Source organism: Loxodonta africana, chromosome 3, assembly GCF_030014295.1.
Source record: "Loxodonta africana isolate mLoxAfr1 chromosome 3, mLoxAfr1.hap2, whole genome shotgun sequence".
NCBI classification, from domain to species: Eukaryota; Metazoa; Chordata; class Mammalia; order Proboscidea; family Elephantidae; genus Loxodonta; species Loxodonta africana.
The window spans coordinates 87,991,443-89,103,843 of NC_087344.1; the positions used below are offsets into that span (position 1 = coordinate 87,991,443).

The 1,112,401-nt window shown below is 39.3% G+C and overlaps 6 protein-coding genes, 1 long non-coding RNA gene and 2 pseudogenes across 11 annotated transcripts; 4 read left to right on the forward strand and 5 right to left on the reverse strand.

The window, feature by feature from the left end:
* Positions 1–153,454: 153,454 nt before the first annotated feature.
* DMRTA2 (DMRT like family A2) lies at positions 153,455–157,533 on the reverse strand. The gene is made up of 2 exons (XM_003411092.4): positions 156,978–157,533; positions 153,455–155,695 (listed from the first exon to the last, which is right to left on the reverse strand). The coding sequence occupies exons 1-2, from the start codon at positions 157,531–157,533 to the stop codon at positions 154,641–154,643; spliced, it is 1,611 nt and encodes a 536-aa protein (XP_003411140.2). The 3' UTR covers positions 153,455–154,640.
* Positions 157,534–164,181: 6,648 nt separating this feature from the next.
* On the reverse strand, positions 164,182–784,793 carry FAF1 (Fas associated factor 1). Of its 3 annotated transcripts, XR_010321388.1 has the most exons (22): positions 784,489–784,622; positions 676,594–676,662; positions 596,245–596,291; positions 586,755–586,960; positions 541,361–541,452; positions 532,983–533,074; positions 509,453–509,558; positions 457,722–457,808; positions 383,631–383,726; positions 373,318–373,444; positions 372,274–372,337; positions 371,215–371,296; positions 342,782–342,936; positions 308,445–308,581; positions 304,202–304,290; positions 249,126–249,206; positions 247,884–247,961; positions 232,051–232,266; positions 182,513–182,741; positions 174,182–174,326; positions 167,752–167,880; positions 164,183–167,557 (listed from the first exon to the last, which is right to left on the reverse strand). XR_010321388.1 is itself a non-coding variant. In XM_010591294.3 (19 exons), exons 1-19 carry the CDS (start codon positions 784,531–784,533, stop codon positions 182,658–182,660), a joined length of 1,953 nt encoding a protein of 650 aa, XP_010589596.1. In that variant the 5' UTR covers positions 784,534–784,793; the 3' UTR covers positions 182,487–182,657. The 3 variants fall into 3 exon arrangements, 1 of the variants encoding a protein (XP_010589596.1); XR_010321387.1 differs by having other exon boundaries at positions 164,182–167,880; XM_010591294.3 differs by lacking the exons at positions 164,183–167,557; positions 167,752–167,880; positions 174,182–174,326 and having other exon boundaries at positions 182,487–182,741; positions 784,489–784,793.
* On the reverse strand, positions 278,351–299,282 carry LOC104846014 (ferritin heavy chain-like). Its single transcript, XM_064281942.1, has one exon. The coding sequence runs from the start codon at positions 299,265–299,267 to the stop codon at positions 298,716–298,718; it is 552 nt and encodes a 183-aa protein (XP_064138012.1). The 5' UTR covers positions 299,268–299,282; the 3' UTR covers positions 278,351–298,715.
* Positions 680,666–702,733, reverse strand: LOC135230729 (axin interactor, dorsalization-associated protein-like; annotated as a pseudogene).
* A 6,906-nt stretch (positions 784,794–791,699) lies between the features above and the next one.
* CDKN2C (cyclin dependent kinase inhibitor 2C) lies at positions 791,700–797,742 on the forward strand. The gene is made up of 3 exons (XM_064281943.1): positions 791,700–792,909; positions 793,374–793,513; positions 796,960–797,742. Exons 2-3 carry the CDS (start codon positions 793,385–793,387, stop codon positions 797,335–797,337), a joined length of 507 nt encoding a protein of 168 aa, XP_064138013.1. The 5' UTR covers positions 791,700–792,909; positions 793,374–793,384; the 3' UTR covers positions 797,338–797,742.
* A 2,933-nt stretch (positions 797,743–800,675) lies between these two features.
* LOC111751004 (uncharacterized) lies at positions 800,676–928,318 on the forward strand. 3 transcript variants are annotated; one of them, XR_010321391.1, is made up of 6 exons: positions 800,676–802,318; positions 806,150–806,281; positions 811,967–812,205; positions 859,471–859,688; positions 861,990–862,112; positions 862,351–863,168. It is a non-coding gene; the product is annotated as an uncharacterized LOC111751004 (long non-coding RNA). The 3 variants fall into 3 exon arrangements; XR_010321390.1 differs by lacking the exon at positions 862,351–863,168 and adding an exon at positions 926,045–928,318 and having other exon boundaries at positions 800,677–802,318; positions 806,145–806,281; XR_010321389.1 differs by having other exon boundaries at positions 800,678–802,318; positions 806,145–806,281; positions 862,351–863,167.
* LOC100669192 (UDP-GalNAc:beta-1,3-N-acetylgalactosaminyltransferase 1-like) lies at positions 912,756–923,988 on the reverse strand (annotated as a pseudogene).
* Positions 928,319–949,652: 21,334 nt separating the features above from the next.
* On the forward strand, positions 949,653–992,008 carry C3H1orf185 (chromosome 3 C1orf185 homolog). The gene is made up of 7 exons (XM_064279947.1): positions 949,653–949,728; positions 962,670–962,775; positions 967,225–967,288; positions 986,926–986,962; positions 989,677–990,108; positions 990,589–990,745; positions 991,707–992,008. Exons 1-5 carry the CDS (start codon positions 949,653–949,655, stop codon positions 990,069–990,071), a joined length of 678 nt encoding a protein of 225 aa, XP_064136017.1. The 3' UTR covers positions 990,072–990,108; positions 990,589–990,745; positions 991,707–992,008.
* Positions 992,009–1,055,452: 63,444 nt separating this feature from the next.
* On the forward strand, positions 1,055,453–1,110,037 carry RNF11 (ring finger protein 11). Its single transcript, XM_064281946.1, has 3 exons — positions 1,055,453–1,055,701; positions 1,103,384–1,103,553; positions 1,107,704–1,110,037. Exons 1-3 carry the CDS (start codon positions 1,055,579–1,055,581, stop codon positions 1,107,873–1,107,875), a joined length of 465 nt encoding a protein of 154 aa, XP_064138016.1. The 5' UTR covers positions 1,055,453–1,055,578; the 3' UTR covers positions 1,107,876–1,110,037.
* Positions 1,110,038–1,112,401: the final 2,364 nt, after the last annotated feature.

Sequence of the window (1,112,401 nt, forward strand, 5' to 3'; positions counted from 1 at the left end):
AGAAAGGTGATCCAACCGAATGGGGAAATTACCAAACAATATCGTTAATATCACACACAAGTAAAATTTTCCTGAAGATCATTCAAAAGCAGCTGCAGCAGCACATCAACAGAACTGCCAGAAATTGAAGCCAGATTCAGAAGAAGGCGTGAACCAGGGCTATCATTGCTGATGTCAGATGGATCCTGACTAAAAGCAGAGAATACCAGAAAGATGTTTGCCTGTGTTTTATTGACTATGCAAAGGCATTTGACTGTGTGGATCATAACAAATTATGGATACCATTGTGAAGAATGGGCACTTCAGAACACTTAATTGTGCTCATGAGGAACCTGTACATAGATCAAGGGGCAGTTGTTTGAACAGAACAAGCAGGTACAGCATGGTTTAAAATCAGGAAAGATGTGTGTCAGGGTTGTGTCATTTCACCATGCTTATTTAATCTGTATGCTAAACAAATAATCCCAGAAACTGGACTATATGAAAAAGGACATCAGAATTGGAGAAGACTCATTAACAACCTGCATTACACAGATGACACAACCTTGCCTGCTGAAAGTGAAGAGGACTTGAAGCACTCACTGATGAAAATCAAAGATCACAGCCTTCAGTATGGATTACACCTCAAAATAAAACAAAAGTCCTTACAACTGGTCCAATAAGCAAGACCACAATAAACAGAGAAAAGATTGAAGTTGTCAAAAATTTCATTTTACTTGGATTTATAGTCAACACTGGTGGAAGCAGCAGTCAAGAAATCAAATGACAAATTGCTTTGGGCAAATTGGCTGCAAAAGACCTCTTTAAAGTGTTAAAAAGCAAAGATGTCACTTTAAGACTAAGATGCGCCTGACCCAGGCTGTGGTGTTTTCAATTGCCTCATACACATGTGAAATCTGGACAATGAATAAGGAAGGCCAAAAAAGAATTGACACCTTTGAGTTGTGATGTTGGCAAAGAATGTTGGACTGCCAAAAGAATGAACAAACCTGTCTTGGAAGAAGTACAGCTAGAATGGTCCTCAAAAGCGACAATGGCAAGACTTTGTCTCCCATACTTTGAACACGTTATCAGTAGGGACCAGTCCCTGGAGAAGGACAACATGCTTGGTAGGGGGTCAGTGAAAAAGAAGAAGACCCTCAACGAGATGAACCGACACAGTGGCTGCAACAATGGGCTCAAGCATAACAACGATTGTGAGATGGGGCAGGATCCAGCAGTGTTTCATTCTATTGTACATAGGGTCACTAAGAGTCAGAACCGATTTGACCGCACCTAAGAACAACCACCACAGATTGGGAAACTGAGGAGAGATTACTTGCTCATGCCAACAGCAAGTTAGTAAATGAATCCCAGATCTTCCCTTTTTTCCAAAATGCCAGCTGCTTCCACTAATCCCTGAAACAACAGACTCCTTCCTTCAGAAGCCCATTTATTCCCACATACCCCCACTTTTCTCTTTCTCTCTCCCCCTCTCAAAAGAAAAAATACAATTCGGCATGAATTAATGATGAGCCTGCCTGGTCAATTACCAGGGCTAAGTGCTCTCCCGCTGGGAGTGGCTCCCACAAAGCACTAAGTGACGTTGGCCAGGCTGAGGTGCCCCGCCCAGCCAGGCCTAGAGCCCTCCTGGGTCCAGGCTTAGAGGAAGCAGCTTTCTAATTAGCTTTTGCCAGACAGACCGGCTTCTTTGCACCGCAAATTGGGTTACAGAGCTCTCCTCCAGCTGGCCTCCATTTCTGATCCCACCCAGCCCAGCGAAAAGGGAGCTAATCAACTGTGAGGCTGAGTCTGCAGGTTCAAGCACCCATGGAGGGAGGTCTATGCAGACTGATAACTTTGTCCCACTCAGGTGGCATCCCATAAAGCCAGCAGATGTGCCCTCCATCAACCAGAATTCAGGCTCCTGAGCTAAACAGGGAAAACAGTGTTTAAAGGAAAGAACTTGAGATACTATACTTTCACCCTGCCCATAATTCATAGCCACTCCCATTAATGAGGCAGAGAGTTAGGACAGCCCTTCTGCCATCAGACTGGGCCTATCTGGTCTTTCTTCTCTAGCACTTCAGAGATAGTCCAGAATGCCATCTGAACCTAGAGAGAAATGCCAAAGAGAGGGAAGCCTGGGACCTTGTCATCCTGTGTCCTGGACCTTGCATCCCCTCTTCTTGGGGCAGCCGGGGGTTATAGCCCAGAGTTGGGGTCTCCTGTCCACGTGGCCCAGCAAGGTGGGCCTGGCCTGCTCTGCTGCTCCCTCTAGTGGGCATTGTCATGGTACAAGGCTGACCTTTCTTCCTCTGGGTGAGTAAAATGCAAGCCTGGCCTAATTTCAGAGATTTTGTCTTACCTGTTTCTCATAACTTTGTAGGGTAGGCTGAGCAGAGATTGTGGGTCCCATTTTAAAGATCAGAAGACAAGTTTAGAGAGGTGAGACGAGAGCTCAGAGACAGTTTGAAGCAGGGATGATCCTGATGCCCAGATCTCTCTTCACCCAACAGTGTGTCTTACTTACCTTGCAAGCCTTTAGGGTTGGGTGTGTCTTCTAATACATTGTAACCCCCACCTTTATACCTCAAGAACACTACTGTTTGAATCAGAGCAAAAGGGAAGGGTCCCAGCACAATTTACCCACATATCCATCCAACCGTTCATCTACCCAGCATATACTCATGAGCACCTACCACAATCCAGGTACTGGGGACAACAAAGTGAGTTAGACCAAGTCCTTGCCCCCAGGAAATCTACACACTTGTTGGGAATATAAAGAGATAATGACAACACTGTGAGAACAGTGCAATAAAGAAGGTGCCTCAAGACCTGGCCCAGAGGAGAGGTAACACCCGAACCAAGTAGAAGAACCAATGAGGCTTCCTATACGCCAGGGTGTCCAGGTCAAGGCTTTGTCAGTGTGAGCTCCCTGCAAGAGGGTGGCTGCAAACCCATGGACAGCTGAGTTTATGGCCAAATGTTCTTATACCCGTCAGGGAGCAGAGCAAATATAGGACATCTGGGGAGTGAGCAGCTGGTGATGCTAAAAAGTGTCTGCCAGGAGAATTCAGCTGAGAACACTTCCCATTCCCAAGAGGTCAAAAGGCCCAGAGATCACACAGTAATTCGTAATTCACTCTACAAACACTGGGCTCCTGGCTGGACCAGACCCTGAGATAAGCTCCGGAGGCAGAGAAATAAAAAGCCATGGTCCCTGCCCTTGAGGGATGCATGATCCAGGGGAAAAGGAGCCAGAAGGGGAAAGAACTGGGAGATTTTTGCAGTGCAGTAGGGTATGGGCACAGACAGGGAGCAGCAAATATTCAAAAGAGGGGGGAATATGAGCTAGATTTGAGAGGGTGGGTAGGAGGAGTGTACCATACAGGAAAGGGCATTCTAGGAAGCAGGGAGAGCATGTAACACATGAAGTCATAAAGGGGCATTTAGGAGCAGAGAGAAGAGAGAAGGGGCTGTATGGCAGGGTGCGGGATGGGGGATCGGACCACACACACACACGTACACACAGACACACACACGTACACACAGACACACACACAGTAGAAACCACAGTTTTGCCAGGCTGAGGATCTGAGACTGTTCACTGAAGGTCAAGTTTGGGTTTTATAAAGAAGACTGAAGTTGAGGGCCGGGGAAGGATTAGATCCAAGAGGGACTAAAGAGTAAGAATTGGTAGGTCCAGGAACCAAGTGACTGATTCTTGGTAGAGACATTCATTTGTATCTTGCTTTTTAGAAATTGCAAACCTCCGCTAACTGAGCCTCATCCGCAGTGCAGGTGTGAGGATTAACTAAGCTGAGTGAAAACCAGTGGCACCGCTATGGGGCTGCGGGGCATGCAGACCACACTGGGTGACACTGTCAGAGGGGGTAACACCAAAATGACTCTATAAAATTTTTGTACGGTATTTCAGCAGAGATTTATTATTTTTGTAAAAATATCCCTGTAGCTAGTTATAACGACAAAAACATTTTTCGTCAGCCCAACTTACATGTATCAATACACCTACAAGGCTAAAACTCTATGTTAATTTACTTTTAGAACCTTCTAATGCATCCTGGTGGCATAGTGGCTAAGAGCTACGGCTGCTAATGAAAAGGTCAGCAGTTCGAATCCACCAGGCATCCCTTGGAGACCGTGTGGGACAGATCTACTCTGTCCCGTAAGGTCGCTATGAGTCGGAATCGACTCAACGGCAATGGGTTTAGTTTATGGGTTTAATGAGCTTCTGTCAGAGTTGTCATTGTTACCCACTTACAGTGATGCTTCTAATCACATGGTTTTGTCTGCACATGCTACAAACACGCTCTGTTGTTGTCATTACTGTGGGTGTCTTTACAGTCTCTGATTTTGTCAAATTTTTTGGTGTTTTAATTACAATATTGTGGTAATTAGTATTTCTGAAACTGTATCAATAACTTTTTTGAGAATGATGTAGTAACTAAAGGAAAAGGAGTGATATACGGGAATGACGATTTACAAGTTACATTAGTATCAAATATATTTCTGAAGGTACTGTATGGTTTGGTACAGGGGGAGGTCCATGTGGGGCAGAAAGTATAACACCACGAGTTACTGCATGGGATGACACCAACCCTAGTGACGCCACTGTAAAACCTCTGGTACAGAGATCCACACCCAGCAAACACATAGCTGTCAATCAGTAAAGGTTTACTGTAGCTGAATCTCTACATGTCTCAATGAGTGAGGAAGTGAATGCATAATGAATGAAGAATTGCATGAAGGAGCAAATGACCTGTGGTCCCAGCAGACAGCATCAGAGCTTCACAAGCCTCTATGCCCTACAGAAGTTCCATGGGAAGCTGCTGTCCAAAAGGTCCCCTTAGTGGTATGTGTTGTTAGAGAGGCCGTAAAAAAAAAAAAACCCAGTGCCGTCGAGTCGATTCCGACTCATAGCAACCCTATAGGACAGAGTAAAACTGCCCCGTAGAGTTTCCAAGGAGCGCCTGGCAGATTTGAACTGCCGACCCTTGGGTTAGCAGCTGTAGCACTTAACCACTACGCCACCAGGGTTTTAGGGAGGGTTAATCTCAGGGGCTGTCTGGGGGCTCAGGTGCAGCTGCAGATATGGCTGTCCCTCCTTGGAGGAACTTGTCTGCATTCTTCTGGCTGGTGTCAGGAGAGGTTGTTGTTGTTAGCTGCTCTTGAGTCAGCCCCCAACTCATGGGGCCACACACACAATGAAATGAAATTCTACCCAGTCACCCAGGCCTGTGCCACCTCCAAGATCTGCTGTAGACCAGACCATTGTCATCCGTAGAGTTTTCATTGGCTGATTTTCAGAAATAGAGCACGCCAGGCCTTTCTTCCTTGCCCATCTTAGTCTAGAAACTTCGCTGAAACCTGTTCAGCCTCACAGCAACTCACAAGCCTCCAGAAAGACAGGAAGTGGCTACACATGAGGTGCACTGGCCAGGAATCTAACCCAGGTCGCCCCATGGAAGGAGAGGATTCTACCATTCAACCACCAATGCTCCCTGGTGTAGGCAAGTAGAGGAGTGATATGTCCACACTTGATTCTAAGGAGGTCCCATCACTGGAGGGTCCAGGTTTGGGCCTGTTAGTTCCATCCTTACTGTGCAAATCTCAATAAGTCAGAAGACATGTGAGAAATCAAAGAAAGTTCAGGGAGCATATTGACATCACCTAGTCACCCACTACAAACAGGTATTGATAGTTACATATTGTCTACCGTCATTAAACATTAAGTATAGAAATCCTGAAAAGGTTTTTAATCCACATTTTAGCAATGAAGAAACTGAGCTAAAGAAAGCAGAAGTTACTTTTTCTAGGTCATTCAATAGTATACTGGACCAAATGCATCCATTTATCCATAATTAAAGCAACACATTACAGAAAGAAAAACGGAGGAAAAGTACCTACAATTTCACCATCCTAACACAGCAAATATTATTTTGCATACTTCCTGCTTGTTTGGCACATACTTCAGATTTTATTATTCATATAATTTTCTTACTTTTTCCTTATTTAACATTGTATCACCATCATTTTTCTAGGTTACTATGTTGCCTTCAGAGCCGTTATTTTTCATGGCTGCAGACTGTCAAAATCAAGCATAAACACTAGATTTTATTTAATCATTTCTCATGGTTGGACTTAAATTGCTCCCAATCATTTTATATTATAAATAATAAATCTTTCCCTTTATTTAGAATTGCCGTCTTTTGGCAAGATTATCTCCTTAGGGCAGACTCCCGAAAGTAGAGATACCAGGTCAAAGGGTATGAACATTTTCAAGGCTTTTGATTAACAAAAAAACCCTTTGCCGTGGAATAGATTCTGACTCATAGCAACCCTGTAGGACAGAGTAGAACTGTCCCATAGCGTTTCCAAGGCTGTAATCTTCCCAGAAGCAGATTGCCACAGCTGGTGAGTTCCAACCCCTGACCTTTCGGTTAGCAGCCAAGCGCTTAACCACTGCACTACCAGGGCTCCTTAAAACTTTTGATATCTGTTGACAAATAGCTTTCTCAAGGGGCCTTTCTACTTCAACCCCCACTAGCCTGCTTTACTTCTCCCTCTTTTGAGTCCCCTTGCCATGGCACAACATTTCCCTGATCTTCAGTTTCCTCATCTGTGAGATGGAGCTAATGACCCTGCCCTGCCTACCTCATGAGCTGGAGATGAAAGTTACTCAAAGACTCACAAGAGACAATACAACACAGTAGTTATACAGCATAACTTTTGGCACCAGACTACTTGGGTGTGAAGCTCAGATTTGCCATTCAGTCGCTGTGTGTATGACCTTAGGCAATTTACTTAACCTCTCTGTACCTCAGTTTCCTCATCTGCAAAACAAGAGTATTGAAAATAAGAGCAACCGCTTGGGGTTGTGGATGCTGCTTGAAGGAGTCCTTTTCTGCAGAAAGCACACAGTAAGTACTTTGGTTGTGTAAAGGTGATGTCTAACATGAGAACAGCACTAGCAGACAAGCTTCAGCATTCCTTTCCACAGGGGCTGCCCGAGGGGATGGGGCACTAGCCAGGTGTCTTACAGACAGACTTTTTGTGGAAACAGCTGATCTACCACTAACGCAGTCACCATTACTCCCTCCCTGCAGCCTCCCCAGTGCAGGTTGGGTCTCTCTTGGCCCCCTCCTACCCTGCCCTCTGGCTGCTGTGGCCTGATCTTATCCCTTTTTCATCAGGCTGCCTAACTGACCGGAAAATGCAAACGCATCCCTAAAGGAGTGCAACTGCCCCCGCCCCACAGCCTTCCGGGAACCCAGCCCCAGCGCCAGCCTGACGAGCAGCACTTAATTCTTTATTGAAAACCATTAACTGGAGTTCAGTTTTCTGAGCTCCAGTTTCAAATTACCCACAGGAAATGGCAGACTGGGAAAGTGGCTTTCAAGGGCAGAACCATCTCCTCTAAGAGTGGCTCCAGGACCCTAACTGTGGCGACATTTTTATTTTGAGAAGCAATAATGACAATAGCAATGGCAGCAATCACTTCACCTCATATGATGCATTAGTGCTGACAAAGCACCCTCCTCTTCCTCCTTTAGCTCTCTCTCACAATAGCCTGGTGAAGGAGGTCTGGCAGGATGTATCAGCACTCCATGATTGATGAGAAAACTGGGGCCGCACAGTCACACAGGCAGGCAGGGCTTGAACTAGGCTCCAGATCTCACAGCCAGTGAGCCCTCTGACCTTCCTGCCATAGCACTTAATAGACCACCCAGATGACGAGACCCCTGCCCCTGAGCAGCTTTCAGTCCTGACTGAGGGGACAGGATACTTAAAAAGAGCCAAAGAGCCCTAGACTAGGGCATTAGCAACCATAGTTCCTTGCCAGTTCTGCCACTAACAGCCTAGCACACTGTGGGCCTCAAATATTGATTTAAAACTATTGTTCGTGGGAAGATAGGGAGGGCTAGGGCTAAGGGAGAATGGACAGGAAGCATGAGGGAACTGAAAAAAATGTGTCCTCTCTACCAAGATTTCTACAACAAAAGAAATGTCACTCGTTCCTTTATTTTGAATTGTACAAGGAGTCTCTGGGTGGTACAGTTAACACACTAGACTGCTAACTGAAAAATTGGAAGTTCAAGACTACCCAGAGGTGACTTGGAAGAAAGGCCTGGCAATCTACTTTCAAAAAATTAGCCACTAAAAACCCTATGGTGCACAGTTCTACTCTGATACACTTGGGGTCACCATGGAATTGACCGCAACTGGTTGGTTTCTTTTTTTAAGGACACCTATGTACCAGACATTAAGCTAAGTACAAATATTTCTCATTGAATCCTCCAAACACTCTTTTGAGGTAAGTACTGTTACTATCCCCATTGACCAATGAGCAAAGAGAGGCTCAGGGAGCATACGTAACTTGCTCCTGACAACACATCAGTGCCAGGGTTTGAACCCAGGTCAACCTGACTGCATGATTCCCGCTGCTTTTTTGTGTTGCCATTACAGTTACAGTTATATAAACAACGACACAGTGGGCCAACAAGAGCATAGCAGAGAGAACAGAAGTCCTGCGTGGGGTCTCCAGGAAGGTTCCCAGAGGTGGTGGCCAAGGCTTTGAACCTGTTTGTTCCGGTTTGACCCCCTGCTGAGAATTTGCCTTTCCACCCCAGATATACTGAATCAGAATCTACATTTTAAAAATCTGGGGAATCTTGTTAAAATGTAGATGTATAGGTGAGAAATATCTAGTGATTTTGTTAAAACGTAGATTCTGATGCAGTATATCTGAGGGTAGAAATGCAAATTCTTAGCAAGGGTTGAAGCTGAACAAACTGGTTCAAAGCCGTGATAGTGGCATCTGAGCTGAAGGATGGGTGAGACTTGGCCAAACGGAAAAGGCACCGGAGAATGTTCCACACAGAAGCAATAGCGCAGGCCAAGGCTGGGAAGTGTCAAAGGACACAGCATATTAAGGCAAGTCAGGAATTGCTGAAACATCTGAAGTAACCACAGAGTACAAAGGGACACTGCCCTCTGGGGGTGCACAGCTCTTGAGAGAAAATGAAATACGTCAAATAGCCTGACATTTAAGGCCAAATGAGTAAGAATTTTTATCCAAGAACAAAGGGCGTTCTGCCTGTGGGGCTTACCTCCTCCCCATAGTAACCCTGAGAAGCAGCTGAACAAGGAGCCCCTTGACTGGGGGATGGAAAGAGCTTTGGCTTCAGCGACTGGTGCCTGTATCCGAAAGGTGGTGCTACTTACCACTTCAATGAATCTCGATTTCCCCTTCTCTACATAAGAGTCAGAAACGCTGGTGGCGTAGTGGTTAAGTGCTATGGCTGCTAACCATAGAGGTCAGCAGTTCAAATCCACCAGGTGCTCTTTGGAAACTCTATGGGGCAGTTCTACTCTGTCCTATATGGTCACTATGAGTTGGAATCGACTCGAAGGCAGTGGGTTTGGTTTGATTTTGGACCTAAGGGTCACTAAAACCCACCTCCCAGCACTGTAAGTTACTGTGATTTGAAAACAGTAAAGAGATAGCAGTTTTATTCTAATTTACTTCATTTTACAAATGTGGGCCCCGAGGCTCAGAGACATCAGTAACTTCTCTATGAACAGACAGAGAAAATGCTTAGGAGCCCCTGAGTGGTGCTAACCATTCATCTCCAACTACTAGCCAAAAGGTCGGTGATTCAGAAGACATCCCTGGCAAATTGCTTCCAATGGATTTGCAGTTCTACTCTGCACACATGGTGTTGCCATGAGTCAGAATCGACTCGACAGCAACTAACAACAACAGAAAATGCTTGATCTGAAGTTGTGTCTCATTTCTCTGCCTCTCTGTCCTTAAGTCTGCTTCTTTGCCCACAATGCTTTTTTGAATGGATGAAGACAACAGCAGTGTCTCTGAATCTCCTCTTTCCAACCAGACACGCCTAGATTTTCACCCAATATGATTCCCCAGACTTCAGAGAGTTTAGCTGCCCTTGAGGAAAAAACAAGAAAGGATAAACAACAGAGGAAACTCTCTAGCACCCCAGCCTCAGAACCAGCAGCCCGGCACTGAGAATACCAGCACGGCTAACTCCGCATGGAAAAGAAGACATAATCTATTTGCCTTCCTCAGTCCATAACTCCACAGCCAAGCTGGACAACAGCTTTGAAACCCCAGAGACCTATCTCCACCCAAACCTTGTCTCTTGCCCTGCCCAGATGGCCCTTATTGGAGCTGAATCCATTTTCTTGGCCCCCTTGCTGAATGTGGTACACACACTCATTCCAGAAAGTGCTGACCTCTGCTCCAAGCAGCCTCCTCGGCACGTTCTCAGACATGGCCTGTTTATTTATTTATTTCTGTGTTAGCAAAGAGGAGAAAATCACATCGGCCTAAAATGAATACAAATGAAATGCCTTCCTTAGCTTCCTTTGTGATAGGAATGAAAAATCAGATTTCCGCAGAATCACAAGCCATATATTTCTTCCCTTCAACCTTGTTTTTTTTTTTTTTTTTTTTTTGCCCTTTTCTCTGATAGGAAGATTTGGGATAGCCAGGAAGGAGAGTAAAGTCATTTCATAAAAAAAATTTTAAAAAAATCTGCATTTTTAAGGGCGGCTTTGTTGCAGAGGGACGTGGTGGTGCAATTTCTCCAAACCCACTTTTCTCAGCCTGTAAAGCAAATGTACCTATTTGTCCTCTGCCGCAACAATGCCAGCTGCATTCAATCAACTGAGACGCTGCAAGCCATAAACCTTCTTCCCCAGCTAAGGGGGGGCATGGTAGGGGGAGGGAGCAAGCAAGAGAGGTGGCATGCCATAAAAATTCATCAGAATAATGTAGGGATGAGACGGTGCTCCGATCGCCGGCGAGCAATCAACCAATCACTCATCCCGTGGCATTTACAGCACGTCTCATTCCCCTGTTCCTTAAGGACAATTGATTTTTCCTGATTCCATTAGCATAACGGCGTGGAAAATGTCTGCAGTGCAATATTTCTGGAAAGTTCCAACAAGTAGGCTGGGCACTGGAGTGTGACCATCTCCATAAAGCTTCCTCAGGCTCTGCGGCAGACTCCTCTCCGCGGCCGCAGCAAATGGCCCCGAGAGAATGGCGCAGCCTCCAAAACTCGGGGGCCAAGGGCACCTCGGTGGTGTCAGAGCAGGTAATTGGTACTAATATGAAACCCCTTATCTTCCCATCCCTGTACACAGGAGTGATCTTTTCTGCAACACAGGGTACTGTAGGGTGCAAATGAACAGGCAAAATCCACCCAGCCCAGGTGAGGCCATGTCACAGAGAGTGAGTCCATTTGTGGCCTTTGCCCTTGCAAAGCTCCTGGAAGAGGATGCTTAATATGATTATTTCTTTGTGTGTGAACAAGGAGGCTGCAGAGGTGGGTTCTGCCCCTTTGTCAGCTGGGTCTCCACTGTGTTCTCCATGGAAACAGCATGCAGGAGGAGGGAACGTAAGGCGTTTGGAGCCACGAAGACCTAAGTTCAAATCCTGACTCTTGCTTTTACTTGGTGTGCAGCCATGGGCAAAAGTTAATTAATCTCTCTGAGTCTTTGTTTCTCTTTATGAAAACTGGGAACCTCATTCATTACTTCTCAGGTTTGGGGGAGGATTAAATGAGGTAACATATGTGAAAGTACCTAGCGTGCTGCTGATGCACAGTAGGTGTTCAACAAATCAAATTTTTCTCCCTCCCTCTTTCTCAGTGTTTCGTTTCCCTCCCGACCAAATCAACAGAATTCCCTCATGGCATCAGCTTCAGCTGGTCAAGACAGTGAGTTTTCCAGCACCAAAAGGAAACACACAAATCCCAGAATTTCCATCTGCTCTTATAAGCAAGATTAAAATTTGGCTATGCCTTTTAGGGTGTGCTTGGAGAGACTTTCCTCTTATTCAGTCTCCTGAGTCATCTCCTCATCTCTTCTCTACCTTTTCTAGCCTCACATGCACCAGAGAGAGCTCTCTAAAACGCACATGTGGCCTTGTCACTTCCCTGCTTAAATTTAACGCCTCACAGGCTCCTCCCTGACATCTGCTCTCCTCAAGATTCGGCTTAGGCTGGACTTTCTCCTAGAAGCTTTCTTTGACTCCCACTCTCCTTCACAATTCCACAACTCCTGTGCACATCTCACACTCTGTTGTGAATATCTGTGCCCATGTTTTCTCCATCCGACTGCGGGCTCCTTCAGAGCAGTTTTTCCAGTTCTGTGCCCCGGCACCTTTCACAGCACCTAGTACTTAGTGGATGTTCAGTCAATGTTTGTTGAGAAAACCAGCTAACGAAGGCAAGTGCTGATCACACTGAGGTTCTAGGCCTATCTCGTTTGTTTGTTGAATGTTGAATCAGAGCTGGCCGTGGTCCTGAATCTTTGAGGGCTGGGCCGAGAAAAAAAGGAAGTAATAAAGGAATCTCGAGCTTGGTGAAAACAATTCACACTTACTCAGATAACTTCTAAATTGCTAGTCTTTGGAGAGCAGAAGAAGGACAGGGAATCTGGGAAATTAACACACTGCTCAAGACATAAAACCTTTCTGGGTCTCCATTTTCCTCATCTGTCAAATGGGGACAAAATGTGACTTTTGTATGTCACAACATTGTTCTAAAGACTAGAAGATATGATTTCTGTGAATCCCTTTGTAATCTTTTTTTTTCTTTTTAAGTGTCTGCAATGAAAGACCTTTAAGGTTACTTCCATCCCTTTCAGGGGTTAGAAGACTTGTCTACACAACCACCTGCATTTCCTCATTTCCCGTTTGTTCCTCAGCCCACTCCCATGTGGCTTTTGGACCCATCACTCTAACAACACAGCTCTTAATAATGACTTCATGCTGCTAAAGCCACTGGTATTTTTCAATCCTCATGATATTCACTTTCCTAGGACGATGTTTCTTGCTCACAAGTACTTATCTCAGGATATAATTCTACATTTGTTTGTGGGGTTGTTTTCATTAATACCTGTTCCCCAACTAAACTGTGAACTTCATGAGGCCAGAGAATGAGTCTCTCTCTACTCACCATTGCACTCCAGATCCTAGCACTATGCTCACAGGGAGCAACTTCCTCCATGACTTGGTGGGAAGATAGGCAATGTGTCCAGAGCAGATCTGGAATGTCCATCACTGACTGAGACACCAGCAGAAGGCCTGGAACCTCTGGAAGTCCCAGAGTCAAAGTACCAATGACAAGGCTTATGCCTTATGGGGCTGAGAGCTCTAGGGAGGCACCTTCCCTCTGGGTCAGCATGGACAGCATACTGAGGACTGGCAGGTACCCAGTAGCATGAGCACAGAGCCATCAAGGGGGCAGTATTGTGGCATGAGATCTGGGGGACCATCGAGTCCAGCTACCTTGCTGTGTAGAGAAGGAAAACCAAGACCACAGAGGAAACGTGATTTACCTAAGATCTCATACCAAGTTGATATGTCCATACAAGGAGAGCTAGAGGCAGGAAATGTGGTCTCTCAACTCTCCTGGTCTCCCTGCCCTGGTCCCTCCATGGTCCCTGGGATGCCTTATAATACATGTCTCCTTAAGTTGTCATTATCTGTTCACATGTCTACCTCCTCCTGGACAGCAAGGACAGTGTCTTGTTAATCTTTGTGTTATCAGGGCCTAACTCAATCTATGATACATAGTAGGACTCAGTCAATGTTTTCTGAATAGACACTGGGTGCTGAATAGATAGGGAGCATAGATGTCAAGGGAGAAGAAGACTGCCTGGGAACTAGCTCAGATCCTTACCCAGCTTCAGCTCTCCAACCAGCCCAAGAGCCCAGGAATGAGGGATGGCTAGTCTCAGACCTGGACATCCCCAAGATCCAGTGTCAGCTCCCTGGTGAAGTCTCTGACATAGACTTGCAGCTACTGAATTTCCAGCCTGTTTATCCAAGAAAGCCAGAGTCAGCCCATAACTCCCTGAGAATGACAGAACTTCAGGTGACACAAAGCATTTGAAAGCCAGGGAAACTGAGATACTTCCATTCATTCCATAGGGATGCAAAAGCAGGGGCTTTGCAGCCAGACCTCCCAAGTTTAAATTCTGGCTGGTCCACTTATAGCTATAGACCCAGAGTCTACAGGGTAGTATGGATTTAGGAGATACAGAAGATATTGGCTTTACCTTCAAGGAGCTTACAATCCACTAATGAGAAAAAGACATGTCTGCTCTAATGCTAGGTAGAACATGATTTAAAGCTCCCAAAGAGGTGGTAGGGTTAGGCTTACAGCCAACTGGGATAAAAACCTTATAGAGGAGGTGTACTTTCATCTGAGTCTTGAAGGATGCATAGAATTCTAACAGCAAAGAAAGGAAGAGCATTTCTAGTGAGGGAGGAAGCAGGTGAGCGAACAAGGGGGAATGTTCCTGGAATGGGAATTAGGCCTGTTTGACTGAAGGGTTTAAGGGGTGCGTGGAGTATAAGTGAAAGCTGAAGCTATAAAAATGGGTTAGACCAAAGTGGAGTTGAAAGCCACTGAAATGCTTGGAGGGGTTAAATAACATGTCCAAGGACACACAGAGTCAGTGAGGGACCTAAGACTGAGCTCCACGACTCTTTTCCTTCACCAGTTTGCCCTCATCTTCAACATCAGTAATCACACAGTGATTGGCAGGGCCGGCAGGCTGTCCCATGGTGAAAACACATGAAAAAGAAATAATTAGAATGAGTACTGCTGTAGGAGAGGAGCTCAGAGCTGCTTCTTGACAAAGAAAAGTGTGAATCACAAAATAAAGGCAAGGAAATAGGATGTTCTGCCCTGCATCTGTAAAAGTGAGGGAGTCTACTGCCCATCAAAGCCTTGCTTAGAATGACTCACTTCTACAAGTGAATATGAATCTTTGCCATGGGCACATTATGTTTATACATTTAGTATCAATTAAATATATCCTGGCAATTTTTTTCTTCAGAAATAATGACCTTTGCTAAGTTTGTGTTTTTGTTGTTGCTTTGTTTTTTCATGGAAAATGTAAAGGTAAATTTCAGACCTGCTGACAAATTCTGAATTATCACAAATTGTGAACTTGTTAGTGGAGAGAAGCTGAGATTGGAACCACGTAGGTCCCCAGGGCCTAGCATAGAATCTGGCTCCAGTATGAGCTCAGGAGCTGTTTGTTGAACTGGGTAACAAAGAGAGTGAATATTCAAAAAGAACTACAGGGACAGGAGAAGAGCAAGAGAGAGGAGAGGGAATGGGCCTTCCTGGAGGAGGGATGAAGAAACGGAAGAGGCTAGGCCCTGGCCCTGCCCCTTTAGGAGAAGCAGAAGTTGTTCCTAGGACTGAGCTGAGCCTCCCACCCATACCAGCTTGGAAGAATGTTCAGCTGCCTTCACAGCTTCTAGGTGCTGCAGTGGGGTTCATAAGCAATTACTGGTGTTTTCTAATGAAGTTTAAGTAATTAAAACCACCCTCAAGCTTATGAATACCACTAAGGCCTTAAAAAAAAAATGCAGCTGGATACCCCACCCTTTGCCAAGTGGTCTTTAAAATATTTAAATTGGGGCTATTGTTTTGGCAGGGAGTCCCGGGTGGCGCAAAGCATTAAGCACTTGACTGCTTACCAAAAGCTGGCAGTTCGAGTGCACCCAGAAGCATCTTGAAAGAAAACCCTGGCTATCCACTTCCAAAAAGCAGCCATAGAAAACCCTGTGGAGCACCGTGGTACTCTGACACACATGGGGTCTCCATGAGTCAGAAATGAGGTTTGTTTTTGTTGTTTTGGCAGAGTCTTCCTCCTGGTCATCAGAGAGATTTTCTCTAAGCCTGTCCACATCATGGCCAAACTTAAAAAGACAAATCGTTAGGCAATAAGCCCTCTGCCTCAGCCATACTGTTCTCCTCACCCTTCCCCAAGCACAGTTTGCTCATTCATATCTCTGCACCTTTGCAGATGCTGTTCCTGCTGCCAGGAATTCCCTTCCTATCCACCCACCCCCATCCCCCCCCCACCCCCCTTCATCTGCCTGGATAATCCCAAGCACAGGATCTAATACACATTAGAAATTGCCTTAATTTTGGCTTCCCGAGAATCAAATTCTAAAACAGGGAGTACATTTGGAAAGTGAAATACTGAAATGCAAGTAAGAAGGCAGTGAGGCAGGGCATAAAAGGTACCAATAAAGCAGGTATTGTTAAACAAGTGACCACCATGAGTAACTAGAACCTAACTCCAGGAGCCAGTGTGGAACTCCTGTCTCAGAGTTATCCCACCCGAGGGATGAGGGAGCTGGGGTATTAACCCACTGTCTGAGAGCTACTCCGGGGAAGTGTTAACACCCTAGTACTTCTGGCCTTCCCTTTATGCTCAGGAATGGTAAATGGGTGGGGGCATGTGGGTGGGCACTGACAACATCTGCTTCAGGTACTTAAACATTTTGCTAAATGAGTGACACAGAAACAATGATAATAATAATTACTAATGTTTATTGTTTCCTATGTGTCAGGCACAGTTTAAGTACTTTACACATACTAACTTTTTTATCCGTTTAACAACCCTACAAGGTTAGTTGTTATTATGCCCATTTTCCAGCTAAGGTAGCAGAGGCACAGTAAAGTTTCTCAAGGTCTCACAGCTAAAAACTGACAGAACAGGAACTGAACCTTGGCAGTCTGGCCAGTGGCCCATTCATTCTACCTGCACCATCTGCGGAAGCTCCACCTTGGAACCCTGGGGCTGCCATTTCATGGCCATGTGTTCTCAGAAAGCCATCAGCCTTCCAAGCCTTAGTTTCCTTATCTGGAAAACGGGCACCACGTCACCTAACTCCTGCGCACACAGCACAAGCAGACATATTAGGGCTGGTCCAGAACTTAGTCTCCCATCTGTACAAGGATCCCAGTTCTGAGGTTTCATGGTTGTGTAACTCAAATAACTTCCTCCATCCTCCTGTGACCACCTCATTCAGCCGTATATGGGCCCCCATTTGTCTGTTCCAAGAAGCAAGAGTGACCTGGGAGTCTGAAGGGGAGGGGAGTGTGTCTTCCTTCCCTTCACCCCTCCCACCAAACTAAAGATCCTGTCACACTGCCTACAGGAAAGTCCAACCCAGACCGGCTGGGAGTCAGTTTCAAATCCCAGCTTTTGCCTTCAGCAAGTCAGTTCACTCATTCAAGTCTCATTTTACTCATCTGTAAAATGGGGACCTTAATCCCTACTCCAAAGGGCTGTGTGACCATGTGGGAAAGCGCCAGCACATAGTAGGCGCTCAGAGACAGGCAGTTTCATATTCTTTGTTATAAAGGAATACCCTGATCTATTTCCATTAGGGTAAAAAAAACTCAACATTCACTTTAATTCTAAGCCCCAGAGGCCTATAGCGGGGCTGACAATTTCGTCTTGAGGATGGTAAATATTTGTCTATTTCAGAGGCAGCATTTATCTTCTAAGGCGCTCGTGCCAGTCCCTGTGCTGACAAGCAACTTGTTTATTTATTACCCTAATAACAAATAGATTGTCAGGCCCGGGGGCTCCGCACATGCTGCCATTGAGAATGGGCCTGCCTGGAGCCCCAGCCAGCTAGCCCCAGCTCTGGCCAGCTCCGTGGGCCTGGGGATCTGGGGATGGGAGGCATGCAGGGACCTGGCTGCCTTCCATGTCCTGCTATTTATTCTATCATTAACAACCCTCCTTATCAAGCACAGACTATGAGCCTTGCCTTGGGCTGCAGGAAAGAACCACACACAGCCCTCAAATGGCTCAAAGTCTAGAGAGGGGGAAATGGTAACAATAATAACAGTAGTAAACACACTGTGCCAGGCATTTTGCTAGGCACTTTACTCATATTAACTTCTTTAATCCTAGCGAGAAGTAGATACTATTATCATTCCCATTTTACTGATAAGGAAACTAAGGCACGTGGAGGCTAAGGGACTTGCCCAAGGTCATGCTTATGAAAATCATTGCAATACAGAGCAAAGGTAGACACCATAGGCTACATAATAATTATACAATAATAATACACTTTTTTGGTGACAACCACCTATAGGCCACCATTCTCCTGGAAGAGCAATGTCCAAACACTGCTCTGTCTCATTGCTGGTCTTCTCCTACCAAACTACACTGAGAATAACAACAACAATAGCAGCCAACACTTAAACAGTGTTTACCATATGTTAAGCGCTTTGTATATCATAACCTTTCTAATCCTCACAATGACCCTTCAGGTAGGTGCAATCAGTTCACATTTTAGAGATGGAGAAACTGAGGTGCTGAATATTTATGTAACTTGTTCAAGGTCTCAGAGGTAGGACATGGTCGGGTCAGGATTCAAACCCAGGCAGCCTAGCTCTAGGGATTTTGTGGTCTTAACCACCACACCATGCTTCCTTCAACTGGCCCCCCATATCACTGTTGAGGTCTTGACCTCCTTGTGATCAGCTGTGGGAGGTGATGCCTCAGAGATCTGGAGGGTCTTTTCTTGCAGAGTATATTATACAGCTGGTAGTCTCCACAGCCTCAGGCATCAGGCACCTTCTGAAACAAGCTCCTGAGAGCCCAGGTGCTGTGTCTGTGGGCCTATAGGGTATGGCCCTGGGGCCAGGGCAGGGCTTCTGGCTTCAGGTCTCAGCTCCTACCTATCTCCTCTGTCCTCCCAGGAGCCTTACCCACCCCGGGCCTTCTGAGCTCCCACTGCAGCCCTCATTTCTATCATCGCCCTACGTTGTCATTCTCTGTTGACATGCCTGTCTCCCCTGCCAGGTGTGAGCTCCAAAGGGTTAGAGTCCGCACCTGCTGTAGCTCTGGAGCTCTGGTGCCCAGCTTGGTGCTGGGCATGTAGTAGGTGTTCCATAACAAAGCAGAACTATCAAGCCCTCCCAACCTGTGGCCTGAAATCTCCCCCATCACAGCTTCCCAAGTTTAACTGAAGCTGTTAGTGCCTGCCTGCTAAGGTAGGCAGGCCCTCCCATGTGGTGGGGGTGGGGGGGGGGGTTACCATGTTCTCAGACCTGGGCATCTTGGGGGCAGGGTTTCTGTTTCTTTTCAGAGAGCAGGGCCTGCAAAGCCAATGAGACTGTTCATGAACTGAAAGCCAAGTCCTGGGAGGAACCCGGGGTGTCTGTCCGGCAGAGAAGAATAGGGGTGGGGCCTGGTCCCTGTGAAAGGGTTCTCTGGGAACAGAGTTTGTCCCCCTCTCTATATCTCACTGGTTTATCCATGCCCTGGCCCAGCCCTCTTCCTCCCTGACCTGAGCCTGGCAGCAGCCTCTGCCTGACCTCCCGCACCCCTGCATCCCCTCTAACCCACCCTCTGCAGTGAAGCCAGAGTCCATTTTCTAAAACCCAAATCCAACCATGTCACTCACCTATCTAAAAAATACTTTTGGCTCTTCTCTGCCACCTGAATGGAACTCCAAACACCTTGGCTGGGCATCTGATTCTCACCCTTCACAGCCCAACCCTACCTGGCTTCTCTCCATCATCTTCCATGTTCCCTCCCAGCCCCATCCCCTCAGCATGCCATGAGCCTTCCTGCTTCCAGAACCTGCCCTTACTCTTGTCACTGCCTGCAATGCTGCTCCCTCCTCATCTAGCTGGCCAAACCTCCAAGGCCCAACTGAAATACCTCTTCCTTCCTAAACAGTCCCAGCCTCCACCCCCAAGCCCAAATAATGCCCTTTCTCTGGTCTCCTACAATGCTCTGCATGCAGCTCTTTTCTAGCACTTGTCTCATTGGGATGTAACTGCTTGTGTACCTCTCTGACCCCACTGGACGGTAAACTCCTGGAGGACAAGGGCTTGGATCTCCTTCATTGGTATGTCCAAGTCTAATAGCTGGGCAATACCAACAGAGCCCTGGGGTTGTCAAAATATTGAAAAATGTTTATGCTGGTTGGAAAATAGCTGTCCTGGTCGCTCTCCTAGGACCCCCAGCCCTCCTATGCCCCAGCAAGTAAAGAATTAATGCCAGGCATAGCAGAGATCTGATTGTTCAGTGCCAGGGTCAAGCTGGTTGTTAAAAATTCCTAATTTTATCCCTGTATTTTTTTTTTATGTGTCCTCAGTGCATGAGCATAAAATAGGTGCTCAATTTTTGTCAAATGAATGAATGAATTGAAGTGCCCCGTTCTGAATGGTTGAAGAGCTGTCTAGATCCCTGGTTTCTCTTAAGGACTTTTTTTTTCGGTGGAGGGAGGTGAGCAGGATCTATACAGCAATATGCAACAACATGATCAATGATCCGACCCACTGCCCTTCTGTATAGCATTCACGGTACTTACTCTGTGTCAAGGACAATGCTATAGTAAAGGATAAATCAGAGATGGGTCCTGAACATGAGAAAGATCTGGGTGAGCCCAGATAGGATCTAAAGAGCCTTTCAGACATAGAATAAACAGGAGCAAAGTCACATCAGGGAGGGTAGACAGAGGACTAACAGCTTGCCTGAAAACTTTGCCCTCTTGCTGGGAAGTCCCAGGTTGACCCAGGGCACATCCAGAGCCTGAGGAGGACCTGCCCTCTTGTAGCCACCAATGCTCTACCTTGGAGACACACCATTCCAGCTGCATTCTTCCTGCCCTTCCTCCAATACCAAAGTGGGAGTGGGAGTAAGTGGGCAACACCCTTTCTGGAGAACACCAGCCACATTAAACCAGGCTCAGCCAACAGGAATAGTTCAACCTCTGGATTAAAGGAAGTACAAGGCATCTGAAAGCCAAAAAGATGTTATCAGGTGAAGAGTTTAGTCCTCATGCATTTAGCCAGGCCTCAGTGCAACTAACGGGGGAAGAATATTGGCTGCGTCTCCACGGTACAACTCCCACACCGTAGTTGTCTGCCTCGCCTATTATAATCCTAAACCTTGGAAAAAAAGAAAAAGAAAAGTAGTTTCAACTCACTGCAGAAGGTTTCATCGCTATTTACCCTTCAACAGCTCTGTAGGTCCCAGTGTTTCTCAGAGGCCCCTGAACTGTCATTCAACCAGTTTGAGAAGAGCTGCAAATCACAGAGTCAGGAGGCTGTGGTTTGCAGCTGAGCGGCAGGACAACTTCTGGATCAGGAGGGCTCTTGCCACCACAAATTGGCTATGTGACCTTGGGAAAGTCAGTTCCCTGCCTCTTAGCCTCAGTTTCCTCATCTTTGAGATGAGAACTGCTCTGCACCTACCTGAGGATGGCACCTTTGCTCCCTGTCCTTCTCCTGCTCTGATTACACGCCAGTTACCCAACCCCTCGACCTGCCCAATAACAATTAACAAACATTTATTAAGCATCCATCTGTGAAGGACACTATACTGTACATCAATCTCTAATTCTCATAAAAACCCCTACAATGCAGACATTATTATTGCCATTTCAGAAATAAGAAAATGAGCCTCAGAGAGGTTCAGGCTTATTCAAGACCACACAGGGGATAAGGAGAAAAGCTGGGATTTAAACTTGGGTTTGTCAGATGATAACGCACCCATGTTTTCTGCAAGGCCATGAAGGCTGCTGGATAAGAGAAAAAGAATAGGGCTCAGAGGGACCTAGGATTCCTTGTCATGTTCAGCAAAATGGAGGGCCCTTCCGCTCCCTTGGTGCTTGCTGTCCCTCTGAAATACACACGAACCACCTGAAACAGCACACTACCCATTCACCCTCTCATCTATTCCTTTAAAATAACTCCTTCTATTTCCCAGTGCTGTCCCTAGGTGGCGCAAACAGCTAAGCACTTGACCACTAGCCAAAAGGCTGGCAGTTCAAACCCACCCAGAGGCACCTTGGAGACAGGCCTGGTAACTTGCTTCCAAAAGGTCACAGCCTTGAAAACCCTATGGTGCAGTTCTACTCTGAAAAAAAATGGGGTCACCACGAGTTGGAATTGACTTGACGGCAACTAATAAAAACAACTTCCCACTGGAAAATGAAAAGGCAATTATGGCCCCACCTCCTTATTGTCCTTAGAGTTTAGTGGTTAAGAGTTTAGGCTTTGGTGTCATTCAGACCCGTTGCTTACTAGCTGTGTCACCTTGGGCAGGTCAGTTAACCCCTCTGAGCCTTGATGTCCTCAAATGTAGAGTGAGGATAATAAGAATAATCTCCTCCTCGTGGGTTTGTAGTTAATCCATATGTAGCACTTAGCTTTGAGCCTGACCAATAGGACTACTCAATAATAATAGTGCCCACAGCACAGGCTCTGGAGCCAAGCAGGCTGGATTCCAGTTCTGGCTCTGCCATTGGGTGACATTGGACAAGTTTTTATTCTCTCTCTGTCTCAGTTTTCTCAACTATAAAATAGAATCCTTACTGAACCTACCTCACGAATGGTTGTGAAGACTAAATGAGTTAATACTTGGAAAATGCCAGGCATATTGTCAGTACTCAAAAAGTGTTGCCTATTACTATAGATAACTCTCACCATTGACTGAAAGATATACTAGAGAAAAACTTTAAAGTTATTTTATAGACAAATTTACTCTTACCTGAGTACCTGAGTATGTGGCACTTTATGGGAGATAATTAGAACAAGGAAACTCAGATGGGGAAAGGAGTGAAAGAAAAGGGTACCGGTTGAGATCAGCAAGGTTAAAGGGCCAGGTAGATATTGTAAGGCGGACGGGAACTCAGGGCAAGGTGCTGGCTAAGACAGAAGGAGCTGCATCTCTCTCTCTCTCTCTCTCTCTCTCTGTTGTTATAAGAATAAAATGAATTGATGATGTGTGATAAAGACTTGCTAGCTCTTTATCAAACTCATGTCCTCTTCTTCCTGGGCACAGGGCTAGACTAGACTTCCAACCTCCCTGCCCCCTTGTTATAAGGAGTGGTATATGACTAAAATCTGGTCAACAGAATGTGAGCAGAAGGGATGTGTGCCACTTCCTGACCTGGCCCATGACAACCTCCATGCTCTTTTCCCTCTGCTACTGACTGAGTGTAGATGAGAATCCGCATCTAGAGCCACATGTTGTACTTGACAGAGCCACAATATAGAAAGAACCTGGGTCCCTGACTCACCACTTGGAGGAGAGCTTCCCATCCATCAAGATCACCAGGACTTCACCAGAGGGAGAAATAAACTTCTATGGTGTTTGAACCATTATACTTTCAGGGGTTCATTTGTTTTAACAGCTAGTGATACCCTAACTAAAGCTAACATTTGCAAAGAGTTTAGTGAGGTACTCGGCAGAGTTTAGGAGGTCAGGTCAACAACATTGCTGCAAGGTCAACAACATTGCGGAAGACCATAAGATATCAAAGCTAGCATTGGTTCCATAGAACAAGCCTTTTGTTCCCTGTCTCTTCTAAACCCACAAAGACACAGGGAGGTACTTTTTTGGCTTTCAGTTTCTTCGTCTTTAAAATAGACTGAATAATCCCCATCTAACAGGGTGACCCTGAGTAATCACATAAATAATTGTAAGTACTATTTTATCAAGATGCTTAATGTGCATCAGGCATTTACATAATGGCTTTACCTACATGATCTTGTTTATTCCTTCTAACTATGCTATGAATCCCCATTTTACAGATTTAAAAAAACTGAGGCTCAGAAGTTAAGTAACTTCCCCAACTCTCACAAAAAGTAAGTAGGCAACCAAACCAGGACTTGAACTTGGATCTGATTGACGTCAGAGCTAGAATCCTTAACCACTGACCTTCCCTGGGTGAGAAAGTGCCCTCTAGACCTGATCTCAGGATAAATAGCTCCCCCAGGACACCCAGTCAACAAGGAAGGACAGTTGAATCTGGGGTCATGAGGGCCAATAAGTTGAGTTTCAGTCCAAGATTTGGGGTCTTGCTGGCTCAGCCCGTATCTCCAGGCTGAGCCCCATCCTCATCTCCTGGAACACAGCCAGCTGCTGACAGACCCAGCATTGGTGCAGCATATAAAAAGCTGGGGGAAAAAATGGAGGAAAAGCGTTCACCAAAAGAGAGGAGGGCACTTGCCACCCCACTTCCCCAACCCATGCCCAGACTTTCAGGAGGCAGCTGGAGGTTGGACCCTGGCTTTCCCCTCAAGGTCACCTTCACAACAGTTCCATCAGGGCTCTGGCTGGCAGCACCCGCCAAACCCAGGCCATGATGGATTACTGCTTGCTACTGTTCACTGCACAATCCAATCTAGGAGACACACATATTTCTCAATTCAGGGACTTCTTTTATTTTATGAAAAATCAGCCAGCTGCTCAGGCATGAGTGGTTGGGCTTGGCAAACACTGTAGATTTTGTGAGCCTCCTCCAGCCCTGTTGCCTTCATGACTTCTCTTCCCCATGTTCTAGTCTACCTGTTACCCACACTCACCCCTTTCAGGTGTGGGAGGATGACAACATATTTTGGAGTCAGATGGTCCTGGGTTCAAGGCCCATTTCTGCCACTTATTCTCTGGGGGATTTTGCACAAATCACTCAACCTCCAAGAGCCTCATTTTCCTTTTGTGTAAAGTGATGATGATAATACCCATATTCCAGAGTTAAGACAAGGCAGAAATGAGTCATGGGTGTGGACTTCCTGACACAGTAAATAGCTTGCCTGAACCTACAATGCACAAGAACTTATTTTTCTCTTCTCCATTGTTAATCAATCTCTCCTCATTCTTTCTGTCCTCTGCTCTCCCTCCCTCTCTCCTCTCTCTTTTCTGCTTCACTATAGGTCATGTCAGTATTAAAACTTCCATATAATGGCCCAGACTGCTCTGTCCTAAAAGTCAGAAGAGTTACTACCACAGGCCTCTCTGAACTAAGTTTGCTCTTTATTTTCTGCCTTTATCTGGACAACAGTGGTCTGTCTTGTGCTGTCATTAGGAAGCGATCTCTTATGACTCAGACAAAAGTGAGTCTGAGACTGTGTCACTCTCTGATTTCTGGAAAGGCTGACTCAAATGTACCCCTAAGATCACTTGTCAATACCTGTGATGATTAAGGTTGTGTGTCAACTTGGCTGACCCACGAGTCTCAGTGGTTTGACAACTGTGTAATGATATAGTTTGTCAGTTATGTAATGATGTAATTTAGCATTTATATAATGACGTAGTTATCCTCCATTTTGTGATATAATGTAATCACATCCATGATGTGATCTAATGTGATCAGCCAATCAGTTATAAGGGGACTTTCCTCAGGGATGTGGCCTGCATCCAATATATATGGATATTATGGCAAAGCTTGCTGGCTTTTGCTTACTCTGGATTCCACATCTGGCTTGTCATCATCTGACATCCAGTTCTTGGGACTTGAGCCAGCAGCTTACCATATTGTCTGCTGCTCTTGGGATTTGTCAGCCTCCACTGCAGGTGAGCGAGCAGCCTGCTGTTTGACCTACCAGTCCTGGGTTTGTCAGCCCCCACAGCAGCTATGTGAGTTAAGAGAAGCCTGACAGCTGATGCCTGACCCACAGGCTTGGGACTTGCCAGCCTCTACAACTGTGTGAGCTGTTTCCTTGCAATAAATCTCTCTCTCTCTCTCTCTCTCTCTATATATATATATATATATATACATTTATACACATATATAGGACTGGAGATATATATATACATATATATATATATATATCTCCAGTCCAATCCTGTTGCTGTCAAGTTAATTCTGGCTCATGGTGAACCTGTAAGTCAGAGAAGCACTGCCCCATAGGGTTTTCAAAGAGTGGGTTGTGGATTCAAACTGGATGCCTTTTGGTTAGCAGCTGAGCTCTTAAGCACTGCACCACTATGGCTCTCTCTCTCACACTATATATATATATATATATATATATATATGTACACATACATGAATATGTAAATATACATATATGTATATGCTTCACTGGTTTTTCTTCTCTAGGCAACCCAGCCCAATACATTTGGTATCAAGAGTGCTTCTGAAAAAAAACAAAATCGTAAGGATGAGTTTTCTCAATTGGCTTTTCAAGGATTAGTAGATTCTGGCTCTGAACTGACACTAATTCTAGGAGACACAAAATGTCACCGTGGCCCACCAGTCAGAGTGGAGGCATATGGAAGCCAGGTTATTAATGGAGTCTTAGTTCAGGTTCATCTCACAGTAGGTCCAGTGTGTTCCCAAACCCATCCTATAGTGATTCCAGTTCCAGAATGAATAATTGGAATAGACGCACTCAGCAACTGGAAGAACACCCACATTGGATCCCTGACAAGTGGAGTAGGGGCTATTATGGTAGCAAAAGCCTAGTGGAAGCCATTAAAACTGCCACTACCTACAAAAACAGTAAACCAAAAGCAATACTGCATTCCTGGAGGGATTTCAGAGATTACTGCCACCAATCAAGAACTTAAAGAACTCAGGAATTGTGACTACCATCACATCCCCATTCAACTTGCCTATTTGGCCTGTGCAAAAAAACAGATGGATCTTGGAGAATGACAGTGGATTACTGTAAACTTAATCAGGTGGTGACTCCAATTGCAACTGCTGTTCTAGATGTGGTTTCATAACTTGAGAAAATTAATACATCTCCTGGTGCCTAGTTTGCGGCTATTGATCTGGTCACTGCCGTTTTCTCAATTCCAGTTTCAAAGGAACACCAGAGGCAGTTTGCCTTCAACTGGTAAGGACAGCAATACACCTTCAGTGTCCTACCTCATGGTATATCACCTCTCCAGCCCCATGTCATAATTTAGTCCCTAGAGATCTTGATCACCTTTCCCTTCCACATTATGTCACACTGGTCCATTACATTGATGACATTACGCTGACTGGACCTAGTAAGGAAGAAGTGTCAATGACTTGACTTTTTGTCAAAACATTTGTGTACTATAGTGTGGGAAATTAATCCCACAAAAATTCAAGCACCTTCCACCTCAGTGAAATTTCTAGGGGTGCAGTGGGTGGGGCATGTTGAGATAGTCCTTCTAATGTGAAGGATAAGTTATTGCACCTGGTCCCTCCCACAACTTAAAAGGAGGCACAGTGCCTAGTGCACCTCTTTGGATTTTGGAGGCAACATATCCCTCATTTGGGTATGCTACTCTGGCCTATTTATCTATCAAGTGATTCAAAAAGCTGCTAGTTTTGAGTGAGGCCCAGAACAAGAGAAGGTCTGCAGCCAAATTCAGGCTGCCATGCAAGTCACTCTGCTACTTGGGCCATATGATCCGATGAGCCAATGGTGCTTGAAGTGTCAGTAGCATATAAAGATGCTGTTTGGAGTCTTTGGCAGACCTATATTGGTGAATCACAGTGAAGACCCTTAGGATTTTGGAGCAAAGCCTTGCCATCCTCTAAAGATAAGTACTCTCCTTTTGAGAAAGAACTTTTGGCTTGTTACTGGGGCCTTAGTAGAGACTGAACACTTAACCATGGGCCATCAAGTCACCATGAGGCCTGAGCTGCCCATCATAAACTGAATGTTGTTTGACTCACAGAGCCATAACGTCAGGCATGCATGGCAGCACTCCATCATTAATGGAAGTGGTATACATGAGACCGGGCTCAAGCAGGACCTGAAGGCACAAGTAAGTTATATGAGAAAGTGGCCCAAATGCCCATGGTCTCCACTCCTATCACATTACCTGTCCTCTCCCAGTGTGCACCTATGGCTTCATGGGGAGTTTCTTATGATCAGTTGATTGAGGAAGAAAAAACTTGTGCCTGGTTTACAGATGGTTATGCATAACATGCAGGCACCAGTCAAAAGTGAACAGTGGCAGCACTATAGCTCCTTTCTGGGACCTCCCTGAAGGACAGTAGTGAAGGGAAACCTTCCCAATGAGCAGAACTTTGAACAGTGCACCTAGTTGTTCAATTTTCTTGGAAGGAGAAATGGCCAGATGTGTGCCTGTATGCTAACTCATGGGCTGTGGCCAAAGGTTTGGCTGGATGGTCAGAGACTTGGCAGGAATATGATTGGAAAATTGGAGACAAAGAGGTATGGGGAAGAGGTACACGGATAGACCTGCCTGAATGGGCCAAAGAAGTGAAGATATTTGAGTCTCATGTGAATGCTCACCAAAGGGTGACATCAGCAAAGGAGGGTTTCAACAATCAAGTGGATAGGATGATGCATTCTGTGGGAACCAGTCATCCTCTTTTCCCAGTCACTCACGTCATTGCCCAATGGGCTCATGAAAATTGTGGCCATGGTGGCAGGGATGGAGGTTATGCATGGGCTCAACAACATGGACTACCACTCACCAAGGCCAGCTTGGCTACACAGCCACTGCTGAGTGCACAATCTGCCAGCAGCAGAGACCAAAGCTGAATTCCCAATATGGCACCGCCCCGTGAGGTGATCAGCCGGCAACTTGGTGGCACGTCGATTACATTGGGCCATTTCCATCATGGAAAGGGTAGCGTTTTGTTTTTTCTGGGATAGACACTTACTCTGGATAAAGATTTGCCTTCCCTGCACGCAATGCTTCCATGTTCATGGAATTCACTGGTCTTACCATGTTCTCCAACACCCTGCAGCAGCTGGCTTGATAGAGTGACAGAATGGCCTTCTAAAGACACAATTACAGTGCCAATTAGGCGGCAATACCTTGCAAGGTTGGGGCAATGTTCTCCAGGAGGCTGTATATCCTCTAAACCAGCATTCAGTATATGGTGCTATTTCTCCCATAGCCAGGATTCATGGGTCCAGGAATCAAGGGGTGAAAATGGGAGTGGCATCATTCACTATTACCCTTAGTGACCCACTTGCAAAATTTTTTCTTCCTGTCCCCATAACCCTATGCTATCCAGGTCTAGAGGTCTGTCTTATTTATCTAGTGCTGCTGTAACAGAAATACCACAAGCGGATGGCTTCAACAGACAGGTGTTTATTCTCTCACAGTCTGGTAGGCTAGAAGTCCAAATTCAGGGCGTCAGCTCCAGGGGAAGGGTTTCTCTCTCTCTTGGCTCTAGATGAAGGTCCTTGTCATCAATCCTCCCCTGATCTAGGAGCTTCTCAGGCACAGGTACCCCGGGTCCGAAGCAGCTCCCTGAGCTGCTTTCTTGGTAGTATGAGGTCCCCCTGTCTCTCTGCTTGCTTCTCTCTATTATATCTCAAAAGAGATTGGCTCAAGACACAATCCAATCTTGTAGATTGAGTCCTGCCTCATTAACATAACTGCCGCTAAACCCATCTCATCAACATCATAGTGACGGAACTTACCACACATAGGAAAATCACATCAGATGACAAAAGGGTGGACAATCACACACTACTGAAAATTATAGCCTAGCCAAATTGATACACATATTTTGGGGGGACACAATTTAATCCATGACAAACTCTTAGTTCCAAAGGTAGGAATGCTCCCAACAGGAGATACAACACTGATTCCACTGAACTGGAAGTTAAGAATGCCACCTGGCCACTTTGGGCTCCTCATGCCTCTGAATCAACAGGCAAAGAAGGGAGTTACTGTATTGGCTGCTGTGATTGATCCTGATTATCAAGGACAAATCAGATTTATATTACGTAATGGAGGTAAAGAAGACTATGTCTGTAATACAGGAGATTTTATAGGATACCTCTTAGTGCTATCATACCCTGTGATTAAAGTTAGTGGAAAACTACAGAAATTCAATTCTGACATGACTACTAATGACCCAGACCCTTCAGGAATGAAGGTTTGTTTCACCCCACCAGGCAAAGAACAGCAACCAGCTGAGGCGCTTGCTGAGGAAAAAGGGAATATGAAATGGGTGGTGGAAGAAGATGGTTCCAAATACCAGTGTTTTAGTCATCTAGTGCTGCTATAACAGAAATATCACAATTGGATGGCTTTAACAAAGAGAAATTTATTTTCTCACAGTTAAGTAGGCTAAAAGTCCAAATTCAGGGTGTCAGCTCCAGGGGAAGGCTTTCTCTCTCTGTCAGCTCTGGAGGAAGGTCTTTGTCCTCAGTCTTCCCCTAGGCAAGGAGTTTCTCAGGCACAGGGACCCTGGGTCCAAAGGACATGCTCTGCTCCCGATACTGCTTCCTTGGTGCTATGAGGTCCCCAACTCTCTGCTTGCTTCCCTTTCTTTTTATCTCTTGAGAGATAAAAGGTGGTGCAGGCTACACCCCAGGGAAACTCCCTTTACATTGGATCAGGGATGTGACCTGGTAAGGGGGTTACAATCCCACCCTAATCCTTTTAACATAAAATTACAATTACAAAATGGAGGACCACCACAGAATACTGGGAATCATGGCCTAAAAAAGTTGATACACACATTTATGGGGGGACATAATTCAATCCACGACAACCAGTTATGACCACACGACCATTTGCAGAAATGAGGACCGTATTGTTATCAGCATCTCTTTCTTGTATATGTACATCAGATATTTTTGTTTTCTTCACTTATAAAATATAAGATGTAAATGACGATAGTGCATTTTCAGATATATGCATGTTAGTTGTATCATGATAGGTGCACGTATGACTTTGTAACTGTATTTAGAGATTGTGTATGGTTTAAGGAGATGTGTACAGGTGCCACATTAACAAGCGGTGTACTGTGTTGGATAATGTTGTGTGTCAACTTGGCTGGGCCATGATTCTCAGTGGTTTGTCAGTTATGTAATGATGTAAATTGGCAGCTATGTTATGATGTAGTTATCCTCCATTTTGTGATATAATGTAATCATCTCCATGATGTGATCTGATGTGATCAGCCAATCAGTTGTAAGGGGAGTTTGCTCAGGTATGTGGCCTGCTTCCAATATATATGGATGTCCAGGCAAAGCTTGCTGGCTTTTGCTTACTGTGGATACCACATCCGGCTTATCATCATCTGACCTCCAGCTCTTGGTACTTTGAGCCAGTGGCCTGCTGCATTGTCTGCTGATCTGGGATTCATCAGCCTCCGCAGCCTGTGAGCCAGCAACTGCTGTCTGAGCTGCAGGTCTTGGGTTCATCAGCCTCTGCAGCTACATAAGTCAGGAGAAGCCTGACACCTGACCCATGCACTTGGGACTTACCAGCCTCTACAACTGTGTGAGCCATTTTCTTGAGATATATGTAGATATAGACATAGATCTAGATATACACTTCACTGGTTTTGCTTCTCTAGAGAATCCAGCCTAAGACACTTTCCTTTTAAAATTCTATTGTTCCCAGATCTTCACCTGCTGTCTATAATTAATCCTTCGTAAACTGATTTGAATGGAATAGCCCCAACAGTTCAAATAGGGAGGAACGTACTCTCTTGTGGGAAATGACCAGGATATTATCTTTCTGGAGCTGCCTGAGAGCAGCCTGATCTGGCCCATGAACCCAAATTTCCCACTACTTCATAGATCATTTGAGCCATCTTGATGATGAACTTTTAAATGGGCTGAAAAGCAGGAATATGGGTTAGATATAAAATCAAAGCTGAATTAGTGCTGTAAGAGAAGATCAAAGTTTAATGAAGCCTTATAAGACATCAGTGTGTCTCCCTTTGCTGCTGCCAGCTTGAGGTTAAGAGTTTACCTCTTTGAAGGAGGTTGATCCTTCAAGTTAAGGAAGACCAGAGACCCTGGGCCAGGGCAGCCACATCCTGAGCACCAGCATCAGCAGCCAGAACACAGCCAGAGGCTCTGGGGTACCTGACTCACTTGTCATCAATGTCAACACACAAACGCAAAATCTTCCCAAATGTACTTGACTCTTCTGCCTTTCCATTCAGATACTAGCCATTCCCCAAGCCCTCTCAAGTACCTATCAAGCCCACACTTTTCTTTCCAATCTCACTGTTTCTACCTTATGCCAGGCCCCACTAACTCTCACTTGGGTCACTGTACCAGCCTCCTCCCTGGCCTTTCAGCCTACAATTCTGACTCTGCACAGCAACAGAGTTATCGTTCCCGAATGCAAATCTGGCCATGTTGCTTTTCTCCTTGAAGCCTTCCAATGCCTTACCACTGTTCTAAGGCTAGTCTGACTTCTTAGACCAGCAAAATTTTTCTGTTAAGGGCCAGATACTAAATATTTTAGGCTTTGCAGACTATATGTACTCTATCACAACTATTCAACTGTCCCATTGTAGCAAAAGCAGCCACAAATGAGTGTGAGTGTGTTTCAATAAAACTTTATTTCCAAAAACAGGCAGTGGGCCATATTTGGCCAGTGAGCCATAGTTTGCCAACCTTTGTGATGTAGACCATCCCACATTGTCCTGAGTTACTTAGCTACTGACTCACTGTTTTGCCTCATCGCTTACCATGTAATGACTTTTGCTTTACACTCCAATCACACAGTCAAACTCTTGGTTCCTCCAAACAGGTTGCGTTTTACCAAACTCTCACACTTCTATTCATGCCTTTCCTTATGACCATACCTCCAACTTACTAGCTGTTTCTCATCTCACAAGAGTCGTCTCAGTCTTTGAAGGGAAATTTGGTAATGTTTATCAAAATTTGAGACATACACCCTCTGTTTGACTCAGCAATTCAACTTGTAGGAATTTGTTCCATAGACCAACCCACCCACAAGTGTTCAAAGACATACCTATAAGGATGTTTGTTTCAATATGTTTAGAATGCTAAAAAATTAGAAACAACCTAAATGTTCATCATTTAAGAAGTGATTAAATTATGGCACACATATAATGAATATCATGCTGCCATTAAACATAATGGAGTGGATCCAGATGTTCTGATCTGAAAAGATCTCCAAGATGTATTAAGAAAGCAACATGCAAAAGAGTATGTATGACATAATCTCTTTTGTATAAAAAAAAAAAGGATACACACACACATGCTTGATTATAGAACATCTAAAAGAATACATAGCAATGTAGCAGTGGTTATCTCTGGGGAATGAAACCGGGATTGAAGAGTGGGGCAGGATTGCCCGGTATGATTACAAAGCCTGTGCACTGTGAAAGTCCTGTGGAGCCACACACCTAGACCACACGGCATTGGTGTCCCCTGGAGTTATGCAATGCCCCAGCACCTTTGAATGTACAGAAGAGAAACTTTTCATTACCTATCTTTTTATACTATTCAAATTTTTATGACACCAAAGCCTGCAGCCTGTGAGTCAGCCCTAGTTTTGAAGACTGCACTACAGCCATTTGTCTGCCTGCCAGGTTATGAGTTCTTTGAGGGCAAGAAGTCTGCCTTAGTCACAGAACAGTGTGAATCACACCACCAAAGACACCTATAAAAGGTACAAAGAGCTCACAGATTAACCTGACTTGGAGTTTAGTCTTGCCAGATAGAAAAACAAGGAAGGGCACTTCAGCCAAAGGGAAGAACAAGTGCAAAAGCATAGACAGTGAAAGAAGATGGCACAGTCAGGAGGTATTCAGGGTAGTCTAGCAAGAGGGATAGACTCTGTGTGTGTGCACGTGAGTATTAACTTTAGCAGTCACTTGGATCCTCTGTGTACCAGAAAGCATGCTTGGTCTTGTCCAGAGCTGAACGAGTCATGGCCTCTGTGGATCCAGAGCTCCTAGGCAGGGAAAGGAGATGAGAACAAGGGTAGACTCCTGTAATCTAAGGTAAAATGCTGTTGGCATCCTGGGGATCCAAGGCAAGAGAGGCCTTCTGACAGGAGCTATAAAAGAAGGCTTCATGAAGAAGCTGGCATATGAGGTGGTGCCTGAAGGATGAAAAGGATTTGTCAGGCAGAGATGTAACAAACGGGGCAAGAACGGGTAACAGCCTAAGCAAAGGCAGGGAAATAAGAGCCCAGGACATGCTTGGGCAGTGGCATCACTAGGGTCGGTGTTACCCTCCCCCATGTACTTCCTCCCGTACTAGACCATACAGAATCCTCAGTAATGTTTTTTGTATTAATGTTACTCGTAAATCTTAATTGCCATATATCACTCCTCTTCCTTTAGTTACTACTTCATTCTCAAAAAAGCTATTGATATAAGTTCACAAATACTAATTACCCCAAAATTGTAGCTGAAACACCAGAAAATTTGACAAAATCAGCAGCAGCAATGAAAACAACAGCAAATGAAAATAACAGCACATGCTAGTAGTGAGCGCAGATGAAACCACGTGATTTGAAGCATTATTGTAATTGGATAATTATGACAGCGCTGACCAGAGTACATTAGAAGATTTAAAAAGTAAATCATTGTTTTTAGGTGCTGTCAAGTCAATTCTGACTCATAGCAACCCTATGTACAACAGAACGAAGCACTGCCTGGTCCTGTGCCATCCTCACAACCATTGCTATGCTTGAGCCCATTGTTGCAGCCACTGTGTCAGTTCATCTCATTGAGGTTCTTCCTCTTTTTTTTGCTGACCCTCTATTTTACCAAGCATGCTTCCTTCTCCAGGAACTGGTCCCTCCTGATAATATGTCCAAAGTATGTGAGAAGAAATCTTGCCATCCTTGCTTCTAAGGAGCATTCTGGCTGTACTTCTTCCAAGACAGATTTGTTCATTTGTGGTATATTCAATATTCAACATTCTTCGCCAACGCCACAATTCAAAGGCATCAATTCTTCTTCAATCTTCCTTATTCATTGTCCAGCTTTCACACACATATGAAGCAATCAAAAACACCATGGCTTGAGTCAGCCGCGCCCTAGTCCTTAAAGTGACATCTTTGAAGTAAATTAGCATAGAGTTTTTAGCCTTGTAGGTATGTTGATACATGTAAGCTGGGCTTACGAAAAGTGTTTTTGTTGTTATAACCAACTACAAGGATATTTTTATAGACAGTCATTTTGCTGTGACATCCTCTGACAGTGTCACCCGGTACAGTCCTCACGCCCCACACCCTGCTAGTGACACCACTGTGCTCAGGAGCACAGAGCAACATGAGAGAAATGTTGTAGATGAAGCAGGCAAGGTGGATTGCCTAGATGGGGTGGGCTTTGAACATGAGGGCAATGATGCTGGCCTGTTTCCACGCCGTTGGTAGAGTCTGGGTTTCCAGCTGACATTCTCGGAAGCCGAGGGTCATTATCCAGGACATTAAGTGGCTAATGGGCCCATCCATGTGCCTTGTGCAGCCCGGAGCACAAATGTTTTCCAAATGCTGTTTTTATCTCTTGGCAACAGTAAGGCCAAGCCCTCCCAGCTAAAAGCTCCGTACTTGCTGGAGTCCACTCTCCTCTCTACAGTCCATGGTCTAAATCTCTGAGAGCTGTCTCCTCACCATCACCACCCCACCCCAGACCCAGCCCAACCCAGCCCTTTCCTGGAAACAAAGCCAAGCCCACACCTGCTCTCTCTGACTTCATTGCTTTCCCACTAATTGATCAGGGCACAATAATAGCAGACAGCAGGAGGACTAGTCCCTGATGGACGTGGGGCTCAGGAGAGAATCTCAATTATTAATTCGGCACCAGCTGCTAGAGCCAACGGGCCTCCTGGGTCCTCAGAAGGATGGCCTGGTCCAGGATGGGAGTGATGTCTGTGCTGGGAAGAATGACTGAGTAAGAACCAGCAGCTCCCAGGCCACATCTGAAGCCACTGGGGCAGCAGGATCTGACACCTGGCCTGGCTGAGTGGGGAGATCTGCTGGTTATCCTTGGTGAGGCTGAGCAGGGCTATGTAGAATGCCCCACGAACATGCCTTCTCTGCCTTCCTGCCAATCTGTGGCTGATTCTCCCTTCTCACTGGGAACGAAAGCAGACCCTCTGGACAGAATCAGAAGGCAAAGGACAGCAATGCTTTTCCAGCCTTCCTGGCCAAGTACAAGCCTAGCACTTTCCAAGTCCCTTCAAGGTTTAAATCTTCTCCCCAAAGATGATATCAAGGCCTTCCTTCCTAGAGAGCTGGGGATGAAAACATAGATATAATTCTCCACCCCTGTCTGTTCTAGCTTACTCAACCTCTATGGCTAACCTAAACCTCACCTCCTCCAGGAAGTCTTCCATGACTGTTTCTGCCCTCCTTGACTCATTTCTCCTCTGAATTCCTTTTACTCTGAGACACTCCATGATGTCAACAGAACTATAGCCTGTTTTTTCAGAGTTGTTTTCTGGCTATTAGCCAGATGCTATATCCCTGTAAACTTTTTAAGAACAGGGCTCTGCCTTTGTTCTTGCATAGAGGGGTACAGGGAAAAACCATGGGATTGGGAACTCTAAGAACAGCATTGAAGCATGGCCTCTGCCAGTGACATGCTGTGTGACCTCAGAGAAGTTGCTCAACCCCTCTGAGCCTCAGGTCATACCCATGAAAAATGCAAAAGATAATAATCTAAGCCTCTCTGGGCAAATTGTGAAGGGCCAGTGAGGTCTGTGTTGCCCCATCTCCTAACCAGGAAGCTCCACTTTCCCTACTCTGCATTCTCCCCTCCCCAAGCACTGTGTGCTCCCAGAAGAAACTTTTTCTTTTTTAAAATAAAAAGGATATAAAACAATGTGTAATTGATGATTTATTGCACCGACCATGTTGCAGATGTCACTCCAGAGACATGTTCTAACTAGGGTGGATTCCACACTCAGTGAAGTAATACGTAATAACAACACCCTTAAGACGAAAGTCCTGGTAGAGAGGCCAAGAGCCAAGCATGACCCTGGGATACCTTTTAGAACTCACTGGGCTGCAAGAGATGGCTGAGAGACATGGGAGCCATGATGGCCCTAGAAAGGTAGCCTAGGTCCTAGAGTTATCAGGCAGGGGTTTGAATCCTACCTCTGTTCTTTGAAAACCATCAATTTCCCTCTGAGCTTAGGTTTCCTCATCTGGAGATAATCCTGTCTAGAAGGGTTATTATAAAAAATGGAAACAATCTCTGTAAAATGCCTGGCATGTAGTAGGAACTAAATAAACAATTCCTATAATTATTTTTGTCAGCCTTCTTGAGGCATATTTTAAATACCATAAAATTCACCAATTTTAACTGTACAATTCAAGGACTTTTGACAAAGGTATAGTCAAGTAACCACCACCACAATTAAGACATAGAACATGCCCATCACCCTAAAAGCATCCCTCATGCTCCTTTTCAATCAATACTCTCCCCCAACTCATGGCCCCAGCAACCTCTGATCTGTTTGTGTCTGTAGTTTTCCTTTTCTAGAATTTCATATAAATGAAATAATACATTATGTAGTCATTAGTGGCTGGCTTCTCTCACTTAGTGTAACATACTTGAGATCCATCATGTAGTTGCATGTATCAGTAGTTCATTCTTTTTCATGGATGAGTAGTTTTCCATTGTATGAGTATACCACAATTTGTTTATCCATTCACCAGTGTGGTGGACATTTGGATTGTTTCCAATTTTTGGCTATTATGAATAAAAATGCTATAAACATTGGAGCACAAAAGGTATGGTTATTATTTATTATGGAATCACAGAAAGTCAGAGCTGGACAAGCGCTCAGAAACCATCAAGCCTAGCTCCTTCATCTTGAAGATAAAGAAAATGAGGCACAGAGGGGAAAGCTCATGGCTTAGCCCCTTGCTAATCAAAGTGTGGTCCTTGAGTCAGCAGCATCAGCGCCACCTGAGAGCTCATCAGAAATGCAGAATCTCAGGCCCCACCTCAGACCTATTGAATCAGAATCTGCATTTTAGCAAGATCCTCAGGCACATTCAGGTTTGAGAAGCACTGGTCTACCAGTCAAGGGACAAATAAATTTTGGACTGCATCCTAAGCCACTGGACTTCCAGACCTGAGCTACTTTTCCCATTTCAAAGTGGAAAACCAGTGCGGGTAGGGACTAAATTAGTATTTATCACTTCAGCTTCTGGAAAACCTCTCTGATCTGGGAGGGGTCTGAGTGGTCTAAGGGCAGAGCTGCAACTGCCTCTGTGGCCTCTTGGGGCCACAAGTGCCTCTCGGTGTCTGGGTCAGCTTGGGTCCCAGAGGGCCTGGGCTCCTTAATTGAAAATCATAATTATTTATTTAGATGACAACGCTGTTAGCATGCAGAATTAATGAGAGCCATGTGGACTGGTTTGAGGGAGGCTTAAGGTGCAGGAAAAGATTCCTGGACGGGGCGTTCAGAGCCTAGGAAAAAAAAAAACCCTTGCTGTCAAGTTGATGATGGTTCATAGCGACCCTATAGGACAGAGTAGAACTGCCCTATAGGGTATCCACGGAGCAGCTGGTGGATTCGAACTGCCAACATTTTGGTTAGCACCTGAGCTCTTAACCACTGCACCACCAGGGCTCCTCAGAGCCTAGAAGTGCTCACTAAACTCACAGATTCCTGGGCCCCATCCCAGACCCAGTAAATTAAAACCTCTCAGGTAGGGCCTGGTAATCTGCTTTAGCTTAAGAGTGCTGATTTTAGTTTAGTTTGAGAACACTGATCTTAAGTCCCTCTTTTTCCAGAAGGGGAGTCTAAGGTTTAAAATGATAAATGAACTTCCCAAAGGTCATATAACTAGTAAGCAGCAGAGCCAAGACTAGAATCCAAATCTGTCCGATTCTAAAAACTATTTCAGGGCTCCACCCTCACTAGACTGATTGGGAGTATATTTTAGTTTATTTAGCAAACACTTATTAGTGCCAGCGACTGTTATACGCCCTTTATGCGTATGTAATGGGACTAACCTACCCATAGCCTCCCTAGTAGAAAGCAATCTGGTAGTTTCTACCCACGCTTCTCCACTGGCATTCAGTCTCCCACCCACCTAGGCCACTCAACACAGATCGGCCAAGGCCAGTGTAGATTGGCCTTTCGGAGGGGCTCCTGGTAGCCATATATAGAACATTAATGCCTTCCAGCATCCCCCAGGCTCTGGCAATGGGCGTCACATGAGCAGATTAGAGGTAGAGAAAGGAGGAGTCAGTCTAATTGCATGTCATGTCACAGAACACAGAGATTTCATTAGAGGTCAAGGTTTTCAAAACAATTATACCTTCTCTCTTATAACCATCCCAGGCCCCTGGAACTCATTCCCACAGATCTAGGCTGCGGGTGAGGGGTACATGGAATCATACTTCCCAGTGCAGGTGGGCCTGCTTTAAGTAAAGTGAAGACCAAAAATACAGAAATCAAGATTCAAATAATATTCAACCCTTATATAGCATTTACCCCAGAGGTGCCTGGGAAGACAGGACTGGTGATCTACTTCTGAAATGTCACACCCTTACAAACCCTTTGGAGCTGTTCTACTCTGCAAACATGGGGTCGCCAAGAGTTGGAGCAGATTCAATGGCAACTAACAACAGGCACTTTTCTAGATGTTTTGCCTTTTTAATTAACCCTCGTAACAAACCTATGAGGTAAATGTTATTGTTACTCTCACTTCACAGATGAGGAAATCAAGGCCCAAAGAGGTTAAGTGACTGACCCAGGGTCTTGAGGCTAGTAAATAGTAGAGCTGGAATTCAAACCCAGGCAGTCTGGCTCCAGAGTCCATGCTGCTAACCACTATGCTAAGCCTGCTGTGTACCAAGCCCTGTGCTAGAAGATAGGTTAGATGAACCAGAACCAGCTCTCAGGAAAACTCATAGTCTATAAGGTCACTATGAGTCGGAATCAACTCCACAGCAATGGGTTTAGTTTTTTGTTTTGTTTTTTGGTTTAATCGGGGAAGACAGTCACTAACACAGACAATAACAACATAATACCGTATGACCAAGGCTGGGAGAAAGAGAAGCCTGGGGCTCTGGGAGCCCAGAACAGCCCCCACCCCACCCCCTATCCAGCCAGGGGGACAAGGAAGCATCCTGAAAGAGGCTGTACCTGGGCTGCCCCTGAAAGATCATTATCTGCCAGTAATCACTCCACAGGAAGCTGGCTTAGGATTTCCTGTGCCTGGGCTAGTTCTGGTCCTGATAATCCCTTCCCCTCCTAATTGGACCTGTATCACTTCACACCCAGATCTTGCCCTTGACTCAGCCAAGCCCCACTTCCTGGATCCTGTATAGTCAAGCCCCACTGGGGGCTCCAGCTTACCAGACTCCTAAACATCAATGACCACAGTGTGGAGAAGATTATTTGCAGTGAACCTTCCAACAAAACACAATTCAGTTATACCCCCAAGCCCCAAGATAGAGTGATTGTCTTCTCTTCTCCTCTTTAGGATCTTTGTGGGGAAGAGAATACACATAAGAGACTGGCTTAACTCCAACTACTGAAGGGTTTCAGAAAAGGCAGGGCATAAACAAAAATGTGGACAACAACCCCTAGGTTCTTGCCTGCATTAAGGGGAAGATAGTCCTCAACTGAGATCAGGAACAAAGGAGAGCATATCTTGGCTGGAACAGCCTGAGCAGCTGCAAGCACACAGAAGGAGTGGGCCAGCTGTGCCATCTCCCATTTGTAATCCCGGGAACAAAGAGAAAGGCTCAGGTGGTTCGGTTTATTAGCGTGCAGGGGCAACCCATGCAGGTAAGACCTCCCCAATCCATCTCTGGAAAAGAGATTTTTACCAAGCAGCCCCAGAGCTAAGTACTGAACCTGGGAGAAGACCAGCACTGCTACCAAGGCAAGGGGGAAGTCCAAAAGAACATGACCTTGGCCTGTCTTCCAGACTGACTTGCAGGCAGATGGAGTTCAGGGAACCAGGAAGTGGGGGTTGGCTGGAGAGGAAGGAGGAGAGTGCTCTAAGGCTATGGTGGGACTCGGCCTCTGGGCTCTCCACTTCCTCTGGGCCTTAGTTTTCTCATTTGTGAGATGAGGCTAAGAAAACCTAACAGAGTTGTTGAGGGGATTGAACGCAACGATAGCTGTGAACATTCTTTGTAAATGGATTCAAGATACAAATGTGAGTTTGCAATAACAATACCTAGTTAGTGTTCTGCTCAATCAGTGATCCCCTTTGGAGAACACATCTATACTTTTTGCTTGTTCACACCCATCTTAGTTACCTGGTACTCCTGTAACACAAATACCACAAGTGCATGGCTTTAAAGAGCAGAAATTTATTTTCTCACAGTTCTGGAGGCTAGAGTCCAAATCGGTGTTTGAACCATGTTGCCTCCTTCCTTGTAAGTAGCTCAGGGGTTCCTTGGTGCCTCGGCTTGTAGACAGTCCTCTCACAACACCTGTCTTCCCCTGGGTGTGCGTATCTCTGTGTCTAATCTGCTCTTTTTGTAACTCAAAAGTGGTTAGATTTAGAACTTATCCTACTCAGGTATGATATGATTAACATAACAAAGAAACCCCTATTTCCAAACAGAATTACGTTCACAAATACAGAGGTTAAGAGCCCAGCACATTTTTGAGGGGATACACCCATCATTTTATTCCCACAGGTATTACTTCACTTTCATCATTTCTGTAATGTGGATAGGGTAGTATCATCCCATTCCAGAGACAAGAAAGTAGGTTTCCAGAGAGGTGACTGACTCAACTATAACAAAGGTTTTTTTCTTCTGCATCAAGCTCTATACAAGAGAAATTATAACAATTAATACATATGGTTAAAGCAATAGACTGCTAACTGAAAGGTTGGCAGTTTGAAACCACCAGTGGCTCCTCGGGAGAAAGATATGGCAGTCTGCTTCTGTAGAGATTTACAGCCTTGGAAAACCTACGGGGTCGCTGAGTCAGAATCAACTTGACAGCAATGGGTTTGGTGTTTTGTTTGTTTGTTTAACATGTATTTGCTCTGTTGTTGTTTGTTGGGTGACTTCGAATCAATTCTGACTCACAGCAACCCCTTGTGACAAAGTAAAACTGCCCCATAGGGTGTTCTTAGCTGTAGTCTTTACAAAAGTGGATCACCAGGTCTTTCTCCTGCAGAGCCACTGGGTGAGATCGAACCACTAACCTTTCAGTTAGCAGCCAAGCACTTAACCACCGTGCCACCAAAGTGCCTTTATATTGCTCTATCACTTTATAATTGACAAAGCATTTCAATTAAGTGTTTTCTCTGATCATCCCCATAATCTTGTAAAAAGTCAAGGTATCCTCCCCTCCCCACTCCCCACATTTTATAATGAGACATCTGATGCTCCTAGAAGTGGGAGCAGTAAGCCGAAAGCCACACAACCAGAACGAGACAGGCCAGAACTCTAACTCAGCCCTTCAGAGTCCAGATTCAGTGTCTGTTCTCTCCATTGTTCCTTCTTAAGGCTCTCCTAGATGGAAACTCCTTTATGTCAAAGTTGGGAGTAGGATTTTAGCATTTGGTACCTGACCTTGATTGACTCTGGAACAACTCAAATAAAGACTTTTGAACTTTGAGTGCACTGCAGTATAAAATGGGCGTCTCCTCCTTTGCAACTGCACTGGGGTTCCACATAGGCTTTGTTATTACCTCTGTGACACTTGGATGCACCTACTTGTTTCCATATCCTTTCTTCTACTAGCCTGGGAAACTTTTGAGGGCAAGGACTATTGTTTTACCTGCCCTTATATCCCAGTGTCTACACACAGGAGCCTGGCATAGCTGGCTTCATTGTATTGGGCAAGTTCCCGCATTTTCTGGATTTCAGTTTCCCCACCTGTAAGATAAAGGGGTAGGAGATAATCATCTCTAAGGATCTCTCAGCATTAAAATTGTTTGATTTCCTGAGAATGGTGTTCTCTGTGCCTATCAAAATTGCACTCACCCTCCAGTCCCAGGTCAGCTCCTACCTGCTCTCTGAGGACTTCTGTAATTCCCTGCAGGTCTATCAGGGCCACTTCCTCTCCTGAAATGCCAGAGCATTCACTATCTGTGCCACTCACCAGTTCTTAGCCAACCTTACCTTACTGCATTACCTGTCTCCTTGTACCTTGTTTTCACAACTGGATTGTGTAGCTTGTTGAGAGCAGAAGCCATGTACTAATCTTCTCTATTTTTGCCACCCTGTGTGCTAAGTGCAACCTTGAGTTCATGGCTAGGAATCAAGAGAACTAGATCCTACTCTCAGCTTCTTTCCTGACTCTCTGAGTGACTTTGGGCAAGTCAGTAGACCCCTGAGCCTCATTTTCCCGGTTTTCTTTGCTGTCAAATGGGGCAAATATAACCAGCCTCTGAAACTATTGTGAGAATCAAATTAGATAACAGAAAAAAAACACTTTGTGAAGTGTAATAACTTTACAAATGTAAAGAACTGTGTTAATGTAATTGGTATTCTGGCACGGTTGCTACTGAATTTATTTGATTATAGAGGAATGGAAAGAGCATGCGTGGACTCACTTGTTCAAAAAATTTTTTCCAGGCATTAAGATGGGTACCAGATGAAAATAAAAGTGAACAAGACATGGCCTCTTCCCTCAAAGATTTCACTAACAACAGGAATATCTAGTGAAAGAGCACTGAATTTAGAGTCAGCCTTGGGCTTGAGTCTCAGTTCCGTTACTTGCAAGGTGTATGATCTTGAGTCAAGTCATTTCAACCCTCTTAAGTCCAGTTTCCTTACATTTATAATGAGGGGGTTGGACCAGGCCATCCCTCTCAGCTCTTGAGAGTCTAGGACTTCAGAAACATAAGAAAATGTACAGCATCTTTTCAAACTCCAGTGGACTGGGTTGGAGTGGGGGGTGGAATACATGGTTAACTTCCAAGTGGCTGAAAAGTGTACCATGCCTAGAGTGGAAGACGCTGTCCTCAAATAGCTCATTTCCTAAGCACCACTGGGCCCTGCCTGGCCTGCCTGTGTCCCTTATCGAGGCAGCCATAAGGCAGTGGCTGTTTCAGCACCACGGATAGCTCCATGGTGCTGCCCTCATGGCCTGGAGCCCAAACAGGCCTTTCCACCACCAAACCAGATGTTCCTGCTTTCTCAGCCAGCTTAAGGCTAAAACAAACCTTTTCAACCAGGGTTTATCAGAGTTTCTAAATTACATACTGGGAAGAAATTTAATTGGTTTAATTAAGAAAGTTTATTTCATGGTAATTCAGTTTTGTTATGCTGCAAGACTTAATGTGTCCTCTGGTGGGAGTGTCTGTTATAAATATTCATTGCCTCACTCAAATACCCTCTCTTGGCCCTAATCTCCCTCCCCTACCCCGCAGAGTTTAAACATGTGTCTGAAGAATATTGAGGAAAGTGAGGTCTTCCTGACCAAGGACACCAGGCCAGGACAAGGTCAACTGAATTCACTATGGAAGACATATAAGGCTAGGAGAGCTAGTGTGCTACTCCTGCATTTGATAGATAGGGAAACTGAGGCCCAGAGTGGAAAGGGCAGGTCACACAATTAGTCAGTGGCACAGTTGGGACTAGGAGCTAAGTCTCCTTTCAATCCACTGCTTTTGTCTCCCAAATTCTAAATTCAGATTATTTTCAAGCTAACCCTAGAGATCATTTGGTAGTAGCCAATTACAGGTGAGGATAGAACTGATTTAATGTGAGATTTCATACCCCAGATGAGAAACTAGGGTCAGGCAGGGGCTGACTTGCCCTAGGCCATGTTCAGGTCCATCTACTTCCCTGCCACCACAAGATCCCACAAGCCCCGAGAATCATACAACTTTTACTTAATTACCTCCAGTGAAAGACAAATCAGTATTACATTTGTACATCTAATGCTAGTTGTAAGGGGATAAAATTGAGATTTAACATTTCCTTTCTGTGAAGGAAGTTACACTCCAGTTGGGTAAAGCAGAAAAAAAAGAAGCAAAATAATAATAATGAACATCCCTTACGTTTTGCTCAAACAAGCTACTCTGTGTTCCCCAGGGTGTCCCATTCTACCATGCTTCTGTGCCTTTATACATCGATACTCTTCTCCAATGCACCTGGATAGTCAACCCAATTCATCTTTCAAGGCCCAAGAAAATCTCCTCAATGCCTCCCCTGACACAAACAACCATGAATTAGTCCCTCTCCTCCATGCCCCTAGTCATGGACTGAACTGTGTCCCCCAAAAGTGTATCAATTTGGTTGGGCCGTGATTCCTAGCATTGTGTGATTGTCCACCATTTTTTCACCTGATGTGATTTTCCCATGTGTTGTAAATCCTACCTCTATGGTGTTAATGAGGGGGGATGGGCAGCAGTTGTGTCTTAAGCCAATTTCTTTTGGGATATAAAAGAGAGGCAGGGGAGCCTCATACCACCAAGAAAGCAGTGCCAGGAAAAAAGCACATCTTTTGGGCCCAGAGTTCCTCCACTGAGAAGCTCCTAGTCCAAGGAAGACTGATGAGAAGGACCTTCCTCTGGAGACAACAGAGAGAGAAAGGCTTTCCCTGGAGCTGAGGCCTTGAATTTGGGCTTTTTATCCCACTTTACTGTGAAGAAATAAATTTGTTAAAGCCATCCACTTGTGGTATTTCTGTTACAGCAGCACTAGACAACTAAGACTGTTACTTTTACTTTTTTTCTCTCCACCAGGGTAAACTTTGGAATCACCAATACCAAGAGCATTGTCAGGCAAAGACTAGAAGCTCAGCAAATAGTAGCCAAATGGGTGAGTCTAGAACTGATTTAATGTGACGTTTCAGTTCACTAGAGTATAAACTTAGAATGGTTTTATTTTTCTAATAACTGCTACCAACCGTGCTCTGTTGAACCCTCCATTTTCCTGCTGAGTAGCAGGCTGCCTTAAACTCCCAGTCTGAGCCCATAAATTTTCAGTCACTTTCAGATATTAGAACAGTCTCATCTGGGTTCTTTAGGACTCAACCCTGTTTACTTATATTTTTTTATTTTTATTCTTGTATTTGTTTTAAAGCTCTTCCTAATATCCCATCCCTGTCATTCTATGCTCCCCAACCCCACCATCCCTCAGTTCAAGCATCTGGCTCTAGTTGGAGATGGCAGGGTCTGTTGTCACTCACCTCCCCCCATCTTCCAGGTGTCTAACTCTCTGGTTGGGGTGAGAGGAGGGAGTGTGACAGCTTAAGGTGAGGTAGTCTGTCCTGATTGGAACTTAGATCCTGACCTGGTTTGTTGTCTATGGGCTCCATGTGGAGAGCAGGGGGAGCTCCCATAGGCTCTGTTGATGAGTGCCTGCCCCAAGCAGCTCCCTATACACTCATGTTCCCCAGTGAGATTTGCCTCATCATCAGCTGACATCCACCATTGTGGTTTCACAACCCATTTCTCTGATGACCCTCACTGCATAAGAGCTCCACTGCATAGGATGGTATTCGCTAATCTCATCTAATCTCTGTGGGCCCCCTGTGAGCACATTCAAGATCTGTTGGGGTGTGGGCTGTTCTTGCCTCTTTCGTCTGGCCAAACCACTACCCATCTCTCTCCAGTGCTCTTCCCCTGCTATATCAGAACCAGGCCAGGCAGGTAAATGGACAAACAGAATGACAGTCTACCCTTTCTTGGAGTTCCTACTTTGTCTCAGGGAAGGACTTTTTTTTTTTTTCTTTCTTTCCCTAGGGGGATGGGATGAGAGGTAACAGCTTTTCCTCCTTCCAATCCTCCTCTTGCAGGAGAAAGAAGGTAGAGTGGGATTAATTTTAATAACCAGGAGCTTCTTGACCAGCTCAGTAGAAAATTGGCTGCCCTGACTCAGTCTGTCTCTTTAAAATGCAGGGACTTTTTGTCTTGTTTCTAAGCTGTAAACTTCAGTTGTCAATTCCTGGAAAAAGGGATCCACTCTGCAACTCATTCTATCATGAACACTATTTCCTAGAATCCAAGCTAGCCTAAGAGAGGTTCAGAAAAGAGTGATTCCCTGGGGGTAGCCAGGGGAAATTTCCTGAAGAGAACAGTCTGAAGCTCAGCCTTAAAGGCTAGACAGAATTAGAATTGCTGGGGAAATAGAGGTAGTCTAGGCAGGGAAAAGAGGACAAAAATGGCCATGACATTGTATAGGAGACAGCACAGTGTTCAGCACATAGTAGGTGCTCAATAAATAAAATGAATGAAACTGATCAGCCTGCAGCTGGAAGTTCTTCCTAAAAAAATTTTTTAAACATAGCAGGCACTTTGCAGACAGACAAATTGAATTCAGATCCCCATCTTCCCATTTACTCTGGGATCTTCTGTAAGTCATTTGATCTCTCTGGGTCTCTCGTTCCTCATCTGAAAAGAAGAGGGGAATGGTAAAACTATTTAGAGGACTGTTATGAGGATTAACAATGCGTGTGATATGCTGTATTTGAGGAAAATGCCACATCTCCACCAAACCACTTGATTTTCCTCCTGGGCACATAGCTCAAGGCCATTTCCCAGCGCCCACAAAGGACCATGGGATGAGTTCTGGCCAATGAAATGTGGGCAGCAGTGAGGTGTGCCATTTCTAGCCTTGGCCCCTAAACTTACCATGCAATCTTCCACACTTTCTTTCACCCCATCAGTGAGGCTGAAAGGGAAGGACCCCAGGAAGGCGAAGTTGTAAAAACAGCTACTCATAAGACTCCTGGTTGACCTCTGACTGTGATGGACGATAAACAAGCCTTTGTTGTTTAGTTCACTGAGATTTGGAAATTGTTTGTTATGGAAGCAAGCATTAATTACCTTTACTAATATACACACTGAAAGTGCTTGGTAAATGTTGGCCATTATTATTAATAGTTTTTATATCACACTTTCATTTACCAGCACTTTTTTTTCTTCATGTAATTGATACTCATTGTGCCCTTGTGAATGAGGTATGGAGAATAGAGATTACTGCTCCATTTTGTAAATGAGGAATCTGAAATTAAAATACACTAGTGAATGGAGGTGCCACTAATCACACACAAGAAGGAAGTAACATGCCCATGACCAGGACCACTGTACTTGACTCAACCCCTCTTACCCTGCCTGACTCTGAACACTTGTTTTGCTGGAACAGGTAACAAGCCCCAGCTTCCCTGGGATCTGTCCAGGCCAGAAGGTGATAGCACCACATAGAAATCCAGCAACCTCCGGGTCATGGAAGGACACAAAGAGTTCATAATTCCTACAGGGCTTATACACAGGCAGGCAGACCAGATACAAGATACTAAAGCCTGGTGAGGTGCCATCATCTTTGGTCTGAAAGACCATATGCCACCATCTACAGACCTAGGAGATATGGATTCTAACTCTGGCCCTAACAACATCTTGCTGAATGGGCTTGGGCAAGTCACTGCATCTTTGGACTTCAGTTCTACATCTGGGGCAACATGAAGACTGAGGGGTTAGCCCTGCCCCGGGAAGCCAGCAATCCTCATGGTTTCAGGGTAGATAAGGAGTGCTGTGGCTCAGGGAGATCTCAGGACTCCCCTCAGAAGCCAGCTGAGAAGTGGGCTAGCTCCCCACCCCAAGCAGCTGCTCATGCTCCGAAATCCCAATCGAAAGGCATCTGTCACCAAAACAAATGGCCCACCATTCCGGCAGGGAGCAAGAGCTGGGAATAAATGGTGTTTTGTCTAAACAATTGTTTCCAACAGCAATTCCTTTTCCAGGATGTCTTTTATTTTTATTATTATTATTATTATTATTATGCTTGTTCACTAATTAGGTTGAGACGTATAAATATTTCCAATGTACAGATAACAAATGCCTCCATCTGAGGGACTCAGCTGCCCTCAAACTGCCAACCCTGTTGAATCACCACCTGCCAGGGTTGGAGGGACCTGAGAACCAGAGGCAGCAACATGAGCTCCCAAGAGGGGAGGGATCTGCTGAAGGTCACAAACAAATCAGAGGCAGGCCCAAGATGAGAGGGCAGATTTTCTTGACCTTGAGTACAGTGTTGAGCTGGTAATTGTTACAAATATGAATATTATTCATCACTGTCAAACACAAATTTTGTGGAATATTATTGACTATTAGTAATGTTATTATTTTGGAACCAGACAGATCTGGATTTGAATCCCAACTCTCCACTTTCTAGCTCTATGCCCCTCTTTAAGTATCAATTTTCTTATCTGTAATATAGGTAAATAATTTCCATCACTTGGGAAAATCAAATGAAAAATTTGATTGGCGCTTAGTAAGCAACTGGTCATTGTTAATGAACATCTAAAAATAAGTAAGAAAAACTCAGAAGAAAAAATAGTTCTGTGGTTAAGAGCACAGATCTAGAGCTGGATTACCATGGTTTGGAGTCCCCAGCTCTACCATTTATTATGTGCGTGGCCTTAGGCAAGTTATTTAACTTCCTGGAGCCTTCATTTCTTTATCTTCCAAGTGGAGTTGCTAATGGTGATGATGGTGATAGCATACTTTAAAGGGTTGTATTACGGTAGATGCACAGCAAAAAAAACCAAACCAGTTGCCATTGAATGGATTCTGACTCCTAGCGACCCCATAGGACAGAGTGGCACTGCCTCATAGGGTTTCCAATGAGCACCTGGTGGATTCGAACTGCTGACCTTTTGGTTAGCAGCCACAGCCTTAAACACTATGCCACCAGTATTTCCAGATGCACACTGTAAGTACTATAAATGTGCTAGCAATTATTCTTTCTAATTTTGCCTCACTTCTGTTCAGTTTTCAAAGGAGCTTCACACCAACCTCTCATTGTGGCCTGAGAAGGTGGGAGGACAAATATTATTTTCCCCACATCACAGAGGAGCTGACTGAGACTCAGGAAGGCCTAGAGACTTGCCCAGGTCACATAGTCAGGAGGTACCAGAGCTAGGACTTGAACCCAGGGATCCAGCTATGAGTCCTGAGCTCTTCCCTACCCCTGGCCTCTGACAACAGCTGCTATAAGCCATAGGACAAAGTGAGGAGAGAAGGGTTCCTGCCACTCTTCCCCAGCCCCACCCTCGGTTCTGTGCCAGGTACCCCAGAGGCTAAAAGTAGACCTAGGGGGCTCATGAGCCAAGAAGATGAGTGAGAGCAGATGCTGCTGCATGGTTGGCTTCCAAAGTGGGCAGGGGAAGGAGAGGGCAATAACTTTAACTGGATTGATTTCACCTGTTGGGCCATTAACTTAATGCCTCCCACTCGGTTAGAAGCAAAGCCAAGCCTGGCTGCAGCTACTTGCAGCCTGCTGCCTCTGATGCAGAGAAAAGCATTAGAGAGAAGAGAGGGGTCTAGGCAGAGAAGTAGGTAAGACTGGGCGGGGACTAGGGTGTGACAAGCAAGGTGCCTAGGGGACAAAATTTAAGGAAGCACTCACTCTCTAGATTGTGCAAGTCCCTCCTTGAATTTTGCACCCTAGGTGTCTCATTTGCCATGAAGCATGAAAAAGCCTCAGATTGGGGATCAGCATCCTGAGTTCAAATCCTGACTCTGCTACTCGCCAGGCAATTAACTTACACCCTTACAGTTTCCTTACAGAAGTGGGGGTGTGCATCCCTACATTGAAGGGTGATATGATGACTAGGTGAGAGGTGCTGAGCTCACACAGCTGATGGCAGCCTCTAGTAACCACCTGATCCACAACCAGGGAGACATGCTCTCCACTCCCTCCCAATATCAAGGCAGGCTGAGCTCAGCATCCTCCTTCTTACTCACTCCCCCTCCATAGGCCAGCTGGGTATGCACACTTGGTTCAGCCTCACACTCTTGCACAGGCTGTTCTGTCCTCTTCGCCTTCACACCCTCCTTTCTCATCTCTGACTCTCCCAGACTTCTACCTCCTCTCCTCTGACCACAAAGCTCCTCCTTGCACCCCCTGCCCTTTAGTTCCCCCAGGACACACAATGTCTCCTTTTGTCCCTGAACTATTCTCTGTGTGGTCTCCCATCTCCAGGAAGAAGGGCCTGTGTCATGTTTCATTTGTGATTGTAAAGAGTGACTTCCTTTCTCCAAGACTATTTCCCCAGCTGAGAAAAGGAGTCAGCTGTGCTGAGGGAAACTCAGGGATGGCTTCACAGAGAAGGTGTACCCAAACATGAGTACATGCCGGCAGGAAGTGTGAACTCCAGCCAGAGGGAGGGCACCCAGCAAAGCTATGAAGGCTTGAAACAGCCTAATAGCCAGGTAAGGAGTCAAGTGTGATGAGGATGGAGTGGGCAGGGCCAGATCATGGGGGGGCCTGCTAGGCCAAGCAAAGGACCTTGTTCTTTCTCTTGAGGGCAGAAGGGAGTCATAGAAGAATTTTGAGCAGGAGAGTGACATGCCTGTGTTTTAGAAGGGTCATCCTGGCTGCTATGTGGAGCCTGGGTTGGAAGGACAGGGAGGAGCCTGACGCTGGGATCCTGGATGTTGGGCGGTGGTTTAGATTAGTGCAGTAGGAGAAGGAACAGTGTGCATAATATTAGGAGACAGAATGGACAAGATGTGGTGCTTCTCTGCATTGGGGGACGTGGAGGCTAGGTGTTCTGCATCCTGTTCTCTGCATCCCATTCTCAGGGGCTGGACCAGGGTAGAGTGCAGCCTGTGGATATGGAAGTGCTTTATCCATTGTGAGGGGGGCTATTGTCCACCTCCAGCACCAGCACAATGCTAGGTACATGATAGATGCTCAGTAAATATAGATTCAGTAAATAAATGTGAAGGGAAAAAAAAAGTAGGTTATCACCCTGGCCACACCTTTGGCCTAAAATGAGAAACTTGGCTTCCCATCATGAACTGGCAACCCCCTGAAGCACACCTTTCTCCCTCCCAATCAGACACACCCTATCAGGACCAGCACCAGAACTTAGCTCCTCCTATGTAGGCACCACCTGCTATGGGACGGATGCTTTCACACTCAATACCTCATTTAATCCCTGCAATGGCCATCCTGGGTGGAGATGACGGGTCCCATTTTAGAGATGAGGAAGCTGGGACTCAGAGAGATTCAGCAGCTGGCCCAAGGCCACCAGGCCAGGGCTCCCTCACTCCACCCATGGCCCCTTACTTCCTTAGAGACTATGAACTCTTCACCTTTGAGAGAGAACAAGAACAAATTCCTGAAAGTCATCTGCTGCACCATTTGGCTAGAAAATGTTTTTATAAGAAGATATCCTGTCATCTCCTTTTTTCTTCATATTTCAGAGTCTTGGGCGACAGCTTTGAACTTAATCTCCTGGAAAATATGGCCTAGCCATGTATCCTATCACTCTGATCCAAAGCACAACTCTCAACCACAAATTATTTCTACTTCTTATTAAGAATATTCATTCATCACATCCCATCCAGGCCCCAACTACTCTTCCCTGAAACATAAAACTAGAATAAAAGTTCAGAGTGCCAGAATTTCCCCTGGCCAGATCCCTTATTGTCAGATGAGAAAACTGAGGCCCAGAAAGGAAAAGGTACCAGCCCAGGGTCACACAGCCACTTAGTGGCAGAGCTGAACTTGAACCCCAGTCCTCTAACCCCCGGTTTGGTGCTCATCCCACTCTCCATGTATACTCTAAATGGAATCTGAAACCACATGGGGTCACTCGTGCGGGTCACTTCAATGTTCCCTTTGAGTGGACCATGTGTAGTTTGATTCCTGAGGGTCTGAGCTGTCTACTGGGCTCTCCACTCACTTGCTTTGGAAACAGAGAAAGAACTATGTAGCAGGACCACATGCTGACACTGTGGTATGAAAAGCCTATAGAACAAGAAAAGAAGGTGAGAGAAACAGAGTTGGGGCATTGAAAAAAAAAATGGCAGGAGTCAAAAGTCAAGGAAACAAATGAGCTCATATCTTTTATGAACCACATTTCTGAACATCTATCTTGCCAGGCACTGTGCTAGACAAGGTGCAAGCTCAGAGAGGTTAAAGGTCACAGTGCTGTAAGTGGCATGAGGGCTTATTCTCCGTCTGATCCTCAGTCTGACAGTCGATTATATCCAACTCTGCCTCACACACAGGCTTTGTGTCCTTGGGTCTTTTCCCCTTTATGGGCTTAAGTTTCCCCAACTGTAAAATCAAACAAGTATCACTCTGTTGTTGGAAGGATACAGGAAAGATAGAACAGGAAGTAGCAAAAACGAGAAGGAGGCAAAGAACATCAAACCCCCCTGCTGACTGAGGCCAGAAAACTGCTAATTAGAGAAGAGGTGGGTTTTTCTGCACATCAATTATTTCTTTTATTGCAGGTACTGCATCTAAGGTATTTCTAACCCGTGCAGAATTATACAAAACAAGTCCTACCAACAACTCCTGTTTTACACACAAGCAAACTAAGACCCCTAAAAAGGAGAAGTAACTTCTTTTGGGGCACCCAGTGAGGAGTTCAACCCCAAGATTCCAAATGCCTCCTTTCTGCTCACTCTAACACAAAGCAGGCTTAAGAAGCTCTGAAGCTGAGGTTCAGGCCAAGGTCTGTATGATCCATCACTAGCGTCTGGAAGCCTGAGATTAGGGACCAGAAGGAACCAAGCCAGGAGGAGGCCCCAATCAGTCTGCAGAGGACTGGCCCAGAACTCCCAGGCAGTAAAGGACCCAGGTGCAAGTGAGTGGCCAAGCCAAGAGTATCCAGGCTACATTGAGCCGCTTAAAGAAGGAGCCATTGAGAAGGGCCTGGCCTCCTCCGTTCAGGGCTTCTGAGGGGGGCCGGAAAGATCCCAAAGGAGCCTGGGGCCACAGTCCAGGTGGCAGAGGATGAGGTCTCGCATGGTGGCTGCGGAGGTGGAGAGAAAGAGATGGCCCATCAATGCCTATTCACGGGACAAAATACACATCCATGGCCCCTTGGGGGATACAAGGAAAATGCCTGAGGCCCTGCCCTCCAGAGCTTTCACTCTCCTCCACAGGAGGAGCCCTATAATTGTTCTTCATAATAACCTTGTTAGGCAGAAGTTGTCATCATCTCAACAGATGAGGAAACAAGGCTCAGAGAAAGGAAGCAATTGCCCCAAGTCACACAGATAATGAAGCAAAGCCCTTTCAGTTCTTGTTTCTCTGAGTCATGTCACTTGCTCTCCTTGTCCAGTTGCTCTCATTTTTAGGAGAGGATAGGAAGGATCACATGGGCCTCCACCACAGAGCTGCTGTGGACTGGCTGCATGAGATGTACTTCTGCAGCTTTTCAAAAATACTGATCCCCAGGTCCTACCCTGAAAGATTCTGATTTAGATGGTTTGGATAGGGCCCAGGAGTCTGTATTTCTTAAAGAATTTGCAGCAGTGGCTGAAAGCAAGAGGACCCACATGGAAACCTTCCTCGCAAAACCCAATGAGAAGTGTGAAAAAGTCATCCCCCATACTATAAGTTAAAGGGACTTTGTATCTTACATGCAAGAGTTTTCCTTAAAGCCTGTGAGAACCTAAGATTTAATTATTCTCTGGCTCACTAGATCTAAGAGACAATGATTCTGTGATTTTGCCCGAAGTTCCAGCTAGGCAGAGCATGAAGGTATGCTCTGCAGTTTCCTGCTAAGGAGTGAAGAAGAGGCAGACAGAATGGGCCTGGGGGCAGTGAAAAAAGGCCTTGGGCCTTCTCAAAGCACTTGCCAATTTCATCTGACCCACATCTAGCACAGAAGCTGGTATAGCACAGGCATTCAATTAATACTTATTGAGCGAATAATATATTCATCACGGTTACAAGTGTCAGAAACCCAGCTGAAATTTTCTTAGATAAAAAGGAGGATACTTAGATATGTCTCATGACTGGGGTGTAGCCCCAGGAACCACAGCAGCCAGGGTCTCAAATGTTCCCATGCCTCTCGGTCACCCATCTCTGCCTGTCTTTATATATTGGCGTCATTTCGTAGCTTTCTCCCAAATGGCAGGGTACATGACCACCTACACTTTCAGAGCTTCACCTCCAACAAGCTCCCACTATCAGAAAGGACACAGGATTCTCTTCCCTTCATTTCAGTTTAGAAAGTCCCAAGGAGGCCCTGTGATTAGCCCACCTGAGTTATAGGCCTATCTCTCCAGCAACCAGCTCTGGCCAGGTGGGCAGGGTTACATAGCACAGACACTATTCCTAGATTCCTAGAGAAGAAAGAATTGTTATGAGTCAGGCATTTGTGACTATTACTAAAAAAATTTTATAAAAAGTCAATTTTGCATTTTTCACATTACCTTATTTGACCCTCAAAACAACTCCAATTAGGGGTAGTAGGAGAAAGATGGCCTTACCTGTTTGAAAGATGAAAATACTGAGGCTTAAAGATGTTAAGTGGGGCCCAGGGACACTCAGCTAGGTTCCAGAGCTGGGACTAGAACTCATATCTTCTGAGTCCTAGTCACACATTTGATGGGCAAATGCATGAATAAATAGCAACCAGTTTACTAAGTGTCAGGACTTTACATAAATTATTACTTTTTAACTCCTACAACTACCCTATAGGTATGATTTTCACTCCCATTTTATGGATGATAAATTTGAAGGGCCTGAGTTGTTAAACGGCTTGCTCAAAATTCTATACCTCAGAAGTGGCAAAGCCAGGACTGGGTTCATAATGCCTCTCATGTGAAAATCTGAGCCCTTTCTTCTGCCACATGCTGCCAAGTGGCCATAATACCAGCGCCATGTAATATGGGAAATGCCAGAAAGTCCCTCGGCTCAAAACCATCTCCCCTATTCGCCAGTTATGAATGTATGACATTCCTTCCAATTAACATTATAATTCTTTGAGCCCAAGTCTGCTCCTGTTCAAGTGCATATATACAAGGGAGAAAGATACAGACTAAGTCAGTGGTTCTCAAAGTGTGGTCCTTGGACCAGCAGCATTAACAAATTCTAGGGCCCCATCATTATTTGAAAAAAAACAAACCATGGCCATTGAGTCTATTCCAACTCATAGCAATCCTGTAGGACAGAGTAGAAATTCCCCATAGGGTTTCCAAGGAGCAGCTGGTGGATTCAAACTGCCAACCTTTTGGTTAGCAGCCAAGCTCTTAACCACTATATCACCAGGGCTCCATCACAGATCTATTAAATCAGAAACTCTGTGGAGCCCAGCAATCTGTATTTTAGAAGCCCTGTAGGTGATTCTGAGGCACACTAAAGTTTAAGAACTACTGCTCTAAGCCATTATCAGACATTTATACCTTCTTGTTGGTAGAATGTAAGGATGACTGGTTATAAGCCAGAACCTGGTCTCAGCCATGGTTCTAGCCTGGTAGGGGCAGCCACCTGAGAGAATGAAGCCAAACGCAATAAGAAGCAAAGATTAGAGAAGGAGATGGGGTGAGCTGACAGCGTTCAAGTCCATAGATCCAGACATCCCTAAGACCATCCCCTACCTTCCCAGTAGAGTCCTTTGAGCCAATTGTTTCCACTTTTGGCCCAAGCAGTGCGGGTGCAGCAAACTTTCAACTCCTCTCCATCACCTAACAAAGGTAGCATAGAAGGTTAATCTGGGATAACTCTGGCCAGCTTGCTCCAAAGTTTTTGCTCTCAAAAAGTCATCTTTCTAGGTTTCATGTCCATAATGGAGTGTACACTCCCCCACAGACAGGGCCTGATTAGTTTTCCTTATATGCTCCACAGGGGCACTGGGCTCATGAAATAGCAGGTGTTTTCTAAGTAACTGCTGCCCAGTGAACTCTCTTGAAGCCCTCCCTCTTCTCCATCTCCATGGCCATAGCTAAGTGCTGATGTCATGAACTCTTGCCTAGACCCCTGCAACAGCCCCTAACTGATCTTCCACAACCAACCTCCCCTCTTTGCCCTCTCACATATCTCCACCTTGCAGTTGGAGTGGGCCCATTAATCCCCTGGCACTTTCTGACCACATCACTCCTCTTCTGGCACTCTTCAATAACTCCCCATTAACCTCAGATTCAACACCAATCTCCTTGGCTCAGCTCCCCTCCCTACCAGAATTCTGATCCCCTGGGCTGGTGTACCTGGGAAAGAGATTAGCTAGCTAGTCACCAAATTCATTCCACTTTCCTTCTGGAAACACATCTAGATGTGCTACCCAGACCCCTTTGCAGTTAGGTCTGTCCACGTGACTAAGTTCTACCAATGAAATATAGGAGGAAGTGATGTGTACCACTTCCAGGTCTGGCCCATAAAAGCTTCCTGTATGATCCTCCACACTCTTTCCCCATGTCAATGTCCAGGGTAATCTTGGAAGCCACATGGAATATTGTAGAGCCTCTGGAAACCGTGGTGGCATAGTGGTTATGAACTATGGCTGCTAACTAAAAGGCTGGCAGTTCGAATCCACCAGGTGCTCCTTGGAAACCCTGTGAGGCAGGTTTACTCTGTCCTATAAGGTCACTATGAGTTGGCATCAACTCGATGCCAATGGGTCTGTGTTTTTTGTGTGTTTTTTGTTTGTTTGTTTGTTTGTTTTTGGTTTTTCTGTTAACCTGGGTTACTGAATAACGACAACGAACAGAGTACCCATCTTCTTCCCCCACTGCCACCAATTGAACCTTATGTGAGAAGGAAATTAAAACCTATTATGTTGAGCCATTGTCCTTTTAGGATTTTATCTGTTACAGCAGCTAGTGTTACTTAGAAACCAAGGCTTGGCTATTCCAGCTCCTTTGGGTACCTCGAAACAGCCTTATTGTGTCTCTCTGTTCCCTCTGCCTCATCCTCCTGTCCAACCCAACCCACCCTTCAAGGCTAGTTCCAGATTTTCCTCCTCTATAGAGGTTTCCCCAACTTCCCACATACCACACCCCAGGCTAAATGAACCCCTACTCTCTCTGCACCTTGCAATACCTAACATTTACTGAGTGCTGACTATGTGCCAGGATCTATACTAAGACTTCACAAGCATTATCTCTTTTAATCCGTGCAACCACATGAAGCAAGTGGGTCTACTGTTCTCTCCATTTTAGAGATGAAGCCCTTTAGAGATGAAGGGGTTAAATGACTTGTCCAAGGTCCCACAGCTAGTAAGTGGCAAAGTTGAGATTCTAACTCAGGAAGAGTGGCCCCAGAGGCCCCATACTTACCTGTGATATTGCCTCTATACACCCCCATTCCTGTTTTCACACCCAATAAGAATATCTCCTGTGGTGGGATTTTTAAATGCAAATTAAATATAATGTGATCTGTTCATTAGAGAGCGTGATTTATACTGAGCAGATCACAGTTGGCTGCAACACGGTAGAGACTAGGAATCTGCCACAGGGGAACTGGGGGAGCAGATGAAGAGAAGAGGTAGGCAGGGTATTTCTGATGTCATTAGGATGCTTAAACAGAGAGGCTGGAGGCTTTGCAGCCCAGCAGTGGACAGTCAAGGTGATTAAAAGGTTAGAGAAGCCTGTGCTAGTGACAGTGCTGGAGTGACAGAAAGAGAAAGGCTGTTTCTCTCGAGCAAAAGTGTGAAGAAGTCTAACGCTGGATTTGCTCTGTGATGTTCAGGTTTTACAGCCATACGTTTAAAGCTATAAAAGCGGCTTTATTATTGACATTCTTGAAGGAAAAATAACTTTGTTATGGCAAGTATGAAACTTTCTAGCCCCTAACCTCTACTCCCCCATTGAAGCAATTGTCTCTGTGATTCCATTTTTGCTAACATGAGATTTCTCAGGAATGCAACCTCCACATTCTGTGGAACATAGCACACAACTGGTGTGTTTTGGGACATCTGTCTCCCCTGCACTGAGCTCCCCAAGGGTGAGATCAGGTCTGCTCCATTGCTGGGGCCTCAGAGACCAGCACTGAGCCTGGCACAGAGAAGGTGCCCAATGGTTGTTTGTTGAGTGTGCCTCTGCCACTACCCACCATCTCTCCTGGGAACCCATCCTTTATTTCTCTTCTCTGTCATGTGTTTTGGCAAGTGTAACATCACTAACTGTCTGACCCACCCTGATCTGTTTCCTGCAAATAAACCAGCATTGTCCATATTCATGAGAGATCACAACCACACATCATCACATGCCCCCACCCATTGCCATTACAAAACTCTTAGCAGTCCAAAGAGGCTTGGGTTCAAACCCCAGGTCTACTACCGCCTAGCTCAATGGTCCTAAGCAAGTCATGCATCCCCTCTAAGCCTCAGTTTCTTCATCTGTAAAATGGGGGTAATAATACCTAGGGCACAGGGTTATTGTGAAGATTAAATAAGATAATACAAAGAATCTGGCAGAGTACCTGACATACAGGCATTAAATAAAAAAAAATAGATGAGGATTATTACAGTTTAAGAGGTGCCCTTATAATAATCCCTGATAAAATAGACTTTAAGTCAAAATTCATTATAAGAGACAAACAAGTCCATTATATAATGATTAAAGGGTTGATTCACCACGAAAACATAACCATAATAAATATTTACACACCCAACAACAGAGCTCCAAAATACATAGCACAAACTCTAACAGAATTGAAGAGAAAAATATTTCTACAATAATAGTAGGAAACTTTAACATACCACTTTTGATGATGGCCAGAAAAACTAGAAAGAAACTCAGCAAAGATACAGAAGATCTAAATAACACAACTAACCAACTCAACCTTGTAGGCATATACAGAACATACCACCAACAGCAGCACAGTACACATTCTTCTCCAATACACATGGATCATTCTCCAGAATAGGCCATGCATTAGGCCACAAAGCAAGCCTCAATAAATTCAAAAACATCGAAAAAATACTAAGCATCTTCTCTGATCATAATGCCATAAAACTAGAAATTCATAAAAGAAAGAACAAGGAAAAAATAAAATACATGGAAACTGAATAACACCTCACTTAAAAAATATTGGTACTTTACCTGATTTTAGAACCTATTTTATTATACCACCACAGTAGTCAAAACAGCCTGGTACTGGTACAACAACAGATACATGGACCAATGGAACAGAATTGAGGATCAGGACATAAATCCATCCACATATGAGCAGTTGATATTTGACAAAGGCCCCAAAACAGTTAAGTGGGGAAAAGACAGTCTGTTTAGCAAATGGTGCTGGCATAACCGGATATCCATCTGCAAAAAAAAATGAAACAAGACCCATACCTCACTCCTTGCACAAAAACTAACTCCAAATGGATCAAAGACCTAAATATAAAATCCAAAACGATAAAGGTCATGGAAGAAAAAATAGGGACAACGTTAGGAGCCCTAATACATGGCATAAACAGTATACAAAACATTATAAAGAATGCAGAAGAAAAACTAAATAACTGGGAGCTCCTAAAAATCAAACACTTATGCTCATCCAAAGACTTCACCAAAAGAGTAAAAAGACTACCTACAGACTGGGAAAAACTTTTTAGCCATGGCACTTCTGATCAGCACCCGATCTTTAAAATCTACATGATACTGCAAAAACTCAACTGCAAAAAGACAAATAACCCAATTAAAAAATGGGCAAAAGATATGAATAGACACTTCACTAAAGAAGACATTCAGGTAGCTAACAGCTATATGAGGAAATGTTCACAATCATTAGCCATTAGAGAAATGTAGATCAAAGCTACAATGAGATTTCATCTCACTCCAACAAGGCTGGCATTAATCCAAAAAACACAAAATAATAAATGTTGGAGAGGCTGTGGAGAGATTGGAACACTTATACACTGCTGGTGGGAATGTCAAATGGTTCAACCACTTTGGAAATCGATTTGGCGCTTCCTTAAAAAGCTAGAAATAGAACTACCATACGATCCAGCAATCCCACTCCTTGGAATATATCCTAGAGAAATAAGAGCCTTTACACAAACAGATATATGCACACCCATGTTTACTGCAGCACTGTTTACAATAGCAAAAAGATGGAAGCAACCAAGGTGCCCATCAACGGATGAATGGATAAATAAATTATGGTGTATTCACACAATGGAATACTACGCATCGATAAAGAACAGTGAGGAATCTGTGAAACATTTCATAACATGGAGGAACCTGGAAGGCATTATGCTGAATGAAATCAGTTGCAGAAGGACAAATATTGTATAAGACCACTATTATAAGAACTTGAGAAATAGTTTAAACTGAGAAGAAAATATTCTTTGATGGTTACGAGGCAGGGAGGGAGGGAGAGTGGGAAAGAGGCATTCACTAATTAGTAGATAAGCACTACTTTAGGTGCAGGGAAAGACAGCACACAATACAGGGGAGGTCAGCACAATTGGACTAAACTAAAAGCAAAGAAGTTTCCTGAATAAACTGAATGCTTTGAAGGCCAGCGTAGCAGGGGCAGGGGTCTGGGGACCATGGTTTCCGGGGATATCTAAGTTAATTGGCATAATAAAATCTATTAAGAAAACATTCTGCATTGCACTTTGAAGAGTGGCATCTGGGGTCTTAAATGCTAGCAAGCAGCCATCTAAGATGCATCAATTGGTCTCAACCCACCTGGATCAAAGGAGAATGAAGAACACCAAGGACATAAGGTGATTACGAGCCCAAGAGACAGAAAGGGCCACATGAACCAGTGACTAAATCATCCTGAGACCAGAAGAACTAGATGGTGCCTGGCTACAACCGATGACTGTCCTGACAGGGAACACAACAGAGAACCTCTGAGGGAGCAGGAGAGCAGTGGGATGCAGACCCCAAATTCTCATAAGACCAGATTTAATGGTCTGAATGAGACTGGAAGGACCCCAGTGGTTATGGCACCCAGACCTTCTGTTGTCCCAGGACAGGAACCATTCCCAAAGCCAACTCTTCAGACATGGACTGGACTGGACAATGGGTTGGAGAGGGATGCTGGTGAGGAGTGAGCTTCTTGGATCAGATGGACACTTGAGACTATGTTGGCATCTCCTGCCTGGAGGGGAGATGAGAGGGTGGAGGGGGTTAGAAGCTGGCGAAATGGACACGAAAAGAGAGAGTGGAGGGAGAGAGTGGGCTGTCTCATTGAGGGGGGAGAGTAATTGGGAGTGTGTAGCAAGGTATATTCGGGTTTTTGTGTGAGAGACTGACTTGATTTGTAAACTTTCACTTAAAGCACAATAAAAATATTTTTAAAAATATTGGGTAATAGAAGAAATTAAAATGAAATAAAAAATTCTCATGATCAAATGAGAGTGAAAATACAATATACCAAAACCTTTGAGACACAGCAAAAGCAGTGCTCAGAGGCGAATTTACAGTAACAAATGCACACACCAAAAAAGAAGAAAGGTCCAAAATCAATAGCTTAACCCTACAACTCGAACAAATAGAAAAGGAGCAGCAAAAGAAGTCCACAGTCACCCGAAAAATGAAACTAATAAAAATCAGAGCTGAAATAAAAAACAGAAAGACAATAGAAAAAATCAAGACCAGAAGTTGATTCTTTAAGAGGATCAATAAAATGGACAAACCACTGGCCAAATTGACAAAAAAAAAAAAAAATGAGAAGATACAAATAACCCAAATAAAAAATAAGATGGGTGACATTAGAACAAAACCAACTAAGGATCACAACAAAATATTATGAAAAATTATATTCCAACAAATTTGAAAACCTAGAACAAATAGGATATTTTCCAGAAACACACACCTACCTAAACTAACACAAATAGAGGTAGAAAATTTGAATAGACCCATAACAAAAGAAAAAATTAAAGAGGTCGTAAAAAAAAAAAAAAAACTCCCAACAAAAAAAAAGCTCCACAGTTGGCTTCACTGGAGAATTCTACCAAACATTCAGAGAAGAGTTGACACCAGTACTACTCAAACTATTTCATAGCATAGAAAAGGAAGGAATACTCCCTAATTCATTCTGTGAGGCCAGCATAACCCTGATAATAAAGCCAGGCAAAGATACTACTAAAAAAGAAAATTACAGACCAATATTCCTCATGAACATAGATGCAAAAATTCTCCCAAAATTCTAACCAATAGAATTCAACAACATATAAAAAAAAATAGTACATGATGATCAAGTGGAATTAATACTAGGGACGCAAGGATGGTTCAACGCTAGAAAATCAATCAGTGTAATCCACCACATAAATAAAACGAAGAACAAGAATCACATGATCATCTCAATTGACACAGAAAAGGCATTTGATAAAATCTGACACCCTTTCCTGTAAAAAACCTTCAGCAAAATAGGAATAGAAGGGAAATTCCTCAACATAATTCAGGACACGTATGCAAAACCAACAACCAACTTTATTCTCAACAGAGAAAGAAGGAGAGCATTTCCCTTGAGAACGGGAACAAGACAAGGGTGCCCTTTATCACCACTCTTATTCCATATTGTACTGGAAGTTCTAGTTACAGCAGTAAGGCAAGAAAGGGAAATAAAGTATATCCAAATTGGAAAGGAAGAAGTAAAGCTATCCTTATTCACAGATGACATGATTCTGTACATAGAAAATCCCAGAGACTCCACAAGAAAGTCATCAGAACTAATGGAAGGGTTCAGCAAAGTGGCAGGGTACAAGATCAACATGCAAAAACCAGTTGGGTTCCTCTACACTAGCAAGGAGGACTCTGAAAAGGAAACCAAGAAATCAATACCATTTACAAAACCCCCTCAAAAGGGTAAAATACCCAGGAATACACCTAACCAGGGACATAAAAGACTTATACAATGAAAAGTATAAAACACTTTTGCAAGAAACTAAAAGAGACCTACATAAAGGGAAAAATATTACAGGTTCACAGATTGAAGATTTAACATTGCAAACCTGTTGATACTATCAAAAGTAATCTATAGTATAATGCAATCCCAATCCAAATTCCAACAACATTCTTCAGTGAAATGGAAAAGCTAATCTCCAACTTTATATGGAAAGGAAGGAGGCCCTGAATAGCTAAAGCAATATTGAAGACAAACAAAATAGGAGGCCTCTCACTTCCCAATCTCAAAACTTACTATACAGCCACAGTAACCAAAACAGCCTGGCACTGGTTCAATGACAGACACATAGACTAATGGAATAGAACTGAGAACCCAGAAGTAAATCCATCCATCTACAGGCAGCTGATCTTCAACAAAGGGTCAGAGTCCATTCAATAGGGAAGAAACAGTCTCTTTAGCAATTAGTGCTGGCAAACCTGGATATTCATATGCAGAAAAATGAATCAGGATCCATACCTCACACCATGCACAAAAGCTAACTCAAAATGGATCAGAGACCTAAATGTTAAAGCTAAACCTATAAAGTTCCTAGAAGATAACATAGAGTCAAAATTAGGGGACCTAATTTTTGGCATAAATTAGTCAATCAAACAAAAGTAAAAATGCACAAATGACAGAACATAAATTAGATAACTGGGACCTCCTAAAAATTAAATACCTACACTCATCAAAAGACTTTACCTACAGACTAGGAAAAAATCTTTGGCAGTGACATATCTGATAAGGGCATAGTCTCTAAAATATATAGAAAACTCCAACAACTGATCAACAAAAAGACAAGCAATCCAATCAAAAAACAGGCAAAGGATGAGAACAGACACTTCACCAAAGAGGACACTCAGGCGACCAACAAATACATGAAAAGGTGCTCCTGATCTTTAACCATTAGAGATAAGCAAATCACAACTATAGTGAGATACCATCTCACCCCTGCAAAAATGGCAATGATTAAAAAAAAAAAACAGAAAACAACAAATGCTGGTGAGGTTGTGGGGAGATTGGAACTCTTGTATATTGCTGGTGGGATTGTAAAACAGTACAACCACTATAGAAAACTGTATGGCACTTGCTCAAAAAGCTATAAATAGAAATGCCTTGTGATCTTGCTACCCCACTCCTAGGTATATAATCTAGAGATACAAGAGCAATGACACAAATAGACACATGTACACCTATGTTCATTACAGCAGTACTCACAATAGCAAAAAGATCAAAACAACCTAAGTGCCCATCAACAGATGAGTGGATAAATTGTGGTACATACACACCATGGAATACTACGCAACTATAAAGAATAATGAGAAGTCTGCAAAATATCTTACAACACAAATGAATCTGGAGGACGTTATGCTGAGTGAAATAAGTCAATCACAAAAGGTCAAATATTGTGTGGTCTCACTTTTACAAAAAGTCAAGAATAGGTATACACACAGAAAGCAACGTTCTTTGATGGTTATAAGGGATGGGAGCCAGACAGAGAGGGGATCACTTTCTAGATAGCAGACATTTGTTAGTTTTGATGATGGGAAAGGCAATGAGTGAAGTCTGCACAACTTGTCCAAGGTGAATGAAGACACTAGGAAGTACACAAGAATAAGGGACAATTTCAATAAATGCCATAAGATACAATTTTGGAACAACAATAACAACTAAAAAAAAAAAGTGTGTGGTTACATCAGTAGATATGTATGCATATATGTGTACAGGAAGACACACGGGTATGCATGTATAGGTGCATCTTTAGACACGTGTGCTGTATATACACTTTCATGTGCACTGCATACGTATTCATATATATAATGAGCTAAATAGGTGGCATAGTTATGGATACTTCCTAGACATAACCAAACACTTCACAGGATTGGTTTACTGGGTTTGAAGGCTTGGGACCATAGTCTTGTGGAACAACTCAGTCAGTGGCATAACATAGTTTGTAAAGATAACATCCTACATCCCAGTTTGGTGAATAGTGTCTGGGGTCTTAAAAGCTTGGGAGTGGCCATCTAAGATACAACTATTGGTCTCTACTTGTCTTGAATGAAAACAGAATGAAGGAAACCGAAGACTCAAAGATCAAACTAGTCCCTAGGACTCATAGCCCACATGAACGACGGCCTCATCTAGCCTGAGACCAGAAGAACTAGATGGTATTTGGCTACCATTACCAACAGTTCTGACCAGGGACACAATAGAAAATCCCAGAGAGAAAGGGAGAAAATGTAGAATAAATCTCAAATTCCTATAAAAGGCCAGACTTGCTGGACCAATAAAGACTAGAGGAATCCCCGAGGCTATCACCCTAAGACACCCTTTGAATTTGGAACTGAAGCCACTCCCAGTGGTCATCTTTCATCCAAACAATAAATTGGCTTATAAAATAAACAATACCACCCATGAATACTGTGCTCCCTTAAATAATCAAATATATGAGACCAAATGGTCAGCATTTACCCTAAAACAAAGATGAGAAGCTAAGGGGGGGCAGGGAAGCTAGATTAATGGAAACAGAACAAACAGAATGGAAATAATGAGAATGTTGACACATTGTTAAAAATGTAACCAATGTCACTGAACAATCTGTGTAGAAACCATCAAATGGGAGCCTAATTTGCTGTGTAAACTTTCACCCAAAACACAATAAAATATTCAAAAAAAAAGAAGAGCCCTGGTTGCACAGACGGTAAGTACTCAGCTGCTAATTGAAAGGTTTGCAACTCAAACCCACCAGCTTCTCTGCAGGAGAAAGATGTGGCAGTCTGCTTCCATAAAGATTTACAGCTTTGGAAACCCTATGGGGCAGTTCTACTCTGTCCTACAGGGTAACTATGAATTGGAATCAACTCGACAGCAGTGGATTTGGTTTGGGGTTTTTGTTGTTGTTGAGCACTGTTTCTTCCCCACAAAAGTCCCAAGAAAGAAAAGATGGCCCTGATATTGTTTTACAGAAGAGGAAACTGAGGCTCAGGGAGCCTAGGTGGCAAGCCCTGGATCATATAGGTCCTACAGGCCCAACAAGCTCCCTCCCTGCTTCAGAACACAGAGGGCCCCAGAAGTTTACTTAAGGCAAGAAACAGTACCTTGTGGGAAGGGCAAGTGGCTCCCTTGGTGGCCAAGGGCTTGGATGAGCCAGCTGAGTCTACAGACTTAGGCAGTGTGAACTGTCCTGCCTATAACTCAGTTTATCTCAAAAAGCCAAGACCACATCAGCAAAGGGGTGGTGACCCCTGCTTTAGCCATTGTCTTACATCAAGAGGTGGAAGCACTGGGCTCTACTTCCTATTCCACAAGTCAGCAGCTGTGTGCCTTTGGGAAAGTCACTTCCCTCTCTGAGCCTCCATTTTCTCACCTGTCCCTGGAGATAACAATGCCTGCTTTGCACAGCTATTTGAGTATGCAATGAATTATTGCACATAAAGTACCTAGCACGGCACATGGTTCTCACAGGTGTGCTCAATAAACAGAGCCTATTTGAAAAAAAAAAAAAATTTTTTTTTTTTTATTTGATAATGATGATGGTAGTGGCGGTGGTAGCAATGATACTGTTGTTGATGGTGATGACATAAGATCTCTCCTCAGCACAGTGGGGCTGTTAGGGGACTCTGAAGGCTAAAGACACCGAAGACACCTAATTAATTAGTACTCCACCAGGTATCAGGCCACTCCCAGTCACCTCCCCACCACGTCACTCACTTCCTCTAAGTTGTTTTTCAGACCCTCTGGAGAGCCCTAGAAGAGTCCAGATCTAACCAGCTCAGAGTAGCCTGACAAGCACAGAGCAGACACGATGACCGACAAATGACCCTGGGCTGCCACGCATGCTCAATAACGCAAGAGAACTTATGTCAAGGAACCGAAAGACTCATGCCAAGGCACCAGAATCACTGGAAATGCATCAACAGTAGTCAAGCCCATTTCAAAAGCATTTGGTCCGTCGGCCACTTCAGTGCGGAGTCTTAGCCCTGCCTCTTAATAAATACTCAGTTGAAACTACGAATAGGTAAAACCTCTGATCCTGCCTACCATTTCCCTCCACCCCTAAATGAACAAGTATACATTGTACATTGCTCACACAGATTGGGGAACTCAATCTGAAGTCGATACCTCTGAGTTCCCACTTGCTAGCCTGCAAAATAAACTCTTTCTTCCTCTCAAAACCAGCGTCTTAGAGTTTGGCTTCTTGCACCCTGGGCACCCATTGGTCCGGTTTCAGGGCCAAGGCCTCAGCCAGATTTGGGGCCCAACCTGGAAATGCACGGACCATTTTTGTCCCAATGGACCAGACGACACTATTGGAAACTAGGGTGGATCCCAGTGCCACTGGATGTTATTGGGCCCAAACCCTGCCCTGCCTTCACCTCTCTCCTTCAAGTCCCTGAGTGAAGGAAAGCCCAGGACAATAACTAGAAAGTAGATGGTTCAGTCACAGTGATTTTTAATAGAGGCTTTTTGGTCCCAAACCCAGTGCTAAGAACTGGGCTGGCCCAGAAAGGTCTCCTTTACCTGAGTGAGTTGGACCCCTATGGTCAGATCCTAAGTAGCCCCCAGCTGGTTATTCCAGTCCATAACTAAACTTAAGTCCTGGTTCTTAGCATTGCAGCCCCTCTGCACTGGGGTAAGCAGAAGAGAAGACTAAGGGAGGAGAAAGACTGCCCAATGTCTAGAGCTGTGGGGCTGCCCTAGGGGAGAAAAGGAGCTTCCAAGGAACCAGGGAATGGAGATGGAGCCAGAACTGCACCAGGGTAAAAGTCAAGGCCGCATCTCAAGGGCTGACCTTGATCACCTTTGAAATCTCCAAAAAGCCCCAGCCCGAGAGAAGACTCTGGTTTGTCTCTCTTCTAGAGGCCAACAGAGGAATCCCCAGACCCCTTGGGGCCTCTAGATGGGTCCAATCATCTGCAGCTGGCACGGGGATGCAGCACACTCCACAGACCCTGAGCCCGCCTTCTTCATCGCCTACTGTTCCCAGGTCTCTGCTCCAGCCAGGCCAGTCCCTTGCTGGCTGGGGCAGACAGTTAAGAGTAGGCTCCCAGCATTCACTCAGCATCTGTGCCTTGGATCCAGCTGAAATCCTTCAGCCTTGTGTTTCAGGCCCATAACCCCACCCATCCACCCATTTCCCGAGGCCCAGGGCACCTCCACAGCACTCACCACAGCCCCATCTTCCAAGGTTTGCTCCAATCCTGGTGCCTCCAGGAAGCTCTCCCTGCCTGCCCCAGCTTCCTCCCTCTTCTGATCTCCCACAGCCCTTTCTCTTGGGCTAGACTGGCCATAAAACCTCTTACCAGACAGCACCTTGTACTGCTCTATCTTTTCCTAAGGTCTTTATTTCCCAACTATACCCACTGCCATGGAGTCTATTCCTACTCATGGCAATCCCATGTGCTTCAGAGTAGAGCTGTGCCCCACATGGTTTTCTTGGCTATGATCTGATGGAAGTAGATCACCAGGCCTTTCTTCTGCAGAGCAGCTGGGTAGATCCAAACCGCCAACCTTTCATTAGGAGCTGAGAGCAAACTTCCCAGTTATATGGGCCTCTTAACCTGCTGAGCCGCAGTTTTCTCAGTTGTAAAACAGAGACATTGACAACAAATAGATTTTTAGCACCAATCAACTCAACGGCAATAGCTTTGGGGTTTTTTTGTTTGTTTTGTTTTGTACTGTACCCCAGGCCCAGTGTTAGAGGCTCTGGGGAACACAAAAATGAAAATGTACGATTCTCTGACCTAAGGAGCTCGTGGACTAGGGGGAGCAATGCAAGAGTGGGGTCACCCTTTTCAGTTAATTTACTTTGTCTTAAAAAAAAAGCTGTTTTTTATTAAAATTTTGTGATTTATGTTAACATATAATGGGTTTCTTACTGTTATTTTTAAATGCATTAAAAAGTAACATTTTTAAACATTTGCAAGTTTTAATTCTAGTATAGTAAACATCTGTAGATATAACTTACTCCTCCCTAGAACCTAGCTTGTATGTGGTAAAGGGACAACAGAGAGACAACTTTGTGTGGTGGGGGTTCAGAAGAAGGAAAGATGTGGGCAGGCTTCATGGAAGAGTCAGTATTGGAGCTACATCATAAGGGATGACTGGATTCCAACAGGCAGATGTGGAATAGAGTGGGCATTCAAGGCAGAAAGATATCATGGGCAAAAAGCTCAGAGGGAGAATATTTCAGGGCCTCTTTGAACAGCAAGTATTTACATTTGCCTGGAATGTATAGTACCAGTAAGGATATAGACAAAGACAGAGCTGATTGATTTGGCCTTTACAGTAAAGAGCCTTGAATGCTGGAATGACAAACTTGTTCCTAGCCATATTGTGAGAGAAAAAAAGGCCTTTGTAATTTTTTGAGAAGGAGCATAACATGATCAAAATATCATCATGGGAAGATTAATCTGTCAGTGTGATAAGAATAGATAGAAAGGGGGAGAAACCAGAGCACTGACAGACCACAATGAAACGCCATTTCACAATTACTAGATAGGCAAAGAATATTGAATATACCATGGACTGCCAGAAGAACGAACAAATAAATCTTAGAAGAAATACAACAAGACTGCTCCTTAGGAGCAAGGATGAGGAGACTTCAGCTCACTTCCTTTGGACACGTCATCAGGAAAGACCAGTCACTAGAAAAGGACATCATGTTTGGTAACGTAGAGGGTCAGCCAAAACAAAGGAAACTCTCAATAAGATGGGTTGACACCATAGCCACAACAACAGACTCAAACATACCAATGATCATAAAGATGGCACAAGAACCAGGCAACATTTCCTTCTGTTACACATAAGGTCGCCATGAGACCCACTCAACAAGCAGCTAACAAGAACAGATAGGCAAAAATTAGAACATCTGTTAACACCAGTGCTGGGGAAGATATGGATCAATGGGAATTCTAACACACTGGTGGTGGGAGTGTTAATTGCTACAACTATTTTGGAAAACAGCTAAACAACTGCATGCCCATGGCCCACCAACTTCAGTCCCAGACCAGTATTCCCTAGAATAGAGTTCTCGAAGTGTGGCTCAGGGACCTTAAGACATTTTCAAAGGATCCATGAGATCAAAACTATTTTAATAATACCTTTGAAAGGCATTACTTGACTTTTTTACTCTTGTCTTACAAGTGCACAGTGAAGTTTTTCAGAGGCTACATGGCCTTGATATCACAACAGATTGAACGCAGAAGCAGATGTAAGAATTCAGCTGTCTTCCATCAAGCTAAACCTTAAAGAGATTTGAAAAAAATGTAAACAATGCCACTCTTCTCACCTAAATTTTCTGTCTTAGAACATACAGTTTTTTTTTTTCATTAAAAATTTGTGATTTATGTAAACATATAATGGGCTCATCATTGTTATTTCAAAATGGTAAATAACCAAACGAAACTCATCAATTCTGCCTCATGGGTACCCCATGTGGTACAGAGTAGAATCGCTCCATAAGGTTTTCTTGGATGGAATCTTTATGGTAGCAGATCACCAAGCCTTTCTTCTGTGGCACTACTGGATGGTTTTGAACCACCAACCTTTAGGTTAGTAGTCAAGTGCAAACTGTTTGCACCACCCAAGGACCTACATATATGACACATTCTTTTGTATATATCAAATACAATATTAAAAAGACAATGTAACTCTTTGTACTCAGATTGTGGGCTAAATTCCATTTCCCTCTAAAAGGAAATAAGTGCTTCTTGCAGAAATAGCTGATTGCAGGTCTGGGCAAGAAATGTACAAGATGAATCTGCAACATCTTATCATACCAGAAAGCAGAGAAGCTAGCAGAGACTAAATCAAAACCAAACCCATTGCCCTCAAGTCAATTCCATCTCATAGCAACCCTACAGAACAGAGTAGAACTGCCCCATAGAGCTTCCAAGGAGTGCCTGGTGGATCTGAACTGCTGACCTTTTGGTTAGCAGATGTAGCTCTTAACCACTATGCCACCAGACTACTGGGGTTATAATCCAAAGGACTCAGGAGCCAAGTTGAAGAGGTTCTCACTGGCCGAAGATGGCATATTTTGAAAATGATTGAAACACAACACATTTATTTAAATCCATGAGTTCATAACAACACAAAATAATCTCATTGCTCGCCTTTGGATAATGTTAGGAAACCAAGTCATTATTTTAGAAACTAAAAATAAATGGAAAGAATCAAGCACTTATTCTGTCTTTGCTATATAAACTGTGCCTCAGAACAAGAAAACAGCTTTTAAGAGGACGTTACTTTTCATAGAATTCCAGCTAACAAATAAAAAGAAAAATCATAAAATTACAATGTCACTACTGTGTAAATGCTGAAGAAATAATGAATATAGGCAATGATCATCAATGGCTGCTAACAACAAAAAGAAAGATGACAATTAGATATTTTCACCTCCTGATAAAAGTTCATACCACTGCTTCTGAAGCATGCTTACCAAAAAATCAAACTTAAATTTGATGAAGCCTCTAGAAGCAACCACTGATTTGCAAGAAATATAGGGACACGAGAACATTCTAAACAACACCATGAGGATGCAATCAACAAAGTCCAGATGTGGGGCTGTTTGCATTGTTGGTATTTGAAACACTAAAGACTTAGCCAAATGAGGGAACCTGTAAATGGAGTGCAGTTGCATTGTTGTTTACAATAACAATTAATAAAACAAAAATCCAGGGTCCAAGTGTACATTGGGCAGCTTCTCCTCTCAACAGACTCAATTTCAAAATCATCATTCTCTGGGGACCCCTTAGTCTCTCTCCAAAGAAATGTTTCCCCAAAGTCATCAGAATTACAATGCAAACACAAGCCTCAAGTTCACCAGCTGTCAGGCCAATTAGAACCTGAAATTTAAGGGAAAAGAGGAGTCCTCAGTGCTATAGCAGCCAGGGATTGGGCTGAGAGAACAAATTGAGGATCTTCTTCTTTTCCATAGGTGTGGCCTTAACTGGAGCACAGGTGGTGTCGCTTCGGCCTAGACTCTTATAAGGAGTCCCCAGTGGTACAAACAGTTAATGTGCTCAGATGCTGACTGGGAGGGGTTGGAGGTTTGAATTCACCCCGGCACACTGGGGGAGGGGGGAGGGACTGGTGACCTGCTTCTGAAAAATCAGCCATTGAGGACCCTGTGGAGCACAGTGCTACGCTGACATGCGTTGGTCGCCATGAGTTGGAGTTGATTAAATGGCAACTGGTTATAGTCTTGTAAAAATAGGAGCAATTTCCATCAGAATAAATCTTTCTCCTGCTTAGATGCAAGCTACCTAGAAAAGCACAATCTACCTAGCCACATTTGTCAGATAAAAAGAGAAAAAAAAAGTCCAGATGTGGGAAACAGGATGAACAATCCAGTTTCTTCAAGAAATACATAGCTGGAGAAAAACAAGAGGGGGGAGGGGAACCTATAGATTAAAGGAGATTTAAAAGACACTATCAGCCAACTGAGAATATAGTACTTATTTGGATCCTAAATCAAACAAATTGTAAAAGAAATTAAATTATGAATTAACCTAAGAAATTTGAATACTAATTATGTATTTGATGATTTAAGGATTTTTTGTTATTTTTTTAGGTATGGTAATGACATTATAGTTACATGTTTTTAATGAAAACTTATATTTATAGATATAACAATATGCTGTCTTAGTTTTGCTTCAAAATAATCTGGGAGTAGCGTAGGGTAGGAAGAGTGGACAGGACTAGATGAAACAAGTCTGTGCATGGATTGATAACTGTATGGGGGTTCACTATATTATGCTTTCCACTTTTGTATGAGTTTGAATTTTCCATAATAATTTTTTTAAAAAAGCAAAGGCAAAATAAATACATTCTCAAACAACTAAAACAAAGATAATAAAGAAATAGGAGGGAATTGCAATCGTTCAGACAAGAAGATGGTGACAACATTAAGAGAGAGCAAGAGAAGCAGTTTAGGAGGAGCAATGATGAGTTGAATTTTGGATGTGTTGATTTTGAGGACCCATGCATCCTCCCTTAAACATCCAAACAGAAATCAGTGCATCTTGGAAAGATCATTTCTGAGCCATTTGAGAAAAATGTCAAAACTAAACAAACAAACAAGTTCCAACACAGCCATGGAGATCTCCATCCTTTCCACTTCCTATCCAAGAAGGTGTTGTTTATCTCTCCCCTGTCACACTCTCATAGTGTGACAAGCACCTTCCCTAGTCCTCTGGTGACTAAATGTGACACAGCATTTGGTACCTTGGAAACCATCAGAGAAGAGAGGAGGCCCTCGTAGGAAGCTGGAGGGTTTCTCAGAGTAAATGACTTCACCTCCCCTGACAGACAGAAACTGAGGCTCGGAGTGCTGAAGTAGCCCACCAAGCACAGAGCTCATGCACAGTAGAGACACTTGAGGAAACAGGGAATGTAGTCAGAGGAACCTGGAACTGAGCCCAGCCCTGCATTGCACATGGTTGTGTGACCTCTTTAAGTTCCTCATCTCTCAGAGCCTTTGATTCTTCCTCTGTAAGGCGAATTGGTCAACATTTAACCATTTCAGTAGGTAGCATATGATCAAGAACTGATGGTACTGAAGGAAGAAGTCCACACTGCACTGAAGGCAATGGTGAAAAACAAGGCTGTAGAAATTGACAGAATACCCATTGAGATGTTTGAGCACACAGATGCAATGCTAGAGGCACCCACTCATATATGCCCAGAAATTTGGAAGACAGCTACCTGGCCAATATGCAACATCATGATAAATGGAGAAAACATTGAAGTTGTCAAGGATTTCATTTTACTTGGATCCACAATCAACGCCCACAAAAGCAGCAGGCAAGAAATCAAATGATGTATTGCATTGGGCAAATCTGCAAAAAACCTCTTCAGAGTGTTAAAAAGCAAAGATGTTACCTTGAGGACTAAAGTGTACCTGACCCAAGCCATGGTATTTTCAGTCACCTCATATGCATGTGAAAGCTGGACAAAAAATAAGGAAGACTTGAAGAAGAATTGATGCCTTTGAATTATCGTGTTGGCAAAGAATATTAATTATACCATGGACAGCCAAAAGAACAAACAAATCTGTCTTGGAAGATGTGCAGCCAGAATGCTCCTTAGAAGCTAGGATGGTGAGACTTCATCTCACATACTTTGGACATGTTATCAGAAGGGACCACTCCCTGGACAAGGACATCCTACTTGGTAAAGTAGAGGGTGAGCCAAAAAGAGGAAGACCTTCAATGAGATGGATTGATACAGTGGCTGCAACAATGGGCCCAGACATAGCCAACGATTATGAAGATGGTGCAGGACTGGATGGTGTTTTGGTCTGTTGTACATAGGGTGGCTATGAGTTGGAATAGACTCGACAGCACCTAACAAACTCAACAACAAGTGGGGGACAGCAGTCATACATGCATCACACAGCAACATGTAAGCAAACATGGTTTGTAAACTGCTGAATACACTGTAAAAATTAGTTATTCCTGGGTGATTGTTACTTATTATTTAGAAAATTCAAGCTTGGTGCCTCCTACCTAAGTCCATCCCATCACATCGTCACCAATGACAGACATTACCTGATCACCTACTCAAAGCCAACCATGAATCTCCTCTCCTATCTTCCTGGTCTTATGTGACATTCTATCAATAGCCTCCCTGCCTGATGTTCATGGAGCACCCAGCAGAGCTCGGGGTTCTCATGGTTCTCAGGAGCTGGGCCAGGGAGTCTGTGGATAGGTAGCATTTTAAGCTCAGAACCCACCAAAACCCTTTTTTTATCCCAAACCCCTGGTCATACTATGGAAAATCTGTAGCTTCTGCAAGCACCAGAAAATTCAAATCTATGGAGGCTGAGACCTGGTTGTCACAAGCACTTGACTCTTCCAGCTCCAATCCTTGTCCCTCAGCTCATGCAAAATAGAGCCCCTCCTCCCGAGCTACGTAATTGACTTATTTATTATGTTTATTGTCTGTCTTCCTCCACTACAATGTAAGCTCCACAAGGGCAGGGACTTTGTCATAGCCACTCTATAAGTCAGAAACAACTTGAATCGATTCCGCTTAAGTTCGAATGGGTTTTCCAACAGCAATGGGTTTTCCTCCTGGGCCTATTTCAGGGAGGCCCCACCATTCACCCAAGCAACCCTGATTCCTTGTCCCAGTGTCCCATGACTCACAAGGATCCATCTATCCACTCATCCTCATTTATTGACCATTTGGCATGTGCCAGGCACTCTTCAATTCTTGGGAACACATCAATGAATAAAACTATTAAGATCCCTGTCCTTGTGGAGCTTACATTGTGGGGAGAAAGACAGATAATAAACATAATAAATAAGTCAATTATACAGTATGCTGGGGCTCTGGTGGCACAGTGGTTAAGCGTTTGGTTGCTAAGCAAAATGTCGGCAGTTCAAATCCACTGGCTGCTCCTTGGAAACATTATAGGGCAGTTCTACTCTGTCCTGTAGGGTCGCCACGAGTCAGAATCGACTTGACAGCAAAGGGTTTGGTTTTGGTTTTATGTAGTATGTTAGAAAGTACAGACAAAACTAACAGGGTCTGGGTGGGGAGAGGCCACTTCCATACTGAGCACCATCTCTACATCTTCAGTGCCCTGGCCCAGGCCTCATACTCTCTCCTGGACCACTGCAGTAACCTCCTCACTGCCCTTCCTGCCTTGACCTGGAGTCAGGTTCTTTTTGCTCAATCATAGATCTGACCATGTCGCTCCTTGTGTAAAACCCTCTGAGGACTCCCCATTGACTGCGAATTCCTCTAGGACCTGGATATGAATACCACCCACCTGCTCAGCGTCATTGCCTACAACAAACACCCTTGCCTGCAGCCATACTAGGGAATGCTCCATTCCTGCCCCTACTGCAGTGATGTTAGCCCTAACTGGGTCCTGCATTCTTCAACAACCACCTTCAGCCCAGCTTTCCTCTCGTTACTGATGAAGGATAAGATAACCTAGGAACTCAGGGTCTCTACTCCGTGAAGAGGCAGCAAAAAAAGACAGGAATCATGGCCTCAGCCTTATATTTGGTTTCCTAGAAACAGACTCTGAGATGGAGAGTTGTGTGCAGAAGACCCATTGGGAAGTGCTCTCGGGAGTTACATCTATAACTGGGCAAAGAGACAAGCTGGTCGACAATGAATTCCAACTGATGTCTCAGCTGATCCACAATTAACAAAGAGTTTGGTAGCTAAGTAAGACAACCCCTTATAATTGTCCTGAACTGTCCACCAAGGGGGCTGAGCTTTTATATTCCTACAGCAGCCAGTCACTGGCCATGGCCATCCCCTGAGAGGAGGCATACCTTTGGGTAAGGCAGTTCCTACAGACAAAAGCAATTTCCAGGGAGCGAAGCACCTTCCTACAGGGTCAATATGAGTCAAAATCTACTTGACCGCAACATGTTTGATTTGGTTGGAAGCGCCTTCCCAGCACCTGGGGGGTAGTGGGGGGATACTGGACAAAGCACCAGTATCCGCCATAGCCTCTGACACACCTGAATTTGGAATTTGCTTCTCTCACCGCTGTGAGACCTTTGTGAGGATAATAATAATCACTGCCTCTTACAGGGCAGTTCTACTGTATCCTATAGGGTCACTATGAGTTGGAATCAACTCAATGGCAACAGGTTTGGTTATTTATTTACAGGACATTGGGAGTCTTAAATAAGAGAGAAGTGCCTGGATAAAAATGGCAACTTGAACTTTAGTGCTTATCTTCTCTCGCTTTGTATCCCCTCCCCTTAAAATAATAGTAAGGAAAAGAGAAGATATAATCCCACAAGGACAAGAAGAAAGGAATAGGGGTCATTAAAGGATGAGAGAGCTCAAGAGATTGCTATAAGCTTGAAAGGGGATGAAGGAATGAGTGGTACTTATTTTGCAGAGTGGTAGAAGTCACAACAAAACCTAAGCTCTCAGGATCAACCACCACTGAATGGAAACTCTCAGGAAAGCTGCACTTTCAAGTCTGTCTAGAAATTTCATGGGCTGAATAGGTCAAACATGTCACAGGTTGTTCCTTAGAATTCCCATAAACATCTTCTCCAGTTAATTTGTCTGCTGTCCCAGGAACAATTGCTTATTCCCCAACCTGTTTATACCAGTTGTACTTGCTTCTGTAACTACGTGATTCAATTTAATATTAATAAACCAATAAAATATGATTGTGAAATGGAAGTTGTTTTTATGAAAACCGAGTTGAATGCCTTGGAAGACTCAATGAAGGCAGATTGCTAAAAAAAGAAAAAGTTCAAATGAGTTACAGACAAGCAATTGTAACAGATTGGGAGGAAGTCAGATAACTCTAGGAGGGATCTGCAGTCAGGTTGTTTCCTAAGTGTCTTTAAGCTTTTGCTGCATGATAGAAACTGAACCTGGAAACGGTAGACGATGTTTTAAACGTGGGGTTTGTGCAACAAAGGCCTTATAAAATTCCAGTTAACAAACCCATATTCAAAGAAAAGGAAATGGACATTTGTATCTTTTAGGTAAAAATAAAATGTTTACGATATGTTGCATTTTTTTTTCATGATTTCTTGCTTGAAACAATTTTTCTGATTAACCAAACTTGCACTGAGCTCTACTGAGCTGAATAAGACCTGCAGGAGGTGTGCCAAAGAGAAGGAAGCCAACCACCTCACAGAGCCAGGGTGGGGATGAGATTTGAAGGCAGGAAAAGGCTGAAAACAGGAGGATTAACTGAGACTCTGCCAGAACCCTAGTCCTCTTCCCTACTCTCTGTAAAGAATGTGGCTGCGAGGACGTGACCCTCAAACCTAACCTATTTGCCAGATTAAGTGCTTTATGTATATAAACTCTACAACCCCATGAGGTAATATTCTTATTAGTTCTAATTTACAGATGGGAAACTGAGTTACAGAGAGATGAAGCAACTTGCCCAAAGTCAGGCAAGTAGTAGGTGGCAGAGCTGGGATTTGAATCCAGATTGTCCGGCTCCAGACTATCAGCTCTTAACCACATCCACCCTGCCCTCCGAGAGAAACAGAGCAATCCCAGAGAAAAGAACTCCCCTCCTGTATATTTTCCAGTCCTCCAACCAAAAGGCCAGGCCCTGCCTGTTCACCTAATAGGAAATTGGCCCACCTCCCTCACAAGACACCCAAAGCCAGTCAACTTCTTGGATCCTTATCCTTAACTATGGACAAAGCCAAGGACCACTAAGCATTAGTGAAGCCTGCAGCATGAAAAACTGATGTAGAAACAGGAAGAGACCACAGTAAACCAACCAAACAAAACAGGAAAACTGGAGGTGACAAAGATCATTCAGGGGAAAAATCACTAATTAATATCTTCAGAGTGAGAAGTAAAGATGTTGTATCTACCTTACAGGGGAAAAAAAGAACTCTTGGAAATAAAAAACTCAATAGAAGGATTGGCACATATATTCAGGGAAATAACCTAGAGGTAAAACAAAAAGACAAAGACAAAGGAAATATGAGAGAAAAGAGACCTGGAAGATCAGTCCTGAAGTCCAACTCCTAGAAGCTCCAGAGGAAACAGAGAGAAGGAGATTATTAAATAAATAATAAAACAAAGGTTCCCTGAACTGAAGGACACAAGTCTCCAGATTAGAAAGGGCTGCCCAGGGCCCAGAACAATGAATGACAAAAGCTGCCACCTTATCACATCATCATAAAATTCCAGAAGTCCAAGAATAAAGAGAAGATCCTAATAACATCCAAAGGGGGTGGAGGGGGGTGAGTTACATCTAAAAAGGAACTGGAATCAGGAGGCATAAAGCTTCTCCACCTTAGCTCTAGATGCAGGAGACAGTGAAGCAGTCCAACTCAGAATTCTATGCTTAGCTGAATTAACGATCAAGCGTCACGGCAATACAGATAAGTCCGTGCATACAAAAATTACCTATCCCTGTCCAATTTCTTAGGAAGCCACTGGGGTTTCCAAAAGAAGGCAGGAAACCAGTAGAGACAGAGTGCCAAAAAACAGGGACATCAGGAGAAAGACCTTAGAAGACAGGGTCCCTGCAAACAGCTGGGCAGTGCAGCCTGGGTGCAAACCCCCCTGAGGAAAGGTAGCAGAAATACAGAACATTAAACAGGACAGAGCTTTTGTGGGGAAGGTATGGGAGGAGCGGTGGGTGGCAGTTCTGATGGAGCTTTTGGGAAAAAGAACAACTACATTTTCTTAATACCAGTGCTGATCACTGAGTTGCCTAAAAATAGTACTCCACCTACCCTGGGCAGGCGATGGGATTGGAAGACAGCTAACTCCTTATTTATTCCGAACAGAAAGGCAATAGATAATGTCTAAAGTTGGTAAATCGAGAAATAGGAATATAAGTGTATTAGTTCCAAATACTTCGGATGAAACACAGGTAAAAACGGCTAAAATGGCTGCCACCGGGGTGCGGAACGGGGAGAATGGGTTGGGTAAGACAGACGACTGACTGCTCTTTTTCAATAAAAAGCCTTTCGGTTTGCATCTGGCCTCGCCTTCCGATTGCCTAAAGCATTTTCAAAAATCTTATATCTCACCAGCTTCTTCAAGAACCCCCTATTGCAGAGACGGGAAATTGGGGCCCAGAGGGGGCAACGACCTCTCAAGGTCACACAGTGAGGCCTGGACCAGCCCCCCCGCCCCGCCGCGCTTGGTTACACACAGACAGACACACACACACACAGACACACACAGAGAGACACACAGACACAGAGAGACACACAGAACACAGACACACACACAGACAACCACACACAGACACACAGACAGACAGACAGACAGACACACACACACACACACACACACACACGGCAGCAAGCCGGTGGGGGCGCAGGGCGGCTCAGTCCTCTGCCCCCGATGCCCAAGACCGTGTCGCCAGGCCCCGCCAGGTGTCGCTGACCTCGGCCCCGCAACGGTGGTGCGGTCACTGCGGGACCTTAGCCGGCCACTGTCCCTGCGCCGCCCGCCGAGTCCACCCTGTCCTTGGGAGGACACTCGGGGAAGCCACGCACGGTGCGGCAGCGCCCCCTGCCGGACACCAGAGCTCAGCTCCCGGGCGTCTCCTAGCAGTCCTCAGGAAAGAGGTTGGGACCCCACTCGCGCGGCTCTTAGGGGCAGGCTCTGACCCGGGCTGGGCCAACTATGTCCTGCCTATGACTGGGGTACTCTGTAAGGGGAGAGGGGCCCTCTCCGGAATCACAGGACGCTTCAGGCGCCGTGGCCCCCTTCTTGAAAGCTAGACAGGGCGTGACCCTAGAGAGGGCCTAGAGAGGGTGGTATCCTGCCCAAGATCACACAGCACGTCGGTGTTAGAATCGAGACTAACCCACGCCTCCTGTGGGGCCTCGCAGGAACTCAAACCTCCTGGTTTCTAGAGCTCCTGGGACTGGTCTCTGGAGCTTTAGGAAAGAGCTGTGGACAAGGGGAGGGAATTGGGTCCCGCCTTGTTGGCACGGACCCCTGGGTGACCATGGACGGGACCTTCCCCCGGGGCTCGGTTCAGCCTGTGCGCGAATGACCTCCAATGGTCCTTCCAGCGCCGGGTCCAGGGTTGTGTTCCGCGCTTCGCAGTCGCTCACCGGAGGCGCCGGCAGCGGCAGCGGCTGACCCCTGCTGGCGAAAAGAAGAGTCGCCGGGTCCAGGACTGCCTCTGCCCCCACGGGCCGCGACCCCTCGGCGTGGTGAAATGCCTTACGCCCACCTTTGGAATCCCAGCCCGAAGCAGGAATACTGCGCTCTGTGCTCACCCCGAGAAAACAGGCTCAGAGAGGGCCCAGGCCGGCCGAAGAGTTCTAAATACCCTTCTCGACTGCACGTGTCAGATGAAAAGAGACCCGCCTCTGTGGTGCTTCCACAAGGAAGCCAGACCTTCATAATTGCACTCAATAAGAGCAGCACAATGCCATGGTTAAAAGCATGGACTCTGGAGCCTGATTACCTGGGTTTGAGTCCTGGCTTTGTCCCTTCCCAGTCGTGTGACATTGGGCAAGTCACCCAAACTCTCTGTGTCTGGACTTTTGCCACCATAATGTGGAGATAATACCTAATCATAGACACTTTACATATGTGAACTCTTAACTACATAGCAACCCTGTGAAGTGGGTACAGTTATGATTTCCATTTAACAATGAGGCAACTCAGGCACAGAGAGTTTAAGTAACTTGCCCAAGGTCACACAGGAAATAAGCGGTGGAGCTGGGGCAAAAATCCAGGTAATTTGGCTCCAGAATCCCTGTTCTCAACTGCTGTACTATACTGGGATGATAATAGTGCCCACATTTTAGGGCTGTTATGAGAATTTTCTGAGTTAACATATGAAGAGCAAAACAGTGCCTGACACACCTAATTAAAAAAAAATAATAAGCACTAGGTAAATGTTGCTGTGTGGAAACCCTGGTGGCATAATGGTTAAGTGCTACGGCTGCTAACCGAGAGTTGAGCAGTTCGAATCTGCCAGGTGCTCCTTGGAAACTGTGGGGCAGTTCTACTCCATCCTATAGGGCCGCTATGAGTTGGAATCGACTCAAGGCTGTGGGTTTGTGTTTTGGTAAGTGTTACTGTGATTGTCCAAAGAGCACCTACTGTGTGCCGGACACTATTCTAGGTGCCTTAGATGTATCAGTGAACAGGCTGGCCCAGCCCCTGCTCTCTTGAAGCTGCCAGCCTGGAGGACGTTAAAGGTGCCCTGAGAACAAGCTCACAGAGGGTGTCCCAGACCCACACAGAGGCCCCAAATTGGGGGCTGACTGAGAAAAGTGCTAAAGAGGGCAAGAGTTTAATACAGAGAGAACCCAAAGGAGGAAACAAATACCTCAGGCTGGGGCTGAGGAAGGTGTTCAGAGGAGGCAGCTTCTGGGCTGAGCCTTGAGAGGACAGGTACTTGCCAAGCAGAGGTCAATTGGGCTAAAGATCCCACTGCAGCAGCTGTCCTCTCCACCCCCACATGGACATCTTCAAGTCCTCCCATCTGAGGCTGGCAATCTCCTGCAGGTTGGTTTGGGTTCACAAGACAAACTATCTTGGTCTAAAGAACCCCTCTCAAAGCCCAGAGAGAATATTTGTTCTGTGAGAGCTGAGGGCCCAGCATAAGTGCTTGGGGAGGTGAATGAACTCTTCATGGGCGCCTCTGGAGACAGGAAACTCATCCCCATTGGAGGTGGGCAAGAGGCTGGAAAGCCACCTACAGGGAGCCTGCGAGGGGACTCCATGTGTAGGGAGGGCAGTGGAACAGGCTGACTTCTCTAGCTCCTCCCAGTGATAAGTAATTTGCTCTTTCAAAACCTGCTTGTTGATGCCTCAGAGAAGGCCAAATGGATATCAGTCCCTCTCCCTTAGTGCCAACGAGTCTAATCAGATTGCTTTCCTACTCACTCGTGATTGCAGCCTGAGCTTGCAGGAGAAGGGGGATTTAAATCAGGAGAAGGAGTGATTCCAGGACTTCAGGACCTTCTTAGGGAAAACAGGGAGGAGAACTTTGGGATGGAAGGAAAAGGATCAAGTATTTCTTGAGCCCCCCTTCTCTGTCAGGTCCCTTAATGGGTGCTTCACCTCTACAGTTCTGGAGTTTTTTTCATTTCATAGCAGCCGTGTGAGGTAGAGGTAGTATTTATTAAAATTACTCCCTAATTTATTCATGAGGGAACCAAGACTCCAGAGGTGGCCCAGCATCACAAGGCTGGTGAGCAGCAAAGGCAAGATTTGAACCCAAGTCTGGGTGACATTACAACAGTGAACCTTCTCTGCCACATTCCAGTGCTTCCTTGGAGAGGCCCAGTGGGGAGCTGGGAGAGGGAACGTGGGAAGAGAGGCTGGTAGGGAAGGAGAGGAGTGGCGGGGTTTTCCCCAGGGCGGCTAAAGGCAGAGAAATGGAGGTTGGAAGGAGTCAGCATCTCTGCCAAGGTCCCCATTTTCTCCCAGGGCCACACAAAATCAGCAGGGCTGGGGCCTCCTCCATCAGCAGGGTATTTTTAAAACCACCCACCTCTAAAACTCCTCTGTTCTTGTGCTTTAAAGTTCCTCTGAAAAGTCGGAATAAATTTGCCTGTCTTTTCTCCCAGACAAATGCAGAGGAGGAAAACAAAAAGAACACGTATTTTATGAGCACAAATTTGGGACAGTGACACCTCCAATCATCATTTTATGGCACGGTGATATACAGTAATTAGACGTCAGGAGTAATCTATGGCCACAAGAACAGAGTCATCTCTGTGGTGGGGGGTGGGGGGGGGAAGGCTCTTTTCTCCCAGATGGAAACCTGAGGAACAGGGAGAGGGAGGGGGAGGGGGTGGGAACAGCAGCCTGCAGAAGGTAACATGCAGCTGCCAACTGGGCAAGGGATGAAAGGCTGGGGCACCTCTGGGATGGGTGCCCAGTGGGGCAAGAGGAAGGGCCCCTCCCCTAAGGGTCAGGAGTAGGCCTGGACTTGAGTCCACCCTCCTGGCTCTGACAGCTCTTTCCAGCTGAGTAACCCTGAAAAAAATCTTTCTCTCTCTGGAAGTCATTTCCTGGAAATGCCACTGCTGGGAGTCCTGGAGGTCCTGGGTGGTGTAAACAGTTAACACACTCAACTGCTAACTAAAAGGTTGGAGGTTCAAGCCCACCCAGAGATGCCCCAGAAGAAAGGCCAATTTACTTCTGAAAAATTAGCCTTTGAAAACCCTATGCAGCGCAGTTCTACTCTGACACAATAGGGTTGCCATGAGTCAGAGTTGACTGGATGGCAACTGGTTGGTTTGGATTCCTTCTGGAAGTCTTCCTGAGGAATGGAAGTAGAGTTAGGCCCTGAGAGACGGGAGGATGTGAACAGGCAGAGAGAAACAGGGAGGACATTCCAGACTGAGAAGCAGGCCCAGGCAAAGCTGAGGAAAGGGGAAAATCTGCCTTGAGGATCTACATAAAGGGAGAATCGTTCACAAGACTGCCTCATTTAGGAGAGTCGCCACTTTATTCTTTTATTTCTATGAGATAAAATGCTAAGTTTTCTACCTTTATTTTCTTCACAAAAAAGCACTCCTGAAAAGGGCACTTGTGGTCTGATGACCTGGGCTCAATTTGTCTCTACCACTTCCTCTGGCAAGTAACTTAACCTCTCAGCTTCTGTTTCCTCGTCTGTAAAATGGGGCCAGTTATATCTGGGGCTATTGGAAGGATTACATGAGATAATATAAGCCAGGTCCCAGGCCAGGGCCTGGAATGAGCATCTCCTCAACCTTCACATGGCTGGCTTCTCCTTGTCACCCTTCAGATCTCAGATGTCACCTTTTTGGGGAGGCCTTCCCTGACCCCTCAACCTAGAGAAGGTGTACCAGTCCCTTCCATCTCAGCATCCCCTCATCCAGGGTGATATCACAATCTGAAGTCAACCTATTTATTTGTTCATTTGCCTGTTGTCTGTCTTCCCCACGAGCATGTAAGCTCCATCAGGACCCTCTTGTTTGTGACTAGATTGCCCCTAGCACTGTGACTAACATGGTGGGGGCTCAGTTAAGCATTTATTGAATAAAGGAAATGATATGGAACACAGTAAAACCAAAAAACCAAACCTGTTGTTGTCAAGTCAATTCCAACTCATGACGACCCCATGTGTTTCAGAATAGAACTGCACCCCGTAGGGTTTTCAATGGCTGTAATCTTTCAGAGGTAGATCCCTAGGTCTTTCTTCTGAGACACCTCTGAGTGGATTTGAACTGCCAACCTTTTGGTTAGTAGCCACACATTTAAACGTTTGGGCCACTCAGGGACTCCGTGGAACACAGTCAAAAACTGAAACAAAAAAATAAAACCTGTTGCCATTGAGTCAATTCAATGGAACACAGTAGGTTTCAGTAAATGCTAGCTTTAGTCTCCTCCTCCTCCCTTGCTCACCTCACTTCTCTTGTCTTTCTCCTTTAGCCAGACTCCAGTGATATCAGGAGCAAACCAGTCCACACCGCCTGTCTTGCAGCCATCTTGCAGGTGTCTTGCAGGCCTCTGAGGCTCAAATTCCACAGCCTGTACTGTCTCATGTTAAACTGAGGCATCTAGAGAGGGTCAGTATCTTGCCCAAGGTTACACAGCTGCTTGTAAGTGAGAAAGCCAGAAGTGACCCCAGGATGTTCAGCTGCAAATCTCAGGTTGTTGACCACTGTGCCACATGCTTCTCTCTATCATTTATTGAACACCTTCTACATGCCCAGAATAGCTTTAGGTGTTGCACACGTATTGTCTTTTTAAACCATCCCAGTGTTTTCCATTTTTCAGTTGGGGGAAACTGAGGCTCAAAAAGTTTATGAAACTTGCGCAAATTCACCCAGCAAGTCAGTAGCAAAGTGTAAATTTGAACCAAAATTGACTCGATATTTTTTTTAAGTTTTATTATGGGCATTTTAAAAAAGATACACAAGTAGGGAGAATAGTGACCCAACATATACACGTCCCCCAGCTCCATCAGTTAACAACCCCTGGCCTTGATTCAGAAGGAGCCCTGGTGGCTCAGTGGTTAAGCACTCGGCTGCTAACTGAAGGTCGGCAGTTTGAACCCACCAGCCGCTCTGCAGGAGAAAGATGTGGCAGCCTGCTTCCCTAAAGATTTATAGCCTTGGAAACCCTATAGGGCAGTTCTACTCTGTCCCATAGAGTCACAGTGAGTCAGAATCAACTCGACAGCTGTGACTTTGATTTGGTTTTGGCCTTGATTCATCTCCATTCTGACCCCTTCACGCCTTCGAGCCGTGGGTTTTTGTTTTGTTTTGTTTTCATTTCTTTGAAGTAAATTCCAGACATATAGTTTCATATATTTTAACATGTAATTTTTTTAAGTAAGGATTCCTTCTGTTTTAAACAAATACCAGGAACCCGCCTTTAAAATTCAACAATTTATTAATATCATTAAATATGCTGTCAGTGCACACAGTGTTTTTAAGAAAACTTTTTTTATTGACATAAAATACATACAGAAAGTGCATTAATCGTAAGTGTACAACTTGAATTTCCACAAAAGTCCTGGATCAAGATACAGAACAGCGCCCCGGAAGTCCCCTGGCCACACAGTAATTTTGTTGTTATTCAGACCTAAGATTTTCAGGGACACAGTAGAGCAAGGAATAGAGCCAACCCTATGGCCCTATAATCCCAGCACTTAGGACAATGATTTCAGGTAGTTGCAGCTCAACCAATACTTCAGTGACTTTTCCCATCTGTTCAGTTTTTATAGATAGATGTTTAAGAACTCCCTCTGTCATTTCACCATCACCCCAACCTTGTGAGGTAGGCACAAGAGGCAGTTGACTGTTTCCCCCTTTTCACAGAAATAGAGATTCAAAGAAGTGGCATGTGTCATGGATTGAATTGTCTCCCAATAATGTGTGTCAACTAGGCTAGGCCATGATTCCCAGTGTTGAGTGATTGTCCACCATTTTGTCATCTGATGTGATTTTCCTACGTGTTGTAAATCCTACCTCTATGTTGTTAATGAGGCAGGATTAGAGGCAGTTATGTTAATAAGGCAGGACTCAATCTACAAGATTAGGTTGTGTCTTAAATCAATATTTTTTGAGATTAAAAGAGAGAAGTGAGCAGAGAAATGGGGAACCTCACACCACCAAGAAAGTAGTGCATCCTTTGGACCCAGGGTCCTCATGCTGAGAAGTTTCTAGATCAGGGGAAGGTTGATGACAAGGACCTTCCTCTAGAGCCAACAGAGAGAAAGCCTTCCCCTGGAGCTGGTGCCCTGAATTTGGACTTCTAGCCTCCTAGACTGTGAGAAAATACATTTCTGTTTGTTAAAGCCATCCACTTGTGGTATTTCTGTTACAGCAGCCTGAGATAACTAAGACAGCATGATATGCCCAGAGTCACACAGGTGGTTAATACCCAGTAGAGAGAAGGAAGGAACTTGTATGTGCCAGGTACTTTGTATAATTTATGTCATGTAAAGGGTCCTGGGTAGTGCAAACAGTTTACACTCAACTACTAACCCAAAGGTTGGTGGTTCAAATCCACCCAGTGGCACAATGGAAGAAAGGCCTGGTGATCTGCTTCCATAAAGATTACAGCTAGGAAAACCCTATGGGGCAGTTCTACTTTGTAACACATGGGGTTGACATGAGACTCGACAGCAATGGGTTTTAATGGGCTAAATCTCGCAACAGCCCTAAAGGAAGCTGAGACCCAGAAAGATTTGGTAATTTGCCCAAGTCACTTAGCTTCTGATCACAGAAGTTGGGATCTGAGCCCAAGTCTACCAGAGTGTGAAACCCAACCCCATTCTACCTGCCCTGTGCCACCCTCCTGTGGAGTGAGACTGAGGCTCACCCGCATTTGATAATTGCCACCCCAGCCCCTTCCAGCAACCATGTCCATTCAGTTCACCTCCTACTTTTACTGAGGGTCTACTGTGCTGTTGAGAACCATGCAGGCATATTCCCAGTGCCCAGCACCGGATCTTTTCCATGGCACTGTGGTTTGTGGGCCAGAAGGAAAAGCTCTGCCCAGAGGCAGGGAGAAAAGGGTCTCCAATATGCCAGGAAGGAAGCAATCTGACGCCTTTTGCCTCCATTCTCTCCTTCCCTCTCCCTCGCATTCATCCTCTCCCTCCTGTTCCTTCCTCCTTCCCTCCTACTCTTTCTACCTCCCATTCCCTCTCTTTCTCCCTTCCCCCCTCCCCTCCCATTCTCTCCTCTTCCTTTCTCCCTCCATCCCCTCCTCCCTCTCATTCCCTCCTCCCTCTCATCCCCTCCCTCCTCCCTCTCATTCCCTCCCTTCCCCCTCTCTCCCCTTCCATTCCCTGGTCCTTCCCTTCCTTCTCCACTCCACACCATCCCTACCCACCATCCCTATTGACAAACTTCCTGGTCCTCAGTGTCTTCAACAAGTAGAGGAAGGATTTAATTTCAAGTCAAATCTCAGGAGAAAAAGACAAAGGAGGAAGGAGGAAATTGAGGTAGCCCCTGCTCCAAGGAGTCAGGGCTGCCTCCCAAATCAGTGCCAGCAGAGAGGCCATTCTGGACACAGTAATTCTCTCAGTATCTTATCACCAGCGACCTGTGACCAGCCCTACTAAAAACCAAGGGGGAGAATAAAGGAAGAAAATAGGAAGAAAAACAGGTATGGGAGTAGGTCTGAGATGTGTGAGTAATATCACTTAATTTTAGCCACCTCTAATTTCCCATCTTGTCATCGCAGGCAATTTCTTCTTCCCTCCTCTCCCCATCCCCAGCTGAACAATGATTTCCAAATTACTGTCTCATCCTGGGCTTATCATAGAATAAATCTGTGGGCACCACACTTCCTTCATGAGAGATGCCAAATAAGGCAGCTCACTGAAATGGGCCCCCGTCTCCTGCAGAAACGAGAGATTGAGGGTGCTTATCACGTTTTTTTTTTTTTTTATCACGTTTAGTTCTGTGCCCTTCAGCAAGTTATTTTGCCTCTGTGGGCATCAGTTCCTTATCTATAATGCATGAATAGATAGTAGTTACCTCATGAGATAGTTGGAAGTCAACAGAGTTAATATGCATAAAGCATGTGTAGTGCCAGGCACATACTAAGTGCTCAATAAATAAATGCTAACTAATATTTTTATTGTGATTTAACAGGAGCCCCCGCTGCAGCTCCAGGGCAGGACTTTGTCAGTCTGAAGCACAGGCTGCCCTGGGGGCTGCAGAGGCTGCTGTCTCAGAACTCTTAGATTTCACTCAAGTTCTGACTGAAGCATTGTGATAGAAACCAGTGCCCACAGAAGCTAAATGACCTGCTGAAGGTCACATAACTAAAAGCGACAAGCACCTCTCAACTTTCCTGCCTCTGGATCTTTGCACGTACTGTCTGCCTGGAGCACCCTTTTCCACTTTCTCCTTTTGGAGAGTTTCTGCTCATCTTGTAGACCCAGTCAAATGTTACCTCCTCTATGAAGCCTTCCCAACTCTGAAGCCATCAGTCCCTCTGCTCAGTGTACCCCTGACACATTGTGCAGACCTTTCCTGGAGGAAACAGAAGGGGCTCTCCAGGTCCAAGGCATTATTAGTGACTGCTCAGCCACTTATACACAGCAGGTACTCAATAAATGTTTCCTGCGAGGAGCTCAAATACGAAGTCCCTGGATTATCAATTCACCAGCCGACATTCCATCAAAGATAGTTACTGAGGACCTACTGTGAGCCAAGGAGTCAAGATCAAGTCCTTAAAGTTTACAGGTACTGCTGGAGAACTACCTAGGACAAGAAATAGCCTGTAGTGGGAGGGAGGGGGCAAGAGGGAAGTCATTGCTTAGGGGGCAATGAGTTTCTGCTAATGGTGATGGATTGATTTGGAAAAGGATAGTGGTAATGGGTGCTTGGAGGCCCTAGGTGGCACAAACAGTTAAGTGCTCAACTCTTAGCCCAAAGGTTGGTGGTTCGAACCTACCCAGAGGCGCCTCAGAAGACAGGCCTGGCGATCGGCTTCCAAAAGGTCACACTTTTGAAAACCCCATAGAGCAGTTCTACTCTGCACGCATCGTGGCTCCATGAGCCAGAATCCACTCGACAGCAACTAGCGACAACCACAATAATGGGTGTACAACATGATGAATGTAATCAATGTCTCTGAATTATACATGTAAAAATTGTTGAATTAGCAACTGTTTTGTTATGTATATTTTTCCACAGTTTTAAAGAAAAGAAATGGTCTGCATCACAACACTCCAAACCTCAAAAAGTTTCAGATGTTTGGTAGAAAACAGGACTCATAGTATCCTCACCCCCACAGTCTTTGGCCAACTCAGCCCAGCTTCTAAGCCAGTTTTCACACGCACAGAAAGAAAGAAAATAGATCAAACCTAGCTGTCACTGAAGGCTCCCTCTCCTCCGACCCACCTGAAATGGGAAAGATTTTATGCAGCTGCGAAGTGTTTGCTGCTAGATAGCCACACAGGTAGAATCCATTAGCATCTAAACATCTCTCTGTTGGAAGCCTCCTGCTCCAAAGGACAGTGGAATTGCACAGGGACTGTGGAATTGCACGGTGCCAGGGCCTGCCTTTTTATTTTGTTATTTACGTAGAGCAACATAAACATAAACCAACATTTATTGAGCACCTATTTGTTGCTGGGGCTTTATATTCCTTATGTCATTTAATTCTGGTAAGGTAGGGACTATTATTTCCTATTCCCCAGACAAGAAAACTGAAGCTCCCGGAGGTGAAATGACTTTCCCAAGCTCTAAAGAGAGGCAGATCTGAGAAGCAGCCCAGTTCTGTCTAACTCAAAAGCGTGTGCCTTTCCCGCTCTGCACCATGACTGCCTATAACCATGTGACCTCATGGCCACCAAGTCCTCTCCCCCTCCCTTGGATTGGCACTGTCACCTCCTGAGTTTCTTACCCTCTTCTCAGGACACATGCAGGTCCCCGGGTTATATAAGTTCACCATCAATCAGAGGCTGGTTTTCCACACAACCTGACTTTGCAGCAACCACAAGGAGAGAAAAAAAAAGGTCTTCAATGTATTCAAAGCTCTTTGTCATCCAGTCCGCCTCTGATAAACAGGTGTTGGAGCAAATTACCACAGACATGCTGGTCAGGGACTCAGCCAGACGCCAGAGAAAGGACTCGATTAAACAAGAGAAATAAAACTCTCTGCTGCACATTATAGCCGCTTGGCAACTGGGTGCAGCCAGAAGGTTGACAACACATAATGGAAGATATATGCTAAATTCCACCCCCATAAAATTCAGGTTAAAGGGGCGACATAAATATTTTAGCCTTTTATCTCGGGCTCCGCCACTAAAGAATCACCACCTCTCTCTTTCCATTTTTAGACATCACATCCAACCTGAAAAACCCCTCTCTACAGCATCCACGCCAGCTTGCATCTCAGAAGCCTTCCTCCGTCTCCTAAAAATAACGGCCCTTGAAGCCCACCTCCACCTGGCTTACGGCTCCCTCTCCCCCCACCCACCTGAAATGGGAAAGATTTTATGCAGCTGCGAGGTGTTTGCTGCTTAGATGGCAACACACGTAGAATCCATTAGCATCTAAACATCTCTCTGTTGGAAGCCTCCTGCTCCAAGGGACAGTGGAATTGCACAGGGACTGTGGAATTGCACGGTGCCAGGGCCTGCCTTTTTATTTTGTTATTTACGTAGAGCAAATGCGCAGTGTACACGGTCCTCGCAAACAAGAGCTACTCCGCAGGGAGCAGACATCATGTGTGAGATTGCTGGCTTCCTTGCCGCACCAGCTGGAGGGGAAGGCTGTCCGGGACCGGTAACCATGAGTCCACGAGACCCCAGCTTCTTCTCTTGGCCCCTGGGGAGGCTCGCGATTTCTGTTTGGTAGCATTCAGAGTTTTCCGGCTGCCTTCTCCAGCACTGCCAGCTGGGAGGCTACTACTCATGATTTCCTTGCCTCCGCAGCTGCTGCCCTCACCTGTGTGGGCCCCAGCCCAGGCCAAGGGGAAGAGCTGGAGCAATGGAGTCTCTCAAACTGTGGCTCCAACCCCAGCTCTACCAGTTAATGTCTGTGTGACCTTGGAGAGGTGACTTACCCTCTCTGAACTTCAGCTTCTTCAGGTGTAAAGTGTCTGGCCTCCAGATTGCTCTGATTCCCATTAATGGGCTTCCACTGATCACCCACCCCATTTTCCTTAGGAGCTGCAACAACTGCTTGCTGGCGAGCTGGGTTGGAAGACATTTCAGGGGCCTCACTCAGAAGTGCTTCTCTCCACTGGAGACAGACAAATGTGCCCCACTCCTGCCTCTCCTGGAGACCTTTCTCAGATTCAAGTCTTAATACTAGTATCTGTGGTGAAACTTCTCTTTACTGGTCTTTCTCCCAGAAGGCCAATGCGTTTCCATGCAAACTGGAATCCATCCAACATGAACAACAACAACAAAGGCCACAGCTAACAGAACTGATTGCTTCCTACAAAGGAGCCAAGCCCTCTTCTGAGGGTGTGACCTGGGTAACACATCCCTATAAATAAGCATCTGGCTTTTACAGATGAGGAAACCGAGGCATGGAGGAAAGAGTAAGAACCGTCTAGGGGAATCAGGGAAGACATCCTGGAGCTCAGGTTTGCCAAATGAAGAAGAGGGGGAGGGTCTTCCAGGCAGAGCAGACAGGGTTCCCAGGTGCCCTTCTCTCCAACCCCTGACCCCACTATCTTTGCAGTTTAGTGGCTGAAGTTCATAGGTTGTGTTTTAAGTTTAGATCCTGGATTGTGAGCCAAGCCCTCGCAGAAGGAAAGGCCCATCTATGTGCCCATTTACTTATTGAGTATGTGCAGGCCGGAAATACAATCTTTCCTGCAATTTAAGCATAAATTACTAAATGTTCCCTTTGACAAGGAACAGACTGTATTCCTGATTTCAGTGAAGCAACTTCTGCTCCTTTGTGATGGTGGCCCAGTCCCCAGGCCAGAGCTATGGCTAAGCTGGAGGCTTCTTGAACAGATGGGGGGAACAGCCTGCCCCACCCAGCAGGAACACACTCAGGGAAGAGGGGCCCAGGGACAGGGAAGTCATATAGGCACAGGCAATAGGGAAGAGATGGTGGGGGCACAGAAAGAGGCCCTGCTCCTGCCCACTTAGGGGAAGAGCTAGGCCTTGCTTATCCCAACAGAGAAAAGGAAGGGGATGGTCATGAAAATCTGGGCCTGCCCACAGCACAAGGTCCTCAACCCCATGGTCTGAGCAATGACAATGTCATGTCCATCCAGGGTTTATGTACTTCTTGCATTGTGAGAAGAGAGAGCGGCCTCGGCCAGGGTATGGCCATGGCAGACAGCCTCATGTCCATCTAAAAGCTGGTCTGGCTCAGGCTGGGGCAGACCCGGACCTGCACAGTGGGGACGTCATGACCCATCTGCAGGACTGCATAAGGCAGGCAGGGATAGCTAATGCCAGTGGAGGATAATGGTCAAGAAGGGTCTATCGGAAAAGGCCCCCAACAGCCACAAACTTCTGTGACCTCTGACTCCTTATAACTCCTGAAGAGGGTCTGGATATATTAAATTTTTGCCAACTGTCAAATTAGATAAATCCTGAAATTTCCATGGCTTAACACAATAGAATTTTATTTCCTGCTCACGCTCCTTGCTGGATGACCTTCCACAAGCTCATTCAGGGACCCAGACACATTCCATATTGTGGCTCTGCCCACTGATGGGTCTTTGGCATGCTCTCCATTCATCCAGGAGATGGGGAAAGAGAGGGCATGGAGGATTGCCTGGGACGTGTCATGATCCAGGTCTAGAAGTGGCCTACATCACTTCAACTCACCTTCCATGGCCAGAACTCAGCCCCATGGCCACATCTAACCATAGGGAGGCTGGGAAACAGTCTAGCTGTGTGCCTAGGAGGAAAGGGAAATGGGTTTGGTGAACACCACAATAGTGTTAGTCCTTCCAGATCACCTCTCAACACTTAAAATTGTAGAGACTTAGAATCACAGACCCATAAAATATTAGGACCATGAATTTAGAGAACTTAAAAAGTATGAAATCATGGAATTTTTGAGCTCCATAATCATAGAATCCTAAAATAATACAATCCTAGACTTTGAAGAGTTGGCTGTGGATATATTGGTCTCCTCCACTGGATTGTAAGATACTTGAAGGAAGAGAGTGCATCGTCACAACTGTATCTCCTCAGCACCCACCACGGTAATCATAATAACAGTAATGACAGTAGTGATCACAGAAAGGCATATGGTGCCTATTATATGCCTGGCACTATTCTAAGCACTTTATTTAAATTTATTCACTCCTCAAAACAACCCTATGAGGTAGTACTATTATTATCTCTACAGACGTGGAAACTGAGGCAGAAAGGTTAAGGAATTAACCTGGGATCAGACAGCTAGTAGGCATTCAATAAATGGTTTTCAAATGTATAAATGTTGAATTAATGTGAATTGCTCTCCAAATCTGACTGTTTTACCTTCTCTTTTTCTCTCAATTGCAAAGTAGAAAGACAGGAAGTTGTCAGAGCATAATTGAAACATAAAAAAGACCCAGGGAAGGAGAACAACTAACTCTGTCATTTGCTCCCCAAACTTCTGAAATGAATTCCCCATCACAATGGGAAGTTGGCAGGGCCTTGTTAATTTCCAGGAGGGGGTTTGAAGTCAGTTTGAAGCGGGAACTATGGAAGGGTTTATCCAACTGCTCACAGAGAAGGCCTGGAGGCTCCATCTAATTAACAATAAACCAGATGCCCTGAAACAATCCGCTTCTACATCTGTAACATGCTGACAGTCTAAAAATGCCAACCTCCTCCTTGTGTGTCAGCTAAATGTCACTGGCAACATTTGATGCAATTCAGAGATGAAAGTAAATCCAATATTATCGCTGACTAAATAACCACAGGCCCAATCAGGGGGCCCCAGGCCCCAGAGCAGGATGAGAAGAGGAGGCAGCCCAGAAGGAAGGCGGGGGAGATAGCCCCTTCCGACATGAGCCCATCCCGGGCCGCCACGGAAGGAAACTCCAACTTGCTGGCCCGCTACTGCTTGGGGGAGATCAGGGCTTACAACCCCGAGGCTACCTGGTTAGGGCACAGAAGGCTGTTTCTCCTCTTGGAACCTCAGTTTCTTCATCTGTTAAGGGAGCAGGGACAATACACTGCTCCTAGGGAAGGGCCGATGCTGCTAGAATGCTCAGCAATTCATTCCTTTGGTCAACCTCCACTTACTGACCAGCTATTATGTGTCAGGCACAGGTCTAGGTGCTGGGGATGCAGCACTCCTTTAATGAATCGACTTTCCCACTAGACTGTGAGCATCGTGAAGGTAGGTACCAGCTCTCTCTTGCTCACCTTTGCCTCCTGCTCACAGACTGGCTCACGTAGGTGTACAGTAAATATCTGTGGACTGAATGCAAACATGAATGAATGAGTGAGAGTTTACTTGTCAGTCTTCCCCCCAGCCTGTGAGTTTCTTGAGGAGCTCTGTAGTCCTCAAGGCAGGCATTAGACGTTCCTCATCTCCTGGCGCCCAGTTCCCAGCAGAAGGATGACAATCATGATGCAGGTGGTACCAGTGCCCACCATGTAGGACGCAGGCCACTGAGGGGCTGACGAGATGATTCTGGGAGGTACTCAGCATTAAAAAACTTTGAAGCTTTGGAAACACCTCAACCAGGGGATCAAAATTAACATCACCAATGAGAGGCAGGTGGACATTTGTGCCTCCAGATGTCACCCTGAGAAGGACACATCACTTACGTATGTTCTGGCCAATGATTACCAGGAAACTTCAGACAAACCCAAAACCAGGAACGTTATGTTGAAAAAGGAGCAGGGCACAGGGCAGGCTGTATTTTCAAAAACGTCAATGTCATCAAAGAGAAAAAATGCTAAAGAACCATTGGAAATCAAAGGAGACTGAAGAGGTATGGTACCTAAATGCCCTCTGTTACCCTAGGCTGGGCCATGCGCTGAGGATGCTATAACGGGTATTACTGGGCCAAATGACAAGATTGGAATGCAGTCAGTACCTGATAAAAGTATTAGTATTTGTTTTCTAGTGCTGTTGTAACAAATTACCACCAACTTAATGGCTGAACACAGCACAGATTTATTTAGGACATGAAGGTGTTTGGGGGACCACTATCCTGCCTACCACCGTAGGTAATTAGTAAACAATTGTATCAATGTTAAATTTAATGAAGTTGATCCTGTCCTGTGGTCATGTAAGGGAACACCCTTATTCTTAAAAAATAAACACCACATGCTCTCAAACAGTTCAGGAGTAATCAATTATACACAGAGAGAAAGAAAATGGTAAAGCAAATGTGACAATTTATAATAGGCGATTCTGGGTAAAAGGGATATGCGTATTGTTTCTGCTATACTTGCAAACCTTCTATAAATCTGAAATCATTTCCAAATTACCTGTGTATGTGTGTTGGAGCCCTGGTGGTGTAGTGGTTAAGAGCTAGGCTGCTACCCAAAAGGACAGCAGTTCAAATCCACCAGCTGCTCCTTGGAAACCCTATGGGGCAGTTCTACTCTGTCCTATAGGGTCAAATTGACTCAATGGCAACCGTTTTGGTTTTTTGGTGTGTGGATTATAATATTGAATGTCATATGTATGTGTATATATATGTGTGCATATATATTATAAACATTATAATATATAATGTGTTATGTGTGTGTGTGCATGTATGTGTGCGTGCGTGTGTTGTTAGGTGCCCTCAAGTAGGCCCATAGTGACCCCACACACAACAGAATGAAACGCTGCCTGGTCCTGTGCCATCCCCATGAACAGTTGTGGGTCGAACCATTGTGATCCATAGGATTTTCAGAAGTAGATAGCCAGGCCTTTCTTCCTAATCTGTCTTAGTCTGGAAGCTCTGCTGAAACCTGTTCAGTATCCTAGCAAAACTCAAGACTCCACTGACAGGCAGGTAGTAGCTGCTCCTGAGGTTCACTGGCCAGGAATTGAAGCTAGTCTCCTCCACAGAAGGCAAGAATACAACCACTGAGCCACGAGTGCCATATCTATTTCTTTTCTTTTGTGTTATATAGACCCCACTGCCGTGAAGTCCATTCTGACTCATAGCGACCCTATAGGACAGAGTAGAACTGCCCCATAGAGTTTCTAAGGAGCACCTGGTGGATTTGAACTGCCAAACTCTTGGTTAGCAGCCACAGCCCTTAACCACTAGGCCACCAGGGTTTCTGTTATACAGACATAGAGATACAAATAGATACATGAAACAAAAAAGAAAAGAAAACCCGTACAGCATAGACAGAATGCCATTTCCTGTTCATTAGGTCCTTCTGATCGTGACAGGAAGACGCAAGCACCTCTCTCACACTAGTCAGCCTCCCTGTCATACCCACTGAGAGTCGCCTTGGGTTTAGAGCCTGGCCAGAGAGATAGGGTCACTCCTCAGGACCAGGGCAGTGAGTTCTGAGGAGAAACGAAGGGTGGGTTAGGGTCAGTCAGGTTTCCCGCCCCTCGGAGGCCCACACACCCTCAGAGCTGAGCCTGAGGAAGAAGGTTGTGCCTAGAACCACAGTGGCAATGCAGGTGGAGGAGGAAATCCTTTTTTGCCTCCAGATGGTGGGGATCAACCTGGCACTGGTTCCAGCCACTGTTGGGTGAAGGGTCCGCAGACATTTTCCTTAGTCAGGTCTCTGCTGCCCTCTAGTGGAAAAGACAGAGATGACAGGGAAAGACGCCTCACCCAGAAAAATCTACAACTCGAGATTCTGCTTTGCCTGGAGTCTGTGAGCTGGTTCCCAGGCTTGTAGATGGAGACGTCTGGATCCAAGACTCCAGTTAGCAGGGTCAGTGGGCTTCACCAGGAGAAACGCTCAATTTTTCTCAGGTCATAGACGGAGCCCAAAAATTAACCCCAGACTGAGCCCTGCAAGTACCAAGCTCTGACCCTGCCACAGCTCGAGCCTGACCTGGTCCACGGGTTGAATTCTGGTCTGGATCAGAGACTAACCCCAGATCCACCCTCAGATCTTGCCAGTCCTCTGCCCTTCCCTTGGCCTGCTCCCCAGGAGAGCTTCTGCAGTGCCCTAGATATCTAGTGCTGCTGTAACAGAAATACAAGTGAATGGCTTTAACAAGCAGAAATTTATTCTCACAGTCAAGGAGGCTAGAAGTCCAAACTTAGGTTGCTCTCTCTGTCGGCTCTGGGGAAAGTCCTTGTCATCAATCTTCCCCTGGTCAAGGAGCTTCTCAGTGCAGGTCCAAAGAACTTGATATTCTCCTGGCTCTTGTTTCTTGGTGATAAGAAGTTCCCAGGAGCCCTGGTGGTGCAGTGGTTAAGAGTTCGGCTGTAACCAAAAGGTCAGGATTTCAATTCCACCATCCACTTCTTGGAAACCCTATGGGGACAGTTCTACTCTATCCTATAGGGTCACGCTGAGTCAGAATCGACTCAACAGCAATGGGTTTGGGCTTTTTGTTTGTTTTTTGTTTTTGTTTTTTTTAATGAGATCCTCGTGTCTCTCTGCTTGCTTCTCTCTTTTATATCTCAAAAGAGATTGACTTAAGGCACAATCTAATCTTGTAGAATGAGTCCTGTTTATTAACATAACTGCCTCTAATTCTGCCTCATTAACATCATAGAGGTAGGATTTATAACATAGGAAAATCACATCAGATGTCAAAATGGTGGATGATCACATAATACTGGGAATCATGGCCTAGACAAGTTGACAGATACTTTGGGGAGACACATTTCAATCCATGACAAGCAGCTTTTGGGACCTCCTAAGGGCCTCTGGCCCTTGACCTGCTCTTTTCTCCCAGTCAATCTCCCTCCCACTTCACCTCTCTTCCCCTCTGCCTGAGTGACCCCTGATGAATCATCAGAACCACTCTCTCAGCACCTCACAACCCTGTCCTCCTACTTCACCCACCTAGCAAGTCACCACCTCCACCTGCTTGAGGCTTCCCCACAGGGCTCGTGACCTCAGCAGGAGGTCTCCCTGCCATGCAGAAGGCACGCACCTCAGCCTCCTGGTCCACCTGCAACAGCGGGGCAGGGCCTCCACAATGTCCCACAGCCGTTTGCTTACTCTCTGCCAGTACTTTCTCCCATCTCCCCCTCTTTCTGTTACCAATCGCCAATCTGACAAAAAGGGTCCTTGTCTCTTCCCAAGTAAGAATACACGTGAAAGATAAACTTACCTTCAGCAAGCTTTATTTTGCTTGAGTCAAGCAAAAGGAGTCAGCAGGGGACTAAGCCTCACCAAAAGACTGACTTAAAAGGGGAAGCAAGGCTAGGGCTTATATGGATTTGGTGGAGACAATACAGAAATGGGCTTCTTTCAAGCGGTGGGTACTTCTCAGAATGGTGGCGCGTGCTAATTAAGTTGCATGCACATCTGGAATCCAAGATGGAACCCACTGATATTCAAGATGGAGTCCTCCCAGCAGCCTTTGGCATCACTTATAATGGGAGATAGCACAAGCGCAATGATCTTTAGCACTACAACATCATCTTCAAAGGGCTAAGGAAGGTTAAACAGCAGTCACACTTTGTTTTTCTGTGCCTGCGAAGCCAGTAAAGGGGGAAGGGACTAGAAGAGCACTAGGAAGGAGATAGTAATTCACAGGTTGTTTCGACCTTATCTCATGTTGATGGGCTGTGGTTCTTGTTTACCCAACTTCTAGATGGTAATCTTTTAACAATTCTTTCGTTCTGCCAGCACAGTTAACTCTATCTGTCTCGTTTCTTTTAACCTTTTTACTTATTTTTAATATTTAGTGTTTTTTAACAGCTTCAATGAGGTACAATTGACATGAATGCACATATTTAAAGTGTACAGTTTGGTACATTTTTATATATGTATACTCCCATGGAAGCATCACCACAATTAAAATGAGCAAATCTATCACCCTCTCCAAAAGATTCCTTGTGTCCCTTTGTTATCCCTCCTCCCACCCTCTGTCCCCATCCCCAGGCAACCACTGATCTGTTTTCTGTCACTATAGATTTGTTTACATTTCCTAGAATTTTACATAAATGGAGTCATACAATATGCATCTCTTGGGGGCGGAAAGTCTGGCTTCTCTCACATAGTCTGATTATTTTGAGATTCATCCATGTTATTGTGGGTATCAGTGCTTCATTCTTTTTGTTGCTCAGTAGTATTGGTTGGATATACCACAATTTGTTTATCCATTCACCTATTGATGACATTGAGTTGTTTCCAGTTTTTTACTATTACAAATAAAGCTGCTATGAATATTTGTGCCCAAGTCTTTGTCTGGGCATACACTTTCATCTCTCTTGGGCAAATACCTAGGCCACTCCTCTTTTAAGATCCTCTCACCACTCTCCTACAGCTCACTCAACCCACCCTCCGATGCTTACCTCTCACTTCAACAGGAAGACTGAGGCATCGGGCTATAAGCACCTCACACTCCCACATACACACCATAAACCACTCCCATCTCCTCTTCCCGTCTTAGAAGACAAGCATCCCTCCTCTGTCCAAGCCCAATCTATCCCCAGTGCTGGATCCTCAGGAAGCTCATATCAGTGCCCCCCCTCCACTGGCACCTTCAGTATCTCCCCTCAATCCATAAACACCCTCAAGTCTCTCTCACCTGCTAAGGAGGATCCCTGAAGGTGCAGTGGTTAAGAACTCAGTTCTCTGACCAAAAGGTTAGCAGTTCAAATCTGCCAGCAGCTCCTTGGAAACCCTATGGGGCTGCTATAACAAAGTACCACAAATTGGGTAGCTCACAAGAACAGAAACTTATTGTTTCACAGTTCTGGAGGCTACACACCACACCCATTGCTGTCAAGACGATTGCAACTCATAGTGACCCTAAAGGACAGGGTAGAACTGCCCCATAGGGTTTTCAAGGAGCATCTGCTGACCTTTTTGGCTAGCAACTGCAGTTTTTAACAACTGTGACACCAGGTTTCTGGAGGTTAGCAGCCCAAATTTATGGTGTCGGCAGGACCACGTTCTCGCTGAAGGCTCTAAGGGAGGATCCTTTCTTGTCTCTTATGGCTTCTAGTAGCCCCAGGCATTCCTTGGCTTGCATCTACAGCGTAACTCTGTGGTCACATCAGGGGCAGATTATCCAATAAACAAGGTAAGCACAGTACTTACCTTGCTTACTAGATCATCTGTAGTGAACAATTTTACATGTGAACATTTCCCACGTGAAATTGTTCACTACAGATTAGTAAGTAAGCACAAGTAAACCTGTGCTTACCTTGCTTACTGAGTAGTCCAACCCTGTCAGGGATTGTAATTTTGAAAAGAGGTTTTGATTCTGTAGGAAGGTGCTATGGATTTTGGAGAGAGACAGATGCCAGCCATACCTAGAAGCAGAGTCTTTGATGTGGTGAAAAAATATGAAATTGTTCACTACAGCTGATCTGGTAAGCAAGGTAAGCACGATGCATCATGCTTACCTTGCCTACTAGATAATTCGCCCTTGGGTCACATGGTCATCTTCCCTCTGTCTGTCTGTCTCTCTGTCTCATGTCCTCTTTTATAAGGGCACCACTGAGACGGTGTTAGGACCCACCCTACTCCTGTATGAACTTAGGTTAACTGATAACGTATTCAAAGACCTTATTTCCAAACAAGGCCACATTCACAGGTACCAGTGGTTAGAACTTCAACTTAAATCAGCTAAGCTTCTTAATAGAATTGTCTATTCTTACAGCCATACTGCCTCACCCCGACTCACTCCTCCGTACCCTGCATCTACACTTCCTCTGCCCCCTTCACAACACCTTTCCCAAGGTCCCAAGAATCCCCAGGTTGCAAAAGACATTTTTCATCATTCCTTGACCTCCTGGCTGCATCTGCAACCACCTCTCCTAGTTCTTCTCTTTCTCGGGCCTATCTCCTCAGTCTCCTTTGCAGGCTCCTCTTCCCCTGCCCATGTGGGGATAACATGTTGGTGATTCCCAGGCTTCCATCCTAGGCCCTTCATCTTCTCTCTCCACCTAATTTCCTTGGGTGATCTCAGTTATTTGCACCTGAGTTGGGACTCTTGGTTGCATGCAACAGAACCCCTCTGAAGTCTGCTGAAACTGAAAGAGATTATAAGGATATAGAGGATATCAGCATCAGACTAGAGTCAGGGCCTGGAGCTCTGTAGGGAGCCCAGAAATCCCTTTCTCTTGGTCTCTCTGCTTTTCTCTGAACATCTGCCTCAGTTTTCTCTCTTTAATTCCTAATCCACAGGACAGAATATCCCTGATGCAAATATCACCCGTATTTACATCTCCTTAGTCCATGAGGATAGCCAGGTTCAGTTAGAATCTCTGAGTCCCAATTCCAAATTCCTAGGGAAGAAGGCTGATTGGTCCAGCAGCAAGTACCCTCCATACTCCTCAGCCAATCAACTGTGGCCAAAAGCTGGGGTTTCAGAAGAACATGACAATTCTCATAGCAACCATGAGGATGGGTCAGAGTGAAGCACATAGTTCCGAGGAAACACAGGGGCTGGGCAGATAGAGGATGAGTGTCACAGGCAATGAGTGGGAAACCGGGGTTGAAAAAATGGGTCCATCCAAATCCAACATCAGTGCTCTTTTCACCATATACTCCCTTCAGATGCTATCTGTTCATTTGTTTATGTGTTAATTCATCAATCACTTATTGGGTATCAACTAAGGACCAGGCTCAAAGGTGCAGCTGGGAAGAATACAAACACAATCCCTGCCCTTACAGAGACTATTAGGAGATGACATTGATAGATTATTATAACATTATATCCAGTTTCTGCCTGAACACTTGAGTAATGTGTTCATTACTACATGAAGAAACCAAATTCATTATTGGTCAACTCTTATTTAGAAAATAGATTTCCAAAGTCTAGAGAGGGTCTTAAAAGTAAGCAGGTCCATCCTCCTATATTCTTCAGGCCAGTAAATGAATCAGGCATCCAAGATGTGAATTGCCACACAGGATCCTACAACTTATTAGGAAGTTGCATTAGTTAACAGTGGATTAAACACAGTAAGCGTTCCATTCTCTCTCATGTCCAAGAAGTCCAGAAGCGGTCAGTGAATGGCTGGTAGAACCCTCTACATGAGAGGGACCCAGGTTTCTTCCACCGATTTCTCTGCCAGGCTTGGTCTCCATTTCCAAAGATACCTCATGGTTCAAGGTGGCTGCTGGCAGAAGCTTTTATGCCTGCATCCTGTCCAACATGAAGGAGGAATAAAGGGGATAGGGGACACCCGGTCTCTTAAGAAGACTTCACAGGAGTTGCACACATCACTTCCACTTACATCACATTGGCCGGACTGTAATAACACAGCTGCATCTGGCTGCAGGAGAAAAGGGGAAGAAATGTAGTCGTTATTCCAGTCAACCCTGCGTTCAACAGAACTGAAGCATTTTGTGGGTACTAGGAACCAGCAGTCTCTACCATGAAAGTCCTTCCTCATACCTGCCTCCCGGGCATCTCCACTACTGGCCCTGGTTTTGTATTTAGAGTTACTTAGAGCTAGTTGTGCCCTTTTTCAGCCAACAGCAGTGGTGTGCTGGAGCCAGTCCATGTCAGCTTACGAGAATTGATTGTCAAATTTTGAAGAATTTTGTGAGCCAGTTGTTAAACACTGCCATCATTAAAAATTAAATTCTATAAACTTTCAATTAAATAACCTCTGTAGAAAAACAAGCAGGAGCCCTGGTGGCATAGTGGTGAAAGTGCTCGGTTGCTAACCAAAAGGTCTGTGGTTCGAGCCCACCAGCCGCTCCGTGGGAGAAAAATATGGCAGTCTGCTTCCATAAAGATTTACAGCCTTGGAAACCCTATGGGGCAGTTCTACTAGGTCCTGCAGGGTTGCTACTCAAAATGTATTACTTCCTAATTATTTTATTACATTTTACTACTCTATGCTCTTGACCTTATTTATGTCTACTCCGTGTGGTGCAAATACCACATAATGGTGTGCTACTGTACATCTCTCCCCAGCTCTGTGCTTAAGGACATCGTGTTGGTAGTTTGAAATCAGCCATGGTAAGAGTATTTACACTACAGAAATTGGCAAGCACTACAAATCCAGATTCAGTCTTTATTATTTAATGACTTGTTTATTTATCAATCTGTTTGTTTATTTTTATTGTCTAGATCAAGAATCACCAAACTATGATCCATAGGCTACTTACAGTGATCAAAGAATGATTTTTGCATTTTGAAAATGCTGTATAAAAAATAACAAATGAGAATATGCAAAGGCCTATAAAGCCCGCAAAGCTTAAAGTATTTACCACCTGGCTCTTTATGGCAAGCGTTTGCTGACCCTTGGTCTAGACGTAGGAAAGTGATAGAGAAAGTGTTAATAATTCAGACTATTAACATGTCAGGTCTGTAGCTGTTACATCATAAATCACACAAAATATTGAGGGAATATTTTTTCAACATTCGAAAAGTATTAGCCAATGCAGTAAAAAAAAAAAAAAAAAATCACTTCTGTCATTGACAAACAGGTGAAATGGAAAAATATGTAGTACTGAAGCTGAAAGAGGTTTCAACTTAATGAATATAATTTGTTTGAGGTTTGGACAATAAATGACATTAAATTTAATGACAATAAATTTATTGGAAAAAGAGCAGGTTGGAAAGCAGTTCCATTTGTCAAATTATTGTTGAAATGTAACCATCGGTTGGTTAGCAGAGATATAAGGGACAAAACATAACACAACAAAAAAGTCAGTGAAAGTATTCTCTGGCAATCAAGTGGTTATACAGAATTTACAGTAAAGAGTACTGCATATTTTATTGTTGTAAGTTATACAATAATAATCAATTATTTGCTGTTCATATCAGTAAAATATATAATAAACTTATGCATGCATATATATGCATACGTTTTGGAGAGTCGGTTGTTAAACTTTTATCAGCACACCATTACCCAACAGCTCTTCAAATACCTAAAACGGGAGCTTTATCCCTCTTCTGAAGGAGCTTTGGTGGTGCAGTGGTTAAGCTCTCGGTTGCTAATGAAAGGGCGATAATTTGAACCCACAACCCACACTGTGGGAGAAAGATGTGGCAGTCTACTTCCATAAAGATTACAGCTTGGAAATCCTATGGGGTAGTTCTCCTCTGTCCTATATGGTCGCTATGAGTCGCAGTCGACTCAATGGGTTTGTTGGTTTTTTGTTTGGGTTTTTGGGTTTTTTGTTTTGGTTTGGTTTGGTTTGGTTTGGCTCTTCTACGAGCCCTGGTGGTTAAGTGGTTAAATGCTCAACTGCTAACACAAAGGTTGGGGATTCGAACCCACCAGCTGTTCTGTGAGAGAAAAAATCTGGCTATCTGCTCCCACAAAATTTACAGCCTAGGAAGCCCAGTGGGGAGTTCTGCTGTGCCCTACACGGTCTCTATGAGTCAGAATCAACTCAACGGCACACGATAACAACACCCCTTTTCTGTAAAAGGCATGGCTTACCCGTGTCTACCAACCCTCAGCTCTGTCTTACAGTGGACCTCGCCTCCATTTTCTTTGTTCACTTTTTCTAGAACTCCTTCCTTTCAGAATTTGGATCTCTGATCTGTTTTATTTTTTGCTCTTATATTTTCCATCTCTGTCTTTTTGCATCACTTTCCAGGATATCTCCTCAGCTTTATCCCATAAGCCTCATTTGAATTTTTCTTTTTTTTTTTTAAGTTTTTATCCCTCCTGCATAGTCTCTGTTCCTGCCAAGTAGCTCTTTTCTGTTTGTTTGTCTGTCTGTCTGTCTGTCTGTTGTGTTATGTTTTATTTTGTCTCAAGCTCTCCTTGGCTCTCCAGTGATCTTTCTCTGTCCTATGTTAGGGGCTTTACTAAAAGAACCAGGGCCCCTTGAAGAAATGGCTGATTCCTGGGCAGGGCAGAGAAAGTAGTAGATGAATCCAGAATATCTTTTTGTGACAAAGTAAGAAACTGCTGAAAGGATAATGAAGACATACAAAAAGGACAGAAGAGCCAGCTTTAAGGGGCTCCCACTGGACAAATCTTAGAACAAACTGAACGTCAAAATACGTACCAAGAGTAACAGACTATAACTCATTGCTTGAAATAAAATCCAGGAATTCGCAATGATATAACTTAATAAATAAAGGAAGGCTCTTCTTTATAGCACAAACCAACTAATAAATATAAAAGGAGTGGTTATCACTGGGTAGCATCATTATAACAATTGATTCAGGCAAGAATCATCAATGGATGATAAAACTAGTAAGTGATTTAAAAAAAAATTGCTGTTGAGTCGATCCCAATTCATCCCAAGCCACTCCCATGTGTGTCAGAGTAGAACTGTGTTCCATACAGTTTTCAATGTCTGACTTTCTTCCGAGGCACCTCTGGGTCGACTTGAGCCACCAAACTTTCAGTTAGCAACTGAATGTGCTAACCATTTGCACTACCCAGGGACTCCATATTAATTACAAAGAGAAAAATAATAACTTTATGCTGCAGAAACCTGTCAGACATCTCCTTAAACAAATGATTAAAATTAACATCACCAGAAATGGAATAAATAGACACCACATGCCTCCTAATATGATGTACTGAGAACGTACCATTTCTATGATGGTCCTGCCAAGAGTGCATGAACTAAATGGAGTCAGAAGGAAACATCAGATACACTCAAACTGAGGGACATTCTACAAAATACCTGTTCTGTACTCTTTAAAATTGCCAGTGTCATGAAGGCAAAGTAAGACTGGGGAACTCCTTCAGATTAAAGGAAACTAATGAGACATGGCAACTAAATGTAATACATGATCTGGGATTTTCTTCTGCTCTAAATGACATTATTGGGGCAACTGACAAAATTTGAATATGGCTTGTAGATAGTAGAGCTGAATCACTGTTAATTGCAATGTGGAATACCTCTGGTTTGGGGAAACACATGCTGAAGTATTCGGGGGAATAATGTTCTAGAGAAACTAATATGTACATATTTGGGGAATCTGGCGAAAGGTAGACAGGAATTCTTTGTTCTATCCTTGTGATATTTTTGTTAAGTCTGAAATTAGGTTGAAAGAAAAAAACTAAAGTAGGGTATTAAAAAAGCTGATTGGGAGTTGTGTGTAGATGGATCCTGCTTGTTGACAGTGGGCCTTCCTGGAGGTGGCTGGTATGACTGGGCCGTTTCAGTGGGTGTCTCTCCCCAGTATCATCTTCCAGTCTCTTGCCTGGAGATGTCAGTCTGGTTGCCAGGTCCTAGGACTGGGCAGTAAGGAGCCCTGGTGGCACAGTGGCTAGCACTCAGCTGCTAACCAAAAAGCCAGTGGTTCCAAGGTACCAAGCCACTCAGAGGGAGAAAGAAGTTGCAATATGCTTCAGTAAAGATTACAGCCTTGGAAACCCTATGGGGCAGTTCTACTGCTATGAGTCAGAATCGACTCAACAGCAACAAGTTTGGTTTTTCGTTTGAGATGAAAAGCCCAGTGAAAGGTACAATGGCTGTGCCCTCTGCTGCTTATCCAAAGTTGGTAGTTCGAACCCACCCAGCTGCTCCAAGGGAGAAAGGTCTCCTCCCATTTTTTTTTATAAAGATTACAGCCTAGAAAACTCTATGGGGTAGTTCTGCTCTGTCACATGGAGTTGCTCTGAGTCAAAATCAACTACACGGCCCAGTGGGACAGGAGAAGGGGTGTTGTGCTGGGGGCCCTACATTTAGATCCAAACACTCACTTAGCCTCCTGTTTTCCAAGTTACCTCCCACGCCCATCCCCAGGCCAGAGACACTCCATTTTACATTCTCTAAAGAATAAACTTTTAGTTTTCTGCTCAAGTTGCGGGGGAGGGGGTCTGTCTGACTGCAGGTGAGGAGGAAGGGATCAGGGAGTCTAACTGCCTTCTGTTTTCAGCTCCACCCACTTCTAGAAGTTCCTGGTGCCACCAACATCTAAGCCTTTAGGGGTTCCCACTGTAAATCCAGTTGCTCGTATAGACCCATTGGGGTGTGGGGTACAGTTTTCCGGGTCTGTTCAGTTGATTGCCACTCTGCTTTCTGGCTTCCAAACTGCTGTTGCTATGGTCTCCTCTCCTGTTGTCTTTGTCCTTGTGGGCTTATATCTTTTAATAAGATCTCTTTCCTGTCATCTTAGTGGAATTTAGGGAAGGAGCATGTGTGTGCGTGTCCAACCCATCATCTTTAATTGAAAGTCCTTTGCTGCGTTTTCTAATTTTTCTACAATGATCATGCCTGCTTGTACAATTTTAAAATATATTTAAACACATGAAGAAGTTAAGTATTGCAAAACCATGTAAAACATTTTAGGATTGGGATGTTCATCAGGTTTCTGTCGGGAGGGTAACTAAGCTCTGAAAAGAGGCTGGATCGTGTGAGAAAAGTATTTGGAGATAACCTGGACTCATGTTGCTCGCTGGCAATGAATGTACCCTGAAGGTGAATAAACTCCTCTGTGAACGCATTTTAACCTTCCATGACAACAACCAAACTCATTGCACTCTAGTCGACTCCGACTCATAGCGGCCTGTAGGACAGAGTAGAACTGCCCCATACGGTTTGCAAGCACCAGCAACTATTCAAAAGGGGAGCCTCAGGGTGCGGGGAAGCTTGTGCAGGGTGAATGGCACCAGGCTTGAGAAAGACCATTGCAGTTCCCGAGTTCAAATTTCAGCGAATTCTAGAGATGGAAGGGACGTTCGTACACCCAGGCCAAAGCCCTCCTTCAGGGCTGAGGCTCAGAAAGGAGCCGGGAAGCCCCCATGGGCCCTCGGGGAGTTATCGCAGAACCGAGGTTAGAGGCAGGCCTCTATCACTCGACAAAGACAAAATAAATAAATAAATAAACCCAGGAGGCGTCAGATCAGGCCAAGGATTCGGTGCTGAACCCACACTCCCACCCAGATGGATGCCGCGAGCGAGACGCGGCCCCTCCCAACGAGGCGCCGAGTCTGAAACCACCAGAGCTCACGAGAATCTGCGCCCCCAGGGGCGCCCCGGCCTGGGGAAGGGTGGGGCCCGCGAAGAGAGGCTTTCCAACGTGGGCCACACGGGGGCAGCAGAGGACAGGTGGAGAAAACCGAGAAGGGTTTTGGAGAAGGGAGGGAGAAGGTAGGAGGCTGTGAGAAAGAAACCTAGAGAAAAGATCCTACGTCCCAATACAGAGAAGAAAGACGGCAAAAAAATACAGACACTGTAGGGGCAAGCCTGAGAGCCCCAGAGCGGCAAAGGGAGGAAGCACTAATAACAATAGTAGTGATCCCTCTCGTACGTACAGTCTGCAAGGTGCAGCTTGCTCGCTTTGTGATATAGTATTGTAATCTAATTTCATAGATGAAGAAAAGGAGGATGAAAAATTAAGTGCTCAGCTGATAAGTCACAGAATTGGCTCCAGATCATTTAGTGGTCGAGTTATTTTACTTCTGTGCCTTGTTGCCATTAACTACCAACCTCCAGGGTTGTTGTGAGAACTAAAAGAGAGAACATAAAACAGCATTTAGCATAGTAAATACTCAGTGAACACCAACTATTACTACTGATGTCGTTTGTTGAATCCTCCAAACATGGAGGGGGGGTTCCTTGTCTTCTAGGTGTGTGGATTGCTGGCTGAAAATTATTCCCCCCATTTTACAGATGGAGAAACAGGCTGAGACAAATGACACAATTTGGTCACATGGATCTAGAGCCAGAGGATACCAGGGTTAGGATTTAAAATTAGGTCATTTGACCCTTCCTTCCATCATGCCTGCTGCCTCCATAAGGGGCAGCAAGTGCCTGCTCGGCCCAAGTTGCTAAAATTTGCTTCCACATTCACCTGGTGGGTGCCACCCAACACCGGGCTCTAGGCTGGGGGCACGGAGATGGATCAGCACCATTTTTCCCTCTCAAGCAGCTGGCTGACAGGCATGAAAGGACAGAGCCGGGCAGCAGGTGGGAGGACTGTTGGACATGCTCCCTTGTCCCTGTCAGCATCAAAGGGAGGAGGAAGCTGGTCCTGCTCACTCCATGCACCCCCAGTTTATGGCCTGTCGAAGACAAACATCCCGGCCTTGAGCACAGCAAGCTGATGGCACCAGAAGAGGAAGTGCATTGACACAAGAGGACTGCAGCGTCTGGTGTGCATAAGCCTGGCTTCCAATCTCAACTGGGTGCCCCTGGTCAGATACTTAACCCCTTCCCCCACCCCATCTGCAAAGTTGGAATAAGAGTGTTTCTCTCCCCCTCAACTGGGCAGTTGGAATGAGGTGACAAGCACAGAGGGCCAGCTTGGCACACAGAATGCTGCAGAGAGTTAGTGTTGTTGTCTATAAAAAAGGGATAATGATACTCTCACTGGGTAGTTTCAAAGAGTAAAATAGTCCAGAGCCTGGGACACAGCAGATATTCAGTGTTTTGTTGTTTACTGCCATTGAGTCAGCCCTGGAACCATGGAGACCCATGCCATCCCCTTGGTCGGTTGTGGATCAGACCACTGTGAGCCATAGGATTTTCACTGAATGATTTTCTGATGTAGATTGCCAGGCCTTTCTTCCTAGTCTATCTTAGCCTGGAAATGCTGCTGAAACCTGTTCAACATCATACCAACACACAAACCACCACTGGCTGAGCATGAGATGCCTTGCGGCTGGGTCTAAATGCAGGTCTATTACATGGAAGGCAAGAATTTCACCACTGAAGCACCACACTCAATAAATGAGCCTTAACTTAGATCTGCTGTCTGTTTTTCAGACAACAATACCTTGGAGACAAAAAGCTCCTCACACCCCCCCACCAAACACAAAAGAAGAATGAGTGCATGGGACACTGAGCCCTTCAAAGGAGTGATCATTGGTGCCTCCTTCAAGAAGCCTGGGTCAGCCCCTGCTGTGCACACCAGCAGCCAAACTGTTCCCCCTCCTAACATGCCACCTCACCACCACCCCAACCTCACTCTTAGCAGGTGACCCTGGGCTCTGCTTCACAGATACAACTTTGGCCCCCAGATGAATGCTCCTCCCCCAGCCTTCGACTTAACCAGACGCTGACACTCTCAGCCATCCTTGCCCTGCCCTCCTGCCCCTCTGAAGAACAGGTCCCTCTCCCTGCCCAGAGCCGCCCCCTCCCCTGTCCCCACTTCTCTCTCTCTTGGCACCTTCCCCACTGGCATTTAAACAAGCTTCCCACAGGAGCAGGTTCTCCACACACACAGGCTGCTTTCTCCCCTTCCGCCCACGCCTCTCTCCCCTCCCCCCTGGTTTCCATGCCCACCCCACTCTTCTGACACAAAGGGCTCCTCTCGCTCCATCTTTATGACCCTCCGTGAAGCAGCTTTGTGAATTTTCAAATAAGCAAATGTAAGGAAACTGTCATGGATTGAATTGTATCCCCCCAAAAATATATGTCAACTTGGTTAGGCCATGATTCCCAGTATTGTGTGGTTGTCCTCCATTTTGTGATTGTAATTTTATGTTGAGAGGATGAGGGTGGGATTGTAACACCACCCTTACTCAGGTCACCTCCCTGATCCAAGGTAAAGGGAGTTTCCCTGGGGTGTGGCCTGCACTGCCTTTTCTCTCTCAAGAGATAAAATGAAAGGGAAGCAAGCAGAGAGTTGGGGATCACACACCACCAAGAAAGCAGCACCAGGAGCACAGCGCACTTTGAACACGGGGTCCCTGCACCTGAGAAGCTCCTCATCCATGGAAAGATTGAGGACAAGGACCTTCTTCCAGAGCCAACAGTGAGAGAAAGCCTCCCCCTGGAGCTGACACCCTGAATTTGGACTTCTAGCCTACTCAACTGTGAGAGAATAAACTTGTCTTTGTTAAACCCATCTGCTTGTGGTATTTCTGTTATAGCAGCACTAGATGACTAAGACAGAAACCTTCTCTCTATTTGCAAAAGCAACCCCTTGCCAGCCTGTGGCAGTGTTGACCCTCTTCCTTCAGAAACCTCCTGTCCCCTTTTTAAAATATATGTATATGGTGTGTGTTTTCAGTGAAAGTTTACATAGCAAATTAGGTTCCCATTAGATAATTTCTGTACAAATTGTTCAGTGACATTAGTTACATTTTTCACAATCTGCCGACATTCTCTTTAATTGCGCTCTAGTTATTCCTTTTCCAGTTCTCTAGTGTCTTATCTTCTCATCTTTGCTTTAGAGTAATTGTTGATCTTGTGGTCTCGTATACCCCCAAAAAAACCCATTGCTGTCGGGTCGATTCCAGATCATAGGGACCCTTTAGGATAGAGTACAACCTGACGCTGGAGCTTGAAACAGCCCTTCTCTCTCCCTCACCCCACAGCCAATCAACCTCCTTTCCTGTCAACTCTACTCTCCAAAACCCCCTCAGGTTCACCTTCCCTCATTCAGCCCTGGGAATGTCTATTTCCACAGAAGGTGGCTATGTCCCTCCAGCCCACCTCCTCTGGAAAGCCATCCCTGCCAGCCCCAGGTCCATTAGGGGCTCCCCGCTCAGAGCTCCCCCTGGTCTCAGTACACAGCAGATCCCAATAACAAGGCTGTGAACCAGCAGCTCAGGGACCAGGTCAGCATACAGAAGTGCAGTCTTTTCCCCTCACCCTGGGAGCCAGCACTCTGCTTTTAAAAACTGGAGTCAGTGTCAACATTTGACATTCAGGAGATGTCACATATTTCCACTTCTCTTTTAAAAAATCAGATCTGGCCACACATCATCCTCCAACCCGGATTCCCACCTGGTGACAAGTGGCTGGAGCTGAGAAGTAGCCCCTTCACCCCCATGTTGACTGTTCTATTCCCAAGGCATCTAACAACTGCAATATCAGGCTAGTTTTGTTATTGTTTTTCTTTTTTTTTTTTTTAGTAGTACTTTAGATGAAGGTTTACAGAACAAACTAGTTTCTCGTCAGTTAGTACACACATTGTTGTATGACATTGGTTAACAACCCCATGACATGTCAACACTCTTCCTTCTCAACCCTTGGTCCCCTATTACCAGCTTTCCTGTTCCCTCTTACCTTCCAGTTTCTGCCCCAGGGCTGGTGCGCCCCTTTAGTCTCATTTTGTTCCATGGGTCAGGCTAGTCTTAAAGAAAACTTCTAAACTCATCCTCCTTGAAATTAATAGTAACTTTCCATCCGAGTAAGGAGTTTGCAACTTTTAAAAAGGCAACTGCCACTTACCCCAAGTACTTCTTCATTTACGTTATCTGTCTGGTCCCTGAATTTTCCCCTGAATCCTGGCTAGACCATAATGGCATGTCTGTCTATGTGATGATCCCTCACTAAAGGTAACAGACACTGTCTGCACCCTCCTATATCCCCTGTGCTTACCATCACCAGGCATGCAGCCCACCTTGCACCTGCATTGCTTTACATTGCTAACAGAGCCCATTTTCCCACTCGTGTGGCAGGTTGGTAGTACTGAGAATTGACCAACCTAGAAGCAGCACTCAGAGTCAGTCCCTGGGTGGTGCAAGCAGTTTATGCATTCAATTCCTAACAACCCAGAGGCACTTTAGTAGAAGGCTTGGTGGTCCACTTTCAAGAAGTGTGCCACCAAAAACCCTATGGAGGGCGGGGCCAAGATGGCAGACTAGGTAGACACTACCTCGGATCCCTCTTGCAACAAAGACTCGGAAAAACAAGTGAATCGGTCACGTACATAACAATCTACGAACCCTGAACAACAAACACAGATTTAGAGATGGAGAACGAACAAATACGGGGAAGCAGCGACTGTTTTCGGAGCCCGGAGCCAGCGTCCCAGTCAGTGATGGCTCGGAGACAGCAGTCGATATCAAACCACATAAAGAAGCAGACCATGACAGCTTCTACAACCCCCCAAACAAAAGAATCAAAATCTTTCCCGAATGAAGATACAATCCTGGAATTATCAGATACAGAATATAAAAAACTAATTTACAGAATGCTTAAAGACATCAGAAACGAAATAAGGCAAACTGCAGAAAAAGCCAAGGAACACACTGATAAAACAGTTGAAGAACTCAAAAAGATTATTCAAGAACATCATGGAAAAATTAATAAGTTGCAAGAATCCATAGAGAGACAGCATGTAGAAATCCAAAAGATTAACAATAAAATTACAGAATTAGACAACGCAATAGGAAGTCAGAGGAGCAGACTCGAGCAATTAGAATGCAGACTGGGACATCTGGAGGACCAGGGAATTAACACCACCATAGCTGAAAAAAAAATCAGATAAAAGAATTAAAAAAAATGAAGAAACCCTAAGAATCATGTGGGACTCTATCAAGAAAGATAACTTGCGTGTGATTGGAGTCCCAGAACAGGGAGGGAGGACAGAAAACACAGAGAAAATAGTTGAAGATCTGCTGACAGAAAACTTCCCTGACATCATGAAAGACAAAAGGATATCTATCCAAGGTGCTCATCAAACCCCATTTAAGATTGATCCAAAGAGAAAAACACCAAGACATATTATCATCAAACTTGCCAAAACCAAAGATAAACAGAAAATTTTAAAAGCAGCCAGGGAGAAAAGAAAGGTCTCCTTCAAGGGAGAATCAATAAGTTCAGACTACTCAGCAGAAACCATGCAGGCAAGAAGGCAATGGGATGACATATACAGAGCACTGAAGAAGAAAAACTGCCAGCCAAGGATCATATATCCAGCAAAACTCTCTCTGAAATATGAAGGCGAAATTAAGATATTTACAGATAAACATAAGCTTAGAGAATTTGCAAAAACCAAACCAAAGCTACAAGAAATACTAAAGGATATTGTTTGGTCAGAGAACCAATAATATCAGAAACCAGCACAACACAAGGTCACAAAACAGAACATCCTGATATCAACTCAAATAGGGAAATCACAAAAACAAATTAAGATTAATTAAAAAAAAATGCTCATAACAGGGAATCATTGAAGTCAATATGTAAAAGATCACAATAATCAAAAAAAAAAATACAGGTGGCATAGAACTGCCACATGTAGAGTGATACGATACGATATAGAACAATACAAGTTAGGTTTTTACTTAGAAAAATAGGGGTAAATATCAAGGTAATCACAAAGAGGTATACCAACTCCATAACTCAAGATAAAAGCCAAGAAAAACATAACGACTCAACAAACATAAAGTCAAACACTACGAAAATGAGGATCTCACAATTTACTAAGCAAAACATCTCAGTACAAAAAAGTAAGTGGAAAAATGAAATTGTCAACAACACAAATAAAAAGGCATCAAAATGACAACACTAAAAACTTATTTATCTATAATTACCCTGAATGTAAATGGACTAAATGCACCAATAAAGAGACAGAGAGTCTCGGACTGGATAAAGAACCACGATCCGTCTATATGCTGCCTACAAGAGACACACCTTAGACTTAGAGACACAAACAAACTAAAACTCAAAGGATGGAAAAAAATATATCAAGCAAACAATAAGCAAAAAAGAAGTGGAGTAGCAATATTAATTTCTGACAAAATAGACTTTAGACTTAAATCCACCACAAAGGATAAAGAAGGACACTACATAATGATAAAAGGAACAACTGATCAGGAAGACATAACCATATTAAATATTTATGCACCCAATGACAGGGCTGCAAGATACATAAATCAAATTTTAACAGAACTGAAAAGTGAGATAGACACCTCCACAATTATAGTAGGAGACTTCAACACACCACTTTCGGAGAAGGACAGGACATCCAGTAAGAAGCTCAATAGAGACACAGAAGACCTAATTACAACAATCAACCAACTTGACCTCATTGACTTACACAGAACTCTCCACCCAACTGCTACAAAGTATACTTTTTTTCCTAGCACACATGGAACATTCTCTAGAATAGAACACATATTAGGTCATAAAACAAACCTTTGCAGAATCGAAAACATTGAAATATTACAAAGCATCTTCTCAGACCACAAGGCAATAAAACTAGAAATCAATAACAGAAAAACTAGGGAAAAGAAATCAAATACTTGGAAACTGAACAATACCCTCCTGAAAAAAGACTGGGTTATAGAAGACATCAAGGAGGGAATAAGGAAATTCATAGAATGCAACGAGAATGAAAATACTTCCTATCAAAACCTCTGGGACACAGCAAAAGCAGTGCTCAGAGGCCAATTTATATCAATAAATGCACACATACAAAAAGAAGAAAGAGCCAAAATCAGAGAACTGTCCCTACAACTTGAACAAATAGGAAGTGAGCAACAAAAGAACCCATCAGGCACCAGAAGAAAACAAATAATAAAAATTAGAGCTGAACTAAATGAATTAGAGAACAGAAAAACAATTGAAAGAATTAACAAAGCCAAAAGCTGGTTCTTTGAAAAAATTAACAAAATTGATAAACCATTGGCTAGACTGACTAAAGAAATACAGGAAACGAAACAAATAACCCAAATAAGAAACGAGAAGGGCCACATCACAACAGACCCAACTGAAATTAAAAGAATCATATCAGATTATTACGAAAAATTGTACTCTAACAAATTTGCAAACCTAGAAGAAATGGATGAATTCCTGGAAAAACACTACCTACCTAAACTAACACAATCAGAAGTAGAACAACTGAATAGACCCATAACAAAAAAGACATTGAAACGGTAATCAAAAAACTGCCAACAAAAAAAAGCCCTGGCCCGGACAGCTTCACTGCAGAGTTCTACCAAACTTTCAGAGAAGAGTTAACACCACTACTACTAAAGGTATTTCAAAGCATAGAAAATGACGGAATACTACCCAACTCATTCTATGAAGCCACCATCTCTCTGATACCAAAACCAGGTAAAGACATTACAAAAAAAGAAAATTACAGACCTATATCCCTCATGAACATAGATGCAAAAATCCCCAACAAAACTCTAGCCAATAGAATTCAACAACATATCAAAAAAATAATTCACCACGACCAAGTGGGATTTATACCAGGTATGCAAGGCTGGTTTAATATTAGAAAAACCGTTAATGTAATCCACCACATAAATAAAACAAAAGACAAAAACCACATGATCTTATCAATTGATGCAGAAAAGGCATTTGACAAAGTCCAACACCCATTTATGATAAAAACTCTCACCAAAATAGGAATTGAAGGAAAATTCCTCAACATAATAAAGGGCATCTAAAAAAAAATTATGCAAAGCCAACAGCCAACATCACTCTAAATGGAGAGAACCTGAAAGCATTTCCCTTGAGAACGGGAACCAGACAAGGATGCCCTTTATCACCGCTCTTATTCAACATTGTGCTAGAAGTCCTAGCTAGAGCAATTAGGCTAGACAAAGAAATAAAGGGCATCCGGATTGGCAAGGAGGAAGTAAAATTATCTCTATTTGCAGATGACATGATCTTATACACAGAAAACCCTAAGGAATCCTCCAGAAAACTACTGAAACTAATAGAAGAGTTTGGCAGAGTCTCAGGTTATAAGATAAACATACAAAAATCACTTGGATTCCTCTACATCAACAAAAAGAACATCGAAAAGGAAATCACCAAATCAATACCATTCACAGTAGCCCCCAAGAAGATAAAATACTTAGGAATAAATCTTACCAAGGATGTAAAAGACCTATACAAAGAAAACTACAAAGCTCTACTACAAGAAATTCAAAAGGACATACTTAAGTGGAAAAACATACCTTGCTCATGGATAGGAAGACTTAACATAGTAAAAATGTCTATTCTACCAAAAGCCATCTATACATAGAATGCACTTCCGATCCAAATTCCAATGTCATTTTTTAAGGTGATAGAGAAACAAATCACCAACTTCATATGGAAGGGAAAGAAGCCCCAGATAAGCAAAGCATTACTGAAAAAGAAGAAGAAAGTGGGAAGCCTCACTCTACCTGATTTCAGAACCTATTATACAGCCACAGTAGTCAAAACAGCCTAGTATTGGTACAACAACAGGCACATAGACCAGTGGAACAGAATTGAGAACCCAGATATAAATCCATCCACATATGAGCAGCTGATATTTGACAAAGGCCCAGTGTCAGTTAATTGGGGAAAAGGTAGTCTTTTTAACAAATGGTGCTGGCATAACTGGATATCCATTTGCAAAAAAATGAAGCAGGACCCATACCTCACACTATGCACAAAAACTAACTCCAAGTGGATCAAAGACCTAAACAAAAAGACTAAAACGATAAAGATCATGGAAGAAAAAATAGGGACAACCTTAGGAGCCCTAATACAAGGCATAAATAGAATACAAAACATTACAAAAAATGACAAAGAGAAACCAGATAACTGGGAGCTCCTAAAAATCAAACACCTATGCTCATCTAAAGACTTCACCAAAAGAGTAAAAAGACCACCTACAGACTCGGAAAGAATTTTCAGCTATGACATCCCCGACCAGCGCCTGATCTCTAAAATCTATATGATTCTGTCAAAACTCAACCACAAAAAGACAAACAACCCAGTCAAGGAGTGGGCAAAGGATATGAACACACACTTCACTAAAGAAGATATTCAGGCAGCTAACAGATACATGAGAAAATGCTCTCGATCATTAGCCATTAGAGAAATGCAAATTAAAACCACGATGAGATTCCATCTCACTCCAACGAGGCTGGCATTAATCCAAAAAACACAAAATAATAAATGTTGGAGAGGCTGCGGAGAGATTGGAACTCTTATACACTGCTGGTGGGAATGTAAAATGGTACAACCACTTTGGAAATCTATCTGGCGTTCTCTTAAACAGTTAGAATTAGAACTACCATACAACCCAGAAATCCCACTCCTCGGAATATACCCTAGAGATACAAGAGCCTTCACATGAACAGATATATGCACACCCATGTTTATTGCAGCTCTGTTTATAATAGCAAAAAGCTGGAAGCAACCAAGGTGTCCATCAACGGATGAATGGGTAAATAAATTGTGGTATATTCACACAATGGAATACTACGCATCAATAAAGAACAGTGACGAATCTGTGAAACATTTCATAACATGGAGGAGCCTGGAAGGCATTATGCTGAGCGAAATTAGAGGCAAAAGGACAAATATTGTATAAGACCACTATTATAAGATCTTGAGAAATAGTATAAACTGAGAAGAACACATACTTTTGTGGTTACGAGGCGGGGAGGAAGGGAGGGAGAGGGTTTTTACTGATTAATTAGTAGATAAGAACTGCTTTTGGTGAAGGGAAGGACAACACTCAATACATGGAAGGTCAGCTCAATTGGACTGGACCAAAAGCAAAGAAGTTTCCGGGATAAAATGAATGCTTCAAAGGTCAGCGGAGCAAGGGCGGGGGTTTGGGGACCATGGTTTAAGGGGACTTCTACGTCAATCGGCAAAATAATTCTATTATGAAAACATTCTGCATCCCACTTTGAAATGCGGCTTCTGGGGTCTTAAATGCTAACAAGAGGCCATCTAAGATGCATCATTTGGTCTCAACCCACCTGGAGCAAAGGAGAATGAAGAACACCAAGGTCACACGACAACTAAGAGCCCAAGAGATAGAAAGGGCCACATGAACCAGAGATCCACATCATCCTGAGACCAGAAGAACTAGTTGGTGCCTGGCCACAATCGATGACTGCCCTGACAGGGAGCACAACAGAGAACCCCTGAGGGAGCAGGAGATCAGTGGGATGCAGACCCCAAATTCTCATAAAAAGACCATACTTAATGGTCTGACTGAGACTAGAGGAATCCCGGCGGCCATGGTCCCCAGACCTTCTGTTGGCACAGGACAGGAACCATCCCCGAAGACAAGTCATCAGACATGGAAGGGACTGGACAGTGGATAGGAGAGAGATGCTGATGAAGAGTGAGCTAATTATATCAGGTGGACACTTGAGACTGTGTTGGTATCTCCTGTCTGGAGGGGGGATGGGAGGATAGAGAGAGAGGGAAGCTGGCAAAATTGTCACGAAAGGAGAGACTGGAAGGGCTGACTCATTAGGGGGAGAGCAAGTGGGAGTATGGAGTAAGATGTATATAAACTTATATGTGACAGTCTGACTTGATTTGTAAATGTTCGCTTGAAGCTCAATAAAAGTTAATAAAAAAGTAAAAAAAAAAAAACCCTATGGAGCACAGTTCTACTCCGACACATGTTGAGTCGCTTTGAGTGGGAACAGGGTGCAGGCAGTGAGTGAGGCAGAGAGGACAGGTAGAGGAAAGGTTGAGGATACTGAGTGAGTAGGGCTGGCAGGGAGAGGGAGTGGAGTAGATGCAGGGGCCGTGAGTGCTGGGAGGTCACTGAAGACAGCTGTAGTCAGGGAAGGCCTCCTGGAGGAGTAACCTTTCTGACACACTCATTTGTTAACCTGACTGTACTCGGCCCAAGATGGAGTCACTTATGTTAAGCCCCACACCAGCAAATCAAAACCAAAGTTTCTATTTCCTATAAATGCCTGAGCTTCCCAGAAGCTGAAATCTAAGTCAAACAATCTGGGCTTGCCACCTCAGCTATAGCATAGGACCTGGCTACAAAAGTTCCCAAAATACCATAGAAGGAAAGTAACTTAGACCACACCAAGCACTTTTTGCCCAGTATAGTTTTCCTCATTCCTATGTCTGATACCCATAAACCTTTCCTTTTTGTACCGCTCTTCTCTTCGGAGCTCTAGTCCGATTTCAAACTAGATGCTGCCCAATTCATGAATTGCTAAATAAAGCCAGTGAGTACAAACAAAAATTAACATTTTGTTGAAAGTTTCTTTTCACGCAATATTAAAGGAATTGCCCTTCATTGGTAAGGAAAAATAATCAGCATAATAATCAATGCTGTAACGTGTTTACAAAGTATTTTATCGTCCACTGTCTCATTTGACTCTCTGGCATGGATTGAATTGTGTCTCCCAAAAATATGTGTTGTAAAGCCTAACCTCTATTCCTGTGGTTGGAGCCCTGATGGACCAGTGGTTACGAGCTCAGCTGCTAATCAAAAGGTCAGCAGTTTGAATCCACCAGCTGCTCCTAGGAAACCCTATAGGGCAGTTCTATGTCCTATCGGGTCACTATGAGTCAGAATTGACTTGACAGCAATGGGTCTGGTTTTGTTTTTAATTCTCCCAATAGCTCCCCCCTCCGGACATTATTATCCCCATTTTACAGGTGGGGAAAGTGAGGCTCAGAGCAAGTAAATGGAAGAGGTAACTCAAGCGTTGTGTCCACTGCACTCGGATGACACAGACTGCTAGATTTTGTTTGGTTTGGTTTTGTTGTTTTTTATCACCAAACTGAGAAGCCAGAGTACCTGGCATTTAAGAACTTGGGGTGGGGGAGGGTTAAAAGAGGGCACTCAGTCCAATGCAGCCTGGGAGGAAAGTGGCGGGGTGGCGGGGGCGGGCAGGGAGCAGCCAGACCTGGATTTGAGGTTTATAAGTCTTCCCTCCACCTCTCATTGTCCTCATTGGTGGGTAGAAAGGAGGAAGCTCCTAGCAAAGACAAAAAGAACGCAACTGTCAGAGAACAAAGATATCTCAGCAGAGCATTGCAGTTCCTCACTCAAAAACTGGGAAGGGACAGCAGGAGGCAAAGGAAAGCCTAAACCAGCCAGTTCCTGCCCCAGTAGCACCAAGAGAAGAGCAGGGCTGAAGACCCAGGTTCCCTCTGGTGGATGTCTTCTGGGAGTCTCAGGGAAGCCCCAAGAAAGGAAGCATTTTCAGGAGCCCCAAGCAAAGCAGGCGGACAGCTAGCATCAGCATCCTAGCAAGCCCCCTGCGTTCACCCTTTAGCGAAAATAACACGTCGGCGCACAAAATTAAGGACGTTACCTGTGAGTGCGGTGCTCTGTTAAAAAACCATCTAGATGAGACCAAAAGGTCAATAATTACTCTAAAGCAAAGATGAGAAGATAAGGGAGCAGGGAAACTAGAATACTGAAAACGTAAGAACCAGAATGAAACTAAAGAGAATGTTGACACACTGTGAAAAACGTATGTAATGTCACTGAACAATCTGTATAGAAATCATCAAATGGGAACCTAATTTGCTGTGTAAACTTTCACCCAAAACACAATAAAATATTATTTAAAAAAAAAAATCCTAGCAGGAATGGCAGCCCAGCTCTGACAGCCCAGAGAAGATCTTTGTTCTAGCACTGCCCTTGCCCTGTGCCTCAGAGCCTCACTGGCTAGGGGATGGGGAGGAGGACGATTACCCTGTGTTCTTACTTAAATTCCAATCTTGTCATTCTTTTTTTTAAAATCCTTTAATGACCATTATAAAAATAATAATTGATTCTACCAAGAATCATTAAAAGATGCTAAAACCAGTGGGTGAAACTTTGAAGAGTAAAAGGCTATTTACGCAGTCTCAAAATATTCCTCACAGGATATTTACCTACTACGAAGGGAAAAGAAAAAAAAGGGAACTTTCCAGTGGCAAAACCTTGCAGACACCACCTTAAACAAGTGATCAAGTTAGCATCACCAGTAACGGGATAAATTGACATCCTGCGCCTCCCAATAGAATGCCCTGAGAACACAAGGTTGCTTTTGTGTTGTTCCTGCCAAAAGAGTATAACCTAAATCTTGTCAGGAGGAACATCAAACTGACATTGAAGGACATTCTACAAAATAACTGTATTGTGTTCCTCAAAATGTCATTGTCAAGACACTGAGGAACTGTTCCAGACTGAGGGCTAGACAGGCGTGCCAATTAAACACAGCGTACGATCCAGGATTTTCTTCTCCTGTAAAGAATGTTATTCAGTGGCGAAATCTGAATTTGCATTGTGTCAATGATAATTTCCTGATTTCAGTTATGAAAGAGAATATTCTTTATTTTTTGGAAACACACACTGAAGTATTTACATAAAAGAAAGTCATGTCTGCAACCTACTCTCAAATGGTTCAGAAAAAAACACGTATTGCAGTGATGAAAATGTACTGGGACTGGTGGTGATCAGTGTACCACTTTGTAATTATACTAAAAGCTACTGAATAGTACGCTTTAATGGGTGAATTTTATGATATATACTATTAAAAATAGCAAAAATATTTTAAAAGAGAGAAGAAGATAAAGCAAATGTAATAAAAACATTTCATATTTAGGTAATATGGTGAAGGATAAATAAGAATTCTTTGTGCTATTCTTGAAACTTTTTTATATCTCTGAAATTATGTCAATACTAAAAAATTTTAATTTAAAAAACTTCATTGCCTCCCCATTGATCTCAATATAATGTGCAGGAAAGTTCTACTTGGACTGTCCACCACCGACCTCCCCAGCTTTCCAGCCCTCACAACTCTCTCTCTTTCATTCACCGTGTGCCTATCACAGAGCATAAACCAATTCTTCAAAGGGGTCAAGCTCTTTTCCATCTCAGGGGCTTCACGAATAGATTTTAAGCAAGTCCATTGCTTTAAAAATGATTCAGGTCTATTCGGATTTTCTACTTCTTGAGTCAGCTTTGTTTTTGTCCTAAAAATTGTCCATTTCATCTAAATTTTCAAATTGACTGGCATAAAGATGATCGATTCAGAATTTTTAGATCTTTGTTGTATTTACACTTGTGTCCTCTTTTTACTTCTAATCTTAGTTATACCTTGTAATTATTTTCTAGATCAATCTTGCCAGAAATTTATGCTTTATTAATCTTTTCCAAGAAGCAAATTTTAGCTCTGTTGGCTATCTCTGTTGTTTCTCTATTTGTATTTTTTCAGTCTTATCTTTTTCTATTATACCCTTCTATGTATTTTGATTTGCTTTGTTGTAAACTAACTAACTCCATGAGATGGATGGCTTACTTCTTCATTTTTACTCTTTCTTCCTTTCTAATACAAGTATTTATGCTTATAAATTTTCTCTATGTTTCCTATTAGCTTCAGGCTACAGGCTTTTTATATGTAGTATCTTCATTTTTATTCAATTCTAAGTAATTTCTTTTTTGGTTTTTAATTTCCAAATGTATGTTGTAGTTGTTGTTAGGTGCTGGCAAGTCGGTTCTGGCTTGTAGCGACCCTATGTACAACAAAACAAAACACTGCCCAGTCCTGCACCATCCTCACAATCGTTGCTATGCTTGCATCCATTGTTGCAGCCACTGTGTCAATCCATCTCGTTAAGGGTCTTCCTGTTTTTCCCTGACCCTCTACTTTACCAAGCATGATGTCCTTCTCCAGGGACTGATCCCTTCTGACAACACATCCAAAGTATGAGAAAGGAAGTCTCACCATCCTTGCTTCTAAGGGCCATTCTGCTGTATTTCTTCTTTTTGCAGTTCATGGTATATTCTATACTCTTCGTCAACGCCACAATTTAAAAGTGTCAGTTCTTCTTCAGTCTTGCTTATTCATCAACCAGCTTTCACATGCATATGAGGTAACTGAAAACACCATGGCCTGGGTAAGGTGCACCTTAGTCTTCAAGGTGACATCTTTGCTTTTTAACACTTTAAAGAGGCCTTTTGCAACTGATTTGCCCAATGCAAAGCATCTTTTGATTTCTTGACTGCTGCTTCCATGGCAGTTGATTGTGGATCCAAGTAAAATGAAATCCTTGACAACTTCAATATTTTCTCCGTTAAAAATGATGTTGCTTATTGGTCCAGCTGTGAGGATTTTTGTTTTCTTTACGTTGAGGTGTAATCCATACTGAAAACTATAGTCTTTGATCTTCATCAGTAAGTGCTTCAAGTCCTCTTCACTTTCAGCAAGCAAGGTTGCAACACCCACATAATGCAGGTTGTTAATGAGTCTTCCTCCAATTCTGATACCCTATTCTTCTTTATATAGTCCAGCTTCTCAGATTATTCGCTAAATATACAGATTGAATACGTATGGTGAAAGGATACAACCCTGAAGCACACCTTTCCTGAGTTTAAACCACACCATATACCCTTGTTCTGTTCTAACAACTGCCTCTTGGTCTATGTACAGGTTACTCTTGAAGACAATTAATGTCCTGAAATTCTCATCCTTTGCAATGTTGTCCATAATGTGTAATGATCCACACAGTTGAATGCCTTTGCATAGTCAATAAAACACAGGTAAACATCTTCCTGGTATTTTCTGCTTTCAGCCAGGGTCCATCTGACATCAGCAATGCTATCTTTAGTTCCAAGTTCTCTTTTGAATTTGGCTTGAATTTCTAGCAATTCCCTGTGGATGTACTGCTGCAACCACTTTTGAATGACCTCCAGCAAAATTTTACTTGCATGTGATATTAATGATATTGTTTGATAATTTCCACATTCAGCTGGATCACCTTTCTTGGGAATAGGCATAAATATGGATCTCTTCCAGTCCGTTGGCCAGGTAGCTGTCTTCCAAATTTCTTGGAATGGTTGAGTGAGCACTTCCAGTGCTGCATCCGTTTTTTGAAACATCTCAGTTGTATTCTGTCAATTCCTGGAGGCTTGTTTTTTAACAATGCCTTCAGTGCAGCTTGGACTTCTTCCTTTAGTACTGTTGGTTCCTGATCATATGCTACCTCCTGAAATGGCTGAACGCTGACCAATTCTTTTTGGTATAGTGACTCTGTGTATTTCGTCCATCTTCTTCTGATGCTTCCTGCATTGTTTAATGTTTTCCCATAGAATCCTTTACTATTGCAACTCGAGGCTTGAATTTCTCTTCAGTTCTTTCAGCTTGAGAAATGCCGAGCCTGTTCCTCCCTTTTAGTTTTCTATCTCCAGCTCTTTGCACATGTCATTATAATACTTTACTTTGTCTTCTTGAGCTGCCCTTTGGAATTTTCTGTTCAGCTGTTTTCCTTCATCGTTTCTTGCTTTCACTTTAGCTACTCTACATTCAAGAACAAATTTCAAAGTCTCTTCTGACATCCATTTTGGTCTTTTCTTTCTTTCCTGTCTTTTTAATGAACTCTCGCTTTCTTCATGTATAATGTCCTTGATGTCATTCCACAACTTGTCTGGTCTTTGGTCATTAGTGTTCAACGTGTCAAATCTATTCTTAAGATGATCTCTAAATTCAGGTGGGATATACTCAAGGTCACACTTTGGCTTTCATGGACTTGTTCTAATTTTCTTCAGTTTCGACTTGAACTGATGATCTGTTCCACAGCTGGTTCCTGGTCTTGTTCTGACTGATGACATTGAGCTTTTCCATTGTCTCTTTCCACAGATATAGTTGATTGGATTCCTGCCTATTTCATCTGGCAAAGCCCACATGTATAGTCTCCATTTACATCGCTGAAAAACTATTTGCAATGAAGAAGTCATTGGTCTTGAAAATGAAGGGGGGTTCTTAAAATCTTTTTGCTATTGACTTATAAATTGTATTGTGATAAGGGAACAGGTCTGTATCACATCCATTCTTTGGCATTTATTAAGACTTGCTTTATGACCTAGTACATAGCCCATTTTTGTAAATATTTACTCCATGCTTTAAAAAAAAAAATTTTATCTCAAATCATTGGGTACACCACCTGGAGCAAAGGAGAATGAAGAACACCAAAGACACAAGGTAATTATGAGCTCAAGAGACAGAAAGGACCACATATACCAGAGACTACATCAGACTGAGACCATAAGAACTAGATGGTGCCTGGCTACAACCAATGACTACCCGGAACACAACAGAGAACCCCTGAGGGAGCAGGAGAGCAAAGGGATGCTGACCTCAAATTCTCATAAAAAGACAAGACTTAATGGTCTGAGACTAAAAGGACCCCAGAGGTCATGGTCCCCAGGCCTTCTGTTAGCCTAAGACAGGAACCATTCCCAAAGCCAACTCTTCAGACAGGGATTGGACTGGATAGAAAATCATACTTGTGAGGAGTGAGCTTCTTGGATCAAGTAGACACATGAGACTATGTGTGCAGCTCCTGTCTGGAGGGGAGATGAGAGGGCAGAGGGGGTCAGGAGCTGGCCAAATGGACATGAAAATAGAGAGTCGAGAGAAGGAGTGTGCTGTCTCATTAGGGGGAGAGCAACTCAAGGTATATATAAATTTTTGTATAAGAGGCTGACTTGATTTGTAAATTTTCACTTAAAGCACAATAAAAATTTTTGAAAAAAATCATTGGATACAGGGTTCTAGACATTTCCTTTAGATCAAATTTGTTCATTTGTGTAACAGAAATTGTTAGTGCCTTACCTACCTCCCCATAGTTTTCAAACAGGTCAAAATTTTCCTATGTCTCTCTGCTTAAGAAATTTCTCTGGTATTGGAGTCTGCTCAGCAGCAAGCGGGGCAGGCCAGAGTCCTGAGGAATTAATGCTACAGCATTAATGGCAGGAGCAACTCTCAACCAATAAGAGATGGAAGTTGGATAAATACCCCAGTTTCCTGGGATTCAGTGGAACAATTCTGAGGGGTGTTTCACATAGTCTCTCAGAGGGCCCCAAGTTTAATTGATTCTTGGTGACCCCAGATGTAACCTACTCATCGTTGTTACTAATTGCTGTTGAGTTGGTTCCGACTCACGGTGAGCCCACATGGGCAGAGTAGAGCCACTCCATAGGGTTTTCAAGGCTGTGACCTTTTGAAAGCAGATCGCCAGGCCTGTCTTTCGAGAAGCCTCTGGGTGGGTTCAAACCACCAACTTTTCCACTAGTAATCAAGTACTTAACCGTTAACACGCCCTTTATTAGCTTTTTCCCATTTCCTGTCTCATTTCCCCACTCCCTCAGTATACTTCCTAGAATCATCTTCTAAATAAACTACTTACACCCAGATTTTTGTCCCAGGATCTACTTCTGATGAAACTCAAACTAAGCAGAAGTTACCAAAATGACCCTGGAAAGCAGACTTCAGGAGGGGGCTCTAGAATTGAATCACTACCAGCCAGGTGGCAAAAAGAATCTCATTTCCAATGGTAAGTGGGATGCTTTTGCAGCATCACAATTAATAAGACTCTCACCTGTGATGGACTGGGAAGATCTACAAGTGGAAGGGGAATAAAGTTTTTATGTAACAGCTCTAACACTTGAAAGACATAGAGGTAATGGTAATTAAAAGGATTGTAGAATTAATTAGCTTTTGCTATCTGCCATAGAAACCTCAAAGAAAGAAAACCTATCAAGCTCAGATAAGTCCACTATCAACTCAGGGCACATTGTGAAAACTAGAAAGTCTCCATGGTGCAATTTAAAGAGACATTTATCTCCTGCAGCTAGAGGGCAGATTGTGCTAAAAATCATTCCAAGATTTGATTGGAAGCATGGCTGAGTTACAAAAGAGACTGCATTCATAGCCCCAGTAAGTCTCCTGAGCTAAAGTCTGGGCCCTGAGAGAAAAGAAGTTGGACCATGAGAATTGTTCAATTTACCATTATACCCTCTGCAAAAAACAGAGAGATTATAGTGGACAATGGTGGACTACCAAGTGGTAGATCCAATCACAACCCCTGTGCCAGATATGGTATCTAAAGCCAATTAACAAATAGTATGTAGCTGTTGATGTGACAGAAGTACCCTCTTCAATTCACTTCAAAAAGGAAAACCAAAAGCAGTTTGCAGTTCTCATTTCACATTCACCTAGGGTGAATAGCAGTATACATTGAACTTCTTGTCCCAGAGTTATGGTAATTCTCCTTCCTATCACAATATAAGCCAAAGGAAACTTGATCATTTTGGCCTTTCCACAGAATATCTTCAAACTGGTCCACTATATTGATGACATCATTTTAATCAGATCTAGTGAGCAGAAATATTTTGGATGACTTGGAAAGACACATGCATGCCAGAGAGTAGGAAAATAATCCTATAAAGATTCAGGTGCCTGCCACGTAAATAACATTTTTAGTAGTCCAATGGTCTAGGTCATTCCAGGAAATCCCTTCACTCCAAGGTAAAGGACAAGTTATTGCACCTTTTATCTCCTATGACTGAGAAAGAGCTACATACCTCGGTAGGCCCTTTTAACTTTGGAGACAGCCCAGACAGGTATATTGCTCTAACCCATTTATTGGTTGACTTAGAAGGTTACCCACTTTGAGCAAAGGATATGAACAGTTACTTCATCAAAGAAGACATTCAGACAGCTGACAGATGCATGAGGGAATGCTCTCGATCATTAGCCATTAGAGAAATGCAAATCAAAACTACAATGAGATACCATCTCATCCCAACAAGTCTGGCGCTAATCCAAACAACACAAAATAATAAAAGTTGGAGAGGTTGTAGACAGATTGGAACACTTGTGCACTGTTGGTAGGAATGTAAAATGGTACAACCACTTTGGAAATCGATTTGGCTCTTCCTTAAAAAGCTAGAAATAGAAGTACCATACAGTCCAGCAATCCCACTCCTAGGAATATATCCTACAGAAATAACAGACTTTACACGAATAGGCATATGCACGCCCATGTTGACTGCAGCATTGTTCACAATACCAAAAAGATGGAAACAACCTAGGTGCCCATTAACAGATGAATGGATAAAGTATGGTACATACACACAATGGAATACTATGCAACGATAAAGAATGATGACGAATCTGTGAAACATCTCACAACTTGGATGAATCTGGAGGGCATTATGCTGAGTGAAACTAGTCAGTCACAAAAGGACAAATATTGTATGGGTCCACTATTATAAGAACTCAAGAAAAGGTTTAAACACAGAAAAAAGCATTCTTTGATGGTTACGAGGGTGGGGAGGGGGAAGGGGAATTCACTAACTAGATTGTAGACAAGGATCAACTTTGGTAAAGGGAAGGACAACACACAATACCGGCGAAGTCAGCACAACCGGACCAAAGCAAAAGCTCAGAAGTTTCCTGGACACATCCAAACACTTTGAGGGACAGAGTAGCTGGGTCTGAGGGCTGGGGACCATGGCTTTGGGAGACATCTAGGTCAATTGGAGTAGCAAAGTTTATTAAGAAAATGTTCTGCATCCCACTTTGTTGAGTGGAGTCTGGGGCCGTAAAAGCTTGTAATCTGCCATCTAAGATACACCGATTGGTCCCATTCCACTTGGAGCAAAGGAGAATGAAGAAAACAAAAGATACAAGGAAAATATTAGCCCAAGAGACTAAAGGACCACGTAAACCACAGACTCCCCCAGGCTGAGACTAGAAGAACTAGATGGTGCCTGGCTACCACCAATGACTGCCCTGACGGGGAACACAACAGAGAGTCCCTGACGGAGCAGAAGAAATTTGTGGAGCAGAACTCAAATTCATGTAAAAAGACCAGACTTAATGGTCTGACAGAGACTGGAGGAGCCCCTGAAAATAGGGCCCCTGGATGCTCTGTTAGCCCAGAACTGAAATCATTCCCGAAGCCCACTCTTCAGACAAAGATTAGATGGGACTATAAAACAAAAACTAATACACGTGAGGAGTGTGTTATTAGTTCAATCAGACACATGAGACCACATGGGTGGCTCCTGTCCGGAGGCAGGATGAGAAGGCAGGAAGGGACAGTAATGGGTTGAATGGACATGAGGAACCTGGGGTGGGAAGGGGGAGTGTGCTGTCACATTGTGGGGATTGCAACTAATATCACAAAACAATATGTGTATAAATTTTTGTAAGAGAAATTAACTTGAGCTGTAAACTTTCACTTAAAGCACAATTAAAAAAAAAGGGGGGGTTCTCACTTTGAGAAGACTCTGCAGCTGGTTAAGTTTGCTGTTAAAGCTACCCTGACCCTTGGTTTATATAACCCGGCAGATCCAGTGACTTTATAGGTGTCCATGATAGATAAGGAGACTGTGTGGGACCTCTGACAAGCCCTCAAATAAGGGCTTCAGTGTCAACTCCTAGGATTCTGGAGCTATGTTATTCCTTCTGCAGCAGAGAACTATTCACTGTTCAAAAAGTAGCTCCTGGCAAATGAAGAACACTAAAGATACAAGGAAAACATTGGCCCCAAAAAAAAAGCCCAAGAGACAGAAATGGCCACATAAACCAGAGCCTCCATCAGCCTGAGACCAGAAGAATTAGATGGTGCCTGGCTACCACCAATGACTGCCCTAATGCGGAACACAACAGAAAGTCCCTGACAGAGCAGGAGAAAAGTGGGGTGCAGACTTAATGTTTCTGACTGAGACTGAAGGGACCCCAGAAGACATGGCCCCGGACTCTCTGTTAGCCCAAAACTAAAACCATTCCCTAAGCCAACTCTTCAGACAAAGATTAGACTGGACTATAAGATGTAAAGTGATGCTCGTGAAGAGTGTGCTTCTTAGTTCAAGTAGATACGTGAGACTAAATGAGCAGCTCCTGTCTGGAGGCGAGACGAGAAGGCAGAAAAGGGCAGTAGCTGGTTGAATGGATGCAGGAAATGCAGGGTGGAAAGGAGGAATGTACTGTCACATTATAGGGAGAAAAACTAAGGTCACATAACAATGTGTGTATAAATATTTGTATAAGAAACTAACTCGAGCTATAAACTTTCACTTAAAGCACAATTAAAAAAAAAAAAAGTAGCTCCTGGCAATGTTGATAGGCCTTAATAGAGACTGAACATGTGACCCAGGACATCAAGTGACTATAAGATCAGAGGTGCCTATCAAGAGCTAAAAAGATCAGAGGTTTTTTTATCAAGAGCTAGGTACTATCAAATCCACCAACAACATTCTATATTACAATGTAAATGGCATATTTGCTATTGGGCTCGAGAAGGTCCAGGAGGTACAAATAGATGGCCCAAATCCTATGTTTCCTATCTCTATCACACTGAGGCTTCTTTAAAGGTTCACTACAACCAGCTGACAGAAAAGAGAAAAATATGAGCCTGGTTAATGAATGGATAGACTCAATATATTTGTGCAAATTAAAAATGGACTTCTACCACACTACAGCTCACTCAAGGGTGGCTCCAAGAGACAGTGGTGAAGAGAAATCCTCTCATTAAGGAGAGCTTCAAGCAGTACATGTAGTCATCAATTTGTATGGCAGGGTCAGTGCACAGTAGTGAAGGCTTGGTTAAATAGCCAAAGGCCTGGAGGAAAAAAATTGAAAGATCAGACACAAAGAGGTCTGAGGAAGACATTTTTATGGGAGTGGTTGACGTCCATGAGTGGTGCAAATGGTTAACACACTCAGTTGCTAACTAAAAGATTGGCAGTTCAAACTCTTTGAAGGCCAGTGTAGCAGGGGTGGGGGTTTGGGATCATGGTTTCAGGGGACATTTAAGTCAATTGGCATAATAAAATCTATTAAGAAAACTTTCTGCATCCCAATTTGGGGAGTGGCGTCTGGGGTCTTAAACGCTAGCAAATGGCCATCTAAGATGCATCAGTTGGTCTCAATCCACCTGGAGCAAAGGAGAATGAAGAACACCAGACACAAGGTAATTATGAGCCCAAGAGACAGAAAGGGCCAGATAAAGCAGAGACTACATCAGCCTGAGACCAGAAGAATTAGATGGTGCCCAGCTACAACCGATAACTGCCCTGACAGAGAACACAACATAGAACCCCTGAGGGAGTAAGAGAGCAGAGGGATGTAGGCCTCAAATTCTCATAAAAAGACCAGATTTAATGGTCTGACTGAGACTAGAAGGACTCCGGAGGTCATGGTTCTCAGACCTGTTAGCCCAAGACAGGAACAATTCCCAAAGCCAACTCTTCAGACAGGGATTAGACTGGACTTTGGGATAGAAAATGATGCTGGTGAGGAGTGAGCTCCTTGGGTCAAGTAGACACATGAGACTGTGTGGGCAGCTTCTGTCTGGAGGGGAGATGAGAGGGCAGAGGGGTCAAAAGCTGGCTGAAAGGACACAAAAACAGAGAGTCGAGAGAAGGAGTGTGCTGTCTCATTAGGGGGAGAGAAACTAGGAGTGTATAGCAAGGCGTATATAAATTTTTATAAGAAAGACTGACTTGATTTATAAACTTTCACTTACAGCACAATAAAAATTAAAAAAAAAAAAAAGATTGGCAGTTCAAGTCCACCCAGAGGCACCTCCAAAGAAAGACCTGGCAATCTGCTTCCAAAAAATCAACCATTGAAAACCCTATAGAGCACATTTCTACTCTGATCAGCAACTGGTTTTTTGTTTTGTTTTTAACGGGAGTGGTTATGAAGTGTGAAGATCTCGTGTAATATTCTTCAGGGATCCAAGACAGAGGAGGCATTAAATAACCAAGTAGGTAAAATGACTCATCCAATGAATGTTAGTCAACCTCTATCCTTGGCCATTCCAGTTATTAAAAAATGGGTCCATGAACAGGGTTTTCAGAGTGGCAGTGATGGAGGCTATACATGGGCCCAGTGTCATAGGCTCCCTCTCACCAAGGCTGATCTAGCTATGGCCACTTATGAATACTGATTTTGATAAGGTGCTATATCTTCAAAATCCAGAATACACAAATTCAGAAGCCAAAGGGTGAAAGTAGAATTGGCTTCTTTCACCATAACTCCTGATGACACACTTGAGAATTTCGTGTGTCTCATGCTCACAACTTTAGGGTCTTTAGGATTAAAGGTTCTGGTTCCAAGGAATGAAATGTTTTTACCAAGAGAAACCGTAAAATTTTCTGCCAGGGGAAACCGTTGAACCTAAAGCTATGATTGTCTGTTGGTCATTTTGGATTCCTCACCCTGGTACACTTACAGGCAAAGAAAGGAATTATTACATTGGCAGGGGTAATTAACCCTGATTATCATGAGGAAACCCTGGTGGCGTAGTGGTTAAGTGCTATGGCTGCTAACCAATGGGTGAGCAGTTCAAATCCACCAGGCGCTCCTTGGAAACTCTATGGGGCAGTTCTACTCTGTCCTATAGGGTTGCTATGAGTTGGAAACGACTCAACGGCACTAGGTTTGGTTTTTTGGTTTTGGATCATGAGGAAATAGAAGTGCTTCTACATAATGAAAAAAAAAACATAATGAAGGCAGGAAGGAATATGTCTGGAACTTGATGCTTCAATAACCTGTAGAAACAACAACAACAAACAAAAAAAAAACAAGCAATTGTGGCCTGACACGGACAAGATAACTAGGGTCCCAGATCCCTTAGGTCTGGGTCATTCCCATGAGCAAGCAATCAAACTAACAGAAGTTCTAGCTGAGGCTAAGAGTGGGGGAAATCTATAAAAGGTGGTAGAGGAGGGAGATGAAGAATATTAATTACAACATTAGAACCAACTGTACTAATGAGAACTTTAGTTTGTCCCACTAACACTCAGGTCTTTTTGTAGAGAATATGAATAACTGCCATTTCAGAGAATCAGTAACCAAATAGAGTGGACTTAATGTGGGATCTGAATAGTGCAAGAGGAGACCGTAGCAAGTCCTGTACACACCCCACCTATGTCCTCATGGTTTAGTAGCATCTCTTGTAAAGAGAAAATAGCCATATTTTTAAATTCAATATGATAAATTCTATCTTTAATTGATATGTTTAGTCCATTTACATTGATTGTGATTTCTTATATGTTGAATTTATTTCAAACGTTTTATTTGGAGCGTCCTATATTTCCTGCAAGGAGCCCTGATGGTGCAGTGGTTAAGTGCTTGTTTCCTAACTGAAATGTCAGTCCTCAAGGGAGAGAGATGTGGCAGTCTGCTTCCCTAAAGGTTTTTGCCTTGGAAACCCTATGGGTTGGTTCTACTCTGTCCTATAGGGTCGACATGAGTCAGAATAGACTCAAAAGCAATGTTTTTGGTTTTTATATTTCCTGCTTTGTTTATGCTTCTGTTTTCTCCTATGATGAATTCTATTAGATTAACTGTGTTTTATTCCCTTTTTCCTCTAAAATTATTCATTTTATTTCTATTCCCTGAGTTATCCTTAAATATTTAATATGCATATTTGACTTAGCAAGGTCTAAAGTTAAAGAATTATCTCTACCCTCTTTCATAGAATTCAATGACTTATATTTTACCTTCAATTACTCCCTCCACCATACATGTTATCATTTTAGAATATTTTTATTCCACCTTTTATTTATACCACTGAAAGTTAACCTTAATTATTATCACCTCATATAATCAATGCTTATTTAGTAAGCCTACATATTTATAATATTTTTCATTATCATTGTGCCATATATTTATTTGCTCTTGAGTTAAATGTTCTTCTTCTACAAGTATATCCTTTAGTTGCTCTTTAAACTTGGGTCCGTTACTGGTATATAATTCAGTCTTTATCTGAAAATATCTTTATTTTGCCCTTACTCTTGAATGCAGGTTTATCTGGGAATAGAATTCTAGGTAGATACTTATTTTCTCTAGGCACTTTGACAAGATAATATCATTAGCTTCTATTGTTGATGGAAAAGTCTTAAGTTACTCAAATTGTCATCTCTCTGACTAATCTATTCTCTCTCATTATTTTAAGATGTTCTTTTGACTTCAGGGTTTTTCAATTTCTCTGTAATGTGTATATATGTATATTTAGTTTTATTCATCCTGATTAAGATATTTTATACTTCCTACATCTGAAGAGTCATGTCTTTCATAAATTCTGGGCAATTCTCATTAATAATTGCTTTGAATATAGTCTCTCCCTACATACTCTCTAGTCTCATCTTCTGGGACTATTAATAGATGAATGTTGAACCCTCTCTTTTATCTTTCATGTTTTTTAATCTGACTTGCATATTTTACACCTCTGTATCTTTGTATGCATTCTGAGTAATTTCCTCAGCACTATCTAACTTTTCTAAAACAGAATTACCTAATATAGAACAACATAGGAAGCATCAAAGAAGGTGGAAGGAATACACAGAGTCACTGTACCAAAAAGAATTGGTTGACGTTCAACCATTTTAGGAGGTGGCATATGATCAGGAACCAATGGTACTGAAGAAAGAAGTCCAAGCTGCACTGAAGACATCGACAAAAAACAAGGCTCCAGGAACTGACAGAATACCAACTGAGATGTTTCAACAAACGAATACAGCACTGGAAGTGCTCACTCGTCTATGCCAAGAAATTTGGAAGAGAGCTACCTGGCTAACTGAATGGAAAAGATACATATTTATGCCTGTTCCCAAGAAAGATGACCCAGCTGAATGCGGAATCATTATTATTAATATCCCATGAAAGTAAAATTTTGCTGAAGATCATTCAAAAGTGGCTGCAACAGGACATCAACAGGAAACTGCCAGAAATTCAAGCTGGATTCAGAAGAGGACATAGAGTAAGGGATATCACTGCGGATATCAGATGGATCTTGGCTGTCTTAGTTATCTGGCTCTGCTATAACAAAAATACCACAAGTGGATGGCTTTACCAAAGAGAAATTTATTTCCTCACATTCAAGTAGGCTAAAAGTCCAAATTCAAGGTGTCACCTCCATGGGAAGGTTTTCCTCTCTCTGTAGGCCTTCTCATCACTCTTCCCCCCGGACTGTGAGCTTCTCTGCACAGGAACCCTTGGGTCCAAAGGAAGCTCTCTGCTCCCAGCATTGCTTTCTTTGTGGTATGAGGTCTCCCTGTCTCTCTGCTCACTTCTTTCTTTTATATCTCAAGACATTGCCTCAAGGCACAATCCAGTCTTATAGGTTGAGTCCTGGCTCACTAACACAACTGTGGCCCATCCTCCCTCATTAACATCATAAAGGTAGGAATTACATCATGTAGGAAAGTCACACAATACTGGGAATCTTGGCCCATCCAAAATGATACACGTATTTTGAGGGGCACATAATTTAATCCATGACACTGGCTGAAAGCAGAGAATACCAGAAAGATGTTTACCTGTTTCTACTGACTATACAAAGGCATTCAACTGTGTGGATCATAACGAATTATGGATAACATTGGAAAGAATGGGAATTCCAGGACACTTAACTGTGCTCATGAGGAACCTGTACATGTATCAAGAGGCAGTCATTCAAACAGAACAAGGGGATATTGTGTGGTTTAAAGTCAAGAAAGGTGTGTCAGGGTTGTATGTTTCCCCATACTTATTCATTCTGTATGCTGAGCAAATAACCTGAGAAGCTGGACTATATAAAAAAGAATGGGGCATCAGGATTGGAGGAAGATTCATTACCAACCTTCAATACGCAGATGACCCAACATTGCTTGCTGAAAATGAAGAGGACTTGAAGCACTTACTGATGAAGATAAAAGACTACAACCTTCATTATGGATTACAACTCAACAGAAAAAATTAAAATTCTCACAAGTGGACCAATAAGCAACATCATGATAAACTGATAAAAGATGGAAGTTTACAAGGATTTCATTTTACTTGGATCCACAATCAACACCCATGGAAGCAGCAGTCAGGAAATCAAAGGACACGTAGCATTGGACAAATCTTCAGCAAGAGACCTCTTGCAAGTGTTAAAAAGCAAAGATGTCACCTGGAAGATTAAGGTGTGCCTGACCCAAGCCATGGTGTTTTCAATCACCTCATATCCATACAAAAGCTGGATGATGAATAAGGAAGACTGAAGAAGAATTGATGCCTTTGAATTATGGTATTGGCAAAGAATATTGACTATACCATGGACTGCCAAAAGAATGAACAAATCTGTCTTGGAAGAAATACACAAGAATGCTCCTTAGAAGCAAGGATGGCAAGGCTTCATCTCACATGTTTTGGACATGTTATCAGGAGGGATCAGTCCCTTGAGAAGGACATCATACTTGGTAAAGTAAAGGGTTAGCAAACAAAAGGAAGACCCTCAATGAGATGGATTGACACAGTGGCTGCAACAATGGGCTCAAGCATAACAACAATCATGGGAATGGCGCAGGACCGGGCAGTGTTTCCTTCTGTTGTACATAGGGCTGTTATGAGTTGGAACCGACTTGCCAGCACCTAACAACATCTAATGGTTCGTTAATTCTCTCTTCAGCTGTGACTGATCTGATACTTAGTCCGCTCATTAAGTTTTTTATTTCAGTTATTGTATTTTTTATTTCTATAAGTTCTACCTAATTCTTTTCAAGACTGATTTTTCTGTTTCATAGTGTCTTGATCTTTTTATACATATATATAATTATTTTTAATGTTAAGGCAGATTTGGGAATCATTATCAAAACATTGCCTGGCCTTGTCTAATTCAATATGCTTATTTGCATGGTTTTTTGTTTATGTCTCCCTACTAGGCTATATGTTTCATGAGGGCAAAACCATGTCTGTAATTCAAGAAATTATAGTCAATATGAATTTTGAAGGTCAAGTTTTTTTCCAACTTTGGCCAGTGGCAGCCCGTTTAAGATGACCCCTGTGCACTTTTGGCACATCTCCACTTACTTGTTTGATAGCTTCCTAGCAAAAGAAGGTGTCCCAGGCTCATCTCGGGGATAAAATTCTAAGTAGACCCTGTGACCTAGAATCAGCCATTTTTTAAAAATCCCAGTTCTCCACACTACCATCGTGGGAAAATAGTATTTAGACACCAAATTCTAGGTAATAGGAGTGCTCTTTTCTCCTAGGTTATCATCATTTTAGACACTTTCATTGGACAGAGCAAGGAAATAAGTATATTTTTAAAATCATGAGTTTATACTAATGTTTCTAATTCAAATTTAATAGAGTTTTTACTTAATTCCTTTGACTTCTTAATAGCTTTATGGGTTCATAATTTACATACAACCAAATTCATTCATTTTAGATATGTAATTGTGTAACATCCAACAATCTAAAATATTCCCTTGTGCCCCTTTGCCATTGATTCCCTCTTAATCCTCAACCCTAGGCAACTACTGATCTGTTTCTGTTGTTTTAGTCTTGCCTATTTTCAAATTTGATATAAAAGGAGTCACATGATATGCAGTCTTTGTGTCTGGCCTTTTAACATAATGTTTTGGAGATTCATCCATGTTTTTACATATATTAATATTGCATTCATTTTTATCCCTGAGTTCACATTACAGTGTATGAATACACCACAACTTATTCTGGGCATTTGGGTTGCTTCCAGCTTTTGAATAAAATTGCTATGAACATTCCAGTACAAGTCTTTGTGAGGATGCATGTTTTTATTTCTCTTGGATAAATACCTAGGAGTGGGATTGTTGAAAAATATAATTTTTTTGATAAGTGTATGTTTAACTTTATGAGACACTAACAACTTTTTTTCAAAGTAGTTGAACTATTTTGCTTTTTCAGCAGCAATGTAGGAAGGTTCTAATCACTCCACAGTCCACCAACACTTGATATTGTCACTTGTGATGGTTAAGATTGTGTGTCAACTTGGCTGGGCCATGATTCTCAGTGTTTATATGTGGTCACCCCTATAACAGGATCTGTTGTGAGTAGCCTACCAGTTGAAAGGGAGTTTCCTTGGGCATGTGGATGGCATCTGAATACAAGTGGATATTCCGTCCTTTGCCTCTCTGAATCCTGTAGCTGCCTCCTATTCATCTGACCTCCGATTCTTGGGACTTGAGCTAGCAGATTACCTGCCAATCTTGGGATTTGTTTATCTTCACAGCCTGTGAACAAGAGCTCTGCTCTCTGGCCTGCTGATCTTGAGTTTGCCAGCCCCTGCAGCTATGTGAATCAGGAGAAGCCTCTATCCTCATCCATGCCCTTGGGAGGTTCCAGCCTCTACAACCATGTGAGCTGTCTCCTTGATATAAATCTCTGTATATATGTTTATAAGTTTTATTGGTTTTGCTTCTCAAGAGGACTCAGCCTAAGATATTTGGTACTGAGAAGGATTCTAGAGAAACAAAATTGTAAGGATGAGTTTTCCAGATTGGTTCTCAAGTCTGGTTTGTCTTAAAGATATTGATGACTCTGCTTCCAGGGGGCCAGGTGGTGGCACTCAGTTGAAAAAAACAAGGTGGGTGTGGTTACAGTAATGGACAGCAGAGTCAAAGCAGTAATCAGAATAGTCTGACTCATATGGACTTATGACATGGTGTGCCTAGCAGTGAAATAAGAAATCTACTAAATATTTACTTGATGTGTACAAACAGATGAATTCTAGGTCAGGTGAACAGCAGTTCAACTCAAATCATCAGATTAGAGAGTCACAGTCCCTCAATCATTTCCCAGACTTGAGCGAGTTTAAAGACCCATAACCCCTTGAATGAAGGGGAGGCCGGGTCCCTTTGAAGGACTCTGATACATTGCCAAAAATTAATACTGCTAATCTCTCTCCCAGCCTTCCCCAAAGGGACCTATGGCCTTTTACGAGAGTGACTGTTCATTGGGGAAAAGGAAATAATTAGATTTCGGGAATTGCTGGATACTGGCTCTGAACTGACACTAATTCCAGGAGACCCAAAATGTCGTTGTGGCCCATCAGAGCGGGGGCATATGGAAGTCAGGTTATTAATGGAACATTAGCTCATGTCCATCTCACAGTAGGTCCAGTGTGTCCCCAAACCCATCCTGTAGTGATTTCCCCTGCTCCAGAATTCATAATTGGAATAGATATACTCAGCAACTGGCAAAACCCCAGCATGGGATCCCTGACAAATGCAGTAAAGGCTATTATGGTAGGAAAAGCTGAGTGGAAACCATTAGAACTGTCCCTACCTAGGAAAATAATAAACAAAAAGCAATACCACATTCCTGGAGGGATTGCAGAGATTATTGCCACCATCAAGGACTTGAAGGATGCAGGGGTGATGATTCCCACCACATCCCCATTCAACTTGCCTATTTGGCCTGTGAAAAAAAAAACAGATGGATCTTGGAGAATGACAGTGTATCGTGGAAAATTTAACCAGGTGGTGGCTCCAATTGCAGCTGTTGTTCCAGATGTAGTTTCATTGCTTGAGCAAATTAATACATCTCCTGGTACCTGGTATGCAGCTATTGATCTGGCTAATACCTTTTTCTCCATACCTGTTTAGAAGGACCATTAGAAGCAGTTTGCCTTCACCTGGCAAGGCCAGCAGTATACCTTCAGTTGCCTACCTCAGGGCTACATCAACTCTCAAGCCCTATGTCATAATTTAGTCTGCAGGGAACTTGATCTCCTTTCCCTTCCACAAGACATCATACTGGTCCATTACATTGATGACGTTATGCTGACTGGACCTAGAAAGGAAAAAGTGTCAATGACTCTGGACTTATTGGTAAAACATTTGTGTGCTAACCCAGTACATCAACCTAGAGGGTACAAAATTAATCCCACAAAAATGCAGGCATCTTCCACCTCAGTGAAATGTCTAGGGGTCCAGTAGTGTGGGGCATGTCAAGATATTCCTTCTAAAGTGAATGATAAGTTTTTGCACCCAGCTGCTAACTAAAAAGGAGGCACAACACCTAGTAGGCTTCCTTGGATTTTGGAAGCAGCATATTCCTCGTTTGGGTGTGCTACTCCAGCCTATTTATCACGTGACTCGAAAAGCAGCTAGTTTTGAGTGGGGACCAGAACAAGAGAAGGCTCTGCAACAGATTCAGGCTGCCGTGCAAGCTGCTCTGCCACTTGGGCCATATGATTCAGCTGATCCAATGGTGCCTGAAGTGTCAGTGGCAGATGGAGATGCTGTTTGGAGTCTTTGGCCGGCCCCTATTGGTGAATCACAGCACAGACCCTTAGGATTTTGGAGCAAAGCTTTTGGCTTATTACTGGGGCCTTAGTAGAGACTGAACGCTTAACCACGGGACACCAACTCACCATGCTGCCCGAGCTGCCCATCATGAACTGGGTGTTGTCTGACCCACAGAATCATAAAGTTGGATGTGCACAGCAGCACTCCATCATTAAATGCAAGTGGTATATACTAAATCGGGCCTGAGCAGAACCTGAAGGCACAAGTTGCATGAAGAAGTAGCCCAAATGCCCATCATCTCCACTTCTGTCATATTACCTTCCATCTCCAAGTCTGCACCTACCACCTCATGGGGAGTTCCCTATGATCAGTTGGCTGAAGAAGAGAAAACTCATGGCTGGTTTACAAGTGGTTCTGCACAATATGCAGGCACTACTCAGAAGTGGACAGCAACAGCACTACAGGCCCTTTCTGGGACCTCCCTGAAGGACAGTAGTGAAGGGAAATCCTCCCAATGGGCAGAACTTTGAGCAGTTCACCTGGTTTTTCTCTTTTCTTAGAAGGAGAAATGGCCAGATATGCAACTGTATACTGATTCATGGACAGTGGTCAATGATTTGGCTGGATGGTCAGGGACATGGAAGGAACATGATTGGAAAATTGGAGACAAGGATTTATGGGGAAGAGGTATGTGCATAGACCTCTCAGAATGGGCCAAAGAAGTGAAGATATCTGCATCTCATGTGAGTGCTCACCAAAGGGTGACCTCATCAGAGGAAGATTTTAACAACCAAGTGGATAGGATGATGCGTTCTGTGGAAACCAGTCATCCTCTTTCCCCCAGCTACTCCTGTCATTGCTCGCTGGGCTCATGAACAAAGTGGTCCTGGTGTCAGGGATGGAGTTTATGCATGGATTCAGCAACAGGGCCTACCTGGCCACAATCACTGGTGAGTGTCCAATCTGCTGGCAGCAGGGACCAATGCTGAGTCCCTGATATAGCACCATCATCGTTCGAGGTAATCAACCAGCCACCTGGTGCAAGTTGATTGCATTGGACCACTTCCACCATGGAAAGGGCAGCATTTTGTTCTTACTGGAATAAACACTTGCTTTGTTTTTTTTTTTTTTTGGATGTGGATTCGCCTTCCCTGTGTGAAATGCTTCTGCCAAAACTACCATCCATGGATTTACAGAATGTCTTATTCACCATCATGTTATCCCACATAGCATTGCCCCCATTTAAGGGACTAACTTAACAGCAATTGAAGTGTGGCAATGGGCCCATGTTCATAGAATTCACTGGTCTTTCATTGTTCCCCATCACCCTGAAGCAGGTGGCTTGATAGAAGAATGGAATGGCCTTCTAAAGACACAATTACTATGTCAGCTAGGTGGCAATACCTTGCAGGGTTGGGGTACTGTTCTCCAGGAGGCTGTACATATTTTAAACTAGCATCCAATATATGGTGCTGTTTCTCCCATAGCCAGCATTCATGGGTCCAGGAATCAAGGGGTGGAAATGGTAGTGGCACCAGTCTCTATTACCCCTAGTGACCCACTCGCAAGATTTTTGCTTCCTGTTCCCATGACCTTATGCTCTGTGGGTCTAGAGGTCTTAGTTTCAAAGGGAGGAATGCTACCACCTGAAGGCACATCACTGATTCCACCGAACTGGAAGATAAAAATGCCACCTGACCACTTTGAGCTCCTTATGCCTCTGAATCAACAGGCAAACGAGGGAGTTACCATACCTGCTGGTGTGATTGATCCTGATTACCAAGAGGAAACTGGATTGATATTACATAATGGAGGTAAAGAAGAGTATGTCTGGAACGCAGGAGATTCCTTAGGGCATCTTGTAGTACTACCATGTCCTGTGATAAAAGCAACACAATTCCCATGTGACTACTAATGGCCCAGACCCTTCAAGATTGAAGGTTTGGGCCACCCGATCAGGTAGAGAGCCACAATCAGCTGAGGTGCTTGCTGAGGGTAAAGGGAATACAGAATGGGTGGTGGAATAAGGTAGTCCTAGACACCAGTTACAGCCACATGACCAGTTGCAGAAAGGAGGACTATAATTGTTGTATTTCTGCTTTGCTTGTGTGAGTGAAATATTTTTGCTTTCTTCACTTAAAAATATAAGATGTAAACAGGGCTAGTGTATTTTGAGTTATATGTTTGCTCATTGTATCACGTTAGCTGCAAATATGACTTTACAATTTTCTTTATTCAGAGATTATGTATAGTTTAAGGAGATGTGTACAGGTGCCAAGTTGACAAGGGGTGGACTGTGATGGTTAAGATTGTATATCAACTTGGCTGGGCCATGATTCTCAGTGTTTTGGCAGTCATATAATGTTGTGATCACTTCCCTGTTGAGATTTGACATATAATCACCCTCATGACAGGACCTTCTGTGAGTAGCCAGTCAGTTGAAAGGGAGTTTCTTTGGGCATTGTGGCCTGCATCTGAATATAAGCAGACATTCTGGCAAGGCTCGGGGGCTTTTGCTCATTTTGAATCCTGCAGCTATCTAGTATTCATCTGGCCTCCGGTTCTTGAGACTTGAGCTAGCAGCTTACCTGCAGTCTTTACTGCTCATCTTGGGATTCACCGATCTTCATAGCCCGTGAGCAAGAACCCTGCTCTCCTACCTGACGATCTTGGGTTCACCAGCCCCTGCGGTTACGTGAATCAAGAGAATCTCCTATCCTGATGCACTGACTTGGGACTTTGCAGCCTCTACAACTGCGTAAGCCATTTCCTTGATATAAATCTCCTTCTCTCTCTCTCTCTATATATATATATGCTTTACTGGTTTTGCTTCTCTAGAGAACCCAGCTTAAGACAGTTATAATCAAAAAGACAAATAATAACAAGTATTGGCAAAGATGTGGAGGAGTTGGAACCCTCTCGCACTACTGATGGGATTGTAAAATAGTGCAGCATAATGGAAAACAGTCTGGCAGCCCTTAAGTGGTTAAATACAGGGTTATCATATGATCCAGTAATTCCACTCCTAGGTATATACATAAGAGAAATAAAAATGTATAGCCACACAAAAACTTTTACATAAATGTTCATAGCAGCATTGTTCTTAATAGCCAAAATTGGAAACCCAAATATTCATCAGCTGATGAATGTTGTTGTTGTTAGGTGCCCTCAAGTCAGTTCCGACTCATAGTGACCCTATGTACAACAGAAAGAAACACTGCCCAGTTCTGCGTCATCCTCATAATCCTTGTTATGCCTGAGCTCACTGTTCCAGCCACTATGTCAATCCATCTCATTGAGGATCTTCCTCTTTTTCACTGACCTTCTGTCTTAGCATCTACTGCAGCTACAACAGAAATACCACCAGGGGATGGCTTTCACAAAGAGAAGTTTATTCCCTCACAGTCCAGTAGACTAGGAGTCCGAATTCAGGGCGCTGGCTATAGGGAAAGACTTTCTTTCTCTGTTGGATCTGGAGGAAGGTCCTTGTCATCAGTCTTCCCTTGATCTGGGAGCATCTCAGTGCAGGAAACTCAGGTCCAAAGGACATGCTCTGCTCCTGGCGCTGCTTTCTTGGTGGTATGAGATTCCCAACTCTCTGCTTGCTTCCTTCCCCTTTTATCTCCTGTAAGATAAAAGGTGGTGCAGGCCACACCCCAGGGAAACTCCCTTTACATTGGATGTGACCTGGGTAAGGGTGGTGTAACAATCTCACCCTAATCCTCTTTAACATAAAATTACAATAACAAAATGGACAACAACCATACAACACCAAGAATCATGGCCCAGCCAAATTGATACACACATATTTTGGGAGACATAATTCAGTCCACTACACCCTCTAATTTACTAAGCATGAAGTCTTTCTCCAGGGACTGGTCCCTCCTGATAACATGTCCAAAGCATGCAAGAGGTAGTCTCGCCATCTTTCCTCCTAAGAAGCATTCTGGCTGTACTTCTCCTAAGACAAATTTGGGCATTCTTGTGGCAGTCCACAGTATATTCAATATTCTTTGCCAACACCATAATTCAAAAGTACCCATTCTTCTTCGGTATCCCTTATTCATAGATAAATAAAATGTGGTACATCCAGAGTAGAATATTAATAAGCAATAAAAAGGAATGAAATATTAATAAATGCTACAACATAGATGAACCTTGAAAACATTATGCTAAGTGAAAGAAGCCAGTCACTACAAGACCCATATTGTATGATTCCATTTATATGAAATATTCAAAATAGACAAATCAACAGAGATAGAAAACAGATTAGTGACTGCCTAGAGTTGGAGAGTTTGGGACAAATGGATATAGCATTTCTTTTGAAGGTGATGAAAATTTTCTGGAATTAATTGTGATAATGGTTTCACAACTCTGGGAATATACTAAAAACCACTTTAAATAGGTGAATTGAGTGGTATGTGAATTATACCTCAATAAAGTTGTTATTTAAAAAAACTCAACAGTAAGAGGAAAAACAACTCGGTTTTTCTTTTTTAAATCATGAGTAAATGATTTGGCTTTACCAAATAGATAACTTACCAAAGATAATATATGGATGGCAAATAAGTACATGAAAAGTGCTTAAAATAATTGGCCATATGGAAATGCAAATTAAAACCACAAAAGGTTACTACCACAACAGTATTAGAGTGGCTTTAAAGAGAGTGAGAGAGGTGGGGTGGGGGGATAGAAACCAAGTGCTGGTGAGGATTCAGAGCAACTGAAACTCTCATACACTGCCGCTGAGAATGCAAAACGGAATGAAAAACAGTTTGTATCTTATAACACATGCAAGTTTATATTTGTATCTTATTTAATACACACACACACATACAGACATATGCTTAAGAGCCTGGCTGCTAACCAGAAGGTCGGCAGTTCGAATTCACCAGCCACATCTTGGAAACCCTATGGGGCAGTTCTACTTTGTCCTATAGGGTTGCTATCAGTCAGAACCAACTTGACAGTAACAGGCTTGGTTTTGGGTTATATCTATATACACACGCATATGTGTGTGTGTGTGTCTATATTATTATAGTTTGAAATTATCTGCAAACAATATGCCCTCTTTTTGCCTACTTTAGGAAGTACGACTCCCAGCCTCCTCACTCTCTTCTGAAGTTCTGGAATAAAAGCCTTCAGGCACAGAGAAACTGATCCCAGAAGTTTGAAATCAATGAACTATGGGCGGAGCTCTGATAGTATCTGTTCTAGACAACCAAATCCTGGTTTGAACAAGTCAATTATACAAAAAAAAAAAAAAAGTGTGCCCAATGGGTAAGTTGGGTAAATTTTCATCTGCATTGGGTATTAGATAATATAAAGGAGTTCTTTACAACACTGAGAGTATATTAATAATATAGTTTTGATTTGCATATTTTATAATGTATATTGAGGTATTTCACAGTCAAGCTTCACACTTTCTATAATTTACTTTAAAATACTCTTGCACAAAAAAAGAAACAAGACCCATACCTCACTCCACGCATAAAAACAAGCTCAAAATTGATCAAGACCTAAATATAAAATCTAAAACGATAAAGATCATGGAAGAAAAAATAGGGACAATGGTAGCAGCCCTAAAACATGGCATAAACAGTATACAATACATTACTAACAATGCAGAAGAAAAACTAGATAACTGGGAGCTCCTAAAAATCAAACACCTATGCTCATCCAAAGACTTCACTGAAAGAGTAAAAAGACTACCTACATACTGGGAAAAAGTTTTTAGCTATGACATTTCTGATCAGCACCCGATCTTTAAAATCTGCATGATACCTCAAAAACTCAACTACAAAAAGACAAATAACCCAATTAAAAAATGGGCAAAAGATACAAATAGATACTTCACTAAAGAAGACATTCAGGTAGCTAACAGATACATGAGGAAATGCTCACGATCATTAGCCATTAGAGAAATGCAAATCAAAATTACAAAGAGATTTCCTCTCACTCCAACAAAGCTGGCATTAATCCAAAAAACACAAAACAATAAATGCTGGAGAGGCTGCAGAGAGATTGGAACACTTATACACTGCTGGTGGGAATATAAAATGGTACAACCACTTTGGAAATCGATTTGGCACTTCCTTAAAAAACTAGAAATAGAACTACCATACGATCCAGCAATCCCATTCCTTGGAATATATCCTAGAGAAATAAGAGCCTTTACACAAACAGATGTATGCACACCCATGTTCATTGCAGCACTGTTTACAATAGCAAAAAGATAGAAGCAACCAAGGTGCCCATCAACGGACGAATGGATAAATAAATTGTGGTATATTCACACAATGGAATACTACACATCGATAAAGAACAGTGAGGAATCTGTGAAACATTTCATAACATGGAGGAACCTGGAAGGCATTATGCTGAGTGAAATTAGTCAGTTGCAAAAGGACAAATATTGTATAAGACCACTATTATAAGAACTCGAGAAATAGTTTAAACAGAGAAGAAAATATTCTTTGATGGTTATGAGAGGGGAGAAGGAGGGAGGGTGGGAGAGGGGTATTCACTAATTAGATAGTAGACAAGAACTACTTTAGGTGATGGGAAAGACTACACACAATACAGGCGAGGTCAGCACAAATGGACTAAACCAAAAGCAAAGAACTTACCTGAATAAACTGAATACTTCGAAGGCAGCGTAGCAGGGTCGAGGGTTTGGAGACCATGGTTTCAGGAGACATCTAAGTTAATGGGCATAATAAAATCTATTAAGAAAACATTCTGCATCCCACTTTGGAGAGTGGCATCTGGGGTCTTAAACGCCAGCAAGTGGCCACCTAAGATGCATCAATTGGTCTCAACCCACCTGGATCAAAGGAGAATGAAGAACACCAAGGACACAAGGTAATTACAAACCCAAGAGACAGAAAGGGCCACATAAACCAGATACTGCATCAGTCTGAGACCAGAAGAGCTAGATGGTGCCTGGCTACAACCCATGACTGCCATGACAAGGAACACAACAGAGAACCCCTGAGGGAGCAGGAGAGCAGTGGGACGCAGACACCAAATTCTCGTATAAAGACCAGACTTAATGGTCTGACTGAGACTAGAAGGACCCTGGTGGTCATGGCCCCCAAACCTTCTGTTGGCCCAGGGCAGGAACCATTCCCAAAGCCAATTCTTCAGACATGGATTGGACTGGACAATGGGTTGGAGAGGGACGCTGGTGAGGAGTGAGCTTCTTGGGTCATGTGGACACTTGAGAGTATGTTGGCATCTCCTCCCTGGAGCGTAGATGAGAGGGTAGAAGGAGGTAGAAGCTGGCTAAATGCATACGAAAAGACAGAGTGAAGGGAGGGAGCGGGCTGTCTCATTAGGGGGAGAGCAATTGGAAGTATATAGCAAGGTGTATATAAGTTTTTGTATAAGAGATTGACTTGCTTTGTAAATCTTCACTTAAAGCCCGATAAAAAATTTTTTTAAAACTCTTGCACAGAAAAAATTAAATGAAACAAATATTGCAAAATGCAATAATTATTACATCTATGTGATGAGTATATGAGAACTTATTACACTGTTCTCTACTCTTCTGTATGATTGAATTTTTTCATAATAAAAAGTTTAAAAGATAAAAAAAGTGTCTGAAAAGCCAAGGAATACTGAGTCTTTTAGTACCAGAGCCAAGAGAACCTTCATCCAATAAGTTCCCACAGCCTTCTTATGGCGTGTTGTGAAGATGACTTTGAATCAAAGAAAGCTTGGATCAACTCAATGTCCCTTGGAAAAGAAAACGGAAAGGTAAGTAATACGTTTTATAATGATTCTGCCATAAAATGCTAAAACGATGACTATTTAGGGTTGAAATGGGCAAACATTCAGCCTTCCAGAAAGTTTGATTTTCCAGCAGACCCCATTCCTTGCAGAAGCTGGTAACTGAGAACTGGCTGCAAGGAGGATTTCAGTTACTTTAGCCTACTCTACATCCATTTCTCTTTTCCAGCAATGGCACCCAGTTTTCCTTTGGGAAACACCACACCCATATTCACCTGTTTGTGTGGTTTGTTTGGGCTGAGTAGCCTCAGTCCCACTCCAGAGGTAAGCCTGTGGCTCAGACTAAACCATGCAGACTCATGGGGTTGGTTCTGGGATGGAAGGGCGACAAAATGAATCAACTCCAAGATGTTTTCTTTAACTACTGGGAGAGAAAGTAGAACATGAGCCTGAAGCCACTGATGGCCTCAACATGTGGAGAAAATCTCCCTTATATTATGACAACTCAGAGTAAGCTGAGCTGAGAGATGGAGAAAAGCAGCTTTCAAATGATCATGTTTGAGCGCCTGGTTCCAGCTACTCCTGAAGCCAAATACACTCCAGATGTTTTAGTTTTAAGAGTCTGTTTATAATAACAATAATAAGTCAATAAATTTCCTCTTTTTAAGTCAGTGTGACTTGGGTGTCAGTCACTTGCAAATAATAGGCTCTTGTGACATTCCTTGAGCTACAAGGATGTCATAAAAAAGCCATGTAGCTTCCACTTTGCTGGAACATCTGTTCTTGGAACTCTGAGCCAACATGTAAGAGGTCTGAGGCCACGATGAGGGAGAGGCTACATATAGTTGCTCCAGTCAGCGGTCCGGCTGAGCTCGGCCTTCCAGCCACCCGTGCCAAGACATCGGGCATGACTGAAGTTGTCTTAGACCCACCAGACCAACACATCCTCCAGCTGAACACCACCAAGAGATCTCCCTCCAGATGGAGCAAAAGAGTGACCCGGCCAAGCCTTGCCCAAATTCCTGACCCACAAAGTCATGAGAAATTAAACAGTTATTATTTTAAGCCACTAAAGTTTGGGGTCATTTGTTATACAATAGTTAACTGGGGCAGGCAGCCCGAAGGATGGGACATAGGCTGGGCAGTGGCAGGTGCAGTTTTTAATGGAGTCTGAAGCTTTAAGAGAAAGAATTCACTTGACCACGTGAACATGGTCCTCAAGTGGAGGAAAAGGGAAAGACTTTCAAAGCAGAGGGACTGCATGGCCGTGGGCAAAGAAAAGTGAAATGCATGGTCTGTTAGGTGGCTCTGAGGACTCAGTGCAACTAGAGTGCAAGGGGGTGATCAGGAAAGGATAGACAAGTGGGGAGGGAGGAAAAAAGAAGTGGCTAAACCTTCAGAAAGTAAAGGGAAGGGACAGGTGGTAATGACCCCAGGACAATGGCCTTTAGAAGGTTCAAAATTTTAATAGAATGATTATAGGAGGCCAGCTCTCTTGGCATGAACAGAAATGGTGGGAGGCAGAACCCCAACGTCTGGGGTTTCAACACCCCTCCTAAGCCGGTGGCCTTCCACTGAGTGAGTCCTGTGCCCTATGGGGGGTGGGACATAGCGTTGGGCCCTCACAAGACTCTGCTGACACCCACATGCAAACTCTTTCTACCATTTGGTGTCCATACGTAGAGTGGCTGGTGGGTTCTAACCACTGGCCTTTCAATTAGCAGCCAAACACTTAACGACCGTGGCACCACCAGGGCTCCTTTAGAGGTTCCATAGGCCCCTCAAACTCTGTAGATTAGAAACTATTTTCTGGCCCTCCAAAGTTGTCCCTGATCCAGTGGCCCATATCTCTAAGTGTCATCCCCACTGAGTCACCCAACCCAGATACCTGGGAATTAGCTGTGAGCCCTCCTCCCTGCTTATTCCCTACACTAGATTAACAACGAAGAGTCTGGTCTCCAGCAGTTCCTAAAGTTGACCTCGTCTCTCCCTCTCCCCGATCTCACTGATCATTTTTCGCTCTATCATCTCTCACAGCTCCTCCTCAGAGAGGCTCTGCCTTTCTCCTAACAATCTCTCCAATCCAAATACAAATCTAATCAGACACTGCAGTCAGTGGCTCCCGACCCTCATTCTGAAACCCAGGCCCCTTATCCTGGTATTCAAGGTTCTCTATGATCTGACGTCTGACCTCTGTCCAACCTCAATAGCCTGTCCCCACCTCCTCCCTCTCCACCTGATCCTGCAGAGGGAACCCTTATTGTCTCACCAACTTCCTGCCACAGATCAAAATGCTGCCCCCACCTACCCCCTTCAGGACTCAGCTGCAGCCTCACTTCCTCTCCCAAGCACTTCCAGAACCCACCCTCTCCCAAATGATGAGGGCTCTCCATGGCCGCCTGCTCTGGGGAAGGTCTTTCCCATAACCTGTGACATCTAGAGGATTTATAAGCCAAATTTGCTCCAGCCACTCAATCCCTCTGAGCTGTTTACTATTTTGTGAAATGGGACAATACTACTCACAACAAAGGATATAAGAATTATAATAGTGAACACTTAGTGAGCAGGCACTGAACTAAGAGCTATTTACACATTATTTCATTTAATCCTAACAGTGGGACAGACAGTATTATTAACCAACCAGCTGACAGCGGAGTCTATTCTGACTCATGGTGACCGCATTATTAGCCCCACATGATTGAAGAGGAAACTGAGGTTAAGTGCCTTGCCTAAAATGCCTTTCCCTGAGGCAGAAGTCCCTGACCCCACCTTCCCGGCACCATGGTGTGTCTCCCTCGCCTGTTTGGTTGTTCCCACCCCACAACACACTGAGTTTTTAGAAGGCAGGGATGGTACCTATTATGCACACCTGTGTATCCCAAGGTCCTAGATCTGGGCATCACATACAGTAAGTACTTGGTAAATATTTGCTGACTGAAGTAATCCTTGAATGAATAAACCCAGCCAGTGATGAGCCTGGATCCCAGTTTTTGGCTCTTTCTGGCTCCAACTCACAGAGCTCACCCACTGAGCTGGATGCTGTGGGGAGCCTGCTTTAGTACAGGTCCTGGCACACAGTAGGCACTCAGAAACATGTAGCTGCTGCTGCTGTTATGCAAGAAGAGGAAGAAAAGGGGGAGGAGGAGGTGAAGGAGAAGAAAGAAGTAGAAGAGTTAGGAGAATTATTTCAAAACAACTACTACTCCCGTGAGTCGGTCTCCCCAAAAGTCAGAGCTCCGCCATGGTGACCCAGGTCCGTGTCCTTTCCGCGCCCAGCTCATGGTGGGGTCCAGCAGACTTGGGGTGCGGGGTTAGAGTTTGGGAATAAGCCTGGACAGTAGAGGTCGGGAAGAACCTCCCCACCCCCACCCCCCACCCCCCACCCCCCACCCCTCAGGAAAGTGCTGGCTCTTGAGAAACTCGTGCTGTCGGTCAGGGGTCGGGCGCCAGCAGCGACGGAGAAACCCAGCGCTCCTCCCCAGCGCGGGTCCCCGAAGATCACCTGCGGAGGCTCCACGAAAAAGAGGCGCCTATTCACTCGCCTTCCCGCGCCCCACCTGGCAACCAGGCTTGAGCATCCCGGGTTCTGATTCCAGGCCCCTCAGTGTCTGGAAGTGTGACCTGACCCTCGGCAGGTCACTGATGGTCTACCAGCCTATCTTCCCAATTGTGCAGTGGGCGGTGGGGTCAGGCGCGCGCCGAGGGCGCAGGCCCTTGCCAGGCTCCAAGAGCTGTGACTGACCGCCCTGGGCTTCTATGGCGGGGCCTGGGCTGCGGGGACCAGGGGAGAAGGGAAGCCCGGGGACCCCACTACCGCACCCACCCTGCAACTCCCACTGCAGGGTTCGCAGCCCCGAGCTGGGGTCGCGCTTGGCAAACTGCCTCTCTTCTCTGGGCAGCTTCTGCACACGGAGGATGTTTCTGCAGAGCCCCCACCATCGGCCAGTGGAGACTTCTTCATAAAAGGAGGTGGACGAGGAGAAGGCCTACTAGGGCAGTGGAGAGGGGACGAGATCGGCGATCCTTGAACGATTGGACAAGTCCCTGGACCAATTCGAACCTCAGTTTCTTCCTCTGTAAAACGGGGCCAGTAATAAACAACTCACTATTCTCTCGGGTTTGCTGTGAGGGTGAACTAAAATGATAATCTTGAAATCTACGAAGCTCCAGATGTGCTTGAGAGTGGGTAACGCTGGCCCACAGGCCTGAGCACCGGCAGGAATCCGGGAGCCTCGGGCCACCTAGTGTGGATCCCCCCCGAAACCAAGAGGCTCTGACAGACCCTATCACCGCAGAGGCCAGGGAGGGGGCGGCTAGAACCGCCTGGCTGACAGTGACCTGAGGCCTCCGAAAGCCTGGAGGTTTTGAGTGGGCGCAGCAGCCAGGGCAGGAAAGTTTACACTTCTAGAAGCTTCCACGCGCTTTCTCAGCCTTCTGCTTTTCTTTCTAACTCTTCTTTCTTTCTCCTCTCTCACTTTCTTCTTTCTTTCCTATCTCATTCCCTTTCTTGCACCGTCTCTCACTTGCCCCATCTTTTTTCTCTCGCTCTTTCTCCCCCCACTTCCACTTCATCCTCACCCTAGCACTTTATAACCAAACAGCCAAACCTCCTTTCCAATTAAAGTGGAATTAGGCAACTCAATCAAATTAGTTCCCTATTAAAGCCCTTCTTTATTAAACCGTTTTCTTGTCCTGCTATTAAGTTTCACCGCCTGGCGGAACTCGAGACGGCCCCAGAAGTTTACCTTGGGATGTCGCCGGGCCCAGATTAGGGGAGGGGGCTCCCTATTTCCTGAGGACCGACGAGAGGTTGGAGGAGGGGGTCGGCTCGGGAGCCGCTTATTTGCTCAGCTCCGCCTGAGGAGGAAAGGGAAAAAGGGTGAGAAAACCCACGGGCCCCGGGGCTATGAGGTCTGAGGTCTGGCCTAAAGGCGTGCCCTCAAGGCCACTCTCCGGTTACACTGTCTACCACCGCCACCAACCTACAAAAATAAAGTAACTCCCAGGCCTCGAGCCGGGGCTGGAGAGCGGTCGCAGCCTCCCCTACCGGCCTCTGCCTTTTGGAGAAGCGAGACGCCACAGTGTGCGACCCGTGCTTCGCTCCAGTCTGCTCTCCGAGAGCGTGAGAACCTGGCGGGCCAGCCTCGCGGGATTCTGGAGGAGGGTGCGCATCGGAGTCTGGGGACCAAGAGCCAGGCTCCTCCCGAGTTCTGAGCCTCGAGACCTCCCAGGCGCCGCAGAATTTCCTCGACCCCATTCTCCCCCGAGAGTCCGAGCAGGGGCGGGACTTCGGTCAAACTTCTCTCTTGCACCGCGGCCTGACCTGGAAATCAAGACCGTGTCATTCTCCCGAGGAGCGGGGCTGGAGTCGGCGTTGTTTTCTTAGAAAATAACATTTATTTCTAGCTCATGTCTATGCAAAGGCAAGCACAAATTGAGCCGTTCTCAGCAACAGGGTCTCCTGCTGCCCGCCACTCGGCCCCTCAGCGGGGGCAGTTGGCAAGTCCCAGAGGCCAGGACACGCCCGCGCGAGCAGGTCTGGCTCAGTCACACGTCCCTCTGTCCCTGCTTCAGCGCGCACTTCGACGGTTCCTTAGGGCGAGATCCACCGCAGGCAAGAGGGGTGGGGGCAGGATTCAGCCCGAGTTTACAATATATTTAATCTATAAAACCTGATAAGTACAATGCGCACATAGTCTAATTTTTTCCCATTTTTTTTGCTTGTTTTTGAAAGTTCTTCACGTTAATACCAAGGTCACCTACAGATTACAATTAATAACTTAGAATTCCATTTTATAACATTATACACTGGCTTGTATATATATATGTATAGATTATATATAGATTTATACATATATAAAAACTCACACTGCACCAAGGAAACCCATGCTTATCGGCATAAGCAACAAAGAGAGCGACAAATACCGCAACGAGGAAAGTGCACCTTAGAACTTGTTTCCTTTTTTTTTTTTTTACAATTGATATCGATATAAGTATATGTGTCCCCAAGACTCGACTCAGTGCCAAAAGATTTATACATCCTAAATTTATATTTGTTAGAGCAAATATGTAAAATTAAAATTAAAAAAAAAAACGGGAGGGAGACACAGAAGACAGACTCTCAGACTCTCCTGCCATCCAACTGAGAGCGCAGGCGGACGAGAGGAACACAGCTAAAGGAGCGAGAAGCGGCCGCGGCCTGGGAATTTCTGTGGATCCCTCGCCTTTTGAGGAGCTCAGGTACCTTAAGGTGGGGGCTCCCCACGGTGGCTGGAGGGTGGGCAATGAGGACCCAGACTGCGCACCTCTCCGAGAACATCCGCACCTGTAAAAAAAGTAGCAGCTCCCTTTTCCTCGGCCCTCTTCCAACCACCCTCCAAAACAAAATCGAAAACCACCTTGGAGCGGAGGACTCCAGCCAGGGCGCAGAGAGCGCACCAATAGGCCAAAAAGGGCCGCGGCCCGCGGGGGCAAGACTGAGGTCCCTGTTTGGGGGCTGCCCGGCTGCCGGGCTTCTCGCCCTACTGTTTTTCCGGGGCGCCGTTGACCATCGGCCCGTAGAGGCCGCCGCCGTAGGTTGGCTCCTTGTGCACTGCCGCGGCGGCTGCCGAGCGGTCGCGCATGAGATCGCTGAAAGCGTAGTCCATGGGTGGGCGGAAGCCGAGAGTGGGCACCAGGCCGGCGGTGGAGTAGGGCGCCATGAAGGCCAGACCCCGGCTGTGCGCCGCCGCAGCGGAGTAGGCCAGGCGCAGCGGGCTGAGGCCGAGAGGCGCGCCCAGGGGGTAGGCGCCCGCGTCGGCGCCGAAGTGACTGGCGTTAGGCTGCAGCGGAGAGAAGGCTGAGCGGCTGCTCAGTGAGCCCAGCGCCCCGGGCGCCATGGCGCCGGCCAGTAAGGGTCTGTGGTGCGGGGGTGCGGCGGGGCCGGCCTGCAGCGGCGCGGGCAGCCCAGGTCCCCCGGCGGCTGCAGCAGCGTCGACGCGACCCGGCCACGCGTCGTCCGTGGCAGCTGCTGCGCCCATGGTGGCTTTATCAGGGGGCGCCGCAGGGCCCAGGCCGGCTGCCAGCCCTCCGCGGTGATGGTTCAGCACCTGCTCAATGGCCTGGACCACGTCGCCGCCGCAGCCCTGCAACACCAGCTCCAGGACGCCGCGCCGGTGGCCTGGGAAGACGCGCGTCAAGATGTCCAGCGGCGTCCGCTGCCGTGGACCCGGGCCTCCGCCCAGCCCCGGGGCCGGCCCGGCCTCCGCCTCTTCCTTGTCTGCCTCTGAGCCGGATTCGGAGCCTAGAGGGCTGGCGGAGCCGGGGCTGTCCTCCTCGCCGCCGCCACTGGGGCCAGCGCTGCCCGGACAGCTGCCACTTGCCTCCTTAGAAGCCCGGGCCAGGGGCGACCCCGAAAATGACTCGCCGTCGCCGTTCTCCGAGCCTGAGCCCGGCCGCACCTCCGGGGATGATGTCCCAGGACCCGAGTCCGCGCCGTCAGGGGACAATGGCTTCCCCAGCAGCGGCTGCGGGCTGCCTGGGCGGCCTGCCTGCAGTAGCGTCTTGGGAAACAGGTCAAACTTCTGCAACTTGGCCTCTAGGAGAGAAAACGGGGTGTCAGGGGAAGTTTGTAGGAGGTGGCAGCACCTCAGCCCTTTGGATTCCAGCTTCCTCTTTCTCTGAGCCTCATAACCTTCACTCACTGGGCTCCTGTGCCCATCTTCATTTTTGCTCCAGCATTCCTTCCTAGCTGCGCCCCAGCAGCCTTCTCTCTTCCCCTGCCCCTCAGGACTCTACCCAGAATCTTTTCTACCCAGGACTCTAATCACAAGTGTCTGTGAAGTCGATGTCCAGGGCCCCTCTCCTCACCTCTGTGCCCCAACACTGTCACCCTTAGCCCCCAGCCCTTCCCTCCCAGTCTTGCCCTGCAGAAGTGGCTTGGCCCAAGGTTCAAGCAGAAGCCAACACAACTTCCACCCATTCCACACGCGGCAGAGAAGACTCAACTCCACATCTGAGGTTCCAAGAGCCAACCCTGACCTGGGTCCCCTCTGACCCTGGGAAGTACAACCAGTAAGGGGAGGTGCCTTGGACATCTAGGAGGCCCGAAGCCTCTCCACAGACAGAAGTAGAGCTCGGGTTTCTAATGGCCTTTTCCCAAAACTAAGATCTAAGAAGTTCCTGCCCTCCACAGAAAAAGGCATGTGAGTGGTGCCGGGCAGAACGATGGAAGAAAGACAGGATCGAGGGAGGAGAAAGAGAGAGTATCCTAAGAAAACCGGGACAAGCCGGGAGAGAAGCAGAAAAAGAAAACACACACACACACACACAAGAGGAAGGCGCAGCATGCAGTTTTCCAGGAGTCTTTTGGAAAAGGAGAAAAAGAATAACACGGGGTGGGGGGGGGTGGGAAGAGGGCGTCTTTAGTGCCTAGGGAAAGCGAGGCAGGGCGGAGGAGGAGGAAGGAAGGAGGTCAGATTTCTGAAGAGACTTGGGAAGGAGGGGAGGAGAAAAGGCGGAGTGTGGAGGACCGCACAGCCAAGGAAAAGGCTCGTGGGTTTCTGCGGTGGGGAGAAGAGAAAGCGTAGTGAGTCGGAAAGTAGGGACCTGTCTGAGTTTGGGAAGAAGAGAGCGAGATTAAAGCGTCTATGTTTGGCCCCGAGGTAGAGAAAAGAGTAAAATGTACACTCTTCAAAAAGGAAAGAAAGAGAAGTTTCTGTGTTTACGCCAAATATTAGCGGCTGGATGTGCGATGAACTTAGGCAGTTCGGCGGTTTGGAGAAGGAAATTCTACTCTTACTGTCCGGAGGCAAAGCCCCAGGCCGCGCGCCCCTGGTCCCCTTCTCTTTCCCCCCTCCCCTCCCGGCCACATCGCTCACCTGCGCCCCCAGCGCCCGCTGCTCCGCCTCCGGCCCCCGCAGGCGCTCCCGCTCCGGGTCCCCCGCCATCGGCGGCGCACACTGAGCCGAAGACCTCGTAGGCTGGCCGTGGCGGGATGATGCCGTTGGCTGCGGCCAGCGCCAGCCCCTCCGCGGTGCCGTAGAGCAGCTGCAGCTCGCGCGCCTCGTTTTCCTCCTGCGCCTGCTGCCTGCGCAGAGCCACCTGCGCGGCCATGACGCGCTGACGCTCGGCAATGAGCGTGCATTTGGCGCACAGGCAATCCTTCCAACGGCAGTAGCGCTTGTGGCCCTTGAGCGCCGACACCACCCCGTGATTGCGGCAGCGCGCGCACTTAGGGGTCCGCGGATACTTCTCCGCCGCCCGCAGCAGCAGCGGCGGGGCCCTCAGCAAGCCGCCGGCTACGCTCACCGGCAGCGACGCAGCCGCCGCCGCTGCCGCTGCCACCGACGCCACCGACGCCACTGGCGGCCCCGTCGCTGTCGCCGCTGCTGTCGCCGCGCTGGGCACGCTGGGCAGCTCCGAGCGCAGCTCCATGGCCGGACCTGGCGTGGAAGACTGTGGGAAAGGGGGAGAGACCGGCGATGAGGAGAGCGCTGTGCACTAGGATAAAGCGTAGGATCGAGGAAGCCAGGCTTAATTAAAGAGAGAAATTCCGTTCGCAGAAGTTTGACTCGTAGTTGCCAACTTGCTGGAAGAAGGTGCCCTCAGAGCCCCTCCTTCCCTTCCTTCCCGCCACCGCCCCCCCCCTCCTCCAGCCGTTCTACTTATATCTGATTTACACGCTGGTTGCAAGATTCCGTTTGAAACGGAGGTTCCGCTAGAAAAAAATAAAAAGACATGTAAAGTTTGAAAGCCACTGGTTCAGATGGTTGTAATGAGGATTTGAAAAAGAAAATGCTATCCCCAAAAGTTTCGTTTAATTGGAAAGAGATGAATTGAGAGAAATGTGGGTTTGGTGGAACTCCTTTTAGAAAATATTGGCCCAACAGTTAGACTGATAATCAAGAGTAAAATAGGAATACCTGAAGCAAAACGTTCAGTTTGGTGGAAGGGTGAAGAGAAGGGGAAAGAAACGAAGACGCAGAGTTCAGCTGGTTGGGTCTGGGTTGTTTTGGTGGAGTTTTTTGGTTTGTTTGGGATGGGTGGTTGTTGGGGGTGGGAGCGAGAAAACCAGGAACAGAAAGAACAGCTTTAGGAAATAGAGTGAGGGCAAGGGAAAAAAATTAAAACTCAGGGGCAAAGTTAGGCTGGGTGGCTCAGGGACCAGTAGAAATGTGGGGACTAAAAGTCCCATGGTGAGGTCTTCCATAGAGGGGGAGAGAAGACGTGCGGAGCTGAGTTTAGGAGGCCTGGGAGAAGGAGGATAGAAGAAAAGAACTTTTCTTTGGATAGACAAAACCAGCCCAAATATTAGTTTGAAGGGCAAGGGAAACAGCGAAAATCAGAGCTGATATGGGAGCTGTGATCTCATGTTCACGCGGGGGAGAGGGTAGTGGACGATAAAAAAAAAAAAACCCGCGGGCAAAGGCTGGGAGTGGGAATGGAGTAAAACCCGTGGAACCATTTTTAGGTTTGTGGTCTGGAAGGGTAGTCCGGGAGGAAGAAGTATTTTGCGAAAAGTTAGGCACTGCGAAAGGGAGAGAACAGGTGTGTCTCCTTCCTTTTCTTTGACCCCTCACAGCCCCTCCCCCACTCCCGATTTAAGGATAGGGTCGTCAGACGCGCCCTACCCAACCTGGGGCCCCGCGGGATCCCGTTCCAGCGCAGGTTTCCGCGTTCTGGTTTCGTAGTTGGGTTCCTGAGACTTGGATGGCCCAGCAGACGTCGCCGAGACAGAGAAGTCGCCTCCGGAACTGGCCATGCGCGGACGCTGGGGTCCCACCCGCACCGCAGCCCCAGAGGCCCGAGCAGGCCCAACTCCCAGCTTCCGCCCTGCCCTCCTATGGATCCCCCAGTCTCCAATGGAGCCCAGGACCCAACCCTGGTGTCTCTGCCCGGGAATCCCAGACCCACTCCCTGTGCGCGCTGCCTATTCCCCTTCGCCCCTCGGGCCGCGCAGCCTCTAAGGCCGGCGGGGTCCGGGTCTCCCCAACAGGGGCCTCAGGTCAGGCTGGCTCCTCCGCTTTCCCTTTGGCCCTCAATTACCTGTCTCGGGCTGCGGAATCCTATTCCTCCGCTGGCGCCGCGCTCGCCTCCCAGTTCCGCTCACACGCTGGCGCTTTTGGCCTCTCTCCCTCGCCCCCGGCCCCTTATCTGACCACGTCACCCTCCTCCGGTCACCATGTCCTAACTTCCGGACCCCCTCAGAATGCAACGCAGTCCAGCCCTCCCGGTGGAAATCGAAGCCAGGGGTCCGCTTGGCGGCCGGGGAACTGGAACCCGAGATTGGACCCTCGCCTCACCGCGTCCCCTTGCAGTGCGCGCCGGACGCCGCGCGCAGCCGGGGCCCAGGTGCCCGGCGCTGCCAGACTCTCAATGAGCCGCTCGCCCGCTCTATTGTTGCTCCTTAGGGCTCCATTAGGCAGAATTGGACAACAATGTGGCGCCTGCCATTGGCCAGGGGAGGCAGTCGGCGCTCTGATTGGCCCGGCCAGCGCCCGGGGAACTCCGCATTCTACAGTGTCCGAAAAATTCGAAACTCCAAAAGCTTCACTGTGTACCTCCGGGAGGGGCGGGGGAACGCCAAAGGAGGAATAGAAAAAAGTGGGCGAGGAGGAGCGTTGAAAATATCGTGACAAGTAGTTTCTATGCGCTCGAGAGCGTGTGAATTGCACCTAATTACGGTGTCCGGTGCGCCTCTCTACGTAGACGTGTGTAACCCCTTGGCTTCTGGGGCGCCGGCTTGCCTGCGCCGCTCTCACTGGCCGGGGGCACTTGGCAAGGCCGAGTTTCCCAAGTGGCCCTGGAGGCCGGGGGCGGAATGGGGGCAGGTGACAATTCAATTACCGCGGTCGGGGTGGGAGTAGGACAGGGGCGCAGGGGTGGGAACGGGAGGGTGTTAATAGCATAAATGCCACGACCATTTTTCCTGCCTCCTCCCGGCTGTTGTGGCATGCTCCCTAGTCCAACGTGTTTGGGGTAGCTGTGGGCTGTTGTTTTGGGTTTTCCCCTGCCGCCTTTAAAGCTCGGTTCCTTTTTTTTTTTTTTTAAGTTCAGATACGATAGCCATTAAGGAGGGTAAGTGTGAATTTTGAGGATTTTCGTTTTTAAAAGAGAGACCAGGGAAGAGAAAAGAGATTGCGCTTCCTGTCCGCTCCCGCGGCGTCCCCTGCGCTCTGCGCCTTTCCTCTCCCCGGGCCCCTCCCCCGCCCCTCTGTTCCCGCTTGCTCTTTTCTGTCCTCATTTCTCTATGATCTGAATTTATTTTCCGTGGTAGTGGGATTCTTTTTGTCGTTGTTGTTTTAAATTCGTGAGTAGCTTTTTTTCTTTTTTAAACGAAAGTAAAAAGTGGCCTCTCTGTCTCCCCCAGACGCTCTTGGACACAGGACGCGCATCCATTTGTCCGTCCATCCCGGCAGGACGCAAGGTCGCCGCGGGCCCCCAGAAGCAGTTTTAACTTTCGCCTTATTCTCCTGGCCGTGAGGTCACGGCCCCCGAGGAACAGCTCGGTCTCCAAAGGAGGTAATAGGTTTCGGATTTTGTTTCCCTTTTGAATGACAACATCTGGAATTAATGCGGCTGTCCTGGGGCAGGGTCGCCCTCGGTTTTTCTCTCTGATTTTATTTTTGTCTTCCCTATTTCCCTCGTTCTCCTGTTCTCTTACTTTCGTTTTTATTCTCTTCTCTCTCCGTCCTTCGGAGTAAGGAAAGTTCTTTAAATTAGTGAGAAAACGAGCTGTCCTATCGTTTTCCCTCCACTTCCTGTCGTGCGTTTCCGCGTTGCCCTTTCGAACTGCCAGGGCCGCAGGGGTCTGGCCCTTGCGGTACCGGCGTGGAAGTGTTGGGCGTGCAGACTCTGTCTCGGGCCCCAAGGCCTCGGGACGCACCCACTACAGCCTGGCACGGCTACTGGGCTCCGCGGTGCCCGCCCAGCCGACTCTGACGCCGGGGCTGGGGATTGGGGGAGGAAAGCAAGAACGACAGGGTCCCACCACAGACTGCCGAACCTTATCTTCCCGATAGATCCATGGGAGACGCCCTGGAAGGGTCCAACTCTGGGGGATGAAGATGGGGGTGGTGGACCCCTAAGAGCCCGGCTGGGAGCTTCCAGAAAGTTGACCAGGCCTGGAGCGCTAGTGCGCTCCGACCCCGACAGCCTGTGATAGCGATAAAAACCTGGCCGCTCGATTCCAGCAAATTCCACTCCCACCCAGGCCCAGTTCCAGGGACCCAAAAATGTGTTTGGGCGAGAGAAAGAGGTCAGCTTCCCGAGTGTCTCGGGCACAGAGTTGAGAGTAAAGGCCCTGGTTGGGGATTGATTATACGTCCTCCAGGAGCACAAGGCTCAGCCCCACCCTCTTAACACCTTGAGGTTAAGCGGCCAAGGAAATCTATAAAATAAATGCACTGTGTAGCGCTAGAGGCGCCGGCCACGGCCTGATCCCGCGCGGGGTCGCCAGGCGCCTCCGCCCAGAGTTCCGCTGGACAGATTTTCGGAACTTATTTTAATCAAAACGAAATAAGCTAAACAAATCCGCCAAACTTTCGGGGGGGCGCAGTAGCTCAGGCACCTCTACGTGCTTGGGGCAAGGCCAAGGTGAAGTTCCTCCACCCCACACCCGGTGAACCTGCGGGAGGCAAGGGCTCAGCCACCGGCACTCAGGAACCCAGAGCTCTCGCGCTGGCATGTAAGGCGCCTCCTTTTGCTGGGGGGTGGGGGGGGGGTGGGGAAGAGAGGGGATATGCTTTGGAATCTGACCCAAACAGAGGGAATCTGCCCACCCCCAGCGCAGGCGCCTCTCTTCTCTCGATCCTTTTCGCTCTCTTCCAGAGCTGCACAGGGCCGGGACCCACAACCTTTCCTCGGACGCCAAGAGGTTGGGCGCTCATGTGCATGAATGCGTCATGGAGGGCGGCAGAGTAACCGTCCTGACCGAGGTCACCCCTCGACAGGACAGGAATCCTGGGGCTTCCTGGGCCACCCCGGGGATAGATTCTCCTGACTGGGACTGTGGTGGGGAGAGTCGAGGACAGGACGGAGGACAGAGGGCCGTGCTACCAGCCGGGGGCGGGGGGGGGGCATGCACAGGATGAGGGACCGCCACACCTGAGTGTGGATTCATATCTGGACACACGCTTCCACACGCATAACTTCCCTCTGCAAAAGGCTTGGACACGCCCTCACAGGGCACGCGGTGTCCGCCCAGAGAGCATGCGCTCACCTCTTACGCTTCGGTCCCACCCAAGCAGACCCCTCCAGAAAGTTCGATTGACCTCACAGCGCTCTCATAATCGTGTCTTCACCTTGGGACATACACTTGAAATGTGACTTAACACCCAGAAGCCCACAGACTCACTGCGGTGACTGCATACCCAGGCATGAGCACATCCTCACGCATGTGTACCCTGTGCTCCTCCACGAAGCCCCAGACCTTCCCCCACCCCAAGACCCTGCAGGCGGCTGGACCCCTAGCAAAGAAATTCACAGGCCTCCAGTACAAATGAGGCAGAAGGCAGAGGGCCGTCCTCACACACTCACACAGGTGCACAGTCACACACATTCTCTTAGTTCAGAATAATTTGCTGAGGCCTCTGCTGTGACAGAGACTGAGAGCTGGGTGAAAGCGCTCGGTCACGTAAATCCGCTCCTGCCCAGGTATCGGATAGGTCCGGTCCCCCACGCCCCCGTTCAGGCCGCAGTGGGGTCCAAAGGGGCAGCCCTGGTAAAGACTCGGGCGAGGCTGGGGTTGGGGGCCAACGGTGCGGAGGCGGATGGAGGTGGGATGTGGAGGCAGAGGCCAAAGGCAAGGATTCGGTGCGGCTCAATAGGAGCAGGTCCGGGGGCGCTGGTGGGGGACCCTCGAGGCGTTGACTTTTGCGCTGTTTGCCGGCGGCCTCAGAATAAGCAGACGCCATCTGTTTGCCGGCTGCCGCGCGTCGCGTTTAATTACCCTCCCAGCAGCCTAATAGAGATGATATTAAACTAAATCTTTCTGACATTAAAAGTAATTATCCCCAAACCGGTGGCTCCGGGATGGAATCGCCTCCTCCCGCCACCGCCCCTCCCCCGGCCCGGCTGGATTCCGTTAGTTTGGCAGAAACTCCCCACCCGGGAAGGGGGCGCGGAGCGAAGGGGGTAGGCGCCTTTGGGCGAAGGAGTCTACGCAAGCTGCTGCATACACAAGGTTTCCCGCACAACCACAGACGCTCCTGTATGTGCGAACACACGCGTGGACACACACACACACACACACACACACACACACACACACACACACACACACACAGGCACACAAGGAAGTTTTCCTCCAGACCGACGCAGGAGCCACGCTAATTAAGACCCTCAGCCGCTCACATCCCGAGGTAGAAGCGGAGAAGCGCAGTTTGGTTTGCTGTGCCGCCCCCAACCCCGCAGAAGTGGCCCTTTTCCGTGGTCATAGTCATGGATCCGGCCTAGGCCACGGTCAAGGACAGGGACCCGGGCACAATTTTGGAGCCAGAAAGAACCTTTCCATCCTGACGCTCGGCTTCTCCGGTGCTGGCCCCGCGAGCGGCCCTGAGCCTCACGCTTCCCTCACAGTGTCTTAAGTCGTACCATGCAGGTCCTATTGTCCCACTTAACAGGCGAGAAAACTGAGACTCAAAGAGAAGTGACTTGTCCCACATCTCACGCCTAGTAAGCGTCGGACACAAGAGTACCGGGCTCCTGAACCACCCAACGCCTATGTTCTGCACGGTTCCAGGCGCCGGCTCCGGCTGGGCACCCCATGAGTGTTTGTCTGACCGAGGCCCTCTTCCTCACTAGCCTGGCCCGGAACCCGCTGGTGCTCAGCCTTATTTTGGACCCCCGACCCGGCACCAGAGCCCAGCCAGGGAGCCAGCTGAAGGCGGGGGAGCGCGGGCGCGGGAGCTGAGAGCGCGGCCAAAGCCCCCAGCACCGGGCCCCAGCCGCCGCAGTCCTTTGGATCCCAGCCTCCGCGCCTGCAGGGCCAGCGCAGGGGAGGCGGTCGCCTAGTGTCGCTGGGCTTCCTATCTCCACCATCTTCCGGTTGAGCGCATCTAAGCCTGGGACAAATGCGTGGGAGAGTTGCTCATTGCCCAATTATTTACTTCGACTTAGTGAGCGCCTACTGTGTACAGCCCCTCTGTTCAGCACTTGGTGTGTGATGTGGCTCTTGGTACGAAGTCCTTAGGGGAGGTGTGATGTCCCACGTTTCACAGATCAGAGAGCCAAATTCAGGGAGGCGACATAACTTGTCCGGGAACCCCATCCGCCTCCCACTCTGAGGCTTTTTTTCCCCTCACCTTCTGTTCTGGGCGAGTAGGCTCAGACCTAGAGGCTTCCCATTACGTTCGACTTGAGTCAATTCTCAGCGCGCATTCACGGAAAAAAAAAAAAAGAAAGATCGGGTTATTCATGCACGCAACAGGACTTGTTGAGCATCTATCTAGTAGTGCCAGGCCCTGAGGCCTGGGGATCAGAGATGAATCAACCGTGATGGGCCCTTTCGAAGTTGAAGTTCGTTGGTCAAATGGGCACACGATCACCCCCCAGTGACTTCATAGAACAGAGTTGCTGTGGGAGTCCCTGATCTTGGGGTCTGCGGAAAGGAGGGGACCCCTGAATGAGAAGTTAGACTTCCCAAAAGGAAACATTGTCATTTGTTCTGATAAAGTAATGCCTCTTATTATAAAACACTTAGGACAATTCAGCAAAGTATATTTGGAATATATCTTTCTAAACTCTTCTGTGCACACAATTTACAAAAATATACTTTTGGTTGTTGCTTTGTTTACAAATATGATGAACATCTTTTCATATTAATTATAGGTCTACATAATCTTAGAAGATTGCTTAATATAGCATTGTATGAATGCACCCTAATTTATTTAGCCAATTCTCTATTAATAGATACTTAGCTTCTAATTTTAGCTATAATAAACATTGCTACCATGAATGTCCTTTGTGAATTTGCCTAATTATTTCCTTAAGACAAATTCTTAGAAATAAGATTGTTTGGCTCTTTTCCTTTTTTTTTTTTCTTTAAGGCTTTTTGCAGCTGCCTGTCTGATAGTCCTCAGAGAAGATTGTATCAGTGAACACACTCAACAGCAGTGCATCTTGCTGACTTTTTAAATCTTTGCCAATTCAAGCAGGAAAAACAGTATTTCATATATGTCTTGGTCACTTGTGGGTTTGTGTGTGTGTGTGTTTATCTGTGTATATCCTTTGCTAATTTTTTTATCATAGCGCTTTTCCTTTCCTTAATTTATAATAGCTGTTTATATATTAAAGACAATATCAAAGCAGTTACTACTGTCTTTAATCTGCAACACATGCTGCAAGTGTCCCCCCATATTTTTGTCCTTCTTTTGACTTTATTATACTCTTTCATTATTGTTATACAGAAGTTTAAACATTTATATAACCAAATCTGACCACTTTTCTTTATAGATTTGATTTATAGTATCATACTTAACAAGGATTTTCCAAATCCAACATTCTAAAAGCATTCACTTCTATTTTATATTAGCACTTTTTCATTATTTACATCTTTAATTTATTTGAAAATAATTTTGGTGGAAGGTGTGAAGTAGGCTTGTATCTTAATTTTTTCCCAAATGATTAGCCAGTTGCCACAGCACTGTTTAATGACCCACCCTTTCCCCACCGACACGAAATACCACCTTCACTGCAGACTAAATTCTCAAGTCAGACAACCTCAGGTTGATTTCAGCATTTCTCTTCTTTTTCAGAGAACAGCTCACTCTTGCACCAGCCTCACTGTTTCAATTAGTGTAGCTTTGTAATACTTGAAAGAACAAGCCCTCCTTATTCCTGATTCTTCTTTTTCAAATTCTCCTGGCTATTTTCAAAATAAATACTTTTGGAAATTTTAAAGCCAGTTCCAAAAAAGAAAAAGAAAACACTTTTGGCAATTTGATTGGAGTTAAATTGCCTTTAGAAATTTATGAGGGAGATTATGCATCTTCACAATACAGGGTATTTCCATCTAGGACACAGTGTGACTTTATTTATTCACGACTTTAATATACATTGGTAGATGTCATTTTCTTTCTATAGTTCTGTTTCTTAAGCATATTCCTGGTATTTTATGTGACCATGGTAAACAGAATTTTTTCACCCATCACAAGTCTAACTGGTAATGGCAGGAGCTTAAGAAAGTTACAGATTCTTGTGTATTTATCTTGGAACCGGTCTCCCACCCCTCATTTTAAATCAGTTCTCACAGTTTTCCCGAGCTGAGTTTGGCAGCATCGTGAATTGACAAGGCCGAGGAAAGAAGGGGACGCGGTTCCAAAACAGAGTGCAACAGCCCAAGCGATTTGCAAGTCCTCCTGGGGTTTTGGGAACGGTGTGCACCCACAAAATAGTCTTCTTTGGATCTTCCTTCTCCTAGTAACCATCTCCCTAGAGAGTTTCTGGAAACGGCGATCCGGAGAATCAGCCCCGGGCACATGCGTCAGCCAAGATTCCGCACCTCCACCGCGCTGTGCGACCGCAGACGAGTCGCCAGTCTCTCTGGGCTCTCCCCGGAGTCGATGGGCTGGAAGACAGCAGCGGCCAGGCCACCTCGTGTCCGGGGAGGGCACTGTGGAGGAGAAGAGCCTTAGGGCTTGGCTCCTGGGCGGGATCAGCTTGGGTTTGAGTCCAAGTACCTCCTTGGCAGTGCGGCGAGGGCCGGTCGGCTGCCGCACACTCCCAGCCTGTAACCTCGGGTCATTGACCAAAAACAAGATAGAGGAGTGGAGGCGGGAGAGAGAAGCCTGATCGACCTCCTCAGAGCCCCTGTCTACACTCTCTCTCACAGTTGGCGTCTTTCCCTCAACAAGTTCTCCTACTCTGAGTGTCTCTACCCCTCATCTCACCTCTGCACCGCTTTTCCCGCTGGGACGCGCAGTCTCCGACCGGCTGTGTGTACCCGGGCGAGTTCCTAGCTGCATGGCTGGCTACCGGCCGCCCTAACTCATCCTTTTCCAGTTAGGAGCCGCATATTGGTTGGCCCGGAGCCGAGCCCCACACATTAAACCTCTGTCCTGGCGCGGGTGGAGGAGGGGTAGTGGCTCACAGTAGGCTTTCTTGCCCCAGTGGCAGTTTCAGAGTCCAGGCTTGAGGATGTACTGATGCACAGAGCCTCTTCCGGCTGATGCTAGGCTGGCTCCCAGTCCCAGACCTGTTAGTCACCTGGAAAACTTCTACTTGTTCTTTAGGACCCCGCCTCTGGGATGCCCCAGTGTCTCTTGTCAGAGGCACAAGAAGGGTCCACTGACTTTGCAAGCTCTCCAAGTGCCTCCCCATTTGGCTGTCTTTGAAGCCACATGGTCACTCACATTCATCTCCAACTTACAACAGAGGAAACTGAGGCACAGAGAGGAAGTGACTTTCCCAGGGTCGTACAGCTAGTTGGGGGAAGGGGGTGAGAACTGTTCTTTTGCATCTACAGAGAAGAAAGTGAGACTGGTTGGAAACAAGGAGGCAGAGTTGAGGCCAATTTCCCACCTCTTTCTCCAACTGACCTCATGGGGTTGGGGGCACTAGAGCATGTCCCTTCCCTATTTGGAGCCACTTTCCTTGGGGGCATATTTACTCCCCTTCCTCCAGCCCCCAGGGTTGACCACACTGTGTTCTTACTGTTGGTCAAGTGTCTGGCACGCTTCTTCATGTGTCCTCATCACCTCTGGTCACAGGGCCTGGCCTGCCAGGGCTGCCAGTGTGGGAGCCAACCTGGGGTGGAGTCCTGCCTTTGTCTCATCCCCTCCTCTGTAAGACGAGGGTAAGTAACACTGTCAGGGAGGGTCAGTAACACAGTCCTGTGAAGTCCTGCTAGGTGTCTGGCACATAGCAAACACTTAAGAAATATTGGTTATTGTAGTTTCTTAGGCAGTTGCCGAATGAATTAATCCCTCTCCTTGCCTTCATTCCAGAGAGAAAAACCATTCCCTTTGCAGCACCTGTTTGTCTCTGACAGAAAGAAGACTGCAGGGAGCTGGGAGCTGGTGTCAGGAAGTGCCACTCCAGGTGACTGTGCTCCTGGATCCTAACCTGAAATCTCCCCAGAACCAGAATTCTGGTTTGCAAGGCCCAGAGACCTTCTGGCAGGCCCAGAGGTACTCAAGGTCCCCCTGGAACTCTGGGCCATTTCCTCCTCAGATCACCTCACCCACTCCACCCACCAGAAACACATTTGCCCAGAAAGCACAAAGCAGTTCTTCACACAGGGCCAAGGGCCCAGCCCCTGCCCTTGGGGAGACACACTTGGACTAGGAAGCAGCAGAGCCAGTGTGCCTCCAACGGTGAGGGTCCTGAGAACAGGTCGGGGGTGGTGGTGGGGGGGGCTTCTCAGAGGCTGGGGGGTGGGCCCTGGGCTGCGCTGCTCACTTCTTTGTTACTGGAATATAATATTTATCGGGCACCTACACTATCTCCCAGTCATTGGCTTTAGTTTTTTTATTCCTGCAAGATAGGTGTTGTTACCCTGTTTTACAGATGGGAAAACTGAAGTCGGTCACTGGTCAGGGGGAGGGTTGGGACTCACCTCAACTCAGACCCATTTAATTCCAAAGCCTCTGTCCATTCTACTCCTGCATCTAGCATATTTTGATAATAAAATTAATAATTGTGTACCTTTGTACATATTTAAAAAATAGCACCTTATGTAGCATCTCCTGTAACCCAGATACTGTTCTAAGCAATTTTACATGTATTAACTCAGGGTACTATTATTGTCCTCTAAGTGAATCTCAGAGAGGTCAAGTAATTTGTCCAGGGCCACACAGCTAGTAAGTAGTGAGCCAAGATTCAATCCCAGGCAGTCTGGCTCCAGAGACCAAGTTTTTAATCAGTACACTTCTTATTTAGTCATTTTAATAAGCACTTATTGATCCCAGAGGTTTTGCTGAGTATACAAGAGCCCTTCTAATTTGGCTTTACCTTTTTTTAAAATAATATTTTATTGTGTTTAAGGTGAAAGTTTACACAGCATAATTTGGCTTTATCTTGATAGCAACTTCTTTCACCACCTGCTCCCCACCCTGCCCTCTCTACACTTACCCTATGCTTGTATGATGCCAGATTTTTCCCTCTTCCCCACACTGGCTATACTTTCATTCCTCTATGCCTTCAAATATGCTGTTCCCTCTGCCTGAAACACCATCCTCCACCTGTCTGCCTAACAAATGCCTACTTCTTCAGGATCAATCTATATTGAGTTACAAAAGCAAAGTGTAGATCAGGATGTAAAGTTATACACACACACACACACACACGTATATATTATTTAGGGGTGTATTTAAGGGTGCAGAAATATATATATATACAAACACACATATATAATGTTAGGTTCTGTCTTTTTAATATCTATATTATCTTTATAAGAATATATTTGCAATATGATGCTCAGGATCAGGCTATATGTTATTTTGCCTGGCAGGTATCTGGTACTAATGTTGTCTAGTTTCCATTTGGGAGACACTTAATCCTACTTTGGAGACCAGGAAAGGAGACTCAGAGAGGTTAAGTGACTTGCCCAAAGTCACACAGCTAGAAAATGATGCAGCCTTTATTCAAACTTAGTTCTTATTTCAGAGAACATGGTCTTTCCTCTATGCCCATGACCTCCCTATAGCATGTAAAACTCATAAAATCACCCATTTTTATATGAAGAAACTGAAACTGGTAGTGATAACTACACAAGCCAGTTCCTCGTTGATGCTCAGTGTGGTTCAAGGTACGCCAGAATATGAGACCTTGGGCAAGTCCCTTCCCTGCTCTGGGCAGTTCCTCCATCTGTATGAGGAAGGTAAACCTGTTGTATTTGGAAATGCTGAAATGAGGAGAGGACTATGCAGACCCAGGTAGGAAGATTACGATTCCCACGTGGGATGCGCAGTCCAGCTGAGGCTTTGGCAGCCATCTCTGCAAATACAGCAAAGTTCGTGGATGCCCACCTGGTCTCCCTTACATGTGCTCCCCCCACCCCAAAAACACTGAAAGTTTCAGTAAGACTCTCCTTGTTGCTGACTCTGCAGAAAAAGCCCTATGCCAATGTTACCGGTGTGTGCGCAAGTGAGGCAGATAACATTTTCAGGGGCCTGGAGGCCTGATCCCAGAGGGGCAGACTCCATGGGATCCTGTAGAATGCCTCCCTTTTTTAAATCACTGCAATCTCTGCCTGCCAGGCTTGACTGGGACCACTTAGCAGAGTGACCTCTGGCCAGTGCTCCCAAATGGGTTTACCTCTCCCCAGAAGCCTTTCTGACCATCAGGACTGGGGGCCCCCTCTGGGTTCTCACAGCCCCAACTCTTCTAGCACTAACCGCACTGCCCTGTAATTGGTGGCCCCACCCCAACCCAGCCTGGTGGTCTGGTTCAAGGGCAGTGGCTGAGACTCCAGTGTTTAACAAAAGGCCTAAGTGGTGAATGGATGAGTCAGAACAGCACTTAAATTAAATGCAAGGTGGGAAATTATTTGCTTTGCTTTGGAGATAGACACAAGTATGGGTGATGGGTACTTTATATAGTAGCTATGTGACCTTGGGCAAATGACTTTACCTGTCTGAGCCTTAGTTTATCAATGTATGAAGCAGGGGTAGTATGTCCCACCTCATAGGGTAGTTTTCCATTCATGTAACATTTACTGTCTGTGCTTGTGCCAGGCCCTGTGGGGACTGACCTATCACAGTCCAGAGGGGAAGACTTCTGTGCAAACAATCACGACAATGAGATAAATGCTCTACTAGAGGCAAACACAGGGGTGAGACGAGGACCCTAACCTGCCCAGGGGTTCCGGGATGCCAGGAAGCTTCTTGGAGGAACAGTGGAGAGTAGTGGTGATAACCTGAACACTGGAGCCAAACTGCCTGGGTTTGAATCCTGGCTCCTCAGTTTACTAGCTGTGTTCCCCACCCCCCAAAACACACACACACACACACACACACGCACACACAACAGCAACAACAACAAAACAAACTCATTGCTGTCAATCAATTCCAACTCATAGTGACCCTATGAGACAGAGTTTCCAAGGAGCAGCTGGTGGATTCAAACTGCCAGCCTTTTTGGTTAGCAGCCGAGCTCTTAACCACTGCACTACGGGGTCTCCTCTAGCTGTGTAATCTTGGGCAAATTACCTAATCTCTTCGTGCCTCAGTTTGCTCACCAATTAAGTGGAGACAATAATAGCCCCTACTGCACAGGGTTGTTGTGAGGAGCAAATGAGTCAATACAATTAAAGCACTCAGTGCCTGGTACACAATAACATGGTTTAAAAGCTCACTATATTAACAGTTATTTATCAAGCACATATGCTGTGCTGGGCCAGCACTGAGATTAAAAAAAAAAAAATTCCTACTGACACAGATCCTACTCTCACAGAGTTTATACCTTAGGAAAATCTGAGGTGAGCGTTGAAGGGAAAACTGCCTCTTATCTAAGGAGTTTGAGAAGAGCAGAGGGCTGAAGAAGGAACTGAAGGGATGCTGACATCTCACAGACAGGCAGAGCAGGAAAACCCCACATAGGAGACAGAGAAGGTGTCTGAGAGGTGGGAGGAATGCTAGAAGATACAAGGGGGAGGTGGTTGAGAATGTTGTTATACTCCATTGTCTATGGTTAGAAGGGAGAGCTGCTGAAACACCTCAGGGAGAGGAGCCTCATCAATGAAGGACAGCAGAACAGGCATGAGCTTTGAGCACAGATCCAGAATGGGAGCCCTCTCCCTCTCCCTACCAGCTGTGTGTCTCTGGAGTAGTGGCATAATTTCTCTGATCCTCAGTTTTCTGAACTAGAAAATAGGGAAAATAATAATGCCAGCTTCACAGAGTAATCCTGAGGATGGTGTGGGAGGGCTGAGTGTGTAAACCCCCTAGCATTGTGCTGGGCTGACCTAGGTACTCAACACCGATTTCTTTACTTTCCTTCCTCAGCAGCTCCAGTTGGTTTTGCTCCAGCTCCAATTAATTAACTGCGTCAGTAACCACTGGCTGTTTGAAGGCTGTGTACCAGACCCTGGGCTGGCTCTGGAAATAAACAGATGATTAAGAGCTAGCCCCTGCCCCCGAAGTATTCCCAGATGAGTTAGACATTAGAGATGAAAGTGACCTACCTTATTAGTACATGGACGTCATTAGCTCTTTGCTTAAATTCAGTCAAAAATAAATCCAACAAAATTACTGTGTGCTTACTGTGTACTAGACGTTTTGCTATGTATTGAGGATCTGAAGTGACTCAGACTCCTGGGGGCTAACAGTCTGGAGTGAAGGCAGGAGGACATGTAAGTTCAGAATGATCTCATGCCAAGAAAAGGCAGCACCAGGGGTTAAAGATGCACAGCACGGGCCTCTAGCCAGGAGGGTGTGCAGGGGGTGTGGCAATGGTCAGGGAAATCACTGGGGAGAAGTGAAGTCTCAACTGAAGGTGAAGGACGGATGGGTGGTGGGGTCTAGTGGTGATGGAAGGGCACTCAGGACAGAGGGAACAGAGTGTGCAAGGCCTAGGGGTGATAGAAAGCTGGTGCCTCTGAATGTGTATTTAGGATGTGGCTGGACATACAGATGGGGAGGGAGGCAAGGACCAGATCACAGGGGTTTTAAAAGCCAATCTAGGAGTTTGGATTTTATTCAAAGGGCAATGGGAAGCCTTTGAGGGGTTTAAAGCAGGGGTGTGGCAGGGTAAGGCAGGTGTTTTAGAAAGCTCTTTCTGGCAGCTGTGTAGAGAATGGTCTAGAAGAGAAGGGACTGGAAAGGGAGATCATTTGGGATGTGGTTTTACAGCCCAGGTGAGAGATTATTATAAAGGTCTGAAGGGAAGATATGGCAATGGGATAAAGGGTGAGGACCAGGGAATGGATTTTGGAGATGTGAAAGATTTAGAGGCTACAGGATCTTTCTTCAATGACTACATATGCTTAAAAATAAAAGACACTGCTTAAATTCTGGCTCCTGACACATTTCTATATAACATAGCACTAAGAACTCTTGGGGAATGAGTCATTTTGGACAGCTGAGTTTTCTATGGATTGTGGTTTTACCTCCCTTAGCATTCACCTACACTTTTTTAGATGCGATTGTTACTGTAATTATCATTTGAAACGTGTTGGTAACGTGTCATACTTTCCTTGAAGGCAGCACTGCATTGTCATAAACACAGCAAGGGCTTTGGAGTTAAAGGTCTGGGTCAGAAACTCTGCTCTTTACTAGCTATGGAGCTTGGGCAAGTCACTCCACCTCTTTGAGCCTGCTGCAGCTTTAAAATGGGGTCAAGATCACCCACCTTACTACGCATCGATAAAGAACAGTGAGGAATCTGTGAAACATGTTCATAACATGGAGGAACCTGGAAGGCATTATGCTGAGTGAAATTAGTCAGTTGCAAAAGGACAAATATTGTATAAGACCACTATTATAAGAACTTGAGAAATAGTTTAAACTGAGAAGAAAATATTCTTTTGTGGTTATGGGAGGGGAAGGGAGGGAGGGTGGGAGAGAGGTACTCACTATTAGATAGTAGGTAAGAACTACTTTAGGTGATGGCAAAGACAACACGCAATACAGGGGAGGTCAGCACAATTGGACTAAACCAAAAGCGAAGAAGTTTCCTGAATAAACTAAATACTTTGAAGGCCAGCGTAGCAGGGGCAGGGGTCTGGGGACCATGGTTTCAGGGGACATCTAAGTCAATTGGCATAATAAAATCTATTAAAAAAACATTCTGCATCCCACTTTAAAGAGTGACGTCTGGGGTCTTAAACGCTAGTAAGCAGCCATCTAAGATGCATCAATTGGTCTCTATCCCCCTGGATCAAAGGAGAATGAAGAACACCAAGGACACAAGGCGATTACGAGCCCAAGAGACAGAAAGGGCCACATGAATCAGCGACTACATCACCCTGAGACCAGAACTAGATGGTGCCCAGCTACAACCGATGACTGCCCTGTCAGGGAACACAACAGAGAACCCCTGGGGGGGCAGGAGGGCAGTGGGATGCAGACCCCAAATTCTCATAAGACCAGACTTAATGATCTGACTGAGACTGGAAGGACCCCGGTGGTCATGGCCTCCAAACCTTCTGTTGGCCCAGGACAGGAACCATTCCCGAAGTCAACTCTTCAGACATGGATTGGACTGGACAATGGGTTGGAGAGGGATGCTGGTGAGGAGTGAGCTTCTTGAATCAGGTGGACACTTGAGACTATGTTGGCATCTCCTGCCTGGAGGGGAGATGAGAGGGTAGAGGGGGTTAGAAGCTGGTGAAAAGGACATGAAAAGAGAGAGTGGAGGGAGAGAGCGGGCTGTCTCATTGGGGGGAGAGTAATTGGGAGTGTGTAGCAAGGTGTCTGTCAGTTTGTCGTACTGTGGGGGCTTGTGTGTTGCTGTGATGCTGGAAGTTATGCCATCGGTATTCAGATACAAGCAGGGTCACCCATGGAGGACAGGTTTCAGCTGAGCTTCCAGACTATGACAGACTAGGAAGAAGGACCCGGCAGTCTACTTCTGAAAAGCATTAGCTAGTGAAAACCTTATGAATAGCAGTGGAACACTGTCTGATATAGTGCTGGAAGATGAGCCCCCCAGCTTGGAAGGCACTCAAAAGATGACTGGGGAAGAGCTGCCTCCTCAAAGTAGAGTTGACCTTAATGACACGGATGGAGTAAAGCTTTCAGGACTTTCATTTGCTGATGTGGCACGACTCAAAATGAGAAGAAACAGCTGCAAACATCCATTAATAATCGGAACCTGGAATGTACGAAGTATGAATCTAGGAAAACTGGAAATCGCCAAAAATGAAATGGAATGCATAAACGTCGATATCCTAGGCATTAGAAGTGAGCTGAAATGGACTGGTATTGGCCATTTCGAATCGGACAATCATATAGTCTACTATGCTGGGAATGACAACTCGAAGAGGAATGGTGTTGCATTCATCGTCAAAAAGAACGTTTCAAGATCTATCCTGAAGTACAACGCTGCCAGTGATAGGATAATATCCATAGGTCTAAAAGGAAGACCAGTTAATACAACTATTATTCAAATTTATGCACCAACCACTAGGGCCAAAGATGAAGAAATAGAAGATTTTTATCAGCTGCTGCAGTCTGAAATTCATTGAACATGCAATCAAGATGCATTGATAATTACTGGCAATTGGAATGCAAAGTTGGAAACAAAGAAGAAGGACCAGTAGTTGGAAAATAGGGCCTTGGTGATAGAAACAATGCCGGAGAGCAAATGATAGAATTCTGCAAGACCAATGACTTCTTCATTGCAAATACCTTCTTTCACCAACATAAACGGTGACTATACACATGGACCTCGCCAGATGGAACACACAGAAACCAGATTGACTACATCTGTGGAAAGAGACAATAGAAAAGCTCAATATCATCAGTCAGAACAAGGCCAGGGGCCGACTGTGGAACAGACCATCAGTTGGTCCCATGCAAGTTCAAGCTGAAACTGAAGAAAATCAGAGCAAGTCCACGAGAGTCAAAATATGACCTTGAGTCTATCCCACCAGAATTTAGAGACCATTTGAAGAATAGATTTGACGCACTGAACACTAGTGACCGAAGACCAGACGAGGTGTGGAATGACATCAAGGACATCAACCATGAAGAAAGCAAGAGGTCACTGAAAAGACAGGAAAGAAAGAAAAGACCAAGATGGATATCAGAGAAGACTCTGAAACTTGCTCTTGAGTGTAGAGCAGCTAAAGCAAAAGGAAGAATTGATGAAGTAAAAGAACTGAACAGAAGATTTCAAAGGGCCTCTGGAGAAGACAAAGTATTATAATGACATGTGCAAAGAGCTGGAGATGGAAAACCAAAAGGGAAGAACACACTCGGCGTTTCTCAAGCTGAAAGAACTGAGGAAAAAATTCAAGCCTCGAGTAGCAATAGTGAAGGATTCCATGGGGAAAATATTAAACGACGCAGGAAGCATCAAGAGAAGATGGAAGGCGTACACAGAGTCATTATACCAAAAGGAATTAGTCGATATTCAACCATTTCAAGATGTGGCATATGATCAGGAACCAATGGTACTGAAGGAAGAAGTCCAAGCTGCTCTGAAGGCATTGGCGAAAAACAAGGCTCCAGGAATTGATGGAATATCAACTGAGATGTTTCAACAAACAGATGCAGTGCTGGAGGTACTCACTCCTCTATGCCAAGAAATATGGAAGACAGCTTCCTGGCCAACTGACTGGAAGAGATCCATATTTATGCCTATTCCCAAGAAAGGTGATCCAACTGAATGTGGAAATTATAGAACAATATCATTAATATCACATGCAAGCAAAATTTTGCTGAAGATCATTCAGAAATGGCTGCAGCAGTATATCGACAGGGAAATAACAGAACGTGGAACCAGGGGTATCATTGCTGATGTCATATGGATCCTGGCTGAAAGCAGAGACTACCAGAAGGATGTTTACCTGTGTTTATTGACTATACAAAGCCATTGGACTGTGTGGATCATAACAAATTATGGATAACACTGCAAAGAAAGGGAATTCCAGAACACTTAATTGTGCTCATGAGGAACCTTTACATAGATCAAGAGGCAGTTGTTCGGACAGAGCAAGGGGATACTGATTGGTTTTAAGTCAGGAAAGCTGTGCGTCAGGGTTGTATTCTTTCACCATACCTATTTAATCTGTATGCTGAACAAATAATCTGAGAAGCTGGACTATATGAAGAACAGGGCATCAGGATTGGAGGAAGACTCATTAACAACCTGTGTTATGCAGATGATGCAACCTTCCTTGCTAAAAGTGAAGAGGACTTGAAGCACTTACTAATGAAGATCAAAGCCCACAGCCTTCAGTATGGATTACACCTCAACATAAAGAAAACAAAAATCCTCACAGCTGGACCAATGAGCAACATCAGGATAAACGGAGAAAAGAATGAAGTTGTCAAGGATTTCATTTTACTTGGATCCACAATCAGCAGCCATGGAAGCAGCAGTCAAGAAATCAAAAGACGCATCGCATTGGGGAAATCTGCTGCAAAAGACCTCTTCAAAGTGTTGAAGAGCAAGGACATCACCCTGAAGACTAAGGTGTGCCTGACCCAAGCCATGGTACTTTCAATCACATCATATGCATGTGAAAGCTGGACAATGAATAAGGAAGACCAAAGAAGAGTTGATCCCTTTGAATTGTGGTGTTGGTGAAGAATATTGAATATACCGTGGCCTGCCAAAAGAACAAACAAATCTGTCTTGGACGAAGTGCGGCCAGAATGCCCCTTAGAGGCAAGGATGGCGAGACTGCGTCTTACATACTTTGGACATGTTGTCAGGAGGGATCAGTCCCTGGAGAAGGACATCATGCTTGGCAGAGTTCAGGGTCAGCGGAAAAGAGGAAGATCCTCAACAAGGTGGATTGACACAGTGGCTGCAACAATGAGCTGAGGCATAACAACGATTGTAAGGATGGCTCAGGACCGGGCAGTGTTTCGTTCTGTTGTGCATAGGGTCACTATGAGTCGGAACCGACTTGACGGCACCTAACAACAACAAGAAGCAAGGTGTACATGGGTCTTTGTGTGAGAGACTGACTTGATTTGTAAACTTTCACTTAAAGCACAATAACAATTAAAAAAAAAATCACCCACCTCACAGGGTTGTTGTGAGGTTATGTATGTAATGCTCTGAGCATAGTACTGGGCACATTCTAATTGCTCAACAAGTAAGGCCCCCTCCTCCTTTCTCCTTCCCATGATGCCCCAGGCTCATCCTTAGGGACACCAGTCACGCAGTGACCCTTTGTGTAGGGCCCTTTGACCCTTCCCTGAAGTGCTCCAGAGCTCTGCTTTTGGATTTCTTGTCTACTTTTCATGTTTTCTGTGTCCTTTTCCATAAACTGCCACTTCTCATTGCTGTCATTACCCCAGCTGCCTTTCCTATTATAATCTCATATGAATTTCGTTGTTGTGTGCTGTTCAGTCAATTCCAACTCATAGCAACCTTATAGGACAGAGTAGAAATGCTCCATAGGGTTTCCTAGGTTGTAATCTTCACCGACATCGTGCTTGGTAAAGCAGAGGGTCAGTGATGAAGAGGAAGACCCTCAATGAGATGGACTGACGCAGCGGCTACAACAATGGGCTTAAGCAAAGCAATTCTTGTGAGGATGGTGCAGGACCGGGCAGTGTTTTGTTCTGTTGTACATGGGGTTGCTACAAGTCAAAGATGACTCGATGGCACCTAACAACAACAATCTTCATGGAAGCAGACTGCTAAGTTTTTTCTCCTGTAGAACTGCTGGTCGGTTCAAACTGCCGACCTTTCGGTTAGCAGCTGAGTGCTTAACCATTGTACCACCAGGGCTCATCACATGAGTTTACAGACCAGGTAAGTTGCCCTAACTGCTTTACATTAATTCATTTAATCTTCACAAAACCTTATCCATGTTTTATTGCTAAAAAGCTGACCCACAGGAAGATGAAGTGGCTTCTCAAGGGCACAATGCTACTAAATGGAGGAGTGGGCTTGGCCCAGGCAATATGACTCCAGAGGCTGTGCTCTTAACCACACATTATGCTAACTCTCAAAACTGAAAACCATACCTAATAGTTTGTGTACAAAGTAAGAATTAATAGACTGATGGCTGGAGATTCTTTTATTGATAATTCCTTTCAGACCAAACTTTCAAATGCAGCAGAGATGAGCTGACAAGTTGGTGTTGTTAAGGGTCATCTTCCAAAGTAGATTATGAGTCAAGGGAGAAGTACTTAATGAACAGGGGAGGGGAGGCGTCCAAGGCCAGGAAGGGCTAGTCGTTGCATCTTACCATCTTTGAGGTCTATAGCTTTCTTTCAGATAAATATATGGCTTGATAAAAAGAAGAATGGACAGTGTGGACCAGATTCTATCTCCTATGTAATCTGATATCTGCATGATACAAATGGTGGTTCTTAAATTTTCTGGTCAGTAGATTCTACTGAGAATCTGATCAATATAAATTCCCCTCCCAGCAAAGTAACCCATTCAAATTTTTGTATACATTTTAGAGGACTCCAAGATCCATTCTTGGACAAGAAATTTAGAGATTCTATATAGAAGGCAATGGAATGAGATATAGAGGAGCAGTCGACCTGAAAACCAGAGACCGGAGTTTGAGTCTTGACTCTTCTACTGACATGCTGTATGACTTCAGGAAAGCTACCACCCACGCAGAGCACCAAGTGCAGAAATGGAATGACCATCTCTGCCCTGCTTCACTTGGAGCAGTGGACTGTGCTGATGAGAGAGGAAGGTATAGAGAATTGAAAAAGTACTGTATAAGTGTTGTCAGGACACTGAGGTTAAGAGAGGTTATTCATCTTAAGGTCACACAACTACTAGGTGGCAGAATCAAGAATCAAACTAGAAAAACTGGAAGTTTCTGGAATTTGTTTCTGTGTGTGAATGAAGATCTCCTTCCCTCCAAGGAATTTTTAAAAGGATCAAATGAGATAATGCATGTGAATGTGTTACATAGATTATAAACTGCAATCCCTGTGCCAGTTACTCCTGGACTGAGCACAGGACTCCTTGTCCCAATCACCAGGGCTGAGTAGTTGTGGGGCTGGGAGGGGCAACGGAAGCGTGTCCATCAGCGATGCTGCTAATGGAGAAAATTAAGACCCTCTCCCATATCCGAACGAAAAACTTCAATGCTTTGGGGGAAATCTTCCCGGGCTCTGCTACCTCTTTAAAACGCATCTCACTGACCAGCACACTGAAGTCGGCATGTCTAGCTTCCGGGGGTAGCAATTTTAATGTAACTGCAAACTTATTTTGTTTCTTATATCACCAACAAGGGAAAATTCATAAAGCCTAAATCCTATTCTTCTACATTAAAAAAAAAAAAAAAAAAGGATTCCATAAAAGATGCTCTTCTCCAACTCAGATTTTGGATGCTTACTATTCAGTGATGAACACTTGTGTGTCCCATAAAACTAGTGGAGCCAAGGCATGGCAACATCCCAAACCAGACAGTTCTGGAAAACTATGCCTTCTGAGGGGCAATGGGAAATTGACAATACTTCCCTGAACCTTTGAAGTAATGTTCCAAGTATATAACTGAAAGTCCAAGAACACAAAGGAGTGAACTGGAATGTGGGGATGACAAGTGGCCCTGGAGCTTTACTGTATACAGACGGTCACAAGAACATCAGACATTCTGACAGATTCACTCATTGCATCTGGAGGCTGGGATGCAAAGCCCGAGTCCAAGGAAGAACTTCAAAGGACACTGCTATTTCTGTGCTGATAGCAAGTCACTTGTTTCTCCTGGAACCTAATTGGATATAAATCATTTTAATGTTGTACTTGTATGAAAAGCTGTAAAGTTGCTTTGGCATCCTGTTCTGGAGCTCATATGCCAGAACGTCATACGTGAACAGTGACACTCAGCTGAGGACTTTCCCGGCAATGGAGCCTAGAAGTATGTCTCCTCATCACAGGATTTTATTGGGCTGAGTGGGCCAGACTGAGAAAAAAAAAGAACCTTCCAGAACAGAGTTGAAAAAGGGTGTGCCAACTTCACACACATTCAAGCCACACTGAATAACTTTGATGAAATTTGTTTCAAAGTCTATGTAGTGCGGATACAGAAGTGAAGGTGAGTGAGTGGGAACGACATGATGAAGTCAAGCACAAATCAGATGGAGCAGATTGAACATGAACATGAATTCAGAATCCCTTTCTGCAAACTCCCACCCATACCCCTGCTGCTGCTCCTGAGTATGGCCTGAATTCAGGGCTGTAGCTTCGCCACAGTAGCTGCAGAAGAAGGTCTACCTAGTGCATCTGTAGCATTGGAAATGACTGTCTTGTGGAGCCACTAAGTTAGGGAGGAGTGGGCTGGGGAGGAAGTGCTCAGGTTAAACTCTCCCCACCGTGGGTCTCCCTTTCTTTCAGCCTCTTTGGAGGGAAGCCTGGGGCCAGAGAAGACCATACTAGCACTAGTCTGTTAGGAACACATCTGTTTTCAGAAAGTGTTCAGGGGAGGTCCCTGGTTGGAGCATCAATGAACAGACACAAGTTGGAATTTTCCTGGCAAACATCCACTTCTGGGCAAAGGGAAAATGACCAGGCATATCTCCAGCTTTGGTTAGAGTCTTCTGAGAAACACTTAGCTGGAGCTGGGGTAAAAAAACCAGTACCAACACTCTCTTTTGGGTAAGTACAGAATGTCAAAATCAGGATTTCAACCCCTAGGATAAAGACCACAGTGACACAAAAACAGATACGGAGAAACATTCCAAGACTGAAAAGAAATCATGGGCTGTGGAGTTAGAATAGTGCTCCCATGAGCTGAACTCCACACCCCCAAACCTGTAGATTAACAAAAACCCACATTTACCAAATCAAACCCCAAATTATAAGTAGGTTCAGGCAACACATGTCTTCTAAGCTGAGCCCCCCAAGTTTGTTCTCTTAAATATATAAAATCTGAATTTTCAGCCACAGACTGAGACCTTTTTATTTGAGATAGGAACCTAATATCTAATATTAAAACATTGAAAGAGTGAAACAACAGAGCCAGTCCCCTATTATAGCTGTGCTCAGAGTCCATGGGGCAGCTGATCAGATTTTGGTGACAGACATGGTGCTTAAACCATCAAGTGACAAGGTCCAAAAGTGTGATGGAGTAGAGGGAGAGAAAAGCAGAAGAGAATTGTGTTCGGTGCACACCGATGGACCCGCTACTTGGGAGCTGGGATCCGTGAGGTTTTAACTGCCAAAACGCAAAACTAACAGCAGCTTCCTGCAGCTGGGCCAGATACCGAAGTCTTGGTACTGGTCCTCTCTTCGCACCATCTCAACATTCACATTGTGCGCTTGAGCAGTTTGCCGCTGCAATGGAACAGCAAATACCTTCTAGACGGAACCTAGAGACCCAAGGCAGCAGCAGTAAAAAACCGTCTTGCATGTATGTCAAATGCAGTCCTCAAATTGAAGTCTTACATCTTAGCAAAGAAGTCAGGAGGTACCAACAAAAATGATAATGCTTTTTCTCCTACAACAATGATTAATCTCCATGCTGAGAATGTCCCATTTGACTTTTTTCCCCTGCCTCTTAAAATTAGGTGACAAAGTAAAAATCCAGTCAGGAAAATAAAAAGGCAGAGGTGTGTGAGCTCAGTGAGACACATCAAATACATAGCATCCTGGTGTCACAGAACAGACAGAGCTGTCCTAGACACTGTGGGGAGAAGATGGACACGGGAGAGGTAGAAGTTCTACTTGTTGATGACTCACACTTGAACAGTGCATTAGTCACTGAATGGGGTGAAGGGGCTGGGGAGGGTGGCAGAGTCATAATTCTCTGCCTGTGTAATGAGGGTTGAAAACATATACTCATGGATGGGAAATTTTAAGTAGCTATGTTTATTATTACTTTTTTTTCCAGCAATCTTGCAAGAGGCAGAAGTGTGACATCAGATTGAGTGAGAGGAGCGTGTGGGTGGGTTGGCGAGGAGCCCTTCTCTTGACGCAGGACTGTGACTTGTCAAGGAGTGGCTGGTTCCACCGCTGGGCCATGTTTACTCTTTTGCTTCAAGGAAAAGGGTTTCTTGAGGGAATAACTTTACCTCCAATAATGATTTATTTGGATCCAGCTGGGTTACCTAGGAAGAAAGAAAACATAGATTTAAAAGATTAGAACAAGTGCTGTTTTCTCCACATGGTATTCAGATTCTACCCATGTACACTGACTTTGAGCCCACTCTGCACTGGCATGAGCATTTTCTGATCTATTACCTTATTTGGTCTTCAATATAACCCCGTGATGCAGATGTTGTTATTTTGTTTTTTTTTTTCGACTGAGGAAACCAGGGCTCAAAGAGGTTATGTCTCAGAGTTTAACGGAGGAACCAGGCCTCCTGCACAGCTCAGCCTGGCCTGCAGAACAGAGGGCTCCAAGGAAAGGGCACTGGTTAAACAACTGACTAGCATTCTTGGGGACCTCTGCCTGGTTAGGCTCTGTTGGCAGGGAGGACCTTTTCTGCTTGGTGAGTGTATTAGCTTCCTAGGGCTGCCATAAAAAAGTATCTTAAACTGGGTGGCTTCAAACAACAGAAACTGTCTCACAGTTCTGGAGGGTGAAAGTTCAAAATCAAGGTGTTGGCAGTGCCATGCTCTCTCTGAAGGCTCTAAGGGAGAATCTGTTTCTCTTAGCTTCTGGTGTTTTTGCTGGCACTCCTTGGTGTTCCTTGGCATATAGACATACCACTCCAGTCTCTACATCTGACATCACATGGTGTTCTCCCTGTGTGTCTGTGTCTCCTCTTACCACGACACCATCATATTAGATTAGCCCCACCCTTATTAATAATCTCATCTTGACTTGATCACATCTGCAAAGACCCTATTTTCTAAATAAGGTTACATTCACAGGTACTGAGAGTTAAGACTTCAACATATCTTTTTGGAGGACACAATTCAACCCACAGCAGTGAGATAAGAATGAAGTTTTGGGGCTGATCTTCCTGCTAAGTCTACATATAGGCAACTGTAGAATACCCACTCCACCATGCCCAAAGATAATATGTCCCCCACTGAGGGATGGAAAGAAGACTCCCTTGGGAAGCATATCACAATCTCCTTGTTGGAGACAATATTTAGTTTGAAAAAATATGAATCAATGTCATAACACAATTTTGTATATGTAGAAATAAAAAAAAATCATTGTTTTATAATATGAACTATTGAGAATAAAGCTAGACAAAAATCTTGGCTTAATGGGCTATGCTAACATACAGGAATCCTAAATTAGACTTATGCTGTCTTGTAGGCCAGAGGCAGGGATGGTTTTCTGAATCTGAGGGGTTATGAAATTAAAGAAATTGAGAAATACTAGTTTAGTGGAAAGGACTCGGGCTCTGGAACCAGAAATACTCTGGTTTAAAGCTGTGTAGGCTATTAGCTTTGTGGCTTTGGAGTTACTATCAACCTTGTGGGACTGATGTGAGAATTCAATGAGAAAATAGATATAATTAGCACAGTGTCGGGCACAGAGGGGGTATTCAATGATGGCTGCCATGTGTGTGAGTGACTGTAAGGACGGATGGACACAGACAAATGGGCAGCTCTGAGTGTGTGTGATGGGGACCCAGGGGACCTCCAGTTGGGCCTAAGGTTGCTGCTCTGCTACATGTAGGAGATCAGCACCTCAGGCAGGTAATCTTGTCCTCTGCTCAACTCAAGACACACCTAATGAGACAGCTCTGCTGTCTTCTAGCTGAGGAGGCCCCTGGGGTCCAAGGCCTAGGAGGCTGAGTGTCATAGGCAGGCTGGTGAGCTGAGGGAGGAACACTATCCTCTGACTGTATCCAGCTGGAAACCAGGTATGCCCAGGAGGGTCATTAAGGAGACACATCCACCTCCAGAATCCCCTCTGCTTATAAGGAACCCAGAGTGAAGCCTGCTCTACTGGTATCTCTTGGGCTATGGGCAGATGGGCAGGCAAGGCGGTGGGGAGGGCTCAGCCTACTGTCTGTCTTCCAATGCACTGGGGGGTAAGCTGCTGCCAAATGTTTACCTATTTCCCCAATTAACGGACAATACTGCACTGGCTCTGTCAACAAACAACTACACTGCCTCTCCTTCTGACTCACTGGTATTTTCTGTCCAGCTGCTTCCGTTATTGTTCTTCTTAATTAACATGCCAGGACTCTTTCACCATCTTCTACTTTGTTATTTGTGGTTTGTAAATATGATGTTGCCGGTAAAAATGAAACCTTAGTGCCAGACCTGTGAGTACCGGCAAGAAGACATGCTAGGAACCAAAAAGGCTGGGAGGCTGGAGCACTGGGACTCACTTCCACCCTGCTGGGGCTGCAAACGTGCAAGATTATAAGGTTCATAAGACCACACCCAGTTTTCACATGAGAAAACTGTGTCCAAGAAAAATAAAGTGGTTTGCCCACTCACTTTAAGCAGGAGACCTGCAACTTGGGAAGGAGGAAATTAAAATTTCCTGAGTACATATTACACACCCCCACCCCCCCAAAACTAAAACCCTTGCGGTCAATTTGATTCTGACTCATAGCGACCCTATAGGACAAGGTAGAACTACCCCATAGAGTTTCCAAGAACACCTGGTGGATTCAAAGTGCAGACCCTTTGGTTAGCAGCTGTAGCTCTTAAACACTATGCCACCAGGGTTTCCTACTACATACCAGGCACTTTAAATATGGTGTCTCCTGTAATCCCCCACAACAACCATGCCAGGTAGGTGGAGATGAGAAAACTGAGGCTCAAAGTGGTTTAGTCACTTTATTAAGGCCACATGGTTAACAAGGGTCTATCTATACAGCATAATGGTTAAAAAGAGTAAAGCAAACCTAGATTCAAATCCCAGCTCTGTCATTCACTACCTATACAACCTTAAAGAAATGATATATCTTGAGAACCTCAGTTTTCGCACCCGTAAGATGGGAATAATCATAATTTCTCTTTTATGGGTTGCCGTGATGGTTAAATGGAATAATGTTGGTGAAGACCCTGGTACAGTGCCTGAGGCAGTAAGTACTCAGTAGATGGCAGCCATTACTGGTTGGTGCATTGCCTTTGGTAGGGGTCCTGGTCTGTCCAACTTCAAAGCTGAAACCCTTTCCCTGAGGTCCTGGAACCCAGGTCTGCATCAGACTATCTTTCTTGTTTCCACCTCACTGCCCAGCAAGAATGCTCCCCTTTCCCTTACTGGACAATGCCTTGATACTAGGACCCCTTTCTATAACTTAACGGACTGCTTCAAAACAAACATGTCTCTGCTGGAGCTGTTCCCTCTGGTGCCCTAGATCACAAGCAATTTTTTTTTTCTTTGAACATCATTTCAGACAGGAATTTCAAAGTGAACAAGGACAATCCATTCTCAACTGCCTGGCTTGGACAGAGACTGTTGGGGGACCCTGAGGGATGCAGGACACCATGCCCTCCTTACCACGATGGTGGCCATACTGTAAAACTATGCTGCAGTGCTCTGGGCTCTATTCAGGAATGACTTGGAGCATGCCAGGAAAGGCCTCCTGGTAGGGAGAAGCCTAAAAATCATGTTCTCTAAGTGATATAAAGTATGCCTCCTGAAAATATGTGTTGGAATTCTAACCCCTATACTTGTGGATGTAATCCTGTTTGGGAATAGGCCTTTCTTTGTTATGTTAATGAGGACATTATCAGTGTCAGGTGTGTCTTAAACCTAATCATTTATGAGATATGAAGATTGCCAAGGAACTGAGGAACACCAGGGCTATAGAAGCTGAAAGAGACAAGGATCTCCCCCCAGAGAGAGAGCCTCTCCCTAGAGCCCATGCCCTGAATTTGGGCTTCCAGCTTCCCAAACCGTGAGAAAATAAATTCCTGTTCTTTAAAGCCACCCACTTGTGGTATTTCTGTTACAGCAGCAGTAGGGAACTAAGACACTGAGCAACAGCTGAAGAATGGAAGATGACTACCAGAAAGAGAGGACACTTGAAAGTAGGGGTGGTAATGCTGCTCTAGGTGCAGGGAGGGGGCTGTGTCAGCCCTCTTTGATCATCTGAAGGGCTGAGGTGGAAGACTGAGCAGATGTGTTCTATGTAGCTCCAGTAGGTAGTGCTAGAACTGGTGAGATAAAATTGCAGGGAAGAAGAACTTGGCTGGCCAGGAAGAACTTTTTTAACAGACAGCAGCAGCTGTGGGTATGGCTACTACTTACTGCTTCTTTTTCTTTTACCTCTCCTCTTCCTCCTTTTGTTCTTTATCTTCTTATTCTTTATCATCATCATAGCAGCAACTATCATTTACTGAAGGTCTACCATGTAGCTGAAACCATGCTAAGCACTTTATAAATAGTACCTTAACTTTTTTTTTTTAACTAGTCCTTCCAACAGCCCAGTGAAGTAGGCATTATTATTGCTGTTTTGCAGACGAAGAAACCATGGGTTATCTTACCCAAGGTTGCAGATAGAACAAAGTTTCAAGTCAGGTCTGTCTGACTCCAAACCTCATAATAACCAGTATGCTATTGGCCAACATGACAACAGGCTGCCTTGGAGAAATGGAGGGGTGGGTAAGGGAGAGGATGAGTGAACTCTCCACTGTCCTGTTGTTGTTGCTATGAAGTTGATTCTGACTCATGGCGACCCCACGTATCGCATAGTAAAACTGTTCCATAGAGTTTTCCTGGCTGTAATCTTAATCTCTAGGCCTGTCTTCTTCAGTACCGCTGGGTGGGTTTGAACTGCCAACTTTTAGGTTAGCAGTTGAAGGCAAACTGTTGACACCAACTAAGGACCTTTTACTGTCCCTAGAAGTATTCAAATAGGGGCTTATTTACAGATGATGATGAGATGATGATGATCACAGTAATAGCGAACACTTATTGAACATTTACTTTGTACCAGGCATATTACATGCTTTTAAACTTATAAAATAAGTTAATCTTCACAGTAATCTTCTGAGGTAGGTTATCTGCCATAGATACAATTATTATCACCATTTTACAGAAGAGGAAATTAAGTCATGGAGAAAAAAAGTCTTAAAGCTATTAAGGGTAGAGCAAAGATCTGAATCAAGGCAATCTATCTTTGGAATGCATGTCTTTAACTACCAGACCATACTGCCAGACGTGTTGCTGAGAGTGGCAGCCACACAGAGAAAGAGGTTGGATTAAGTGACGCTGACATGTTTCTAACCAAGTTTCCAAGATCTTCATTTTAAGAATGGCAAAAGATCAAGGGTGAAGAAAAAATCCTGAAATGTTTATAAAATACGAATACAAAAACCCAATCTGAGCTTGTGTTCTGCCATTTACTTGGGACTTTACTGAATTATTGACTCTCTACATCAACAAAGAAACCTACCCTTTGGGACTCTTTGAGGGAGGAGGGGCATTTTCAGATATGAGGTATGGCTTCACTTTGTCTATAGTTAGAAAAGTAAAGTAAACCATCTTGACATTTTCTTCACTGTACTTGGGAAACCCGAATATTTTCTCATCAAATTAACATTTTAGCAAATTGGCTTTGTGAAACATGTTTATGTTAGCAAAGAGGGGACATGCTCTCTGCCAAATAGTTATTCTTTTCTGAGTCAAATTTCTCAGCACTTTCATCTTCTTTACATGTCGTATATCTTTTATTTCGCTGAGCCTCAGTTCCTTTTCTAAAAAGCAATCAACATTGCTACTGAGAAAAATGTGAATCCATGTGGAAGGTTCTTATCCATACTGAAGGAGTCCCAGAATATTAGGGTGGGAAAACTCCTTAAATGCCAAAGTCTAACCTCTTTATTTCACAGGTAGGCAGGCAACCTGAGGCTCAGAAAGGTCAAGTGACTTGGCCCAGTCACACGGCTGGTAGTGGCAGATGCAGTATTCTACCCCAGAGTTCCTAACTCCTGTTTTGGGGGTCTTTCTGGCCACACCATCCTGCCTCTCACTTTTCTTTGTATCTGAGCATAAATATAATACTACTACTAGGCTCGGAGTTATTTGAGGATAGGACTGTGTAGTAATAAAAATAATAGTCACAGTAACATTTGCATAGTACTTTATAGTTTACGGTTTGCAAGATATGTACATAAACATGAACTTACAATCATGGGGGGTTGGTATTATTATCAGACCATTTCATTTTATTTAATTTTGCTGAGGTAATGACTTTATTTTAAAATTGAAGAAAGGAAAGTCTGGATCTAATATTTTTACATTTAGAGAAAAATACTGGATTGGATTGTTTTTAGGTTCAGAATGTATTTTAAGAGCTTGGGGGGGAAATGTACTGCAGGTGTACTGGAAATTCACGTTCCACTCCATAGATTACAAAATGAGACCCTGAGATTGGGCTTGTCTATGATCGCACAGGTAGAGGCAGGACTAGAACCAGAACCCAGGCCTTCTGACTCCAGTTTCTACATTGTTTCTCTTCCACCCCTTACAAGTGCCCTAACAGGGTTCTCTCTCACCCCATTAACTACAGCCCTCAGGATCAGTGAATGGAATTGGAAAACAAACCATCAAATATTTCTCAAAATGTATTCTTGCTTTTAGAGTAAAATTTGTATTTCGGCAAGTTCCAGCATCTTCAAATTTGTTCTAGGATTTGTCTGCTGCCCTCTTGAGGACCAGCAATCACCACTGTGTGCTGGCACCAATGTGAGCAGAGGGAGCCTGACCCCTAGGAACAACTCTCCGCCACAATGGTACAACATTTACAAGCTTGTTCTAGGCCACACAGAGGTGCAGACACCAGGAACTCACCCATGCCCCTCCTTGTCCCCTGCCCTCTGCCCCTTCCTTCACAGTGACGTGAAAGACAACCAGGTTTCATCCTGTGCATCAGACAGACAGACTGCACATATACACTGCAGTGAGATTCCCTAAGCATAAGGAAATCCACCCCTTTAGTTACGGACCACCGTCTTCTGAGAGCCCTCCCTCACCTTTGAGCCCTCAACAGCTCTCCCTCCTCTGTACTGTTCTACCAAGGCTGTATAGTATCTAAAACTGTCAGGATGTAAGGGACCAGAATGTATGGGTCCTGGTCTTGGCTCTAGTGGTGCCACTTTGGACAAGTCACTTTTCTTCTCTAAGCTTTAATTTTTGCATTTGTGAAAATGCGGGGGTTAGTGATTTAATGGAGTCAACTGGACTGTGGTTGGGCTTTAAAAATAGAAAACACTTGGGTACAACTTACCCGAGTTCTTAGCCAAATCACACAGTTTCCTTTACACTAGGTGAAAAGGTTGTTGTAGGGATTAAAAAAGCTATCAGAGAGCCTTCCTTATATCTTAGTAGAAGATGTCACCAGTATGGTTTGAGCCCAGCAATGGTTAGAATGGTTAAAGTGTGATCTAAGGAGGGAAAGCTAAGGTTGGATTCCAATCACTATAACTTCCTAGCTATCTGATAACCATAGGCAAGTTACTTCACTTTCTGGGTCATTGTTTATAAAGTTGATACTTTTTTTTTTTGGCCTCTCAGAGTTGTTATGAGGATTCAGTAAGATAAAGCTTATAGCCCCTGTTGGGGTGAACATTTATTTCACACTCATGCTTTCACATGGAGGGACTTCAGCTATATTAACACTCCTGGATGTTCCCCTACCCCTCACACAGATAAGAGGAGACTTATCTGCTTGATGAGTTTGGAAAAAGAATGAGTTCAGCCCTGAACTCTTTTCCCTCTTTTGCAGCCATCCTGCTCAACTGTTACAACGTACAAGGGGTCTACAGTGTCCAGCTGTGCCAGTGACTGAGGGGACAATACTGTCTGATTTAGGGGCAAAGAGTTTATCAGCAAGGCCCTTGGTTGCAGATCCCAAACCACAATCTCCGATCAACTTTTTCAATAACAAAGGTGATAAATGTTCTCCCATCTGAGTCCTATGTCCATTTTTCAACTGGTCTTATGTCTTTTAACCGGTCTTGAACTAGTTAAGTGAAAAGGTGTTACATTTAATGGCCCCTATATAACTAAGCAGGTGCTTAAAAAATGATGATTTGAAGTAACTTGATACAAGAGTCATAGTAGCCCTTTTCCTCCCAAAGTTTGTTTGGCCTTGATAGGAGGTAAGAGAATTACCCAGGCAGGATATAAATCAATTTCAAAATACATTTCCCATCTGTAACATAAAGCCACAACAAAGCTTATTCTTAAATGCATGTTTCTTTAAACCCAAGTTATTTGAACACAAAATAAACGTGCTAATAAACTTCCCTCTGAAGAATGAGTACATAATAATAGTGACTATTATTTAAAGCCCTCAGCACACTTTCACATATATTATCTATACCTCACAGCTATCCTAAGAGACTGGACTCACTCATCCTCATTGTTACAGATGAGAATACTAAAGCTCAAATAGGGATGTTACTTACACCAGGCCATACATCTAGAAATTCATGGAGCTCAAAGATGAACTCAGGTCTTTTCACTCAAATCCTGAGCTCTTTCTACTCTATGAGACAGCACAAGGGTTGTGTATGTGAGTTCCCAGATTACAGTGAAGCTCACATGTGTTTGCTTTTAGTTTTGTTCAAAATTAGCATTTACTTGGAACTTGGGAGAACAGCTAATGTTTTGGTATGCTTATGAGTAAACTATTAGAAAAACATACACATTAAACATTAGCAGTTTAACAAACTGCGTCATTAACTTCACTGCCACAAAACGTTACCACGTATTTGTTATTTTCTAAATGCTAAAAAAAAAAAATTTTTTTTTTTAATGCACTATGCTAGTTATTCTATATATCATCTAATTAAATGGTCATAACAGTCCTATTCCAATTTTATAAATGAATTTCTGAGGCCAAAGTAAGTTAAAGGACTTGCCCGAGATTACAAAGCTAGGAAAGATAAAGACAGAATTTGAACCCAGATTTGTGAGCTTCTGACCTGCTTCTAAGGCACTGCCCTTGGTTGCCTCTCAATATCTGATCCAACTTCTAAAACACAGGACAGTTAACACGATTCATTAGCTTTTCCCTTTGGCATAAAGCAAATGTTTTGCAGCTGTGTCATGGCTCTTGTCCCTTCTGTGGCATGACCAAAAACCAAAAACCAAACCCAATGCCGTCAAGTCGATTTTGACTCATAGCGACCCTATAGGACAGAGTAGAACTGCCCCATAAAGTTTCCAAAGAGCACCTGGTGGATTTGAACTGCCAGCCTCTTGGTTAGCAGCTATAGCACTTAGCCACTACACCACCAGGGTTTCCTTTGTGGCATGGGTTTTGCTTTTCTCCACGGGAACACACACTGTCTTTTGTTAGGGTCAACTGGGTCTCAAAGGCTAACTATCCATTTTCTTTCTTTTTGAAAAATATTTGATTGTGTTTTTGGTGGAAGTTCACACAGCAAATTAGGATCCTATTGGACAATTTCTACACAAATTGTTCAGTGACATTAGTCACATTTTTCACAATGTGTCAACATTCTCTTTAATTGCGTTCTGGTTGTTCCATTTCCAGTTCTCTAGTTTCCCTGCCCCCCTTATCGTCTCATCTTTGCTTTAGAGTAATTGTTGACCTTTCAGTCTCATATAAATGGTTTTTTAATGAAGCACCATACTCGCAGGTAATATTCTTTATTTTTTGTGCCAATCTGTTATTTCCCTACAAGGTGATCTGAGGGGATTTTTTTCAACTCAAGGTTTAAAGAGTATCTCAGGGCAACAGTCTCAGGGAGTCCTCTAGTCTCAACTGGCCCAGTAAGTCTGGACTTTTTAAGAATTTGAGTTCTATTCTGTGTTTTTCTCCTGTCTAACAGGATCCATCTATTGTGGCCCTGATCGTCCATTTTCTTTAAACATCTTTTGATGAATTGGGAATCCCTAAAGAGGGCAGTTACACCCAAAAAATACCAGAGAGTGAACCTAAGAACTGATCTGCTGATGTGGAATTTTGCTGGTCATGTGCTAATGTAAAAAAGATGTGAAAAGGCTTCAATAACTGCAAAGTCCTTTGCAAACAAATGGATTAATAATAGTGATAATAAAGAAACAACTACAACAATGTCAGCTGTAGCTCCTACTACTTCTCCTCTCCCTTTGCTGTAGGTGGTAAACACAACCCCTAAAAGATCTGCCAATTTGAAGGGTCCCACCACGGGATCCCTGCTCCTCCTGCTGCCAGCTATTCTATGGTCTATCTCTACCCCATCTTCCTGTGCTGCTGCAGGGCCAATCTGTCTCACTGGATCACAGGAAAGAAGTGGCACTGGGGTGAGGGTTTCTAGAAAACAGTGACAGGTGCCTCTCTTTCCATTACTGAACTGTGATGGAACAACCGGGGTGCTAGGGAGTAGGGTTGGGTAGGCTTCTGTAGCTGTAAAGCTTAGTGTCTGTAGTACATTTTCTTTTCTCAAAGACTTTTTTTATATGGAAGAAGGGAGAATGAGAGAAAAGCTAAAGGAAGAACAAAGGGAGGGAAGACCAAGGTGACATAGGGATGGAAATTGTGTCTTGCAGGTTGCCCTGTTTATTCTTTGTTCAGTCACATTGTAATAATGATAACAAGAGTTACCTTTTATTGGGAACATATTAGGTGCTAACTCCTAAGTGCTACAACAACTCTATGAGGGAGGTACTGTTATCTTCATTTTAGAAATGAAGAAGAGAGGTTCAGAGTGATTATATAAATTCCTTAAGATCACACAGGCAGGAAGCGGCAGAGTAAGGATTTAAAACTGATTTTGGTTCCAAAGTCTGTGTTCTTAATCACCACACTAGATTCTATTTATTTTAAGACCCTTACTTGGAAGGACTGTTCCTTTCATGTAACTGAAGCACCTATAAAAAAAAAAAAAAAAATCCCTACAGCAGAGTATTTTACCACCTCAGGCATTTGGGCAAATTTCACTCATCTAGCTCCTCGGCAAAGAGGAAGATCCTCAATGAGGTGGATTGACACAGTGGCTGCAACAATGAGCTCAAGCATAACAACAATTGTAAGGATGGCTCAGGACCAGGCAGTATTTTGTTCTGTTGTGCATAGGGTCACTATGAGTCGGAACCGACTTGACAGCACCTAACAACAACGACAGCTCCTCAATTATCACAGACCTAGTGACTGTTGGAGTTGGAGGGGTCGTTAGAGGGTTTGTCTGTCACAGATGGAGACAGAAAAGCCCAATGAGCAGGAAGAACTTAATCGAGGTTACTCAGCATTCATGGCAGAACTGGGACCAAACCTGGATTCTTCGCTTCCAGCCTGTGCCTTTAAACTGGCTGTTTAATGAGGACACCAAACCTAAAGTGTTACTAATGTCAAAATGGCCTCAACCTTGGCACACTGTCGGGGAGACCCTGAATACCAAACAAAAAGATGTGACCCTCTCCTTGCACAGAACATAGTGTAGCCACATTGGTATCCCTGATGGTGGCTTTGGTTACTATACTATGAAACAACAATGTTAGTGGGGAAGGCCCTAGAGAGAGTAGAGGGGTGTCTGTCAGGAGTGGGGTGGGGAGGGGAAAGCCTCTTTAGAAACGGGGGAAGGTCCAAGTATGCAGAATGAGCATAAGAAGCATAAAAAGAATAAAGAGCACAAACAAACAAAAAACAAAAATGTAAAAGGAATGGGAACAGGCATGTTTCCCCATTCTGGGAAACTAGTTCCCAAGACTGGGCCCTTTTGGGATCTGGGAGACATGGATTTCACATCAATAAAAGGAATTTCTACTTTACAGAGCATCTTGCAAACTCACTGTTCCTGAAAGCATAAACAGGCAAATTCATTAATAAGGATTCTGTAGTGTGACAAGAGAAATCTAGTACTAGGTTATAGCTGTGCTGAGATGCTGGTCTCCTCATCCTGTAGGAGCTAGGTAGGGTTTTGTGCAGCCAGGATCCTCAGAGGTGGGTTGCCTCTGACTCTGAACAACCTAGTACAGTTAAATAAGGCACACAACCATCATTTTCAATGTGTGGGGTGATTTGAAAAAGGCTGGGAAGTACTGATCTATGGGACATGCCTCACTGTTGGAAGCTGATATCATAGAAGGCAGCCAGGCCCTTGTATTAAGTTCCCTTGGATGCCTCTGACTAAAAGATTGGTCCATAATATTAACCATTGCATTTGGAACAGCGCATTAAGGGACAAGTGAAAGGAGAAATACCTGCGGACTGGTTAGGTTCAGAACTGTTAATAACTCAGCTTAAAAGCCTTCTGAGAAAACTCCATTATTGTTTGTCCCAGATTTTCCCCACTAGGCATGGATTAAGTGCTAATTAGAGAGGTGGTAAGAAAAAGTACTGTCAGGTTTTAAATCCTGGCTTTACATGTATGCTCTTGAGCAAGTCATTTAACTTCCCTAAAACTCAAATTTCTCATGTGTAAGCTAGTGACATTACCCAGCACCTAACAGGTTTTCAATAGACCATTTACCTCTGGATCTATTATCCTTCACGCTGCCACTCAAGAGAAAGTTGGCAAAAACATCTCATTGTGTCTCTCTGCTACTTAAAAATTTTAAATGATTCCTAAACCCTGGTGGTATAGTGGTTAAGAGCTATGGCTGCTAACCAAAAGGTCAGCAGTTTGAATCCACCTGGCGCTCCTCGGAAACTCTATGGGGCTACTCTACCCTGTCCATAGGGTCACTATGAGTTGGAATTGACTCGACGGCCACAGGTTTAGCTTTTTGTTACTACAATAGGGTAGTCCCCTTTTGATTTGGACCTCCTTTTCCCAATTTGTAAATGGTTGGTGGTGGGGTTGATCTAGATTAGATGATCTTTAAAGTTTCCTCCTGTTCTATAATTCTGAATTTATAGAACTATAATTGCCTGAGGATATGAAAGAAGACCTCAGGAGAAGAGGTGGCATTTGACCTGGGCCTTGGATAACAGAAATGTTGACAGGTGAAGAATGGGGAAAACACTGTGAGTTGAAGAAACAGCATAAATGGTGATATCAACGTGCACAACATGTTTCTGGGACCCAAGCCCAACGCCACTGAATCAATTCCAATCCAAAGCAACTCTATAGGACAGAGTAGAACTGCCCCATACGGTTTCCAAGGCTGCAAATCTTTATGGAAGCAGACTGCTACAGTTTTCTCCTGTGGAGTAGCTGGTGGGTTCAAACCACGATCTTTCAGTTAGCAGTCAAGTGCTTAATGACTGCTCCACCAGGGCTCCTCTGTTTCTGGTAAGGCACATAAAAACAAAAACAAACCCAAACCAGTCGCCATCAAGTCAATTCCGACTCATGGCAACCCCATGTGTGTCAGAGTAGAACCATGCTCCACAGGTTTTCAATGGTTGATTTTTGGGAAGTAGCTCCCCAGGCTTTTTTTTCCAAGGTGTCTCTGGGTGGACTTGAACCTCCAACCTTTTCGTTAGGAGTCAAGCACCTTAACCATTTGCACCACCCAGGGATTCCTAGCAGGCCTATGATGGAGGACATGGCTGGAAAGTCAGTTTGGAGGTAGATCATAAAGGCCTTGATTGTTTTCTGAAACGAAACTTTTCTCCAAGGCTTCAGAAAGACCGGGAGTGGCATGCTAGATATGCTCTTTAGGCAGAGTAGCTAGGGAGAAAGTGAGCGTTTTGAATGTATTTTAATACCCAAAGACAGCGAGCGGGTGCATGCATACCTCTGCACACAAACACCGCCCAAGAGCCAGAGCTTTGAACAGGAGTTAAAAGAGTTGAGTCCCTAACGACATACAAAAGACTTGCCTGTGTGATTTATTCTGATGTATTTACTTATCCAATTACCAAAACAGCAGGAGATCATTAAATTTTCCAGTTACCAGATGCAGCATGTTCAATATCTTAAATGTTACCAAGGCTCTCTCTGAGCTATTTTGATATTACATTTCATCTGCCCAAAAGCTTATAAAATTTGATAGCAAGAATCATGAACAGAGTAGGTGTTTTCTTTGAAGGCTGGTCCAGTGGGCACCTGTATGATACCAAACCTATACCAGAAACTCCAAAACTCTCTCTCGTGCTTAAGAAAAAGTATCATGATGAGAAACAAAAGTATTTAGGAAAAGAGGATGCTGAGGAAGTGGCGCTTGAAGATGGTTGGAAATATATATTTACCCATCAGTCTTTTCTTATTGTTCATTTCGTATCAGTTCAATCCTCATGTCCGCAGAGGACCAGGGCTCAGAGTAGAGCATGGAGTCATGCACTCTCTTGGGACACTGTGAACCTGGTTCCTAATACTACCATACTGCTTCTGACTGCTTGTGTTGATTCTGGGCAAGTCATCTTTCCTTCTCTTTTGAGATTCCTTGTCTGTTAAACAAGGATGCTTACATCTCTTGTACCACTTCACAGGCCTGCTATGAGGATCATCACAGCTTGTCTTCCACTGTACTTTACGTGGTGTCTCCTGGATAAGATTGAGCAGTTTAAAGGCAGGAAGGGTGTGTTTCCTGTTCTGTATCCCCAGCACCCAGCAAAGAACCTGGGGCATTATATATGCTCAAAGAATGTTTGCTGAATGAATGATTAAACCAGTGAACGCACATCAAGGAACACTGAAAAATACAGAGCAAGCCCTTACTAAGAACATTTAGGAGAAAGTGGCAAAATAGGTGTTTACTATATCTCCTTTAGAAAAATACATCAAATAAGAAAAATCTGGCTTAAAACTTTTTGAAAGGGTAGTCGTAGCCTGGACCTAAGACTCTTTATCATTCATATCTCTAAATACTATCCCTCACAGACCCTATGTTCTGGCCAGTTAGAACAGTTTGCTATTCCCCAAATATATCTTGTACTTTTCCTCCTTGAGTCTTTGCTTATATTGTTTCCTCTATCTGAACTGTCCTTTCTCCTCAATTCCATCTGTTAAAATGCCAGATGCCAAATGCCACTTCCTTCATGAAACCAGGACTGAGTGATAGTCCTAAATTAATCTCTTTCTCCTATTCCTTGTAACAGTTAATCATGAGTGGCATCTTCTCCCATTCATTGGACTACTATGGGCTCCTGGATCACCTTGTGATCTCTCCCTCATATGCCTATTCCACTTTGCTTCAGGCGGTCAATCCATGGTTGCTGAACTACACAGAAAGTGGATGGGCATACCTTTGTTTCACCTTAGGTTCCTCAGACAAGGTGGCTGCCAAGACCTGCGGGCAGACTCAAGGTCAATGCTTAAAATGGGATGCAGGCACTGGCAATGCTAACCCTGACCCTTGCTAAAACAGCACCCCTGTACTGTTGTATCCCAGTACTTAGCATGGGGCCCAGCCCAAAGGATCGGCGACAGTCTGATACTGAGTAATCTGTCTGTTGTGCCTCTCCAGTTATTTTGCAATTGTTTGTTTATGTGTCTATCTCTCCAGTTAAGACTGAATTCTGATGGCGGATATAAGGTCTTACTGGCTATTGATCCCCAGGGCCTAGTATACTGTCAGAAACAGTGAGCGTTCAATAAATGTTTGCTGAAAGACTGACCTACTAAATGAAGCCTCTCACTCCTCCCTAGAGCCTCCGCCAGTCCAAAGAAAGGGAGTTAAGGGGAGCTACATCCCTAGGCCTCTTCCCCCTAGATTCACTCTGACGGCAGGCGCAGCCTGTTGGTGATACCATTAGCAGGTCACCCCAGCAGGCCCCTCTGTTCTGGACTTTCTCTGGCCTTAACCTCACTCAGTCTGCTGCATAGACATAGGGGCTGACAATAAGTTTGCATCAGTTGCCCTTTCAGAAAGGACAGATTTTTCCCTGTCAACTTTCAACTGCTGTTGGAATTGGCTAATTAGAAGGATTTAAAAAATCTTAATACTCTAAACAGAGAAAACTGGTTCTGAATTATTAAGCAACATTTTCGATGCATTTGAATAACCTTAAGTGACTTAGCTGCCACCTGATCCTAAGCTCTGGCTCAGATAAATAAATGTGAAATATTGTCAAAGCCTCGGCTTATAGAAGCCTTCAGCTACAGTTAAGGAAAAGCTTAAGTTGTCATAAACTGCCTGGGACAGATATCCTCATATAAAAGAAGTGAGAGAAGATGATCTTAAATAAAGTTAGTAGGTACAGGAAGCTAATGGTTTTATTCTGATTTTTAGGAGAAAGTTGTCAATGAGGCAGGTATCATCTATCTCCAGGTCATTTAGTCATATAACCACATAGTATCAGAATTGAAAGAAGAAAGCACCTGTTTTAATCTTTTCATATTTCAAAGAAGATAAGACCTAGAGAATTGTGTACCTTACTTGAGATCACACAAGCGGTTAGAACAGTCAAAATTCTGCCCCAGGATGATGCCTGGCTTCCAGCTTAGTCCCCTTCCCACTACACCACATTCTTCTGAGAATGTCCTGCTGGATAATGCCAAAATGAGAGGCTGACAACTGGGTGTTAAAAGGCACCTAAAAATTCTAACCAGATGGGTCAGTTCTGATGCTTAAGCTCTAGAGACTCCATATATTTCCCCCTAGACCTGGGAGTTCTACCTTGAAGGAAAGAGAGGGGAGAAGGTAAACATAACTAGAATGTGATCTTTCTCTTGTCTATACTTAAGCCAGTTATCCATGAGTTAGCTTCTGCCTGGGTGAGATGGGAAACTCAAAGAAAAACAGTGGATGTACAAATGGGTAAGGACATATTATTTCTTTTCATTTATTTACTAAAAAAATATTTCCTGAATATATACTACATGTCAGAAACCATGCTAAGTATTGGGATACAATGGTGAAGACGACACTCTCTCTATCCTCAAGGAATGTAGTCATTGCAATTCAAAACAGTAAAAGGCTTCAATGGGGAAGAGGGCACCAGGGGAGCATAAGGAAGGTAAACACCTAGTTCAGTCCTAGGCTGTCAATTAGCTCTGTATTTCCCTTTCTTCCTTATTTCATTCTAATGTAAACAACCATTTCCTGCAATCTAATTAACCATTTTACTGACTTATACTTTCAAATACAATAAATGAAGATTAGTTGCTTACTATGCGCTGGGTACTGTGCTAAGGAACACTCAGATGAATCAGACATAATCCTGATTAACTTCAAACTTGATATGTACAATTGTTTTCTTTTTATACAGTGTGTATCTTACCTTCATTTTGTGCTGACTGTAACCTTGAAGGAGCCCTGGTTGTGCAGTGGTTAAGAGAGTGGCTGCTAACCAAAAGGTAGGTGGTTTGAACCTACTAGCTGCTCCACAGGAGAAAGATGTGGCAATTTGCTTCCATAAAGATGTACAGCCTTGGAAGCCCTGTGGGGCAGTTTTACTAACCCTGGTGGTGTAGTGGTTAAGTGCTACGGCTGCTAACCAAAAGGTCAGCAGTTCGAATCTACCAGGTGCTCCTTGGAAACTCTATGGGGCAGTTCTACTCTGTCCTATAGGGTCACTATGAGTCGGAATCGACTCGACCACAGTGGGTATGGGTATAGGGTTGCAAAGAGTCAGAATCGACTCAACGGCAGTGGGTATAGGGTCACTGTAAGTCAGAACTGGCTCAAGGGCACAAACCAACAATAAAATGTAATTTTGGGCCAAACTTTTCTCCTTTTGATGTCTAAATTGATCTAGACCTTGGGTAAGTTACTTTCCTTGTCTGCATCTCAGTTTTTTCATACGTAAAACGAGGACCTTTTCTAACTCTAAGCACCTAAAATGCACGCACAAGGAAGACCTATTCATACAAGGTTCCTAGCTAAAGCCAACTAGAAGAAGAAACCTGAAATTAATTTGGAAACAGCAAAAGAGTCTTCTGGTTTGGGATTCAGCTGTAGACATTAAAGCTGGAGCCTTGAGGTCTTGGTTCTGGGTGAAGAGCAGGGTGTGATCCAGGTGACTAGGCTGAGGCTGAGGCTGGGGCTGGAGCTGGAGGGGGAGCTGGGGCTGGGGCTGGGGCTGGGGCTGGGGCTGGGGCTGGGGCTGGGGCTGGGGCTGGGGCTGGGGCTGGGGCTGGGGCTGGGACTGGCACTGCACTGAGGCCAGGGGGATTTGGTATGTTGATGCATGTGCTAATGTACTCTGAACCTCCAGCACTGGCTTTGAAAATTACAAGGAGTGTCTAGAAAAGGTTAATCTGCAAATATACAGGTTTGCAGTTGTTTGTGTTTACAGTGGGGTTATTATACAGACTTTAAGTGAGCAAAGCGTGTCTGCAGAAGCACCGGGAATACTGAGCACAGAACTAATGATTTTTTTATTTATGGCTGGATGGAGTCAGATTGGATTGTATGTACAGCCTTCAAAAGTTTGTTTGATTTCTGACATAGCAATTTCAAAAGGCACAGTGCTTTATAAACACCCTACAAAATTAAATTCTGGGACAAAGTAAATAATTTTGGAAAGATTTAAATACATCAACATACCTACACATAATCAGTAACAGTCATTCCATTTTATGTTCAGCCTGGTGTGGTAGAATGGACCTGGGTTTTAGAGTCAAATACTGGTGTTGACATTTATTGTGCAACCTTGAGAAATTTAACGTCTCAAAGCTTCCATGTCCTCATCTGTAAAATGGGGACAATATTGAGCTTTCAGAGACCTAATATATTTGAAGTGGCCAGCATATTATAGGCACAAGAAGAAATGGCTTTATTCATTGTGATTATTTTTCACCCCTCCAAATCCTTTGTAAACGAGTTAAAAGGGGGCAAGGTCAGATTTTCTTAAGGCTCTGAACTCCACTCAGCTCCCCTGAAATGGCCGTGACTGCCTCAAACACATTAAAAAAAATTCTTTTGTGTACTCTTTTGATCAGGGGTATACAGTGATGGGTTTTCTTATATATAAACCACTGGTTCCCTTGGTACCTCTGTGAGTTAGCAAGAGCCTTTACTCTCCTTACCATCAATTTTATCATAACAGCTTAGATTTACTAAGCATTTATTACACGCCAGTCCTTTATAAGAGCCCTGGTGGTGCACTGGTTAAGAGCTTAGCTGTTAACCAAAACGTTGGCAGTTTGAATCCACCAGCCGCTCCTTGGAAACTGTACGAGGCAGCTGAACTCTGTCAGGTTGCTATGAGTTGGAATCTGCTTGACAGCAACAAGTTTTTGGTTAGTCCTTTATAAGTATTACTTTGTTTCATTTTCACAACAGCCCTGTGAAGTAGGTACTATTATTATCCTTACCTTATAGATCAGGAAACTGAGTTACATAGAGGCTGACACTATTTGTCCAAGAATAAAAAATCATTAGTTCTATGCTTAGTATTCAAGGTGCTTCGGTAGACATGTTTTGCTCAGTTAAGGGCTATATAATTTGCTCAAGATCAAACAGCTACACGGTAGAGTTGAGATTCAGTATGGGGTACCAGAACCCAGTCTTTTTTTTTTTTTTTCATTTTTATTGTGCTTTAAGTGAAAGCTTACAAATCGAGTCAGTCTCTCATATAAAAATTTATATACACCTTGTTATATACTCCTAATTGCTCTCGCCCAATGAGACAGCATACTCGTTCCCTCCACTCTCTATTTTTGTGTCCATTTCGCCAGCTTCTAACCCCCTCTGCCCTCTCATCTCCCCTCCAGACAGGAGCTACCCACATAGTCTCATGTGTCTACTTGATCAAAGAAGCTCATTCTTCACCAGTATCATTTTCTATCCCATAGTCCAGTCCACTCCCTGTCTGAAGAGTTGGCTTTGGGAATGGTTCCTGTCTTGGGCTAACAGAAGGTCTGGGGACCATGACCTCTGGGGTCGTTCTAGTCTCAGTCAGACCATTTAGTCTGGTCTTTCTACAAGAATTTGGGGTCTGCATCCCACTGCTCTCCTGCTCCCTCAGGGGTTGGTTCTAAGTTGTGCAGAACTCAGTCTTTTAACCACACCCCATACTGTCTCCCCATCACTCGTCTCCTTCAAATCCATTCCAGTCGCTGCCAGGCACATTTTCTGGTATTGAGCCAGCCTTCTTTATCATCTGCTAGAGAACACAACCAAGATTTTCCCCTGGCTCCTCATACTCAACAAATCCCAAAGCAAACCTTCCTATCTCTCTTCCTTCATTTCTCCTAGTGGTGTCAGTATCTTTCCAGTCATTCAGGCTAGGAATTTTCTAAGTCACCTCTGACAACTCCTTTTTCCTACTGTCCCCCAACCCTGACATTGCTAGACAATCACCACATCCTGTTGACTCTTTCTTCCTCCCAATTCTGTGTCTGATCTTCATCCTCATTCCTGTCACCTTAGTACAGACTCCCATAGCCTGCTGTCTTGTCTGCTTTAATAGTCCTACCTGGCCTCCCCTTCCCAGGGTCTCCCTACTCTAATACTTCCTGATCAAAATAATCAATAGGTTTGAAAAACTGGGGAAAAGGCAGAAATGTGGAATCAAAAGACCTAGGTTGCTCCTCAACTTCTTAGGTATATCAATTTGTGTAAGCCCCTTGGCAGCTTAAAACCTAAATTTCTCATCTTTAATACTGACCTAATACTTACCTTAACTAGTTCAAACGTTCACTAGAATTAAGTTTTAAGAGGGCAGGAACTTCGTCTAACCTATTCACCACTGTATGCCTAATGTCTTGTGCATAGGAAGTGCTAAAAAATTTTTATTGGATAAATGCACAGAAAACTCCAGTATTTTTCTCATCGCCTATCTCATTTCCCTCATACCCTACTTCATACTCTAAACTTCAGTAATAGTAAAATGTGTGCAATTCACCATATATACCATGCTGACTTATATTCCTATAGCTTTTGTTCATATTCCTTCTTCCTGCCAAATGACCATTTCTTTCTTTTTTATACAGATGGTTTTATATAAATAATGTCTTGTGTTTTCAGTGAAAGTTTACCCAGCAAATTATGTTCCCGTTTAACAATTTCTACACAAATTGTTCAGTGACATTAGTTACATTCTTCATAGTGTGACAACATTGTTCTAGTTGTTCCTTTTCCAGGTCTCTAGTTTCCCTGCCCGCAATCTGTTATTTCACTAAAAGCAACCTCAGGGGATAGTTTCGGTTCAAGGTTTAAAGAGTATCTCAGGATGATAGTCTCATGAAGTCCCCCAGTCTCAACTGGTCCAGTGAGTCCAGATTTTTTAAGAATCTGAGTTCTGCTCTGTGTTTTTCTCCCACTCTGTCAGGGTCCATGTATTGTGGCCCTGATCAGAATGGTCAGTATTTGATAGCCCTGATCAGAATGGTCAGTATTTGATAGCTGGGCACCATCTAGCTCTGGTCTCAGGGTAAATGAGGCTGTAGCTTGTGTAGGCTAGTTTCTTCTCTGAGACTTTAGCTTCCTTCTTTCTCTTAGGAATGCACCTTTAATTCATGCAACAACTTAGATGGATCATTATCATTTTTCATTCATAATACATAGGTATGTATTAAATGTTTATCAAATTAATGAATAAAGACTAATTTACAAGATGCTGTAAAAGTATCTTGTAAATTGCAAAATGCTATGCAAATCTTCCTAGATACTTCTCAGTTTTAAAACCAACAACAGTTCCTTCAAAACCTAGAGAAACAAACAAAAAAACTGTGATTTCTTAACCTCGGGTACACAGTTCACAACAATCTGAACCACTGAAACAGACTTTTCAGTTAGTTATCACCTGGGTATTCTACAGGTTGTGCCTACCTTGGCAGTCTGCATCCCATGCCTGCTGAAGTGATCTTTTGCCTTATCGGGTCTACAGGTAAACACCGTGTCGTAATCATCATTACATTCTCTATAGTGTGTGCCTGCCAGCCACCCAAACGTCTATCCACCCACCCGTCCATTCATCCACAACTCTTTGCACCCCTACTCTGTGCCAGGCAAAGTACAGGTACTATGACAGAAACCAGAAGTGCAAGATACATTTACAACAACAACAAAAAAGGTAGCTGCTGAGGCTGCTTATGTACCCAAAAGCGCATGGGATTTGGTTCCTTGGTTTGTAGGTTTAAGGTCATGGTTTCATGGGACATCCCATTTGATTGGCCTGATAACATATTTAGTGCTTCTGTTCTACCTCCTAGCTTGTTGCGTAGTGCCTGAGGCCTTAAAAATTTGCAAGTGGCCATCCAAGGCACAACAATTGGTCTCTATTCACCTGGAGCAATAGAGGAAGAAGGAGAATCAGGAATAGGAGCAGGAAATGGAATGTGTGGCTAATCACTTCTATGAAGAACTGCCTCCTTTGCCAGAAGACCAGAATAACTGGATGGTGCCTGGCTACCATTACTGAACATTTTGACCAAGGATTCTATAGAAGATTCCTGATCAAAACGGGGAAAATGCAGAACAGAGTTTCAAATTCTAATGGACTCTAGACTTCCTGGAGCCATTAAGGTTGGATGAAGCCCTAAAACTATTACCCTGAGATAATCTTTAAACCTTAAACTGAAAATATCTCCTGAAGCCTTCTTAAAACCAAACAATAGTTTAGCTTAACTAGTAAAAAATGTCTGCCTTGTCAAACTGACAATAGCAACTCAAAAGATTAGACAGGAACCTTAGGGGGCAGTGAGTTATGTTAATAGGGGAAGAACAACTCAGAAAAGGGCAGTGAGAATGATTGCACAACTCAAAGAATATGATCAATGTAACTAAATGGTATACGTAGAAACTGCTGAACTGGTGTATGTTTTGCTGTGTGTATTCCCAACGACAACAAAAATAATGAAATTAAAAAAAAAAAAAAGAAAAGAAAGAAACTAGGGGTGCAAAGGCAAATAAGATAGCATGGCTACTGCCCTAAATGAGTTTACACAAAACAGGCCCCAGAGGACCCTGACATAAATGAGGTAAAAATCTCCATGAGGAAATGACCCTGTCTCTTACCCTAATAAAAACACTATAAACTAATTCAGGAATGTTTCCAACAATGAAAGAAATCTGAGCAACAAAAAATCCCCCTGCTGGTTTGGTAAAAGAGGAAAAAAAAAAAAAGAGAGAAGGCAGATATAAAACTCCAGATATTTCTACTTTAACACCACTCTCAATCTTTTCTTGTTATGTATGTAAGGCATATTGCTTGGTATCCTGAGTTGAAAGCTGGTAGCTTCTAAACAGTTAAGACCAGACAAAGATTCTTTGCCTTTTGGAAGCCAAAATACAGAAGAAAAAGTTACAGGAAGCAGGAAGTTGAGGTGGGAAAAGAAACAGTCACTATTACCATCACACCAGTCATGACTATTAGACTCTTAACTGTGTTAAATTCTACATACATTCAGATTTTACATTTATTTATGTATTGTGCATTTATTTTTTAATTTAATCATTACAAACAACCCTTTGAAGTAAGTATTGTTAATCTTATTTTACCAAGAGATTAAGTAATCTAAGGTCACTCAGGGAAGAGCTGATCTAGAATTCAAGGCTAGGCTCTTTATCTCACAGCCTGTGTGTGTTCCTGTTATTAGGCTATAATGCCTCTGAAACACGACTGAAAAAAAAGTAAGAGGTAGTGTTAAATAAATCATCTTTACAGTGTTTTATATTTGCTTATAAAACAAGTAAGGAAAAACAAATATCAACAACTGTGGTTCCCCCTTTCTTCAAGTAGCTAGTTTGGAGAAAGTGTTCTCCCTCCACAGTGAGAGGGAGTGGCTGCAGCTCCAAAGATAACTGCAGGGGCTCTGAGCAGACCATTACAGAGTGTGGGCGTAAGTCTGCACTGAGTATGTTGGCACCCTAGAAACTAGGTGATGGCCGTCTCTAAGGATCTTGCTTCCCTCACATTCTCCAGGAAATCTGCTTAGAAAACACAGGGTTAACTGGGAGCGTGTTAGTATTCTCCTGAGGCTACTTTACATTTTGCTGCAGGACTAAATTCTATTCTAAGTGATAGTGGGAGGCAAAGTCAAATACCTAGAAGTTCCCTGTTTAGAGTTCCACCTGTATATCAGCATTAACTCCAGAAGTGAAATAGAAATGTGAATATCTTAAAAAATAAAATTATACGTGCACAGAAGAACTAACACAGTAGGCCTGACTGATATTCTTTTGAAAGACCTACTTACAAGGTTGGCCCTTGGCTGGCATCTAGGAACTTGGATTTTTAGAGGGTCCTCAACATTCCCAGAACTAATAAGAGTGGCTCACTATGCCTAAACCGTTTATGTGAACACTGTAGTTTATGCTGAACACCTGCTTTCCTCCTGGGAGTCTGAAATTCTGATATCTGCCAGGCACAGAGAACCTATGTGATTAAAAAAAAATTAGCCCCCAATAAAAACCCTGAGCACTGAGTTCCTAACAAGCTTCCCTGGTTGGCAACATCTCACACATGCTGTCATAACTGCTGCTGGGGGAATTAAGTGCATCCTGTATGACTCCACTAGGAGAGGACCCTTGGAAGTGTCTCCCTGATCTTCTCTAGACTTCGTTCTATGCACTTTTCCCTTTGCTGATTTTCTTTGTATGGTTTCACTGTAATAAATCATAGCCATGAGTACTACTATATGCTGAGTTTTATGAGTACTCTTAAGGGAATCATTAAATTTGGGAGGTAGTCTTGGGGAGCAACAACACAACGTATGAGAAAGCTTTCTGTTTAGATAAAGAACATGGGTTTTGGAGGTTCAAATCTCAATTGTGTCACTTACTAGGTATGTGACCTTAAAAACATTACTTAATGTCTCTTAGCCCCAGCTGTCTTATCTATAAAATAGGGCTAATCGGTGCTTTAGGGTTTGTACATAGATTAAATGAGAGAATACTTTCTGAAGTACCTGGCAAAGGGTCTGGCACAGAGTAGGACACTTTAAGTCCTTTTTCTGACTGAAAGCTGGAAAAGGCTGTAAGAATCAACAAATAGGTTACCAAATCAAAGAAAATGTTCACATCAAAGATCTGCCCCTTCTTGGAAGGCTCAAACCAGTTCATCCCAAAACTAAGCAGAAAATTGTACTGACACACTTCACTGAAAAACTCTCTGTGTTTGGTCACGTTTCCATACAACCCCAGCTGAGAAGATTCTACTATGTGGAAACAGTAATCTGGAGAGGGGAGGAGAGAATATGTTCCTTGAACGCTGGTGTGGTTTCATCTTACACAGTGCCCTGCCTGGGGTGTGTTCAGTTGGCGAACTGTGCAATTCCTTCCCAGAACAAGGTCTTCACATTTAAAGCCTCATCTATCACGAGTACCTACTGTATGCCATGTCCAGTGCCCTCATATCACCTACTTAATTCTCACAACTACCTTGTAGATAGCTATTATTATCTACCTTTTACAGGTGAAGGAACCAGTTTAGAGAGGTTTAAGTGACTCGCCCAAGGTCCATCTGAGAACTGGTTACTTATCATCATGTTGTCTTCCTGACATTGCCTAGGCTAAGAACACATTCGGCCTGCGCTAATGGGAACTGCAATAAATAGTGGACATTCTTCCAAGGAAGAGACTGTTATAACACAGGTGACAAAGTGAAGCTCACCCTTCATACTAAAAATGAGGAACGTGTCTATAAAACTTATTTTTTAAAGGCCTGAGACAGGTCAGAAGAGTAACTTGCTGGAGATGGATCAAAGAAGCTCAGCATTACCATCTCAAACGGCATGGCCCTCTGCCGTTTACCAAGGGTTTTCATTATCACTTTTGATCTGATCATCATAATGTAACTGTGTGGACACATGCCACTAGCCTTACTTGAAAGATGAAGTGACTAAAATATAGAAAAGAGAAATAATGTGCTCAGTGTAACGGCAAATAGGTGGCAGAGCTAGTGTTAGAACAAAGGTTTGTCTAACTTCACGTATAGAGGGGACAAGAGAAGCTATGGAACCACTTAGCAAAATATTTAGTGCAGTTCTTGGTAGCCTTTAAATGTAACCATCTCTTCAATCTTTCCCTGGTCTGGCTACATTTTTATCATCTCATTCAAAGAACTATAGTATCAGTGATGGCACAGTGGTTAAGAGCTCTGCTGCTAACCTAACCATCTCTTCAATCTTTTCCTGGTCTGGCTACATTTTTATCATCTCATTCTAAGGACTATAGTATCCCTAGTGGCACAGTAGTTAAGAGCTCAGCTACTAACCAAAAGGTCAGCATTTTAAATCCACCAGCTGCTCTGTGGAAGCCCTAACGGGCAGTTCTACTCTGCTCTACAGGGTCACTATGAGTCAGAATTGACTCCACGGTGAGGGGTAATATCCCTTGATTGTTCTGGCTGCAGTCTCTCTCCATGCCAGACTGCCAGTGAGATACAACAGAAGGAATCAGCACCCTCATATTTAATTTCCAGCTTTGTTACTTCCTGGCTGTAATCTTGATTAAAACACTTCACTTACAGTCTGTGAAACGGGGGGTATTTGTCTGGTATAATTGATTTTGAACACAGGTTATGAAATCTGCTTCTCTGAGCTTTTAATTTATTCAACTGAAAAATAAGGATAATATCAAATAGGGTTGTTATAAGAATTCAATAGATAAATGTGCCTAGCATAATTGTCTAAAACATAGTTGGAATTCAATAAATGGAGGATAGCATTGTTATTACTTTACAGGTTGTTCATTTCTGTCATTCATTCATTCATAAGATACTTATTGAATATATATTAGGTTCCAGGCATTGTTCTAGGTAGCTGGTATATGGCAGCGAACAAGTAAAGTTCCTGTCCTCAGAAAGCTTTCATTTAGTAGGGGGAAACAGTAAACAACTAAATATATATGATGTCAGATGGGGATCAGTGCAATGGAGAAAAATAAAGCAGTCTGGCAGGGTGGGGAGGGTAAGGACAGAGAGCAGAGAGAAGAAAGACTACGAATTTATATAGGCTGGTCAGAAAGGCCTTGATGAAAAGGCAAAATCTGAGCAGAGACCTGAAGGAAGTAAAAGCAGCAACAAAAATAGAGGAAGACTATTCTAAATAGAAAAAAGTATGAGTGCAAGGCCCTCAAGTGGAAACATATTTCATGGTGTTTCACAAATAGTGAGGATGCCAGGACAACTGGAAAAGGAGGGCATAAGTGGGAGCAGAGAGACCAGTTAGGAAACCGTTACAATAATCTGGACAAGAGATTATAGTGGCTTGGATTAGGGTTTAGTCATAGAGGTAGTGAGAAGTGGATTCTGGATCTGTTTTGAAAGTAAACCAAAAGGATTTACTGATGGGTTGGATGGGGAAATGAGACAAAGAGGAGTCAAGAGTGATTTCAAGGTTTCTAGCCTAAACAATAAGAAAAATAAGTTGCCACTTAATGAGATGGGCAAGACCATGGGAGGAACAGGCTTTAGGGAGGGTAGGAATCAGCAGTTCAGTTTTGAGTATGTTTAATCTGAGATACTTATTAGACAGAAAGTAGAGACGTGGAGTAGGCAGTTGTATGTATATATGTCTGGAGTTCGGGGGAGAGCTCTGGTTTGAGATATACACCTGGGAGTTGTAACTGTATGTTGTAACATTTGAAACCATGAGGCTAGAAAATGAGGAAAGACAAGAGAACTGACATTTATTGAGAACCTACTATGTGCCAGGTACTGTTTTAAGTGTTTTGAGGATTAAACGAGGTAGTGACTGTGAATTTGTAAATTATGGAGTAATGTATGAGTAATTATTATTACTCTGATGATAACCATGGTGACCATGTCATTCCCTTGGCTCAACAATCTTTACATGGAATAAAGCCTGGCTCCTTTGCCAGGTATTTCAGGTTATATACATTCTGCCCCCAATCCTCCTTTAGTCTTTTTTCAGGACTTTACAAATTCCATGTTTCAATCAGTTTGGTCTACAGACCATCGTCTAGCCATGCCTCGCGGCACTTTCCAACATTTACCTCTTTGCTCAAGCTGTCCCAGCTACTAGAGAATGTTCTCCTCTTAACCCCAAAAGAAACCCCATCCAAATGAAAGTTTTGTTCCGCTGCTACCTCCTTAACAAAGCCTTCCTTGGTCACCCAGGCCAGCAGGGATCCTGGCCAACTCTGGCTTCTATTGTACTTTTTGTCTGACTGTTGTCAGGGACCAGTGCATGAACTACACTGTGGGGATTATTTGTACGAGAGGCCAGGACTTCTCAAAGGTAGAGACCATGCCCTACTCCTTAGCACTTAGCACAGTGCCTGGCAAAATAAAAGTCTGTTGGATAAACAGGGTGTGTAATTCAACCAAGTGTACATCTTACCTACATCTGGCTGTGATCCAGGAATAGGGATTACAAAGACAACAAGAAGAAATCAAAGATGAAGAAATCTTTCCCAAGGTATAACACTGAGCTTCATTTACATACTAAAAGTATTTTTCTAGATGATAAACTGTCTCACTAACTTATTCCTTACCTGGTTCAGGAGGCATGATGGCATAGAGATTAAGAGTACAGGCTCTGGAGGCATACACCTAGGTCTGTATCCGGTTCTGATATTTACTATGACACTGGGCAAGTTATTTAACCTTTTGAGGGGCTAGATTTCCTCATCTCAAGATGAGGATAGTATGAGTATTTACCATTAGAGTAGCTCTGAGGATCCAATTAGATAATACACACTGGACACTCGGAACAGTGCTTACCACAGTTATTTTTGAGAAGTATTACTATTATTAAAAAATCTACCCTCAACATTTGGCTATGGGATAATCACCAGGATCATCACTACTTTTCATATCTGAACACTGCCTTACAGTTTACAGAGCACTTTTATACACACTGCCTGATTTGAGTAATGATGTGGTCCTGAGAGATAAGCAAGATTTACTGTTCTATTTTACAGAGAAGAAAACTGAGATCTATAGAGGGAGTATGCTTTGTTCAAGAAGCCCCAGTGGTACAGTGATTAAGTGCTCTGCTGCTAACCAAAAGGTTAGGGATTCAAACCCACCAGCCACTCCGTGGAAAAAAGATGTGGCAGTCTGCTTCCATAAAGATTTATAGCCTTGGAAACTCTATGGGGTAGTTCTACCCTGTATAGGGTGCTATGAGTTGGAACTGATGCAACGGCAATGGGTTTATGCCTTGTTCAAGGGTGCTACTCAATGATCTGCTTATTCCTAGTCCAGTATTCTTTCCACTATATGATCTATTCTGTCTTCCCTCTATTCCATCTCCTCAATCATTCCAATGATAAAGCCGAGATCCCCCCAAAACTATGAGTTTTCAGATTGATTCAGTGTGTAAGGCATCATTAGGCCATAAGACACTTCATCGTATTACTGAAAAGTAATTAAAACTTACAGTTAAGAAAATAATAAATTTCTTAGGCAGGATGAATAACCTGAAGAAATACAAACTGTTATTGCTAGAAAGAGTATTTTTTTTCCTTTTAATTAGAATGCTGTTATGCCTGGTTAGTTTCACATATAGACCTACTTAAGAAGATTCTTTTAAACATTTCTCCATTTAGTTTCTTTTAGATATTGTAAATATAATGTAAATGTGTTATCAATGCCTTCAATCTATAAACTCAAGTGGCTTATGGTCAAAATACTCCAGCGGCATTTTTCCCTAATATGTAACTTTTTGAAAATGCACAATCTGGAGGCCTGGACTGTAGTTCTGAAGTTATTAGCTGAACGTATGCTCACGAACAAGTAATTTCACCTCAGAGCCTCATTTTCCCCATCTGTTGAGTGGTACTAAATTGCATGTCTTGCTACCTCCCAAAGCAGACAAAAAGTGTTCGATAACTCTGTGAGTGTATTCTGTACTTGAGTAAGATCTCCTGGTTTCTTTCAGTCAAGAGTTTGTTGTGGCTTAATGGTAGGATGCATATGGTAGGGAACTAATGAGAGTGAATGCGAGGAACCGAGCTGGAATAGTAGATGGTGGGAGATTGTGAAGGAATTGTATGCCTTGATAAGGAATTTGGAATTTTTCTTGTAGGCCATCAGAACCACTGAAGACTTCTAAGCAGGAGAGAGATACCAAGTTTGTTTCAGAAAAATAACTGGAGAGAGTGGGGAGGACAGACTGGGGGAGGGGGAAGACTGGAGACAGGGAGATGAATTAGGAAGCCGTAGGGAACCCTGGTGGCACGGTGATTAAGAGCTCAGCTGCTAACTAGAACGCTGGCAGTTCGAATCCATCAGATGCTCTTTGGAAATCCTATGGGGCAGTTCTACTATGTTCTATAGGGGCACTATGAGTTAGGATCAACTCAACAGCAACGGGTTAGATTTAATTTGGGCTATGAAGTCTTAGAGTTGGGCAACGGCATTGGAGGTAGGGAAGGGGAGGAGAGGAAAGAACCAGTTTGAGAAGTTTAGAGACAGAGTTGATATTGTGACAAACTAGATTTTTAATTCTGTTCCATTCTACAATCATAGCCCTTATTCTCTGAATTTTGACCATTTAGGGATATTGAAGAACCTCGATAATTAGATATGGTGATATAAAATGCCTGGGAGTTGGGGAATGGCAAAAGCTCAGCATACTTTAACATGAATTTCACTCATTAGATGCTTCCTTTTGGTTTATTTTGAAAACAAAGTTTTAAAGATATAGGTAGTTCAATGCATTAAAATTTTTTCCTTCTGACTTTGCTTTAAAAAAAAAATCAAGCTCAGAACATAGCGCCGTAGACAGAAGCACCATGCTGTCCTTCCACAGCAAAGACCCGAAAAACTAAGTAAAACAGAGGCAAACATTGTTCCTGGGACCTGAAGTGTCAAATAAAGAGACAAAGAACTCAGTCAAGCACCGAATGGAATACGAGACTGAAAGAGGCCAGAGAGCAAGGAGAGATATGTGCTGAAGTCCCCATCAGCTAATGCAGCACGAATCTGCCATCTTGGACTCCTGTCGGGGATTGGCAGACAGGGAGCACGGGAAAGCAGCTTCACGGAACTCCCAGCAGGAGAAAGAGCACCCCGTAACAAGCAATATACTCTTTCCTAGCCCTCCCCACTTAACCCCCCCCCTTCCCGCCAGCCACAGTCTCTTGGCCAGGAGGCAACTGCTTTGGCCTCAGGCTGCTTGGATTCGGATTTGCCCTGCCCACATGGGCCTGGGCCCTGAGCTGATGTTGATTCTTTCCGTCTCTTTTGGTTTCTTTTGTGCTTCCCACCACCTCCCCCTCCTTACTCTGGAACACCTGGCTCCACGTGCCATCTTTGCTTCTTCTTGAAAGGCTGTGAAGCCACGCTCCACTGGGGAGCCACTCACCCGGCCCGTGATACCTTGCTGGTGGGAGCCCTGGGGCTTTTTTTCCCCCCTTATTTTCTTTTTCTTTTCACAGCTTGGGAGCCCCTTCTAGCCGGGCTACACTGCATGGTTTAGGAGCCACACCCCTAATCTGCGCAGCCACGTAGGTGGGATGCCTGGGGGCATTTCTTCCTTTTTTTCCCCCCTCTCTTCCCTTTTTCTCTTTTCTCTCTCTTCTTCCCTTTCTGTCCTTCTCCATTTCTCAGTTATCCTCTCTATACACTTATCTTCTTTTCCTGTCTCCTGAATACCTGGGCTTCTGTGACATCTAACCCCCCTTTAGTCAGGCTATACCGTGTAGCCTGGGAGCAACTTCCCCAGTCTTGGCAGCCCCACTGGTGGGACTCTGGGACTTCTGGGGGTTTTTCTTTTCCAACTTTTTATCTAGTTACTTTTTCTTTCTTTTTTGCTTTTCTCCATTTCTCAGTTTCTCATCTATGCACTCCAACAGCAAGCTCCCTTAGCACTCTTTTATAATTTGCTTGCTTGTTTGTTTTTGGCTCCTGCTTCTCTCTTCTCTCCTATATCCCTATTAGCTCCACACATCACAACCTCCCCCCTCTTTCTTGCCTACCTGCACCGTGCACAGCATCACACCCCTGAGCGGTGCAGGCACGGCCTACTGGAACCTGCCCAACACTGATTCCTGGCCTGCCCTGTTGGCCCTAGTACATGTCACAAACAATCCTTCAGCTGGATCTGCCCTGCTGCACCATAGCTGAATGACTGGCCCTGCCCATTGGACAAGGAGGTGAAAAGTAATGTGACTACAGATGAGCAAACAAAAAATGCACAGCCCGCTTGCTCAGACATAACCAAATAAAACAAAAAAGCAGGACAAAACAAACAAATCTACAATCAAGAAACAAAGAAAATAACTAATGCATGTCCCAAAGGCAGCAGACAATATCAAAACATAAAAAAAAAAAAAAAAAAAGGACAGGATGGTCCCAGTAGGTGCCCAAAATAAAACACCAGATGACTTTCCAGTAGAAGAAAAGGCACTAGAACTACCTGATAGGGAATTCAAATCTCTAATATTCAGAGCAATCCAAGAGTTGAAGCAAAAAGCAGACAAAAATAAGGAAAAAACAGACAAATTTATGGAAAAGGCAGACAAATTCATGGATAATACAGACCAAAAAAATGGAACAATTCAGGAAAATAATAAAGGAACACCAAAATAAATGCACAACTAGAAATCATTCAAAAATAACAATTAGAAACCCAAAAGATGAACAAGATTTCAAAAATGGACAGTGTCACTGAAGGGCTGAGGAGCAGGTCTGAAACGATGGAAGACAAAATCAGCGAAATTGAAGACAAACACTTGGACACAACTCTGTTTGAGGAAAAATCAGAAAAAAGATCAAAGAAAAATGAAGAAACCCTGAGAATTATATGGGATACACTCAAAAGCAAAAATCTGCGAGCGATTGGCGTTCCAGGATAGAGAGAGAAAATGGAAAAAAAAGAGAGGATCATTGAAGAGTTACTGACAGAAAATTTCCCTAATATCATGAATGATGAAAAGCTGACTATCCAAGAGGCTCCACAAAATCCAAAACACTGAGATAATGCAAAGTACCTTCTCTGACCACAATGCCATCAAAATAGAAATTAACAACAGGAAGAGTAAGGGAAAAAAGGAAAAATCAATTACATGGAAACTGAATAACATCGTGCTTAAAAACCACTGGGTAATACAAGAAATCAAAGATGGAATAAAAAAGTTTCTAGAAACAAGTAAGAATGAAAATACATCATACCAAAGCCTTTGGGACACAGCAAAGGCAGTCTTCAGAGGTCAATTTATAGCACTAGATGGAAACATCAAAAAAGAAGGGACAAAATCAAAACATTAGTTACACAACTTGAACAAATAGAGAACAGCAAAAGAAGCCCACAGACACCAGAAAAAAAGAAATAATAAAGATCAGAGCAGAAATAAATGAAATAGAGAAGAGAAAAATGATAGAATCGACAAAACCAAAAGTTTGTTCTTTGAAAGGATCAACAAAATCGACAAACCACTTGCCAAACTTACAAAAGAAAAACAGGAGAAAGTGCAAATAACCCAAATAAGGAATGAAATGGGGGACATTACAACAGACTCAAATGAAATAAAAAGTATCATATGAAAAAGTATACTCCAAAAAAATTGAAAACCTAGAGGAAATGGACAAATTTCTAGAGACACACGACCTACCCAAACTAACACAAAATGATATTGAAAATCTGGAACAGGCCCATAACAAGAGATTGACAGGGTAATTAAAAAAACTCCCAACAACAACAACACCAAAAACCCTGGCCCAGATGGCTTTACTGGAGAATTCTACCAAACTTTTAGAGAATACCTTACACCAGTACCACTCAAAATATCTCAGAACATAGAAAAGGAAGCGATACTTCTGAATTCATTCTATGAAGCTGGCATAACCCTGTTACCAAAATCAGGCAAAGACACCACAAAAAAAGAAAATTACGGCCCATATCTTTCATGAATATAGATGCAAAAATTCTCAACAAAATTCTAGCCAATAGAATTCTGCATCATATCAACAAAATAATACACCACTACCAAGTAGGATTCATATCAGGTATGCAAAGATGGTTCAACATTAGAAAATCAATCGACATAATACGCCACATAAATAAAAGGAAAGAATCACATGATTATTATCTCGATCAGTGCAGAAAAGGCATTCGACAAAGTCCAACACCCATTCCTGAGAAAGCTCTCAATAAAATAGGTATAGAAGGGAAATTTCTCAATATAATAAAGGGCATCTATGCAAAGCCAATGACTAACGTTGTTCTCAGTGGAGAGAGGCTGAAAACATTCCCCTTGAGAACAGGAACAAGGATGCCCTTTATCACCACACCTATTTAACATTGTGTTGGAGGTCTTAGCTAGACCAATAAGGCAAGAAACAGAAATAAAGGGCATCCAAATTGGCAATGAAGAAGTTAAACTGTCCCTATTTGCAGATGATATGACACTATACTTAGAAAATCCAAAAGACTCCATGAGAATACTATCGGAACAAATACAAAGATTCAGCAGAGTTGCAAGATACAAGATAAACATACAAAAATCAGTTGGATTCCTATACACCAATAGAGAATGATGAAAAGGAAATCAGAAAAACAATACCATTTATAATAGACCCTAAAAAACAAACAAACAAACAAAAAAACTTGGGACTAAATCTAACCAGGGATGTAAAAGATGTATACAAAGAAAACTACAAAACACTACTGCAAGAAACCCAAAGAGATCTACATAAATGGAAAAACATACCATGCTCATGGATAGGTAGACTCGACATTGTGAAAACGACAATTCTACCCAAAGCAATTTACAAATACAATGCAATACCGATGCAAATACCAACAACATTCTCTAAAGAGATGGAAAAACTTATCATTAACTTTATATGGAAAGGGAAGAAGCCTCGGATACATAAAGCACTACTGAAGACAGAGAATAAAGTAGGAGGACTAGCACTACCCGACCTCAGTACCTACTATACAGCTACAGTAGTCAAAACAGGCTAGTACTGATATGACAGATACATTGACCCATGAAACAGAACTGAGAGCCCAGATGTAAATCCATCCACCTATGGTCACCTGATCTTTGACAAGGGCCCAAAGTCCATCAAATGGGAAAAAGACAGTCTTTTTTTTTTTTCTTAATTTTTACTGTGCTTTAAGTGAAAGTTTACAAATCAAGTCCGTCTTTCACACAAAAACTTATATACGGCTTGCTACATACTCCCAATTGCTCTCCCCCTAATGAGACAGCCCGCTCCCTCCTTCCACTCTCTCTTTTTGTGTCCATTTCGCCAGCTTCTAACTCCTTCTACCCTCTTATCTCCCCTCAAGGGAGGAGATGCCAACATAGTCTCAAGTGTCCACCTGATCCAAGAAGCTCACTCCTCACCAGCATCCCTTTCCAACCCATTGTCCAGTTCAATCCCTGTCTGAAGAGTTGGCTTTGGGAATGGTTCCTGTCCTGGGCCAACAGAAGGTTTGGGGGCCACGACCACCAGGGTCCTTCTAGTCTCAGTCAGACCATTAAGTCTGGTCTTTTTACGAGAATTTGGTGTCTGCGTCCCACTGCTCTCCTGCTCCCTCAGGGGTTCTCTGTTGTGTTCCTTGTCATGGCAGTCATGGGTTGTAGCCAGGCACCATCTAGCTCTTCTGGTCTCAGATTGGTGCAGTATCTGGTTTATGTAGCCCTTTCTGTCTCTTGGGCTTGTAATTACCTTGTGTCCTTGGTGTTCTTCATTCTCCTTTGATCCAGGTGGGTTGAGACCAATTGATGCATCTTAGATGGCTGCTTGCTAGCATTTAAGACCCCGGATGCCACTCTCCAAAGTGGGATGCAGAATGTTTTCTTAATAGATTTTATTATGCCAATTGACTTAGATGTCTCCTGAAACCATGGTCCCCAAATCCCTGCCCCTGCCATGCTGGTCTTCGAAGCATTCAGTTTATTCAGGAAACTTCTTTGCTTTCGGTTTGGTCCACTTATGCTGACCTCGCCTGTATTGTGTGTTGTCTTTCCCATCACCTAAAGTAGTTCTTGTCTACTATCTAATTAGTGAATATCCCTCTCCCACCCTCCCTCCCTCCCCTCTCATAACCATCAAAGAATATTTTCTTCTCTGTTTAAACTATTTCTCGAGGTCTTATAATAGGGGTCTTATACAATATTTGTCCTTTTGCAATTGGCTAATTTCAGTTAGCATAATGCCTTTCAGATTCCTCCATGTTATGAAACGTTTCACAGATTCCTCACTGTTCTTTATCGATGCGTAGTATTCCATTGTGTGAATATACCATAATTAATTTATCCATTCATCGATGGGCACCTTGGTTACTTCCATCTTTTTGCTATTGTGAACAGTGCTGCAGTGAACGTGGGTGTGCATATATCTGTTCATGTAAAGGTTCTTATTTCTATAGGATATAATCCAAGGAGTGGGATTGCTGGATCATATGGTAGTTCTATTTCTAGCTTTTTAAGGAAGCACCAAATCAATTTCCAAAGTGGTTATACCATTTTACATTCCCACCAGGAGTGTGTAGGTGTTCCAATGTCTCCACAGCCTCTCCAACATTTATTGTTTTGTGTTTTTTGGATTAATGCCAGCCTTGTTAGAGTGAGATGGAATCTCATTGTACTTTTGATTTGCATTTCTCTAATGGCTAATGATCGTGAGCATTTCCTCATGTATCTGTTAGCTACCTGAATGTCTTCTTAGAGAAGTGTCTATTCATATCTTTTGCCCATTTTTTAACTGGGTTATTTGTCTTGTTGCAGTTGAGTTTTTGCAGCATCATGTAGATTTTAGAGGTCAGGCACTGATCGGAAATGTCACAGCTAAAAACGTTTTCCCAGTCTGTAGGTAATCTTTTTACTCTTTTGGTGAAGTCTTTGGATGAGCATAGGTGTTTGATTTTTAGGAGCTCCCAGTTATCTAGTTTCTCTTCTACATTCTTTATAATGTTTTATATACGGTTTATGCCATATATTAGGGCTCCTAACATTGTCCCTATTTTTTCTTCCATGATCTTTATCATCTTAGATTTTATATTTAGGTCTTTGATCCATTTTGAGTTAGTTTTTGTGCATGGAGTGAGGTATGGGTCTTGTTTCATTTTTGTGCAGATGGCTATCCAGTTATGCCAGCACCATTTGCTAAAAAGACTGTCTTTTCCCCATTTAACTGTTTTGGGGCCTTTGTCAAATATCAACTGCTCATATGTGTATGGAGTTATGTCTGGATTCTCAGTTCTGTTCCATTGGTCTATTTATCTTTTGTTGTACCAGTACCAGGCTGTTCTGACTACTGTGGCAGTATGATAGGTTCTAAAATCAGGTAGAGTAAGGCTTCCCACTTTGTTCTTCTTTTTCAGTAATGCTTTACTTATCTGGGGCCTCTTTCTCTTCCATGTGAAGTTGGTGATTTGTTTCTGCATCTCACTAAAGAATGGTGTTGGAATTTGGATCACAATTGCATTAAATCTATAGACTGCTTTTGGTAGAATAGACACTTTTATAATGTTAAGTCTTCCTGTCCATGAGTAAGGTATGTTCTTCCACTTATGTAGGTCTCATTTGGTTTCTTGCAGAAGTGTTTTGTAGTTTTCTTTGTATAAGTCTTTTACATCTCTGGTAAGATTTATTCCTAAGTATTTTATCTTCTTGGGGGCTACTGTAAATGGTATGGATTTGGTGATTTCCTCTTCGATGTTCTTTTTGTTGGTGTAGAGGAATCCAACTGATTTTTGTACGTTTATCTCGTATCCCAAAGACAGTCTTTTTAAACAAATAGTGCTGGCAAAACTGGATGTCTGTCTGCAAAAAAATGAAACAGGACCCATACCTCACACCATATAGAAAAACTAACTCAAAGTGGATCAAAGACCTAACTATAAAGCCAAAAACCACAAAGTTCATAGAAGAAAATTTAGGATCAACATTAGAGGCCCTAATACACGGCATTAACTGGATACAAATCACAACCAACAGCACACAAGTTCCAGAGGATAAGCTAGATAACTGGGATCTTCTAAAAATTAAAACACTTATGCTCATCACAAGACTTCACCAAAAGAGTAAAAAGAGAACCTACAGACTAGGAAAAAATTTTTGGCTATTATAAATCAGACAAAGGTCTAACCTCTAATATCTACAAGAAAATCCAGCACATCTACAACCAAAAGACAAATAATCCAATTAAAAAAACTGGGAAAGGAAATGAACAGACATTTCACTAAAAAAGACATTCATGAGGAAATGCTTATGATCTCTAGCCATCAGAGAAATGCAAATCAAAACCACAATGAGATACCATCTCACCCTGGCATTATCTGCACGAATCAGTAAAACAGAAAATAACAAATGTTGGAGAGGATGCGGGGAGATCAGAACACTTAGGCACTGCTGGTAGGAATGCAAAATGATAAGGCGCTTTTCAGAAAACGATATGGCAGTTCCTTAGAAAGGTAGAAATAGAAATACGATATGATCCAGCAATCCCACTCCTAGGAATATATCCTAGAGAAATAAGAGTTGTCACACGAATAGATATATGTACACCCATGTTCACTATAGCATTGTTCACAATAGCAAAAAGATGGAAACAACCTAGATGTCTATCAACAGATGAATGGATAAACAAACTGTGGTACATACACACAGTGGAGTATTATGCAACTCTAAAGAACAATGATGACTCTGTGAAGTGTCTTGTAACATGGAGGCATATGGAGGACATTATGCTGAGTGAAATAAGTCAGCCACAAAAGGACAAATATTGTATGAGACCACTACTGTAAAAACTCATGAAAAGGTTTACATACAAAAAGGAACAATGTTTGATCATTACGAGGGAGGGGAGGCGTGGGAATGGAAAAACACTTAATAGACAATAGATAAGTGGTAACTTTGGTGAAGGATAAGACCGTAGTTAATACTGGGGAAACCAGCACAACCTGTACAAGGCAAGCCTGTGATAGCTCCATAGACACATGTCTGAGGGACTGAATTGCTGGGCTGAGGGCTGTGGGAACCATGGTCTCAGGGAACATCTAGTTCAACTGGCATACAGAGTTTATAAAGAATATGTTCTACATTCTACTTTGGTGAGTAGTGTCTGGGGTCTTAAAAGCCTGTGAGTAGCCATCTAGGATACTCCACTGGTCTCACCCCTTTGGGAGCAAGGAAGAATGAAGAAAACTAAAGACATAAGAGAAAGATTAGTCCAAGGGACTAATGGACCATATCTACCATGGCCTCCACCAGACTGAGTCCAGTACAACTAGATGGTGCCCAGCTACCACCACTGACTGCTATGACAGGGATCACAATAGAGGGTCCTAGAGAGAGCTGGAGAAAAATGTAGAACAAAATTCCAACTCAAAAAGAAAGACCAGACTTGCTGGTCTGAGACAGACTGGAGAAATCCTGAGAGTATGGCCCCCAGACACCCTTTCAGCTCAGTAATGAGGTCACTTCGGAGGTTCACCATTCAGCCAAAGATTGAACAGGCCCATGGAACAAAACAAGACTGAAGGGGTGCACCAGCCCTGGGGCAGGGACTGGAAGGTAGAAGGGAACAGGACAGCTGGTAAAAGGGAACCCAGGGTTGAGAAGGGAGAGTGTTGCCATGTTGTGGGGTTGTTAACAAATGTCATAGAACAATGTGTGTGCTGTCTGATGAGAAACTAGTTTGTTCTGTAAACCTTCATCTAAAGTTCAATAAAAAAAAAAAAAAGAAAAAATCAAGTTCAGTCTAATATAAACTGAAAATCAATCTCACTATAACATTAGCGGCATTAACATATGAAGGTTGCTGAAGCATAGAATATTTTAAAATATTGGTGCTTGGAGCTAAATTTATTGCAAGTTCCTAAAGTCACTCTGTTATTTGAATTTGGGAGAAAGTGAAATTCTATTATTAGGAACCATGATAATAATAATAATAAAAAAAAGACAGTAGCATGGGTTGTGGGACAGGAGATCTTGGTTCTCAGGCTGACTCTCTCTTTGCTGAGAAGCACTCACCTCCCTGGGATCAGCTTCAATTTCCTTACCTATGAATATGGGATATGGTCTAAATTAATGAATTTATTTATTCAACAACTATTTACTAGGTGTTCTTGAATACTGATTCTATGTTCTCTTGTTCTATGGCTCTAAGTTTAAAGTGGAACTCTATATTTAACAGGCTTTTAAAAGGAGCCAACAAATCAAGATCTTAAAAAGCAATGGCCATGAGAAAACTTCGCTATTAGTATCAGCCTTGCTATTATGACTGGTCGTAGTATAGTGCTTAATTTTACCATGCTTTGATTCTCCCATCTATAAAATGAGAGCATTCGCCTTGACATCTAAGGTCTTTTCCAGATATGAGAAATTGATTGTAACTCATAGTGACCCTATAGGACAGAGTAAAACTGCCCATAGGGTTCCTAAGGCTGTAAATCATTACGGAAGCAGGCTGCCACATCTCTCTCCATGGAATGGCTGAACTGCTGGCCTTTCAGTTAGCAGCCAAGCGCTTTAATCACTGCACCACCAGGGCTCCCCAGTGATATAGTCTTAAGCCTGGGTTATAGCATTTGGATACTTTAACACAAACATCCAGATTCTAGAGAAAGAATGCACTGTTGCCATGCCTTCTTTAGCTCTAAACCCTTCCCACCTTCCTTGTCTCTCTTGTTGTTGTCAGGTGCTGTCGAGTCAGTTCCGATTCATAGCGACCCTATGCACAACAGAACGAAACACTGCCCGGTCCTGTGCCGTCTTTACAATCATTGTTATGCTTGAGCTCATTGTTGCAGCCACTGTGTCAATCCACCTTGTTGAGGCTCTTCCTCTTTTCCGCTGACCCTGTGCTTTGCCAAGAGTGATGGCCTTCTCCAGGGAGTGATCCCTTCTGACAACAAACATATCCAAAGTTTGTAAAGCACAGTCTCGCCATTCTTGCTTCTAAGCAGCATTCTGGTTGTACTTCTTCCAAAACAGATTTGTTTGTTCTTTTGGCAGCCCATGGTATATTCAATATTCTTCACCAACACCGCAATTCAAAGGTGTCAATCCTTCTTTGGTCTTCCTTATTCATTGTCCAGCTTTCACATGCATATGATGTGATTGAAAATACCATGGCTTGGGTCAGGCGCACCTTAGTCTTCAGGGTGACATCTTTGCTTTTCAACACTTTAAAGAGATCTTTTGCAGCAGATTTGCCCAATGCAATGCGTCTTTTCATTTCTTGACTGCTGCTTCCATGGCCGTCGATTGTGGATCCAAGTAAAATGAAATCCTTGACAACCTCAATCTTTTCTCCGTTTATCATGATGTTGCTCATTGGTCCAGGTGTGGGAATTTTTGTTTTCTCTATGTTGAGGTGCAATCCATACTGAAGGCTGTGGTCTTTGCTCTTCATTAGTAAGTACTTCAAGTCCTTTTCACTTTCAGCAAGCAAGGTTGTGTCATCTGCATAACACAGGTTGTTAATGAGTCTTCCTCCAATCCTGATGCCCCGTTCTTCTTCATATTGTCCAGTTTCTCAGGTTATTTGTTCAGCACACAGATTGAATAGGTATGGTGAAAGGACAGAACCCTGATGCACAACTTTCTTGACTTTAAACCAATAAGAATCCACTTGTTCTGTCCGAACTACTGCCTCTAGATCTATGTAAAGGTTCCTCATAAGCACAATTAAGTGTTCTGGAATTCCCATTCTTCGCAATGTTATCCATAATTTGTTATGATCCACACAGTCCAATGGCTTTGCATAGTCAATAAAACACAGGTAAACATCCTTCTGGTATTCTCTGCTTTCAGCCAGGATCCATCTGACATCAGCAATGATACCCCTGGTTCCACGTCCTCTTCTGAAATCGGCCCGAATTTCTGGCAGTTCCCTGTCAATATAATGCTACAGCTGTTTTTGCTTGCGTGTGATATTAATGATATTGTTCTGTAATTTCTGCATTCGGTTGGATGACCTTTCTTGGGAATAGGCATAAATATGGATCTCTTCCAGTCAGTTAGCCAGGAAGCTATCTTCCATATTTCTTGGCATAGAGGAGTGAGTACCTCCAGTGCTGCAATCTGTTTGTTGAAACATCTCAATTGATATTCCATCAATTCCTGGAGCCTTGTTTTTCACCAATGCCTTCAGAGCAGCTTGGACTTCTTCCTTAAGTACCATCAGTTCCTGATCATATGCTACCTCTTGAAATGGTTGAACACTGACTAATTCTTTTTGGTATAATGGCTCTGTGTATTCCTTCCATCTTCTTTTGATGGTTCCTGCATCGTTTAATATTTTCCGCATAGAATCCTTCACTATTGCAACTCAAGGCTTGAATTTTTTCTTCAGTTTTTTCAGCTTGAGAAACGCCGAGCGTATTCTTCCCTTTTGGTTTTCTATCTCCAGCTCTTCACATGTGTCATTATAATACTTTACTTTGTCTTCTCGAGCTGCCCTTGGAAATGTTCTGTTCAGCTCTTTTACTTCATTCTTTCTTCCTTTTGCTTGAGCTTCTTGATGTTCAAGAGCAAGTTTCAGAGTCTCCTCTAATATCCATCTTTGTCTTTTCTTTCTTTCCTGTCTTTTCAATGACCTCTTGCTTTCTTCATGTATGATGTCCTTTATGTCATTCCACAACTCGTCTAGTCTTTAGTCACTAGTGTTCAATGTGTCAAATCTATTCTTGAGATGCTCTCTAAATTCAAGTGGGATATACTCAAGGTCGTATTTTGCCTCTTGTGGACCTGCTCTGATTTTCCTCAGTTTCATCTTGAACTTGCATATAAGCAATTGATGCCGATGGTCTGTTCCACAGATGTAGTCAATTTGATTACTGTGTGTTCCGTATGGTGAGGTCCACGTATATTTGCTGTTTGTGTTGGTGAAAGAAGGTATTTGCAATGAAAAAGTCGTTGGTCTTGCAAAATTCTATCATTCGATCTCTGGCATTGTTTCTATCACCAAGGCCATATTTTCCAGCTACCGATCCTCCTTCTTTGTTTCTATGTTTCACATTCCAATCACCAGTAATTATCAATGTGTCCTGATTGCATATTCGATGAATTTCAGACTGCAGCAGCTGATAAAAATCTTCTATTCCTTCATCTTTGGCCTTAGTGGTTGGTGCGTAAATTTGAATAATAGTCATATTAACTGGTCTTCTTTGTAGGTGTATGGATATTATCCTATCACTGACAGCACTGTACTTCAGGATAGATCGTGAAATGTTCTTTTTGACGATGAATGCAACACCATTCCTATTCAAGTCGTCATTCCCAGTGTAGTGGACTCTATGATTGTCTGATACAGAATAGCCAATACCAGTCCATTTCAGCTCACTAATGTCTAGGATACTGATGTTCATGCGTTCCATTTCATTTTTGATGATTATCAATTTTCCTAGATTCATATTTCGTACATTTCAGGTTCCAGTTATTATTATTAAATCTGTCAGTTTGTTGTAGTGTTGGGGCTTGCATGTTGCTGTGATGCTGGAAGCTATGCCACTGGTATTCAGATACCAGCAGGGTCACCCATGGAGGACAGGTTTCAGCTGAGCCAGGCTAAGACAGACAAGGAGGAAAGACCCGGCAGCCTACTTCTGAAAAGTATTAGCCAGTGAAAACCTTATGAATGGCAGCAGAATATCGTCTGATATAGTGCTGGAAGATGAGCCCCCCAGGTTGGAAGGCACTCAAAAGATGACTGGGAAAGACCTGCCTCCTCAAAGTAGAGCCGACCTTAATGATGTGGATGGAGTAACGCTTTAGGGACCTTCATTTGCTGATGTGGCATGACTCAAAATGAGAAGAAACAGCTGCAAACATCCCTTAATAATCCTCCCTTAGGACAATGATAACAGATACTGTTTATTTTATGTTAGGGACACAGTAGCTTACATTTACTATTTAACTCTTACTTTTTTTTTTTTTTAATAACTTTCTGAGATATTATTATTGCTCTTTCAAAGATGAGGATATAGAAGTTCGGTGAAGTCAAGTGATTTGCCCAATATGATACAGCAGATATGTGATGGAGTGGGATTCAGATACAGGTCTGACAATCACCAAAATTTTTACTTTTAACCATGCCATTCTGCTTCTAGCCACCCAAAATCTCTCTGTGCAAGGGTTAGCTCAAATTCACTTCCTTTATAATGCCTTCCCTTACCACTGCAATTTGAAATTACCAGTCCTTCCAACTGTGGGTATAATCTGTGATGTAATTTGCTTTAGATCTATGTTTTCACTATAATATGAACTCTTCACGGTCAGTAACAATTTCTTTTATTCCTGTATCACCAGGACCTGGTATAGAGTGGTTGCTCAGCAAATGTTCTGCTGTATAAAAGAACTAATACATGAATGAAATACAAAAGAAACTGCTTGTGTTTCCTTATGGTGGGAAATAGGATATCCTTGTGTTATTGATGAAGTCAAACATTTTCCAGCAGTAGCTTCTGAATACAGACTGTATGTCCTATAAGGGTGAGAACTATATTGTTGTTTTTTAGCACTTATTTCCAGCTCTTAGCTTGGTGCTTAGTGTAATAAAAGTGGATTAGTGAGAGAAACAAATTATACTCTAATTTTGTAAGATTTTTTTCTCCAGTTAATTTAAACAAACTTTTACTGAAGGCCTACTCTGTAGAAAACCCTGCTAGGAGCTGGTTTATACTCACTCTCCTGTTCCTTTAAGTATTAGAGAGAGAAAGAAAAAATTTATAAGAGTTTACAGCTATGGAGGGAAAAAACCAGAAAGTGGGCAGGGTGGGGCGGGGAGGAAAGACACATTAATTACTTTACTTTAGAATATAAAATATCTGAATAGTTTTTATTCCTGAATGCATGATTTTCTGTTTTGGGGGGTCACATCTACAGATCTGGAGGAAGGAACATTCTTGGGGTAAAAACAGGGCTGTGATTATATCAGGTAAAGGTACACAGGACACCAGTCTAGTGTTCCCCTGCCATCTCCATCCTCCTTTCCTAATGTCCTCCACTATTCATATTTTTCTAAATAGAAAGAACCTCATTTCTCCAGTTGCAAGTGGAGCTTCTCTAAGTGATGTGGATAAGAGTAGGCAAAAAAGGGAAAATAGGAGGTGCGAAGGGGAAGAGTTGTGGGATAAAGAAATAAGGAGGAAGGAAGAATAGAAAGAAAGGGGAAAGGATAAAAGGGATAAAGTAGGATTGGAAAGAAGGGGGAGTGGGAAGAGGAGGAGGAGAGAAGAGAAAGATGAGAAAGTGGTACAGAAGAGGAAGGCTGGGGATATTGATAGCTTCATACCAAATGGCACTCGGTGCTGTAGGTTCAGAGGGGAAGTGGGGGACTGGCAGCAGCCCCTCACTTTGACTTCTACGTGCAGTGAGTAGTAGTGTGGTCAGTGTTATTCCTCAGCTTTTACGACTCACCTACCTTACTGCCAGGGCAATACCCAAGTAAAGCAAATTGGCCACTGATGTTCATATGGCTCTAACATGTCCAAGAGGTTGAGCTTAATGACCAAAGCTCTGTAAATAAATACTACTCCTTCTCCTGATAACTGCTATTAGCAAACTGAAAAACAAAAACAAAAACAGAAACACACAAATAGCCCAATGCTCCCAGCAACTCAATCCTTAGCTTTTCTGGGCAGGGCCTATGTCTGGTGCTATCTTGGTTATCCCACAGTGTTCAGTTCAGTGAAGTATACACAGTGGACATTTAGTAAACAGCTGGACAGTTGAGAAATCTTAACATGGAGTATTGTTTTGGTTGGTGGGAGTTGGTGAGGGGTGAGGGAGAAGAATGTTTAACATGGCCTCTGTTGAGAAGCCAGTCTCTGCTTTGTGGAGGAAAGGAGGACACAATAAGACTCCTAGAGTTAAATCTTATGTTATTTGTTATTAAACAGGCAAGGTCTTAAGATGTGCTTTTTAACAGTCTTTAGTTTGGCTGTAATTTAAGATGACTTTTACAAATTAGATCCTAATCCTTGCAGACACAGATGGCTGTTACAGAATAGCCTTGCAAAAACACTAGTCATTCAACTTGAAAGAGCATTCAGAAAGGGATGAAGGGCCATTAAATCTCACCCCACCTCTGGCTCTAGTCAGCCTAATGAGTCCTGGGTGGGCTTTCTGGGTTTAGGTCTGGAATCTGGGTGGGCCTAGGACATCTGTTCTCATTTGGAACAGCCCCTCTAGTTCACTCTGGAACCAGAGATTTAGGGGAGTCTGAGGTCATTAACATTCACCAAGTTACTGAATGCTTATATGGGAGGCACCATGCTGGGAACTGCAGGGGAGAGGGGCATGAACACAATACAGAGAGTGCCTGTAAACAGTTATAGAACAATAGGAGAAGTGCTAAGACAGAGGAATGTACAATCTGTAATGGGTACATGGGTGGGAGGAACAACTGCTTGGGAGAACAGGGAGGGCTTCACAGAAAGGATGACATTTGAGCTGGGCATTAAAATAATAAGCTCTAACAGGCCTGGTAAAGTGGTGAGGGTGAATATTCAAGGACAAGAGAACGGAGTGTACAAAAGCACAGAGGCAGGAGAGGCTTTTGTAACTTTAGTGAATAGTAAGCAATCTCATGAGGCGGGAGTTCACACTTGCAGGTGATGGCAATAAGTGATGAGAGTCAGGATACAAGGCTGGATAAGCAAGCATGGATCAGTTTGTAAAGAGTTTTAGAAGCATGTTAAGGGGTCTGTCCTTATTCTAGGGCAGTAGGAAACTACTAACGTCCCTAGATGGCACAGCCAGTTTATGCTTGGCTACTAACCGAAAGGTTGGCAGTTCTAATCTGCTCAGCAGCAGAAGAAAGTCCTGGTGATCTGCTCCAGTAAGATGACGGTCACTGAAAACCCTTAGGAGTGCAGTTCCAGTCTGACACAAGTGGGGTCACCACGGGTGGAAACTGACTCCAAGGTGATGAGTCTTTTAGGAGCTACTGAAGAGTTTTCAAGCCGGGAGGAATGACTGGAGTAGGACTTTAGAAAAATTACTCCATGGCAGATAACTCTAGGTTGGCCAAGAACTATAAAATGGACCTATGGTGGGTATTGGGGTGCTCTTGATTCCTCTTATAGGAGCAAACCCCTGCGGTTTGACTTTTTCTCTGGGGAACTGAAACAAACTTGGTATAAACTGGTCTTGGGATACAGGCGAAGATAAAAATGGAGTCAGGTGTGAAAGGGTCATTGGGAGAAGAGACTGTTAATCAGACTAAATAGTTTTCTTCAACATTGTAAAACAGGATGAATGATCTAAATCATGAGTAAGTTTTCTCAAAGACTAAGTGACTGACCCTCTATTCAAGGTTAACCCACACTGACATTTAATACAGTCTGTGCTGAAGGGCCTGAACCTAGGGTTTGGCTAGAGCAGAGCTAGGCAGGCTATAGCAGCCCAAGAACCCTCTGCATTTCACTTCACAGTGCCCCTGCTTCTTTTTAGCAGCAACTTTCCACAGTCCACATTTTTACCCTGTGGGAAAGGTCATTAATACTGATCATAAAACCCACTTTAGTAATTAAGTTTAAAAACTAATTTGAAATAAAATAAAGTTTAATTTTAAAAGCCAGGAAGATCTTTAGATCTCTTTTGGTACTTCCATTTTACAGGTCTAGAGAAGGGGAGTGACATCAAACCCAGGGTTGTGGGGGGACTAATGTAGCTTCTAATTTTTGTAAGTTCCCCAAGGTGAGATGTTCGTCATAGAACATAAAGTATCAGAACCAGGCTGATTTTGAGCCCCTTGATTTCTAAATGTTCAAGATATTAAGAGCTCAAATTTGGTGTCAGATTTAAGGTAGTTTCCTACCTGAATGTGTAGTCCATACAGCACATGAATACGTTTCCCCTTTTGCATGTTTGTGCATTTTATATATGAATAAAGGGGAAGAGCTTACAGCTGTAGGTGGAGCCAGTAAGAGAGGGGCCAACGGCCAGCACCTGGGGTCCACGGTCCCCTAGGCTTAGACAAAAGCGGCAGGATCCTCATCCTACTCAGAGAGGATTTGTGGCTGGTGGTGGACCTAAAATACATCACTGGTTTCTGGCTCTATTCTGCAAATCTGACAGTCAATATAAGGGACTAAGACAGCCTTAACCAAATCTTTGGTATTGGTGTGTTAGATTACTAATCTAGGTTACTAGAAATCCTGCTACTAGATCACAGTAGAACCACAGAATCTTGAGATTTATTATGTATCTTAAAGGTAAGTCAGTTTAAACTTCATTCCATATAAAGCAGGAATGCCAAGAATGAATCCCTCTCCTTCCCCAACCTCCATCATCTTCTCCCCTTTCTCTGTGTATCAATTATTGCTGAAAAGTGCTCATTCAGTGGTGCTTGGTTACCTCTAATGATGGGAAAAATCACTATCTCACAATACAAGGTATTCCCCTTTTTAGAAAACTGTTACATGAGGCTGAAATTTGCCTCCTACAACTTTCAACTCATTGGTCCTAGTTCTGTCCCTAGAGCTTCACAGAGTCAGATCCTCTTTTACATAGCAGGCCTTCAAGGAGCTAAAGACAACAATCATGTCTCCCATGGCCTTTCCTTTTTTAGAGGAAAAGTTCCTCAAATGACATGATTTCTAGTTCCCTCATCTTCTTACCAGCCCTACTCTAGACAGGCTCTGTTTCTTCCGGGTTCCTGTTTCAGCAGGGAGTCTAAAGACTCTTTCAAAGAGAGTTTATTTTAGTGCAGAGTTGAATATAATGATTAAGTTATTCTCTTATTATGATTATACAACTAAAAAATGCAGCCAGCTTTGTTGTTGGCAGCCACAGCACATTACTAATGTAAAAAAAAATTCAGCTTAATTCAACCATACCTCTGCTAAGCACGGTCTTTCCATCCTAAATCCGAGAAGTTGATTTTTCTAAGTCTAATGTATGAATCTCTCTCTCTCTTTCTATTCCTGTATAATATCTGCAGGTTCATTTTTTTCTATGGTTTTAGCAGTTTAAGGTTTTCTTGAATCCTACTTTTCACAATCCATAAGTCTGATAAAGCCTTCATTTAAGTTGCTGATACGTATGGTGAGTAGTAAAGGATTAAATATAGAGCCTCTAGGTTCTCTCCAAGGATCCTTGGTGGTGCAAAGGTTAAAAGCTAGGCTGCTAACCCACAAGCCACTTGAAAGGAGAAATGACCTGGCGATCTGCTCCTGTAAAGATTACAGCCTAGGAAAACCTATGGGAGCAGTTCTACTTTGTCATATAGGGTTGTAATGAGTCAGAACTGACTTGATGGTACAACAACAGGTTCTTTCCAAGGATACAGCAATCTCTTAATCAACACTTCCTGGACACACTATTTACTCAGCAATGAATCTACCAAACTGTGGATCTGTATCCCTGTACTTTGCCAAGACAATGAGAGACTATCAAACGCCATGCTGAGATACAGATATACAGTGAATATGGGTCACCCTTCCTGACTTGCCAGGGTAGTAAGCCTACCAGATGAAAAAATACTCTTGGTTTAGCATGACTTGCTCTTGGTGAATCTAAAATCATTCCTAAATCACCTTTGAAGAGTAGGGATTGACCTTGATTGAGCCGCATGCAGTTCCCAAGTGAGGTATACAGAGATGAGATCTTGGGAAAGCCTCTCTGAATATTTACACAGGGGAAACAGCTAGGAAGGAAGAAAGACCTAATACCTAATTTCTTACATAGACTACTGGGCATATGTCTTCTGGCTTGGGAAGCCATAACTTCTCTAAAGGCTGAGGAGAGAGTGGTGTGCAGAACAAAGAAGCGTTCCTGGGTGTGCTGCCTTGTCATAGTCTGCATCAAGGGACTTTTTTTGGGACTACTTAATGATGGGATATTTCCCTTTTGGGAGAAGGGGCATGGGAACTTACATCTCTCCTAGGAAAGGTGCTCAGTAACTTGAACTCGTCCCATGGAAATCCTTTGGAGGCTACAAAATCGAAGACAATCTGGAGCTTACTGCTGGCCAGGAAACGCCGCTCCAGGAACTCGCCACTGGGGGTCCGGATTCGCAGTTTGCTCACGGGCTCAGCATTTTCTTCCTTTGGCTCTGGGGGCAGGGCCTGCTCTAAGGAGAGCCGGATAGCCTAAGAAGAGCAAAAACCAGGTGTTAAACTGTAGAATGGGTAGGGCCGAGGAGGATGGGGGAGGGACAGGCTCAAAAAAAAGCTGCTTATTTCTATGAACTCATCAAAATGTCACTGCCCCAATTATTAACCAAACCGAATGCTTAGGCAATAGAATCATGTGTTTTTCATTTCTTAATATTAGCCCGATAGACAATTAATTAAAACAAATCCCACCCTGATGACACAAATATTAAATCGATAGGTAGCCACATAGAAAATAAAGGTAATTTAATCATTTTACTGAAGGGCTTAGATATTTGTGATTGAGGAAATAAGTATCAAATACCCAATTGCTTCCTTTCTATTGTATGAATTAAGGCTACTAGAACCATTCACAAAAGATACTAACACATCTATACATATAAAAAAAATACATAAATATATATTTGAGAAAACATACATTTCCCAAGTAGAAATTATGAAAGAGTTTGTAGAATACTGGATAATAATTAGCATCGAAATGGACTGGAAAGAAACTGAAATATCAGGTTTACTGGAGGAAGGAACCTGGGTCCCATTTCCAGCCCTGCCATTAACTTGCTATAGAAATAGTCAAGTCTCAGAATGATAGATTTCTAGACCTAGAGAAAGGACCATACCCTTCATTTTATAGATGAGAATACAAACTCAAACAAGTGAGGTAAACTGCTAGGCTAGAGTCGGGCTCAAATCCAGGTTTCCCAGTTCTCAATCTACAGTATTAAATTGCTTCACATTCACGATACTCCATTGGAAGGAGGTTGGAAGCTGTCTGAGGTCATTGCCCACATTGGAATCTATGGCAGAGATTCACTAAGATGTTTTTTGTCCCAGGCACCCTGAGAAGTTCTTTAGATAAGTCAGCTTAGTATTAGCATGCCCTGCTGCCCAGTCACATTCTGTTTCTGGCTACTTTAATATTTCCGTGTTTCAAATTTGTCATCAATAGAAAATTAAAAAAAAATTTTTTTTTTCCCAATTAATATACAACTATTATAATCAATGTGAATGTGAGAAACTGGGACTTAAATTCCCTAAAACCTCCACAGCAATTCTCAAAATTAGTGTCACTCTTCCAATTGCGGGAAAAACATAAACTCTATCAAACCACTTTTGAGCTAAAGGGGGAATATAAATCAAAACAGTAGACTATTTAGAAGACAATGATTAATGAAACATTTCATATCAGAATCTATGGGGTACATCTAAAGCAGTGCTCAGAGGAAATCATTCAAAGCCTTAAAATTCTTTTATCATTAAAAATAAGTGAATTTAGAATTGGACTCAAAAAGCTAAGGGAAAAAAACCAATAAATCAAATGGAAAGAAAGCTAAGAAGAAAATAATTAATAAAGCTAAAAGCATAAACGAATGAGTTAGAAACTAGAAAAACACCAAAACAAACAAAAAACCTCCAACTTATCAATAAACTTATACAGACAAAAAGAAACAAATAAAAATGGTCACTTCTACAGGGTGAGGGAAAGAGGGTGGAAGAGGTGGCAGTGACCATTTTCTGAATACATCTTTTTAAATTTTTGACTTTTGAATTATGCATGTGTTATTTGTTTAAAAATAAAAGTTTGCTCAAATACTAGTAGAGAAAATGAATTGGTTAATTTCTGTGTCATTCAGGAGAATCTGGTTGGTTCTAATACTGAAGTATTAAAAAAAAATCTCAAAATGTCTGCTGTGTATAGACAAAGCTATTCTATGACTCTGATGGTCATCTTCCTTCTGGGAGCACTGGATAATACCACCTACCTCTTAGGGGATTACAAAGATGGGGATTATATACATGACATATGTAAAGTTTCCAGTGTGGCATCTGACACATAATAGGCTTCAGTTAGTGGCTGCTTTTGTTATAATGAAGAGAAGGTCTACACAGAATATCAGATCTGGAAACACTCTCAGTTTTTACATGGGGATATTGAGGTCCAGAAATGATGAGTGAGAAATACAATGTGCTCCAGTTGTGTATTTCCAAATATTAAACTATTTTAGTAACACTGTCATATATTTTAATAACCCAGTGAATGGATGAAAACATACATATCAAAATTAAGTTCCTGTTGTAGTATGTCTATTATAGCATTCACCGTACTGTACCACAGTTGTTTGTTTAATGTCCGGCTCTCCCACTAGCCTGCAAACATCATCAGGTTATGGGACCATGTCTTACTTCTTACTCCAAGTATAGTACATAGCTCAGAGTGGATTCTCAATATGCATTTGGAATGAAGAAACTAACAAGTTACCTGAAATAAACTGTGTGAAAGTGCTTAGTATGGTGATAAGCACATAATAAGTGCTCAATAAATGCTAAAAAAAATCTGAATCTCAAGGTCTCTACTTCTAGTAAGCAAGAACTGACCATCCTGACTCTGCTTTCTCTGAGTTCTGACTTCCTCCAGCACCAACTGTTCAGATTAATTTTCCACACGTGTCCCTTAAAGGCAACCCCATAAGACTTTCTTGTAGGAGTTAACTACCTCTGTGGATTAATTATATACATTTTCTAGACTATTATTAATGGGATCATTTCACTATTTCTCTCTAACACTAATGGCTCTTTAAAATCATATCTTTGAGAGTAAAAAACATTTTTCCTGATTATAAAAGCAATATATATTCACTGCAAAAATAATTAAATGATAAGAAAAACATTAAAATTAATCTGTATACCTACCACAAGGAAATAGTCACTGCTATCATTTTGGATTGTTTATATCATTAATTTTTCTATGTTCATTTTTATATAAGTATATATATTTTATATAAGTTTTTTAATATAAGTTTATATTTTATATAAGTATATATATATTTTTTATTGGGTTGATATATTTTTAATCTTTTTACGCTTGAATGTGTTATATAAAGCTTTATCTTTTTTCCCTCAAAGTATGTATTTTGTAATTGTTTCTAGGTTTTTATTAAAGTATAGCATAAACATAAAGTGTACAGATCTTATGTATACACTTTGATAAATTTTCAGAAAGTGAACATACCTATATAACTTGCCCCCTGATGAAGCATCTCAGAAGTCCTTCTACCCCTTTGCTGGAAACTACCTCTCCTCAAAGTTAACTACTATTCTGACTTCTAATATGGTAGCTTCAAAAAACTTTAAATTAAATGTGATATTATGGTTAGGAACATAGGCTTTGGAATATGACAGATGTAGGTTCAAATCCTGGCCCACTTCAGTTTCCTTGTATAAGAAATAGGGCCAGTAATATCTTCTTCACAAAGTTCTTGTATAAAATACAGTAATGTTTATAAAACACTTAGCAAGTACTGACACATGATATACACTTAATGTCTAGCTTTGAACTTCATGCTGTACCTAACCCTGTGTTTAGCAGATGACAGTTGTTGGTGTTATCAAGATTCTTCGCTTTGTACCTACTTTAAATCAGAATTTAATGTGCTATTTCCTGATTTCTCCTCCTGTTCTCCCTTTAAATCCACCTGTCTGCTTGTGTTCTATTTTGACATTTCCCCGCACAGTATAACAACAGATGCTACATTATTGTCTGAACTCTACCAATTATATTACAGAAGAATAAACAACAGTAGCTTATTACCCCATTTATTGTGCAGACAATGTCTGTTCCTCAATGTACCCAGTCTCCAGGGCTTCCTCTAGAATGAAAACAGACCTCAGCTATCCCACACCAGCGGACCAATGTAGAAAACAATGACGTGATGTTAGGTAAGTCCGCACCTTGGTATATGAATACCTAACAGTTTTACTGGCCAAAGAGAACAAAAATACATCAGTAGCTCAGTTTCAAATATATTGACTAAAAACAAAGGCCTTGTATAAGCAAACGCTGTTGTAAAATAATGGCATAAAGGACATCCATGCTCCAATGGCAGTCATAGTAAACATCATTGTTAAACTTCAATTTGGTTTGCTAAACAAATATAGTATTTTATTTGCATTATTTTACGTTTGTAATAAAACAAAGAAACCTGGTATAAATTGGAAATATGGACTGATCTTCAACTTTTTTTTTGCTAAAAAAAAAAAAAAAATCTAGATATTCAAAGCATTTACATCTGAGGGATGGAAAATGGGGACATTTTTTGAAGTGAAACCCAAACCAAATCAGTTGCTGACAAGCAGATTCTAATTCATAGCGACTCCATGTGTGTCAGAGTAGGGTTTTCTTTCTTTATTTTTAAATAATATTTTATTGTGTTTTCAGTGAAAATTTACACAGCAAATTAGGTTTCCATTTGAGTATCTCAGGGCAATAGTCTCAGGGAGTCCTCTAGTGTCAACTGGTCCAGTAAGACTGGACTTTTTAAGACTTTGCAGAGTAGGGTTTTCAATGGTTGATTTTTCATATAAGATACCCAGAAAAAACTGTTTCTACACAATTACATTTCTTAAAAAGACAAAAGAAAATATGCTTTCTTTTAAAGGACATTTACACCAATCTCTTATGAGAAGAATCAAAGACTGGCTTAATTTACACACACACACATATACACTCATACATACTGTATTTTTACACAACGTGCACCTTCTACGTTTGTTTGCCAACGTGAGGTATTTTCACAAGCACCACTATTGCCAATTTTTTTTACATGTTGGTGTAAAAAAATCAGCATAGCATGACTATGAAAATACCTCATGGGGGGAAGGGGGCAGTTGGCAAACATAGAAGGCGCACGTAATTTGCATAAAAATATGGCAAATACATGCATACACACACTGTCCTCTAAGCTTTCGTGAGTATCTACCAAAACCAGTTTATAGCTGGTTGAAGCATTGTGCTAAACAGGCTAAAGCTAACATTCGTTAATTTATTCCATGAATTCTTACTGAGTACCTTTTATGTGCCAGGTATTATTCTAGATGATAGGAAAATAGAGTGAACAAAATAGATAAAGATCCTTGCCTATACAGCCTACATTCTAGTAGGGTGGAGAGAAAGAGAACAAATACACACATAGGAAAATACATTGTTTTTCACATAGTAGTAAGTGCTATGGAGGAAAATAAAGGGTGCTGGTAGAAGGGAGAGAGGGGTGCAATTTTAAATAGGGTGGCCAGGTAGACGTCAGTAAGCAAAGGAGAGAGAGAGCCATATAAACACGTGGATTTGGCTGAAGTATCATAGGCAGAAGTGACAGTAAATGCCAAGGCAACCAACATGGCTAGAGCAAACAGAGCAAGGGGAGAAGGGTAGGTGTTGAAGGCGGAGAGAAAACAAAGGATAGGTGTGATTAGATCATACACGGCCTTTTCCGATTTTAAAAAACTATGATTTACATACAGTAACATCCACCCTTTAGAATGTATAGTTTTGTGAGTTTTGACAAATGAATACAATAGCATAACCATGATTACCTACCAAGATATAGAACAGTTCTATCGCCTCTTCCAAATTTCCCTATTCCTCTACCCTTGGCTCCTGGTAACCTCTGACCTACTTTCTGTCCCTAGTTTTGGCCTTTCCAGAATGTTATGTAAATGTAATCATAAATGTCATACAAATGGCTTCTTTCACTTAGTATAATGCATTTGAGATTCATCCACGTAGTTGAATGCATCAGTAGTTCATTTCTTTTTAAAACTGAGTGGTATTCCATTGTATGGGTATACTACAGTTTGACTATCCCTTCTCCAGTTGAGGGACCCTTGGCAACTACAAATAAATCCACTATAAACATCTATGTACACATTTTTATGTGAACATATATTTTTATTTCACTTGTGTAAATATGCAGAAGTATGATTGTTGGGTCACATGGTAAGAATATATTTATTTTTATAAGTAAATACCAAACTATTTTCCAAAATGGATGTACTATTTAGGATTCCCATTATTAATATATAAGAGTTCCAGTTGTTCCTCATCCTTGCCAGTACTTGGTATTGTCAGTTTTTCTTTTAAAAAGCCATTCTGACAGGTGTGTAATGGTGTCTATTGTGGTTTTAAATTGCTTTTTCCTAATAACTAATAACAGAGAGCATTTTTTTCATGTGCTTATTTGCCCTGTCTATTAAAAAATTTTGCCCATTTTTTAACTTGGTTTATTTATTTTCTTATTATTGAGTTTTGAGAGTTCTGTATGTATTCTGGACATGAGCTATATGATTTTCTCCCAGTCTGTAGCTTGTCTTTTCAACTCCTTAACAGTGTCTTCTGAAGAGTGGAAGTTTTTAAGTTAGATAAAGTTCAATTTAGAAATTTGTTCTTTTATGGATTTTGCTTTTAGTGTCAGAACTAAGAAGTCTTTGCCTAACCCAAGGTCAGGAAGATTTTCTTCTAGGAACTCAACAGTTTTAGGTTTTACATTTAACTCCATTTTGAGTTAATTTTTGCATATGATGTGAGTTATAGATTGAAGGTTTTTTTTTCTTCCCATATAGGTATGCAAATTGTAGCATTATTTGTTGAAAAGATTATCTTTTCTCCATTGAATTACCTCTGCATCACTGTCAATCATCAATTGACCATATATGTGTGGGTCTGTTTATGGACTCTTTTTATTCTGTTCCATTGATCTATGGGGTCTATCCTTTTTCCAGTACTATACTGTCTTGAACTCTGGTACTGTGAGTCCTCCAAACTTTTGTTCTTTATCAAAACTGTTTTGGCTTTTTCAGTTCTACTGCCTTCTCATATAAATTTTTGAGTCAGTTTGTCAAGTTCTAAAAAAATTCCTCCAGAGATTCTGATTGTGTAGGTATACTACAGTTTGATTATCCCTTCTAGTTGAAGACACTTGGTAACTACATATAAAGATATTATAAACATTTATGTACAGATTTTTGTGTGAACAAAAATCACTGTAATGATTTTTGGCCTTTACTTTGAGATAGGAAGTCTCTGCAGTTTTTGAAGTGACACTGGTATTACAATTGTTTTAAAAAGGATTTACTAAAAGACTGTATCAAAAAACCCAAACCTGTTGCTGTCAAGTTGATTCTGACTCATAGCCACTCTGCAGGACAGAACAGAAGTGCCTCATAAGGTTTCGAATGGGAGCCGGTGGATTCAGACTGCTGACCTTTTGGTTAGCAGGCGAATGCTTAACCACTGTGCCACCAGGACTCCAAACGACTATAAAAAACCAAACCAAACCCACTGCCGCTGAGTCAGTTCCGACCCATAGCGACCCTATAGGACAGAGTAAAACCACCCGATAGAGTCCCCAAGGAGTGCCTGGCGGATTCGAACTGCTGACCTCTTGGTTAGCAGCCGTAGCACTTAACTACTACGCCACCTGGGTTTCCCCAAAAGACTATAAAAAAAAAAAATAGGGAGGGCAAATACGGAGGCATGGATTCGAGCTGGGAGGTTACTGAAGTAATCCAGGTAACAGATAATGTTGGCTTGGATGAGTATGGTAATGGTGGAGTTGGTAAGAAACATTTGAGTTTTGGATATATTTGGATGGTAGAGACAATAGGATTTGCTGATTAAATATGTACGTGAAAGAGAGAAGTCAAGGATGATTCCAAGGTTTTGGCCCAAACAACTTGAAGCATTTTCCATTTATTAAGACAGGAAAGACTGTAGAAGGAACAGGTCAGTTGTTCAGTTTTAGAAATGTTACGTTTGCGATGCCCATTAGACATCTAAATGGAAATAATGACCTAACAGATGTACAAGTCTGGAGTTCAGGGAAAGGGAGGAGCTGTAGATACAAATTTGGGAGTCCAATATGTATAGATGGTTCTTAAAGTCACAACATTGGATGAGATCACTGAAGGAGTAGAATGAATCCTATAAGGTCTGACTCAGTTCTGCAGCTATTCTCTGCTCCTGGCATCCAATCACCCATTTAGAGAGTATGAATAGCTTAGTACCAAATATATCCTCACTGCTAGATAAAGTAAATCAAGGGAAATGATATTTTCTAAACGAAAAATTCGGATGTATGATTTCTGTGCTGCTTCTGGATATGAGGAATGGTCTGTAGGTTGTGACTTGGATACCATGAAGCCGGAATTTCTAACCTATTTTAATGTTTTCTGAGGACAGTAGCAGAACACTTCAAACTAGAACTATCTAAAAAATTGTGGGTATATGTTTCCTAATTACATATAAGATCTATTTACACATTGGCACCTACCTTATTGAGTTGTTGTAGGGATTCAACACGATGGTTCTGTAAAGTGCTAAGCATGCACATATTAATTGTTCAATTAATAGATAATAATTATGACAATGACAGGGATGATTATCATTAGGGCCCAGTGTAGTGGTTATCTGCCCATGTCACAAAGCAATTCATATAAGATTAAAACCAAATTATATGTAGGATTCTAATTACATGACATTCTGGAAAAAGCAAATCTGTAGAGACAGTGAAAATATCAGTGGTTGCACTAGTTGGTGCTCGGCCACAATCGATGACCGCCCTGACAGGGAGCACAACAGAGAACCCCTGAGGGAGCAGGAGATCAGTGGGATGCAGACCCCAAATTCTCATAAAAAGGCCATACTTAATGGTCTGACTGAGACTAGAGAAATCCTGGCGGCCAGGGTCCCCAGACCTTCTGTTGGCACAGGGCAGGAACCATCCCTGAAGACAAGTCATCAGACATGAAAGGAACTGGACAGTGGGTGGGAGAGAGATGCTGATGAAGAGTGAGCTAATTATATCAGGTGGACACTTGAGATTGTGTTGGCATCTCATGTCTGGAGGGGGGATGGGAGGATAGAGAGAGTGGGAAGCTGGCAAAATTGTCACGAAAGGAGAGACTGGAAGGCTGACTCATTAGGGGGAGAGCAAGTGGGAGGACGGAGTAAGATGTATGTAAACTTATATGTGACAGACTGACTTGATTTGTAAACGTTCACTTGAAGCTCAATAAAAGTTAAAAAAAAAAAAAAAATCAGTGGTTGCCAGGGGCCCAGGGGAAGGTGGAAGGGATAAACAGGTGCATTCTGAGGGTAGTGAAACTATTCTGTATGATATTGCAATGGTAGACACATGACATTAAGCATTTGTCAAAACCCACAGTACTATATAACACTGAGTGAACTCTAATGTGAACTATGAACTTTAGTTAATAATAATATATCAATATTGGTTCCTGAGCTGTAACAAATGTACCACAGGAATACAAGATGTTACTAAGAGAAACAATGTGCAGGATGGGAGGGAGTAAACGGGAAAACTGTATTTTCTGTACAATTTTTCTAAAAACCTAAAACTGATCTAGAAAATAAACTATTAAAAAATTATAAAGAGCAGATTTATTTTAATAACAACCTATTCATGATGTCACCTTCATTCTTCCAGTATGGGGCAGTAAGTAGAAAGAAGACAGAATAGGAGCTCTGGTTCTGCTTTCAATAGACAAATATAAGGTAAGAATTTTAAAGTAGGCATTTTAATCCTGCTGTGATATTAGTTTCTTCATCTGTAAAATGGTAATGATAATATCTCCCTTTCCCATCTTGCAGGATGATTATGAAGACCAAGTCAGAAGACTGAAGGGAAAGTGCCAAGTCTTCTAATTCCATGCTCTTCCATTCTCCATCATAATAGCCTTTAATATTATTTAAAGTTTTCTACTTGAGAAGACACCAAGGTTTAAATGTAAAAAACAATTTTAGGTAGATAAGCAAAACAAACAAACACAAACAACCTTTTTGCTTTTCAGTCTGAGGGAGCCAATAGGAAAAGGATAAGTTTTGTGCTCATTTTCTCCCACTCATGATTCTATAAAATATGTCCCTTTTAGTCCTAGCTCTAACTATTCGACTATGTTCTAAATTTGTCCATTTACCGCTCCCTGAACAACCCCTGCGCCTTTTTTCCTTTGCTCACAACTGCCCAGTCCATACCCTTCTTTTCCCTTCCTTATGCATCCACCCATCCACCCACCCATGCAACCAGCCAACCAACCAACCAGCCAACCAACCCAACCAACCAACCAACCCAACCAACCAACCAAAATACTTTTCTACTCCACCTTTAACCATCAAAGTTTAAACAATCCTCAAAGGCTGCCTTCATGTCTTTCTTGGCACCCTCCTGGTTAGAAATCATCTCCTTCCTCCAAATATCTTTAGCACTTTGGGCTGGTCCTTCACCATCCTCAAATACCTAAGACTGTGAAGATGATGAGGACTGGGCAATGTTTTGTTCTGTTATACATATGGTCGCCATGAATTGTAACTGACTTGACAGCAACTAAAAAAAAAAACTATTTTAGTGACCTTTGTAATATATAGTATCTTGTCCCGCATTTTGTATTAATCTACTCTCCCCTTTTGGTTTTCAAACTCCAGGTCTCTGCATATTTCATCATAATACTCTGTCTTCTCCAGTCACCCTTTGAAATCTGTTCAGCCTTTTACTTCATCATTTCTTCTGTTTGCTTTAGCCACTCAGTGCTTCAGAGCAAGTTTCAGTCTCCTCTGATATCCATTTTGGTCTTTTCAATAATCTTTCACTTCCTGCATGTATGAGTCCTCGATGTCTTCCCATCCTACTTCTGGTTTTCGGTCATTAGTGTTCAGTGTATCAAATCTATTCTTGAGATGGTCTCTAAACTCGGGTGAGATGTATTTGAGGTTGTATTTCGGCCCTCATGGACTCACTCTGATCTTCTTCAGCTTCAAGTTGAACTTGCATACGAGCAAATGATGGTCTGTTCTGCAGTTGGACCCTGACTTTGACTTGACTGATGATATTGTATTTCTCCACTGTCTCTTCCACAGATGTAAATCAATTGATTTTTGTGTAGCCTATCCAGCAAGGCTCATGTTTACAGTTAATTAATTATGTTGTTGAAAAAAGTATATCTGATGGAAAAATTCATTGGTTTTGCAGAATTCTATCATGTGATCTCTGGTATTGTTTCTGTTACCACGGCTGTAGTAGTTTCCAACTACTGATCTTCTTCATTTCCAGCTTTTGCATTCCAATCAACGGTAATTATCAATGCGTCTTGATTGCATGCTCAATCAATTTCAGACTGCAGCAGGTCATAAAAACTTCACTTCTTCATCTTTGGCATCTGTGGTTGATGCATAAATTTGAATAATAGTCATATTAACTGGTCTTCTTTGTACACATGTGGATATTAACCTATCATTGACAGCATTATCCTTCAGGATAGCTCTTGAAATATTCTTTGCTGGTGATGTAAAACCATTTCTCTTCAATTTGTCATCCCCAAAGACTCTGGGACTCACAGACTTTGGTTTCCTGGGGGCTGCCCAGTGGGTCATGGGAAAAACACTACCGCATCACCAGCTGGCACCGTTCCTGATCATCTTTGAAAGCTCCAACTTCCATTCTTGATTCATGAAAATATTCTTGGCAAATGCTTTCCCTCTAGTCTGTCTTGGCTGGTCCAAGAATTTCCACTCTGGTGGCACAATACAAATGCCTCTGGTCATCCTTCTTAATTATCGCCTCAGTGCTGAAAACCAACAAATAGAGCAACAGTTCTATTTCATTATTCTTACCTGTGGTATCCAGGGGGCTTGGGTCTGCTCTGAACACTCGGAACAATCGTATAGTTGTTGGAATCAAAATAGCAAATACCAGGCCATTTACGTTTGCTAATGCCTAGGATGGAAACCCTGGTGGCGTAGTGGTTAAGTGCTACAACTGCTAACCAAGAGGTCAGCAGTTCAAATCCTCCAGGTGCTCCTTGGAAACTCTATGGGGCAGTTCTACTCTGTCCTACAGGGTCACTATGAGTCAAAATCAACTCGACGGCAGTGGGTTTGGTTTTTTTTTTTTTTTGGAATGCCTAGGAAATCAGTCTTCAATTGTCCCATTTCATTTTTGGCGACTTCCAATTTTCCTTGACTCATAGTTCATACATTCCATGTTCCAATTACTAATGTTAGCTGTGCCACATCAGCAAATGAAGGTCTCAAAGGCTTTACTCTATCCGCATCACTAAGGTTGACTCTACTTTGAGAATGCAGCTCTTCCCTAGTGCCTTCCAACCTAGATGATTCATCTTTCAGCTTATATTAAGCAATATTCTATTGTGATCCATAGGGTTTCACTGGCTAAATTTCAGAAGTAGATTGCCAGGCCTTTCTTTCTAGTCTGATTTAGTCTGGAAGCTCTGCTGGAGCCTGTTCACCATGAGTGACCCCACTGGTATATGAAATACTGGTGGCATAGCTTCCAGGATCATAGCAACATGCAAGCCACCACAGTACGATGGGCTGATCAAACACGACTGGCATTTCTTAAGCTAAAAGAACTGAAAAGAAAGTTCAAGGCTTGAGCTGCAATACTGAAGGATTCTATGAGTAAAAAATTGAATGAAGCATGAAGCATCAAAAGAAGATGAAAGGAATACATGGAGTCTTTGTACCAAAAAGAATTGGTTGATGTTCAAACATTTCAGGAGGCAGCATGTGATCAAGAACTGCTGGCAGTGAAGGAAGAAGTTCAAGCTGCACCAAACGCACTGACGAAAAATGAGGCTCCAGGAATTGATGGAATACCAACTGAGATGCTTCAAGAAACAGAGGCAATGCTGGAACACTTACTCGTCTCTGTCAAGAAATTTGGAAGACAGCTACTTGGCCAAAGGACTGGAAGAGATCCATATTCAAGCCCATTCAAAAGAAAGGTGATCTAATGGAATGAAGAAATTACTAAACAATATCAATGATATCACACGTTAGCAAAATTTTGCTAAAGATAATTCAGTAACAACTGTAGCTGTACATCAACAGGGAACTGCCAGAAGTTCAAGCTGGATTCAGAAGAGGATGTAGAAATGAGGGCTATTATTGCTAATGTCAGATGGGTCTTGGCTGAGAGCAGAGATTACCAGAAGGATGTTTACCTGTGTCTTATTGACTACTTGAAAGCATTTGCCTGTGTAGCTTGTAACAAATTACGGATAACATTACAGAGAATGAGCATTATAGAACACTTATTTGTGCTCACGTGGAACCTGTATATGGATCAAGAGACAGTTGATCCAACAGAACAAGGGGATACTGCATGGTTCAAAATTACAAAAAGCACGTGGCAGGCATTGTATCCTTTCACCTTACTTATTCAGTCTGCATGCTGAACAAATTAAAAAAAACTAGAAATATAAAAATTAATAAAATGGGGAAGATCTTTGTCATTATTTCTCTATTTTTCCTTCAGAAAAATCACACTGCCATTCTCCTTATCATTACCAAGGAGCAGATCAGTATGCCATCCTAGATTTTATTTATTTCACTCAAACAATTACCACACAGCAAAATAAGGCCAATCATTAAGGAATTTCCCTGTAACCAAGGCGATTTGACTATTCAATACTTCATTTTCTGAAAAGATCTGAAATAAAGGAGATAATCAAAATAATAAAACCACTCTTGTTTATCAATGTAATCACATAGGTTAGGATTTCCAGTTAGAAGGGAGGCACTGTTACTGTGAAAACTCAGGTGACCTGGCTTGTGGTTTAGATTGTGTGTCCAACCAGTTTGGTGACCACAGGCAAACTGTATAATCTCTCTGGGTGTCAGTTTCTTTAGAGGTTACATAATACCAGCTTTGCCCAAAGGGTGGTCTGTGATACACTAGTGTGCTGAAATATGTTAATTGGTGCTCCACGAAAAAAAAAAAGTCAAATAAATTTGGGTAACACTGAATTAAGAAAAACAGTTTGCTAATGGTGGAATTTATGAGACTCTTTAATTTTAACTCTCCAAAAGGAGAGACAGAGTATGCAATATTACCAAACTCATTTATTACAGAATCATATCAAGGAATAAGTGCAGTTAATGGCTATTTGAAAAATTTGACTTTTGTTCCTCCCTCATCTGAGCCCTCCCACATGTTTACAACTGGAAAATGTACACTGAGTTATGATAAAGGGTGTTGACGGGGTCTTCGTGAGAGGACACGCTATTGTCTACATTTGAAAAACAGAGAGAGTTTTACCTCAGGGTAAATTAAGTAAATAATCAGAAGAAATTACACACGCTACCATGCTCTGGATCCAAAACATGCAGTTAATTGTGTACCTTTGACATTTAGCCAGCCAGTATGGTTGAAGATATATTAAGAGAGACCATGTGAAAGACAACACAAAAGTGCAAGAGTCCTTAGTTTTTAAATTACATTTCTTGAAATACCTAAAAGGATAGGCATTCAATAAGTGTTTGAACATGAATAAACTTTGATTTCCAAACAGTGAAATTTTATCCATCTTTTAAGACCTGGCTCAAATATCACTTTTTCCATAGTATTGTCTGATTCTCGAAGCTGTAAAAAATCTTTTGCTTCTGAACTTCCTAAGCATTTTGCTTTTACTTCTCATATGCCATTTAGCACATTCTTCCTTGATTGGCTGGTACTTGTATACAAGTTGTATCTTCCCTACCAGGTGTAATCTCTTCTTGTAGGCAGAAAACATTTTGTTATCCTTTGTTTCCCTTGGAATGCTCAGCACAGTGTCTTCTTCAAAATAAATTTGTTGAATAAGTGAAAGAATGATGACTGACGGAGTTTTACTCAGCCCAAGTAAGGGCTCTCTAGGAGTTTCTATTACTTATTAGATGGATTCCTCTTTTTTATAAGTGAATCTTGCCATTAACCCCATGTCTAGAAAAAAGTTCTGAGAGTCCTTTGGAAAAAGTTTTAAAAGGGCAGTATCCTTTTTCTTTGTCTCTTTGCACCTTAGGCAAACCTCTAGAATAACTTTTACATATAGTATTGAAATCCTATTTTTAAAAGACTATGAATTCCTACGCATGTAGGCATCCTTAGCCCCTAACGGATTTAGGCACATAGTAAGTACTCTAAAAATGTTTGCAAAATGAGTGAATGAAAAATTATATTGGTATGGGCATGACATGAACACAGGGGAAAAAAAAAGCAAGCTAAACAGATTTCCTATAGCTAGATGCTGTATCAGTCAGGGTTCGCCAGAGAGAAAGAACCAATAGGATGGAAATATAAGTATGTATGTATGTATATTTGTCTATGATTTATTTTAAGGAATTGGCTCATGCAACTCTGCAGTCTGGCAGTGTGAAATACGTAGGGCAGGCCAGCAGACTAGAAACAGACACTGCAGTATTGAGGCAGCATTTCTTCTTCTCTGGGAAACCTCAATTTTTGCTCTTAAGGCCTTCAACTGATTGTATGTGGCGCATCCACACCATCAAAGGTAGTCTCCTTTACTTAGTTAACTGACTGTGGATGTCAACCACATCTACAAAATACCTTCACACCAACATCTAGATCAGTATTTGATTAAATAACTGTGTACTACAGCACAGATAAGTTGACACATAAAATTAACCATCACAGGAGCAGAAAATACAGTTTTTAAATTCTTGGGGTGAGACAATACCCAGAAAGGACGGGACGTATTTGTCAGGCAATAAAAGGGGAAAGGAATTGAAAAGAATAGAAAACCTTGCATTTAGTAAGGTCAAGTTTTCTAAGGAATTCCATACAACAGATTAGAACTGATCCTTTTAAGGAAAGCTTAAGTCTTTCATACTAAATAAATCAGGGAAAAGCGGGAAGAAGTAAGTTGCAAGAAATACTAACAGTCTCGATATCAAATGCAGTAGAAATACAACCCAGCTTTTGAATAGTTTTTCTAAAAATTATGCCCACCTCACGTTCCTCTTCTTGCTCTTTACGAATCTGCTCCAAACGAAACTGTTCAGCCATCTCTCTCTCATGAGCTTCTCTCTGTTGATAAAATAAAGGGAGCCAGTTACATTCAAAGAGCTCATTTCTAGCATGGGCTGGAGCTACATTTTGGTGATGGACGTATCTCTCTCTGAAACAAGAATGGAAATGAAAGCGAGAACAAAGCATTGTTCTTTGATCATGTTGGGTTTCTATTCAAACAGCTTTGATGGTTCTGGGTAGCACATGGCATTCAAAATCCTTCATGACCTTTCTCTGGTCTTCATTTCTGGCCTTTTCTGCGACCTCTCCTGCACCCAGATCTCAAGCTTTATTCACATCAGCCTCTATCATGTCCTACCCTGAGCAGTGCCTTGCCCCTAGCATACATTATTTTCTCTTCCCTCCACCCCTCTTTCTCTGTACAGTTCACATATACCATCTCATCTATGAAACTTTCCCAAACACATTTCTACTTCATGGGTCTCCATGAAAGCAAAAAAAAAAAAAAAAAAATCCACTGAAACTTCTGTCTACTGAACTCTCACAGAACTCAGTGCTTTGTTTATGGTACTTAGAATCACTGCATTATATTACAGCTATCTGTGTTCTTGACTTAATCTACTCTACCTTTTTTGGGGGCAGAAACTCCGGCTTGTTCACTTTCCCCTCCTTCTTCAATGCCTGGTACAGAAGCAGCTCCTCATTAAGTTTTACCGTATTTTTATGGAAATAATGCACGTTATAAGTTTTTTTGCCAATCGTGCTCTTTCCCCCAAAGTATTTTCGTAAGCATACTAACGTAAAAAAAAAAAAGCAAAAAAGCATAACATGCGTGTTATTTGTATAAAAATACGGTAAATAAATCAGTCATTTTTAACTGTTACTGAACATCAGAATCACCTAAAAATTTAAATTAAAATAAAAAACTAAAAATTTCTGAATTCTTTTTTTTTTTTTTTTTTACCATACAGCAATTAAAAAACATACAGGATAGATACTAGATTCTTTGTTTTTTTTTTTTTTGGTTTTCATTTTTCATGACTCTTGACAAACTTTGTCAAAATGAACCATGCTTTAAGAGCCATGATAATTGAATCTAGCTTTCTCCATTGCAAACCCAGTATTCTTAGGGATCAGAGTGATAAAAGGGGCTGGCACTTTAATAATGAAGACTATTTGGGATTAAGCACCTTATCCCAGATGGCCCCTGATCAAACCTACTTTTGCTCTGTCAGCCTCAAGTGAAAGACGATAGGCTTCATCTTGCTCTCTTTTCACATTTTCTCTGGCTTCACGTTCATCCTTAAAAGAATGAAGAAGAGTCAATGCATTTTACCATATTACTGTTTTTTAAAACAAACAATAATAATTCCCTGTCATATCTTGTGTTAATTTATTATAATTAAATAAGAAACTTAAATTGTATAGGATATAAACAAGCACACAAGAAGATGAACAGCGTGGTATATAGTGAAAAAAAGAGTGAATTCTAGCTCTACCACCTAAGACCTTGGGCAAGTTATTTAACCTCTATAGGCCTCAATTTCTTCAACTAGAAAATGGAAGCAATATTTGGCTTATAGGGTTATTGTGAAGATTAAATGCAGTATCATACAAGCTGTCTAGCAAAGCACCTGGCACTTAGCTCAACTTCATAATTATTCCCTTCTTTTTCCCTGAGTTTTCTAAGATTAACCTGCTTGTTGAAACATCTCAATTGGTGTTCCATCAGTTACTGGACCCCTGTTTGTCACCAATACCTTCAGTGCAGCTTGGATCTCTTCCTTCAGTACCATCGGTTCCTGATCATAGGCTACCTCCCGAAATGGCTGAGTGTCGACCAAATCTTTTTGGTATAGTGACTCAGTGTACTCCTTCCATCTTCTTTTGATGTTTCCTGCACAGTTTAATATTTTCCCCTATGGACAGGTCTAAACCACACTTACTGTTGTCAAGTAAATTCTGATTCACAGTGGCCCAGTAGGGTTTCCAAGGCTATAAATCTCTATGGGAGTGGGCTGCCACAACTTTCTCCCACAGAGCCACTGTGGTTTTAAAGCACCGACCTTTTGGTTAGCAGTCCATCACTTTAACCACTGCTCCACCAGTACTCATAGAAAAGTTAATCTACTGAAATTTAGATGGCACTAGAATATTATCAACAAACTGTGAGAGTGGTCTTACTTTTCTATATTTCAAATTGGAAAACACTTAAGATATTTTAAACTTTAATTTGACCTTACTTTTCTGACTCCTCCTCCCTAGACTACTCTGGGTTTTGCTTGTAACATTCTGTACTTGTCCTTTAAAGCATTCATCACAATTGTAATTAATTAGTTTTTATATAATTATTTATTTAATGTGGGACCCCTCTATGAGACTATAAGCTCCACAAAGGCAGAGACCTTGTCTATATTACATAGGTCTGTATTCCAAGTGTTTCTTTCATATACTGCCTAGCCTTTTGGGGATGTTTAATAAAAACTTGTTGAATAAATGTCTTTTCAGGCACAACATACTTATTGTCTGCGTAAAAATTAAGGAGAAAAAAGATACAGTTCATCCACAAAGTGGCCCCATCTGGTCAATGAAAATGACTGGGCAGGAATGACATGTTATGACACTATGTACACATAGCAAAGGGATCTTCTAAAAGCTACCATGGCTGGAAGCCTTTTGAGCATGAATATAGTTTATAATAAAAGCATCCTAAGTAAACAGCTCTGTTTTAAAACAGACTGTTGCAGACATGAAAGGCCATTCAATACAGGGATCTCTGGCACAGAATGTGGCATCTGTTGTGAGAAAACTTCCTGAATCAACTAAGTTCTTTCTTTCCTGCTCTCCTTCTCTCTCATCTTTTTCACTTTCCTCCCTCCATTCCCTCACAAATATTCATGAAAAGTTTAGCGCTCAGGTTTTGCATTATTTTCCTCTTGTTTCTTAAATAATGTTGCTTTCTTCATCTGGGAAACTTCCTGCTCCAACAGCTGTACTACTCAAAACCCTACCAGCTTTTCATAGAGTTTTAGAAATATAAAAGACCCAACCTGTCCACAAGAGCCACTTTAACAGGTGAAAACTGAAATCATGTAAGTGTAAATGATTTGCCTAAAACTACCCAGCGAATTAGTGGCACAGGTTAGACTTGAATCTTCTGACCCCCCCGCCCCCTGCCCCAAATCAAATGCTCTTTCTCTTGCCCACACCACAGTTCTCTCTGACCATCCCAGACAGAAGGGTTGCCTCAGGATGAATTTTCCAAAATTCATCAGGATCATAGCTTCTCGCATGTTTGGTAGTTGCTTGTGAATGGCTATCATTTCTTTTTTTTCCTGTTCTGTAGGTTTTATACTTACCTTCCAACTGTCCTGTGAATATTAACTTTAATTTGGGAATAAGAAAACATTACTTAGGCATTTTCCCCATATTATTCTAGATGGTAGATTTTTTAGAAATTTCCAGATGTTGTGGTTAACATTTCATGTACAAATTTGTTCTCATGACTTACAGATGTGCCTCTTGGATCTTCTCCTGAGTCCTACAAGTACTGTTCTTTTGGAGGCTCCCTTTGCTAAGTCTGAGAGAACACATCAGACAAAGTGACTAGAAACATGTGTTGATTGTGTGGAGGTGGAATGGCTGTATGATCAGGTTCAGGAATAGGTCTCAGGTGCTGTCTGGGCTATGGCTTGGGCTATTTGGTATTGAAATATTTCTTGTCATAACAAAGTGAAAAGCCAGATTGCTCGGAACCAACTGATACACTCCTTGCCCCCTCCGGAGCCTTTCATCTGTACTATGTTTGTCGCTGCTCTCATACTGCTTTGTTCTACACTCATTTATATATGTCTCATTTTTCCCTACTGAAGTTGTAAGCTTCCAAAGTGAAAAGGCTATATTGTATGTCTTTGTATCTCCCATAGTATCTAGGGTACTTACTATCTTCCATATGGCAAGCATTCAATACATATTTGTTGGATGAATGAATAGAATTATTAGTGTTTAACAGTCATACACTGGAAGTTCTGGAGCCTCTAAGTATCTTTCAGACCAGTAATTTTTATTTAAGTATATTCTGTATTCTGAGTATTACAAGGACTTGTTAAGAAGTGGTGAAATTAAATTTCAAATCTAGTTTTTCTCACCCCAAAGCCTATGTTTTTTCCACTATGGTACATTAGGTGGCTTAGTATAGTGCTATATCTGTGAAACATCAATAGCCTTGAATCAGATTTCATTAAAATTCATTAAAAATAATCTCCATATTTGAAAACATTTTATGAGCTGTCAAGTGGTTCCTAATGAGGCACTTAACCAAAAATAGAATTTAAGTGTAACTTGTTACCCCTCAATAGTATTTAAAATTAGTAATTATTGGTTAATTCTCAAAAGACTAAAGTAAAATTCTGAATTATCAAATCACAACAATCAATCCATCATGGCTAGTTTGTTTCCAATACTTACCAAATGAATATGCATACACACTCACATTACATTTATTTGTTCTTCTGATGTCAAGATTAAAATATAGATCCTGTTCTTCTGATGCCAAGGTTAGAATGCATACTAACAGGTAGGACCTTGTGAACAGGGAAAAAGCCCTGGTATCTGTCCCTAAAGAGATACAGACCAAGACAACCTAAAATTCTCTCAGTATAAATACTTACAGATAGAAGACAGAATATAAATAAAACAAAAATATTATAAGTATCACTGAGCCTGTAAAAAAGGAAAAAAGAAAGAAAAATTCCTGAGTACCAGAAGTAAAGGGAACACAAAACCAGGGCTATAAATGATGAGGTGATATGAAGCCTGACAAGGCAGGTTAACAGTCTTGGTAACCTAGAGGCCCAAGTGGGATCAGAAGACTTTATTTTGGATACAAGCAAAGTAGGGAGTTAGAACCGAGAATTCTGAATCCTGAGCTGTGAGGTAACCTTTGGCAGCTTAATACAAATTTAATTAGAGTCTGGGAGTGGCTGTGGAGGGGGCAGGGAAAGGATGAAAAATTATTTTAAGAAATAATGGCCAAACTTTTTTCAAATTTGATGGAAACTATAAAGCCAGAAATCCAATGGGGGATAAAGCCAGAAATCCAATAATCTCCACGAATACCAATTAAAAGAAACATGAAGAAAACTATGCCAAGGCACATCACAACCAAATCATCTAAAGCTAACAATAATACCTTAAAAGCTGTCAGAGAGAACAAAATAAGAATGGCAGCAGACTTCTCATCAGAGACAGTGTAAGTAAGAAGACATTGGAGGAACATCTTTGAAGTACCAAAAGGGGAAGAAAAAAAATGAAACAACAACAAAAAAAAACCTGTCAACTTAGAATTCTATACCTAGTGAAAATATTTTTCAAAACTGAAGGTGAAATAAAGACTTTTCTACACATACAAAAGCTGAAACAATTCATCAGTATGGGATGTGTAGTACAGTAAAAGTTAAAGAAAATCCTTCAGGTAAAAAGAAAAAGATACCAGATAGATACCTAGATCTATACTCAGGAAAAAAGAGAATTAGAGATGGGAGCTTTGTGTGTAAATTAAAAGATATTTTTCTTATAATTTAAATCTTCTTAAAAATAATTGTATAAATCAAAAATAAGAGCACTGCATAGTAGGGTTTAAAACTTATGTAGAAACAAAATACGTGATAATGGAACAAGGGCTGGAAGGGGAGAAATGGAAGTACGCTGGTAGAAGGTTTTCATAGAATATGTGAAATGGTTTAATACCACATGAAGAAAGACTGTGATGAATTAAAGATATATAGTATAAACTCAAAAAGAACTACTACAAAGACTACAAAGAGTTGTAGCCACAAAGAAAATAAAATAGAATTATGAGAAAAGTATTCAATTAAAAAAAAATGGCAGAAAAAAAGGAACAAAGAATGGATAGGACAAATGGGAAACAAACAACAAGGTTGTGAATTTGAACTCAACCGTATTAATAATTGGAGCCCTGGTACTGCTGTGGTTAAGAGCTTGGCTGCTAACCAAAAGACTGACAGTTTGAATCCACCAGACACTCCTCACAAACCCTATGGGCATTTCTACTCTGTCCTATAGGGTCGCTATGAGTGGGAATCGAAAGCAACAGGTTGTGAGTATATTAATCATGCTTAATGTAAAGTCTACTATCCCACTATGCTCAATTAAAAGATAGGTTGTTGAATTGGACGAAAATGCAAGGCTCAACAATATACTGCCCACAAGAACACATTTTAAATTTAAAGACAAAAATGGGTTTAAAAGTAAAAGTATGGAAAAAGATATATCATGCTAACGCTAACAAATGGAAGGTGAAGTGGCTAGATTAATATTAAACAAAGCAGATTTCAGAGCAAAGAGTATTATCAGGGATATGGTCACTTCATAGCAATAAACCGTCAATTAATCAAGAGGACATAACAATCCTAAATGTTTATGTGCTTAATAATAGGACTTTGAAATACTTGAAGCATATACTGAAAGAACTGCAAAGCAAGAGAGAAAAATCCAGTTAGAGTCAGATATTACAACACTGTTTCACAATAATTGCTAAAACAAGCAGACAGAAAATGATATAGAAGACCAGAACAACACTTAAACTTTTTTCTTTTTTTAAAATTGTGCTTTAAGCGACTAACAAATCAAGTGAGTCTCTCATATAAAAACTTACATAATCTTGTTATGTACTCCTACTTGCTCTCCCCCTAATGAGACATGACATTCCTCCTCTCCACCCTGCATTCCCTGTGTCCATTCAGCCTGCTCCTGTCCCTCTCTGCCTTCTCATCTCGCCTCCGGACAGGAGCTGCTCACATAGTCTCATGCGTCTACTTGAGCCAAGAAACTCACTCCTCACCAGTGTCATTTTCTTATAGTCCAGTCCAATCCCTGCTTGAAGAGTTGGCTTTGAGAATGGTTCCAGTCTTGGGCTAACAGAAGGTCCAGGGACCATGACCTCTGGGGTCCTTCTAGTCTCAGTCAGACCATTAAGTCTGGTGTTTTTACGAGAATTTGAGGTCTGTGTCCCACTGTTCTCCTGCTCCATCAGGGATTCTCTGTTATGTTCCCTGTCAGGGCAGTCATAAGCTTATAACAAACTTGACTCAGTTGACATTTACAGAATATTCTACACAACAGTAGCAATATATACAGTATTTCCAAGCGCACATGAAACAGTGGCTAAGACACATCACAGTCAGGGCCATAAACAAGTCTCAATTTAAAATAATACATGGAATAATTATAATCATACAAATTATGTTTTCTTACCACAATGAAATTAAATTAGAAATCAATAACAGAAAGATATCTTGAAAATCTCAAAATATTTGAGAAATAACCCATGGATCAAAGTCCACAATCAACAGTCATAGAAGCGGCAGTCTAGAAGTCAAACAACGTATTGCACTGGGCAAATCTGCTGCAAAAGACCTCTTTAAAGTATTAAAAAGCAAAGATCTTACTTTGAGGACTGAGGTGCACCTGACCCAAGTCATGACATTTTCAATTGCCTCATAGGCATGAGAAAGCTGGAAAATGAATAAGGAAGACCAAAGAACTGATGCCTTTGAATTATGGTGTCGGTGAAGAGCAGTGATTATACCATGGACTGCCAGAAGAGACCCTATGTACAACAGAATGAAACACTGCCTGGTCCTGTGCCACCCTCATAATCGTTGCTGTATCTGAGCCCACTGTTGCAGCCACTGTGTGTCAATCCATCTTGTTGAGTATCTTCCTCTTTTTCGATGACCCTCTATTTTACCAATCACGATGTCCTTCTGCAGAGACTGGTCCCTCCTGATAACAGGTCCAAAGTAAGCGAGACAAAGTATCACAATCCTCGCTTCTAAGGAGCACGCTGGCTGTAGTTCTTCCTAAACAGACTTGTTTGTTCCTCTGGTAGTTCATGGTATAGCGTATAGTCAATATTCTTCAGCACCGTAATTCGAATGCATCAATTCTTCTTTGGTCTTTCTTATTCACTGCCCAGCTTTTATATGCATATGAAGCGACTGAAAATACCATGGCTTGGCTCAAGCACACTTGTGTTCTCAAGATGACATCTTTGCTATTTAACACTCTAAAGAGGTCTTTTGTAGCACATTTGCCCAATGCAACACATTTGATTTTTTCACTGCTGCTTCCATGGATGTTGATTGTGGATCCAAATAAAATGAAATCCTTGACGACTTCAGTATTTTCTAAGTTTATTATGATGCTGCTTATAGGTCCAGTTGTGAGGATTTTTGTTTTCCGTGTGTTAAGGTGTAAGCCGTACTGAAGGCTAAAGTCTTTGATTTTCATCAGTAAGTGCTTCAAGTCCTCTTCACTTTCAGCAAGCAAGGTTGTGTCATCTGCATATCAAGGGTTGTTAAATGAGTCTTCCTCCAATCTTGATGCAGAGTTCTTCTTCATGTAGACCAGCTTCTCAGACTATTTGATCAGCATATAGATTGAATAAGTATGGTACAAGGATACAACCCTGATGCACACTGTCCTGATTTTAAATCATGGAAACCCTGGTGGCATAGTGGTTAAGTGCTACGGCTGCTAACCAAAGGGTCGGCAGTTTGAATCCGCCAGGCGCTCCTTGGAAACTCTATGGGGCAGTTCTACTCTGTCCTATAGTGTCGCTATGAGCTGGAATTGACTGGACAGCACTGGGTTTGGTTTTTGTTTTTTAGTATCCCCTTGTTCTGTTCCGACGACTGCCTGTTGGTCTGTGTACAGATTCTGCAAAAGCACAATTAAGTGTTCTGGAATTCCTATTCTTCACAATGTTGTCCATAATTGGTCATGATCCACACAGTTGAATGCCTTTGCACAGTCAATAAAAGATAGGTAAACATCTTCCTGGTATTCTCTGCTTTCAGCCAAGATCCGTCTGACATCAGAAATGATATCCCTTGTTCCACGTCCTCTTCTGAATCCAGCTTGAATTTCTGGCAGTTCCCTGTCGATGTATTGCTGTAACCATTTTTGAATTATCTTCAGCATAATTTTACCTGAATGTGAAACAAATGATATTGTTTGATAATTTCCGTATTCTATTAGATTACTTTTTTTTGGGAATAGGCACAAATATGGATCTCTTCCAGTCAGTAAGCCAGGTAGCTATCTTCCAGTTTCCTTGGTATAGACCAGTTAGCGTTTCCATTGCTGCATCCATTGTTGAAATATCTTAACTGGTATTCCATCAATTCCTGGAGCTTTATTTTTTTTTGCCAATGCCTTTAGTGCAGCTTGGACTTCTTCCTTCATTACCATTGGTTCTTGATTATATGCTACCTCCTGAAATGGTTAAACACTGACCGATTCTTTTTGGTACAGTGGCTCTGTGCATTCTTTCCATTTTCTTTTTATGCTTCCTGCATCATTCAATATTTTGCTCATAGAATCCTTCAATATTGTAACTCAAGGCTTGAGTTCCTTCTTCAGTTCTTTCGGTTTGAGAAATGCTGAGCCTGTTCTTCTCTTATAGTTTTCTAACTCCAAGTCTTTGTACATTTCATTATAATACACTACTTTGTTCCCTCAGGCCACCCTTTGAAATCTTCTATTCAGCTCTTTCATGTCATCATTTCTTCCTTTTTTTTTTTTTTTTTAAGCTACTCTATGTTCAAGAACAAGTTTCAGAGTCTCTGCTTACATCCATTTTGGTCTTTTCTTTCTTTTCTGTCTTTTTAACGACCTCTTGTTTCTTCTCACATGATGTCGTTGATGTCATCCCACACCCTGTCTGGTCTTCAGTCATTAGTGTTCAATGTGTCAAATCTATTCTTGAGATGGTCTCTAAATTCAGTTGAGGTATAGTCAAGGTCATACTTTGGCTCTTGTGGACTTATTTTAATTTTTCTCAACTTCAACTTGAACTTGCACAGGAACACGTGATGGTCTGTTCCACAGACAGCCCCTGGCCTTGTTCTGACTGATGATATTGTGCTTTTCCATTGGCTATTCCCACAGATGTAGTTGATTTAATTCCTATGTATTTCATCCTGTGAGGTCCACATGTATAGTTACTATTTATATTGTTGAAAAAAGGTATTTCCAATGAAGAAGTCTTTGGTCTTGCAAAAGTCTATCACGTAATCTCCAGCGTGGTTTCTATCACCAACACCATATTTTTCCAACTATCAATCCTTCTTCTCTGTGTCCAACTTACACATTCCAATAACCAGTAACTGTCAATTCATCATGACTGCATGTTTGATCACTTTCAGACTGCAAAAGTTGGTAAAAATCTTCAATCTGTCAGCTTGTCATACTGTCCGGGCTTGCAAGTTGCTGTGATGTTGGAAGCTATGCCACCGGTATTCAGATACCACCATGGTCACCCATGGAGGACAGGTTTCAGCTGAGCTTCCAGACTATGACAGACTAGGAAGAAGGACCCGGCAGTCTACTTCTGAAAAGCATTAGCCAGTGAAAACCTTATGAATAGCAGCGGAATATTGTCTGATATAGTGCTGGAAGATGAGCCTCCCAGGTTGGAAGGCACTCAAAAGATGACTGGGGAAGAGCTGCCTCCTCAAAGTACAGTCGACCTTAATGACGCGGATGGAGTAAAGCTTTTGGGACCTTCATTTGCTGATGTGGCACGACTCAAAATGAGAAGAAACAGCTGCAAACATCCATTAATAATTGGAACTTGGAATGTATTAAGTATGAACCTAGGAAAACTGGAAATTGTCGAAAATGAAATGGAACGCATAAACATCGATATCCTAGGCATTACTAGTGAGCTGAAATGGACTGGTATTGGCCATTTTGAGTCGGACAATCATATAGTCTACTATGCTGGGAATGACAATTTGAAGAGGAATAGTGTTGCTTTCTTCATCAAAAAGAACATTTCGAGATCTATCCTGAAGTACAATGCTGCCAGTGATAGAATAATATCCATAGGTCTAAAAGGAAGACCAGTTAATACGACTATTATTCAAATTTACGCACCAACCACTAAGGCCAAAGATGAAGGAATAGAAGATTTTTATCAGCTGCTGCAGTCTGAAATTCATCGAACATGCCATCAGGACGCACTGATAATTACTGGTGATTGGAATGTGAAACTTAGAAACAAAGCAGGAGGATCGGTAGCTGGAAAATATGGCCTTGGTGATAGAAACAATGCCAGAGATCGAATGATAGAATTTTGCAAGACCAACGGGTTCTTCATTGCAAATACCTTTTTTCACCAACATAAACGGCGACTATACACATGGACCTTGCCAGATGGAACACAAAGAAATCAAATTGACTATATCTGTGAAAAGAGAGGATGGAAAAGCTCAGTATCATCAGTCAGAACAAGGCCAGGGGCCGACTGTGGAACAGACCATCAATTGTTCATATACAAGTTCGGTCTGAAATTGAAGAAAATCAGAGCAAGTCCACGAGAGCCAAAATATGACCTTGATATCCCACTTGAATTAGAGACCATCTGAAGAATAGATTTGATGCATTGAACACTAGTGACCGAAGACCAGATGAGTTGTGGAATGATATCAAGGACATCATACATGAAGAAAGCAAGAGGTCATTGAAAAGGCAGGAAAGAAAGAAAAGACCAAGATGGATGTCAGAGAAGACTCTGAAACTTGCTCTTGAATGTCGAGCAGCTAAAGCAAAAGGAAAAATTGATGAAGTAAAAGAACTGAACAGAACATTTCAAAGGGCATCTCAAGAAGATAAAATAAAGTATTATAATAACATGTGCAAAGAGCTGGAGATGGAAAACCAAAAGGAAGAACATGCTCGGTGTTTCTCAAGCTGAAAGAGCTGAAGAAAAAATTCAAGCCTCGAGTTGCAATAGTGAAGGATTCTATGGGGAAAACATTAAACAACACAGGAAGCATCAAAAGAAGATAGAAGACACAGAGTCATTATACCAAAAATAATGTCGATGTTCAACCATTTCAAGAGGTGGCATATGATCAGGAACCGATGGTACTGAAGGAAGAAGTCCAAGCTGCTCTGAAGGCACTGGCGAAAAACAAGGCTCCAGGAATTGATGGAATATCAACTGAGATATTTCAACAAACAGATGCAGCACTGGAGGTGCTCACTCATCTATGCCAAGAAATATGGAAGACAGCTTCCTGGCCAACTGACTGGAAGAGATCCATATTTATATCCATTCCCAAGAAAGGTGATCCAACTGATTGTGGAAATTATAGAACAATATCATTAATATCACATGCGAGCAAAATTCTGCTGAAGATGATTCAAAAACGGCTGCAGCAGTATATCGACAGGGAACTGGCAGAAATTCAGTCTGGTTTCAGAAGAGGATGTGGAATCAGGGATATCATTGCTGATGTCAAATGGATCCTGGCTGAAAGCAGAGAATATCAGAAGGATGTTTACCTGTGTTTTATTGACTATGCAAAGGCATTCGACTGTGTGGATCATGATAAATTACGGATAATGTTGCAAAGAATGGGAATCCAGAACGCTTAATTGTGCTCATGAGGAACCTTTACAATTGTTTGGACAGAACAAGGGGATACTGATTGGTTTAAAGTCAGGAAGCATGTGTGTCAGGGTTGTATTCTTTCACCATACCTATTCAATCTGTATGCTGAGCAAATAATCCCAGAAGCTGGACTATATGAAGAAGAACGGGGCATCAGGATTGGAGGAAGACTCATTAACAACCTGCGTTATGCAGATGACACAACCTTGCTTGCTGAAAGTGAAGAGGACTTGAAGCACTTACTGATGAAGATCAAAGACCACAGCCTTCAGTATGGATTACACCTCAACATAAAGAAAACAAAAATCCTCACAACTAGACCAATGAGCAACATCATGATAAACGGAGAAAAGATTGAAGTTGTCAAGGATTTCATTTTACTTGGATCCACAATCAACAGCCATGGGAGCAGCAGTCAAGAAATCAAAAGATGCACTGCATTGGGTAAATCTGCTGCAAAGGATCTCTTTAAAGTGCTGAAGAGCAAGGATGTCACCCTGAAGACTAAGGTACACCTGACCTAAGCCACGGTATTTTCAATTGCATAATATGCATGTGAAAGCTGGACAATGAATAAGGAAGACCGAAGAACAATAGACGCCTCTGAATTGTGGTGTTGGTAAAGAATATTGAATATACCATGGACTGCCAAAAGAACGAACAAATCTGTCTTGGAAGAAGTGCAGCCAGAATGCTCTTAGGGGCAAGGATGGCAAGACTAGGTCTTACATACTTCAGACATGTTGTCAGGAGGGATCAGTCCCTGGAGAAGGACATCATGCTTGGCAGAGTACGGGGTCAGCGAAAAAGAGGAAGACCCTCAACGAGGTGGATCGACACAGTGGCTCCAACAATGAGCTCAAGCATAACAACAATTGTAAGGATGGCTCAGGACCGGGCAGCATTTCGTTCTGTTGTGCATAGGGTTGCTATGAGTCAGAACCGACTCAATGGCACCTAACCTTACCTATCTTCATCTTTGGCATCACTAGTTGGTGCATATATTTGAGTTACAGTTCTATTCACTGGTCTTCCTTGTAAGCATATGGATATTATCCTATCACTGATAGCAGTGTAATTCAGGACTGATCTTGAAATGTTCTTTTTGAGGATGAATGTGACCCCATTCCTTTCCAATTTGTCATTCCTGGCATGGTAGATAATATGAATTTTCCATACAAAATGGCGAATACCAGTCCATTTCAGCTCACTAATGCCTAGGATATCAATCTTCAAGTGCTTTGTTTCATTTCTAACAGCTTCCAATTTTCCTGCATTCATACTTCATACATTCCACATTCCAATTATTAATGTATGTTTGCAGCTGTTTCTTCTCATTTTAAGTCATGCTACATCAGCAAATGAAGGTCCTGAAAGTTTCACTCCATCCACGTCATTAAGGTGACACTACTTTGAGGAGGCAGCTACTCCCCAGTTGTATTTTGAGTGCCTTCCAACCTGAGGGGCTCATCTTCTGGCACTATACCAGACAATAGCAGTTCTGCTGCTATTCATTAAGGTTTTCATTGGCCAATTTTTTCAGACCTAGATGGTCAGGTCCTTCTTACCAGTCTGTCTTGGCCTGGAAGTGCCACTGAAACCTGTCTACCGTGGATGACCCTATTGGTATTTGAAATACTGGTGGCACAGGTTCCAGCATCACAGCAATACTCAAGCCACCTCAGTACGACAAACTGACAGATGAGTAGTGTCGGTAAAAATTACAGTCTTGGGGATCCCGTGGGGGCAGTTCTACTCTGTCCAATAGGGTCACCATGAGTCAAAATCAACTTGAGAGCAAAAAAAAAAATTTGTTTTTTTGGTTATTAAAAACTTCATGCCAATGAATTTGACAATTTAAGTGAAATGGAGAGATTTCTTAAAATACACAAACTACCAAAGCTCACTGAAGAAGAAACTCATAACCTGGATCACCCTATATGTGTTAAAGAAATTTCGGTAAAAATCTTGCCAGATTATTATAAAGAGAAAATAAATTAGAGTTTACCAGAGGTTGCGTGGATGGAGGAATGGGGAGTTACTGCTTAATAGGTAGAGGGTCTCTGTTTGTAGTGATTAAAAAGCATTGGAAATAGTGGTAATGGCTGCACAACATTGTGAATGTAATTAAGGCCACTGACATATACACTTAACAATGGTTAAAATGGCAAATTTTATGTCATAGATATTTTACCACAGTAAAATTAAAGAGAGAGACAGAGACAGAGAGAAAGAGAGAAAAGAAAACTTTCCCACAAAGAAAACTTCAGGTCAAGATGGCTTCACTGGTGAATTCTACCAACACTTAAGCAAGAAATAGTATTAATTCTCTATAAAGTTTTCCAGGAAATTTAAGATAAGGGACTACTTCCCAGCATTACCCACGTAATAAAACCAGACAAAGACATTACAAAAAAAGCACAGAGATATCCCTCATGAGCATAGAAGAAAAATTCTAAACAAAATTTTAGCAAATGCAATTCCGCAATATATAAAAAGGATAATACATCATGACCAAGTGAAGTTTATCGCAGGAATGCAAGGTTGGTTGAACTTTCGAAAATCAATCAACGTAATTCACTATATTAACAGACTAAAAAAAGAAAAACTATATGGTCACCTCAATAGATGCGGAAAAACCATTAGACAAAAGCTAAGCCATTCCTGATAAAATTTCTCAATGAAGTAGAAATAAAGTAGAACTTCCTCAGCCTGATAAAGGACATCTATGAAAAAAACCTACAACTAATGTCTTACTTACTGGTGAGACACTGAATGCTTTCCCTCTAAGATTAGGAAAAAGGCAGTGATGTCTGTTACCACTTCTATTCAATATTGAACTGGAGGTTCTATCCAGTCTAATAAATCAGATAAAAAAGAAATAAAAAGGCTTTCAGGATGGAAAAGAACTCTCTTTATTCATAGATGAAATGATTAGAGATGTGAAAAATCCTATGAATTCTACAAAAAGCTACTAGAACGAATAAGGGAGATTAGTATGGTTGCAGTATACAAAATCTATATTCAACAAACAACCGTATTTCTATATACTAGCAACAAATAATCAGAACTTAGAGTTAAAAGAAAACAATACCCTTTACAATAACATAAAATATATGAAATACTTAGGAATCAATTTGATGACACACACACATAACCTGTACACTAAAAATACAAAACATTGCAGAGAGAAATCAAAGAAGACCTAAACAAATGAAGAGATATATCAATTTCATGGATTGGAAGAGCAAATATTTTTAGATGTCAATTATCTCCAAATGATCTATAGATTCAATGTAATGCCAATCAAAATACCAGCAGACTTTCTTGTAGAAACTGACAAACTGATTCTAAAATTCATATGGAAATGAAAAGGATCTAGATCAGCCAAAACAACCATGAAAAGTAGAACAAGGTTGAAAAGCTTACACTAAGTGTGTTTGGTGTTGGTGTAAAGAATGGAGTCTAGAAACAGACGTACATATATATGATCAATTGATTTTTGACAAAGATGCAATGGCATTTCAGTGGGAAAAGATATAGTCTTTTCAACAAATGGTGATGAAACGACTGGATATCCATAGATTGTCCCCCGCCCCCCTCAGAAGAACTCCAATTCATACTTCACAGTGCATATAAACATTAACTCAAAATGGATCATAGATCTAAATGTAAAATTAAAAACTGTAATACTTCTAGAGAGGCCCTGGTGGCACAGTGGTTAAGAGCTTGGTTGCTAACCAAAAGGTTGGGAGTTTGAATCCACCAGCCACTCCTTGGAAACCCTATGGGGCAGTTCTGCTCTGTTCTCTAGGATTGCTATGAATTGTTGGAATCAACTCAAAAACAATGGGTTTGGAATAATTCTAGAAGCAAGCCACACACACAAAAAAACAGTGACAAAGATATCTTAGACATGACCCCCAAAACATGATACATGAGTAAAAAATCTAAACTGACTTTATCAAAATTAAAACTTCTTGGGGAGCCAGTTGGGGAAACAATGAGTTTTTATGATAACTGGAAATTTGGCATCAATTAAGTATAACAATTATACTTGATTAATATAATTGATCACAAAGCTAGACAGGTGAAAAAGGTTGAATTGGTAAATGTTGTGTTACATACATTAAAAAAAAAAAAAAGGAAAAAAAATTTGCCGAAACTGCTTATGTACAACCAAACACCCAGGGGTTTTGTGTTTCTAGTTTGGAAATTTAGGGACATGGTTTCATGGGATATCCCAGTCAAATGGCCTAATGTTTTTAGTGTTTCTGTTCTACCTCCTAGTTCGCTGTGTAATCCCTATGGTCTTAAAAGCTTGTGAGCAGCCAACCAAAGTAAAAAAAAAAAAGTTGGTCTCTATTTACTGGGAGCAGCAAAGGAAGAAAGAAACGCAGAAACTACAAATGGAACTGGAATGTGTGTCTACCTGTCTCTGTCAACAACTGTCTCCTTTATTATGAGACTGGAACAACTAGATGGTGCCTGGCTACCATTACGTGATGTTCTGATCGAAGATTCTATAGCAAGATCCTGATTAAAATGGAAAAAAAGGTAGAACAGAATTACAAATTCTCATGGAATCCAGACTTTCTGAATCCAATTGAGGTTGGATTACCCCCCAAAACTACTGCCCTGAGATAATCTTTAAACTTTATACCTAAGCTGTTCCCTCAAGTAATCTTTAAATCAAACAATAGTTTAGCTTAATTAGTAGAGAATGTCTGCCTTGAGTATTGAGCTCTCTTAAAGAATTATCTGCATAGGATCAAAATGACAACAGCAACTCAAAATGTTAGATGAGCAGCTGAGGGGGAAGTAAGTTTATCTTAATGATTGTAGAATAATTTGGAAACAAATAGTGAGAATGGTCGGACATCTTAAAGAATGTAATCAATGTAACTGAATTGTACATATAAACATCGTTTTATTGGTGTATGTTTTGCTGTGTATATTTTCATCAGAAAATTATATTTATAAAAGAATAAACACCTTTGAAAAGACATAAAAATATTAAAAACTTCTGCTCTCCTAAAGACACTTGAAAATGGTAATGAGAATATAATGACAAGTCATAGACTGGGAGGAAAATCTTTGTAAATCACATGGATAAAAGACTTGTACCTAGGACATATAAAGAACTCCCAAAATGAAAAAAAAAAAAAAAAAAATAACAAAGACTACAAAGAACCCAATTTTAAAAAGTAGGCAAAAGATTTGCAGACACTTCACCAAAAATGACACATGGATAGTAAATAAGTACATAAAAAGATGCTCAATCTCACCTTTACAACAAGAAGACAAATAATTCAATTAAAAAATGGGCAAAGGAAATGGACAGACACTTCAAAGAAGACATTCAAGTGGCTAACAGACACGTGAGGAAAAGCTCATGATCCCTAGCCATTAGAGAAATGCAAATCAAAACCACAGTGAGAAACCATCTCACCCTGGCATTACTGGCACAAATCAAAAAACCAGGAAATAACAAATGTTGGAGAGGCTGCAGGGAGATCGGAACTCTTATGAACTGCTGGTGGGAATACAAAATGGTAGAACCATTTTGGAGAATGATATGACACTTCCTTAGAAAGGTAGAAATAGAAATACCATATGATCCAGGAATCTCACCCCTAGAATATATCCTACAGAAATAAGAGTTGTCACACGAACAGACATATGCACATCCATGTTCACTGCAGCATTGTTCACGATGGCAAAAAGATGGGAACAACCTAGATGCCCATCAACAAATGAACGGATAAACAAACTGTGGTATGTACACACAATGGAGTACTAGGCAATGGTAAAGAACAATGATGAATCTGCAAAGCATCTCACAACATGGATAAATCTGGAGGGCATTATGCAGAGTGAAATAAGTCAGTCATGAAAGGACGAATACTGTATGAAACCACTATTATAAAAGCTTATGAAAAGGTTTACACACAAAAAGAAACAATCTTTGATGATTACGAGGGAGGGGAGCGGTGGGGAGGGAAAAACACTAAATAGACAATAGGTAAGTGGTAACTTTGGTGAAGGGTAAGACAGTACACAATACTGGGGAAGGCAGCATAACTTGCATCGGGCAAGGTCACGGAAGCTCCATAGACACATCCAAACTCCCTGAGGGACTGAATTACTGGGCTGAGGGCTGTGGTGACCATGGTTCTGGGGAACATCTAACTCAACTGGCATAACATAGTTTATAAAAAAAAGTTCTACATTCTACTTTGGTGAGTAGTGTCTGGGGTCTTAAAAGCTTCTGAGCGGCCATCTAAGATACTTCACCGGTATCACCCTGTCGGAAGCATGGGAGAATGAAGAAAACCAAAGACACAAGGGAAAGATTAGTCCAAAGGACTAATGGACCACAACTACCACAGCCTCCACCAAATGGGGTCCAGCACAACTAGATGGTGCCTGGCTACAACCACTGACTGCTCTGACAGGGATCACAATAGGGGGTACTGGACAGAGCTGGAGAAAAATGTAGAACAAAATTCTAACTCACAAAAAAGGACCAGGCTTACTGGCCATATCAGAGACTGGAAAAGCCCTGAGATTATGGCCCCAGGATAATCTTTTAGCTTTGTAATGAAGGCAGTCCTGAGGTTCACCCTTCAGGCAAAGATTAGACAGGCCCATAAAACAAAACGAGACTAAAGGGGCACACCAGCCCAGGGGCAAGGACTAGGAGGCAGGAGAAGACAGGAAAGCTGGTAACAGGGAACCCAGGGTCAAGAAGGCAAGAATGTTGACATGTTGTGGGGTGGTAACCAATGTCACAAAACAGTATGCATACTAATTGTTTAATGAGAAGCTAGTTTGTTCTGTAAACCTTCATCTAAAGTACAATTAAAAAAAAAGAATCTGGATTCAGCTAAAGAGTTAAAAAAAAAAAGATGCGCAATCTCATTAAAAAAACTCACTGCCGTTGAGTTGATTCTGACCCATAGTGACCCTATATGACAGAGTAGAGCCACCCCACAGGGTTTCCAAGGAGCACCTGATGGATTCGAACTGCTAACCTTTTGGTTAGCAGCCCGAGCTCTTAACCACTATGGCACCAGGGTTTCCAATGAGACACCATTATAAACATTATTAGAATGTCTAAAATAAAAAAGATCAAGTGTTGGCAAGGATGTGGATTCAATGGAACTCTTAACACTGCTGGTGGGAATGGAGAATGGTACCACCACTCTGAAAGACACTTTTAAAGTTTCTTAAAAAGTTAAGCATATATAAAAACAAAATAATAAAAAAAAAATTTTTTTTTTAATACATACGCATATATATGACCCAGTTATTCCAGGCCTAGGTAGTTACGCAAGATAAACGGGAGCATATGTCCATACCAATACTTATACACAAATGTCATTGTAGCTTTATCTGTAATAGCCAGAAACCAAGAAATCAAATTTCCATGAACAAGTAAACAAACAAATTGTGAAACTGTGGAATGACCATACAGTGGAATGTCGTTGTTAGATGCTGTCAAGTCAGCCTCCACCTAATGCTGACCCCATGTACAATGGAACAAATGCTGCTTGGTCCTGCACCAACCCTGTGACTAATTGCAGATCAGACTGTTGTGATTTGTAGTATTTTCATTGGCTGGTATTTGGAAGTAGATTGCTAGGCCTTTCTTTCAAGTTTGTCTCTGTCTAGAAGCTTGCTGAAACTTGATCAGCATCATAGCAACATGCAAGCCTCTACTGACAGGTGGGTAATGGCTGAGAATTAGGTGCACTGGCCAGGAACTGAACCTGGGAAACCTGCGTGGAGGATGAGAATTCTCTACTGAGTCACCAGTGCTTCCGTCCCTCCTCCCATATAGTGTAATACTACTCAGCAATTAAAATGAATCAATTATTGATAACATGCAACAATATGGATGAATCTTAAAATAAACAATAAGGATGAAAAAAGCCTATACGCTGATTTTTTTTTCTTCTGTAAAATTCTAGATAAAGCAAACCAATCGATAGAGACAGCAGAAAAAAAGTTGGAGGGTTGGCAGGTAGAGGCAGGAGAGAGGGATTACAAAGGTGCGTGAGGAAAGAAGGGAGTCATGGATATGTTCACTATATTGCTTGAGGTGAGGGTTTCATGGGTTTAAGTATATGTTAAAATGTACCAAATAGTACACTTCATATAGGTACAGTTCATTACATGTCAATTATATCTCAGTATAGCTTTGAAAACTATGATTAATAACACTGAAAAAAATGCATAAACAGCATCTTGGACACAGGTGAAGGGAGAATTAGTGCAGTGGGGAAGAAATTACTCAACTGCAGGGCAGAGAGAGAGATACAGAGAAATAAAATATGACAGAGAATTAAGAGACATGAAAGATATAATCAGTGTCTGACATGCATCTGCTAGGAATTCTAGAAGAAAAGGGCAATATTCAGAGAGTTAATGTTTTCGAATTTTCAAGTATAGATGAATATAAGTGGTCAGGGATCATTTGAAATGGTAACTCCTAGTTCTACAGAAACTACTAAACTGAATAAACAAATAAATTGGTTGGAGTCACCAAGGTCAAGGACTAGAGCTTTGAATAACACCTCACCTGCCGAACACCGGCTGTTTCTCGATTCTGCTGATCCAGTGATAGATCCTGGATGATTGGGCTGCAGTAACAGAAGTACATGGTACTTAGAACCTTGCTAATCAAAGTGTGATCTAGGGACACACATCACTGGAATCAATTAGGAAGGAGGAAAGAAAAGAGGTGACCATATAAGAAGAAAGAACAGGCAAAGGAACTAAGGAGGCTGTTCTCGAAACTGTTATTGGTCTCAAAATTCTTTGCAACAGTCTTTGCAAGCTAAATGTTCTTTTTTGATTTCCTTTTGTTGCCATTGGAAACCCTGGTGGTGTAATTGTTAGGAGCTATGGCTGCTAACCAAAAGGTTGGCAGCTTGAATCCACCAGGTGCTCCTTGGAAACTGTACGGGCAGTTCTACTTTGCCCTATAGGGTTGCTATGAGTTGGAATCGACTCGATGGCAATGAGTTTGGTTTGGTTTGGTTGTTGCCATTATTGCCTTTAATCTCTGTCTTGGGTTCTGAGATTTAAAATATAGCTGGAAGCCTGGAAATAGTAATAGGAGGAATAGGAATGAGAAAATTAGCTCAATTAAAAAAATTTATCTTCTTGTGTAGAATGCCAGATTATTCCAGGACTACCCTTCGCATGGAAACTCTGGTGGCGTCGTGGTTAAGTGCTATGGCTGCTAACCAAAAGGTCAGATCCTTGGAAATTCTATGGGGCTATTCTACTCTGACCTATAGGGTCCCTATGAGTTGGAATCGACTTGACGGCAACGGGTTTGGTTTTTTTTTTTTTTTGGTTTTACCCTTTGCATATAATCAGCATGGGTAACATGTTTCCTTCAGGGGTTTCTTCATGCTGATGACTAGGCACAATGCCTGGCACATAGTAGGTACTCAACAAATGTGGATTGAATTGAAGTTCGAGGACTATTAACTGACTCTTTCTGAGCCACTAAAACAGACAACCAAGCCCCTGCCAATTTTGTAGACTGAATGATGTCAAAAAGAAAAAAAGTAAAATAATTAAAATATGTGATAATTTAAAGCCAAGTTTTCAAAACCTGTCTCCAAAGCCAAATTGACAAATAATTATATATTCAAAGTAAGCACCTGGCCGGTATGAGAACAAAGGAAGCTGAGGTTTCAGTAATTAGATGTAGAATTCTACCTCGATTTCTTCCTTAGTCTCTGGGAAATGAAAGGCTTTAAAAATTTTTTCTCAAGTGATGATTTAATCAGGATAGAACTGGAGAAGCTCAGATATTTAAGACCTTATTTTTTGTGTCTCAGGCCATAAGGCATTCTGATAATCTTGTTTGCAAAACTATATTTTAAAAGTATCAGAATTAGACATTTCTCCAAAGACATACAAATGGCCAACAAGCACGTTAAAAGATGCTTAACCTAAATACTTGAGCAAATCAAAACCATAATGAGATACTATTTCACATCTGCTAAAATGCTACAATAAAATAAAGAAAATAACAAGTGTTTACGAAGATGTACAGATATTGGAACCCTTCTACGTTGCTGGTGTGAATGTAAAATGGTACAGCTGCTGCGTAAAACAGTCTGTTGGTTCTTCAAAAAAATTAAACATAGAATTACCATATGACCCAGCAATTCCACTTTTAGATATGCTGTTGTCAATTGCCATTGAGTCAACTCTGACTCGTGATGGCCCCATGTGTGCAAAGTAAATCTGCTCCATAAGGTTTTCAAGACTGTGACCTTTCAGAAGCAGATCATCAGGCTTGTCTTCTGAGGTGCCTCTGGGTGGGTCTGAACCAACCTTTCAGCTTGTAGTTGAGTGCTTAACTGTGCCACCCAGGGACTCCACTTTTAGATAAACCCAAAAACCAAACCCACTGCCTTCAACTCCGACTCATAGCAACCCTATAGGACAGAGCAGAACTGCCCCATAGGGGTTCCAAGGAGTGGCTAGGGGATCTGAACTGCTGTTAGCAGCCATAGCTCTTTTCACAGGAAAGGAACACAGATCAAAAAAAAAAAAAAAAATACTGTCTAAAAAGTACAATAATGGATTATTTTTTATATATTTTGTCAATCTTGTCAATAAATAAGATGAATTTTTCTCTAATAAATTTCTTCTCTTAGAATGTTTAAATATTCATGCTTTTATTTTAAATGATCTCTCCACTCCCTAATTATAAATTTTAAATATATTATTAGAAACTTGGCAAGAATAAGAATCACAAGATCTGGATTCTAATCTTGGCTTTACTATTTTCCATTCCTATATACTCTGTAGGACACTTAACCTTTCCGAGTTTCAATTTTCTCTTTTTTTTAAATAGAAGTCGTTAACACATTCATTAATTCAAGATACATGGGATGCCAGTTATATACCAGACACTACACAGGCGCTTAGTCCCGGACGCCATGCAGGAGTGGGCCTAGTAATAAGAACCATAAGTGTGTTGGGCTCCTATCACTTCCTGATCACTGTAAACACCAGTGACTTGACTCAGATGAGCTCATTCTCCTGAGAGGCTTAGCTCTGGAGTCAAACAGACTGTGTTCCAATCCCATCTCTGCCATTTTCCATTGCGTAACCTTGGAGAAATTAGTTAATGTTTCTGAATCTCGGTTTTCTTATATGTAAATGTTGTTTTTCCAAAGTCACCTGGATGAAAAATGGCAGAGACAGGACTGGAATGCAATCTCACACTTCAGGACATATATTTAAAAAGGGAAAATGGACACAACAAATTATAGTGTGGTCCAAAAAAATCATATATGATTCCATTTACACAAAACATCTGGAATAGGTAAATCCAGAGAGACAGAAAGTAGATTAGTGGTTGCAAGGGGATGACGGAAGGGGAAATCGTAGTGACTGCTTAACAGATATGGGGTCTCCTTTGGGAGTGGTGAAAATGTTTTGGAACTAGACAGAGGTGATGGTCGCACAACATTGTGAATGGACTAAATGCCACTGAATTGTGTACTTTGTTATGTATCTTCACCTAAAAAAAAAAGGTATCAGAATAACGGAGGAAGGTTACACAAACTGCTGTCTTGATAGTTACAGAGCCAAGAATTAATCAACAACAAAGCATCGGCTGTGGAAAAAGGGAGTGGAATCTTTTCATTTTTCTGCATGTTAAGTATAAATGATGAAGGCACTGCTTGAAAAGATGTGTTAAATTGGGATTCAAAAGAAGTGCTGCCTGGTGGCATGGGTTTCATGGTGCAGAGCATTCATCTCTCAGCCAAAACTTGGATTCTAGTCCTGGCTCCAGCCTAGTGGAAGAATAGTACAGGAAAATAGTCACGGACTTCAAATACAGACTTGGTTTGAATTCCAAGTCTGCCACTTAATTTCTGTGCTCTTGGGCAAGTAACTTGACCTCTTTCATTATTCATCAATTTAATCTCTAAAACGGGAAAAATACCTCCGTGCTAGATTACTGGGATGAAATGAAATGATGAAAAAAAAAAAAAATATATCACCTAGCATAGTATGTGACTGAAGCAGGCATTTGATAAATGTTATCCTAATAATATGAATCCTCTTCCTTCTAATAACTAGATGTGTGACCTCAGGGTAAACAGCTGGATTTCTCTGAATTTAATCTAAGGACTGCCCTTAGAAGGGGGAGGCCCTGGAGCAAACTGCCCCTCACAAATGGCATAATTTTTCTATTGGTAAAATGGCAAGGGGAAGGTTCATGAAAGCCTCAGGTCTCTGAAGAATCTTTCCATTGTGCCCTTACTGACTGCTGCTCCCCACTCAAGTCACTGTCTGTGTGCCAGGGCTCTGAGAGATGTCTTCAAGGCCCAAAATAAGAACATTAGAAGTCCTAAGCACAGAAGATTATGTACCATTTGTAATTTAGAAGAAATGCAATACTAAAATGTAAAATACATTTCAGAAGTCTGACAGAATTCTGATTTTTGTCATAATGTCTATTTTGATTTTTTTTGAAATATCGAATTTCAAAAAAGTATCTCTCTCTTATTATTTTTGCTGTCTTTCTATATTAGTAAATCTACTCTGCTGGTTCCATAGTGCTTAGCTTGCCTTTAGGTAATCACGCGCTCAGAGCTGAAGACTGTGGGAGGCTCTTTACTATTGAGGGCCCATTACAAGCCCCTGAGTTTGTGCTACTTTAGAGTAGCCCAGGCTGTGAGGATCAATGGTAGGAACACATTGTGGGACAGTGCTCTGAAATGTATGAAGGGCTTCCAGACATGAAGGAATTATCATTTCTGTTAACAGAATCAGGAATCACTTAGAAGGCCTAATTCACTCCGGTAAGAATGAATTCCCTGGCCCTAGGCCTGATTTATCACTGTGCTTTCCATTCTGTAAAAAGCTCTCCTTTCCTTGTTTATCTCATTAAAGCTTCCATTTACCAAGTATTCGGAAAGGAAAAAGTAGTAAGTATTAATGAGTATTCCTCTGCCTGTATTTTCATCTAAGACTTTTAATCCTTTAAAGCCTTATATTTAGGGTTTACAAAGCACCTTTACATATGATACTCATAATAACTAGTTTGGCCAGGGAGGAACTTTTATCCCCACTTAAAAATGAGTAAACCAAGACTCAGAGAGTTTAAGACATTTTTCCCAGGGTCATACAGCTTGTTAGAATGCAGGCTTCCTAGCACCTAATCTGGAGGTCTTTCTGCCATTTCACTTCTTTTTAATCTGCATGCCTACTACTTTCCCACATACAAATAATTTTCTTCCTTCTAAACATTGCCAATTTAGTCCTTGAATCAGCATAGGGGACAGTCATAAAATGATTTTCTTGAGTGCAAAGAATAATCTGTTTCCATTTGCTGAAAGAGTTGTAGGAAAAAACAGTAAGGTTTAATGCATTTCACCACCAATGGACTCTTCATAGAGAAGAGCAAGATGGTAAGGGATGGATATGCACCTTCAGCCTAGTGTTATCCTCAAGAACTGTCATCATCTACTTAAATATCTGTTTCTCTCTTCAGCCCTTAAGAAAATTTAAGAGACTTGGTCCTGTTTATTTCTGTATCACTAGTCTCAAACAGTGCCTGGTACTTGGTAAATGGTCACTGAATGACCATCGAACATTACCTCCACGAACACCTATAAGTTTGTATCTGCTGCACTGATTTGTCTGTAAAATCATTAATGAACTGCTAGTGCTAAAAAACAGTAAAATACGGATTATGGCAAATCCTGACACCCAACATTCTTTTAAGTTATCGCCTATTACACCAAAAGGCTGAGCCTGTATGTTGGACTAACTGGTTATTTTTAAACTCCAGTTATCAACAGTTTTAAACAGAAAATTCAAGCCAGTCCATTGTGAGACTATGAAAACAGAGATGAATTCACAAGTAGCAAACAATTTCCAAGTCCCAAATGAGACTGTCTTACTTTGCTAAAATGTAAATCTCTGGAATTTCCGGTGCAGATGTTTAGAAAAGATTGTTTTTCACCTCGATTAAAGTGGTGTGTGCGAGTGAGTTGAAAAGCTGGATTTAGGACTGGTTTGCTAATTTCTTTAGTGGCAGGATTTCAGATGATGGATTCTGTCTCAGTGTCTGCTTTAGAGGAAGCTGCCTAGCTTGTGCGAGTTTATGTTAAGGCTAAACCAATCCAAGGTGAATCCATGTATCTGCCTGGTAACCTGGGATGGACACCTGTGTATTTTCCAAGCATGATGCCACAGTTTAGACCCTTGGCGCCTCTTGTTTGGATTATGGTATTAACTTCCTAATAGGTCTCCCAACTTCTAGTCCCTTCCCGTGAAATTCATTCAGTCATTCACTTACATATTTATAAAACATTTACTGACACCTAATAAATGTTAGGCATTGAATTAGTATCTGGAGACAGTAAGATCAGTAAACAGTTTTCTTCTCTCCCTAGCTGGGGGAGATAGATGTATAAGCCCAGAAAGGACAGCAATATATATTAAGGGTCTATTATGGGTTAGTCAATTAACATATGCTATTTCTTTTCAGCCCCGCAATACCCCAATGGGGTAAGTATTATTACTTCCACTGGACAGATGGGGAGACTGACACTCCAACTGGCTAAATAATTTGTCCATGGTGTTAGGGGCTGCATCAGTTTATACTTGGGTCTGTTTCTAAAGCTTATGTTCTTTCCCTAAACCAAAAGTTCTCAAACTTTAGGATATGTAGGAACCACTTGTTACGTAGGAAATCTGTCAAAATATAGACTCTCTGGCTTCCCTACAGAGATCCTGACTCAGTAACTCTAGCATGAAAGCCCAGAAATTTGTGTTTGTAACAAATGTGTGCTGAATGAACATACTTTGAAAAGCACTGTACCACAGAAATAAAAGAACAGGTAAATTACAACAACATGATAAGCTCATATCACAAAGATACGAACAGAGTGAATGAACAAATGCTATAGGCATCAGAATTGTTCTCTAAATCATAAATCTAACCATGTCAACTTCCTGCTTAAAAGATGTGATGACTACTAACCAGCCACAGGTTAAGGTTCAAACTCTACAGCAGAGCATAGAAGTACCTACAAGATGTGGCCCTACTGCACATTTTTAGCCTTTCCCTCCACAAACATATCATTCTCACCTTACTCTCATTTCCCACATGTGCCAAGCTCTTTCATACCTCCAAGCTGTATTACATTTCCAAATTTCTGCAAAGTGCTTCCTCCTCAATCCAAATGATAACTTCCTACTTCTTCTTCCAAACTCATTTTATATTATTACTATTATTGAAAATATTTCCTGAATACTTACTAGATGCTAGGTACCAGTAAAAGTACTTTATATGTACCAATTCATTTAATCTTCATATTAACCCTATAAAGTAGCTTCTGGTTAAGGAAACTGAGGCACAAAAAGATTCAGGGTTTTTTTTTTCTCAAGGTGGTCCAGCTGCTAAGCGATAGAGCTAGGATTTGAATTCAGGCATTTGGGTACCACTAATGGCAACTAACAACAACAACAACAACAAGCTCTTAATCACCAACTTACAGCTGCTTCTCATGAGGCTGTGATACTTTGAGGCCAGCACTCCCCTCCAGTTACCTACAGCCCAACTCAAACCATATCTCTCTTCAGATTCCTCTAGTCTACCTTTATTTCTTATTCTTCTGAACTTCCTTCCATTATATTTGTATGTGGACCATGTCTCCCCATTTTGAACCTAATTATTTTTTAATTCTTTCATGTGCTAAAGTTTTATTTTTGGAGACAAGTAGCAAATGCTCTGAGGGCAGGAACTGTGTCATCCAGTGTAGGTTGACAAGGGCTTGGCGCATGCCCAGCACTAAAAGAATTTTTGAGGGCTGAAATGCAGAGCAAGAATTTTATAGTTAAACTATGTTCAGTGGTTTAAAAGAAAGCATATGAATGGGTAATGGGCAGTCCCTCCAAAGTGAAGAATGAGGGAGTAAGTGGGCAGGTATTTGTTAGACAGTTCTTTTCTTAACAGAAGGCTGTCATTTTGAGAAGCAAATGTGAAAGGGCTCTCAGACATAGGAGGGTTTGTTCTTCATGGTTGGGTGGCTAGTCCTGATTTTCAAAGTGAAATCCTGTAGTTTAGCCTCCTAGTAAATAGTAATTAGATAGCCACAGTGATACATTCAAATTGATACCTGGATTAAAAAAACTGTACAGAAGGTTTCACCCCTCTTCCAAGATAAGAGATGTTCACAAACACTTCTGGGCTGTAAAGCTGAATTTTTCTATTGCTGTGCATGAATAAACTAGTTCGCGACAACAAAGTATATGTTCTTTGTGTCAGTTACACCTGGAATATTTGCAGTGAACAGATTCCACAGGTTGTATTCTTTGCACTTTACATTCAGTTAATCTAATCCATCTTTTCCTAAGGGCAAATTCTTATAATTGCTAAAGTAATCAAATATACACACATACATATGATACAAGAGCCTTTCGAAAAAGAATTTAAAGAAGCATTTTTCTAACAAAAGGACATAGGATAAACAAAAAATGTTATTTAAAAGCAAAAAGCTAGAATTCAAAATCATTTGAAAATCTTCCCACTGCCCCCATATACCTACTGGACATTCCATTATAAGAGAAATATATCATTTAAAATTAAAAGAAAATAGCACTACAAGGAAAAACAACAACAAAAGGCGGGACTGTGAGGAAGCGATTTGGGGCAAATATTTATTTATTTATTTATTTATTTATTTTAGGTCTTAGTTACCTTAATTGCAGAATGAAGGAGTAAGACTGAATGATTTTTATAGTCTCTTTCAGCTCAGCCTAGAGTAAAAATAACACTAGGTAATATTTATCTTATAGGGTTGGTGGAAAAAAAAAGGAAACCCTCAATGAGATGGATTGATACAGTGGCTGCAACAATGGGCTCAAACACAGCAACAATTGTGAGGATGCAGGACTGAGCAACGTTTCACACATAAGGTCGCTATGAGTCACAGTGGACTAGATGGCACCTAACAACAACAATATCTATCTATATAGTACTTACTACATGCCAGGCTCTAGTGTGTGCTTAAACCCACTGCAACTAGTGTGTGCTTAACATGTATTATATCATTTAATCTTCAAAACATGCATAGCAGATAGGAACTATTGTTATCCTCATATCACAAGAGGAAATTGGAAACTGACTCAATGGATCAGAGGCCGCAGAATATGTACTTTAAATAAGCTCCCCAGGTGACTGTGATACTAGTGGTCATTGCACTACAGTTTTGAGAACTGCTGTGGTCTATATTGGTAAGGTTTGTGCAATCTTCACTGTTGTTTGTAAAATAAGATTGTTTTCCAAATAGCATCTGACTTGGGAAAGTGATGCAATGCTCTGTGCCACAGTTTCCTCTTCTGTCAAATAGGAATAGCAACACCTGTCACTGCAGAATTTGTAATATGAAAGCAAAGGGCTCATTTCTTTGCCTAACTGATAGTAGGGATTCCATAAATGGTAGCTACCATAGGCATTCAAATAAAGTTACTAAACAAATGAAAGGATAATAAAATTTTCATTAAGAAGTCATTCTACCGACTGATTTTCTCCCTTGTTTTTAATTTTATTTTTATAAATGAACATACTGTAGAGTTTTTTCATTGAGGATTTCTCTTGTTTTTGCTGACCCACTACTTTACCAAATATGGTATCTTTCCAGATGACAGGTGCAAAGTACATGAGACAAAGCCTTGCTATCCTTGTTTCTAAGGAACATGCTGGTTGTACTTCTTGTAAGACTCATTTGTTTGTCCTTCTGGCAGGGCCACAGTATACTCAACAATCTTTGCCAACACCACAGTTTGAATGCATCAATTCTTCTATCTTCCTTTTTCATTGTCTGCTTTTGTACGCATACAAGGCTATTGAAAAGACCATGGTTTGAGTCAGGTACATCTTAGTCGTCAAAGTGACATCTGTGCTTTTTAAAACTTTAAAGGGTTTTTTTTTTTTTTTTTACAGCAGATTTGCCCAATGTAGTATGTCATTTGATTTCTTGACTGTTGCTTCCAAGGACATTGCCTGTTAATCAAAGTAGAGTGACACCGTTGACACCTTCAATTTCTTCTCCATTTATCATGATATTATTTGTTGGTCCAGTTATGAGGACTTTTGTTTTCTTCATGTTTATGTAATCTATACTGAAGGTTGTAGTCTTTGATCTTCATCGGTAAGTACTTCAAGTCATCTTCATTTTCAGCAAGCAAGATGTGTCATCTGCATACCACAGGTTGTTAGTAAGTCTTCCTCCAGTCCTGAGGTGACATTCTTCTTCAAATAGTCCAGCTTCTCAGATTGTTTGTTCAGTATACAGACTGAATAAGTAAGGTGAAAGGATAAAACCCTGCCACATACCTTTTCCAATTTTAAACCATGTAGTAGTATCCCCTTGTTCTGTCTGAACTACTGCCTCTTGGTCTATGTACAAGTTCTGCATGAGCACAATTAAGTGTTCTGGAATTCCTATTCTCTGTAATGTTATCCATAATCTGTTATGATCCACATAGTTGAATGCCTTTGTGTAATCGATAAAACACAGGTAAACATTTTTCTGGTATTCTCTGCTCTTGGTGAAGATGCATCTAGCATCAGCAATGATATCACTTGTTTGATGTCCTCATCTGAATCCGAGTTTACCTTCTAGCAGTTCCCTATTTATGTATGGCTGGAGTTGTTTTTGAATTATCTTCAGCAAATGTTTTGTCTTTTCAAGAATATCATGTAAAGGAATTATACAGTATTTAACCCTTAGAGCTGGCTTCTTTTACTAAGCATAATCCTTTGTGATGTATACCAATTGTTACATTTACACATAATTTGTTCCTTTTTATTGCTGAGTTGTATTCCAAGGCTTGGATGTAACAGTTTACTTATCCATTCACCCTCTGAAGGACATCTGGGTTATATTCAGTTTTGGCAATTATGAATACAGCTTCTACGAACATTTGTGTACGGGCTTTTGTGTGAACACAATTTTTCATTTTTCTAGGGTAATAGCTAGCAGTGGGACTGCTGGACGCATAGTAAGTGTATGCTAAACTTTATGAGAGTCAAACTATTTTCCAGAATGGCTGAGCCATTTTGCATTGCCATTTAGTTGCTCTCCATCAGGCACCTTAGTGTTCTGTCTCCTAACTTGAGGGCAATAAGCATTCCTAATCCAAGCCTCTAAAGCTGTGCAAAACTGTAACGAGTATGTCAGCACACAAGCAGTGAACTGCTTCAATAGAACACAACAATGGGCAGCTGAGAATCCCAAAAGCAAATCCTTTATTAAGTTTTTCTAGTCTACTAAGATTTTCTCTAGGTTCTTTTCCTAGATATGGCCAGATATAAAATAAAAACAAAACTTCTAAAAACAAAACAAAACAAAAATTAGAAGCGTGGAATGTGGAGAATCATTCCTTCTTTGCCTTTACTAACCTGGTGTGCTTTATGCCAAAAATGGACTGCAGAGATAAGATGAGTATAGTGGGAAATGGGAGGCATAAATGGCTATTGTTGAAATGATGCATCATATCTGAAATTAGAATCTTTCTGCCTAAGTTCCAAGAAACCAAACCAAGCCCACTGCCGTCGATTCCAACTCACAGTGACCCTATAGGACAGAGCAGAACTGCCCCATAGAGTTTCCAAGGAGTGCCTGGTAGATTCAAACTGCCAACCTTTTGGTTAGCAGGTGTAGCACTTAACTGCTATGCCACCAAGGTCTAACCAAGTAGTCCTCATTTAATTGTGATGTGTGTCTCTTTTAACTGATGGTGTATTCTTCCAGTAAAAGTACCCTTCTTTCTCCTAGAAGATACTTCTCCACAAGTCTACCTGTCATATACAAACTTTTCAGCTTAAAGGGTTTTACCCTGATAAGGCCTTTCTAACTCTGTTAGGCAGATTTAACACCCTGCATATACCTCCACGGAAACCCTGCTGGCGTAGTGGTTAAGTGCTACGGCTGTTAACCAAAGGCTCAGCAGTTCGAATCTGCCAGGCGCTCCTTGGAAACTCTACGGGGCAGTTCTACTCTGTCCTATAGGGTCACTATGAGTCAGAATTGACTCGATGGCAATGTTTTTTTTTTTTTTTTAATATACCTCCATCATAGAAATCATGTTATTATACTAGAATCTTTCATTTGCAGTCTCTGAACATCTCATGAACTGTATCATCTCCTACCACCCAGTGGTTAGCTCAGTGTTGGCATATAAAATCTGTTGCCATCAAGTCGACTCTGACTCAATGGCGACCCTATAGGACACAGTAGGACTGCCCCATAGCGTTTCCAAGGAGCAGCTGATGGATTCAAACTGCTGACCTTTTGGTTAGCAGCCTGAGCTCTTAACCACTGAGCCACCGGGACCCTGTGTTGCCACCAGGACCCTTAATAAAAACGTGTCAGTTTAGTGGTCAAACAAATGAATTAAAGGTGGTTTGCCTTGTGTACTCCTATGCATTATCCTTTAAAACTCAAATATTTTCTCCACTAAGAAGTCTTTGTGCTACCTCTGCTCCGTGTACCTACTGCCATTGCTGTGTTCCCGTAAAAAGAAAGTCTTTTTACTATGCTGTAATTATCTGCTTGCTAGGGTGATGGGTAATTAGATACTATAACCAGAGTCAGGGAAAATTTGTAACTGGAGGAAACGTGTCAGAGGATTCTAAGAACCCCCCATGAGAGGCAAAAAATCAGAGAAAAGTAATTTGGAGAAGGAAAGATGACCTGTTAAAAATACTAATGAAGACAATCGAATCTCTCCTATTTTTCTACACACATTCTCTACTTCATATGAACTGGACCAACATGGCTTGAACTTCTTTACACTATTTCTTTGCTCTTATTTTCCCCACATTATAATCTTCTCTCCTCTGACTTGTGCACCTGCAAATTGTACTGTTATTTCCAGTATCAGATAAACTTTTACCTCATCAGAGTAGACCCTCCTGACTTCAAGGATCACTCCTTCTGAACTCTAGCTCCTATAGCACTTTATTGTTCTAGGGATATTTTTGTAAGGATATGCTTTGGCTCTTCAAATTTAGATAGTAAGTTACTTAAAGAATAGAACTGTCCCTCCCAATTTTTTCTTTAATCTACCCAGAAAGAACCAGTAGTAGAGCTCTACAATCTGGTAGCAAACTCATTCAAAGGAAAGGTAGAATGCACATGAAAAAGTATTTTTAGCCCCCCAAATTCCTTTTCACAAACATTGCCATGTAAGGACCAGTGGGAAAGAAAAATCAGCGAGAGATATGGCTGTCCCCAAAGATAGAGATTTAAGTTAATGTATCATTTAAGACATGAATAATTTTTCTAATTCTCTTTAAAGGATTTGCCTTCAGAAAGTTTGATTTAACATCTTCTGTAGATGCCTGACAGGTTCATGACACTGGGAAAGTCCAACAGCCACTTGAGAAGACTTTAGAACAAGTAGGTTTTAATTTTTATTTGGAAAACATTAAGATAGCTACTTTTTAAAACAACAGTACATAAAAGAAAATACAATAACCAGATATATTACCCCCAAAGCCAGTCAATATTGTGTAACTAGAAAAATAAACATACTTCGTTAGGCCCTACTGTCACTGAAAATAAGAAGTGGATAGGCTGGGCCAGATGTGTAACAATAAATGCTTTTATAGTAATACATGTTGACAGCCCAAATAAAAAAAGAATGCATTGCTGAGATATCATCAATTTTGTTCTGTCATTACATGGCAGCTCCACCCAGTCTAAGCTTGTCAAAAAGTGTTACTGTAATCCATGAAGAAGTCTCTACCTCAGGCAAAAGAGAGAAAAATGTGGAAGGCTAGCTCTGAACAGGTGCGTTGAATGCTAATGCTAATGCTGAGTCTCCAATCTCTTTACATTAGTTTCATACATGACAAATTATTAACTTCTACTCTGAGATGGCAGGCATGGACGCACTGATCCATCAGCAGGCACTTTAAAAGCAACAAGTGTAAATAAAGAGGGTGTGGATATGACTTTTTAGCAGTATTATTCATGCAGAAAAGTAGACAGTTATGACAAATTTCCTTATTCTACTCAAGGGAATATAATATTTGGGCGTCTGAGAGTGTCTGACTTACTCTCCAGGTCAGCCTGTTCTGATTCTATCTAATCTCAATAGCAGCTTCAGTTTATCCCAAGAATCTTCAATGTAACTGCAGCTTAGCTTTAGAAGGGAAGGTGACATATGAAAATCACATAAATGTGTACTCTGGCTTTGATATAGAAGTGTGACCTTGGGCAAATTACTTAGCCCAAGTAATTAATCTCAGTTTCTTCCTCAATAAAATGGGGATAATAATAACTATCTCACAGGGTTATCATAAAAACCAGAAGAGATCATATACAGAAAGTATCTAACACAGTGCTTGGCACTAGCAGATACTCAACACATGGTTGTTCTTTTTTTTAAGGTGAGTTGAAGAATGGACATCCTTGTTTTCCTAAGAGATGAAAGTTGAGAATTTAATGCAGCTACTTTTAAAATTGGGTGGTCCAAATGGTTAAACACTCAATTACTAGCCAAAATGTTGGTGTTTTGAACCCATCTATAAGCACCTCTGAAGACAGCCCTGGCGATCTGTTTCCAGAAGGTCACAGCCTTGGAAATCCAATGCAGCAGTTGTACTCTGCACACAATCGGTGGCCATGAGCTGGAAAGGATTCAATGGCAACTAACAAAAACAACAGTACGTAAAAGAAAATACAGTAACTAGATATAGTACAATATAGTACAACCAAAGCCAGTAAGAAACTGCTCAGACTAAAAATCAGGAAGGCAGAGCTTGAATCCTTTCCACTTTGTTAGTTCTCAGGAGTGTCTAAGAAGTACTGAGCCCAAGAATCAACAATCTCTCATATTGCTGGCCCACAGCAATGTCTCGCTTTTCTCCACTGAAAAGGACCGAATGGTCTCTATGTATTGTGTATGCCATTTTCTTAACTTTTCACATTATGTCTTGACCCTTCAATTTTGCTCGTTGTTAGGTGCCATTGAGTCGCTTCCGACTCACAGGGACCCTATCCACAACAGAACGAAACACTGCGCGGTTCTGTGCCATCCTCACAATCATTGCTATGCTTAAGCCCACTGTTGCAGCCACTGTGTCAATCTGTCTAACTGAGGGTCCTCCTCTTTTTGGCCAACCCTCCACTTTATCAAGCATAATGTCCTTCTCCAGGGATTGATCCCTCCTGACAACATGTCCAAAGTATGTGAGGCACAGTCTCGCCATCCTTGCTTCCAAGGAGCATTCTGGCTGTACTTCTTCCAAGACAGATTTGTTCTTTCTTTTGGCAACCATGGTATGTCAATATTCTTCACCCACATCACAATTCAAAGCATCGATTCTTTTTCGGTCTTTCTTATTCATTGTCCAGCTTTCGCATGCATATAAGGCAACTGAAAACACCATGGCTTGGGTCAGGCACATCTTATTCTTCAAGGTGACATCCTTGCTTTTGATCACTTTAAAGAGATCACTTGCAGTTGATTTGCCCAATGCAATGAGTCTTTTGATTTCTTGACTGCTGCTGTCATGGGTGTTGACTATGGATCCAAGCAAAACGAAATCCTTGACAACTTCAATGTTTTCGCCCTTTATCATGATACTGCTTATTAGTCCAGTTGTGAGGATTTTTGTTTTATTTTGCGGTGTAATCACACTGAAGGCTGTGGTCTTTGATCTCCATCAGTAAGTGCTTCAAGTCCTCTTCACTTTCAGCAAGCTAGGTTGTGTCATCTGCATAACGCAGGCTGTTAATAAATCTTCCTCCAATTCTGATGCCACATACGTCTTCATATAGTCCAGTTTCTTGGATTATTTGCTCAGCAGACAGATTGAATAGCTATGGTGAAAGGATACAATCCTAATATACATCTTTCCTAACTTTAAACCATGCAGTATCCTATTCAAATGACTGCCTCTTGATTCATGTACAGATTCTTCATGAGTACAATTAAGTGTTGTGGAACTCCTATTCTTCGCAATGCCATCCATAATCTTTTAAGATTCACACAGTTGAATGCCTTAGCACAGTCATAACACAGGTAAACATTTTTCTGGTATTCTCTGCTTTCAGCCATGATCCATCTGACATCAGCAATAATATCCCTGGTTCACGTACTCTTCTAAATCCAGCTTGAATTTCTGGCAGTTCCCTGTGGATATACTGCTGCAGCTGCTTTTGAATGATCTTCAGCAGAATTTCACTTGCATGTCACGTTAATGATATTGTTTGATAATTTCCACATTTGTTGGATCACCTTTCTTGGGAATAGGCATAAATACGGATTTCTTCAGTCAGTTGGCCAGGTAGCTGTCTTCCAAATTTCTTGGCATAGGACAATGAGCACTTCCAGTGCTGCACCCATTTGTTGAAACATCTCAGTTGGTATTCCCTCAATTCCCAGAGCCTTGTTTTTCGCCAATGCCGTCAGTGCAACTTGGACTTCTTCCTTCAGTACCATTGGTTCCTGATCATATGTTACCTTCTGAGATGGTTGAACATTGACCAATTCTTTTTGGTATAGTGACTCTGTGTATTCCTTTCATCTTCTTTTCATGCTTTCAGTGTCGTTTAATATTTTCCCTGTAGAATCCTTCAGTATTTCAAGCTAAGGCTTGAATTTTTTCTTTAGTTCTTTCACCTTGAGAAATGCTGAGCATGTTCTTCCCCTTTGGTTTTCTATCTTCAGGTCTTTGCATGTGTCGTCATAATACTTTACTTTGTCGTCTCAAGCCACCCTTTGAAATTTTCTGTTCAGCTCTTTTACTTCCTCATTTTTTCCTTTTGCTTTAGCCACTTGATGTTCAAGAGCAAGTTTCACAGCCTCTTCTGACATCCAGTTAGGTCTTTTCTTTCTCTCCTGCCTTTTTAATGACCTCTTGCTTTCTTCATGTATGATGTCATTGATGTCATTCCACAACTTGTCTGGTCTTCGGTCATTAGTGTTCAATGCGTCAAATCTATTCTTGAGACAGTCTCTATATTTGGGTGGGATATACTCAAGGTTGTACTTTGGCTCTCATTGTCTTCAGTTTCAACTTGAACTTGCATATGAGTAATTGATGGTCTGATCCGCAGTTGGCCCTTGGTCCTGTTCTGACTGATGATATTGAGCTTTTCCATCGTCTCTTTCCACAGAGGTAGTTGATTTGATTCCTGTGAATTCCATCTGGTGAGGTCCATGCATATAAAAAAAGAAATTTTTTTTTTTTTGCATATAGTCGCCATTTATGTTGGTGAAAAAAGGTATTTGCAATGAAGAAGTAGCTGGTCTTGCAAAATTCTAATACGCGATCTCTGGCATCGTTTCTATCACCAAGGCCATATTTTCCAACTAATGATCCTTCTTGTTTCCAAATTGCCCATTCCATTGAACAGTAATTACCAGCGCATCCTAATTACAAGTTTCATCAATTTCAGACTGCAGAAGTTGATAAAAATTTTCAATTTCTTCATCTTCGGCCTTAGTGGTTGGTGCATAAATATGAACAAAAGTCATATTAACTGGTCTTCCTTGTAGGCATATAGATATTATCCTTTCATTGACAGTTTTTCACTTTAGGACAGATGTTGAATTGTTCCTTTTAACGACGAATGCAATGCCATTGCTCTTCAAGTTGCCATTCCTGGCAGAGTAGACCAGATGATTGTCTGATTCAAAATGACAAATACTAGTTCATTTCGGCTCACTAATGCCTAGGATATCGATCTTTATGTGTTCCATTTTTGGAAATTGTCAAAAATGAAATGGAATGCATAGAGATCAATCTTACTATAAGAGTCTAAAAGCGAAAACCATGTAATCCTGAACAAATAGTAGACAGAAGACCAAGTTCAAGTCCTTCACTAGATGTGGACTTTAGGCAAATCTCTTAAATTCTCTAAGATCAGCTTCCTTACCTTTAATACAATTTATAATCACATTACAATAAAACCTGCGAAAGCCAGAACCTGTGTAAGGCAGAAACCTGTCAGAGAAGGAAACCTCAAATATTTTCCACTAAATAGAGAGTGACAGAAAAGCAGTGACTGCACTCTGTCAAAGGGGGAAAAATGTGTGAGATCCAGGTTTCACTGTATAGGGCCCTTAAGAGGTTCCAATGAGAGAAAGAACATGGAATACTTTGTATATAGTTACAGGTATTACTATGCCTGCTGTTTGTCTTTCTGACAACATGTAGCAAAAGGGTACACGTGTAACAGGAGCCTAATAAAGAACCAGGGAATCAGGAAATGAAGATAAACCGTAAAACTATAATTTGTTGAGGATGACCATGAGGTGTATGTATGTGAGTATGATACTAAGAGTAATGTTCCCTGATCGGATCTGAAGAAATCAGAGCAAGGACACAGGGCAGGAAAAGGCTTAAAGATTTGGCAAAGATGAAAGACTTTCAGATCATTCCTAATCTCCTCTAAATAGATTAAATATTTGACGCAGTAATAACTAGGAAATAATCAGCCTCACCACTTTGAGATTTTAAGTATAAGGGAACCTGAGCTCAGGAGGAAGAATTAGGTAGAATGATGAGAAAAAGTAAAAATGTGTTATAATTACATGAGGGGTTTTGGTTTTCTCAATTTGTTATGCTCAGCGGCTCTGTTGTTGTTAATGCTATTACAGTATTGATACTATCATACTGCCTCCCAGGCATTATTTTCCCAAATTGGTAAGAAAACTGAAACCTGTGCTCTTGGATAACTCATGAACTTTTCTAAGTTTTCATTTTCTCACCAAATGGGATAATAGTATCCGAGAGGCAGGTGTAATTTGGCAAAAAGAGCATGGCTCTGACTGGCTCATCTAATTACTTCTTTGTACCTCAGCTTCAACACTGATAAAATGGGGAGAATACTACCCTCTTCATAGGGCTGATTATAAGATTAAATCCTCTAGAGTGTAAACTGCTTAAGGACAAAAATTGCATTATATTTAGTGTATCCTCAGAGTCAAGAGGACAAATGTGGGTAATTTTAGGCAAATAACAAATAACCAATTTTAGGTAAATTTCTAAGAACATAATTTTTTTTTTTTTAACTTTTTTCAAGTGAACGTTTACAAATCCAATCAGTCTGTCACATATAAGTTTACATACATCTTACTCCGTACTCCCACTTGCTCTCCTCCTAATGAGTCAGCCCTTTCAGTCTCTCCTTTCGTGACAATTTTGCCAGCTTCCCTCTCTCTCTATCCTCCCATCCCCCCTCCAGACAAGAGATCCCAACACAATCTCAAGTGTCCACCTGATACAATTAGCTCACTCTTCATCAGCATCTCTCTCCCACCCACTGACCAGTCCCTTTCATGTCTGATGAGTTGTCTTCCGGGATGGTTCCTGTCCTGTGCCAACAGAAGGTCTGGGGACCATGGCTGCCGGGATTCCTCTAGTCTCAGTCAGACCATTAAGTATGGTCTTTTTATGAGAATTTGGGGTCTGCATCCCACTGATCTCCTGCTCCCTCAGGGGTTCTCTGTTGTGCTCCCTGTCAGGGCAGTCATCGATTGTGGCCGGGCACCAACTAGTTCTTCTGGTCTCAGGATGATGTAGGTCTCTGGTTCATGCGGCCCTTTCTGTCTCTTGGGCTCTTAGTTGTCGTGTGACCTTGGTGTTCTTCATTCTCCTTTGCTCCAGGTGGGTTGAGACCAAATGATGCATCTTAGATGGCCGCTTGTTAGCATTTAAGACCCCAGATGCCACATTTCAAAGTGGGATGCAGAATGTTTTCATAATAGAATTATTTTGCCAATTGACTTAGAAGTCCCCTCAAACCATGGTCCCCAGACCCCCGCCCTTGCTCTGCTGACCTCTGAAGCATTCATTTTATCCCGGAAACTTCTTTGCTTTTGGTCCAGTCCAATTAAGCTGACCTTCCATGTATTGAGTGTTGTCCTTCCCTTCACCTAAAGCAGTTCTTATCTACTAATTAATCAATAAAAAACCCTCTCCCTCCCTCCCCCCCTTTTAACCACAAAAGTATGTGTTCTTCTCAGTTTTTACCATTTCTCAAGATCTTATAATAGTGGTCTTATACAATATTTGTCCTTCTGCCTCTGACTAATTTTGCTCAGCATAATGCCTTCCAGGTTCCTCCATGTTATGAAATAAGAACATAATTTTTAAGATAATAAAAATAACCATAACATTTAATAATAACAACAGTTTATTATCAGTTAGAAGGTAATTGATATTGTTTGCAATATTTTGCCAAGGTTATTCATATCCAATTTGATGATTTCTAGCTTGAGCTATAGGTTAGTTTTTATTCTATTTCTTTTATTGCTAATAAATTTAAAAAACCTAATTAGAGATCACAAAAATGGAAGCAAATGCTTGTTGGCTCTTTCAGGTATGTCTGAATATTTGGATCAAACATGGGCTCAAATTATGAGGAGAGTTCTCATTAAAGGCTAGTTTAAGTTCTGTCAGACTCGAAATCAATGAGTTTACCACATTCAGAAGTTTAAAGGTTGACTACTTTGGTTGTTTTTGCTCTAGAAAGTATTTCTTTATGCTCTGTTGCCGTCTTTGTTTGGGGGTTAGAAATATCCTCTATTGTTGCTGTTAGTTGCTGCTGAGTTGATTCCAGCTCCCGGTGTGTGTGTGCAGAGTAGAACTGCTCCACAGGGTTTTCAAAGCTGTAACCTTTCAGAAGCAGATGTCTTCTGAGGCGTCTCTGAGTGGGTTCAAACCACCAACCTTTTGGCTAGTAGTTGCATGCTTAACTGTTTGTACCACTGAGGGACTCTATGTCCTTTATTTCATATCACCAATTTCTTTAACTGATGAAGAAAATTATAAAGTGTTTGGAAAGAATCAATCTCTTGATAATTAAAGCCATATGCAACCACAGTTCATTTTTTTCTTAAAAAAAAAAACCTTGATTTTATTCTCGAAATTAAAATCTATGATAACTTTAGCTCTGATATAACAGGTTTAGGATACTCAAGAATACCCGAGCAATATGTGGAATGACACTCAAGTGCAATCTTTTTCATTTGAATATAGCCACGATTTTCCTTGCTAAACTTAGTTTTTTATCAGTACTGATTTTGCCTCTTTTCTAATTCACAACATGCAAAATAACCATTAACTAAGCAAAAAATTTCTTTTGAAACATACGTTTATTTATTTATCGTGCTTTAAGTGGAAGTTTACAAATCAAGTCAGTATACCTTGCTATGTACTCCTAGCTGCTCTTCCCCTAATGAGACAGCACATTCCTTCTCTCTACCCTCTATTGCCCATGTCCATTTAGCCAGCTTCTGACCCCCTCTGCCTTCTCATCTCGCCTCCAGACAGGAGTTGCCCACATAGTCTCATGAGTCTATTTGAGCCAAGGAGCTTACTTCTCACCAGTATCACTGTCTATCTTATAGTCCAGTCCAATCCCTGTCTGAATAGATGGCTTCAGGAATGGTTCCAGTCTTGGGCTAACAAAGGGTCCCTCTAGTCTCAGTGAGACCATTAAGTGTGGTCTTTTTATGAGGATTTGAGATCTGTATCCCACTGTTCTCCTGCTCCATCAGGGATTCTCTGTTGCGTTCCTTGTCAGGGCAGTCATCGGTGGTAGCCGGGCACCACCTAGTTCTTCTGGTCTCAGGCTGATGTAGTCTCTGGTTTATGTGGCCCTTTCTGTTTCTTGGGCTCATCTTTATCATATGTCTTTGGTGTTCTTCATTCTCCCTTGCTGCAGGTGCTTGCTGGCGTTTAAGACCCCAGACGCCTCTCACCAAAGTGGGATGCAGAATGTTTTTTTAATACATTTTATACATTTCTTATTGATAAAAATAACGAAGATACAGTGCCTGGCTACCACTACCAACCATTCTGATTAGGGGCACAATAGATGGACCCAGATAGAAGGGGAGGAAAATGCCAAATGGAACCCAAGTACTTAAAAAAGTCCAGACTTACTTGACCAGTTGAGACTAGAGGACTCCCTGATACTATCACCCGGAGAGACTCCTTAAACCTTGAATGGGAAATATCCCCTAAGGTCACCTTTTAGCAAAATAACAGATTGGCATACAAAATAAAGGATATTACCTGTGTGTACCATGCTCCATTAAAAAACTGTCTATATGTCCTGATGGAGCAGGAGAAAAGTGGGGTGCAGAACTCAAATTCCAGTAAAAAAAACAAACCAGACTTAATGGTCTGGCTGAGACTGGAGGGACCCTAGAGAACTTGGCCCCCAGACTCTCGGTTAGCCCAAAACTAAAATCATTCCCAAAGCCAACTCTTCAGACAAAGATTAGACTGGACTATAAGATATAAAATGATACTGGTGAGAAGTGTGCTTCTTAGCTCAAGTAGACACATGAGACTAAGTCGGCAGCTCCCGTCTGAAGGGAAGATAAAAAGGTAGAAGGGGACAGGAGCTGGTTGAATGGACATGGGAAATACAGGGTGGAGAGGAAGAGTGTGTTGTCACATTATAGGGAAAGTAACTAGGGTCACATAACAATGTGTGTATAAGTTTTTGTATGAGGAATCCACTTGAATTGTAAACTTTCACTTAAAGCACAATTAACAAAACAAAAAAATCTACATGAGACCAAAAAGTCAACAATTACTTTAAAACAAAGATGAGAAGAGGGCAGACACTAGAGTACTGAAAATGGAACAACCAGAATGCAATTAAAGAGAATGTTGACACATTGTGAAAAATGTAGTCAATGTCACTGAACAATTTGTGTAGAAATCGTCAAATGGGAACTAATTTGCTGTATCAACATTCACCAAAAGCACACTATTAAAAAAAAAAAAAGATTGAAGAGGAGTACTTCCACCTCTTACACACATACAGCACATATGCCATGAACTGATTCTTACTTTGCACACATTAGTGGTTTCATCTAACTGTAAAGCAACATATATCTAGTAGTACACACAATACAATCATTGCTCTTCCACAGACCATCCCTTACCATCGCATGTCATCCAACAGCTGAATCAGTTTTTCTAAGAACTCATCCTGCTATCTCTTTTGAGCATTAACTTTTTGTTGTTAACTTCGTGACCAGTTTTACGAGTTTCTTGGCAGTAGTAGGGCTTACATTCATTTTTACCTCAAATAATGTAAATGATTTCTACTCTGTGGCTCTCTGGTTTAGTGTCTTCGCTGCCTTTAGCAATAAGATTATTATTTTTTTCTTTTTTAGTGAAAAGCATTCTTTTCTTGTTCTGATGTATCAGGTCATTGAGCTTTGCTTAATAATGAAACAAAAAATTTGAGGGTATCATGCCTTCATAATGGAAATACTGGCACTGGAAGTAAGTAGATTTCTGTCTTATATAATATATATAATTAGTCACTTCCTAATCAAAATTTTCTTTTATTACAACTAGTGTGAAATCATCACAATTGGAGTTACCTGTCTTGGCATCTTCTATACTAGCACTGGAGTTTTCTTTAAATTATTTATACTAATTTGAACTAGGCTGAACTATGTTATACTGATTTTAATGTGCTACATATTATACTGTTTTCATCATTACTTTTATGCTTCGATAAACTACTTTTGAGCCATGATCAATTCTGAGGAACTGTCAAGATAATTTAAGCATGGAACATTAACATGTGAATGGCAGGAAAGTACAGAAGTCAAAGTCAAAGGTCTCTGCTCTGTCAAGAGAAAACAACAAATGAAATCCTTGTTATATGTGAGCTGTCTATTAAAATGTAACAAATATAATGAATGAAATGGGATTTGGAAGGATACCATAATTAATCTTACATTTAAAAAAATATGAAATAAATTGGACAAAATTGATTTATTGCTTTTCCACACTAGTTGCCTGGGAGCCTTGGTAGATAGCTGGGTACTCCAGTAGTCCTTGAATCACAGTGAGAAACCATGTGCCCTAGAGACCAGGACCAGGGATGTAGCAGGAACCTGAAGAATGACTGTTATTATTTTAATTCTTATCTGTTCTCCCTGCCTCATAGCTTCCACTGCAAGAATGCAAGAGCCCTTCTGTGTGCTCTTGCTGCTATGCTGTGTTGCCTATATGCCTGGCTCACCCTGGCTAGGTGCTCCCTGAGCTTCATCCACTGGAGGATTTGATAGGCTTATTGGTCTTGCTGGGTTGTAAGCCCAAGGACTGTGTGTGTCTTGCTCACAGCTGTGTTCCTGGTACCCACATAATGTCTGATACATAATAGAAAGCTCAATAAATATTTATAAAATGAGTATACAAATTGAGATGAAAGAAATTATCTCCTGTGATCCGGGCCTAACTATGGAGAAAAGTCACTGGATAAAGAACTCTTTTTCTGAGCAGAAAGTATCTACAGAAAGGCATCTATCTGTGGTGTACTCAGCTATCAAGATAGTGCTCTAAACATTAAGTTAATGTAGTTAACCTTTTCTCCTAAAAGTTAATTTTGAGTGTTAGATTTCTGTGACTTGCATTTTCAGTAAAATTCTGATGTTTAAAAATATCACATTATTGTATCTAACATACAAATTCTTATATAGGTACATCACAGAGAAGTTTTCCTAATAAAACTTTTGACCAGTGAATAATCTGGATTGTTTCAGAAAGTGGTCTGAAAAAGATTCTTTTAAAGGTTGGTCTTTTTTGAAAGTTTTGCTTCAGCTCTTGGACAAAGAGATTGTTTTTGCTATTCTTTGCGTAGCTTGTCATGACTTATTCCTGTTTTAGAGAAAACAGCAAGAGATGTGAGAATCTGTATCCTGTTTGCCATTGTTAGCTCTGGAAAGAGACTGGACATGACAATGATGAGATATTAAACACAGAAAAGGAAAAGAAATAGAGTGCTGAAGACAGTAAGACCCAGGCTCAGGAAAAAATAAGTTACATGAAACAAACCACAAAGCCAACAATTTCCATTGGATATGCAAAAAACTGCCATGAGCTAATAAATATACCTTCTCTGTGCTATGAAAGTGTTGTTTCTAACTCCCAAGTCAGCCTAGAATATCCCTCTGGCATATTTTACTGTCGTTCCACCAATATATTCTTGTTTGTGTTGTTCTTTGGCGCTGCTGAGTTAGTTCCGACTCACAGTGACCCCACGTATAACAGAATGAAGCTTTGCTTGGTCTGGTGCCACCCTTACTATAGTAGGTATGTCTGAATCCATTTTACAGCCACTGCATCAATACATCTCGTTGCAGGTCTTCTTCTTTTTTGTTGACCCTCTACTTTACCAAGCATGATGTCCTTCTCCAGGGATTGGTCCCTCCTGATAACACGTCCAAAGTACATAAGATGAAGTCTTGCCATCCTCACTTCTAGGGAGCGTTCTGGCTGTACTTCTTCCAAGACAGAGGTGTTCATTCTTCTGGCAGTCTATGATATATTCAATATTGTTAGCCAACACCATAATTCAACTGCATCAGTTCTTCCTATTCAGTGTCCAGCTTTCACATGCATATGAGGCAAATGAAAATACCATGGCTTGAGTCAGGCGCACCTTAGTCCTCAAAGTGACATCTTTAGTTTTTAACACTCTAAAGAGGTCTTTTGCAGCAGATTTGCCCAATGCGATACAGTGTTTGATCTCCTGACTGATGCTTCCATGGGTGTTAACTGTGGATCCAAGTAAAACGGAATCTGTGACAACTTGAATCTTTCCTTTGTTTATCACGCTGTTGCTTATTAGTCCTGTTTTAAGGGTTTTTGTTTTCTTTATGTAATCCATACTAAAGACTGTAGTCTTTGATCTTCATCAGTGCTTCAAATTCTCTTTGCTCTCAGCAAGCAAGGTTGTGTCATCTGCATATCGTAGGTTGTTAATGAGTCTTCCTCCAGTCCTGATGCCCAGTTCTTCTTCATATAGTCTGGCTTCTCAGATTACTTGCTCAGCATACAGGTTGAATAAGTATGGTGAAAGTATACAACCCTGGTGCATGTTCTCCAATTTTAAACCATGCAGTATCTTCTTGTTCTGTTTGAATGACTGCCTCTTGGCCTATGTACAGATTCCACATGAACACAATTAAGAGTTCTGGGATTCCCATTCTTTGCAATGTTATAATTTGTTATGATCCACACAAAGAAATGTAACTGTCCTAATCTCTAGGATCTGGATTGTGACAATTTATTGGGCTACTGCTCAGATACAAGTTAACCACAGAGGTTAGGTTGGAGGAGAGTAATTTTCTCATGTAGGATAGATGATTCTAAATAAATTAGTGTTGAATGAAAGAAACAATAAATAGTTCAGAAACTAAGTATCATAAACTCTTGATTAGAGGATTCTAGATTACCCATGACTTAAAAAACAAAACCAAAACCCACTGCCCTCAATTCCGACTCACAGCGACCCTATAGGACAGAGTAGAACTGCCTGGTTGTTTGGAACCAAGCTTAAAGCAAAAAGAGATACTAAAACATGGTTACTGTTACATAGTAATACTTTTCTCCTCACTCCCCCTTTGCCAATAGCCCCTCATTACAGCAAAGAACCTCTCTGCCCCAAGGCCCTACCCCAGTGCTGTACACTTGGTAGATGATGAGTAAACATTTACAAGACCAAACTAACGCTATTAATGAAAATGTCTAAAAAGAAAAGTAGAAGTAGCTGTATCAAAAACAGAGGCTCACGTAATCTATGCTTACTTCCTCGTTAGAGTTGGGAGCAATCAGGGATATAAAGGTTAGTCCACTCTGGGCTACTGAAGAATGATAGGCAGTTTATTTAATAAAAGCTTTATACGTTATAGGTATCCCTGACTGCATTAATACAATGGAGCTATTGCAGTGCTTGATGTAACTTAACCAAAGATAAATTTCAATAAATTCAGACCTAGAAAGCCATCCTCCAAACATGTTCATTAATTTGATTTTAATTGCAAGCTTAAGATGAAGTCTTACTTGTAATTTTTTTTAATAAAGGTAAATTTACAATTACCAGGGACAGTGTTTCTTTGTCACATATTCAGCTGGTACCACATCATTATGATCTATGCATATTCCAAAAGAATGCTTTAAACCTAAAAAAGCTTTTCTTAGGAACTCCGCTTATGACCTCAATGACAACTTTCATGAAGACACTCTAAAAACACAGAGAAAACCTTACCTTTTGTAGTTAAATTTCAATTATATGGAGTCTTGGATTTTTCCTGTAACCCTCATATTAAATTTTGTGCTAAGTATTAAAGGAATTAAAGGAATTACAGGCAATTTCTTTAACAACGAATTACGTGGAACACAAGATGAAAGAATGAACAGGAATATGTATGCAAACACTGTGCATTCATATTATACAACATAATCTGTAAATCTGGTACTAATGAGACTCAAGATTTAAATGGCTGAAGAGTGTGTTTAGTGAATTATTGTCAATCAATCCCTCAATTTCAGGGTAAATGTAATCTTGAATAGCAACACACCTATTATTACAAATTCCTAACTAAGTACAGTACTTCGTTATTTCAAAATGTCACTGTCAATTTACAGAATCAGAGACAAACGTTTTTCACCATATACCCAATTGCCATTCCTTCAGAGTAAAGGAAACACTATTAAGAGAAATTACAAACAAGAGTTTTATAGCAATAAAATAAACCTTGTGAGCATTAAAACTCTAGTTACAGCACTACAAATTTTCATATTTGTTAATGTGGACCCATCAGTTTTTACACCATTATAATCGAGTATTATTTTTAAAGTCACATTATTTCATGTAAATCCTTCCAAGTATTAATTTATTTAATCATTCAACAAACATTTATTGAGAGCCTATTTTGTCCCAGGTATATAAAAAAAAAAAAAAAAATTTTTTTTTTTTTTTTTTTATACTGTCAGGGTTTAGAGTCACAAACATGACAAACATGAGTACAATATAGCTCTTTGCTCTTAACAAACTTACAGTCTACTGGGACACAGAAAAGTAAACACAGTGAAATACAATAGTACAGGGGTTATATTAAAATTGTTTACATGTTTCCCATTTGCAGTAACTAAAGGGTACTCTGTGTAAACCACTCATTATAATTACACCTGGAAACTTTTTTTGTCATTGCTGAGAAATCAAACTCTCCCTTATCTGTTTCATGGAAATCTTTTTTTTTTGTTATTGAAAACAAAATTAAAATGTATATCTTAAAAAAATCTGTGAACTTAATAACTTAAATTAACAACTAACATTTGCCCCACGTTTTAATCTTGAGGCTATTTTTCAAATACAGAAATGTCTTGATTGGTAAGATATTAATGATTACTTAAGATTATTTTCATGGCTCCTTACTAGTTGTGTACCTTGGGTAAACTCCTTAACCTTTTGACCCTCAGTTTTTTCATCAGAGTGCCAATCTGTGCTAGGCTATCTTCATTTGTCCCTCAAAACGCACACTCCACTTAGCTTTGTGCCTAGAAAGCCTCTCCTGCCTTCCAGCTTTTGGTTTGGTTTTATCTTTTTTGATTTTAAACCATGGAGTATCTCTGTTCTGTTTGAAAGACTACCTCTTAGTCTGTGTACAGGTTCTGCATGAGCACAATTAATTGTTCTGGAATTCCTATTCTTTGTAATGTTATCTATAATTTTTTTGTTTTTTAATAATTTTTATTGTGCTTTAAGTGAAAGTTTACAAATCAAGTCAGTCTCTCACACAAAAATCCATATACACCTTGCTACACACTCCCAATTACTCTGCCCCTATTGAGACAGCCTGCTCTCTCCCTCCACTCTCTCTTTTCGTGTCTGTTTCACCAGCTTCTAACCCCCTCCACCCTCTCATCTCCCCTCCAGGCAGGAGATGCCAACATAGTCTCAAGTGTCTACCTGATCCAAGAGGCTCACTCCTCACCAGCATCCCTCTCCAATCCATTGTCCAGTCCAATCCATGTCTGAAGAGTTGACTTCGGGAATGGTTCCTGTCCTGGGCCAACAGAAGGTCTGGGGGCCATGACCACCGGGATCCTTCTAGTCTCACTCAGACCATTAAGTCTGGTCTTATGAGAATTTGGGGTCTGCATCCCACTGCCCTCCTGCTCCCTCAGGGGTTCTCTGTTTTGCTCCCTGTCAGGGCAGTCATCGGTTGTAGCCAGACACCATCTGGTTCTTCTGGTCTCAGGATGATGTGGTTGCTGGTTCATGTGGCCCTTTCTGTCTCTTGGGCTCCTAATCACCTTGTGTCCTTGGCGTTCCTCATTCTCCTTTGATCCAGGTGGGTTGAGACCAATTGATGCCTCTTAGACGGCTGCTTGCTAGTGTTTAAGACCCCAGATGCCACTCTTCAAAGTGGGATGCAGAATGTTTTCTTAATAGATTTTATTATGCCAATTAACTTAGATGTCCCATGAAACCATGGTACCCAGACCCCTGCCCCTGCTACGCTGGCCTTTGAAGCATTCAGTTTATTCAGGAAACTTCTTTGCTTTTGGTTTAGTCCAATTGTGCTGACCTCCCCTGTATTGTGTGCTGTCTTTCCCTGCACCTAAAGTAGTTCTTATCTACTATCTAATCAGTGAATGCCCCCTCCCACCCTCCCTTCCTCCCCCTTCTTGTAACCACAAAAGAATGTTTTCATCTCAGTTTAAACTATTTCTTGAGTTCTTATAATAGTGGTCTTATACAATATTTGTCCTTTTGCAACTGACTGATTTCACTCAGCATCATGCTTTCCAGGTTCCTCCACGTTACGAAATGTTTCACAGATTCCCCACTGTTCTGTATCGATGCATAGTATTCCATTGTGTGAATATGCCATAATTTATTTATCCATTCATCCATTGATGCGCACCTTGGTTGCTTCCATGTTTTTGCTATTGTAAACACTTTTGCCATAAACATGGGTGTGCATATATCTGTTTATGTAAAGGCTCTTATTTCTCTAGGATATATTCCAAGGAGTGGGATTGCTGGATCCTATGGTAGTTCTATTTCTAGCTTTTTAAGGAAGCGCCAAATCGATTTCCAAAGTGGTTGTATCAATTGACATTCCCACCAGCAGTGTATAAGTGTTCCAATCTCTCCACAGCCTCTCCAACATTTATTGTGTTTTTTTTGATTAATGCCAGCCTTGTTGGAGTGAGATGAAATTTCATTGTCGTTTTGATCTGCATTTCTCTAATGGCTAATGATCGTGAACATTTCCTCGTATATCTGTTAGCTACCTGAATGTCTTCTTCTTTTTTTTTTGGGTACCAAATCACTTTATTTGAAGTACTTCAGTGGATGTTTTGGTACAATTTATAGAAAAGGTAAAGGTAAACCCAACATGCATATGCTGTCTTGGTGACCACGGAAGTCACCCCTGAAGCTGTGGGGGAGCCAGGCTAAAGCTTAGCTCTCTCCAGCACTGTCTCCCAGGGTGTGCTTGTCAAAGAGATACTCTGCCAGGCCAGATTGCAGGGCTCCCATCTTGTACAAATTGGTTATGTAGTCACCCAATTCTTTGATGGATTTCACCTGCTCATGTAGGTAATGAGACTCAATGAAGTCACACAAATGGGGGTCGTTCTTATCTGTGGCCAGTTTGTGCAGTTCCAGTAGTGACTGATTCACACTTTTTTCCAAGTTTAACGCACACTCCATTGCATTCACCCCGCTCTCCCAATCGTTACAGTCTGGTTTCTTGATATCCTGAAGGAAGATTTGGCCACCTCGTTGGTTCTGCAGCTTCATCAGTTTCTCAGCATGTTCCCTCTCCTCATGAGATTGGGGAAGAAAATATGTGGCAAAGTTCTTCAGAGCCACATCATCGCGGTCAAAGTAGTAAGACATGGACAGGTAGATGCAGGAGGCATAGAGCTCCAGGTTGATCTGGCCGTTGACGGCGGCCTCCAAGTCCTGATGGTAGTTCTGGCGCACCTGCGAGGTGGAAGCAGTCGTCATGGCGGCAGTTGAAGAGAGGCGGCGGCGTTTGAGGAGAGGCGGCGGAGGTGGCTGCGAGGCTCTGGAGCAGTGGAGGCCTTGGGGCGTCCGAGGCCGCTGCTGTGAGGAGGTGGTGGAAAGCTGGCTGGGAATGGCCGGCTAGGAAAGGTTGCCCAGCTCCGGGTTCCGTTCAAGCACTGTTGAAGCAGGAAACCGCGGCGACTCTGCGAAGACCGTCTCTGAATGTCTTCTTTAGTGAAGTGTCTATTCATATCTTTTGCCCATTTTTTAATTGGGTTATTTGTCTTTTTGCAGTTGAGTTTTTGCAGTATCATCTAGATTTTAGAGATAAGGTGCTGATCAGAAATGTCATAGCTAAAAACTTTTTCCCAGTCTGTAGGTAGTCTTTTTACTCTTTTGGTGAAGTCTTTGGATGAGCATAGGTGTTTGATTTTAAGGAGCTCCCAGTTATCTAGTTTTTCTTCTACATTCTTTATAATGTTTTGTGTACTGTTTATGCCATGTATTAGGGCTCCTAACATTGTCCCTATTTTTTCTTCCATGATCTTTATCATTTTAGATTTTATATTTAGGTCTTTGATCCATTTTGAGTTAGTTTTTGTGCATGGAGTGAGGTATGGGTCTTGTTTCATTTTTGTGCAGATGGCTATCCAGTTATGCCAGCACCATTTTTTAAAAAGACTGTCTTTTTGTTTTGGGGCCTTTGTCAAATATCAACTGCTTATATGTGGATGGATTTATGTCTGGATTCTCAATTCTGTTCCATTGGTCCATGTATCTGTTGTTGTACCAGTATCAGGCTGTTTTGACTACTGTGGCGGTATAATAGGTTCTAAAATCAGGTAAAATAAGGCCTCCCACTTTGTTCTTCTTTTTCAGTAATGCCGTATTTATCCGGGGCCTCTTTCCCTTCCATATGAAGTTGGTGATTTGTTTCTCCATCTCCTCAAAGAATGTCCTTGGGATTTTGATCAGAGCTGCATTAAATGTATAGATCGCTTTTGGTAGAATAGACATTTTTATAATGTTAAGTCTTCCTATCCATGAGCAAGGTATGTTCTTCCACTTATGTAAGTCTCTTTTGGTTTCTTGCAGACATGTACTGTAGTTTTCTTTGTATAAGTCTTTTTCATCTCTGGTAAGATTTATTCCTAAGCATTTTATCTTCTTAGGGGCTACTGTAAATGGCATTGATTTGGTGATTTCCTCTTCAATGTTCTTTTTGTTGGTGTAGAGAAATCCAGCTGATTTTTGTATGTTTATCTTGTATCCTGATACTCTGCTGAACTCTTCTATTGGTTTCAGTAGTCTTCCTAAGGATTCCTTAGGGTTTTCTGTGTATAAGATCATGTCATCTGCAGATAGAGATACTTTTACTTCTTCCTTGCCAATCTGGATGCCCTTTATTTCTTTATCTAGTCTAATTGCCCTGGCTAGGACTTCCAGCACAATGTTGAATAAGAGTGGTGATAAAGGGCATCCTTGTCTGGTTCCCGATCTCAGTGGGAATGTTTTCAGGCTCTCTCCATTTAGGGTGATCTTGGCTGTTGGGTTTGTATAGATGCCCTTTATTATGTTACGAAATTTTCCTTCTATTCCTATTTTGCTGAGAGTTTTTATCATGAATGAGTGTTGAACTTTGTCAAATGCCTTTTCTGCATCAATTGATAAAATCATGTGATTCTTGTCTTTTGTTTTATTTATGTGGTGGATTACATTAATTGTTTTTCTAATGTTGAACCATCCCTGCATACCTGGTATGAATCCCACTTGGTCATGGTGAATTATTTTTTTGATATGTTGTTGAATTCTATTGGCTAGAATTTTGTTGAGGATTTTTGCATCTACATTCATGAGGGATATAGGTCTATAATTTTCTTTTCTTGTGGTGTCTTTACCTGGTTTTGGCATCAGGGATATGGTGGCTTCACAGAATGAGTTTGGTAGTATTCCGTCATTTTCTATGCTCTGAAATACCTTTAGTAGTAGTGGTGTTAACTCTTCTCTGAAAGTTTGGTAGAACTCTGCAGTGAAGCCTTCAGGACCAGGGCTTTCTTTTGTTGGCAGTTTTTTGATTACCCTTTCAATCTCTTCTTTTGTTATGGGTCTATTTAGTTGTTCTACCTCTGATTGTGTTACTGTAGGTAGGTAGTGTGTTTCTAGGAATTCATCCATTTCTTCTAGGTTTTTAAATTTGTTTAAGTATGGTTTTTCATAGTAATCTGATATGATTCTTTTAATTTCAGTCGGGTCTGTTGTAATATCGCCCATCTCATTTCTTATTTGGGTTATTTGCTTCCTCTCCTGTTTTCTTTTTGTCAGTTTGGCCAGTGGTTTATCAATTTTGTTGATTTTTTCAAAAAACCAGCTTTTGATCTTGTTAATTCTTTCAATTGTTTTTCTTTTTTCAGTTTCATTTAGTTCATTAGTTCAGCTCTAATTTTTATTATGTGTTGTCTTCTGGTGCCTGTGGGTTTCTTTTGCTGCTCTCTTTCTATTTGTTCAAGTTGTAGAGATAATTCTTTGATTTGGGCCCTTCTTTTTGGTATGTGTGCATTTACTGATATAAATTGGCCTCTGAGCACTGCTTTTGCTGTGTCCCAAAGGTTCTGATAGGAAGTGTTTTCATTCTCATTGGATTCTCTGAATTTCTTTATTCCATCCTTAATGTCTTCTATAATCCAGTCTTTTTTGAGTATAATTTTTTTATGATCACAGTCGAATGCTTGTGTTAATGAAACACTGGTAAATATTTTTCTGGTATTCTCTGCTTTCAGCCAAGATTCATCTGATATAAGTAATGATATCCCTTGTTGTACGTCCTCTTCTGAATCTTGCTTGTATTTCTGGCAGTTTTTTCAGTTTGAGAAATACCAACTGTGTTCTTCTCTTTTGGTTTTATAATTCCAGGTCTTTGCATATTTCATTATAATACTTTATCTTCTTGAGCTGTCCTTTGAAGTCTTCTGTTCAGCTCTTTTACTTCAATTCTTCCATTTATTTTTGATACTCTATGATCAAGAACATGTTTCAGAGTCTCTGCTGACATCCATTTTGGTCTTTTCTTTCTTTTTAATGACCCCTGCTTTCTTCATGTATGATGTCCTTGATGTAATCCTACAACTTGTTTGGTCTTTATCATTAGTGTTCAATGTGTCCAATCTATTGAATGGTCTCTAAATTTAGGTGTGATATACTCAAGGATGTACTTTGGCTCTCGTGGACATGCTCTAATTTTCTTTAGCTTCAACTTGAACTTACATATGAGCAACTGACAGCCTGTTCCATAGTCCGCCCCTGGCCTTGTTCTGACTGATGATATTGAGCTTTTCTATCGTCTCTTTCCACAGACGTAGATGATTTGATTCCTGTGTATTCCATCTGGTGAGGTCTACGTGTATAGTCACCACTTATATGGTTGAAAAAAAGTATTTGCAGTGAATCAGTCCTTGGTCTTAGAAATTCTATCACGGGATCTCTGGTGTTGCTTCTATTACCAAGGCTGTATTTTCCAACTACTGGTTCTTCTTTGTTTCCAACTTTTGCATTCCAGTCACCAGTAATTATCAATGCATCTTGACTGCATATTTGATCAATTTCAGACTGCAGAAGTTGGTAAAAATCTTCAATTTCTTCATGTTTGGCCTTAGTGGTTGGTATGTAAATTTGAATAATAGTCATATTAACTGGTCTTCCTTGTAGGTGTATGGATATTATCCTATCACTGACACTGTTGCACTTCAGAATAGATCTTGAAATGTTCTTTTGATAATGAATGAACACCATTCCTCTTCAATCTGTCATTTCTTGAATAGTAGGCCACATGATTGTCTGATTCAAAATGGCCAATACCAGTCCATTTTAGCCCACTAATGCCTAGAATATCAATCTTTATGTGTTCCATTTCAATTTTGATGATTTCCAACTTTCCTACATTCACACTTCATATATTCTACATTCTGGTAATTAATGGATGTTTGCTGTTTCTTTTTTGTTTTTTTGTCTCATTTTAAGTAATGGCACATCAGCAAATGAAGGTCCTGAAAGCTTTATTTCAGCCATGTCATTAAGGATGACTCTGTTTTGAGGAGGCAGCTTTTCTCCAGTCATATTTTCTGTGCCTTCCAACCTGATGGGCTAATCTATCACACAATGTTCAGCTGCTATTCCTAAGGTTTACACTGGCCAATTATTTTAGAAGTAGATTGCCAGGTCCTTCTTCCTACTTTGTCTTAATCTGGAAGCTCTGCTGAAACCTGTCTACCCCTGGTAGCCCTGCTGGTATTTGAGATACCGGTGGCATAGCTTCCAGCATCACAGCAACACACAAGCCACCACAGGACAACAAACTGATAGGCGTGTGGTGGGCACAGTGCCTAGCACGTCATAAATAATCAGTAAGTGTTGGCTATTACTGTCATTATCAGTAATGATGCTATTATTATTTTATTTGATGCCTCCTGTTGTCTATGCCATCTGCATATGCTTAGGGGATTGGGAATTTTAGAATTCTGATATTTTTTCCTAATTCTCATAGTGCTTCAGAAATATATTCAAATGTAAAATTTATTTATTGCTAATCAATCTCAATATTTAAAAGGAGTAACAGGACCTTAAAAATGAGTTATAAAACTCATATAGTACATGATTTCCTGGACTGAAGTTTCATCTGTAAAATTCCTCAGAATTAATTTCCTGCAAACTGATCTCCCACCAGCCCCTCAAACCTGGCAAAGTAGTCCATAAATTAGACAAACTGTTGAGTCTTGGGGTCATGAGAAGAATGGACTACCTCACAGCATAACAGATCTTGGTTAATCTGGAAATGCATCTTCCTAATTCTTATTTATCAAACATGACATGGGCACGTATCATCATTTGACAAATGACTTCACCAAAATCCTATTAAAGGTCTGCTTAACCTTTAACCTTACCTCATCCTTTATATCTTCCTGTTGTTGGGCCGTGAAGATCTCCATTGCAGCCATGAGTCTCATCATTAACTCATCCACTGTTGTGTTTCCTAGCAACACATGGAGATGGCCAAACTTCACATTATTAAAGTTATTAAAATATGGAAAGTCATTCTAGAATTAATCAGAAAGGAATAACTAAAGTCTAAATAAATACAGATTAGTATGCTAATATCTAATTAAAATACTTTCATGGTTTCACTGAAACTTTCCAATAAGAGTAAAGCAGTATACTGGCAGTTGAAATTTCAGTATATTCACATTTGAGGGAGCAATCTCTTAATCAGAACTTTTAGAACTGTAAAGAGGAACGCCCAATTCATGAGTACCAAAAGTTCTTTCAAGTTATGAAAACATAGCTATCTAATTACCCTAGCAACAACGACCATTTGCTTACATATCAGTGATAAAGATAACCACTTCACATGTATCATTTTATTTAATATGAAGGCATTGTTATCATTTTGATTTTACAGAGAAGAAAACCAAGGTTTAGAGAGCTTAAGTAACCTGCCCAACCAAGGTCAAACTGGTTAAGTGGTGGGGCCAGGATTTGAAAACAGATGGATGTGACTCAAAAGCCACCTCAGTACATTGTCCTTTAATTAGTAGTAGTATTTTTTGTCATTAAAAATTCCCTGGTGAAACAAACAAAATTCAATTTCTGAAAAAAAATTTGATTTCTTTTTCTGCCCAACTGATATTCTTCCCTCTCAGGCTACTTTCAAATTACCATACAATAATTCTTCATGAAGAGGGCATTTTAAAAGTCTGATTTTCCTTAATGTTACTTATTCTCTGTCTAACTCGATAACAAACATAGAGCACATACATGGCATTTTCTGAATGCATCCATTCCTTGTTATTTGCTTTGGATGCATTTACAAAAATGCAGTGTGTGAGGATACATGAAGATATATCAATTCTTCTCTTTTCTCAAACTACAAGAAGAAAAATTGAGTTTTCTCCAGGGCCTAAGAAGAGGTCTTCTTGACTCATTAATTTAATGGCCACCAACGGGATAGTGCACAGCGAGCATCCTAGCTGGTGTTTTTCTAGAGAAGGGCTTGACTACATGATCTTCCAGTGATCATTTTCTCAATTTTTCTTATAACCACTGGCAGCATGGGGTCAGGAAGCGTCTGTGGTCCTTAGCAATAAAATGATCCAGTTTGGTCACATAAGCATTACTCTCTCAATAAATGGACTATAGAACCGAGAAAACAGAAATGATTTAAAAAAAAAAAGATCTAGTATCAAGAAATTGTCTAGCACTTCATAAATAAACATCCATTTCATAGACAAATAAATGGACAAGTGTCTGAACGAGTGACTATAGCTAAGATCAAATTTTTTTATCTGCAAAACAGAGATAATATAATCTCTGTAGCGTTCTTAGAAAGAGTAGAGATAACATAAAGCGCCTGGTACATAATGCATACAAAATCATTGGTATAGTTATTAACAGATACGAAAGATGGCAAAAAGTTTAACAGCATCTTCAGTGTAGATTTTGTTACTGGGCAAGTCTCTGGGCTTCCATTTCTCATTTGCAAACTGACTAAGGTTCAGAGCACGAAGCATGAATATTTTATGGAGCGTACTGGAATCCTCAATGGGAAAATACTATAGTTGTGCCGATGACTACATATTGGCCATTAATTTCCAGACTTAAGTCACTGCTCATCAGGTATGTTTTAGCCTTACCTGGAAGGACCCACTGTCAAAATGGACTTGTAGGTACTTTACACTTAAGCCCTAAATGATCCAAGATGGAGAAAAGTACCAGTTAAAGCAGCTCAGGGCCAACTCACAGTCTACCGCAGTGGTTCTTAAACATTTTGGTCTTAGGCTCCCTTTATATTCTTAAAAACTAATGAGACCCCCAAAGAACTTTTGTTTATGTGGGTTATAGCTATCAATATTTACTGGATTAGAAATTATAATGGAAATCTTAAAAAAACACTTGTTTATCAATTCATTTAAAAGTAATAATAAACCCACTACCTGTTAAATAACACATTTTTGTGAAAAAAATGACCATACTTTCCAAAAAAAAAAAATGTAGTGAGTGGCATTGTTTTAATATTTTTGTAAATCTCTAGCGTTTAGCTTAATAGAAGAAAACTGGATTTTCATATCTGCTTTTGCATTAAACCAATTACAATATGTTGCTTTGGTTGAAATTTACCAAGAAAACCTGGCCTCACATAGACATGCAGTTGGAAAAAGGAATGTTTTAATAGATAATTGTGGATATCCTTCTTTGATACTATACCCAAACTATTAAGTGGAAGTTTCTTTAATGGTGCGTGTGGAATATGAACTGTGTGTGTTTTGTTACATTAAAATACATTGGTCTATCTTGTACTTTGAATGGGTCTTTTACCGGTGGTTGATTTTACAACATCATGCATTTGGCATTTGGAAAATACTGGCTCACTGAATGCTGATACATTCAGAAGATTATCTACAAAAAGATCACATTTGTTAATATCATCAGAAAAGTATTGAACTTGTCAATCTTATGGTGGTAGATATAAATTTTCTTTTGAAAGCTCCTATTTTATCACTGATGACAAATACTGCCAATTATTTTTCTTCAAGTGACAGTCTCACTTTGTTCATTTTGGAGAAACTGTCTGTCAAATACCCAGGCTGTATGACCATAGTCTGTCTGTCAGTCATATTTTCAAGTAAAAATGATCTTCAGTAAAAAAAGAAGTTTAGCTCACAAGTGAAGCAACCACAAGTATTTTGGTATGCAGCAGGGGGGCTTTATGCCGACCTCCCATTGTGCCACACAGAACTATTAAGAGGGCTGAGATTAAATAAAAGTAGTAACTTCTAGTGCTTCATCAATGACATTCTAATTTTTTTTTTCTAAACCATGAGTACATGATGGTAAAGAATATGATGATATGATGACTACCAGTACAATTTCGTGCCATGGCCTTGATTAGTGTTAAGGCGCCAGCTGTTTTACACACCATTGCTTTTGCACCACTAGTCCAAACGTCAACAAAGTGAAAAAGGCAAATAACATCTGCATATCATTATTAAAATAATTTTGACCTTGCGGATTCTCTGAAAGGGTCTAGGGACCTGGGGGAGGGGTAGAGCAGGGAGAGGTAGTAGTGGTCCCTGGACTACACCTTGAGAACCACTAGCTATTGCAATATTGCCTCTGACAGGAAAAGCAGCAATGAGATGTTATCTTTATTATCCATTTACCCTCTGCAAATCAGTTCCCCCAGCAGGTCTTCTTTAACACTGTTTATGAAACCATATGCTCTAGTTATGGAAAAAACAGAAAACAGTACAGGTTTTGTTTTATTTGAGTTTTTAAAGAGGTAGAGTTTATCTTTCCTTCCCCTATCATATTAACTACTATAGAACTTTTGACTTAAATGAGGGGAGAAATGCAGTATCCCAGATACTATGCAAGCTTTAGCTTGGGGCACTTGAAAATCTTTTTCCTTGTGGTATAGTGAAAATACACTGTTTTCAATTTAAGCTTTACCACGAATAAGGTAATATTTTACACTAATCCTTGGGGGTGCATCAGTAACAGTAAAAAATATATATGTATACATATAATTGTGGTTTCTGGGTATATATATAATTCACTTATTTTTGTGTTAAGAAAAGGCATTGTGATTAAATTCACAGGCATCCTCTAGGTTCATGCCTCAGAGCTGCATCCTAGACATGGATTGACAAAAATAAGGAGAAACAACTACCACTGTGAACTATTTGATTTGTAATATATAGTCACTATGAGTCAGAATCGACTTGACGGCAACGGGTTTATACAGTCACTGGATTTTCTAGAAAACTGAAGATAAGCATTTCTTTCAACTAATCAACATTACAGCAAGAAATCAATATATATATGAAATATCATATTTGACAGCTGACTATGACCTAAATACTAGGTTAGAGAGTTGAGAAATTCTGAACATTTAACTTGAGTATCTATGTCCCAGGGGCTCTGTAATTTAATTAAGATGTTTCTGTTGGATTTTCATGTAATGCATTTAATTTTTCATAGGACCTATACTTTTTGGAGATGTTCTTCCCTAGGGTGTTCTATATTTTAAAATGCAATAATATTTTATCAATAAAAATATTGTAAGCTTTGCAAATAAAAATCAGATCATCACATATACAAGACTCTATTCCCATGTGACATGTACTTTACCTTGTATCACATTTAACACTTCATTAGATGATCGCTTTCCCATAATAATCAGGAAAAGTGGAAACTGATCTGTTTTTTGAGTCCGAATGGTTTGTGCAACAACACTGCCAAAGTGTCTAGTGCACATTGTCAGAAATCTAAAATGAGATAAAATCCAAAGTAAGTTTCATTTTGGAATTTAATAAATTTACCAGTATCCCAACAAAAAACTCACTGTTTTATTAGTTATGTTAAAATTAGATAAGGCTGTCTGATATCAGTATATAAAATCTTGCTATATTGATTTTTCAACTAAATCATAAATGATTACCATATAAAAAAGCAGGAAACACATCTTAAATGCTGTCTCAGGTTGACAGCATAGAATTCTTAATCCTAAGCATCATAAGCTGTACTAGCCTAAACTACAAGAAAACAAACCAAATGAATTTCAAGAAGACAGAATTCCTTAAATAGGACAAACAACATCGTGTGATACAAAGATAAATTGAGTAGCATCATCCTAAGAAACAGGATTTAGCAATGAAAACATTTTCACAAGTCATTAGAATCATGAATTACACTTTAGTGTTTTCTCCAGCAGTAGCAGGTCTTCTAGTTTCATACTTAGTATGAGATAAAAATAATAATTCTAAGCTTTTGACCAAAAAAGCTCAGAGATATTAGCATACCGAAGTCTAGCATTAGTATTCTTAACACGATCTGGAATAAATGAAAAAACTGATAAAGCTTTTCTCTTCTATTAGAGGACTGTTCGAAATTAGCATTTCTTTCAAGAGAAAAGGGTAGCTTATGATATGTTTTCAGATCTGATGGTAAAAAGTAAATGTCATAATAATAATGAATTATGAAAGACCAAATGCAAATATAGAATGCTTTAATAAGATCCAATTTAATAAAGTCTGTAAAAATAATGGACTTTTAATAACACAGGTCACAAAAGGCAAAACAGTGGAAATTCTAGGGACTAGCCACTGGTACTGGCTTATTAATTCTTAATTATGTGCATGAAAGGCAACTTAAATCGTGTGTTTTCTTATGCCTTATGATAATATTTTAGGTAACAACTCCTCTGAAATGTATGTTCTAGCTGATGAGCAAAGTCTTGTCGTCACATGCATTAAGAAGGTAAATCTATTTGAAAAGACAAACGGCATTAAAATGTCATGTGCTCAGATTCATTTGATATCCAAATCCAAAACAGAATCAAACCTCTTAATTTTTAAAGCCAATATATTTCCTGTCTATAGAAATTCATCCCAGAAATTTAAGCTGATTCCTCCTCAAAACCTGTGCTGTGACTACAGAAACTCTAGACTGTGTTAAGGGACGCTACAACTGTTGGCAAGAGTGTCAAGACAAGTTAGTACCATTGTAATAAGTTCACTGAGAGGCAAGTTCGTATGCACATTTAGAGCAGCAATAACCACAACTAATAGCAATCTGAAATGACAAGGCCTTAAGAAATCCATTGTTGGCCATGAAATTCCAGTGCCTCCATGAAAATTCAGATCTTCACATTCCACAACTATTATGGGATAAAAGGTGCTCAAGCAGCCTAAACCTCCATACTAAATTTCACACCCATATAGCTTCAGCTCATAAATGGGGATGTGTAGATCAGCAGACTAGAAAGTTAGGATCTCATTTTTCTTTTTGCTTCTTACTAAAATATTTCAAGTCAGTCTTGACCCTGATCTGTCCATTGGCAACCTTTGAAATTAAAGATGTCAAAAAACAGTTGGAATGGAAGGGAGAAAAAAAGCCCTTGTTGCTTCCACACCAATGGATTAAGCGGATATCACACAGCAGATGCCCATCACAATGCTAGCCTCACAAGTGATATTAAACACTAGCTGAACAGAGCAAGATACCCACCAACCCCCCAAAAAAGGAAAAAAAAAAAAAAAAAAGAGGGATAAAGGAAGGCTGGTTTTAGTTGTTTTCAGAATTTAATTCCAAGACAATCTGCCTGGAAATTACTTACTTCCAAAATTCTCTTTTTGTAAACATGAACCAGAAAGGGAAATAACTGAAAAATGTAGGCATCTTATTTGGTTTAAAATAATATATAACACAAATTTCAAAGCTACATGAAGTATACTCAAGAGATACACACCTTTCAAAGGCACACAGCCGTTCAATTAACTAGAAGATAGAACTAAGTGATCAGTTTTCTACCAGGTACTGGCAAATTACTCTAATTTTTTGGAAGTAGTTAAGAAATATTTTGGGATCATACAGCCAGCTCACACTTTACAGTGGCCTAAACAAACAATTTGTTCTAATCAAAGAGAGACTTTGTTAAAATTTTAATTAATCTGATTAATCTTCCTGAGACCTGAATCATGTTTATTTTGAGATTTTCAAACAGCAATCATCGAGAGCCTGTAAGGCCAATGGACAGTACCAAATTACAAAATTCCTACTTGTCAGTTCCTTCCATTATAATTTACAAGGACTTAAGGTAGCACTTCATAAGATATAAAATCTTTCTCATGGCTGGGAGGCTCTGCTTTTCCCCCCCTCAAAAATCACAAAACAAAGTCATCATATACAGCACATACCAGCAGCAGCAATAAATTCAGTTCAAAACATTAGAGGAAAAAAAGGCATGGAAAAAACAAGTTGTTGTTTTAAGAGAGGAAGTGTGGTTCTACTAATTGTAGTATTTTCTTCCTTTTGAAGACAAAAACATTTGCCAGTGCATCCAGGGGCAACACTAACCTTGTCAGCCTAGCTGTACACAATGCTCATCAGAGTCAGATATCATGAAGGAGTTCTTAAAATCTCAAACCCAAAGAGGAAACCAATGACAACTATTCTGTGACAAAGTGAAATGGCTTTCTTTTTTAATTACAAAAGATTTGGATAAATCAAACAACTCACCTATTATAAATCAAATAAACCCTCAAAACCGCAAGCCAAAAACGACAAATTTGAAGACAAAGAATAAATACCCTCATGGCACAGTGGTTAAGAATACAGCTGCTAATGAAAAGGCTGGCAGTTCGAGTCCACCAGCTGCTCCTTGGAAACCATCTGGGGCAGTTCTACTCTGTCCTATAGAGTCTCTATGAGTCGGAAATGACTCCAAGGCAAAGGGTTTTGGTTTAAACGAAGGAGAGAGGGAAGGAAGAAAGGAGGCAGGCCTGAAAAAAATGAATGAAAGAAAATAATCACAAACCAGGTATAATGAAGCAACATATTGGTGGTGGTGGGATGGGTAGTGGACAAGGAGGGAGGGGGTGGTTAGAGAATAGGAAGTCTGTCCTTTAGCTTTGCTAAAGAAGCAAAATATAATTACATAAGTCACTGACTTTTACTAAGGCTGCACTTCAGCATAAAATATACACTAAAATGAACCCAGCAATTTCAGGGAAGGGGGATGAAATTCCACGAACTCTTATTGCCTACCTACTGTATAACAGGTACTGTAAAAGAAGGGACACTGATAAAAACAGAGGCAACAAAATTGCAAACTACTCTATTTGAGAATTTCTGATTATTACATTTCAGTGTGACTTCCGTAAGTTTAAGGAGCCCTGGTGGTGTACTGGTTAAAAACTCTACTGCTAACCCACCAGCCATTCCACAGGAGAAACGTTAACTTTATAGCCTTGGAAACCCTATGGGGCAGTTCTACTCTGTCCTATTGGGTCTCTATGAGTCAGAGTCAACTCGACAGCAACAAGTTTGGTTTTCATAAGTTTAAAGGCACTTCAGATATAAAGTGGGAGTACTATCTATCTTTAGAATTTTTGCAAGGATGAAATGAGATACAATACAAAAAGCACTTGCAATCGTGCCTGGATCATAAACCAAAAAACGAAAACCTGCTGCCGTCGAGTTGATTCTGACTCCCAGCAACCTGATGGGACACAGCAGAACTGCCCCATAGGGTTTACAAGGAGTGCCTGGTGGATTCGAACTGCCGACCTTTCAGTTAGCAGTTGTAGCTCTTAACCACTATGCCACCAGAGATTTCATGCCTAGATCATGGTAGGCCCATAAAATTGGTAGCTATTTTATTATTTTATTCCCCCATGTGTCTATCAGTTTGTCGTACTGTGGGGGCTTGCATGTTGCTGTGATGCTGGAAACTATGCCACCAGTATTCAGATACCAGCAGGGTCACCCATGGAGGACAGGTTTCAGCTGAGTTCCCAGACTATGACAGACTAGGAAGAAGGACCTGGCAGTCTACTTCTGAAAAAGCATTAGCCAGTGAAAACCTTATGTATAGCAGCAGAACACTGTCTGATACAGTGCTGGAAGATGAGCCCCCAGGTTGGAAGGCCCTCAAAAGATGACTGGGGAACAGCTGCCTCCTCAAACTAGAGTCGACCTTAATGACGTGGATGGAGTAAAGCTTTTGGGACCTTCATTTGCTGATGTGGCATGACTCAAAATGAGAAGAAACAGCTGCAAACATCCATTAATAACCAGAACCTGGAATGCATGAAGTATGACTCTAGGAAAATTGGAAATCGTCAAAAATGAAATGGAATGCATAATCATCGATATCCTAGGCATTAGTCAGCTGAAATGGACTGGTACTGGCCATTTTGAATCGGTCAATCATATAGTCTACTATGCTGGGAATGACAACTCAAAGAGGAATGGAGTTGCATTCATCATCAAAAAGAATGTTTCAAGATCTATCCTGAAGTACAACACTGACACTGACACTGATAGGACAATATCCATACACCTACAAGGAAGACCAGTTAATACAACTATTACTCAAATCTACGCACCAACCACTAGGGCCAAAGATGAAGAAATAGAAGATTTTTATCAGCTGCTGCAGTTTGAAATTCATCGAACATGCAATCAAGATGCATTGATAATTACTGGCGATTGGAATGTAAAAGTTGGAAACAAAGAAGGACCAGTAGTTGGAAAATATGGCCTTGGTGATCGAATGATAGAATTTTGCAAGACCAATGGGTTCTTCATTGCAAATACCTTCTTTTACCAACATAAACAACGACTATACACATGGACCTCGCCAGATGAAACACACAGAAATCAAATTGACTACATCTATGGAAAAAGACGATGGAAAAGCTCAATATTATCAGTCAGAACAAGGCCAGGGGCCGACTGTGGAACAGAACATCAATTGCTCATATGAAAGTTCAAGCTGAAACTGAAGAAAATCAGAGCAAGTCCACGAAAGCCAAAATATGACCTTGAGTATATCCCACCTGAATTTAAAGACCATCTGAAGAATACGTTTGATGCGTATTTTGAACACTTGTGACCGAAGACCAGACGCGCTATGGAATGATATCAAGGACATCATCCATGAAGAAAGCAAGAAGTCACTGAAAAGACAGGAAAGAAAGAAAAGACCAAGATGGAAGTCAGAGGAGACGCTGAAACTTGCTCTCGAACATCAAGCAGCTAAAGCAAAAGGAAGAATTGATGAAGTAAAAGAACTGAACAGAAGATTTCAAAGGGCCTCTTGAGAAGACAAAGTAAAGTATTATAACGACATGCACAAAGAGCTGGAGATGCAAAACCAAAAGGGAAGAATGCACTTGGCGTTTCTCAAACTGAAAGAACTGAAGAAAAAATTCAAGCCTTGAGTTGCAATAGTGAAGGATTCTATAGGGAAAATATTAAACGGTGCAGGAAGCATCAAAAGAAGATGGAAGGAATACACAGAGTCATTATACCAAAAAGAATTAGTTGCTGTTCAACCATTTCAAGAGGTGGCATATGATCAGGAACTGATGGTACTGAAGGAAGGAAGAAGTCCAAGTTGCTCTGAAGGCATTGGCAAAAACAAGGCTCCCAGAATTGATGGAATATCAATTGAGATGTTTCAACAAATGGATGCAGCGCTGGAGGTGCTCACTCGTCTATGCCAAGAAATATCGAAGACGGCTTCCTGGCCAACTGACTGGAAGAGATCCATATTTATGCCTATTCCCAAGAAAGGTGATCCAACTGAATGTGGAAATTATAGAACAATATCATTAATATCACATGCAAGCAAAATTTTGCTGAAGATCATTCAAAAATGGCTGCAGCTGTATATCAACAGGGAACGGCCAGAAATTCAGGTTGGTTTCAGAAGAGAACGTGGAACCAGGGATACCACTGTTGATGTCAGATGGATCCTGGCTGAAAGCAGAGACTACCAGAAGGATGTTTACCTGTGTTTTATTGACTATGCAAAGGCATTCGACTGTGTAGATCATAACAAATTATGGATAATATTGGGAAGAATGGGAATTCCAGAACACTTAATTGTGCTCATGGGGAACCTTTACATAGATCAAGAGGTGGTTGTTTGGAGAGAACAAGGGGATACTGATTGGTTTCAATCTGGAAAGGTGTGCATCAGGGTTGTATTCTTTCACCATACCTATTCAATCTGTATGCCAAGCAAATAATATAAGAAGGTGGACTATATGAAGAAGAACGGGGCATCAGGATTGGAGGAAGACTCATTAACAACCTGCGTTATGCAGATGACACAACCTTGCTTGCTGAAAGTGAAGAGGACTTGAAGCACTTACTAATGAAGATCAAGACCACAGCCTTCAGTATGGATTGCACCTCAACATAAAGAAAACAACAAAAATCCTCACAACTGGACCAATGAGCAACATCATGATAAATGGAGAAAAAAATTAAGTTGTTAAGGATTTTATTTTACTGGGATCCACAATCAACAGCCATGGAAGAAACAGTCAAGAAATCAAAAGACACATTGCATTGGGTAAATCTGCTGCAAATGACCTCTTTAAAGCGTCGAAGAGCAAAGGTGTCACGGTGAAAACTAAGGTGCGCATGACCCAAACCATGGTATTTTCAATTGCAGCATATGCATGTGAAAGCTGAACAATGAATAAGGAAGACCAAAGAAGAATTGACCCCTTTGAATTGTGGTGCTGGCGAAGAATATTGAATATACCATGGACTGCCAAGAGAACAAACAAATCTGTCTTAGAAGAAGTACAGCCAGAATGCTCCTTAGAAGCAAGGACGGCAAGACTGCATCTTACATACTTTGGACATGCTGTCAGGGGATCAGTCCCTGGAGAAGGACATCATGCTTGACAGAGTACAGGGTCAGCGGAAAAGAGGAAGACCCTCAAAGAGGAGGATTGACACAGTGGCTGCAACAATGAGCTCAAGTATAACAATGATTGTAAGGATGGCTCACGACCGGGCAGCGTTCCGTTCTGTTGTGCATAGGGTCGCTATGAGTCGGAACCAACTCGATGGCACCGAACAACAATTTTATGATTATTAAATGCATATCATCACTTTCAGGATTAAAACAATAGCTTTTACTTGCAGGTGAACACTGAGTGATTTTTTTTGCATAGTAAGGTATAGCATTAAAGATTTGCTGGCTAAACAAAAAACGGTCATTGATTTTATTTTCATTCAGAAAATTAATGGACAGATAATATTTGGAAAATAAGAAAATGTAATTAGAGATGGTACAACTGTGCAATATTATAAGACTTCATACATTTGAAAGTGTATATAAAACTAAATCAGTTTTTCTTTCATTTATTTTTTATTGTGCTTTAAGTGAAAGTTTACAGTTTAAGTTAGTTTCTCATACAAAAATTTATATGCACATTGTTATGTGACCCTAGATGCCCTCCCTATAATGTGACAGCACACTCCTCCTTTTCACCCCAGATTTCTGGTGTCCATTCAACCAGCTCCTGTCCCTTTCTGCCTTCTCGTCTTGCCTCCAGACAGAAGCTGCCCATTTATTCTCATGTATCTACTTGAGCTAAGAAGCACGCTCTGCATGAGTATCATTTTATGTCTTATATTCCAGTCTAATCTTTGTCTGAAGAGTTGGCTTCAGCAATGGTTTTAGTTTTGAGCTAAGAGAGAGTCAGGGGGCCATGTCTTCTGGGTCCCTCCAGTCTCAGTCAGACCATTAAGTCTGGTCTTTTTACTTAAATCACTATTTTTCTTTTTAATACAGTTATGTTTAATGATGTTAATTAATTTAAAACCAAGAATCAGTATCATATTTTCTAACTGCCTATCCTTAAGCCGTTAAACACAATAAATGTCTTTCTGATTATTTGTGAACCATTTCTACAAAATGAGAGGCTAGTGGGCAGAAGAAATTCATGTTAAACAGCACTAAAGAACTTCTCCAGTATTACCTAATAGTTTGAGGCAAGACTTCTGTATACATTTCCTTAGCTATAGCTGCTAACCCTGTACTACTTCTTTTGAAGCCATCTTGGTTTAGAGAAGCTCTTGCCTTTAAAACAGATCAAATGGCAGTTTTTGCTATGGTAATAAGCCTCATTCCTTACACATATTCATTCATTTGTACAGTTACATTTATGCAGGTCGACAGAGAAACCAGCACTTAAGATAAAGGACCTGAAAAATCATCTACCCATCTAGCTAAGGCATAATTCTCTTTTCCTTTTAATAGAAAATTAAAGCCAAGGTCCTTCTATGTGGTGAGGTGAAACTTACCAACTTGCTAGCACTGTCAAGCATACCAAAACCAGGCCAACCAAAGAGTTTTGTCTCCTACCACATCGTAACTCCCACTTGCCTGCATGCCCATTCCATTGTTTAGCTCATTTCTGTAGTTCCTCTTGGGAATGATCTTCAGCATCCCTAGCACATGCCCCTTTGTCCTTTGAGGGTGGTTCTGATTTTTGGAAGTAGTCCTAAGTCCTTGGTTCAAACTGAGTCAGGTAAAGAGGGTGTATGACCAAGCTGGGGAACAATGACGATAAAGGCAGTAATCCTCAAACTTCAGTAGCCTAGGGAGTTTATTTAAAAGGCAAATTCCTCAGTCCCATACCCCAGAGATTCTGACTTAGTAGATCTGAGGTGAGGCCCAGGGAACAGCCTTTTTCATTCCCCCTACCATCTCTCCCCCAGGGTGATTCTGGTACAAGTGGTTAATGGACCACACTTTGAGAAACACTGCTTTCAGCACACAGGACTGCTTTCCTGTAAAGCTTTAAGCAGTCTCTGAAGGTAGTTCTTAAAAAAGTTGTCTCAAAATGTTTTATACAATGGTAGCTTCACTGGACGAAGTGTCTCATCTCCTGAGGTAACCATTTTGAATATGTTAATTCTCACTTGCTTCATTTGCATGAGTGAGCTCATCTGATGTGAGACACATGGACAAATACCTCAAAAGTTTGTAAGCTCCTGATGATGGAGGGGAAAAAAAAGCAAAGAAGTGAAAGTTGTAATATAAATTAGAATGGTCAAGGGAAGTCTTACTAAAAAGTTGAGATTTGATCAAAGACTTAAAAGAGGTATAAGGAGGGAATGAGAGTGACTTATCTAGGGGAGAGAATTCCAGGCAGAAAGAATAGTAAATACAAAGACCTTGAAGTTGGACAGTACCTGGCATATTTGAAAGGTAACACGAAGGCTACAATGGCTGCAGCAGAGTGAACCATAAAAGATAAAACTGATAATTTTGACTCATCATTTCTACATGGTAAACAAAACAAAACAAGTACTACCGCACACTGTTTGTTGTTTTTAGTTGCCGTGGAGTTAGCTTCAACTATGGTGACCTTATGTATAACAGAGTGTAACATTGTCTGTTCCTGTGTCATCTTCATGATCTTTGGTATGTTCGAGTCTATTGCTGTAGGTATTTTGTCAATCCTCCTCACTAAGGATATTCCCTTGATTTCACTGATTTTGTTTTTTGAGAGTGGTTTTGATTTTTGGAAATAATTCTAAGTCCTTGCTTCAAACTGAGTCAGGTAAAGAGGGTGTATGACTACTTCAGGGAACAATGACTACTTTACCAAACATGATGTCCTTTTCCACTGGTTGTTTTTTTTCTGATGACCTGCCCAAAGTAAATGAGGTGAAGTCTCGCTGTCCTTGCTTCCAAGGAGGATTCCAGTTATATTTCTTCTGAGGCTGATTTGTTCATTCTTCTGAAAGTTCACAGTATATTCAATATTCTTTGCCAACACCAAAACTCAAATATATCAACTCTTCTGACTTTCTTTTTCATTATCCAGTTTTCACATGCATTTGAGGTGACTGAAAAGACCACGGCATGGGACAGGCACATCTTAGTCATCAAAGTGATATCATTGCTGTTTCAAACTTTAAAGAAGTCTTTCGCAGCAGATTTGCCCAATAGATGGTTTGATTTCTTGACTACTGTTTCCATGGACGTTGATTGTTGATCCAAGTAGAATGAAATCATTGACAGCTTCAATTTTGTCTCCGTTTATCATAATTTTATCTGTCCAGTTGTGAGGATTTTCATTATCTTCATGTTCAGGCATAATCCATATTGAAGGCTGTGTAATCTTTGACCTTCATCAGTAAGGGCTAAAGTTGTCTTCATTTGCAGCAAGCAAGGTTGTGTCATCTGCATATTATTGTTAATTATATTGTTAACAAGTCCTTCTTCAATCTTGATGTCACCTTCTTCATATAGTCCAGCTCCACTAATTATTTGTTAAGCATACGGACTGAATAATGTGAAAGGATACAACTCTGCTGCACATCTTTTCCAATTTTGTTCTGTCTGAAAGACTGCCTCTTGATCCATGTACAGGCTCCTCATGAACACAAGTGTTCTGGAATTCCTCTTCTTTGTAGTGGTATCCATAATTTGTTATGATCCACATAGTTGAATACCTTTGTTTAGTCAATAAAACATAGGTAAACATCTTCCTGGTATTCTCTGCTTTTGGCCAAGAGTCATGTGATATCAGTAATATTATCCCTTGTTCCACATCCTCTTCTTAATCTGGCTTAAACTTCTGGCAGTTCCATATCAATGTACGGCTGCAACTGTTTTTGAATTATCTTCATCAAAAATTTGCTAGCATGCAAAATTAATGATATTGTTTGATAATTCCTACATTCTGCTTGATTGCCTTTCTTTGGAATGGACATGAGCCTGGATCTCTTCTAGTAGGGTGGCTAGGTAGCCATCTTTCAAATTTCTTGACAGATGAGTGCTTCCAGTGTTGCACCCATTTGTTGAAGCATATCAATTGGTACCACACACTGCTGTTGCTGTGTGCTGTCAATTCCAACTCACAGTGACCCTATAGGACAGGGCAGACTTGCCCCATCGGGTTTCCTAGGCTGTAATCTTTTTTTTTTTTTTTTTAATTTCTCATTCAAAACTTTATACACATATTGTTTTGTGACTTTGCTTGCAATCCCCACAATGTGACAACACGCTCCCCATCTTTCCACTCTGGGTTCCCTGTGCCCATTTGTCCAGTTCCTGTCCCTTCTGCCTTCTTGTCCTCCTTCCAGCCAAGAGTCTAGGCTGTAATCTTTATGGGAGCAGATTGCCAGGTCTTTTCTCATGTGGAGCCATTGGTGGGTTAGGACCTTTGACCTTTTCAGTTGGCATCTGAGTGCTTAACCCTTGCACCACCAGGGCTCCCGACTGAATACTGTTAGTTGAAGTGAAATTGGTACCAACTCCCTGGTGGACAATTAGTTAACATCTATTAAAATTACAAATACACATCTTAAAGTAGCAATTCTACATCTGGGAATTAATCCTATAGATATACGTTCATGTGGAAAGCACCTGTATACATGATTAGTGTAGTATTGTTCATATTAGCAGAAGAGTGGACATAACCCGAATGTCCATCTATAGAGCTGGGCTAAATACAGTATTTCATGGTATTGAAACAAATACTATGTAGCCATAAAATAGAAAAAGCTATATATGGAATATATTTAAGATATGTTAGCAGAAAAAACAAGGTGTCAAAGAGTGTTTACCATATGTATAAATGTGGGACAAATATAGTTGCTTGTTTATATATAAAATAATCTCTGGTAGGATAAATAAGAAGCTTATAACATTTTTCTTAGGAGGGTAACTTAGAGACAGAAGTAAAGAGGAGATTTTTAACTACTTTTTTTTTTCATCCTTTTTGCATTTTGATTAATGTGAATGTATTAGCCAATCATGAAATAAATATAAAATTTGAAAGTAAAGATAGTAATTCCTTACATAAATAAAGAAAAATAAAGTGTAATGTCGAAGTTTTAACATGACAATAATCACATTCGGCTATTTCTTCTCAGCTTCTTGTTTAAACATATCTTTTTCATCTTGTGGTAATCACTGGCTAGGTGGATACCATATTTTAGGCCTCTACATAATGGTAAACCAGCATTTCTAATAGTTGAATAATATTTTGTTGAGTAGATATATGTGCTGCCATATTTATAACTATTCACCCACAGCTAGACTTTTGCTTTTAGTTTTCTACATTATAAGCACTACGATCTTGTTGTTGTTAGGTGCCATTGAGAAGGTTCCGACTCATAGTGACCCTGTGTACAAAAGAACGAAACACTGCGTGGCCCTGTGCCATTCTCACAATCGTTGTTATGCTTAAGCCCACTGTTGCAGCCACTATGTCAATTCATCTCAATGATGGTATTCCTCTCTTTACCAAGCATGATGTCCTTCTCCAGGGACTGATCCCTCTGGATAATATGTCCAAAATATGTGAGACGAAGTCTTAACATCCTTGCTTCTAAGTAGCATTATGGTTCTAATTCTTCCAAGACAGATTTGTTCGTTCTTTTGGCAGTCCACACTACATTCAATATTCTTCACCAACGTCACAATTCAAAGGCGTCAATTCTTCTCTGGTCTTCCTTATTTATCACCCAGCTTTCCCATGCATTTGAGGCGGCTGAAAACACCATGGCTTGGGTGAGGTGCACCTCAGTCTTCAAGGTGACAGCTTTGCTCTTCAACAATTGAAAGAGGTCTTTTGGAGCAGATTTGCCCTCTGCAATGTGTCCTTTGATTTCTTGACTGCTGCTTCCATGGGTGTTGACTGTGGATCCAAGCAAAATGAAATCCTTGACAACTTCAACCTTTTCTTCATTTATCATGATGTTGCTTATTGGTCCAGTTGCAAGGATTTTTGTTTTCTTTATCTTAAGTTGTGATCCATACTGATGACTGTGGTCTTTGATCTTCAACAGTAAGTGCTTCAAGTCCCCTTAACTTTCATCAAGCAAGGTTGTGTCATCTGCATATCTCAGGTTGTTAGAAAGAAAGACTGTGAAGTGGAATGACTGGATGAAAGGGCAGAAACATTTAATGATTATTCATACATACTATCAAACCGTTTTCTAAAAGGATGGTATAATGCAAATATTATATGCACATTAGCAAACACAGTCAGACACAAGGTACTTTTAAGAATGCACAGGATGAGATTTTGGGATGATTTGATCTAAAAAGCACCTCTCACCTGTATGAGGCTCAGGCTTCCCAGTAATAGTAAACTGTAATACTGTCTCAGTAGATTAGTACTGAGAGTTAAAAAAAAAAAAAAAAAAAAGGCCAAATAACTTCTTAACCTACCTCCTTGCTGTCATCTATAAATCACTCAAGTGAAAAGGCTTTGAGATACTGGCAGTTTAATGACAGGGCTGCAGCTTATCTACAGGGGACTAATTTACACTAATTTTTGAAGGGGTGATAACCATAAATAGATAATTGGCTGTCCTTTTTCTTCTCACCACTAGTAAGAACATAAACATTTAAGCACAAGAACATTTCCCCATATAAGGGTTTACTATTTTTTTGATGAAGTAAAAGGGAGGCTCAAGAAGACAAGGTAAAGTATCATAATGATACATACAAACAGCTGGAGATAGAAAACCAAAAGGGAAGAACAGCTTTGGCATTTCTCAAGCTGAAAGAACTGAAGAAAAAATTCAAGCCTCGAGTTGCAATAGTGAAGGATTTTAAGTGGAAAATATTAAATGACACAGGAAGCATCAAAAGAAGATGGAAGGTCTGCATCCCACTTTGAAAAGTGGCATCTGGGGTCTTAAACACTAGCAAGCAGCCATCTAAAAGGCATCAGTTGGTCTCAACCCACCTGGATCAAAGGAGAATGAAGAACACCAAGGACACAAGGCGATTAGGAGCCCAAGAGACAGAAAGGGCCACATAAACCAGAGACTACATCATCCTGAGACCAGAAGAACTAGATGGCACCTGGCTATAACCGATGACTGCCCTGAGAGGGAGCACAACAGAGAACCCCTGAGGAAGCAGGAGAGCAGTGGGATGCAGACCCCAAATTCTCATAAGACCAGACTTAATTGTCTGACTGAGACTAGAAGGACCCCAGCGGTCATGGCCCCCAGACCTTCTGTTGGCCCAGGACAGGAACCACTCCTGAAGTCAACTCTTCAGACATGGATTGGACTGGACAATCGGTTGGAGAGGGATGCTGGTGAGGAGTGAGCCTCTTGGATCAGGTGGACACTTGAGACTATGTTGGCATCTCCTGCCTGGAGGGGAGATGAGAGGGTGGAGGGGGTTAGAAGTCGGCAAAATGGACACGAAAAGAGAGAGTGGAGGGAGAGAGCAGACTGTCTCATTAAGGGGAGAGTAATTGGGAGTGTGTAGAAAGGTGTATATGGGTTTTTGTGTGAGAGACTGACTTGATTTGTAAACGTTCACTTAAAGCACAATAAAAATTATTATTAAAAAAAAAAAAAAACTAAGATGAAAGGAATACACAAGTCATTATACCAAAAAGAATTTGTCGACGTGAACCATTTCAAGACGTAGCACCTGATCAGGAACTGATGGTACTGAAGGAAGAAGTCCAAGCTGCCCTGAAGGCACTGGTGAAAAACAAGGTTCCAGGAATTGACGGAATATCAATTGAGATGTTTCAAACAAATGGGTGCAGCACTGGAGGTACTCACTCCTCTATGCCAAGAAATTTGGAAGACAGCTTCCTGGCCAACTGACTGGAAGAGATCCATATTTATGCCTATTTCCAAGAAAGGTGATCCAACCGAATGTGGAAATTATAGAACAATATCATTAATATCACATGCAGGTAAAATTTTGCTGAAGATCATTCAAAAGTGGCTGCAGCAGTATATCGACAGGGAACTGCCAGAAATTCAGGCTGGTTTCAGAAGAGGACGTGGAACCAGGGGTATCACTGCTGATATCTGATGGATCCTGGCTGAAAGTAGAGAATACCAGGAGGATGTTTACCTGTGGTTTATTGACTATGCAAAGACATTCGACTGTGTGGATCATAACAAATTATGGATAACATTTCGAAGAATGAGAATTCCAGAACACTTAATTGTGCTCATGAGGAACCTGTACGTAGATCAAGAGGCAGTTGTTTGGACAGAACAAGGGGATACTGAGTGGTTTAAAGTCAGGAAAGGTGTGCATCAGGGTTGTATCCTTCCACCATACCTATTCAATCTGTACTCTGAGCAAATAATCTGAGAAGCTGGACTATATGAAGAACAGGGGATCAGGATTGGAGGAAGACTCATTAACAACCCTTAATATGCAGATGACACAACCTTGCTTGCTGAAAGCAGTTACTAATGAAGATCAAAGACCACAGCCTTCAGTATGGATTGCACCTCAACATAAAGAAAACAAAAATCCTCATAGCTGGACCAATAAACCACATTGTGATAAATGGAGAACAGACTGAAGTTGTCAAGGATTTCATTTTACTTGAATCCACAGTCAACACCCATGGAAGCAGCAGTCAAGAAATCAAAAGATGCATTGCACTGGGCAAATCTGCTGCAAAAGACCTCTTTAAAGTGTGGAAAATCAAAGATGTCACCTTGAAGACTAAGGTGTGCCAAGCCACGGCGTTTTCAATCGCATCATATGCATGTAAAAGCTGGGCAATGTAGAAGAAAGACTGAAGAAAAATTGATGCCTGTGAATTGTGGTGTTGGAAAGGAATATTGAATATACCATGGACTGCCAAAAGAATGAACGCATCTGTCTTGGAAGAAGTACAATCAAAATGCTCCTTAGAAGCAAGGATGGCGAGGCTGTGTCTTATATATTTTGGACATGTTGTCAGGAGGGATCAGTCCCTGGAGAAGGACATTATGCTTGGTAAAGTATAGGGTCAGCAGAAGAGAGGAAGACCCTCAAAGAGATGTACTGATACAGTGATTTCAACAAGGGGCTCAAGCACAACAATTGTAAGGATGGCACAGGACCTGGCAGTGTTTCGTTCCGTGGTACACAGTGTTGCTATGAGTTGGAACTGACTGGATGCCACCTAACAACAACAACAATTATTTTTTAATCTACACCATAGATTCTTAGTTTGAAGGGGTAATAGAGAGTATCTAATTCAATCCCTTACCAAATGTGGAATTTCTATCTCTAGCAATGTGAAGAGAAGATTCATTTTCTAAGCACTGTATAAGAGAGGAAATTTATGTCAAATGCCATATAACATTTCTTCTTTGTTCTTTTACCAATCAATAAATATTTACTGAAGGTGTACTAAATATATGACAAGATAAGACATGGTTTTGTTACTTAAACAGGAAGGGTCTTTTGGGTTAGATAAGTCAAGGCCTTCAAACTGTAAACATAATGTGGTATGTAACTGGGGGTTAGATTTAGTGGTTCAGATCAAGTGCTGAAGGAGATCAGAGGAAGGAATGAGGGCTGAGAAGTCAGGGAGAACTTTATGTTCCAAGATTGTGCTCCTGGACAGCTAGTAGAAGGGGAGCCTTTTCTTATTTACCTCTGCATTCCCAGCACCCTACGAATGGGCCAACTGATGCTTCAGTAACCTTCATCTCTTAGGTGACAATGTTAACCATACAACCTTCCTTTTCTTCTTCTATTTACTTCCTAAATCAGTCAAACTGAAAGCCAGTTGGGGTGAATCTTCATGGTCTCCAAGGCCTCTTTCACTGTGCTTCCACCCCCACAGGTCATTTGGACCCTCTTTGAAGTTAATGACTCTGCTCTTCCCTCCTGATTTTCAGTATACTGCAGTTTTTACATAATTTCATCTTGTCACTACCCACTGACTGGAAATGGTACTTAAAAGAGGTGTAAAATATTAACATATTAGAGAAAGTAGGAATTATTGCAAGCAGCATAGTAATACAGGAAGAACAATGTCTATGGAGTCAAACAAACCAATTTTTGTTGCTTACTAATTGTTTCTTTGGATAATTTAACATCTCTGAGCTTCAGCTTTCCCATCTATAAAATTAAGATAGTGATACCTACTTCTGGAATTGGTCTGTGGATTAAGATTACTTCTTTTTCCTTCAGAGTCAAAATTGATTTTTCCTTTCTTTCCCCTCCTAAAATTAAGGATATGGAGAAATGTTTCCTAAAATAAGTTATAGCAGCAATCTCAGACTTACACTACTAAACAAGGAGTCATGCTCGGCACCATGCTAAGCACTGTATTATATTTCTGTGTAACTTCTGGAGTATGCATCAGCATTACCACAAGATCATGCCCTATCCTAGAGATCCGAAATAATGATACATATATTTTCACGCTCTCTGATTCCAGCTGTAAAATTTGGAGACTCTGTGACATTATTATTATGTAAAAGTTTTTCAGCATCATTTATCTCAGGGTTGGTCAATTTTTCTTGGGACCTTGATATTTATACATAATTTCCTCATGTATTTGAAAAGAATTATCACCCTAACAGATAAAAAAATATAGGAGAACATTAAGTAGAACTCTCAAACACAGTAGGGAAGTCTTTAAAAGATAAATGACCAACACCATAGGATATTAGCACTTTAGTCACTTGTCAAAGCTTTCAAGCCAGAATCGATTGTAACCCAACACTTTGATAAAGGCTCACTTGAGACAGTTGATGTTTGACAGAGCTGAATGGGCATATTGCCTGTGTGGGCTTTTCCTCTACGCTATATACCTGTTATGAGTTAGATCATCAAAAAGGAATATTTAAGGATCATATCACCTAACCTCCCTAAAGAATTACCATTACTGAAAAAAGATTTAATACAAAGCCCTCTGCTTTACAGGGGATTGGTATAAGAAATACCTATTTAAAATAACTTGTCTTGTACAAAACAACAATAGAAGATAATTGTTGATTACATTTCCTAATGACTCTCAAATAGAAAATTATGCTATAAAATTCCTCCTTAAATTCCATGCCGGAAAATCTTGAAATGGACTATTAGGCTTCCTTTTATCAGATAATGAGGATTATAAACTGTAAACTCCAGGGCACAGTACCTGACATATGGTAGAAACTCAACAAATACATATCAAATGTTCAGATGGATGAATAAGTATATGCCTATCACATTTCCTTTTTTTCCCTTTAGCTGCCACAATTACAAACATTATAGGAGAGAAAATAAGGACAGCAAGAATGTTTTTCCAGTTAAAGCATAGTTTATGGTATACAGTGTTTAATGGATACTCTTCTGAATAAATAAATGGATAGATGGCTGTTTTAGTTATCTAGTGCTGCTGTAACAGAAATACCATAAGTGGATGGCTTTAACAAGGAGAAATTAATTTTCGCACAGTCTAGTAGGCTAGAAGTCCAAATTCTTTCTTGGTGGTATGGGTTCCCCTCTCTCTCTGGTTGTTTCTCTTTCATATCTCAAAAGAGATTGGCTTAAGATAATATCTAATCTTGTAGATCTCATCAATATAACTGCTACTAATTCATCTTGTTAACATACAGTGATAGTATTTACAATACACAGGGAAATCACATCAGATGACAAAATGGTGGACAATCATACAACACTGGGAATCATGGGCTAGCCAAATTGACAGATATTTTTGGGGGACACAATCCATGACGTTCCACCCTCTGGCTCCCCAAAATTCATGTCCTTGCCACTTGTAAAACACATTCACCCTATCATGTCATAACAAAAGCCTTAAACCAATTCCAAGTCAAAATCCAAAAATTTCATTTGTGAAATCTGGAATACAGGTTATCTACTTCTAAAGGTACAATGGCAGAAGAGGCACAAGATAGATATTTCCACTACAAGTAGGAGAAATTGGAGGGAAAGAAGGGATAATACGTACCAAGCAAGTCAGGAGAACACATTACACTAGCCCTCAAAGCTTGAAAATAATGCTCTGTTCTCTAAGGCCATTACACAATAGCCTGGCCCTCCAGACTCTAGGTATTAGCCACATTCTCTGGATTCTAAGTGGAGGGCCTTTGGCCCTGGGCTTCAGCTCCGCCTTCCAGGCCCACTGGGATGGCAACTCTGCTCCCTCGGCTTTAGACACACCAATGTACTAGTCCATATGAGTGGTGACTCCACCCTTAGAAACACCAGAAGCCAAGCTCCACCCTTTGAAGCTCCAGAAGTCCTGGCCATACCTTTTCAGGCTGAGGCAACTTGGCTTCCTGGGATCCTTGTCTCTTCAGCTTTTGCTTCTTGGCCTCTGAGCCCTCAGGCCTCATGCCTGCATCGGCCCTGCTGGGGCAAGTGTTCCAAAGCTCTGTAGCTCCACCGAGAAGTGCCTAAAGGCACCCCACTCTGCCAGTAATCTTTGGCTGGAAGGCACTCAGCTCTCTTGCTCCATGGGCTAGCAAGCCTAGCTCTACCAATTAAGTGTCCAGAAGTATCCCATTCCACCAGGAAGTCTATGCACACACACTCAGCTCTCTTGCTCCATGGGTTGGCTCTAGCGCTATCTGGCACTGGTCTCCTGGTTCTGCTGCTGCCACTTCTCACCATCTGTGCCATCTCTGATGTTAACAGTTCTCCTCACTTCCTTCTGAGTCATTTATCCATTCACAAGAGTTTCAAAACTGCTTCCACATTTTAAGTATCTGTTATAGCAGCACCCCACTCCTAGTACCAAATTCTGTCTTAGTCATCTAGTGCTGCTGTAACAGAAATACCACAAGTGGATGCCTTCAACGAAGAGAAATTTATTTTCTCACAGTCTAGTAGGCCACAAGTCCAAATTCAGGGTGCCAACTCAGGGGAAGGCTCTCTCTCTGGAAGAAGGTCCTTGTCATCAATCTTCCCTTGGCCTAGCAACTTCTCTGTGCAGGAACCCTGGGACCAAAGGATGCACTCTACTCCTGGCACTGCTTTCTTGGTGGTATGGATCCCCTTGTCTCTCTGGTCGCTTCTCTCTTTCGTATCTCAAGAGATTGGCTTAAGACACTATCTAATCTTATAGATCTCATCAATATAACTGCTGCTAATGTATCTCATTAACATCATAGTGATAGTATTTACAACACACAGGAAAATCATATAAGATGACAAAATGGCAGACAATCATATAACACTGAGAATCACGGCCTAGCCAAATTGACAGATATTTCTGGGGGATACAATTCAATCCATGACAATGGCACAATGAATGGGGAAGTGAAAAGCTAGAATGAACGATGACAGAAATCTGAGCAATTCACATCCCTAAAGACAAGCAAATGCCTTGATTCTAAAAAAGTATAGACTGGTAAATTTGATCTCAGTCAAACTGAGAAATCTAGAAAAGTTGTTTAGACAAATGGTTTATGAGCACTTAGAAAGAACATAGTAGTGATGACTAGGAGCCAGCATGGGTCATTAAGAACACACCATGTCCAACTAGCCATGAAGTTACTAGACTGGGAACTCATGAGCATTCCAAAGGCTTATAGTATCTGGACGTCAGAAAGACATATGACAACATGTCTCAAGGTATTCTTCAGGATAAGATAATGAAATGGAAGCTAAGTTAGGTAAATTCATTTGTCGCCAGGACGTTGAATCTGTAGAGTACTACGAAATTGAGAGTGGTCAGTTTATCACTTGGCTTTTTCCTGTCGACATTTTCATAACTGTCACAGATAAAGAAAGCAAATACATACATATAGATAAATGCACTAAGCACCTACTGTGTGCCAGAATTTTTAATCAATTATCCTGTTTAATTCTAACAATAACTCTGTGAGGAATGTGGTTTTATTTCCATTTTTTGAATGGAAATTGCAGCTTAGAGGGGTTAAGCAACTTGCCTACGGCCACGCTGCTAGTGGCATAGCTAGAATTTCAACCCTGGTTTGACTAAACCTAAAGCTCATTCGTACTCTTAACTATTATGTTGTATTGCATCCTTATAACATTCAAGAAGTAATCACTGAGTATTGTAGTAAGAAACGAAAGTGAAAAAGAGCATTCTTACACTTAGGAACCTTAAATTCTAGCAAAAAATTAGAAAATAAACAAAAATAATGACATAGTATGAAAAGTTCTAGAAGGGTGCTATGAAATAGACTGATGGTAGTACAGCCTTCTCTAGGAAGGTTCTTCAGGCCTTTCTGAGGAGTAGACATTTAAACTGAGACCTAAAGGATAGAAAAATGGGGGCATTTGTCTTCCTGATGACTTCTGCTTTCTCAGTCAACTAGTCAGGGCAGCTGGGAAGGGAACTAAGTAAAGGGGAGTAAAACATGTTTGGTGAGTGAGGAGTAGGTATGAAGTAGACAACTTTCTCAGGGAAAGAGCACTAACTAGAGAGCCACCGAAGGCATGCCCAGCATTATTAGGTGCTCATTTAAAGTTTGTGTTTACAGAAAAAAGAAAAAAAGAGTCAGTGTGATTTTCTCCAGTGTTCAGCTGTATAAGTCCAGGTACAAAGAAGGTGAATAGTTGAGTTCAGCAAAGGTGTATGCACGCAGGGAGACAGAATTGAGGGGGTTTAAATTATCACAAGGAAGTGATAATGATGAACCTTGAAATCTAAATAGAACAAGGAGGGAAATGAAGGCCAGAGACAGGAGAAGGTGGATGGAGGGAGAGAAAGTGATAGGGTCGATAGATGGGAAGGCATGATGAGAAGAAAAAACTGTAGCACCTATGAAACTTGAACAAATGAGTGAGAATGACAGAAAGTGACAGAGCAAGATGTTTGAAATAAAAATATATGAGTTAATATAGTTTCTACTGACAATCACACTGAAGTGTGGTAAAGAAGAAGAAAATTTCTCTGGAGTTGGACATGTCTAGGAACTGAGAGAAATATCAAGATTGATGACAGGAGTAAAGGTGATAAGGAGTAAGGTCTCATTTGTGAGTGATAAAACTTGGGAGAGAAAGGGAATACCCTTAAAAGGTAGAATCTGAACCCCAAAACATCTTGTCAATCGACTGCATTAGTAAAGAATGGCAGAGATCTGGTTTAATAACAACTCAGTTGGAAAACAGGGAGTTTTAATTGGTTCTCTGCGTTTAATAGAAGCCAATAATAAAATTCCAAAATAGAATTGTGTATAGCACCAGACTGACCACCTCTGAAGAACTATGTTCAATACTGGGCACCTTTAGAAGGAGTAAGGCCTAGACATCCTATCGTATGAGGAGCAGTAGAAAGAACTAAATATACTTGGTAAGAAAAGGCAGAAAATTAAGTCAAAGAACATGGCTATGGTTAAATGGATAAAAAGCTGTAATGCAGAAGAGAAGATAGGCTTATTCCAGGTAATCTCAAGGCCAGAACTATGACTAAAAGGGAGAAAGCTTTAGGAAGCTCTCTATAGGAAGGAGCATTGTAGCAAAGACCTTTCTGGTTTTTAAGGCAGCTTAAAAATACGCTACCTTTTCTGGCTTTCATTTCCCTGCCCCTGGCAGTATTCAGGCACAGCATCTCATAAAAAAAAGGCCTGCATGGCTTTTGTCTAACTGACTAAAGATGCTTCTAACTCCTAAATCTAAAATTTGGTGAATCACATGTTTATTTGTTCCCTAAACAAAATGTCCATGATTTATACTTCTATTACATCTCCCATAGGGCTCTGCATATAGTAATTATTCAATATAATTTTGTTGCTAAATCATACAGCATGAAAAGGGTATGAAACAAGAAGCATTATATAGCAGAAAAGCATAGGCAGATTTGGGATTTATATCTGGTACAACCATTTGCATGCCTTGGGTAAGTTACAGAATATCTCTGAGCCAAAAACAGTTTCCTCACATATAAAGGATTAAATGAGTTAATGAACATAAGTGAGAATTAAACAAGCTCATATATACACAGTGTCTGGCACACAGAGGTGCTCAGTTAATGGTTGTAGTTATTACATATTTTGGTCCTTTAAAAGCAGTAGTATTACTCTTGCTCTTAGCTATAACTACTCTTTCAACAGATGCCCCTTGTTACCAACGGCAAGGTTTGGAACACAGCTCTAAGTGTAAGGATGGGTGACAGGGGCAGAAAATGACTGTGGCTTTCTTAACTACACCCCACTGAGACAATTCTGACTAGATGATCCAAAGCTGGTTAAGACGATTATAAGACCTCTTTTGACACTACAACACCCTTATTAATTTTATTAACATTTATTTAAAAAATGAAGTCTTGTTTCACCCTCACTTGTTTATTAAAAAGAGTTCTGTTGAAGTCATCAGAAAATCATAGAGTTTTAGAAAGAAAAGGTCAAAAGTCTTGAGTCAAATAGATCCCTCCCCCTCATTTTCATGGATAAAAAAAAAAAGGCCTAGAAATGTTACATCACTTGCCTAATATCACCTGTTCTTCATACTCCCAGCCTGACTGAGCTCCACTTCTTAATTGCTCTACTTCTTATGATTAATGTCTGGCTGCATAAACATTGAAAAAATAGTTGTATCAAAAATCAGTCTTTTTCGAATAGCAACTAGCTTAAATTTAAATGTGTATGGATTTTGCTGTAAGAGCTAACAATAAGTTAATCCTTATATATCTTTCATAATAGCCACATAATAAAGTTTTGTTGCTGTAGTTGTTAAGCAACTTATTTGGGAGCTGCTCAGAGCCTCCAATATCTCATTTGCTAGGAGTGGGCAACATAATTTCTCAGACTGAGATACAGCAATCAAAGCTCAAATTTTTCTTTCTTTACCCTTCATGTCCACTTGTCTCATCCTTTCCTTAGTAGAGGTGTATACAAAAGTACATGCTTAAAAGGACTTTGGTGCTGATCATGGATCGAGGAAAGCAAACATACATGAAAGGACACTGTTTAGGAGAATTCTTTAAATTGTTGCTGTGGCTATAGACTGGGTTAGCCAACAGTGGATAAGTTGACAGATGGCTTAAAAAAAAAATCCCTGTAGTTAACCTTTTGTGAATACAAAATTATCTATTCTTCTTCTCTACTACCATAATGCAATGAAGATCAGAGATACAAACATATCCTTGAAGAAAAGACACCAAATCTATTTCCTAATGAATTATCTAAACATATAAGCAATGGGATTCTATCTCACTCCCTAATTTCAGACTAATAGTTATTTCCTCTTTCAATTTTTTGGTGGCTATTCGGAAGATTATATCATCAAAATTATTAGGCACTAAAACTTTTTTGCAGACTGACCATATCTATGCAGCCTGACAAGCAAACACTGGGAAAAAAGCCAGAAACTAGTTATAGTGTCCATACCTGACTTTATTTGATGGAATCAATACGTTTCTTTTACAATTTCTCCATTTTACTACCAGTGTTTATGGAAGAGGAAGAATCTGCTACCAGTTTAAATGGCATAGGTGATATGATTAGTAAAAATTCTTTAGAAACAACCATGGATATAAAAATTATTAATACAGAACAGTTAGAAAACAAACAAATCTTTTATGAGACCTTTTCAATTTCAGCCAAAAAGAAAAGCAAAAGACATGATGGGATATACTAAAAACAACCAATCAAAAAAGATATTTCATTTAAAAAATACTTTATTTTTAGAATTTGTTTCATTACATAACTCAAGTTGTATACCCTGTATAAACACTGGATCAATATCTCTGGCAGTCATATTTACTTGAATCTGTATATCCTAAAACACAAGGACAACTGGCTATTAGGAGTGAATATTTGTGCATTTCTCTACGTAAGTACACCACAGGGAGTCACAGAACAAGAAAGGGTTCAGCCACAGAACACAAGAAAGGGGCAAAGGCTTGATATTAAGCTAAGCTTTCATACATCTTAAGAAGGCAATGATTCTTTTAATTCTGTGACTCTCACAATCAAGATACCTAGAATGTTCAAAGCACAGAGTGCTTGGGAGAAAGACCAAGGAGAAGACTAATAGGACAACAAGAAAGATCAGGTGCATGAGAAAAAGGGGATTTGATAAAAACTTAACAATGTTGTTCTTTTGTACTAGTTTGTCAATAGTATCACCTTTTGATTGTTCTTTTCAAACAATAGCTTTCAAGCACACTGCTTATTGAAAACTGCATCTGATTTAAATGCATATTTCCTGAATAGCATCAATCAGATTAATATAAAGAAAAAATCTGCTTATTTATTATTTTTTTTTACACAAATGCTTTGATTTAGATGCAATGCATGTACCACCAGGCAGCTGTGACTATAGTACTAAGTAATAGTAAGGGAAGTATCCAAACACAGAGTAAAAAAAGGCTTGTAAACTAGTAATTTAAAATTATATCAGCGAACATTTTAAAAAGGATAATCTTCTATTTTACAAAGAGTGAAGAATGTATTATAAACAGTTTAGCCACCATCTATATACAGACTGGCTTGTTCTCTATCCAAAGAGGCCATCACCTTTTATCCTTTCCCCCTTTCCCTTCCTTTCAGTACTGTTAGGAAACTATTCACAAGTGCACCCTTGGACAATGCTGAGCAGTAATTATGACTTGCTGACAAAAAGATATGAACAATTACTGAGCCCATTTTGAAACCCTACACTAATAAAGTCATTAGATGCTGCCCTTGCCATGATCCTTCTAAAAGCTTCTGAAGTTACAAGAACACACGGCATTGTTTGCAGGGACAATTGCTGCTGGCAGAACACAAACCTTGAGTTAAACCATGCTGCAAATTGATCTTGACATTCTGTTAAGACCGCCACTAAAAATCAAAAGCAGAGGAGAGAAGGAGAAAATGAGTGGGTAGGATGTAATCATGGAACAGGAGGGGTTCCTCCTCACCTTCTCTCCTCCCTCCTCACAAAACAAACCAGGGAGAAAATGACAAACTCTCCTGGTGTTTTGGAACCTTTATTTTAAAGCATTAATTAAGCCCTTGACCTGGGATGTTTAGGATGGCAATACACTTCCTTTAAAAGAACTGGAAGGAAAATTTTGCACAAAGAGAATAAAGAAATTTGGGGAAAATTACATGAAAATCTGGCATGAATGCTCTCTAGAAATCTTAGTACCCCGACCACAACTTGTCCATCTGTTTTATTAGCTACTTCTGCAGAATCCATATTTGCTCCTAGGGTAAACAAATAGCAGCTAGAAATTAACACTCCTTGTGCACCCTTGAAGACCCCACACCTGGGCTATACGTGCTGGATCACATGGAAGTATGGGGTTAGAGTAACATGGTCAGCTAGGCTTCAGCCAGGCATGAACCACTGAGTGGTTTGGAATTAAGGGTTAGCCATTGTGAATACGGCTAATTACTGAGATGGAAAGTGCAGGTGAAGAGAGCCTGCTGATAATAAGTACTTTAAGTCAATTAACTCTTACTAAAGATTAAGTAACGTGGAAAACTATCACTTGAATATTAAGGCTAACAAGTACCTGTCAGCACAGCAGCGGAAGTTTGGAGTGACCTGAAACACCACACCCAACAGCATTAAGTTCAAAAGCTACTATAGGCAGGCAACAGAATTCCCGTCTATGAACACTGGTACTGTGTACGCAAAATTTAATACAACGCTATGTATATGTTATTACATGCAACCTCTGTAGCCCAGGCACTGTCAGCAATTCTTAGGAAACTCTGGACACTGCCTAGAAATAGTGTGCAATGCTTGATTTAACATTTTGTAGCATGTACACTTTTTTACACTGGTGTGAGAAACATTTTTACCTCAGGAACTTTCTCAAATAAAGCAACTCATTCTTCAGCACTTGTAGCTGGCTGATTACCTACTTGGCACTATACTAGTTAAATTCAATGTTTGATTACAAGTTTTCTAGAATTGGATCATCTAAAGCAGCACAAAACAAGACGTTTGTCTTGTGGGCCCTCCTGGCCAGAATAAGAGACACCTAAAAGCCACTTATTAGTGGTTAATATTGGTGGTTTACTGTGCTACGTATCTTATGTGGCTTTCCTTGATGACGCAACTTCACCCAAGAGCCCACAGATCAGAATGGAGGGTCCTGATGTACCAATGCTCCCATGCATCTAGTAGGCATCCAATTAGCCCTAAGAGGGGAAAGCAAATTTATGCTTTACACTTTATATAGTGTGCCCAGTGGAACTTGCTGGTTGCTTGGCTTATCTTGCAGTGTAGCCAGATTAGCACTCTGGTCTTATATATATACATGTTTACTTTAATCAATGCTACTGCCACTGCAGAAGGCTCAACAGCAACCCAGGATGGCCCAATTTGGGAGGCCAATTGCTTCTGGGTTATCACAGAGACTTGGTGAATCTGCAAAAGAAACTCTGGAACCCCTGAATGACCTCATCTGGGTTGAGATTCATGCCTCTTTCTAAATGGCCTGGGGTTGCCTGGGGTGCATGAGCATCCCTGAAAACATTCTCTACAGGGCTAGCAGAGGATACGATACCCAGTCTGGACATTTTAAATTCATCCTGCAAGGACAATGAAGGCTTTAGCTTTATTAGTCCTGCCAGGGGCTGAGGGAGATGATCACACTACTAGAGGGATATAGCAACATTTTCAATGCTTTTGTTACTACACAATCTCTTCTCTTTTATCCATTATTCTTCAGTAAGCCTTTTAGAGACTATTTATTAATACAGCACTTACTATTTTTAATGCACTGTGTAAAGCAACAGGATGACAGACATAGCTCCCTGACCTCAGGGAGCTGAAAACCTAGCAAGATGATAACCATACAATGCAATGAGTGCCATTAATACACATTGTTGTTGTTAGGTGCCCAGAAGTTGGGTGGACTCATAGTGACCCTATGTACAAGAAAACGAAACACTGTCCAGTCCTGCGCCACCCTCATAATCATTGCTATGTTTCAGCCCGTCATTGCAGCCACTTTGTCAATCCATTTCATTGAAGGTATTCCTATTTTTGTTGACCTCTACTTTACCAAGCATGATGTCCTTTCCCAGGGACTAGTCCATCCTGATAACATGTCCAAAGTACTTGAGATGAAGCCTTGTCATCTTCGCATCTAAGATGGCTGTCCTTCTAAGACAGATTTGTACTTCTTCTGCCAATCCATGGTATATTCAATATTCATTGCCAACATCATAATTCAAAGGCATCAACTCTTCTTCGGTCTTCCTTACTCCCTGTCCAGCTTTTGCATGCATAGGAGGTAAATGAAAACACTATGGCTTGGGTATAGTGCACCTTAGTTCTCAAAATGACATCTTTTCTTTTCAACACTCTTTTGAAGCTAATTTGACCAATGCAATATGTTGTTTTGTTTCCTGACTGCTGCTTCCATGGGCATTTAACTGTGGATCCAAGTAAAATGAAATCCTTGACAACTTCAATCTTCCCTCCATTTATCATGATGTTGCTTATTGGTCTGGTTTGAAAATTTCTGTTTTCTTTATGTTGAAGTATAATCCATACTGAAGGCTGAAGTCTTTAATCTTCATCGGTAAGTGCACCAAGTCTTCTTTGCTTTCAGCAAGCAAGGCTGCGTCATCTGCATATTGCAGGTTGTTAACGAGTCTTCCTGCAATCCTGACGCCGCATCCTTCTTCATATAATCCAGTTTCTCGTATTATCTGCTCAGCATACAGATTGAGTAAGCATGGCGAAAGGATACAATGCTTTCTTGATTTTAAACCATGCAGTATCCTCTTGTTCTGTTTGAATAACTCCCTCTTAGTCTATGTATAGGTTCTTCATGAGCACAATTAAGTGTTCTGGAATCCCCCTTCTTCACAATGTTATCCATAATTTGTTATGATCCATACAGTCAAATGCCTTTGCATAGTCAATAAAACACAGGTAAACATCTTTCTGTTACTCTCTGCTTTCAGCCAGGATCCATCTGACATCAGGAATCATATCCCTCATTCTGTTTTCTCTTCTGAATCTGGCTTGAATTTCTGGCAGTTTCCTGTCCATATACTGTTGCAACTGTTTATCTTCAGCAAAATTTTACTTGCTTGTAGTATTAATGATATTGTTCAATAATTTCTGCATTCTGTTGGATCACCTTTCTTTGGAGTGGGGACGAATATGGATCACCTCCAGCTGGTCGGCCAGATAGCTATCTTCCAAATTTCTTGGCATAGACGAGTGAGTACTTCCAGTGTTGCATCCATTTGTTGAAACATTGCAATTGGTATTCTGTCAGTTTTTGGAGCCTTGTTTTTCGCCAGTACCTTCAGTGCAGCTTGGATTTCCTCCTTTAATACCATCGGTTCTTGATCATATGCTCCCTCCTGAAATGGTTGAACGTTGACCAATTCCTTCCATCTTCTTTTGATGCTTCCTGTGTTGTTCAGTATTTTCCCAATAGAATCTTTCAATATTGCAACTCGAGGCTTGAATTTTTTCTTCAGTTCTTTCAGCCTGAGAAATGCCAAGTGAGTTCCTCCCTTTTGGTTTTTTAATTCCAGGTCTTTACACATTTCATTATAACACTTTGCCTTCTCCAACCACTCTTTGATATCTTGTGTTAGGCTCTTTTACATTATTATTTCTCCCTTCGCTTTGGCTACTCTACATTCAAGAACAAGTTTCAGAGTCTCTTCTGACAGCCATTAATACAAATTAGTATAGGGATATTATGCAAGTATATAGGATGTACATTTTAATCCAGACTGAAGCAAAGCAAAGACTGAATTTTAAGAAATTACTCTCTCATTGATGAGCATTCATTCACTAAGAAAATAAGGGGCTCAAAAATATTTTTGCTGTATAAGTTAAATCCATGATGGTTTTCTACATGTTATACATCCAAAAGGGGATGTGGACTCTGCTTCATTATCTGCCTGTAAGCATATGCCAATGATAGGATGAATCATTAACAAAATAACTTCTTTGGATCTGTCCATCCAGGCTGGTTGCACTGAACCCTCTATCTGGTTAAGATCATACAGGATTATATTAGCTGGCCAGCTACCTCTATTTTTTCTTTCCTCCACAATTACCTCAACCGCTGATCCTTCATCCCAGGTCTAATTCCGAGGTTTTAAATACCAGTACACTTTTATAAAGAATAGGAAATATCTGCAATCCAATAGACTAGGTACGCTACTAATATAAAAATCTCTGAACAGAAAGGGTAAAATTCAAATTCATCTTTCTGTGTCAGCTCCTCTTTCAAGCACTCTCCTTGCCCCCTCAGGTAGAGGTACTTAATATGATGTTCCTCTATACTCCCAAAGTACTTTGTACATACCTCATATTATATATTTGCTCTTATGTCTGGCTTGCTAGAGTAGGAGTGTTTTGAGGGTTAAGACTGTGTTTTGTTCATCTTTTCATCTTCAGTGCACAGCACCTGGTTCATATTAAACATTTGGTAAATGCTTCCCCAATGAATAAATGTGAAGATATATATACCTTCCTTAAGATATTTTTTAGTCACTTCTAGAAGTGACTGCAGGATCTCCTTGTTCACTATTGCTGTTATGGTGTCGACTCCAACTTATAGCGACCATATATGACAGAGTAGAACTGCCCCATAGGGTTTCCTAGGCTGAAATGTTTACGTGAGTAAACTGCTAGGTCTTTTCTCCTGCAGGGCTGGCTGGTGGGTTGGAAGTACCAATCTTTCAGTTAGCAGCCAAGCGTTTAACCATTGTGCTACCAACAGCTTCTTGTTTACTGTTACCTACCTGTTTCTAGCTTTCATTTTTAGGTCCATCCTACTGTTTCTACCAGAATCATTGGTCAAACGGATATTTAAGAAATTATACCCTCAAGTCCTTCTTAAGACTAACAAGGGCTTTATGCCTACAGCTTTATGAAAGAACAACCCTCAAATCCAACTGGACATGGTGGCCAACAACACTATAGTTTTCCAAGGAAGAAACTTCAATTTAGACATGAAATACTGAAATTATAAGCAACATTCTTAGACAGAATTGGATATATACATTTATTTGCCAAATACTTATTGAGTTTCTTTCTCCTGGAATTTTTTAAAGTGTCTTGTTAATAAGACAAATAAAACATACAAGGCCTTCCAGGAGATCATAATTTAGTTAGGGAGAAGACAGGCACATAATCATTACTGCTAAAGTTTGATGTCTCAGTTCATATTTGGAATGTTTCATGATCAATTGACAATTTACTCTAACTCATTTTATATAGATGTGGGTTGGCCAATTAAGTATCCAACTTAAAAAGTTATTTAGAGTCAGTTTAGAGGTGGGAAATCCAAACCATCAACATCACAGGGGTGGAAAATAGTGACATTCTATGGAAATCTGTTTCTTTTAAAATCTGTTTTTTTTAGAGAAATCAGGAAATTAACTTACAAAAGTGAGTGCAACTCAAATTTGTGACATTCATATTCTAGTAACTTTACCAAAACATTCACTTAGTTCAATATCCTTCACTTATCTTCTGTCCAAAAAACCAAACCCAGTGCCGTCGAGTCGATTCCGACTCAAAGCGACCCTATAGGACAGAGTAGAACTGCCCCATAGAGTTTCCAAGGTGCACCTGGTGGACTCGAACTGCCAACCCTTTGGTTAGCAGCTGTAGCACTTAACCACTACGCCACCAGGGTTTCCACTTATCTTCTATAAACAACAAGTTTTATCTTTTATACACATGAAAAATTCACACTAAATTTTGATTGGGGGGCTAATGTTTCTATAGGCTTAATTAGAGTATCTCTTTAGCAAAAGTAAATTTACTTGGCAGGTCCTTTCCCATCTTGGGCATCAATGGCCCCAGCTATAAATATCAGTCGATAGTCCTAAAAAACCAGGTAAAACAGCATCCAGATTAAAACAGTTTATAGGTCCAGGATTCTGTAAGTGTATATGACTAACCCAAACTAGGATCGTCATACATGGTACTAGACACATAATCCACCGAGCTGTCATAAAGAGATCATAGTTAAAAGGAAACTCACAGCAACAATTTTATTTGTGTGTCTAGAAATCTCTTCCACATTTCCATATATCTATCTACCCTACTTTAGCTCTCTGGCAATACTCAAATAATGGCACAACAACTTTTGATATGTATACCACTGATCAATAAATATTGGTGAAACAGTCCTCTACTGAGTTGGGAGTGAAAGTTTGAGGTTTTGTTACTCCAAGTTAAAAGCATCAAATGGATCATGGACTCAATTTTCATGACAAACATCTTTGGAGGTGTATGGTGATAAAAATCTAAGAAAGATCATACAGCAGGAAACTCAATTAGACAATTTTATTTTTTTATGATATGCAGTAAGAAAACTGGCTAAGCTAAATCCTTTCTTAGGGCAATAAATTATTCTAATCAGTTAATTTGCTTACAGTTAATATATCAAAGGAAATCCACTTTTGCTCTCTTTTGGGAATATGACATTCCAAAGAATTTTCATCTTGTATTTGTAAAATGTGTATTTTCCTGTTTGCCTTCACAATAATAATATTGGAACTGTATATAAAGTACCTATATAATTTTATTTCAGTTACTTTATATAAAGAAATGTAATACCTTAAAACTGTCTTTAATTTATATAGTTAGATTTTGAATAAGGATGTCAAGTATCTTAAATTCCAGAAATTGTTCCATTCTTTCTCCCCATTTTCCCATTTTTTGTTCCATAAATGGTTACTAAATTGAAAACTTAGGTATTTCTATTTTCAGTCTTTAATATCACTTCTTATTTTCATGACAGTAGCTTAATAATGGGATGTTACATTTTTTAAAATGTACATTAAAATATCCTATCATACTTCAGTCAGTCCTGCAATTCATCATTCAGAAATAGCTCTGAAGCCTTAAATAAGGCTTTTATTTTGTGTTTAAAAAAGTGTCATAAGGAGTTAATAGGACACAGCTGTACTGGCTTTTTTCTAATAAGCAGCTTCTGTTGCTTTGGTCACCACAGGTGTCTCTGTAACCTGCAAACTCTTATTACTAGTGTATCAAAGTTGTGCTACTTAACAGACTTCTTTAGTAAAACATAACAAAGCAATTACATGGCTGTTGATTGCTAGTCATAAAAAAAAAAAACCCTCAAACACTGTTTTTCAAAAGAAACTACACTGCAATTTTTTGTCATTGTAAAATAAAAGGAACTAAGGAACTAAACGGAGGATAGAACAAAATAACAGCAGGTAGCCAGCTGAACTTAGCCACTGCAGATGGTTTAGAAATAGTGTTTCCTTCTCCATCAAGTTGTGGATAAAAGGAAAGGAGGAGATTCCTTACTGCCAGTGAATGGCAAAAGATTTAGCCAAGTCTTCAGTCCATGTATTTCGCCTCATGAAAGACCTTCGATGCTGCATTTTTATCTGTTTTTGGCATTGCTTTTCATCACCTTTAACTGAGTGTGAATAATAACCTAATTTAATTAAAACAAATACAGGTGCTAAAGGTTCTTTATTTATGTATAACAGGGAAGATTTCCAAGGCAGAAAGAAGTCATCTTATGAAATTTCCTAAACATTTGCTTTAAGATATGAAGTATTAAATGAAGAAATTGCTTCGACATTCTTTTGCTTCACATTTAAGGGAGGAATCATCTTTCTTTTCAGATTCAGATTACATAAAACCAAGTCTGAATGATAACCCCAAATTCAATGAGCCACAAAATAATAAAAAGACAAATCTGATGATTTCGAATTGTTCTATAATCGCTTAAATTAGTTAACTACAATAGACACTTGCCTTGAAATGAATTAATTTAATCTCCCTGTTCACAAGCCAGCAGCCCGTGATTATGATTGTGTTAACACACCCAAAGTAGCATCACGGGATGTTATGGCCACATGTGTAATTAAACATGATGAAATAGATTTCATATGGGAAACTCAAACACACAAAACATGAAGAATTATTCATCACTTACAGATATTGGGATTAACAAACTAAGTAAACTTATGCTGACAGCTAGGAAAGGGATTTTTTTTCCTATTGAGAATATGGATGTATTGCTGGCTGTGTGCAAAGAATGTGTGCAATAAAGCGATTACATCAATTAGCATATGCTAGAGTTAAGCTATTACCAATACCACTAGACTGGTCCAGAATATCCTGCCTTCTTCACTGAAGTTATTAAAAAATAAACTTACCATTATGATTATATGTTAGACTTGCGTTTTCTGAACATTATTAAAAACATATTTCTCTAAATGTTAAAGAACATATTAGAAATCTACTGTATCTGTCTTATTGCAACAAAGACTAGAGAAGTGCATCTTTGTTTTTGTTTTAGAGTGATTCTTAAATTTAAGAAGAGTCTTTTATAAGTTTAGGTATATTTTCACAATTATAAATAGCTGCATGTGTTCTAATGAAATGTAATGGTAGAAAACATAATGCTGAGGATGAGAAACGTTTATGATGATAAGAAACCAAACACAGTGATGACTTTAAAAAAAAAACAGAAGCCCAACTTATAACTTGCAAACAACATGATTACCGTGCTCTGTTGGCGTCCTTTGTCAGATCCCAAGCCCAGGTTATAAAATTTTGACTCAGATAAGAGACAATGGATTCGGCACAAAGCATTTGGGAACAGAACACGTTGGTTAATACACTTTCATCATGGTGGAGGTAGATAGCAAGAAGCTTTCTCTGAAAAAAGAAGAAAAGACTAGTCAATTAAAATATCCACTAACGTAAGATTTCTTGAATTTTGTAAAGGCACAATCAGTCAATAAAACAGCAAAAACAAAAATTAAATGCTATTCCCTGAGAGAGTACCTTACGCTTGGAGTTGGTAAAGCATCTACTAATATGGATTTGCTTCCTTATACTGTAAAAAAGCTAGGATGATTTTATCTCCCGTTTTACAGACTGCTGTCACAGATTTCTGTTAAAATGTGCAAGCCTGTCTCAAGCAGAAATTGCAATAGAATTGCATTTTCCTTAAGTAAAATGGATTTCTCATTCTTCATATTTAACATACACCTTACATATGATGAGAAATATTAATTTTGAACTATTCACTATCCAGAGAAAAATACTAAAATTAGATGGCTAAATCCCTTTCAAAAAAAGTTTTTTTTAAAAAAGTCTGAACACTGAATAATCTTTTACTTGAAAGGGAAAGGTCTGAAACAAAGTTTTATTTTAGTTCCACAGGTAATTTTCAAAGTCCTTAATGTGTCCCCTTATTTAAGTGTCCCTCAGTCATAGTTGGATAGTCAATAAAATAACTGAAACTATAAACCGAAATCTTATAATTTGCAACATGTCAGCTTTAACAAAAATAAAGTGTCTAAATTGCTGAGTAACTTCTTAATGCTACTTTGTAGAACAGCTGAGTTTAAGAACAGCTACAATTATGAGGACATGGGAAGATTTTAAGGTAAAGGCCACATAAAACCAACTTGTGAAATTCTGTCAAAGAGAAATTTCAAGAAAGTTGAAGGTGTTTCTCTTCATATTAAATAAGGATATGATGATTGTTAAAAAAAAAAATCTGCTGTGTGGGATTCTAAACAAAAAGACATTTAAGATAAATATAGGGTTCATACTGATGAAAGGGTAAAGAAATCTGATGCTTGGGATTTTCCTGATAAAGAATCCAAATTATAATAATAAAAAGTAATCATAAAAATATTTTCTTCAAAGATAAATTTTATAGCAGATGAGGGTGGCCAGAGGTAGACAGGTAGAATAAGATTCCAAAAGCATGCACTGAGTACCTACCGTGAATAGGAGGCACCCGTTACTTTCACATCCATTATCTATTTTAATCCCCAAAATAAACCTGTAAAACAGGTACTCTTAACCTCATTAACATATAAGGAAACTGAGGCTTAGAAAAGCTGATTTGCCTCCAATTCCACAGCTAGTTAGTAAGCAGCAGAACTGGGATTGGAACCCAGATGTCTGACTCTAAACCTAGTGTTCTTTTTCTGATACTACAGCCAGTGCAGAGAAATCAATCATGCTATAGTCAAGGATGCTGGACGCACATAATATGAAGATGCTACACTGGCCACTGCTCATAGCATCAGTGCTTCTCCAGTTCTCAGAAATAGTATGTAATGGGAATCAGGATAGGACTCCTGAGTATAAGTGGCTCAGCTGATCCCACTCTGCTTCTGTGTGTTAATTCATTCTAAAAGCATTTGTTGAAATACTCTTTACATCAAACCCAGCAGGAGGCACTAGTGATAAAATGGTGAACAAGTCTCAGTGTTTCTTCATCTATCTCCATGTCTGCAGGCAACATTAGCTGGCTACTAGGAAGTTTGTAATCAGATACATTGTTGGAGAGATGCTTATCTAGCAAATTCCTACGCATTCTTTAAGGCGCAAATCCAATGCCTCTATAAAACCTGTCAGGATTCCTCAGGCAGAGTTAAGTGCTTCCTTTTCTGGGCTTCTACCTCTTCCGTTAATATTTAATTGTTTACCAGTTTCCCTCTAGACTAAGTCTCTCGAGCGAAGATCTGGGTCTCTTTCAATCTTCTTTGCATCCCCAAGCTAGCATAGTTACTAGTATGTTTGATGAAATACACTTGAATCTGCTACCAAACCTCTGGCAAAAAAAGACACAAAATGGCAGCAGCAATGCCAAATCAGTTTCAGGAAACAAGCCAAGAAAGCTGCTGCTTTAGGGAAAGGACCGTGAACCTGGTAGCACTAACAAATTCAGAGCTCCTCTTCTTAGCTCTCTAACTGAATGACAGAGAGATGTCAGCCTCTAATTCTGCTTGATCGTATCTCAGCAACTACTTTTAATGAGATACTGGGAACAAGAGAACTGTCCACTTTTAAATCAGCATATTTCCCACCGAACAATGGCAAGGACTAAATCTTTAAAATGCCTATTTCTCTCAAGAACACTGCAATGGAACATTAGACTTTGGGAAAGAGATTAGTGATTTACATTGCTATCTCACTGATTTAATTTAAATGCTCTTCCAAACCAAACACACATGTGCCGAAGAGGCTACTAAGAAACCCGACATGCAGAGTTCCCTATAAGTGCAGCCTACAGTGTTGACTGAAACTAAACTTGGAAATCCAGGGCACTAATGCACAATATCAAGCAATAAAACAGCATCTCTTTGGCAATATTTAATTTAAAAGAGAAGAAAGAGACAGGCGAAGATCAGGCACTGTCTGTTTTGGAGGATCAACCATTCTGCATTTCAAAGCATTGGTCCCTGCAATATCCAGGTTACTGTGCTAGAATCTCGACTATTATATCGCAGTTGTGAGAGGGAGGGCAAAGATGTGTTTACTCAGTGATTAGGCCCTTAGAATAAGCCTCTAGCTCCTAGAGAGACAGCTCACCACTTATTCATTTGGGCCAATTCACAAAGCCGAGGAAGATTAAACATCCATGCTGAGAAGACAAGCGAATGCAGACGGTGAAAAAGAAATAAAAATTCTTTAAAAACTCTGAGATGACTTCATTATTTTTCCACAAGGAAACTTTAGGAAAGTGTTTAGTTAGAGAAAAACCCACATTGACCTCTCTCTAAACCCTTAATCTTTCCTTTGTGGTGGACCTGCTTTGTGGTAAGCGACTGGCTTGCCTCGCCCCTCTTTTCACTGGAAGCTGAGAGAAAAAAAGGCTCTGGAGAAACAGTTTTCGTTCCAGGGACACAAACCCCTGACACTGTTAAACATGAGATGCCAGGAAGACACACTTAAAAAAAAATTCCCACTTTAAGCTGTAAACTGAATGTGAGAAAGGAGATGACAAAAAGAGTATCAGAAGAGACCTTCAGGCTGGGGATACTCCCATAATAACTCTCAAAATGGAATCTGAACAATGTTAAAATAATCTTTTCTCATTGATGTAATAAGTTTTAAACATGTTAAAACTTTTCTACTACTATTATGGCAGGAAATAAAATACAAAGATTCTTAGTAATACGTAAATACTACTAAATTTGGGTTACACAAACCTCTAATTAAATTACAGGCACAACTAAATAAACCATAGACTCTGACTTTTCATTACCTTATTAAGTTCAATTAAGTACATGCCAAAATAGTGAAAACTGGGTTCAGCGTATCAACCGATCTGAGATAGCAAAATGGCAAAAAATCAGAAAACTCCTTTTGTAGGAAAGGGCATCTAGCATATGAAAAAGGCATAAGAAAATGTTTTGTTTCTATTACCATAACCAGTTTTTTCTTTGGCCTATTAATAATTTAATTCAATAAAATTTACAGAGTGCCTATGTGTTAGCATTGAGAATATAAAGATGAATAAGAAAAAGTTACCTTGCCCTCAAAGAGTTGGAGGTGGGGCAGGCATGCGGGGAAGCAAACATTTAATTGTAGTGCCGTGTGATCAGTGCTAAGGTTGGTGGTATTAAAAAGAACAGTATTTTATTTGTCCTTTCTAATTTAGTGGAGAGGGTCTACGTCCGACAGCCAACAAAGGCAAGCAACCCTGTTACATTTTCCTTATAGTCCCTCTTTCTGATCTAGGCTTTGGTAACACGGAAAGTCAAAGTAACTAGCAGCTGTGTTCTAAACCAAATTCTGCCACTTATCAGCTGTGTGACCATGGAACAAGATGGGTGGTTGTAATGATTGCGGATAAAGTTAGGTAAAGTACCTATTTGCAACGCTTGGCCTACAGTGCGTGCTGAATGAAAGGAGGCATTAAGATGAAGATTCCTACACTACCCATGAAAAAATAAAAGATTGTGAAAGCAAATTCAAGAGAAATGATAGTGATGAAAATGTGTTAAAGATTAAGCAGCACCTTCATTTTTCATTTTTCCTACTGGCAATAGTGTTTGGAGTGCCTATTGCGTCTCTGCCTTCAGGGCCTCACTAATCTTCACATTCAAATCCAGGGGCTAAAGTACTAAACTGATGCTTAGGAAATGCCGAGCTGATAGCAACCAATGTGACTTGGCCTTGAGCTACAGTACCTAATCTATTTATAAACTTAGTATATCAAGTCACAGAATATTACAGTTGGAAGCAATGTGCTGGCTATGTCTTAAAATAAGCCAGGCACAGACCAGACACTCAGAAAATATTTGCTAATGGCCCGAAAAGGAAATGTTGTACTTTCTTATTGAGTACCAGAACATCCACAGTCTGAGTCTTCAGTGATTTTAAAGCTATTATGACAAATCATTTCTAGAAATGGTAGTTCATAGGTTTTTTTCAGAGTGTAAGTTTAAAGTATAAAAGAATTCCCTTTGTATAAACTGGTACCTGTCTTTATTTTTCCCCTTCCTTTTTCCTTCTCTTTTCCCATAATCATTGTCATAACCATAATAATCAGAATCATCATCGCTATCATTCACTGACTACTATTTGCCAAGCACTGTGCTAAGAGCTTTATATTAGTGGTGCAAATGGTTAAGCACTTGAGGCTGGCCACTGGCATCACTAGGGTTGGTGTCACCCAGTGCAATACTCATGGTGTCACCTTCTCCTCCACGGACCTCCTCCTGTACCAGACCATATATAATCTTTAGTAATGTTTTTGTACTAATGTTACTCATAAATCATAATTCCTATATATCATTCCTTTTTGCTTTACTATTTCATTCTCAAAAGTTATTGATATAGCTTCATAAATACTAATTACCACAATATTGTACTTTAAAAACACCAGAAAATCTGACAAAATCAGCAACTATAAAAACACCGACAACAACAGCATGTGCCAGTAGCTCGTACAGACGAAATCACATCATTCAAAGTGTCACTGTAGTTGGGTAATAATGACAGCTCTAACCAGAACCCATTAGAAGGTTCAAAAAGTAAATTAGCATAGAGTTTTGGCCTTGATATTGATACATGTAAGCTGGGCTTACGAAAAATGTTTTTGTTGTTATTAACTAACTACAGAGATATTTATATAAAAAATAGTAAATTCCTTCTGAAACACTGCATAAAAATTTTATAGACCGTCATTTTGGTATCACCCCCTCTGACAGTGTCACCTGGTGCAGGTAGAACAAAAATTCAAATTCACAAAAAAAGACCAGACTTACTGGTCTGACACAGACTGGAGAGACTCTGAGAGTATGGTCCCCGGACACCCTTTTAATTCAGTACTGAAGTCACTCCCGGGGTTCACCCTTCAGCCAAAGATTAGATAGGCTCAAGAACAAACACTAATACACTTAGCTCAACCATGAATATGAGACTAAATGGACACATCAGCCCAGGGGCAAGACCAAAAAGGCAGGAGGGGACGGGAAAGCTGGACAAATGGGAATGGGGAGTCCAAGGCTGAGAAGGGGAGTGTTGACACATCCTGAGGTGGGCAACCAATGTTACAAAACAATATGTGTATTAATTGCATAATGAGAAACTAATTTGCCTGTAAACCTTCATCTAAAGTACAATTAAAAAAATTCTATAAACAGTTGTTTTGGTGTCATCCCCTCTGACAGTGTCACCCCGCATCCCCCTAGTGATGCCACTGAGGTTGGCATTTGAACTCCCCCACAGCACCCTGGAATACAGGCTTGGCCATCTGCTTCTGAAAGGTCACAGCCTTAAAAACTCTATGGAATAGTTCTACTCTATACACTTGGGGTGGGAATCAACTTGACGGAAACTAACAACAACAAGCAGGTCGATAAAATTATGTTTCTGCAAAGTAGGACATAGTTCTGCATTAATCTTTTCTTGCTTACATACTTTATAAAGCACAGGGATCCATAAGCAAAGAACAGCTTTAAAATTATCATCAACATAATCGATAAACATTTTTTTTCATAAGAAATTAACGCCAGGAACTAATTTTAAGAGTTAGACATGTCTAGGAGGAACAAACTTAGATCCCCTCCTTTGAGTAGATTCTATATTCATCAAATATCTACTGAGTGCCTTTTATGACCCAACTGTGCCAGACATTAGAGATACCAACTGGGATAAGACAGCTACGTCAATGTGCTTACAATGTAGTAGGAGTGGCTAGCAAATCAGAGATGTGAGTGCTATAATAGAGGTGTCCTAGCGCCCTAGGCATGAACATCAGCTGGCTGCTTCTTTGTGAAGGTGATATTAGAGCTGAATTTTAAAAGTAGGATATAGTAACTGACATCTCTGATTTGAGCTGATTTTCAAATTTAGGCAATAGTGAGGAAAAAAAATGAAAAAAGAGAAAAAGCAGAGAAAAGTTTGGAAAGGCCCTGTGGTATCTGGTGCGATGTGTTCAAGGAACTCTAAGCTAGTTATTTTTAAAGAGTGAAGAATCAGAGTGCAGGTTGTATTGTTGAACGAATTGTGACACGAATCATGACACTGTGCCTTGTTCAGCTTCCAAAGCACAGGGTGATTTCAGAGACTAACAGGCAACAACCAAACTGGAGAGGTTCCAAAAGGATATATCCAGTCACTGAAGATGTCTGCATGGTGTCTTTCCCCTGGAGCTTCTCTGGAATAGTATTTTGAAATTTTGAGACTTCTTTGGATCTCGTTTAGGGAGATCACTTGCTTGGAAGACACATGTTTAAAAAAAAAAGCCTGAAGCAAAATCAAACTCTTGTCATCAGGCTGACAAATGCTTATTTTGTCCAAGACCTTTATCAGTTTTCATTGCTGAGGCTGTAATACTCAGGTCATGAAATGTCTTTAAGGAAAGCCAATATGAGGCTAAAGGGTTTATGAATAAGGAAATTAGAAGCTTTTCTCCAATGACTGGCAATTACAACAAACTGTAGAGAGGCAGGCGGGTAACACTCTTTGCAGAATATGGCAAAGGGAATGTGGAGGCAAGGAAGTAAGCAGTTCCAGGCCAGACCAAAGATCTTATCTCCCTGGTTTCCAGGTAAACACTTAGCAGAAGTACTATCTCAGTTACCTAGTGCTTTCGTAACAAAATGTACCACAGGTGGGTGGCTTTAAAGTATAGGAATTTATTGTCTTTCTGTTTTGGAGGGTCAACTCCAAATCAGGGCATGCCTCTAGGGAACTCCTTCCTTGTCAGTAGCCTCAAGCATTCCTTGACTGCTGGTATATGTATCTTCACATGGTGTCTGCTCCCCCCACCCATGTGTGCCTGTGTCTATTTTGCTGTTTTTATAGGATGTTACTTAGAAGGGATTAGGTTTAGGATCTACTCTACTCCATTATGGACTCATTAACATAACAAAAGAAAACCCTTAATTTCCAAATAAGGTCATATTCATAGGTACAGGGGTTAGAACTTCAACACAATTTTTTTTTTGGTGGGGGGGGGTCACAATTCGATCCTTAACAAGTATCAAGGATTAGAAAAGCAGCTTCATGTGGTGCTGGCAGGACTTTTCTGATACTCTACTGTTCTGAGAGTGATACCACTATCTGTCAAACAGGAAGGAAGAACAATATCAATGGGAACAGGAGGTATACTTTGAAAGGCAGTGGTAAACAAACATGCCTCTCCTCCACTTTTTGGCCATTTATTAAGAGAAAAGAACTCATAGCCTACCTTTCTGTTTACACATTCTAGGAGGTAGCAGGAGGATTACAGGAATAAAGACTGAAGATACACTAATAATTTTTCATTAAAAATGTATTGATAATAATGCATTCTTGCTGAAAATCATATGAATTCCAACGATTTCTCATATACAAAAGTATATACATAGAAAACATTTTTGCTCATAAAATAGGTAAAAATGATATATTAGTATAGTTTTATCCTGCATTTCTTGTATTACAAGAGATAAGAAACATTTTTTCATATTTTATGAGCCATTTTTATTTCCTTTTCTGTGAAACACGTGTTTATATTGCTTGCCCCTACTGGGTCACTGCCTTTTTCTTATTGATTAAAATGTTTAATTGTTGTTATTTTTCAGGATTGAGATTATGTGTAAGTTTTATTTTCTATTTTACGTGTATCTGTATTATTTTCATTATGTTTATGGGCCTATGTTACTTTTAAAACAAAAAGTTATTTGTCTAAAAATAATTACATTAACATCATAGTTCTTCTCTCACACATGGACAGTCCTTCATAATTGGCTGTGTTAGGGAAATTAGCTCTTTGTGGTATGAGTTTCAAATATCTTTAATAAAGATACTATGTACTCTGTAAGATCAGAAATACTTTACTTAATATATCTCTTTATAAAAGACTGTAAATGATAAGGCAACTATAAAATCAACATACTCTATTGAAATGTTACACAGAGGAAAGGCCAGAACTCATTAGCATAGATGTATGGCAAAAGTAGTAGTATTCTATTTTGTTAGGCATTCTAAGGAGGATGGGGGAGAAATAGGAAATTATAAGATATATATTATAAAAAGGCACACAAAGGTAAACAGGTTTTGTGAAATTCACAGCCAAGAAGTTTTTAAACTACACTGTGCTATTACGGTATTATTATTTTCTAATCTAATTGACTAACATCTTGCATCTACCATATTCAAATGTACACAGTTGCTCAGTCTCATTGTCACCAATTTCTCTCCTTCAATCCATCCTGCAAGCTACCACATTATTAATTCTATCGTACAATTCTGATAATGTCCCCCCGTCCTTCAAAAGCTTTCAATAGTTAACCATTGCTTTAACCAAAAAAAGTCTTTATCTGGCATTATGGGATTTCCATGATGAGACCCCAGTCTACTTCTGTTTTCTAGCTCTGTCTGCTATTGCTCTCCTACATGTACCCTACATAACAATTAGGTAATAAGCCTATTCAATTTCCCTAACATGCATATCTGAATAACTTGGCTACTATAGAGGTAAGGAATCATTACTCCAAGGTGGGTTGATCACCAAGATATTTTTATCTCCATTTCACAGACAGTGAAATGGAAGCTTACATAGCTAATCAATTTCTGGGCCTACTTTCAAATCCAAATCTGCCTGATTTGTTCAACATCCATTTACTATAAGAAAACAATTTCAAAGATGTTTCATATATACTTCAAAGATGTTTTACATGTATTAATTTTTTTGTTAAGCAATCTTGTAAGGTATGTATTATAATCCAAATGTCTAAATGTAAAAATTGATGCTTAGAAAGGTTAAGTAACCTAGTTAATAGTATGTTGTTGCTGTTAGGTACAGCTAGCAAATCGGGAATCAGAATTCAAACTTGAGAACTCTGATTAGCGCTTGTTTTACCATACCTCTTATTTTCAGGTGAAAACATTTAAGATCAGATATGGAACAGATTTCTTGAACTGACTGAGAGATTCAGTTTAGCTTTTTATCCTTTTAATATAGGTAATATGAATGACAAACACTTAACTAGGACCAGGGAGGGCCCTCTGGGAGAACTGATACAAATATGGATAAAGTCTATGAATGGAAATCAGCTTTGCTTCTGATGTTTTAATACATTTCACCTGTACTCTGGTTTTCAAATATGGTTAATGCTTCTCAAAAAGATGATGAACAGCAATAAACAGGGAAGAAAATTTTAAACAGCAGGTCTACCTTGTAATATGGATACTAAAGATTTTATCACTTTAATTAGGCAGATTTAATAATTAAATTTAGAGAATTAAAGGAAAATTTAAATACGGCATTAGCAATAATAAAAAATTATTATAGGATAGCATTATTTAGGTTAGTTGCATTTATGCAAAATATATACTGGCTTTTTTCACTGATTTTTTTTTTTCACTGATATTGGGTTTATACATGTTTGTAGACTTAAAAAAAATCACATTAAAAATATTTGATTGTGGTTATTTTTTAGGATTGAGATTATGTAGTAATTTTTATTTTCTCTTTATATGCATCTGTGCTAATTTTATTATTTTACAAGCATGTATTATTTGTATAAAGAAAAATTATTATTCTAAAAAGAATTATATTAGCATCATAGTTCTTATTTTACACATGGGCAGGATGCTAGCCTGGACGTCATACAAAATTATTCTAAAAGACATGGACCTGCCTTTAATGGCTTTAATTGAAAAGATAACGAAGACAGAATGGTTTTCTGGGAGATAGGGTGCAAGAAATTCAACAACTACACCTGTAGCCTCAAGTTTGTGTAGTTTTTTTAAAATTTCTTAAAGGACATTTATCAGTAACGGCAATGAGATTTGTTTCAAGATGAGGAAGTAGAGGCAACGCTACTTTAAAAAGACCAGATTTTATAAAATAAATATAATAGAACTTGAAAAACTAACAAGCTCTGTTTAAGTGAAGCACTGATTTTAGTGGTATCCTAATGCTCATAAAAAAAGAGGATCTCAAAATTACTTTCTAATACTGTTTTTAGAACCAGTTCATGAACTGCATGAGAAAATCAGTTTTGTTATTTTACAAACATTTCTCAAATCTTTCCAAAACTGCTTTACAGTACCTTCTATCTTAGCTACTGTGCTGGGTGTCTTTTTGTACAGCATCTCGTTTAATCCTCGAAACAACCATGGACTAAATATTATCATCATCCTCTTTTTTAAGATCAGAAATAGGTTCATTACTTATTTGGGGCCACAGAGCTACTAAGTGAGAAATCAGAAATTTATGTGTAATACTGGAAACAGCGCTGGGTCTGAAGTCTAGAACTATAAAGGTGAAACAGAATTATGGGAATCAAAGCCCAGTCTCTCAAGGAAATGCTTGAAAAGGAACAAGGCTTCATATGTGAGATAATATCTGGCACTGGGACGTTTAATGCTGTTGATTTTTGCTGTTGTTGTTAGGATGCCCTCCAGTCTGTTCTGACTCATAGTGACCCTAAGTACAACAAAATGAAACACTGCTCAGTCTTGCTCCATTTTCACAATTGTTGCTATGTTTGAGCCCACCGCTGCAGTCACTGTGTAAATCCATCTTACTGAAGGTCTTCCACTTTTTCATTGACCCTCTGCTTTACCAAGCATGATGTCCTTCTCCAGGGATTGGTCCCTCCTGATACCATGTCCAAAGTACATGAGATGAAGTCTCACCATACTCGCTTCTAAGGAGCATTCTGGTTGTACTTCTTCCAAGATAGATTTGTTCACTCTTACAGCAGTTCATGGTATGTTAAATACTGTTCCTCAACACCATAATTCAAAGGCATCAATTTTTCTTTGGTCTTCCTTATTCATTGTCCAGCCCTCCCATATGTGAGATGACTGAAAATACCATGGCTTGGGTCAGGTGTATCTCATTCCTCAGAGTGATATCTTTGCTTTTTAACACTTTAAACAGGTCTTTTGCAGCTGACTTGCCCAATACAACTATGTCTTTTTATTTCTTGCTTCCACAGTTGTTGATTGTGGACCCAAGTAAAATGAAATCCTTGACAACTCCAATATTTTCTCGGTTCATCATGCTGCTGCTTCTTAGTCCAGTTCTGAGGTTTTTTTTTTTTTTTTTTTTTTATGTTGAGGTGTAATCCATACTGAAGGCTGTGGTCTTTGACCTTCATCAGTATAAGTTCTTCAAGTTCCTCTTCACTTTCAGCAAGCAAGGTTGTGTCATTGCCTATTGCAGGTTGTTAACGAGTCTTCTTCCAATCCTGATGCTGCATTCTTCTTCATATAGCCCAGCTTCTCGGGTTATTTGCTCAGCATACATACTGAATAAGCATGGTGAGGGGATACAACCCTGACGCACACCTTTTCTGACTTTAGTCCACACAGTACCCCCTTGTTCTGTTCAAATGACTGCCTCTTGGTCTATGCACAGGTTTTGCATGAACACAATTAAGTATTCTGGAATTCCCATTCTTCATGATGTTATCCATAATTTGTTATAATCCTCATACTCGAACACCTTTGCATAGTCAATAAAACACAAGTAAACATCTTTTTTGGTATTCTATGCTTTCAGTCAAGATCCTCCTAACATCAGCAATGATATTCCTTATTCCACATCCTCTTCTGAATCCAGCTTGATTTCTGGCAGTTCCCTGTCATTGCACTGCTGCAACTGCTTTTGAATTATTTTTCAGCAAAATTTTACTTGCATGTGATATTAATGATATTGTTGAATACTTTCCGCATTCTGTTGGATCACCTCTCTTTGAAATGAGCACAAATATGGACCTCTTCCAGTCAGTTGGCCAGGTAGCTGTCTTCCAAATTTCTTGGCATAGACGAGTGAGCACGTCCAGCTTTGCATCCTTCTGTTGTAACATCTCAATTGATATTCCATCAATTCCTGGAGTCTGTTTTTTTGCCAAAGCCTTAAGTGCTGCCTGGACTTCTTCGTTCAGTACCATTGGTTCCTGATCATATGCTACCTCCTGAAATGGCTGAATGTCGACCAATTAGTTTTGGTTGATTTTTAGTTACCACAAATGTCTAGTCATTCTTTAGGGTACTTTTTGTTGTAGAAAAGAGAACTCAGGGATATTAGGAATGAGAGGTGGGAAGCTGTAAGGAGAAAAGAAATCTTCTTTAAGAAACAAAGATGGGAGTTAGTTGACTCCTAAGGAATCATGGTGTGGCCAGAGGTAACTATTTCGCTACCCTAATTAAGGAAGCTAACTAACCATTGGCTCTCACTTACTTACGAGATAAAATAGAAGCTTAACTTAACAAATATCTTAAATGCTGACTACTGCCAGGGAATCAGGGCTCCCTCTATGCCTTGGTCCTGCTGATCTTCCCAGCTGTCATGGATTGAATTTTGTTCCCCCCAAAATGTGTCAATCAACTTGGTTAGGCCATGATTCTCGGTATTGTGTGGTTGTCCTCCATTTTGTGATTGTAATTTTATGTTGCGAGGATTAGGGTGGGATGATAATACCACCCTTACTCAGGTCACCACTCTGATCCAAGGTGAAAGGAGTTTCCCTGGGGTGTGGCGTGCACTGCCTTTTATCTCTCAAGAGATAAAAGGACAGGGAAGCAAGCAGAGAGTTGGGGACCTCATACCACCAAGAAAGAAGCACCAGGAGCACAGCGTGTCCTTTAGGCCTGGGGTCCCTGCATGAAGAAGGTCCTCGTCCGGAGGAACACTGATGAGAAGGCCAACAGAGAAAGAAAGCCTTCTCCTGGAGCCAGCGCCCTAAATTTGACTTGTAACCTAGCAGAGTGTGAGAAAACACATTTATCTGTGTTAGAGCCATCCACTTGTGGTATTTCTGTTATGGTAGCACTAGAGGACTAAGACACCAGCCTCATGGCTTGCAATGCTATTCCTGTCCTGCATTTTATGCTCCAGTAACACCAAATCGGTTGTAGTTTCCTTATTTTAATTTTCATTTCTTTGCTTTTGATAATTCTTCTGTGATTCCTCATCTTGTAAGATTTAGGTCAGAGGTACCTCCTCTAGAAATTTTCCCCCTGAACTTCTAAGACAGATGAGGTATCTCTCCTCTTCGCCTCTACAACGTATCATAAGGATCTGTTCACATTGCCTTGTCTTCCCCACTAGACTGTGAGCTTCTCAAGGGCAGAAAACCCCTACATCCAAAGCCCTTAGGCATCTGATACATAATTATGGCCCTCAACTGAATGAGCATTCTAATAGTTAAAGGCAAGAGAGGTGGTTATAAAACTTACTGACACATTGTCAGAAGTTAAAGCTCTGTCACAATATACTTAAAAGAAACCCAAGAACTTGGAATACTTGCTTTACTGAAGCTGCAGCACATGATATAGAGCTCTGATTGGACAGTACTGTGAATTCCTCAAGAAAAAGGCAGAAAGATCCATGAGTACTCTCACCGCCAAGTGCTCTCAAACCAGTTTGAAGCCGTTTTCATTAAGATCGATTGAATGTGGCATCGTGAGAAACACTTTATCAAATGTAGTGTTTTACTTAGTGATTAACTATATACCAGTTGATGAAGCTCCCCAAATCCTTTGTAATCCCACCACTCCAATAAACATTTAATGAGTGTATAAGTTCAAAAAGCCTAGCAGAGGATTTAAACCTTCAATCTTGTTTTTACTTACTCTTGGAACTCAATTTCTCACTTCAAGTGAAGAACGCTGGTGCTTGAAGCTCATCTGTTGCCCTGGTAAAATTACGGTGCCTCCCACAGTTTAAACATGTGATATTTAAGATGAAAGAAATTTAGTAAACATGCCACAGTATGGGTCACACTTGCCTTAAACTGTCTGAACATCAGCAAGTTGTTTTCTTAAAAATGCTTCATTCAGAGGTTTTCAAAAATAATTTTGAAAAAGGTTTCTTTTAGATTTTGAATGTGAAATCTGAAAACGAGAGATAAACTTTGATAATTGAATCTTGCTGTACTTGAGTTGTTGAAAACTGAAATGTGATGGTATAGTGTAAGTTATATTTACCTGTGTTGGAATGCCTGAGCTCTTATTTAGTCTCTACTATTAATACTGATTTGTCTTTAGGCAAATCATGTAGCATTTCTGAGCCCTGGCTTGCTCATCTCTAAAATGAGAATATGGATATTACATGTCCTATCCCACCGGCTTCTTGTGGAGTACAAATGAAATATGTATAGGAAAATGTTTTGTAAACCATAGAGCACCATACAAATCTGAACTTGCAGAATTATTTCCATACTTATGTAGTCCTATTGAGTTATAAGTAGATGTATATGATTTGGTTGATGACCACAATACATATGCTTGCTCAGATTTAAATGTGGATCACTTACATTCATAGAGCTTTAATTTAAATAAAGTCACTTAAATTTACAGTTATTTAATAAATTATGCATAAACTGTTGATCTTTAACATGGAAAAGAGGAGTGAGGAAAGAAAGGAGCCCAGGACAAGTAGAAAAAGATAAAGATATTTTAGGAGTCCAGAAAGGTTGGTAGATTTTTGTATTAATCGAAAATGGTGCAAAATATTAAAACACCTAAAAAAAAAAAAAAGCATTGTTTCCTTAGAAATATCCAGAAATTAATAAGGTTCTATGTTCCTTTGGAGATTATCAGTCTGAATAAAACCAAATGTCAATTTATTGTACAAGGCACTTAAAAGTTTTTGTCTGTTGTATACTATATATATAAGTATTGGTACTTAAAGTTATAATGTATAAGGTATACATAGTACATCTTACAGTAGCTTTTAAAATGGGATTTAAAAAATATCTATGCCTATTTCTGGAGCTACAATTTACTAAGTTTCAAGAGGTGCTGACATCTTCTAGTAACTTCAACTGCTCAGCGATCTTGCTGGAAAGCAGAGACAGATATATCCAAAATACATTCTTATAAAGGAATGAATTGAAAAATGGATGATTTTAAAGCTATACTGAAATACTCATTTGAACATATTTATGTCCAACAATAAGGAATTCTTTAATTATAATAGCACAGCTATACAATGAAAGATTCAGTAACCATTAAAAAATCCATTACTTACAGAGCAATCTTGCAAAAAACACATTTAACCTGAACTTAACAAAGCTCTCAGATCTATCAGCCATTTTTCAGGAAATACAGAAATAGAAGAATGAGGAAACAGTCAAGAAAATTAGAGAATTTGGAACAGTCTATAAGTCACTTGGTCTTATTTTTTCAAAAAGCAAATGTCATAAAAAGAAAGGGGGGAGAAGGCAGGCAATGTGCTAGCTTAAAAGGGATTTCAGAACTATAACAACCATATATGATTTGTGATCCTTGAGTGGATCATGGTTCCAAACAACAGCTAAAAAACATTCTGGAAACCACTGGAGAAGCTTAAATATGCACTAGGTATTAGATGCTATTATAGCCTCTCAAAGTACCCTCACGAGTGCTCCCATGTCAATCCTGTCTCACACGTTGCTATAAAAAAATTAGCACAGCACGTTTATGAAAATACCTTGTGGGGGAAATGCTGGCCTGCAAACAAATGCAGAAGGCCAGTTACTGCATAAAAATACTGCAATGCTGGCCTCAGAGAAGGAGTTACTAAGTGTTCCCTCCTCTTCTATGTTTTGAAAGAGTTTGAGAGGGGTTGGTGTTAATTCTCCTTTAAATGTTTGGAAGAATTCACCAGTGAAGCCATTTGGTCCTGGACTTTTCCCTGTTGGGAGGTTTTTGATTACTGATTCAACAGGCATATACAGAGTCTGTTCACTCTGTATATGCCTGATGAAATTTTCTATTTCTCCTTGAATCAGATTAGGTAATTTGTGTGTTTTTAGGAATTTGCCCATTTCATCTAGATTTTGTAATTTGCTGAAGTAAATTGTTCATAGTATTTTTTTCAATCCTTTTTATTTCTGTAGGATTGGTAGTTTTGTCCCCAATTTCACTTCCAGTTTTAACTACTTGTGTCTTCTCTAATTTTTCCTTTGTATATCTAAAAAAGGTTTGACAATTTAGTTATCTTTTCAGAGAACCAATTTTTGGTTTCACTGATTCTCTCTACTGTCTTTCCATTCTTCATTTCTCTCTACTCTAATCTTCATTGTTATTTCCTACAGCTAGCTTTGGGTTTAGTTTGCTCTTTTTTTCCAGTTCCTCAAGGTGTAAAGTTAGGTTACTCATTTCAGATTTTTGTTTTGTTCTTTTTTTTTTTTTTTGAATTTTTATTGTGATTGAGCTAAAAGTTCACAAGTCAGTCTCTCATGTAAAAATTTGTATACAACTTGCTATATACTTAGTCGCTCTCCGCCTAATGAGACAGCACACTCCTTCCCTCCATTCTCTACTTCTGTGTCCATTTGGTAAGCTTCTGATCTCCTCTGCCCTCTCATCTCCCCTCCAGACAAGAGCTGCCCATGTAGTCTCATGTGTCTACTTGATACACGAAGCTCACTCCTCACCAGTATCATTTTCTATACCATTGTCCAGACCAATCCCTGTCTGAAGAGTTGGCTTTGGGAATGGTTCCTGTCCTGGGCCAACAGAAAGTCTGGGTACCATGACCCCCGGGGTCCTTCTAGTCTTTGTCAGACCACTACGTCTGGTGTTTTTGTGAGAATTTGAGGTCTGCATCCCACTGCTCTCCTGCTTCCTCAGAGGTTCTCTCTTGCGTTCCGTCAGGGCAGTCATCAGTTGTTGCTGGGCACCATCTAGTTCTTCTGGTCTCAGTCAGATGTAGTCCCCGGTTTATGTGGCCCTTTCTGTCTCTTGGGCCCATAATTACCTTGTGTCTTTGGTGTTCTTCATTCTCGTTTACTCCAAGTGGGTTGAGACCAACTGCTGCATCTTAGGTGACTGCTTGCTAGCATTTAAGACCCCAGATGCCACTCTCCAAAGTGGTATGGAGAATGTTTTCTTAATAGATTTTATTTTGCCAATTGACTTAAATGTCCTCTAAAACCATGGTCCCCAAACCCCCACCCCTGCTATGCAGGCCTTCAAAGTGTTCAGTTTATTCAGGGAACTTCTTTCCTTTGGTTTAGTCCATTTGTGCTGACCTCTCCTGTATTGTGTTGTCTTTCCCTTCACCTAAAATAGTTCTTATCTACTATCTAAATAGTGAAAACCCCTCTCCCTCCTTCCTTCCCCACTCTCTTGACCATCAAAGAACATTTTCTTCTCTGTTTAAACTATTTTTTGAGTTTTTATAATAGTGGTCTCATACAATATTTGTCCTTTTGGAACTGACTAATTTCACTCAGCATGATGCCATCCAGATTCCTCCATGTTATGAAATGTTTCACCGATGCATCATTTTTCTTTATCGATGCATAGTATTCCATTGTATGAATATACCAAAATTTATTTATCCATTCATCTGTTGATGGACACCTTGGTTGCTTCCATCTTTTTGCTATTGTAAACAGTGCTACAATGGACATCGGTGTGCATATATCTGTTCGTGTAGAGGCTCTTATCTCTTTAGGATATACTCTAAGGAGTGGGATTGCTGGATCATATGGTAGTTCTATTTCTAGTTTTTTAAAAAAAAAAAAGATTTTTTTTTTAAGGAAGCGCCAAATTGACTTCCAAAGTGGTTGTACCATTTTACATTCCCACCAGAAGTGTATAAGTGTTCCAATCTCTCCACAACCTCTCCAACATTTATTATTTCGAGTTTTTTGGATTAATGCCACCCTTGCTGACGTGAGATGGAATCTCATTGTAGTTTTGATTTGCATTTCTGGGATGGCTAATGATAGTGAGCATTTCCTCATGTACCTGTTAGCTACCTGAAAGTCTTCTTCAGTGAAGTATCTATTCATATCCTTTGTCTATTTTTAAATTGGGCTATTTGTCTTTTTGTAGTTGAGTTTTTGCAGTATCATGTAGGTTTTAGTGATCAGAGGCTGACTGGAAATATCATGGCTAAAAACTTTTTCCCAGTCTGTAGGTAATCTTTTTACTCTTTTGGTGAAGACTTTGGATGAGCATAGGTGTTTGATTTTTAGGAGCTCCCAGTTATTTAGTTTCTTTTCTGCATTGTTAGTAATGTTTTGTATACTGTTTAAGCCATGTATTAGGGCTCCTAGTGTTGTCCCTATTTTTTCTTCCATGATTTTTATCGTTTTACATTTTATATTTAGTCTTTGATCCATTTTGAGTTCGTTTTTGTGCATGGTATGAGGTATGGGTCTTCTTTCAGTTTTTTGCAGATGGATATTCGGTTATGCCAGAACCATTGGTTAAACAGACTATCTTTTCCCCATTTAAGTAACTTTGGGCCTTTGTCAAATACCAACTGCTCACATGTGGATAGATTTATGTCTGGATCCTCAATTCTGTTCCATTGGTCTATGTATCTGTTGTTGTACCCATTGTTGTTGTTGTTAGGCACCATCGAGTTGGTTCTGGCTCACAGCAACCCTATGCACAACAGAACGAAACACTGCCCGGTTCTGCACCATCTTTACAATTGTTGGTATGCTTGAGCTCATTTTTTGCAGCCACTATGTCAATCCACCTTGTTGAGGGACCTCCTCTTTTGCACTGACCCTGTTGTACCAGTACCAGGCTGCTAGGACTACTGTGGTGGTATAATAGGTTCTAAAATCAGGTAGAGTGAGGCCTCCCACTTTGTTCTTCTTTTTCAGTAATGCTTTACTTATCCAGGGCCTCTTTCCCTTCCATTTGAAACTGGTGATTTGTTTCTCCATCTCATTAAAAAATGTCACTGGAATTTGGATTGGAATTGGATTATACTGATAGATCACTTTTGGTAGAATAGACATTTTTACAACGTTAAGTCTTCCTATCCATGAGCAAGGTATGTTTTTCCACTTATGTAGGCCTCTTTTGGTGTCTTGTAGTAGTGTCTTCTAGTTTTCTTTGTATAGGTCTTTTACATCTCTGGTTAGACCTATTCCTAAATATTTTGTTTTCTTGGGGACTACTGTAAATGGTATTGATTTGGTGATTTCCTCTTTAACATTCTTTTTGTTGGTGTAGAGGAATCCAAATGATTTTTGTATGTTTATCTTGTACCAGATACGCTGCTGAACTCTTCTTTTAGTTTCAGTAGTTTTCTTGAGGATTCTTTAGGGTTTTCTGTGTATAAGATCATGTCATCTGCAAATAGAGATACTTTTACTTCTTCCTTACCAATCTGGATGCCCTTTATTTCCTTATCTAGCCTAATTGCTCTGGCTAGGACCTTCAGCACAATGTTGAGTAAGAGTAGTGATAAAGGGCATCCTTGTCTGGTTCCCCATCTCAAGGGGAATGCTTTTAGATTCTCTCCATTTAGGATGATGTTGGCTGTTGGCTTTGTATAAATGCCCTTTATTATGTTGAGGAATTTTCCTCTAGTCCTGTTTTGCTGAGAGTTTTTATCATGAATGGGTGTTGAACTTTGTCAAATGCCTTTTCTGCATCAATTGATAACATCATGCGATTCGTCTTTTGTTTTATTTATACGATGGATTACATTAATTGTTTTTCTCATGTTGAACCATCCCTGCATACCTGGTATGAATCCCACTTGGTCATAGTAAATTATTTTTTTGTTATGTTGTTGAATTCTATTGGCTAGAGTTTTGTTGAAGATTTTTGCATCTCTGTTCACGAGAGATATAGGCCTGTGAATCTTTTTTTTTTTTTTTTGGTAGTGTCTTTACCTGGTTTTGGTATCAGGGATATGCTGGCTTCATAGAATGAGTTTGGGAGTATTCTGTCCTTTTCTATGCTCTGAAACACCTTTAGGAGTAGAGGTTTTAACTCTTCTCTGACGGTTGTTAGAACTCTGCAGTGAAGCCTTCCGAGCTAGGGCTTTTTTTTCCTTGTTGGGAGTTTTTTGATTATCTTTTCAATCTCTTTCATTATGGGTCTATTTAGTTGTTTTACCTCTGTTTGTGTTAGTTTAGGTAGGTAGTGTGTCTCTAGGAATTCATTCATTTCTTCTAGGCCTTTAAATTTGTTAGAGTACAATTTTTCATAGTAATCTGATGTGATTCTTTTAATTTCATTTGGGTCTGTTGTAAGATCGCCCATCTCATTTCTTATTTGAGTTATCTGCTTCCTCTCCTGTTTTTTCTTTTGTCAGTTTGGCCAGTGGTTTATCAATTTCGTTAATTTTTTCAAAGTACCAGCTTTTGGTCTTGTTAACTCTTTCAATTGTTTTTCTGTTTTCTATTTCATTTAATTCAGCTCTAATTTTTATTTTTTGCTTTCTTCTGGTGCCTGTTTCTTTTGTTGCTCTCTTTCTGTTTGTTCAAGTTGTAGGGATAATTCGTTGATTCTGGCCCTTCTTTTTGGATGTGTATATTTATTGATATAAATTGACTGACCTCTGAGCATTGCTTTCATTGTGTCCCAAAGGTTCTGACAGGAAGTGTTTTGATTCTCATTGGTTTCTATGAATTTCTTTATTCCATCCTTAATGTCTTCTATAACCCAGTCATTTTTGAGCAGGGTATTGTTCAGTTTCCAAGTGTTTGATTTCTCTTCCCTGCTTTTCTGTTATTAATTTCTACTTTGACGGCCTTATGGTCGGAGACAATGCTTTGTAATATTTTGATGTTTTGGATACTGCTAAGGCTTACGTTATGACCTAATATGTGGTCTATTCTAGAGAATGTTCAATGTGTACTAGGAAAGAAAGTATACTTGGCTGCTGTTGGGTGGAGTGTTCTGTATATGTCTATGAGGTCAAGTTGGTTGACTGTGGCATTTAGATACTCCATGTCTTTATTGAACTTCTTTCTGGATGTCCTTTCCTTCACCGAAAGAGGTGTGTTGAAGTCTCTTACTATAATTGTGGAGCCATCTACCTCAGTTTTCAATGCTGATAGAGTTTGTTTTACGTATCTTGCAGCCCTGTCACTGGGTGCATAAATGTTTCATATGGTTATATCCTCTTGGTATATTGACCCTTTAATCATTAGTGTCCTTCTTTATCCTTTGTGGTGGATTTAACTTTAAAGTCTATTTTGTCAGAAAGTAATATTGCCACTCCTGGTCTGTTTTGATTGTTGTTTACTTGATATATTTTTTTCAACACTTTGAGTTTTAGTTTGCTTGCGTCTCTAAGTCCAAGGTGTGTCTCTTGTAGGCTGCATGTAGACAGATGATTTTTTCTAGCAATTCTGCCACTCTGTCTTTTTATTGGTGCATTTAGGCCATTTACATTCAGCGTAATTATGGATATGTATGAGTTTAGGGCTGTCGTTTTAACGCCTTTTTTTTGTGTGTTGTTGGCAGTTTCTTTTTCCCACTTAATTTTTTGTGAAGTAGTTTATATATTGTCTTTTTGGCTTATTTGTTGTTGTGGATTTTGTCTCTGCTGAGTCTATTTTTTTCGTGTGTTTTATTTTGGTAAGTAGGATAGTTAGTCTCCTTTGTGGTTACCTTAATATTTATCCCCATTTTCCTATGTTTAAACCTAAATTTTATTTCTTTGTAAAGTCTTATCTTCCTCTCCATAGGAAAGATCTATGACTACATTTCTTAGTCCCTCTTTATTGTTCTAACGTTGTCTTCTTTTACATAATGACATCACTGTTTTCCTGTTTTGAGTGTTTTTTTATCTTGATTTATTTTTGTGATTTCCCTAACTGGGTTGAAATCTGATTGCTCTATCCAGTGTTCTAGTCTTGGGTTGATATCTGATATTATTGATTTTCTAACCAAAGAATTCCCTTTAGTATTTCTTGTAGTTTTGGTTTGGTTTTTATGAATTCCGTAAACTTCTGTTTATCTGGAAATGTCCTAATTTCACCTTCATATTTGAGAGACAGTTTTCCTGGATATATGATTCTTGGCTGGTAATGTTTTTCCTTCAATGGTTTATATAAGTCATCCCATCGCCTTTTTGCCAGCATGGTTTCTGCCAAGTAGTCTGAGCTTATTCTTATTGACTCTCCTTTGTAGGTGACTGTTAGTTTATCCCTAGTTGCTCTTAAAATTATCTTTGGTTTTGGCAAGTTTGATTATGTCTTGGTGACTTTTCTTTTAAGACCTACCTTATGTGGAGTTCGATGAGCATCTCGGATGGGTATATTCTCATCTTTCACGAGATTAGGCAAGTTTTCTGCCAATAAATCTTCAACAATTCTCTCTGTATTTTCTGTTATCCCTCCCTGTTCTGGTAGTCCAATCACTTGTAGGTTATTTCTCTTGGTAGAGTCCCACGTGATTTTTAGGGTTTCTTCATTTTTTTAAATTCTTTTATTGGCGTTTTCTTCAAATACATTGGTGCCAAGTGCTTTATCTTCAATCTCACCAATTCTGTCTTCCACTTGCTCAATTCTCGTCCTCTGTCATTCTACTGAATTGTCTAATCCTGTAAGTTTATTGTTAGTCTTCCTAATTTCTGATTGCTGTTTCTCTGTGGATTCTTGCAGTTTATTAAATTTTTCACTATGTTCTTGAATAACTTTTTTAATTTCTTCAAGTGCTTTATTTGTGTGTTCCTTGGCTTGTTCTGTGTATTGCCTGGTCTCCTTCCTGATATCTTGAACAGTTCTGTATATTAATCTTTTGTATTCTGCATCTGGTAACTCCAGGAAGGCACCTTCATCCAGAAGATCCCTTGATTCTTTGTTTTGAGAGCTTGTTGAAGCGATGATGGTCTGCTTCTTTATATAATTTGATATTGATTGTTGTCTCTGAGTCATCTATAAGTTATTGTATTAGTTTATTTTATGTTTGCTTACTGTATCCTGGCTTCTTGCTTTGTTTTGTTTTAATATGCCCAAATAGGTTGCCTGAATGAGCTAGCTTATTTTTGCCTTTGAAGCTCTAACATCCTGTCACCAGGTAGCTAGAGCTGTTATCAGGTATATAGCCTAGGAGTCCATTCACTTTTCTTGTATGGATTCAGCTCAAGTGTCCAGGTTGTTGGTCATCAAGTGTGTGGTACACGCTTTGTCCTACAGTCTTGGAGGGTCAGGGGTGTTTGGTGTAGGTACCAGTATCTGGTTGTAGTAGGGGGTCACGGTCTGAACAAGGCAGGGGCCTGACAAGTGTCCCCCAGGTGTCTGTGAGGAAAGCACGTCCTGTTCCCTAGAGCACACAGGTGGGTGAGTTCTGCAGATGGACCATGGGCACCCAGTGCTTTTGGTTGTAAGGACTGGGAGGTACCAGTTATCCTTGAACCCCTGTCATGGGTGGCTGGGTGACCTGAGTGGAGTCCACCAGTCCTTAGGCCCCTGATGTGGGTAGGTGAGGACCCTGTTTAATAGGCAAAGTGGCGTCAAACATCAAACACCACCTCCCCACCATGCAGCTGAAACAGTTGCAGTCTGCCAACAAGGGCCTATTCTCCTGAAATAGGCCCATACAGGTCCATGCAGCAGGGAAAGGTATTCAAAGTCCATGGACCATTTATGCCTGGACAGGAACCACTTCTGTCCTGAGCTCCCCAGGTCAGTGGAGCTGGCAGATTATTGCTTCCCCCAGTTGTGAATTTATTCCTTATCCACGGCTGGGAGAATAGTTCAGGGCACTCAGCAGGACCTATCCCAGGCCCAGGGAAATCAACAGCCACTGAAGCCGGCTTGGGGGCTGGGGGCACGTTAAAATATACGGAAGTACATAGGTTTTGCCAAGAGCTCCGTTCTTCTCTGGTTCCAGAGGCATGAGTAGGCTGTGCGGCTGGCTGTTTCTTCCTGAGGAAACTGCAGCTGAACGCTGCCACCAGCCCGCTGCAGCCACTCCCGGGAATGGTGCTTGAGGGTTCCCAGTGGTTCAGGTCCTGCAACTCCTCTCTGCTTCTGAACTGTATTCCCTCCCCCTGCTGCTCAGTCCATTTTCTAATTTGTGTTTGATGTTCAGGGCTCCTAGCTTCCTTTAAATATAATTGTTTCACTTGTTTTTTCAGGTCTTTGTTGTAAGAGGGATCACCAGAAGCATCTGACTACTCCGTCATCTTGGCTCCCCCCTTCTTTTTTTAATATAGGCATTTACAGCTTTAACTTTTCCTGAAGGCACTGCCTTCACTGCATCCCATAAATTTTGGTATTCTGTGTTTTTCTTTTCATTAGTATTTAAGTATTTTATTGTTTCTCCTGTGATTTATTTTTAGATCTATTAGTTGTTTAATAGTAGGTTGTTTAATTTCCACCTATTTGTGAATTTTCTAATTTTCCTTCTGCTATTGATTTCTAGCTTCATTCCATTATGGTCAAAGAATGTACTTTGTATGACTTCAATCCTTTTAAGTTTATTAAGGCTTGTTTTAGGGCCTAACATGTGGTCTATCCTGGAGAATGTTCCATGTGCACTTGATAAGAACGCGTATTCTACTGTTGTTGGGTGGAGTGCTCTCATAGGTCTAGTGTTCTTCATGCCCTCTATTTCCTCACTGATCTTCTGTCTGGTTGTTTAATCTATTGTTGAAAGTTTTGTGCTGAAGTCTCTCTTATTGTAGAAGTATCTATTTCTCCTGTCTTTCAATATTTGCATCATATATCTTGGGACTTTGTTGTTTGGTGCATACATGTATATAATTTTTTATGCCTTCTTGATGAACTAACTTTTTAATCAACATATTATGTCACTTTTTGTCTCTTGTAACTGTTTTTTAAGTAAAGAATATTTTGTTTTATATTAGTATAGCCACTTAACCTCTCTTTGGGTTACTATTTTCACCGAATATCTGTTTCCATCCTTTGACTTTCAACCTATCTGTGTCTTTGCATCTAAAGTGAGTTTCTTGTAGAGAGTATATAATTGGATTATGATTTTTAAAAATCCATTCTGCCAATCTCTGCCCTTTCACTAGAGAGTTTAATCTCCTTACATGTATAAAGAAGGACTTATTTCTCATTTTGCTATTTGTTTTCTGTTATGTCTTCTACCTTTTTTGTCCTTCATTTCCTCCATTAGTGTCTTCTTTTGTGTTTAGTTGATTTTTTTGGAGTGAAGAGTTTTGGTTCCCTACTCATTTACTTTCGTGTGTATTTTTGCAATATGTTCTTTGTGATTACCACGAAGATTACAATTAACATCCAAAATTTATAATCTAGTTTGAACTGATACCAACTTAACTTTAATAGCATACAAAAACTCTGCTCCTACACAGCTCCATCTCCCCCTCATATGATTGTTGTCACAAACTACATCTTTATATATTGTGTGCCCAAACACATATTTATAATAATAATTTTTAGATTTATAATTATTTCTAATGTATTTATCTCTTAAATCATGTAGGAAATAAAAGGGGCCCTGGTGGCACAATGGTTAACTGCTCAGCTGCTAACTGAAATGTTGGTGGTTTGAATCCACCCAGTGGCTCTGTGGGAGAAAACCTGGCAGACCACTTCTGTAATGATCACAGTACCTAGGCAACAGTATGGGGCAGTTCTGTCTTTGTCTTTTGACAGTCAATTATAAGGTTTTTTGGTGCCGATCTCTCAGAGTTTATGCTGCTTGGAGTCTGGTAACATTCTTGGATGTGTAAATTTATATCTTTCATTAAATTTTGGACATTTTCAGCCACTATTCCTTCAAATATTCTTTCTGCCTCCCTTTTCTTCTTTTGAAATGCTTATAATGCATATGTTTGTCCACTTCATGGTGTCCACAGGTCCCTTAAGCTCTGTTTACTTTCTTCCTTCTTTTTTTTCTTTCTGTTCCTCTGACTGGATAATTTCAATTGTCCTTATCTTCAAGTCTGCTGATTCTGCCTTCTGTCCGCTCAAATCTGTTGTTGAACTCCTCTAGTGAATTTTTCATTTAAATTATTGTACTTTTCAGCTCCAGTATTTTTGTTCCTTTCTATAATTTCTCTTTATTATCATTTTGTTCATATACTGTTTGCCTGATTTCCTTTAGCTCTTTGTGTTTTAAAGTCTTTGTCTAGTAAGTCCAATATCTGGGCTTTCTCAGGACAGTTTTTGTTACTTAATTTTCTCCCTTTAAATATGTCATATTGTCCTGTTTCTTTGTATGTCTTGTGATCTTTTGTTGAAAACTTGATATTTGAATATTATAATATGGTAACTTTGAACACCAAACTCTATCCCTCCCCCCAGGTTTGCTGTTTGTTTGCTGAAGGCTGTAATCATCTGTTTAGTGATGTTTTCAAACCATTTTTGCAAAGATTGCATTCCTTGTCATGTGTGATTATTGAAGTCTTTGTCCCTTTTGCTTGTGTTTAGCTGGTGTTTTGAATGCCAACAGCTAAGAAAAAGAGAGAGGAAAAACTATAGTCTTTGTAGATTTGTTCTGGCTGGGGCTCTCCTTCAGGCTTGCCCTTAGTCAGGTTTGCGCTGAACTTAGGGATTCCTCCAGAACCAGAAACTAGGGTTCCACATGGTAATGTGGACTGCTGTCTTCAAGGCCAATGCACAGCTGGAGAGGTGGTGGGGCAAGGGTAAATAAAAGAGCCACAGAGCTTTCCTGCCATTTTTAAGTTGACTTTTTCTTGTTTCAGTATTTGGTTGCTATAAACCTTTGACTGTTTTACAGAGTTCTGGTAAAAGTTGGTTCCGATAGTTTTTGCTTGTTTCTCAATGTTTCTGTTGGGGGATAGAATCTTGGAGCTACTATCCTGTCATTTTGCTGATGTCCTTGGAATTCGGTTTTTAAAATTTGTTTTAAAATGAATTGCTCTTTACATTAGAGTTAATATACACTAGAATCTGGAAATCTCAGAGGTATTCTTGCACAGTATCCTCAAAATTCCTTGTCCTCTTTAATTCCAATAACTTTCTCCTCTATTCCATCTACACTTTATCTCTTCCTTGTATCCTTCATTCATTAAACATTTGTTCAGTATCTATGATGTATAGGTACTTATGGTACATAGTCCCGGCAAAAAAGAAAAGCAAACTCCCTGGAAGACATATACATAATGGATAATTATAAACAATGTGTTAAGTGTAACAATAAGAGATGAGCAGAGGGTATCAATGAAAAGCATTAATGGCATGGGTGGGGCAATGTGAGAAAAGTGGAAGAATCAGGAAAGGTTCAGTCTTAAAGGAAGAATAGGAGTCATCCTGGTAAAGAACAGGATGAAAGGCATTCCTGGCAGTGAGAACAGTATTAAAAAAGTAAGATTATGAAGAGCTACAAATAGTACAGTACTGTCAGATTTATTAAGTGCAAGGCAGGGAACAGAGAGGCCTGGAGCTATACAAATAGGCAAGAGTCAATTCCTGAGGTCTTGACTGGCTTGGAACATAAAAATAGGGTAACTGAAGAGAACCTTCTTGCTCAAAATGCACTTTCTGAATTCTTTATATAAACTTAATCTACTTGTTATCAAGATCACAAAGCCAATTTCTATATTTAAGGGAAGATTCTTTTGTTGCCCAAAGTGACTTGGGCGGGGGTGGGGGGGAGGGAAAACAACTATTGTAGTTGTCAAATATATATCGTTAGATAGAGTAATTATTTTGGGAAAGGACTGAAAGACAAATCCTTTAGCAAAAGCCTATTAGTCATGTAATTGAAAATAATACAAACACGTAGCCTATTCCCATTAAGCTGGTCCACCTTCTCCCGACCCCCAGGAAAACAAAAACAAAAACAAAAAACAACATCCTGTTTCAGAGCTTGACAAGGCTTTCTGAAAGAGCCAGTTATACCCTATCACACTACTGCCCTTTTGAAGTGGGCATTTTGTTGGTGATTACTTGGTAGATAAATCAGAAATAAAATCAAGTCTTCAATCTGAAAAAAAGAGAAACATTAAGCATTGCCTCAGGCCTAGTGGTAAACCTTTGAGCTCCACTTTTTAATTAGAAACCTTAAGAGTGCACTTACATCTCGGGCTTTCACGTAGAAGGCCTCTTGAAAAGCAGCTTCTAATGACCCAATAAAAAATACAGGATGGCAGTCACCGTATCTATAGAAAAAAATTGAGTCTATTAATTAAAATATATTTCAAATTTACCTCAAAGTTTCACAAGTCTAACCAATGACTTTTAAGTAAATGTTGGAACTAATGTCTCTTAGGTGCAGACTAATATATTTCTTTAAAGGCTTGGAAATGAGCTTCATTAGTTTTTAGAATTCTTTTTTGGCTAATACTGATATATTAGGATACTGGAATTTTAAGTACATCTGGCAAATGGATTTAATAGGTGTTACAAAATCATGCCATTTGTAAGTAGCACTTCTTGGTTACTTATTTTCATAAGATCTTTCTAGTTACATTAAGCTTAACGTCCTACTTTAGCACATTTATTCTGGAAATGCGACACAGAGGAAAAATGGTTTCTTGCAGAGTTAACCAAATTATATTATGTTCAGAAAACAGCACTAAAAAAAAAAAATCACATATATGAAAATTTAGGGTCAAATATTTAAATTATCTTTACATTTAAACACTTGAGCAGATTCTTAAATGCATATAAAGCATTTTATAATGGACTCTTAGAAGAAAAATGCTAAACAATTCCAAAACAAATATTAAAAGAAAAAATTTGCTTATATTTTAAAATTTTTATTAAATTTCTCTTAATTATTTTAAAGGTTTGTTCACTCGATTGTATTAGGATATAGTAAAAATTAGTATCTTGCATCCTAGTCTTTTTGGGAATATAGTCAAGGTATTAAATTAAAAAAAATAGTGATCCATTTATTGAGCCACTATAAAGATATAGAGAGAAGTTGAATACACATCTAAATAGCATAAATGGTTTACTAGTTATCCAACATTGAACAGTATGTACTTCACTTTCAGGACTATATAAATTCATAAATATATCCTTTGAATACTTTAAGGAGAAATTTAAAACAATCCATGATTAAAACAGCCCCAGAAAAATCACAGTAGCATGAAAAAACATCAATTTTATATACTTAATATCCTAACCCTACCTTGAAGAAAACTCTGCTGTAAATTGTAATAAGGCATCTCCTTCATTTTCTGCGTTTTCTGGCACTAAAAAACAAACAAAAGAAAAAACAAAAACAAAAAAAAAACAAAAACAAATAGACACAAAAAACAAACCACATAACATCTAATCCCACATATAAGAAATATATTTATAATCAATAACGAGGAAATAAAATTAAGTTTTAGCTTCTGTGATATATCTGAGGTGACATTTTAACTTAACAGACATTAGAAGATTTCATCAAACCAGATGAACCTTAAAAAAAATCCCAAGTTCATAAATTTTGGAAAATCAACTGACACAATCCTGCTAAGCATTAAAAATGTGTGCCAGTTATCAGAGTTTCAATTCTTGAAATAAACATCCTGTGATTAAATTATATAAAAAGAATCTACAAATATCTTAAAGACCTTATTAATTCGGAAAATACTTCATCTTTATGTAAGTATCAGATATATTTCTGTCCACAGGTGTTCCCTAATTTCCCAGAGGAGATGAGCCATTTAAGGGCATATTTTAGTGGTAATCTTGCATACAGTATCATTTGTGATTGATTCTACAGTATGTATCTCTTAAGGTAAAAGTGAGAGGGATGGCACATTTAGTTTACTTTTATTCCTTCAAAAGATCGATACCAATGAATGGAAAAGTGGTATTATTACTCTTATAACTGATATTTATGATAAGAAATGGGGAAACAAGTAGTCGAAGAAAATACAGCTGTCTCTTAATCAGCCTCCAGGCTTGTAGCAAAGAGAGAGCCAGAACTAGTTATTTGCGTGAAACAAAATTTATACTCCCTTGCATTTCATGAATTTTACTAGAGCAATGGGAATCACTGGATTTAATGAGATCAAAACTCAGGAGACTCTGATTCTAATGAAGACTGCTCTTTCATTATATTTTCTCTCTCCAAACCTGGAGTTTATTAAGAGATTTTTAAGTTTCCTCCCCCGCTCCCCCAAAATTTGTCCATTAGAAAGGAAAACTATAATGCTGGACCCAAAGAGTTGTTAATACTCACTCATTGGAGATTTCCTCAGGGCAGATGATGCCATGCCAAAAACTTCTCCATCATCTACACCAAATTCTGTAGCATCTTCAAAGTCGTCTCCATCACTATCACTAACCATATGAACATCGGTGCTTTGCTATTTAAGGAAAGTCCTGATTAGTCTCACACTGATTTTAGAAAATCCAATTTCAAAATTTAAGCTATGTAATCACAATAGGAAGTTAGAATTACAAAAGTTTTACCAAATAAGGAGCTTGATCTTTTCCATTTTTAAGACTTACATTTCTAAACTTGCTGTTATACTCCTAGACCACAGACTGAAGATTGAGGGAAAATGAAGGCTGTTTACAAACTCAACGAAGACAGAATTTTTTGTCTTTTGTATCCTCAGTATACAATTAACTTCTCAAGAAAATTTGCTCATTAAACCAGGAGATGGTTACAACCAGAGAGGTCAGAGACAAAATAAGTTACATAAGTCTTTCAAAAAGCTTATACTATATTTGTGAGATAGAAGCAACTTTATTACTGTACTGATTCTCAAATTTCTCATTAGTGAATATGGTATTAATCTTTGTCATCAATGTTACTGAAAAATAACATGGAAATGTATGCTATATGAAAACTCTTTATAAGCTGAAGGCTATTAAATATGAGATGTAATAATGTTTCAATTCAATAAACATTTGTTGAGAATTTACTACATGCTGGCACTAATAAACATGCTCTGAATTTTATTTTAATATTGGTTGAGATTTAAGGTCTTAAAATAAAATTTAAAAAATCAGCTTAAAATATGAACTATGCTGCTGGTCTCTAGGTTAGAATGGGATTCCTAAAATCCTGAGCTTTAAAACATTCAAACTGGATTGTAAATACTGACAAATATTCATGCCTTAGATGAGAAGGGGTCCAAGTCTGAGCAAGGTATCTGGCTAAATGCTGGCTATTCAACATTAAACAACTTCTTATTTATATTGTGTTCAAAAACAAAGTCTACAAAGATTATTTAGTAAACAATGTTTCTATCTTTTAAAATATGGCACTATGGAGTTAACCTATGAAAATAGGGAAACTACTTGATCCTTCAGTTTTAGAGATGTACATTCGCCAGAAAAGCATGAAGAGAAACTTAGAGAACCATAAAATTTAGCTAGAGGAAAAGTTTTAGGTCAGCCAGTCACAGAATCATAGATTTTCAAAACTGGAGATCTTAGAGATCTCTTGTGAGTAGTTTTCAAACTTCTTTTCACAGGGTTACCTCCCTCCTCCGATCACACACACACACACACAAAATCATGTAAAATTACAGACATACAACGGAAAAGTAGAGCTAGTCTGACTGATGCAGTGAGAGGGCAACGTAGAGCCTATTTCTTCCTCATCTCTCTTAACAGCTGGGATACCTCCAAAGGATCTCAGCACTTTGGGAAACAATTTTTTAAAACTATTAATTTAGTGAGTCTAATAGAGACGGATGAGGAAGCCGCGATATTTACTCCATTTGATTCAGTATGCTCAGTATTTCCTCCTTGGGCATAACCAGCTTTGATGCCCAGAATTGTAACATTTTCCCTCTCATCTTTAATACATTCTTGCCAATGTTTTGAATAGAGAAGATAACAAAGATATGCTTGTTAGGTGAATAAATGAATGGTCTTTGCCTTGCGCAGTCTACCTACAATTCAGGCTCTACCACTATTTACTATTTCTCACACAAGATTTGATTCCACTTGCCATCCTAATCCTACTTTTAGTGTTTTGCTCTGTAGAGCCAAGATGTCCTCCTGATCTGAGCTATTTAACAGTTTAAAATTTTAAAATGCCTTCTCATTTCAGAACAGCGAGGCAGTCTCCTCTACAAACAACATATTTTCTAGGACTACAACTATGGTTGAATTGCCCCTGTGTTTCAGACAGGTGACGATCTGGAGCATGAAGTTCCTTTTAACTTTGAGGCTCAATCTTAAACAGGCTCAGGATCTAACAAGTACATTGCATGTTCCTTCAGGCCATCTAATCAGGTTCACAGGCAAGTAGAGAAAAATAAGGTCCAGTATGCCAAAACTTCTCACATCCTCTACAAGCTAAGCTATCATCTCAGCCCCTACTCTATTTTTCTTAGTACTCACCTCCCCCTTTCGGAGGCATCATGTTAAAAAGGGGGGGGGGGGGTTGGGGGACACATGGGAGAGGAAAAAAGGGAGTAGTCTATGTATACTTATTTCTTCTCTTATCTCGTTCACATCTAGCCTCTTTCTCCTCCAGTTTTCAATCAAATAATCGTCCCTTTCCATTTTAACAATAAGACTGTACTTCATGCTAGGATAGTGATTTTAATTTTCTCCATATACACACATAACCCATTATTAATTTTGACTTCACGAAGCATAGAACCCCCAAATCTCTTAAGATCCCAGAAAGTGAAATACTACAACCACAACATCTTTAAAAGGAGGTATCTAAAAAGCCAATTTTGTTGAAAAAGTATATTTCAAATATGAATTATTGAGGTATCTGCAAGAATGAGCTACTTAATTATGTATAAGGACCTCCCAATCCCTTCACGTTTTCTTATCAGCCATCTAACAGGTTAGGAAAAGCTTTATCTAAAAAATGAGATAAACAATCTTTTTTCATTAAGGTTTGTTGATGAGAACGGATAATTGCTTGGTTCAGTCATGGCTGTCCTAAAATTCTTTGAATTCAGAGAAGTTATTTATTCAGATTTTTAAAAACAGCTAAAAAGTGATTCTATGTTGGTTATTTATTCCATTCATTTATCTTTTTTTATCATTCAACAAACATTTACGAATTGCCACAATGCCTGGTCCTGTGTGAAAGATATAGTCTATGTAGTCAAGGTGCTCCGTATTACATATGACAGTTATAATACCAAGTGGAAGTGTGAAGGCAGGTAAATTCAGAGGAGAGCACCTAACTCACTGTGAGTGGGAGGGATCAGGGCAAATTTTCTGCAGGAAATGATAACCAAACTGTTTGAAACATAATTTAGAACGCATAACTGGCATTAAGGCAAACTTATAATTTGGGATGTTCTTTCAACAAAGTACCTTTTATTTTCCAAGTAACAGGTTGAAGGTTAGGGATACAGCGATAACACATGATCCCAGCCTTTAAGAAATTCTCCTTCTAAAAGGGAAAAATACTTACTTGCAAATGTATCTTATTCAGTATGATAAGATACAATAAAGTGTAAGCAAATGCTATTGGAGAATAAAGCAGAGAGTGGTGATTAGCTACTCCAGAACCAGCAAGGAAAATTATGGACAGCCTCACACAGATGCTAACATTTTAACCCATACCCTTGAAGGAAAATATCAACGTGGTGGAGTGTGTGTATAGGAAGACTGGGAGAGGGAGAGTTGGACTCTAGGCAGAGAAAAATTTCAGCAAGGAACTGGATATTTAAAAATCATTCAAGAATAGAGAAAATTAAATTGAATAATCAACTCCACTTTGGGAACAGACTGTGGACTAGTGGTAAGGGCAAAAAGGTTTGATGGAACTAGATTGTCTTACCTTGTAGTTCTTACCTTGGCATGCTAAAGTATTTGGACTTTTTTTGATGGCAATAGGGAAATTACTAAAGGTTTTTAGGCAGAGGAGTGTTCATGGAAAGAATTCTGAGGGGTATGTGTGAGTACCCCTGTGTGTTTGGTCTGCAGTTTTGGGGTATGGCAGATTAGACCTGAAAACATGAGAAAAGGAGACCTTCTTGAAAGTTCCAAGTGAGAGAGGCTGAGAGTTCACATTTTATAGCAGTAGCAGTGACAATGGATTGAAGGGTGCAGACTTCAAATAAACTTTAGTGGGACTGATAGGTATCGGTGGCCAGTTATATCTGAGGATGAAGAAAATGAAAGAGGCAAAATGACACCAACATCTCTAGTTCGACTGAGGGGGCAGAAAGCGAAGTCTGGTGAGGGAGGATAATGAGGTCAGTTCCCAGACAGAATGAATCTGAGATACCTCTAGGACATCCAGGTAAAAATACCTGGTAGGCAGCTGAAAAAAAGAAAGAAAAGAAAAAAACAAAATCGCTCATGAGCTCAGGAGCGAGGTCCAGAAAGATTTATATTTGAAAAAAAAAAAAAAGCCTTCGAGTCAATTCTGACTCATAGCAACCCTATAGTCAGCATATAAATAGCAGCTGAGGTAATAGGAGTGGATTAGATCAGTTAAGAAATCAGAAGAAGAGTGAGAAGAGTTTACAGAATACGATGAAGGAAGAGAAACCAGTGGAAGAGAGAGATGGCTGTCAAAGATTTGAAAGTGAATCGAAAGAGAGAGAATCATAAAAGCAAGGTCTGAGAAATCTCTAGAATGGTGGCGAGTGGCTCAGTGAAGACAAGTACTGAACACAGGTTCAGTAGAGTAAGGATTAAAGATAAGACAGCTGTGATATTATACAAAACAAACCCCTGAATTTATAGTCAAAAGACCTGGGGTTGAATATTCTTCCCTTTTCTGTCTGACCGTGGGCAAGTGCCTTCATATCCCAACTGTACAAAGCAACTAATACTGGTCCACAAAGGTGGCTGTGAATATGAAAGGAAAGGAGATGACATAGAATAGTATCTTGATAAAACTATTAACTGATTTTAATAGTTAAATTCAATTCACATGGTAAGAAGAAGGCACCTCGTAGCGAGTTAAGTGGATAAAAGATGAAGCAGTCATCTAGTGTAGATCACTCTGTTAAGAAGCTTGACTATATATATATATATATATATATGTGTGTGTGTGTAGAGAGGATTTGTACATGTTTTTTCAATGAAGAGAATGAACCAATAGAGGAGAGGATAACAATGCAAGTGAAGGAAGGAACACTTACAGGGCAGTGCTGTGGGATAGGTTAGTGGAGGGAGGAGTCAAGGCAGACACGAACCCTAGTAGCTAAGCAACCTCTCAACTAACAAGTTATGGTAACAAATTGGATGTTGATATAACAATACCCTTTTCTGAATAGTCAAAAAGGAAAGATTCTTAAATATCACAATGTATCAGGTCAATTGAGACAGTTTCAAAGAATAACAGGTTCCTTACCCATTGGTATCCAGTCCATTCCAACTCATTGTGACCCTATAGGACAGGGTGAAACTGCCCCATAGGGTTTCCAAGGCTATAATCTTTAAGCAAGCAGGCTGGCAGGCACATCTTTCTCCCTTGGGGGGCCTGATGGGCTTGAACTGCTGAACTTTCGGTTAGCAGCTGAATGTTTAACAACTGTACCACCAGGGCTCCTTAACAGATACCTTAGTGACTGAAATAAACAGTTTTTAGCTTAGGTTGACGATCACTAGTACTGGCGAGGAGAAAGGTTTTGGGGGGAACATGGTAAATTCAGTTCTGAACATAGTGAATGAACCTGAGCTGGGGCATTCAGATGGAGATGTTCAGGAGGCAACTGGATTACTATTTAGCTTGTCTGCCTGTGGTGCAATGCTACATGCTGTCAGCTCCTGCTGCCCATCCCATACTTGTCTTGCCAAGTTTTACAAACTGAAATACTGATTTTTTGCAAATACTCCCTCAATTTCATTTTGTTAGGTACAAGCTCCCTTAAGGCAAGATTTTGCTTTGTTAACAGCCATACTTCCCGTGCCTGTACCACTACCTGGAGTGTAGTAGGAATGCAGTGAGAATTTAATGAATGAATACTGAATGAATATTCTCTGTCACTCAAGTCAAAACCTAGGCATTGTTCTTATTTCCTCCTTCTCTCTCACCCCCCACACATCCTATTAGTTACCACTCCTGCTGATTTTTCCACCAAAATATTTCCTGAATTCATGCCCCTTTCTCTTTTTTACTGACAGTGTTATAGTTGAGGATCTCATTAGTTCTAGTGTTAGTACCATAGACTCATACCTGATTTCTCTATTTCCAGTCTTGGTGCCTTAAATCTAGCAGCTAGAGTGCATTCTATAAAATGCATATTTGAGGAAGGGCTGACTCATTAGAGGGAGAGCAAGTGGGAGTACGGAGTAAGGTGTATATAAACTTATATGTGACAGTCTGACTTGATTTGTAAATGTTCACTTGAAGCTCAATAAAAGTTAATTAAAAAAAATGCATATTTGAAGGAAAAAAGAAAAATCACTAGCCCTCTGTGGCACCCCCGAGTTTAAATACACCTTCACCTCAACTCTTACCACTCTTTGTCTCCTACTTTTTTCTGCACTAACTGAAAACTGTACTTAGCTCTCCCCATACACTATATCAGATCATTCTGCTTCCTCTGAATGGAGTACCATTTCCATGTTAGTCATTTGGCCCACTGGGACTACTTCTTTATATTTCAATTTGTATGTCAACTCTTCAAATCTTTCTTCCTTTTTTCCCATTCAATTACAAATATTTATTCTGTGGCTGGTGTGTGCCAGGAACTATGCTAGGTGTTAGATTACACAGGTGAACAAGGCAGACAAGGCTGTCACGTGCAATCATTCCTGAAAGTTACGCTCCCCATATCTGTGCTCCCCTAGCATTCCCTGCTTGCCTCAATTTCTCATTAATCAAATAATAAGAAATTATCAGTTCATAGTCATCTGTCAGCACACAGTGAACATTCAATAAGCAATTCCTTAACTGAAGTTATAAACTAATGGTTTTTTAAACATTAATTAGAAATTTTTTGTTGTTGTTATTTTTTGGGTACTCCTCCTTCTCCAGTGTCAGCTGAGGACTGGACAATTCTTGAGGCGCCAGGGTTTGTGGAGTCCCCACAATGCCCCACCCAGGAAGCTGAGAAAAGAAGAGATAGGTATCTAGCTAGGTACCCAGAGATGTGGGAAAATTATTAAGAGTAGGAAGGGAAAAAAAGCGAAAATGCTGAATTATCATTAAGAAAATGCGTTTTCAGGGCCAGAAGGAGAATGCAAAATACAAAACTTCCCAGCTAAAGGACACATAACTATAATCCATAAAATGCAAACTTAATTTAGCTACTGGTCTCAAATATCTCTGTTCTAACTCAAGGCTTATACTAGTCAATAGCAGTATGGTAACTATCTGGAAATGGAGAAGGGTTAGAACTAGAAGAAATAAGCAGAACCAATGGGTGGAAGCTCTGAGCACAGATTTCAGTTTAATATAGGAAAAATACCAAGAAACAGAGCTGCCAAACAACTGAAATGCTTGCCTCATGAAGTACAGAACCCTCAGTCACTGAAGATTAAAACATTATTTTGAGGAGATGCTTGTAAAAGAGAGTGAGCTCTTTCAGCATAAGGACTGCATCTTATGTATAACATGCCAGCAAAATTCTGAAGATAATTCAAAAATAATTGCAGTCGTACATTGTCAGGGAACTGCCTGAAGTTCAAGCTGAATTCAGAAACAGACGTGGCTATCACTGCTATAGTCAAATGGACCTTGGCCAAAAATAGAGAATACCAGAAAAATGTTTACCTGTGCTTTATTGACTACGTGAAGGCAACTGACTGTGTGGCTCATAACAAATTATGGCCAATTTTGCAAAGATTGAGAATTTCAGAGTACTTAATTGTGCTCATGCAGAAACTGTACATGGATCAAGAGGCAGTCATTCAAATAGGACACGGGGATACCATGTGGTTCAAAATAGGAAAAGGCTTGTAGCGGGGTAGTATCCATTCACCTTACTTACTCAATCTCTAAGTACAACAACTAATCTGAGAAGCAGGACTATCAGCATCAGCACTGGAGAAAGACTCATTAACAACCAGTGATATGCAGATGACACAACCTGATAAAGGTCAAAGACTACAACCTTCAGTATAGATTACACCTGAACGTGAAAAAAAATTTTTTTTTCACAACTGGACTGATAAACAACATAATAAAAAATGTAGAAGAAATTGAAGTCATCAATGATTTCATTCTACTTGGATCAACAATCAATGCCCACAGAAGTGGCAGTCAAGAAATCACATGAGGTATTGCATTGGGCAAATCTACAGCAAAAGAACTTTTTAAAGTTCTAAAAAGCAAAGATATCACTTTGATGACTAAGATGTGTCTGATCCAAGCCACGGTCTTTTCAACTGCCTCACATGCATGCAAAACTTAGATAATGAAAAAGGAAGACAGAAGAATTGATACATTTGAATTGTGGTGTTGGTGAATACTGGATATATCATGGATTGCCAGAAAAAACGAACAATTCAGTCTTAGAAGAAAAACAACCAGAATGTTCCTTAGGAGTGAGAATGACAAGGTTTTGACTCACTTGCTCTGAAGATATTATCAGGAAAGACAAACTGGTAGAAAAGGACATCATGTTTGATAAAATAGGGGGCCAATAAAAATGAGGGAAACCCATTATATGGTATACTGACACAATAGCCACAACACGGAACTCAAACATGCCAATGATCATGACGATGACACAGGACCAGGTGATGTTTTGTTGTTATACATCAGGTCGCCATAAATAAGAGCCGACCTAATGGCAACTAACAACAACATTCGGCTTGTAGGAGATATTAAATAAATGTTTCAATGAATGAGGGACGAATGGATGAAGAGTGGGTGGATAAAAGAGTAGGTTGGGCCAAATGATCTAAAAATTCTTTCCATCTTTCTAATTCTGTGATAACATAAAAACCAAGTCACAGCTTCTTTCCTACTTCTCACCAGCCCCCTGGAGGAGGTGGTATTTACAGTTAGCCAGGGAAGAAAAAACTAGTGTATTCATCCCAGAGAATCAGATTTTAAGATATTCCCAAAGCTGTAGCTCTTTTAGTTTGGCAAAGAATCCTAACCCCACTGTACCTGCTTCTCTAACCTAAAAAGTGTGCCAGTCTCACAAACACTGCTCTTGACTCTATGGCACTGACTTCTCTCTGCTGAAGGTACTGCCCAAATAATACATACAATGGTGACAGTGAGACAAGAAAATAAGATGGTGTGAAATCACCTCTCAGAGTATAAGAATAATTAAGGATTTGTGGGGGCACCTAGTTGGCCACCTTTTAATGTTAGTGTATTTATTGATTAAAGAGTTGAAGCGTGACCTACTTCAGCTGTTAAAAAATATATTCAAGCACTAGAAGGAAATTCTTCAATGAATTATTTCTAACAATTCCTGCCAAGCAGTGAAACTCAGCATCATTTTTCTTTCATGAGGATTAGTGAGACAAAATGCAGGAAAAATGGTGTGGGATCTTTAAAGGAAATTAACATTTTTAGAGGCCCAAGAAAACAGTACAATAGTAGTTGTAGCAGGGGAAAAAGCTTCCTTCTCTGTGGATTTCTAAAAAAATGGTAAAAATCTAGAGTAACAAATTATCATTTTCACCAGATGATCATAGGATAGAAGTCTTTTTCACATACGTAAATGATAAAAATACACATTCAGAGGATGGCTGAAGAGATCCAGTGGCAGCTTTCAGAACAAGTGTCCAAAATACATAGTTTAAATAAAAGCATGCAACCAGATTTTGAACAGAATGTAAATGAAAGAAGTTTTACCGAACTATGCCAAATTTTCAAATACTTGGATCATACTCTATTCTGAAAAGCACTAGTGTTAATAAAGATTTTCTGTACTATATATCACCTCTGTTGTATAAACTTTTAAAATCATGGTGAAGACTTTTCCGAGCACACAGTAGTAGCTCAATACTACTTTTTAAATGAATAAATTATAATACCCATGTTCTCTTTCCCATTCCATTATAACCAAGGTCAGAGTTGGAAACAGAAGTGCTATTTGTAGCGAGGGAACAGAATAGATTCTGCCTTTTAATGTTGTTCAGGCTGACATAGACACATCACACACACATACACGTACAATCTTATTTACCCCTCTCTGCTGCTATAGCACCCTGTGTGCACTGTTAAAACTGCATTTACTATGTTATGCCATCAGTATTAGTTTATTCCTCTATTACTCTTACTTGATCCTGAGCACCTTGGTATAGGTTCAATATTATTCATCTTTGTTATTAAATATCAAGCAGGATGCCTGGTTCACAGTTAAAGAACCTTCAGGATCAGCCCCAATAAATGCACTCAACTACGTAGTCAACAACAAAGAAAACCTCCCTGTTAACTTGACAGCTCTAAGTAAAAATCATTTCAACCAATCCACCTGAATTCTGTCTGTTGCAACATGAAACTAAGAGAACAAGAAGGAGCACATTAGCAATATCCTTGCGTGGAAAGTTTCTGCCTTCAAGAATTTACTGAGGCTTTATTCACGCTACATTTACTTTTATCTATTCACTGCTGTGGCAGATAAAAAATAGGAAGTGGGCAGGTGGGTGGAGGATAGGCCTTGTGTTCAACGAAAAGCTGGCAAATAGGCTTACCTCCTCGGACTGCTCCCGGGTCTGTGCAGGTGAAGACCTTCTTCCCACTGTAAGTCGATGGCAGGGATAAGAGAGGCCTGATTCAGCAAGACACATCTGCAAAAAGAGGAAACCATCATTTGTAAACAAAACAAGGCCATATTTCACAAAAGGATTTTGTTTTTCAGATATTTTCTTTTATTTCTGAAGCTAGATTAGAAAGTTTACTCTAGTAGCCTGGGCTTTGAAAGTTTACCAGGAAGGCTTTGAAAGTTCGAAATTCCTCCTATAGGGGATGTTACGGTAGTCAAGGCTAATACTCGTTAGACAATAGACTGGTGTTCTAGGAAACTGTAAAGAGCCTAAAATAAAGCAAACTATATACAGTTTTTTTTTTTTTTTTCAGTGTGTGTTACTTTTCTGATTAGTAGAATAATACCTGAGTTTATAAACTCCCAGGGCAGTATTCTATCTAAATGCTACGTAGAGTACCTAGGAGACTGCTTGCTGAAGGCATTTTGAAAAATTTCAGCATGTAGTAACATTATCGTTTGGTACTTTAATCAGTACTAATCCACAATTTCAGATAATTACTCCAGTTTATAAATATATATGTAATGTACCTAATAAAGTACCTGGCACAGAGACATTTAGCTTATTGTTCTCATTACCATTATGATCCAAAACACTACCCAAAGAATCTGCCTAACTTTTGTCAAAACAATGAAGGCAATAAACATTTATTTCTATCAAAGTTTACAGTAGGTCAGATATTTAAGTAATTACCTTCAGTTTTAAATTAAATTTAGGCAAATGTAATAAAGACTCTGTTTTATGAACATCAACTGATTTCTTCTCAAGAGAAGGAATCTAATTCCTGAAAGGTACATTTAAATATTTTACATGCTTCAGAAGTAGTACACCTTATAAAAGCGAAAAGGCCTCGAAGCACTTATTGATGAAGTTCAAAGACTACAGCCTTCAGTATGGATTACACCTCAACATAAAGAAAATAAAAATCCTCACAACTGGACCAATAAGCAAGATCATAACAAACAGAAGATACTGAAGTTGTCAAGGATTTCATTTTACTTGGATCCACAATCAACGCCCATGGAAGCAGCAGTCAGGAAATAAAATGGGCAACTATGCTGCAAAAGACCTCTTTAAAGTGTTGAAAAGCAAAGATGTCATTTTGAGGACTAAGGTGCGCCTGACCCAAGCCATGATATTTTCAATCGTCTCACATGCATGTGAGGACTGGACAGTAAATAATAAAGTGCGAAGAAGAATTCAGACTTTTGAATTACGGTGTTGGCGAAGAATACTGAATATGCCATGGACTGCCAGAAGAACAAACAAGTCTAAAGTACAGCCAGAGTGCTACCTGGAAGCAAGGATGGTGAGACTTTGTCTCCTGCTCTTTGGACATGTTATCAGGAGGGACCGGTCCCTGGAGAAGGACATCATATTGGTAAGGTAGAAGGTCAGAGAAAAACAGGAAGACCCTCAATGAGATGTACTGACACAATGGCTATGACAAGGGCCTCAAACATAGCAATGACTGTAAGGATGGTGCAGGACTGGGCAGTGTCATGTTCTGTTGTATGTAGCTATGAGTCAGAACTGACTTGATGGCACATAACAACAACAATAAAGAAAACACAATATAAAAGTATAATTAAAAAAAATAACAACTTTGTCTAACAGAAACAGATTATATGCCAATATTTAATTAACAATAACTCTGTTGTTAGTTGCCATTGAGTCAATTCCAACTTATGGCAACCTATTAGACCAGTATTACAGTACTTGCTGTATGTGGTACATTGCGTGCCTGGCATTTTATTCTCCCATTATTTTGACAACTGGCCTTTCTACATGTTATTTGCATTTCATGTCACTCTTCTCTACATAAAAGAATTATAATAATATTAAAATGCCAAAAGAGGGTGTTTTTCTTTGGTGTTCATTAAATGACACATACAGTAATTTAATGCAATGATAATACAAAGTGAAGCTTCTTTTATTGTTAGAAATAGGGTATCTGCTAACACACTGCAAATATCCACTTCCAGGTAGGTGTGAATTAAACCGATATATGAGGAAATCTGACTATCTGTATATTCATAGGGACCAGCCCAAGATACAATAGTGGTAAGGCATAATTAGAATTCAAATATGTGTTATGATTAGGCTAACTATCTGAAGACAAATATTGGAAATAAAAATGAAAATTACACATAAATATCTAGGTATTTTCAATAGTGAGTTGTGTGCTTTATTATAGATTCAGCAGATAAAAATCATATGTGCTTGATTATTGCTATTTTTCATTTAGTTAGATTAGAGGTTTTTTTTTTGCATCTAGATGTTTTGGCTTTGTACTTTACAAAGGCTAGAAGATCTGATTAATAAAAACAAAACTGTACCAATTCTGTTGTTTTTATTCAATCATACTCCTCACTTGTCACAATTAGCTTAATTTATTTCATTTCAATACAAACAAAGCCAAAGTTAAGTTGGACAGGAAACACAGGCTAAATTTCAAGCCACATTACCTTCATAACATTTTTCATTTGAAAAAAATGTCTTCCTCATTCCCAACCCCAAATCCTCTGGTAAAGAAACAGTAAGAGTGGTAAATGCTACTGACAATCAGGAGCATTGAGACCTGAACCAGGAGCAAGAAGACCTCAATTCAAGTGTCGCCTAACATCCTGATCTTGGGAGAGTCATTTCTCTTTTCTAGGCCAGGGTTTCCCATTTATTAATTGAAGTGAATAATCCCTGACCTGACTATATAACAGGTTATTTGAAAGGATTAAATGTGATCAGGTAAGGGAAACCTGGCTTTGAAACTGCACTGCAGCAGGCTGAAGAGCTGTGATCATTCCAGTGATGATCATTTTTAGGACCAGCAGAAGAGACAGTGATTAACTTCCACAATGACTATCTCTGAAAATAATCCAGTTAAGAAAGTCAAAAGGGAAGGACACATTTTAGGAAGAGCTAGAGGAAAGCACAAACTAAAAGTACATGGTACTACAAGTAGGCTCCTCAACGGGCTTGTCTCCACAGTCATCAACATTAATCTTCCTCATGTTGTTGTTAGGTGCCATCCAGTTGATTTCGACTAATAGTGACTTCATATGGTAAGAGTAGAACTGACCCATAGGGTTTTCTAGGCTGTCATCTTTATAGGAGCAGATCACCAGGTCTTTCTCCCACAGAGTCACTGGGTAAGTTCGAATCGTCAACTTTTCGGTTAGTAGCCAAGCGCTTAACAAGCAAGCCACGAAGGCTCCTAACCTTCACCATAAAAACCCATTGCCTTCGAGTTGATTTTGACTCATAACAACTCTGTAGGACAGAGCAGAACTTCCCCATAGGGCTTCCAAGGAGCAGCTGGTGGATTTGAACTGCAGACCTTTTTGGTTAGCAGCCAAAGCTCTTAACCACCACCAGGACTCCAAAACCTTCCCTATAAAAAAAACAAAAACAAAAAACTTTCTAATAATTCCTGAGGATAAGTAGACAGTCGTCAGCACTTTTCCCTCAGTCTACAACTGACCAAAATGGGCCTCTGGGTCACTCTATTTCAGACCCCACTAATCACAAATTGCTGAGGAAATTAAAGAGCCAGAAATTTCAGTTATTTTGACATCAGCAGGGATTAAATAAAATCATAGTGTCTTTTCTAAGAGAACATCTCAGTTGGAGAGACAAGAGAAACATTTAGAACAGGTACAAAAAAGGAATATGAGTGAATAAAACCACAAACACAAACCCATTGCCGAGCTGATTCAGACCCATAGCAACCCTACAGGACAGAGCAGAACTGCCCCATAGGGTTTCCAAGGAGTGCCTGGTGGATTTGAATTGCTGACCTTTTGGTTAGCAGCCATATCTCTTAACCACCACACCACCAGATTTTCCACAAATGAATACAGATGGGGTCATATCTGCATCAGACAGTCTCTGTAGGGCTGGGAACGCTTTGGAAGTGACAACAGTTATTCAGAGAGTGATTTCAAGAAGTAAGAGCTAAAGTAACATTTTCATTGGAACCCAGAATGCAAAGTTACATAAGGAATAGAGTCAGAAAACTAAGGTTCCAGTCTGGCTAAATCATTCAATAGCTCAAATGACAATAGGAAAAATCGCTTAGAATTTCTGTTCCTCAATTTTCTTTCTTAGAAAATGGTGTAATATAATCTGTTGTTAAGTTAAAAAACAGGGTAATACAATCTGTTCTATCACTCTCTCACAGTTGTTGTGAATATGCAATGGGATAATGTATGTGAAACTGAGTGCTTGTGTAATTGTAAAGTGTTGATACTATTTTAACTGGGGAATTTAATTTGTAAGACACTGGGAAAAGCAAAAGATTAGGACTGCAAGTTTGTAGTTGAAGAGGCTTACTTTCCTAAAAATGTAGATTTACATATATTGCATTTAGTAGTTATTTAACCTGTACATATTGGTAATCTTTCAGCCAGAAGATTGCTTTACCAACTTCAAAGGACTGTGACCCATTTCCAAAGTCTTATTTCATGGTTTTACTCAATTTCTTTTTTGGCCATGTTAGATTATAATTCTCTGACTTTCCATAATCTCAGACCCAGAGATTCAAAACAGGTTTACGAACTCGAAATAAGCACTAGGCCTGGTTATGTAATGAGTAGGAATACAGATAGTATTTTTAACAGATATAGACAGAGGTAGAGAAGGATAAACAAACCTGTAAGCCTAGCTTTACACTGTAACTACTGTGAGGGCAGGAACAGGGTCTAGCTATTTCCTGAGTTTATCACTAAAAAAATTGTTAGGGATACCTACAGTTAAGTGAAAAAAGAAAAATATCCCTGAGATTAAAATGAGTGGTCCTAATACACATGGCAATCACATTACCATCTTATGAACCTAAAAAAATAGAAAATGGATTTGAGACAGAATCAAAAATATTTTTAGAAGACTCATGCTGAAGATACCAAAATATAGGATCAGGTTTTACCAAAAATTAAGAAATAAGAAAAGAGGAATCTGCCTTACATTTGAATATTCACAAAAGTTCTCAATTATAGGGTATTCTCTCAATTATTCTGAAATACAATGAACTGTTAGAGAAAGACAAATTAGCCTGAAACAACCCTGTCAATGCTTTAGGGGCTTATAAAAAAAAAAAAAAAATTTTTTTTTTTCAGTTCATCAAAAACTGAGGTGCTTGATATAATTAAAAATGACTGACCTAGGTGTGAATCAAAGCTCCTTTTCTGAATTAAACTTTGTCTTGTCCTAAGTCTTCCTTTCTGCCTTCCTATAAATACAGCCCATGATTTAGAGCCTTATGACATATAACCTCCAACTTTAACCACCCTCAGCAAACAATTGAGGGGGTACAAATGTGGTTTGTGAAGACATGTTTGTCAGGAAATGTTTATCAAGATGATCTCAGGGGAATGCTTGGGCAGCATGTCCCAGGAACAACGCATATGTAGATATTTCAGATAATCACTTGCTAGGTTGGCTACAGGAATTCTATATTAAAAAAATAGATTATCAAGGCAGGGCTAAGATGGCAGAGTAGCCAGATGCTTCTGGTGATCCCTCTTACAACAAAGACCAGAAAAAACAAGTGAAACAATTATATTTATGACAAGCTAGGAGCCCTGAACATCCAAGGCAAATTAGAAAATGGACTGAGCAGCAGGGGGAGGGAGAGACGGTTCAGAAGCACAGAGGAGTTGCCGGACCTGAATTGCCAGGAGCCCTTAGGCACCATCCCTGGGAGCAGCTGTGGCGGGTTGGTGGTAGCTTTTAGCCACAGCTTCCTCAGGAAGAAACAGCTGGCCACACAGCCTACTCACACCTCTGGAACCAGAGAAGAAAGGCGCTTTCTGCAAAAGCTAAGTACTTGCACATATCTTACCACGCCCCCCACCCCCAAGCCGGCTTCGGTGGCTGTTAGTTTCCCTGGGCCTGAGATAAGCTCTGCTTAGCATCCTGAGCCATTCTCCTGGCCTTGGAGAAGGGATAAATTCCCAATTGGGGGAAAAGATAATTTGCCAGCTCCACTAACCTGGGGAGCTCAGGACAGAAGCGGCCCCTGTCCAGGCATAAACGGTCCATGGACTTTGAATACCTTTCCCCTCTGCATGGACCTGTGTGGGCCTACTTCAGGAAAATAGGCCCTTGTTGGCAGACGGCAACTGTTTCAGCTGTGCGGTGGAGAGGTGGGTGTTTGATATTCGACATTGCTTTGCCTATTAAACAGGGTCCTCACCTACCCACATGAGGGGCCTAAGGACTGGTGGCTCCACTCAGGTCACTCAGCCACCCACGACTGGGGTCCAAGGATAACTGGTACCTCCCAGTCCTTACAACCAAAAGCACTGGCTGCCCATGGTCCATCTGCAGATCCCACCCACCTGTGCACTCTAGGGAACAGGGACACGCTTTCCTGACAGACACTCGGGGGATGGCTGTCATCCCCCTTCCTTATTCAGAGCATGACCCCCTGCTGCAACCAGATACCAGTACCTACACTAATCACCCCTGCCCCACTAAGACTGTGGGACAGACCCTGCACCACACACTTGATGACCAGCTACCTGGACACCAGAGCTGAATCCATACAAGAAAAATGAATGGACTCCTGGGCTGATAACAGCTCTAGCCATCTGGTGACAGAACGTTAGAGCTTCAAAGGCAAAAATAATCAAGCTAGCTCACTCAAACAACCTATTTGGGCATATCAAAACAAAACAAAGCAAGAAGCCAGGATACAGTAAGCAAACATAAAATAAACTAATTAAATAACTTATAGATGGCTTGGAGACAACAGTCAATATCGAATCACTTGAAAAAGCAAACTATGATTGCTTCAACAAGCTCTCAAAACAAAGAGTCAAGGGATCTTCTGGATGAAGGTGCATTTCTGGAATTACCAGATGCAGAATACAAAAAAATAGATTATCTAATCATGTAAAACTTTAACTTGCTATTGTCTTGCAACTATATAATCAATTTCAAGCTCCCATGATTGTGGTCACATACTCCCTTCCTCACTTTCCTATATAAAAAGTTCACCTCTCCCTCAGAATGTTGGAATACTTTGTGACTCCATTCTGTGTTACCCAGTTACATGTTTTTATTCCTCAATAAAACTCCTTTTCCTTCATTCCTAACAGTATGAGATTTTTACTTGTTGACATTTATGGTATCAGAAACGGGACTCAAATTTGCATTGCTTTTTGCAACCCCTGAGGCAGCAAGCATTCAGACTCCAGTACCAATTGAGCTGTTTAGGCTTTGTTTCCACAAGTTCTCAGGAGTCGTCTTAAGGTAAATAACCTCTCTATTTGAAGCTCCACTCTCACTGAATTGGTAGCTATTCAAGTTTTACTGGAGGATTTGTTTTGTTCTTGCAAGTATGTAAAATTCATGAAATTTTGCCTGTCTACTGGAAAAATGGGAAATGACAAATCGAGTGGTACTTTTTCCACTACTTAACGAACACTTTCATCTGTTAACATGTTTTTTTGTTTGGCTGACGTAACCACACCAGAGAGAATTTGGAGAATCAGTGGCCACTTTGAGACTTTAGGTTCTTTTTACCTTTACAAATTAGTTTTTCTGCACAGTACGGTGGAAAATAGGAGCTCCCGAATTAAACATTCTCAATGAGACTAGGTCTCTAGCCGGCAGAAGGAATTAGGTTCAGAAAGAAGGAAACCAGGTTTCATATGGTTGTAATGAAGGAATCCCAGTCTTAAGCAGCAAAAATATGTGGGCATGGGTCGAGCATCTTGAACTCCCTTAGGGCACTCACCACCAACGGAATGACACCTGTGAAAGGATAATGAAATGGGCCAGAGCATGGGAAGGTGAGTTTCTATCTGCTCTTTTACCTTCCATTTTAGGAAAATGAGTTCCCATTCGTGTTGTCTCTTCTTTCCACTAGGAAACTTTTGTTTGATGCTCAGGTTTTGTCAGAGGATCTGATATCCCTCCATCTAAGACTCTGGCAAATTAGTAAGTTTTATTTAGACGTTGTTTTTCTGTTGAATTGGGTCAATTTTATCAAAGAATTGCTGTATATACTTTAAGAAACTGGGTTGTTTATGGTGTGTGGTATTGTATAAGCCTGGTTTTAGGGGTGACCTCACAGACTAGTGAGTTTATGTGGTTTTCTGTTTTGTCGAGAGCATTGTGTCTGAGTTCTGACTTGTATCAGGTTGAAGACAATGACTGGTGTTTTGCATGGGGTTGTCTAAAATCTCAGTTATTTTTTTTTCCAAGAAGAATCACTTCTTGTGCCTAGGCTTTTAGAAGCTACTCTAAGAAACTTTGATACAAATCACTCTATTTGAAAAATGTACAGAAAAAGGATGGTCTTGTTTTTAGGTGACATCGAGTCAGTTCCAACTCAAAGTGACCCTATAGATCAGATTACAACTGCCCCAAAGGGTTTCCAAGGAGCAGCTTGTGGATTTGAACGGCTGGCCTTTTGGTTAGCAGCCGAGCTCTTAGCCACTACACTACCAGGGCTCCAGAAAAAGGATGCATTGTTTATTTTGATTGGTAAAACAAGGCCTTAAAAAAGACAAATTACTCTAAATTACTACTGTAATCGAAAGGATTCCATAAAGCATGGAAAAGACATGGTTAAGAAAATGTAATAATTTCTTGCCTCTGGGTGGTATTGTTAGATTATAACAATGCTTCAGAGAACTTATTTTGCTTGGTTTAATATAAACAATTGCTTAATTTAATAGTCTAAATATTTCCAGGAATTAATGGAAATGAATTCATTCTGAAAAAGACTTTTATGTCCGTTAGTATGTCAATCGTAAACAAAACCTATCTAAGTAACTTAAGCTAAATATTATACGAAATGTGTTTTATTTAAGGAAAAGGGGTAATTTTGCCTTACAGTAAAACTACTTGTTCCAGAATGTGAATAAGGACACATCTAAGGGGAAAAATGCCTAGGCAAGAAATGATGGGTTCATTTACAAAACTGCAAAAGAGCTTTGGTGTTTCCCAGGTAGATAAAAAGATTAGGAAAGAGAAGGCAAAACTGTTTACCAACAGGTAAAAGGGAAAGAATTTGGTTCTCTTTTGTCTTTCAAAATACCTAAGCCAAGTTAAGCATATGTAAGTGAATTGGAATAACCAATTCTTCCCTCTCAGCATGAGCCAAAATACTGGGAGGGTGGGGCAGGATCAGGCCTCCCCAGCCCCCAGCCTCTGAGCTCATGTAGTTCCATGGAAGCTTTTGAAAGACTCTTCCCAACTAGGTGAAGACCTTTTAAGACAAAAGAGAGTAAGGAAAACACTGCCTTATTATAGTTATCAGAAATTGGGTGGATCCCCATCATAAAAGAGCTGTAAACAAGTTCTCTCTCTAAAAAAAAAAAAAACCCAGTGCCAGGGAGTCAATTCTGAGGAATTCTAAGACGCCAAAGATAGAAATCACAACAAGACATGCCTGAAACAAAATGGTAAAGGTCTGAATGAAAATACAGACTACTTAAACAAACTTTATTTCAACATTTATTAGGTTTTGTGGTATACCCAAAAACCCACTATACAGCTGTAATATAATTTCCAAGATCTTTAGGTAACTTAGTGATATTGAGTTAATAGATATTTGTTACAGTTATGTTTATATACTTTTGGTTTTTATGCCACAGAGAAAGGATATATATTTGTGTCTGCTGATAAGTATATTTATTGTTGCCACTTAATGGATTATAAGAGATTTGCAACAAAGACAAACTTTAAAAGGCTTATTAAAAAGGAAGTTTGTTTGATATGGTCAAAGTTTTTATTTGTCTGGCTAAATTTCTGTGGATTAATTTATGAGATTTTAAAGAGCTTTAGTGTCAAATAGTATATAAAACAAAGAATTGGGTTTCTCACTGTTAAAATAACAAAATTTCTTTATGTACAAGGTTGAAGAGTTAATTTATCCTTGTTGTAATCTGCTCGAAGGCAAGGGTTCAGCCTTCATTAGAATAAAATCCTCACTCAAAAACAAAGCCACACGGCTTTGAAAAAAACTAACATTTTTACCTTTAACATATTTGGTTAAATAACTCAAGTGTTGTTTCTTAGTAACCTATAATAATCTCTTGACAACTCTGAAACTTTATGGAAAGCCACAAAAGATTTGTTCCATTTTATAAAAGAAAAAGTGCCAAAAAAGAAAAAGGTTTATTTGATACGTTGTGAGTATTATGAAATGTGTTGTCAACCTAGAGGTGCCAATTTTCTTTGGGTTAAAATTTATGTGTCAGTGATATTTGCCTGATATTAGACAACAAGTGCATAACACTATATCATAATTTATTTTTTTAATTGCTAATATGGTCGTAACTTTATTATTTTTTTTACTGAATCTAGCATCATCAAAACTAATGGTTTAATTAGGGGAATTCACATCATTTACCCATGGAGTTTTTATTACTATTCAGACGTTTGTTGTTGTTAGGTGCCATTGAATCAGTTATGACTCATAGTGACCCTATGTACAACAGAATGAAACACTGCCCAGTCCTGCGCCATCCTCACAATTGTCGTTATGCTTGAGCCTATTGTTGCAGCCACTGTGTCAATCCATTTTGTTGAGGGTCCTTCTCTTTTTTTTGCTGACCCTCTAATTTACCACGCATGATGTCCTTCTCCAGGGACTGATTTCTCCTGATAACATGTCCAGAGTATGTGCGATGTAGTCTCGCCATCCTTGCTTCTAAGGAGCATTCCGGGTGTACTACTTCCAAACATCAGATGTTTAGAAACTTGATAATCTTGATATATTCTGACTATATGGTATTATGTCTCAAGATCATTGTGTATTATATTTGAAGTTCTTTGAAAATAATGTTAATCATTACGGTTAGAGATATTTTTGTCTGAGGTTTTTTTTGAATTGACTTTATTTGGCTTTGCGTTACTTTTCAAATTAATTCTCATATGTCTTTCACTTTTAAGAATTATTATTGATATAAGTTAATCACGAACATTTTTAAGTTGTCATCTGCAGATAAATTTTACTTTGCTGATTCACTGAAAGATGTTTGACCAATATATTTCAACAAAAATGGACTAAATCAAGATTTCTAGAACTCTTATGTAGAAGCTGACGGGGCTTTCAGATTGTTGCTGATCCAGAATTACGTGAAACCAAAATGCTACCTACGCCTGAGTAAACTAATTACTGTAAGGTTTACACGAGAATATTACTGATGTTCAATGTTCTATTTTCTAGAATAATTACTGGAAAACCCATGTTCCTCCTTTATGTTGCTTGTATTGATTCTAACATCACTGAACCTGAATTACTGAAATATTATTAATCTCTAATCCAATACTCTAATGAATATTTTTCACAAGTCAAAGAAGGCTTTGATGGCTGAAGATGAGAATGCCAAAATCTACCTAATGTTGTCCCAGGAGAAAAGACTTATTAAAACCTCATTGGTAAGGGCTATCTTTGGTCCACCTTACTAATCTATGTGCTGCCAAACTACGGAGAGTTAAAACTTGGTTTCATTTATCTCAGTTGAAGAAGGCTAAAACACCCGAGATCTTGGCAACCCTTTGGAGAACTAAAAACCACCTTAAAATGTCCCAGTGGCCAGAAGCAGATGACATCTGAGGTAGACAGCTCATCCCAAGATCAGAGAAAAAGGTTTCATGCAACTGGTAGAAATAATTGGATTTTGTTTTGTTATTACGGTTATTTTTATGTTATTAGGTTTATTCTATAATTTTGGCTAATATGAAAATCTCTTCGACTTTTGTTTCTCTTCTTTTTAGAGTTTCTTCTGACGTTTCAGTTAAAAATGCATTCATCCAGCTCACTCCATCAGTAGCCAGTACTAGAAATTTACTGAAAATTGAATCTGTGACCCCTCTTCATGATCTATGTATGAAAATTCAGATTTATTATAGCAACTCCCATATTCAATTGTAGTCTTTACCCAATGCTACTGCTAACTTCACCCTCACCTTTAAACGGGCCATAGGTGTTAGGTTATGGCGTCTCCTGGAATGCAGATGCAAGCTTGGGCACCATGACTTAATTTAACTCAAATTGTAAGCAAGAATTGTTCTGAAGTTGCTTGGGACCCTTCTGAATGCTGAACTAAGTTTCTGGTCTCACATGATAAACCTCCTAGATTCTGGAAAAATGCCTACGTAGCAAATTTAACAGCCTGCCTAAGAGGACAAAAGACCATTTATATTGGACTTTAGAACTGGTTAAAGTTGGAATGACTGTCAATTTGTAATAATTCTTTGATAGCAAATTGGCTTGAGAAGGTCAGTCAAACCATCCCCTTCCCAGATAACATTATCAGAAACCGGTGTGATTTGTGCCCCTTATGGTTATGTACTTTTATGTGGAGGATCAAACTATTCCAAAGAGAAAGAACAAAATCCAAGCAATGAATCTTATGCCTGGGCACTACCCTGCTTGGATGGTTGGAGATTAATGAGTCAATGTACCTTATGTCTATTAAGAGCTCCCCTAGACATACACTCATATACTGAAAGCACTTACTAGCAGAATAACTTAGAGACCCTCATCAAGCCTATAACGCATTACAAAAGATGGGAAGATCCTGGAAATCCAGCGGCTCATAGACAAGGTATAGGATGGGTGTTCCTCTGAGCCTTCTTACCTTGGCACAGTATACCTCAACATGAAAAATCCCTTTGTAATCTATCTCCCACTATGGTTCAGATTACCAATGATATTGCTGATGGAATGTCAGCTCAACAAAAATCTTTAGAATCACTTCCTCAAGTAGTATTAGATAACAGAATAGCCCTTGATTTCCTCTTACCCCAAGAAGGGGGCGCTTATGCTATTGCTAACACCTCCTGTTATACTTGGATAAATACCACAGAAGGAGAAGAGGACATTAGGAAAGTCTGCCAAAAGACTGTTTGGTTACATTTGGTATGTCCCAAGTCTGGTTCTCCTCTTTTTGACATTTTTAGCTGGTTACCTGCAAGCACTGATTTCTGGCTGTACTCCATGCTACAGGCCAGAATAGTCATCTTACTTACCATAACCATGATACGCACAATCAAATGTACTACGAAATGCTTATCTAGTATTTGCAACTCTGCTGCAACAACCCCTCTTGCTATGCAAAGAATCGTGTATTTAGAAAAGAACCAGAGTTTCACAGAAGACTGATCTCACACCTTGAGTTAGCCTTTTCTTTATGCTAAGTTGTTCCTCCAAATGTGGCCTCACTTCCAACTAGAGGATCACAGGACCACAGTGTCTAAGCCATTGCACAGTGAAGAGCCCACTTAACTGGATGATGCCTGGATGCCATTGATGGCCATTCTCCTAGTTAGAATGGAATGAATAATGTTTGTGGTCTTAAAAGCTTGAGGAACAGCCATCCAAAGTTCCACCAGGAAGTCTAGGTGGAAGACAGCACTCTTATAATGGTGATAAAGAATCTCTACAGAGATTCATGATCAAAAGAAGGAATGTGTGGGGGCACTCTAAAACTGAGGTGCTTGGCATGACTGGAAATGACTAACCTATGTCTGAATCACAGCTCCTTTCCTGAATTAAACTTTAGCTTGTCCTAAGTTTTCCTTTCCACCTTCCTAAGAATAGAGCTTATGACATAGAGCCTTATGACACATAACTTCCAACTTGAACCATGCTCAGCAAACAATGGAGGGGGTAAGATATGGTTTGAGAAGAAACGTTTGTCAGGAAACATTTATCAAGATGATCCCAAGGAGAATGCTTGTGCAGCACATCCTGAGAAGAATGTATACATAGATATTTCAAAAAACTGCTTGCTAGGTTGGCTAAAGGAACTCTACATTAAAAAAAAAAAAAAAGATTAGCTAACCTGTAAAATTTTAACTTGCTATTGTCTTGAAACCATATGTAATCACAAGTACCCGTAATTGTGGTCACATACCCCCTTCCTCAATTTCTATATAAAAAGCTCACTTCTCCCTCAGAATATTGGAACACGTTGTGACTCCATACTGTGTTACCCAGGTATAGCTGTTTTTATTCTTCAATAAAACCCCTTTTCTTTCACTCCTACCAGAGTATCTGATTTTCACTTGCTAATGACTGTCAGAATGGGTTAATAATGGCAACTTCATGATTATTCCTAGAAGCCTGATCTCACAATTGTTAAGTGTTCAAAGGACTTGTTGAAAAAAAACAAATCCATTGCCATCAAGTAGATTCCGACTTATGGTAACCCCATGTGTTAAAGAGTAGAACCATAATATATAGATTCAAAATGGTGCTGAATCTCAAAATAACTTAGAGTGTGAAAAGGATAAACACTAGTAAACATAACTTTAGTGATAAAATCCCTCATATATAAAAATGTGGAATCCTGGTGGCACCAGTGAATAACTGTTTGGCTGTCAACCAAGAGGTCGGCAATTCAAACCCACCAGCCACTGCTTGGAAACTCAATGGGACAGTTCTACTCTGTCCTATAGGGTGGCTTTGAGAATTTAAATAAAATTATTTCATGAAATGTGAGTGCACAAAGACAGTATTTCCAAGCTAATATTACATAATAACAACATATTATTTTAACTATGTGTGTCTTTATACAATTGTCCAATGGCGAATACCAGTCCATTTCAGCTCACTAATGCCTAGGATATCGATATTTATGCCTTCCGTTTCATTTTTGATGATTTCCAATTTTCCCAGATTCATACTTTGTGCATTCCAGGTTCTGATTACTAATGGATGTTTGCAGCTGTTTCTTCTCATTTTGATTTGTGCCACATCAGCAAAGGAAGGTCCTGAAAACTTTACTCCATCCACAACTCTACTTTGAGGAGGCAGCTCTTCCCCAGTCATCATTTCAGTGCCTTCCAACCCGGGGGGGCTAATCTTCCAGCACTATGTCAGACAATGTTCCGCTGCTATTCATAAGGTTTTCACTGGCTAATTCTTTTCAAAATTAGCCTGCTGGGTCCTTCTTCCTAGTCTGTCTTAGTCTGGAAGCTCAGCTGAAACCTGTCCTCCATGGATGACCCCACTGGTATCTGAATACTGGTGCCATAGCTTCCAGCATCACAGGAACATGCAAGCCCCCACAGTACAACAAACTGACAGATACGTGGGGGTCCATGTGGCCTTCTGAATGGGATAATTATATAATCTACTATGCCAGGAATGACAACTTAAAGAGGAATGCTGTTGCATTCATCATCAAAAAGAACATTTCAAGATCTATCCTGAAGTACAACGCAGTCATTGATAGGATAATATCCATATGCCTACAAGGAAGACCAGTTAATACGACTATTACTCAAATTTACACACCAACCACTAATGCCAAAGATGAAGGTTTTTATGAGCTTCTGCAGTCTGAAATTGATTGAACAAGCAATCAGGAAGCATTGATAATTACTGGTGATTAGAATGAGAAAGTCGGAAACAAAGAAGGAGAATTGGCAGTTGGAAAATATGGTCTTGGTGATAGAAACAATGCTGGAGATCGATTCATATAATTTTGCAAGACCAACGACTTCTTCACTGCAAATACCTTTTTTCACCAACAAAAATGGTGAGTATACACATTTGCTGGACAACACAGGAATTAAACCGACTACATCTGTGCAAAGACACGATGGAAAAGCTCAATATCATCAGTCAGAACAAGACCAGGGACCGGCTGTGGAACAGACCATCAATTGCTCATGTGCAAGTTCAAGCTGAAACTGAAGAAAATCAGAGCAAGTCCACAAAAGCCAAAATATAACCTTGAGTATATCTCACCTGAATTTAGAGACCATTTCAAGAATAGATTTGATGCGTTAAACAGTAATGACCAAAGACCAGACAAGTTGTGGAATGACATCAAGGACATCATCCATGAAGAAAGCAAGAGGTTATTGAAAAGACAGGAAAGAAAGAAAAGACCAAGATGGATGTCAGAGGAAACGCTGAAACGTGCCCTCGAACGTCGAGCAGCTAAAGCAAAAGGCAGAAACGATGAAGCAAAAGAACTGAACAGAAGATTTCAAAGGGCCTCTCGAGAAGACAAAGTAAAGTATTATAATGACATGTGCAAAGAGCTGGAGATACAAAACCAAAAGGGAAGAACATGCTCGGCATTTCTCAAGCTGAAAGAACTAAAGAAAAAATTCAAGCCTTGAGTTGCAATAGTGAAGGATTCTATGGGGAAAATGTTAAACGATGCAGGAAGCATCAAAAGAAGATGGAAGGAATACACAGAGTCATTATACCAAAACGAATTAGTCCACGTTCAACCATTTGAAGGGGTAGCATATGATCAGGAACCAATGGTACTGAAGGAAGAAGTCCAAGCTGCACTGAAGGCACTGGTGAAAAAAAGGCTCCAGGAATTGATGGCATATCAATTGAGGCATTTGAACAAATGGATGCAGCGCTGGAAGTGCTCACTTGTGTATGCCAAGAAATATGGTAGACAGCTTCATGGCCAACTGACTGCAAGAGATCCATATTTATGCCTATTCCCAAGAAAGGTGATCCAACCAAATGCAGAATACCATTAATATCACATGTAAGGAAAATTTTGCTTAAGATCATTCAAAAGTGGCTGAAGCAGTGTATCGACAGGGAAATGACAGATATTCAGGCCGGATTCAGAAAGGGATGTGGAACCAGGGATAACATTGCTGATGTCAGATGGATCCTGGCTGGAAGCACAGACTACCAGAAGGATGTTTTCCTGTGTTTTATTGACTAGGCAAAGGCATTCAACTGTGTGGATCACAACAAATTATGGATAACACTGAGAAGAACGGGAATTCCAGAACACTTAATTGTGCTCATGAGAAACCTGTACACAGATCAAGAGGCGATTATACGGAAGAACAAGGGGATACAGAGTGGTTTAAAGTCAGGAAAGGTGTGCATCATGGTTGTTTCCTTTCACCATACTTATTCAATCTGTGTGCTGAGCAATTAATACGAGAAGCTGGGCTATATGAAGAAGAACAGGGCATCAGGATTGGAGGAAGACTCATTAAGAACCTGCGTTATGCAGATGACACAACCTTGCTTGCTGAAAGTGAAGAGGACTTGAAGCACTTACTGATGAAGATCAAAGACCACAGCCTTCAGTATGGATTGCACCTCAACATAAAGAAAACAAAAATACTCACACCTGGGCCAATGAGCAACATCATGATAAACGGAGAAAAGATTGTCGTTGTCAAGGATTTCATTTTACTTGGATCCACAATCAACAATCATGGAAGAAGTAGTCAAAAAATCGAAAGACACATTGCCCTGGGCAAATCTGTTGCAAAGGACCTCTTTAAAATGTTGGAAAGCAAAGGTGTCACCTTGAAGACTAAGGTGCGCCTGACCCAAGCCATGGTATTTTCAATCACATCATATGCATGTGAAAGCTGGAGGATGTATAAGGAAGCTGAAGAAAAATTGACGCCTTTGAATTGTGGTGTTGGTGAAGAAAACGAAATATACCACGGACTGCCAAAAGAACAAACAAATTCATCTTGGAAGAAGTACAACCACAATGCTCCTTAGAAGCTAGGATGGTGAGACTCCATTTTATATACTTTGGACATGTTGTCAGGAGGGATCAGTCCGTGAAGAAGGACATCATGCTTGGTGAAGTACAGGGTCAGCAGAAAAGAGGAAGACCCTCAACGAGATGAACTGATGCAGTGGCTGCAGCAATGGACTTAAGCGTAACAACGATTGAAAGGATGGAGCAGGACGGGGCAGTGTTTCATTCTGTTGTGCATAGGGTTGCTATGAGTCCTCGAAAGCACCTAACAACAACATGTCTTTAACTAATGAACAAAGTATATAAGCATTTTTTACTACATCAACACAACAACCCTCCATTTTGTAAAAATAAAAGATTGTTTTGCAGTGTTTATATTTTTTATTTAAGGCCACATTTTAAAAGACAAAATAGCCACAGTAGAAAAGGATTCTATATGATTCTTCTTGTTAACCATCAAACATTGAAATGTAAGACTGGCAAATACATTTGTAAATTAAAGACATGAAGAAAAATGACCAAAATTAAATGAATCTGCTCCATTAACAAGCAATCTAAGGGAAATGCAGACACTTTTTAAATTCCTGTTGACTGTTAAAAGGAACTTTTTCCATTTAATAGTAGGAAACATAGGTGGTGTACGGATTTTTAAAATCAGAGTATCCCGAGTCCAAATTTACTTTTACTATTCACTATTTTATATTCACTCCAATTAATATTTTACCTCTCAAATCTCAGTTTCTTCTTCTCTGAAAGTGAGCATAATATTACCTTTTCTTGGCACCGTGGTTAAAGCACTCGGCTGCTAACTGAAAGGTGAGTGGTTTGAACCCACCAGCCACTCCAAGGGATAAAGATATGGCAGTCTGCTTCTATAAACACTCACAGCCTTGGACACCCTATGGGGCAGCTCTACTCTGTCCTGTACAATTGCTATGAGTGAGAATCAACTCAACAGCATTGAGTTTGGTTTGGTTCTTTGATTAACAGGCTTTCTGTGAGGATGGCTTAAATGATGCTACACAGCAGATATTCTATCAGTTGTTGCATAAAAAGTTGAAATTAGCCTTTAAGAAACTACCACTTCTCAAGTTTCGGTTTAGTATCAAAAAATAATATCTGAAAGCTCATCTGAAATTACCTGAGAGAATACTATGTTTTCTGTATAAAAAATTAAAATGTTAAGACAGCGTGCGTAAGAAATCTCTTGTAAACCATCATGATCAACCACTGGCTATCTCTGGTAAGTCATTAACAAAACACTATTGTTATTTTAAACATGGTCCTGAGGGTGTTTAAATGGGCTTTCTTATTGCTACTTTCTTTAAAAATACCAGACAAGTCTTCAAAATATTTTTTATTTTGCAGTCAAATTTCAGACCTCTCCCAAATACACACTTGTGTTATTAATGACAAAGATTGACACTGTAAGAGTATTGGTTAGAAGACTGGATACCCTTTATAACAGTGTCTTTTTAAAGAGGTGACTAAACTGCTATTTAACCCTACTATAAGAATGTGGCTGTGGCTAGTCCAGACAAGCAGACTAAAAGAAAAGACACCACCATAATTAATTCCATCCAGATTTGGGGATGCTACTGAGCACCAGGATTAAATATAATCATTGCAGTACTAAGAAGATATAAATATATATAAATAGCACTGAGTATTGCTTTATTAAGGTATAAATGACACACAATAAACTGCACATTTTTCAGTGTACAATTTGATGTTTTAACATTTTATACCGATGAAACTACTGAGTAATTAAAAAATACTTTAATAATAATTGCTATCATCAAGATCTTAATATGCATTAATACATATAAATGATTTACATGTATTACCTCATTAACACTCACAATACCCCTACCCAGTAGGAATTATTACAATCCTCATTTTAGAGATGAGAATACTAAAGCTTATAGAGATTAAGAAACACACCCAAGGTCATACAGGTACTGAGTGGATGGGCCAAAATTCAAACTCAGGCAGTCATATCTCAATCAAATCAAATCATATACTCTATCAAATAACTATTAAGCTACTACTATATGTTGTCTGTGAGTCGGAATTGGCTCAACAACAACGGGTAAGGTAAGTACATGTTATCTTAGAGGTCCCTGGGGGACACAAACACTTTGCATTCAACTACTAGCCTGAAGGTTGGCAGTTTGAACCCATCCAGTGGCACCTCAGAAGAAAGGCCTGGAAATTTGCTTCTGTAAAGATTACAGCCAAGAAAACCCTATGGAACAGTTCTATTCGGTAACACAAGGGCTTGACATGAGTCAGAATTGATTTGATGGCAACAAATTTGGTTTTGGTATATGTTGTCTTAGGGTCTGATAAACAACTAACTTTCATTGGCTTAATTAAAACAGCTACTCATGGATACCATCAATTTGCCAGGTACTTATTAAGTACGTAATATATGCCTACCACACATGACAACTCTGAAAATTAAAGATTATCATTATTTTATAGATCACAAAACAGCCTTAGTAAGGTAGAGTAACTTGTCCATCAACTATCTCCAAAGTCCATGATCTTTATACTACACCACATTTTCAACATAAAGCCTTTTATGAGTGAAAAGCCCTGAAGGTGACTACTGAACCATTCTTTAAAAATTTTCAGATGCTAACTGCTCAGCTGGACAGATGACTATGGTAGTTTAAAGCTTAACTAAATAGTGAGGATGAAGTTTCATTTACTGCCAACCAGAGTGCAAATAAAAAAAGGCCTATTTATTTGCAATCCAAGATGTGTTTCTTTTCTTTCTTTTAATCACTTACGTGCTAGAAAAGTCACAGAGCTTTAATTTGTGGCAGGTTGAAGCAAGCTTATTAAGAATGCTAGTTACCAAGTACATATCCACTTGTCTGGACTAGCCCACTGCCACATTCTTGTAGCAGGGTTAAACAGCAGTTTAGTCACCTCTTAAAAAAAAACACACTGTTATAAAGGACGTGACTAATAATATTCTGGAGCCAATGGAATATTAAAAGAGATGTGCAGGTTATGATCAATTATCTACAAAACTCCTATACAAATAGCTCGAAAACTGTGTTCTCTGTCTGGCCTTGCTGTGTTATAGTCCTCAATTGATTTGACAAATTGGCATAAGGATGAAATAAACACCAACAGTAACAAATTCTGAGGCTATCTGCTATGTACATAAACAGGAATGCTACCATACAGACAAGCAGAGTTGAAAGAAACAAAGATGGCTGCTATAGATGGCTTCATTTTAGAATTGATGGAATTGTCAGAATAGTTGGAAGGATCCTTAGAATTCATTAGTTTCAGGTATCCAACCAGGGGAGCACAGATCTTGAAGCCATACCCGGGTCGAGTGATGCTGCCATACCTTCCCAGCACAGTACTACATACCCTATTCCAAGCTAGTAAAGGAATTTGCAGAGAGAAGGTATCAGCATCCTATCTTAAACTTCTTCAGCAGTCCCACCCTCCCCAACAGATTCCAAATGAAAGGCTGTTTCTCCTCACAAAAATATCTAGTCTAACTCTCCCTCTTAACGGGGGGAAAAAAGTGAGGTGTAGAGAGGTAAAGTTGTGTTCTCCAAGTCTCACATCTTAATGACAGCACAAGTGTGTTCTCTAGAGTCTTAATCTAGTTCTACTAAATCTCAGCCACCTTCTTTCAAGATGTTATAATTAGATGCAAACACTAAAAACTACCTTTGTTTAATAAAAAAAAAAAAAGACCTTCTGTAATATATAAGAAAATAATTCAAAATTTGCCTAACTTGCTTTTTTTGTGGTTGCTGTTAATCTTTTAGTCTGGTAAGACTCTCAGAAACAAGGAGAATCATTTGATGTTATTTTTCCATGACTGCCCACCTTTACGCTTTCTCTCACTGGTTCAAAATTATCTTGAGTTTTTTCTATCAAAAAAAGGTTGCTCAACACAAAAGTTATCATTATTCTTTTAAATTATCTATTGCATATGAGCCCCTAAAACAAGATTATGCCATGGGATGATAAAAAGTTGCCCAGTACAAAAGAATTAGCAAAATTTCTAAACAGATGTACTTTAACCACAATATTCTTGGACTTTGTCATTTAATGCCTCCATGTGTCTGTCAGTTTGTCATACTGTGGGTGCTTGCATGTTGCTGTGATGCTGGAAGCTATGCCACCAGTATTCAAATACCCATGGTGGATAGGTTACAGCAGAGCTTCCAGACTAAGACAGACTAGGAAGAAGGACACAGCAGCCTACTTTTGAAAAGATTTAGCCAGTGAAAACCTTATGAATATCAGTGGAACACTGTTTGATATAGTGCCGGAATATGAGCCCCTCAGGTTGGAAGGCACTCAAGGTGACTGGGGAAGAGATGCCTCCTCAAAATAGAGTTGACCTTAATGACATGGAAGGAGTCAACCTTTCAGGACCTTCATCTGCCGACCTGGCAGGACTAAAAATGAGAAGAAACAGCTGCAAACACCCATTAATAATCAGAACGTGGAATGTATGAAGTATGAATCTAGGAAAGTTGGAATTAATCAAAAATGAAACAGAACACATAACATTGATATCCTAGGCATTAGTGAGCTGAAATGGGCTGGTACAGGCCATTTTGAATTGGACAATCATATGGTCTACTATGCCAGGAATGACAACTTGAAGAGGAATGGCATGGCGGTCATCATCAAAAAGAATATTTCAAGATCTATCCAGAAGTACAATGCTGTCAGTGATAGGAAAATATCCAAGTACCTACAAGGAAGACAAGTTTATATGACTATTACTCAAATTTATGCACCAACTACTAAGGTCAAAAATGAAGAAACTGAAGATTTTTTTTACCAAATTCTGCAGTCTGAAATTGATCGAACATGCAATCAGGGTGCACTGATAATTACTGGAGATTGCAATGCAAAGTTGGAAACAAAGAACAAGGATCCGTAGTTGCAAAATATGGCCTTGGTGACAGAAACGATACCAAAGATCACATGATAGAGTTTTTGAAAGACCGATGACTTCTTCATTGCAGATACACTTTTTCACCAACATAAATGGTGACTATACACCTCGCCAAATGGAATACACAGGAATCAAATCAGCTACATCTGTGGGAAGAGCTGATGGAAAAGCTCAAAATCAACAGTTAGAACAAGGCCAGGGGCTGAGTGTGGAACAGACCACCAATTGCTCATATGAAAGTTCATGTTGAAACTGAAGACAATTACAAGTCCATGAGACCCAAAGTACGACTTTGAGTATATCGCACCTGAATTAAGAGACCATCTCAGGAACAGGTTTCATGCACTGAATACCAATGAACAAAGACCAGACTAGTTGTGGAATGACATCAAGGACATCATACGTGAAGAACGCAAGAGTTCACTAAAAACACAGGAAAGAAAGAAGATACCAAAACAGATGTCAGAAGAGACTCTGAAACTTGCTCGTCAATGCGGCGCAGCTAAAGCCAAAGGAAGAAATGAGGAAGTAAAAGAGCTGAACAGATTTCAAAGGGCAGCTCAAGAAGACAAAGTATTATAATGACATGTGCAAAAACCTGCAGCTGGAAAACCAAAAGGGAAGAACACACCACATTTCTCAAGCTGAAAGAACTGAAGAAAAATTCAAGCCTCGAGTTACAATATTGATGGATTCTGTGGGGAAAATACTGAACTACGCAAGAAACATCAAAAGAAGATGGAAGGAATACAGAGTCACTATACCAAAAAGAATCAGTCAACGTTCACAACCATTTCAGGAGCTACCACATGAGCAGGAACCAATGGTACTGAAGGACAAAGTCCAAGCTGCACTGAAGGCACTGGTGAAAAACAAGGCTTCAGGAATTGACGGAATACCAACTGAGATGTTTCAACAAATGGATGCAGCGTTGGAAGTGCTCGCTCTTCTATGCCAAGAAATTTGGAAGACAGCTACCTGGCCAACCGACTGGAAGAAATCTGTATTTATGCCTATTCTCAAGAAAGGTGATTTCACCAAATGCAGAAATTATCGAACAAAATCATTAATAGCACATGCAAGCAAAATTTTGCTGAAGATCATTCAAAAGCAGCTGCAGTAGTGTATCAACAGAGAACTGCCAGAAATTCAAGTCAGATTCAGAAGAGGATACAGAACCAGGAATATCACTGCTGATGTCAGATGAATCCTGGGAGAAAGCAAAGAATGCCAGAAAGATATTTACCTGTGCTTTATTGACTATGCTAAGGCATTCGAGTGTATGGATCATAACAAGTTATAGATAACTTTGCAAAGAATGGGAATTTCAGAACACTTACTTGTGCTCATAAGTACCTAGTACCTAGATCAAGAGGCAATCATTCGAACAGAACAAGAAGGATACCATGTGGTTTAAAGTCAGGAAAGGTATGCATCAGGGTTGTATCCTTTCACCATACTTACTCAATCTGTATGCTGAATAAATCATCGAAGAAGCTGAACTATATGAAGAAGAACGGGGCATTAGGATTGGAGGTAGACTCATTAACAGCCTGCGTCATGAAGATGACAAAACCTTGCTTGCTGAAAGTGAAGAGGACTTGAAGCACTTACTGATGAAGATCAAAGACAACAGTATGGATTACACCTCAACAGAAAGAAAACAAAAATCCTTACAACTAGACCAATAAGCAACATCATGATAAACAGAGAAAAGACTGCAGGTGTCGAGGATTTCATTTTACTTGGATCCACAATCAACAGCCATGGAAGCAGCAGTCGAAAAATCAATAGATGCACTGCATTGGGCAAATCTGCTGCAAAAGACCTCTTTAAAGTGTTCAAAAGCAAAGATGTCACCTTGAAGACTAAGGTGTGACTGACTCAAGCCATGGTGTTTTCAATCACCTATACATGTGAAAGCTAGATGATGAATAAAGAAGATTGAAGAATTGATGTCTTTGAACTGTGGTATTGGAGAAGAGTATGGAATATGCCATGGACTGCCCAAAAAAAAACAAAAAAATCTGTCTTGGAAGAAGTACAACCAGAATGCTCCTTAGAAGCAAGGATGGTGAAACTATATCTCATATACTTTGGACATATTATCAGGAGTGATCAGTCCCTGGAGAAGGACAGCAAAAAAGGGGAAGACCCTCAGTGAAATGGGTTGACACAGCGGCTGCAACAATAAGCTTAACCATAATAATGATTGTGAGGATGGTGCAGGACCAGATAGTGTTTTGTTTTGTTGTACACAGGGTCGTTATGAGTTGGAACTGACTCAATGGCACCTAACAACAACACAACATCACTTACTGATTCTAGCGAGTAAAAGAGAAGAACTTCTGAAGTACCGTAGAAGACTAGAGTACGTCTGTCTTAGGCTGGGTTCTCTAGAGAAGGAAAACCAGTGAAGCTCATGTCGTCGCAGGGGCTGGAAAGTTCCAAGTCTTTGGGTCAGGCCAGAGGCTTCTCCTGACTTACGCAGCAGCAGGGGCTGGTGTACCCAAGACCCGCAGGCCAGACAGTAGGTCTCTGACTCATAGGCTGCAGAGGTTGATGAATCCCAAGACCATCAGGTAAGATGGTAGGCTGCTGGCTCAAGTCTCAAGAACTGGAGGTCCGATGGGGATCCACAGGGAGCAAAAGGTAGCGAGCTTTGCCAGAATATCCACATATATTGGATGCAGGCCACACCCTCATGGAAACTTCCCTTGAACTGACTAGCTGCTCATAGCAGATCTCCTCATGGAAGTGATTACATTATATCAGATCTCATTATGGAGGTGATTACATCATTACATAGCTGCCAAACTACATCGTAACTGCCAAACCACTGAAACTCATGGCCCAGCCAATCTGACACACAACCTTAACCATCACAACTTCTAAAGAGCATTAAATCACACAACAAAAAATCCAGCACTGTAGACCAGTCTAATGCTGCCTAGTGGCAGTCTCCACCTTATCTATTTAGCATGGATGGTCAGGTTTACATATATACTTTTTAAAAAAATCTTCTATTTAATTAAATACCTCAGGCAGATGGGCAAGTTGTTATTTGCAGGGCAACTTTAAACAAAAGGAGCTATTTCAGTTGAATCAAGAGTTCTGTTTTAAGGTCAACTATTTTGCCCAAAGGTCAATAATTTATATTGTAAATTAAGTATGGCCCTTGTTTCTCAGTTTCTGTCACTACTGCTTTGTCAGTTAACTGCTTATAAACACCCTCTGGTGGAGGGCAAAAGAGGAAAAAAGCACATTAAATGTATTGTTTCTAACCAATAAGCCTGGTGAAGGGAAAAAGAGCTCTAAAACATGTGTAAATTTTTCTTGCCACTGTCCTTCTTCCCCATAATTACTTGATAATTTAGAGCTAGTTGCTGAATAAGTTCTATGAACCACACAGTTACTCAAAGTCTATATTTTAATTGTTCAATAAGCACTTATTAAGTTTCTATTATATGCCAGGTAGCTCAGAGTCAAGTGAGGAGAAAGACAAGTAAATAGATAATCATTAACTTAATTAGTATATTTTCTGAAATATACATAGAGGAACCAAATATATTATTTAATTTTTTCCACACCAAAGCTATCCAGAAGAGGTTCACAAATGCTTAGTAAAATATTTTCTTCCTAGGTGAACAAAGTAAGTTTAAATTATTTAGGTGTTTCATCTCTCTTCCTAAGAGCTTGCTATATAACATTTTAGTAAGTGCCACCCAGCAGACAGGGTGCTTGTTTCCATACTCAGAGTGCTTCTAAGAGCCTATCTGTGACATAACATATTACCTGCCTATAACAAGGATTTTTAAAAAGATACGTAATTCAGGGGATATCTAGGTCAACTGGCACGACAATTCATAAAGATAATGTTCTACATCCTGGTTTGGTGAGCAGTGTCTCGGGTCTTAAAACCTTGCACGTGGCCATCTAAGATACAACTATTAGTCTCTTCCCATCTGGGGCAAAGGAGAGTGCAGGAAACCAAAGATTCAAGGAAGCAATTAGTCCATAGGACTAATGGCCCACACAAACCACAGTCTCCTCTAGTCTGAGACCAGAAGAACTAGAAGGTGCTTGCCTCCCACTATTGACCACTCTGACCAGGGACACAATAGAAAGTCCTGATTAGAATGTAAGAAAATGTGGAATAAAACTGCAATTCATTAAAAAAAGAAAAAAAGACTTATTGGGCTGATAGAGACTGGAGGAATCCCCAAGACTATTGCCCCAAGACACCTTTCAACCTACGACTGAAGTCACTCGCAGAGGTCATCTTTCAGCCAAAATAGATTGGCCTATAAAATACACAGTAACACCTGTGAGGAATGTGTTCCTTAGAACAATCAACTACAGGAGACCAAATGGGCAACATTTGCCCCAAAGCAAAGATGAAAAGGCAAAGAGGGGCAGGGAAACTGGAGGGATAAAAACAGGCTAGACAAGGTACAAGTGTGGAGAATGCTGGCACATTGTGGAGACAGCAGTCAATGTCACGGAACAAATTACCTAGAAATTGCTGAATGGAAAACTAATTTGCTGTGTAAACTTTCACCTAAAACACAATAAAATACTAAAAAAAAAAAGTTACAAAGTGATGTCCAAAAGTAGAACTTGCTACAGGCTCCTTATTCAATTCCTATGAGATGAGCTTGCTAAAACAGAGATAAGAAGACAGGCTATTGAGGACAGAGGAAAGGGGTATTCCTATTGCTACAGTGACTTTGGGAGACCAGTTAAATCTAAGGAGAAAACTTCAGCTTAAACATATATAAAACCAGTCTGTAAGTCAGTTTCCTTCTATCACTACCATTGAAACAAGGCAAGTATTGTTCTCTCATGTCTTTAGGCTGCATGGTGCCCTTTTATGACTTTTTTCTTCCATCAATGCTGCGTTCCTTTACTATGATCCTATGTGTACAAAACTACTGGTGGGCTGATACATACGAAGAGTGCTATACATAGATCAAGGACCCAAATCTGCCTCTCATTAATAATGTGACCTTAAGTCTCTTCTCTCATTATGGAAAAATTGGTCTAGATGATATCCAAGTTCCTTTCTCTTGCCCTGCACAAGCTTTTCAGTCTGAGGATCAAGTACATAACCTGGTTCGTCTTTCCAGCTGTATCCCCACTACTGTCTTCTACTGTAAACAGGTTTGCTTACTGATCCAAAAATGTTCCTCACACTTGCCTTCTCATATGTTTTTGCTCATATCATTATTCTTGCCTGGATTCTCTTCCTATTTTTTTTTTCCACTTGCCCAATTCATAGGTATGTGAGGATCTCATTAGAAAAGGTAAGTGAAAAGATTTCTTCAAAACTCTGCTCAAGAGGAGGCGGAGCCAAGATGGCGGAATAGACAGACACTTCTGGCGAGCCCTCTTTATAACAAAGACCTGAAAAAACAAGTGAAACAAGTATATTTGTGACAAGCAGGGAGCCCTGAGCATCAAAGGCAAGCTTAGACAATGAACTGAGGGGTGGGGGAGGAAGACACAGTTCAGAAGTGGAGAGGAGTTACTGGACCTGAATGGCCGGGAGCCCTCAGGCATCATTTCTGGAGCGGCAGCGGCGGCAGCGGCAGGCTGGTGCTAGCATTCGGCCACAGTTTCCTCAGGGAGAAGCAGCCAGCCACACAGCCTACTCACACCTCTGGAACCTGAGGAGAACAGCACTCTGGGCAAAAGCTAAGTACTTGAGTATATTTTACTGCGCCCCCCTACCCCCAAGCTGGCGTCAGCAGCTGAATCCCTGGGCCTGAGATAGACCCTGGTGAGCACCTAGAGCCATTCTCCTGGCCTTGGGAAGGAAAACATTTGCAATTGGCGGGAAAAGATAATTTGCTACCTCCATTAACCGGGGGAGTTCAGGATAGAGGCAGCTCCTGTCCAGGCATAAACCGTCCGTGGACCTTGAGCACTTTTCCCTTCTGCATGGACCTGTTGGGCCTCTTTCGGGAGAATAGGCCCTTGTTGGCAAACTCCGACCATTTCAGATATGCGGTGGAGAGGTGGGTGTTTGACATTTGACATTGCTTTGCCTATTAAACAAGGCCCTCACCTACCCACATAAGGGACCTACGGACTGGTAGCTCCACTCAGGTCACCAGCCACCCGTGACAGGGGTCCAAAGATAACTGGTACTTCCCAGTCCTTACAACCAAAAACTTTGGGTGCCCATGGTCCCTATGCAGAACCCACCCACCACCACACTCTAGGAAGGAGAGATGCGTTTTCTTCAGAGACACTTGTGGGCCGGTTCTCAGCACCCTGCCTTGTTCAGAGCGTGACCCCCTGCTGCAATCAAATACCAGTATATATGCCAATCACCCGTGCCCCTCTAAGACTGTAGGACACAGCCTGTGCCACACACTTGATGATCAGCTACCTGAAAACCTGAGCTGAATTCATACAAGAAAACTGAATGCACTCCTAGACTGATATACCTGATAACAACTCTAGCCATCTGGGGACAGGACATCAGAGATCCAAAGGCGAAAATAATCAAGCTAGCTCACTCAAGGAACCCATAGGGGTATATCAAAACAAAACAAAGCAAGCAGCTACAACACAGTAAGCAAGCATACACTAATGCAGTAACTTATAGATGGCTCAGAGAAAAAAGTCAATATAACGTCACATAACAAACAGACCATGATTACCTCAACAGGCTTTCAAAACAAAGAACCCAGGGATCTTCTAGATGAAAGTGCATTCGTGGAATTACCAGATGCAGAATAAAAAATACAAAAGTTTAATACACAGAACTCCTCAAGACATCAGGAAGGAAATGAGGTAATATAATATGCAGAACAAGCCAAGGAACACACAGATAAAGCAACTGAAGAAATTAGAAAGATTATTCAGGAACATAATGAAAAGTTTAATAAGCTGGAAAAATCCATAGACAGACAGCAATCACGAATTCAGAAGATTAACAATAAAATTACTGAATTAGACAACTCAATAGAAAGTCAGAGGAGCAGAATTGAGCAAGTAACAGCTAGAATTTCTAAAGTCGAAGATAAATCACTTGGCACTAATATATTTGAAGAAAATTCACATAAAAGAATTAAAAAAAAATGAAGAAACCGTAAGAATCATGTGGGACTCTACCAAGAGAAATAACGTATGAGTGATTGGAGTACCAGAACAGGGAGGGATAACAGAAAATATAGAGAAAATTGTTGAAGATTTGTTGGCAGAACACTTCCCTGACACTGTGAAAGACAAGAAGAAACCTATCTAAGATGCTCATCGAACTCCACATAAGGTGGATGTTAAAAGAAAGTCACCAAGACATATTATACTCAAACTTGCTAAAGCCAAAGACAAAGAGAGAATTGTAAGAGCAGTGAGGGATAAACGAAGTCACCTACAAAGGTGAGCCAATAAGAATAAGCTCGGACTACTCAGCAGAAACCATGCAGGCAACAAGGCAAAGGGATAACATATTTAAAAAACTGAAGGAAAAAAATTGCCTGCCAAAAATCATATATCCAGCAAAACTGTCTCTTAAATATGAAGGTGAAATTAAGACATTTCCAGATAAACACAAGTTGAGGGAATTTGTCAAAACCAAACCAAAACTACAAACATACTAAAAGGAGTTCTTTGGTTAGAAAATCAATAATATCAGGTATCAACCCAAGACTAGAACACTGGGCAGAGCAACCAGAAGTCAACCCAGACAGGGAAATCCAAAAAAACAAAGCAAGATTATAAAAAAAAAAAAAAAAAAAGCCCAAAACAGGGTAACAGCGATGTTACTATATAAAAGAAGACAACATTAAAATAATAAAGAGGGACTAAGAAATGTAATCATACACCTTCCATATGGAGAGGAAGATACAGTGATACAAAGAAATAAGAGCTAGTTTTAAATTTAGAAAATAGGAGTAAATAATAAGGTAACCACAAAGGAGACAAACTATCCCACTCATCAAAATAAAATACACGGAAAAATACAGACTCAGCAGAAACAAAATCAACAATAACAAATATGAGGAAAGGAAAATATATAAAGAAAATCTACTCAGCACATAAAATCAAGTAGTAGGAACTGTCAACAACACACAAAAAAAGACATTAAAATGACAGCATTAAATTCATACCTATCCATAATTACACTGACTGTAAATGGACTAAAAAAAACAAAATGCACCAATAAAGAGACAGAGAGTGGCAGAATGGATTAAAAAACAAGATCCGTCTATATGCTGCCTACAAGAGACACACCTTAGACTTAGAGACACAAACAAACTAAAACTCAGAGGATGGAAAAAAATATATCAAGCAAACAACAATCAAAAAAGAGCAGGAGTGGCAATATTAATTTCTGAAAAAATAGACTTTAAAGTTAAATCCATCAGAAAGAATAAGAAAGGACCCTATATAATGATTAAAGGGACAATAAACCAAGAAGATAAAACCATATTAAATATTTACGCACCCACTGACAGGACTGCAAGATACGTGAAACAAACTCTATCAGCATTGAGAAGTGAGATGGACAGCTCCACAATAATAGTAGGAGACTTCAACACACCACTTTCAGTGAGGGACAGGACATGCAGAAATAAGCTGAAAAAAGACACAGAAGATTTGAATGCCACAATCAACCAACTTGACCTCGTAGACATATACAGAACACTGCACCTAACAGCAACCTAGTATACTTTCTTTTCTAGTTCGCATGGAACATTCTCTACAATCGACAACATATTAGGTCATAAAGCAAGCCTTAGCAGAATCCAAAACACTGAAATATTACAAAGCATCTTCTCTGACCATAAGGCCATAAAAGTGGAAATCAATAACAGGAAAAGAAATCAAACACTTGGAAACTGAACAATACCCTGCTCAAAAAAGACTGGATTATAGAAGACATTAAGAGTGGAATAAAGAAACTCAGAGAATCCAGTGAGAATGAAAACACTTCCTATCAGAACCTTTGGGACACAGCAAAAGCAGTGCTCAGAGGTCAATTTATATCATAAATGCACACATCCAAAAAGAAGAAAGGGCCAAAATCAAAGAATTATCCCTACAACTTGAACAAATACAAAGAGAGCAACAAAAGAAATCCACAGGAGCCAAAGGAAAACAAATAATAAAAATTGGAGCTGAACTAAATGAAATAGAAAACAGAAAAACAATTGGAAGAATTAACAAGACCAAAAGCTGGTTTTTAAAAAATAATAATAAACAAAATTGATAAACCACTGCCCAAACTGACGAAAGAAAAATAGGAGAGGAAGCAAATAACCTCAATAAGAAATGAGAGGGGCGATATTACAACAGACCCAACTGAAATTAAAAGAATCATATCAGATTACTATGAAAAACTACATTCACACAGCTAAAGCAGTGCTCAGACGTCAATTTATATCGATAAATGCACCTATCCAAAAAGAAGAAAGGGCCAAAATCAAAGAATTATCCCTACAACTTGAACAAATAGAAAGAGAACAACAAAAGAAACTCTCAGGCACCAGAAGAAAACAATAAAACTTAGAGCTGAACTAAAAGAAATAGAAAACAGAAAAACAATTGAAAGAATTAACAAGACCAAAAGTTGGTTCTCTGAAAAAATCAACAAAATTGACAAACCCTTGGTCAAACTGACAAACAAAAAACAGGAGAGGAAGCAAATAACCCTAATAAGAAATGAGATGGGCAATATTACAACAGACCCAACTGAAATTAAAAGAATCATGTCAGATTACTATGAAAAATTGTACTCTAACAAATTTGAAAACCTAGAAGAAATGGATGAATTCCTAGAAACACACTACCTACCTACAGTAACACAATCAGAGGTAGAACAACTAAATAGACCCATAACAAAAAAAGTGATAGAAAGGGTAATCAAAAAACTGCCAACAAAAAAAAGGCCTTGGTCCAGACGGCTTCACTGCAGAGTTCTATCAAACTTTCAGAGAAGAGTTAACACCATTACTACTAAAGGTATTTCAGAGCATAGAAAAGGATGGAATACTACCAAACTCATTCTATGAAGCCACCATATCCCTGATACCAAAACCAGGTAAAGACACCACAAGAAAAGAAAATTATAGACCTATATCCCTCATGAATGTAGATACAAAAATCCTCAACAAAATTCTAGCCAATAGAATTCAACAACATAACAAAAAATAATTCACCATGACCAAGTGGGATTCATACCAGGTATGCAGGGATGGTTCAACATTAGAAAAACAATTAATGTAATCCACTACATAAATAAAACAAAAGAATCACATGATATTATCAATTGTTGCAAAAAGGCATTTGACAAAGTTCAACACCCATTCATGATAAAAACTCTCATCAAAATAGGAATAGAAGGAAATCCTCAACATAATAAAGGGCATTTATATAAAGCCAACAACCAACATCACCCTAAATGGAGAGAGCCTGAAAACATTCCCACCGAGATCGGGAATCAGACAAGGATGCCCTTTATCACCACTCTTATTCAACATTGTGCTGGAAGTCCTAGCCAGAGCAATTAGGCTAGATAAAGAAATAAAGGGCATCCAGATTGGCAAGGAAGAAGCAAAAGTATCTCTATCTGCAGATGACATGATCTTATACACAGAAAACCCTAAGGAATCCTCCAGAAAACTACTGACATCTATAGAACAGTTCAGCAGAGTATCGGGATACAAGATAAACATACAAAAATCTCTTGGAATCCTCTAAACCAACAAAAAGAACATCGAAGAGGAAATCACCAAATCAATGCCATTTGCACTAGCCCCCAAGAAGATAAAATGCTTAGGAAGAAATCTTACCAGAGATGTAAAACACTTATACAAAGAAAACTACAGTACACTTCTGCAAGAAACCAGAAGAGACTTACATAGGTGGAAGAACATACCTTGCTCATGGATAGGAAGACTTAACATTATAAAAATGTCTATTCTACCAAAAGTGATCTATACATTTAATGCAATTCCGATCCAAATCCCAACGACATTTTTTAAGGAGATGGAGAAACAAATCACTAACTTCATATGGAAGGGAAAGATGCCCTGGATAAATAAGGCATTACTGAAAAAGAAGAACAAAGTGGGAGGCCGTACTTTACCTGATTTTAGAACTCATTACAGTGCCAGAGTAGTCAAAACTGCCTGGTTCTGGAACAGCAACAGATACATGGACCAATGGAACAGAATTGAGAATCCAGACATAAATCCATCCACATATGAGCAGTTGATATTTGACAAAGGCCCCAAAACAGTTAAACGGGGAAAAGACAGTCTTTTTAACAAATGGTGCTGGCATAACTGGATATCCATCTGCAAAAAAATGAAACAAGACCCATACCTCACTCCATCCACAAAAACTAACTCAAAATGGATCCAAGACCTAAATATAAAATCTAAAATGATAAAGATAGTGGAAAAAAAAATTGAGACAATGTTAGGAGCCCTAATACATGGCATAAACAGTATACAAAACATTATAAAGAATGCAGAAGAAAAACTAGATAACTGGGAGCTCCTAAAAATCAAACACCTATGCTCATCCAAAGACTTCACCAAAAGAGTAAAAAGACTACCTACAGACTGGGAAAAAGTATTTAGTTATGACATTTCTGATCAACGCCTGATCTTCATAATACTGCAAAAGCTCAACTGCAAAAAGACAAATAATCCAATTAAAAAATGGGCAAAAGATACGAATAGACACTTCAGTAAAGAAGACATTCAGATAGCTAACAGATATATGAGGAAATGTTCACGATCACTAGCCATTAGAGAAATGCAGATCAAAACTACAATGAAATTTCATCTCACTCCAACAAGGCTCGCATTAATCAAAAAAACACAAAATAATAAATGTTGGAGTGGCTATAGAGAGACTGGAACACTTCTACACTGCTGGTGGGAATGTCAAATGGTACAACCACTTTGGAAATCGATTTGGCGCTTCCTTAAAAAGCTAGAAATAGAACTACCATACAATCCAGCAATCCCACTCCTTGGAATATATCCTAGAGAAATAAGAACCTTTACACAGGCAGATATATGCACACCCATGTTTTATTGCAGCACTGTTTAAAAAAAAAAAAAAAACAACAGCAAAAAGATGGAAGCAACCACGGTGCCCATCAATGGATGAATGGATATTATGGTATATCCACACAATGGAATACTACGAATCGATAAAGAACAGTGAGGTATCTCTGAAACATTTCATAACATGGAGGAATCTGGAAGGCATTATGCAGGGTGAAAGTTGTCAGTTGCAAAAGGACAAATATTGTATAAGACCACTATTATAAGAACTTGAGAAATAGTTTAAACTGAGAAGAAAACATTCTTTTGTAGTTACGAGAGGGGGGAGGGAGGGAGGGTGGGAGAGGGGTATTCACTAATTAGTAGATAAGAATTACTTTAGGTGAAGGGAAAGAGAGCATGCAATACAGAGGAGGTCAGCACAAATGGACTAAACCAAGAGCAAAGAAGTTTCCTGAATAAACTGAATACTTTGAAGGCCAGCATAGCAGGGGCAGGGGTCTGGCGACCATGGTTTCAGGGGACATCTAAGTTAATTGGCATAATAAAATCTATTAAGAAAACATTCTGCATCCTACTTTGAAGAATGGCATCTGGGGTCTTAAACGCTAGCAAGTGGCCATCTAAGATGCATCAATTGGTCTCAACCCACCTGGATCAAAGGAGAATGAAGAACACCAAGGACACAAGGTGATTACGAGTCCATGAGACAGAAACGGCCACATGAACCAGAAACTACATCATCCTGAGACCAGAAGAACTAGATGGTGCCCAGCTACAACCAATGACTGCCCTGACAGGGGACACAACTGAGAACCCCTGAGGGAGAAGGAGAGCAGTGGGATGCAGACTCCAAATTCTCATAAGACCAGACTTAATGGTCTGACTGAGACTGGAAGGACCCCGGTGGTCATGGCCCCCGGCCTTCTGTTGCCCCAGGACAGGAACCATTCCCAAAGCCAGCTCTTCAGACATGGATTGGACCGGACAATGGGTTGGAGAGGGATGCTGGTGAGGAGGGAGCCTCTTGGATCAGGTGGACACTTGAGACTATGTTGGCATCTCCTGCCTGGAGGGGAGAGGAGAGGGTGGAGGGGGTTAGAAGCTGGCGAAATGCACACAAAAAGAGAGAGTGGAGGGAGGGAGGGAGTGGGTTTTCTCATTAAGGGGAGAGCAATTGGGAGTATGTAGCAAGGTGTATATAAGTTTTTGTGTGAGAGTGACTTGATTTGTAAACTTTCAATTAAAGCACAATAAAAATTACAACAACAACAAAAAAACCCCAAAACTCTGCTCACACCCCCATGTCTACCCAGATGCATTTTATAAGTTACCAAATCTCAAAAAATTCTCTATTCTCTAAAGCAGTCTTTTTTTAAAAAATTTTACTGTTTTAGGTTTAAGTTTACAGCACAAATTAGTTTCTCAGTATAAAATTTATAGACAAATTATTTTTTAACATTGGTTGCAATTCTTATAATGTGTCAAGCACTCTCCCCCTTTTCCTTTACACCCCAGGTTCCCTGTGTCCATTCATCCAGGTATCCTCTCCTTTCCTGACTTCCCATCTTTGCTTTTGGGCAGGTGTTCCCCATTAAGAAGCAGGTTCCTCTTACTGCTTGTTTTATTGGCCTGTCTAAATTTTCGCTGAAAGGTGGACTTTGGGATTGGCTTCATTTCTGAGTTAGCAGTGTATCTAGGCGTCCTAATCTTGGGGTTTCTCCAATCTCTGGCAGACCAGTAAATCTGGTGTTTTTTGTGAATTTTAATTTTATTCTACATTTTTCTCCCACTCTCTCCCAAGCAATGTATGGTGATCCCTGCCGAAGCGGTCAGCAGTGGTAGCTGGAAGCCATCTAGTTCTTTGGGGCTCAGGTTGGTGGAGGCTGTGGTTAATGTGGTCCATTAGCCACTGGACTAATATTTTTTTGTGTGTCTTTGGTTTTCTTCACTCTTCTTTGCTCTGAACATTATGGGAACAACAGATGTATTTTAGATGGCCACTGGCAAGCTTTTAAGACTCCAGATGCTACTCACCAAAGTAGGATGTTGAACATTTTCTTTACGAACTATGTTATGCGAATTGACCTAGATGTCCCCCGAGAACATCGTCCTCACCCCTCAGCCCCAGTAACTTGATGCCTCAAGGTGTTTGAATGTGTCTAGGAAGCTTCTATGACTTTCCTTGGTCAAGTTGTGGTGACTTCCCCTATATTGTATGTTGTTTTTCCCTTCAACAAAGTTAACACATCTACTTCTAGTGATTTCCTCATTTCCCCACTCCCCTCCCTTATAACCCTCAAAGATTGTTTTTTTTTTTTCCCCTCCGTGTAAACCTTTTCTTGACTTTTTATAATAGTGGGCTCATAAAATATTTGTCCTTTTGTGATTGACTTATTGGTTTTTTATTTAACACAGCATAATGCCCTCCAGGTTCATCCATGTTGTGAGATGTTTCACGGATTCATCATTGTTCCTTACGGCTGCACAGTATTCCACTGTGTGTATGTACCATAATTTGTTTATCCATTCATCTCTGGATGGGCACTTAGACTGCTTCCAACTTTTTGCTATAGGGAATAATGCTGCAATGAACATGGGTATGCACATGTCTATTCATGTGATAGCTCTTATTTCTCTAGGGTACATTCCCAGGAGTGGGATTGCTGGATTGTATGGTATTTCTATTTCTAGTTTTTTAATGAGCCATACTGTTTTTCACAGTGGTTGTACCATTTTACATTTCCACCAGCAGTGCCTAAGAGTTCCAATTTTCCCTCAGCCTCTCCGAAATTTGTTATTTTCTGTTTTTTTGATTCATGCCAGTAATGTCAAGGTGAGATGGTACTGCATTGTAGTTTTGATCTGCATTTCTCTAAAGGCTAATGATTGCAAGCATTTCCTCATATGACTGTTAGCTGCCTGAACGTTTCTTTGCTGAAGTGTCTGTTCATGTTCTTTGCCCATTTCTAAATTGGATTATTTGTCCTTTTTTTTGTGAGGTACTGAAGTATTCTACAGATCTTAGAGATTAGACTCTTTTCAGATATATTGTGGCTAAAATTTATTCCCTAGTCTGTAGGTTCTTGCTATGGGTCAGAATTGACTGGATGGCAATGGGTTTGATTTTGGTTTGAGGTTCTCTTTTTACTCTTCTGGTGAAGTCTTCTGATGAGCTTAAGTGTTTAATTTTTAGGAGCTCTTATCTTCGGGTGTTATGCATTGCTAGTTATGGTTTGTACTGTATTTATGCCATGCATTAGGGCCCCCAACGTTCTCCCTGTTTTTTCTTCCATGATCTTTATTGTTTTAGGTTTTATATTTAGGTCTTTGACCCATTTTGAGTTATTATTTGTGTATGGTGTGAGGTTTGGGTCCTGTTTCTTTTTTTTACAGTTTTGCCAGCATCATTTGTTAAAAATGCTGTCTTTTCTCCATTTAATGGACTTTGGTCCTCTGTCAAAGGCCAGCTGACCATCGACGAACACATTTACATCTGGGTTCTTGATTCTGTTCCATTGTTCTATGTGTTTGTCGTTGTACCACTGCCAGGTTGTTTTGACTACTGTGGCTAATAGTAGGTTCTGAGATCAAGTAGCCTGAGGCCTTCTACTTTTTTCTTTTTCTTCTATATTACTTTGCTTATTCAGGGTCTCCTTCCTTTCCATATAAAGTTTGTGACTGGCTTTTCCATCTCATTAAAGAATACCACTGATATTTGGATCAGGACTGCATTATATTTGTGGATCACTTTGGGTAGAACTGACATTTTCACAATGTTGAGTCTTCCTATCAATGAGCATATGTTTTTTTTCCATTTATGTAGGTCTGTTTTGATTTCATGCAATAGTGTTTTGTAGTTTTCTTTGTATAGGTCTTTTATGTCCCTGGTAAGATTTATTCCTAAGCAGTTTATGTTTTTTAGGTGCTACTATAAATTAAATGGTATTGGTTTCCTGGTGTCCTTTTTGAAGTTCTTGTTGTTAGTGTACAGGAATGCAACTGATTTTTGTATCTTCATCTGATCTTGCTACTCTGTTGAATCTTCCTACTCACTCCAGTGGTTTTCTTGTGGAATCTTTGGGGTTCTCCATGTATAGAATCATATCATCTGTGAATAGGGATAATTTTACTTCTTCCTTTCCAATCTAGATGTCCCTTTTTCTTTTTCTTGCCTTATTGCTCTAGTTAGGACTTCCAGCACAATGTTAAATAGGAGTAGTGATAGAGGGTACTCCTGTCTTATTTTTTTCTCAAGGGGAATGCTTTCAGCCTCTGTTGAGAATGATGTTGCCCATTGGTTTTGTATGGATGCACTTTATTATGCTGAAGAATTTCCCTTCTATTGCTATTTTATTGACAGTTTTTATCAGGAATGGGTGTTGAATTTTATGAAATGCCTTTTCTGAGTTGAGTGAAATGAATTGTGTGATTCTTTTGTTCTATTTATGTGGTGGATTACATTGATTGATTTTCTAATGTTGAACCATCCTTGCACACCTGATATGAATCCCACTTTGTTGTTGTTGTTAGGTGCCATCGAGTTGGTTCTGACTCATAGCAACCTATGTACAACAGAACAAAACACTGCCCAGTCCTGTTATGCTCAAGCCCATTGTTGCAGCCACTGTGTCAATCCATCTTGCTGAGGGTCTTCCTCTTTTTTGATTAGAAAGCATGATGTCCTTCTCCAGGGACTGATCCCTCTTGATAATATGTCTAAAGTATGTGGGATGTAGTCTTGCAATCCTTGCTTCTAAGGAGCATTCTCATTTTTTTGATATAATGCTGAATTTTATTGGCTGGAAATTTCAGAATTTTTGCATCTATACTCATGAGAGATACTGGTCTGTAATTTTTTTTTTTTCAGTGTTTTTGGCTGGCTACTCAAGCACTTTATGTCTTTTAGTAATTAATCACACCCAGTGACAACTGGACAAATCTTTCAGAAACAAATATCTCTTAGGTGGGAGCTGAGTAGAATGAGGGAGTGGAAATGTGATAGGGAGAGGTCTTACATGGATGGGCCAGGATCTGGGGTATAGCCTGGGCCAGCACCTGCACCTGAGGAAAAAGTCATATTCATAGGACTCAAAACTCTTTCATCCTACATTTGTGGAAGTTTGCCCAGGTCATACACATCCTCAACGGGTGCAATGGATCAGGGATCTGGTGTTCTAGGAGGGTAGGTGGAGTGGAAGAGAGTGTCCCAAGGAAAAAGAAGGAAATTTCACCCCCCAAAATGCATTCTAATGTCTCCTGTATCATTTGCATCTGTAACAAGGGAGTTTCTGGAAAGATGTTTGTAACTGCAAGGTAATTTCTTTGCAGTTACTATGGTTTAAAAAAACCAAACCTATTGCTGTCAAGTCAATTCTGACTCATGGTGACTCCATGTGTTAGGACTGCTCCACAGGGTTTTCTTGGCTGCAGTCTTAATGGAAGTACATCACCAGGCCTTTCTTCCATGGTACCACTAGATGGGCTTGAACCTCCAACCTTTAGTAGTTGAATGCACAGTGTTTGTGCCACCTAGGGATCTTTCTTGCTGAGGTCTAAAAGCAGAATAATTATAAACTTAGACTTCAAAGCCATAATGCCAGGGTCTGAAATTCTAGCTCTGCTGGTTAATAGGTGTATGACTTTAAACAACTCTCCTATCTTCTCGGTGCCTTGATTTCCTCCTCTATAAAGTTTCTAACAAAATTGCTATGAGGACTAAAGAGTTAATATACATGTACATTTGATGGTAGGGACTTGACCTTGCAATTCTGGGGAACCAGATATCAGCAGTACAATGCTAATTTGATTTGTGAACAACTTCAAAACAGATGTTTACCCTTTAGAAGACAGTCGAAAAAATGAAGACAAGGCACAGACTAGGAGAAGATATTTGCAAAACACATGTGATATCAAGGAATTGTATCCAAAATACACAAAGAAGTCTTAAAACTCAACAAAAAGACAAGAAACAATGCAATTATAAAACACACAAATTCACCAAAGAAGATATACTAATGGAAAATAAACATTAAAAAAGATGCTCAACATTGTATGTTATTAGGGAACTGCAAACTAAAACAATGAGATATCATTATACACCTACTAGAATGACTAATATCCAAAACAGTGACAACATCAAATTCTTGACAGATGTGGAGCAATAGGAACTCTCATTCATTTCTGGTGGGAAGGCAAAATGGTATAGCCACTTTGGGAGACAGCCTGGCAGTTTCTTACAAAGCTAAACATACATTGACTCTATAATCTAGCAATCACATTCCTAGGTATTTACCCAAATGAGTGGAAAACTTGTGTCCACACAACTTTCACATGAAAGTTTATAGAAACCTTTATTCTTATTTGCCAAAAATTGGAAGCAACCAAGATAACCTTCAATAAGTAAATGGAAAAACCAACTATGGTACATCCATACAATGGAATATTACTCAACGATTTAAAAACAACAACAACAAAGAGCTATCAAGCTATGAAAAGGCACAAAGAAATCTTAAATGCACATTTTGAAGTGAAAGGAGCCAGCCTGAAAAAGTCATGTGCTGTATGATCCAAACTACATGACATTCTGCAGAATGCAAAACTACAGAGACAATAAAAAGATCAGTGGTTGCCAGAGGCTCAGGGAGAGAGAGGAAAGGAACTGAATAAGTGGAGTACACACTGAAACTATTCTGCAGGATACTACTGTAATGGTTGTTGTTGTTGTTGTTAGGTGCCCTCGAGTTGTTTCTGATTCATAGCGACCCTACATACAACAAAACACTGCCTGATCCTGCGTCATCTTCACAGTTGCTGTTATGCTTGAGCCCATTGTTGCAGCCACTGTGTCAATCCACCTTGTTGAGGGCCTCCCTCTTTTTGATGACCCTCTACTTTACCAAGCATGATGTCCTTCCTTCTCCAGGGACTAGTCCCTCCTGACAACATGTCCAAAGTATGTGAGAAGCAATCTCATCATCCTTGCTTCTAAGGAGCATTCTGGTTGTACTTTTTCCAAGACAGATTTGTTCATTCTTCTGGCAGTCCACGGTATACTCAATAGTCTTCCCCAGCCCCACAATTCAAAAGCGTCAATTCTTCTTTCATCTTCCTTACTCATCATCCAGCTTTCGCACGCATATGAGGCCATCAAAAACAGCAAGGCTTGGGTCAGGCACACTTTAATCTTCAAGGTGACACCTTTGCTTTTCAACACTTTAAAGAGGTCTTTTGCAGCAGATCTGCCCAGTGCAATGCATCTTTAGATTTCTTGACTATTGCTTCCATGGGTGTTGATTGCGGATCGTAGTAAAATGAAATCCTTGGCAACTTCAATCTTTTCCTGTTTTATCATGATGTTACTTATTGGTCCAGTTGTGAGGATTTTTATTTTCTTTATGTTGAGGCGTAATCAATCCATTCTGAAAGCTGTAGTCTTTGATCTTCATCAGTAAGGGCTTCAAGTCCTCTTCACTTTCAGCAAATAAGGTTGTGTCAACTGCATAAGGCAGGTTGTTAATGAGTCTTCCTCCAATCCTGATGCCCTGTTCTTCTGTATACAGTTCAGCTTCTCAGATTATTTGCTCAGCATACAAATTGAATAAGTATGGTGAAAGGATACAACCCTGATGCACACCTTTCCTGACTTTAAGCCACACAATATTCCCTTTTTTGTTCGAACGACTGCCTCTTGATCTATGTACAGGTTCCTAATGAGCACAATTAAGCATTCTGGAATTCCCACTCTTTGCAATGTTATCCATAATTTGTTATGATCCACACAATCAAATGCCTTTGCATAGTCAATAAAACATAAGTAAACATCTCTCTGGTGTTCTCTGCTTTTAGCTAGGATCTATCTGACATGAGCTATGATATCCCCGGTTCCATGACCTCTTCTGAATCTGGCCTGAATTTCTGGCAGTCCCTGTCTATATACTGCTGCAGCCACTTTTGAATAATCTTCAGCAAAATTTTACTTGCATGTGACATTAACGATATTGTTCTATAATTTCGACATTCAGCTGGATCACCTTTCTTTGGAATAGGCATAAATATGGATCTCTTCCAGCTGGCTGGCTGGGTAACTGTGCTCCAAATTTCTTGGCATAGACAAGTGAGCACTTCCAGCGCTGCATCTGTTTGCTGAAACATCTCAATTGGTATTCTGTCAATTCCTGAAGCCTTGTTTTTCACCAAAGCCTTCGGTGAAAAGGGTTGGACCTCTTCCTTTAGTGCCACCAGTTCCAGATCATATGATACCGCCTGAAATGACTGAATGTCAACCAATTCTTTTGTGTATATAGTGTAGTATAGTGACTGTATATTCCTTCCATCTTCTTTTGATGCTTTCTGCATTGTTTAATATTTGCCCCATGGAATCCCTCAATACTGTAACTTGAAGCTTGAATTTTCCTTCAGTTCTTTCAGCTTGAGGAATGCTGAGCATGTTCTTCCCTTTTGGTTCTCTATCTCTAGGTCTTTGCACATGTCATTATAATACTTTGTCTTCTTGAGCCACCTTTTGAAATCTTCTGTTCTGCTCTTTTACTTCATCATTTCATCCTTTTGCTTTAGCTACTCAACATTCAATAGCAAGTTTCAGAGTCTCTTCTGACATCCATTTTGGCCTTTTTTTTTTTTTCCTCCTTTTAATGACCTCTCGCTTTCTTCATGTATGACATCCTTGATTTCATTCCATAACTTGTCTGGTCTTTGGACATTAGTGTTCAACATGTCAAATCTATTCTTGAGATGGTCTCTAAATTCAGGTGGGATATACTCAGGGGTCATACTTTGACTCTCGTGGACTTGTTCTAATTCTGCAGTTTCAACTTGAACTTGCATATGAGCAACTAATGTTCTGTCCACTCAGCCCTTGGCCATGTTCTAACTGATGATATTGAGCTTTACCACCATCTCTTTCCACAGATGTAGTTGATTTGATTCCTGTGTATTCCATCAGGTGAGGTCTATGTGTATAGTTGCCATTTATGTTGGTCGAAAAAAGTATTTGCAAGGAATAAGTCGTTGGTCTTGCAAAATTCTATCGTGGGGTCTCTGGTATTGTTCCTATCACCATTTGTAACGGTGGATATATGACATTTTGTATTTGTCGAAACCCATAGAACTATATACACAAAGAGTGAATCCTAATTTAACTGTGGACGTTAATAATGAAGTATCCATATTGGTTCATCAACTATAACAAATATACCACACTAATGGAAGATGTTATGTTATATTATGTTTGAGGGGGAGAAGGGACATGTAGGAATTCTCAGTACTTTCTACATAATTTTCCTGTAAAGTTAACCTAAAACTGCTCTAAAAAAAGTCTTAAAAAATAGTACTAAACTTGCTTTGAGTAGAATGCAAAATAATTACTATCCATTAACTTATCCAATTCTTACGGAGTGCCCACTATATGCCAACGATTCAGCTAAGTGCTAGGGATACAGCTAATGGTGAACAGTTTCTGCTTTGATGGAGCTAGTGGTTTTCTAGGCTGTAAGTTTGTAAATAAAGTACAGAACATACTAGTTCTGTTTCAATCTGCTACACCTAACCTTTGTTATCCCTAATGAGAATGAACCTGAGATAGTTTGCCACATTCCCATCCCACAGATAAGGACCTTGAAGGTCACAGTCTCACCCAAGATCAGAGATCCAATAAATAGCAGATCAGAATCAGAACTAACATATGTTGGCTCCTAACTTCTTTTAATAATATCATCCCCACTTTAAATGTGAACTAACCTAGCTAACTTTTTAAGCCTCTAATTTACTGGGGTGAGGGGACACCATAAAGCAGAATCATGAAAAAAAATTAAAGTACATAGATGTCATTAAAAAAAAAAAAAGCCTCTGCCGTTGAGTCAATTCTCATAGATGTCATTAGACTACCTGAAATACATAACTATATTTTAAGGCATATAAAGGTGATGAAAGGAGCCCTGGTGGTACAATGGTTAAGTACTTGGCTGCTAACCAAAAGGTTGATGATTTGAACCCATCAGACATTTTGCAGGAAAAAAAATCTGATCTGGTAAAGATTATAGCATAGGAAATCCTACGGGACACTTCTACTCTGTCCTATATGTTTGCTATGATTTGGAATTGACTCGACAGCATAATATACAACTAAAGTGATGAAATAAAGTAAGCAACCCATATTGCAAAATCTTATACATTTCTTGTCACAGTTGGGTCTCATAGCTTGGAAATCTGTAAAGAAAATCCCACTGTCACTCTGTACACTTCTCAGTTCAGTTAAGCATAGTCGTTATGTTACGTGAATTGTTTTATGAGTAAACTGCAGTATACTTTAAAAATACTGCTATTAAAGAGAATAACAATGGATGGCACTTGGAGAACAGATTGAAAAAGATTTACCAAGTCTTCTCTGGGTCCTGCTCCAATACTAACCCAAAACCCAGTGCCTTCGAGTCGATTCCAATACTAACAGCAATGTTTACAGGATGACCTGCAGTTCATTCAGCTCCTTCACATGTATTATCTTGTTTCATATGGCTCCATCCAATAAATGCTTCTCAAATTAACTGAACACCAAATTTTCAAGTGCTCTTCTAATTGTATACCTTTCCTTTTCCAGAAGAAAATATTATTTTCTATGTACTATTTGAGATTTCACACCATAATGACTTACAAAAACAAAAAGCATGGAATTTTTTTTTAATGTTACTGGAACTACTTAAAACAAATATCAAAATAAAAATAAATGCATGTGTTCCAACAATTTATATTTCACTTAATTGTTGTTGTTATTGTTTAATTAGGCTCTATGAACATATCTCGATAGGTATCAGCAGTTTATGTTAAATGGGTGAAAAATCTATCTTGGGCACAGTGTGTTCAGGTTATAAAAGCACCAGTGCTTATTTTATCTCCCCACAAAGTGTTGCTGAGATAATTACTGCTGACAGCTTTATTCAAGGTTCATTTCACTTTTTCTGCTATTTTTCTCTGGTTAGAAGTTCAACAGAGCCCATGGGAAGCCACACCCCTCACACCTGTTAGGCTTCTTCATGTTACGGAGGGCCAGTATGGACATGTCACTTCAAATTAGCATTGTACCAGGGCGCTAACTGTGACAATTACTTATCACAGGTTTAACTAAAAAAAAAAAAAAAAAAAGTTTCTAATTCAACCACAAAAACAGTGTCACAGAATGTAATTTAAACCTGTTAAAGCAGGTTGCATAAAAAATACTCAGAGAGCTGAAGAATAGGTTCCCAGGGTCTAGCTTTGTGCTGTATTTTATTATGCAGGAATGCTATTTAAGTGAACATTTCCATTAAAACAAAACAAAACCAAAAAGGTAAACGAGGCAGAGCTAGCAATTATACTTTACTAGCCAGCAATGGTGATGAGTGGGACTCGCTAAGTTTTCTTCAGGGTTCTCTCCCAAGCTTGATTATTTGATTCATTTTGTTAATTCTTTTGTGTCACTTAACTGAGACTAATTAAATAATTAAATTTCCAGCTGCAGAAAGGCAGCTACTTCCAGATTTACCAAAGGAAAAAGCATAGCTTAATATTAGGTAAAAAGGAAGCATTCTCTTCTAATATTTGTTTTTTTCTGCTTCCAAATCAGAAAATTATCATTACAGAGGGTAGACATTAATGCACAGAGAAAAATGAAAAAAAACCTCACGTTCTTAAACGTGTTTCAAGCTAGTTATTTTAAGTCTTTCTGTTTCAAGTGCAAAATAATCTCAGAATTACACCACCTTTGAAGACCTGAGATGGTCGGAGGTGGTTAATATGGACTGCTGTGGGGCTAATCGTGGATCTTGAGTTAATTACTCTCTCCTGATAGGGGATTTAAAAAATAAATAAAATGGTCTTTTACTCCATTTTTACTTCAATTTTGACTCAAGGAAACACCAAACGGTGACAGCTAAGCTCTAGATACTTCATTATTTGCTGTTTTTTAGATGAAGATACAGAAAGTCTAAGAAATATGTCCATAACGTATCGATATTAATCACTAGCAAAACAACAATGAACGGATCTGTATTTGCCACAAACCGTCACAATTTGATTTAGCAAATGTGCACTGTCCACTAACGGTTCAGCGTTAACAGGAATTCAGCGTTGTTGCGCACACACACACACACACACACACACACACCAACCACCTGGCTGGAGGACACAAGTTCATTGAAACTGGCTTTGAAACAGAATCTAAAAGTACTAAACTCTCACGAGAAGCAAAGGACAAAATAATGATACTAAGCAGGAGTTCAACAGAAGAAATTAATTGCTCACTGCAGAAAATCACATTCCGTAGTGAATAAAATCAGCTCCACAGTAATCTTGGTATGGCAACATAAATTCAGTATCCTAACAGTCTGACAAAATTTAAAACCATCATACATGTGAAACGCAGAATTTTTCTCAAATCAAAATATAGAAAAGGACTTCTGTGCTGGAAAAAAAAAAAAATCCCATCAAGACATTTTTCTTCATTTTTCTAACTTTTAGAAAGTCACTTATTGACAAATACATATGAAGTCAACATAGGAGATATTGTCAGAGTACATAATCTTATCAAAACAAGCCCTTTGCCTTATTCTATAATCACAACATATTCAGAGAATCAAGATCCAATCTTCAAGAGGCAGTTAGAAAGGTGCTTTTACTTCAAGCTGGCTCCTCATTTTAAGTTTGTTAAAGAGGTTCTGTTAATGGAAAAGACCCTATTATAGAGAGCTACTGTATTTATCAGTGGTGACTTCAGCTCCTCATAACCACAGAGCCTTTAAATATGCAAGGATACATCTGAAGGCTGCTTTGTATGCATAAAAAGTACCAACCAGCCATTTGGCACATGTCTAGTCAATAGTGCGATGCCATTTACCCCACAACACTGTGGAACTCTTTGGACAGCAAACACAGGATCTCTGGATGTTTTTCCAGCAGCATCTAATTCCTTGGCAAAATTTGGGCACTTATGCTAACAGCTTTGGTCTCAACACATGGACACAGCGATGCTGGGCATCTTGTCCTGACTTTTCCGCCGGGGAAAAAATAGAGTCCGAATTAAATATACCGAGTTAAGCACATCACTGTAAATGGGTGCTATCCAGAAACCAGATGAAAGAATCCTCTCATTCCAGTCAGGTGATTTTTCTCCTCCTGCTCAACTCCCATAGCTCTTATTATAACCTCCTGAATTCTTGTTTTGTGGCTCTTTTAACTTTGGCTGTGGCTCTATTTAGGTATTGTACTGTAAGGTCCTTGAAGGCATGGCCTAGCTCTTATATTTTCACTCCAGGTCCCCCCAGGGCATAGTAAGGAGCTTTGCATAGGCTAGCCACATAATAAATGTCTACTGATTTAATGTAAATGGTTAGATTCCCTACTTACCTTTGGCAAGATAAAATGCAAAAGACATTTGTAATTCTCTAGTGAAATATATAACCTACCTAGTCTTAACAACACCAAGTCTGGAACCACTTCCAAGAAGAATTACTAAAAAATATCATCAGAGTTTAAACAACTGCCTGATTGACCTTGGGCCTGAGTGTAAAGTATAAGATTCAAAGAGCATGACGTGAAACTACATGTTATCTAGTCAATTCTGACTCATGGTGGCCCGTGCATGACAGAGTAAAACTGCTCCATAGGGTTTTCTTGCTGTAATCTTTAAAGAAGCAAAGGGCCAGACCTTTCTTTCATGGTGTCACTGGGTGGGTCTGAACCACCAACCTTTAGGTTAGAACTCAAGTGCAAACCATTTGCACCACCCAGAGATCTCTAAGCAAAATACAGACCACTCAAATTCAATATCAACATAATTTGAACTTTAAGCATTTTCATATTTTTGATAAAGGCATACTAGTTTCATTTCATATTTAATGTTTCTGTATACTTATACTTACATTCAAATGTATTTCACCTCTGTGGAGTTCATGGGAATTTGAGTAATTCAAATGTCATTTCAACTCAACTTTATACAATATGATGGCTCTTAAATTTACAAGGATGCATAATGTAGTTAATAACATTTTCAGATTGGCATAGAAACTAATAATGCATATTCTACATAAAAGCATTCCAACATGCTTTAGATAATATCTCACATAAAAATAATAACAGACCAGCATTATTTTTACTATTAATTGTATTTTTTAGGACTCATAGTCTGGTAAATACAAGAACCAGTAAGTAATTCCTCCATACACATTTGCATTTGTGTATTTGCCAGTTCACTGTTTTTTTTTTATATATATATATATATATATATATATATATATATATATATATACACACACACACATACATACACACCCCAAGGATAATCTTTTACACTAAAAAACAAAATAAAAAGCAAAATGGGAAAACCCTCAAAGCCAATAATATTTATGAAAAAATATTTTAACAAATGGTCAAGCTTATCTTCTGTGGGTAGACTCATACCTGCAGAACTTATATCTATGCCAAATTCAGTGTAAAATGAAAGCTGTGCTGAAGTGTTTATTCTCCAAAACAGGCAGTAATCATTTTTTGTGCTATTATAAGTTCTATTTTTCAAACAACTACTCAACCTGTAACTATGAGCTAAATTTACTGAAAAATGCTACAGTTATTAAAAAAAAGGAAGAACCTTTAATGTGAGTACTTCAAAAACTAAAAACTGGAAACTCTTTTCCAGAGACTGGGGATAAATTATTTCACACAACATTATTTGGATCAACATATATTAACAATGTTAGAAATCATTCCTCAAAAAGAACAAAATAAAATCTCTCAGCAAAATGAGAAAAAGATGATTTGAGAATAAATGGAAGCTTTATTTTTTAAAGACCATGTCATAGATTGAACCATGTCCCCCCCCAAATATGTGCATCAACTTGGCTGGGCCATGATTCTCAGCATTTTAGCAGTTGTATAATGTTGTGATCACTTCCCTGTTGAAATCTGATATGTGATCACCCCCATGATGGAATCTGCTGAGTGGTACCAGTTGGGGGTGGGGCCTATGGTAGCTCACCACCCCCTCAGCCTTCATCTCTCCACTTTCCACCGCCTATTTCCTTCCTGTTCGCCTTGCCAAAGTTTTTGGCTTGTTCTGGATCCAGTAGCTGCCTCTTCTCTGACCTCCGGATCTTGGGACTTAAGCTAGCAGCTTACCTTTCCACCTTGAAATTCATGAATTTTCACAGCCTGTGAGCAAGAGTCCTGCTCCCCGACCTGCCAGTCTTGCGTTCGCTAGCTCCTGCAGCTACATGAATCAGGAGAAACCTTGCGTTCTTGTCTGCCGACCCTGGTATTCCTCGACCTTCACAGCCTGTGAATGGGAGCCCTGCTCTCCGACTTGATGATCTTGGGTTCACCAGCTTCTATGGCTTCGTGACTTGGGAGAGGCCTCTATCCTGATCCATGGACTTGGGACATTCCAACTTCTGCAATAACGTGAGCTGTTTCCTTGATATAAATCTCTCTCTATATGTATTTATATGCTTTATTGGTTTTGCTTCTCTAGAGAACCCGGCCTAAGACAGGGCACTAATACAGTTGTCATTCAGGAGCTGTATATTATTTGAAATTTACCTATTTTTAGTTAATCCATTTTATTTGCTGAAGAATTATGTATTAGAACCGTATAAAATCAGAATCTCACAGTTGGGAGGAAACTTGGGGATAGAGAGGATGGTAGAGAGAAAGGGGGAGAATATTCCAATATTTATTCTGGTATCTACTATGTGTCAGGCCCTTTAAATGCATATTGCCCCCAACTCCCTGGTTAATAAAATCAAACCAAACAGTTGCCATTGAGTCAATTCAGATCCATGGCAACCCCACATGTGTGAGAGTGGAACACTGTGCTCCATAAGGTTTTTAACAGCTGATTTTTAGGAAGAAGACAGCCATGCTTTTCTTCCAAGGCACAACTGGGTGTACTTAAACCCCCAATCTTGCAGTTAGTAGCCAAGTGTATTACCATTTGCACCTTGTATTAACAAGGGCTCTATGAGATAGGTCCCTAGGAAGCACAAATGGTTTGCTCTCAGCTACTAACCAAAAGGTTGGCAGTTTGGATTCACCCAGTGGCACCATGGAAGAAAAGCCTGACAATCTGCTACCATGAGATTACAGTTGGAAAAAAACCCTATGAAGAGCAGTTCAAATCTGAAGCACATGGAGTCACTATGAGTTGGAATTGAGTCCACAACAATGTGTTTCATTTGTTTTTGTTTTTTCTGTATGAGGTAGGTATTATTAACCCCATTTAAAGACAAGGAAACAGAAGTCCTGAGTGAGTATTTGCTGCTGGTGGGGTTGAAATTTAACTCTAATTCAAGTTGATCTGACTCCAAAGTCTATATCCTTCCACCCATATGAAAGAAAGTTTTATTTAGCCTGGCAGTTCATATTCGTTCTCTCGCTTAATCCCAAACTGTTGTTATTCCCATATGACAAGTGAGGGAACACAGACACAGAAATCAGTCAATATGTCTAAAACTACTTCAAGATTTTTCCATTGCATAGTCATATATGTATTTTCTAATAAAACCCATTTGTCTGCTAAGGAAACCAAAGTCTAGAGGACTTATATGACTTCCCAAGGTCAAACGGTCAGTTGCAGAAGGGAGACTATGAACTGGGACTCTTGATATCAATGTATTATACTCTTTTTCTATACTCTACCATTCAAGATACTTAAACACACATTTCACCACCTCTTAATCTAAAAAACAAAACCCACTGCTGTCAAGTCGAGTCTGACTCATAGAGACCCTCTAGGACAGAGAACTGCCCCATAGGGTTTCTAAGGCTGAAATCTTTACGGAAGCAGACTGCCACATCTTTCTCCCACGGAGTGACTGGTGCGTTCCAACCACTGAACTTTCGGTTGGCAGCTGAGTGCTTTAACCACTGCTCCACTTGGGCTCCTAACTCAATCTAAGAGCCTCCTAAATGATATCATATGAACTCTTCCCCAGCTAAAAAGACATTCAAATCTACCTGACAGAATCAAAATGTTATCCAAATTGGACCTTCTCCAATTTCCTAACACTAAAGCCCTACTCAGTAAGTCCTAGAGAAAAGAACCACCATGTTTATAGGCAGTCTTGGGTGAAGTCTGCTAGGGAAGGAGGATTATAAAGGCATTCTCTTGTTTTGTCAACTCAAGAGGCATTCACCAGCGTTGGTTCTTTGGGGCTTAAGAACCACAGACATGGGCAGCTAAGGGCAAGTGGCGGTGACCTACTAGAGTGGGATGTCTTCGGGGGTACTGTGAGAAGGGGAATCTGACTCCCCTGGGGAATCTTTCATAGTATAACTGGGCACACCTGAGAGTAGTGGTGATCACAATCGGGCACAACTGGAAGGCAGCCTGGAGTTTCTTCTAGACTGTAACCCCCTGCCCCAATCCTCCTTTAGGACCCTGGCTCTATCCCTATTCATCCTGGGCTTGGTAACTCCATATCATACCCTACTCTCTGCTCCTTGGGGCTCCTTGATACCATCTTCTCCTATACCACGGGTCTGCTTTCACCAGCTCCCAAGTTTACTGAGCCTTATCTTTACTGAGCTTCGACTTCTCAGGGCCTCAGTGTAGATGTACCAAACTTGAACCAGTAGTTTAGCGTGGTTAAAGAAGGAAAGAACACTTGAGGACTCATTCTAGATTATATTCATTTAACTGTTGTCTTTGGGGTTAATGTTCCACGTTCACTATAACCCATTGACCTCCTTCCGTCGAGTTGATTCCAACTCACAGCGACCCTATAGGACAGAGTAGAACTGCCCCCTAGGGTTTCCAGGGAGCGCCGGGTAGATTCAAACTGCTGACCTTTTGGTGTGCAGCTATAGCACTTAACCACTATGCCACCAGGGTTTCCACTTTCAGTATAGTTTAGGAACATTCAGAAATTTTTGCTCAGATTTAAACTTTTAAAAATTCCTCACAGATCAAAGCACACACACATTGTGCTGGTACAGCCAACCAGAAAGGCTATGTAGTTCTATGGGAGACATGCTGGTAGACAAGTCAGAAGACTGAAGTTCAAGTTCAGGCTCTACAACTTTCTAGCTGTGTGACCTTGTCAAAGTCAGTTACCCCTCTGAATCTTGGCTTTCTTATTTGTAAAAGAAAAACAGTAACTCTTAGGCTTGACCAGAAAGATTATGAAAGAAAAATGAGTTAGTCTAGGTAAAAGGACTTTAAAACTGAAAAAGAGGTAAATGATTTTTTTTTTTTAACATTTACTGTTGTTGTTAGGTGCCGTTGAGTCGGTTCTGATTCATAGCAACCCTATGTACAGCAGAATGAAACACTGCCCGGTCTTGCATCATCCTCATCCAATACGCTAAATAACATCAGCATTACTGTATCTTTAGCTTTTCATATCCATTCACCTTGTTTGCCTCATATGACCACAAAGGAAAAGTAGGTGTGTAATAAAAACATCGGACTGTTAAGCTGATCTTTATGAGACAATAAGAGCCCTGACCAGTCAAGGACAAATGCATCTTTAATTCTCCCCTCTACATAGCACCACGATCCTGAGGCTGACCTCAGTCTTAACAACAATAATAGAAAAAAGCCACTATTACAACATGAACTTAATTCCACACAACTTTTTACACTTTACAATCTAACCATTCCTCATTTATTCTAATCACTCTTCTCTAATTACTAGTCAACAAACATTAAGTACTTGCTATGTGCCCAAGGCTAGAGAGATAAAAAGAATAGTGACCATGCCTTTGAGATCTCACAGGTAGTAAAAGTAGTGAAGTGTACTTCCACACAAGAAGTGTACTTCCACACAAGAAGTGTACTTGGATACAAGAAGTGTAAATAAGAAAAAAGTATTTTAGTGTGGTTAAAGAGCAGATGGAGTACAAAATGGTAAAGGATATGGATAGAAGGGAGATATAGGTCATATGGCGAAGGGTCATATGTGCCCCATTAATGAGCTTATACATTACCTTGCAGGCAATGGGAAACGAGATATTTAAAGCAAAGGAATAATATGATCCAAATGCACTTAAGAAGAATAACTCATATTGCAGTATGGAGGCTGAACTGGGGCAAGCAAGAAACAAAGACCCAAAACAGGGCAACCAGGAGAAAATGATGATAGCCTGTACTGGCAGAAACGCAAGGGAGACAGATTAATGAGCCAAAAGAACAACAGAAGCCACAGTAATTCTTGCTATCATTTTCAATATCAGAGTGAAATTAAAGACTTATAATCTTCAGTAGCAAGAACTTACCTGCTTAGGTATAAAGATACCAATTCCTTGCACTGCCTTAGTGTACTTTAAGATGTGTTTCTACATATATTGTTTTTACCTTACAACAATGTTGGGTAGTTGTAAGAATGGCAAACTGAGGGCTCAGGGAGGTTTATTCATTCAACAAATATTTATTCAATATGTACTATCTGAAGGCATTAGATACACAAACGTGAACAAAAACAGACATAGCATCTGCCCTCATGGAGCTTACAGTTTAGTGTGGGAAATGATCACTTAAAAAATCTACAATCAAAACTGTGGTACATGCAATGAAAGAAAGGCTTCCATGAAGAAATGGTTGAACTGGAGAGTTGGGCAGAGGATGACTGTTCCAAGCAGAAAAAATAGCATTTGCAAAGGCTGAGTGATGGGTGGGGGCATGGCATATTATAAAAGCTGACAGGAGACCATGTAGCTGGAGAACAGAAAACGAGGAGTAGAATAAAATGACGCTGAAGAAGTAAGCAGGATTCCGAATATGCAGGGCCTGGGGGGTTGGTCATGCTAAGGAGTTTGGTTTTCATTTGGGAAGCTACTAAAGGGTTAAGCAGGGAGACTACTTGAGCAGATATGCATCTTTTAAAAAAAGAATCATTCTGATACAACATGGAGAATGGATTGAAAGGAAGTGAGAGTGGATACGGAAGCCCAGTTTGGAGGCTTTTGCTATAGTACAGACTCAAGAAGCTGGTGGCTTATATTAGGGTGGTGGCAGTGGAAGTGGACAGAAACGAATAAATGAGAGATATATATGGGTTAAATTGACAGAAATTGATGATAATTTGGATTAGGTTGGCAAGAGGGAGAGAGGTATCAAGAATAACTCCTTTAAACCTTGAACCAAAATTATTCCATGAGGTCATCTTTTAGCTAAATAACAGACTGGCTCATAAAATAAACAGTGTCATCTTTAAGTCCGGTGTTCCTTTAAAAAATCATCTGCATGAGATTCAAAAGCAAATACAAGAAGACAAGTGAGTACGGAAACTAGATTACTGGAAATGGAACAACCAGAATGGAAATAATGAGAAAAGTGACACACTATGAAAAATGTAACCAATGTCACTGAAAAAATTGTGTAGAAATTGCTAAATGGGAACCTAATTTGCTGTGTAAACTTTCACCCAAAAAAAGAAAAAGAAACAGTAAAATATTTTAATTAAAAAAAAAAAAAAATCCTACCTGGCTATGAAACTGGATGGATGATGATGCCATTGACTAAACTAGGGAACTTCACAAGGGGGCCAGGTGTGCCAGGGAAAAACATGAATTCAGTTTTGGATATGTTAAATTCAAGGCCCTTTGGGACCTCTAAATGGAGGTGATAAGAAAGCTCTTTTGGAGGTGACGGGAGAACTGGGCTAGAAATAAATATTTGTTAGTCATCATCATATGGGTGATAATTTAAGCTATAAGTATAATGAGAATGCCTAGGGAGAATATATAGAGTGAAATAAAATGAATCCATGAGACTAAGCCCTATGGAATTCCAATATTTAGTGACTGAATAGAAGAAGGACAAGCTTGCAAAAAGAGATAGAAAAGGAAGAAGCACCAGAGAGGTGGGGGAGAAACCAGGAGAGTGTGGTGTCCTGGAAATCAAGGGAAGAACACTTCAGGAAGGAGAAATAATTGCTGCTGAGAAGTATCTGTATCAGCCCTGTAGTGGAAACTACCTAAACGCCCATCATATCAACAGGACACTAGACAAATAATGTGGAATATCCACACAATGGAATACTATAAAGCAAAGAATAAATGAACTATAACTACATGTAAGAATATGGATCAATCTAACAAACATTAAGGTTGAACAAAAAAAATGGGAGGGAGGAAGGGGAGAAGGGAGGGAGAAAATAGACAAATAGTATATAGTATGTGATTTCATTTATATAATATTTTAAAACAGGCAAAACTAATCTATAGTCTTATCCCTTGAATGAAGGAAGCTTCTGGCATGCTGGTAATGTTCTGTTTCTTAATACGGATGCTGGTTACAGAGGGGTATTTACTTCATGAGAATTCATCGAGCTGTACATTTCTGATTTATGCGCTTTTCTAAATGAACGTATTCAATAGTTTTTTTTTTTTTTTAATGCTGCTGAGAAGTGGAAACCCTGGTGGCGTAGTGGTTAAGACCTACAGCTGCTAACCAAAAGGTCGGTAGTTCAAATCCGCCAGGTGCTCCTTGGAAACTCTGTGGGTCAGTTCTACTCTGTCCTATAGGGTCGCCATGAGTCGGAATCGACTTGACGGCACTGGGTCTGGTTTGGGTTTTGCTGAGAAGTACAATGAAAATTGAAAAGGCCTACTTGAGTCAGAATCGACTCGACGGCACTGGGTTTGGGTTTTGGACTTGATTTAGCAACATGCCAATCACTAGCACCTGAAGAACAGTCATTCTAGTGGAGAAACGGTTGCAGGACAGAGTGGTATCAGCTGAGGAATTAATGAAATGGAGATCGCAACTACGTGTGAATCTTCACTTCAATAATAATCATAGAGATAAACAGAAATAGTTGAATTTCACCTAAACATTTTTTTTTTAGCCTAAGGTTCAAGTCACAAAAGCATTCCATATTTAGCTGTAATGTATATTTTCCTTACAAAGAAACTAAAATTCAATTTTTGAAAAGTTATTTAGTGCTCACTGCAAAGCATGTGATGTAATACTGCAAAGCATGTGATGTAATACTGCAAAAGGCAAATTTTCATCGTATCATTTTTGACTTTATAATCATCTAAAAATATATAGATATCATAGGCAAGAACTATGTGAAAAATTTTGAGCTTCAAAACTCAAGGGCTAAGTTGCCATGTAGGTTAAATGAACCAATTCCCTGAATATAATAACCATTTTCTGACCCAGAGTCTCTCCATATTTTAGTAGCAAGCAAAACTGACATTTATCACTTCTAAAATGTTGTGGAAATAATATGGTCTTAAGATCTTTTCAGAAGATGACAAAATTTTGAAAGATATCCTAAATATATAACCACAGCACTGGAAAGACTATCATATAATAACTCTTATAAACCTCTCCACTCTTTTTTAGTTTATCAGTGAAGATGATTAAGTTAATTATGTGAGTAAGGAATGCAACGAACATTACAGGATAACACAGTGTTAATAAAGGTCTACTATACATCATTTGGAAATGTCTTATTTATTTGTCCCTAGTCTGAAGGTTACCCTTTTTTGTATGAATTACAAATATTTGAATTTTATGAGAGTTTAGTTTACATCTGTTCTATATGAGACTAAAGATTAGAAACAAGTAGCACAACCAGATACCCAGCTTTTCAAGTGCACACCTAATTCAAAATAACTGATTAGATTTTTTTTTAGGCCAAGTTGCTCTTCTGAGCTCTCATTCATGTGCTATCCATATGCTTGCTCATCTTCAGAAATTAGAAACACATATTCTTTTTTCATCTCTTCAGATTCTGAGGTTACTTTTCTATTTAGCTCATTCTACTTGCTTCCTGTTTAACTGTAGACTACATTTGCATGGTTCAATTTGGGTTACTGTTCCTCTTCTTGGCGATGGTGGTTTCCAGGCCTCAAGGTCTCTCATACTCATCCTTTTGGTTACTGGAGTCTCCTCCTCGCAGAATTAAGACTATTCACTCTCCTAGCTTCAAGAATCTAGGGGAAAAACAAGGCTTCTTATGACCTCTACGTACTTTCCAGATAAGATTCTATTCTTTCCAGTTATTTCTTCAAGTGCCCCCAACCTCCAGCACACCACAGGTGTTTCGTTCCCAATATGAACACTTTATATAAGTTACTACTTATAAAACATCCATTTTTTAAATACCCCAGTGCTGAAGGAAACCCCGGTGGCGTAGTGGTTAAGAGCTATGACTACTAACCAAAAGGTCGGCAGTTCGAATCCACCAGGTGCTCCTTGGAAACTCTATGGGGCAGTTCTACTCTGTCCTATAGGGTCACTATGAGGCAGAACAGACTCGATGGCAACGGGTTGGGTTTTTTCTTTTTTGGTTTCCAATGCTGAAAATCGTGGAAAGAAATAATAAACCTGACTAAGAAAGAGTCCGAATAAAGCTATGGGTCTCTAAACAACAAAATGCTCAAGCAACAGTTTCTAATGAGAAAATGATATACAGAAATGAAAGATAACTTCTGAACTTGAACTGAGATGGAACAGCTAGTGTGGTTCACCAGCAATTTAGAAGTCACACACATTTACTAATTAAGCCAGCGCTATGCCTAACCATACTGTCACTAAATAGCTTAAAGTATCTGAATTTACTTGTTACACATGGTTGGGGAACACGTATTGGTTCTTTAAAGTTTTATTTGTAGTACCAGTCCTGTATTTTCTAACCTGTCATAATTAATTCAGTCCCCTTGCACTTTGAAATCCCCACAATAATAAGAACTTTATCAGACTGGTGTTGGTATGAAGTGGCACAGCAAACCAAAATCCCACTGGGAGCAGTCCACAGACTTCTCTTCTAAGCAGCAAAAAGCTGTTATCATTTTCTGAATTACAGGAACTATAAAAGGACACTCTACTCAAGCTGCCGCTGAATGTCACCTGAAAAGCAATCACAAAAGGGCTCTGTCTTGGCTTATCGCTGAGCTCTGTCACTACGGCAACCAGCAGGGAATAAGTATCTGTGGGTCTATGAATTTCAGAATCCCATAAAAGCCAGGGCTAAAAAGGCATGTGCAGCCTCTCAGAGATTGACTGCATTAATACATTAGCAAATACTGTGAAACACTGGATAAATGTCAGCAATTATGGAAAAAGCGTCTAATAACGATATTCCTTGCCTGTCAAACCCCCGTGAGGTTTGATATGTAACTGCCACTCAAAGCTGTCTGTAATTTTATCTCTTTTATACATCTGAATCCACAGCATTCAAATTTGTACTTTGAAAGTAATAAACTGTAAAGCAGTTCATTCCATGTTGATCACAACTGTCAACAAACATACAATAAAAGAATAAAAAGACTTTCATTGGCTGTGGGAAAAATTAGTACCAACAATCTCTTGAGGATGTTTATTAAAAAAAAAAAAACACTCTACATATTCTACAAGTAGAATATTAAACAATGTCATGATGGGGGGGCAGCAATTGATTTGACTGCTCACCATACATGAATGTGCATTTTAAGCTTTCCCTTTAGGTTAGAAAATTTATAAGAATTTAGTCAATTAGGCACAGTTGTAAGCATCCCTTTTTTTGCACATCAAAAAATGTCATGGAATCTTTTTAGCTCCCCAAAACAGGCTGTAATGCTATCGTTACAATCTTTCTCAAATACAGAATTAAAGGCAATTGATTATATCTAAAACCCAAGCATATAAAAGCACAACTTAACAAGCTGGGACACTACTCTTCATGGTTCATACTTCTATTGTTCAAGAAAATGACCTATTAAGAAATCTTATCACATATGTTACAGCTGTTCAAATGCAATAGACAGCATGTTAACCTGCAAACACAAATGCCAGAGATTAAGTGGTGCACATACGTATTATAAACAACCTCCCGCTTCTCAGTTATAGAATAGCGTCACGTAAAGGCTTCCAACAAGTCCTTTCTCAGTAGGAAAAAAGCCTGGTTTCTTAAGAAAGGGCAGGGGTCCCTCTGAAGAAAACAGTGATACGTATTGGAGTACTGAGTTACAGTGGTTATTCATTACAATTTAGAGCCAATCACTTAACCTTCTAGTGCCACATTTAATATTAATACAAGAAACATTCACTGCGTGTTTATTTTGTGCCAGAGTCTAAGGTAGGAACTTGAGGCATAAAGGTGAATAAGACCTGCTTCCTGGCCTCAAAGAGTTTGTTATCTATTGAGGGAAGTGGTAGGTAAACGAGTTAAGTTATGCCAGGTACTCCTCTTATAGCTAGTTAGAAGGAAAGGGTGGTTGGTTTGAAGTAATCCTGAAGAAAATTTAGGATAACAGTAAGTAACTTTATTCCACTGTATGTTATTCCTATAAAAAATCATTTACTACTTGGCTAATAACCATTTACTACTTGGCTCACATGAGATCATACATATAAAATATGGTTTGTAAACTATAAATCACTTTATAAATGTCTCTTAATATACTTATCTAGCACAATGTTAAGTAACTGTGGCTACATAGAGTACTAATGCTCATCCCCTGTCAAACTGATTATACAGCTACTATTCAAGAACATACACACATACAAACCAGATTGAAGTGGTGAAAATGTGAAATTCACTTATACTCGAAGACTTATCATTGCCAACCCAACAGAGGAGAATAAAAGCAAATATTTGTTTCTATGCTTCTGCCTTTTGTTGAGTAATTTTAAAACTTTAAACTCAGTGTGGTTATATTAATGAACACAGAAAATTCAGCCTAATTTATGTACCTTTCCTCTACAACTTGAAATTCAAAGAATGGGAATCATTTTCAGTGCAATGTTCTACTCCACAGTAACTGATAGATGGATTAAAACAAAACCTATCCACAATCTAATGGGCAAGAAAGACACAAAGGAAGATAATAGTAATATGATGTTGAAATTTATACAGACAGATATGCAAAGTTATTAATATTGGAGTGCAAAGGAGATATGTCACCTAACCCAGCCCGGAGCACTGAGGAAGGACCAAAACCCAAAGCAAGATATATGAAACAAAACTTGAAATAAAAAAACATGAAGGTAATACAAATACACTGCAATATTTCGTTAAGAACAATGACTCTTTTGTAAGGTTAAATTTTCCTATAATGCATAAGATAGGCTTGGATGTTATCTTTTCAAACCTTGCTTCAGGCATTGTTCAGCAAATACTCAGAGGGTGAATCAAAACCAATAAATTTTACATTTGGTAATTTCATTTAGAAACCAACTGGGAAAGAAAAGAACCTTCAGGGAAACTGCAATGCACTGGGAAGCTGCATCACTATCAATTTGAATTATAAGATTATTGAATACAGCTTTGGACAGAGCTAATATTTTCAAGCTTTATTTCTTTAACTATGAGAGGATCTATCTGAACACAACTGTTCCCCACTTACCATTATCTAATATGCTATCAAAAAACCAAACCAGCTGTCATTGAGTCAACTCTCACAGTGACCCTATATATTTTACTTGTTCACCACGGTTACTATCTGGTACCTCTCACCATCTCTTCTGCCACCAATGTAAGTTCCATGATAGCAGGGATTTTTAACTATTTTATTCACTGCTGTATTGCCAGTCAGGCACCCTAGCATGCATCAGTTCATTTCTTTGGCTATTGTAAGTAAAACTTCTACTAATATTCAAATATAAGTCTTTGTGATGACATGTATTTTCATTCCTCTTGGAAAAATAACTAGGAGTTGGGATTGTGTAGTAAGTATATGTTTAATTTTTTAAGAATCTACTCAACTCTTTTTAAATGGGGCTGTACCATTTTGCCTTCCTACCTTGCTGATTGATTTTTTTCATGAATCCATTAAATTTTATCAAAATTATTAAGCCTGTCATATATATTTTCTTTTTAATTTTGTTAATGAAGTTTATTGCATTGGTTGATAGGATATTCCAATGTTGCACCATCCTTGTATTCCTGGGATAAATCTCACTGGATCATGATGCAGTATCCCTTTTCCTTTTCCTTTTGTCTTTGCTCTTTCCTCTTCTCTTAATAACAGCTTTATTGAGATATACCATTATCACCTACCATAAAATTCACTCTTCAGAGTTTATGATTTATGTATTATCCTTTTTATATGTTGCAGGATTCAATTTGGTAAAATTTGTAAAGAATTTTTTGCATGTACTCCATGGGTGATATTATATGTAGTCTTCTTATAATGTCTCTGGTCAGTTCTGATATCAGGATAATAGCAGCCTCATAAAATGAGTTGGGAAAGAATCTGCATAGGATTGGTATTGGTGTTTCCTTAAATGTTTGGTAGAGTTTTCCAGTGAAACAATCTGGTTCTGGATTTTCTGTTGTAGGAATATTTTTAATTACAACTTCAGTATCTTTAGTGATATAAAGGGGATATTCTGTTTGTCTATTTCCTCTTGGATCAATTGGGTAATTTTGTCTTTCAAGGAATTTGTCCATTTCATCCAAGTTGTTGAATTTATATTATATTTTTTCCTAATATAAGCATCTGTCATGGATCTGTCAGTTTGTTGTACCCTGGGGTTTGTGTGTTGCTGTGATGCTGGTTGCTATGTCACTGGTAATTAAATACTAGAAGTATCACCCATGCCGGGCAGGTTTCACCTGAGCTTCCAGACGAAGACTAGGAAGAAGGATGCAACAGTCTACTTTTGAAAAGAATTAGCCAGTGAAAATCTTATGAATAGCAGCAGAAATTGGATTACATCTCAACATAAAGAAAACAAAAATCCTCACAACTGGACCAATAAGCAACAACATGATTAATGAAGAAAAGATTGAGGTTGTCAAAGATTTCATTTCACTTGGATCCACAATTAATAGTCATGGAAGCAGCAGTCAAGAAATCAAAAGATGCAATGCATTGGGCAAATCTGTTGCAAAAGACCTCTTTAAAGTGTTGAAAAGCAAAAATGTCACCTTGAGGACTAAGGTACCGTGACTCAAGCCTCGGTGTTTTCAATTGCCTCGTATGCATGTGAAAGCTGGACAATGAATAAGCAAGACTGAAGAAGAATTGACTCCTTTGAGTTGTGGTGTTGGTGAAGAATATTGAATATACCATGGACTGCCAAAAGAACAAACAAATCTGTCTTGTAAGAAGTACAACCAGAATGCTCCTCAGAAGCAACAATGGCAAGACTATGTCTCATATACTTTGGACGCGTTATCAGGAGGGATCAGTCCCTGGAAAAATAGAGAGTCAGTGAAAAAGAGGAAGACCCTCCAAGAGATGGATTGACACAGTGGCTGTAAAAATGGGCTCAAGCATAGCAATACTTGGGAAGATGGCACAGGACTGGGCAGTGTTTTGTTCTGTTGTACATGGGGTAGCTATGAGTCAGAACCAACTCGACAGCACCTAACAACAAGCATTTAAAGTTACAAATTCTCCTCTAAGCATCGTTTTAGTTGAATCTCATAAATTCTGATATGCCGTGTTTTCATTTTTACTCATAATTAAAATATTTCCCCACTATTTGGGTGATTTCTTCTTTGACTCAAAGACTTTTTTTTTTTTTAAAGGAGTGTGTCGCTTATTCCAAATATTTGGGGATTTTTCCACATAAAATTCTGTCATCAGTACCTAATTTTCCCTTGTTTTGTCAGTGAGCATGCTCTTCATGATTATAATCCTCGAAAATTTACTATTGAGGCTTTATTGTCCATGTTAGATCTATCTTGGTGAATGTACTGTGCATACTTGAAAAGAGTGTATATTCTGCTATTGTTGGGTGGTGTGTCCTATAAATTTCAATTAGGTCAAGTTGGTTAATAATGTTCAAATTTTCTATATTCTCATCTATGTTTCTATAAACTACTGAGACAGGAGTGTAAAATCTCTGTAATTGTGGATTTGTCTATTTTTATTCCTGTCAGTTTTTGTTTCATGTATTTTGAAACCATTATTAAGTGCGTACACATTTAGGATTTTTATGTCTTCTTGATGAATGGACCTTTTAATCATTACGAAATGTCTCTCATTAATCTTTGTATTATTCCTTGTTCTGTACCTTATGTGATGTTTATAGAGTCATTACAAGCTTTCTTATGTTTAATGTTTGTATGGTAAATATTTTTCCACTCTTTTATGTTAAATCTAATTGTGTCTTTATATATAAAGTACATTTCTTGTAAGCAGCATAGAGTTGAGTCTTACTTTTTAAAATTCTATTTGATAATCTCTACCTTACGTGAAGACCACTTGTATTTAGTATAATTATCTACGTGGTTCTCTTTAAACCTAACATCTTGCTATTTGTTTCATATTTTCTATTTACTTTGTTCCCTTTTTCTTGCCCTCTCTTAGATTTTTTTTTTTTTTTTTTTAAGTATTCCATTTGATCTCTTCTAACGGCTCATTGGAAAACCTGGTGGCATAGTGGTTAAGTGCCATGGCTATGAACCAAAGGGTCGGCAGTTTGAATCCGCCAGGTGCTCCTTGGAAACTCTATGGGGTAGTTCTACTCTGTCCTATAGGGTCGCTATGAGTGAACTGACTTGATGGCAATGGGTTTTTTTTGGTTTAATGGCTCATTAGTTATACTTTTTTTTTTTTAGTGGTTGCTCTAGTGTTTACAGTATGCATCTTTAATATCACAAAGACCACCTTCAATTAATATTATACCACTTCATGTATAATGCAGGAATCCTGTAACAGTACACATCCAGTCTGTCTTTTGTGCTACTGTTGTCATACACTTTACTTCTACATATGCTCAAAACTCCATATTGCACTGTTATTTTTTCTTTAAAATTATATTTTACAAAAATTAAAAACAAATTTTTTTTTTTAAGTTTCACTCACATATTTACCATTACTGCCATACTACATTCTTCTGTGTAGAACCAAGTTTACATCTGGTATCATTTTGCTTTTGCTTGAAGAACTTTCTTTAATACTTCTCATAGTGCAGGTTTACTGGCACCAAATTCAGTTATCATTTGTGTGAAAAAAATATTTTATCTTCATTTTGGAAAGGCTATTTTCACTGGATATAGAATTCTACGCTGTCATTTATTTTTTTTTCTTTCAGCACTTAAAAAATGTCATTCCATTGTCTTCTGACTTGCATTGTTTCTGAAGATTCTTAAGTATGTTCCACTGCATAATGTGTATTTTTTTTTCACTGTGGGCTTTGAAATTTTCCTCTTTGCTTTAAAATTTTTCTCTTTATAACTGGTTTTCAGCAATTTGATAATGACATGCCTTAGTGTAGGACTCTTTGTGTTTACACTACTTGGGGTTGATTGAGCTTCTTGAATCTATGGTTTTCATCAAATATGAAAAACTTCAGCCATTATATTTTCAGTATTTTTTTTTATTCTTGATTTCCTTCTCCCCATCTTCCATCTTCCTCTGGGACTCCAATTACACATATGGTAGACAGTTTGAGTTTGTCCTATAGGTCACTGGCATTTTGTTTCAATTTTATTCTTGTCTTTTCCTTTCTGTGCTTCAGTTTGGGTAGTTTCTATTGCTATGTCTTCAAGTTCACTGATCGTTTCATTGGCAGTCCCAAATTTGCTGTTGGGCTCCCTAGGCAGTGCAAACTGTTAACATGCTCAGCGGCTAACAAATAGGTTAGAGCTTCAAGTCTACCCAGAGGCACCTCAGAAGAAAGGCCTGGCAATCTACTGCCAAGAAATCAGCCATAGAAAACCTTACGGAGTACAGTTCTACTCTAATACATACAGGGTTGCCATGAGTCAAGAGTCAACACGATGGCAGCTGGTTTGTTTTAATTTGCTGCTAATCCTATCCAGTGAAATTCTGACTTCAGTATTGTATTGTTTATCTCTAGAAGTGATACTTGGTTCTATCTTATATATTCTATTTCTTTCCTCGTTATGTTCATGTTTACCTTTAAGCCCTTGGGCATATTCATAGTATTTATAATAGCTGTTTCATTATCTGAGTCACTTCTATGTCTTTCTTTTGACTGATTTCTCTCCTGGTTATAGGTCAAATTTTTCTGCATTTGCTGTGTTTCCAACATGTGTAGTACTTTTTGATTGGATGCTAGACTGTGTTCTTAGAGCTTGCTCCTTTTGAGGTTTGTTTTTAAGCTTTTTTATGGGGAGTCCTACAGTAGCCTTCATTCTAGAACTAGTTTATCCACTCCAGTAAGTTGTGACTCTCCTAGAATCGCTCCTGAATGCCCCATGTATTCACTGAGGTGTCTCTACTATGGTTGGTGGCAATGTGAACTACCCTCAGATCTTTGTGAAATCTGGGAATTCTCTGGCTTACAGCTCCCAGTTAAATTGTTCTTTTGCAAGATGATGTCCTTTGCCCAGCCTCCTAAAACTTCACCCCGTGCATGTACAGACTGGGATTCAGCTGAAGATTCAGGGAACTCCAAGCAGTTCCTGGAGCTTTATCTCTGCTAGTATTCGGCCTATCAAACTGTAGCTGCCTTGGTCCTCCAGAACTATAGTCTCTATCTCCTCAACTCAGTGAAACTGCCAGGTGCTGTTTTGGTTTCCCTGTCCCTGCTCTGGTACCCACAGACTGCCCCCAGGCAGAATGTAAAACCATTGTAGGGCTCACTTCATTTTACCCTCCTTTTAAGGATCACAGTCCTGTGCTACCGGTTACCTAATATCTGAAAACAATTGCTTCATATATTTTATCCAGTCTTCTAGTTGTCTACAGGGGGAGGGAAAGTTCCAAAGCATTTATCCCTTCCTGGGCAGAAACAGGAGTCCACAGCTTTGGAATTTTAATAAACTAAAACCAAGATACACAGCCTTAGATCTTAGTGCTTCTGAGTTTCCAACTGGGGGTTGTCTGGCTTCCAGGTGTTCTCCCTCATATTTAATAAGTAAATATGTCCCATGGGTTCTTCAACCGCCCTCTCAAACTTCTAACTCTCTCTGTTCAGGGTTCCAGTTATTTCACAACTTTTCTTTTAAACTCAAACTTTCGCCTACAGCTTTTAAAGCTGTTCTTTCCGTCTGTTTGGTCTTTGACTATGTTATTTGTAAAAGACTATATGTTGACAAGGTCAATGAACTCTCTGAAGCTACTGAGGCTCACCACCACCAGAAGCAACATTATCTATGACCTTGCCAAATAAAGAAAATGACAGTGAAAACGTCCAAAGATTGCCTGAATCTGACCGCCTAAGACAGCCGAACAAAATAATTTAAATAGCATAAGATGACCCTGAAGCTATTTAAAAAATCCTTCTGATTCTGCATGTGTATGTGATATAAAGGTGCTTACTCAAGGGAAAGAGGAGCCCTGGTGGCCCACTGGTTAAATACAAGGCTGCTAACCAAAAGGTCGAAGACTGAAATGCATCAGCTGCTCCATGGGTCTGCTCCCATAAAGATTACAGCCTTGGAAACCCTATGGCACAGGTCTACTCTGTCTTATAGGGTCGCTGAGTCAGAATCAACTGAAAGGCAATGGGTTTTTTGTCTGCATGTTTGTTTGTTTACTCGAGGGAAAAGGAGTTAATGTTTGTTGAATGCCTACTAAATGCCAGGCATTACACCAGAGGTTGGTAAACTTTTTCTGTAAAGGACCAGATGGTAAATATTTTAGGCTTTGTGGGCCATATATCCTGTGTTGCAACTACACAATCCTGCTGTTACAGTGTGAAAGCAGTCATATGCAGTATATAAACAAATGGGCATGAATGTGTTCCAATAAAACATTATTTACAAAAACAGATAGTGAATAGGATCTGGGCTAACAGCTGTAATTGCCAACCCCTGCATTATAGTATATGCTTTACATATTTTTTTTTTTAGGTAAAACCACATGAAATGTGATATTCAACCATTTCTGTCCTTAAAAAATGGCAATTTCATATCATTCAACCTAATACACTAATCTATTCAATCTTCACAAAAGACTTTGAGGGCGTTAATATTGCCCACATTTTGCAGATGAAGAAACTGAAACTCATACATTAAGGTTGGTTTGCTTATTATCTCTCTTTCTCTCACACATACACACATGTGTAGAAGTCAGTTCAGTGTAGCTCCCCCATCTTTTAAGTAGCTCCCCCATCTCCTAAATGTTATTCTACTTTTCATTAAAGAAATATTTAGGTTTTGATAATTTAATTTTTATTAGAAAGAAAATATCCTGTTTCTCAAAAAGTTTGTCAAGTTGCCGTAATCATACAAATTCATCCTTGAAATGTTATTTTCATAGTTGTCAACTTAGTGGAGTTCTGAACCATCCAAATTGAGTGAATGTGTAAAAAACGCTATATTTGATTCTGCATAGTATACAAAGATGAGGAAGAGTTTCTACTCCTAATGTTCAGAATTTATAAAATGGAGGAGCACAAGTATAAAAACAAAAAGGTATTTCTTTCTTTGGGAAGTCATTTTTTTACCATCCCCACCTGTCAGCAAAATTGGTTGCTCCCTCTTTTATGATCCCTTTGCATTTATATAAGCTTCAATTGTCATTGTTTGTTTATATATCTGTTTCCCACTATACTCTGCAGTCCCTTAGAAGCAGTACCTTATCTTTGCAACTTTAAGGGCCAACACAGTTATTGGCCTGTAAGAGTTTTCCACAAATGTCAAGTGAATGAATAAAGAAATGGATGAAAAACTAATAGCCAGAAGTTAACCTATGTTAGACATTCTTCTAGTATTGACTATTTCAATCTTTACAATAAACCTAGTAGTAACTATTCTTGTAACTACTGACTCTTTTAATCTTCACAACAACTCTATGAATAAGTAGCCTCGTTCTATAGTTAAAGAGATTGAGACCCAGAGAGGTTAATTAGGTTGTCTGTGGTTACTCAGACAGTAAGTTATAGAGCAAGGGAGGAGAAATGAAGGGAAGAGTAAAAGAAGGAAGGAATAAAATAAGGAAAATGTAAAGAATTTAAATAGAAGAATAGAAATACAAACTAATTTGTAAGAGGCTGGAGAAGATGGATGGGAAGAGAGAAACCTTAAAGAAAGGTCTTGAAGGCACCGCATGGGGAGAACACTCAGAGTATTAACAAACAGCAAGATGGCTATTTTGTGAAAGCTGAGGAACAAATGGTGTAAAAGTCAATTATTCATTAAACAGATATTTATTACACATATACTCTGTACCAGTATGGGAAAATAAACCTAGAAGGGAAGTTTGAGACACACACACAAAAAATGAAGTGCCTTGAATGCCAGCATAAAAATACGGACATAAATAACCATGTTTTGGGTTGTCATTGAAGATAAGTAAGCAAAGCTGAACGTAACCATGTCGCACTTTAGAAATATTACCCTTGCATCAGTGGATGAGATGCCTATAGCCAAGGGGAAGAACAATGGAGGTATATGAGTTTAGTTGGTAACCAGTTGTATGTGGTAAGTAGTGTGACAGTCTGTATTCAGACAGCAGCTCCTGTAAAATGGAGGGTCCATTCTCAAAAGGAAGTCTATAACTTGACCCTGCTAAACCCAAGGAATCAGGGAGAAGTTACAGAAGAAAATCATACCCCATGAGAAGGATCAAAGCAGGTGACACTCCCTCATTAATAAATTTTAATAGAAAAAGGAGGCAGGGATTTTTATTTTGTTGTATTTTATTTTATAGAAAGGTCATTGTATAATTGTTTATAACTGATCTCACATTTTCAATATGAAAATATTTAATAAGTAGTAACTTTCTGACTTCTAACACATGCAAAAAGCCCTCTGATTCTAAAATGACTAATTTACCAAACTGTGAGTTAACATTCCTTAGCCAATGATAGAATCATGGAAGACCCTTAATAATCACAAAAAAGCAAAAAAAAAAAAAAAAAAAAGGTACACAACAAAAATGTACTAAAACTGAAGGATTTTTATTACTTGCATAAAACCTAGAATTTAAAAAATTACATATATTCAATATCCTGCATTATAAAAAGTGTCTAAATATAATTCGCAGTGTTAAAATTATTTCTACTCTCTGGAAGCCAAAAGCACTCTTGTTAAAGTGTAAAATGAGATTTCTCCTACTTGCAGCTCCTTGTTCTCACAGCTGAACTGTCTACAGCATGAAAACATTCCCCTACTGGTGAACCTTTAGATACCTATTTCTCTGGTGAAAGAGTGAAAAAGGAACTGAAAGAGTTATTGGCAATTCATACAGTATCCCATAACCCATTAGAGTACAACTACAAGCAAAGAAAATATTTTAATTCTGAAGGGAGACAGGGCAACGATCTTTTAAATGAGTGTTAACTTCGCTGAGTAGCTTGAAAATGTCAGAAGACTGAAGTCTATCAGGTTCATAAGAGACTCAAGATTATACAGGAATCTAATTATAAGAAGTCTATTTCTGTGTCCTGTTTGCTAAGGCAAAGGTTAACGAGAACGGCACTGAAGAAAAGATCACCTTGTTATTATAAAATATTTCTCATGCAGTTATCAAAACATAATGAAAAATATTTCAATCTCGTTCCTCATTAACTTAAAAAAAATCTTTATTGCAATATAATTTACATACCATAAAATCCACTCATTTAAGTGTACAATTTAAAGATGTTTAGAAAATTTATAATTATGCAACCATTACCACAATCTAATTTTAGAACATTTCATTTCCATCACCCCAAATCCATTAACTTCCTGATAAAAGATATTTCCATAAATTCATGGAAGCCACTGGTATCTAAAGCTACTGTATATTCAAAGCATAAATTCCTGCGATGGAGAAGGAAAAGTGTAAACTAACCCCACTTTTAATGACCTTTGTAAGGAATCCTCTACTCTGGCACTAGGAAGAAAATGTTCAGGTGCTTTCTCTGGAAGTTAAACCATTCTACGAGCTAAGTCATGGCACACTGTCTTGGAAAGAAATTAATTATATTTTTGTTGGTAACACATTTCAGGCTGTTTACACAGCTGACATTTCTCAGCTGTACTCAATTCATACCCTAAGCTGTGAAGACTATCTTGTTCTGTAGCAGATGCCTCCACTTGAGTGATTTCAGTAAGTATAAAAACACTACCGCCTGCAACAATGTAGAATACAAGCACCAACTTTATGAGTTTTATATAATCCTAAATGAAAGAAAGGTTTTATGACATTTATTGACTAGGATCTCCTTAGAAGACTACAGTTATAAGCCATTTTTGCCAGAGCTCAAACGCTGAACTAGTGCATGGTGTGGCACCAGTTTACAGCAGCCTAGCCCTAAACATCTTTGTTGTATCAAATCAGGCAGCTCAAGGCAACATCCTGCAAATGTGGCAACATTTGCTCTGGGGAGGTGTGGACAGGCACCACTTCACAGGTTCTGGGACAAGGTGCAAATATGAATAATGAGGCAAAAAGAATCAAGCCTCTTAATGGGGATTCCCTCGTGTTTGCTGTTTCTTAGATATGGCACCACGTAGCAGTACAGTCTTCGTATTGTGAGTTCTCCCTGCTTTCCCTATTTTACTATAGTAAGGAGACTGCATTACAACTCTTTGGAAAAAATTAATTAAATGCCATAAAAATCTTTAAAACATGAACTTCATAAAAGACTACATCAACTGATTTCAATGATTTGGCATCGTGAAAGGCTCTATGCTATACTGAAAAAAAAATCTCACTAAATTTGCCTTATCACTCTTGGAGTTTGTACTTGATAAGCCTGTTTCAGTCTGGTTTCTTAGAAATATGGGGTCTGAGAACAACTGGCTTTTCCAGCCCTGTGAGGCCCAACATTTTGGACTCTATTACCTATGTCCTTATTCTTAAACCAGACAATGATTTTTGCTTTAATTTTTTTATTATGGAAATTTAAAACATATATAAAAGTTGAGAGAACAATATAATAAACTCAATACACCCATCACCCAGATCCACCAATGATCAACTGATAGCCCATCTGGATTTATCTATATTCCCACTATCCCACAGGTTATTTTGAAGCAAATCCTAGATTCCATTTAATTAAACCAGCCAATTCTTGCCTGTGCTCCTTTTTAGAGTTATCTTAATGTTAATTATAACGTTGTTGTTGTTAGGTGCTGTCGGGTGGGTTCTGATATATAGCAATCCTATGTACAACAGGAGGAAACACTGCCCAGTCCCACGCCATCCTCACAAGGGTTACGTTTGAGCTCATTGCTGTAGTCACCGTGTCAATCCATCTTGTTGAGAGTCTTCCTCTTTTTCCCTGACCCTCTAGTTTACCAAGCACGATGCCCTTCTCCAGGGACTGGTTCCTACCGATAACATGTCCAAGGATGTAAGATGAGTCGTGACATCCTTGCTTCTAAGGAGCATTCTGGCTGTACTTCTTCTAAGGCAGACTTGTTTGTTCTTCTGGTTGTCCATAGGATATTCAATATTCTTCACCAACACCATAATTCAAAAGCATCAATTCTTCTTTGGTCTTCCTTATTCATAGTCCAGCTTTCACATGTGTATAAGGCAGATGAACATATCATGGCTTAAGTAAGGCATACCTTAGTCCTCAAAGCGATGTCTTTGCTTTTTAACACTTTAAGGAAATCTTTTGCAGCAGATTTGCTCAATGCAATGTGTCGTTTGATTTCTTCACTGCTGCTTCCATGGGTGTTCATTATGGATCCAAGTAAAACGAAATCCTTTACAACGTCAGTCTTTTCTCCGTTTATCATGAAGTTGCTTACTGGTCCAGTTGTGAGGATATCTGTTTTATGCGGACGTGTAATATACACTGAAGCCTGTAGTCTTTGATCTTCATCAGTAAGTACTTCAAGTTCCAAGTACTGTATCTGTATTAGTGTGAATCCTCATAATAATGCTGTAAATTAATGAGGTAATTGGGGCTCAGAGAATTTAAGTGACATGGTCAGATCTTAATTATTTTCTTCTATTTAATATTATTATTTCTTGTAGCAGATTCTTAGACAATGCTGGGAACTTCTAGTTTCTTCATGTCTCCTAAGGTAGAGTATCATTTATAAATGCTACCCTTATTTTTATAAAAATAAATGTAGCACATTTTCTATCAAATTCCTCACTCTAACAGGAAAAAAAACAAAAACAAAAACATCCAACCACATCCCTACTCCTTAAAGCCAAAACGAAACCCACTGCTGTAAAGTCAATTCCGACTCATAGTGATACTATAGGACAGAGTAGAACTGCACCAGAGTTTCCAAGGCTGTAAATCTTTAGAAGCCAACTGCTGTATCTTTTTCCCGTAGGGCGGCTAATGGGTTCAAACTGCCGACCTTTCACTTAGCAGCTGAGCACTTAACCACTGCACCACCAAGGCTCCTTCCCTATTCCTTAGTCATAGACAATTGGTCAATAATTCTAAAAATATAATGGCACAATGGTTAAGTGCTCAGTTGCTAACCAAAAGGTTGGCAGTTTGAACTTACCCAGCGTCTCTACAGGAAAAAGATCTGGTGATCTGCTCCCATGAAGATTACAGTCTAGAAAAACCTATGGGGCAGTTCTACTCTGTCACATGGGGTCTCTACGAGTCCAAATAGATCCAATAGCACCTAACAACAACTATAATAATATAGATGCTAAAATCAGTTGTTTAGAAATAAATGTAAATGCCTACACACAAATGAGCTTTTTCTGGAAGAGTTCATTTAAAACATTTTGCCATTTTCTGATTATTTTTAAAGTTTCATAATCCAAAAAGTATTTTTCCAAAGGCATAGTCTTTAGATTGTGGAGTAAGCAGGCTACTACATGATTGAATTATTTAATTTTTTTTTCTTTCTTCCACAAAGAATTCCTTTATATTAAAATGTACGGTGGTGGTGCTAGGAGGGGAGAAGTAGTTATTATCTAGACAGAAACAGAATATATACTAGAAAATACAAAAGGCTAATTCAATTCTTAGCCATAATCATTATTTGAGTATTTGTTGTTACAAGATACTTGCAAAGCCCCAATTTTTGTTCCTATTTATTTAAAAAATTAGATTTAGCCTCAGGATTCTTGAAACATTCTCATTTTCTATTTAAAAAAAAAAAGGGGGGGGGTCTATCTGGTCAGAACAACCAGGATTATGGATAAAAGTGGCCAAAACTTAATTTTAGTACGTCACTTTAGATGATAAAATTTACTCTCTTGGAAAAGAGAAATGATTAGAAACAGGGCAGAGATAGAAAAGACTTCAAAATTTACAGTGGGAAAATCATTATAAATCAATATAATAAAAGGTAAAAATGACAGCCTAACTCTTTTTTTCCCCGTTTTTTATGGTAGTTAAAATTGTAGGTATATTTAAGAATAAAGTATTATTAATATTATCTGTAAAACTTATCTTTTTTAAAGCGTCATTCTACTATGGGAAAAGTAAGTTTAAAATAAAATGATTAGGTTCACTCTAACGTATTTAAAATATAGAGACAAAATTTTTTTGTTTTGAAAATTTCATTAGTCCTGCCTGAAAAATATTCTTCTCAATAAGGAAGAATTTAGGGAGGTCAAATCAAGCAGCATCAAGTTCCTGCCACTGATACAGTAACATTACTGACAGAATGCTGGTATGTTTGGCATTAGGATATCTGTTTTGCAAGTCAATCAAATTATTCGTCTTATTTTCACATCATTTGATTTATAAAATTCTTCCAATGGTACATTCAAAGCATTTGATTCTGCTTATTATCACAGCCTAAGTAGCAAGAGAGGAGGATATAAAACTGAGAACTTAACTGTCACTTACTGAGTCATCTGTGGCAGAAGTTGGCCAGCCCTCCCATAATTGATGGCGAACAGGGATACTTGTAAGGTCATACACATTCCTCTTTACCTGTATAAGAAAGAGACAGCACAATTAAAATAAGAGTTCCACACGATTTATGTGACAATTTACGCGACACACACTGGTTTTTCCTGTTTTCTTCTAGAGTCAAAATAAGAATTTGAATCTAGGAAAACGCAAGTCAGAAAAAAAAAAAAAAAAAGTAAACCAAATTTAAAAGCAGATGCTCAAGAAGGATAGATGAGATAATAGTTCAAGAAACATTCCTCATTCTTTCCCACCCCCCATTTTTTAAACCCCGTGGGTAGCCTCAAGTTTCTTTTCAGTCAAGAATCTTCAGGCACAACACTTCACCTAGGACAGACTACGATGGTAAATTTTTATAATTTATTTAATTTTTAAATGGCTTAAAATGTGCAATGATTCAAAGATAAACATATAGTTCTAGTTCCTGTGTGGGGCAGAAACGGGTGGTGGCTGCAGGTGTGTGAAGAGGAAAAACCTAAGTTTTCTTTATATTTTGACTTAAGTTTCAAATATAGAAAAACTTACTAATGAAACAGCACAGGCCGTTTCTTTGAAATGAGCCTAAATTAAAAACTGTCACAATGGAATATTTACTAAAATCAGAGGCATTCGTTAACATCTATTAACACTGTTTAGGCTGCTCCTGAGGGGGGGGAAAATACAGTAATGATACTTTTAATTTTAAATGCTTTTAAAGATGAAAAATTATTTTTCCCAGCATGCATCATTGTACCTTTACTTTAAAAGGAGAAAAGGAAGTGATTTTTTTAGAGTAAGGTTGTAGAAGTTGAACTCTATATAATCCAGTACTTAAGAAGTAACTTGCCTTGCTTCAGCTTCTTTTCTAAATAGGTTGTATAAATTCTGTTTCATTCTTTATTTACAAATATAATAAATTAAATCACACTAATAGGGAGATCATCCATCTTACCTCTTCAAGTTAGTTCTGGCATTATTACCCTACTGTAACCAATGAAGCTGGCATTGAAATGTTGCACATAGTATATCCTATAATAGGATTTCATTATGAAAAACAAACAGCATCCATTTATGTTTTAAAAATGCAGACTAAAGTATCATGTCCAATTACAGCATCTTGTATCACATTACTCTTTATTATACATAAACACATCTGTTACCCTCCCAGTGAAAGAGAGATATATGTTCACTAGAGAAGGGAAAAAAAGAAAACATGGAACTCAATCTAATCTTATCTCTAATGTACACCTGTGGAAAAAGATTTGGTAAAGGAGAACTGAGGAGCTTGGGGCATGGCTTGATCCTCATCCAATTAAAACAAACAGCTTTTCTTCAGAGGTTCTTAGCAATGACCAGTCTATCACATAGTCAGTCACATCAACTTTGGATAATCCTCATTAGTCATCATTAACCCAACAAGTTAACCAAACACAACTGGGTTTACCTCTTACCACGTCCACTAGTTGAGAGTACTTCGTCATGCTTAAACATTAGTGCTGCTAAGGAGAAGGGTGTTCTACAAACCCCAAACTTTAGATTAATAAAAGGAGAGGCAAAGAACAGAAGAGGCAAATATGAGGAGGCTTTAGGCTTTAAGGTAAAAAAAACTCCTTTCTTAGGGTTATTTTTTAATTATGTTATCTAGATACACCAAGCTTCATCAGCTATTTTTTTGAAAAAGCAGGACAAATATTTACATCGTTGGAAAAGTGGCAAGGCTACCCCAGCACTAGAGAGTATACACAAATACTCTTGAGTATATAAACAAATAACTTTGGAGTGGAATTCTTTAAATTCCACCTTAATTCCAAAATACAACAACATGGTATTATGAAATAAACAGTATTTTTCTTCTTTCATTAACTCATCTGTAACTACACTGAATTGAATAACATTCCTCTGCTATTCTAAGCCTGAAAAGCATGTTCTGGCTATGGTGTTATGTTGGTATAAAGCACAACGCCAGACTGATGTGCTGAACAAAAGTGATCAAAGTTAGAGTAATGTTAGCCATTGCACAAGTATTTGGTTTCATTGTTCTCCCTAGAATGACATCTGTTAAGCAACTTGTCATAGAATAAACTGGTTGATGCAGACAGAACTTGGCTGAGAGGGTACCATGTAAAGCATATTAGGCTAATGTTTGATTGTTCCAATGCAAAGACTAAATTCAGTTAGTATTCTGAGATTAAACCAAAAGAATCTTGCATTAAACCACAATTGCTAAACAACAATTCAAGCAAAAACCAATTGGTTTTTCAAAATTAATTCCATGCTTATCAGGCAGCTTTTACCATTATATGAAAGAAACACAAGTGATAAGATAGCAAAAGTTCAAAATGAATGGTGGTATTTTCTAATGGAGACATAACAACTCCATTACCTTTACTCGTGGGTATGTTTAATTAAAATTTTAAGTCTCAATCCTATAGGGAAGGAGAAAAAATTCAAAATGCACGCAAAGTAAAAATTTAGTACACTTGGACACCTGAATGAAAAAATACAGCTATTTATAAAATGATGTAGATGAATTTATAGTCTTTATGAATCAGATGAAGGACAGTTTCTTTTCTCAGAGAGGGAAGAAGGAGGAAGGAGTAAAGAAAGAAGACGAGAAGAGAAAGAGAGAGAGATTGAGACTGATTTATTTTTGATCGATTTGAGAGCACTTGATCTCAGAGGCAGAGAACACACAGGCTGGGTTACTATGGTTGGCATGCCCAGCTGCCATTATTGTGCTGCTTCTGATGGAGTTTCATCTTTAGAGACTGGTGTTAAATTCCAGTTAAGGACAAGTGGTACTTCACAGGGTAACATTTCCTAAGGGCCTTTTTGTCTTACACATTTTCTTTGATCAGCATTGGCTCAAGATCATGCTGAACCTTCATAATCTTTTCAATCCTTGTTTTGCATTAAGCTCTAAATCTATGAGATTTCAGGCTGCTAAACTACGCAAATGTTTCAATTAGTTTTGAAGGAATTTAATAAATGCTTTGATTAGCTGCTGAACATTAAAATATGTAACAAACTATACTGTATTTGAATTAAGAGTTCTAGATTGACAAGATTCTCCAGCATTTGTTTTCTAGATTTTCTAAAAGATAATTAAAAAATCTTCCCCATTGCTTTGTGATAAGAAAAAATTACAAATCAGATTAATTTGAAATAGTATAAAATTAAGATGGTACTTTTCCTTATTATTTGCTTTTCATTATTAATAAACACCTATTTACATACTATATGTAATGTAAAAAGCTAAGCAATGATTTCCACTACAAACTTCATATTTCCTCAATGTCTATGAAAATTTCAATGCTAAACACAGCATTGGGGAATAGTATTTCATTATGAGCTGCTCCATATAAAAGTATATACACAAGATACTCACGTCCCACAAATGTTTCTTTTGACTCACTTTTTCAGGTATTATTTTAAATTAAATTTTATGGGAATTTTTTAGATAAATCATTATTAGAAAAAGTTACTTTGCTATAGGTTAAATTTTGAAGCTCAGATTAGCCTCAAATGGATTGTTTTTAGCGATTCAAATTGAAAAGTATAAAACAAACAACATTGCCAGCTATATAAAACCACTCCTTGCAATCAAATTATTGAAAATTTGAAGGAATTTTAAACATCATTCAGGTATTAACCAAGCGGAAGTAGATTCTGATAATGGAAAAAAATAAAGTCACAAAGTTTGAGGTGTTGTGGCATAGTGAGAGGTGGAGAACCACATTTATAGTTCTAATTCTACCCAGCTCTACCACTGTGGGCAAGTTGGTGGAGCCTGAGTCTTAGTTTATTCAATCTTAGAAGAGAATTGTAGAACAAGATCACTTTCGAATTTCAAAGTTCTGAAATCCTATGATTTATGAAAATACTGGAGTTAATCCTAGGTAAAGGAAAGGAAGGGATAATTGTACATAAAACAACAAAGTAAAGAGGTAAAGTCTAAAACCATAAAGGTTAGAAACTAGAATAAAAACAGTGAAGAGCTAATAATTACAATGACATCAAAAAGGGGAAGTATCAATAATTTCAAGTGAGAAATAATGATATAATAAGCATTTTAGGTAAAAATTTTTCTTGAAGAAAAGTCTTAGTTTTTATTTTCATTATATTTATTTTTTTAAAAACTAATAATTTTTTCCTCACAAGACCTCATATTTTTTTTAAAAAGCCTGTCGCACTGGTTTCCCAAATAACTATTCCATCAGAGAAATGATATCGGTGAGGCTAAGGTTTTGTCAGAATGCCACTAAGTATTATAATTTATAAGTTCTATTAGTTTATTTCAATATTTAAAAATTTTTGAAATCTGGTCTATGATTCTTCACATATCAAAATTTTAAAACAGCAAAAAATGAAAAATATTTCATTGCCGTGGGTCTAGAGCAGTTATCCCTCTGTTAGTTAGCACACTAGTTTCCAGATTTTTTGAATATACCATGGCAAATTACAGCTCTTACAAAAAGCACTAAAACTACAGACATCTGCCATCTCATTCTCTTATCAATCTTAGAACAAAAAGGCCTCTGGTCGTAGAACCATTGTTTATCCAAAATTTAAATATACCAAACTTTGAACTCCAAGTACTTCATGCTATCAAATGATGCTCTGGTTAAGAGCTTGCTAAATAACACTGCATTGAACAAAGGAGTGTTTGTGTGCATGTTTAAATCAAAATAAGGCATATAGTCTATGCTTAGCTCCAGTTTCCTAGCAATCATTGGTTCTCTGAAAGGCTTAGAGTTAAGAAACCAATCGCTTCTGATTCAGACTGGGTTTTAAACACGGACTTCATATCTAAGGCCTTTTCTTCTTTTTTAACATACTGTACAGGCATTGCAGTTGCACACAGATTTGTTTTACTAAGATGCAAGTTAAAACCCCCCTAAAAATCCTCCCTGAACAAAAAAGCTTGGAACCGGATGGTGCAGGGGGAATGAGAAGGTGGCATCAGTAATCAAATGTTAATTAGCAAGCTTTTTTTTCCTTCCCCCAGGGTTGGCCTGTGTTGGAGAATTCAAATCAGAAATCAATGCTCCAAGTGTTTAACTATTACTTCTTCTCATTAACCACTTAAAAGACCGAGTAATTCTCTCCTCATAAAAACAGTAACTCAAGACAATTCTTTTTCTCAGATACCGTCTTTTCCAAAAAAGAATAAAGACGTCGTTTCAAGAAAACTATAAAACTGAAGTTGCATTCAATCAAGCTTTGAACTGACTATATATTCTCTTTAAAATATCTTTTGGTTCTAACTGAATTCTTCATTCTAACAACTGTAACTTACATAGTTTTGCTTTGAACCATAACTGAAAACCTTATTATACCTCTTATTTGCTTCTAAAGAAATTTGACAATTGGCATCTTAACAGATTACTGGATGATAACAAAGCTAATCAAATGTGCAAACTAGTTCGAATGCATATAGTTGGAAATTAAATTTTAGCTATCCTTAAAAATTACCAAGAATAAGGTTTTAACACTTTCATTAGAAACATGGTTATAATTTCCTATCCTAAAAGTTTGATGTGGGTGAAAATGGTATGAAAATTGCAAAGTTAGATCATATTTAAAGTAACTGAACTTTAAATATGCCCTGGTGGCAAGTATTTTAAAGCACTTGGCTGCTAACTGAAAGGTCTGTGGTTGGAATCCAACAGTTGCTCCTAGGAGAAAGATCTCGTAGTCTGTTTTCATAAAGATTTATAGCCTTGGAAACCCTATGGGCAGTTCTATTCTGTCCTACAGGGTTGCTATGAGTCAAGATTGACCCGAAAGCAATGGGTTTGTTTGGTTTGGCCTGGTTTGGTTTTGGAACTAATGATCCTACATTTATTAAAATGAATTCATATCTTTATTATGATATGGTTATTTTAGAGGTTTAGCCTGGATTTTAAGATAATAGAGAATTCCTAAGGTGTAAAGAAAATATTTAGAGATGAGCCAAGTGGAGTATATTTCACAATTTGAACAGTAACTAAATTTTAAGAGCATTCTGAAAAAAAGAGGTTTAGGGAAACTGTGAAGTTTGAGAAATTGAAATTACAAATGAATAAAATGGGACAACTATTTTTCTAAAACAGTGATTTTCAAAGTGTGGTGCCAGGACCAGCAGCATCAGAATCACCTGGAAACTATTAGAAACGCAAATTCCTGGGCCCCACCCTAGACCTACTATGTTGGAAACTCAGGACCTAGCAATCTGTGTATTGGCAAGACCTCTAGGTAATTCTGTAACAATCTAAAGTTTAAGAAGCACTGTTTTAGGATGTGTGAGTTACAGACTCTCCCAGTTAGCCATGCCTCTCCAGTTTACTGATTCCATAGTTCTCTGAATTCTCTAAGGTGGTCAGTCCCTTTTGGGAATGAATATGACTAATAATTATTTGTTACAGAAATTCTAGAAATGCTACAATTTTGTTTGGATGGTAAAATGATTCCTACTTTAATTCTTAGTTTAAGTCAAAAAAAAAAAAACCCACTGCCATCTAAGTCAAGTTTCTGCTAATTGAAAATTTTCATTAATCTTTAGTTTTTCGGCCTAAGGCTTATGTGTGGTTCCTTGGTTATGATATATATTTCGACATTCCAGTGAAACTGCAAATCCACAATAAATGATCTTTTGGAAGACACCCGTACACATCAGCTAAGTTGAAGAAATGTCACCAGAGTGACAGCAGGAACTGTGTCACTCATATGTTTGAACCACACGAAAAACTAAACGGTTTTTGCTGTTGTTGGGTTTTTTTTTGTTTTTTTTTTTTGTTTTTTTTTGCCCTTCCTATTTTTATATAGGCTAGCTATTGGAAACCCTGGTGGCATAGTGGCTAAAGAGCTACAGCTGCTAATCAAAATGTCGACAGTTCAAAACCACCAGGCGCTCCTTGGAAACCGTATGGGGCAGTTCTACTCTGTTGTATAGGGTCACTATGAGTCAGAATTCACTTGACAGCAATGGGTTTGGTTTTGGCTTTTTTATAGGCTAGATGAAACAAGACTCAAAGGAAGAACAGTGAGACATGAACCTCATATCAGTCACTCAAGACCCTGAGGGCAATATTTGCTCTCTGCACTTTATGGAAATAGTGAGGGGGCAAGGTTTTTCCAATTATTTAATGACCTAATAAATACTATGGAAGCAAATGTTTTTTGTTGCCTGCTGCGAATAAAACAGCAGTCACTCAATAAATGCTCTTTAAATTTCACCAATCATTTAAAAATCAAGTAAATTAATCAAGTCATAATTCCAGGAAGAGAAATGTCAGTTAAGTCAAAAGTCAACCCTAGAAAAAAACTAGAACAATTATATGAGCATTTTTGGGAGCTTTACTTTAACCTAAACCCATTTTATAAAGTTCAATTTTATGTATTACTTCAAAGATTGGTCACATAAGCTAAGATATACTTGTACACCAGAAATATTTTAAGTCTGAATTTTGGTGAACAATTATATTGTCAGAAGCGGTGTGCACAGTAAGTCAGCCCCTGGGTTACATATGTTGGACTTATGGATAACTTGTACTTGCCCTTTAAAGTTACATGAATTTGCCCTCACTTTGAAACTACTGAGGAAACCCTGGTGGTGTAGTGGTTAAGTGCTATAGGTGCTAGCCAAAGGCTGGCAGTTCAAGTCCACCAGGTGCTCCTTGGAAACTCTATGGGGGCAGTTCTACTCTGACTTACAGGGTTGACTCGGCAGCAATGGGTTTGGTTTTTGGTTTTTGAAACTACTGAACCAGCCCCTACTCGCAACAAATTTTTCATCACAATCACCTTCACTTGCTGCACATGCAGCTTTTCAATCATTGAAAAGGCTTTGAGCCTTCTCTTGCACTAAAAAAAAAAAAAAGAAAAGAAAACCGTTTCCATCTAGTTGATTCTGACAGAGTAGAACTTCCCCACAGGGTTTCCAAGGAGTGGCTGGTGGATTCAAGCTGCAGACCTTTTGGTTAGCAGCCTAGCTCTTAACCACTGCTCCACCAGGGCTCCATTCTTGCACTAAGGTCAGGCTAAATAAGAACCGTACACACCTATCTTGCCTTACCTACAAATTCAACTTAAAGACACACTTAGGAAAACTATCTTGTACATAACCTGGGGACTGCCTGTACTAGTGAATCTTAAGGACATAATCATAGATATAACCAAATATTTAGGTACCAGGATATTCATTATAATAGTTTATCATCACACATGAAAACCTGGCAAGTCTAATATCTAATAATAAAATAAAATAATGAAATACCATGGTGACATTAAAATGATGATGTAGGACAGGGGTCAACAAACTAGAGCCCACAGGTCAAAATGGACCACTGCTTGCTTTTGTAAATAAAGTTATACTGAAACATAGCCAGCTGTTCCCATTTGTTTACATATTGTCCATGGCTGCTTTTGCACTACCACCATGGCACAGTAGCTACAACAGAGACTACATGGTTTGCAAAGCCTAAATTATTTACTGGCCCTTCCAGAAAAGGTTTGCTGACAACTGAGTATAAAGTTACTTAATAATATTAAAGGCAGTTACATGATGCTATAGAAAAAAAAGACTGCAAAATTATGTACATTTCTATTTGTTTAAAAAGTTGTATATATGTATATGACATGTATGCACAGAAAAAAGGCCAGAAAAGGAGACAACAAATGTTAAAATTTGTTCCCTCAAGTGTCATAGGATTATGGCTTATTTTTGTTTTCTTCACCTATGTTTTCTAAGTTTTTATTATTTCTGTAATAAGAAAAGTGGTTCCAAATTCTTTTTTGTTTTTACTCAAAGTTAAAAAAATGTACTTGGAGTTAGAACCACCTGGGTTTTCATCTCATTTATGCCACCAAGTGACCCTGGGCAAAGGAAAGAGAAAGGCAACTGGATATTTATGGAGCATCTTCTGTAAGCCAGGAACCAGATTTTAAGTTAACATATCATCCTCACAATAATCTTTTACACACAACATTATTATCTTCATTTTACAAATGAGGAAACTAAGGCTCAGAGACAATAAGTAATTTGCCTGGTCTGGATTCTTTCATGACTATGACATATCCTCCCTCAGCCTGAACTTCCTCCTCTGTAAAGGATTTATAATAAATTGTCTTTAAAATTCCTTTCCACCAGATACTTTTATAATTAAATGTGTAAGAATTTTCAGTGAGACCATTTTCACTTACTCTGAACAGCGGTCATTAAGTGGTAACAAGAAAGAGAGTGACCAACTATGGGCGAAGCTGTCTGTGATAAGGAGCCAATGAGTCTTTTCACAGCTGTTCTGCTGCAACAGGCAATGAAGAACAGTTACAGGCTGTCAACTTTTTACTTTTAAGTGCTGTAGAGGAAGGACAACTGCCAGAGCAAATAGCAACTTGTTATAGTTTCAACAACTGAAAGCTGCCTTCCCAGTAAGAGTGCAATTCCTGGTGTCACATACAGCTGGGAAGAAATGGCAAGAAATTTTTTTCCAAGAAAAAAACATAAAGGAGAAGAGCGTATTAAAACAGTAAATAAACTTTATCATGTGAACGTTAGCAAAGGCTCTTCCTTTTATAACTATTTCGAATTTCCCTCATCCCAGGTTAATTTCAGAGACTTGGCTGCAAAAAAGGAAGAAAAAGATATTTACACTATGGGCTTGCTTCTTTAACTTTGTCAATATACAGTAAATCAATTATAACATTCTTATTCTAGTTTTTCCTTGCTCAACACTTGGGTGCCCTTGGCAACTCCTCTCTATGCTTTTGATTTAGACAAATGAAACTTTGATCAGAAACAATTAGCGTGTTTTCTTTGTAAGTCCTATAAGTTCTAAAATAAAATTGCATTTATAGGAACAAGTTGTGGAACAATGCCATTAATTTACTGTGCCAAGTGGTTCTTTATAGAATTGCATTTTCTTCTTCATTTTGATTCACACTCGCACACAGACAGAGAAATTAAACCATTTGCTTAAAAGTTATTCCATTTGTTAATGCCTAAGTCAGGACAATAATACAGCTACATACATTCTAAAATTTTTTAATCCATTTCTTTTTTCTTCTTAAAGATTTTTGTCCTTAAAGACCATGACTTCTGTAGCAAATTTCAAAATTAAAAAGATGCCTACAGTCTTAGCGTTCGGACATGTTTATGTTTGCTTTGCTGCTTTCTGTTGCCTACCCGTGACTTTGCCTTTTTCTGAGGTGCTGAAAAAAGTGGTGGGAACCCTTAGCAATGGAACTTCAGACTATAATCAGGTCTCTCATAATTTTTTCTTGTTAACAAAAAAATGCAAAACACAAAGACAACAAAGGGACTTAGTGTTGGGGTCTGCCATGAATACTGAAGCGGTCTGGGGGTGTGGCTCGTCAAGTGAAAATAAACCATTCAAGTCACCCACATCAAGGAGAAAGTTTGGGAACAAGTAGGCCAGTGTTTGCATTTCGGGCCGGGAGTCAGGAGAGTTACACTTCCCCTCATTCTGCTTAACTAAGGCACCAGAGGCAACCTATTTAACCTTTCCTTTAGGAAATATTAAGAAAGCTCCTCCAAAGAACAGCTCTGAGAGATATTTAAAAGTGCTGTTTGGTCATGTTTTCTGATTCTAACTTGCTACTTTCTAAGAACAGCTTTCAGCATTACTCTCCCTAAGAGATATGAAGATGTGTGAGTGAAAACACAACGAGCGTATCTCAAGGAAAGTAGCTATCTTAGCCAAGAGCCAAGTTATTGTAGTAACAGGGATAGGCACCAAAATTAGATACCTTGTTAGCTTAAGGTAAATGAAAATCGGTTGCATGCTGATTCCAAATGGCAATTTAACGAAGATCTAACAATGTTAACTGACACTACAAACCAAAGTCGAATACTTCAGGCTAAACCCTCACTAATGCTCAGAAGCTCCATACAAGTTGCTTCTAATTAAAGCAGTTAAAATCTGAACCCAAGGATTTCAGTATCAGGGCTGGCTCCAGAACATAGATACAGTTATTTTAGGAGGAAAACACTAGGAATAACTCAGCATTTCCATTTAATATGAAGAAAAAAAAATTAATCATACGATTCATTAAATAAGCAGGCATTCTAAATAAACTGCCTAAGTCTCCTGTTTGTTTTGTTTTATTTTAAATTTCTCCTATTTATTCATTAACAAAGCTATTCCTTAGCTCATCCCTGCCATAACCTACTCTATTCAAAGCCATATGGGAAAGGACATTAAAAAACCGCCACAAACCATGGACTTCTGGTATTAGTGCTACACACTGCATACCCCTATTCATTATTCTACCTCCCTTGTTTAATCTATCATTAAGACTCAGTGACCCTACACTAAATTTAAAGCAGATCCTTCCTTCCTCCCATGCCTAAATTCACATACTTTTCTAGTTGGGGATGCCCTCAAGTATTAGCAACTCTACGGGGTTTCTCTAATCTCAGCTCTGAACTATGTCATGCTATAGAACCAAGAAATTGCTGTTTTACATCTCTAACTATGGAGGCTTCCATAAAAAAGGACCATATAATTTACTTAATAAGATAAGGGGGAGGGGGAGATCACCATTTATTATTTTTTTCATTGTATATAGTAAAAGGCACAGAGACACTGTCATATGTTGTATTGTCTTAAGAGTTAATAATATCCAAAGGCATTAGTTCAACTGTATTCATCACACAATTTAGAGTTTTAAGTGATGGTGAAGAAGCCAGGTATTGACTATCTTAATAGATGAGAAAACAAAGGAAAATACTGATTTAAGTATATAGTTGGTAAAACAACCATTTTGGGCAAATGAAATTTCAGGAAGTTAGCAAAATTTTATTTCTAGGACATATTAAACTTCATTTTCAAATTACAACCAAAAAACCTAACATATAATATGGCAAAATAAAGGGTAAAGAATTGGGTATATGATGGTTTACCAATGCTGTTTAATAGAACTTCCTGTGATAATAGAAATGTTCTATATCTGTGCTGCCCAATAGGGTAACCACTAGCCTCACGTGCCTGAGCACGTTGAAATGTTTCTACCATCTGAGGAAGAGAATTTTTAATTTCAATAAACTTTAAATTGCCACACGTGACTAGCAGTACTCTATTGGAAAGAATATGAAGATGACTTAAAAAAGTAGAGAATGTACAGCAACATAAAAACATACCATTGCTGAAACTACATCACCTCTTTCATATTTCCTTATAGTCTTTGAAACATAAAAGTAGAAATACTGAGGCTACATTAATTTTTTTGCACTTATATTTTTAATGTATTTTAAAATTGTCCAAGAAGTGCCAATAAAAACTATACGGTTTTATCCTTAATAAAAAAAAAAAAAAGAGGATACATGTAAATGCTACCATACTTGAGAACAATAGTGGGCAGTAGTATTATCACTGAATATTCAAATTAGCCAAATATCCTTTCGTTAAAAGTGTAAGTTTGACTTACATATTGCTTTTAATTGCTGTTGAGTCGGCCCCAATTCGTGATGACCTTATGTACAACAGAACAAAACACTGCCCCGTCCTGTGCCACTTCATGATCATTGGTATGTTTGAATGTACTGTGACTACTGTATCAATCCATCTCATTGAGAGTTTCCCTCGTTTTCACTGACCCTCTATTTTACTAAACATGATGTCCTTCCTAGGGACTGGTCTTTCCTAATGACATCGAAAGTCTCACCTACTTGTTTCTAAGGAGCATTCTGGTTGTTTCTTCTAAGGACTGATTTATTTGTTCCTTCTGGTGGCCCACAGTATGAATATTGAATAATATTCTTTGCCAACATCATAATTCAAATGCATCAGTTCTTCTGTCCTCTTTTTCCATTGTTCAGCTTTTGTGTGCATATGAAGTAACTAAAAAGACCATAGCTTGGGTCAGATGCACCTTTAGTCATCAAAGTGACATCTTTGCTTTTTAAAACTTTGAAGAGGTTTTTTTGCGGCAGAGTAGCCCAATGCAATACATCATTTGATTTCTTGACTGCTGCTTCCATGACACTGATTGTGATCCAAGTAGAAGGAATCGTTGACAACTTCAATTTCTTCATTTATCACGATGTTGAAGGCTGTGGTCTTTGAAGTTCATCAGTAAGTGCTTCAAGTCACCTTCATCTTCAGCAAGCAACTGCGTCATGCGTACATCACAGGTTGTTAATAAGTCTTCCTCCATTCCTGATGCAGCGTTCTTCATATAGTCCGGCTTCTTGGATTATTTGTTAAACATACAGATTGAATAAGTGAAGTCAAAGTATACAACCCTGCCATGCACATTTTCCAATTTAAACCATGCAGTATCCCCTTGTTCTCTTCAAATGACTACCTCTTAATCCATGTACAGGTCCTGCATGTTATCTTTACAATGTTATCTATAATTTGTTACGATCTGCTCAGTCAAATGCGTTCACATAATCAATAAAACAAAGGTAAACATTTTTCTGGTATTCTCCACATTTGGCCAAGATCCATCAGACATCAGCAATCATATCCCTCATTCCATGTTCTCTTCTGAATCTGGCTTAAACTTCTGGCAGTTCCCTGTCAATATACAGTTGCAGTGGTTTTTGAATTATCTTCAGCAAAACTTTGCCAGCCTGTGACATTAATGATGTACCGATAATATCTGCATTCCATATGATTGTCTTTCTTTGGAATAGGTACAAATATGACTCTTTTCCAGTTGGTTGTCCAGGTAGCTGTCTTCCAAATTTCTTGACATAGACAAATTAGCCTCTGGAGTGTTGCGTCTGTGTGCTGAAGCATCTCAACTGGTATTTCATCAATTCCAAAAGTCTTCCTTTTTGCCAATGCCTTCAGGACAGCTTCAACTTCTTCCTTCAGTACCAGCAGTTCTTAATCATAGGCTAACTCCTGAAATGCCTAAATGTCGACCAGTTATTTTTGGTACAATGACTCTGTATATATCTTTCCATCTTTTTTTGATGCTTCCTCTGTCATTCAGTGTTTTTGCCTTTAGAATCTTTCAGTAATACGACTTGAGGTCTGAATTTTCTCATCATTTCTTTCAGCTTGAGAAATACTGATTACGCTCTTCTCTTTCAGTTTTCTAACTCCAGGTCTTTGTATATTTCATCATAATATTTTGCACAGATGTCACATTTTTAAACCTAAGTTCTTAATTATTTTTAAATTCATTCATTCATTTATAAAATGGTTACCTGAGAATGATATCAATGATTTAGATTGATATCTTCCTTTTTCATCGTCCAGCTTTTGTGTGCATATGAAGTAACTAAAAAGACCACAGCTTGGGTCAGATACACCTTAGTCATCAAAGTGACATCTTTGCTTTTTAAAACTTTAAAGAGGTTTTTTCTGCAGCAGAGTGTAATAAATGTTAACCGTATATCTGGCAGGATTTTTTCTTTTTTTGAGAATGATGAATCAGAATTAATACCTTTTCAGGCCAAAGATCCCTAAAGCATTCATGTATTAGGTTAGGAGCACAGATGGCAAGAGACAAGTATAATGGATGCTCACTACCAGTCTCAGATTCAATCCCTTGTTTATTCAATAAGTACTTACAGAGTGTCATTACCTCAGTGATTTCGATATACCAAAGAAAATTTTGGGTGGGCAGAATGCTCTAGGATCAGATCTCTATACTTCCTTAAGGAACTTAAATCTAGTTGGGGAGGAAATATATGAGTAATTATTTACGATACAAATACACTTGCTATAGGGTTTTAAAGAAGAGGTAAATAAAATGACTGAATTAATGACTGGGGGAAAAAATTGTAGATGGGACAAGAGATTTGAGAGCTAAGTATAAACTACTTCTGCCTCCTTACAGAAAGATCATCTATGTATTAATATTAAAAATTGAGACCCACTTAGTGTTCCTTTTTTTTTTTCAATAAAATACATAATGTACTGCTAAAAAAGTGCTAGGAAAATTCCCCACTGGACTTATAAGGAACAGACAAATGTGTTTAAGTGTAACAAGTACATTTATTGAGTGCTAATAATTTATAAGCATTCACTGAGTTGTTCAGCCATCCAAAATAGTTTTGAAATACGTGTTGAAGCCATTATTTTGTAATAGTGCCTAAAACAGACAAAGTCTCTTCCGTCATTGGGCTTACATTCATTCTATAATACGCGTATGGATGGGTGGGTAGAGGGAGATAGAAAATATTTAATACATAAGTGAAGTCATCCAGAGTTGGGTAAGTGCTATAAAGGGTGATTAGACTCCTGTCGGTCATTCTCTAGTTTAGACAAGTTGAAACCTTAATGAGATGGTGCAAGTCCAAGAAAGGGCACACCAAGCAGGAAAAAAAAACACGAAACGCAAAGGCTCTATCTGGCGATATATCTATATAGATATAGATATCTATATAGATAAATATTCGACGGCACTGGGGGCGTGTGTGTGTATATGTATATAAATATATATATATACTGCCTTACTAATACTGTCATTTTCAATGAAGCTTTTATTCTTTCTTTGCAGATGAAGCAACTGAGGGCCAAACTAAGTAAGTAGCAGAAGTAGGATTCATAAGGAAACCTATGGAATTCTGAGGTACCTTCTTTTTTTTTTTTTTTACTGTACTAATGGTGTCTCCCTAAAAGCTAAAAACTACAAAAATTTGTTCTTTTTTCAGTAGATCACCCCCTCACCCTCGAAAAAAATGTTACCCACATTGTTTACTTACTTGGCTGACTCTTCCCTCATAGATTTGAGAAGAGCTTTAGTTCAACTAAATAATCATAAATCCCAAATTACTGTTAGGTAAAAACTAATAAAGTTTACTGTACTGATAGCTAACTCAAAAGGATACTTCAGAGATTCTGTTCAAAGATATCTTGTCTTCAAATACATTTGAGTGTTGCTTGTATGTTTTTTGCTCAAGTGAATAGATATTGTCATGCATCCCACAATTAACGCATTAGATCCTATTTTATTTTTGTCATGTTTCACTCCATTACCCCACAGTGAATAAACCTGAAGATGTCTATCCTTGAGAATTATGACAGCCTAGCAAATACATGCAATGAGAGCCAGTTATTTCAGAATACTATTCTTTGACACTCCAACACTACCACTCCTTCTGCTGTCTACTGGCGGAAAAAAAAAAAAGAAGAAGAAGAAGAAGAAATGATGGGCATAGCTGTTCTGGACTGAATTTGTCCTCCAAAAACATGTGTTGAAATCCTAGCCCCTATACCTCGACTCGACGGCACTGGGTACTGGGTTGTTATACCTGTGAATGTGATCCTATTTGGAAATATGGTTTTCTTTGTTGTGTTAATTAGGTCATACCCAAGTAAGGTGGTGTCTTAGGCTGGGTTCTTAGAGAAGTGATATATATACCAGTGAAGTATATATATCAACAGAGAGATTTATCTCAAGGAAATGGCTCAGACAGTTGGAGGGGCTGGCAAGTCCCAAGTCCATGGGTCAGATGTCAGGCTGGTGGCTTCCCCCTGACTCATTCAGCTGCAGGGGCTGACAAACCCAAGATTGGTAGATCAGACAGCAGGCCACTAGCTCACAGGCTGTGGAGGCTAACGAATAACAAGATTGGCAGGCAATACGGCAGGTCACTGGCTCAATTCCCATGAGCTGGAGGTCAGGTGATGATGAAACAGATACAGGATTCAGAGCAAGCAAACAAGCTTTGCCAGAAAGTCCATATACACGTTGGATACAGGCCACACTCCCGAGGAAACTCCTCTTACAACTGATTGCCTGATCACATCAGATCACATCATGGAGGATGATGACTACATCATTACATAACTGCCAAATTACATCACTACATAACTGCCAAATTATATCTCATTACATAGCTGCCAAACTATATCATTACATAACTGTCAAACTAGTGAGAATCACAGCCCAGCCAAGTTGACACACAACCTTAACTATCACAGGTGGGTTCTATAAAGTGATTTTATAAACCACTTCTGAGTTATAAAAAGAGCAGAACAGACACAGAGGCACACACAGAGGGAAGAAGAAGAGAGATGACAAAGAGAGAAGCATCTACAGGCCCAGCAATGCCGAGGTTGCAGACACAGACAAGAAAGGGCCCTCCCCTAGAGCCATGCCCTAAACTTGAACTCTTAACTTCCAGAACTGTGAGAAAATAAATTTTTGTTCTTTAAAGCCACCCACTTCTGGTATTTCTGTTATGGCAACACCAGGAAACTAAGACAATAAAACCCATCCCCGTTGATTCTGATTCATAGCAACCCTATAGGACAGAGTAGAACTGTCCTATAGAGTTTCCAAGGCTGTAATTCTTATAAGGCAGACTGCCACATCTTTCTTCCAGGGACTGTCTGGTGGGTTCAAACCACCAACCTTTGGGTTAGCAGCCCAGTGCTTAACCACTGCGCCACCAAGGCTCCTGACTAAGACAATTGCTGTTGCTAAAGCAGAGCCTAGATCCCTATCACCTTGCATCTCGGTAAACCTTCAGTTCTTGTATATGTTTATGGCTCATCCATTTATTCATTCAACAAATATTTGTTGAGCACTACGTAAGTTCCAGACTCTCTAACAGTCACTAGAGCAGCAGTTTCAACTGCAAATACCTACAGCAGGGAGATAGATAATATAAATAAGTGAAATGTGATAGGCAAATGACATTCAGCCTTAGTTTTGAGGAAGCAATATCAGGAGGTAGGGACTGTGGCAAACTAGAGTGCATGCCCCATCCAAGGAGGCAACTGCTACTCCAGAACAGCTGATTGCTGCTGTGGACAATCTAATGGTCCAGGCGGTTTGCCAGGATTTTCTGAGTATTTCAGAGAAGCCAGGAAACCTGTTTTTAATATAAAATCTTCTAACTTTTAAATGTTGGCAACAATTCAAATTTAAAACACTCTGGGGGCCAAACTCTTGGCCAGACAAAACAGTTTTGTAGTTATCAATTTGTAACCTTTGCAGGAAAGACACAAAGGTAGATAAAGGCACAACATTCTTGCCTTCAAGGAACTCACAGCGCTTTGAGGGTCACACCCAGAAGGAAATATTCATGACACAATGTGACTGTTATAATGATAAAGATATCAAATGGGTATTAGGAGGGCACCAGGGAGAGTCTGTTATAATTGCTGCAGCTATCATTTATTGAGTGCTGGGTGGGGTTTTTGGGTCACCTATCTAGGCACTTCTCATGTTACTTCATCTCATTCTCACAATTACCCTGTAGGCAGAGGAACTGCATTAGTCCAAAGTCATTTTTAGGTAGATTTGAAACTCTTTCTGAATTCAAAAATCTGTGGGTTTTTCTACCACAACATACTGCTACTGATTGCTCCAGACAAGTCTTATTTTCTAAAGATCAATTGCATGGATATTTAAAAATGAAACTAATTCCTTTTTTACCCTAACAATTCATCTCAGATAAGAAAAAAAACTTTTTAAGATTTTTTCTCCCATTTAATAATCACTCTAGAAGACACACTTGAAAAAAATTTTTTTTGTTTTTGCCATTGAGTCAACTCCAACTACAGCCACCCCATAGATGCTCATAAAGCACATATTCCAAGATGTGATTTTCAGAATAAACATGAGCTGTAGTACATTTCTGCATCGAAACATTTATAAAAAATATGCTAAGATCCTAGTGGTTAAGGAATTACATGCATTCAGCCTGCAACAAAACTTATTAATTTAACTTATTTAGTATACATTCAAATTGTACTATTCTAAGTACTTTAGAGATATTAACTATTTTCATAAATTTTAGTGTCACTTTATAGATGAGGAATCTGAGACACAAGGAGGATATGTAGCTTACCCAGGCTCACATACCAAGTGCTAGAGGCAGTATTCAGACCAAGGAGGTATGGCTCCAGAGTTCATATTTTTAACCACTATGCTATGCTACCTCTTGACATTTTATTCTAATAGGATATGCATGAGAAGGGCAATAAATTATACACTATTATATATACTTGGTCTATAGTAAAATTACCAATGTCCACCAGTTACTTCACTGTTGTTACATTTCAACCATTACTATAGACACATTAATCACTTTCCAGTTGAATAAATACTAAATTAAAACTATAGTATCACTAAGATAAATAATAAACAATGGAAAATGTTTAACTTCATTACTAATTAAGGAAATACAAATTAAAACAAAATACCATTTCACACCTTTCAGTTAGACAAAAATTAAAAAATACTGACATAATCCACTGGTGGTAAAAATACAATGTAACATATATGCTCACACAATACTGGTAGGTGAAGAAGTAGGTAAAGCTTTTTTGAGGAGAATTTGGCAGTATCTATCAAAATAAAATAAATGTACCCTTCAACCCAGCCATTCCATTTCTCTAAGTACCTATACTAGAGAGGAGCCCTGGTGACACAGCGGTTAAGACCTCGGCTGTCAAGCAAAACGTTGGCAGTTTGAATCCACCAGCCACTCCTTGGAAACCCTATAGGGCAGTTCTACTCTGTCCTATAGGGTCGCTATGAGTTGGAATCAACTCGACAGTAATGGGGTTTGTCTTTTTTGTTTATACTAGAGAAATGCACGTGACTCACAAAGAGGGACTTCCGTGTTTTATGTTTTAGACTTCTGAGTTATCTAAGTCATTTTACAATGAAAATGTTATTCATGTACTTCTTGAGTAATTAAAAAGTAGTTTCACAATGGAAAAATTATTGCTATCATTTTCAACATCAACCTGAATGTGTGGGATAATTTCTTCACTTTATGTCCTATTAATAAGTTTAGAAAAGTCTGCATTGTGAGGCAAATTCAGGTCACATGGGTAAACTACAAAAGGAAAATACTAATTCACGTTTTTTGGATAATTTAAGACTATTTGACATGTTACTACCTATTTAAAACTAACACTTGACTTCAGGCACTTCCCCTACTCTAGCCAGCTTTAACCACACCCCTCATCTTTCTTTAAGACATCCCATGACACTCTAATGATCGAAGACCACATGATTTGTGGGATGACATCAAGGATATAATACCTGAAGAAAGCAAAAGGTCATTAAAAAGTCAGAAAAGACAAAAATGGATGCCAGAAGAGATTCTGAAACTTGAATGCAGAGCAGCTAAAGTGATAGGAAGAAAACGTGAAGTAAAGGAGCTGAACAGAAAATTTCAAACAGTGGCTTAAGAAGACAGAGTATTACAATGAAATGGGCAAAGACCTGGAATTAGAAAACCAAAATGGAAAAACACACTCAGCATTCCTCAAGCTGAGAGAACTGAATAAGAAATACAAGCCTCGAGATGAAATTCTGAAGGATTCTAGGAGCCCTGGTGGCACAGTGGTTAAGAGCTTGTCTGCTAATGAAAATGTCGGCAGTTCAAATCCACCAGCTGCTCCTTGGAAACCTTATGGGCTGTCCTACCGAGTCATTATGAGTCAGAATCGACTTGACTGCAAGGGGATGGGCAAAATATTGAACAATGCAGGAAGCATCAAAAGAAGATGGAAGGAATACACAGTCACCATACCAAAAAGAAATGGTTGACATTTCAACCATTTCAGAAGGCAGCATATGATCAAGAACTGATGGCACTGAAGGAAGAAGTCCAAGCTGCACTGAAAGAATTAGTGGGAGGGGGAGCCTCCAGGAATTGATAGAGTATCAATTGAGATGTTTCAACAAACGATGCAACGCTGGAAGCGCTCATTCTTCTTGGCCAAAAAATTTGGAAGACAGCTACCTGGCCAATCTACTGGAAGAGATCCATATTTGTGCCCATTCCAAAGAAAGGTGATCCAATGGAATGAGGAAATTATTCAAACAATATCATTAATATCACATTCAAGTAAAATTATGCTGAGGATAATTCAAAAACAGTTGCAGCAGGACATCGACAGGGAACTGCAAGAAATACAAGCCAGATTCAGAAAAGGATATGAAATGGATATCACTGCTGATGTCAGACACATGTTGGCTGAAAGCAGAGGACACCAGAAAGATGTTTACCTGTGTTTTATTGACTATGCAAAGGCATTCAACTGTGTAGATCATAAAAAATTATGGATAACATTGCAAAGAATGGGAATTCCAGAACACTTAATTATGCTCACGAGGAACCTGTACATACATCAAGAGGCAGTCGTTCGAACAGAACAAGGGGATAATGCATGGTTTTAAGTCAGGAAACGTATGCACCTGGGCTGTATCCTTTCACCATACTTATTCAGTCTGTATGCTGAGCAAATAATTCGAGAAGTTAGACTATATTAAGAACAGTGCATCGGGGTGAGAGGAAGACTCATTAACAACCTGTGATATGGAGATGATACAACCTTCCTTGCTGAAAGTCACGAGGACGTTAAGCACTGATGAAGATGAAAGACCACAACCTGCAGTATGGATTACACCTCAACATAAAGAAAACAGAAGTCCTCACAACTGGACCAATAAGCAACATCATGATAAGCGGAGAAAAGACTGCGGTTGTCAACGATTTCATTTTATTTGGATCTGCAATCAACCACCGTGGAAGCAGCAGTCAAGAAGTCAAATGAGTATTGCATTGGGCAAATCTGCTGCAAAAGACCTCTTTAAAGTATTAAAATTTAAAGATGTCACTCTGAAGACTAAGGTGTGCCTCACAGAAGCCATGGTATTTTCAGTCACCTCGTATGTATATGAAAGCTGGAAAATAAATAAGGAAGACCAAAGAAGAATTGATGCCTTTGAATTATGGTGTTGGTGAAGAATACTGAATACACCAAGGACTGCCAGAAGAACAAACAAATCTGCCTCAGAAGAAGTACAGCCAGAATGCTCCTTAGAGGCGAATATGGCAAGACTTCGTCTCATGTACTTTGGACATGTTATCAGGAAGGACCAGTCCCTGGAGAAAGACATCATGTTTGATAAAGTAGACGCTCAGCAAAAAAGAGGAAGACCCTCAATGAGACAGACTAACACAGTGGTGGCAACAATGGGCTCACACATAGCAACAATTGTGAGGGTGGTACAGGACAGGCAGTGTTATATTCTGTTGTATATGGGGTTATATGCTGTTGTACACAAGGTCACAGAGAGTCAGAATTGACTTGATGGCACCTAAGAACAACAACAACAACATGATACAAAATCAAAAATTGCATGAGGAATTTCAAATAGCATTAACCTCATAGGTAAGTGTATAGGGACCGGGTAACCAGGCAACTGTACACTGTTGAAACCGCAACGTCATTTTTATTAATTTATGGGTCAGGCAACATCAAACATGTATGTAAGGGCAAGTTCCTTAGTGTTTGATCAGGGTACTATAGGGAATCCCTTTTTTCCCTAGCCTACACATTTCATAAAACTCACCATTTTTATAAGTAAAACAAAGGAAGAAGGAAAGAATTACACAATTAGGTAAAGTAAAAAAATTTTTTTTAATAATTGCTAAAATTTTGCAACAAAATTGCCTCTGGAAAAGAAGTCACTTACAAATATTTAAAGAGTAGCATTAGTAGGCCCTGAGTATCAACTCTAGTTATTTATTCCTTCACTCATTCAACTAACCATTAAATGCCATGTGCTATATACATTAACACACCCTCTCAGTAACTGTTAGAAAATGGTATTATTTCCACTTTACAGATGAGAAAAATGATACCTAAGGACTTCCCCAACTGATGTACCTACTTCTCCACTCAGGCATTTAACAGACAACGAAAAGGTAGCACTGACGAAAGTATCAACTAGTCTAAGACCTAGTGCTACCTATTTCAATACAGGCACTGCCATTCACTGTATCAGTCAGCCTAGACAGGAATCATCTTTCATCTTCTGCTTAATCTCACCATCTACTCAGTCCAATGTATAACCAAACCAAGACTACCATCATCTCTCGTCTAGACTATTACAATAACCATCTCACTTGTCTCTCTGCTTTCACTTTTGCCTTCTGTAATTCATTTTACAAAGCAGCAAAAACAGTATTTTAAAAACATAAACTCGATCGTATAACTTCTCCAGTTAAACCTCTAAAAGCATCCCATTGCAGTTAGAATGATCTGGCCCCAAACCAATTCTCTAAATTAACAATTCATTATCCTCTCACCCACCACAGCTATTGTTTAAAGATGAAAATGTGACCTGAGCTGAGCCACTCAGGTGGGTAGTAGGACTTTTTGCTGTAACTGTGGAAAAGAGGTAAATGTCACTGGAGCTGCTAAACTGGCAGGTTATAAGCCCAGAGCTGTATGTTGTAGCCATTGTATTAACATTTAAGAAGATACTGACCAAAAATAAAGATTGTTCATAGGAAAACAGAAGCAAAGAGATGGGTATAGAGAGCAGTTTATGTCAGCTTGTGTTAGTCTTGTATCACCTGCATTTATTTATTATTTGAACATTGAAAACTTACTATGTAGTAAAGCACTATGCCAGGTAGGCCCTGACAGGAGCTAATGATAAAAGAAACCTTTTTTCTAAGCATATCAGACAAATTACTGTTTCCTTAAAACTAAGGTACCTTCAAGCCTCTATGCTTTTTCCTCTTGTCAACTTGGAAAATTCCTATTCGTTTTTCAAAATCCACATCAAATGTTGCCTCCTGAGAAAGTCTTCTTCAACCCTCCAGGTGATGCTAATATTATTACCCAATTACTATAATCTTCCAACAGACCTCTGTTATAGCACTTATCAGGTAGATAGATGGGTAGCTGCTGTTGAATCAATTCTGTCTCACGGTGACCTTATGTACAAGAGAAAAACGTTGCCCAGTTCTGCGTCATGGTCTAATCTATCGAGACTATTGTGCCAATCCATCTCACTGAGGGTCTCCCTCATCCTCACTTGCCCTCTCCTTCACTAAACACGATTATATTCCTCCAACAGTTGATCCTTCCTGATGACAGGTTCAAAGCAAGCAAGTAGCACAATGTTCTGTTGTGATCCATAAGGTTTTCACTGGCTAATTTTTGGAAGCACATCTCCAGGTCTTTCTTCCTAGTCTTGAAAGGAAGCTACACTGAAACCTGTTCACCATGGATGACTCTGGTGGTATTTGAAATACTGGAGGCATAGCTTTCAGCACCACAGCAACATGCAAGCTACCACAGTAGGACAAACTAACAGACAGGAAGTGGACAGCACTTATTACATAATCTATAATATGTATTAGTTAATCTCTCAAGAAAGTTCACATGCAAACGATCTTTGTGCTATAAACAGCTAGCAAGGAGCACCATAAATATTTGTTGAATATAGAAGTCTCCATTTTGTTTACACAGGCAGACATTTATACATATGCCCAGTATTTAAGATATTAGATACCAAAACAAAGTCATAAACGAAGAGTCAAGAGGAAAAAGCAATTTTGTTTCTGAAGGACTGAAGAAAGCTTTATGGAAATGACAGCCTTTGAGCGTGGCTCTTTACAACTTTCAGATATGGACGTGGAAGGTAAAAACAGAGAAGACAGTATGAGCAAAGCAATGGTGCGAGAAGTTGCAGGGATAATGTGTTTGAAGAATACAGAGCAGTTGTAAGTGGTTGGAGCTTCTGGCAAAAAGGAGGTTGTTTGCTTTTAGCTCATAACAATACTCAGTCATGAAAACAGCAATGATTATTATTCTGTAGACATTTATGAGATAGCCTCAAGCATCAAGTGAGTGTTGAACTAAACCTTAACTTAATACAGAACCCTGTACTAGATACAGTAAGGTGCAGACAAATAAGTACGGAACGCCCACTGTCCTCCTGGAGCTTACCACAAAAATGAAGAAATGGAGACACTGATAAACAATTCTAATACAGGCATACCTCATTTTACTGTGCTTTGCAGATACTGCATTCTTTACAAACTGAAGATCCGTGGCAACCCTGTGCGGAGCAAGTCTATTGGCGCTGTTTTTTCAATAGCACGTGCTCACTTCTATGTTACATTTTGGTAATTCTTGCAATATTCCCAACTTTTTAAAATATTATTATAACATCTAGTACAGTGATCTGCGGTCAGCGATCTTTGATGTTACTATTTTAATTGTTTTGGGGCACCACAAACTGCACCAACATAAGACTGCAAACCTAATCAATAAACGTTGTGTGTGTTCTTACTGCTCTGCTGACTGGGTGCTCCCCAGTCTCTCTCCCTTTCCTCAGACCTCCCTATTCCCTGATACATGATAATATTGAAATAAGGCCAATTAATAATCCTACAATGGCCTCTAAGTGTTCAAGTGAAAGAAGGAGTTGCACATCACTCACTTTAAATCAAAAGCTAGAAATGATTAAGCTTAGCGATGAAGGCATGTCAAAAGCCGAGTTAGGCAGAAAGGTAGGCCTCTTGCACCAGTTAGCCAAGTTGTAAATGCAAAGGAAAAGTTCTTTAAGGAAATAAAAAATGAATATACCACGGACTGCCAAAAGAACGAACAAATCTGTCTTGGAAGAAGTGCGGCCAGAATGCTCCTTAGAGGCGAGGATGGCGAGACTCCGTCTTACATACTTTGGACACGTTGACAGGAGGGATCAGTCCCTGGAGAAGGACATCATGCTTGGCAGAGTACAGGGTCAGCGAAAAAGAGGAAGACTCTCAACGAGGTGGATTGACACAGTGGCTGCAACGATGAGCTCAAGCATAACAACGATTGTTAAGGATGGCGCAGGACCGGGCAGTGTTTCGTTCTGTTGTGCACAGGGTCGCTATGAGTCAGAACTGACTCGATGGCACCTAACACCAGCAACCCTGCGCACAACAGAACGAAACACTGCCCGGTCCTGCGCCATCCTTAACAATCGTTGTTATGCTTGAGCTCATCGTTGCAGCCACTGTGTCAATCCACCTCGTTGAGAGTCTTCCTCTTTTTCTCTGACCCTGTACTCTGCCAAGCATGATGTCCTTCTCCAGGGACTGATCCCTCCTGTCAACGTGTCCAAAGTATGTAAGACGGAGTCTCGCCATCCTCGCCTCTAAGGAGCATTCTGGCCGCACTTCTTCCAAGACAGATTTGTTCGTTCTTTTGGCAGTCCGTGGTATATTCAATAGACTTCGCCAACACCACAATTCAAAGGTGTCAATTCTTTGGTCTTCCCTATTCATTGTCCAGCTTTCACATGCATATGATGCAATTGAAAATACCATGGCTTGGGTTAGGTGCACCTTAGTCTTCTAGGTGACATTTTTACTCTTCAACACTTTAAAGAGGTCCTTTGCAGCAGATTACCCAGTGCAATGCGTCTTTTCATTTCTTGACTGCTGCTTCCATGGCTGTTGATTGTGGATCCAAGTAAAATGAAATCCTTGACAACCTCAATCTTTTCTCCGTTTATCATGATGTTGCTCATTGGTCCAGTTATGAGGATTTCTGTTTTCTTTATTTTGAGGTGCAATCCATACTGAAGGCTGTGGTCTTTGATCTTCATTAGTGCTTCATGTCCTCTTCACTTTTAGCAAGAAAGGTTGTATCATCTGCATAACGCAGGTTGTTAATGAGTCTTCCTCCAATCCTGATGCCCTGTACTTCTTCATACGGTCCAGCTTCTCGGATTATTTGCTCAGCATACAGATTGAATAGGTATGGTGAAAGAATACAACCCTGACGCACATCTTTCCTGACTTTAAACCAATCAGTATCCCCTTATTCTGTCCGAACAACTGCCTCTTGATCTATGTAAAGGTTCCTCACGAGCACAATTAAGTGTTCTGGAATTCCCATTCTTCGCAGTGTTATCCATAATTTGTTATGATTCACACAGTCAAATGCCTTTGCATAGTCAATAAAACACAGGTAAACATCCTTCTGGTATTCTCTGCTTTCAGCCAGGATCCATCTGACATCAGCAATATATCCCTGGGTCCACGTCCTCTTGTGAAACCGGCCTCAATTTCCGGCAGTTCCCTGTCGATATACTGCAGCAGCCGTTTCTGAATGATCTTCAGCATTCATGGTCAAAAAGAATGTTTCAAGATCTATCTAGAAGTACAACGCTGTCAGTGATAGGATAATAGCCATACGCCTACAAGGAGGGCTAGTTAATACGACTGTTAGTCAAATTGACGCACCAACCACTAGGGCCAAAGATGAAGAGATAGGTTTTTATGAAGAAACAGAAGACTTTTACCAGCTGTTGGAGTCTGAAATTGATCGAACATGCAGCCAAGATGCATTGATAATTACTGGTGATTGGAACAAGAAAGTTGGAAACAAAGACGGAGGATCAGTAGTTGGAAAATATGGCCTTGGTGATAGAAATGATGCTGGAGATGGGATGATAGAATTTTGCAAGACCAATGACTTCTTCATTGCAAATACCTTCTTTCACCAACATAAACGGTGACTATACACATGGACCTCGCCAGATGGAACACACAGAAATCAAATTGACTACATTTGTGGAAGGAGATGGTGGAAAAGCTCAATATCATCAGTCAGAACAAGGCCAGGGGCCGACTGTGGAACAGACCATCAATTGGTCTTATGCAAGTTCATGCTGAAACTGAAGAAAATCAGAGCAAGTCCATGAGAGCCAAAATATGACCTTGAGTACATCCGACCTGAATTTAGAGACCATCTGAAGAATAAGATTTGATGCATTGAACACTAGTAACCAAAGACCAGACGAGCTATAGAATGACATCAAGGACATCATACATGAAGAAAGCAAGAGGTCATTGAAAAGACAGGAAAGAAAGAAAAGACCAAGATGGATGTCAGAGGAGACTCTGAAACTTCTTCTTGAACGTCGAGCAGCTACAGCAAAAGGAACACAAATGGTAAGAAAGAAAAACAGCCTTGTTGCTAATATGCGGAAAGCTTTAGTGGTCTGGACAGAAGATCAAATCATCCACAACATTCTCTTAAGCCAAAAACTAATCCAGAGCAAGGCCCTAACTCCCTTCAATTCTATGAAGGCTGACAGGTGAGGAAGCTGCAGAAGAAAAGCTTGAAGCTAGCAGAGGTAGGTTCATGAGGTTTAAAGGAAGAAGCCATCTCCATAAAAGTACAAGCAAGGTGAAGCAGCAAGTGCTGATGTAGAAGCTACAGCAAGTTCTCCAGAAGATCTAGCTGAGATAATAATGAAGGCGGCCACACTAAACAACAGATGTTCAGTGCAGACGGAACAGCCTCACACTGGAAGGAGATGCCATCCAGGACTATCATAGCTAGAGAGGAGAAGTCAATACCCGGCTTCAAAGCTTCAAAGGACAGACTGACTCTCTGGTTAGGGGCTAATGCAGCTGGTGACTTTAAGTTGAAGCCAGTGTTCATTTACCATTCTGAAAATCCTAGGGCCCTTAAGAATTATGCTAAATCTACTCTTCCTGTGCTCTATAAATGGAACAACAAAGCCTGGATGACACCACATCTGTTTACAACATAGTTTACTGAATATTTTAAGCCCACTGTTGAGACCTATTGCTCAAAAAAAAAAAGATTCCTTATAAAATATTACTGCTCATTGACAATGCACCTCGTCACCCAAGAGCTCTGATGGAGATGTAAAAGGAAATTAATGTTGTTTTCATGCCTGCTAACACAACATCCATTCTGCGACCCATGGATCAAGGAATAATTTTGACTTTCAAGTCTTGTTATTTAAGAAATACATTTTGTAAGATTACAGGACCCATAGATAGTGATTTCTTTAATAGATCTAGGCAAAGTAAGTTGAAAACATTCTGGAAAGGAGTCACCATTCTAGATGCCATTAAGAATATTCGTGATTCATGGGAAGAGGGCAAAGTATCAACATTAACAGGAGTTTGAAAGTTGATTCCAACCCTCATGGATGACTTTGAGGGGTTCAAGACTTCAGTGAAGGAAGTAACTGAAGATGTGGTGGAAAGAGCAAGAGAACTAGAAGTGGAGCCTGAAGACGTGACTGCATTGCGGCAATCTCATGATAGAACTTCAACGGATGAGGAGGTGCTTCTTACGGATGAGCAAAAAAAGTGATCTCTTGAGATGGAATCTACTCCTGGTGAAGATGCTGTGAACATTATTGACATGACAACAAAGGATTTAGAATATTACATAAACCTATTGGTAAAGCAGTAGCAAGGTCTGAGGATTGACTCCAAATTTGAAAGAAGTTCTACTGTGGGTAAAACACTATCAAACACCATTGCATGCTACAGAAAAATCTTTTGTGAAAGGAAAAGTCGATTGATGTGGCAAATTTCATTGTTGTCTTATTTTTAGAAATTGCCATAGCCACCCCAACCTTCAGCAACCACCACCTTGATCAGTCAACAGCCATCAACATAGAGGCAAGACCCTCCACCAGCAAAAAGATTACGACTCACTGAAGGCTTAGATGGTGGTTAGCATTTTTTAGCAATATTTTTAAAGTAAGATATGTACATTGTTTTTTTAGACACGATGCTATTGAGCACTTAATAGACTGCAGTAGAGTGTAAATGTAACTTTTATATGTACCGGGAAACCAAAAAAATTCATGTGACTCACTTTATTGCAATAATTTGCTTTATTGCAGTGGTCTGGAACCAAACCTGCAATATCTCTAAGTTATGTCTGTATAATTCAGGCAAATAATATTAAAAACTAACATCATTGAGTGTTTATTATGTTTTAGGCATTGTGCTAAGAGCTTTAAATGCATTAATACAGTTAAGTCTTACAACGAATTCATCAGATATGTATCACATTTGAGAGATGAGGGAATTGAGGCATTGAAAGGCAAAATAACTTACCAAGGTCTGAACGTAGTAAGTGATGGATCTGGTACAAACTGCTATATCAGTACAGAAGAGGAAGAAAGTGAGCTTAACTGGAAAAGTTCCTTAGAGGTAGTAAAATTTTGTTGCAACTGTTGATCTAGGTACTGGGGTTATGCTAGGGAATGAGACAGACATGGCCTTGCTTCCAGGAAGACCACAGTTTAATGGGAAAGACAAGTGAACAAACAAATACATAATTACAACTTGCAATTACTCCTATGAAGGAAATAAACTGGGCTTAATGATGGAAGCTAACAAAGCAGCGGAGACCTAGTTAGATCAGAGGGATGGTGGCAAAGAAGTCCTTTCAAGACAATGTGTAAGCTGAGACCTGAAGAATGAGGAGCCAATCTTGTGAAGATGTTCAAGATAGAAAGAACAGCCAGAGCAAAGGCTACAAGACAGGCAAGAGCCTTGTCATTCAAGTAAAGGAGTCAATGTGATACTGTATGATGGCTGAGGGAGAAAGTACAAAAAGATGAGACTGGAGAGGTAGACCAGATCATATGGGATCAGCTCATGGGATCTTTGTAGTCGATGGTAAGGAATTTGTACATTATTCTAACTGTTGTGGGATATTACTGAGAGTTTTAAGTAATAGGTAAATGTTTTTAAAATGCTACTTTGGCTAATGTGAATAATACATCGGGGGTATGGGTTTAGGAATTGAAGCAGGGAGATCCAATAATTAAATATCATAGTAGTTCAGATAAGAGATGACGGTGGCTAGCATGGATGTGGAGAATAATAAAAAAAAAAAAAGGAACAATCAAAGATATACCGAGGTTCCTGACATTTAATTAGTCAGGTAATCTAGGCTTTTAAAATGAATACTTTATAGTGTCTTCTAACTCTGAAATTCTCCATTTTATAGCAGAGTAGATGGGTTCGGTGAGTCAAGTAAATGGATTCTACAGTATCTCACAGGTAGTAAATGATAGAATCCTAGTTTCTTGAGTTATTTGATCCATTCTCCACACCAAGGAAAGTCATTTTGTGCATTTTGCTCTGTATAATTAAGTCAATATTACACAAATTATTTAATGAAGTGAGAATTTTCAAAAAGTCACAGAGGTCAAACAAAACTGGTGTGAATATGAATTTTAACATATAATTTTTTATAACATCATTATGTGTGATCATTCTTCTACTCAAACAGCATTCACAGAGCACTGAGACCTCTGGCCCTGGTAAGGGCTAGATACACAAATGAATTCAATAAACTTTTTTCCATACAAGCTCATGATACAGGGGATTCATATTCTATATTCAAAGCAATAGGAAAAGAGAAGAGAGACAGTCTAACTATATGTGTTACTGATTAAAAGTATGTTTGACATTTCAAATATATTTCACTTGAAATATACTTCCAGATTTAAGATTTTACAATGTAGAAGCAAGGGACATATAAAGTTTCACACACTAAAAGTTACCATAACAACATCTGCTGGAAGGTGGAGAATGGTTCTAAACTGTCAATGTTTTTCTGATTTAATCATTTGAAACAACCAGCAAATAAATGGTTTCTAGGTATGAAGCCTCAAGTAATTTGTTCTTCAAAACAGTGGTATGAAGTGGAAAATAATTCTCTCCAAGAGGCCAAGTGGTTGAGAGTGATTCACAACTTCATGAGACAACACCATACTCTAAACCTACTCTACTATCTTTAAGGATTTATTACTCATTTGGCATATATATGGCTGAAGAAAAGATTTCTTCAGTAAATTCTACTTTATTTCTATGTTATACAGAAACACATTTTTATGATGAATAATAAGTATAACATTATATAATTAAAAATGTAAAGCACATAGTAGGTAAATATAAAATGAAAATATTGGTAATTGCTATATATTCCCACATATATTTGCATGTCACAGATATTCTAAATGCAAATACTAAAAAATAGTTTCTGTCCATAAACTTATTTTAGTAGGATTTGAACCATACATCTTCACAGTTAAGGCATCTAGTAACAATAGACTGAAAGTATATTCTATTCTTTTTTTTTTTTTTTGGTAAACGAACTAAACAGGAGTAAGTTCAAGAGGCCTCGATCAATATCTTTGCTTCAAAATAAGTAATACTTCGCATTGTGATAAAATCTAGCTAAAAAAAACAAAAGGAAAATTACTTTCACTGTGGTGTTCTAGGGGAGCCCTGGTGGAGTAGTAGTTAAGAGCTACGGCTGCTAACCAAAAGGCCAGCAGTTCAAATCCACTAGGCTCTCCTTGGAAACTCTATGGGGCAGTTCTACCCTGTCCTATAGAGTCGCTATGAGTTGGAATCAACTCAATGACAGCTTGTTTGGTATGGTTTTGGTGGTATTCTAGTACTCATTGTTGTTGTTGGGTGCCATCAAGTTGGTCCAGACTCACAGTGACCCTATGCACAACAGAAAGGAAATGCTGCCTGGTCCTGCGCAATCCTTAGAATCATTGTTATGCTTGAGCTCATTGTTGCAGCCACTGTGTCAATCCACCTCACTGAGGGTTTTCCTCTTTTCCGCTGACCCTGTACTTTACCAAATATGATGTCCTTCTCCAGGGACTGGTTCCTCCTGACAGCATGTCCAAAGTATGTAAGATGCAGTCTCACCATCCTTGCTTCTAAGAGCATTCTGGTTGTACTTCTTCTAAGACAGATTTGTTCCTTCTTTTGGCAGTCCATGGTATATTCAACACTCTTCGCCAACGCCACAATTCAAAAGTATCAATTGTCCTTTGGTCTTCCTTATTCATTGTCCAGCTTTCACATGCATATGATGTCACTGAAAATACCATGGTCTGGGTCAGGCGCACCTTAGTCTTCAGGGTGACATCTTTGCTTTTCAACACCTTAAAGAGGTTATTTGCGGCAGATTTACCCAACGCAGTGCATCTTTGGATTTCTGGACTGCTGCTTCCGTGGGTGTTAATTTTGGATTCAAGTAAAATGAAATCCTTGACGACTTCAATCTTTTCTCCATCTATCATGATATTGCTTATTAGCCCAGTTGTGAGGATTTCTGTTTTCTTTATGTTGGGGTGTATTCCATGCTGAAGGCTGTGGTCTTTGATCTTCATCAGTAAGTGCTTCAAGTCCTCTTCACTTTCAGCAAGCAAGGCTGTGTCATCTACATAACGCAAGTTGTTAATGAGTCTCCCTCCAATCCTGATGCCCCATTCTTCATATGCTCCAGATTCTCGGATTATTTGCTCAGCATACAGATTGAATAGGTATGGTGAAAGGATACAACCCTGACACACACTTTTCCTGACTTTAAACCACTCAGTATCCCCTTGTTCTGTCCAAACAACTGCCTCTTGATCTATGTAAAGGTTCCTCATGAGCACAATTAAGTGTTCTGGAATTCCCATTCTTTGCAATGTTATCCATAGTTTGTTATGATCCACACAGTTGAATGCCTTTGCATAGTCAATAAAACACAGGTAAACATCCTTCTGGCATTCTCTGCTTTTAGCCAGAATCCATCTGACATCAGCAATGATATCCCTGGTTCCATGTCCTCTTCTGAATCTGGCCTGAATTTCTGGCACACCCCTGTAGATATACTTCCGGAGCCACTTCTGAGTGATCTTCAGCAAAATTTTGCTTGCACGTGATATTAATGATATTGTTCGATAATTTCCACATTCCACTGGATCCTTTCTTGGGAATAGGCATAAATATGGATGTCTTCCAATCAGTTGGCCAGGAAGCTGTCTTCCATATTTCTTGGTATAGATGAGTGAGTACGTCCAGAACTGCATCCGTTTGTTGAAAAAGAATTAGTCGATGGTCAACCATTTCAAGAGGTAGCATATGATCAGGAACCGATGGTACTCAAATTAGAAGTTCAAGCTGCACTGAAGGCACTGGCGAAAAACAAGGCTCCAGAAATTGACCGAATACCAATTGAGATGCTTCTAGTACCCATAGTAGGGCCTTAAGAAATTATATTTGTTTAATATTGAATTAATTATGATTCAGAATTACGGGTTATTAAAAGATTAACATTTTCCAAGTTAAAGAAACATTAAACTTTAACAGTGTGTAACAGACTGATAACAGAAGTATCTAGTTTCTGTTTTGTAAAACTTGTGTTCAAGTGTTATGGACAATTAGCTTTATCGCTAAATATTAATTACAAAACTTTTTTAGTTTTTTCCCTGCTATTATTTAGACAATATAAACTTATTGTTTAGACAAGGTGCATTTTATAGAAAAGATACCTTCAAAGAGAAGTTATAATGTTTTATTATATTATCAAGGAAACACTGAAATTTCATCATAGATTCTAAGAAATTTAGAGCCAAAAGTGACCCAGGGGATTATCCAGTCAAAACACCTACTCAGTGCAGGAGTTCTTATCACAAAAATCTCTGACAGGCGATTATAATTTTGAGAGCTTCTGTCCTTCCTTGGTGGTGTAGTGGTTAAGAACTACAGCTGCTAACCAAAAGGTCGGCAGTTTGAATCCACTAAGTGCTCCTTGTAAACTGTATGGAACAGCTCTACTCTGTCCTATAGGGTCGCTGTGAGTCAGAATTGACTCGATGGCAAAGGGTTTGGTTTTTTTTGTTTTTTTCCATCCTTCTTTAGTGATGCTCAGACCATCTTAAAGTACCTCTGATTTTCCCATCCTATTTTTTTTTTTTTATAGTTAGAGTTAGAACACTTAGGCACACACAGAATTTAAGTGAATCAATTACACAAAGAGTGAATAGAAAGCTATTCTATATGGTAACCTGAGCAGTTGCTTCTACAGATATAAACTGATCATATACAGCATTGTAGATCACAAAAACTACATTCAGAATTTTGCCTATTTTTATAAAATGTTCGACAAAAGAAAAGCCTTTCTTAGTTGTCTGCTTCTTTTCTACCAAATTTTGTCCTAAATTCACCTTAACTTCTTCAGAGGGAAAAATGCTGTTTATCTTGTATGTTTTGATTTATTGGAAATTTCAAATGCTTATTAACTTCTGGAAATGATTCACTAATAATCTCTTATACACACCCTTGAAAACAAATACTAACACACTATAAATCTTTAACCAAAACAGGGCTCTCCTATTTTTCTGATTAGCTTCTATCACTTAACTTTTCTATACAACAGGCAAGGTTTTATTAAAATGTCATCACTCCATTATTATTCTTGAATCAAATATCTTCAGTATCCCTGTCTGTGGTACATCAATCCCATACAGCACAGAATTTCAATGTGCAACTGCATAGCTGATATCGAAAGATGTACCTCTAGAGATAGAGTGCACTTGCACCTAATTAAAACTGTTTGAAATTTTTCTCACTTTCAATAAAACAAACATGCATCTTGTCTAATGTCATTTTCTGTCTGTCTTGAATTTACCAACAAAATTAATCTGTTGTGTAAAATAAGAGCAGAATTAAAAAAAAAAAATTATGTTAGTAAGTGGTTAGCCCTTCTCAGTTACAAGAGTGATCCTAACAGAGATTTAATACATACTGATAAACCTCAGCTTTTCTAAACAGGATTTCAGGCACTATTAAGTAACGGTAAACATAATGTAAAAAAAGACAATATAATTTACTGAGAACTTCAGAGAGTAGGTAGCTCTTTCTATTCTTTTAATATTTAGTGTTGAGGTTTGAACATAGTGTTTATCTTCTTCAAAATCTAAAAGAAATTGAAATGGATTCAAGTTTAGATGGCATTAGATGTCACATGGAATGGTCAGAAAACAGAAAACCATTCTTTTTTTTCAGAAATATATAATGCATCAAGGTTGTGGAGGATATGGCATGTTAACAAAACTAGAAAATCCAAATGACTCTTACTAGCATTATTTTAAAATTTCATTTTACATAAATATTACACTACAGTTGCTTTAATGCAGTAATTTTAAGTAATACTTTCAGTTCCTAAGACATCACATTTTTATTTGTCAGTATTTACACTATCTATGACTAGGGAGAAATAATAAGTTAGTTACCTCTTATAATGTGAAAGGAAATCTTTCTGCTAATTGAAGATAGTTCACACTACTGGCTTCCAACTTGGAAGCTGAAAGGTGAATTAGTCAGTTAAGCAATAATGCCAAAAACTTAGCAGGCAGCAAAGTCATGGCAGGAGCAGCTTAACAAGGCGATAATGGACAGAAATGCCATCCTTACTGTTCTACTGAAATATGTGTGCTTAACAGCCGTGATTTCCAAAAGACAGTATTGGGTTTTGTTTTGTTTTGTTTTTGGTTCAAGCTCTGAAGCAGAAAGAAAACTCCAGTCCATGGCAATGGGCCATTTAAAAAAGTAAGCCTTAAAAAATATACTAAAAACCCAACCCAGTGCCGTTGAGTAGTTTCTGCCAGCAGGGGTCAGGCAACAGAGGAAAAAGGCAGCTAATACTAAAAAAAAAAATCACTTATTTATTCATTAATTCAGAAAAAAGTGCTCTTATCAGGCCAGACATCGAGGCAAAGATGAATTTGAAGGCATTCATAATCCAATGAGAGTTAGAGACACACAACTAGTGGTATGCTGGTAAGCTACCTCATCAAAAACAAAAAGCCGTAATTTGAGAGTTTGCTGATTTCCACAGTGTGAATATTCTCATGAGGCTGATTTCGAGCTACCAACAGTTTATCAGATTTACAAAATCCCTGAATATTTAACAATCAGCTCTCTTGTACAGATAGGCATTAGCTCCAGCACTCCATAACTAGTAACTTAGATCAAATGTTTGCAAGTTAACACCGATAAGTGCTATAATAGATGCCTATGAAAGTGCGTGGGTTAGATTGATTTAACAGAATTAAATTAATTTCAACAAGTATTTCTTGTTCTTCAATTATGCTTGAAGCATTCTGTTCAGTTCTGTAAAGAATATAAAAATCATTAAGATATAGTCCCCCTCTCCTCAATGAGTATATGAGCTAGAATATGGGCTAAACAATTTCTGATGTGAGTGAAGTATGAGGCACAATATCACTTTGTAGCATATGAGGGCAAAATAAAGAGGTCAGGAGAGGCTACACTCATACAGAACAGGGGATTAGGGAAGGTCTCCTGAATGATGTACCAGTTGAGGTGATCTTCTTGAAATATACATGTGGCTCTAAATGGCATGAGCGGAAGCGGTCAAGCCAAGGGAGAAAAGCTGAAGGAACTACACGAACAAAGATTCAAGGCCTTTTGAAAAATAGGCATATTCAGAGACAAGCCAGTAATCTCATTTGATAAAATCTAGAATACATGGAAAGAAGAGTAACAACTAACTCCTATAAAAAATATTTTAGAGTTAATAAAGTTGTGTTCACCTATATTGACACACTTTCATTCTCATAATGCAAAAATAACTGCCAGTCTAATTTTACAGGTGAGGAGAAAGTCTATGTGGTGAGACTGAAGGAGGGTGAGGTAGCTGTTGTTGTAGTTAGGTGCCATCAAGTCAGTTCCAACTCATAGTGACCCTGTGCACAACAGAACGAAACACTGCCCCGTCCTGCGCCATCCTTACAATCATTGTTATGCTTGAGCTCATTGTTGCAGCCACTGTGTCAATCCACCCCGTTGAGGGTATTCCTCTTTTCTACTGACCCTGTACTTTGCCAAGCATGACGTCCCTCCTGACAACATGTCCAAAGTATGCAAGATGCAGTCTCACCATCCTTGCTTCTAAGAGCATTCACATTGTACTTCTTCCAAGGCAGATTTGTTCATTCTTTTGGCAGTTCATGGTATATTCAATATTCTTTGCCAATACCACAATTCAAAGGCGCCAATTTTTCTTCAGTCCTCCTTACTCGTTGTTCAGCTTTCACATGCATATGATGCAATTGAAAATACCATGGCTTGGGTCAGGTGCATCTCAGTCTTCAAGGTGACATCTTTGCTTTTCGATACTCTAAAGAGGTGAGGTAGCTAGTGCTACAAAAAAAAAAAACCCAAAACAAACCCAATGCTGTCAAGTCAATTCCAACTCATAACAACCCTATAGGACAGAGTAGGACTGCCCCATAGGGTTTCCAAGGAGCAGTTGGTGGATTCGAACTGCTGACCTTTTGATTAGAGGCCAAGAGCTTAACCACTGTGCCACCAGGGCTCCAGTGCTACAGTACAGGCCATATTTATGGGTCAAAGGTTTAGGAAATGGGAGTCCTGAAGGCACTACAAACTGTACACAGTGGAAAAAAAAATCAATGACTTAATTGTGGACTCTTAGGTATCCCTTACTTATGTTCTCCATCAATACCTTCATTTATACAGCAGAGAGAGGTGACCTTTGAGTCCTGCACTCACATTCTCACCAAGACTGTGATGCTGCACAGCTCCAACAGGCACCATTATCAGTCTGCATAGCCATAGGCAGCAGGCTGACACTAGTATATGCTCTAAGGATCAAATTAATTCAGACACAGGGAAGGGAGCTGAAAAATACAAAACACTAACCCAATATGAAGCTGCCTCTTCCTTCCCCTCAATATAGTTGATATCAACTTTCAAGATCAGCAGCCAGAAAATCACTGACTAGAATATTCTCCAGAGAAATCATTCAAATAAACGGTTCACTTAAAGCACATGTGAGATTTCTAAATTCATATATAATCACTAAATTTTAGAACCAGAAAATTCTTTAAAATCATTCCCCCTCCCTTTTTTTCATAGATGATGCAGACCCAGAGTAGTTAAATAAACTATCTAAAATCACATAAAACCAAAAAAGCATGTATTAGAATCCAGGTTTCCAGGTTCTTTTTAACCACGGTATAACCATTCATGTAAACAACTGTTCACGCAACAATCATTTAAAGGTGCTAGGCACTATATGGAAACCCTGGTGGCGCAGTGGTTAAGAGCTTGGCTGCTAACCGAAAGGATGGCAGTTCAAGACTACCAGGCACTCCTTGGAAACCCAATGGGGCAGTTTTACTCTGTGTTATAGGTCCGCTGAGTCCAAATCAACTCAACGGCAACGGGTTTGGTTTTTTGTGGGGTTAGGCACTAAACTGACGCAGTTGTTAAGAGCTTGGCTGCTGTCATGAATTGAATAGTGCCCCCCCCAAAATATCTGTCAACTTGGCTAGGTCATGATTCCCACTATTGCATGACTGTCTACCATTTTGTCATCTGATGTGATTTCCCTACATGTTGTAAATCCTATCACTATGAGGTTAATGAGATGGATTAATGATAGTTATATTGATGAGATCTGCAGGATTAGTGTCTTAAGCCAATCTCTTTTGAGGTATAAAAGACAGAAGCTAGCAGAGAGATGTGGGGAACTCATATCACCAAGAAAACAGCGCTGGGAGCAGAGCATGTCCTTTGGACCTGGGGTTCCTACATGGAGAAGCTTTTTGTTGAAGCCATCCACTTGCGGTATTTCTATTATAGCAGCACTAGATATCTAACATAGCTGATCACTAAAAAGGATGGCAGTTTGAATCTACCAGTCACTCCTTGGAAAGCCTATGGGGCAGCTCTGTTCTGTCCTATAACGTCACTATAAATCAGAATCAACTCGATGGCAACAGGTTTTGTTGCTGTTGTTATTGTTTAGGCACTGTACTGGAGACCTGGTGGTACAGTGGTTAAGAGTTCAGCTACCAACTAAAAGGCTGGCAGTTCAAATCTACCAGTTGCTCCTTGGAAACCCTAGGGGGTGATCTACTCTGTCCTATAGCGTCGCCGTAAGTCAGAATCCACTTGATGACAATTGATTTGGTTTTTAGACATTATACTTATTCTATACCAGGTTCAATGGGACACAGGGAAGGTTTCAAGACATTTAATATTTTTGCTAGCAAAAACTTTGGGTTGCTGCAGTTCTACATTAGAAAAATCTAACTAAACCAAAAATAAATCCCAAGCTACTCAGGGCTAGATGTTCATGCAGCTTGTTAGTGACAGAAGGACTAGAACTCAGGTTCCGTACAACATGGCGCAGTGACCTTTCCACAATCACAAGCAACTAACTGCCAGTTGAGAAGTGCTGTTAGTTTGATTAAAATTTGTAACATTACATCCCAAGGTTTAGAAAACATAAAACAAACAAAAAACCAGTTTGAACCTCATTTAGAAGAAAACTACCAAGAAATTATCTGGCAGATATTACCAATTAAGAATGACACAAATCTATTCTAAAGCAGGGTTTTATTTTGCACTTTTTGTGCAAAGTATCCATTCCCAGCCTCTTTTAACAAATAAGTGAGACTTTATATAGTCAAATCAGAGACATCCTCTCATAATAATCCCTTAGAGAAAGTACATGTTTATTTCAAAATTACTGCTTGAAATGTTCAGAAATACTTAGGTAACTTCTTTTTGCAAATGCCTTCAATTACAAATAATCTCAATGCTTTATAGATCTGTCATCATCATCATCATTCATTAAGCACATCTACTCTGTGCCAGATACAATGGCTAAAAAAAGAACCCATTGCTATCAAGTCAATTCTGACTTATAGAGTGACTTTATAGGACAGAGTGAAACTGCCCCATAGGATTTCCAAGGAACGGCTGGTGGATTCGAACTGCCATCCTTTCAGTTATCAGCCAAATGCTTAACCACTGTGCCACGAGATCCTGAAATAAAGAGATGAATTTGACACTTTTCCTATTCCCTTTTAAAGTGTTCACAGTTGAAAAGGGGAAATAAACAAGTCAACAGATAATTGCAAATGAGTGTGGTAAACCCTAAGGCAGATATACGTGCACAGCAAGAGGAGGAGCTAAGGAGACATCTAAATGGAAAAAACACAAATATGAGTCCCCAGATTGAATATCCACCTAGCTCACAACATTTGGCTTTAAATTACTTTTGGCAGTTTCAACAAATCAATTTTCTCCCCTTCAGAAGACAAACACTGGCTATAAGTTATTCAAAACAGTGCATCATACTCTACAAAGTCAGTTCCTGGAAATACGGGATAATTTCTGAGCAGTAGCAAGGATATGTGTATCACAGCAAAGATGACTGATTTAAAGGTGACAACATCGTTTGGATTTATAACATGCATGCATAAAACAGCAATCACATCTACATTATAGGCATGCTTCACATATTCGTCCATTCGTTATATTAAAAAATTGGTTATATTATTTGAAGTTACCAATAGAAATCAGGGCTCCTAAGACATGTTATTATATTTCTGAAATTTCAAAGTTCAACCAAAGTGACAGATGTGTATATCCATTATCATCAAAAATTTCCACCTGCAAGAAAATAGCAGCTTTTAAAAAATCTTACTAAAGTTCCCTTGTTTACAATGTGAAGGATAAGGGAAAATTCCCCCAATTCAACAGAACTGAAATGATGTTTAACCAATATTCTTTTTTTTTAATTGAGACATTATAAACACACTCCATAAGGTAAACTATTTCACATTTTAATTAGGCAAAGGATGGCATATAAATGCAAGGTGTTTTTGGTAACAGAACACAAGAAGGACTGGAAACAAATACCAACAGCATATCTTGAATTTAACAGACAGAATCTATAATTTTAATATTTATTTTTTAAATTGAGTGTTCATAAAATTGTTAAGAGAATCAGGAATCTCACTAATTATCTCACTTATATTGAATTTTATTTAAGTGTGATTTTAATATTTTTTTCTTTCATAATGATTACAGGATCACTCCTATAATGCCGCAGACAGGGAAAAATAAAAAGAATAAAGGTTCCCAAACCAAAACTTACTAAGTATTTATTGTAGTAACTATCGTAATGTAATGACAATACAGGTACTGGAAAATTATGACAAATATTAAGGTGATAAAGATTTTAACTGTTTGCAAAATAGACTAAAAGAGGCAGAGGAAGTCGATGTGCAAAATAAGATTTTCAACTTATCTGAAATAAAGTTAGACATAAAGATCTTTAACTTTTCTTAACACTTCAAGAGTTTCCATTGGTGCTACCTTAGGTAGGCATACGCTGTACTAAAATTTAAAACAGGCTTAGCTCTAGCAGAGAACACAAAGAGAATTATAGAACTGAATACAAATTAATGCTCTGGAAATGTGGCATTCAATTACATATTCAAAAGGCCTAGCAAGTATGTGAAAATTCTAGAGCTGCCTATCTTTAAAATCCGTAAAATGGAAGATCCAGTGTCTCTTTCATAATATGGTTTCCCTTTAAAAGACTAAATTCTTTTTCTTTTTTAACCATGAAGTATTTATATCTATCTGCCATTAAATGGCTAGCCAAAGAAAATTTTATCAATATTATTATCCAATAGTCTCCTCAGGGACAACCTGAAAACAATTCACATCAGTCAAACAGGAAGTCATGGCACCTCTATCTCTAACAATGAAAGAGTAATAAAGTACAAGATAGAACCTTATTTTTAACATTCTTTTACCCCCTCTCTCCTAATCCTGGTGTATACCTCATACACTTCCCCCAAAATAGGTTATTTAACGCTAAATCTCCCCCCACAAATACCAGCCAAGTTTCCTTTGTACAGTTTTTCTTTGTGTTGGAAGGAGAAAACACTCTCTTGGGTGCCTTACAGCCATTTCAAAAGCTTAAGTAGGAGTTTCCTCTCACCTCTGCTGTAATTGGTCAAATTACATTTATTTCTTCAATGATTTTTTTTTTTTAAGTCTCTAAATCAAGTCCAACAAACATTTGGCTTTTATTCTGATGCCTTCACAATTATTTCCATCTTGTGGGTATTTGACTCTTCTAGCATGAAGTTTGTAGGAAACTATTCCATAAATAATGTGTGGTGTAACTGTGGCCAGAAATGAAAGATTCCTTCCTTGCCTTCATCTACATGGATACCATACCTCTGGGCACTGCAGGCCAAAACTCTGCTGGCATTTTAAAAATTCTATTTTGCACTCTAAGTGCAAGTCTAATTTGCTTTCCACTGTCACTCATATGACTCTCCCAGTATTATTATTTTCCAAAGTACCTTCTTTCCTCTTGTTTCCTCATCCCTTTCCATCAAGTGACCATGTTCAGTGTTATTCCTCCCCTGCCCTGCCTCCACCCCCCATGCATTAGCTGTAAAATAGATGTAAAGCTTGGTCTAAGTCCAAAAATTTTATGATCAAAATACATACTTAGCAAATTGTTTGGCTAAATCTTTCATGTATGATGAAAGATTATTACCACAATTCATTAGCAAATTATAGACTTTGAAATGTGGGCAGACAAATATTTGGCCCTGTATCAATCAATTTGGACCAGCTGGGTGGAAATTCACACAATTTCAGGAAACCCAGGAAGTGAGGTGCTCTTTCATTTTTCATTCACTTGAAACATTAAAGAAAAATTATCATTCTATAAAAATGTCCACTTTTCAAGAATTTAGCAGAACCACTTTAGAATGGGTTTTATTTTCAATTACTACTTTAACCAAAAAACCAAACCCGTTGCCATCGAGTCAGTTTCGACTCATAGTGACCCTGTATTTCAGTGACCAATAAATTGATCATTTTTCTTGTAATTAGTTGTGGGAGAATACGGCCTAATGTACACAAAGGTACCCTAACACTTGACCATTATGATTCAGTTTGAACGCTAGATATATAATACCCATTCTAATGCCCTACAAAAAAGGGGTGGCAGGAGGGTGCTTCTACACACACTAAATAAGCGTGGAAGCTAATTTTGCAGTTACTCCCAGTAAAAAATATCATTAACATTCCTCTTCTGTGCCTCCCCAACCTAGTAAGGTGACCCTATACAAAGATTCTGATTGCACCTATATCTGTCTGCTTTGCTTAAACTACAAGGCCATATATGATGACAGCTGTACTTTGGGAGCAACTTAAAACAAATTTCATCTTAGTGGCATCTAATCCAGTGTTTGGTACAAGACGCATGAAAAAGTCAGTGTCAAAATTAAACAATGCCGGCTTTGCAATGAGCAGATGCTTTTGCCTTGCAGCTGTAAAAACCTTAAAACAATCCAGCACTCTACTGTCTGGTCACGCAATGACCACAAAGCAATGAATACATTTTGTCATTATAGGAAATGTTTACTGTGAGCTTTTAAAGTCTTTTTTTCTCCTTAAAAAAAAAAGTTTTTAAATAATAATAATAGGAATAAGGTAATGCAGCCCTAAAATGAGTAACAGGATTTATAAAAAAAAGTATATTTACCACACTAAATATGTTTGAAAAAGAGTATAGCATTAAGTGATACACAAGGCACATTAGACAAAAGAAAAATTACCATAGCAGATGTTTTAGGAAGCTATGGCCAAGTTACTTTTGGCATAAAAGGATAAACATGTAAATAATTTTTTGCATGCAAGCCTTAATATACCTAGTCGACGGTCTAGCTTATGTTCACCAGTACTTTATAATCACTTCTGCATCCTTTGATTTACTTCCTTGTTTTTTTGCGGGGGTGGGAGGGTGAGGGGGAGGAAGGAGGGAGGAGGACGTGGGGATTGAGAAGGATGAATGAGGAGGTTATTATTCTCATTTTAGAGCTGCAGGATAAACTTAAATGTAAAAATATTTCTCAGCTTAAATAATGCGGTACTCACTGAGCTCTGTGAAGAAACTGCAGCCTTTCCCGAGCCGTACCCTACGGTTTTTTTACCCTACAGGACAGAACTTTATCTCTGACATTCAGGAACCTAGGGGTTAACACTCTAATACAGAAATAAACTCTTTTTCAGGAGGTGAAAGGCTCCAACCACTGTGTCAGTAAAACCAAAGAGCCAACCCTACCTAAGCAGGTGACTCCATGGTCATGATCAATCTATTCCTGTTAATTGAGGTACTGGCTTTGAAGATGGCTTTTTATTGTACCCAAAAGAAGGGGAATCTAGGAAGTATCCTTACCTGCATTTTAAATAGTCTTTTGCAAAAAAAAAAAAAAAAAATTCAGTAAGTTTGTCTTTATCATTCAAATTTTTTTCTTGGAAGTCTTTTTGTCCCCAAGGATATCGTTTCATTAACACCTCACTGTTTACAAATTTCATTAGATGTTTTGTTGGTTGAAAGTTTCTGAGATTTCCATCATATCCCTCTCCAACCTAAAATTTATATTTCAATGAACAAGTCACAAAGTATGTAATGACCACAGTAATAGGGAATGAATCTAATTTTATTTTAAGTATCAAGGAAGGTATGCTACCCTCTTTGATTAAAAGTCTTTGAAAAATAAAATCTAAAAGATTTTTTATACTTCTGTATTTTATTTTCATAGAATGTAATTAAACCACATGATATATAAAATATATTGGTGCATTATGCCTTCTAAAATATAAACCCTACCCATTCATTTAAACAGGTAAGCTAAATAGAGAAAAAAACTATGAGATGTTTACAATTATTAAGTTATACACTATTGGTATGATGTTATTGTTCTCTTTACTAATAGCTATAATTAAAATGAACTTAAATGATAGTGTCAGTAATACATACCACCAAACAAAATTAAACCATGTCACTAAAATATATTACAAAAGAATTAAACTTAATTATAAATACACACAAAATAATTGACAAGTATTTATAGATTTAACCCCTTGTATCTTAACCCACATAGCTTAGAATAAGAACTAGTTATTTTACAATGTCAGTATTCCAAATTAGAGTATTATATACTAACAGCTTTATGGGTAAGCAGTAACACCTACAAATCTGCAGAAACTAAATTTGCTTATTATTTCTAAATAACATTGGTTAATAACCAGAATTAGGCAAATAAAACTGTATGAAAATATTTTGTTTGGAAGGGTATGCCAACTTTAATGTTATTAAACAATTTCAATTCACATTTAATACATTACATATTTTTATGAGACCATACAGAGATTTGCAAAAATGGCTGGTTCAAATAAACGGCTCTTTTAAGTGCACTTTATCCTTTTGGGTTCTCTCAATAACAGCAATATGTTTTTAAAGTATATATTTTACTCAAAAAATACATATGTAAGTCACAAACCAAAAGCTAACAGATGTGTGACTTCTAATTAGTTATAATAATCTCTGCTTCAATGCCATTAGAATGAGCCTTTCTTTTCTTTTGAAAACTAAAAAAGCTCTCCTTTGAATTTTAAACTGTCAGGGTGCTTCAAAGTCAATGTACAAAACCTGCTTTGATTAAAATTTTGGACATCTACAGTGATAACTTTATGAAAGGAAAATATTAAATTATAATTATCCTAAACAGACACAGTCTTGTGAAACTAACCCTACATTCACGTTAAAACACAAAGAGTTGAATATAATGAATTTGATTCATCCTCGGACACAAAGCTTCACCACAGTAAACTCAGTCAACTGTTGCTCTTGCGCCTATATTCATGGTACTTAAATAGCGCACTTTAAAACAAAAAAAACTCCAATTGGCTTTTCATACACCCACCCTCCCCAAAAATAACGCACTTGAAAAACTCAAATGATATGAAAGGCTTCAAGGCCTCTTTTCTCCCTTTCATACCCCTTTTTTTTATTTCTGTTTGCAGTAATCTGCCTTTCTCTTTCTCATTGCTACAGAGCAAGCGAGGAGGCTCAGAGCTTTGAAAAGGGGGCTCAGTGTGTAATGGGTCCACTAGAATTAATTTACTTGCACCAAATCCATTGAGCACAGAGGTTTTTTTTTCCCCCTCTCTCTCTCTCTTCTCAAATCATTTGGAGTCGAACGCAGCCCCCAGCCTTTGTAATTCTAGTAAAGCACTTAAAGTGCACAGTAGGTGTTCATGAGGACCATCTGGTCAAAAGCAAAACAAGCTGCTGATTTTGCCTTTGAATAGAATGAAGCAAGTGTGAATTAGTCTCTTCAATTAGCACTATTACAACCTGTCAAGTGCATATTGTAAAACAGGATTATTACAGTATTGGTCACCAGTGCAATTATTTACTCTCTGCCTTTTCTTGCATATAAAAATGTCTTATGTTTATTAGTTTCTGATAGCTGAACATAATTTCTTTTAACCCAGGATTTCAAAACTACCAACCTACAAATCACAGTTTATGAAATGTGGTTGGCCAAGATGTTAGGATGTAGGTATCTCACATAACAAAGGGTTAAAGCAATGTCTTTAATTCTTAACAAAATTTTATTGTTTCTATCTTTTGGAAATGCAGGAAAAAAAAATACTTCCATAGGCTGGAAAAATTTTCAATTGATATTCTAAAATACTTTCAGAGAGGGGAAAAGACTTGTCAGTTTCAAGCAATTGCACTGTAAATATTATGTAAACTTATTTTCTAAGGAGATAATTTATTAAGACTCACAGAAAATCTCAATATTTATAAAATGATCATCACTACTTTGTTCATCTGAAGTGGTATGATTACTACAGATGTCAGTTTTAAAATGTTAACTTGAAACTAATAATATACATGCATACTTAAAAGACAAACTCATAATCTCCTTTTTTGAAAGATGAATAAAGGCTTCAATTCATTGCCCAGTTGCTTAAGAAATTATCTCTCTTTCATTCTTGCTAAGATGTCATTTGTGATTTCAAATTAAAAAAAAATCAAACTATGATATATGCTAATTAAAACTGGTTCATTCTAATTGAGTTTATATATGCCATTTATCTTGCAGTAAAAACAAACCACTTAAACTTTTAATTAAATAAGCACACAACTGAATTTACCCTCTTGCATATGCACATTCTCAACTACCCCACTCTTCCTTCAGCTCTGTGCCAGCACCTCCTACCCTCCCCATACTGGAAAATAAACAAGCAAGCCAAAAAGAAAACTAAACATAACTTAAAACATTTACAGAAAGAGCTTGTTAGTTAAGAAGCTATACTCAAATCTACTACTAGAAAATCGCCCGTTAATATGATCTATAAAAGACCACGTATTTAATTACTATTACTGGCATCCAGCGTTAAAGGAGAATAGTCTGAAACACACGTTATCTGAGTAAGTAGTGAAAGTTAGACAACTAGACACAACATACTAATCTGACTCAAGGTTCAGATTTTCAGAATAGGAGTTAGCCTCATTTTTTTCCACAATTATTTGTTTTTCATAATTAATTATTATAAATTAATGATGTATGGCTTATGTATTTGGTTCACTTCTTGTGAATTCAGATTCCACTGGCTTCCCACGTTACAATCACTAGTTTGTACAACATGGTGTTAGTAATATTTTACCACTACATGCAAGATATATCTTCATAGGTTTTCAATTTTTTCCCTTTCATTCCCATTATGGACCCAACTAATATTAATAGGAACAAGGAGAATGCTGGAGTAAGAGAAACTTGGAGAAGACTAAATTCCAACAGGTACTCCTTATGCTTCTCACCCTAATAGATAGATAAATACTGCTCCATAATTCTGTATCCAAAATACCTAGGTTTCTTATCATTGTTATTCTGGGTCATGCCTTTATTCCTTAAGCTTGTATGACACCTACTCTTTAAGAAAAGTGAATATTTTGCCTAATAGAAGCTTTTGCAATAGTAAGATGGACAACAGAGAAGCCTATTCCAAGAAATGTTAGCTTGATCTCAGGGACTTTTATACCCTTTCCACACCTGGGTTTAGGATTTGCAGTAAGCAAATTAATCTTTTTTTCTTTTTCCTTAATTTAACCCATCACAAGTACATTTGCAGCCACAGATTTAAATAGTATCAGAAAGAATCAATAGAATCTGTATTAATTATCTGTTTAAAAATCTAAATTCTTAACATAGAAAATTCATTAAAATAAGGTAAGTTTGTTTAAAATTTCAAAGAAATTTACTATTTTAAAGTGTGACAAGTAGCTAAATAAGGACCCAAAAAGGTGGAAAACAGGCTGTCACAATGCTATGGTTCTACTATTTGGTAATTTTTACAAGCTGTTTTGCCATAATGGAAAGAGGAGAGACTTTTCTTCTTATGACTATTTACAACTCTCTCCATTCTGACCTTTTTATAACTGTCATTCCCTTTTCCTTACATAGGACAATTTAACTGGAAGGATTCATAAAAGGTTTAAGAAAAAATAACCTCAGTATCTCAGTAGCTTACATTAACATCTAGAGCACCTAAAGGACACAGGTCCTGAATTGTGAGGCACAAAACCACAGACCCAGAATGACAAACATTTATACAACTATCAGTTCATCACCACTAACTTGCAGGAAAATACATATTGTCACCAAGGGGTTTATTTCAATTTCAAGCCGAATCTAAGTTTTATTTTCTAACTCATTATTTAAAAAAAAAAAAACAAAAAACAGTATTTTTGTCCAATTCAAAGTTAAAATCAGAAGTGCCTGTTTCAATCTTGCTTCATTTAACAGAAAATTCCCTGGAGGGGGGCAGGTACTAAAAAAGCATTCTTTTAAAAATGCAAAGGCTACAAAAAATTAAAAATATCCCACAAATGGTAGGTTTTTTTCTTTTTTTCTTAACCTACAACACAAAAATCAAATTCTAGAAAAATGATCAAGGTTTTCTTTTTAATTTCTTCCTTTCACCAAAGTAATATATTGTTCAGAATTCATTCTTGGGCCAATTAAACAAGACTGAAAAGAGATTCTTCAAAGTGGTGATAGAGATTAATGTACCCTTTCATTACATGGCATCATTAAGCCTGCACATTAACAGTAAAAACACACCTATAAAATAAAATTGCAGAATAGTTTCAAGATATTATTTTTTAATCCTGGTGCAATCAAACTGATTTTCAATCTTGTACCACAAAAAAACAGACGTACTTAAGTGTCACTGTGGAGTGCATGGCTGTAGCATTAAGAATATCCTGTCTTCCTCCTGAAACCTGCCAGGTATTTCCACAAGGTGAAGGAGCTAAGTTACAGGACTAAGCCTGGAGAGTGTGATCCTGGGCCTAGTGAGTGTGAGCCACATCCTCTTTCTAAGCAGTACAGAATAAAAGAGACTATGTGTACCTAACTACTCCAGAAAAACCACTGATAGCGCAAATGGCTACATTTATTTTTTCCTAGCAACTAATATTTGAAAATATTATTTTAAATCAACTAAAGAAAAAAGGAACAGCAAAGACAAATAAAAGGAAATAACCAAACTCTTGGCAAGAATTAGAGGATATCTGCCTCTCCAAAAATATTTGTGGAACATTTTTCAAATAATATTTAGAAAATGGTATGAAAAAGATTTACAGTTTTCAAGTCCTTGAAGTTTAAAAATATATTTGATAATCTAAACACCAGGCCATGGAGAACAGTTTCAGCCAACTGTGGCACACGATGGCACTTTTACAGAATTTTAAATATTTCTTTTAATAATTGATGTAGTCATTTTGAATCATTCTGCATAGGATATCAGGTGTGAGCAGATTGCATTAACGCTGCTTAAACATATCAACTTGTCAGTATGGCCAACTCGATTTCGGAAATATTTGCAGTATTTTCCCATCGAAACAGTAATAAAGGCAAAATAAATATATGCCACTGCTTTATAATCACCGAACATTAATGAATATTTTATGTCTTTTTAAATCTCCCTGTTTAATTTAAAAGGGTGAAATTAAGTCTCCTCCCTGCAATATGCCAATTATCTGTAAATCAAACAATAACTTGGCCATTATGCTCCTTTTTGTTAATATAAGAGAAGCTAATTTGAAAGCACTGAATGGCATTTTTTAGACTATCAACTTAATAGTCCTTTCCGCCCCCTTGTGGAAGAAAGTTGAAACACACCCAAACTATAGAAATGTAATGTTAAAAAGAAAAAAAAGGAATATTAGCTAAAAAAATTTCATTCAGAAAAAAAAGAAGGCAGTCCATATTTACCCATCATAAACTATCTTATTCTTCAGTTCAAAAAAGTAAATCAACAGCACCGTGAAATTTACCTTATAACCTTTGCTTTGTTGTTTAAACTGGAGTTACTTTGAAATTAAATTTCCTTGTTTAGTTATATGCAAATATAACTCAAGATTTTACTATCATAAAGTTCATGTACTCTGAGATACAATGATAGTAAATTTAAAAACGACAATTTAATTTTAATTTAATTGTTGTTTTTAAATTTAAAAACAACAATGATCCTTTAAGAAATAAAATTTTAAATTTAGAGAATAGAAGAACACGCGATAGGGGTTAAAAATGAAGCATATGTATTTAAATGTATATGTATTTAAAATCTTGAAAAATATCAAATAACTCAAACCTACAATTCAAATTAGGCTTCAGAAAAAAAAAATTTAAAGGCTTTAGTTATCAGTCAACAAGCTGTGCAAGTGATAAACAGAAAATAAGCTTCAAGCAATAATTTATGTCAAAGTCAGAAGATGAAATTCATTGACAATATGTGAAAAAAAGAAATCATTAATTGCTTAGCCACTACTGAAATGATTAGGGTAAAAATGGCTTATTTTTCAGCATGACATTAGTAATTATTTAAAACTATATAGTCTAAGAATAAATCTATGAAATAATCCAAGAATGATTAACTCCCTTTTAAAAACCATTAGTAGACAAATGATTGCTGTCTTCACAACTTACAAGTTGGGTGGGGCACAGGCATACCAAGAACATGCCTCTTCTCCCTTGGGGAAGTTCATTTTTGAAACACTGTGGCCCTGGTTGGCCATGTCGAAGAAAATAATGACACTGTAAGTAAATTCTTCTCAGATACTCTGAGCTAAATGAGGGTCTCCAGTAGCATTTTACTTTAGAAAATGAATACTGTCCAAGGCTGGGACTAAACTGCTTAAGAAAAGCCACCTCATATTCTTTCTGACAAGAGGCAGGTGACATATTATAAATAATATATTTGAGAAAAACTTTTCAAATAAATATATTCTCCAAAATTCACCATGTCAACAATTTGCAAATTAATGTTGTGAATAATTACTATAAAACCATCAAATATATTACATAATGTTGAGTAATTTTTCAACAGGGGTTGAAATTGACATTTTCAGAATTATCGAGAGCTCCCGTTTACAACGTCTATCTTTCTAGGTCATCATTTAGTTTATCTACAGTAATCACTGATGCTCCAGTTAATTAAAATTATGAACCCAATAATGAAACATAAAGAGAGTTTCCAACCAGAACAGATAAGCCCTCTCTAACAGGGTCAACATTAGCTATAATGAGGTGCCTTTACTCCTCAGCTGTGAGACGTAACTCACCTCCTGAATGGTACTGCTTCCGGAGAAGTTCAGGTTGTACTCCCGCTGGACTTCTCGGTGGGTGACGATCAGCATGAAGCTTTGATTTAATGACTCCTGCAGGGCACTGAAAGGGTTGAAAGAAAAACAAGGAACTCAGGGATGAACAAGTTCCAGCATGCTTTACAGCTAGCTGCAAAACCCCAGGAGTACCCTAACCTCCACACAGGCATGTCCAGACCCAATGTTATCATCTTTTCAACTCCTAAAAGCAAGACAGCATGCTGAGAACAACCAAGGGGAGCTAACCTGTTAACTCCTTCTCTACCAAGGTGCTTTTAGACTTCAGTTCTAAACATCTTGAATAAATACGAATTTTCTATAAGGAAAGTCACATGTATTTCCTCCAATAGAACCAAATTTGTCCAGCATCTAGTTTTATCAAATTCCAAATATGCTACTAAACTAAAATGTATACTCAAAGACTGGTTCAATTCCATTAAAAATAACTGTTCTGGAGGAGAAGAAACATAAAACTATTGTTTATACTTATACATATTGTGTTGCTGTGATTAGATGACATCGAGTCCGTTCCAACTCATAGCGACCCTATGTACAACAGAACGAAACACTGCCCAGTCCTGCACCATCCTCACAATTGTTGCTATGTTTGAGCCCACCATTGCCACCACTGTGACAGTCCGTCTCATTGAAGGTATTCCTCTTTTTCACTGACCTTCTACTTTACCAAGCATGATGTTGTTCTCCAGGGACTGGTCCTTCCTGATAACATGTCCAAAGTACATAAGGCAAAGTCTCACCATCCTTGCTTCTAAGGAGCATTCTGGCTGTTCTTCTTTCAAGACAGATTTATTCCTTCTAGAAGTCCATGGTATATTCAATATTCTTTGCCAATACCATAGTTCAAAGGCATCCAATAGTTTCAGTCAAAATTCAGAAGACAGATTTTGTCTATGACAACACTAAGAAAATCCTTTTTCTCTGTATTGAAAACAAAAATCTAATACTACCCTACCGAATAATTTCTACCGTCCATCTTGAGTGTAATTATGCCATGCATATGGCATCAGGAAAATATTTTGTATATGTACAAGGTTCTCACTACTCCTTTGCCAATCTGTAGCTATGTGAAGACATACATACAACGTATTAAAATCAGGCAGCAGAACTATCCCAAAAGTCTATCCTGTTGTGTCCCATAAGTTCAAAAGTTAATTATAAATTTAAAATACCTAGGAAACACTAATTTATAGCATGAAATGTTTTTGATAAAAATCAAAGGAAATTATACTTCACTAAAATAGAGTTTCTTGAGGCAGGAACCTTTATCCTTGTATCCTTAGCACTTAAGCATAATGCCTGGCATACTGAAGATAACTATTATTGAATAATGAACAAATTGTCAATTTTTGGAATACAAGAATCTTACCCATCTTTGTATCTCATGCAACAATGTTACCTTCTAGAAAACTACTGTGGAAGTTAAGATTCTCTTTTTAATTCATTTATTTATCAATGCTCAGTGCTAAGGAAACTAACTGGAATATTACATAGTTCTTGTCCGTGAAAAACTTGAGAGTCCAATGTGGGTAGAGAGATACATAAACCACCACAGTATAATGTAATAGGTACAATCGATAAAGTGAAAAAAATAAAATAAAATGAGAACTGAGAAGGAAGTGCTTAACTCTGTCTCAATGAGACTGGAAAAAGGGTTAGGGTAAAGATTTAGAAGGTAAGAAACAAGTAACTTGAAATGTGAAGGATAAGTAGGAGAATAGAGTTTGTCACTTGGAAGGGATGAAATTTTTGCTTTGTTTTGTTTTTTGAGGGAGAAGGGAAATGGGTGGTATTTTTTAGAAAAGAAAATAACAGGTAGAAGAAGACAGCATGTTCATTCACTCAATCAGTTAACACATATTTATTGAGCACCTACTATGTGCACAGCACTGCTCTCGTTGCTAGGAATTCAGTGGTGAACAAGAAAAACATGATCCCTGTCTTCTTGAAACTTACATTCCAATAAGAGAGACAAACGATAAGTAAGTGAATAAATAATTTCAGAGAATGCTAAGTGCTTTGAAGAAAATAGAGTGCAATTAGAAGATTAATAGGTGGGGTAAAGGGAATTACTATCAACAGAACACTTGGGCAAGGCCTTCCTGAGAAAGAGGTAGCAGGGGTCTGATCATGTGGGTCGTTGTAGACCGTAATAAGGAATTTGGAATTTTATAGTAATTACAAAGGAAAGTCATTGGAGGGCTTGAAGAAGGAAATGGTAAGATCTCTGGCTGCTCTGGCTATAGCTGGGCAAGAATGGAGGCAGGAAAGTAGGTAGGAGGCTGGTCCAGGGAAGAACAGATGGTGGCTTGAACTAAGGTGGCAGAAGTGGAGATGGTGAGGAGTTGTCAGGTTCAGGATATATTTTACAGGTAGAATCCAGATAATTTATGGATGAAGTGTGAGGAAAAAAAAAAAAACCAAGGTTTCTGCCCTAAGCAAATTAAAGAATAAAATTACCATTTAGGGAGATGAGGAAAAGTGGGTAGGAGCAGGTTGGGTATGGGAAACTGAGAGTAAAGTTTTGAATTTGTTAAGTTTAAGATACCTATTAGACGTCCAAAAAGAGATGTCATTTACAGTTGGATATAAGAGCTGAAGGTCAGGCAAGAGAGCTCAGAGCAGGAGCTTGTAGACAGCATTTAGACTTTGTGGCTAAAAGCAATCATCTGGGGAAACAGGGTGCCTAGAGAAAAGGAGAGAGGCCAAGATGGAGTCCTAGGGCATTCCAATTATTTGAAGCAGAGGAGAAGTCAGGGTAAAGGAGATTCATAACCATGAGATCAGAGAAAAATTACGCACTTCTACTCTGTCCTATAGGGTTGCTATCAGTCGGAATCGACTCAACGGCAATGGGAGTATAAGGGAGCCAAAAGAAGTAACTGTTTCCATTAAGAGGGCATGGTCAATTATGCCAAATGCTGTTGAGACATTAAGTACAGTAAGGTCAGAAAAATGTCCATGTTCAGGAAATGGTAACAGGCTCCATGTACCATACTACAAGGTGATTCAACTCAATCCTATAAACATTTAAGGAACAGCTCTGTATAAAGAACTACTGATTTCTCATTTTTGAGCCTTCCTGTGTGGTGTCATTTTATTTATAATAAAACTGTGGTTTAGAAAGGTTAAATAATTGCCCAAGGTCATGTAGCAATTAAAGGTGGAACCCAGTTTCTAACTTAGATTTGATTCTATATTCTTTATAACCAAGCATTCCATCTCCCAAAAGGCTAGGCTGTTTTGGGAGATACAAAGATAAGTAAGACTGCCTGCTAAATATTTCATTCTTATTATTTACAGGAATACATTAAGAAAAAAAAAAAAACCTTAATCATTGACCTCAAGACAAGACTATACAGAGAAGTTCAAACAATAAGATATGGTGAATTGCGGAGAAGGGAGAGATTACTTTGGAGTGGCATGAAGATGGATAGACAGTAATTTGACAAGAAGATATGGAGGATGATTTCAAACAAAGAATAATCTGAGCAGAGATGGAGGCTGGAAAATATAGGGAAGACACAGAAAGCAATGAGAAAGACGTGTAATGGGATGTAAAGAAGGGTTTGTGAAAGATGAAACTTGAAAAATACTAAGGACTTATAAAAGAAAAAGGGCTTCAAATGTTAGGCTAAGGAGCTCAGAGTTTCAGGAGTCTTATTATGTAGATCCTGCTTTATCTTAACGTATGGGTCTACACATATGCTTAATATTTTTAGCGCTTGCCTTTATGCAATTCCTTAGAAATATTTCTTGATCTTGAGTGGCAGACTTACGCAATAACTTTGCAGAAAATGCCAGGACCACCCTTGACAGCCAGCCTAGAAGAACATCAGTTTAGTCTAGTTCTACAATTCTTGGATAGCTCTGAGGGAGTGTAAGTTGGCAAGAATATTTATGGCTCAGGAGGCAGAGAAAGACTCGAATCCCTGTTCTACTACTTACTAGCTGTTTGACCCTAACAAGTCAATTATTCATTATTTCAACAGTATTTAGTATCCACCACATACGAGGCCCTATTTTAGGTACTTAATTATTCTGTAGTAGCAGTTTCCTCTTCAGGAAAAAGGTAATAATTCCTACTTCATACAACTATGAATATTAAATTTTTTAAAAACCACATGTGAATTTTTAATGCATATAAGTTGTAAGAGGACCTATTATACCTTATTGAAAATAAAATACTTTTGAAGGATTCATATGCTTCAAAATTTTAGAATGACAATGACACATCAACAAAAGGAGCTATGGTGCTTTTATGGTAGTTATTTTTCATATTTTAGTTCCACTCCCCTGCAGGAGTTCAAGAGGTAGAACATTCTTTGGTGTACTGGACACAATTACATATATTGTGCCTGATGTTATCCAGAGTCACAGCATTTTTTTTTTTTTCTTTACACAGCTTAATCTACCATATTCATGCTCCTTGTGAAGAAGGGTTTTTTTTTTTTTTTTTTTTTTGGAAGAAGTTAGCTGAGGGTATTATCTGCATCCTCAGATTCCACCCTGGTTCATTCACTTAGCCATTATTAATGGCTAGTCTTTTGGTTAAGCACTCGACTAGTAGCAAAAACAAAACCCTGGTGGTGTAGTGGTTAAGTGCTATGGTTGCTAACCAAAAAGGTTAGCAGTTCAAATCCACCAGGCACTCCCTGGAAACCCTATGGAGCATTTCTACTCTGTCGCTGAGTTGGAATCGACTAGACGGCAACGGGTAGTAGCCAAAAGGTCGGTGGTTCCAACCTATCCAAGATACCTTGGAAGACAGGCCTCGTGATCTGCTTCTGAAAGGTCACAGCCTTGAAAACCCTATGCAGCAGTTCTACTCTGCACATGTGGTGTCGCCATAAGTCAGAAATGTGGTGCAACTATCAACAACAATAGTCTTCAACAAGTGCTACTGGTATTTTCGATTGCCTCATAAGCATTCAAAAGCTGGACGATGAAAAAGGAAGACTGAAGAAGAACTGACACATTCAAATTGTGGTGTTGGTGAAGAATATTGAATATATCATGGACTGCCAGAAGAACAACAAACAAATCAGAATGCTCCTTAGAAACAAGGATGTCAAGGGTTCATCTCACTTACTTTGAATACATCATCAGGAAGAACCAATCGTTGCAGATGGACATTGTGTTTGGTAGAGTAGAGGGTCAGCAAAAAAGGGAAAGGACCTCAATGAGATGGACTGACACAGTGGCTACAACAACGGGTTCAAACTTAACAACAGTGAGGATGGTATAGGGCTGGGCAACTTATACATAAGGTCTCTATGAGTCAGAGCTGACTCAATGGCAACTAACAGGTATACATCAGGCATTAAGAGCTTCACGCCAACTTTATGAAGTTATTATTATCATTTTCATTTTACAGATGAGGGAACTGATATTAAGTTATCTGCTTAATGTTATGCAAATAATAAGCAGCAGTGACCCAGGTCTAACTCACTTTAGTGATTACACTCTTATGATTTGCCCTTCACGTACCAGGGATGGAAAGCTAGTAATATCATACTTCTGCCTTCACTGAATTTATGGAGGGGTGGGTGGACAAGCAAGCTTACAGGTACCACGTGCTAAGAATCTAACAACCGATTTTACTAAGGTGCTATGGAAAACTAAAGAAAGAATACCCAAATTAGACTCAGAAGGCTTTTCATAGAAGCCAGCATGTGAGCTGAGTAAATTTTGTTTCTTCGTTTTATGATTTTTGGGGGGAAGTGATTTTTCAGGGGGTAGGGTAGGAAAGGCTGCAGGGAATTTAATCATGCTGATGTGCAAAATCTGCAAAGGGTTGATTACTAAAATATTATCTAGGCAAATTGATTTTAGCTGCTGCTGGTAATAAAGTGAGATGAGTCCAAAGTTGCTACATCCAGGAGCAATTTTCTTCCTAACAGTGCCTCCTAATGCTTGGTCAGGATAGTCACAGTTAACCTACCTCCAAACAGTCTCTCTTTTACATTCAAAATAGACATTGATGTTACTTCAACTTTCGATATTTAGAGTAACTCAAAAGATAAATGTCAATCAAAATAGTTAGGTGGGAAACAATATGAAAGGGCTTTTTGTTGTGTTTCTTCTTAATGGCAAGTTTTCTCTTCATTAAGAAGGAAAAGTATAAGCAAATGTAGGAATTTTTTTAAAGCAATTTGAGTTTTAGCTCAATACGAGAAACGCTTTTGACAGAACATCCTTTCCTCGCTGGCTTTTAAATTTTTATTCCCTATTATGATTTTTCTTACAATGGGAATATTTGCATACAAGGAGATGATTTTGTTTCTATAAATAGACATTGAAACTTATCAGTCCTTGTTCTACCCTCATATAGAGACTGAAATTAAAGTTTAAAATGTAATCATAATCATATACATTGTGCCCAGATTCTGAGCTACATGCTACTTGCAAAAGTAATAATGATAAATATATAAGATAAAAAAATAAAAGGAAAGGAAATCTAACACGGTTAAGCACCTCACAGGCAAAGGGCTAGGCATTTTCGTATATATCATCTCACAATTTCCCCAGCCAGTTTCTTAATTTGAAAATGGTGCGGAAATGGGAAGGTGAGAAAAGGGGATATAAGAGAGAGAATAATAGAGCTAAACATAGACAGAAATCTCCTCCTCAAAGTTCTCAGTATGACAACCAAGTATTTATACCTGGGTCACCAAGACAGTTCTAGAAATTGCTTCAACAGAACATCCTTTTTCTACTTTCTTCTTTGTCCACAAGTCTTACATTTCCAATGCTGTTTCATTAGAAGTTATGTCCATCTATGCCTTGGGAGATTCTTTTCCAATTTAACTGTACACATTTATCAGGGATAGACCAGTCATCTGTAAAACACCTTTTAATGATTGTAATTTCATTTTAATTCACTGGCTCAGTTTAATACATTTTATATCCTCCCTCCCCAGTTTTTTTTCTTTCCCCCCTAAATAAGGGGAAAATAATGTACAGCCAATTTTAACACAATGGCCACAATAAATAAATTTGAAGCTACTTTCATACATGTGAACATATAAAGTAATAAATTATTAGCCTCCATATGTCAAGGATAGATAAAATCAGCAACAACACTACAAGAACACGTGCGAGAGTCATTACTACTTTACACACTGAATTTATTTCAGATTCAGAGAGCACTTTAGTGGAGAAAGCACATGGTTATTTTAATACAGGTGATGCAGAGAATTTCAAGGTTCACATAAGACTGCACAATGGTACTGAAAATCATTTGATCACCATATAGCTCTAGGACCAGACCAGATCAGACCAGATGCCATCAAACTGATTCCGACTCATTGACCCCATGTGTGCCAGAGTAGAGCTGCGGTCCTCAGGGTTTTCAATGGCTGCTTTTCTTCTTTTTTTAGAAGTACATCGCAGGTCATTCTTCTAAGGCATCTCTGGGTGGACCTGAACCTTCAACCTTTTGGCTAGCAGCCAAGCATGTTAACCATTTGTACCAACCAAGGACTTCATGTAGCTATATATTTGTCATTAATTCCTGATGAAGAAAAGGAATGGCTTCCCTCATGCCAAACAGCAGCAGGTTCATTTCACAGGGTAGAAAAGGAGTAGCCAGGATGTTATGCATCAATAATAATAATAATTTAAGGATTTCCTCTCCAGCAATTCCTTAAATAAAGAATTCCCTCTTATCCAAAAGTAAACCCATCCACGTATGGACAGCTGATTTTGACAAAGGATCAAAGTTCATTAACCAGTGAAGAGAAGGTCTCTTTAACAAATGGTGCTGGCAAAACTGGATACTCATTTGTAGAAGTATGAAACAAGATCCACATCTCACATCATACACAAAAACTAACTCAAAATAGATTAAAAACCTAAATATAAAATCTAAAACCATAAAAATCATGGAAGAAAAGAACTGGGACAAAACTAGGGGTCCTAATATATGGCATAAGTAAAATAACAAACATAACCAAAAATGTACAAACAGCATAAGATAAACTAGATAACTGAGATTTCCTAAAAATTAAACATGTAGAGTTATCAGAAGACTGCAGCAAAAGAATAAAAAAAGAACTTACAGGCTGGGGAAAAAAATTCATCTATGACATATGTGACAAGGGTCTAATCTCTAAAACTTAAAGAGAACTTGAACACCTCAACAACAAAAAGACAAACAACTCAACTAAAAAATGGGCAAAGGACATGAATAGATGCTTCACCAAAGAAGATATTCAGACAGCTAAAAACACATGATGAGATGCTCATGATTATTAGCCATTAGAGAGATGCAAATCAAAACTACAGTGAGATGCCATCTCACCCTGGCAATATCAGCACTGATCAAAAAAACAGAAAACAAATGCTGGCAAGGTTGTGGGGAGATTTGAACTCTTATAAACTGCTGGTGGGAGTGTAAAATGGTACAACCACTATGGAAAACGGTATGCCACTTCCTTAAAAAGCTAGAAGTAGAAATACTGTATGATCCAGCAATCCCACTTCTAAGTATGTATCCTAGAGAAATAAGAGCCAAGACAAAAACATACATATGCTCACCCATGTTCACTACACCATAATTCACAATAGCAAAAAGATGGAAACAATCTAAGTGCCCATCAACAGATGAATAGATAAGCAAACTGTGGTACATATGCACGATGGAATACTACAAAATGATAAAGATAATGATCAATCTGCAAAACACCTCACAACATGGATGAATCTGGAGGACACTACACTGAGTGAAATAAGTCAATCACAAAAAGACAAATATTGTATAAGACCACTATTATACATAGTCAAGAAAAGGTTTACACAGAGAAAGAAACATTTTTTGATGGTTACCAGGGGTAGAAGGGGGAGGGAGGGAAAATTACTAATCAGAGAGTAGAGACCTGTCAACTTTGGTGAAGGGAAAGGCAGTAACACAATATGGGGGAAGTCAGCACAACACGACCGTGGCAAGGGAAGACACTGAGAGGTACACAAGAATAAAAGGCAATGATAGTAAATAATATAACAAACAATTCTGTGACAACAGTAATAACAAACAACAATTTATGAGTGGATACACAGGTAAATATGTACGCTGAACAGGTGTGAGAGGGAGCATGGGAGTAAACTCGCATACACAGGTTTGGCTATGGATATTTCTACATACATATTTGTATGTGCTGCACGTATACTCATATATATAATACGGCACACAGGGTACACAGTCATGGAAACATCCTAGATATAACCAAACACCTTCAGGGGCTGAGTTACTGGGCTTGAAGGCTAAGAACCATAGTCTCGGGAGACATTTGGTCAATTGGCAAAATTTCGTAAAGACAACACCCTATATTCTGCTTTGGTGAGTACCATCTGGAGTCTTACAAGCTTGAGGATGGCCATCTAAAATACAACTACTGGTCTCTTTCTGTCTGAAGCAAAGGAGAGTGAAGAAGACGAAAGACTCAAGAAAAAAATTAGTCCAAAGGACTAATGGACCACAGGAACCACAGCCTCCACCAGCCTGAGACCAGAAGAACTAGATGGTACCTGGCTACCACTACCTACCGCTCTGACCAGGATCACAATAGAAGGTTCTGGTTAGAGTGGGGAGAAAAAATGTAGAACAAAATTCAAATTTATAAAAAAATACTAGATTTATAGATCTGAGAGAGACTGGAGGAACCCCTGAGACTGTGGCCCTTAGACACCCTCCTAACTTGGAACTGAAGGTATTCCCATAGATCACCTTTCAATCAAACAATAGACATGCCTAACACCCATGAGGAAACCGCTCCTTAGAACATTCATCTATATAACACCAAAAGGGCAACATATGCCCAAAAGCAAAGATGAGAAGGCAGGAAGGGGCAGGAAAACCAGACAAATGGAAATGAGGAACTCAGGGTGGTAATGTGGAGAGTACTTACACATTGCAGGGATTGCAACCAATGTCACGGAACAATTTGTGTATAAACTATCAAATGGGAAACTAATTTGCCCTGTAAACCTTCACCTAATGTGTGTGCGCACGCATGCACGCAGAATTCCCTCTTAGGGTATTCAGTGGGTAGAAGATTTGGCCAGGCTAACCTATATCCCTCCTATTAAAGCACTAACAGTTCTAGGAGCAGGGGAAGCACTTACTGTTATCAAGTGAAAATCCATTAAAATTAAGCAACTAGACTAGGAAAGACAACAAATTCAGACTTGGGCTTTGGGGCTTTTAGGCCTCTGTATTCATAGCACTCAAGTAAACAGCTGCCGTCAGTTCAGCACAGGCTTCTAAATGGCCAGCTGCCTGTTAGACACCTGTATATACATTCAAATTGTAATCCTGCTCATTAAAATCCGCGGTAGAAAACATTACGCTTTTGTCAAAACTCACACAACTGAGGGACACCAGAATTGCGCATTTATTGTATGTAAATTATATCTCAATAAAAAAAAAAAAAACTAAACCATAAAAAAATTAATCTTAAATAATCTGACAGCTACCGTTTTTTCTGTAATTAAGCTGACCCTGTATTTTTAACTTAAAAAATACAACATACTTTCAGTCAGTGTAAATGCAACATGGATTTGTTGCCATTGCTACTTAATAATACTATATGTAAACTCACAAATAGAGGTTGTCTGCAGTGAAGTTATATTTTTCAAATCAGTGTTGTAGGTGTAGTTACGTTGGGTAAAGTGTTACCACCAATACAGCGACCGAAAGTCTCCTGTTTTATTCCCACAGTGTGCATACTCCTTTTCCTACACCAAATATTTTAAGCAAAAATATCAATATAAAACAGGCTTAAAAAGTTCATTTCCACTAGATTTGATTTTTTAAATACAACTTGATATTGAAACTAGAACAGTAATTTATTTCAAATAATAGTAATTTATCTTAAATTACTGTGATTTTTTTATTATAAAAATATAAATGCTCTTAGAATGTGCTACTGAATTTTTCATTAATACTCTACAATTTACATCTTTCTAAAATGCCCTACAAATTTCCCCTCTTGTATTTTCGGGAATATTTTGTAATCTGCAACGATCTTTTATCTTTTCAGATACATCAAGATTTTAAATTAAATGGCACGACATATGGCAATTTAAATTTTCATTCTAAATTTAGAGTCATATGAGCTCTTGTCAACAAAAGACCAAATTTACTATAATTACGGATTATTTACATTAAAACAAAATAAGAAATCAATATGTAAATGTAATGTTTGTTGTAGCTAATGCAGCCAGCAATGACAGATTAGGTTCAAACAGCAATCAGTTTGAAAATCTGGCACATATGTAAATGAGTTAGGGTCTTGATGTTTACATTTGACTGTATTTCATTCAGGATTTTAAAATTGTCTCAGGAGCAGCATAAAAGTAAAATGTTAATCTTTCTACTATTAATACAACTTGAGCTTATCATAACTGAAACTAGGTTTTTGCTCCTGTCCAGCTAAATTAACATATGATACTAATAATTCTAAGCTGAAGATTACATCATTCTTAATTAACACTCTGCTACAGTTGTTAACATCCTCCAAGACACCATGTTATCATCACCACAAGTTCTGTAACAATCTTTAAACCACGTTTAACGAAGGTTGGCCTCTTACTCTGCAGCTACTTTTAATTGCTTTCTTTGCTGGCAATTAAACCTGTCTAGATAAACAAACATTTGGTTTCACATAATTCTTAGTAACATTCTTCATAATGATTTCAAAGATCAGATGTCCTTATGTCTATAATTAACGTTCATCAATACAGTGATATATTGGATTCAGCAAAATATTAACCAAAGTATATCTAATTCATCAAAATTTGGTAATTAGTGGTGATAGTGATATATTGGAATCCCTCAAGTAGTTCATAGCAAAACCGTCAAAACATAATTCCATCCATCTAGACAAAATATGAAACAAAAAAAATATTTAAAGATATATTTGTTTCATGAATTAGTGACAAAATTTCTGACTGTCCATTAAAACAACCATAAAGAATACCTGCAGTTCTTTTTCAAAGTGGGATGCTGACAAACTAATCTCAGTAGTCACTGGCCTATCAATACGCAGTAAACTGTATAAATGGGTTTGGTATATCATTCCAATTAGATGTGTTGTGATTTCCATCAATGCTTTATAATTGGTGACGAGTTTCTCCTCTCATCCTGAATGTATAACTTTAGGGAAATGTGCTCCTCTTAAAATGAGCTACTTTTAAGTAGTCCCTTACTAAGAAACATTTATCAACTCAATACCTTCCAAGTATTGGGCGGAAATCACAATAACTTGAAACACTGATTATCCCTGTTTTATCTTGAGAAATGACAAATTATGCATTGTTTGAATATAACCCTGGTAACTCAAAACATTTTTACAAATAAATATTCACGGTGAACCCCCTTTCCCAAAAAAAAGGTTCTGTAAATCACTCTGGAAAAATAAATTGCTCCATTCAGAACATTTACTTCTTGTCTTAGTTATCTAGTGCTGTCATAACAGAAATAACACGGATGGTTTTAACAATAAGAAATTTATTCTCTCACAGTCAAGTAGGCTACAAGTCCAAATTCAAGGCATTGGCTCCAGGAGGAGGCTTCTCTCAGCTCAGAAGGAAGGTCCTTGTCATCAATCTTCCCCTGGCTAGAAGCTTCTCCACACAGGAACCCCAGGTCCAAAGGACACACTCTGCTCCCGGCACTGCTTTCTTAGTGGTATGAGGTCCCCCCTCTCTGCTTGCTTCCCTTTCCTTTCATCTCTTGTCAGATAAAAGGTAGGGCAGGCCACACTCCAGGGAAACTCCCTTTACATTGGATCAGGGATGTGGCCTTACTAAGGGTGTTACAATCCCACCCTAATCTTCCTCTACATAAATTACAATCACAAAATGGGGGACAACCAAAACAATACTGGGAATCATAGCTTAACCAAGTTGATATTTATTTTGGGGGGACACAATTCAATCCATGACACTTCCATATACAAAGTTTTCTGAAAATTTTCATTTATAGGCCATTTAAAGTTGTCTCTTTCTACCACACTGCCACAGCCTCACAAATACTGATCACTAAAATGCCACCATGAAGAATACACACTGAGAACAATCATTTTGAATTACATTTTAGCAAATTATTTGGAGATACTAAAAAGTTTAAAATTTCTTCTTTATTATTTTGAAAATAAAATTTAGTCCAAGGATTCCTTCATTGGCAGTTGCTCATCTCTTGCTTACCATCCATTTATACTATTTATTGATATGGATCTGTAGGCACCGCTCCTAGTTTACAGATGAACTAAACTGAAATGAGACTTTATGTTGATGGCCATATTGACTTTGATCTTTCCAGCAACCCTGAAGTTACAGTTAAGAACTCACCTCTAGAATGCTCAGAGGCACTGTGTAAGTGGTTTGAAATTAAGAGACCCATAAGAGTCAAGTCCTGACTCATCCATTAATTAGCCTTCCAACCTAGGAAAAGAAACTACTGAGCACCTGCATTGTGCCAGGCCCTATGCTCACATTATCTCATTTAATCACCCTCAAAGGCTTGGGAGATAGAAATTATCATCTTGGTCTTTCTGGATAATGCAATTAAGGCCTGAACAGACAACTTAGCTCCCCCTTTCTGTATCTCAGTTCCCCCAGTCATAAAATGGAACTGAATTAGGTAACTGTTTTTGATCCTTCCAAAGATGATATCCTATAGACTTCCACTAATTATATGTAAGAGCTCTCATCAATGTGACTTCTCTCACATTAAGAGAGTACACCAAAAGCTGAAATTATAGGATACAGACAGAGAGTGAACAATATTACAAGGATTAACATTTGTGCAGAAATTGTGAGGTACTGAGGAAACGGGTAGGATGAGAGTTATTTGAAAGCATTCTCAGAACATCCTTCTAATAACTAAATCCCACAACAGTTCCATGACACTTCTCAGTTACCTTAGTTGGGATAATGGGGACAGAGGAGTGGCTAGAACGTCCTCAGTATGGGGTGAGAGAGGGGGGAATGAGGAAAAGAAAAAGGGATACTATGTTTGTATAAGTATGGATACACATTTCACCCAGAGTGTGGCACCTCTTAGCTAGGACCAAGGCCCAGAACACCAGCAGATACCTATCACACCACTGCTAACGGATGCTTACAATGAGCAGACATAAGGAAGGAATATCTCAATCTTTCCCTTTTTATACCAAGCTTAATGGATTTAGTGGACTGCATATCAAACATTCAGAGTTGGAACGGACCTCAAAGATCAAAAGGAGAGCATTCCTTCTGCTTTTCCAAGTTTCTGCCTCTGCTCAGGGAGGAAAAAACTTCTGCCCAAGCTGCTTCTCCCCATAAGGGAAGAGTTTTAGTAAGAACACCTGCAGCACTTTTTCTCCTTCCTAGACTTGCTTCTCCCAGAGGAAGAGAACAGGCTATTACAATCATTCACAAGAGCACACTGTACTAGGTTAGGTTTTACGGAAGGTAGAACAAGACCAGCCGCTCCCTCTTTCACTTCCTATGTCCCAGTGCAGTAAGTTCTCTTCTACTTCCTACCCGCTGTGGTACGTACACCTTGGACAGGGCTTGCCATGAGCTTTGTAAGCTGTCTTTCCCACTGTGACAGGGTTGGTGTGGCAGGCTTATTGCAAGAACCTGTGCCATGTATTGAATTGTGTCCCCCCAGAATATGTGTCATTTTAGTTAAGCCATGATTCTAGTACTGTGTGGTTGTCCTCCACTTTGTGATTGATATAATTTTCCTATGTGTTGTAAATCCTAATCTCTGCCTATGGCTAATGAGGCAAGGTTGGATTATGTTAGAGAAGATTAGGGCAGGATTATAACACCCTTACTAAGGTCACATTACCTGATCCAATGTAAAGAGAGTTTCTCTGGGGTATGGACTGTACTGCCTTTTATCTTACAAGAGAAAAAAGGAAAGGGAAGTGAACAGAGAGGAGGGGACCTCATACCACCAAGAAAGCAGTGCCAAGAGCAAAGCGCATCCTTTGAACCCAAGGTTCCTGCACAGAGAAGCTCCTAGACCAGGGGAAGATTGATGACAAGAACCTTCCTCTAGAGCCAACAGAGAAAGAAAGCCTTTTCCTAGAGCTGATGCCCTAAATTTGAACTTCTAGCCTACTAAGCTGTGAGAAAATAAATTTCTCTTTGTTAAAGCCATCTACTTGAGGTATTTCTGTTATAGCAGCATTAGATAACTAAGACAGTCCATCAGGTTCTCAAGACCCAGTCATAACTCCATAGGCCACCTGAGCATGTGTGCCTAAGATTTAGATCCAGAATGAGAGGTTTAAAAGAAAAAAAAAAAAAAAAAACCACACTTAGGACTCAAGTCTAAGACACATCCTCTATTGAGTGCTTGCCTGGCTAGTAAAGCAGTTTTGTTTTCTAGTCTGACTACTGACTTTTGTGTGTATAATCCATTGATAAGAACCCTAAAGGAAACAAAGGGTGAGTGGCATCATAAGTGCCTAAGACTCTAGAAGAGCCTCTTTATTTTCAGGTAGTAGCTGAGACCCACAGCAAAAGAGTGACCTGCTCCCAAATCACAGTGATTCTGTGGCAGAGATAGGCCCAGTACTCCTCTGTCTTGACTCACTACTCCTCAATTCCTCAATTTCCTTCTTGTTGGAGAATGTATCAGCCCTACTCTTACTTAATCCGAGGCTACTGTCATTTGCTTTTCCACTTCCCAGGACAAAAAAAAACAAAAAAACACATATTTAATGCCAGTAGTTTACTCAACTACCACAGAAGTCCCCTAACAACAACATTAATTCATTACATCTTAGAATAATTTGAAGCTGGGAGGAGGTCCTGTTTGAAGGTAGTGGGACAGAGATAGGGAAGAGGTCATTGAATGTTAAGCTCAGAGAGGCCAAAAAAAAGCTTACCTACTCATTTTTATTAAGTATGGTTGTGAGATTTACCCATATTTTCTATTCTTATCTTTCTCTGATTTTGATACCAAGATTCAATGAGCATCATAAAACAAGTAATAATCTCTCTGGGAATAGTTTGTGTAAGAATGGGATAATCTGTTCCACGAAGACATGGTAAAATTTTGTTATGGAAATCCCCTTGGGAGGGGGGTGTGAAAGAAAGTGGCATGTGGAATTTTTGACTACTAATTCACTTTTCTTAATGGCTATCATTTTTTTCAGGTTTTCTATTTCCTCTTGTACTCATTTTAGTACAATACATTTTATATAAAATTCTCAATTTGATCTAAATGTTTATTTTCATTGGCATAAGGATATGCATTTTATTTTTTAAAAAATAAAATTTATTTTACTTTATTATTTGTTTAGTATTAATTTATTTGATAATTATTTTATTAATTGAAAAATCTGAATCTGTAAAGTCCCCTTTTTCATGCCTAATATTTTTATTTGTGGTTACACTTGGCTTGACTTTTCAAGGAAACAATTATTACTCTTGTTGATCACTATCATTAGTTTCTGCACTTTAGTTTTTCTTTCCATTTTCTTCAGATTTACTGTTGCTCTTTCTCTTGCTTCTTAAGTTGAATATACAGTTTAATTGTTTGCTATCTTTCTTCTAATTAGTGAACATAAAATTACAAATTTCTAAGTACCAATCTTACTGCATTTAAAGATTCGGTATCCAGCACCCTCATTTATATTCACATCTAAATATCCTGTAACTCAGTTCCCCCACCTGCAAAACGTGAGTAATGGTATCTACTTATGATTTACTGTGAGGATTTAGTAAGATAATGTATATAAAGGGTTTGGCTAAAAGCTGGGTTTCATAAATGACAGTTGTTGTGCCAATGCCACTTATTAAACACTTTAGCTTCATACTTCCCTAATACCTTTATTCACATAACTAGTATCTATCATTGTTGCTAGCTGCCCTTGAGTTGGCTTCAACTCATGGCACTATTACATACAACAGAACAAAACATTCCCCAGTCCAGTGCCAACTTCATGATCATTGACATGTTTGAGTCCACTATGGCAGCTATTGTGCCAACCAGGATGTTCTTTTCTAGTGAATGGTCTTTTCCTGATGATGTGTCCCAATTAAGCAATCCAAAGTCTCGCCATCATCACTTCTAAGAAGCATTCTAGTTGTAGCTATTCTACGCCTGGTATGTTCTGTACGCTCAATATTCTTCACCAGCACCATGATTTGAAGGCATCGATTCTCCTATCTTCCTTTTCAATTGTTCAGCTTTCACATGCATATGAGATGACTGAAAAGGCCATGATTAGTGTCAGGTGCGCCTCAGCAATCAAAGTGACACCTTTGTTTTTAAAACTTTAAAGAAGTTTTTTGCAGCAGATTTGTCCAATGTAATACGTCATTACATTTCTTGATTGCTGTTTCCATGAATATTGATTGTTTTTAGCAGTTTTTTTTTTTTATAGTTCGAACTTGGTCATCAATCATTACTGTAACAGCTCTGAAATTCAGAACCTAGAAATAGCCTCCATTTGGTCTCAATCTCTATTCTTCCACCTCTCCTAGTTTCTCTAAACCTGCCAGCTAACCTCATTACCACATTTAATCCCTGAACTCCACCTCCGCCTCGCATACACCTTTCTGGCCACCAGCCCTTTTTTGGCTCCACTTGTTTAAATTTTCCCTATTTGTTCTCTCTTTCTCTTCATACTTCTAATAATTCTCCAGTCTCTTAACTTCTCCTTCCCTTCCCAGTTGAGCTTTCTGAAAATAACAGTGTATGCTCTGTAAATTCAGCTCTTCATTTCTCACTTATCCCTAAAAATCCACTACAATCTGTTTCTTATTCTCACCATTCTACCAAAAATGATCTCAGCAAAGTGATCAATTAAAAAAAATATGCTAAATCCAATGGTCTTTTTAATAATCATCATCATCCCACTTGCAGTACACTGCAGTATTTTACACTGTTGTGTATTTGAGACAAAATATAGTACAGATTTCTGGAGAAGATGATAAGCTCAATTCTTAACATAATGACCTTTAGTTACATATGGAACACAGATAAGTGAAAAACTCCACAGGCAGCTGAGAAATGTGGGTCTGCAAACAGAGAATTGTGAGTCATCTATACATATTTGGTAGCTAAAAGGTTGACAGCAGGCATGAGAGAGAAGGTAAAGAGTAAGAGGGACTGTGGAGAACAGAACTCTGAAGAACATCAACATTTAGAGCAGGTCAAATAAAGAGGAGCTTACAAAGGAGACTAAATGAAGCAACCTGAGTGGCAAGAGAAATACGAACAGTGGCATATAAAGAAAGTTTCTGTAAAGAGATGAATTAAGAAAACTCCTAATATACTTAATGAATAGGTTATAAACTCCTTGAGGACAGAGATTATATCTTTTTAATCCAGTGGGTAATCAATAAATCTTTGATGGGTTGAATCAAAATGTATAATATAAAACATGTATAATAAATATAGCCTTTTTCCTCTTTCTAATTTTACTATAATTTATAATAAAATGAAGTTGTGCCATAAGCATACTGCTTCATATTGTGCAGCCTCACTTATATAAAAAAACAAGAACAGGCAAATGTATAGAGACCAAAGTTTATTAGTGGTTACCAGGGGCAGGAATAAGGGGGAAAAAAGGAGGGGGGGGTTGCTGCTTATGGAGTACTGAGTTTGTTTCTGGTGATGGAAAAATCACACTGATTAAGGGTAGGGCTGCACAGCCAATTAATGTAACTGCTGTCAATAAGCTGTATATCTATAAAAAGCTGATCTGGCAAAAGTTGCGTGACAGGTATATTCACAACAACAACAACGGCAAAAAAGGAGTAGCTGCTGAGGCTGCTTATGTACAACCAAACACCTCATGGGGTTTGGTTCCTTGGTTTGGAGGTCATGGTTTCATGAGGTATCCCATTTAATTAGCCTAATAACGTGTTTAGTGCTTCTGTTCTACCTCCTAGTTCACTTGGTAGTGCCTGGGGTCTTAAAGACTTGCAAGCATCCATTCAAGGAACAACAATTGGTCTGTATTCATCTGAAGCAACAGAGGAAGAAGGAGAGTCAGGAATAGGAGGAGGAAATGGACTGTGTGGCTAATTCCCTCCATGAGTAACTGCCTTCTCTGCCATGAGACCAGAAGAACTACATGGTGTCCAGCTACCGTCACTGAACATTTTGATCAAAGATTCTATATAAGAATCCTAATCAAAAGGAAAGAAAATGCAGAACAGAATTTCAAATTCTCATGGAATCCATACTTCCAGCAGCCATGGAGTCTGGCTGAACCCCTGAAACTATTACCCTGAGATAATCCTCAAACCAAAAATACGCCCTGCATCTTCTTAAAACCAAACAATGGCTTAACAAGTAAAGAAAGTCTGCCTTGAGCACTGTGCTCTCTTAAGATCTACCTATATGAGTTCAAAGCGACAACAGCAACATGAAAGATTAGACAGGAACCTTAGGGGGCAGTGAGTTTATGTTAATGGAAGACGAACAACTCAGAAAAAGAGGGTAAGAATGGTTGCACAACGCAGGAGAATGTCACTGAATTGTACACACAGAAATTGTTCAACTGATGTATGTTTTGATATGTATAGTTTCAACAATAACACCAAAAAACAAATTATAAAAAATTAACTAGTGAAATCTGATTATTAAAAAGGATTTTAAAATCTTTTTCATCTGTTATAAAGACTATGCATATCTCAGAAAGCTTAAATTCTATTTCCTGAAAAATGTAATTCACTTTATGATAAAAAAAATCATTTAAATATAATTCAATTACAGGGGCTCATCAGGTAATTTTGCTGCTCTTAGCTTTAGCTTGTACCTTTTTTTCTCCAGAAAGTAACTAAATACAAAATAAGGCTCAATTACCAGGCACCCTCTAGTGGCAGTAAAATCCAGTTAATACTTCTTTTTAATCGGAAATCGTTTGAGATTGCAACTATCAGTGTGAACACTCAGCAAACCTTGAAAATAAAATGGTTTGTCAGTAAGTTATTTAAGAACATTTAACTTTATGTTTACATTTTACTAAATAATTAATGTACTGTAACTAAGAATAAATTAATACACGGAAAGTTCATGAATATTCTTGAGAAGAATTACAGTAAGTGATATAAAGTACATAAATGCCCTTCAGAGTACATAATAACAAGATTTTTAAAAATTCTCATTTTAGAGAACAGCCTCCAAAAAAGAAGGACTCTAAGTAAGCTTTGTATATTTCTGGAGCATAATCTTCAGAGTAAGAAGTACTTACTGTTGACCTTGAACAATCCACACAACTTTTCTAAACACCTCAGTTTCCACATCTACAAACAGAGGTATCAAAATCTGCCCGCATCCCTTCAGAGTTGTTTTAAGAATCAAGTGAGATTTGAATGAAAAGTAACATTACTGATATTTATTAGTTTAAACAACTTTAATTATTATGCTTTGCAGTTCGTGCTTTCACATATAATGTAACACTTATTGAATTTTTTACAACCATTCCGGCAGCTGGAAAGAATACGTCCCATTTTATACATGAAAAATCTAAAGCTGGTATAGGGATTCAGGATTTTTCTCATTATACCCTGATATATTCTGTCTGAAGAGATGTATTATAATCATACTACTTTCTTGACTTGGTTATAAATAAATTTTCTTAGGAGTGATACTGTAATTCCAATGTTATCTACTCCCTTTAGAGAAGACTGATAGTTTATAAAGAAAGAACCTAATGCCTGTCACTGCACTGGAGTTGAAATGGTGAAGTTCGGCAGCACTGCAACTAAAAGGCAATTTATTCCCCAACTCCCCTCCATCTTCCAACACGCCCTGAACTCACTTTAGAGAAAAACATTTAAGATATATACCACAAGAAAATAAAAATAGTCTCTAGTTTTATAGAAAGATACATTAGACAAACACATGATAAGAAATAAACCTTAAGCTTTTTAGTTAGGTTATAATAAAATATGCATTAATTTACGATTTTCACATTAGCAGGAGCCTCTATATGGCACCTCTCCCACCACCCAAATACTCTGTGCTCTCTGTCTTTTGCTTGGCTTTGTATATTTCTCTCTTTCTTATTATTCCAGCACAGCAGACAGCAACATTATAACTTGGTAAAAATCCGTATAAAGACAACCAGGGACGACCACTTTAGCGCTGTATGAAATACTCATTCTCTAAGAAACACTGCATTCCAGCAGCATCATAGGCCCCTGCTTTCCCAGGAACTGAAAGATTGGCAATCAAACTGAGGTCAGCCACATGGCAATGAAGAACATTTCCATTAGCCCAGGAAGACATTTTGATAAATCCATTTAATCATGCTACTGGGAAGCAATGGATTATAATCACTGATGTCTCCTGTCTGCTTTTAATTATATGGATTACATCTTGGATGCCTGTGATTATACTTTGTTAACTAACCTACAAAATAATGTTCTACCTGAATAGATACTGCACCAGACCCATAGCTCTTTGTTTAACTTAAAATCTCATCTGAGGTTTATATCAACATTACGATAAGCATGAGGACTACAAGTACTGTTTGGCTGTTTTGTAATACTGTGCAAACTCCACTGCCTATTAACATATGATCTGAACACAGAAGATAAAAAGCACCCTGAGAACTCTTCAAATGCTTAACCTGAAACTATTAACAGAATATCAAATATAATTACATTAGACGTAACTTATCAGTTGAGCAATTTCTACTTTGGTAAAGCCAAATTTAATTTTCTTTTTGCTACTATCTGTCTAATAATGAAGGTATTTAGTAGGTGGTGAGGAAAAAGTTTAGCAACCGTCAAAGTTTAGGGAAACTGGTCTTTTACATGATAGATTAACCACACTCCATAAAAAAAATCACTACGTTGCATTAAAGAGATAAAAGTGTTGGAAAACTGTGAAAATCTTAATTAAAAAAAAAACATTGCTGTTGAGTCAATTTCAACTCACGGTGACCCCGTGTGTTACAGAGTAGAACTGCCCCATAGGGTTTTCTTGGCTGTAATCTTTACAGAAGCAGATCGCCAGGCCTTTCTTCTCAGTTCCACTGGTGGGTTCAAATGCCCAACCTTTACGTTCACAGCTGCTCACAAGCTAATTATGCCACCCAGGCATCTGTGAAAATCTATAGACAACCTAAAGTACATAGTTCTGTAACAAAACTATGTGAAAAGATTAACAAAAATAATTTCTCTATCATCAGCACAATCATTCACTATAGGTCAGTTTGCTTCACCTAGGGATAAAAAGCTTGATTTATAATTAAACAGTAAAATTATCTGATTGTTCTATAAATGTAGTGAAATTTACTGTAAAAACTGAAAAGAGTATGAGATCCCCAGTTCCAAAAAGAATATCTCAATAAATTTACTATCAGAGTTTTTCAGGCTGTATCCTACAGATTCCAATCAATTTTCCTCATAAGTATGCCTCTTTTAGCCACGAAAAGGGTAGAGTTCCATTTAGTCTCCCCCCTCCTTCAAGCTCTAGTCCTTCCCCTTCAGTCAGAGAAGTTCCATTATTATTTCTCACATACTGAGGTTTTGCTAAAGATTTCCTTTGGAAAGAAGATTTCAACACTAAAATCGAATAAACTATCTAAATCAAGTAGTTTGAAAACTGATACACAGTTATGCATCACGTCCACCATACGTGCTATGATAATAGGACATCATGTGATTTGGAGGTTGTGGGAATACCATATTATATACAGGAGAGAGGCGTGCAGGATGGTCACCCATGGGGCCTGGACCTGCACTGCCTCCACTGCACTGAAGAACTACACAAAAACTTTAGCTCTGGCACCACTGATCCTGCATGGTCACCACCCGGTCTCTTCTAACCACGCCTGGACCCCACCCGCCTGACTGCCTGCCCAGGCACACAACAGTGTCCAGCTGGCTATCTCCCAGCCCTGTTGCACCACCAGCTCCCTTGCCTTCCTCCCTCCCTGCCTGCCTTCCCCATCTCCCCTAATGGGTTTTAAACTCTTCCAGCTCCACCTGCCCCAGCCAGGACTGCTCGGTGGCCACCACCGCGGGAGGAGCCGTAGCCTCAGTTTGGGCATCAAGAGCAGGGTGCCTGGGCCAAGTGGGGTATCGGCCTCAGCGGGGCATTCTCCTCGGCAGCTCTGGTGGCATTTGTACAGTCCCTGCTTGAGGCGAGCTCCGTGGACAGGTAGCCACTGATGGGCACCAGACCCCCTCCCTCTACCACCCCAGGGTCAGGGCGAACATAAGACCTGGAGCTAATGAGAACAGGTTGGACCTCCTTACTTAGCAAAGTAGTCTGATAGCCCCCGTTCTCTGATGGGGATAACCTTGTGGAACCACAGATGTACATAGGGTGGATGTTGCCAGAACCTACATTAAGTGATGCATACCTCTATACATAATAGTTGTTGGTAAGTTAAATCTTCAATGAGATTTTGATTTTATTTGATTTTGATGTCTGTATACAGTTTAAAGCAATTTAACAAACTTTCATTTCAGATTCACAGGAAAAACATCTTACCCAACATGACTAGATGATGAAGGTGGTGGCAAGTCTGGTGTAAGGACATAAAGGCTGTTGTTTTTTGGCAAGTGTAGAGATTTTAAGACCGTCTGAAAAAGAAAAAAATAAAAACAAAAATTGAATGCTGACTGTGCATTATTAATTTTTTTCTATAGTTCTCACACAAAATTAGCAACTTCTTAGTTTGACTTTATTTTTTTTACTATTTCCTAGATAGGGTAATATAGAAGATCTATTGAATCCAAACAACCTCATTTCCTCAATATATATTATAAATTAATATAAATCTGAGTATTAAAATACGAATTTTTTACCCAGGAAGAGATATAGATAACGAAGTTGAGATTAACTTTTTCACATGCAACTTATTCCAGGATCATTACAGCAAAAATTAGCAATGAAGATTTACATAGAACATAGACTTAAGATCACTGAGAACATTCCACCCCAGTGATTTTTATAAATGAAGAGCTGCAGCCTGAGAAGTAAAGTGACTTGGACAAAGTCGCTAGCTGTTACTGACGTTTCTTAGCTCTTACTCCAGAGATCTTTTTGTTAAAGCTATCAGTTTGGGGTGAATAATCTACTCTTGGGCTACAACTGATCCACGGGCTTGAAAAACACAGTAAATTTCTTTGCCACAAAACTCCTACATAAATTTTCAAACTCCTAACTTGATGGTAAAGACTTGAGAGTGCGCTTCAAACTTTTTTTGACAGCAACATACATTAATAAATACATTATACATTTTATCCCAGAGAAAAAAATGTATTTATTAATGTGAGTTGCTGTCAAAAAATTAATAAATATATTAATAAATTAATAAATACATTTTACATTGTAACCCAGGACAGGAAACCCTGGTGGTGTAGAGGTTAAGAGCTATGGCTGCTAACCAAAAGGTCAGCAGTTCAAATTCACCAGGCACTCCCTGGAAACTCTATGGAGCAGTTCTACTCTGCCCTATAGGGTCGCTATGAGTTGGAATCAACTCGATGGCAATGGGTTGGGATCCAGGACACACATGTTCATTCAGATATTTATTGAGCCACTTACTTTGCACCAGGTACTATTTTGGGCACTGAGGATATTTAAAAAAAAAAAAAAACAAACATTGCCGTCAAGTCTAATCCGACTCATAGCGACCCTATAGGACAGAGTAGAATTGCCCCACACAGTTTCCAAGGAGGGTCTGGTAGATTCGAACTGCCGACCTTTTGGTTAGCAGCCGTAGTAGCTCTTAACCACTACACCACCAAGGATATAGCAGTGAACAGAGCTTGCCTTTTAGTAGGAATAAATAAAAAGATAGCTAAACTATAGGGTCATCATAAGTCAGAAGCAATTCAACGGCAACTGCTTTATATAGCAGACTATTAAAACCAAACCAAACTCTTTGCCATCAAGTCAACTCTAACCCACTGTGACCCTATAGGACAGAGTAGAACTGCCCCATGCGGTTTCCAAGGAGAGAGCTGGTGGATTTGAACTGCTGATGTTTTGGTTAGCAGCCAAGCTCTTAACCACCATGCCACCAGGGGTATTACTAAAACCAAGCCAAACCCGTTGCCCTCGAGTCAATTCCAACTTTTAGCGACTCCACAGGACAGAGGAGAACTACCCCACATAGTTTCCAAAGAGCACCTGGTGGATTCGAACTGCTGACCTTCTGGTTAGCAGCCGTAGCACTGCACTACTATGCCACCAGCATTTTCACAGGGGTATGAGAAGGTGACAATTTCAATGACTACACATAAATCAGAGAAGGGGTATGAAAAATATTGGGTTGGGCAACTTTGCAGCTTTAAATTGGGTGACCAGCGTGTGTGCGTCTCACTTGGAGAATGTAACATTTAAGCAAAGACTTGAAGGTAGTGAGGAAACAAACTAAGTCTATTTCAGGCAAAATTTTCAGAGAAAACAGTATGAAACACTAAAGAAACAACAAGGAATGCAATGTAACCAGAGCCATGTGAATACTAGTAGGAGATAGGTCAAAGAGGAAACAGTGATGGTGGGGGCAGGAAATACGTTGAGCCATTTATGTTAATGTAAGGGCTTTCACTTTTACTCTAAATGAGATGGGAAGCTATTGGAGGAGTGACATGACTGGATTCATGTTTTTAAAAAAATCATGATGGCAGCTGTGAAAATGGACGGGAAAAGTGTTGACAAAGGAGGGCAGAAGCGTAGAGAAGGTTAATGAAATAAGCTAAGATAGGGCTGATAGTGTCTTAGACCAGCATGATGGTGGCAGAAGTGGTACAATGCAGTTGGATTCTGGATATATTCATAAGATAGAATCAAAAGGACTTCCTGACAAACTGAATATAGAGTATGAGAGAAAGGTGTAAATAATGGCCCTAAAGATTTTGGACTGAGCAACTAGAAAGATGAAGTTGTCATCTACTGAAATAAGGAAGACCACAGATGAGGACTTCCATTTTGGGCACGTTAAGTTTGAAATGTCTATCAGACATAAAAACAGAAAGATAACTCAGCAGCTGGACATATGAAAATCGAAAATGCAGAAAACCAGTCTGGGATGGAGATAAAAATCTGAGATATAAAACTGAGAATGTATATAAATGGCACTTAAAAGCTATGAAACTGAATAAAATTATACTGAATTTAGCACTGGGTTCGTTGGTGATCTTGACAAGAGTAAAGCAGTGGAGGAGTTTTCTGCTTAGGCTGGGCTCGAGAGAAAATGGGAGTAATTGGAGGCAACAAATATAAACATTAAATATAAATATAAGTAAATAGAAACAACTGTTCTGGGAAACTTTTGTCATCACGTGGAGTAAAGAATGGGGCCACTGCCGGATGGGGAGGGGAAATCAAGAGAAAGAAATTTTTTTTTGCAAATGGAAGAAATAACAGGATGTTTAAATGTTAATGGTGACAATCTTCCAGAAGAAAAAAAAATTGATGATGCAGGAGAGACAGGGAAGAATTAGAGTGAAGTCCTTGAATAGGCCAGAGGGGATATAAACAGAATCCAAAGAAAAAATGTGGACTTGATCTTAGACAGGAGCCTGGATAGGTCATCTAAAGTAGAAGCCAAGTAAAGATTGTATGCAGGTAAGATGCAGGTAAGTAGGTAAGCACCAAGTTGGGAGCTTGTTAAAATTCTATTCTGGTTGCCTTTATTTTGTCAGTGAGACAGGTAACAAAGTCATCAGCTCAGAGTGAAAATGGGGGAGAAGCATGCTAAAGGTGTGAGGAGAAAAAAAGTATAAAAATTATCATTTAAGAGATGCCAGCTAATATACTATGACTGCCTAGGAAAATTAAGGGATCCTCTGAAGATCATGGTCATGAACTTATAAAAACACCTATCAGCATGATTTTGTCTCCAGCTACATTTAGCTGTGAGGCAAACAGAATAGAGAGTTGGATTTAACCAGGGCAGGATTTTTGTTAAGCAGGGACATTGAAGCAGGTGGGGAACAATAGAGTTGAGGTTACATGTAAGAAAGTGACCATAATGATTGACCATGGAATTTAACCAGAGAAAGGAAGGAAGAGAGGACCTGAAATAGGTAACGATCACGAAAAGATGATAGAACTGATGGACTGGAGGGCAGAGAGGAGTTAAAAGATTGTTGGAATTAGGACACTAAAAGAAATAAGCTAAAAAGTTAAGAGATGGGGATAAGAAAATGGGAAGCTTGAAAATGAGATTTTGGAGTTACTGTCCTTATTAATAAATAAGACTATGGGAAGATATGGCTGAGGTACGAAAGAGATAAGGATCTTTGGAGGGGAGAAGTTCAAGGAAATGAGAGCCAGGGTGTTAGAAGAATCATTTACAAAGATATTAAAATTACTAAGAAGGCAGAAGTGTGTGGAGATAAATTATAAACTAGAAATTAAAATCATCAGCAAGTGAAAGGAGTGACCTGGCAAGGTTAGATGACTTCAATAAGCAGGAGCAATGGGTGATATAATCTTTTGACACAAAAATCAAAGCTGAGAGCTTTTAGGAAGAGAGACAGAGGAAGGTCTGGAAGTGGAAAAGAGATGCAATAAGGATACCTATCTTACCACTTAGTTCAGTGGTACAAAGGCTACCACAGACAAACAATACTAAAAAGGCTGCAGAGATGCAAGGGCCTCAAGTAAGAGAGGTTTCAGCTAGAGCAAGAAGGTGAAGAGAATGTACACGGAAGAGGTTGACAATAGAGGGAATTTTGCTAATGACTAATTAGTTCCAGAGGGCATAGTAAAAAATTTCAAGGCATCGTAGAGGGAAAAGGATAGAGAGAGAATATGGACTGAATAGAGACTATGGGGATTTGATGGAGGGGTGAGCTGGGAATCTTGGACTTCTTGCAGTGACTGGCATAAACAGTGTGAAAAGGTGCAATGAAATTAGTCCTGGTTGAATCAAAGAAAATAATAATGGCAAGGTGGAGAGTATTATAAAGTAGGGAAGAGTGGATATCTAAGAATTCCTCTTAAGCCTGCAGGTGCAGGCAAGGAGGACTACTTACCCAAACATGGAACATGAGGAACTCATTATTGACCATTCCAGGAAAAAAACTCATCTTACTAAGTGCACAGTCTTACTACAAGGGCATTGCAGGTTATTTTTGACTTATATTAGTTATGTGCTAGGTAACGAGAAATACCCTTACTACCTGCAATACATTCTGACATTTTCTGTTCTATTTCTTTTTTTAATGCTAGCTGTAACCCATTCAATTAACTTTACAACATACTAATGATTTGTGATCCATGGTTTGAAAAACACTGTATTAGAAACTACCCATAACTTCACAAACCACCAGGAGATCCTGAAATCCTGAAACTTTATGTAAAATATGTGAAGCCCTTTTTGAAATGGCAAGCAAACAAAACACACACACACAAAAGTTATTTTTATCTATTATTATTTTACTGAGGATTATTTGTTGTTTTTTTCTCCCAAAACGCTTAGCCTTACCATTTGATCAAGTCATTAATTTTGCAATGCCACTGTATAAAGATTTTCCCCTCAAACCACATATGGCATAATTAAATAAAATGGATATTCTTTAAGTTGTTTATTCATGCATTCCTTCCATGAACACTTATCTGATACCTACTATACAGGGCACTGAATATACAATGATGAAAGGAACAAATATGGTACCTCCACTAATGGTGCTACAATGGAGAATGGTGGGATGAGAGGCCTGTTAGAGAAGGTAATACTGAAGTTGAGACTTCAAGGATGAAAAAGAGCCACCCACGTAAAGAAATGGGGGTTAAGCATTCCAGGTAGTTGAACAGTATCTGTCAGATAAAGATGTAGAAAACTTGAGCCTATCGGAAGAATTAAAATAGGGTTTCTATGGCTGTAGCACGGAAAGTGAGGGCAAAAAAGGCTCAAGATGAGATTGCAGAGATGTTGTTACTGTTGTTAGGTGCACTGAGTTGATTCTGGCTCATAGTGACCCCATGTACAACAGAAGAAAACACTGCCTAGTCCTGCGTCATCTCACAGTCATTGCCACGTTTGAGCCCGTTGCTACAGCCACTGTGTTAATCCATCTCATTTAAGGTCTTCCTCTTTTTTGCTGGCCCTCTACTTTACCAAGCATGATGTCCTTTTTCAGAGACTGGTCCCTCCTGATAACGTGTCCAAAGTACATGAGGTGAAGTCTTGCCACCCTTACTTCTAAAGAGTACTTTGGCTGTACTTATTCTAAGACGGATTTGTTTGTTCTTCTGGCAGTCTATGGTATATTCAATATTCTTTGCCAATACCATCATTCAAAGGTATCAATTCTTCTTTGGTCTTCCTTATTCACTGTCCAGCTTTCACATATGTATGAGGCAATAGAAAATACCACAGCTTGGGTCAGGTGCACCTTAGTCCTAAAAGCGACATCTTTGTTGTTTTTTTTTTTTTTTAACACTTTAAAGAGGTCTTTTGCAACAGATTTGCCCAGTGCAATACATCGTTTGTTTTTTGATTGCTGCTTCCATGGGTGTTGACTGTGGATCCAAGTAAAATCAAATTCTTGACAACTTCAATATTTTCTCTGTTTATTATGATGTTGCTAATTGGTCCAATTGTGAGGGTTTTTGTTTTCTTTATATTGAGGGGTAATCCATACTGAAGGCTGTAGTCATTGGTCTTCATTTCCACATTCATCTTCTTATAGTCCAGCTTCTTGGATTATCTGCTCAGCATACAGGTTGAATAAGTATGATGAAAGGCTACAACCCTGATGCACACCTTTCCTGATTTTAAACAAAGTAGTATCCCTTTGTAGAGGTGAGAAGGAAGGAAGTAATACAATGCCTTGTAAACCACAGTAAGAAGTTTGAATTTTATTCAAAATGCAATGCAAAAAAAAAAAAAAAAAACAGGCAATATAATTCAACTTTTGTTTTTTAAAGTCACTTTGGTAGCTGGTTGGAAGGAAAATGAATTGGAAAACCCAAGAAGGGACGCTGGGAAAACAATGATGAAGCTATTATATATTTGTCTAGGCAAGAGATAATAATGGCCTGGCTAAGGCAGCTGCAATAAAAATACTGAAAAGTGGCCAAAGTTTAGATACATTTTGAAGATAGGATTTACCAAAAGATTGGGTGTCGTAAGAAATGGGTGTTGTGTGAATTGATGCCCACATTTTGGCTTTAGCAGTGGCTGTATAGAGCTGCCATTTAATGGGGAAGACTGGTAAATAAACAGCATAAGAGGGGAAATAAAAAATTCTATTTTAGACACGTTAAGTTTGAGATGCCAATAAGACATGCAAGTACAGAAATCAATTAATAATTTTAATTCAAAGACATATGGGCTGAAAATATAAATTTGGGAGCAATAAGAATATTAATGGCAAAAGAATAGCAGAAATAACCCAAGGGAGAGGGTACACAGATATAAACAACTGGAAGTATTATAATAAAGACTATGTTCAAATATTAGAACACACAGCTTCAAGAACTTTTCTAAAATGTTCGCCTTTCTCTTTCCAAACTACTGAAAATGCCATGCAAGGCTGATTCGTACCCACAATTTTCTCGATAAATGAATGAACAAATAACATAGCTATATAAACTAATTTATTGTGGTGTTTTATTTTTGTCAAAGTTGTTGATTTACTCAATCTGCACCATTTTTTTTTTTAAATCTATGCATCAATTAGAACAGTCGTGCACCACAGTAGTCACTGAGCTACTGTCCATGGAACAAATCCAGTCAGCCACCTGTTTTTGTATAGCCTGTGAGTTAAGAATGGCTTTTACATTTTAAAACGATATATACGAAATTATATAAAATTCAAATCTCAGTGTTCTTAAAGTTTTATTGGAACACAGGCATGCTCGTTCTTTCACATATTGTCTATTTCTGCTTTCATACAACAATAGCAGAGTTAAGTAGCTGCAACAGAATGTAGATGGCCCACAAAGCCTAAAATATTTACTGCCTGGCCCCGGTACAGAAAAAGTTTGCCGTTGCCTAATATATCGCATCATTAATTTTTATCTAAATTTGTAAATATCGACTTCAAATTCCTATAAATATTAAGATACTCATATATCAAGTGAACTCACATGTAAGTACTTATAAGCACAATATCTACCAGGAGCCACTCGCAAAGAAGAACTGAACCAAATGTTGAAGATTCTAAACGTATGCCTGGCTATGGAAATACTGACTCAGAAGCTAGAGTGAAAAGATTCGATACTTATTTCCACCTCAAACATTTAAAACTTTAGATTTAACTCATTTCTTTTGTTCCTTCCCCTGTCTGTCAACAACAACCCTAAAAACTGTGATATATTTCATAACTGAGGCTGCTACGTGTCCCTGGGAATATCAACTGCTATCTTAAAACTGCAACACTGTGTAAATTGTTAAAATACAATGCGTTCATTAAGATACAATTCATAGCACCTGCTGTGATCCAAGTAAGCAAAGAAATATTCTTACCAATTAAATTTTCCAAGTTTTAAAATTTTTCCTATTACTCTCTTTGTTCCATAATTAATACTTGGCATAAATGTACACACTGTGTATGATTTCTTTCAGGCCAATAAGTAATCAATCAGGCACTCACTGATACCCTACGAGGTTTGAGAAAAAAGTGAAAGCTCTCAAAAGAGTCCCAAACTAACTCCTACACAATAACTAGAAATGTAAAAAACATGCCAAATAATGTTTTCATTTACATGCCTATCTCCTTTAAAGCAGTTTTTGTTTAGTATAAAAATGCTTTAGCTTGAAAAACTTTTTTTAAACTAAGTTACTGTCACCAAATCACACTTCTGTCACATGTAACAACATTAATTAAAACCAATTTTTATACATCATTTAGTTAATAACAAAACTTAAATTTCTTTTATTTCTAGGCAATTGAAAAACTCACACTGTCTTCCACATCTCCAGTCTTCCAGCCTTTTAACAGCATTTTAGACACAGGTATCTGAAGTTCGTTTTCTAGAATCTGTTTAATCTCTCCTGTATAAATAAGAACAGATCCAATATTACTAACACAATAACACAGTCAACATTTGTCCATATCCAGGGCTAGTGTTAATATTTGGCACATAGTGCAGTCAATGACATTTGTCTGATGAACGAGTAAGAAAAATTTCAGTAATGCAAACTTTAAATCTCCTTGATCAAACAACATGTTGCCCCTTTGAAGAACTCAGGCTTCGGCATTAATCCTGAGGAAAGAGTTCTCAATTAATTGATTAACTAGTTAATTAACAATTGTACAACTTTCTCAAAGAAACAGGTATCAGAGACTGGAGTGGGGGAGCTGAACAGAGACAATCTATTTCAATACACACTATGTGCAAAAACGAACATGATGCTAATGAGAAAACAGTGAGGAATCAGTTTTCCCAGTGTTCAACAAATTCTTTTTCAGGAATCAAGTATAATTACAAATCAATCAGCTGGTATCTTTTACTACGTTGTATTAAGTAGATGGTTAAATTAGAATGAACAAGCGTTTCTTGTATCTGCTTATATTAGGTTGGTGTTAGTCTAGGAGTTTAGATTAACACATAATCCAATTACACACATAAAAGTAAGGGCATGAATACAGAAAAGAATAGATATTACATATTAAAGAAGAAAAATAATTCCAGGCCAATAAAGGGAAGGAAAGCTTGTTACAAAAGTTCTATGATAACACAGCTGCCTAAGTAAGCAAGGCTACTTTACTTTCCTAAATTCCTAACCTTAAACGAAAAATATCCCCTTAAGTCTTCTAAAAGTCAAACAATAGTTTAGCTTAACTAGTAAACAATGTCTGCCTTGAGCATTATGCTCTTTTAAGATTTATCTATATGGGATCAAACTGACAACAGCAACTCAAAAAATTAGATAGGAAACTTAGGCGGCGGTGAGTTTATGTTAATAGAGGAAGAACAACTCAAAAGAAGATGGTGAGAATGGTTGCATAACTTGAAGAATGTAATCAATGAATTGCATGTGCAGAAATTGTTCAACTGGTGTATATTCTGCTGTGTATATTCTCAACAACAAAAATATAATATTTTTGAAAAACAAAATTCGTACCTGGGCACTTTGGATGGTGATTGAACATAAAAATAATCTTGGTTCAATATTACATTTGTGGAAGCACACACGTTTATCATCTTTGGCCCTCAAAAATGTCATTCCTGACAAATGACTGTTCTATTTACGGACATGATAAAAAAATCAGGCCATACAATTTATACCAAAACATATAAACATTGCCTTTGCATGTGTGGCTAAGGTTGCTATTACTAGAGCTTGCACTTCTCTAGAAATGGGCTTGTGCTCTTGCAAGTCTGCAAGTGCTTAGAAACCCATCTTCACCTGACACCTCCTCTTTCTAGACTCTGGAAGCAGCTCAGTCTTAATGACCTAAAAGAAGTTTCTTAATGAAAAAATTTAAAAGTCCCATTTACTCTTTGCAATATGCCTGGGTAACATAAAAGACACAAGACAGCACAATCACTACAGTACCCCTTTATGTTACTCGGAAATTTGTGAAGATATGCAGATGTCATCAAGAACAGTCCAACTGAACAGACAAGTGTATACTAATGTTCACTGTAGCAGTATTCACAACAGCCAAAAAGTGAAAACAACCTAAATGTCCATCAACAGATGAATGAATAAACAAAATGTAGTACACACATACAATGAAATATTACTCTGCCATAAAGAGAAATGAGGTTCTGATACATGTTACAACATGGATGAGCCTTGAAAACATGCTTAATGAAATAAGCCAGTTACAAATGGACACTTATATGGTTCCACTGTATACGGACCACACTGTACACAGACCAAAGATTACTAATGGTTACCACAGATGGCAGGGAGGGAGAAAGAAGGAATCATTGCTCAGGTGACACTGAGCTTCTGTTAGGGAGATGGAAAAATTTGGAAATGGATAGTGGTGATGGTTACACAACATGATGAACGTAATTAATGTCAATGTCTTAGTTATCTAGGGCTGCTATAACAGAAATACCACAAGTGGATGGCTTTGACAAACAGAAATTTATATTCTCACAGTCTAGGAGGCTAAAAGTCAGAATTCAGAGCGCCAGCTTCACGGAAGGCTTTCTCTCTCTGTTGGCTCCAGGGGAAGGTCCTTGTCATCAATCTTTTCTGGGTCCAGAGGAGCTTCTCAGTGCAGGGTCCTCAGGTCCAAAGAACGCTATGCTCCCAGTGCTTCTTCCTTGGTGATATGAGGTCCCCCTGTCTCTCTCCTCACTTCTCTCTTTCATGTCTCAAAAGAGGCTGACTTAAGACACAACCTAATCTTGCAGTCCTGCCTCACGAACATCATAGAGGCAGGATTTATAACACACAGAAAATCAGATCAGATGACAAAATGGTGGACAACCAGACAATACTGGGAATCATGGCCTAGCCAAGCTGACACATTTCTGGGGGACAAAATTCAATCCATGATAGTCACTGAATTGTATATGTAAAAAATGTTGAAATGGTAAATGTTTTGTTATGTGCATAATCAAACCGAACCTGTTGCCTTTGAGTCAATTCCGACTCATAGCATCCCTATAGGACAGAGTAGAACTGCCCCATAGGGTTTCAAAGGAGCAGCCGGTGGCCTAGAACTGCTGACCTTTTGGTTAGCAGGTGTAGTTCTTAACCACTGTACCACCAGGGCTCCTCTTATGTATATACTCACCATAATTTTTTAAAAAAGAAAAGAAAATCTAACAGAATATGCTTTTTAAAAAATCAATTTAATTGGAATATAATTTACCTATAATAAAATTTATTCATGAGGTTTGATAAACATATGCACATTGTAACCACCACCACAATCAAGATAAAGAACATTTCCCATATCACAGAAAATTCACTCATACACCTCTAAAACAAAACCCTGCCTCTACCACAAACATGATCCTCCTTCTCACCATAAAAATTAGTTTTGTCTGTTCTCTTTTTTATGTTATTTTCCTCAGTATAATGTTTTTGAGATTCATTCATGTTGCTATGTGTATCAATTAGTTCCTTTTCATTGATGAATAGCATTCCCTTGTGAGATGTGACAGGCAGCTTATCAAAGAGGTTCCAATGATTCTCACCCTCCTGGTATTCATGCCCTTGTGTAATTCCCTCCCCTTGAGGGTAGGCTGTGCCTAGATATTTCCTCCTAGCAAACAGAATACAGTCAAGGTAATAGGATGTCACGTCCTACATCAGGTTTCAAAAGACTGTGACTTCTATCTTGCTAGCATCTCCTCTCTTGTCCTCTCGCTTGCTCTGATGAAGCCAACTGCCTTGCTGGAATAGCCTGAAGAGAGTTATCAAGGAGCCAAAAAATACTTCTGGGGGTGATGCATAAATTCATTATCCATGAATATCCATGGAACTCAGGGCAGCCTGTAACCCATAGTGAGTAAGAGTGAGTGAGGAACTGAGGCTCCTAGTTCAAAAGCCCATGAAGAAATGAATCCTGCCGACAATCACGTAAGTGAGCTTGGAAGTGGATCCTCCTCTAGTCAAGCCTTGAGAGCACCATATTCCTAGTCAACACCTTGACTGCACTCCATGAGAGACCTGAAGAAGGGGCCACAGCTAAGCTAAGCCATGCTTGGAGTCCTACTCTATATAAATTGTGAGATAGCAAATGTTGTTGTTTTAAGCCATTAAATTTCGGGGTAATTTGTTACTCAGCAACAAAAAACTAATACATGTGGATATAGTACAATTTCTTTATCCAATCACCAGTTCACGAACATTTGCATGGTTTCCTGTTTTTCCTTATTGTAATTAAAGCTGCTATGAACATTATTCAAATCCACCAACTGCTCCGTGGAAACCCTATGGGACAGTTCTACTCTGTTCTATAGGGTTACTATGGGTTGGAATCGACTCAATAACATTTTTTTTTTTTTAATGAACATTATTGTGTAAGCTCTCTTGTGAACATATGTATTCATTTCTCTGAGAAAATACTTACAAATGGAACTGATGGACTCTATAGTGTGTTAATTTTTAAAAATTTTTTTTTAATTAACTTTTATTAAGCTCCAAGTGAACATTTACAATTCCAATCAGTCTGTCACATGTAAGTTTACATGTATCTTACTCCCTTCTCCCACTTGCTCTCCCCCTATTGAGTCAGCTCTTTCAGTCTCTCCTTTCGTGCCAATTTTGCCGTCTTCCCTCTCTCTCTATCTTCCCATCCCCCCTTCAGTCAAGAGTTGCCAACACACTCTCCAGTGTCCACCTGATTTAATTAGCTCACTTCTTCACGAGCATCTCTCTCCCCCCCGCTGACCAGTCCCTTTCATGTCTGATGAGTTGTCTTCGGGGATGGTTCCTGTCCTGTGCCAACAGAAGGTCAGGGGAGCATTGCCACCAGGATTCCTCTAGTCGCAGTCAGACCATTAGGTATGGTCTTTTTATGAGAATTTGGGGTCTGTATCCCACTGATCTCCTGCTCCCTCAGGAGTTCTCTGTTGTGCTCCCTGACAGGGCAGTCATCAATTGTGGCCGGGCACCAACTAGTTCTTCTGGTCTCAGGATGATGTAGGTCTCTGGTTTATGTGGCCCTTTCTGTCTCTTGGGTTCTTAGTTGTTCTGTGACCTTGGTGTTCTTCATTTTCCTTTGTTCCAGGTGGGTTGAGACCAATTGATGTATCTTAGATGGCCGCTTGTTAGCACTTAGGACCGCAGACACCACATTTCAAAGTGGGATGCAGAATGTTTTCATAATAGAATTATTTTGCCAATTGACTTAGAAGTCCCCTCAAACCATGGTCCCCAGCCCCCAGCCCCTGGTCCACTGACATTTGAACCATTCATTTTATCCCGGCAACTTCTTTGCTTTTAGTCCAGTCCAATTGGGCTGACCTTCCTTGTATTGAGTGTTGTCTTTCCCCTCACCCAAAGCAGTTCTTATCTACTGATTGATCAATAAAAAGCCCTCTCCCTCCCTCCCTCCCTCCCCCCTTTGTAACCACAAAAGTATGTGTCCTCCGTTTTTTCTATTTCTCAACATCTTACAATAGTGGTCTTATACAATATTTCTCCTTTTGCCTCTGACTCATTTCGCTCAGCATAATGCCTTCCAGATTCCTCCATGTTATGAAATGTTTCAGAGATTCGTCACTGTTCTTTATCGATGCTTAGTATCCCATTGTGTGAATATACCACAATTTATTTACCCATTCATCTGTTGATGGACACCTTGGTTGCTTCCAGCTTTTTGCTATTGTAAACAGAGCTGCAATAAACATGGGTGTGCATATATCTGTTTGTGTGAAGGCTCTTTTACCTCTAGGGTATATTCCGAGGAGTGGGATTTCTGGGTTGTATGGTAGTTCTATTTCTAACTGTTTAAGATAACGCCAGATGGATTTCCAAAGTGGTTGTACCATTTTACATTCCCACCAGCAGTGTATGAGAGTTCCAATCTCTCTGCAGCCTCTCCAACATTTATTATTTTGTGTTTTTTGGATTAATGCCAGTCTAGTTGGTGTGAGATGGAATCTCATCATAGTTTTAATTTGCATTTTTCTAATGGCTAATGATCGTGAGCATTTTCTCATGTATCTGTTGGCTGCCTGAATATCTTCTTTAGTGAAATGTGTGTTCATATCCTTTGCCACTTCTTGATTGGGTTGTTTGTCTTTTTGTGGTTGAGTTTTGACAGAATCATATAGATTTTAGAGATCAGGCGCTGGTCTGAGATGTCATAGCTGAATATTCTTTCCCAGTCTGTAGGTGGTCTTTTTACTCTTTTGGTGAAGTCTTTAGATGAGCATAGGTGTTTGATTTTTAGGAGCTCCCAGTTATCTGGTTTCTCTTCATCATTTTTGGTAATGTTTTGTATTCTGTTTATGCCTTGTATTAGGGCTCCTAGGGTTGTCCCTATTTTTTCTTCCATGATCTTTATCATTTTAGTCTTTATGTTTAGGTCTCTGATCCACTTGGAGTTAGTTTTTGTGCATGGTGTGACGTATGGGTCCTGTTTCATTCTTTTGCAAATGGATATCCAGTTATGACAGCACCATTTGTTAAAAAGACTACCTTTTCCCCAATTAACTGACACTGGTCCTTTGTCAAATATCAGCTGCTCATACGTGGATGGATTTATATCTGGGGTCTCAATTCTGTTCCATTGGTCTATGTGCCTGTTGTTGTACCAGTACCAGGCTGTTTTGACTACTGTAGCTGTATAATAGGTTCTGAAATCAGGTAGAGTGAGGCCTCCCACTTTCTTCTTCTTTTTCAGTAATGCTTTGCTTATCCGCGGCTTCTTTCCCTTCCATATGAAGTTGGTGATTTGTTTCTCTATCCCCTTAAAATATGACATTGGTATTTGGATTGGGAGTGCGTTATATGTATAGATGGCTTTTGGTAGAATAGACATTTTTACTATGTTAAGTCTTCCTATCCATGAGCAGGGTATGTTTTTCCACTTAAGTATGTCCTTTTGAATTTCTTGTAGTAGAGCTTTGTAGTTTTCTTTGTATAGGTCTTTTACATCCTTGGTAAGATTTATTCCTAAGTATTTTATCTTCTTGGGGGCTACTGTGAATGGTATTGATTTGGTGATTTCCTCTTCGGTGTTCTTTTTGTTGATGTAGAGGAATCCAAGTGATTTTTGTATGTTTATTTTATAACCTGAGACTCTGCCAAACTCTTCTATTAGTTTCAGTAGTTTTCTGGAGGATTCCTTAGGGTTTTCCGTGTATACGATCATGTCATCTGCAAATAGTGATAGCTTTACTTCCTCCTTGCCAATCCAGATACCCTTTATCTCTTTGTCTAGCCTAATTGCCCTGGCTAGGACTTCAAGTACGATGTTGAATAAGAGCGGTGATAAAGGGCATCCTTGTCTGGTTCCCGTTCTCAAGGGAAATGCTTTCAGGTTCTCTCCATTTAGAGTGATATTGGCTGTTGGCTTTGCATAGATGCCCTTTATTATGTTGAGGAATTTTCTTTCAATTCCTATTTTGGTAAGAGTTTTTATCATAAATGGGTGTTGAACTTTGTCAAATGCCTTTTCTGCATCTATTGATAAGATCATGTGGTTTTTATCTTTTGTTTTATTTATGTGATGGATTACATTAATGGTTTTTCTGATATTAAACCAGCCTTGCATACCTGGTATAAATCCCACTTGATCAGGGTGAATTATTTTTTTGATGTGTTGTTGGATTCTATTGGCTGGAATTTTGTTGAGGATTTTTGCATCTATGTTCATGAGGGATATAGGTCTATAATTTTCTTTTTTTGTAATGTCTTTACCTGGTTCTGGTATCAGGGAGATGGTAGCTTCATAGAATGAGTTGGGTAGTATTCCGCCTTTTTCTATGCTTTGAAATACCTTCAGTAGTAGTGGTGTTAAGTCTTCTCTGAAGGTTTGGTAGAACTCTGCAGTGAAGCCGTCTGGCCCAGGGCTTTTTTTTGTTGGAAGTTTTTTGATTACCGTTTCAATCTCTTTTTTTGTTATGGGTCTATTTAGTTGTTCTACTTCTGAATGTGTTAGTTTAGGTAGGTAGTGTTTTTCCAAGAATTTATCCATTTCTTCTAGGTTTTCAAATTTGTTAGAGTACAATTTTTCGTACTAATCTGAAATGATTCTTTTAATTTCATTTGGCTCTGTTGTGATGTGGTCCTTCTCGTTTCTTATTCGGGTTATTTGTTTCCTTTCCTGTTTTTCTTTAGTCAGTCTAGCCAATGGTTTATCAATTTTGTTAATTTTTTCAAAGAACCAGCTTTTGGCTTTGTTAATTCTTTCAATTGTTTTTCTGTTCTCTAATTCATTTAGTTCAGTTCTAATTTTTATTATTTGTTTTCTTCTGGTGCCTGATGGGTTCTTTTGTTGCTCACTTTCTATTTGTTCAAGTTGTAGGGACAGTTCTCTGATTTTGGCTCTTTCTTCTTTTTGTATGTGTGCATTTATCGATATAAATTGGCCTCTGAGCACTGCTTTTGCTGTGTCCCAGAGGTTTTGATAGGAAGTATTTTCATTCTTGTTGCTTTCTATGAATTTCCTTATTCCCTCCTTGATGTCTTCTACAACCCAGTCTTTTTTCAGGAGGGTATTGTTCAGTTTCCAAGTATTTCATTTCTTTTCCCTAGTTCTTCTGTTATTGATTTCTAGCTTCATTGCCTTATGGTCTGAGAAAATGCTTTGTAATATTTCGATGTTTTGGACTCTGCAAAGATTTGTTTTATGACCTAATATGTGGTCTATTCTAGAGAATGTTCCATGTGCACTAGAAAAAAAAGTATATTTTGCACCAGTTGGGTGGAGAGTTCTGTATAAGTCAATGAAGTCAAGTTGGTTGACTGTTGTTAAGTAGGTCTTCCGTGTCTCTATTGAGCTTCTTACTGGATGTCCTGTCCTTCTCCGAAAGTGGTGTGTTGAAGTCTCCTACTATAAATGTGGAGGTGTCTATCTCACTTTTCAATTCTGTTAAAATTTGATTTATGTATCTTGCAGCCCTGTCATTGGGTGCATAAATATTTAATATGGTTATGACTTCCTGATCAATTGTCCCTTTTATCATTATACAGTGTCCTTCTTTATCCTTTGTGGTGGATTTAAGTCTAAAGTCTATTTTCTCAGAAATTAATATTGCTACTCCTCTTCTTTTTTGCTTATTGTTTGCTTGATATATTTTTTTCCATCCTTTGAGTTTTAGTTTGTTTGTATCTCTAAGTCTAAGGTGTGTCTCTTGTAGGCAGCATATAGATGGATCGTGTTTCTTTATCCAGTCCGTGACTCTCTGTCTCTTTATTGGTGCATTTAGTCCATTTACATTCAGCGTAATTATAGATAAATAAGTTTTTAGTGCTGTCATTTTGATGCCTTTTCATGTGTGTTGTTGGCCATTTCATTTTTCCACATACTTTTTTGTGCTGAGACTTTTTTCTTAGTAGATTGTGAGATCCTCATTTTCATAATGTTTAACTTTACGTTAGTTGAGTCGTTACGTTTTTCTTGGCTTTTTTCTTGAGTTATGGAGTTGATATTCCTTTTTGTGGCTATCTTATTATTTACCCCTATTTTTCTAAGTAAAAACCTAACTTGTATCGTTCTATATCGCCTTGTATCACTCTCCATCTGGCAGTTCAATGCCTCCTATATTTATTCCCTCTTTTTGATTATTGTGATCTTTTATCTATTGATTTCCATGATTCCCTGTTATTTGTATTATTTTGTTTATTTATTTTTTAGAATTAATCTTAGTTTGTTTGTTTTTGTGCTTTCCCTATTTGAGTTGATATCAGGACGTTCTATTTTGTGACCTTGTATTGTGCTGGTACCTGATATTATTGGTCATCTGACCAAACAATCTCCTTTAGCATTTCTTGTAGCCTTGGTTTGGTTTTTGCAAATTCTCTAAACTTGTGTTTATCTGTAAATATCTTAATTTCGCCTTCATATTTCAGAGAGACTTTTGCTGGATATATGATCCTTGGTTGGCAGTTTTTCTCCTTCAGTGCTCTGTATACGTCGTCCCATTCCCTTCTTGCCTGCATGGTTTCTGCTGAGTAGTCTGAACTTATTCTTATTGATTCTCCCTTGAAGGAAACCTTTCTTTTCTCCCTGGCTGCTTTTAAAATTTTCTGTTTATCTTCGGTTTTGGCAAGTTTGATGATAATATGTCTTGGTGTTTTTCTTTTTGGATCAATCTTAAATGGGGTTCGATGAGCATCTTGGATAGATATCCTTTCGTCTTTCATGATGTCAGGGAAGTTTTGTGTCAGGAGTTCTTCAACTATTTTCTCTGTGTTTTCTGTCCCCCCTCCCTGTTCTGGGACTCCAATCACTCGCAAGTTATCCTTCTTGATAGAGTCCCACATGATTCTTAGGGTTTCTTCATTTTTTTTAATTCTTTTATCTGATTTTTTTTCAGCTATGTTGGTGTTGATTCCCTGGTCCTCCAGATGTCCCAGTCTACATTCTAATTGCTCGAGTCTGCTCCTCTGACTTCCTATTGCATTGTCTAATTCTGTAATTTTATTGTTAATCTTTTGGATTTCTACATGCTGTCTCTCTATGGATTCTTGCAACTTATTAATTTTTCCACTATGTTCTTGAATAATCTTTTTGAGTTCTTCAACAGTTTTATCAGTGTGTTCCTTGGCTTTTTCTGCATTTATCCTAATTTCATTTGTGATATCTTTAAGCATTCTGTAATTAGTTTTTTATATTCTGTATCTGATAATTCCAGGATTGTATCTTCATTTGGGAAAGATTTTGATTCTTTTGTTTGGGGGGTTGGAGAAGCTGTCATGGTCTGCTTCTTTATGTGGTTTGATATGGACTGCTGTCCCTGAGCCATCACTGGGAAACTAGTTTTTCCAGAAAATCCGCTGGTGCACTGGCTCCTGGCTCTGAAAACAATCGCTGTCTCCCCGTATTTGTTCGTTCCCCGTCTCTAAATCTGTGTTTGTTGTTCAGAGTTCATAGATTGTTATGTATGTGATCGATTCACTTGTTTTTCCGAGTCTTTGTTGCAAGAGGGATCCGCGGTAGCGTCCACCTAGTCCGCCATCTTGGCCCCCTTTTTTAATTTTTATTGTGCTTTAAGTGAAAGTTTACAAATCGTCAGTCTCTCATACAAAAATCTATACACAACTTGCTATATACTCCTAGTTCTCCCCCTAATGAGACAGCACACTCCTTCTCTCCACTCTCCACTAGGCCAATTTCTGACCCCCTCTGCCCTCTCATCTCCCCTCCAGACAGGAGACGCCAACATAGTCTCATATGCCTACTTGACAAAAGAAGCTCATTCTTCACCAATATCACTTTCTATCCCATAGTCCAGTCCAATCCCTGTCTGAAGAGTTGGCTTTGGGAATGTTTCCTGTCTTGGGCTAACCGAAGGTCTAGGGACCATGAACTCCAGGGTCCTTGAAGTCTCAGTCAGACCATTAAGTCTGGTCTTTTTAGGAGAATTTGAGGTCTACATCCCACTGCTCTTCTGCTCCCTCAGGGGTTCTCTCTTGTGTTCCCTGTCAGGGCAGTCATTGGCTGTAGCCGGGCACCATCTAGTTCTTCTGGTCTCAGGATCATGTAGTCTCTGGTTTATGTGGCCCTTTCTGCCTCTTGGGCTCATAATTACCTTGTGTCTTTGGTGTTCTTCATTCTCCTTTGATCCAGGTGGGTTGAGGCCAATCGATGCAACTTAGATGGCTGCTTGCTAGCATTTAAGACCCAAGACGCCACTCTCCAAAGTGGGATGCAGAATGTTTTGTTAAGAGATTTTACTATGTCAATTGACTTAGATGTCCCCTGAAACCACGGTCCCCAAACCCCAGCCCCTGCTATGCTGGCCTTCAAAGTGTTCAGTTTATTCAGGAAACTTCTTTGCTTTTGGTTTAGTCCAGTTGTGCTGACCTCTCTTGTTATTGTGTGTTGTCTTTCCCTTCACCTAAAATAGTTATCTACTATGTAACTAGTGAAAATCCCTCTCCCTCCCTCCCCATTCTCGTAACCTTCAAAGAATATTTTCTTCTCTGTTTAAACTATTTCTCAAGTTCTTACAACAGTGGTCTTATACAACATTTGTCCTTTTGCAAATGACTAATTTCACTCAGCATAATGTCATTATTATGGCATTATTACTCCATTCTATGATATGTTTCACGGATTCATCATTGTTCTTTATCCATGTGCAATATCCCATTGTGTGAATATACCATAAGTTATTTATCCATTCATCTGTTGATGGGCACCTTGGTTGCTTCCATCTAAACAGTGCTGCAATGAACATGGGTGTGCATATATCTGTTCCTGTGAAGGTTCTTATTTCTCTAGGATATATTCCAAGGAGTGGGATTGTTGGATTGTATGGTAGTTCTATTTCTAGCTTTTTAAGGAAGCGCCAAATCAATTCCCAAATTGGTTGTACCATTTTACATTCCTACCAGCAGTGTATAAGTGCTCCAGTCTCTCCACAACTTCTCCAACATTTATTATTTTGTGTTTTTCGGATTAATGCCTGCCTTGTTGGAGTTAGATGGAATCTCACTGTAGTTTTGATTTGCATTTCTCTAACGGCTAATGATCTTGAGCATTTCCTCATGTGTCTGTTAGCTACCTGAATGTCTTCTTTAGTGAAGTGCCTGTTCGTATCCTTTGCCCATTTTTTATTCAGGTTGTCTTTTTGTAGTTGCGTTTTTGCAGTATCACACAGATTTTAAAGATTAGACACTGACTGGAAATGTGATAGCTAAAAACTTTCTCCCAGTCTGTAGGTAATCTTTTTACTCTTTTGGTGGAGTCTTTTTTTGGATGAGCACAGGTGTTTGATTTTTAGGATCTCCCAGTTATCCAGTTTCTCTTCTGCAAGTGTGTTTAATTTTATTAAAAACTGCCAAACTGTTTTTTAAGTGATTGTACCATCTTGCATTTTGTCAAAGTTCCAGATCCTCTACATTTGCCAACAAGTGGAATTTCCAGTCTAGTTTTAGTCATTCCCAAGGGTGTGGTTTCTCATTGTGGGTTCAATTTGTAGTCCCCGATGATTAAAAATTACTCCTGACACTGAATCTCTGGTTGGCATATATGGTTAAGCACTTGACTACTAGCCAAAAGGTTGGCAGTTTGAATCCACCCAGAGGCACCTAAGAAGACAGGCCTGGCTATCTGCTTCTGAAAGGTCACAGCCTTGAAAACCCCATAGAGCAGCTCTACTCTGCACACATGGGAGTCACCATGAGTCTGAACTGAGTCGACAGCAACCAACAACTGACACTGACCATCTTTTTGTGTGCTTAACTGGCCATCTGCATACCTTCTACAAAGTGCTGAACAGACATGTTATCAGTGGATATTGTCTTACTCTTGATCTTAGGAAGAATTCAGTCTTTCATTAAAAAGTGTATTAGCTGTATGTTCTTCAGCAATATCCTTTATCAAGCTGAGAAAGTTCCCCTGTATTCCCATTTTGCTGTAAGTTTATCACAAAATGGGTGTTGAATATTCTCAAATGCTTTTTCCTGCATCTACTGAAATGATCAAGTATATTTTCTCATTTATAATACTAATATGGTTAATTACAATGACAAATTATCAAATGTTAAACAAGCTTTACGTTCCTTGGGATAAAGCCCACCTGACTATGTTGTATTACATTTTATTTTACTGGATTCAACTACCAAATATTCTGTAAAACATTTCTGCCTCGGTATTTTTAAGAAATATTGGTATGTAGTTTGTTTCCTGTAATGCCTTTGGCTGGTTTTGGTATTAGAGTAATGCTAGATGGAGCCTCATAAAAGGAGTTGGGAAATGCTCCATCTTTATTTTGTGAAGGACTGGTAACACTTCTTCCTTAGATATTAGATAAAATTCACCAGTGAAGCCATCTGGGCCTGTAATTTTCTTTGGGGGAAAGTTCTGATCATCATTTGAATTTATATATTATACACAGAACTACTCAGATTTTGTATGTGTGTGTCAGCTGTGGTAACTGTACCTTTTAAATAAGTTTTCTAACATATTTAAGTTTCATCTAACTTTAATTTATTGGCATAAACTTGTTAATATTGCTTTATAATCAATTTAATATCCGTAGACACCTCTTTCATTCCTAAAATGAATAAAATGTGTTTTCTCTCTTTTGTTCTTGCTCATACTAGCAACAGAATTATCTATTTTATTGATCTTTTCAAAAGACAAGCTTTTGGTTTCACTGATTTTCTCTACTATTTATCCATTTTCTACGTTACTTCTTTCTGCTGTTATATATGTTATTTTCCTCCTGTGCTTTGCATTTGAATTATTCTTTTTTTATTCTGTGTGTGTGTGTGTGTGTGTGTGTGTAGTCTTCAAACAGCTTTATTAAGGTATGACTGACATAAAATAAATTGTACTTTTTTTAAATCTACAGTTTGATAAGTTTTGACAAATGTACACAAATGTGAAACCACCACCATAATCAAGATAATAAATTTACCCATCACTCCCAAAAGTTTTCTTTTGTCCCACAGTAACTGCCCCCAACTGCCCCTCTTGCTACCCCCACTTCATCTTCTCACCCAAGAATTACTGATTTAATTTCTGTCACTACAGATTAGTATGAATTTTCTATAAAGAGAATTACAAAACATACTCTTCTTATTTGTTTTTTTTCACTCAGTATAATTTGTTTGAGATTCTTCCACACTGTTGCACATAACAATAGTCCATCCCTTTTACTGCGGAGTAATATATGGTTGTATGGATGTACCAACATTTGTTTATGCATTTAAATGTTAATGTATATTTGGGGGAGCCCTGGTGGTGCAGTGGTTAACAGTGGTTAAGACCTCAGCTGTTAACCAAAGTTTGGCAGTCTGAATCCACCAGTCGCTCCTCGAAAACCCTATGGAACAGTTCTATTCTGTCCTGTAGGGTCGCTATGAGTCAGAATCAACTTGACGACAACAGGTTTGGGTTTTTTGGTTTGGATATTTGCGGACATTTCCAGTTTGGGGCTATTACAAATAATGTACACGGCCGTTGGATGGATATATGCATTCATTTCTCTTCAGTAAATAACTAGGGAAGCCATGCTAACCGTACTTTTAACTTTGTAAGAAACTGCCAAACTGTTTTCCAGAGAGGTTTCTATTGAGATGTCTTTGAGTTCGTGAATCTTTTCTTTTTCGTGCTAGTCCCCCATGTGTCTGTCAGTTTATGGTAATCTGGGGGCTTGAGGGTTGCTGTGATGCTGGAGGCTATGCCACCGATATTCAGATACCAGTGGGGTCATCCATGGAGGACAGGTTTCAGCTGAGCTTCCAGACTAAGACAGACTAGGAAGAAGGACCCAGCAGTCTACTTCTGAAAAGAATTAGCTAGTGAAAACCTTATGAATAGCAGCGGAACATTGTCTGATATAGTGCTGGAAGATGAGCCCCCCAGGGTGGAAGGCACTCAAAAGATGACTGGGGAAGAGCTGCCTCCTCAAAGTAGAGTCGACCTTAGTGACGTGGATGGAGTAAAGCTTTCAGGACCTTCATTTGCTGATATGGTACGACTCAAAATGAGAAGAAACAGCTGCAAACATCCATTAATAATCGGAACCTGGAATGTACGAAGTATGAATCTAAGAAAATTGGAAATCATCAAAAATGAAATGGAACGCATAAATATTGATATCCTAGGCATTAGTGAGCTCAAATGGACTGGTACTGGCCATTCTGAATTGGACAATCACAGAGTCTACTATGCCGGGAATGACAACTTGACAAGGAATAGTGTTGCATCCGTTGTCAAAAAGAACATTTCAAGATCTATCCTGAAGTACAACGCTGTCAGTGATAGGATAATATCCATACGTCTACAAGGAAGACCAGTTAATACAACTATCATTCAAATTTACACACCAAGTACTAAGGCCAAAGACAAAGAAATTAAAGATTCTTATCAGCTTCTGCAGTCTGAAATTGATAGAACATGCAATCAGGATGCATTGATAATTACTGGTGATTGGAAGGCAAAAGTTGAAAACAAAGAAGAAGGATCAGTAGTTGGAAAATATGGCCTTAGTGACAGAAACAACACCAGAGATCAAATGACAGAATTTTGTAAGACCAGTGACTTCTTCATTGCAAATACCTTTTTTCACTAACATAAATGGCGACTATATATACATGGCTCTCGCCAGGTGGAACACACAGGAATCAAATCAACTACACCTGTGGAAAGAGACGATGGAAAAACTCAATATCATCAGTCAGAACAAGGCATATGAACTTGCTCATATGCAACTTCAAGCTGAAACTGAAGAAAATCAGAGCAAGTCCACAAGAGCCAAAATATGACTTTGAGTATATCCCACCTGAATTTAGAGACCATCTCAAGAACAGATTTGATGCACTGAACACTAGTGACCGAAGACCAGATGAGCTGTGGAATGACATCAAGGACAACATACATGAAGAAAGCAAGAGGTCATTGAAAAGACAGGAAAGAAAGAAAGAAAAAACCAAGATGGATGTCAGAGAAGACTCTGAAACTTGCTCTTGAGCGTAGAGCAGCTAAAGCAAAAGGAAGAATTGATGAAGTAAAAGAACTGAACAGAAGATTTCAAAGGGCCTCTCGAGAAGACAACGTATTATAATGACATGTGCAAAGAGCTGGAGATGGAAAACCAAAAGGGAAGAACATGCTCGGCATTTCTCAAGCTGAAAGAACTGAAGAAAAAACTCAAGCCTTGAGTTACAATAGTGAAGGATTCCATGGGGAAAATATTAAACAGCACAGGAAGCACCAAAAGAAGATGGAAGGAATATACAGAGTCATTACACCAAAAAGAATTAGTCGATATTCAACCATTTCAGGAGGTGGCATATGATCAGGAACCAAAGGTACTGAAGGAAGAAGTCCAAGCTGCTCTGAAGGCATTGGCAAAAAACAAGGCTCCAGGAATTTGTGGAATATCAACTGAGATGTTTCAACAAACAGATGCAGCGCTGGAGGTACTCACTCGTCTATGCCAAGAAATACGGAAGGCAGCTTCCTGGCCAACTGACTGGAAGAGATCCATATTTATGCCTATTCCCAAGAAAGGTGATCCAACCCAATGTGGAAATTATAGAACAATATTGTTAATATCACACGCAAGCAAAATTTTGCTGAAGATCATTCAAAAACGGCTGCAGCAGTATATCGACAGGGAACTGCCGGAAATTCAGGCCAGTTTCAGAAAAGGACGTGGAACCAGGGATATCATTGCTGATGTCAGATGGATCCTGGCTGAAAGCAGAGAATACCAGAAAGATGTTTACCTGTGTTTTATAGACTATGCAAAGGCATTCGACTGTGTGGATCATAACAAACTATGGTAAACACTGCGAAGAATGGGAATTCCAGAACACTTAATTGTGCTCATGAGGAACCTTTACATAGATCAAGAGGCAGTTGTTTTCTTTATGTTGAGGTGTAATCTATACTGAAGGCTGTGGTCTTTGATCTTCATTAGTAATACTAAAAAGTAGTCAGTAAATCCAAATGAAGTCAGGAAAAGATCATAAAAGAAATAAAAATCAGACAGGATAAATAGAAAACAAATAGTAAGATGATTACAATGTATATAAAGATCTGACATTCTAATTAGACTGTCAGACTGGATAAAAAAGAGAACCCAATTATATGGTACATACAGAAAACCCACTTTAAATATAAAACATAGAACTGAAAAAGATATCTATGAAAACAGTGATCATTAAAAAGCTGGAGGGGTTATGTTAATATCAGGCAAAGTAGACTTCTGGACAAGGAATATTAGAAGGGATAAATGGGTACATTTCATGACGACGAAAATGTCAGTTCATCAGGAAAACGTTAAGTACCCTGAACGAGTTTCAAAGTACATGAAGCAAAAACTGATGGAACTGAAAGAAGAAATGGACAAACTCACAATTATAATTGGTGACTGCAACACACATCTCTCTCAGTATTGTGTAAAACAAGAGATGGAAAATCTAAGCATATAGAAAATCTCAACAATATATTAACCAATTTGACTGATATATTTTAAAAGTCAGACAAAGCATTGCTATTAAAATGTCAATTATCTTTTCAAACTTTTGAAAATACATCTTCCATACTTATCCAAATATTTACCATTTGTGATGTTCTTCATTTTGTTATGCTAATCTAATTTTACATGTGATATCATGTCCAGTCTGAGGAACTTCTGCTAACATTTCTTGTAGTCTTTGTTTGTCTGAAAAGTATCTATTTAGTCTTCATTTTGAAAAGGTATTTTTGTTAGAAACAGCATTCTCGGTTAACATTTTGTTCAAAAAAAATCACTGCATTGTCTCCTGGCTTACATTACTTCTGATAAGAACTCTGAGGTCTTTTTTTTTTTTTTTTAAATCTCTATTCCTCTAAATGGAATCTGTCTCTCTCCTCCCTCCCCAGCCCCCTTGGCTGCTTTTAAGATTTTCTGTTTTCAGCGATTTGAATATCATGTGCCATGATGAGGCTTCCTTAGAGTTGTTCCTGCTTGGGGTTACTAAGCTTCTTAGATCTCTGAGTTTATAGTTTTCATCCAATTTGTATAGTTTTTGGCTATTCATTGCTTTAAAATTTTGTTTTCCCACTCTTCCTTAATAGAAGGAAATATAATAGTTTATATTTCCCCATGGGTTACTTCGGTTCCATTATTTTATCCTCCAGTATTTTTGCTCTATATGCCTCAGTTGCTCTGTTTTTATCGGAATGTCTTCAAATCCATTAATCTTTTCTTCAGCAGCATCTAATCTGCTAAATCCATCCAGGAAATTTTTTAATGCAGATACTGTATTTTTATAGCTCTACAAGCTTTATTTGGTTCTTTTTCAGCATTTTCATTTCTTTCCTCATTAAGTTCTTGATTTCCTCTAAATCCGTAAACATATTTATAATCACTTTTAAAATCCTTGTCTACTAATTCCATCACCTCTGCAATTTATGGATTTTTTTTTTTTTTCATTTTCCTCTGGGTTATGAGTCACATTTTGCTGCTTTTGTCTACTAGTTTTTGACTAAAGGCCAGACATTATGAAAATTACATTAATTAGTATCTAGGTTTAGTGGTCTGCCTTTGAGGAATGCTGAAGTTTATTTTGGCAGGCATTTAAGTTTCATGCAGATCGGGTTGATACTTTTGATACTTCTTTTCAAGCTCTTATGAGGTGCATGTAGAGCACTGATTCTCAAAAGTGTAGTTCACAGATTCCTGGGTTTCCTTAAGATTGAAGGTGCAAAAGTAATGGCAGATAAAACTGATGGCACCTGCGCACCAATCAGAGCAGTGGTACTAAACTAGTAGTCACTGGATTATACTCTTCAACACTACACATTCACTTTAAAAAAAAGTCACTTTTCACGTAAGCATGTGCTTCATGAAGCAACAAAAATTATTACTTTTTTATTAAATCCTGAGCTTTTTAATACTTTATGTGATGAAATGAGAAGTACCCCAAAAGCACTTCTGCTGTATGCTGAAGTATAATGATTGTCTTGAAAGCACTTGTTTCAGTTGTGAGATGAACTGTTCTTTTTTTCACAGAACAACATTTTTACCTGAACAAATGACTAGCAAACTGGTATTCGGAGTTTTTTTTTTTTTTTTTTTTTTTTCCCTCAAAAACAAACAAAGTGAGTCTGTCAATTCAAGGAGAACAACTGACAGTATTTGTTTTCAGTGATAAAATTTGAGCCTTCAAACTAAAATACAAATTTTGTAAAATTTTTATCTGTCACTATGTGCCTGATATTTTCTCAATACTTAAATATTTTCCTGTGAGATCAGGGGTGATATTAGCAAATGTGACTTACTAATATTGGATAATATAATATGTTGACGTTTGGTTGATCTACATAACTATATTCCAAATAACCAATTTATGGTATAACAAAATCTTGCATTCAAGTAGTAAGATATTCTAACAGATTTACATTTAACAGAATACTAAAATTTCATTGTGCTACTGCAGATTTCACAATGCAATCAATCTTTAAGAAATTATCATTTGCCAAGTTTTGGTGTAGTATCAAATGTCTACAATTACCTGAAAAGGCTATTAAAATATTCCTCCCTTTTCTATCTGCGTATCTGTTTGAGGCTGCATTTTCGTCACATACTTCACATATCTGAAAAATTAACATACTGAACAGCCTGAATGGAGAAACAAATATAAGAATCCAGCTGTCTTCTACATAGACGGATGTTGAAGAGTCTGTAAAATGTAAGACAATGCCACTTTTTTAAAGAAAATTGTTGTTCATTTAAAAAACTTTATGTATGTTAACATGTAGTGGATTTATTGTTATTATTTTATTAGTTAATAAAGTGGTTTTTTTTTTCTTTTTACATTTTAATTAAAAATACAGAAAATATTACCCTTACGGGGTCTCTACTAATTGTCTCAAATGTTCAACAAAATCTCTTTATTCTGGCTGGAAGGAATTCAGTAGTTTCCTAGCTCTGCCTATGAGCTCAGGGAATTGTTCATCTTACCCTAAATGCACAGATTATGAGTCAGACAAAGATCTGAAGGGGCCATGGCCCAGATTTCTGGAGCTTTTTCTCTATAGCTCTCTTCTCTCCAGGACTCTGCCCTGTACATTTCAGGCATCTCAGTTTCATGGAACTCCTAGCTTTTTTCTTCAACTCAACAAACCTGTTGGGCTCTGTTTAAGTTCCTTTCTCCTGTACTAGTAGTCCAGGAATTTCCTCCAGGCAGAAATCAGGGACAACTGCAGGGTTTACCTTTCCCTTCCTCGGGGATCACAGGCCTGTGTTGCCTGTTGTTCAGTATCTAAAAACAGTTATTTCACATTCAGGTAAGTAAGTTCACATCTATCATACCTTCTGTGAAATAGAACATGATGCGATTTGGACCTTGTATGAACACCGTATTATGTACAGGAGAGAGGCACGCCAGAGGTCACCGGGCAGGTCTAGACCCGCACCTCCGCTGTGCCAAGGGGCTTCTCAAAAACTGGATGCACCACCACCAGCCCTGCCTGGTCTCTGCCGCCCAGACCACAGGCTCCCTTCCCTTTCTTTCCTTCCTCCCTACCTGCCTTCCCTGCCCCCTCTAATGGGCCCTCTAGACTCTTCCAGCCCCGCCTGCCCCTTCTCTTCCCCCTGCAGCCTTTCCTGCTCTTTCCACCACCACTTAAGCCTTGACTGCCACTGCAGGAGGAACCCCTGCCTCTGGTCCGGGTGTCACGCACACACAGGTTACCCTGGCCAAGTGGAGCAGCAGCCCCCTCTGCAGCTCCAGTGGCGTCTGTGAGGTCCCTGTCTGGGGAGAGCATGGTGGGACAGACAGCCATGGATTACACGAAGACCCCTTCCCCTTGCAGCCCCATGGCCAGGGGGACACAGGCCCAGGGCAGCTACTGAGAGGCAGATAGGATCTACAGTACTTAGCAAAGTACAGTCTACTATGTCCTACCCTCCAATGGAGATTTCTGAACTCTATTATAACCGTATGAGGCCACCAACATATATGCAGTCAGACATTGCCCCAAAAGAGGTTAAGCGGTACATTTTGTCTAGTTTATATATAGCTGCTGACAGTAGGAGAGGAAGTCCCACACCAGTTACTCCTTCAAGGGCTGAAGTGGAAGTTGTTATAATTTTTTATAGCTCATACAAGGTTACTGCCAAGAAAATTCCCAATGTTTTCCCAGGTTTGAACAGTTTCAGAAAAACCAGAGATGCAGCTCTTAAAAGCATCTGTTAGACACATTAACTCTGTTTTAAGTGATACTGCCTACCTTTACACTAGAAATTACAGTGTTTTTCATTCACATGGTTGTATACTAAAACGAACCACCTCACCTAACTATTTTATACACTAATCTGGGTATGTCAAATATTGTTTTGAGTGCAATAATTGTCTTTGCATTTTTGCTTTTAACAGCAATCTTTCTCTAGAACTTACAGTGTTTAGTGAAAAAGAAAGCTACAAAAAAGAAAAAAAGCCTACCTCAAACCTTAGTCAGCAATTACTCTTAATGGATTTTGGTTCAGCTAGCAGAGAAAGAGTTGGCAAAAGGTCATTCCGTTTAGTCAGCTACACTCCAATAAACTGAAAACAGATTTACAAACACTTTATTTGCCATTTAAATGCCTGAAAAACAGATCATTTTGAATAGTTTTTATTTTTCTTCAGATTCCAAAGTTTAACAAATACACTGTATATGGAGTTTATTACCTTCTTTCAAGGTCATTTGGAAGAAATCTGTGATTTAAATTCATAGCATTAAACCTTTATAATTTGTGGAAGGTAACTAAACACGGAGGGGAAATGGTTTTACTCATATCAAATAGAAATGGCTATTAATCTATTCCAACTGCTTCCTTTCAGAGAGAAAACTGTGTAGTGAAAATCGGATATTGTGGCTTTACTAACAATTTCCAAGCAAAATATAGCATACTGTTGCAATGGTGTGATCACTTGAATGAAAACTAGCATCTCAGTTCTACCAATAAATACTTATTATCAAGTCAAATTAAGGGCCCTTTCTGAGGATAAAATTTCATATTAATTAAAAAAAAAAAACTATGAATACATTTCACATTAAAAATGCCTGTTACCATTTTTTTTTTTAATTAAAAGATGTCAACACAAGATGGCGCCAAAAAGTCAAACTTGCCCTCAAGAGCAAAATGATTATCTCAAAGGTAGACACAATAAAGAAATCAAACCTATCACCCAGGAGAAACGAAATGTGCAATAATATATCATTCAATTTTTCTCAAGCACAATTCTCAAAAGCAGATTTCTTCCCCCTTTGTTCCAATAACATTTTTTTAAATGTCAAAATTCTTTTACTGTCTTCATTTCTTTATGTTTATCTCTTGTTTAAATATTTCTTGTTTAAACTATGAAAGTTATTCTTTTGGAAAAATCAGACCGAGAGGCTGTATCAGAAGAAGCATTTTGGATTTTCAGGGTTGGAAAGGACCCATCCCAGCAGCTGTTTAAAACCATTCTGGGATATGACTCACCCAAGAACAAGTAGTTTAATGACAAAGACTACAGAGCTTATTCCACTGCTTTTCCCTCTACACCATTCTGACTTCACAGGTTCAAAGATGCAGCCACTACATGTCTTGCTGCTCATGCATTTTACATTAAAAAGGTCATTAATATAACACTTATAATTCTCAAAAGAAACATAAATACATGATTTTGTAAGGAAATATAAAAGCTTGTTTTTGGGGGGAGGGACTCTGAAGAAAAAAGGATTCCAGAAAGTTCTGCTAATTTTATACAAGGTATGATGGTTAAGGTTGTGTGTCAGTTTGGCTGGGCCATGATTCTCAGTGGTCTGGCAGTTATGATGTACTGTGATACCTATGTAATAATGTAATCACCTCCATAATGAGATATGATACGATGTAATCTCCTCTATAATAATATCTGATATAATGTAATCATCTCCATGATGAGATCCGTTATGAGGCAGCCACAGTTGAAAGGGAGTTTCTTTGGGGGTGTGGCCTGCATCCAATATAGGTGGTCTTTCTGGCAAAGCTCATTACCTTTTGCTCACTCTGGATCCTGCAGCTAGCTCCTGTTCATGTGACCTCTGGTTTTTGGGACTTGAGATAGCAGCATACGTGCTGTTCTTGGGATTCCACAGCCTCCACAGCCTGTGAGCCAGAGGCCTGCTGTCTGACCTGCTGATTTGGGGTTCACCAGCCCCTGCACCTACGTGAGCCTCCAGCCTGACCCACGGACTTGGGACTTTCCAGCCTCTACAACCACGTGAGCCATTTCATTGATATAAATCTCTATATGTATTTATATGCTTCACTGGTTTTGCTTCTCTAGAAAAATCAGCCTAAGACACAAGGTCATTTTAGTCTGTCATTGAGTCCTATAAGATTTAGTTTACAACCAACAATGCATAAAAACACTCTCTTTTACTAAACTATCAGATTGTAGGAGGTATCACCCAGGAGGCTGATGTTTGTGTCTGTCAGATTAAAAGACAGAAGTCTATCTTTCAAAACATTAATGATTCCCTTAGCATTGAAAGAAATCCAGAGATTGTAATTAATAAACAAGCACAGTCTTTCTATTTTATTCTTGTAAAAAGATACGTAACACAGTATTTGCCAATTCAAAGTTTTTCACGTGCACAATTGTAAAAACGGCATGGGGGCACTGTCTGACCTCTTCTAACTTCACAAGGGGTAAGAAGAATTAGGAGAATCAAAATCAACAGCCCAAGGCTGATTCCTATGAGGTGCAAGTCAGGCATGCCTCCTCTCTCTGCCACCTTTACCGATTCTGACACCAACCACCCCTCTGCTGAGTTCAGTAATTCACTGCAATGGTCAGAGAACTCACAGACAATTCTCTCTCTCTCTCTCTCTCTCTGTCTCCTGGTTCGAGGAGCTTCTCAGCACAAGAATCCTGGGTCCAAAGGGTGCGCTCTGCTCTCAGCTCTTCTTCCTTGGTGGTAGTGAGATCCTCTCTTCCACGTCAGGGATGAGTCATTTTAAGCCTAGCAGTATGGCAAAACTGACCCATCCCTTCATTAGGGTTTCAAACACTCTATTTGCATGGTCCCATCTAATCACTTGGGTGAGAGTTACAAGACCGTGGTGAGAAAGGCCACATAACAGCAATCCATCACGCCATAGCAATTTAGTAATGTAGTTTGCATTCATCATGTTATGTAACCCTCGCCAATAATTGTTGCCAAATTTTCATTCATCGAAAACAGGAACTCACTGCTTCCTAATCAATGACTCTTCTTTTCCCTCCCTCCCACTCCTAGTAATCACTAATAAACTCTGGTCTCGATACATTTGCCTATTATTATCTCATATAAGAGAGATCATACAATATTTGTCCTTTTGTGATTGACTCACTTCACTCAGCATAATTTTTTCAAAGTTCATCCATGTTACAGCATGTATCAGGACTTCACTTCTCTTTATGGCTGCGTGATATTCCATTGTGTGTATGTACCACATTTTGTATACCCACTCATTGGTAGATTGGCATTAAGGTTGTCTACATCTTTCAGCTATTGTGAATACTACTACACTGAAGTACACTAAAAAGACATTAGTGTACAAGTGTCTACTTTTTGCTTTCAAGTCTCTTGGGTATATACTTAAGAGTGGAATTACAGGGTCATATGGTAGTTCTATATTTAACCTTTTGAGAAACTGTGAAACTGTTTTCCACAGTGGCTACACCATTTTTCACTCCCATTAGTAATGGATAAGGGTTCCAATTACTCTACATCCTTGCCAAAATCTGATGTTTTCACTTGTTTTTGTTTTTAATCTTAGCCATCCTAGTGGGAGTAGTATCTCATTGTGGGTTTGATTTGTATCTCCCTAATGGTTAATGCCACCACTCAACTGTCAGTTTGTTGTACTGTGGTGGCTTGGGTGTTGCTGTGATGGTGAAAGCTTTGCCACCAGTACCGCCAATATCAGCACGGTCACCCACAGTGGACACGTTTCAGTGGAGCTTCCAGACTAAGACAGACTAGGAAGAAGGACCTAGTGATCTACTTCTAAAAAACGTGGCCAATGTAAACCTTATGAATAGAAGCAGAACACTGTCTGATATAGCGCCAGAAAATAACCCCTCAGGATGAAAAGCACTCAAAATACGAAGAGAGAAGATTTGCCTCCCCAAAGTAGAGTCAACCCTGCTGATGTGGCACAACTCAAAACAAGAAGAAACAGCTGCAAATATTCATTAATAATCTGAACATGCAATGTGCACAGCATGAATCTAGGAAAATTGGAAGTCATCAAAAATGAAATGGAATGCATAAAGATTGAAATTCTAGGCATTAGTGAGCTGAAATGGACTGGTTTAGGCTATTCTGAATCAGACAATCGTATGCCCCACCATGCCAGAAATGACAAATTGAAGAGGAACGGTATTGCATTCATTGTTAAAAAGAACATTTCAATATCTATCCTAAAGTACAATACTGTCATTGATACAATAATATCATTATGCCTACAAGGAAGACCAGTTAATACGACTATTATTCAAATTCACGAACCAACCACTAATGCCAAAGATGAAGAAACTGAAGAATTTTACCAATCTCTGAAGTCTGAAATTGATCAAACATGCAGACAAGATGCATTGATAACTACTGGTGATTGTAATGCAAAAGTTAGAAACAAGAAAGAACAGTAGTTGGAAAGTATGGCCTTGGTGATTGAAATGACCCCGGATATCTCATGATAGAATTTTGCAAAACCAATGACTTACTCATTGGAAATACCTTTTTTCAAAAACACAACTAATGACTATACACATGAACCTCACTGGATGGAATACAAAGGAATCAAATCTACTACATTGTGGAAAAAGACGACGCAGAAACTGAATATCATCAGTCAAAACAAGGCCAGGGGCCGACTGTGGAACAGACATCAATTGCTCACATGGAAGTTCAAGGTGAAGCTTTGAAGTCTACAAGTTCTAAGGTGTGACCTTGAATATAACCCACGTGAATTTAGAGACCACCTCAAAAACAGATTTGATAAAATGAACCCTAATGACCAATACCAGACGATCTGTAGGATGACATCAAGGATACCACACATGAAAAGAAGTAATTAAAAGACAGAAAAGGCCAAAATGGAGGTCAGAAGAGACTCTCAAACTTGCCCTTGAATTTAGAGTAGCTACAGCGAAAGGAAAAATGATCATGTGAAAGAGCAAAACAGAAGATTTCAAAAGGCAGCTCAGGAAAACAAAGTATTACACTAAAATGTGCAAAGACCTGGAGTTAGAAAACCAAAAGGGAAGAATACACTTGGCATTTCTCAAACTGAAAGAAAAGAAGAAAAAAAATCAAGGTTTCCCTTGCAACACTGAAGGATTCTATGGGCAAAATACTGAACAACACAGGAAGCATCAAAAGAAGATGGAAGGAATACATTCAATGTACCAAAAAGAACTATTCAATGTTCAACCATTTCAGGGGGTAGTATATGATCAAGAGCCCATGGTACTAAAGGAAGAAGTAGGTCCAAGGCGCACTGAAGTTACTGGTGAAAAACAAGGTTCCAGGAGTTGATGAAATACCAACTGAGATGTTTCAACAAACGAAATTGCTCACTGATATACGTTAAGAAATTTGGAAGACTGCTACCTGCCAACTGACTGGAAGAAATCCATATTCGTGCCATTCCAAAGAAAGGTGATCCAACGGCATGCAGAAATTATTGAATAATATCACACACAAGTAAAATTATCCTAAGGATAATTCAAAAATGGTTGCAGCAGTATATATCAACAGGGAACTGTCAGAAATTCAAGGACGATTCAGAAGAGGACATAGAATGAGGGATATCATTGCTAATGTCAGATGGATCCAGGCTGAAAGCAGAGAATACCAGAAAGATATTTACTTGTGTCTTATTGACTATGCAAAGGCATTCAACTGTGTGGATTATAACAAATTATGGATACTATTGTGAAATATGGAAATTCCAGAACACTTGATTGTGTTCATGAGGAACCTGTACGTAGACTAAGAGGCAGTTGTGCAAGTAGAACAAGAGGATACTGCATGGTTTCAGATCAGGAAGAGTGTGCATCAGGGTTGTATCCTTTTACCATACTCATTCAATCTGTATGCTGAGCAGATAACCTGAGAAGCTGGACTATATGAAAAAGAAAGCGACATCAGGATTGGAAGAAGACTCATTAACAACCTGCGATATGCAGATGACACAACTTTGCTTGCTGAAAGCCAAGGAGCACTTACTAAAGAAGACAGAAGACTATAGCCTTCAGTATGGATTACACCTCATTATAAAGAAAACAAAAATCCTCACACTGGACCAATAACCAACATCTTGACAAAGGCGGAAAAGGCTCAAGTTGTCAAGGATTTCATTTTACTTGGATCCACAATCAAAACCCATAGAAGCAGCAGTCAAGAAATCAAATGATGTATTACATTGAGCAAATCTGCTGCAAAACATCTCTTTAGAGTGTTAAAAAGCAAAGATGTTACTTTGAGGACTAAGGTGAGCTTGATTCAAGCCAGGGTAGTTTCAATTGCCTCATACGCATGCGAAAGCTAGACAATGAATAAAGAAGACAGAAGAATTGATGCCTTTGAATTATCGTATTCACAAAGAGTTCTGAATATAAAACAGACTGACAAAAGAATGAACAAATCTGTCTTGGAAGAAGTATACCCAGAATGCTCAATGGAAGCGAGGATGGCAAGACTTTGTCTCCTGTACTTTGGACATGTTATTAGGAAGGACCAGTCCCTGGAGAAGAACATCATGCTTGGTAAAGGAGAGGGTCAACGAGAAAGAGGAAGACCCTCAAAGAAGTAAATTGACACAGTGACTGCAACAATGGACCCAAATATAGCCAGGAATGTGAGGATGGTGCAGGACCAGAGAGTGTTTCATTCTGTAGTACAGAGGGCTGCTATGAGTCGAACAGGCTCGACAGCACCTAACAACAACAATGGCTAAAGTTGTTGAGCATCTTTTCATGTGCTTTTTAGCCATTTGTGTATCTTCTTTGGTAAAATGTCTATTCAAATCCTTTGACCATTTTTTTAATTAGGTTGTCTTTTTATTGTTAAATAGCACGAGTTCTGCATACATTCTGGATATTAAACCCTTATTTGATACGTGGTTCTCAAAATTTTTCCCCCAATATGTAGGTTGTCTCTTAACTTTGCTGATAAAGTCCTTTGCTGACCAAAAGGTTTTAATTTTGATCAAGTACAACATATTTATTGTTATTAGTGCTGTTTAAGTCATATATAAGAATCCACTGTTAAAAACTAGATCCCAAAGCCATATTCCTGTATTTTCTTCCAGGTGTTTTATGGTTTTAGTCCTTACATATAGGTCCTTGATTCAATTGAGTTAATTTTCATATCTGGTATGAAATATGAGTCCAGATTCATTCTTCTGCATGTGGATATTCAGTTGTCCAAGCACCATAATTAAAAAGACTATTCTTTCCCCCATTGCATGGACTTTGCACCGTTGTTAAAAGTGAACTGACGGTAGATGTCAGTAGATGAGTTTATTTCCGGGCTCTGAATTCTATTCTATTCAGCCATGTCTATTATTATACCAGTACTAGACTGTTTAGATTACTTCTTTTAGACTGTTTTGATTACTATAGCTATGTCTTAGTTATCTAGTGCTGCTATAATAGAAATACCAAAAGTGGATGGCTTTAACAAACAGAAATTTATTCTCTCAGTTTAGGAGGTTAAAGTCTGAATTTGGGGTGCCAACTCGAGGAGAAGCCTTTTTGTTTCTGTCAGCTCTGGGGGAAGGTCCTTGTCATCGATCTTCCTCTGGCCTAGGAGCTTCTCATCGCAGGGACATACGGTCTAAAGGACACATTCCGCTCCTGGTGCTTCTTTCTTGGTAATATGAGGTCCCTGTCGTCTGTACTCACTTCTCTTTCATATCTCAAAAGAGACTGACTCAAGATACAACCTGATCCTGTAGATTGAGTCCTGCTTTATTATAAAACTGTCTCTAATCCTGCCTCATTAACATCATAGAGCTTAGAATTTCTAACACATAGGATAATCACATCAGATCACAAAATGCTGGACACTCACACAATACTGGCGATCACGGCCTAGCCCAGTTGATACACATTTCTGGGGACACAATTCAATCCATAACAAGCTGTATAGTATGTTTTGAGATATGGAAGTGGGAGCCTTCCTACTTCGTTCTTCTTTAAGATTGTTTTGGCTATTCTGGGACCGAGAAGGACAACCTTTAAAATAACTTTTCAAGGAGCAAAAGTTCCAGTCATTACAAGGCATACTGGTCAATTAAGATCATCAATTAATTTTTATTAGCAACTTTGCTTTCCATTTATCTCTTTGCTTCTTGACCTGTAAAGCCTTTGCCCAAATTGAGACACCCTCTCTGTGCTCACTGGAAATTATTCTTTCATTCACACAACCATATATGAATTCCTTATGAGTAAGGAAAGTGAGGTCCAGTGAGATTCTGAGACTTACTTAAGATCTCGTAGGTCACAGCAAAGGCAAGGCTGCCTTTTCTACCGCCCGACAATGGCCTACACATCGTAGCCTTCTATGGGAATCCGGCCTTGGACTTCAGAGACCCAAAGCATCAAGGAGCTATCTGAGAGGCAGTAGAAAAATCTCTCTGTAGAGTAATTTGCAGAATATACCTAAAACCTTAAAAACGTACATGCCCTTTGACTCAGAATTACACTTTCAGGAATCCACATTAAGGAAAATAATCACTGAAGTTCAAAATAGTTCAGCGCAGTATTGTTATAATGAAAAACTCAAAATAACTAGCAAAAGGACATGGGTCCAATAAATCATGGCACAGGCTTTAAAAACTATGTTCTTTAAAACATGGGCAAATGATCACGATGTAATAATACAAGTGAAAAAAGCAGATTATAAAGCATCAAATATTGCTTAATCTCAATTTTGAGAAATATATATTTATATCATCGACATAGAGTAGGACTGGAAATAAATGCAGCAAAATTTTAACTATAGTTAAATTTTAACTAAGTAGAATTGCTGGCCATTTTTACTTGTTTGTATACTTTTGTGCATCTCATAAATTTTCCAAAATGAATACTGGAATAAGGATGAGGTTGGAAATAAAATATTTAAAAACATAAAGAGGCAATTTCCTTCCTAGGCCTCAAAAAGGAAATGGTGCTCAAAGCCAGGCATATCTACTGAAAGGCTTCCTTCTAAGTGCCAGATTTCAACCATGCATATTGACTGGCTATGGGGAACTCATTACAGGTTTTTAAGCAAAAAAATAATCTAGCAGTAAAGCAAAATAATTGAATGAGGAATAGAAAATGTGAAACCTGCTAATACAGGCTCTTAAAATGGCAAGATAAGAAACAGTGAATAAAAGCATAAACTGCCTATGCTGAAAAGGAAAAGGTGATGCATGAAGATAAAGGTGAAAGAGATTTTTATATCAATATTTTTCAAGATGTAGTTCTTGAGTCAATTTCATCACTCACCCATGCTATTTATTTCAAAAATAGAGACTGGTGTACCCTGTCCCATTACAGAATCTCAGTGTACAGGATTCGGCCCAGGAATTACACATTTAATAAGCTTCTCACAGGACAGGACTCCAGTAAGAAGCTCAATAGAGACACAGAAGACCTAATTACAACAATCAACCAAATTGACCTCATAGACTTATACAGAACACTCCACCCAACAGCTGCAAAGTATACTTTTTTTTCTAGCTCACATGGAACATTCTCCAGAATAGAACACATATTAGGTGTCATAAAACAAACCTTTGCAGAATCTAAAACATCGAAATATCACAAAGCATCTTCTCAAACCACAAGGCCATAAAAGTGGAAATCAATAACAGAAAATTCAGGGAAAAGAAATCAAATACTTGGAAAATGAACAATACCCTGCTCAAAAAAGACTGGGTTATAGAACACAATAAGGAGGGAATAAAGAAATTCACAGAATGCAACGAGAATGAAAACACTTCCTATCAAAACCTCTGGGACACAGCAAAAGCAGTGCTCAAAGGTCAATTTGTATCGATAAATGCACACATACATAAAGAAGAAAGAGCCAAAATCAGAGAACTGTCCCTGTAACTTGAACAAATAGAAAGCGAGCAACAAAACAATCCATCAGGCACCAGAAGAAAATAAAAATTAGAGCTGAACTAAATGAATTAGAGAACAGAAAATCAATCAAAAGAATTAACAAACCCAAAAGCTGGTTCTTTGAAAAAATTAACAAAATTCCTAAACAATTGGTCAGACTGACTAAAGAAATGCAGGAAACGAAACAAATAACCTGAATAAGAAACGAGATGGGCCATATCACAACAGACCCAACTGAAATGAAAAGAATCATATCAGATTATTATGAAAAATTGTACTCTAACAAATTTGCAAACATAGAAGAAATGCATGAATTCCTAGAAAAACACTACCTACCTAAACTAACAGCATCAGAAGTAGAACAACTAAATAGACCCATAACAAAAAAAGACATTGAAAAGGTAATCAAAAAACTCCCAACAAAAAAAAGCCCTGCCCCGGACGGCTTCACTGCAGAGTTCTACCAAACTTTCAGAGAAGAGTTAACACCACTACTACCAAAGGTATTTCAGAGCATAGAAAATGATGGAATACTACCTAACTCATTCTATGAAGCCACCATATCCCTGATACCAAAACCAGGTAAAGACACCACAAAAAAAGAAAATTACAGACCTATATCCCTCATGAACATAGATGCAAAAATTCTCAACAAAATTCTAGCCAATAGAATTCAACAACATATCAAAAAAATAATCCACCACGACCAAGTGGGATTTATACCAGGTATGCAAGGCTGGTTTGATATTAGAAAAACCATTAATGTAATCCACCATATAAATAAAACAAAAGACAAAAACCACATGATCTTATCAATTGATGCAGAAAAGGCATTTGACAAAGTCTAAGACCCATTCATGATAAAAACTCTCACCAAAACAGGAATTGAAAGAAAATTCCTCAACATAATAAAGGGCATTTTTTTTTATACAAGCCAACATCACTCTAAACGGAGAGAGCCTGAAAGCATTTCCCTTAAGAACGGGAACCAGACAAGGATGACCTTTATCACCGCTCTTATTCAACATTGTGCTAGAGGTCCTAGCCAGAGCAATTACGCTAGATAAAGAAATAAAGGGCATCTGGATTGGCAAGAAAGAAGTAAAATTATCTCTATTTGCAGATGACATGATCTTATACACAGAAAACCCTAAGGAATCCTCCAGAAAACTGCTGAAACTAATAGAAGAGTTTGGCAGAGTCTCAGGTTATAAGATAAACATACAAAAATCACTTGGATTCCTCTACATCAACAAAAAGAACATCGAAGAGGAAATCACCAAATCAATGCCATTTACAGTAGCCCCTAAGAAGATAAAATACTTAGGAATAAATCGTACCAGAGATGTAAAACACTTATACAAAGAAAACTACAGTACACTTTTGCAAGAAACCAAGAGAGACTTACATAAGTGGAAGAACATACCTTGCTCATGGATAGGAAGACTTAACATTGTAAAAATGTCTATTCTACCAAAACCGATCTATACATTTAATGCAATTCCGATCCAAATCCCAACGACATTCTTTAACGAGATGGAGAAACAAATCACCAATTTCACATGGAAGGGAAAGAGGCCCCGGATAAATAAGGCATTACTGAAAAAGAAAAACAAAGTGGGAGGCCTTACTTTACCTGATTTTAGAACCTATTATACCGCCACAGTACTCAAAACAGCCTGATACTGGTACAACAACAGATACATGGACCAATGGAACAGAACTGACATAAAACCATCCACATATGAGCAGCTGATATTTGACAAAGGCCCCAAAACAGTTAAATGGGGAAAAGACAGTCTTTTTAACAAATGGTGCTCGCAGAACTGGATATCCTATCTGCAAAAAAATGAAACAAAACCCATACCTCACTCCATGCACAAAAACTAACTCAAAAATGGATCAAAGACCTAAATATAAAATCTAAAACGATAAAGACCATGGAAGAAATAATAGGGACAACGTTAGGAGCCCTAATACATGGCATAAACAGTATAGAAAACATTATAAAGAATGTAGAAGAAAAAGTAGATAACTGGGAGCTCCTTAAAATCAAACACCTATGCCCATCCAAAGACTTCAAGAAAAGAGTAAAAAGATTACCTACAGACTGGGAAAAAGTTTTTAGCTATGACATTTCTGATTAGCGCCTGATCTCTAAAACCTACATGATACTGCAAAAACTCAACTGCAAAAAGACAAATAACCCAATTAAAAAATGGGCAGAAGATATGAATAGACACTTCACTAAAGAAGACATTCAGGTAGCTAACAGATATATGAGGAAATGTTCACAAACATTAGCCGTTAGAGAAATGCAGATCAAAACTACAATGAGATTTCATCTCACTTTAACAAGGCTGGCATTAATCCAAAAAACACAAAATAATAAATGCTGGAGAGGCTGTGGAGAGATTGGAACACTTCTACACTGCTGGTGGGAATGTCAAATGGTACAACCACTTTGGAAATCAATTTGGCGCTTCTTAAAAAGCTAGAAATAGAACTACCATACAATCCAGCAATCCCGCTCCTTGGAACATATCCTAGAGAAATAAGAGCCTTTACACGAACAGATATATGCACACCCATGTTTACTGCAGCTCTATTTACAATAGCAAAAACATGGAAGCAACCAAGGTGCCCATCGACAGATGAATGGATAAATAAATTATGGTATATTCACACAGTGGAATACTACGCATCGATAAAGAACAGTGAGGAATCTGTGAAACATTTCATAACATGGAGGAACCTGGAAGGCATTATGCTGAGTGAAATTAGTCAGTTGCAAAAGGACAAATATTGTATAAGACCACTATTATAAGAACTTGAGAAACAGTTTAAACTGAGAAGAAAACATTCTTTTGTGGTTACGAGAGGGGGGAGGGAGGGAGGGTTAGAGGGGGTACTCACTAATTAGACAGTAGATAGGAACTACTTTAGATGAAGGGAAAAACTGCACACAATACAGGGGAGGTCAGCACAACTGGACTAAACCAAAAGCAAAGAAGTTTCCTGAATAAACTGAATGCTTCGAAGGCCAGCGTAGCAGGGGCAGGGGTCTGGGGACCATGGTTTCAGGGGACATCTAAGTCAACTGGCATAGTAAAATCTATTAAGAAAACATTCTGCATCCCACCTTGAAGAGTGGCATCTGGGGTCTTGGATGCTAGCAAGCAGCCATCTAAGATGCATCAATTGGTATCAACCCACCTGGATCAAAGGAGAATGAAGAACACCAAGGACATAAGGTGATTATGAGCCCAAGAGACAGAAAGGGCCACATGAACCAGAGACTACATCATCCTGAGACCAGAAGAACTAGATGGTGCCCAGCTACAACCGATGACTGCCCTGACAGGGGACACAACAGAGAGCCCCTGAGGGAGCAGGAAAGCAGTGGGATGCAGACACCAAATTCTCATAAGACCAGACTTAATGGTCTGACTGAGACTGGAAGGACCACAGTGGTCATGGCCCCCAGACCTTCTGTTGGCCCAGGACAGGAACTATACCCAAAGCCAACTCTTCAGAAATGGATTGGACTGGACAATGGGTTGCAGAGGGATGCTGGTGAGGAGGGAGCTTTTTGGATCAGGCGGACACTTGAGACTATGTTGGCATCTCCTGCCTGGAGGGGAGATGAGAGGGTGGAGGGGGTTAGAAGCTGGCGAAAAGGACACGAAAAGAGAGAGTGGAGGGAGGGAGCGGGCTGTCTCATTAGGGGGAGAGTAACTGGGAGTGTGTAGCAAAGTGTACACGGGTTTTTGTGTGAGAGACTGACTTGATTTGTAAACTTTCACTTAAAGCAGAATAAAAATTAAAAAAAAAGATTATGTACACTCTTAAGGAATTTTAACAGAGATACATACATATTAAGAAACCATAGTAACAACTGCTGTGCAAAGATACGTAAAGTATAGAGATAGCACGGGGTAAGAAGGAACACCAGTCAACATTACTCTGTGACAACTCTGAAACAGCATCATGAAAAAAACAGCTCCGAAAGCTTTTGGGTTGTAAAAACGCCAACCCCCAACCAAGGAAGAAGACAGACCAATTGTGTTCTCTCAACCCAAGGTGGGCACCAACATGAGTGCCATATTGTATGTGCAGTACTGGCATCCTAAAATGAATCATGGTTATAAGGTAAAAAAGTATCTGAAAGTGCTATGTCAGAAACAATGGCTGTAACAACAAATAACAACTATACCATGTTTTTTAATTTCAACACAACTCTGTGCAATGGTTAAATGATCTGAAAATATTTAGCCTGGAGAAACGTGGAAAAATATTATCTTTCAATATCTGAAGAACTATCAAGAGAACACCACATGGTCTGTCCCTGAAAGCAGAATGAGGTCAAAGGAGTGGAGATTACAGGTGGCAACTCAAAATAAGGAAAAACTACAAAACTGATACCTCTTCTTCGGCATGTAGTTGGAATATAAAAAACGATTTTCATTTATAAAATTTTAATCAGTTTTCCAACAATGGAACTATTGCCTTAAATTAATAAGCATCCCATCACAAAGTATTTAAGCACACGCTAGATGATCCAAAGATAAAAATGTTGTGGAAAAGACTGTTTAATTGCTGGACAGTTAGACTAAATAGTTTTTACAGATTCCTCCAAACCCACTAACCTACGTGAACCAATAAATCACTTATTCTCTTTTGTCAATTCTCATTTCTATAAAATGAGGATGTAGATTCTGACTATTTCAAGGTAATGTGAAAATAAGTGATTCAATGAGTATAAAAGGGCAGACGTACGGCTGGAGAAGAAAAGGGTAGAACCAATCTGTCAATGATAGAAAACGAGAGATTCTACTTAAGTGAATTTTTCAGCTACAGGAAAATCCCAACCCCAACTTTATGCTCAAGACTATATATTCCTGATTGTTCCTTCAGACACACCATTGTCACTCCTGCCCTTGTGTTTTACTTCTGCCTAGAATAAACTTTTTCCCCAATTTGTCCACATGATATATTTTGATTCATATTTCATAGCCTGATTCCTCTCTGAAATCTTTCCTGACCACCCACATAACCCTATTTATCCCCTTCCCATACTTACACACCTCAGATTAAATTGAATTGTTTCCTTTTCAACATCCTCATAGCATTCTGTATGTACTTTTTATCTTAGAAATTACCTTACTGGAACAATGCTGACTGAATGATCTAAGATTGAATTTCTGGTTCAAGAAGTCTCTGTGCCTCAATTTATTCATCTTTGTACAGGGATAATAATAACAGGATAATTTTTATCTCTGTGAAACAGTGTCATTGTAAATGTTGTATAGGATGTAAGGATAGTGGCGTGTGTAAAGTGTGTGTGTTTGTTAGTATAAATAAATAAATATAAGTCTTTATTTCCATGTCTTCTTCCCCCTAGTATAGACCATGTCCTCTGGGATAAGGACTGCCATATTTACACAAAGCCCCAAAACTCAGCATAATTTAAGCATAGAGTAATCAACAAACATCTCAAATAGAATGACCTATTCTGACTGCACAGAAGTGTTTTGAAACCTGCTTCCTAATTCTCAGCAGTAATTGCTAAATATGAGACTTTGGGAAAGTGAAAAACCAGTTGTGATGGAGTCAGTTTTGACTCATGGCCACTCCATGTATGTCAGAATAGAATTGTGCTCCACAGGGTTTTCTATGGCTGATTTCTTGGAAATAGACTGCCAGGACTTTCTTCCAAGGTACATCTGGGTGGATGAGAGCCTTCAACTTTTCAGTTAGCAGCCAAGTATGTTAAGTATTTGCACCACCCAGCAACTTTTCACAAGAGGACTTACTGGGAAAATAAATAACACTGATCCTATTTTTAAGCTCTTAGGGAACAGACTGCCAACTTTTTAAAAGATTTCTACTTTAAGGAAAATGGGAAAAAGAAGAGACAATGTGTCAGCATCCGCAATGACTCTAACTTGTCAATGTGTATAATCGCAATTTTTCAAAGGAAAAAAGTTATCTTGGAATCTTTCAAAGAAAGATAGTAGGAAATGAACAGAGAAAGAGGAGCCTGAAAGAGGAATGGCAGAAAATAAAAAAACGTTGGAAAATATAATAAGCCTATGCTTCTGATTTTTCACCGCCTTGCTTTGAAGATAACACAACAAAAGTAAGATGAAGGATAAAAGTAGTTGGGGGAACAAAAACTTTAAAGAAAATAAAGTTTAAAGACTTTTTATAAAATGGTAACCACAAACCATATACCAAACTAATCACAGCAGGGAGTGAGTGAAATGAGGGAAAAGGAAAATACTCACTTCTTTCTTTATATACTTCGCTATTTAGGAAAAAAAAAATCACAGTAAGTATACTGTTTCAAATGTGAAGCTAAATTAACTAAAAACATTCCTAATACATAAAAAACTACAAACATTACGACCACAGTTTGAGATGCTGCTTATTTAGATTTTAAAATGACTTCACAAATTATTTGGAGAGCACATAATTAATCGGCATTGAGGCAAAGACATTAGTTTGCAGAAGGACCAAACAGCAATGCTACTAATGCACCCCATTGGTACAAGCTGTGATCAGCCCTCTTGTGATTGCATCCTCACAACACCCTTGGCAAGGCAAATAAGATTATCACTCTTCCCTTCTTTTCGTGTATACTAATAACAAAAGCAAGCACGCAGGGCTTACCATTCACAAAGGTGGCTAAGCATAAACGGGTTAAGGCATTTGCCAAAGATTACACAGTAATCTAAACTGCAGAGTCAAAATCAGAAACTAAGTTTATGAACTCAGGACAAAAACTGTTTTGAAATATCCTGAACTACTTTTCGAGCTCAGAATGCACTTGCTAAATGTTTTAAATCCTTCCATATTCAACCTGATTCTTTTAAACTAAAATCATGTCCAATATAATAGCGGTAGTTTTGTGAAAGCAGATTAAAAACAGAAAAGAAAATAAGACAAATGGTTCAACTAATAAAAAGACCTATTTTTCTGCTACATTTCAGAAGTGCTACTAAGGCTATGCTGCAGAAATAAGGCCCAGCTAAACCAGGTTTTGCTGACAGCATTGATTCAACAAACTTTACCGAACAAATTACCTGTGTGTGATGTTAAATTCTGCGCTAGATCTTAAAAAAGCATATTAATACACAATAATTCCTGCCTTCGAGGAGATCACACTACTTTGCACTGGGTAGTATTTTATAGAAGAATCGATACTTTAAAATAATTCTTTAAATTTACTCAGGATAAGAAAACTCAAGGTTTTTGTGTATTAAAATGAAAATGCAATAATAAATAGAACATCAAAAACTTTAACAGGCCAATACAATTACCACTAGGTGTCACTCTGATATAAAGTTCTTGACTGCCTTTTTATTAAAAAAAAAAAAAAAAAAGATCCTCCTTGAGTCTTCCTGTTAGTAACAGAGAAGGCTGCATGATCTTATTTAGCATATCTTTGCATTTAGTACTCATATGTATATAAACCTAAAAACCAATTCACTGCCATCAAGCCCATTAGATTTATAACGACCCTACAGGACACAGTAGAACTCCCCCCAGTAGGGTTTCCAAGGAGCAGCTGGTGGATTCAAACTGCCAACCTTTTCATTAGCAGCCGAACTCTTAACTACTGTGCCACCAGGGCTCCCCATACGTATATAGCTAAGCAAAAAATCAGTATCTGTCAAATTCCTTAATAACAGTACGACGGTTTACATAGACAAACTATGTAATGAGGGTTTGTTTGTTTTTTTTTTAATTTTCTATGGTGGATAAATTAATATACATACACATATAATCATTTATGGAACCATTCATCTCCTCAACAAGTATTTATTTAGCAGCATGTTGTTGTTAATTGCCATCAACTTGACTCCTGACTCATGGTGGCCCCATGCACAATAGAACAAAATGCTGCCTGGGCCTGTGCCATCCTCATGATCAGCTGTCAATCAGATTGTTGTGACCCATAAGGTTTTCACTGCCTGATTCTTGGAAGTGTATAACATGATTCTCTGCCTGGCATGTGATTCATAATACAGGAATCACTATAATCCAGAACCAAAACAATTAGAACAGTTAAGAGAAGCAGGAGAAGGTACATATCATACCATAACAGTATATGGTTTACAATTCATTTTGAAACAAATTTTAGTTACAGCAGATTTGTAACTGTTTTAATTGTACCTGTTTTCAAATATAATGATAACTTGACTGCTCCTACTCTACCATCCTTGGGCACATGCCTGCTTTTACAGTGTATCACAGAGCCAACAAAGAAATTCTTTCATGTTTCTATGATGAAGTTTTAAAATATTTCCATAATCATATTCTCTAAATTATGATAGATTAAAAAGTAACATAAACATATATAACCCAGAAAAGCCAGTGTTTCTGATCACTATCCTTGAAGGAGCAGGGGATTTCATTCAGTTAAGAAAGCGGTTGAAGTGATCAAAATATCCATGCACTTCCACCACACACCAAAAGTTCCATCAACGATAAGAAACAGGTCACTTTGAAATGAGACAATTACTCAGCCACATCCCACATAACAGCAGTTAAAAACTATTTAATATAGGACTGCATTCTAGTTTTCTTAAAACAGATAAAATCTGAGCTAATTTTAAGATTTAAAAGGAAAAGTTTACTGAATTTTTTTGAGTATGTATATGGTAAATATATATGTAACAAACCATTTAAATAAATAAAAGGAAACATTTGATATGGCACTGAATTCTGCTCCCTGTGATACTAAAAATATTCATCACCAAACTAAGAAAGTAAAGGCATGGTCACCCATGTTTAAGTGGCTCCCAACTAGTAGACCAAAGATGCCTTAGTTATATTAATGCAAATCTATATGAACAACAATGGTCAATTTTGACTGAAGTTTTAAAGACAAAAAATTCTATATTTCAAATTTTTGTGTGTGATTATGCTTTTCAACTCAATGTTATAAAAAAAATTTTTTTTTTTTTCAAAGAAAGACTTCATAATGAAACAAAACAGAAAAGCACAGGTCTAGAAAACTATATGAGAGGAATCCTCAATGTATTCAAGACAGTTTGATGAGTTTGAACCATCAACATGAAGTAAGAATGCAGGTAACTGCCACGTTAGGGAAAAGAAATTGCGAGCTTGTACAGGATTTAACTTAAAAATAAACTCTGGGACATGGATTCTAATATGAAGGGAAAAAAATAAAATGAAATTCAGAAAGGATCAGGAATCTGGCTAAAATTAAAAAAAAAAACAGTATCAAGTGCTGGCAAGCTCTTTTATTGGTGGGAGTGTAAATTGGTTCAAACACTTGAGAAAAACGTTTGGCAGTATCTGCTAAATCTAAACATCTTATGATCCAACAACTCCATTTTAAGCTCAAGAAAAAACAGTGCTTATGTATGCCAAAGATATGTACAAGAATATTCACAGAAGCTTTATAACAGCCAAAAACTAGAAACAACCCAAATATCCATCAGCAGTAAAAAGGGTAAATCATGGTATGTTCATACAATGTAATACTGTGCAGCAAAGAACAAACAAATTACTGACCCATGTGACAACAGGAAAGAATTTCAAAGATATAATACTCAATGAAAGAAGTTAAACCCAAGAGAATTCATGCTGTACGATCTCAATTATATGAAGTTCAAAAACAGGCAAAAGTAACCCATGGTAACGAAGGTTTGAACAGTGATTTAAAAAGGAGGGTAGTGAATAACTACATGGAGACATAAGGGGAGTCTTCTGGAGTGCTGAAAATATTCTCTATCTGGATCTAAGTGGTAGTAGTTACAAGAGTTTTTATATATGTAAAAATTCATTAAGTCATACACTTGAGATTTGTGCCACGTCTTTCTCCTGCAGAGCAGCTTGCGAGTTCGAACCACAGGCCATTTGGTTAGCATCCGAGCACTTAACCACTGCACCACCAGGGCTCCTTGTATACATTATTATATACGTGTATACTTTATTGGAAACCCTAGTGGTGAAGAGGTTAAGAGCTACGGCTGTTAACCTAAAGGCTGGTACTTTGAATCCACCAGGCACTCCTTGCAAACTCTATGGGGCAGTTCTACTCTGTCCTATAGGGTGGCTGAGTTGGAATCAATGCAATGGCAACAGGCATACTTTATTAGAAGACTTGGTGGCGCAGTGGTTAAGAACTACAGCTGCTAACCAAAAGGTTGGCAGTCTGAATCCACCAGCCACTCCTTGGAAACCCTATGTGGCAGAACGAAAAATTGACTGGTCCTGCACCATCCTCACAATTGTTGGTATATTTGAGTCCACTTTTGCAGCCACTGTGTTAATCCATCTCACTGAAGGTCTCCCTTTTACTGACCCTCTACTTTTCCAAGCATTATGTCCTTCTCAAGTGAATGGTCGCTACTGACGACGTGTCCAAAGTAAGCAAGACGAAGCCCTACCATCCTCACTTCTAAGTAGCATCCTGGGTGTGTTATTTCCTTCAAGACTGATTTGTTTGTTCTTCTGGCAGTCCATGTTATATTCAGTAGTCTTTGCCAACATCCCAATTCAAATGTGTCAATTCTTCAGTCTTGCTTTTTCATTGTCCACTTTCACATAAATATGAGGCAACAGAAAATACCGTGGCTTGGGTCAGGTGTACCTTAGTCATCAGAGTGGCATCTTTGCTTTTCAAGATTTTAAAGAGGTCTTTTGCAGTAGATTTGCCCAATGCAATATGTCATTTGATATCCTGACTCCTGCTTCTTTGGTCATTGATCTAAGTAGAATGAAATCCTTGACAGCTTCAGTTTCTTCATTTCTTATCATGATGTTGTTTACTGGTCAAGGATTTTCATTTTCTATAAGTTCAGGTGTAATTCCTACTGAAGGCTGTAGTATTTGGTCTTCAACAGGAATGCTTCAAGTCGTCTTCATTTTCAGCAAGCAAGGTTGTGTCATGTGCACACTACAGGTTCTTAATAAGTCTTCCTCCAATTCTGATGCTGCATTATTCTTCATACAGTCTGGCTTCTCAGATTAACTGTTCAACATACAGATTGAATCAAATATGGTGAAATGATACAACTAAAGGTCATAGGTTTAAACATCAGCATAAAGGATGTGTTTCAGAAGAAAAAAAGCATTTCTCTGATCCTGAGTTTTAACAGAAAATTGCAGAAACTCGCTCTCTGAAGCCTTGAAAATAATAGCAAATCTGTGGATTATCCTTTTCCTTCCTAGTATCTCCAATTTCTCCCTCTATTCTAGATTCTTCTCATTAACATTTAAACAAGTGAATCTCTCCATTATAAAGAAAAATAAAAATGAAACCCTGGCTTTACCCTTAATAGCAATCTCCCTTGTAAAGTGGAAAAAATAATTATATTTGCAAGGTTTAAATCAGATAGCGTATATGAAGGGTTTAGCACAATGTCTGGTAACTTGTAAGAACTCAGACCTCAAGCTGAGGTCTGAAGAAGTTTATGGACTAAGACTCCAGGTTTTTACACTGAAATATACCACTTTAAATGTAATCCATTACTGCTTTGGGTCTTCATTCCTAGCTGGCATAGGATATCTTGTACAAGTAGGTAAGATGACTTTGTAAGTTTCTCACTATACAAGTGGCCAGCCAGAAAATCAAGATGTAGTTTGAAAGTATTCAGCAGCAGCACATGTAAAGGTACCAACGCAGAAACAACAGCACAAGCTATCATTTACTAAGTTGTTACTATGTATCAGGCCTATGCTAAGCACTTCATCTGTAACATCTTATTTAGTCTCCACAATATCACTCGAAGATAGGGATCACTATTCTCGTTTTATGGAATAAGGGAGCTTGGCCTCTGAGAGGTTAGGGAGAAAGATCAAGACCACACAGCTATTAAATGCCAGAACCAGGATGAAAATACAGGTCTGACTATATGATATACACAGAAAAGCTTTTGTCCAATATATAAATCCTGCTGTCCTATACCTAATTTTTATTAAAATTATTTGTCCTTTTCTTTTAAAAACAAGGAGTTTCTTCTAATTCCATACAACTTTCAGAGGAGACCTGAAATTACTGAATGCAGCATTCGTTTTTTGCCAAGAGTTAATGTGAAGTTTTATTTGGTATGTAGCTGGTGGGTTTTTATATCCTATGCTCGTTTTCAGGGGTCCTAGGCACAAGCACGAAATATGAAAAGAAGCTGAAGCAACACACACTCTAGCCATGAATAGCACACAGAACATATTACCAATAAAGTAATTTCACATAAATAGTAAACTCCAGAGATGAACTGTTTAACTGTAATTCAGTCAACAGGTATTTTATTAAGCACCTGTGCGCCAGGAAATAAAAATACAGCAATCAAGAGAAATGGTCTTTGTACTCATAGAGCATACTAAAAAACCAAACCCACTGTCATCAAGTCGATTTCAACTCATGGTGACCCTACAGGACAGAGTAGAACTGCCCCATACAGTTTCCAAGGAGTACCTGGTGGATCTGAACTGCCAACCTTTTGGTTAGCAGCCATAGCTCTTAACCACTACACCACCAGGGTTTCCATAGAGCATACTAGTGGGGAAGGAAGATAATTAAACAGATTATACTATATTATGTACTATGAAAGCTGAAATAGATGGTGCTAAAGAATATACTGGAGGACATTTGGGGGCACGGGATGGGTACAGGGAGAATGGCTGGACCAGGAGAGAAATCGAGACAGAAGGAACACACACAAACGCCCTGAATGGACTGGTAACTCAACCTATTCAAGGAACTGAAAGAAGTTCCTCATGACTTGGCATAGTAAGCAAGGAGGAGAATCATACAAGATGAAACCAGAAAGCTAGGGAAGGGTCTAATCAAGCAAGGATTTACAGGCCATGTTAAGGATTTGAACACTGAGGAAAAGCTTTTGAATGGTTTTAAGTAAGAAAATACCATAATCTGATTAGTGTTTGGAAATAAATTACTCTTCTAACAGCCTTGCTGTTCTATGTAATGTGTCTCAATCAAAAAAGTAAATAAAATTTAAAAAGTATCTTCCCATAAAAAACAAAGGCAAGCAGGAGAGCAGGGGGATGCAGACACCAAATTCTCATAAGACCAGACTTAATGGTCTGAGACTAGAAGAACCCTGGTGGTCCTGGCCCCCAGACCTTCTGTTGGCCCAGGACAGGGACCATTCCCAAAGCCAACTCTTCAGACAGGGATTGGACTGGACAATGGGTTGGAGAGGGATGCTGGTGAGGAGGGAGCTTCTTGGATCAGGTGGACACTTGAGACCATGTTGGCATCTCCTGCCTGGAGGGGAGATGAGAGGGTAGAGGGGGTTAGAAGCTGGCGAAATGGACATGAAAAGAGAGAGTGGAGGGAGGGAGCGGGCTGTCTCATTGGGGGAGAGCAATTGGGGAGTATGTAGCAAGGTGTATATAAGTTTTTGTGTGAGTGACTGACTTGATTTGTAAACTTTCACTTTAAGCACAATATAAAATTTTTTAAAAAGGCAACATTTCAGAAATAACTGAAGTTTAGATTTAAGGTAAAACAACATAAAAATAGAAATTAATACAATATCTGATTCTACAATGAGAGTGGAATAATCTGAATCAAGTATGAATTTAATAAAGTTTCTCTCTAAAAAAAAAAAAAACACCTGTTGCCGTCAAGTCAATTCTGACTCATAGCAACCCTATGATAACCTGGTAAAGTCTCCCAGGCAAGCATGTATGTTGTGCTTTCTTTGATAGACTACTACTACTGTAGCATTTATCCAGCTGGTAGGAGAAAGAGCGATGGAACTTGTATTATGGCTGATCTCTCATTAATCATACTATACAAAATGAGTAAGGATCAGTTGTAAAATTGTACGGTTTGATAGCTGCAATGTGCTTAATAATCAGGATGCTTTTTTGAGTTGCATCCACCCTATATACCACTCCATATATGCAGAACAAAAAGAAAAATTATTCTCAGACTTACTTCACTCTGAACACAGTATTTAAAAACAGAGTACAAGGATTTGTATGGGAAAATACCAGTTTCAATTTGCAGCTTTTTTTTTTTTTTTCTTGTTGGTAGTCAACTCAAAAGAAAAGAATACAAATTGAATGTTTACCAAATGTTTGCCTAATTTATTTACGAAGGCTTTATGGTAGTAAAACCTTACCAACAGTACAGCTGTCTTCAAGTACCACATCAACATTTCTGTCTCTGTACTCAACCCTGAAGTCCAGCATCCGAGGTTGTCTTTCTACAATTTGCCTGGATGGCATTACAGGTCGAAATGCTGAAGAGGAAGAGGGAGCAGGAGCTGAAGCTGAACGACTTGCTGGATCAAATGCAGATCCTGGTATGCTCTCACGTCCGTATTCACTGAAATGTTGACAGAAAAAAAGCATTACTGTCAACCAAATCATTACACAATATCACTAGGAGCCCTTGTCCATCCTTGGCTTGTGTTGTTCTTATCAAGTTTACCTACCTCCACATCAAGCCCTAACTTAGGTTCTACTTCCTTCACGAAATCTTCCCCAGTGACAAAAAGTTACATTATCTCCCCCTCTCCATTCTTACTTTTCTATGCTTGTTAGCAATATCCTATCATTTAGCATTTAATGAGATTTTTGCCTTATGTCATGATGATATTGGTAAAACATCATTTTAAACTCACTGAATTAGAACACTCTTTCCTCCTTCATTTACTCTCATTTATCCAATGATTCATTAGTTGACCCATTCACTCTACTTTCCTCAGTCTACAATATTTCAAAATTTCTCCAGTATATCCTCAAACCTCCATTCTCCCTATCTCACTCCTCACTCTCAAAAGTTGCTATTGTTTCCTACTTTGCAGAGAAGAAAGATGCCATCAAAAGAAATTCCCTCATCTTCCTGATATCAAATCTACACCACTAACCTGTGTATATACTCTCTCTTTCTCCCCTCCTGTAAAACAGAGGAAACATAATTCCTCCTATTTATACAAAATCTAAAACCATCTTCTCATTAGCTTTCCACTGTGGATTATCCTTTTCCATTCTAGTATCTCCAACTTCTCCCTCTCTTCTAGATTCTGCTCATTAACATTTAAACAAGCCAATCTCTCCATTATAAAGAAAAATAAAAGTGAAACCCTGGCTTTACCCTTAATAGCTATCTCACCCATAAAGTTAAGAAAATGATTATATTTGCAAGGTTTAAATCAGATAGAGTATATGAAGGGTTTAGCACAATGTCTGGTAACTTGTAAGAACTCAGGCCTCAAACTTGGTACACTGGATAAGATTAGTAATTAGGAGGGGAGGAGAGACTTGCTTCTATTTACACACATTTTCATCGGCATCATCAGGCAAGTTCAAGCCACCTGCTTTTTTTCAGCTTTCTCACAACCATCTTCTTGACGTTTCCTCAGCGACACCAGCAGAAACTGGATACACGCATTTCTCAGAAGTCTTAGCCCCAGCTCAGTGGGGTCTCTCTAAGCTTCGAAGTGTTGCTGACCACTTTGTTCCCCAAACCTAAAAGTAGTAACTTCCTCCAGCAGTTTATATATCTAGGTTGCTTTAGCTTTCCCTCTTTGCTCTTTTAGTTTTCCATACCGTATAACCAATCCTTCATAAATTTCCTCTCTTGAAATACCTAGTGTGGTTTCATTATCCTGACCGGAATGTGATACAATGAAGATGTGCCAGGAAACATACCCTCAAAGATGGGATTCAGGAATTGGCTTGATTATATCCTTGACCTTCAATGCAGTACTAAACTCTGTGCCAATGGAAAAAGGGATACCAGTGATCCATGCCATACACTGACCTAACATTTAATTAAATTATTACTTGTAGTTAATTATGATGACATGCTTATTGAAACAAATGCCTAAGAACACGCAATGTCTGTTTCAAATCACCATTATGGTGGCAATAATAACAATAAGGACGGTGAAATGACTGCTTCTGAATCTACTAGAGAGCTTACAAAAGAAAATGAAAAGCTCAGAGTTTTAAACTCTCAGCTACAGAGCTTCAAAAATGGTTTCAAAATTTATTTCTTGTAACCACAGAGAAAACTCTGCTGAGAATTAGATTCAAAATGTGATTGTGAAGATTTGCAGAATTACAGTGAAAGCTGAATAACGTACTTTCTGAGCGAAAGTTATGGCATTATTTTGGAAGAGGTAGGGCCCTAAAGTATAGGATGGGAACACAGGGGTGGACTCAGACGAAGGTTAGAATCTTGAACTCCGATGGTGTTTCTCAGTCTCTTTTGTAAGCAGAAACAGCCCTCCCTTCCATGACTAAAGCTACCCTTGCTTGAAAATTCTGTAATACTCCTCCTACCTGAAACAGCTGTCTTGAAACAGGATACCTATTCTCAAACCCCCCACGTGTCTGTCAGTTTGTTGTACTGTGGGGGCTTGCGTGTTGCTGTGATGCTGGAAGCTATGCCACTGGTATTCAAATACCAACAGGGCCACCCATAGTAGGCAGGTTTCAGCTGAGCTTCCAAGACTAAGAAAGACTAGGAAGAAGGACCTGGTGGTCTACTTCTGAAAAAAATTATCCAGTGAAAGCCATATGAACAGCAACAAAACATTATCTAATACAGTACCAGAAGATGAGGAGGACTTGAAGCACTTACTGATAAAAATCAAAGACTACAGCCTTCTGTGTGGATTACGCTTCCGCATAAAGAAAACAAAAATCCTCCCAACTGGACCAATAAGCAACATCATGATAAACGGGGAAAAGATTGAAGTTGTCAAGCATTTCATTTTTCTTGGATCCATGGAAGCAACAGTCAAGAAATCAAACAACACATTGCAATTGGCAAATCTGCTACAAAAGACCTCTTTAAAGTGTTAAAAAGCAAAGATGTCACCTCGAAGAGTAAGGTCACCTGACCCAAGGCACGGTGTTATCAGTCATCTCATATGCACGCAAAAGCTAGACAATGAATAAGGAAGACCAAAGAAGAATTGTAGCCTTTGAACTGTGGTGTTGGGGAAGAATGTTGAATATACCATGGACTGCCAAAAGAATGAACAAATTGGTCCTGGAAGAAGTACAGCCAGAATGCTCCTTAGAAGCAAGAATGGTGAAACTATGTCCCACATACTTTGGGCATGTTATCAGGAAAGAGCAGTCCCTGGAGAAGGACATCATGCTTGGTAAAGTAGAGAGTCAGCGAAAAAGACAATGACCTTCAATGAGATGGATTGACGCAGTCGCTACAACAATGGGCTAAAGCATAAGAACAATTCTGAGGACCGCACAGGACTGGGCAGTGTTTCGTTCTGTTTTACACAGGGTTGCTATGAGACGGAATCGGCTAGGTAACACCTAACAACAACATTCTCAAAACCCACCCCCACTATTTCTTACTGCCTCTAAAATCAGATCTAGACATGCTACAAGAGAACAAATTCAATGTCTTAAATGAAAGGAAACGGCTTATACTCAAAAATAATAAGATTTTGATAACTTGTATCAGCAAAAATCTGGGAAATAAGTATAGAAATGAATTTAAAGGGTGCCGTATTTGCACACAAATAATGTACACCTTCTGCATTTGTTTGCCAACCACACCCTTCCCTTCGAGGTATTTTCATAAGTGTTCTATACTAATATTTTTTACAGCAACATGTCAAAAAAATTGGCAAAGTGGCTCTTAGAAAAATATCTGGTGGGGGAGACAGCACAGTTGGCAAACAAATGTTGAACGCACAAGCTATTTGCATAAAAATTCGGTATTTGATCAGAAGAGTTTGGATCAGGCTAAATATAATGTGTTACCTTAAGCTGCTACAGCACCTGTAATAGACAGCTTGTTGGCTAAATGGAACTTATATCTCAAAGTAGTTTATGTTTAATGAGAGTAAGGTGACTGAACTTTCCTGCCACAATATAGAATACATTCAGATGTTTAGAAAAATAGGAATGCTGGAGTGAACTTACCACATACCTGCACATACACAAAGTCCATTAAATGGGGAAAAGACAGTCTTTCTAACAAACAGTGCCAGCAAACTGGACGTCCACCTGTAAAAACATGAAATAGGACCCATACCTCACACTGTACACAAAAACTAATTCCAAATGGATGAAATATTAAACGAAAAATTGTAAAGATCATAGAAGAAAAAATAGGGTCAACACTAGAGGCCCTAATACATGGCATGAATAGCATACAAACCATAACTGACAATACACAAACACCAGAAGATAAGCTAGATAACCGGCATCTTCTAAAAATTAAATACTATGTTCATTAAAAGACTTCATCCAAAGAGTAAAAAGAGAACCTACAGACTGGGAAAAAAATTTGGCTATGACAAATCCAACAAAGGTTTATTCTCTAAGATCTATAGGAAAATCCAATACCTCTACAACAAAAAGACAATAATCTAATTAAAAAATGGCAAAGGATACGAACGGACACTTCACCAAAGAAAACATTCAGGCAACTAACAGACACATAAGGAAATGCTTGAGATCACTAGCCATTAGAGAAATGCAAATCAAAAACTACAACGAGATATCATCTCACCCCAACTCAGTAGCACAAATCAAAAAACCAGAAAATAAAAAATGTTGGACATGCTGCGGGGAGCTTGGAACTCTTATGTACTACTGGTGGGAATGTAAAATGGTACGACCACTATGAAAAACAACATGACGCTTCCTTAAAAAGTTAGAAATACCATACAATCCAGCAACCCCACTCCTAGGAATACATCCTAGAGAAATAAGAGCCGTCACACAAATAGACATACACATACCCATCCATGTTCACTGTAGCATTATTCACAATAGCAAAAAGATGGAAACAACCTAAACGCCCATCAAAAGATGAATGGATAACAAACTATGGTACGTACACACAATGGAATATTACGCAATAATAAAGAACAATGATAAATCTACAAAACATCTCACAACATAGATGGATCTGGAGGGCATTACGCTGAGTGGAGTAAGTCAATCAAATGGGAAAAATGCTGCATGAGACCACTATTACAAAAACTCATGAAAAGACTTAATGCACACAAAGAAAAAATCTTTGATGGTTTCGAGGAAGGGGAAGGCAGGGAGGGAAAAACACTAACTAGGCGATAGATAAGTGGTACTTTGGTAAAGGGTAAGACAGTAAACAACACTGGGGAAGTCAGCACAATTTGACCAAGGCAAGGTCACGGAAGCTTCACCGACACATCTAAGCTGCCTGAGGGAGTGAATTGCTGGGGTGAGGACTGAGGACCATGGTCTCCGGAAATATCTAGCTGAATTGACATAACAGTTTATAAAGAAAATGTTCTACATTCTACTTTGGTTAGTAGCGTCTGGGGTCTTAAAAGCTTGTGAGAGGCCATCTAAGATACTCCAATGGTTCCAACTCGTCTAGAGAAAAGGAAAATGAAGAAAACCAAAGACACAAGGGAAAGATTAGTCCGAAGGACTAATGGACCACAACTACCACAGCCTCCACCAGCTGAATCCAGCACAACTTGATGGTGCCCAGCTACCACCACTGACTGCTCTGACAGGAATCACAAGAGAGGGTCTCAGACAGAGATGGAGATAAACGCAGAACAAAATTCTAACTCACAAAAAAAGACTAGACCTACTGGTCTGACAGAGCCTGGAGAAACCCTGAGAGTACGGCCCCTAGACACTCTTTTAACGCAGTTCAGCCAAAGGTCAGACATGCCCATAAAGCAAAATGAGACTAAATGGGCACACCAACCCAGGGGCAAGGACTAAAAGTCAGGAGGGGACAGGAAAGCTGGTAATGGGGAATTCAAGTTCAAGAAGGGAGAGTGTTGACATGTCATGGGGTTGGCAGCCAATGTCACAAAACAATACGTGTACTGTTTGATAAGAAACTGTTTTCTCCATAAACCTCCATCTAAAGTACAATTAAAAAATAAATAATTAAAAAAAAAAAGATTTCTAGACACTGAAAAAAAAAAATTTAAACCCAATAAAGACACTGATTGGTGAGGGAAGCTCTATGGCAAAATCTATTTTGGATCTAAACTTCAACTGAAAGACTGTTTTTATCTTACTCAGTTTTCCTCTACATATCACACAGACTTTTGGAAGGCAATGAACAAAGAAAATAAACAGGAACTCTGTACTTGTTTATTATTTCCATTTTTTAAAGGCCAACCTCTAGATACAAAAAAAAAAAAAAAAAATGTGTTATGAAGATAAACTTGTGAATAAAATCAGATTTTTAAAACAAGCATTAAAGAAAACAACACACAGTAACTAACCAGCCAAATGGGCAATTTCTGAGTCAGACAACCTGGATATTCATATATATTCTGAAAGCACAATGGTCAAGTTTGAAAACAAGTCCTGTCTTCTCTAGGTGTCTGCAATGAATTAAAACAGTGGGCAAGTGAACATATTGTACACTTGCCTGGTCATAAAATGAATGAGTTGATAAATACCACTAACTCTGTCAATAAGTTAAATTACACTATTAATTTGTAAAGTTAATTTTTAGAAAACATAGCATCTGCTCTCTATGAGTGCAAATAACTCACTAGCACTTTTTTCTAACAATAACTATTTCCAAAAATTATTTTAGAAGAGGCTTTAGACAACATGCTGAATAAATATTATACCAAGATGTAGTGAATACACATGCACACACTCAATGCTTGTTTATGACTGAATAAATGGTTTACATTTGAATGAATAACTCACACATTGTAAATATATTGTGTTAACAATATATATTGTCTAGTGAAATAATTCCTAGAGGAAGAGCCAAAAGACTTGCTTATATTCGTGACTCCATAAACATCATGCTGTATCATCTGGGCCAACTCACTTCATGCCTCGTCGACTCTACCTGTAAAATGAGGGATAATAATATCTGTCTTCACCTGGCTCAAACCCTGGTGCCAAAGTGGTTAAGTGCTACCGCTGCTAACCAAGAGGTCAGCAGTTCGAATCTGCCAGGCACTCCTTGGAAACTCTATGGGGCAGTTCTACTCTGTCATATAGGGTCTCTCTGAGTTGGAATCGAATCGACGGCAGTGGGTTTGGGTTTTTTGCTTGTTTGTTTGTTTGTTTCACCTGGCTTATATTAAAACAATAACTGCAAAAACAAAGCTGTAGGAGAAAGACGTTATAGACATGTATTGGATTTCAACTTTTTTACCTAAAGAAAAATCTTGAAACAAAAGATGTTACATGCCTGATTTACTGACCTTGAAGAGGACAGAACGGTAGAGAAGAAAGAGCATGGCTTTTAGAATACGACAAGACATACTTCACTCTCTACTTGACTTGTGACCTTGAACAATCTATATAACCTCTCTAACCTTAGTTTTCTCATCTGTGCAATATGAGTATTTACACATTATAATGTAAATAAGTATTACATTAATACTCATTAATGAGCACTGAATATTGTACACAAGGGTTGTAATGAGTATTGAGGAAAAACATGTCAACTGCCTAGCACAGTATCTGACATTTCATGGCTACATTAAAAACCAGATTCCCACTTTTGAATTCACACATAAAATCTGACTTCAGAAACACGTATAAAGCACAAGGACAGTGGCTCTTTTCCCTCTAAAAAAAATTTATATATTTTTTAAAACACTCCTTTAAATTGCCTATAAGTTACAATTTTTTATCACCTCTGATCAAAGGAGTTAAGTATCAACATACCTAACAGTGCTGTGGGTATTCAATTATTTCCTATCGAAAAGTTCATAATCCCATGAATATATTACACAACACAGCAATTTCTTTAAACTGTGGTATCTGGCAACTCTTTCTGCTATTAAGGAATAAACTGAAAATTAACAGTCAGTTGTATACACAGACTATACTCAATTTCACTATAAAAATTAAACATACAAAGATCCTTCTAACTGCCTGCATATACAATTTCCACTTTTAGTGTTAAGCCTGTCAGATAGTACAAAGAGCGCACTTAATAGGCACACAAGAGGAATTTTCAGGTATGTCAAATTCATAGTGATTTAAATGCTAAAAAAAAAAGTTAGGAAGGAAAATAGTTGAAGACCATTACTAAATACAACTGATTTTCTTATGTGGACATGATTTATTCCCTTAAAATAAGGAAATGAAACAAACAAAAATCCCACTCTGGTGAAAGTTAAATACCAAATATTATTAAAGTAATCTTATTAGAAACCCAGTACTGAATCTTTAGTTATAAACAAAATTTCAGCAAAGAGTATCACCTGTGACAGGAGAGATAGGACATTCCAGGGAGAGGGAATTTCTAGAGTTCGCCCATAGCAAATACTATTAATTGTAAGATACATTCAATATATACTCAGAACCAAGCAGCTGAGCCCACAAGAGTTTAGCATAGCAAAAATTTTGGCACAAAAAATGGCAATAGCATTTACTCAAGAATAAAACTGGAGCCGTATTTCGCAGTCTAAAACTTTCTAAACCAAGGAGGGGAAAAAGGCCATGAAAGGACGAAATCATTGGGTTTGCTTTCTAGACAAGGATTTCAATAGAATTAAATGCATTTGAAAATGACACCCTGTCCCTGCCCCCTGGAAATAAGTTGGTAGAATCCCTGGAAATCAGCCACGTTTGCTCTGGATGAAATTCTGACAATTAAAAAAAGGGGGTGTGGGTGACAGTCTGCTGATCATTGATTTCACCTGAAAACCATAAGGGTGATATAGGTACCACAGAAAATTTTGAATCCACCCTAAAAATACAGTTTCCTGTAAAATACAGGACACTTCGCAGCTTATGGTAAATATTTTGATGTTTGTGCCATAGCACCTCCTTCCTCTCCAAACGATCCCATTCCGAGTCTGCTGTCTGTTGCCCCATCCGCACTTCCCAGATTATGCTTCACTGACTTAGAAAGCCCAGCTACCACAGCTTTAATTCAGAGCGAGGGGAAATCGAGTAACGAAAACTACTCTTGGAAGGGAGTGTGGTTTCACCTCCTATGACTTTGTAGTGTGCCCTTTTAATCCAGAACCAGAGTTTCCTATTTTAAGGAGAAAAGAAAGTTATAAATTTATTTTTAACTTAAAACATTATTTTATAATTATCATGGCTCTCTTGGCACCATCTTTTGATTTTACCTTCTGGCAATAACGCAAAACCACTAAGACCACTCCACATGTTAACATAGATTCTTCAGGTAAAATAGTCCAGAGCTCTGTGAAGTTTTATCATGGACTTAATCAAACTGTCACGAGTTATTATATACTTAATTTATAAACCAAGATGGAGACAAAAAGACTGTAGCAAGGCTGGAGATAAAGATGATAGAAATATTCTGAGGCCATTCAGTCATCGAGCCATATCTCATTTTCTCAATGCCAAAAGTTTAAAGGACTCAATTCCTTCCATCTTACAAATCAGAAGATGACTCTGAAATCCTTTCTTTAAAAAAATAATAACATAACCATCTCAAAAGGCGGTATTACCCAATCTGAAATAAAGTTACAGAGTTAAAAGCTGAAGACTTTAGAGACTTAACATAACTAAATAAAAGAGCAATGACTATATTAATAAACTTATATACCAAAAATCAAATGCTCTATTAAATAGTGAAAAACAAGATAACGATTTTATTTTTGCTCTGTTAAATTCTCACTGTTGAATGAGAAATGCCTTGTAACATACCTTTGTAGAATGCCATTTTCCTGGGGTATTACACCATTGATAGCTGCCTGCAAACAAAAATCAGAGAAGGCCATTTAATTGAAAAGAAAAGCTTTTTTTATTTTAAGGGGGGAGGGGTAGACAGAACACTGTAAAGGGAAATAAGTATATTTTGAAAAACTTGTTTAAACAAAATATTAAATGTTTCCTTAATGATGGAAAATATTCTCTATTTAAATGTTGCTCTACTTTCCGATAATAAAACCATATTTTAGGAGATTAAAAAACATGCATTTGGCATTTAATATCCCTAAACCTTAAGTTATTAAAAGCTTAATTCTATAGAGCTCACTGAAGCAAACCATCCTCAAAACCAATGCTTAAGGATGTCAGAACAAGTAAAATATAGTACCTTAAAGCTTTAAAGCTATCTTTTTAACCTTATTTCCCTCCCCAGAGCAAGATTTAAATCACAAATGCAAACCTCCATGATCAAGCAAAAATTAGCTCAAGAATTCGATTCATTATTTCATGTTATAATCATTATTCTTAAAAATAACACTCAGAAGGAAAGAATGTAGAGGCAAAAGTTCTTTGATAAACATAACACCGCAACTATTAAAAAAAAAAAAAAAAAACCTATTGCTGTTGAGTCCAACTCATAGCAACCCTATAAGACAGAGCAGAACTGCCCCATAGGGTTTCCAAGGAGCGCCTGGTGGATTCCAACTGCCATGGCAGCCGAGCTCTTAACCACTATGCCACCAGGGCTCCACCACAACTATATCAGGTTATAAAAGGGAGGAAAGAGCATCATCAGAGATGTTTCCTTATGTAAAACATTCCTGAAATTCATCTATAAGCTATCATGTCACCAAGTACCCAAAACACCACAAAGGTGCAACATGGATGTTTTTGAAAGCTACTAAGCAAGCAAGCTGTCACATCCTGGACTGTGAGGAGCTCACTGCAGAGCAATAGGGAAGATTTTCTGAAAAAAAAAAGAGGGGGGGACCATTTCAACTTTGCCTTTCCACCACAACTTCAAAGCCACCAATTCCATGGAAGAATCTCTGCCTAGTGCCAGATCAATCATCCCATTTCTGTTGACAGCAATGGTCACACATACAAGTATCTCCTTTGCTAAATAATAGTGAATGGTAAGAAAATATTCTATAATGTTAGAAAAGAAACAAAATTCCAAAGCTTGGAAAGATTTGGTTCAAATTTTAACTGGGGAACAGAATAGAAAGAACACTTTTTGTTGTTAGGTACCGATGAGTCAGTTCCGACTCATAGCAACCCCTATGTACCACAGAACGAAACGTTGCCTGGTCCTGCACAATCTTTAAAATCACTGTTATGTTTGAGCCTATTGTTGCAGCCACTGTGTCAACTCATCTCATTGAGGGTCTTCCTCTTTTTCACTGACCCTGTACTTTATGAAGCATGATGTCCTTCTCCAGGGACTGAGCTCTCCTGACAACATGTCCAAAGTATGTAACATGCAGTCTCACCAACCTTGCTTCTAAGGAGCATTCTGGTCATACTTCTTCCAAGATGGATTTGTTCGTTCTTTTGGCAGTTCATGGTATATTCAATATTCTTCACCAACACCACAATTCGAAGGTGTCAATTCTTCTTGGGTCTTCCTTATTCACTGTCCAGCTTTCACATGCATATGACGCAACTGAAAATACCATGGCCTGGGTCAGGCGCACCTTAGTCTTCAAGGTGACATCATTGCTTATCAACACTTTAAAGAGATCCTTTGCAGTAGATTTGCCCAGTGCAATGCATCTTTTAATTTCCTGACTGCTACCTCCATGGGTGTTGATTGTGGATCCAAGTAAAATGAAATCCTTGACAACCTCAATCTTTTCTCCCTTTGTCATGATGTGGCTTATTGGTCCAGTTGTGAGGATTTTTGTTTTATGTTTAGGTATAATCCATACTGAAGCCTGTGGACTTTGATCTTCATCAGTAAGTGCTTCAAGTTCTCTTCACTTTCAGCAAGCAAGGTTGTGTCATCTGCATATTAAGGGTTGTTAATGAGTCTGAATCAACTCAACGGCACTGGGTTTTTTAATGAGTCTTCCTCCAATCCTGATGTTCCATTCTTCTTCATATAGTCCGGCTCCTCAGATTATTTGCTCAGCACACAGATTGAATATGTGTGGTGAAAGAATACCACCCTGATACACACCTTTCCTGACTTTAAACCAATCAGTATCCCCTGGTTCTGTCCAAACAACTGCCCCTTGATCTACGTACAGGTTCCTCATGAGCACAATTAAGTCTTCTGGAATTCCCATTCTTTGCACTGTTATCCATAATTTGTTATGATCCACACAGTCAAATGCCTTTGCATAGTCAATAAAACACAGGTAAACATCTTTCTGGTATTCTCTGCTTTCAGCCAGGATCCACCTGACATCAGCAACGATATTCCTGGTTCCACGTCCTCTTCTGAATCTAGCCTGAATTTCTGGCAGTTCCCTGTTGATATACTGCTGCAGCCGCTTTTGAATGATTTTTAGGAAAATTCTGCTTGTGTGTGATATTAATGACATTGTTCAATCACCTTTCTTGGGAATAGGCATAAATATGGATCTCCTCCAGTTAGCCAGGTAGCCGCGTTCCCAATTTCTTGGCATAGAGGAGTGAGTAGTTTCAGCGCTGTATCCATTTGTTGAAACACCTCAATTGATATTACATGAATTCCTAGAGCCTTGTTCTTCGCCAATGCCTTCAGTGAAGCTTGGACTTCCTCCCTCAGCACCATTGGCTCCTGATCATATGCTACCTCATGAAATGGTTGAAAGCGACTACATCTGTGGAAAGAAACGATGCAAAAGCTCAATATCATCAGTCAGAAAAATGCCAGGGGCTGACTATGGAGCAGACCATCAATTGCTCATATGCAAGTTCAAGCTGAAACTGAAGAAAATCAGAGCATGTCCATGACAGCCAAAATATGACCTTGAGTATATCTCACCTGAATTTAGAGACCATCTCAAAAATAAATTTGACAGGCTGAACACTAATGACCGAAGACCGGACGAGTTGTGGAATGACATGAAGAAAGCAATAGGTCATTGAAAAGACAGGAAAGAAAGAAAAGACCAAGATGGATGTCAAAAGAGACTCTGAAATTTGCCCTCGAACCTTGAGCAGCTAAAGCAAAAGGAAGAATTGATGAAGTAAAAGAACTGAACAGAAGATTTCAATGTGCGGCTCGAGATGACAAAGTAAAGTATTATAATGACATGTGCAAAGAGCTGGAGATAGATACCAAAAGGGAAGAACACCCTCGGCATTTCTCAAGCTGAAAGAACTGAAGAAAAAATTCAAGCCTCAGAGTTGCAATAGTGAAGGATTCCATGGGGGAAATATTAAACGACACAGGAAGCATCAAAAGAATACGGAAGGAATACACAGAGGAAAGAATACTAAGGATCTGGAAAGTCCAGCATTTGTATAAAAGTTCTGCCATTTATTAGTCTGATGACCTTGGTATATCCACTAAAAATTCTTGAGCCTCAGTTTCACCATCTGTATAATGAGCTAATATTATATCCTCAGCTAAAATGGGCCATTTGTTTTGTTCCGCAGGGGCATCAAGTTCCTGTATTTCTTAGGGCCTTGGAAGATAATTCTCTCCATTTAGAATGACTTCCCCACTCTCTGGCTAAATCCTAATGATCATAACTGAGACTTCTGTTAGATACACTTTTTTAAATAGTACTTCCCTGGACTCAACGGCACTGGGTTTTTTGGGTGATCAACCTCCTATTCAGCTAGATTTATTCTCACATAGAACTCTGTACTCTTCTTTCATATTATCACTATGTATGTATTTGGGCGATTATTTGTTTTACATCTTTCTCATTAAACTTCAGTCTCCATGGGGGAAGCGATAACAATTTTGCTCACCACTTTGGTTAGCCCCATTGCCTAGTACAGTGCCTGCACATAGCAGGTGCTCAATAATTATTCATTAAATGAGTGACGCTAGAAGAGTGCATCTGACCAAGAGGAGCCTACCTAACCAAGATTTCAGGAAAGCTCCCTGGATGAAATAATGTTTCAACTGAGACTGAAGGATAAGTGAAAAGCAGCAAGATTGGAGGGAGGTCTGGGCACTCTATGCAGAAGGAACAGTGGCATACCTCTACTTATTAACCCTTTCCTCTTTCAAGATCTTAGATCATTTTAACTAGTATATTTTTTGGGTGGTGAGTACTTAGTTCCTGACCTCAAACTTATAAACTTTGCACGCATATAAGTAAAATGTACAATAAAGGTATAATTTGCTAAGACAACTGTCATGGATTGAATTATTTCCCCCCAAAAAATGTGTGTATCGATTTGGGAGGGCCACAATTCTAGGTATGGTGTGATTTTCCCACACCTTGTAAATCCTGCCTCTACGATGTTAATGACGGAGGATGGGCCACAGCTGTGTTAGTGAGGCAGGACTCAATCTACAAGATTGGATTGTGTGTTGAGGCAATCTCTTTTGAGATATAAAAGAGAGAAGTGAGCAGAGAGATGGGGGACTTCATACCACCAAGAAAGCAGTGCCAGGAAAAGAGCGTGTCCTTTGCCCCAGGATCCCTATGCAAAGAAGCTCCTTGTCCGGGGGAAGACTGATGAGAAGGCCAACAGAGAGAGAAAGCCTTCCCCTGGAGCTGACACCCTGAATTTGGACTTTTAACCTACTTTACTGTGAAAAAACAGATTTTTCTTTGTTAAAGCCATCCACTTGTGGCACTTCTGTTACAGCAGCACTAGATAACTAAGACAACAATACAGACAAGGATGAAATATTTTTGATGTGAGGATTAAGGAAAACTTCAGAAAAGAGGTGGTATTTGATTTCAGGTTTGAACAACAGGTAGATACAGGAGCAAATGAAAATTGCTGATGAGTTGAATATGAAGCACATTAACTTTGAAGTGACAGGAGGACATTTAACAAATATGTATTAACTGGCATCTATGTGACAAGCACCGTGCTAGGTACTGGAGATACACTAATGAAAACAGCATAGCTTGCTTTCTGCAGGGACAAAATATACTCACCAACTAAATTTATGAGAAGTTCAGATAATATCCAAATGGAGATATGAAAAGCTAATTTAAAAATGAGAAATAGGCTAAGTAAAAGATACATCAGTTTAAAGGCAAGTAAAAGAAACCCTAGAAATATTTTTCTCTCTCTAAGCTCTCTTTTTTGGTGAAGAAAAGTGGGACAAAGATAGAATCCTGGGGAATACATATATGTCAGAAGAAAAAGAACTCTTTAAAAATTGAAAATAGAAGAGTTAAATACGAGAGGAAACATTAAAATGTTTCATAGATGGGGCAAAAAAGGAACTATACGGACAGATTTGAAAAAACTGAAAAAAGGCCTGAGAAGCGGTTATTAGGCATATTTGAAAACAGTTTTAGTATAAACTAGATTATAAAAGACTAATAAAAAGGAAATCAGAAAGTTTACCTAACCCTTTTGAAACATTTAGTGTGAAAAGAATAAAGGCAGAAACTTCAAGGAAAAGAATGGTGGCTATGATTTTTTGTCTTTGTTTTTTGCCTTGTTTTTATTTTATTTTTAATAATGACTTCTTGAGCATATATAAAGTCCAGTGGAAAGGGAAACAATACAGATTCAAGAAAAGGGGTAAACTTCAAAGTCTGGTTCAACATACTGTTACCAAATGCCTATTCAATGTCAGCAACTATGATAGACTTTGGGAGTGGCTCGTGCCTGACCTAGGGTTCAGCAGAGCACAGATGAAGGAGATTCCTTTGGAAAAGAAGGCAATAAAACCTGGCTTGTAGACTAAAATTGATACTGGACACTTATAAGAATTATGCATCACTTGCTAAATGCTAATCATCCCTATGCTAATGTTCTTTTGCTAGAAAGATATTATATCTCCACTCTATAAATAGGAAAATAACGATATGAGCTGATTAAATATTTGGTGAAATGAATAGAATTAAGGCAATATTTCCATTTCTGGGACTGACCCAAACCACTATAGTTGATCTCTCATCAGACTGCAATGTATCTTAAGAATGTCTTGCCAGGCTCAACAAATTCAAAGCAGGAAAAAATCAAAGAGAGCCACAGAGCTACATCACAATCAAGCTCCTGAAAGAGAGAAAGAAAAAGAAAATCTTAAAAAAGTAGCAAGAGAAAAGTGACTCGTCACATACAAGGGATCCTCAGTAAGACTAACAGCCAATTTCTTATCAGAAACCATGGGAAGCCAGAAGGCAGTGGGAAAATATATTTAAAGTGCCGAAAAGAAGGAAAAAAAAAACCTGTCAACCAAGAATTCTATATCCAACAAAACTATCTTTTTAAAAGTGAGAGAAAAATTAAGGCATTCCCAGATAAAAGCTAAGGGGGTTATTAATAGTAGACCTGCCCTACAAGAAATACTAAACAGAGTTCTTTAGGCTAAAACAAAAGTACGCCAGATGCTAATGTCAAGCTATATGGAGAAATAAAGATCTCTGGTAAAGGTATAACTACAGACAAAAAAAAAAAAAAACCCAAACCCATTGCTGTCAAGTCAATTCCAACTCATACCGACCCTATAGGACAGAGTGGAGCTGCCCTACAGAGTTTCCAAGGAGTGCCTGGTGGATTCAAACTGCTGACCTTTTAGTTTGCAACTGTAGCTCCTAACCACTACGCCACCAGGGTTTCCAATAACTACACAGGTAAATATAAAGGTTAGTATTCTTATATTTATAGTTTGTAACTCTTGTTTTTAAAAGACAAATGTGGAGGCGGGGCCGAGATGGCGGACTAGGTGGACGCTACCGCGGATCCCTCTTGCAACAAAGACTCGGAAAAACAAGTGAATCGATCACATACATAACAATCTACAAACTCTGAACAACAAACACAGACTTAGAGACGGAAAACAAACAAATACGGGCAGACAGCGACCATTTTCAGAACTAGGAGCCAGCATACCAGGCAGGTGACCTTCGGAGCCCGATTTGGGGCAGAGCCCAGGGGGGCAGAGGGCACAGACAAGGGGCTCAGCCCTACCCCCCCGAACCCATCCCGGGAGGGAATCTAGCTGGTTGGCGCAGGCGGCGTAGCAGCGCAGCCGGTGGGAGAAGCACCCGGGAGGCAGTGACTGACCTTACAGCAGGAAGAGCAGCGTCCCAGCCGGGGAGCCGTCCCGCCGGGAGTTTGGCGGGAAGCGGGCGTGGCGCGAGCGGGGGGATCAACCATATTTCCCTAAACCAACCCCGGGGCGGGGCCCACAAGTTCGTGCGGGGGACGCCCACCAAGTTCGCACGAGCAGTGCGGCGCACCGGAGGGAAAAGTCCCCGGGAGGAAGTGACTGGTCTCGGAGCGGGGAAAGCAGCGTCCCAGGCAGGGAGCCATCCCGCAGGGACTCTGGAGCGTGCGGGCGGAGCGTGAGCGCGGGGTCCAGTTATATTCCTCTGAATAGACCCCGGGGACGGGCCCACCTGGTCGTGCGGGTGACACCCACCCAGTTCGCGCGAGCGGTGCGGCACACCGGAGGGAGAAGTCCCTGGGAGGAAGTGACTGGACTCGGAGCGGGGAAAGCAGCGTCCCAGCTGGGGAGCCGTCCCGCTGGGATTTTGGCGAAAGCAGGCGACGCGTGAGCGCGGGGTCCAATTATATTCTCCTAAATAGACCCTGGGGGCGGGCACACCTGTTCGTGCGAGAGACGCCCACCCAGTTCGCACGAGCGGTGCCGCGCACAGGAGGGAGAAGTCCCCGGGAGGAAGTGACTGGTCTCGGAGCGGGGATGTAGTGTCCCAACCGAGGAGCCGTCCCGCCCGGATTCTGGCGGACGGGGGCGGAGCGTGAACGCGGGGATCAGCTCTATATTCTGTGGTGCTACACTCCTGGCTCTCTGATCCCTCCCCCACCCTCCCCAGGCGGCTCCATTAACATCCGAATACCCGGAGCCAGAGGGAGAATTCAGATAGGGATCTGACTGCATTTTTTTTAGCTGATTACCTGGAAAATCTAGTTTCCCAGTGATGGCTCGGAGACAGCAGTCCATATCAAACCACATAAAGAAACAGACCATGACAGCTTCTACAACCCCCCAAACAAAAGAATCAAAATCTTTCCCAAATGAAGATACAATCCTGGAATTATCAGATACAGAATATAAAAAACTAATTTACAGAATGCTTAAAGATATCACAAATGAAATTAGGATAAATGCAGAAAAAGCCAAGGAACACACTGATAAAACTGTTGAAGAACTCAAAAAGATTATTCAAGAACATAGTGGAAAAATTAATAAGTTGCAAGAATCCATAGAGAGACAGCATGTAGAAATCCAAAAGATGAACAATAAAATTACAGAATTAGACAACGCAATAGAAAGTCAGAGGAGCAGACTTGAGCAATTAGAATGTAGACTGGGACTTCTGGAGGACCAGGGAATCAACACCAACACAGCTGAAAAAAAAATCAGATAACAGAATTAAAAAAAATGAAGAAACCCTAAGAATCATGTGGGACTCTATCAAGAAGGATAACTTGTGAGTGATTGGAGTCCCAGAACAGGGAGGGGGGACAGAAAACACAGAGAAAATAGTTGAAGAACTCCTGACACAAAACTTCCCTGACATCATGAAAGACGAAAGGATATCTATCCAAGATGCTCATCGAACCCCATTTAAGATTGATCCAAAAAGAAAAACACCAAGACATATTATCATCAAACTTGCCAAAAGCAACGACAAACAGAAAATTTTAAAAGCACCCAGGGAGAAAAGAAAGGTTTCCTTCAAGGGAGAATCAATAAGAATAAGTTCAGACTACTCAGCAGAAACCATGCAGGCAAGAAGGGAATGGGATGACGTATACAGAGCACTGAACGAGAAAAACTGCCAACCAAGGATCATATATCCAGCAAAACTCTCTCTGAAATATGAAGGAAAATTAAGACATTTACAGGTAAACACAAGTTTAGAGAATTTGCGAACACTAAACCAAGACTGCAAGAAATGCTAAAGGAAACTGTTTGGCCTGATGACCAGTAATATCAGGTACCAGCACAATACAAGGTCACAAAACAGAACGTCCTGATATCAACACAACTCAAATAGGGAAAGCACAAAATCAAACAACTTAAGATTAATTCTACAAAAATAAATAAATAAATAATACACATAACAGGAAATCATGGAAATCAATAAACGATCACAATAATCAAAAAGAGGGACTAAATATAGGAGGCATTGAACTGCCAGATGGAGAGTGATACAAGGCAATATAGAACGATACAAGTTAAGTTTTTACTTAGAAAAATAGGGGTAAAATAATAAGGTAACCACAAAAAGGAATATCAATTCCATAACTCAAGAAAAAAGCCAAAAAAACGTAACGACTCAACAAACAAAGTTAAACATTATGAAAATGAGGATCTCACAAGCTACTAAGAAAAAAGTCTCAGCACAAAATGTATGTGGAAAAATGAAATGGCCAACAACACACATGAAAAGGCATCAAAATGACAGCACTAAAAACTTATTTATCTATAATTACGCTGAATGTAAATGGACTAAATGCACCAATAAAGAGACAGAGAGTCACGGACTGGATAAAGAAACACGATCCATCTATATGCTGCCTACAAGAGACACACCTTAGACTTAGAGACACAAACAAACTAAAACTCAAAGGATGGAAAAAAATATATCAAGCAAATAATAAGCAAAAAAGAAGAGGAGTAGCAATATTAATTTCTGACAAAATAGACTTTAGACTTAAATCCGCCACAAAGGATAAAGAAGGACACTATATAATGATTAAAGGGACAATTGATCAGGAAGACATAAACATATTAAATATTTATGCACCCAATGACAGGGCTGCAAGATACATAAATCAAATTTTAACAGAACTGAAAAGTGAGATAGACACCTCCACATTTATAGTATGAGACTTCAACACACCACTTTTGGAGAAGGACAGGACATCCAGTAAGAAGCTCAATAGAGACACGGAAGACCTACTTACAACAATCAACCAGCTTGACCTCATTAACTTATACAGAACTCTCAACCCAACTGCTGCAAAATATACTTTCTTTTCTAGTGCACATGGAACATTCTCTAGAATAGACCACATATTAGGTCATAAAACAAATCTTTGCAGAATCCAAAAAATCGAAATATTACAAAGCATCTTCTCAGACCACAAGGCAATGAAGCTAGAAATCAAGAACAGAAAAACTAGGGAAAAGAAATCAAATACTTGGAAAATGAACAATACCCTCCTGAAAAAAGACTGGGTTATAGAAGACATCAAGGAGGGAATGAGGAAATTCTTAGAAAGCAACGAGAATGAAAATACTTCCTATCAAAACCTCTGGGACACAGCAAAAGCAGTGCTCAGAGGCCAATTTATATCAATAAATGCACACATACAAAAAGAAGAAAGAGCCAAAATCAGAGAACTGTCCCTACAACTTGAACAAATAGAAAGTGAGCAACAAAAGAACCCATCAGGCACCAGAAGAAAACAAATAATAAAAATCAGAGCTGAACTAAATGAATTAGAGAACAGAAAAACAATTGAAAGAATTAACAAAGCCAAAAGCTGGTTCTTTGAAAAAATTAACAAAATTGATAAACCATTGGCTAGACTGACTAAAGAAAAACAGGAAAGGAAACAAATAACCCGAATAAGAAACGAGAAGGGCCACATCACAACAGAGCCAAATGAAATTAAAAGAACCATTTCAGATTACTACGTAAAATTGTACTCTAACAAATTTGAAAACCTAGAAGAAATGGATAAATTCTTGGAAAAATACTACATACCTAAACTAACACATTCAGAAGAAAATCATCTAAATAGACCCATACCAAAAAAAGAGATTGAAACGGTAATCAAAACACTTCCAACAAAAAAAAGTCCTGGCCCAGACGGCTTCACTGCAGAGTTCTACCAAACCTTCAGGGAAGACTTAACACCATTACTACTGAAGGTATTTCAAAGCATAGAAAAAGATGGAACACTACCCAATTCATTCTATGAAGCTACCATCTCCCCAATACCAAAACCAGGTAAAGACATTACAAAAAAAGAAAATTTTAGACCTATATCCCTCATGAACATAGATGCAAAAATCCTCAACAAAATTCTAGCCAATAGAATCCAACAACACATCAAAAAAATAATTCACCCCGATCAAGTGGGAATTATACCAGGTATGCAAGGCTGGTTTAATATCAGAAAAACCATTAATGTAATCCATCACATAAATAAAACAAAAGATAAAAACCACATGATCTTATCAATAGATGCAGAAAAGGCATTTGACAAAGTTCAACACCCATTTATGATAAAAACTCTTACCAAAATAGGAATTGAAAGAAAATTCCTCAACATAATAAAGGGCATCTATGCAAAGCCAACAGCCAATATCACTCTAAATGGAGAGAACCTGAAAGCATTTCCCTTGAGAACGGGAACCAGACAAGGATGCCCTTTATCACCGCTCTTATTTAACATCGTACTTGAAGTCCTAGCCAGGGCAATTAGGCTAGACAAAGAAATAAAGGGTATCCAGATTGGCAAGGAGGAAGTAAAGCTATCACTATTTGCAGATGACATGATCGTATACATGGAAAACCCTAAGGAATCCTCCAGAAAACTACTGAAACTAATAGAAGAGTTTGGCAGAGTCTCAGGTTATAAAATAAACATACAAAAATCACTTGGATTCCTCTACATCAACAAAAAGAACACCGAAGAGGAAATAACCAAATCAATACCATTCACAGTAGCCCCCAAGAAGATAAAATACTTAGGAATAAATCTTACCAAGGATGTAAAAGACCTATACAAAGAAAACTACAAAACTCTACTACAAGAAATTCAAAAGGACATAGTTCAGTGGAAAAACATACCCTGCTCATGGATAGGAAGACTTAACATAGTAAAAATGTCTATTCTACCAAAAGCCATCTATACATATAACGCACTTCCAATCCAAATACCAATGTCATATTTTCAGGGGATAGAGAAACAAATCACTAATTTCATATGGAAGGGAAAGAACCCCCGGATAAGCAAAGCATTACTGAAAAAGAAGAAGAAAGTGGGAGGCCTCACTCTACCTGATTTCAGAACCTATTATACAGCTACAGTAGTCAAAACAGCCTGGTACTGGTACAACAACAGGCACATAGACCAATGGAACAGAATTGAGAACCCAGATATAAATCCATCCCCGTATGAGCAGCTGATATTTGACAAAGGACCAGTGTCAGTCAATTGGGGAAATGATAGTCTTTTTAACAAATGGTGCTGTCATAACTGGATATCCATTTGCAAAAGAATGAAACAGGACCCATACGTCACACCATGCACAAAAACTAACTCCAAGTGGATCAGAGACCTAAACATAAAGACTAAAACGATAAAGATCATGGAAGAAAAAATAGGGACAACCCTAGGAGCCCTAATACAAGGCATAAACAGAATACAAAACATTACCAAAAATGATGAAGAGAAACCAGATAACTGGGAGCTCCTAAAAATCAAACACCTATGCTCATCTAAAGACTTCACCAAAAGAGTAAAAAGACCACCTACAGACTGGGAAAGAATATTCAGCTATGACATCTCAGACCAGCGCCTGATCTCTAAAATCTATATGATTCTGTCAAAACTCAACCACGAAAAGACAAACAACCCAATCAAGAAGTGGGCAAAGGATATGAACACACATTTCACTAAAGAAGATATTCAGGCAGCCAACAGATACATGAGAAAATGCTCACGATCATTAGCCATTAGAGAAATGCAAATTAAAACTATGATGAGATTCCATCTCACACCAACTAGACTGGCATTAATCCAAAAAACACAAAATAATAAATGTTGGAGAGGCTGCGGAGAGATTGGAACTCTCATACACTGCTGGTGGGAATGTAAAATGGTACAACCACTTTGGAAATCCATCTGGCGTTATCTTAAACAGTTAGAAATAGAACTACCATACAACCCAGAAATCCCACTCCTCGGAATATACCCTAGAGATACAAGAGCCTTCACACAAACATATATGCACACCCATGTTTATTGCAGCTCTGTTTACAATAGCAAAAAGCTGGAAGCAACCAAGGTGTCCATCAACTCAACGGATGAATGGGTAAATAAATTGTGGTATATTCACACAATGGAATACTACGCATCGATAAAGAACAGTGACGAATCTCTGAAACATTTCATAACATGGAGGAATCTGGAAGGCATTATGCTGAGCGAAATGAGTCAGAGGCAAAAGGACAAATATTGTATAAGACCACTATTATAAGATCTTGAGAAATAGTATAAACTGAGAAGAACCCATACTTTTGTGGTTACAAAGGGGGGAGGGAGGGAGGGAGGGAGGGAGGGAGAGGGCTTTTTATTGATCAATCAGTAGATAAGAACTGCTTTGGGTGAGGGGAAAGACAACACTCAAAACAAGGAAGGTCAGCCTAATTGGACTGGACTAAAAGCAAAGAGGTTTCCGGGATAAAATGAAAGCTTCAAAGGTCAGCGGAGCAGGGGCTGGGGTCGGGGGAACTTGGTTTGAGGGGACTTCTAAGTCAATGGGCAAAATAATTCTATTATGAAAACATTCTGCATCCCACTTTGAATTGTGGTGCCTGGGGTCCTAAATGCCAACAAGTGGCCATCTAAGATACATCAATTGGTCTCAACCCACCTGGAGCAAAGGCAAAGGAAGAACACCAAGGTCACACGACAACTAAGAACCCAAGAGACAGAAAGGGCCACATGAACCAGAGACCTACATCATCCTGAGACCAGAAGAACTAGTTGGTGCCCGGCCACAACCGATGTCTGCCCTGTCAGGGAGCACAACAGACAACTCCTGAGGGAGCAGGAGACCAATGGGATACAGACCCCAAATTCTCATAAAAAGACCATACCTAATGGTATGACTGCGACTAGAGGAATCCCAGAGACAATGCTCCCCAGAACTTCTGATGGCACAGGACAGGAACCATCCCCGAAGACAACTCATCAGGCATAAAAAGGACTGGTCAGTGGGGGGGAGAGAGATGCTGATGAAGAGTGAGCTAATTAAATCAGGTGGACACTGGAGAGTGTGTTGACAACTCTTGTCTGGAGGGGGGATGGGAAGATAGAGAGAGAGGGAAGATGGCAAAATGGGCACAAAACGAGAGACTGAAAGGGCTGACTCAAAAGGGGGAGAGCAAGTGGGAGAGGGGAGTAAGATGTATGTAAACCTACATGTGACAGACTGATTGGAATGGTAAATGTTCACTTGAAGCTTAATAAAAATTAATTTAAAAAAAAGACAAATGCATAAAATGATAATCATAAATCTATGTTAATAGGCAGACAATGTATAAAAACGTAATTTGTGACAAAAGCAACATAAACAGGGGAAACGGAGCCAGATAGAAGCAAAGTTAATGTATGTTACTGAAGCTAACCGAAATCCAAACCCACAGCCTTTGTGTCAATCCCGACTCATAGCAACCCTATAGGAAAGAACAGAACTGGACCATAGGGTATCCAAGGACCAAATGGTGGCTCTGAACTGCTGACCTTTTGGTTAGCAGCCAAGCTCTTAACCACCACGCCACCAGGGCTCCTACTGAAGCTAAACTGGTAACAATTCAAATTAGACTGATGTACATTTAGGATGTTAACTGTAATCCCCATTGTAACCATTAAGAAAAAAAACGATTAACCTTGCAGAAACTAAACGGATTATAAAAGAATACTATGAACAATTGTACATTGTCTTAGGTTGGGTTCTCTAGAGAAGCAAAACCAGTGAAGCATATATACAGAGAGAGAGAGAAAGACTTATCTCATGGAAATAGCTCATGCAGTTATAGAGTCCAGCAAGTCCTAAGTCCATGGGTCAAGTGTCAGGCTGGAGGGTTCTCCTAACTCACATAACCACGGGGGCTGATGAACCCAAGATAAGCTGGTCAGACGGCAGGCCACTGGCTCACGGACCGCAGAGGCTTATAAATCCAAGAATGGCAGGTAAGACAGCAGGCTGCTGATTCACAGGCTGCGGAGGCCAATGAATCCCAAGATCAGGAAGCAATACGGCAGGCAGCTGGCTCAAGTCCCAAGAACCAGAGGTCCAATGACAATGAGCCAGATGTAGGACTGAGAGCAGGCCAACAAGCTTTGCCAAAAGGTATGTGTGTGCACATGCGTATATGTATATGTACATGTATATGTATATAATACAGGCCACACCTCCGAGGAAACTCCCTTTAGAATTGATTGGCTGATCACATCAGATCACATCATAGATAACTATATCATTACATAACTGCCAAACTGCATTATTACATTACCGCCAGACTACAACATTACAGAATCACTAAATTACATCATTACGTAGTTGCCAAACCACTGAGAATCATGGCCCAGCCAAGCTGACGTACAACCTTAACCATCACATACATCAACAAATTAGGTAGATTAAATGGACAAATTCCTACAAATTACCAATATCGACTCAAAAAAAGAAAGAAAGAAAATCTCAACAGATCTATAATAAAGAAATTTAACTGGTAATCAAAAATCTCCCAAAAAAGAAAAAACACGGACTGAATGGCTTTGCTTGAATTCATCACTGGTGAATTCTACTAAACATTTAAAGAAGAATTAACACCGATTCTACGCAAACTCTTACAAAAAAAATGCAAGAGAAAGCATTTCCTAACACATTCTATGAAGGCACCATTAATCTAATCAAAATTAGAAAAAGATACCACAAGAAAAGTACATACCAATATACTCTATGAAAACCAACAGAAAAATTCTCAACAAAATATTAGCAAACTGAATCTAATGGCACATTAAGAGAATTATACACCATGACAAAATGGAATTTATCTGAGGACTGCAAAGGTGGTTTAACATAAGAGAATCATTCAATGTAATATACCACATTATTAGGATGAAGGAAAAAAAATCATATGATCACCTAAATAGATGCAGAAAAGCATGCGACAAAATCCAACACTCTTTCATGGCAAAAACACTCAGAGAACTAGCAATAGAATGGAACTTCCTTAACATGATAAAGAGTACTATTAAAAACACACAGTATCAAACTCAAAGATGAAAGACTGAGGTCAGGAACAAGACAAGGATGCCCACTTTCATTACTGTTATTAAACATCACACTGGAATCCTACCCAGAGCAACTAGGCAAGAAAACTAAATAAAAAGTATAAGTATAAAAAGTCTAACTACTTCTATTCGTAGATGACATGACTCTACTTATAGAAAACCCTAAAGAGTTCACCAAAAAAAAAAAAAAAAATTAGTGCTAATAAATGAATTTGGTAATGATGCAGGATACAAAAGCAACACACAAAAGTCAGCTAGCTGTGTTTCTATACACCAGCAATGAACAAGCCAAAAAGGAAATTAAGAAACAATTACATCTATAATAGCATCTAAAAGAACACATAAAGTAAATTTAACTAAGAAGGTGAAAAACTGTACACTAAAAACTACAAAACATTGAAAAAAATTAAACATTTAAGTAAATGGGAAGATGTTCTACATTCATGGACCAAAATCTGTTGCTGTCAAGTGGATTCCAACTCATAGCAACCCTATAGGACACAGCAGAACTGCTCCATGGGGTTTCCAAGGAGTGGCTGGTAGATCTGAACCGCCAACCTTTTGGTTAGCAGCCAAGCTCTTAACCACTGCACAATCAGGTCTCCGTTCAAGGACTAGAAGATTTAATATTGTTAAGATGGCAATAATACCCAAAGGGATGTACTTATACAATGCAATCCCTATCAAAATTTCAACGGCCTTTTTCGCATAAAAGGAAAAGCCAATCCTCAAAATTATATGAAATTGCAAAGTCCTTCAAATAGGCAAAGCAATACTGAAAAAGAAAAACAAAGCCGAAGGATTCACATTTCCTGATTTCAAACCTTACTACGAAGCTGCTAGAATAAAAATAGTGTGGTACTGGCATAAGGACAGACATATGGACCAATGGAACAGAACTGAGAGTCCAGAAATAAACCAAGACATCTACGGCCAAATGATTTTGACAAGGGTGCCAAATCCATTTAATTATAAAGTCTCTTCAAACAAGTGGTTCTGGGAAAACTGGATATTCTCATACAAAAGAATGAAGTTGGACCCCTGTATCACTCCATATTCAAAAACTAACTCAAAATGCATCAACCTAATAGAAGTGGTAAGATTACAAAATTATTAGAATAATATATATATATATATGTTGTTGTTAGATGCCATCGAGTTGGATCTGACTCATAGCAACCCCATGCACAATAGAACGAAACACTGTCCGGTCCTGCGCCATCCTTACAATCATTGTTATGCTTCAGCTCATTGTTGCAGCCACTGTGTCAATCCACCTCGTTGAGGGTCTTCCTCTTCTCCGCTGACCCTGTACTCTGCGAAGCATGATGGCCTTCTCCAGGGACTGATCTTTCCTGACAACATGTCCATAGTATGTAAGACGCAGTCTCGCCATCCTTGCTTCTAAGGAGCGTTCTGGCCACACTTCTTCCAAGGCAGATTTGTTCGTTCTTTTGGCAGCCCATGGTATATTCAATATTCTTCGCCAACACCACAATTCAAAGGTGTCAACTCTGCTTCGGTCTTCCTTATACATTGTCCAGCTTTCACATGCATATGATGTGATTGAAAATACCATGGCTTGGGTCAGGCGCACCTTAGTCTTCAGGGTGACATCTTTGCTCTTCAACACCTTGAAGAGGTCCTTTGCAGCAGATTTCCCCAATGCGAAGCGTCTTTTGATTTCTTGACTGCTGCTTCCATGGCCGTTGATTGTGGATCCAAGTAAAATGAAATCCTTGACAACTTCAATCTTTTCTCCGTTTATCATGATGTTTCTTGTTGGTCCAGTTGTGAGGATTTTTGTTTTCTTTATGTTGAGGTGTAATCCATACTGAAGGCTGCGGTCTTTGATCTTCATTAGTAAGTGCTTCAAGTCCTCTTCACTTTCAGCAAGTAAGGTTGTGTCATCTGCATAATGCAGGTTGTTAATGGGTCTTCCTCCAATCCTGATGCCCTGTTCTTCTTCATATAGTCCAGCTTCTCAGATTATTTGTTCAGCATACAGATTAAATAGGTATGGTGAAAGAATACAACCCTGACGCACACCTTTGCTGACTTTAAACCAATCAGTATCCCCTTGTTCTGTCCGAACGACTGCCTTTAGATCTATGTAAAGGTTCCTCATGAGCACAATTAAGTGTTCTGGAACTCCCATTCTTCGCAGTGTTATCCATAGTTTGTTATGATCCACACAGTCAAACGCCACTGCATAGTCAATAAAACACAGAGAAACATCCTTCTGGTATTCTCTGCTTTCAGCCAGGATCCATCTGACATCAGCAATGATACCACTGGTTCCACATCCTCTTCTGAAACTGGCCTGAATGTCTGGCAGTGCCCTGTCGATATACTGCTGCAGCCATTTTTGAATGATCTTCAGCAAAATTTTTCTTGCGTGTGATATTAATGATATCGTTCTATAATTTCCACATTCAGTTGGATCACCTTTCTTGGGAATAGGCATAAATATGGATCTCTTCCAGTCAGTTGGCCAGGAAGCTGCCTTCCATATTTCTTGGCATAGACAAGTAAGCACCTCCAGCGCTGCATCTGTTTGTTGAAACATCTCAGTTGATATTCCATCAGTTCCTGGGGCCTTGATTTTCGCCAATGCCTTCAGAGCAGCTTGGACTTCTTCCTTCAGCACCATTGGTTCCTCATCATATGCTACCTCCTGAAATGGTTGAACATAGACTAATTCTTTTTGGTATAATGACTCTGTGTATTCCTTCCATCTTCTTTTGATGCTTTCTGCATCGTTTAGTATTTTCCCCACGGAATCCTTCACTATTGCAACTCGAGGCTTGAATTTTTTCTTCAGTTCTTTCCGCTTGAGAAACACCGAGCGTGTTCTTCCCTTTTGGTTTTCCAACTCCAGCTCTTTGCACATGTCATTATAATACTTTACTTTGTCTTCTCGAGAGGCCCTTTGAAATCTTCTGTTCAGTTCTTTTACTTCATCAATTCTTCTTTTTGCTTTAGCTGCTCGATGCTCAAGAGCAAGTTTCAGAGTCTCCTCTGACATCCATCTTGGTCTTTTCTTTCTTTCCTTTCTTTTCAGTGACCTCTTGCTTTCTTCATGTATGATGTCCTTGATGTCATTCCACAACTCGTCTGGTCTTCGGTCACTAGTGTTCAATGTGTCAAATGTGTTCTTCAGATGGTCTCTAAATTATGGTGGGATATCCTCAAGGTCATATTTTGACTCTTGTGGACTTGTTCTGATTTTCTTCAGTTTCAGCTTGAACTTGCATATGAGCAATTGATGGTCTGTTTCACAGTCGGCCCCTGGCCTTGCTCTGACTGATGATATTGAGCTTTTCCATCGTCTCTTTCCACAGATGTAGTCAATTTGATTTCTGTGTGTTCCATCTGGCGAGGTCCATGTGTACAGTCACCGTTTATGTTGGTGAAAGAAGGTGTATATATATATATATACACACACACACACACATATATACATATATATGTATATATGAAGAATGCTTAGAACTCAACAAAAAAAAGACAAATGACTCAATTTTTAAAAAAATGGGTAAAGGGCTTGTATAGACATTTCACCAAAGAAGATATACAAATGGTCAATAGATAAAAAGACAGTCAGTACCACTGCTCTTTAATACAAATTAAAACCATGAAGATGTCTTGCTTCATACCCACTAGTACAGTTAGAATCAAAAAGTGGGTAAATAACAAATCTTGGCAAAGATGTAGAGAAATAGGTGCCTCTGTACATTGCTGGTGAGAATACGAAATGGCTGTGCCACTGTGGAAAACAGTTTGGTGGTTCCTCAAAAAGTTAAACATAGAATTACCATGTGACTCAGTAATTCCATTACTAAATATATACCCAAAAGAACTGAAAACAAGTACTCAAATAAATACGTGTACATGAATGTTCACAGCAGCACTATTCACAAAAGTGAAAAGATGGAAACAACCCAATGTTCATCAATGGATGAAGAGATAAACAACTTGTGGTATATACATACAAAAACAAACAAACATAAAACCCGGTTACCATCAAGTAGATTCTGACTCATAGTGACCCTACAGGACAGAGCAGAACTTCCCCATAGGGTTTCCAAGGCTGCAATCTGTATGGAAGCAGACTGCCACACCTTTCTCCCTCAGAGCAGCTAGTGGGTTCAAACTGCTGACCTTTCAGTTAGCCACCCAGTCCTTCAATCATTACACCACCAGGGTTCCTATATACATATATCATGGAATATTATTCAGCCATAAAAAAAAAAAGGAAAAAACCAAACTCATTACCATCACGTCCATTACAGCTCCTAAAGACCTTACAGGGGAGAAGAGAACTGCCCTGATAGAGTTTCCAAGGCTGTAATCTTTATGTAAGCAGAATGCCACATCTTTCTCCCACAGAACGTCTAGTGGTTCAAACCACTAACTTTTCAGTTAACAGCCAAGCACTTAACCACTGTGCCACCAGGGCTACTGCAATCATCTCATGTGCATGGAAAAGCTGAACAAGAATAAGGAAAATCAAGGAAGAATCGATGCATTTGAATTACGGTATTGGCAAAGAATACTGAATATACCATGGACTGCCAGAAGAACGGACAAATCTGTCTTGGAAGTACAGTCAGAATGCTCCTTAGAAGTGTGGATGGCGAGACCTCATCTCACATACTATGGACATGTTATCAGGAGGGACCTGTCACTGGGGAAGGACATCATGCTTGGTAAAGTAGAGGGCCAGCAAAAAACAGGAAGATCCTGAACAAGATGGATTGACACAGTGGCTGCAACAATGGGCTCAAACATAGCAATGGCTGTGTTGATGGCGCAGGAACAGGCAGTTTTATTCTGTTGTATGTAGGGTCACAATGAGTTGGAACTGACTCAATGACACCTAACAACAACAAAAAGGATACATATCACAACATGGATAAAGCTTGGAAACATCACACTAAGCAAAATGAGCCAGACACAAAAGGTGACATATTGTATAATTCCCTTTATATGAAATATTCAGGATATACAAATCCATAGACAGAAAGTAGATTACTGTTTACCATGGGATAGGGTCGCTATTGAGTCGGAACTGACTTGACGACAATGGGTTTGGTTTTCTTCATTTGTGTGGGATGGGGAGAGAGAGAGGAACGAAGAGTGATTAATTAATGAGTACACGGTATTCTTTTGGGATGATGAACAGTTGAAACTAGAGAAGTAGCGGTTGCACAACATTGCGAACACACCTAAATGCCACTGAATTTTACACTTAAAATGGTTAATCGTATGTTATGTGAATTTCACCTCAACAACAACAAAAAAAGAGTGTCTTGTCTTGACTTAGTTTATAATAGTTTGAAGCTCTATGCTGGTATGATTATTAATACTTTCACACTAATCATGGTTGTTATTTTTAATCTAGTTAATTTACCACAATTAGAATCCAGCCTCTGTGTAATTTGATAATGAAAATCACAACACCTTACAAAACAGCATTTCCCATAATCCACTGGAAGGCATATAAATTATGTGTAATGCCTAGGGGAGATCAAGTCAGAGATGGTCATAAGAGAGTGAGAATATTCAGATCTTCAACTCAGCCTTAACAAAAGAGGTTTTATACTTTTGGGGTAGGGAAACAGCAAAAATTCCTGTAGCTTTCCTTAAACTATCACATGTGAAAGAAAACTAAGTCATTGGTGGATTATGAACCTTCAGCTTCTAATACAAATCATCCCCTAAAATGTTAGGATAGTCTTTTCTCCAACACATCTAGCAAAATCTTGGCTTTGGTCTTTTTATTTTTTGAAACAAATGACTACTGAAGAAAATGTCAATGAAATTTCTTGTGGGGAGAGAAGAATGCACTAGGGAAGTACAAATAGCATCCAAAAGTCTCAAAGATAACTTCTAAGTAAAGGAGTTGTAGTAATAATAGCAGCAGCTAGTATTATATAGTTCTTACAAGGTACCAGGCATTCTCTAAATACTTTATGTATACTAACTTTCATATTACCCCCATTTAACATATGATCAAGAAATGATGGTACTGAAGGAAGAAGTACAAGCTGCACTGAAGGAACTGGCGAAAAACAAGTCTCCAGGAATTGACAGAACACCAAGTGAGATGTTTCAACAAATGGATGCAAAGCTGGAGGTGCTCACTTGTCTATGCCAAGACATTTGGAATACAGCTACCTGGCCAACTGACTGAAAGAGACCCATGTTTGTGTTCATTCCAAAGTAAGGTGATTCAAGAGAATGCAGAAATTATCCAACAATATCATTAATATCACACACAAGTAACATTTTGGTGAAAATCATTCAAAAGCGGTTGCAGCAGTACTTCAATAGGGAACTGCCAGAAATTCAAGCCAAATTCAGAGCAGGACGTGGAACGAGGGATATCATTGCTGATGTCAGATGGATCATAACAAATTATGGATAACGCTGAGAAGAATGGAATTCCAGAACGCTTAATTGTGCTCATGAGGTACCTGGACATAGATCAAGAGGCAGTCGGAACAGAACAAGAGGATACTGCCTGGTTTAAAGTCAGGAAAGGTGTGCGTCAGGGTTGTATTCTTTCACCATACTTATTCAATCTGCATGCTGAGTAAATAATCTAAGAAGGTGAACTACATGAAGAAGAACATGGTATCAGGATTGAAGGAAGTCTCATTAACAACCTGCAATATGCAGATGACACAATCGTGCTTCCTGAAAGTGAAAAGGACTTGAAACACTTACTGCTGAAGATCAAAACGTCCAGTCTTCAGTAGGGATTACACCTCAACATAAAGAAACAAAAATCTTCACAATTGGACCAATAAGCAACAATCAAGATAAACGGAGAAAAGACTGACGTTGTCAAAGATTTCATTTTACTCAGATCCACACTGAACGCCCATGGAAGCAGCAGTCAGGAAATAAAATAACGTATTTGCATTGGGCAATACCTCTTTAAACTGTTAAAAGCAAAGATTTCACCTTGAGGACTAAGGTGTGTCTGAACAAAGCCATGGTATTTTCAATTACCTCATATGCATATGAAAGCTGGACCATGAATAAGGAAGACCGAAGAGGAACTGATGCCCTTTGAATTATGGTGTTCGCAAAGAATATTGAATATACCACGGACTGCAAGGAGAAAGAACAAGTCTGTCTTCGAAGGAACACTGCCAGAGCGCTCCTTGGAAGCTGATAGTGAGACTTTGCCTCACGTATTTTGGACATATTATCAAGAGGAATCATTCCCTGGAGAAGGACATCATGTCTGGGAAAGTAGACGGTCAGCGAAAAAGAGGAAGACCCTCAACAAGATGGATTGACACAGTAGCTTCAAAAACGGGCTCAAGTATAACAATAGCGAGGATGGTGTAGGACCCGGCTGCGTTTTGTTCTGTTGTACACAAGGTCACTATGAGTCAGAACAGAATCGACGGCACCTAACAACAACAACACAGATATATTCAACTACATGGATGCATCTTAAAAACAGCATGCTAAGTGATTAAAGCCAGTCACAAAAGAGTAAATACTATATGATTCCATGTACATGAAACTCTAGAAAAGACAAATCTATATTATAGAAAGTAGATGACGAGTTGCTTGGGGTGGGTGGGGGGTGATAAGCATGGGATATTAGGTAACCTTTGGGATGATGACTGTGGTGGTGGTAAGGGTGCACACACCTGTAAAAACTAATCAAACCGTACACTTAAAACGTGTTCATTTTATATTGGTCTGACAGAGACTCAGTAAACCTCCAAGACTATGGTCCCTGGACCCCTGCCAACTCAGAATTGAAGCCACTCCCAAAGTCCGTCTTTCAGCCAAAGATTGTTGCTGTTGTTAGGTGCTGTCAACTCAGTTCTGACTCATGGCAACCCTATACACAACAGAAGGAAATCAAAGATTAGACAGGTCTATAAAACAAACAACAACACACGTGAAGAATGTGCTTCTTAGTACAATCAAGTATACGAGACAAAATCAGCAACACCTGCCCAAAAGCAAAAAATGAGAAGGCAGAAAGGGACAGAAAACTTGGACAAATGAACATGGGGAACCCGAGATGGAAAGGGAAATGGGGAGACTGCTGACAAACTGTGGAGACTGCAACCAATGTCATAAGACAAGTTGTGTATAAATTTTTTAATGAGAAACTAATTTTCACTGTAAATTTTCACCTAAAACAACTAAAAAATACAACACCCATCAGAGGAAAATATATGCAAAAAGACATGAACAGGCATCTCACAAAAAAGGAAAGCCAAAAGGCCAATTATCATATGAAAAGGTTCCCAACCCTGTAGAATTACATCCCCAGCAGAGTGACAAAAATTTTTAAGTCCCTTCCAGTGCTGCTAAGAATGCAAAGAAATTGGGGATTTTTATACCTGTGCTTGTGAATATAAATTCGTACTTTCTTTTTGGAACACAAACCTGGAGATGTACTATACACATTCCAACCCAGCAAATTCACTCTACATGTTTATTCTAAAGAAACTCTTTTAAATACACACCAAATGGATATATATGAATGTTTATAAGCAGCACTGTTCATAATTCTAAAAAGCTGGAAATAACACAAATTCTCACAAAAGTTGAATTGCTAAATTGTGACATATTCATGTAAGGAATACTACTGAGCAATGAAAGCAATATTCTGTAACCCTTAATACAATATTGAATAAAAGCTGTAAAGCACAAAAAAGCAGTTCATTTTATTACACATAAATTATACCTCAATAAAGTTAATATTTTTAAAAAACACAAAAAAATCCACGGCAAACATATAAGAAAGCCCAAAATTAAAAAGACGAACAACATCAAATGATAGCAAGTATTTGGAACAACTGGAACTCTCATGCATTACTGGTCAGTATATAAAATGGAACAACTACTTTGGAAACACTTTAGCAGTTTTATATAAAATATAAACATATACTTACTTTACAACCCCACAATTTCTTTGGTGGGAATTTACACAAGAGAAATAAAAATATATACTCACCATGAGAATGAAAACACTTCCTATCAGAACCTTTGGGACACTGCAAAAGCAGTGCTCAGAGGTCAATTCATATCGATAAATGCACACATCCAAAAAGAACAAACGGCCAAAATCAAAGAATTATCCCTACAACTTGAACAAATAGAAAGACAGCAACAAAAGAAACCCTCAGGCACCAGAAGAAAACAAATAATGAAAACTAGAGCAGAACTAAATGAAACAGGAAAACAAGTGGAAGAATTAACAAAACCAAAAGCTGGTTCTTTGACAAAAAATCAACAAAATTGATAAACCATTGGCCAAACTGACAAAAGAAAAACAGGAGAGGAAGCAAATAACCCGAATAAGAAATGAGACGGGCGATATTATAACAGACCCAACTGATATTAAAAGAATCATATCAATTACTATGAAAAATTATACTCTAACAAATTGGAAAACCTAGAAAAATGAATGAATTCCTAGAAACACACTACTTACCTAAACTTACACAGAGGTAGAACAACTAAATAGGCCCATAACAAAAGAAGACAATGAAAAAGATAATAAAAAAACTCCCAACAGAAAAAAAGCGCTGGCCCAGACGGCTTCACTGCAGAGTTCTACCAAGCTTTCAGAGAAGGGTTATCACCACTACTACAAGTGTTTCAGAGCATAGAAAAGGACAGAATACTACCAAACTCACTCTATGAAGCCAGCATATCCCTGATACCAAAACCAGGTAAAGACACCACAAGAAAAGAAAATTACATGCCTATATCCCTCATGAACTTAGATGCAAAAATCCTCAACAAAATTCTAGCCAAAGAATTCAACAACGTATCATAAAACTAATTCACCATGACCTAGTGGGATTCATACCAGCTATGCAGGGATGGTTCAACATTAGAAAAACAATTAATGTAATCCACCACATAAATAAAAGAATCACATCATTTTATCAATTGATGCAGAAAAGGCATTTGACAAACTTCAACACCCATTCGGGATAAAAACTCTCAGCAAAATAGGAATAGAAGGAAAATTCCTCAGCATAATAAAGGGCACTTATATTTATACAAAGCCAATATCCAACATTACCCTAAATGCAAAGAGTCTGAAAGCATCCCCCTTGAGATCGGGAACCAGACAAGGATACCCTTTATCACCAAGTCTTATTCAACATCGTGCTGGAGGTCCTAGCCAGGGCAATTAGGCTAGATAAAGAAAGAAACGGCATCCAGATTGGCAAGTAAGAAGTAAAATTATCTCTATTTGCAGATGACATGACCTTATACATAGAAATCCCTAAGGAATCCTCAAGAAAACTACTGAAACTAACAGAAGAGTTCAGCAGAGTATTGGCATACAAGATGAACATGCAAAAATCATTTGGATTCCTCTATACCAATAAAAAGAGCATTGAAGAGGAAATCACCAAATCAATACCATTTACAGTAGCCCCCCAAAAGATAAAGTACTTAGGAATATATCTTACCAGAGATATAAAAGACCTATACAAAGAAAACTAGAAGCCACTACTGCAAGAAAACAAAAGACACCTACATAAGTGGAAAACCATACCTTCCTCATGGATAGGAAGACTTAACATTGTAAAAATGTCTATTCTACCAAAAGTGATCTATAAATTTAATACAATTCTGAAAAAAATTCCAACGACATTTTTTAATGAGATGGAGAAACAAATCACCAACTTCCCATGGAAGGGAGAGAGGCCCCAGATTAGTAAAGCATTAGTGAAAAAGAAAAACAAAGTAGGAGGCCTTACTCTACCTGATTTTAGAGCCTATTATACCGCCACAGTAGTCAAAACAGCCTGGTACTGGTACAACAACAGATACACAGACCAATGGAACAGAATTGAAAATCCAGACATAAATCCATCCACATATGAGCAGTTGATATTTGACAAAGGCCCCAAAACAGTTAAATGGGGAAAAGACAAGTCTTTTTAATAAATGGTGCTTGCATAACTCCATATCCATCTGCAAAAAAATGAAATAAGACCCATACCTCACTCCATGCACAAAAATGAACTCAAAATGCATCAAACACCAAAATATACAATCTAAAATGATATACAAGCATGGGAGGAAAAATAGGGACAACGTTAGAAGCCCTAATACCTGGCATAAACACTGCACAAAACATTACTAAGAATGCAAAAGAGAAAACTAGATAACTGGGAACTCCTAAAAATCAAACACCTAGACTTCACCAGAAGAGTAAAAGGACCACCTACAGACTAGGAAAAGTCTTTCAGCTATGACATTTCCCATCAGCGCCTAATCTCTAAAATCTACATGATACTGCAAAAACTCAACTACAGAAAGACAAATAACCCAATTAAAAAATGGGCAAAAGATATGAATAGACACTTCACTAAAAGACATTCCAGTAGCTAACAGATACATGAGAAAATGTTCACGATCATTAGCCATTAGAGAAATGTAGATCAAAACTACAATGAGATTTCATCTTACTCCAACATGGCTGGCATTAATCCAAAAAACACAAAACAATAAATGTTAGAGAAGTTGTGGAGAGACTGGAACACTTACACACTGCTGGTGAGAATGTAAAATAGTACAACCGCTTTCGAAATCGATTTGGCGCTTCCTTAAAAAGCTAGAAATAGAACTACCCTAAGATCCAGCAATCCCACTCCTTAGAATGTATCCTAGAGAAGTAAGAGCCTTTACACGAACAGATATATGTACACCCATGTTCAACCAAGGTGCCCATCAACGGATGAATGGGTAAATAAATCACGGTATATTCACACAATGGAATACAACACATCAATAAAGAACAATGATGAATCTGTGAAACATTTCATAACATGGAGGAGTCTGGAAGATATTATGATGAGTGAAATTACTCAGCTGCAAAGGACAAATATTGTATTAACACCACTATTATAAGAACTCGAGAAAACAGTTTAAACACAGAAGAAAATATTTTTTCATTGTTACAAGAGGGGGGAGTGAGGGAGCGTGGGAGAGGGGTACTCACTAACTGGTAGATAAGAACTACTTTAGGTGGAGGGAAGACAACACACAACACAGGTGAGGTCCGCACAACTGGACTAAACCAAAAGCAAAGAAGTTTCCTGAATAAACTGAACACTTCGAAGGGCAACGTACCAGGGGCAGGGGTTTGGGGACCATGGTTTCGAGGGACATCTAAGTCAACTGGTATAAGAAAATCTATTAAGAAAACATTCTGCATCCCACTTTGGAAAGTGGCGACTGGGGTCTTAAACACTAGGAAGCGGCCATCTAAGATGCATTAATTGATCTCAACCCACCTGGACCAAAGGAGAATGAAGAACACCGAGGACACAAGGTAATTACGAGCCCAAAAGACAGAAAGGACCACGTAAATCAGAGACTACATCAGCCTGAGACCAGAAGAACTAGATGGTGCCCAGCTATAACTGATGACTGCCCTGACAGGGAAGACAACAGGGAACTCTTGAGGGAGCAGGAGAGTAATGGGATGCAGACCCCAAATTCTCATAAAACGACCAGACTTAATGCTCTGACTGAGACTAGAAGGACCCCAGGGGGTCATGGCCCCCAAACCTTCTGTTAGCCCAAAACAGGAACCATTCCCAAAGTCAACTCTTCAGACAGGGATTGGACTGGACAACGGGATAGAAAAAGATGCTGGTGAAGAATGAGCTTCTTGGATCAAATAGACACTTGAGACTATGTTGGCATCTCCTATCTGGAGGGGAGATGAGACGGCAGAGGAGGTTAGAAGCTGATGGAATGGACACGAAAAGAGAAAGTGGAACAAAGGAGCGGGCTCTCTCATTAATTAGGAGTATATGGCAAAGTGTATATAAATTTTTGTATGAGAGTATGAGTTGATTTGTAAACTTTCACTTAAAGCACAATAAAAATTTAAAAAAACAAAAACATATATGCTCACCAAAGACTGTTGTTAGGTGCCGCCGTCAAGTTGGTTCCGAATCATAACGACCCTATTTGCAACAGAATGAAACGCTGCCCTGTCCTGAGCCATCCTTACAATGGTTGTAATGCTTGGGCTCACTGTGGCACCCACTGTGTCAATCTACCTCGTTAAGGGTCTACCTCTTTTCGGCTGACCCTGTCCTTTGCCAAGCATGATATCCTTCTCCACAGACTGATCCCTCCTGACATGTCCAAAGTATGTATGATGCAGTCTCACCATCTTTGCTTCTAAAGGAGCGTTCTGATTGTACTTCTTCCAACACAGATTTGTTCGTTCTTCTGGCAGTCCATGATATATTCAATATTCTTCACCAACACCGCAATTCAAAGGCATCGATTCTTCAGTCTTCCTTATGCATTGTCCAGCTTTCATATGCATATGATGTGACTGAAAATACCATGGATTGGGTCGGGGCACCTTAGTCTTCAAGGTGACATCTTTGCTTTTCGACACTTTAAAGAGGTCCTTTGCAGCAGATTTACCCAATGCAATGCACTTCTTGACTGCTGCTTCCATGGCTGTTGATTGTAGATCCAAATAAAATGAAATCCTTGACAACCTCAATCTTTTCTCCGTTTATTATGATGTTGCTCATTGGTCCAGTTATAAGGGCTTTTGTTTTCTTTATGTTGAGGTGCAATCCATACTGAAGGCTGTGGTCTTTGATCTTCATTAGTAAGTGCTTCAAGTCCTCTTCACTTTCAGCAAGTAAGGTTGTGTCATCTGCATAATGCAGGTTGTTGATGAGTCTTCCTCCAATTCTGATGCCCCGTTCTTCTTCATATAGTCCAGCCTCTCAGATTATTTGCTCAGCAAACAGACTGAATAGGTATGGTGAAAGAATACAACCCTGGCGCACACCTTTGCTGACTTTAAACCAATCAGTATCCCCTTGTTCTGTCCGAACGACTGCCTCTAGATCTATGTAAAGGTTCCTCATGAGCACAATTAAGTGTTCTGGAATTCCCATTCTTCGCAATGTTATCCATAGTTTGTTATGATCCACACAGTCAAACGCCACTGCATAGTCAATAAAACACAGAGAAACATCCTTCTGGTATTCTCTGCTTTCAGCCAGGATCCATCTGACATCAGCAATGATATCCCTGGTTCCACATCCTCTTCTGAAACCGGCCTGAATTTCTGGCAGTTCCCTGTCGATATACTGCTGCAGCCGTTTTTGAATAACCTTCAGCAGAATTTTGCTTACGTGTGATATTAATGATATGGTTCTATAATTTCTGCATTCCATTTGATCGCCTTTCTCAGGAATAGGCATAAATACGGATCTCTTTCAGTCAGATGGCCAGGAAGCTCTCTTCCATATTTCTTGGCATAGATGAGTGAGCACCTCCAGCACTGCATCTGTTTGTTGAAACATCTCAATTGATATTCCATCAATTCCTGGAGCCTTTTCGCCAGTGCCTTCAGAGCAGCTTGGACTTCTTCCTTCAGTACCGTTGGTTCCTGATCATATGCTGGCTCTTGAAATGGCTGAATATTGACTAATTCTTTTTGGTATAATGACTCTCTGTATTCCTTCCATCTTCTTTTGATGCTTCCTGGATCATTTAATATTTTCGCCATAGAATCCTTCACTACTGCAACTCAAGGCTTGAAATTTTTCTTCAGTTCTTTCAGCTTGAGAAACACCGAGCATGTTCTTCCTTTGGGTTTTCTATCTCCAGCTCTTTGCAAATGTCATTATAATACTTCACTTTGTCTTCTTGAGCCGCACTTTGAAATCTCCAGTTCTTTTACATCAATTCTTCCTTTTGCTTTAGCTGCTCTACACTCAAGAGCAAGTTTCAGAGTCTCCTCTGACATCCATCTTGGTCTCTTCTTTCTTTCCTGCCTATTCAATGACCTTTTGCTTTCTTCATGTATGATGTCCTGATGTCATTCCACAACTCGTCTGGTCTTCGGTCACTAGTGTTCAATGCATCAAATCTATTCTTCAGACCATCTCTAAATTCAGGTGGGATATACTCAAGGTCGTATTTTGGCTTTCATGGACTTGCTCTGATTTTCTTCAGTTTAAGCTTGAACTTGCATAAGAGCAATTGATGGTCTGTTCCACAGTCGGCCCCTGGCCTTGCTCTGACATGATATTGAGGTTTTCCATCATCTCTTTCCACAGATGGAGTCAATTTGATGTTTGTGTGTTCCATCTGGCGAGGTCCATGTGTGCTGTAGCCATTTATGTTGGTGAAAGAAGGTATTTGCAATGAAGAACTCATTGGTCTTGCAAAATTCTATCATTCGATCTCCAGCATTGTTTCTATCACCATGGCCATATTTTCCAACTACTGATCCTTCTTCTGTTTCCAACTTTCTCATTCCAATCACCAGTAATTAACAACAATTCTTGATTGCATGTTCGATCAATTTCAGGCTGCAGCAGCTGATAAAAATCTTCTATTTCTTCATCTTTGGCCCTAGTGGTTGGTTTGTAGATTTGAATAATAGTCTTATTAACCGGTCTTCCTTGTAGGTGTATGGATATTATCCTATCACTGACAGCATTGTCTTGAAACGTTCTTTTTGACGATAAATGCAACACCATTCCTCTTCAAGCTGTCATTCCCAGTACAGTAGACTATATGATTGTCCAATTCAAAATGGCCAATACCAGTCCATTTCAGTTCACTAATGCCTAGGATATCGATGTTTATGCGCTCCATTTAATTTCTAATGATTTCTAATTTTCCTAGATTCATACTTCGTACATTCTAGGTTCTGATTATTAACAGATGTTCGCAGCTGTTTCTTCTCAGTTTGAGTCATGCCAAATCAGCAAATGAAGGTCCCGAAAGCTTTACTCCAGCCACGTCATTAAGGTCGACTCTACTTTGAGGAGGCAGCTCTTCCCCAGTCCTCTTTTGAGTGCCTTCCAACCGAAGGGGCTCATCTTCCAGCACTATATCAGACAATGTTCCACTACTATTCATAAGGTTTTCACTGGCTAATACTTTTCAGAAGTAGACTGCCAGGTCCTTCTTCCTAGTCTGTCTTAGTCTGGAAGCTCAGCTGAAACCTGTCCTCCATGGTTGACCCTGCTGTTATCTGAATACCGGTGGCATAGCTTCCAGCATCACAGCAACATGTAAGCCCCCATGGTACGACAAACTTACAGACATGTGGGCACAAATATTCACAGCAATTTTATTTAAAAAAAAAATTTTTTTTTTTTTTTTTTTTTTTAGTAATAGCTGAAATGAAGACAACCAAAATATCCGACGATCAATGAATAGGTAGACAAATTGCGGTGTATTTCAACAAAGGAATGTTATTCAATAATAAAACTGAACTTCTGAGACATACAACAATGCGGATGAAGCTCACAGATATTATACTGAGTGAATAAAGTGGACATACTATATGATTACATGTGTATGATGTTCTAGATCAGACAGGAAACCCTGATGGGGTAGTGGTTAAGTGCCACGGCTGCTAACCAAAAGACTGGCAGTTTGAATCCACCAGGCGCTCCTTGGAAGCTCTACTGGACAGTTCTACTGTGTCCGAAAGAGTCTCTATGAGTTGGAATCAACTTGACGGCAATGGGTTTGATTTTTGGTTTTAGATCAGACAACCACTAACATGTGGTAATAAAAATCAGATCAGTAGTTGCCTAGAGCAGAAGTGGGGACTGCCGACTAGGACACAGAATAAATTTTCCAACATGATGGAAATCTTGATAAGAGGAGGGTTGGATATATGATATATGCATTTGTCAAAACTCATAACTGTACACTTAAAATCTGTATATTTTACTGTACTTAAATTGGTCACTGACAAAGTTGATTAAATAAAAGAATATTTTAATTCCTTTAATTCACAGTTTTATGGAATGCTAGAAAAATGCTATCTCAAATGCATGTATTGCCCCATTAGCTATTATCGCAACCCATCTGTAGTTTATACCTGCTCAACATCCTTTTTCTCTGAAATTTCTTTTGATAAACTATTTTTCCTTTGGAGAAGCACTCCTGCCCCATTCTATGTACTGTTGTAACTGGGTTAACCATGATGATCCAGTCTAGATCAATCAGACTCTTTCACATGGAAATGTGGCTCTTGTATGCATGGCTAACTGGCTAAAGCTGTGTCCTTCTGAAAATAGCATTCAAAAAGGCAGTGTTCATGATGAAATTCTGACTGAGATCCCTGAAGCAACTCTTATATACATCAACGGATATTCCAAAGCAGCAGAGAAACTAATAAAGGCAACTCCACATATTCCACATGTTTGGACTGCATGTGAACTGAGATAATAATTAAATTATTATTACACTTTTAGCTTTGTTTTGTCAACTATCCATTTTCACCAACTCTTGAGGATAAATAAAGCATAGAAAAATGTTTTCTAAATTACTGCACTTTTGTTCAATTTTAAATTATTACTTATGGTATGTCAGATTTGGCAGTTCGAATCCACCAGGTGCTCCTTGGAAACTCTATGGGGCAGTTCTACTCTGTCCTATAGGGTCGCTATGAGTTGGAATCGACTCAACAGCACTGGGTTTCTGGGTTTCTGTCAGATTAGGAAATAACAGATATCTGACCCACAAATTACTGGTATTTTAGCATTCACAACTCTAATCTTGCCATCAAATGAATTCTTCCAATAAAATCAAGACTATTCCTCTCCTCCATTCATACTGATACCTTATACAAACTATCCTTTCTCTTTCCTACCAATTCAAATTCATTCATTCTTTTATTCATTGAGCACGTAGTCTATCATCAAGGCCCTGGGGGGAGTACAAAGATGAACTAGACATGTTGCTCACAGGGCACATAGTTATGGAAACAGTTAACTGCCAGGTAATAGGAGAAAAACTGGAATCATAAAGGAAGGAATGCCTGTCATTGCTTAATGGGGCTCAAGACCTAGACTGAATAATTTCCTTCAATAAAATTTAACTGACTCACCCATCATCTTTTCCTCAATGATTTTTCCATTCTGTTGACTTTTCATAAAGCTCATTCATTTTATTCATTCATTCATTCTGCCATCAATCCATAGAACAAATGTATATCAATTACTAACCTGGAACTGTTCTGGGTACTGATGAAACAGTTGTGAACAAGACAGGATCACCCTCCTCTCATGCTTTTGCCCTGAGTAGGACAGACTCAGCGTATCAATGAGAGGTTCTAAAAATGTCCATCATTCTACAGCTACGAATTGCAATATTTTCACCTGTGACCTCATTAGTATTATGTTAAGCACGTGAGATATGAGAACTAGGTCTATTTTAGGATGAAATTCCCCTAGCTGCGTAAGTGGCAGGCCAAAAAAACAAGACTAGTAAATTTCAGTGTCCGCATTAAAGTGGAGAGTCCTAAAGAAAGACAGAGGTTATGGTTGGGAGCCAACAAGACCTCAAAAAAGACACTTAATACCGTTTCCTCCCCTTTGTAGGTAGACAGGAAAAATCATTTTTCAAAAACAATTATTTAATTTTTCATAATGGACTATTTCCAACAATATGCAATAAATTAATTCTTTTAAAATTTCCTTTAAATTCCTACTTTCCAAACATTTTAATCACCACATTACCCTTTAGTAAATTTCCTCAAGTAATTAACTGTATGACTCCAAAGCTGATGACTCTTCTCTCCTTTTATTAAGGACTGTAATAGAGAAATACGTAAGATACTATGAAGGCAAGACGGCGGGAGTAATTTGAATGCCAGGGTGAAAACTAAGAAGAAGGAATGATATTTGAACCAAGTCTTAAAGCAGAGCTCTTCCATGGGAAAGAGAACATTTGGGGAGGTTTTAGTGCAGAAGTGTAAATGTACTTAGCCTATCCAAGAAACTGAAAGTAGTTCTATACGGTTTCAGCAAAGGTTTGGGTCAGAAATTACAAGGGGCAGTACGAAGCCAGTAAAGTTTTACTTAACCTGAAGATAATGGGGAGGCAACTGTCACAACTTAAATTTGCATTTTAGGAACATCATTTGGGCAGCACTGATTAAGAAAGAAGAGCTGAAATGATGCCCAGACTTCTAGCTTGGGTGACTATGTAGATTGTTCCTGCTCCAGCCCTTCCAACCATCTAAAATGGCAGGCAATTCTAATAATTCAGTTGCTCAAGTCAAAAGCCTTGCAGTCACCCCAATTCCTATCTCTCACACCCCACATCCAATCTATGAGAAATTGTTATTCTACCTCCAAAATCTAGAATCTGACCAACCTTCTCAGCTACCACTCTGGTCTAAACCACCATCCTGTTCCTCCTGGATTAGTATTTCAATACTATTGAAACTGGTATCCCTGTTTCTACCTTTACCCCACACACTTATAGACTATTCTTCACACAACAGAAAGCCTGATGCTCATAAATACCAACATATAAAATCCGTCTCCTGCTCAGAATGTTGTAATGGCTTCCAATATCTATTGGAGTAGGTCAAAGTCCTTACCCTGACCTTACAAGACTCTATATATTCTGGCTCCAGCTCTCTCTCACCTCATCTTCTTCCACTAACTCCAACTTCACTTACTCTAGCCACTCTGGTTTCCTTACTATTTTGTTGTTGTTGTTGTTCTTGTTGTGTGTGTGTGTGTGTGTGTGTGTGTGTTTTAAGTGAAGTTTACAAATCAAGTCAGTGTCTCATACAAAAACTTATATACACCTTGCTATGTACTCCTAGTTGCTCTCCCCCTAGTGAGAGAGCATACTCCTCTCCACCCTGTATTCCCTGTGTCCATTCAGCCAGCTCCAGTCCCCCTCTGCCTTCTCATCTCACCTCCAGACACGAGCTGCTCACACAGTCTCATGTGTCTACCTGAGCCAAGAAACTCACTCCTCACCAGTATCGTTTTCTGTCTTATAGCCCACTCCAATCCCTGTCTGAAATATTGGTTTTGGGAATGGTTCCAGTCTTGGGCTAACAGAAGGTCTGGGGACCATGATGCCCGTGGTCCCTCCAGTCTCAGTCAGACCATTAAGTCTGCTCTTTTTATAAGAATTTGAGGTCTGCATCTCCTTACTATTTCTTAAACATGCCTAGCATGTTTCCACATTAACCCTTTATACTTACTCCTTCCTCTGCCTGGAATGCTCTTCTTCTAGATATCAACACATCGCACTCCCTCACTTCAGTCAGGTTTCTACTCAGCGATCACTGAAGGGAAGCCTTCCCTGACCATCCTATCTAAAAGAAAACGCTTTTATCCATGACACTCTACCTAACAAATTATATATACTTGTTTATCATATGTCACCAGAAGGCATACTCCAAAGGACTTTATTTTGTTCACTGGTGCAACCTCAGCACCTCCAACAATACCAGCAGGTCTAACAAGTGTGAGTCAATATATGTTAAATATATGAACGAATGAATAAATGCCATGAGCAAAGGAACAAGCTAGGTGGAGATAAAGAGATTTGAGGCTTTCAATTTTAAATAGATTGATTTTAAAGTACCCATGGGGCGTTCACATATTGTTAAGAATTGAAAAAGTGTGGGTTTAACAAATACTGAGCTTGTAGTCATTACTCATGACTAGAGTATTTGGGAAAGGCTCAGGAATGGTTTGAGTTTAAACAAAATGAGGGTAAGAAAAGGCCTCGTGATGGAAGCTTAAGGATGGCAACATTTAAGAGACATGTAGAAAAGAAGAATCAGAGAAAATATTAAATAAGAGCACTCAGGGATGGAAAAAGATTTATATATGGGCCTCTGAGTTTCAATACAGATCTCAGTTACAGTTATATAAATGCATTAACCAAATTGTTAATACTAAAATGGCCCTACAGAGTTCATCATATATAAGATTCTACTGCCATTAAGAGAAAATGTGTAAAATACGAACAGCACGCAAAGACTAATTTTTATATAACTTTTTCATAAACTGCTTTTTAAACAAAGAAAAAAATGACAATAACAATTCATATTCAGTATGTTGTTGTTGTTGTTAGGTGCCACTGAGCTGGTTCCAACTCACTGCAGCCCTATGTACAATACAATCAAACACTGCCCAGTCCTTTGCCATTCTCACAATCATTGTTATGCTTGAGCCCATTGAGGGTCTTCCTCTTTCTCACTGACCCTCTACTTTACCAAGCATGACGTCCTTCTCCAGGGATTGATCCCTCCTCAATTTGCAAAAATCAACAAATGCCAAGATCGGCAGGCAAGACCACAGATAAACTGCTAGCTCAAGTTCTATGAACCGGAGGGTCAGATGAACAGGAGCCAGAGCAAGCAAAAGCCCACTTATATTTGATTCAGGCCACATGCCCAAGGAAACTCCCTTTTAACTGACTGGTTACTCACAGCAGATTCCAGCATGGAGGTGATCACATTATACCAAATTTCATCATGGAAGTGATCACAACATCTTTCAACTGCCAAACCACTGAGAATCATGGCCCAGCCAAGTTAACATAACCTTAAACATTACTGCCACCTATGGAATATTAAGATCCCATACTCTGTAATCTCACTGGCCTGTTTTTAAATCCTGGTTCCATCATGTATTTATTACCTGTGTGACTTTGGTCATGTTAAATGGATTACTCTCATATTTCCATTTCCTCATGGGTCACTATGAGTCAGAATCGACTCAACGGCACTGGGTTGGGTCATTGGTAAAATGGGATAATAACACCACACTATTTTACAGGGTTGTTGTTAGGTGCCATTCAGTTGGTTCCAACCCAAAGCAACCCTATGTACAACAGAACAAAACATTGCTCAGTCCTGAACCACCCTCACAATGCTTGCTATGTTTGAGACCACTGTCGCAGCCACTGTGTCACACCATCTCATTGAGGCTCTTCCTCTTTTACGCTGTCTACCTTAGCAAACATGATTTCCTTTCTCCAGGGACTGGTCCCTCTTGATAATATGTCCAAATTGAGTGAGATGAAGTCTCCTCATCCTCGCTTCTAAGGAGCACGATAGCTGTACTTCTTCTAAAAAAGACTTGCTCGTTCTTCTCGTAGCCCATGGCATATTCAACATTCTTCACTAACACCATAATTCAAAGGAAATCAATTCTTCTTCAGTCTTCACTATTCATTGTCCAATTTTCACATTCCTATGAGGCAATACAAAATACCACGGCTTGTCAGGCACATATTTGTCCTCAAAGTGCCATCTTTGCTTTTCAACACTTTAAAAAGGTCTTTTGCAGCAGATTTGCCCAATGCAATACATTGTTTGAATTCTTCACGGGTGCTTCCACGGGCGTTGATTGTGGATCCAAGTAAAATGAAATCCTTGGCAATTTCAATCTTTTCTCAGTTTATCACGATGTTGCTTATTGGTCCAGATGTGAGGATTTTTGTTTTCTTTATGTTGAGGTATAATCTATACTGAAGGCTATAGTCTTTGATCTTCATTAGTAAGGGCATTAAGTCCTCTTCACTTTCAAGGTGACACAAGCAAGGTTGTGTCATCTGCACTTGGCAGGTGTTAATGAGACTTCCTCCAATCCTAATGTCATGTTCCTCTTCATATAGTTCAGCTTCTCAGATTATTTGCTTAACTTACGGACTGAATAAGTACGGTGAAAGAATAATAACCATGACAAACACCTTTCCTGATTTTAAACCATGCAGTATCCCTTTATTCTCTTCGAACAATGGCCCCCTGGTCTTCGTACAGGTTCCTCATGAGCACAATTAATTGTTCTGGAATTCTCATTCTTCACAATGTTATCCACAATTTCTTATGATCCACACAGTCAAATATCTTTCCATAGTCAATAAAACACAGGTAAACATCTTTCTAAGGATGGCGATACTCTGTCTAACATACTTTGAACATGTTATTGGGAGGAACCAGTCCCTGGGAGAAGGACGTCACGCTTCAGAAAGTAGAGGGTAAGGAAAAAAGAAGAAGACCCTCAAGAAGATGAAGTGACATAGTGGCACCAACAATGTCCTCAGGCATAACAACGATTGTGAGGATGACAGAGAACCAGGCAATGTTCCGTTCTGTTGTACTTAGGATCACTGTGAGTCGGAACCAATTTGAGGGCACCTAACAAACATTTCTCTCTATTCTCTGTTTTCAGCCAAGATCCATGTGACATCAGCAATGATATCCCTCATTCCATGTCCTCTTCAGAATCCAGCTTGAATTTCTGGCATTTCCTTGTTGATGTATTGCAATCATTTATCTTCAGTAAAATTTTACTTGTGTGTGATACTAATGATGTTGTTCTATAATTTCTGCATTCCATTGGATCAGCTTTCATTGGAATGAGCACAAATATTGGATCTCTTCCAGTCAACTGGCCAGGTAGCTGTCTTCCAAATTTCTTGGCATAGACAAGTGAGCACCCCCAGAGCTGCATCCATTTGTTGAAATACTTCAATTGGTATCCCATCAATTCTTGGAGCCTTGTTTTTCGCCAATGCCTTCAGGGCAGCTTCAACTTTCTCCTTCAATATCATCCATTCTTGATCATATGCTACCTCCTGAAATGGTTTAACATTGACCAATCCTTTTCGCTACAGTGACTCTGTGTATTCCTTCCATCTTCTTTTGATGCTTACTACATCATTCAATATTTTGCCCATAAACCAAAAAACCAAACCCGTTGCCATCGAGTCAATTCCAACTCATAGCAACCCTAAGAAACAGAGAAGAACTGCCCCACAGGGCTTCAAAGGAGTGTATCTGGTAAATCCAAACTGCCAACCTTTTGGTTAGCAGCCAAGCTTTTAACCACTGTGCCACCAGGGCTCCATCTTGCCCGTAGAATCCTTCAGAATTACAGCTTGAGGCTGGAATTTTTTCTTCAGTTCAAGAAACATTGAATGTATTCTTCCCATTGTTTTTCTAACTTCAGGTCTTTGCACATTTCATTATGATACTTTGTCTTCTCGAGTCGCCCTTTGAAATCGTCTGTTCAGCTCCTTTACTTTATCATTTCTTCCATTCGCTCTAGCTGCTCTACATTCAAGAGCAAGTTTCAGAGTCTCTTCTTACATGCATTTTGGTCTTTTCTTTCTTTTTAATGACCATTTTGCTTTCTTCATGTATGATGTCTTGATGTCATCCCATAACTTGCATGGTCTTTGGTCATTAGTGTTCAATGCATCAAATCTATTCTTGAGACGGTCTCTAAATTCAGATGGGATATACTCAAAGTTCTACTTTGGCTCTCCTGGACTTGCTTTAATTTTTTTCAGCTTCAGCTTGAACTTGGTCTGTTTTGCAGTCAACCCTGCTCTTGTTCTGACTGATGACATTGAGCTTTTCCATCATCTCTTTCCAGATGTAATTGATTTGATTCCTGTGTACCTAATCTGGTGAGGTCCATGTGTATAGTTGCCATTAATGTTGTTGAATAAAAGGTATTTGCAATGAATAAGACACCGGTCTTGCAAAATTCTGTCATGTGATCTCCAGCATCATTTTTATCACCAAGGCTATATATTCCAAACTACTAATCCTTCTTCTTTGTTTCCAACTTTTGCATTCCAATCACCAGTAATTATCAATGCATCGTTTGATCAATTTCAGACTGTATAAACTATCAAGCAAGCTCCCCATAGAAACTTTAGGAAACTGAAAGTAATATATAATTTACACACACTTACACATACATACACACACACAAATGGACACAGCGGGGTAAGAGGAGGAGGAAGGGGGAAAGACTGAGAGGAAAAAAGGGAGAGAGGAGGATAGAGGGAGAGAAAGAGGTAACAGAAACGCATATTAGTGGCAGTGGAGGATGTCAGCTATATGTCCAGGGCACATAATTTCATGGTAAATTTAATCAGTATCCATTCAGAAATGTCTTGGGTATCACTGGCTAGACAACAACCAAGACATTTTCACTCAGAAAAGAATCAGCATTAACAGAAGATAAGCTATCATAAATAATTAAGGCCTAAAGGTAAGCGCTATGAATCATGTATCATCTTGCCAAACCAAAGAAGGGTAACGGCTCCAAGCTGGTTAAGAATCAAAAGTTCAGCAAACCAAAATCTTTTCTTCACTGCTTAATATCACCAGGGAGCAGGGATAAAAGATAAACTAGGAGAACACAGTATAGTAATTAAGAGCTGGAGTCAGAGATCTATGTTCAGATAACAGGTCTATCACTGACGGGCCATGTTATCTAAGGCAAGTTATTTGATCTCTCGTTCTGCAAAATGAAATATGATAATAGCACTTACTGCCAAGGGCTGTTGTGAGAATTAATGAGAAAAAGGGATACAAACTGCTTAGGATACAGCTTGACACAGAGAAAGCACTAAATATGCCTATTTTTATTTGAAGTAGGAGGAGGTGAACTTTTCCCTTTGTTTCTGCTGCTCTGGGTAAGGCAATTTCAGGTAACGAAGAGAGTATTAAACTCTCTTAATTTACACACACTTACACATACATACACACACACAAATGGACACAGAAGGGTAAGAGGAGCAGGAAGGGGGAAAGACTGAGAGAAAAAAAGGGAGAAAGGAGGATAGAGGGAGAGAAAGAGGTAACAGAAATGCATATTAGTGGCAGTAGAAGATGCCAGCTATATGTCCAGGGCACATAATTTCATGGTTCATGCCCTGGCTTTCTCAACAACTAGTTCTTCGACCTTGGCCAATTTCTTTATTTCTTTGGGCCTTTGTGTTACCAAATCTGTGAGATGAAAGCAGATAGGCTAAATGATCTCTTTGAGCTCTAACATTCCATAACTTTTGACCTTTTCATTTGAGAAGGTACTTACTTCACAGTCTTCTGATGTATCTCTCTGGAACTCTGCAGGAAAACTAACAACAATGACAACAAAAAAATACATTTTATATATATATATATATGTATATGTGTGTGTGTATATATACATGTATATGTGTGTGTATATATAGTAAAACTACTGAGCAGGATAGAAGCTGGACTAGATATAAAATCTCCAAAAGGAAGCCCTTCAGCAGTTTGAAATGAAAAGACACTAGACAGTAACTCAAAACCATAAGAAGAAATATAGAACACTGATAAAGTAACTACATAGGTAACTACAAAAACTAGTGTTACTGTACTTTTAATTTGTAACTCTTTTTATAGTGAAACCTATGAGAGCTGGAACTTGATGAGACTGCCTTTTTTCCCCCCCGGTCTTGCCAGTTTTCCACCTTTGACAGGGTCCAGACCACTTTTCTATCACTTGTTTTAGTGGAAAATATTTGGGTTTTCCTTCTCTGACAAATTTCTGCCTTATAGTTTCCGGCTTTCATAGGGTTTACTGTTAATTTAAAAGGCAAATACATAAAACAATCATAAATCTATGTTAATGGGTAGACGATGTATAAAATGTGATTTGTGACAACAACAACATAAAGGGAGAGGGACAGAGATATATGGGGGCGAGTATACCACTGTAACTAAGTTATTATTCAAACTAGATTATTCTAAGTTTATTGTATTAATTATATCCCCAAGGTAACTACTAAGAAAATACTAAAAAATATACAGAAAAGGCAAGAAGAAGAGAATCAAAACATACACTACAGAAATTCAACAACTACAAACAAAAAGAGCAATAAGGAAAGAATGGGGAATGAAAACATGTATGACATACAGAAAACAAATAACTAAATAGCAGATGCAAATCTTTCCTTATCCATAATTTTTTAAATGTAAATAGATTAAACTGTCCAATCAAAGGAAGAAATTGGCAGATTGGAGAAAAAATACGATCCATCTGTACGTTGTCTAGAAGAGACTCATTTTAGATATAAAGACACAAAAAGTTTGAAAGTAAAAGAATGGAAAAAGATATTCCATGCAAGTAGTAACCAAAAGAGAGCTGGGGGAATGATATTATCAGATAAAACAGACTTTAAATTCAAAAAAGGTTACAAGACACAAGGAAGAACATTATAAATTGATAAATGGTTCCATTCAGCAAGGAGATATAACAATTACAAACATATATACACCTAGCAATGCAGCACCAAAATATATGACGCAACATACTAGTTTTAAGAAAATCTGAAAATGTTATAAAATGTTAAGAAGGAATATAAATTATTTCTGAGACTCAGTGCCAAGAAGTTTACACCTTATAGCCTCTGCTTTCTCTGTAAAATAGGTATAAAAAGCATTTGAAGAAAAGTATAAGAGAGCAGAGAGGACTTGAACAGATTAATGAAGGTTTAGAACAACCACTGACAGAAATACGAGGGTAAATCAAAAAGTATTGCTACAAAATCATAGAAACCTTTATTAAACAAAAATATCAAAATGTGAAGCTATTGTTTCTCAACCTATCCTCCATCTAGGTTTATAAACTTCCAAAGGTGGTGTTTCCATCTCTCTAACCCTTCCCTCGAAGAATTCTGAGCATTTCAATTCACACCACGTCAAAATGGCAGTTTTGGCATCCTAAAGGGACTCAAATTATGTTGCTTTTAAATGTTGCATTTGGGGAATAAAAAGCGGTCTGAAGGGGCAAGATCTGGGCTGTAGGGTAGGTGGGGGTAAGGCTTCCCAATGAAATTCTCATAGGACAGCCCTTGCTACCCTTAAAGAATGAGCACGTGTGTTGTTGTGATAGAAAAAAATTCCTCAGAACAACTTTCCTGGCCTTTTTCTCACCAATGCAGTTTTCAATTTTCTTAAAACTTTTTCATAGTAAGTCCCCATGATCATCCTGTGTCCTTCAAGAAAATCTATCAAGATTACTCCTTTGGGAGTCAAAAAAAACAGTCACCAAAACCTTCTGAGTGGTCTTCCCTTTCTTGGCTCATCTTTGAGATCTCCTCAACCTTCCTTAAATACTTAATCCATCTAAAACCTGTTGTTTTATGCGGGGTAACATTCCCAAAACCTTGTTGCAAAGTTTCAATGAGTTGGGAAGATGTCTACTTGAGTTTTATTAAAAATTTGATATTAGCCCTGATCTCAAAATCATTTTTTTTCCATGGCACAAAAAGTACCCTTTTTATTTTATTTTATTTTTTTGAAGGCACCATAATGAGACCAAGACAAGTATATCACTGAGAGAACTTGTCTGCAGCCATCTACTGATCGCAGGGACGTGTTTAAGCACGTTTTCTTTAGAACACACCCGTGCACGTATGAACTGGAATCCTAGTTGTAATACTCCTTGACTTACCCTCATAGGAGAGCTAACCAGGAACTATAAAAGTACTGTTAAACAAGCTAAGAGCCTAGATTAGGTTGCTCAAAAAAAACCCAAACCCATTGTCGTCGAATCAATTCTGACTCATAGCGACCCTACAGGACAGAGTAGAGCTGCCCCATAGAGTTTCCAAGGAGCGCCTGGCAGATTCGAACTGCCGACCTTCTGGTTAGCAGCCGTAGCACTTAACCACTATGCCACCAGGGTTTCCAGATTAGGTTGCTAGTACCAATTTAATTGGCTTTCTTTCAGTGTAGAAATAGAGAACTGTATGTACTCACTTCTGTGACCACCAGGGAGCCAAAAACCACATCAGCGCCTGAGTTCCCCCATCAAATAAAACTGATGGTATCTACCATTCGCACCTTGCAGAATTAATGGTGAGATCAAATGAGGACAAGAAAAAGAACACACTCTGCAAATCTGATCAAACACGGCTCAGAAGAAATTAGAGACAGTTCTGAAACAGGCTGTAGCAATATTCTCTGTATCACTGTAGGTTATAAGTAACCGGAATCTATCAGTCATAGGACTGATTTTTAATACCTGTACCATTCCTCCTCGCAAACAGATGCTATAACAGTCAAGGTCCCGTCAGAGACAGAAACACACAGCAATTTGAATTAAAAGAGGTTTATCAGAAAGAATGATTAAGTATATACAGGGGATTAGCTATTATGAAGAAACTAAAGAATAAAGAAAGTCCCCCTCCTTTCCCAAGGCTGCTGGGATTCAGACCTCAACGGACAGGTCTGGCTGCAGCCCAGAGGATGGTGAATAAGTTCAAAGAGTTGCTCCAGGCCACAGTTAAGCCACTGTCATTGAACCAAGGATGACGGGGAGGAAACCGTTGGCTGGGACTGGCAAGGAGGAAAACCTTCACTTGGGTGCAGACAGTACAAGGCTGGTAGGCAGAAAACACAAGCTGGGACTGGTTACAAAATGAGGGTTAGTGTCATTGGGTGCTACACACACACACATAGTGGCAGCCTTGGAATCTCCTGTACTGTCCCTGCAGCACCCTTTTCTCGCAAAACTTTGTCAGCAGGCAAACAAGAAATATTTACAGAATCCAGTTCCATTAGCACAGAGCAAGGAAATGGAGATAGTATATGGAGACAATAATTGGCAAAGATGCTACACACACACACTACTCGTATTTAATCACTATTTAATCTATATCATATGCCAGACAGTGGGCAACACTCTTGAGCTTGTTACACCCATTTTGCTGTTGCTGAAACTGAAGTTCAGGGAAATTAAATAACTTGTTTAAGGTGACACAACTTAAAAAAGGGTTGAGCTAGAATTCAAATTCCAAAACAGTGCTCCCTCCACGGAGCCATGCTAGAAAAGCTGTCATTTTCCAAAGACCGAGAAGAACAATTCCATACCCGGGAAAGAAGAGAATGCTGTTCATCATAAGGTGCCTACGAACATAGAAAGGGTAGTAATGACAAAATGTCTCTCTCAGACCATGAAAAAGAGTGAAGAAATGGCACTCAAATGTAAAAAAAAATCAGAGTTGTGAAATCAAGATCTTGACGCACAGATGACACACAGAATGAAATAGGGAAGGCAGTCCCCCAGCAATTAAAAAAAACTTTGTGGGATAAACAATCCTAATTTGGTGGCGCACTATGAGGAAAACTGGCAGACATTCCAAATTAAGTTGCTTTATCTGGCAGACTTAGAATAGCCAATTCTCAATCATATAAGAGCATGGACAATATTTTGGAGACAATGTGAATTACTACAATTCTGCTAAACTGGGTCAAAACATATCTTATTAATTTTCAACTACTGCTACGTTTTGTTGTTGTTATTGTTGTTAGCTGTTGTTGAGTCAGCCAGTGGTGTCACTAGGGTTAGTGTTACCCAGTGTGGTAACTCGTGGTATCACCGCCCCCACTGCCAAATACCACAATATTGTAGCTAAAACACCAGAAAATTTGACAAAATCAGCGACTATAAAAACACCAGCAGCAATGAAAACCACAGCACGTGCTTATAGCACATGTGGATGAAACCGCGTGATTCGAGGTGTTACTGTAATTGGGTTATAACAGCTCTGACCAAAGCACATTAGAAGGTTCCAAAAGTAAATCAGCATAGAATTTTAACCTTGTAGGTATACCGATACATGTAAGCTGGGCCTAAAATTTTTTGTTGTTGTTTTTATAACTAACTACAGGGATATTTTCTAAAATAATAATAATAAATTTCTGCTGAAACACTGCCCCAAAATTTTATAAACAGTTATTTTGGTGTCACCCCTTCTGACAGTGTCATCCAGTGCAGTCTGTACTCCCCACAACTCCCTAGTGATGCCACTGGAGTTGTCTGTGCTTCATGGCAATCTTATGTATAACAGAACAAAATGTTGCCCAGTCCTGCACCATTTTCATGATCCTTGGTATGTTTGAGTCCATTGTTGCAGCAATCTCTCTCATCGAGGGTTTCCCACATTTTTGTTGGCTCTCTACCAAACATGATATCGTTTTTTCTAGCAATTGGTCTTTCCTAATGACATGTCCAAAGTAAACAAGTGGAAGTCTCACCATCCTTGCTTCTAAGGAGCATTCTGGTTATATTTCTTCTTCTAAGACTGATCTGTTTGTTCTTTTGGAAGTCCACAGTATACTCAATATTCAACACCAACACATTTCAAATGCATCAATTCTTCTCCTGTCTTCCTTTCACTATCCAATTTTCTCCTGAATATGAGATTTAAAAGACCATGGCTTGAGTCAGGTACACCTTAGTCATCAAAGTAACATCTTTTCTTTTAAAAACTTTAAAGAGGTCTTTTGCAGAAGATTTGCCCAATGCAATATGTCATCTGATTTCTTGACAGCTGCTTCCATGGACATCGACTGTTGATCCAAGTTGAATGAAATCACTGACATCTTCAGTTTCTTCTCCATTTATCATGTTGTTTATCACTCCAGTTATGAGAATTTTCGTTTTCTTTGCATTCAGGTGTAAAGAGCCATACTGAAGGTTCTATAGTCTTTAACCTTCATCAGCAGGTGCTTCAAATCGAAAGGTTGTATCATTTGCATATCACAGGTTGTTAATAAGTCTTCCTTCAATCCTAAAGGAAACCCTGGTGGCCTAGCGGTTAAGTGTTATAGCTGCTAAACAAAAGGTCGGCAGTTTGAACTTACCAGGTGCTCCTTAGAAACTCTACAGGGCAGTTTCACTCTGCCCTATTGGGTCGCTATGAGTAGGAATCAACTTAACGGCAATGAGTTTGGTTAGGTTTTTTGGTCAATCCTGAAACCCTTTTCTTCATATAGTCTAGTTTCTCAGATTATTTGTTCAGTGCTATTTATCTACTGTGAAATACTAACACCATGTGCTATAAACCATGAATTGATTTGCCCACAACTAAGTGGCCTCTCATTAGAGCTTAACCTCAAATAGCTGACACCCATCTGCTGTCTTCCTCAACACATTCCACAAGAGGAAAACAGGCATGTGTGCCCGGGTAACCAGGAAACTGAGACTGCAGCTCAGGATGAAAGGCAGTCAAAGGCAACATGCCTTCTCAAAAGTCCACTCCTCTCTTAGAGCATTTTGTACTATTAAGTGGAAACATGAGGAAACCAAGAAACTACCCACACCCTTCTCTTTTTTCCTATTCCACTTGTTCCTTCCAAATCTGGGCAGCTATATACATCCTGTAACTGAGCTGTCCAATTATTGATAAACCAAGGACCAGCATTCTTAGTTGTTTAAACCTCATGAGGCAAATTGCTTTTCTAAGTAAGTAAAATAAGGAAAGTACTGTTCTACATCAAAAATCATTATTAGTAATTTGATAAGAATTGTGAAGTTACAAAAGTAGTAGTAATTTGGTAATTAGAATCTGGCAAGCTTGTACCACCCAAACCATGGCAGCTTGCTATGTCTGTTTCAGGGTCAGGATCAGGATACATGTAGATGCATCCACATTTCAGAGATCTGGATTAAACAGAGTATGTCTAACCTTCTTGCCATCATCCCCAGGTTGTCCTTAAGACACAGAAACACTTAAAAAGGTTTTTCTTGTAATTAAATTTTCTAAGACAATCATTAAATCAATTCAGACTGACCATCTCAACAACCAGCACACCTTTTACAAAACATTTCCAATTTTTACCCACCGCCAGACCAAAATTTGTCGCTCGTTTATCACACAGATGGGTTATTTTATACTGTGGCTTCCTCTAGGACTCAAACTCCTATTTATTAACTCAAATGGCTTCATCTCACTTTAAAAGAATAAACACACCTAGAACTTTCCTGAAGAACATGAAAAGAAAACTTGAAAAAATAGGAAGCTATCTCTGAATGGAAAGACTATGGAATGACACCAATTCCTCCCAAATTAAATTAAAAATAAACTCCAATAGCAATACCAACAGAATTTCTTCCCCAATCAAAGCAAAATAATTCTAAAGCCCATACACAAGTGAAAACAAGCAAAACATTTTTGTAAAAGAACTTTAATGAAAATATACTTGTCCCAAGGACTTCTTCTAAAATAGAAGCATGAACAGTTCTATGATTCCTTCCCCCCGTGCTATCACCAAGTAAAACGACCAAATATCAGTAAAAACATCTCTGTAAGATCCCCTTAAAAAGTATAGCAACTATACAAATGCTAAATCAAGAAAAAGATTACTTCTATCTTCTTAAAACCAAACAATAGTTCAGCTTACCCAGTAAGCAGTATCTGTCTTGAGTGTTGTGCTCTTTTAAGACCTATATGGGATCAAACTGACAACAGCAACTCAAAATATTAGGTAAAAAACTTAAAGAGCAGTGAATTTTTGTTAATGGGGGAGGAACAACTCAAAAAAGGAGGGTGAGAATGGTTGCACAACTTGAAGAATGCAATCACTGTCACTGAATTGTACATGTAGAAACTGTTGAATTTGTATGTCTTCTGCTGTGTAAGTTTTCAATAACAAAAATAAATTTTTTTAAAAAAAGGTAACTTTTAACAGTAGGAAAACTTTTCTTTGTACCTTTGACATCATTCCCTTTCCCCACTTCCATGGTAGCTGCAGCTATGGCAGTGGCAGAAGAACATGGACCATGCTCTCAGAGACAATGCAGTTCTCTGGCTCAATTGCCTTCTTCTGTAGTTCACTGATTCTTTCTGATTACAGCTCAAATCTGCTGTCTAATCCCTCCAGAGAATTCTTTACTTGAACTATTGTGTTTTTCAGCTCCAATATTCCCAGATAAACAATGCTGATGGAGTTTCTTATGACTAGACCTGCTCTACAAGAAATGCTAAAGGTTGTACTTTAAATGGAAATGAAAGGACACTGAACAGTAACTCAAAGATGTACGTAGAAAACAAATCTCTAGTAAAAGTAATTTCATGGACAAATATAAGGGCCAGTGAAATTTTGGGTTGGTAATTTTAGTTGCTATGTCTTACATGCTTTATAATGACATGCATTAAAAATGAGTATAAATTTATGTTATTGGCCATATGACAAAGATATAAATGGTGATAAAAGCAACATAAATGAGGGGAGATGGAACGATGTAGGTATAGTTTTTGTATGTTACTGAAGATAAGTTGGTTTCAATTTAAACTAGCTTGTTAAAAAATTTGGAATCATAAATGTAATTCCCATGGTAACCACAAAGAAAATACCTAAAAAAAAATACAAAACATAAGGAAATCGAAATGGTTCACTATACAACTAAACACAAAAGGCAGTACTGCAGAAAATGAGGGACATAAAAGGTGTAAGAATCGCAGAAACAGCAAAATGGCAGAAAAGAAACCCTTTCTCATCTGTCATTACATTATAAAAATGGACTAATTTCTCCAACAAAAAAGCAGAGATTGTCAGAGTGGATAGAAAACATGATCTATCTACCATATTTTTACACAAATAATGCATGTCTTCTGTGTTTGTTTGCTGGCCATGCCCTCCCCCTCGAGGTATTTTTGTAAGCTAATTTTTTTACAGCAACATATGGAAGAGGATTGGCATGGCACTGCTTCCAAGGGTGCCTCATGGGGGGTGGAGGGCACGACAGGCAAACAAATGCAGAATGTGCACATTATTTGTGTTAAAATACGGTATATGCTATTTACAAGAGACCCAAAGACTTTTTAGATCAAGAGTTACAGGATGTAAAAAAATATTCTATGCAAACAGTAACCAATAGATAGCTGGTGTAGCTATGCTAATATCAGACTGAACAGACTTTAAGTCAAAATGTATTACAAGAGACGAAGAAGGCCATTATATAAATATAACAAGGTCATTCATGAAGAAGATCTAACAATTATAAATGTATATGCACCTACCATCAAACCAAAACAAAAATCAAACCCGCTGCTGTTGAGTCGATTCCAACTCAAGGTGACTCTGTAGGACAGAGTAGAACTGCCCCACAGGGTTTCCAAGGCCATAAATACTTAACAGAGGCAGGCTGCTACATCTTTCTCCCATGGGGCAGCTGGAGAGTTCAAACCGCCAACCTTTTGGTTAGCAGATGGGCACTTTAACAACTGTGCAACCAGGGCTCCTCCCACCTAACTTCAGAGACCCAAATATATGGAGCAAAAATTGACATATTACACGAGAGAAACAGACCATTCTAAAATAAAACTTGGAGACTTCAATACACCACTTTCAATAATGGATAGGGTATCTACGAAGAAGATCCTGTGGAGACAAAGAATTTGAACAATGCTATAAACCAACTAAGGAATCCTGGTGGTAGAAAGGTTAAGTGCTCAACTGCTAACTACAAGTTTGGCGGTTTGAACCCCCCCCAGCAACTCTGCAAGAGAAAGACATGGCCATCTACTTCTGTAAAGATTACAGCCAACAAAACCCTACAGAGTGGTCCTTCGTCACACAGGGTTGTTACAAATTGGAATTGACTGGACAGCACCCAACAACAACATAAACCAACTAGAACTTAAAGACATATCTAAAACACTCTACCCAACAACACCGCCACAACAGCTATGCTGCAGTACAAATAAGACCCAAATTTCAGTGGCTTGACAAATCAAAGTTTATTTTCCACTAATGCAAAATGCGCTGCATGGATGGGCAATTCTCTAGGATAGCTATCTTCCATGTAATAACTCAGTGATTCAGGCTGCTCCAATACTGCTGCTCCACCATATGAACACAAGCTTCCATCATTTGCCACAGCTTGGGAGGGAAGGAAGGAAGAAGGCAATGGGAGGGAGGCGACTTGCACGGAGGCTATACGCTGTCAAGTTGTAAGTGACATACATCATTTTCATTATATTTCTTTAGCCAGAACCCATGGTCCCGCCTAACTTCAAAGAAGCTAAAAAATTTTTCTGTTTGCCCAGAAAGGAGTAATATGAAAAGAGATTTAGAAACATGTAGTATAGTATTGTCTTTGCCATAATGCTCATTAGATTATTGTAGTCAAGGACCAGGAAGAGAATACTATAACAAAACAGAAGCTTATTATTATCATCATTCCTCAATATACACTATGATTCAGTGGCACCTGAAAACTTGTTTCCTAAGCCACTCGCTTGCAATTCAGTGCCTTTACACCTGTCTGAAAACCATACTCAGCAACTTCCTGGTCTTCTTTCCTTCAAGGTTGCTATATCTTTCCTAAATCTCCTCTTCTCTCCACCTTCCTGGATTGCTCTACAACAAATACAGGATTTGTCCTCTACACCCCTACAACATCTTGTATAAACTTCTATTATCCTGCCATACTGTATTATAGATACTGATATCTGTATCTGCCTTCCAACTACACTGGGAGCCCCTTAAGATTGAAGAATCTATCTGATCCATCTTTCTATAAATCTACTCCTCGTACAGTGTTGGGGTTCATTAAATGTTTGTAGAGTAAATGAATAAATATGATCAAGATAAATGAAAACAAGGTCCCCAATGATAACAGTTATTTCAAATTGTCAGTACCTTTCTGCAGTAGACTGAATAGTGCCCCCTACCCCACCACCTTGCAATTTCATGCCTACCTGGAGTCTCAGAATACGACCTTATTCATTAACAAGATCTTTGCAGATGTAATTAAAATAACAATTGAGATGAGATCATACTGGATTAGGGTAGGTCCTAAATCCAATAAAAGTATCCTTGTAAGAGACAGAAAAGGAGACACACAGAAGGTGGCCTTGTGAAGTTGGAGTTAGACTGAAGTTTTGCTACCACAAGCGAAGGAGCTCCAGGAGCCACCAGAAGCTGAAAGTGGCAAGAAAGGATTCTCCCTGAGAGCATTCAGGGGAGAATATGTCTGGGCCGACACCTTGATTTTGGATTTTTGGCATCTAGAACTGCAGAGGATAAATTTCTGTTGTTTTAAGCCACCAAGTTTATGGTAATTAGCTATGGCAGCCCTAAGAAACTAATATAATTCCTATCAGAAACATGAACATGCAGTGGCAGCAGAGAGAATATGAAGGGGCAAATAGGGAAAACCGACACGTTTTCTCTTAACATATTTACAAATCTAACAGAACCATTAATTAGAGGACTACTAGCTTGCAGAGTCGTAGAGACACTAGCAATAGCTGCCTCAACAATTGCTACCACCATCCTGTACTGTTAGAGAATCCAGCAGTAGTGACAGGAACAAAATTACATGGGCAGTCACTTTGTCCCAGAATTAGCATCAGTTTTGATACCAGAGAGATTTCAGGATTTCCTGAATCTCTGGGGTAGTAAGTCAATTAGCATACTTGCTGTACAGCAGAGACGTTTTCTAAATCTCCTTGCTGAACAGATTTGAAAGTTTGGTCTGACTTGCATCTCCAACATGATCTTATACAAAAGATTATTGTATATGTTAGACTGTATACTATATGCTCAATAATTACTTATTAATTGATTTCTTGCATTTTAATGGTAATGCCATTCCACGATTTTATGTTTAATGGCTTAAAAAACATATATAGAGGATCTATGTACGCTCCATTCCCACTTTGTGAAACAGATAACACAGGTAGTATTTTCCTCATTTTACAAAGGAACAACGCGAGGTTTCGAGTAATGTGCCCAAGGTCATAGCCAACTATCTTCATAATTATAATAAAAATACTCCGTAATGTCTAACGTTAGCAAAGACTTATTTTTATCTATAAATTGGTACATTTCTCAATAGAGGATTAATAGGGGCCCTTCCACGGCACAAACAGTTAAGCATTCAACAACTAGCCGAAAAGCTGGCAATTTAAACACACCCAGAGGTGCCTCGGAAGACAGGTCCTGCGATCTGCTTTCTAAAGGTCACAGCCTTGAAAATCCTATGGAGCAGTTCTACTTTTCACACATGGGGTCGCCATGAGTCAGAAACAATTTGACAGTAACTAACAACAACAACAAGACAAATAAATTTTGATATATCCCATATTGGAATACTACTCAGTCAATAAAAAATGATAATATGGGTTACTGAGGTAGTGCTGGTATTGACACTATATATTACTGAAACTGGAAGTCTCTCAGGACCCAGCACCTGGCACAATGTCATGCTCTATTAACTGAGAACTATAACTGTAAGCTTACCTCCCAACTATAGCACTAACAGGACCAAATGATTAGGCCAGTAATGGCTCAACTGTAGCTGCAAAAACCAAACCCATTGCTGTCAAGTCAACTCTGACTCATAGCAACCCTACGGGACAGAGCAGAACTGCCCCATAAGGTTTCCAAGGAGTGGCTATTGGATTTCAACTGCCAACCTTTTGGTCTGCAACCAGAGCTCTTAACCACTGTGCCACTAACTGAAAAACAAGGTCTAAAAGAACAATGTTCAGCAACACCACACATCAGTGAATGAAAAAGACCTGTGCTGATGAACAGATTCCTGGATCACCCTGAAATATAAATAAAATTTTGTCTTTATCATTTATGTATTTTCCCCTCATCTCTAGTTTTCAAAAAAATTTAAGATATTTGTGGCCCCAAAACATTTAAGAAAAACTGATGTATATATACATGTCTGCGTGTGAGTACACACACACACAAAAAAAAACGCTTATGTATAATAGGGGAAAAACAAGATTAGAAGAACATACACCAAAATGCCAATAGCTTTGTTATAAAATTGTAAGTGACTTACTTTTCTTTATGCTTTTACATAGTTTTCAATGTTTTAATAATATACATGGATTGTTCATATACTAAACAAAAATAATTATGTCTATAATATAACTAATACTAATACACTCAGAGGGAACCTTGGATAAATGTATCTAATTTTTCCATTTCTTTCTTTACCTTTAGTGTTTTAGTAAAAAGAAGGGTAAGAACTCCAGGTCTTTGACTAGCAAAGAAGAAAAGGAAGGAAAAAAATGAAGTTATTTGAAAAACAACAGTTTGAAATAGCCATTCAATTAACAAGATAAGATAAATAATTGGAACAATTAAAAAAAGCCAGATAGAGGATTTTTTTAAGTAGCTATTAAGGTAAAAAAGAAAAACCCAGGTATGAAGCGTAACAATTTAAGGAGATAATTGAAAATCATGGCTTGAATAAATTAATGATTCCAAAACTTCATTTTGACCATTAGTTTCTGTTGCATTTCCATCAAACCTTCAAACCAGTTGCTAAGCAATATCTGGCTAAGTGCTGGACCATTGTGTTTCCTGACTTAACTAGGAACGATGAATCATTACATTTCCATACTAAGTAAAAAGTGTTGGACTCTATTATACTTCCTGACTGACTAGGAATGCAAGGGCCTCATTATACTTTCTAACTTACTTGGAATTCTGGACTTCATTTCATTACTGACCAAAAATGTGAGATCCTGTTATATACTTTGATTGTTTAAGTATGTTGAGTCTTCTCATCCTCAGCAGGAGTGCTGGGTCCAGATAAACTAAGTGCACTAAGCCTCACTGTAGCCACTAAGTAGGAGTAATAGAGTAACACTTTCACATTGACTAACTAGAACCAATACTTTCATTCTGATATAAAACTCTAGGTTTTAAGTTCCTAGATTGATGCAGTACAAACAGTGAGTAGGTACAAAGGAAAAGAACTGAGGGTTTGGACAATGATTTTTTCAGAGCTATCATGAGTTCTTCCATTGCTTCTTCAATGACACATATTGTCTAGCTTGCCATTTGGGGACTATATAGTAAGAGAACGCTACTTTGTAATCCAAACCGATATAATTCTGGATCATTCTTAAACAATGTATTTAAATGTTACATGCATTAGTGAAAACAATCAATTTTGGATTATGAGTTACCAGACTAAAATGTTCTTGCCCCATATAATATTCTCACCACAGAGTCCTACAAAATCAGCCCTCTACCCTTTACTCTTACTTCTCCTCTTAGCACACTCTCTCCTTTGCTTACTATACTCTAGGCACATCAGACTTTTATTTTTCTTCTAACACACGTTTACACTTCTCTTTGGCTCTGCAATGCTTTTTCCTCAGATCTTTGTGTGGCTGGCTCCTTATCGTCAGATCTCGGCTAAAACGCTACCCCATAAAATAACCTTACCCAACTCCACAATACAAAATAACCCACTATCTACCCTCAGCCACTCTATTCCATTATCCTGTTTGGCTTTCTTAATGATATTTATCATTTTCTCAAATTATATTATATATTTATAATTTCTACCTCACTCCCCCCAAAACACACAAGTTCCAATGACAGCATGGACCTTGTTCACTGCTATAACCCTTGTGCCTAGAAGAGCGCTGGCACAGAGTTAGGACTCAATATTTGAATTAATTAATAACTGAATGAGATAAGCCCATTTTTTAATTATATACTGCTTTATAGAACATCATGGCAGGTGGTAGGAGTAGAGATGTTATTGATACCAATTACCTATGTTTAAAACCAAAACCTAAATTTGCTGTTTAAACACACTATTAGTGATCACAACTGATTTTTAAGACACTGTGAAAAGAAAAATGGTTACAATGAGAAATGTCTGTCCATGGCAGATACTCAGAAGCAATAATGTCATTTTTTCCTGCTACACCTGGACACGATGCCAGAAACCTTAATACAATGCTTGAGGCAAGTACTATCAATTGTCTTTACATGCAGACACAAAAAACTGAACACTGTTGCCTTAAGCATTAAAACTATTCATCTCTGATATAGTAGAATTTGAATCTAGAGTCAAAAGACCGAGGGCTTCAAGTCTGGCCCCACAACAGAGTCAATACAATGGTGGAACCAAGAAATCTAATCAGGAAAAGTGGACATACAGGGTACAAAAGAAAGCATAATGGTAGCAGGATCAATGAATTTATAGATTCTAGCATGCTTTGGAGTCTCCAAGTAGTGCAATTGGTTAATGCACTTGGCTACTATCCAAACATTGGCAGTTCAAGTCCACCCAGAGACACTTCGGAAAAAAAGCCTAGCAATCTACTTCCAAAAAATCAGCCACTGAGCACATGGAGTCACCGTAAGTCAGAATAGACTTGACAGCAACTGGCTGGTTTGCTTTAAGGATTTTCTAAGTCTGGTTATTAAAGAGTATAAGATGGTGACAGCAAAGAGGGATATCTGATATTAAGATTACAAAGGGAATGGCTGTGATTAGTAATGACAAAGTTAAAGTCAAGACTATAATAGAGAATGCCTGAGGCAGGATAAATGTTTCACAGGCTGGGAGGAGGAAAAGGTTTCAAGTGCCAAGGGATGACATAACAAATGAAGGGTTTAATAATAGAAAAGGTACAGATATATAAAATCTGGCTGGAACTTCCAGGTAACTAAGTCAATAGAGGCCACCTAGCTATTTGTCACCCAAAATTTCTATCTGTGTCAATTATCAGTGTATTGTCTCTCAGCTCTGAATGCACTTCCCAAGTATGTTCCGTGGTTAAAAAAAAAAAAAAGAACTCTTTTAAACATTTCTACTTTACAGCGAGTATGATGTTAAGGTTTCTCAACAGAGGGCACTGGAAGGATACTGCAGGAAAAAGAGGCTGTCCCGCAGCTTCTCTCTGCAGCACCGGGACCAGCAGTGTGGTGTGACAACATCCAGTGGAGCTATGCCATGGTCACAGGCCCAGAACACGATCCTTCTGCAACTCTGAAGTCTCAGTCTGATGATAATCTTTCCATGGCTCTCTCGACATGGAAACCAGGCTCCAAAGGCCTCCTGCCACCACCAGCACCTTGACTTCCTCTGCGAGCCCCTATATACAGCTTGCCTGTGGCCAGAGTTCCTTCTGGAAACTCTCCACTTCCACAAGCAGCTTGCCTGTGGCCCAGAGGGTCCCTATCCCCTGTGTGTGTGTGCGGTTGCTGATTTGCTCCCCACCTGCACACTAGACAGGTGCCTATTGCTTGCCCAGTGACAGCAAACTAGCCTTGGCCTAGTCAAACCACTGAACTTCTCGTTTATCCAGTGGGCTGAACTACACCTTCTCCAACAATGTCTGAATGCCTTCCACATTTGTCCTTCCTTGGGTACTCTCCCTCAGCTTTAAGGTACCCTACAGAGTTTCCCTATATCTTATACTTACTTGTTTATCATAGTAAATAATTCCTTATATTAAACTTCTCCTGTTTACCCTACTGTGTGATTTTCTATCTTCCTGATTAAACCCAGACTGATACACTGTCTAAAATAATACTAAACAACAAGAAGAGAAAAATAAAGCTAAACAAAGACCATGCCTTCATCATGACTTGAAGACAGAGAATACTGAAACTTCAAAGTAATTGTGAATAAAATGAGAAAAATTACCAAATCCCAGTGCACAATCTCTCATGCACCTGGTCTCACCCTGCAAAGACAGATCCGGAAAAAGAGAAAAGGGAAGCTAGAGAAGGTGATTAAGATTGCTCCAAAACTACTCCCAGAGAGCCTAAGTCCAACCTAAGTCTGAAAACACTAAAAAAGTATATGAGCACATCAGAGCACAGGCTATGAAAGGAAGGAACTTCAAAGAAAAGCACAATTTAAAGGGTCAGGCATAACTTAAAGGGGCAGTCTAAGAAACAGAATCTGTGGAGAGAAAAAAGCAAAAAGAAACTGAGAAGCCTCTTTGGCAAAGGAGTGGTAAAGGGGAAAAGAATCAGACTGGGAAGTTTTAGGATCTTATAAAACAAAAGCGAACAATAACATCAGACTATTCGTTATCCCTTACTCTAATACCATCAAAACAAATTAAAAAACTTGCTAAAGTATATGCACTTCACTGACAGAAGAGAGCACCATAAAAAAAAAAAAAATCCTGTAAACCACACCAGTACAAAAATGAACATACACACACAAAATCAACAAATCCATAGGCACTACTGCAAAAGATCAGGAAACAAAATTTCACACATATCTACTGAGAAAAATTCTGTCCCAAAACACAACTACGAATTGAAAAAAGAACTATAAGTCAACACTCCAAACAGATTTAAATATACTCTAATAAGCATCTGAGAATATGAAAAACCACCTGAACCAGAAATTTTGAAAAAAACTAATAACAGAAAAACCAAAAGACAGGGAGAAATGAAAAGGAAGTTGATTGGTATTTAGGAAAAAGAAAGAAATAAAAGGTAAAATGATCTCAGAAATGAAGATAATAAATCACAAGGTTCCTCAATGGAAAATAGATATCAACAAAAATTTAATGTGAGGCATTGAAGAAAGGCAGAAAAACAACAAAGAAAATAAAAATAACAATGAAAAAAGTAAAAGGATCAGAGAGAAAGTAGCAGAAATAAAAGACAAAGAAGGAATAATATTCACATTTTCAAAGTCTGAAAGAAGAAAAACTAAACAATGGAACACAACTAAAATGTAAAGCTGTAATCTAAGATAACTTTCCAAAAATACAAAAAGGCATGAATCTACATCTTGAAATGGCTCCCTGGATGCCTGGGTAAGATTAATTCAGAATGATCAACTTATAGTCAAATTCTAGTAAAACTATTAAATTTCAAATATAAAATAAAATCCTCGAGGCCTCCAGACAAAAAGATCAAATAACTTACAAAAGCAAAAGAAGAAGACCAGCACTGGACTTTCCAAACCAATATACAAAACAAGGCAACAAGGGAGGAGCATTTTTCAAAAACTCAATGAAGCAAAGTATGAACCAAGGATTTTATACACAGCCAAACTGTTCTTCAAATATCAGGGTGACAGAAAAATACTTTTCAACATACAAGAAAGCTGCACCAATCAGCCTTTCTTGAGAAATCTACTAAAGAAGGAGCTTCATCCAACCAAATGACAATTATAAAAATTTAAGTAAAAGGACCAATAATATTTAAAATACATAGAAATACACACCACTGAAACAAAGACGGGACAGATGGATGTTTTATAATGTAATTTTTTAAACTGGGGAAGAGAATGTGAAAGAGAAATAGAATAAGCTCATTCATTGTTACATAGATAAAAAGTGGGCTTAAAGTACATTTACCAAATCCAAAACCAAATCTGTTGCTGTCGAGCCAATTCTAACTCACAGTGACCCAGTAGGACAGAGCAGAACTGCTCCATAGGGTTTCCAAGGCTGTAATCTTTATAGAAGCAGGCTGTGACATCTTTCTCCCGCATAGGGGCTGGTGGTTCAAACCCCCGATCTTTCGGTTAGCAGCCGACTGCTTTAACCACTGCGCCATCGGGGCTCCTTTAAAGAACACTTAAATACTGATAAGCCAGATGGCAAAAAGTTAAAAACAGGACTAAGAGCATTAAAAAATAATTTAAGTGCAAAAATAACCACAAAAAACAAAATATAAACTTTCTTAAATACCGAGAAAAAAAATCACTGTAAACAGAGCAAGAAAAATACATCTCAAAAAAAAAAATAGCAAATACAACACATAATTATAAAATATCAAAGGAGCCCTGGCGGCCCAATGGTTATGACTCGACTGCTAACTAAAAGGCTGGCAGTTCAAACCCACCAGTGGCTATGTGGGAGAAAGAACTAGCAATCTGCTCCCATAAAGGTTACAGCCTCGAAAACACTATGGGTAGCTCTACTCTGTCACTGAGTCAAAAATGGACTCAACAGCACCTAACAACAACATAAAATGCTAAGAAAGCATTGAAACCTAACATATCAATTATATTAATGGATGTGAATGGACTTAACTATTAAAAGAAAAAGATTTTCAATTTGGCTTGTGAAACAAGAGCCAACTATATGCTGTATACAAGAAAACACCTAAGACAACTTCAAAATGACTAAAAATAAAGGGATATCAGGTTAATGGAAACAAAAAAAGACAGCAGAGGAAGCTATCTAATAACAAAGTACAACTCAAGCCCGAAGCATTAAACATGACACAAAAAAGTCACCATTTATTATTCATATGAATGTGTACACGAAGATATCTAACATTATGAGCAGAAAACTACAGATGTAAAGAGATACAGATACAAATACACCAGTAATAAACCAAAAAACCACTTCCTTCAGTCAAGTTGAACTGAGGAAAGACTACATACACTACTCAATTTAAGACAGATCAAGTAAATCGTAAGTAAGGAAGTAGAAGACCTTATGGATATAAACAAGGTAGGTCTTTTGGATACATAGAACATATAAACCAATTGCCATTGAGTCGATTCCAACATATAGCAGCCCAATAGGGTTTCCAAGGAGCAGCTGGTTGATTCGAAATGCCGATCTTTTGGTTAGCAGCTGAGCTCTTAACCACTGTGCACTACCAGGGCTCCACATAACATACAGAAATATATAATGTACAGGGATGATATATGCAGTCATTACATATATATACGCAAACAGTTAACCCTCTTGGCTGCGAACCAAAAGGTTGGTGGTTCAAGTCTACCCAGAGGCACCTTGGAAGAAAGCCCTGGTGATCTACTTCTGAAAAATCAGCCACTGAAAACCCTATGGGGCACAGTTCTACTTTAATACCAATGAAGTCGCCATGAATTGCAATCAATTTGATGGCAACTGGTTTTTCACTTAAATATATACATATACACACACACACATATATATCATATATACACACACATATACATATACTATACCCTAATAATACAGAATTTCCATTCGCACAGCTAATGACACATTCGCAAAAATCAATCATATGTTAGGTCACAAACAAATAAAACTTGCATAAAGTAGAAATATTATGAACAATACTCTGAATACAACACAATGAAACTAGGCGTTAACTAACGAGAAAATAGAAAGGACCTTGCATCTGGAAATTTAAAAGCCATGTACTACACATTTCTTTGGGGAAAGAAAAAATACAAACTGAAGTTACAGGTGCCTTTAAAAATAATGACAATGGGTCATTAGAGAGCTGGAAAGAGTGCTGCCCTCAATCTTACAATGAAAGAGAGAGAAAGCCAGTTCATGGTACCTCACTGGAGCAATAAGGTCACAGGGCAACCAGCTAGACCAAAATCTGAGAGACAGGTGCCTGCAGAGTGAGACAAGACATGAACACTAGCTTAACAGGGCAAGAATTCTGCTGGGGTAATTGACAAATTGGTGGAGACCAAGACTGCACTGGTGAGAGAGGGTACAGGCCCTATGGGATGCAAATAAGTGGGGGGTGGGGGGGGGCTGCTGCACACTTTTACAGGTTTTTCCTTCATGAACACCACCAGAAGCTCAGAGAAAAATATTGGGAGAGTCCTGAAAAAATCTCCACTGAGATGCAGAACAAAGGGAGAGAAACAGAAAACACTATGGAAGGAACACAAAAATCCATCAGGATCCTTCCATCTCCCTCACAAAACAAAAGCCTGAACCTGAGGGGGAAAGGCAACACCCACAGAAACTAGAAGAAGGGATGAGGAAAAAGAAAAAAATCCTCTACCCCAAGGGGAAGGTTAAGAAAACATGCTAGGCTCAGTCAGAGCCATAGCTGGGGAGAGATAAGGGCTTTGAGAAGGCCATACCCCAATACCCAGGGACTCAATGCCTACAGAGGATTAAAGTTTTATCAGAATAACAGAGAGCCCCTCCAGTTCCCATGGTCAGGCTAGTTGGCACACAGTAACAAGTAACTTGTAAGAGACACACCCTCCCTGAGGAACTACTCAAAGGGAAAATCAAAAGCTGAGAGTGGAACAGCACTTAAAACAAACCAAACAATGTCTGTCAAAATCGGCCAACCACTCAAAACACAATGTATCACTAGAGGCATCTGAAGACGTTGGTGTACTGAGCATAGCCATAGGAGAAACAAACCTCAAACCCAATTCAACTCAAAATTAGATCAACTCAAACCCCTGCATTAAAGTCTTAGCATAAAGAAAGACATGCCCATTTCCAGGTATAAAAACTCTTACCTAAGTCTCTACTACCCTACATAAGAGCTTTACCTTTCAACAAAAAATTATAAAACATACCAAAAGGCCAAAAAAAAATACTTGTAAATGACATGCAATCATCATAAACAGATTGAGATGTGATAGAGATGTTAGACTGACAAGAAAATTTGAATGACTATGATTAACATGACAAAGCCTCCAACGGGAAACACAGACATGTAAAGCCAGATGGGTAATTTCAGTAGAGAAATGGATACTATGCTATGCTAGAGATTTAAAAAAAAAAAAAAAACCCACAGGAACAGAGATGAAGAATATCTTCAACAGGCTCTTCAGAAGACTAACAAAGTCAAGGAAAGAATAAGTGAACTTGAAGATAGGTCTAGAGAAATTACTCAAACTGAAACACAGAGGGAAAAAAAATGGGGGGGGCAGGTAGGGAAATAGATCAGAGTATCTAAGAGCAATAAGACAAAATCCAAACTATTTAATAAATGCATAATTAAAATCCCAGAAAGAAAAGAGCAGAATGGCACACAAAATAAAAGACATTACCCTTAAGATTGGTTTCCTACTTAAAAATCATCAGTAGGAGGCCAAAAAGGTCAACAATTTCTCAACAGCAAAGATGAAAAGGTAAGGGGGCAAGGAAACTACACCACTGGAAAGAGAACAAACAGAACAGAATCAAAGAGAATATTGACATATTTTGATGAATGTATCTAATGACACTAACAATTTGTGTGGAAACTGTCAAATGTGAACCTAACTTGCTCGGTAAACTTTCAGCAAAAACTCAATATTATTTTTAAAAACAAAAAAATAATGGCCAAGAATTTTCAAAATCCTTTCAACAATTATTACACATTATTTTTTAAATATAGAATATGTGTGTGTGTGTGTGTGTGTTAGGGTAAAGGGAATAGGGTATAATAAGATAGCAGGGGCTAAGGGTTCAAAGAGCAGTACCACAATAAGTGCTACGAAGTTTCAGAGACAGGTGTCTCCACTGAGGGAAGAAGCTATTAGGCCAGAAAAGGGATAGGACTTCAATTGAGCCTTAAACGAAGGAAAAAAATTGGATGATCAACAAGAAAGAGGAGGGGGAAATCGGTAGAAGACCTATAAAAGCAGAAACTTGGAGGCAGGATATACATGGCATGTTTCAGGTTACTGGTTAATTTGGCTGAATTTTGAAGTCACAGCTACTCCAGACTTGCGGGAGCTCATTCATGATGAAGATGAAGGGTTAAACAGTAGAGGGTTTCAATTAAGCTACCAAGAAAGATGGCTCAAATTCTATGATAGAGGCATTCAAAGAACAATTCCACTACACAGTTTCCTATAACTAAAGTGGATGTAGACAGAGGATAGTTAATCTTAGAGTACCTTGGTATCTGAGGAACTTTGGGATTAGGTTTACCATTCATTATTTACCATGTGGAGAAATTTTAAGCTTGGGTGATTTTTCTGTCTTTTGGGAGGGCAGGGAGAAAAATATGTGTTTGAGCAAAATTGAGAGCATGCAAAGGATAAAAAAACAAAAATTAGATGAGCACACTGGAAATATAAAAAACTTACTAAAATATTGAATTAAACAAAATACAAAAACAAACAACAAAACCTGGAAATAGATTATCAGAAGAGAATGAAAATGAAACCTGGGAAGGTACAAGCATGAAATATAAACTTTTCCATGTATATACTTTAACATTTTACTTAAAGATAGTAAAATATAACTAAAGTCTTTAAAGAAACTTATTTTACCATTAAGTAGTATTTTTTATAAAACTATCAATATTAAGATAAAGAATTATAGAAATGGGAATTTTTAACTGCCATATTATTTTTCTTTTCCAAGCACACACTCATTTATGTCAGCTGTGCCTTGAAACCAGCAAAGAGAAACTGCAAGTCAGCACATTTACAGGTGTGCTAAACCACTGAATCTGCTGCAGTGATTTTTTGTTTAAACCACTTTCAATAATAGAAATAAGTTAAATACCACAGCAAAGCAAATTGTTGAAAACAACTCATTTTTCTCATTTTTATTTTTTTATTGTATATTAGATGAAGGTTTACAGAATAAACTAGTTTCTCACTGCACACTTATTATACATATTGTTTTATGACATTGGTTAACAACCCCACAACGTGTCAAAACTCTCCCTTCTTGACATTGGGTTCCCTATTACCAACTTTCCTGTCCCCTCCTCCTGCCTTCTAGTCCTTGCCCTTGGGCTGGTGTGCCCCTTTAATCTCATTTTGTTTTATGGGCCTGTCCAATCTTCGGCTGAAGGGTGAACCTCAAGAGTGACTTCATTACTGAGCTGAAGGGGTGTCCAGGGGCCATACTCTCACGGTTTTTCCAGTCTCTGACGGGCCAGCAAATCTGGTCTTTCTGAGTTAGAATTTGTTCTACATTTTCCTCCAGCTCTGTCCAGAACACTCTATCGTGATCCCTGTCAGAGCAGTCAGTGGTGGTAGCCGAGCACCATCTAGTTGTACTGGACTCATTCTGGCGGATGTCGTCGTGGATGTGGCCCATTAGTCCTCTGGACTAATCTTTCCCCTGTATCTTTAATTTTCTTCATTCTTCCTTGCTCCCGAAGGGATAAGACCAGTGGAGTATCCTAGATGGCTGCTCACAGGCTTTTAAGACTCCAGACGCTACTCACCAAAGTAGAATGTAGAACATATTCTTTATAAACTATGTTATGCCAATTGAGCTAGATGTTCCCCAAGACCACGGTCCTCACAGCCCTCAGCCCAGCAATTCGGTCCCTCAGGGAGTTTGGATGTCTCTATGGAGCGTCCATGACCTTGCCTTGTATAAGCTGTACTGGCTTCCCCAGCATTGTGTAGTCTTATCCTTCACCAAAGTTACTACTTATCTATTGTCTATTTAGTATTTTTCCATCCCATCCCTCCCTGCCTCGTAAACATCAAAGATTGTTTCTTTTTGTGTGTAAACTTTTTCATGAAAAAAATTCATTTTTTAAATCAAGCTAATTTGTAGGTTAGCAAGCTTTTAAAAAGATAAAGGTCAAAAAGATAATTTAAACAACCAAGCTATTTACGTTTTTATTTCCTTTTAAATGTACAAGTCATACGAAGTATATACTACTTTCAAAATTAGCATAAAGCTAATTCAGCAGTGAGCAGCCATTTCATTTAGTTTAACTGTTCTGAAACAGTTTAGAAAAGCAGTACTAGAAAACAACAGAGTAATATTAGCCACGTGTTTCAAAATTGTATTTAACAACGGACAACATCATTTCCTTCTATGTGATTAACATATCCACATTTTTATTAGATCTTAAGACCTCTGTCACTTTGAGGCTGCAACAATGGGCTCAAGCATAACAATGATTGCGAGGATGGCGCAGGACCAGGCAGTGTCTCGTTCTGTTGTACACAGGGTCGCTGTGAGTCGAAACCGACTCAACAGCACCTAACAAACAAAAACAGGTGCCAAAGACAAAATAAGAAACAGAATTCTTTTTCTCTAGAAGCTTAGAATCTATTTGAAAACAAAGTAAAAACATCACTAAAGCACCGCTAAATGTACAAGCTCTTTCTCTTGACAGTGTGAAATCAGTTGAGTGGTAGAGAGAAAAAAACAGAATAGCACACTAAACCCCAAAAAATAACCAAACCCATTGCCACCGAGTCAATTCTGACTCACAGCAACCCTATAGGACAGTGTAGAACCGTCCTACAGTTTCCAAGGAGCGTCTGGTAGATTCAAACTGCCCAACTGTTGGTTAACAGCCTTACCACTTAACCACTACACCATCACGGTTTCCAATAGCACACCAGGTAGTCAAAATTTAATCAACAACCATAAACCATGACTTTAAAGCTATGAGAACTTAGATCTGGGTTTAAAATTACAGGGTTACCTATTATCAGCTGTGAGCCTGCACGTTTATTTAACTTTATTTGTTCTTACTTTTCTCATCTATAAAATAAAAGTAATAACTATTGCAAGCTTGGCTGCTAACCTAAAGGTCAGCGGTTCAAATCTACCAGCCACTCCACAACAGAAAGATGTGGCAGTTTGCTTCTGTAAAGATTATAGCCTTAGAAACCCTATGGGCAGTTCTACTCTGTCCTATAGGATAACTGAGTCAGAATCAACTCTATGGCAACAGGTTACCTCTCGACCTGTTTATACTGCTGTGAGGATTCAATGAAATAAATGTAGTTAAATCACTTGACATAATGCGTTCCACAAAGTACCCTCAATAAAAGGAGAGAGGATAAATAGTAGCATGGTAGTCAGATTAAAAACTGAAAAATTCTGTCGAATGGGCTTATGGTCCTTTGAGTGCAAGAGAAGCAAAGAAGGCTGCCACAAAGGAGGAGAAATTGATATGATGAGATATTCTTTCACAGTAATTTCTCTTTTGTCATAGCAATGATTTGTGCTAATATAAGCCAGTGTCTGATGGCCATTGATGAAAGGCAGTGCTAAACGCTTAGCTGCTTTCTAGTGATGAGAGAAACTCATTATATCACTGGTTAGACTAGTTCATTCATAAAACCATAGGTGTTTATAATATTGTGCAAAGTAGAAAAACAGCACAAATTCAAGGAACTCTTAAGCCACATCCTGAGCAGGGTAGTGGAAAAAAAACTGTTCTAAGTAATTTTAGAATAATCAGTAAAATACACTTCTTCAAAGGCAAAAACTGGTGGGAGAGAAATGACTCAAGGCACCTCAGTGAGCCTTAAGATGAGACAAATTATATGCATGATAATTTTCCTTAGTTTTGGCCCTTCCAATGGAAATGACTTTACCATAAGCTTCTACTAGTCAAAAGCAACTTTAAGAACTAGAAATTCAGTGATAATCCAGAAATATATATTTTTGCAATATTGTAGAAAACATAGCTTAAAAAAAAATATGACAACTCTGAATAAAGCCTTTCTTCAACAAAACAGCTACATCAGCACAGGCAACAAACTAGAGCAAAAATTGAGTGGAAAGTTCAAAAGTAATTTCCTAAGAGCATATAGTACTTTTAAAGTAGTATGACTAGGTTCAAGTTTACTTTTACTTTATTTCACTTAGCATTGGGTTATCAAGTATATGTCACATATCTTTGCCTAGACCTGCCAGAGCTTACTAGAAATTTTAACTTATATAAGGAGTTTCATATATACAGACTGTCTTTGAAACAACCAGCCTAACATTTTGTCCTGCCATTATCTGCCTTATAAAGTTGTTAAAAGGATTAATGGAATATTTACAAGCACTTCAAACTTACATAGTTCTACTAAGTGTTAGCTTATACTATTATTCATAATTAACTGCTTTTCATAGAATCTTAACAAAAATTGGGCCATAAAAGACTCTTAACAAATACTTCATGAATCAAGGAATCTTGAGAATAATCTAGTCCAAATTCCTTATCTTATGAGGAAATTCAGAGGTTCACACAGAAGTAACCTGGCCAAGGCCACACTCAGTAAATTAATGACAAGAGGTATCTTAGATATCTAATCCTGCTGTAAAACAAATACCACGAGTGGGTGGCTTTAAATAACAGAAATCTATTTTCTCACAGTTGTGGAGGCTAAAAGTCCAAATGAGGGCACTGATCACGTCAAAATTCCTTCCCTGCTGGAGGCCCTGGGCATTCCATGGTTCCTTGGCGTTTCTTGGCTTGTTGACCATCCTCACGTGGCATTCCCATTTCCCCTGTATGTCACCATTTTCATACTGTTCTTTTTATAACTCAGAAATGATTAGATTTAGGGCACACCTTACATGAGAATGAGCTTATTAACAAAACAAAAGAAAACCCCTATTTCCAAACAGAGTACAGGTACAGGGGTTAAGATTTCAAAACATATTCTGAAGTGACACAATTCAATCTATAACAAGAGGTTTGAAAAGCCAGGGCTCTTGATTCAAGATTAATGCAATGCACTTAACCACTACAGTTAGTTATAGTTAGCTGCCTAACATTTACAAACCGTACAGAATTCTTCACTCAACAAAGGTATTCTACATTAAAAACACAAAGTGAGCAATGGCTGGATTTTGGAGCCCAATTTATAACAATCATATAGCACATTTCCACGTAAGACAGCAGTCTTCTGGTGGAAGATTTTAACCCACTGCCAAAAATCCTTTTATGCCACTCTTCTTTCTGTGTATAATTTTAAAACACACATCTTCAAGGAAGGAAACTCAAACGCAATGACATTAACCTTATCTCAAATATCTGTCAGTTTGTCATCCTATGGGTGCTTGTGTGTTGCTGTGATGCTATAAGCTATGCCACCACCATTCAAATTCCAGCACGGTCACCCATGGCAGACAGGTTTCAGCCAAGCTTCCAGACTAAGACAGTCTAGGAAGAAGGGCCCGGCAGTCTACTTCTGAAAAGAATTAGCCAGTGAAAATCTTATGAATATCAGTGGAACACTTTCTGATATAGTGCCAGAAGTTGAGCTCCTCAGGTTGGAAGGCAGTCAAAATATGACTGGGGAAGAGCTACCTCCTCAAAGCACAAAAAAACCAAACCAAAACCAATGCCAGCAAGTCGATTCCAACTCACAGTGACCCTACAGGACAGAGTAGAACTGCCCCACAGGGTTTCCAAGGAGAGCCTGGTGGATTTGAATTTCCAACCTTTTGGTTAGCATCTGTAGCACTTAACCACTATGCCACCAGGGTTTCCGCTCAAAGTAGAGTCGACCTTAATGGCGTGGATGGAGTGAAGTTTTCGGGACCTTGATCTGCTGAGTGGCATGACTCAAAATGAGAAGAAAAAGCTACAAATATCCATGAATAATCAGAATGTGGAATGTACTAAGTATGAATCTAGGAAAATCAGATATCAGAAATGAAATGGAATACACAAACATTGCTATCCTAGGCATTAGTGAGCTGAAATGGACTGGTATTGGTCACTTTGAATCAGACAATCATATGGTCTGCTATGCTGGGAATGACAAATTGAAGAGGAATGGTGTTGTATTCATCATCAAAAAGAGCATTTCAAGATCCATCCTGAAGTACAACGCTGTCAGTGATAGGATAATACCCATACACCTACAAGGAAGATCAGTTAATACTGCTATTATTCAAATTTACACACTAACCACTAGGGCCAAAGATGAAGAAACTGAAGATTTTTACCAACTTCTGCAGTCTAAAATTGATCAAACATGCAATCAGGATGCATTGATAATTACTACTGATTGGAATGTGAAAGTTGGAAACGAAGAGGTACTGGAAGTTGGAAAATATGGCCTTGGTGACAGAAACAATACCAGAGATGGCATGACAGAATTTTGCAAGACCAATGACTTCTTCATGGCAAATACCTTTCTTCACCCACATAAACAGCAACTATACACGTGAACCTTGCCAGATGGAATACACAGGAACCAAGTTGACTACATCTGTGGAAAGAGATGATGGAAAAGCTCAATATCATCAGTCAGAACTAGGCCAGGGGCCAACTAGAGAACAGACCATCAGTTGCTCATATGCAAGTTCAAGTTCAAACTAAAGAAAATTACAACAAGTCCACTAGAGCCAAAGTATGGCCTTTAGCATATTCACCTGAATTTGAAAACCATCTCAAGAACAGATTTGATGCGTTGAACACTAATGACCGAAGACCAGATGAGTTGTGGAATGACATCAAGGACATCATACATAAAAAAAGCAAGAGGTCATTAAAAAGACAGGAGAAAAAGAAAAGACCTAATTGGATGTCCGAAGAGACTCCGAAACTTACCCTTGAACATCCAGTAGCTAAAGCAAAAGGAAGAAATGATGAAGTCAAAGAGATAAACAGAAGATTTCAAAGGGTGGCTCGAGAAGGCAAAGAATTGCAATGACATGTGCAAAGTCCTAGAGTTAGAAAACCAAAAGGGAAGAACACACCCAGAATTGCTTGAACTGAAAAAACTGAAGAAACAATTCAAGCCTCGAGTTACAATACTGAAGGATTCTACGGGGAAAATATTAAACAACACAAGAAGCATCAAAAGAAGATGGAAGGAATACAGGGTCATTATACTAAAAAGAACTGATCAATGTTCAAACATTTCAGGAGGTAGCACATGATTAGGAACCAATGCTACTGAAGGAAGAAGTCCAAGCTGCACTGAAGGCACTGGCAAAGAACAACGCTCCAGGAATTGACGGAATACCAATCAAGATGTTTAAACAAACGGATGCAGTACTGAAGTGCTCACTCATTTATGCCAAGAAATCTGGAAGACAGCTACCTAGCCAACTGACTAGAAAAGGTCCATATTTATGCCTATTGCCAAGAAAGACGATCCAATCGAATGCAGAAATTATCAAACAACACCATTAATATCACACGCAAGTAAAATTTTGCTGAAGATCATTCAAGGGTGGCTGCAGCAGTACACTGACAGGGAACTGCCAGTGGTTCAAGCCAGATTTAAAAGAGGATGTGGAACCAGGGATATCATTGCTGATGTCAGATGGATCCTGGCTGAAAACAGAGAATACCAGAAAGATGTCTGCCTGTGTTTTATTGACTATGCAAAGGCATTCAATTATGTGGATGATAACAAATTATGAATAACATTGGGAAGAATGGTCCAGAACTCTTAATTGTACTCATGAAAAACCTGTACATAGATCAAGAGGCAGTTGTTCAAACAGAACAAGGGGATACTGCATGGTTTAAAGTCAAAGGTGTGCATCAGGGTTGTATCATTTCACCACATTTATTCAATCAATAAGCTGAGCAAGTAATCCGAGGAGCTAAACTATATGAAGAACAGGGCATCAGGATTGGGGGAAAACTCATTAAAAACCTGTGTTATGCAGATGACACAACCCTTCTTGCCAAAAGCGAAGAGGACTTGAAGCACTCACTGATGAAGATCAAAGACTACAGTCTTTACTATGGATTACACCTTGACATAAAGAAAACAAAAACCCTCACAACTGGACCAATAAGCAACATCATGACAAATGGAGAAAAGACTGAAGTTATAAGGATTTCATTTTACTTGGATCCACCATCAAAGCCCACAGAAGCTGCAGTCGACAAATCAAATGATGCATCGCGTTGGGCAAATCTGCTGCAAAAGACCTCTCTAAAGTGTTCAAAAGCAAAGATGTCACCTCGAAGACTAAGATGGGCCTGACCCAAGCCATGGTGTTTTCAACTGCCTTATATGCATGTGAAAGCTAGACAATGAGTAAGGAAGACTGAAGAAGAACTGACGCCTTTGAATTGTGGTGTTTGAGAAGAATATTGAATATACCATGGACTGCCAAAAGAAGAAACAAATCTGACTTGGAAGAAGTATGACCAGAATGCTCCTTAGAAGGAAGGATGGCAAGACTACATCTCACATACTTTGGACATGTTATCGGTAGGGACCACTCCCTGGAGAAGGACATCATGCTTGGTAAAGTAGAGGGTCATCGAAGAAGAGGAAGACCCTCAAGGAGATGGACTGACATGATGGCTTCAACAATGGACTTAAGTATAACAATGATTGTGAGGATGGCATAGGAGCAGGCAATGTTTCGTTCTGTTTTGCATAGGGTCGCTATTAGTCGGGATTCACTCGACGGCACCGAACAACAGCAGCAGCAATTCTAAGCACAGGACAAAGTGAAAAACGACCCAAGTCTAAGGTAAACGGAGGTAGGAGCACTACAGGGTTCATGTCAGGTGTAACAGTAGACAGAGACACTTCCCACTATTATATAACTGATGGTTGGGATTGTGTATCAACCTGGCTGGGTCATGATTTGCACTGTTTTGGCAGTCATGTAATGTTGTGATCACTTCCCTGCTGAGATCTGATATGTGATCACCCCCATGATGGGATCTGCTGTGAGCAGCCAATTGGCTGGGGGAGTTTCCTTGAGCACGTGGCCTGCATCAAATGTGGGCAGACGTTCAGGCAGGGCTCCGGGGCTTCTGCTCCTTCTAGATCCTACAGCTAGCTCCTGTTTATCTGACCTCTGGTTCTTAGGACTTGAGGTAGCAGCTTACCTGAGGTCTTGCCTGCTGATCTGGGGCTTAGTCTATCTTCACAGCCTGTGAGCAACAGCCCTGCTCTCCTGACTGCCGATCTTGGGTTTGCCAGCCCCCATGGGTACATGCATCAGGAGAAGCCTCTTTCCTGACCCATGGACTTGGGACACTACAGCCTTTATAACTGCGTGAGCCATTTCCTTGATATAAATTTCTCTATACATACATATATTTATACACTTTACTGGCTCTGCTTCTCTAAAGAACCCAGCCTAAGACAATAACCCAACCTGAAATCACCTCAAAATAACTAGATTCAACTGTGGGGTGATTAAAACAGTTTGAAAGCGCTGCTTTACTGAACAACTACCTACATAATAAAAATAATGTGCAGGATTAGGAAAAGTCACTAATTATTAGTATACCTGGGGCTGGGTGGTATTTTCATATAGAACACTTTTTATTTGTGTCTAAATCTATATAAAACCAAACCCACTGCCATCAAGTTGAGTCTGACTCATAAAAACCCTATAGAATGGACTGGAACTGTCCCATAGAGTTTCCAAGGCTGTAAATCTTTATAGAAGCAGACTGCCACATGTTTCTCCAATGGAGCAGCTAGTGGGTTCTAACAAACCACCATCCTTTTGGTTCGCAGCCAAGCACTTAACTACTGCACCATCAGAGCTCCCTGAGTCTATACAGAATAGCTAAAATTTTTACAATCATTATATATTCAGGAAGTTATTCCCATTCCTGATTATGATATACATGGGTAAGAGATGCTGTCTTATCAATTTTCCTGTAAATTTCTCAAAACAGAGATTATATATAGTTATTTTTTAAGCCCTGGCTATATTTAGCATAAGGAGCCGTGGTGGTATAGTGGTTAAGTGCTTGGCTGCTAACTGAAAGGTCAGCGGTCTGAACCCACCAGCCGCTCCATGGGAGAAAGATGTTGCAGTCTGTTTCCGTAAAGATTTGCAGCCTTAAGGTCAGCACAACTGGACTAAATCAAAAGCAAAGAAGTTTCCTGAATAAACTGAATACTTCAAAGGCCAGCATAGCAGGGGCAGGGGTTTGGGGACCATGGTTCCAGGGGACGTCTAAGTCAATTGGCATAATAAAATCTATTAAGAAAACATTCTGCATCCCACTTTGAAGAGTGGCGTCTGGGGTCCTAAACACTAGCAAGCGGCCATCTAAAATGCATCAATTGGTCTCAACCCACCTGGATCAAAGCAGAATGAAGAACAGCAAAGACACAAGGTGATTACGAGCCCAAGAGACAGAAAGGGCCACATGAACCAGAGACTACATCACCCTGACAGCAGAAGAACTAGATGGTGCCCGGCTACAACCAATGACTGCCCTGACAGGGAACACAACTTAGAACCCCTGAGGGAGCAGGAGAGCAGTGGGATACAGACCCCAATTCTCGTAAAAAGACCAGACTTAATGGTCTGACTGAGACTAGAAGGACCCCGGTGGTTGTGGCACCCAGGCCTTCTGTTGGCCCACGACAGGAATCATTCTCAAAGCCAACTCTTCAGACAGGGATCAGACTGGACAGTGGGTTGGAGAGGGATGCTGGTGAGGAGTGAGCTTCTTGGATCAGGTGGACACTTGAGGCTATGTTGGCATCTCCTGCCTGGAGGGGAGAGGAGAGGGTAGAGGGGGTTAGAAGCTGGCGAAATGGACACAAAAAGAGACAGTGGAGGGAGTGGATGGGCTGTCTCATTAAGGGAAGAGCAACTGGGAGTATACAGCAAGGTGCATGTAAGTTTTTTTGTGACAGACTGACTTGATTTGTAAACTTTCACTTAAAGCACAATAAAAAAAAAAAAGATTTGCAGCCTTGGAAACCCCATGAGGCACTTCTACTCTGCCCTATAGGATCACTATGAGTCAGAATCAACTCTACGGCAATGGGTTTGGTTTGTTTTGGTTTTGTTTTTTATATATGTACCTAGCACAAAGGAGCCTGGGTGGTGAAAAGGTTAAATTCTTGGCAGTTCAAACCTTCCAGCAGATCTACAGGAGAAAAGACCTAGCAATCTGCTCCAGTAAAGATTATAGCCTAGGAAACCGTGTGAGGGTCACTATGAGTCAGAATCAACTCAACAGCACACAACAACATACCTAGTGTAAGCCTGGAGAGACTATGAGTATTCAGTGCTTACCAAATGAATTTTTTTTTTTTAAGTCCATAATAATTCCAGATTGTGCCGCCTAACTCACATTCCTCTACACTGCTCTAGTAAAATGTACACGAAAACACTGGAGGAGAGGTTCAGGTGATAAATATAAAACACTGGAGGAGAGGTTCGAGTGATAAATACAAAAAATTACAAATACAGGCACATCCTAGGTTAAAAACTTAAATTAAGCAAACTGTTCCATAAGGCCCATAAAATACAGAACAGTGATAATCATCTTATATATACAAACACAAAATGTAACAAAGGCAAAACAGAACACTAAATATAAAGTTCAGTGATTCTAATGAAAGTCTGAGCTAGTAATTGGGTGAATCAAAATATTTAAGTTTTGTTTTTTTAAAAATCACAATACAAGTTAGTGCTAATATAAAAAGAGGAGAAATGATAAGTTTATACAGCAAGATAGTTTCATAGCACAGCAAATCTTTACTATGGATAAAGGTGGATTATTTATAGGCAAAAGCCAGCTGGATATACATTTCAAAAGAAAGCAAAATTTAAGGCTATGAAAGATAGCTTGCTTTTATTTGGGCCTGATACAGTGTCAGACTGCCCTTCTGCAGAAATACCACACCAGGTATTTTTAACTCAAGTGATACTACAATGTTTCTAAAATCAAATAACTCATATAGTTTTAGAGCACCTGTAACAATCAGTAATTCACCACTATCTGAGAAATTTCTTCTCATTTTGAGTCGTGCTACATCAGCAAATAAAGATTCCGAAAGCTTGACTCCATCCACGCCATTAAGGTCGACTTTACTTTCAGAAGGCAGATCTTCCCCAGTCATATTGAGTGCCTTCCAACCTGGGGGGCTCATCTTCAGACACTATATCTGACATGTTCCACTGCTATTCATAAGGTTTTCAGTGGCTAATTCTTTCCAGAAGTAGACTGCCAGGTCCTTCTTCCTAGTCTGTCTTAGTCTGGAAGCTCAGCTGAAACCTGTCCACCACAGCTGGACATCATGATAAATGCAGAATAGATTGAAAGTTGTCAAGGATTTCATTTTACTTGGATCCACAATCAATGGCCATGGAAGCAGCGGTCAAGAAATCGAAAGACGTGTTGCATTAGGCAAATCTGCTGCAAAAGACCTCTTTAAATTACTGAAAAGAAAAGATGTCACCTTGAAGACTGACAGCCATAGCGTTTTCAACCGCCTCAAATGCATGCAAAAGCTAGAGGACGAATAAAGAAGATCGAAGAACTCATGTATTTGAATTGTGGTATTGGAGAAGAACATTGAACATACCATGGACTGCCAAAAGAACAAACAAATCTGTCTTGGAAGAAGTACGACCAGAATGCTCCTAAGAAGCAAGGACGGCAAGACCGTATCTCACATACTTTGGACATGCTATCAGGAGGTATCAGTCCCTGGAGGAGGACACCCTGCTTGGTAGAGAGTCATCGAAAAAGAGGCCTCAAGGAGATGGACTGACGTGGTAGCTGTAACAATGGGCTCAAGCATTGTGGGGATGGCAAAGGGCTTAGCAGTGTTTCATTCTGTTGTACATAGTAGGGTTGCTATGAGTTGGAACTGACAGGATGGCACCTAACAACAACATCTGAGAAAAGTCAATACTCTAAATAGGCTGCATTGAGAACATTTCCATAATCAATAAATGTTTTAATCTTCAAAACTAATGAACATGGACCAATGAGAAGTAGATGAAGAAAGAACTTACATCCATCCTCCCAACCAGTAATTTCCACCTCAAACACTTGAATTCCATAACCCCAAGTCCATAACTTCTCTATTCTCCAACCCATTTCCTTCTCACCAGTACCATGCAATGGTGGAATTTTTAGCCTCCGTCAATAATTTCTATCAGCCCCTCTAAAACACAACCTAAAATAAACAAACTAAATAAAGCAAAGAAGTTGCTACTGCAAAAGCTGCTCAAGACAAGAAACCTGGATCACCCATTCAAACAAGTTGCTCTCCCTCTACCCTCTACATAGAAACGATGGAGTTGTCACCTATACCATGCTTTATACATTCATGTACTGTGGAGTACAGGACAGTAGTTAAAAGCATCAATTTAGAGTCGTGCAGGTCTGGGATTCAGATATTAGCTCCTCTGCTTGTTGCTGTATGATCACAAACAAGTAGCTTAATTTTTATTGGCCTTGCGTTTTTTTTTAAGTTGTGAAATTACACACACAAAAGAGGACATATATGAATAAATATTATAAAGAATAAGATAAACATCCATGCATCTACTATTGGCTTCCAAAATACCAGAAACTTCTAAGCCTACGGAAGAACAGGGTGAAGACATGGATAAAAACGACTTCTGTCAATATAAATTGTTTAGTTTTGACTTCGAAACAATGTAAATATTTTAGTAATTATAAAACAAAATAAAGTAAAAACATTTTAAATCCTACAAATTGACTATACAGTTGGTGATTTAACCACACAGAATGGAATTAGTTCAAGTGTCTCTAAAAGACTACGATTCGATTATCATTCCCTACTTAGGTATAACCTAAGACAAAAATGATTATAAAGAAATCTTAAACTGTTTTTTTTAGTCATCACACGGCTAGTAACAACATGGGTATTATTGTGAAAAAGTATCTGTATATTAATTGATAAAGCCAATATCTTTATGCTAGTATCATTAGTAACCAAAAATTTTACACAGGGAACACAAAAACAAATTGTGGCCATTAAAAACCACAGAATTCTAAATTTGAATTGGAAATATCAGTAAGAACTTACAATGTGTTTTAATTTAATTTTTTTTTTCCCAGCTCTGTCCACTTAAGACTTAAAAGCAACTAACCCAATAGCAGTGAGAATCTCTAGTATCCAGATTATAGTCTCTAAATACTATTTCCTAGTAAAAGGAACCTGGGCTCTTTAAAAAGGCTAATTTCAGAGTGGGAACAAGAAAGGCACAAGATGAGCCTGGAACATCTTGTTGTACTGGAAAGCAAAGAAAAGCTACCAAGACCACTAGATTCATGTCAAAAGGACAAAACAGCCAAGTTGAAGGAGCTCCCACTGGCCAACATGGGAAAATTTAAGCATCAAAAAGAATAAAAAGTACAATTGATGGAAACACATCAACTATATTAACAATTCATTAGTTGGTAATAACTTAAAATTTTGGGGGTTATCTTAGGAAGCTATTAGGGAATGAATTCCTTATTCAGAAAACTGGTAAAAAAAAAATGGAATCAAACATTTATTTCTATATTACCTGTTTTTTAACAGTAAGTAGTTGATATGGGAAAGACTTTCACAATAAAAAAAATAAATGCAGAAGAAATTATAGAACTAGAATATCACCAGTTAGCAATCCCTACCTAATAAAATGATGGATATAAGCAACAAACATCAAAGGAAGCTAAATTACTGGGTGAAAAGCTGATGAGGAACTTTATAACAGATGAAAAAGACTAACAACACCTGAACCTTAACATCATAAAAACTTTAGGCAGCCAGATCATATATTCTCTTGATGTGATGCAGTTAGAAATTTTTAACACCACCTACTAAATATTTAAGTCAAAAATGTAACCGGAATCTAATCAACGCTCTAGATCCAACAGTTTGTAGGAACCACAGAGGATTGAAGAAGTTAAATAGCAACATGCTGATATAATCAACAAAATCCAGGACGAGATATTCTACAGGAAAACTGACCCAGTTTCTCCAACAAGGAGCCCTAGTGGCACAGTGGCTTAGAGGTCAGGCTGCTAACTAAAAGGTTGGCAGTTTGAACCTACTAGCTGCTCCTTGGAAACCCTATGGGCAGTTCTACCCTGTCCTACAGGGCCACTATGAGTTGGAACTGATGCTATGGCAGCAGGTTTGGTTTGGTTTTTTTGGTTCTCCAATAAATAACAGGCAAGGGGGAAAATATGGATAGCAGGGGAGGTGTTTAAAAAGAGACTTATGAGATACATCAAACAAATACAATGCACAAACCTTGTCTGGCTCTTGATTCAAACAAGCTTAAAGATAACTACAGGCAATACTCGGATTACAAACAAGTTGCCTTCCTAAATCTGTCTTTAAATTAAGCTTATACATAAATCAGAAGTTAGGTACAGTTCGTATCTAGCATCAGTTAATCAAATGTGCATCTTAATATATAGTATACCGTGTAACTTCCTATGCATAAAAGACATTAAAGAAACACTTCCAGATACACTAAAACATCTTTAACATAATAATACGGTAATAATAGCAATTTGATGTGTGTTGCAAAGTAGCACTTGTTTATTATTACAAACCATTGCATATACCTCAAATTTTTAATATAATAGGCTTTAGGAGAGGGCTGGTTCATAACTATGTGTTGTACATAAGTTGGATGTTCATAACCCTGGGACTGCCTGTATAAGATAATAGGGGAAATGTAAACTGACTGAATATTTATTGTATTTTTAGAAGTAACTAACACTGGTATTGCAATCATTTTTAAGTCTTTATTTTTTAGATACAGTCCAAGTATTAATAGATCAAAATATACGATAACTGAGATTTACTTTAAAATAACCAGTGTGGGGAAGGAGAAATAAATAGGTCAAGCTTGACATGCTAATTTTTGGTGGATACATTATCCTATTCTGTCTCTGCTTTTTTATGTGTGAAAATTTCCACAATAAAGTTTTTTAAAAAGGAAATACTGCTACAATAGCCAAAAGGTGGAAACAACCTAAACATCCATCAACATATGAGTGGATTAAAAAAACCAAACTTGTCACCGTCAAGTCGATTCCAACTCATAGTGACCCTACAGGACAGAGTAGAAATTCCCCATAGAGTTTCCAAGGAGCACCTGGTGGATTCGAACTGTGACCCTTTGGTTGGCAGCTGTTAACACTTAACCACTATGCCAACAGGGTTTCCAGATAAACAAAAGGTGGTACATATATACATTGGAATATTACGCAGCCATAAAGAGAAATGAAGTCCTGATACATGCTACAATGTGGATGGACCTTGAAACATTATGTTGAATGAAATAAGTCAGTCGCAAAAGAACCTTTACTGCTCCAATACTATTGTACAATGCATTTCTAATTTGCTTTGCAATAGATGACTAAGGTTCAGTGCTGTGCTGAGCCCTGCCTTTTGAATTTCTGCCAGCAAAATTTAAAAAAAAGAAAAACTAAACTAATAAACTGCCTGAAGCTCACATGAAAAACCACAGCCGAATGCTACTTCTTTAATTGCTTTAGAAAGGAGTAACTATTAGTGAGGGCCTGAGGAAGTGAAAGGAAAGCATCAAATAGAGTCATTCGTACAAGCCTCTCCTTCCAAATCCTCTCCAGCACAATATTACACAGGAAGATGAACCTTAATACAGAGTAAGAGAACAAGTTTGAAAATTATTTAAATTATCAAAATGTTCATAATCATTTAGTAATTTAACACTGACCTAAATATGAACTTTGTATTAAAGATATGACATTTAGATTTTACTCATTTAGATCAGACTTACAGATGGGCTATGGTGTACTGGTCCCATACAAGAAATGTTAAAGACGTTCAAGAGTTCATAAAATTTGATTACTGGTCAGTCATTTATGAAAAAGAAAAAAGTACTTACCACTAAATCCCAATTATTTTGTTCAAGCAATGTAATAGCTTCGTCAATGTTTTCAATGCCAGTACACGCCTGGAAACAAAGTAAATAAGCATTTCAGGTATAATCTTTGGAGTGGAAAGGATAATTAGTCTTAAAAATGTTAAGTAGCATACATGTAATTTAAATTTGAACAAGTATAATGAGAAAAGCCCAGACATTCAACCCCTAACATTTCCCAGCATTTTCCACACATAGTTTGAAAAAGGTTAATTGCAAAGTAAATTTACATTACATTCAAATAACAGGCAATAAAATAAAGTATGTTTAAATATTGAGCTTTGTATCCCATGGTGATTTCTAGATAATCTTCTAATTTGCCTAGAACAACTTTCATTAAAAAGTTCCTTATGAAAAACCATATGTAAGAAAATGAGCTTCAACCCATACCTCTACACCTTACGTAAAATTAACTCAAAATGAGTAACAGGCCTAAATATGAAACCTAAAACTATGTAACTTCTAGATCGGCACTGTCTGTATTGGTAGTCACTAGCCACATGTTGCTAGTGAGCCCCTGAAATGTGGCTCATCTTGAGCTAAGTAAGCCGTATGAAAATAAAAATGCAAAGTATCTCATTAATAATTTTTCTATTGAATACATGAGTTGAAATGATAGTTATTTGATATTAGCTTAAATAAAACATAATATAAAATTAATTTCACCAGTTTCTTTTTACTTTTCTAATGTAGATATTAAACCAAACCAGCTGCTGTAGAGCTGATTCCGACTCATGGCAACCCAACGTGTTTCAGAGTAGAACTGCACTCCACAGGGTTTTCAATGGCTGTGATCTTTCAGAAGTAAACTGCCACGCCTTCTTCCAAGACACCTTGCAATGGATTTGAATCTTTAATCTTCCAGTTAGTAGCCAAGCACTTAACCATTTGTACCACCCAGGGATACTAGAAAATTTAAAATTACATATGTGGCTTTCATTATGTTTCTAGTGCTGTTAAAAAAAAAAACACAGAAGGAAATCTTTATGACCTAATTAGGCAGACTGCTTAGATTTAACAGCAAAAGCACAATCCAAAAAAAAACTGATAAAACGGGCTTCATCAAAATTAAGAACAACTGTTCTTCAAAAGATCCTATTAAAAGAATGAACAGGCAAGCCACAGACTTGGAAAAAATATCTACAAAACATATAACAAAGGACTTGTAACCAGACATATAAAAAAGTCAGTTTTAAAAATTAAAAATAGTCAAATATTTGAACAAAGACATCACCAAAGAAGACATACAGATGACAATATGCACATGAAAAATGCTCAGCCTCATAAGTCGTTAGAGGAACACCAACCCCCTTACCCAAAAAAAAAAAAAAGAAAAGAAAAGAAACCTACATACATACAAAGAGATACCACTTCTACGGTTACAATAGTTGAAATCCAAAATGCTAACAATACCAATGGATGGCAAAGACACAGAAAAACCAGAACTCTCTCTCATACACTGCTGAGGGGGAAAGGAGATGCAAAATGAAAAGCCACTTTGGAAAACAATTTGGTACTTTCTTAGAAAGTCATGGCCCAGCAACCCTACTCATAGGTATTTACCTGAAAGAGATGAAAATTTATGTTCACAAGAAAACCTACACTGAATGTTTATAACAGCTTTATTCATAATCACTGAAAACTAGAAATATTGCAAATGCCCTTCAGTTGATGAATGGATAAATAGTGGTACATCCACATAATAGAATACTACCCAGCAACAAAAATTAACAAACTACTGATGACACAAAATTACATGATTGAATTTCAAAAGCATCATGTTAACTGAAAGAGCCCAAACTTAACACTATATACTGCATGACTGCATTTATGTGGCATTCTGGAAAAGGCAAAATTATAGGATCAGAAAATAGATCAATGAGTGCTAGGGGTTAGAAGTGGGATAGGGGTTGACTAAAAAGGGGACCAAGTGGGGATTTTTTTTTAAGTGAGTCATCAAAAACAGTGGCTTTTACTGCTTGTGAATGTTTTTTTAAAACTGAATGTGTTCCCAGAGGAACTACATGGTGCCGGCTACCACTACCATACGCTCTGACCAGGACCACAACAGATGGATCTTCATAAAAAGGAATAAAAATATTGAACAGAACTTCAAATTTTTCCAAAAAATCCAGACTTACTGGACCCACTGAGACAGGAGAAATCTCCAAGATTCTTGCCCTGAGATATTCTTTAAGCCTTGAACTGAAACTATACCCTCAAGACACCTTTTAGCTGAATAGCAGGTTAGCCCATAAAGTAATGGATATCGCCCTTGAGCACTACATCTCTTAAAATAACCATCTATATGAGACCAAAGACATCACGCTTGGCAGAGTACAGGATCAACGGAAAAGAGGAAGATCCTCAACAAGGTGGATTGACACAGTGGCTGCAACAATGAGCTCAAGCATAACAACGATTGTAAAGATGGCACAGGACCGGGAAGTGTTTCGTTCTGTTGTACATAGGGTTGCTTCTGAGTCGGAACCAACTTGACGGCACCTAACAACAACAACATGAGACCAAATGGTCAACAAATACTCTAACGCATAGATGAGAAGGTTGAGGGGCTGTAAGATGAGGTTGTGGAAAGGGAACAACTAGAATAGAAATAATGAGAATGTTGATATAAAGTGAAGTATGTAACCAATTCACTGAACAATATGTATAGAAATTGTTGAATGGGAACCTTTTCTTCTGCATACATTTCCACCAAAAACACAATAGAATATTAATTCAAAAAAAAAAGTGAATGTGTTTCTCCTTCAATGAGAAAGAATAAACACTAGAAAGTAACTTAAAGTCTTACATACAAAAAAAAAAGATCTCCACTGAAGCAAGGGCGGGGGTTTGGGGACTATGGCTTAAGGGGACTTCTAAGTCCATTGGCAAAATAATTCTATTATGAAAACATTCTGCATCCCACTTTGAAATGTGGCGTCTGGGGTCTTAAATGTTAACAAGCGGCCATCTAAGATGCATCAATTGGTCTCAGCCCACCTGGATCAAAGGAGAATGAACACCACCAAGGTCACACGATAACTATGAGTCCAAGAGACAGAAAGGGCCACATGAACCAGAGACTTACATCATCCTGAGACCAGAAGAACTAGATGGTGCCCGGCCACAACCGATGACTGCCCTGACAGGGAGCACAACAGAGAACCCCTGAGGGAGCAGGAGAATAGTGGGATGCAGACCCCAAATTCTCATAAAAAGACCAGACTTAATGGTCTGACTGAGACTAGAGGAATCCTGGCGGTCATGGTCCCCAAACCTTCTGTTGGCACAGGACAGGAACCATTCCCAAAGACAACTCATCAGACATGGAAGGGACTGGACAATGGGTTGGAGAAAGATGCTGATGAAGAGTGAGCTACTTGTATCTGGTGGACACTTGAGACTGTGTTGGCATCTCTTGTCTGGAGGGGAGATAGGAGGGTAGAGAGGGTTAGAAACTGGCAAAATTGTCATGAAAGGAGAGACTGGAAGGGCTGACTCATTAGGGGGAGAGTAAGTGGGAGTATGGAGTAAGGTGTATATAAGCTTATGTGTGACAGACTGACTTGATTTGTAACCGTTCACTTAAAGCTCAATAAAAATTATTTTAAAAAAAGATCTCCACTGAAGGTAACTGCATAGGTAAGTATAAGGGCAAGTTTTAAAGTATTTTTGCTTGACAATTCTGTAAGTCTTTTGTCCTTTATAATGACAAATGTATAACAAATAAGTATAAATGTATGTTATAGGACACTTAATGTATAAATATATAGTGGGTGAGAACAACAGCATAAATTAGGAAGGGGGAAGAATGGTATAGGTACAGAGTTTTTTTGTTACTGAAGTTAAGTTGGTATCAATTTAAATCAGGTTGTTATAGGTGTTAAAAGTAATCATCATGGTAACCACAAAGAAAATCTCTAAAAAATACACATGAAAGGGGAAGAGAACCAAAGGGTTCACTGCAAATAATCAGCAAAACATAAAACTTGGCAGTACTGGAAAATATGAGGGACAAAGAAGGCATAAGATAATCAAAAAAAAAAAAAAAAAAAAATGGTAGAAGTCAGTCCTTCCTTATCCATAATTACCACATGCAGTGTGATGGATCGCTTTTGTGTTGCCTTTCTCTTCATCTTCATGGTCTTGTAACTCCCACTCAAGTGATTGGGTGGGGCAATACAAATAAGGTAATTGTGGCCCACCAAGGGTATTGGTCAGTTTTGCCATCCTGTTAGGCTTAGAAGAAAGCCAATTTCAGAGCAGACAGAGGATCTCACCACCACCAAAGAAAAACAGACAGGAGCAGGAACACATCCTTTAGGCCCAGGATCCCTGCACTGAGAAACTCCTTGAACAGGAGACTGAGAGAAAGAGAGAGAGAGCTGTAACACTGAGGACAGCAAGAAGCGGTGGCAGAGAAATGGCAGCAGGAGAGACTGACAGGAGATAACACAGTGGGCTTCATGGCCCACAGAGCAAAAAAAACCTGAGCGTCTTTGGGAAAGAGGCTTGCTGGCAGAATACGCTGCCTCTGGGCACTTGGTGGAGCTACGTTTGCTGACCCATGGGAAAGCTGAGGCTTGAGACCTGAGTGCCTTCCAGCTGAGGCTTGCTGGCAGAGTAGGGTGCCTCAAGGCACTTATCCGCAGAGCTAAAAGAGCTTTATAGCACTTGCTGGAGCAGAGGAGGGCAGATGCCAAAGGTCAGAGAGAGGTGTGCCTGTGAGCACAGCTGAAAAGAGGATGTCCTGATGGAAGAACTGTATCTTGAGCACTCCTGAACCTAAATTGTAACCTGTTACTTCCCTAATACGCCCCATAATGGTGAAGGAACATCTTCAATACTAATAAACGATAACAATCCTGAACTGAAGAATAATACAACCCCTCTTCAGTGTCATGTTTAATGGCTATAAGAAAAGTTCACTTGTAAGAATACAGAAGAAGCATAACTTTTTAAGATGGAAACATTGAAATTGCTAAGTTTTTCCTATTAGTTGATATACCTGGAGACTATCTGTGATTTTAAGTGTATGTTAATGGTGACTCCTCACAAAAGGCACTGTTTCAATAACAATTAATGATAATAACACTTAAGATAACAAACATCTATAATGTGCATGCAAGTCATTATACTAGCAATGATTACTGGACAAAAGATAAATATATACATATTAACACAAATATTTCTAAAAGAAACTAAGTCCTATTTTTCTAAAAACATAATATAATGGAAAAGAAAATCAAGCCAACAAAACAAGAATGGCAAAATTATACTGTGAAAAGATCTAAAACAGAAGATGGAGAGCTTATATTTTTCTTATGCTAAAAACATTATGTTACTGCATTGATTTTGAAATCAATAAGGTCTAGAATTATAAACCAAAAAACCAGTTGCTGTCAAGTAGATTCTGACTCATAGTCACCCTAAAGGACAGAGCAGAACTGTCCCAGAGGGTTTTCCAAGGTGCGCCTGGTGGATTCGAACTCTTAATCACTACCTAATTTCCAGGTCTAGAATTGGGACTCATAAATGCCCACCAGATTTGACAATTAGGATATCATTGTTAACTTCACCTGGAAATCCTTATTTATCCTGTTAGGACACAATTCAAATACCTTCACAAGTATCTAAAACAACATTGGACCAACTAATAAATGTATGAGGCAATCAATTTGAACATCAATGATAATTTTAAAAAATTTAAAAAAAGCCTTTCCCATTGTGTCAATTTGGCTCATAAAGACCCTATAAGACAGAGAAGAACTGTCCCATAGGGTTTCCAAAGAGTGACTGGTGGATCTGAACTGCTGACCTTCTGGCTGGCAGCTGTAACTCTTAACCACTGCACCACCAGGGCTCCAATAATGTCTACAGTTGGTTTTAATATGTTGAATAAATAAAAATCCATGAACCCGTGGTGATTCTTAAAAAAAAAAAGAAAAAAAAAAACAGTGGGAGGGAGGAAAGCTCCTATTTTGAAAATAAGTGTAGAAGAAATGATGGAATTAAAAAACCATTTTGCCATTTCCAATGTAATACATCGTTCAGAGAAGGATTATCCATAGAGGTTAAAACCAAGCTGTGGCTGGGAACAGGATGTTAGCACAACGCCAAAAAATTACCTCCAGATTACTTGCTAATCTGCCAAACATTAACCACCAGAACCAAGTGAGCAAATTATACTTGCTGCCACAGAGTCAATTCTGACTCATAGTGACCCCATAGGATAGAGTAGAACTACCCCATAGTTTCCAAGGAGCGCCTAGTAGATTCGAACTGCCAACCTTTTGGTTAGCAGCTGTAGCTCTTAACCATTATGCCGCCAGGGCTTCCAAGTCAGCAAATTAAGCATCACAAATAATGAATCAGGGTGACAGGGCTTCCAACCAGTTCTTCGAACTGGTTTGTTCTGATTGCAAAACCTACTGAGAATTTGAATTTCTAACAAGTTTCCTGCTAAGAATTTGCATTTCTAACAAGTTCCAAGGAAGTTATACATAAGAATCACCTGGGGATCTTGTTAAAATGTAGATTCTGATTCAGTGTATCTGGGGTGGAAATGCAGGGGTCTGAACCAGAACAAACCAGTTCAAAGCCCTGTAAGATGAGGATACTGGTCATCCTGGAATAGGGCCCATTCTATTCCAATATGACCAGGATCCCCATAAAAAGAGAAGACAAAGAAAGAGAAAAGCAGAGGGAAGATACCCATGTCAAGACGGTGGTGGAGATTGGGGTTAAACTGGCACAAACCAAGAAACACCCAGGGCTATGTGATCGTTAAGACTGTCAATTTGCTAGGTCATGGCTCTCAGTGTTTTGGCAGTCATATAATGTTGTGATCACTCCCCTGTTGAGATCTGATATGTGATCACTCCCACAACAGGATCTGCTGTTGAGTAGCCAATCAGTTGCATGGGAGTTTCCTTGGACGTGTGACCTGCATCTGAATATAAGGGGACATTCTGGCTTTTACTTGCCCTGGATCCTGCAACTGGCTCCTGTTTGTCTGACCTCCAGTTCTTGGGACTTGAGCTAGCAGCTTACCTGCAGTCTTCCCCATCTATCTTGGGATTCACTGATCTTCAAAACCTGTAAGAGCACTGCTCTCGGACCTGCTGATCTTGGGTTCGCCAGCCCCTGCAGCTACATGAATCAGGAGAAGCCTTGCGGTCTTGCCTGCTGACCTTGGGATTCATCAATCTTCATAGTCTATGAGCAAGACCTGCTCTCTAGCCTGCCAATCTTGGGTTCGCCAGCCCCTATGGCTACGTGAATCAGGAGAGGCCTCTATTCCAACCCACAGACTTGGGGCATTCCAGCCTCTACAACCATGTGAGCCATTTCCTTGATATAAATCTCTTTATATATATTTATATGCTTTATTGGTTTGTCTCTCTAGAGAACCCAGCCTAAGACAGGCTGCCAGAAGCTGGAAGAGACAAGGAAGATCTTCCCTTAGAACTTTCAGAGAGAACATAGCCCTGCTATGAATTTGGACCATGAATTTAGACTTCTAGCCTCTAGAATTGTTAAAGAAGAAATTTCTGTTGTTTTAAACCACTCAGTTTGTGCTACATTGTTATACCAGCCCTAGGAAACTAACACATCACCTATGAAACACTCCTGCCAAAAATGTTCAACCTAAATCTAATCAAGCTTCTAGAACTACAGGAGATAGATGAACAAGTCAAATGACACTATGAAAAATAACTGGATTAAGTCCAGAATGCACGACTTTCTACTAGACTATCCTAGGCACTTCAACGAGTCAATGTAACTTCCCCCCTTAATTAAGAAGGAGACTCTTCCAGACTAAAAAAGACAAGAGACACAATTATCAAATGCAATACATGAATTGCAATAGGATCCTTGTTACAGGGAAAATGTTACCAAAAAAATGTTCTCGGCACAATTGAGAAAATTGTGCCACAAATGGGAATTATTAAATTTTCCTAGGTGTGAGCGTGATATTACGGTATACAGAAAATTGTCCCCGTTATACACACACACGGAGAACAAAAAAACACTGAGTACCTATAGGCGCTAGAGAAATGTTACCTGCTCATCTCGTATCACCACCCCGCTACTGAGCAGTGGTAAACTTTATCCTTTTACTATGTCACTTATTCTAGACATACTTGTATACAAGCGCACACACACACATGCAAGAATCCCTGGGTGGGGCAAATGGTTAAGCGTTCAATTACCAGCTGAAAGACTGGCAGTTCAAACACACCCAGAGGCACCTCAGAAGACAGGCATGGCAATTTGCTTCCAGAAGTTCACAGCCTTGAAAATCCTATGGAGCACAGCTCGACTCTACAGGGTTGTCAGGAGTCAGAACTGACTTTGACAGAAACTAACAATACATATATATACATGTATGTATGTACCTGTGTGTGTATCATTCAACAGCTTGAATGTCCCTGTTGGTGGTTGTGGTGGTGTTGTGTGCCCAGTCTATAGACTATGAATTCTAAGATCTCCAAAGCTATAATAGAGAAAAACGACTGACAGTATAAATATTCACTACAGAGCCAATTTCAAAAAATATGTATCTCTAATGTATAAAGCAAGGGCAAAATGTACTGTGGTATTGTACTCAATTCTTAACCCTTCCCACTATGCATGCCATGCTACTCTGCAGTTGCTTTCACTAAAGTATATTTCCTTATCTAGTGATATTGGACTCAGTCATATTACTTGATCCTGTAATAAAATATGATCAGAAGAAGCATTATGACAATTCTGAGCCCAAGCCTTTAGAGGTATCATTGAGTTTCTGCTTGCCTTCGTACAGCTGTGTCATCATCATGGGAAAAGCTTTCTCCTGGGTTATCTGTAGTCAAAGGGCCTCAGAATACACAAGGAATATATCTGAGACCAACCTGCTAAGGATCCAAGTCCAATTAGACCACCAACTTGAAGCTGAGCCACCCTGATAAACACAGCCTAGATCAGCTAACTCCTAGCAAATGCCTGGGTGAAAATAAATAATTGTTGCTTTAGGCCACTAAGTTACGGAATAGTTTGTTACACAAAAATAGCATTAGTTTGGGGTAAAATGCTGTGGCTAGCATTTGCATTAAAAAAACAATCTAGCAGTACCATGCAGTTACAAAAAGAAATGAACAATTCTTCCATATTAAGGAATGAAGAAACCTTCAGCATATATCCTTAAGTGAAAAAAAGAAAGGTTGTATAATATGATACCATCTATATTTAATATTGCTGAGAATATAAAAACATAAACATATTTACTTCTATAAATTTACAATGGGGAAATAAATGATTTTTTTTTTTTTTAATGTTACCTATAAGGGAAATGAGGGAATGGGCAAAAGCTAGAATAGAAGCTAGACTGCTTTGAATATACCTTGGTTTGTAGTTTTGACTTTATAAATACTTTACATTATCACGCAAAAAAAATTTTTAAAAAAAACCTTGAAGATGAAGTTACAGTAACCAGATTTACTCTCTGCCTGAAACAAATAAAAAAAAATCAAACAAATTATACAGCAAAATAGTTATCTGCCACTAGGCAACAAGGCAGCCCAGGACAGTGATCCCTGAGAAAAGGAAAATAAACAAGGTGATCCTACCATTACCCCAGCTCATTTCCTCGAGAGCTAGGTGGAAATTAAACCAAGTCTGGTGATCTCTTTGAGTTAAGAAGACAGTGTTGAAAATTCAGGGAGGTCATGGTGACTACCCAGTAGTTCCATGGGAGAAAGACCTGGCAATCTGCTCCAATAAAGACTGCAGCCTAGAAAGCCCTATGAGGTCAGTTCTACTCTGTCACATGAGGTTGCTATGAGTCTAAACAGATTCGACAGCACCGAACAACAACATGGTGACTAGGATATCAGGGAAGAATACTAAAGCTGCATAGAGTGGAGGGAGCTGCAGAGAGACAGAACTCCAGAAATCTGCAAAGGGTTCTGCTCAAATTTCAACTGAATAATAACTAACACATGCATATGAAGAAACTACCCCAATCTGGGGGAGAAATCATCAAATGGATTGAAGTAGGCAATCTCGAAGAACTCACACAAAGCAGAGAGTATTTCTTGTTCTGTTCCCACTAGCCAAAATAAAAATACTTCATAAGAAATGAAGCATTAGGTAGAGTATTTATAAGAATGCTGCCTCAGTGTTGTTGCTGGGTGCCATCGAGTCAATTCCTACTCATAGCAACCCCATGTGGCAGAGCAGGGCTTCCCCATAGGATTTTCTTGGCTGTAATCTTTAAGGAATCAGATCACCAGCTCTTTCTCCCCACAGCCACTGGGTGAATTCAAACTGTCAACCTTTCAGTTAGCAGCCAACCAAGCGCTTAACCACTGTGCCACCATGGTTCCTTATTGCCTCAATAGAGGCGAAAAAACAACTCTAAAACTAAGGCTACTCTTCTCCCGCCTAAAAAAACTTAAAGCGAAGGCTCAAAGAGATCAACCATTACCCCAGTAACTTAACTGCATCCCAGAACAATGCTCAAATATATTTAAACCCATTGCTGTCAAAAGGAATACGGAAATATTCTGCACTTAGCAAGGTAAAATCCAAAATATATGGCATCCTATCAAAAATTACCAAGCATGCAAAGAAGCAGAAAAATGCAATCCATAATCATGGAAAAAAAAAAAAAATCAACAGAAACAGGCCCAGAAATGATATGACAGAACTGGCAGACAAGGTCATTAAAACCTTGTCTACTTATTACAGCTATATCCCATGTGGTCGAAACAATAGAATAAAGCATAACCACATCAAGGAAAGACCAGGAATATATGAGAAAAACGCAACTGAAACTTACAGAGATGAAAAAATGTCTGGGAGGAAGAAATATAATGAATGGGCTTAACAGCAGATTAGGCACTGCAGAAGAAAACATTAGTGAACTTGAAGACACAGTTTCTAAGCATAGAAACTATTGAAAACAAAACAGAGGAAAAAGACTGGGAAAAAAATAAAGAGAGGAGCACTGATCTGCAGGACAACTTCAAGCAGTCTGAAATACATGTAATTGTATATGTGAGGGGGGAAAGAGAACCAAAAAAATATTTGAAGAAATCATGACCAAAATTTTCCAAGTTTGAAGAAAACCATAAACGGACATGTCCAAGAAGTCAATGAATCTAAAGGATAGGAAACATTAAGAAAACTATACTGAAGCACCTAATAATCAAATTGTTTAAAACAAATGATAAAGAGAAAATATGAAAAGGAGTCAGAGGAAAAAGATACAATATATACAAAAGAACAAAGACTGACATCTGGCATCTAGTGAGATACAAAGCAAGCCAGAAATAGAGCAACATCTTTAAAGTAGTCTTCAAAGTATACAGTATAGTTCTGCCATAATGTGATATAATGTGCGGTAGTAAAGAATTAATCTTACTCACAGAAAGATCTGGCCTTTGTTTTTAGCTCCTGGGAAGTAATCCCTAGCTCTTGAAATGCCCTGCCTGATAAAAGCCTGTTTACCTGAGGGCCTTGGGCCATGCAGTATCAGCTCAACCCCTGAAAGAGTTGGAGACTAAGGTCAGCCACAGTCAACCACATCTATGTGATCAAACCCCAATAAAAACCAAGGATTGGGTGTGCTTCGCTGGTTGGCAATACTCCAAGCATACTGTTACATATTGTTTCTGAGAGAAGTTAACGCTGTCCTCAACTCCACTGGGGGAGGACAATAGGAAGCGTCACACTTGGACCTCTCCACCCCATGTGCCTCTTCCCTTGGCTGATTTTTAACTGTATCATTTCAATGTTATAAACCATTTAAAAAAAAAAAACACTGCCATTGAGCCAATTCTGACTCATAGCAATCCCATAGTACCAGAGTAGAGCTGCCCCGTAGGGTTTCCAAAGCTGTACATCTTTATGAAAACAGACTGCCACATCTTTCTCCTGCAGAATAGACAAGTGCGTTCAAAACACTGACTCCAGTTAACAGCCAAGCGCTTTAACCACTGTGTCACCAGGGTTCCTAAAAAAACATAACCATGAGTATAGGAGCTTTTGGTGAGTTATAAGCACTGCTACTGAATTCTATTGAATCTGAGGGTAGTCACGAGAACCCGTAAATGTGCAATTAGTGTCAGAAGTGAAGGTGATATCAGGGACTCCCCAATCCTTGCGTATGCATACCTAAAATTCACAGTATTATGTATAATCACACATAGGGCTTATGGAAAAAATGGGGTTGGGGTACAGCACTCAAGAACATCATCGGTGACATATTTAAAAAAGAAAATGAAGTGCTGGAAGACAGGTTATCTAAAATCAGACAGAAAATTGGAATACCAGATGTGGATAGATGTGGCTCATAACAATGAATTGAAGTAGCTGGAAGATATTTGAGATAGTGTGAATGTGTGTTTTGTGTACTGCTACACCGCTCAGTTCAGCTGGAAGCAATGTTCTGAATTCACTTTGTGTTTCCCATAGACAAAATCATATGTAAGCAAACACGAATTTGCATTACACTCAGAACGTTCCCTATTATATTCAATCACATTGGAACAAATTCACATTTCATGATAGCATCATAGTAGAACTGACTATAATCAAAGAAAAAAACTGTCAACCTAGAATTCTATACCCAGCAAAAATAACTTTAAAATAAGAGACTTTGTCAGACACACAAAAGCTAAAAAAATCATCAACAAAAAGTTTGTACTAAAAGAAATGTTAAAGGAAGTCCTTCAGAAATAAGGAAAATGATACCAGATGGAAATTTGGATCTACCCAAAAGAATAAGGAGCTCCAGGAAGGGCTGCCCAAATTAAATGGGAAAAAATCCCCAGCTGCTTTCACTCACATGAAGAAAAGTACCTCTGTCAAAGACAGCAATAACTTCATACAAGAAATCTAAGGGGAACTGCCTCATTATACAGCAAATTCTGGTTATCAGAAAGGGATGAATATGCTTTGGGAAAAAAAGGAGTTTCATGATGTAAGCAAACATTTGCCCTGTGATACTTCAGGTGAATTATTATACAGCTCTTAACATTTTAAGTGAAATTTAATTTTTTTCCCCTTAAATCCATTATGCTTTGCAAAAGCTCTACGGGATTTTAATTCCTTGTTAAGTTTGAAGATCCTATACTTTCCACTATTGACTATTCTTACTGATGATTTCAAACCTTACTATACAGTGAGGGAAGCTATAAATAACACAATAAATCAACAGGAGACAGTAGATACTTATGCTACAATTCATATCCCTATGGAAACAAGTTTTTTTTGGGGGGGGGGGAGAATGTGTGAAAAATTAAATTTTGCAGGATTTTTAAAAGTCAAATATTTATGTAGAAATGTTTTTTGTTTATTTTAATTCGAGTAAAATTTAAAAAACAAAAACTGACCAAAATGAGGCACTAGTCATAGTTGACAGCTAACATTTAGAGTACTGGGGACTGTAGACAGAAAAATATTCCTTTCCATATATCAAAACGTAATGGCTAGAACTAGCTGAAAATTCCAAACTATCAGGTAATTATTAGTTATCCTCCAGCTCTTTCTACATAATACAAAATTTCTACAGAAAATTTATTTGAACATTGTAGATTACGGTTCTGTAAAGGAAAAAAAACGTGAATTTCATGTCATTTAAAATGGTTACTCTGTATGATCAGTGGGCAACCCAGTGGCATGTGGGTGGTTGGTTATACGGTTTAGACCAGAAATATAATATATAAACTGGCAACCCTAAGATGAGTCTATGAAGCACCATTTTCTCAATACCAACCTAGCAGGTATTTTCCATGGTTACCTATAAAATCCCAGTAGGAAAGGATAGACTCAAGCATTTCGTATATTCATTTCGTCACCCCTGCTTCAATTTGTTTGTATTGGTTTTGTTCATCTTTTTGATTTATGTGTTTCTTTTTCCATTTCAGAAGGACCCCCACTGGCTAAATCCTAAGTGTACTCTTCTTTCCTGTTTCATTTCCTCTCCCAGGAAGAGGAAGGGGAATCATGAAATAAATTCTATGGCTGGAATCTGTGTACTTTTAAGATTTTTAATAGTCCTGAGAGGACAGAAACGACAAATGGAATGTGATCTCTGGTTCCAATACAGAGGCGTTCTTCTTTAATCAGATTCTCATTTTATGTCGTTAGGTAACCTCAACTTGGTTCCTACTCAAAGCGACCCTATGTACAACAGAACAAAACACTGCCCACTCCTTCGCCATGCTCACAATCATTGCTATGTTTGAAACCAGTGTTGAAGCCACTGTGTCACTCCATCTTGTTGAGGGTCTTTCTCTTCTTAGCTGACCCTCTATTTTACCAAGCATGATGTCCTTCTCCAGGGAATGGTGGATAACAAGTCCAAAGTATGTGAAACAAAGCCTTACCATCCTTACTTCTAACAAGCATTCTGACTGTTCTTCTTCCAAGACAGACTTACTTGTTCTTCTGACAGTCCATGGTATATTCAATAGTCTTCGCCAACACCATAATTCAAAGGCATCAATTCTTTGGTCTTCCTTACTCACTGTCCAGCTTTCAAGTGCATGTAAGGCGATGGAAAACACCCTGGCTTGGGTCAAGTGCACCTTAGGCCTTAGAGTGAGATCGTTGTTTTTTAACACTTTAAAGAGATTTCTTGCACCAGATTTGTCCAATGCAATGTGTTTTCTGACTTCTTGACAGCTGATTCCATGGGCAGTAATTTGTGCATGCAAGTAAAATGAAATTCTAGACAACTTCAGTCTATTCTCTGTTTATCATGATGTTGCTTATCAGTCCAGTTCTGAGGAGTTTTGTTTTCTTTATGTTGAGGTGTAATCTGTACTGAAGGCTTTGATCTTCATCAGCAAGTGCTTCAACTCCACTTTCAGCAACTGTCATGGACTGAATTGTGTCCCCAAAAAATATGTGTAGGCTAGGCCATGGTTCCCAATATTGTGTGATTCTCCACCATTCTGTCATCTGATGTGATTTTCCTATGTATTGTAAATCCTATCACTGTGATGATAATGAGATGGATTAGCGGCAGTTATATTGATGAGATCTACAAGGTGAGACAGTGTCTTAAGCCAATCTCTTTTGAGATACAAAACAGAGAAGTGAGCAGAGAGACGGAGGGGGCTCATCCCACAAAGAAAGCAGCACCAAGAGCAGAGAGTGTCCTTTGGACACGCTAGTTCCTGTGCAGAGAAGCTTCTAGATCACAGGAAGACTGATGACAAGGACCTTCCACCAGAGTCGACAGAGAGAAGAAAGACTTCCCCTGGAGTTGGCACCCTCAATTTGGACTTCTAGCCTACTAGACTGTAAGAGAATAAATTTCTGTTTGTTGAAGCCATTCACTTGTGATGTTTCTGTTATAGCAGCAGTAGGTGACTACTACAGCAAGCAAGGTTGTATCATCTACGTATCACACATTGTTAATGAGTCTTCCGCCAATCCTGATGCCACATTCTTCTTCATACAATCCAGCGTACAGATTGAATACGCATGGCAAAAGGATATAATCCTGATGTACACCTTTCTTAACTTTAAACCACAGTTTCCGTTCGAACGACTGCCTCTTGGGCTATGTACAGGTTCCTCATGAGTACAATTAAATGTTCTAGAATTCCCATTCTTTGCAATGTTATCCGTAATTTGTTATGATCCACAAAGTCAAACGCCTTTGCTTAGTCAATAAAATACAGGCAAACATCTTTCTGGTATTCTCTGCTTTTAGCCAGGACCCACCTGACATTGGCAACGATATCCTTGGTTCCACGTGCTCTTCTGAAACCAGCCTGAATTTCTGGCAGTTCCCTGTTGATATACTGCTACGGCCACTTTTGAATGATCTTCTGCAAAATTTTACTTACATGTGATATTAATGATATTGTTCAATAATCTCCACATTCAGTCTGGTCACCTTTCTTGGGAATAGGCATAAAAATGGATCTCTTTCAGTCAGCTGGTCAGGTAGCTGTCTTCCTAATTTCTTGGCATACACGAGTCAGCAGTTCCAGCACTGCATCCTCTCGTTGAAACATCTCAATTGATATTATTTCACTTCTCGGAGCCTTGTTTTTCGCCAATGCCTTCAGTGCAGCTTGGATTTCTTCCTTCAGTACCATCGGTTCCTGATCATATGCTACCTCTTGAAATGGTGGGACATCAACCAATTATTTTTGCTCTAATGACTCTGTGTATTCCTTCCATCTTCTTTTGATGCTTCTTGAGTCATTTAATACTTTTGCCATAGAATCCCTCACTATTGCAACTCGAGGCTCGAATTTTTTCTTCAGTTCTTTCAGCTTGAGAAATGCTGAGCGTGTTCCTCCCTTCTGGTTTTCTATCTCCAGCTCTTAGCACATGTCATTATAATACTTTGCTTTCTCAAGCCACCCTTTGAAATCTCGTGTTCAGTTCTTTTATGTCATCATTTCTTCCTTTTGCTTTCACTGCTTGACGTTCAAGAGTAAGTTTCAGAGTCTCTTCTGACACCCATTTTGATCTTTTGTTTCTTTCCTGTCTCTTTAATGACCTCTGGGTTTCTTCACGTATGATGTCCTTGACGTCATTCCACAACTCGTCTAGTCTTCAGTCATTAGCGTTCAATGCACCAAATCTATTATTGAGATGGTCTCAAAATTCAGGTGGGATATACTCAATGTTGTACTTTGGCTCTCATAGACTTGTTCTAAATTTTCTTCAGTTTCAACTGGAACTTGCGTATGAGTAATTGAAGGTCTGATCCGCAGTCAGCCCCTGGCTTTGCTCTGACTGATATTGAGCTTTTCCATCATCACTTTCCACAGATGTAGTCGCTTTGATTCCTGTGTATTCCACCTGGTGAGGTCCATGTGTATAGACGCCATTTACGTTGGTGAAAAAAAGGTACTTGCAATGAAGAAATCATTGAAATTCTATCACGTGATCTCCAGCATCGTTTCTATTACCAAAGCCATTTTTTCCAAATACTGATACTTCTTCGTTTCCAACTTTCGCATTCCAGTCACGAGTAATTATCAGTACATCCCGACTGCACGTTGGATCAACTTCAGACTGCAGAAGCTGCTAAAAATCTTCAATTTCTTCATCTTTGGCCTTGGTGGTTGGTGTGTAAATTTCAGTATCAGCTGTATTAACTGGTCTTCCTTGTAGGCGTATGGATATTACCCTATCACTGAAAGCACTGTACTTCAGGATATATCTTAAAATGTTCTTTTTGATGATGAATGTGACACCACTCCTCTTCAGTTTGTCATTGCCGACGTAGTCGACCATATGATTGTCCAATTCAACATGGCAAGTACCAGTCCATCTCAGCTCACTAATGCCTAGGATATCAATGTTTATGCATTCCATTTTTTACAATTTCCAATTTTCTTAGATTCATACTTCGTACATTCCATCTTCTGATTATTAATGGATGTTTGCAGCTGTTTCTTCTCATTTTGAGTCATTTGGCTGAAACCTGTCTGCCATTGGTGACCCTGCTGGTATTTGAATACCGGTGGCATAGCTTCCAGCATGACAGCAACACGCAAGTCCCCACAGTATGACAAACTGACAGACAATTACAATCGACCCAGGTATAATTTCAGTGATCTCCATGAAAGCAAAACACTTGGTGCTAGTAAACCTTTTTTTTTTTTTAGTGTTTAAATTCAAAGAAGATAGCTGTACTTTTGGTTAATTTTTCGATCAATTTTAGACTGCAGAAGCTGGTAAAATATAAAATGAACATATATTATCTTCTTTACTTGAAGCCACAGAAATATCTTGCATGGGAGTTAAATCTATGCCATTCAGGTCCTTTACACCAACTGTGATGTAGGGGTTGATGTACTGCCCAGCATCTTTCAGACCAATTTTCTCAACTCTGATTTTGAGTAATGTCATTTCTGGTTCTGGTGATAATCAAGTACCAAGAACTCTAGCAGGAAAATTATGAGGAGAAACTGCTCCAGCACCACCTTCTTCTTCTTCTTCTTCAAATTCACAATTCTCTTCTTCACCAGGTGCTAAAATTCTTCTTACTGGGACAGGCTGAACATCAAATGGGAATTCTTTATTATATGTAAGAATATTCTTTAGGATTGGTTCTAGGTTCTTCAGATTCTCCAGTAAAAATTCTTCTTGGGACTCTGTAGACTGTAAAGCTGCACTTCGTAATTCCAAGCATGTTGCAATTTTGCCTATGGTCTTCTTTTGTGCTCTGCGAATTCGAAATTACTGTGTTGAGCTTGGGCCTCTTTTTGTAGATGTCTTGCTGATATCTGATACACGTCCATTACCTCCACTAGCTGGCCCCAAGAGTCAAAGTCAGCGATTCTCCTAAAACTGATGCCTTAGTGCTGCAGCAGACTCCAGGTTACCTCAGACATGGCCAGTCCCCACCCCGTCCCCTCCCAGCCCTACCCCACCTAGGCGAGGCTCTAAGGCAACATCCTTCCCGGGCCTGGCCCCAACATTAACAGGGCCAGGAGGAACCACTACTGTCACCATTACCACACACCAAGGAGCCGCCCAAACCCATTTGCCACCACAGCCAAACTTTGTGGCTCTGAAGTCCCTTCCATCTTCTTTTGATGCTTCCTGTGTCATTTAATATTTTCCCCATAGAATCCTTCAGCATTGCAACTCAAAGCTTGAAGTTTTTATTTAGTTCTCTCGGCTTGAGAAATGCTGAGCGTGTTTTGGTTTTCTATCTTCTATTTTTCTATCTTTGGTTTCTATCCTCAGATCTTTGCACATTTCATTATAATTACTTTGTCTTGAAATCTTCTGTTCAGCTCTTTTGCTTCATCATTTCTTCCTTTCACTTTAGCTACTCTACATTCAAGTGCAACTTTCAGGCTATCTTCTGACATCTATTTTGGTTTTATCTTTCTTTCTTGTCTTTTTAATGCCCTCTTGCTTTCTTCAAGTATGATGTCCTCGATGTCACTCCATAACTCATCTGGTCCTTGGTCATTAGAGCTCAATGCATCAAATCTTTTCTTGAGATGGTCTCTAAATTCAGGTGGGATACACTCAAGGTCGTACTTTGGCTTCCATGGATTTGTTCTAATTGTCTTCAACTTCAATTTGCATATGAGCAATTGATGTTCTGTTCCACAGTCAGCCCCTGGCCTTGTTCTGACTGACAATATTGAGCTTTTCCACCACCTCTTTCCACAGATGTAGTCGATTTGATTCCTGCGTATTGTTACCATTTGCATTGGTGAAAAAGGCATTTGCAACAAAAAAGTCTTTGGTGTTGAAAAGTTCTATCATGAGATCTCCAACATCATTTCTATCACCAAGGCCATATTTTCCAACTACCAATTCTTCATTTCCAACTTGTGCATTTCAATCGCCAGTAATTACCAATACATCTTGATTGCATGTTCGATCAATTTCAGACTGCAGAAGTTGGTAAAAATTTTTGATTTCTTCATCTTTGGCTTTAGTGGTTGGTGTGTAAATTTCAATAATAGTTGTATTAACGGATCTTCCTTGTAGGCATATGGATACTATCCTATCACTCACAGCACTGTACTTTAGGATAAATCTTCAAATGTTCTTTTTAACAACAATACCATTCCTCTTCAATTTGTCATTCCCAGCATAGTAGGCCATATGATTGCCTAACCAATACAAACTGACAGACATGTGGTGGGTTTCATGAAAAAGGCCTTATTTTGTTCTTGCCCTCTGATATTTTCTTTTATTCTTTTATTTCATTTTGTCTTAATGTTCTTTTAATTTTGTCATTTTCATTTTTAGTTATGGCTGGTAATTATACTTCATAGGCATTTTCCATATCCTTTTTTGGTTAATTTAAAATTTTCTTCTTTATGAATTACTTCAGTATTTCGCAAAAAAAAATTAATAATCTGTGAAATGTCTGGGAAACAGATTTCATGGCAAATGAATTTGCAGAAAATGTATACAATATCTATCTGTTGGAAATCTGCAAAGCATTTTACATTTAAGACTTAAAAAATATTTCAGAAAACAACTTGTTCAAACATTCAGCCTGGAATTTTCACAACTTAATCAACAGCTTCATTTCATATAAAATGCATCAGATTTTACAACCTTGAAAAACACTAGTAACTTGTTTCTTTTTACTGCTTTCAATTTTGTTTCTCTTAATCTACTTTTTTCAGTGAAATTAGAGCTATTTGTTATTATTCCCTATACAGTAAAACCTAGGGAAGCTAGAACCTGTGTAAGATGGAAACCTGTCAGAGAAGGAAAATGCAAGTATTTTCCACTGAGAGAACAACAGAAAAGTGATAAGACTGCACCTGTCAAAGGCAGGAAATTTCCCTTTGGCAAAAAGACCAGAAAGGCAGTCTATCAACTTCTGGCTCCACAGGGTTCACTGTATTAAACAGAGGTATAATGAATAAACCCAAAGAGGCATTTCTATTCTGTCCTATAGGGTTACTACGAGTTGGAATCAATGCAATGGCAACAGTTACGATGAATACATGGATGGGTGGCTAGGACAGAGAGGATGGGAGGAAGAGAAGAAGGATACGAGAAGAGGAGGAAGGAAGAAAGGAAATTTTGAATGTTGCAGAGCAAAAAGGAACACAGGCTTTGGAGTCAGACTAGTCTGAATTTACGAACTATATGACCTAGACCAAATTGCTTCACTTGACTAATATTATCTATAGACGAAAAATTGCTGTTGTTAGCTGCCGACAATGAGTTCCAACCTACAGCGGCCCCATGTACAATGGAACTAAACAGTACCCAGTCCTGTGCAGTCCTCACAATCCTTTCTATGTTTGAGCCCATTGTTGTTGCCATTGTGTCAATCCATCTCATTTCTCTTTTTCCCTGACCCTCTGCTTTACCAAGCATGATGTCCTTCTCCAGGGACTGGTCCCTCCTGATAACAATTACCTACAGAGTATTATCTATAGAGGAAAAATAATACCTTCCTTATCACCCAAAAACCAAATACGCTGTCCTCAAGTTGATTCCAACTCATAGTGATCCTATAGGACAGAGTAGAACTGCTCCATAGGGTTTCCGTGGCCGAAATCATTATAGGAAGACTGCCACATCTTTCTCCCGTGGAGCGGCTGGTAAATTCGAACCACCAGACCTTTCGGTTAGCAGCCGAGTACTTTAACCACTTTACCACCAGAGCTCCCTACTTTCCTTTATAAGGTTGTAAAAATTAAATAATTCAACAGCCAGCTCATAGTAGATATGCTCAATGAGTTCCCTTCTCCCTTTTCCCTTTATCTGTTTGTTAAATATGAATGTTTCCATTTTAACTTTAGTCTGCTTTTATAAATATCATTATGTACTAATATGTGATAGATCCTCAAATATGAGTGATTACATTTTTATATTTATATTTCTATTTTACTTAGTAAAGTCAAACTTACTTTCTAATAATTACTGAAAGCACCTTATGCACTGTTACAGCTTTAAATATTTGATCTTGAGGTGCATACTGAACTGTATAAAATCTTTAAATACCAAGAGACAGAAATATAGGAAGGTATTTACAATGTGTTATGTATTTTCTCTACCTGTTTTTCATTAATAACATCTATATGAAAATAATGAGACTGTGTTTTCTAATCCTGCTACTCACTTCCTCCTGAAAAAACCAAACCTGACTAAAATAACTAGGATTCCACTAATAGGATTAAGATTCATCATTCTCAGGAACAGGCAAGAGAAGCCTTCAAAAGAGAAAAAGACACCAGGGTCCTTGAAGGAGAAAGGAGAAAAACAATGAAAGATCAACTATTCTAATTCTAAAAAGTTTTATTTTAAATCTGTGTCTCCAAAACACATTTGTGCCTCATCAAACTCAACTGTTACAACCAGTTAACAGTCACGTGGTTTATGAGCCCCATAAGCAAATCTTTAGAGAAGGTCTTCAAGCATCCTTACAAACTGTAAAACACAGCATTTTCAGATGACAATTTTGATTAAGGAAATTCCAAAGTGTCTAATTTTCTTAGGGTGGAATTTAGGGAGTTTACATAGCCCAGAAAATCTAACTCACTAAATGTTAACTGTAACAACAAGGTAACTTTTGTTACTGCATCACTTTCAAAGTTTCTGTTAAGGCCTATTGATATAGGCACTTCATTCTATGACACAGAAGCTGAAAGCTGATTAATTTACCATGTATAAGACCTATATATAATTATAAAAGGAAAAGGACTTACAAAGACTTTTTTAAATTATTCAACAAATTGTAATTACTTTTAATAAAATCCTTAAACCTGTGCTATCTAATATGGTAGCCATTACCCACTGAGGCTTCTGAGCATTTGAAATGTGGCTAGTAAGAATTGAGTTCAGTTAGTGTAAAATACACACCAGATTTCTTAGGTTTAGTATGAAAATGCCTCATTAATAATTTTTATACTGATTACACACTGAAATGACAACATTTTTAAATATGTTGAGTTAAATAAAATGTACTATTAAAATTAACTCACCAGTTCTTTATTTTTAATATGGCTACTAGAAAATTTTAAACTACATGTGTCCTACATTATATTTCTATTGGCTAACACTGCCTTAAACTCACCTCCCTATGCAGCAAATCATGCAAAGTATATAATATAAATGCTACATTAAATAATTTGTATCCAGAGTGCCAGTCAGCTGCTAGTTATCCAACTAAATTATACTTTGGAGATTATTACTAGTAATCTAAGGCCTTCTCTCTACTACTTTCCAAAGATGCCTGGGCATTTATCAGACTAGAATTATTTGTTTTACATTACATATGCATCTTCTGTTTTCCCTGGTAGATTCTGATCTCCTGAAAACCACGACTTAAATCATCTTTTTATCCCAAGTACGCAGAAAAATATTTATGCATACCTAATACATTGTCCAACCACCCCCATCTTTTGTTCAAGTTATTTCCTATGCATAGAGTTTCTTTAACTTCTCTGCCACTCAAGACTTCTTGCTCTGTGAAGTCTTCCCTAACCATCCCTAGCCCTCTAGCCCCTAAGGGAATTATAAACCTGTGTACACGACCAGATTAAGGCACGCGAGGGCCCTAAATACTGGTACTCTGTGGTGCCCCCTCATCTGCTTATTGACACCTTTAAATGGGATCTGTGAGTTATATACGTGTGTGTGTGTGTACGTGTGTGTGTGTGCGTCAAGGAGCCCTGGTGGCGCAGTAGTTAAAGGGCTCAGCTGCTAACTAAAAGAACGAGGTTTGAACCCACCAGCCGCTCCACAGGATAAAGATGGGGCAGTCTGCCTCTGTAAAGATTTGCAGCCATGAAAACCCTATGGGACAGTTCTAGTCTGTCCTATAGGGTTGCTATGAGTCAGAATCGATTTCACGGCAATGGGTTTGGGTTTGGTTGGTGTGTGCCTTAACTATTCATGATGTAACTTCTTTTTAAATGCAACTTTAACATTAACAATTGAACGAAAAAGTGACGTATGCTATTTTAGCAGAATGAGATGAACCAGACCGTAAATTTTTTACTGGATGCAGGGTACTAAGATTTTTACTATATACCATATCTTCTACAAAAAGAAGAGTCCACATATTCTACAACAAAGAAAATGAGTCAGTGAACTGAATTGTTTCAACAATCAATGTAAAATTCTGTTGATCTCCCACAATGAAAAACTGAGTTTCACCAATTCTGAGTTAAATGGCTCATTCTTCAATTTTGATGTTTATTTCATAATAAATGCTGTAATTATAAATGAGCATATGAAAAGACATTGTAAAAGAAAATTTAATGATCAGAAAACAATTATTACAAGAAATTACTATACTTTATTTTTAGATTGATCTTTCACCTCTAACACGGTATAACTGAAAACATTTTCATATTCTTTGCTTCTAAAAATTCTTCAATGATTTTGTCACAATTAAGGTGTGAACAATATCTACTTCCATGAATAATTATGACAATGAATCGAGTCTTTCCTGAATCACAGGTGTAGGCTGAGGGTTTTTCTAGTCTCTTCAGGGATGAAAATGAGCTTTTTATTGCGCAGTTTGTGATCATTAAAGTGAGGACTATGCATAAAGCAATTTCAACACTGGGAAATAAACATTGTATTTTATCTTCTATTATGGAATCATACTTGCTTGCAAATGTAAAATTTATCTTCCCTGAATCTGTAAACTCAGTTCTCATATAAGAATGAAACTGTCGCACTTCTCCGTAAAGGTTTCTATTTAAGTCATTGGGATAAGCCTGCATAAATTTTTTGGATGCCTTCATGCATTCTTCATCAGATATATTCACATTAAGAAAGAAAACCTATTTAAAAGAATTTCATACACTTTCGTCCTTCTCACCCAAGATTCACGTGTGTCAATGACAATGTAGCATGCGTTTATGGGAAACTGATCTCTGGCACTCGGTATTTCTGGAGCACATCTGTCATTTACTTGTTTCTTTCTAATGCCTCTGTGATGGTGAACTGCTTCAATAATCAGAATTTGTTAGTATTCGTTTTGTTGTGTTTTCGAAATCTCTCTTAAAGTATGTAAATACCCTGTTAATGGTATTTACTGGTAGACACCTGCGCATGTCTTTAAATTTACTTCTGAATCTTGGAAAGCCTGAACTTGTTCGATGGAAATGCTACAATATATTATTCCACATAATCAACATAAATACATACTCCACTTTTTACATTTTGTTGACGATGTTTTCAGCTTCTCTTTTGGCATCTCCTTTTTGTGTCTAGTCTTCAGAAATATTCTCTAAGGCAACTACAATCTGAGTGTACAATTCCAGGATTGCTTGATCCTATAGCACATACTTCCCAAAAGATATTAGAAAGGCATTTTAATTATACTCGATCATTGCTTAAATACGTTTTAAGAACTGTCCATTGGTGAACCAACCAAACCAAACCCAGTCCCGTCGAATCGATTCTGACTCATAGCGACCCTACAGGACAGAGTAGAACTGCCCCATAGAGTTTCCAAGGAGCGCCTGGTAGATCTGAACTGCTGACTCCTTGGTTAGCAGCCATAGATAGCACTCAACCACTACACCACCAGGGTTTCCCATAGGTGAACGGAATCAGCAAAATATGTGTACAGTATTTGAACAATAGGAAAAAAGTAACTGCTTCCAGACAAAAATCTATTGTGCTATGTCCTACAAAATTAAGTGAACGCACAGAACGTGGTGTGAAAATGGCACACTCATTACATTCTAAAATTTTCTGTTGCATACCTTTATAATGTCTTGACATACTGGCAGCATTGTCATATGACTGGCCTCTGCACTTACAAAAATCAATTTTGCAAACTTCACACAAATACTATGCTTCATCAGTATGACTTTATCCCGCCCACAGCTGGTGGATTCGAAGCGTCAACTTCCTGGCTAGTAGTTGTAGCTCCTAACCACTGTCCCACCAGGGTAGGTAGAGAAGTGAATGTCTTTTCATAGGTTCCTTCTACCATCTGGAGGACTCCTTTCTCTTCCATTGGTCATCTGGAAGTCATCTCCTCCCTCCTTTGAATGCTGATATCTTAATTCTAAACTCTATCCTCATGGTTTTCTATTCTAAGACTCGTAGATTCATATATTATTATGTTTTCCAATCCACTAGATGCTATTTTAGTTAGTATTTTTCACTAATAGACTTTCCAAATCATGAAAATCATCATAAATCACAACATGCAGAGTGGTACGGTAGAAAGAATACTAGACGAAGAGGCAGGAGACCCAGTATGATGGCTAAGATTGTGTATCAAGTCGGCTAGGCCATGATAATCAGTTGTTTGGCAGTTATGATGTAGTCTGGCAGCTATGTAATGATTTAATTATTTCTGTGGTGAGATTCCCCCAAGTGTCTGTCAGTTTGTCGTACTGTGGGGGCTTGAGTGTTGCTAGAATGCTGGAAGCTATGACACCAATATTCAGATACCAGCCGTGACACCCATGGAGGACAAGTTTCAGCTGAGCTTCCAGACTACGACAGACTAGGAAGAAGGCCCCGGCAGACTACTCTGAAAAGCATAAGCCAGTGAAAACCTTATGAATAGCAGTGGAACACTGTCTGATATAGTGCCGGAAGATGAGCCTCCCCAGGTTGGAAGACACTCAAAAGACAACTGGGGAAGGGCTGCCTCCTCGACGTAGAGCTGACCTTAATGATGTAGATGGAGTAAGGCTTTCGGGAACTTCATTTGCTGATGTGGCACGACTCAAAATGAGAAGAAACAGCTGCAAACATCCATTAATAATCGGAATCTGGAATGTACAAAGTATGAATCTAGAAAAATTGGAAATCGTCAAAAATGAAACAGAACTTATAAACATCGATATCCTAGGCATTCGTGAGCTGAAATGGACTGACATTGGCCATTTTGAATCAGACAATCGTATAGTCTACTAAGCCAGGAATGATAACTTGCAGAGGAATGGTGTTGCATTCATCGTCAAAAAGAAGATTTCAAGATCTATCCAGAAGTACAACGCTGTCAGGGATAGGATAATATCCATACACCTACAAGGAAGACCAGTTAATACGACTGTTATTCAAATTTATGCACCAACCACTAAGGCCAAAGAGAAAGGAACTGAAGTTTTTATCAGCTGTTGCAGTCTGAAATTGAACATGCAATCAGGATGCACTGATAACTACTGGTGATTAGAATGCGAAAGTTGGAAATGAAGAAGCATCAATAGCTGGAAAATATGGCCTTGGTGATAGAAACAATGACAGGATCGAATGATAAAATTTTGCAAGACCGACAACTTCTTCATTGCAAATACCTTCTTTCACCAACATAAACGGTGACTATACACATGGACCTCGCCAGAGGGAACATACAGGAATCAAACTGACTACATCTGTGGAGAGAGACGATGGAAAAGCTCAATATCATCAGCCAGAACAAGGCCAGGGGCTGACTGTGAAACAGACCACCAAATGCCCATATGAAATTCAAGCGGAAACTCAAGAAAATCAAAGCAAGTCCACAAGAGCCAAGGATATGACCTTGAGTATATTCCACCTGAATTTAGAGACCATCTCAAGAATAGATTTGACACATTGAACACTAGTGACCAAAGACCAGACGAGTTGGGGAATGACCTCAAGGACTTAACCCATGAAGAAAGTAAGAGGTCACTGAAAAGATAGGAAAGAAAGAAAAGACCAAAATGGATGTCAGAGAAGACTCTGAAACTTATAAGCATTGAGCAGCTAAAGCAAAAGAAAGAAATAATGAAGTAAAAGAACTGAACAGAAAATTTCAAAGGGCAGCTCGAGAAGACAAAGTAAAGTATTATAATGACATGTGCAAAGAGCTGGAGATGGAAATCCAAAAGGGAAGAACACGCTCTGCGTTTCGCAAGCTGAAAGAACTGAAGAAAAAAATTCAAGCCTCGAGCTGCAATAGTGAAGGATTCTGTGAGAAAAATATTAAACGATGCAGGATGCACAAAAAGAAGATGGAAGGAATACACAGAGTCATTATACCAAAAAGAATTAGTCTATGTTCAACCATTTCAAGAGGTAGCATACGATCAGGAACCAATGGTACTGAAGGAGGAAGTCCAAGCTGCTCTGAGGGCACTGGCGAAAAACTAGGCTCCAGGAATTGAAGGAATATCAACTGAGATGTTTCAACAAACAGATGCAGCGCTGGAGGTGCTCACTCGTCTATGCCAAGAAATATGGAAAGAGCTTCCTGGCCAACTGACAGGAAGAGATCCATATTTATGCCTATTCCCAAGAAAGGTGATCCAACCGAATGTGGAAGTTGTAGAATGATATCATTAATATCACACGCAAGCAAAACTTTGCTGAAGATCATTCAAAAGCAGCTGCAGCAGTATATCGACAGGGAACTCCCAGAAATTCAGGCTGGTTTCAGAAGAGGACGTGGAACCAGGGGTACCATTGCTGATGTCAGATGGATCCTGGCTGAAAGCAGAGAATACCAGAAAGATGTTTACCTGTGTTTTGTTTACTATGCTGAGGTATTTGACTGTGTGGATCATAACAAATTATGGATAACATTGCAAAGAATGGGAATTCCAGATCACTTAATTGTGCTCAAGAGGAAACTTTACATAGATGAAGAGGGAGTTGTTCACACAGAACAAGAGGATACTCACTGGTTTAAAGTCAGGAAAGATGTATGTCAGGGTTGTAGCCTTTCATCATACCTATTCAATCTGTATGCTGAGCAGATAATCTGAGAAGCTGGACTGTAAGAAGAGAGGGGTATCAGGATTGGAGGAAGACTCATTAACAACCTGCTTTATGCAGATGACACAACCTTGCTTGCTGAAAGTGAAGAGGACTTGAAGTATTTACTAACGAAGATCAAAGACCACAGCCTTCAGTATGGATTACACCTCAACATAAAGAAAACAAAAATCCTCACAACTGGACCAATGAGCAACATCATGAGAAATGGAGAAAAGATTGAAGTTGTCAAGGATTTCATCTTACTTGGATCCACAATCAACACCCATGGAAGCAGCAGTCAAGAAATCAAAAGATGCGTCGCATTGGGTAAATCTGCTGCAAAGGACCTCTTTAAAGTGTTGAAATGCAAAGATGTCACCCTGAAGACACCTACTCCTTACTTATTCACTATCTCTTTATTGAACATTTCACATTTACGTCAATAGTAAAAAAAATCTCCTATCCAACTATCCTGAGCATTAACAACATACGTCTGGCGGTAATGAACGCCAAGGTGCAAGTGTAGCGCCAGACGGTGATGGTTAAGATAATGTGTCAACCTGGCTGGGCCGTGATTCTCAGTGGTTTAGCAGTTACATTATGATGTACTTTGGCAGTTATATAATGATGTAATTTGACATTTATGTAATGATGTAACCATCCTCCACTTTGTGATCTGATGTGGTCATCCTCCATTTTCAAGTAACACTGATTTTCACATAACGACCTGGTCTTTGGAACCTAATCCTATCAGTAGATGAGGAGTGGGTATAAATGCTACAGTTTACAAAACTTAGGACATAAGTGTACATAAATGCTACATAGTTAAAAAGTAACTTGACTGAATTTATCGCAATGGTTGACTTATTCGAGATCCCTCACTTTTGTGCGTCATCTGGGACTGGAGTTCCCATTAGTTGTTTACCAAGACATGCGTAGGAGCATACCCTTGTGTTTGTACCATGGCAAATAGCATTGCTGGCCCTCTTGGCTGGAGTTGCCGGATCAGCAGATGTGTACATACAAGACGGTTCTCTCAAAATGGATCAGAGGCCTGTTATCTATTAATATAAACCATCCTTACCCACTCATTTTGGATTCAGTTGCATATTGGGTGAATGTAGCAAGAGTTAGACTCGATAGCCCACCCCCACCTCTTGTTTTTAGAAAGAAATAATATACTCCCAAAAGACCCGTCAAGATAAAAGAGTTTCAACTACACAGAAGGGGACGATAGGTGACAGGTGTCAACAAAGGTACTGAAGTGGTAGGAGCCTCACAGCTTAAAGAACCTTGAACATGACACCCTCGTGACCCCGCATAAACTTTATTTTTAGGCAGCACATCCTCACGCACTGAGCTGGTATCAATTTCATATAGTGCCCTACCAGTGCCCTTCCACTGCGGCACTCACTTTTCCCTGTGTTCTGTCTGCTTCACATCTATGGGTCTTTGCTTTGAACAACTGGTGATCCTGTTTTATTGATACTCTCAGCACATGCTTGCTTTGCTTAATGAGTAATCTGCCCCTGCCTGTGTATATGTATGTATATATGTGTATATATTATAATCAGCTTACTATATCCTAATCATTTTCTTATATATTGTCACCTCGAAAACATCATGTCTTGCTTATTTTTGTGGCTGTATCTACTATAACTTGTCTAATGTAACTGCTGGTAAATAAATGCCTTTCAAAAGAATTAAATGATACATCTTGAGTACACGCATGAATTAAATCACTGTGCATACATTATTAAAAATTCTGGTTTCATAACAAAAAAATTTTGGAACATCCAGGATACCAAATAGAAAGTGCAATAAATACAGGGGACTCTAAGTGTAACAGTGGATTTAAAGAGGCAACAGAAAGAGAAAAAGAAGGATTTCACCATTTGCTAACCAACCATGTTAAAAAACAAACCAAACCAGTTGCCATCCAGTCAATTCCAACTCATAGTGACCCCCAGTGTTTCAGAGTCAGACTGTGTTTCATAGGGTTTTCAGTGGCTGTGATCTTTCAGAAGTAGATCACCAGGGCTTTCTTGCAAGGCAACCCTGAGAAGATTTGAACTGCCAACATTTCAGTTAGTAGCCAAGCACTTAACCATTTGTGTCACCCATGCACTCCAACCCACCATGTTAGGTCTGGTGACAAGCTCAGTAGCAGTAATAGACACTACCTACCACAAAGGTGAATTCTCCTCCCTGGCTCCCTGGAACAAGGAGTTTAGACTAAGGAAAAGGCTCCACCCTTTTCTCTATAGTCCCTTGCAGGTTTGGTTTCCAGCTTGCCCACTCTACAGGTTGTAGACATAGACTACTTGTTCCAAGTTCATCCACTAGAACCACACAAAACTAGCCGTGTAAATGAAAACTGCATAAAAATTCTGTTTGATTACGATGAGCCCTTAGTAATACTTAGTTATGCTCTGAGAGTGTCTTACCAATCTCATCAAAGCCAAGTTTTCAAATACCTCCTAGTGAATTTCATTTTTGGATTTGCCACTGCAAGTACAGGGACCTTCCCACAACATTACAAATGGCTCTGATAACGTTTGGTTTATATTAGACTTTTCCCTATGTTCTGCTTAACATGGAGCCCTGGTGGCACAGTGGTTAAGAGCTCAGCTGCTAACCAAAAAGTTCAAATCCACCAGCCGCTCCTTGGAAACCCTGTAGGGCAGTTCTTCTCCGTCCTTTAGGGTAACTATGAGTCGGAATCAACAGCAATGAGTTTGGGCTTTGGGTGGTTAACGTTAGGTGGCTTGGTGGTACAAATGGTTAAAGAGGTAAATTACTAGCTGAAAGACTGGCAGTTCAAACTCACCCAGAGGTACCTCGGAAAACATGTCTGGCAACGTGTTTCTGAAAGGTCACGCCCTTGAAAACCCTATGGAGGGGTTCTACTCTGCGCACATGGAGTCGTTATGAGTCAGGATTGGCTCAATGGCAACTAACGGCATGCTTAATACAGGGAAACGTCTAATATAAACTAATACATTTACAGTTTGTTCCTCTTCCCTCCTATATCAGATTTACCTAGAGTGTTTGTTAAAAATACAGCCAACTTCCAAACAGTTACTGAAACAATATACTCACCACCCAACTAAAAATGTACACTAGTATCAGTATTTTTGAAGCCTCTGAGTGCTACTTCCTAATCACCTGCCTTTCCCCACAAAGGTAACCACCTACTTTAAAGTTTGTCTTTGCTACTGTCTTGTTTTTCTTAAGAAAAATTTTTTTCCATGAATGCATAAATATCCATAAAACTTATACTTGACTAATAACAATTAGAAAATTCAAGACTTATTATTCAATCATTTATTATTAAGTACCTACTATTTTTTTTATATTCCAGGCTTAGAAAGCTCTTAGTTTGGTAAGAGAAACATAAACAGGAAAGATGGGAGGAAGAAAGAATTATAAGGTAAAGCAGGGAGAGGAAAGAGAAGGTAAAGTAAAGACAGAAATTCACTTTTATTAAAGTATGAATTTATGTCAGAGAAAATTTTTTCAATTAAGAACTGCTGGGAAAAATGAAAGAAAAGAGTGATATGTCAGTCTTTCCCACATTATGAGAAAATTCAGTAGACACCCCAAAATGGAGCACTTAGCCTGAGGTACAGCAGATCAGACTATTATTGTCAGTGCTTGGTAAAGACAACAGAATTTCAAGAAGGTTGCCATGTTCAAAAAGATTGAGACAGAAAGGCCTGAGCATCAATAAGACAAGTCACTATCATAGCACAGGAAGGAGCATGGTGTACTGAGGTAGTATTATTTACAGTGTGATCCTCTTCCCTCATATATCCAATTTACCTGGGTGCTTGTTAAAAATACAGGTTTTCAGACTCTGCTTCAGAATAATGAAACAGGCTTTCTGGAGGTAGAGCTCTAGAATCTACATTTCACTAAGCATCCCGGGTGATTCTTACACTGATCAAAGTTTGAGAACGACGAGTACAGTGGGAAAAGAACCTTGCTCAGATCTTCACCCCTAACTAGGTATTCTCAAATAAAAGACTTTAACTCAGTGCAAAAGTTAGGTTGTTGTTAAAAAGGATTACTGAATTATACCATTTTAAACTTTACCAAGCATAGCACGTTACTCTTCTTTTCAACATTAGCCAGGTTAGAACGACCTACTTCCATTGGCTTGCACTGGCAACGTGTACTAAGAAAAATAAATCTTGCCGCTATTACTTCCAAAATAAGCTGCCATATGACTCTACACTGATGCAATCTACTCATGTTTGTAAATGCTTATAAATGCCAAATGATGCCATCGTGCAGTGCGTACGTATTTTGTCAAACAACAGTTTCATATTAGGAAATACTGCCCAATTGCTAAGTCAGTTTCAGCTTCTTAAATAACTAACTGTACAACCCACACTAGAACTGAATTTTGATAAACTATCTTTCAGAGAAATATTTTCTTCTTCATACCAGTTTTACTGTCAGTAAAGTAGAGGTCTCAAGCCCTAAAAAGCCTTAAATACTTTGACACTGCATGGCGGTTTTTTTAGGTATCTCTGAAAACTCTTGAAAATATGCTCCTATAACCTATAAAAAACACTTCTCTCTCAGTATTATAACTACCTGTTTATGTGCTTCTATCCTCCACTAGGCTGCAAGCTCCTTGAGTTTAGGGGTTATAACTATCATCATTGGAGTTGTAAGCCCAAGGCAAAGCAAACTGCCTGGCACAAAGTAGATCACTCAATAAACACTTGTTGAAAGGACGAATGCATGAACGAATTTTATATAAATACATTTTTTCTGCACTCTTGAGGTGTTTTGTTGTTGCTGTATGCCATCAAGTCGATTCTGACTTATAGCGACCCCAAGGATAGAGTATAACTGCCCCACAGAGTTTTCTAGGCTATAACCTTTACAAGAGCAGATCATCAGGTCTTTTCTCCCAAGGAGCGGCTGGTGGGTTCAAACTGCCAACCTTTTGGTTAGCAGCCAAGTACTTAACCATTGTGCCACTGGGGTTCCTAGGTATTTTAGACACATTGATACATAGTCTCCTCATCATCCTTACAAGATTAAGGTTATCACTGATGATAAAATTTAAGCTTAGAGAGATCAAGTTGCCCAGCTACTTGGTGGCGGAACCAGAATCTGAATCCAGAGCTACAACACCGAAGTGCTCAATCTTTTCACTGTGCCATACAAACTTGCAAATATCAAGTTAGCATCGAAAAAGTAAGGGTATCTTCAGCACAGTCTTAGGAACGCTTGAGTTGTTCCCAAATTTCATCAAGAAGAGTTAAACCTGTCAATTACAGGAGATAACCATCAGTCAAAATAATCATAATAATATATGCCTCAAGTAAGTTCCTAACAGAAGGGTACTTTCCACATGTAATATCAGAAAAAGAAGAATCAGAAGGTAAGAATTTTTCTCTTACTGTCTAAAAGAGTTACTTAAAGATACTCTAAAAGATAGTACTGATAGAATGACAGCATGAATACTCAGACACCAGAAATAGAGCAGGAATAATTCCCTAGATTTACCACAGCCTGGGTAAATCATCCCCAAAACCAGTCCTGGTTCTATGTTCTGTTTCCATGCTTACCAGTTCATGTTCTGACAACTAACTGGTTTCTCAAGTATCCTAATACCAGGAAGCGGATGCTATGAATAACGATAACAAGTGCTGTGATCAATATAAATTAATCTCCCACTACAAATTAATATTCTAGTTAAGAAATCAGTATCCTACGAATCTGTTACCCTGAATTAATTTTGAAGAACCCTATCACTGATCAATAACAGATAAAAATCAAATATTTAACTCCACAAAGCAAAGGACCAAATCATGGATTCCTGATGAGTCAGCCAGCCTCTCCCATTATTTCAGCCATATTTCATCAAAACATCAGAACATGCATTAACAACCCTGACTGAATCTCAGGAGCGTTTTTAAGTTAGATGTTTTTCTCCATTCACTTTCATATACACCACAATGAGAATATTGGTTATGATATCACAGGCATGTAAATAAGTGTACAAAATTATATAGGCCAATAGAGAGCATTTTTAAATATAAACTACATTCCCCCTAAAGAAACACTGTAACAGTGAAGTAAATGCTACTCTCAAATTGTCTAACGTCAATTCTTCACACTTAACTCACAAACTCCTTTCCCCAGAACTATTGTGAATTAGTGCATGAAACAAAAAATCTGATTTTTACTTAGCAATTAATCATATCCCACTTTGAGATGTGACACATAAAAAGCTAACACTCAAATTTTAAGCCTTTAGAGAGAAGAGGAGTCAACATGGAGCTAGAGACAAAAGTACCATGCCAACCATCAGCAGCAAAAACCCGAAAAACTAAAACAGATACAAACATCAATCCTAGAACTCTAAGCATCAAATGAAGGCATAAAGAACTCTATCAAGCACCAAATGGAATAAGAAATTGACAGACAACAAAGAATAAGGAGAGTTATGGAGTGGAGGTCCCCTAATAGCTAACACTGCATGGATTCACCATCTTGGACTACAGCCATGAAGAACCTCAGACAGGGAGTATAGGAAGGCAACTTCACGGACTCCCAACAGGAGACAGAGCACCCACTCTGTACATTACATCCTCTCCCTTCCCTCGTGCCCATGTGCACCACGTGACAAGTGCCACACTCCTAAGCAGCACTGGCACAGGCCCCTGGGTCCCTAGACACTACCTCACACTGCGCTACAGCCCCGCCCTGCCAGCCCCAGTTTGTGCCATAAACATCTGATCTTAGCTTTACACCCCCTCACTGGACCTGCCCTGCTGCACCACAGCTCAGCAGCTGGCCCTGCCCACCTGGACAAGGTGGTGAGAAGTATTGTGCCCACAGATGAGCAAGCAACAAAACATGCCCAGCCAGTCTGCCCAGAAATAACCAAATGAAACAAAAAAAGAGGACAATACAAACAAATCTACAATCAATAAATGAACAAAATAATTCCTGAATGGCCCGGAGACACCAGACAATATAAAACATAAAAAAAAAAAAAAAAAAAACAGGACAGGATGGCTCCAGAAAGTGAGGAAAACAAAATACCAGAGGACTTTCGGTAGAAGAAAAGTCACTGGAACTACCTGACAGGGAATTCAAAAGTCTAACATTCAGAGCTCTCTAAGAGATTAGGAAAAAGATGAAGGAAAACACAGACAAAACTAAGGAAAAAATAGAAAAAATCAGGGAAAATACATACAGAGCAAAGAAGGAATTCAGAAACAAAATGTCAAAATAAACAAGTAGTAACAGCAATGAGAAATCCAAAAGATAAACAAGATTTCAGAAATGGACAGTGCAACAGAAGGTTTAAGAGCAAATTTGAAAGAATGGAAGATAGGATCAGCAAAACCGAAAGACAAATTTTTGGATGCCACTTTGAGGAAAAATCAGAGAAAAAAAAAATGAAGAAACCCTGAGAACAATGTGGAATAAAATCAAGGCCAAAAATATGGGCATGATTGGAGTTCCAGAATAAGGGGAGAAAACGGAAAACACAAAGAGGATCACTGAGGATTTGCTGACAAAATTTCCCTAATATGAAAGATGCAAAGCTGACCATCCAAGAAGCTCAACAAACCCCATACAGAAGAGACCCCAAAAGAAAATCACCAAGACATAGCATAATCACACTTGCCAAAACCAAAGTGAAAGAAAGAATCCTGAGAGTTGCTCAAGAAAAATGAAAAGGTCACATACAAAGAGGAAAAAGCAAGACTAAACTCTGATTACTCAGCAAAAACCATGAAGGCAAGAAAGCACTGGGATGATATATATAAAACCTAGAAAGAAAAAAACTGCCAAACGAGAATAATACATCCTACAAAACTCTTGTTCAAATATGATGATGAAATTAGGATATTTCCAGATAAACAGAAATTAAAGAACATGTAAAAACCAAACCAAACTTAAGAGTAAACAACATCAGACAACAACCTGAATCTAGGACACAGGACAGCATCAGACAGATAACAAACTAGGTAATGAACTCTCAAGGATAAAACAAAACTAAAAGATTTACAACAGGAAACCAGAGAGGTCAATCTGTAAATGACAATGATAGACCAATAAAAGAGGGAATAAACAGTGTAGGCATAGAATTTTCATATGGAAAGGAAGCCAAGGCAATTATCAAGTCATAAATGACTGGTTTAAACTTAGGAAAATAAGGGCAAATTCCAAGGTAACCACAAAGACAGTTAACAAACCTACTCATCAAAATAAAGAAGAAAAACATAGTCTTACTAAACACAAAACCCATAAAGATAAAAGCAAAGAAAATCCACAAACAAAAGGAGCTCATCATGGAAGAGTAGGAGGAGCAAAGAAAACAACAGCAACACACACACAAAAAAAAAACCACTACAAAATGACAGCAATAAACTCACACCTGCTGATAACCACACTGAACATAAATGGCTTAAATGTGCCCATAAAGAGACAGAGTGACAGAATGGATTAAAAAAAACAGGACCCATCAATATGCTGTCTACAAGAGACATGCCTTAAAAACAAAGACATAAATACATTAAATATTAAAGGATTAAAAAAATATACAAAGCAAACAGCAACCAAAAAAGAGCAGGAGTGCAACAGTAATCTCAAACAGACTTTAAAACAAAATCAAGCATAAAAGACAAGGATGGACATTATGTAAAGATTAAATGCACAACCCACCATGAAGACATAACCATAATAAATATCTACGTACCCAATGACAGGGCTCCAAAATACATAAAACAAACTCTAACGGTATTGAAAACAAATTGATAGTTCCACAATAAAAGCAGGATACTTCAACACATCACTCTTGGTAAAGGACAGAACGTGTAGTAAGTAATTCAAGAAAAATAAAGAAGATCTAAAGGCCACAATCAACCAACCAGACCTCAAAGACATATATAGAACACTCCACCCAACAGCAGCAAGTATACACTCTTTTCCAACATTTATTTATTTTTTTTATGGAACATTCTCCACAATAGACCACATCTTAGGCCAAAGAGCAACAACCTTCAACAAAATCCAAAAGAATGAGATAATACAAAGCATATCCTCTGATCACAGTGCTATAGAAGTAGAAATTAATAACAGGAAGAACAAGTAAAAAAATCAAATACATGGAAACTGAGTAAAACCTTCCTTAAAAACTACTGGGTAACAGAAGAAATAAAAGATAGAATAAAAAAATTCCTAGACTCAAATGAGAACAAAAACACATCATATCAAAACCTTCGGGACACAGCAAAGAGGTCAATTTATAGCAAAAGATGCACATATGAAAAAAGAAAAAAAAAGGGGCAAAATCAAAATATTAGCTATACAACTCGAACAAAGAGAACAGCAAAAGAAGCCCACAGCCACCAGAAGAAAAGAAATACTAAAGATCAGAGCAGAAATAACCCAAATAGAGAAGAGAAAAACAATAGAGAGAATCAACAAAACCAAAAGTTGGTTCTTTGAAAGGATCAACAAAATCGACAAACTGTTGGCCAAACTGACAAAAAAAAAAAAAAAAAAAAAGGAGAGAAAGCACATAACCCAAATAAAATGAAATGGGAGACATTACAACAGACCCAGCTAAACTAAAAAGGATCATAACAGAGTACTATGAAAAACTAGACTCCAACAAATTTGAAAACCTACAGGAAATGGACAAGTTTCTAGGGACACACTACCTACCTAAACTAATACAAACTGAGGTAGAAAATCTGAACAGACCCATAACGAGAGTAGTGAATGAAAAGACAATTTAAAAAAAAAGAAAAGAAAAAAAAAAACTCCCAACAAAAAAAGTCCCGGCCGAGATGGATTCACTGGATAATTCTACCAAACATTCAGAGAAGGGCTCTCACCAGTACTACTCAAACTATTTCAGAACATAGAAAAGGAAGGGATACTTGCAAATTCATTCCATGAAGACAGCATAACCCTGATGACAAAACCTATTAAACCAAACCCATTGCCATCAAGTCAATTCCGACTCACAGAGACCCCATAGGACAGAGTAGAACTGCCCCATAGAGTTTCCAAGGAGCACCTGGTGGATTCGAACTGCCGACCCTGTGGTTAGCAGACAAAGCTCTTAACCACTACACCACCAGGATTTCCAAACAAGGCAAAGACACCACACAAAACAAAGAAAATTACAAACCAATTCCTCTCATGAACAGATGCAAAAAAAATCTCCACAAAATTTTAGCCAACAGAACTCAGCATTAAAAAAAAAAAAAAAAAATACACCCAACCAAATAGGATTCATACCAGGTATGCAGAGATGGTTCAACATTAGAAAATCAATCAACATAATCCACCACAGAAATAAAAGAAATGAATCACAATCTCAGTCAATGCAGAAAAGGCATTCAATAAAGTCCAACACCCATTCTTAACAAAAACTCTGAATAAAATAGGCATAGAAGGGAAATTCCTCAATAAAATAAAGAGCATCTATATAAAATTTTTTTATATAAAACAGGTGGCACAGCGGTTAACTGTTTGGCTGCCAACCAAAAGATGAGAAGTTGGAATCCACCAGCCACTCCTTAGAAAACCTATGGGGAAATTCTACTCTGTCCTATACGGTCGCTATGAGTTGGAATTGACTCAGTGGCAATGGGTTTGGTTTTGGTTTTATACCAAACCAATGGTCAACATCATTCTTGATGGAGAGCCAGCTGAAAACATTCTCCCTGAGAACAGGAACAAGACAAGGATGCCCTTTACAACCACTCCTATTTAATATTGTGCTGGAAGTCCTAGCTAGAGCAATAAGGCAAGAAAAAGAAATAAAGGGCATCCCAATTGGTAAAGAAGAAGTAAAACTATCCCTATTTGTGGATGATATGATAAATGTGCATAGAGAACCCAAAAGACTCCATAAGGAAATCAGTGGAACTAACAGATTTAGCAGAGTAGAAATAAAGGATAAACTTGCAAGAATCGGTTGGATTCCTACACACCAATAAAGAGAACTATGAAAAAGGAATCAGGAAAACAATACCATTTATAATAGCCCCTAAAAAAAATGAAACACTTAGGAATAAATCTAACCAGGGACATAGAAGACCTATACAAAGAAAACTACAAAGCACTACTGCAAGAAACCAAGAGACCTACATAAATGGGAAAACATACCATGCTCATGACATTTTGAAAATGTCAATTCTACCCAAAGCAATCTACAAATGCAATCCAGTCCCAATTCAAATACTAAAAGGACTCTTTAATGAGATGGAAAAACTAATCATTAACTTTATATGGAAAGGAAAGAGGCCCCAGGTAAGTGAAAAAAAAAAAAAAAAATGAAGCAGTACTGAGAAAAGAATAGAGTAGGAGGTCTTTAACTACCTGACCTCAGAACCTACTATACACCTACAGTAGTCAAAACAGCTGGTACTGGTATAACAACAGACACACTGACCGATGGAACAGAATCAAGAACCCTGATGTGAATCCAGCTAACTATGATCACCTGATCTTCGACAAAGCCCATTAATTAGGGAAAAGGCGGTCTTTTTAACAAAAAGTGCTGGTAAAACGATGTCCATCTGTAAAAAAAATTAAACAGGACCAATATAATTTATATTATAATATCTACACCATACACAAAAACTAATTCAAAATGGATCAAAGACCTAAATATGAAACCAAAAACTATGAAGATCTTAGAAGAAAAAATACAGTAAAGGCTAAAGGCACTAATACAAAGCATAAATAGGATACAAGCCATAACTAACAATACACAATCAACAGAAGATAAGTTAAATAACTAGAATCTTCTAAAAAATTAAACGCTTCTGCTCTTCACAAGACTTCACAAACAGAGTAATAAGAGACCCTAAAGACTGGGAAAATGTTTTTGGCTATGACATAGCAGACAAAGGTATAACCTCTAACATCTAGAGGAAAATCAAACATCTCTAAAACAAAAAAAATCCAATTTAAACACGGGCAAAGGATATGAACAGACACTTCTCCGAAGAAGGCATTCAGGTGGCTAACAGATACATGAGGAAATGCTCGTGATCACTAGCCATTACAAAAAAGCAAATCAAAACCATAATGAGATACCATCTCACTCTGACATTACTGGCATGAATCAAAAAAACACAAAATAACAACTGCTGGAGAGGCTGCGGGAAGATGGGAACTCTTATGCGCTGCTGGTGAGAATACAAAACGGTGCAGCCATTTTGGAAAACAATACGGTGCGTCCTTAAAATGCTAAAAATAGAAATACCATATGATCCAGCAATCCCACTCCTAGGAATATCTCCTAGGCAAATAAGAGTTGTCACATGAATACATACATGCACATCCATGTTCACTGCAGCATTATTCACAATAACAGAACAATGGAAACAACCTAAGTGCCCATCAATAGATGAATGGATAAACTACAGAACATACACACAATGGAATACAATGTAACAAAAAAGAACAATGAATCTGCAAAACGGGGATGAATTTGGAGCGCATTATGCTGAGTGAAATATGTCAATCACAAAAGGACAAACACCATATGAGACCACTATTATAAAAACTCATGATGCTAGCCAAGATGGCAGAATAGACAGATGCTTCCGTGGAGCCCACGTTACAACAAAGACCCGAAAAAACAAGTGAAACAAGTATATTTGTGACAAGCTGGGAGCCCCAAGCATCAAAGGCAAGCTTAGACAATGAACTGAGGGGCAGGGGAAGGAAGAGACTGTTCAGAAGCGGAGAGGAGTTACCGGACCTGCATAACGGGCAGCCCTCAGGCACCATTCCCCGAGTGGCGGCGACAGCGGGCTCTCACGAGCATTCGACCGCAGTTTCCTCAAGGAGAAGCAACCAGCCACAAAGCCCACTCACACCTCCAGAACCTGAGGAGAAGGGCGCTCTCAGCAAAAGCTAAGTACTTGCGTATATTTTATCGTGCCTCACCCCCCACCCCCAAGCCGGCTTCAGCAGCTGAATCCCTAGGCCTGAGACAGACCCTGGTGAGCACCTGGGGCCACCCTCCCGGCCTTGGGGAATGAAAAAATTTGCAACTGGGGGGAAAAGATAATTTGCTACCTCCATTAACTGGGGGAGCTCAGGACAGAAACGACTCCTGCCCAGGCATAAACCGTCCGTGGACCTTGAGCACCTTTCCCTTCTGCATGGGCCTGTGTGGGCCTATTTCAGGAGAATAGGCCCTTGTTGGCAAACTCCAACCATTTCAGCTGTGCGGTGGAGCGGTGGGTGTTTCACGTTTGACATTGCTATTAAGGAAACCCTGGTGGCGTAGTGGTTAAGTGTTACAGCTGCTAGCCAAAGGGTCGGCAGTTTGAATCCGCCAGGCGCTCCTTGGAAACTCTATGGGGGAGTACTACTCTGTCCAACAGGGTCGCTATGAGTCGGAATCAACTTGACAGCACTGGGTTTGCCTATTAAACAAGGTCCTCACCTACCCACAACAGGGACCTAAGGACTGGCGGCTCCACTTGTGTCGCACAGCCACCTGCGACAGGGGTCCAGGGATAACTGGTATCTCCCAGTCCTTACAACACAAACTTTGGGTACCCATTGTCCCTCTGCAGAGCCTAACCACCAGCATGCTCTAGGGAACAGAGACACGTTTTCCTCCCAGACACCTGGGAGTTGGTTCTCAGCCCCCTGCCTTGTCCAGAGCGTGACCCCCTGCTGCAATCAGTTACGGGTATATACACCAATCACCCCTGCCCTCTAAGACTGTAGGACAGAGCCTGTACCACACACTTGATATCAGCTACCTGGAAACCTGAGCTGAATTCATAAAGAAAACTGAATGGACTCCTAGACTGATATACCTGATAACAGCTCTAGCCAGCTGGGGACAGGACATCAGAGCTCCAAAGGCAAAAATAATCAAGCTAGCTCACTCAAGCAACCCATAGGGGTATACCAAAACAAAACAAATCAAGCAGCTACGAAATAGTAAGCAAGCATAAACTAATACAATAACTTATAGATGGCTCGGAGACAACAATCAGTATCAAGTCACGTAAAGAAACAGGCCACGATCACGTCAACAGGCTCTCAAAACAAAGAATCCAGGGATCATTTAGATGAAAGTGCATTCCTGGAATTACCAGATGCAGAATACAAAAGTTTAATATACAGAACCCTCCAAGACATCAGGAAGGAAATGAGACAATATGCAGAACAAGCCAAAGAACACACAGATAAAGGAAATGAAGAAATCAGAAAGATTATTCAGGAACATAATGAAAAGTTTAATAAGCTGGAAAAATCCATAGACAGCAATTGGAAATTCAGAGGATTAACAATAAAATTACAGAAGTAGACAACTCAATAGAAAGTCAGAGGAGCAAAACTGAGCAAGTAGAAGCCAGAATTTCTGAACTCGAAGATAAATCACTTGGCACTCATATATTTGAAGAAAAATCAGATAAAAGAATTAAAAAAAAATGAAGAAACCTTAAGAATCATGTGGGACTCTATCAAGAGAAATAACTGACTGATTGGAGTATCAGAACAAGGAGGGATAACAGAAAACCCTGAGAAAATTGTTGAGGATTTGTTGGCAGAAAACTTCCCTGATATTGTGAAAGATGAGAAGATATCTGTCCAAGATGCTCATCCAACTCCACATAAGGTAGATCTTAAAGAAAGTCACCAAGACATATAATCAACCTTCCCAAAACCAAAGATAAAGAGAGAATTATAAGAGCAGCGAGGGATAAAAGAAAAGTCACCTAAAAGGGAGAGCCAATAAGAATAAGCTCAGACTACTCGGCAGAAACCAAGCAGGCAAGAAGGCAATGGGATGACATATTTAAAAAACTGAAGGAAAAAAACTAGCTGCCAAGACTCATATATCCATCAAAACTGTTTCTTAAATATGAAGGTGAAATTAAGACATTTCCAGATAAACACAAATTGAGGGAATTTGTCAAAACCAAACCAAAACTACAAGAAATATTAAAGGAAGTTCTGTGGTTAGAAAATCAATAATATCAAGTATCAACCCAAGACTAGAACACTGGGAAGAGCAACCAGAAGTCAACCAGACAGGGAAAATCCAAAAAAAAAAAAAAGAGCAAGATTAAAAAAAAAAAGGCCAGCACTGGGTAACAGCGACGTTATTATATAAAAGAAGACAACATTAAAATAATAAAGAGGGACTAAGAAATGTAATCATACACCTTCCATATGGAGAAAAAATACAGCAATACAAAGGAATAAAAGTTAGTTATAAATTTAGAAAATTAAGTGTAAATAATAAGGTAACGATAAAGGAGACAAACTATCCTACTCATCAAAATAAAATACAATGGAAAAATACAGACTCAGCAGAAACAAAATCAACAACAAGGAATATGAAGAAAGGATGATATATAAAGAAAATCTACTCATCACATAAAATCAAGTGGAAAAAAGAAACTGTCAACACAAAAAAAAAAACACATCAAAATGGTAGCACTAGAATCATACGTATCCATAATCACCCTGACTGTAAATGGACTAAATTCACCAATAAAGAGACAGAGAGTGGCAGAATGGATTAAAAAACAAGATCCATCTATATGCTGCCTACAAGAGACACAGCTTAGACTTAGAGACAAAAACAAACTAAAACTCAAAGGATGGAAAAAAATATATCAAGCAAACAACAATCCAAAAAGAGCAGGGTGGCAATATTAATTTCTGACAAAATAGACTTTAAAGTTAAATCCATCAGAAAGGATAAGGAAGGACACTATATAATGATTAAACGGACAATACACGAAGAAGATATAACCATATTAAATATTTATGCACCCAATGACAGGGCTGCAAGATACATAAAACAAACTGTATCAGCACTGAAAAGTGAGATAGACAGCTCCACAATAATAGTAGGAGATTCAACACACCACTTTCGGTGAAGGACAGGACATCCAGGAAGAAGCTCAGTAAAGACACGGAAGATCTAAATACCACAATCAACCAACTTGACCCTGTAGACATATACAGAACACTCCACCCAAGAGCAAGCAACTATACTTTCTTTTCTAGTGCACATGGAACAATCTCCAGAACAGACCACATATTAGGTCATAAAGCAAGCCTTAGCAGAATCCAAAACATTGAACTATTACAAAGCATCTTCTCTGACCATAAGGCCATAAAAGTGGAAATCAATAACAGGAAAAGCAGGGAAAAGAAAACAAACACTTGGAAACTGAACAATATCCTGCTCAAAAAAGACTGGATTATAGAAGACATTAAGGATGGAATAAAGAAATTCAGAGAATCCAATGAGAATGAAAACACTTCCTATCAGAACTTTTGGGACACAGCAAAAGCGGTGCTCAGAGGTCAATTTATATCAATAAATGCACACATCCAAAAAGAAGAAACGGCCAAAATAAAATAACTATCCCTACAACTTGAACAAATAGAAAGAGAGCAACAAAAGAAACCCTCAGGCACCGGAAGAAAATAATAAAAATTAGAGCTGAACTAAATGAAATAGAAAACAGAAAAACAATTGAAAGAATTAACAAGACCAAAAGCTGGTTTTTGAAAAACTTAACAAAATTGATAAATCACTGGCCAAACTGACAAAAGAAAAACACGAAATGAAGCAAATAACCCGAATAAGAAGTGAGATGGGCCATATCACAACAGACCCAACTAAAACTAAAAGAATCAGATTACTATGAAAAGCTATACTCAAACAAATTTGAAAACCAAGAAGAAATAGATGAATTCCTACAAACACACTACCTACCTAAACTAACACAAACAGAGATAGAACAACTAAACAGACCCGTAACAAAAGAAGAGATTGAAAAGGTAATCAAAAAACTCCTAACAAAAAAAGCCCTGGTCCGGATGGTTTCACTGCAGAGTTCTACCAAACTTTCAAAGAAGAGTTAACACCACTACTACTAAAGGTATTTCAGAGCATAGAAAAAGACGGAATACTACCAAACTCATTCTATGAAGCCACCATATCCCTGATACCAAAACCAGGTAAAGACACCACAAGAAAATTACAAACCTATATCCCGCATGAACATAGATGCAAAAACCCTCAACAAAATTCTAGCCAATAGAATTCAACAACATATCAAAAAAATAATTCACCATGACCAAGTGGGATTCATACCAGCTATGCAGGGATGGTTCAACATTAGAAAAACAATTAATGTAATCCACCACATAAATAAAACAAAAGACAAGAATCACATGATTTTATCAATTGATGCAGAAAAGGCATTTGACAAAGTTCAACACTCATTCGTGATAAAAACTCTCAGCAAAATACGAATAGAAGGATAATTCCTCAACATAATAAAGGGCATATATACAAAGCCAACAGCCAACATCACCCTAAACAGAGAGAGCCTGAAAACATTCCCATTGAGATCAGGAACCAGACAAGGATGCCCTTTATCAGCACTCTTATTCAACATTGTGCTGGAAGTCCTAGCCAGAGCAATTAGGCTAGATAAAGAAACAAAGGGCATCCAGATTGAAAAGGAAGAAGTATAAGTATCTCTATTTGCAGATGACATGATCTTATACACAGAAAACCCTAAGGAATCCTCAGGAAAACTATTGAAACTAATAGAAGAGTTTGGCAGAGGATCAGGATACAACATAAACATACAAAAATCAGTTGGATTCCTCTACATCAACAAAAAGAACATCGAAGAGGAAATCACCAAATCAATGCCATTTATGGTAAACACCAAGAAGATAAAATACTTAAGAATAAATCTTACCAGAGATATAAAACACTTATACAAAGAAAACTACAGTACACTTCTGCAAGAAACCAAAAGAGACTTACATAAGTGGAAGAAGATACCTTGTTCATGGACAGGAAGACTTAACATTAATGTCTATTCTACCAAAACTGATCTATACATTTAATGCAATTCCGATCCAAATCCCAACGACATTCTTTAATGAGATGGAGAAACAAATCACCAATTTCATATGGAAGGGAAAGAGGCCCCAGATAAATAAGGCATTACTGAAAAAGAAAAACAAAGTGGGAGGCCTTACTTTACCTGATTTTAGAACCTATTATACCGCCACAGTACTCAAAACAGCCTGATACTGGTACAACAACAGATACATGGACCAATGGAACAGAACTGACATAAAACCATCCACATATGAGCAGCTGATATTTGACAAAGGCCCCAAAACAGTTAAATGGGGAAAAGACAGTCTTTTTAACAAATGGTGCTCGCAGAACTGGATATCCTATCTGCAAAAAAATGAAACAAGACCCATACCTCACTCCATGCACAAAAACTAACTCAAAATGGATCAAAGACCTAAACATAAAATCTAAAACGATAAAGATCATTGAAGAAAAACTAGGGACGTTAGGAGCCCTAATACATGGCATAAACAGTATACAAAACATTATAAAGAACGTAAAAGAAAAACTAGATAACTGAGAGCTCCTAAAAATCAAACACTTATGCTCATCCAAAGACTTCACCAAAAGAGTAAAAAGACTACCTACAGACTGGGAAAAAGTTTTTAGCTATGACATTTCTGATTAGCGCCTGATCTCTAAAATCTACATGATACTGCAAAAACTCAACTGCAAAAAGACAAATAACCCAGTTAAAAAATGGGCAAAAGATATGAATAGAAACTTCACTAAAGAAGACATTCAGGTAGCTAACAGATACATGAGGAAATGTTCACGATCATTAGCCATTAGAGAAATGCAAATCAAAACTACAATGAGATTTCACCTCACTCCAACAAGGCTGGCATTAATCCAGAAAACACAAAAGAATAAATGTTGGAGAGGCTGTGGAGAAGTTGGAACACTTATACACTGCTGGTGGGAATGTCAAATGGTACAACCACTTTGGAAATCGATTTGGCATTTCCTTAAAAAGCTAGAAATAGAACTACCATATGATCCAGCAATCCCACTCCTCAGAATATATTCTAGAGAAATAAAAACCTCTACACGAACAGATATATGCACACCCATGTTTACTGCAGCACTGTTTACAACAGCAAAAACATGGAAGCAACCAAGGTGCCCATCAACGGATGAATGGATAAATAATGGTACATTCACACAATGGAATACTACGCAACAATAAAGAACAGTGACAAATCTGTGAAACGTTTCATAACACGGAGGAACCTGGAAGGCATTATGCTGAGTGAAATTAGTTGCAAAAGGACAAGTATTGTATAAGACCACTATTATAAGAACTTGAGAAATAGTTTAAACTGAGAAGAAAACATTCTTTTGTGGTTAGGAGAGGAGGGAGGGAGGGAGGGTGGGAGAGGGGTATTCACTAATTAGATAGGAGATAAGAGCAACTTTAGGTGAAGGGAAAGACAGCACACAACACAGAGGAGGTCAGCACAATTGGACTAAAACAAAAGCAAAGAAGTTTCCTGAATAAACTGAACACTTTGAAGGCCAGCGTAGCAGGGGCAGGGGTCTGGGGACCATGGTTTCAGGGGACATCTAAGTCAACTGGCATAATAAAATCTATTAAGAAAACATTATGCATCCCACTTTGAAGAGTGGCGTCTGGGGTCTTAAATGCTAGCAAGCAGCCATCTGAGATGCATCAATTGGTCTCAACCCACCTGGATCAAAGGAGAATGAAGAACACCGAGGACACAAGGTGATTACAAGCCCAAGAGACAGAAACGGCCACATAAACCAGTGACTACATCATTCTGAGACCAGAAGAACTGGATGGTGCCCAGCTACAACCGATGACTGTCCTGACAGGGAACACAACATAGAACCCCTGAGGGAGCAGGAGAGCAGTGGGATGCAGACCCCAAATTCTCGTAAGACCAGACTTAATGGTCTGACTGAGACTGGAAGGACTTCAGTGGTCATGGCCCCCAGACCTTTTGTTGCCCCAGGACAGGAACCATTCCTGAAGCCAACTCTTCAGACATGGATTGGACTGGACAATGGGTTGGAGAGGGATGCTGGTGGGGCATGAGATTCTTGGATCAGGTGGACACTTGAGACTATGTTGGCATCTCCTGCCCGGAGGGGACAGGAGAAGGTGGAGGGGGTTAGAAGCTGGCGAAAAGGACATGAAGAGAGAGAGTGGAGGGAGAGTGCAGACTGTCTCATTAAGGGGAGAGTAATTGGGAGTGTGTAGCAAGGTGTATATGGGTTTTTGTGTGAGAGACTGACTTGATTTGTAAACTTTCACTTAAAGTACAATAAAAATTATTTTTAAAAACTCATGAAAAAGTTTACGCACAGAAAGAGACAATCTTCAATGCTTCCGGGGGCAGGGAGGGGGGAATACACTGCCTCGACAGTAGATATGTGGTAACTTTGGTGAAGGGTAAGACAGTACACAACACTGGGGAAGTCAGCACAACCTGATCAAGGCAAAGTCATAGAAGCTTCACAGACACATCCAAACTCCCTGAAGGACCGAGTTCCCAGGCTGAGGGCTGGGGACCATGATCTCAGGGAATATCTAGCTCAACTGGCGTAGCATAGTTTGTAAAGAAAATGTTGTACATACTACTTTGGTGAGTAGCATCTGGAGTCTTAAAAGCTTGTGAGTGGCCATCTAAGATACTCCACTGGTCCCACCCCAACTGGAACAAAGAAGAATGAAGAAAACCAAGCACACAAGGGAAATATTACTCCAAAGGACTAATGGACCACAATTACCACAGCTTCCTCCAGACTTAGTCCAGCACAACTAGATGGTGCCCAGCTACCACCACTGACTGCTCTGACAGGGGTCACAAAAGAGGGTCCCAGACAGAGTGGGAAAAAATGTAGAGCAAAATTCAAATTCACAAAAAAAAAGACCAGACTTACTGATCTGACAGAGGCTGGAGAAACTCCAAGAGTATGACCCCCAGACACCCTTTCAACTCAGTACTAAGGTCACTCCTGAAGTTCACCCTTCAGCCAACGATTAGACAGGCCCATTAAGCAAACAGTAATATATGTACCTCAACTATGTATATGAAACTAAATGGGCCTACCACCAGGGGCAAGGATGTGAAGGCAGGAGGGGACAGGAAGGCTGGACGAATGGAAATGGGACCCCAAGGTTGAGAAGGGGAGAATATCGACCCATCGGGGGGTTGGCAGCCAATGTCACAAAACAATATGTATATTGTTTAATGAAAAACTAATTTGTTCCATATACCTTCATCTAAAGCACAATTTTTTTTTTAAAAAATTTTTTTAAGCCTCTAAGGCTTAAAGTCCCTCATATATGAAGCCCCTGAAAAACACAGCTCTTAAGGGGGCTGCAGATACAGGTTTCATTGTGGATACTCCTACATACCTAACTGTAGGTGCTTCATGTATATTAATATAGACAATAGAGCACACAAGGGGAACAATCATGGAAACATACCCGAACACCTTGAGGGACAAAGTCCCAAGGCTGGAAGGCAAAAGACCATTGACTCAGGTGACGTCTACGTCAACTGGCACAACATAGTTCATAAAGACAATGTTCTATATCCTCCTTTGGTGAGTAGCATCTGGGGCCTTAAAAGCTTGTGAGTGGCTACTTAAGATACAACTATTGGTTCCTTCCCATCTGGAGCACAGGAGAGTGAAGAAAACCAAAAACTCAAGGTAGCAATTAGTCTAAAGGACTAATGGACCACAACCTACATGACCATGAGACCAGAAGAATTAGATGGTTCCCAGCTACCACTGTTGACCGCTCTGATTGGGATCACAAGAGAGAGTTCCGGACAGAGAGGGAGAAAAATGTCGAACGAAAAATTCAAATTCACAAAAAAAGACCAGACTTACTGGTCTGACAGAGACTGAAGGAACCCCACACATTATAGCCCTAAGACAACCTTCTGACGTGGAACTGAAGCCGTTCCCAGAGACCACCTTTCAGCTAAACAACAGACAGGCCCATAAAATAAACAATAACACCTGAGATGAACATGTTCCTTAGAACAATCAATTATATAAAATCAAAAGCACATTTGCCCAAAAGCAAAGATGAGAAGACAGGAATGGGTAGAAAATCCAGACAAAGGGAAACAGGAACTCAGGGCAGAAATGGAAGGAGTGCTGGCGCATTGTGGGGAATGCAACCAATATTATGGGACACTTTCTGGACAAACTATCAAATGGGAAACAAATTTGCTCAGTAAATTTTCACCTAAAGCATAATTTAAAAATTTTTAAAAAAAAGAAAAAAAAACACAGCTCTTCCTTTTCTATTCTCTTATGATGCTCTCTGTAACAATCACTTTACATTTAATTCTATTTTGCCTTTTACTTTTATTCGTCTCACAATGTTACCTGACTTCTCATTTTTCTATTTCTGCTCTTTCCCAACTAACTGGAAAATCCTTACAAGATTAAGATATCACTGATGAGAAAAATTAAAATTTTAAATGCTTTATTTAGTCTATCCCTCCTATTGTACTGCTAGAGCAATGTCCAAACAGTGATCCTACACTCCTCATTTTCCTTCATTCCCTAGATCCATACAAATCACCATCAATATATTCATCTACTGTTTTTATATTCCTGTTTTCACCACCCTAAATCAAGCAAGTTTCTATCCTTGGATTTGTGCAATAGCCTTCCAACTGATCTTCTTACATAAATTCTGGACTCTCTCCACCAGTTTTCCACACTGCAAACAAAGTTTTTTAAACATATCTGGACTTCTAGTTTTAAGCTGACATAGGAAGATAATTCAGCTCTCTTCTACTTTTTCATCACTCAACGACAAGAACAAGTTACTGAAACACAAACTCTATCTTCAGTGCAACAGAAGATACCGATATCCCTGAACCATATATATTAGGATGCAAAAGAAATGGTCAATTACTTAGTAGGGTAGAAAAAGAAAAAACCTAAATGCTTACAGAGATGATTTCTGAGGAGAAATAGGCTGATATACCCTACAGAAAGGCTCAGATTGAACAGGTACCTCAGGATGCAAAAGTAAAACAAGAGGTTAAAATAAGGATTTTTTGAAAGGCCATTAGGAGCAGCTAGACCTCCTAGTTCCCCAACTCCATTTCCACATAGTAAGGTGACTAACTCTCCCTCACCTGCTCAAGAGAAAAAAAAGTATGCCCTCTAGACATATTTAAACAAACATTTCAAACTCATGGAAACAAGGCCCAGATGAGGATAAGGGTGATCTGTTGGACTGAAAAGAATGCTATTAAGTTAAAGTCTGTATTCTGAAAGGTCCCTATCCCCATCCAACTTTACAACACTTGCAGCCAAGCCTATGCCCTTCTGACAGGAGACTGGAGAATCTTCTTGTTGACGTTGAAGCTGAATGGTTCCAAAGTAAATTATCTTCATATACTGACATTTGGGAGTCCTCAAAGAAAAAGTAAATCAAACAATAGCCTAAGAGAATGCAGTCCTCCACTTGATAATCCCAGCCTGTGCACTCAAGAGCTTTCAAGCAGTTTTTCAGTACTCTTAAATGTGAATGGATAAAAAGAATCACCAGACATTTGGCAAAATCCCTCCCACAGAAGACAGAGACAAAAGCAAACAGCAAAAGAAACTGAAAGATATGGGACATGGCAGGGGCGTGGGGGGAATCTGGCAAAGAAAGCAAAACAGCCATTGTGCTAAGAATTCTTTGTGTATTAGCTCATTCAACCTTGACAACATCCTAAACAAATTATTATCTGTATCTTATATATACGAGGAAATTACTCGAAAGGTTAAATAAATTCTTCAGTCACACAGCTAGTAAGTGATAAAGATAAGATAGGAACCCAAGGCTAGCTGATCCCAACACCTGGGCTTTTAACCATAAGTTACACCTACCATTTCACTTGAGACTTAACTTCACAATGGGTATATATCATACAAACTCCTCAATTTCATAATAATGATGCCTCTTGCTTGTGACACTACCCCTCTTCCTAATCTGTAAATCAAAAAGGTTCTATGTTAGAGAGTTATACAGAACCCCAATTATCTGGGCACCTTGACGTAAAATGGCCGCCTCTTCATAAACATAGATGCCGGGGCCTCAAATAAACCCTTAAGACCATAATAGATAATTTCCCATATGATATACTCCCTGACAAGTCACGAAGTTCTTTACAAAATGAAAGGAGAAATATAGAGCACTAAAGAGAATCATGGCTTGGAAATATAATGGAAGCCTCCATACTGCTTCTCCTGGAAGCTATAAAATAACCTAAAGAAAGGAAATTTTAATGAGCAAGCACTTTAGAGAGCAATAACTATGAGGAAAGATAGAATCAATGCTAAAAAGTATAGACAGTATCTATCCTACTCATTCGTGGTTTATAGCCAGAAGCAAGAGAAAGAGGGAAACAAAAAAAATACAAGTCAAAAGATACTAAAAACAAAGAGAAAATTTTTAACCAGACAAGTCCCAGACAGCCAGCAATGGAAGAAAGCTAATGCCAGATGTATCGTGATGACTAAAATGACCTAAACCTAAAATCAAAAGAGAATCAGCTATTACTATAATTAACAGAAAAGACAAGGGAGGGAGGAGAGAGAGAGAATAGTTTAAGATGGTTGGTTATGTTGAGTTAAAGAGCCAAACTTAAAATCCAAACTATTTAAAAAAAAAAAAGTATTCCCATTAAAAAGATGTTCAAAAGGTTCTGTTCGAAGCAGGAGTAGCTTGCAACAGACAGCTCTCTCACTGAGAAAAGAAAAGCAAGAAAAAGTATTAAAATAATCTGTTTGAACGCTGCGAAGAGCTCCTGAGTTAACGAGAACAGGTAGGTTTGGGATTCTGGAGAGGGGAGAATCTCAAAGAGTTGAGCTGACTTCTGCTAGGGACATTTTCAATTCTGAGCAGGAAGCTGAAAATTCAGGCTTTGTATTCATAAAACCAATGAATGAGAACAGAAAATCCAATAGAAATTTTCCTGGAAATTTTGGAGACTTCAAACATAATGCCAGATTTCTGCCAAGTAAGATTTACAAAATTCTAGATATCTACAAGTCAAAAAGCTAAAAACCTCAGTAAAAGCCCTCTAAAAAACAAGAGCATAGTTTTTGGCAGTCCTTCAGGACAAATATTACACTTCAGGACCAGCCAAGGAGTAAGGTCTCAGACACCATATCTGGTTTTTTAAGGTAAAATAAAAGGGCAAGCCACAGACTGGGGGGAAAAATTCATAATATATGTATCTGACTTGTACAAAAAAACAACTATATAAAAAATTCTCAACAAATCAATAATAAAAAGAACAAATAAATAATGATCAAAAGACTTAGACACTTTACAGAAGAAAACATTTGAATGGTCAATAAACACATAAAAAGGTATTTAACATCATTAGTCAACAGGGAAAACCTATTGGAACCATAAACAGATACAACTATACACCCACTAAAAACCAAAAAACAAAACCCATTGCCATAGAATCGATTCCAACTCACAGCAACCCCATAGGACGGAGTACAACCGCCCCAGAGTTTCCAAGAAGCGCCTGGTGGATTCGAACTTGCTACATTATTTTTTTTTCATTTTATTTGTTGTTGTTGAGAATATACATAGCAAAACATACACTAATTCAACAGTTCCTACGTGTACAATTCAGTGATATTTATTACATTCTTCCAGTTGTACAACCATTCTCACCTTCCCTTAGAATGGCTAAAATTCAAGAATACTGACAACACTAAATGTTGGCAAGGATATGAAGCAATTAGAAATCTTACACACAGCTACTGCAAGTGTAAAATTGTTACAGCCCCTTTGGAAAGCAATCTGGCAGCTTCTTATAAAGCCAAACATATACCTACTCAGCAATTCTACTACTACTTACCCATGAGATATGAAAAGACACATATATCCACACGATCGCCTAAACATAAATGTTCATGACAGCTTTATTCATCTAGCCACAAACTGGGCACAACTCAACTGTGTGTCATTTAGAAAAATAGGTAAACAATAAAAATAAACTACTTATATATGCAAACATGGATGAATCTTCAAAACCCTTATGTTGAGAGAAAGAAAACAGAATCAAAAGATTACATGCTATTATGACTCTGTTTATATGAAGTCCAATAAAAGGTAAAACTAAGCTAAGTTGACAGAAATCAGAGCTGTGGCTTCCTATGGGTCACGGCGAATAATTGGAGGAAAGTATGAGGAAAACTTTTCTGTAGCAATAGAAATGTTCTACATCTTAACTGGGCTGATGGAATACTACTCAGCAATAAAAACTGCATATACATTAAAATATTAATGAAACTCAAAAGCACTATGTTGAAGGAAAGAAGCCAGACACAAAAGACTTCATTTATATGAATGAATGATGTATAACTTCATTTACATAAAATTTAAAAACTAATCTACAGCGATGGAAATCAGAACAATGGTTTCCTATAGGGAATGGGGAGAAGAGAGCATGAGGGAATATTTCGGGACCAATGGAAATATTCTGTATCTTCATTAGGGTGATGGTTAGAGGAATGCATACACTTACCAAAACTCATCACATTGTCCACTTATGACCAGTGCATTTCACTGAATGTAAATATTACCTTTTGTTTCTTTTAAATAAAGAGCAAAATAAATGGATTTTAACTTATAAAAAGGGGGATGGCAGAATAATAAAATTATGAAGTGGCAGGGATCTTATTTACCTAATGCTTTTACTTAGTGTTCTCTGCCAAAATGTTTTTACATATCCAGTAAACTAGCTCAACTTTTTAAAAATTAACATATAAATAATGACAAAGGCAAAATAAAGAAATTTTCAGATAAACAAAAGCTTGACAGGATTTCTCACCAACAGACTTGCATGCGAGAAATAGTAAGTTTTTCAAGCAAAAGGAAAATAATACCAGATGGAACCTGTGATCTACAAAAACAATTAAGAGTGCCAGTTATGGTAAATATTTGAGTCAATATAAGATTTTGTTTAATTCTTATATACTTTAAAATACAATTGACCCTTTAAAGCATATAGCAATAAATTACGGGATTTATAATGTATATAAAATTTAAAAGCATGACATGAATAAAACAAAGGCTAGAAGGGATAAGCAGAAGTATATTCTTATAAAATTCTTACACTACATATGTAGTGGTATGATATAATTCAAAATGGACTGTACTAGGTAAAATATGTATATTGTAATCTTTAGAATAGAGTCCCTGGATGGTGCAAACAGTTCATGTGCTTGGCTGCTAACCAAAAAATTGGAGTTGAGTCCACCCAGAGGTGCTTCACAAGAGGCCAGTGATCTACTTGAGAAAAATCAGCCATTGAAAGCCCTATGGGATAATTTCAAAAAGGTTAGCAAGAATGGCTGTACAACTTGAAAACTGTAATCAATGTCACTGAATTATCAGTTGGTCTCAACCCACCTGGAGCAAAGGAGAATGAAGAACGCCAAAGGCATATGGTAAAGATGAGCCCAAGAGACAGAAAGGGCCACATAAACCAGAGACTCCATCAGCCTGAGACCAGAAGAACTAGATGGTGACCGGCTACCACCAATGACTGCCCTGACAGAGAACATAACAGAGAATCCCTGATGGAGCAGTAGAAAAGTGGGATGCAGATCTCAAGTTCTTGTAAAAAAAAAACAGACTTAATGGTCTGACTGAAACTGGAGGGACCCCAGAGGACATGGCCCCCAGACTCTCGGTTAGCCCAAAACTAAAACCATTCCCCAAGCCAACTCTTCAGACAAACATTAGACTGGACTATAAGTCATAAAATGATACTGGTGAGGAGTGTGCTTCTTAGCTCAAGTAGACACATGAGACTATGTGGGCAGTTCCTGTCCGGATGCGAGATGAGAAGACAGAGGGGGACAGGAGCTGGTTGAATGGACACAGGAAATACGGCGGGGGGGGGGTAAGAGGAGGAGTCTGCTGTCACATTGTGGGGAGAGCAACTGGGGTCACATAACAATGTGTGTATGGGTTTTTGTACGAGCAACTGACTTGAACTGTAAACTTTTACTTAAAGCATGATAAAAAGAAAAAAAAAACATAAAAAGAAGGCTAAGAACTGCTTTAGGTGAAGGGAAGGACAATACTCAATACAGGGAAGGTCAGCTCAACTGGACTGGACCAAAAGCAAAGAAGTTTCCGGGATAAACTGAATGCTTCAAAGGTCAGCGGAGCAAGGGTGGGGGTTTGGGGACCATGGTTTAAAGGGACTTTTAAGTCAATTGGCAAAATAATTCTATTATGAAAACATTCTGCATCCCACTTTGAAATATGGTGTCTGGGGTCTTAAATGCTAACAAGTGGCCATCTATGAAGCATCAATTGGCCTCAACCCACCTGGATCAAAGGAGAATGAACAACACCAAGGTCACACGATAACTATGAGCCCAAGAGACAGAAAGGGCCACATGAACCAGAGACTTACATCATCCTGAGACCAGAAGAACTAGTTGGTGCCTGGCCACAATCGATGACTGCCCTGACAGGGAGCACAACAGAGAACCCCTGAGGGAGCAGGAGAACAGTGGGATGCAGACCCCAAATTCTCATAAAAAGACCAGACTTAATGGTCTGACTGAGACTAGAGAAATCCCAGCGGTCATGGTCCCCAAACCTTCTGTTGGCCCAGGACAGGAACCATTCCCGAAGACAACTCATCAGACATGAAAGGGACTGGACAGTGGGTAGGAGAGAGATGCTGATGAAGAGTGAGCTAATTGTATCAGGTGGACACCTGAGACTGTGTTGGCATCTCCTGTCTGGAGGGGGGATGGGAGGATAGAGAGAGTTGGAAGCTGGCAAAATTGTCACGAAAGGAGAGACTGGAAGGGCTGACTCATTAGGGGGAGAGCAAGTGGGAGTACAGAGTAAGGTGTATATAAACTTATATGTGACAGTCTGACTTGATTTGTAAACGTTCACTTGAAGCTCAATAAAAGTTAATTAAAAAAAAGAAAAAAAAACTTAATAAGTGAAGACAGGGGGAAGTAAAGGAGATACCAAATTCTTTTAGATTTGATGAGATAAAGTTTATATTAACATTTCATCATTCCTGAATCAATGGTTATCACGTTGTCATATTATAAAAAGTTCCCACTGGGTTTTAGATTCAGATTTCTTTCTTTTGATTCAAAAGTTTATCTTAAAGCTAATGTGCTCGAATAACAATAAGGTATTAGTGTTTTACTTGTAAAAGTAACAGTAAGAATATTTTTGACTGGCTATCATTACCAAGCATTCTGATCAAAGATTCTATTGAAGAATCATGATCAAAAGGGGAAGAATGCAAAAACAGAATTTCAAATTCTCATGGACTCCAGACTTTCTGGAGCCATGGAGGCTGAATGAACCCTTGAAACTACTGCCCTGAGATAATCTTTAAGCCTTAGACCAAAAATATCCCCTGAAGTCTTCTTAAAACTGAACAACAGATTAGCTTAAATAGTAAACTGCCTTGAATACCGTGCTCTTTCAAGATCTATCTGTATGGGATCAAACTGACAACAGCAACTCAGAAGACTAGATAGGAAACTTAGGGGGCAGTGAGTAACTCAGAAAAGGAGGGTGAGAATGGCTGCACAACTTGAAGAATGTAATCAATGCTACTGAATTATATATGTAGAAACTGTTGAATTGGTGTATGTTTTGCTGTGTATATTCTCAACAACAAAAGAAATTTTTTGAAAAAATGTAGTCATGTATCTGATTAAATAAAATCATATTAAATTTTCATTTTCAAAAAAAAAAAAAAGGCGGCTAAGGATCAATTTTCCTGAGAAACAAGAAATGTAAAAACCCTTAACAAAATTTTAGCAAATCAAATCCAAGAATACATCAAAAGGATAAAACATCATGACCAAGTGGGGCTTCATGACCAAGTGCGATCTCTCTCAGCAATACAAAGTTGCTTTAATATTTGGAAATCAGTGTATTTCTCCGTATTAACAAATTTGAAAAAGCATTTGGCAAAATTCAACACCCATTCATGATAGAAACTCTAAGTAAACCAAGAATAGAAGGCAACTTCCTTAACCTGATAAAGGATATCTATGAAAAGTCTATAGCTGACCCTCTACTTCACCAAACATGATGTCCTTTTCTAGCCATTTGTATTTCCTGATGATGTGTCGGAAACCCTGGTGGCATAGTGGTTAAGTGCTATGGCTGCTAACCAAAGGGTCGGCAGTTCAAATCTACCAGGCGCTTACTGGAAACTCTATGGGGGCGGTTCTACTCTGTTCTATAGAGTCGCTGTGAGTCAGAATTGACTCGAAGGCACTGGGTTTGGTTTGTTTGTTTGTTTTGGATGATGTCTCAAGAAGTAAGCAAGCCAAAATCTCACCATTCTTGCTTCTAAGCATTCTGATTGTATTTGAGACCATTTTTTTTCTTTTTCTGGCAGTCTATGGTATGTTCCGTATTCTTCGCCAACACCACAGTTCAAGAGCATCAATTTTTCTTCAGTCTTCCTTTTTCATTATCCAGCTTCCACATGCATGTGAGGTGATTGAAAATATCATGGCTTGGGTCAGGTACACCTTAGTCCTCAAAGTGACATCTTTGCTTTTTAACACTTTAAAGAGGTCATTTGCACCAGATCTGCCAAATGAATACATGGTTTGATTTCTTAACTGCTGCTTATTTGGGTGTTGATTGTTGATCCAAGCAGAATGAAATCATGACAACTCTAATTTTTCTGTACTTATCATGACGTTGTTTATCAGTCTAGTTGTGAGGATTTTTGTTTTCTTCATGTTCAGGCATAATTCATACCAAAGGCTGTAGTCTCTGACTTTCAGCAGTAAGTGCTTCGTTAGTGTCCATTTTCGGCAACCAAGGTTGTGTTATCTGTATGTTGCAGGTTGTTAGTTAGTCTTCCTCCAATCCTGATACCACATTCTTCTTCATAAAGTCCGGCTTCATGGATTATTTGTTCACCGTACAGACTGAATAAGGTGAAAGGATAAAACCCTGATAACATACCATTTCCAGTTAGGAACCACATACTGTCACCTTGTTCTGTTTAAACAACTGCTTCTCAGGTACAGCTTCCCCATGAGCACAATTAAGTGTTCTGGCATTATCATTCTTCATAATATTACCTGTAATTTGTTATAATTCACAAAGTGGAATGCCTTCACATAGTCACTTAAACATAAGTCAGCATCTTTCTCGTATTCTCTGCTTTCGGCCAAAATCCATTTGACAACACCAGTGATATCTTTCAGTCCACATCCTCTTTTGAATCCAGTCTGAACTTTTGGCAGTTCCCTATCAATATATGGCTGCAGTCATTTTTTAATTATCTTTAGCAAAATTTTGCTAGCATGTGATATTAATAATTGTTCAGTAATTTCCACATTCAATTTGACGTGTTTTCTCAGCCTAAATGGATGTGTTCTTTCAGTCCAAGTTCATCAAACTATATACTCTTCTGACTTGGGTTTTTCGCTATCTGAGCATGATCCACCATAAAGTTTCCTGCGTTTTTTTTTTTTAAGTCATTTGACGGGTAAATTCTGATTTTGCTGAGGTGAGGATCTAGATCATGCTCACTGCTAGACTGGTTTTCAGGGGCAAGTCACCTGTCCAGTAAGGCAGCCCTAATGAGTCTCCAATACCCACAGTACAAAACCAAAAACCAAACCCATTGCCGTCAAGTCAATTCCGACTCATAGCGACCCTATAGGACACAGCAGAACTGCCCCACAGGGTTTCCAAGCAGCTTGTGGATTTCAACTGCCAACCTTTTGGTTAGCAGCCAAGCTCTTAATCACTGTGCCACCACAGCTCCATCCACAGTACAGCACACTTTTATTACACTCTATTTGTCTTGGTACGGAGCACAACTGTTCTGAAATGGTGAAGATAATATGCTATTTTTTAAAAACGGCCTCGAAATAAAAGTCAACTGCCACTGTTAGTGATATAAGTAAAGGGAAAATGAAGAGGTCTAAGAAAGCACTATGAAAGTCTCTGAGTGTAGGGAGAAAAGAATGTCAAGATTCTTTGTTAAAAAAGATTTATTCTACATCCCAACGCATTACCAAGGCCCAGTTGCTTATAGTTTCGGTGGTATTAATTCATTAGATTAAAAATATTACCCTTTTTTAAAAAGCTTTTTGGTCAGGTGTTCTGACATTAAGAACTATGAAGACTAGGAAAATGATTAAAACAATTTATAAAAAGTTGGTAGCCACACTGGTGCTTTAGATTTTTTTTCTCTGATCAAAACAAGAAATGGTTAACACCACTGTTAGGAATAAATACCCTCAATACTTTCACAGGATGCCCAATTTAGCTAATATAATTTTAGAATTAAACCAGAAAACAAATTCTTCCTTGATTCATGCAATTTATATGCAGAAAAGCAAAAGAGGTGGGTTTAAAAATATGCTATTTAACTTCTAACTGAAGTACCAGTGTATAAATTTTATCCTGGACATAAAAAAATGACACTTGGGCGCAAATTCTGAGCATTTTGTTAGTTTATTTTACCTAAAAATATATTTGGTTGATAAAATTGTAGGGATTAATTTCCCTCCAAAAAAGACAAAGCTTTGGTAAATTTTATACACCGTTTGTAGTATATCTTTTGATTACAAAAAATAGAGAACAGATTTACTTTAAGAGCTTACATTCTCCTTTTTATCCACAAGAGGGAGCAAACATTTAACACATCTTTTGGGAATTTCATTACACGGTAATCTTCGCAAAAGCCTTTTAGGAGACAATAATTAGAAAAATAACAGCTAACAAAAAAAAGTATTTATACTGAGTGTCTACCATGTGTCAGGCACAGTGCTAAGGTCTAAAAATACAGTGGGTAAAAGATACAATTCCTGACCTCGGCTTTCTGTGCTTCAAACAAGATACATCTAGAGATTTACAAGATTTAAAGAAATATAAATCATATTTAAGTTTTACTATATTATCAGTATAAACTATGTAAGAGTTCCTGGGTGGTGCAAATGGTTAACAAGCTCAACAGCTAACCAAACAGATGGAAGTTCAAGTCTCCCAGAGGCACCTCAGAAGAAAGGTCTGGGGATCTACTTTTAAAAGATTAGCCATCGTAAACCCTATGAAGCACAGTTCACACACAGGGTCCATGAGTCAAAATCAACTTAAAAGCAACCAGTTATATGGAACCAAGCATATAAGTTACTTTTTTAGGAAGGTATCTTGGCACGAAACAATGTGCAGTAAAAAAAATCAAGTCTGAATAAAAACAAAATGGGATTCAAATCTAAGCCTTCCCACTTACTAGCCCTGTGACATTGGGAAAGTTACTAAGCTCTCTGAGCCTCAGTATTCTCACGCATACAATGGTAATATTAATTACCTTGCAAGGCTGTTTTAAGAATTAATGATAATTTAGGTAAAGTGTATAACAAAAAGTTCAAATATTACCTGCATTTTCCAGATTAGAAAACTAAAGGCCACATGACTAACCCATTTAGAAAGCTGTAAAATAGTTGGCCAGACTTCTTTATTTCTGGAAATACTCCTTATTTGAAGCTACCTTGGCCTGACATCAATCACACCAAGTTTATGTCTAGTGTTTATGTGCGTTATCTTTTTCCATCCTTCTATCATCAACTTGATTGGGTGTTTATATTTCAAACTGTGTGAGAAAGGTGTGGCAAACTGTTTCCTTAAAGATTACTGCCTTGGAAACTCTATAGGGCAGTTCTAATCTCTTCTGCAGGGTCATTATGAGTCAGAATCGACTAGACAGCACACAACATATTTCAAATGCCTCTCTTATATAAATCAGGCTTTCTTTTTTTATCCAATCTGACAGTCTCTACTTTTTGATCACTGTTTAGTCCATTTACATTTCATGTAACTACCAATAGGCTGTTGTTGTTAGGTGCCATAGAGTCAGTTCTAATAGCAACCCTATGTACACCAAAACAAAACACTGCCCAGTCCTGTACCATCCTCACAATCGTTGTTATACTTGAGCCCATTGTTGCAGCCACTGTGACAAGCCATTTCGTTAAGGGTCTTTCTCCGTTTCGCTGACCCTCTGCTTTACCAAAAGCACGAAGTCCTTCTCCAGGGATTGGTCCCTCCTGATAACATGTCCTAAGTATGTAAAACGAAGTCTCGCCCTCCTTGCTTCTAAGGAAAATTCTGACTATACTTCTTCCAAGAAAGATTTGTCCGCTCTTCTGGCAGTCTATGGCGTATTCAATATTCTTCACCAACACCACAATTCAAAGGCATCAATTTTCTGTCTTCCTTATTCATTGTCTGGCTTTCACATGCATATGAGGTGACTGAAAATACCATGGCTTAGATCAGGCATACCTTAGTAACATCTTTGCTTTTTAACACTTTAAAGAGGTCTTTGGCAGCAGATCTGCCCAATGCAATACATCCTTTGAATTCCTGACTGCTGCTTCCATGGGTGTTGACTGGGGATCCAAGTAAAATGAAATTCTTGACAACTTCAATCTTTTCTCCATTTATCATAATGCTGCTTACTGGTCCAGTTGTGAGGGTTTTTGTTTTATGTCAAGGTGTAATCCATACTGAAGGCTGTGGTCTTCGATCTTCATCAGTAAGTGCTTCAAGTCCTCTTTGCTTTCAGCAAGCAAGGCTGTGTCATCTGCATATCACAGGTTGTTAGTAAGTCTTCAACCAATTCTGATACCACGTTGTTCATATAGTCCAGCTTCTCGGATTATTTGCTCAGCATACCAAATGAATAAATATGGTGAAAGGATACAACTCTGGCACATACCTTTCTTTACTTTGAACCACAAAATACTCCTTTGTTCTATTCAAACTACACCTCTTGGTCTACATACAGGTTCCTCATAAGCATAATTAAGTGTTCTAGAATTCCCATTCTCCACAATATTATCCATAATTTGTTGTGATCCATGCAGTCGAATGCCTTCATCTTTCTGTTTTCTTTGCTTTCAGGCAAGGTCCGTCTGACATCAGCAATGATACTCCTTGTTCCACATCCTCTTCTGAATCCGGCTTGAATTTCTGGCAGTTCCCTGTAGATGTACTACTGCAACTGCTTTTGAATGATCTTCAGCAAAAATTTACTTGTGTGTGATATTAACAATATTGTTCGATAATTTCGACATTCTGTTAGATCACTTTTCTTTGGAATGGGTATAAATACAGATCGCTTCTAGTTGGTTGATTGTGTAGCTCTCTTCCCAATATCTTGGCATAGACAAGTGAGCACCTCCAGCGCTATATCCGTTTGCTGAAACATCTCAAATGGTATTCCATCAATTGCTGGACCCTTGCTTTTCAACAGGAAAACCTGGTGGCGTAGTAGTTAAGTGCTACAGCTGCTAACCAAAGGGTCGGCAGTTCGAATCCGCCAGGCGCTCCTTGGAAACTCTATGAGGCAGTTCTGCTCTGTCCTATAGGATCGCTATGAGTCAGAATTGACTCAACAGCACTGGGTTTGGTTTTCTTTTTTTTGGTTGTTTTTCGACAATGCCCTCACTGCAGCTTTGACCTCTTCCTTCAGTACCCTTGGTTCTTGATCATAAGCTACTTCCTGAAATAGCTGAACATTGACCAATTCTTTTTAGTACACTGACTTTGTATATTCCATCTTCCCTTGATGCTTCCTGCATCATTTAATATTTTCCCCGTAGAATCCTTAAATACTGCAACTTCAGGCTTGAATTTTTTCTTCAGTTCTTTCGGCTTGAGAAATTCCAAGCATGTTCTTCCCTTTTGGTTTTCTATTTTCAGATCTTTGCATATTTCATTATAATACTTCACTTTGTCTTCTCGAGCCACCCTCTGAAATCTTCTGCTCAGCTCTTTCACTTGGTCATTTCTTCCTTTCGCGTTAGCTACTCGACATTTAAGAGCAAGTTTCAGAGTCTCTTCTGACATCCATTATGGTCTTTTCTTTCTTTCCTTTTTAATGATCTTGCTTTCTTCATGTATGATGTCCTTGATGTCATTCCACAACTCCTCTGGTCTTCAGTCATTAGTGTTCAATGCACGAAATCTAGTCTTGAGATGATCTCTTAAATTTTGGCAGGGTATATTCAAGGTCGTACTTTGGCTCTTGTAGAATTGTTCTAATTTTCTTCAATTTCAACTTGAACTTGCATATGAGCAACTGATAGTGTGCTCCACAGTCGGCTCCTGGCTTTGTTCTGATTGATGATATTGAGCTTTTTCATCATCTCTTGCCACGGAGGAAACCCTAGTGGCATAGTGGTTAAGTGCTACGGCTGCTAACCAAAGGGCAGGCAGCTCGAATCCACCAGGCACTCCTTGGAAACTCTATCGGACAGTTCTACTCTGTCCTATAGGGTCACTATGAGTCAGAATCTACTTGACGGCACTGGGTTTGGTTTGGTTTGGTTTTCTTTCCACAGATGTAGTGGATTTGATTCCTCTGTATTCCACCTGGTGAGGCCCATGTGTACAGTAGCTGTTTATGTTGTTTAAAAAAGGTATTTGCAATGAAGAAGTCATGGGTCTTGAAAAATTCTATCATGCGATCTCTGGCATCATTTCTATCACCAAGACCACACTTTCAACTACTGATCCTTCTTCTTTGTTTCCAACTTTCACACTCCAATCACTAGTAATTATCACTCCATCCTGATTGCATGTTCGATGAATTTTTGACTGCAGAAGTTGGTAAAAATCTTCAATTTCTTCATCTTTGGCATTAGTGGTTGGTGTGTAAAATTGAATAACTGTCACATTAACTACTCTTCCTTGTAGCCATGTGGATATTATTCTTTCACTGACAGCATACTTTAAGATAGTTCTCAAAATGTTCTTGGCGGTGAACACGATGCCATTCCTCTTTGTCATTCCTGGCACAGTAGACCATATGATTGCCTAGTTCAAAATGGCCAAAACCAGTCCATTTCAGCTCACTAATGCCTAGGACATCAATCTTTATGCGTTCCACTTCATTTTGACAATTTCCAATTTTCCTAGATTCATACTTCACACATTCCGTGTTCCAATTATTAATGTATGTTTGCAGCTGTTTCTTCTCATTTTGGTCATGGCTCAACAGCAAATGAAGATCCCGAAAGCTTAACTTCATCCACGTCATTAAGGTCGACTCTTCTTTGAGGAGGCAGCTCTTCCCCAGTTGTACCTTGAGTGCCTTCCAACCTGAGGGGCTCATCTTCCAGCACTGTATCAAACAAAATTCCACTGCTATTCATAAGGTTTTAGCTGCACACTTTTTTCGGAAGTAAACTGCCAGGTCCTTCTTCCTATTCTGTCTTAGTCTGGAAGCTCCACTGAAACCTGTCCACCAAGGGTGACCCTTCTCGTATTTGAAATACAAGTAGCAAAGCTTCCAGTATCACAGCAACACGCAAGACATCACAGGAGGACAAACTGACAGACTGGTGGTAGAATGACCAATTTTGTTAAGTCTACCGTTTGGGTTTTTTTGTTGTTGTTGTTGTTGTTGTTATTTTTCCTTCAATTTGTCCCAATTGTTTTGTTCAGATATTCCTCTTTATTTGCATTCTTTAGGTTTGAGTGTATTTTTAGTGTTCTATTTTACAGCTTCTATTAGCTTTTTAGGAAACCCTGGTGGCGTAGTGGTTAAGTGCTACAGCTGCTAACCAAAGGGTCGGCAGTTTGAACCCACCAGGCGCTCCCTGGAAACTCTACGGGGCAGTTCTACTCTGTCCTATAGGGTCGCTATGAGTCAGAATACTGGGTTTTATTAGCTTTTTGGAGCCCTGGTGGCACAGTGGTTAAGAGTTTGGTTGCTAACCAAAATGTTGGCAGTTCAAATCCACCAGCAGCTCCGTGGAAACCCCATGAGGCAGTTCTACTATTACAGGGTCACTATGAGTCAGAATCAACTCAATGGCAGGTTTGAATGGGTTTATTAGCTTTTTACCTCCTTATAAATGGTTCCTCTAGGAATTATAATATGCATCCATAATTTATCACTCTACCTTGAGTTACTGTCATTACCATTTTTCACATAATGTAAAAACCTTACATTGGTTAAGTTTATTTACTTCTTTCTGCTACTGTTGTCATATATTTTACTTCCACCTATAATACAAACATAATACAGTGTTACTATGTCAATCGTCTTTTAAAGAAATTATGAAAAGAAAAATAATTTTACAGTGTTTTATATTTACCCTCATGTGCTGTTCATTTCTTCCATTGATCTAAGTTTCCATCAGATATAATTCCTCTTCAACCTGGAGAACTTCCTTTAGCACTTCTTATCATACAGGTCTGCTAGCAACAAATTCAGACTTTATTTATCTGAAAACGTGCTTCACTTTCATATTCAATATATAATTTTGCTGGATATAAAGTTCGAGTTTGATCTTTTTCTTCCTTTCAGCACTTTAAAGGTACTATTCCATTGTGGCCTGGATACCATTAAGTCATTCTTGCCAATTTCATGGAATATCTTTTTTCCTCTAGGTGTTTTTAAGTTTTTCTCTTTATTTCTGATTTTCAGTTTGACTACGCTGTGCCTGAGGGTGATTTTCTTTGTATTAATCCTAGTTGGTGTTCACTGAGCATCCTGAATTTACCAATTTCTATATTGTACAAAGTTTGAAGCTTTTTTAATATCTTTTAAATCTTTTTTCTCTCCGTGCTTCAGTTTAGATAACTTCTATTTATCTACCTTCAAGTTAATGATATTTTCTTCAGGGGTGTCTGATTTTCTGTTAAATCTATGTAATTAATTTTTTATTTCAAATATTGAATTTTTCATTTCTAGAATTTCCACTTCGTTTTCTAGAGCTCCCATTCCTTTCCTGAAATTGTCCGTTTCTTCATCAGTCATTTCCACCTTTTCCTGTAAATTCACTAATTATAGTAATTATTTCAAAATTCTTGTCTGTTAATTCTAACATTTTTGTCATCTATGAGTCTTTTTATATTGACTTCTTTTCAGTTAATTCCAAGTTACATTTTCCTGCTTCATCACATGTATGATTTTTTTTTAATTGTATTCCAGGTGTAATGCATAGAATAAAAGCAGAGAGTAAAATATAACATTTTTTGTTTTGTTCTGTTGTTTCCTCAAAGAGTGTAAGCTCTTTCCTCTGTGTAGCACGTACTTTTTCAACAAGGGCACTATGGCCCCAAAAATGGTGAAAACTGATTCTTAGAGGGTGAAAAAAATCTCACTCTTTTTATGTATAAAGCACAGATACACATACAGTACATAAGATAAAAGTATTGTCATGGATTGAATTATGTCCCCCCAAAAACGTGTGTATCAATTTGGCTGGGCCATGATTCCCAGTATTATGTAGTTGTCCTCCATTTTGTGGTTGTAATTTTATGTTAAAGAGGATTAGGATGAGATTGTAACACCCTTACTAAGGTCATATCCCTGATCCAGCGTAAAGGGAGTTTCCCTGGGGTGTGACCTGCACCACCTTTTATCTTACAAGAGATAAAAAGGAAAGGGAAGCAAGCAGAGTGGGGAACCTCATACCACCAAGAAAGCAGTGACAGGAGCAGAGCACGTCCTTTGGACCTGAGGTTCCTGTGCTGAGATGCTCCCAGAGCAAGACAAGACTGATGGATCATAAGGACCTTCCTCCCAAGCCAACAGACAAAGAAAGCCTTACCCTGAAGCATGCACCCTGAATTCAGACTTCTAGCCTAAGACACCATGAGAAAATAAATTTCTCTTTGTTAACGCCATCCACTTTGGTATTTTTGTTATCGCAACACTAGATGACTAAGGCAGGTATATATAGTATATCTGTGGTATTAAAATTTCATCTAAGGGAACAATTAGGAAAAAAATGTCAGAAGGTTTAGGTGATGGGCTATAATTGAGATTGCAAAACGGTCAAAATGAGCTTGGTTGGCCCAACTCCCAACTTTTCACAGTGCTGCAGAGGAGCTGAGCTCTCTGATCTTATCAGTATCTGAGCTTGGAAGAAGTTGACTGTTTCAGATAGTTTGGTAAACTTTTGGCTTCAACTCTGACAGGATACTAAAATCCAAAGGCTATATGAATGCACGATATTGCATAACTTCTCTCTGCTTGCCAGCCCTTTCTCCAGTACAGCCTTCTCAATTGAGTAGCAAGAAAGGGGTAAAGGGATACAGGTTCTCAGGCCTAGTGAGTTACGTTTGAATTACTCAGTTACTGAGTGTTTTGGCATCCCCTTAAATTTTGCATCTGAGGCAAGTTCCTTATTTACCTCACCCAAGTCTCAGCCTAAAATGAAACCATTACAACTTTTTAAGCAGAAAAAATAAACTAAACATTTCTGAGCCAAAAGAAAGAGGGAAAATAAAACAAAAAGAGAGTAATGAGCTGATAAGACAGAGCAATAAACTCAAAAAAGAATAAGAAAAGACTGATCTTCCTCTAAGACATACTGGAAAGGATGACTGGAGTTACAGGAAATGGCATAATGTTAAATGACAGAAAGAAGGCAAAGAAAAAAAAAGATTCTTACTTTGCCTCTTTTACACTATGGGATATAATCTTTAAAGTGTAGAACAGAAAAAAACATTGTTTAAAGGAAACTAAAGTCCAAGGTAAAAGAAAAGTCAATCAGAGAACAAGTAAACACAAAGCTAGTAGCTAGAAAAATTCAACCTTGCTTGCTGAAAGCGAAGAAGACTTGAAGCACTTACCGATGAAGATCAAAGGCTGCAGCCTTCAGTACGGATTACACCTCAACATAGAAAAAACAAAAATCCTCACAACTGGACCAATAAAATAGGCAACATCATGATAAATGGAGAAAAGATTAAAGTCAAGGATTTCATTTTACTTGGATCCACAATCAACACCCGTGGAAGCAGCAGTCAAGAAATCAAGCAATCCATTGTATTGGGCAAATGTGCTGCCAAAGACCTCTTTAAAGTATTGAAAAGCAAATATGTCTGTCACCTTGAAGACTAAAGCAAAGACATGACCTTGGCGCCTGACCCAAGCCATGGTATTTTCAATCAGCTCATATGCATGTGAAAGCTGGACAATGAATAAGGAAGACAGAAGAAGAATTGACACATTTGAATTGTGGTGCTGGTGAAGAAAATACACCAGGGGCTGCCAAAAGAACAAACAAATCTGTCTTGAAAGAAGTACAACAAGAATGCTCCCTAAAAACAAGGATGGCGAGACTATATCTCACATACTTTGAACATGTTTTCAGGAGGGATCTCTAGAGAAGGACATCATGCTTGATAAAGCAGATGGTCCGCGAAAAAGAGGAAAACCCCCAATGAAATGGATTGATGCAGTGGTTGCAACAATGGGCTCAAGCATAACGACGACTGTGAGAATGGTCCAGGACCAGGCAGTGTTCTGTTATACACAGGGTCACTATGAGTCGGAATCGACTCGACGGCACCTAACAACAACAACAACAAGCTAGAAAAAATGAGTTTGAGTCTTCAGACTATGAAAAATTACCTGCAAAGGTACTGAAAAATCTTGTCAGTAAGATCCGTACAACCAACAAGAAAAGTTTGGCAATTCTTTTTTTTTTTTTTTAATACTAGGAATACTACAAGGATTTCAAAACGAGAGGGAAGAAAGATAAGGTAATCACAGACCTTCTGTTTTGACATCAATTCATGTCAAAATTTTTGAACAAATTCTTAAAGAGATGTTGGCCTATAAATCCTTAGAAAGGGAAATGTGATCATTAGGAGTCACTATGAATTCATTACAAATAAACCATGCCAAAACATTTTCTGATAGGTAACTTGACTAGCACATCAGAAATATAACATGTTTTCTATCTGGACTTCAGCAAGGCAACTGACAAAATTTTTCTGATTTATCTCAAATATAAGACACGGGAATAGGGAATGAATGCTACTAGTCATACGGGATCATGACAGCATAAATGCCTTCATCTAATTTCAACTTATTTTGCTACAGCTCAGCAAACACTGATAGCCTGACATTTGTCAGGCACTGTTAAGACACTAGCAATACAGAGATGACTATAACACAACCCCAAATCTCAGGATATTCAAGAGTGTTGACTAACAGGTTGGTGTTCATTCATTCACATACACAAATGACACGAAGCTAAAATAGCCAGTACTCTGATGACAAGATCAGGTTCCAAAAAAACCATTTATATCTTTTTCTTATTTCAACAAGGAGAAAACTAACTAGTTCAGTTCAATTTAATATTCACTAAGCGTACGCTATATGCCAGGAATTGTGTTAAACCAAACCAAACCCACTGCCGTCGAATCGATTACCGACTCATAGCAACCCTATAGGACAGAGCAGAACTGCCCCCATAGAGTTTCCAAGGAGCGCCTGGTGGATTTGAACTGCTGACCTCTTGGTTAGCAGCGGTAGCACTTAACCACTACGCCACCAGGGTTTCCGGGAATTGTGTTAGGCACTAGGAATACCAAAATGAATCTAATCCCTGGCTTTAAAGAATTCACAAATCAGTAAGAAAGACAAGTAATCAAATATTTACAATATAATGTAATAGCTGCAATGACAGCTATATATGTAAGAATCAGAAATACATAGGTAAACGTAAGTAATTTGTTATGGAAGTCTTCACAGGAGACGGTGCCTAAACAGAAGTCTAGGAGATGAACAGAAGACTGAGAGCCACGCTATGGGATAACCAGGAAAGGCAAAGAGACATGAAATTAAGTTCAAGGAAATTATATGCATCCAAGTGTTAATACAGCACAAATGTATTGAGAAAAGTGCAGTCTACATGAGGCCAAAACACAGAGAGTCTTGTTAGCCATGGCAATGAACTTGATCTTTATCCTGTATAAGCAACTGAATATGAGGTTTATGCACGGGGTTAGGAATGAGGCTCCTACTTTGGGAATCAACAGCATACCTATGAGGTGGGATGGAAAGGAAAAAGGGACAAGGACAGAACCCTGACGTACATTAACACTTAAGAATATAAGATCAATAAAGAATATTTTTAAACTGGTAAAAGCTTGTCAAGTTTTTAAACCAGAAATAATAGGTTGAGAAGGGGGAGCTGGTGGAAAAGGAAATGCAGAAGCCAAAGGAAACATGGGAAAAAATTTCTGGAGAAGGTGGAAGGATGAAAGTTAACAAAGATTAATGTAAATTTCTCCACTTAACTGGAGAAATTCAAATGATTAAATTTGGGGTGAGGGTGCTGCCTTACATGCTTACGTGGGATTATAAACTACTACCTGATCAATATGTGTCAAAATTATAAGGTGGCTTTTTTAATAGTAAAACTAGGGGACAGGTTAGTCTACTCATCCAAACCTCTTTTGGACAACTGTGTTAACTCCTGAGCTTCTCCTTCCAAATGTGCCATTAGCAAGTAAGCACATCCAGAGGAAGGCAAGCAGGCAATAACAGTGCAGAAAAGAGCTGGAAATTTAAGGTTCAGAAAATAAGTTAACAGTTACATGATAGTTGCCTTCGTGTGACAGGAACGGGAATTCAGTTTAGGTCTAGAATAAATAAATTACGAAGAGGTAAACGTTTTAAATATTAAAACGATTAACTAGCTTTGTCAACTGCCTTATTAAGAAGTGATATCCCAATTACCAAAAATGTTCAAACAAAATTGGATGAATAACAAACTGTGAAGAAAGATACTGAGGGTATTTCAGCCCAGCAACCTTGTACCTCAATATTTGCATAATTTTCCCAGTCAAAACAACAGTTAATCATATTCTGCCTTCTGATATATCTAATATTGATTTAAAGTGTTATGTGAGTGTATGTATCTAAATCACTCAACCAACTTCTATATTCCTCTATCAATCATTCTATACCATAATTATTATGAGGATTTTACCTTGTCAGTGATAGGACAATGTCCATATGCCTACAAGAAAGACCAGTTAATAAGACTAGTATTCAAATATACACACCAACCACTAATGACAAAGATGAGAAATTAAAGATTTCTACCAAATTCTGCAGTCTGAAATTGATCAAACATGCAATCAAGGTGCACTGATAATTACTGGTGATTGGAATGTGAAAGCTGAAACAAAGAAGAAGGGTTGGTAGTTCGAAAATATGGCCTTGATGACAGAAACTATGCTGGAGATCACATGATAGAATTTTATAAGACTGACGATGCTTCACTGCAGACACATTTTTTCAACAACACAAATGGCAGCTACACATGTGGACACCACCAGATGGAATACACAGGAATCAAACTGACTACATTTGTAGAAAGAGATGATGGAAAAGCTCAGTATGGTCACTTAGAACAAGCCTGGGGCCAACTGTAGAACATACCATCAATTACTCACATGCGAGTTCAAGCTGAAGAAAATTAGAACAAGTCAATGAGAGCCAAAGTACAACCTTAAGTATATCCCACCTGAATTTAGCGACCACCTCAAGAATAGACTTGACTCACTAAACACTAGCAACCGAAGACCAGATGAGTTGTGGAAGGACATCATACATGAAGAAAGCAAATGGTCATTAAAAAGACAGAGAAGTAAGAAAAGACCAAAATGGATGTCAGCAAAGACTCTGAAAGTTGCCCTTGAACATAGAGCAGCTAAAGCAAAGGGAAGAAATGATGAAATAAAAGAGGTGAACAAAAGATTTCAAAGGGTGGCTCGAGAAGACAAAGTAAAGTATTATAACGAAATGACCAAAGACCTAGAGTTAGAAAACCAAAGTTGAAAGAACTGAAGAGAAAAATTCAGGCCTCGAGTTACAATACTGAAGGGCTCTACAGGGAAACTATTACATGAGGATGGAAGGAATACACAGAGTCACTGTACCAAAAACAACTGGTCGACGTTCAACCATCTCAGGAGATACCATATGATCAAGAACCAATGGTACTAAAGGGAGAACCAGGTTCAAGCAGCAATGAAGACACTGGTGAAAAACAAGACTTCAGGAATTGACAGAATACCAATTGAGAGGTTTCAACAAATGCATGCAGCGCTGGAAGCACTCACTCACCTACACCAAGAAATTTGGAAGACAGCTACCTGACCAACTGACTGGAAGAGATCCACATTTGTGCCCATTCCAAAGAAACGTGATCCAACAGAATGCGGACACAAGTAAACTTTTGCCAAAAGATCATTTCAAAGCAGTTGCAGTAGTACATGGACAGGGAACTGCCAGAAATTCAGGTCAGATTCACAGGAGGAAGTGGAACGAGGGATATCATTGCTTATGTCAGATATTTCTTGTCTGAAAGCAGAGAACATCAGGAAGATATTTACGCTTTACTGACTAAGCAAAAGCATTTGACCATGTGGATCATAACAAATTATGGATAACATTGCAAAGAATGGGAACTCCAGAACACTTAATGTGCTCATGCTCGATCTGTACACAGACCAACAGACAGTCGTTCAAACAGAACAAGGGGATACCGTGTGGTTTAAATCAGGAAATATGTCTATCAGGGTTGTATATACCATGGACTGCCAGAAGAATGAATAAGTCTGTCTTGGAATAAACTCAGCCAGAATGGTTTTAGAAGCAAGGATGGCAAGACTTTGTCTCACATACTTTGGACATATTATCAGAAGGGACTAGTCCCTAGAGAAGGACATCATGTTTGGTAGAGGGTCAATAAAAAAAAGGAAGACCCTCAACGAGATGTACTGACACAGCAGCTGTAACAATGGGCTCAAGCATAACAACAATTGTCAGGATGGCACAGGAGCAAGCAGTGTTTCGTTCTGTTACAAACAGGGTTGCTATGAGTCAAAACCGACCTGGCAGCGCCTAACAACAACTATTGGTCTTTTTGTAATTATTTATTATGAGGATTTTAAGAGCACCAACTTAATTTTTTATCGTTTCCTCTCCTTCCTAATTCCTACTCACCTGTACCTAGTACAATGCCTATCACAGAGCAGGTATTCAATAAACTTTGTCAAGTGAACGAAAATATGAAGACAGTATCAGGTAATATATTTCTCTGTATTCCACACATTCCTGCACCAAAATACATGTGAGGCCATTCAAATATCTGTTGAGTAAATAAATGAATGCATGGTACACCTACAATAAATACTTGTGATTTAAAGCAGTGGAAATTAAAGTCACTGTTCTTTTATCAAGAATTGTCACTAAAGGGTAAGGCAGTACACAACACTGGGGAAGCCAGCAAAACTGGTACAAGGCAAGGTCATAGACACATCTCCAAAACTCCCTAAGGGACCAAACTGCTGGGCTGTGGGCTGTGGGGACCATGGTCTTGGGGAACATCTAACTCAACTGGCATAACAGTTTATAAAGAATATGTTCTAGATTCCTCTTTGCTGAATAGCATCTGGCATCTCAAAAGCCTGTGAGTGGCCATCTAAGATACTCCATTGGTCTCACCCCTTCAGAAGCAAGGAAGAATGAAGAAAACTAAAGATACAAGGGAAAGATTACTCCAAAGAACTAATGGACCACATCTACTACAGCCTCTGGCAGACTGAGTCCAGTATAGCTAGATAGTGCCTGGCTACTACCACTGACTGCTGTGACAGGGATCACAATGGAGCGTCCCGGACAGAGATGGACAAAAATGTAGAACAAAATTCTAACTCACAAAAAAAGACCAGACTTACTGGCCTGATAGAGACTGGAGAAACCCCAAAAGTCATGGCCCCCAGACATCTTTTCATCTCAGTAACGAAGCCATTCCCAAGGTTCACCCTTTAGCCAAAGATGAGACAGACCCATAAAACAAAATGAACTAAACGGGCACAACAGCTCAGGGGCAAGGACTAGAAGGCAGGAAAAGACAGAAAAGCTGTTAATAGAGAACACAAGGTCAAGAAGGGAGAGTGTTGACATTTTGTGCAGTTGTTAACCAATGTCATAAAACCATATGTGTACTAAATAAAATATGTGTACTCTGTTTAATGAGAAACTAATTTGTTCTGTAAACCTTCATCTCAAGTACAATTAAAAAAAAAAGTCACTATGCCATCATGATATTCTTCTACCTATCTCACTTATCTGACCACAACGCCAACCAGAAGTATCATTGAACAAAGGTGTCTCTTGATGGGAAGCTCAGAACAACCTATCTGGGATTACTAAAGCAATGGTGGAAAACAACTAAGAGCCATGACTCTACAAAGTTTCATATTTTTCCCCCATGGGTAACAAATAGCAGGTGCAACTGCAAGACTTCCTCTGGTCAGCAGGGAGCTCCTTACAGTTATCTTCATGAAGGTCTCCTAAAAACTCAGTAAGACTACATATGAAACGAAATTATAGGGTCAGCTATGTCTGTAACCACTGACCTTCCATCAAGGGATGACTCTGTATTCATATTAACTCAGGGTGCCTGCAGGACACATCCCCTGAATATGCCAAGGCTCTGTTATTATCACACACATGCATCTGCATAGATTTAAGGAGAAAAGAAAAAGAAATTCTTCTAGTAGACATCCCAGGAAAGGATGTGGATGTTTCTTAGTGTTTTAGGCTGGGTTCTCTGGAGAAGCAAAACCAGTGAAACGTGTATATATACATATACAAGGATTTATCTCAAAGAAACAGCTCACGTGGTCACGTGGTTGTAAAGGCTGGCAAGTCCTGATCACGGGTCAGGCTGGAGGCTTGTCCTAACTCACATAGCTGCAGAAGCTGATGAACTGATGATCGGCAGGTCAGACAGCAGGCCGCTGGCTCTCAGATTTTGGAGATGACAAATCCAAGATCAGCTGGTAGGACGGCAGGCTGCTGGCTCACAGGCTGCAGAGGCCGACAAATCCCAAGATCAGCATGTAAGAAGGCAGGCTACTGGTTCACAGGCTGCAGAGGCTGACAAATTCCAAGATCAGCAGGCAATACGGCAGGTAGCTGGCTCAAGTCCCAAGAACCAGAGAGCAGATGATGACAAGCCAGATGCAGGATCCAGAGCAAGCAAGCATTACCAGAATGTCTATATATATACTGGATGTAGACCACATCCCTGAAGAAACTCCCCTTACAACTGACTGGCTGGTCACATCATGGAGGATGATTGTATCATTACATAACTGCCAAATTACACCCTTACAAAACTGCCAAACTACACCATTACATAACTGCCAAGCCACTGAGAATCAAGGCCAGCCAAGACGACACACAACCTTAACCTCACACTTGGTATATTAATATTTTTATCTTGGCAAATTAAATTACTCTTGGATTATGGGTACGATTTATGATCTATCAAAATCTTTAATCTTAACAATAAAAAACATTTCATTTTGGCATAATCTTCATTTTAACTTTACATACTCTCTATGCATGTGTAAATGAGGAGACTAATAATTCATATAATATTTCTCCATTCTAAAAACAAATAAACCATACTTAAACATTATTATCACATGCTCTTCTACTAGGACAATAAAGGCAGGGGAAAAAAAAGTCATTACAAAAGCAGGTTGTAACAATACACACAGAAAATGATACACCATCTAAGTGGCCTTTTCGTTTTGCTGAACACATTTTTTGTACCTCTTTAGGTTTCTGATTTTGTTAAAATATTGGTTAAAATACAAAAAAGCTGTTAGCACTTCCTTGGCAAAATAACACTTGTCTTCAGTTATTCATTTTTAGTACATGAAGTTTCCACCTTTTATCTTGGTTAGGAAAATTGATTAGTTTTAGGAAGCTTTTAAAAACAAAATTTAATGAGCAAACTACTTTAAATCTTTAAATTGTGTAATAATGACAAATACAAAAATTTACCAACAGGGCCAAAAGACTGGAGAAAGACTCATTACAACCTGCAATATGTAGATGGCACAACCTCGCTTGTTGAAAGCAAAGAAGACTGGAAGCACTTACTGATGAAGATCAAAGACTATACCCTTCAGTATGGATTACACCTCAACATAAAGAAAACAAGAATCCTCACAACTGGACCAATAAGCAACATCATGACAAACACAGAAAAGATTGATGTTATCAAGGATTTCATTTTACTTGAATCCACAATAAACGTCCATGGGAGAAGCAGTCAAGAAATCAAATGACACATTGCATTGGGCAAATCTGCTGCAAAAGATCTCCTTAAAATGTTAAAAAGCGAAGATGTCATTTTGAGGACTAAGGTGTGCCTGGCCCAAGCCATGGTATTTTCAATCACCTCATACACACGCAAAAGCTGGACAATGAATAAGGAAGACCAAAGAATTGATGCCTTTGAATTATGGTGTTGGTGAATAATACTGAATATACCATGGACTGCCAGCACAATGAATATATCTGTCTTGGAAGAAGTACAGCCAGAGAGCTCCTTAGAAGAAAGAATGACAAGACTTCGTCCAACGTACTTTGTACATGTTGTCAGAAGGAACTAGTCCCTGGAGAAGGACATCACGTTTGATAAATCAGAGAGTCAGCAATAAAGAGGAAGGCCCTCAATGAGATGGACTGATACGATGGCTCCAACAGTGGGCTCAAAACATAGCAACAATTGTGAGGATGGCACAGGACCAAGCAGTGTTTCGTTCTGTTGTACAGTGTAGCTATGAGTTGGAACCGACTCGACAGCACCCAACAACAACATCTGGTAAAATGTTATGATTACATAACGTTACTAGGATTGGTACGCTATTACTTCTTTATCACCATCTCTCGAATTCTATCATCCATTTAAAACATGAAGATACTAATAATCCTCCAAAGTTATTTTTTATTTTGACAGATCATTTTTACCTATAATTATAGAAAATTTCAAGTATATACAAGATAGAGATAATAATAAAATGAGCAACCATGAACACAATACCCTCTTCAACTATTACCAAGCCACAGCCAATCTTATTTCACTTGCCACCAACTCTACTCCCAGTTGCCTGCCAAACTGTTTGGAAGGAAAATCCAGACATCATTATCACCTCATCCATAAACATTTCAGTATGTATGTCTATAGGATATGGGACTTCTATTTTAAAACATAACCCAAGACCATTATCACACTTAAATAACATAATATCAAATAATTCAGTCAGAGATGGCAGAGTATTTCTTACTACATTATTTCAAATTAATCACTAAGCAATGTTTCCTTCTTCTAAAATATAACATAGCTTAAAATAAAGTTCATGTGTATCAACTTGAGGCCAGTCCCTGCTTCAGCTGGAGTCAATACTGTTACTTTTGCCACAAAGCCATAATTTCAAATCCCACTACAAGGACCTTAGGAATACACCCAAAACTGATGGTACTCCCAGAATATATGAAGCAAAATTAGCACTAATACAGATTTACACTAACAAAATACCTTACAGAAAATGATAAATACAAACGTGAAGTAAAAAACACTAGTGACAGGTCTTCCTGAAGCACTATATTTCAATAACCACCACTACCATACATGATTTTAAGATAAGCAGCCAACAAATTTTTTCTTCTTTAATACCTCAGTAAATCCAGGGACACCAGAGTAACTTTATTGTTCTCTTTCTTGTGTTTCACAAAGCTACGCTAGGATGAAGGAATCAAAAAATACCTAGATGCAGGTTTAATTTTTCAAGAGGCAACATAGTATAGTACTGTACTTATTAAAGCTTTTCCAGTGTTGTAGCCATAATGATAGAAAAGGAAAATATTCCCCTTGGGGAGAGGAAGATGACTCAAAGTGAGGCAAGCCACAGCCTTCCAATTTCTCTGAAATCTCATTTTCTATTTAAAATTCTTGCAAATATCATATTTACTTCATGATAGTTTTTAATGTTCAAAGAAACCATAAATTCTTTTTTAATTATTTTAGTAAATTGGTGCTACAGGAAGACATGCACATTTATTCTGTAGATTAGTATATCCATCTAAGAAATGTGAATATATAATATACATAGATATACTTTGGAGACCTGAGCTCCAATCCCAGCCTTGCTACTCACTACCTGTATTAGACAATTAATCTCTTTACACCTCCATTTCCTCATCTTTAAAATGATTACATGGGATATAATGATTAGATGCAATAATGCAAATAAAACACCATGGAGACCAGGAGAAAGAAAATGCTCAGTAAATATCATTAATAATTATTATGACTATCATTTCCAAAATCAATCTGTAAAATGAAGGATTACCTACCTAGCAGGAAGGTAACAACTATGAAGGGTCTAAAATTTAACCCTACTTACTCACAAGCTAATAATGTAGCCTGTCATAATTTCATGGATACTAGAAGGCACAAGACTCCTGGGTCAGGGGCAAAGTATTTTATTACTCACAGCAACAGCAACAGACAGAGTATCAGTATTTTTCTTGTGCCAGGGTGACATAAAGTGAGCCAGGTGACTCACACAGAAGGTGAGCCCTGAGCTTAGGGAATGAGAATCTTTTATAACGGACAGTAAGCATGCCAGCCCTTTGCTCTGGAAGGAAAAAGTATCTTTAACTTCCAAGAGTGTAAGCAACTCTCCCCTTTCTTCTGGAAGGAGAAGCTATCTAGGCTGGTCACAATACAACATTCTTTGAAAAGATAGTCTGGAACAAGCAGTGCCTCTATTCATAAGACGTGCAGGAAGGGAAGAGACACACAGAACTGTCTCCAACAATATGCACTCCTCACTTAGAACTGTCTTGGCTGTTGACAACTTTTCTCACTCCATCAGCCACTCTGATTAATCCAAACAACAGAGGCTAAGGCTAAATTCATTGAATTTGTCTCACACAGCATTTAATTAAAGGTCTCTTTTTATGGTTCGACGGCAACGGGTTTGGTTTTGGGTTATGAGCATGAGCAAACTGACTCGTCGGCAGAAGTCTGGTTTGGTACCAACAGGACTCCAAGCAGAAGAAAGCGGTTTCCAGCCTTTAAAAGTGGTTTCAAAGGTGGAGCCAAGATGGCGGAATAGACAGATGCTTCCGGCAAGCCCTCTTTACAACAAAGACTCGAAAAAACAAGTGAAACAAGTGTATTTGTGACAAGCTGGGAGCCCTGAGATTCAAAGGGAAGCTTAGAAAATAAACTGAGGAGCAGGTGGAGGAAGAGACCCCTCAGAAGCAGAGAGAAGTTACTGGACCTGAATCACAGGGAGCCCTCAGGCACCATTCTGGGAGTGGCTGCGGCAGCGGGCTGGTGCTAGCCTCGGGCCACAGTTTCCCCAGGGAGAAGCAGCAAGCCACACAGCCTACTCACACCTCCGGAGCCTGAGGACAACAGCACTCTTGGCAAAAGCTAAGTACTTGCGTATATTTTAACATGCCCCCCACTCGCAAACGGGCTCCAGCGGATGAATTCCCTGGGCCGGAGATAGGCACTGTTGAGCACCTAGAGCTATCCTCCCAGCCTTGGGGAAGGAAAAAACTTGCGTTTGGGGGAAAAGATAATTTGCTAGCTCCACTAACTGGGGGAGCTAAGAACAGAAGCAGCTCCCGTCCGGGCATAAACTCTCCGTGGACTTCGAGCACCTTTCCCCACTGCATGGACCTGTGTGGGCCTATTTCTGGAGAACAGCCCCTTGCTGGCAGACTCCAACCATTTCAGCTGTGCGGTGGAGAGGTGGGTGTTTGATGTTTGACATTGCTTTGCCTATTAAACAAGGTCCTCACCTACCCATATCAGGGACCTAAGGACTGGTGGCTCCACGCAGGCCACCCACGCACCCACAACAGGTGTCCAAAGATAACTGGTACCTCCCAGTCCTTGCAACCAAAAACTCTGCGTGTCCGTGGTCCACCTGCACAACCCACCAACCTGCACACTCTAGGGAACAGGGACATGCTTTCCTCAGAGACACTATGGGGTCAGTTCTCAGCTCCCTGCCTTGTTCAGAGCGTGACCCCCTCCTGCTGCAATCAGATACTGGTATATACGCCAATCACCCCTACCCCTCTAAGACTATAAGACAGAGCCTGTACCACAAACTTGATATGAGCTACCTGGAAACCTGAGCTGAATTCATACAAGAAAACTGAATAGACTCCTAGACTGATATACCTGATAATAGCTCTAGCCATTTGGAGACAGGACATCAGAGCTCCAAAGGCAAATATAATCAAGCTAGCTTACTCAAGCAATCCATAGGGTTATACCAAAACAAAACAAAGCAAGAAGCTATGACACAATAAACAAGCACAAACTAATACAAGAACTTATTGATAGCTCAGAGACAACAGTCAATATCAAGTCACATAAAAAAACAAACCATGATCACCTCAACAGGCTCTCAAAACAAAGAATCCAGGGATCCTTTAGATGAAAGTGCATTCCTGGAATTACCAGATGCAGAATACAAAAGTTTAACATACAGAACCCTTCAAGACATCAGGAAGGAAATGAGACAATACGCAGACCAAGCCAAGGAACACACAGATAAAGCAACTGAAGAAATGTGAAAGATTATTCAGGAACATAATGAAAAGTTTAATAACCTGGAAAAATCCAAAGACTGGAAACAATCAGAAACTCAGAAGATTAACAATAAAATTAAAGAAGTAGACAAATCAATAGAAAGTCAGAGGAGCATAACTGAGCAAGTAGAAGCCAGAATTTCTGAACTCGAAGATAAATCACTTGGCACTAATATATTTGAAGAAAAATCAGATAAAAGAATTTTAAAAAATGAAGAAACCTTAAGAATCATGTGGGACTCTATCAAGAGAAATAACCTACGAGTGATTGGAGTACCAGAACAAGGAGGGATCACAGAAAACAGAGAAAATTGTTGAGGATTTGTTGGCAGAAAACTTCGCTGATATTGTGAAAGATGAGAAGATATCTGTCCAAGATGCTCATCAAACTTCACATAAGGTAGATCTTAAAAGAAAGTCACCAAGACATATTATAATCAAACTTGTCAAAACCGAACATAAAGAGAGAAGAATAAGAGCAGTGAGGGATAAATGAAAAGTCACCTACAAAGGACAGCCAATAAGAATAAGCTCAGACTACTTGGCAGAAACCATGCAGGCAAGAAGGCAATGGGATGACATATTTAAAAAATTCAAGGAAAAAAATTACCTGCCAAGAATCATATATCCAGCAAAACTGTCTCTTAAATATAAAGATGAAATTAAGACATTTCCATATAAACACAAGTTTAGGCAATCTGTCAAAACCAAATCAAAACTCCAAGAAATACTAAAGATAGTTCTTTGGTTAGAAAATCAATAATATCAGGTATCAACCCAAGACTAGAACACTGGGCAGAGCAACCAGAAGTCAACCCAGACAGGGAAATCCAAAAAAACAAAGGAAGGTTACAAAAAAAAAAGCTCAAAACAGGGTAACAGCGATGTTATTAAATAAAAGAAGACATCATTAGAATAAAGAGGGACTAAGGTAACCACCTTCCATATGAAGAGGAAGAAATGGCAATACAAAGTAATAAAACATAGGTTTAAATTTAGAAAAATAGGAGTAAATACTAAGGAAACCACAAAGGAGACAAACTATCCTACTCATCAAAATAAAATACAAGAAAAAAATCGAGACTTACCAGAAACAAAATCAGCAACAATAAATATGAGGAAAGGACAATATATGATGATAATCTACTTAGCACATAAAATTAAGAGGGAAAAAGAAATTGTCAACAACACACAAAAAAAGGCATCAATATGACAGCACTAAATTCATACCTATCCATAATTACCCTGACTGTAAATGGACTAAATGCATCAATAAAGAGACAGAGACTGGCAGAATGAATTAAAAAACAAAAACCGTCTATATGCTGCCTACAAGAGACACACCTTAGACTTAGAGACACAAACAAACTAAAACTCAGAGGATGGAAAAAAATATATCAAGCAAACAACAATCAAAAAAGAGCAGGAGTGGCAATATTAATTTCTGACAAAAGACACTTTAAAGTTAAATCAATCAGAAAGAATAGGGAAGGACATTATATAATGATTAAATGGACAATACACCAAGAAGATATAACCATATTAAATATTTATGCACCCAACGACAGGGCTGCAAGATATACAAAACAAACTCTATCAGCATTGAAAAGTGAGATAGACAGCTCCACAATAATAGTAGGAGACTTCAACACACCACTTTCGGTGAAGGACAGGACATCCAAAAAGAAGCTCAGTAAAGACACGGAAGATCTAAATGCCGTATCAACCAGCTTGACCTAATAAGACATATACAGAACACTCCACCCAACAGCAACCAACTATACTTTCTTTTCTAGTGCACATGGAACATTCTCTAGAATAGACAACATATTAGGTCACAAAGCAAGCCTTAGCAGAATCCAAAACACTGAAATATTACAAAGCATCTTCTCTGACCATAAGGCCAGGAAAGTAGAATAACATGAAAGGCAGGGAAAAGAAATCAAACACTTGGAAACTGAACAATACCCTGCTCAAAAAAGACTGGATTATAAAAGACACTAAGGATGGAATAAAGAAATTCAGAGACTCCAATGAGAATGAAAACAATTCCTATCATGAACCTTTGGGACACAGCAAAAGCGGTGCTCAGAGGTCAATTTATATCAATAAATGCACACATCCAAAAAGAAGAAAGGACCAAAATCAAAGAATTATCCCCACAACTTGAACAAACAGAAAGAGAGCAACAAAAGAAACCCACAGGTACCAGAAGAAAAAAATAATAAAAATTAGAGCTGAACTAGATGAAATAGAAAACAGAAAAACAATTGAAAGAATTAACAAGACCAAAAGCTGATTTTCTGAAGAAAATCAACAAAATTGATAAACCGCTAGCCAAACTGACAAAAGAAAAACAGGAGAGGAAGCAAATAACCTCAGTAAGAAATGAGATGGGCGATATTACAACAGACCCAACTGAAATTAAAAGAATCATATCAGATTACTATGAAAAATTGTACTCTAACATATTTGAAAACCTAGAAGAAGAATAGATGAATTACTAGAAACACACAACCTACCTAAATTAACACAAACAGAGATAGAACAACTAAACAGACCCATAACAAAAGAAGAGATTGAAAAGGTAATCAAAAAACTCCCAACAAAAAAAAGCCCTGGCCCTGATGGTTTCACTGGAGAGTTCCACCAAACTTTCAGAGAAGAGTTAACACCACTACTACTAAAGGTATTTCAGAGCACAGAAAAGGATGGAATACTACCAAACTCATTCTATAAAGCCACCATATCCCTGATACCAAAACCAGGTAAAGACACCACAAGAAAAGAAAATCATAGACCTGTATCACTCATAAACGTAGACGTGAAAATCCTCAACAAAATTCTAGCAAATAGAATTCAACAACATATCAAAAAAATAATTCACCATGACCAAGTGGGATTCACACCAGCTATGCAGGGATGGTTCAACATTAGAAAAACAATTAATGTAATCCACCACATAAATAAAACAAAAGAGAAGGATCTCATGATTTTATCAATTGATGCAGAAAAGGCATTTGACAAAGTTCAACACTCATTCGTGATAAAAACTCTCAGCAAAATAGGAACAGAAGGATAATTTCTCAACATAATAAAGGGCATATATACAAAGCCAACAGCCAACATCACTCTAAATGGAGAGAGCCTGAAAGCATTCCCACTGATATCGGGAACCAGGCAAGGATGCCCTTTATCACCACTCTTACTCAACATTGTGTTGGAGGTCCTAGCCAGAGCAATTAGGCTAGATTGAGAAATAAAGCGCATCCAGATTGGCAAGGAAGAAGTAAAAATATCTCTATTTGCAGATAACATGATCTTACACACTGAAAACCCTAAGGAATCCTCCAGAAAACTACCGAAACTAATAGAAGAGTTCAGCAGAGTATCAGGAAACAAGATAAACATACAAAAATTAGTTGGATTCCTCTACACCAACAAAAAGAACATCGAAGAGGAAATCACCAAATCAATGCCATTTTACAGTAGCCCCTAAGAAGATAAAATACTTAGGAATAAATCTTACCAGAGATGTAAAAGAATTATACAAAGAAATGAATAGTACACTTCTGCAAGAAACCAGAAGAGATTTACGTAAGTGGAAAAACATACCTTGCTCGTAGACAGGAAGACTTAACATTATAAAAATGTCAAGTCTACCAAAAGCGATCTACACATTTAATGCAATTCCGATCCAAATATCGATGACATTCTTTAATGAGATGGAGAAACAAATGCCCAACTTCATATGGAAGGGAAAGAGGCCCCAGATAAATAAGGCATTACTGAAAAATGAGAACAAAGTGGGAGGCCTTACTTTACCTGATTTTAGAACCTATTATACCACCACAGTAGTCCATAAACAGCCTGGTACTGGTACAACAACAGATACATGGACCAATGGAACAGAATTGAGAATCCAGACATAAATCCATCCACATATGACCAGCTGATATTTGACAAAGGCCCCAAAACAGTTAAATAGGGAAAAGACAGTCTTTTTAACAAATGGTGCTGGAATAACTGGATATCCAACTGCAAAAATATGAAACAAGACCCATACCTCACACCATGCACAAAAATGAGCTCAAAATGGATCAAAGACCTAAACATAAAGACTAAAACGATAAAGATCATGGAAGAAAAAATAGGGACAATGTTAGGAGCCTTAATACAAGGCATAAATAGAATACAAAACATTACCAAAAATGACAAAGAGAAACCAGATAACTGGGAGCCCCTAAAAATCAAACACCTATGCTCATCTAAAGACTTCACCGAAGAGTAAAAAGACCACCTACAGATTGGGAAAAAATTTTCAGCTATGACATCTCTGACCAGCGCTTGATCTCTAAAATCTATATGATTCTGTTAAAACTCAACCACAAAAAGATAAACAACCCAATCAAAAAGTGGGCAAAGGATATGAACACGCACTTCACTAAAGAAGATATTCAGGCAGCTAACAGACACATGAGAAAATGCTCTCGATCATTAGCCATTAAAGAAATGCAAATTAAAACTACGGTGAGATTCCAGCTCACTCCAACAAGGTTGGCATTAATCCAAAAAACACAAAATAATAAATGTTGGAGGGGCTGCGGAGAGATTGGAACCCTTATACACTGCTGGTGGGAATGTAAAATGTACAACCACTTTGGAAATCTATCTGCCGTTTTCCTAGAAAGTTAGAAATAGAACTACCATACAACCCAGAAATCCCACTCCTCGGAATATACCCTAGAGAAATAAGAGCCTTTACATGAACAGATATATGCACACCCATGTTTACTGCAGCACTGTTTACAATAGCAAAAAGCTGGAAGCAACCAAGATGTCCATCAACGGATGAATGGTTAAATAAATTGTGGTATATTCACACAATGGAATACTACGCATCGATAAAGAACAGTGACGAATTTGTGAAACATTTCATAACGGAGGAACCTGGAAGGTATTATGCTGAGTGAAATTAGTCAGATGCAAAAGGACAAATACTGTATAAGACCACTATTATAAGTTCTTGAGAAATAGTATAAACTGAGAAGAACACATTCTTTTGTGGTTGGGGGGAGAGGGAGGGAGGGAGGGAGGGAGGGAGGGAGGGTGGGAGGGTTATTTACTGATTAGTTAGTAGATAAGGAACTACTTTAGGTGAAGGGAAGGACAATACTCAATACAGGGAAGGTCAGCTCAACTGGACTGGACCAAAAGCAAAGAAGTTTCTGGGATAAACTGAATGCTTCGAAGGTCAGCGAGCAAGGGTGTGGGTTTGGGGACTATGGCTCAAGGGGACTTCTAAGTCAATTGGCATAATAAACTCTATTATGAAAACATTCTGCACCCCACTTTGAACTGTGGCGTCTGGGGTCTTAAATGCTAACAAGCAGCCATCTAAGATGCATCAATCGGTCTCAACCCACCTGGATCAAAGGAGAATGAACAACACCAAGGTCACACGATAACTATGAGCCCAAGAGACAGAAAGGGCCACATGAACCAGAGACTTACATCATCCTGAGACTAGACGGTGCCCGGCCACAACCCATGACTGCCCTGACAGGGAGCACAACAGAGAACCCCTGAGGGAGCAGGAGAACAGTGGGATGCAGACCCCAAATTCTCATAAATAGACCAGACTTAATGGTCTGACTGAGACTAGAAGAATCCCGGCGGTCATGGTCCCCAAACCTTCTGTTGGCCCAGGACAGGAACCATTCCCAAAGACAACTCATCAGACATGGAAGGGACTGGACAATGGGTTGGAGAGAGATGCTGATGAAGAGTGAGCTACCTGTATCAGGCGGACACTTGAGACTGTATTGGCATCTCCTGTCTGGAGGGGAGATGGGAGGGTAGAGAGGGTTAGAAACTGGCAAAACGGTCACAAAAGGAGAGACTGGAAGAAGGGAGCGGGCTGACTCATTAGTGGGAGAGTAAATGGGAGTATGTAGTAAGGCGTATATAAGCTTGTATGTGACAGACTGACTTGATTTGTAAACTTTCACTTAAAGCACAATTATTAAAAAAAAAAAATTATTAAGAATGCAGGAGAAAAACTAGATAACTAGGAGCTCTAAAAATCAAACACCTATGTTCATCCAAAGACTTCACCAAAAGATTAAAAGACTACCTACAGACTGGGAAAAAGTTTTTAGCTATGACATTTCTGATCAGCACCTGATCTCTAAAATCTACGTGATATTGCAAAAATTGAACTGCAAAAAGACAAATAACCCAATTAAAAAATGGGCAAAAGATATGAATAGACACTTCTCTAAAGAAAGCATTCAAGTAGCTAACAGATATATAAGGAAATGTTCACGATCATTAGCCATTAGAGAAATGCAGATCAAAACTATAATGAGATTTCACCTCACTCCAACAAGGCTGGCATTAATCCAGAAAACACAAAATAATAAATGTTGGAGGGGCTGTGGAGAGACTGGAACACTTATACACTGCTGGTGGGAATGTCAAATGGTACAACCACTTTGGAAATCGATTTGGCATTTCCTTAAAAAGCTAGAAATAGAACTACCATACGATCCAGCAATCCCACTCCTCGGAATATATCCTAGAGAAATAAAAGCCTTTACACGAACAGATATGTGCACACCCATGTTCACTGCAGCACTGTTTACAAGAGCAAAAAGCTGGAAGCAACCAAGGTGTCCATCAACAGATGAATGAATAAATTATGGTATATTCACACAATGGAATACTACGCATCAATAAAGAACAGTGACAAATCTGTGAAACATTTCATAACATGAAGAAACCTGGAAAGTATTATGCTGAGTGAAATTAGTCAGTTGCAAAAGGACAAATATTGTATAAGACCACTATTATAAGAACTTGAGAAACAGTTTAAACAGAGAAGAAAATATTCTTTTGTGGTTACAAGAGGGAGGGAGGGAGGGTGGGAGAGGGGTATTAACTAATTAGATAGAAGATAAGAACTACTTTAGGTGAAGGGAAAGACAACACATAATACAGGGGAGGTGAGCACAACTGGACTAAACCAAAAGCAAATAAGTTTCCTGAATAAACTGAATGCTTCAAAGGCCAGTGTGGCAGGGGTTTGGGGACCATGATTTCAGGGGACATCTGAGTCAACTGGCATAATAAAATCTATTAAGAAAACATTCTGCATCCCACTTTGAAGAGTGGTGTCTGGGGTCTCAAACACTAGCAAGCAGCCATCCAAGATGCATCAATTGGTCTGTACCCACCTGGATCAAAGGAGAATGAAGAACATTAAGGACACAAAGTAATTACAAGCCCAAGAGACAGAAAGGGCCACATGAACCAGAGACTACATTATCCTGAGACCAGAACAACTAGATGGTGCCTGGCTACAACCAATGACTGCCCTGACAGGGAACACAACAGAGGACCTCTGAGGGAGCAGGACAGCAGTGGGATGCAGACCCCGAATTCTCATAAAACCAGACTTAATGGTCTGACTGAGACTCAAAGGACTCCAGTGGTCATGGCCCCCAGACCTTCTGTTGGCCCAGGACAGGAACTGCCCCCAATGCCAGCTCTTCAGACATGGATTGGACTGGACAATGGGTTGGAGTGGGATGCTGGTGAGGAGTGAGCTTCTTGGATCAGGTGGACACTTGAGACCATGTTGGCATCTCCTGCCTGGAGGGTAGGTGAGAGGGTAGAGGGGGTTAGATGCTGGTGAAATGGGCACGAAAAGAGAGAGTGGAGGGAGACAGGGGGCTGTCTCATTAGGGGGGAGAGTAATTGGGAGTATGTAGCAAGGTATATGTAAGTTTTTATGTGAGAGACTGACTTGATTTGTAAAGTTTCACTTAAAGCACATTAAAAAAAAAAAAAAAACGTGGTTTCAACAATGCTCCTCAGAGTCTCACACCCAACCAGAGGAAGAAATCCCATAATCCATTAGAGTCTACCTTAGAAAACTAAGCGGCTTCCTCAAGTTTATGTATTGACTTTTCCACTTGGCCCAAGGCATTAATCCAGGAACAACTGGGTATATTACCAATTGTACAGACTCTGCCTTGGCCCACAATGAAGAAGTCTAGGGCAATTTCATCAATCATAATAACACTGGTTAGTGAGTTAAGGCTGACCTAATGCCTTTCAAGGCCAAACTGTTATCATTGACCATTTCAGCTTAAAAGTAAGGAACAAGTTTCATACCACCTCTTCTTATTAAGGAAACCCTGGTGGCATAGCAGTTAAGTGCTACGGCTGCTAACCAAAAGGTCGGCAGTTTAAATCCACCAGATGCTCCTTGGAAACTCTATGGGGCAGTTCTACTCTGTCCTATAGGGTAACTATGAGTTGGAATCGGCTAGATGAGAACGGGTTTGGTTTGGTTTTCTTATTAAATGATTCCCATCATAGGAATAACTGTCCACAGGGTGTACGTAAATAACAAATCAGGGAAGCTGATTTGTAAATAACAACTCTGGTAAGCTCCCCCCAAGAAACCAAGAGTAGTCTCATTTTGGAGAGATCTCCAGTTATCTGAGGGTTGCAAGATCTCCTGGTGGTATTTTCTCAAACACTCAAAGGTGCAAGAGTCTATGTTTTCGGCGGGGGGAGGCAATTTAATGCCTGGTTTCCACAAAAGAATTACAGTCCCCAGGGCACACATGATGCACCTGGAAAGAAAGGTTTGTTTATAATTGTTGAGTCCTTCCAAGTGGGACCTACATAAGTCTGGGAGGCGCTGTCAACTTGTATCCCAACATGGCTTCCCGAACAGCTGGCAGACCTTAGGGTTCCCAGTTCAGTTCAAATAATTGAGCCTAGTCCTTATTTTTGGAAGAACTGGATGAGGGCAGTCAGTCTGACATGTCCCATTTGTCCAGGCCACCAACCAAGTGGCCATCATTATTTGTCCCACAGACTCTTTGAGTGAAGGTTATGGGAATGGGGGAGGGAAAGCCATTAGAAGTGTTGACAGTTCTGCATGGAAGGTGCAGAAGCTGAGACCAACCCTTGCTGTTTCCAATATACTTTTCAGTAAAGTTAAGGGAAATGACAATTTGTGGTCAGGGCTGTCTAACGAGAGATGGCAGACTCAGGAGTCAGATAAACTGTATGCACTTGCAACAGTTTGGAAGAGCTACACCAGTATGTTTTCCTTCATGAGGAAGGCTTCAAGGATGGTTCTGAAAGACAAAGACCATTAATGTCTTTCCTTCCCCCAAGCCTCCAGGGCTCTAAGGTATTTCCTCCCCAGGCTGCTCTCCCTCCAGTGCCAAAAAATCAATGTGCCCCATTCCAGTAGCTATAACTTCACCTTTTTTCCAATCATCTCTTACTTCACATCCAGTCGTTTCATGTGGACATGACAGGTGCAAGAGGGTCAAGGGTATTTTTTTTTAAACTTAAGGAGACCCATTAGGCCCCCACTGGCCCACATGGGCCACTGCAGAGGAACTCAGCAAGCAGTGTGCTCAACCAAGTGGTCATCATCCTTATGATCTAGGATCATGTCAATCTCACAAAAGAAACCAGGTGGCTGTGTCAGAATTATATCTGAACCTCCTTTTTGCTGCACTGCCACAGGGAGGGTGTACCAACCACCTGGCCTGGTATTGCCACTAAGGGAAAAAAAGAAACACTATGCCCAAGAATGATCAGGTTGAAATCCCAAATTTTCAAAATAGATTATATAACTTCCCATCCCTTTTGTCTTGATTATTACCCAGGAAGTGACCAAGAGGAAATGATCTCTTTCTGGGAACAGCGTATTCAGTGATCAAACTGACTTACTAAGGTGTCTGGATCAGCAGGAGGTGAAGAATGTTGAGCCAAAAATCTTGAGTCAATTTTTTAGAAGGCTGTCCCAACATGCAACAATAACAAATGCCTATGGATGGTAGACAGCATGGAAGGTCCATCAAATATCCTATCAGTCCATTGTTGAGCAGCTTTTGCAATAAAAGGTACAAATGGTCCAGAAAGCCAAAAACATAATACAGGTTAGTTTCAAGGGCCACAACAGCGCGGCGAAGTTAGCTAACTGGACTGGAACAACACCATAACCTGAAAAAGTGTCAAAAGCTTTGAGGCACCTCTGATAATCCTGAGAGGACAGGGACTACCTCCCATGCAATTTGGCCTCTCTCATCATGAGACAAATGAGTCAACTTTGGCAGGAGTCACAAGTCTGGCATGCACTGATATCCTTTGTATCAGAAATATAAAGTCCTTAAATTTGTGCCCAGTTTATCATGGCTAATGTGCTCTTATGTCCAGTAAGACGATGGATCTAGGTAACAATAGTGATTCAAGGCACTACAGGCTCGATCAGAAGCTTGATTCTAGTGGGCTTTGTCAGAAAATGGGCCCTTTACAGTAGACATCTATATGACTGATCCAGATGGTTTGATAAGCAACTATAAATTGTTTCCACAGTCCACAGCTTCAAAGAGAGGTGTCTTATCTGGCAGTTTTCCAAATGCCAGACCAAAGACCTAGGCTATTGGCAACAGTCCAAGGGTCAGAAGAAATATAACAAGTTTCATGAAGGAGCATACTGATCAGAGCTATAAGAACAGCCTTGAGTTCTGCCCATTGGACAGAGCAATCACATTCACTATTGGGTCTGTATAGCTGGTACAGACAGAGGATGAACAATCCCAGAAACCAAGTGGACACTATCAGATTTCAGATTAGCTGAACCATCAGTGAACCAGGCCCAGGCTCAGGGGACCCTCTGTGAATTGAGTCAGTCATTGAGCCAGCAGCTTTGCTTCAGACAGTAAAGAATAAAGCTTCCTCTAAAGAAGGGGATGTGCCAAAAGACAGGCACTCTATTTCTCCTCTCTCAGGCCAACTAAAGTTCTAACAATTCACTTGCTTTCTGCCTAGAGGTTACAAATTTATCTCCTTTTACGCTCAGTGTTGGTTCACTCATATCTGTAACTATTGTCTGTAAGGGGGCAGAACATTCTGTTGGGCTGGATGAAGCTCAGTACTAGCTGTTACACTGGGGAGAAAGTGAGGCTGACCAACAGATTGGTAAGGAACACTTCGCGAAGCCCCAGCTGGAAGAATTAGCAACAACCAGAACAATGTTCAGGCAGCTGTCTTTGAACCTAGTTCCTGGTACCCAGTCTGCAACCACTTCTCCAATTCCTCATCATAACAGGCAGTAGACAGCCACTTAACAAACTGGCCAACATGATCAGTACAAATTCTCATAGCCTTCCCTAATATTTTGTTAATCAGCCCATAAGGCCCTCATCTTTCCTATTCTAGAAAGCCATGTGTCTGTCAACATCCCACTTTTGTTGCCAAAATTGTTAAGCTCTCACCAGTGCTACTCAATATTGTACTGGGAAGTCCTAGCCAGAACTAGGCAAGAAAAAGAAATAAAAGCTATCCAAATTGAGAGAAAGAAGTAAAATTATCCCTCTTCACAGATGACATGATCTTATATATATAGAAAATAGCAAATAATTCACAAGAAAGCTAGTACAGCTAATAAATGAATTCAGCAAAGTGGCAGGGTACAAAGTCAACACGCAAAAATCAGCTGGGTTTCTATACGCCAGGAATGAGCAATCTGCAAAAGAAATTAAGAAAATCCCATTTACAATAGCATCTAAAAGAATAAAATACCTAGGATTAAATTTAATCAGGGAGATGAAAGACTTGTACATTGAAAACTATAAAAAATTACTGAAAGAAATTAAAGAAGACCTAAAATAAATGGAAAAGAAATTCTGTGTTCATAGATTAGAAACATAATGTTGTTAGGATGTCAACAACCCTATCTAAAGCAATCTATAGATTCAATGCAATCCCTATAAAAGTCTAACAGTCATCTTTGCAGAAAGAGAAAAGCCAATCCTCAAATTTACATGGAATTGACCAAACCTGTTGCCATTAAGTCAATTCTGACGCATAGCGACCCTACAGAACAGAGTAGAACTGCCCCCATAGGGTTTTCAAGGAGCGGCTGGTGGATTCAATCTGTCAACCTTTTGGCTAGCAGCCATGGTCTTAACCACTGTGCCACCAGGGCTCCATATGGAACTGAAGGGGGCCACAAATAGCAAAAACATTCTTGATAAAGAATAACAAAGTATGAGGACTCACATTTCCCAATTTCAAAACATACTACAAAGCTACAAAACAGAATAGTACTAGTACAATGATAGACAGACCAACGGAATAGAATTGAGTCCAAAAATAAACCCACACATCTATGGTCAAGTGGTTTTCAACAAGGGTACCAAATCTACTGAATAAGGACAGAATAGTATCTTCAATAAATGATGCTAGGACAACTAGATTTCTACATACAACAGAATGAAACAGAACCCATACTTTACACCATGTATAAAAATTAACTAAAAATGGATCAATAACCTAAACGTAAGTTGATGTGCGTCCGTAAAGACCACAGCCTCAAAAACCCTATAGGGGAGTTCTACTCTGTCACATGCATCATTATGAGTCAGAACCAACTTGATGGCATCTCACGACAACAAAACCATAAAATTCTTAGAACAAAACACAGGGGTAATGCTTCAGAACGTAGTTTTCAAGAATGAATTCTTAGATATGACACCAAAAGCATGAGAAACAAAAGACAAAATAAACTGAACAACAAATTTTAAAATGTTTGTGTATCAAAGAACTTCATCAACAAAGTGAAGAGACAACCTACAGACTGGGCGAAGATATTTGGGAACCATATATCTGATAAAAGTTTAATATCCAAAATACATAAAGAATGCCTATAACTCAACAACAGAAAGACAAACACCACAACCAAAAAATGAGCATAGGACTTGAACAGACATTTCTTCAAAGATCTACAAATGGCCAACAAGCACATGCAAGAGTTCAATACAACCCAGCAATTTCACTCCTAGGTATACACACAAAAAACCTGAAAGCAGGGACTCAAACAGATACCTGTACGCCAATGTTCATTGCAGCACTAATCACTATAGCGAAAAGGTGGGTACAACCCAAATGTCCATCACCAAATGAATAAAGAAAATATATCTATACAAAGGAATATTACTCATTCATAAGGAGAAACGAAGTTCTGTTATACACTCTGTCATGCCTGCTGAGTGGAATAAGTCAGACACAAAAGGACAAATATTGTCTATGATCTCACTTATATGAAATATCTAGAATAAGGAAATGCAGAGAGGGACCAAAAGTTACCAGGGGCAGGTGGCAAGGGTAGAGAGGGAGTTACTGCTTGAGGGACACTGACTCTGTTAAGGGTGATGAAAAATTTGGAAATGCAAAGTGGTGATGGTTGCACAACATGGTGACCTTAATCAATACACACGCAACAAAGGCTGAAATGGCAAATGTTTGGCTACATACATTTTTACCACAATAAAAAAGAAACAGTGAAAACAATGAACAAAAAATAACTGTCAAAAACTGTGAAGGATCTGGGATTTTACCCTACGTGCAACAAGTTAACAACTTAGTCTGCCAGTTTCATGGATGCTGGCAGAAGACATAAGACTCCTGGGTTAGAGACTAAGGACTTTATAACTCATGGTAATAGCAATAGTCAGAGTATCAGCATTTTCTTGCACTAGATCCCAGATACTCATTTCCCATAAGGCAAAGCAAATCAGGCCAAGTAACGCCTGCACATGCAGTAGACTGCACTGTAGGAGAGGAACCCAGAGCCTAGAGAACCTTGCATTATAGGAGAGGAACCCAGGGCCTAGAGAGCCCAAATCTTTATAATGGACAATATGCATATCTCTACCCTTCTAGCTAAACGTAACTACTACATCTGTCTTCTAATGCTATTAGCTATAGTAACATCCTTGGAAAGAGAGTCTGGAACAAAAGTAGTCTGTACCTCTGCTCACAAGACATACAGAAACCATGAACAAGTGTTTAATAGAGGTCACTGTAAAGTTCAGCTGTAAAGAGGCCAGCACAGTACCTGATACATACAAAGCAATCAAAATCTAGAACCTAATGGTGTTACTCCTCCCCCATTAAACCTAAAATAAGGAAGTTCAACTACATCTCCACTTCACTTTAACTAGATGCCAAGGGACATACCAAATTTAACTTAAAAAACAAAAACTTCAACACTATTGTTCTCTTGAGGAAAAGAAGATGGGAAGCAAGGAGATCACAAAAGAAAGCACTTTCCTTTAACCAACATACTTCTCTTATAGCTCAATCTTTAAAGAATCCATGGAACCAATGTGAATTGCTGAGGGAAAAAAAACCCAGATGACTCAAGCTCAACTCAAAGCTATTAACACGTGCATAGCCTGAAAACTTTTCCTCCTTCTTCTATTACAGTTTGACATCTCCTCCTTTCTAGCTCAATTATTACTCTGTAACCATGTTGTTGTTGTTGTTAAGTGCCACTGAATCAGTTCCAACTCATAGCTAATCTATGTACAACAGAACAAACCACTGCCCAGTCCTGTTATCCACATGATGGTTGTTATGCTTGAACCCATTGTTGCAGCCACTGCATCAATCCATCTCTTTGAGGGTCTTCCTCTTTTTTTGTTGACCCTCTACTTTATCAAGTATGACGTCCTTCTCCAGAATCAATGCCTCCTGATTTAGCATGTCCAAAGTATGTGAGATGAAGTCTCGCCATTCTCGCTTCAAAGGAGCATTCTGGCTGTACTTCTTCCAAGACAGATTTGTTCGTTCTTTTGGCAGTCCGTAGTATATTCACTATTCTTTGTCAGCACCATAATTCAAAGGCATCAATTTTTCGGTCTATCTTATTCATTGCCCGGTTTTCCCATGCATATGAGGCGACTGAAAACACCATGGCTTGGGTCAGGCACACAGAGGTCTCTTGCAGATTTGCCCAGTACAATGCGTCTTTACATTTCTTAACTGCTGCTTCCATGGCAGCTGATTATAGATCCAAGTAAAATGAAACCCTTGACAACTTCAATCTTTTCTCTGTTTATCATGATGTTGCTTACTGGTCCAGTCGTGAGGATTTTGGTTTTCTTTATGTTGAGGTGTAATCCATACTGAAGGCTGTGGTCTTTGATTTCATCAGTAAGTGCTTCAAGTCCTCTTCATTTTCAGCAATAAAGGTTGTGTCATCTACATATTGCAGGTTGTTAATGAGTCTTCCTCCAATCCTGATGCCACGTTCTTCTTCATATAGTCCAGCTTCTCAGATTATTTGCTCAGCATACAGAATGAATAAGTATGGTGAAAGGATACAAGCCAGATCCACACCTTTCCTGACTTTAAACCATGCGGTATTCCCTTGTTCAGACTGAACAACCGCCTCTTGGTGTATGTACAGGTTCCTCATGAGCACAATTAAGTGTTTTGGAATTTCCATTTTTCCAGTGTTATCCACAATTTGTTATGATCCACACAGTCGAATGCCTTTGCATAGTCAATAAAACACAACTACACATCTTTCTGGTATTCTCTGCTTTCAGGCAGGATCCATCTGAGATGATCTCTAAATTCAAGTGGGACATACTCAAGGTCCGTACTCTGGCTCTAATTTTCTTCAGCTTCAACTTGAACTTGCATATGAGTAACTGATGGTCTGTTCTGCAGTTGGCCCCTAGCCTTGTTCTGACTGATGATAATGAGCTTTCCCATCATCTTTACACAGACATAGTTGATTTGATTCCTGTATATTCCATCTGGCAAGGTCCACAGGTATAGTCGCCATTTATGTTCTTGAAGAAAGGTATTTGCAATGAAGAAGTCATTAGTCTTCTATCATGCGATCCCCAGCACCCTTTCTATCACCAAGGCCAAAAATTTTCAACTACCTATTCTTCTTTGTTTCCAACTTTTGCATTCCAATCACCAGTAATTATCAATGCATCTTGACTGCACATTTGATCAATTTCAGACAGCAGAAGTTGGTAAAAATCTTCAACTTCTTCATCTTTGGCTTTAGCGGTTGGTACGTAAATTTGAATGATAGTCGTATTAACTGCTCTTCCTTATAGGCATATGGATATTATCCTATCACTGACAGCATTGTACTTCAAGATAGATCTTGAAATGTTCTTTTTGAGGATGAATGCAAGGCAATTCCTCTTCAAGGTGTCATTCCTAGCACAGTAGATCATATGTCCAATTCAAAATAACCAATGCCAGTCCATTTCAGCTCACTAATGCCTAGGATATTGATGGTTAAGCGTTCCATTTCATTTTTTACAATTTCCAATTTTCCTAGATTCATACTTCGTACATTCCACGTTCCAATTACTAATGGATGTTTGCAGCTGTTTCTTCTCATTTTGACTGGTGCCACATCAGCAAACGATGGTTCCAAAAATCTTGACTCCATCCACATCATTAAGGTCGACTCTGCTTTGAAAAGGCAGCTCTTCTCCAGTAGTATTTTGAGTGCCTTCTAATCTGAGGGGCTCATCTTCTGGCACTGTATCAGACAATGTTCAGCTGCTTATACGTAAAGTTTTCACTGGCTAATTCTTTTCAGAAGTAAACTGCCAGGTCTTTCTTCCTAGTCTTAGTCTAGAAGCTCAGCTGAAACCTGTCCACCACGCGTGAAACTGCTGGTATTTGCATACTGGTGGCACAGCTTCCAGCATCACAGCAACACGAAAGCCCCTACAGTAAGACAAACTGACAGACATGTGAGAGTCTATAACCATAAATAAGTACCAAGGCAGATAAAATTAATTACTCTGAGTTAATACTGTCAAACTGATTCTCAAAATTATCTCCATCAAACCGCCTCCAACATTTAAAGCAAATGACATGAACAACTCTGATATGATATGTGAAACCATAATCCAGAAGAGTTACTGACACACAGCAATTCAGTTACAGCATTCTAATTTTACAAAGTTCTTGGCCTCAATATGACTCAAAAGAAGACAAATATGTACAAGGTATACAAGAAGAAATAATAGGGTATGGATACTATAAGCAAAAGGTAGGAGGTAGGTTTTAAAATAGAAACAGAAATTTTCCAAAGGGACACAAAAGGACACGGAGTCATGAAAACAGTACATTCTAGCATAAGCATCCAGTACATGTTGAAAAACTCAATTTTCTTAAGTCATAGAAATGAATAGTACTTAAGATCACAAAACCAAAGAATCACAGGAAAGCATGGAACTTGAGTGGTTCTCAAATGCAGTTCCTGGATCACCAGTATCAGCATAACTGGGAAGCTTGGGAGAAATGAAGGTTCTTAGCCCCCTCCCCGCCGCCCCCCCCACCCCGGTCAACAGTTTCACTGAATTAGAAACTCTGGGGTGGGGTCCAACAACCTGTGTTTTAACACGCCCTCCAGGTTGAAACTGGAACCCTCATCCATTGCTGGTGGGAATGCTAAATGATACATACAGCCACTGTGGAAAACAATTTGGTGGTTCCTCAAAAAGGTGAACACAGAACTACCACTGTTGATGTTGTTAGTTGCCATCAAGTCAATCCCAACTCATGGCAACCCTACATGCACACAGTAGAACTGCTCCACAGGGTTTTCGAACCTATGACCTTCTGGAAACAGATCGCTAAGCCTGTCTTCCAAGGCGCCTCGGGGTAGGTTCGCACTACCAACCCTTCTGCTAGTAGTCGAGCATTTAACCACTTGCGCCACCCAAGGATTCCATCACACGACCCAGCAATTCCACTTTTAGGTAGGTATATACCCAAGACACTTGAAAATGGTGACGCAAACAGACATGTGTACACCAAGGATCATTGCAGCACTAACCACAACAGCCAAAAGGTGGAAACAACTCGAATGTCCATAAGAAATGAATGGATAAACAAAATGTGGTACATACATACAATGGAATACTATTCAGCCATAAAGAGAAACGAAGTCCTGATACATGCTACGACATGGACTAACTGTGAAAACATTATGCTGAGTGAACTCAGTCACAAAAGGTCAAATATTATATAATCCTACTTATATGAAATATCTACAAAAGGCAAATGTATGGAGACCAAACAGAAATCGCTCTCTGTTGAAAACCACTAATGGTAATCAAAACGAAAAAACCAAACCCGCTGCCATTGAGTCAATTCTGACACATAGCTACCCTACAGGACAGGGTAGAACCACCCCACACAGTTTTCAAGGAGCACCTGGTAGAATCGAACTGCTAACCTTTTGGTTAGCAATTGATGGTAAGGAGAGAAGTAAATATTTGGACTTAGCAGGCCATGCACTCAGCTACTCAACTCCGCTACTGTGGGAAAAAATGGCCAGGGATAATGTATAACTACATATGCATGACTGTGTTCCAATAAAGCTTTATTTCCAAAACAGATGGTAGTTTGGCCTTCAGGCTGCAGTTTGTTGGCCCCTGATCTAGATCAATTAACTAACTTATATTTGAATTCTCTATCCCACTCATGCCAAATGATTGTACAGACTCTATTTAAGAACCTGAGCTAGTCCAGTCTTCTGCTTACAGGTAGATAAGGCTCTAGGCAGATTTCCATTTTACAGATTGAATAACTGAAGCCCAGAAAGGGTAAGTGACTTGCTCAGAGAACTACCATCAACAAAAAACAAGAATCCCACAGGCTCTCTGCCTAGGTGCAATGCTAAGAACTGCCCCCTATGGAGGTATAACCATATAATGCTACTGGGAGGCAATTAAATGTTTTGGAACTTTGTAGTTTAGCAAAACACAAAGGTGGGTGGCACAAGTGTTTTGACTGCTAACCTAAAGGCTGGCAGTTCGAATCTACCCAGCAGCAGAAAGGCTTGGCAACTGCTTCCATGCAGATTACAGCCAAGAAAACCCTATGCAGTTGGTCTACTCTGCAATACACAGGGTCACCATGAGTCAGGGGCCCACTCAACGGGAGCTACCATCACAACAACAGTTTAGCAAAAGCTGAGCCCCGGATGGTGCGAACGGTTAACTGGCTCAGCTACTAGCCGAAAGGCTGGAGATTCGAGTCCATCCAGAAAAACCTCAGAAGGCCTGACAATCTACTTCCGAAAAAAATCAACCACTGAAAACCTTTCGGAGCATGGTTCTATTCTGACATACATATGGTCGCCATCAGTAGGCATCAATTCGACGGCAACTGCATTTTTTTGTTGTTGTTGTTGTTGTTAGTTTAATAAAAGCTAGAAAGAAAAGTACTGGTTTCATTTGGGGGTGAGGGATATAGCAAACTTTTTATTAAAGGATCAGATAGATAGTAAACATTTTGACCTTGTGGGCCATAAAGTCTGTCTCAGCTACTCACCTCATCACTGTAGCATGAAAACAGCCACAGTCGATTGGTAAAGGAATTAGTGTGCCTGTGTTTCAATAAACCTTTATTTACAAAAATAAGCAGCCAGCCAACAGGATATAGTTTGTTGACTCCTGGTCTACAGGATCTATAGGTTTTCTAAAACCAGTCCAACACCACAAGCATCACAGTCTCCACCATACTGAGTCCAGCACAACCAGGTGGTACCCAGCTACCCCCACCACTGCTCTGACAGGGATCACAATAGAGGGTCCTGGACAGAGCTAGAGAAAAATGTAGAACAAAATTCTAATTCACCAAAAAAAAAAAAAAAAGACCAGACTTACTGGTCTGACAGAGACAAGAGAAACCCCAAGAGTATGGCCCAGACACCCTTTTAACTCAGTACTGAAATCATTCCTGAGGCTCACCCTTCAGCCAAAGATTAGACAGGCTCATAAAATAAAACAAAACAAAACTAAATAGGCACACCAGCCAAGGCAAGGATGAGGAGGCAGTAGGGGAAAGGAAAACTGGTAATCGGGAACCCAACGTCAAGAAGGGGAGAGTGTTGAGACATTGTCGGGTTGGCAACCAATGTCACAAAACTATATGTGTATTAATTGTTTAGTGAGAAACTAATTTGCTCTATAAATCTTCATCTAAAGTACAATCCAAACAAAAAACCAGTCTAGCAAACAACAGGAAATACTACAGACTCTGTTCATTTCGTGGCTAGTGACCACCTGTGAGCTTAGAAGCATGGCACTAGAGTGGTAGGCTAGGGATGGCCAGACAAAACACCAGCTCTCTCATTCATTCACTTATCCATTCACCCTTCCTTCCTTCCATCCATTTTTCTTACTTCTCTTCTTTCTTTTCTTCTTTCGTCCTTCCCTCCTGTGCACTACATGCCAGGCACTATCAATTTATTTTATCTATAAGTTTTTATTAAAAAAAAATTTTTTTTTATAAGTTTTTACACATGGAGAAATTCCTGAATGACAGGTCTTGTTTCCCTCAAGAACTCCAAAATATCTGACAAATTAACTAGAAAATGAACACTCTAATGTGTACCTGGATAAAATCTTTTGTTTCAAACCAACCCTTGACCCTGAAAATCACTTCCTTCCACTGGGTCTCAATTTCTGCAAAAGGAAAAATGAGAAGCTTGAAATAGATGATCTCTGATACCCCATACACAGAGCAAGTATGTACCCTAAAATGAGCAAAAATAAAAATAAAAATAAAAACTAAAATTCGTTAAACACTTACTATGCCAGGTACCTGTCCTAATCACTTTACATGCATTAACTCAGGCACAGAGGTGTAAAGTGATTTGTCAAAAATCATACAACTAGTGAATGGCAGAGCTGTGAATTAATCCAAGTAGTGTGACCCCAAAGTCTACGTTCCTAAACTTTATTCTACATGTCAAAACCTCATTTTCCCAATGACCTACAATCCAAACACAAAAACAACATGAACTGTTCCTCTAATAAATAAAGAGAATAGAGGGGAAAAAAATGCCAGGTGACAAGACTACTTGCAGGCACAATACTCCTGCCCAAAGTAACCGCCCAGGAATGAAATATGATGTTCCGTGTATAATTATTTTGGTCCCTGATCCACATCACAAAGGATACCTATTCATTTGGATTGATACCATTTCTTCTCCCAGTCTGGCATCCTCTTTTGTAGATAACTCTTTTTGTCAAACTAAAAAACAAAGAAAGAGATTCACAGCTTCATTTAGAAGGAGATAATGTTATAAAGGGTCAGAAACTACTTACAAGTGACTTACCAAAAGTATCATGGAAGAGGCCAGGTTTCAAAATGGAATTAATATGCAAATGAAAACTTAAAAGTCCCATGAAGCTAATCCAATATATGAAAATTCATGAAGCAGTTTAGGCAGCAAAGTATTACCAGTGGGGAAAACAGGGAGTGAAAAACAAAGGCACATTTATTATAGTACAGGAAACTTAACTGAAAGTGACATCAAAACCAATGCCAAATTAGACAAGCAGTAAAGGGACCCTATGATCACTGTAGGAGCCCTGGTGGCGCAGCGGTTAAGAGCTATGGCTGCTAACCAAAAGGTCAACAATCCAAATTCATCAGCTGCTCCCTGGAAACCCTATAGGACAGTTCTACTCTGTCCTATAGGGTCACTATGAGTTGGAATCAACTCAAGAGCAAAGGGTTTTGTTTGGTTTTATGATCACTGTAATTAGATCAAGAAAAAAAATTTTTTTTAACAAGGTAGGTAAGATTTTGTTTCTGACAAAGTGTGGCAAAAAATATTACTTCTAGTGAGAGTTGTTGCTTTTTTCCTTCACTAGCATAATGACCTGTCTCTATATTCTCAGCAACAGAGAAACATAAATGGAAAAATATATTAGACCAACATATGAGACTAACCTAAATTGTAACACCATCCTTTTTGTTCCCAAAGAAAATGTATGTGTGTTATAAAAATTTACCTGGAGGGGGGGCAGGGATTAGCATGGCACTAAATCAAAGTATATAGGGGAGACATACAGGACTCATTTTTTTGTTCATCCAGACTCAGAGTAAGAGGTACAAATTACTGCTAACATTATTTGATAGCAAGTGCAATTCTGTTTGGATAACTATTTTCACATCTGTAGGCAAACCACCTAGGGTCTGAAAAGTTTGTTTGATCAATGATTTTTCTATACCTCAACCTCAAAAAAAAAAAAGCTAAAGAATTCTACAATTACGTAAAGAAAATTTGAAACTTTCACCTGAATGCATCTCTTTGTTATAAAAAGACATTAAGGAAAGAAAAAAACTCATGATTCATCAATGCCTGCCTGTTTTTTTTAAACCCAGGAAATTCCTTTACACCCCCTCCTGGCTCTGGCCAGCCAGAACTGTAGGTGTGCTACTCTATTCATCCTTTACCAGTAACAAACTAGCTAACACTATTTACATTTAAAACTGATTTCTGGTAGAATATTCCAAATTCTAAACTCACTTGTTCAGAGTTGAATTTAAAAATTACTGAGCAAGCAGGATAAGGTCATTCTCTCCATTCAAAACTTTGGGCGCTGTTTTTTTTTGGGGGGGGCGGGGAATCCTTTAGAGGACAATTCAGAATACATTTGCTTTGTAGTAAGTTCACCCATCTACAAAGTCCCAAACATACCCCATTAAATCTAAGCTGTTATATCCATTCATTAATCATCATAACTCTCCTACTGATTTCAACAGAATTTTTTTCTATTGAGTTGAAATAGTCAAAAAGAATATAAAATCTTTCTCAAATGCTTTTCCATACGTGGACATCATATTTTTAGAACTTACTATCCAGCACTGATCAAAATTTGACATTTATTTTTAAAACCAAATCATGTTTCTTTCTACAAAGGTAGCACTGAGCTCTCCAAACAATCATTAATTCCCACAACCACATGAGGTAGATAAAATGTACTATGATTCACTTTTGGGTGGGGAAACTGATTTGCCCACTTACAGAAGAAACTGGTGTTATCCAAGTATCCAAATCAACGGATTACTTATAATTGGATAAAGGTTTATCTTTTAAAGTTAATCACATAAAAATCTTATTTAATATAAAAACAAGAAGAAATCACCTTAAAAACTATGACCAAGAAAGCAAACTGATCTGGTATCATCATTTTAAGAGGAATACAAGATTCTTAAACGGACAAAAGGTGAATGTGTTTAACATGTGTATAGTTTCCCAAGTAAGTTTTTATTCTACCAATAATGTTCTCTTATCTATTTGGCAATATAAAATTAACTCGCATCATTTGGCAGACAATTGGTCACTGTGGATGCCATTAGCTTTTTTCCATTTGGCATTGGTCACTGGTCACTGATCTGAAGAGAAAACCTTACTGAAATTTATTAATGTGATCAAAATAATCATTTTGACTTCCAAACCAAAATCCCTGATGCTTGTCAGAAAATTTTACTTTTCCTCTGAGTACAAGAATCCTAAATTTCCTGCCCTTTAGCCAACATAAGGTTAGCAGAAGGCATAATAACTGTCACAAATAAGAGAGCAAGCAGCTACATACAAGTTATAGGAGGAAGTAAAAGGTGTGACGAAAGCAAAACAAAGTGGTAATTACTTCGAACCTTTTGATGAGGTAAACATCAAGCCATACTTTTTTGTCTAAAGCCATACCCACCAGAATATAACAATTTTATAACAGAATAAAACTACGCCTAGAATTATAATGTCCTTTTTCACACAGCTGTATTCCACATTAGGTAAACGATGGCCTTGGAGAATGAAAAAGAAAGAAGATGAAATATTTAGGTAGGCAAAAAAATCAGGCCAAATTTAAACCTACAAAACACCAAAAGCTTGTGGTCAACTTTTAAGAACCCTCCTTTCTGCCTGAGTTTGGAGATCACAGGATAATATATGCATATCCCTAATAAATCACTTACCACTGGGTAACCAAAATAGCAAACTCTAGGAATAGCCAACAGAAGATTAAGTTGCAAAAATAGGGAACTTAAAAGAACACAGAGAGAGAGAAAGAAGCAAAGCCCAACAAAATGTCAGGAAAAATACTGCATACTATATTAGGTCAGACTATGTGCAATGATGGAGTGTTAAAGAAAGACAGTAAACTCCACCTGTAGTAGTTGACAGTACCTTAGTGTCTAAGTCAGTGCCAAAATGAAAAGTTTAAAACGTCTCACTACAATATCTTCTTCACCAAACATCAAAAGGCAAAGGTTGAAATAAATCAATGACAAAAGGACAAATATTGTATAACCTCACTTATATAAAATAAGACAAGAAAAGGCAAATGTATACAGAACAAAGTTTATTAGTGGTTACCAGGGCTGGAAGGGAAGGGGGAAGACTAAAGGGGATAGAAATATCACATTGATTAGGGTAGGGTTGCACAGCTGATTATTGTAAATGCTATCAAGTTATACACCTGTAAAGAGCTGAACTGGCAAAAGTTGTGTGATGGACATATTTACAACAATGACAAAAAAAAAAAAAAAAGAGTAGCTGCTGAGGCTGCTCATGTACAACAAAAATCCTCATTGGAATTTGGTTTGCTGGTATGGAGGTTTAGGGTCATGGTTTCATGGGACATCCCAGTTAATTGGCCTAATGACTTGTTTAGTGCTTCTCTTCTATCTTCTAATTCAGTGCATAGTGCCTGGGGTCTTCAAAGCTTGCAAGAGGCCATCCAAGGCACAACAATTGTTCTCTATTCGCCTGGAGCAACAGAGGAAGAAGGTGTATCAGGAATTGAAAGAGGATACGAATGTACGGCTAACTGCCTCCATGGCTAACTGCCTCCATGAACAACTGCCTCCTTTGCCATGAGACCAGAAGAACTGGATGTTGCCCAGCTACCATTACTGAACGTTTTGATCAAAGATTCCATAGAAGAATTCTAACCAATAGGTGCTAAATGCAGAATGGAATTTCAAATTCTCATGGACTCCAGACTTCCTGGAGCCATGAAGACTGAATGAACCCCTGAACGGATTACCATGAGATAATCTTTAAACCTTAAACCAAAAATATTCCCTGAAGTCATCTTAAAACCAAACAATAGTTTAGCTAAACTGGTAAAGAAAAAAAAAAAGTCTACCTTGAGCTTTATTATGCTCTTTTAAGAACTATCTATATGGTATCAAATTGACAACAGCAACTTGAAAGATTAGATAGGAACCTTATGGGGCAATGAATTTATGTTAATAAAGGAGGAAAGACTCAGAAAAGGAGGAATGAGAATGGCTGCAGAACTTGAAGAATGTAATCAATGTCACTAAATGGTACATGTAGAAAATGTTGAACTGGTGTATGTTTTGCTGTGCATGTTCTCAACAACAAGATTTTAAAAATATTTTTTGAAGTATGACAACACTGATAGAAAAACATGTAACAGAACTTCAAACTCTAAAAAAAATCCAGACTTGCTGAACGAATTGATACTGGAGGAATCCCTGAGACTATTGCCCTGAGATACTCTTTAAAATCTACTCTTTAAAACTATTCCTTAAAATCACCTTTTAGCTAAACAGCAGGCTAACTCATAAACAAAATCACCCTTGAGTACTGCGCTCCTTTAAAAAATCATATATGAGACCAAATGGCCAACAATTACTCTAAATCATAAATGAAAGGGGGGGCATTGAGACTAGGTTATTGGGAACAGAAGAACTAGAATGGAGAATGCTGGCATAATGTGAACAATGCAATTAATGTCACTGAACAAATATGTGTAGAAATTGTTAAATGGAAACCTCTTTTGCTGTGTACACTTTCACCAAAAATGCAATAAAATATTTTTTAAAAAGAAACAAAAAGTAAAAGTGGTGTTCACAGGGTACTGGTTCCAACTGCAAGTCTGCTGTCATGCACACAGCTCTACTTTCAAAGGACCCCCTAAGATACATACCTGTGTCACTACCGCTAGGTTAAGATAAGTAAGATAATAATCTTTACTTATGTTTTAAATTATTCCTGAAAAAAGGACACCAATCAAGCAATTCAAATCTGTGGGGAAGGGGGATCCGCAAAAATGAACTGGTAATTTATTAATCTTGTGAATTCACCACAGAAATATCTTAGTATATACACTCTATCCGCCTTCTTTGTACTCTCCAAAGATTACAAGAAGGCATTTAACGTCTAAAACGTTTATTTCTCCTTGAAAATGACCACAGTGCCCCTCTGTAAGGGAATTAGAACAGTTCCTACCACACTACCCTCTCCTTTCATTCTTTTTTTTACTCTCCCCCAATACAATACACCACACCCACAACACCACACGCTCCGCGCCCACACTCCATACATGACACCATTCTCATGAAAACCAAACCCAAAACTCGCCACCCAGAACACCCCATACTTAATACCTCCAATACTTAATATCCCCAAATTCTACATATTCCCCACATAATTCAGGAGCCAAGAAGCAGTTCACACAGATATTCACCAAATATCATAACACCCCTTCACCCTACAAATCCCACTGAACCCGCACCCAACACAACCTACACACATCCAACATAGCACATAAGTCCCCCACGACTCAGAAAACACACACACTCCAAGCCACGAACCGCGTAAAAGCCTAAAACCACACACTGCTGCAGAGCTCAAACCCTGGGAATAGGTAACCCTCCCGGCACCATGCACCCATGAGGTTGGAGGTGGAAGGGAAACAGGACCAGATACTTCACCTGAAAATCCGCCAGGATCATCTCCCGGTCCATGTTGGACGCCATGGCGGCCGCCGAGTTCCGCGGCTCCGGGAGCGAAGCGCGCACCTGGGAGGAAGACTGCGCCTCCTGCGGCCGTCGCCGCCGCCGCCGCCGCCGCCGGGCGCCGAGGGGCTGGCGGGCAAGCGGGCGGGCCGGCCGGCGGGCCGGCGGGCGGGGCAGCGCGGGAGAGGCTAGGCGTTCATGCACTCGGTAACCTTCAGGCGCCCCGGCCGCCCGCCTGCGCCCCGAGGAGCCCGCGCTGCAGCCGCCCCGACAGGGTGGTCTGGATGCGGGTCAGGTCTTACCGTCGCCGGCCAGGATGACAGCAGGCTGCGACAGTGCGCACCCTGCTCCCTTTAGCGCTGCGAGACCGGCGGAGGCGGGTAACCCGAGAGAACGAGCAGGCGGGCGAACGCCACGGCCGCCTCCGCCTCCTCCGCTTCCTCCCTGGCCGCCGCCTCCGCCCCTGGTTGGCCAGCACCACGGCTGTCGCACATTTTGCCTGTCATCGAGGTCGCAAAGCGCCGCTTTGCGGCTGCCACGTGACAGGCCTCCTGTCAAGCGCCGGGCGCGCGACTACCAGGCGGATCCGCGCGCAGGCGGCGGGGACGCCGACCTACTACTGCGGGAGCTTGAAGTCCTGCAACAGGTTATTCCGGTTTGGATTTAAGCAAAACCTTCGGACTACTGCCTCCCCCTGGGAGGAGTAGGAGTCTGCTTCTGCGCCTCAAGTTGCTACATAGTCACACACGTACACAGCAAGCTTTACAAACCAATTCACCGCGCTCTCGCAAACCGTCTAACAGCATTTCATAAGTGCACATTTTCTTTAACAGGAAATTTCACTAAAATACAACTTCATATATAGCTTCTTAGGCTCGGCTTCACCGTTAATGCCCACTGACACACACACACACACACACACGCAATACCGAGTCCCCTGATATTTGCATCCTCAGACTCTAGCACAGAAGTAACCAGACTCCCACAGTAGGCATGGAAGACATAGAAGCTGAGAAAGGTGAGGCTCGACCCCCAAAGGAGGATGAGCATGTCTTTAATTGCTAGTTATGAGAAGGAAAAAAAAAAAAAAAAACACCTCTCTAGTGCTGCAGCCACAGTATCTTTTTTAGGGCAGAGACAACATCTCCACAATGGGGAAAATTTGAGTCCGGCTTTGAATATTGTCAATTTCTTTAAAGTACTTTCATAGGTGAAGAAACCGTATTACAATATTCACCAACTACGGAAGCTTAGTTTCAACCAATGGTCAGAAATTAAAACAGGCTCTAAGCCGAGGACAGCCAGACTATGTACATTGAAGTTTGGTAGTTTATAATTGTCACCAGGTTTGGAGGAAGGGTGACAGTGGAATATGTTCAACCTGAGTTGGGGAAATATCCGCTTCTGGACTGTAAGTGAGCGTTTACTTGCTTAGGAAGGCAGAAAACTTGAAGCAAAATTGCCGGTATTGTGCTGTAGAGCTGAAATAGATACTACCTGAAAGTATATAGAATCAAGGCCTAGGCTTCTCAAACTGAGAATGCATTCACAAAGAATCAGAAAATTTGAGCTAAATGTTCTTCGGTTTCCCTGAATACAAGGAACACTATGGTTTTCTAAAGATCTATGTTTATTCTGTGTTTTCCTTAAATGAAAATAGTCTGGTCTACAACTCCTATGTGAAGATCTTGTATTTAGATAAGAATTAGCTAGATAAGGAATAGAACCCATCCATACTCACATGGATCTAATAGTCTTGTTTAATTGTCATCCCTAAGGAACTCCAAAATACAGCACAAATGTGAATCATGAGGTGAAATACAGTGCCAACAACTTGAGTGTGGCAATTCAATTGTCCCATTCACATATGTCACCATCAGCACAAAGCAGATGAATAACTGCCCCTAGCTACATGGCCAGGATCATTGCAGCTCTGAAAAGTTGAGGTTTGTCTCTGTGATGACATGTGTGTCTCAGAGCCCATTCAAATCAAATGTCGGTTTCCTTCTCCCTCCCTTCTCTCCGTCTGGGAATTAAAACAACATAGCGATGTAGAAAGATGGGAAGAATTCCCTAGACATTCAGGCATATGGGGTTAAGTACTGCTTTCCCCAGCAATTAACTATGGAAACTTGGATGAATCACTTAATCTTTCAGACTTCAGGTTTTAGAAGGACTATTTTAGGTGACAAACAAGAAAAATTTGTGAAAACACATGGAAAAACAAAATATTTTACAAATCTAGTATACATTTCATAGCCAGTATTCCTGTTTTGTGTTCTAACTCTGCCTCTTGAAAAAAAAAAAAAAACTCTGAGACTCAGCTTATTGCTAAAATGTGCTAATAACACATATTTCATAGAGTAATTATGAATATTGAGTGATAGAATGTTTGTGAAAGCTCTTCACAAACTGTGAAGCTCCCCAAGCATATTAGTTATTACTCTGTATAAAAAAAAAAAAAAACCAATCCCTAAATGCTTTTCTTAGGCCCACCTTTTTCATGAAACTTAAGCCAATATGGATTCTTCTCCTTTCTAATCACTCAATACTTCTACTATCTTTACAATACAATTTAGTAGTCTGGTAAATTATGTAATTTTTCCTCAAATTATTTCATCTATATATGTTTTACCTCTCCCCGAAGACTGGAAGTTCTTTAAGGTTACGGACCATTTCATCCCATTTATTTTTTATATTCACCATAGTTCATTATAGCAAAGTTTTGAGTATAAAACAAATATGCAACAGATAACCAATAATTTTGAATAATTTTTTCATTGGGTGTCTGCTACCAGGAAGTTTACACATCTTTTCTCACTTAACTCTCACAACAACTACTTTACAGAATATGAAACTGCTCTGAGAGTTTAAGAATTTGCCCAAGGTCATGCTACAAAGTGACAGACCTAGGATTCAATGCCATGTTACAACCAGTGCTCTTTCCACTTACCCTGTTGCCTCCTTATAACCCACCCTCCATGCTGCTAAATTTATTCAGCTCCTGAAGAGATTGCTTCTTCCCTGTGACCTACTATTCATGGTTGGATACCCAGCATCCAAAGTAGTTTTCCACTACAAATAAAGAAGAGAAAAATAAATACTGAAGTAAGAGAAAAAGATAATGTATTTTTCTTTTTCCCAGAATTCCTTCCATAAGAGAAAGAATTTCAAGTATCACAAATCTAGAAGAAAGAAATGTATGGAAATTCTCTGTATATAAGAACAAACAAAGAAAAATAATTTTAATCTATCCATTCTTATAGTTGGTCCACTGCAAAAAATCATGGAGGTCAACCAAATTCAAATACAGATCTTTTTTTTTAGAATCTCCGTTCTTTGACCTTACCACTACTCTTTTAAAAGTAACTTCCATTTAATCTTTCTTTCAAATAAAGATAATCAAGCTTATTTGTAGAGTTATTTTACCAAATTTTATTTGAATTAATTTTAGATTTATATAATAGTTAAAAAATAGTTCAGAATGCTCCTATATACCTTTTATCTAGCTTCCTCTAATGTTACTATCTTACATAACCATGGTATGTTTATAAAAACTCAGATATTATTGATACGACACTATTAACTAAATTCTCGAGACTTTACTTGGATTTTTCCACTAATGCTCCTTTTCCGTTCCAGGATCCAATCCAGGATATCACATTATATTTTTCATGTCTCCTTAACCTCTTCCAATCTGCGACAGTTACTCAGTCTTTCCTTGTCTTTCATGATCTTGACACTTTTGGAGAATATTGGTCAGGAACTTTGTAGAATGCCCTTCAATTTGAGTTTGTCTAATGTTTTCTTGTGATTACAGTGAGGTTATGGAATCTGGGGAAGAATATCACAGAGGCGGTGTGTCCTTCTCATCATACCATATCAGGGGACATATGATATCAACATGACTTTACTGCTGGTGATGTTAACCTTTATTCCTTGGTTAAGATAATCAAGATTTTTAACAATAATTACTGGTTTAGAATGTAATATATGTGAAGATTAATGCTACAACAGAGTTAAATCAAGACTTAAGTAATAAAAATGTATTGTTTAATGTTTTAATGTTCTTTAGACATCTAGTGCCTGATCTGCACTCTCAAGTAATGGAAAAGGCGTAAGATTTTAAGACCCAGGGCCTGCCTGTAAATTCCATACCCACTACTTAATGACTTTAAGTCTTAATCCCAATCAGCCTCAACTCTCACTTGAAAATTGGGTTAATTACCATATTTACCTCACAGAGTTATTGTGAATATTAAAAATGTATGCATAATATTTAATAACCATGAAATGCTATATGTTTATTAATTATTACTATTATTTTTAAACTTTTGAGTTGCTTAACCTAACCTAACCCATTGCAGTAGAGTCAATTATGACTCATAGCAACCCTACAGAACAGAGTAGAACTGCCCACTGGGTTTCCAAGGCTGTAAATCTTTACAGGAGCCGACTGCCACATCATTCTCCCATGGAGCGGCTGGTGGGCTTGAACCGCCAACCTTTAAGTTAGCAGCCAAGGGCTTAACCACCGTACCACCAGGGTTCCTTTGGATTGCTTACTGGGTACTTTTTTCTTACTTTACAAAAAGACTTTCATAAGTGGTATAAGTACCCATGTGAAGAAGCCTGCTGAATTTCAGAAATAAAATACCAAAGCCACAATTATGATAAAACGGCCCCCTGAGAGTGCCAGTCTGTTTCCCACTTCTTTTGGATCTATAAAAGCAACAAAGGGGAAGACCTTGAGACCAGGTGAAAAAACTGTAAATACATTCACATTTCCAAACATTATTCATTTAAAAACTGTGCATACTTGAGCCAACAAGGGAAATACACAAAATAATTTGACTAAATTATATTCCTATAAACCTTTCAAAATAATTGTAAATCGCTGAAGGAAAAAGGTTTCCATCACTGTTAGTATTTAATATCCAAGTATAAAACCTGTATTTCAGTATTTGAGGGACATATCATTACTAAGTTAAAAGAGAAACCACTGCTTTCAATATAATAGTGTGCTTAACTGTGAAACGTTCTTGTACACCATAGTGTAAATTTATTGAGGATAGAGATGCTCATCTTAGAATCCACTTCAGTGAACCAGCACTTAATAAATATTAGCTTTTTATTGGAGGTATTTTGTAATGCTTACTTATACTCTTTGAACTAAGACTGTAATCTTTGTGCTGCCAGTTCTGATTTACACAATAGGCAGACTAGGCATGTGCTTTAGGACTCCAGCATAGCCAGAGTGAAAAAGAAAGAAAAAACTTTCTTAAAGAATTTAATAGTTCATCAAAAGCTTTGAAGTGGTCATCTTGGGAAACATCAGAACTTTGTTGAACTTCTTCACACTTTTTTTTTTTAACTTACGTATGAGGTATGGGTGGTGGGATATCAAAATCCTTCCAGTGTTTAGGACCTCCAAAAATCTTAATCCAGCTCTGTGTTTGGTTTAAATTAATATAAATTTTATTTACACAGTAACTCATTAGAAAGTGTTCTATTTCATGAAAATTTTAACACATGTATACCCATACTTCATGTAATGAGTGCAGTTTAAGTTCTTCCTCATTACAATCTTTTCTAAGCAAGAAACCATAATCCATGCTAGAAAGCAACTCATAAATTGGACAAATGCCAATTATCTCTTATCAGCCAACGGTGCTAATATATCATCACACCTAAAAGATTACATAGTAAATTAACAGAATAACTAAAAGTAAAGTATTATTACTGATATAAATGGAAATCTAAACGTTCCATTTGAAATGTCTATGTGAGAAAACAAAGAGGAGTTAATTCCTTGTGGTGTAATTCCTGCTTAATTTACAATTCAAGTTTAATAATCTAAGAAAGGAAATCGGGTTATTCCCAGCTTTAGCTATTCCTCTACTTAACCTCCCCCCGCCCCCCCCATCTGTTGCTAGATGATTATCTAGGTGTTTAGCGTGTTTTGTTGCTAATACGTCCAGTACACTCCAAGGAGCTGGGTACAGATGCTGCTTGAGAATATGCTTGCTAGAGGCCAGTAGACGACTTGTCATATTTTGCTTAGTTTCAATTTGACTGTTGGTGCATCATGCAAACTATGTTGGATTTTTTTAAGAGCATAAAATGTAGAAAACAATCACCAACTGATCTCACATAGCTAAAGGAGAAAGTTAAAAGTACAGAGAGAATTGGTATCTCGGATGATTGAAACAACCGATTAGAGAAGAGAGTATTCCTTTGCATGTAGACACCTCCCCCCACCCGCCAAAAAAGTTCCCATCTAAGCAGTCAAAGAGAGAACTTTGGCAACAAAGAAACGGCCTTATTAGAAAACGTCTCCCAAGAGTCACAATAAAAAAAATTTTTTTAAGTTAATTGCTTTTCTCCCTGTCCGCCAAGAATATTTCACACTCTTGTTAACCTCTAGAACATTATGGCTTTTGAGTACGTTATGATTTCTTAAACTTAGGCCCTACACCATGTCTTAAGTTCTCGGATGCTTTTTCTGAGCACTGTTCTTGCTGTCATTCCGGGTTCTCTCCTTCACCCCCTACGGCCACTTCTGCCCACGACAGCTCTCGGAGTTGATCTGGCAGGTGCGAGGCCAAGGCCCGCGGCTGAGCGAAGGAAGCCGAGTTTACACAGCGCGCACCCCAGAGGAGGCAGGCTGCAGCCGTAGGCCTGGCCGCCCGAAATTCGCGAGCCTGGAGGGAGAGCGCGGGGGCAGGCCGGCCCGCTCCGCCAGGCCCGGAGAAGGGCTCGCGGTGCGCCAGCTCGCTCTCAGCCTCCCAGCAGCCAGCCCCGCCGAGCCTCCAGGCCCTGCAGCTCTCCATAGCCCTCTACAAAAAAACCTCTTCCTCCCCGCCCCCACCCCCGCAGTGCTCGGGGCAGCAGAGGGTTTCGCTTCGCAGACTCCAGCCCGCCCGCCCGCCCGCCCGCCAGCCGGAGGAGGCCAAGCCCGGCTCCGCAGGGCCGAACGCCGCTCCAGCTGGGGCCTGGACGCCGGGCTGGCGGGAGGGAGACAGCGCGAGAGACCGAGGGAGGAGGCGGGGAGCTGGGAGGCGGGAGGAAGGGAGCTTGGGCCTGGGGGGCGGAGCCAGGGAGCCCGCGAGCGAGAGCGCCGCCAGGGCGGAGGGAGGAGCGTGGGCGGCGCCCTGCCTTCCCGCTCCCGCGGCTCAGCAACTCTGCGGAGCGTCCTTAAAACTCTGCCGTTAAAATGGGGGCGGGTTTTTCAACTCAAAAAGCGCTCAATTTTTTTCTTTTCAAAAAAAGCTGATGAGGTCGGAAAAAAGGGAGAAGAAACCGGCACCTTCTCTGCAGCGGCAACAGAAGCAGCAATTGTTTGAGCGAAAAAAGAAACAAGGGAGGGAGGGAAGGAAAAGAGCAGAAAGGGGGACGACGCGCAAGTGCCTGTAGGAGTGAAGGGAGCAAAGACTGGCAATTTGGGGGGGACCAGCTACAAAAGAAACTAACTGTCACTGGGAGCGCTGCTGCTCGGGAGGAAGCAGTGCTGCCCGGCTTGGCTCCAGGGCACAGCTGGCTGCTGGCCGCTACCCTGTTGGCGGCACAGGCTGGGGGCACAGGCCGGGGGACCGCGAGAGGTTGGCGAAGTGGCACGGGACGCCGAAGCGGCTGGGCTCTCGCCGAGAGCGCGGCGGGACTGGCTGCGCCCTGGCGCTGTGGCGACTCTCCACAGTTGGAGCCTAGCTTAAGCTTCCCGGGAACCTTCCGCTCTCTGGAAGCCCCCAGAAAACCGGGAAAGGAAGGAGAAAAGCGGCGGCAGCTCAATGAGTGCCTACAGTAGGAAGCCAGAGCTGCCTCGGTCGTAGGCGGGAAATTACCGCTGGGCTGCCCGGTGCAGCCGCGATGCTGCCACGACCTGCCCCAGTGGTCCGGGCCCCATAGACGCTTCCCCACATCGCTCTCCTTCCGCAGGCTGCCGGGAGTCGGTGGACCGGGTGGAGCCGGCATGAAGGGCTTGCCGGGGGCCCGACGCGCGCCCGGCAGCCTGTGGAGAAGCGCTCCGAGCCCGGCTCCCACGGCCTCTGAGGCTCGGCGGGGCTGCGGCAGCGCGGCGGACCGGCTCCGGAGTCTTCCTGCGCGGCATTAGCCCGCTGCTCGCCCCCGACGCGTCTAAAGGCTCCTCCTGCGAAGCCGAGACCACTGGGGAGTGGTTACGACCTGTAACTTGAGGGCCACGGAACTGTTACCCCCGTTTGCCTTTGGCGATCATCTTTAACCCCCGGGAGCACGTAAGCATCCAGCCACCGCGGCGCTCTCCCTGTAGCGGAGGACTCGGGACTACCCCTTCCGCGCGACGGATGGAGACCGAGCCCCCCGGAGGACCTGCCCCTGCAGTTCTGGCTTACGCAGCTCAAGTCACCACAGTGAACAAGGGTGGGTTATTGCCTTTTCTCCCTTCCCTCCTCCCAGCGTCTTTTCTTCCGCGGTATTTTCTGCCCTGTCTAGTCCTTTAAGTCTCAGCACGTATTCCTCACAGAGATCTGTAGCGAAGGTACGTGACAGCTCTGCCTACATCTTACGTCCAGAGTAATTTACATGGAATGTAAGTGTGTTTGTGTGTCTCTCTGTTGAATCACCAGAATTCTTCATAGGGGTTAAGCTAAAAAGCGAGGAGAGCAGCCCCTCTCCAATGGCTCAGTTTTGCTGAATAATCACGTGTGAATCTAGGGGCGGGCTTTTGGCAGGCAGATCTTACTAGTATTTACTACCAAGCTCTACTCCAGAAGATTAACCATCCCAGTCCTTCTGTCAGTCTCCGATGCCATCATGCAGCCTGGTTAGGAGCAAAAGAAAGGGGAGAAAGAAAAACAACTAATTCATCTTTTCCCGATCGTCAGGACCCTAAAGAATGGCCGAGCCTTGGGGGAACGAGTTGGCGTCCGCAGCTGCCAGGGGGGACCTAGAGCAACTTACTAGTTTGTTGCAAAATAATGTAAACGTCAATGCACAAAATGGATTTGGAAGGACTGCGCTGCAGGTTGGTATCCAGAGAGGTGGGGAAAACAGGTCAATAATGTTGCCTACGTGACCCGGGTTTCTAGAGTGACAGTTTTTAAGCTTGTAGGGGTACAAAATTTTACTGTTTTTAAACCTAGTTGGTTGCCATATTTTATATCTTTAAGTGGATCCAACTCCCCAAAATGACGTACTTTGAACAAGCTCGTCGAATACAATAACATCCTCGATATCAAGTGGGTTCTAGGTTTAGTCTTAATTTTTGGAATGTTTTTGTGACGGTGGGGATTTTAAAGTAGTCATAGCAGCGCCCAGGTTTTTTTTTTTTTTCCAAATAACTCTGTAAACACATTATTGTGATTATTATTTGAAGTAAATACATTGTTATTAGTGGTTTCACGTACTTTGCCCCAATAATTGACTTTAACATTAATTTTATTGACTACTGTCGAGGGTGTTTTTCCTTCAAATGCTTCAAGTTTTGACAAACGACCTCTCCTCGTTTGGAATGGGTGGCCTGGGCACGGGGACAGGATGTACATTTCACAGTTAATGTAATACCATCCTCCCACTCAGGACTGGGGAAGAATAAAAAGTTGAATTTTCTAATCAGAACTCAACTTTAGTGTTTTCGTATCTGCGGTCATGCCAGTGGTATGCTCTAATTTTTAGTAATTAGATTTACAGGCAACAATTGAAACATTTCCAACTATCAAGTATTGTACCTAATAATTTTTTTCCTCCTCTGAATGTTATCATGTAACTTAGCGAAAGGCTTAGAAACAGAAATAAGGCAAAGTAGCCTCAGATAGTTGTTTTTATCAGAGTTCTGACGATATTCTTATGAACTATTCTCATTCGGAAATGCAAGACTTGAAGCTGTTTTTGAAGATTCATTAGGGAGAGGGTTTTTAGAGTGCTTTATTTTAGTTACAAGAATTGGAAATTTAAGCAATAGGAGATATACTATTATAGATGAAGTCCATATAGCGTTTACATTTTAAATCAGAATATACTCACCTTTAAAATTTTTCAGTATTAAGGAACATACGCATAGATAACTAAATTATTTATCTTGTTATTGTGGGTGTATTAATTAGAGAAAGGAATTTTTTTTTTCCTTTTCCACCTAGTAGTTTGGAACGAGTTTGGTGATGATAGCAATGCCACAAATTTAATATACTGAAAAGTTACCTATTGAAAAATCTCAAAAGGTTATATAAATCTCGCAAAGAATGTGTCATTTACCCATGTTTAGAATAAGATCTTACAGTGCTTTTGACGATCAGGAAGACTGGGAGAATAACACTGCAAAAAAAAAATTGACATTTTTAATATAACCCTGCAATCTCATTTATGTTAAACATACTTACCATGATAGTAACACCCACTTACTGTGGCTTAGTCCTAGTACATATAATGAAACACACTGACACACAAACAGGAGTCTGAAGGCTTATTTTCAGTATGTATAATCTGACTCTGAAGTTGTGTCATAACTCAAGAAAGACTTTCTTTCAAAACAATTTCTAATGTCACTGTTATTTTCTATGAAAGATGTCAGATTTCCTCCTATAATTATGTTTATTTAACTACAAAAGCTCTCCCCCTTATCTAGTGTTAAATTTTTCAATGAGGATAATATCAAAGGCCTTAATCGTACATTTGCTTTACAAAAATCCAAGGTGCCTGTCTTATTTTTCCAGTTCGAGGTACTTAAATGAGACTAAATCCTTAAAGACAATTGTGGCCAAAATTAAATTGTGTCAATTTTTATTAACCAAAAAAATATTTCATTGAAGTTCCTGAAAAATAAATTGGGTCATTTTTACACTGCCCCAAAGGAAGGGCTAAAACTCAGCAGTGTTCTATCAACGGGCAAACTTAATATCCTGGCCACCTATATAGTTTGCATTTACAAAATACTATTTGTCTAAATATATATTTTTATATGATTTAATTTGTGATTATTTTTAAATAAACATTTTAAAGAGATAGATCAACTCAGTATGTATTTTCCAATGGATTACAATTTAATTTCATAAACATTTGAGTGTCTACTATGTAACCTATGTATTATAAGTTTACATTATTACAAATATGCTTAAATATAACTGAAACCAGTTAAAATGCTGAAAATGTCTGGCATGTTAATGAGACTATATTTTTTCACAACTAAATTGTATGTATCTTACACTTGCATGCTGTTCTACAAGATATTTTATAACTGTAATGAGGGCCTAACAGGGACCTCTTATTAGAGTGAAATATATCCAAAAATCAGTAGATAAGTCTTTGTGGTGTGAATTATTTGTATGTTAATGGCAAATATTAATTTCACATTCTGATAAAAAAAATGTTGGCAGTTTACAAATAGCTATTCTTAAATGCCTGATAAAAACTGTAGAAGGAAATAAGATGGGATCACCAGTTGATTATTAAATGGGCTCAAACCACTAGACAAAGCTGTCTGTGTCCCAAAATACGTGTTAAACATGTTATTTTCTCTTCTTTTGCTCGCTTGAAAATCAGGAGGCTAGTTAGAATTTTGAGAAACAATAAGTAATATAATAGGATTACTGTTTCAATCTTTCCAAGAACAGTGGCCAAACAGTCATCTCCTATCTAATATAAAGCATATCATGCACGTAGTTTTAGATAAATTGGTATTATAAGAAATGTAGAACACTGTTGCTCTTTTATCAACTTGATAATCAGTAGCACTTTGTAATTTGAAATAAAGGATTCTAAGCACTGAATACACCTACTTGCCAAAATTCAATAACTTGCAAAGAAAAAAATAGGTTTTCTTTTTTTTAATAAACACTTGGAAATTTTGGGCTATATCTGTTTAGGAAAACTAAAAATTAATCATTTAAAAAAGTATCAGGTCTGGATTTTTAATAAATCATTTTTACACTAGATGATGGCTCATTATGTTGAACACTTCTTGGTGGTTTAAAAAGAAATTCACCAGCCTTATTTCTTTTCAATAGCTATTTAGAAAATAAATTTTATTCACATTTAATTTGCCCAAATTAATACCCCAGGCACATTTTATAAACACAAATAAGCAAACAGAAAGAGACTCTCTACTCACTTAAATCCCAAATTCCATTTCTTGTATTTTAATAAATTCATGAAATTACACAAGTCTTCATGGGAGATAGAGAACTGAGTTGTCAATGGGTTTTTTGCAAGTTGCACTAGTTCTACTTTATTGATCATTTTATCCTACTTTTCAGCCATTTAAGATATTCCATCATAAAAGCTCAATTTTTGGAAGTTTTCTTCTACTTTTACCTACTGGAACTTTCTTTCCTGCAACTGAGCCCTTCAAGCTCCATTCTCTGGGTCTTACCCAAACCTGTTTTTACCAAAAATAGATAAATAGGACAGAAAGATATTTAAATTTTTTCTTGTAGCATGAGTAGTTGAAGGATTCTACCGTTTTTACTTCTTTTCTAGGTTATGAAACTTGGAAATCCCGAGATTGCCAGGAGACTACTACTCAGAGGTGCTAATCCCAATTTGAAAGACCGAACTGGTTTCGCTGTCATTCACGATGCGGCCAGAGCAGGTTTCCTGGACACATTACAGACTTTGCTGGAGTTTCAAGCTGATGTTAATATCGAGGATAATGAGGGGAACCTGGCCTTACACTTGGCTGCCAAAGAAGGCCACCTCCCGGTGGTGGAGTTCCTGGTGAAGCACACGGCCAGCAATGTGGGGCATCGGAACCATAAGGGGGACACCGCTTGCGATTTGGCCAGGCTCTACCGGAGGAACGAGGTCGTTAGCCTGATGGAGGAAAACGGGGCGGGGGGAGCTGTGAATCAGCAATGAATGTGGGGAGGGGTGTCCCACGCTGCCTCTACTTTTTCAGTTAATTGATTGGCTGTCCTGCCTATTTTAATAGCAATTGTTAAAATTCAGCTTTGTTGTATTTCAAGCATCTAGTTAAATCTTCTGACACTGCATAAGCAGAAATCTTGCTACAAATTTATGAATATATTTAAACATCTTTTTCACCAGAAAAATGCTGAGTTCTAACATGTAATTGAAAATAGCTTTGGCTTTCTTATGAATATTTTATCTTTCTTTGACTTTTTCCTCGCTTCTCCCTGTGTCACACTTAATAATCAACTTGGATACTTTGTTTTAAAAATGGTTTGTCCTGATGCTCCTTTTGCCTAATTAAAACACTTTTCAAAACAGGACAATGTTTTTCTGTGATTTCCACTCCTCTATAACCCTCTCCATAACACAATTTGCCACTTGCCAAGGAGAACTGTGCTAAAAAGTTCATGATGTTTTAAGTCTTGACATCAGAAAAGCCAAACCAGTTGCAAAATTAGACATAGTCTAATGATGATTCAGTTATTCTTTCTTTTCCCATCCCCCCCCAAAATATTTTACTTGGTGCCCAATATTTCTGCTTAAAAACATGGTAAGCACGGCATATTTTTGAAGCTCAAGCTTGAAATTATTTCAGTGTGAATTTCTTCCAGTGTTCAATTTTCCCTTTTTCTTGAAGTTGAATAGTTAAAGAACAGGTTTCAGAAGCGGAGACCTAAAAATAAATATATTAGCGCTAAAAGCTACTTCTAAAAGAAAATGCAACCTTAAAAGTGCTTCCCATTAGTTTTCAAAAACCACAAAATAGAACAACTGGTTAAATAACACATTCTCTAAAGTTGTACCATAAGTATACTAACTGTAACATTGACTTTTTCTCCCCAAATGTCACAAATGCAAGATCACGGAATGTTTAAGTATTACAATATAATATAGATACTATTTTTTAGGGGATAAAAAGCTCAGCCCGAAAAAAATGTGTAAATTACACATAAGGGTCCTAATTAATTTAGGGGCCATAGTAATAAATATAGAAAGTTTTCCAGTAAGTAAATAGGGCACTCCTACATATACTACTTGATTCCTACAAAACATTTCGGTAAAGGCTTATAAAATATTTCTAGGAACATGTTTAGCTATTTTTTTTTAATTTTGAAGGAAATAGAAATATCAAATTTCCAAGAGGATTTTTCAGCATCTACTACCCACTCTATCATTTTAATTAAAAATTTCACCAAAGGATTTCAATGCAGTTACTATTTATAAATTTATAAATACTTTATTCATCATCTCCCACATGAACAAAGACATTTTATATGAAATTTTCCTCTTTCTGTTTCATAAACTCCCTTTCCTCCCCTCCCCGAAAAGAACAAAATGCTTCAAGGTTTATTGAAGGACATGGTTCTAATATATGCATAACAAGACTGGAATGGTTTCAGGCAAGTAGTTTTCAATAATTTAGTTTCCACAATAGTATAAAATAATATAGGAGGAAAATTTAATCCTTTTCATTTTACCCTAAAATTCACCTTCTCTAAACTCAGTGCAATAAAGTTCAACTTCTGCCACCTCCCACCACACGTCACTAAGTAAGTTTATTTTTTACAGCAACATGAAACTGCATTTAAGATACTTATTTTAAAGTTTAGAACAAAGTAGAATTTGAGATGATTTTGAAGGAAAACGTGCTGTCATTTGGATTTTTAAAAACCGAGTCAATATACAAAATACACTGCTTCAGTAAGCTGAATATTTTCAAAACAAAAGGTCATTACTGAAAATAATAAAAACAATTCTTCTTAAACGTCGCAACTATGAAGACGGAAGTCTGAATTTAAAGTCAGTATCCACCATGTCTCAGCATTTACTTTATTTCATAATGTAAGATTGCCCTTTAGAGATTTCATTTATAAAGACCTAGGGCATTCATAGTTTGGGTAGGGCGTTCATAAAGCTCAAGAGAAGTGGTACTTCTTCAGCTGCTTTGTTCTCAGGTGGTCGGAGCACAATACAGAGAAAGGGGGCTCTATCTCACCTCACCAACCTAAAATTTGCGAGGCATCAACATCGCCACACTGCTCTGGCTCTTCGCAGGAAATAGCTTTGCTAATCTAAGTATTTTAGAAATGAGTTATGTGGTCCCCTCTAGGAAATATGAAAAGACATTATTCAGCCCTTCAAAACCTCGACAATATTCAGTAAGATTCTTGAATATACCGAAATGTATAGGATAGGAGAAACCTTGCGGCTGAGTTTAATAAGGGTCTAAGTTGCAGCGAACTGAGGTGGGAAGGGGTCTGAATTTATCCAGATGCAGGGGGTAGGGGACCATGTTCTAATTAGTAGAGTGACCAGAGACTCGAAGGAAGACGTTGTAGAAAGGATGGACACAAGGCAGAGATGCGCTCTCAAATTCAGCTCTTCACTGGGTCCGCATCCACCTCGAGAAACTCAGGCTCTGCCTTTGCCGGGGTAAACTGTATCCAGGCTTACACCTTGGGGGGGGTGGGGGACACGGGGTACTAACAGGACCTTAATCCACGTTCTGGTCCCGAACCACTAAGCAAAGTGCATTTTACCTAATTTCAGTAGTGAATTAATAGTCTTCTGATAAACATTACGCATCTCGCTCTGGTGTGATGAGCTCGTGTACACACACATCACCCTGGGCGACTTATTTATAAGTAGATAAGAATTCTGTCCTGGGAAAGCAATTCACTTGGTAATATTCTAAATTTCTTATCACGTTAATTAAACGAACGTTGTGGAATCCGTGGCCCGGGGCTTGTTTCGAAATCTCAGCTCTCAAAAGGGTGCTTACGGCTTCTGCCGGGGGTAGATGTAATGGTACACGAGAGCTGGAAGCCACAGGGCTGGAGCGAGAAAGGCTAGTGCCCGCAGCTTTCCTGACTGCCCTAAGCAACCTTCATCAAAAAGCTAGGGGGGAAAGTCCCTGTTTTGGGCTCTTGGGACTGTTTTGCTTTTTCACGGCAGTTCCATGAAAACAGATTCAGGGTGGGAGCTAGAGAGAGGCAGGAGACAAGCTTACCGCCTGAGACCCAGGGTAAAGCTCTGCCCATAGCCAACCCAAGCCCTCTACCGAGGGGCTGCGAAGACATCCTTTCTGTCCCTTCGAAACTCTTTCTCCAGATTCCAACCCTAGTCCCCGGCTCCCCCGTGAGGAAGCAGGAGCCCAGAGCTCCCTCAGGGCGCGCAGAAAAGCCCAGGGTGGGGGTGGGGGAGTTTCAAAACCGTTAGCTCGTGTTTTTTTTTTTTTTTTTTTCCTTCCTCGCTATGGTTTCTTTTCTTTTCTCTTCCTGTCCAAATATTTCAAATTTCCGCGCCTTAAATAACAGTCTCCTTTTATTTAGTTAGTTTCCTCGGCAGGTTTGGCCGCCCGCTTGTCTCTGCCCCCCAGTGGGCCCGGGGCGCCTTGGTGTTGCCTGCGGCCCCCGCGCGCAGCCCCCGGCCCAGCCTTCGCCGCACCGAGCGCGCTCGCCGGAGCCACAGCCCCCTCCTGCCGCGACCTCGCCTGACCCGGTTCTCCGGTCACCCGGAGCCGACTAAGGCCGCCCCCCGCCCAGACGCCTGACTGCTTCCCAGCTCAACTTCCCTCCCCGGACTTTGGAGCGTCTTCTGCTTTGGGGTTTGGATCCTGGTCTCCCTGGAGCGGCGGAAGGGCCGCTGCGATAGGAAAGCAGCAGAGCAGGCCAGTGGCCAGAGCCTGCCCCAGCCCCCACCCCTCGGGTAACTTTGGAGGCGCCCTCGGAGTGAGTGTGTGCACGGCCGCGCCAGCCGGCTGGGGCGAGCGGGCGCACGGCGCAACGGACTGGAGGCGAGAGCTGGGGGCGGGGAGGGGAGAGGGCCCCGGCGCCTCCCCGCCGCCACCGCAGCGCCCAGGGGGCTGCGGGCTACCCCGGCGGCCAGGTCCCCCCGGCCTTAGCCCTCAGGCAGCAGTCCCCGAGGAGGCGGCAGCCATCCTACTGGATGGTTCCGGCGACCTGTGCCTGGGGACTGGGGCCGGAGGGCGGTGTGGAAGCTGGAACAGAAGGGCTGGTAGGCGCCTAGCTCTTTGCAGAGGTGAGCTGGCGGCGGGACGCGGCGGGACGGCTAGAGCAACTCCGTGTCCAATGTCAATGCCAACACTCCCTCCCCCTCCCCCATGACAGCTGAGGACAGCCGGGCTCTGAGCCTTGCGTCCAACTGCGAGGACGAAAATGCCTCTCTGGCTTTTCAGCCCCTTAGACTATTAGGGGAAATTGCCCTATGGTGTTACCCCCCTGCTCCCCCCATAAATTGCTAGACATTTCAGCACGTTCATTCGGAAGGACCCTCAGTCTGAAACACCCAAAATTGCAGGCCTGCCAGGGCCTTGGGTGGGGCTGGGGTGCGCAAAACACCTAGAAGTGTTCTTCTTGTTTTTCAATCCGGAATAAAAACCAAAACCAAAACCCACTGCCGTCGAGTCGATTGCGACTCATAGCGACCCTAGGACAGAGTAGAACTGCCCCATAGGGTTTCCCAGGCTGTAATCTTTTCGGCAGCAGACTGCCACATCTTTCTCCCGCGGAGCGGCTGGTGGGTTCAACCACCGACCTTTCGGTTAGCAGTCGAGCGCTTAACCCCTGCGCCACCAGGGCTCCTCAATCTGGAATAGGTCGGAAAATCGAGAATGGATCTTCATCAATGCCTCAAAAGAATAAAGACTCCTCAGATCTGGATATTGACTTGGCAAATTAAGGTTCCAGTGAAATGTTTTGCCATCTGCCATAGAAACATTGTGCGAGCTTCAGGTGTCGGATGTGGGTTTGGAATTTTAGCCCTCAAAGACATTAAATAACAGCATGGTAACACACCGGGCAAGTGAGCAAAGGTTATCCTTCCTACCACAGCACCTGCAAAAGCACAAGTGGAACTCACATATTTTGCTTCCTGAGTTCTGAAATGGCTTCTGAACCATCCAGAGGTACCACCACATGTGGGGAGGTGGACGGAGGAGGGAGGGAGGAGTGTTTCTACACTTTTTAAAGCTACACAGAGATAACATTTTAATTGTTGCACCTTACCTCCCTCTCCCCCAACCCCCATCCTCACTGGTCAAGGAAGAATTTTAGTGTAGGCCAATTCAATACTTCTATATACAAGCCTTTTCTCTGCACACTCGCACCCTTACCAAAAAAGAAAAAAAGAAAAACCCACACAGAGTCAGCCAAAAATATCAGCTCTTTTGGGGAGGAAGTAAAAAACCACCAATCCTTATCCAACTACACGTCATTTCTTTTGAACACTAAGAGGAAATCCTACAAATAATTAATGCAATGAAAGAAAAAATAATTTACCAGAACTTCAAATGCATTTAATTCGTTCAATTAAATTGATATTAACCATCTTTTAACATGAAACTGATGTTTTAATTTCTGGAATTGATAGGCCAAAAGTTCAAAATTCTCCCTTGAAATGTTTGGAGACAGGTTTCAGCTTTTCTTTATATTTCATCAGCACAATAGTTACTTAGAAAAAAATTTGACATTTTGTCTTGACCATATAAAGCAGTATCATGCTGACTTTAATTTTATTTTAGTTATATGTCTTAGTTTCTCAGATAAATTGCACGAATAGTGAAGTTCACATATAAAGCAAAATTGTTAGCATCTTTTAGTGTTGAATTTTTAGTTTAGAAATGCAACCAAATTATTTTACAAACATATTAAAATATAGTCCACTCCCTCGTTCCTCCTAACAGTTTACACAACTTGCTGGTAAAATGTCTTCCCTGAGTTTAAAACTTACACCTTGGAAACATGATTTCCTAAGATAAAAAATAACTCACTGGTCTTTAGGAATAATTATTCTATAATTTGGCTAACATAACAGTATTCCTTTTTCTTACATTTTGTAACTATTGTAAAAAAACCATTTGGGCCCAAATAGTTCTTGTTCTATAGTTTTCTCCTTCAGATATTTTAACTAAAAAGTAAAAAAAAAAGAAGTAACTGTGCTCAAAGATGGAGCAGCATTCTGAGGTCCATTCTGCTAATTCAAACCCATCAGACTGAAGCTGCATAGACCATTTGAAAATGAACATGTATTTCTTCTTGGTAAAAGTTTTGAACAGATCTAAATGAAGGTTAGCATTTGAAGGCCTAGAATAATTAATTCAAAAATCAGGAGTAATATAGTTTTGTGATGTTTCAAGATAAAACAAAAAGCTGATTTTTAAAAGAATGAAAAGGATCAAATTATTAAATTAAGCACCATTTGATGATGATTAAAACACTATTCCTTATCTCAACATTCGAATAAGCAATTGTGTACACTACGATATGATTTTTAATTGTAAAAGATAATATGTAATAATCACTAAGAGATGTAAAAGTAATCTATCATTCCACACTCTTTTTCAATGTGAAGTAAAACAATTTAAAGCATAATAGTTTAATAAAATATTTCACTATTGTATTACCTACAGTTTTGGCTGTCCCTCACTTTTTTTTTTTTTTTTTTACTTTTTCTATTTTTTTAGTCTCCACATTTTAGGTGATGAACAAAAGTAGCATGTAGAAAGATGTTTGTTTCCAAGTCTCTTTTATTTCTTCTTCCTCAGCCATCTAGCTCTCTCCTCACTAACATTACTTGAACTTTAAAAATCATATTTAGTGATGCTAAAAAGTAGCTTGTATCCCCAATAGTTTAAATTTATCATAGCCCTATGAATGAAAAAAGGTACAACCTATATTTTATTTAAAATAAGTGGAAAAAGAATGTGAACATTAGGTTTTAACAATTGTGCATTTATGTTTGGAACACAAATTAGTTGCGATGTTTTAAAATATTAAATGTTTTGACATATGCTAACATTTTCAATATAAAACTGAGATCTAGAACACATTAAGTTTAAATTCTTCATGAAGTAATTTAATGTATTTTAATTTACCATATTAAAATAAGGCTAATTGTTTTAACTAATAAAAAGTTCAATCGTTATCATTTATAGAAAAATATTAAAAGAGGACTATGGTATTAAATATGAAGCAACTTTTTTTTTTTAAGTAAATCACTGCTACTGGTAAATTATATATTTTAATGGTATGTTTATTATTCCATACTTATATTTTGCACTTGGCACATGGACCAAAGTTTTCTATGTTTCTCCATAAGCACATAGTTGGTATGAAGCAGGTAATAAAAATAACACTTTTTGGTCCTATCCTATGTGAGTATATTTATGTGTGTGTGCATGTTTAGATATTTCTTCTTAAAGTACAACACTGAGCTGGTAGATGTTTTGAATAAATACTGCCAATTCACTTCACATTTCCCTTTTTTAAATATTAAATTATGATCTACTATAGAAATAGAAATGATAATTTTCAAGGTATAGGTAAGATCATTTTCATTAATGATCCAGGAAAGGATACAAAGTAAAACCTTAGAACTTAAATTACTGATGCAAGTTCTAGCTCTACCTAAGTTGTTTCAAATTCTTATCATGGGGCAAATATATATAAAAGCCATTTACTACCCACAGTTAATGTAATAATCTGATTTCAAATATTAGAAATAGAATTGTGATAGTGACAAGAGGAAGAATTGATATTTTAATTGTTTTAGATAGCCAAGCCTGCAGTTTAATTGAGTATTAATTACTTGATGGGCTATTTGCTAAATAATCCAAAAGCAAGGACAAAACAAAACCAGCAAAAGATATTTCTCAAATAATTCAAAAGCAGGACAAATAAAACAAAACACAAATTATTATATCACAATAGGAAATATAAACAAATTAATTTTCTTGTTATGGTTAATTTTCCAATTTCCAGTGAGCTTTTCTACCATTTTCACTTGGATAATGATTTTCAAACACATAGCTAGAAGAAAACCAATTACTATTTAATCATATGTATAAATTACACATATAATACATTTTATTTACATACAACAGATACATATTCTATCTAAAAATAAGTCCAGCATCAATCAGAAAGGATGAGTGGATACATTTTGTTCTACCGACTAGACTGAGGGGCTGTTCAGTGTGAAGCTGGTGTAAGACCATGTGGGAGCGAGCACTGAAATGACTGAATGTTGGCTAATTCACTCAAGAGTAATCAAAATGGCTCTGGGCTAGTATAAATTGCCTAGAGTTGTTTGTATATACCATGTTTCCTACTGGAGAAGCAAATAGTTTTATACTAGGGCAGTTAAAAGAAGGAATATGTATTTTTTTGAGTCCAGAGGGGCATCACAGATATCATAGAGAAGGAATATTAATTTAGCAATAATAGAGAATTGTGCACAATAACATCAGCTGAAAATCAATGATTCCTTTCAATTTCTTTATAAAAAGGGCTTAGTTATCATGTTTTAAAATTTAAAATGTACAATTCTTCAAATATATGACTATTATCTATAAAAACACAACACATATTAACTTATTAATATTCTAATTTTTTAAATTTCCACAAAGTACTCCAAAATACTTTTTAGTTCATCAGATCCTATTAAAAAATTGTGTGTCATCCACTAAAATTAGCAAATAAAGTTTTCATCTTACCAACATAAAAGAATGTTAAAGACCAGTGCTTTCTAGGGAAAATATTGTCTTGTATTACCAGGACCTGGGAATTTTTAGTAACATTTTTGTCATCTATGAAGAAAGACATTATATTTAGAATAAATGTAAGATTAACACACACAGTAACGTAATATTCTTATCATTGTTTGGAGTTTAAATATATAGAATTTAAACAACAGAACTGTATATGGCCAATGTGACATTTCTGTTTACTCAGCACAGAATAGACTGAGGAGAAATCAGATCGAAGCATCAGACATAAAATTCAAGCTACAGAGCAACAATGATCTTAAATCAACCAAGAGAAGAATTGTCTCACATGAAAATCCTCTATTAATTTGTGAAAAAGGAGTGGTAAGAAAAAATATTTAAATACCTTTCTATTAGATTGAAAGATTACTGGTCTCTTATTCAATATTGTAGGAGATACAAGAAGTCTCTATTTAGGAAGTGTGATAGTAATGGTCTGAGAGGATTCTGTGAGCATATTTTAATGTAGTTATGTGTGTTAGCATATAAAAAGTGCTCAGTAAAATCTTGCTGAATTTTATCATCATCTAGTAGGTTATTAATTCATGTACACAAAGAGAATATGAGGTGCTTTGATACATGTCTTTTCTATTTGGTACTTTTAAAAGTATTCATTCAACAAATATTTATTGACTACCTACTATGTGCCAGTATTCCTCTAAGCAGTAAGGATATAGTGGTAAACAAGGTATGTGAAGTCCCTGCTCTCACAGGGCTGACATTTTAGTGAGAGGAGAGAGAAAATAAACCTGTAATCAAGCAAGTTAATAAGTCAATGTTTATCTTGTATCTGTATTATCTAGTTTAATATTCATAATCACTCCTGGGTTGGGTTTTATTATCTCATTGTACAAATCTAGAAACTCCGATTTTTTAGTAAAACTTGCCCATAGTCACAAGCTAGTAATTTGTAGCATAAGGATACAAACCTGTGTTTTCTTCTAGTGTACTATGGCCAGATGGGAAATTACCACAAATCAGTCAGCTCAATAATCACATATTAAGGACCCACCATTATGGTCACTTAATAGGTTCACAACCTTGGGACTAATTTTGTCTGAGGCTTTCCACATCTGTAAAATGGGGATAATAATTCCTAATTTGCCATGTTATTGTAAATAATAAATGAAACATATGTAAAGTTCCTGGTACTCAGTAAGCCTTTAATAAGTGGCAGCTATTACTATGAGAAGTACAAAGTAACCCCAAATCCATCCTTGCCTGGAGGAATTTAAAAACCATTTGGGTAGATAAAGTTTATATATGATTTGTATATACTACTAGGAGGTAAGCAAAGTATAAGCAAGTGCTTGGTAGTGTGTGGTGTAGATGGCACCCAAAGTAGGCTTATTAGGGAAAATCTAATTAGAAGGCTAATGACTTGAATTTAAATATCCTACAGTGAAAAACTTCCCTTAGTGAGAAGAAAAAGGAAAAACCTAAAAATAACTTTTTCCAGTTCTATTTGTGGAAGTTGTCAATATGTAACAAATATTTGAGATGAACAATGGAAAGTGACCACATGGTAAAACATATTACAAAAAGCACAGATAAGCTGGTATTTTAAAAAAGCATCTTTCATTGTGTGGTGAGAAGAGTTACTTTATGTGGCCTTTTGCCTTGGTTCTTTGGAAAAACAGCTTGAGAGATTTTCCCCTAAGCCCTGAGGAGTTACTTTTGCCCTGGTTTTCTACCCCAGAGGGTTTGTTACTTTTGTCCAGGCTGATTGGCTTTTCCTGGGCAAGCTCTAAATAACTGGATGGTTTGATAGGTTTTGTCTGGACCTGGGCTGCAGCCTGCCCTGTGATTGGTCTATTTTACACACCTTTCAGAGATTGGTCAATATACTATAAGCTATACAAATGAAGTGACTATAGACTATGCAAAAGAAGTTACTTTGGGCCACGGAGGAGATTGGTCAGTTTGTGGCCCTGCTGGGAGGGCCATGCTTTGACACGGGCAACGAGTTTGCTTATATATACAGCCAAGCCCACAAAGATTTAAGGAGAAATGAAGGAGAAAAGGCAAGAGAGGCAAAAGAGAAAAGTAGCAGAGAGAAGGAGGTGAGGAACCTCCTAAAAGAGCTGTAACACTGAAGAGAGCAAGAAGCCTGAAAGTGTCCCTACTGCAGAGCCAGCAGTGACAGGCCTGGAAGGGGCCCTGCAACAGAGTCAGGGGTGACTGCAGACACCTGTTGCTAGGAATGCAGCTAAGAGAGCTGAAGGAAACTGCCACACCGGCTCTGAGCTGGGTCAGTAAGCAGTAGAGAGGCTGATATCAGGGAGGCCAAAGGCAGAGAGGCTTGCATTGCTGAGAGGGGGTGTGCATGGCCAAAAGGAGGCCTGTCTTGAGGGGGCTGAGAGGAGGCCTGCATGGCTGAGAGGGGGTGTGCATGGCAGAGAGAAGGGCCTGCTTGCTTGCACAGCTGAGGGGAGAAAGCTATCCTGCACTGAAGAAGGGAGGGATGTGCTCTCCACTTCCTGGGAGCCTTCCGGACTTTGCCTACATGCTTCCTGATTGTGATCCCAAGTTGTAATCTGTTGATTTTGACCCTGAATTGTACTCGGTTACTTCCTTAATAAACCACTTAGCTGTAAGTATGGTCTGTGAGTTCTGTGTGGCCATTGCAATGAATTATCAAACCCAGCAGAGAAGTAGAGAGTGCTGTGGGGAGGACAGCTCATGTCAGGATGATAAAAAGGTTGGAGAATGGAGGTATGTCTGATCTCCGCTTCATAGGAATCACTTTTGTGCTGATGGTGACTCTTTCTCCTCCTCCTGAAGTTAAAGGATTTTGGGTGCTACTAGAAGTTTACACATTGTTTTGGAATAAGTGAAAATAACCTATCTGATTCAATTAGGGATAGAAATTAGTTAGGAGGTTTGTAATCATTACATAATGGGATCCATAATAAGTAGTCGGTATAGGATAGTAAAGGAGACCTGATGACACAGTGATTAAGTGTTTGGCTCCTAACTGAAAGATTGGTGGTTTGAACTCACCAGCCACTCTGTGGCAGAAAGATGTGACAGTCTGTTTCCATGAAGATTTACAGCCTGGGGAATCCTATGGGGCAGTTGTACTCTGTCCTATAGAGTTGCTATAAATCAGAATCTACTTGAAGGCAACGGGTTTGGTTTTTATGGGAGAGCAAATGGTATTAGGGCCAAATATACCTTACTTTATTTCTAACTCTGGCACTTGCTAGGTATGTCACCTTGGAATAGGCACTTAATCTTTCTGACCCCCACTTCCCTCATTTGTAAAATCAGTATATTGATATTTACTTTATAGGATTGTAATAATTAGGAACCACCACCCGTCTGTCAGCTTGTCGAACTGTGGTGGCTTGAATGTTGCTATGATGCTGGAAGCTATGCTGCTGGGTCACCTATGGTTTCAAAGGAGCTTCCAGACTAAGACAGACTAGGAAGAAAGGCCTGGTAATCTACTTCTGAAAGTTAGCCAATGAAAGCCTTATGAATCACAACAGAATATTGTCCTATATAGTGCTGGAAGATAAGCCCTAGGTTGCAAAGAACTACGCAGTAGCTATGATGGACTCAAACATGCCAATAATTGTGAAGATGGTAAAGAACCACTCAGTGTTTCCATCTAATACATAAGGTCACTGTGAGTTGGAGCCGAATGGACAGCAACTAACAACAACAATAATTAGGAATAATGTTTATTAATAAGTCATCTCACGCTTTATACGGGAAACTGGGAAGGCCATAAATCAGCAGGTTTCCTGAGACTTAGACCTAGTTATGTTAGTCAGAAGAAAAGAGAATCCCTTAAGTGACCATGACCCCACAAAACACTGATGTTTGTGGATTTAAAAAAAAAAATTTTTTTAAATCATCACTCCACACAACTTTAAAGGAGCCCTGGTGGTACAGTGGTTAAGTGCTCGGCTGCTAACCAAAAGGTTGGTGGTTCGAACCCGCCAGCAGCTCTGTGGGAGAAAGATGTGGCAGTCTGTTTCCATAACGATTTACAGTCTTGGAAACCCTATGGGGCGGTTCTACCCTGTCCTGTGGGGTTGCTATGAGTTGGAATCTACTTGACATCAGTGGGGTCAAGCAACTTTACAAACCCACAATATATGCACGTGACGAATATACAAGTACATTCAGCTCTATCACCACATTTATTAAATACTTATTATGTGTACAGAGGAAACCCCGGTGGCTTAGTGGTTAAGAGTTCAACCGCTAACCAAAAGGTTGGCAATTTGAATCCACCAAGCTGTCTTTGGAAACCCTGTGGGGCAGTTCTGCTCTGTCCTATAGGGTCGCTATGAGTTGGAATCCACTCAACTGCAATGGGTTAGGTTTTTTTTTTACACGTAGAGAGTCCCTACGTACTGCAAATGGTTAATGCCCTCAGCTGCTAACCAAAATGCTGGAAGTTTGAATCCACCCACAGTCATGGTGGAAGAATGGCTGGTGATCTACTTCCAAAAAATCAGCCATTGAAAACCCTATGGAGCACTGTTCTACTCTGACACACATAGGGTCACCATGAGTTGAAATCTACTTAAGGGCAACTGGTGGTGTATCATGTGTGGTGGCATTGTTCTATGCAAACCCTCAAGGAACTAATAATTTAGTGAGAGAAACAAAACATCACATAGTATGATACATGTTCTAACAGAACATAATATAGTGCACGATGAAGGCATAAAAAAAAAAAATAAATTTGACTTGGAAAGTGATAATAAGTACCTGAGAGAAACCGAATTCTATTTTCAGAAATAAAGTTACTCTGAAGAGTCAAGTGGACCCCCTGGGTAGCATAAATGCTTAAGTACTTGGCTGCTAACCAAAAGATTGGCAGCTTGAGTCCACCCAGAAGCGCCTCCAAAAAAAAAACCCTAGCGATGGAGTCATCATGAGTTGGAATTGACTCGGCCGCGAATGGCGGTGGTAGTGAGAAGAGTCAAGTAGGCTTCTATTTCCAACAAAATGGAAGACTAATTCACCTGAAAAATCTCAAAACAAAACAACTAAAGTTGTCAAATAAAATATTTTTAAAAATATATTTTGGAAGGCAGAGTTTTACTAGTAAGAAGGTAAGGGGTATCTATACAACCCATCATGGGGATGGTGCAGGACCCAGCAGAGTTTAGTTCCACAGTGTGTGGGGTTGTCATGAGTGGGAGGGTGAGCACTTCACAGCAGCTGACAAAAATAATACTAAATCTTGAAATCAAATAATGTGAGTCTTCCAACTTTTTCTTTTCAAAATTGTATTTGTTATTTTAGGTCCTTTGCTTTTCTATATACATTTTAGAATTTTAGGATTAGCATGTCGAATTCTCAAAAAAAAAAAAAAAGACTAGAATTATGTTTCTTTTGATCAATTTGAGGAAAACCAGTATCTCAACAATTCTGAGTCTTCTGGCTTTGAACACCTCTCCGTCTTTCTATGTCTAAAATTTCTCATTGATATTTTGTCACTTTCAGCACAGAAATCTTGTGTATTTTTATTAGACATAAGTATTTCCATTTTTGATGCTATTTTAATTTCCAATTGTTCAGTGCTAGCATATACAAATAAAGAGCCCCTGGGTGGCACAAGGAAACCCTGGTGGCGTGGTGGTTAAGAGGTATGGCTGGTAACCAAAAGGCTGGCAGTTTGAATCCACCAGGTGCTCCTTGGAGACCGTATGAGGCTGTTCTACTCTGTCCTACAGCATCGCTATGAGTCAGAATTGACTCGATGGCAATGGGTTTTTGTTCTGGGTGGCACAAGTTTGTTTTCAGCTACTAACCTAAAGGCTGGCAGTTCAAACTCACCCAGTGGCACCACAGAAGAAAAGTCTGGCCAACTGCTTCCATAAAGATTACAGCCAAGAAAACTCTATGGAGCAGTTCTACTCTGAAACATATGGGGTCACCGTGAGTCAGAATCAACTCTACAGCAATGGGTTTTTATACTGACATTATATCCCACAGACTTGTAAACTCACTAATTAGTTCTAATTTCTTTCTTTTTTGTAGATTCTCTGGAAGTTTCAACATAGACAACCATAGTAAAAAAAAAGCTTTATTTTTTCCCCTTTCCAATTGTGTGCTTTTTATTTTTTTCTTTTTTGCCGTACTACACTTGCTATGTCTCCCAGTACAATGTTGAGTGATGAGAGTGGACATCCTTGCCTTATTCACGATCTTAGGAGATAAGCACTCAATCTTTCACCGTAATGATAGCCGTATGTTTTTCATAGCTGCCCTTTATCAAGGTAAGGAAGTTTACTTCTATTCCTAGTATGCTGGGAAGTTTTTGTTTGTTTATTTGTTTTGAAATCATAAATGAATGTGGAATTCTGTCAAATGTTTTTTCTGCTTTAATTGAAGTATACTTGGTTTTTCTGTTTTAGTCTGTTGATCAGGTGAATTACACTGATTAAAAATTTTTTTTTTTTTTTATTGAATTAACCTGGCATTCCTGGGAGGAACTTCTTTTAGTAATGATGTTTTATATTGCTGGATTAAACTTGCTAATACTTTATTAAATATTTTTATTTTATGAGTGAAATTGTTTTTATTTTCTTTTCTTCTAATACCTTTTCTGGTTTTGGGGTCAGAGCAATGCTGACCTCATACAATGAGAGTTGGGAAGTGTTCTCTCCTCTTTTACTTTCTAAAAGAGTTTGTGTAGAATTGGTATTGTAACTCCCTTAAATGTTTGGTAGGATTCTCCAGTGAAACCCTTTGAGTCTGGAGGGTTTTTTTTGTGTGTATGTGTGTGGGAAGGTTTCTAATCTACAAATTCAAATTTTAAAATAGATATAGGGCTATTCAGGTTTTCTCTTTCTATTTTAGTAAGCATTGGTAGTTTGTGTCTTTCAAGGAATTTGTCCATTTCACTTACATTGTTAAATTTGTTGATACAACATTGGTCCTAATATTGCCTTATTATCCTTTTTAATGTCTATAGTATCTGTAGTGAGGTCCCTTTTATAATCCTAATATTGGCAATTTATATCTTCTCTCCCATTTATGTATATATGTGTGTATGCATGCATATATATATATTTTTAATTTATCAATTATATTGATTTTTTCAAAGAACCAGCTTTTAGTTTATTTGATTTTTCTCTATTGTTTTTCTGTTTTCAATTTTACTGATTTCTGCCCTTACCTTTATTATTTCATTCTTTCTGCTGGCTTTGGGTTTAATTTGATCTTAGTTTCTTAAGGTGAAAGCTAATATTAAATTGATCCAAGACATTTCTTGCTTTCTAAAAGAAGCAGTTACTGCCTCAACTTCCCTTCTAAGTACTGCTTTAGCTGCATCCCACATATTCTAGTGTGTTGTAATTTCATTTTTAGTCAATTAAAATATTTCTAATTTCCTTTGAGACTTCCTCTTTGGTCCCTGGGTTATTTCCACTGTTGTAAAAAACAAACAAACAAACAAACAAAACTTTGTATTATTTCACTTGAAATCAAACATATTGGTCATATCAACAAATATAAATGGCCTTGATTAACCTATTAAAAGAAAAAGATTTTAGATTTTAGTACAAAGCAAATCTTGAGCTATGTTTTATTAAAGAGACATACCTAAAATTAAGTGAGTCAGAAAAGCTAAAAATAAAGGATGGACAAAGATATACCAGGCAAATGCAAACAATAAGAAAGCAAGGTTTGTGATTCTAATATTAGACAAGTAGAATTCATTCCAAAAAAACATTAAATGAGAAAAGAAGACTTTATATTTCTAAAAATTAAAATTGAAGATATAGCAGTTATGAATTATAAGAGCCTAATTATTTTTTTTAATACCACAGCAACTACCTTCATACGTTAGCAACTATAAGAAATGAAACAAGAAATAGACAAAAACACACTAATAGTATGACTCTATAACATACCTTTCTTCATCTAATACACGTCAGTTACAAAGAACGATGTAAGAATATAAAGACCTAAACCATGTAATAAATGGCAGATCTAATGCATATATCAAACTTTACATTTTAAGAGAATATACCCCCTTCTCAAGTGTGTATGAAGTGTTCATGAAAATAGATCACGTATTGAGCCAAAAAGAAAATCTCAGTAAACACTATATATTATATACAGTACTCTTTTATCCCAATTTAAGAAAACTAGAAATTAACAGATAATAAAAAAAAGAAGCCTCTTCCACCTGCAAATTTAAAAACTCCCTATCAGATAACTGTTGGGTAAAAAAGGGAAATACAAAGGGAAATTCCAGAATTTCTAAAAACATAACAACAATGTTTAGATGTTATAATCTAAATGACACAAAGTTGTGGTCAGAAAAAATTTGTAGCCTTAAATACTTATATTAGTAGAAATAAAAGAAAAAATGCATTAATTAATTTTCTAACTCTAATATCTTGTAAAACAAAAACAAATCAAGTGAAAGCAGAGGAAGAAAAAATATAAAAGCAGACATTAATGAGGTAGAACACAAAAAAACTGTATAACTAATAAATCCAACTTATGATTCTTTGGAAAAAAACAATCAAACAGGAAAAAAAAATCACTAGCTAACCTAATCAAGTAAAAAAAGGAGAAAGCATGCTACACAGAATAAGAAATGAGGAAGGGGAAACAAACATTGATGTTGGGAAAATTAAAGCAAATTATGAGAGACTACTTTGCACAACCCCCTGCAAACATATTTCAATATAATTAAAATGCATAATTTTCTAGGAAAATGAAATTTACTAACATTGACCCTAATATAGATAGAAAGCTTAAAGAGACCAATTTGCATAGAAGAAATAGAGAAAAATATCAAATAAATACCCCTCAAAAAAAGTATCAGGTCAGATGTTTTGACAGGGAAATTCTACCAACCTCTCAAACAAAATAATTCCAATGCCTCTTAAGTTACTGGAGAACTTTCAAATGCTAAACAACAACAACAAAAAAACAATAGCAAACGATAATGATAATGATAGCAAATAAAAGAAAAATAAATAGTAGATTGAATTGCAGGACCATTTCTTCACTGCTCACTGCATACATATCCTTTGGCAGGTGAATTTGCTATTCCTCCCACTAGAGGCCAACTGCACTTTCCAACCTTTGTATTAAGGTTCACTCATATGGTTTTTATTGGCCAATGGGATTATATGAATTAGCTTGTGCTGCATGGAGCCCTGGTGGTGCACTGGTTAAGAGCTAGGCTGCTAACTAAGAGGTCAGCAGTTTGAATTCACCAGCCTCTTCTTGGAAACCCTTTGGGACTGTTCTATTCTGTCCTATAGGGTCGCTAGGAGTCGGAATTGACTCGATGGTGATGGGTTTTTTGGTTTTTTGCTGCATAACAAACCATCCCAAAACTTAGTGGCTTAAAACAACATCTATTATTTAACATGTGGGCTAGCTGGATGTTTCTTCATGTCTGGGCCAGCTCTGATAGGGCTGGATAGCCTCGGATAGTGCTTAAGCATTTGAAAAAAAGTTCAACTCCATTCATAACTAGAGAAATGAAAAGTAAAAATGCAATTCTCACTGTTCAGTTTGGTAAAAATTTAAAAGCTATACAATAAACTCTGTTGGTGACACTGTGGGAAAATATGCAGTGTATTTGCTGCTAGTAGGAATGAAATATTGGTAAACTTTCACCAAGAAAATTTGGCCATACCTAACAAAATTACATATGCATCCATGTTTTAACCCTGCAATTTTACTTCTAGGAATTTAACCTGAAAATATATTTTCATAAATAGAAAAAATATATGCACAAGTATTTCATTGAAACGTTACTTGTATTAGCAAAATATTGGAAATATCCTAAATGTCCATCAACAGGGGACAGGTTGGGGAAAAAAACGTGGTACATCTACACAATGGAATACTACGCAACCATTAAAAAGCTTAGAGCAGGATGAACTGATATCGAGTGACGCATGGATAAACAAAATGTGGTATATCCATAAAATGGAATATTTTTAAGCCATAAAAAGGAATGAGATACTGATATATGCTACAACGTGGATGAACCTTAAAAGCATTATGCTAAGTAAAAGAAGCCGGACACAGAAGACTACATATTGTATGATTCCATTTATATGAAATGACCGGAATAGCGAAATCCATAGAGACAGGAAGTAAATTGGTGGTTGCCAGAGGCTGGGGGAGAGGGGAGTGGTGAATGATTGCTAAACAGTAGGAAACTTATTTTTGGGATAAAGAGAATGTTCTGAAATTTGATAGCCATCATGGTAAATATACTAAAAAACACTGTAGTTTTTTAGAAGGGTAAATTCTGTTGTATGTGAATTATAAAAAAAGAGAGAAACAGAGGTATGTCTGCTGCATGTTATTTTATACAAAGATGATGATAACTTCAAGTAGGGCCTGTTTCTTTAGATGTTTTAATTTATGTAGGTCCTTTCTGGGTGCTGAGAAGAGGTCGTTCTTTATTTATTTCCCTCTGTGAGAATGGGCAGAAACCCTGGTGGCATAGTGGTTAAAAGCTATGGCTGCTAACCAAAAGGTAGGCAGTTTAAATCCATGAGGTGCTCCTTGGAAACTATATGGGGCAGTTCTACTCTGTCCTATAGGGTTGCTATGAGTTGGAATTGACTGGACAGCAGTGGGTTTGGTTTTTGGTTTTTTATGAGAATGGGTGAGCCCCGGTGGCAAAGTGGTTAAGAGGTATGGCTGCTAACCAAAAGGTTGGCAGTTCCAATTCACCAGCTGCTCCTTGGAAACTCTATGGGGCAGTTCTACCCTGACCTATAGCGCTGCTGCTATGAGTCAGAATCGACTTGATGGCAATGGGTTTGGTTTTGGTTATGAGAATGGGGAAATGTGTTTTTTTTTTTTTTGATCACCTCATCCCTCTCAATTCCTAGCATGGTGCCTTGCACATATAAAAAAAAATTTTTATAGGAACCCAGTAAATATGTATCGAATGAATGAATGATAGAATTAAGAAATCTTGTTTTGTATTTACCATGGTAATACCTAATTTGAAATCACTGTATAAAAGTCAAGGAGCCCTGGTGGCTCAGTGGTTAAGTGTTTGTTTGCTAACAGAAAGGTCGGCAGTTCAAATCTAGCTGCTCCTTGGGAGAAAGATATGGCAGCCTGCTTGCATAAAGATTACAGCCTTGGAAACCCTAAGGGGCAGTTCTACTCTGTCCTATAGGGTTGCTATGAGTCAGAATCAATTCAGTGGCAACAGGTTTTGTTTTGTTTTTGCATGAAAGTTAGCTGGGGAAAAAGATATTTACATAATCTTAAAGCATCACCTATAAGATTACTTATTAATTAGAAAGGTAAAATGTATCATTAAAATGGAGAAATTTTTTGGACACCACTTTAACCATTTAATGTGACCATAATGCAATGAACTGACATTATGTCCTTCCTAATACTATACTTTACAGTGGGAAGCACACAGTATCATTTATGAATTATCCTTGCTAAAAATGCTTAATTAACCTAAATCTAATTTTGAAGAGACAATCAGGAAAATTCAGATTGTGAGATACTCTACAAGACAGCTGACTAGACTCTTTAAAAAATCAGTATTATGAAAGAAAAAAACAGGAGGAATTGTTATAGATTAAAAGTGACTAAAGAGATAAAACAAGCAGCAGCAATACATGATCTTAGTTTGGATTCTTGATTGAATAAAAGACAGTTTTAAAGGACATTTGTACATAATTAAGGAAATTTGAATATGGACTGTATATCCAACAAGATTATCATATCAATATTAAGTTTCTTGGGCAAGACAATGGCATTGTAATTATGTAGGAGAATGTCTTTATTCTTAGAAGATACCAAAAGCTGGTCTTTGGAAAGGTTAATAAAGATTATGAAACTTTAGTTAGACTGATCAAGAAATCAGGAAAAGAACTTCCTGGAAGAAGGCAGCATGAGCAGTTCCAAACTTTTGTCCTCCCATGTAATCACCAAGGAAAACAACCAGAGATCAGTAGACTCAACTCTGTAAGAACTTTGAAAAGCAACTGGAGGGTTGCAGCAACTAAGCAAATGCTGAATCAAGAAAAAGGTGATTTTTAAATGGTAAGAAAACTTTTATTTTCTACTGTCTGTGTCTCTCTCCCTCCCTGGGTTGGCAGTGGGAGGGTGGGGTGGTGGCAATAACAATGAACTATGACATGCTTTCTCAGAGAGAAGGCTTGATCTCTGGCTCTGGAGTGAGCACAGTAGAATTTACTAGAGGTCTACTGTGTGTCTGTTTTGATCTGCCTGGGGGCTGCCTGAAGTACTGAAGTGGGGTGCTCTTCTTAGTTCGGCCTGCCTTGGAACTCATGCAGGGTGGAGGGAAGTAGTGAGCAATGCCTAAAGGCTGTGACCACCTTTAGCTGCCTGGGCTAAATCGTGCAGTTGGAGCGTATAATTAACGCCTAAGGGCTGAGGCCCCCAGGGGTCTGTCAGTTGGTAGTACTGTGGGGGCTTGTGTGGTGCTATGACACTGGGAGCTATGCCACTGGTATTCAAATACCAGCGGGGTCACCCATGGAGGACAGGTTTCAGCTGAACTTCCAGACTAAGACAGACTAGGAAGAAGGACCTGGCAGTCTACTTCTGAAAGAATTAGCCAGTGAAAACATTATGAATAGCAGCTGAACATTGTCTGATATAGTGCAGGAATATGAGCCCCTCAAGTTGGAAAGGCACTCAGAATATGACTGGGGAAGAGCTGCCTCTTCAAAGTAGAGTCGACCTTAATGACATGGATGGAGTCAAGCTTTCGGACCTTCATTTGCTGATGTGACATGACTCAAAATAAGAAGAAACAGCTGCAAACATCCATTAATAATTGGAAAGTGGAATGTACAAAGTATGAATTTAGGAAAATTGGAAATCATCAAAAATGAAATGGAATGCATAAACAATATCCTAAGCATTAATGAGCAGAAATGGAGTGGTATTGGTCATTTTGAATTGGAAAATCATATGGTCTACTATGCCTGCGATGACAACTTGAAAAGGAATGGCATTGCATTCATCACCAAAAAGAACATTTTGAGATCTATCCTGAAGTACAATGCTGTCAGTGATAGGATAATATCCATACGCCTACAAGGAAGACTGGTTAATATCACTATTATTCAAATTTATGCACCAACCACTAGGGCCAAAGATGCAAAAACTGAAGATTTTTACCAACATCTGCAGTCTGAAATTCATCGAGCATGAAATTGGGATGCACTGATAATTACTGGTGATTCAAATACAAAAGTTGGAAACAAAGAAGGATTGGTAGTTGGAAAATATGAACTTGGTAATAGAAATGATGCCAGAGATTGCATGACTGAGTTTTGCAAGATCAATGACTTCTTCATTGCAAATACCTTTTTTCACTAACATAAACGGTGACTGTACACATGGACCTTGCCAGATGGAATACACAGGAATCAAATCGACTACATCTGTGGAAAGAGACAATGGAAAAGTTCAATATCATCAGTCAGAACAAGGCCAGGGGCCGACTGTGGATCAAACCATCAATTACTCATATACAAGTTCAAACTGAAACTGAAGAAAATTAGAACAAGTCTACAAGCAGAGGTACAACCTTGAGTATATCCCACCTGAATTTAGAGACCATCTCATGAATGAATTTGATGCACTGGATGCTTATGACCAAATACCAGATGACTTGTGGAATGACATTAAGGACATCAGACATGAAGAAAGCAAGAGGTCCTTAAAAAGACAGGAAAGAAAGAAAAGATCTAACTGGATGTCAGAAGAGACTCCGAAACTTGCCCTTGAATGTTGAGTAGCTAAAGCAAAAGGAAACAATGATGAAGTAAAAGAGCTGAACAGAAGGTTTCAAAGGGCGGCTCAAGAAGACAAAGTAAAGTATCATGATGACATGTGCAAAGAGCTGGAAATAGAAAACCAAAAGGGAAGAACATGCTCAGCATTTCTCAAGCTCAAAGAACTGAAGAAAAAATTCAAGCCTCAAGTTGCCATATTGAAGGATTCTATGGGGAAAATATTAAATGATGCAGGAAGCATCAAAAGAAGATGGAAGGAATACACAGAGTCAGTATACCAAAAAGAATTGGTCAGTGTTCAACCATTTCAGGAGGTAGCATATGATCAGGAACTGATGGTGGTGAAGGAAGAAGTCCAAGCTGCACTGAAGGCATTGGCAAAAAACAAGGCTCTGGGAATTGATGGAATACCAATTGAGATATTTCAGCAAAGGGATGCAGTGCTGGAAGTGCTCACTCATCTATGCCAAGAAATTTGGAAGACAGCTACCTGGCCAACCAACTGAAGGAGATCCATATTTATGTCTATTCCCAAGAAAGGTGATCCACCTGAGTACAGAAATTATCGAACAATATCATTAATATCACAAGCAAAATTTTGCTGAAGATCATTCAAGGGCGGCTGCAGCAGTATATCATCAGAGAACTACCAGAAGTTCAAGCCAGATTTAGAAGAGGACGTGGAACCAGAGATATTACTGCTGATATCAGAGGGATCCTTGCTGAAAGCAGAGAATACCTGAAAGATCTTTACCTGTGTTTTATTGACTATGCTAAGGCATTCGACTGTGTGGATCATAACAAATTGTGGATAACATTGCAGAGAATGGAAATTCCAGAACACTTAATTGTGCTTATGAGGAATCTGTACATGGATCAAGAGGCAGTGGTTTGAACAGAACAAGGGGATACTGCATGGATTAAAGTCAGGAAAGGTGTGCATCAGGGTTGTATTCTTTCACCATACTTATTCAATCTGTATGCTGAGCAAATAATCTGAGAAGCTGGACTACATGAAGAAGAACATGGCATCAGGATTGAAGGAAGACTCATTAACAACCTGTGTTATGCAGATGACACAACCTTGCTTGCTGAAAGTGAAGAGGACTTGAAGCAGTTACTGATGAAGATCAAAGACCACAGCCTTCAGTATGGATTACAACTCAACATAAAGAAAACAAAAATCCTCACAACTGGACCAATAAGCCACATCATGATAAACGGAGAAAAGATTGAGGTTGTCAAGGATTTCATTTTACTTGGATCCACAATCAACACCTGTGCAAGCAGCAGTCAAGAAATCAAAAGACATTGCATTGGGCAAATTTGGTGCAAAAGCCCTCTTTAAAGTGTTGAAAAGCAAAAATGTCACCTTAAGGACTAAGGTGTGCCTGACCCAAACCATGGTGTTTTCAATTGCCTCATATGCATGTGAAAGCTGGACAGTGAATAAGCAAGACCAAAGAAGAATTGATGCCTTTGAATTCTGGTGTTGATGAAGAACATTGAATATACCACGGACTGCCAAAAGAATGAACAAATCTGTCTTGGAAGAGGAATAACCAGAATGCTCCTTGGAAGCAAGGATGGAGAGACTGCATCTCACATACTTTGGATGAGGGATCAGTCTCTGGAGAAGGACATCAGGCTTGGTAAAGTGGAAGGTCAGAGAAAAAGAGGAAGACACTCAAAGAGACGGATTGACACAGTGGCTATTACAATGGGCTCAAGCATAACAACAATTGTGAGGATGATGCAAGACTGGGCAGTGTTGCGTTCTGTTGTCCGTAGGGTTGCTATGAGTCAGAACTGACTTGAGGGCACCTAACAACAATAACAACAACAAAGGCTGAAGAAGAGGCCAGAGTGAGAGTTTCTTGCAGAAATTAGCAGTTTCAAAAGCACCATTGTCTTAGTTATCTAGTGCTGCTTTATCAGAAATACCACAAGTGGGTGGCTTTAACAAACGGAAGTTTATTCTTTCACAGTCTAGTAGGCTAAAGTCTGAATTTAGGGTGCCAGCTCTAGGATAGGCTTTCTCTCTCTGTTGGCTCTGGAAGAAGGTCCTTGTCATCAGTCTTCTCCTGTTCTAGGAGCTTCTCCAGGCAGGAACCCTGGATCCAAAGATGCACTCTGTTCCTGGTGCTGCTTTCTTGGTGGTATAAGGTTCTTCTCTCTCTCTGTTCATTTCTCTCTTGTAAGATAAAAGGTGATGGAGGCCACATCCCAGGGAAACTCTCTTTATATTGGATCAGGGATGTGACCTGAGTAAGGGTGTTACCTCCCACCTTACTCCTGTTTAACATAACCTAATCTTGCTTCATTAACCACAGGCAGAGATTAGGATTTACAACACATAGGAAAATTACATCAACCACAAAATGGAGGACAACCACACAAAACTGGGAATCATGCCTAACCAAGTTGACACATATTTTTGGGGGGACACAATTCAATCTATGACAACTGTGTATACTGGGGAATTGACAAAGCCACATGCATGGTCAGGGCAAAACACGTGTGCAGTAAATACCTAAGAAAACTACAGTTTCACCTTGGGCTGATCCTTAAGCACACTGCAAACAAATCTAAGTGTTGAAGGAGGACCCTGGCAAACAGCCAAGCTGCAAAGTTTGGAAGAAATCCTATTACCACCCCTCCACCCCAGAATACAAGGAAATCTCTTTTGAAACATTAGCTGGATATGGGATGGGAAACACAGTCCTTAGTGCTCACACACGTTCAGGAGGGCAGTTGTTGCAAAAATAAGTAGAGGAGTTTACTTAACAAGCAAACTGCTACAGTGTTCACCAATTAAAAAAAATAAAATTTAAACCTTGAGGAAAGGGAAGAATTGGAGTTCCATAGATAATACACTATAGTATTCAAATGTCTTTGTTTCAACAAAAATATACAAGGTATACAAAAAAAGAAAAAATGATGACCCTTTTAAAAAGCAAAACAAAGTGACAGAAACTGTCCTTATAGAAGCCTAGATACTGGATACATTAGAAGACTTTAAAACAACAGTATTAAATATACCCAAAGAGCTTAAGAAAAACATAGACAAAGAATTAAATGATACATTAAAAAAAAAAAAAAAGAATGTCATGTCATTAAAGTCATAGATACTGTAAAAGAAACCAAACACAATTACTGTAGCTGAAAAATACTAACTGAAATAAAAAATTCACTGGAGGAGATTAACAGCAGATTTGAGCTGACAAAAGAAAAAAATCAGTAAATTAGAAGATAAGACAATTGAAATTATCGTGTCTGAGGAGCAAAAAGAAAAAAGAATGAAGTGAACCAAACCTAAGGGAATTGTGTAACACCATCAAGTGAACATTCACAAGCATGATGGGACTCTAGGAAGGAAAAGAGAGAAAGAGACAGAATATTTGAAAACATAATGCAGAAAACTTGCCAAATGTGACAAAGAATATGAATGTACACTTTGAAGAAGCTCAACAAATTCCAAGTACAATAAACTCAAAAATACCCACAATGAGTCATTAAAATCAAACTCTCAGAAACCAAAGATAATCCTGAAAGCAGCAAGAGAGAAGTGAATCATCACATAAAAGTGATTTTCAGTAAGATCAAAGCTCAGAAACACTGGAGGACAGACAACAGTGAGATGACGTATTTAAAGTTTTGGAAGAACTTTCATCCAATAATTCTATATCTAGCAAAAGTGTCCTTCAAGAATGAGGGCAATAAACAAAAGCTGAAGGAGTTTGTTATGACTAGACTTGCCCTGCAAGAAATGCTAAAGAGAGTCCTTCTGATTGAAATGAAATGACAGTAGACAGTACATAGAAAAAAAGATTTCCAGTAAAGGTAATTTTATGGACAAATATAAGGACTGGTTTTATGGCGTTTTTTGGTTTGTTACTCTAGTTGTTATGTTCTACGTTATTTAAAATAACAAATGCACAAAAATAATTATAAATTTATTGAGCATGTAATGTACAAAGATGTAATTTGTGACAACAGCAACCTAAAGGGTGAAACAGGAGTGGTATGGGAATAGAGTTTTTGTATGTTACTGAAGTTAAGTTGATATCAATTTAAGCTAGGTTGTTATAAATGTAGAATGTTAAATGTAACCCTCATGGTAAACACAGAGAAACTATCTTTAAAATATGCACAAAGAAAGGAGAAGGAAATCAAAATGGTTCACTACAAAAAATCAGTGAAACACAAAAGAGGACCGTATTGGAGGAAATGAAAGACAAAAAAGATATAAGACACACAAAAAACAAATAGTAAAGTGGTAGAAATAATTCTCCCTTATTGGTAATTACTTTAAATGTAAGCGATTTAAATTCTCCAATCAAGGCAGAGATTGGTAGAATGTATTTAAATAAATATAAAAAAAAGTATGATCTGCCTATATGCTGCTTTCAAGAAACACGTCTTAGACCCAATGATACAAATAAGTTGACAGTGAAAGCATGGGATTAAATATTTCATGGAAATAGTAACCAAATGAAAGCTGGGTGGCGAATTTAATATCAGACAAAAAAAAAAAAAGACTTTATGTCAAAATCTGTTACAAGACAAAAAAGAGAGTTATATAATGATAAAAGAGTCAGTTCATCAAGAATATATAACAACTATGCAACTAATATCAGAGCCTCAAAATATATGAAGCAAACACTGACAGAATTGAAGGGAGAAATACGCAGTTCTACAATAATAGGTGGAGATTCAATACATCACTTTCAATAAGGGATAGGACATCTAGAAGAAAGACGAATAAGGAGAGAATTTGGGGTACATTATCAATCAACTATACCCAACAGACATATACAGAACAACAAGACCCAACAAGAGCACAACACATTCTTTTCCAAGTGCACATGGAACATTCTCAAGGGTAGTACACACATTAAGTCACAAAACAAGTCTCAAAAAAATGTGGAAAGATTGAAATCATACAAAGTTATCTCTCCAATCACAATGGAATAAAACTAGAAATCGATAACAAAAGGAAAACTGTAAATTACATAAATATGTGAAATTAAACAACACACTACTGAACAACCAATGAATCAAGGAAGAAATCAAAAGAGAAAGTAGAAAATACTTAGATGAAAATGAAAGCACAAATACCAAAACATAACGAAGTAAACAAAGGCAGTTCCCAGAAGGAAATTTACAGCAGTAAGTGCTATAAAAAAGAAGAAATATTTCAAATCCATAAACTAACTTTACAACTTGAGAAACTAGAAAAAGAATAGCAAAGTAAGTCCAAAGCTAGCAAAATGAAAGACATAACAAAGATCACACTTTAAATAAATGAAATAGAAAAGAGAGAAACAAGAGTGAGAATCCATGAAACCAGAAGTTGGTTCTTTGAAAAGATCAATAAAATCAACAAATGTTTAGCTAGACTGACAAAGAAAAAAATAGAAAAGATGCAAATAACTGTAATCAGAAGTTAAAGTGGAGACATTACTACCAACCCTACAGAAATAAAAAGGATTATAAGAGAATATTATGAACAATTGTATGCTAACAAATTACATAACTTAGATGAAATGAAGAAATTTAATTTTTAGTTTAAAATATTCCTTTGAAGAAACATAGGCACAGATGACTTTGCTGGTTAATTTTATCAAGTTTTAAGGAGTAAGTAATACTAATCTTACACATTGGCATAGTGGTTAAGCTTTTGGCTGCTAACCAAAAGGTTGGCAGTTCACATGTACCAGCCACTCCTTGGAAACCCTCCGGGGCAATTCTACTCTGTCCTATGAGGTTGCTATGAGTCAGAATTGACTGGAGTGCAATGGATAATCCTACACAAACTCAGAACATAGAGGAAGTATAAATGCATTCCAATTGATTTTATGATATCAGCAATACCCTGATACTAAAACCGGGCACGCAGAAAAAGAAAATACAGCTACAGAATAATCCTCATTAACATAGATGTAAAAATTCTTAATAAAATATTAGCAAATGGAATTCAGCAAAATATGTTATTGTTAGGTGACATCGAGTCAGCTCTGACTCATAGCAACCCTATGTATAACAGAATGGAATATTGCCCACTCCTGTGCAATCAGCACAATAGTGGGTATGTTTGAGCCCACTGTTGCAGTCACTACATCAATCCATCTCGTTGAGGGTCTTTCTACCATAGCATGTCCAAGTAAGGTTTAGCCTATAATTGAAAGGTTGGTTTACCATTCAAGGTCAATCAAGACTTCTATTTCTAGTTCAGCATGTAAAGAGCTTGGAAATCACCATTCTCACCCTCAAAAGCTGTATAACTAAAAATCAACAATTCTTAGATCCATCAGAAAATTGAGGTCACAGGGCAAACCACTGTCCCAAAAACTGGAGAGTCAGCAAGAAGAAGACCCTCAATGAGATGGATTCACACAGAGGCTACAACAATGGGCCCAAGCATAGCAGATTGTGAGGATGGTGCAAGACCCGGCAGTGTTTTGTTCTGTTGTACATAGGGTTGCTATGAGTCAGAACCAATTCGACGGCCCCTAACAACGACAACAAATTTTTCTCCCAATCTGTAGGTTCTCTTCACTTTGTTGATAAAGTTCTTTGATGCACAGAAATTTTTAATTTTGATGAAGTTCAGTTCATCTAATTTTTCCTTTTTCTTTTGGTATATTTTCTAAGAAACCATTGTAAAAAAAACTAGATCCTGAAGTATTACCCCTATGTTTTCATCTAAGAATTTTATAGCTTTAGTTTTTAAATTTAGGTCCTTGATCCATTTTGTGTTACTATTCTTACATGATGTGAGGTATGGTTCCAGCTTCATTGTTTTTTAAGTGGAAATCCAGTTGTCACAGCACCATTTATTAAAGAGACTATTCTTTCCGCATTGAATGGAACTGGCATCCCTGTCAAAAATCAATTGACCACAGATGTATGGATTTATTTCTGAACTCTCTATTCAGTCCCATTGATTTATTTATGTGTCATTATACCAGCACCAGACTGTGTTGAGTACTATAGCTTTATTGTATGTTTTGAAGTTGGGAAGTGTTAGTCCTCTTTTTCAAGGTTGCTTTAGCTATTTGAGGCCCCTTGCAGCTCCATATAAATTTGAGGATTTGCTTTTCCATTTCTGTAAAAAGGGCTATAGGAATTTTGATGGGAATGGCTTTGAGTCTATAGGTACCTTTGGGTAGTATGGACATCTTAACAATATCAAGTCTTTCAATTCCCAATACAGAATGTCCATCCATTTATTTAGCTCTTTAATTGCTTTCAATAATGATTTATTGTTTTCAGTGTACAAGTTTTTCACCTCCCTGGTTAAATTCATTACTGAGCATTTTGTTCTTTTAGATGTATTGTAAATGGAATTGTTTCCTCAATTTCATTTCCAGAATGTTCATTACTGATGTATAGAAACTGGACTGATTTTTGTGTGTTGACTTTGCACCTTGTGACTTTAGAATTCATTTCTTAGCTCTAGTAGTTTTTTTTTTTTTAATTCTTTAAGGTTTTCTATATATTGGATAATGTCATCTGCGAAAAGGGATAGTTTTATTCTTCCTTCCTGATTTGGATACATTTTATTTATTTTTCTTGCCTAATTTCTCTGGCTAGGACTTCCAGTAAAATACTGACCGCCATTGGTGAGAGCAGGCATCCTTATCTTGTTTATGATTTATGTTCTTAAAGGGAAAGCTCTGTCTTTCTCTATTGAGTATGTTGTTAAACCAAACCAAACCAAACCTGTTGCCATTGAGTCAATTCCAACTCGTTGTGATCCTATAGGACAGAGTACAACTGCCCCATAGGGTTTCCAAGAAGAGGCTGATGGATTCAAACTGCTGACCTTTTGATTAGCAGCCAAGCGCTTAACCACTGTGCCACCAGGGCTCCTAATATGATGTTAGCAGTGCATTTCGCATAAATGACTTTAATCATGTTTGTTGAGTGTTTTTCTCATCAAAAAGTGTTGGATTATGTCAAATACGTTTTCTGTGTTGACTGAGATATCATATGGTTCCTTTCCTTTGTTATATTAATGTGCATTAAAGCCATTGCGATTGAGTCGATTCCAGCTCACACTGACTCTACAGGACAGAGTAGAACTGCTCCCACAGGGTTTCCAAGGCTGTAATCTCTATGGAAGCAGACTGTCATATCTTTCTCCCATGGGGCGGTTGGTGGGTTTGAACTGCTAGCCTTTCACTTAGCAGCTGAGTGCTTAATCACTGTGCCACCAGGTGATTAATTTTCTAATGTTGAACCGCTTTTGCATTCCTGGGATAAATCCCATTTGATCGTGGTGTATGATCATCTTAATATGCTCTTAGGTCTGGTTTGCTAGCATTTTGTTAATAACTTTTGCATCGATATTCACTAGGGATATTGGTTTATTATTTTCTTGTGGTATCTTTATCTGGCTTCGGGATAAGGATAATGCTAGCCTCAAGTTTTGGTAAGTTGTGCTTCATTTTAATTTAAGTATTTTCCAACTTCTTTCTTGACCCACTGTTTTTTTAATTTCCACATATTTGTGTATTTTCCAGTTTTCCTTCTTTTATCAATTTCTAATTTCACTCCATTGTGGTCAAAGAATGTCCTGTCTATGACTTCAGTCATTTTAAGCTTGAGGCTTGCTTTGTGATCTAACATATGGCCTATCCTGAATAATGATCCATGAGCACTGCAGAAGACTGTATATCATGCTATTGTTGGGTGGAGTATTCTATAGATGTTTGTTGGGTCTAGTTGGTCTCTTGTCTTGTTATAATCTTCTATTTTCTTATCAATCTTTTTGGATGTTCTATCCTTATTGAAAGTGGTGTATTGAAGTCTCCAACTGTTATTGTAGAGTGGGCTACTTCTCCCTTCAATTCTGTCAGTGTTTGCTGTCTACTTCTTCCTTCGAGTCTGTTAATTTTTGCTTCATATATAGTATTTTGGGGCTCTGATGTTAGGTATCGACGGCACTGGATTTTGGTGGGATGTTAGGTACATATATATTTGTAACTGTTACATGTTTTTGATGAATTGACCCTTTTATTATTATATAATGTCCCTCTTTGTCTCTTATAACAGATTTTGACTTGAAGTTTGTTTTGTCTGAAATTAAAATCACCACCTTAGCTCTCTTTTGGTTATTATTTGCATGGAATACTTTTTTCTACCTTTTCACTTTCAACTACAACTATTGCGCTGTTGTTGGACACATTTTACTACAATAAGATGGGTCTCTCGTAAGCCGCATATAGTTGGATCTTTTTTAAAAACATCATTTACATTCGTGATAATCCTTATAAAGAAGGACTTCCTTCTGCCATTTTGTTATTTGTGTGTGTGCGTGTCTTATACCTTCTTTGTCCCTCATTTCCTCCAATTCTGCAAACATTTTGTGTTTAAAAAAAAATTTTATTGAACTATTTTTTATTTCCTTTTCCTTTCCTTCTGTGTATACTTTTTAGTTATTTGTTCCTGGTTACCATGATTATTACATTTAGCGTATAAAACCTGGTTTAAATTGATACCAACTTAACTTTTGTAACATACAAAAACCCTATTCCTATACTGCTACTCCTTCCCCCCATTTATGTTGTTGTTATAACCTATTACATCTTTATACATCATGTGTCATGTAACTGATACATTTAGAGATATCCTATAACTTACATTTATGCTTATTTATTAATCATTTATCACTATAAAGCATGACAGATATAACAACTCAAATTATCAACTGAAAACACCATAAATCTGACCCTTATATTTGCCCATGAAGCTTTAATGGAGTTCCCCCACCCCATTTACTTGTTACTTTCTAGTGTCCTTTCATTTTCATCTGAAAGACTCTTTTTAGTGTTTCTTATAGGGCAGATCTAGTAGTAACAAACTCCCTCAGCTTTTTTTTTTTTTTTCCCCCAATCTGGAAATTTCTTAATTTTGCTGTCATTCTTGAAGGATGGTGTTGCTGGGTATAGTATTCTTGGTTGATAGTTCTTTCATTTCAGCACTTTAAATACGTCAGTCCATTTCTTTCTAGCCTCCAAGGTTTCTGAGGATAAATAGGCATTTAATTATATTGGGGATTCTTTGTATGTGACAATTTGCTTCTTTCTTGGTGTTTTCAAGAATTTCTTTTTATCTCTGGTTTTTGAGAGCTTGATTATAATGTGTCTCTGTGTGGCTCTCTTTGGGTTTATTGTAAATGGAGTTTGTTCAGTTTCTTGGATTTTGTAGACTCATGTCTTTTCATCAGGTTTGGAAAGTTTTCTGCCATTATTTCTTCAAATGTTCTTTCTGTCCCTTCCTTTATCTCTTCTTCTGAGCATCCCATGATGCATATATTAGTCTACTTGATTGTGTCCTATATTTCCGTTAGGTTATGTGCAACAGTCTTGATACTTCTCACTTGTTACTCTTCAGGTTCCATAATTTTGATTATCTTTTCCTCTAGTTCGCTGATTCTTTTTTCTTGTTTTAGTTATTTTAGCTTCAATATTTCTGTTTTGTTTATTTTTATAGTGTATATTTATATTCTCATTCTATTCATGCATTTCCATTAGTTCATTTCCTGTGATTTCCCTTAGTTCTTTGAGCACTTTTAATATTTTTATTTTATATTATCCTAATTTGCTCATTATCTGGGCTTCCACAGAAATGATTTCTCTCCCTTTGTCTTGTTCTTTTGAATGGGTCATTATTTTTACTTTTTTTGTGTGCCTTGTTATTTTTTGTTGAAGCTGGAACATTAGAATATTACAATGTGTTAGATTTCGAAATTCCTCTGTTACATGGTGCTTTAGACAGTTTCTGCAAGAAACTCTTAGGTGATGTCTTAGTCTGGGTTCTGTAGAGAAGCAAAATCAGTGAGGCATATAAATATATTTAGAGAGATATTTATATCAAGGAAATGGCTCACACAGTTTAAAAAAAAATGAAACCTGTTGCCATTGATTCGATTCCAACCCATAACAACCTTCTAGGACAGAGTAGAACTGCCCCATAGTGTTCCCAAGGAGTGGCTGGTGGATTGAAACTGCCAACTTAGCAGCTGTAGCACTTAATGGCTGGAAAATCCCAAGTCTGTGGGTCAGGCTGGTGGCCTTTCCTGATTTAGACAGCTGCAAGGGCTGGCAAACCCAAGATTGGCAGGTCAGACAGCAGGCCACTGGCTCACAGGCTGCAGAAGCGATGAATCCCAATATCAGCAGGTAAGCTGCTAGCTCAAGTCCCAAGAATCAGAGTCAGATGAACAGGAACCAGCTGCAGGATCCAGAGAGAGCAAAAGCCAGTTAGTTTTGCCAGAAAGTCCACCTATATTGGATGCAGGCCACATCCCCAAGGAAACTCCCTTTCAACTGAATGGTTACTCATAACATCTCAACATGGAGGTGATTACATTATATCAGATCTCATTATGGAGGTAACTACATCATTACATACCTGCCAAACTACATCGTAACTGCCAAACCACTAATAATCATGACCCAGCCAAACTGACATACATCCTTAACCATCAGAAGTGGGAACATCCTTCAGTCTTTGCTCACTTCTTCCTCTGCTCTGTGAGAACTCTGAATCTGGTCATTCTGAATTTTCAGTCCTTCAGGCCATTCCCAGACTGGTCATAATATACACTTTGAACAGCCCAACACCAAGATTTGTCCTGTTTACTTTGGATCCAGAGATTGGGGTCCTTCTTAGTGCACAAGAGAGCGGTGTGTTGGCTGAGGCCCTTCTGCAGCAGTCTGACTGCTATGCTGGCAAGTGGAGAGTTCAGAACAGTGAAAAAAGTGATTTTCATGTTTAAATTTAATCCTTATCAATGTTTTAGTTTGAGACTCTTTGCTGTCATCTTTTTTCTGCTTTTTCGGAGTTGTTACAAGGTTGAGTACAGATTTCTAGTTGCTTTTTTTGGTGTTTGTTAGGGGAGGGTCAGGATATTAGACCTGCTCATCTTAGACCTGCTCTTTGTCATCTTCCCAGAAGTCTTGAACAGACTGTTTATAAAAGGAAGACATACAAGTGGCCAATAAGCAGATGAAAGAATGATCAACATTATTAGTCATCAGAGAAATGAGAAGTAAAACCTCAATGAGACACCACTTTATCCCTTTGCTATGACTTAAGTTAAAAAACACAGTACTAAAGGTTGGAGAGAATGTGGAGCAGCTAGAGTGATGGGAATGTAAAATAATAGTTTGGTAGTTTCTTATAAAGTTAAGCATACAACTCCTCTGTGGCTCAGCAATTTCACTCCTAAGTATTTATCCCAGAGAAATGTAAACATACCCTCACACAAGTGTTTATACAGGGATACTCATAGTATCTTTATTCATAATATTCCATAACTGGATACACAAAAATGTCTATCAACTAGTGAATAGATAAACAAATTATGGTATATCCAGACAATAGAATAGTGCTCAACAGTAAAAAGTAATCAACTTACTGAAATTCACAAAATGAGTGAATATGAAAAATATTACCATGAGTCAAATAAACTAGATACAAAAATATACATACTATATGATTCTATTTACATGAAATTTTATAAAAAGCAAAACTACTCTATAGTGTTAGAATATGTATCAGTTTTTGATAAGGGACAGCTTAAGGGAAAAGAATGGCTAGAAACTTACTATAAAAGAACACAAGGAAACTTTGGGAAAATGGAAATGTATATATTGATTAACTTGATGGTTACAGGTGTATATGCATTTGCCAAAATCATCAAATTGTACACTTAAAATGAATGCAATTTGAAAGTTACACCTCAACAAAGTTGGTTAAAAATTAATTCATGTGATTCCAATATTAAAAAAATTAAGGTGAAAATCATATCCTCTCACTAAGAGCAGAAAAAGCATTTAACTAAATTCAGCATCCAGTCAGGATTAAAAAACAAAAACAAAAAATGAAACTCTCAGGATACTAGAAATAGAAGAAAATTTTCTCAATCTGATAAAGAACATAAGTTGGTGTTCTTTCCTGTAAGACTGAGAACAATGCAAGGATATTTATTCTCATCATTTCTATTTAATAGCGTAAGGAAGATCAGAGTCAAAGCTATAAGGGAAAAAAAAAAGGAAAAGGCACAGAGATTGGAGAGGAAGAAATAAAACATTATTTACTCATACACAACATGAACCCACCTGGATAAAATTCAAAGTTGTCTTCAAAGAAATTACTAGAACTACTACGTATGTGCAAGGTTTCAGGGTACAGGTCAATGTATATAAATCAATTGTATTTCTATTTACTATCAACAAACACATGCAAGTAAAATTTTGCTGAAGATCGTTGAAAAGCAGCTGCATCAGTGCATTAACAGAAAACTGCCAGAAATTCAAGCTGGATTCAGAAGAGGACGTGGAACAAGGGATATCATTGCTGATGTCAGAGAGATCCTGGCTGAAAGCAGACAATAACAGAAAGATGTTTACCTGTGTTTTATTGACTGTGCAAAGGCACTCAACTGTGTGAATCATAACAAATTATGGATAACATTGAGAAGAATGGGAATTGCAGAACACTTAGTTTTGCTCATGAGGAACCTATACGTAGACCAAGAGGCAGTTGTTCGAAGAGAGCAAAGAGATACTGCATGGTTTAAAGTCAAGAAAGGTGTGCATCCAAGGTGATTACGAGCCCAAGAGACAGAAAGGGCCACACCAGAGACTACATCATCCGGAGACCAGAACAACTAGATGCTGCCTGGCTACAACCGATGACTGCCCTGACAGGGAACACAACAGAGAGCCCCTGAGGGAGCAGGAGAAAAGTGGAATGCAGACCCCAAATTCTCATAAGACCAGACTTAATGGTCTGACTGAGACTGGAAGGACCCCAGTGGTCACGGCCCCCAGAACTTCTGTTGCCCCAGGACAGGAACCATTCCCGAAGCCAACACTTCAGACATGGATTGGACTGGACAATGGGTTGGAGAGGGATGCTGGTGAGGAGTGAGCTTCTTGGAGTAGGTGGACACTTGAGACTATGTTGGCATCTCCTGCCTGGAGGGGAGATGAGAGGGTGGAGGGGGTTAGAAGCTGGCGAAATGGACAGGAAAAGAGAGAGTAGAGGGAGAGAGCGGGCTGTCTCATTAAGGGGAGAGTAATTGGGAGTGTGTAGCAAGGTGTATATGGGTTTTTGTGTGAGAGATTGACTTGATTTGTAAACTTTCACTTAAAGCACAATAAAAATTATTAAAAAAAAAGAGAAAGGTGTGCATCAGGGTTGTATCCTTTCACCATACTTATTCAATCTGTATGCTGAGCAAGTAATCCTAGAAGATGTACTATATGAAGAAGAACAGGGCATCAGGATTGGAGGAAGACTCATTAACAACCTGTGTTATGCGATGACACAACCTTGCGCGCTGTAAAAGAAGAGGACTTGAAGCACTTACTGATGATCAAAGACCACAGCCTTCAGTGTGGATTACATCTCAACATAAAGAAAACAAAAATCCTCACAACTGGATCAATAAGCAACATCATGATAAACAGAGAAAAGACTGAAGTTGTCAAGGATTTCATTTTACTTGGATCCACCATCAATGCCCATGGAAGCAGCAGTCAAGAAATCAAGAGACACATTGCATTGGCCAAATCTGCTGCAAAGGACCTCTTTAAAGTGTTAAAAAGCAAAGATGTCACCTTGAAGACTAAGGTGTGCCTGACCCAAGCCATGGTGTTTTCAATCACCTCATATGCCTGGGAAAGCTAGATAACGAACAAGGAAGACCAAAGAAGAATTGATGCCTTTGCAGTATGGTGTTAGCAAAGAATCTGAATATATCATGGACTGCCAAAAGAAGAAGTAGAGCCAGAATGCTCCTCAGAAGCAAAGATGGCAAGGCTTTGTCTCACATACTTTGGACAAGTTATCAGGAGGGACCAGTCCCTGGAGAAGGACATCATACTTGGTAAAGTAGAGGGTCAGCAAAAAAAAAAAGAGGAAAATCCTCAACAAGATGGACTGACACAGTGGCTGCAACAATGGGCTCAAGCATAACAACATCTATGAGGAAGGTGCAGGACCAGGCAGTGTTTCGCTCTGTTGTACTTAGGTTTGCTATGAGTCAGAACCAACTTGATGACATCTAACAACAACAAAGGCAGCAACAAATTCTTGGGAAATGGAATTTAAAATATCAATATCATTTACAATAGTGTAAAAACACAAAACACTTAGAGATAACTTTAAATATGTACAACATCTGTACACTTAAAACTAAAAAACATTGCAGAGAGGAATCAATGAAGACTAACAATATCAAATGCTGGTGAGGATACAAACAACAGGTATTCTCAGTCATTGCTCATGGAAATGCAAAATGGTAGTCACTTTGGGAAAACAATTTCAGTTTCTTATAAAAGTAAACATACTCTTACCGGTGATTAGCAATCCAAAACTTCTAGGTGTTTACTCAAGTGAATTGAAAACGTATATTGACACAAAAACCTTTACGTTTTTTAATAGCAACGTTGCCCATAATCACCAAAAACTGCAAACAATCCAAAAGCTCTTTAACAGGTGAGTGGATACACACACTGTGGTACATCCATGCAATGGAATATTAAAGTGAGAGAGAGCGAGTGTCTGAATTATTGGTCCACACTACTACATGGATTAATCTTAAATGCATTCTAAGTGAAATAAGTTATTTATATGACATTCTGAAAAAAGGAATATTATAAAGATTGAAAACAGACGAATGGATGCCTGGAGTTGCAGGTGGGGAGGGGTTGAGTACAAAGGGGCTGCACAAGAGAAAATTTTAGGGTGATATAACTGTCCTGTTTGGTACTGTGGTATGAGATTCATGACTCCGTACCTTTGTCAAATCCAATAGAACTGTACATCACGAACAGTGAACACTATTTTATGCAAATTTCAGAAAATCAACTAGGATGTCAGGGGAATGCAGAATGGAATTTTTTTTTATTAACTTTTATTCAGCTTCAAGTGAACGTTTACAAATCAAGTCAAACTGTCATGTATAAGTTTATATACACCTTACTCCGTACTCCCGCTTGCTCTCCCCCTAATGAGTCAGCCTTTCCAGTCTCTCCTTTCGTGACAATTTTGCCAGCTTCCAACTCTCTCTATCCTCCCATCCCCCCTCCAGACAGGAGATGCCAACACAGTCTCAAGTGTCCACCTGATACAAATAGCTCACTCTTCATCAGCATCTCTCTCCTACCCACTGTCCAGTCCCTTTCATGTCTGATGAGTTGTCTTCGGGAATGGTTCCTGTCCTGTGCCAACAGAAGGTTTGGGGACCATGACCGCCGGGATTCCTCTAGTCTCAGTCAGACCATTAAGTACGGTCTTTTTGTGAGAATTTGGCTGCATCCCACTGTTCTCCTGCTCCCTCAGGGGTTCTCTGTTGTGCTCCCTGTCAGAGCAGTCATCGGTTGTCGCCGGGCACCAACTAGTTCTTCTGGTCTCAGGATGATGTAGGTCTCTGGTTCATGTGGCCCTTTCTGTCTCTTGGGCTCTTAGTTATCGTGTGACCTTGGTGTTCTTCATTCTTCTTTGATCCAGGTGGGCTGAGACCAATTGATGCATCTTAGACGGCCGCTTGTTAGTATTTAAGACCCCAGATGCCACATTTCAAAGTGGGATGCAGAATGTTTTCATAATAGAATTATTTTGCCAATTGACTTAGAAGTCCCCTTAAACCATGGTCCCCAAACCCCCGCCCTTGCTCCGCTGACCTTTGAAGCATTCAGTTTATCCCGGAAACTTCTTTGCTTTTGGTCCAGTCCAGTTGAGCTGAACTTCCATGTATTGAGTATTGTCCTTCCCTTCACCTAAAGCAGTTCTTATCTACTAACTAATCAGTAAAAAACCCTCTTCCACTCTCCCTCCCTCCCCCCTCGTAACCACAAAAGTATGTGTTCTTCTCAGTTTATACTATTTTGCAACATCTTATAATAGTGGTCTTATACAATATTTGTCCTTTTGCCTCTGACTAATTTTACTCAGCATAATGCCTTCCAGGTTCCACCATGTTATGAAATGTTTCACAGATTCGTCACTGTTCTTTATCGATGCATACTATTCCATTGTGTGAATATACCACAATTTATTTATCCATTCATCTGTTGATGGACACCTTGGTTGCTTCCAGCTTTTTGCTATCGTAAACAGAGCTGCAATAAACATGGGTGTGCATATATCTGTTTGTGTGAAGGCTCTTATTTCTCTAGGGTATATTCTAAGGAGTGGGATTTCTGGGTTGTATGGTAGTTCTATTTCTAACTGTTTAAGAGAACGCCAGATAGATTTCCAAAGTGGTTGTACATTTTACATTCCCACCAGCAGTGTATAAGAGTTCCAATCTCTCCGCAGCCCCTCCAACATTTATTATTTTGTGTTTTTTGGATTAATGCCAGCCTTGTTGGAGTGAGATGGAATCTCATCGTAGTTTTAATTTGCATTTCTCTAATGGCTAATGATCGAGAGCATTTTCTCATGTATCTGTTAGCTGCCTGAATATCTTCTTTAGCGAAGTGCGTGTTCACATCCTTTGCCCACTTCTTGATTGGGTTGTTTGTCTTTTTGTGGTTGAGTTTTGACAGAATCATATAGATTTTAGACATCAGGCACTGGTGGGAGATGTCATAGCTGAAAATTCTTTCCCAGTCTGTAGGTGGTCTTTTTACTCTTTTGGTGAAGGCTTTAGATGAGCATAGGTGTTTGATTTTTAGGTAATGTCATTTTTGGTAATGTTTTGTATTCTGTTTATGCCACGTATTAGGGCTCCTAAGGTTGTCCCTATTTTTTCTTCCATGATCTTTATCATTTTAGTCTTTATGTTTAGGTCTTTGATCCACTTGGGGTTAGTTTTTGTGCATGGTGTGAGGTATGGGTCCTGTTTCATTTTTTAGCAAATGGATATCCAGTTGTGCCAGCACCATTTGTTAAAAAGACTATCTTTTCCCCAATTAACTGACACTGGGCCTTTGTCAAATATCAGCTGCTCATATGTGGATGGATTTATATCTGGGTTCTCAATTCTGTTCCATTGGTCTATGTGTCTGTTGTTGTACCAGTACCAGGCTGTTTTGACTACTGTGGCTGTATAATAGGTTCTGAAATCAGGTAGGGTGAGGCCTCCCACTTTCTTCTTCTTTTCAGTAATGCTTTGCTTATCCGAGGCTTCTTTCCCTTCCATATGAAGTTGGTGATTTGTTTCTCCATCACATTAAAAAATGACATTGGAATTTGGATCGGAAGTGCATTCTATGTATAGATGGCTTTTGGTAGAATAGACATTTTTACTATGTTAAGTCTTCCTATCCATGAGCAAGGTATGTTTTTCCACTTAAGTAGGTCCTTTTTAGTTTCTTGTAGTAGTACTTTGTAGTTTTCTGTGTATAGGTCTTTTACATCTTTGGTAAGATTTATTCCTAAGTATTTTATCTTCTTGGGGGCTACTGTGAATGGTATTGATTTGGTTATTTCCTCTTCAATGTTCTTTTTGTTGATGTAGAGGAATCCAAGTGAGCTTTGTATGTTTATCTTATAACCTGAGACTCTGCCAAACTCTTCTATTAGTTTCAGTAGTTTTCTGGAGGATTCCTTAGGGTTTTCTGTGTATAAGATCATGTCATCTGCAAATAGAGATAATTTTACTTCCTCCTTGCCAATCCGGATGCCCTTTATTTCTTTGTCTAGCCTAATTGCTCTGGCTAGGACCTCTAGCACAATGTTGAATAAGAGCGGTGATAAAGGGCATCCTTGTCTGGTTCCCGTCCTCAAGGGAAATGCTTTCAGGCTCTCTCCATTTAGAGTGATGTTGGCTGTTGGCTTTGTATGGATGCCTTTTATTATCTTGAGGAATTTTCCTTCAATTCCTATTTTGGTGAGAGTTTTTATCATAAATGGGTGTTGGACTTTGTCAAATGCCTTTTCTGCATCAATTGATAAGATCATGTGGTTTTTGTCTTTTGTTTTATTTATATGGTGGATTACATTAATGGTTTTTCTAATATTAAACCAGCCTTGCATACCTGGTATAAATCCCACTTGGTCATGGTGGATTAATTTTTTGATATGTTGTTGAATTCTATTGGCTAGAATTTTGTTGAGGATTTTTCCATCTATGTTCATGAGGGATATAGGTCTGTAATTTTCTTTTTTTGTGATGTCTTTACCTGGTTTTGGTATCAGGGAGATGGTGGCTTCATAGAATGAGTTAGGTAGTATTCCGTCATTTTCTATGCTTTGAAATACCTTTAGTAGTAGTGGTGTTAACTCTTCTCTGAAAGTTTGGTAGAACTCTGCAGTGAAGCCATCCGGGCCAGGGTTTTTTTTTCTTGGGAGTTTTTTGATTACCGTTTCAATCTCTTTTTTTGTTATGGGTCTATTTAGTTGTTCTACTTCTGATTGTGTTAGTTTAGGTAGGTAGTGTTTTTCCAGGAATTCATCCATTTCTTCTAGGTTTGCAAATTTGTTAGAGTACAATTTTTCATAATAATCTGATATGATTCTTTTAATTTCAGTTGGGTCTGTTGTGATGTGGCCCTTCTCGTTTCTTATTTGGGTTATTTGTTTCGTTTCCTGTATTTCTTTAGTCAGTCTAGCCAATGGTTTATCAATTTTGTTAATTTTGTCAAAGAACCAGGTTTTGGCTTTGTTAATTCTTTCAATTGTTTTTCTGTTCTCTAAAAAATTTTTTAATTCATTTAGTTCAGCTCTAATTTTTATTATTTGTTTTCTTCTGGTGCCTGATGGATTCTTTTGTTGCTCACTTTCTATTTGTTCAAGTTGTAGGGACAGTTCTCTGATTTTGGCTCTTTCTTCTTTTTGTATGTGTGCATTTATTGATATAAATTGGTCTCTGAGCACTGCTTTTGCTGTGTCCCAGAGGTTTTGATAGGAAGTATTTTCATTCTCGTTGCTTTCTAAGAATTTCCTTATTCCCTCCTTGATGTCTTCTATAACCCAGTCTTTTTTCAGGAGGGTATTGTTCAGTTTCCAAGTATTTGATTTCTTTTCTCTAATTTTTCTGTTATTAATTTCCACTTTTATGGCCTCGTGGTCTGAGAAGATGCTTTGTAATATTTCGATGTTTTGGATTCTGCAAAGGTTTGTTTTATGACCTAATATGTGGTCTATTCTAGAGAATGTTCCATGTGCACTAGAAAAAAAAGTATACTTTGCAGCAGTTGGGTGGAGAGTTCTGTATAAGTCAATGGGGTCAAGTTGGTTGATTGTTGTAATTAGGTCTTCCGTGTCTCTATTGAGCTTCTTACTGGATGTCCTGTCCTTCTCCGAAAGTGGTGTGTTGAAGTCTCCTACTATAATTGTGAAGGTGTCTATCTCACTTTTCAGTTCTGTTGAAATTTGATTTATGTATCTTGCAGCCCTGTCATTGGGTGCATAAATATTTAATATGGTTATATCTTCCTGGTCAATTGTCCCTTTTATCATTATGTAGTGTCCTTCTTTATCCTTTGTGGTGGATTTAAGTTTAAAGTCTATTTTGTCAGAAATTAATATTGCTACTCCTCTTTTTTGCTTATTGTTTGCTTGATATATTTTTTTCCATCCTTTGAGTTTCAGTTTGTTTGTGTCTCTAAGTCTAAGGTGTGTCTCTTGTAGGCAGCATACAGACGGATCGTGTTTCTTTATCCAGTCCGTGACTCTCTGTCTCTTTATTGGTGCATTTAGTCCATTTACATTCAGCATAATTATAGATAAGTAAGTGTTAATGTTGTCATTTTGATGCCTTTTTATGTGTGTTGTTGACAATTTCATTTTTCCACTTACTTTTTTGTGCTGAGACGTTTTTCTTTGTAAATTGTGTGATCCTCGTTTTCATAGTATTTGACTTTATGTTTGCTGAGTCGTTACGTTTTTCTTGGCTTTTATCTTGAGTTATGGAGTCGTTATACCTCTTTGTGGTTACCTTAATATTTACCCCTATTTTTCTAAGTAAAAACCTAACTTGTATTGTCCTATATCGCCTTGTATCCCTCTCCATATGGCAGTTCTATGCCACCTGTATTTAGTCCCTCTTTTTGATTATTGTGATCTTTTACATATTGACTTCACTGATTCCCTGTTTTGAGCATTTTTTTTTTAATTAATCTTAATTTGTTTTTGTGATTTCCCTATTTGAGTTGGTATCAGGATGTTCTGTTCTGTGACCTTGTGTTGTGCTGGTATCTGATATTATTGGTTTTCTGACCAAATAATTTCCTTTAGTATTTCTTGTAGCTTTGGTTTGGTTTTTGCAAATTCTCTAAGCTTGTGTTTATGTGTAAATATCTTAATTTTGCCTTCATATTTCAGAGAGAGTTTTGCTGGATATATGATCCTTGGCTGGCAGTTTTTCTCCTTCAGTGTTCTGTATATATCGTCCCATTGCCTTCTTGCCTGCATGGTTTCTGCTGAGTAGTCTGAACTTATTCTTATTGATTCTCCCTTGAAGGAGACCTTTCTTTTATCCCTGGCTGCTTTTAAAATTTTCTGTTTATCTTTGGTTTTGGCGAGTTTGATGATAATATGTCTTGGTGTTTTTCTTTTTGGATCAGTCTTAAATGGGGTTTGATGAGCATCTTGGATAGATATCCTTTCGTCTTTCATGGTGTCAGGGAAGTTTTCTGTCAGCAGATCTTCAACTATTCTCTCTGTGTTTTCTGTCCTCCCTCCCTGTTCTGGGACTCCAATCACACACAAGTTATCCTTCTTGATAGAGTCCCACATAATTCTTAGGGTTTCTTCATTTTTTTTTAATTCTTTTATCTGATTTTTTTTCAGCTATGTTGGAGTTAATTCCCTGGTCCTCCAGATTTCCCAGTCTGCATTCTAATTGCTCGAGTCTGCTCCTCTGACTTCCTATTGCGTTTTCTAATTCTGTAATTTTATTGTTAATCTTTTGGATTTCTGAATGCTGTCTCTCTATGGATTCTTGCAACTTCAGAATGGAATTTTTTTAAAATAATTTTTATTGTGCTTTAAGTGAAAGTTTACAAGTCAGTCTGTCACATATAAGCTTGTATACACCTTACTCCATACTCCCACTTACTCTCCCCCTAGTGAGTCAGCCCGCTCCCTCCTTCCAGTCTCTCCTTTCGTGACGGTTTTGCCAGTTTCTAACCCTCTCTACCCTCCCATCTCCCCTCCAGACAGGAGACACCAACACAGTCTCAAGTGTCCACCTGATACAAGTAGCTCACTCTTCATCAGCATCTCTCTGCAACCCATTGCCCAGTCCCTTCCATGTCTGATGAGTTGTCTTTGGGAATGGTTCCTGTCCTGGGCCAACAGAAGGTTTGGGGACCATGACCGCTGGGATTCTTCTAGTCTCAGTCAGACCATTAAGTACGGTCTTTTTATGAGAATTTGGGGTCTGCATCCCACTGTTCTCCTGCTCCCTCAGGGGTTCTCTGTTGTGCTCCCTGTCAGGGCAGTCATCGGTTGTGGCTGGGCACCATCTAGTTCTTCTGGTCTCAGGATGATGTAGGTCTCTGGTTCATGTGGCCCTTTCTGTCTCTTGGGCTCATAGTTATCGTGTAACCTTGGTGTTCTTCATTCTCCTTTGATCCAGGTGTGTTGAGACCAATTGATGCATCTTAGATCATTTAAGACCCCAGACGCCACACTTCAAAGTGCGATGCAGAATGTTTTCATAATAGAATTATTTTGCCAATTGACTTAGAAGTCCCCTTAAGCCATAGTCCCGAAACCCCCACCCTTGCTCTGCTGACCTTCAAAGCATTCAGTTTATCCCAGAAACTTCTTTGCTTTTGGTCCAGTCCAGTTGAGCTGACCTTCCATGTATTGAGTATTCTCTTTCACTTCACCTAAAGCAGTTCTTATCTACTAACTAATCAGTAAATAACCCTCTCCCACCCTCCCTCCTTCCCCCCTCGTAACCACAAAAGTATGTGTTCTTCTCAGTTTATACTATTTCTCAAGATCTTATAATAGTGGTCTTATACAACATTTGTCCTTTTGCCTCTGACTAATTTCACTCAGCATAATTCCTTCCAGGTTCCTCCATGTTATGAAATGTTTCACAGATCCGTCGCTGTTCTTTATCAATGCGTAGTAGCAGAATGGAATTTGAACTGTGACAAATGAATCTAACCGTATTACAAATGTATCACATAACCTCATTGAAGTGAGTGGGGAAAAAATGGAGCTGACTTAAGTAACTTCAGAAAACAGTGTTTGACTGGGTCTTGTAAGGCTACAAACAACAATAAAAAATTACACAAAAAAAGTACTCTAGATGATACATTTGTTTCTCACAGGGATCATTATTAGTTGCTGTCAGGTTGGCTCTGATTTATGGTGAACTTACGTATAAAAATACTTTACATGTGTACTGGGGTTGAACAAATGAGGAAATATATTGTAAGATATTGTAGAGTCAGGTTTCTCATTGTCAAAGAAAGAAGTTCTGTTAAATTTTTGTTTATTTATCTTGAAGAATGCATGAGGTCTTTGGCTTAGGTCTTTTATTTATTCGTACAGCGTCTTAGCAGCACTAGCTCTCTGTAACCCAATTCCCTATGGCAGAGGCAGTCACTGTTATTTCTTTCACTGGAAGTTAGGTTTGCCTGTTCTAGAACTTCATATAAATAAACTTCATATAAAGAATACATATAGCATGTATTATTTTGTGTCTTGTTTTTGTTATTACGTGTCATCAAGTTGGTTTCAACTGATAGCAAACCTAGGTACAAAAGTACGAAACACTACACCATCCTCAGAATCATTGTTATGCTTGAGCCCATTGTTGCAGCCAATGTGTCAATCCATCTCATTGAGGGTCTTCTTTGCTGACCCTCTACTTACCAAGCATGATGTCCTTCTCCAGGGATTGATCCCTCCTTACAACACATCCAAAGATGTGAGACAAAGTTTCACCATTGTTACTTCTAAGGAACATTCTGGCTGTACTTCTTCCAAGACAGATTTGTTTGTTCTTTTGGCAGTCCACTGTACATTCAATATACTTCACCAACACCACAATTCAAAGGTATCAGTTCTTCTCTGGCCTTCCTTATTCACTGTCCAGCTTTCGCATGCATATGAGGCGACTGAAAACACTATAGTTTGGGTCAGGAGCAGCTTAGTCTTCAAGGTGACATTTTCGTTTTTCAACACTTAAAAGAGGTCTTTTGCAGCAGATCTGGCCAATGCAATGTGTCTCTTGATTTCTTGACTGCTGTTGCCATGGGCATTGATGGTGGGTCCAAGTAAAATGAAATCCTTGACAACTTCAGTCTTTTCTCAGTTTATCATGATGTTGCTTATTGATCCAGTTGTGAGGATTCTTGTTTTCTTTATGTTGAGATGTAATCCACACTGAAGGCTGCGGTCTTTGATCTTCATCAGTAAGTGCTTCAAGTCCTCTTCATTTTCAGCAAGCAAGGTTGTGTCATCTGCATAACACAGGTTGTTAATAAGTCTTCCTCCAATCCTGATGCCCTGTTCTTCATATAGTACATCTTCTAGGATTACTTGCTCAGCATACAGATTGAATAAGTATGGTGAAAGGATACAACCCTGATGCGTACCTTTCTTGACTTTAAGCCATGCAGCATCTCTTTGTTCCCTTCAAACAACTGCCTCTTGATCTATGTACAGGTTCCTCATTAGCATGATTAAACATTCTAAAATTCCCATTCTTAGCAACGTTATCCATAAATTGTTATGGTTCACACAGTCGAATGCCTTTGCATAGTCAATAAAACAGAGGTAAACATCTTTCTGTTATTCTCTGCTTTCAGCCAGGATCTCTCTGACATCAGCAATGATGTCCCTTGTTCCACATCCTCAACTGAATTCAGCTTGAATTTCTGTTAGTTCCCTCTTGATATACTGCTGCAACGGCTTTTCAATGATTTTCAGCAAAATTTTACTCGCGTGTGATATTAATGATATTGTTTGATAATTTCTGCATTTGGTGGGATCACCTTTCTTGGGAACAGGCATAAATACAGATCTCTTCTAGTAGGTTGACCTGGTAGCTGTCTTCCAAATTTCTCGGCATAGGCGACTGAGCACTTCCAGCGCTGCATCCATTTGTTGAAACATCTCAATTGGTATTCCATCAATTCCCAGAGCCTTGTTTTTCACTAATGCTTTCAGTGCAGGTTGGACTTTTTCGTTCAGTACCATTGGTTCCTTATCTTATGCTACTTCCTGAAATGGTTGAACATCAACCAATTCTTTTTGGTAAAGTGACTCTGTGTGTTCCTTCCATCTTCTTTTGATGCTTCCTGTGTCATAAATGATTAAATATTAAAATATTTTCCCTGTAGAATCCTTCAGTGTTGCAACTTGAGGCTTGAATTTTTTCTTCAGTTCTTTCAGCTTGAGAAATGTTGAGCATGTTCTTCCCTTTTGATTTTTTATCTCCTGGTCTTTGCACATGTCATTATAATACTTTATCTTCTCGAGCCACCCTTTGAAATCTTGTGTTCAGCTCTTTGACTTCATTTCTTTCTTTTGTTTTAGCTACTCAACGTTCAAAAGCAAGTTTCAGAGTCTCTCCTGATATCCATTTTGTTTTTTTCTTTCTTTCCTGTCTTTTAAATGACCTCTGGCTTTCTTCATGTATGATGTCTTGATGTCATTCCACATCTCGTCTGGTCTTCAGTCAGTAGTGTTCAATGTGTCAAATCTATTCTTGAGATGGTCTCTTAAATTCCAGTGTGATATTCTCAAGGTCATACTTTGGCTCTTGTGGACTTGTTCTAATTTTCTTCAGCTTCAACTTGAACTTGCATATGACCATTTGATGTATTGGAAAATTGATAGTCTGATGATCTGTTAGAAAATTGGTGGTCTAATGGAAAACCTCAACATTATCAGTCAGACCAAGGCCAGGGGACTACTGCGGAATAGACCATCAATTGCTCCTATCACTTAACATAATGTGTCTGAATCCATGTTGTTGTGTGTGTCAGCAGTCCATACCTTTTTATTACTGAGTAATGTTCCATTTTATCAATATGCCAAACTTTGTTTATCCATTGTCTTTTTTATGGACTTTTGGATTTTTTCCAGTTTTGCCAGTTGTGGGTAAATCTGCTTCAAATTTTTGTTTTCAAATATTTTTGTAAATATGGTTTCATTTCTCTTGGGTAAATATCTAGAAGTAAATTGCAGGATCATATAGTAGGTATATACTTAAATTTAATAGACACTGACAGACATAATTCCAAAACAGTCACAAGATTTTACATTCCCGCCAGCAATGTATGAGAGTGTTGGTTGTTTCATATCTTCATCAACATTTGATGTTATCAATAGTTTTAATTTTAGACATTCTAGTCTGTGTAAGGTGGTAACTCACTGTGTTTTAATTCATATTTCCCTAATGATTAGTGATGTTGAACACTTTTGCATGTACTTATTGGCCATTTATACATCTACTTTTGTGAAATGCCTATTTGTCTTTTTCTCAATTAAAAAATAACAGCTTTTTAAAGATATAATTCACATACCATAGATTCCATCCATTTAAAACGTACAGTTCAATATTTTTTAGTATATTCATAGAGTTATGCAACCATCACAGTTAACTTAAGAACATTTTCATCACCCCAAAATTATACTCCATTCCTGTTAGCACCCACTTACTGTTTCCCTACAACCTTCTCCCAACTTTCTCACCCAGCCCTAGGCCACCACCACTCTACTTTCTGTCTGTATAGATTTGCCTATTCTGGACATTTCATATAAATGAAATTATATAATATGTGGCCCTTTGTGTCTGATTTATCTCACTTAGCATAATGTTTTCAAGGTTCATCCATGTTGTAGCATGTATCGGTACTTCATTTCTTTTTATGGCTAAATAATATTCCATTATGTGTTGTGATGGTTAAGGTTGTGTGTCAACTTGGCTGGGCCATGATTCTCAGTGGTTTGGCAGTTATGATGTAGTATGGCAGTCATACGATGATGTTATCACTTGTATGATGAGATTTGATGTAATGTGATCAGCTCCGTGATGGGATTTGCTGTGAGTAGCCAATCAGTTGAAAGGGAGTTTTCTTGGAGGTGTGGCCTGCATCGAATATAAATGCACTTTTGGCAAGGCTTGTGGGCTTTTGCTTGCTCTGGATCCTGCAGCTGGCTCCTGTTCACCTGATTTCCCGTTCTTGGGACTTGAGCTAGCAGGTTACTTGCAGTCTTGCCTCTTGATCTTGGGATTTGTTGGTCTTCGTAACTAGCCTGTGAGCCAGAGCCCTGCTGTCTGACTTGCTGATCTTGGGTTTGCCAGCGCCTGTGGAGACGTGAATCAGGAGAGGTCTCCAGCCTGACCTACAGACTTGGGACATTCCAGCCTCTACAACCATGTGAGCCATTTCCTTAATATAAATCTCTCTATATATACATATTTATACACTTCACTGGTTTTGCTTCTTTAGAGAACCCAGCCTAAGACATGTGTATATACCACATTTTGCTTATTCACTAATCAGTTGATGGACATTTGGGTTGTTTCTATTTTGGTGATTATGAATAATGGTTTTTCTGTGGACATACATTTTTATTTCTCTTGGGTATACACCTATGAGTGAAATTGCTGGATCATATGGTAACTCTATGTTTAACCTTTTGAGGAACTGCCAGACTGTTTTCCATAGTGCTGCACCTTTTTACAATCCCACCAGCAGTGAGTGTATGAAGGTTCCAGTTTCTTCACATTCTTACCAGCACGTGTTCTTTATGTTTAATTACAGACATGGGTTACCTATTCATTTTTTAATGATGTCTCTTGATAAGCAGAACTTTAAAATTTTGATGAAGTATGGAATATCTGGAACAAATTAATTTTTGTTTATCAACCTTGTATCCTGTGACTTTGCTGTATTCACTTCTTAATTCTAGTAGATTTTGGTAGATTCCTGGATTTTTTATGAACATGATCATTTATCTTTTGTATATAGCATATCGATGAACCATGCTTTTTTTATCCATTCTGTCATTCTCCGTCTCTTTACAGGTGCATTTAAGCCATTTACATTCAGAGTGATTATGGATAGGTATGAGTTTATTGCTGTCATACTGTTGTGCTTTTTTTTATGGTGCTGACATTTTCTTTGTTCTTTCTTTCCTGTGTTGAGTTCCTTTTCTTTGTGGATTTTTCTTTTCTTTCATTATTTTGATTAGTAGGTTTGTTAACTTTCTCTGTGTTACCTTGAAATTTACTCTAACCTTTCTAAGTTTGAATCAGTATTTTGTTACTTGATATGGCCTTGACTTTCTCTCCATTTCAAAGTTCTATACCTACCCTGTTTATTCCCCCCTTTTATTGTTTTGATGTTGTTGTCATTTACAGATTGATGTCTCTGTTTCCCTGTTTTAAGTATTTTAGCTTTGTTTTATTATCGAGAGTTGTTTCCCTAGGTTGGTATCTGGGTGATGCTGTCCTGTGTCCTAGACTCCAGTTGTTGTCTGATGTTTCTGGTTCTCTAACTGAAGGACTCCCTTTAATATTTATTGTAAGTTTGGCTGGTTTTTACAAATTCCCTTAATTTCTGTTTATCTGGAAATGTCCTAATTTTGCCATCATATTTGAGAGAGCATTTTGTGGGATATTTTTTTTTTTAGGTTGGCAGTTTTTTCTTTTCAAGGTTTTATGTCTGTCATTCCATTGCCTTCTTGCCTGCATAGTTTCTGCCAAGCAATCAGCGTTTAGTCTTATTGTTTCCCCCTTGTAAGTGACTTTTCATTTTTCTTGAGCAACTCTCAGGATTCTTTCTTTGTCTTTAGTTTTGGCAAGTGTGATTTTGATATGTCTTGATGGTTTTCTTTTGGGGTCTATCCTATTTGGGATTCATTGAGCTTCTTGGATGGTGAGTTGTTCATCTTTCATGATATTTGGGAAGTTTTCTGCCAGAAAATCTTCAACAATCTTCTCTGCGTTTTCCATTTTCCCCCCTGTTCTGAAGCTCCAGTCATGTGCCAATCCTTGCTCTTGATTGTGGTCCACATAAATTTAGGTTTTTTTTCACTCTTTTCTCTGCTTTTTCCTCAAAATGGCATCCATGGATTTATCTTCAATCTCACTGACTCTGTCTTTCATTGTTTCAAATTTGCTCTTAAAACCTTCTATTGAGTCATCCATTTCTGAAATTTTGTTATTTATCTTTTGGATTTCTAATGACTGTTTTTGTATCATTTCTAATTATTTATTTTGATGTTTTGTCTTTGTACTATTTTCTGAATTCTTCTATTGCTTTTTCTGTGTTTTCCTTGAAATTACTATGTTTTTATTGGTTTTCTCTGTGTTTTTCGTGATTTTATCTATTTTTTCCTTAGTTTTGTCTGCGTTTTCCTTGATGTCTTAGAGAGCCCTAAATATTAGTCTTTTTAATTCTGTGTCAGGTACCATTGCCTTTTCTTCTACTGGAAGGTTATCTGATTCTTTATTTTGGTCACTTGCTGAAGCCATGTTGTCCTTTTTTTTTTTTTTTAATATGTTTTGATATTGTCTGCTGTCTCTGAAATATTAAAGTATTATTTTATTTATTTATTGACTGTATGTTTGTTTGTTTTGTCCTGTTTCTTTGTTTTGTTTTGATATGTCAGGTTGGCAGACCAGACACGCTTTGCTGCTTGCTCATCTCTGGGCATAATAGCTCTGACCACCTTGTCTGGGTGGGCAGGGCAACAGTAGGCAGGGTGAGCTCACTTCACTGTACACTGGTTTGGCAAGGTGGCTGAGGGTGGACTAGGTGGGTGCTGTCTGCCTCCTGATGTTGGTTCAGTGGTGTGGGAGCATTCACAGCCCCTCACCAGAGGGGTGAGAGTGTTAGACAGAGAGCAGTACAGGCTCACCTCCCTCCATTCAGCAGTGGTGGGAGGGGAGGGGCAGTGTGGGCCTGGTGCAGTGATAGACACGAACCAGAGACTCTCTAGCCATGGTGGGACAGCAAGGGCTGGTGGGAAGTGGGGGTGGGGCTTGAGGCTAGGTGGGGGGGAATAAGGAAAAGAGATAAAAAGATAAAAAGGTGGGTAGCTGGCAGGTGTGGGCAGGTTGGACCTGGGGGCCGGTGGGAAGAGGGGCAGATGGCCTACAGGGCTATGTGGGAGGTAGAAAGTGGTGGGCCATCAGTTTGCAAGCAGTGGTGTTGTTGCAAGGTCTAGGGAGGAAGGTGGGGAGGTAGTTTATGGGGTAGGTGGGAGGGAAAAAATAATTAATTAGATAAAATAAAAAATGATGTGAAAATGGTTTTGGTATTGGGCAATAGGTAGAGGTTGGAGGACTTTTGATGTATTTGATAGTAAGAGCCTAGGTTGCCTTGAAGAACTGTTGGTAAAATAAGGGACATTAAGGATGACTCTGAAGAGGCCTCAGAAAGAAATGAGAAATTCTGTACAGAAAGCTTCTATCATCATGAAGACAGTGTTGTTAGATATGTGCATGTTAAAAGCACTTCTGGTGACGCTTTAAAAGGAAATGATGAACATGTTACTGGGCACTGGAGGAAAGTTGAGATCCTTGTTATAAAGTGGCAAAGAACTTGTTTGAATTATGTTCAAATGTTTTGTAGAAAGCATAGCTTAATAAGTGATGAACTTAGATATTTGGCTGAGGAGATTTCTAAACAAGATCTTGAAGGGGTGTGGTTTTTCCTTGCTGATTATACCAAAATACAGAAGAAAAGAGATAGATTGAGAAATGAACTGTGTGAAAACAAACCAGAACTTGAAGATTTGGAAAATTCTGTAGTAAAAATTAAGAGTGTGTCCTAGAAAAAACACCAAGGGTATGGCTACATAACCATTTGCTAAAGAGATAAGGCTTGTGACCAATGGATCTAATCAACCATCTCAGCACAATCTCTATCAGCTTAGACTCAAAAGGACAGTGTTGTTGTTGGGTACTGTCAAGGTGACTGAACTCAAAGCGACCCCGTGTGACAAAGTAGAACTGACCCATAGGATTTTCTAAGCTGTAATTTTCTTGGAAGCAGATTGACAGGTCTTTCTCTCATGGAGCTCCTGAGTGCATTTGGACTGCCAACCTTTCAGTTGGCAGCTGTGTACTGAACCACCAGGGTCCTCGAAAGGCACAGAGACACGTTCAAATGAAGGAAAGGTGTCTGCCTCCTGGAATTTTACAGGCAGAAAATGGGCTATTATGGATTAAATTATGTGCCCCCAAAATGTGTGTTGGAATCTTAACCCCTATACCTGTGGATATAATCCCATTTGTAAATAGGGTTTTCTTTGTTATGTTAATGATGCATATTAATGTTAGGTATGTATTAAACCTAATCACTTCTGAGATATAAAAAGAACAGATTAGGCACAGAGACAAAAATATATATATATAAAAAGAACAGATTAGGCACAGAGATAAGCAAGCACAAAATGGGGGAAGATAGATGCCACGTGGAGATCTCCAAGGAATCCTGGAACACTGGGGCTAGAGAAACTGAGAGCCTTTACCTAGAGCTGGTACTCTGAATTCAGACTTCTAGCCTCATAAACTGTGAGAAAATAAATTTCTGTTTGTTAAAGCCACCCAGTTGTGGTATTTCTGTCATAGCAACACTAGGAAACAATGACTTGGGCCAATGGCACTACTTGTTTGTGAACATCTCTTGTCCTTCAAGAAAAGGACAATCCTGGGAGCAGTTTGAAGACCAGCAGGACTGTTCAAAAGAGCATGGAAGGCAGGCTGATGGCTTCCTTGTTTCCAACAGTGGGGCTGCCATTCCAGTTGACCAGGAGAATGGGGCTGTCTAAATTCAAGGGGGTGGGGTTGCCATCCCAGTGGGCCTGGAGAGTGGGGCCACACCTAGGGTCATGGGGCCCCGGCCCAGCCCCTCTGAAGGATGGGGTCATTGCACAGATAGTTCCAAAGAACAGATCATTATTTTCAAATTTTTAATGAAATTTGTTCTGCTTTATTTTGGACTTACTTGGTACCAGTAACCCATTTTTTCACTCCAGTTTCTCCCATCCAGAATAGGAATGTCTACCTTATGCTTGTTTTACCATTGTACTTTGGAAGCAGATAATTTGCATTCTAGATTTCACAGGTCTACAGATGGAAAGGAATTTTGCCCCATGATGGACACAGAATCTCAGCCATATCTAGTTTAGATGATTCAGAAAACGATATTTTGGACTTAGAGTGGACGCCAGATTGAACTAAGACTTTGGGGATGCTGAGATGCAGTGAACGTATTTTGCACGTGGGAAGGACATGAATTTTGTCCCCCCCAAAAGTTATGTTGAAGTCCTAACTCCTGTACCTATAAATATGACCTTGTTTAGAAATAGGGGTTTTCTTTTGTTATGTTAATGAGAACATACCAGCATAGGATAGGTCCTAAACCTAATCCCTTTTAGTAGTGTCTTATCAAAAAAAGCATAATAGAAACTGTGACACACACAGGGGAAGACACCACAAATGGATCTATAAGCAGCAAAGAAATGCCAGGGATTGTTGGCACTTACCAGAAACTAGAAGAGAAGCTCACAGAAGGTACTGACTTGGCTGAGACCGTGATTTGGACTTTTAGCCTCTAGAACTGTGAGAAAATAAATTTCTGTTATTTAAATCCACCCGCTTTTTTTGTAAAAGTATCACTAGGAAACTAAGACGTGGTCCCAGGCTCCTGAGGCTCTGTTCTTTTTTTTTTTTTTTTAAGTTTTTTTGTGTGTGTGCTGTTCAAAATTAAGCAATTTATATTGTTCTATCTTTCACTTCACTAATTATTTTCTGTCTCTTCCATTCTGCTGTTGAATTTACACATTAAGTTTTTAATTTTGTTTATTGCATTCTTAGTTCTAAAATTTCAATTTGCTTGTTTTATTTCTTTGCTGAGACTATTCACTTGTTTCAAATGTGTTTGTAGTTGCTACTTGAAACATTTTTATAACAGCTGCTTTAAAATCTTTGTCAGATAATTCTAACATCTCTGTCATATTGATGTTACATCTTTTGTTTTTTCCTTTTCATTCAGTTTGAGATCTTTCTGGTTCCTGGTTGTTGTTGTTGTTAGGTGGTGTTGTGTTGGTTCTGACTCACAGTGACTCTAGGTACAACAGAACAAAACACTGCCAAGTGTGTGCCATCTTCACAACCGTTGCTATGTTTGCGCCCATTGTTGTAGCCACTGTGTCAGTCCATCTCATTGAGGGCCTTCATCTTTTTCACTGACCTTCTACCAAGCATGATGTCCTTCTCCAAGGACTGAACCCTTGTGATAACATGTCCAAAGTATGTGAGATGAAGACTCGCCACCCTTGCATCTAAGGAGCATTCTGGCTGTATTTCTTCCAAGACAGATTTGTTTGTTCTTCTGGCAGTCCATGGCATATTCAATGTTTTCTGCCACCACCATAATTCAAAGACATCAATTCTTCGTTGGTCTTCCTTATTCATTGTCCAGCTTTCATGTGCATATGAAGTGTTTGAAAATACCATATCTTAGGTTAGGCTTAGTCCTCAAGGTGACATCTTTGCTTTTTAACACTTTTAAGAGGTTTTTTTTGCAGGAGATTTGCCCTATGCAATATGTCCTTTGATTTCTTGACTGCTGCTTCCGTGGGCATTGATCGTGGATCCAAGTAAAATGAAATCCTTGACAACTTCAATCTTTTCTCCATTTATCATGGTGTTGCTTATTGGTTCAGTCGTGACAATTTTTGTTTTCTTTATGTTGAGGTACAACCCATACTGAAAATTGTAGTCTTTGATCTTCATCAGTAAGTGCTTCAAGTCCTCTTCACTTTCAGTAAGCAAAGTTGTGTCCTCTGCATATCTGAGGTTGTTAATGAGTCTTTCTTCAATTCTGTTGCCACATTTTTTTTTCCATATAGTCCAGCTCCTTGGATTATTTAAATTAGCAAACAGATTGAAGAAGTATGGTGAAAGGATACAACCCTGATGCATACTTTTCCTGACTTTAAACCATGCAATATCCCTTTGTTCTGTTGGAACCACTGTCTCTTGGTCTATGTATAGGTTTCTCATGAGCACAATTAAGTGCTCTGGATTTCCCATTCTTTGCAATGTTATCCATCCATAATTTGTTACGATCCACACAATGGGATGTCTTTGCATAGTCAATAAAACACAGGTAAACATCTTTCTGGTATTCTCTGCTTTCAGCCAGGATCCACCTGACATCAGCAGTGATGCCCCTGTTCCACGTCTTCTGAATCCAGCTTGAATTGGCAGTTCCCTGTTGGTGCACTGCTGCAACTGTCTTTAAATGATCTTCAGCAAAATTTTGCTTGAGTGTGATATTAATGGCTTTGGTTGGTAATTTCCGAATCTATTGAATCGCCTGTCTTTGGAATGGGCACAAATATGGATCTCTTCCAGTTAATTGGTCAGGTAGCTGTCTTCCAAATTTCTTGGCATAGATGAATGAGCAATTCCAGTGTTGCATACATTTGTTGAAACATCTCAATTGGTACTCCGTCAGTTCCTGTAGCTTTGTTTTTAGCCAATGCCTTCAGTGTAGCTTAGATTTCTTCCTTCAATACCATTGGTTCTTAAGCATATGCTACCTCCTGAAATAGTTGAATGTTGGCCAATTCTTTTTGGTACAGTGACTGTGTATCCCTTCCATCTTTTTTTGATGCTTCCTACGTCATTCAATATTTTGTCCATAGAATCCTCCAATATTGCAACTCAAAGCTTGAATTTTTTCTTCAGTTTTTTCAGCTTGAGAAATTCTGAGAGTGTTCTTCCCTTTTGGATTTCTAACTTTAGGTCGTTGCACATTTCATTATAATACTTCACTTTGTCTTCGCGAGCCACCCTTGGAAATCTTCTGTTTCGCTCTTTTATCATTTCTTCCATTCACTTTAGCTACTCTACTTTCAATAGCATGTTTCTGAGTTTCTTCTGACATCCATTTTGGTGTTTTCTTTCTTGCCTTTCATTTTAGTGATCTTTTGCTTACTTCATGTCCTTGAAGTCATCCCACAACTCGTCTCATTGTAGGTCATTAGTGTTCAATGAGTCAAATCTATTCTTGAGATGGTCTCTAAATTGAGGTGGTGCTCAAGGTTGGACTTCAGTCTCGTGGACTTGTTTTAATTTTCTTCAGCTCAATTCAAACTATGTTTTGGGTATGAGGAATGATTATCACTTGATACTTGGACATTTTGGGTTTTATGTTAAGAGGCTGTGGATCTTATTTAAGTCTTCTTTTTTAGTTAGCTTTCTCTGATATTGCTCCAGTACAGTAATGGGAGGTCACCACCTCATTACTGCTAGGTGGAAATAGAAGTCCAGGTTTACCATCTGGCATCCATTGAAAACCAACAGGTAACTCTTTATTACTGCTTGGTTAGGGTGAGAATTCTGGCTCCCCACTTAGCCTTCAGTGACATTAGGAGGGAGGAAGGCAGTAGCCTCATTGTTGCTGAATGATGTTGAAAGCCTTGACCCTCTACTAGGCCTCCTTTGGCACCAGTCCTATAATCATAATTTTTAATACAGTGTATTTAGTTGTAGGTTTATATAATTTAATTTTTAATAATGGCTATGTCTAACAACTGTTTCATAAAATTCCTGATAATTTAACAACTGGCTTTCATGAGCCAACCAGAGCTGACTCTATCACAACATAGTAAAAGTGCATATAACCTTTGATCCAGCAACTCTACCACTAGGAATCTACCCTAAGGAATTCTAAATTTCCCTTAAGCTCAGTTATATGACAGTTTAGTTGACATTTCTCACTGCATGTTTAATAGGCATCTCAAATATAACTTGCCCCAAACTGAATTCTTAACTTTTGTCCCATAAAATCTGTTCCTTATCCTGTGTTTCCTATCTCTCTAAATGGCTCACCATCACCCAAATGCTCAGGCTAAAAATGTGCAATCATAACTCGTCTCTTTTTCTTACACCATCTAAACTATTAGCAAATCCTGTTGACTGAATTATCAAAATTTACTGTGAATCTGCATGACTTCTTACCTTCTTCATCATTGTCCCCATTGGCTCTGACAGTATGCTATACCAGCCTCTGAAGTAATCACTGTGGCTTTGTCTGGCCAAGCCTGAGCCACACCCATCTCTGGGGATGTTGAGTCAATTCTGCCCAAAGTAGTCAGATGAATGGATACTGAATGGCAAAAAGAACAGATTTTGTCTATAATGCTAAAAAAAAAAAAAAATTTAATTGCTCATGTTCTCTGTTATAAACGTTAAATAATTCTATAGATATATAGTAAACTAAGTAGGAAAAAGAGGAAGAAAAAGAAATCCAGCATTTAGTGCTTATAGCACTCTAAAATATTCTCATGTGTAGCATGTTTGCAAATGTGAATTAATACATGTGAATTAAACAAATCTTTTTTTTTAATATTTACAAATATTTTTAATGATCTGGAGTCAGTTTGTTTTTTAAAGAGTTATATTAATGTAGCAAATTCATGGCAAATTCTTCTATAAGGCAAAAATACTATTTTGCCAGTGTGTTCTTTAATTCATTGCTCACGCACTTAAGATTAAACGTAAAAGAAGATATGCTTTACACCTTTGTGCCAGTATCCTTTTAAGCCTCTGTTCAGTTTATTGCTGACTTCTCTGGTTTCTTCATTAGACACCCCAAGAGAATAGTTTTCTTCATTTGAAATATATAGTTGCCAAATAGGGCACAGTTCTAAACCTGAAATATTCATAGTCTTATAAAATTACCCTGACTTTTTAACTGCAGTAACTATATTATATGTAAAATTTCAGAAGAATTATAAATCTTTAAATCGGTTGCCTCAACTTAAGCACATATGATTACTACTGTTCAAGAATATTGTTGCAATTTATCCAGTCAACACACATTTAAGGGCCACTATATGTGATGACTCTAATAGGTGCTGAGACATAGTCAAGAAGACAAACTGGGTTTTTGCCTATGTGGAATGACAATTTTGGCCTATTTATATAGATAAGGTTTGTGTTGCCTGCATATGACTTAGGAGCCTAAATATATATTTTTTAGCCAATCCCCAATGCCTTGTTCCTACTGGCTCTCTTGTCCTTCGGGTCTAATGGTGATAATGGCTTCTTGCTCTTTTTGGTTCTTGAGATCCTCTTCTTCCATTATTTCTTTCTTTAAACTTTTCCACATCTTTATAAACAGTCCCTTTATTAAACTCTCTTCCTTTAAGTCCTTTTGAGTGCTCCAGCAGTTTTCTGCATGGACCTCGATTACTATAAAGTATTTTAACATGTGACCAAAATGAAAGGTGATGTGAGAAATGTTCACATCCAATTTAACTATTGATTTGTTTGGATAAATGCATTAAAGAGCTAGCTGCTTATGTTCTGAAGTTTAATGCCCTTCATCTCCTTTATTCTTCATCTCAGCATCCTATTTGCTTCCTTCATAATTCTTATCCTGAATTATAACTTTAAAAACTTATTTATTTATGGTCTCCAATAGACTGTAAGTTATATGAGGGCAGAGACCATCCTGATTTTTCACCACCATATTCCTTGTAGGAGCCTTGATAGTACAGAGGTTAAGAGCTCAGCTGCTAACCAAAAGGTCAACAGTTCGAATCCACCAGCCACTCCTTGGAAACCCTATGGGGCAGTTCTACTCTTGTCCTGTAGGGTCACTATGAGTCAGAATCGACCTGACAGCAACGGATTTGGTTTGGTTTTATGTTCCTTGTAAGGAGCTCTAGTGGCTTAGTGGTTAAATGCTTGGCTGCTAACTAAAAGGCTGGCAATTCAAACTCGCCAGCCGCTCCACGGGAGAAAGATATGGCAGTCTGTTTCCATAAAGATTTACAGCCTTGGAAGCCTTGTGGGGCAGTTCTACTCTGTCCTTTAGGGTTCCTGGGAGTCGGAATTGACTTGATGACAATGGAATTTTTTTTGGGAGGGGGATATTCCTTGTGTCTGACACATAGTAGATGTTCAATAAATATTTGCCAAATTTTAATTGAATACCCACTATGTGCCAAGTCCTGTATTTCTGGTTCTGAAAACAGAAAATAACCAAATCCTTCCTCTTGTGAAATGAATAAATAAATATATTCCAAATATTGTTCTATGGAATATTAATAGCTCTTACATTAAAAAAGCATTCCATGGACAAATAATTTTGGGAAACAGTGACCTAAAAAAGTTGATTTAATTTTTTTTGCAGGTTTTCTCAGTTATGTTAATAAGCATGTATTTTAGAACAAGCATTTCCAAGAAGGGATTGAAATATATGGAAAGTTTCCCAAACTTTATAATTACAGAGTTCTCTTTTCAATGAGCAGTCAAAGATGAAAATTTCAAAGCAGGCCATCATTTTGGGATTCTTGTTATTTGGATTTTCTAAACAGCTCAGGAAAGAAATTTGACTACAGGTACAAATTCCCTGTCTCATTCACTCTCGTTTATCATTTTTTAATCAATTGATTAAATATCCACAACACAAAATGATCTTTAATAAATTTAAGAACACATCATATCTCTTTTAGAAGATACAAAAGAAATTCAAATACTTTGCAGATGACTCATGGGTGATATATAGTTAATAACAGATCTTTAGTATTATAGTTTGCTCCTCAAAGAAGGATGCAGACAGTGAAACTGGTGATGTAATTTCAAATTCATCAGTATTTAATTGAGAACTATATTAAAGTAGCCTTTATTCATCTTGCCAATTTACTAGGACGATCTACTGAACAAACTATATACCTTCTTCTTTCCATGTCTTAAATGTTGTTCTTCCCCCACTCGAAGAAGTCCTAATTCTCTTAACAGCTGCGTTTATGAAAAAATTATTAATCTCTGAGCCTCAGTTTCTTCAACTGTAAAATGGAGTAATAATATCTATTTTATAAGATTAAAACTGTAAAAGGGGTAATAATATCTATTTTATAAGATTAAATAAGATCATATATATATAATTACTCTCGTGAGTGAGGAGTTTTTGACAAGGAAGGGGAAATGCTAAAATAATCTATATTGTAATGGATTAGAGTTAGAGATATTAGTAAGAACTCATGTTTAACTTAATACACATACAAATGGTTATGTATAGCAGTAATTATAGATATGTACATATATATGGGATGGTATACACACATATATTTCTTTGCCCTGTCAGCTGAGGGGACCTAAAAAAAAAACACTTCAACAGCAACGAGCACAGCTAGCGTCCAGATCTTGGTTTCTAATACCCTTCTCTAATGAAAGGAACCAGGGCTCCTTAGAGAAATGGCTGATTCTAGGACTGGAGCAGGAAATAATACAAGATGAACCTGGAGTATCTGTAGTGCCAGAAACTAAGGAAGTACTAAAACAACAACAAAAACACATTGATGGGGCTTGTCAAAGGGGCACAGGAGCCAACTGAAAGAGCTCCCAATGGTGAAAGCTTGAACAATTTGAACAATAAAGTCAGTATTGAATTATAACCCATAGTACAAAAAAAATATTCATGAGCCCTTACTGACATAAATAAATGATTGAATAAATAAATGGGAGGGAATAGACAAATCTCCCACATAGAAGAATTTCAGATAATTTTTTTTTTTATGTGGATACTCTAAAGGAGAGGGAACATAAATCCCCATTCCTTATGTGTGGGCAACACATAGTGACTTCTTTCCAAAGAGTACAGTATAGAGTGGGGAAAAAAGAGTAACTTTACAGTAGAAAAACCTGGAAAACACAACTTCAACCAGATGATCAAGGTCAACATCAACAGTAGTAAGTTGATGGTATGTATCCTTGATATGATATGACGAAAATAGTACTTTGTATCTGTGATCTTCCTCCAGAAAATCCACAACCTCCATCTGATCATGAGAAAAACATCAGACAAATCCCAATAGTGGGACATCCTACAATAAACCTGACCTACTCCTTAAAACTGTCGAGGTCACCAAAATAAGGAAAGCCTGAGAAATGCCACAGCCAAGAAGAGCCTAAAGAGATAAGACAACTAAATATTGTGTGAGATCCTGGATGAAATCCTGGAACAGAAGAAGAATATTAGGTAAAAATTAAGGAATATGAATAAACTATGTACTTTAATAGTAATTCATTCATTAATTATAACAATGTACCTTACTAATAATGTAAGATATTAACAATAGGGAAGACTGTGCATGGGTGGGAGTATATGGAAACTCTCTGTAATATCTGCTCAATTTTCTGTAAATCTAAATAAAACTGTTTCAAAAAATAAAGTCTATTAATAAAAAAGAAATTGCCTTTCACGATGCCTGGTATATGGTAGATGTACAATAAGTGGTATGTACAATCATTGTCTTCGTCATTATCATTAATAATAATGTAGCCTATTTTTTCCAGTTCATACCAGTTTATGGTCACAAGTATAATCATATTTACAGTAATCATCCTGTTTCAGTGGAAGCCATTATACATTACAGCATAGAGGAAAAACATTTGTGCTTTAGAAAAAAGCAGACTGAGAGTAAAAGCCTGGCTCTGATACTTCACAAGCTTTGTGACCTTAGGCAAGTTATTTACTTTACCCCCAATAGTTCTTAATTTCTTCATTTTTAGGATGGTGCTAAAAATACAGTAATTTTATAAGGTGATTGTGAGAATAAAATGAGGTAATGCAAACATTCCTTCATTCTGCTAATTTTTATTGAGTGCCTACTATGAGGAAAAACAAGAAAAAAACAGTTTTTGAGGGGAAAGGGAGAGAATAGCAGATCAGTTACTGATCTGCTAAGTTTGAGATGCTTACAAGATATCCAAGTGGGAAAGTCAAATGGTTATACTAGTGTCTTGAACACAGAGAAGAGGTCAAGGCTGGAGATAAAATTTAGGCTTATGGTTTTGAGACTGGATAAGCTTACCTTGGGGACACTCCAACACTTAGAGATTGAGTACAAGAAGAATCAGCAAGAAAGGCTGAGCAGGAGTAGCCAGATAGGAAAAAAAAAAAGGGGGGGGGGGAGCCAATGTTGTTACACATATAAGAAAGAGAAGTTCAGAAGAAAAGTGTTGAATGCTGCAGAGAGGTCAAGTAAAATCAAAAAAGAGGATGTCTTAGGCTGGTTTCTTTAGAGAAGTAAAGCCAGTAAAGCATATACATATATATATAGAGAGAGAGAGATTTATATCAAGGAAATAGCTTACATGGTTATAGAGGCTGAATGTCTCAAGTCCGTGGGTCAGAATAGAGGCTTCTCCTGATTCACAGAGTGGAGGAGCTGGTGAACCCAAGATCAGCAGGTCAGAGAGCAGGGCTTTTGCTCACAGCCTGTGAGATCAACAATATTCCAAGATCGGCAGGCAAGATCCCAGGTAAGTTGCTAGCTCAAGTCCCAAGAGCTGGAGGTCAGATGAACAGGAACCAGCTGCAAGATCCAGAATGAGCAAACTCCCCCCACCAGTCCTGCCAGAACATCCGCCCACACTCATTGCATGGCACATGCCCAAGGAAATTCCCTTTCAACTAATTGGCTACTCACAGTAGACCTATCATGGGTGTGATCACAACATTATACAATTGCCAAAGCACTGAGAATCATGGCCCAGCCAGGCTGACACACAATCTTAACCATCACAGAATTTAGTGGTTGTTGATGACACTGACAAGAGCAGTTTCAGCAAAGTGATAAGGCCAAGAGACAGAATGAATTCAGTCGAAGAGTAAATTTTATGACTCTGTGGGTTAGACAACACCCAGCTCCTGATGGACAGCCCAGGCTGCATGGTGACTTGGTGACCCATGGTTAAGTGTTCAGTCTCTACTAAGGCCCAGTAACAAACCAAGAGCTGTTTCTCAAAAGGAGAGTAGTTATCTGCAGAGGATGGCAGGGCTTTGCTCCAAAACCTAAGGGTCTGTGCTGTGATTCACCAGTAGGGGCCTGCCAAAGACTCCAAACAGCATCTCTATCTGCCACGGACACTTCAAGCACCATTGGATCAGCCAGATCATATGGCCCAAGGGGCAGAGTGCCTTACACGGCACCCTGAACCTATTGCAGAGCCTTCTCTTGTTCTAGGCCCCACTTAAAACTAGCAGCTTTTTGAGTCACTTGATAAATAGCCTGGAGTAGCACACCCAGGTGAGGAATATGTTGCCTTCAAAATCCAAAAAGTCCCACTAGGCATTGTGTCTCCTGTTTAGCTGTGGGAGGAGACAGATGCAATAACTTATCCTTCACTTGAGAAGGAATATCTCGACCACAGGACGCCTAGAAATTTCAGTGAGGTGGAAGGTGCCTGAATTTTTGTAGGATTAACTTCCCATCCTCTAGCATGCAGATGTTTTATCAATAAGTCCAGAGAGTCATTGACCCTTCTTCTTTACTAGGTCCAATCAGCATAATGTCATCAATGTAATGGACCAGTGTGACGTCTTGTGGAAGAGAAAGGCAATCAAGTTACCTGCAGGCTAAATTATGACATAGGGCTGGAGGGTTGATACACCTCTGAGGTAGGTAACTGAAGCTGTATTGCTAGCCTTGCCAGTGTAAGGCAAACTTCTTCTGATAGTCTTTCGAAACAGGTATGGAGACAAAGGCATTAGCCAGATCAGTAGCTGCATATCAGGTACCAGGAGATGTATTAACTTGCTCAAGCATTGAAACTACATCTGGAACAACAGCTGCAATTGGAGTTAAATTTTGAATAATACACTGTCATTCTCTAAGATACATCTGTTTTTTGCACAGGCTAAATTTTTTAAATAGGCAAGATGAATGATGATGTGGTGGGAATCACCACCCCTGAATCCTTCAAGTCCTTGATGGTGGCAGTAATCTCCGCAACTCCTTCAGGACTGGGCACTTGAGTTGTTTCAATCTTTTTGCTATTGTGAGTAATGGCTGCAATGAACATGTGTGTGCATATGTCTATGTCCATTTGTGTGATGGTTCTAATTTCTCTAGGATATATTCTTAGGAGTGGGATTGCTGGATTGTATGGTATTTCTATTTCTAGCTTTCTAAGGAAGTGCCATATCATTTTCCAAAATGGTTGTACCATTTTGCATTCCCACCAGCAGTGCATAAGAGTTCTAATTTCCCTGCAGCCTCTCCAACGTTTGTTATTTTCTTTCATTATTATTAGTAGTAGTAGTAGCAGTAATGCTAGGGTGAAATGATATCTCATTGTAGTTTTGATTTGCATTTCTCTAATGGCTAGTGATCACAAGCGTTTCCTCACGTATCTGCTAGCTATCTGAATGTCTTCTTTGGTGAAGTGTCTGTTCATATCCTTTGGCCACTTTTTAATTGGATAGTTTGTCTTTTTGATGGATTTTCCTTAGAAATCTAGAAATAGAAATACCATATGATTCAGCAATCCCACTCCTAAGAATATGTATAATAGTGGTCCAGCAATCCCACTTTTTGGAACATACCCTAGAGAAATAAGATCCATCATAAGAATAGACATATGCACACCCATTGCAGCCATTATTCACAATAGCAAAAAGATGGAAACAACCTAAGTGCTCATCAAGAGATGAATGGATGAACAATCTATGGTACATACACACAATGGAATACTATGCAACAATAAAGAACAATAATGAATCTGTGAAACATCTCACAACATTGAGGAATCCAGAGGGCAGTATATTGAGTGAAATAAATCAGTCGCAAAAGGACAAAGACTGTGTGAGACCACTATGATAAAAACTTATGAAAAGGTTTGCACATAGAAAAAAATCTTTGATGATTCCTAGGGAGGGGATTTGGTCTTCCTTAGACATTGTCCAGCTTTTGCATGCATATGGGGTGATTGAAAACACCATGATGTGGGGCAGGGCCACCTTAGTCCTCAAAGTGACATTTTTGCTTTTCAACACTTTAAAGAAGTCTTTTGCAGCAGATTTCCCAATGCAATGGGTCGTTTGATTTCTTGACTGCTGCTTCCATAGGTGTTGATTGTGGATCACAGTAAAATGAAATCTGCGACAACTTCAGTCTTTTCTCTGTTTATCATGATGTTGCTTATTGGTCCAGTTGTGAGGATTTTTATTTTCTTTATGTTGAGGTGTAATCCATACTAAAGGCTGTAGTCCTTGATCTTCATCAGTAGTGCTTCAAGTCCTCTTCACTTTCAGCAAGCAAGGTTGTCCCATCTGCATATCGCAGGTTGTTAATGAGTCTTCCACCAATCCTGATGCCGTGTTCTTCTTCATATAGTTCAGCTTCTTGGATTATTTACCCAGCATACAGATTGAATACCCATGGCCATCAAGTCGATTCCGACTCATAGCAACCCTATCGGACAGAGTAGAACTGCCCCATAGGGTTTCCAAGGAGCGCCTGGTGGATTCGATCTGCCGACCTTTTGGTTAGCAGCCATAGCTCTTAACCACTACGCCACCAGGATTTCCTACAGATTGAATAGGTATGGTGAAAGAATACAACCCTGACGCACACCTTTCCTGACTATAAACCACGCAGTATCCCCTTGTTCTGATCGAACAACTGCCTCTTGATTTACGTATAGGTTCCTCATGAGCGCAATTAAGTGTTCTGGAATTCCCATTCTTTTTCAATTTTATCCATAATTTTTTACGATTCACACAATCAAATGCCTTTACATAGTCAGTAAAACACAGGTAAACATTTTTCTGGTGTTCTGTGCTTTCAGCCCGGATCCATCTGACATCAGCAAATATATCCTTTGTTCCATGTACTTTTCTGAATCTGGCTTAAATTTCTGGCAGTTCCCTGTCAATGTACTGGTGCAGCCACTTTTGAACGATCTTCAGCAAAATTTCACTTGCATGTGATATTAATGATTTGTTCAATAATTTCCACATTTGGTTGGATCACCTTTCTTTGGAATAGTCATAAATGTGGATCTCTTCCAGTTGGTTGGCCAGGTAGCTGTCTTCCATATTTCTTGGCATAGATGAATGAGCACTTCAATCCTTGCATCTGCTTATTGAAACATCTCACTTGGTATCCCATCAATTTCTGTAGCCTTTTTTTACACCAATGTCTTCAGTGCAGCTTGGGCTTCTTCCTTCAGTACCATTCGTTCTTTATCACATGCTACCTCCTGAAATGGCTGAATGTCTACTGATTCTTTTTGGTGCCGTGACTCTGTGTATTCTTTCCATCTTCTTTTGATGCTTTCTGTGTCCTTCAGTATTTTCCCCATAGAATCCTTCACAACTGCAACGCAAGGCTTGAATTTTTTCTTCAGTTCTTTCAGTTTGAGAAATGCTGAGCATGTCCTTCCCCTTTGTTGTTCAGACACCAAGGCTTTGCATATTTCATTATAATACCTTACTTTGTCTTCTCCAGCCACCTTTTGACTTCATCATTTCTTCCGTTCCCTTTACCTACTCTATGTCAAGGACAATTTTCAGTGTCTTCAGACATCCACTTGGGTCTTTGCTTTCTTTCTTGTCTCTTTAATGATCTTTTGCTTTCTTCGTGTATGATGTCTTTGATGTCACCCTACAACTCGCCTGGTGTTCTGTCATTAGCGTTCAATGCAGCAAATCTATTCTTGAGATGGTCTCTAAACTCAGGTGGGATATACTCAAGGTCATACTTTGGCTCTTGCGGACTTGTTCTAGTTTTCTTCAGCTTCAACTTGAACTTGCATATGAGCAATTAATTGATGGTCTGTTCTGCAGTTGGCCCCTGGCCTTGTTCTGACTGATGATATTGAACTTTTCCATTGTCTCTTTCCACAGATGTAGTTGATTTGCTTCCTGTGTATCCCATCTGGCGAAGTCCATGTGTATAAAAAATAGCCACCATTTATGTTGTTGAAAAAAGGTATTTGCAACGAAGAAGTTGTTGGTCTTGCAAAATTCTGTCTTGCCACCTCTGGCATTGTTTCTGTTACCAAGGCCATATTTCCAAATACGAATCTTTCTTCTTTGTTTCCAACTTTTTAATTCCAATAACCAGTAATTATCAATGGATCTTGATTACATTTTTGATCAATTTCAGATTCCAGAAGTTGATAAAAATCTTCAGTTTCTTTATCTTTGGCCTTAGTGGTTGGTGCGTAAATTTGTATAATAGTTGTATTAGCTGTTTTTCCTAGTAGGCATACAGATATTATGGAAGGACTGATGCCTTTGATTTGTGTTGGCAAAGAATATCGAATATACCATGGACTGCCAAAAGAATGAACAAGTCTGTTTTAGAAGAAGCACAGCCAGAATGCTGCTTAGAAGCAAGGGTGATGAGACTTCCTCTTACATACTTTGGACATGTTATCAGGAGGGGCCAGTCCTTGGAGAAGTGCATCATGCTTGGTAAAGCAGAGAGTCAGCGAAAAAGAGGAAGACCCTCAATGAAATGGACTGACACAGTGGCTGCCACAGTGAGCTGAAGCATAGCAATGATTATGAGGATGTCACATGACCAGGCGGTGTTTCATTCTGTTGCACATAGGGTTTCTATGAGTCAAAGCTGACTTGACGGCACCTAACGACAACAACAACAAGGAGGGGATGAGTGAGGATTGAAAAAACACTAATTAGATAACAGATAAGTGGTAACTTTAGTGAAGGGCAAGACAGTGCAAAATACTGGGGACGTCAGCACTACTTGACCAGTGCAAAGTCATAGAAGCTTCGTAGATGCATCCAAACTCCCTGAGGGACCAAGTTACTGGGCTGAGGGCTGTGGACCATGGTCTTGGGGACATCTAGCTCAACTGGCATAACATAGTTTTAAAAGAAAATGTTCTACATCCTACTTTGGTGAGTAGTGTCTGGGGTTTTAAAAGCTTGTGAGTGGCCATCTAAGATACATCTACTGGTCCCACCCCATCCAGAGCAAAGGAGAATGAGGAAAACCAAAGACACACGGGAAAGATTGGTCAAAAGGACTGACGGACCACAAATAACACAGCTTCCTCCAGACAGAGTCCAGAACAACTTGATGGTGCCTGGCTACCACCACATTGAAGATTTTTATGAACTTCCGCAGTTTGAAATTGATCAAACATGCAATCAAGATGTAATGATAATTATTGGTGATTGGTATGCAAAAGAAACAAAGATGGATCAGTAGTTGGAAACTATGGCCATGGTGATACAAACTATGCCGGAGATCACATGATAGATTTTTGCAAGATTTCAGCCTGAGACCAGAAGGACTAGATGGTGCCAATGACTGCTCTGACAGGGAACACAACAGAGAATCCCCGATGGAGGAGAACAGTGGGATGCAGACCTCAAATTCTTGTAAAAAGCCAGACTTAATGGTCTAACTGAGATTAGAAGGACCCCAGAGGTCATGGTCCCCAGACCTTCTATTAGCTCAAGACTGGAACCATTCCCAAAGCCAACTCTTCAGACTGGGATTGGACTGGACTATAAGAAAATGATAGTTGTGAATAGTGAGGTTTTGGTCTCAAGTAGACACATAAGACTACGTGGGCAGCTCCTGTCTGGAGGGGAGATGAGAAGGCAGAGAGGGACAGAAGCGGGCTGAAAGGACACGGGAAATACAGGGTGGAGAGAAGGAGTGTGCTGTCTTATTAGGGGGAGAGAAACGAGGATTATATAGCAAGGTGTATATAAATTTTTATATGAGAGACTGACTTGATTTGTAAACTTTCATTTAAAGCACAATAAAACACCAAAAAAGGTACAATAATTAATACATTGTGGTACTGGCACAAGAATAGATATATAGAACAATAATGGTACAGAATAGAGAGTTCAGAGATAGATCCACACATACAGAGCCATCTGACTTACAACAAAATTACAACGGTAATTCAGTGGGGAAAGGATTTCTTTAAACAAATGGTGCTAGATAAATTGAATATCTGCATGAAAAACATAAAAATCTAACACTAACTCATCTCATCCACAAAAATTAGTTGAGATTAATCATGACTCTAAATGGAAAGGCTAAAACAATAGAGTTTCCATAAGAAAACAGGAGAGTATGTTCATGACCTGTGGTAAGCTAAGATTTAAATATGACACGAAGAAACACTAACTATAAAATAAAAATTAATAAGTTAGACATCATTAAAATAAAGAACTTTAGGTCATCTTAAAACATAAAGGAAGGACAGCTACAGTTGAGAGCAGATATTCACAATAAATACATCTATGTTTATAAAGAAATCCTACAATTCAATAAGATAAAGGAAAAAACAAAACAAAAACAATTAAAAAATGAACAACAGAGTTGAACAGACACTTCTAAAAAGAAGATATCCAAATGGCCAATAAACATCTGTAAAGGTTCTGAGCATCATTAATCATCAGGGAGATGTGTTTAAAACTGTAATGAGTTATAGATACCACTTCACATGCATCAGAATGGCTAGTAATGTCAATACAAGGTATTGACCTCGTATAGTATTCAGGTCAATACCTGAATACTAGGTATTGACCAAATGTGGATCAACTAGAACTCTTATACATAGCTGGCGAAAATGTAAATTTGTACAACTAGTTTAGAAAACTTGTCAGAATCGACTCTATGGCAATGGGTTTGTTTTGTACTAAACTTAAGAGGAACCCTGGTGGTACAGTGGTTAGAGCTCAGCTGCTAACCAAAAGGTGAGCAGTTCAAACCTACCAGCCATTCTGTGGGAGAAAGATGTGGCAGCCTCCTTCCATAAAAATTACAGCCTTGGAAACCCTATGGGGCAGTTCTACTCTGTCCCATAGGGAGAGGTGTAACTAAGGCATGGCAGGTAGGACGCATTCCCTGGGTGCCTCTCAAGGATGGGTGTTAATGAGCAGTTTCTATTGGCCGTCACAGTTTCCATCACCAGCTGTGAAAGATCATTCAGCAATTTAAAACCAATTGCCATAAGTGTTATTTTCCATAGATAGGCCCCGGCCTATAGGGTCACTATGAGTCAAAACGGACTGTTTGTTTGCTTGGTTTTTGGTTTTTTACTAAACCTAAACATCCATTCTCATACCCTGGTATACACCCAACAGAATTGAATGCATATATCTAGGAATCCAAACAACTTATCAACATATACAAAGAATGATTACAGCAGTTTTATTTCATTGTAGCAAAAAACTGGAAACAATGGAAATATCAATCAAAAAAAACCCATTGCAATGAGGTCGATTTGGACTCATAGCGATCCCATCGGATAGAGTAGAACTGCCCCACAGAGTTTCCAAGGAGCACCTAGTGGATTTGAACTGCCAGCCTTTTGGATGGCAGCTGTAGCACTTAATCACTATGCCGCCAGGGTTTCCGTCAATCAGAAGTAGGATGAATAAACGAATTGCTGTAAAATCATACAATGGAAGGTGATACAGTAATATGAAAGAAAAACTACTACTACATGAATTAACATGGATGAATCCCATGGATATTATGTTGAATGAAAGAACAGACAAAAACTTTAAAAAAAAGTACAAAAAGAAAAGAAAAAAAAAAAAAACCCATTGCTGTCAAGTTGATTCCTATTCATAGTGACCCTATAGGACAGAGTAGAACTGCCCTGTAGGATTTCCAAGGAGCAGCTGGCAGATTCGAACCATCAACCTTTTGGTTAGCAGCCAAACAATCATTACACCACCAGGGCCCCAAAAGAGTACACAAATAGGCAAAACTAATCCATAGTAATATAAATTAGAATAGCAGTTACCTGGGTGAGGCATGGTTATAGCTAGGGAAGGTGAATGAGAGAACCTGGAGTGCTAGAAATGTTCTGTATCTTAATTTAGGTGGTTACAGGGATCTTTACATATTTAAAAACGCATAGAGCTGTATACTTAATGCACCTTTCTATGTATATGTTGTAGCTCAATGAAAAATGAGCTATCATTAAACAGTCTGATAATGTATCATATTTGGGATTAAATTTAAATTACAGGATTTCATTGAAGGCAGTCCTTGACTTGGACCTTTCCAGATATATTTCTCAATGCTGCCTGATAGCCAAGATATTTAATGTTTTTTAATAATATACCACACACTCTTGAACCTCTTGCCTTTACAAATGCTATCCTCTGCCTGGAGTATCTTTACCTTACCCCAAATTTTCCCTTGTAATATCTGCAAATTTTCAAGTCTCAGTTCAATAATTATTTCACCCAGGAAACCTTCTTAAGCCATCTCAGGCACAATCAGGTGCCTCTTTGCAAGGTGTTTTAGCAATCTGTCACAGCTTTTATCAAACTGTGTTATAAGTTTTTGTTACTTGTTTGATTCTCTTGTTGTTGTTAGGTGCTGTCAAGTTGATTCCAACTCATAGCAACCCTATATACAATAGAAGGAAGCATTACCCAGTCCTGTGCCATCCTCACAATTGCTGTTATGCTTGAGGCCATTGTTGCAGCCACTGTGTCAATCCATCTCTTTGAGGGTCTTCCTCTTTTTCACTGACCCTCTACCTTACCAAGCACGATGTCCTTCTCCAGGGATTGATCCATCCTGATAACATGTCCAAAGTACGTGAGACATAGTCTTACCATCGTTGCTTCTAAGGGGCATTCTGGTTGTACTTCTTTCAAGACAGGTTTGTTAGTTCTTTTGTAGTCCATGGTATATTCAATATTCTTTGCCAAAACCACAATGCAAAAGCGTCAGTTCTTAATTACTAGATTTTAAAGTCCTTGAAAATAGTCTTGTTTGTTTTGTTTTTAATATTTTTAATACCTAGCACAGAGTGTAGCATGGAAACCCTGGTGCCGTAGTGGTTAAGAGCTACGGCTGCTAACCAAAAGGTTGCAGTTCTAATCCACCGGGCGTTCCTTGGAAACCGTATTGGGGCAATTCTACTCTGTCCTATAGGGTCACTATGAGTCAGAATCACCTCAGTGGCAATGGGTTTTTTTTATACAGTCTAGCATAAAGTAGACACAATGAAAATTTATTTATTTATTTTTTAAGTGAATAGAGAACAATTAGGGAAAGCTGATAAGCTTCTATACTGTTTCTCCTACATGATCATTAGCAGAGTTTGAGACTTTTCTATTCAAAGAAGACAACTCCATAATTCCTGCCTTGAATACTCTAAGAATGTCATTAAATTTACTTCCTTCAGTTACAAGGAGTTACTCAAAAATAAAAAGTTGTTCATGCCGCAGAAACCATTTTAGCTTTCAAGTGATTTAAACAGGTAATAAATGATTCCGCCAAAGACAGGCATGAGAATCAGTAGATCTAACCTCTTTCCTGAATCAACTAGACTGCAACTAACAACAAGCCTCTTTCCTTAAGAGATTCAGTGACCTCAGTAAAAATGGGTAAATCAAGCTAGCCCAGTTTGTTCACATGGTCATTCATCAGGAACATTATAGCATTAAACTTTAGAAAGTGTAGAAATAGCTGTCATCATAGCACTTTGAAAGTTTATTTATCATTTTTAAAATTTAGAAAACAATCATCTTCATTTAATCATTATCATAATATTTCTTAAAATATCACACATGCAGTTTATATGGGATTACTTATCTTTTACTGAAACAACAGCATTTGATTAGGCAGTCCCTGTGGTGCAAATGGTTAATGTGCTTAGCTGCTAACCAGAAGGTTAGAGGTTCGAGTCCACCCAGAATTGCCTCGAAAAAAAGCCCAGCTAACTCTACTTCCAAAAAATCAGTGACTGAAATACCTAAGGGGCATAGTTCTACTCTAATACACATGGGGTTGTCATGAGTTGGACAAATGAACTTGTGACAATTGGTCTGGTTTTTAGCTCTTGATTAGGCAATCTGTCAGGTGTACCTAAAATTCAGCCTAGCTGTATTAGTGCAGTACGATAAACTCTTTTACCATTAAATCAACAGAAAATGTTTTCAGTATCATATCAAAACTTACTGAAAACTGCTAGTATTTGATCTCTCTATTTTTAAGTAACTTCTAAATTCTACAACATTAATTTACCAAAGGTATGGTCAGATGTGTTTTCAATACACAATTATTAAAAAAAAAAAAAAAATTTATTTAATTGTAAACTTTTTTTAAAACAGTTAGATATTGAAGCTAAAATTCTCAAAAGACATAAATTGGCTGCTAGTCAATCTCAAAAAAAATCAGTGTAACAGGTCACATGTTAAAATCTACAGTAGTTGCTTATTTTAGCGTAATTTATATTTGAAATTGTTTCATCCATGACATTCTTGTTGGTTTTGATAGTGATCTTATGTTAATTTTTTTAACCAGAAGATCTCTAGAACATGCATAAAATCTGGTAATATTTAGTCTAAGTAACTTACGATGTTTTAATAGCAGGAAATCCTGTTGCTGAATTTGTTAATATTCATCTACTTCTACTAGGATTTTAATGGCAATTTTGCTCTTGTAAACATAAGGTCACAAGTATTATTTGGGAATGTGTATGCAAAACCAAAATTGGAAGAAAATGAACTACAGTAAACTTTTTGCAAAAATACAATTTGAGGATTTAGAAATTTATCATTTTAATGACACACGAAATAAATATTTCTCCTAAGAAGCCACCTGTAACACATTAAGTATAAATCTCGTTTCTCAAGTGCTGTTTTGGGACTTTTATGTTGCAATTCCAGATGCATAAGTTAAGTTGGTTAAGCAAGGGTATTGTTGCATTTGGGGCGAGCAAAAAGAAAGTGATGAAAGACAGGCCTTGAAAAAGTTAGGGGAGAAACACTTTGGATTTTAAACACCGTAGAGTAAAATATGAGGAAAAAAACAAATACTGTAACATAAAATAAATAAGATTTTAATACATAAATATCTACATTGCAGAGGATCATTAATTACTGTTCGTAATAACAAAGTGCATTTAGTATTTTTAAATTATGGCATGAAAAGAGTCTATTATTTAAAAATATAACAAAAAATCACTAAAAGGCCTAAATTAGAAGAAAAACTATGTATTTTAACATTTAAGTGCCTTGTATAAAACAATGAGTTCAGTTTCAATCCTAAAGCCCCTTAAAGTTTGTATTAAAATCCTCATTATTTTTTAAACAACATTTTAATAAGTGCTTACATAGTACTAGTTCACTGAGCTAAGCATTTAAAAATATTAAATCCTTATAATAACATTATGATATAGGTACTATTTTATCCTCATTTTACAACTGAAGAAACATACTGCTTTTGGCCAGGTGAAGCCTCAAACATACTGAAGTTAAGTAACTTTCCAAGATGACAAAGCTAGTAAGTGGCAAAGCAGATCTGAACCCAGACATTTGACTCTGAAGCCAATGATGTTATCCATTATGCTATGCTACTTCCCCAGTGTCTAATATATTAAGTCTACAGAAGATTAACAAGTACCAGAAAATAATGATGTAATTTAAAATTTTTAATTGAATTAAGTGTCAAATAAGAGAATTGCACGTATTCTACTAAAACTCCCCATAAACACTTCAATTACTCATGAAACTCTTCAATAAATGATCATCTAGATTTCACTTGAGCACTTCAGTGGCAGAGAACCCATATTAAGGAACGTAATTTTATTTTAAGAAATTAATTTCTTTTTTTGCTTCACTCAAGCTTTTATCCTATTTCTATCTTATATTTTAAAGTCACAGATAATTAGTCTCATTCTTCTTTTACACTGCAGCACTTCGAATATGTGAAGAGACAGATTGTGTTTTAATTTCCCCCCACCCAGGCTAAACATTTCCTTCAAAATTTCTTCATACACACAGTGGTGTTTCCTCACATTTCTACTTGGTCTTTCCTGGACATGCTCCAGTTTGTCTTGTATTTCTTAAAGTGCACCATTCCCAAACTGAATTCCATATTCAAGGAGTATTTTGACCACAAATAGATTTTTCTTTTAATTTTAAAAAGTTGTAAAAAGAATAGTAGCACTATTACCTTTTATTTTCTTGGCTGCTAAGTAAAAGGTCAGCAGCTCAAATACACGAGCCATTCCTTGGAAACCCTATGGGGCAGTTCTACTCTGCCCTACAGGGTCGCTATGAGTCAGAATTGACTGGATGGTAGCGGGTTTGTTTTTTACTGTTACAGATGAATATTGACCTTTTCAGACAGCAAAAATTTGTAGACGGGCATCAAGTTTATCATAAAATAAAGTCTCTAAGATATTTTTCACATATGCTCCAGCAAATAAAGATAATTTACTTGTGCAATAGACTTTTGGTGATAAATTCAAGACTTAACATTTAACGTGATAAAATTGCATCTTCTTTGAGATTCAGTCCATCATTACAGTCTGTTGAGATAAAAAAATCTTGATTGTTTTACTTAAAAAAAATTAGCTATCTGTCTTAGTCATGGAAACGCTGGTAGCATATTGGTTAAGTGCTACAGCTACTAACCAAAAGGTCGGCAGTTCAAATCCACCAGGCCCTCCTTGGAAACTCTATGGGGCAGTTCTACTCTGTCCTGCAGGGTCGCTATGAGTGCTAGGAGTCGCAATCGACTATATGGCAACGGGTTTGGTTTTTTGGTTTTTTTTTTGGTCTTGGTCATCTAGTGCTGGTATTAAGAGAAATACTGCAAGTGGATGGCTTTAACAAAGAGAAGTTTATTTCCTCACAGTAAAGTAGGCTAAAAGTCCAAATTCAGGTCTTCAGCTCCAGGGGAAGGCTTTCTCTGTCCGCCTTCTCATCAATCTTTCCCTGGACTAGGAGCTCCTCTGCGCAGCGACCCCAGGTTCAAAAAACACCCTCCGTGCCCAGCACTGCTTTCTTGGTGGTATGAGGTCCTCCCGTCTCTCTGCTCACTTCTCTCTTTTATATCTCAAGAGATTACCTCAAGACACAATTCAATCTTCTAGATTGAGTCCTGCCTCACTAACACAACTGCCGCCCATTCTCCCTTATTAACATCACAGAGGCAGGATTTACAAAATAGGAAAATCACAGGATACTGGGAATCATGGCCTAGCCAAATTGATACACGCATTTTTGGGGGGGACATCATTCAATCCATGACACTATCACTTCCAGATTTTCTCAGTCACACTTGACTGGGACACTATCAGTGTTTATCCGAGACAGTCGTTTAAATAACAAACATGATTAAAAAGAACCCTATTACTAGCTTTTTTTTTTTGTAAGCTTTTAAAATTTTATTCTTTTAGTAAACATTATTTTACAAGAGTTTTAGGTTTACAAAATTGTTACCAAGATAGTACAGAGAGCTCTTGTATGCACCACACCCAGTTTTTCCTATTATTAACGGCTTATATTAGTTGGTACATTTGTCATGATTAATGAACCAATATTGATACATTAGTTTACTCACATTTCCTTAGTTTCTATCTAATGCTCTTTTTATTTTTCAGGATCCCATCTAGGGTATCATATTACATTTAGTAGTCACATTTCCTTAGGCTCCTCTTGGCTGAGACAGTTTTTTAGACTTCCCTTGTTTTTGATGACCTTTACAGTTTTGAAGAGTACTGGTTAGGTACTTCGTAAAATGTCTTAATCTTGGGCTGGGTTCTCTAGAGAAGCAAAACCAGTAAAAAAGCATACATAGAGAGAGAGAGAGGTTTATATCAAGGAAATGGCTCATGCAGTTGTAGAGCCTGGAAAGTCCCAAGACCTGTGGGTCAGGCTGGAGGTTTCTCCTGACTCATGTAGCTGCAGGGGCTGGTGAGCCCAAGATCAGGTTAGACAACAAGCCTCTGGCTCACAGGCTGTGGAGGCTAATAAATCCCAAGACCGGCAGGCAAGATGGCAGGTAAACTGCTGGCTCAAGTTCCAAGAGCCAGAGGTCAGATGAACAGGAGCCAGCTGCAGGGTCCAGAGGGAACGAAAGCTAGCAAGCTTTGCCAGAAAGTCTACCTATATTGTATGCAGGCCATACGCCCAAGGGAACTCCCTTTCAACTGAATGGCTGCTCATAACAAATCTCATCATGGAGATGATTGTATTATATCAGATCTCATTATGGAGGGGATTATGTCATTACATAGCTGCCAAATCACTGAGAATCATGGCCCAGCCAAGTTGACACACAACCTTAACCATGACAATGTTCTTCAAATAGAATTTGTCCAGCGTTTTTCTCATGAATAGACTGGGGTTCTGGGTTTTTGGGAGGAAGACCACAGACATAAAATGCCATTTTCTCACATCCCATCAAAGGTATATACTCTTAACATAACTTACCACTGTTAAGTTAACCTTTATCACCTGGCTTGAGTTAGTGTTTATCAAGTTTCTCCACTATAAAATTACCTTTAAAAAAATCTCTTTTCATACTGTACCCTTTGGGAGAAAGTTAGTAGGTGCAGGCCACACTTAAGGAATGGAGGTTTATGCTTCACCTCCTTAAGGGTGGAAAATCTACATAAATATTTGGAATTCTTCTGTATGGGAGATTTGTCTTTTTTCCCCCACATTATATATTCAATCATTTACTTATATCATTGTGGACTCATGGATATTTATTTAATCATAGGTTATAATCTAATACTTTATTTTTCTGTTGCTCAAATTGCTCCAGCTTTGGCCATTGGGAGCACTTTCAGTTAGCTACGGTATCCCTTTGACATACCCCCATCATTTGGGTCTTTTTTTTTTAATCACTTTTTTACTTTTTGACACTACATGATATGCCAGGCTCATCTTTCATGTTTTCTGCCTCAGTTATGAAATTAACCATTTCCCCAAGGCCTACCAAACTAAAAAACCAAACCCATTGCTATTGAGTCTATTTTGACTCATAGCGACCCCGTAGGACAGAGTAGAACTGCCCCATTTGGTTTCTAAGGAGCGGCTGATGGATTCAAATTGTGGACTTTTTGGTTAGCAGCCGAGCTCTTAACCACCGACCACCAGGGCTCTAGCTTTTAATGACAAAAATCTACCTGAAGTTCAAAACAGACCAATGATTCTTACTATTATTTCTAAATTTAGTTAAATACTCATTTTATTGCTTATCAAGTCAATATTCTCTATGTTATCCACATGTACTTTCAAAATAGATTAGATCCACAGGAAGTCCTGCTGAAATCCAGACACAATTTATAGTCATTTCCTTTTTTTTACAGGTATGTTAACATTTTCTAATGATACTATCCAGAGACAAGAAGAAGAATATTTGATATGACTTGTTCTTATTGAATCCAGGCTATGTGCAAGTATGACTGAAAAGGATTTAAAGGACAAAGTATCACAACCTGAAAATTAGTTTAACAATAAAGCTGTTAAAAATGTAAGCAAAATCTTAGCACGCACAAATGGAAGACAGTATGTGGCAAACTAATTATTCCTCTTTACATTGGGCAAATACTTATTAGACATATTGTGAGCCAACGATAAGTTCTATAATCTTTTTTTAAAAAGAGAGAACTTTAAAAAAGAGAGAAGACAGCTGCCATCGAGTCAATTTCAACTCATGGCGATCCCATGTGTGTCAGAGTAGAACGGTGCTCCATAGGGTTTTCCACGGCTGGTGTTTCAGATGCAGATTGCCAGGCCTGTCTTACAAGGTAACTCTGTGTGGGCTCATGTGTTCAACCTTTTGGTTAGCAACAGAGCTCGTTAACCATTTGCTCCATCCAGTGACTCTTAGAGCTTACAAGATAGTAATAAAAATGATGGAAGGGTTGGGAAATAGCAATTATAATAAAGGTTAAGAAACAGTATATTACCCCGGAGAAAAAAACATACAAAGTTATTCGATAGTGCTCTTGAAGTTAGAGATACGAATTAAAGTGCCTAGAAGAAATTTAGACATTACTGAAGACAAGATCATTTGCCATAGTGCATTTCTGATACTCTTTGAGGTTCCTAAGAGTCTCAAGAATCTCTCCAGAGATGAAGTTCAGATTGCAACTAATTTCACCACTTGGAAGATGGGTCCAAAACCAAAAGAAATCTAAAAACAACGTATTGTTGGCATAACAGGCCCCTTGAATAGAATTTAAAGGACTAAAACAGGAGCTTAGTGATAATTTTGGTCAACCTTTTATCTCTAGTTTCAGCATATGCTGCATAGATATCTTATATCACTAAAGGTTTTACAATCAATGTTATGCTTGAGCCCATTGTTGTAGCCACTGTGCCAATCCATCTTGTTGAGGGTCTTCCTCTTTTTTGCTGACCCTCTACTTTACCAAGCTTGGTGCCCTTCTCTAAGACTGGTCCCTCCTGATAATGAGTCCAAAGTACATGAAATGAAGTCTTATCATTCTTGCTTCTAAGGAACATCCTGGCTGTACTTCTTCCAAGACAGATTTGTTCATTCTTTTGGCAGTCCATGGTATATTCAGGATTCTTCAACAACTCCACAATTCAAAGGCATCAATTCTTCTTCTGTCTTCCTTATTCATTGTCCAGCTATCTCATGCATATGAGACGACTGAAAACACAATGGCTTGGGTCAGGTGCAACTTAATCTTCAAGGTGATATCTTTGCTTCTCAGCACTTTAAAGAAGTCTTTTGCAGCATATTTGCCCAATGCAATGCATCTTTTGAATTCTTGGCTGCTGCTTCCATGGATGCTGATCGTGGATCTAAGTAAAACGAAATCCTTGACAACTTCAATCTTTTGTCTGTTTATCGCAATGTTGCTTATCGGTCCAGTTGAGGATTTTTGTTTTCTTTATGTTGAGGTGTAACCCATACTAAAGGCTGTGGCCTTTGATCTTCATTAGTAAGTGCTTCAAATCCTCTTCACTTTCAGCAAGAAGGTTGTGTCATCTACATAACAAAGGTTGTTAATGACTCTTCCTTCAATTCTGATGCAGTGTTCTTCTTCATATAGTCCAGCTTCTCAGATTATTTGCTCAGCATACAGATTGAATAGGTATGGTGAAAGGACACAACCCTGATGCACAGCGTTCCTGACTTTAAACCACACAGTATCCTCTTGTTCTGTTTGAACAACTTCCTCTTGGTCTATATATAGGTTCCTCATGAGAACAATTAAGTGTTCTGTGTTCTGGAATTCCCATTCTCTGCAGTGTTATCCATAATTTGTTATGATCCACACAATTGAATGTCTTTGCATAGTCAAAAAAACACAGATAAACATCTTTCTGGTATTCCTTACTTTTAACCGAGATCCATCTGACATCAGCAATGACATCCCTTGTTCCACGTTGTCTTCTGAATCCGCCTTGAATTTCTGGCAGGCCCCCACAGTGTGCCAAACTGACAGATGCATGGGGGTCTGAATTGTGAGGGGTTAGTAAACGCTAAAGTGGAGTTTCCATTGAGGTTAAATGCCAATAACAACTCTAAGATTGGGAGGCAGAACTTGGTGTCCCCCCCAAGGTAAGAGAACTGAATTTGAGACTCCTGTAATTAAGTGATTATGTTTTTGTTGTTAGGTGCTGTCGAGTCAGTTCCGACTCATAGCTACCCTATGCACAATAGAATGAAACACTGCCCGGTCCTGCACCATCCTTACAATTGTTGTTATGCTCGAGCTCATTGTTGCAGCCACTGTGTTGATCCACCTCGTTGAGGGTCTTCCTCTTTTCCGCTGACCCTGTACTCTGCCAAGCATGATGTCCTTCTCCAGGGACTGATCCCTCCTGACATCATGTCCAAAGTATGTAAGACGCAGTCTCGCCACCCTTGCTTCTAAGGAGCATTCTAGTTGTGCTTCTTCTAAGACAGATTTGTTCGTTCTTTTGGCAGTCCATGGTGTATTCAATATTCTTCACCAACACCACAATTCAAAGGGGTCAACTCTTCTTCGGTCTTCCTTATTCATTGTCCAGCTTTCACATGCATATGATGTGATTGAAAATACCATGGCTTGGGTCAGGCGCACCTTAGGCTTCAGGGTGACATCTTTGCTCTTCAACACTTTGAAGAGGTCCTTTGCAGCAGATTTGCCCAATGCAATGCGTCTTTTGATTTCTTGACTGCTGCTTCCATGGCTGTTGATTGTGGATCCAAGTAAAATGGAATCCTTGACAACTTCAATCTTTTCTCTGTTTATCATGATGTTGCTCATTGGTCCAGTTGTGAGGATTTTTGTTGTTTTCTTTCTGTTGAGGTGCAATCCATACTGAAGGCTGTGGTCTTTGATCTTCATTAGTAAGTGCTTCAAGTCCTCTTCACTTTCAGCAAGCAAGGTTGTGTCATCTGCATAACGCAGGTTGTTAATGAGTCTTCCTCCAATCCTGATGTCCCGTTCTTCTTCATATAGTCCAGCTTCTGGTATTATTTGTTCAGCATACAGATTAAATAGGTATGGTGAAAGAATACAACCCTGACGCACACCTTTCCTGACTTTAAACCAATCAGTATCCCCTTGTTCTGTCCGAACAACTGCCTCTTGATCCATGTAAAGATTCCTCATGAGCACAGTTAAATGTTCTGGAATTCTCATTCTTCGCAGTGTTATCCATAGTTTGTTATGATCCACACAGTCAAATGTCTTTGGATAAGCGATTACAGGAGTCTCAAATTCATTAACTGAGGAAACCCTGGTGGTGTAGTGGTTAAGTGCTACGGCTGCTAACCAAAGGGTCTGCAGTTTGAATCCACCAGGCGCTCCTTGGAAACTCTGTGGGGCAGTTCTACTCTGTCCTATAGGGTCTCTATGAGTCAGAACTGACTCGACGGCACTGAGTTTGGTTTTTGTTTTTGGTATAATTAACTGAAGTTCCTGAATGGGAGAAGTCCCATGTTTACAAGTAAGCACAAATCATGTTTGGAGGAAAACAGTCTAATTATAGATCTTCAAGATAATGTATATTGAATTCAATAAATTCTATGAACTCACAATTAAGAAAAAAAAAGCGAACACACAAGAAAACAATCACAGTGAGTACGAGTCACCAAAACTGCAAAGACAAATTTACATCTCCAAGAACTTCATGTATTAGAAGATCACATGCAGAATACAAAATAAATAAATAACATGCAAATTTAAAATTATAAATAAGAAACAGTGAAAATGCCAAGCAGATTTGAAATTAAATAAAATTTCTAAAAATAAAATATATAATCAAAAAGTTGAAAAATTTGGTTGATGAGTTAAACAGCCGACTAGCTCTAGCAAAATGTGGGCAAGAGCTCTGACGTAGAAAGGAAGATGGATCTAAGGCAGTTTTGAAGAATGAAGCACAGAGAAAGTAAGAAAGACAACATAAAAAAGATTAAAGAGCTGTTGGAATCTCTAGCATATGTCTAAGCAGATTCCAAGGAGGTAATGAAAAGAATGGAGAAGAGCAATATTCAAAGAGATAATAGCTTAGAATTTTCCAGAACTGCTTAAAGACATAAACATACAAATATAAGGTACATAACATGTAGTAGGCAGAACAAATTTTTAAAAAATCTAATCCTAGTTGAGTAGCTAAAGTGAAAAGAAGAAATGATGAAGTAAAACAACTGAACGGAAGATTTCAAAGGACTGCTTGAGAAGACAAAGTATTATAATGACATGTACAAAGACCTAGAGATAGAAAACCAAAAGGGAAGAACACACTCGGCATTTCTCAAGCTGAAATAACTGAAGAAAAAATTCAAGCCTCAAGTTGCAATATTAAAGGATTCTATGGAGAAAATATTCAACAATGCAGAAAGCATCAAAAGAAGCTGAAAGAAATACATAGAGTCACTATACCAAAAGAATTGGTTGATTTTTAACCATTTCAGGAGTAGCAAATGATTAGGAACTGATGGTTCTGAAGGAAGATATCCAAGCTGCACTGAAAGGGATGGCAGAAAACAAGACTCCAGGAATTGACAGATTATCAGTTGAGGTGTTTCAATAAACAGATGCAAGGCTTGAAGTGCTCACTTGCCTATGCCAAGAAATATGGAAGACAGCTACGTGGCCAATCAACTGCAAGAGATACATATTTATGACTATCCCAAAGAAAGGTGATCCAACTGAATGCAGAAATTATCGAACAATATCATTAATATCAAGCACAGTACACTGACAGGGAATTGCTAGAAGTTTAAGCTAGATTCAGAAAAGTATGTGGAACAAAGGATATCATTGCTGATGTCAGATGGATCCTGGCTGAAAGCACAGAACACCAGGAAGATGTTTACCTGTGTTTTATTGACTATGCAAACTCATTTATCTGTGTGGATCATAATAAATTATGAATAATATTGTAAAGAATGGAAATTCCAAAACACTTAATTGTATGCATGAGGAACCTGAATGTAGATCAAGAGGCAGTTGTTCGAACAGAACAAGGGGATACTTTGTGGTTTAAAGTCAGGAAAGGTGTGCATCAGGGTTGTATCCTTTCACCATACCTATTCAATCTGTATGCTGAGCAAACAATCTGAGAAGCTGGCCTATATGAAGAAGAATATGGCATCAGGATTGGAGGAAGACTCATTAACAACCTGCAATATGCAGATGACACAACCTTGCTTGCTGAAATTGAAGAGGACTTGAAGCACTTACTAATGAAGATCAAAGACCACAGCCTTCAGTATGGATTATACCCCAACATAAAACAAAAATCCTCACAACTGGACCAATAAGCAACATTGTGATAAATGGAGGAAAGATTCAATTTGTCAAGGATTTCATTTTACTGGGATCCACAATCAACATTCATGCAAGCAGCAGTGGAGAAATCAAAAGATGCATTGCACTGGGCAAATCTGCCGCAAAAGACCTCTTTAAAGTGTTAAAAAGCAAAGATGTCACCTTGAAGACTAAGGTGCACCTGACACAAGCCATGGTGTTTCCAGTTGCCTCATATGCATGTGAAAGCTGCAGGATGAAAAAGGAAGACCAAAGAATTGACACCTTTGAATTGTGGTGTTGGTGAAGAATATTGAATATACCATGGGCTGCCAAAAGAATGAACAAATCTGTCTTGGAAGAAGAAGAACCAGAATGCTCATTAGAAGCGAGAATGGTGAGACTATATCTCACACAGTTTGGGCATGTTATCAGAAGTGATCAGTCCGTGGAGAAGGACATCATGCTTGGTAAAGTAGAGGACCAGTGAAAAAGAGAAAGACCCTCAATGAGATGGACTGACGCAGTGGCTGCAGGAATGGGCTCAAGCATATAACAAGGATTGTGGAGATGGCACAGGACTGGGCAGTGTTTCATTCTGTTGTGCATAGGGTCACTATGAGTTGGAATCAACTGGATAGCACCTAAGAATAAAGACAACAATCCTAGTTATATTCTTGAAAACCTTGAAAAAATACATGAAAAATGATTGATGTTAAAAGTAGCCAGAAAGAAAGGAGCAATATGTCAAGTCTTAGAGCAGTCCTCCCAGCTGCAACTATGAAAGCTAGAAGAAATACTAAAAATGCTGAACAAAAATAATTGTCCACTTAAAGTTGTATAGAAAAATTAAATTTCAAGAATGATAGTTAAAAAAACATAATTTCAGATTTAAAAAAAAAAAAAAACTACAGGAGTTTACTACCAAAAGACCTAAACTAAAAACCTAAATGATAAATTTTAGGAATAAAAGTGATCCTAGAAGGGTAGTTTGCAATACATAAAGAAATAGTGAACATATATAAACCTATAGAGAAATCTAAATAAATATTGCTAGTTAGCAACAACGGAAACCCTGGTGGAGTAGTGGTTAAGAGCTACAGCTGCTAACCAAAAGACTGGCAGTTCAAATCCACCAGGTGCTCCTTGGAAACTATGGGGCAGTTCTACTCTGTCCTATAGGGTTGCTATGCGTCAGAATCCACTTGATGGCAATGAGTTTTTTTTTTTTTCTTCATTAGCAACAATAACAAAAACAACAATAATATTTACTTTGTGGGGTTAAAAATATATAGGGAAGAGGGCAGAGCTTCTGGCTGTGAAGAAATAATGATTTTGGCAAATCTTTTCACCTTAAAGCAAAGAAACTGGATAAAATTGTGAAAAATTATTTTAATGGCTCTGAAAATTCACCAAAGGCAAACAATAAATTGAGAAGTGTTTGTGAAAAACTGCTGAATAGTGGGGGTCTGTAGAGTTCTTGCCTAGGGCTACTTGCGTCCACACACAAAAAAGAAAATTGTGACCCATATTCAGGAAAAATGCAGTCAATAGAAAGTGACTCTGAGTGGGTCATGGTGTTACACCTAAGAGAAAAAAAACTCCAAAGAAACTATTATAAATAAGTTCAAAAAATGAAAAGGAACTATGTTTAAAGGTTAGAGGAAAATATGACGACAATGGCGGAATATGAAATAAAAATAGGAACTATCAATGAATAAACAGAAATTTTTGTAAACAAGCAAATGGCAATTCTCTATTTGAAAAATAAAATATCCATAATGAACTCAACAGCAGATTTGAGTGGCAGAAAAAAGAATCAGTGAACTTGAAGACAGATCAATAGAAATTATCCAAACTTAAGAACATGGAGAAAAATTATTGAATAAAGATTAACAGAGCCTCAGAGACCCATGGAACAACATCAAGTGTACCAATACATATGTAGCGGAAGTCTCAGAAGCAGGAGGAAAAGAAAGAGAAAGGAAAATTATATGGAAATAATGGCTAAAACCTTTCCAAATTTGATTTTAAAATATTAAACATTAATTTAGATATCAAGGAAATTCAATGAGCCACAGGCACAAAGACACAATCTTGAAAGCAGCAAGAGAAAAATGACTCATTAAGTGCAGGGAAACAACAATCCAGTTAATGGCTGATTTCTCATCAGAAACAATAGCGAACAAAAGGCAGTGGAATGACATATTCAAAGTGCTGAAAGAAAAAAAAAAAATTCTCACCAAAAATTTCTATATCACGAATCAAGCAAAGAGGCAAAGGAAACAGGGAGTGACTGTTTAATGAATATGGGGTTTCCTTTTGGGGTGATCAAAATGTTTTGGAACTAAAGAGAGGTGATTGTTATATAACGTGTAAATACACTAAATGTCACTGAATTGTACACTTTAAAATGGTTAATTCTATGCTTTGTGAATTTTTTCTCAATTAAAAAAGTAAAGCAAAATAAAGACATTACCAGATATGATAAAGACTGAGAGAATTGATTTCTAGCTGATCTGTCTTATAAGAAATACTAAGGAAGTCCTTCAGGCTGAAAGGAAATGACACCAGAAAATAAGTTGAGTTCACAGGAAAAAATGAAGGGTACCAGAAATGGAAAATATGTATGCAAATGTAAAGTCTATAAAAATATCTATTTTTCTTTTCCACTCTTAATTTCCTTTAAAAGACAAGATCGTATCAAGCAACAATCACCACACTATATTGTTGAGTTTATATATAGATATACATGAAAATAATAGCACAATGAACTTGCTATATTACTGGAATTGAGTCGATATTAACTTGAAGTAGATGGTTGTAAGTTAAGGTACATACTATAATCTCTAGAGCAAACATGAAAATAATTCAAAAATTTTAGTTAAGAAATCAACAGAGGAAATGTTACACTGAAGAGTATTTATTTAACACGAGAATGCAGTAAAGGAAGAACAGAAAAGCAAAAAAGACATGAGACATTTGGAAAACAAATAGTAAAAAAAACAGATGTAAATCCAACCACATCAAAATTAATTAAATGTGAATTAATTAAACATCCTAGTTAAAATGCAGAGATTTTTAGACTGCACAAAAAAGCAAGATCCAACTATTTGCCATTAGAAGAGATACACAAAAGAATCGACCTTATGGCCACATATATATATGTGTCTTCTCCATTAGATTCCTTAAGGACAATTTATCTCTATTACCAGGAGCTAGTGGGTGCTCAATGAATGTGAGTTGAATGAATGAATGCCTCAACTTTAGATATAAGAATTAGGACAGCAGAAGTCTAGGTATGATGAGGATTATTCCATAATCCTACTAGTGGGAGAACTGAGAACAGATAAAGGCAGAAGAAAAGAGAATTGAGTCTATCCTTAAGAAAAAATGAGAGGGTTATTTGGATTCTTTCACTATCGTGGTTTCTGCCCTTGATTGGTTGGCATTTTCTTTTCTTATACATGCTTCTCCTGTCTACTGTTCTGTGACTCTCTCCCCTCACTTTCTTTGATTCATTTCTGATTCTTTAAACACTCGTTACTATCTACCAAAATTCGTTCAACTATAGACATATTTTCTACCCACAAACCCTATTTACGACTTTTCTCTAGTGTGTTGTATTCATTTCCTCTTTTACTTAAATTCCAGATATCCCTCAGATTCCATCCTAAAAATTTTTAAATGGTTCATATGTTTTTCTTTATCTTTACTCATGTTATTTTTTTAAATCAACTTTATTGAGGTATAATGTACATACTATAAAGTGCATCCATTTTAAGTGTACAGTTGATTAGCTTTGACCTATGTATACATCTGTGTAACCGCATCACAAACAAAGATATGGAACATTGGTCACCCCCAAAAGTAACCTTGTATCCCTTTTCTGTTAGTAACCCCCCATTCCCACAACCACTTATCTAGTTTTTCTTTCAATATAGATTAGTTTTACCAGTTCTAGAAATTCATGTAAATGAAAATAGTACAGTATGTAGTCTTTTGTGTCTGCCTTTTTTTTTTTTTTTTTGGTTAACGGTTTGTTATTGAAATTCATCTATGTTATTGTGTGTATCAGTTGTTTGTTCCTTTTTGTTGCTGAGCAGTATTCCATTTATCTATTCCATTTCTCAAGATGGACTCTTCCACTTGGCTTTCAATTCCTTCACTCTGGGACCTTGCTCCAACAATCTGACATTTTTATTTCTATTATCATTATATCCCTCCTCAGGATTCTTTGAGATTTTCTTTTTGGGCTATAACCAAATTTAAGAGATCCCTACTTTAAAAAACTTCCCCTTGATGCTGCTACCACTTCAAGAGGTTGTCTTATTTTTATCACTAAACTTTTAAAAAAGAGTTACTGTCTCCATTGCTACATTTGCTGGCATTACTTCTGCACCAACTACTTGTTTTTCAATCCCTTTATCTTTGGCCTCTACTCTTACCAGTCAACTGAAAACTTGTTTTAAAATACACTAATTTGATACATGTTTCTTAAAATTTCTTCATCTGTCCATCCACCTATGCACCCAATCACCCACCCGTCCATCCATCTATCCATCCATCCATTCATCTAACTACCTACCTACCTACGCATTCAGTATTACAGACAACATTTTACTAAATGGGAAAATACCAAACACATTCTCACTAAAGTCAGGAATAAGACAAGTAGGTCTACTATCTGCACTACTATTTAGCATTTTACTGGAGGGGTTAGCCAATACAAGCATAAAAAAAGAAAACAATTAAAGGCACAAAAATTATTGTTATTGTTGTTGTTAGTTGCCATTGAGTCAATTCTGACTCATGGCAACCCCATGTGTGCAGAGTAGAACGGATCCAAAGGGTTTTGAGGCTATGACCTTTTGGAAGAAAATTGCCATGCCTGTCTTCCGAGGCATCTGTCTTTCGAGGCACTAACTTTCAGCTAGTGTTCCAATGTTTAACCATTTGCACCAAATGGTGGCAATAATTCACTAAATAATTTGCTAAAACTATCTATTGGTGAATGATATTGTAATATACTTGGACAATCCCAGAGAATGAATGACAAAACTAACTCCAACAATTACGTTAGGTAGCATGATAAAAGTTGACATATAAACATCAATATCCTTTATATACACAAACAATAACTAATTGGAAATACATAATGAAAGAGAAAGCCCCATAGCAACAAAATAGCAACAACAAAGATAAAATATTTAGGAATACCTTAACAATTAATGTGAAAAACCAATATGAACTCTCTGAAAGACACTAAAGTAGACATAACGAATGAAAAAGCATCCCTTTTTCTTGTATAGATTGTCTCAGCATCATAAAGATGTCATTCTCCCTAAATTTAGAAATTTAATATTATGCCAATAAAATAACATCAAGCCATTTTTTTTAAAAGAGCCAGAGACATTAATACTAAAATTCACATGGAAAAATAAACATTCAAGAATAGGTAGGAAAAGCCTTAAAAAGAGCAATAAGGAGAGACTAGGCCAAACATATATTAAAAAACTATAAATCCTTTTTAATTAAAATAGTGTGGCACAGTATTCCACAGACTGATGGGATGGAGTAGAAAGTCCAGAAATAGACCCAAGTAAATGAGAAAGTTTAGTATATGATAAAGGTATCATCTGAAATCACTGGAGAAAAAAGATAGACATTTTAACAAATGATATTGTGCTGTGTTGATAGCCATTTGGCAAAAGATAAAATGGGACCCATACCTTACATCACACATAAGATTAAACTTCAAATGGACCAGAGATCTAAATGCAAAAAAAAAGAGAGAGAGAAATTATACATATACTAGGAAAAGAAACACAACTGAATTCCTTTATAATCTGAATATGAGAAAAGGCTTTCTAACTATGACTCAAAATACAGCTACAATAAAGGAAAAGTTTGATATATTTGACTCTGTAAAAAAAACAAAACAAAAAAAACACTTTTGTATGGCTAAAATAACACCAAAAGTAACATCAAGGGACAAATGACAAACTGGGAGAAAATACTGCCACATATATCACAGAAAAAGGGTATCTCTAATACATAAAGAAGTATTAAAAACTTGGGAAAAGAAAAACCAAAATATGATTTAAAATGTCAGAGATATAAACATATAATTCATTGAAAAAGATATAAAATATTTCTTAAACGTGAAAGATACTCAACTTCAATCATAATAAATAAATATAAATTAAAACTACACCATGGGACAATGACATCAGCAAAAATGTTGGATTAAGGGCCTCTGAAAACGTTCCCTCCCATAAAAGTAACAGGAACACTGGTAAAAATTGTCAAAATCAACTTTTCCATAACTCTGGATAATAACCAAAGGCTTGCAGCAATGCAGGGAGCATTATTCCAAGAAAAATGCCTGGATTTTGATAAGAACAGCAAGCTTTGTGGCATTTTAACTTGCCCCATTTTCTCCCCACCCTCCAGCCCCACACTAGCCTTGAAAACCAACAATATGCAATCCTGGTGAAAACTAATAGCCTTGCAGCCAATACGGGAGAATGGGTTGAAACTCCGTCAAACCCCCAATCCCAAACAACTGTCATTATTTGACCAGTCTGGTAGTTCCCAGGAAGACTCCTCTCAAGGCTCTCTTTATTTGAGGTGGCTCGAAGCTTGACCAGTGAGAACAGCCTTTTTCTCTGGGGGCATTTGTCAAAAAACAATAACAATCAGAGGCAATTTTTGAACATCCTGGCTGCCTGAGGTGGTAGATAACAGTTGGGGTACACAAGGAAAACCAAAACCAAACCTGTTGCCATCTAGTTGATTTGGCAAAAACATTAGAAAGAAAAACTGGAGAATAAGATGTTCACAGGGGGCTTTGGAAAGCTCTGACACATTCCTGAGAAACTAGAAGGCTTCACTCATGCATACGACTGTGTGCATGCCCAGGGCTGTACACATGCTCAGGAAAGACCTGAGAAGTCCCTAAACTCTCACATCTGGCTAACTTTGAGGCTCCACTGAAGAAGGAAGTGACAGCTACATTAGGCTGGTAAACTGCCCAGGTGACTGCTGAAGGCCTGCCCCAACACGAACACAAAGCCCCTTGGCAAAGGCATAATTCAGTCCATAACAAGCCCCTCTAGTGAAAAAAACAAACTGCAAGAAGAATAAATATAAAATATCTGCTACCTTGTGTGAGAAAGAGGGGGGAATAAGAGAATTTACCTGTATCTACTTTAAAAGAAACACAGGAAGAAGAAACCAGAAACTAATTGATTAGCTAGGGTTGGTAGAGGAAATGAGGTGGAAGGGGTATGTAGGGTATTATGGACAGCCTCCATGATGGCCCCCAAGGATGTCTCCTGGTATTCATGCCCTTTTGTAGTCTCCTCCCACTGTGTATCAGAGCTGGTTTGTGTGACCAAATGAATATGATAAAGTGAAAGTATGTAATTTGCAAGGCTAGGTTATAAAAGGCGTTGCAGCTTCTGCTTCAGTCTCTTGGATCTGCTTTGGTTTTTTGCTCTGGGGAGAGCAAGCCAGCACGCTGTGAAAACACTCCAACAGCCCTGTGGAAAGGCCTATGTAGGGAGATACCAAGGATTCCCACTAACAACCAACAGCAACCTGCCTGCCATGTGAGCGAGCCACCATGGAAGCAGATCTTCCAGCCCTAGTCAAGTCTTCAGATTACTGCAGCCCCAGCAAATATCTGACTGCAACTTCAAGAGAAATCTCAAGCCAGAACAACCCAGTCAAGATGCTCCCAAATTCCTGAACCACTGATAGTATAAGGGACAATAAATGACTATCTTTTTTTTTGTTAAGCCAGTAGCAGCAATAGGGAGCCCTGGTGGCACAGTAGTTAAGAGCTATGTCTGCTAATCAAAAGGTCAGCAGTTCGAATTCACCACCCACTCCTTGGAAATGCTATGGGGCAGTTCTACTCTGTTCTATAGGGCCGCTGTGTGGCGGAACCGATTCAATGGCAATTGGTTTGGTTTTTTGGTTTGAGCAGTAATAGATAACTAAGAAACTGCCACTTCTCTGAGTATACCTTTTTGTACAGCTTTGACTTTTGGAATCATTTTAATATTTTATATATTCAAAAGATAAAATCAAATCAACAAAGATAAGAAAAACCCTAAATTGAATGCAAAGGAAAAAAATGAATCTAACTGTATTTCAAATGAATAACATAACCACTCTGAAGGGGAAAAAATGAACTAATCTAGGTTAACTTTTGAACGATAAGCTCTTTGATAATATGCTTTCAGTCTAAAAACAAACAGAACTCCAAACGAATCTTAACCTCTGTTTGGTAGATTTGTAAGTTTATTTTTCCTGCTGGTGTGGGTATAGTAATTCTTAAACTCTTCTGTGTGTATTGCGGTATTGAGTAAATGAGTAAACACACTGATGCTGTTAGGAGCCAGGGTTCTCCTTGTGAGAGAAAGAGTCACACACTCTCTCTCAATATGTGTATGCAATGGGTAAAGCAATATGAAATTGCCACTTTACCCAGCTCTGTTTCTGTAAAGGCCTAAAAACAATGACACTCGTGTAAGCAATAAATGTGGCTGAGTTAAAGGCTGAGGCAGGAAAATACAACTTGGGCCTGGAGAATCTCTATATATCAGAAAGTTAGAAAGTGCTAAAAAAATGACATAAATGTGTCAAAAAGATACAAAACTACACTGAAGGGACTCCCATTAGCCAAATCAGAGACATTCTGAATATCAAAAAGAATAATTTATAGTAGTATATTATAACCTATTGAATAAAACAAAAATTAGCCCATATGAATAATAATAATAATAAACAGAGAGATAAGTGGGAGAGAAGGGAAAGCTCTTCCTTGCAGGAGAATGCTAACTAATAAACACAGAAGGAATAATAGTGTTAAAAAATCTGTTTTTCAATCATAATAGAAATAACTGATTCAGGCAAAAATCATCTATGAATACCAAAATGATTGATTGAAGGTCTGAAGAGGAACAGGAAATGTACATAGACTCCAACTATTTTCCTGAAATTACTTGGTAATTACAAAGAGAAAAATGGTAACTTTATAGTGGAGAAACTTGGCTGACACCACTTAACTAAATGATCAAAGGTAATATTAGCAGTAATACAACAAACTGACATCATCATTTATATGGCATTTGGCCCAAACCTGAATCTACTTGTGAGAAAACATCAAACTCAAACGGAGGGTTATTCTGCAAAACAACTGCCCTGTATGCTTCAAAAATATCAATGTCACGAAAGACAAAGAAAAGTCGAAAACCATTCTAGGTTAAAGGAGACTAAAGAACATGGCAACAAAATGCAATGTGTAACCCTGGATTGGATCCTTGATTGGGGCAAAAATGCCGTAAAGGACATTTCTGGGAGGACTGCAATAATTAAATATGGACTATATATATTCCAAAAACCCAAAAGCAAACCCAGTGCCATCAAGTCGATTCCAACTCATAGCGACCCTATAGAATAGAGTAGAACTGCCCCATAGAGTTCCCAAGGAGTGCCTGGCAGATTCAAACTGCTGACCCTTTGGTTAGCAGCTGTAGCACTTAACCACTACGCCACCAGGGTTTACAGACTATATACTGTTATTGTTGTTAGGTGCCATCGAGTCAGTTCCGACTCATTGTGACCCTATGCACAACAGAACGAGATACTGCCCGGTCCTGCGCCATCCTCACAATGGTTGTTATGCTTGAGCTCATTGTTGCAGCCACTGTGTTGATCCACCTCGTTGAGGGTCTTCCTCTTTTCCGCTGACCCTGTACTCTGCCAAGCATGATGTCCTTCTCCAGAGACTGATCCCTCCTGACAATATGTCCAAAGTATGTAAGACGCAGTCTCGCCATCCTTGCTTCTAAGGAGCATTCTGGTTGTGCTTCTTCTAAGACAGATTTGTTCGTTCTTTTGGCAGTCCATGGTGTATTCAATATTCTTCACCAACACCACAATTCAAAGGGGTCAACTCTTCTTCGGTCTTCCTTATTCATTGTCCAGCTTTCACATGCATATGATGTGATTGAAAATACCATGGCTTGGGTCAGGCGCACCTTAGGCTTCAGAGTGACATCTTTGCTCTTCAACACTTTGAAGAGGTCCTTTGCAGCAGATTTGCCCAATGCAATGCGTCTTTTGATTTCTTGACTGCTGCTTCCATGGCTGTTGATTGTGGATCCAAGTAAAATGAAATCCTTGACAACTTCAATCTTTTCTCTGTTTATCATGATGTTGCTCATTGGTCCAATTGTGAGGATTTTTGTTGTTTTCTTTCTGTTGAGGTGCAATCCATACTGAAGGCTGTGGTCTTTGATCTTCATTAGTAAGTGCTTCAAGTCCTCTTCACTTTCAGCAAGCAAGGTTGTGTCATCTGCATAACGCAGGTTGTTAATGAGTCTTCCTCCAATCCTGATGTCCCGTTCTTCTTCATATAGTCCAGCTTCTGGTATTATTTGTTCAGCATACAGATTAAATAGGTATGGTGAAAGAATACAACCCTGACACACACCTTTCCTGACTTTAAACCAATCAGTATCCCCTTGTTCTGTCTGAACAACTGCCTCTTGATCCATGTAAAGATTCCTCATGAGTACAATTAAATGTTCTGGAATTCCCATTCTTCGCAGTGTTTGTTTTGATCCACACAGTCGAATGCCTTTGCATAGTCAATAAAACACAGGTAAACATCCTTCTGGTATTCTCTGCTTTCAGCCAGGATCCATCTGACATCAGCAATGACATCCCTGGTTCCACGTCCTCTTCTGAAACCAGCCTGAATTTCTGGCAGTTCCCTGTTGATGTACTGCTGCACCCATTTTTGAATGATCTTCAGCAAAATTTTGCTTGCGTGTGATATTAACGATATTGTTCTATAATTTCCATATTCCATTGGATCACCTTTCTTGGTAATAGGCATAAATATGGATCTCTTCCAGTCAGTTGGCCAAGGATCTGTCTTCCATATTTCTTGGCATAGACGAGTGAGCACCTCCAGCACTGCATCTGTTTGTTGAAACATCTCAATTGATATTCCATCAATTCCTGGAGCCTTGTTTTTCTCCAATGCCTTCAGAGCAGCTTGGGCTTCTTCCTTCAGTACCATCGGTTCCTGTTCATATGCCACCTTTTTGAAATGGTTGAATATCGACTAATTCTTTTTGGTATAATGACTCTGTGTATTCCTTCCATCTTCTTTTGATGTTTCCTGCATCATTTAATACTTTCTCCATGGAATCCACCACTATTGCAACTCGAGGCTTGAATTTTTTCTTCAGTTCTTTCAGCTTGAGAAATGCCGAGCATATTCTTCCCTTTTGGTTTTCCATCTCCAGCTCTCTGCACATGTCATTATAATACTTTGTCTTCTCGAGAGGCCCTTTGAAATCTTCTGTTCAGTTCTTTTACTTTATCAACTCTTCCTTTTGCTTTAGCTGCTCGATGCTCAAGAGCAAGTTTCAGAGTCTCCTCTGACATCCATCTTGGTCTTTTCTTTCCTGTCTTTTCAGTGACCTCTTGATTTCTTCATGGATGATGTCCTTGATGTCATTCCACAACTCGTCTGGTCTTCAGTCACTAGTGTTCAATGGATCAAATCTATTCTTGAGATGGTCTCTAAATTCAAGTGGGATATACTCAAGGTCATATTTTGAATCTTGTGGTCTTGCTCTGATTTTCTTCAGTTTCAGCTTGAACTTGCATATGAGCAATTGATGGTCTGTTCCACAGTCAGCCCCTGGCCTTGTTCTGACTAATGATATTGAGCTTTTCCATCGTTTCTTTCCACAGATGTAGTCAATTTGATTTCTGTGTTTTCCATCTGGTGAGGTCCATGAGTTTAGTCGCCGTTTATGTTGGTGAAAGAAGGTATTTGCAATGAAGAAGTCGTTGGTCTTGCAAAATTCTATCATTCGATCTCTGGCATTGTTGCTATCACCAAGGCCCTATTTTCCAACTACTGATCCTTCTTTGTTTCCAACTTTTGCACTCCAGTCGCCAGTAATTATCAATGCATCTCGACTGCATGTTTGATCAATTTCAGACTGTAGCAGCTGATAAAAATCTTCTATATCATCATCTTTGGCCCTAGTGGGTGGTAAGTAAATTTGAATAATAGTCATATTAACTGGTCTTCCTTGTAGGCGTGTGGATATTATCCTATCACTGACACCGTTGTACTTCAGGATAGATTTTGAAACGTTCTTTTTGACAATGAATACAACACCATTCCTCTTCGAGTTGTCATTTCCAACATGGTAGACTATATGATTGTCCAGTTCAAAATGGCCAATACCAGTCCATTTCAGCTCACTAATGCCTAGGATATCGATGTTTATGCGTTCCATTTCATTTTTGATGATTTACAATTTTCCTAGATTCATACTTTGTACATTCCAGGTTCTGATTATTAATGGATGTTTACAGCTGTTTCTTCTCAGTTTGAGTCGTGCCACATCAGCAAATGAAGGTCCCGAAAGCTTTACTCCATCCACGTCATTAAGGTCAACTCTACTTTGAGGAGGCAGCTCTTCCCCAGTCATCTTTTGAGTGCCTTACAACCTGGGGGGGCTTATCTTCCAGCACTATATCATTCAATGTTCCGCTGCTATTCATAAGGTTTTCACTGGCTAATGCTTTTCAGAAGTAGACTGCCGGGTCCTTCTTCCTAGTCTGTCTTAGTCTGGAAGCTCAGCTGAAACCTGTCCTCCGTGGGTGACAGTGGTGGTATCTGAATACCAGTGGCACAGCTTCCAGCATCACAGCAACACACAAGCCCCCACAGTACGACAAACTGACAGACATGTGCGGGGACTATATATTAGATAATATTGACGTTAAATTTCCTAAATTTGTTAATTGTATTGTGGGTTGTTGTTGTTATTAGGTGCCGTTGAGTCAGTTCCCGATCATAGCAACCCTACATACAACAGAACAAACACTGCAGGTCCTGTGCCATCCTCATAATTATTATGCTTAAGCCCACTGTTGCAGCCACTGTGTTAACTCATCTTGTTTACGGTCTTCCTCTTCTTCGCTGACTCTCTACTTTACCAAGCATAATGTCCTTCTTCAAAGAATGTGAGATGAAGTCTCATCATCCTTGCAGTTTAGGAGTATTCTGGTTGTACTTTCTCCAGGACAGATTTGTTCATTCTTGTGGCAGTCCATGGTATATTCAATATTCTTTGTCAACACCATAATTCAAAGGCATCAATTCTTCTTCCGTCTTCCTTATTCGTTGTCCAGCTTTCATATCTATATGAGGCGATTGGAAATACCGTGGCTTGGGTCAGGCACAACTTAGTCCTCAAAGTGGCATCTTTGCTTTTTAACACTTTAAACAGGTCTTTGCAACAGATCTGCCCAATGCAGTAAGCTGTTTGATTTCTTGACTGCTACTTCCATGGGCATTGATGGTGGATCCAAGTAAAATGAAATCTTTGACAACTTCAATCTTTTCTCCATTTATCATGGTGTTGCTTATTGGTCCAGTTGTGAGGGTTCTTTTTTTTTTATGTTGAGGTATAATCCATACTGAAGGCTGTGGTCTTTGATCTTTGTCAGTAAATGCCTCAAGTCCTCTTCACCTTCATCAAGCAATGTTGTGTCATTTGCATAACGCAGGTTGTTAATGAGTCTTCCTCCAATCCTGATGCCGTATTCTTCTTCATGTAGTCCAGCTTCTCAGACTATTTCCTCGTCATACAGACTGAATAAATAAAGGATACAACCCTGATGCACCCCTTTCCTGACTTTAAATCATGCAGTATCCCCTTGTTCTGTTTGAACGACTGCCTCTTGGTCTATGTACAGGTTCCTCATGAGCACAATTAAGTAGTCTGGAATTACCATTCTTTGCAATGTTATCCATAATTTGTTATGATGCACATAGGCAAATGCCTTTGCATAGTCAATAAAACACAGGCAAACATCTTTCTGGTATTCTCTGGTTTCAGCCAGGGTCCATCTGACCTCAGTAATCATATTCTTCTTGTTCTTAGGAAATACACATTGAAGTATTTAGAAGTATGATATCTACAACTCTCACTCTCAAATGATGCAGAAAATGTATTTACTATATAAGTACATTGTATACACACATGTGTATGTGTATATACATATATATATAGTGAGTATATATGTATTTGTGTGTGTGGAAAGACAGAGAGAGACAGAGAGGAGTGGTGTCTTAGTTACCTAGTGCTGCTATAACAGAAATACCACAAGTGGATGGCTTTATCAAACAGAAGTTTATTCTCTCACAGTCTAGGAGGCTAGAAGTCTGAATTCAGGGTGCCAGCTCCAGGGGATGGCTTTCTCTCTCTGTCAGCTCTGGAGGAAGGTCCTTGTCATCAATCTTCCTCTGGCCTAGGAGCTTCTCAGCACGGGGACCCTGGGTCCAAAGGACCCATTCTGCTGCCAGCGCTGCTTTCTTGGCGGTATGAGGCTCCTCCTCCTCCTCCCTTCCTGCTCGTTTCCCTCTTTTATATCTCAAAAAGAGATTGACTTAAAACAAAATCTAATCTTGTAGATTGAGTCCTGCCTCATTAACATAACTGCCTCTAATTTTGCCTCATTACAATCATAACCCACTAAAAAAACCAACTCATAGCGACCTTATAAGACAGAGTAGGACTGCCCCACAGAGTTTCCAGGGAGCGCCTGGCAGATTCGTACTGCCAACCGCTTGGTTGGCAGCCCTAGTACTTAACCACTATTTTAAATTTTTTGTTAATTAAAAATTAACATCATAGAGGTAGGATTCACAACATATAGGAAGATCACATTAGATGACAAAATGGTAGACAATCACACAATACTGGGAATCATGGCCTAGCTAAGTTGATACACATTTTTGGGGACACAATACAATCTATAACAAGTAGTAAAGTAAAAGTAGCAAAACATTAACAATTAGTTAATCTGAGTCAAAGTATACAGGACTTTGCACTATTCTTAGCAGTCTTTTCTAAGTTTGAAACTATTTCAAATTAAAAAACTTTTTTTAAAAGATACCAATTTCCTGTAGCCATCAAATCCCCTGTTTTTACCAGTGTGCCGGCATTAAACGAACAGATGATTTTATGATGAGCAATGAGACTTGACTGTTGAAAGACGGGAAAAAAGAGTCAGTAATTGAAGGGTTGCAAAGTCCAGAATAAGTAAAAAAAAGAGACAAAGTTTCTGAATAGTTACTTTACCAAAGTATAATTTATGAAAGGTGATTTTTAAGCAATGGATTAGGTTCAAAATAAACGTGTGTTGTTGTTAGGTGCCATCCAGTCAGTTCTGACTCATAGCAACCCTATGTACAGCAGAATGAAAGACTGTCTGGTCATGTGACATCCTCACAATCATTGCTGTTTGAGCCCATTGTTGCAGCCATTGTGTCAATCCATTTCCTTGAGAGTCTTCCTCTTTTTCACTGACCCTCCACCAAGCATGATGCCCTTCTCCAGGGACTGGTCCCTTCTGATAACACGTCCAAAGTACGTAAGATAAAGTCTTGCCATCCTCACTTCTAAGGGGCATTCTGGCTGTACTTCTTCCAAGATGGATTTGTTTGTTCTTCTGGCAGTTCATGATATATTTGATATTCTTCACCAACACCATAGTTCAAAGGCATCAATTCTTCTTCATCTTCCTTATTAATTGTCTAGCTTTAGCATTGCATGTGAAGCAATTGAAAATACCATGGGTTAGGGCAGGGGTACTTTAGCCCTCAAAGTGACATCTTTGCTTTATAACAATTTAAAGAGGTCTTTTGCACTAGATTCTCCCAATACAATGCATCTTTTGATTTCTTGACTGCTGCTCCCATGGGTGTTGATTGTGGATCCGGAAAAATGAAATCCTCGACAACTTCAATATTTGCCCCATTTATCACTATTTTTTTTTTTTGCTTGTTGGTGCAGAACATAAAGTTTTTTCAGTAATTCAGGAATGAGGTGGAAAACATTAGATCTTTTGCTCAGAGGAAGAACTGGCAAAACCTTGTGATATGGAAAGAGATTGGGGAATCAAAGAGGACTTCCGGTAGAGCTAGTAATTGCACACAATAATAGAAAAATGCAAAGGGATAGTACTTTAGAGATAACATGCTAAAATCATGACTTTTAGATATTTATAGGAAATTCCATTAGAGACATTTCATTCTTCTTCTTTTCCATAGTCATTTTTTTCACATCACTTTTACCCATTTTCTAGCTTCCTGCGTCAGCTGCTTTCTTTAATTTCAGGGGATGGCTGCACACCATTGGCTATATACAGAAAGTCTTCCCACTTACTCACCCAAATCTCCTCCAAATTCTTCATTCATAACACTTCCTTAAAATGCTTATATTAAATATTTCACCAACATAACTATCCTTACTACAGTTATGGTGAACTAACATTGCAACAGACTCAAATATTGCTGTTGTTGCTTGGTGATGTCAAGTCAGTTCCGACTCACAGTGACACTAAGGACAAGAGAATGAAACACTGCCTGGTCCTGTGCCATCCTCACAATCACTGCTATGTTTGAGCCCATTGTTGTAGCCACTATGTCAATCCATCTCATTGAGGGCCTTTCTCTTTTGTGCTGACCCTCTACCTTACCAAGCATGATGTCCTTCTCCAAGGACTGGCCCCTTCTGATAACATGTCAAAGTACATGAGTCAAAGTCTCACCATCCTCACTTCCAAGGAGCACACTGGTTGCACTTCTTCTGAGACAGACTTGTTCATTTTTCTGGAAGTCCATGATATATTTGATAGTCTTCACCAACACCATAATTCAAAGGCATCAATTCTTCTTCAGTCTTCCTTATTCATTGTCCAGCTTTTACATGCTGTCTTAGTCATATAGTGCTGCTATAACAGAAATACCACTAGTGGATGGCTTTACCAAAGAGAAATTTTTTTCTCACAGTCTAGTAGGCCGGAAGTCTAAATTCAGAGCATCAGCTCCAGGGGAAGACTTTCTCTCTCTTTTAGCTCTGGAGGAAGGTCCTTGTCATCAATCTTCCCTGAACTAAGAGCTTCTCTGCACAGGAACCCCAGGTACAAAGGACACACTCTGCTCCTGGCACTGCTTTCTTGGTGGTATGAGGTCCCCCTGTCTCTCTGCTTGCTTCTCTCTTTTATATTTCAAGAGATTGGCTCAAGACACAATCCAATCTTATAGATTGCGTCCTACCTCATTAACATAACTACCACCTATCCCACCTCATTAACATCACAGAGCTAGGATTTAAAACACATAGGAAAATCACTTAGATGACAAAATGGTGGACAATCACACAATACCGGCAATCATGGCCTAACCAAATTGATACACATATTTTTGGGGGACACACTTCAATCCATGACATTCCACACTTTGGCCCCCCCAAATTCATGTCCTTGCCATATGTAAAACATATTTACCTCATCATATCATAGCAAAAGTCTTAAATCAACTCCCAAGTCCAAAATCCAAAAATTCCTCTTCACCTGTGAAATCTAGAATACAAGTTATCTACTTCCAAATGTACGATGACAGAAAAGGCACAAGCTAGACATTTCCATTACAAATGAGATAAACTGGAGGGAAAGAAAGGATAGCTGGCACCAAGCAAGTCAGCAGAACACATTACATTAGCCCTCAAGGCTTTGAAAATAATCCTCTGTTCTCTGAGACAATTTACACAATGTCCTTGCCCTCCAGACTCTAGGTATTGGCCACACTCTTAGGATTCTGAGCGGAGGCTCCTCGGCTGTGGGCTTCAGCTCTGCCTTCCAGGCCCACTGGGACAACTCTGCTCCCTTGGTTTTAGGCACACCATTCTCCTAGTCCATCTGAGTGGCAATTCCACCCTTAGAAACATGTGAGGTCATGGCTCCAACCTTTGAAACCCCAGAGGTCATGGCTATACCCTTTGAGACTGAGGCAGCTCGACTTCTTGTGTTCCTTGTCTCTTCAGCTTCTGCTTCCTGGTTCCTTGGCCTCTTAGCCGCTTGGGCCTCACACCCGCATCTGTCATGCTGGGGCAAGTGTTCCAAAGCTCTTCAGCTCCAGCAATAAGTGCCTAGAGGCACCCCACTTGCCAGTAAACTTCGACCAGAAAGCACTCAGCCTTCTTGCTCTGTGGGTCAGCTCCAGTGCTGTCTGGCACTGGTCTCCTGGTTCTGCTGCCAGTTCTCTGCTGCTTCTGGTCCTTGCTGCTACTGGTCCTCTGCTGTTGCTGGTCTTCTATCCATTCACAGTTTCAAAACCACTTCCACATTTTAGGTATCTATTAGAGTAGTACCCCACTCTCACAGTATCAAAATCTGTCTTAGACATCTAGTGCTGCTATAACAAATATACCACTAGTGGATGGCTTTACCAAAGAGAAATTTTTTTTTTTTTTCTAGTAGGCTAGAAGTACAAATTGAGTGTCAGCTCCAGGGGAAAGCTTTCTCTCTCCATTGGCTTTGGAGAAAGTCCTTGTCATCAGTCTTCCCCTGGACTAGGAGCTTTTCCAACCAGGAACCTTGGGTCCAAGGTATGTGCTTTGCTCCAGTACTGCTTTCTTGGTGGTATGAGGTCCCCCTGTCTCTCTGCTTGCTTCTGTCTTTTGTATCTCAAGAGATTGGCTCAAGACACAATCCAGTCTTGTAGATTGCATCCTACCTCATTAACATAACTGCCACCTATCCAACCTCATTAACGTCATAGAGGTAGGATTCACAACACCTAGGAAAATCACATTAGATGACAAAATGGTGGACAATCACACAATAGTGGTAATCATGGCCTAGCCAAATTAATACACATATTTTGGGGGGGGGCACAATTCAATTCACGACAGATACATACAAGACGACTGAAAATATCATGGCTTGGGTCAGGCGCACTTTAGTCTTCAAAGGGACATCTTTGTTTTTCAACACTTTAAGGAGGTCTTTTGCAGCAGATTTGCCCAATGCAATACATGTATTGCAATATACAACACAGTACAGATTTGCCTGTGTTTGATTTCTTGACTGCAGGTTTGTTAATGAGTGTTCCTCCAATCCTGACGCCACATTCTTCTTCATATAGCCCAGCTCCTTGGACTATTTGCTCAGCTTACAGAGTGAATAAGTATGGTGAAAGGATACAGCCCTGATGCACACCCTTCTTGACTTTAAACCGCACAGTATCCCCTTGTTCTGTTCGAAGGACTTCCTCTTTGTCTGTGTACAGGTTCCTCACGAGCACAATTAATGTTCTGGAATTCCCATTTGTCTTAGTTGTCTAGTGTTGCTATAACAGAAATGCCACAAGTGGATGGCTTTAACAAACAGAAATTTATTCTTTCATAGTTTAGGAGGCTTGAAGTCCAAATTCAGGGTGCCAGTTCTAGAGGGAAGCTTTCTCTCTCTCTCTTGGTGCTGGGGGAATGTCCTTGGCATCCATATTCTCCTGATCTAGGAGCTTCTCAGTGTAGGAACCCTCAGTCCAAAGAACATACTCTGCTCTCCGAGCTGCTTTCTTGGTGGTATGAGGTCCCCCCAGCCCCACTTGCTTCCCTCTCTTTACATCAAAAAAGATTGACTTAAGACAAAACCTAATCTTATAGATTGAGTCCTGCCTCATTAACATAACTGCCTCTAGTTCTGCCTCATTAACGTCTTGGAGTTAGGATTTACAACTCATAGGAAAATCTCATCAGATGAAAAAATGGTGGACAACCATACAATGCTGGGAATCATGGTCTAGCCAAGTTGACCCACATCTTTGGTGGACACAGTTCAATCCACAACATTCCACCCTTTGGCTCCCAAAAATTCATGTCTTTGTAGTGTGTAGAACACATTCACCCCGTCATATCCTAGCAAAAGTCTTAAATCAACTCCAAGTCCAAAATCCAAAAACTCCTCTTCATGTGTGAATTCTAGAATACAGGTTATCTGCTTCCAAAGTACAATGGTGGAACAGGCACAAGCTAGACATTTCCATTACAAATGGGAGAGATTGGAAGGCAAGAAGGGATAACAGGCACCAAGCAAGTCAGCAGAACACATTACGGTAACCCTTAAGGCTTGAAAATAATCCTCTGTCCTCTGAGACAATTACAGAATGCCCTTCCCTCCAGACTGGGTGTTGGCCACACTCTCCGGATTCTGGGTGAAGGTTTCTGGCCCTGGGTTTCAGCCCCACCAGTAATTATCAATGCATCTTGATTGCCTGTTTGATCAATTTCAGACTGCATAAATTGGTAAAAGTCTTTAATTTCTTCATCTTTGACACTATTGGTTGGTGTAGAACTTTGGATAATAATTATATTAACTGGCCTTCCTTCTAGGCATATGGACGTTATCCTATCATTGACAGCATTGTACTTCAGAATAGATCTTGAAATGTTCTTTTTGACGATGAGTGGGACACCATTCCTCTTTGTCATTTCTGGCATAGTAGACCATATGATTGATTCAAAATGGCCAGTACTAGTCCATTTCAGCTCACTAATGCCCTGGATATAGATTTTTATGCTTTCCATTTTATTTTTGATGACTTCCAATTTTTCCAGAGTCATGCTTTGTACATTCCATGTTCCGATTACTAATGGATGTTTGCAGCTGTTTCTTCTCATTTTGAGTCATGCCACATCAGCAAATGAAGGTCCCAAAAGCTTTACTCCATCCGTGTCATTAAGGTGGATTCTGCTTGGAGGGTGCAGCTATTCCTCAGTCGTGTTTTCAGTGCCTTCCAACCTGAGGGGCTCATCATCTGGCACTATATCAGACCATGTCTGCTGCTATTCATAAAGTTTTCACTGGCCAATTTTTTCAGCAGTAGACCTCCCGGTCCTTCTTCCTAGTCTGTCTTAGTCTGGAAGGTCCTCTGAAACCTGTCCATTACAGGTGACCCTACTCGTATTTGAAATACCAGTGGTGTAGCTTCCAGTATCATAACAACATACAAGCCACAAACTGTCAGACAAATGGTGCAAATATTATTAACTACTACCAATTTCCATCTATTCTGCAATGCAGGCTCTTATTTATTTTTTATAATTTTTTTCTGTATTTTTTATTTTTCTTTGTTAAAGACCTTGCCTGTATCTAAATTTAACTTATGCTAGGTAATGGGGTGCCATTTGAATATTAATCTAATACTGGTATGAAAGCTAAAGCAAGAGATAATTCAAACATACCCATTAATTTCTAAAATATAAAAAACCCAGTTTATATCCTTATTATCAATTTTTTATATAATTTCATTGCTTAATATTCTCTTCGAAGAAATACATGTTTACAAAGATTAAAAAATTTTGACACTAAGATATAGAAACTGAACATTTTACTGTATAAATGAGTGTTATTATAGTAAAATCACGTAAATTTGCTGTATGTCATATCAAATTTTGACATGCAGTGGTGTGTCATACACAATGGTATGTCAGACATATTTATACTTTCTAATTCCCAAGTTAACATGTTGGCCATGGCACCATCTTGTGGATATTTTATCAAATAGCTAGGTTGTGCAAATTATTATATGAAAACACTCTATATGAAAGATATTTATTAAAAAATTAAAGTTTTTAAGATGATGCTTAAGTTAATAAAATAAAACATTGGCAAGTAATCTTCCTCACTTGGTTGCAATGAGTGCCAACTACATAAGTAAACTATTGAACCAGCTCCAGCATGGTTACATTTTCTTTTTAAAGTATTCTTCTGCATTAACATTTATGCAAAATTTCAAACCAGCCAGTTGGTGCTGAACTCACCAAATGGATTATATGTTAATGCATATAGTGTATGTATGTTTATATACATAAATATGTGTGTATGTATGTGCACACACACATATATATACACAAACATATATACATACATAGTTATATATATGTATATATAACTGTAATTTTTATATCAATTCACCTTCAGGATCTGATAAAAGAAGGGAATTGATACAGATTATTAACCAATAATCAACCCCCATGAAAGCAGCAGTCAAGAAATTGAATGACATATTGCATTGGGAAAACCTACTGTAAAAGACATCTTTAAAACCGTAAAAAGCAAAGATGTCACTTTGGTGACTAAGATGTGCGTGACCCAAGCCATGGTATTTTCAATCGGCTCATATGCATGCAAAAGCTGGACAATGACTAAAGAAGAACAAAGAAGAATTGACGCCATTGAACTATGGTGTTGGTGAAGAACATTGAATATACCATGGTCTGCCAGAAGAATGAACAAGTTTGTCTTGGACTAAGTACAGCCAGAATGCTCTTAAGAAGTGAGAATGGTGAGACTTTGTTTCATATACTTTGGACATGATACCAGGAGGGACCAGTCCCTGGAGAAGGACATCATGCTTGCTAGAGGGTCAGCAAAAAAGAATAAGATCCTTCAATGAGATGGACCAACACAGTGGCTATAACAATGGGCTCAAACATACCAACTATTGGGAGGATGGCACAACCCTTTCACCAATCCTATATGTTGGTACGGTTGTCTGTATTTTGAAGATGAGGAAAAATAAGACTCTGAGTAGTTATATAACCCACCCAAGGCCACACAACTAGTAAGAAGCCATGATTTTAACTTGACTCTTCAAATATAAACTCTTGTCACAAGACAATCCTGTCTTTTAGAAATTCAGATAGATATCAGAGATTTTAATCCAGAAATTAAAATAGAATTAAAAGATCTGTTTACTCAAAGTCCTACAGGCATGCCAAATTAAAATTGCTTAATTTTTTCATACAAACATTTAAAATGCACTAAGCTTATTGTTATATTCTGAGATAAAATTACTTCAAACAATACAATACCATAAGAAGACTGGACATATTTATAACATTCTAGATAGCTAGAAATAAGAATAGAGTATAAATAGAAAGTAAATTTCCTTAATGGTAAATCCCTTAAACATGGTTGTTGTTAGGTGCCCTTGAGTCGGTTCTGACTCATAGCAACCCTTTGTACAACAGAATGAAATACTGCCAGGTCCTGTGCCATCCTCACAATCGCTGCTATGTTTGAGCCCCTTGTTGCAGCCACTGTGTCAATCCATCTTGTTAAGGGTCTTCCTCTTTTTCACTGACCCTCTGCTTTATCAGGCATGATGTCCTTCTCCCTCCTGATAACATGTCCAAAGTATTTGAGACATAGTCTCGCCATCCTTGCTTCTAAGGAGCATTGATGTCATTTTTATCATTATTTTCTTTAATTATGTATTATAGTTTAAAACTCTTTACAGCAGCCCTTTTAGATAAACATTCTCTAAAATTCATTTATTATGAAGAGAAAATGAATTTGAGATTTGAAAGAGATTGTTCAGTTTTGTTCTGTGTTAACTACACAGCTAGGTCACGGCAGATATTTTATATAACTAGAGTCACTGTTTCCCCAACTCCCCAGTTTTGGAATATTTTGAAAAGAATCTAAATCTAAATGACAGTATTTTCTGGTCTACAATATCATTAAAGACAGTGTTACGAAACTCGTTTTTCTCTTTAAAAAGTCTTCAAGCAACAAACACATTAAAAAAATAATCTTCATAAGAAAAGTTAGAATTGCACTGATACCATTTTTTTCCCTAAATTGTCAAAGAATAAAAAGTTGAATATTACACAATGTTGGTGAGGATGTAGAGAAATAGGTAGGCCCTCTCATACATTCTTGATAGAAGTATACATTGGTACTTCCATGGAGGACAGTTTGGCAAAGTCTATGAGAATTACAAATGCACATGTCCTTTAATCCAACAATTTCACTTGAGGAATTTATTCTACAGATACATTGTCTTAGTTTCCTAGTGCTGCTGTAAGAGAAATACCACAAATGGGTGACTGTAAAGAAGAGAAATTTATTTTCTCACAGTTCAGGAGGCTAGAAGTCCAAATTCACAGCACCTGCTCTAGGAGAAGGCTCTCTGTCAGCTCTGGGGGAAGATCTTTGCTTTTTTCTCATTTGTAGCCCCAGAGTTCCTTGGTTCCTTGGCAGTCCTCACATGGCATCTGTCTTCCCCCACTTATGCTCATTTGTGTGTCTAATCTGTTCATTTTATACCTCAGAAGTGATTAGGTTTAGGACTCACCCTACACTGACATGGTCTAATTAACATAACAAAGAAAACCCTATCCCCAAAGGGATTACATTCATTAGTATAGCGGCTAGGATTCCAACTCATATTTTGGGGGGGGACACAATTCAAACCATAACACTCATATATGTATGAAATGACATATGTACAAGGTTATTCAGTGCAGCAGAGTGTGTATTAGCCAAAGACTGGAAACAACCTAATATTCATCAACTGGAGCTACTTAAATTATGGTACATTCATATGATAGAACACTAAGCAGCCATATATAAGAAACTGCTAACACTAGTTGCTTGAGGGGAAGGGAATGGAAATGGAAGGTAGATACTCCACTGTTCACTCATTTGTACCTTTTTATTGTTGCTGATTTTGTTTTTGTTGTTGATGTGTGACTTAGGAGACTTCATGTGTTACAGAGTAGAACTGTAATCTTTACAGAAGCCAATTGCCAGGCCTGTTTCTTCTACAGTGCTGCCAACCTTTTGGTTACCGACCTAGTGCTAACCATTTGTGCTTCCCAGGAACCATTCATTTGTACCTTTTTGATATTGAACTATTTGAATTTAAAACCTCTTCAAAAATAAATAACAAGATAATAACAAAACAACCTCCAAATGTTGGAGTCCTTCTCTTTTTATAACTCCAGCCCAGACCTCTCCCTTTAACTCCAGACCTGCTTATCTAAATGCTCCTTAGTATCTCTAACTGGATATTTAATAAGTCCTCAAAATTGACTTGTCAAAAATTGAGCTTGATATCCACCCTCAAAACAGCTCCTCCTAGCAACTCCATTCTTTAAGTTAATCAGACAAAAAACTTAGGGTCATCTTTTGACTCCTTTCTCTTACATCTCACATTTAACTAGATAGCAAATACTATTGGTTCTTCAATCAAAAATACATCCAGAATTTTATCATTCTTACAATCCCCGCTATCACCGTCCTGGTCCAAACTACTATCATTTCTCATCTCAGTAATTTTAATATCTTCTTTTAAGTCATCTCTTTACTTCTGCTTTTCCCATGGTCTATTCTCAACACGCCAGCCAGAGTAATCCTCTTAATATATACCAGATCATGCCACTTCCTTCTTCTTTCTCCAATGGCTTCTCATCTCACACAGAGTAAAGCCTAAGTCCTTACTGTGACCTAAAAGTCTCTTCATGACCTGGACCTCTTTGCCCCTCTAACTTTATATCCAACAATTCTACCCTTCGCTTATTATGCTCTAGTCACAGGTCCTCCACATGTCAAGGATGTTCCTACCTCAGGGTCATCTGCACCTGCTTTTCCCTTTACCTGAAATACACTTCCCCATGATAGCTACATAGTTACCTTCCTCATTTTTTTCAGGCCTTCACTCAAGAGTTACCTTTTCAGTGTCATTTTCCCTGGCCACCCTAACAAAAACTATCCCAATATTTCATATTCCCCGTCCCTGCTTTAATACTTAACACTTACCACTATTTTAAATATGTGTGCATATTTAAATTATTAATCTTGTTTATTGTCTATTTTTCCCATTACAATGCATGCATAACGACAGCAGTACTTTCTGTAGTTTTATTAACTATACCACCAGCACCTAACAGTGCCTGGAACACCGTTGTTGCTCAATAAATATTTGTTGAATGAATAAATAAAGACATGAAGTGAAACTGGCTTGGGGAGACCTACAATCCATTAGTTTTCCTTCAAACACTCTTTTTTTTTTATGGTTGTGGTATACTCTTTTAAAATAAGATGCACAGATCTTAAAGAGTATAGTTTGATCAGTTTCGACAAATGTGTACACTCATAAAACCATAATTCTAGAAAAGATACAGAATACTTCCATCACTCTAAAAATTTCCTCATGTCCTTTCCTGTCTGTTCCCCCATTTCCAGAAACAATTACTGTTCTCATGTCTATTTTTTGCCTATTTTTTAGTATCATATTAAATGGAATCATATAGTACATTCTTTTGTGTTTCCTATTTGTACTCAAAGACCTCTTGCTTTCTTCAAGTATGATGTCCTTGATGTCATTCCACAATTCGTCTGGTCTTCGGTCATTAGCATTCAATACATCAAATCTATTCTTAAGATGGTCTCTAAATTCAGGTGGGATATACTCAAGGACATTTTACTTGAAGAAAGCAAGAGGTCATTGAAAAGACAGGAAAGAAAGAAAAGACCAAGATGGATGTCAGAGGTGACTCTGAAACTTGCTCTTGAACATTGAGCAGCTAAAGCAAAAGGAAGAAATGATGAAATAAAAGAACTGAGAGAAGATTTCAAAGGGTGACTTGAGAAGACAAAGTAAAGTATTATAATGACATGTGCAAAGAGCTGGAGATAGAAAACCAAAAGGGAAGAACATGCTTGACGTTTCTCAAGCAGAAAGAACTGAAGGAAAAATTCAAGCCTCGAGTTGCAGCATTGAAGGATTCTATGGGGAAAATATTAAACGACACATGACGCATCAAAAGAAGATGGAAGGAATGCACAGAGTCAGTATACCAAAAAGAATTAGACAACATTCAACCATTTCAAGTGGTAGCATATGATCATGAACCAATGGTACTGAAGGAAGAATTCCAAGCTGCACTGAAGGCATTGGTGAAAAACAATGCTCCAGGTATTGACGGAATATCAATTGAGATGTTTCAACAAACGGATGCAGTGCTAGAAGTGCTCACTCATCAATGCCAAGAAATTTGGAAAACAGCTACCTGGCCAGCCGACTGGAAGAGATCCATATTTATGCCTATTCCCATGAAAGGTGATAAAGCCAAATGCAGGAATTATCAACTAATATCATTAATATCACATGCAAGCAAAATTTTGCCTAGATCATTCAAAAACGGCTGCAGCAGTGTATCGACAGGCAACTGCCAGAAATTCAGTCCAGATTCAGAAGAGGACATGGAACCAGGGATATCATTGCTGATGTCAAATGGATTCTGGCTGAAAAGATGTTTTATCTATGTTCTATTGACTATGCAAAGGCATGCGACTGTATGGATCATAACAAATTATGGATAACATTGCAAAGAATGGGAATTCCGGAACACTTAATTGTGCTCATGAGGAACCTGTACATAGATCAAGAGGACAGAACAAGGGGATACTGAGTGGTCTAAAGTCAGGAAAGGCGTGCGTCAGGGTTGTATCCTTTCACCATACCTATTATCTGTATGCTGAGCAAACAATCTGAGAAGCTGGCCTATATGAAGAAGAACGGGGCATCAGGAAGACTCATTAACAACCTGCGATATGCAGATGACACAACCTTGCTTGCTGAAATTGAAGAGGACTTGAAGCACTTGCTGATGAAGATCAAAGACCACAGCCTTCAGTACAGATTACACTACAAAATGAAAAAAACAAAAATCCTCACTACTGGACAAATAAGCCACAGCATGATAAATAGAGAAAAGACTGAAGTTGTCAAGGATTTCATTTTACTTGGATCCACAATCAACACCCACGGAAGCAGCAGTCAAGAAATCAAAAGATATATTGCATTGTGCAAATCTGCTGCAAAAAAAAAAAAAATTTTCAAAGGACCTCTTAAAAGTGATGTAGAGCAAAAATGTCACCTTGAAGACTAAGGTTCACCTGACCCAAGCCATGGTATTTTCATTCACATCATATGCATGTGAAAGCTGGACAATGAATAAGAAAGACTGAAGAAGCATTGACACCTTTGAATTGTGTTGACAAAGAATACTGCCAAAAGAACAAACAAATCTGTCTTGGAAGAAGTACAACCAGAATGCTCCTTAGAAGCAAGGTTGGCGAGACTGCATGTTACATACTTTGGACATGTTGTCAGGAGGGACCGTCCCTGGAGAAGGACATCATGCTTGGTAAAGTACAGAGTCAGTGGAAAAGAGGAGGACCCTCAACAAGGTACAACGACACAGTGGTTACAACAATGGGCTCAAGCATAACAATGATTGTAAGGATGGCGCAGGATCTGGCAGTGTTTCATTCTGTGGTACATGGGGTCGCTAGGTGTCGGAACTGACTCAACAGCACCTAACAACAACAAGAACAATTTGTACTCAACATGTTTTCAAATATTTATCAAATATACTGGGTAGTATTTCATTATATGAACATATGACAATTTGTGTTTTTTTCCTCCTCTTCTGACATAATCAGCAGAGTAGCAGAGGAAGACAAAAAAGGGCTCAACTGACAAGTGGCACCATCACCTCTATCATGGATTGAATTATGTCCCCCCAAAATGTGTGTATTAACTTGGTTAGGCCATGATTCCCAGTATTCTGTGGTTGTCCTCTATTTTGTGATTGTAATTTTATGTTAAAAGGGATTAGGGTGGGATTATAACACTCTTACCAGGTCACATCCCTGATCCAATATAAAGAGAGTTTCCCTGGGGTGTGGCCTGCACCACCTTTTATCTCTCAAGAGATAAAAGGAAAGGGGAGTAAGCAGAGAGTTGGGGACCTCATACCACCAAGAAAGGAGCGCTGGAAACAGAGTGTATCCTTTGGCCCTGAGGTTCCTGCGCTGAGATGCTCCCAGACCAAGGGAAGACTGATGACAAGGACCTTCCTCCAGAGCCGACAAAGAGAGAAAACTTTTCCCTGGAGTTGGTGGCCTGAATTTTGTTCTCTTTGTTAAAGCCATCCACTTCTGGTATTTCTGTTACAGCAGCACTAGATTGCCAAGACAATCTCCCATTTTGAAATCACTAGGTAAATAAAGACTAACTTTGTAGGCTCCTCACTCTGCTGGATTCTTTTCTACGATATATAGCAAATATGATGACCTAATTTCTACAAGGCTAAAAAATATTAAGATTCTATTGACTGTCACTGGTTTAGTATAATTACCAACACCTCTAACAACAACAACAGAAGAACAATACGTGGGAAAAAAAAAAAAAGACCAAAATGTGATTACAGTTTTACAGGTCTTTAATTTCCAAGTCTTCTTGTCAGAACCAAACTAACTTCCTAGGTGTTTTTTTTTTTTCCTTTTGGTGCCCTAGGCCCTAAGATGGAGCCGATGTTCTATTCCTCTGAGTAGTAGCTACAACCACAATCTCATCTCTTAGGACTGTCCTTAGAAGTAGGACAGTGTCCCCAGATACCTTATATACATTATCCTCCTCTTTTTCTACCATACGCTTCCATTACCAGAGGCTACCTTGAAGCCATTTGAGGCTGTACTATGCCTGCTTAATGGGTAGTCTTCTGGAAAAGGAGTTCCAGCAAGGTGGATTAGGCTTCAACTATTCAACTGAGATGCATTTCAAGGAATGCATAAATATTGATATCCTAGGCATTTTTTTTTAGGCATTAGTGAGCTGAAATGGACTAGTATCGGCCATTTTGATTCAGAAAATCATATGGTCTACTTTGCCAGGAATGACAAATTGAAGGGAAATGGTGTCACATTCATCATCAAAAAGAACATTTTGAGGTCTATCCTAAAGTACAATACTGTCAATGATAGGTGAATATCCATATTCCTATTATTGAAATTTACACACAAACCAATAATGCCAAAGATGAAGAAACTGAAGATTTTTATCAACTTCTGCAGTCTGAAATAGACCAAACATGCAACCAAGATGCACTGCTAAGTACCAGTGATTGGAATGCGAAAGTTGGAAACCAAGAAGGACCGGTAGTTGGGAAGTATGGCCTTGGTGATAGAAATGATGCCAAGGATCCCATGATAGAATTTTGCAAGATCAACAACTTCTTCATTACAAATACCTTTTTTCAACAACATAAATGGCGGCAACTATACACGTGGACCTCATGGGATGGGATACACAGGAATCAAATTGACTACAAATGTGGAAAGAGATAATGGAGAAGCTCTATGTCATCAGTCAGAGCAAGGCCAGGGGCTGACTGTGAAACAATCAATTGCTCATATGCAAGTTCAAGTTGAAGCTGAAGAAAATCAAAACAAGTTCTCGAGAGCCAAAATACCACCTTGAGTATATCTTACCTGAGTTTGGAGATCATCTCAAGAATTCAAGAATAGATTTAATGCATTGAACACTAATGACCGAAGACCAGGCCAGCTGTAGGATGACATCAAGGACATCATACATGAAGAAAGCAAAAGGTCAGTAAAAAGACAGGAAAGAAAGAAAGGACCAAAATGGATGTCAGAAGAGACTCTGAAACTTGCTCTTGAATGTAGAGTAGCTAAAGTGAAAGGAAGAAATGATGAAGTAAAAGAGTTGAACACAAGATTTCAATGCATAACAAAGATTTCAAGCATAACAATGATTCTGAGGATGGCATGGGACTGGGTAGGTAGTGTTTTGTTCTGTTGTACATAGGGTTGGTATGAGTTGGAACTGTCTCAACAGCACCTAATGACAACATATATATTTAAATCAGTAATTCATGTAAGATATACATAAAATCCTTAAATGACTAGATTGTTTAACAAATAGAGCTTCACTTTGCTCGGTTTAAACAGAAGTCTTGTTTTATAGAATGAATGTTCACATAGTTTCATCCTATGTGTTTTATTAGCAAAAACCTCAAATTCTAAGATGTTTAAGTCCTCTGAGTATCATCCAAAAAGACCTAACTTTATTTTTGTTGATACAGATCACAACTAGAGTGTAAACCTTGGATCTCTAGTTTGAGTTCTTCTTGAGTTTCAGTTCGATGTAAGCCAGCACAGTGACCTTTCCATGAGTTTTCAGGTGAGATTTCACAGACTAAATTTACACTTTCTGCAGAGTATCCTATCCTTCTCTAGGCTTTTGGTAGAATCTAAAATTAATAACAGCATTTAATGTTTCTTAGCATAACCTGCCAAAATGTGATAATTTCCTTCGAAGAAAAGGTGTAGGCTACAATCACATGTCTTCTGGATATGAGTGTCCACTTTTAATAAAATCACATATCCCGGCATAAATATCTTCAAACTTGATGGGTTTTACAGTGATATGACCCATCATTTCGTAGATCCTTGGCACCAAATGTCTGCACATTGTTGTTGTTCAAAGCCGTTGTACTTCTTCCAAGACAGATTTGTTGGTTCTTTTGGCAGTCCATGGTATTTTCAATATTCTCCATCAACATCATAATTCAAAGACGTTAGCTCTACTTTGGTCCTCCTTATTCCTTGTCTAGCTTTTGCATGCATATGAGGCGTTTGAAAATACCATGGCTTTGGTCAGATGCACCTTAGTCCCCAAATTGACTTACTTGCTCTTTAACACTTTAAAGAATTCTTTTGCACCAGATTTGCCCACTGTAATATTACTTTTGATTTCTTTCTTTCTTTTTTTTTTTAAATTGTGCTTTAAGTGAAAGTTTACAGCTCAAGTTAGTTTCTCATACAAAATTTATACACACATTGTTACGTGACCCTAGTTGCTATCCCTATAATGTGTCAGCACACTCCTCCTTTCCATCCTGGATTTCCCATGACCAATCAACCAGCTCCTGTCCCCCTGTGCCTTCTCATCTCGCCTCTGAACAGGAGTTGCCTTTTAGTCTCATGTATCTGCTTGAGCTAAAAAGTACTCTCTTCACGAGTATCATTTTACGTCTTAAGGTCCAGTCTAATCTTTGTCTGAAGAGTTGGTTTCGGGAATGGTTTCAGTTTGGGGCTAACAGAGTCTGGAGGGCATGTCTTCCAGGGTCCCTCCAGTCTCAGACCATTAAGCCTGGCTTTTTAACTAGAATTTGAGTTCTGCCCCACTTTTCTCCTGCTCCGTCAGGGACTCTGTTGTGTTCCCTGTCCAGGCGGTCATTGGTGGTATCCGGGCACCATCTAGTTCTGGTCTCAGGCTGATTGAGTCTCTGGTTTCTGTGGCCCTTTTTGTTTTTTTTTGGCTAATATTTTCCTCGCGTCTTTGGCGTGCCTCATTCTACTCCTTTGCTTCAGGTGGGTTGGAACCAATTGATGAGTCTTATATGGCCACTCACTAGCTTTTAAGACCGCAGACACCCCTCGCCAGAGTGGTATGCAGAACATTTGCTTAATAAATTTTGTTATGCCAATTGACCTAGATGTCCCCTGAAACCAGATCCTTGCCCCTACTACTCTGTGCCTTGAAGTGTTTGGTTGTATTCAGGAAACTTCTTAGTTTTTGGTTTAGTCCAGTTGTGCTGGCTTTCCCTGTATTGCGTGTTGTCCTTCCCTTCACCTAAGATAATTTTTGGCTATTATCTTTTTTTTTTTTATCTAGCTACTGAATACTATTCTCCCTTCCTCCCCACCCTCATAATCATCAAGAATTTTTTTTCTGTGTTTAAACCTTTTCTTGAGTTCTTATAATAGTGGTCTCATATAATGTTTGTCCTTCTGTGACTGACTAATTTCACTCAGCATAATGCCTTCCAGATTCATCCACGTTATATTTCACAGATTCATCGTTGTTCTTTTTTGTTGTGTAGTATTCCATTGTGTGAATATACCATAATTTGTTTATGCTTTTGTCTGTGGATGGGCACCTAGGTTGTTTCCATCTTTTTGCTATTGTGAATGGTGCTGCGATGAACATGGGTGTGCATATACTTATTCATGTGATGGCTCTTATTTCTCTAGGATATATTCCAAGGAGTGGGATTGCAGGATCATATGGTAGTCCTATTTCTAGCTTTTTAAGGAAGTGCCAAATCAATTTCCAAAGTGGTCATACCATTTTACATTCCCACCAGCAGTGTATAAGTGTTCCAGCCTGTTCACAACCTCTCCAACATTATGTTGTGTTTTTTGGACTAATGCTAGCCTTGTTGGGGTTAGATGGTATCTCATTGTAGTTTTGATTTGCATTTCTCTAGTGGCTAATGACTGTGAGCATTTTCTCATGTATCTGTTAGCCGCCTGTATGTCTTCATTGGCGAAGTACCTGTTCGTATCCTTTGCCCATTTTTTAGTTGGGTTATTTTTCTTTTTGTTGTTGAGGTTTTGCGCTATCTTGTAGACTTTAGAGATTAGACCCTGATCAGGTACGTTGTAGCCAAAATTTTTTTTCCAGTCTGTAGGTTGTCTTTTTACTCTTTTAGCACAGTCTTTCTTTTTTTGTGTGTGTGCTTTAAGTGAAAGTTTATAAACCAAGTCAATCTCTCATACTAAAACTTATATACACCTTGCTATATACTCCTAGTTGCTTTCCCTCTAATGAGGCAGCACACTCTTTCCCTCCACTCCCTCTTTTTGTGTCCATTTGGCCAGCCTCTGCCCTCTCAACCCTTCTCCAGACAGAAGCTGCCTACATAGTCTCACGTATCTACTTGATCCAAGGAGCTCACCCTTCACTGGTATCATTTTCTATCCCATAGTCCAGTCCAATCCCTGTCTGAAGAGTTGGCTTTGGGAATGGTCCTTGTCTTGGGCTAACAGAAGGTCTGGGGACCATGACCTCTAGGGCCCTTCTAGTCTCAATCTGACCATTAAGTCTGGTCTTTTTACAAGAATTTGAGGTCTGCATCCCACTGCTCTCCTGCTCCTTCAGGGGTTCTCTGTTGTGTTCCCTGTCAGGGCAGTCATCAGTTGTAGCCAGGCACCCTGTTTCTTCTGGTCTCAGACTGATGTAGTCTCTGGTTTATGTGGTCCTTTCTGTCTCTTGGGCTCATAATTACCTTGTGTCTTTGATGCTCTTCATTCTCCTTTGATCCAGGTGGGTTGAGACCAATTGATGCATCTTAGATGGCTGCTTGCTAGTGTTTAAGACCCCAGATGCCACTCTCCAAAGTGGGATGCAGAATGTTTTCTTAATAGATTTTATTATGCCAATTGACTTAGATGTCCCCTGAAACTGTGGTCCCCAAACCCCTCCCCCGCTATGCTGGCCTTTGAAGTGGTCAGTTTATTCAGGAAACTTCTTTGCTTTTGGTTTAGTCCAGTTGTGCTGACCTCTCCTGGTGAAGCCTTTTGAAGAGCATAAGTATTTGATTTTTAGGAACTCCCAGTTATCTACTTTATCTTCTGGTGTGTGTGCATTGTTAGAAATGTTTTGTATTAGGGCTCCTAGTGTTGTCCCTATTTGTTATTCCATGATCTTTATTGTTTTAGATTTTATATTTAGGTCTTTGATCCATTTTGAGTTAGCTTTTGTGCATGATGTGAGGTATGGGTCTTGTTTCATTTTTTTGTAGACGGATATCCAGTTATGCCAGCACCATTTGTTAAAGAAACTGTCTTTCCCCCATTTAACAGACTTCGGGGCTTTGTCAAATATCAGCTGCTCGAAGGTGGGTGAATTTATGTCTGGATCTCAATTCTGTTCCATTGGTCTATGTATCTGTTTCTGTACCACTACCAGGCTGTTTTGACTACCATGGCGGTATAATAGGTTCTAGAATCAGGTAGTGCAAGGCCTGCCACTTTGTTCTTCAGTAATGCTTTACATACCTGGGGGCCTCTTCCCTTTCCAAATGAAGTTGATGATTTGTTTCTCCATCTTATTAAAAAATGTGGTTGGAATTTGGATCAGAATTGCATTGTATCTGTAGATCACTTTGGGTAGAATTGACATTTTCATGATGTTGGGTCTTCCTATCCATGAGCAAAGTATATTTTTACACTTCCGTAGTTCTCTTTTGGTTTCTTCCAGCAGTGTCTTGTAGTTTTCTTTCTGTAAGTCTTTTACATCTCTGGTTAGATTTATTCCTAAGTATTTTATCTTCTTGGGGGCTATTGTAAATGGTATTGATTTGGTGATTTCCTCTTTGAAGTTCTCTTTGTTCTCTTAGAAGCTCTCCAACCGATTTTTGTATGTTTATCTTGTATCCTGATAATTTGCTGTACTCTTCTATTAATTCCAGTAGTTTTCTTGTGGCTGCTTTAGGGTTTTCTGTGTTTAAGATCATATCATCTGCAAATAGAGATACTTTTACTTCTTCCTTACCAGTTTGGATGCCCTTCATTTCTTTATCTAGGTTAAATGCTCTGGCTAGGACCTCCAGCACAATGTTGAATAAGAGTGGGGATAAAGGGCATCCTTGTCTGGTTTCCATTCTCAAGAAGAATGCTTTTAGACTCTCTCCATTCAGGATGATGTTGGCTGTTGGCTTTGTATAAATGCCCTTTATTATGCTGAGGAATTTCCCTTCTATTCCTATTTTTGCTGAGAGTTTTTATCATGAATGGGTGTGGGACATTGTCAAATGCCTTTTCTGCATCAATTGGTAAGATCATGTGGTTCTTGTCTTTTGTTTATGTGATGGATTACATTGATTGTTTTTCTAATGTTAAACCATCCCTGCATACCTGGTATGAATCCCACTTGGTCATGGCGAATTATTTTTTTGATATGTTGTTGAACTCTACTGGCTAGAATTTTGTTGAGGATTTTTGCATCTATGTTCATGAGGGATATTGGGCTGTAGTTTTACTTTTTTGTGGTGTCTTTACCTGGTTTTGGTATCAGGGTTATGCTGGCTTCATAGAATGAGTTTGGGGTACTCCACCCTTTTTTATGCTCTGAAATACCTTTAGTAGTAGTGGTGTTAATTCTCCTCTGAAAGTTTGGTAGAATTCTCCAGTGAAGCCGTCAGGGCCAGGGCTTTTTGTTGTCGTTGTTGTTGAGAGTTATTAAATTACCTTTTCGATCTCTCCTCTTGTTATAGGTTTATTTAGTTGTTCTACCTCTGTTTGCGTTAGTTTAGGTAGGTAGAAATTTGTCCATTTCCTCTAGGTTTTCAAATTTGTTGGAGTACAAGTTTATATAATATTCTGTTATGATTCTTTTAATTTCAGTTGGGTCTATTCTGATATTGTCCATCCCATTTCTTCTCTGAGTTGTTTGCTTCCTCTCCTGTTTTTCTTTTCAGTTTGGCCAATGGTTTATCGATTTTGTTTTATCTTTTCAAAGAACCAGCTTTTGGTTTTGTTAACTCTTTCAATTGTTTTTCTATTTTCCATTTCATTTATTTCGGCTGTAATTTTTATTATTTGTTTTCTTCTGGTGCCCAAGGACTTCTTTTGCCATTCCGTATTTGTTTGAGTTGTAGGGTTAATGTGTTGATTCTGGCCCTTTCTTCTCTTTGGATGTGTGCATTTATTGCTATAAATTGACCTGTGAGCATTACTTTTGCTGTGTCCAAGGTTTCTGGTAGGATGTGTTTTCATTCTCATTTGATTCTGTGAATTTCTTTATTCCATCCTTAATTTCTTCTATAACCCAGTAGCTTTGAGCAAGGTTTTGTTCAGTTTCCAGGTATTTTTTTTTCCTTGCTTTTCTTGTTATTGATTTATATGTTATGGCTTTATGGTCAGAAAAGATGCTTTGTAATATTTTGATGTTTTGAATTCTGTTAAGGCTTGCTTTGTTGCCTAATGTGTCATCTATTCTGGAGAATGTTCCATGTGCACTGGAAAAGAAAGTATACTTGACTGCTGTTGGGTGGAGTGTTCTGTATATGTCTATGAGATCAAGTTGGTTGATTGTGGCATTTAGATCTTCCGTGTCTTTATTGAGCTTCTTTCTGGATATTCTGTCCTTCACCAAAAGTGGTGTGTTGAAGTCTCCTACTATGGTTGTGGAGCTGTCTATGTCTCTTTTCAATGCTGTTAGAGTTTATGTATTTTGGAGCCCTGTCGTTGGGCGTGTAAATATTTACTATGGTTGTGTCTTCCTGGTGTTTCAACCCTTTGATCACTATATAGTTTCCTTCCTTATCCTTTGTGATGGATTTTGCTTTAAAGTCTATTTTGTCAGAGATTAATATTGCCACTCCTGCTCTTTTTTTGATTGTTGTTTGCTTGATATATTTTTTTCCATCCTTTGAGTTTTAGTTTGTTTGCATTTTAAGTTTAAGGTGTGTCTCTTGTAGGTAGCATATAGATGGACCGTGTTTTTATTATCCATTCTGCCACTCCCTGGCTCTTTATTGGTGCATTTAGTCCATTTATATTCAGCATAATTATTGACATATATGAGTTCAGTGCTGTCGTTTTGATGTATTTTTGTGTGTGTGTTGTTGACAGCTCCTTTGTTCCACTTAATTTTCTGTGTTGTCATTTTTCTTTATGTATTTTCTTTTCGTCTTTTTCACTGTTGTTGATTTTGTATTTGCTGACTCTTTATGTTTTTCATTTTGGTATGTAGGATTGCTAGTTTCCTTTGTGGTTACCTTAATATTTACCCTTATTTTTCTAATTTTAAACCAATCTTTTATTTCTTTATATCACCTTGACTTCCTCTCCATAAGAAATGTCTATGACTACGTTATTTAGTCCTCTTTTTTGTTTTAATGTTGTTATCTTTTACATATTGATGTCTCTGTTTACCTATTTTCAGTGTTTTAACTTTGACTTATTTTTGTGACTTCCCTATTTGGGTTGATATCTGGTTATTCTGTCCTGTGTTCTAGTCTTGGGTTGTTATCTGATGTTATTGATTTTCTAACCAGAGGACTCCCTTTAGTATTGTAATTTTGGCTTGGTTTTTACAAATTCCCTAAGCTTCTCTTATCTGGAAATGTCCTAATTTCGCCATCATTTTTGAGAGACAGTTTTACTGGATATGTAAGTCTTGGCTGGCAATTTTTTTTCTTCAAGGCTTTATATATATCTCCCATTGCCTTCTTGCCTGCATGGTTTCTGGTGAGTAGTAACAGATTAATCTTATTGACTCTCCTTTGTAGATGTCTTTTTGTTTATCCCTTGCCATGCCTAAAAATCTCTCTTTATCTTTGGTTTTGGAAAGTTTGATTATAATATGTCTTGGTGACTTTTTTTGGAATCTACCTGTGTGGAGTTCGATGAGCATCTTGGATAGATGTCTTCTCATCTTTCACAATATCAGGAAAGGTTTCTGCCAACAAATCTTCAACAATTCTCTCTATATTTTCTGTTATCCACCCCCCCACACCTTGTTCTGGTACTCCAATCACTAGTAGGTCATTCCTCTTGATAGAGTCCCACATAATTCTTAGGGTTTCTTCATTCTTTAAAAATTCTTTCAGTTGATTTTTCCTCAAATTAGTTGGTGTCAAGTGCTTTACCTTCAGTCTCACTAATTCTGACTTCCATTGCCTCAATTCTGCTCCTATGACTTTCTATTGAGTTGTTTAACTCTGAAATTTTATTGTTAATCTTTTGGATTTCTGTTTGCCATCTCCCTATGGATTCTTGCAGCCTTTAAATTTGTTACTATGGTCTTGCATAACCTTCTTAAGTTCCGCTATTGCTTTATCTTTGTGTTCCTTGGCTTGTTCTGTGTTTTGCTTGATCTCCTTCCTGGTCTCTTGAAAAACTCTATATATTAATCTTTTGAATTCTACCTCTGGTACTTCCAAAAAAGTTATCTTCCTCTGGAAGGTTTCTTGATTCTTTATTTTGGGAGCTTGCTGAAACCATCAGAGTCTGCCTTTTTATGTGATTTGATATTGACTGTTGGCTCCCAGCCATGAACAAGGTATATTTATTTTATGTTTGCTTACTATGTCCTAGCTTCTTGTTTTGTTACACTCAAATAGGCTGGTTGCATGAACTAGTTTGATTATCGGCATCTTCGAAGCTCTCATATCCTGTCACCAGGTGGTTAGAGCTGTTACTATGTATGTGAGCCCAGGAGTCTGTTTAGTTTTCTTGTATGAATTCAGCTAAGGTGTCCAGGTAGTCAATAACTAAGTGTGTGGTACAGGCTCTCACCTACAGTCCTAGATGGACAGGGGTGATTGGTGTAGGCAGGGGTATGTGGCTGCAGTAGGAGGTTATGTGCTAAGCAAGGAAGGGGCTGATGGCTGCCCCTGAGTGTCTGGGAGGAAAGTGCATCTCTGTTCCCTAGAGCACATATGTGGGTGGGTTTTGCAGCTGGACTATGCGAAACCAATGCCATTGGCTGTAAGCACTAGGAGGCACCACTTATTCTTGGACCCCTGTTGTGGGTGGCTAGGTGGTGTGGATGGAGCCACCAGTCCTCCAGCCCCTGATGTGGGTAGGTGAGGACCCTGCTTAATGGGCAGGGTGGTGTCAAATGTCATGAATCTACCACTCCCCTTTATAGCTGATATAGTCGAAAATAGCCTTCAGGTATATACCCTGTCGTACTGTGCTAATGAGGGCCTATGTTGTTGAAATGGACCCACACAGGTCTACACAGGGGTGAAAGGCTTTCAAAGTCCTTAGACCACTTATGCCTGTGCCTAGGCAAAGGGGCTATGCCTTCCCTGAGTTCCCAGCTTAGGGGAGCCTGCAGATTACTTTTCCCTGTTTGTTAATTTATTCCCTCTCCAAAGGCAGGAGAATGGCTCAAAGCATGCAGTGGGTCCTACTCCTGGCCCAGGGGATGTGACAATCACTGAAGCCAGCCTGACCTGATGCAGAGTGGGGAGGGTACAGTAAATAGGAGAGAGGTTATTCCCAAAGGTTTTTTTTTTTTTTTTTTGTGCACAGTAGGTTAGACGCATGTACTTATATTTGCTGATTGAGTGGTGCTTCTCACTGGTTCTTTGGGTACTGGGTCTCACTGGTTCTGGGGGTTGAGCAGACTCTCCACTGTTTGGTCTCTCCCGATGTGGAAAGCACATCCCAAGTGTCACTGCTTGCCTCACTGTGCATACCAGTCAATCCAGCTTACAGGGTGCTGGTTCCCGCCAGGTCAAGTCCGCCAACTCTGCTGCTTCTGAACCATCTCTCCCTCTCCTGCTGCTCAGTCCAATTCCTCAACTTTGGCTTTGATGTTCAGGGCTCCTACGTTGTCATATATAATTGTTTCACTTGTTTTTTTTTTTTTTCTTTGTTGTAAAAGGGACCACAGGAATTGTCTGACTACTCTACCCTTCTTGACTGCTGCTTCCTTGGGTGTTGTTTGTGGATCCAAGTAAAATGAAATCCTCGACAACATCAATCTTTTCTCCATTTATCACGATGTTGCTTACTGGTCCAGTTGTGAAGATTTTTGTTTTATGTTGAGGTGTAATCCTTACTGAGCTGTAGTCTTTGATCTTCATCAGCAAGTGTTTCAAGTCCTCTTCACTTTCAGCAAGCAAGGTTGTGTCATTTGCATATAGCAGGTTGTTAATGAGTCTTCCACCAATCCTGATGCCCCATTCTTCCTCATATAGTTCAGCTTCTAGGTTTATTTGCTCAACATACGAAGTGAATAAGTATGGTGAAAGGGATCAACCCTGACACACTCCTCTCTGACTTTAAACCATGCAGCATCCCATTGTTCTATTTGAATGACTGCCTCCTGGCCTATGTACAGGTTCCATATGAGCACAGTTAAGTTCTGGAATTCCCACTCTTTGCAATGTTATCCATAATTTGGTATGATCCACACAGTCAAATGCCTTTGCAGAGTCAATAAAACACAGGTAAACATCTTTCTGATATTCTCTGCTTTCAGCCAAGATCCATCTGACATCAGCAATGATATCCCTCATTCAAGGTCCTCTTCTGATCTGGCTTGAATTTCTGGCAGTTCCCTGTCAATATACTGTAGTAACTGCTTTTGAATTATCTTCAGCAAAATTTTACTTGTATGTGATATTAATGATATTGTTTGGTAATTTCTGCACTCCATTGGATCATCTTTCTTTGGAATGAGGATGAATATGGAGCTCTTCTAGTTGGCTGGCCAGGTAGCTGTCTTCCAAATTTCTTGGCACAGATGAGTGAGCATCTCCAGTGCTGTACCTATTTACTGAAACAGCTCATTTGGTATTCTGTCAATTCTTGAAGCCTTGCTTTTCATTAATGTCTTCAATGCAGCTTGGACTTCTTCCTTCAATACGATCGGTTCTTGATTACACATTACCTCCTGAAATGGTTGAACATGGACCAGTTCTTTTTGGAACAGTGATTTTGTGTATTCTTTCCATCTTCTTTTGATGCTTTCTGCATCGTTTAATATTTTCCCCATAGAATCCTTCAATATTGCAACTCGACGCTGGAATTTTCTCTTCAGTTCTTTCAGCTTGAGAAATGCTGAGCGTGTTCTTCCCTTTTGGTTTTCTAACTCCAGCCTTTGCTCTTTTCATTATAATACTCTACTTTGTCTTCTTGAGCTGCCCTTTGAAATCTTCTGTTCAGCTCTTTTACTTCATCATTTCTTCTATTTGTTTTAGCCGCTCTACATTCAAGAGCAAGTTTCAGAGTCTCTTCTGACATCCATTTTGGTCTTTTTTTTCTTTCTTTCCTGTCCTTTAAATCACCATTTGCTTTTTCATGCCTGATGTCCTTAATGTCATCCCACAACTGCTCTAATCTTTGGCCACTAGTCTTCAATGCATCAAATCTATTCTTGAAATGGCCTCTAAATTCAGGTGGCATATACTTAAGGCTGTACTTTGACTCTTATGGACTTGTTTTAATTTCCTTCAGCTTCAACTTGAACTTGTATATGAGCAATTAAGGTTGACTCTACTTTGTATTCTGAGTGCCCTCCACCCTGAGGGGCTCATCTTCTAGCATTATACCATACAATGTTCCGTTGCTATTCATAAGATTTTCACTGGACAGGTTTTCCAGAAGTAGGCTCCCAGGTCCTTCTTCCTAGTCTGTCTTAGTTTGAAAGCTCCACTGAATCCTGTCCACCATGGGCAACTTTGCTGGTACTTGAAATGCTGGTGGCATAACTTCCAACATCACAGCAACATGCGACCCACTACAGTATGACAAACTGACAGACGAATGGTGGCTGTGGACATTATATAACCCAATTTGTTGCTAGAAGAAGGAAACATCCTAAAAAGATACTACTGGTATGAAATATGGGGTTTTTGGTAAAATCCTCTATAGGAATTATTATCCATTAGAGGATAAACTGTGAAGAATCTATCTGAGAGGTTTACACTTAAAAGATACTTCACTAAACTGTCAGTGTTGATGAAAACATCAGTGTATGTCTTCATGATATACTCAGCAGTGGGGCAAAACTCATTACCCACTTGAATGTTATAATTGTTTTCAAATTATTACGTGTCTAAAAAATCTTGGCGCATTATGTTGCCATAAAGAAGGTGTTTATCCTCTAAGGACCATGCTAACATTTTTTTCCCCTTTCCATTTGAGGTTAATTTTTTTTTGCACAGAAAAAAGTAAGCACCTCATATCCCCACCAGGACTTTTTTCATTCCGAGGAACTCTAATGGCCTGTCTGGTTTTCACATCTGAGGTTGTGAGGTGACCACAATGACAAGAAGTGAGTTTTGATGAGAGTAGTTTGAATGCTGTCAAAGTGTGAAATGAAAGTATTGTCTGTAAATTACTTCATACTTGAAGAAGTACATTCAGTTTAAATGTTCTATCACATTGTAGTGGCAAGGGCTGAGGTACCACATCGTGAGGAAACTCAGGAGCAACAGATGCAGGAGGCTCCATTTGGGGGACCTCAATGACATCCTGCTTGGAAGGGCCAACAAGAAAGCCAGCAGCCTCAGGATTTTATTCTTGTTGATTTATTTCTTCTGAGTGAACGACTTTAAATTTTACCAACTGAATGTTCAGCAATAAGTAGTAATCAAAAATAATACTTGTATAGAAGTTTCTACTAAAAGACAGACACTCTCAGATTGGGGTAAAATTATGCCATATACTGCTTATGAGAAACACACCAAACTCAGGAGAGTGGATGTTCTGGAAGAATTTCAGATGAGATTAAAGCACCAGCTGAATTTTGTTGTTGTTGTTGCTGCTTTCTGTATTATGTGCTTTAATTAAAACACTTAGATTTGCTGTGAACTACAGAGGTGGATATCCTTTCAATGTGAAGGTCCCAGCCCCAGAGTGCTGCGAATCCCAGCACACTATGCCCTGGAGAGGGCCATAGGAGTGGGTCATACCTCCCTGCCACTGATAACCACCTGGCCTTCCTGCCCTTGCCTTAGTGTCCCCAAGGAGGAGCCATCCTGGGGCCAAGCCCGCTCCCCAGCCTCAGGTCTCCTCAGCCTCCAGGCCACCCCAGTACCCTTACCTCATTCTCCAATAGTGTCTTTAAAGGACAAAAATTTTTAATTTTGAATAAGTCCAATTTATCAATCTTTCTTTTATGGTTTATGGTTTTTGTTTCCTAAAAATCTTTGCCTAATCTAAATTTACAGAGATTTTCTTCTAGAGTTTTATAGTTTTAGCTTTTACATTTCAGTCCATGATCAATTTCAAGTATATCTGTGTATATGGGATAAGGTAAGGGTTGAGATTAAATTTTTTTCTGTTGTTGCAAATAGGTGTTCAAGTGCACTTGCACCATTTGCTGAAAGACTACCATTTGCTTCATTGAATTGCCTAGGCATCTTTTTGTTAATACAAGTGTGAATCAATTTCTGGAATATTCATTCTATTCCATTGATCTTTTTGTCTAGCCTTAGGCCATGTATTATTCTGGGTTCTACAGAGAAACAGAATCAGTAAGATACATATATATAGAGAGAGAGAGATTTGTTTTAAGGAATTGGCTCATGCAATTGTGGGGGCTCGCAAAATTTGTACCTCAGGAAACAGGCTAAAACCTCTGGCAGACTTGTGTCTGAAATTGGTAGGCTAGGTGACAGACCGGAAACTCTGGCAGGATGTCTATGTTACAGTCTTGAGGTAGAATCCTTCTTCCTTGGAAAATCTCGGTTTTTGCTCTTAAGACCTCCAACTAATTGGACAAGGTGCACTCACATCGCGGAGGGTAATCTGTTTTACTCAAGGTCAACTGATTTCAATGTTAATTACGTGTTGATACCTTCATAGCAACATCTGGACTAATGTTTGACCAAACAACTGGGCACCACAGCCTAGCCACATTGACACATAAAATTAACCATCACGGGCTACACCACACTATCTTAATTACTGTAGTTTACAGTAAGTCATGAAATCAGGGACGGTGAGACTTCCACTTTGTTCTTCTTTTTCAAAATCATACAGTAACCCTTTATATTTGGATTCCTTCTCTTATTTACCATGAGGCTTCAGAGATTCATCCATATTGTTACAAAAATTAGTGGTTCATTGATTTTTATTTTGTGTAGTATCCCATGATATGGATGCAGTATAAGTTGTATAAGTTTATCCACTTATTAGTTGACGAACATTTTTTTTTCTCCAACTTTTAACTAGCATAATGAATGAAGACCAGACCAGTCGTGGGATGATATCAAAGATATCATACATGAAGAAAGCAAAAGGTTGTTGAAAAGAAAGAAAAGACCAAAATGGATGCCAGAAGTGACTCTGAAACTTGCTCTTGAATATACAGTAGCTAAAGTGAACGGAAGAAACGATCACATAAAAGAGCTGAACAGAAGATTTCAAAGGGTAGCTCAAGAAGACAAAGTAAATTATTATAATGAAATGTGAATAGACTGGAGTTAGAAAAACAAAAGGGAAAAACATGCTCAGCATTTCTCAAGCTAAAAGAACTGTACAGGGACTCAGGCAGACATGGCTCTGGCAGCATGCTTGCCTGCTTCCTACATTTGCCTCTTGGAATGTGCGCTGAACGAAAGCTTTCTTTTTGCTTTACTATAACTTTGTGGTGATTTTTCCCTAGGACAGTTAATAGTATAGTCATCGTAGGACTGTGGAGCAGAAGCCGGGAATGAGAAGTCCTATTTTTGGGACCCCATGTGGTTGCACTCCATGTCTCTTCAACACCAATGGGTATCAACAAAGCCTATGGTTTGACTAGGGAATTCGCATCATTTACCTGTGAAGTTTTTTTTTTTTCTTTTTAAAATTACTATTCTGGTATTTACAGACTTGATAATCGTGGTATATACTTGATATAGCCCGACTATATGCTATTATATTCTAAGATTATTATGTATTATATTTGAAGCTCTTTGAAAATAAGGATATATTTAGAAAATAAGGATATATTTAGAAATATTTTTTGTCTAAAGTTTTTTTCTTTTAACTGAATTTAGTTGGCTTTACATTAAGCTTGTAATTAATTTCTATCAGGCCTTTCTCTATTAAGACTATTATTTTTATAAATTAATCATGGTCATACTAAGTTTTGTCATCAGCAGGTAAGTTTTTACCTTGCTGATTTGCTGAAAACATTTGACCAAAATATCTCAGCAAAAAGATGGACTATATTGGACTTAAAAGGACTGTGACTAGACTGAATCAAGATTTCCAGAACTCATATGTGGAAACTGATGAGTTCACAGATTGTGGCTGATCCAGAATCACACAGAACAGAAATTACAGACTGAGTAAACTGAAGGATTTCTATGGAATTTATGTGTGAATATTACTGATGTTTTAAGGTCCTACTTTCTGTATATATGAAATTTTCCTCCTTTCTCTTAAATTATCTAAGAGTTTAGATATTTTAACTCTCCAAATATAAGTTTCTATTTGTAAACTTAGCAAAGTTGTAAATATCATAACCAGAGAAGTGTCTAAAGTTTGAGCTATGATTTTACAAAATAGAATGGCATTAGATTTCCTGTTAGTCTCCCAAGGAACAGTTTGTGCCTTAATAGATAAATGTTGCTGTGTTTATATTAATAGGAAATTTGATGTTTTACAGAATATAGGTGCTGCTGAGACACATGAAAAGCAATCACTGATGCTGCTTACGTATAAAGAAACACCTCCTTGGTTCAAAGGCCTTAGGGTCATGGTTTCATTGGTTATTTCAGACAATTGACCTAATATTATTGTTAGTGTTTCTATTCTACCTCATAGTTTGCTGTATGGTTCCAGGGATCTTTAAAAAAAAAAAAAAAAAAAGATGGTGTCCAACTACCATTATTCAATGTTTTTGACCAAAGATTCTATAGCAAGATTATGATCCAAAGGAGGGAATGAAAAAAAGAGTTGTAATTCTCCTGGAATCCAAATTTCTGGCTTTCAAGGATGTTGGTTAGCAAAAAAGAGGAAGACCCTCAAGGAGATGGACTGACACAGTAGCTGCTGCAGTGGACTCAGAAACAGCAATGAATGTGAGGATAGCGCAGGACTGCAGTGTTTCATTCTGTTGTGCATGGGGTCACTATGAGTCCTAACCGATTCTATGGCACATAACAACATAACAACAACAATAACACAAACTACAAATGTTCACATAAGTATCTTTGTTTAAACCTACACTGGGTTACGTTTCTCTTATATATAAATTTTAGAATCAGTTTGTCAATATCTTCAAAATGCCTACTGAGATACGGATTGAGATTACTTTGCATCTATACATCAATTTGAGGAAAAGTGGAATTTTAACTATATTGTTTTATGATTCATGAAAATGCTATGTATCTCCATTTATTTAGGTCTTTTAAATTTTCTATCACCAATGTTTTGTACTTTTTAGCTTGCAAATCTTGCAAATATTCTGTTAAATTTATTCCTAAGTATTTATTTTTATGGTTGTATAAATAATATTTTTAAGTTTCTATTTCCAAATTTTCATTACTAATACATAGAAATACAATTGAGTTTTGTATACTGACTTTGTGTCTTGTGAACTTACTAGACTCACGTATTAGTTTTAGTAGATTTTTTGTAGATTCTTTGGGATTTTCTACATGGATGATCATGTAATATACAAATAAGGATAGTTTAATTTCTTCCTTTCCAATCTCTTTTAATTTCCTTGTTAATTTAAATAGGACATCCAGCATAGACTTGAAAAGAGGTGGGTGGGCATCCTACGCTTATTCCTGATCTTAGTGGGAAAGCATCCGGTATGACGTTAGTTGTAGATTTTTCATACATATCTTTATCAGGATGTCCTTGATGGATAGGCAATTTTATGGAAAGTTTTAACTACTTCTATGGAGTCCTGGTGGCACAGTGGTTAACAGCTTGGCTGCTAACCAAAAGGTCAGCAGATCGAATCCACCACCTGCTCCTTGGAAACCCTGTGTGGCAGTTCTACTCTGTCCTGTAGGGTCGCTATGAGTCGCTATGACTCCACGGCAACGGTTTTGTTTGTTTAAGATGATCACGTAGTTATTCAATTATGCCTCTTTACATGGTGAAATACATTGATTGACTTTCAAATGTTTAAACAATCTAGCATTCCTGGGATAAACCCCACTTGATCATGACACGAGATCCTTTTTATATAATGTCAAATTAGATTTTCTATTAATATGTTTAAAACTTTTGCATCTATATTCATGGGGGATATTGATCTGTAATTTTCTTTAACATCTTTTTCGTTTTTGGTGTCAGATAATGCTGGTCTCATAAAATGACTTATGACGTATCTCCCCTTTTCTACTTTCTGGAAAAATGTGTAAAGGATTAGGCACATTATTCTTTACACGAGGCAAAGAATTTACCAGTGAAGTCGTCTGAGCCTACAGTTTTTAACTAAAAATATAATTTATTTAGTAGATATAGGGTTGTTGTGGTGATTGTTGTGTGCTGTCAAGTCGATTATGTCTCATACGGATTCTACAGGACAGAGTAGCCATATCTTTCTCCCGGTGAGCAGCTGGGGGGTTCGAACCACCAACCGTTCAGTTAGCAGCCGAGCGCTTTAACCAGTCGCTACCAGGGCTCCTTTGATACAGGGCTACTCACTTTACCGTATTTTTATGCAAATAATGAGTGATTTCTACGTTTTCTTGGCAACTCTGCCCCCACCTGCGCGCGCATGCGCGCGCGCGCCCGCGCGAGATATTTTCGTAAGCACGTTATGCTAATTCTTTTATAGCAACCTGTAAAAAAAATTGGCATAGGCGCTTACGAAAATATCTCTCGGTTGGCAAACAAAAGTAGAAGATGCGTATTGTTTGCATAGAAATAACCCAAAACGCACTACCATTGAACGTGTCAGCTAAAGGACGACTGCATCTGGTGGACTCAAACTGCCAACCCTGTGGCTAGCAGCCAAGGTTGTAACCACTACACCAAGAAGGCTCCGGTGTAAAGGTATCGTTTATGTTTGTTCCAAAATGAGCTGTATTGTTCTTCGGTGCTGTCAGTTGATTTTCGATTCACAGCGACCCCATGCGACAGAGTAGAATTGCCCCATTGGGTTTTCTAGGCTATAATCTTTACAGATGAAGATCGCCAGGTCTTTCTCCCCCAGAGCCTCTGGGTGAGTTCGAACCGCCAACCTTCCAGTTAGTAGCCAAGCGATTAATTGTTGTGCCACGAGACCTCCTTGAATGAGCTTTAATAGGAGAAAAATTGAGAGAACAAGGAAAAATAGGCAATTCTACCAGCATAGTGAAGATTTTGTTTATCCTTTTTTATTATTACAAAATGAAACAGATACAGAGTAACACATAAATGTGTAGGTTAATGAATTTTTAGGAGATCCTGGTAGCCTAGTGGTCAAGAGCTACAGCAGTCAACCAAAAGGTTAGCAGTTCAAATCGACCAGGTGCTTCTTCAAAACCCTATGGCGCAGTTCTACTCTGTCCTATAGGATCACTATAAATTGGAATTAACTCTACGGTAATAGTTCTTTTTTTCAGTGACACAGTGGTTAAAGTGCTTGGCTGCTAACGGAAGGGTCGGTGGTTTGAACCCACCAGCTGCTCTGCGGGGGAAAGATGTGGTAGTCGGCTTCTCAAAGATTACAGCCTTGGAAACCCTGTGAGGCAGTTCTACTCTGTCCTATAGGGTTGCTCTGAGTCAGAATAGACTTGACATCCACGAGTTTTTTGCAATGAATTATTATAAGGTGAACACCTTTGAAACTAGGTCAGAGGAACATGCAGTTGAGCATATTCCTCTGACATCTGTATTTCCTGCAAGTTGGCAGCTAGATCCAGAGGCGTGGAGAGACTCAGGTTCAATCCCTTTGTAGGTAGTGTGGTCTTTCATCTGCAAGCACATCGTATCTGGTTGTCTCTTTTTGTGATGTTAACAACTACTGATGCTGAATGTTTATATCTATTAATTTACTGGGGCTTGAAAAATGGTGATATTCTAATTCTAACATTTCTTTTTTGCTTATTAGTTTAAATACTTCAATAAAGAGATGACTCTCTTCTATTATTTGGTTACCCAGTGGTACAGTTCACGTAGGAAAAGGAGGATAAATTATTGATTTATTTCCCTTTGTCAGTTTTCAATACTACTTGAATATAGTTTTCATTATTATAATTCATCAAATATATTTTTAAAATACAGTCATTTTATTCACTATGAAGAATGACATGCATTCAAGGTTAGTATTCCACTTTCGAATCTCAAATGTATATGAGATCTCACAAGTTCATACTGTATTTTGAAATACCAGTGCCATACCTTCCAGCATCATAGTAACATGTAAGCCACCACAGTACAACTGACAGACAGGTGGTGGCATCTTACCACCTCTCAAACTCTGCTCGAGCCACTCTGGCCTCAGGGTCTCTGCACTTCAAGTGCCATCTACTGGAACGCATTTCCCCTCTATATCTGCTTGGCTCCTTCCCTTACCTCCTTCAGCTAAGGCCCTTCCTGGCCACTCAATCTAAAATTGCAATGATTCCCACTTCACACTACCTGTACTCCTTCTCTTCTTTACTTTTTTCTTTAACACTTACCATCTAATGTGGGATACATTTTGCTTATTTATCTTTATCTTGTTTATCACCTGTATCTCCAACCAAAATGTAAATTTCATGAGGGCAGGAGCTTTTATCTGACTACATCTTGCATGAAGTAAGATAAATATTTTGTTGTATTAACAAATTAAAGAATATGCTTTAAGTAGTTATAAAAAAAGTTAATCTACCTTTTATATATATTAAAAATGGTTCATATACTTGGTACTAGCTTGTAAAATGTTTTTCTGAACTGCTTACAGTTACTAATACTAACCTGGGCTTGCTAATTGTAACTTAAAACCTTGCCTATTCCATCAGATATTTTCTGCCTTTACTCTTTGTGGTAAATAGGGGTAGATAAACTTGGAGGCAAAAGCTAAAAATATATAGAAGAGGGCATGGTACGGTAAAAAGAGAATGGCTTTTGAATCAAACAAACCTAGACTTACACCCCTGGACTTACTTAATAAAACAGGTTATTTAACTTCTATGTGCCTCCATTGTTGTGAAGGCTGTGTGAAATAGCTGGGAAAAGCACATTGGCTTAGGAATTTGAGAGTCTTGGATTTTCATTAAAAGAAACAAAAACAAAAAACCCCATTGCCATTGAGTCAATTCCTACTCATTGCGACCCTAAAGGACAGAGTAGAACTGCCCCATAGGGTTTCCAAAGAGCATCTGGTGGATTTGAACTGCTGACCTGTTGGTTAGCAGCCATAGCTTTTAACCACTATGCCACCAGGATTTCCAGATTCCCCCCAATTTTTTTTTTTTTTAATCACTCAGCCTTAATCTCATCTGTAAAATGAGGGTAATAATATCTCCTTTATAGGATTCTTATAAAAATGTACAGAAAATACAGAAGGTAAACGGTAAATGCCAATTTCTGTCCTTAATATAGTCATGAGTTTTCTGCCCAAGAAGATCCCTTAGGTCAGTGGTAAGAAGGCATCTACCCTATAGAATATTTTCTTTCCATGACTGCTACTCTCTTAAGCAGTCTAGGGTAATTGTGTTTTAATATTACTATTAATCTATATCATTAGAAACTAAAACCAGAAGCTTATTCCTATTAGCAAGATTTATTCACTAATATACATTCATAAGGGAACAGAAAGGCAATATCAAGGACAGCTAGTTTACAACATTCCTTTTGCATCCACTTTCTGTTTTCTATTTCAGGTGGAATCTCATTTTAATGAATACCATTTTAAACATCTGTTTCTACATAGTGAGGCTATTTTTGTGTTCCAGCAGATGTGCCACAGGAACCGTGCTTTGTTGACTTGGCTAAAACACATTCTAAAAAGTGAAAATTCCTTCTTTACAAGTACTGTCCATGCAAAAATAAGTTTTGGTTTTTTTTTTAAATAAGAGATAATTATCATTTGTAAGTGATAGATCCTGGCCTAGGCTAGTCCCAAGAAAATTGACCAAGGGCTGGGTGGGTGTATGGCAGAGTGGACTGGAAGGCACAAAGACATAAATGAAAATGGAGCAAAGCCCTCAAGTGATGTCTGTCAAAGTACAAACCTTAAGCCAGAACTCCACTTGTAAACATAGCCCCTTCTTCCAGGGCCTAGAGCAAATGTTACCTCCTCTACAAAGTCTTTCCATTTCCCTCTAGACATATAACTCAGCTCTCTGTCTATTGTACTCCCACTCATTCCGAATCTGGGTAAAGATAATTGTTATATTCTCTGTCCTTTCCTCCCTCAAGACTGTGAGGTCAGCCCTAGGACCAAGACTGATTCAACTCGCTATGCCCAATATCTAGCAAAGAGTGTAATACATAATAGATGTTTAATAAAAACCAAAACCACTGCCATCGAGTCAATTCCAACTCACAGCAACCCTATAGGACAGAGTAGAGTTGCCCCATAGGGTTTTCAAGGCTGTAAATCTCTACGGGAGAAGACTGCCACTTCTCCCATGGAACAGCTGGCAGGTTCGAGCCGCCAGCCTTCGAGTTTGCGGCCCGGTGCTTGACCACTGTGTAAGTGCTCATTTAACATGTAGGAATAAGTACTGATATGCTTGAATAGAGTATTTTTACCTATCTTGCATGCTCCTTGAGAAAGAGAATTGTGTTTCATTTCCACACAACTTGGCACATAGACACTCAGTGCTGCATGCTGGCTGAACGAATTACTGAAATGAATACCCAAAACTGGTAAGAACCAACATCAAAATGTTTGACCTTGAATTTCTTTAGTGACTGGAGGCACAAATCAATGTACTGTGCTGCTGAATTAAATGCTAATAGTATGGAAAACAGGAGCCCTTGTGGTGCAGTGGTTAAGCATTTGGCTGCTAACCAAAAGATCAGCGTTTGAATCCACTAGGTGCTCCTTGGAAACCATATGAGGCAGTTCTACTCTGTCTTACAGGGTCACTATGAGTCAGAATCTACTCCAAAAGGTTTTTTTTTCTTTAAAAAAATTATTATTATTATAGAAGGCAGGCCTGGCGATCTGCTTCGGAGAGGTCACAGCCTTGAAAACCCTAGGGAGCAGTTCTACTCTGCATACATGGAGTCGCTATTAGTCAGAATCTACTAGACAGACTCTAACAACAACAGTAACAGACTCTAACAACAACAGTATATGACTAAAAGGTACTGTGTGCCCTGGGGAGACCCAACCTAAGGCTCTTTATTCTCGCCATCACCTTAAAGAAGGGCGAAGGCGGAGGTCCCCAGACAAGGTCTCGGAAGGGTTTGGCACCCCACTGGGCTTGGTGGGCTGTGCAAGGGGATTACCTCACAAAAACCAGAGGCCGGTAGAGGCATAGTGTAAGTTGACTTGAAGGAGCCCACTGGAAATGGAGCAGGAGGCTGGGTTCCCTTCTCTCAGGTTGCATTAGCCCATGTGCCTGTGCTGGCGCCAACCATTCCGAAGGAGGCGCACACTTCCTACCCTCAAAGGCCGGCTTCGCGCCCACTGTGAGGCTTGGGCTTTGCACCTGGCTTCCTATCCCGAGGCCCTGGCTTCCGGACTCCACATTAGGCACCGCCCCGTCTCGCCCAAGCGTGCTCCTAGCTTTTGGCCTCTCAGGAGAGCTGCCGCTGGGCTGTGCTTAGTTTCCCGCTCCTCACTCACCCTAGCTAGCCGCCCCAGCGGGCTTCAGACCCTCTGAGAAAGTGGCCCTGGTTCTCCTGCTCCTAAGGTAATTGCCAACTTCAGCGGAGACTCCTTTTGCAGATCTGAGTTAGCGACATGGGCTGTCATTTTCCTTCTCATTTCTTTAGTCCCCTTATTTGACACCTGTGGGGCTTTGAGGACAATGTCTTCCCTCCCTGACCCAGAGTGCCTGAAAGAGTCTATGCTGTAGTTGACATTCGTGTCTTGCAGTGAGTGGACCTTACATTCCTGTCTCTTGCAGTGAGTGGACCTTAGGCCTGCTGTAGGGGAAAGACCCAAATCTTCTGAAATGCAGAAGGCCCTTCTAGAATGGTCTTTGGAATAATGAGATAACCTTCTTTCCCCCTTCCTTACATCTGAACACTTTCTGGGAATAAACTAAACTTCCTACCAAGTGCTAATTAAATTAAGGTCAAGTTCAGTAGCCTCTTATTTATGTTTTGCAGAGGCGGTAATGTTAATGAAGTGTAAACAATGGCTAACTTATTCTAAAATTAAGATTTGCTGAACCTTACAGAAGAATAATGCATAAAGCATGATAAAATCAACCAATTCTATTTGAATATTTTATTATTGTTGTTAGCTACCATCAAGTCAACTCCAACTCCTGGTGACCTTACTAGAAATGTTGCCCAGTCCTGTGTTGTCATCATAATTACCAGCATTTTCAAGTCCATAGTTGGAGCTACTGTGCCAATCCTTCTCATCAAGAACCTCTCACATGCTTCTTAGCCTTTTATTTCACCAAACAAGGTGTCCTCCTCTAGCAAATGATTCCTCCTGATTATGTGTCCAAAGCAAGTGAGTCTGACGTGTTTTGACAGTGTGATCCATAAGGTTTTCGTTGGCTAATTTCAGAAGTAGATCACCAAGCCTTTCTTCCTAGCATGGCTTAGTCTGGAAGCTCTGCTGAAACCTGTCCATCATGGGTGACCCTGCTGGTATTTGAAATACAGGTAGTATAGTTTCCAGCATCTTTGTGACAAACTGACAAATAGTGAACCTGAGTATAGTTTCCATTATTATAATGCATCAAACATGTCTTTCAAAATATAGTCATTTTATTTCCTATCAAGAATGATGTGCATTCAGAGTTAGGGTTCCATGTTTGAACCTCTGTATCTCCATTTTTCTTTGAATTTATACCATACATAAATTTAATTGTGAGCATATCTAATATGCTAATAAACTGGAAAAAGAAAGTTCAAAAGAGGAGATAGTATAAATAGAATATGGGCTATGTAGAGTTAGATGGACAATTTATTAGCTATGTCTGATTTTAAGCAACTTCTTTACCTTAAATTGAGTTCCCCCAAAACTAAACCCTGAGACAAGGATTGATATACAAAGAGATTTATTTGGGAGATGAACCCAGGAAGCCTGGTGAGGGAGGGAGGCAGTAAGACAAAAAAGAGAAGAAAGTCAGTGCATAAAGTGTGTGTTAATGAGCAGGTAAACCGTAACTGAGAGTAACGAAATTCCACTGGATACCCTCTGATAGACTACTGTATATAGAACAGACCGCATAATTGTCTCACAAAGGGACAAGAAGATGGGGATATTTACCTACAATTCTCTTCCTGCATTGGTTAAGGGTTACTCCTGAGAGTGTTAACTCCCTGGCACTTCCTTTGGCAGCCTTCACTTCCACAGCATCCTCCTCCTGCTAGAGAAAACCCTCAGGCAGAAAGACAAATGGTTGAGATAGGAAACCGCCTGCATGACATATATGGGAATTGCCATCAAAGCTGCAGGTGGTCTCCATGGTGGGTCTAGGAGATATGGATAGGACACTGATGATGTCAGATACATTCATTATGTATTTCTTTCTCTATAAACTGAAGATAATAATTACCCACTTTATAGAGTAATGTTAAGTCCCTGGCCTGTAATATTCTTAAAAATATTATTCAAATATGTTTATCTAATAATGCCATTTAGTAATAGACCCGTCCTTTAAATTAAAAAAAAAATTAATATTCTATCGTGGTGCCTATTGTATTCATTGAACATATTCCTCTTTCCTCTAGCTGACTTCTATTCACATTTATTTGGATGCTTAACTGTCACTTTACCTGGAAGACATTCCTGATTCCCTTACCACCCTGCTCTTTCCCGTGGAATTATTTATAAATAGCTCCCCACTAGACCATAGTGAGAACAAGGGCAGTGTAATTTTTACTTAAAAAAAAAAATGTATGGAGCAATATGCCAAACTGGGGAATATGTAGATTAAAATGAATGTCCCCACTCTTTGTATGCTCACAATTCCAGCTATGCTCTGATAAATAGAAGCCCAAGGTTTCATAGAAGCAAATAGGAAGAGTTAACGCACCCTGTCTGTAAGAATCAGAGGAAGCTTCGGGAGGAGATGGTGCCTAAACTTAGGGCTGATATATAAATAGAATTTAGTCTAGAGGGATACAGACCAAACTATTAACAATGGTTGCCTTTGGGGAGGAATGTGCATTTGTGTATGTGTGTGTGTAGTTTGGAGGAGGGGATCAAGAGAAAAGAATATATAGTTCTATGTTGTATATAACCATACTGTATAAAACTAAATGTTTTATAAAGAACCTGTAACCATCACTTTTGTAATTGAAGAAAAACATTACCTTGATAAAAGTATGTGAGGGGACATCAAATAGGGGAAACAGCAAAGGCACAGATATTTCAACTCAGAATGCATCACATTCAGGGGGCTGTAAGTAGCATGGTATGGCTGTCACATAATGAGCCTGAAGGGAAGTGTCAGGAAGTCAAACTAGAGACCTGGATTTGGGTCAACCCAGATTTGGAAACTATTGTAGCAATCTGAAGGATCAGAGATGAGAGCATAAAACTAAGAAACGGGGAAGTGGAGAATTCTAGAGATAAGATGTAAGAGTTACAGAAGTTAGTGCCTAGATACAGGAGGTAAATCAGCACCTGTCTCAGCCAAGTTCTGTGAGAGAGAGAATTAAGCCCTAATGCCCAAAGACATCTATTGTATTAATTCTTTATGCATCTAGAATAGTACTAATGTACTGATTCTTGGAAGAATTGAGAAAATGGACATTAAAATAACTTTCTGTGTTCAGATAAAGAACCTGAATTGAGAAAGGCCTTGTAAATTGTGTAAGATGATTGTTTCTTATTGTTGGCCAGTTACTGAAGTTGAGGTATTTATGGGACATTTAGGAGGGGAGATTGATTGCTAGTTGGGTAAAAGATTCTGGAGCTTGAACTAGATGTCTAAACTGGAAGTGAGTTTAATGAATCATCAGAATATAACTGTTGTAATTAAAACCATAGATTCAGATGGATCACCCAAGGAGTGTGGGGGGGAAAAAAAAAGGTTCAGAATAGAGCGTAGGAAATAATGACATTTAGGGGGTGGGCATTAGAAAATAAGCTTGATAAGGAGACTAGAGCTAGGACGAGAAACCTGGAGAAAATTATGGAGAAGCCAAGGAAGAGAAGAATTTCAAGAAAGTTGGAGGGGTCAATGGTGTCATTGTATCATAAAAGTGCCCGTTGGCCATGATAACATGGAGATCAGTGTTGACTTAGTGAGAGCAGCTTTGGAAGAATGGTGTGGGCAGAAGTCAGATTAGAGTGAGTTAGAAAGTAAAATGGGAGGCAGTGTGCAAAAACAGACAGTGAGAGTAAACAACTCTCCAAAACATTTGCCCATGAAGAATAAAAAAGGATTTATTTGCCTTGGATGAAGAGACTTTAGGATAGGATGTTTATTTATCAAGGGAAAAGGTCAGTAGAGAGGGAGAGAAGGAATGGTACACAGAGAGAAGTGATGATTAATGGTTCCTGAGGAGGTTGGAAGTTTGAGTGGAACATTAAGCCTTAGATAGGAGGGAGGTTCTTCTTCCACTGAAACTGGAAAGAATGATATAAGTACTGGAAAGAATGATATGATGCTGATAAATTTGTAAGTGGTGTGGGGGAAATTAAAGGAGTTTTGGCCTAACGGCTTAATTTTCTCTGTAAAATAGGAAGCTAGATCATCTTCTGAGCCAGTGGGAGGAAATCATGAAAATGAGAGTTTGAAGAAAGATGAAATTTTAGAATAGTTGCTGGAGGGAATGAGAGAAAGGAAGAGAAAGAATCTAAGATTTATTAAAGATCTAATACATGCCAGCCTCTATGGTAAATGCTCTGTAAACATGGCGATTAATTTTGACAATCATCATTACACATACTGTATCAAGAGAGGCTAAACATCTTGCTCAGTTCTCACAGCTGCTAACCGACAGGTTGGCGGTTGGAACCCACCAGCTGCTCCTCAGGAGAAAGATGTGGCAGTCTGCTTCCGTAAGGATTTACAACTTTGGAAATCCTTTGGGGGAGCTCTACTCTGTCATTACAAGGTTGCCATGAGTCAGAATCGACTCTATGGCAATGGGTTTATTTGTTTGTTTTGGTTTAGTAAGTGACAGGGGCAGAATTTGAATCTGCTTTTCTCTGGCTTCAGATCTTATGACCGATATACCTTTGTTGTTGTTGTTGTGTGCTGTCCAGTCAATTTTTGACTCATAGCCGTCCCATGTGACAGAGTAGAACTGCCCCATAGGGTCTTCTAGGTTGTAATCTTTACGGAAGCAGATCGCCAAGTCTTTCTTTCTCCTGCAGAGTGTCTTGGTAGGTTCTAACTGCCAACCTTTCGGTTAGCAGATGAATGCGTAACTATTGCACCACCAGGGCTCCTTTGATATACCTTCAGGGTTTTGCAAAACCCAAGGGAGTGTTATTAAATGGTAGAATTTTATGCTGAGTAGGGAAAGGAGTAGGGCTGGAAGTAAAGGCAGAGGGTGTTAATAAAATGGGGGAAAGTGAGAAGGTCAAGGCTTTGGAAATATTAATGAAGTAAAATTAAAATTATACTGGAATTAAGATAGTAAAAGCTGAAATAATGATCAGATAAAACCAAAGCCAAACCCAGTGCCATCGAGTCGATTCCAACTCATAGCAACCCTATAGGGCAGAGTAGAACCGCCCCATAGAGTTTCCAAGGAGCGCCTGGTGGATTCGAACTGCCGACCCTTTTGTTAGCAGCCGTAGCACTTAACCACTACGCCACCAGGGTTTCCAATGATCAGATAAGAGCATATTATCGTCAAAGTGTTGAATACAAGAGTTAAAATTTCAGAGGTGAAGCAGTATGGGGTGGTGGGCATGGACAGTAGGGGAAAAGTGGTTATAGCTGTCATTTATTAAGGTTTTGGAGTACCAGGCACTGTAGTAAGCACTCTATATGCATTATTTCATTTAAGTTTCACAATCCTCGACAAAGTTGGTACTACCATTATTTCCATTTGATAGATGAGGTAACTAAGACTTTGAGAAGTTACGTAAATTTTTGGAGGAAGAGTTTAAACCCAGGAGCTAGGTATACCCAAGGAGGGATGAGTTAGTATAGTAGAAAAGAGGAAGTTGATGTGTCCTTTCTTTATTTAAAATTACTTCTTAGAATTTTCCAGTGATATTTTAATGACGTGATTTTGATTCTTTCCCAAATGAAGCTAATAGAATCAAATTTTCATAGGGCAGCTTTATTTTATAGTTAGCGTTCTTATTACATTCCTTAGCAAATTTTTTTCCCAAAGGTATTTCTTACTAATTCTTAGAATTTACAAGATAAGTTTAATCAAAATAATTAACAATTTAGCATCAAATAGCAAAGTGATTTAAAACATCTGCTTTGTTACATAATGGTCATGTTTTATTATGCTTTTCAGGTCAAATAAAAGGCAATCAGTGTCAGTGCTGAACTAAACTACTTATATTGGACAGCTACCACTTTCAAATTCAGAGCAGGCCAAACTTCAAAGAATTTAATTTATTAAAGTTTGGGGAAGAAAAATGATTTTATGGATATTAGAAAAGTAGAGAGTTTCAATACAAAATATGAAACAAAGGAAAGAATTGACAACAGTAACTTGTATTTGGAAAAATTTTAAAAATCGTTTTACAAAGTAAACAAAATAGAAAATATCAGTGAAATCATAAAAACATCTTTTTATAGAAGATAAACAAGAAGAAAGAAGTTCAATTCTACTTTAAAGCAAAAAATGATATTGTTGGGAATTATAAGAAGTTTGAAGAAACAAAAAGATCAGATTATATATTATAAAGGAATTTTAAATTACTTTAAGAAAAGAAGGCAGTTGAAAAGAATGCCAATCCAATCTACTGTAATATTAACAGTGTGATCTAAAAACCATGGTTGGTGAACGCATTGTTAAAAGCTCCTGGGAATAAAAAAGACTGAGTAAGCATCTCCGTATTACATTTAATCAACTCTCTACAGGACATGAAAACAATCATTTCAAACAACTAAAAATGAAAAGTAAATATTATGTTTTTAGTAGATCTCTAACATTTTTTAACTCAAAGATAATGCGTCAGTTTTATAACATGGAAAACGTATGATCTGTTTAAATGATTGCATTCAAAAAATGTTTAATGTGTTAAAAGGGAAAATAAAGGGGAAAACCCCACAATGTTTTATTTAAAGCATGTCATGGAGGATTATGGCTCTTCGATAGCTTAATAAATAGTAGAAACACTTGGCAAATATTCTCGGAAAAATCATTTAGCAAAACTTACCCAAGAGGGAAAAGTAGAAGTCCTTTAGCTTTCCTAATCTCTGTGAAACAAAAATTAACCAAGATTCAAGAGACAACAAGTCATGGAAAATACAGGTTTGATTGTAATGGAACAAGCGTATACAAGTTAACTGAAGAAATCTTGAAATACAGTGTTTGGGATGGTTGTTCAGTTTATTTTAAAAAGTAGAGCAGCAGCTTCAGAATTTATTCAGAAAAGCTAAAATGCTTACGTTCATTTACATTGAAACTCTGAAGTAGCAAAGAACGTGAAATTTAAATATGGCCATACGATGTAATCTTCAGAATATTTTAAAAGGATTTTACCCATTTACCAAGCTAAATGGAAGGCATCACAAAAGAATCAGAAGTTGTATATGGTTGTTGTTGTTAGATGCCATTGAGCTGATTCCAACTCATAGTGACCTTATGTACCACAGAACAAAACACTGCCCAGTCCTGTGCCATCCTTAACGATTGTTGTTATACTTGAGCCCGTTTTTGGAGCCACTGTGTCAGTCCATTTCGTTGAGGGTCTTTATCTTTTCCGCTGACCCTATGCTTTACCAAGCATAGTATAGTGTCCTCCAGGGACTGATTCCTCCTGACGACACATCCAAAGTATGTAAGACACAGTTGCACCATCCTTGCTTCTGAGAAGCATTCTGGTTGTACTTTTTCCAAGACAGATTTGTTCATTCTTTTGGCAGTCCATGGTATATTCAGTATTCTTTGCCAACACCACAATTCAAAGGCATCAATTCTTCTTCAGTCTTCTTTACCCATTGTCCAGCTTTTAGATGCATATGATGCGATTGAAAATACCATGGCTTGCGTCAGGTGCACCTTAGTCTTCAAGGTGACTTCTTTGCCTTTCAACACTTTAAAGAGGTCCTTTGTAGCAGATTTGCCCTATGCAATGCGTCTTTTGATTTCCTGACTGCTGCTTCCATGGGTGTTGGTTGTGGATCCAAGTAAAATGAAATCCTTGACAACTTCACTCTTTTCTCCATTTATCACGATGTGGCTTATTGGTCCAGTTGTGAGGATTTTTGTTTTCTCTATGTTGAGGTGTAATCCATAGTGAAGGCTGTGGTCTTTGATCTTCATCAGTAAGTATTTCAAGTCCTCTTCACTTTCAGCAAGCAAGGTTGTGTCATCTGCATAACACAGGTTGTTAATGAGCCTTCCTCCAATCCTGATGCCCTGTTCTTGTTCGTATAGTCCAGCTTCTTGAATTATTTGCCCAGCATACAGATTGAATAGGTATGGTGAAAGAATACAACCCTGATGCATACCTTTCCTGACTTTAAACCACTCAATAGCCACATGTTCTGTCCAAACAACTGCCTCTTGATTTATGTACAGGTTCCTCATGAGCACAATTCAGTGTCCTAGAAGTTGTATATAGAACATTTAATTTCATAAGTGGAAGGAGTGAATCACAAAAGACACAGATAACTGAAGTTAAAAAAAAAGAAACCCTGAAAAAGAAAAAAAAAGCAAGGTGTAAATCCGTGTGATCCATAGTCAATGTCACATTTGGATTATTAAATTCAAATAATGCAAATATATAAAAAAGTAACTACTGCATTTATTGGAAAATTTGTGATAATCTTCTAACAAGTTGAATATATTTTTAAAACTAAAACAACTCTTGTCTTCTGTAAGTATACTTTTATACTTTTTTTTTCTAACAGAGAGTTGCCTCATCAGAGGAAAACAGAATATTTTTCACAAATGTAAAATTTAATTTTCTTCTGAGGGATTTAAAACTTGAAGGCCAAGAATTCTTATGCCAGATAAACAAGAAGGGAAAACTAATAGTTAATTTTTCCTCTGTATGAATGTACATTATTAGTATTTTTTAAATGTTCTTAATACTCAAAGATTTGAACACATAGCCTACAGACTGTGTATTTTCCAAGAATTTCATGGGTTATGCTTGTGATAGTTAAGCATTTCTACAATTTGCATTATTTAGGTTTATGTCACTGTATTGAAATATATCCCAGATTACTGGAGAAAAGTTGCTGAAATATTATTTCCTTATGTGTGATATGGAAGAACTATCATAAGGAGTATAGACACCTAAGGTTTTCATACATATCTTGAGTAAGAAATGAGGGGTACTTCCCCCCCTCACTAAAATGTCTACCAGAGTTAAATATATGGCAGTACCATATGCAACAGGGACTTCTTTAATGAAGAGTTTAAGTAAGCAGAGTATAAGTGAATCTCATAGTGAGCTTGTAATCAGTCTTCTTTCTGGTAACAGACTATTTGTTGAAAAATATTGAAAATATTTTGGAATTATTATGACTTTTTCTCTTTTACTACATTAAATATAATGTAGTTTTCACCACTTGTGTGTTGGTATTTCCCTCTTTAAGCCCACATAAACCTCATAAATGGAAGAATATTTGCAGGCTAAGTAGGATGAAGCTTAACACTATAATTATATTCTTAATATATAGTTCTTTATGTAAAAACATCATATATTAAAATATAAATGGAAGTAATAAGACAATACCAAGCTATAACAAGTTAGCATATTTGCTGTTTCGAGGGTAAGGTATTTGAGGTATTTTATATTTATGTAGCACTTTAAAGTAGTTTTGCATACATAATCAAATTTAACCCTGTCACAGCAATCCTCACTTTCATTTTAATCAAAGCTCAGAGAGGTTGAATGCCTTGTCCAAGATCCGTCAGACTTAGCAGAAATTGAAATCAGGTCTAGATCCCATGTTCCTTTAGATCATCCTATCCCTATATAATACAGAAGCAGCATCCTCTCAATGCCTATTACCCTGATTTATGTATAAATCCTGTCCTAACAAATCAATTTACTTTTTTAAAGAAAATGTGTTCCATCTGTAGTTTTGGCTGATGCATATGTAACTATAGTACTAACCTCTTTACGTTAGTGCCTTTTGAGTACTAAGTACGTTTATCTCAATAGCTTTTGGGAGGAGAAAGAGTTGGTTAAAAAAAAAAAATTTTTTTTTTTTTTTTTAGCAGGCCGGATGAGCTCCAGAAGAGGTTTTTTTTGTTTTGTTTTGTTTTTTGTTCTTCCCCCCACCTACTCCAAAGGAAGGAGTCCTTGGGTGGCACAAATGGTTAAGCTTTTAACTGTAGCTTAAAGGTTGTCAGTTCGAACCTAGAGGCACCTGGGAAGACAGGCCTAGTGATCTCCTTTGGAGAGGTCACAGCCTTGAAAACCCTATGGAGCAGTTCTACTCTGCACAAGTGGGTTTCCCATGAGTCAGAATCAACTCCATGGCAACTAACAACAACTTCAGGTGTATCTCAGGTGCATTTCATTGACTGGAAAAGGGAGGGAGAGTTCCCTCATCTCTTCTATTTGAACAAACATGGAAGCCCAAACAAGGAAGCCCAAACAAGGCTCAGTTAGTCTGTATTCCAGGTTCACAATGATAAAATGCAAACCATTCAGAATCTGCATGAGGGGCGTGAACAGTTGGGTGTGGTACCCCTAATCCAGCTAACTTGTCCCTGTGCACACGGCATGTATCTGAGGCCTCATTGCTTCTCCTGGACATTACCACTGAAAATTGCCCCAGAGACCTTTCTCTTCCTCAAAGTACCTCCTTTTCTCTTCCCCCTGTGCCTGGCATATTTGACTCTGCCACCACCTCCATACCCTGAGACACCCCCAGCCTCCACTCTTTCCCTCTATTCCAGGTGGTAGCCTTTCCTGTAGCCTGGTTTAATGCCTAGGAAATCAAGCCTCAGTTATGGAATGGTGCCTTGTTTCCTCTGGAAAATGGAGTAAACTTCAAGCTTTTTCCTCCCATCCTCTTTTATTAATGTTTTTGGTTGCTCTTAAGAAAAAAAAATGTTTTTGGTTGCTCTAGAAAATAGGCATCTCACTCTCTGAAAATTAATCTTCTACCAATAGCCCTCATTTTACCAATAGCCCTCATCTAGCATGCATGCCATATTCATTTTTCTTACTAACATAAGGATCCCTGGTGACACAGTGATTAAACGCTCGGCTGCTAAGGAAAAGGTCGGCAGTTAGAAGTCACTTCTCAGTAGGAAGATGTGGCGGTCTGCTTCTGTAAATGCTTACAGCCTTGGGAATTCTATGGGGCAGTTCTATTCTGTTCTGCAGTGTCACTATGAGTCAGAATTGACTCAACAGCAGTGGGTTTGGATTTTTTTGTTTTTACTAACAGAACTTTTAGATCTTTTTATGTTAAAAGAGCATCTGCCTGTATTCATCCTGAATGACATTGCAAAGCCCTCTTCTGTTAACTTGGTCTTTGCAGATGCTGTGCCCAGTTTTCTCTTCCTTATTCTTGAGAGTTTTTTGTTTTTTGTTGACGCAGCAAATACAGAGTGCAGTCAGTGCATTCTGGAGGATACAAAGACTAGCTCTAAGAGAGTTTACAATCTAGTGGAAGAGATAATCTCTCAGCAGTGGCAGCTCCTGAATTTCCATAAAAAAAAGAGGAGGTTAAAGATAGGCATTCTGATTGGAGGTGAGGTTTAGAGGACTTGTACTGAACCTTAATTGCAGCCACACAATTTTTAGATTGTGTGTTTATATGGGATGATTTTGGTAGAGGTTGGTCAAGATTAAGGGAAGGTTAAAGTTATCAAATTAATCCTTGGACTGCCAGTCTCTTTCAAGGTTCAGTTCTGACTTTATGTGATTCTGTGAGACAGATACACACATGAGGTAGGCTGATGATGCTGTAGATAAACTACAAACAACAAAGGTAGGAGAGGAGAAGCAGAATTAATTCCACATCTCAACTGATATTCCATCAATTCCTGGAGGCTTGTTTTTCACCGATGCCTTCAGTGCAGGTTGGACTTCTTCCTTTAATACCATCGGTTCTTGATCATATGCTACCCCCTGAGATGCTTGAATGTCAACTAGTTCTTTTTGGTATACTGACTGTATATTTATTCCATTTTCTTTTGATGCTTCCTGCATCATTTGGTATTTTCCCCATAGAATCCTTCAAGATTGCAACTCAAGGCTTGAATTTTCTCAGGAGAAAGATGTGGCAGTCTGCTTCCATAAAGATTTACAGCCTTGGAAACCCTACGGGGCGTGTCTTGGTCATCTAGTGCTGCTATAACAGAAATATCACAAGTGGTTGGCTTTAACAAAGAGAAGTTTATTCTCTCAGAGTCCAGTAGACTAGAAGTCCGAATTCAGGGTGCCGGCTCCAGGGCAAGGCTTTCTCTCTCTGTTGGCTCTGGAGGAAGGTCCTTATCATCAGTCTTCCCTTAGTCTGGGAGCATCTCAGGCAGGAGCTTGGGGTCCAAATGACACACTCTGCCCCTGGCACTGCTTTCTTGGTGGTATGAGGTCCCCCTGTCTTTCTGCTCACTTTTCTCTTTTATATCTCAAAAGAGATGGCTTAAGACACTATCTAATCTTGTAGATTCCATCAATATAACTGCTGCCAATCCACCTTATTACATCATAGTGACAGGATTTACAACACATAGGGAAATTACATCAGATGACAAAATGATAGACAATCATACAATACTGGGTATCAGGACCAAGCCAAGCTGACAGATATTCTGGGGGGGACACAACTCAATCCATGACAAGGCAGTTGTACCCTGTCATATAGGGTTGCTGTGAGTCAGAATCTACTTTACAGTAGCGGTTTTGCTTTTGCAGCAGATTTGTCCAATGCAATACGTCATTTAATTTTTTGACTCCTGCTTCCATGGGTGTTGATTGTTGATTCAAGTAGAATGAAATCCTTGACAACTTCTGTTTCTTCACTGTTTATCATGATGTTGTTTATGGGCCCAGTTGCGAGGATTTTTGTTTTCTTTACATTCAGGTGTAACCCATACTGAAGGCTGCAGTCTTTTACCTTCATCAGGAAGTACTTTAAGTCATCTTCATTTTCGGCATGCAAAGTTATGTCAACTTCATATCACAGGTAGTTAATAAGACTTTTTTTCTTGTCATGAGGATAGGAGTGATGACTTGTAAGCTCTTTACATGCCAGAGGGGAAACTGGCAGTCCAATTGATAACTTTTTTTAGTCCCAATTTCCAGTTGTTTCTTGATAGTATCTGGAAATACAATTGAGTTTTTTATGTTGGCCTTATATCCTGAAATCTTGCTAATCTCACTTAATAATTCTAGCAGCTTTTTCTGTAAATACAGAATTTTCTACATAAATGATCATGTTCTCTGTGAAGACAAACAATTATTCCTTTGCAAGGTAGACGCCTTTTATTATTTATTTTTCTTTCCTGTTTGTACTGGCTAGAACCTCCAATGTCATGTTGCATATAAGTGAGGAGAGTGGACATCCTTGATCTTAGGAGGAAATCATTCAGTCTTTCACGACTAAGTATAGTATTTTTGTAGATAACCTTTATCACTTTGTGGTGTTCCCTTCTATTCTATGCTGAGAGTTTTTTTTTTTTTTAACCAGGAATAGTTGTTGGATTTTGTTAGTTTTTTTCTCTCTATTAATATAGATCCGTATTGATGATATAGATTTTTGTTTTTAATTTGTTAATATGATGAATTGCATTGATTGATTTATCTCAGGATAAACCTTACTTGGCCATGATGTACTATCTTTTTAAGGTAATGATGGATTTGATTTGCTAAAATATTGTTTACAATTTTTGCATCTGTGTTCATGAGGGTGGTTTGTTCTTTTTTTTGGTCCAGTTTTGGTGTCAGGATAATGCCAGCCTCACAGGATGACTTGGGAAGTATTTTCTTGTCTTTAAATTTGATAAGTATTTTTGTAGAATTAGCGTTATTTTTTTCCTTAAGTGTGTGGTAGAATTCACCAATGAAGCCTTCAGACATGGAATTTTCTTTGTAGGAAAGATTTTAACTACAAGATCAATTTCTTTAATAGATATAAGTCAATTTATGTTATCTGTTTCTTTTTTTTTTCTACCACTTGTCAGTTTGCCACGCTGTGGTGGCTTGCTTGTTGCTCTGATGCTGGAAGCTGTGCCACCAGTATTTCAAATACCAGCAAGGTCGCCCATGGTGGACAGATTTCAGCAGAGCTTCCATACTCAGACAGACTAGGAAGAGGACCTGACAATCTGCTTCTAAAAAAAATTGGCTAGTGAAAACCTTCTGAATAGTTACTGAGTATTACCTGATATGGTGCTGGAAGATCAAACTTGTGGTCGATGATCAGCCTTTTCGGGAGGGAGCATATGATCAAGAACTGATGGTATTGAAGGAAGAAGTCCAAGCTGCACTGAAGGCATTGGCAAAAAAAAAGGCTCCAGAAGCTGACAGAATATCAGTCGAGATGTTTCAACAAATGGATGCAATGCTGAAAGCGCTTACTCTTCTATGCCGAGAAATTCAGAAGACAGCTACCTGGCCAACCAACTGGAAGAGATCCATATCTGTGCCCATTCCAAAGAAATTCAGTCCAACGTAATATGGAAATTATTAAACAATATCATTAGTATCATGCATAAGTAAATTTTGTTGAAGATAATTAAAAAATGGTTGTAACAGTACATCAGCAGGAAACTCACAGAAATTCAAGCTGGATTCAGAAGAGGATGTGGATGACAGATATCATTGCTGATGTCAGATGACTCTTGGCTGAAAGCAGAGAATGCTAGAAAGATATTTACCTGTGTTTTATTGACTGCATGGATCATAACAAGTTATGGATAACATTGAAAAGAATGAGAATTCCAGAACACTTAATTGTGTCATGCGGAACCCGTACATAGACCAAGAGGCAGTCATTGGAATAGAACAAGGGGATACTGTGTGGTTTTAATAGAATGAGGGGGTACCATGTGGTTTCAGATCGGGAAAGTTGTATGTTAGGGATGTATCTTTTACCACACTTACTCAGTCTGTATGCTGAACAGATAACCCAACAAGCTGGACTATATGAAGAAGAAGGCAGTATCAGCATTGGAGGAAGACTCATTAACAACCTGCTACTGACACAACATTGCTGCTGAAAGTGAAGAAGACTTGAATCACTTGATGAAGATCAAAGACTACAGCCTTCAGCATGGATTGCACCTCAACATAAAGAAAATAAAAATCCTCAAAACTAGGCCAAAAAGCAACATCATCATAAACGGAGAAGACATTGAAATTGTCAAGGATTTCATTTTACTTGGATCCACAATCAATGCTCGTTGAAGCAGCAGTCAAGAAATCAAACAACATGTTGGATTGGGCAAATCTGCTGCAAAAGACCCTTTAAAGTATTAAAAAGCAAAGATACCACTTTGAGGACTAAGGTGAGCTTGACCCAAGCCATAGTATTTTCAGTCACCTCATAAGTGTGTGCAAAAGATGGACAATGAATAAGGCAGACCGCAGAAGAATTGATGCCATTGAATTATGATGTTGGCAAAGAATACCAAATATACCATGGACTGCCAGAAGAAGGAACAAGTCTGTCTTCGAAGAAGTACAGCCAGAATGCTCTTAGTAGCAAGGATGGGGAGACTTCATCTCACTTGTTTTGGACTTATTATCGGGAGGGACCAGTTCCTGGAGGAGGACACCATGCTAGGTAAAGTAGAGGGTCATCGAAGAAGAGGAAGATCCTTAATGAGATGGACTGACACAGTGGCTGCAGCAAGGGGCTCTTGCATATCAAAGATTGTGAGGGTGTTGCAGGACCGGGCAGTGTTTTGTTCTGTTGTACATATGGTCGTTAATGAGTTGAGACTGACTCGATAGCACCTAACAACAATGAGAACAACATTCCTTCTTTAGAGAGCTTTGGAAATTTGTGTCTTTCAAAGAGTTTTTTCCATTTCATCTAAGTTGTTGAATTTATCAGCACAAAATTGTTCTTAATATTGCTTTCTTTTTCTTTTAATATCTGTAGGATTTGTAGTGATGTTACCTTTCTCATTCCTGATAGTGGTAATTTGTGCTTTGTCTTTTTTATTGATCGGTCCAGCTAGAAGCTTATCAGTTTTATTGATCTTCTGAAAGAACCAGCTCTTGGTTTCGTTGATTTTTCTCTATTATTTTCTGTTTTTTACTTGACTGATTTTCACTGATCGTTTTCTTCTTACTGAGTTTAATCTCCTCTTATTGTTGCTGTTAACAACATTGATTTGAGACTTATTTTTTCTAATATTGGCATTGTTTGTTACAGATTTACGCCTAAGTACTTCTTTAGTGGCACCTACAAATTTGTTATGTTGTGTTTTCATAAAATGAAAACTTCAGTTCAAAATATTTTCTGTTTTCCCTTGAAACTTCCTCTTTTTATCCATGGATAATTTCAAAGTGCTTATTGAGTTTTCTAAATTGGAGACTGTACCACGTACACTTGAAAAGAATGTGCATTCTGCTGTTGTTGGGTTGAGTGTGCTATGAATATGTCAGATTCAATGGTTGATGACACATGGCTTTCAGGGTTTCCCTGCGGATCATCTCCAACTCAGTCAGCCAAGTCCAAGAGAAGGAATATGGAGAGAGGTGATTAAGAGGCTTTTATGACATCACTTCCACTCAAATTCCATTGGTTAGGATTCAGTCACATGGCTTCACCTAATGGTATGGGAAGCTGGGAAATGTAGTCTAGCTTTCTGCTTGGCAAGAAGAAGAATATGTATTTGGATAAACAGCCAGCAATCTCTTTTTATTCTCTGGAAGAGCTTGTATAAGATAAGATACTTGAATCATGGGTATACAGTACGAATTGTAAAGTTATTGGGGCCTGCTTTTTTCTTTGGTGGAAATATTATAACTATTAATTCAGTTTAATAGATACATGTTCATTTAGGTTTTCTTTACTTCTTGAGTCATTTTTTTGTAAGTCATTTTTAGGTATATATCATTTTGTATAAGTTTTAAAAATGTTAACAAATTTGTTTTAAGTATTTTCTTATTTAATCTCTTATTTCTGTAATCATTTTCTTCATTTTTAATATTTTTTAATATCTTCAATTTTTTAACTTTTTATTTTGATAAATATATGTGTAGCAAATCATATGTGTAGCCTTACCTTTTCAGCGTTCTTCATGTGTACAATTCAGTGTCGTTAGTTACATTTATCATGTTGTTCAGCCATTACCATTTTTTCCAGGTTTTTCCATTACCTTTAACGGAAGCTCTCTGTGCCCTATGCAGTGAGCCTCTCTTTTCCTTCCCTCCCACCTCACCCTGGTAACCACTAATAAACATTGGTGTCTATACACTTGTCTATCTTAGGTATTTCCTATAAGTGGAATCATACAATATTTATCACTTTGTGACTGACTCATTTCACTCAGCAGAATGTTTTCAAGATTCATTCATGTTATAGCATGTATCAGGACTTCATTTCTCTTTATGGCTGAGTAGTATTCCGTTGTATGTATGCACCACATTTCATTTATCCATTCATCAGTTGATGAACACTTTGGCTATTTCTACCTTTTGGCTATTGTGAATAGTGCTGCAGTGAACATTGGTGTACAAGTACCTGTGTTCCTGCTTTCAATTATTTTTCACTTGATTAACCTTATAAAAGATTTGTCAGTTTTATTAGTCTTTATCAAGGATCCTAATTTTTCTTTCATTAATATCTGCTTTTTTGTATCTTTAGTATCTGCCCTACTCTGCTTTCTTTGGATTTATTTATTGGTCTTTCTCAACTTGTCATTTGGATGCTAAGCTCATTATTTTTCAGCCTTCCGTTCTAATATATGCATTTAAGGCTGTATGTTTCTCTTTAAATTGGGTCCAGCTTTATTCCTGCAAGTATTTATGCATAATACTTTTATTATTATTTAATTCTATTTATTTTCTTAATTTCCATTGATTTCTCCTTTAATGCATGAGTTGTTCTAGAGTGTAATTTTAAATTTCCATAAATGTGGAAGCATTTTTTAGGCTATATTATTGTTATTAACTGGGAAATTATGTTGTCGTCAGAGAATGTGGTATGTATAGTAATGATTTTATAAAATATGTTGAGACTTAATTTATTGCCTGGTATATGCATGTTAACTTTAAGATGTCTTTCTATTTATTATGCTATTAATTCATTGTAAAATTATTTATTCTTTACCAGTATTCTGGGATATAGACAGTATGATTCAGATGAGAACTTTGAAATCCAACCAAGATATTAACTAATTTTCCCAAGCTTACAGATCCAGTTAGCCTTACCTAATCAGAGCAGACACCAATTATAAACAGTCAACATGGTCATACATTATATATTTGTTGCATTTCAGCCCTGCTTATATTTTATTATAGATTTTTAAATCTTCAAAACAAGGATTCTTATCTAAATAGCTTTCATTCTCTTCCCCTTGTGCCCCACACAGTGCTTCACACATATTTGGTGTTTAATAGGTGTTTGTTAAATTGGACTAAACCATTTATAGAAATCATAAGCCTGAGGCTGAAATCCAGAAAAATTCTAGAAGAGTATAATAAATAGGTAATTTGTGAACACTCAGAAAATAAAGTAGGACTTCTAGTTCTGGAAGCCTTGCAAAAAAATAATCTGAAAACATTCCAGGTACAAATACCTAGTAATTCTGGTTTAGTTAATTAATATTTAAGTTAAAGGATATGCTGAGAAAGAGTGACCTACAAAGGCAGTTTGTGTAGACAGAGTAATGGGAGAAAAAACAAGTGAATTTAGGTCACAGATGCCAAGGCAAGGCATTTCAAGGAGAGAAAGGTCAAAAGTGACCTTTGGATTTAGTGTTAATGAAGTTATTAATAACCTTAAAAGTAGAAGTTGTGAGGAAGTAGAAATTTCTGTTTTAAGAATTTTGGCTGTGAATGGCAAGAGAAGGGTAGATTGTAAACTGGAGAGTGCTGTGGCTAAAGAGAGAGTTTTGTTTGCTTATTTTAAGACAGGAAAGTCATAACCAGGTTTAAGACAGTCTTTTTGGCTAGCTATCTTTTATTCTTTATGACTCAGGTCAGGTGTCATCTCTAGGAAACTGTGTCTGCACTGGGACAAACTTTCTCTGTTATCTTAGCACCATTAACTAGTCATTATCATAGTATATTTTTTCATAGAATATGTATATAAATATAGTGTTTAAATGTTTTGTTCCCTCCCAGACTGTAAGCTCCATCATCATATGTTACTTGTCTTTTAATCAACAGTTCTTGGCAAAGGTTTGGCAGTACAATGTTTTCAGGCAATATGTAACTGAATTAAAGAGCCTTTTCTTTTTAACTTTCCCCTGTCTTCCTGTGGAGCCCTAGTGGCGCAGTGATTAAGAGCTTGGCTGCTAACCATAAAAGTTGGTGGTTTGAATCTACTAGCCGTTCCTTGGAAACCCCATGGGGCACTATAAGTCGGAAATTGACTCCACGGCAGCAGGTTTTGTTTTTAACGGAATATCTTCCTATGTTTATATTTTGTACTTATTTCTCCCACTATAACACCTATAATACTTTTTACCACACCTCTTTTTTGTGCATGTATGTCTTTCCTAGTAAACAACATGCTTCTTGTAGACAAGAACCTTATATTATTCATATTTGTAATATTAGCATCTAGCGTGGTACCTATTGTTCATTCACTGAACACGCTATCATTTCTTGAGTAACCTGTCATTGTTCTGAACTCTGAGGATACCATAACCAATTAACCCATTGCTGTTCAGTCAATTCTGACTCATAGCAACCCTTTAGGACAGAGTAGAACCTCCCCATAGTTTCCAAGGGGCAGCTGGTGGATTTGAACTGCCGATCTTCTTGGTTAGCAGCCATAGCTCTCAGTGAATAAGAATTATGTTCTAGTGGAGGACAACAGATAATAGACAATAAACCAATAAATAAAGAAGATTATTTATGATAGTGATTATTAAAGATAGTGAAACAAGAGTCATTACTTTTGATAGGATAGTTTAGGACAAGGTCAAGAAAGTCACAATACTACCTTTTTATATGTTGCTTTATAATATTGATTGAACCTTCAGAGTGGGCGAGAGCCTTAGTGGTCAGAGTCAAGCCTTCTCATTTTACAGACTGATTTAAAGAGAAATTGTGACTTGTTGAAGCTGTTAGCAAATATGTAATTTGCCTTTTCCTTAGTAAAGTGGTTTGAGAATTTTCAGATTCTTAATAAACCATTGGAATTCCCCCAAGATGTAAGTGACCCATTTAAACCAGGGACTGGAATGACATACTGATCATACCTATTTTCTGCCCTAATGGAGAATTTAAAAAGGGGCTGAGAGGGCAGGGCAGAGGGCAGAGATGCTCAGGAGTAGGACGCTAAGTGAGCTATGAACACAGTGATAAAAATAGAGCAGGTGCTACAAGGAGACTTGTAGCATCTAAGTGAAGGTTTCAGGAATAACATTTAAAGCTCCAAAATTTTTTTTTTCCTGAATTTCTAAGTTACAGATATTTATAATAGAAAATTTTAGTACACAGAAAAGTCTAGAGTGGAAATTTTTTCTATAAGCTCTTACCCCAGGAATAACCAGTATTGATTTTTTCCTTATACAAATATATTTCTTTTTCTTTAATTTATTCCTCTTTTTTTTTTTTTACAAAACTGAGATCATACAGCTTTTACATTCTTTAAATATTTAAGTAAACCAGATTAAAAAAAAATACAAACTTAACACTCATTTAATCTCCTCTTAAATAAAAAAAAAAAATTTTTTTTTTTTAAATAAACTTTTTTTTGGCACATAAGCTTCAGATTTTTAGCTTTTTTTTCTTTAAATCAATAAAACGTTATAAAGTCAAAGTTTATATTTCCATTCACAGTTACATTCTCCTCATTTCCTCCCCAGAGGCAACTAATGTCATGAATTTGATGTATTTTAATGCTTTTATTATAGTTAATTGTAAAAAATATAATATTATTTTTGTGGGTTTTTTGATGTGTATAAATGGAATCAGTGCATAATCACAATTATCAAATATAAATTTATAGAACTTTTTCACTGAACATTGGCTTTCAGTTCTATTCATATTGAGATATGTAGAGCTATTCTATTCATAAATCATAAATGCTCAGCTTTGTCATTGCTGAACACACCTATATAACCAGCACCCAGGTCAAGAAGCAGAATATTACGAGCATCTCCGAAGTTTCCCTGATGGTTGTGTTTGTATTTTATTTCTGGTTTCTTTTGCCCAATATTATCTTTATAAAATTTATCCATTTTGGTTGTGCTTGCTTGCAAGCTATTCTTTCCCATTGCCTTGGAATAATCCATTCACCTTTTTACTTATCCATTCAACTGTTGATGGACATTTGGGCAGTTTCCAGTTTTTTGCTGTCTCAAACAGTGCTGCTGTAAACATTCTAGCACATGTTTTTATGAACATATTTATGCACTTCAGTTGGATATGTGCCTAAGAGTTGAATTGCTAGGTCATAGGGTATGTGTATGTTCAACTTTAATAGATCGTGCCAAACAGTTTTCCAAGGTATTATACCAAATTACTTCCCAGCAGCAGTGAATAAAAATTCAAATTATTCTGCCTCCTCACCAACACTTGATTATTTTCTGTCTTTTTCATTTCAGGCATTTTGGATGATGATGGTAGTATCTCCTTGTGGCTTGATTTACATTTCCCAGAGATAAATTATGTTTCTTAGCCAGTTAGATATTCTCTTTTATGATACCCTTAAACTTTTAACATTCATATTTAATTATTGTTTCTAACAAAATATGTAGATATCCAGTGTCTCTGTTCTTCACCCAGTCTAGATAAGGAAGGACCTTAGCAAGCTTTAAACTAGTACTCTTCCCTCTCTTATCAGTTGAATGCCTTTGAGCAAGTTACTTAACTCATTTTGCCTCAAGTCAGTTTCTCATCTGTAAAATGAGGGCATAATATTATTTGATTCATAGGGTTGTTGTAAGAATTAAATGAGTTGATATATGTAAAGCACTTTGAATAGCACCTCGCGTATGATATTAGCTGTAAAAATGCTAGACGTTGTTGCTACCGGTGAAAGGATAGATGACATGAATCAGTGGGACAGAAAAGAGAGTCCAGAAAAAAACTGACAAAAATATATCCAACAAATGATGTTGGAGCTTTTGGATATCCAATGTAAAAGAAAAGAACTCATTTTCTTATACAAAAATTAAATCAAAATGAATCATAAAATAAATGTAAAAAACAAAGCTATAGAACTTTTATGAGAAAACAGAAAATCTTTGTGATCTGCATTAGACAAAGAATTCTTAGATATAACGCCATAAGCACAATCCATAAAGGGAAAAAATGATAAATTGACTTCATCAAAATTAAAAGTTTTATTTTCTGAAAGGCACTATTAAGAGACTTGGAAAGACAAGCCACACACTGGAAGAAAATATTTGCCTATCACATTTCTGACCGAGGACTTGTATACAAAACATGTAAAGAAGTCTTAAAACTCAGCAACCCAATATATAAATGGGCAAAAGGTTTGAACAGATACTTCACTGAAGAAGATAATATGGTAGCAAATAAGAACATGAAAAGATGCCTAACATTAATCCATGTCTCTTAATTTCTTCATCATTTTTCATTTCTTCATCTAATTGGGCGAATTTCCCATTTCATTAATTTTTTTCTTTAACTGTGTTCAAAAAGAGTTTACTCCATCTGCTTTTTTTGTTATTTTTTTAGTTGAAATTCACATAACATGAAATTAACCCTTTTAAAGTGTAGAATTCTGTGGTATCTTGTACATTCAAAGTGTTGTGCAACCACCACCTCTACCTAGCTCCAAAATGTTTTCATCACCACAAAAGAAAACCTGTACCTGTTAAGCAGTCATTCACCATTCCCTCACCTACCGCAATCTGCCTTTTTTTTTTTTTTTTTAAATGAATTTACTTATTCTGGATATTTCATATCAATGGAATCCTACAATATGTGATCTTTTGAGTCTGGCTTCTTTCATTTAGCATAATGTTTTCGAGGTTTGTCCATGTTGTAGCATGTATCAGTACTTCCTTTTTATGATTGAGTAACATTCTGTTATATGTATATACCACATTTTGTGTATCCATTTATCCGTTGATAGACATTTGTGTTGTTTTAACCTTTTGGCTATTACGAATAGTGCTGTTGTGAACATTCTTACACAGTATTTAAGTACTCGTTTTCAGTTCTTTCCGGTATATATCTAGGTATATACCTAGGAGCGTAATTGCTGGATCATATGATAATTCCGTGTTTAACATTTTGAGGTAATTCTGTGTTTAATTTCTTAATATACAGTGGCAGCACTGTTTTACTTTCCCACCATCAATGTTTGAAGGTACCAATTTCTGTATATTTTTGTCAATATTTGTTATTTTCTGTTTTTTCTTCTTTTAATTGGGGCATTTGTCTTTCTGTTCCTGAGTTATAAAACTTATTCATATATTCTGAACAGTAAAACTTTTTCAGATATATAATTTTCAAATATTTTCTCCCATTCTTTGGATTGCCTTTTCACTTTTTTGATCATGTCTTTTGATGCTTGTCATGGTTTGAGTTGTGTCCCCCAGAATATGTGTCATCTTGGCTAGGCCATGATTCCCAATTTTGTGTGACTGTCTACCATTTTGTCACCTGATACAATTTTCTATATGTTGTAAATCCTATCTTATGGTGTTAATGAAATGGGAAAGCAGCAGTTATGTTAATGAGGCAGGGCTCAATCTACAAGATTAGGTTGTGTTTTAAGCCAGTCTCTTGAGATATAAAAGAGAGAACCAAACAGAAAGACATGGGGATCTCATACCACCAAGAAAGAAGCACCAGGAGCATAGCATGTCTCTTGGACCTGGGGTCCCTGTGCTGAGAAGCTCCTCGACCAGGGGATGACTGATGACAAGGACTTCACCTAGGGCTGGCAGAGATAGAAAGCCTTCCCCTGGAGCTGGTGCCCTGAAATCAGACTTCTAGCCTCCTAGACTGTGAAAGAATAAATTTATCTTTGTTAAGGCCATCCACTTTTGGTATTTCTGTTATAGCAGCACTAGATAACTAAGACAACGCTCAAAAGTTTTTAATTTATCTCTTTTTTTTTTGTTATTGTTGCTCATGCTTTTGATACCACATCTAAGAATCCATTGCCAATTCCAGGGTCCTGAAGATTTACCCATGTGTTTTCTTCTAAGAGTTTTATAGTTTTACCTCTTACACTTAAGTCATTTATCATTTTGAGTTAATCTTTGCATATGATGTGAGGCAGGGGTCCAACTTCATTCTTTTTCATGTGGCTATCCAGTTATCTCAGCATCATTTGTTGAAGAGATTGTTCTTTCCCTATTGATTGGTCTTGGTACCCATGTCAAAAATAAATTGGCCATGGATGTCTGGGTTTATTTCTGGAATCTCAATTCTGTTCTGTCAGTCTCTATGTCTGTCCTTACGTTATTGTAACACTGTTTTGATTCATGTGACTTGGTAATAAATTTAGTAATTGGGAAGTGTGAATTCTCCTTTTTCAAGATGGTTTTGACTCTTCAAGCCCTTTACAATTCTATATGGCTTTGAAGATCAGCACCCATTTTGATAGGGATTACATTAGATTTCTTTTTTAATTATCTTCAGCAAAATTTTCCTTGTGTGTGATATTAATGATATTGTCTGATGATTTTCACATTTCTTTGAATCACCTTTCTTTGGAATAGTGATCTCTTCCAGTCAGTTAAGCCAAGTACCTCCGTCCCAAATTTCTTGGCGCAGATGAGTGAGAGCTTCCAGTGTCGCCTCCATTTGTTGAAACATCTCAGTTGGTATTCCGTCAGTTTCTGGAGCCTTGTTTTTCACTAATGCATTCAGTGCAACTTGAACTTCTACCTTCAGTAACCTCCTGAATGCTTAAACATCAACCAATTCTTTTTGATACTGTGACTCTGTGTATTTCTTCCATCTTTACTTTTTTTTTATTTATTATGCTTTAAGTGAAAGTTTACTTTTCAAGTCACTCTCCAATATAAAAATTTATATACACCTTGCTATTTTTTTTTTTATGTAACCGTAACTGCTCTCCCCCTAATATGACAGTACACTCTTCTGCTCCACCCTGTATTCCCAGTGCCCATTCAACCAGCTCCTGTCCCCGTCTGCCTTCTCATCTCGCCTCCAGACAGGATCTGCCCACATAGTCTCTTGTGTCTACTTGAGCCAAGAAGCTCACTCCTCACCAGTATCATTTTCTGTCTTACAGTCCAGTCCAATCCCTGTCTGAAGAGTTGGCTTTGGGAATGGTTCCAGTCTTGGCCTAACAGAAGGTCTGGAGACCATGTCCTCTGGTGTCCCTCCAGTTTCAGTCAGACCACTAAGTCTGGTCTTTTTATGAGAATTGAGGTCTCCATCCCACTGTTCTCCCACTCCATCAGGGATTCTCTGTTGTGTTCCTTGTCAGGGCAGTCATCAGTTGTAGCCAGGCTCCATCTAGTTCTTCCAGTCTCAGGTTGATGGAGTCTCTGATTTATGTGTCCCTTTCTGTCTCTTGGGCTCATATTTACCTTGTGTCTTTGGTGTTCTTCATTCTCCTTTGCTCCAGGTGGGCTGAGACCAGTTGCTGCATCTTAGATGGACACTTGCTAGTGTTTAAGACCCCAGATGCCACTCACCAAGGTGGGATGCAGAATATTTTCTTAATTCATTTTGTTATGCCAATTGACCTACCTTCCATCTTATTTTGATGTTTCCTGTGTCATTCAATTTTTTGCCGGAATTCTTCAACATTTCAACTTGATGTTTGAATTTTTTCTTCAGTTCTTTCAGCTTGAGAAACACCAAGCATGTTTTTCCTTTTTGATTTTCTAACTCTAGGTCTTTGCACATTTCATTATAATAGTTCACTTTGTCCTCTCAAGCTGCCCTTTGAAATCTTATGTTCAGCTCTTTTATTTCCTTTATTCACTTTAGCTACTGTACATTAAAGAACAAGTTTCAGAGTCTCTTGCTCAGAGTCTTTTCTGACATCTGTTAATTAATATCATTAATATCACATGGAAATAAAATTTTGCTGAAGATCATTTAAAAACAGTTGCAGCAGTGCATAGAGAATTGCCAAAAGTTCAATCTGAATTCAGAAGAGGACCTGGAACAAGGAATATCATTGTTGATGTCAGATGGATCTTGGCTGAAAGCAGAGAATGCCAGAAAGATGTTTACCTGTGTCTTATTGACTGTGCAAAGACATTCAACTGTGTGGATCATAACAAATTATGGATAACATTGCAAAGAATGGGAATTCCAGAACACTTACTTGTGCTCATGCAGAACCTGTACATAGACCAAGAGGCAGCGATTCGAACAGAACAAGGGGATACTGAGTAGTTTAAAATCCAAAAAGATGTGCATCAAGGCTGTATCCTTTCACCATACCTATGTAATCTGTATGCTGAGCAAATAATCCAAGAATTTGGACTATAGGAAGAAGAATGGGCATCAGGATTGGTGGAAGACTCATTAACAACCTGCAATATGCAGGTAACACAACCTTGCTTGCTGAAAGCGAAGACGACTTGAAGCACTTACTGATGAAGATCAGCCTTCAGTATGGATTGTACCTCAACATAAAGAAAACAAAAATCCTCACAACTGGACCAATAAGCAACATCATGATAAATGGAGAAAAGATTGAAATTCACAAGGGTTTCATTTTCCTTGACTCCACAGTCAATGTCCATGAAATCAGCAGTCAAGAAAACAACATATTGCGTTGGGCAAATCTGCACAGACCTCTTTAAAGTGTTAAAAAGCAAAGATGTCACTTTGAGGGCTAAGGCGCTCCTAACCCAAGCCATGGTATTTTCAATTACCTTATATGTATGGGAAAGCTGGACAACGAATAATCAAGATTGAAGAAGAGTTAATGCATTTGAATTATGGTGTTGACAAAGAATATTGAATACACTGTCAGAAGAATGAACAAATCTGTCTTGGAAGAAGTACCATTAGAATGCTCGTTAGAAGTGAGGATGGCATGACTTCGTCTTGCTTACTTCGGACATGTTATTAGAAGGGACCAATCCTTGAAGAAAGATATTGTACTTGATAAAGTAGAGGGTCAGCGAAAAAGAGGAAGAACCTCAACAAGATGGATTGACACAGTGGCTGCAACAATGAGCTCAAACATAGCAACGACTGGAGGATGTCACAGGACTGGGCAGTGTTTCATTCGGTTGTACATAGGGTCGCTGTTAGAATGGACTCAGTGGCACCTAACAACACTTTAAATCTGTAGATCACTTTGGGTAGTGTTAACATCTTTACATTATTAATAAGTCTTCCAACTCATACCATGAACATAGAATATTTTTATATTTATTTAAGTCTTCCCTAAAAATTTTCAGCAATGTTTTGTAACTTTCAATGTATAAGTCTTTCACTTACTTGGTTACACTTATTTCTAAGCATTTTATTGTTTTTGATACTATTGTAAATGTAGTAGTTTTCTTAATTTCCTTTTTGGATTGTTCATTGCTGGTGTATAGAGACAACTAATTTTTGCGTGTTGCTCTCTACCCTGCAACTTTGCTGACTTTGCTTATTAACTCTAGTAGGTATTTTTTGTGGATCCTTTGGGATTTCCTATATATATGATCATGTCATCTACAAGTAAAGATAGTTTTACTCCTCCTTTCCAATTTATGGAGCTGTGGTGGAATAGTGGTTAAGGCAGTTAGTCCTGTAGGCTAGTTTCTCTTTCGAGTCTGATTTTCTTCATTTCATACAACCTTTTGTGAAAGCTTTCCGCAGCTTGTTTTATGCTTAGGTAGCAGCTTTCAGAATCTTAATGAAGGCTTGACCAACCTGACTGTAATCACCTCATGATTTCTTTATTCTTTTTAATATACACCAGTATTAACTGGTAGCGTGGATAGAAAAAACAGAGGACTGGATTTAATTTGCTGTGCAACCTTAGTTCAGTTACTTCTCCTACCTGGGCCTTACTAGGCCTTAATTTTACTAAGGGTTATACCGTATAATTCCTGTAGGGTTTTCCAGTTATTAAACCTGCTGTTATGTTGTTTTTACCTAGCTTTTGGCTATGATCTTTTACTGCTCCTGAGATAAAGTAGAGGTAAAACTTTTGAAGATTTCTAGGATCTTAAAAATTCCTCAGGTTTGTTATTTTGCTACCCTCGTATGCCTCCTAGTAGTGTAGATAATACAGTTCTTAAAATGAAAAGGGTCTTATGTTGGCAGACTGCAAGGAATGTTGCTGGGTAAATAGCAAACAAATCCACAGCTGGACTGGGAAGGGAGAAAACCAGATAGAAAAAGAAGGTGGTGGCTGCTGTTACAAAAACAAAACATAGGTTTCAGATCCTGGCAGGGTCAGAGAAGTGTGCCCGAGGTCCTAATCAGCAGGATGCCCTGTGTAATTCTCTAACTCAGGGTCTCAAAGTTTATTAAATTGCATAGGACTAGACTTCAGGTCTCCAAACCTCCTGATTAATGTCTTGATACTATATTATGTTATATAATTTGAAATATTATTTAATATTTCCTAGAGAATGAAAATACATGCATGAAATATTCTTTTATAATTTATTTGTATAGGTTTCTTTAACTACTTAACCTATTTTCTGGCTGCTGGTGCTGTTATTTTGGGAATTGGTTTCTTTGCTTTGGCATCAGCTTTGTGGTTCCTGATTTGCAAACGAAGGTAGGATTTATTATATTGTTTGTTAACTTTGTTTTTCTTTCATAAACTCAATAAAGGATTTTTTTCAGATGACATTAAACTTAAGTAACTATATGAGTATTGATTCTGTAATTTGGGATGTGAGTTATAGGCCCTTTAGTGAGGGTTAGGGAGGCTTTACATGTTTGAAATAGCCTGAAAAGAGAAGTCCTAGAGTCGCATAATAGCAATTTTCATGCACTAAAATTTTGAGGAATAATGAGAATCATTTTGTTCTCTAGATGACGTGGGTTTGGACTATCAGGCTAGACATTTAGAAAAAAATTTGATTTCCATTTTAGAGATTTAAAACATCATTGAGAGAGGAAGGTTCCCTTTCTCTTGGAGATATGTAATAAGAAATTTGTTGACAGGAATGCTCTGGGATGGTCTAAAAATCATTCTTTGCCAGAGAAAGAAGGATAGGTTACTTGATACCTCAGTTCCTTTTAACCCTGAAAATTGGTGTTTCTAATTATGTACTCAGTTTAGAATTTGCTTTGTCTTATGATCTTCTCCCCCACACAAGCATGTTCCTGCTTCAGTGTTCCCTGTCTTCACAAATGAATACATACCATACATCCACTTGCACAAGTCAGAAACCTAGAAATTATTCCTTTATTCATTCTTTCAACAAATAATTACTGGGTGTCTGCCATTGTCCTGGGTACTGAGGATACAACTCTGAACAAGTCAGACAAGGTTCCTGTCTCACTTGTAGTATATCTGGGAGGAGACAGATAACGATCAGATAGATAAAGTTCAGGAAATGCCTCTTCAAGTAGGTAATATTTCATCTGAGACCTGGGTTAAAAGAATGACCCAGCGTATGAAGACCTAGAGCAAGAGCGTTCTAAGCTGAAAGCATAGCAAGTACACAGGCCCCACGGTGGGAATCATCTTGGCGTTGTTCAGTGAACAGAAAGAAGGCCTCTGTGGATAGACCATAGTGAGAAAGGGTGATACTGATACAAAATGAGGTTGAGGAGACAGGCATGTGCCAGATGACATAGGAATTTCTGGCTGGGATAAGGAGTTTGGGTTTTATTCTTTGTGACATTGGCAGTTTTAATAGGGGAACAACCTTATCGTCAGAGAAATAGCTAACATCAAGTGCTTAATACATTGTAGTAGCTGCTCTAAGTGCTTTATATGTTATCTCATTTAGATTTCATAACAGCTCCACGAGTAGTAATATTATCCCCATTTTAAATACTGCGATGTCTCCTATAGCTGATTTACATTTTCATAACACTCTTTTTAAAAATATATACAATAAAGTGCACAAATTTTAAGTGTACAGTTTGATGAATTTTAACAAATATTTGCTTACGTAACCACCACCTCAATCAAGGTATAGAACTTTCCCGTCACCTCAGAAAGTACCCTCATACTCCTTTCCAGGCATCACCACTCACATTTGCTCCAGAGGCAATCATTATTCTGATTTCTACGACTACCATGGATTAGTTTTACCTGATCTTGAACTTAATATAAATGAAATCATATGGATTTTTTTTTTATGTCTGGCTTCTTTAACCTAACATCATACTTTTGGATTCACTGATGCTGTTGCATTTATCTGTAGTTGATTCTTTTTATTGATGTGTAGTATTCCATTGTATGAATATACCTCAAGTTGCTATCCTTTAGCCTGCTAATGGATATTTGGGTCACTTCCAGTTTTTAGCTCTTAGGGATAAGCTGCTATAAACAGTCTTATATGAATCTTTTGTGCACATGTTTTCAGTTCTCTTGAAATACCTAAGATTGGAATTGCTGGACCATTTGATTAACTTTATAAAAAACTATCAAATACTTTTCCAAATGGGTATACCATTTTACACGCCCACTAGCAATGTATGAGTGTTCTGACTTGTATTTTAAAAGATATTTCTTATTGCTCTTCGAAGCCTGAATTGCAATGGAGTAAGAGGGAAAGCAGAGAGACAAGTTAGAAGACTATTGCATAGCCCAAGTGAGAGATAATGGTGGCTTGAACTAGTGTGAAAGAAGAGGAGATAAAAAGAAGGGGTGTTGATAAATTGAATGAGGTAGGGAAAGGTAAGTGAAAGGGCAGAATTAATGATAGCATCTAAGTTGTTATCCTAAGCAGCTGAGTAAGTTGGTAGTGCCATTTACTAAAATTAGGGGACAATTGGAGGATAGAGCAAATTGGAGAAGTGGTGATAAACTGAGAGTTGTGTTTTGGATATAAGTTTAAAAGTCTATTAAACATCCAGGTGGAAATGTGAAATGTCAGTTGAATATACATGTATGAAGTTCAGGAAAGAAGTCAGGTCTGGAGATTTAGGTTTTTGATATGTAGAGGGTATCTAATATCATAGGACTGGATGGGACTACCTAAGGAGTATTGATGAAAGAGAAGCGAAGAACCTACAACATTGCCCTTTAGACCAACACCATTTAGAAATCTAGCAGAAGAGGAAGAATCAACAAAGTGTGAGAACAGGGAAGAGAGACAGGTGGGATGTCAAGGAAGGCACAATTAGAAAATGTTTCAAAAAGGAAGTGGTACCAGTTATGTTGAAGGTGTTTAAGAAGTTGAGAAGAATGAGGCTAGAGAAGTAATTTTTAGCTTTGATACTATGGAGGTCATTGGTGACCTTGATGAGCAGTTTTGGTGAAGTGGTAGGTTCAGAAACTCACATTTGAGAAGAACACAAGGTAAGAAAATTGAGACAAATATAGATGTCTCTTTCAAGAGCTTTGTGTGTGTGCGCGCGTGTGTGCGTGTGTGTGTGTGAGAGAGAGAGAGAAGGGGAACTGATAAATGAGGCAGTAGCTGGAAGAGAGTGTGGGGTCAAGGAAAGTTTTTTCCTAAAGGTGGAAGACATGCTTGGTATCTCTTTACCTCTTTCCTGCCCCCACCAAATTTGAATCGTCACCAAGTTCTATTTTACTTTATAAATCATTTAAATATATTCATTTATCTCCATTACAGCTGTCACCACCCTAATCTATAATCATCTGCCATATAGACTACTCCAGTAGTAGTTGTAACTGACGCCCTGCTTTAACAACAGATAAGAAGAACCGTTGCTGTTGAGACGATTCCGATTCATAGCGACCCTATAGGACAGAGTAGAATTCATTTAATCTCTTCTCCACAATTCAGCCAGACATTTTCCAAGTGCAAATATGATCAAATCACCCCACCTCTCCATCCCACCCCAATTAGATTATAAAGATCTTCTTAACTGCTTTTAGGATAAAGACAAAATAACATGACTTATGAGGCCCTACATGATCTGCCCATGCACACTCCCCAGTTTCTTCTCCCACTCTCCCCTGCCCTTTCTTTGCTTCTGCTACACAAACCTAACCTGGCCACAAGGCCTTTGTACTTGTTCTTTTCTCTGCGTAGAACATTCTTCCTCTCACATCTCCGCTTCTGCACCATACTCTGCCTGATAACTGTTACTATTTCTTCAGATGCCTATTTCAGTCATCCCTTCCTCAGGAAAGCCTTTCCTGACCTCTCTAACCATGTTAATTCCCTTTGTTTTATACTCATACAATAACAGGTAACTTTTATATACTTTCTACAATTGTAATTTTTCATAGTCCTGTGATTTTATTAATGTCTGACTTCTCTACTAATGTGTAAGCTCCATAGGAGCAATGATAGTTTCGCGAGGACAGCGCCTTGTGTAATGCCTGACAGAGAGTAGATACTCAGTAAATTATTTGTTAAGTGAATTGAATCAAATGAATGAATCCTAATTATTAATACCTCATTAAGTAACATACTGTGGTCTCTTGAAATACTTTGGAAATTTTGTAGTACCTGTGAAGAAGAGAAGGCAATCAGCATTATTTTTTAAGTCCCTAATTTAAAATGACTATTTTAAACTACATTCCCTTACATTAAACTATGTGCCTTTCACCAGCTGAGGTTTTACTTGCTACTTCATTGTTTTTACCCCTCTCTCACTTGTTTGTGGTGGTTGTGTGGGTAATGAAAGATCATAAGTATTCTTCCATTGTAAAGCATTAGATTCAGTTCAGTTTCCTTCCACTTTTTGCCAGAGATATTATTAAATACCAAAATCAACCAATGCATGGTCATTTTTTAAAATTTCCTTTGCCATTAAAAGCACATTTATGAAGAGGCTAATTAACATTAAAATGAATTATCTCACAACCAGAAAGGATATTGAAGACTCCTGATTAATCTTCAAACTGGAAAAATAAAAAGTAGCTTAATTTACATTATATGAATAAGATAGGTGTAATGGAATCAGTTATCATTGGGGAAGGGAGTATAAAAATTGATTTGTGCTTTCAAGAAGAAATATGTAGTAATAATATTCTTATTATTTAAACCTTTATAAATATTGGAAAATAGAATAATTGGTTTACATTCTAATTTATGTTTAATAATACTCTTTTAAAAATATTTTTCAGAGAAATATTTCAAAATTCCAAATTAACAGCAACCGATAAGAGATGCAGGCAAAGACCAGCAAAGGTGAAGACTAAATCTCATTCTCAGTGTGTTTTTATTTCTCGAAATTTTCATACTGGAAGATTCCAATTACAGGTAGAGAGTAATATTTTATAGCAATATTTTTTAAAGAATTTCTTTTGACACCATGTCATTAGCATTGTTTTTTAAGTTTGAAAAACATTATATATCTCTAGCCTGAGAACCAGTGTTACCCATAGGGGATTATTTTGAGGATGAAGATATGAGCAAAAGATCATGAGCAAATGGCATAAGAAAAACTGAAAAAAAAATATTAGGTCTGTCAGAGAAAAGAGGTTCAGAGACTAGATATTCAGACTGTGTAATGAATTCAGTTCAACAAGGGTTTATTAAGCCTTCATTATATTTCAAGCTCTTATTGGGGATAATAAAATACAGCCCCTACCCTCAAGGATCTCATGTAGTATAAAGTAGGAGAGCAGACACATAATTAGTGTTATGTGGTAAGTGTCAAAACAGTGTTATATCAATAAAGTAAACAAGACCAGTAGAAATTTAAAATATGATATGGCTAAACAAAACAAAACCAGTTCAATGACCTTATATCATTAATAGATAAACTGATAGAAAGTCAGAATTTCGTTATACACCTTCAGTATTGAATTCAGTGTTCATTTTTTTGCTAACCAAACATTTATTGAGTGCCTCATATATGGCAACACTAATTTAGGCACTGAGGCTAAATAAATAATTTATGAGCCCAGCCCTAGATGAGCCCAAACTGTAGTAGAAAAGAAAAATATGTAAACTGATAATTATAACATAATGTGATAAGAGCCACATAGTTGATAAGGGAGCTTGAAGTCTTCACAGAGAAGGGAGTGCCTGTGTGGTGCAAAAGCTCGACTGCTAACCAAAAGATTTTTAAATTCAAGTCCACCCAGAAGTGCCTCAGAAGAAAGGTCTAGCAATCTATTTCTGAAAAATCAGCCATTGAAAACCCTATGGAGCAAAGTTCTACTCTTACATACATGGGTTCACCATGAGTTTGAGTTGACTTGATAGCAACTGTTGATAGGTACTGGTTTCACAGAGAAGACATTTGAGTTGGATTTTGAGGAATGAATAGAAGTTCGTCAGGAGGAAAGAAGACAAAGGACATTCTATGTTCAAAGGCTTTCAGCTATGAAAGAAAATGACATGTTTGGAGCCTAGGACTCAGAAGGGAGTGGTGGAAAAAATCCTGGAGATGTGATTATGATGAGCTTCATTAGGACCCTAAGGATTTTGGCTTTTAACGCCTAGGCTGTACAGATCCACTGGAAGCATTATAAGATTATGGTTAAGAGCATAGACTCTAGAGCCAGATCACTCATGTTTGAATCCTGGCTCTACCATTACTAGCTGGGCAACCTTAGGCAAGTTACTTAACTTCTCTGTGTCTCAGTTTCTTCATCTGCAAAATGAGGGTAATTTCACCTCCATACAGTTGTTGTGGAAATTAAAGGAACTAATATGTGAAAAGCACTCAAAATAGTGCCTGGCCACATAGCACCATAAAGTATACCATTATAATTGCTGGAGGGTTTCAAGCAGGCAAATGTTATGATCAAATTAATTCTAAAGGTTGTTAGCTCTGACTTTCAAATGAAGAGTCATCTGATTGTGTTGCAAAGAAAAAAAAATTTTCTATGTATGCATTTAACATTTATTGAATTTATCAAGTACCTTATCACATGATAGGCAGTAGTGATGTAATGATGTCCTCATAGGGTTTATCTAATAATTGATATAAACAAATAAAAAACAGTTGCTGAGTTGATTCTGCCTCATGGAGACCCCATGAGTGTCAGAATGAAACTGCCCTTTAGGGTTTTAATGGCTGATTTTTCAAAAGTAGATAACCAGGCCTTTCTTCCGAGGTGCCTCTGGGTGGACTTGAACTTCCAGCCTTTTGATTGGCAGCCGAGTGGGTTAACCATTTGCACCACCCAGGGACTTCTAGAAACAAATAAACAATTAGAAAAGTGTCATAAGTGCTATGATAGAAGAAGTACATATATAAAACCAAAACCAAACCCTTTGCTGTTGAGTCAATTCCGGCTCATAGCAATCCTATAGGACAGAGTAGAACTGCCCCATAGGGTTTCCAAGGAGCAGGTGGGGGTCTAACTGCCGGCCTTTTGGTTAGCAGCCCAGCTCTTAACCACTACACTAAATTTTAATTAGGTTATTTATTATTCATTCAACAAATATGCAATAAGTTCCTCAGTGGAACTACTGTAATTAAAGTTAACCCTTTACTTGTTTTTCTTTGTAGTTTTGCCACAAATGTCAAGGATCCTTGAGTTATTAAATTTTATTTGTTTTTGGATTCCATATTTCATATAGTCTTTCGTTTTTTGCTTAGTATTATGTTTCTGAGATTCATCCAGGTTGGTGCATATAGCCATAGTTAATTATTTTTACTATTATATGGTTTTCCACTGTATGAATATGTCTCATTTTATGTTGTGGACATATGGTTTGTTTTCATTTGTTTCTCTACAGAATTTTTATAGGGAATATACCTGACAGTAAAATGGCTGAGTTGTGGGGTAACATGCTCAACATTATTAGACAATTATAAATTATTTTCAAAAGTAGCTTATCAATATACATCCCCTCAAGACATGCGTTACTGCTTACATTGTTCCATATATTCAACAATATTGATATTTTTAGGCTTCTAAATTTTTGCCAATTTGATAGTATATCACTGTGGTTTTGATTCGTATTTTTCTTCTTATAAATGAGGTGATTGTCTTTTCTAAAGTTCACTGGCTGTTTATGGTTCCCTTATGCGGAATGCCTGTTCAAATCTTTTATTTCTTTTTCTATTAGGTTGTTTGTCTTTTTATTACTTTTTAAAAGAGTTATTTATTCTGGATACCAATCCTCATCAGTTTTGTTAATTTCAATACCTTCATCTACTTTATGGCTTTTCTTTTTACTCTGTTTATAGTATATTTTGATAAACAAAAAATTCTTTAATTTTTAATGTAACTTCATATCTCAGCCTTTTCCTTTATGATTTATTATTTCCTTCCTTACTCTGAAGTTGTAGATACTCTTCTGTGTTGTCTTTTAAGAGTTTTATAGTTTTGCCAACATAGGTCTTTAATCCAATCTAGAATTGATTTTTGTGTTTGGTGTAAGTAGGGATACAATTTAACTTGTTTCCATATGTCTTTTCGGATTTTGAGGATAATTGTGCTGCATTATTAGATCAAAGCCAATTATTTACAATATTAAATCTTCTAACCATGAATATGGTATGTCTCTTCATTTATATATGTTATTCTAATATTTTTCAATGAAGCTTTAGCATTATTTTTATAAAAAGCCTTGCACATATTATGTTAACTTACTGCAAGATTTTTATCTTTATGTTTTTGTGATGTGATTTTTAAGTGCACTTTTTATTCTGCAATAATTTTAGATTTGTATAAAAGTTGCAAAGCTAATAAACACAGAGTTCTCATATACCCCTCACTCAGTTTCCCCTAACATTAAAATCTTAAATTATCGTATTACATTAGTCAAAACTAATAAATCAATATTGATACATTACTATTAAATAAACTTGACTTTATTTGGGTTTCACCAGTTTTGATGCAAATGTGCTTTTGCTCTTCTAGGACCTAACCCAGTTACCACATTCCATTTAACCATTATGTTTCTTAAGTCTCCTCTGGTCTGTGACAGTATCTGTCTTTTCTTGTTTAACCTGATCTTTACAGTTTTGAGGAGTGCAGGCCATGTGTTTTGTAAGATGTCTTTCAGTTTGGGTTTATCTGATGTTTTTCTCATGATCAGACTGAAGTTAAAGATTTTAGATTTGAGGGAAGAATACCATTGAGGTGAAATTGACTTAAAATATTCAAAAAATATTTTATTGATGTGTAATCACCTACAATAGAATGCAGGGATCCTAGAAATTCCACCCAGTGAGCATTGACAGTTGTATACTCAGTCAGTCAACACCCAAAACAAGATAACAGAAGAACATTTTTATTATCTAAGAAAGTTCCCTCATGTCCCTTACCAGTCAATTCCCTTTCCTATCCCAGGAAAGTACTTTCTGATTTCTATTAACAAGGTTTTGTTTTTATCTGTTCTTAAATCTCATGTAAATGGAATCATATAATATGTATCTTTTATGGCTTTCTTTCACTTCATACAACTTTTTGGGGTTTACCCATGTTATATGTGTATATAATATAGATGTATGGGGTTGCTATGAGTTGGAATCAACTTGATCACAACAGGTGTATGTGTATGAGAACTGTTTATTCTTTCCATTAATAAGTAGTATTCTATTGATTGAGTATACAGCAGTTTGTTTATGCATTATCTCGTTGGGCACTTGGTGTTTTCAGTTCAGGGCTATTATGAATAAGCCTGCTCTAACATTCATGTACAAGACTTCTTGTGAACATATATTTTGTTTCTCTTGGGTCAATACCTGAGCATGGAATTGTGGGAGCTTGGGTAGATGTACGTATAACTTTATGAGAAACTGCCAAACAGGTTTCCAAAGTGGTTGTACCATATTTCACTCTGATCAATAAAAAGCGAGAGTTCCAGCTGCTCCATGTCTTAGTTACTTAATGGTGCGATCACAAAAATACCACAAGTGTGTGGCTTTAGAGAACAGACACATATTTTCTCATAGTTCTAGAGCCTAGAATTCTGAATGGCTCTAGGAGGAGATCCTTCTTTGTCTCTTTCAGCTTCTAGTAGCTGCAGCAATCCTTGGTGTTCCTGGACTTACAGATGTGGCATGTGTCTGTCTTCGTATGGTATCTTTCCTCTCCATGCATGTCTCTGTGTCCATTCTGCTCTTTTTATAACTCAGAAGTGATTAGGTTTAGAACCCACCTTTCTCTAGCATTACCTCATTAATATAACATTAACATAAAACCCCTATTTCCAGACAGGATTCTATTACAGGTACAGAGATTAGGATCATAACACATATTTTGGGAGAATGCAATTCAATCCATTACACCCTGCATCATTGCCAACATTTAGTGTTATTAGTATATTTAATTATAGTCATTTTAGTGGGTGTGAAATGGCATTTCCATGTGCTTTTAATTTACATTTCCCTGATGACTAAAGATGTTGAGTTCCTTTTCATGTGTGTATTGGCTCATTATGTAGTTTCTTTTGTGGTCTGTCCAAGTTGGATGTCCATTTTTTAATTGAGTTGTTTTTGTATTTTGATTTAGTGACTTTCAGGAGTTCTTCAAGTAATCTGGATGCAAGTCCATTGTCAGATACATATGTTGTGATTTTTTTTCCTGGATTGGCTTGACTACTCATTTTTATAATGTTACCATTTGATCAGCAGAAAATTTTAGTGTTGATGAAGTCCAATCTGTGACTTCTTTCTTTTTAAAGGAAATGAGTATCCTGTCTAAGAAACATTTATCTTCCTAAGGTAGCAAAAAAATTCTCCTGTCTTCTTTTAGTTGCTCTATAGTTTTGAGTTTTATGTTTAGATCTATGATCCATCTCTAATTAAATTTTATTTGGTGTGAGTTAGCAATCAAAGCTCATCTTTTTTCCATAAAAATATCCAGTTGTTACAGAAAATTTTGTTAAAATGACCTTCCTTTCCTCCTTGAACTAATTTGGCACTTTAATTGAAAATCAATTGATTGTATATATGTTGGCGTCATTCTTTCCCCCTCCCAGGTTTTTGTTTTCATTTTTGAGAATATACACAGCAAAATATACACCAATTTAACAGTTTTTACACGTACAATTTAGTGACATTGATTACATTCTTTGAGTTGTGTAACCACTCCTTTTTCTGAGTTGTTCTTCCCTCATTAACATAAATTCACTGCTCCCTAAAGTTCCTGTCTAATCTTTCAAGTTGCTATTGTCAATTTGATCCCATGTGGATCGTTCTTAAAAGAGCATAAAGCTCAAGGAAGACATTTTTTACCAGTTAAGCTAAAATATTGTTTGGTTTTAAGAAGACTTAAGGGGATATTTTTGGTTTAACCCTGAAGATTATCTCAGGGCAATAGTTTCAGGGATTCATCCATTCTTCATGGCTCCAGAAAGTCTGGAGTCCGTGAGAATTTGAAATTCTTTTCTACATTTTCCTCCTTTTGATCAGAATTCTGTTATGGAATCTTTGATCAAAATATTCAGTAATGGTAATTGGGCACCATCCAGTTCTTCTGGTCTCATGGCAAAGGAGGCAGTTGTTTATGGAGGCAGTTAGGTACGCATTCCATATCCTTTGATTCCTGACTCTCCTTCTTCCTCTGTTGTTCCAGGCTGTTGGTCTCTTCCTTGAACTTGGTGTTTTGTTTAGTAAATTATTCGTCCTTAAACAACACCATATTGTCTTGATTCCTGTAACTTAAGTAACTTAAGTAACTTAAGTAAAACTTAAGTAACTTAAGTCAAGTAATTTAAGCTTACCAACTTTATTCTTTGTTCAAGGTGCTTTGCATTCCCATATAATTTAGGAAGCATTCTGTATAGTTCTTCAGAAAGTCTGCTTGCATTTTTTTGAAATAGCATTGAATCTATAAATCAATTTAGGGAGAATGGACATCTTAACATTGAGTCTTGCAATCCATGAACATGGTATGTTGTTGTGTGCCATCAAGTCGATTCCAACTCATAGTGACTCTATAGGACAGAGTAGAACTGCCCCATAGAGTTTCCAAGGAGCAGCTGATGGATTCAAAGTGCCAACCTTTTGGTTAGTAGCTTGAGCTTTTAACTACTTTGCCAGCAGGGTTCCATGAACGTTGTATACTCTGCTGTTATCAAGGTCTTCTTTAAGTTTATTTTGTACTTTTTAGTATAAAAGTCTTGCATGTTATTTGTTATCTATATCACTAAGTGTTTTTGATGCTGTTGTCAATAGTATGGATTTTAAAATTTTGTACTCCAATTGTTGTAAACAGAATTACAATTTATTTCTTTTGAATTTTTATTCTGAAAGGACTACAGACTCAAGAAGTTTCAAAAAAAATACGCACACAGAGATGTCTTGTGTACCTATCACATGACTTCCCTCAATGGTAATATCTTACAGAAATACAGTACATTATCAAAAGCAGGAAACTGATATTGCCACAATGCAATTAACTAGACTACAGATCATATTCAGATTTTAGCAGTTTCCTCATACACTAATTTTTTGTCATCTTTGTGTATAGTTCCATGACATTTTATCATATGTATAGATTTTTATAACACCTCCATCACAATCAAGTCACAAAACTGTTCCATCACCACAAAGGAATGCCCTCATGCTGTCCCCTTCCCTGTGCAGCAGTCTTTCCTTCCCTAGCAACCACTAATCTGCTCTCTCTATATATAATTTTGTAATTTCCAGAATGTTATATAAATGGTATCATATAACATGTGACCTTTTGAGATTGGCTTTTGTTCATTCAGCATAATATCCTTAAGATCCATCCAAGTGGTTGCATGTATCAATAGTTTGTTCCTTTTTATAGCTGTGTAGTGTAATAGTGTATAGATGTACCACAGTTTTTTTAACCATTCACCTGTTGAAGGACATTTGATTTTTTCCAGTTTGGGACTATTGTAAATAAAGATGCCATGAGCATTTATGAACATAAGTTTTCATTTCTCTAGGATAAGTATACAGGAATGCACATTTGGTAAGTATATGTTAAATTTTTTAGGAAACTACCAGACTGATTTTTAAAGTGACTGTCCCATTTTACATTCCCACTAGCAATGTATGAGAGATCCAGTTTTGTGTGTGTGTGTGTCCTTGCTAGCATTTGGCACTATCAGTATCTTTTATTTTAGTCATTCTAAAAGATGTGCAGTGATCTTAATTTGCATTTCTTAATGGGTAGCAACACTGAACATCTTTTCATGTTTTCCTTCTATGGGGAGGCCTGGTTACGCAGTGGTTAAACACTCAGCTACTAACTGAAAGGTCAGCGGTTCAAACCCAACAGATGCTCCGTGGGAGAAAGATGTAGCAGCCTGCTTTTATAAAGATTTAAAGAGCCCTGGTGGCATAATAGTTAAAAGCTACAGCTCCCTAACCAAAAGGTCGGCAGATCGAATCCACCAGCCACTCCTTGGAAACCCTAAGGGGCAGTTCTGCTCTGTCCTATAGGGTCACTGTGAGTTGGAATCGACTTCACGGCAGTGGGTTCAGTTCAGTTACAGTTAGGTGGTGTAGTGGTTAAGACCTCTGCTGCTAACCAAAGTTCAGTTTATTTTATAAAAGTAAAGATGTACAGCCTTGGAAACTCTGTGGGGTAGTTTTACTCTGTCTTATAAGGTCAATGGGATTTGAAATTGAATCGTCAGTAGCGGTTTTATGTATATTCTGGATAGGTATCCTTTGTCAGATATGTGATCTGCAAATATTTTCTCCCATTTTATGATTTGTCTTTTCATCCTCTTAACAGGGTCTTTTGCAAAGCAGAAGTTTTAAATTTTGACTAAGTCTAATTTATCCGTTTTCCCTTTTATGGATCATTCTTTTGGTGTCATGTCCAAGAACTACTAGACTAACCCTAGGTCACAAATATTTCCTCCTGTCTTCTTTATAAAATTTTTATAGTTTTAGGTTGTTTTTGTGTCCTATATAGCAGCTTTGTTGTTTTATTAGTTACCATTGAGTCTTTATTGACTCATGGTACTTATAGAGATATAATTCAGATATAATTCACATATAATTCACTCTTTTTAAAGTATACAATCAATGGCTTTTAGTATATTCACAGAGTTGTATGACCAGCACAGCAGTAAACTTCAGAACATTTTTATCACCCCCAAAAAGAAACGCCATGCTCATTGGCAGTCATTCCCAATTCCACCTAGCCCCCATTCCCTGGAAACCATTAATCTACTTTCTGTCTCTATAGATTTGCTTATTCTGGGCATTTCCTGTAAATTGAATCATACAATATATGGTCTTTTGTAACTGGCTTCTTTCATTTAGTATAACATTTTCAAGGTTCATCAGTGTTGTAGCCTGTATCAGCACTTCGTCCTTTTTATGCCTGAATAATATTCCATTGCATTGATAATGGAGCACTGGTGGCGCAGGGTTAAGAGCTCAGGCTGCTGACCAAAAAGCCAGCAGTTTGAATCCACCAGCCACTCCTTAGAAACCCTGTGAGGCAGTTCATCTCGGTCCTATAGGGTCACTTTGAATCTGAATCTACTTGATGGCAACAGATTTGGTTTTTTGGTTTGCATTGATAATACCATATTTTGTTTATATATTCATTGGTTAGTGGACATTTGGGTTGTTTCCACTTTTTGTTGTTGTTCTTAGGTGCTGTTGAGTCAGTTTCTACTCATAGTGACGTGTTGTACAACAGAAGGAAACACTGCTCTGTCCTCCGCCATCCTTAAAATTGTCGTTATACTTGAGCCCACTGTTGCAGCCACTGTGTCAGTCCATCTTGTTGAAGGTCTTCCTCTTTTTCGCTGACCCTCTACTTTACCAAGCACGATGTCCTTCTCCAGGTACTGATCCCCCCTAATAACATGTCCAAAGTATGTGAGCCATAGTCTCTCAATCCTTGCTTCTAAGGAGCATTCTGATTGTACTTCCACTTTGTAGCAATTATAAACAATGCTGCTACGAACACTTGGGTGCAAATTTTTTTGTATATATATATATATTTTTTTATCTTGAGTATATAGCTATGAGTGAATTGCTGGATCATGTGATAACTCTGTCTAAGCTTTGAAGAGCTAACAGCTTGTTTTCCCAAACCCCTGCACTATTTTACATTCCTGTCAGTGGTCCATGAGGATTCCAATTTTCCACATCCTTGCCAACGTTTGTTATCTATCTTTTTGATTAGAGCTATCCTACCCAATACCCACTGGACAGAGTATAACTGCCCCATTGGGTTTCCAAGGCTGTAATCTTTACGGAAGCAGACTACCACATCTTTCTCCCATGTAGTGGCTGGTGGGTTTGAATTGCCAAGCTTTTGGTTAGCAGCTGAGCACTTTACCATTGCACCACTGGGCTCCTTGTTGTTGTTAGGTGGTGTGGAGTTGGTTCCCACTCATAGCAACCCATGTTCAGCAATGAAACACTGCATGGTACTGCACCATCCTGATGATCATTACTATGATTGAACCCATTGTTGTAGCCACTGTGTCATTCCATCTCATTGAGGGTCTTTCTCTTTTTCACTGATCCTATACCTTACCAGGATCCCTGGTGGCATAGTGGTTAAGAGCTCGGCTGCTAACCAAAATGTCGGCAGTTGAAGTCCGCCAGCCGTTCCTTGGAAACTCTATGGGGCAGTTCTACTCTGTCCTCTAGGGTCTAGAGTAATTATTGACGTTTTAGTCTCATATAGATGATTTTTTTAACTGTAGTTTAGTTGAAGGTTTACAGAACAAACTAGTTTCTCATTAAAACAGTTAGTATACATATTGTCTTGTGACATTGGTTACCAGCCCCACAACATGTCATCACTCCCCGCTTCTCAACCTTGGGTTCTCTGTTACCAGTTTACCTGTACCCTCCTGCCTTCTAGTCCTTGCCCCTGGGCTGGTGTGCCCCTTTATTCTTGTTTTGTTTTATGGGCCTGTCTGGTCTTTGGCTGAAGGGTGAACCTCAGGAGTGACTTCATTACCAAGCTAAAAGTGTGTCCAGGGGGCATACTCTTGGGGTTTTTCCAGTCTCTGTCAGTACAGTAAGTCTGGCCTTTTTTTGTGAGTTAGAATTTAGTGTACATTTTTCTCCAGCTCTGTCCAGGACCCTCTATTGTGATCTCTGTCAGAGCAGTCAGTGGTGGTAGCTGGGCCCCATTTAGCTCTGCTGGACTCAGTCTGGTGGAGGCTGTGGTGGTTGTGGTCCATTAGTCCTTTGGATTAATCTTTCCCTTGTGTCTTTGGTTTTCTTCATTCTTCCTTGTTCCAGATGGAGTGAGACCAGTGGAGTATCTTAGATGGCCACTCACAAGCTTTTAAGACCTCAGATGCTACTCACCAAAGCAGAATGTAGAACATTTTCTTTATAAACTATGTTACACCATGTGAGTTAGATATTTCCCAAGACCATGGTCCTCATAGTCCTCAGCCCAGTAATTCGGTCCCTCAGGGAGTTTGGATGTGTCTGTGGTGCTTCCCTGCCCTTGCCTTGGACAAGTTGTGGTGGCTTCCTCAGTATTAGGTACTGTCTTACCCTTCACCAAAGTTAACACTTATATAGACAGATTTTTAATAGAGCCTGGTACTAATGGATAATATCCTTTATTTTGTGTGCCAATGTGTTATTTCACTAAAAGGTGACCTCAAGGGATAGTTTCAGTTCAAGGTTTAAAGAGTATCTCAGGGTGATAGTCTTAGGGAGTTCTCCAGCCTCAACTGGTCCAGTAAGTCCGAACTTTTTCAGAATTTGAGTTCTGTTTCATATTTTTCTCCCATTTTATTTGGATCCATCTATTGTGGCCCTGATCAGAATGGTCAGTAGCAATAGCTGGACACTATCTAGTTCTGGCCTTAGTGTAGATGAGGTTGTGGCTTGTGTAGGCTATTAGCCCTGTAGACTAGTTTCTTCTGAAACTTTGGTTTCCTTCTTTCTCTTTTGCACCTAAAGAGTAGAGACGATAGTTGTATCTTAGGTAGCTGCTTGCAAGCTTTTAACACCCCAAATGTTACTTATCTCAGTAGGATGAAGAACACGAACTTTGTGGTGTCAGTTGACTGAGTTGTTCCAGGAAACTAAGGACCTAAGCCGTCAAACCTAGAAAACCATTCTCGCAAGGTGTTTGGTTATGTCTGAGAAGTATCTGTAACTGTATCTTGTGTGGATATATGTGCATGCACACACATATCTATACATACCTGTATGTATCAATATCTCTAAGGGTTGCTTTATTTTTTTCCTTGCTTATAATTTGTTTGACACTTTCAATCTGTGGATCGGTACTGGGATAGTTAATTTCATGTGTCAACTTCGCTAGCCTGTGGTGCTCATCTCTAGTTGCTATTATGGAGTAGTTACAGATGGTTAAATCAGTTGGCCTTAAGTAAAGCAGATTACCTTCCGTAATGTAGGTGGGCCTCAATCACTTCAGTTGAAGGCCTTAAGAGCAAAGAGGATGATTCCCTAGGGTTTGTTCTGCCTCCGGCCTAAAAATAGATATTTTGACAGAACTCACTCTTCATTCTTTCCATTGCCTGAACTATGGATTTTGTGTGGGTGACTTTAAAAAACAGAAGTGTGTTTCTTCATAGTTCAGGACACTAGAAGTCTGAATTCAAGGTGTGGCTCTTGTGGGCCATCTTAGCTGCCTATAATCCTTTAAATGCTTCTGTCCCTGTTATCTGTCTCCCTCTTCTCTCTGTGTCTTTGTTTTCTATCTACTCTTTTTATAACTCAAATTATTAGTTTTAGAACCCACCCTACTCAGGTATGACCTAATTACCATAACAAAGATAACCCTCTTTCCAAACAGGATCATATTTACAGATATAAGGGCCAGAATTTCAATACTTACTTTGGCGGTGGATACAATTCAATCCATAACTGATACTGAGAGTGGTCCTGGAGAAACAGAATCTTAAAGGTGAATTCTCTGAATTGCTTTTGGGGTTTCTGGAATTGGTTCTTAAGTCTGGTTAGATTTAAAGGCACTCATGACTATATTTCCAGTAGTAAAGGTGGCACTGATAGTCCATGGTATGATGTGGTAATAAAAAAAAAATCCAAATCCATTGCTGTCGAGCCGATTCCGACTCATAGCAACCCTATAGGACAGAGTAGAACTGCCCCACAGAATTTCCGTTGTAGATTCAAACTGCTGACCTTTTAGGTTAGTGACCAAAGCATTTAACCACTACGCCACCAGGATTTCCATGATGTGGTAATAGAAATATGTAAAATATCACCATTGAACATTGGTAGTCAAACACAAGAGACAAGATCCTGGGTGATCATATATTTGATACCTTAGAACATTTTTGTCAAACTGACAAGTAGAGTGTCATTGACTAATTGCTCTTACTTTCACTGGACATAAGGAGGAAAGAAAAGAATGAGCCCAAGGCTTCAAATGCCAGCTCAAGCACTGCATAAAACCAAATCAAACCCATTGCCATGGAGTCTATTCCAACTTATGGTGACCCGTGTGTTACAGAGTAGTATTGAGCTCCCTAGGATTTTCTTGGCTATAGTCTTATGGAAGCAGAAAGCTAGGCCCTTCTTCTGCAACACCACAGGATGGGTTCTAACTGCCAACCTTTCAATTAGTAGATGAGTGCAAACTGTTTGCACTACTCAGGGACCTTAAGCTCTGCATAAGTGACTGCAAGTTGTGACATGTGCCCTGAAGTAAACCTTATCTCCTGTAGCCACGGGACAGAGTAAGAGAGAGAGATTGAGATTTACTTCAAGGAATTGGCTCATGCAATTGTCGGGGCTGGCATGGTAGGTCCAAAATCCATAGGTTGGGCAACAGGCTGGAAACTTGTGCAGGCTTTTGTCTCAAGCTCCATAGGACAGGCAATGAGAAGAGTGAGATGAGGTTTCTGCCAAAACATCTATTTATACTCTGTAGGCAGAATATACACTAGGGAAACTCACTTTTAGCTCTTAAAACCTTCAACTGATTGATTACATTAGATTAGATTACATTATAGAAGGTAATCGAGTTTACTTAGGGCCTACTGATTTAATCACACCTGGACGTGCTCAGGTGCTCACCGAAAGGTTGGCCGTTCAAATCAACCCAGAGGTGCCTTGGAAGAAAGACTTGGTAATCTGCTTTCAAAAATCAACCTTTGAAAACCGTACGGAGCACAGTTCTACTCTGACACATATGGGGTCACCATGAGTAGAAATCAACTACATGGCAACTGTTATTTTTAACTGTTCTATAACAGCCCATGTAATTTCTCCATGACAGCAACTAGTCTAGTGTTTGACCAAACAACGGGGAGCCATAGCCTAGCCAAATTGACACATAAAATTAACCATCACATGAATAAGCTTTGATAATTTGTATCTTTCAAGGGATTTATCTGTTTGATCTAAGTTATCAGATTTATTGGCATGAAGTTGTTCATAATATTCTCTTATTTTTTTAATGTCTCTGGTATCTATAGTGATATCCTCTTTCTCTTTTCTCATATTTCTAATTTGTCCCTTCTTTTTTTCCCTGGCCAGTCTGGCTAGAGTTTTATCAGTTTTATTGATCTTTTCGAAGAATCAGATTTTTCCTTTTAGTATCAAGGCTTTACTTGTAGTTAGATGGAAATACATTGGATGGTTTTGAGAAGAGAAGTGACATTCCTTGATTTTGTATTTTAAAAGGATTCCTCTGGTTGCCAGATGAAGAGTAGAACAGTTAGAAGCAGGAAGAACCACTTAAGTGATTATTGCAACAGTGAATTTACAATAAAAATGGCACCTACTGGAGTTTTGCTCTGTTTAGCAGATGTATACAGTGTTATTAGGAAAAGAAGATCCAGTACTTATAAGTATCCCTGAGGCACTCTAAACTTTAGAAGTTTAACAGCAGCCAGTGTGGTAGGAAGAGGACCAAGAGGTACCCCAAAAGCCTAGTGAAAAAAGAATTCAGGAAGGTGAGAGTTATGAACTGTGGTGTGTGTGTGTGTGTGTGTGTGTGTGTGTGTTCTTTTTGAACCATTTGGGAGAACATTGCACATGCTATTCTCCTTCACTCCTTAATATTTATGCATGTACATCCTAAAAATGAGGATATTTTCAGTAGAGTTTTCAAGTTCAGGGAATTTAATAGTGATGTAATACTTTTATATAATCTATAATCCATATTCCATTTTTGTCAATTATTCTTACAATGTCCTTTATAGAATTTTTTCCTCTGCATCCAGTCTAGAATCACGTTTGCATTTTCTTATCAAATCCCTTTAGTCTGTAATCTGGGACAGTTATTCAACCTTTGTCTTTCATTATACTGACTTTTTAAAATTTTATTTTATTGTGCTGTTGGTGAAAGTTTACAGCACAAATTAGTTTCTTATTTGAAAATTTATACACAAATCATTTTGTGACATTGGTTACAATCCCTGCAGTGTGTCAGCACTATCCCCCTTTCCCTTTACACCCTGGGTTTCCTGTGTCCACTTGCCCATTTTTCCTGTCTCTTCATGCCTTCTCAGCTTTGCTTTTGAGCAGGTGTTGCTCGTGTGGTCCCATATACTTGATAGAACTAAGAAGCACGTTCCTCACATATATTATTGTTTGTTTTATACGCCTGTCTGATCTTTGGAAGAAAGGTGGATTTCAGGAGTGGCTGCAGTTCTGAGTTAGCTGGGTGTCGGGGGGCCATAGTCTCAGGGGCTCCTCTAGTCTCTGTCAGACCAGTAAGTCTGTTCTTTTTATGTGAATTTGAATTTTGTTCTACATTTTTCTCCTGCTCTGTCTGGAACCCTCTATTGTGATCTCGGTCAGAGCAGTCGGTGGTGGTAGCTGGGCACCATCTAATTCTTCTGGGCTCAGGCTGGTAGAGGCTATGGCTCCTGTGGTCCATTAGTCCTTTGGATTAATATTTTCCTTGTTTCTTTGGTTTTCTTCATTCTCCTTTGCTCCATTCGGAATGGGATCAATAGATAATCTTAGATGGGCATTCACAAGCTTTTAAGACCTTAGACACTACTCACCAAAGTAGGATGTAGAACATTTTCTTCATGAACTATGTTATGCCAACTGACCTAGATGTCCCCCGAGACCACGGTCCCCAGCCTTCAGCTCCAGTAACTTGGTCCCTCAAGGTGTTTGGATGTGTCTCGGAATCTTCTATGACTTTGCTTTGGTAAGGCTGTGCTAACTTCCTCTGTATTGTGTGTTGTTTTTCCCCTTACCAAAGTTAACACCTGTCTATTTCCCTCCCCACCCCTCTGCTGACTCATAACCATCAAAGATTGTTTTTTTTTCTGTGTGTAAACCTTTTCTTTTTATAATAGTAGTCTCATACAATATTTGTCCTTTTGTGATTGACTTATTTCACTCAGCATAATGCCCTCCAAATTCATCGATGTTGTGAGGTGTTTCACAGATTCATCATTGTTCTTTATTATTGGGTAGTATTCCATTGTGTGTATGTACCGTAACTTGCTTATCGATCTATTGATGGGCACGTAGGTTGTTTCTGTCATTTTGCTATTGTGAATAATGCTGCAGTGAAAATGGGTGTGCATATGTCTATTCGTGTCTCAGCTCGTATTTCTCTAGGATACATTCCTAGGAGTGAGATTGCTGGATCATATGGTATTTCTGTTTCTAGCTTTTTAAGGAGGAGCCATATCTTTTTCCATAGTGGTTGTACCATTTTACATTCCCACCAGCAATTCATAAGATTCCAGTCTCTCCACGACCTCTCCAACGTTTGTTATTTTCTGGTTTTTGTTGTTGTTGTTGTGTCATACCAGTAATATCTGTTTTTTTGTTTCATACCAGTAATATCTCATTATAGTTTTGATTTGCATTTCTCTAGTGGCTAATGATAGGAAATGTTTCCTTGTGTGTCGGTGAGCTGCCTGAATGTCTTCTTTGGTGAAGTGTCTGCTCATATTCTTTGCCCATTTTTTATTCGGATTATTTGTCTTTTGTTGTTGAGGTTTTGAAGTATTCTATAGATTTTAGAGATTAGACCTTTGTTGGATATGTCATAGCCAAAAGTTTTTTCCCAGCCTGTAGTTTCTGTTTTTACTTTTTTGATGAAGTCTTCTGATAAGCATGTTTAATTTCTGGGAGCTCCCAATTATCTAGTTTATTTTCTGGTGTTTGTACATTTTTTTAAAAGTAATTTTTATTGTGCTTTAAGTGAAAGTTTACAAATCAAGTCAGTCTCTCACACAAAAACCCATATACACCTTGCTACACACTCCCAATTACTCTCCCCCTAATGATACAGCCTGCTCTCTCTCTCCAGTCTCTATTTTCATGTCCTTTTCACCAGCTTCTAACCCCCTCCACCCTCTCATCTCCCCTCCAGGCAGGAGATGCCAACATAGTCTTAAGTGTCCACCTGATTGAAGAAGCTCACTCCTCACCAGGATCCCTCTCCAACCCATTGTCCAGTCCAATCCATGTCTGAAGAGTTGGCTTTGGGAATGGCTCCTGTCCTGGGGCAACAGAAGGTCTGGGGGCCATGACCACTGGGGTCCTTCCAGTCTCAGTCAGACCATTAAGTCTGGTCTTATGAGAATTTGGGGTCTGCATCCCACTGCTCTCCTGCTCCCTCAGGGGTCCTCTGTTGTGTTCCCTGTCAGGGCAGTCATCAGTTGTAGCCAGGCCCCATCTAGTTCTTCAGTTTGTACATTTTTAGTTAAGGCTTGTATTGTATTTATGGCGTGTATTAGGGCCTCTAGCATTGTCCCTATTTTTTCTTGCATGATTTTTATTGTTTTAGGTTTTATATTTAGGCCTTTGATTCATTTTGAGTTAGTTTTTCTGTATGGGGTGAGGTATGGGTCATGTTTCATTTTTTTACAGAGGGACATCCAGTTTTGCCAGCACCATTTGTTAGAAAGACTGTCTTTTCCCCATTTAATAGACTTTGGTCCTTTGTCAAATATCAGTGGGCCGTGGGTGGATGGATTTGCATCTGGGTTCTCTATTCTGTTCTCTTGGTCAATGTGTCTGTCCTTGTACCAGTACCAGGCTGTTTTGACTACCATGGCTATATAGTAGGGATATTGACATTTTTGAAGAACACAAACCAGTTATTTTATAAATCATAGACTATGCCCCAGTTTGGCTTATCCTTATGATTAGATTTAGGTTATCATATCTGAAGACTTTCAATATTCATCTGCCAGATCACTAAGGATGTTAGTTTTGATCACACACCAAGGTATAGTTCCCGCCCCCCACTGCATTATTCCCATCTTTACTCTTGCAATCAATAAGCAGTCTGTGTAGAGACACTTTGAACCCCTGCAGATATCCTTCTTTTCATCAAACTTTACTTCCTAGCTATAGCATCTGTTGATGAGTCTTCGCTGATCCAATCTTTCCTAAATTGTAGCAAAATGGTATTTTCTAACTCTACCACTCCTACCCACATTTATCATTTGATTTTCTATCATATGGAAGAAGCTTTCCCTTCTCATTTATTTACTTATTTATTATCAGTATAAACTTATTAATTTCTATTTTACTCAGTGGATTATAATCCATTACTACCATTATTTTGATGCTTACATTTTACCTAGCAGGTATGTCCTTTAAGATGGTTCCTCTATCTTTTTTTACATATCCCCACCGTTTTTTTAGTTCATCCTTATTTTCTGATACTGTAACACCATTTTTAATAGTTGGAAGAGTATCCATTGTTTACCATTTTATTACTCTTGGTTTATTGATTGCAGGTTTTATTAAATGCTAAACAGTGCTGTGATGAACATTCTAGTAACTGAGTATTTACACAAATCCAAAATTAATTACTTGGATAATAAATTTCTAGAAGTGGTTTTGTTAAATTGCCCTCCAGAAAAAATTCTACTTATTTGCACTAGCGAGTATATAAGAAAGCCCCCTACTTTTTTTTTTTTTTTTTTAGCATGCCCATTTTTGTCATCCCCTAATTTGGGTAGAATTTTAATCAGCGTAGGGCCTTACTGCTCAAAGTGTGGTCCCCACCCCAGACTGCCTGAGTCAGAGTCTGCATTTTAAGCTCCCCAGGTAATTAACAGGCACATTAAAGTCTGAGAAGCAATCTTTATACACGGTTTGGGTAATGTACACAAGGTGTATACATGTGTGCACATAAGTATCTTAAGCAAGCCTTGGGATGCTTGGGAGGGGGGCAGGACAATGTAGGTCAACAAAGAATACTAACACTTTTTCCCTCAGAACACAAGCTAGCCTCAGCTTCACCCACTCCTTCCCAATTACCCTATTCATTAGCCTGTTGTTTTATTTAGTGGTTTAATGAACACTTGTATGAGAACCACTTGCAGAATGTGTTACGAATGCAGACTCCCAAACCCTACTCCCAGAGATTTCGTTTCACTAGGGCCTGGTCTTATGCCCATGAATCAGCATTTTAACAAGCATGCCAGGTTATTCTGATTCCCTGAAGTTTGAGAACTGCTATACCGTTGCACTTCCCAGAACACACCTGGGATATATTGTTTGAACAAATGTTTTATTTAAAAGATTTTTCCCATTTTTATAAATTCCCGTTTTATAGAATTCACTTCTTTTTTGGCAGTGGTTACATACTAACATGAAATGGCTAAGGCTAGGAATGATTACTTTTTAGCCCTCCATAATTCTGACCGCCAACAAATCGGCTTGAAGGCACCTAACAACAACAACAGTTCTGGCCAGGTGACCCTAAATTAGTCAGGATAGAAATAAGTAATCCCATTTGAACTGTCCTTCATCCTTTCATTCTCTATGCTGGAGACAGCCTTCTTCAACCAATCCAGATTCTTTTCAGATGATACCTCAGCTTTTTGTTTTTATGTCAGTATATTTGGTGAAAGAGATTCATATTGTGGGGGAAATTTTCATGAAATATTTATTATGTTAGAATATATAACTCCTATAAATATGTAAATCAAATATATTAAAGAAATTATCTATTTTAAAACTATTTTAAGTTTTTAAAATATGGATAACTTTTTTTATATAGGAGGATCAAAGAAAAAAGGACGCAGAACATAAAAAAGGTACTTTTTCTTAATACTTTATTAGAAGAAACCTTATTCAATGTATAGCAATTCATATCTTAAAGAATCAAGAGGCTATCCTAACTTCAAATTCTTATTGGAAATCAGACTTACTGAATGCATTGAGACTGGAGGAACCCCCAAATCTGTTACCTATAAACAACTTTTGAACCTCGAGGCAAAACTATCCCAAACAAGAATTTAGCACAATGACTAAAGAATGTCTGCCTTGAGCATTACGCCCTTTTGAAGAATTACCCATATGAGATTGAAATGACAACGGCCACTCTAAAGCACGGACGAGAATTTTAAGGGACAGAGAGTATATATTAACGGTGGTGAAATAATAGGGGTCGAGACAGTGAGAATGGTGACAGAATGTGAAGTATGTAACCACTGCCAATGAACTGTACAGGAAAAAATTGTTGAATAGGTCTATGTTCTGTTCTGCATATTTTCACCAAAAAAAAAAAAAAAGAGGCTATCCTAAATGTTATCTAAGTATTTTTAAATGCCATGAAAATTCATTTTTATTATTTACATTTATTAGTATGTGAATGGGTGTATATTTTCAAAAAAGCAAAACTTTCAATGTCACATTACAAAGAAAATAATCAGCATAGACCAATTCCCCACTTTCTTACTTCTCTGACACCAGCTACAACATGCATCACTTCTCTGTGACCCTAGCCACCCAGAGCTGGGTCAGATCTCACAAGTTAAAAGGACACCATCCTATTTCATATTATGTCTTAGTACCTAAAAATATTACCTCCTATATAATTTTAGAAATGTAGAATATAAAATGTAATAAAGTATTAAAAGCAGCTTTAAGAGTTAATGTGTAAAATATTAAAGGTTAATATGTAAAATATTACAAATGATATGTTAGGATTTTTTAAATAATCATAATTAAGTTTGGGGGACCCACCAGGAGTTCCCCTCACTTCTGACCTCCGGACCATAAATTCAGGGGATTTACCTCTGCCCATTCAAGATGCCAGCTAGGGGTCCTCAGCCCCCTTACTTCTGACCTGCTGGCTCCTGCTACTTTCTCAGGTTTAATGATTTGCTGGGACAACTCACAGAACTCACAGAAAGTGCTGTACTTAAGATTACAGTTTTATTATAAAGGATTCAAATCAGGATTAGCATAAAGAAGAAGCACATGGGGCAAGATCTGGAAGGATTCCCAAAGCTGAACTTCTGTGTCCCAAAGGGATTATGTCTCCCTCCCAAGAGCAGATGTTTTCACCAACCAGGAAGCTAATGAAGGTTTGGTGCCCAGAGTTTTTAATCTGCGGTTTTGCATTATGTAATGCAAACTCCAGCCCCTCTCCCCTGAGGTGGGTCCATATCACGAGATGATCATGAGGTAGGGCTCTCTGGCCAGGCCACCATGAGGTGATCATCACGAGGTACCCTGGAGGTCAGCTGATATCACAAGGTGATCTCAAGGCATTCCGAGGTGGAGCTCTCTGGCCTGACCACCATGAGGCAATCATCACGAGGTAGGTCCCTCAGGCCTAGCCAGCCCCTATGGGAGTTGTCTCTCTGGCATAACCTGTCATGTCTGGAATTCTTATCAAAATTCCAAATTCCAAGGGTCACTTCTCAGGAACTAAGGACAAAGGCCAAATGACTTTAGGTAAAGCTAAATTCTTTATCATAGATATATCTTAAATAAATTTGAGAGATTTTAATATTTGTCTCTTAGTTATACCCTAAGGTGTCATAGTCAATGCCATATAGTAATGCCTGAAGATCAAAAGACATGCTTTTATAATCCTTTAGATATTTCATAGTATGTCTTAGTACCTGCAAATATTACCTCCTACATACTTTTAGAAATGCCGAATATAAAATGTACTAAGGTATTAAAAGCAGCATTAAAAGTTAATGTGTAAAATATTAAAGGTTAATATGTAAAATATTACAAAAGGTATTTTAGGATTTTTTAAAAACTTACTGTTTTTAATATTAAGTTTGCAGCATAAATGATACAATGGGAAGAACATGAGACTTGAAAATCTAGATTGACGTCCATTTGTTATTGATTTGTGTTGTCGCTTCTCTAAGTCTCAGTTTCCGCTATTGTGAAGTAATACTAATAATAACTACCTTGAAGAATTATTGAGGGGAATAAATGAAATTTGAGAGTATGTCAAATTGCTTTATAAATTATAGGGCACTATAAGATTTTTATATATATACATAGGAATGTTAGTTATTATTTTATTACTATAGAACCAACCCATAGGCTCTTCTCACCATGGACCAAACTTTTTGTAATTTGCCTGCTCAAGGAGGCATGTATTTTTAAATTGATTTTTTTTTTAAAAAAAGGCAATATTTAGCCATAAATACGTTAAAAAAAATCTTTCCCTTTTCTGATTTTGAGGAACATTCCAGAGCTGAGATTTCTAGCCTGATTAGAATCTTTTCATGTTAAAACAGGCTTGTGTAATACACTTTCTTTTGATTTTATTTACAATAGGCTTTTCTACTCTTGATTATGAAAATATTGCTAATATATTGCTAATTTCCCAAGTTTACATTTAATATCCCATGGCAATGATAACAACTCGGACTTTTCTCTACAGCATTATCCTGTCCTAAAAAGAATCTGAACTTTAAAAAGTAACATTGTCCTCATAATTAAGATTTGGTTTATGAATATGTAGTATTCACATAAATCTAATTTTCTTTTACAGCAATTAAAGACCACTCTAAAGATGAATCCTGCCTTGCAACAAATAAGGCCTTTTTAGACCCATCAGAGACTAGCTCAACAACAAATTGCAGCAGTATTACAGTAAGCTTATCAACATTACCGTCTGATTCCTATTACAGCCAAAGTGTAGAAGCAGCTGATGACTGGTTTTCTGATGATTCTTTAAAGAAAAAGAACTCTCGAGTGCCTTTTCTAGGGGAACCTCTAATGGAAAAAGTATTTTCATACTTATCAACCATTTCATTAGAAGAATGTACTGAAAATGTACTGAATGTGACACTTTTTGATGATCAAAAAGATGACAGCGTTAAAGAAACGTTTTCCCGAAGAAATACAGAGGTTGAAATACAGAACCTTCAACGTAATATTGAATGACTTTCTTCTTTTGAAACCTTGTATATAGTGAAATCAGGTAAAGTTAAAATTGAATTACCAACTTCTGAGTCTCTTAACATGTCCACATTACTATTGCTTTTTGTTCTTTGCCATAGAGTGGCCCTACTTCCCTTGCTGGTTCTTATTTCTAGAAACAAAATTATAGGAAGAACTAGAATGATATCATTGACATTAATCTTAACTCATTGTATCTCATCAAAGGACAGTAATAGGAATGTATTTTAACATACAGTGGAAATATTTTAAGAAATCCTCAGCACAAATATATTTTTTAATAAAACAGTCACAGCATATCTTTATACTTCTGACATTTTCAGTTTTTATTTTAGTGGGGGTGGGGGTGGGGGAATATCAACTTTTCTAAATTTTAGATACATAAATCACCTGCCATTTAAATATTATGTCATGTTTTGGTAAGCAGTATTATTTTGTTCCTACGTATGACTGTGAAGAATCCAGAAAACTGTCTTTCTCCTCCCCTATCTCTGTTTTTCAGAATCACCCTCTACCTCCCAACACACTATGATAAGAAAGGAGCAGCTATGTTCACAGGCACCTGACTCAACCTAGATGAATCAGAGTTTCTCTCCAGCCTGAGAGACCATTGGTCAAATTTCTATTTTTGAGTCTGAGGGCTTTCTGACACCCACCATGTAATTATCTTTTTTTTTTTTTTTTTGCCAAAAAACCCTCCATGTAATTAATCCTTTTTCTTTTCTTTCTTTTTGGAAGAACAATTATAAAAGTATAATGTTGTCTTTTGTGCTTAAATTACTCACACCAAGACCTTTCCATACCTCCTTAAGAGATTAATTATACCTATTACAATAAATGAAGACAACCAAAAAAACAAACCAAACCAGTTGAATCCAATTCATGGCAACCCCATGTGTTGTAGAGTAGAACTGCACTTCATAGGGTTTTTAAGGGTATGACCTTTCAGAAACAGATCACCAGGCCTTTCTTCCAAGGACCCTCTGGGTGGGTTTGAACTGCAAACCTTTTGATTAGTAGTGAAGTGCTTAACCATTTCCATCACTCAGGGACTCCTAAATGAAAAGAAATTTGTCTCAAATGAGATAATAGAGTTTATCCAGGCCCATCATTTCTGTCCCAGGGGAAATGTTAAAAGAGATTAGAACACTTCTCTCTTTTGAAGCATTGACCTGGTTATTTCCATACAGTGTGCCTATTGGTTGCGAGCATACTCTCCTTTACCCACCCCTAAGTCTACATAAGCTATGTTAGCTTAAGGTCTATATGGAGCAGTAAAAACAAAAATTTTAATTGGCTTCTTGGTTTCCTGCAACTTCTGTCTTACTGCCTATCCTAGAGAAGGTAGTCACCTCCAATTTTGGTAAAGTCCTAAAAATTCCCTAGGAATTTGAAGTTGGAGGTAAGAGATTCTGGCCTTGTCTGACTAGTCTCTGGAATAGAGAAAATATAAACTAGGGTTCTATGGGCAGCCATGTCCTACCTTGTGGCTTGGGAAGAAAAAAACAGCAAATCAGCAGTGAGAGAGCAATGAAGTATTTACAAAGTGGAAAGCAGAGATGAGAGATCAGGAGAGTATGATTTCTGGCTTTCTAACAGTGCCCCATTCTCTTGTTCTAGCCCTTCATGAAGCATGGCTATAACCCCTGCCCTTGCTTGGTAAGGTACCCTTGTATCCTAATTATAAGTTCTCCTTTTTGCTTAAGCTAGCAATATTTGATTTCTATTACTGGCCACCACCCCTGAGGCCTGGCTTTAACTGTTTTTCTTGGCTTTGGTAATGTTCCCTTGTAACTTTATAATAAATTCTCCTTTTTGCATAAACTAGAGTTTATTTCTGTTACTATAACCAAACTGTCCTAACCAAATTCTTGTCCATATTACAAATAAGATTTGTGCATATAAAGTAATTCTTATACTGTAATGATATAATACATTAAATTTATTTCTTCAAAACCTAATATATTTACTTGTTATTACAATGTTACTCCGTATTATAGGTGTGCATACTATTTGAAAAGTCCAGTGAGCAGCACTTATAAGTTATACAGCATTCTAAAATAATCTTATTTTCAAGAACTGTGAAGAGTCTGAGATTTCATCCTACACACAAGCGGACAAGTTAGCCTGCAGCCATTTCATGGATTCTTACAGAAGACATGAAACTCTTGGATCAGAGACAAAGGACAGTTTATTATTCATAGCAATAGCAGTATTCAGAATATCATCATTTTTGTGTCAGTTTCCTAAGTTCTAGTTCCCATAGGGCACTATGCAGAAGGCCAGATAATACCTGTATACACAGTGGGTTGCATTACAGGAAAGGGACCCTGAGTTTTGGGAACTAAATATTTTATAATGAACAGAAAGCATACCTGCCCTTTGCTGCACAAGGAAACATTGTCTTTACCGTACTGTCCAGTAAGTATGCCTGCTCTTTGCTCCAGAAGGGAGCACTATCTCTATCTTCTGTGCTGTTTATTACGTAAACATCTTCGAAAGATAGTTTGGAACATAGGCAGTTTGTATCTCTGCTCACAAGACATGTAGAAACACAAAAGAGCCACGGAGAATTGTTTCCCAATGCTTATATACTGTAAAAATATACTGTGGGGTCATTTATGTGGCAAATAGTTTCACTGTAGTCTTTATTCAGCCACTAATTAACATTGTCATCAGGTATTAAATACAGTTCTTTTAATTGCAAATACCTGAAAACCAACTCAAATTACCTTAGGAAAGAAAATATTTTGTTTCTTACATGGCACCCAAATAGTGGTTGAACAGCTAAATGCAGAAGTACGGGTTGTAATTGGGCTTCAGGACTAGCTGGAATAAAGGCTCTAATTCCTTTAGGACTTACTCTGTTCGTACTCGTCAAGATCCAGTGAGGGAAGAAGAGCCACTCTCATGTGTGAAATAGGGATTTATTACAGGCTTTATATCTTACACAACTGTAAGAGAAGCTGGGGAAGTGAAGGTTCAGGAGAGAAGTTGGAGAACCAGAGGAGTCACCAGTCAGTTAACCTGAGAAGCCATCTTGTCCAACTACCACAGTAAGACTGGGAAGGGAACATTTGTGGGGATGCCTAAAAAAAAAAAAATTTTCTTTTTTTCTATGGAAAGCTCTGCCTCTGAGTAGCAGCTGTCTTTTTGGTGTGCTGCGAAGCATCTGGTGGCGGGCTGGGAACCATTGTTTGTAAACAGTGAGGAAGAGCAGGACATTAAAAAGAGCTAGACACAGTGCAGAGGAAAGTGAGAAGTTGGAACCCACAGGCTTCTCTTCAGTCTGTTGGTTACCCATCAAAGCATAACAACCTTTACAAAGTAATGATCTCTGCTTAAATTCTGCCTTCTAAATATTGCACAAATTCCTTTTTTGCCAATTCTAACCTAGGACCATACAGAGAAAAGAATTCTGGGAAACACAGTCCTAGCTTAATAAAGTTAATATAGTACAGACCACCACAGACCAACATCACCAACTTGGCATTCATTTACACATTAACTGTATTTTTTCTTGCTGTTATTGTTGGGTGCCATCAAGTTCATTTCCATTCATAGCGATCCTGTGTACAACAGAATGAAACACTACCTGGTCTTTTGCCACCCTCACAATCTTTGCTATGTTGGAATCCATTGTTGCAGCCACTGTGTCAATCCATCGCATTAAGGGTCTTTCCCTTTTTTGCTGACCCTCTACTTCGGAATCGATTCATCAGCAAGGGTTGGTTTTGGTTTTGGCTACTTTACCAAGCATGATGTCCTTCTCCAGGGACTGATACTTCCTGATAACGAGTCCAAAGTATGTGAAACAGAGTCTCACCATTGTTGCATTTAAGGAGCATTCTGGCTGTCCTTCTTCCAAGACAGATGTGTTCTTTTTTTTTTTTGGACATTCATGGTATATTCAATATTCTTCACCAATACCATCATTCAAAGGCATCAGTTCTTCTCCAGTCTTCCTTATTCATTGTCCAGCTTTCACATGTATATGAGGTGATTGAAAATACCATGGCTTGGATTAGGCTCACCTTAGTCCTCAAAGTGACATCTTTGCTTTTTAACACTTTAAAGGGCCCTTTACAGCAGATTTGACCAGTGCAATACATGTTCGATTTCTTGACTCCTGCTTCCATGGTTGTTGATCATGGATCCAAGTAAAATGAAATCCATGACAACTTCAGACTTTTCTCCAGTTATCATGATGTAAGGATTTTTGTTTTCTTTATGGTGAGGTACAATCCATACTGAAGGCTGTAATCTTTGGTCTTCATCAGTGATTCAAGTCCTCTTCACTTTCAGCAAGCAAGGTTGTGTCATCTGCATATCGCAGGTTGTTAATGAGTCCTTCTACAGTCCTGAAGCCATGTTTGTCTTCATATAGTCCAGCTTCTCGAATTATTTGCTCAACATACAGATTGAATAAGTATGATGAAAGGGTAAAACCATGACGCACGACTTTCCTGATTTTAAGCCACACAGTATCCCCTTGTTCTATATGAATGACTGCCTCTGGGTCTATGTACTGGTTCCTTCTGAGCACAGTTAAGTGTTCTGAAATTCCCATTCTTCAAAATGTTATCCATAATTTGTTATGATCTACACAGTCAAATGCCTTTGCATAGTCAGTAGAACACAGGTAAATATCTTTCTGGTATTCTGTGCTTTCAGCCAAGATCCATCTGACATCAGCAATGATATCCCTTATTCCAGGTCCTCTTCTGAATCTGGCTTGAATTTCTGGCAGTTCTTTCTCAATGTACTGCTGCAACCATTTTTTGAATGATCTTCAGCAAAATTTTACTTGCATGTGATATTAATGATATTTCCACATTGTTGGGTCATTTTCTTTGGAATGGACGTAAATATGGATCTCTTCCAGTCGTTTGGCCAGGTAGCTGTCTTCCAAATTTCTTGGCATAGACAAGTGAGCGCTTCCAGCATTGCATACATTTGTTAGAACATCTCAATTGGTATTTTGTCAATTCTTGGAGCCTTGTTTTTTGCCAATCCCTTCAGTGCAGCTTGGACTTCTTCCTTCAGTACCATAGGTTCCTGATCATATGCTACCTTCTGAAATGATTGAACGTTGACCAGTTCTTTTTGGGGTATTGACTCTGTGTATTCCTTCTGTCTTCCTATGATGATGTGTGTATTCAATATTTTCCCCATAGAATCCTTCAAAATTACAACTCGAGGCTTGAATTGTTTCCTTAGTTCTTTCAGCTTGAGAAATGCTGAGTGTGTTCTTCCCTTTAGATTTTCTAATTCCAGGTCTTTGCACATTTCATTGTAATACTTTGTCTTCTCAAGCTGTTCTATCTTCTCTTCAGCTGTTTTACTTCATCATTTCTTCTGTTCACTTTAGCTACCCTGTGTTCAAGGGCAAGTTTTCAGAGTCTCTTCTAACATCCATTTTGGTCTGTTCTTTCTTTCCTGTCTTTTTAATGACCTTTTGCTTTCTTCGTGTATGATGTTCTTGATAGCATTCCACAACTCAACTTGTCTTCAGTCATTAGTGCTCAGTGCGTCAAATCTGTTCTTGACATGGTCTCTAAGTTCAGGTGGGATATACTCGATCATATTTTGGCTCTTGTGAACTTGTTTTAATTTTTTCAGCTTCAGCTTGAACTTGCATATGAGCAACTGATGGTCTGTTTCGCAGTCAGTGCTGGCCTTGTTCTGACTGTTGATATTGAGCTTCTCCATCATCTCTTTCCACAGATGTAGTCAATTTGATTCCTGTGTCTTTGATCTCTTGAGGTCCATGTGTATCGTCACCGTTTATGTTGTTGAAAAAAGATAATTTGCATTGGTCTTGCAAAATTCTATCATGCTATGTCTGGTGTTGTTTCTGTCACCAAGGCCTTTTTCCCAACTACCAATCTTTCTTTGTTTCCAACTTTTGCATTCCAATCACCAGTAATTATCAATGCATCTTGATTGCATGTCTGATCAACCTCGGACTACAGAAGTTGGCAAAAATTTCAGTTTCCTCATCTTTGGCATTAGTGGTTCATGCATATATTTGAATAATAGTCATATTAACTGGCCTTCCTTGTAGGCATATGGATATTATCCTATCACTGACAGTGCTGTACTTCAGGACAGATCTTGAAAGGTTCTTTTTGATAATGAACACAATGCCACTATTCAATTTGTCGTTCCTGCATAGTAGACCATATGCTTGTCTGATTCAAAATGGCCAGTACCAGTCCATTTCAGCTCAGTAATGCCTAAAAAAGGATAACAATATTTATGCAGTCCATTTCATTTTTGATGACTTCCATTTTTCCTTGATTCATACTTCATACAGTCCATGTTCCAGTTTTTAATGGGTATTTGCAGCTGTTTCTTCTCATTTTTTAGTCATACCACCTCAGCAAAGGAAGATCTTGAAAGCTTTACTCCATCTGTGTCATTAAAGTTGACTCTACTTTGAGGAGGCAGCTCTTCCCCAGTCATATTTTGAGTGCCTTCCAACCTGAGGGGCTCATCTTCCGGCACTATGTCAAACAGTGTTGTATTGCTAGTCATAAAGTTTTCGTTGGCCAGTTTTTTCAGAAGTAGAGTGTCAGGTCCTTCCTAGTCTGTCTAAGTCTGAAAGCTCTACTGAAATCTGTGCCCCATGGGTGACCCTGCTGGTATTTGAAATACCAGTGGCATAGCTTCAGCATCACAGCAACACTCAGTACGACAAACTGACAGACTGTGGGGTAACCATATTTAGCCTGCACTTAAAAATATGCAGCAAAATAATGCTTCCAAAATACATGATGTAATATCCCTCTGGAACAAAAAATCCACCAACTGCCTCCTTAAAAGGTGATATAAAGTATTCATTTTTGAGTGATGTCTGTTTCCCTTCTAGCAGTTTAGTAATTCTCAGATGTTCATTGATCTTCTGTAACCTAAATAATGAGATACAGGATTAATCACTATAAATAGATGTTGGATAGTAGGGGAATGAGATAGAAGAAGAAAAGAATAAGAATCAGTTAATCTATATACAAATACAGAGCCCTGGTGGCACAGCGGTTAAGAGTTTGGCTGCTAACCGAAAGGTCAGCAGTTTGAATCCACCATCTGCTCCTTGGAAATGCTATAGGGAAGTTCTACCCTGTTCATACGCTATGAATTGGAATTGACTTGACAGCAATAGGTTTGGTTTGGTTTGGGTACATACAAATACATTCATCTCAAAGTGAGACTGAAATGCCCACAATTACTATCTTCCTTATTTTTATAACTTCACATGGTTATAGCTGAGACAGGAAGCGAAAAATTCACTACTGGATTATTAGGAGTAGTAGTGAGAGGACTCACTCCCATTTTTACCCCTTGTTTCTTGGGCCCTGAATCCAGGCTATAAGACAATCAGCGCTATATATTATTAGCTGAGCACATAGCACATCCTGGAGGACATTACCTGAACCCTGCAAAGTACAGTGAACCAGCTGGCACTAAAACTGAGTCTTCCATCATTGTATCAGGCTGTTGCTTCAGGCCAATGGGAAACATGGTAATTCAAGTGAATTCCATGAACACGAGCCCATTGTCACACTTCATTTGATGTAAGTCCTTTTGGACTAGATTATGTCAGAGGGCTAGACAGATAATAAAACTCTGAGGTAGAACAGTTAAGGTATACTGCTGACCCTTCCAGTGAAATCAAACTGCATCTTGTGACCTATACTAACAGGAATAGAAAGAAAGTAAATATATATATATATATTTAGCAGATGAATGGCTGGATTATAGATGGCAAGGGAATGCATTGATTTGCTCCAGCAATTAAACAACACCTGGAACAGTGGCTATGATTGGAGGAACTGTCTATTGCAACAATCCACTTTTATTTTCCTAGACCCATCTGTCTCACAGGCCAAATTGGCAAGCGGAAAGAGGTTGTGGTAAGAATCACCCCACCCCTGCATTCTTTAAATGGTATTAATCTCTGCAATCTATCTATGTGGTATTGTTTTGGGTTTACTTTGTTTGTAGGGAAAAGTGGTTCTAGTGTCATTTGCTGGCTTTTTCTACCACAGTAGACTTAATTCCATGGGTTACACAAACAATGTTGAGATTCTGCCATTTGCGAAATATGTCTATTCCACTTAATTATTTTGGAACTGGGGAAATAACCATAGGATGGGTTTGGGATCCACTGAGCCCACTGAGATGAACCCAAACCAAAACTCCATTAATAAATTGACCTCCAAAGCCCCTTTTTTCACTGGTGGACCACTGTGACATTTTCAGTCTCCAGGAATTAGTGTTAGTTCACAGGCAGTATCTAATAATCCATAAAAATATGGTTATTTCCATTCGCCCAGTGATAAATGTCTGCAAGAGTTTTGTGGGAAGCCTAGGAAGAAGATTTACAGTGTAAACTTTTGGCAGAGTAGCAGGGTCCTTCCTCAGAGGAACTCAGCCATCCTTCATCCAAAGGACTCTGGGTTTTAAAATGGCTCATACCTGGAAAGGTTGAGGGGCCACAACTCTGTATTGTGGTGATCCAAGCCAGACCTTTTTATTAATCTAGAGATCTTATTTCTACTTATTCAAACCAGGTAAGTCTTCAAAGGTTAAACTCTTCTGTTATGGTAGTCAGCAGCTAAAATGTCTGCTGGCTTTTTCAGCCTTCCAGTTATTGTTTTTTTCCAGAATATCTTGGATTTTTACCCATGCATGCACAGTTCAAGGGTTTGCCAAGGATTTGAGAGGCATTTATATGTAGATCTGGGACTCCACTTTCCATGGTTCCCTCCTTTTAGGATTCCACCCATCACAACCCCCACCACCTCAATTTCTAGCCACCCTGGCAGGCCCAAATTCTTCCTCTGACTACTCAGGTCAATAAGACTAGCTTTCTGCTTTCAATTCTAGTCTCCAGGTATTAGAGAGACTCAGGAATACTCTCAGAGGAAAAGAAAATTAATATACAGTACATATATAAAGGGGCCCTGGTGGCACAGTTGTTAAGCATTTGCCTACTAACCAAAGGTTGGCAGTTCAAATCTGCTAGCTGCTCCTTGGAAACCCAAGGGGGCAGTTCTATTCTGTCCTATAGGGTCACTATGAGCCAGAATTGGCTCGACAGCAATGGGTTTGAGGTTTTTTTTTTTTTTGGTTTTATATATACAAAACTTATTTCACCTAAAGTAGTTTCCCCCTTTCAAATGCAAAATCTCCTCCAGTCTCTGACCTCTCTGGGCTTCCCTCCAGTGCCTTCAAACAGTTGTTTTTTTACATTTTGTTCAGAGTTTATAATTGTTATCTGCAGAGGGCTTCATTAAATGTAAGGTATTCTGCCATTACTGGAACTCTGCACTTAGTCTTTTTAAATAACATTTCAATCATTTCTAAGATTGTCAGAGGTGACTGTCATATGTAATTAGTCTACTATCTTAAAATAAAAAAAATTCCCGATTTTCTAAAGGCCCTCAACCATTGGTCAAACCAATGTCTGAAAATTTTACCTTTCTAAATCCTAGAGAAAGTCTATGATGTCTGTTCTTATTGCAACATTGATTGGCTACACAGCAGTTGTGGAAGCAGAGGAAAAGAGTTAAAGAGAATGAAGAATGACACATCACTATTTTAATACGTGTCTTTAACTTATCATAGTCTACGTTCAAACACTGTTAAATATTTCATATAACCCACCCAGTGCCGTCGACTCATAGCGACCCTATAGGACAGAGTACAACTGCCCCGTAGAGTTTCCAAGGAGCGCCTAGCGTATTCGAACTGCTGACCCTTGGGTTAGCAGCTGTAGCACTTAACCACTATGCCACCAGGGTTTCCATATTTCATATATAGTATATGAATCTTACAACAATATACTTCATATTCTCCCATCATCCTTTGTACTTTTGTTGTCATTCATTTTACTTCTACTTTTGCCTTTAAATCCTGCCATCCATTATTATGATTTTTGCTTTAAATAGTAAATTACTTTTTAAAGAGAATAGAAGAAAAAATGCCTGTTGTATTTACTTATGTGTTTATAATTTCCAGTGCACTGAACTTATTCATGTACATCCTAATTTACCTCTTATATACGTATTCTTCTGCTTGAAGAAATTGCTTTAACATAGAGCATGTCTGCTGTCAATGAATTCTCTCAGCTTTTATTTGCCTGAAAATAATCTTTATTTCACCTTCAACTTTGAAAGATATTTTTACTAGGTATGGAATTTTACATTGATAGTTTTTCTTATCAGTTATTGTTAGGTGTCATTGAGTCAATTCCAACTCCTGGTGATCTTATGTACAACAGCACAAAAAACTGCTGGGTTCTGCACCATCCTTATAACCATTGCTATAGTTGAGCCCATTGTTGCAGCCACTGTGTCAACCCATCTCGTTGAGGATCTTCCTCTTTTTTGCTGACCCTCTACTTTACCAAGCATGATGTCCTTTTCCAGGGACTATCCCTCCTGATAACATGTCCAAAGTACTTGAGGTGAAGTCTCTCCATGCTTATTTATAAGGAGCATTCTAGCTGTCCTTCTTCCAAGACAGATTTGTTTGTTCTGCTGGCAGTCCATGATATATTCAATATTCTTCTCCAACACCATAATTCAAAGACATTAGTTCTTTTTCAGTCTTCCTTATTCATTGCCCAGCTTTCACATGGATATGAGGCAGGTGAAAACATGATGACTTGGATCAGGCTCACCTTAGTCCTCAAAGTGACATCTTTGCTTTTTATCACTTTAAAGAGATCTTTTGCAGCAGATTTGCCTGATGCAATGCATCATTTGATTTCTTGATTGCTGCTCCCATAGACGTTGATTGTGGACCAAAGTAAAATGAAATCCTTGACAACTTCAGTATTTTCTCCGTTTATCATGACGTTGGCTCTAGTACTGAGGATTTTTGTTTTATATTGAGGTGTAATCCATACTGAAGGCTGTAGTCTTTGATATTCATTATTAAGTACTTCAAGTCGTCTTTACTTTTAGTACCTTAAATATGTTGCTCCATTGGCTTCTGGTTTGCATAATTCCTGATGAGAAGTATGTTCCCATTATGTTTGTTCTTTTGAACATAGTATGTTCTTTTTTACTATTACTGCTCTAAAAATACTCTCTTTTTTAACTGGTTTCCAGGACTTTGTTTATAATATTCCTTGGAGTCATTTTCTTACTGTTTATTCTGCTTGGATCTGTGGATTTATAGTTTTCATAAAATTTAAAATATTTTTGGCTATTATTTCTTCAATTAGTTTTCTGCCCCTTTTCCCTGTCCTCCTAACTCCCCATGACTCTAATTACACATATGTTAGAATGTTTGATTTTGTTCCACAAGTTACTGATGCTGGTTTTTGTTGATTTGTTTGTTGTTTTCCCTTGTGCTCTTCCTTTTGAATAGTGTTCATTGCCCTGTCTTCAGGTTCACTTATCTTTTTTCTTCTGCAGTGTCTAATCTTCTGTTAATCGCATCAAGTATATTTTTCATTTTGTAAGTATATTATATATACTTCATTGTTGTCTTCATGTTTTCTTCTCTCTTTGAACATATAAAACATATTTATAATAGCTGTTCTAAAATTCTTGTCTGCTAATATCATCACTGTCATTTCTCTTTAGAAAATAAATGTCTCAGGAAATGTCTCACAAAAAGGGTTAACAAATTAAATGAAATTTTTTTTTAGAGAGGAAGAGGTAAAGATACAGTGAAATTGCATCTGAGTGATGGCTGGGAAGGGAATAATTGTATTCTAAAATTAGGCCTGAGCCAACAATTTTTAGTTATAGGTCACATTTTCCTATTTCTTTGCTTGTCTGATAATTTTTTATTGGATACCAGACATTTTGAGTTTTATATTGTTGGATGCTGGATGATGGTGATTCTGATGATGACAGTGATAGTTATTTTGGTATTCCTTTAAATAGTGTCAGGCTCTGCCATGCATTTAAGTGACTTACAATCAGTTTGATCCTTCTGAGGCTTGATTTTAACAGTCTTGAGGTTGGTTTCCAGAGTAGCCCTCAGACTAGGCCTAATTTAGCTTCATTACTACAGCATGCCCCTTCTGAGGCCTTTATCTGATACCCTGTGAATTATGAGGTCTTCCCACTCTGGTTTTGTACACAAAATATTCCAAGTCCAGGGTGAGCTCTGGGAATTGTCTGGCCTACTGCTCTCTAACATTCTTTCCCCAGGCTCAGGTAGTTTGTTCTTATGCATGAACACCTCAGTACTCAGCCAAGACTCAAAGGAAAACCTCTGCAGATCTCTAGAGCTCTCTCTGTGCCTGTCCCTCCTCTCTGGCACTCTGCCCCACCAGTTCTAGCTGCCCTGGCCTCCCTGTATCCCAATACCTGTCTCCTCAACTTAATAAGACCACCAAACTCTGATTTCCCCTTCCGTGTGCTGCAGCATGGAAACTGCCTTTAAGTTTACTTAAATTAGGAAAATCATAGGGTTTACTTCATTTGTTTTTCTTTTCCCATGGTTTATAATACTGCACTGCCTCTTGCCCAATGTCTGGAAATTTTGTTTCATGTATTTTGTCTAGTTGTTTTAAGTCCATCATGATTGGAAATGGAAGTTCCTCCTACCTCTGGTTTGGCATCTCAAATGTACCTTCTTGTTTATAGGGCTGGAGTAATATTTGCATTTTGTTATAAATGCAAATCTAATATTGTCAGTCTTCACTTAAAACCCTTCAGTTGCTTCTGCTTGACATTAATCTCTTTCTTAAATTCTAAGTATTCCTGGTATTTACCAGGCTGTTTCATACACCTATTCTTATTTTACTCCTCACCCCTTTATCCTTTAAAAGTCTCCTTTGAGAAGCCTTCTGTAACCACTCCCTTCATCCAGGCAGAGTCAATTCCTTACTCCTTTGTACCATCATTTTACCTAGTACTTAACTCTGTTGTTGTCGTTAGGTGCCATCGAGTCGGTTCTCACTCATAGCGACCTTATGCACAGCAGAACGAAACACTGCCTGGTCCTGAGCCATCCTCACAATTGTTGTTATGCTTGAGCTCACTGTTGCAGCCACTGTGTCAGTCCACCTTGTTGAGGGTCTTCCTCTTTTCTGCTGACCCTGTACTTTGCCAAGCATGATGTCCTTCACCAGGGACTGATCCCTCCTGACAACATGTCCAAAGTATGTAAGATGCAGTCTCGCCACCCTTGCTTCTAAAGAGCATTCTGGTTGCACTTCTTCCAAGAGAGATGTGTTCGTTCTTTTGGCAGTCCGTGGTGTATTCAATATTCTTCAACAACTCCACAATTCAAAGGCATCAGTTCTTCTTCGGTCTTCTTTATTCATTGTCCAGCTTTCACATGCATATGATGTGATTGAAAATACCATGGCTTGGGTCAGGCGCACCTTAGTCTTCAAGGTGACAGCTTTGCTCTTCAACACTCTAAAAGAGGTCCTTTGCAGCAGATTTGCTCAATGCAGTGCATCTTTTGATTCTTGACTGCTGCTTCCATGGCTGTTGATTGTGGATCCAAGTAAAATGAAACCCTTGACAACTTCAATCTTTTCTCCATTTATCATGATGTTGCTCATTGGTCCAGTTGTGAGGATTTTTGTTGTTTTCTTTCTGTTGAGGTGCAATCCATACTGAAGGCTGTGGTCTTTGATCTTCATTAGTAAGTGCTTCAAGTCCTCTTCACTTTCAGCAAGCAAGGTTGTGTCATCTGCATAACACAGATTGTTAATGAGTCTTCTTCCAATGCTGATGCCCCATTCTTCTTCATATAGCTCAGCTTCTCGTATTATTTGCTCAGCAAACAGATTGAATAGGTATGGTGAAAGAATACCACCCTGACACACATCTTTCCTGATTTTAAACCAATCAGTATCCCCTTGTTCTGTCTGAACAACTGCCTCTTGATCTATGTAAAGGTTCCTCATGCACATAATTAAGTGTTCTGGAATTCCCATTCTTCCCAATGTTATCCATAATTTGTTATGATTCACACAGTCGAATGGCTTTGTATAGTCAATAAAACACAGGTAAACATCCTTCTGGTATTCTCTGCTTTCAGCCAGGATCCATCTGACATCAACAATGATATCCCTGGTTCCACGTCCTCTTCTGTAACTGGCCTGAATTTCTGGCAGTTCCTTGTCGATATACTGCTACAGCCACTTTTGAATGATCTTCAGCAAAATTTTGCTTGCATGTGATATTAATGATATTGTTCTATAATTTCCACATTGAGTTGAATCACCTTTCTTGGGAATAGGTATAATATGGATCTCTTCCAGTCAGTTGGCCAAGAAGCTGTCTTCCATATTTCTTGGCATAGACGAGTGAGCAGCTCCAGCGCTGCATCTCTTTGTTGAAACATTTCAATTGATATTCCATCAATTCCTGGAGCCTTGTTTTTCACCAGTGCCTTCAGAGCAGCTTGGACTACTTCCTTCAGTACCGTCAGTTCCTGATCATATGCCACCTCTTGAAATGTTTGAACATCAACTAATTCTTTTTCGTATAATGACTGTGTATTTCTTCCATCTTCTTTTGGTGCTTCCTGTGCTGCTTAATATTTTCCCCATAGAATCCTTCACTATTGCAACTCAAGCCTTGAATTTTTTCTTCAGTTCTTTCAGCTTGAGAAATGCCGAGGGTGTTCTTCCCTTTTGGATTTCCATCTCCAGCTCTTTGTACATGTCATTATAATACTTTATATTGTTTTCTCGAGCTGCCCTTTGAAATCTCCTGTTCAGTTCTTTTACTTCATCAATTCTTCCTTTTGCTTAGCTGCTCGACGTTCAAGAGCAGGTTTCAGAGTCTCCTCTGACATCCATCTTGGTCTTTTCTTTCTTTCCTGTCTTTTCAATGACCTCTTGCTTTCTTCATGTATGATGTCCTTGATGTCATTCCACAACTCATCTGGTCTTCGGTCACTAGTGTTCAATGCGTCAAATCTATTCTTCAGATGGTCTCTAAGTTCTGGTGGGATATACTCAAGGTCATATTTTGGCTCTCGTGGACTTGCTCTGATCTTCTTCAGTTTCAGCTTGAACTTGCATATGAGCAATTTTCTTAACTCTATGCAAGTTACTTAATTCTATCATTGTTAATTCTATTACTATGTATTCATCATACTGTATTATTTGTATCTCCTCCCTACTAGATTATGAGCTCCTTAAATGTAGTCTGTATCTTTTTAATGTTTCACTCCCCAGGATTAAGTACAGTACATGGCACATAGAAAATGTATGATAACCATTTGAGAATTCAGAATTAGACCAGTCAGCTCTATCTCCAAAATACAGCTGAAATTCATTCTCTTCTTTCCATATTCTGCTGCTACCCTAATCTAAACCATGATTTTATCTTGCCTAGATTGTTATGTTTCCTGTCTTCATGATTTTTTCCTTGCACTTCAATTCATTCTCTAGTCTTTTAAAACATAAACCTTACCACAGTCCCCTTCTTAAAATCTTCCAATGTCTTCCCATTGTACTAAAATAAATTCCAAACTACTTACCATATCCTGTACAGTTTTATACAAGGCAGTTCCTCCCCATCCCATTGGTTATATCTCAAACCACCCTCCCTGGTACCTCACTACATTCCAGCCACACTGACCTGTCTATTTCTGCAACATATCATGCTTATTTATGCTTTAAGCCTCTGTACTTGGTGTTCTCCCTGTAATGGTCTGCTTTCAGATCTTTGCATGGCTAGCTCCTGAATAATATTCAGATTTCATCTCAAATATCACCTTAGAGGAGCCTTAGCTGACCTTCACTTAAAGTAGAGCCCCAGAAAGGAAGAACCCTATGGTATGGTATTGGGTTGGGATTATAGAATCAGTGTGTGTGTGTACGTACATATAAACACTGATATCTCTAATACTATATGTTCATAGTATTTTTATACATCTGTTCATACTGATAACTCATCCCAGTATCCATAAGTACCATTAATCTCCAGATCTCAGTTTCTAAAAACCATTCCACACCAAAAAGAACCAACACCCCTTGAAGAAATGGCTAATTCCAGGGCTGGAGCAAGGAAAGTAGAAGATGAGCCTGAAGCAATTTTTTGTGCCTAAAGTAAGGAAGTGCTCAAAAATTGATATGACCGTGTGAAAAGGACACCTCAGCTAGTTTGAAGATACTCCCACTGGTCAAATTTGAGAGCAAATGGATTTACAATAATAATAAATTATGACATATTGAATTTTGTAAAATCTGACTTAAAATACTTAAAGGGGGTAAGAACAGAAAGACAACTAATAAATGTAAAAATAACGATAGAATTAGGAGTTCACCATTTTGTAGCCTGCTTAGTAATTTATACAAGAAGTCAATGTATGCTAAAATACTAGGTTTAAGATTGTTGAGAACATGATATTCACAGAATCTCAAAGAATCACCCACAAATTATGTATTAATTAAAAAACCAAGAAGGTACTTGATGGATGACTGGTATTTTGCTTGGCAGAGAAGTAGGAGAAGACAGGCAGAGGCATCATTGTTACATGGAGCTTGTTTTGGGATTAGGTGGTAATCTTATGTAGCAGGAGTAGGAATCTGGTAAGGGACAGAATGATGGGAGATAAAACTAGAAAAATAAACTTCAGCCACATGGTGGAGAACTTTGAATGCCAGCCTAAGATTTGGACTTAATTCTATAGGCAATAGAGGTCACCAAACATTTTTAAATAGAGAAAGATGTTTTAGGAAGAAAATAAGAGAACAGTATTGATTTTTTTCTATATCCAAGGTCAAGATTAAATTTTTTTTAATTCAAAAGTGTAGAAAGTTTTAATTTTAAAAGATAAACACTATTTCCCTATCACTTTTCCTAAGTTTAGTTTAAATTAAGCCATAAATGGCGTTGCATGCTTTAACAAAACAAAATTACAAAATAAACTCCGTAAAAATAATATTCTTGAGATCTAAATTTGCCAGCTAGTTCATGGCTCCTCATACATATAAAATATTAAAACATTTTTATGCTTCTCTTTGAATCTGCTAAAAATGTCTTTTTGAGTGTTAACTCTATTTTTGTAACTCCTGAAGTTTTAGAATTATGCTGGATTTTAAGGATTTCTAAGCTCAGAAGGATAGTAATTATTAAGTTTTAGATTCTTTTTTTTTGTTTTCACTTCTATCCAAAAACACAAAAGAGTCTTTGTTACAGCCTTGGCAGTACTATTCCTTTATTAAGATTTTATAAACGTGCTTCTCTCTTTATTGGTGTTATTCTTCCACACAAAAAAGAAGCTTAACCAACAAAAATAAAATGGAAGTGGCATTTTAACTTAAAAAAAAATTTTTTTTTTAATTAAGCACACAGGAGATTTTGAAACATAAGAAAGATTTTCATATGAATCAAACCAAACAGTAGTATTTGCAGTTGAAAAGAAATTGTACTCTTTCCTAAATGATGAAAGGTGGTTTGTCATTGGTTGCGTGTGACTACCCAAGGGTCTGTGAAGAAAAATCTCCAGTTACCATAGAAGGATGAGGCTCTTGCTGGATTGTGCTGGGAGCCAGATGCTTTCTAATGGAAAAGGCTAAGCACCAATAGCTCCCTATATGCCCTTCAACCACAAACCCTGTCAAAGGGCTCTCGTTCACCGATGCCAATGGAAAAGGATCTTTTTCTTTTTTTTTGAACTTTTCTTCACCCTACTTCAAACTTAGAGAGTCACTGGGTAGTGCAAATCGTTAACGTGCTTGACTGTTAACCAAAAGGTTAGAGGTTCCAGTTCGCCCAGAGGCTCCTCAGAGCTTGTCAATCTACTCCCTCCAAAAATTGGCCACTGAAAACCGTACGGAACATAGTTCTATTCTGATATACATGGAGTTGCCATGAGTTGGAGTTGACTACATGGCAACTCATATTTTTTTTCAAACTTAGAATATTTTATCCAATCCTAGATTGCCCTCTACAGATAAGTTTTATAGGCATGGGAAAAAGCAGCCCACAATTTCTTTTGTATTTCTGAACTACATGAGACTAATTTTTTTAAGTTTTATTAAAATATAATTCACATAATATAAATTCACCCATTTAAAGTATAATTCAATAGTTTGTAGCATATTCAGAGTTGTGCAAACATCAACATTTTTTTTCCACTTTTTTAATGGAATCTTATTTGACATACCATAAAATTAAGTATAAAATTTAGTGCTTTTTAGCGTATTCACAAAGTTGTGCTCCCATCACCACTAATGCTAGAACATTTTCAAAAAGAGACCCTGTACCTGTTAACAGTCACTCCTAGTCCCACCCCCATGCTGTCTCTATGGATTGTCTATTCTGGATATTTCACATAAATAGAATTATACAATATATGGTCTTTCACTTAGCATAATGTTTTCAAGTTTTCATAATGTTTCAGAGTTCGTCCATGTTGTAGCACATCAGTACTTCATTTCTTTTTTATGTTTAAGTAATGTTCCATTGAATGAATGTACCACATTTTATCTATGCATTCCATTACTTTTGTTTTTTTAATAGAAATTTGGTATGCATTAAGCAATTACTCTTCATTTCTCTCTTCCATCAGCCCCTGGTAACCACTAATCTACTCTTATCTCTATGCATTTGCCTATTCTAGATATTTCATGTAAGTAGAATCATACAATTTGTCCCTTTGTATCTGACTTAATTCACTTATAATGTTTTCAGGTTTATCCATGTGGTAGTATATATCAGAACTTTGTTTCTTTTTATGAGTGATTAATATTCCATTGTATGCATATACCACATTTTGTTTATCCATTTTTCTGTTGATGAACACGAGTTGTTTCCACCTTTTTGTAAATAATGCTGCAATGAACATTGGTGTTTAAGTTTGAGTGCTTGCTTTCAATTCATTTGGGTATATACCTAGGAGTAGAATTGCTGGGATATATGGCAATTGTATGTTTAACTTTTCGAGAACCACCAAACCGTTCTCCATAGTGGCTGCACCATTTTACATTCCCACCAGCAATGGACAGAGGTTCCAGTTCTCTACATCCTCACCAACACTTGTTATTTTCCAGTTTTGTTTTAATGTAATAGCCATCCTAATGGATGTAAAGTGGTATCTCATTGTTTTTGATTTGCATCTGTAAGGACCGGGCAGCCTTTAGTTCTGTAATACATAAGGTCAACATGTAGTCTTGAGGTCATAATTTAAGGTCAATAATTGTTATGTACTAACAATAATGACTACTGATGTTGAGCATCTTTTCATGTGCTTATTGGCCATTTGTATACCTTCTTTGGAGAAATGCCTATTCAAATCTTTTGCCCATTTTTAAATTTGGTTGTTTATCTTTTTACAAACCATTTTGGGGGGACACAATTCATTCAGCAATAGCAGGATTAACTTTAGACAAAACTGTAATTTATAAATAAAGACTTGAAGGGAATGGAAAGAAGGAAAATAATTGCTGGGTTAGGGCTTGGGAATTTTTATTTTGTTAATAACATTTTAGAGTTTATTTAATTAGATATAAACATTATTAAAGCCCTACCGTATTTTACGCAATTAATACACACCTTCTACGTTTGTTTGCCAACCACGTCCTCCCTTTGTGAGGTATTTTTGTAAGTGCCACTATACCAATTTTTAAAAAAAAAAAAAATGTTTTCACTGTAAAAAAAATTAGCCTAGCATGTTTACAAAAATACCTCACAGGGGGAGGGTGATGTTGGCAAACAAGCATAGAAGGCATATGTTATTTGAGTAAAACTAATGGTATTTATAAGAAGGTAAGTTAAATATCGATCTTTTTGCTTTGTTGAAGAGGAACAGTATTTTAAGCCTTTAAAGAATATTAAAAATAACAAATCAAAAAAAAATTTAATCAAACTATCAATCTTTCTCTGGGTGGGAAGAAAACAGGGACTTAGATGAAACCACTCTTTAATTTGCCCAAAAGGGAGTTAGGTATTTTAAAATTCTGTATGCTTTTATAACCTCCTGATTCATTTAGGCTTATGTTTTTTGGCATAGTTAAAACTTTCATAGCCACTCTTCACAAGAGATATGTGTCTACGTTAATAAAGGAACATGTATAAAAGAAATGCCACATAAATTTTTTGTTTTGAACACCTTTTGAGAAGGCAAATAATGCTTTTTTTTTCTTTATTCTATAACTTAAAATTTTTTCATTTTTCAAGAGGTTTAAAATAGTGACATGGACGGAAAGTTTGAATTATATAATAAGCAATGTCAGGTTTTCAGAAACCTAGGCAAAATTCTGCTGCTAGGACCTGGGAAGAAGGGGACAGCCCAAGTCTCAAGCATAGACGTATCAGCTGCTGTCAAGTCTCCTAAGATCTTTATTGACCTAGAGTTTGCCATTGTCCTCAGTCAAAGGCAGAAAGAGATGTCCCTTTCATGTTTGCATTCTATTTTGCCTCAGGCAAGAACTTCCAGGACTATCCCTGCTGTGAATTTGTGGAGGTGAGTTGGTGGGGGTTGCCAGAGGGGTGGGAGATGGAGCAGACTTGGATTATACCGTTCTGTTGTGATGCTCCCATTTTTCACAATGTTATTCATATTTTGTTATGATCCATACAGTCAAATGCATTTGTGTAGTCAATAAAACACAGATAAACATCTCTCTGGTATTCTCTGTTTTCAGCCAAGATGCACCTGACATCAGCAATGATATCCCTGGTTCCGTGTTCTATTCTGAATCCAGCTTCAGTTTTGGGCAGTTCCCTGTTGGTGTACTGCTGCAACAGTTTTTGAATTATCTTCAAAATTTTACTTGCATGTGATATTAATGATATTGATAATTTCTGCATACTGTTGCATCACCTTTTTTTTGGAAAGAGCAAGTATATAGATCTCTTCCAGTTGGTTGGCCAAGTAGCTGTCTTCCAAATTTCTTGGCATAGATGAGTAGACACTTCAGTGTTGAATTCATTTGTTGAAACATCTCAATTGGTATCTCAATTCCTGCAGCCTTGTTTTTCCGCCAGTGCTTTCAGTGCAGTGTGGACCTCTTCCTTTAGTACCATCAGTTCTTGATCATATGCTACCTCCTGAAATTGTTGGACGTCGATCAATTCTATTTGATACAGTGACTCTGTGTATTCCTTCCATCTTCTTTTGATGCTTCCTACATCATTCAATTTTTTGTCCATAGAATCTTTCAATATTACCAATTCAAGGCTTGAATTTTTTCTTCAGTTCTTTAGCTTGAGAAATGCTGAGTGTGTTCTTCCCTTTTTGTATTCTAACTCCAGGTCTTTGCATATTTCATTATAAGCTTTATTTGTCTTCTCCAGCTACCCTTTGAAATCTTCCATTCAGCTCTTTTACTTCAGCATTTCTTCCATTCACTTTAGCTTCTTGGTGTTCAAGAACAAGTTTCAGAGTCTCTTCTGACATTCATTTTGATCTTTTCTTAATTGTGCTCATGCAGAAGCTGTACATAGACCAAGAGGGGTTAGGTAGCCATATCTGTACCAGTTGACTCCATCTCAGTAGAATGGATCACGGTTCAGACTTGCTCCAATTGGTATTCAGTTGGTATTTAGGGGTGATAGGGTTCAGTTGATGAAACCGGAGGTTGTCTGAATAAATTCCACACTTGTGGGGTTACTGGGCTTTTACAGGATGTCTGTGTGAGGGCGAGATGACGGAAGGGCCAGGGTCATTTAAGGCCAGGCATTCTGAGTTTGAATTCTACCTCTGCCACTTACTCTATGTGTAATGTTGGACACATTATTTAGTCTTCCCCGAGGTTAAGTTTCCAGATCAAAAAAATGAAGTTAAGAGTACTTACTTTGCAGGGCTGGTGTGAAGATTCAATGAGATAAATGATATAAAATGCTTATCACAATTCCTAACACAGTAGATACTCAACAAACATGAATACCCCTCCAGTTGCTAGAAAATTTATCCATAGTTTTCCACTTCATAAATTCTGCAAGTTTAAAATCTTACTTGGAATTAATGTTATCTGTAGACTTCACTTTGAGCACCATTGTCTAGACCATGTTTTTCAGATGGAGTGACCTATTAGTGGGTTGTGAAATCAATGTGGTTGAATGAGGACAATTTTTTTTTTAAATGAAGTAGAATAGAAAATATCAGACTATATGACATGTAGTAAGGGTTAGTATTGTTTTGTGACAGTCATTTCAGGTACATGTATATGTACATATAAATGCATGTGTGAACTGGATCATGCTATAAAGTATGTTTTTTCTATGGGTTGTGATATTTTAAAAAGTTGTTTAAAACCACTGATCTAAGCCAGCATTGTTCAACATTAGAGACACCAGCGTTAGAATAATCTGAATGCCTGTTAAAAATACAGATTCTTGAACTCCACTGCCCAGAATCAGAACTTCTGAGGGTAAAGCCCAGGAGTCTACATTTCAGCTACTTTCTCAGGTAATTCCTACATATACAGAAACTTGAGAACCAGTTGTCTTAACCTACAGTAAGCATTCAAATGTGAGCTATTATATAATTAAACTCATTCTTTAATTCTGTGTCTGAATAGATACATAGCTGTGATTGAGTCAGCTCTGACTTATGGTGATGACGAATGGTTCTGCGTCATCCTCATATTTGCTGGCATGTTCAAGTACATCCTGAGGCTATTGTGCCAACCCATTTCACCAAGGGCCTCCCTGCCTTGCTGGCCCTCTGCTTCACCAAACTTGATGTCCTCCTCCAGCGATTGATCCCTCCTGATGATTTATTTAAAGCAAGTAATAGGGCAATGTTCTATTGTGATCCATAAGGTTTTCATTGGCTAATTTTCAGAAGTAGATTACCAGGTCTTTCTTCCTAGTCTGTCTTGGTCTGGAACCTCTGCTGAAACCTGTCTACCATGGGTGACCCTACTAGTATTTGAAATACCAGTAGAGTACAACTGTACCAAGAACTCTGTGAGACCAAAGAGAAGAAGCAGCTTATCTATTTTGATTAAGGTAGCATCTATCAACATAGTGTTCTGGTATTTCGGTTGGCTTGATATATTTTGATTCATTTGACCTTCTGTTTACCGAAGAAAACCAACTCTGTGGCAGGGATTCCAATCACTATGCCTCAAAGAGTTTACAAAGGTACCCAAGGCATTGATCCCCAACTCCTCTCAGAAAGCTGAATTATGAGCGGCCTCCTATGTCTTAGTTTGGGAAGCACTGCCAAAAGCATAGGATGGTTAGTTTTTTTGTGATTAATTGTCAAATGTGGATTAGAAATAAAAAATCATAAAGTTTTATGACTCAAAAGGTACATAGACCAGAAGCATTGGCATTATCTGGGAGCTGGCTGGAAATGCAGACCCTCAGGTCCATCCCAGGCCTACATTAAAGTTTGATAAGTGGTGTACTAAAGGAAACATATAATCAGATCCCTAACTTTTATTAACAACTTCATGCAAAGGCAATAATTTCTGAAGAATAATTATTTAAAATAGACTCACTATTCCGTAAGCATAAACACCAGTGTTTTCAGGCCTTGTCTAGGTCGCTGGGTGGCGCAGGCAGTTTGTGCTCATCTATTCACTGAAGGATTGGCGGTTCGAACCCACCCATTGGCTCCACAGAAGCAAAGGCCAGGCGGTCTGCTTCCGCAAAGATTACAGCCAAGAAAACCCTATGGAGCAGTTCTGCTCTGGTACACATGGGGTTGCTATGAGTTGGAAAAGATTCAATGGCAGCAGATATACACAGGCCTTGTTTGTTGACTATAAAATATACAATGATGGTAAAAATGTTAGAAATTCAGAAACTGGGGAAAAAATGATCCATAATAAAAAATTATTCATAATCCCACTCCCTTTTCATCTATAAGATATACATAATTTACAATGTTAGCATCATACTGTATATACAAGATTTATATCTTATTCTTTCCACTTAATTTATCGTAATTATTTTTAGCAGTGCTTTAAAAAAAATTATTAGAGTAATGATCATTTAAGATTTCCTTAGTGTAAACCAAACCAAACCGACTGCCATCAAGTCAGTTCGATTCCGGCCCATAGCAACCCAGTAGGATGGAATAGAACTGCCTATAGGGTTTCCAAGGCTGTAACACTTTACGGAAGCGGACTGCCACATCTTTCTCCTATGGAGTGGCTGGTGGGTTCGAACCGTTGACGTTTCGGTTAGCAACCAAGTGCTTACCCACTATACCACCAGGGCTCCTAAGTGTGACATCCAGTTCTAAAATATGAGAACTGAAAGTGGTCTTAGATATTATCTTGTTTAAACCTTTTAGTTGGAGAAACTTAAGCCCAGGAAGCAAAGGTAATTAATTCATCAAAGATAATTTGTTTAGGTAAACAGATTTATTGACTGAGCTATTTTTATGTGTCAGGACCCGTGGTAAGGTGAACAACTATCCCAGTTTGTCCAGAGCTAAGGTATTTCCAAGGAGCCCTGGTGGCACAATGGTTAAAGCATTCGACTGCTAACTGAAAGGTTGGCAGTTCGAACTCACTAGTGGTTACAAGAAAAAGACCTGGCAGATCGCTTATGGGGCAGTTCTGCTCTGTCCTATAGGGTCACTGTGAGTCAAATCAACTTGATGGCACACAACACAACAACAAGGTGTTTCCAGAGACATGAGATTTTCAGTGCTAAAACTGGGACCAGTAAACCAGTTGAGTCTATTCTGTGGTGACCCCATGTGTTTCAGAGTAAAACTGTACTCCATAGTGTTTTCAACGGCTGATTTTTTGGACGTAGATCGCCAGGCCTTTCTTCTGAGGCACTTCTGGGTAGACTCAAACCTCCAACCTTCTTCTAGCAGCTAAGCGCATTAACCGTTTGCATCACCCAGGGACTCCTAGTACTGGGACAGTTCTGGGCAAACCAGGGTACTTGGTCACTAGAGGCAGAATGATTTATAAGACCTGGCTCCTACTCTTTCGAGTAGGAAAGACACCTTTGTGAACAGATCATTACAATATGGTGTGATAAGTACCAGAAGATCACCCAGACTGTGAATGAGGCAACATTTCTGGGATCCTGAAATCTATAGGACAAGAAATGAGTTAATCATGTGAAAACCAGAGTAGGAATGGGGCAGTTTGGAAATCATTCCAGTCTGAAGGATCAGTACAATAAAAGACAAGTGGTGAAAATAAAAGTAGCCAAGAATTTACTGTGGGCCAGGCACTATGCTATACATTATCTCCTCTAATCTTTACAACTCTGTAAGATGGGATTTGTCATGTGAGTGACGGGATACCAGGGGGTAACATCATTCTGTGCTTTAGCAATAATCACTCTGGCAGGTGTGTGTGTGTGTGTTTTAATCCAGGAAATGTATGGTATTTTGAAATGACTGTCACTTAAAATCATCTCCCAGACTTAGTTTCAGAAGAGAGAGAGTCCAGATTCCAATACAGTTTAAAATCAAATTTGTCCAATTCCTTAACTCTTCTGTTTGAAGTTTTGTAACGTGGGCTCCCTCTGTTGGCTGTGTAGCAACAAGACAGCAACCACTTGACGTCCAGCAGAAACGACCGCTTTGGATCTTTACAGTAATTCGTTTTTGGTTTTCGTTTTTAAGAAAATCAGAGGTCTTTGCCCCTAAATTACAATAATTTATAAAGTGTTCAACTGCATATAAGTGCCAGTAATTGGGCCTTTTAACTTTAAACCAAAGAAATATTTTCATACTTGCAGTCACCATTTTCATTGGCATCATTCCATTTCTTCCTCAAAGAGCAATTTATATTCATTAAAGCAAACAGCTATTTGAATTTCATAATAGAATTGTCTTGGCCTTCATTTCCCATCATGTCCAAAGTCATACAAATGAACTTTGTTGTTACTTATCAGTAGTAATCACTCGTCGGAAATGTCGTTTCTATACAGCTCCCAGACCTCCTAAGCCCATGACAGGTTGACTCTCAACTGCTCAGATGAATGCCTGGCAGACTTACATCGAGAGCTCTGCCATGGAGAGCTATCCCCTTAGGGCTGTAGACAGAATAATTGACTCATTCAGCAAATACCCACTGGCACATACTCCAAACCAGCTCTATGCTTGAGAGACAGATTAATAACAACTCTGTCCTCAAGAACCCCTTGGTCTGATAAGGTTGGTATCTGAAGCAATATCTCTGACTTGAAGGTGACTGTGATAAGTGCGATTACAATGGTATGAAGTGTCATAAAAGCAGAAGGAAATACTAAATATGATTGAGAGAATTCAGGCAGACATCTTGAAGAAGGTACTATGTGACCTGGACAAAGCATAAACTCTGTGATGGCAGGAATTCCTGTCTGTTTTATTCACTGGTTTTTTATACCCTAAGTTCTTACAACTGTGTCTGATACACAGTAAGTGCTTAATAAATTATTGGATAAATGAGTAGATTTTGAAATCTGTAAGAATTTTACCAGCACAAAAAGGCAGGGAAAAAGAAATGCCCTTTTAAAAAGAAGGCGTCTTCGCAAAATCCCAGAGATCTTTTTTCCTTTTGCTTGTTTAACCTGACCCCTTCCCTGCTTCTCCATTACCTTTAGGATAAAATACTGTTCCCTGTATACTTCTCCAGAGTCATATCCATGTATCCCATACCCGATCCATTAGGGTTGACAGATGTATGCTGTGAAACTGGACATTCTGTATGTCATCTAACTATCTAAAATAATAAGGAGCCTTGGTGGTGCAATGGTTAAGTGCTGGGCTGCTAACTGAAAGGTTGGTGGTTCGAACCCAGCAGCTGCCCTGTGGAAGAAAGACGTGGCAGTCTGCTTCCATAAAGATTACAGCCTTGGAAACCCTATAGGCAGTTCTACTCTGTCCTACAGGGTTGCTATGAGTTGGAAACGACTCCACGGCAATGAGTTTGGTTTTTTATCCAAGACAGGAGTTGTAAAAATTATTATGTTATGATAGGAATTTTTCGTGCACCAGCATATATACATACACACACACACACACACACAAACCAAATACCAAACCTGTTGCTGTCATGTTGATTTCGACTCATAGCGACCCTGAAGGACAGACTAGAACTGCCCCCATAGAGTTTCCAAGGAGTGCCTGGTGGATTCGAACTGCTGACCTTTCAGTTAGCAGTCGTAGCTCTTAACCACTACACCATCAGGGTTTGCACACAGACACACACACGTATATCCTCATCCTGTTTGTATATGTGTATATGTTTGAATTGGGATCCATTCAGTTTCAAGTAATTGCAAATTCCATTTGAAGTTGTTTAATTAATAAAAGGATTAATTGGCAAATGTAACTGAAAAGTCAAGCCCTTGGGCAGACTGCAGGACATTCAATCCGGGCTTCTCCTCAACTGCCCTTCAACTATCTCATCTCTGACCTCTTATGTTTGCTGCCTGTGCGTTTGGGCTGACTTCCCTATGGGCACAAATCAGCAGCCAGGAGAAACAAGATTATATACTTTCTTATTTACATGTAGCAGGAAAGAGGTGGTTTCTCAAAACCAGAGAATAAAAAGTCCCAAACCTGACTAGACTACCCCTGTGGCCAGAGTTCTACCAGATTTGCCCGATTTATGCCTCAGTTACCAGAGAATCATTGTGTCAAGGGAGATAAGATTACTCTACTTGGCTTCTGTCTGTCAGAGTCTAGGTCTAGAACTGAGATTGCAGCCAGACACAGAGCAATGGAGGGGTAGCTCCAAAGGAAAATATGAGTGTAGTTAGGAGAGGAAAGAGAAAGTAAGTGCTGAATAAGCAACTAATGAACCTCTAACATATTATCTTATCTAGTGCTGCTGTAACAGAAATACTACAAGTAGATGGCTTTATCAAAACAGAAATTTATTCTCTCACAGACTAGGTGGCTAGAAATCTGAATTCAAGGTGCCAGGTCCAGGGGAAATTTCTCTCTGGGCTCTAGGGGAAGGTCTTTGTCATCAGTCTTCCCCTGGGTCTAGGAGTTTCTTGGTGCAGCGACTCCAGTCCAAAGGACATACCCCACTCCCAGCTCTTCTTGATGGGTGGTAATGAGGTCCCGCTTCTCTCTTTTATATCTTGAAAGAGATTGACTCAAGATACAACCTAATATTGTAGATTTTGCCTTGCCTTTTAGCAGAACTGCCTCTAATCCTGCCTCATTAACATCATAGAGTTAGGATTTACAACACATAGGATAATTACATCAGATCACAAAATGGAGGACAGCCACACAGTACTGAGAATCATGGCCTAGCCAAGTTTCCCAGCTAATGCACTTCATGCACAGCCCCCACCTGTCTGTCAGTGGATGTGCCCATGTTGCTGTGATGCTGGACAGTCTTCAGCAAAACCTCTAGACTAAGACAAACTAAGAAGAAAGACCTGGTGATCTACTTCCAAAAGTCAGCCAGTGAAAACCGTATGGATTACAACAGTCCAATCTTATTGCGCATGGGGTTGCCATGCGTCGGGGCAAACTCAATGGCAGCTAACAACAACAACATGAATAGGGTGTGCCCCAGGATTGGTAGATACAGTGGTTCAATAGTGACATCAAGAACCCATGTTTTTTCCCTCTCTGTGCCATCTTCAGTGTTGGCTTCATCTTCAGACTGGTAACAGTATGGCTTCAGACTGGTAACAGGATAACTGCAGCAGTTTCAGACATCACATAATCCAAAGGAAGAAGAGGAACTTCATCTTTCTTTGGAATAAGGAAACATTTCCTAAAAGGAGCTCCACAGCAGACTTTCCCTCATCTTCTTGCCACCCCTAAACCAGTCACTGGCAAGGGGAATGATATTACCAAAAATAGTTTAGGCTAATCATGCAAAGAAGAGTAGATATTGGTGACTGTTTTTATTAGTTACTACAGTAAGGTCTCTTCTGACATCCATTTTGGTCTTTTCTTTCCTGTCTTTTTAATGACCTCTTGCTTTCTTCATGTATGATGTCCTTGATGTCATTCCACAACTCGTCTGTTCTTTGGTCATTAGTGTTCAACATGTCAGATCTGTTCTTGAAATGGTCTCTAAATTCAGGTGGGATGTACTCAAGGTCATACTTTGGCTCTCATGGACTTGTTCTAATTCTCTTCAGTTTCAGCATGAACTTGCATTTGAGCAATTGATGGTCTGTTCTGCAGTCGGCCCCCGGCCTAGCTCTAACTGATGATATTGAGCTTTTCATTGTCTCTTTCCGCAGATGTAGTCTATTTGATTCTTATGTATTCCATCTGGCAAGGTCCATGTGTATACTTGCCAGTTATGTTGGCGAAAAAGGTATTTGCAATGAAGAAGTTGTTGGTCTTGCAAAATTCTATCGTGGGATCTCCGGCATCATTTCTGTCACCAAGGCCATATTTTCCAACTACCAATCCTTCTTTGTTTCTAGTTTTCACATTCCAATCACCAGTAATTATCAATGCATCTTGGTTGCATGTTCGATCAATTTCAGAGTGCAGAAGCTAGTAAAAATCTTCTTCATCTTTGGCTTTAGTGGTTGGTGTGTAAATTTGAATAATGGTTGTATTAACTGGTCTTCCTTGTAAGCGTATGAATATTATCCTATCACTGGCAGCATTGTATTTCAGGATAGATCTTGAAGTGTTCTTTTTGACAATGAATGCAATGTTATTCCTCTTCCAATTGTCATTCCCAGCATAGTAGACCATATGATTGATTCGTAATGGCCAATACCAGTCCATTTCAGTTCCTAGAATATCGATGTTTATGCATTCCATTTTTGAAAATTTCCAATTTTCCTAGATTCATACTTTGTATATTCCATGTTCTGATTTTTAATAGATGTTTGTAGCTGTTTCTTCTCATTTTGAGTTGTGCCACATCAGCAAATGAAGGTCTTGAAAGCTTGACTCCATCCAAGTCATTAAGGTCGATTCTACTCTGAGGAGGCAGCTCTTCCCCAATTGTCTTTTGATTGCCTTCCAACCTGGGGGGCTCATCTCCTGGCACTATATCAGACAATGTTTTGCTGCTGTTCGTAAAGTTTTCACTGGCTAATTCTTTTCAGATGTAGACTGCTGGGTCTTTCTTCTTAGTCAGAAGAGACTCTGAAACTTGCTCTTAAACCTCAACCAGCTAAAGCAAAAGGAAGAAATGATGAAGTAAAAGAACTGAACAGACAATTTCAAAAGGTGCCTTGAGAAGACAAAGTAAAGTATTATAATGACATATGCAAAGAGCTGGAGATAGAAAACCAAAAGGAAAGAACACACTTGGCATTTCTTAAGCTGAAAGAACTGAAGAAAAAATTCAAGCTTCAAGTTGCAATAATGAAGGATTCTATGGGGAAAATATTAAATGGCACAGGAGGCATCAAAAGAAGATGGAAGGAATATACAGTCATTATACCAAAAACAATTGGTTAGTGTTCAACCACTTCAAGAGGTAGCATATGATCAGGAACTGATGGTGCTGAAGAAAGAAGTCCAAGCTGCACTGAAGGCATTAGTGAAAAACATGGCTCCAGAATTGACAGAATATCAATTGACATGTTTCAACAAATGGATGCAGCGCTGGAAGTACTCACTCGTCTATGCCAAGAAATTTGGAAGACAGCTACCTGGCCAACCGACTGGAAGAGATCCATATTTATGCCTATTCCCAAGAAAGGTGATCCAACCAAATGCAGAAATTATCCAACAATGTCATTAATATCACACACAAACAAAATTTTGCTGAAGATCATTCAAAAGTGGCTCTAGCAGTATATCAACAGGGAACTGCCAGAAATTCAGGACGGATTCAGGAGAGGACGTGGAACCAGGGATATCATTCTGATGTCAGATGGATCCTGACTGAAAGCAAAGAATACCAGAAGGATGTTTACCTGCAGTTTATTGACTATGCAAAGACATTCGACTGTGTGGTCATAACGAATTATGGATAACATTTTGAAAAATGGGAATTCCAGAACACTTTATTTTGCTCATAAGGAATCTGTACATAGATCAAGAGGCAGTTATTCAGACAGAACAAGAGGATACTGCATGGTTTAAAGCAGGAAAGGTGTGCGTCGGCGTTGTATCCTTTCACCGTACCTATTCAATCTGTATGCTGAGCAAATAATCCGAGAAGCTGGACTATATGAAGAAGAACACGACATCAGGATCGGAGGAAGATTCATTAACAACCTGTATTATGCAACTGATACAGCCTTGCTTGCTGAAACTGAAAAGGACATGAAGCACTTACTGATGAAGATCAAAGACCACAACCTTCAGTATGGATTACATCTCAACATAAAGAAAACAAAAATTCTCACAACTTTACCAGTAAGCCACATCATGATATAGGGAGAAAAGATTGAAATTGTCAAGGATTTCATTTTACTTGGATCTACAATCAACACCCATGGAAGCGGAAGTCAAGAAATCAAAAGATGCATTGCATTGAGCAAATCTGCTTGCAAAGGACCTCTTTAAAGTGATGAAAAGCAAAGATGCCACCTTGAAGACTAAGGTGCGCCTGACCCAAGCCATGGTATTTTCAATCACATCATATGCATGCGAAAGCTGGATGATATATAAGGAAGACCGAAGAAGAATTGATGCCTTTGAATTGTGGTATTGGTGAAGAATATTGAATATACCATGGGCTACCAAAAGCATGAACAAATCTGTCTTGGAAGAAGTACAACCAGAATGCTCCTTAGAAGCAAGGATGGCGAGACTGCATCTTACGTACTTTGGACATGTTGTCAGGAGAGATCAGTGCCTGGAGAAGGATTTCATGCTTGGTAAAGTACAGGATCAGTGGAAAAAAGGAAGACCCTCAATAAGATATATGAACACAGTGGCTGCAACAGTGGGCTCAAGGATGACAATGATTGTGAGCATGGCCCAGGACCGGGCAGTGTTTCGTTCTGTGGTACATTTGGTCGCTATGAGTTGGAACTGACTCGAGGGCACCTAACAGCAACAACAACACAGTAAGATCTTGCTGTCACTCTTCATCCCCTGGCCTCCAATATCCTACAGCTCTGTATATCTGCCTTTGTGACCCCATCTCCCACCCCACCTAAAACCCTTGTACTAGGCTCACTGGAACTCAGTCACTCAATAGCAAAAACAAAAAATTTATGTCTTCAATCCCTTCTTTGAAGGCTTCGTTTACTTTCTTAGTCTAACTAAAACTGCATCTTTCCTAAGGACACTGTTACTCCCTGTTTCCCTCTTAAATGGTGACTGTTTTCTCTCCTACACCCTCAGACCACTGGGTCTGGAGGCGAGGGTATGAGTCTTCCTTGCTCTTCATTACTGCTTTCAGACAATTCTCCCTCCTCCTTAAAAACCCGATTCAAATCTCATGATAATCTGCCTATATTACCCACCACCCTTCCTTGGTTATTTTTCAGTCATTCATTATATGCATTCTGTGAATATTTATTGAATCCCTGTATGTTCCAGGAATTGTATGACCACCTGGGGTTCATCAGTTAACAAAATAGTCCAGGCTCCCTTTTAGGGCTTACATTCTATTTGGGGGAAGACAGACAATAAACATAATAAAATATATCGTTAGGATCATCTCCTGACTTCCTTCCTTAAAAAAAAAAAAAAAGCTTAAAATCTGTGTCATCAGAATACACCACTCCCTAAAGACCCCTGTGTCACTCTCCCCCATTCTGTAGAATGAGTAGAACTGTGCCGTAGGGTTTTCTTGGCTGTAATCTTTACAGAAGCAGTGTGCCTGGCCTTTCTTCCACTGAGCCACCGGATGGGTTTGAACTACCAACCTTTAAGATAACAGTTGATCGCAAACTGCTTGCACCACCCAGACTCCTTACCAATAGCCCCATCCCCCCATAATTTCAATTTCAAACAACTCACTCTTGACTTTCTTTAGAACTCCAACAATCTTTCAACGCCACAGGGACCTATACTCCACCATTGATCCCACCGTCTTTTCACTGTCCCTCACCTCTTTCAGATTCCCACTTACCTGCATGTTGCTGGCAAATTGATTCTGACTCATAGTGACCCTAAAGTACAGACTAGAACTGCCCCATAGGGTTTCCAACGCTGGAAATCTTTGTGTGTGTGTGTGTGTGTGTGTGTGTGTGTTTTAGGTGAAAATTTACAGTGCAAATTAGTTTCTCATACAAAAATTTATACAAAAATTGGTTTGTGACATTGGTTGCAATCCCTGCCATGTGTCAGCACTCTCCTGCTTTCCCTTTCCACCCTAGATTCTCCATGTCTATTCATCCAGTTTTCCTCTCCCTTCCTGCCTTCTCATCCTTACTTTTGGGCTGATGCGATCCATTTGGTCTTGTATACTTGATTGACCTAAGAAGCATGTTCCTTACATGTGTTATTGTTTTATTTTATAGGCCTGTCTCATCTTTGGCTAAAAGGTAGACTTTGGAAGTGGCTTCAATTCTGAGTTAGCAGAGTGTCCTGGGGATGAATGAATGAGTTTTAAAATTCTTAACAACTCTTCCCTTTAAATAGCTGTCATATGAAGCATCTGCTATGTCACTTTGATTACTAAGGTGTACCTGACCCAAACCATGGTCTTTTCAATTGCCTCATATGCATTTAAAGCTGGAGAATGAGAAAGGAAGACAGAATTAAGAATTAATGTATTCGATTCCTAGTGTTGGCAAAGAATATTGAATATACCATGGACTGCCAGAAGAACAAACAAATTAGTCTTAGAAGAAATACAGTGAGAATGCACCTTAGAAGCAAGGATGGTGAGCCTTTGGCTTGCTTACTTTGGACACACCATCAGGAAAGGCCAATGGCTAGAAAAGGACATCATGGTTGGCAAAGTGGAGAGTCAGCTAAGGTGAGGGAGGTCCTCAGTGACATGGATTGATGCAATAGCCAAAACAATGGACTCAAATATACCAACAATCATGAAGATAGCTCAGAACCAGGCAATGTTTCTTTTTGTTATACATAACGTTGCCATGAGTCGGAGCACTGTGTGAGGTGCTTTACGTTTGGTATTGCATCTGATTTCTGAAACAACCTATCTCCTCTCTCACTCTAGGAGAAACTGGGCACAGACAGCTTGGACACCATAGGTAGGAGGCAGGGCAGCAAATAAGAAGCTACTTGTTACCACTTCATTGTCAACCAAAAAGGAAAGCTATAGGTCAAATGCACCTTTGGTCCTGATCTCCACAGGAAAACCTAGTGGATGATTAGGAAAATATGGGATAAAGAGACCATCCTCAACACCACTTCAGAAATGGAGAGCCACAGTGAAATAACACCCCCTGAGGCAGAATGAAAGACAAACCAGAGTGAAAAGTCTTTTACAAATGCTTTCTACTAGCCTTGGTTTGGCCAATCTGCTCTCATATCCAACCAGTAACCAGTTGCTATCAAGTCGATTATAACTCATGGAAACCCCATGTGTGTTAGAGTAGAACTGTGCTCCATAGGGCTTTTTTTTTTTTTTTTTTAATAGTGCTTTAGGTGAAAGTTCACAGCTCAAGTTAATTTTCTCATTCAAAAATCCATACACGTATTGTTTTGTGACATTACTTGGAATCCCCACAATGTGACAGCACATTCCGCCTTCCCACTCCCGGTTCTCTAGGTCCATTCAACCAGTCCCCATCCCTTCCTGCCTTCTCATCCTGCTTTTGGACAGGAGCTGCCCATTTGGTCCCGTATATCTGATTGAACTAAGAAGCACATTCTTTACGTGTATTATTTATTTTTTTATAAGAAGCACATTCCTTACGTGTATTATTTTTTGTTTTATGGTCCTGTCTAATCTTTGAAGAGTGGGCTTTGTGAATGGTTTCAGTTCTGGGTTAACAGTGCATCCAGGGTCATAGTTTCAGGGGCTCCTCCAGTTTCTGTCAGACCATTAAGTCTGGTCTTTTTACGTGAATTTGAGTTCGATTCTACATTTTTCTCCTGCTCTGTCCGGGACTTTCTGTTGTGTTCCCTGTCAGGGCGGTCATTAGTGGTAGCTGGGCACCATCTAGTTCTTCTGGTCTCACATTGGTGGAGTCTCTGGTTCATTTGGTCCTTTAGTCCTTTGGGCTAGTATTTTCTGTGTGTCTTCCGTTTTCTTCATTCTCATTTGGTCCGAGCAGGATGGGACCAACTGATGTATCTTAGATGGCTGCTCACAAGCTTTTAAGACCCCATATACCACTCACAAGGCTGTAAATCTTTACAGAAGCAGACTGCCACATCTTTCTTCCACAGAGTGGCTGGTGGGTTTGAACCACTGACTTTTTGGTTAACAGCCAAGCACTTAACCATTGCACCACCAGGGTTCTTTTCACTTCCCTTCCTACCCAGCTTAAATTTCGTGGTCAATCATTATAATCACTCCCTTTCATATACCCCCAACTCCCTTGCCCCTTCACTTCCGGATGCTGTCTTGGTAAAACTACAACCCAACTCATATCCAGCTGTGCTTATTCTATATCTGCACCACGGCCCCTGAATGTAACTGGAGAAAAACAACAGTAATTGGTCTTATTCTACATTCCTGATTACCATAACTCAAACAGCTCTTAAAGCTGCTCAGCAGTCACAGTACCCAACCTAGTCCATTTTGTTCTCATTCTCCTAAATGATTTCCCATCAGATCTCCTATCTCCTAAAAGCTTCACACCTCCTTTCATGTGTTTGTTTATAATGCCCAGATTACTTTCCTTCCTATTTCACTGAGAAAACAAAGGCAACTGGAAGAAAACTTTCATAAGCTTCCAAAACCACACCTAGCCACGTGATTTCATCTGTGCCCATACCCTCTGCTTTCTCTGTTAATGTGGATGCAGGGTCTGTGTTCCTAGCGAAGAGTCATCATTCTCCTTGTGCACTAGGTCTCATCCCCTTTCACCAACTCAGTATTGTCCCAGCAATTCTCCCTCTCTCTCTCCTGCATCACCAATATTTTTCTTCTTTTATTTTCTACTAGATCAGTGGTTTTCAACCAGGGGAAATTTTGTTCCCATTTCCTGGGAGACATTTGGCAATGTCTGGAGATACGATTGTCACAACTGGGTGTAGGGAGTGTGCTATTGGCATCTAATGGGTAGAGGAGTGCCAGGGATGGTTCTAAGCTTTTTATAATGCAGAGCTTGGCCCTCTATAACAAAGAATTATCCTGCCATAATGTCAATAGTGCCAAAATTGAGAAGCCCTGTACTGGATCACTCTTATAAGCATGCACGCATATGGGCATGCATGCCCACACATGCGTGCACACACACACACACGCTATTATTTCTCCCCTGATTCCACATGCCCTTTCAATTTCAATCCCATTTCCTGTTCCCCTTTACTATGTAAGTCCTCAAAAATCTTATTAATCTCATTGTCTCTACTTTCTTTCCTCTAAATCTTACCTAAGCCTTTCAGATCTGGCTGTATCCCCAAAAACATTCCATCAGAGTTGCCTTTGTCAAAGTAACCAATGGCCTCCATGTTGTTAAATCCAGTGGTCAATTCTCAGCAACATATGATTGAGTTGCTCACTGCCTTTTCCTGGGAACACTTCCTTCAGTTGACTCCCAGAATCTACCTTCTTCTGGTTTTCTTTCTAATAGTTCCTTCTTAGTCTCTTTCTCTAGTTTCTCATGTCCTGACCTCTAAATATTGAGTATTCCAAAGCTCTGTCCTTGGACCTTTCCTCTTATGTATACTTACTCTTGGTGACCTCATCCAGTCTTGTGGCTTCAAATACCATCTGTATACTTATGAGTCCCAAATTTTTATCTCTAACTGGACTGATCTCCTGGACTCCTGACCCATATATCCAATTGCCTACTCAACTTCCCCACCTGAGTATTTAATAAGGCTATATAAAGCTTGGCATGTCCAAACTGAGCTCTAGATATTTCCCCTAAAACCTGCTTGTTCCCAAATCTTACTCATCTCAGTAAATTAAAATTCCATTTCCTTATGGTAAAACTGTTGGTATCATCCACTGTTTCACACCCCAGTTTAACCCATCAGCAAAATCTTACCGAGCTGTACAATTAAAATATAGAATACTTAGAATCAAACCACATACTACCTCTAGTGCTATCTTCCTGATTCCAGCTGTCATCATCTCTCCGTTAAATAATTGAAATAGCCTCTTAACTGGTCTCCCTGCTTCCACCCTTGCTCTCATTCAGTCTATTGTCAACAAAGCAGCCAGAATGATAGTGTGACATCATAAAATAGATTAATTACATCACTTCTTGTTTCAAAACTCTCCAATTGCAACCCATCTCTTGCAGAATAAAAGTCAAAACTCTTACAGTGCATGTACTGGCCTCCTTGCTGTTCTTGGATCACACCAAGTACATTCCAGCCTCAGGGCCTTTGCAGTTGTTCTTTCCTTTAGCTGGAATGTTTCCAGCTAAAATACAAGGTCTTTGCTCAAATATCACCTTCTCAGAAGGGCTTTCCCTGACTTTTTTATTTTGTTGACACTCCCTAACTCCCTTTCCTGCCTTTTTTTTTTTTTTTGTGGCTATTATCAACATCTAATATACTACGTCTTTTACATACTCACTTATTGTCTGTCTCCCCCTAATAGAATGTAAGCTCCATGAAGGCATGTCTTTTGTTCACTGTTGTATCCCAATGCCTAAAACAATGCCTCACACAAGGTAGGTTCTTAATATTTATTTGGGGAAAGAATGAGCCAGCCACAATGACCACTATAGGGAGGGACTGTATCTGACTCTTATAAGAATCCCTGGTGTCCACTAGAGGGCTGGTGCAGGGTAGAAACTAGTAGAATACATGAATCTTTGTTATTGTTTTAACTCATTACCTGTGGTACATGTATTGACCACTTACTTTTTCAGCCTCTGGGATTTATTAGGAAGCTGCGTTCCCACTGATAGTACATGCTACCACAAGGTGGGGGGCTTTATGACTGTTTAAAACTGAAGAAATGGGTGTGCATCTGAAATAACTGTTTTTACAGGGTATTGTATGAAGTGATGCTGAATCAATATTTTTTAGGTAAAATATGAATTTTGAATTTTTTTAAGTGGTACACATATGTACCTCTCGACTCTGGGGATAGAATTAGGGGTACACATATGTACCACTGTACTCTGAGGGTAGGATTGTGGGAGGGGGCAAGAAAAAAAATCCTCACAACCTACCAAAAATTCAGACACATCAATGATTCAGCATGCTTCCATTCATGAAAACACATGGTATCAACAAAAAACTCAAAGCAGAAAATAATTGGGTATTGAGTTAGTTGTGCCTGTCCTGTTCCTCAGTGAATAGTTTATGCTTCCTTGATTCTGTTGGAAAACTGCCCCTCCTCTTTCCCCACCCCCCCAATATTTCTGTGGGAAACAGAAACCTCCCTGGGTACTCTCTCTAAGTCACTTGATTCCTGGTGTCTCTGATTCCCTCTGCACTTTTACCCTGAGATCTTGTGCCCTGTACCCCAGCTAAGCCCTGGGCATGTATGTCGCCATCACTCCTGCTGGCCTCATTTCTGGGGCACCTACCCTTTCTGCTGAATTTTAGGTATCTCTCACCCTTATCAAGGAGCCCTTGTGGTGCAATGGTTAAGCACTCAACTGCTATCTAAAAGGTCACCATTTGAATTCACCTGCTGCTCTGCAGGGGAAAAGACTGGAAATCTGTTCCTGTAAAAGATATAGACTAGGAAACCCTATGGGGCACTTCTACTTTGTCCTGTAGGGTCACTGTGAGTAGGAATCAACTTGAACTCACGCAACAACAATAGCATCGCCCTTATCAGACTGATTTCTCTGCCAAAGCAGATGTGATATTTGACTTCTCTCTGTGTCCCTAGTGCTTGGCATAGAGCCCAGGACTTAATAGGCACCATATAAATGGGTTTTGGATTAAACCTTTGCCTATTTCTACTTTGTTTCCTGTCTATAGTTCATCTCATTCTCTCCATAATGGCATTGTACCTACCATAATACTTGATTAAATTTATTAGTATGCATGTCTCTTTGGTATCATGATTAAGAGCATAGGCCCTGGAATCTGATAGGCTGAATCCTGGCTTTGTTACTTACTTGTCATATGACCTTACGTCAGACAATTAACCTCCCCGAGCCTCTCTTTCTTCATAGGTAAAATAGAAATATTAATGCCACAGAAGGTTATGGTGAAGATTAAATTCAATAGTGTATACAAAACCCGAGCACTCTGGCACATAATAGCTCAATGAATGATAATACCGATATCTCCTAGCCAGTAAGTACAATAACAATAATAATAAAAACTATGAGCATCTTGAGGCTATCTCTAGCCTCTATAGACCTTGTGAGGGAGGGAAATGGTGACAAACAGGGCTGATAAACTCAGTTGGGGCCACATTATGATTAAAATGTCTTTTTTTAGTCATCTAGTGCTGCCATAACAGAAATATGTCAAGTGGATGGCTTTAACAAAGAGAAATTTATTTTCTCATAGGCTAGTAGGTTATAAGTCCAAATTCGGGGTGTCAGCTTCAGGGGAAGGCTTTCTCTCTCTGTCGGCTCTGGAAGAAGGTCCTTGTCCTCAGTCTTCCCAAGGTCAAGGAGTTTCCAACGGACTCCAGGCCCAAAGGACGTGCTCTGCTCCTGGTGCTGCTTTCTTGGTGGTATGAGGTACCCCACTCTCTGCTTGCTTCTCTTTCCTTTTATCTCTTAAGAGATAAAAGATGGTACAGGCCACACCCCAGAGAAATTCCCTTTACATTGGATCAGGGAGGTGACCTTAGTAAGGGTGGTGTTACAATCCCACCCTAATCCTCTCAACATAAAATTACAATGACAAAATGGAGGACAACCATACAATACTGGGAATCATGGCCTAACCAAGTTGATACATACATTTTGGGGGGGACATAATTCAGTCCATGACATAAGGAATTTGCCTTTATTCTTTAGATAATGGGGAATAATCAAACAGTATGTAACACCTAAAGCAAAAAACAAATTAAAGATGAGAAAGGTTAGGAGAACTACATAGGGACATGTTAACAGCTCATTGAGCCTTATGGTGACTGACATCAGTCATGCACTCAGGCTATAGTTACATGACGTCAGCCTTTCAGATGAAAACGGGAAACTTCAGTCAAACATCTGGTTGTTTAGTCTACCCAACATCAAAGACCTAGCCGTTCTGAAACTTTCAGATGTTTGGCTGAGCAGTTCAGTTTTCATCTTCATCTAAGGGGCCTGGTAGACACAATCACTATGATTTTTGTCAGTTTGGCTTTGAGGTATTTTTCTTTTTTTAATTATAAAAACATTTGTATGACAACATGAAAGGAATTTTTAAAAAAGAAAGTAAAGCCTCTCTAATCCCACCTCTCTAAAACAACTGGTTTTATTTTTGCATATTCCCTTAGTAGGTGTCTTAGTTATCTAGTGCTGCTATAACAGAAATACCACAAGTGGGTGGCTTTAACAAATAGAAATTTATTTTCTCATAGTTTAGGAGCCTAGAAGTCTGAATTCAGGGTGCTGGCTCTAGGGGTAGGCTTTTGCTCTCTGTCAGCTTTGGAAGAAGGTCCTTGTCTCTTTGAGCTTTTGCTCTTGGACAGTCTTCATGTGGCTTGGCATGTGTCTTCCCCCATCTCCTTTGTTTAATCTCTTTTATATCTCAAAAGAGATTGATTTAAGACACACTCTACACCAATCCTGTCTTATTAACATAACAAAGACAACCCAATCCCAAATGGATTATAACCACAGGTATAGAGGTTAGGATTTACAACACGTATTTTTGGGGGACACAAGTCAATCCATAACAGTAGGCATGTAAAGTTTACATAGCTTTGTAAACGTATGTGTTTTTTTCTTTACACTTTTTTTGTTATATGGTAATTTAAATATTTTAATGTAACTTGTTTTTTCTTTTTCAATTTTTGTTGTACTTTAGATGAAAGTTTACAGAGCAAACTAGTTTCTCATTAAACTGTACACATATGGTTTTGTGACATTTGTTGCCAACCTCACAACAAGTCAACATTCTCCCCTTCTCAGTCTTGGGTTTCCCGTTACCGCCTTTCCTATTCTGTCCTGCCTTCTCGTCATGGCCCCTGGGCTGGTGTGCCGCTTTAGTCTTGTTTTGTTTTATGGGCTTGTCTAATTTTTGGCTGAAGGGTGAACCTCAGGAGTGACTTCATTACTAAGCTGTAAGGATGTCTAGGGGCCATACTCTCGGGGTTTTTCCAGTCTCTGTCAGACCAGTAAGTCTGGTCTTTTTTTTTTTTTTTTGTGAGTTAGAATTTTGTTCTACATTTTTCTCCATCTCTATCCAGGACCCTCTATTGTGATCCCTGTTAAAGCAGTCAGTAGTGGTAGCCAGGCATCATCTAGTTGTGCTGGACTCAGTCTGGTAGAGGCTGTAGTAGTTGTGGTTCATTGGTCCTTTGGACTAATCTTTCCCTGTGTCTTTGGTTTTCTTCATTCTCCCTTGCTCCAGATGGGGTGAGACCAGTGGAGTATCTTAGATGGCCGTTCACAAGCCTTTAAGACCCCAGACGCTACTCACCAAAATAGAATGTAGAACATTTTCTTTATAAACTATGTTATGCCAGTTGAGCTAGATGTTCCTTGAGACCATGGAAACTTAATTCATATTTTAAAATAATTACAGCATAATATTATTGCTTATTGCTGTGGATTAAATTGTGTCCCTCAAAAATATGTATTGAATTCCTGGCCTCATACCTGTGGATGTGATCTCTTTTGGAAATACACCCACTCCTCATTTATCGACCTGGTTAGGTTCCAAAGACCAGGTTGTTATGCAAAAATCAGCATTATGTGAAAATGGAGGATTTTTTTTCTTTTTTTCCTGTTTTCAGACTGTGTTCATTTGTCTTTTTTTGTTTGTTTTTAGGAAATAAGATCGTAGAAATCAGCTAAGATTTACTGATGTGCTCATCACTATGACAAGTCCAGTTATGGATTATTCCTCTGCAAAGGAGGCCTGGAGTAGACAAAGTTGGATAAAACTGGGCTGTGTGACTGGAGGGCTCACAGCTTAAGCACCTTCCTCTCCTTCTGTGCTGGGTCAGAGCTTCCCTTGCGGAGCCCCTCCAGGGCTCCAGTCCCACCTACCTCTGCAAGCCCTGCATTCACAATCTAAGAGCCAGTGCTGCCCTCTGGGCCTGGCAGGTCACCTCACCAAGACTCGGAGACAGGAATCTGGCCACGCACCCAGCCCCACCAAAGCAAGGTTTCATGGCCCAGGTCCGCTCACTGTGGGATGTCATTAAACTCGCATTTCTTCCAAACATTCTCCCTGATGCCTCTTTCTTTCTTCCTTTCTGATCCCATAGCAATTTTGAGCTGCAGGGCCTCAAGGCACACAGGAGCTGGGAACCCTGAACAGGAGCCTACTGGCTTGGTGCTGTGAGTCTGCCTGGAGACCATGGCCATGGAGGAGGCCAGCCCCAAGCAGCAGCTGGATGTGGCACCTCTGTAAGCAGGAGGGAGTAGAGGGTGCAGGGCAGTACAGTCCAGCTTTCTGGAGGCCACCCAGATACCCTCCTTGAGGGAGGGGATGCTCTGCAGCTGTTGTTGCCACGCCCACCACCTCCTTAATGTGGAAAATAATTGGACAGTAGATTTTTTTTACTATTGTCGTAAATGGGAAATGTCGGATAATGAGTTAGTCAATAAATGAGGAGCAGTGTTTTTCTTTTTTATGTTAATGAGGTCATTCCAGTGTAGAGTAGATTCCAAACCTAATTACTTCTGAGTTATAAAAAGACCAGAGTAGACACAGACACACATAAACACGGGAAGACAGGTGCCATGTGAGGATTATCTACAAGCCAAGGAACACCAAAGAACCAAGGAATGCCCAGGGCTACCAACAAGATAGGAATTGATACACGGTGCAGAGAAGGAGTGTGCTACCACATTGTAGGGAGAACAACTAGGGTCACGTAACAATGTGTGTGTAAGCTTTTGTATGAGAAACTGACTTGAACTGTAAACTTTCACTTAAAGCACAATTAAATTAATTAACTACTTAAAAGAAAGGAATTGACACTTCCAAGACCCTGATTTAGACTTGTAACTTCTGTTCTTTGGAGCCACCCACTCGTGATATTTGTGTTATAGCAGCACTAGGTAGCTAAAACAATTGTCAACTGGATATGCTAGAATCTACTTAATTTTACCATTCTGTGATTTTTAGAACTTCTGGTTGTCTTCAATTTTTCATTACAATGAATAACTTTGTTTATGGATTTTTTTCCTTTAAATAATTTCATAGGATAAATTCCCAAATAACAGGTTAAAGGCCAAAGTATTTATGCAACTCAATATAGATTTCTATATTCCAAAGAATTTATATTAATTTATACTGTTATCAATGATGTAGGAGTTCTCTATTTCACCAAACCTTGCCAACACTGATGTTATCATTTCAATGTTTTATTTATTTATTTTGCCAATTAAACCAATTCCACAACCAAACATCATAGTTATTCAATCTATATATGTGCTTATTCTTCCTTTTTTTAAGAAGTCCAACATCCAAACAATAGTAGTTCCAGAAAGGAAAAAAAAAGTATTAAGGAAAGTATACAAGAAAAATTTTCCGGAACTAAAGGATACATGTTTCCAGTTTGGCAGTATCCATAAAGGGTCCAACACAATGAATTAAAGAGAAAAAAAACTATGTCAAGCTGCATCACTAAGGAATATCAGAACACTAGAAGAATTCCGGAACACTTAATTATGCTTATGAGGAATTTGGACATGGATCAAGAGGCAGTCATTCGAAGAGAACAAGGGGATACTGTGGTTTAAAGTCAGGAAAGGTGCATGTCAGGGTTGCATCCTTTCACCATACCTACTCAATCTGTATGCGAGCAAATACAAGAAGCTGGACTATATGAACAGGAACGGGACATCAGGATTGGAGGAAGACTCATTAACAACCTGTATTATGCAGCTGACACAATCCTGCTTGCTGAAAGTAAAGAGGACTCGAAGCACTTACTGATGAAAATCAAAGACCACAGCCTTCAGTATGGATTACACCTGAACATAAAGAAAACAAAAGTCCTCACAACTGGACCAATAAGCAACATCATGTTAAATGGAGAAAAGATTGAGGTTGGCAAGGATTTCATTTTACTTGGATCCACAATCAACAGCCATGGAAGCAGCAGTCAAGAAATCCAAAGGTGCATTGCATTGGACAAATCAGCTGCAAGAGAGCTCTTTAAAGTGTTGAAAAGCAAAGATGTCACCTAGAAAACTAAGGCGCACCTGACTCAAGCCATGATGTTTTCAATCGCCTCATATGCATGCGATAGCTGGACGATGAATACGGAAGACCAAAGAAGAATTGGCACCTTTGAATTGTGGTGTTGCCAAAGAATATTGAATATACCATGGACTGCCAAAAGAACGAACAAATCTGTCTTGAAGTAAAACCAGAATGCTCCTTAGAAGCAAGGATGGGAGACTGCATCTCACATACTTTGGACATGTTGTCAGGAGGGATCAGTCCCTGGAGAAGGACATCATGCTTGGTAAAGTAGAGGGTCAGTGAAAAAGAGGAAGACCCTCAACGAGATGGACTGACACGGTGGGTGCGACAGTGGGCTCAAGCATAGCAACAATTGTGACGATGAAGAAGGAACGGGCAGTGTTTTGTTCTGTCGTGCATAGGGTTGCTATGAGTCAGAACTGACTCGACAGTACCTAACAACAACAACAACAGGAAATAAAGAAAATATTTTCAAGCTTACAGGGAAAATAATGGTAGCATACAAGGAATAGAGAGAAAATCAAAATGGCATTAAACTTCTCAAGAGCAACCACTCAAAAGTGAAATACAAAGGAACAATGCCTTAAAAGTTTTGTGCAAAAATTATTTCCCATCTAGAATTCTATATCTAGAGAAGTATCTATCAAGTGTAAAGGTAAAATTAGGAAATATCGAGACTTACAAGTGTCTCCAAAAAATTGTTGCCCATACTTTTTGGGGGGGAAGATACTACAGGATATGTGCCACCAAAATGAGGGGTACACCAAAAAAAGAGAGAGAGAAAGACATAGGATTCATAAAACAGGAGGTATAATCCAGGACAGAGGCAAAGAGACTCCCCAGGATGATGATAAAGGGGAATCCTAAAAATGACAACTGTTTAGCAGGTATAAAAATTGGAACAGGAGAACAGGAGTTATATCTTCAGGAAAATAAATAGAACAGACCAATTATCTGATATATTTGATCATGTAGAAAATAGTGACACGGAGAACTAAGAAGATGAAAAAACTAAATTATTAATATCTTTAGTAAAAAAATATGTACAAATATTTTAACTAAATTTGGGAAAAGAAATGGGAGCCTAGAGTAATGGGAGAGGGCTAAATCCTCATCTTTCATAATAGGAATTCAATGAATACTGTCTAAAATTGATAACTCAAAAATTGTAAGTATGAACATATTATTCTTTTAATGGAAGGGGTAATATGTATGGAGATATTGAGGAGGCACCTAAAATGAGGGTTAAGAGTTTAGGAGAGGAAGGTAGGACTGGAGCAGTGGACCTGGGAGTTGATGCCAGCTAAAGTGGAAGAGATGATAAGCCAAACAGGAGAGGACAGAGGGGCACGCAATAGCTCTGGGAACTGCCAAAAAGAGAAACAATTCCCATCTGGGCCAAGCCCAAACCAAAAAAACACCCAGTGCAATTGAGTCGATTCTGACTTATAGTGACCCCATAGGGTTTCCAATCCTATAAATCTCTACAGAGGCAAACTGCCACATCTTTCTCCCATGTGACCGATGGTGGTTACCAATGGCTGACCTTTTGGTTAGCAGTCGATCGCGTTAACCATTGCGCCACTAGGGCTCCATGGGCTAAGCCCATTCCCCTCTAAACAGTAAACACTAGAACCTGGAATACAAAGGAGCAAAACGTTAAAAGTTCTGTGGTGGGGCTGGTGGCATGGGTGGGGCTAGGGAATTAGTTTTTCATTATGAGCTTTATATTAGTATCTGACTTTTTAAACTACGGGAGTGTATTTTTTTAATTAAATTTTTTAACTTTAAAATAATATTTTTAAGTGGTACATCATTTTCATTTGAATTTCCTTAACCGTTGAATTTTACCATGTTTATGCGCTGCCTGTATGTTACTTAAAAAACATTCATGTATGTATGTGATAGGTGTCTTGCCCAGCACTACCAGTTGCTGTTGAATTGATTCTGACTCATGACGACCCCATGTGTGTCAGAGTAGAACCGTGCTCCACAGGGTTTTCTCAGTGGCTGATTTTTCAGAAGTCTCTTGCCAGGCCTCCCAAGGCACCTCTAGGTTAGCAGCCAAGTGCATGCACTGTTTGTACCACCCTAGGACACCTGTCCAGAACTTGTTGGGTCCTCTGGAGTCAATTCTGACTCATAGTGACCCCATTTGACAGACTAGAACTTCCCCCATTGGGTTTTCTTGACCCTGGTGACATAGTGGTTAAGTGCTACGGCTGCTAACCAAAGGGATGGCAGTTCAAATCCTCCAGGCACTCCTTGGAAACTCTATGGGGCAGTTCTACTCTGTCCTATAGGGTCGCTATGAGTCAGAATTGACTCAATGGCACTGGATTTGGTTTTTGTTTTGTTTTGAATCTTTACGGAAGTACAGCGTCAGATCTTTCTCCCGTGGAGCTGCGGGGTGGGTTCGAACCACCAACCTTTAGGTTAACAGCCGAACACTTAACCTGCCCAGCGCTTGAGGTATATAAATGAGCAAAAATCAATCTTTACATTCAAACAGCTCACAGTACAGGTGGAAGAGAAATATAAGTGATCAAGTAGCTGTTAACCAATATGCCAAGTGCTATCACAGAGAAATGTGTAGGACACTATGGGAGCAGACAGGAGCCCTGGTGGTGCAAATTGGTGAAGTGCTCAGCTGCTCCCTGAAAGGGTGATGGTTCGAACCTACCTAGCAGCTCTGCAGGAGAAAAAGACCCAGAGTTCTGCTTCCTAAGGATTACAGCTAGGAAACCCTATGGGGCAGTTCTACTCTGTCCTACAGGGATGCTCTGAGTTGGACTCTGTGGCACATGACAACAACATGGGAGGAGAAAGAAGGGCATATCTGGCTTTGCCTTGAGGGACGTAGTCAAGGAAGGTTTCACTGAAGAAGTGACTCCCGAGCTGCATCTTAATGGAGAATTTATGAAGGGGAATTTTCCAGGTAAATGGACTTGGTGTTAAAAGGCCTGGAAATGTCAGCAAGTTTTCTTTGTCAAGTTTGGTAAGGCTAGAAGGTGGGAAGTGTGGAATGTGGGATTTGTCTCACCCTTTGTTCAGTTTTATTTGGGTGGGGCCAAGTTTCAGGGCCTTCTTGGACATTTTAAAATCTCATAGATGTGTCTGCTCTTAGAATGCAGCTGGGTCCTGGCTTTCAGGTAGAAATAATACAAACAGCTACAGATGGCTCAGAGTCACAAGTGTGAAGGCTAGGAAAACACTAAAGTATTCAAATTCTTGTTGTACGTGTATCTTCTCTAACGGCCTCATTCTTCATAAAAGGTATTTTCAAATGTGTCCACTTTGCCCTGTAAGGAGGAACACTGAGTTGTCAGCAGAATCACTACTATCATGGATTGAATTGTATCTCCTGAAAAATATGTGTCAACTTGGTTAGGCCATGATTCCCAGTATTGCATGTTGTCCTCTATTTTGTGATTGTAATTTTATGTTGAGAGGATTAGGGTTGAATTGTAACACCACCCTTACTAAGGTCACCTCCCTGATCCAAGGTAAAGGGAGTTTCCCTGGGGCGTGGCCTGCACCATCTTTTATCCCTTAAGAGATGAAAGGAAAGAGAAGCAAGCAGAGAGTTGGGGACCTCATACCACCAAGAAAGCAGCACTAGGAGCAGAGCATGTCCTTTGGGCCTGGAGTCCCTTGGGAACTCCTTGACCTTGGGAAGACTGAGGACAAGGACCTTCTTCCAGAGCTGACAGAGAGAGAAAGCCTTCCCCTGGAGGTGACACCCCAGATTTGGACTTATAACCTACTAGACTGCGAGAAAATTAATTTCTCTCTGTTAAAGCCATCCACTTGTGGTATTTCTATTATGGCAGCACTAGATGACTAAGACAGAATTTGGTACTGAGAGAGTGGGGTGCTGCTCTAACAGATACCTAAAATGTGGAAGCGTTTTTGAAACTGAATGGATAGAGCTGCAATAGCAGCGGAGCACCAGTGCAGCAGAGAAGCGGCAACAGCAGAGAACAAGCAGCAGCAGAACCAGGGAGCCAACCCACGGAGCGAGAGAGCTGAGTGCTTGTGGGCAGGAGGCTTCTCGGCTGAGTGGGGTGGCTCCAGGCACTTATCGGTGAAGCTAGGCTTGCTGACCCATGGAGCCAGAGAGCCGAGTACCTGTGTGCAGGAGGCTTCCTGGCAGAGTGGCGTGTCTCTGGGCACTTATCGGTGGGCTGTGAAGCTTTGGAACACTTACCCCAGCAGGGCAGATGCGGGCATGAGGCCTGAGGAGCCAAGAGGCCAAGAAACCAGGAAGCAGAAGCTGAAGAGACAAAGAAGAAGCCGAGCTGCCTCAGTCTCAAATGGTACGGCCATGACATCAGGGGTTTCAAAGGGTGGAGCCATGGCCTGTGGTGTTTCTAAGGGTGGAGTGGCCACTCAGATGGACTAGGAGAATGGTGCGCCTAAAGCTGAGGGAGCAGAGTTGCTGTCCCAGTGGGCCTGAAAGGAGTTGAAGCTCAGGGCCGCAAGGCCTCCACTCAGAATCCGGGGCGTGGCCAATACTTAAGAGTCTGGAGGGCCGGGCCATTGTATAAATTGTCTCAGAGGACAGAGAATTGTTTTCAGAGCTTTGAGGGCTAATGTAATGTGTTCTGCTGACTTGCTTGGTGCCTGTTATGCCTTCTTTCTTTTCAGTTCCTCCTATTTGTAATGGGAATGTCTAGTTTGTGCCTGTTCTGCCATTGTATCATTGGAAGCCGATAATTTGTATTCCAGATTTCACAGATGAAGAGGAATTTTTGGATTTTGGACTTGGAGTTAAGACTTTTGCTATGATATGATGGGATGAATCTGTTTTGCATATTGCAAGGATGTGATTTTGGGGGGTCCAAAGGGTGGAATGTCATGGAGAAAACAAATTTGTCTTTGTTAAAGGCATCCAGTTGTGGTATTTCTGTTACGGCAACACTAGATGACTAAGACAACTACTTTCCAAATTGTGAAAACAGGTTTTTTATCCAGGCCTCTCAAAGCAAAAAACAGGCAGCATTTGATCATCCTTCAAAATATGTATGTCATATAGGAAATAGATATTGTTGTGAGTTGCCATTGAGTCAATCCTGACTCATGGTGACCCCATGTGTGCAGAGTAGAACTGCTCCATTGGCCTTTAGGAATCAGATTGCCAGGACTGTCCTCCAAGGTGCCTCTGGGTGGGTTCAAACCGCTAACCTTTCAGCTAGTTGTTAGGTGCTGCAGAGTTGGTTCCAACTCATAGCAACCCTATGCGTTCGGCTTGTAGTTGAGCGCTTAACTGTTTACACCACCCAGGAATTCCTTTAAACCAAAAAAAAAAAACAAAAAACCATTCTATAGAAGATAGATACTAGCTACTAAAATAAAGACATGTGTTCCTCAATCCCTTTCCTCCATCCCCACTGCCATTTCCGGCCTCGAAACCAGATTATTGCAACTGCTACCCAACTACCTTCTCTTCTGCCTCTGGCTTCTTCCACTCAATCCATTTCCCCCTTGCTACCAGATTGTTCTTTCTAAAACATAGATGCAATCATGTTACTCCTTTGATTAAGAGAAAGAAAAGAAAGAGGAGCGCTTTAATGGCTCACCACTGCCTACAGGATCAAGTCCAAATTTCTTTACCTAGCATTCAAGGCCCTCTGTTACCTGGTCCTACAGTGAATTTCTAGCCCCTTTCCTATCTTTCTTCTCTCTGCCTCTTTCTCCACCTCCCACCACAAACACACACATACACGATGTTCTTTCTCCATGTTCCAGCTAGCCTGAAATGTTATTGTTAGAACACACTGAACTCTCGTGTCACCAAACATTTGCATGTGTTTTCTCTCTTTAATGCCTTTGGCTCACAAATCTTCTCCCTATCTTGGGACCTAGTTTAAATGTCCCTGCTTATGATTAAAAGCATGACATCTGGTCCACCTGGGTCTAATCCTGGCTTACTAAATGTGTGCTCTTTGTTCTAGTTTCTTTGTTTATAAAATGTGTGAAATAACAGTACCTACTTTATAGGATTATTGTCAGACTAAATAATGTAAAACACTTAGAACAATGCCTAGTACATAGTAAGGGCTCAATGAACATTAGCTGTGGTTGAAAATAATAATGATGATGAATGAATAATGAATAAATAAGTAGTTAAAATGTCCCATTTTCTAAGAAGCATTTCTCACTTCCCCAAGGAAAATTAATCATTTCTCCAACAATGCATTCATAGTGCTGTCATGCTTAGGACATTTACTTTCACATCTCTTCCATTTTACCCAATTTCTAGCACAGGGAATGTGTTAAAAAATTATTTTAAAAAATAAAGTCATATTTACTTTTGAAGTCTTTTTGAATATAGTTTTAGAGATATTAGACATGGATTCAAATCCTGGATCAGCCACCTACTAATTATGTGATCTTGGACAAGTGACAAAACCTTTCTAAGCTTTAGTTTCCATTATCTGTAAAAAGAGCGATAATATCACTCACCTGATTGAGGATTTGGTGATCATTTTACTTTTGAGGTCTACAGATAAAGCCTAAAAGTCTTGGCCTGGCACAAAAGTACTTCAACAATTCTGAAATGATTGCAGTTTCTTAAAATTGCCAGGCTTTTAAGTCTTTGCACAGGCTGTTCATTCTACCCAAAACACTCCTTCCTTCACTTCTACTTACACAGCTCTTATTCATCCTTCAAAACTCATTATTTGTTGAGTACCTAATTACATAAATTCTGTGTTCTTCTGGTCACCTAACAAATGTCTAAATGGTATCTGGAGTACTCCAACCTCCTTCAACTATAGTCCACATTGGAACTAAAAATTGGAGCTGTAATCCAGACTAACTGCCCAACCTGGGAAAATAGTTCCAGAGAGCAAAGACAGGCCTAAGGTCACATAGTGTCTCAATTATCTACTGCTGTGGAACAAACTACCCTGAACATAGTGCCTTAAACCAACAACCATTTTAATATTTCTTATGATTTTGTGGGTCAGGAATTCAGCTAGGGCTAGGCTGGTTGCTTCTGCCCTACGTAATGTCAAACTAGGCGCCAGTGGTATTCATCTGGCTTCGGTTACACGCCTTGAGCCTTGGCGGGTATGGGTAGAAAGCTGGCTTCTTTAAGATTCTTAGGATTTTCTCTAGTTGAAAGGATCTATGTATGAGAGGTTGTCTTAAATCTTTTCGAGATCTTAACAAAAGGTTTTACAATTACACCCTTGACTATGTCTTTACCATGTGACCTTATTTTGCTAGCAGCATCCTGGGTTTGATCTTTTCTGAGTCCATTTCTTCCTTTGCTGGCCAGAAATATTATCCTGTGCCTTTCCTTCTTTAGCTTATTTCCCTCTTCTCATATTTTATCATTGGCAATTAGAAAAAGCCAGTTGACACTTTGCATTTTCTGCTTAAAAATCTCCCCAGCCAGGTCCACAAGTTCATTAGGTATCTTTCTGTTTTCCACATTACCACAACAATAGTGTTGCCAAATTTTACTCCAGCATCAATAACAATTCTCTGATTGTTATGCAAATTATCACCAATAATCTCCTCCAGGTCTTTCTAGTTTTCACTAACAGACTCCTTAAGACATTTCAAACCTATACCCACTGCCCAGTCCCAAAACCAATGCCACACATGTTTGGGGTTTTTTGTCATAGCAGCACCTCACTTCCAGGTTCCAAGTTCTGTTCCATTTATCTGTTGTATTATAAACGGTCTTACTCATCTAGTGCTGCTGTAACAGATGTACCACAAATGAATGGCTTTAACAGAGAGAAATTTATTTTCTCACAGTAGACTAAAAGTCCAAATTCAGGACGTTAGCTTCAGGGGAAGGCTTTCTCTCTCTGTCGTCTCTAGAGGAAGGTCCTTGACCTCAACCTTCCCCTGGTCAAGGAGCTTCTCAGGCACAGGGACCCCAGGCACCAGGGACACACTCTGCTCCCCACACCACTTTCTTGGTGCTATGAGGTCCCCCGACCTTCTGCTTCCTTCCCTTTTATCTCTTTCGAGATAAAAGATGATGCAGGCCACACCCCAGGGAAACTCCCTTTACATTGGATCAGGGAGGTGACCTGAGTAAGTGTGGTGTTACAATCCCACCCTAATCCTCTCAACATAAAATTACAATCACAAAATGGAGGACAACCACACAATACTGGGAATCTCATGGCCTAACCAAGTTGATACACAAATTTTGGGGGGGGACACAAGTCAATCCATGACACAAACTATCCCAAAACCTTGTTGCTTAAAACATTTGTTTCATTATATCTCTTGATTTTGTAGGTTAGAATTTGAAGTAAGGCTTAAATGACCAATACTTCTGTTCCGCGTGGAGTTAATTGGGGCCACTTGATGCTATTCAGCAGGCAGTTGGGCTTGTCTGGAGGATCCAAGACAGCTTCACTCACGTGCCTGACACTTTATGACATTTACTTTCATATCACACCACTTTACTCAATTTCTGGCACATAGAATGTGTTCAAAAATATTTTTCTTAAATGAAGTCATATTTACTTTTGAAGTCTTTTTAAATATAATTTCAGAGGTATTAGACATTGATTAAAATGCATAAACCACCCACTAATTATGTGATCTTGGACAATTGACAAAACTTTTCTGAGTCTTAGTTTCCATATCTGTAAAAAGAGGGATAATATCACTCTCCTAAGGATATTTAAGGATAGTTGGAAGGCTGAGCTCAGCTAGGCCTTCTCCCTCTCCATGTAGTCTCAAAGCCTGTCTACAAATTTTCATGTCAGACTTCTTACATGACACTTCAGGACTCCAAGAAGGAGTGTTTTAAGAGAAGTGGAAGCTTCCAGTCTCTTAAGGCCTGGGCTTGGGAGCTGGCACAGCATCATATCTGCCATATTTTATTTGATAAAACAGAGTCTGCTCAGATTCAAGGGGAACATAGACACCATCTCTTAATAGGTAATCAAAGAATTTTTTGCCATATTTAATCTACCACATAAAGAAGGTTAATAATAAAGCCAAGAGTTGAACCCAGATCTTCTGCCTCCAGATACGTGCATGTGTCATTATGGCATTCATTCATTCATAGGCTCAACAAGTATTTCTGGAATGCTCCTGTCTGCTAGGCACCATGGTAGGTGTTGAGATAGAATATAAGCATGGAAAAGGTATAAATTCTACCCTAAGAGAGCCTACAGTCTAATGGGGTCAGGAGTCCCTGAGCAGTGCAAATGGTTAGCACTCTTGGCTGATAACCGAGAGATTGGAGGCTCATGTCCAACCAGAGGTGCCTCAGAAGAAAGTCCTGGTGATCTCCTCCCAAAAATCAGCCATTGGAAACCTTATGGACTGAAACGACTGCCCTGAGATGATCTTTAAACCTTAAACCAAAAATATCACCTGAGTCTTCTTAAAACCAAACGATAGTTTAGCTTCACTTGTGAAAAAATATCTGCTTTGAGCATTATGCTCTTTTAAGAACTATTGGTATGGAATCGGATTGACGGCAGCAACTTGAAAGATGAGGCAGGAACCTTAGAGGGTGATGAGTTTACGTTAATGGGGGAAGAACAACTCAGAAAAGGAAGGTGCGAATGATTACGCCATTCAAAGAACGTCATCAGTGTCCCTAAATAGAACAGGTAGAAACTTGAATTCGTGTATGTTTTGCTGTGTATATTCTCAACAACAATAAAATAAATAAAATTTTTAAAAGAGCCTTACAGAGCCCAGTTCTACTCTGACACACTTGCGGTCGCCATGAGTCAGAGTTGACTCGTCAGCAACTGGTTTTCTTCTAATGGTGTCAGCAGATGGTCCACAGATAATACTAGGTACTAACAGAGAGGTGTATAAAACAGTGAGAGAACACAGAAGAGAGAGAAAATAGCTACAACGGACAAAAGGGGTATGAGGGAGGGCGTCACAAAAAGTGACACAGAGTTCTGAGTCTTAGAGCATGAATAAAATTTGCTGAAAGAAGAGAATGAAGGACTTTCCAGCCATGGGCCAGAGAAAGGAGGGGTGAGAGAGCGTGGTATATTTGGAACACAGGAGCTGGTGTGGCTGGTGTAGAGGATGTGAAGAGTACGAACTACTTGGAAATTATTATTATTTTTTTTTAATAACTTTTATTAAGCTTCAAGTGAACGTTTACAAATCCAATCAATCTGTCACATATAAGTTTACAAACATCTCACTCCCTACTCCCACTTGCTCTCCCCCTCTTGAGTCAGCCCTTTCAGTCTCTCCTTTCTTGACAATTTTGCCAGCTTCTCTCTCTCTCTATCCTCCCATCCCCCCTCCAGACAAGAGTTGCCAACACAATCTCAAGTGTCCACCTGATATAATTAACTCACTCTTCATCAGCGTCTCTCTCCCCCCCGCTGACCAGTCCCTTTCATGTCTGATGAGTTGTCTTCAGGGATGGTTCCTGTCCTGTGCCAACAGAAGGTCTGGGGACCATGGCCGCCGGGATTCCTCTAGTCTCAGTCAGACCATTAAGTCTGGTCTTTTTATGAGAATTTGGGGTCTGTATCCCACTGATCTCCTGCTCCCTCAGGGGTCCTCTGCTGTGCTCCCTGTCAGGGCAGTCATCGATTGTGGCCGGGCACCAACTAGTTCTTCTGGTCTCAGGATGATGTAGGTCTCTGGTTCATGTGGCCCTTTCTGTCTCTTGGGCTCTGAGTTGTCGTGTGGCCTTGGTGTTCTTCATTTTCCTCTGCTCCAGGTGGGTTGAGACCAATTGATGCATCTTAGATGGCCGCTTGTTAGCATTAAGACCCCAGATGCCACATTTCAAAGTGGGATGCAGAATGATTTCATAATAGAATTATTTTGCCAATTGACTTAGAAGTCCCTGCAAACCATGTTCCCCAGACCCCCGCCCTTGCTCCGCTGACGTTTGAAGCATTCATTTTATCCCGGAAACTTCTTTGCTTTTGGTCCAGTCCAATTGAGCTGACCTTCCATGTATTGAGTGTTGTCTTTCCCTTCACCTAAAGCAGTTCTTATCTACTGATTAATCAATAAAAAACCCTCTCCCACCCTCCCTCCCTCCCCCCCTCGTAACCACAAAAGTATGTGTTCTTCTCAGGTTTACTATTTCTCAAGATCTTATAATAGTGGTCTTATACAATATTTGTCCTTTTGCCTCTGACTAATTTCGCTCAGCATAATGCCTTCCAGGTTCCTCCATGTTATGAAATGTTTCAGAGATTCGTCACTGTTCTTTATCGATGCGTAGTATTCCATTGTGTGAATATACCACAATTTATTTACCCATTCATCCGTTGATGGACACCTTGGTTGCTTCCAACTTTTTGCTATTGTAAACAGAGCTGCAATAAACATGGGGTTGCATATATCTGTTTGTATGAAGGCTCTTGTATCTCTAGGGTATATTCCCAGGAGTGGGATTTCTGGGTTGTATGGTAGTTCTATTTCTAACTGTTTAAGATAACGCCAGATAGATTTCCAAAGTGGTTGTACCATTTTACATTCCCACCAGCAGTGTATGAGAGTTCCAATCTCTCCGCAGCCTCTCCAACATTTATTATTTTGTGTTTTTTGGATTAATGCCAGCCTTGCTGGTGTGAGATGGAATCTCATCGTAGTTTTAATTTGCATTTCTCTAATGGCTAATGATCGTGAGCATTTTCTCATGTATCTGTTGGCTGCCTGAATATCTTCTTTAGTGAAATATGTGTTCATATCCTTTGCCCACTTTTTGATTGGGTTGTTTGTCTTTTTGTGGTTGAGTTTTGAGAGAATCATGTAGATTTTAGAGATCAGGCGCTGGTCGGAGATGTCATAGCTGAAATTTCTTTCCCAATCTGTAGGTGGTCTTTTTACTCTTTTGGAGAAGTCTTTAGATGAGCATAGGTGTTTGATTTTTAGGGGCTCCCAGTTATCTGGTTTCTCTTCATCATTTTTGGTAATGTTTTGTATTCTGTTTATACCTTGTATTAGGGCTCCTAGGGTTGTCCCAATTTTTTCTTCCATGATCTTTATCGTTTTAGTCTTTATGTTGAGGTCTTTGATCCACTTGGAGTTAGTTTTTGTGCATGGTATGAGGTATGGGTCCTGTTTCATTTTTTTGCAAATGGATATCCAGTTATGCCAGCACCATTTGTTAAAAAGGCTATCTTTTCCCCAATTAATTGACACTGGTCCTTTGTCAAATATCAGCTGCTCATACATGGATGGATCTATGTCTGGGTTCTCAATTCTGTTTTTTCCTGAGACAGAGAGGTATAAGGAGAAAGTGACTTGAGACTTCATTTCTATTTGATGTTTTTCATATTGATAATTCTAAGAGTTATGACTTCAAAGCTTCCCTTTTTATGATCCCATTTGCAACCTACCCCCGTTCCTTCTTTAAATCGTGACAGTAGAATTAGAGGAAGGTCACTTAGTGTTCTATATTTACATCCAGCATATAAACTTCTGCCTTTCAACATATGTACAAGTTCAGGCAATGGACTGTGTGTGATATATATTAATCATGCCTTATCAAATGGTTCCTTAAAGATAACACATTAAGCCTGACCCTAGAACTTGCTGACGTAGAGACTGATATGGTGCAGCTGAGAGGTATTTCACTTGGCATCAGGCTCCAACACACTAAGTTACTGGCCCATTTCATTCCCTGTAGTAAGGCTTCTGCTGTCCTCTGTGATGCCTTTTTGGGGGTGGGGGGTGGGGGGGAGGATACTTTTTTTTTAATTACTAACAATAATTCCTTGGTGTCATCTTATACCCAGTCCATAGTCAGATTTCACCAACTGCTTAAAAATACCTTTTTACAGTTGAGTTGTCCCAACCAGGATTTAAATAAGGTTCACATGTCCTATTTGATTGTTGTGTCTCTTCATCTGGAGTATGCCTCCTCCCCACTCTTTTTTTTTTTTTTTCCTTCTCTTGCCATTTACTGGTTGCACTGGGTTGGTTGTTACGCACTACAAATTTGTCTGATTGCTTTCTTATGGTAGTATTTAACTTGTTCCTCTATTTCCCATATTTCCTATGGAAGTTAGCTCTAAAGGCTGGACTAGTTTTGGTTCAACTATTTTGGCAAGGATACTTCTAAGGTGATGCTGAGTACTTCATATTTCATATTATAGGGCACGAAGTGTTGGTTGTCTCATCTCATTCCTTTTTTAAAAAAAAAATTTAGTATAATGATATATTTATACAGCAAAATATACACTATTTAATCAATTTCTACATGTGTACTTCAGTGACACTGGTTGCATCCTCAGGTTGTACAACCATTCTCTCTACCTTGTGATGCCTTTTTGAAAATTAGAAAAAGACACATCCTCTGGGGAGATACAGGCCCATGCCAGGTTTCAGTGGCTTAGAGAGCAAAGTAAGGACTGAATTTTAGCTGCCACTTATCTCCTGAGTTGGGCACCTTCGTGACATGTCTAAGCTGCACTACTATATCCTCCGGCCTTGCCTGATTATTGGTGTCCCATTGTTAAATTCAGGACAGAGGCTGTGGACACAGACCGGAGAGGCTGCTTTCCATTCCCTTCTCCACACACCCATGATTCTGATCTATACTGTAACTTAATGTTCAAGCAAATCCTCCTCCTCCTCTGTGCTAATTTTTCTGTCTCTGAAAGCTTGAAGGACTGCCCCTTCCCAACCTGGAATATACAGCCCCATTTGCTGGAAATAAGCTTGGCAAGCATAATACCTTTACCCTGATATCTAATTTTTTTTCATTGTGCAAACCATTTTGAAACAAAAATACTAGAAATAAAAGAGAGAAAATGAACATTGCCCACAATTCTGTCTTCTATGAAATCAACCGTTCTCACTTTTGTACATTATCTTGGTGAACCTTGTCTCCCAGTTCTTAGATTCCAGTCTCTGTCAATGTGTATATGTCATTTTCTCATTGTTGTAGTGAGAACACATTTCATTTTTTGTATTTTTTACTAAATATTACATCCAAAAAATTTTTATTTTTTTATATAGTTCATTCATGCATAATCAAATATTTATATAACCCTGTTGATGTCAAGTCGATTCTGACTCATAGCCACACTATATATTATAGGACAGAGTAGAACTGCCCCATTGGGTTTCCAAGGAGCAACTGGTGGATTCAAACTGCTGACCTTTTGGTTAGCAGCCGTAGCTCTTAACCACCATACCACCAGGGTTTCCAATATTTATATAGTTCCTACAATATTTTTTTTTTTTTTTTTACAATATGCCAGGCTTTTTTAGATGCTGATGATTTGATAGTGAATAAGATAAGGCCCTTTCCCAGTGGACTTAATTACTGTAGGGGAAACATCCAATGAACAAATTCATATATATTTCAATGTTAAGTGCTATAAAGAAAAACAAAGCAAGATGAGGAATGGAGAGTGGTGGTATGGAGCATGACCGGTTTAGAAAATACCTCTTAGAGTGAATATACCCTTACTTAACCATTTGCCTGTGATTAAACCTGGAGATTGTCCTTCAGTGAGCATCTCCATTTATTTTTCCTTTATTTTATTTTTTAAAATTTTCTGTAGAATAAGGCCCTAGGAAGAGGATTACAAACAGTTCTAGCTCCTGGTTTTTACTATAGAGATAAGGTATTCACAATTCATTTTTAGAAGGAAAAATGTTACCAAGAATCTGGATATGTTCTATTTGCAGTTTCCCAGTGTGCCTTGTGTTCCTATGCCTTCACCCAAGCTCTTCCCTCCGCCTTATATGTCCTCCCCTGCTGTCCCTACTCGACCTACAAAACTCAAGTGTCACCTCCTCCAAGAAGATTTCTTTAGCACCCTACACTGGTGTTTCTCACAAATTTTAATGTGTATACAAATCACCTGAGGATCATGGTAAAATGTATATTCTGATTTTGTCAGTCTGAGGCAGGGTCTGAGATTTTGTATTTCTAGCGAACTCCCAGGTGCTTGGGATAGTGTTGCTCCACAGACCAGTCTATAGACCAGGGTGTAGACCAAGAGTTCTTAAGCTTTTTATCTTAGGACCCCTGTACACTTTTTAAAATTTCAAAGCCACCACTAGGCCCCAAATGCCCCTCCTATCTCTAACAAACAGCAGTCTACTCTTAGATTCAGAAACATCATTTCTTCTTAAGCATAGTGCCCGAGGTCCATGAGCTTTTCCCTTGAAAAGGTATAAAAAATAAAACCTGCCAAAAAAAAAAAAACTGTCTACAAATCTAACATTATATAAATATGTTAAATTTATTACTTATGACATTTCATTAGGCTTGAAAATAATTTGTGAACTGAATTTTCTCATTTAGCAAAAATCATAGAGTACTTCTGATTTCTGGAAAATTTAGTCAATCATAAGTTAATGAGTTCCTGGGAGCCCAAGAATTTCAAAAGCAAAATTACCACAGTCTTTTAAAAAGTTTTACAACAAAAAGATTATATTTAATATGGGATATGAGTACTTTTAATTAGCGATTTTGTAGAATAGGAACTCTTCAGTTAGAGTTCCCAGGCCCAAGCTGGTTTAAGATAGTCCTACCTCCAACAGTCCTATCTGATCCATACTCAGATGAGCTGATCACTCTCCTTTGCGCCCTCTAGAAAAGCTTGTGGGGTTGGGGGACTGATCTGTTCACTTGTCTTTCCAGCTGGACTCTGGGCTCCTGAGGATCAGGAAGAAGCCAGGTCTGGTAAATCAGTTACCCTAGTGCCTAGCATAAGGTTTGGCACATATATACAAAAAGAGATCAGTAAGTAGCGAATTAAAAAAAGGAAGTCTTTTTAAACGAATGAATGATTATCAGACACGCGCTCATCTTTCTCATTTCCTTCTTTTGCAGTCGTTGCTTTTTGAGCTGTTCATTCTACCAAGGAGAGGAATGACTTTACCTTAGGCAATATGCCAGGCCCTGCACAAAGGGTGGCCAGATGATTCAGCTTGTTCAGGCTGTGACAGAGAAAAAGCTCAGGTACTGTGAGAGCACAGAGGAGGCGACTAGCCTAGACTGAAGGGTCGGAAGAGGCTGGGGAGAGGGACATAGACATGAAATTGGGTCCAGGAAGGACAAGTAGGAATAATGGTTAGCCTGATGGGAGGCAGAGGATAGAGTGGGGAGATGTGGATTTCTGTTAGAGAAACAACATGAATAAAGGCCCCAGCCAGACGGAATAGTTTTCAAGGTAACCAAAAATACTTTAGACAGCTTGGAGTTTAGAATTAATGAGAGAGGGAACAATGCTGCTATTGAGATTGGAGAGGTGGGCATATTTGCAGACCATTTAAGGATTAACAGTTATACAGTATTGGGAAGCCATTGAAGGTTTTTAAACGGGAAGGACATGATAAGATTTGCATTTTAAACAGATAACTCTGTCAAATGTGCAAACAGTAGATTGGATGGGGGCAATGGTGAATGCCACCACTCATCAGTCAGTTTGTTGTACTGTGGTGGCTTGCATGTTGCTGTAATGCTGGAAGGTATGACACTGGTATTTTAAATACCAGCAGGGTCACTGTTATAGATCGAATTATGTCCCCCCAAAATACGTGTTGTAAATCCTAACCTCTATGCCTGTGGTTGTAACCCCATTTGAGAATGGGTTGTCTTTGTTATGTTAATAAGACAGGATTAGTATATCTTGAGTCAATCTCTTTCAAGATATACCCAAAACCACTGCTGTCTAGTCGATTCCATTCCGACTCATAGAGACTCTATATAAAAGAGATTAAACAAGCAAGCAAAGAGTAGAGATGTGGGATGAGAGATGCCAAGCCTCCTGAATATCACCCAGGACAGAAGCTCGAAGATACAAGGACCTTCCTCCAGAGCCAACAGAGAGAGAAGTTCTTCCCCTAGAGCCAGCACCCTGAATTCAGACTTCTAGCCTCCTGAGTGTGAGAAAACAAATTTCTGGTTATTAAAGCCACCCAATTGTGGTATATTTGTTATAGCAGCACTGGATAACTAAGACAGTCGCCCATGGTGGACAGATTTCAGTGGAGCTTCGAGACTAAAACAGACTGGGGAAAAGGACCTGGTGATCTATTTCTGAAAAAACTGGCTGCTGAAAACCTTATGGATAGTAGCAGAACATTGTCTGACATAGTGCCTTTCTTCGGAATGGCACAAATATGGATCTCTTCCAGTCAGTTGGCAGTAGCAGTCTTCCAAATTTCTTGGCATATACCGGTGAGGAACTCCTTTTGTTGAAACATCTCAATTGGTATTTCATCAATTCCTGGAGCCTTATTTTTTACCAATAACTTTAGTGCAGCTTGGACCTACTTCTTCCTTTAGGACTATAGGTTCTTGATCATATACTACCTCCTGAAATGGTTGAATGTCGACCAGTTCTTTTTGGTACAGTGATTCTGTATATTCCTTCCATCTTCTTTTGATGCTTCCTGTGTTGTTCAATAGTTTCCCCATAGAATCCTTTAATATTGCAATTTGAGGCTTGAACTTTTTCTTCAGTTCTTTTGGCTTGAGAAAGGCCAAGCGTTTTCTTCCTTTTGGTTTTCTAACTCCAGGTCTGTGGATATTTCGTTATAATACTTTACTTTGTCTTCTTGAGCCAGCCTTCAGAATCTTCTGTTCAGCTCTTTGATTTCATCATTTCTTCCTTTCACTTTAACTACTCAATGTTCAAGAGCAGCTTTCAGAGTCTCTTTTGACATCCGCTTTGGTCTTTTTTTTCTTTCCTGTCTTTTTAATGACCTTTTGCTTTCTTCATGTATGATGTCCTTGATGTCATTCCACAACATGTCTGGTGTTCAATGCGTCAAATCTATTTTTGAGATGATCTTTAAATTTAGGTGGAATATACTCAAAGTCGTATTTTGGCTCTTATGGACTTACTCTAATTTTCTTCAGCTTTCAACTTGAACTTGCATACGAGCAATTGATGATCTGTTCCACAGTTGGCCCTTGGCCTTCTTCTGACAGATATTGAGCTTCTCCATTGTCTCTTTCCACAGATATAATCAATTTGATTCCTGTGTATCCATCAGGTGAGGTCTATGTACATAACCCAAACCCATTGCCGTGGAGTCGATTCCAACTTAAAGCAACACTATAGGACAGAGTAGAACTGCCCCATGGGGTTTCCAAGGAATGCCTGGTGGAATCAAACTGCCAACCCTTTGGTTAGCAGCCGTAGCTCTTAACCATTATGCCACCAGGGTTTTCATGTGTATAGTCACTGTTTATGTTGTGGAAAAAAGCTACCTGAAATGAATAAGTCTCTGGTCTTGCAAAATTCTATCATGTGATCTCCAGCGCCTTTTCTATTATCAATGCCATATTTTCCATCTACCAATCCTTCGTCGTTTCCAACTTTCACGTTCCAGTCACCAGTAATTATCAATGCATCTTGATAGCATGTTCAATAAATTTCTGACTGCAGAAGTTCATAAAAATCTTCAGTTTCTGCATCTTTGGCATTACTGGTTGACTCGTAAATTTGAATAATAATCATATTAACTGGTCTTCCTTGTGGGCGCATGGGTGTTATCCTATCACCGACAACGTATTTCAAGGTTGATCTTGAAATGTTCTTTTTGACAGTGAATGCAATGCCATTCCTCTTCAATTTGTTATTTCTGGCATAGTAGACCATTTGTTTGATTCAAAATGGTCCATACGAATCCATTTCAGCTCACTGATAGTAGTATATCGATCTTCAAATGTCCCGTTTAATTTTTGATAACTTCTAATTTTCTTTGATTCATACTTCACACATTCCACGTTCTAATTATTAATGGAGGTTTGGAGCTGTTTCTTCCCATTTTGCGTCTTCCACATCAGCAAATGAAGGTCCTGAAAGCTTGATGCCATCCACGTCATTAAGGTCAACTCTACTTTGAGGAGGCAACTCTTCCTTAGTCGTATTTTGAGTGCCTTCCAACCTGAGGGGTTTCTTTGGAATGGCGATCCAACAGAATGTGGAAATTATTGAACAATATCATTAATATCACACACAAGTAAAATTATGCTAAGGATAATTAAAAAATGGTTGCAGCAGTATGTATCAAGAGGGAACTGCCAGAAATTCAAGCTGGATTCAGAAGAGGACATAGAATGAGGATATCATTGCTGATGTCAGATGGATCTTGGCTGAAAGCAGAGAATACCAGAAAGATGTTTACCTGTGTCTTATTGACTATGCAAAGACATTCAACTGTGTGGATCATAACAAATTATGGATAACATTGCAAAGAATGGGAATTCCAGAACACTTAACTGTGCTCATGAGGAACCTGTACATAGACCAAGAGGTAGTCGTTTGAAGAGAACAAGGGGATACTGCATGGTTTTAAACGAGGAAAGTTGTGTGTGTTAGGGTTGTGTCCTTTTATCATATTTATTAAACCTGTAAACTGAGCAAATAATCTGAGAAGCTAGACTATAGAACATGGCATTAGGATCGCAGGAAGACTAACAACCTGTGATATGCAGATGACACAACCTTGCTTACTGAAAGTGAAGAGGACTTGAAGCACTTACTGATGAAGATCAAAGACCACAGCCTTCAGTATGGATTACACCTCAATTTAAAGAAAACCAAAAAAGCAAAAACCCAATAAGCAACATCATGATAAATGGAAAAAAGATTAAAGTTGTCAAGGATTTCATTTTACTTGGATCCACAATCAACACCCATAGAAGCAGTGGTCAAGAAATCAAACGATGCATTGCAAATTTGCTTCAAGAGACCGCTTTAAAGTGTTGAAAAGCAAAGATGTCACTTTGAGAACTAAGGTGTGCCTTACCAAGCCATGGTATTTTCAATTACCTGGTGTGCATGTGAAAGCTGGACAATGAATAAGGACGATCAAAGAAGAATTGACTCCTTTGAATTACCGTGTTGGCAAAAAATACCGAATATACCATGGACTGCCAGCATAACGAACAAATATGTCTTGGAAGAAGGACTGCCAGAATGCTCCTTAGAAGCGAGGATGGCAAGACTTCGTCTCACATACTTTGGATATGTTTATAAGGGCGGAACATTCCCTGGAGAAGGACGTCATGCTTGGTAAAGTAGAAGGTCATCGAAAAAAGAGGAAGATGCTCAACTAAATGGATTAACACAATGGCTGCAACAATGGGCTCAAATATAGGAACCATTGTTGTGAGAATGGCGCAGTACGGAGCAGTGTTTTGTTTTGTTGTACACAGGGTCGCTATAAGTCAGAACCAACTCTGTGGCACCTAACAACAACAACAATGGTGAATGCAAGGAGAACAGCTGGGAGTCTATTGCCCTAGTCACTGAGAGATTATGGTGGCTTGGACTATAAATACCCACTGCTGTTGAGGCGATTCCGACTCACAGCGACCTATAGGACAGAGTAGAACTGCCCCACAGAGTTTCCAAGGAGCGCCTGGCGGATTTGAACTGCCAACCTCTTGGTTAACAGCTGTAGCACTTAACCACTACGCCACCAGGGCTTCTGGACTTGGACTATAGCGGTGGGAATAAAAAGAAATGGAGCAATCTGAGATAAACAGCTGGAACAATCTCTTTGGCTGTGATGTTGGAGAATAAGGAAAGTGATTGGAGAGGTAGGGAGAGTTCATTAATAAGCTTGCACTTTATTCTGAAAGGATAAAGGGAGGCCATTTACATTTTAACCAAGGGAATGATCCATTTAGATATGCGTTTATAAATAGATCACTTGGCAGCTGAGGGTGTTGAGATTATCGGAATAGTGCACACGGCGGAGCTGAGCTGAGACAAACCGGGCGGAAGCACGGAGTGGAGAGCAGCGAGAGGCTGGAGAGGCTTCGAAGTCAGGTACCGAGCCAAACTGTCACAAAGATAAGCAGAAACTGACGCAGCCCCAGGAACAGCTGCTAGCGGGGAAGAGGAGGTTGGTCAACGCGCCGCGGGAGCCGCCCAGGCCTCCCGGCGCCGAGGGCGGGACCAGGGCACGCACAGCGGGATGACGCAGGGCCCAGGCCGGCCTTGTTCTGGCCGCCGCCGCCGCCGCGCTGAGGCGGAGTAGGATGAGGCCCGCGGTCGGGGCTTCGGCGTCGGCGGGGACGGCAGCAGCTGAGGCAGCAGCTGAGGCAGCCGTGACGGCCGCGCCCCCCCCCTCCTGACCTGGATTAGGCCCAGCAGCTCCGTGGCCGCCGCCGCCCCGCGGGGGGGCGGGGTGGGGAAGTGCCCCGTCTCCCCGCCCCCCCCAACACCGCCTGGCAGGAGGCAACCGTCGCGACCCCAGTGGAGCCCGCGGCCCAGGCTTGAGCCCCCACCCCCGGGGGCTGGCATGAGCGGCCCCTCGGCGGCGCCGGGGGGCGGGGGAGCCGCTGCCGCCTGAGCTCCGGCCTGCCGCCCGACCCCACCTCGCCGACCGAGGCTGACCGCGGAGCGTGCAGACGGCCCCGCCACTCCTTTCTTCCTCCCCCAGATTACACACCCCAGCCCCGGAAGATGGGGAACTGTCTCAAATCCCCCACCTCGGATGACATCTCCCTGCTTCACGAGTCTCAGTCCGACCGGGCTAGCTTTGGTGAGGGGACGGAGCCGGATCAGGAGCCGCCGCCGCCATATCAGGTAGGGGAGGTTGTGTGTTCGAGAAAGCGGGGGGGGGGGGGGGGGGGAGGGGCGGGGGGCGAGGATCAGGCAGGTCTGGCCGAGATTTGAGGGGGCTTCAGGACCATCACTGCCCCTAGCCCCGGCTAGGCCTGGTTGGGGCTGTTTGCTATTCTGGGGCTGAGTCTTAAGGGTGATTGCCCTCCACTCCCAGAATAGGGGTGATCCTTCACCTCCCCTCTGGCACCGTGTAGGGGTGGTGCTCTCTGTCCTTGCGTTCTGGGAGCGAGTTTGCGGTCATATTCCTTTGGCAAGAGTCTGGTGATTAGTTTGTGAAGTTTTGGAGTGACATTATTTTCCTGCCTTTATGTCTGAATCCAAAAGTCGGAGTTGTGGGGTTGGGGGTAATTTCCTCATCGTACCGCCAGCTGGATTATGGGTTCTGGATAAGTAAGTGGTTACCTCCCACCAACTCCATTTGTATTTTCATGTGTGATCATCTTCCCCTCCCCCCTCCTACCCCCACCCCTCCTTCTGTCTGTGTTAATTGGATCTGGTGGGTGTTCGTTTCTCCCTCTACTTGGGAGAGGATCTCCAACTGGTGATTTTAGTCCCAGCGACATTGAGTTACTTGTTTATATGTATGTATATATTTGTTGATTTTTTTTTAACCCCACCTCACTTTTGCTCCACCCCTATGACACACCTTATAAAATGTGCTGACTTAATAAAACTTGATTAGCTTCAGAACTTTGGAAACCTTTAAACCTGACTTGGGAAATACCTTCTGTTAGTTGTGATTCTCTCTGTATCAAAGGCTTTCTCCTAAATAGGTTTCATTGCGTTTTGTACAGCAACCTGCAGGCCCAGATGTGTTTACAGAGTTAATAAGAAACTAAAACAGGAAACTCAAAATAGAATATGCAGATGTTAATAATCCATCATACATATACACCCCTTTTCTTCTGCGTTTCCAATTTTAAATGATGTTGAATAAAAACTTTTTTCCCAGAAGGGCTTGAATATTTAGTCCTTAGTTTTTTCCTGAAGGGAGTTTAGTTTTTCTAACTGGGCGGTCTCCTTTGTTGTTTCATGTGGTGACATCATTATCTAGTGTTCTTTTTTCATTCCTGTGTAAACTTGTGTCTCATCACACAAGAAAAACCTGATCACATATGCTGGTTTTCTGAGTAAAACCCTTCAGAGACCTTTCATATCTATCAATCAAGCCCAGTCTTATTGTGGCATACAGATTCCCCCATGACTTATCTCTCACATTCTGTATTCCAGGCCTGCCAAGTACACCAGGCTGTTCACACCTCTCTACCCCCGCCCCCCTCCTCAAGGTCTGCCAGGTGAACATCTGATTCCCTTTGAGAACTCAGTTGTTAGGTCCACATATCTGAAGCTTTTCCTGATATTCCCCTACCTCTATCCCTGAATCCATCACTCTCATTTGTGTCCCCTTGTGCGCATCTGTAAGCACTACCTGTAACATTTTAGTGAATGTTCTTGTTTAGTTAGATGAATGTCACATCCTTGAGGAGTTCCCTCCTCCCCCAGTTTAAGCTGCATGAAGATAGACCGTGTGTCTTCCTGTTTGCTGCTGAATCCGCAGCGTCTGGCACATAGTATTCAGTAACTGGGATAAATGAATATACCCCTTGAGAACAGGAACTGTGACTCCAATATTTTGCACATTTTCTGCCACATAAGAAGCACTTAAATGTTGAATGAATTAATGAATTTAAATTCAGTATCATGTTTTCTACATTTACACACCCATTTCCCCAAAGAATTGTCACAGTGGCAATCTTTTAAAAATGCAGGCCACATCTGGACGTCTTTCCGAACAAATATCTTTTGAGTGAAGCAAGTAACCTGTGTTTATACTTGCCTTTGTCACCCCCCCATATATATGTGTGTGTGTGCATATATATATATGTAATTCATTTCCATTTCAGGAGAGACAGTTTTTTAGAGATGTGAACTTCTATTTCAGAGTTCCCCCTTTTGTGTTCTCTAGCCTGTTTCCAGGCAAGTTGAGTGTCTTGACTTGTTGCCCTCTCTCCTATCCTTATGGCAATTATGGTATTAAGGAGTATTTCTTTAGAATTTATGGAAATAATATAGTATTTGCCCTAACCAGAAGGACTAGATGATAATGATGGTTTTTTGGTATCACAAAGGAACAGTTTTTGAAACATGTTAGTTCTGACAGTGGGTATTTTCTTGTGGTTACCCTTTCCTGAAGTGAATGATATGCAAATTTAGTATCATTTGGAAGAAAATAATTACTTTAAAAGGTGGGAGCGTAAAAAGAGAAACTTGTGCAAAAAATGTCCCCCGAAGGAAATAAAATTTCTTAGGAATGGTTAATTTACATGTTCTAAGAAACACCAAATAAAATATTTTTGGTAAATGATTTATAATGTTTTCTTTGGATCTAAGTAATGTATTTTTGTGTAAAAGAATTAGTATATAATTAACAGCTACAGGAATATAGGCTTGTTTTTTAAGAAATTGTTAGCTGCAGTGGGATTTTTTTTTTTTTTAGTAAAGAATAGCTGATTATAAAGAAACACATGTTGTTTTTCTGTAGTGAGTAGTTATGTAATAAGTAATTAAAGGATGTCTTTGGTGTTGTTTTTGTTGCACAATGTATGTATATGCCAAGAGCTCTGTAGGGTAAACTTTTCTAAGTTCCAGTTATTCCCTTTTAACAGTATCTGACAGATTTGTTTGACTGAAGTTATTCAAAACTGACTTTTCCCCTTAAAAAACCCTATACCATTATAAAGTTTGTAGGAAGTGCATACTTCTCTCCTGGGTTAGTTTAATAGCCTCTTAACTGGTCTCCCTGCTTTTACCCTTGCCTCCCTGCAGTGTGTTCCTAACAGAATCTGTACTCCCCGTGCTCCTCGTATATCTCTATGACATTTTTCCTTCTACCCTCCCCCTTGTTAGCTTCTGTCCAACCTCACTGGCCTCCTTGCTCTTCCTAGAACACTCTATGACCTTTGCCTTGGTTTTCATTGTGCCTGGAGTACTCTTCCTGCAGGTGTCACCATAGCTGACTCCCTTACCTCCTTTAAGTCTTTACTCAAATGTCACCTTAATCAAGCCCTATTCAAAATTGTACTGTGGAATTTCCATTTACCCTGCTCCCAAAGTGCTTGCTTGTTTCTGACACTATGTGTAATGTTTATTGTTTTCCTCCTACTAGGTGGTGAGCCCTTGAGGAGAATAATTTGTTTGTTTTAAAATTGGTGTTTTCCACTTACCTAGAAAAGTCCCTGGCACATAATAGGCACTCAGTTACTGGATGAATGAATGAGTAAGTGGATTTATTTTAAATGAATTAGTATGTTTTATTTAGAGGCAGGTGCAGTTGAACATTTTATGAAGTGCATATTCCTACTCCCTTTTTTTTCTATATTAAAAGTCAGTTTTAAAAAGTTTAAAAATCAAGTTCCAGTAATATAAAGTATAGGGATTGATTTAAAACGATAAAATAATTGTTATTGGTAAAGTAACAAATTAGTCTTTTTTTGTCCTGTGTATATTCCACCATAAAATGTTTATTTTATGAGAAAGAACTTGAATTCCTGTCTTTAAAGAAATTGGAGGGACAAGGTTAGAGCCCTTCTTGAATTAGAAGGTGTCTTAGTTTCTTAACGCTGCTATAACAGAATTTATTATCTCACAGTAAAAAAAAAAAAAAAAACCTACTGCCTTCGAGTCAATTTCGACTCATAGGACAGAGTAGAACTGCCCCAGAGAGTTTCCAAGGCTTAGGAGTTTAGGAGGCTAGAAATCTGAATTCAGGACACCTGGCTCTAGGGGAAGGCTCCCTCTTTGTTGGCTCTGGAGAAATATTCTTGTCTCGTCTCTGTAGCCAGCCATCCTTGGAGTTCCTGGGCTTGTAGGCTGGCCTGCTTTCATTGTCTTCAGATAATGTCTGTCTTCCCTCCGTGTCTGTCTTTTGTGCCTTATCCGATCTTTTATATCTCATAAACATATCCTACACTGATATGGCCTCATTGACATAACAAAGAAAACTCAGTGCCCAACCACAGGTACACCTGTTGCCATTGGGTCGATTCCAACTCATAGGATCCCTGTAGAACAGAGTAGAGCTGCCTCATAGAGTTTCCAGGGAATGCCTGGTGGATTTGAACAGCTGACCTTTGGTTAGCATCTGTAGCACTTAACCACTATGCCAACAGGGTTTCCGTCCATAGGTATGGGTGTTATGATTTGTAGCACGTATTTTTGAGGTGCACAGTTCAATCCTTAACAGAAGGTAAAAGCATATGCTCTTGGCACACCCTCTACCAACTCTCTTTTCCCTGAATCTTTAAAAAGAATCCAGAGGAAATCTGTGTACAACACTCATCAAGGATGTCTTGGAAGGGCAGTGAAGGAGGGAAGATAAGTCATGAAAGACTGGGAGTGAAGGTCTAATAAGAGGGGGTGGGGGCAGGTAGGCAGCCCAGCTCAGAGAGGTATATGTGAACAGCTTGAGTGGGGTACCGATCTGTCAAGTGTCCTGTTTGTCATATGCTAATCGACAGCAGTGGGTAATCCTATTAGAACAAGAGCTTAATATTTATTGAACAACAGTAAAAACCCCACTTTGCATTATTTCTATCTGAATGTATATAAATAAAGATTGGTATCTTTCATTTATGCTGTAGTTACATAGTTTGAAATTTACTAATCTCCTTTCCCTTGCTGTATACTTTGTGATTATTACATTTGGGATTTTAAAATCAGAAGAAGAAAGTAAGTTTTTAACACAGCAGCAAGTGAAGGTATAGCTCTGGTTTTGGAGTCATGTGGACCTGGATTCAGATGTTCCACTTACATGTAAAATATGAAAAAGGAAAGAGAGTTAAGTCAGATTTTGTTGATTTCAAGGAATTTCCTTTCACGAATCACAAAACATAACATTTTGGGTATTTTAAATTATGACTGAATAAAGCTGTCTTCAATACACTTTTTCTTAAAAAGACCAGGCCTATCCTATAGAACTTATTAAAAGTAATCCTCTGCCTTTAAAAATCTGGAATATAATAGAGTACTTATTTTTAAGCATTCAAAGCTACAATAATAGTGTATTAATGCCTCATGTTTCTGATGTCTTTTTGAAGTTAAATTCAGGTTATTGAGATTTTTTTTTTTTTTTTTTAATATTACCATTGTGTTTACCATTTCGGTACAAATTATCCCAGCATATGTTTCACATATCTTGGCCTTTTAAAACAAATTATTTAATTTTTAAAAATTTCCTTTGTGTGAAAATTTTCCCTTCCTTGGTCTTGAAGAAATTCTACTTCTTCGTTGAGGTGCGGATCAACTCTGACCTCTTCAATACCTTCCCTGGCGAATTTTTTTTCTTTCACTTCTGACTCTAAGTACTTTTTAAATATGCTATTTATCTGAAATCATACGTTGCCTTGTGAATTAATTAGCTCTTGATATTTTAACAGTATTTCCTAGGCTACAATTTCCTCAAAAAATGTTAAGCTTTTAAAATTTTCTCAGTACAGTAGAATGGCACCTACACATTGTGAACAGTGAATGTTTGATGATTGACTGACTTAACATCTGTCTTCTACCTCTTCTGCTGTCATCACTGTAATTGAGGTCCTCATTACCTCTCATAACAATAACCCAGTTGGTGTCCCCTCTCCTCCCCATTGTTTCATTCTATGCCACCAGATAAATCATACCTCAGATTCCTTTTCTCTTCATCCTTAATGGTTCTTCATGTCTAACTGCTGAAAATCTGAACATTCAAAGTCATGATCTGGTTTCTTATACCTTTCCAGCTTTATAATCTTTTACTTTACTATCTATACTCCAGTCAAACTGAACAGTTTGCTATGTTCCATATATGCCTTCTGCTTTCTTGCCTCTGTGCCTTTAATCATTCTATTCCCATTGCGCAGAATGCCCTTCCCTTAATCCTCTAGCATTCAGGATCCAGCTGGAATTCCATGAATCCCTTCTGATCTCCCCCAACATACGTCATTTCTTAATTTGAACTCCTTTAGTGCTTTGTTTACCACTCTTCACACTTCCTATTCTAACTATTTGTGACAGTGTCACATCTCTACTAGAATCCAAGTCTGATTTCATTTTTGAATTGCTAGAACTGTGTATTTCATATAGTAGACACTCAAATATTTGAGTAAATATGGAAATCAGTCCCTGTATTTTGCTGTAAGAAGTGTGAAGTTTCATGGCTGTTTGCTTCTGTGTAAAATCTTCCCAGTGTCCTGTGTTTCAGTGCTTGACCTTTGTACTTTAAAGGGCTGGGCTATTTCTCCCACATTAGCTGTTTTAACTGACTGTATTCACTTTTGTCCTATCACTTCTAATTTATACTTTGGGACAGCTCATCTCTTCGCATCTTTTTTCATTTGAGTTTGATTCTGTGCCCTGTGTAATTTAACCTGCCTAGGGATTTTTTTAAATAAATAAGCAAAGGTATTTCTGTTTATGGCCATTATGGCAGTTTTTGTTTGTGTATTGTCTCCCACTCTGGTAAGGCATTAAGAATGTTTTGTACCTTTAAGAGTAGGACAGTATGTGTGTCAGAGTTTAAATTCTAGAGCTAATTATAGGGTAACTTGAGAAGATAGGGGCAATAAGTGTCTTGGTACATAAGATCTGAGAAGTTGAGTTTTCTTAAAATATTTTTTTAGGTAATACTTTCTACAAACCTGCATATTTTATAGAAGAATTTAGGTCTTTAAAAATCTTAAAATACTAGAGGCAGAATGGAATTTTTTTTTTTAAGGACTTAATTTTATTTAATTTTTTCCAAATAGAAGAGTAAAAACCTACTATAGGTCCTCCGTGATTTTGTTCTTCAACTTTGTACCACTTCTTTGTCTCTTTGTCTTCTGTCTTTACTCTTAGCCACGATAGTGTTGAAATTGGAAGAGAGGAGTGAAAAAGAGGATGGTTGTAGACATTGGAATTGGAATTAAAGAGATGTTATATTTCTTTGTCATCTTGCCCCAAGTCATTTCTGAGTATAATTATCTTCTGTGTTTCGCCCTCCTTCAAGTAAAGAGTTAGGGGCCATATTAAACTAAGGCATGATATATTTCTGTCCTGTTATTAAAAAAAAAAAAAAAAAGGCTGTAAAGAATTTCCAGAAGTTGATTCCTTATTAGTAACTTTTTTTTTCCCTAAATTTTAATTGTTTTGTTTTTGTTGTTAAGAAATGTACACAGCAAAACATACACCAGTCCAGCAGTTTCTGTGTGTACAATTTAGTGACATTGATTACATTCTTCGAATTGTGCAGCCATTGTTGCCTTCCTTTTCTGGGTTGTTCTTCCCACATTAACATAAACTCAGTGCCGCCCCCCCCCCCCCCCGCCCCCAGTAGAGTTGCAGTTGTCAATTTGATCCCCTATCTTAAAAGAGCATAATGCTCAAGGCAGGCCTTTTTTTTTTTTTTTTACTAGTTAAGCTAAACTGTTGTTCGATTTTAAGAAAACTTCATGGGATATTTTTGGTTTAAAGTTTAAAGATTATCTCAGGGCAGTGATTTCAGTGGTTCATCCACCCCCTCCATGGCTCCAGAGAGTCTAGAGTCCATTTGAAATTGGATTCTAGAATTTGAAATTCTGTTCTGCATTTTCCCCATTTTGATCAGGATTCTTCTACAGAATCTTTTGTGAAGATGTTCGGTAATGGTAGCCAGACACCATCCAGTTCTTCTGGTTTCATGGCAAAGGAGGTGGTTGTTCTTGGAGGCAGTTAGCCACACATTCCATATCCTCCTCCTATTCCTGATTTTCCTTCTTCCTGTGTTGCTCCAGGCAAATAGAGACCAATTGTTGTGCCTTGGATGGCCACTTGCAAGGTTTTAAGACCCCGTGCACTGTGCAGCAAACTAGGGCGTAGAATAGAAGCACTAAACATGTGTTCAGGCCAGTTAACTGCGATGTACCATGAAACCATGACCCTAAACCTCCAAATCAGGGAGCCACATCCCATGACTTATTTGATTGCACATAAGCAGCTACTCTTTGTTGTTGTTGTAGATGTATCTATTCACACAACCTTTGCCAATTCAGCTTTTTACAGGTGTACAACTTATTGGCAACAATTACAGTAGTCGGCTGTGTAATACCCTTAATCAGTGAGATTTTCCATCAGCATTAGCCCTTGTTTTCCTCCTCCTTCCCACCCCTGATAACCACTGATAAACTTTGATTTCTATACATTTGTCTTTTCTTGTCTTTTTATATAAGTGAGGTTATACAATATTTGTCCTTTTGTGATTGGCTTATTTAGCTCAGCATGTCTTCAAGCTCCATCCACACTGTAGCATGTTTCAAGACTTCATTTCTCCTACTGAGTAGTATTCCATTGTAGGTATGTACCACATTTTGCTTATCCATTCATCTGTTGGTAAACATTTAGGTTGTTGCCACCTTTTGGCTGTTGGGAATAGTGCTGAAATGAACATTGGTGTACAAGTCTCTCTTTGAGTCTCTACTTGCAAGTCTTTAGAGTATATACCTAGGAGTGGAATTGCTGGCTTATATAGTAGTTCTATTTTCAGTTTTTTGAGGAACCACCACACTGTTTTCCAAAACAGCTGTACCGTTCTGCATTCCTACCAGCAGTGGATAAGGGTTCCAGTTTCCCTACATCCTGTCCAACATTTGTCATTTTCTGTTTTTTTCCTTATCTTAGTTATCCTTGTTGTTAGGTGCCGTTGAGTTGGTTCCAACTCATAATGACCCTGTAGGAAAGAGTAGAATTGCCCCGATAGGATTTCTAAGGAGTGGCTGGTGGATTTGAACTGCCGGCCTTTTGGTTAGTAGCCGAGCTCTTAACCACTGCGTCACCAGGGCTCTTAGCCATCCTAGTGGGAGTGAAACAGTACATCATTGTGGTTCTGATTTGCATCTCCGATGGTTAATGATGCTGAGCATTTTTTCATGTGTTTGGTAGCCATTTGGTGAGATGTCTATTGAGGTCCTTTGTCAATTTTATAATTGGGTTATGTCTTTGTTGTTGTTAAGTTTTTTATTTATGTGATGGATTACATTAATGGTTTTTCTGATATTAAACCAGCCTTGCATACCTGGTATAAATCCCACTTCATCATGGTGAATTATTTTTTTGATGTGTTGTTGGATTCTATTGGCTAGAATTTTGTTGAGGATTTTTGCATCTATGTTCATGAGGGATATAGGTCTATAATTTTCTTTTTTTGTAATGTCTTTACCTGGTTTTGGTATCAGGGAGATGGTGGCTTCATAGAATGAGTTGGGTAGTATTCCGTCATTTTCTATGCTTTGGAATACCTTCAGAAGTAGTGGTGTTAACTCTTCTCTGAAAGTTTGGTAGAACTCTGCAGTGAAGCCGTCCGGGCCAGGGCTTTTTTTTGTTGGGAGTCTTTTGATTACCGTTTCAATCTCTTTTTTTGTTATGGGTCTATTTAGTTGTTCTACTTCTGAATGTGTTAGTTTAGGTAGGTAGTGTTTTTCCAGGAATTCATCCATTTCTTCTAGGTTTTCAAATTTGTTAGAGTACAATTTTTCATAATAATCTGAAATGATTCTTTTAATTTCATTTGGTTCTGTTGTGATGTGGTCCTTCTCGTTTCTTATTCGGGTTATTTGTTTCCTTTCCTGTATTTCTTTAGTCAGTCTAGCCAATGGTTTATCAATTTTGTTAATTTTTTCAAAGAACCAGCTTTTGGCTTTGTTAATTCTTTCAATTGTTTTTCTGTTCTCTAATTCATTTAGTTCAGCTCTAATTTTTATTATTTGTTTTCTTCTGGTGCCTGATGGATTCTTTTGTTGCTCACTTTCTATTTGTTCAAGTTGTCGGGACAGTTGTGATTTTGGCTCTCTCTTCTTTTTGTATGTGTTCATTTATTGATATAAATTGGCCTCTGAGCACTCACTGCTTTTGCTGTGTCCAGAGGTTTTGATAGGAAGTATTTTCATTCTCGTTGCTTTCTAAGAATTTCCTTATTCCCTCCTTAATGTCTTCTATAACCCAGTCTTTTTTCAGGAGGGTATTGTTCATTTTCCAAGTATTTGATTTCTTTTCCCTAGTTTTTCTGTTATTGATCTCTAGTTTTATTGCCTTGTGGTCTGAGAAGATGCTTTGTAATATTTCGATGTTTTGGACTCTGCAAAGGTTTGTTTTATGACCTAATATGTGGTCTATTCTAGAGAATGTTCCATGTACGCTAGAAAAAAAAGTATATTTTGCAGCAGTTGGGTGGAGAGTTCTGTATAAGTCAATGAGGTCAAGTTGGTTGATTGTTGTAAGTAGGTCTTCCGTGTTTCTATTGAGCTTCTTACTGGATGTCCTGTCCTTCTCCGAAAGTGGTGTGTTGAAGTCTCCTACTATAATTGTGGAGGTATCTATCTCACTTTTCAATTCTGTTAAAATTTGATTTATGTATCTTGCAGCCCTGTCATTGGGTGCATAAATATTTAATATGGTTATGTCTTCCTGATCAATTGTCCCTTTTATCATTATATAGTGTCCTTCTTTATCCTTTGTGGTGGATTTAAGTCTAAAGTCTATTTTGTCAGAAATTAATATTGCTACCCCTCTTCTTTTTTGCTTATTGTTTGCTTGATATATTTTTTTCCATCCTTTGAGTTTTAGTTTGTTTGTGTCTCTAAGTCTAAGGTGTGTCTCTTGTAGGCAGCATATAGATGGATCGTGTTTCTTTATCCAGTCTGTGACTCTCTGTCTCTTTATTGGTACATTTAGTCCATTTACATTCAGGGTAATTATAGATAAATAAGTTTTTAGTGCTGTCATTTTGATGCCTTTTTATGTGTATTGTTGACAATTTCATTTTTCCACATACTTTTTTGTGCTGAGGCGTTTTTCTTAGTAAATTGTGAGATCCTCATTTTCATAGTGTTTGACTTTATGTTAGTTGAGTCGTTATGTTTTTCTTGGCTATTATCTTGAGTTATAGAGTTGTCATACCTTTTTGTGGTTACCTTGTTATTTACCCCTATTTTTCCAAGTAAAAACCTAACTTGTATTGTTCTATATCGCCTTGTATCACTCTCCATATGGCAGTTCAATGCCTCCTGTATTTAGTCCCTCTTTTTGATTATTGTGATCTTTTACCTATTGACTTCCATGATTCCCTGTTATGTGTATTTTTTTTTTAATTAATCTTAATTTGTTTGTTTTTGTGATTTCCCTATTTGAGTTGATATCAGGACGTTCTGTTTTGTGACCTTGTGTTGTGCTGATATCTGATATTATTGGTTCTCTGACCAAACAATATCCTTTAGTATTTCTTGTAGCTTTGCTTTGGTTTTTGCAAATTCTCTAAACTTGTGTTTATCTGTAAATATCTTAATTTCGCCTTCATATTTCAGAGAGAGTTTTGCTGGATATATGATCCTTGGCTGGCAGTTTTTCTCCTTCAGTGTTCTGTATATATCGTCCCATTCCCTTCTTGCCTGCATGGTTTCTGCTGAGTAGTCTGAACTTATTCTTATTGATTCTCCCTTGAAGGAAACCTTTCTTTTCTCCCTGGCTGCTTTTAAAATTTTCTGTTTATCTTTGGTTTTGGTGAGTTTGATGATAATATGTCTTGGTGTTTTTCTTTTTGGATCAATCTTAAATGGGGTTCGATGAGCATCTTGGATAGATATCCTTTCGTCTTTCATGATGTCAGGGAAGTTTTGTGTCAGGAGTTCTTCAACTATTTTCTCTGTGTTTTCTGTCCCCCCTCCCTGTTCTGGGACTCCAATCACCCGCAGGTTATCCTTCTTGATAGAGTCCCACATGATTCTTAGGGTGTCTTCATTTTTTTTAATTCTTTTATCTGATTTTTTTTCAGCTATGTTGGTGTTGATTCCCTGGTCCTCCAGATGTCCCAGTCTGCATTCTAGTTGCTCGAGTCTGCTCCTCTGACTTCCTATTGCGTTGTCTAATTCTGTAATTTTATTGTTAATCTTTTGGATTTCTACATGCTGTCTCTCTATGGATTCTTGCAACTTATTAATTTTTCCATGATGTTCTTGAATAATCTTTTTGAGTTCTTCAACAGTTTTATCAGTGTGTTCCTTGGCTTTTTCTGCAGTTTGCCTTATTTCATTTGTGATGTCTCGAAGCATTCTGTAAATTAGTTTTTTATATTCTGTATCTGATAATTCCAGGATTGTATCTTCATTTGGGAAAGATTTTGATTCTTTTGTTTGGGGGCTTGGAGAAGCTGTCATGGTCTGCTTCTTTAAGTGGTTTGATATGGATTGTTGTCTCCGAGCCATCACTGGGAAACTAGTTCTTCCAGAAAATCCGCTAAAAAAAAATGCAGTCAGATCCCTATCAGAGTTATCCCTCTAGCTCAGGCTATTCGGATGTTAATGAAGCCGCCTGGGGAGGGTGGGGGAGGGAATAGAGAGATAGGAGAGTAGCACCTCAGAACATAGCCAGAGTTGCTTGTCTTGCTTGGAATGACTATTATATCTGAGATTCCCGCGGGGCGTGTCGACTATGTGTGCTGGCTGTGTGGAGATTGCCCCTGGGGGGTCTGGCCCGTTGGAGTCAAGGTCAGATCCTCCGCTTCCAGCCCCACGCTGAGCGTCAAGGCTCCCCTACTGAGACGGTGCACTCTCGACTCCAACATCAGTCGCTGCCTCCCGGGGACTTCTCGTCCCTCCAGCCGCGTTGTCGTGCCGCTCCCGCGAACCAGTTGGGCCGCCTCCCGGGGTTAGTTCAGGTGGGTGGAGCAGCTCCCCGTGCTTGTGCCGTGACCGAGTGTCCCGGCTGGGACGCTGTTATCCCCACTCCAATACCAGTCGCTGCCTCCCGGGGACTTCTCCTACCGGCTGCGTCCCACGCCGCCCGCACGACCCTACTGGGCCCCCTCCCGGGGTTAGTTCAGGGGGGTGGAGCAGCTCTCCGTGTTTATGCCGTACCTGCGTCCAGTCCAAATCCCAGCGGGATGGTTCCCTGGCTGGGACGCTGCTCTCCCCGTTCCAAGACCAGTCGCTGCCTCCCGGGGACTTCTCCTACCAGCTGTGTCCCACGCCGCCCGCGGAACCGGCTGGTCCCCCTCCCGGGGTTAGTTCAGGGGGGTGGAGCAGCTCTTTGTGCTTGTGCTGTACCTGACTGGTACGCTGGCTCCAGGCTCTGAAAACAATTGCTGCTTCCCCGTATTAGTTTGTTCTCCGTCTCTAAATCTGTGTTTGTTGTTCAGGGTTCGTAGATTGTTATGTATGTGATCGATTCACTTGTTTTTCCGTGTCTTTGTTGTAAGAGGGATCCGAGGTAGCGTCTGCCTAGTCCGCCATCTTGGCTCCGCCTCCTGTTGTTGTTAAGTTTTTTAAACCCGTTGCCATCAAGTTGATTCTGACTCATAGAAACCCTGTAGGAGAGTAGAACTACTTGTTTTGGTTATTAGATTCTTGTCGGATAATTTGGTTGCTGAAGATATTCTCCCAGTTGGTGGCTTGTCTTTTCACTTTTTTGGTAAAATCTTTTGATGAACAAAAGTTTTTAATTTTCATGAGGTCCCATTTATTTATTTTGTCTTACTCTGTTTGTGCTTTTTTGTTACTATGTTAGATACTCCACTGTTGAAAACTAGGCCTGGCAGTGTTGCCCCTGCTTGTTCTTCTAAGAATTTTATCGTTTTAGTTTGCATGTTTAGGTCTTTCATCCATTTTGAATTTGCTTTTGTATATGGTGTGAGGCATAGACCCTGTTTTATTTTTCTGCATGTGGAAATCCAGTTTTCCCAGTACCGTTTATTGAAGAGACCCTTCTTTCCACATCAGTGGACTTAGCACCTGTGTCAAAAATCAGTTGAACATAGATATGTGGGCTTGTTTCTGGACTCTCAACTCTAATCCATTGGTCTATGTATCTATTATTATACAAGTATGATGCTGTTTTGATTATTGTAGCTGTATAATATATTTTAAAATCAGTAAGTATGAGTCCTCCTATTTTGCTCTTCTCTTTCAACACTGTTTTAGCTATTTGGGGCCTCTTGCCATTCCATATAAAGTTGAGGATTGGTTTTTCTGTTTCTGTAAAGAAGGCTGTTGGAATTTTGATCAGGATTGCATGGAATCTATAGATTTCTTTGGGTGATATTGACATCTTAAAAATAATTAAATCTTCCAGTCTTTGGACATGGAACATCTTTCCATTTATTTAAGTCTTCTTTAATCTCCTACAGCTGTGTTTTATAGTTTTTGTTGTGTAAGTCCTTCACATCACTGGCTAGATTTATTCTTAGGTATTTTATTCTCTTAGACGCTATTGTAAATGAAATTGTTTCCCTAACTGCTCTTTCAGATTTCTTACTGCTAGTATAGAGAACTCCAGCTGATTTTTGTTTGTTGACCTTGTACCTTGCAACTTTGCTAAATTCCTCTGTTAGCTCTAGAAGTTTTCTTGTGGACTCTTTGGGATTTTCTATACAGGATCATAGCATCTATGAATAGAGAATTCTACTTCTTTTCCAATCTGGATACCTTTTATTTTTTTTCTTGACTTATTGCTCTGATTAGGACTTCTAATACAGTATTGAATAGAAGTGGTAAAAGCAGGCATCCTTGTCTTTTTCCCCGATTTCAAGGGCAGAGCTTTCAGACTTTCTCCATTAAGTATAATGTTGGCTGTTGGCTTTTTATATGTGCCCTGAATCATATTGAGGAATTTCCCTTCTGTTCCAGTCTTCTTTAGGGTTTTCATCAAGAATGACTGTTAGATTTTATCAGATGTTTTCTCTGCATCCATAGAGATGATCATGTGGTTCTTTTCCTTTGTTCTATTGATAGGGTATATTACATTGATTGCTTTTCTAGTGTTGAACCATCCCTGCATTCCTGGAATAAATCCCAGTTGGTCATGGTGTATAGCTCTTTTAATATGCTGTTGGATTCTGTTTGCTAATATTTTGTTGAGGATTTTTGCATCTGTATTCATAAGAAATATTGGCCTGTAGTTTTTTTGCTGTGTCTTTGTCTGGTTTGGGTATCAGGATTATGTTTGCTTCATAGGATGCCTTGGGGGTATTCCTTTCTTCATCTTTTGGAAGGATTGGAACAGTATTAGTGTCAATTCTTAATGTTTGGTAGAATTCCCCAGTGAAGCTATTTGGTTTAGGCCTTTTCTTTTGTTGGAAGGTTTTTGATCATTGATTCAGTCTCTTCACTTGTTGAGACTTTTTATTTCCGCTTGAGTCAGTTTGGGTAGGTTGTGTGCTTCCAAGAATTTATCCATTTGTTTGTTGCTATGTAGTTCTTGGCATTCTGTCATAATTCTCTTTATTTTTGTAGGGTCAGTTATAATGTCCCTGCTTTCATTTTTTGTTTTGCTTGTTTGAATCTTTTCTTTATCAGTCTAGCTAAAGGTTGGTCAGTTTTATTGATCTTTTCAAAGAACCATCTTCTTGTTTTATTGATTCTTTTTCTGTTTTTTATTTTATTTCTGTTCTGATCTTTGTTATTTCCCATCTTCTCATAGATTTAGGTTTAGTTTGCTCTTCTCTTTCTAGTTCCTGGAGTTGTCCAGTTAGGCTGTTAATTTGTGGTATTTCTTCAATTTTTATGTAGGCATTTATTGCTGTAAGTTTCCCTTTGAGTACTGCTTTCACTGCATACCATAAGTTTTGGTATGTTGTGCTTTCGTTTTCATTTGACTCTAAGAAATTTGTGATTTCTTCCTTGAGCCACTGATAGTTTAATAGTATGTTGTTTAATTTCCACATGTTTGTGTATTTTCCAGGTTTTTTTCTGTTACTGGTTTCTGGCTTCACTCCATTGTGGCCAGAAAATACTTTGTATGATTTCAGTCTTTTAAAATTTATCGAGACTTGCTTTGTGACCTAAAGTGTGGCCTGTCCTGGAGAATGATGCATGTGCCAGCGGAGCAGAATGTGTATTGTGCTGTTTTGGGGTGGAGTGTCTTATATGTGTCTGTTAAGTCTTAGTTGGTTTATAGTGTCATTCAGGTCCTCTGTTTCCTTATCGATCTTCTTTCTAGGTGTTCTGTCCAATATTGATAGTGGTGTATTGAAGTCTCTAACTATTATTGTAGTACTACGTATTTCTCCCTTCAGTTCTGCAAGTGTTTGCTTTATATAGATGCCCCAGTGTTAGGTGCATATATACTTATGATTATTAAATCTTCTTAATTAATTGACCATTTTATCACTATATGATGTCCATCTCTATCTCTTCTGACAGATTGTCTTAAAGTCCACTTTGTCTGATACTAAGATTGCCACCTCAGCTCTCTTTTGGTTATTATTTGCATTGAATATTTTTTTCCATCCTTTTGCTTTCAGCCTATTTGTGCCCTTGGGTTTAAGATGTGTCTCCTGTAAACAACATATAGTTGGATCTTTTTTTTTTTAAATCCATTCTACCACTTTCTACCTTTTGATTGGAGCATTTAGTTCATTTACATTCACTGTAATTACTGATAAGAAGTGACTTACTTCTGCCATTTTGTTATGTTTTTTGGGTGTCTTAACCCTTCTTTTTGTCTTTGTCCTTTAGTACTCCTTGTTTTTGTGTTTTGTTGGTTTATTATAGTGAGCTTTTTTGATTCCCTTCTGCTTTCCTTTTGTGCATTTTTTTGTTGTTACATATTTTCTTAGTGTTTACCATGAATATGACATTTTATCCTGGCCTTTTATATGTTGGTTATTAAAAAACACAAAGGACAAAAGATTTAGAATTATCAAGCATGAATACCTTATTATTAGCCCTGATACTTGTCCATGTTTTTTCTGTTATTAGGGATCTTTCTTTTTATGTATAGCTTTGAATTACTTTCTAGTGTCTTTTTTCCTTCCATCTGTAGAACTCCCATTAGTATTTTTCCTTAGCAGTAATGTTGATATTGGAATTTAACAAATATTTATGGTATTCACATTTTTGTGTGATATAAATGAAATTAAAGGATTCCTGGTGGTGCAGTGGTTAAAGCTCTTAGCTGATAACCAAGAAGTCGGCAATTTGAACTCACTAGTGGCTGTGTGGGAGAAGATGTGGCAGACTGTTTCCATAAAGATTTACAGCCTTGGAAAGCCTATGGGTCGCTGCGATTTGGAATCAACTCAACAGCAGTGGGTTTGGGCTTAAATGAAATTAGGAGTGAGGTGGTAACATGAAAGACTGAGAGTGAAATGTGAAGTTAACTAGATATCTTTTTTAAAAAAGCCTGATCATCAAGGGGAAGATATATATTCTAAGTGAGCGATGTGAGGAAGAGGTGATTTATAACAGCAGAAGAAATGGCTACGTGAGATTGAAAAGTTAGGTGATAGAAATAAGTATATTTTCTGCTCTTGGGGAATCTGCCTTGACCTATTGATTTTGATACTCAGTTTGGCCTTTTGATGTTTTTGAAGCCTTAGAACTGAGCTCCTTATTTTAACTGATTAAGAATACCTTAAGTTGAATTATTATGAATGTACATGTAAACCAAAACCATACCTATTGCCACTGAGTCAATTCCCATTTATGGCAACCCTATGGGACAGAGTAGGACTGCCCCATAGGGTTTCCGAGGCTGTAATCTTTACAGAAGCAGGCTGTCACATCTTTTCTTCCACACAACGGCTGGCGGTTTGAATCGCCAACCTTTCTGTTAGCAGCCGAGTGCTTAACCACTCTGCTACCAGGGCTCCTAAAGTAACTAAGGGATCTGAAAGTATGGGAGTGAAGAAAGCAATCCTCCAAATATATTTGTATCGAAAGTTACTAAATTTTTCTTAACGCTCATAAATCCAAATGCTTTTAAGGATGGTGAGGCTTTTATAACTGACCCAACTAGTTGAAAATTACGTGTAATTTTTGTTTAACAATTTAAAATTTTACATTTGTGGAAGAAATAGAAGAAACAGTTTATCAAAAACTAAGTAAGCAGCAAGGTTTAGGATAAAAACCAGGACACTGGATACCTGGTTTCTGCTGTCACTCAGCAAGTGTGTGTGAAACACCGAGGAAAATGGAGCTAACATTTTGATTAGGGGACAACACTATATATGTGAAACAATTAGTTCAATTAGTATATCATCAAGTGTTAAATTGTTTGGTATAGATTTTCCAAGTTGGGAAATTAATTTGTGATCGGGCAGTGAATCACAAATTTCCTTTAGTTTCTGAAGCCTTCAGATGAAATCTTACATGGAACTTCTATGTAAAAGATAAATAAAAACAACAGAGCTGCCCTGATTAAATTTCCAGTGGGGAAGCTTGGAGCAGAAAGAATAATCAGTAGGTGGGAGCATGATTTCAGAGCGAAGAGAGTTGTATAATAAGATACCTTTAAAGTGATACACACACATCTTTTCTGTTAAAGTGTAACTATATATTTAAAAAAAAAAAAAATTTTTTTTTTTTTTATATATAGTAAAGAGTTAGTATCATAACTACCCAGATCAAGATACAGCCTATTTGCAGTACCACAAAAGGCTCCCTCACGCCTTCCAGTAGTCAGTATCCCTTCCCCGAAGATAACCACTATTCTGACCATATCACCATATATTTCTTTTGCCCGGTTTTGAGCTTAAACTAAATGGAATCATACTGTATGTACTCTCCTGTATCCTACTTCTTGTTCAACATTATGTTTTTGAATTCACTCATGTTATGTAGAGCAGTATGTATATGTATATACAGCAGTAAAGTTCATACTTTCTCGTTGTATAGTATTCAATTGTATAAATACCGCGTTTTATTTATTTATTTTACTATTGACATATATTTGGGTTGTGTCTGTTTTGGGCTGTTTAAATAAAGCTGCTGTGAACATTTTTTATGTACATAATGTATTTATTTTGGGTATATATTCAGAAGTGGAATTACTGTCATGGGTTGGGTGTATATTGCTAACACATTGGTTATATTTCTTCTGAGACTGATTTGTTCATTCTTTCGGCAGGTGTGGTATATTGAGTATTTTTTTCACCAACACAATTCAGATACATCAATTTTTCTGTCTTTTTTCTTTGTCCAGCTTTCGCATACATATGAGGTGATTGAAAAGACCATGGCTGGGGTCAGGCACACCTTAGTTATCAGATTTTGCATGGACTATTTGCATGGTCATCCTAGTGGGTATGAAGTATCACATGGTGGTTTTGATTCGCATATCCCTAAAGGCTAACAGAAGTCCTGGTGACATAGTGGTTAGAAGTTCAGCTTCAAAAGCTTGGCTGTTCGAATCCACCAGCCACTCCTTGGAAACGCTACAAGTCAGTTCTACCCTGTTGTATAGGGTCACTGTGAATCGGAATCATCCTGACGGCAGCGGGTTTGGTTTCAGTTTAAAGGCTAACAATGTTCAGCATCTCTTCAAATGTTTATTAGGCATTTGTATATCTTTGGAGAAATGTCTGTCTAGTCCAATCCTTTGCCTGTTTTTAAATTGAATAATTTGTGTTTTTATTGTTGAATCGTAAGAATTTTTTTTGTTTGCTGTGTATGTTATTATATATTTTGTATTTGTAGGGTTCATTATCAGAACCCTGGTGGTGCACTGGGTACGTGCTCAGCTGCTAACTGAGATGTTGGTCATTTGAACCCACCCAGTGGCTCTGTGGGAGAAAGACCTGGCAATTTGCTTTCAGTCTGCTTCCATAAAGATTACAGCCAAGAAAACTTCATCAGGCAATTCTACTCTGTCACATGAGGTTGCTGTGAGTCAGAATTGACTCGACTCTACCCAGCAACAGTGCATTATCAGATATATGATTTGCAAAGATTTTTTTCCTGGTTCAGTGGGTGTCTTAGTCATCTAATACTGCTATAACAGAAATGCCACAAGTGAATGGCTTTAACAAACAGAAGTGTATTCTCTCACAGTCCAGTAGGCTAGAAGTCCAAATTCAGGGCGCCGGCTCCAGGGAAGGCTTTCTCTCTTTGTCAGCTCTGGAGGAAGATCCTTGTCATCAGTCTTCCTTTGGTCTGGGAGCATCTCAGCGCAGGAACCTCAGGTCCAAAGGACATCCTCTGCTCCTGGTGCTGGTTTCTTGGTCTCTCTGCTCATTTCTTTTATATCTCAAAAGAGATTGTCTTAAGACACTATCTAATCTTGTAGATCATCAGTGTAACTGCCACTAATCCATCTCATACATGATAGTGATAGGATTTACAACACATAGGGAAACCACATCAGGTGACAAGATGGTAGACAATCATACAATACGGGGAATCATGACGTAGCCAAGTTGACAGATATTTTTGTGGGACACAGTTCAATCCATGATGGTAGGTTTTCTTTTCACTCTATTGATGGTGTTCTTTGAAGCACAAAAGTTTTTAATTTTGATGAAGTCCAATGTATCTGTTTTTTCTTTTGTTGCTTAAACTTTTGGTGTTGTGTCTAAGAAGGTTTTACCCAGCCCAAGGTCATGAGGTTTTACTTCTGTTGTTTCTTCTAAGAGTTATATTTTTAGCTTTTATTTTTAGGTTTTTTTATTGAGTTAATTTTTATGTATGGTGTGAGAAAGGGATCCAGCTTCATTCTTTGGTATGAATGAATTATGCTGTTCCAGTGTAATTTGTTGAAAGGGGAATTTTTTTCCCATTGAATTGTCTTGGCATTTTTGCAGAAAATCAATTGACCATAAATATAAGGGCTTATTTCTGGACTCAATTCTGTTTCGTGTATATATATATATATATATATATATATATATATCCTTATGCTAGTACCACACAGTAGCTTTGTAGTAAGTTTTAAAATCAGGAAATGTGAGTCCTCCAATTTTGTTCTTTTTCAAGATTGTTTTGGTTATTCTTTGTTGCATTTCCATATGAGTTTTAGGATCAACTTGTTTTAGGATCAACTTTCTGCAAAGAAACCAGCTGAAATTTTGATAGGACCACATTTAATTTTTATCATAACCCCATGAAAGCGGGTATTATTATTCTTAGAAATGAAGAAACAAGCTTAGTAGAGCTGGGGAGCTAGAAGAATTGAGTTTTAGATAGGGATAACTGCACGGTGTGGCAGAGGAGTAGTAGAGGGATGCAAAATAGGGGCCATACACGAGATTTGGTTCAGAGGCAGTCTTGGGAATGTCCTCTGAGAGTCTGTTTCCAGTAGTATGAGTATGATGGAAGAATGGGATATTGGAATGAAGGAGTTTATACATTGATGCCTGAAGTAATGAGATTCCTTTATAATGAAGTGGGTGTTTTCAAAGTGTTCCATAAATCATGTAAAGATAGGTTTCTACGTGTCATACACTACAACAATAGTATTCTGCTAAGATGACAAAAATATCCCACTGCATAATATCTATTATGTCATTTGAAAGTAAACAGCCTTTCAGCAAAGTTCAGAAGTTAGCATATGTGTTTTGGGTGTCCCATGTCAATGTCATCTCTTTTCTCTCAACTGGTATTCCCCTTTTCATACCCGTTTGGTGATTCGGGTGCTCTAGCTTTTTGACCAAAAAAAAAAAACAACAACAACAAAAAAAAAACACTGAGCCAGTTAACATAGTACCTTACACCACCTTGCAAATAGTAGTACACCCTAAAAGTCTGAGTAAGCCACAAATCATGTATATTTTACTGCTTTTTAACAGTAATACCATCACTTCTGCTTTTAGAGGCTGCAACAATTATCAGTGGCCTTGGATTTAAGTGCTGCATAAAATTAAAGATAAAAGAGGGATGAGTCAGTTTAGTGTTTCTTCAATTTCACTTCTTAACCTAAAATATGCTGTTTGATCTTGAACTTGTTATTAACTCTTTTTTGACAACAGAAAATATTCAGTTATGAGACTAATTTAAGATTTGACCTGCATACCTCACCAACCCTAGATTTAGAAGAGAACAGCAAAAATTAGCTCTTAAAAACTCTTCTAAACATACTGTTACCAGTGGTGTAAAGTTATGATAACGGCTTTTTTTTCCACAGTGGCTGTAACAGTTTGCATTCCCACCACCAGCAATGCATGAAAATACCAATTGCTCTGCATCTTTTTCAACACTTGGTATTGTCAATATTTTTTATTTTTGCCATTTTAACAAGTATGTGGTGTTTATCTTGCGGTTTTAATTTGCATTTCTTTAATAGCTAACAATGTTGAACATCTTTTGATGTACTTATCTGCCATCTGTCCTCTTTGGTGAAGTGTCTATTCAAGTCTTTTGCCCATTTTTTTATTGTTTTTTTTTTTTTACTGTGAGCTTTGAACGTTCTTTTTACATTCTGGATCCAATTCCTTGAGCAGATGTATGATTTAGAATTATGTTCTCCAAGTCTGAAGCTTGTCTTTTCATCCTCTTTAAGTGTCTTTCACAAAGCAGAAGGCTGTAATTTTTATGAAATCCTATTTATTAATTTTTTTATTTTATGGATTGTGTTTCTGCCATGTCCAAGAACTCTTTGCCTAAGTCCAGATCACAAAGATTTTTTTAAAGTTTTATGATTTTACATTTAGATCTATGATCGATTTTGAGTTCATTTTTGTATAAAATGTGTTTGGGTTGAGGTTCATTTTTTTGCATATGAATGTCCAGTTTTTCCTATAGCATTTGTTGAAAAGGCATTCCTTTCTCTATTGAATTACCTTGGCACCTTTATCAAAAAAATCAGTTGGCCATATTTGTGTGAGTCTATTTCTGGACTTTGTTTTATTCCTTTGATCTGTGTACCTATCCTTTGCCAATATCACACTGTCTTCATTACTGTAGCTTTATAGTAAGTTTTAAAATTGGGCGTAGTGTGTTTCTTCCAACCTCATTTCCTTTTTCAAAATTGTTTTGGCTACCTTAGTTCCTTTACCTTTCCATATACATTTTAGACTTAGCTTGTCTGTATCTACAAAAAAAAAAAAATACTGCTAGGATTTTTTTATGGAAATTGTATTAAATCCATAGCTCAATTGGGAGAGAATTTCAATTATTTTTATATTTAAATGGTTTATTTTGTTTGTTTAGGGAAATTTCCAGTTGTTCATTGCTGATATTTAGAAGTACAATTGATGTGTGTGTTGATCTTGTAACCTGCCACCTTGCAAACTCAATTATTAGTTCCAGGAGGTTTTTTGCTAGGTTTCTTGGGATTTTCTAAAAGTAGACTCAAGTTGTATGGTTGCCTGTTTTTTACTCATGTTTTTTGAATGCGTTTTTGTAAAGCACTGAAATTCTCTAATTTAGAGTGTTGATTTATTAAAGTATCTGTAATCATTTCAAGACAGAAATGAGTGAACACCAGCCTTAATTTTTGTTCCACTGAAGCTCTTTAAAATGCAAGGAACTGACTCTAAAAAGTGAAAAAGGGGGACGGATATTGAAATGACAGGAAAATTTCATGGATCCAATTGCAGGAAGTATAGCTGCTGTCACATTTAATGTAAATTTGCATCAAGGAAAGACTTCTAAACTAATCTTAAAAAAAAAAAAAAAACCCAGTGCCGTCGAGTCGATTCCAACTCATAGTGACCATAGTAGATTTTGACGCTACATGAAGTTAATATATAAAAAAAATAAGATTGTCAACTTTGATTATAATGAAGCTGACTTCTTTCCATGATAAACATTGTCAGGAAAGAAGGGATTTGAATACTTTTCTAAAGGATAAAGGAATGTTGTTAGATAAGTGGTTACATAGACCTCTCTGACCTTTCCAAGTGTTCAGTATCGCTCTGTGTGATTTATATACTGTGCAGCTTTAGGACAAGCTCATCTCAGCCATTCATTCTGGAAAGTATTTTCTGGGATCCTCTGGCATTGAGAAGTTTGCATGTGTACTGAAAGAGGAAACTGAAGTTACCTAGTTTTGGATAGGAAATCTAGAATGTATTACACACTTTCCTGACCTCTTAAGCTTTTAAACTTCACAGTGCTTCTCTCTCATTCCCTCCTCTATAAATCACTAAAACACTGACTTAGGAGGAGATTTTTATCTCATTTTATTGATTCAAAGTTATTATTAGAGAGATAAATTTATTATACCCTGGAGATAATAGATCGATGCCTCCAGAGTCTTGTAGAGTATGTTTATCTGGTGTTAATGGTTAAAGTCTACTGTTTGATTTCTTATACTTGTTTTTTCTCATTGTCAGATGTGCTGCTTTTGCTATTAGTGTGTTTGTCCTTTTGGTGCCTCTTCTTACTTTTAATATTATGCAGATCGGAAACCAGATAATCAAGTTTGTTACAATATTTCCCAAAAACCTCCGATAGGAAGACTCTAAAAACATTGACTATCCTATGCGTAGAGTTTTTATTTGTGAATAAAATATTTTGGGGTTTGGACCATGGGCACATTTTATTTTTTTTAAGTTTCCTTGGGCACAAATTTGCTTAAGTAAAGTCAGTTATAGTAGAAAATTCACCTGTGTATGATAGCAGAAAAATAGATAAAGGGGAGCAACCTTCTTTAATTTTGAGGAAATCTTACCAGTGTTTCATCATTCACTATTTATAATTGCCTGTCCTCCCGCACTACAGCAAAACATGAACTTTAGAGGATTTTGAGTGTTAGGATATCTGCTCAGAAGCCTTCTTGCATAGTTTAAATGTTGGGAGTGTGGCTGAAGTAACTGTGTATAGCTTCTGCATAAACAAGGTGATACCTATTCATGGGCAAAATAGAAATGTTCATTAGATATCTAATAGGCAAGACATTGCATAATTGCTGTGAAAGCTACAAAGATAATCTACGCTCAGTGTGTTTCATTATCTTTTTTTTCTGGAATTTTCTCTCATTTCTAGATTTTGTTTCTCAAAATGCTTTTTATTTATCCCTTAAAGCATAATTAGCAGAACTCCTTATAAGATCAAAATTCTTAATAAAATCTCTAGATTGATGGGTACTTAACCTGAGTTAAAATCCCACACATACCCCTCATAGGCTCAAGGGATAGAACTGTATTTCAGTGTAATTGATTTCCTTAGTAATCATAAGTGTTTTATTTTATTCATTTAAAAACACACTGAGAAGGGGTCCATAACTTTCATCAGACTACCACAGAGGTCCATGGCACAAAAAAGGTTAAGAATCCCTGAGAGTTAATTTCTGAATTTCTGTTCATGAGCTCATATCATTGCTGCAGAAACCACAAAGCCTTTGGGGTTTGAGCCACAGCATTCTGATAGGTGTGTGGTATAGGAGTTCAGTCGAATTTTGCTGTTCCAACTGTTAGGTAAACTGCCAGACCTCATTTAAGATGAGGTAGCGTGAAATCAGGACATTTTAAAATGCCTTTCTGAAATCTATTGAGAAAATTAACTCAAAGTATGATTTCGTAGTCATTGAAAAAAATTTAATATCTAAGACTGGGCTTTCAAACTTTCTTTGGCAACTCACCATAAATACGTTTTATATCATGCTTCAGTTTATAAAAACTAGAACAAATTTCATGAACAGCTTTGACCCTTTCAATGTATGATACTATTCTATTTCATTTTCTGAAGGGTGCTAGTTGTGACCCTCTAAAACTGATGTCACAACCCACAATAGCCTGTGACTTGTATTTTGAAAACCATTCCGAGGTATAGAGCCAGAAAGACAAGATTTTAAACTCTTTAAGTATTTAGTATGTCTGGCATCTCAAATGAAGTATCTTAGAAGTCCAAACTAGCCTCTGTAAGAGAACATGTTAGAGAATTAACATTTTAGAGAATTGAGTACATGTATATACACTGGGAATAGTCATTAAGATGCTTGTCAGTTGAACTACTAGAAACTGGAATGTAAAAATATCTGTCATCCTCCCCGAAATTTTAGTTCTTGTCAGAAGATCACAATTTTTTTTTCTGAATTAGCTTTTACTAATTTACTACCTTTTAAAAGGTAGCTTCATACATTTTAAAATACTTTTAAATATAAATATAATTTTAATGTTTTAAAAGTTAAAATATTGTATGTCTTAAAAGACATTCGAGCAAGAATTTTAAAAGTAGTGCATTTAATAATTTTTTGTAAACATCTACATTGAGAGTTAAAAATTCTCTAGTTAACCAAATGTTTTCACATGGGAAGTGCTTTCTAAACTGCTTGACTTTTCAGTCATAGTAATGAATATCAGAAGGTTAGCGTGAACTCATATTGATGTTTGTGGACTTTGCAGCATTTTGGCAGTTGATTGTCATTGTTGAAGACATGTTCTAGCTCATAGTAGTTCTGAGGATCCTGTCGGGCCCCATGTATCTTCCAGTTCAGAGGATGGAAAGGGAGATGATAGAACCTTAGGCTGTTAGGGTGGGAAGGGATATAAGATCCATTTGATCCATCCTAGTCAATGAGCAATAGGTCTTGAACCAAGGACCTGGCTAGGAAGGTTGACTTGGACCTGGGAACTCCTCTGGATGTTTTTGGTTTGGGAGGCTGAAGCAGAAAGGCCAATGTCAAAATGTCAACTAAATAAAGTCAGAAGCCATAGGTTCGTGTAAGGTTTGATTAGATAGGTAAGCATTCAATCATTCATTCCACAAATATTTAGCTAATACTTTCTGTGGCCCTGCATTATGTTGAATGTTGGATAATGGTAAACACTAACGAACTTCCTTGCAGAAATGATTGAGTGAGTAGATAATATCTATCTAAATGAAGGTGAAGCAGTGAGGTCGGGAGAGGAGAGTTTTCAGGAAGAAGGAAGGGATAGTAGGTGCAAAGATTCTGTGGTAGGTAGTAGAGAATTGAAAGGACAGTTTAGTATTTGTAAGTGCCTCCTATGTGAAAGGCACTTTACATTTTGTATCTTTATTAAGGATTTTGGACTTTGTCCTAAGAGCAGTGGAAAGCTTTGCATTGGAAAAAAAATTTTTTAAAGGATCTGAGTTAGTGTGGAGAACAAATCGGAAAGGATGTGCCAACACTAGTTAGGAACTCATCGCATTACAGAGATGAGAGAAATTGTTAGTTAGGGTGCTGGCAATAGAGAGAAAGAATGAAGGATGAATTCTAATGTTTAAATGACAGAATCAGAATTAGTAATCTATTGTTGGAAAAAATTTATCAAGGAGATTAGGACATAGAAACATCAAGAATAGATTATTTTGGGGAAAAAATTGGCTGTGAAGGGGGATAAACCAAAGAAAAAAAACCAAACCTGTTGCCATCAAGTTGATTCTGACTCATAGCGACCCTGTGAGACAGAGTATAATTACCCCATAGGGCTTAGGGCTTCCAAGGAGCGGCTGGTGCATTTGAACTGCCTATCTTTTGGTTTGCAGCAAAGCTCTTGATAGGAATTGAGTAATAACAAGGAATGTGGAATTGAAAGGAGATTGGTTTGTTTTAAGGAGGTCTCTGGGTAATGAAACTGGTTTGCCCTCAGCTACTAAATGAAAGATTGGCAGTTCAAATTCACCCAGTGTTGCCGTGGAATAAAAGCCTGCAGTCTACTTCTATAGGATTACAGCCATCGGAACCCCTGTGGAATACAGTTCTACTCTGACACACTTGGGGGCAATGGATTTGTTTGTTTTAATGAGAAGACTTGGTCATGTTTACAAGCCCAGAGAAAGAATCCAGTGAGAAGAAGAGGTTGAATAAAGACAGCAGCGAAGATCTGTAGAGCACATGGCATCCAAAGCATAGGTAGTAGGTGTGGACTTCATAAAAGAAGTTAATTAATACATTTACAGTCAGCATTTATGAGAGTACAGATAAAATATCTGTCTTACAGCCACTGAGTTCCACATTCCATAGACAGCTAATATTTTTGTGGCTCCTTCAAAAGGTTTTATGCACATGCAAGCAAATACAAATAGTCCCCCTGCCCCTCTGTAAGTAGTGTACCATATACACAATTTGGCGCATTGCTTACCGTATCTTGAAGATGTTTTCTTCAAAATATTGGAAAGGGTTTTTTCATTTTTCTTTATTCTTCTCTAGGGCTGTGTAGTATTCATTACATGTACCATTATTATTAAATTGGTCCCTTAACTGATGGACATTTAGGTTATTATCATTCTTTTGATGGCTCCTCTATTTTAAAAAGATGAAAAGACTAAGTGGAGATGAGTGCACATGTGGGCAGATTTGTATGTTTGCCTCTAGAAAGTTAAAGGGCACAAATGAGCTAGATACAAGTGGTCAAGATGGAGATTAAATATTTAGTTAAAGAGCTGATGCGTGGAGACTTACTTCATCAGATGAGTTAAGCCACTACCAGAGTTACCTTTTAATGGAAAGGAATCAAGACATCTTTTGGTAGCCTCAAACTGGGGCCCTCCATTCAAGGTGAAGTGGATCTAGCCAATCTGGAGGGCAAGGAGCCTTCTTTGCAGGGCAAACACTGTTTTGGATCAGAAACTGTAAGAAAACTTTATTCTGAAGGATTTCAGATTTTTATCTTCTTTTTTTTTTTTTTACTGCACAAGGAGCCTTGGTGGTATGGTGGTTAAAGCGCTTGGCTGCTAACTGAAAGGCCGGCAGGCAGTTCGAACCTACCAGCTGATCTGTGGGAAGATGTGGCAGTCTACTTCCGTAAAGATTTGCAGCCTTGGAAACCCTGTGGGGCAGCATTACTCTGCCCTACAGGGTCGTTATGAGTCAGAATGGACTCTGTGGCAGTGGGTTTGGTGTTTCGATTTTTACTATACAACCTGTCATGCAGTGGTTAAGAGCTCAGGCTGCTAACTGAAAGGTCAGCAGTTCAAATCTATCAGCCACTGCTTGGAAGTCTATAGAAATATAGGGCAGTTTTACTCTGCGTAGTGGTTAAGAGCTACGGCTGCTAACCAAAGGGTCGGCAGCTGAGATCCTCCAGGCGCTCCTTGGAAACTCTATGGGGCAGTTCTACTCTGTCCTATAGGGTCAGTATGAGTCAGAATCGACTTGATGGCACTGGGTTTGTTTTTTTTTTTGTTTACAGGGTCGCTTATGAATTGAAATCAGCTCGACGGCAGTGGGTTTAGTTTTTGAGTTTATACAACCTGTAACTTTAATCTGAAACAAAAAAATTGATTAAGCCAAAATTATAAATTCTGACTTGTAGCGACCCTATAGGACAGAGCAGAACTATCCCATTGAGTTTCCAAGGAGCGCCTAGTGGATTTGGACCGCCACCCTTTTGGTTAGCAGCTGTAGCACTTAGCCACTGGCGTTTCCTAAGGGACTTAAAGGCACCTACAATTTATTCAACAACTATAGCGGGCCTTTGATGTAACTAGCACTGCTAGGTACGGTGGGCTAGGTACAAGATACGCATGTGAAACTGTACAAAGTCAGAGGGATGACAAATGCTAGAGGTGGTTTTAGGTTTTTTGGTTTTTTTTTTTACATAAGCCCTGGACCCCATAAGCCCAGGACCTCTGGTCTGTCATCTCAAACTCTGTTCCTGTCTTTTTTTTGCCTTCTCCAATATATCTTGTCTACCACTACCAGATAGTTTGTTAAAATCACCTTTGCTTTGTATCATACTTTTTCATTGATTCCTCTTTGCCTGCTATTAATACAAAGGCTAAACGTAACACCAGGCTGAGCTAAATTTTAATGACGTGTTACACAGCATGTTCTATCATTGAATTTCATTTAATAATTCAAAAATAAGAGTAGTTTGTGTACTACTGTTGAAATTTATTGGTGATCTGTCTTTTGTATTCTGTAGTATGGTACTTAGAGTGTAGAGAACAAAGTTAATTTCCACTGATTGTTGTAGCTTTGTTGAAACCCGACACTGTATACCCTACTTAAAAAGAAATTCTCAAAAGGGTAGTAGACTAATTCATTACTTATATTTTTAAAATGAAGTTGAAATCAACTCTAAAAGTCGTGTTTTCAGCAGAATTAAATATGCATTGTGACTCATTTTTAACTATTGCTGTTTTCATTTTCTGTTCGACTTACACATTAGATTTTTGAACGATAACTTTTACTTTTAAAATTAGCTATTCACTTAGTGACACCAAGTTTGTAAAGGCTGCTTTTTTTTATTATACAAGTATAATTGCACATTGATTACAATTATATTAAAATAAAGGAAAATTATAACTGTTTTTAGTACTTTAATGCAACCAGAGTTAACATTTTAATGTAACGTTTATGTATAATAAACCCATTGCCGCTGAGTTGATTCTGACTCGTAGCAACCCTGTAGGACAGAGTTGAACTGCCCCATAGGGTTTCCAAGGAATGGGTGGTAGATTTGAACCGGCAGGCTTTTGGTTAGCAGCTGAGCTCTTAATCACTGTGCCACCAGGGGTCCTTATGTATAATAGTACTCTATAATATTTTTGCATCCTTTTAATTTTTATTTGAGGTCCTTTTATAACCATTTTCACATGTTGCATAGTTTTTAGAGCTTCACTTTTAAAAAGGCATTAAATATTTCATTAAGTCTATATATTGTTATCCTGTACATTTAGGTTTTTGCGCTTGCATGTGCGCACACACACATACATACACACATACACACACACCCTCAAAAAGCACCGTAGTGAACACCATTATGAATTAAGTCTTTTCTGTGTTTGGATTAGCAGAGCAAGGTAAATATCTTGGTTCTTGTTTTTTTGAAATCAGAATGTACACATTTAATAAAGTGGTTCCCCCTTTTCCTCAAAAATGTTAGAATCCAAGAAATATACCTACTAAAGTTATTTTGCAGCATTCTTACAACTTAAGTTCATCTTTGGAGGAAATTAGCTCTGATCCTTTAAAAAGGGGTGAGGGATATCTGTTAGAGAGCTTAATGCAGTAAATACAATTCCAGACTTCCTGAGCCCCAAAGCCAACCCTTGGCTGTTATAGACATACTTTTTTTGGAATCAATACCTTTTTTTTTTTTTTAGCTCTCATCTTTTAAACCCCAAAGGATATCTATTTCTGATGCTGGTTGTTTTCCAAAGGAATTTTGGGCTTAGTACTCTTAACTTTCAAAAGGATACTTTTATTTGCATCTTTCATTTGAGGATGGAAGAAAAATTACTGAAATAGGGATATTTAAGCTGATAAAATTCAAAGATAGGATGCTAAAATGAAAAAAATTATGGCATTCTTTGCTGTAGCAATGCAGTGGTTCCAAAGATAACTCATGTACTAGCTCCAAACTAAGGGGAATATGTCTCAGCTAACAATCACCCTTAGGATCTGCCCCACTGGTAATTCAGTAAGTAGATGCCGTTTCACCTTTAGAAACTAGTTTGCTTTGTGGGAGGGAAAAGTAATCTAATTTCAGTCTGGGTGAGAAAAAAAATGGTGATGGTGCTCAGGGGACTCTAGTTTTAAACAAAATTGCTGTTGTTTAGTTGCTGTCGAGTTGACTCCAAATCATAGGGACCCATGTACAAAATTTTTTCAGCATCTTCTTGATAGTTGGTATGCAGAAGTTCATTGTTGTGGTCATTGTGTAGTGCCTTCCAGCCTAGAGGACTCATCTTTCAGCACTGTATTGGACATACTCTGTTGCGATCCATAGGGTTTTCATTGGCTAACTTTTGGAAGTAGATCTTCAGACCTTTCTTCCTAGTCCATCTTAGCCTGGAAGCTCTGCCGAAACCTGTCTAACATGGGTGACTCTGCTGGTATTTGAAATACTGGTGGCATAACGTCCAGCAAGCCACCACAGTACAACAGACTGGGGCGGTAGACAAAATTATTTCAGGAAAAAAGGTGGTTAATTTTAATGATTTACATGGATTAGAATCAGAAAGCTGTCAAGGAACCAAGAAAGCTACTCCCATCTCTCTTACCTGGGGCTACATGGTTTTTCATTTGTGGGCCCTCATGTCTGCTTCACCCTGCATTTATTTTCTAATTTGTCTTTAATCCAGCCTGCTTCAATTTACGCATTCCTTTTTTTCCATGACCTTTCATGTCAGTTGATTCAATTTCCCTATTCTAATTCCTAAGAGAATACATCTGATTGGCTCAGTTCCTCTTTATCAGCCAGGAGGTAGAAGTCATCAAAAGTTGGCTAACCAGTGACTCCACTGGAATGTATGCCTGTCCCAGAAGTTGCTAAGTCATGAGCAATTTAGAGCCGATTAGAAGTGTAGGTGAGGTAGTTATCTTTACCTGTTTACTGGCTCTGTATCCCCCTATTAACCAACCAACCAGTTGCCGTCAAATTAATTCTGACTCATAGCGACCCTGTAGGGGATTTAAACTTCATAAGATCAGAGACCTTATCTTTCTTGGTCAGCACCATATCCCCTTTGCCTAAAACTGTCTGGAATGTGGTTGTTCAATAAAGACTGTAATTGGTGTCTAGGCTCAAAATCTGACCTTGACTCCACCTGTCTTGAAGGCTTAGAAGGATAAATAAGCTTAGCTAATAACTTGCTCATGTTGAGTGCCTACCAGCCCTCTCCCAATTAAAATACTGCATATAACACCGTATACAAATTACTCAGTAAATATTTATGTAATGAATGAAGGAAACAACTTTTCCATTTCTTAAACAAACAAAACCAACTGGAAGCAGTGCTCTTTTCCATACAGGCTGCTCTGACTTATATACATACTTACTGAATATAACACCGTATCATTTTTTATTATCATAGATGTGTTGCTGGATTTTTGTTTTTTTGTTTTTTCTCTGTATGTATAATCGTTATCCTTTATGACTGACTACAAGAACTATGTAAATATAAATCTTGATTTTTTTTTTTTTTGCGGGGGCAGGGATGGTCAAGATTTCTTGAACATCAGAGCTAGAATATACGTTGAGTCCATCTATTCCAAATCCCCCATTTTGTTGTCTTAAGTTTCAGCCAGACAAAATTCAGAGAAAACATTCCCAGCAATTTAGACTTAGGAGACTGCAGCTGGAGAGAGGGGGTGGTGCCAGCAGCAGCTTGTAAGGCTGTAAGGAAAAAGATCAGAAGAGCTGGCTCTTATTTCTTACTGGAGGAAAGGATACAGCTTTTGGTGACAAGCTGCATTCTTTAGCAATGACTTTATTTTTCCTTCACCACAAACCAGACTTGTACCATTTCCAAGTCTCCACACATTATTTAGGCACTTCCACAATGCATTGTTTTAGTTTCTGAAATTGTATCATATTCCCCAAATTGGGACCAACTGTTAATGCAGTGCCTATCAGATAGATATGTTTTACACTTTCATCTGTTTGTCTTTTTTGGTTTGTAACTCCCTAAGATTAGGGCTTAAGATTTTTTGTATGTGTTCTTCACAACATTCGTCATATTATTAATGCTCCGTTACCTATTTTTTTTGTGTGACTCTTTTGTCTTTCTTTTGCCTCACCGTATTTTCTGATCCTTTCTTCCCTTCACTGTTCTACCCCCTTCCATGATGCTGCATTTTTTCCCTCACATTTTAATTTTTTTATTTTATTTTGTTGTTGTTGAGAATATACACAGCAAAACATACACTAATTCAGTAGTTTCTACATGTGCCATTCAGTGACATTGATTGCATTCTTCAAGTTGTGCAACCATTCTTATCCTCCTTTTCTGAGTTGTTCCTCCCTCATTAACATAACTGACTGTCCCCAAGGTTCCTACCCAGTCTTTCAAGTTGCTGTTGTCAGTTTGATCCTATTTAGATACTCCTTAAAAGAGCATAATGCTCAAGGTAGACACTCTTTACTAGTTAAGCTTTCAGTTTTAAGAGGTTTTAAGAAGGTCAAGGGATGTTTTGGTTCAAAGATTATCTCAGGGCAGTAGTTTCAGGGGTTTATGTACCCTCCATGGCTCCAGAAAGCCTGGAGTCCATGAGAATTTGAAATTCTGTTCCACATTTTTTCCCTTTTTGATCAGAATTGTATGGAATCTTGGGTCAAAATATTCAGTAATGGTAGCCAGGCACATACATTTTAACTTAAAAAGTATAATTTTTCTTTAAAGCAAATGCTTTTCCTTGTATTCTCTCTCATGAAGACTTATGTAGAGAATTAAAACATTAAGGCAAAAAACTTTTTTTTAATGATTTATTATTTGGGATATATTTGCTTCTCCAGTTGTGAATTCTTCCTTCTTAAAAGTTAAACTCACAGGGCAAGTACATGTGTGGCTCCTGTCAACATTGAGGAAATGGTAGATGAGATTACAAATAAGTAATTGGTAAGACTCTAAGTATATTGTTTTTAAGTGAAACTAACGATTTTTGGGTTTGATTAGTCAGTGCTAATATTCCAGTACAAACGTAAGGTTATTAATGATTAAATAATGATAAACTTTGTAAACATAAAGCCTTTAATATAACTTTGAAGCAGACAGGCCAAGTGAATTGAGAAGTGCACCTAGAATTAGCACTCTATCTTGAGTGAGTAACAAATTCTATAACCTTGGGAGAATATTCTTTTCTTTACGGTGTAGTAAATTTCACCCCATCTTCAACAAATCTTCAGTAGTAAAATTATAGTGAAGAGTATTACCCAGAACCCATTAGTGATACCATAAAATAATACTTGTGAAGAGTGTGCTCCTTAGTTCAAGCAGATACATGCGACCAAATGGGCAGCTCCCATTTGGAAGCAGGATGAGAAGGCAGGAATGGACAGGAGCTGGTTGGACAGACACGAGAAAACCCAGGTGGAAGGGGTGGGGGGTGTTGTCACATTATAGGGATTGCAACTAATGTCGCATATCAATATGTGTATAAATTTTTGTATGAGAAATTAACTTGAGCTGTAAACTTTCACCTAAAGCACAATTTTTAAAAAAATGTTTTTTTAAAAAAAAAGTATTAGCAATACCGGAGGTAAACATGTATACTGTTTACCTTCTGCCCTATTCCACTTTTCCTCTCAGTCAGTGATGTTGATAGAAATGTTCATAAAGACCTATGAAAGCATAGAAGGCACTACTAGTTGGTGGTGAGTGTTGAGAGTATTGAGTATCACAGGTGCTTTACGTATGTAGTTAGGCCTTTTTAAAAGATGATTTTAGAAGATTGCTTGGGTAAGCAAATTAAGGAAGGAAATAGGCATAGAGATATGAAAACATGGTGTCTTAGGAAATGGCCCCATTGTTTATACTGTTGAACTGGTCACCCTGGGAGAGGAAGGGTTGATGTGACGTGGAAATGGTGAAGAGGCTAGAAAAACAGGCCAGATCATGGTGGCCATTGTATTACAATACTTGCTATATGATGACAAATCACTAAGGAATGGTCATGATGATGGGGATAAAGGGAAGTTAGGAGGAGTCAGAGGAATCAGGAAGGTGAGATGTCTAGTGATGTCATTACAGCAGGGCCAGATTTTCGAACCTCTGTCATGTGGCAGGAAACCCTAGTGCCATAGTGGTTAAGAGCTATGGCTGCTAACTAAAAAGTCGGCAGTTCAAATCCACCAGGTGCTCCTTGGAAACTCTGTGGGGCACTTCTACTCTGTCTTGTAGGGCCGCTATGAGTAGGAATTGACTCAATGGCAATGGATTTTTTTTTTTTTTAATCATATGGTAGGTGCTTTACTTATATTAGTGATTCCTTATAACACGCTTTTAAGATAAATATTATTTTGCTGATGAAGAAACTTCGGTTCAGAAACATTAAGAAGGCAGTGAGTGTTAGATGAGGAAGACATAGATAGGTAGATTACCAGCTCTTGCAGGGCCTGGAGGCCATCCTCTATATTAAGAGCGGTAGGAAGCTGTCAAAGGGGTTTTTGGAATCGACTCTGCGGTAATGAATTTTTTTTTTTTTTTTTTTTTTTTGGTTGGTTGGGGAGGGTGCAATGTTGGATTTGATTTGAAAGGATTATTGTGACTACTGGGTGGAGAACAAATTGGGAGGAGGAGCAAGACTATAAGGAGATTTTACTAGCTAATACTGTATAAAAAAAAAACCTGTTGCCTTCGAGTTGATTCTGACTCATAGCAACCGTATAGGACAGAGTAGAACTGCTCCATAGGGTTCCCAAGGAACAGCTGGTGGGTTAGAGCTGCCAACCTTTTGGTTAGCAGCTGAGCTCTTAACTACTGTGCCACTAGGGAGAAATGGGAGCTAAGACTGAGTATTGGTAATAGGGATGGAAAGGAATGGATAAAATTGGTCAAAATAGAAAATAAATTCACTAGAACTTGCTGGAATATTGAATATGGGTAGATCAGGGAAAGGGAGGTACCAAGAATGACTAGAAAGATGGTGTTACTTACTGAGATAGGGAAGCCTAGAAGAGGACCACAATTTGGAGGGAAGTTCATTTTTTAATATGCTGAGTTTGAGGTACTTTTGATACATCTAACTGGAGCTGTCAAGTAGAGCCTGGAGTTTCAAAGTGAGATCTAGACTGGAAATATAAATTTGCGAGTTATTTGTTTCTTGGTGGTAATTGAAGCTGTGAACAGGGACATAGTTATCAGATCAAGAATACAGGGCAGAACAGGCTAGGACAGAGCCTTGAGAAACTTAATATTCACTGGCTTGGTAAAGGAGGATGAGCCTGAGAAGCAGTCAGAGAGAAGACTTGTGATAGACGGTCCACGAAGTTTTAGGTCAAGACTTAAAACATATGGCTGATGAGTATCTGAATATGATGTTCCCTGGTGTTTGCAAAATTGGTAAATTATGCCATTATTAACATTTTTCTTTAATTCTTCAACTTACTTCATTTAGGAGACCTATTAGTAAGCACAAGTTCTAAGCTAGAGAGACCTGGATTAAGTTCCAATTCTGCCTGTATATCTTGACGGGTTGATGGAGGTTAAATAAGATTATCTCAAAAGTGCTTTTCTCTAAATAAAAAATGTTTGGAAAATTAGTTTCTGCAGGAATCTTTTTTATTTACTCTGAGAAAAGGAATAAAACGCAAGTACTGTCTAACCACTCGACGGCACTGGGGTTTTTTGGGGGGTCTAACCACTGTCAAATTCAGAACACACTTTTTTGCTAGTGTTCCTAATGAAGATCGCCAGATAAACTATTTGAAAGTAAGTCAGTGCAGGTTCTATCCACCACTCTGAACATTAGCTAAAAAGTGTATTTGTACATCATTTATCATTAGTACTTAGACCCTGACTAAGGTACACCTGACCCAAGCCATGGTGTTTTCAGTTGCCTCATTTGCACCTGAAAGCTGGAAGACCAAAGAAATAATTGATACCTTTGAGTTATGGTGTTGACAAAGAATATTGAATATACCATGGACTCCCAGAAGAACGAGCAAATCTTTTCTTGGAAGAAGTACGACCAGAAAGCTCATTAGAAATGAGGATGTGGAGACTTCATCTCACATACTTTGGACGTGTTATCAGGATGGACCAGTCCCTGGAGAAGGACATCATGCTTGGTAGAGTTTGAGGGTCAGCAAAAAAGAGGAAGACTCGTCAATGAGATAGATTGATACAGTGGTGCAACAACGAGCTCAAGCATAACAATGTTAGGATGACGCAGGACCCGGCAGTGTTTCGTTCTGTTGTACATAGGGTCACTATGACGTGTTGCACCTACAATAACAAACATTAAATTTAAAAAGCCACATGTGGCTAGTGGCTACAGTATTGAACAGTGCAGATCTAGACTGAGTTCCATGTCTTTCTTTCACTACTGTATCCCACAGAGCCTAGCCTAACAACAACATTTAGGCCCTGAAATACATGCTAATCAAAACTTTTAGTTTTTCAAAAAAGAAAAAGAGGGAGAGAATGGTTGCACAACTCGAAGAATGTAATCAGTGTCACTGAATTGGACATGTAGAAATGGTCGAATTGGTGTATGTTCTGCTGTGTATATTCTCAACAATAACAACAAAACAAATTAAAAATGGATGAATAAAAGAAACCCAGAGATGAAAATGAGTCACAATCTAAAATTCCACACAGGGAAATTCACAGGTACTTGATACACAGTAGACATTCAATAAATGTTTGTCATTTACGCTTAAGCAGATATAAAGATCTCTAAAATCGATGTCTTCAACAAGTACTCTACAGATGCCTATGGCAATCTTTGTTAGCCACTGTTGTTGTTAAGGGCCAGGGAGCTGGTTCCTACTAATAGTGATCCCATGTACAACAGAACACTGCCTGGTCTTGCGCCATCCTCACAATTGTTGTTATGCTTGAGCCCGTTGTTGCAGCCACTGTGTCAGTCCATCTCATTGAGGGTCTTCCTCTTTTTCACTGACCCTCCACTTTACCAAGCATGATATCCTTGTTAGGCACTGCAGTTTATTAAAGGTATTTTGTGCTTAAAAAATCATCTATGTGAAACCAAGTGGTCAAAATTACTCTAAAGCAAAGATGAGAAAGTAAGGGGGAAGGTAAACTAGAGTACTGGAAATGGTATAACCAGAATGGAATGAGAATGACCACAGTTGTGAAAAATGTAACCAATATCACTGAATAATTTGTGTAGAAATTGTTAAACGGGAACCTGATTTGCTGTGTAAACATTCACCTTAAACACAATAAAATATTAAAAAAAAATTTTTTTTTTTAGTGTTTCATTTGTATTTTCAACCAGAAATGAAACTACAGTAGCTGTGCACATAAATATAAAGTAGGAGTAAGCTGTATCTCTGGTGTTGGGGGTCCTGCAAGACCACCCCTAGGTTTGATGATTCTGTAGGACTCATAGGAGTCAGCCACACTCACAACTATGATTTATTACAGCAAAAGAATACAAAGCAAAATCAGCAAAGGCAAAAGGTACATATGGCAGAGTCTGGAAGAAACCAGACACAAGCTTCCAGTAGTCCCTCTTCCAGTGGAGTCACATAGGATGCGCTTAATTCCTCCGGTATTGAATTGTGACAACATGTATGAAGTGTTATTGCCCAGGGTACTGAGTAGGCACCTTCTGCCTAACACTAATGAGAGTTCCGGATTCCCAGAAGGATAGCAAGTGTTCGGCATAAAACTTACTGTTTGCACAAAGAGTTTAGGCAGTGAACCTCTCTCGTCAGTTAGAGAATAGTGGGAACCCTCCTAAAAACCAAATCTTTTAAAAATTGTTTTTTTTATATATCCCTGTCTAGTCTTCAATTTTCACCAAACATTGGAAGCAAGATTCAGTTTTGCTACCTAGAAATTATCAGTGTATCTCTAGTTGTCATTGGGTGCTGTCGAGTCGGTTCCAATTCATAGTGACCCCTTGTGATAGAGTAGAAATGCCCAGTAGAGTTTTCTAGCCTGTAATCTTTACAGAAACAGATCACCAGGTCTTTTCTCCCACAGAGCTGCTGGGCGGATTCTAACTACTAATCTTTTGGTAAACTGTTCGGCCTCCGTGGCTCATTTTATCTTTAGTTACTAGAAAATAAATCGATAACTCCAAAATACACCATACCAGTTTTTTTAAAAGCATGATGAGGGTGATAAACTTTAAAATTAGGTGTATATGGCAAGAAGGGTGAGGCCACATTCCTTGTTAACATATCAAGAGGTCTTAGTCATTTTCTTCCCTCTCCAGCTTTCTGAAAAGTTTGCATGGCAATAGGTATGCTCTTACACCAGTCATTCCAGTGTGACGGTATGTGTGTCATGTCTTGATGTGGGTGGCAGCTGGACAGGACTGCTCAGATAGTACTGGAATTGAGAGAATTGGGAAGGTATTACAGATTGGAAATGGTAATCCAAGAGTTGAAGACTTCAGAGCTGGCTGGAATCAGAGCAGAGGTCAAAGAGTTTCTAGTATTCTGGGACAAGACAGAAAGTAAGGACAAAAGTCAGGGACATTAGCACTTAGCTAAACGTTCATAAGCCAGAGAGTCATTTGATGATAGGGAGAAAAAAATCTCAAGGGAAAACAAAGGCCAGAATAATTTACAAATGTTGGCATTTACAAAGCTCTTTCTTATTATCTGATATGATTGTATCATCAGCCTCCTAAAATGGGTGCTATTATTTTTCCTTTATTCAAAGATATTAAGAGACTTGGCGCAAGTCACCACAGTAAGTAGCAGAGCTGGGACTCAAATTTTAATTCTTCAGACTAAAAAGCACATATTCTTTCTAGGATAGCTGTATTTTTCAAACTGTATTCCATTGATTCTTAGGGTTCTGCAAAGGTGTCCAATGTGGGGATGGGGATATCCATCCTTAGGTCACGTTCCTTCCCAGTCCTGTTTCACCAGAGTAGTCCAGTTTTAAATATTTGGATTTTAAATAAAAATTTCTTTGAAAAAGTAGTTTTGCTGCTTTAAAAACTTGAAATCAATTGGATTAAGGGCGTATGTTGCTTAAAAGGGAGATAAAAATTCTAACTTCAATATTGCCAGTAACTATGTGACTACAGGCAAGCCTGGACCCTGGTTCCCACCCTATAAAATTGGAAGAGTTGTTTTTAGATGACTTCCAAGACCCCCTTTAAAAGAAATTTATTCTTATATCTGCCAGAGCCTAATTCGTTCCTTAAAATACATTTTGGAATGCTATTCTACAGTCATATAATAGTAAAGTTGGAATAATGGTAGCTAAAAAAAAAAAAATCTGTTAAGTCGATTCCGATCCATGGCGACCCTATAGGACAGAGTAGAACTGCCCCATAGGGTTTCCAAGGAGCAGCTAGTGAATTCGAACTGCCGATCTTTTGGTTAGCAGCCTGAGCATTTATGTATGTGTCTGGTACTATACCAAAGACAACATTTGTAATCCCCACTTAATTCTTTCAGTGGTCTTAGTACTTTCCGTAGAGAGAAGGTGAGGCCTATAGAGGTTAAATAACTTGGCCAAGATCATACAGCTAGCTAATAAGTGGCAGAGCAGGGACACGAACTCAGGTCTTTTTGGCTTTGAGCCACAAAAATTTTTTGCATTGGAGATTTGTCTCTGGGTATAAAACTTCAGCGAGGCAAAAAATTTATGCTAGATATGCCCATAGGAATGTGTCTGTAGAGCCATATTTATGATCATGAATAACCAAAACAAGGGGATACTGTGTGGGTTAAAATTAGGAAAGGTGTGTATGTCAGGGTTGCATCATTTCACCATACTTTGTCTGCTGAGCAGCTGATCCGAGAAGCTGGACTATATGCAGAAAAACATGGCATCAGGCGTGGAGGAAGACTCATTAACACCCTGTGATATGCAGGTGACACAACTTTGCTTGTGAAAAGGGAAGAAGACTTGAAGTAACTACTTATGAAGAACAAAGACTACAGCATTCAGTTTGGATTATACCTCAACATAAAGAAAACAAAAATCCTCACAGCTGGACCAGTAAGCAACATCACGATAAACAGAGAAAGATTGAAGTTGTCAAGAATTTCGTTTTACTTGCATCCACAATCAACACCCATGGAAGCAGCAGTCAAGAAATCAAAAGACGCATTGCACTGGGCAAATGTGCTGCAAAAGCAGAGATGTTACTTTGAGGACTAAGGTGTGCCTGGCCCAAACCATAGTATTTTCAATCCATTGTATTTATCCGAAAGTTGGACAGTGAATAAGGAAGACTGAAGAATTGATCATTTGAATTATGGTGTTGTATGGACTGCCAGAAGAATGAACAAATCTGCTTGGAAGAAGTACAGCTAGAATGCTCCTTAGAAGTGAGGATGGTGAGACTTTGTCTTACATAGTGGACGTGTTATCAGGAGGGACCAATCTCTGGAAAAAGACATCACGCTTGCTAAAGTGGAAGGTCAGCGAAAGAGGAGACCCTCAACGAAATGGATTGATACAGTGACTGCAGCAACGGGCTCAAGCATAGCAACCATTGTGGGGATGGCGCAGGACCGGACAGTGTTTCGTTCTGTTGTACCTAGGGTCGCTGTGAGTTGTAACGAACTGGACTGCACCTAACAACAGTAACCAAAAGGGTTATGTGCTCTGTAAAGTTATTTTTCTAATGCATAAAATAGGGTTTAAATATTTACTTTGCATATAAAATATTCTCAGAGTTTGTGCTATAAACTGAAACTTTTTATATGTAGAAAGCTCATTTAAAACTAAATATTCATTTATAAAGCAAAAAAGAATTGCTTGTGGTTATAGTGGTGAAGATATTACAGGGCTGAAAGAAAGCCTTCAAGGTGTACTAGAGAAATGAAATCAGCTTGGTACTTAATGTCCTCTATGAAAGCCAGAAAAATTAACAGTCTTATCAGAGTAGATGACTGTACTTGTTAACTAAAGTTCATTGTATTCTGTATACTTTTCCTGAGTCTCTCATAGGTAGAAGGAGCCCTGGTGGCTCAGTGGTTAAGCAGTTGGCTGCTAGCCAAGAGGTTGGTGGTTTGAACCCACCCAGTGGCTCCAAGGGAGAAAGACCTGGTAATCTGCTCTGTCACAGGTGGTCTCTGTTTAGAGTCAAAATTGACTCAGCAACACCCAACAACAACAACTCAAAGGTAGACACCTATGTATTAAGCTGACACTAGAGGGAGAGTCTGTTAGTTCTAGGGTATAGGGAGGAGATTTAGCAGCTTGCTGCATAAGGTGAAATTTGGACCAGTGATCCTGCAGGGGGAAACCTGTTGCCATCAAGTTAATTCTGACTTGTAGCAGCCTATAGGACAGAATAGAGTGGCCCCATAGGGTTTCCAAGGCTGTAATCTTTATGGAAGTAGACTGTCACATCTTTCATCCATGGGAAGGCTGATGGGTTTGAACCACCTACCTTTCGGTTAGCAGCTGAGCTCTTTAAGCACTTGGCAGGGGGAACGGTGGAGCAAATTTTAAGAACAAAGGCAACAAAATGGTAAAGCCGTGGAGCTTTTTATAGGAAACAGTAAATTGGTATGACTGTCAATAGATAAATCTCCTCAAATGCAATAATATTAATAATAACAGCTACAGTTTATTGTGTGCCTGGTATACACAAAGTTCACCATTGCAGGTACTGTATAGAGCTTCCTCATTTAAGCCTTATATCAATCTTGTAAAGTAGGTAGAGAAGATGGATTTTACTCCAGTGTCCATAAGGAAAGAAGCCCTGGTGGTGCAGTGGTTAAAGCACTCGGCTGCTGACCAAAAGTCAATTTGAACCCACGAGCCGCTTCACAGGAAAGATGTGGCAGTCTGCTTCCATAAAGATTTACAGCCTATCCCACAGGGTCACTAATAGTCGGAATCAACACAATGGCAGTGGACTTGGTTTCCACAGGGCCATAAAGAACCAGAGACTGATAGTTATTAAATAACTTACACATGGTCAGGTTGTTAAGTGGCAGAGAAGTAATTCAAACCTAGGACTACCTGAATCCCAGAGCCATATTTAATCATATTATGTCTTCTTCCCATGTCATAGGCACTAAATAAATATTTGAAAGAAGAATAATTCTGATAAGCACTCACATCCTCCATTATTATTTCCTAAATTATGAGATAGAAGTATGTGAAAATAATTTTAAGTAATCATTAATGATTTTATGTAGAAACTTGTAAAATACAAAATTTCAAATACCTTCCAGCCACTCCACAGGAGAAAGATGTGGCAGCCTGCTTCTGTAAAGATTTATAGTCTTAGAAACTCTATGGGGCAGTTCTGCTCTGTCCTATAGGGCTACTGTGAGTCAGAATCGACTTGACAACAGTGGGTTTGGTTTGTTTTTAGTTTGAACTATTGGCATTTTACTTATTCCAAAGAGTGCATTCTTAATAATTTATTATAAGGATTTACTGGGTTTTAAGCTTTAATTATACATTTGTTCTGAATCTCAAGGAAAAGGAATATGTAAAGTCTTGGATTGCCTTTGACAAAAAAACTCAGTAACTACTGTCAGAGTTAAAACTACAATGAGATACCATCTCAGCCGACATCAGTGGCGCTAATCAAAAAAAAAAAAAAAAACAAATACTAGTGTGGTTGTGGAAAGACAATAATTCTGACACATTGCTGATGGGAATGTGAAATGGTACAAACGCTATGGAAAATGATATTGTGCTTCCTTAAAAATCTAGAAATAGATGCAGCAATACCACTTCTAGGTCTATACCCTCGAGAAATAAGAGCCATGACATGCATACACAAATGCACGCCCATGTTCACTGAAGCATTATTAACAATAGCAAAAGATGGGAACAACCTAAGTGCCCATAAACAGATGAACGGATAAACTGTGAAACTGTGATATGTGTACACAATGGAATATTATGTGATGATAAAGAATAATGATGAATCTGCAAAACATCTCGCGACATGGATGAGTTTGGAAGACATTATGTTGAGTGAAATAAGCCAATCACGAAAGGACAAATATTATAAGAGACCACTGTTAAAACAGGTTTACACATAGAAAAAACATTCTTTGATGGTTATCAGGGAAAGAAGGAGAGATAGGGTAAGTTACTAAATTAGATTGAAGACACATGGTAATATTGATGAAGGGAAAGGCTATGTGGGGGAAGTCGGAACCACATGACAGAGGCAGAGAAGGCACTGAAAGGAACTCAAGAACAAAAGGCAAGTACAGCAATTGCTGTAACACAGATAATCCTGCAACGGTAGTATTAACAAACAGTAATTTACAAAGGAATACATAGGTAGATAGGTAAGCTAAAGAGGCGTGGGAGGGTGTAAGGGAGCACACCCACCTGCAGATAAAGGTTAGGTTGTAGGTAATGCTACAAACATTTGTAGATGCTGCATGTCTACTAATATAGATGATAGAACACACGAGGGGCACAGTCATGGAAACTTCTTATACACAACGAAACACCTCCCAGGACAAAGATACTAGGCTTGAAGGCTAAGGACCATAGACGCGGGGGACATCCACATCAATTGGCATAACATAGTGCATAAAAACAGTGTTTTGTATCCTACTTTGGTGAGTAGCATCTGGTGCCTTAAAAGCTTTCAGGTGGCCATGTAAGATACAATTAGTGGTCTCTTCCCACCCAGAACAAAGGAGATTGAAGAAAACCAAAGACTCAAGAGAGCAATTAGTCCAAAGGACTAATGAACCACATGCACCACAGCCCACACTGCCCCGCGGCCAGAAGAATTAGATGCTGCCCGGCTACCACTACCTACCGCTTTGACTAGGATCACAATAGAGGGTCCTGGCCACAGTGGGAGAAAAATGTAGAACAAAAAATCAAATCGATAATAAAAAAAGACCAGACTTACTGGTCTGATAGAGACTGGAGGATCCCCTGAGGCTGTGGCCCTAATACACCCCTCTGACTTGGAACTGCTGCCAGTCCCAGAAACCACCTTCCAGCCAAGCAATACGCAAAAAGAACTTGCTCCATAGAACAAACAAACAAGACCAAAAGGATCACATTTTCCCAAAAGTAAAGATGAGAAGTCAGGAAGGGGTAGGAAAATCAGATGACACAGGGAACCCAGGGTGGAAATGGGAGAGTGTTGACATGGCATAGGGATTGCAACCAATGTCATGGAACACTTTGTGTACAATTTGTTGAACGGGAAACTAATTTGCTCTGTAAACTTTAACCTAAAAGTAAAATACTAAAAAGAAAGTAAAGGGTTTATAAGAGCAAGTCTGGTTTAAAGGTACATAATGGTATCTTTAGGAGACTTTGTGGTGTACTGATACATGTAGTACAAGGTGGTGAGAGCCTTTGGTGGAAGTTTTACTTCCAGTTCTGCCATGGCAGATTGTATGACCTTAAGCCTATGGCTCAACATCCCTGAGACACGCATTCGTCCAGCCAACTGCATGCTAGATACTGTGCTAGTGCTGGAAAGTAGACCATTTTTTAAATTTGAAAACCAAGGGATTGTATTAAGATAGAATAATCTCAGGTTCTTTGTAGCACAAACTTCGTGGTCCTAATTACTTTTTGAAATTGGTGTTTGACATTATTGTCTAATATTTTAAAGTTTTTCCCTCTTGGAATTAAAGAATCAGTATTTGAGCCTAATATGTATGTATTTTATAGGTTTACATATAATACTGTGTATGAGATTTTTTCCAAAATTCTCTTAAAATAGGATATTTATACTTGAGCCCTTATAAAGTCTTATTTTATGTGCTGTCTTATTTTGAACCACAGAGAACGGTTTGGGGAAGCCATTAGCCCAAAATCACCTCAGTTCATGCTAGTTCTAGATGCTTAGGTTATTTGGCAGAATCTGTTTTTTAAAAAAGCTTAATTTAAAACAGTTTTAGCAATTATTCCTGGAGATAGAACCTCACAATTGCAAATGTTAGCTGTCATTGTCAACAAGTGCTTAAATTGTAGAGATCATGAGTGATCCTACAGAATGAATAGAAATAACAAATTTTCTAATGTCAGTAGTCGTTATTTGACATTAAATTTCCCATGAACGCTTCATACATGGATTCAAAAAGTGTGTCTCAGTCAATTTATTCAGTGTACTTCATTGAGGCCTCTGCTCAAATGTCTTATCAGAGAAGTTTACCCCAACCATCCTGTGTAAAACAGCACCCCCATCACTCTTTATCCCCTTAGACTGCTTTATTTTTCTTTATAGCACTTAGTATGATACATAATCCCACAGATTATATATTGTTATTTTCTGTTTCCTAATGTTCGAATATAAGCTTTATTCTAGGAACTTTATTTTGTGTACTCTTAACTCCTCATCACCTGGCACATAATAAGTACTAAATAAGTACCTGTTGAAAGAATGTGTAAAGAGTGTGAATAAAATTATTTCATAAAATGTGAGAAGAGAAAAGCACTATGTCTAAGTTACTGTATTTTATATAATATGCAAATAAATTAATAAATTTTAAGTAGCCATTTGGGTATTTAATTTATATTTCTAAAAGTTTAAGTAATCTGGCCAAAAACTGTTTTTGATCATCTTATTGAGAATATGAGAGGGAGGAAGGGCCACCTCATTTGGCTCATTCAGCTTTGGGTCATATACAATACATATCCAAAGTCTACAAGGAGTTTTACAAGTGAAAGTTTATGGCAACAATATCAGTTTTTCAAAAGAAATAATAAATGAAATTTAAGGTTATTGTCTGCATGGAAAATAAGATAAATTTGCAAAAAAGATCAGTCTGTAACAGCCAGTCCTAATGTAAATATTGGTATATTATGGCCACAAAATTAGTTTGCAGCCTACAGAGTATTAGTTTATTGGATTCAGTTGGTTAATTGCATGGACGCTCTATATGTATTGATTTATCTGTTTGTGTATCAGGAATATTGTGTGTTGTGTGTGTGTGTATTTGAAGCATTTTCATAATTAAACCAAACCTAGTGCTGTCGAGTCAATTCCGACTCATAACATGATCCAGAAGCTAGATCCTGTGGGACCCAGTGGTTGTGGGTTTTCACACATCAAGCTGTGTGAGTGGTGTAGAATAGGTGGAGACTAGGTTTAATCAAGGCTGAGGTTTTACAGGTGAGTATAATAAAGGAAAAGAGCCCCGGTGGCACAGTGGTTAAAGCACTCAGCTGTGAACCAAAAGGTCTGCAATTTGAACCCACCAGCCACTTTGCAGGAGCGATGTGGCAGTCTGCTTCCATAAAGATTTACAGCTTAGAAACTCTATGGGGCAGTTCTACTCTGTCCTGTAGGGTCACTATTAGTCGAATTTCCGTGTGTGTGTGTGTGTGTGTGTGTCTGTGTGTCTGTGTGTGTGTGTGTGTCTGTGTGTCTGTGTGTGTGTGAAATGACCTTCATGTGGAAATGCTTCAGATAACATTCCTTGTCAGTTTTTCAGTGAAACTTGTGCTCCTATCCTTTAAATTAGTTCAGAAATCTAAATGTGAATGTTTTGGTGTGTGTGTTTCCAGTAGTTAAAGTTAATGCAGGGTGAGACAGAATCATACTGCTACACACTACCCCAGCCACCTCTTGCCATAGTCCCCTTTATCTCCATCCCCTTCCCCCAACCAAAAAAAAAAAAAGGAAAACATTACCACTGAAAACGAGTTTTTAAAAAATAATCTTTTTCTTCTTTTTTTTTTTTTAATTCAGGAACAAGTTCCAGTTCCAGTCTATCATCCAACACCTAGCCAGACTCGGCTAGCAACACAGCTGACTGAAGAGGAACAAATTAGGATAGCTCAAAGAATAGGCCTTATACAGCATCTGCCTAAAGGTGTTTATGACCCTGGAAGAGATGGATCAGAAAAAAAGATCCGGGAGTAAGTTCTGATAAATGCATACATGTTTTAATGGTTTCAGCTGTTTGTTTTTGAAAAATATTCTGCTGCATTTTAGAAGTCAGATATTTAATACATTGAACACCTCTCAGTTTTGTGCAAGAGAATGTTTAGATGTAATAATTAAGAATTTTCATATAGAAATAGCTAAGAAATGGCATCCGTTTTCACCGTTTTGTATGTTGCTTGTCCATTTGATGTTGATGTCAATTAAAAATCATTCACCTGTGTTTGGTTATGGTTAAGAACAAGGTACTGACATTGCTGGTGGCCCTGTCAGCTGGTTTGGGGGGAGCAGTTTGGTAATGTGTCAAGGACTTTCAGGTCTATATTCTTTGAGACAGTAATTGTAGGAACCTATCCCAAAATTTGTACCTCATTTGCACCCGTAGAGCATTATGCACAAAGATACCACAGTCTTATTTAAGGAAAAAATACAAGGTGTATAAATGCCCACCCCTGGTGGTGTAGTGGTTAAGTGCTATGGATGCTAACCAAAGGGTCTGCAGTTCGAATTCGCCAGGCGCTCCTTGGAAACTCTATGGGGCAGTTCTACTCTGTCCTATAGGGTTGCTATGAGTCAGAATTGACTTGACGGCGCTGGTTCTTTTTTTTTAATGTCCAACAGTAGAGATATAGTTAAGCAAATTGTAGTATAGTGATACTTTTGTAAGTTTTGCAGCCACTATAGTTGTTTGCTAAGGGTTTTAGTAAATAAGAAAACTTCTATAAGTAATGGGAAAAAAGGATGTAGAGTTACATATGCATTAAAAGTAAAATATGCATAGAAAAGTAGCTGGAAGAATCTATACCACTATGTTAACATTGGTGAGTTTGTGGATAATTTTCCTAATTGAGGGCGGGGAGGTGCAAGTGTGTGGAGAATGGGACACAGAAAAGGTATCGAGAATTGCGCTTTAATTAAAATGCCGCCCCGGATAAGCAAAGCACTACTGAAAAAGAAGAAGAAAGTGGGAGGCCTCACTTTACCTGATTTCAGAACCTATTATACAGCCACAGTAGTCAAAACAGCCTGGTACTGGTACAACAACAGGCACATAGACCAATGGAACAGAATTGAGAACCCAGACATAGATCCATCCACGTATGAGCAGCTGATATTTGACAAAGGACCAGTGTCAATTAATTGGGGAAAAGATAGCCTTTTTAACAAATGGTGCTGGCATAACTGGATATTCATTTGCAAAAAAATGAAACAGGACCCATACCTTACACCATGCACAAAAACTAACTCCAAGTGGATCAAAGACCTAAACATAAAGACTAAAATGATAAAGATCATGGAAGAAAAAATTGGGACAACCCTAGGAGCCCTAGTACAAGGCATAAAGAGAATACAAAACATTACCAAAAATGATGAAGAGAAACCAGATAACTGGGAGCTCCTAAAAATCAAACACCTATGCTCATCTAAAGACTTCACCAAAAGAGTAAAAAGACCACCTACAGACTCGGAAAGAATTTTCAGCTATGACATCTCCGACCAGCACCTGATCTCTAAAATCTATATGATTCTGTCAAAACTCAACCACAAAAAGATAAACAACCCAATCAAGAAGTGGGCAAAGGATATGAATACACATTTCACTAAAGAAGATATTCAGGCAGCCAACAGATACATGAGAAAATGCTCACGATCATTAGCCATCAGAGAAATGCAAATTAAAACTACGATGAGATTCCATCTCACACCAGCAAGGCTGGCATTAATCCAAAAAACACAAAATAATAAATGTTGGAGAGGCTGCGGAGAGATTGGAACTCTCATACACTGCTGGTGGAAATGTAAAATGGTACAACCACTTTGGAAATCTATGTGGCGTTATCTTAAACAGTTAGAAATAGAATTACCATACAACCCAGAAATCCCACTCCTGGGAATATACCCTAGAGATACAAGAGCCTTCATATAAACAGATATATGCACCCCCATGTTTATTGCAGCTCTGTTTACAATAGCAAAAAGTTGGAAGCAACCAAGGTGTCCATCAACGGATGAATGGGTAAATAAATTGTGGTACATTCACACAATGGAATACTACGCATCGATAAAGAACAGTGACGAATCTGTGAAACATTTCATAACATGGAGGAGCCTGGAAGGCATTATGCTGAGCGAAATTAGTCAGAGGCAAAAGGACAAATGTTGTATAAGACCACTATTATAAGATTTTGAGTAATAGTAAACCTGAGAAGAACACATACTTTTGTGGTTACGAGGCGGGGAGGGTGGGAGAGGGTTTTTTATTGATTAATCAGTAGATAAGAACTGCTTTAGGTGAAGGGAAAGACAACACTCAATACATGGAAGGTCAGCTCAATTGGACTGGACCAAAAGCTAAGAAGTTTCCGGGATAAAATGAATGCTTCAGAGGTCAGCGGAGCAAGGGCGGGGGTCTGGGGAACATGGTTTGAGGGGACTTCTAAGTCAATTGGCAAAATAATTCTATTATGAAATCATTCTGCATCCCACTTTGAAATGTGGCGTCTGGGGTCTTAAATGCTAACAAGCGGCCATCTAAGATGCATCAATTGGTCTCAACCCACCTGGAGCAAAGGAAAATGAAGAACACCAAGGCCACACGACAACTCAGAGCCCAAGAGACAGAAAGGGCCACATGAACCAGAGACCTACATCATCCTGAGACCAGAAGAACTAGATGGTGCCCGGCCACAATCGATGACTGCCCTGACAGGGAGCACAGCAGAGAACCCCTGAGGGAGCAGGAGATCAGTGGGATACAGACCCCAAATTCTCATAAAAAGACCAAACTTAATGGTCTGACTGAGACTAGAGGAATCCCGGCGGCCATGGTCCCCAGACCTTCTGTTGGCACAGGACAGGAACCATCCCCGAAGACAACTCATCAGACATGAAAGGGACCGGTCAGCGGGTGGGAGAGAGACGCTGATGAAGAGTGAGCTAATTATATCAGGTGGACACTTGAGATTGTGTTGGCAACTCTTGTCTGGAGAGGGGTTGGGAGGATAGAGAGAGAGAGAAGCTGGCAAAATTGTCACGAAAGGAGAGACTGGAAGGGCTGACTCAAGAAGGGGAGAGCAAGTGGGAGTAGGGCGTGAGATGTATGTAAACTTATATGTGACAGACTGATTGGATTTGTAAACGTTAACTTGAAGCTTAATAAAAGTTAATAATAAAAAAAAAAATGCCAAGGAAGAAAGCTTTCTATGTAAGCCAACATTTTCATGAACCTTATCTGTTTCTTAATTTGGGGAATAATTTTTTTAAGCCTGAAGGATTGAGGATAAAATTTTGCTTGTGGGGAATTTTTGTCCTCAAGGCTTGTTACTGTGAGAATTCCTAATGAGGACAGCCATTATCCTGTTAGGTTGAGAATGGCCTCACCAACACAGACATAACCCAGTTTACTGTGCTGATGTTAAATTTGGCTGTTTGAGACACATTAACATTTTGCAGTAATCATAGCACCATTTTAGTGCTGGTAATTAAAAGCGCATTCTCTCTAGAATACTGACTTCTGAAACATTTGCAGAATTAGGTTGTTTCATGAACCTGTAGAAAAGTGCCATGAAATTGAAACTGAGGTTAGTGAAGAAAGCTTTAGATGTTTAAGCCTTATAGCAGCCCAGCCCAGTAAGTAGGATGAAATTAGTCCGTCTTTTTTTTCATGTAGTTATTAAAATTGTCATCAGAAAATGGTCTTACTCCTGGGCTAACATTTAAAACTCAATCAAGGAAACAGAGAAATTATCGTACAAAATTTGTTTGACTGCTGAAGTTAATCTAACTGATGCTTTCCTACCTAAAGCATCGGATTTTGCTGCAGGTGTCTTTGGTAACATGTAGCTGTCTTGCAAGCATAGTTCCAGCCATGGACTTGATCTCCATGTGGTCCATATCCCTTTGCTGTTTTGATTGCTCTCAACCTGCAGATACCCAGGGAATTCAAATAAGAGAATGCGGATGTATCGACACTTATTAAAAGAAAAATTCATGTTGCATGCTTTGGTGATAGAATGACAGGCAAGCCATTTTTATGTGTAGCTCAGATTAGCACTGTCTTTGTAATGTATTCTAGATTAGCCACTTCTAACAGTGCTTACTGATTTTTCTTTCTTGCCCCAACAGATGTGTGATCTGTATGATGGACTTTGTTTATGGGGACCCAATTCGATTTCTGCCGTGCATGCACATCTACCACCTGGACTGTATAGATGACTGGTTGATGAGATCCTTCACGTGCCCCTCCTGCATGGAGCCAGTTGATGCAGCGCTGCTTTCGTCCTACGAGACTAATTGAGCCAGGGTCTCTTGTCTGACACTTCAAGTGAACCATCATTTTTGGTGGTTTTGATCTTTTGTCACTGAGCCCAAAGAGCCAGGGATTAGGAATTAAGATCATGCACAAAAGTTTCCTAAAAATTCCTGAATGGCTGCAAGATGTTGGGGAAAAAGTACGTGATATTTTAGAAACTTAGGGGGGAAAGTAGGATGGTATTTTTATGTAAAGCCTTGACCCAGTGTTTAAAAAATATAATTGTATTTAGATCTTGTTCTTGCTCCAGTACATAGGAATTGTGTAAAGTGTTACAGCAGCTGTATATGTTTAAATTGTGTGTATCGAAGATTTTATTAGGAAAAAGATAGTGGTTATTTTTCCTAAATGAAATAACTTTCTTCTTCCCCTTCTTCCCACCAAAATTCTTTTCCGAAGTTGCTGGCATTTGGGTCAAGGTTTTATTAAAAGCTACATTTTATAACACTGGCACAAAAAAGTAGTTTTAAGCTTGTTTGCACAGTTCTTTTTTTCCATTGGAAATGGAATCCATTGCCTTAGGTCTTTTTAAATAGTGTATTATTATCTTTGGGGCTGGCTCTGTGCTTGAAAACCAGTTTATTTATAATCTGTTTAAAGTGCTATATTCTGTTTGCAGTTAGGAAATGCGGAATTCAAAGTGATCTCCTAGCTTGTAAGCAAACTGAGATGCACTATCCCTTTTCTATAAAAAATGAGTTAAGTGTCAAGAAACCAACACTAGTAAAGTGGGGTTAATATTACCCTTTCCTGTGTGTTTTATCTAATTATTTTGGTTGTTAATACGATCATAATTAAAAGTTAAGTAAATTTTAAATATTAAGATTTCTGATTTATTATGCTCGAATTATGCCACCAGGCTTATGTAAAAATGGAAGTGGCACCATGGTGAAACTTAGAGAAAAAAGTTCCTCAGTTGTAACAATTTTGATATAATTTCTTCCCTGTGCCCTCCTTCCTGAGGTTGTCTTGAACATTAGCAAAAGGATACTGCATCTTTCATTACTGTAGTGCTGAGGTTATTGAAGTTATATAAAATACATCTCAGTCTCTGTTTCTTGGAAAGCTATCTGTTAAGCCCTGCTAGTTGACTGATGAGTCTTCTAAGCAGGGAGAATTAAAATTAATGTGTCTCATGTTTTGCACACAAATGCAGAGTTTGTATAACCACATACATAACTTCATAATTGTGATCTCAAAAAAGAAGGAATTTCTCTTTTGTCTTTTTCTTGCAGTTAATGTAAGAATACTATGAATCTCTACACTTCTGAAGTGTTTTTGGTAGAGGTGGTCTAGTAAAGATGTAGTAGTAATGTTTTATCCATTTAGCATGTGTTATTTTTTCTTATGTACTCAAAGGTGACTTAATGGTTCAGCTCAGTGATACTACAGCTAAAAAAAAATCATTAGCAAAAGGAGAAGCAGTCTTAACCTAACAAAGAAATCAGAAGTGTTTCTTATTATTGCTTATTTTACAATGAGTTAAATATTTGACTCTTAACACTTTGCTACATACAAAATTCAGGTATCTTGAAGGTTTCTTAGTAGTTGCGTTATAGAGGAATTTAGTATGCCGTGAGTGCTTTTTAAAGATTTGACATTTGGCTGTAGTATCCATTTGTTGGTTAATTTCCTTATGAGCCCCATGGTGGAAAGATTTAAAGATGAATTTGAGGAAAGTTGAAAGACATTAGATTATCAGGTTCTGTTAAATTGTTAGATGTATCTTGCTTAAGTTTTTGTTGATTAATTTATATCCACTCAATTATATAAAGCAAACTTGGAGGAAACACCTGAAGTTGTGCAATATTTTCAGTGATAATGCCTTTTTATCCTTGTGTTTTCTACTTAAACATGATGTCTATGTCACCGGATGTTATAGCCAGACTTTTTTTTTTTTCCTAGATTGTTAAAATTGGTAAATGAACATTTAAAAAAAATTATTTTCCGTGTTACTGTTAGTCTTTCTTTATTGCAAGGCTTACCTCAGAGAAGTTTGGCCATACTGTTGAAGGAACCAGTACTGAGCTAATTTTTTTTTTTTAAGGCACTTTGTATTCTTTAATTTGAGCACCACATACCGTGTTAAGAACGATCAATTTTGGCTTTTACTGAGTTGTTAAATAAAGTTATAATACAGTTGTAAAGGGCTAAAGTTAGAGTTGTTTCCATAAGAATATTTTCCAAGTTATCTAATCTTAACACAATGATGTATACATTTAATTATTTAATTACCTTTAAATCTCTAGGTATACTTTTGAGAAGTATATTTTTATTGCTTGGCATTTAATACTTTAATAAATCATATACTTTAGAAGCTTGATAGCTTCAGAATTTCTAAAGCCAAATAATGAGTGCAGCATGTTTAGATTTGGACAAGATGTGTTCAAGCTTGGCTTTTTAAATACTTAAAGTTTCAGATTAACTCTAGGATTTGAAAGGTCTCCTTCAGTCCACACAAACTCTTCTCAATCCTACAGGTATACTTTTTAGGGAATCTCTTAAAATCAGGTATTAGAAGACTCCCTGGAGTCTACCCTGTGATATAAGACCATTTGACTTTACAAAATACATTGAGCATTGAGGTAAACTCTCTGGATACAAAGTTCCCTTACAAGGAAGCATTCATTTTTTTTAAAGGAATAACACTTAATAGCCAAAAGCAGAGCAGCCTGCAGTCCTGAGTCTGAAAGCAGTAAATAGGATCAAAGATAAGCCTCTTTAGGCATAATTCAGAAATGTAGGCAATTTTGTGGCTACCTCTGCTTACAGAAGCATTGACTAGCAGTATTTCTCAGAATTAACTGATTTATACTTGCATATAAATACATCTTAGCCAATGTAATAATCTCAACTATTTTTTTAAACATTTAATTTTGGAATTAATATTTACAAGAAAAGTTGGATATTTGAATAGTATCTCCTGAAATAATATTAAATTTACTTACATAAATTTAAAGATACTCTTTTATCAGGTGAGAGAGGAGTCAGAGTAGGCAGTTTATGGACCCTCATTCTGTACCCTATCTGTACAGCTCCCCTACTGCAATCTTAAACTCAACTAACCACAACTCCTAAGCACCAGTTTTATAATTTCAAGAATTCATGTATCCAACTACTTCAAGTAGTACTACTTTTGTTCCTTAACACCTGTCCTATTTTCTGGTGTCCTGAAACTCAATCACGATTCATATAAAAATAAACAGACCTGGTTTCAAGATACCTCTGTCATGGGAGGCAAGGGCTTGGGAGTCATCACAGTCGTTCTGCAGGCATTGAGCAGTCTTGCTGTTATTCCTTTTGGGGGCCTAGCTGAATTCCTTCCAGTTTCTTCCTTCTTAGCCCCAGTTTCTAAGTGTTTTGCCATTGGAATCTCTTGTTTCCCTCAGCGTCATGCCCCTCCTAGTCATGAGAGGCTGTTTAACATTCCCTCTGCTCCATTTAGGAATGAGTCAGTATTATAGGTTAGCCTGCTTCTTAAAACGTTGGAACCACCCATTCATCTCTTTAAATATGTATTTTTTCCTCTTAGGACAAGTATACACAAAACCTAGTAAAAAAAGTAAATGTCCAACCTATAAATTTTCATTCATTGAATGTAATTACTGACTGACCTACCTTTAAAGGTGAGATTTTCTTGACAGCTATCAAAAATTAGTCTCTGAGGGATTTTTTTTTTTCTCAGTTCTGTATATCTCAAAAGTCTGAAATAAGGGAAGCCAGAGGAAAGAGCACTGAACCAGGAATCAGAAAGGCTTAGTTCTATCAGATCTGAACTCTTTGTCCAACTGTCGTGAGACTAACTACAAAAAAGTCATTTTGTTTCTCTAATCCATGTTTTTCCCACCTGCAACATGAGAGGGTTGGTAGACCAGTGGTTCTCAACAGCCGGGACAACTAGAACACATCACCTAGGGTTCTGTGTGTCTGCTAGAAATGGAGATTCCCAGGCCTCATCCCAGACTTATTAAATCAGAGTGGGAGAGGAGAGGTAGGAATATATCGTTTTAAACAAGGGTAATCTTGATGCATGACCAGGTTTTGGACTTGGTAGATGATCTCTTTCTACAAATATGAGCTATGGTTTTGTATTTATTTCTGTTTGTTTGCTTCCTGGAAAAATGACAATTATCAAACGGCTGATGGACAGGGTGATATGTGGGATATGGAAGGGACTTGCTCACAATTCAGAAGTATTCAGGGCTTTGTTGGTGGGAGTGTTGGTTGCCATCGAGTCAGTTGTGACTCATGGTGACCTCATGTACTTGGGTGCTACAAACAGTTAAATGCTCGACTACTAGCCAAAAGATTGGCCGAGGCGCCTCTGAAGACAGACCTGGCAATGTGCCTACTCTGCACACGCGGGGGTCACCATTCAGGGCTTTAGTTTCTGGTAATTCAGCCCCAGTGAAACATAAGGGTTTAGTAGAGTAACTGTTAACGTTGGATGGCATTATATAAACATTTTAAAATACAGGTAGTCTCTGACTTGCAGTGGGGTTCTGTTCCGA

Bases quoted from the DNA above. Each gene is read 5' to 3' on its own strand.
- C3H1orf185 (XM_064279947.1), top strand. From the start codon at position 949,653: ATGGGGAGACTTCATCTCACTTGTTTTGGACTTATTATCGGGAGGGAC. The intron at 949,729-962,669 runs GTAAAGTAGAGG...TTATTTGTATAG, and splicing joins GGAGGAGGACACCATGCTAG to GTTTCTTTAACTACTTAACC. The intron at 967,289-986,925 runs GTGAAGACTAAA...TTTTTTATATAG, and splicing joins GCAGGCAAAGACCAGCAAAG to GAGGATCAAAGAAAAAAGGA.
- LOC104846014 (XM_064281942.1), bottom strand. From the start codon at position 299,267: ATGACGACTGCTTCCACCTCGCAGGTGCGCCAGAACTACCATCAGGAC.
- DMRTA2 (XM_003411092.4), bottom strand. From the start codon at position 157,533: ATGGAGCTGCGCTCGGAGCTGCCCAGCGTGCCCAGCGCGGCGACAGCA. The intron at 155,696-156,977 runs GTGAGCGATGTG...TTTCTCTCCTAG, and splicing joins AGCGGGCGCTGGGGGCGCAG to AGGCCAAGTTGCAGAAGTTT.
- FAF1 (XM_010591294.3), bottom strand. From the start codon at position 784,533: ATGGCGTCCAACATGGACCGGGAGATGATCCTGGCGGATTTTCAG. The intron at 372,338-373,317 runs GTGAGTATTAAC...TTTGTTTTTTAG, and splicing joins CCTGAGGAAATCTCCAATGA to TGCCAGAAAACGCAGAAAAT. The intron at 249,207-304,201 runs GTAAGGTTAAAG...CATTCTTTTAAG, and splicing joins AGGAAGATATAAAGGATGAG to GATGAACGTGAAGCCAGAGA.
- CDKN2C (XM_064281943.1), top strand. From the start codon at position 793,385: ATGGCCGAGCCTTGGGGGAACGAGTTGGCGTCCGCAGCTGCCAGGGGG. The intron at 793,514-796,959 runs GTTGGTATCCAG...CTTCTTTTCTAG, and splicing joins TTGGAAGGACTGCGCTGCAG to GTTATGAAACTTGGAAATCC.
- RNF11 (XM_064281946.1), top strand. From the start codon at position 1,055,579: ATGGGGAACTGTCTCAAATCCCCCACCTCGGATGACATCTCCCTGCTT. The intron at 1,055,702-1,103,383 runs GTAGGGGAGGTT...TTTTTAATTCAG, and splicing joins AGCCGCCGCCGCCATATCAG to GAACAAGTTCCAGTTCCAGT. The intron at 1,103,554-1,107,703 runs GTAAGTTCTGAT...TTGCCCCAACAG, and splicing joins TCAGAAAAAAAGATCCGGGA to ATGTGTGATCTGTATGATGG.